The sequence below is a fragment of the Prionailurus bengalensis genome, chromosome D4 (assembly GCF_016509475.1).
Source record: "Prionailurus bengalensis isolate Pbe53 chromosome D4, Fcat_Pben_1.1_paternal_pri, whole genome shotgun sequence".
Classification (NCBI taxonomy): Eukaryota; Metazoa; Chordata; class Mammalia; order Carnivora; family Felidae; genus Prionailurus; species Prionailurus bengalensis.
The window spans coordinates 12836131-13986510 of record NC_057359.1 but is presented as its reverse complement, the minus strand read 5'-3'; the positions used below and the strand labels follow the sequence as shown (position 1 = coordinate 13986510).

The window sequence follows — 1150380 nt, the reverse complement described above, 5'->3', positions numbered from 1 at the left end:
TAATCGTCTCAAATTGTTGAATCAGTCATCTAAACTGACAAATACATTTCCGGCAATGGGGAGCTAGCATTCGGTTCTAATTTCTTTGGAGAAAATATATCCTATTTAAAGGTGATTTCAAAGCTCATAAGCATTTTCCATCAGGTGAGGCAGCTGGCTGAGCTCCAGCGATGCAACCGTCCACAAATCAGCCAGCTGATGAGAAACCCAGGGCCTTCTCATATGTCGGCCGACTTGGGTTTTAAGTCTTCACTCTAAGGTGCCTGCCTTTCCACCTGAGCCAGCATGCCACATATTCTTACAAGCTGGAGGAGAGCTAGCTGGGAGATGAAAGGCAGATGCAAGGTCTTTACAATGTGACTCCAAAGCAGCCTAAGCTGATGTTCAGATGCCGGATGGGGAGGGGGGCGGTTATGACTTCTCTGTTCTCCAGCTTCATCAGAGGAGAACACATCCTCCTGCCATTAAACAGATCACTTTGCTTTGAGAAGGGCGGGGCAATGAGGTGGTAGAGGCTTGAATGCTTCAGATAACTAGGTGTTTATTCCCTAGGAGATGAGGTAATGTTTGGATAAGTCCAGTTGAAAGGCATTTTAATAAGCAGGAATGCACTTAGTGAACTCAAGTGTTCCCCCCACCCCCAACCCCCCACTGTCTTGGCCTTCATGGGTAAATACATAGATCCCTTTGTGGCCATATTTGCTGATTTTGTGATGCTGAGTTGGACCTTACCCTCCAGAATTCTTGAAGACTATGAATGAAAGTAATTGGTTAACAGATTTGCATCATTACTGTTGTCTTAACTTGGTAATAACCAACCCAGTGTTGCTACAAATGTGAGCAGACATTCTGGGTTGGGGCAAATTTTCAGCCAAAGGTCAGGGAGGAGAAAAATCGAGGAAAGGTATCCCCAGCTCCTTGCTCACAAATAACAAATTGGAGCCATTTGGAGCATAGAGGTTTTGTTTTTGTTTTTGTTTTTAACGTTTATTTATTTTTGAGACAGAGAGAGACAGAGCATGAACACGGGAGGGGCAGAGAGAGAGAGGGAGACACAGAATCGGAAGCAGGCTCCAGGCTCTGAGCCATCAGCCCAGAGCCCGACGCGGGGCTCGAACTCACGGACCACGAGATCGTGACCTGAGTTGAAGTCGGACGCTTAACCGACTGAGCCACCCAGGCGCCCCATCTGTTTTTGTCTTTTTACCCATATTTGTCCTCAGTATGAGAGAAAAGCTAAAAAAGATGCTAATCGGGTCCTGGTGTCGTGGGGAAGGGCACACACACTTTATTTTTATGTGGCAAAATTAGACAATGACTAACTGAACTATCAAGATTTTAAAGGAGGAACTGTATCCCACAGGGCATCCAAAAATATCAGCCATAGGAAGCTGTGAAATGTTCTACCTGAAAATACAGCAGAGAGTCAGAAAACAACCTCATCGGTTAACTTTTTCAATTTTCCTAAGATGGACAGTGTGTTGAGTCTGCATGAAGAGTGATCAGTTTAAGGTTCATCTTCAGAAGGGGCGCCTGGGTAGCTCAGCTGGTGAAGTGTCCAACTCTTGATTTTGGCTCAGGTCATGATCTCACGGGTTTGTGAGTTCGAGCCCTGTGTTGGACTCTGTGTCGAAAGCATGGAGCCTGCTTGGGATTCTCTCTCTCCCTCTCTTCCTGCCCCTCCCCTGCTCATGCACACGCCTGCTCTCTCTCTCAAAATAAGTAAACATTTGGCATAAACAAATAAAGTTCATCCTCAGAAAAGCTTAGACTTTACAATCACAGGTGGATTCCTCAGGGGTTGGCAAAGGACGTGTAGGCCAAATTTGCCCTGACTGGTTTTGTACCAATTCTGAGCTAAGCATGGCTTTTACCTCTTTAACCCACTGGACAAAGTCGAAAGAAGAGTATTATTTTGTGATGTGAAAATCAGGTGAAATTTCAATTTCAGTGTTCATAAATGTAGTCTTCTTAGAAGACAGCCACACTCACTTGCTTACGTGATGATTGGTTTACATATTCGGTGGCACATCTAAGTAGCTGTCACGGAGACTGTGTTGAGAAGCTGAAAATATTTACTGTGTTCCTTTAATGAAAAAGTTTGCCGACCCTTGATCTGGCGAAGGGCATACTGGTGTTCATTATCCTGTTCTTGGAACGTTCACAAGGCTTGAGAATTTTTTAAATAGAACGTTAAGGAAAAAACTGGCATCAGAATCACCCGAGGTGCTTGATGAAAGTGAAGAATCTCAAACCCCAACTCAGACTGGAGATTTGGCATCTCTGGGGGTTGGAGTTGGGAACATATTTTATAACAAGCTCCCCAGGTATTTCTTACAAAGAAAAGTCTGAGAACTTTTCTGAGAACCTCATAACATGTAGTGAACTCCTGCTAATTCTCTCCCTCCATTCCTTCAGTACAGAACACATCTGAACAAATCTGAATGTTGTGTTTTTTAACCCTGATCTACATTGTCTTCCCCAGAACTTTTTGTGACTAATGCAAGGCAGATCTGACGCACACAGCACAGTAGACAACTGTTGCTGGGGCAAAGGCTTGGAGCCCATGATAAAATCCTCTCTCTCCATTGTCTGAAATTCTCACTGTTACGATTATTCCTTTGGCTAAAGTCATTCCTACAATTATTCCTATGGTTATCCCAGCCATCTTTTGGGGTTTTTTGCAAGTTCTTTTTGTTAATTTGAGGAGTTTAAATGAAAAATGTACATTTAGCCACAATGTACAGGTTGCACAAACAAAAGCATGGTTTCTTTGCTTTTTTTATTTATTTATTTTTTCAATATATGAAATTTATTGTCAAATTCGTTTCCATACAACACCCAGTGTTTTCTTTGCTTTTAGATTGGAACTGCATCCACCCTAGTTATTTCATATTTGTAGAAGCACTGTCAAGTGCAGATTTTTTTTTTTTTTTTTTTTTTTTTTAAGATAGGGTCAAATGGGTGGCTCAGTCAGTTAAGTATCCAACTCTTGGTTTTGACTCAGGTCATGATCTGGTGGTTGTGGGATCAAGCCTCCCATCAGACTCAGTGTGATGTGTGGAACGTGGAGCCTGGTTGAGATTCTCTCTCTCTCTCTCTCTCTCTCTCTCTCTCTCTCTCTCTCTCTTTTTCTCTCTCTCAAAATAAACTTTAAAAAAAATAAATAAAAGAGGCACCTGGGTGGCTCAGTTGGTTGAATGTCTGAATGTCTGACTCTTGATTTTGGTTCAGGTCATGATCACAGTTTCTTGAGTTAGAGCCCCGAGTTGGACTCTGCATTGGCAGCTCGGAGCCTGCTTGGGATTCTCTCTCCCTCTCTGTCTGCCCCTCCCCCACTTTCATGTGCTTGTGTGCTCTCTCTCTCTCTCTCTCTCTCTCTCTGAAAATAAGCTTTAAATAAATGATAGAATGAATTACTTCATACAAGCAATTTGCTGTGTAAGTGAAAGCCTTTTAATATGTGAACTTTATGGAGGGGGTGAGAGGCAGTCGGATGGACTTGGGGGATTATGAAATTGGTCTTTGCTGAGAAACTAGATGGGACACTCTGTAGAAGAATGTGGCAGGGTTTCCTTCTTCCACCTCCTCTCGCCAACCCATATGGGTCTTAAACACCCAGTTCCTAAGAGTGGGAGGCATAGATCAGATAGGTCTCTGATGTGGGAGAAGGTAGGATCTACACATATCTCAGGGCAAGAAGCATCGTTAGTTCCCAATATGGGAGGGAAGAAGAGAGTTCTGACAGGGGAGAGAAAGACCATCCAAAACCTGTTGCCTTCTTCGAAAATGTGCATGTGAACACTCTTCTAAGGAGAACGGCCCTTTGTGAATAGTTAGTGGATATGAGACAGTGAAGTGCCTCATATACTTCACTGCTGTAGATACTGTGGATGTTCTGGTGACCACACTAGGTTTGATGCCAGTTAGGGGTCTTTACTAGCAGTGTGACTTCAAGTGGGTTCCTAGTCCTGGTCCTCAGCTTTCTCATCTATAAAATGGGACTACCAATACTTGGGTAAAATTACAAAGGGGATTAAATAAAAGTAGCCATGGTTCCCAAACATGGTTAATCATCAACAGTAATAATAAACACCTGGGTGGATTCTTTACCAAAAAAAAAAAATTGGATTTCCAGACACCTGTGCATTCTTTCTGTTTTAAGTAATCTCTACACCATATATGGCGCTTGAACTCACAATCCTGAGATCAAGAGTCACTGCACCACCTACTGGGCCAGCCAGGTGCCCCCCAGACACCTGTGAATTCTCATTTTGTGGTTTTTCCAAGGTTAAGGATTAAGGAATCTGTATATATTAAACTTATCCATATACATTAAACCTCAGTGGCTCAGTCAGTTAAGCTTCTGACTCAGTTTCAGCTCAGGTCAACAATCTCACGCTTCATGGGTTTAAGCCCCATATCACGCTCCACACTGACCGTGCAGAGCCTGCTTGGGATTTTCTCTCCCTCCCTCTCTGCCCCTCCCCCATGCATTCTCTCTCCCTCTCTCTTTCTCTCAAAATAAATAAACTTAAAAAAAGACTTAAAAAAAAAAAAACCCTTTGGAGATAATGCCAGATTTGGGAAGCTCTGAGAGGCCCTATGAAAGCCCCTGGCCTAGTTCTAACCCACTTCCTGTACTCAGTTGTTTGTGTCTAGAAAACCGGACCTCGGGCCAGGCAGTTCAGCGACTTGGTTTGGGCGTTCTTGTGAAGTTTGCATTTCTGCCCTTGGTTGCGCCAGCTCGGTAAGACAGCAAACCAGCTGTGTACGGGCTAGAGCTACAAAATGTGGAAAGACAACCGTGAGATGAGAACATGTGGCTGCACCCTGTCCCACAGCTGTGTTTGCAGCTTTCTGCTCTCCGTCCGCGTGAGGGAAAACTGCAGCTCAGCTAATACTTTGTCTCTTCCAGTCCCTTTTGCCATAAACTCACATGGAATAGAAACAGCTCATTTCTAATTTTCGCTCCATGCTTCAACCGCCCACATTTTCACTTTTGCTTCTTAGCAAGCAGGAAAAGTGCTAACACAGTGAAATGTTCAGAGCTTAGGTTTATATGACAAGCTGAAGCTGAGCGAAGGGCTTGGAAAATGAATGCCTTTGGCCCCAAACCTTCCCATGTCTCTGCACCCCATTCCTTGTTACACCTCCTTCTCAACACCCTGGGCCCGCTGCTGCGGCACCGTGAGACTGGGCAAGACCACATTCCCAGACCTCTTTGTACCCATTCCTGCTCACATATCCCGTGTCCGGCCCTCAGGATCCTTACTCCTTGCTAAACTAATTCAAAATCAGATTAGTCCTCATGTCTAAAACTAATTCCTTCTTAGGCAATGATGCCATTTTAAAATCAGCCTGCAATTGCTTATAATGTTAAAAGTAATGTGTTGCTGCAAGTTTTGTTTATCTGATTTGGTTGGTTTTTAAAGCGATTTTGCCCTCCTGCATCCTTCACCTATAAATGGGGCTGGTGCCATCAAAGCCTAGAGAAAGTTACAAATCTGGAAAATCCACAAACCAGGTAATCAGTCACTGGGTAATGGGGTCAAAACCATCTATGGGATACCAGTATTTGTATTTGAATAGAATCCCTTCTGATCGTCTTTAGGAAGGTTATGGATACTACTGTGATTTTCCTTCTGCTTAAACAATGTTCTCAGAACACAGAGACTGGATGAGTAACCCTACCTGGCTCTGAAACATAATCCATTTGGATTCCAGGCCCAGGGGGCTTGGCCACAAGAAAGCATATTTATCACGACATGTTCCTGGAAGCTGTGCTCTGTGAACACTGGAAAATCCCCTTTGTTTATACTGTCTTGCATTTCTGTAAATCGCATTATTTCAATAGCTGTAAGGAAGAGATTGGGTAATTACAGCTTTCCTTTGTTGCAGCCTTATATTGAAAACATGTGCCTGCAAGGTTAAGTGAGGATCCAAGTGGATAGATGATGTATAAAAAAAATTAGAGATCACAAGGATTAGGGTTTCCTGTACACTTTTATCCAGAGGAAGAGGGTCAATTACAAATGCAAAATTATTATTTTGGGGGGTGAAGGCAGGGTGATTTTATTATATTGGTGATCTATATTTTCTGGCTCTTGTTTCCAATTCCTTGAAATGGGATAATTTGTTTATTTCAGCTATAAATTCTTAATGTGATGTTATCTAAAATAATTGGATTCAGAAGCTACCGGTAAGTATAATTATTGGATATTTTGGATAGTTGGCTTTGAAACTGTCAACTTAATACCTATATTGTTGCTACATACTTGAAATAACGAGAGGATCTTTTAATAGTATTTCATTCTTTATTTGCTCACAGAAGACAAATGATTAAAATGAAGCATAAAGGTAACCAATGAAAGGCGTAAAGAATAGCAAATAGAAATATAGAATGAGATAGAGAAGAATGACTATCCTCTTTTTTAAAAAAGACTTTCCATTAACTATTTCTATACTTAAATTAGCAGGTCAGAACCAGTGGAATCTAGCCAGTGAATTTCTGAGTTTGCTATTTAAGTTAAAAAAAATTTTTTTTAATGTTTTATTTATTTTTGAGAGAGAGAGAGATAGTGTGAGTGGGAGAGGTGCAGAGAGAGAGACGGAGATACAATCCTAAGCAGGCTCCAGGTTCTGAGCTGTCAGCACAGAGCCTGACGTGGGGTTTGAACTCATAAACTACAAGATCATGACCTGAGCGGAAGTCAGTAGCTTAGCCGACTGAGCCACCCAGGCGCCCCTGACTTTGCTATTTTAAACAAATTCTGCCCTCTTTGTTACTGTGTGTGTGTGTGTGTGTGTGTGTGTGTGTATCTCATATGCCTGAGAATTTATAAGTTATTCTGATATCATCACTAAAATTGTGAATTTAAAGTCTTTATCACTCTGACCTTGACCTTGAATTTAGTTTTCAATGCTATCTTACTTGCATTTAATTAAAAGTCTTCAATATGATGGGGCATCTGGGTGGCTCAGTCAGTTAAGTGTCCAGTTAAGGTTTCCTCTCAGGTTGTGATCAAATAGCTTTGTGGCTTTGTGGGTTGGAGCCATGCGTTGGACCCTGCACTGACAGTGCGGAGCCTGCTTGGGATTCTCTGTCTCCCTCTCTCTCTGCCCCTCCCCCACCTGTGCTGTCTCTGTCTCTCTCAAAATAAATAAATAAACTTAAAAGTCTTCAATATGACAACCTTGAATTTAATTTAGTCTTTAACATTATAAACTTTATCATATTGTTCACAGATACATCATTTTGGTGTATAAAAAAGCATGTATTAGGTTGTTTACTAGCAAAACATTCTTCACAATCTTTCATATAATCTAATTTGTAAATACTGCTTCTGCTTTGTTTATCCTTAATACACTTGACTGTCTAACTTTGTGGTAAGTGACATGAATTTTATATTATGATTAAGCACGTTTCTCTGAAACATGGATTTTTTTTTGTAATTATATAATTGAGGATTTGGAAAGAGATCCTCCACATGTCAAAAACTCACATTTTAACAACAAAATTTGGTTCCTCCCCTGTTATAGAAGCTTATCTTGGTGAGGACTACAAAGAATATTTTACTGGTGTGTACAGTGTTAAATACTGAGGACTCTTGTTAAAGATGGTAAAGTAGACTTTACTCAAGGGGTTATTACAATGGAGTTTTGTACTAGGAGAGGATGGAGCTCAATTCTTGGAATACAACAAGGACAAAGCGACATTTATAGACAAGGAGCAGGGTAGGCATTAGTGGATGGGATATTACTAAGAGGAAACATCACTAGTAGGGGGATTCTAGCTTTATGGGATTTTTGCCTGGGTGATAAGATACCAAGGGTGGGAATGAAGAATTTGATCAGATATCAAGAGTGGGGGGTTTTCCCTAAACTGACACAGCAGGATTCTTGCTGAAACTGGACTAAATAGGCCAGAAGGTCCCCAAAACGCAAGGTCAGGGGCCTAGTCAGAAGAAGGACCCAGAGGAGCCTGACTCATTTTGGTCAAGGAGAGCGTCTTTATCAGTGGTAGGTAGAGTCTTGCTTTGTGGCTCAAGTTAAGTCTGTTAATTACCATGGGGAAGTTAGCTATTTACATGTACCCATCTGCTTGGTATGAGTTTCCAAGTTTAGAGAGAAAAACAGTTTAGCCTTTCTGATTAAACTTCTATGAGATTGCCTAGAAATGGGCTGTACTGGTGAATGTTAGGGTTTCAGGTACCACATGGAAAAACAACGGTTATGAAGGAGAGACATCATAGTCCATGTTGTGGGATATTATCTTCTGGGTTCTGCATTCTTGATTGTTTTCCAAAGCCCAGAATTATCCTTTTTAAAGTGACGTTTATGGGCTATTTCCATCAGAACCATGGGATTTACTGTTAACACTGCAGATTAATGAGCTCCGTTCTAGATGGATTGAGTTGGAATCTTTTGTTGAAACCCAAAAATCTGTATTTAAATAAGCAGCCTAAACAGTGGAATGAATCATAGCACCCAGAAGTAGACTGGTAACAAAAATGGCATTACAATCAGTGGGTAAGGGATAAACTAGTCAATAAATAAAGTGAGAATAAATGGTTTTCCATGGAAAAATATATGGCTGGATTCCTACCAAACGCCATGAAGAACACATTCCATATGAATTAAATACTTGTGTGAAAAGTAGAACTATAAAGCTTTTCGAGAAAATACAGGAGAATATAATGTTGACATTGGAAGAGAGATATAGATGTTAAACACACAAGCAACCCAAATCGTAAAAAAAAAGAAAAAGAAAAAGATTTACTAGATTACAATGTAATCATTTTGGATGACAAAAGGTACCATAAGCAAAGCCAAGAGACACACCATCAACTTGGATAAGATATTTGTAATGAGCATAACCAAAAAAGAATTAGTATCAAAAACATATAAAGAACTTCTCTAAATCATTAATGAAAAAAAAAGCCAACCAAAGGAAAAATGGACAAATGTCAATCACATCCAGCACAGAACAGGAAACCTGAGAGGCAAATATATATATGTAAAAAATGTATAACTATATTTGTATTTAGGGATAGTGCAATTAAAAAGTGATATACCAGGGGCACCTGGGTGGCTCAGTCGGTTAAGAGTCCGACTTCGGCTCAGGTCATGATCTTGGGTCTGTGAGTTCGAGCCCCACGTCAGGCTCTGTGCAGACAGCTCAGAGCCTGGAGCCTATTTCAGATTCTGTGTCTCCCTCTCTCTCTGCCCCTCCCCTGCTCATGCTCTGTCTCTCTCTCTCTCTGTCTCAGAAATAAATAAACGTTAAAAAATTAAAAAAAAAAAGTGAGATACCATTCAAAGGGTTCATGATATGCAGAGGAAATGAAACTACGGATATACTGTTGTCTGGAAAGTGAGTGCAAACACTTTGGAGGTCAAAATGGTAGTATCTAATAGCTTTGTATCTAAGCTACCCTAATTATATATGTTCCTATGAATTTTTTCGTGTGTGCAAGAAAACATGTGGAGATATTCATGGCTGTGTTTATATGAGTAAAAAATTGGAAAGAGCATGGATATTCATTATCGAGGGATTACATGAATACATTACAGTATAGTCATAGATTGGACACTATATTGCAGGTAAAATGAATAATGTTTATTTATCAACATAAATACATCTAGAAAAGGTAATGCTGGTAGATTTGGGGGGGGAAGACTAAGAATCAAATTGACATGACACAGATTAATAGGAGAAAATCAAATTTAATCATGTATATACAGGGAATCCGTACAGACACGGAAATTCCAAAGACAATGAGGGAACATGATGCTTACATCAGCTAAGGAGAGGGGTAGGAAGGGGTCTGAGGATACAAAGGGAGAAAGACTGTTAACAAGAAGGTGAGAGGACATATTTGGAAAACAAAGGTTTCTCTGTTATGTAGATATGTTTCTTAGGTAAAGAGGAATCTCTGTTAATAGCTTTCTTCCTGGTGTAAGCAGGCAGTTTACGGGGAGATAAACAGCTTTTCTGGGTTCTACTGGGTTTTGACTTCTTTTAACTCAAAATAATGTTCCTTGCCAAAGTGGCCCGTCTTGGGGTGGACTGCCCTTGGCCCCTACATAGACAAGGTACAAGTAAACACATAAGTAATGTAACATTTGTGGTTGCAAACATATTGTTGAAGCTGCATGATCCAATTTCCTTCTACTCTTGTTAACCTTGGAGATTCATTATTTTATATTTAGATATCAGAATGTTGAGGCTAAAAACTCTCTGAAAAATTATCTCATCCAATTTTTGAGAAGATCTTTTTAAATGAACTTTTAATTTTAGAATAGTTTTAGATAGAAAAATTGTGAAGATAGTACAGCACAGAGGGTTCTCATATATCCCCACACCTAGTTTTCTGTATCATTAATATCTTCCATTAGGTGGTGCATATGCTACAATTAATGAACTAATATTGATATGTTAAGTGAGGTTTATGTTTTATTCTATGGTAGTTTTTAACTAATGTCCTTTATCTGTTCTAGAATCCCATCTAGGATACTATGTAAATGTATTTGTCATGTCTCCTTAGGCTCCTCTTAATTGTAGCAGTTTCTCAGACTCCCCCCCCCCCCTTTTTTTTTAGTTTATTTATATTTTATTTTGAGGGAGAGAGAGAGAGAGAGGGCATGCAGGTGGGGGAGGGGCAGGGGCAGAGAGAGAGAGAGAGAGAGAGAGAGGGAGGGAGGGAGGGAGAGAGAATCTCAAGCAGGCTCTGCGCTGTCAGCACAGAGCCCGATGTGGGGCTTGAACTCATGAACCACAAGATCATGACCTGAGTCAAAACCAAGAGTTGGACCCTTAACTGACTGATCCTCCCAGGCACTCCTCTTTTTTTTTTTTTTAAGTTTTATTATTTCTTCAAGGAATCTCTACACCCAAAGTGGGTCTTGAGTAAAGAGTTGGGTAAAGAGTTGCATGCTTTTCCAGCTGAGTCAACCAGATGCCCCCCAGAGGGGTGTGTCTTTTTGGGCTCCTGGATTCCTTGATTCTTGAAGATAGATGGAAGGTAAGAGAAACCCTCTGAAGTTCTGGGTCACATTTCTTGGTCCCTGATACCCAGTTGTGGGGGGGGTGCTGTAAACAACCATGGGGACTATCCTTCAGGATGAAGAATGAAGTGTGAAGCTTCAGAGTGAAGCTATGGGTTATAAGAAGCAATAATGAATAATGAAAGCAGTGAAAAATAGAGCATGGTTTTAAAAAGTACTTTCCATAAAATAACAAACATAACAATATTTATGTTTGTGTTTGGAAACAATCTGCCCAAAGAGAAGGCAAGGGATTGTTCTCAAAGCTGTCTTGCCCTGGTGAGCCCAGGGGCAGCTTATATACACTCATGGAAGGAGGTAGACACATGAGTGGAGAGTGAGGGATTTCTTGAAACTTTTAAGGTGGGGAGGAACTTGAAATAACCTAGAGGGATGCATTCTTCTGGACAATGAGACACCATTCAGGACCTGGTTCTATCTGGTACATCAGATAATTTCAAGACAAATGATACCATCCAGTCCCCATTAGGTTTATAAAAGCAGTGGGTAAACAGGGAATGGGGGTGAAAAGGCAAAGCTAATGACTGTGTGTGAAGTTTAGAGGTGCATAAAACATACTTAAGAATGTGGAGCTAAGTTAATAATGCAATAACACAACTATAGTTCTGCTTACGCTTTCAAAACAGGTCCGGGAAGCAAGTGTCCAGCCTCATCATGAGGCAGAGGAAGTCACTGTGTGCCAAGGTCCTTGCCTTTTTCAGTAGAGAAAAGAGATACTGATTAACATTGACTTTGTCAGCATATTATAAATGTAAGAACGTATGCTAAAAACAAACACTCTTCCAAAGGCATAACTTCCAAACTGGAAAGTAAAAAGAAAGTTTAAAAAACTGATCTATTTAATGAAAGCAAAAAGAAGAAAAACAATTAAGAATGAATAGCAAAAAATGAAATATAAAGGTGGTAGAAATCAATCCAAATACATCAATAATTATAAGAGGTAGAGGCAGATTAAACTCACTTTTCTCACATTGGATACAAAAATCTGTCAGTTTGGATCAAAAAGTGAAATTTGTCAGAGAGTAGATCTTAAAAGTTCTCATCATAAGAAAGAAAAGGTGTAATTATGTATGGTGACACATTAACTAGGCTTGTGGCCCTCATTTGCAGCATATACAAATATTTGGATCATTATGTTGTACACCTGAAACTAATATAATGTTATATGCCAATTATACTTCAAATAACTAAAGAATGTAATAATTATGAGCTGTTTATAAATACACCTCAAACAAAATGAGATGGAGTGATCAAAATGAAAGGAGAGAAAATTATACATTAGCCAAGAAATTTGATACAACAATATTAATATTGAATAATGTTAATATTAACAGAATTCTAATAGGATATTTAGCAAGAAAATGCATAGAGAAGAAAAAGGTTAACATAATGATAGGAGATGATATTAAGAGACAAAGAGGAGGGGCACCTGGCTGGCTCAGTTGGAAGAGAATGTGACTCTTGTTTTTGGGTGTCATGAGTTCGAGCCCCACATTGAGGGTAGAGTTTACTTAAGAAAAAAAGTGAGAGGGGTGCCTGGGTGGCTCAGTTAAGTGACCAACTCATGATTTAGGCTCAGGCCATGGTCTCACAGTTGTGGCATAGAGCCCCCCGTCAGGCTCTGCTCTGAGTGCAGAGCCTGCTTGGGGTTCTCTCTCCGTGTCCGTCTCCTGCTTGCACTCTCTGTCTCTCTCTCTCTCTTTCTCAAAATAAATAAATAAAATTTAAAAGAGAGAGAGAGACAAAGAATATCTCTCTTCGAGACAGATAGATCAAGGAGGCCAAATTAAGGAGTCACCCTGATGAATCATGAAAGTAGGAAATGGGTTCTCTCTTGTTCTCCTTCCTATTCAGGATCCACGGTTCAGTTTGCTTTACAGCGTAGGCCACATATTTCCCCTATGTTTCTTAAGTACATATTTTCAGTTCTCCAAACTGCCGCACATTCTCTCATCTTTGGGCTTCATACACGCTTTGTTCTCTACCCAGATCTCTCCTTCCCACTCCTGTTTTTGGCTAATGCCTGCTTTGATTTTTTTTTTCCCTCTTAGATCTGCCATATCCTCTGGGAAATTGTCACTGTGCCAAGGGCTCCCATAGCACCTCATACTTCTTCCATAGTGGCGTGTATAATTTTGTATCGTAATTGCCTGTGGTTTTTCTTTCTCCCCCGTGACACAAGCATTCAAGCACTGGGGCTGAGCTCTTTTTTCTTTTGCAAATAGTGCTCGGCACATGATTTGCTTCTTGAGTGCCTAAATCAATGAAGAAATGAGATATGTAGGAATGAAAAGGGATCACAGATGGAGGGCTTAATTTTACCTAAGGAGATGACTTCAAAGAGGAAGTGCCCTTTAAGAAAAATTTTGGAGAATGAATAAGGGCAAAGGTTGTTTCCGGTGAAGGGAACAGCTTGAACAAATGCCCTGAGGCTAGAGAGAGCCTGGCTTGGTTGGGGATTTTGAGTCATCAAATTTAGTGTTGCTAGAGCATCTGTGGTCGCGAAGGAGGGAGAAAGGAGGGTGAAAATCAAGAGTGGGGTCACTGTATAGAGGCTGGACTGCCCTGCTAAGGAGTCTTCACTGCCACCTGCGGATGATACATATCCACTGAAGATATTCAAACAGTACAATGATTGCAGTAGAGCTATTCACTGAATATTTCCAATTTTTCCCACTTTGATTGTACTTCTCTGCCTGCCTTAAAGTTAGGCATGGTCATGTAACTTACTTTGACCAACACCAATGAGTGAACGTGATATGTGCCACATCTGGGCAGAAACCCTAAGAGACACTGTCTGGTTTGTCACTGAGCCTTTTCCTGCCTTAGCTTTTATGGCAGCATGAGCCTTTGTCCTTGGGTAAGAATGCCATCGAGAAGATCCTCAGCTATTTTGTCGTGGATGTGAATAAGACACAAACCATTGTCTTAAGACACGGAGACACAGTGGTGGTTACTGCCACTGTGTAGCCTTGCCTGTTTGGGCTCTTATAGGTTCTTTGTTTTGTTTCAGATGTAACACTTGTTAGACTTGAAGCCAGGAGAAAACATTAGGAGACCATTCTAGTGGGGCATTGGCAAGAGGGATGTTGAAGAGCAGTCAGTGAGCTTGAGGATAAGGACTGCATTGACTTTACTCATTTATGGGTTTCTGGTGGCTGGCTCAGTTCCCAGAATGAATGGGGTAGGGTGGTATTTTTGTTCTCATGCATCCATAAGGACTGTGAAGTGTCCCCCAAAATATCTGTCCAAGTCTTAATCCTCAGTACCTGTGAATGTGACCTTATTTGGAAATTGGGTCTTTGCAGTTGTAAATAAAGTTAAGGATCTTGGGATGAGATTATCCTAGATTTAGGACGGGCTCTAAATAAAATGACAGGTGTCCTTTGTCCTTTTTATTTTAAGTTTATTTATTTTGAGAAAGAGAGAGTGCAAGTGAGCACCAGAAGGGCAGAAAGAGAGGTATAGAGAGAATCCCAAGAAGGCTCTACACTCTAAGCATAAAGCCTGATGTGGGACTCAAACTCACAAACTGCCAGTTCATGACCTGAGCAGAAACCAAGAGGTGGACACTTAAGTGACTGAGCCACCCAGGTGCCCCATGACAAGTGTCCTTCCAAGGGGAAAGGCAGGAAGATTTGGTACAGAGATACAGGGGAAAAGCCATGTGAAGATGGGGACAGGGACTAGAGTCATGTGATCACAAGCCAAGGACTGCCAGCAGCCACTAGAAAATAGGGAAGAGGTAAGAAAGAAATGGGTTCTCCCTCAGAGCCATAAGAAGGTACCAACACTAAATGACACCTTGATTTTGGACTCCTGGCCTCTACAACTGGAGGGCTCAGGTACAGAGAAATAGCAAATGCTTCAATTCTGTTTACAAAGTATACTTTACAAAATTGCCCATAGCTTAGGAGAAAGAAAAAAAGGCTTTCCTGAAATCTATAAAAATGAAACATTAAAGAATCACAATGTTTCAACTTGAATGATAGTGAGGTCCACCCACCCACCAATCACATTATTAATTTGCTTCTTTACATCAGGGAGAAGATCTTCAACTAAGACCTAAATCAAAATACTCCTGTGTTCTAGATTTAGAGCTGTTTGTCTTTGGAACGTTTTTCTTTCCCTCTGGGTACATAGTCTCATTTAGTTTAGGGGAGAACGTCTGAAAAAAACTTTCCCACCAGGCTCTGAATATCAGCTTCCAATTTGGCCAATTTCTGCCAGTAGAGCTACTTAAAAAAAAAAAAAAAAAATCCTTCTGAATATCTAGTTAGTTTTCAGCCGGGACAATCAATACATATTCTTGGCAGTACTGAACAATCCCCTGGGTGCAAGCGGCGTCTCCAGGGAGGTGCCAAAGATATCATCCTCCCAAGATCTCTAGCTACTCCCTAGATAGCCAAAGAAAGATAATAACCCTGAGAGCCGGCAAGAGTTGTTAGGACCTTAGCCACAAATGGAATGCAGCCCACATTTCTGTCCAGCCATATTTTGGGGGCTCCTAAAGTAAAAGAAACCTGGACACAAACCAAGATGAACAAGAAGGCAATAGCTGTCCCTGGGAGAGAAGGAATCTACAATGGGTACCCGAAAGCAAATTTACGAATCACAATTCAAAGATCTAATTTTTACAAATGTTTTTTTGCCTGTTGATCTGAATTTGAAAAGGAAGGGACACCAGGAAATTTTCTATTTCTCTCTCAACCATGCACCACAGACAGAGATCTGGGACAGCTGACTTTGGGACGAATTTTTGCCCTTTGTCTGCTTCTGGCAATTTTCCCATGATCCTGTCTGCAGGCTCTGGGGCAAGTGGGTGTCCCAGAAGGTCCCATCCTCGTCACCAGAAACTGGAGAGGAGGAAAAAAAAATTTTTCCTTCTACCCTTTATGGTGAGTGCTTGGCTGAGACCCCCCCCCCCCTTTTTTTTTCCTTAGGGCACCCCCCCCCCTTTTTTTTCCTTAGGGCACCTCCTAAACGGATACACTTAGGTAGATAAAGACTTCTCTACAGCAGCCACTGTAGTTTAAGATTTTTGGTAAGGTTAACCCACTTAAACAAGCCTCAAGACAAAATTTTATTCACGCTGTGGCCTCGCAAAGGACCCAATCCAGCTTAAGTGAGATTCAGTCCCGGTTCTAAGTCTGACCCAGTCCGACCCCAATCTTGGTCCGTTTTGCAAGTTGCAAGCAGTTAGCCCCAGACCAACCCCGACCACGTTTGGTTTCCAAGTCAGATTCAGTTCCACTGAGACCCGGACCGGTTTCCGAGTGAGACCCAGACCCGGACATTTTTCTGTGTTGGACCCAGACCCGTCTGGTTTCCAAGCGAGACCCAGATGCGGATAGGTTTCTGTTTTGGACCGAGACCCAGACCGGTTTCCATGTTGCACCCAAACCCGGACCGGTTTCCATGTTGGACCCACACCCGGACCGGTTTCCAGGGGAGACCCAGACCCGGACCGGTTTCCAAATCAAACCCTGGCCCGGACTGGTTTCCAGGTTGGACCCAGGCTGACTCCGGCCGGCTTGCAGACTCAGTCCTGGGGGAAAACACCCCAAAAAACCAACACCCCCCCCCCCCCCAAGTAGTCTGAAAGACTAATAAACAATCTGCGAAGCTAGTATGGGAGTGGGGCCGCCGGAGCAAGCCAGAACGCCGCGGGCTGACGCGCTTCAACAGGTAGCTACGCTGGGACACGTGGCGGCGGCGGGGGTTTGGCGAGGGAGGGGTTGGAAGGGTCTCCCTCAGTTTCCTCTTCTGACATGAGCTGGTAAAAGACAAACTGAGGCACATTTAAAATCTTCAGAGTTTACTTGAGCAAAAAGTGATTCAGATCCAGCAGCACCAAACCAGAAGCGGCTAGGAACGCTCTACCCACAGCGGCCGCGGAGAGATTCTTCCAGAGAAAAGGCGGAAGCAAAGTAAGGAAGTTCTTGATTGGCTGCAAGTTAAAAGCTAGTTGGCTGTGATTGGTGTTGCGATTTTGTCATCTCGAGGCAGAGACAGATCTTCCTCCACCTAGGTTGGGGTAACCTCTCAGTAAACTCGTTGTAAGTTGAAAATATCTTCAGTTGAAAATATGGGGCACCTGGGTGACTTAGTGGCTGACTCTTGATTGTGGCTCAGGTCGGGATCCCAGTTTGTGAGTTCCAGTCTCCCGTGGGGCTCGCGCAGACAGTGCAGAGCATGCATGGGGTTCTCTCTCTCCCTCCCTCTCTACCCCTCCCCCCTCCCCGAGATAAATAAATAAGCTGTAAAAGAATGCATTTGGTACACCTAACGAACGCCACAGCTTAGGCTCACCTGCCTTAAATGTGCTCAGGACACACTAGCTTTTAGCTGGGCAAAATCATGTAACAAAGCCGATTTTATAACAAAGTGCTGAACATCTTATATAACTTAAGCACTGAAAATGAAAACCAGAATGGCTGAAAGGGTACAGATAGCTGTAAGCCTGTTGGGGATTTACCCTCATGGTTGTGGGAATGACTGGGGGCGGTCGCTCGCTGCCCCTGCTCAGCTCATGACAGGGTATCATCCTGCATATCGCTAGCCCGAGAAGAGATCCAAATTAAAAATGGGAAGTACAATTTCTACTGAATATGTATCGCCTTTGCACCATCCTAAACTTGAATCGTCTTAAGTTAAGCCGTGAGAAGTCCGGGATAGTCTATATAGGCCTAGATTTTGGATTGCTTACGTCAGCTACCCTAGCATTGGGGCCACATCGATCTAATGGCCTCCTTATTTAATTAATTTAACAGAAGCCAGGGTTCTAAATGCTGGGAAGGTGCTCTTCATTATCTGTTACACATTCCCAAGAACAAACCTCTCCTCAGTCCTCAGTCTATGTATTCTGTTTCCCAACAATCACACCTACCTGTTGTCATTTCATTTCGCTTTGCATTTTTTTTTGTCCCTTGTTGGGTCTATGTTGGTTTGTTCTGCAGAAATAACAAATGCCTGATTTCCCTTCGTTAGACCTCTGGGGTGAGTTAAATATACAGATGTTTATGAGTGGTGACAATCCCATTGGCGGATGTAAGACCAATACTTTTGTTTGGGAATGGGCTGTACTAAATAATGCCAGCCGAAGGGGAATTGCAGGAATTTGCTTTCATGTAGATCATTCATTTAAACACATAAAGAATGGCCCCCACTTCCTCTACCTTCTATAAGTCCTTATGAGGCCCAAATTTTCTTGTGCAGTCTGAGAATTTTTTTTTTTTTTTTGCTTTCATCTGATGTGGCTGAGATGGGGGAGTAGAAGACAGTTGTTCAAAGGGAAGCTTTTTGTTCGTCTGTCAAATCTCTTTCATAGGAAATTTTCCATAGGAATTGTAGGAAGAGAAACAAATGGCTTCGGCAGAGAGCAACATTTGCTCTATTAAACATTCCAGTGGCTCTGTCAGTGGCCAGCAGGGCAGCCAAGCCTAAGGAATTTCAAGGAACGCAGCACTTTTTAAAATTGGAGCCCTATGTCTGGCCACAGTGCTAATTGTTTCACAAGAGCAACTTGGTATATAGTGTTATGGAGACTTCAGTGGTTTCTTTTGTCTGAAACAGGCTAACCCCTAGTGCTTATTCCAAAAGTTTACAGTCAGAAAGGATGCTGGAACAGAGCTTGAGAAAGTAATCATGGGCACCAATATCCCTTTTCATTATCATTCGCTTCCTCTTCCCTGCTTCTGTAGTTGTCCGATGCTAAATGCTTGAATGCTGGGGTTGTCTTTTTCTAGGGAAGGACACGGTGTAACAGGGGGCAGCAGATATCTGAATGCTGTAGTCTAAACAACTGGCACGGGGAACAGATGTGTAAATGGAGGCTAGTGGTGATTTGAACAAAGCCCAAACGTGCCTGGGGTTAGCTTGATTTACCAGAATCAGCAGAACCTGGACAAAAACCAAGCTGTGAAGACTTTGGAAAGATTTGCAGGATAAAGGCTAGCCAGACTTGAGTAAAGCTTTTCCATCAGGATTTCTAAACAAAACATTGAAGAAAAACCACCACCACCACCAACAGAGGGTATCTCTATCTTTCCTTCCTACCCGCCAGGTATTGAGTTCAGTGAGAGGACTAGTGAGTTAGAAGAGATGTAATCAGTCTCTTTGAACAACCCAAGCATCCATCTATTCCACCCTGGAACATAAAACACTGTGGGCTTGGATTCATTTCCATTGCCTAAGGCAAAAGGTAATTAGTTAATTTTTTGTGATGTTTTTATTGTGGTTGAATATCTGAGTAGAGGTTGGAGGCAATGTTGGGTTGACACTGAAAGAATAAGTGACCTAGAAATGCTGTACCAGAAGTGTGTCCACGCACCTTCCATTTCTAGCTGCCTTCCCCAGCACGGCCACCGAAGAAAGTTTCGGTCTTGGTGTCCTTTTCTGTGCAATGGTGGTACTTATAATACCAAATTTAAAACAAGTCAAGTGAAAAACTGCATGTAAATGTAAACTGTGAAGGCCTCACGACTTTGCATGTTTCTGTGCCCCAAATACTATGATCTCCCCCCTCCCCCCCAAAAGATTCATCTGTGTGGAGCCAGAACCCACATAGTAGGCACTCAATTAGTATTTGTTGATTGAAAGAAATGTTTTGTGGCAAAGCCTCGTTGTTATTCTGTGTAGCAGGAGCTGGCAGACTACAGCTCACAGGCCTTTTTTCCTAAATAGTTTTATTGGAACACAGCTACATCCAGTGTTGACTACGACTGCTTTTTTTCTACCACAGCAGAGATTAGTAGTTGTGACAGAGACCTTCTGGCCTATAAAATCCCGAATACTGTCTGACCTTTTATGGAGAAAATTTGCTAACATCTGCTCTACCTGCAGACTTCTCTACCTTCCCATAAACGATGGATCCATGAATATTTCTAGAACCGTATTTCTTGAAGTCTACTCTAGGGAACACTCATTGTATAAGCTGCTCCCTCTGGTTTAGGAATTTCAGAAAATAGAAACGTATAATGTACATTATGAAGTTTGACAGTTAAAAAACCTGTATAATTTTGATTCAGCGCTTTCAAATTTATTTGACATGCTAATAATAATTATTAATATTTTTACCACTTAATGTTTTAAAGAAGGAAGCTCCTCCAGACACAACTTAGGAAATACTGAGAACAGAATTAATTTTGCAGGCTAACTGCGGTAAATTGGAAGTGACTGTGCAGTGCTTTGAGAAGGGTCGTGATGTAGTGCCAACGCGGTGTGGGAGGAATACAGCAGCTAATTACCTCCCTTGGCCATGGTGTGTGTGCCAGTGTTTGCCAGGACTTGTTTCGACCTTACTCAAACTATGTGACAGTGATGGTCTTTATGGCTTCTGTGTCTGTCCCTGTAGCACCTGACACGTGACCTCAAAGATGCATTTCTTTTTTTTTTTAATAAAAAAAAATTTTTTTTAAGTTTATTTATTCATTTTGAGAGAGACAGAGTGAGTAGGGGAGGGGCAGAGAGAGAGAGAGAGAGAGAGAGAGAGAGAATCCCAAGCAGGCTCTGCACAGAGTGGAGCACAACGTGGGGCTTGAACTCACGAAATGTAAGATCATGACCTGAGTGGAAACCAAGAGTTGGACGCTTAACTGACTGAGCCACCCAGGTGCCCCATTAATTTTTTTTAATGTCTATTTATTTTTGAGAGAGAGACAGAGAGAGAGGGAGGGAGGAAGGGAGGGGCAGAGAGAAAGGGAGTCACAGAATCTGAAGTAGGCTCCAGGTTCTGAGCTGTCAGCACAGAGCCTGATTTGAGGCTTGAACTCACGAACCGTGAGATCATGACCTGAGATGAAGTCGGATGCTCAACTGACTGAGTCACCCAGGTGCCCCTCAAAGATGCTTTTCATGTATGGCTTATGATCTAGTTATGAAGAAATTTCACAAAGAGTTACAGGGAGAGTACCTGTCTTATCTTCAAGAGAACTGCTTGGAAGTTGCAATTTAATTAGTTGTACAGATGCAGACTTGATTATTGTACATCATTCTGCTTCTGACATTCCCATTATGCTTATGTTACGCTGTTGTAATTGTTCCACAGTCCTCAATCTTTTTTTTCTTCAATCTTTGTTTTCTTTTGATTTTGAAGTTCCCATTGACATATGCTCAAACGTAGAGATTCTTTCCTCAGCCATGTCCGTTCTACAAATAAGCTCATTGAAGCTATTTTTCATTTCTGTTACAGTGGTCTTGATTGCCAGCATTTCTTTTTTATTATTTTTTAGAATTTCCATCTCTCTGACTACTTATCTATCCTTGCATGTTGTCAGTGGTTTTCCATTAGAGCCCTGGGTGTATTAATCAGTTGTTTTAAGTTCTCGGTCTTGTAGTAACAGACCTAATAATAGTTCTCATTCCTGGCATACCTGAGTCTCGTTCTGATGCTTGTTCTTCAAACTGTGTTTTGCTTTAGGATGCCTTGTGCTTTTTTGTTAAAAGCCAGTCATGATGTACTGGGTGAAAAAAACCTCTAGTAAATAGACCTACGGTAATGTGGTGATAAGGTGTGGGGGTGGGGAAGTGTTCAGTAGTTTTCCAGTTAGGTCTTTTAGTGAGCCTGTGCCCCTGCACTGTCAACTTCACGTGCTTCTGCGTCCCCTACCACTCCCGCTTGGGTGGGGTAGGATGGCCAGAACGGGCTGCAGTTAGGTAGTTCCGTTGCCAGGAATTGGTTAGGCTCTGATAAAATGTCAGCAGGTTAGGCTCTCTTGAGAGCAGGCCTTGTGAAGAACAGAATTCTCTAGAGTATTTCAAGATGGATCCTTTTCCCCTGCTGGAAGCATGAAAGGACCTTTCTCTGATGTTCACTGTCTACTTGCCTGCCCCCAGCCTTCAGTGGTTTGTCGGGTACGTTTGAGGTTTTCCTACCCTGGTGTTGTTTCTAAGGGAGGTTTCTGCTCTGGTAAGTTGTGAATCTCAGTATGCACCTGTCTGTGTCTCCAATACGGGGGGCAGGGTTTTGTCCTGTGACCGCACTTCTCTAATAACCCTAAGAAGAATTGTTGATCTTCAGTTTGTTCTGCTTTTAACTTGTTGTTAGGATGGAATGACGGCTTCCAAGCTCTTTACATGCCAAATTGGAAACCAGAAATCTACATCATTCTGGGTCTCTTCCTGGGTCCTAACAACACAATAAAGCAGATTCCTTGTCAGACCTTGAGAATCAAGGAGGCATTATAAATTTATTTTTTGAAGCTCCATCTTTGCTCCAAACATAGAACACTATAAAAAGAGAAAATTAAAGTAATAGATACATTAATAAAAAAGAATAACATTTCCCCATTCCAGAAACACGACAAAAAGACAAAGCTATAGTTGGGGTTAGTGTTGGACCCTGCTGGGCTATATGTCTGAAAGCAGACAGGAGCTTCCTTTTTTTTTTTTTTTTTAATATTTATTTTTGAGAGAGAGAGAGACAGACACACCGCGTGAGCAGGGGAGGGTCAGAGAGAGAGGGAGACACAGAATCAGAAGCAGGCTCCAGGCTCTAAGCTGTCAGCACAGAGCCTGACGCAGGGCTTGAACTCCTGATCTGTGAGATCATGACCTGAGCTGAAGTCAGACACTTAACCAACTGAATCACCCAGGCGCCCCAGACAGGAGCTTCTTGAAATGAGGGTCTTGCGTGACACACCCCTAGTTAAGAAAGGAAATTGAAAAGCTCCTTAAGGCTCCCACTTCTATGAAACTTTGTGTCCAGGAAGCAAAGACGCGTGCAAGTTCACAACCCCACAATGAGGCAAGCCCCAGGCAGTGTCAGATATTTAATCTCTGCAATACCATCAAGGGCACAGAGGGCTTGAGGTGGTTGTAGGTCCACCACTAGAATTGTGGAGCTACCCTCAACCATTGGCTTATATGGTTTGGTATATAAATGCCTCAATTCTTCTTTCCATAGAGGGCACTAAATAAGATGTGTTTTTTTTTTTTTTTTTAAGATGTGTTTTTTATACACCTTTTCTGAAAGTTTTCTGAGATAAACTCCCAATTGCTCACTGTAGCAGCTAGCTTAATAATGCACCCTTTCTTTTTGGCCATCTTTCCTTTCCAATATCATTTCTCTACTTCCTTCCCAATGTTCCTTGTACCTCCAACCACCCCTCAATAAACTACTTGCACTGCCCCCCCCCCCCAAAAAAAAAGAAGGAAAAGGCTGACTGGCTGGAAGAGAAGAAAAGAAAAAGATTTCATCAAAGAGAACTTGAAGTGGAAATTCTAGAATATATGAAGAAATGTAGCCCGTGACTACCAGCAGTTGGAGACAAGTTCACTTTAGGTACAATTAAAATAATAGAGAAATATGAAAAAAACTTCATTTAAAAATTTTTTAATTTTCTTGAGAATGTGCAATGAGTGGAGGGGAGGGGCAGAGAGAGAGAGGGAGAGAATCCTAAGCAGGCTCCACACTCAGTGCAGAGCCTGACGTGGGGCTCAATGAGCCGAAATCAAGAGTTGGACGCTTAAGCAACTGACCCACCCAGGTGCCCCAGAAGGACTTAAAATACTTGTTTTTAGGATCCTCAGAGTGGTAAATGAAATAAAGACTTCCATAAAAAGAGCAAGGATTAATCAAACAAAAATAAGCAGAAATGAAATTAAAAAGTATATATGAAATACAGCCACTTAGATATCTTGTGTATGAAAAATGAGACTGAACTAAAACACACAGTATGTTGCATCAACTGTAGGTTGACACATCTGAAGAAAAATATTGTGTTCTCGATAATTGTATTAGAAATTCACCAAGAATGCAGCACAGAGAGAAAAGGGGAAAAATACGGAGAAATAGGGAAAAGACGTGGAAGATAGACTGAGAAGCTTATATCCAACAGGAAGTCCAGAAGCAAGGAAGGAGGGTGAAAAACAATATTCAAAGAGAGAGTAACGGAAGACTTCTCAGAGTTAAAATCACAAACCCTCACATTTAAATGAACACAAAGAATAATGAAGAGGTTAAACAGAAGTAGATGTACACGTAGACACAAAACAGGAATATTGTGGAACCCCAGGCATAGAGAGTAAAAGTCTTCAAAGCCTGAAGAGAGACAGAATTCCTGCTAATAAATACCTATTAGATGAACAACAGACTTCTTACCTGCAACTGATGCCAAATTAGAGCAAAGTAATATTTCAAGGTGATGGTAGCAAATAAGTGCAAACTTTGAATTCTAAATCCAAATAAAGTATGACTCAAAAAAAAGGACCATACAGTTTTGAAATGTATTAGGAAAATTTGATGCTTCAGATTCTCAGTGAAAGAGCTATTAACAGGTATGTAAGAATTGGGATGCAAAAACCAGAAAATAACATGCTATTGTTAGTGGCCGATGGTCATTGGCACTATTTGCCACACACACACACACACACACACACTCGAAACTCTATGTAAGAATACCAAGGAAGAGGGAAAGGCAGAAATGGAGGTTGAGGTCTTTCTAGTGGGTAGGAAAAGATGACTTTGGTTGTTTAGCTGATAGGTAGAGATGTTAAGTAATTCTAGGCCAGTGTTTCTCAAACTTTGGCATGCATCAGAATCACTTGGAACACACCAGTGGTGGGCCCCACCCGGTTCCCTAGGTCTTTGGTGGGACCTGAGAATTTCCATTTCTAACGATTACCACATGATGCTGATCCTACTGGTCTGGGGCCCACACTTTGGGAACCGCTCCTCCAGACTTCATCAGAAAAATATTGTAGCTAACTCTGTAAGTCTAAAAGTTAAGAGGGATCATGAAAAGAGTAGAAACTATAGCTTTAAAGCCACAAAGGATAAAAAAAGCATGTACATAAAAATGTTGTAAATACAGCAGAAGGCAAGAAAGGAGAAAACATAATGAGGAAAAGGAGAATAGTAAACACAAATTAAGCTGGTAAAACGAAATCTATAGGCCAAAAGACAGTTTTTGTAACACATAAAACTGAGAAAGAATTTGTATCTAGGATACATTAAGAACCCTTGCAAACCTTGAAAGAAAAAACAAAGTCCTGAGAAAATTTGCAGACGGTATGATCAGGCAATTCACAAAAAAGGAAACCAGCATGGACAGTAAGCACAGAAAAGTGTTTTGTCTCATTAGCAACCAGAGAAATCCAGATTTAAAACATGGTTCATACCTAACAGATCAGTGAAAACTTACAAGTCTGTTATTTCTAAATGTGAGTGAGGATGTGGGGAAATGAAACAGAAGTCACACACACAGGTGGTGAGAGGGTGCACGGGTACAACTCCCTTGTGGACAATTTGATGGTATCTAGTAAGGATATGTCCTCATATCAAATCCAACCAAAGATGCATATTCTCTGGGACACAGCACTTCTGCTCCTGAGGAACCTATTGAAACTCTTGCACGTGTGCACGCACAGGCATGGGCATGAGCATTCTTGTAGCATTGCTTATGATAATGAAAAACTGGAAATAACCGAATTCTTTCACCAGCAGAAAATGGAATACTGCGAAGAATTAAAAAAAGTTAGTACTATGTGGAGATAAATTCTACGTATAGATTCTTTAATGTTCTTTACAACATTATTGACCCCAAATACTTGGAAGCAGCCTCAGCTAAAATTATCATTGAAACTATAAACTACATGTTTCAGTGATAAGAAACTTAAGTGAAGACATTGACATACGGGCTTTTGAGAACCCAAAACACTGGCCTAGCCACTATTCTTTGTTTAGATTAGAAAGATAATGAAGGTTGGAGAATATTTATGTTCCAGTAACCACAAGTTTAAATTAATCTATGCTTCTTTTGTATTTTGTTATCATAAAATTATCTCTAAGTCTGTTTACTAAACAAAGAACTTTGTATAATTTGCAGAAGTTTGTTTAATAGTTATTGTCCAAAGACTGTTCACTTGTGAACTTGAAACAATGTCTGTTTATTTTACACTTGTCAAAGAATTTGTAATAGATAATTGTATTTTTCATTTAAACTGTTATTGTGTCCTTGTTTCAATTAATACAACCAGTATGTTAAAAAAAGTTCATTAAAATGAAGAAAGCGTAATTAAAACCTTGCTCTCTGCAAAAGGATATTTTTTCAGGTAAAATTAGTGTTTCTAACATTCACTTAAAACTATAATAGTAAATCTCATTTTCCAGTTATATATATTAATATGGTAAATCTCAAAAGTAAAGAGTGAAAAAAGCAGATTATTGAATAACTACATTGAGGTGACACTTATTTAAACAACTTAAACATTCAAAACAATACTGTATATATTCTGTATTATATATATATAATATATATGTAATATATGTATATATATGTATGTATATATGTATACACACATATATATGTATATATGTGTATATATACATATATATACACATGTATACATACATATATATGTATATATGTGTATATATATACACATATGTATATATGTATATATATGTATATATATATATATATATATGAAAAAATATATATATTTTACTGGAAACTGTAGGGCCAAGTAAGTATCACTATTGTTTGGGGAGCCTGGGTGGCTCAGTTGGATAGGTATCAGACTTTGGCTCAGGTCGTGATCTCATGGTTCGTGGGTTCGAGCCTCGCGTCGGGCTCTGTGTTGGCAGCTCAGAGCCTGGATCCTGCTTCCAATTCTGTGTATCCCTCTCTATCTCTCTGTCCCTCTCCTGCCCATACTGTGTCTCTGTCTCTCTCAAAAATAAATAAACATTAAAAAAATCACTGTTGCTTATAGATAATACACCTTGGTGATAAATTATGAAAACGTGGAGGGTAGTGAAAGAATCTGGTGATTTCCTGAGAGAGAGGAAGCGAGAGGTGCTAAGAGGTTTCAGTGATACCTGCCATGTGTCTTTTTTTTTTTCTAGGTTTATTGAGATTTAATTGACATATAGCCTTGTGTAAGTTTAAGGAGTACGACTGTTGATTTGATATACTTCTATATCGCAGCATGATTACCACCATAGCATTAGCTAACACGTTCATCTGGTCATATAATCATAATTTTGTGTGTTTGTGGTAAGAACATTTCAGTTCTACTCTTCAGCAACTTTCAAGTATATAATAACAGCATTATTAGCTATAATCACCATGCTATGTATTAGATCCCAGAATCTGTTCATCTTTGTAATTGAAAGTTTGTGCCCTTTGACCAATATCTCCCCATTTTCCCTAGCCCCTGGTAACTACCACTGTCATGTTTATTTCTTAAGGCAAATGATGAAAATATGGCAGAAATAACTTTTGTTGAATGTAGGTGGTGAGAACGTAGGTATTTGGATACTTGGATTTTAAAAGGATAAGCCACCGTGTATTCTTACTTAGGTTACAGAACATGAATAAAAATAGGTAAGAAAATGTGTTCTTTCCCTCATCCACATAATTCTTATAAATCGGTAACACACAGCAGGGTCCCTTGCCATCATCCTGCCCCAAATCATGTTTCTTATTCCTACAGATGCTATGCAAACACGTGAACTCCCCCAGCAGGAGCCCTGCAGAGGCAGTCGTAAGCCAGCAGCGTCTTTCACATTGCTCCGGTAATGTTCCCGTGCGTTTCTTGTTAGAGACTTCTCTTGTTTGTCCACAGCTACACACACCTTCACCCATCTCCTAGCGCTTCCTAACAGTGCCCCACACTCAGCAGTGACACCATCCGGCATTTTCTGGAAGTTAGAGGTCAGAGGCGTTCCTTCCTGAGCTGCTCCTCGTCTTCCTGACCCATGGATCTGAATCCAAAGCCTTTTTTCCCTCCCTTCTCCTCAAGTTTCTATGAGAACCATGGTCTTCCTTCTACATCTATTTGCCAACCCGGGTTCTGGATCTCTCTCGTTTTACTTCTCAGAATATCGCTTTGTCGTTGGAGCCTCTGACTCCCATCATTCTTTCTTAGGTGTTTTTATTTCCCTCTGGTCTATAATTATGCTAAACTATCTTCCGACTTAAAAAAAAAAATCCCCCTTCATTTTTTTTAATCATCTTCCCATTTCTACTATGCCTATTTATTTCTCCTTTAATAATGTTAATTTTTGAAAACATTGTTGCTAAATGAAGAGCCATTAGGGTGAATATCCTTTCCTGATCAGCTATTATGTGCTGCAACATAACCCTTCGCTGTCAGATTCCTTGAAGGAGAAAGCTGCTTGTGCTTTCTCCACTGTCTCCATCCACTTCTGTGGTTGTTTGGTTTCTGCCTCTCTTAGTTCACTAAGTTCTCTTACCAGGAACGTTGTCGATTCAGTTTGTTTATAAGTATAGTGTTTTGACTTGGCTTCTTGGAAGTAGTTCAAAAAAGTTGATTATTTCCTCTTATTCAATGCCTTTTCTCCTTTAATTTCAACTCAGTCAAATGAATATTTACTAATGGGACAGATATGATGTGCCCGAAGCCATCCTAGATGCCAGAGATATGGAGATGAGTCAGACATGGCCCTTGCCCTTGAGAGCTTTAGAGGTTGGAGATTGGGGGTGTGGAGGAGACAGGTAAATACTGCTTACAGAATGTCACGGATACCGGGCTATCACTCTGCTTATGAGAAAAAGCAAAAGCAGTTAGTAGCGGGAGGCAGGCAGAGACCAAGAGAAGGCTTTTCTGGGGAATATGGTACCCGAACTGAGTCTTGAAACTTGAGTATTAATATGGTTTCCAACTCTTCTTATATTCTTTATATCTCTTTGGCTTTCTCTTTCCGTGTCTCTTCTTTTTTGATGTTTATGTTCCCCAGCCTTTCCTCCTTGACCCTCTATTCTCTACTCATTATTCTCATCTGTGACCTTCGTTACCACTTATCTCCTCCCTAGATCTATCTCTTAAACTCCAAGCTAGTTTTATTTCACCATCCCCCCCACCCCAGCTTTGTTGCGATATCATTGATATATAGCATTGTGTAAATTTATTTAAAAATTTTTTTTATTGTTTATTTATTTTTGAGAGAGAGAGAGAGAGAGACAGAGCACGAGTAGGGGAGGGGCAGAGAGAGGGGGAACCACAGAATCCAAAGCAGGCTCCAGGCTCTGAGCTGTCAGCACAGAGAGCCTGACGTGGGGCTTGAACTTATGAGCTGTGAAATCACGACCTGAGCTGAAGTTGGATGCTTAACTGACTGAGGTAGCCCAGCACCATGTAAATTTAAGATACAGTGTCGTGATTTATACACATATGTATTGCAACCTGTTTACTGCACCACTGTCTCTATCTGGTCTGGATGTTTTATGAGCAGTTCAATCTAAGATACCTAAAATGGATACATATTTAACCCCTTAAATCCACCTTCCTCCTGTGCCTCCTGTCAGTGAATGCCACTGTAATCTATTGGTCTGGATGCCTAGGCCAGGCACTTAAGAATCAGCTTTGATCCTTTTGTCTCCCTTCCCTACCAAGACTTTGGTGAACAGGAATTATTGATTTTGTCACTTCATATCTTATAGCCCCTCTGCTTCTCTGCACTCCACTGCTATTGCTTTGGCTTAGACCCTCCTCATTTTCTGCCTGTTCTTTTCACCTGCTCAGGGGTCTCTCCATCTTCAAGCTTTCTCCCTTTAAGTCTTTTCCATATTGCTACCACAGCGACCTCTCAAAGCACAGACATGATCTCTTCATCCCCCTGATTAAGGTCCTTTGATTACTCCCCACTGATCTCAGGATGCAGTATAAGCTGGTTGAATGGAGCCTCACCTCTGGGACCTCCTTTCCCTGTTCCCGATTTCTAACAAATCAGACTGCATGTGGTTCTCTAAGCACACCAGTCTCGCTCATGTTTTTGTAATTATGAATCAGCTCTTCCCTCTTCCTCAGACTTCCTTGTCCCCTGAGTGACTGACTATACCTCAGTCACTCAGTTGTCACTTCCAAACTACAAAAATACTGCCCTGTCTCTTCCTTTCCCAGTTTAGCTCACTCTCACCCACCGGGTCTGTAGCATCACAAGAATTTTTGTATCGAGCATTTATCACACCATACATTTATTACCAGTTGGCCTGTATCTCCTACTTACTGTCTAGGGTCCTTGAAGCTGGGGACTATGCTTTTGTTCTCTGGGGCTTTGGTTCCTACAGTGGTGCCTGGCACGTCGGCATGAGACATGGCCTCCACAGATGTATGTGAGTGAATAAATGGATCCAGCCCCCCACCCCTAAAGCTTTCCCCTTGGCCAGCAACCTGGCACTGGTTTCTTCTCCATCTGCATTATAAAAATAAAGAAAAAAAGTGAAGCAATAGAAGTAAGATAAAAAGAGTTTTCAAAAAATGTTGAACAAATGAATCTTGAATAAGGTTTTTATTTTTACAACAGTCCAAACTGACATCTACAGCAAAACCACACAAAACAATTCCTGTCAGGGAAAATGGCATGAAGGATCCTAAAAGATTTTTTGGGTAAATTAAAAAATAGTAACACAGTGAAACAAGTCCCGAACAGTAAGTTTGGGGTTTATTTAAAGGCACATGTTTTGAGAAAGTTATAGGTAAAGCTTCTCAAAGACTGGAAAGATATCCTTAATAATAAGCAGATGTACTTAACAATAATATTTGTGTTAACATTTATGAGCCTATCCTTTAAAAAAATTTTTTTTAGTGGTTATTTATTTTTTGAGGGAGAGAGAGTGTGAGTAGGGGAGGGGCAGAGACAGAAGGAGATGCAGAATTGGAAACAGGCTCCAGGCTCTGAGCCGTCAGCACAGAGCCTGACCTGGGGCTTGAACTCACCAACCATGACATCATGACCTGAGCTGAGTCAGACGCTCAACCATCTGAGGCACCCAAGTGCCCCCCCCCCCCCACTTAAAAAAGTTTTTTTTAATGTTTATTTTTTGAGAGACAGAGTAGGGGAGTATGAGCCTATCCTTTGTGTGAGCCACTATATTGAATGTGTTACATACACATTCATACACAAATCACAATTTGTGTTTACATAGCACTATGAAGTGTGTATCATTATTATGCCCAAGTTACTGATGAGAAAACTGAGGCCTTTGTATAGGCCTGGTCAGCTGGGTCCAAGCTTAGTGCTTTCTGCCTTGCCATAAGGTTTTTCCTCAGGGGGCAGAGCTCACTATTCAGGGAATGTACAGGTGGGGCTTTGTCTAACATGGGGCCACATCAGCCAAGGTATAATTCCACCCTGTCCTTCTGATTGCTTTTTGCTGATTTCCTTATTTAGGGGTCTTTGAGGAGAGGGATTTACAGGGTTGCTATAATAATGGGCCAGAGGCTACGGAGGGACGTAAACATTCTTACTTAATCCTGCCTACTACAGAAAGCTTCCTTCTGAGGTCTCTAGGCCTGAGTGCTGAGAATGAGCTGCTTCTTCCTAATGAGAAGATGGCAGGGCCAAGAGCCAGAACACCTGGTCAGAAGTCCCCGTAAAATCAGGACTAGAGCAGGAGGCTGAGTTGTCCCTCCTGGACATTCAGGTGGCTTACACTGGACACGTATATGTGGGAGACATAGGACTCAAGAGAAGGCAATGTACCTTCACAACTGAGTTATATAGAGACCATGTGCACAAACCTGTCTTCAGTTATTTTGAGGCTCTTCAGAAATCTCTGGTTCAGAGTTCAGCTCACAATAGACCCTCCGTTGTATGTATTCTTGCTGAATTAGGAAGATTTTTAGACCAGTCATGATCTGATTTAACCTTCACACATTTCCTTCCGCTAGATGCCATTGATCCTCTTATAAAAATGAAAATCTAGAGACTAAGAGGGAAAAGAGCTTGCTCAAAGCCATTCTGAAAATGAGGACTGAATCTTGGGTCCCAGGGCAGCAGCTATTGTGAAAGTCTTGCCTTCTGCTGTCTTGTCTTGGCTCACAGAGCCCACTGGTAAATATTCAGGACTTTTCAAGCTGGTTCTTAGATTGTTAGTAGCTTGAAATCACATGGAGTGAGCATACCACAGAAATTTGCAAACCCTACAAATCCGAGCTCCCCTCTATATGCTGCGAACCAGTTGACAGAACTGTTTTAGCTTGTCTCACCTGTGACTGCTCCCATGACTCTCCCAAGTAACAACTGTTGCTGTTAAATTTTACGTCACTCCATTTAACATCAGCTCCACATAAAGCTTCAGTGCACCTAAGCAAAGGGCCTGCCTGTAGTGTCCTCTTTTGTGGGACTGGATTCCTAGGAGTAATTGATCCGTGGAGTAACAGGTAAAATATATGAGACAATTCTAAAGAGCTACTTTTTCACCTGCATTTTATTTCTCTTGAAATACGTTGAAACTTTCTTGTCTGTCTGTGTTTGCAGGGTTGTTGGTTTGTTTATTTATTTTTTCCCCTCCACTAGAATAGAGCTCTCTGAGGGCAGATACTTCATTTCTGGTGTGTCTGTTAGATAGTAGTGTGAAAGAGGATCATAAAAATCCCTGTTCCTCAAACAACAAATCCAGTACAAACCGGCAGTGAGTTCACCAGCAGCAATCACATAGGGAAAATGGTTACAATCTCACTCTTTAACTGTGAGAAGCTGGTAGACAGAGAATCAGGAGATTCTACAGTGGCTGTGCTTAACACAGCTTCTTGCCCACTCCCACCTTCCAGAAGAAGCAAAGGAAGTGAGTAGGCAGCAGAGAAAAAGTCCAGGCACCCTTGTCCCATGGGAATAGGTTTTTTTGGGGGGGATAGCACTCACAATGAGGTGATGTGAATTCTTAGGATATTAAGAAAATCTCTGAAAGAAGAACTTGTGTCTTCAAGTTAAGGTTACGCAGAGCCCCAGCAGAGCTCTCCACTTTCCCCTGGCACCACAGACCATAGAAAAAAGAATCAGTCCAAAACAATATGCACTCTTTGACCTATATATAGCTCAGAGGAGAAAACAATGCAGTCTCAAATGAGCTGCAGACTGTGTCCGTGAACACTGACATGCATCCTCTCTGAGCAAAGAGAAGTTTGGTTAGAGCTGTCTGCCTTAAGCTTGTGTCAAAACAAAACAAAACAAAACAAAACAAAACAAAACAAAACAAAACAAAACAACACAAAACAAAACCTGGTGTTAGATAGGTTGAGAAGAAGGAAGGAAGGAGAAAGGAAGAGAGTGTAGAAGAAAGGAATGGGAAGAAGGAAAGGAAAGAAGGACCAAGGGAGAAAGAAGGAAGGAAGGCAGGAAGGAAGGCAGACTAGAAGGAACAAAGGAATGAAAGGGGAAAAGGAAAGAAGGAAGGGAAGAGAAGAGAAGGAGAGGTAGAGGGAAGGAGCTGGAACATACTGAGTAAAACCCAGATGAATAGTATGGTCCATAATTCCATGGGTGCTTTGGGTCATAAAAGAATTATGAACAGGAATTCCTTATTAAGAACAGGAATATGAAAAAGAATTCAAGGACAGAATGGTAAAAAAACAATAGCATGAAATGCAAAAGGAGATTTCAGAGCTAAGGGAACAAATTAAGGACCAAAACAACGTCATTACAAAACTTATGCATAAATTAGAGACAATAAAGAACAGAGTACACAATAGCTGAAAATCAAATTATTTCCATAGAGAAAAAGCTGAAGATTTCAGAGTGCACACAGAAGGAAAATGCAAGAGTTGAAAGCAATTGGAACAAAGAGTGTCCCCACCACTGGTTCACTCTCATGTCCACATCCTACCAATTGTGCTTCATTGAGATTGTCAGTCCATTGATCCTACCGTGTTTTGTAATTCATCAAGCTTTCTCACTTCACTCCCTCTGTATTCAGCTTGGATTTATTTAAAAATGCACTCCTTGAAAGTAGGAATAATATTTTTCTTGTTGTTTTATTTTATCTTTTTGGCACATTCGCCCTGGAATGATAGCCTTTCTGGTGTAGCTGGTACCTGGTTTAGAGCAAGAGATACCCCATATTGATATCATATGGGCTGTCACTGCAATCAACCCTTAAGAAACTAGGATGTAAGTTCACTCCTTTGCCTCCCTTTCTTCCTTTATTATATTCACTTGGCAAATCAAGCAAAAAATAAAACAAAACTCTAACCCAAAACCCTTCCATGATTAAACCCAGCCATCTGCTACTTTGAACACTTGAATGGGGTTAGAGTAACTAATCCAAATGGATTGACTAGTCCCACTGTAATCTTCTGCCCATAATTTTGAGAAGAACGATTGATACTTCCTGGCTTTCTTTGTGTGTTCTTCTTGCTTTCTGACTCTTTAAAATGATCTTTATACACTTTCCTCACTCTCATACAACCTTTAGTATTACTCTTTTCCTATGCTATCTTACCTGATGGCTTCCCTTTACCTGACTGATGAAAGCAAACAGATGGTAACTTGACTTCGTCCTCCATATGTATGCGATTCTCATCTTTCTTAATGTCTTGGCAGAATAACCTTTCCTTCCTTCATGAGACACTTTCTTTTCTTGGCTTCTAGGACAACACCTACTTCTCCTTTCTCTCTAGCTACTCCTTGGTTTTCTTTACTGGATTCTCCTCTTTCTGACCTCCAGATGTGAGTGTATCCAAAGGCTTAGTCCTGGTCCCACTTCTCTATCTACACGATGCCACATTCCATCCTCACATATGCTGTTTATTTGGGGGATAGAGAACTGGAAACAAGTATTTCTTAAAGCTCAGATGATTTGGGGGCACCTGGGTGGCTCAGTTGGTTAAGTGTCTGACTTTAGCTCAGGTCACGATCTCATGGTTTGTGAGTTCGAATCCGGCATCCGGAGTTCAGAGCCTGGAGCCTGCTTCCGATTCTGTGTCTCCCTCTCTCTCTGCCCCTCTCTCCTCTCATTCTGTGTCTCTGTCTCTTTCAAAAATAAATAAACATTAAAAGAAATTTTAACAAGTAAAAGCTCAGATGACTTTGTTGCACACTGAGGACTGAAGACCACTGTCTACCCAAGGTGATTATCCTTCTGGTGTTAATTTTATCCCTATGTTGATCACTTCTAAATTTCTCTTTCCACTAAACCCTAGGCTAAACATAGATACCTCTTGCCTATTAGATTTGTAATACCTATCTCAAATGTGACTCTCCTGGACCCCTTTTTTTAACATCTCAGTAAGTGGCACTAATTTAAACCCAGTTGCTCAAGTAGAATGACAACCAACCAACCAACCAACCAACCAACCAACCAGGCCATTAGAATTTGTGCTTGGTTCCGTTTTTCTTACTCCTCCCCCAGTCATTCCATCCACTCTAGGCAGTTCATCCATTCTACTTGTGATGTACATCCCAAATATGTCACTCTTTGTTTCTTCACTGTTATTACTCTAGTCCACATCATCATTTCTTGCCTATATTATAGTATTGTCTCCCAATTGGACTTTATGCTTCTACTTTTTCAGCCTACTTCTTCTTTCTTTAAAAAAAAATTTTTTTTTGAGAGAGAGAGAGAGAGGGAGACACAGAATCCGAAGCAGGTTCCAGGCTCTGAGCTGTCAGCACAGAGCCAAACACGGAGCTCAAACCCACGGACCATGAGATCATGACTTGAGCTGAAGTCAGACACTTAACAGACTGGGCCACTCAGGCACCCCTAGCCTACATCTTCTTTCAATTCATTCTCTACACAGCAAATTGGTCTTCTAAAAATGTATATCAGTTCACATCCTTCTTCCCCCTCCTGCTTACGCTTTCTTAAAGTTTTACATTGCATTTTGAATTTCATTGTCTGAAATTCCCTGTGTCAAATAACTTGACTATCCCTCTGACCACACATTCTCCTCTCCTACTCTCCCACTAAGTCCTAGCTATATTGACCTTTTTGGTACTCAAACAAGCCATGCTTATTTTTTACCTTAGGCATTTTCTGTTCCTTTCATGTAGAATTTTCTGCTCTAAGGCCTTTTATTGATGGAGTATTTTAGATTATTCAGGACTCAGTTTGCACATCACATCTAAGGAGAAGTATTTCTTTGCTAAAACGGGCTTTCCCCCACTTATTCACCATGTGTCCTTATGTACATAGCACTTATCACACATAATTTGAGAAGTATCTTGTTTTGTTTTTCCTTGTTTCTTTTCTTTCTCCTCCTTTAGAATGTAAGTTCTGTGAGTGCAGGGATCTTACCCATTTTTCACTCTCATCTCCCCTGTGCCCAGATGCCCCAAACATATGTATTGAATATACTTAGGAATGGAAAACCTATAGTAAAAATTATCAGTGTTCAGGATTGGATACATGTAAATAGAAAGCTAGGACTTAATACTTGCAGGATTATAATAACAAAGCAGAGCTTAAGTATTAAAAATCTTGACAGTTAAAATAATAATATAACTTATGAAACTAAAAACGTGAAAGGAATTACAAAAAGCAGATTTCCTTCTTGTTCAAAGTAAGGAGTTGAAATTAAGGGTCTTAATTTCATTTTCTAAACTTTTCTTCTGTTAAATTCAAGAACAATGAAATTATACTTTAAGAATATTGCATATAGAATACAATTTCATTTTACATTTAACATTTCCTTCCCTACCTATCCATCTTCTTTTTGGATGGATGATTATTTTGGGGTTGTGAGAGTTATAGTAATTTTTTTCTTGCTATCTTTTTAAATTTTTTCCCTATTACTTAAATTAAAAAAAAAAATGAAGTCATTCTGAGAAATAGTGAATGAGACATGAAAAAGCACAGACCATATGTGTGGAGAACACATTCTCACCAGCTACCTGTGAAGGAGAGCATTAAAGTAGGGATCAGACTAGAGAGGTTTTCTCTAAGATTTTGCTAGCTTGCTTTTTGTTTTAGAAGGGAGGTACTAGAATAAAACTGAATGCAGATGAAATGGACTCAGAAGCAAGGATGTGTGCATGTGGCATATTTAGGGAAGAGAAGTGATCTATGGAGTGGGGGTCCCTTCCAGAGGAGAGGAGAGTGAATGAGTTCCACAGCGTCTGTTCTGACCTAGCCTTTGTTAGGAGGTGGGTGATTTATCTTCTGTAAAAAGGGGAAAAGGGGAAGATGAGGGTGGGCAGATGCAAGAGGTTATATAGAATCAGTGGTGGAGGGGCGCCTGGGTGGCTTGGTTGGTTGGGCGTCCGACTTCGGCTCAGGTCATGATCTCACGGCCTGTGAGTTCGAGCCCCGTGTCGGGCTCTGTGCTGACCACTCAGAGCCTGCAGCCTGTTTCAGATTCTGTGTCTCCCTCTCTCTCTGCCCCTCCCCTGTTCATGCTCTGTCTCTCTCTGTCTCAAAAATAAATAGATGTTAAAAAAAAATAAAAAAAAAAAGAATCAGTGGTGGAAAGTTGAGGGGTTTGATAGCTAATTCCTTGTATTACCTTTGTGAAGTTGGAGATAAGTCAGTCATTACTTAAAAATGGGTGGTGGAAAGTGCGAGGAAATCGGAAAAGGTATAAAATGGTGGAAAAGCCACTACTAGAGAAAAATAGCAAGACTAATGGGCACTTCTGGGGGTTCGGTTGAGTTTGCTGATTTTAAATGTAAAGTGATAGCAATGTATTCAACTGCGATTTTTCTCCAGATTTACTCAGCTATTAGGGTGCAGGTATGGAGAAGGTGGGTGGTTGAGTTCAGTCATGGTAGGTGCTTTGAGAAAAGGTCCTAGGGATGTTCAGGCGTTTGCAGGAGGAGGATTGTAATGGAATCCAGGGTGATGAAGACAGGAGTGAGGAGGCTCGGATAAAGAGAAATCGGTTTGGCCTATGGCGTGAAAGATGGTGATGAGTTTGAAGGGATTTTGGTCCTGGGGTATTTGAGCTGTATGTCTTCCTTTCATATACAGCAAAAGCAGGCTAGCCGGAGCATTTGTATTAAGGTCCGAGCTGCTCTGATGTATAACTTGATGGTTTGGCACAAGCTACTTACTTGAGACTCAGTTTCTTTATTTACGAATAAATGGATTGAGACCCATGTATCTCAAGCATAAGGGTGCAAAACTCGAGTATCTTGTTAAAATGCAGATTCTCATTTAGTAAGTCTTAGGTGGGGTCTGAAGTTTCACATTTGTAATAGACAACCATGTAATTCGATGCTGCTGGTCCAGGGATCACACTGAGTAGCAAGGGACAGAGAAAGTCCATAGGCTTCAAATTTTTGGTTATAAAATCTTTGACCTTGGGATGTATTTCCCCTTCCTTCATGTCTTCCTTTTCTAAGTTTTGCCAATTCATCTTGAAACCAAATCTTTGGACACTTCTATAGTTTTCCTTTAACGGAGCAGGAAGTCAGTTGAGAAAGATGCAAACCCTGCAGAATAGCCCACGCCCAGCAACGGAAACGGAGAGGCTTCTGATGACGTCTTACAGCCTGTGCCTGCCTGGGCAGGGGGGAGGTGATAGCGCCTTTTCCCAGGCCTGCTGTGTCAAACAGGAATGTACTATCATGCAGGAAACGGCTCCAATACAAACCGGGACGCCAGAGATCAGGCTTGAATGAGAGACTGATCACAGCAAATGGCACATTACAGACAGACACTTAGATCAATTTCCTTCCTTTGTTGTGTCAAAAGGTTTCACTGTGTCAGGCTTCCTTTCCTTAAAAAACATATGTTTGCAATCTAATATACAATATAAAGCCAACCACAAGTCCTCCTTTACTCTCCCAACTTCTAGATTTCATTTTGTCTTAAAGCAAAAGACTACTGGAAGGTCAGCTAGTACCGACGTAGGGAAACCAACTTAAAACTGGTCCCATATTGTATATTTCCATATGTAACCTTCCCATTGCAAAAGGTCCCATTTACAGGGATGTGTTTTTCTGGACTGAACATGTGTTTTTTGTTTTTTTGGTTTTTTTTTTGGTTTTGTTTTTTGTTTTCAGGCAATCAGTTCACATTTCAGTTACTAGAAAAATAATGAAGTGCTTTAACAGATTGAATATGATGTATTTGACACAAAGGGAAAATTTGTTATTAGGAGAAATAGATGAGAGAAAGGAACATAAAATTTTGTAACAGCTATAACTGTTTGAGGACAGTTTCCTTTTAATGAGATGGGTGTTAGTGATCTAGGAAATGCTGAATAGGAGTAATTGAGGGAAGAGTCAGACTCAGTGTTTCCTTTCCTTTTGGGGTCTGTTTCAGTGGAGGAGGAAATCATTCTGAGAAGTACTTTCTGGCTTAAGTTGTGCATGAAACTGCCCATAGATCAAGTTTAGAAAGGATTGAGAAAGACACATTCAGGATCTAAATGTCAGCTTCTAGCCTTTTGTCCTTTGGGGCCACCACTGAGACTGAGGTGACAGTCTTCTTGCTTTCTGGAGGTGGCTTGACCCCATATCTGAGGATGGCAAAACACAAAAAAGCAAGAACCATCTTATCTAAGGGCTGCCTGTTAGGTTTTCTTTAAATATCCTAACTCCATTCAAGAAATGTCTTGGAATATGTTTTACATTGTGCTGAAAGCCAAGCCACTTTTATCTCCAGGAAATGGTAGTTGGGTCTCACAAATGAAAGTGAGGGTGTTTATTGATAGCAGCCATTTGCAATGGGGCAGGCCATCCACCGAACTAGGAAAAGAACAGTCACCAGCGCCCATTTCCACAGGAAAAGAACGTTGTATGCAATAAACACAAATGAACTCCCTGCTTCACCCCTCACACCCTACCCCCTCTTACCACGCCTTCATACATACTGTTGAATCCACAGGCCACGGGATAGGGAGATGACAGCACTGAATAATTAAGCTGAAATAACACAAGAGGCCACGTTAATTGTAAAGCCAGAGCTCATCCATACATTGAAATGAGAAAAAAGGAACTCTAATAACCTTGCTTGAATTGCATTAAGTTACTATTTTGCAAAGCCAAAAAATTCCAACAGTCTTCACAATAGGCATTGTGGGGAGTTTTTTTTCAAGGAGGGTGGGTGGGGGTATATGTGAGTGGATTATAAAAGACTGCAAATTACTTTGAATAAAGAATTTTTTTTTTTTAAATGAAAAGGGTTTCTAGTACATGTAGCAAATTAAATTCCAGATGTTCATGGCTACAAAATCTCTACCAGATGTGGAAACCTCATGGTGGCTGGGGATGTTTATTGCAAGTAAGTCATTCAGCACCTGTTTAAAGAGACCTCCCCCTTACCTTTTCATGTGTGCTAGCACGTTCATTATCAGGAGCGACGAAATATTTAGCCTCACTCCATAATTAAAGAGGCAAGAAAAATTTCTAACACTATTAATTATTTTACTCTAAAGGCCAGTTAAGTAAATGACTACAGTGTTTCTCCTGGGATGTTTTTGAAAATTCATTAATCACACTCTTCCAAAATATGGGATCCATTTTGGGAAGTTATTTCAGAGTGGAATAAGGATTTCAGATCACATGATCCAACCCAAGACTAAGGGATTGGATCCAATCCAAGACCCTGGCTTTTAGCAGCCCCAAGTTGTTGCTTTAAGGTAACTCATTTGCTGAAGAGTCCTTGTTGTAGAGCTCGCCTGTTTACAAGCGACGGTTGTTGTCTCTGCCTTTGCATAATGGCAAACAAATGCTGAGTGCTCAGCACACTGTCAGTCCTCAGCGCTGCTGGAGGAGGGTCCTTAAGCAAGCCACTCCTCCTTACGGTGTCACACTGCAATCTGAATGTCAGTTTGTGTTCTACAGCCCGGGATGCATGTTAAAAATAAGCTGGTTAAGATTATAGCCTTTCTTACTTTGGAGTGAGTGTTTCAGTCTTTATTAAATCACTCATAATTTAAGCCACATATAACTATGGTCATTGTCTTTGGGATTTGTTGCTTGGTATGGAGGTTGGGCAAAAGGAAAGAAATGAGGTAGCATTTTTTTCAACCACACACCACCATACTTTCCATCACACACACGTCCTCTCTTCCTGTCTGCGGCCCCTTTAGATGGCAAAATAAATGACCTTTTTATGAACTTATTTTGCCTCCCGTGGCTTGCCCTTATGTATTTAACTGGAATTAATGTTTTCTGTTTTTCAACAGACTTATTCTTTAGGTTCACAACAAAACTGAGAATAAAGCACGAGTGTTCATCATCCCCCTCCCACCCCTTGTGGCCTCCTCCGCTGTCAACATCCCCCACCCGAGTGGTACACTTGCTACAATCCATAAACCTTCATTGACACGTGATTATCACCCGAAGTCCACAATTCACGTTACAGTTCACCCTTGGTGTTGTACATTCTAGGGGTTTGGACAGATGTATGAATGCCATGTGTCGACCATGACAGTATCATGCAGAGTAATTTCTGCCCTATTCATTTCTCCCTTCTAGCCCCTGGGAACCTCTGATCTTTTTCTGTCTCCATGGTTTTACCTTTTTCAGAACATCACACAGTTGGAATCGTTATGGTATGTACATTCCCACGTTAGCTTCTTTCACGTAGTCATATGAAGTTAAGTTTCCTCCACATCTTTCGTGGCTGAATTTCTTTTCATTCACGTAAAATGTTGGGATGGGAGAATGAAAATACATGGTAGCTTGCCAGGAGTTTAGGCTCCAGTGTTGAAGTCATTCTATGAAAAGGCCCCAGGCTAACACACCTTGGATTTCGATAGCCCGCCAATCAACCTGGAAAGTTTTTATGTGCTAGTTAGTTTAAGCCTGTTTTGCCATGTGATGTTCACATGCGTTTGATGTTGCTTAGTCCTCCTTTATTGCCTCCCAACCCAAATAAACGTAAGAATCCAGCGAGACTCAAGATGTATTACTGATAGGGAAAGAGGATATTTATTCATTACTACAAATAAAAGAGCATAGAGAGTGTTTTTATATAGGTAAAACTAGAATAGTTTGTCTTCTGATTCCAGCTTCCTGTTTCAGCAGAGGGCACTCCGACCTTACCTAGAGCCCAGTGTTTTTCATTTGACCAGTTTTGGAAAGTAGCTAGCTTATCAAATCTGTCCTTCAGTTTAACAGTCAGCAAAATGAGAGTACTGGCAAAGTAGAAACCAGAGGCATCAAACTAGGGCCCAGCCCTATCCTGTGTGATTCTGAGGTCTTTCGTTCATCTCTACCCTAAAGCCTCTACTGATCTCTAGTGTAATCCATGCATTTACATGTAGCCTTTCTGACTAGCCTGTGAACTCCTTGGGGCTGGGATCCATACATTTCATTCTTAGGATATGACATAATGCCTGGCACAGACCACACGCTCAATAAATACTTATTGAATAAAAAAAAAAAAGTAGAGTCTGAGGGGACTGTGATGATAGGAAGAAGGGCATACATTTGATGTTTCTATAGCAGTCACCATTTTGCCAAAGGATTCAGTAGTGTTCCTGGTTAAGGTCATACCCCTGTTTCATATTGCTATATGTCAAGAGGCAAAAAAATGTCATTGGCCTTGGATCCAGAGTGGAAGAACCCACTGTGTAACCCTCTTCAGCATGGCATTATGTTTGATGCCCATAACGGCCTGGTAACAACAAGTCATGTAGGTGAATAAATGCTAGTTTTTTTTCAGCAAAGTTTGGACTGACAGAAGCCCAAGAGAAATCCAGCTTGCAAATTTGCATGTACCCTTCCCTGGTCCTAAAATGTCCCCCGCTCCTCATTTCTGAATCTCAACATCTTCCCAAACCTTCAGTCACCAGCTCAAATGCCACTTCTCATAAAGTTCGGTTTCAGGCCACCAGGAACCTTTCTGCCTGATCTCCTGTAGAAGTCAAAACTTTGGACGACCCTCATAGCACTTAACCAGGTTCTCTCTTGCCTTATAATTTTCCATATGTATGTCTTATCTTCTAGAGTATTACCTCGTGTAGTAAGGGACTTGACATTTTTGTGAGTGCCAACTGAATGTGTTGATTCGTTTAATCCTTACAACATTTCAGTGGCAAATCCTCAGCCTGCTGACGAACTGGAGCTCAGATAAGTGAATTATCTTGACTGTTATCACGAGCTAGCAAATGATGGAGCCAGACTTTAAGACCAGCTTGATGCTGGGGGCGCCTGGGTGACTCAGTCAGTTAAGCGTCTGACTCTTAATTTTGGCTCAGGTCATGATCTCATGGTTCGTGAGTTCGAGCCCTGGGTTGGGCTCTGTGCTGACAGTGAGTGCAGCCTGCTTGGGATTCTCTGTCTCCCTCTCTCTGGCCCTCCCCTGTTTGCTCTCTATATCTCTATCTCAAAAATACATAAACATTAGAAAAAAAATTAAAAAAAAGAAAGACCAGCTTGATGCAGAGTCCATATTCTTTGTTTCACATTAAGCTACTTAAGAACAGGACCCATTATGTCCCTGAGAGAGTTGAGCCTTAGCAGGTCGATGTTTAAATTTAAAAAATTGATATATGATCCACGTGAAGTAAAACCCCAAAATTGTAAATGTATAGCTTTGTGAAGTTTTTTTACATAATGTGCAGAAAAAGTTAACTGCGAAGACTGCTATCCTTAGAAATGCCTGCTTGCAATGTTGCTCGGAACTTGAATTTTAGGAGGGTGTGTGTTTCTTGATAAGAATGGCTCATTGTGGGGATGCCTGGCTAGCTCCGTTGGTAGAGCATGCGACCCTTGATCTCAGGGTTGTGGGTTTGAACCCTACGGTGGTTGTAGAGATTACTAAAAAAATAAAGTAAACTTAAATGTGTGTTTATGGGAATAATATGGTTTACGCTAAAGACTTTCTTTTCTTCTGGGAGTTTGAAATTTGGTACATGCGAGGCAGAAGCCATGTACGTGAGTAGCTCTTAATAAAAATCCTGGCACTGAGTCCTTAATGGGTTTCCCTGGGAGACAGCACTTCACACATATCACATTTGTTGCTGTAGGAGTTAACAACATCCTGTGTGACTTCACTGGGACTCTTAGAATCTTGCTTCTGATTTACTCTGAACTTTGCCCCATGTGGTTTCTCTCTTGGCTGATTTTACTTTACATCTTTTTTTCCTTTTTGTAATAAATTATAGCCATTATTGTGACTCTATGTTGAGTCCTTGGAGCCCTACGACAAACCATTGAACTTGGGAGTGGTCTTGTAGTCTCCTGACTCACTTATGTACACACCTGTGTAACCATCCAACAGATAAAGATATAGACCATTTCCATCATTCCAGAAAGTTCCTTTGTGCTTCTTTCCAGTAAAAACCCTTACTTCCTAAAACAGGTAACAATTATTCTGACTTCTGTTGCCAGAGATTGGTTTTGCCTGTTCTTGAGTTTGAAATCAGTGGGATTATATACTGATATATATAATTATATACTCTTTCATGCCTGACTTCTTTCACTCAATGATGTTTGAAATTATTAAAAAATATCCAATACAATATCCAGCCTCTTACAAAATCTTACAGCAGTTCATATATACAGCACAATTTATTCTTTTTTCTGTGGATGAACATTTGTGCAGTTTCCAGATTTTGGCTATTACAAATTATAGCTATGAACCTTCTTTTTTTTTTTTTTTTTTTTTTTTTTTAAAGAGAGAGAAATCATGTGTATGTGTGTGAGTGGGGAGTGGGACAGAGGGAGGAGAGAGAATCTTAAACAGGCTCCACACCCAGGGTGTAGGACAATGCAAGGCTTAATCTCACGCCCCTGAGATCATGATCTGAGCTGAAATCAAGAGTTGGACCCCTAACCGACTGAGCCACCCAGATGCCCTGTGATGAATCTTTTTTTATAAATCTTTGTGATAACATATGTATAAATTTCTCCTGGAAAATATCTGGGAGCCGAATTGTTGGGTCATAGGGCAGATGCATTTTTACATGTATTAGAAGCTGTTGAGCAGTTTTGTAAAGTAGCTGTGCCATTTTACATTCCCATCACCAGTGTACAAGAGTTCCAGTCTCTCTACATCCTTGCTGGTGCATGGTATTATCAGTCTTTTTGATTTTAGCCGTTTTAATGGGGGTAAAGTGATATTTTGCTGTGGCTTAAATTGTCTGATGAATAGTGACATGGAGCATTTTTTCACATTATTATGGCCCATTTGGGTAGTTTCTTTTGTGATGGGATTTATGTTACACTTTGAAATGATAAATTTTTTTTCTTATTTTGTTCTTACCACCTCATTTCTGAAATTTTTTTCATTCTGATTGATGTTGGGATTTTTTTTTTTGTATGCTCCATCATGAGAAAATTTGAAACATGTTAAGTTATAGTTTTCATCTGTTCTGTGGCCATTTTTCTGGAGAGCTTTCATTATATAGAGAGATATTTTCCTGTGCCTAATTTTCTATTTTCGTCTAAAAATCTTGTATAGAATTCAACTGTAATTCTTTTCCGTTGCTCATTTTCACATGAGATTAGTTTTCCTCAACTTTTAGGGGGAAGAGATGGGTCAGGATAGCTTGTCTAGCTTCATTGCTGTAGAGTTCTGTTTTTTGTTGCTTTATTGTTTTTGTTTTAAAATATGGTGTCATACTTCTGGAGATGTCCTGGTTTTCTGCATCCCCACTTTCTTTGGACCTTTTCTTTTCTTCTCCCCTTTCTTTGTCAATTTAGGTTATATCCCCCAGTAGTTTCTCCCAGCAGAAGAGCTTTGTCCTGGAACAGCATTTTGGCAAGTTCACTTCCATAGTTAAGTCCCAGATTAATTCAGCTTCTTAAAATCTTCCTGCCATCTCACTGCACTCACCTGCAAACAACCTTTCCGATTCAGCTGCGGTCTTCAAATTGGCCACCCACACTTTCCAAGTCAATAAATGTTGGCAATTCTGGGGTTATCCTGTTCTCAGATCTGCTAGATACTCCCTTATTTCCCTTGGCTTCTTCCTGTACAGATGAGTCTTGATGATTTGTCTTCACTTACTCCTATTCTGGGGTTCATGTGAATAACTTATTTTACTTAATGTTATAGATACTGTGTGTGGCTCTACATGTCTGCTTTAATGAGGTGATTAGGGATATTTAAAAAGCTACATACCCTCACCACTGTCTTCCCCTATTATAGTTTGAATTTAAGGCTTTTTTTTTTTACCCCCTCAGGTGTTTATATTTTAGGTGTTATCTTAAATTGTGGAACTTCTCCAGTTAAAGAGCTCTCGGGGAACAGATATCAAGTTTTCAACTTCTTGAGATCATACCATGGTAAATCAATGTCTATTGGGCCTTTGCATCAGACTCTTGAGAGAAGGGGCTTGAGAAGAATATATAACTCTATGTTTGGCTTTTCTCTTTTCTGTTTTGAAAACAATTCCCCTACTTCCTCCACTTGTTTTTCTTCCCTTGATTTAAATTCCTGGGAGTACATTTCACTGGTTTCTTATGTAAGGGGTGGCAAAAGAAACTTCTTAAACTCTTTTCCCACTTCCCAAAGCAACTATTTGACGAAGGTATGGATTTCAATCCAAACATACAATGGAACAAATGGGACTGTTTGAATCTTTGCATAATGAAATTTCTCTGTAGGATTCTTGATTTCTTTCCTCTCTCTTTAGGACTTCTCCTATACTGAATTTAGATAATGAGCCTCTGGTTAAGGAAGTTTTTCCTTATTCCTTGGTTAGTGACCAATTTCAGAGTACTGCAGATTGGGGTAACCACATAATCTAACTTTGTCTACATAAGATTCTTCTGGGATTTTTTGATTCTACAAACTGAAGATTCAGAAACAATATTGTAGGGTGGGTCTAGGAATCTGGATATACATCTCACATGATGCTGATACAGTTGGTTGGTCTAGCGAGCATCAGTTCAAAAAACATTAATGTAAGCCAAAATTATTTTTGGAGACCAAATCAAAACTAAGTTTGGTGGCTGTATTATCTAAAATAGGCAGTGAGGTTTCAGAAAATGTTCTGTGTGAACATTCATTCATTCATTGTTTCAGTTAACATCTTAAATGCTGTGTGTCAGGGCCTATGCTTCATTTTGAAATGAAGCATAGAGAAGGATCTAGACTTTATGACTAATATGAGAGAAACATGCAAAGGAATAATTCCAAAATTATATTAAAAGGGTAAAAGTGCTGACCCTTGGTATTCTCATGGGAGGTATCTGTGACTTTCCAGATTTGCCATATAATTCCTCCCCTAAATATGTCTGTAATTAAGAATGAAGAGTGACAATTTTAGTGGTATGTAGAGCCTGGGCTATTACAATTTTCTTTTCATGAAATGACCTCCAATTCTGTTCTCATTTTTTTTTTTAAAATATAATTTATCATCAAGTTCGCTAACATACATAGTATACAGTGTGCTTTTGGTTTTGGGGTCGAGTCCCATGATTGATTGCTTACATACAACACCCAGTGCTCTATCCCAAGACGTGCCCTCCTCAATGCCCATCATCCATTTTCCTCTCTCCCCCATTGCCCCCATCAACCCTCAGTTTGTTCTCTGTATTTAAGAATCTCTTATGGTTTACCTCTCTCCCTCTCTGTTTGTATCTATTTTCTTCCCTTCCCTTCCCCCATGTCTTCTGTTAAGTTTCTCAAGTTCCATATATGAGTGAAAACACATGATATCTGTTTTTCCCTGACTGACTTATTTCACTTAGCATAATACACTCAAGTTCCATCTATGGCATTGCAAATGGCAGGATTTCATTCTTTATCATTGCCAAGTAGTATTCCATTGTATATATAAACCACACCTTCTTTATCCACTCATCAGTTGATGGACATTTAAGCTCTTTCCATAATTTGGCTACTGTCGAAAGAGCTGCTATAAACATTGGGGTACATGTGCCCCTATGCATCAGCACTCCTGTATCCCTTGGATAAATTCCTAGTAGTGCTATTGCTTGGTTGCTTTCATTTTGCTCAATAAAATGATGGCTCCATGTCACGAACCCCTTGTCTGTCAAAAGCATCACATCTACAATTGCCAAAGGTTATTTGAGTTGAAATTATTGTGGGACAGTTCTTCTTAAATTCAAGCAAGCTTGTTAAACCCCAGATTCCCAGGCCCTACTCTCAGGTATAATGATTCAGTACATCAGAAGTGGGACCCGTGAACGCTCAGTTTCAATAATCTCCCAAGTGATGCTACTGTTCCTGGCCTAAGGACTTCATTTTGAACAGCACAGTTTTAGGAAAGCTGGTGGTAGCACTCAGGAACTAGTAATTCAAGTCCCAGATTGGGGAGGGACAGAACATGATGAGCAGGAGGCTCTTCACCAAGGACCTGGGTGTTGGAGGTTCAGTAGAGGTTTGTAATGTGGGAGAGGGTAGATCATAGGTAAAGAGAAGATTTCCAGGATAATGGCAAAGTAGGTGCAAAGACACAGGCACAAAACAGCACAAAGTGTTCAGGGACTTGTCTTTAGAGAGATCTTCCCACAGTCTCAAAGCCCACAGTGACTCTGGAGATGATGGGAAAAACTAAGCTCCTACTTGAGCAGCAGAGGAAATGAAAGCAATGGAAAAGCTAAGCTCCTACTTGAGCAGTAGAGGAAATGAAGACAATGGTATGTGAGCTTCAAGGAAGCAAATTGTGCCAAGAGATAGCAGGATGCACCAGTGTATGATGTCCCTTTGAGATATTTCTGAGGAAAGGGTGGGTAGGTTGCTCCAGGGATGAATTGAGTAGAGTTCTGTCCATGTGGCGGGGCTTCCTGTGTTTAGAGCTTCCATCCAAATTTCTGATTCTGTGATATCAAACATGCATTTAAAATTTAGGGCACAAAGAGGCAAAATACACGTTTTTCTATTTGATTAGGCTTGAAACATGCAAACAAGTAGAAAGCCAACTTCTGCCGGGTTGGGGGGGGGGGGGGACTGTCCAAAGATCTCTTAACTATACTTCTAAACATATGCATTTGTGGTTTCAAGTTAAAGTTAGCCTGTGACTTCTTGACTGTATTCGTGGGCAGAGAATCCGCAATAATCCTGTTTCTTATTAGAATGAGCTGCCAGACGACGTATTACTGGGCAGTGAAGACTACTGCCCCTGGTCCACAGATGTAATAATTGGGCATCCTCATTAGTGGTATCTGGAGCTTACAGGAAAGAAAACACCACATGGGAAAGTACATCTTTAATTGTGGCCCCAAAGACTTTCACGTGGCTGGGTCTTCGTTTCTTTACTCAGGAGAACTGGCCAGACTTTTGCAAGAGGAAATAATAAGGCCAGCCAGGCCAAACAGTTTCTGCATGTGTTTTTAAAGAGAAAAATCATATCCACTTTTACCGCAGATTTTTCTGATGAAAGGTGAATTCTCTCCCCCCCAAATTCTTCCCCCCACAGCTGCTGTATAATTCTGGAGCCTGAAGTACTTCCGCTCTAATAAAAATTTTCATCTTATCTCTCAGCAGCAACTAATAGCAGACCCTAGGCATATGTGAATAGCCCAACACACTCTCTCTTTTTTCAGTTTTAACCATCCAGACCATAGGCAGAGTAGCACTGCAGGCTTAGCTGCGGAACAAAAGCCGGGGGCTCTTTATTTGCTACTGATTGGCTTGGTAAATGGATTTGTCACAGAAATCCTCTCTGAAAGGAAGTGACCCAAGTCTTTTGGCTTTTATGTATTTACATTATGCTGCTAAGATTTGGGTTTGACTCTAGAGTTTAAAGAGAGAGCCCATATGGCTCAGTCATTCACTCATTTATTCATTTATGAACATGTATTGAACATCTGCTATGTGCTAACTGCTGTGCCAGGCACAGGGATACTAAGAACAGTGAGACTTGGCTTTAGAACTTTCTAGTGGGAGAATTAGATAAGTAAGCAACTTTTTCTGTTATCTTGAGGTACAAGGGGGTATTTATGTCTACCCGGGGAAGCTCTACAGACAAGGAAAAATGTAATCTGACTCCTTGAAGAAGGAAGAGTTTGTCCTTCAGGTAAAGGGTTGATTGGGGTCTGGAAAGCCGAGGAAGACATACGGGACAGCAGCAATAGCAAATGCAAAGACTTAGGAACTCTGCAGTTCCTGTAGAAAACTAGAGAATTTGGGTTGGGTTTGCCTTGAGACAGGTGGTGCTATGAGTTGAACATGGCGACCCAGGAGGGGCCACACATTGAGACACCAAATACACACAGTGATACACTTACTGCATGAGGAAAACCCCTGGGATTTTTTGAGGGTCTGGATCTGTGTGTGTGTTGTCTCTACCCCACACACATAATATGTATGATGGGATAGCAGTCATGCTTACTTCACAGGGCTGTTGTGATCCTACAGTGAGGTAACATGTGTCAAGGTGTTAGCCTGATTACTGGCGATTTTTTGTTTTCCATAAATTGCAGTAATCACAGTGACAGCAGGGACAGTGGCTATTCTCGTTGGTTATGCTGATTATAATAGTTCTGTAGTGTTTTCCATCTGGGCCTGTGAACGACTGTGGGGCATCTGAGAAAGAACCCTGGCGAGTCTGTCATCATCCCACTGGAGCTGGAATGGTAAGATACAGAGTGGAGGAAGCGAGAGATTTCTGGGTTCCCAGAGCTGAGAATAAACAAAACCTTTATCAGGAAAGTGCGGATGAAGATGCAAATTTGATAACAAATAGGTCTCCAAATCTCCATCCTAAACTAGACTCTCCTGAACTTGACACTGCTCCAATGGTGCTCTCTAGTGGCCCACAGGAAAAGAACATTTCCTATCAATGGGAGTAGGACTGAATATAGCAGCAACCCCGTCCCCCCAACCACCCTATCCAAGGTTTTGCTTTCTGCCATTTTCAGTTACCTGCGGTCATCCGTGTCCGGAAGTGGACCATCCTCCTTCTGAAAAAATGCTACATCACATGCCTGTGTCATTCTGCGCTCCATCTCATCAGGTTGGCATTTTATCGTCTCACATCATCACGAGATGGGTGAGTGCAGTACATGAAGGTATTTTGAGAGAAACCACATTCACGTTAACTTTTATTACAGTATATTATTATAATTGTTCCAATTTATTATTAGTTATTGTTGTTAATCCCTTACCATGCCTAATTTGTAAATTACACTTTGTCACAGGTATGTGTGTATAGGAAAAAACACAGTACGTATAGGGTTTGGTACTCTCCATGGTTTCAGGAAACCAGTGAGGGTCTTGGAAACATATCTTCTGTAGATGGGGGTGGGGGTGTTACTATAAATTATATGCAGGCAATGGATTACTATGCAGCCATTTAAAAAGAACTAATTAAAGCAATCCCTGTCAGCTTGGAGGGATTTCCATGAGGGTTTAAAGGGAGAAAAGCAGGATGCAGAAAAGCATAGATGATGTGACTCCCTCTTGTAAAACAATGACCAAAAAACACGTCTCTGTAATATATAGATGTGTATATATAAGTACATATATGTGTATGTGTGTGTGTATATATATATGTATATATGTATGTATATGTATATGTATATACATATACATACATATATACGTATATATATATGTATATAGGCTTAAATAGAATTATGTGAGCAGAAGTAATACATGAAAGGATATAGACTAGGTTGGAAAACTGGATTCCCTTAGGGTGGGAGTAAGGGGTGTAGAAGGAAGATATGAGATTGCAAAAGTCAAACAAACAAAGTTCCACATTTATACACTTATGTAAAATTATGTTTAAATATATATATATTCATAAATAAAAGTTCATTTGCAAGTAAAATGATCCAGAAGATGGAATTTATGAAAAAAAGTCCCAGAAAAATGCAATTGTATGGATGATAATTTACTCATCTATTTATAATTTTTTTAGTAACTTTTTTCTTTTTTGCAAAAGCCTAGAATGGCTACTGTTTTAAATTATGATGTTGTGGAAGTTCAATGTGTATGGGAGGATCTGTTGAGCTATTTCTAAACCCCTCCCAGTACAAATTTGTTTTCTGAAATCTTCAGCTTTGGTTTCTTACCACAAATGTGTGAAAGAAATCTCAAGTCTGACCCTGATACTGTGTTTTCTTCCATCTAGCAGCCTTTATGTGTGATAAAACTATGTTTGTGATTGTCTGCTTGCCTTGTAATGACTTATTCTTCACTTTCACGTGAACGGCAATAATTTTATTTGAAGATGCCGATTGATATATATAATAGCAATACAGGGTAGTGGAAACATACCAGACTTGGATCTCAGATCTGTCACTCACGATATATGTGAACCTTGGCAAGCTAATATATTTCTGCTCTTCAGCTTCTTTATTTGCAAAGCGTGCATAGAAATAGGACATAATCCATAGGTTTGTTCTGAAGATTGAATGAGATCATTAGGGTAAAGTGTTTAGCAATCCTCCTGGTACATGGTATTCATATATTCATTCATTTATTTGTTCATTCATTCAGGAAGTACTTACTGAGTGCCTTTATGTGCCAGGCTCTGTGCTGGGCACTGGGGATAGGAAGCAACAGATCTATGTAGCCTACAGATTAGCAGAGGAGACAGAGGAGTCTAATGGCCACACGGTGAGTGGTTGAAAACTGTGATACAGGCTAGGAAGAAATGACACAGGGCACAATGAGAGCACTTGAGCTGGTTGGAGAGTCAGGGAAGGCTTTTCTGAGTAAGCAATGTTTAGACTGAGAAATTAAGGAGGAATTAATAGTCATTAGTTGAAATTGGGCATGCAGAACAGTCTAAGCAAAGAGAAGCGCTTGTACAATGCCTATGGCAGTGGGGAGAATGATCCATTCTAAGAATGGCATTTCTTTTTTTTTTTTTTAATTTTTTAATGTTTATTTATTTTTGAGACAGAGACAGAGCATGAACAGGGGAGGGGCAGAGAGAGAGGGAGACACGGAATCTGAAGCAGGCTCCAGGCTCCGAGCTCTCAGCCCAGAGCCCAACACGGGGCTCGAACCCATGAACCGCGAGATCATGACCTGAGCCGAAGTCGGACGCTTAACCGACTGAGCCACCCAGGCGCCCCAAGAATGGCATTTCAATAAATGTCTTATCAGTTACTTAACCAACCCCGCTCCTAGTTTCTCATGATACCTATTTTACGGGGGCTGCGGAGATGAAATAACACCCATTTTGCAGTGTTGTGTGGATTAAATAAAATGTATTTAAAGAATATTGCTTAATATATAGTAGACGTACAGTAAATGCTGTCCCCTCCAACATCTAGGCTTTGGCACTGAGATGTTGAGTGTAAATTAACTGTTATTAGCTATAAATGTAAATTAATGATTTCACACACACGTGTGCAGCCCCCCTCCCCCCAGCCACTGTGTGGATATCTTCTGCTACCCCTAGAGACCTGGTTTTATTTGTGAAATGTGAAGTTTTAACCCAATGAAATTTGTGCCTTCCGTTTTTGAGCCTTACTTTAAACATCTTTATGTTATTAGTTTCCCTTGCCAAAGTCCCAGATATTGGCTGGTATAGGGAAAAGAAAAGTGGTATGACCAGTACCCAAATTCTCCAGATTTCAGGCAATAATCCTTTCTATGTTGAGTATTAATGAAGCACTCATTTCAATTCACTATGATTTAAATGTGTACCAACTATGTGTTAGGCATTATATTAGTTTCTGGGTAATAAAACATGATTACAACAGAATCCTTATTCAGAAGAGGAGGGATTCATATAATAAAAACTAGTATTTTTTGTGTATTCTAGGTTTTTTTTTTTTTGGAGGGTAATAAACCAACCTTAGATGCTAATAGTTGGACACATGCAGCCTGAAGAAATCTCCAATCCTGCCAAAAACTGTTCCAGTGCATTCTCCCTCCAGTGCTGCTTTCTGCTCTACCTCAGTGGTTTCAGGGATCACACAGAAAAAATTTCCATGATTTTAGCCCTAAGAGAACCAAACACTCCTGTTACTTGTCGAAATATCTAATCTCCTTGAGTGTTGCTATATTTCCCTTTATTCACTTCTACTCTCAAGTTTTGCCATTGAGAAGTCTGGATAAAGGTATCAGTTGACATATACATAGTAAGTCATGTTGTCTACATGATTATAGTTAAACATTCTAAGGAGGACACTTTGGATGGGTATTATATATAAATGTATTAATACTTGGTTTATTCTGAAAAGATCACACATATACTTCCTTCCAGATATCTTGTCATAAATCCAAGTCCATAACCATTTAGACAAAACCAATAATAGCCTTTACCTTCTGTGAAGTATTGTATGTCTGAGTCTTCAGTCATTTCTCCTCTATACATTTTCCTCCTGCCCATCTTTAAGGGCCCCCTAACAGAGGCTATAATTATGCAGTAGTCCATTTATAGCTGATGCCAGGATGCTGAACAGGACCATTTGTAAGTCCAGATAATATTTTTTTCTCACTTTAATCAACCTCTAAAAGGCAACTTCCCAGAGTGCCTGGATGGCTCAGTTGGTTAAGTGTCCAACTCTTGGTTTTGGCTCAGGTCATGCTCTCATAGTTTGTGAGTTCGAGCCCCTCACTGGGCTCTGTGCTGTCAGTGTGGAGAGGGATTCTCTCTCTCTGTCTCTCTCTCTCTGCCCCTCCCTATGCTCTCTCTTTCTCTCTCAAAATAAATAAAAAAAAAAAGGCAACTTCACATCATCAGTTCATATATATGGCAGCGCAATAGGAGTAGGTATATTAGGAATATGTATATAAAAATACATGCTCATGCAACTTATTTGTACGTTCAGAGCCTACCTGAGCCTGATATTAAATATAAAATTTCAGGGCACCTGAGTGGCTCAGCTGGTTAAGCGTCTGACTTTGGCACAGGTCATGATCTCACAGTTTGTGAGTTTGAGCCCCGCATCAGGCTCTCTGGCTGTCAGTGCAGAGCCTGCTTCAGATCCTTTGTCCCCCTATCTCTCCGATCCTCCCCACTTGTGTTCTGTCTGTCTGTCTCTCTCAAATAAACATTAAAAAAAAGTATAAATGTAAGATTTCATTGATTATGAGCTGCTGCTGGGCACACTCAAAAGTTTATGGCTTTGGTGGATCAACAACCCCAATTTATCGCATGTATTTCAGATTTCATGGTTACTTTGTGTCCCATTGTCCAGCTTCTCCAGGCCTAGGGCCAAGTCAAACTATTTTTTAGAAGGAAACAGTGATTTTCTAGAGTTTGTGATTATTTTCCAAATTCCAGATTGCTTACACTGTGATTATCCTTTTTAGACTTGCCCCTATTGCCACATAACATCCTGATTCGTGACAGATATTTTAAACACCTTTGAGTTTGTTGGTTCCTAAGGGCCAGTTGGCAGAACTGTTCGCCCTGCAACTAGTTGGCTGAGAGCCTTCTCTTGCTATGCCCCCATATTTAGAGCTGGCAACTTACAAATTACCCGGTGAGGGAGTAGGAACAACCTTCTGAAATGAAGTATGTGTTACTGCCAGTTGTCCCAAAGCATTATTCCCTCCAGAAACTTTACTCAGGTGGCAGACATCTGAGTATTTGTGAAATTTATCTTCAGTGTTCTAACATGCATGTGGCTCATATGGCTTCCAGTGTACCAGCACCTCTCTGTCTACAAGTTTCTGTCATCATCATGCCATTCAGGTAGTGGGCCAGCATAATGTCCTAGGGAATGGTGACACAAAGTCCCTGCAGAATAAATTATGCCACAGAACCAGAGGTTACACACAGCCCTGTGGCAAAAGAATGTAGGCAATCTGCTGACCGCACTAGGTGAAAACAAACTGCTTCTGGGGATTCATAGTGGAACAGAAACAAAACATTTTTCAGATAAATAGTTGCAGATCACATGCCAAATGCTGGGTTGACTTGCTCCAGTAAATTGTCTCAAATGGAAACAGCAGCAGCAATTGGAATTAACATCTGATTAAGTTTATGATAAGGCACCTGTTATTCACCAAGAACAGCTGGGTTCTACAGAAGTCAAACAGGCAAGTTGAACAGAGATATGACAGTATTACCATCTTGCTCACGGATTCTCTTATGTATATAGTATTTTATAAGCTATTATTTTGGAAGTTATCCTAGCTCAGACTGCTATAATGAAATACCATAGCTAGATGGCTTAAACAATGGATAATTTTTTCTAACAGTTCTGGAGGCTGGGAACGCTAAGATCAAAATGTTGACAGATTTGGTTCTTGGGGAAGTCCCTCTTCCTGGTTTGCAGGTAGTTGGTGGCCAACTTGCTGTGTGCTCATATGACCTCTTTGTTGTTCATGTTCACGGGAGGAGTGAGATGAAGCCATCTTGTGTCTTTTCCTCTTCTATATGATGAGGGTACCATCCTTGTGGGCCCTGCCTCCAAATACATCATATTGGAGCTTTTGGGTATCAGCATATGAATTTTGGGGGACACAAACATTCAGTTCATAACAGAAGTCTTTTTTTTTAAATTTTTTTTTTTTTTTTTTTTTTTTCAACGTTTATTTATTTTTTGGGACAGAGAGAGACAGAGCATGAACGGGGGAGGGGCAGAGAGAGAGGGAGACACAGAATCGGAAACAGGCTCCAGGCTCTGAGCCATCAGCCCAGAGCCCGACGCGGGGCTCGAACTCACGGACCGCGAGATCGTGACCTGGCTGAAGTCGGACGCCTAACCGACTGCGCCACCCAGGCGCCCCCAGAAGTCTTTACTTAATGGTCATGAAAGCAATGGGGAATGTTTTATGTTAATTTCCCAGTATATTCTTTTGAATCATAAATTTGGTTGCATGGAAATGACCACAGAGTGGATTTAAAGATCCTCTGAGCCCACTGTGATATTCAGTACAAAAGTAGTTTATCATCTGATTCACATAGGCTCCCACTGTGGCAGGTTTGAGGGCAGTGGTGTTCAGGGCTGCCAGAGATTAGAATAGCTTCATTGAATCTCCAAGTGTTATAAATATTTCCCTTTCCCTTGATAAATGGCCATAGTGAAGGTGCCTTTGAGAGAACTCCTTTTTTTTAAATTTACTGACAAATTGGTTTGCATACAACATCCAGGACTCATCCCAACAAGTGCCCTCCTCAATGCCCATCACCCACTTCTCTCTCCCCCTCCCCCCCCCCCCCCATAAACCCTCAGGAGAGAACTTCTTTAAGAGTACCAACTTCCTCTTGATTCAAGGGGATGCTGATACTGGGGCTGCACACTGACTCAAGAGTGAAATTGGTTTGCAGACCATAACTGTCCATTGCCAGATCTAGAATTTTCTGTTACACTGATCATGAAAATGAATGTGCTGCCAATTGTCGTCTAAGGGACCTCAAGGTTTATAAGCCACCGTAGAAATTTTTGCAGGTCAAATCATTCTTATTACCACTTAAGTCTTGCTATCATTATGGTAACTGCTCTCACTTTGCTTCTTATAGTTAAATGATTTTATTTGGCCTCTGTTGTTCCAGGATCTCATCATTTCCATTGAAATTAGGAAATTTATCTCAGCAGCAATGTCTCCCATCTTCATTTCTGGCCTATAGAAGGCAGACACCAGGATACTTCGAAAAATACTGGTACTTTTAAGTGGGTTACACCCAATATATCCATTTTAATATTCCTATATCCTCAGTCTTTAGATTTCTTCATCTACATTTAACCAAGTAGCTTCTGGGGTCTCCATTACTGTTAGCAGAGGGCCCATTAGGTTGAGATTTATTAATTAGTCGGGCAGTCAGAGTTGCTGCCAACTACTCAAACCAGCATAGGGAACCCAGAATCTATTAAGTACAATCATAAAAAAAGATCAGCCTGATCTTTTTCCCCCCTGAATTCTGTTTATTACTCTCTGAATCCATCCCCACACATCTTCAGGATCATGTTGGTATAAATTTACACAACGTTGACCTTTTTTTAAGCTGTGTAAGGCCTCAGCTTCTGAATGGGCCTCCTGAAACATGCTGGGATCTGACTTTTATATAGGTTCAGAGGTAATGAGGAGAGGACAGGGAAGGAATAAAGAGATTTGACAACTCCTGTTGACGAAAAATAGTGAAGTATTCAAGTGGGACAGCAAAAGTCTTATCAGACATGGTGGCAAAGGCTACTTTTGCTGGTAAGGGAGGTTCAGTGGAGCTTGAAAGAATGAGTAACTTGAAGTCTTCCAAATTCCTCAAATTTCCCATTCCTATTTTTTAAAATTATTTTTTATCAAAAAAAAAATTTTTTTTAACACTTATTCATTCTTGAGAGACAGAGAGACAGAACATGAGGGGCAGAGAGAGAGGGAGACACAGAATCTGAAACAGGCTCCAGGTTCTGAGCTGTCAGCACAGAGCCCGATGTGGGGCTTGAACCATGAACTGTGAGATCATGACCTGAGCCAAAGTCAGATGCTTAACCAACTGAACCACCCAGGTGCCCCTCTTTTTATTTTTTAATGTTGGTTCATTTGTTTATTTATTTATTTTGAAAGAGAAAGAGAGTGGAGGAGGGGCTGAAAGAGGAAGAGAGAATCCTAAGCAAGCTTCACACTGGCATAGAGACCAACTCGGAGCCCTATCCCACAAACTGTGGGATCATGACCTGAGCAGGCATCAAGAGTCAGATGCTCAACTGACTGAGTCACCCAGGTGCCCTCCTTATTCCTATTCTTGAGGTTCCACTCTTTCCAAATTAGTACTCTAATTCTCATATAAGACTCTTGGATGGGGGAGCCTGGGGTGCTCAGTCGGTTAAGCGTCCAACTTTGGCTCAGGTCATGATCTCATGGTTTGTGAGTTCAAGTCCCGTGTTGGGCTCTGTGCTGACAGCTTGGAGCCTGGAACCTGCTTCGGATTCTGTGTCTCCCTCTCTGTCTGCCCCTGCCCTGCTTACACTCTGTCTCTGTCTCTCAGAAAGTGAATAAATGTAAAAAAAAAAAAAAAAGACTCTTGGATGAGTCTGGAATTGAACTTATATTGTATTTTAACAACCCATATAGGATCAGACCTTGCAAGTTTTGTTTGGCTATATCTGCCCAGCAGCAGCAAAAGATAATGTTCACGTTGGGGAAGTGATGGTTCTCTGATTGTGACCTTGGCCAAGAATGTAAAATCCCAAGCTTGTTATTTCCTTTATTAAAGCTCTCCAGCACAATTTGAAAAAGCTAGCTTACATCCCACATAACCATTGCATGCCCCATGTTGGTTGGACTAGCCTTTCTTAGCAGTAACTTGGTCTTCCAAAGCCCTCTAGAAGCCCCTTCCTTCAAGGTGACCATAGTGACAATTTGACACTGAGTTTTCATGGAAATCCATTAGAGAGTTAGTGTCCCAACCGCCAATGCTAACCAGTACTGACTGATTTTACACATAACCAGAATAGATAACTATTAGGGACTAAATGTTTGTGTTCCTCCCTCCCCCCATTCATATGTTGAAGCCTAAACCCCAGTGTGGATGGTATTTGGAAGTGGGATCTTTGGTACATAATTAGGTTTAGGTGAGGTCATGAAGGTGGAGTCCCCATGATGGGATGAATGTTTTTATAAGAAGAGGAAGAGAGACCAGAGCTCTTTCTCTTTTTCTGCCTTGTGAAAACACTGTGAAAAGGAAGCCATCTGCAAGCCAGGAAGAGGGCCAAGGAACCAAATCAGCTGGAACCTTGAGCTTGGACTTTATGGCTTCTAAACTATGAGAAAGTAAATTTCTGTTGTTTAAACACCAAGTGTTTGGTGTTTTGTTATGGCATCCTGAGCAGACTTACATAATAGCTAACATTAAGTTCTCATTTCTTTTTTCTTTTTTTTTTTAATATTTCTTTTCTTTTTATTTATTTTTATTTTAAAGAGAGAGAGCGAGAGCAGAGGAGAAGGACAGAGGGGGATAGACAGAATCTTAAGCAGTCTCCACACTAGTGTGGAGTCCAACATGGGGCTCTGTCCCACGATCCTGGGATCATGACCTGAGCCTAAATCAAGAGTCAGATGCTCAACTGACTGAGCCACCTGGGTGCCCCAAGTTCCCATTTCTTAAATGGTCCATTTATGGCAAACTTTTCTGGTACAAATTTCCATATGGGCCAGTATTATTAGTTGCAGATAACAAAATCAACTCTAGGTAGTTTAAACAGAAAGTGATTAATTTTAGAGCATTAGATAGCATACGATATTTCCAAGAGGGCCAGGGAGCTAAGTTTGGATACTGTATAATCAGGAGCAACATGGTGTAGAGAAACTCTAAACCACTTTGGAATTGTTTTAATGAAATTTTTTCTGTTGCTGTTGCTTGTCACTTGACATCTGTGATGTTTGTGGCATGAGAGTGGAACCTTGGCCATGGTTGCCCTGGGAGATCCGAATGCTTCTTCTTGTGAGAAAAACTGATCTCTGCACCTCCCATTGTTTGGTTTGCATTACAAGTCTCTAAAAGGTATTTTTTCAAGAGAATCTGGGTCACGTAGACATCAGCTTTCTAGTACATGAAGGCGTATACTAAAAAGAGCCTGAAGTGGGTGTTGAGTGCCTCAGTCTGTAGTATCTGCTGCCACTTCCATGGAGTCTAATGAGAAATACTTGTGAAGACATAAACAAGGAAGACTCTTGGTCTGGTCTTTTGTTATCCAGTTTGAATATTCAAAAAGACCTCTATTTTGGGAATGTAATTCACAGTTATTAGCTGAATCTCTGTTGGGAAACAACCCATTATTCTAATTCCAGTTTAGGGGAGGCAAAAAAGTACCATCCTTTAATTTTAATGAGTTGCCCATTAGCACTACGATATTGGACCTGGATGCCTCATTTCCTGACTAGAAGGATAAGCCATCTTTTGTAAGGATGCTTTCGGGAAAACTGGCCACAGGGGAGGAAAACTAGGTTGAAATTTCAGCTCTTTTTTTTCTTTTTTTTAAGCATTACTCACCATTCAGAGTCCAGCCTGTGTGCATTTCTCAGTTCTCTAAGATCTAGCTGGATGGTTCAGGGCTTTGTTGTTGCCTTCACAGCAAGGAGAAAGTCATAGCACAGGTTGGTAGCCTGTAGCCCACTGTCTTCCTCTGTGGTCCTCCTGGATTTTGTTCTTCCAACGGCATGTCAGTTCCTTTTTAACCATCCTAACAATGAAGTGTGTTTAGCAATGAATGCTGTTTTCTCATAATCTTTCATCTTCTGTGAAAAAGCAATTTGTCATCTCAAATAATAAACTGCAGGGACTCTTGTCCCTCCCACAGGCCATTTTCTCACATCCTTCTTACGTCTGAGTGTTGAGAAAAGATGTACAATATTTCTACAAAAATATGATTAAAATGTATCTCTCAGAGCTTCGGTGTCTCTAATAGGAGCAATATGGCCTTTGGATAAGGGCAAGAGCTAAGGGGAAACTGAATGTTTCGATGCCTGAAGGATTGTTTGCTCTTTCTTTCTTTCTTTCTTTCTTTCTTTCTTTCTTTCTTTCTTTCTTTCTTTCTTCTTTCTTTCTTTCTTTCTTTCTTTCTTTCTTTCTTTCTTTCTCTCTCTCTCTCTCTCTTTCTCTCTTTCTCTTTCTTCTTTCTCTCTCTTTCTTTCTTTTTTTTGGTAGAAAAAAAACATTAAAAAATATCCACTTATGAACCTTGTTCAGGCAATGAAGAGAAATTATAGACCATATTTTAATGAGAAATGTATTCTGCCTAGGAAAGAAATGTTTGGACAAAAAGCTACAAACAGGGTGCAAATGGCCAGGCTATTGCTTTGTTAAGAAATAGTAATATATTCTTTTCTGGAAGGAAAATAAATATTCTTTAAAAAGGAGTTTTAGAACAGAGGTTTTTTGAGGTATGTCAGATTCTAACTACTCTACTTACTATCTATCAATTTGGGCTAGTTGTTATCTTTCTGAAATGTTCAAGTTTCCACATCAATATAATGGATATAAATATTAATAGCTGTCTATAATTATGAGTTGTTGTGAAGATTAAATATAATAATGTATGGTAGTGGCTGGCTGGCTCAGTTGGTAGAGGATGTGACTCTTAATCTCCAGGTTGTGAGTTTGAGCCCCACGTTGGGGGTAGAGTTTACTTAATAAAAATTTTTTTTAATGTAATAATGCATAAAATATTTTAGTCCCTGGATATATATAGCCAGGAGCTATTATTATTACTGGTGGTTTTATAAACATCTTGAACAATGTTTATGATGCATAAACATAACAATGCATAGGAACTTTAAACTGGAAAGTTTCAAGACCGTGTGTGTGTGTGTGTGTGTGTGAGTGTGTGTGTGTATGCATGTATGTATATGTACACACACAGATACATACACCAACTTTTTTTAGGTGTATATGATCGATCTTTTAGTTTTCTTTGTAAATAAAAATAACAGATATTGAGTCTTTGTATGGTGGATAAAACTTGTCTACACAATATTTTTTCTTCCATTTTCCTAAGAAAGTGGTAATGTGCCCTGCTGAAAAACAAAAAACAAAAAAACTAGCATTCTTACAGCTAGAAGTGGTTATGTGACACAGTTTTGACCAAGGAAAAGAAAGCAGAAGTTTATGGGTGATTTCTGGAAAAGTCTTCCTTTCCTAATGTTGCTATACCCTCTTTCTTCTTCTTGTCACTTCTGGTGCTACTTTTTTTTTTTCATGTTTTATTTATTCTTGAGAGAGAGAGAGAGAGAGAGAGAGAGAGCATGAGCAGGGGAGGGGCAGAGAGAGAGAGAGAGGGAGACACAGTATCTGGAACAGGCTCCAGGCTCTGAGCTGTTGGCACAGAGGCCAATGCGGGGCCTGAGCCCATGAACCACGAGATCATGACCTGAGCCGAAGTTGGACGCTTAAGCTACTGAGCCACCCAGGCACCACCCAGTGTTGCTTTTTGAGTGGAAGGTTGAGATGAGAATAGAGGTAGAGTTCCCATCTTGAGGCAACAAGGAGACCGTAGGATAAGGACCACTCATGGAGGCTGGCAGAGCAGAGAGAAAGAAAGAAGTAACTCAGGACAACTGATGATGCTGTGAGATTTTTTGAGATTTTTTTGAGATTTTTTAGATTTTTTGAGGAAACAATAAGTTTTTATTTGGTGATCCCTGAAGTAGATCTTCTGTTATATGCAGCTGGAATTAATCCCCAACCAGTGTTTCTTTCTGTTTGCTGGAATCATGCTAATTTGCTTTTCATGAATTATCTGAGTTAACCCTAACACTCGTGCTATCCATGAAGTACAAATGTTACCCTCATTTAAAAGATTAGGAAAGCTCAGCGTTATTAAGTGACTTGTCTGTGGTCACCGAGCCAAATACATGGAACAGCCAAGATTTAAACCAAGGCAGTCAGACTTCAGAAGCATTGCTTATCTCGTTATACTTTCGTTTCATTCTACAGTGGATGTCCGGCTGCTTTTAAGAACTATGTAAAATAAAAGAAACAAATATCAATAAAATATTAATATAAAAAACCCCAAAGTGTCACTGTACAGGAAATAATACATTTCAATAGAAGGCAAAAACCAAGGGACAGTGACAAGGGGGACTAGAACACAGGTATACAGACCATATAGTCACCCGAGGGAAGATCCACAGGATTAATGTCTGAACTTTCTGGTAACTAAGGAAAGGTAGGGTATATTTTTGTGTGAGAAGAAAAAACAAACCCATTCTTAATGGGAAACAAAGCTTTTCCATAGTATGTTCTAAAAGCGATTGCCAGGGTGCCTGGGTGGCTCGGTCGGTTAGGCGTCTGACTCTTGATTTTGTCTCAGGCCATGATCTCACAGTACGTGAGATCAAGCCCCGTGTCAGGCTGTGTGCTGAGTGTGGAGCCTTCTTGGGATTCTCTGTCTTCCTTTCTCTCTCCCCTACCCTCCCCAAATAAACAAATAAAAAAAAAAGCAATTGCTAACATAGGATTTCATATGGGACATAAATGTGATTAAGGACCCTACCCTCAGAGATTCTGATTCAATGTGTCCGTAGTGGGCCAGAGAATTTGCATTTATTCCGTCCTTCTAGGTACTACTGATTCTGCTTGTCTGTGGACTGCATTTTGAGTGACGTAGATACAGGACACAGGTCACAAACTTATATGCCCAGAGGTAGTGGCCATCTAAGATAAACGATTTAAGTGGGCCTCAGGGAAGACAGTGGGGAGGGGTTGCTGCTGTAGCAAATTAGGAAGTGAATGCTTCATTTTAAAGGGGTAGTAGCTGCTTCCCAGCATCAGCCAATTGCTGTCTTGTAAAAATTTAGGCAAATATTACTAGATTTTCAAATATTTCAAGAGAAACACAATTGTTTCAAGATATACCAAATGTTATCAAGAGAAAGTTATGTGAAATTTTTATTTCTAAAAACACTGTTCAGGGCAAATACATCCATCTCTTGACAAAGGGGCTGTAGGAGGTGAACATATCTTATTGCTTTTGTTGTAATTGCTCTATTTTTTTTTTGTGAGTTTTGTAAACTATTTTTCTGCGTGTTACTAATATAGCCATTCATGACTAAGGAATTCCTCCTGAGTTAATGTGTGTTTATGGTTTTATTTATGTCAGTGACTTAAGACCACTTTTTGTTCCCAATGGAAATTTCTTATTTAAGAGGTAGGTAGGTGGCTAGACTGCAAAAACTCACTCTAATATCTTGAAACTGGGGTGTTTACTTCTATTTCCTTGGAGATCAAGGATTAATGGGAAATAATTATAGGGGTCCAAGATCTTGCAAATGAAATTATTCTAGTTTTTGGTCCAGATTCCCTGCAAATATGAGCTAGATGATATCACATAATCTTTTCTTCAAGGTCAATTTTTTTCTTTCAATAGATGGACAGAAGAGAAATCTCTGTTCAAAATTTCTAGAGTGCTTTCTCTTTGTTGGCTGGTGATATGCTAATACACTGTGATAGCACCCTTATTATTTCTTTGATAATTTCTTCCTTTTTGTTTTTTGTTTTCTTTTTCTAGAACTGCTAATATTCAGATATTGACCTCTTAAACTGATCCTCTAAATGTTTGCTTTGTAGCTTTTATGTGGATACTCATTATAAGATTAAGGAAGTTCCCTTCTGTTCCTGTTTTGTTAACAGCTTTTTAAGTCATATATGGAATTTTAATTTTATCTATTGAGATTTTCATGATTTTCATCTTGTTGATATGAAGACTTTCTTAGGCTGATTTTATTTATTTATTTTAATGTTTCTTTTTTTTTGGTTTCTATTTTTTTTGTTTTTTTTTAAATTTTATTTTTTATTATTTTAAATTTACATCCAAATTAGTTAGCATATAGTGCAACAATGATTTCAGGAGTAGATTCCTTAGTGCCCCTTACCCATATAGCCCATCCCCCCTCCCACAACCCCCCCCCCCCCCCGCCCTGTAACCCTCAGTTTTTTCTTCATATTTATGAGTCTCTTCTGTTTTGTCCACCTCCCTGTTTTTATATTATTTTTGTTTCCTTTCCCTTGTGTTCATCTGTTTTGTCTCTTAAAGGCCTGATATGAGTGAAGTCATATGATTTTTGTCTTTCTCTGACTAATTTCACTTAGCATAATACCCTCCAGTTCCATCCACGTAGTTGCAAATGGCAAGATTTCATTCTTTTTGATTGCCGTGTACTACTCTATTGTATATATATATCATATCTTCTTTATCCATTCATCCATCGATGGACATTTGGGCTCTTTCCATACTTTGGCTATTGTTGATAGTGCTGCTATAAACATAGGGGTACATGTGTCCCTTTGAAACAGCACACCTGTATCCCGTGGAGAAATGCCTAGTAGTGCAGTTGCTGGGTAGTAGGTTAGTTCTATTTTTAGTTTTTTGAGGAACCTCCATACTATTTTCCAGAGTGGCTGCACCAGCTTGCATTCCCATTTAATGTTTATTTCTTATTGAGAGACAGAGACAGCACACGAGCAGGGGAGGGGCAGAGAGAGAGGGAAACACAGAATCTGAAGCAGGCTTCAGGCTCCGAGCTGTCAGCACAGAGCCCGACACGGGGCTTGAACTCACAAGCTGTGTGATCATGACCTGAACCGAAGTCGGATGCTCAACCGACTGAGCCACCCAGGAGCCCCAAGGCTGATTTTAGAATATTAAATCATCTCCACATTCCTGAATAAACCAATTATTTGATTAGGGTGTATCATAATTTTTACATATTGCTAATTTGATTTTCTAAAATTTCTCTTTATAAGGAACTTCAGCCTATAATTTTCTTTCTTATAATGTGTTGTCAGATTTTGGGAGTAATTTATACTGGTTTCATCAAATAAGTTAGAAATGTTTTTCATATTTATTTTCTGGAAATAAGGAATATTAATTGATGTTATTATTTCCTCCTTAAATATTTGGATGATCACTGTTGAGGCCAGGTGAATGTACAGACTTCTTTGTGGAAAGGTTCTTAATTAAACATTAAATTTCTTTAATACATATAATACTATTCAGATTTTAAATGTTTTCTTATGTTAGTTTTGGTAAGTTGTATTTTCCCAGAACTTATCCATTTCACCTAAATTTTCAAATTAGCCTAAGATAATTTATATTATCATCTCTTGTTTTTTTTTTTTTTTTTTTAATGTCTGTTAAATCTGTGATGGCCCCTTTTTTTTTCTGGTAAGGGTAATTTGTAACTTTCTGTTTTGTCTTGATAGGAATTAGTAGAAATTTATTAATTATTAATCTTAAAAACAAAACAACTTCTGGTTTTGTTAATTTTTTTCTACTGAGTAATTTGTTTCTACTTCATTAATTATTTTTTATATCTTTGTCATTTCCTTGTTTCTTCACTCTTTGTGTATCATTTGCTTATTTTTCTAAGTTTTGGAGATGTAGTTTTAGGTCACTGATTTTCAGTCTTTCGTAATAGAGGCATGTAAGGCACTATGGTTCTCCATATGCACTGCTTTAGCAGTAAATCATGTTTTAGTATGCTATATGTTTTTGCTATTATTCAGTTAAAATACTTTCCATTGTGATTTCCTCTTTGGCCTACAGATTATTTAAAATATATTGCTTAATTTCCAAACATTTAGAGTTTTCTTGTTATCTTTTGATATTGATTTAATAATTAACCATGGTTCAAGATTGTTCTCTGTATGACTTTAGTCATTTCAAAATTTGTTGAAAGTTGCCTTATGGCCCAGCATACAGTCAAGTTTTTGTATGTTTCCATGTACCCTCTAAAATTTTTTTTTTCAACGTTTATTTATTTTTGGGACAGAGAGAGACAGAGCTTGAACGGGGGAGGGGCAGAGAGAGAGGGAGACACAGAATCGGAAACAGGCTCCAGGCTCTGAGCCATCAGCCCAGAGCCCGACGCGGGGCTCGAACTCCCGGACCGCGAGATCGTGACCTGGCTGAAGTCGGATGCTCAACCGACTGCACCACCCAGGCGCCCCTCCATGTACCCTTTTAAAGAATAAATATTCTGCAGTTGTTAGCTGAATGTTGTGTAAATGTTAATTAGGTCAAGTTGGTTAATAGTCTTGTTACAATCTTCTAGAATCTTATTGACTGTCTGTCTTCTTGTTGTATTAATTACTGAGGAGTGTTGAAATCTCCAACTATAATTGTGGATTTGTCTATTGCTCCTATTAATTCCATCAACTTTTTTTTGTTTAATACAAATTAAAAAGTTTTATATTTCTAAAAAAAATCGTTTTTAAAAGTGTATTTATTTTTGAGAGAGAGAAAGAGAGAGAGTGTGTGAGGGACAGAGACAGGCCAGAAGCCAAGCCAAGCACTTGCCATTAGACATGCCTGCAATACCTGTAGATTTGGGTGAATTCCTCTTCACAAAGTCCCCCAAATATCCTTAGGCTCCTGCACCTGCCAGAAAGTGACATTCTTTAGTTACCTGGTATGGCTGCTGGGAACTCTGTAAGCAGGGTATCAGGTCAGCAGTTCCAAGGGGCTTTATTGACTTCACGTCAACATTAGTTCCTTAGAGTTGTATGGTCATACCTGAGACTATGCGCGTCTCTCTCAAATATGGCATTCTAGTCAAACCCTTGGTAAAATAACCAATGTTTCCAATGGTGTCCTGTTACAAGGAGAAGATTTTTATTGAAAATATGCAAATAACTGTAATTGCCATGAAAGAAAGAGTACTCACTGAGAGTTTTTGAATTTCTGAAGGTTTCAGGTAGAGAGAAAGTTAAACACTTTAATTTGTTCACAAATGAATACTTATTCTATTTCTCTAAGTCATAGATATCTTAAAAAAATTTTTTTTTAACTTTATTTTTGAGAGAAAGAACAAGTAGCAGAGGGGCAAACAGAGAGAGGGAGAGAGAGAATCCTAGGCAGGCTCCTCACTGCCAGTGCAGAGCTTGGTGTGGGCCTTGAACTCAAAAATGATGGGGTCATGACCTGAGCTGAAGTCAGATGCTTAACAGATTGAGCAACCCAGGTGCCCCTCTATAAGTCATAGATATATTGAGAGAAAATTTCCTTAATCTAAAGAGCAAACATTAGAGAACCAGCAATATTTCCAACAAAAGTCACAAAAACTATGATCTTTTCCCTTAATTTAGTTAGTCCCATGCTCCTAATTCTTGTTCAGTTGGAATGCAGCTTTTTAGTTCTGGAAATTCTTACCCATTTTAGTTTTATTATCTTAAAGATGTCTAATACTTGTATTTGTCAAAACCTTTTTTATGAATCTATTTAGCAGAAAGCAGATTTTTCATAGTACAATCTTTTAATAAAGCACCAAGAATTTTTACCATTAGACGCAAATGTCCTTAGTTTCTTTGCAATAAGAAGCCAAAACCCACAAACCTACATTTAGTAATCAATGCTTCAGCACTCCATTCTATTTGGAAAAGACCTAGATATCTAACAAATTCAGTCCAATTTATCATGCATGTAAGCTTTAAAGTTTCAGGTTACCAAAGACTTTGAAAGGTATCTTAACAATTACCCATGAAAAATTTGAGACAGAATTAACTATCATTTTAAGTCATCTTTCTGCTAACAAATTGCAACAGAAACCACGAGCTTATTTGACCTTCAGTAAACCTAGATAGAATGAAAATTTTATATTTAATGCTGATAACTCTAAACACGTCTACTTTAGTTAAACCAGCACATTTTTTTTTAATTTTATTTTTTAAAATTTAAATACAAGTTAGTTAACATATAGTGTAATAATGATTGGAATAGAATTTAGTGATTCATCACTTACATATTTCCAACCAGTGCTCATCCCAACAAGGATCCTCCTTAATGCCCCTCACCCATTTAGCCCTTCCCCCCACCCAACACCCCTTCAGCAACCCGCAGTTCTCTTTATTTAGAGTCTCTTATGGTTTGTCTCCCTCTCTGTTTTTTATATTATTTTTGCTTCCCTTCCCTTATGTTCATCTGTTTCATATCTTAAATTCCATATATGAGTGAAATCATGTATTTGTCTTTCTCTGACTGACTTATTTCACTTAGCATAAAATATTCTAGTTCCATCCATATTGTTGCAAATGGAAAGATTTCATTCTTTTTGATATCTGTGTAATAGTCCATTCCACAGCTTCTTTGTCCATTCATCAGTTGATGGACAGTTGGGCTCTTTCTATTCTTTGGCTGTTGTTAATAGTGCTGCTATAAACATTGAGGTGCATGCACCCCTTCAAAATAGTACTCCTCTATCCTTTGGATAAGTATCTAGTAGTGCAGTTGCTGGGTTGTAGGGTAGTTTTATTTTTAATGTTTTGAGGAATGTCCATACTGTTTTTCCAGAGTGACTGCACCAGTTTGCATTCCCACCAGCAGTGCAAAAGTGTTCCCCTTTCTCTACATCGTCACCAACATCTGTTGTTGTCTGAGTTGTTAATTTTAGCCATTCTGACAGGTATGAAGTGGTATATCACTGTGATTTTGGTTTGTATTTCCCCGATGATGAATGATGTTCAGCATTTTTTCACGTGTCTGTTAGCCATTTGGATGTCTTCTTTGGAGAAGTGTCTATTCGTGTCTTTTGCCCATTCCTTCACTGGATTATTTGTTTTTGAGTTTGATAAGTTCTTTATAGATTTTTGGATACTAATATTTATCTGATATGTCATTTGCAAATGTCTCCTCCTATTCCATAGGTTGCCTTTTAGTTTTGTTGATTGTTTCCTTTGCTGTGCAGAAACTTTTTATCTCGATGAGGTCCCTTGTTTACTTTTGAGGTCCATTTTGTTTCCCATGCCTCTAGAGACATGTCAAGTAAGAAGTTGCTGCAGCTAAGGTCAAAGAGGTTGTTGCCTGTTTTCTCTTCTAGGATTTTGGTGGCTTCCTGTCTTATATTTAGGTCTTTCATCCATTTTAAGTTTATTTTTGTGTATGGCATAAGAAAGTGGTCTGGGTTCATTCTTCTGCATGTCGCTGTCCAGTTTTACGAACACCATTTGCTGAAGAGACTTTTTTCCATTGGATATTCTTTCCTGCTTTGTCAAAGATTAGTTGGCCATATGTTTATGGGTCCATTTCTGTAAACCAATACATTTAAATTTGCTTAAATACCAAATATGTTTCACCTGTGTCCACTTAAAAGTCAATTTGTTCCCCATTGTCAGTTTTTACCTGGGACACTGGTGGGGGAATCTGATGTGGGTGGTGTTAAGTCCGGGGGGTGTTCTATTGCTCCTTAACAGTGACAGGAGGAGCCAATGGTGCTGGAAGCCAGTTATGCAAGCCACACCTAAGGTGGTGCAGAAACAGAGGATACAGAAGAGTTAAGGTGCAGAAGAGGCAAGAAGGCAGAATAAGAGACTTCCTATATATAAACCTCATCAGGTTGCATGGATGAACAGAGTCATATATATATTTTTTCCCACCAAAGTGGAAATATGCAGTCCATGTCAGGCCAGAGAAGACAGGCATTTTCCTGAAACGAAGGGAATCTTGGCAGCTACTTGGGAATATTACTTAAAGTCCCTCTCCTGACATAGACTTACCAAAGACTGTTAGTTCCAATTATAGCCATTAGCCTGGGAAATGAATGAGGAGAAACCCCCACATCTGTTAGAAGGAGGAACAGTGAGAGTATCAGGTTCCCCTTCATTAAGGATGATCTGTGTTTCCTCCAGCAAGCTGGGTTTATTTGGAGTAGGCCTGTTTAGAGCCTTAGGTCTTGGTCCTGATTTAGAGCCATGAAGGCCTGGACCTAGGGTACTTCTGTCCATTTGTCCTATTTCCTGCAGAAGAGATCAAACTTATAGATCCTATTGAGGCCATGCAATGTTACAGGAGATCAGTCCTTTCCTAAATTTTGCAATCCAGATTGTTTCCAGTGGGTTAAAAGGCATCCCAAGGGAGAGTCCTTGGTGACTGAAGAAAGGTAATCCATTACCAAGAAAATCTCCCCCATGACTTCTCCCCCACCCTCTGACTCCCAGGTGGCATCCCAACGTGCAGGATATGTCAGAGGTTCCTGAGTCAAAGCGACCCGAGGTGTCCCTGGAACAAAATTGCTATGATCACCACTTGCTGTAAAGGCCCTGTAGGAGGGAGGCCAGCCCTCCGCCTGATTCTGCATTGCATTCTAGACTACAATGGGTGCTTGTGTATGCCTTGCTGCAAAGGCCATGCCATAGCGGTCACGCTGAGAAGGCCATGTTGCACCTTGGCTTGCCTTGCTGAGAAGGCCAGGAAGAACCTGCTGTTTTTAACCCATGGAAAACACTGGAGAAGTTTAACAAAGTGAAATTAGCCAGTTCTATAGTAGAGGACAACGATGGAAACCAGTAAAGCTAGAAATCTATCATGATCTAAGCAAACATTCCAATACGTATAGTCCTTATAGCTGACTTCCTAGGAAATGGTCCTTGTTGGGTTTTAATTCACTTGGGTACTGGTTTTGACCTTTTATGAGTGGAAGTCTCTTGACCAGAAGTGGCTACACCAGGGATATGGAGGGGATCACTTTAGACCAATGAGAAGGAAACTTCACATGGGAGTCTTAAGATTGTCAGCCATGCTAGTCACTTAGGTGGCTGTCCCATGCCCACCCAAGACAGACAGCTTTGTATAAGGACAGAAACAAAGAGAGGGCATCAAGTTTCTTCGTCTTTTTACCATTTTGGCCAGGGTACTAACTTCCAGCCAAAAGGTGGGATTTCTCCTCCCTGTAGAGTAGCCATGGGCTAGCGGATTATAGCCTGAACAACCAACGTGAAAGTGTTCCAATAAGACCATACTCTCTGAAAAGACCCTAAGCGGAGAGATCAGAGGAAGTACTCACCAAGTTTGCACTGAGGCTCAGAGTTCGCATGCAAAGACTAGAAGCCCATGTAAGGGTGCCAAAATGATGGGGTTTTGGAGTGGTGGGAGTCTGGAGCTGATGGCCAAGAAAGAATTCTTGAGATGTCTTTGGTGCAAAAAGATGATTTTATTAAAGCACGGAGACAGGAACTGTTGGCAGGAAGAGCTGCCACCATCATTTAACTTTTATTCCTTTTAAATCTTTATACTTAAAGTGTGTTTGTTAAGCATCATGTGATTAGGGCTTAGATTATATCCACCCTGACAACTTTGACATTTAATTGTGGTATATAGTCCATTTACATTTAATACAATTACTGATATACTTTGGTTTACGTCTACAATCTTATTAGTTTTTTATTTGTCCCACCTATTTTACATTTCCTTTTCTCTCCTTTCTTGCATTTTTCTTGATTTATTAAATATTTCTCATTATTCCATTTCCACTCTACTTGCTTATTACTAATACATTCCCCTACTCTTCTTTTAATAGTTACTTAGAAATGACAACACGGGGGCCCCTGGGTGGCGCAGTCGGTTGAGTGTCCGACTTCAGCCAGGTCACGATCTCGCGGTCCGTGAGTTCGAGCCCCACGTCGGGGTCTGGGCTGATGGCTCGGAGCCTGGAGCCTGTTTCCGATTCTGTGTCTCCCTCTCTCTCTGCCCCTCCCCCGTTCATGCTCTGTCTCTCTCTGTCCCAAAAATGAATAAACGTTGAGAAAAAAAAAAAAAGAAATGACAACATGTGTTATTATTTGTTTAGAGACTAATATAAATTATTACTTTTAATGCATCCAGGACAATGCAAGAAACTAGAAGAGTTTATATCTCTTAACTTCACCTAGTGATGTGTCAGTGCTGGTTCATATCAGCTCCTGAAGGTTGATTGATAAATTTTCAGAAATTTTGCAAACTAATCGGTATGGTAATTTGAAATTGGCCATTGTAGGGAGTATTTATATCAGAGAAACTAAAACAGTCAAAGTAGGATTTTTTTTTAAGTAGGATTTACACCTAGCATAAAGCCCAGTGCAGGACTTGAAATTACAACCCTGAGATTAAGAGTCAGATGCTTAACTGACTGAGCCACCAGGTGCCCCAATTTTGATTTCTTTTGAGAACTTGTTAAATATCTATTAGCACATTACTATCTCCATCCCCAATTATGTTACTGTTCCCATATATTTTAATGTTTATTTATTTTTGAAGGAGAGAAAAACAGAGTGTGAGCAGGGGAGGGGCAGAGAGAGAGGGAGACACAGAATCTGAAGCAGGCTTCAGACTCTGAGTCATCAGCACAGAGCCAAACGCAGGGCTCAAACTCACAAACCATGAGATCATGACCTGATCCAAAGTTGGATGCTTAACCGACTGAGCCCCCAGGTGCCCCCGTTTCCATATATTTTAATCATATATTTAATATTACCTATATTATTTTGCACAGTTAGTATTTGTAAATAAATGGAATGATTAGAATCAGATCCCTGACAAAACTTCCTATGTATTTTAAAATCAGCATGTTTTGCATAGCACAAAGAATTGAAGTACAATGAATAATTAACTAGTTGAACTAACATGAGTTGTGCGCCAAAGCTTTGCCTGATTTTGACTCCTTTCCATGTCAGCAATTTGGGGAATATCAGCTATCTTCTTAGGCATTCATTCAGTCCAGTGTTTATTGCATGAAAGACACAATTAATAAACACATGATCTATAACTTATTAGGTAATACTATTTTTGATATTACTACTGATATAATAACATTAAGAAGAGAATCCCTTTTACTGTATGCTTGAAACACAATGCGTGTTCAATAAATATTTGTGGAATTGATAAGTGAGTAATAAGCCATAAACAAGCACCTACCCTTACCAGCATAATCTTCTCTAAAACTGGGAATATTCTTGTTTTATCTCAAAAAATCTCTTCAGAGTTCAGAGTCCAGCCCCCTCTTAAAAAGCCTTTCTTGACTTTCCCAAGCTCATGTTAGGTATCCATTTGTACCCCCACACCATCCCAGACTTTTTCTATTATGACACATACCACAATGAATTGTAATCGCTTGTTTAATTATCAGTCATTCCACCATTCTGTGTGCTCTGTAAAGGGATCATGGTTTTCTTGTCCTATAATAGATGCTAAATACTTTTATCTTGAAGGTATCAATTACAGATTCTCAGAGGCAGGTGCTAAATCTCATTTGCATGTTTTTATGTTTCAATGTAGGATACATTGCTACATGGTTTTCAATTAATACTTCTTATTGAAATTGCCTTCCCATTTGAACATGTGCTCAGAAAAAAGAAACTGCTTTCAATATGAACTTGGACAAAGCATAGAAAACTAAGCTTGGCTTAAACCGCCATGCAATGATATTTGAAGTATTTTCAGTTGTAGCTTTCCAGCTTTTGTTACTCTTCAACAACATAGGTGACTGAGCCCTTTTGGCATTTCCAAGAAAAAAACAAGGGAAAATGTGGTTACAGAACCTCTAATGTGGTTCATTAGAGGATTTCCAAACATGTAAGTGGTACTGGATGGTGATTTTTAGCCAAACTTAGGCAGAAGTGAATCAAAAATTCAGAAGTTTTGACTTCCAGCTTCATTGGTTGCTCAGCAGGCAGAAGGCCTTGGAAGCTGTTTGTTGTGCCCCTATAGTACCTTGGTCATGTCATACCCAAGAAGGCAGGATCCAAGTTTTTTAATGCAGTTATCATTTTTCCACAAGCCTTGGCTCCATTGAACAATTGCTTTAACTGCAATAACAATTTTCCTTTTGTCTTGCCATTGTCAAAAGCATATTGTGAAAGTTTGGAAGCCAGGATTATGTATTTGGCCCTATGCAAAGTTTATAGAACTCCCCGGATATAGCCTTAGGCTCAGACCCATTTGGCAACTCCAGTTGGTTGGAAGGGTCAGTCACATTTGTAAAGGTTTTAGTTCTTAGAAAATCAAAATCATAGTCTGGGAATAATGAGAGGCAAAAGAAAAAAACAAACAAACAAACGAAAAAAACACCCAAAAAACAAAAGCCAAAAAACCAAAAAACCAAAAAAACCAAAACCAAAAAACAACAACAAAACAAAAAACAAAAAACAAAAAAACTACAAAACCCTGTCTAACTTGTCTGGGATGAGTCTAGTCATGTCATCTGTCTTAAATTTAAATTTGTGGGGGAATGAAAAGACATTAAGCACTATTTTTAATGATTACAGGTCATGCTTTCCATAGCTTGACTGCATTTGGCAACATGTTATTGTGTTATATGGCACATAGACAGTTTTGAAACCTAAACCATAAGATTTTCCTCTCTTTTCTTTTTATTTGCTAATCATAGCTGCTTTGTCTAGAACTTCTCTCTTGCTGTGTTGTTAGAGAATGCTAAGCAGAATCTCCTTAGGGAAGATTACTCTTTGGATTGGTCACTGAATACATTCTTTCTACTTAATAGAGCACTTTTAATGACTAATTAAAACCAATAGATGGTTTTTTGTCTAATTTGGAGGACTGATTTCAGTTTCTGGTGGCCAGGGCTTTGAAGCAAGTTGGGGCCTGTGTTTACTATGAGGGAGAAAGGTTTGCTGCCAGATCAGATTGGAAGAGTGCCCACTCTAACTCACATGCCACATCATTTATCTAGCTCTGACTTCTGTCATCTCTACTGGACAGGTGATAGATATTCTTCCCATCTCACACACACAATTGTGTGAGTTTATTTTTGTGTGTATGGTATGGGCATACAATGGGGACCATATATTGTTTTCATTTTCCAACAGTGTGTGATGTCTATTAAGTACAGAAGAAAACTGCGTGGCAATTTGGGCTTACTTAAAGGAAGCAGGGTGACAGACCCTCTGTTTTCGGCATTCTTTTCAAACTATGCACCAGATAGGCTCCTGCCTTCTCATCTCTGAGCCATCAGCCCCAAGAGAGAATGCTTGCACAAGCCTGCATCCTTCATTTCCCTTATTCTTCCTTTAACTACTTCAGAAGGCACAGCCTCGGGGTAGATTCCTACTGTTGGAAGGAGTGCCTTCTGTGCGCTATGGCAGGACCTGTCTGAGGCTATCTGACAGGAATCTTGATATGGTAGTCATAGATGATTTGGAACTATGGATGACTGAGAGTGAAAACACATTGGTTTAATTGCTACTCCTTGAAAATAAAGCCCTGTTACATACATTTAAAAAATGGAGCCATAGTAGTCATACTTTTAGCTTACTTAAAAATATATATCATGGACAGCTTTCTGTGCCCTCAAGTACTTGACCTTTTGTTGATATAGAAAATAAACGATTTCATTAATACAGCTTTTTTCTAATAGAGCTCATACTAGTTGCTATGACTTATTTCAGGCCAAAAAGTTGCTACCCCTATACTCTGGCATATTCTTTTTTAAGACTCTAAAGACATTCTTAGTCTCTTAAGGCGTTTCAGAACATTCTAAGTAAACTTAATGCTCATATGAGCTATTAATAGTCAATTGCTAGTAAGTTTAAGGTCCCATAGAGAAAGTTTAATGTATTTCAGAAAAATTCCCTAACTTTCAAGATATACTGATAAACGGAGTTTAGATACTCAAATCCGGCTAAATCTAGGCCTAGGTTCTCTGGACAATTGTTACATGGCACCACCATCGTTAATATGACATCAGGAACAGCGTCTTGCCTCAAAATATTTTGCCAGTGTTTGAATGCCCTGAGATCCTACTTAGAGTAGTCTCATTGTATTACCTTACATTTTTTGTCTCGTGGTTATGAAATGCCATAATGCCATTGCTGTTGGCCTCATTTATACTATGGTATGAATGAGTTTCTGAAGTCTTGTGGATTTTTTTTCTGAGTTCACTTCTTGAAAAAATGTGAGAGAGAAAGAGGATAAGCATATTGGGCACCTGATATAGAACAGTGGCCTGCCAGGGCTGCTGAGTGGCTCAGTTGGTTAAGCGTTCAGCTTCAGCTCAGGTCATGATCTCATAGCTTGTGAGTTCGAGCCCCGTGTCAGGCTTTGTGCTGACAGCTCAGAGCCTGGAGCCTGCTTCAGATTCTGTGTCTCCTTCTCTCTCTGCCCCTCCCCCACTTGTGTCTGTGTGTGTGCACATGCATGCACTCTCTCAAAAATAAATAAACATTAAAAAAATACTAAAAAGAAAAAGAAAAGTGGCCTGACAAGTGTGATGGGGTGGGTGGGTAGGAGTGGAGGTTTTATGAACTTGGGGTCTGGGATAACTGCAAGGCCATTTGCCCAGTCCTACTTTTTGTCCAATCACTGCTTCTGATGGGGTCATAGTTAAGGGTGTGGATTTCAGGCCTTACTGGCAAGACAGGGCAATTCTCAAAAAATCCCTGGGCAGATCTGATAAGGACCTTGACGAAAAATACTGATTTCACGAAGTTGCAAAGAGGAGTAATTCTCTTTGACATTCAAAAGATGGCAAGCAGTCCCTTTTATGCAATATGCTGTTGTAGGCCTAGGAACCATAGGCAAAAAGATGCTACGCAGGTACTAACTTACTGACAATTGAGTGCCCTCTAGGGGATGGTCAGTGGAGAAGATGGTCCAGGTTCCTGAATTTTGGCCTCCTTTCCATTTTTCCAGTCCATGGGGCACTGTCCCTGGGGATAAAAAGAGCCTCTAGGCTCATAATCATTCATAATGGAGCAATGAGAGTTTCAGCTCAGTTTATGTCCAGCAGTTGTGAGAATTAAGGTAAATGGCAGTACTTTGCCATTTCTGCGGTGCCACATAGATGTTAGTCATAATTACTGTGATGACTGCTCCCTGTAAGGCTGTCTGAGATCTTATTTGGAAGACAGCATCATTCCATTTTCATAATAACCCTGAGAATAGTATTTTAATTTTATAAAATGAAAACATTTTTATTGTTTTGTCTGATTGTGGAAATAATACCTATGTAGAATATCCCTCCCAAATTAAGTATAACCAAGAAAAGAGAATACATGTCACTAAAGAGCCCTTTAAGAAGATTCAAGCAATCAGTATACTTACCAGACACGGACTGGAGCAGCCTGCACACTTGCAAATGTGGGGTTTTGCCCATCTTTTTAATCGTAGCCAATCTGTTTTGTTTGTATTTCTTTTTTTTTTTAATGTTTATTTATTTTTGAGAGAGAGACAGAGTCTGAGTGGGGGAGGAGCAGAGAGAGAGGGAGGCACAGAATCCAAAGCAGGTTCCAGGCTCTGAGCTTTCAGCACAGAGCCTGAAGCGGGGCTCGAACTCACAAACCGCGAGATCATGACCTGAGCCAAAGTCGGACGCTTACTGACTGAGCCACCCAGGCACCCCTGTTTGTGTTTCTTTGATTGCTAGTGAGACTAAGTATCTGTCCATGGAGATATCGGCCCCATCTTTTTGAATTGCCCATTCAGATTCTTCACTGATTTTTTTCCTGTTTCATACCGATTTATAAGAACGTGATGCGCTACACATATTCACCCTTTTCCTGGTGTATATGTTGCACATATTTTTCCTGAAATGTCTTTTATTCATGACTGAAACATTTTTGTTACTAAAAAAACTTTGTTTCATGTAAACATATTAATATTTTAATTTATGGTTTCTTGCTTTTTACCATGCATGGAAAGACTTTCCTCCTTATTTTGTTACTTTTTAAAATGATTTTTTCTTAAAGTTTATTTATTTATTTATTTTGAGAGAGAGAGTGGGAGAGAGAGACATGGGAGGGGCAGAGAGGGAGGGAGAGAGGGTGAATCCCAAGCAGGCAAGACTTTCCTCATTTAAAGATGTAAAATTATTCATCTGTACTTTCTTTGCAAATAACATTTATTGGGTGCCTGCATGTATCAGGAGTTGTCTTTGTCTCATTGCATGTATAATTTCATTAAATTTTCACCAAAATCTTGTGAGGTAGGTATTGCCATAATCTCTACTTTGCAAATAAAAAATTTCAGGTCAGAAAACATAATTTACTCAAGACCACACCGCTGAGAAGTGTAGATTCATGACTGGAGGTCAGATCTCTTACTCCATAGAATATACACATTTCAAGTATTTCATATTCCAGAGATGTCCCTGCCTGCAGATATTTATTTGAATAAATTCATAAGTTAAAAGGAAGCTATTGCAAATACTTTCCTCCAGAAAAAATGCCCAATTCTGACAAGAATTACTTTAATAGCTTTATGCAAGCCAGATAATAAAAAAGTAGGGATGATGGCTGAGAATGCCAAGAGCTACTTTATACGGTAAGATTTATTCATTTCTATAACTTGGTGAATGGAATATTTTGATTATTCAAATATTTCAGGTAAAATAAAATGCAAGACAGCGGTGCCCGGATGGCTAAGTTGATTAAGCTTCCGACTCTTGGTTCTGGCTCATGTCATGATCTCATGGTTGTGGGATCAGCCCTGAGTTGGTCTTTGCGCAGGTATGGAGCCTGCTTAAGATTCTCTCCCTGCCCCCTCTCCCTCTATCTCTCCCCCACTTGCTCTCGCTTTCCCTTTCTCTCTCTCTCCCTGAAAAAAAAAATGCAGGACAGGATCCTCATGAGCCAGCAGATAAACATTCTGAGGTCCTTTCTGGGCAGAAATCGTATTCTTCTCTAATAATCAGGAATCCGTGAATGAATGCTCTGACTCCTTTTACAACAGACACTGACTAGGGGCACATTTTGTTTCTACCCTGTCTACACATTTCATGTGTTAATTTATTTTTATAATCAAGCCTTGGTTGCATACCTGCTCTCTTTCAATTTAAGTGCTGTTTGATACCAAACCTAATTGTTTTCCTTGAATTCTTTGTCATGCTACACATTTGTGATCCATGTCTAGCAAAATCAAACCAGTGAACTCTGAGATGTTCTGTAAATGCATTATCTAGGCTCTTGCTAAGATGAGAACTGGTTGGCAGATTTTTAAAAACTATGAAGTATGATAAGACACTGGTGTTGATATGGGTCTTTCATGTTGATACTTTAAGCTTTGGGTACTTTCAGAGAACTTGTAGAGGGAATGAGATGTTTTAAAATTACATGGAAAAAGAGTTATTAACATTCTTTTGAATATTTCATATCACAGAGAAAATAGTGCTTTTTCTTGACTGATAATTCAGGAGTTGAGGATGATTTCCAAAATTTTAAAGCCAAGAAAAAAAAATGACAAGGAATAATAAGGCAATGGGAGATAGTTTTACTATAACATTAGAAAGTGTTGTGGAAGAATTTTAATTTGCTTAAGAAATGTGTGTGTAAGATACACTATCCAAGGAGGTTTTGTTCTTGATTTTGTATGGGCCTGGGGATATGGTTAAAAACATAAAATAATTTTTGTATACTTGAATTAATGGCCTCAAACATAATTCATAAGGTATGAAGAGGAAAGTTTGCAGGCTAATTATCCATCAAGTAAGGGAATACAGCAAAGGCAACAGAAAGTGAATCTAATCTTTGTTGTCTTCAAGGAATGTTTCTTGGAAATCAAAGTCTAGATAAATTCCTTTGAATAATCAAAAAAAATTTTTTTCCTTGTTTCTCTTTAAAAACATGAAAGGGAGAATGAGAGAGACTTACTAGGTAGTAAGTTAATTTCTTTTGGAGGTGATCCATACTTGGTGGAGAGAGAGTTGGAAGACGATGATGTGAATAGCCACATAGGTAAGGGTTCAGTTTACTAAGATAAGCTGGAAAAAGGAAGGCTCAGGGGGAGCAGACTTATGTAGGTCTGGAGTTCGTGATGGGTCTGGACTGGAGATACAAATCTGGGAGTCATTTATTGATTTAGTCAACCAATATCTATGGACTATCTACTATGTGCCAGGCACGTTTTGGGGAGCAGTAGTGTCTGTTCACTGTAGCTTTAGTCCATAGGTAATTGGACTAATTGGGGGAGTGTCAGGGAATATGCTTTCTCTCTTCTCACATCCCTCATTCACTCCCTGCTAAGGGCAAGAGAAAAGGTTTGTCAGTAGCTCAGAACTTGAAGTTAATGGGCCACATTTTAGCGCAGGCAGAGCCATTGTATTGATGGTGTTATCAATGGCATGCTGTCTTCTTTCTTTCGCTTTCTGGATCCATGCTGCTAGCAGGTTAGATGGTCAAGGACTTTCCCCCTGAAGTACAGCTATTCCATTTTGTTGCTGTCTCTTCCCTCATGGGTCAGACTGGCCTGGCAGGTGGGGACTGCAAAGCCATGTCAGCTCAGGGCATATCTTTGGAGTTGAGCGTGCTCTGTCTGTAGCTGCCTCTCTGTTCCACTGTATTGGGGCTGGTGAGGCAGGCCTGATTCTTGTCCCTGTGGGTAGATTCGTGATAGATTTGGGATCATCTGTGCAGTGCTGGTCTTTATTTCTCACTTATTCCCAGCATAGCTGAATCTCGGGGCTCAGGGCTGGGAAGTAGTGGGTCCTTTGAGCCTGAGCTGTGTTTCCCATTCTAGCTTTTGCTACAGCTCTGCTCTGCTAATGCCATTAATACACAGCATGTTTTATTTGGCTGGTGATGTTTGTGTGCTGTGTTGGCCAGGCCTTGGAGGAAAGGAGGAAAGAGTAACAGGTCAATTCACTTCAATTCAACTCAACTCTAAGGGCATTGAAATAACCCGTAGGGTACCTGAAGTCTTCATGGTACATAGATAAGCCAGGAGCAGTATGGAAAATGAGAAAAAAAGAAGAAAAGGTGACAAAATCCTAGGAAAAAACCTATAACATTTAAAGGGGTAGATATTACATTATAGAACCACAGTGAGATGAACTAGTGTAGACTGTCAGATGGAAGCATGTGAATAGTGACCTGTGGAGACAGACATCAGGGGAGGTTTTCTATTTGTCTTGTTTGTACTTTTTGTACCTTTCCCCCCCATTATAACAATGATCAGTAGCTACTTTTATGGTTATAAAAAAAAAAAACTTGGAAAAAGTCATATGAAGGAGATTAGCAGCATGATTTAGGCAGAGGAAAAACCCTTCAGAATAGAGATTTGACAGGTTAGCTGATTCTAAAATACTGGCATGTCTCTATGGTCTCAAGGAAAGAGGAACCTTCCTTCTACCTCGGGCTGCCATGAACAAACCCATTTTTCGACTGCAGGTACATTAGTAGTGTACTTCTTTTGCAGATCGCACGTATGAAGCAAATACGGATTCTGAGAAAATTCATTTTTGTGAGCAACTATCCGGGGACAGTAAAATCTGAGGCCAGAAAGCACCCACCATGGCTGGGGAAAGCAAATACCAAGGGAGAGAAGTAAACTGATCTAAGAGTAAAGGAATTTAATTGTCCATTCAACAAACGCTCATCAAGTGCCTGTTACGCGTCAGGTTCTGCGAGAAGTGGTAGGAATACAGTGGTCAAAAGTATCGATGGGATCTGGGATTTCTGCTGTCACTGACCTTCTATACTGGTGAGGATTCACCCGTCAGGGGGCTGCTCCGCAGAGTGAAAATGCCATGGTGGACCATGGCTGCAGGAGCACCTGAAAAGACCTAAAAGCGACTGTGGTGAGAGGTGAAGCAGGCGACGGTAGTGCTGGTGATGGTGATGGTCGAGAAGAGCATGGCGCTCTGCTGTGCACCTAACCCTTCCCTAGCTGTGTACAAGGAGATTTCTCCTTACACAAGGACTGACATTTTCCCTGACAACTGTGTGTACAAATTGGTGATGCTTCCCCATGGACGCGCTGGCGTTTGGAGGACTGAGAAAGAGATGACTGTTCTAATCACCAAAATACCTAAATATTATGAGGACTTAGCCCAGCATCTGAATATGCTTTTTAGTTCTGCTCCAGAAACCTCTTTCAGTTCAGAAGCTGTCTGGTTTCCACACCTAAAGCCAGCTGAAAAGCTAATTTATGAACAGAGGATGTCAAACGCCAAGATAGACAGGCCGTTCCATAGCAGCTGTAGCAGATTACAGCCTGTTAAGTTTGTAAAGACACGTGTCACCGTGCCACTCTGCTTCGAGGAAGCCATATGCTTTATTCTCGAACGTTTTGGGTCTGAGTTCCCCCAAGGTTTCCGCTCCGTGGTGGCGCATCTCACTGATGTGCAGGGAGCCAAGAACATCAGAGCGACGTCTCCCAGGCTTAAGGAAAGGAAGAAATGCACGGGCAGGGGATGGAAACAAAGACCAGGATTAACATGTGTAGGCCTATGATTTTACTGTCATTGCCGGATACCTCTGAGCCTAGGATCAACCTAAAATGTTAATCCAATTTCTGCTAAGCTTTTCATTAGTTAAGTGTGGGGATTGGTGCATGTAAAATGACCAGGCTGGCTCTACAAGTGGCTTGCCTCTGCCTTTTGGGTTTAGAGATGCGGGAGGTTTTGGGGACAGCATGATGGTAGACCCCAACCGCTCTGGGCCAGGTGGCGTGGGCAAGAGGAATGTTCTGAGAAGATTATGGAATGGTAAGGTCGTGAGGACTTAATGAGAGAATTGTCATGAAGCATTTATCACATATAATAAACACTCAATAAATGTTCTTCTTTTTTCCTTTCTAAAATAGCTTCTCTTCTTACCCTGGGCCTCAGATCCTACCAACTTTTCTGTCAACTTGTTTGGAAACATAAAACAGGCTTGGTGGCAATAGAACTATGGTGGCAGGGCCACTTATTTCTGCTTTGGCTTTCAGAGGAAGGGCGTAGTTAAAGGCATCCTTGACCTTGAACAGAAGTGCCTCCCAGATTGGTTCAGAGCCCACATTACATCTGGGTGCCCAGTCATGACCTGAGGACAGAGATGATCACAATGGTGGGTGCAAAACAGTAAGGCTCTCAGTCATAACAGTGTTCTCTCCCTTCCCTCTGTGCTCTCTCCCCTTTCTCCCTTTATTCCTCCTTCCTTCTGTCCTTTACCACCAGAAAAAGGAAGCAAAACAGAAACAGTTTAGAAGGAGTGGAAACATACTGGAATTAGAAATCTTAGTTCAGCCATTTACTAAAGCTAAGTACCACATGTAGTTCCAAACTTCCTAGAAGCAAAGCAATTACCCCAGCATCCAGAAGCTGACAATAGGCTATCTTGGCAACTTGGAAATAATGCACTTGTGAATAATCCTAACTCTGGATTTCCCAGTAGACTGCATTGTTTGTGCAGCTGGAGGCAAGAAGAGATAAGAAGAGTGTTTCAATTCGCATACTCTTCATTGCTCTGTTCCTTCTTTGCATTGATAACTATTTGTAATTATATAAAATTGCCTCTTTATTGGTTTCTCTGATTAAACTGTAATCTTCTTGAGGGGCAGGACTGTGCCCGCATTGTTTACTATTGGATATACTCATTGCCTAGCACAGTGACTTTTACACAGTACAGTTTTGGTGAACACATGAATGAATGAATGAACGATTTTGAAAAGATGCGGTTTTTCTAATAACGTACACTGATGAGTAAATGAAATCAAAAGGAGCCCAAGAATGGTACCAAGGATGAGATTAAAACTTGAGACCCATGACCAATGGCAGCTTAGTAGTCTATAGTTTCACATATCCATCTCGTTCCAATGGACTCAAAGTATTGAAAAGTTACTAATTAAGAGAGCATTGCCAAATTATCTCTCTACTGCATGTATAACTTATAGAACCAAGTATCATATTTGTGTTGTCTTTCAGCCAGAAGATTTCATAGACAAACTCCATAGAATTTCTTCCTCTTAGGTAAGAAGACAGGAGTGATCCTATAAATGCAAAAGGAAACAAAGGAATGACTTGTCCAAATCCAAATGGTGAGTCAGTCACAGATCCCAAAAATGACTAATGAGCTTTGGGAACCTCCCTGAGTCACTGAATTCTTCTAAGCCTCATCTGGCAGGTGGGTGTAATAATAGATGCCCTATTACTTGTCTCATAGGATTTTTGAGAGAATTAAATCGACTAGATGTGAAAGCCTTCAAGAGACACATTATATAAATGTAAGATAAGAAAGTGTCGTGTTTTGTTTTGCCTGCCAGCATGCAGTTCTCTATTACTTGGGGAAGCCTAAACTACTGAACCAATGAACCTAAAAGTAGTGGCTCAAACAAAAGAGAGGTTTCTTTCCTTTTCACACAACAGTCTGGTCTGCCTTTGGTGGTGATGGTGATGGTGGTCCAATGGTGGTGGTGGACTCTTTCCATGTAGTCACTCAAGAACTTAGGCTGACGGTGGCTCTGCCATTCTCAACAGTGACTCGTGGTCACTCTGGGCCATGCCATTGTCACTCATGGGAGTAACAGTGAGTTTAAGGGCTCAGGCCTGGAAGTGGTACTGATTGACTTGTACTCGTTGGAGAGGACTTTGTCACATGGCCGCACGTACAGGTGAAAGAAGGTGGTAAACGCAGTGCAGTTGGGACAGCCTTCTTCCTTCTTCTATAGTGGAAGGTGAGAGCGGATTTGGGTGGGGAGCCAGCACTCTGTGCCCTGGATGGGGTCAAGTTCTCCCTTTATAGGAACTCACGTTCTTCACAGTGGTCAAAGACTCATCTTATGATTATTGATTCATTTTGCCCCACCAAATGAGGATAAGGGGTCATGTCTCTTGTTTATCATGATCTCCAGCACTTGATACTATGCCAGACTCATAATAGATCTTCAATAAATATTTGTTCCATGAGAAAGAATAGATGAATGTATCAAAGACATTGTACTAAAGAACCTCAAATGAGCCTGTCTGGATGTGTCTGGTGAGGTGTTAGAGCCTTGCTCTTATCAGGCATCTCTTTGCAACTTTCAATACACTTTGGGAAAGGAGGTGTGGTAGGCCAGATTCTAAGATGACCCCCAGTGATCCTCACCTTGTATAATCTTCTCTCCTTGAGAGTGGGTGAAACCCTTAAGTATGATAATGATTAAGTTATATTATTTGGCACAGATGACTTTTAAAAAGTGAAATAAGGGGAGCCTGGATGGCTCAGTCGGTTAAGCGTCCCACTTCAGCTCAGGTCATGATCTCATGGTCCGTGAGTTTGGCTCTCTGTCAGGCTCTGTGCTGACAGCTCAGAGCCTGGAGCCTGTTTTGGATTCTGTGTCTCCCTCTCTTTCTGCCCATCCCCTGCACTCTCTCTGTCTCTGTCTCTCTCTCTCAAAAATAAGTAAACGTTAAAGAAAATTTAAAAAAATAAAAGTGAAATTATCCTGGATGGACCTGCCTTCCTCAGGTGAGCCCTTGACAGGGACCGGACTCTCCTTGATGAAGTTGGAAGTGTGAGAGGTATTTGATGCAAGGGAGACTCTCTCTGGTGGCTCTGAAGATGGAGGAGACCACACGGAGCTGAGAGCAGCCCTTACCTGACAGCCAGCAAGAAAATGAAGACCTCAGCACTACCACCACAGAGAACTGAATTCACTTGACAACCTCAGTGAGCTTACTATTGGATCTCCCCCCAGAGCCTTCAGATGGGAACTCGGGCTGATGGATACATTGGTTTCTACCACAGGAGACCCTGAGCAAAGATCTCAACTGAGATGCACTCAGGCTTCGGGTCTAGAGAAACCCTGAGGTAATGAATAGGTGTTGTATTAAACCACCAACCTCATGTTAATCTGTTAGGCAGTACTGGGAAGCTAATACAGGTTTGTGTTTGTTTACTGGGATGGGGTGGGGCTGTGGGCAGAAGGAAGTTGGGGGCTAGAGAATGATGTCTATTCTCCTGCGGGCTTCATAGGTCTGGTGCCTGAAACTTAAGTAGGGTAACGCACCGTTCTAGTTTGCCCGGACCGAGGGTTCTCAAGTATGTGGGATTTTTAAAACTAACACCAGGACAGTCCTGAGAAAAGAGCGGTCGATGTCCCTGTACATCACAGGAGTTGCTTTGTGAAGGAGAGGCGCAGTGAAACATGGTGGTTAGTCGTCCTCTGCTCAGCAGACAGCGGGAAGGCAGCGCTCACTTTGGCCCACGGTGGCTTGCTGTTCTGGGAGCACTGACACCAGTACGATCCTGGTGGAGCCCGCAGTCGAGGCTGTGGTAAGGTCCAGCCCTCAAGAGCCCGTGAGGGCAGATTTAAGTGAGGAATTCCTGGGGGGAATGACGCGAACGTTAAATGTAATCACAGGGACATCTCCGGGACCTTCTAGAATCAACCGTATGTGTCTCTGGAATAGTCCTGCAGCTTCTGCACGATGACGATGTGGCACGTGCCAGGGAGTTGTGCCTGTCTGCTGTCCGTGTGGCATCGCGATAACCACAGGCTCATGAAGCTAAGGTGTACCCACATTCGCCGTGCCGGACACTGGGTGAAGGTGTTCTACTGCTAGGTCACAAAATCTTACACAGTGGCTATTACAAGCCCCATTTTGATCATGAGCCATCTGAAGCCTCGTGACTTTACATAATTTGCTTAGGACTGCCACCTGGGGCTATTTTACGTGCGTGTTAAATCTCTAGAGGATCCTAAAAACAGCTTTAAGAATCAGTACATATAGCGTCTGCAGAACTCTTGAAGGACTACTGGGGAGAGCACAGTGGTTAATTTATCTTCTTTATTTGCCTCTGCTTAGTTTAGGAGCTAGAAGCTCTGTGGGAAGAGGTAAGGGGTACATTGAGTCTGAATGGCTTCTACAGAGGTTCCTGTGGCCAAAACACATGCATTTATCAAGGACAATGTAACTCTAGTACCTAACCAATGCCATTATCTTGAAGGCATTTGCAAATGGATTAATTGAATTACATAAAGAAACAAGCATTCACACATATCCTGCTACCAGGCAACTTCATAGAAAAAGGAATATCTGATAAAAAGGCAGAAAAACATCATGCTTCCTCTGCATTTGCTCCTTATTTGCAGTGCCAGGGCTAATACAGCCAGAAAATGAGCATCCTTCCCTGTAGCTCTTGTTTGTGAAGAAAATAGATTAAATTTCTCGTTTGCCAACCAAGGGCTGCTGTGTACATTTGGGCAGGCTGTTTACTGCACAAGAGTGCCTGGCACAACAGGCGTCTTTTTCTGATTTGCAAAGAATGAGTGCTCATTGGGCTAGACACAGTCTCCCTAACCCCACGTGGTGCCATGCCTGTCTCTCTATATTTAGGCAGAGCCTAACTGGGCTTTGAAGAGATCCAGTGCATGCTGGCAGGTGCAGACCTTTTCAAATAGTACTGTGTTGTCTTTTGGGTAGGACGGGCGTAGGACAGATGGGGAGAACCTATTTAGCCCCGTGTGTTGGGGTTACAGTTTTCATGTCCTGTTTCTGGTTAGTACATCAGAGAACATAATATGGGGATAACAGGAAGATCTCCCTGTGCCACAGAGAGCTGGACCTACCCCTGAATTTGTGAAGAGGTCTGAATCTTTGCCTAGATGTGCAAATTATAACTGTGTTCAGTTTTTCTATAACACAAATGGTCTCTGTTGTAAGTGCCTAATGATAGAACACCTCATATCAGTCATTGATTGCTAATTTCAGTTATTGCAGGTTAAAAAAAATTTTTTAATGTTTATTTTTGAGAGAGAGAGAGAGAGAGCGAGCGCGGGAGCAGAGGAGGGGCAGAGAGACAGAGGGAGACACAGAATCTGAAGCAGGCTCCAGGCTCTGAACTGACAGCACAGAGCCCGACGCGGGGCTCGAGCCCACAAACCATAAGATCATGACCTGAGCTGAAGTCGGAGGCCCAACTCACTGAGCCACCCAGGCTCCCCTATTTCAGGTTTTAATTCTGACAATTCAGGTCTTCCAACCTCCTCCTTCCCCTCGTCCCCCATAAAATGAGAGTTTATTTTCTCTCCTCTTTTCTCAGTTCTAGGGGCTTAAAGCTCATGATGCTACTGTAGGAAGGGGGACTGTCCCCTGTGATTGACGGCTGTCTCTTTGCTAGGGAGGAGATTTAAGTCATCCCATTTAGAGTTTGGTCTTTTACATCTGTGCCCACCGCCCTTCAGTCCTGTCTTGGCGTCAGGGTCCTCAGGGTGCACTTGTTCCTGTTTGCAAGGAGCTGCTCATTCTGCAAGCTTTCCAGCCACTTCGGCATCCTTTTGGGAAGACGGGGAAGTTTTTGCTGTTCTCTCACACCACAGACTTGTGCAAGAGTTTGAGGCACAGCCTTGGGCCCCTCCTGGAAGTAAGTTCAGGTTCTTTTTGCTCTTCAAGCCCCACTGCGGTCTGGAGTTTATGCTCTCTCCCTTGAGATCTGTCCCAGGAGAGGAGGCGCTTGTTGGGAACACCTTGCAGGGTCTTACTTTCACTTTGTTCTTTTAATCAAATTTAGCCCCCGAGACCTGGCTTTTTAAGTCATTGGTTATTAATAAGATAAACTTTTCCTCTTGGTACTTAAAACCAAGTTTTTGAGACTTGGGCACATCTTTCTTAACTTATTACCTGTGCTGAGAATTTCAATATTTATTTATTGGGAGAGTGCAAGTGGGGGAGGGGCAGAGAGAGGGAGACAGAGGATCTGAAGTAGGCTCTCTGCTGACAGGCTGACAGCAGTGAGCCTGATTTGGGGCTCAAACTCAGAAACTGTGAGATCGTGACCCGAGCCAAAGTCGGATGCTTAACCAACTGACGCTTCTAGATGTCGTCTGTGCTGGGAATTTCAGAACTCCATATGGAGAGAGCTGACACGTGACTTTTCTCTGTTGTTCCTCTGTGGTCTTTCTTCCCCAAGACAAAAGGCATAAGACTGGAAGCCTGAATGCATCTGAAAAGAGAGTAGAAAGCCCAGAGCAGTTAATACTAAAATATTGCTCCCTCATGCTTGCTAGCATCTAGGAGTAGATAGAGAGTGGGACACAGCTTGCGTACATAACCCCTAGGAGAGAAGGTTATGGACACAGCTTGTTCACTGACAATACCAAGGCCAGGCTGATCATCCCTGGACTGAGGGTGAGTACAGACAATCAACCTACAAAAGGTCTAGGAAGAAGCTTTGCAGAGCAAGACAGGCAATCGCTGCTGTTAGAGGAAGGGCAGAGCTTTGTTTGAAAAGTCACCTACTGGTGGGTCCCTGGCTGGCTCTGTCAGTAGAGGATGTGACTCTTCATCTCAGGGTTATAGGTTCAAGCCTCATGTTGGGTGAGAGATTACTTTAAAAAAAGTATAGGGCGCCTGGGTGGCTCAGTCGGTTGAGCGTCCGTCCGCCTTCAGCTCAGGTTGTGATCTCCACAGCTCACGGGTTCGAGCCCCGCGTTGGGCTCTGCGCTGACAGCTCAGAGCCTGGAGCCCGCTTTGGATTCTGTATCTCCCTCTCTCTCTGCCCCTCTCTTACTTGCACTCTGTCTCTCTCCCTCTCAAGAATAAATAAACATTAAAAAAAATTCTTTTTAAAGTATAAAAAAAAAAGAGGAGAATCACCTATGGTGGCATCATTGTCCTCAAAAGAGTGCATTGCAAATATATTAAAAGAGGAGAAGACCTTGTAGTGTTTGTTCCCTAGTCCCTATACTTGGAAGGAGGAGAAAATGCAAATGACCTTGGCTTTATTCTGTTCACTTAGGTGTCCATTTCATCCGGTTGGGTGCCACAGTTGAATGTCAGTTGAACTAACAGTCAGATCTTCTCAGGCTTCAAGATCTCCTCTGCTTCTAGATACTGATATGATTTTTAATCTCTTTCATTAATCGTGTGGAGAATGCAAATATCTTCTAGACTTGGTGGTATATCAGCCTTAGATTTTGAAAAAGGATTACGTTTTCATCTTTTTCTATTTCTGATGATATTTTGTTGAAAAATTTGGAGAGGCCACATTAGGACCACTGTCTCAAACTGGATGTCTCATTGTGAGTCATTTTTAATAACATTTAATAATAGTACAAATAAATATTTTTATTTGGTAATTATTAAAAGCACTTAAAATATTGAAAAACAAGTTTGTTGCTTTTATATACAAGTCATTAACATTGGAGTCAAAGGTAACCTAAATAGGTAACCTTTTTTCAAAATAGTTAAAAATGATAAAATATGAATACTCTGAGCCTATATAGGCTGTGCATTGCACAGCTCAGGTGAATGATGCCCCTGGAGTTTATGAATTCAAAAGGTCAGAGTAAAATCAACCACAGAATCTACTCTTTAATAGATCCACAAAAATATTTAAAAGTGGAAATTATTATAACATACTGAGATCTAAAACCATATCTGATAAAAAAAAGACATAAAAGAGGTTGGCAGATAATTTTCCTTTTACATAACTGATGATGGACAGTGGCTGCCTGAAGAACTGTGTTAGGAAGGATTCTGAAGCTACATCTATACTTGGAATGGGGTTGGGATCAATTGCTCATGGTTGTCATAGGCACTGACAAAAGAGTGGTAATACCTGTGTCAAGCTTTCGCTATCCTTGGTATAAGAGAAAAACATGAGTAAAGAAAAAGAAACCAGGATAAACAATGTGTAAAACTAAATGGATTAGTTTCGAAAAGTCAAAGATGTCCTTCCCCAATTTAATATGTGTTTGCAAAGCCCTGTACTGTGAGCTATTGAGACAGAGAGTTGTTCAGTGAAGCTGAGCTCGCTTCAGATCCACGGACGTCCATGCTTCAAGCTTGAAAGCCAAAAGCTTTTTCTTTAATTTAGGCAGAGTAATATTGATAGTCCTTACAAAGTGATCTTAATGAGCATTTTGTAATGTATCAAACTTAGGTGACTTCACAATGATAAAAAGGAAATTTCCTTTGTTGTGTTCATTTAAACAGTATTTTTCTGATGTATTTGTTCCATGACTGTATTGGTTTCCTTGTGCTTCCCTGTCAAAATACCTCAAGGTGGATGGCTTACACAACAGAAACTTATTTCCCGCAAAGTTCTGGAGGCTAAAAGTCCAGGAGAAAAGGGCTGGCAAGGGTGGTTTCTGGGGAAGCCTCTCTCTAAGGGTAGATGACTGTTTCCTGGCTGTATCCCTACATGGCCTTTCCTCTGTACACACACACACACACACACACACACACACACACCCCTCTGGTGTCTCTTCCTCTTCTTGTAAGGACACCAGTTTTATCTGATTTAGGCCCCACCCTTAAACTTATTTAGCTCTATTTTATTTATTTAAATATATAATATAATATAAGTTATTTATTTTTATTTTTTAAACTTTTATTTAAATCCAAGCTAGTTAACGTACAGTACAGTGATAGTTTCAGGAGTAGAATTTAGTGATGCATCACTTACATATAACACCCAGTGCTCATCCCAACAAGTGCCCTCCTTAGGGCCCATTGGCCATCGAGCCCAGCCCCCCACCCACCTCCCCTCCATCAGCCCTCAGTTCTCTATATTTAAGAGTCTCTTCTGGCTTGCCTCCCTATCTTAAATACAGTCATATTGCAGGCTAAGGCTTCAACCTCTGAATTTTGGAGGAACTCTGTTCAGTCCATATCAACGATGCTCTGCCTTCAGTTGCATACAGCCCCCTAGAGGGGCAGGCGTGCTCAACTTGCTGCAATGCATGGAGAATGAAGTCAGCACTGGGATAAAGACACAGGAAGTGCTGAGGGAGTTAAGAGGTTACCATTAGCAACGGGCACAGCCTTCTTCAAGTTAACCTTTTCTTGATCTCCTTTGCTACTTGTTTCTCCCTAAACTTCAATCACATCTGCTTCCAGTTTTTTCAAACTGTGTTCTGCAGAGCCCTGGTGTTCCATGGCTGTGATTTAGTGATTCCTTAAATGTGTGATGCAGATTTCATTTAAAGATAGAATAACATGCACACAAGCTTCACGAAATAAGTCGTGTGTTATGTGCCAAATTTTAACAAATTACGGATCACTTACACAACAACTTAGGGCACCAGAATATTTCAATTTCCTGTAGGCTTTGGAATAAAACCTCTGCCATTTCATCCTAATTGAAGAATATCTCAAGAACATAGGACAAACTAAAAGAAACCATTTGTGCAAAAAAACAAAAAAGATTATACAAATAAATCAAATATTGGGGTTAATATATAGTCTACTTCTCATTTAAATCCTGATTTCTGCTTTTTCTCTCATTAAAAAAAATTACTGACTTAACAAAATCATCATATATGTAAACTTAAAAATTAAATCTATGCTAATGAATTCATGTTAATAAATATTGCCTTTATACTTACTTTGAATAAGATTTCATTTGAAGGTAGTGTTGCTGCTAAAGAAAGTTTGGAAACCATTGTTTTGTTTACATGTCTTCTATGCTGCAAATTCTATTGAACAGCTAGAAACTCAGGCACGTGGAAGTCTAGGTGGACAGACATACATGTCATTTATGTGCCCTTGAGTCATTGGTTTTGTAGCTTGACAGTGACCAGTCATTCATTATAAATCATTAGAATTTTAATTTAAAAAATTAGTGTAGGGAACTGAGTTGTGGGGGGCATTAATATGAGTATTTGGTATTAAGAGGAGAGCAGCTCAGTAGGAAACTTCCTAATGGAAATGTCACTGATAGTAATTACTCCTTTCCAGTCAAGCAGCTCTTTGATTTTCCTCCAGCATTAGGGGACCAGGCAGTCTGACAGATACAGTGGAACAAGAAGGGTGATTTTTAGAAAGCTAAAGAATCTGGAAAGCTGGCTAGGGAACTTGGAGACAGCAGTGTAGTTTGATATTTGCATCATCTGAGCAGTGCATTGGGTCATGCTTTTTAATCGCTAGGCAGAAACTAAATGGGGCAAAGGGGATACTGAGAAGTGGAACAAGGAGCAAGAATTTCCAGACCTGTAGATTCATGCTGATGGGCAGTGGATGGGGTGGGTAGGAGAACCAGCCAAGTTCAGGGGAACACTCAGAGGTCGCTGCTCTTGCACTTCTCCCCTGAGGTCTGTCTGGTGAGATCTAGACAGGGCCCAAGGATGGTGTGCCAGTGACCCCAGGAGGAGTTTTAGGATGATGTGTTTTTTCTTAAACTTTTTAAAATTTATCTATTTTGAGAGAGAGAGAGAGAGAGAGAGTGAGAGTGTGTGGGAGGGGCAGAGAGAGAGGGGGAAAGAGAAAATCCCCAGCTGGCTAGGTACTGTCAGCGCAGAGCCCAACGCAGGGCTTGAACTCATGACCTGAGCTGAAATCAGGAGTCAGATGCTTAACTGACTGAGCCACCCAGGTGCCCCTAGGATGATGTTTAACCTCATTCTTCTTGTGGGCAGCATGTGAGATGTTTATTATCACTCAAACCTTATGAAATATTATGTTAACTAAACTGAATGTACGAAAAGCTCTAACTATAGTTCTGAACCAAAGTAGCTTTTTCAAAGCCTTTTTTTAAAAAAAAAATTTTAATCTTGGGATCCTTAAACCTAGTACCAGCAACATGCTACTTCCAAAGAAAATGCTTTCAAGTTGAAGGGTGAAATTTCTGATTACTCACTCTCTTGCCAAGGGATAAATATGTGTGTCTTCCATTCTTCAGTTTTCGGTGTTATTATCCCCTGTGTTTCTGTCATTTCCTCCCTCATAGAAACAGCTTTGTGATCTCAAAATGAAGAGATTGAATGAGAATGCTGGTCGTGGTTTTTTTTTCTTCTTATCCAATGATTAAAACTTTCTTTATAAAGAGCACTGAGGGAAACATGTCAGAGGGCTTAAATTATCTATATTTGCATGAGATGAGTTAATAATAAGATTGAATTCTTCTATTTGCCTCTGGAACAAGACTCATTTCTCTGAGAATACATAACACACAGAGAAATGCACATTTCTATGTGATAGCGTGCATATGCAAATATGCTTAAGAATGTCCATGGGCGAAATTAGACATATGCTTTTAATATATAAATTTTTATTTCTCAACAAAGGAAATGCTACAGTTACCTCTCTGTAAAGCTCTCCCAACTGTCTGAATTGATTGGCTGATATAATGTTCAGGGTATTTTTTGGTTGATTTCCTAGCAATCAGAGAGAACATGACAATTCACAGTATTTGATTTTTGTGGGTTGGTAATGGTTCAAACGCATGGGAGTAATTCAAAAATTTGCTTTTGCGGGTTCAATAATTCCATCTCCATTTCGAAATGAAATGATACATTTTTTTTTAAAGCAAGTAAATAATGCATGGTGTGATGGGATGAGGAGAGTATTGCTCAAATTCACATCAAAAAGCATCCTCTGTCATACTGCTCAGTTCTCAGAGCTGTTCCATTAGTGCCCCTTTAACATGTAATATTTTCCAATTAAATGTGTTGGTAAGAATTATTCATTTTAATAATTAAAGAGCTTCCCCAGCTCCCTGAAGAGCGTTACCATGGAGGCCCAGCTCCACTGCTGGGAATAATCACAGCATGCTAATGTAAGGAGAGGGTGACAGTTGAATGCTACTGTTGCCATCGGGTGAAACTAACTTGGGGCTCATTTCAATGGCTGGGCCCTGGGACACCCGTGAAGTGACCTTTTGCTGTAGCAGGCTGCGATGTGGTTTGGTTTTGTGGCTAGAATGCAGTGCAGAATTTATCAGGTATTAGGTATTGAGATCATGCTCTGAGACATTCTAGGATGATACGAGATGGCTTTCTGACTGTCTTTAATATTACTTCACTATTACACAGTGATCTCCCCCACTTGGGTTTTGTGATGCCTTAGGGCTGCCATGAAATTCTGCAAGCAAAATTTTCTCTCATTCTAATTAAAAAGAAACACATGGCCTTGGGGTTTTAAGGAGAGGTTGATATAAAAGCAAAGTTTGAGAAAGGGTCATAACTAAATGCAACAGAAATCCTCAGTCTGTTGGCTGTAGCTATGTTGAATCTGGGTCTCTGGGCTGGTAGTGAGACGCTGACTTCTTGGATATAAAATGCTGGCAAATGTCATCCCAGCTGACAGTATTAGGAGACTGATAATTCCCAAATACTTGAGTTCCTATTATAAGAAAGTTATATAGTAAAGCAAAACCCCCCATCCCATTACTGAAAAAGTTAATAAGAATCATGGTAACCACCACCACTAATCATAACCTAATTAAAAAAGTCTTGCTTACAGAGTGTTGACCACAGAATGCTATTCCAAGTGCATTACATAGATGGACTCATTTAACTATCATCTACAAAGATCAGGTCCCAGATTCTGATAATTTGCTAGAGATCCCGGGGGTGATAACTGTTCTACAAATATTACTACTCCCCTTTTGATGCTTTGTGACTAGTACTATGCACCTTTCAAACCACTCTTACATCTATTCATTTGATTCTTGTAATAGACCATTGAGGTAAATTAAGAGCCATTTTTACGTTAATTGTACAGAGAAATTATGGGATGTTCCAAAAATTTAACAGCTCATTTTGGATTCCCAGAATTTTCAAATTGGAAGTATTCTACAGTGTTTTACTGGTGAGAAAACTGACTTACAGAGATTTGTGGTCCGCTCAGGCTTTATGTCTTGTCACTGTCATTCTTATGAGTTTCCTGTGACATCAGTATTTTTGCTTTGATGATCAGAACTGGAGCGATCGTTCCTTGCCTTTCCTTGATAAGAGGCAGCCCTGCTGAGTTGTTCAGGAGCACTCGAGGAACAAGAACAGAGACGAGGTGGCCTCTATAAAGGGTTCTCATTGTTTCCCAACCTGGTTAACCTGAAAAATGAAAAAAATGAAAAATTACCAAAAGGCATCAGAGGGCAGAGTGGGGAGAGAAGATTACCTGTCTGCTTTCTGACCCCCTCCCTGGAATAGGAGGGAATGCGTGCTTTCTGGTTTCTCAGGCAGTGGGAGGACTGGAGTGCCATCCCCCACAGGAGCCCAAGCTTCAGTCAGCCCTTCTTGGGGTTGGCGTGCTCAGAGTGTTTTGTCTACATTTGGGAGGAGTCAGGGTGTAGATGTGAAGTGTGAAGGGGTGGCCAGAAATCTGGGCTATTGGAGCCAGCTGTCTATGTTCCTCCCAGGGTGGATCCGATTCTCCCATCTGTCAGTGGGCCTCACCACCATCTTCTCTGTAATCCAGGGCCTATCTTGACAGATGGTTCTTAATGTGATATTATAGCTGTTTTTGCTTTGGGGGGAGCTCTCTCAGCCCTCAACTTACAGTTAACATTTTAGCTACATCTTTCTCTGTTATCTTTGGGCATTATATAGACAAGACCTAGTATATGCACTGGGTGGTATAAATAACTTGCTAATTCTAAGTTCAATACAACAATACACGCACATGATGCCTGTAGCTCCTCTGAACTGAAGTTAGAGTCATCACCCTCTGTTATGAGAAGAAAGGGAGAGAGAGTCCTCGCGTGGTTTGTCCCCTAAGTACTTCTGGGTCCCTGTTGTCCTGTTTTGCATGTCCCCACATTACTATGATTTACTACTCATCTGGCTGACTTAATCAGGGCACGTTCGGTTGCAAGGAATAAAAGTCTTTTTTAAGAAAACGAGGGATTCATTTCAAGGATACAACAGGGAATTTCAAGGTAATTTATAGACAGGAAATGAAATATGGCTTGTTTTTATGGGCCTGGGACTTGGCAAAAGTCAGAGGGCAAACCGTCTCTCTCTTTCTCTCTTTTACTTTTACTTTCCAGAACCTCATTGTATCTGTTGTCTGCTTTTCTTGGTGATCTGTGGACTGTCTTCTGCTGCTGGTGTGGCCTGTCATGGCTGTCTCCAAATGGCAGCTTCACATCTCAAATTTCTCCTATCTTGTGATCACAAGCTGCCAGCCAACTGATCTGGACTGTGTGTATCAGTTGTAAGCAACAGAAACCACCGTAGCATTTAAGCAGAAAAGGAATTTATTGGAGAATATTGTGAGGTTCACAGAATTGTTTAGAAGGGCTGGAAAATGGGCAGGAAAGAGAAGACTCCACAGCCAGAACCACAACCGCAGAATATACCACAGAACTGGTCCTGTGGGGACTCCACGGCTGCCGAACACTAGAACTGACTAATCCTTGGACCACTGATGCTGGAGGAACTCGGATCCTGCTAGCACAGCTTTCATGGCAGCTCACCCTGTTCCTTCTGGAATAAGATTCAGTAGTGTCCCCACATCTGAGTATCACTAGCTTCCAATTCAAAGCCCACGGCAGGTATTTCTGACTGGTCAAGCCTAGGTCATGTGCCCGTTCTTTGTCTGCAAAGGAGGCTCGGAAAGCAAGTATCAGGTACTTCTAGGCTTTGTAGTGGAAAGAGGGCTGTTCCTCCCACCATGTCTCATAAAGTGGGACATTAAATTTCTTTTTTTTCTTCTCTTTTTAAAAATATTAATTAATTAATTTATAGCAAGCAAGCAGGGGAGGAGCAGAGAGGGAGGGAGGGAGGGAGAGAGAGAGAGAGAGAGACAGAGAGACAGAGAGACAGAGAGACAGAGAGAGACAGAGAGAGAGAGAAACCCAAGCAGGCTCCAGCTGTCAGTGTAGAGCCTGACGTGGGGCCAGAACTCACAAACCATGGGATCGTGACCTGAGCTGAAACCAAGAGTTGGACTGTTAATTGATTGAGCTACCCAGGCACCCCAAAGTGGGAAATTTCTCAAACCTAAGGAGGAGATTTAGATTCTAGGCAGTCCCCCAAGAAACAAAGCTAAATGGCCACTACACTCAGTGTCCCTGTTCCTCTCATCTGAATGAATGTGAATCGTCTATTTTGAGTCAGGTATCCATCCCTAGACCAGTGGCCTGTGACCAGTGAACACTGATGCTTTTGTACAGAGGGCTGCACTTTCCCAAACTGTGGTTGACTGTTTTCTTCTCCAAGAAGCAGGAGTGTGTGTGAAACCACGGCTGGGAAATCATGGATATTTCGATTTCTTTCTTTTTTTTTTTTAATTGAAAGTATTTTTAATGTTCATTTACTTAGAGATGGAGAGCAAGCAGGGGAGGGGCAGAGACAGAAGGAGACAGAGAATCCCAAGCAGGCTCCACGCTGTCAGTGCAGAGCCCAATGTGGGGCCTGATCCCACAAACCATGATATCGTGACCTGAGACGAAATCAAGAGTCAGATGCTTAACTGACTGAGCTACCCAGGCACCCATATCTCTATTTCTAATAATGGTTCTTGATTAATATCCTGAGGTGACTTGTAAAATTACTTGCTAATTTTCTGTTAGTTGCATCAATATGTGTATATGCTTTTAGTATCCCTAGAATAGAAATGGTTACTTTAGGGGGCACCTTGGTGGCTCAGCTGGGTGAGCAGCTGACTTTAGCTCAGGTCATGATCTCATGGTTCATGAGTTTGGGCCCCGCATCAGGCTCTCTGCTGTCAATGCAGAGCCCACTTCAGATCCTCTGTCCCCCTCCCCGTGTCTGCCCCTCCTCCTCTCAAAAATCAATAAACATTAAAAAAAAAAAGAAATGGTTACTTTGGGGCATTTGGTAGCCTCATGGACTTAGATCTTCCTGTAGAAGATTCAGTTTCTTTTCCTGCTTAGGTAATGGAGAAATTCAAGACTACTTCTTGGCTAGAAATTTGAAATTGTAGCTTCTAATATTCACCATATTGTGTCTAATGAAACAACTCTTTGGGGCTTTGATGAAGGTCTGGCAAGTATTATGTTTGAGAACACCTACCTGTGTAGGTGTGTTAGCCTACTCTCAGAATAGGTTAAATGTGAAAATGGAAAAATGCTTTGGAAAGATAAAATACCACTAAATAATTATTTATTAGAATTACTTTGTTTACTCAAAAAATACATATTGAGTGACTTTTGTATGCTAGGCACTGTGCCAAACTTTATTAAAGTTAATTTTCTTATTCTTTTTTAAAAAATGTTTATTTATTTATTTTTGAGAGAGAGAGGGAGAGCGAGCGAGCATAAGCAGGGGAGGGACAGAGAGAAAGAGGGAGACACAGAATCTGAAGCAGGCTCTAGGCTCTGAGCTGTCAGCGAGAGCCTGATGCAGGGCTCGAATTCACAAACCATTAGACCATGACCTGAGCTGATGTTGGAAGCTTAGCTGACTGAGCCACCCAGGTGCCCCCTAAAGTTAATTTTTCTTAAATGGGCAGAGGACCTGAGTAGATATTTTTCCAAAGGAAACATAAAGATGGCCAACAGACACATGAAAGATGCTTAACATCACTAATTATCAAGGAAATGCAAATCAAAACCACAATGAGTATAACCTTATACCTGTCCGAATAGCTTAAATAAAAAAGACAAGAAATAACACATGTTGGTGAGTATGTGGACAAAAAGGAACCCTTTTGCACTGCTGGTGGTAATGTAAACTGGTATGGCCACTGTAGAAAACAGTATGGAGGTTCCTCAAAAAATTAAAATAGAACTACCATATGATCCAAGAATGCCACTACTGGGTATTTACCCAAAGAAAACAAAAATACCGATTTGAAAAGATAGATGCACTCATATGTTCATGGCAGCATTATTTACAATAGCCAAGATATGGTAGCAACCTAAGTGTCCATCAATAGATGAACAGATAAGGAAGATATAGGTATATGCACACATAAACCCAAACACACACAGAAGCGTGCGTGCGTGCGCGTGCACGCGCACACACACACACACACACACACACACATCACGCAGGAGTAATATGCAGCCACAAAAAGGTTGGGATCATGCCATTTACAACAACATGGATGGATCTAGAGGGTATTATGCTAAGTGAAGTAAGTCAGAGTGAAAAAGACAAATACCATATGATTTCACTCATATGGAATCTAAAAAACAGATGAATAAGTAGACCGAAAGCAGAATCAGACCTATACATACAGAGAACAATTGATCGTTGCCAGGGGGGTGGGGATGGGGGATGGGCAAAATGGATGAAGGGGAATGGGAGATACAGGCTTCTGGTTATGGAATGAATAAACCATGGGAACAAAAGGCACAGCATAGGGAATATAGTCAATAATGTCATTAATAGCGTCATATGGAGACAGATGGTAGTTATCCTTGTGGTGAGGATATTATAGTGTATAGAGAAGTTGAATAACTATGTTGTACACATGAAACTAATGTAACATTGTTACATAAAAATTAAATAAAATTTAAAAAATTAAAGTTTTTCTTTTAAGGATCAATGCTCATGGTAAATTGAAATAAAAGAACTCTTTTCAACTGTAGCCAAATAAATAACCAGTAAGAGCATATATAGCTGTGCATAGTAAAAGCCATATATAGCTTTTTTGTTTCTATATTTTAATAATTTGGATATCTGGGAGTCAGGTGTGGGGAGACTGGATACCTAACTCAATATTACAGTCCCGTCTCGAGAGAGTTGAAAAAAATCTTTTTTCATTTAATAAAGAATTCTGAAACACTTTCTGGAGTTTTTGTTTGGGGGCCTGAATTTTAAGAAGTACAAGTGGGAATTTCTCTTGAATGAGGTAAGTGGTGCCAGGAGCAACAATTATCATTAATGTTTACTGTTATTTGAGCTTTACAGGAAGAAAAAAGAAAACGCATGGAAAATACCAAAGTTGGTAAGTTATAAAAGGAGTGTATGAGAAGCAAAACACAAGCAAGAATGAATACATGAAAACTCCGTTATATTGAGGGGCAAGAGTCGTAGAAAGGTTTCCTTCATTATACGTAGGCAGATTTAAAAAGTATGAGGGGCGCCGGATGGCTCGGTTGGTTAAGCGTCCTACTTCGGCTCAGGTCGTGATCTCTCAGTTTGTGGGTTCGAGCCCCGTGTCAGGCTCCACGCTGACTGGAGCCTGCTTGGGGTTCTCTTTCTCTCGCCCTCTCTGCCCCTCCCCGACTCATGCTTTCTCACTCTCTCAAAATAAATAAATAAACCTTACAAAAATTTTAAGGGGTGCCTGGGTGGCTCAGTCGGTTAAGTGACCAACTTCGGCTCAGGTCACGATCTCGCAGTCCGTGAGTTCGAGCCCCGCGTCGGGCTCTGGGCTGACGGCTCGGAGCCTGGAGCCTGCCTCCGATTCTGTGTCTCTCTCTCTCTCTGTCCCTCCCCCGTTCATGCTCTGTCTCTCTCTGTCTCAAAAATAAATAAAAACGTTAAAAAAAAATTAAAAAAATTTTAAAAAGTATGAGGCTGTTGTATGGAGTTGGTAAAAATATTTGGACTTTGGAAGGAAAATGTGGAACATGGGCAAATATTAAAATAATATTAGTGATTTACTCCATCGTCACTTATTTTACTAATCCACTTTACAATCCCCATCCACATCTAATCCGTTTCGAAGGTCTTTTGTGTCCCAGAAAGATGCTGTAGTTGTGTTTCCAAAGTAATGACACGATTATGTCATAACCCAGAGTGGTGGGGCCATTTTGTTTGGCAACATAGTTGTATGTGAGATGTAGCAAAGTAAACTGTGCTCTTTGATAGCATTTTCAAAAAGGAGAAACACGATGACATGTGAAATAGTAATTTGTATACACAGTAGGATTAAGACCAGTCACTATAAAATAATCTCCTTAGGCTTCAGGGGGACTGGGTTTTCTTTCAAGGGGCAAAAACACATAGAGCAGCAGGCATGACTGTAACATGGACCCACATGTTGTCAAATAGTCCAGTGGAATAAGACCGTCCTGTAGCCAGTCCTGTTCAACAACAACGTGGGTGGATAAAACCCTCTTGATACTGAAGATGAAAAATCAAGTCAACTTACCATCCAACTGAATTCTCTAACATAAGAGTAGGCCAACTTTCTATAAAGGGCCAGATTGAGAATATTTTTGGCTTCGGGTACTGTGGTCTCTGTCACAACTACTCACCTCTGCCAGTAGAGCACAAAAGCATCCATAGACAATGTGCAAGTGAATATGTATAGCTGTGTGCCTGTAAAATTTTATTTATGGGCACTGTAGTTTGAATTTCATATAACATCATGTGTCATGAAACATTATTCTTCTTTTGATTTTTTTTTTTTCAGCCATTAAAAAAATGTAAAGACCATTCCCAGGTTTGTGGGCCATACAGAAACAGGCAGCGGGTCAAATTTGGCCCATGGGCTATAATTTACCAGCCCCGCTTTAAAAAATGTACTAGCATTTTCCTTTTCTCAGAGCTTCTAAACTAATTAGGATTAAATGCATTTTCAGGAGGCACAGCACATTCCCTATTGTGCCACAACTGTATTTTAAAATATTGTGGTCTGACCTCTCATGTCCCCCTTCCCCATCTCCAGCTGTTGATATCTTCAGTTTATAATGTCTAGAGTGTGAAATGTAGCTATACTGGTCAGGGTTTATAGATTTGCTGTTTCACTACTCTCTTCCACATTATTTTATTCATCTTTTCTTTCCCCAATTTTGTAACATGATTCCTAATCCCCTGCCCTTCACTCTTCTCTCCAAATCTAATTTGTATGTGACATATATAATCTTCTTTAGCAAAGATACTTGCTGTGACTCAAACAATCCCTCCATTCGCTCTTGGTTTCTTACTCTTGAAATGAGAGAACACACATTTTAGTCTGGATGAATAAGAGAAAAAAAATGGAGTTGAACACCAGCCAAAATACAGGCTTTGCATAAGATGCCCAACTAATTTCCCTCAGCTTTGTCCGCTCTATTAATTTTCTGCCAGTTGCTTATGTTCTCACAAATCTTATACATCCTCTGGATGCAGAAGCAATACTGGCGAAAGCTCCTATTTGAGCCAGATAAGCAGGGAGAACTCAGCCAGTCTTACTATTATAATAAGAAAGCATTTCCTAATTCAATTTAACCGATCATAAGGGTGTGAGCATGTGTTTTTCCATAGACAGTATTGTGTAGAATCGGGGATGCTAAAAGCCCATACAGTTGAGTATACACCCTCAGGGAACTTGCAGTTAGAGGATCTACTTAATATATTTAAATAAAAATATACAACAGTAAATATGCCACCCAAGCTGACCAAGAGAGTAGCAGCGTTGGAAAACAAAAATGCTTTTTATGGCTTCTTTACCTTCCTTCTTCCACCGCTGCACCTTTAAAGAAGTTTTAGTCCCTCTCATGTTCTTCTTAGCCTCTTGGGTGGCTGAAGGGTTTCTCAGACATGCTGTCTTTTGTAATTCCAGCTTTATATCGTCATGGCTTGATGCTACACCTGGCTGAGCACATGCTAGATCCTAGCCCAGAAGATTTCTGCTAAGCTGAACTCCCCACCTGGGCAGTGCCCCTCACCTGAGGGTGCCTGGCTGTCTTTCCTCTGTTGTTTCTAGCTGAGAACCCTGAAGGTCATGTCACTTGTCTGGAGGAAATGTCTTCTGTCCATTTTTGTTACTTTCTGCTGCAAGGCACTGCTATCTCCACTCAGTTTCTTATCAGCTAGAGAACAGAGCTCTAACATTTTAATTTCATGTTTATTGCAGTCCTGTGCTCCACCTCAGGACTCAGGAACCGATCCTTGAAGACTATGCTGTGAATAATTTGAGGGTCATACACCAAAATATAATCATCTCTTCCCTAAGAACCCAGTCATCTTGAACCAAACATATACACCTCGATTCTCTCTTCTCTCAGCATGAATTTCTTCCCCTAAACTTGCTTGGCCACTCATTCATTTAGATCCCAGGCCAGGCAAATGCCATAAGCCCCACTGACATGCTCAATGGCCACACAGCTTGGATTTCCATTCTGGGGGCTCCACAAACAAACATAATTAACAGGCGGAGTAAGTCACACAAATGAAGTAGATAAGTAGATAAAGATTATGTTTGAGCTAGAGTTGTCAGAGGAAGAGTCTGTTGGGTGCGAAAATTTGAGCTAGATACTGAAAGGACAAAAATTGAGAAGAAATGTGTGAAAGGCATTCCTTATATATTGTTAGTACTTTTTGGGGGCATACATCGGAGTGTGTACTCTGCCCTGTACCATGTTTCAATTGTATCTGCACAAGATGTGAGCGAATTTGTGTGCAAGAGAGGCTTAATGGAAGACATGAGATTTCAGAAATTTCTGATCACTTCCCTGAAGGTTTAAGAGGCTCTGACCAATATTAATTCATAAGATTTGTTAGGATAAAGTTTTTTGGAATATCACCAAGATGAAACCCAGGGTGAAGTGTGTTGTTTCTTTTTGCATTTGCTTTTACGGCTTTTCCTTTGAATAGAGTTTTTTAATCTCTAGGAGGTTGATTTTTGAAAAGCAAGATTTGTTTCTGTGGTAAACCACCAAAAATGACCAAAAAAAAAAAATAAATAAAATAAAAAAAAAAAGAAAAAACACAACTAGTTGAATTCTCATGATTCTCATAGTTTTGTTTGTGTTGAGCCAAAAGACAGTGAAGGGAGAATGATTACATGTGGCATAGGAGAATTACTAAGATTGAAAACCAAAAATTAATTGTGAGGTTGTAATAGGTCTTAGCACATGATTCAAATTCTTTCTCTTTATGAATTTTTGTTGTTTAATGGTAGAGGGTACTCATAACACACAGTTTCTAGGGCTGATGGACCCAGATATCGTAGACTGGTGTCTTGTATGATCTTCTATAATTCTTTTTCCCTCAACACTAGCATTTTCACCACAAACAAGGTTAAGGCCAAAGAATATTGTTATCAAATCCTTCAAAAGTTTGACCATGGATGTATTTAAGGGGAAATTTGAAATGAAACCTGGTACAAAGGGCTAGTATCCAAAATCTATAAAGAACTCACCAAACTCCACACCCGAAAAACAAATAATCCAGTGAAGAAATGGGCAGAAGACATGAATAGACACTTCTCTAAAGAAGATATCGAGGTGGCCAACAGGCACATGAAAAGATGCTAAACATCAGTCCTCATCAGGGAAATACAAGTCAAAACCACACTGAGATATCACCTCATGCCAGTGAGAGTGGCTAAAATGAACAAATCAGAAGACTGTAGATGCTGGAGAGGATGTGGAGAAATGGGAACCCTCTTGCACTGTTGGTGGGGATGCAAACTGGTGCAGCCACTCTGGAAAACAGTGTGGAGGTTCCTCAAAAAATTAAAAATAGATCTACCCTATGACCCAGCAATAGCACTGCTAGGAATTTATCCAAGGGATACAGGAGTGCTGATGCATAGGGGCACTTGTACCCCCACGTTTATAGCAGCACTTGCAACAATAGCCAAATGATGGAAAGAGCCTAAATGTCCATCAACTGATGAATGGATAAAGAAGATGTGGTTTATATATACAATGGAATACTACTTGGCAATGAGAAAGAATGAAATATGGCCTTTTGTAGCAACATGGATGGAACTGGAGAGTGTTATGCTAAGTGAAATAAGTCATACAGAGAAAGACAGATACCATATGTTTTCACTCTTATGTGGATCCTGAGAAACTTAACAGAAGATCATGGGGGAGGGGAAGGGAAAAAAATAAGGGAGGGAGCCAACCCATAAGAGACTCTTAAAAACTGAGAATAAACTGAGGGTTGATGGTGGGTGAGAGGGAGGGGAAAGTGGGTGATGGGCATTGAGGAAGGCACCTGTTGGGATGAGCACTGGGTGTTGTATGGAAATCAGTTTGACAATAAATGTTGTATTAAAAAAAAATGAAAAAAGAAATGAAACCTGACAGTAGGTCTGTGGATTTCTTTTGTTCATGTCACTCAAGAGAAGCAGTGGAAAATGATCAAAAGACTCCAAGGTTTAGAGTCACAGTGCTGGTTTTTGAAGCCCAGGTTGGCCACTTGGTGACTGTAGACCCGAGTCAAATTACTGTCTCCGAGGCTAAGTTTTTTTCTAGGAGAAATAGGGATAATTACAGAAATTATGATATTTTGGTAAGATAACATCTCTTGAGGGCAAGGGACTTTGTTTTTTTCTTTCTTGTAAACACTAAAAGCCTAGAATGATGTTCAGCACATAGTAGGTGCTTATTTGATATTTGTTAAAATATGAATTAATGAACATTAAGGTGAAAGTGACCTGCACATAGAAGGTGTCTATATTAGTCAAGGTTTGAGAGAGAGAGAGAGAGAGAGAGAGAGAGAGAGAGAGAGAGAGATTCATTTTAAGGAATTGGCTCACATGATTATGTAGGTCAGCAAATCCAAAATTTGCATTGTAGGTGAACAGGCTGGAGACCCAGGAAATAGCCAGTATCACAGTTTAAATCTGAAGGCTGTAAGCTGGCAGAATTCCCTTTTGCTCAGGGGAAGTCAGTCTTTTACTCCATTTGGCCTTCAACTGATTGGATGAGGCCCACCCACACTTTGGAAGGCAAACTTCTTTACTCAGAGTCTATTGATTTAAATGTTAAATCTCATTCAAAAACATCCTTGCAGAAACATTTAGAATAATATTTGACCAAATATATGGGCACTGTGGCTCATCCAAGTTGACACATAAAATTACCCATTTTAGTGTCTAAAAATGTGGATTCACACATTCATCTTATCCCTACTAGACAGTGGATTATTATAGAATCATCAATTACCAGAGCATAAACCCAGAGTAAATTTATTATCAGTAACCATTTTTTTGTAGAAGCAGATAGAGAAACATAAGTAGAGCATTTCTTTATTGATGTACTAATATCTTATTTCTTACAGATTTTTTTTTCCCTCAGCAATGAAAATACACAGTTGGGCTATATTTGAGGGGCTTTGCCTGCTCTTTTGCCATAAATAAGTTTCGTTCTTCTATCTTCTCTGGAGGCACCTTCATCTCCTTAATACTTTTATTTTTTTAATGTTTATTTATTTTTGAGAGAGAGAGTGAGACAGAGCGTGAGTAGGGGCGGGGCAGAGAGAGAGGGAGACAGAATCAGAAGCAGGCTCCAGGCCCTGAGCTGTCAGCACAGAACCCAACGCGGGACCTGAACCACAAACCGTGAGATCATGACCTGGGCCGAAGTCAGATACTCAACCGACTGAGCCACCCAGGTGCTCTGTATACTTTCTTTTTTTTTTTTTGGGGCGCCTAGGTGGCTCAGTTGGCTAAGCATCCAACTTCAGCCCAAGTCATGATCTCATGGCTCGTGCGTTCGAGCCCTGCGTCAGGCCCTGTGCTGACCGCTCGGAGCCTGGAGCCTGCTTTGGATTCTGTGTCTCCCTCTCTCTCTGCCCCTCCCCTGCTGGCACTCTGTCTTTGTCTCTCTCTCTCAAAAATACATGAAAAAAAATTAAAAAAAATACTTTCTATTTTTAATAGGGTGCTAATCATGGAAGACGTGGTCATTGGTACTACCAGGCTTAGAAATACAAGCTCATTTCTTGTGTTGCCGTTTATGTTCCCTTTAGTTTCTTCTGGCTGCAAGAAGCGGAGGTCTACTTCTACTTATTCATGTGAAAGTGTATAATAAGGATTCAGGAATATGTCACAAGAATCTAAGGGTGCGTGTCTTCAGCCAATTTGCAGGGGACCTGGAAAATGTTAAAGAATACAAGTTGCTCTCTCAATTTCTCAAGCATTACCTGGCACCTTAGTTTCCTAGGGAAGCTGTAATAAAGTACTGCAAATATAATGGCTTTTAAAAAAACCCAGGATTTTATCTTCTTAAATCCTGGAGACTAGAAGTCTGAAGTCGAAGTGTTGGCAGAGCCCTGCTGCCTCTTCCTCTGAAGGATTTAGGAGAGAATCTTTTTTTTTTTTTTTTCTTTGCTGCTTCTGGCTTCTGGTGGCAAACTTCGGTGTTCCTTGTTTTATGGCAGCATAGCCCTGCCTCTGCTTTCATATGGCCTTTTTCCCTGTGTTTCTCTGTGTGTCCAACTTTACCTCGTTTCATAAGAATACGAGGCATTGGTTTAGGACTCATCCTAATCCACTATGATTTCATCTTAACTTGATTACTCATGTAAAGACCCTATTTCCAAATAAAGTCACATCTAGAGGGACTAGAGGTTAGAATTTGAACATATCATGTGGGGATATACCATTTAACCCAAAACATTTGATATCTCATCCTTGGTCAGGGTGAGACTTATATACATTTGATGACTGAGCAGCCCTTAAAACTGTATTAATCAGCAAGATATCTTCTAGAAACAGACAAGAGTATTCTAAAATTTATATGGAAAGACAAAGGAACTAGAATAGTAAAGGTTTTTTTGAAAGATAAGAACAGAGTGGGGGTAATCATTCTATTTTACATCAAAACCTATTATAAAATTATAGCAATCAAGATTGCATGGCATGGGCACAGGGATAGAGTCATAGAGCGATGGAAAGAAACAGAGAACCTAGAAATATACACAATTAAATATTCCCAACAGATCTTTGACAAGCACGCAGAACCAATTCAATGAGAAATGATAGTCTTTTCAATAAATGGTGTTAGAACAAGTGCATATCCATAGGCGTGAGCACACACACACACACACACACACACACACACACACAAAAGAAAAAAAAAGAAGGAAATAAAGAAACTCGATCTAAGCCTTACATGTTATACTAAAATTAACTCAAAATGTATCATAGATTTAATTTTTAAAAAAAATTTTAAAATATTTGTTTTTGAGAGAGACAGAGTGCCGGGGGGAGGGGCAGAGACAGAGAGAGACACACAGAATCCGAAGCAGGCTCCAGGCTCCGAGCTGTCAACATGGAGCCTGACACGAGGCTCGAACCCACCAACCGTGATATCAAGACCTGAGCCAAAGTCAGACGCTCAACCGACTGAGCCACCCAGGTGCCCTGATTTAATTTTTTTTAACGTTTATTCATTTTTTGATAGAGACAGAGCGTGAATGGGGGAGGGGCAGAGAGAGAGGGAGACACAGAATCCAAAGCAAGCTCCATGCTCTGAACTGACAGCACAGAGCCTGATGCGGGGCTTGAACTCATGGACCGCAAGATCATGACCTTGGCTGAAGTTGGACGCTTAACCGACTGAGCCACCCAGGTCCTGCTCATAGATTTAAATATACAGCATTCAACCCACAGCACTTGGTATCTTATAACTCTTCTCACAGTATTCCCATTCTGTTGTCTTTGTTTCTTTTTTTTTTAAGTTTATTTATTTACCTTGAGAGAGAGGGAGAGAGAGAGAGAGAGAGAGAGAGAATCCCAAGCAGATTCTGTGCTGTCAGCTTGGAGCCTGGCATGGGGCTCGATCCCACAACCATGAGACCATGACCTGAGCTGAAATCAAAAGTTGGATGCTTAACCGACTGAGCTACCCAGGCACCCCCCCATTTTCTTTTTTAAAATTTTTATTGATTGATTGATTGAGAGAGAGAGAGAGAGAGGGAGAGAGAGAATCCCAAATAGATTCTGTGCTGTCAGCTTGGAGCCTGGCATGGGGCTTGATCCCACAACCATGAGACCATGACCTGAGCTGAAATCAAAAGTTGGATGCTTAGCCAACTGAGCTACCCAGGCACCCCCCATTTTCTTTTTTAAAATTTTATTTATTTATTTATTTATTTATTTATTTATTCATTCATTCATTCATTCATTCATTCATTGTGTGAAAGAGACACACACACACATACACACAGCAGGCATTTGTGGAGTGGCTGAGGGAGAGGGAGAGGGAGAGAGAATGAATCCCAAGCAGGCTCTGTGCTGTCAGCGCAGAGCCCAATGCAGGGCTCGATTTCATAACCCTGAGATCATGACCTCAACCGAAATCAAGAATTGATTCCTTCACTGCCTGAGCCATCCACGCACACCAAGTCTAACAACTTTTGATCAAGCCCTAGAATCCAAGTATTTTCTCCCATGTTTTCTTCCAAAGGTTTATAGTTTTGTATTTTACTTTTAACTATTTGAAAATCATACATCTGGTAAAAGAGGCATATCCAGACTTTGTAATTAACTCTCAAAATTCAGCAGTAATAGAAAACAAGCAAATCAGTTAGAAGATGGGCAAGAGACATGAAGAATCATTTTACCAAAGAGGGTAAGCAAATGACAAATTAAGCACATGAAGTAAAAATTAAGACATAATGAAATACTCCACACCTATTATAAGAGCTGAAATAAAAATACAACACCAAATTCTGGCAAGGATGCTAACGACCTGGGTCTCTGTTAGGTTGCTGATGGTGAAATAGTATAGCCACTCTGGAGATGGTTTGGGATTGTCTTTCTTTCTTTTTTAAATTTTTAATGTTTATTTATTTTTGAGAGAAAAAGAGCAGAAGCAGGGGAAGGGGCAGAGTGAGAGGGAGACACAGAATCTGAAGCAGGCTCTAAGCACCGAGCTGGCAGCTCAGAGCCCAACATGGGGCTTGAACCCACAAACCATGAGATCATGACCTGAGCCAAAGTCAGACACTTCACCGACTGAGGCACCTAGGGGCCGTGGGATTTTCTTAAATTGGTGAAATCTACCCTTACCATGCAATCTAATAATCACATATATGCATATTTATCCCATATTTATCTCATATTTTGTCCACAGAAAAAAATTGTATGCAATGGTTTATAGCAGGTTTATTTGAAATAGTCCCAAACTAGAAACAAACAAAATGTCCTGCAATAGGTGAATGGATAAACAAACTGAATAAAAGACCGACTTCCTGAAACTCCTATTCATGTTGGTATTTTGACCTCTTTCATTGAGTCACAAATGTTCTTCTTGATGTCATCTAGAATGGTGAATCCTGTCTGGAAGGTTTTCTATTTAATTTGGCCAGATCCATCAGACGAATCATGGTCTATGGCAGCTATAGACTTACAAGATAGATTTCTTAAATAAAAAGGCTAAAAAGTCAAAATGACTCCTTGATCCATGGTCTACAGAGTGGGTGCTGTATTAGCAGGCATGAAAACAGCATTAATTTCATCGTCCAACTGCATCAGAACTGTTGGCTGATCCAGGTACATTGTCAGTGAGCAGTAATATTTTGAAAGGAATCTTTTTTCTGAGCAGTAGTTCTCACCAGTGGGCTTGAAATATTCAGTAAACCATGTTGTAAACAGATGTGCTGTCATCCAGGCTTTGTTGTTTCATTTACAGAGCACAGGAAGAGTAAATTTAGTACAATTCTTAAGGGGCCTAGAATTTTCAGAATGGTAAATGAGCATTGGCTTCAGCTTAAAGTCACCAGCTTCTTTAGCATCTAGCAAGAGAGTTTGCCTTCCTTTGAAGCTTTCCAGCCAGACATTCACTTCTCCTTTCTAGCTGTGAAGGTCCTAGATGGCATCTTCTTCCAATAGAAGGCTCTTTTATCCACACTGAAAAGCTGTTGCTTAGTGTAGCCCCCTTCGTTAATATCTCAGCTCCATCTTCCGGAGAGCTCGCTGCAGCTTCTACATCAGCACTTGCTGCCTCACCTTGCACTTGTATGTCGTGGAGGTGCCTTCCTTCCTTAAACCTCATGAACCAACGCCTGCCAGCTTCAGACTTCTCTTCTGCAGCTTTCCCACCTGTCCCAGCCTTCATAGAGCTGAAGAAAGCTAGGGTCTTCCTCTGGATTAGGCTTTGGCTTAAGGGAATGTTTGATCTATCCAGACCACTAACACTCCGTATCAGTGATAAGGTTGCTTTGGCTTTCTTACCATTCATGTGTTCACTGAAGTAGCACTTTTAATTTTCTTCCAGAACTTTTTTTTTTTTTTTTTGCATTAACAACTTGGCTAACTGGCCCAAGAGGTCAGGCTTTCTGTGTATTCTGGTTTTTGATATGCCTTCCTCATTAAACTTAATCCTTTCCAGCTTTTGCTTTTTTATTTATTTATTTATCTATTTATCTATTTATTTATTTATTTATTTATAAATGTTTATTTGTTTTTGAGAGAGAGAGAGAGAGCATGAGCAGGAGGAGGCAGGGAGAGAGAGGACAGAGAATCCGAAGTAAGCTCTGTGCTGACAGCAGAGTCTGATGCGGGGCCCAAACCCACAAACCGTGAGATCATGATCTGTGCCGAAGTCAGACGCTTAACCGACTGAGCCGCCCAGGCGCCCCTCTAACTTTTGTTTTAAAGTGAGAGACATGTGGCTGAGAGGCCATTGGGCGTTACTAACTGGCCTAATTTCCATATTGTTGGGTCTCAGGGAATATGAGGGCATGAAGAGAGGGAGAAAGATGGGGAAATGACTGGTAAGTGGAGCAGTCAGAACACACACATTTATCAGTTATGTTTGCTGCCTCAGATGAATGTGGTTAGTAGTGCCCCCAGACAATCACAATAGTGACATCAAAAGTCACTGATGACAGATTATCACAACAAATAGAATAATAATGAAAAGGCTGGAAATACTGTGAGAATTACCAAAATTTGACTCAGACACGAAGTGAGCAAATGCTGTTGGAAAAATGGTGCCCATAGACTTGCTTGACGCAGGATTGCCACACACTTTGAATGCGTAAAAAATGCAGTATCTGTGAAGTGCAATAAAGCAAAGTGCAATAAAATGAGGGATGCACGTATTTGTTTTTGGGGGGGAGGTGGGACGAGTTTTGATGTCTTTATGGTCCTCTAGCCAATTTTTTGTTTCCATAGCATGAGAGATACAGATGTCTTATTTTATTTATAAATCTAGTTTATGGTCATAATGGGGAGGACATGCTTTTTCAGTTCAATATTTCCCCCTTTTCAGAAGCATCACATCAGAAGTGATGTTTGATCATGCAAAATACAACCCATTTAAAAATGGCAGAAATTTATGACTTTAATTTTATTTTTTCTCTTATCGCCTGTGGGTGACCTGTGTCGTGCAAACTAACTCACACTATTTGTATAGACGGTGCGACGTGGTTATTATCGACATAAAACTAATGGTGAGTTGGATGCGTGTCATTAAGTTCCTTATTTCAAAGAGCATGTTAAAATTATGCATTTTGTAACTTGTAAACTTTAAGTTGAACTCTTAATTATCAATGTTAATGGAGATGATCAAATGTGTGATAATATGCAATTATTGGGCAATAATCACATATGCTGCTGCATATTTTTTTAAATTTCTATTGGAAAATAGTTTTATTTATCACTACACAGTTTTTAGCTACCAGGGTTAAACACTGTATATGTATTTTTTAATTGAATCTTGACATTTCTTTGAGGGGATTATTGTTATCATTTTACCAACATGGAAACTGTGCCTGAGAGAAGTTAAGTAACTTACTCAAAGATGGACATAAAAATCTTTGTGTAATGCAGGGGCACCTGGCTGGCTCAGTCAGGAGAGCATGTGACTCTTGATGTCTGAGTCCTGAGTTCAAGCCCAGTGTAAGGTGTGGAGCCTACTAAAACTAAAAAAAAAAAAAAAAAAAAAAAAAAGAAAACAAAACAAAACCCCAAAACCAACAAGACAAAACCTTGGTGTGATGCACATTAGAAACCCAATTGGTCTGACAGCAAAGACCTTGTTTGTATAGTATGTGGGCATGTGATGTGAAACTTCACAGTATTATTTTCAACTGGGGGTAATATGAATTTTAGAGGTGAGATTTTTCATTTCCTTATCTACATTTTATGCTGAACTTTTAGCCTTGCTTCTGAAACTGATAAAAAGAGTCCACTTACAGCAATTCTAGTCTCTTCTACCTTATAGGCCTTTAACTTCCCTGGGGCTGAGTGGTAATTGCTTTTACATACCTCATCTTATTGTTTTGCTTTGCTTGAGACAACAGAATTTATAGGCACGATTGTTTTACAGTCATTTAAATACAGGTAATCTTCTCTTTGCCTTTCAAGTATTAGAAACATTTGGGTTTTTCTTAAAATTAGTGTCTTAAAAGTTCACAACGTTTAACCTTGTTGTATTAAATGGAATGGTGCTCCCAATTTAATGTCTTCTATTTCATTCATTGTATGCAGAATACATGTTGATGGCATGAAAGTATGCAAGCAAAGATAATTTTTGCCACTAGTAAGAAGCTTTGAGATAAACACAGACATTAAATATTACCCTTGAGTTTCATTAATTTATTCCCAACATACAGTTCTCCTTTAAAGCTCTATATTTAGAAAACATGTGTTAAGTGTGAGTGATACTTCAGATATGCGAGGTTACTTATTTGCTAAAATTGATTTATGTGTTTGTTTGAGAGCCTTTGGGAAGAGTAACCAAAGTGTTTCCCCAATATCCCTGGGAGCCAGTCTCCCAGGATGGGATGGACACATGGCCAAATAGATCTGAGTATGTTAATGTTTACCTTTTTTTGAGAGAGCCAGTTAGTGCACACACACGAGTGGGGGAGGAGCAGAGAGAGAGAGAGAGAGAGAGAGAGAGAGAGAGAGAGAAAGACTTTTCAGCAGGCTCCACAGTCAGCACAGAGGCCAGTGTGGGGCTCTATCTCACAACCATGAGATCCTGACCTGAGCTGAAATCAAGAGTTGGACATTTAACCAACTGAGCCGCCCAGGCGCCCTGCTAATGTTTACCTTTTGAGAATGAAGGTAGTCAAAATTATTTCAGTCTCTTTGATGCTTACAAAAGAGGTGGAAAAGATCTCACAAACAGACATTATAAACTAGTAGTCTTCACCCTTGCCGAGGTGCTGCTGCTAGGGGAGGGCTTTTCAGCGTGTCAGGGGTGATTCTGAGTCCCGAGGGGCCAAAGGCACACAAATAGCACCAGAAGCTATTCTCAGTGAAAAGTGAACAAGAATAAAGGTATGGGAAGAGCTCATTTTTCTGAAGTTTGAGTCATGTTCCTCTTTTACCAGAAGCTATTTTGTCCTTACTTCATTCTCAGGGGGCTCAGCATTTGAACATATTAGAGCATCACTTTTGCATTCTATGTGGTTCGGTGAGCAGACATTCTTTTATGTAAAGCAGGAGCTAGTAGAAGATTCTTTGCTACAGGGGCTTTCTCACACGTATCCTGCATCTGAAGATACACTCAAGCTCCTGGATCTGTTAACTGTCCCAAAAAACCACCACAGCCACCATCAATTCATCAGTCCTTCAGTTCTATCTGCCCTCCTCCAAAACACAGTTTCAACCAACTATCATATAGTCCTATAGAATCAAGAATTAAGTGTGGTGGCTTCTAATAATGAAATGAAAATGGCTAATTATAGAAGAATTAGGTTCTAATGCAAAAATTATGTCTCAGTGCATTGAATGTTGCTGTAACTTTTGGGGCAGGGTATAACTTTTTTCAGGCTGCCTTTCCTGGGAAATGAGGTTTCAAAACAAGTTACTTATAAAAAAGAAGTTATTTAAAAACCAGCACTATATGCTAACTAATTTGGATGTAAATTTTAAAAAATAAAAAATAAAATTAAGAAACAAAACCAGCAGAAGTTTAAGTACTCTGTAATAGAAAGGAGAAATTGAGGACACCTTCTAAATGTGGATTCTGGCTTGTAATTAGAATTCCCCAGGAACTGTGAAGCAGTTGTGGACATCCGAGAAAATGAACAGGAGTGGTTATGGGCAGATGAATGGTCCACAGAAATATTTGAGAAAGCCACACATTGCTCGGTGCGGTCCCCGAGTCCCCAAGAAAACTCCCAGACGTGAGGATTTTGAAGAGGAGATAAAGGTCCCTCAATACATTTTTTAGATAAATAATAAAAAGAAGACAGAATCTTTTTCCTTTTTTTTTTATTGCAAATCAGTGCAAAGCCTGCTAAATGGAAACTACTGGTCTAGAAAATAAAGGAATTAGAGTTGGCAGCGAGATGTAATTTTTCCATGAAGCTCTTTCGAATCCCAGATCAACACAGTGGAATGTCAGCTATTGTTTATGACTGTACATAGCTGTGACAGCCTATAAATAATGAATGCTTGCTTCATCTTCTATCCAAGAGCCTGGGATGCTGGGATGACCTTAAAAACGTTGCTTCTTTCTCACTGGCAGTTATTTGAGGGGTCTTCTGAACAACCAAGGTGGAAGCCAACATTCTTCCCACTGAAACACCATGTTCGTGCCATTGGCTACAAGAAAACAAGCTAGGATGGTGTGTTCTGATTCATTTGGAGGTTTCATTAAAATTCTCAGATGAGAACAAGAGAAAATAAGTAGCGATACTGTTTACCAGCTATATTATCCCTACACTTCAGAGTATGTAATTGTGTGGAAGTATCAGCCAGGCTCTAAATAGAAAGTACTTTGAGTTTAAAAACAGAGGAGATTTAGTGCCAGGTTGAGAAGGTGGTCTGACTGTGGGTGGTTTGAGCGCCGTTTCTGAAGAGGAGGGGGCATCTGCTCGGAGGCCATATTCTGACCCCTAGCTCCTACTGCCGCGAGGACAGTCTGTCTTGCCTGCCTGTGGGCATCTTGTTTGGTACCTGCCAGGTTACTGGGCATCAGCTGGCACCTTTGATGATGTCTAGATCCTGCCACACCTGTGATTTGAGGGTCTTACTTACATTTTGCATCTCTCTCATCTCAAACTTGAGTCTTTTCTGGTTCACATCTTGGCCTTTAGAAAGCCCGAGATGGGGTGCCTGGGTGGCTCAGTCATGATCTCACAGCTTATGGGTTCGAGCTCCACATTGGGCTCTGTGCTGACAGCTCAGAGCCTGGAGCCTGATTCAGATTCTGTGCCTCTGTCTTTCTCTGCCCTTCTCTCTCTCTCTCTCTCAAAAATAAATAAACATTACCAAAAAAAAAAAAAAAAAAGAAAGCCTGAGAAACTTCAGCTGCCTTCTCTGTATCACCTAAGAGTATATAGGTCCCTTCGGTTCCCATGGGTCCACCCATAAGTTCTGTTTTGATCACCTAAGCACCATGTCCCTGCACTGCCAGGCTCCCTTGAGGCAGCTTACACTCTTTCCAGGATATTCCCTGGAAAGGCAGGCCCAGCTGACTTTCCCTGTTATTCTGCCAAGCCTCCTGGGGGTGGGAGGGGTCCTATTATTTTACTTTCTGCAACCAAGGCCCAGAGAAATAGGGTATTAGAAACTGTATCAATGACCCATGTAGCATGTTAAACTTGGTCTTGCACCCTCCAAATCCTTCCCTTCCTTCTCTACGTTATGACTTAATTTTATAAACCCTCTGAGGTCAGTCCTCTAAACTTGGTCTTTTTTCCAATTCAAAATATAACCCTCTTTCACCTTAGTGCCTAGCTCTGACTTATCTAATAATACACTTTGGCTTTTAGAAGATTATTTTTCCTCTGGGTATAAACATATTTTATCTGAAACTCAACACCAGACAATTATTTCTTTGTTATAGGAGGTATCTGCACTCCTTGTATCCAGGGAACTTAGCAGCATGCTCGTGGCTCAGCTTTACTTATCAGTGGAAAGGATACGACAAGTTCAAAGAAGAGAGGTGGGTGAGGAAATTTAATATCAAAAATATTCTCCTACTACATTTGTAGTTATAACTTATATTGAATTTGTGCCATATTTATATAAATCTTTATAGCTTATGAAATGCTCTCATGTATGTCATCTTGAAGCCTACAGACAGAATAAAGGCTAGAAACCCAAATCTTGGACCTGGAATTTGATCGTGGTTCAGCCACTCAAGAGCAATGTGTTGTTGGATGAGCTAACTTAATTTTCTTCATCTGTAAAATAAATATAAAGGGCATAGTAACAGTATCATACTCGTAAGGCTACCAGCATTAAATCAGCCTTCATCTGTGAAAAGAGCTTCTCATGAAGACTGGTGCCCATTATTTATATATGGCATGACTTCTACTTGAAGAAACTGAAGAGTATAAATAAGGACCACACTCTTGTTCTTAACGTCGGTATTAATGTCTTTGGCCTTTCCTTCTGTCAGGTTTGTTCATCGTCCAACCTTAGTTGTGGATTTCCATCTCTTTATCTAGAGCTGGGTAAAGAAAGTGGAGGTCGTCCATTGCCAAAATATTTGGCATTTTACGTGTGCCACTATTGATACGGTCATTTCACATGCCCCTGTGCTACTGCTAGGCTAGACAGGGCTTGGAGACTTTGTCAACTCATGCTGGGAACTTGTGAGCCCCAGCCCAGCTTGGCTACATGGAAGCAGGGGGCGTGGAGCCTTTCCAGTTCTCGCTAAGCCTGCAGCCATGCACATGTCTCTGCGTCTTCTCTTTTTCACCCAGTGACACTCCTTTCTTCTGTCCTCTTCTGGGGCAACTAACATAATCTCAAGAAGTTCACACTTTAGGGACTTATAGGCTAGAAAGGGGGATTGATGTTGGAATATTTCTGCTTCTGGGGGCACCTCCTGTGTATAAGTGAAGGTCTGTTGCAGGAAAAACAAAGCATACATTAATATCTCAGTAAGTTATCCTGCTATGAACTGAACACTATAGTTATTACAGTTATTCCACGATGTGATGGAACGATAAAAAATTTGGAATTATACTTTCATCACTTAGCCTAAATCCAGTGAAGGGGTTTTAGGAATAAACATTTTGATAATATTGAAAACGAGGAAAGGGCACCTGGGTGGTGTAATCGGTTGAGTGTCCAACTTTGGCTCAGGTCATGATCTCCCGGTTTGTGAGTTCGAGCCCTGTGTCAGGCTCTGTGCTGACAGCTCAGAGCCTGGAACCTGCTTTGGATTCTGTGTCTACCTCTCTCTCTGGCCCTCCTCTGCTCACATTCTCTCTCAAAAATAAATAAACATTACAACAAATTAAAAAAAAAAGAAAATGAGGAAAGACATTAATTTACCTTACCTTAATTGTAAGGTATCTGTCAGGCTTGTAGAAATAAGAAAAAGGAATCAGTCTAATACTGAATATTTAAATGACTTTGGGAATTGTCTTACTAATTGGAGTGAATTTGGAAATCTATAACTGGGTATCTATGATGATTAAAGATGGAAATGTAAATATACATACAAACAAATTTGCAAGAAATCCTAAATTATATATAGAAGTGGGAGAGAAATTCATAGCCAAGACTGAAAACTCAGATCTATAAAAGAAACATATAGCTATATGTATTAAAAATTAAAAATAATTAAGTACAGATTCAGAGGGGTATGTGCACCCCAATCAATGTTTATACCAGCATTATCAACAGTAGCCAAACTATGGAGAGATTCCAAATGTCCATTGACTGATGAATGCATAAAGAAGATGTGGTATACACACACACACACACACACACACACACACACACACACACACACGTGCAAGTGCGATGGAATATTACCCGGCCATCAAAAAGAACACTCTTGCCATTTGCAATGACATGGATGGAGCTCAAATGTAGTATGCTATGTGAGATAAGTCATTCAGAGAAAGACAAATACCATAGACAAATACTGTCTATGTGGAATTTAAGAAACAAAACAGATGAGCACATGGGAAGGGGGGGAAAGATAGAAACAAACCATGAGAGATGCTCAATGACAGAGAATAAACTGAGGGTTGATGGAGAGGGGTGGGTGGGAGATGGGCTAGATGGGTGATGGGTACTGGGCAGGACACTTGTGATGAGCGCTGGGCATTGTATGTAAGTGATTAATCATTGAATTCTATTCCTGAAACCAATATTATACTGTGTTAACTAAAATTTAAATTAAAAAAGTAATAAAAAATAAAAAAATAATTATGATATCTGATACCATAATCAAAGTCAAAAAGAAATGTTGGATCTGGAAAAAGTATTGGTAACACAAAAGGCAAAAGGTTTATACACATAATTATACACAGAACACTTGAAAGAGGCCAGGAGTAAAATGAAAAAGTATGTGTTCAGTAAATGCAGAAAAGTTGACCTGATATATCTGTTCACCAGCATCAGACTCACAAAATTGAACAAAGAAACATGGAAATGTAAAGTCCTGTCTTGGGGGACACTCACATAAAAGAGTATACATCGACAATAGGATTTGTGACATCCTTCTGGCAAGAAGCATGACAGTGCCTACTAAAAATAAAATATAAAATGTAGTTAACTATTGACCTAGCAATTCCACTGATACAAATGCTTTCCGTAGAAATAAAAAGTCAACTCCAAAGGGAAATATATACAAGAATATATATCACCATGTGGTTCGTAATAGTTAAATAAACTATTGCAAACTCACAGGAAAGCTATGCATCATTACATCTAGAGCTATATCAGTGATTTTGGAGGGTTTCCATGAATTATTGTTGACAAAACAAAGAAATGCATGTAATAGAATCTAATTCTTATAAAACAATAACAACTCTCTCATTTCAGCGATGGGTATAGGTGCACATATGTGATTAGAGAAAGACACTGTTGATTTTAACATCAGCTACCTGGAGGGGTGGTGATGGGGTGGGGGGAAGGGGAAGATAATGGAGGGAAGGCAAGGAAAAAATATCTAGATTAAAAAGCAGATGTACAGCTCTCCACAAAAAAACCAGACACACATACACACACACACACACACACACACACACACACACACACACATAGAAATTAAAGGGAAAAAAGGATATATTTAGTTCTGTATATACTGAATTATATGAAGGGCCTATAATAGTCTGTCAAGTTTCAATTTACAGAATAATATATGTAGTTTACTATCTTTGTTAAAATAAGTAAATAATCACATATATGCATATACCTGTTTCTATATGTGTGTGTGTATTCACACACACATTGTGCAAGGGAAAAGGACACACCAGACTTAATATTCACACTTTAGGAGGCGGGAACAAGGCAAGCGAAGGATGAAATCTTTACGGTTTCGTTATGTATCGTTTGACTTTTTTTTTTTTTTAATTTTTTTTCAACGTTTATTTATTTTTGGGACAGAGAGAGACAGAGCATGAACGGGGGAGGGGCAGAGAGAGAGGGAGACACAGAATCAGAAACAGGCTCCAGGCTCTGAGCCATCAGCCCAGAGCCTGACGCGGGGCTTGAACTCACAGACTGCGAGATCGTGACCTGGCTGAAGTCGGACGCTTAACCGACTGTGCCACCCAGGCGCCCCGTGTGTCGTTTGACTTCTTACATGCAGCTTGAATGAATTTTAACTGTTCTTTTTTTTAAAATGTTTATTTTTCTTTTTAAAGTTTATTTATTTTGAGAGAGAGAGTGGGAGAGAGAGTGTGAGCAGGATAGAGGCAGAGAGAGAGAGAGGCAGAGAGAGAGGGAGGAGAGAGGATCTCCAGCATGCTCCACACTGTCAGTGAGGAGACTGATGTGGGGCTCAGAATCACAAACCTGTGAGCTCATGACCTGAGCCCAAATCAAGAGTCTGATGCTGAACCGACTGAGCCACCCAGGCACCCTGAATTTTAAATTTTCAATAGTAATGCCTAACTTCTGTATGGCCTCTAGAGTCTATAAATCTGTAGACTCAGTCAAGTAATGCACCAACCTTATCTTACCTAAGCCCAACTCTGATCTTATCCCAGAGTAAAATGTATTTAACTTATGCCAAGCGATTGCTATGATGCCATTTCCCCCATTTACCTTCTCAGCTATTTCTCACCAGTAGCCTGAGAAGGTATTATTATCCTCATATTTATATATATGGAAGAAGGAGTCGGGGGGCTCAGTGACTTGACAGATGTCACAGGGATAAATAGGACCTACATCCAGATCTCAAATTCTATTTTTTTTCTTTGAATTATATAACAAATGCTGCTAAGGAAGTGCTTTCCTAGTTCCTTCCAAAAATCCAACACTTGCCCAAGTCCTAGCTATGGATGAATATAAAGCTCTTCATTCCACATCGTGAAATTCTCTCCCCCCCCCCCCCCCCCCCCCCCCGCCCCGGGCTTGTCAAGATATCATTTATTTATTTATTTTTTCTAACTTCTGATGCCTTCTTTTCTTCCTCCTGCTTGGCTAAATTCTGTTTGTGGAATCATTTGGATACCTTCCAAATGTAAGGCATCAAAAGAAGGCCCAGCTCTATTAGCTGCCTTCTGTTTCAAGTAAAATAGCCAGGTTCTTAAGAAAGTACATGATCAAGGTTTTCACAGTCTGAGTGCTAAAGAAATAAGATGAACAACACTAATAAAAAGGCCTCATAGCCTCAGGCTACTACCATGAAAGAAACAGGAAAAATAACCAAAGTAGAAGGTTGGTATGGACTGAATGTGTCCTCCCCAAATTCATAAATTGAAACCCTAACCCCAGTGTGATGGTATTTGGAAGTGGGGCCTTTGGGAGGTAATTAGAGCTAGATTAGGTCATGAGAAGGGCCCTCATGATGGGATAAATGTCCTTATACAAAGAGGAAGTGCCATGAGTGCTCTCTTCCTCCACCACAAGAGAATAGCTGGAAGCCTGTGTCCAAAAGATGGGAAAAGTGCCCTCACCAGGTACTAACCTGCCAGCACTTTGATCTTGGACTTCCCGGTCTCCAGAACTGCGGTAAATAAATGTTTGTTATTTGGGGTGCCTGGGTGGCCCAGTCGATTAAGCATTTGACTTTAGCTCAGGTCACGATCTTATGGTTTGTGGGTTCAAGTGCTGCACAGAACCCACTTTGGATCCTCTGTCTCCCTCTTTCTGCCCCTCCCCTGCTTGTGTGCTCTCCCTCTCAAAAATAAATAAACATTAAAAAAATAATAAATGGTTGTTGTTTAAGCCAGCCAGTCTGTGGCATTTTGTTAGAGTAGCATGAATAGACTGAGACACAGGTGTAATGAGTGAACAGAAATTACTGATTCGACTAGTCTTTTCACATTTGCTAATAGGCATTGTAGGACTGTTGTGTGTACATGTCTGTGCTTTTATTTCTTAAATCATAAATCATCTTTGTGGTGGGCAGGATTCTAAGATGACCCCCAAAGAGTCATGGCCTGTGTATAATCCCATTGCCTTGAATGGAGGCCAAACGTGGGACTTGCTTTTAGCCAATAGCTGTAGGTATAGCAAAGGTGAATGGACAGTTGAGTCCTGTGATTGCATTTTTTAAATATCAGGCTGTCTTAGCAGCCTGGAGATTCTCCTGCTGACCTATAGGAATGAGTAAGCTGCCATGTTGTAAGAGAGCCACATGACAAGGTACTGTGGGTGGCCTCTGGGAGCTGACAATATTCCAACCTGACAGCCATCCGAGAAACCCAGGGACCTCAGTTCTTCAACCCGAAAGGGCTAAATTCCACCAACAGCTGCTCGAGCTTGGAAGAAGACCCTAAACTCCAGTAAGGAGTGCGGGCCGAGTGCCACCCTGACTGCAGCTTTGTAGGATACAGCTACACAGTGTCTGGACTTCGGACTCATGGAAACTGTGGGATAAGAAATGTATTTCGGTTTCAGCCACTAAGTTTGTGGTAATCTGTTACGCACCAATAGAAAGTGAATGCAACATGTAACAAGTACAAACCGTGGTGTCATGGAAGACGCAGGTCTGGAGCATGGGAGACTTGGCTTCATTCCTCAAATTCCAGAGAACTTGCTATGGGGCGTCAAGCAAGTCACAACCTTTGGAAGCTTTAGGGACCTGCTCTGTGAAATGAGGGCCTCTTCAAGATCTCTTTAAGGTCTTTTTTTTAAATTAATTTTTAATGTTTATTTTTTTAAGGTTTACTTATTTATTTTGAGAGAGCAAGCGAGCATGAGCAGAGGAAGGGCAGAGAAAGAGGGAGACAGAAGATCCCAAGCAGCCTCTGCACTGACGGCAGAGAGCCCAGTGTGGGGCTTGAACTCACAAACTGTCAGATCATGACTTGAGCATCCAAAGTCAGACGCTTAACCGACTGAGCCCACCCCGGTGCCCCAATTTTATCAATCTTTTTTTTTTATATGAAATTTATTGACAAATTGGTTTCCATACAACACCCAGTGCTCATCCCTAAAGGTGCCCTCCTCAATACCCATCACCCACCCTCCCCTCCCTCCCACCCCCCATCAACCCTCAGTTTGTTCTCAGTTTTTAACAGTCTCTTATGCTTTGGCTCTCTCCCATTCTAACCTCTTTTTTTTTTTTCTTCCCCTCCCCCATGGGTTCCTGTTAAGTTTCTCAGGATCCACATAAGAGTGAAACCATATGGTATCTGTCTTTCTCTGTATGGCTTATTTCACTTAGCATAACACTCTCCAGTTCCATCCATGTTGCTACAAAAGGCCATATTTCATTTTTTCTCATTGCTACGTAAAATTCCATTGTGTATATAAACCACAATTTCTTTATCCATTCATCAGTTGATGGACATTTAGGCTCTTTCCATAATTTGGCTATTGTTGAGAGTGCTGCTATGAACATTGGGGTACAAGTGGCCCTATGCATCAGTACTCCTGTATCCCTTGGATAAATTCCTAGCAGTGCTATTGCTGGGTCATAGGGTAGGTCTATTTTCAATTTTCTGAGGAACCTCCACTCTGCTTTCCAGAGCGACTGCACCAATTTGCATTCCCACCAACAGTGCAAGAGGGTTCCCGTTTCTCCACATCCTCTCCAGCATCTATAGTCTCCTGATTTGTTCATTTTGGCCACTCTGACTGGCGTGAGGTGATACCTGAGTGTGGTTTTGATTTGTATTTCCCTGATAAGGAGCGACGCTGAACATCTTTTCATGTGCCTGTTGGCCATCCGGATGTCTTCTTTAGAGAAGTGTCTATTCATGTTTTCTGCCCATTTCTTCACTGGGTTATTTGTTTTTCGGGTGTGGAGTTTGGTGAGCTCTTTATAGATTTTGGATACTAGCCCTTTGTCCGATATGTCATTTGCGAATATCTTTTCCCATTCCGTTGGTTGCCTTTGAGTTTTGTTGGTTGTTTCCTTTGCTGTGCAGAAGCTTTTTATCTTCATAAGGTCCCAGTAATTCACTTTTGCTTTTAATTCCCTTGCCTTTGGGGATGTGTCGAGTAAGAGATTGCTATGGCTGAGGTCAGAGAGGTCTTTTCCTGCTTTCTCCTCTAAGGTTTTGATGGTTTCCTGTCTCACATTTAGGTCCTTTATCCATTTTGAGTTTATTTTTGTGAATGGTGTGAGAAAGTGGTCTAGTTTCAACCTTCTGCATGTTGCTGTCCAGTTCTCCCAGCACCATTTGTTAAAGAGGCTGTCTTTTTTCCATTGGATGTTCTTTCCTGCTTTGTCAAAGATGAGTTGGCCATACGTTTGTGGGTCTAGTTCTGGAGTTTCTATTCTATTCCATTGGTCTATGTGTCTGTTTTTGTGCCATTATCAATCTTTTTAAAAAATATATAATTTATTGTCAGGTTAGCTAACATACAGTGTATACGGTGTGCTCTTGGCTGTGAGGGTTGATTCCCATGATTCATTGCTTCCATACAACACCCAGTGCTCATCCCAACAAGTGCCCTCCTCAGTGCCCATCACCCATTTTCCCCTCCCCCCATCAACCCTTAATTTGCTCTCTATATTTAAGAGTCTCTTATGGTTTGCTTCCTTCTCTGTTTGAAACTCTTTTTCCCCTTCCCCTCCCCCATGGTCTTCTGTTACGTTTCTCAAGTTCCACATATGAGTGAAAACATGATATCTGTCTTTCTCTGACTGACTTATTTCACTTAGCATAACACTCTCCAGTTCCATCCACATTGTTGCAAATGGCAGGATTTCATTCCTTCTCATTGCCAAGTAGTATTCCATCCCCAGTCTAGTGTTGACACTAATTGCTACAGGATTTTTAGCCACATCAAATATATCAAATATCCTATCAAATGAATATTATCATCATATATTAAATTTTTCAAAAAAAAATTTAAATTTATTTTTGAGAGAGCATGAGTGGGGGAGGAGCAGAGAGAAGGGGACAGAGGATCAGAAGCAAGCTTTGTACTGAGAGCAGTGAGCCTGATGTGGGGCTTGAACTCCTGAACCGTGCGATCATGACCTGAGCCAAAGTCGGATGCTCAACCGGCTGAGCCACCCGGGCGCCCCATCATTGTATGTTTTAATCTGGCTCACTTATTTATTGTCATTGTCACCCCCTCCCCAAGTCTATTAAAATCAGCATCCTCAGATTTTGACTGAAGAATTCAGGGAGAGGTCTAAGGACCATTTCAGAAAGGTGTCTAAGAAAAATGGTGCGATGGACATTATCACCTTTGAGAAATTTCATTGTAAAATTGAGAGGTAAGATATAGCTAAGGTCAAAAAAAAAGGGAAATGGGAATTTTGTTTTCCAGAACATTTTCAGGAATGTGAAAGATGGCTTAGAGGCGATTCGTGTCTATTTCTGGAGCATCGCACACTGTAGGAAAACAGAGCAAATCCCCAGCCTCCCTCCCCGGAGAGAAGAGAACTCATTCCCCAGGTGAGACTCTTGTGTCAGAAGACAGCACCTGCCCATCACCATCAGGATGCTGGTGGTTCAGCAGGTTCGTCTTAATGGTGTGCACTTGCTCATGCCTAAAAGAGAGAAGTGAACAACGACGGAGCCACTAACTATTTTATTGCACTTTGTCACTATTGTGAAAGCATCATAGTTCATATTTAGTGTAAGTAATGAGCCTTGGAGAGGCAAAGCCCCATGCTGCACAAGGTGAATGGTATATTCCCTCCTGATCCCACAAGGCGCTGCAAACAAAGGAGACTTCTGCTATAAATAGGACCTGGGTCAGGAAATGCTTCATGCAAGTATTAATAATCGATGTGCTACACAGACAGTGGAAGGTGAGGGCTGGGGTAATTACCATCCAGTTAGGGAAACCAATGAAATTCTGGGGAAATGGAGAAATGGCTTCCTTTGCTCTAGGTGGCAGTTGGTGTGACCAGATGAAGGAATTCTTTATTCGTTTAATTTTCCCTCTTGGCATTGACTTAGCTCTGCAGTTGACCCAGGAGTCCTGGAGCTTACTCTAGGAAGTCAGCCCTCTGGAGCAGGGGAGTTAGCCCTCATTTGCACACTCACCACGAGACTGGAAGCAAAGCTGGAGGACGGGGCTGCCAAAGCCAATCACCGCAACCTGTGGCAGGCTCGCCCAGCACCCTAGGAGTGAGGTCCCTCCCCCTCGGTCGTCCTGGAAGGCGCAGGGGCTGCTGCTCTCCGGCACCTGTCGCACCTCTCAGCCTTGGCAGAATGAAAAGAGGAGACAGCTGGAGTCATTGTAGTTCCTGTGTTTGAAGGTAGCCCAAATGAAAAACAAACAAACAAATCTGGTGAGTTTCACGTTTCTTTTAAGTGTACAGAACTGCAGCTGCTAAGTGGTGTAGGAGATCAAAGGAGCCTTTTAAATTCAGGACACCAAAGTGTTCTTCCTGGCTTGATCCTTGTGGAGATTTGTTAGAAAACTTGAGAAGGGAGTTGTAGAAGAGGGTTGGGTCTATCAAAGTTGTCTGAATTGTGAAAAGTCCTTTATAAAGCTCATTACGTGTCTTCACTGCTGATCTCTGTGGAGAATGTGATGGTGTAGTGAGCCCCTAGGTTGTATTTCGGGTGGTGAGTCATGTGCATAGTTGAAAAGCATTTATTTAGTAGAGTGATAAGGTAATCTGATTGATTGCTATTGTCAGTTTCTTAGAGACCAAGATTATATTCTGAAGCATCCAGTAATTTCAGTGCTTTCCATGAAACAAAGTTTAATCTTAGCCCCCAAGTATGGAGTCGTGTCTTAAAACATAAAGATATTATGTAGGTAAAATAACTGTCATATGACGTTCAATGTATGTTGCATGATTTTAAATAGCTCAGACTCCAAAATTATTGGGGCAAACAAAAATGAGTATTTATTGTTTTCTGTCAGTATCTTAGCAGTTCTTCATTTTCTTAACAGTAAGAGAATGTAAAATTACGTCGTCATTGTGGATTACCATAAAAAATGAATGATAGTATTTAGATATTCAAGTTTTCTGCACATAAAAAATCTCTTATTTTTTAAAGTTATTTCAATTTTATTTTGACCAGAATTCGTTAAATGACTAGTTTGTGAATGGTTTTAAATGACTTTAAAGTCATTTTTCTTTAATTTGACATGCTTTTAATGACTTCTTGATCATGTCACCCTTCTATGGAGCAGCACAAAATTTAAAAATATGCTATATGGATAGAACCAACATTGCAAATGTGTCTTACAATACATTTTAGTTATTGTTGTTGATAGTGTTTGTATGCGGGATAAGATCTATCTTTGGTTATTCTGAGATTTTTTTTTTCTATTTGTTATCTAAACTAGTTCATTTTGGCTAAGTTTTTCCCCCCTGTGGCTAAAATAATATATCTAAAAATTAATTTTCATATGGAATTGTTTTAATCCACAAATGTATTTGAGAACTCTTTAATTACTAGTTATTTGGGTTAAGTTTCAATCTTACTTTGATAGTTTTAAGGGGCTTGCTGCAGAGGGGGAAAGAGAAAGTGAATGTGAAGAGTCTTTTAATTAAATAATGTATAAAGGTTAAACATCAAACACTCGTGACTGTTATCATCATAATTCTAAATCTCAGCTGATCCTAGGTATTGATCTCTTCCTCCAATAAATGCTAACCTCCTGCGTGTATTTTTTCTTCCGTTGAACTGATTTTCATTTTCTTAGCCTCTGGGGATGTAGCTGCATAAAAGGTAGGTTTGAGGTAGGTTTTCATTTGGGATACATACCAGAATTTGGAATTGGAATTGGAAATACCAGAGGAATTCCCAGCAGGTCCTGGTTAGGGTACATTCTCAAGGTGGTGTTGTCAAAGCACTGAGCGGTAGTGTTGGTTGGTTCTCTGATGAAAGGCAAGTATGCGTCTAACTGCGAGAGAAACTCTGGTTTTTAAGTGAGGTGTGTAGAATTTCTGGAAATGAAACTTTAAAAACAGTTTATTGTAGTCATTCAACAAAAAGCCGTTTTGTTTATTTCCTGACCAAATTTGAGGAATGATTCACAGCCATTTAAATTGGTGATTGGAATCTGGTTTGCCTGGTTGGAAGGGAGCTGTGTTTTTCTTCTACCTTCTCCGTGAAATGCCCCCATTTTTCTTATTTTGGTGCCTAATGGTATAGGTTTAGGTGTTCATTTCTTAATTTACATTCAAAAATAAAGCCATTCAGTTTCTAAAATAGAGTTTAGCATATGTAAATTAATTTTATTAGAAATTTCACAAGGTCCATGGGAGTTGAAAAATTCATCAAGGTAATTGCTTCTTAAGTTCGTAGTAAAATACATGTCACTTTTGAGAAAAAAATATTTTAAACATGGTATATGTTCATTGTAGATAGATCAGAAATATAGAGAAGTACAAAAATAGTTTTTAAGGGGCACCTGGGTGGCTCAGTTGGTGGAGCATCTGACTTCGGCTCAGGTCATGATCTTGTGGTTCATGAGTTTGAGCCCCACACACGGCTCACTGCTGTCAGCCTGTTAGCACAGAGCCTGATTCAGATCCTGTGTCCCCCTCTGTCTGCCCCTTCACCACTTATGCTCTCCCAAAAATAAATATTTAAAAAAGTTTTTTTTAATACTCAGCCTCAGTAGGCAGAAAGAACTAACTATTAAATGTGGTGTATTTATCAGTATAAAGATGCATATTTTTAAAAAAGTGGAATCATACTGTATACCAACTGCACCTGCCCTTTTCCATAAATATTAATTATTTTCTAGCACTTGGCTGTTTTTAAGTAGCTACATTTTTTTTTTTTTTTGCACGCAGTTCAGTTTCTGTTATTAAACTTGCATAATTGTCTTTTCTTCTTTTGAGTTTTTGGTCTTTGGGTACATCATGTATGAATGTGGAACATAAGAATTAAAATCCTAATGATAGAGCATTTACTAGGTACTTATTACCTAATCCTGAATAGCCTCATAGTTAAAACTTGTGATGACAAACTCATTGTTGTTAAACATAGATCATTAGGTAGCTACATAATATTCTATTAAGTGGATAAATCATAATTCTTTAATATATCCCTTTCTTATATTTAAGATTTAATTTTAGAATAAGAGGATATAACAAGATTTGCTTGGTACAATGCATTTTATATATTGAAAACACAGGTTCTTCCTTATTCCCCAAATATGGATGTTTTCACTTCTTCACAATGGAATACTTCATTATGGCATGGATAAAGGACATTCTTTATTTCTGTACCTTCATTTTAATTTGAGCATTGCAAACACCAATTATTATAGCTAATATTGGCTAAGTGGGTTCTATAAAGATTCATTTAAAAAAGACTCAATAGGTCATTAATATATCAAGGGAACACCTTGTAAAGAGTCTCCCTTGCAAATCATTTAGAACACCTCTCTCTGATGGGTACTGTTGCACTTGTATATTTGTAAGCAAATAGAATATTGGCCTTATTAAAATTCTCAAGGTACCTGTGGTACTGCTATCTCTAATATAATAATAGTAGTGTCAGCTGAGGTCTGTGGTTTTAGGTGGGCTACAAAATCAGTAGGGGGGTGATGGATTTGGAAAAACTAATTCTCAGTTACTAGCTTAAAATAGCATTTGGCTAGCAATTCCTACTTAATAGTTCCCTGCTTTATACTAAAATTCTTAGGAAGACATTCTGGAAGATGAATTCATAATCCCTCCAAAGACCAGGACTCATAGTCAACCTGTTGCCATTATCTGGGAGAAATTTCACTGGACTAAAAAATATCAGTGACTCAAGGTTCAAGGTAACCCAGAAATGGGAAGGAATCCAATTATGCCTTTTCTTGTGTTGGCCTTCTAATTTGTGACCTCACGGTCTATACCAAACAGGGAACTGAGTTTCTGTCTCTTTATTGGGTGCTGCTTTTGTGGAAGGCAAGCCAAAGTACTCTGTCTCTGTTTCTCCTAGATATTAGCACTTCTCTTTCTAAAACTGTCAGAGATGGCAGTAAAACAGTAAAACAGCTGTGGAGAGAGGATGGCGGATGAACAGTGTTGATGACACTGTGCACCCCTGGGTAAATCTCTGCAGGTGGCGGGGAGCGCAGGAGAAGCCTGCGAGCAGTGCACGTGGAGTTGAGGGTTGTCATGTACTCCATCCCTTCAGCCAGGGCTACCTGAGCTGGGCTGTGCAGTTTGCACTCGGCGCCAGGTGAACCGGGCAGATGGAGACTGTCTCAAAAAGGAACAGTGCCTTTTTGAAGTGTGCATGTGTGTGTGTGTGCATGTGTGTGTGTGTGTACATGCACTTCACACAAAGTCCTTGCGTGTCCTAGTGGTCGCCTTGTCTTTAGAGCATCAGAAACCCAGACTGTGTAGGTAGGAAAAATATTCACCAAGGCCAGTAGAAGCACAGTGTAAATACTTCTGGACCCTGGAAACTGGGAGGTGAGCTGTGCAAATCCGTCTACTTCCTGGCAGCGAAATCTGAGAAGGGGATGTGACCAGTGCCCAACTGGACCACAACTGAGGCCAAGGGAAATTCTCAGTTCCTCTGTCTGTGTTAGAAAACACCTGACTGAACTTTTTTGTACTGAGATTGAGTGCCGCATTGTTCAATAACAGATGACGTTAAAAAATACTAGAGGGAAAATAATCTGGCCATCCCCTATGTGGTGAGATTGTGGGGTTATGGATGATTATTATCTTATTTAAGAGTAAATAATATTTTAATAATCAGAAAAATGAAGGTCATTCTTAAATAGGAAGAAAAAATCTGCTGAAGGTTTTATATTCGTTTGTACTCTTAACAATATAATTGAGATCTTTCTTGCCTCTTTTTAAATTTACTTTTTTCTTCATTAGTGAAGGCACCTAATAGATATCAATAGTTCTGTTTTCCTTTTGAACTGAAGTCTCCAGTGATGGTCACCTTTTGGTTTACCACACACAGGTTGGTTAGGTATGGCGGTAAGAGGAGAAAGATTGCTTAGTCACCCAGATTTTCTCTCTTCCTGAGTAGTGATACCACAAGCCACACCTGAAATAACTCTTTTCATCTCAAAAATTCCCCTCCTTGCTCTGGTTAGAGAATGTCAGTGTACTGGGCAACCAAGGTTATGTGATCTGGCGGGCCAGATCCGATTAATGTTTTTAATTGTGATTTCAAGATGTAACACACCCAGGGAGATTTGTTCCAGATGGATGCAGTACAAAATGAAAAATAAAATAAAACCCCCTCCAAGCACAATATTGTTCTGAATACTTCTTTGAGGCATCAGCAGGTTTTAAATCATTGGAAGATGGGCCGAAGGCATTCTCGACATCATTGTGCCTTTCCTAGTTATTTGAAATAAGTTTTGGTTTTAAAGGCTTTTCTCTGTAGTTGTATCCTCTACCTGTCATTGGTGATCTGACCTATTAAGAAGAAGTAACAGAGAAAGGTAGACAATTCATAATGTGGATGATTATGTTTCTTAAGAGCATTTTATGTGACATACCCAATATTTTAGTGCATAAAAAGTTCTGCATGTGTTTGTGTGTGTCAGTGCATACTTTAAAAGGTCAAAGATGCTACAAAAACTTTGTTTGGAAAATAATAAATGTTAAAAGTATATGGGCAAACCATTACATAAAAGCTAATGAAACAAATACATTTGACTGTTTTCTGTATATATACACAAGTTACTGGGATATTTAAAAATATCAAATAAAAGAGTTTAATTATGTAGTAATTTCTGATAGTTATTAGATTCCTTATTTGTTACATATCCTATAAAGTAGAAATAAATAATTGAAATGGCTCTTAGAGTCTGCAAGCACAAACAAATTTGGGGGGAAGATATTTTCAAGAGTAAATTAATTTGGATTTAGGTCAGTGAAGATTTCACACACACACACACACACACACACACATTGCTTGTACAAATTGATGAGTTTCATTTTGGTGCTCTTGGTTTCATAACTAGTTCTTATAACTCATAACTAAGAAAATAGTTTTGCCTATTAAGATTTGCTTCGTATCTAATGCAGTTTTAGTTTGTGGTTGTTGAGGGCACTCACGATTTATCACCAGGGTATTTCAGTTGTGAAAACACAATAAAAAACCTAGTGTGGTTACTTCTCTTTGATTTTGTAATCATTTGCCCTTTCTCTTTGGATTTAGGTAGCCTTAGAAAAATAAAAACTTCCTTAAACTCTCTCTTACCATACAGAGGGAAAACGAATGCATCATAATCAGGGGCATTAGGTGTTTGAGGAATAAACCTCTGTTTAGGAAATCTGTTCCATGTTAAATCATCATCCAGAATGCAGAAAATTAATTGGGTTGAGTATGAATTAGGAGGTGTGGATTTTGTTCTATGTGATCAGATCATGGGGAAAAATTACACACACATACAAGATGAAAAGAAAGTTACTAAAGAATATGTTTAAAATATGCACACCTCAGACAATTTAAAACAGGCCTCTTCATGGCTACCTTAAACTCCACTTTTAGGTAAATCCATGAAGCAGTTTGCTATTAAATTCTTCCTACTGGAGATTCCATAATCTCTAAAACAAAAGGAATAATATAAACCCATTTCAAATGTTTAGGCCATGATCACTACTATTGAGGCTTTGTTCCCAGTTTAGATTTTTTTTTTCTTAATGTTTATTTATTTTTGAGAGAGAGAGAGAAAGAGAGAGAGTGAACATGAGTGGGGGATGGGCAGAGAGAGAGAATCTTAAACTGGCTCTGCACTCTCAACTCAGAGCCAGATGCAGGGCTCGATCCCATGAACTGTGAGATCATGACCTGAGTGGAAATCAAGAGTTGGTCACCCAACCGACTGGGCCACCCAGGCGCCCCCCAGTTTAGATTTCTTCTTTCTTTTTAATTTTTTTAATGTTTATTTATTTTTGAGAGAGAGAGACAGAGTGTGAGTGGGGGAGGGGCAGAGAGAGAGAGAGGGAGACACAGAATCCAATGCAGGCTCCAGGCTCTAGCTGTCAGCATAGAGCCCCCATGCTGGGCTGGAACTCACGAACTGTGAGATCATGACCTGAGCTAAAGTTGGATGCCTAACCAGCTGACCCACCCAGGTGCCCCTAGATTTCTATATGAAGTTAAAATCACATTATTGTGGCAAACAGCACAAGCATCTTTGGTTAAATAAACTGTAACTATTTGAGGTTAGTGGGAATAGTTGCCTTCAGTTTTTAAAGCTAATCACATTAGGAGAATGATTTGTTGACAGCGTCTTGACTAAGTGTTGAGAGTTAGGAATCTTTGTGACCTGGGCATTGCCCTAGAGTTGTTTCAGTCACCAGATTTACTCCTTACAGGCACAAGTGTGGGACTTGCTCTTTCTTTACCTCAAAGTTCCTGAGCTTCTCTTTGAAAGCAACATTTTCAGCTATGTAGCTATTCACAGAACAGATATTTGAAAGTGAGGATGATTCAGGAAGCTAATACAATAGGAACTGTTGTAAGTTGTTCTTTCGATATGAATACAGTTGCTAAAATAACAGTGCTGTTTGGTTTTAGTACAAGAAAACAAAACATACGCCAAAGTTATCTTTTTCTTTTAAATAAGTCTCTGAAGTACTGGAGAAAACTTCCTGACTTGCATGGTTGAAAGGATTCGACTCGTGTAGACCTCAGGTTATGAATATATGTGAGTTGGAAATTTGGGGGGGAAACAGCCCAGTTATTTACCCATTCCCTGTGCTCGTTGGTTGACTCAATTTTTCTTGGGTCTCTTTGGGCACAGTAGATGTGTGCTAAAATTCACTAGCAAAACATGTCTCTGTATAATAGTCTCCCTTCTCTACAGTTTTGCCCTCCCTAGTTTCAATGACCAGGGGTCAAGTGCAGTCCAGAAGCAGATGATCCTCCTTCTGACTTACTGTCAGAAGGTCAACAGTAGCCTAACCTATGTCACAATGCCTACACCATTCATTTCACTTCATCATATCACTTAGGCATTTTAGGATCTCACATCATCACAAGAAGGGTAAGTGTGATGCATAAGATATTTTGAGAGAGAGAGGCCATAGTCACATAACTTTTATTATAGTATGTTCCTATATTTGTTCTATTTTATTATTATTATTATTATTGTTATTATTAGTTATTATTGTTAATCTCTTATTGTGCCTAATTTATATATTAAACTTTAGCATACGTATGTATGTATAGGAAAAAGCATAGTATATATAAGGCTCAGTACTGCCCACGAGCCCACCGTGGGTCTTGGAATATTTCCCGTGTGGAGGGAAAACTGTAAACATCGAAAGACCTTGCCAGTTCTAAATTGACAATTTGGCAAATATGGAAATCAGTATTGTTGCAGAGAGGCAAAAATTTCAAAGGCAAAAGGTTTTCTGGGCACCATATGATTTGGTTGCACTGGAAGAGAAAGTCCCTTTGAGGTGACTGATTTTCAGCAAAAACTATTGAACAGGAGTTGCCTAAGCTGCCCAACTATGGCTACCGTTTTCTTCAAGCCGATCTTTTGTTGCCCACCTTTTGTCAGTCATGCCTTTACCTTTTACAGAGTTTATACCAAATAGAAAAGTTAAAATTGAATGTGGGGTTGGAACATACTGATGGGGCTTTAGGGTGATGGGGGGTTTAGAGCTGATGGCCAAGAAAGAATTCTTGAAGATGTCTTTGGTGCAAAAAAGGTGATTTTTATTAAAGCACGGCATAAGACCTGTGGGCAGAAAGAGCTGTACTGGTGTTGTGCCGGGGAACTGGTTTTGTACCTTCAGGTTGGGAGGGGATTAGGGATAGAGTAAGTCTCTCAGGAATTTTGGAAGCAGGGTTTCCAGGACCTTGAGGGGCTAGGTGTTGTTCAGAAAATGCCATTTATTACTGTTTAGTAAAACCTGAGTCATGAGACCCTTCAGATAGGAGTATGATTGCCAGCATATATCTTGGGGGAGTTGAGATAAAAGAAGTTTCCAAAGGAATTTTTATAGGTTAAAGTAGACTTACAAGGTCCTAGGATTTAGGATAATGTTAAGCCAAGATTCTCTTTTGCCCCTAGCAAAGTGTCAATCATTGAGGCAGCTGAGCTCCTAGAGGGAGGTTACGCTGCCTGTTCAGGGACTTGTCAATGGGCTGTAGGCAGTAAGGGAATTTAATTTTTCTTTTTTTAAAAAATTTTTAATGTTTATTTTTTGAGAGAGAGAGAGAAAGAGAGAGAGTGAGCGAGCTTGAGTGGGGGAGGGGCAGAGAGAGGGGGAGACACAGAATCTGAAGCAGGCTCCAGACTCCGAGCTGTCAGCACAGAGCCTGACGTGGGGCTCAAACCCACAAACCACATTATCTTGTGAGATCATGCCCCGAGCTGAAGTTGGATGCTTAACCAACTGAGCCACCCAGGTGCCCCAGGAATTTAATTTTTCATTTGCCTTAGTTTCCCACATCACCATGGCAAACACTTAAACCCCTTTCCTTTGTTCTTGGGTAACCAGGAGTGTGAGAGGAATATCATACATATTCCACCTGGTGGTGGGCAGGTGGTGGTGGGGGGGTGGGTTGAGAAACTCTTAGCCTGTACTTTGCCCTTGGCTTGCCCCATGCTCCCTCATCACATACTTTTTTTTTTTTTTTTTTAAGATGGCTATTTTGGTTTGTGACTTATGTAGATTTCCTCCTGGCTCAAATCTCATTTTGCAGCTTGTCTCTATAGGTGTTTATCAAAGTGGGAGCAAAATGAAAATTGCCAGAGGTGGGGCCCTGCGATCTGCCTTTTCAACAGGCATGTCTAGGTCAAGTCTAGGAGTTACTGCTTTAGTGTTTCAGGACCCACCACTCTGCTCTGAAGTACACCTCCATCCCACTCCCCAACCCCACACGATAGATTTTTGTTTTTTGTTTTTTTTTTTCTTGGCATTTTAACAGAGGGTTTCATGGGGAAGAAATTAGCCTGGATGGCTAAGACTGGATTGTCTAGAAGTTTACTTTGTCCAGCACACCACAGGTTAATGCAGAGCTGACATGTAGCATGACTGGTCTAATAATCCTATATCATGAACATGGATAAAACAGTTATAGAGGGAAATTTTCGGGATATTTCCTGAGTAATAAAAATAAGAGGTCAGTTCTTCAGCATTATTGTCACTCATTGTCATTACTGCCATCATTAACAATGGCCGTTTAAAACACCATGCTTTTAAAGTCGAGCTAAAAGGTCTAAATGGTTTCTAGGTGGTGAGGAAGATCTTGACCTGGAGCTTGATGGTTTATAGCAAAGAAATATTCATATGTAAATGAGCCAGTGCTAAGATTTAATAACATAAAAGTCAGTCATTTGTACCTACGTTGATGTTTTTCAGGGGCTCTTCACAAGCCAAAGGAATGATTAAATATATAGATAGCCCAAAGTAAACATAACACACAGCGTCTTGATATGATACTAAAAAAAGTAGAGTGAGATAAAAAACAGCTAAGAGGAGAGGCATAAGCTATTAAAATGTGCTAATTTCAGACTTTTAAAATATATAAATTTATGAATAAAAGGAACTACATGGGCTAAGCCAGATGTATACAGAGAATTGAGTAATTTGTGAGGCAAACATTATTTAGTAGTATTCCAGGAGAGCAGATAAAGCAAACTGTTGTGATCTTGGGGTTCCTAACATCAAGTAGCTCCCGACTACCAGTAGACCCACAATTACAATGTGATATAATAAATTCCATTTTAGACATACAAATACTAGAAGAGAAGGTAGACCGCATTCTAAACTTTGCTTGGGGAGGTTCTGGAAGTTCAGATGATCTTAGAGCTTATGGACACTATATGCTCAAGAAATGTTTGCCTGCCATCATTATTCTTAATCTTCATGACAACTGACCTGGGAATCAGGTATTTTTCAGATTATTTTTTCATATGGGTTTAGTTTAACCTTAGTCTGTGGCTTGGGATATTGTAATTTTGCTCGCTTTCTTCCCGTCTGTACATACTACAGAAGGAACAGTGAGACCCATTTGGGGTTTGATAAAATGCCTCTAATAATGCTGTTCAACATGCATGTAAGTGTTAGAAATTCAGGGCCTTTAAGCAAATAGCTCTGGAAATGGTGTTGAGTTGCAGCTTTTGCATCTGGGAAAGGATATCTCAGAAGTAGATGTATTATACTTAAAGTTTAATTTGAGTTTAAGAAATAAGTTGAATAGACAGTGACTGTGGCTGCTAACAATACTGTGTGTCTTTCTATTCAGGAAAGCTGGTGGTATCTAGAGGCCAGATGGTTGGGTTCTCTTTAATTATTTTCCTCACAGCCATTTCTAATGAAATAGCTAAGAAAGAAATGAAGAAAACAGAATTCACGAACAGAATTCACGAACACGGGAAAGTTAAGTAAGGTGGTGCATTTTAAGTACGTAACCTGCATGAGGTGCTTAGACTTTTAAAGGCTAATTGAAAGAGAAACTTGGCCAAGAAGGAGAAGCCGCTTGAGGCCAGCTGGGTGTTAAACCACACTGAAAATTGAAGATGACTCTCCTGGAGGACCATTTCCCTACAAGCTAAGAAAAGTTTGGAATACTTTTATTTATTTATTTATTTAAAATTTTAAAATATTTATTTATATTTGAGGGAAAGAGAGACAGAGCATGAGCAGTAGAGGGGCAAAGAGAGAGGGAGACACAGAACTCGAAGCAGGCTCCAGGCTCTGAGCTGTCAGCACAGAGCCCGACGTGGGGCTCGAACTCACAGACCGTGAGATCATGACCTGAGCCGAAGTCGGATGCTTAACTGACTGAGTCCCCAGGCTCCCCTAGAATACCGACTTTTAAAATGATGCTCATTTAATGGAAACTTTTGTTTTAATTTGCCAAATTTAAATTTTAACAAGTAGAAAAATCTATCTTTTAAAAAATTATTTATTTTTAATAACTGTTTTCAATTATAATTAACATACAATCTTACATTAATTTCAGGTGTACAATGTGGTGATTTAACAATTCTATAAATTACTCAGTGATCATCACAATAAGTGTGCTTTTTAATCCCCTTCACCTATTTCACCCACCTTCCCTCTGGTAACCTTCTGTTTGTTCTCCGTATTTAAGAATCTGTTTTTTTGGTTTGTCTTCTTCTTTCTTTGTTCATTTGTTTTGTTTCTTAAATTCCTCATATGAGTGAAATCATATGGTGTGGTGTCTCTCCCGATTGGATAGGGGCCCCCAAATGTGGTGCCATGATCGAGTGGAAGCCAGTGGCACAGGTGGTGAAAAGAATTCACCTGAGGCAGAATAAAGGAGATAGAAGTTTACTGAATATACTGCGAGGGAGCAGTGGGCAGAACAGCAGGACAGCAGAGGAGAGGCTGTCTGTAATGAGGCAATGGGTGGAGGCTGTTTTTAAAGGGGGAAGGTGAGGAGGTATGGTGAGGTATGGAATTTTCCCTTTCTTGGTAACTGTGCCTGGTTGTAAGTAGCCCATTGGTCAGTTAGGGCCTATGGATATTTCGAGGTGGGGATCCTGATGGGCTTGTCTGTATTCAACCAGGTGCTTGTTGTGGGCCCTTTCTACATTCTGTCACTCAAGCCTGTTTGTCTAAAAGCAGCCTTACGTATGGTATTTGTCTTTCTCTGATTCTGTTTCACTTAGCATTATATACCCTTTAGATCCATCCATGTTGTTGCAAATGGCAAGATCTTATTCTTTTTTATGGCTGAGTAATATTCTACTGCACGCGCACGCACACACACACACACACACACACACACCCCTCTTCTTTATCCATTCATCAATGGATGGACCCTTGGGTTGCTTCCATAATTTGGCTATTGTAAATAATGCTACAGTAAACATAGGAGTGCATATATCTTTTCAAATTAGTGTTTTCATTTTCTCTGGGTAAATGCCCGTTAGTGGGATTACTGGAATTGTAATTATATTTTTAATTTTTTGAGGAATGTGTATACTATTTCCTACAGTGGCTGCATCAGTTTGCATTCCCACCAACAGTGTGCAAGTTTCCTTTTTCTCCACCTCCTTACGAGCACTTGTTCTTAATTTTTTTTTTGAAGGGGGGGCAGCAAGTGGGGGAAAAGGCCAGGGGGGAAGGAGAGAGAGATAGAGAGAGAGAGACAGAGACAGAGAGAGAGACAGAGAGAGAGACTGAAAGGGAGGGAGAAAATCTTAAGCAGGCTCCACACCCATTGGGGAGCCCAATGTAGGACTGGATTCCACAACCATCAGATCATGACTTGAACCGAAATCAACAGTTAGATGCTTAACTGACTGAGCCACCCAGGCATTCCTAAATCTATCTTTTTATGAGGAAGATCTGACTAGAGTCATCCATATTTGTGGTAGGCTACGTACCATGTGATTTGAAATGTATGATGTAAGCAGCCTTGCCACCTATTGGTGGTATATTAAAATTGCAGGTTTAACTTCAAGCTGAGTTAGGGTCTTCTAAAAAATAGTAAATACTAAACAGCACAATAGAGAAGTGGATGGAAAATATCAGAAGGATGGAAATAGAGAAGATGGAAAATATCATCTGACTTTTTCTTTAAAATTTTTAAAAAAATGTTTTATTTATTTTTGAGAGAGAGAGAGGGAGACAGAACACAAGTGGGAGGGACAGAGAGAGAGGGAGACACAGAAACCAAAGCAGGCTCAGGGCTCTGTGCTGGACGCAGGGCTCGATCCCATGAACCATGAGATCATGACCTGAGCTGAAGTCTGGTGCTTAACCGACTGAGCCACCCAGGTGCCCCACATCTGACTTTTTTCTTAAAAGATACTATATGAAACATATGGTTAAAAAGATCCTAGAAATTTCTGGAAAGCAGAAGCTAGAGAATAGTTTTTCTATTGGCAAAATTTCCTTCAATGATGGGATCTTTCTTATTAAATGTAGAGCACTGAACACTAAGAAAAAATGAAATATCTTTCTTGAAAGGTAAGCGAGTAGAACACAGTCAAAGCATTGCATATGACATTTATCAAGCTTCAGAGGAAAAAAAGAGATTGTCAATTCCTTGTCTGTCACTCATTGGGACAATACTTTCTATATTTATTAAGTCAATGATATGCAGCCCACAGAACCACAAAAGCAGGCTGATGTTCTCGAGACAAAAAATGAGTCTAATATTGTAGCAAGAAATAAGTAAACCTGTGGTTCCTCTTTATATTTCTTTGCTTGGCCTTTGTGGCTGTTACTACTTTAGTGCCCTTTTCCCATCTACATTATTTTTAGCAATAAGAGTGAAATTTCTAATCAGCCAGACATACCATCAGAATCTGTAGTTAAGTTGTTGCTTTGGTATTATGCTTATAGAAACTGAGTTTCCCATAATTCAGAATAGTAAAAGCAAAAGCAAATATATAGCCTCTTAAATGTGTTTCTTTGCATAAATCTTCAAGTATTTTAGCCACCAATCCATATGAAAGCACATAATTCTGTTCTCTTTTTCATTCACCTCATTATTTAAGAGCTTCCATATGGAAAAGCCAAGCACGCTTGATGAATTGAGTGGTGCCACTCAAGTGATTTATAGAAAAATTTCTTTAGGGAGGTGAACAAGCAAGTGTCACTGTGGACTTTTGACATATTATTAGTGATTTCTTGAGAGTGAATAAGGTATACTAGTCTAGTTGTGTGTCCTTCTTTGTGTTTTGTATACAGACCATTCCTACCCCCATTTCCACAATGTGGCCTCCTCCTGGAAAAAGCACACCTTGCAAGGTGCCTCCTAGATATGCTGCAAAGATGACCACCCAACTTGTTCAGTTGGTGGAGAACCTGAACACTGGGGAGTTCTTTGTAGCACAGCTTAATGATGATAAAACAGACTTAGAATTATTAAATATACATTTAGAACTCAATCACACATTATCTCAAACTAGATTTTCTTATAAACAAGGGGTAGTAGCAATCACAGGTTGAAGAAAACTCTCAAGAGAGCCATAGTTCTGAGACCATAGTGTGAACCATGGTTTGAAAAATGTTATGCTAAGGTCAGTGTGCCTCAACCCTGGATGTATATTAGAATCACCTAAGCAGTTAAAAAGATTTTTTTAAGTGTTTATTTATTTTTGACACACACAGAGAGAGACAGAACATGAGAGGGGGAGGGGCAGAGAGAGAGGGAGACACAGAATCCGAAGCAGGCTCCAGGCTCTGAGCTATCAGCACAGAGCCTGACGTGGGTCTCGAACTCACAAACTGCAAGATCATGACCTGAGCCGAAGTCAGACGCTCAACCGACTGAGCCACCCAGGCGCCCCTCACCTAAGCAATTAAAAAAAATCACCTTAATATCAGGACCCACTCGAGATGGGTTTATTGAGAATTCTTAGGTGTCTTGCTCAGCCACTTATAGCTTTAAAAAATTTCCCAGGTGATTCCAAATGCATAGCCGATGCTGGGGGCAAGGCCATGGATAGATATTTGGGGGGATTCACCTTGGACCTTGTCTGTGATAGGCAGGTCAGCTGTTACTCCTGCAATGTGCGCTCACTGACTGTAGTGATAACTCCAGCCAATCAGCTGCTGCAACCTACCAAAGGTATATACATTCAGCTTCTGAATCACATAAGCCAATCCTGCCAAGGTATGTCTTTTCTTCCCTTACCTGGTTAAAATTCAGTCATCCGTAGGGTAGGTAGTATTGCCTAATAGAGCGTATGCAGAGAAGTCAGGCAGACCTGGTTAAAATTCTAACTCAACCATTTATGTATGGATATTTGCTGAGCTTTTGTTTCTTCAGCTACACACTGCAGATTAAGACTGAGCCAGTCACCATATGTACACAGTACCTGCTGCCCCCTGTTGTTATTGTTCCTACCTTAGAGCTACACCTCCCTTCTACATGACCTAAATGAACATTAGTTATTAGGGTTGTATTGCATATGTATTTGCTGTGTGACCTTGTGGTCTGGGGCTATAGGTAGATTTCACATATTTTTGTCAGGGATTCTGCCTTCCACTTCTTGGTCACTCACAGTCTTTTCATTGCCACCAACCCCAGTCTTAAAACAAAACACCTGGTGTGCCCGGGTACCTCAGTTGGTTAATCGTCTGACTCTTGGTTTCGGTTCAGGTCATGATCTTGCGGTTTTGTGAGTTTGGGCCCCACGTCGGGCTTTGCACTGGCAGTGTGAAGCCTGCTTGGAATTCTCTCTCTCTCCCTCTTTCTCTGCTCCTCCCCCATTTGTGCTGTCTCTGTCTCTCTCAGAATAAATAAATAAAAAATAATGTTTAAAAAATATCCCAGCTTTATATAGCTCTCTGTATGATAGTTGTGTTCTAAATGTTGATGACACACTGTCCTTTCTGGATTTCAAAATGCCATAGTCTTCCTAATGCAGACATTGAAAACAATTGCATAGAATCAAGATTTCAGTAGTTCAAGTAATAAACTATGTAGAGTTACATTATAGGCATTTTGAAATACGATGTTTTGAAATATTTGTTCAATCCTGAGTAGAATCACCATTTTTAACTACTACGGGGGCATAATGGTATTTTCATGTAAAATACATTTTTTTCATTAATAATCAGAGGCTGTATAATTATATAAATGCATGCACAAAATCAGGGAGTCTGCCAAGAATTATCAGCAGACCATTTTCATTTATGATTTCTTTATAATGTAAAGTCATTTACTGTGGCCTTTTTTTCTTTGAGCTCAAATATAGCTTTGATTCTGTCTAGGGACTGTGCCTTGTGGTCCTGTAAGCTTTCTCACTGTGACGCTAAGACCAAATGGGAAGAGATGCTATAATATTGCAACATAGTCTTGCAAATAGGTGTGAAGAGTCAATCTTCTAAAGTTTCATTAGTTTGTGTCTTCTGGTGGCTGCACCTGTATAGTTATTGCCAACAATTTTATAATGTAACTAATATTCCTTTTTTTGGAATTTATTTTTATTTATTTTATGCTTCGAATCTGTTTTCCTGATGATTTATTTGAGCTCCAGCCTATGAAACTGGGACAGGCAAGAAGGCTGTGGTGGGTATACAAGGGTCACGGAAGACTGTTCTGGATCTGAAGTTGCTTTTCTGTCATCACCAACCATCTCGTCTAGGGGGCCATTTTGCTCTGTGGCAAAAATGAAGAAACTCCAGACCAAGGTATGCTAACTTTGGTTTGGATTTTCCAGCATTTCTTTCCTGTCTATCTCCATTTTGGCAGAGGTACTTGGGGATGCCGAACGTTCTCTCCACACACGGGAGACTCAAGCTCCTGAACTCTGTGCCAGGGAGGAGCCCTGGTCTCTAGGGAGGGGGATCCTCGTGGGTTTTGGTGGTGAACTCTGCCTAGGAGCAGTTGAAAAACAAGTACCTAGGGAATGCTACTTGGCCTTTATAGGTAGCATTATTGAATGGGGGGTATTTGGGTCTGGAATGACCGTGACATCCTGGGATTCTGGCAAAATCTGACTTTGGGGATGATTTCATCTCAGGGATTCGGCAAGATCTGACTTTGGGGATGATTTCATCACAGGGAAGACAACGGAGTGCTTTCCAAGTGATTCTAAATAAATAATTGGCCTTGGCATTTGCTTAGGTTGTTTATAATTTTAGGCCCCACGTAGAAAAATTTCAGAGCAAAAGTTCTGCTCAGGTAAAATAGCATTCAAAGGCAGCTGTCTTCACATTGGGGTTCACCCACACTGGGGCTGCACGAAGACCTCCCAGACTCTTAACATTTGTAAGTACTTTTCACTAATGTTGATGTACCTGAGATTCAGTGCCTGTGCCCGCCCCGCCATACCCCCCCCCCCCTTGCTCTTTTTGGGTTACCATAGAAGTTGTCAATCAAACTGGAACACTTTTGAGAGTGAATGGGGAGCACTATCAATAATCATACCAAGGCTGGGGCACTTGGGTGGCTCTGGCGGTTGAGTATCTGACTCTTGGTTTTCGCTCAGGTCATGATCTTGAGGTTCATGAGTTCAATCCCCACATGGGGCTTACTACTGTCATTGCAGAGCCTTCTTCAGATCCTCTGTCCCCCCTCTCTCTCTCCCTCCCCCACTCACTCTCTCTCTCAAAAATAAACATTTAAAAAATGTATAAACAAAAGTATACCAAGGCAACAAGTGTGCCCTGGGATTATTTTGGACAAAACTGCATTGTGTTGTCCCCTTACACTTCTCCCATTTTACAAGAGGAATACAAACCTCTTCCTCCTCTTGATTCTTATGGACACGAATGACCCTAAATTTGTAAACTTCTGGATGCCAAATCAACAGACAAGTGAGAACATACGACTCCACAGGGAATGACTGATAATAGCAAGTCAAGGGAAGTTTCGATAAGAAATAGTGAAGGGGTGGCTCTATCATTTAAGCAATAAACTCATGGTGAGTCCCTGTGACGTCTCTTCCTCCCTCTCTATCTTATAATCAGAATTCACAAGTGCGATGGTTGTCACAGGCACATGTAGGGACACACTCACTTAAAATGAAAATGGGGGCACCTGGGTGGCTCAGTTGGTTGAGTGTCCGACTCTTGATTTTGGCTCAGGTCATGATCTCATGGTTCATGGGTTCGAGCCCCACATCAGGCTCTGCACTGATGGTGTAGAGCCTGCTTGGGATTCTCTCTCTCTTTCTCTGCCCTTCTCCTGCTCATGCTTTCTCTTTTTCTCTCAAAATAAATAAATAAATAAATAAAAACTGAAAAAAGAAAAAAGAAAATCTGGCTTTTTAGAATGGAACCTAAATCTAATTTTTTTTCAACGTTTATTTATTTTTGGGACAGAGAGAGACAGAGCATGAATGGGGGAAGGGCAGAGAGAGAGGGAGACACAGAATCAGAAACAGGCTCCAGGCTCTGAGCCATCAGCCCAGAGCCCGACGTGGGGCTCGAACTCACGGACCGCGAGATCGTGACCTGGCTGAAGTCGGAAGCTTAACCGACTGCGCCACCCAGGCGCCCCTGGAGCCTAAATCTAATTTGGCTGGTGGTTTTGACAACAAGGATCACCATTACCTATTTGGTTATGTGACAGATATTTTCCCTAAATCAAATGACCTAAATCTTTTGCTCTAAGGTTTTGAAAAAAACACATTAAGCCCATATGCATTTTACCATGTGCCATGAGTGACACTTCTAGCAATGATTAAACATTTTTAATCTAATAACAATTTTTAGGGGGTGACTTAAAAATACAAGCGGTAACATAGTTTTTCATAATCCTATTAGTAAAAATCTTTGAAGATGATTTGAAGCATTTGCATTAAAGCATTCATGATGTTTACTGTCCTTGTCTCCTGCCTCAAGGTCACAGGTCAGCCACAGCAGGTGCCACATATTTTCAAATGCCTCCTTCCCCCACCCATGTGAAACCGCTGTGGCCCAGTAACTCCTCAGTAGATGAATCCCATGCTAGAGACAGTACCTCAAAGGAGGACTGCACCATCTCGTCCAGTTGGTCTGGACACTTCATTTGTGACTAGGTCTGTCAGGGTCCAAGTATACTTCTCTCTGGGAAACTTGCTAAGGCCAGTTTATTCCAAAACATATATACTTTTCCCTTCTTTTTCCTATTTGGCAACCATAAGGTAAATTTCTGTGCAGAGAATACCAGAATTGTACCTCGGCCATGGCTATCAGTCTAATTAGATCCTTATTTATTAGATTGGCAAATTTCTCCTTAGACCTAGCAGATAGCTGTTTTGTGTCTTATTTTGTTCTTCAGTGAATTAAAAAAAATTTTTAAAATATTTGTGAGTGAGAGAGAGAAAGAGAGAGAGTGTGTGAGTGAGAGGGGGAAGGGCAGTGAGAGAGGGAGACGTAGAATCTGAAACAGGTTCCAGGCTCTGAGCTGTCAGCACAGAGCCCAATGTGTGGTTCAAACTTGTGAACTGTGAGATCATGACCTGAGCTGAAGTCAGACGCTTAACTGAGCCACACAGGTGCCCCTGTTCTTCAGTAAATCTTAATGCAATGACAGAGATGATGAACCCAAAAGGAAGGTGATTGAAAAGTTTCTTGAGGAAATTGGACTTCAGTCTTGTTGGTCAATGCACAGAGGAATAAAATCAGGTTTATGTAGGTAAATATGATGAATGGGAAAGATGCCCATACTCTGCTTTGTAATGCTCTAACTCAAACTTGTTAAAACTCAACTGGAAAAAAAAAGTTTTTGGAGCACAAAGGTAGGGAAACAAAAAAGAGCAGATTGAGGGAAAGAGTCTGCTGCTTTGAAACAGGAGAGTATGGATGGCAGGTGGCTTGTTCACCCATACGAAGGGACTATTGTCAACATTATTGATTACAAAAATATGGATGGAGCAAACTTGCTGATGGGCAACTAGGAATTCCTATCCTAGTTCTTAGTTTACATCTGGATGGTTCTGAAAATGTCACTTATCTCTGGACAGGTTAGCAGTACTGATATATCTTTGGTACTTGACAGGAAGATCTACAAGAAGTGGCTTATATTTTTGTGGATTCTTAGGTAGAAAATGGTGCCCTCTCATGTATTATTCCATTTGACTTTGGCAAGAGTAGTTCATTGCATGCTGGACATGGCGTTCATGTTGAAGCAGTAGCACTCGGATCATTCTTGCCAAGTGGAAGGTTTATAAAAAGCATCTTCCAGGGTTGCACTTTGATTCTGGTATAAACTTATATCAGTAAATTAACCTGTGAAACAGTTAGTTGACTCATGCCTAATTAAAGAATGTCTCTATATCCATGATGAAAACAATTAAATGAGTAATTTACAAAATTATTTTTTAACATATGACAGAGCTAATTATACCGACACTGCTACTGTAGGTAACCCAAAACTAACTGCATTATAATTATAATGTACTCTCTCGACTGGCACAGATTTAACCCACGGCTTCAAACTCCAAAGATGATTTTCTTTCTTCTGATCCCAAACTAGTAATTTTTCATAAGACTGTATAAAACCTTCTAAAATAATATATCATTAGAAAACAAGGGACAATAAATTCATGTTAGCAAATGCAAATTGCCACAGTTTTGCATGCTACCAAGGTGAAGGATTAGGTGTAAATAGTGTAATTTGATCGAAATAGATGAGCCCACAAGTGAAAAAGATGGGTTGGCACATTAGATATTATTAATATTTTGTGTAGGTCTTCTTTTGTTGATTTTTACCCTTTTTTTTTTGCTAGCAATTTAACACTTAAGAGTTATGATGAGATTTTATTTCTCATGGAAGTCCTTACTTAATAACCTGAAATGTTAGTCCAATACATGACAGAGGAGAAATTACGTAAAATTGTTATAACCTCGAGTCTTGTACCAGTTTTTCTTCCTCTTTCTTCTGTCACTGAACAGGCTGAGACACTTATTTCATGGTTGGACTATTGTAATAGCCTATTGTAATGGCTTATTGTAATAGCAGCCTCTCTTCCCTTGTGTATCCCCCATTCACTTCATTCTGCTGATTTAGATTAATCTTTGAGTTCTTACTTCATTATTTACATCCCTTCGGAAGCTCAATGGCTCATTCCAGCAATAGTTGATGTGTAAAGTACTTGGCCTGCCTGCCAGTCAAAAGCAGCCACCCTTTACTCAGTATTGACCAGACATTAGGGGCTATGTAGGTACAGTATCTTACTTAATCCTAACAATAACCCTGTTAAGTGGATACCATGGTTTCCCTTTTATCCAGAAGGAAAGAGAAGCTCAGAGAATTTGAGTAATATTCTCAAGGTGATACAGCTCGTAAGTGGCAGAGCTGGAATTTGAAGCTGATCTGAGTTTAACTGCCAGGCTAGACTTCCTCCAAAGAGACTCCATCATCTGATTCTAATTTACCTGTTTGCCTTAATGGCAATTACTTCCCCACATCTGATGTCGTTCATGTATTCTAAAATATTTAGTAAGCATCTATTGTGTGCCACAGACTGGTAGGAAATGGTTGGTCCCAACCCTCCCATTGGTCTTGTGGTGATGTGATATCTGTCCTCAGGCCATATGATCATGTCACTGTTCTCTCATCACATAATACACTTTCCCTCCCCAGGGGCATTTCTAATGCCTTCTTGTCAGATTTGCTCATTCTTTGAGGACTCTCTCAGGTCTTTCCCCCCATGATGTCTTCCATTTGTTCAAGTCTAGGGAACTATCTCCCTTTGTGAAGTTACAGTTCATACTCATTCTCCACATTCACAAACTAGCTCTGCCAACAAGTAGCTGTGTGATCTAATTGTTATAAATAAAAGTTACTTAATTTCTCTGAACCTTAGTTTCTTCATTTGTGAAATGGAAATAATCATAGTATCTATCCCATGGCAATATCGGTAGGATTAAATAAATTGTATGTAAAGCACTCAGAATAGCACCTGGCATATATTAGGTACTGAGTTAGCTAACAATATTATTATATTATTAGTCTATGGTTCATTTGTAAAGAATCATGTGACATTTCTGGTATATAGGTATCTAGTATTACATGCCTCTTAGATTATTATTTTAAAACTCTTATAGATTTTTTTTTATTTCTGTGATACCTACCAGAGGTTTTTTTTTCCCCTACACTAATTTTGTTCTAATTGTTTTCTATACATAAGAAAATTTACTGTTAGAAGAAACTTACTTTAGGATTATTCTTATTTCTAACAAGGTCCTATTTTAGAAGTCTAATGGGCTATCCATTGTGCAACAGAGTCTCTAACAGGGTCATTTCAAGGAGTAAAAAGACTTGTGTTGCAATGGGTTCTACATATTGTTTTACTATTGTGATTTAGCCTCATTCTATTTATGTTCATCTATTTTACTCAGCAATATAAATGAATGCAACTTTTTGTGATTACATATTTACTTGTATATAATAAATTTATCTTAAAAAAGGGAGACCAGGTTGTAAAATGTTAGTAAAATCTTTTGCACCTGAGTCTGTTAGTTGTTACTAAACTCTGGATCCTGAATCTGTGATTATTATTTAGAACTCTTACTTACCTTAACTCATCTAGTTCGGACAGCAACTACAAAAATAATCTAATCAGAAAAATTACCCCTTTGGGGTGAAACAAATACTTGAAAAATGTTGAAAGGTGTAGAGGAAAATGTGTGCATAAAAATATTGGAGGAACATTTTATTTAAGGAGAATCATCAGTTTCTTGTCTTTTCCTAATGAAATCTAGGTGCCTGGGATTAACTCTGACCATGGAGCTCTTCATGATCTAAAAAAACATAAATTGGTGCAGAGAGTAGGGGCTTCCTTTCTTTTTTTCTTTTTCTTTTTCTTTTTTCTTTTTTGGAGAGAGAGTATGTGCAAGTTGGGAAGGGCAGAGGGAGAGAGAGAGAGAGGGAGAGGGAGAGAGAGGGAGAGAGGGAGAGAATCTCAAGCAGGCTACATGCTCAGCACAGAGGCTGACTCGAGCCGAAATCAAGAGTCAAATGCTCAACCAGCTGAGCCACCCAGGTGTCTCTCCTTTCTAAAACTCTTTATTTTTCCCTGCACAAGAGAGTTCTGAACACAGATATATTGTTGATGAAAGGCTACCTTAGCTCAAGGAAGAAAAGTGGGCATCAGGATTAGTGGGCGGAGCAGAGGGAGCTAATATGAGAGCCACTCTGGGCCAGATAGTTTGCTAGATGTTTTGTATGTTATCTTATTAGAGAATATTTGATAGATTTTTTTTCTGGTAGCAGGTAACAAGAACCCAAAACAGCTTAGTTAAAGGGAAAATAAAATGTGTCATCACTGTATCAGCAAGAAATCCAAGAGTAAGGCACAACTAGATGCAGGGATGTCATTGACACCAGTGAGAACTGCTGTCCCTCAGCTCTGCTTTCCTCTGTGTTGGTTTAATGTTCAAGAGGACTTTTTCCAGGAAGAGGCAAAGATGGCTGGCTACTGGTTGATCTAGTCTAGGCTTCCATTATTCTTTCTGCTAGGAATTTCTGCAAAAGCCAGTGGGGGGGTGGGGGTGGGGGGGAACTCTGGTCAGCCTTACCTGGCTTTTGTGCCCGTCCTTGAACAACCACTTTGCTTAAGGGATGAGGTAATCTGGCCAGTCTGGGTCACATGTTCACCCTTGTCCTGGTAGAAGCAGGGCCCTGTGAGGGAGAGGAAGAGCAGCTTCCAAAGTGGGAAAATTGTAACGAATATCCACTAAAATGAGAATAAAAACACTAACCATATTCTGGGCTAATAGGAATGGGTATGGAAGACGTTGATACAGTAAACCATGATAAAAGCTTTAATGGCCTTCTTGACTGTTTGTCCTTAAATTCACCAGGTCTAGGAGGTTGAGTAATGTCAGTACACATTTCTAACTGGTCTCACTTCAGGCTCTGGAGGGTAGACCTACTCTTAATCTTAAAAAGGTGAAGGTAGGGGCGCCTGGGTGGCGCAGTCGGTTAAGCGTCCGACTTCAGCCAGGTCACGATCTCGCGGTCCGTGAGTTCGAGCCCCGCGTCAGGCTCTGGGCTGATGGCTCAGAGCCTGGAGCCTGTTTCCGATTCTGTGTCTCCCTCTCTCTCTGCCCCTCCCCCGTTCATGCTCTGTCTCTCTCTGTCCCAAAAATAAATAAACGTTGAAGAAAAAAAAAAAGGTGAAGGTACATCAGGGGCCCAGGGTATGTAATTTACCAGCACAGCCTCCAGTCAGTCTAGTCCTTGCTGTCACTCCGAACTTGCAGCCCAGTTCTCCATCCACTGGGTTTTTGCTATGACTTTTATTATTGAGTTTACTATGACTAACTCCTTATCCTGTTCCCCAAGGGGAACACCACCCTGGCTACTTGTAACTTTATGATCAACTTCTTTTCTCTCCCATTCTCCAATTACTGAGAATTCCAGTTTCTGCTCTGTCATTCTTTGACTGAAGCCCTGCTCATTACCCCAGCTCTTCCAAGAACTAGAATTTCTTTCTACAAATTCCTTACCACAGAATTTGGTCCAACACGGGTTTCCTGGTCCTTCTCTGTGGTGCAGCCCATCTCACTGTAAGAACATCTTCCATTATCTTGTCCTCTGGATTCAACTATCTACTTATTCATGTATACTTTTATTCACTAAATAGCTATACTTTTTTTCCTCAGTAAATATTACTTCAGGTCTGTTAGATACTTACTTCTGGGTTAGGGCTGGAGAAAAGGGGTACCTGGGTGGCTCAGTCAGTTAAGCATCTGATTCTTGACTTCAGCTCAGGTCATGATCTCACGCTTTGTGAAATTGAGCCCGCATCAGGCTCTGCGCCCTGCTTGGGATTCTCTCTCTCCCTCTCTCTCTGTGTCCTTCCCCGACTCACACTCTCTCTCTGTCTCTCGAAAATAAACAAGTAAACTTAAAAAAAGAAAAGAAAAGATGAATGGTTCCTATCTTCTTTGAGTTCAGAGAGAAAAAAGCACCCAGTGATCTCCAAATTATTAGAGAGCTCCAGAGGTGCATATACAAAGACCAGGCCTGGGGAAAAAGGTCAGGAAGGCTTCCTGTGAATGTGGTTCTTGAATGAGTAGTGGTTAGCTGGGAGAAGATACCAGCTGCCCAAGTAAGGGGAACAGAGTCTGCGAAGTGTCAGTCATGAGAGAATGGAAACAGCTCACTGTTCTGTGTGTGATGTGTATTGGGAGAGCATTAGCAGATAAGGAAAATAGGTAGAGAGTGACAAGATCATGAGGGACTTCTAAATCATATAAACGTGTTTGGCCTTTTTCCTAAAAAAGCTATCTCCTGCTTTTCCCTATTGAACAGACCACTTTACAATGATCTCATTGGAGGATTTTGGTGAGTAGCAATTAAATTCTGTCTTCCCTTCTGTGTGACAAATATGTGGACAACAATTCACCCCAGCATTTGGATTTCTGATTGCTTGGCTGTCCTTAAAAAACCTATCCTGGGTCACTTTTCTTGAGGTCCTGACTGCTGAGGCCTGCTCTCTTCCACCATAAAGCTCTGATAATTAGCATTGGGCTGATCTTAGACATGGTGGAGTAGACATCTTACTTAAAAGGAAGAGTAATCTCCTTTTAAGTGGGGTGGAAGGGTGCCCACCTCACACACACAAAAAAAACTTTTTCAATCCTGGAGCCTAAGATTATGATCAAAATTATTTCTTAAGGATCTTCTAGGATGAGGGTGTATGTCTGTCTTCTTTTCTTTTCTTTTTTTCCTTTCCTTTTCTTTTCTTTTGAGAAAGAGAGAGGGTGCAAGTTAGTGAAAGGCAGAGAGAGAAAGAGAGAGAATCCCATGAGGGACAGAGAGAGAGAAGCTAGGCTCAGGGCTTGAGCTCACCCAGTGTGGGACTCAAACTCATGAACTGTGAGATCATGACCTGAGTTGAAGTCAGATGCTTAATGACTGAGCTACCCAGGTGCCCCTGGATGCCTTATTTTCAAAGCAACAGGAGAGAAAACATTCTAGTTTACTGATACATTAGAAGGGCTTTAATAAAGACTTCATGTAAGGTTTTATGATGTTTAAGAGAATGAGATCAGAAAAGAAGAACATGGGAGGCTTCTCAGGTCCAGTAGACTTCACTACTACTAACCTTTAGAAGGGGATCTCGAGCCTATAAGAATTCTGATGGTCTTCAGGTATCCAGTAAAATGAGTAAGGGGTTCTGCAGTAATTTTAGCCTTATTCACATTTTTATTAGAGCCAATGTAATTTAGAAGGAGAGAAATACTGGTTTTAAGTAAAGTATGGGGAGGGAAGGAACGTTTAGCCATAGAAACTGAAAGAAGAGGTAGATACGTATTCAGAAGTTAAAAGTAGTTCTTGGCCAAAAGAAAATTTTATAGCTCCTGAGAAGGGTGGGCGAGAATAACCTCTAGACCATACTAGAAATGAGCCAACGACATTTAAGGTTTACAACAGGAAGCAATTCCACCTTTTCACTTGTCTTCATAACTGCCTTATTGCAAGGAGGAGGGAAGGGAGCTGGGATGGGGAGGGTTGGGAAGTCATCCTCTCCTCTGAAAGCATGACACGATGCTGTGGTCATCTGGTGTTCTTCTAAATTCATGGCAATGATTTGGCCTGACCCCTCTTTGTTTTATTAGAGAGGCCCCATTTACAAAAGGCAAAATCATCTTAACTATAAATATAAATACTTCTATATAAAGAGAAGTGAAATTTTATGTATTTGTGTTTTCATGGGCACCAGACTGGATCTCATGCTCTAAGACTTCGTCTCCTCCCACCTTTACACACCTGTAAGGTCAACACGGCTCTCTTCCGCCATGTCAATACACTGCCTGGACTGTGCTGGTTTTCTTTCAGGACACTATTAGTAGAAGAGAAGCTGTGTGTATGTGTGTATGTATTATTTTATTTAAAAAACTTATTTGAATGTTTTTATTTATTTTTGAGACAGAGAGAGACAGAGCATGAACAGGGGAGGGTCAGAGAGAGGGAGACACAGAATCTGAAATAGGCTCCAGGCCCTGAGCTGTCAGCACAGAGCCCGACATGGGGCTCGAACTCACGGACCATGAGATCATGACCCGAGCTGAAGTTGGACGCTTAATAGACTGAGCCACCCAGGCGCCCCTGTATGTATTATTTTAAATGTTTATTTATTTATTTTGAGAGAGAGAGAGAGAAAGAACAAGCAGGGGAGGGGAAGAGAGAGAGGAGGAGAGGGAGAATCCCAGGCAGACTCTGCACTGTCAGCGCAGATCCCAAATCAGGGCCTGAACTCACGAATTGTGAGATCATGACCAGAGCTGAAACCAAGAGTCGGACGCTTAATTGACTGAGCCACGCAGGCGCCCCCTTATTTGTTGTTTTTTAAATTTTATTTTATTGTACCTTATTTTTACTGAAGTATAGTTGGCACACGTTACATTAGTTTCCGGTGTGCAACATAGTGATTGGTCAAGTCTGTAGGTTACGCCGTGCTCACCACAGTTGTAGGAGTTGCAGCTACCATCTGTCTCCCTACAATGCTATTATGATACCATTGACTCGATTCCCTGTGCTTTTCCTTTCATTCCTGTGACTTATTCTTTCCATAGCTGGAAGCCTGTGTCTCCCACTCCCTTTCACCCCTTTTGCCCATCTCCTTACTTCCCTCCCTTCTGGCAATCGTCAAGTTGTTTCCCTGTACCTTTCTTTGTTTGTTTGTTCCTTTGTTTTGTTTTTTAGATTCCATGTATAAGTGAAATCATATGGTATTTGTCTTTCTGACTGACTTATTTCATTTAGCAAAATACCATCTAGGTCCATCCATGTTGCCACACACATATTTCATTACACACACACACACACACGTACACACACACACCACATCTTTTTTTTAAATCTATGCATCTATTCATGGACACTTAGGTTGGAGAACCATTATTTAAAACAGATATACAGAAAGTATGAATCTTGTACTTCCTTCTTTGTTAAATTGTTGCAGTTGCTTTCTACGTAGGGTGAATTGAATTCTGCAGAGTTGAACCTACTTCATATATTCTCCCCCATCAAGTGCCTATAGGGCTTGAGCTCTCCTTTCAGAGTTAAGTTTTTGGATAAAGAACTGGTCTTATGAAAATATGTTAAAAGAAGGCTAAGAGCTGTAGCCTTTAAGAGGAATGACATAAGAGTCCTGTAAGGATGAGAAATGCATGGCATGTAGGCCACTTGTCCCCCACTCCTGACCTGTGGCAGACATTGCTGATCAAGCATAGCACTCTTTGCCACTAAATCTCAATAGGGCCTTGGGATCCTTGCTCATCCATGCCCCAGCAGGCGTTACCAATCAGTTAGGACTGGTACCTGGAATGAAATCAATTTGTTCTCAGTGCCTGGATTGAATAGTTTATAAAATTAGTGTAGCAGAGACCCATTATTGAACAGTGGGCCATTCGGGCACTTATCTTTTGGCAAATGGAAGGAGTTGAGGAAAGAGGATGTCTCTCTGATGGTAGATGTGTGGAGCGTTAAAGAAAAATTGGACACAACAAGAATGGTGTTGAGACTTCACAGTTTGTCGCTAAACTACTTCCGCTCCGGTGCCTCATATTTCTCTATGCTCTAATAACAATAGGAGAGCTGAGAGGTTGTACAAAAACTTTTAATTAAAAATATCCACTCCATTAGTTTCTGCTATTCCATAGCACTTTTGTGCTCTAGGGAAGGTCTCTGCTGGGTGGAACACTGGCGTAAGAAATACCACACTGAAACTCTGTTATGATCATAATGTCTAAAATTACTTATTGACTAGGAAAATTTTTCTTTTCTGATCTTCTCTGACCACTGTTATTCATAATCATTTCTGATATATTTTCCAGGGGATCACTTCCTGTCTTCACCCTCTTGATCAGAGCTTCCAAGTAGATAAGCTCATTTCATCCAAAAAAAGTTCTGTTAAGTAGAATTTGTTTCCAGGTCCTTTCTTGGGTAAGGTGGGGCATACAAAGGTAAAGTTTGTCTCACTACCTTTAACAGGCCTGCTCCCTCATCTGTGTACACATATATTTCTAGGTGAACACTTTAGGGAGCTTAACTGTGCACAACTGTATTAAGGAGAAATTAATCAATGTTCCCTGAGTGTCAAATAGTGATTCCAAAAGGAAGGTCCTGGAATCCAACCCAAACACATTAATGATTTGGGACTGTGGTTTTGGACAGTTTCTGGATTGCTTTTTGTTTTGTTTTGCCATAGTTGGACATTTTTTTAAAACTCTGTACAGTGAAGCTCATCTATATAATTCTGCGTTATTTTTTTCCTGTGCTATTGTTCATGCCTATGGCTCTGCCAGAAAGAACATGGGCTTCAAATTAATTTTTCCTACACATGCTATTTTGTATATGTTCTCTCTTTATTTTTGATTGTTGTGAAGTCACCAATTTTGTTTTCCCTTGGGTATCCAATATTCTTGGACAATTCTCTGTGGCCGCAGAGACACTCAGAGGGAACAGATGTTGTGTAAACCATATCCCCCGCATATTTTCCTGCTTATATTTCCCTCTTGAAAGGAAAAAAAAAAACAACTAGAGGATAGCTCTCTGTGTATGGAACCTTTTTCTGACTTTAAAAAAAAAGTGCCCAGAGACTATTTATTAAGTGTATCCTACCTCTATTGTGGGAGAAAATGCTCCTTTTTGAATGGAATGACCAGGAAACTGCTCTAGTTGGTCAGAGAGGTTGATAAAGGACATTTTGTAAAGATTCCCGTCACTCTGGATAGCAGATATAAGCCACTAGTTTGCTTATTTTTTTTAAATCCCCTTGCATAGAGACCTTTTAAAACACATATTAAGTTCCAGCAAAGGTCATCAAGTCTGGGACCATATGTCAAAAATTTCAGCATTGACTTACCTCTCTCTACTTGGTTGAGAAACAAACACAATTTCAGTATCTGTAAACTTTAAGATCTGGATATTATATCCCTGGGCCTGCTCCAATTTGCCAAGTCAAACCAGAAATCCACGTCACAGCTTTCATCCTTTTTCTCTGTGTAAATTTTGTGCCCCCTCCCCTGCAAATGTTTGAAATAAGCTGAATAAACAGAACACAGTCAGTAACCTGGGGAGTGTTCTAATCAGAAATATTTTCACTCATGGGGTAAGGCTTTATGTAACCCACCAGGAGCTGTGATTTGAACCACCCATTGCAAGCAATAAAGCACTGAAATAAGGACGTATTTTTTAAATCAGATCTCTAGATCTATATTTATTTATTTTTTCCTCAGCTGCTCATGTAAAACTTCATTGTGAATTGTGCAGATGCATATAACTCTGCCTGTCTATTGGGCAATGTATTCAAATGTCAACTTCTATTCCCTGTTAATCTTTTCCATTATGTTTTTTTTCTTCTGTCTTCCAAGTGTCAGAATATAAAAACATAAGTTCTCTGAAGAGACAAATGCAAAATAAAATCTACCCTTGTGCATTGCACATTCAATACCGGGTAGCTGATTTCCAACGCACACTAGAGACCAGTGTCTTCTAAATGAAATAATTTGGTCCTACAGCGTCAATACAGTGAGACATGTGAAAAAGATTCTCATTATTTAACTTTCTAAAATAGATTTTGGTATAAACTGTATTCCCTCCCAAAACTGCATAATGCACATGTGTAACGTGTGTATACAGTTTCGACTAACAGTAGATTGAACAGCTGTGTATTTACCAACCAGCTTAAGAACTTATCAGTTCTTTCTACAGCCTTTGTGTGTCTCTTTCTATTACCCTTCCCATCTGTCTATTCACAGATAACTTCTTTTCTGAAAGTTGTTACCATCTCTTGCTTTTCTTTAAAGCTTTCCTTTGTGTGTTTCCATAAGTAATTTTAGAGCACACAGGATTTTAACATTATGCTTGTAATATCCATCCCTGTTAGTGTGGGTAGCTGTAGTTCGTGTATTTTCACTACCACACAGTATTCCATTGTAAGAAAAAAAAAAAACCCTTCACTATTCAGCCCTTTTCCTTTCAAGGGACATTTTGAGTTGATCTTGAGGTTTTTTTTTTTTTTTTTTTTTTTTACTGCAAGTAACATTGCTAGAGAGATTCCTGGTCCATGTTGCCCTGGTAGTTATAGGTAAGAATTTCTCTAAGATGTGTATCTAGGAGTGAAATTACTGAGTCATAGAGTATGGATGTCTTCAACTTTACTTGGCATTGCTATCCTGCATTTGGTTTTTATTCAGTCTTTTAAACAAGTATGTATTAAAGAAATCAATTTCTTTTGTTTCAGCTTCAACATGATTTGATTGCAATTTCAACACGATGTTAATCTCTCTCTTCTTTTTCCATATGCTGAAACAATGGTTCCTGGCTTATGGCTGTAAGCCATAAATCTGCATGAAGCTGTTGTTGGTAGCTTTGCTGTGTTTTTCTTTCCTGCCCACTCTGATTGTGTGCAATTAGTCTAGACAAGGCTCCTTCTGTTCCTTAGTATAACACCATGGTTCCTTTGTTCATTCACCTACCTCAAAGGTGTTTCCAATTAGGAAGGGGATGAATAATTTTTCTCCTCATTTGTAACTGTATTGGTCATAGATTGTTTCATCTGACCATCAATCTTCTGGGAATGATATTTCCTTTTTTTTTTTTTTAAAGAATTTTTAACTTTATTTTTTATTGTAAAATACACTTAGTATAAAATTTACCCCTTAACTGTTTTTAAGAGTTAAGTTCAGTAGTTTAAATACATTCATGCTATTACACAACCAATCTCTGGAACTCTTTCCATATTATAGAGCTGAAACTTTGTGCCCATTAAACAACTCCCCATTGCCCCTGGAAACCACCATTCTACTTTCTGTCTTAATGAATTTGACTACTCTAGATACCCCATGTAAGTGGAATCATACAGTATTTGTCTTTTGTGAGTGACTTATTTCACATAACATAATGTCCTCTAGGTCTGTCTATGTTGTAGCGTATGATGTCGTATACTACATACAATGTAGTATATAGCATCAGAACCTTTATAAGGTTGGATAATATTCCATTGTGTGCATATACCACATTCTGTTTATTTATCCATCAGTGGGCATTTAGGTTGCTTCTGCCTTTTGTCGGTAATGCTGATATGAACATAGCATGTACACACATAGGTGTACAAATATTACTTCAAGACCCTGCTTTCAATTCTTTTGGGTATCTACCCAGAAGCTGGCATACTTCCTCTTCTTTAAAAGTACTGCTCTTACTCCTGTTCTGACTATGAAAGGGTCCTTGCAGCACTTATTTTCCTGTCCTTCCCACAGTCATGTGAGCTAATGCATTTCTCTCTTCCCTTAATCAATTTGAATAGGACTCTATTTTCTGAAGCAAGTGTCCAGACTAACATAGTGTCATTGTTATATCTGCTTTATGCACTAGTTCAGTTCTTCCTTATATTGGCCAAGAGTTAATATCGATTCCTAGAATTCTATTGTAATAATAAGCAGAAGTATAATGATATGAGACAGAGTAAATGGTGCCCTACATTCCTTACTAAAATTGGCAGTAGGGGAGAATGAGAGAATGAAACTGATAAGGATTAAAACTAAGGAGGTAAAGAGAGGATAATGAGCAATCAGAAAAAAAAGATTTGTGCTCATCTCAAATGTTTGATGAGGAGGCTGTAAACCTAGGAAGTATGACTAATAGATAGATGATGGGATCACGGAATGCAGAACAACAAAATCTGTGCTGGTGGTAAAAATTTCTGGGAGGGCATATTTATCTCAAATCATAAGAGTGGATATGGACTCTACCTCCAAATGGTCTTGCTTTCCTAATGTTTGGAAGCTGAGAATAAAAGAAAAGTTTCCACTCTAGCTAGTCTGGAAAGTAGGCATTTATATATAGCTTTAACTACTTGCTGGTTATAAGAAACAGAAATCTACTCCAATGGAATTAAATTTAAAGAAAAAGAAGAGGAAAAAGAAAAAAAGGAAATTTACTCGTCTCCTAGTAAATACCCCAGTGGCTAAGAATTCAAGGATAAGACATAAAATTTGGCCTCATGGAAGACTAGGGACTCAAATGGGAATGCCCAGGGAGTGAAAGCATTTATTTTCTTGAGCTCTTTCTTTCTCTTAGGGACGTCTCTTCTCTTTTTGTCTATGTTTCTACTTTATCCTACTCTGTTTCTTTTTATAGTCTGGCCTTCTGTAGTTGCTCCTCATATTTCATGCCTTGAACATGGCCACCTCAGCCCTGACTTTACACGTCCTGACACATCCAACACTCAAATTTTAGAGAATGAGAATCGATTGGCCTAGGTTGGGTCTCATGTCCCCTGCCCCTCCAACTAGCAGTACTCAGAGAAGCTTGCTATCAATTCAGTCAGCTGTTGACCTGAGAGGAAGAGGTGGGCACATACTTTAACAGTGAACTGGGAAAAAGAGAGGACATGATTGACTTGTATATGTGCTAATCTGGACCAAGTTGGGCACTATATAAAATGCTCCAGACCTAGTTGATACAGCATGTAGACTGAGCCATCAAATTCCTCGGAATTCTGTTCTCCACTTTTCTCTGATGCCAGTTTTAGTTGTAGTCTTTATGCTTGCAAAGCCTCCACCATGTATTTGTTTGCTACCCAGAAGATACATATATTTATCTTCCATGTTAGTGGTAAGGGCATGTGGTCTGGAACCAGAAGACCATGGAAGAGAATTAGCTACTGTGTAGTTGAATGATACTTTTAAAAAGTTATAAAAATTGAATGAGATATTGGGATTAAAACTGATTTGTAACCTACAAAACAGTTCCAAAGAAATAGTAATTAGAACTGTGTTTCTCAACCCCAATGTAGTAGATATTCTGGAATGTTATTATAATTTATGAGAGGTAAGTGATTTGTTGCCAATAATTTATTATTAATCATAAAAATCTAATGTTTAGGAGGCCTTTTTAAAAATGAAGAGTATATTGAAAGTTATGTTTGTAATAATCTCACTCTCATTCATTTGCATTCCAATATTTTCCTTAGTGGGAACAGAATGAGTGGGGTTTGGGATAGCATGGTGAGAATTGCCTATAACTTTGACCTCACCTCTGGGAATGTGTGCAAACATGTACTTCATCTACCATGTGTATTGTGGTAGAATAAGGTTGAGCAATTGGGAAATCATTAGACCGTAAGCTGCATGAAGTGGGATCCATGTTGTCTCGTTTACTACTGTATGCCCAGCAACTAGCATAGTTCCTGCCATATAGGTTCTCAGTAAATATTTAAATAACTAGACAATGACTTCCTAACAGACTACAAAAGTTTTGCTCATGCTGTAGATACTAGAATTTCATTATTGTACCAAATGGAGAGGAATATTTCTTCTCTTCACCTCCATTTAGGGGAAAAAAATATGATGCTCAGAGTATTTGTGGTTGATTTAAGGTATTAATCACAGTTGCTAAGTTGTTCCTTTAAGTTCTAGAGGGAGTCATGAACAGAGGGCATTTATTTACTACAGAACATCTAATTATGTGGCACTTCCCGATGGGTACATCCTAAGCCGTGAGGGATTTGTTGATGTATTAATGAAAATAATTGAAAAAAATACAGAATCTTAGTGTAGAAAGTGGTTCTGGGAAACAGAAGTTTAAAAGGATGCTCCCTTGTTTTGAAGGAAAATGAAACTAAGTAAAATCTTTATCCTGGTAAAGACTCTGGATGGGGGAGAGATTTGAATTTCTCTAAGAATGAGTTATAGAAGATGGTGATCAACCAAGGGGTTGGGAAATGAGATAAAGAGCTAAAATGGTCTACTTTGGTTTTGAAATATTATTTTATTTGTTGTAAGCTGGTAACGAATTGTAAAGTGATTTCCTATGGTCTTGGCAGAGTGGGTGTTGGGGAAGAGAACAATTGCTCCTTTGTGGGGGCCTGTTTGGTGCTTGCCTCCTGCAGTTAGATTTTCTATTTAAGAGAGCCATCTGCTTCATTAAACTTTCCAAGATCAGGCACTATCTACAGGGAGTTCCACAATGTCTTAAAACCGAGAACTGCAGCAAAGTTTTAAGTTGCTGCCAGAAAACCAGATGTTAACCAGATTGTCAAATTCTTTTTTCCTTCCAGAACCAAAGATCTCAGGCGAGGCTGAATAAATGCAAATGTTGGACCATCCTTATGGTTAGAATTTGGAGCCAACATTGATCTCCTTTGCTTTCTATTCATGAAGCCCCTCTAAAGTCAGTCAAAGGGAACTCTGTTTATGGTTTTTAAAAAAAGGAGTGTTGGGGGGAGGGATTCTGGCCTTCCATATTCCCTAATACACATTCCTTATTGAAAAATTACACAATGCTAAATGCTGGGGAATTCAATAGATATTCCCAGTGCTGTTTCCTTAATCCAACATGCATTTCTCCACATTTTGGACGGGTGTTCATTTCTGATTATGCCCTGCAGACTGCCTACCGATCTCAAAAACACTGAGTGGAGAAAAAATATGCAATGGAAACTGAAAATGAAAACTGCTCCTTTCTATGTCCCCTAAGAGCAGACATTAGAATATCTGAATTATTTGAATTGGCGCTCTCAGTAGACATTTGCAGGCACAAAAATAGGTATATCCTTTTTAGAAACAGGTGTTGAAGGAGGCCGAGTGGTCAAATGCTCTGGAGGTAGGAAGACCTCCATTTTGTCCTGACAAGTGCTAATAATTTATTTCCCGGGATTAGGGGGATCAGAGGTTCTCCCTGTACCCATGCAGCAGGCAACATTTATGTGTTTTTAGGGATCCAAATTCTTATATTGCCTCTTCTTAGTCTCTTTCCAAATTAAATTAAATCAAAACACTAAGCAGCTGAACAACAACAAAACAAAACAATGATCCTTCCTTGCCTCTAATTGGGTCTTATATATTAAAAATAGAGAGAATAAGTTTCAGGTGAAATCATTCTATTAACTATTCCTCCCATTTTATAAGACTAAAACAAAGAAAAAAAACCATGGTTTTGTCTACAGTTAAAAAAAAATCTTGCATGGCTTTTTAATTTAATTTTATTTTAACTGAAGTTGGCCGTAATGTTTGAGCTTAATATGAATGCCTAGCTACTAGTGCATAGGAAAAAGTGCATTTTAACAGCATGAGGAGAAGCAAAATAGACTGAATTCTTGGTGTTATAGATGTAAATGTGCTCTACAAGTATACTCAAATGGACCAATTCTGCTCTTTGACCCACAGAGAGATCCTAATGTCAGTGCAAACAAGAAGGCATGATTTCTCCTCAGAGATAAAGTCATGATTTTTGCTGTCATAATTTGCTATCATATATTGAAAATGTCCTTACCTTTGCTCGTCTTTCTTGAGGACCGTGAGACAGCGTTGTATAAAACAGACTCTTCAATTGCTATGGAAAGAATGACCTATATTTCCTATTCCTTTACCTTGATAGCTAGATTTTATTTTATTTTTTTACATCGACTTATTTCCTAATTTTGGAAGACGCAAACTGTTTTGTCAAGACCACCTCTCAGGATGCTGTAGGTCTCTCTGTAGCTGTTTTTGTGATCAGTTATTATATTTCACATCTTTCTTTGAGCTGATATTATCCACTCAAATCAGTGTAGCCTTCTGAAGCATTAGTTAGCAGCTGCTACAGGAGAAATGTCCTGTCCCTTGTAATAACAGTAGCTTAAAGTTGCTGGCATCTAATTGTTCCCTCACCACTGGCAAGCGGAAAGCTCATTGTCAAGACTGCACTGTTTTCCAACAGTATTTCCTTCTCTCCAAGTAGCAGTGTATCATCTTGTTACTCCCTAGAAACCCTACAGTTTCTGCTACTCTTAAGACCAAGCAGCCACTATAGGCAGAACAGCTTTCTTATCAAATGAGCCATGGATTTTCAAACTGCCAGTTCAACAAGAATTAACATGAAGTTTCACTTGAAAAATGAGAATATCATTCAAAGAATATTTTTTAAACCAAATAGCAATCCCATCTCTAAAAAAAAAAAAACAAACCATCAATCATCATAATCCCTTTCTAAGAACTCTCTTTATTCCTAGGATCAGCAAGTAATATGTCCCAGATTTTCTTTACAAATCTGAGGAGTCTGCCTTCTAGTTTTGCAAATATGAGAGAGACTTCTTGGCTGTTTGCCTGGGTTCTGCAGCCCCTACACTACCAAACTGAGTTTGAATCAATTTTAGATCAATGCTGATATGAGGAGGGTAACAGCCCTGCAGAGATGTTGGCAATACCCACAACTAAATATAGCCTTGGACCATTCTGAGGCTAGAACTAAAGTGTGAGCTCTTTTTTTTTGCCAGGGAACATGCCTCTTGCTTTTTTCTGTCTTCCCAATTCTTCCTGTCACAGAGCTGAACATGTAGTAGGTGCTTGATAAATACTCTGAAAAATTATGACTTATTCCCCCCCCCCCCCCCAGTTCAAAAAGCATACTCATTAAACAACTTTAACAAAATGTAGGAAGAAGAAAAAATTAGTCAAGGCTTCACAAGCCACATATCAGCACAGTTGGTTTAGTAAATGAGTAGTTTGAAGTGGTTTGAAGGAAGGCCTCTTTTGACAATGCGGGTGCCCAGCTGTCAGGTCATCAGCCCCGCCCGCTCTTTCTCACTCCTGTAAACCTAAAAATAGTTCTTAAATACCCTTCTGTCTGAAAAATTCCCATTCTGCCACACCCACAGCCAGAGCTGGCTGAATGAGACATCACATTCCTTCTAGTATGCTCCTGTGGTTGGGTTTAAGGGAACTCCAAAATCTGTGTACAGAAAATGGTGTCAGAGCCCTTTTATCCATCCATCCGGCTACCTGTCCATTCACTTAGTTCAATAAATATGTGATTAGTGCTCCCTACGAACAAAGTCATTATATTATATTCTGAGAACACAATGGTGAACAAAATAAATCAGATTTGGGGCACCTGGGTGGGTCAATCAGATAAGCATCCGACTTCAGCTCAGGTCATGATCTCACAGTTTATGGGTTTGAGCCCTGTGTGAGGTTCTGTGCCAGCAGCTCAGAGCCTTGAGCCTGTTTCAGACTCTCTGCCCCCTCTCTCTCTCTGCCCCTCCCCCAGCCATGCTCGCTCTCTCTCTTTCAAAAATAAATAAGTGTTAAAAAGTTATAAAAAAGTAAATAAGCCAGATGTCTCTTATCCTAGAGCATAAAATATAGTGGGAGAGAAAGGAAATAAACCAGTAAGCAAGGAAGTGAGTAAATAGAATTCTTAGAAAATCAAAACCAAGAGGGGGGCGCCTGGGTGGCGCAGTCGGTTAAGCGTCCGACTTCAGCCAGGTCACGATCTCGCGGTCCGTGAGTTCGAGCCCCGCGTCGGGCTCTGGGCTGATGGCTCGGAGCCTGGAGCCTGTTTCCGATTCTGTGTCTCCCTCTCTCTCTGCCCCTCCCCCGTTCATGCTCTGTCTCTCTCTGTCGCAAAAATAAATAAACATTGAAAAAAAAAAAATCAAAACCAAGAGGAACAGGAAAGTAGACCAGATGTAGTTGTTTTTGATTTTTTTTATTTGGCTAAGTGCTTGTCTCACTTAGTTTTTTGGTTTTTTGCTTTTGTTTTTGTTTGTTTTTTTAAGTATCAATGCAGCTATTCAATGGGCATGCCAAAAAGCCATACACGGTACAAAGGTTTAAGTCAAAATTCTTGCAGTAGAAGATCTAGCAAGGTATGCAGACCAAAAACCAAAAAAGAAACAAAGAAGACAAGCTGTATTAGGTTGTTAGACTGCAAGTAACAGAGGATTAGATGTACTATGGCGCCTCTTGTGTTTTGCAGACAAAGAATGATAACTTATTGTGGGTGCCGAGTGTACTCTATTTCTGGACAGTTAGAATTTTGGAGAGTTCTGGGTCCCGTTCCTCTCTGCACTGCTGCATTCACTGAGCTACCCAGAAGTAGTGACTTCTTCAAATCTTATTGCAAGAGGAGATTGTTGATGTGGAGATGTTGATTGAAAAATACTTGTATCATGGGAGAGAGGGGTGGGTTGGTTGAGAGGGATACTGCATTAATTGTCATTTTATTTCCCTGCTAAGGTCACAATGTACGTTGATCTATAGTTGCAGAGGTACTCACATTGATGTGAGTTGGATACTCATTTCTCACTCCTCTGTCTATACCTTTCCATACCTCTTTTTTAAAGTACTTTCTTCATGATTTCCATTTTTAACTTTTAATTTTTCCAACTTTATTGAGATATAGTTGGCATATAACATTGCATAAGTTTAAAGGTTTACAATGAGATGATTTGATCTACGTATGTATTGTGAAATGATTACCACAATAAGGTAACAAATCCATTGCTTACATAGTCACTATTTTATGTTAATTGTGGGCGACTAAAAACATTTAAAATTTGCTATCTTAACAGATCTCAAGTGCACAATACAGTATTATTAACTAGAGTCACCACGTTGAATGTTATAGCCTCAGAACTTTTTTCTTCTTCAAAGTTGGAAGTTTGACCCTTTGACTAGCCTTCACTGATTTTTCCCTACCCCACAGCTCCTGGCAACCACCAATCTATTCTCTGTTTCTATCAGTTCAGTTTTTTTGATTCTGCATATAAATGAGTTCATACAGTATTCATCTTTCTTTGTCTGGCTTATTTCAGTTAGCATAATACCTTCAAAGTCCACCCATGTTGTTGCAAATGACAGGATTTCCTTATTTTTATGGCTGAATATCATTCCATTGTAGATGTAAACACTGCATTTTCTTTACAACTCATCTGTCAATGGACACATAGTTGTTTTTACATCTTGACCATTGTAAATAATGTTGCAATAAACATGGGGTGCAGAGATCTCTTCAAGATGGTGATTTCATTTCCTTTGGATATGTATAGTATGCAAAATGGGATTGTGGATCATATAGTAGTTCTATTTTTTAACTTTTTAAAGGATCTCCATACTGTTTTCCACATGGCTGTACCAATTTACATTCCCACCAACCGCACACAATGGTTCCCTTTTTTGCCATCTACTTGCCAGCACTAATTACCTCTTGTGCGTTTGATAATAGCTATTCTAACAGCTATTCTGTTTATTTGCATTTCCCTGGTAATTAGTGATGTTGAGCATCTTTTCATGTTTTCAGGTACCTTCTGGACATTTGTATATTTTCTTTGGAAAAATATCTATTCAGGTCTTTTGCCCATTTTAAAATCAGATTATTTCTTTATTTTCACAATTGGGTGTATGAATTTCTAATTTTAATTTTTCTTCCCCCCATTTTATTGAGATATAATTGACATACATTATGTAAGTTTAATCTGTATAGCATAATGACTTGACTTACATATAGTGTGAAATGATTATCACAGTAGGTTTAGTTAATATCCATCATCTCATATAGATACAAAAAAAGAAAAAGGTTTTTTTTCTTTGTGATGAGAACTCTTAGGATTTACTCCCTTAACAACTTTCAAATATACCATATAGCAATGTTAACTATAGTCATCATATTGTATATTACATCCCTAGTACTTATCTCGATAACTGAAGTTTATAATTTTTGACCACCTTCAATCTCCCTCCCACCCCACCCGTGGTAACCACAAGTCTAATGTCTTTTCTATGAGGTTTTTGTTTTGTTTTTTGATTCTACATGTAAGTGAGATCATACAGCATTTGTCTTTCTTTGTCTGACTTATTTCACTTAGCATAATGCCCTCAAGGTCTGTCCATATTGTCACAAATGGCAGAATTTCCTTCTCTTTTTTATGGCTGAATAATATTCTTCTGTGTGTGTGTGTGTGTGTGTGTGTGTGTGTGTGTGTTTTCATATTACAGCTTCCTTATCCATTTATCTGTTGATGTATACTTAGTTTTTTTTCTATGTATTGGCTATTTATAGATAATGTGACTATGAGCATAGGGGTGCAGCTATCTCTTTGACATAAGATGTTCATTTCCTTTGGATATATTCCCAGACGTGTAATTGCTGAATCATATGATAGTTCTAGGTTTAATTTTCTGAGGAAACTCCATATAGTTTTTCACAGTGGCTGTACCAATTTATGATTTCACCCACAGTGTACAGCAATTCCCTTTTCTGTGAGTTTCTTATATGTCTTGTATATTAACTTGTCATCAGGCATATGACTTGCAAATAGGTTTTCCCATTCTTTAGGCTGCCTTTTCATTTTGTTGAATGGCAGAAGCTTTTTAGTTTGATGTAGTTCAACTTGTTTATTTTTTATTTTGTTGCTTGTGCATTTGGCATTATATCCAAAATATTATTACCAAGACCAATGTCGAGGAGGTATGTTTTTTTTTTTCTTTTTAGGAGTTTTGTGGTTTCTGGTATTACATTTAAGTCTTAATTTTGAGTTAATTTTTGTGAATGGTGTAAAGTCCATTCATTGTGAATGGTGTAGGGGTCCAGTTTCATTCTTTTGCATGTGAATATCCAGATTTACCATCATCATTAATTGAAAATACTAACTTTCCTTGGACCCCTAGTCAAATATTATTTGACTGTGTACGTGTGGGTTTATTTCTGGGCTCTCAGATCTGTTGATCTGTTCTGTTGATCTGCGTATTTGTTTTTATGAAAGTACCATATTGTTTAGATTACTATAGCTTTGTAATATAGTTTGAAATCAGGGTGATGCTTCTGGCTTTGTTCTTCTTGCTCAGGATTGCCTTGACTATTCAGGGTCTTTTGTGGTTCCATATAAATTTTAGGACTGTTATTTTTATTTCTGTGAAAAATGCACTAGAATTTTTATAGGAATTGTATTGACTTGAAGAATGGTTTTGGCTAGTATGAACATTTTAACATTATTAATTATTTCAAACCATGAACATGGAATATCTTTCCATTTATTTGTGTCTTCAGTTTCTTTCATCAATGTCATAGTTTTCAGGATACACATCTTTCACCTCTTTGGTTAAATTTATTCTTCTTACTATTACTTTTTATTCTATTGTGAATAGGATTGTTTTCTTTATTTCTCTTTCAGATAGCTTTTTGTGTGTAGAAATTTACTGATATTTGTGTGTTGATTTTGTGTCCTGCAGTTTTACTGAATTCATTAATTAATTCTAACAATTGTTTTGGGTGGAGTCTTTAGGGTTTTCTGTATATAAAATCATATCATCTTCAAAGAGAGACCATTTTAATTCTTCCTTCTGATTTGGATGCCCTTTATTTCCTTTTCTTGCCTGATTGTTCTGATCGTACTTTGCTGAATAGGAGTGGTAAGAGTGGCACCCTTGTCATTCTTGATCTTAAAGGAAAATTTTATGGCCTTTAACTATTGAGTATGATGTACTGTGAGCTTGTCATATGTGGTCTTTATTATATTGAGGTATGTTCTTTCTAGAACCAATTTGTTTAGAGTTTTTATTATGAAAGCATTTTGAATTTTGTCAAATGCTTTTTTTCCATCGATTGAGATGATAATAGGACTTTTATCTTTCATTCTGTTAATGTGATATATTGCATCTATTGATTTGTGTATGTTAAACCAACTTGCATCCCAGGGATGAATCCCTCTTGATCCTGGTATGTGATTCTTTAACTATATTGTTGAGTTTGGTTTGGTAGTATTTTACGGAGAATTTTTGCATGGGTATTCATCATGGATATTGGCTTATAGTTTTGTTTTCTTGTAGTGACCTTATCTGCCTTTGGTATCAGGGGTTATGCTAACATTACAAAATGAGTTTGTGAGTGTTCCCTTCTCTTTAGTATTTTGAAAGTGTTTGAAAAGGATTGGTATTCTTTAAATGTTTGGTAGAATTCACCAGTGAAATCATCTGGTCCTGGGCTTTTCTCTGTTGGGAGGTTTTTGATACTGATTTTCTGTTTTTTCATGATTCAGTCATGGTAGTTTATATGTTTCTAGGAATTTATCCACTTCTTCTAGATTCCCTAGTTTATTTTACATAATTGTTCATAGCAGTCTCTTATGATCTTTTATATTTGTGTGTTATCAGTTATAATTTCTCTTCTTTCATTTACAATTTTGTTGATTTAGGTCCTTTCTCTGTTTTCCTTTGTTAGCCTAGCTAAAGACTTTTCAATTTGTTTCCTTTTCAAAGAATCAGCTCTTAGTTTTGTTAATCTTTTCTATTATTTTCCTATTCTCTGTTCAGTATATTTCTGCTCTAATCTTTATAGTTTTCTTCCTTTTGCTAATGTTGGGCTTAGTTTGTTCCTTTTTTAGTCCCTTGCAGTGTACTGGTAAGTTATTTATTTGAATTCTTTGTTTCATGTATGTGTGTATACCTATAAACTTCCCTATTAGAATTGTTTTTTGCTGCATCTCATAAATTTCAGTATGCTGTGTTCCCATTTTTGTTTTCGTCTCAAGATATTTTTTTCAAAATATGCTTTTATCTCCCTTTTAATTTCTTCTTTAATCATTGGTTATTCAGGACTGTGCTGTTTAATTTCCATGTCTTTGTGACTTTTTTGTTTTCCTCTTCCTTTTTTTTAATGTTTATTTATTTTTGAGAGAGAGAGACAGAATGTGAGCAGGTGAGGGGCAGAGAGAGAGGGAGATTCAGAATCAGAAGGAGGCTCCAGGCTCCAAGCTGTCAGCACAGAGCCGGACACGGGACTCGAACCCATGAACTGTGAGATCATGACCTGAGCGAAGTTGGACGCTTAACCAACTGAGCCACCCAGGTGCCCCTAAGCTTTCCTCTTCTTATTGATTGCTAGTTTCATACCATTGTTGTCAGAACAGACACTTGATGTAATTTATATCTTTTTGAATTTGTTGAAACTTGTTTTGTGGCTTACCATTTCATTTATCTTAGAAAATATTCCATGTGCACTTGAGAAGAGTGTATATTCTGCTGTTGGAGGGAATGTTCTGTATGTATTTGTTAGGTACATTTGGTATAGTGTTGTTCAGATCTACCTTTTCCTTAATGATTCTCTGAATGATGTCTCCTTTTTTGAGAGTGATGTATTAAAGTCCTTAAATATTATCATTGTATTGCTGTTTATTTTTCCTTTTAGTAGTTAGTATTTGCTTTACATATTTAGGTACTCTGATGTTGAGTGCATACCTATTTAACAATTGTTACATTTTCTTGAGGAATTGTTTACTTTATCTATATTATGACCTCTTTTGTCTCTTGTGGCTATTTTCAGCTTGAAGTCTATTTTTTTTCTGACAAAATTATAGCTATCTCTTTTTCTTTTGGTTATAATTTTTTTGGAATATAACTTTTCATCCCTTCACTCTCAGCCTATGTGTGTCCTTAAAGCTAGAGTGAGTCTCTTTTTGGCAGCAAATCATTGGATTTTTTTTTTTTAAATCTATCCAGCCATTCTCTTTTGATGAGAAAATTAAATTGATTTACATTTAAAGTACTTATTGATAAATAAGGACTTGCTATTCATTGTTTTCTGACTGTTTTGTAGATCTTTTATTTCTTCTTTCTTCTCTTGCTGTCTTCCTTTGTGATTTGATAACTTTTTGTCTTTATCATTATCTTTTGTGTATATCACTGCAGGTTTTTCCTCTCTGGTTACTATGAGTCTTGCATAAAATATGCCACAATTATAGCATACTGTCTTAAGCTGATAATAACTTAACTTTGAGGGCATATAGAAGCTTTATTTTGTTACTCTCCTGCCTCACATTTTAGATTATTGATGGTATAGTTTTCCTTTTGTTTATATTGTGTATCTAATAAAGAATTAATGTAGGTACAGTTACTTTAACATATATGTTTTAAACCTTTAAACTAGAATTGTAAATGATTTACTCAGCACCACTATAACATTGCAGAATGTGACTTTCATTTTATATTTACCTTTACTGGTTAGTTTTGCACATTCATATGCTTTTATGATGTTAATTACCATCTTTTCATTTCAGCTTGAAGATCACCTTTCAGCATTTATTTTAAGGCTATGGCAGTGAACTTTCTCAGGTCTTACTTGTTTGAGAAGGTCTTTCTCCATATCTGAAGGACAGCCTTTCCAGGTATAGCATTCTTGGTTGAATATTCTTGGTCTCCTCTTCCAGACTTTGTAGGTTCACTGTATAAGGGAAAGACCTTCATTAGTCAGCTTAGCTTGGCATACTGGATGGGTCGGTCCATAGTGTTCATGGGCAGGCGGGGCTTTATCGGGATCTCCAGTTGGGCAAGATCAATGCCCATGCTTGGAAGTTGGTGGGGTTGCTGCTGGCTAGGCTTCACAGTTGGATGGTTCTCTTGGCTGGGTTCCATGCTCAAGTAGGGCTACTGGTGGGCTTCTTAGTCAGATGGAGCTGCTGGCTGTGTTCTGTGGTTAGATGGGGCTACTAGTTGGGCTCTTTAGTCACGTCTGGTCCAGCAGGGTTGCAGGCTGTGTTCCCTGGCAGGGTGGTACTATTGATTGGATTCTGCAATCAAGATTGTTCTGCTTGAGTGGGGCTTCAGGCTCACCCAGATGATACTGCTCGCTAGACTCTGTGTTCAGTCAGGGCCACAGCTAGGTTTCTCAGTTGGGGAGGGCCTCAGGTTGTGCTCTGTGACCTCGTAGGCCCACAGGCTGTGCCCTGAAGTTGGGTGGGGCTTCAGGCTGGGCTTCATGATTGGGTAGAGTGTGGACTGTGCTCTATTTTGGGGCAAGGTTGCTGGCCAAGTTCTTTAGTCAGAAGGGGCCTCTAACCGAACCCTGCAGTTCGAGGTGCTAGAGACTGTGCTCTGTAGTCAGGTTAGGACAATGTCTGGGCTCCCTGTTTGAAGGGATGCTGCAAGCTATGCTCTGTAACTAGAAGGTTCACTGGCTGGCCTCCCTACCTGGGTGAGGCCACAGGCTGTATTTGACAATTAGGCAGGCCCTAAGCTGGGCTCTGCTGCTACGTGGGGTTGTAGTCTGGGTTACATGGCTGTGTGGTACTGTAGGCTGGGCTCCTCCCTAGCTCGGGGCCACTGTCCAGACTACCTGATTGTGTGGAGCCAGAAGCAATGCTCAACATTAGGGCAGGGCTATTGGTTTGGCTCCCTGCCTGAGTGGGCCATAGGATGTACTCGGTGCCTGCCTAGTGTCTGTGGCCAGGCTTCTCTGAGGAGCAGTACTGGAGGCTATGCTCTGCGGTTGAATAGGACTGCAGATTTCTACCCCATCATGGGTGGGGCCAAAGGGTGAACTCCACGGCTGGTACAGCTCACTGGCTGCGAACCCAAGTCAGGCGGAACTGGTATCTGACTCGGCCTGATGGGGTTACCGGCTCAGCTCTGCAAATAGCAAGCAGAGTGCTGGCTGGGATCTCTGTTTTGGCACCCGTGCAAACTGCCATGATCTGAGCACTAGTTGCTGTAAACCCTGCCCTGCTTCTCTGTATCTGATTGTCAGTGGTCAAGCTCCACAGATTGTCCCAGTGAACCCTGCGAGGTGGGTCCTGAGTGGCCCTCCTGGGAAGCCCACTACAGTGGAGCCGGATTGTCCACCCTCAGTTCTCTTTCCTCACTGGAGAAACTATACACTGGGGCGGGGGAGGGGGGAGGGTCTCAGTGTGGTGCTGTGCTTGTCTGGGGGAGGGGCAATGCACTCCAAGTTAAGCTGACCTTCTTACTTTCCTAAGGCAGTCTGTCTCCATCTTTGTGGTTCAGGTGGTTGCTTCCGACTCACCCCCAGCTTCTGGGATTTTCACGGTGGTGCTGTCTATGAGTAGTTCCCAGTCGTCTTCTGAGGGGGGCTGAAGTCAGGAATAACCTATGGCATCATCTTGACATCACTCATCTCATGATTTTCTAATTTCCAAAGTTTGTCTTTGGACCTTATCCATGTACATGTAGGGAAGAATAGAGCTAATGCTTGCATTTCAAGGTAATTAGTATCTTAAAAACATTTTTTTTAATGCTTATTTATTTTTGAGAGAGAGAGACAAAGTGAGAGCAGGGGAGGGACAGAGAGAGAGAGGGAGACACAGAATCTGAAGCAGTCTCTAGGCTCTAAGCTATCAGCACAGAGTCCAACGCGGGGCTTGAACTCATGAACCACAAGATCATGAGTTGAGCCAAAGTCAGACACTTTGCTGACTGATTATTACCAGGTGCTCCCAAGCACCAATTACCAGGTGCTCCCAAGGTAATTAGTATCTTAGCATAATGTAAACTAACACAGAATTATTTACCCATTTCCGTGGGCTTTAGATCATGACCTGAAAGAATCTGAAAGCAGAGTAGCTTAACTTTGCTTAAATTGTGTGTGTGATAAAGGGCATTTCTAACAAGGGGTGGCAGTTTTGAAATGACTTGAATCAAAAGTCATCGAGGCTGTTTGATCTGAATCTCAATATGCCTGCTTGTTAACAGTGTGAGCATAGGCATGTTAAACTCCAGACCTCAGTGTGCTCATCCATAAGAGGGGGAAAATTCCTGCCTCACAGTTTTGTCAAACACAGTAAGTAAAATATAATATATAGAGTTTTATGCCTAAAGCCTGGCATTTAATAGACATTCAGTGAATGTAAGCACTTTCATTCATTATGGATGTTTGTAAGAACCTGTGCATTTTTCAGTATCCAGAAGCGAAGAATTTGAAAGACTCACTTTCAGCTCATATACCACAAAGGTTCTTTGAAAAAAAAAAAAAAGATGTTCTATAAGTCTTTAAAAATTAATCATTTATACTTTAAAACCATTCAGATACATAAATCATACAGATCAGTGGAAATGCAATAATAGTGTGATGATAGTAATAAACATAAGAAAAAGAAAAATAATAGCTAAAATTGGAAGCTTATTTTGTGCCCAGAGAGCACTGTCTCATTTAAGTTTTGCAAAACATTTGGGCTTTTATTATTTGCATTTTATGGATGAGGATAATGAGGCATAGAGATTAAATTAATTGCTCAAGGTCATGTAATTTGTAAGTAGAAGATCAGGACTGAAAACTTCTGATAAGGGAAGGAGGTAGCATGAACCCAGACAAGGGGCCTCGTGGCTTTCCTGGGATTGGCTGTTATATTCTGGCCTGGAACTTCAAGGAGCTCAAGTACTCTGATTCTGAATCCAGGCTTCCCGGCCATAGCCAAGGCATTTTTCTCATGGCAGGAGATACAACACATTGTATTTGACAGTCTATTGTCTTGATTTATAATTTTAAAATATTTCATTTTTGAGTTACAAGAGCTGCTTTAAACCACCCCCTCTGTTTTTTAAATTATAATTTTAATGTCTGGGTTCTTTGGAGATCTGTCTCCAATGATTATTTTTTTCCTTTGAATGTGGGCCACAGTTTTCAGATTTTTCATAAACTTAGCGATTATGGGTTGTATCCAGCACCTTGTGATTGTATACGGTAGAGATTCTACATTCATTACAATGTTTTTGTTTTTTGTTTTTCCATATTGTTCCAGTAGGCAGTTAAGTGGACTGAACTAAGACTTTGAGTTCAAATTCCCTGTGTAGATAGAAGCTAAAATATCAGGTCAGTTTTATTAGCCTTAGCTGAGCTGCTTGGAGTCTGGCCCGCTTATGAGTATTTTACAGGTCGGCCAAGATTTGGGCAGAATTTTTATACCTAATTTGGGACAATCTCTTCTGATTCTCTTCTTCCTGGATCTTCTCTCTTCACTTTCCTGTTGCTGTGGTTACCCTGAACTCTGTCCTCTTTACGGAGCTAGTAACACTGCAGGTTTCTATCAGTTTGATGGTGGAAAGGAACTGCCTTTAGATTAAAGGCTTTAAAAATCAGGAAATGCAGTGCTGTTTCTGTCTTCCAAGTGTGTACCCCCTTCTGCTGCTACAAAATTTCCCTTTTTTAGCCACATGTAAACATAATTAATGAGTTCTTTACTAGTATTTCTTTGTTTGTTTGTTTCTTTCTTTCTTTCAGAGAGAGGGTGCAAGTGAGTGAGGGGAGAGAGAGAGAGAGAGAGAGAGAGAGAGAGAGAGAGAAGTGGGGCTCACCTGAAGCAGGACTCATGCTCACCCAAGGTCAAACTTGAACTCATGACCTGAGCTGAAGTCAGATGCTTAACTGACTGAACCACCCAGCGGCCCTTTACCAGTGTATTTCTGTTGTTGATTTTTGAGTGTATCTTTTCTATTCCTTGGGCATGAATATTACTCATTTTCAGACGAGCAAATAGAATTTCATTTTATTTAAAATTTTTAATCTAGAGGAAAAATAATATACAATTGGGACGCCTGGGTGGCTCAGTCGGTTAAGCGTCCGACTACGGCTCAGAGTTCTAGCCCTGCATTGGGCTCTGTGCTGACAGCTCAGAGCCTAGATCCTGCTTTCAGATTCTGTGTCTCCCTCTCTCTCTGCCCCTCCCCTGCTTGTGCTCTGTCTCTCTCAAAAATAAATAAAAATTGAAAATAAATAAATAAATAAATAAATAAAATATATAATCAAGTCTTGGCTTCTTAGGTTGATATATTTTTTCCTTTATGCGTATCTACAAAATGATTGTTTGATCTCCTACAAATTTATCTATCTTTGGACATTCTAAGTGTGTATCATACTGATAGTTAATGGATCAAAGTCATAGTCAATGTGTGTATTATTTAAAGAAGACATTGGATTTTCATGAAAATAATTATCTGTTTGTTGAAGGCAAAACTGCATTGCCCATTTCCTCACTTTGTCCCACAACAGTGTTTACATATTGGTACTGATGTTAAGTGACTGACAGACCCTACATGCCCTGCTACTTAAGTCCATTGAAAAATATAATAGTAATACTAATTCCAGGTTATAGCACTTCCATGATCAAGTTTACCAGTTGTTTTTTAAGCCAGAGCAAGTTCTTTTGAGCAGTCTAAGTAGTTGAGACAAAATATTCTAAAGACCGGGAACAGAGGTTCAATATCCAAGGATCTTGCTAATAAAACATAATCCAAAGAAAAAAAAATTCTAAAAAAGATTATTTTTCATTCACATGTGCTACTTTTAAATCTCTTAAGAAGGGCACACATTTGAATAGAAGGTGTCTGAACACTTGTAAAAACTCTGGCTATTTTTAATTTCAAAGAGAGGTTTCAAATGCATATGATCCTTTATACCAAAATATACCAATATGAATAATTAATAAAAGGAATTCAACTCTGAAGGCATTACTGCTGGTTTCTAATCAGCCCACAAGTCAAGGCAGATGACTTCTCTGCACTGGAGTCAGAGGTGATAAATATTCCAGAGAATGTGCCTAAATAGAGGGGTTTTAACATCACATAGTGTCTAAGTCAGTTTGCTCTCCTTTCTATAACCAAGGTGATGGTTCAGAACAACAAAAAAAAAAAGGTATTTGTAAAAATTAGCTACTTTTGTTGCCAATATTTGTCTCCTTTTTTTTGCCCCAAGATATATTTTATTCATTAATGCAGATTCTGTGTATAGCGATTCCTCTGCAGTAGCCATGGCTAGAAAATAAGATGCTCTGACAATAAATATGTTGATTAGTGGAGCATGTTATGTTTGGCCCTTCTTTGATGATTCATAAAATAATTCAGTATCTCATTGTACTTTGGGGCCATTACAATTACAAACATTCTTTTACTTATATATTGATTCATATATTAATTTCTCAAATACTCATTTGTTCAGTGTTTTCAGTGTGTAAAATACCATGGTGTGCATATGAATAGAAATGCTGTTAAATAGTGTTATTTAATTAAATGATGTCAAATTAATCATTATACTTTGAATCAGCCTTTGTGTTTCCCAGATTATACTGTTGCCATGTCACAAAGTATATATATAGTCCTGATGAAACCAAGGAATAAGTGAATTATTAATGGTCAGAAATCTGATAGAAGTTAAAACATAAATGGAACTACCTAAATTTGGAAGCGTAAGTCACAGTTCCTCGTGCTTTTTAATCATGCTATTTTGACAAGATGGAAAACCAAAGTAAGATAAACAATGAGCACTATCTTCTGGAGAAATTTGCTGCTGTTCTGTAAGATTTGGCATGACCAATCTTGATGCCTTTATCCCTGATGGAAGGGTGTTTATCTCAAATTATGCTCCTATTGGGAAAAACCCTTCACTCCACCCATTCGTTTTCTTTCTCATTCCATTTTTTTTTTACCCTTTAATCTGTGAGTCAGACACCTAGCATGAAAATACAGAAGGCTCAAACTGAGTAATTGAAGAGCATTTGATAAAAGGAAAAGGGGTGGCTAGGGTTTAGGGAAACCTGTGTCTTTACCTTCCCTAGGACAGAAGGGACAATGGGAGAGAGGATTTACCTGTTAGCTAGACAAAGTAGCTGCATAAAGAGGGCCTCCTGCCAGAAGCTGTGACCTCCAAGAGAGGGACACATCCAACCTGTGACAGCCTGGCAGGAAGAGACCCAGGGCAAGAGGTTCCCTGGCCTCACTCCCTTCCTACCTTTTCTGGTACTTCCAGATAGATAAATTCAACCATCGGTCAGAGACAAAAGAGCTTCCAAGGGCTTAGGGTAAGTGGAAAAGTGTGGAAAATAATCAGCTTACACTGCATTGTATGTTGTCAACTCAGTATCCCCACTACTTTCCCTTTTTAAAAAAATATAATGTTTATTTATTTATGTATTTTGAGAGAAAGAGAGAGAGCACACGTGTCAACAAGGAAGGGGCAGAGAGAAAGGGAGACACAGGATCCCAAGCAGGTTCCATGCTGTCATTGTAGAGCCCGATGTGGGGCTTGATCCATGAACCGTGAGATCATGACCTGAGCCGAAACCAAGAGTTGGGCGCTTCACTGAGGGAGTCACCCAGGCAATCCCTTCCTACCACTTTCTGGATGTGAGGAGCTATGTTTTCCAGAATCCCCTCACCATTTGGTTCATCTTTAGGGTCTGCCAAGGAAAACCATTTGTGGGAGATTAGAAGAGGAAGAAGGCCAGCAGGTATTATCTTAGGCAGTGGTAGACAGATGTGTGCTTGAACAGTGGTTCCGAGCAGCTTCTAGGCAAGTCCTTGAGTACCATCCACTTCATGTTGAAGGCTGAGCTATTTGGTTGGAGCACCTCAGAAGTTTGGGAGATTCATAGCCACTTTCCAGCAAAAGGATTGTGCTTGAGCTCATGGGTGACAGTTTTCTCTCTCTTTTTTTTTTATTCCTTGTTCTCTTAATACTTCCCATGACCTTGTATGTCTCTACCTACAAATTTGAGAAATGTAAAGTGACTGCAATTTTCCTGACTAAATCCTGGTTCATACACAGTACAATCCCTGTCTCCTGCCACGCCTGAAATTCCCACTCTATTTGAAGAGGGAATATTAGGATAGTCAGGTTGGCACTGATGCTAGGCCATGACCCTGAGTCTTAGGAATTGTGAGATAATAGGAGGCCTCAGGGGGATGCAAGGGGGAAGAAAGGGAAGAATATCTCCAAGAAGGGAGACGAGTCATGCAATGCTATGCGCGTTTCCCTCAGGTAGCCCCGAAGAAGAATTCATTTGTAACCATGGAGTTGGGTGGTCCTATAGGAATACCTAATAGATATGTGTCCGATTTGGTTTTGTAAACAATAGTCTGCTCTTTCAAGCATACTGTTATGATAATTGTCAGGACTATTAACTTCTACAGAAAATGATACGTACCCCTTTTGCATACAACTTAACTCGTGGAGATGCCATCTGGGTACAGTTTCAATTGCAGCCTAAACCAGTGGTTTTTAACTTTGACTACATATTAGAATTAACTGAGGAACTTAAAAATATCCCAGTTCCCAGGAGTCACCTCAGATCAGTTAAATCATAATCTCCAGTTATCAGTGATTTTTTTCTTTTTTTTTTTTAAACTCCACAGGTGATTAGAATGGAAACCACATTGAGAAGTGGTTCTAGAGCCTTACTACCCAAACACTCACTAATAGTAGCATGGGCATCCATCCATCCATCCATCCATCCATCCATCTATTCATCCATCCATCCATTCATCTATCCATCCATACCCCTACCTTGATAGCATCATGGGAAGCCCCACCCCAGGCCTACTGAATCAGAATATGCATTTTAACAAGGTGACTTGTGTGTACTTTTATTTTTATTTTTTTTTCCAACGTTTATTTATTTTTGGGACAGAGAGAGACAGAGCATGAACGGGGGAGGGGCAGAGAGAGAGGGAGACACAGAATCGGAAACAGGCTCCAGGCTCTGAGCCATCAGCCCAGAGCCCGACGCGGGGCTCAAACTCACGGACCGCGAGATCGTGACCTGGCTGAAGTCGGACGCTTAACCGACTGCGCCACCCAGGTGCCCCTTGTCTGTACTTTTAAAGACTGAGATGCACTAAGTCCTGGCCACTCTAAGCAAGTGAAATCGACCCTTTTCCATCATACCTTCTTGTTAGCACTTCCCCTTTTTTTTTTTTTTTAATGTTTTTATTTATTTTTGAGACAGAGAGAGACAGAGTGTGAGCAGGGGAGGAGCAGAGAGAGAGAGGGAGACAGAATCTGAAGCAGGCTCCAGGCTCTGAGCTGTCAGCACACAGCCCGATGCAGGGCTTGAACTCACAGACTGTGAGATCGTAACCTGAGCCGAGGTCGGATGCCCAACCGACTGAGCCACCCAGGCGCCCCAGCACTTGCCTTTTTAAAAAAACAGATTCTTGGAATATAATTGATATATAGTAAGATTTACATATTTAGAGTGTACAATTCGGTGAACTTTGACATGCATACAACTGTGGAATCCTCACCACAGTTGAGACAATGAACATAACCATCATCACCAAAAGTTTCCTCCCATCCTTTGTTATACCTTCTTCCCACTCCTCCCCTCAGTCCTTCCTTCACCTCCACTCCCATGCAACCAGTGATCCACTTCCTGTAACTATAGGTTGGTGCATTTTCTCAAACTTTTTATTCACAGTCATGTAGTATGCACTTTCTTGGCCTGGCTTCTTTCCCCCAGCATAACTGTTTTGAGATTCATCTCTGTTGTTGTATGTATCAGTAGTCATTGTTCTTTTTTCATTGCTGAGTAGTGTTCTATTGCATGAAGGAACACAATTTGTTTATTTATTCTTCTGCTGATGGACACTTGGGTTGTTTCCAGTTTTTGGCTTTCACGAATAAAGCTGCCAGAACTTTCACGTACAAGTCCTTGTGTAGACAAATATTTTCATTTTTCTTGAGTAAATACCTAAGGGGGAATGGTTAGGTTGTACAGTAGATGTATATTTCACTTTTTGTAAAAATACTTTCCTGAACAATTCTCTAAGGTAGGTATGATTGTTGATCTCATTTTGCAGTGGAAGGGAAAAATCCCCAGAGGGATTAAGTGTTTATATTGCCTATTGTGAAATTATTTGCCCGCTCGTTAGAGTGAAACCTCAGTGATGACAAAATTTATATGTTCTTGGTTATTTACATTATAGACATTATTATAGTTTGGGGCTTACCGCTGGCATCTCAGCCAGATATGACTCCAACCCTTTGGTCCAGGAGGGTCCTTATGTATTCAGGAAGCTCCTTTCCCTGTGACCATTACATATATTGTGAATTAGCAGATGATGCTGGTTGAAGCCAAATCCCTCTATGACCTCGAATCAGGTCAAAGCCCATATCCATATACTTCTTCTTGAGCTAACAATGTTCTATATTTGTAGTATATTTGTGAAGGCTGTAGACATTCCCTAACTCTTGCCTTTGTCTAGCATGTAACTCATACCTTAGCACAAAGACTTTATTCAACCTATAATACTAATAATTACCTTCTGAACAGTTTTACCCAACCTTACATGCCTGCCTCACTTAAATTATTTGCTTAGTCTTGAATTTCATAGTCCATGAAAGAACTCTGCTTCATTGTATTATGAATCCCATTAATTTAGTCAGTTTGTTATATTTTCTTAGGTACATAAAACAGAATATATATGAAATACATATACATTGTATAACAAACATTCACAAAACCTCTGCAAACCTAGCAGCTAGAATCTTACCATTCTGGTTGCATCTGAGTTTCTTTGTCTCCTACTTAACCCCACTAGAGGTAAATGGTATTTAGAAATTTGTATTTATTATTATCTTGTTCTTAAAGTTCTAAAGAACTTAAAGTTCTTAAAGTGTTCTTAAAATTCTTGGGGCGCCTGGGTGGCCCAGTCAGTTAAGCATCTGACTTCGGCTCAGGTCATGATCTCACAGTTGGTGAGTTCAAGCCCCGCATCAGGTTCTGTACTGACAGCTCAGAGCCTGGAGCCTGCTTTGGATTCTGTGTCTCCTTCTCTCTCTGCCCCTCCCCAACTTGTGCTCTGTCTCTCTATGTCTCTCAAAAAATAAATAAATGGAAAAAAATTAAAAAAAAAGTGTTCTTAAAGTTCTTAAAGAACTTAAAGTTCTTAAAGTGTGTATTCTTCCCTACACATTGTATTATTTAGCTTAACTGTTTTTGAGCTTTAAAAATGGCATCATATCATAATCATCTGAAAATTGCTTTTTCTCATTCAAGAATATTTTTCTAAGGTTTGACCACATTGCTGTGTATAGCTTAGGTTCATTTATTTTTCACTGCTCTAGAATGTTCCTTATGTGATTGTCAGTGCTGCTATGAATATTCTTATACAGGTTTTCTGTTGCACTGTACAAGAGATTCTCTTAGAGATGAGCTTTGCAGTCTGATTGATGGGTAGCAGGATATGTGAATGCTCAGCTTTACAAGATTGTTGCCAGTATTTTTTCCAAAGGGACGTAACCTGTTCACATTCCCACCAGCAGCATTCAAGAGTTGACTTTACTGAATCTTTAGCAGCAGCTGACGTTGCCAGTCTGGTGGCTAGAAAATGGAATCTCACTGTGAATTTCCTTTATATTGCTCTGGTTACAAATAAATCTAGACAACATTTTGTCTTTTTTAATCACTGTGTTCCCTTTTTTGAGAAGCTTCAGGTCAAATCCTGCACATATTTAAAATTTTGGATTGTCTTTTTCTTATTGATTTCTTGGAGTTCTTTGTCTTGATATTAGTCCCTTGTTTTATATATATATACATATATATATATACATATATATATATGTATATGTATACACACACACACACACACACACATACACTACAAATACTTTTTCCCACTGTGGCTTGTGTCCCCCCCCCCCCACACACACACTTATTGATAGTGTTTGAAATAGAAGTTCTTATTTTTAGTGTAGTTGAATTTTTCAACTTTTTCTTTTATGGATTGTGTTTTCTTGCTTTGTGTTTAAGAGGTTTTTTTCTACTTACAGTGATGAAGCTGTCATGTATTTTACTTTTATCTTGTCCTTAATACACTGGCAGTTGGTTTTTTGTGAATGGTGTGAGGTAGGCAGGCAATTTCAGGGTTTTTTTTTGCCTTATGGATAACCAGTTGTCTAAGCACCATATCATGTGTCAAATTTCCATAAACACATAGGTCTATTTCTGGAATTTCTATATTCTTTATTTTGTCCTTTTTTTCTATTATTCTTTCTTGCCTTTAAAAATTATTTGAGGTTTTGGGGCACTTAACTCAGTCAGTTAAGTGTCTGACTTCAGCTCTGGTTATGATCTCATGGTTTGTGAGTTTGAGCACTGAGTCGAGCGCTGTGCAGACAGCTCAGAGCCTAGAGTCTGCTTCAGATTCTGTGTCTTCCTCTCTCTCTTTCTCTCTGCCTTTCCCTGCTGGCTCTCTGTCTCTCTCTCAAAAATAAACATTAAAAAAATTAAAAAAAATTATTTGAGGTTTTAATTTGCTCACTAGCTTTGCCTATTTAATTTTTTCTCTTATTGGCTTAAAATTTATATATTTTGTTTCTATTCTTTTTGTGATTACTTATAAAATTTTAATGTGCATTTAACTTTACTGTAATCAGGATGATATTATCCAGTATTTTTAATTCTGTTCTTTAAAAAAAATGAACAATCTTGTTAGTTGGAAGCAACTGTTTTATGCCAGACATGTTTGTTGAAATATAACTACATACTTTCTAATTTCTTTGCTTAGCATTCTTTCTTTCATCTCACACTTTCCTGCTGGGGATGATATGCTTCCTTCCTGAAGTTTCTTTGGAATACCTGTCATCTGTAAACTTATTTTTTTTTCTGTTCATCTAACTATTTAGGAATAGATTTTGGGTTACAGAATTCTGGCTCAGCTATTACTTTATGTTAGCACACTGAAAATATTGGTTTTATTGACTTCCGGCTTCCGTCCTGGCAGGTCTCCTGTTAGGCAAATTATCATACTTTATAAAAGCTTTCTGTATCAGTCAGCCACTTCTGCGTAACAAACCTAAAACCTAAAAGCTTTCATTTATTCCCACGTGTTTGAGTTGGCTGGATGTCCCATGGTGTAGGTTGAATTTAGATGGGTAATTGCTTCCAGCTGTAGGTCTGACTGAGCTTGGCTTTTCACTGTATACTGGGCTCATGTCTGCTCCATTTGTCTTCCTTCTTGGGCCCAAATATTAGTTATTATTACAATCATTCTTTGTGAGACCAAGTCGCACACTGAATTTTCTAGAATGAAACTGCCAAATACATGGGTTGATTCAATAGAGTGGTGGAATAGAAACTGCACAAGTAGGGGTAGAGAAGGACAGAAGAACACACACACACACACACACACACACACACACACACACACACACACACATTTATGCAAATAGGATACCATTACGAGCCACTGTAGTTATTTCTTAACACCTAGTCTATGAACAGGCTGACATGTTCACTTAAGGAACTTGGCTAAATTAGGGGTGCTGATTGCATGTAACACATCAAATTATATCCAGAACACTGCATTCCACTGTGCTGCTTGAGAAAAACCTGAGAAGAACCTGAAAAGCTTATAAAAGATACTCATAAATTGTAATCTGTCAGTTTGTTTAAGGTTTGACTTTTTAACAGACGGATGATCTAGGAGTAGGAAAATAAGTTTAGTATAGTAGATTACAGTGAATATTCTGGCAGAATGTGCAAGGCAGAGATCGAAATGACTTTGAATAGGATCATCAAAGTTGGTGATAAGAGAATGGGAGTAAATTAATGATTGGCAGGTAAGAGCATTATATGATTTTTAAATGATAATGGTATCCTTGCCCGGAGATATTTCCATTAGCTACAAATACTCTAAATGGTATTAGACACATTCAGCCTTTGGGATAACATTTCATTCTCTCGTGTTTGTGTCTCTCTTTGGCAGCAAGTAAACAGTTTTCTCACTCATTTTACTGAAATGCCAGATGAAAATGAAAACATAATTTGTATAAATATTCAGATCTTGGTAGGATGTCCCGGTCTATTAATTCTCATTTCAGAAATTCATTGTCCTTACAAAACAGTTGAGGTAAAACCACTTGGTTTGCATATAATAGTACCAAACCACCACCACCAGTGGAACTAATTTGATGTGGCATCATGCAAATGAAACATGGGCCTGGTTCCCTAGGGTGAATTGCTTTTGGAGATGGGCAGAACATTGGCAGATGATTCATACCTGCCAACCTTGGGAAGGCTGATACTCTGGCCAGGGACATTGCTATCTCTTGAATTTTTTGTAAACAGATACTCTTCACTGACAGGTTAAAAAAATGAGTCATTTCAATTTCATGAATTGGTAAAACATTTAAATAACCCTTGCCTTCTTATTAATCTCCTAACTCTAATTGGAACACAGCATTTGTAGAAGCTGAGGTTCCCATTAAACTCCTATTAAGGAGGCCCTTGATATTTGGCAGGTAAAGCAATGTAAGTCATGACCAGTCCTCCAAGTTCAGATCCCTACAACTACTGTTGCTTTAACTTTTGTCTATGACATGCTACATGTAGAGAGAAGAGAAAGAGAAAGAGGTCTTTCCCTTGTATCATTGTTTCTCTTACTTGAATGATAATAAGTGTAAAACTTTAGATTCCTTAAACAGTAAAAAAATATTTTATTTATTTTAATTTTAATTTTAATTTTTTTAAATATGAAATTTATTGTCCAATTGGTTTCCATACAACACCCAGTGCTCATCCCAACAGGTGCCCTCCTCAATACCCATCACCCACCCTCCCCTCCCTCCCACCCCCCATCGACCCTCAGTTTGTTCTCAGTTTTTAAGAGTCTCTTATGTTTTGGCTCCCTCCCTCTCTATCCTTTTTTTTTCTTCCCCTCCCCCATGGTCTTCTGTTAAGTTTCTCAGGAGCCACATAAGAGTGAAAACATATGGTATGTGTCTTTCTTTGTATGACTTATTTCACTTAGCATAACACTCTCCAGTTCCATCCACGTTGCTACAAAAGGCAACCCCTTTTTCGTTGCCACGTAGTATTCCATTGTGTCTGACATCAGCTCAGGTCATGATCTCACGGTTCATGAGTTTGAGCCCCGTGTCGGGCTCTGTGCTGACAGCTGAGAGCCTGGAGCCTGCTTTGGAGTCTGTGTCTCCCTCTCTCTCTGCTCCTCCCCCACTCACACTCTGTCTCTCAAAAATAAATAAACATTAAAAAAAATTTAAAACTTTAGATTCCTGGTTGTCACCCTACAGCTTCTGATTCAGTGTATCTGGGATTAGCCTGAAAATCAGTATTTTAAGTAAATTCCACAGGGATTCTTTTGAAAGTGGTTATAAGCTCGTGTTTTGGACCTGTGTGATAAGGAGAACTATCTCGTGGAGATAAGGGATGATGTATCTTAACATCTTGGTGTCTACCTATATCTCCCATCACCTCTTCTTTATCACACAAAAGACTTAAAATTTTTTTTTAACGTTTGTTTATTTTTAAGAGAGAGACAGAGTGTGAGGTGTGGGGGTGGGGGCAGAGAGAGAGAGAGGGAGACATGGAATCTGAAGCAGGCTCCAGGCTCTGAGCTGTCAGCACAGAGCCTGATGCAGGGCTCGAACCCATGAACTGGGAGATCATGAGCTGAGCCAAAGTTGGATGCTTACCGACTGAGCCACCTAGGTGCCCCTATTACACAAAAGACTTGAAGCAGAAGTGGCTAAAGACAAATGTAGATTTAAAAATAACGTTAAGAAGCAATGAGACAAGGAAGATTTAAAAACAAAATTGCAGTAATAAACTAAGATTGAGAGAAAATAGTACATACAGATCCAGGTGATAAAAATCTCGATTATTTGCTATAATTAAACTAACGACTTGGTTTAAATTCTCCAGGCAACCAAAACAATAGGAAGGTAAAGTCTGTTCTACAGTGAGTTTGTTGTTGTTGTTGTTGTTGTTGTTGCTGTTACCAAAATGAGGAGGAAATGCCTGCGCTTTACCAGAACTTTCCTTGGCATTTCCTTGGCACAGAAAAGCTGGTATGAGCGATGTCCTCTGTGGCTTTCTTCATTAGCAGGAAAGGATGTTCCAGTTCTCCACTTCACTGCTAATTCCTTATTCATGGAAGTTGAGGGATGCATGAGTGTAATCTGGACCCAGAAGGCATTCATGTGCTCCACAAGGCCCAGATCTTCTGTTTACTTCCTTTGGAAACTAGAGGTCAGGATTTTCTTTAGATAAGATAATGTCCTCTAAGCCTCATGCTTGTTTTCATTCCTCCCATCATTGGTGGCAGTCGCTAGCACCAGTACTCTCCTGCTGTGGAATTGTGGAGGCCTGGCCCTCCAACCAGATTATGGTTGTTCCCCGGACTCCATCCCCAAAAGGATGCAGTTTGGAGACTTTGCAATTGAAAAGATGACGTGAGCCAGAATCCTAACATCTTGGCCCTCAATCTCAGATTCCATTCAGCTTTTAGGTCTGGAAGGGAAGAATAAACCTGACATGGGCTCCTGACTGTCTCTTGCTCCTAAATTTAGCAGGATGAGAGGAAGTCTTGAATGTTGCTTTAGATCTTGTCTGGGAAGCCAGCTTGCAGTTTGGAATCATTTCTAATCTTATGTGGAGGTGAAATGAGTAGTCATGTAGATGTATCATTTGTGAGGTAAGAACAAAACCCTGTACTAAAAATATCTTCCCAAGTCATATGTAATTCAGGCTTGAAGTTTCACCATTACCAATTCATTTCTTTGTGTGGAACTTTCAACTCTGTATGGTTCTACCCTAAAATATACAGAATGATTCTACGTGAGCACATTCATCAGCTTACTTGTCTTTGCACCAGAAGGATTAATTGAGAACCCTGATATCCTAGGGGTAAGAGTTACTTTCAGAGAGAACATGGGTGTAGAAGGGTGGCAGTAATTAATGATGTTTACGTATCTCATAATTTTCTCTAGGGCTATTCTTGTCCCCTCCTCCCACTTAGGTGAAATGAAATGAAATTGTCTTTATTTTCTCTGTGATGTATGATGTGATCTGCTCATATTAGTATTAGAGAAGAAATCTAGAAACAAAGGAAACCCTTTAATACTAGGAATGTTTGCTTTTTGTAAAAGCCACACATGTAGTGCTGATATATTTAACAAGGGCCAGAGATCAAAATTAACAGCTAAATCATGAGAATGAGCGTGCAGGCTTCACAGCAGATCCCAAGGAGAACCTTGAATGATTCCCCACCCCCATCCCCAGACCACCCTTACATTACTTGGGCATAGCAAGGCCTGATTCCCCTGGGATAAGCCATAGATGTGAAGTCGATTTTATCCAGAACACCAGGGAAGGGTATTGTCAGAGGGCCTCCTAGTCACTGGCTCCTATTTACCATGGCAAAGTTTGTGTTAACATTCCTGGTAGTCCCAATACTTAATATTCTGGCAAAGTCTGGACAAAATGGAAATATTATTCCATTTGAAAATGGAAATTCACCACGGCCCCTTTGTTTCATAAAGTACATGCCAATAGAACAGGAAGGTGTAATTATCATCGCACATGGAAATAGGCCCGGCTTTCTTAACATTAATCTATGGGAATGGTCCTAACGTAAGTGGAACTGTCCAATGAAGTGACTGGTCTGGAGAACATTTCAATTACACATCAGAAAGAAAATTACATTAGCTTTTCATGGAGGGGAAATGGGAAGAATGTGTTTTCTTTTACTTGTTTTGTTTTAATATACAGCACTGGTATATTTTTAGAAACCAGTTTGAAAGTATCTAGATCTTTGTTTTACACAAACATTTTTAAACCCTCTTTGTAGGCTAAAGTCCAGTTTTTCTTAATGAATTACAAAATGTATTTATTATTTTATCAATTCCATTATTATTTCAACCTTCATCAAGTTTTCTTTTTAGTATCAACAGACGTTGTAGAACTTAGAATATATACCCATAGACAACCATATCCATAGACAAAATGTTGTAAGTCAAAGTTAGATTCTTCAGTCCCCTCCTCAGACATGGCAGAACCCACAATGTAGTCTAAACCAAATCAATTCTAACCACTCTGCCACATGTTCTTAGGCCTGTGTGTTATCCAGAGCCTGGTACTCTGCATCCTGACTGCCTACAAATTCCTGGGGCTGAAGATTCATTACTCCATGCCCCCTAATCCTTACTCAGGTAGTGTTCCTACAGAGAATGGGGTCATAGCAATGAGAGGTAAACTCAGGGGTAAGAAAGAAGGATTGAGACTCTCTCAACAGTTCTGAGGTGGGATTTGGGAAGGGTTCTGTTGCCACTGGAATTGGATAGTTGTTGGTAACTCATAGCCCTCAGGACTTTAAGGTGGGGATTACCTGGCTCTCATTTTTGAGCATTTTCTTTGAGCGGGGGAAAAATTATGAAATCTTTCATATCGCCCCTGAAGCCAACCAACCAAGTTGGTTTTAGGTATTTTCTTCTAGTGGCTCATAAATGCAGAGAAAAGAATTGGTTCAAAGTGATTGTAGAATATAGTCTTTGCTTAGAAGTTTGACTCACAGCCAGTAGCAAAAGATAAAAGGGAATGCAATTATTAATAGGCCAGAAGTAGATAGTCATCAAGGAGTCACTCTCCTTCCAGGTCCACCTGTATGGGTTCCTCTTTTCTGAGAAATGCAGTGGATTATGTGAAGTGCCAGCAACAGGGACACAGATATGGAATTGTGAAAATATTATTATGCCAGGCAAATAAATAGCCTTTGTCAAGTACACATTATTAATGCTGAAGCTGTCTTTCTTGTAACATAGAAAACATAAGATCTCAGTTTCTTGAAAAGACAAACCCATTCATGGAGGAAATCAGGAAATAAATGCACAAAAACTACAGGACATTATATCTGGGAGTATTCTTTTTTTTTTCTTTTAATTTTTAAAAATGTTTATTTATTTATTTATTTATTTTTATTTTTTAACGTTTATTTATTTTTTTGGGACAGAGAGAGACAGAGCAGGAACGGGGGAGGGGCAGAGAGAGAGGGAGACATAGAATCAGAAACAGGCTCCAGGCTCCGAGCCATCAGCCCAGAGCCTGACGCGGGGCTCGAACTCACGGACGGCGAGATCGTGACCTGGCTGAAGTCAGACGCTTAACCGACTGCGCCACCCAGGCGCCCCTAAAATGTTTATTTTTGAAGGAGAGAGAGAGAGACAGAGTGTGAGTGGGGGAGGGGCAGAGAGAGAGGGAGACACAGAATCCAAAGCAGGCTCCGGGGTCCGAGCCGTCATCACAGAGCCCCACGCGGGGCTCGAACTCGCAAACCGTGAGATCATGACCCTAGCCAAAGTCAGACGCTTAACTGACTGAGCCACCCAGGTGCCCCCAGCTGGGAGGATTCTTAAAGAGTATCTGTCCAACTGCTTACTCTAGACATTGTCAGAGTCAGGGCTAGAGGGCTGGACTAGAATCCAGGATTCCTGATTCCTAATCAAATCATTTCCCCCTCCTTTCTCTACATCGCTTGCCCAGAGCATTTGTTCTCAAATAGAGGCAGTGTTGTTTCCCAGGTGTTCCCTTTGGCAAATCTTGAGATATTTTTGGTTGTCACAATTGGGTTCTTGGTGAGGAGGTGGCGTTACTGGTAATCAGCGTTCAGAAGCTAGGGGTGCTCTTAAACATCGTACAATGCACAAGACAGTCTCCACAACAGAGAAAGGTCTACCCCACGTGCCAACAGTGTTGAGGTTGAGAGAGCCTGTTCTACACCTATAACATCAAATCTCAGTGTCCTGCATTAAGCAGAGTATAGGAAAAATCTAGATTTAAAGACAAGCCAACGCTTTATAAAGGACTTCCCAAAGTATTTTATTAACTGATAACGTATTGTAATGTGAAAATCTTAAGTACATCTTAATCAACAGCAAAAAGACAAATGGCAAAGTGACCCGTGCTACAGGAAAACCTGAGACTCGTGCACGCACAAGTGAGAAAGGAACGTACGAATACTGTTATTTCTATACTTTCTATAGAATATAAAGCAATTTCTCGGGCTGTTTCTCACTATTAGAGTCTGGCAACAACCAACTGAATATAGAAGGGGAAGCATTCCTATAAACCATGAAAACCAAAGCTCAAAGAGCTCAGGAGAATCACTCCAGTCATGCAGCACTGGAGCTGACACCCACACCCAGGATTTTTGTCTTCCACGACAGTGTTCTCTCTACTTTTGGGTGTTGTCTCTGTAATATATAGATGTATATATATCTTTTTTCAGATAAATTAAACATGTATTTATTTTTATTCATTTTTTTTTTTTAAATTCAAGTTAGTTAACATGCAGTGTAGTATTGGTTTCAGGAGTAGAACCCAGTGATTCATTGCTTACGTATAACACCCAGGGCTCATTATATGTATATATTTTAAGAAACCATAGTCTACCACATGCGAGAGTTCACACATCTTTTTTTTTTAATTCTTTTGTTTAATGTTCATTTTTGAGAGAGGGGAGGGGGAGAGAGAGAGAGAGAGAGAAAAAACGTGAGTGGGGGAGGGGCAGAGAGAAGGAGACACAGAATCCAAAGCAGGCTCCAGGCTCCGAGCTGTCTGCACAGAGTCCGATGGGGGGCTCGAACCCACAAACCACGAGATCATGATCTGAGCCAAAGTCGGAAGCCTAACTGACTGAGCCACCCAGGCACCCAAAAAGTTCACACATCTTAGTGTGTTTTCAAAGAATGTGCACGGAAACCTTGTCTTCCATTACTTTTCACTGGGAACTGAAAATGAAAATAGTAGTAATATTTTATGAAACTTCTCTGCCTGAAATGGGATTAATTTCATTAAAGAAAAAATTTTAAGTCACAACTTGTCTAAAGCCTCTCTTTGTGGGGTCATTAGGCCTGTGTTAAGATTAGGTGAAGAAAATCATGCCCCAAATACCACGGAGGGTGCCAGATAACTGTCACAGCTGATGCTCTTGGCTAATTTCTCAGATTATTTTACACGGTCTCTTTGCTCCTTGACTTCAACAGTGTTATGGACTTGAGGCAGAGGTGATAGGACTTCATTATAATCTCTTGGGTTAAAAGGCCACCATCATCAAGAATAGCAGCTCTGTAACTTTGGAACTAAAATGTTTAATTTCTCTCCCAGTCTGCATTTTTTTTTTAAAGTTTATTTATTTTGAGAGAGTGAGAGTGACAGATTGAGTGGGGGAGGAGCAGAGAGAGAGAGAGAGAGAGAGAGAGAGAGAGAGAATCCCAAGCAGGCTCTGCTCTGTCAGCACAGAGCCCAACATGGTGCTTGAACCCATGAACGGTGAGATCATGACCTGAGCTGAAATCAAGAGTCCGCCACTTAACCAGCTGAGCCACGCAGGTGCCCCTCTCAGTCTGGGTTTCTGTCCTTTTCTTTTCTGAAAAATTTAAAAAGAAACAGTATCCCCACATGAGTATTTCAGTGACATGACCCTTGACATATTGGTTGGTCTAGATTTTGCTGTATTGTTTTAAATTCACAAGATAATTGTGTCTTCTGTTTTAAGGAATTGGTAAATTAAAATTTCTTAATTTTGATCCTTTTAATACAAGCATATTTATAACAGGCAAATGTTATAGAGTGCATGTTGTACCACTTCATACACTAAATAAAAACAAAATCAGGAGATTTTTATGGGAATCCATTTTAAACTGTTTGATTTGGCTCTCTGAAGCCAGATTCTGAGTGTGCTTCCTGTAGGCTGTTTCTCATGGGCTTCCAAGGTAAGACGATTCATTCTTAAGCTTTTTTTCTCTTTTTCATCTTTTAATACATCCTGTGACAGAGTGAAGGCATCTTTATTCTCTACTTTTACCCCCTCCCAACTCTGTTTCCATCTTGTACCCAGCACTAAAGGTCAAGGACATCTCTTCTTTGAAAGTAACATTCTTCTAAATGTTCTAGGGCAGAAGACATTCACACCTGGCTGGTCCTTGGCATCTCATGGCTCAGAGGCCGGAGATGGTTTGCTCTGGGTTTAGCTCTCATAGAATATTCTGAGCTGTCTATATCATTTTATGCTTGTGTCTACTCTTAGAAAGCTGGCCATGGAAAGGCACTGCAGCAGGGGCAGGGGCTTAGGAGAAAGCAAGGGTTCTGAGCTGTCATCCTGGCAGGTAAAACAGAGCAGGGCAGAACTGTTAGAAGTGCAAGAAAATACTCAACTGTATCAAGATATCGTCCTGGGAGCCCTCTGTCCATAGCAACAGATTTGGCTGTCAGTATTCCACTTGCTTATCATTTCATTCATATATTCTTAATTTATCCATTTAGCTGTTCATTTAATCAAACATTTATCATTGATTGTGGATGATTCCCAGCCCCACATTCTCAGGAAATCAGCTGTTCAGTGTTCTCAGGAAAGAATCCCCTTGTACATGAATTCGCCCATGACATGAATTCTCCCACAACAGAAGGGTAGGGCTATGTTATTACTTTTAGCACTTGTGGAAAATACCTGAGTTGGGACGTCTTACAGTTGCATAGTCCCCTGTACACACACACACACACACACACACACACACACACACACACAGAATCCATAGGGACTGATGGAAGCATGACTTCCTCACCATGCAAAGACATAGGTGTGTATATGGAGGAGAGTTATGAATGAAGTACTAAGGCTGATTTTACAGTCAAGTATGAAACTTATTCTCATTACTTTAGAGTTCTGACTGCACAGAAATATGCTGCAGGAAGGCTCAGAATCTGAGGCAGAGTAAAAAATGTTGGACAAATAGATATGTCTAAAAGTTCCAGAGATGGATGAAGTCAATGCATATTTGAGGACCAAGGGTAATATATTGTAGGATTAATACTTTTACAAGCTGTCTCCAAAATGATATTTTTGTCTCTGCATGTTATGGGTAAAAATAGAGAAATAAACAGAAAGGAGTAAAAAAGCTTGTGTCCATACTCTCTCAGTTCTCTATCCTATTGAAGAAATAAATACCAATCTTTCCTTCAGCGAAAGTGATTTGCTTATCATCATAACATGGATCAGAAAGCATTAATACCTGAGAGAAGTAGCTAAATAAATAAATAAATGGAGAAGAACTTGAGAAAGAGATTTATTTTTGTGATTTTTGCAGGCTCTGATATTAGATCTGGGCAGATATAGGGTGGTGTGGTGTTTGTAGCTTCAGATCCTTCCAACAGAGCCATATTTGTATTTATTAAGAGTGTGGAATGTGGGGTGGGACAATAAAACCCCAAATTCATCACAGCAAGGCTCAACAGGGGGAGAATACATGTGTAAGAAGCATCAGGAGAAGTCCATTTAGCAACAGGAAGCTAATTGCTTCATTTTTATGCCACAGCAAAATCAAAACCAGGTGGCTGGCAGGCGGCCCACACGTGAAGACGATTCTTAGAGTTCCTCAGTCATGGGCCATGGATGCTGTCAGATGAAGTTGGAAGGCTGAAACAGCCATCTGGTGGCCAGTCATATTGTTGAACTCAACGGCCTTGGCTCCATCACAGAGCTTTCTAGGTGGATCACCTCCTGGTGGTCTGCATGTCTTTTATCAAGAATCAGTAGAGCCACTAATGCTAGCCAGACAGAGAAGGTACACACACCTCATTGACTCACATAAGCGTGCTACTCCATTCTTTGTAAAAGTAGGACTCATCAAGCAGTGTTTCTTAGGCTTCAGCACGCATCAGGATCACCTGGAGAGCTTGTTGAAACAGTCCTGGGTCTTGATCCCAGTGTTTCTGATCTGGGTTAGGTCTGAGGAGGGGTCTGAGAATCTGCATTTCTAGCAAGTTCCCAGGTGATGCTACTGATCTAGTCCACTACCATGCAGGGAGCCATTGATCATGTTAGCTATAAATAAAACAAGAATAGAACTACCTTATAATATTTTTTTCCCTTCACATTTGACTCCAAATTTCTGAGTCTTTATTTCTGACATTATAAGGCAGGTTTGCATGTATTAACCTTACCCATATAGATTCCTCTTGGTCGTTGCTTCTAGGTGATACACCTCTCCCCACCCTCTCACCCTGAAAAGTGCAAACAAATTAATGTTCTTATTTAGAATGACTCATTACTTGTTCAGAAAACAAACTCCCATCCAGTGTGGGCTGACCTGACCTGCAGACCGGTTATCACATCTGCTGTGCTTTCACACTAACAAGCATTTAATAAGAAGTAAGGTTTCTTTTTCTTTGCTTCTCTTTCTGGGGAACTGTCTTGACCTACACTCGGTGTTCTGTTGTAATAAATATTTTTCAGGGATTGCAGAGATAGAAGGGCAGAGAGCAGAGGTGGGCTGCAGAGAGATGCATGGGTTAAAAGAGGTGCTTTACGATGTATCTGGAGATGGATGCCATCTCATCTTTAGTAAAAATGATAAAGACGCGCTCTTCATGTACAATTTTAGTCTAATCGACTGAAATAGAAGTCAGGTGTATCAAAAGAAAGAAAAACTTGTTTGAAACATAAATCTTGAAAGAGAGGAACATGTAATTAATCAGCATAGGCAAAAAAAGAGACATGCTGTTTTAATAGATGCAGTGTCTTTTTCAGTTTGGTGATTAAATGAAAATCTTGCCAGTGGCCACACAATTTCCTTCCCCCCTTCCATTTTCTTTTCTTTCCTCTCTTCTTTCTTCTCTTCTTTTCCCTTCCATTTTCTTCTCTTTACTTCCTATCATTTGCTAGATTTTTATTTGGTTTTAATGTGTGCAAACAATATTCAAGATTATAGAGGGAGAAGATTCTGTCCTCAAGGAAATGCAGGTTGACAATTTCACAATGTTTAAATTCACATGTGCTCAAACTATAATAATTTCACCCAGATTCTTAATATACACTTGTTTTATGACAGATACCTTTGAGGGGTGACACAGTTGCCTTCTACTCTCCATCATGTTTTGCTTGCCCTGGAAATTCCCTCATCTCATACTGGCCACAGAATAAGCTTCTTTCCACATTTGAGTGATTCAGTCCCTTACTGCAGAGGTTCTCAAGGCGTGGTTCTCAGTGATAATGCCATTATCACTGGCATCTTACTAAAAATGCAAATACTCAAGCCCTACTCAGACCTGCTAAGTCAGAAACTCTGAGGTTGGGTCCAGCAATGTTTTCAACAAGCCTTCCAGGTGATCTTGATGCACAGGTAAGTTTAGTAAGTTTAGAATCACAGTAGGGAACAGCAGTGTCATTCTCAACAAAAAAGTGATACTAAAAGCTGGTAAGTGATAGCACGATGATTCTAGGAGATTGGCAAATAGAGCAGAGGCTTCCAGACCTGAGCCAAAGGCACTGGGGATAGGATCCAACCTTTTAGGAAAGGAGGCTGGAGCAAAAGATAGACAGGAGGACAGGCTCTGCTCTGTCCTTCCTTTCCCCATCCCAGCCAAACCAACTGGCACTGGGGCAGGATTCTCATACCTTGTGGGATTGGGAATGCTAATCAACAGAATCCCATCATACAGTGGGTCAAGGTAAGCAGAAGGTAAGCGAGGCCTGCAACACTGTAAGCATGCAGGTAATCAGGGTTCACTTCCTGGAGGAGCCAAACTTATCCCCAATCAGGTACAAGTAAGGCTCTAGAATTAGGTTGGGACTGGTGCTGAAGATAAGAAGTCTTCATTCTTCCCAATTGAACAGAGCTTGGCAAGGTAGGAACTGAGATGCTGGTTATATTAACATGAACTCTTCGGCAATGTGCAATCAACCTCAGTTCAAAATAGTTCTGATATTCCACTTTTTTTTTTTCAACGTTTATTTATTTTTGGGACAGAGAGAGACAGAGCATGAACGGGGGAGGGGCAGAGAGAGAGGGAGACACAGAATCGGAAACAGGCTCCAGGCTCTGAGCCATCAGCCCAGAGCCCGACGCGGGGCTCGAACTCACAGATCGCGAGATCGTGACCTGGCTGAAGTCGGATGCCTAACCGACTGCGCCACCCAGGCGCCCCATATTCCATTTTTTAAACAAAAATGTTCATTTATTTTTGAGAGACAGAGAGAAACTGAACAGGGCAGGGGCAGAGAGAGAGAGAGAGAGAGAGAGAGAGAGAAAATCCCAAGCAAATTTGGTGCTGCCAGTGTAGAGCCTAATGTGGGGCTCGAACCCACAACCCCCCTAGATCATGACCTGAGTCGAAATCAAGAGCTGGATGCTTAACTGACTAAGCCACCTGGGCGCTCCATGATCTTCTACTTTGTGGGCCTGTTGCTCTATGCTCCTGGCTGACAGATTCATAGGTATCATGGAAAAATGCTTTTTCACCTTGTGTTAGTCTTTTCTTTTTAAGGCCAGCAACAGGCTGTGGCCATGCTATTTGTGCCTGGTGGCAGCTTCATGAAGCCCCTGTGATTTCCTGCTTATCTACAGACTGTCTGAGTGCCCTGGGCTGGGAATAGAAATGTGTGTTTGTGTGTGTGACCACGCTTGGCTATGGTGATGCTTTCCACAGTGTTCCATGGAGAAGCCTCAGGGCAGGAAATCATAGGATGAGACAATGGTCAGACCTCTGAAGAATCAGTTAGCTTTGCCTCCTGTGAAGAGAAGAGAAGAGAGAGAAAAAAAAAACCCCTTGATTCTCTTCCTTCTTGCTTCTTCCCTGTCTTAGTGGAGGAAGTTAGGGTTAGGGAGCCAGTCGGGTAGTTGTTTTTTTCCTGCCCTCCATCATTTGAGTGCTCACAGTATGGTACTCAACAGATTGGAAATGTTATCCCTGATCTATAAGATATGGGTTGAAATTCAACCTCACAACTATGATGACAAACAAAATCAAGCTGAACTGATTGATGAGTGCCACATTGTTATTAAATAGAAATTAAACCTTCAGAATGTGAAGGAGTTCAACAAATATTTATTAAGTTCCTGTTAAGGTGGTTCTTGGATAACAAATGGAAGAATCATCTGAAAGGCTATTTAAAATGGTCCCAGGACCCCACCCCCAGAGTTTCTATTGGATTAGGAACGAGGCCCAGAAATCTGTATTTTTAACTGTTGTCCCCAGTCATGCTAGTGCTCTGTAAAGCACACACTGAGGAGCACTGTTTGAGGAAAAGGAGGAGTATTTTGTGAGCAGTAACTATATTCTGGTCCTGGACTACAAGCTTCCTTCCAGCAGGAACTTTGAGGTATTCATTTACCACCAAATCATTCAGCATCATGGCCTTAAATACCTTTTATCTGCCCCAAACTCCAAATCTGTATCTTCAACCCATACAACAACTCCTGACTCCAGATTGATATACCCACTCAGCACCCTCACACAGATGTCTAGTAGACATCTCAGAGTTAACGTGTTGAAACTGAACTTCTAATTTTCCCCAAACCTACATCTACATCTCAGATGATGGCAAACACATCCCTCCAGCTGTTCAAATGAGAAGTCTTAACTGCCATCTTTGACTCCTTCCTTTCACTTATACCCCTCATCTAGTCTCTTAGAAATCCCGTTACTTCTGTCTTTAACTTATATCCAGTCTCTGGCTACCACCTATTCCATCACCCTGATTCCACACCCTCTGTCTAATCTCTCTTGAGTTACAGTCAGTTGTCTCTTAAGTGATGTCCATGCTTCCATGCCTGTCCCCTACTGTCTATTTTCAATACTGTGGCCAGAGAGATCCTGTTCAACTTAAATCAGCCAATTTGACTTCTTAGTTTCATACTTTCTGTATTGTAACAGGAATTAAAGCCAAAGTACGTACAAAAGACTGCAAAACCCTATAAGAAGTGTCTTCTTGTTGACTCTCTGACCTCATGTCTGGCTACTCTACTTCTTGCTAATTTCGTCACATGTATGTGATCTGTGTTTTCCTGATGTACACGTGGAATGTTTGCATGAAGGCCCTCACATCGGCTATTCGCTTTGCCTATTTTCCCATGTACCCACATAGCTCATTCCCCTACTTTCTTCATGTTTGAGTCTTTAGTCAAATTTGTCTTTATTACCTTCTCAGTAAGGTCTCTCTTGGCTGCCCTATTTAATATTGTAATGACCCCACCTCCCATCTATCCTTAGGATTCCTAACTTCTCCTCTCCTCCCCTGTGCTTTTTTTCCCATAGCATTTATCACCATCTAACATACTATGAAATTTATTGATTTATTGTGTTTATTGTCTCTTTTCTCCCACTAGAATGTAAATGTGAGGATCTTTGTCCATTTGGGTCACTGATGCATCCCAAGCACCTAGGACAGTACCTGCCACAGAACAGATATTCCATTAATATTTACTGAATAAATTAATGATTGATAATGTTCTCAATTCTCAATATTTATTGAATGAGAAAACATTTAAAAATATTACTTCATTTAACTCATAGCAGCCCTTTTATTCCCATTTCGCAAGTGGGAAAACCAAGGTTGGCAGATACTAAGTCACATGATCAAGAACAAACATCCAAATTTGTCTGATTCTGACATGCCTCTAGTTTCTATTCTCTCATTACCTGTGCAATGTCCCAGGTACACTAGCTATTTAAAGGATACAAAATGAAAGAGGTATGGTTCCCTTCCCAAGGGCCTCACCTGTTAGAGAAGGCAGACATACAGAAAAAAGTAACCATCCTACAAGGAACTTACAGGTTAGTACTATAGCAAAAACAGACAATTAACTGCACTGCAAGGCAGAATGTGGCATATATTATTGGAAATGGATGAAGTGTCATAGAGAGAGTAAGCCATTGCCTGCAGTGATAAGAGATTGAATATTTAGGAGAATGAAATAATAACCACTGGACATGTGAATAGTCCTTAGTTAATTACTGAATAATGGGTAGTATTTAATAGGTAGAGATGGTAAGAAGTAGTATTTCAGCACGAACAAAGGAAATAAGCAGGAAAGTGAAGATTAGGTGTAGGGAACATGATATTTTCTAGAAACAATATTTTCTGGAAACATGAGGTGACATAAGGTAAGAGCCTGGGTAAATGTATTGAATCTTTCTTGTGAATCTATTGAAAGCTTTTGTTAAATGGGAAAGCTGTTCTTTGGGAAAGCCATTCTGGCAAATGTGTATTCATTTCCCCCCCCCCCACACTTTATGTTAATTTAATTTTAAATCCCTGGGTAGGAACACAGCTCCAAAGGTGCTATTGTGACTGATTTATTTATTATTCACATTTATGGAACTCCCTTACACTCCATTTCAAAAGGGACTATACAGGATAGGCCTTTATTTATGAACAAACCAATGTACCCTTTAACATTGAGAGTTCCCCAAAACAGAGATCATACCTCAGTGATAAAATCTTAACTGGCTATAAGATCAACCAAGCAATGTAAATGTGTGGAGAGGACAAAGTTAGCATTATAAACAGAGAAACACATTGAGTATTAGCAGTTGAACTGTGACTATCCACTTAAAGCGGGTAATAGCTGTTAAGTATAATTGACTGTTTCCATGAAATACTGTAAATATAGTTTTCCTGTGCCTTCTAATTTTTCTTTTCTTTTTTTTAAAGTTTTTTTTAACATTTATTCATTTAAAAAATTTTTATTTAATTTATGTTTTTAATTTACATCTCAGCTAGTTAGCATATAGTGCAACAATGATTTCAGGAGGAGATTCCTTAATGCCCCTTACCCATTTAGCCCATCCTGCCTCCTACAACCCTTCCAGTAACCCTTTGTTCCCCATATTTAAGAGTCTTTTATGTTTTTGTCCCCCTCCCTATTTTTTTTTATTATTTTTGCTTCCCTTCCCTTATGTTCATCTGTTTTGTATCTTGAAGTCCTCATATGAGTGAAGTCACAGGATATTTGTCTTTCTCTGACTAATTTTGCTTAGCATAATACCCTTTGGTTCCATCCATGTAGTTGTGAATGGCAAGATTTCATTCTTTTTGATTGCCGAGTAATACTCCATTGTATACCACATCTTCTTTATCCATTCACCCATCAATGGACATTTGGGCTCTTTCCATACTTTGGCTATTGTTGATAGTGCTGCTATAAACATTGGGGTGCATTTGTCCCTTAAAAACAGCATACCTGTATCCCTTGGATAAATACCTAGTAGTGTAGTTGCTAGGTCATAGGGTAGTTCTTTGTTTAATTTTTTGAGGAACCTCCATACTGTTTTCCAGAGTGGCTGCACCAGTTTGCATTCCCACCAGCAGTGCAAAAGAGATCCTCTTTCTCTGCATCCTCACCAATATCTGTTGTTGCCTGAGTTGTCAATTTTAGCCATTCTGGCTGGTGTGAAGTGGTATCTCATTGTGGTTTTGATTTGTGTTTCCCTTATGATGAATGATGTTGAGCATTTTTTCATGTGTCGGTTGTCCATCTAAATGTCTTCTTTGGAGAAGTGTCTATTCATGTCTTTTGCCTATTTCTTCACCGGATTATTTGCTTTTTGAGTGTTGCGTTTGATAAATTCTTTACAGATTTTGGATACTAACCCTTTATCTGATATGTCATTTGCAAATTTTTCTCCCATTTCGTCGGTTGCCTTTTAGTTTTGCTGATTGTTTCCTTCACTGTGCAGAAACTTTGTATTTTGATGAGGTCCCAGTAGTTCATTTTTGCTTTGGTTTCCCTTGCCTCTGGAGACGTGTTGAATACGAAGTTGCTGTGGCCAAAGTCAAAGAGGTTTTTGCCTGCTTTCTCCCCAAGGATTTTGATGGCTTCCTGTCTTACATTTAGGTCTTTCATCCATTTTGAGTTTATTTTTGTGTATGGTGTAAGAAAGTGGTCCAGGTTCATTCTTCTGCATGTAGCTGTGCAGTTTTCCTGGCACCACTTGCTGAAGAGACTGTCTTTATTCCATTGAATATTCTTTCCTGCTTTGTCAAAGATTAGTTGGCCATATGTTTGTGGGTCCATTTCTGGATCCTCTATTCTGTTTGATTGATCTGAGTGTCTGTTCTTGTGCCAGTACCATACTATCTTGATGATTACAGCTTTGTAATACTGCTTGAAGTCTGGGCATATATTCATTTATGTAACATTTATCAAGTGCCTGCTCGGTGTTTGATGAACGGGTTAACATGGAAAGAGATATAGAGGATTCTCAGTTCTTTACAGCTTGTAATCTGGTAGAAATGATGACTAATTAAGAAAATACAATCCAGTGAAATAAATATACCGTGAAAGGAGACATAGAACCCATGGTAAGGGAGAAGAACCTAGTCAGGGAAAATATCAGAGGTTAACTAATGCAGGTTACATTAATCGGCATTACCAGGGCAAATAAGAATGTGAAATGTGTTGTGGGCCAAGAAATGACATGTAGAGAGAACCAGAAGTGACCAATACCTTTCACTGAGCTTTTCCAGACCCTGAAGAAAGCACAGAGTAGCTGGGGTATAGAATGACAAAAGAGGGAGGAGAAAGAAGTGATGTTGGAAGGGTGGGCAGATGTCAGGTCATGAAGCACTTTAAAGGTATGTTAACCTTTATCATAAAGGGAAAGGGATGTCATTATGGGTTTTAAGTGGGGAGTTTTTGTTTGTTTGTTTTGGATGGGGTTAAGCAGGGACATTTTATGAGCAGGTGTATATCTTAGAGACTCTACTTCTGCTTCAGTGAGCAAAGTGGGTTGGACGGGAATAAAAATGAAAGTGGAGATCTGTTCAGAGGCTGCCTAGGTAACCCAGTCAGGTGGGGATGCTTTAAAGTGTATGGAAGAGACTGTCAGGATTTGGGAATTGATAGGATGTATGAGATGGCGAAAAGGCACATGTCAGAGGTGACTTGCAGGCTTCTAAATTGTGCAAATGGGTCATGGTAGAGTCGGTTACTGAAACACGACTTGATAGAACACTGCATGTGTGTGGGGACTTACTGCAAAAGCATGGGTGGGTGTGTGTAGAAATAATTAGCTATTATAATAGGCCAGATAAGACACTGAACAATGGTAACAATAGAATGGAACTCAGGCAACTAATCTTTCATCAAGTTTTGGTTATTTTAAGGTTATTGGTAAGAATCCAGGTATCTTTGGAAAGTGATGATGGGACAATTTTTTTTATAATCCATTTGTAGTTTTCTAGATCATTATTTGAAAGCCTGTCGTCATACTGAGTTTTCAGTCAGTGCCTCATTCATTTAGTCAATGTTTATACAGAAAAAAGATTTTAAATCATTTTATAGGATCAAAATTTGTTATCAAAAAAATCTTGGGGTGCCTGGGTGAGTCAGTTAAGCATCGGACTTTTGGTTTTGGTTCAGGTCATGATCTCACGGTTTTGTAAGTTTGAGCCCCTCATCGGTCTCTACGCTGGCCGTGTGGAGCCTGCTTGGGTTTCTCTCTCTTTCTGTCTCTCTCTCTGCCCTTCCCCCACTCACACTCTGTCTTTCTCAAAAAAAAAAAACAAATAAAATAAAATCCTTAAAACTATCCGCCCTTATCACTTTATCATTCATATCTCTGATATAAGAAAGAGTGCACTCTTTAAAATGTTAATTTATTAGGTACGGTGCAAAAGGCACTGCTATCTACATGTGAGAATTCTTTTTTAAGAAACAACAATTCAGGAATTGTTAAAGTGAAAAATTGTTAAAGTGAAAAACCACACACAGCTCATATACATGAATGATGGATACAACTTCAACTAGCTTGATTCTTCAGGGAGTGATTTTCTTCAAACACTTAGATGAATTCACATGTAATATTCATCCAGGTGGCTCACTGCATTTGCAGAAAAAGCCCACTCATGGAACTGCAAACATTATTCTTTGAACATGGTAAACTTAAACATCACTTTTGAAAGCACCAGTATAAAAATTGAGGCTTCAAATTTCTATTCAGGGCAGTAATCAATAAAGCGGCAAGCCTCACTGAGTTAAGAATGATGGGCGGCCAGTGCCCAGAGGCTACCTTTGCACATTCTGATGGAGATAGGTATAGCAAGAAAAGATCCAGCTTATGGGGAAATCAGTCTCATCAACTAAATGGACTTGGTAGGATCCTTCTCCCTTTTACCATTTGCAGTGAGCAGATGGGATATGTTTTTTCATATAATTCTCAGGAATGTGGTCTGCTTTTATTATATACCTCCCTCTTTTCAGAAAAATATATGGGGGTGCCTGGGTGGTCAGTTAAGCATTTGACTTGGGCCCAAGTCATGATCTCATGGTTTGTGAGTTCGAGTCCCGCATCGGGATCTGTGTTGACAGTTCAGAGCCTGGAGCCTCCTTTGGATTCTGTGTCTCCCTCTCTGTCTGCCCCACCCCCACTCATGCTTTCTGTCTGTCTCTCCTCTCTCTCTCTCTCTCTATCTCAAAAATAAGTAAACATTAAAAAAAACACAGAAAAATATAGGAAGAATTCCAACCCTCTAGCCAGCCACTGTGCTGAGTGTTGGGGACACAAGACAGAGGTTCTGGCTTTAAGAAGCTTATAGCCTGGCAGCAGGTGCATTCTCTTCATGCCATTGCTAGTAATTGAGCAAATAGCATATCGATCTGCTTATAGAAGGGAGTCAACAAATAAATGAAATAATAAGCAATAAATGATTTAGAATCCATACTGCCTGACTTTACTTCCCTGATTCCCTCTAGAGACCCTGGCACTTAGGAGGTCAGTTTTTAGTCCAAAAGGATTACTTTGGTTAAGAAAATTTTCATGGATAGTTATTGCAGAATCCTTAAATTTGCCAAAATAGATCGTTCTCCATAACCATTGCTGTTATTTCACTGAACCTCTAATACCAAAATTATTCCTTGACAAATTATTAGCTAAAAAGTTACACATTTCTGACCATAAAAATTCCAGAAATTGGATATGCATAGCTGCATGGAAGACAGTTTCCACATTTAGCCACAGATGGAGGAGGATGATTAGCAAGGATATGGTGGATTGAGAAGCCTTCAGTTTATCTTATCACCTTCTCCTTCTCCCCAGCTGTGCCTTCTTCTTTGGGTGTCTAATATCATTTGCTTTTCAAAATTTGCCCTCAGGAAAGCATCTATAACTGTGAAGAAAATCTTGGGAAATACATTATTCTCTAGGTGGCTCTGAAATTTTAAGGCTTAATTCTCATTGTAGAAAAAAATACTTTGTCATCTCATAAAGATACTACGTCTTTTAGGGTTCAGGTGGCAGTCATGAGAGTAAAGACAGGAGATCATTCTCAACATTCCTGTAATCAGATCACGTAAGCACTGTCTTTGGTGTTCCCTAGTGTGGGCTGCTCTGAATAAACTCCCATAATTAACTTAGCCATTTATTCCTGCAACAACTGAATGGTTATTAGTAAGACTTACAAAGTTGTTGCGGCTTGTGAGACAAGGTGAAGGTATGAAGTGACAGAAATTATGATTCAGAGGTAAAAAGTATATAGTAAGGAAAAGGGACATAATGAGGTCCATAGATAGGAGAGATGAGTGGGGTAGACTCAGAGAAACGTAGACACTAGCTGGTCTCTAATGCCTGGAAAGGACTGAGATTCAGGCTATACTTGACCCTCATGCCTTTAGCAAAGCATTTTGGAAAATATTTTAAAACTCTAAGTGGAGTAGAAGTGAGAAGTTAGGAATCGAGGAGATGTCAAGGCCGTATACTTTCCTTCTCTTATGATGCCTTCCTCCCTCCTAACTCCAAATCCACCTCTTATCCTCATGGCTACATCTCTTCATGACATCCTTTCAATTTCGGCCTGTCTGCAAACTACTTAATTTGCTTCCTATTTCCAGAAGAGATCCTGCGAGAGTAAGATGGACCCCATTCATATGTTCACAGTGGTTGGCTGTACTGATGTGAAGTACCTACATTCTGGTCTAATCTGTCATCCATCAGTAGCTGCTTGAAGCTGGGGCCATGGGTAAGGCTGTTCCCTTTAGAGAAGATGTGGGACTCTTTAGGCATGAAGAGTAAAAATTCTAGAACCACAATCACTTGTTAGAAATCAAAAAGAGCTGACTTCTGTGAGTATTTGCCACAGGCTACATACTGCTATATACATTTTAAATTTATTTAACCTTAACAATTCTTTGAAGCAGATGGCATCATTTTGCTCACTTTACGAGGAAACGAAGGCATAGATTTATTCAGTCACTTGGCCAAGTTGATTCAGACAGCAAAGGGCAGAGCTGAGATTTGAACTCAGGCAGTCTGGCTCCCCAACCTGGGTTGTACTGTCTAGGTTTAAATTTTATTTTCATATTTACTCTTAGGTGTATGCTTCTAGGCCAGCGGTATAAATTCTTCAAACTCCAGTGTTGCCATCCATCCAGTGAAGATAATATCTGTCTACATCCCACCTGAGATTGTTGTCAGGATTAACTAAGAAAGTATTTGAAAATTCTTTTTGAACTGTAGAGCAAGGTATTAAAATTTAAAACAACAATATTATCCCTAACAATAAGAGTAATAAATCTGCAGCAGAGAAGTTTTGTTGAGTAGAAAACTTTGTGATAGCTCCTTTAAAAATTCATGTCCTTTGCCCTCAAATTTCCATTATAAAATAGCTATAGTAATTTTTTACACTTTAACATGACAAGCTTTGGGGGATTTTTTTTTTCTTGAAGCAGATCTGATTACTGCTGTATCATCCAAGACATGATAATATTATTGGAAAAGGGCAAATGTCCAGGATCTGCATCTATTTTTCTCTTCTTTCTCCTCCCACCCATGATTATTTGTAGGGTAGATAAATTTGTAACATGTCTTAAAAGCTTCAGATAAAAGGTGTTATAGGCATTTTAATAACAGTATGCTCAGTTACATTGTTTTTTCCTTGCGATTTTCTACAACATATTGCACAATAGAACTTCTTTTGACTTACTACTTATCTCTTAGTATCTATCTGTTTTATTTTATCATGCTCAGATCTGCATAGCATCCATCTAAATAAAGCTCTAAAAAAGAAATCATTTCTTAATTTTTTTCTCATCTAGGAGCCTTTCTTTTAACACAGTTCTGCAGAGCAAGTAGGAACACCAATGTGTTTAAAGGGAATAATTAGGAGTGGAGACAGTTTTTTTTTTCCTTCTAGGTTTTTCTGTTGAAAGAGCAAGCACATTAAATGCCAAAATAGCAATAGCCCCAAGAACATATTAGCTTGCTATGGGATACTTAAAGCTCCATGGTAACAATTATTTGCAGAATTCACAAGATATACTTTTGGAATTAAAAGATGCTTATCTCATTTTAGGAAAAATAACATGCCTAGCTGAAGGAGAATAGGGGAAGATTTAAACCAGACTATTTTTTGTTTTTTTGAGAACTGACTTTATCCATAATTAATCCTTTCCTGTGGATTTATTTATGTTCTTTCACATTCCCTTCTTATATTTCTCATCTTCTTTATACTGAAAAAGGGTAGGCTTGTGCTAGCAGTCTTCTGGGGATAGTGTATGGTTATGAGGTTGGGAAGATATTACATTTCACCTCATAAAGTTGATTATGTCCTCAGAGTATGCATAAAAATGAATTTTCCTTTATTTGTTTGCTCTTGGAGAAAGATCCTCAGATAAACTACTTGTCTTCGTTTTAGCTAAGTTGATGACCATATCCTCCTCCTGTCTTTTATAATGTTCTTCGTGCATCTTTACCTCTGGGGCAACAGCCTATCTTCATAAACACAGAGACAAAAACTGGGGAGAGTCACCTATAGACATGGTGTACGAGATCACAGAGTCAGCTACTACTGAGTGGTCCTAAAGAAATTATTACAGGCTTAAATGAAAGGGATGCTTTGGAGTAGGGAGAGTTTAGAAAATATGAAATGAATATTATCATCAGTCTCTCCTGGCAATAGAAGCAGTGAAAGCAATAGATGCAGAAAAAAGTGACAAAATCACTACCCTTTTGTGATTAAAACACTGAACAAACTAGGAATAGATGGGAGCTTCCTTTAAATGATAAAAAGAATCTACAAAAAAAAAAAACCCAAAAAACAACCCACAACTAGGATCATATTTAATGGTGAATGACTGGATTCCTTTCTCTTAATTCCCTCAAAATCAGGAAAAATTTAAGGATGTTAGCTTCCACCACTACTATTCATCATTCTACTAGAGGTTCTAACCCAGGCAGTTAGGCAAGAAATGAAACAAAAGTCACCCAGATTGGAAAGGAACAGTACAACTATCTTTGTTTGCAGATGGCATGATCTTAAGTATAGAACATTCTAAGGAATCCAATTAAATAATTATTTGAATTGGTAAATACATTCAGCATGGTTGCAGGCTACAAGATCAGTTGCATTTCTGTACACTAGCAATAAATAATCAAATAACCAAATTAAGAAAATTCCTTTTAAAATAGCACAAAAAGAGTTAAATACTTAAAAGTAAATTTAGCCAAGGACATTCAAAACTTGTACACTAAAAAGTATAAGACATTGTTGAATGAAATTAAAGAAGTACAAGTAAATGGAAAGAAATCTCACAATCTTGGATTGGTAGTCTTATTAGAATATTATTATTAGGATTATAATTTTCTTTAAATTTGATTTACAGACTTGATGCAATATATATCAAAATCCCAATGGGCTAAGTTTTCAGATATGGAAAAGCTGATCCTAAAATTTATATGGAATTACAAGAGACCCTAAATAGCCAAAACAATCTTGAAGAACAAAGTTGGAGGACTCCTCTTTCTCGATTTGAGAACTCGTTACAAAGTGACAGTAGTTAAGACAGTTGATACTGGCATGAGACTAGACAGAACAATGGAGTAGAATTGAGAGTCCAGAAGTAAACTCTCAGAGTTTCGATTAGTTGATTTTTCAAAACAGTTAACAAGAAAATTCAATATGAGAGGGAATACTCTTTGGAACAAATGGTGGCAGGACAACTATATATCCACATGCAAAATAATAAAGTTCGGACCCCTTTCTTACACTGGACACAAAACCTAACCCAAAATGTCATCATCAACTAAATGTAAGAGCTACAAAACTCTCAGATGAAAACATAAAGGTAAACTTCATGACCTTGGATTAGGCAATAGTTTTTAAGATTTGGCACCAAAAGTACAAACAAACAAACAAACAACAACAACAACAACAAAACCCAGATAAATTGGGCTTCATCATAATTAAAACTTTTGTGCTTTAAAGGTACCATCAAAAAATTGAAAAGACAACCCATACAGTGGAAGAAAATATTTAGCAATCATATATCTGATAAGAGACGTGCCTCAAAAACAGATAATTATTCATATAAATCAATTATAAAAATACATAAATCAACAAAAATGGGCAAAGGATTATAATAAACATTTCTGCAAAGAAGATATGTAAACAGACAATAACCACTTATAAAAATGGTCAACATCGTTAGTCATCAAGGAAATGCAGTTCGAGATGATGATGAGATATCACTTTGCTCCCACAAGGATGCTATGATAAAGAAGATAATATGTGTTGGCACAGATATGGAGAATTCGAGCTCTTCACGTATGGCTGGCAGAAATGTAAATTGGTACAGGTGCTTTGGAAAACCGTCCTTCATTTCTTTAAAATGTTTGACATAGGGTTACTATATGACCTAGAAATTCCACTGCAAGTGTATACCCAAGAGAATAAAAACATACGTGCATACAAAAACCTGAAGGAATGTTCCTAGCAACCTTACTCATACTAGGTGAAAAATGGTAACAAACCAAAGAGCCATCAGCTGATGAATGGATAAATAATTTGTAGTATATCCATACAACAGAACACTATCTTGCAACAAGAAGCAATGAAGTGTTGGTATATGCTACAATAGAGATGAACCTTGAAGGCATTATGCCAAGTGAAAGAAGCCAGGCACGGAAGAACATATATTGCATGATTCTATTTATGTGAAATGTGCAGAAAAGACAGATCTGTAGAAACAAAAAGTAGATTAATGGTTGCCTGGGCTGGGGGGCAGGGAAGCAGTATGCACAGTGATTACTAATGGGTATGGGGTTTCTTTTGGATATGATGAAATCCTTCTAAAGTTAGATTGTGGTAATAGTTACACAAGTCTGTGAGAACATTAAAAATCATTGATTTAGCACTTTAAATGGGTGAATTTTAGGGTAATGTGAATCCCATCACAATTAAGCTGTTTTTTTTAATTGAACAAACCAAAAACAGGATAAACCTAAAGAAATCCATGTCAAAGCACATCATAATTAAACCTTCCAAAACTAATGGCAATGAAAGGAATATTGAAACCTGTGGGAGAAGACAACAATGTCAAAATGACAACTCAAATGACATTAGATTGTCTTCAGAAACTATGGAGGCCAGAAGGACTGGCACATATTTTTCAAGTGTTAAGAGAAAAGAATGATCACCCCCACACAAAATTTGTTGTCAGGAATAAAGAAGACATAAAAGACATTATGAGACAAAGGAAAACAAAAAGAATTTTCACCAGCTGACTTACCATAAAATAATACCTTTTAAAAGAAGTTTTTGGTAAAGAAAGAGTATCTTAGAATATCAGGAAGGAGGGGTGAAGAATGGAAAGAGCCAAAATACGGTTAAATAAAGTGGACTTTCCTCCTTTTCTTCTTGACTTTTCTGAGTTATGGTCTCAGCAAAAAGTCAAACATTGCTGATGTGGATCTCAAAGTATGCAGAGGAAATATTTAAGACAATTGTATTATAAATAGAGGAGTGTAAAGGGACTTAAAAGGAGGTAAGTTTTCACTTTGGTAAAGTGTTCATGCCAGGAAAGTTTTGGGATAGTTAGGCATCCTGATTCCTCTGGTGGTTACGAGATGCTACATATGTAGTAAAATGGCATAGCATGATACACATTCATTTTATCAGAGGAAATTTCTGATTCCAATATTGTATTTTAGTTATACAAGGTATAACCATGGGAGGAAACTGGGTGAACGGTACATGGGACCACTCTATCTTATATTTGAAACCCTGTAAATCTATAATTCTTTAAAAATAAAGTTTAAAACAGTAATGATGCCTCGATGACTGGAGAAACACCTAGGGTGTGTGTGTGTGTGTGTGTGTGTGTGTGTGTGTGTGTAATGCAGGGAGACAGAAGGGTAAAAGGGGAGAGCAGAGGGAGGGAGGGAAAGATTGAAGTATACTGAATAAGAAAATGCTTGGATGGAAGAGGGGCAGATATAAAAGACAAATTTTCACCAGTTTCTCAGCTGGCTTATCATAGTTCTCGTATTTCCCATCTAGCATGTTCTCTTCCAAGAACCAATTTCTTATTTTTATCTCAGTATCTTCCAAGAATTCATACCCATTATCTTCTGAAGTCATCACTGTGGTGTGGTAAATCCAAGCAATTACTTGGATTCTGTTCTATCTCAAGGGCTGCCTCTTCATCCATCCTCCCCCAAAGTTAGGATTCATGCTTTGGTCTTGTGACTTTGTTTCCCATTTACGTGTGTCTTTTTTTAAAGTTAGTTTATTTTATTTTTTTATTTTGAGAGAGAGAGAGCAGGGGGAGGGGCAGAGAGAGAGAGGGAGATAAAGACTCTCAAGTAGGCTCTGCACCAGCAGCTCAAAGCCCGATGGAGGGCTTGAACCCACAAACTGCGAGATCATGACCTGAGCCCAAACCAAGAGTTGGACGCTTCACCGACTGAGCCACCCAGGCACCCCTATTTGAGTGTGTCTTCGGTGTTCACTAGCATCCTTAATGATTTTATCTAATGATTTTATCTAAAAAAGCATGTGTTGGGGCCCGTGGGTAGATTAATCAGTAAAGCATCCAAATCTTGATCTCAGCTCAGGACTTGATTTCAAGGTCATGAGTTCAAGTCCTGCATTGGGCTCCATGCTAGGCATGCAGCCTACTTTAAAAAAAAGAATAGAAAGAAAAGAAAGAATGAACATGTCGTTGCTAAGTATAACCTGTGTGCAAAGGAAAGTGAATTTGGAGATTAGAAGATTAAATAGAATATTTGAGAAAATAAAGGAATGAAAGATGTCATATCACATTTTAAAACTTTATTTGTAGCAGTTTTAAACCATTATAAGACATTAACCCAGAAATATAAAATAAAATAACCTTACCAAACAGAGAGACTAATTATAGTTAAATCAGACAGAAGGTGGGATCTCTTGCTGACAAAAAGGAAAAACAAAGCAATGCTTAAGATAGTAGGAAGAGTTGCAATAAAAAAACAAACCCGCTTATAAATAAACAGCCCTTCCCTCACAAAAATGCTGATAAAAAGTTCAAGTTAATTTTTATTCCCATTGAGGAAGACAGGGTATATGAGAAACATAACCTGTAAATTGTATTATATTCAATAAATATCCACCTGGTACAATGAATGACAGATGCTTCCTAGAGTTCTGCACCTTTGAGCAAAGTGGCAGATTGATACATCTGAGGGGGAGCAAGTAGGCGTGAAGATGAAAAATTAGTAAGTGTCATGGGTTTGCATGGCATTCCTTTAAATAAGTAGCTAAAACTGGGATGTAGATGGGAATTGAACATCATAACCAGATTGGGTGGCTTATCTATCAAGACCTCCATGAATATATCCAAGATGTACCTAATGCCTGTTCCCAAGCTCAGAAATATAACTTTTGAAAAAAGCTGCAAGTTTTTTTTTTTTAATTTAATGCTTATTTACTTTTGAGAGACAGAGAGAGAGAGAGAGAGAGAGAGAGAGAGAGAGCGCGTGAGCGAGCATGAGTTGGGGAGGGGCAGAGAGAGAGACAGACACAGAATCCCAAGCAGGCTCCATGCTGTCAGCACAGAGCTGGGTGCGGGTCTCAAACTTGTGAACCAGGAGATCATGCCCTGAGCTGAAGTTGGACGACGCTTAACCAACCAAGCCACCCAGGTGCCCCAAGAGTCCCAAGTTTTTATGTTTTCTTTTGTCAAGGACAACCCACGAGTGTTTACAGCTAGATCTTGGAACTTAACTGAACCAGCACATAAACAGTATTGTTTTCACTGCACTTTTATTTAGCAAAATATAATGACCATTTCAGGATTATCAGGTACAGAAGGTAGTACAATTTAGGGGCCCTGGCATTTGCTAGAGCAATAAAGAGCTAGAGTTCATTATCCTGTACACTCGCCCTTCCCCTCGCTTCAATATCAGGGTGCTGAAAAAAAATCCAGCTAAAACCAATTACAAAAATGTGAGAAGTAAAAAAAACCCAAACACCCCCCCACAAAACTCATGATGTGTATCCTACCACGCTGGGTTACTTGTGGTGGAGGCAACGAAATTGTGAGTGGAAGGTATAACAAGAGCCCTCAGTTATTTTAAAAAATAATCATTGGTGGGTAGAGATGCCACCTCCCCACCAAATGCCTCCATGACTCATGCCCCATTCCACCAGCCCTGGGGAATGGCGATGGGGGTGGCCGGGTGATAGACCTTCTGTAGTATTCACTTGTTTGCTGAGAAGTTTGGTGGGGACTGTTTCCCAAAGCACTAAAATGCTTGAGGACATCATTGTGGATTAGGCCAATACCAAACTTCGGATAAAGTAGCGGAACCTTATGCAAATAAATATATCATCGTCATTATCATTCACAATCCCCAGCACCACCACCACCATCATTTTGAAGATCAGAAATCAAGAACTGGGTGATTTTTCTCTGCGAAAGACTGAATACATTGTCAGATCTTGCCACTGAGCAGTTTAAATATGACTGTTTATATCTTTTAATACTGTATGCCTCCCCACCCTCACTCACATGGCTATTGGAAGGATCTTAAATTGATTCTGTAAGTAAAAAGGGAAACAATATGTAAGTTAAAACCATTGTTTTAAATTGTGTATTTGTTGTATTTTCTCCATTTTGCTCTAAAGATAATTATCACTATCAGTGATGGCTATTTTTAGTTCAATGAGTATCTCAAGTTTCGAGGGACAAAAAATTACCCATGATGTTTCCATTCTTCACGTAAAAAGATTATTTTTCTTAAAATAAAACTCAAGAGTGAGCACTATATCTTTTTTTTTTTTAATGTTTATTATTCTTGAGAGAGAGAGAGGGAGACACAGAATCCAAAGCAGGCTCCGGGCTCTGAGCTGTCAGTGCTGAGCCAGACACGGGGCTTGAACCCACAGACCTCAAGAACATGACCTGAGCCAAAGTGGGCCGCCCAACGACTGAGCCACCCAGGAGCCCCTAGACTGAGTACTGTATCTTGATACATTAAGAATAAAAAATTGAAGTTTTTACTTTTATTTTATTTTAAAATTTTTTTAACGTGTATTTTTGAGAGAGAGAGAGAGACAGAGTGCAAGTGGGGGAGGGGCAGAGAGAGACAGAGGGAGACACAGAATCCGAAGCAGGCTCCAGGCTCTAAGTTCAGCACAGAGCCCAATGCAGGGCTCGAACTCACGAACTGTGAGATCATGACCTGAGCCGAAGTTGGACCCTTAACCGACTGAGCCACCCAGGAGCCCCTAAAGCTACTTTTAATCAGAAAACCCTCCTTTATCTTTCTAAAAGAAATAATAAGCTCAATGTTTATTTTCAAGTGTAGCAGCATATTGAATATATATATATGTGTGAATATATATATGTGTGTATATGTTGAAGCTGCCATCAATAAATTCTTTCACTGGTTTTGAGGATAATTATGTTAAAAGATACAAGACTTCACAACTTATAGGCTAAATAGTTTAGATAGAAGGTGACAAGAAGTTTTAAAACAGTTTTTATTTTGAAATAACTATAGATTCTCAGGAGCTTGCAAAGGAATGTACAAAGAAGTCTCTAGTACCCTTTTCCCAGCCTACCAGTATTAACGCCTTACACAATTATAATACAGTATCAAAACCAAGAAATTGACATTGGTACAACCCATAGAGCTTCTGCAAATGTAACAAGTTACACATGAACTCGTGCACACACGTGTGTGTGTGTGTGTGTGTGTGTGTGTGTGTGTGTGTAGCTCCATGCAAGTTTATCACATGGCCTTGCTTAACCACTCAAGGTTGTCAGTTAGTCTATGACCACAAGACACTGGTGATAAGGACTTTCATCATGGATTTTATGTGGTTTGACACGATGCAAATATTTATAGGGAAACAAAGATATACATAAAAACTGATATAAATGGTAGAAGGAAGACATTAATTCCCCAGTTTCTCTCTTGAAAATTTGTGTATGGTAAACTGTCATATTAAAACGATCCTGGGAGAAAATGTGTGTGCATGTGTTTGTGTGTATGGCTATAGATAGAGAGTAGTAGAGAGTCCCTGTGGCCCTACTGGCCAGTCAGTACAGGACAGTAGAAGCAGAAAAAGTCAGAATAAAAGCAAATTATACATGAATGCCGATTTATAAAAAGATAAAATGAGGTTATTTGCAGGAGGGAGGAGGATCCTGAGGCTTTGCCTGTTCCCTCCTTCCCTAACCTCCTTTGCACTTACGAAGAATTTTAAACATTAAAGAATTTTCGAATCACTACTTCAGTACATACTCTTATAAGATTCTCTTTCAGCAGTATCTCACAGCAGTGCTCTTTATACCCTAATGTCTCAGAAGTTTAGTGAAAGGCTCTTATTGGGGCAAAATAATTTTTTCCTATGAAACTGATCTGTGTTTTCCTCCTGTTTCTGTTTCGAGAAGGAGCCTGTCTTCGGATACTGCTTTTCATTGGGGGAATTTGGTAGGGCCTCTGGCAGGAGCCACTGGAAGTGAACGGCTGCTTCCTTTTGTTGTAAGAGCCAGAGCTCAAGGAAGAGAAAGTGCTGGGTCCTCCAAAGGGAGAGGACAGTTGCAAATGCTCTAGAGGGCAGCAGGAGGAGAACAAGAGTGGAAGGATCAGAAGTTAGGAGCATGGGGTTCTGGAGCAGAGACCTGAACATCGAATTGTGGCAGAGCCCCAGGAAGGTGGTGAACCTATAAGAAAGGAATTCATGAGGAAATAAGAGGAACTGAGTCCAAATCTCAGGCCTCTGAGCCTTAACAGAAAGTAAGGGCTCAGCAGGGAAGCAACAATGCAGAGAACTTGAAGCCACCTGCTATCTCTTTGATTTTAGTGTAATCCAAGTCCTAATAGATTTCCTGGAGAGGTGGCTGTTAATTAAAGAAAAGCAGAGCAAATTGCTTTCTTATATACTTGAGTATATGGATTGAGATCCATACTGGCCTTCAAGTGTTTACTTCTGCCCTTCCCCCCACCCCACCCCCTCAGGTTATGTAAGGCAGAAATCTAGAATTCCTCAAAAGCCTCAGTACCTAGAAGAGTTCCTTGCACACAGCAGGGACTCCATACGTCTTTGCTGAAAACCAGGAGGACCACATTGAGGGAAACAACAATTATTTGGAATCACCACTTCTTTTGAGGGTTACATTTTCATGATGGAGTCAATTTTTTCATCAAACTCTTGCTTTAGAAGGAGATTTCCGGGGCACCTGGGTGGCTCAGTCAGTTAAGCTTCTGACTTCAGGTCAGATCATGATCTCTTGGGTTTGTGGGTTCCAGCCGTGCATCAGGCTCTGGGCTGACAGCTCAGAGTCTGGAGCTTGCCTCGGATTCTGTGTCTCCCTCTCTCTCTGCCCCTCCCCACTGGTGCTCTGTTCATCTCTCTCTCAAAAATAAGTAAACATGAAAAAAAAATTTTTTTAAAGGAGAAGGTTTCTGAATCCCCAAAAGCCTCTAGACAGGTAAGACTTGGATTTCCATGAAAGTAAGGCATAGGTTCAGCTGAACTCTGGTTTCATAGTGAAACAATTCTTAGATCTTTCCGAAGATGTGTCAGCTTGGTCCCACCAGGAGAGTTTCTATTATATACTATTTCCAAGTCCAAGTGGGGTTAATATTCCAGTGGGTGATGGGGATATAGTGATGACCAATGTATATTTCCTAATATCCATGACGTATATACTTCTTGAATACTTGTACTTCTGACTACCAGTTTGAAACAATGTGAAGCCAGCAATCATTAAATAGAGAGGGAATGTGAGGTAATGGCTTAAAATGAAGTCTCTGGAGTCAGACTGCTTGGGGTTTGAATTCTAGCTCTTCTAGGTTCTTGATTGATGACCAAAGACAAGTTATTTGACATCTCATGCCTCAGTTTCCTGTTCTACAATATGAGGTATTAATTGTATCCTCATGATAGGGTTGTTGTGAGGCTTTAATGATCTAATAGAGGTAATACTTGGAACAGTGTCTGGCATATAATAATAACTGGTCTAATATCATTTGCTTTATTCAACATTACTTATATATTACAGTCATTAAAAGGTTGAGAGTAGTATCTAATTGACAGTATGTCTTAAATACCAGTTATTATTTGTTACATGTTTCACTGACAGGAAGTATTTCCTCTGCCTAGAAATATGTTTAAAAACAGAGTTTTCACTTGGACAAGGTTAGCTTTATTGGAGGAAGCCACAGAAAGGTTATTTTCTTGTATTGTCCTTTGGTTTACATGAAGCTTCTCCTGTGTTCAGTGTAGCGTAAACCCATCCTTTATAGGCTAAGATATTAAAATAAAATCATGGATAAACAAAATAAGCTCAGTTCAGACATCTCTGCTGAACAAAATAAGGAAGTGCATTGGAATACTAAAATTTAACAGAACTTTGTATAAAGCTTAGCCAAGATAACCTTTCCCCAAAGAGTGAGGTTTTACTATAGAAAATAAAAAATAGATGAGTTGGTAACCCTAGGAGATTGGAGCATTTGTATTTTTCTTAAATCTTTTTAATGTTTATTTCTGAGAGAGAGTGAGAGACAGAGAGTGAGTGGGGGAGGGACAGAGAGAGAGGGAGACACAGAATTCAAAGCAGGCTCCAAGCTCTGAGCTCTCAGCACAGAGCTCCATGTGGGGCTCAATGTGGGGCTCAAACTCATGAACTGCGAGATGATGACCTGAGCCAAAGTCTGACTATGCTTCATCAACTGAGCCACCCAGGCGCCCCTGGAACATTTGTATTTTAGTGGTGCCAGTGTGATTCCATTCCCCTGTTCCCTAAAGCAAGTAGAGTTTGGGTCCTTCCAGTGAGGAATTAGAATATTCATTTTCCTATATTCACATATGAATTAGAGGGCATCCCTCAGGGTCTCTGTGCTGTGACCTGTAAGCTGGAGAAGGAGCCTAACAAAAGTGACAGAGGGACTGATTTTCCTACGTTGCGTCTTTAAGTTTTCTCTGTACAATGTTTCTCTGTATGTTTCTTGGGCTTAAGCCATTCTCTGCCAATGATTTATTTCCCTCAAAGTTAAACAGGAGTTTTAAATCCTTTCTTTTGATAGAAGCTCAAAATACAGGTTATTTAAACTCCTACCTAAATCCACCAACTTAAGCCCGTACATGTTACTGTTTTTCTCCCTTGCTACACTGTTGAAATTATGTGGCAAACATTGTCACGATTTTCTTATGTCTTCTAAATTTTGTTAGAGCTCTTTGATGTTTTGGATTTCTGTGGTTACTTTTCTAAAAAGGTCTAACTGTCTTTCCATTTACTGTTAATGGTGTGGCATGTGTGCGTGCATGTGTGTGTGCGTGTGTGTGTGTGTGTGTGTGTGTGTGTGTGTGTGTGTGTGTGTTTGGTGTAGCTCCAATTTGGTATTTTTTTTTCCACTTTAGTTTTGTAGCTACAGTGTTGTGATACAAGCAGTATTGCAAAGCCCCTTTATAGAAGCTGGGTATGGGAAGCAGTTTGTGACTATCAAGTTATTGTGGTTTCTACTATATTGTGACTTACTAACTTAGAGAAAGGTGCTTTAGTTCTTACGTATTCTGAGTCTTTTAATTTTTTCAGGCCACACATGCAGAAAAGCAAATACATTTCTTGCTAAAATAAAGGAAATCTATTCAGGTGGGAAAGATTTGGCTTGTTTATGGAACAGAAGAGAATAATGCCAATAAAAGTACTGAGTTAGTTCCAAACATTAATTTTATATATATAAATATATAAAACAAAATAGTGCCCCTATAGTATATAATTATTATAACGTTGGGAAATAATAGGTATCATTTTTTTTAAGTTTATTTTTTTTTTGAGAGAGAGAGCAAGCAGGTGAGGGGCAGAGAGAGAGAGAGAGAGAGAGAGATCATCCCAAGCAGGCCTCACAACATCAGCACAGAGCCTGATGTGGGGCTCAAACTATGAACCGTGAGATCATGACCTGAGCCCAAACCAAGAGTCAGACACTTAACCGGCTGAGCCACTCAGGTGCCCCTGGAAATAATAGGTATCATTTCGTCACCTTTTATATGCTAGACAAGGTATTCTGTGTCTTATAATTGTGACAGTGCTCCTGCTAGATAGGTGTTCTTGTGACCATATTATACCATCTGTACACCAAGGCACCGTGGGTCAGATAAATGAAGCCATTTGCCTCAAATCATGTGGTAAATAAAGGCTGTAGTTTGAACCCAGATCTGTCTGATCCTCAAATCTTGCACTTTAGACTTAATTTTGTTTTTCTGGCATAAAGCATTTTTTTTTTCTTTTCAAAGACAAGACCTGATACAAAAGGTAAAAATCTTGGCCTCTCTTAAGTCCAAGATTTAGCTCCAAGTAAAAGCATGCTCTTGAAAAAAAAAATGTGGTAGTCAAGGGAAAGATCGCCTAAGAAATTTTTGTCATTTCTGAAAGGTAAGCTTGTAAAGGAAAACTTGAGCCATTGCAATGCCAGATCTCTTAGTGCTGTTCTTGTGGTGGGAGGATTTTCCCCAGAAACTTGCTGAATTTAAGAGAGGATTATAAATACACAATTGTCAACAGGCATTGTCATAATATTTTTTTACAAGTGCAAAAACTTATTATCTCCTTTATCTTCTCCCCTCCATTATCTTTTGCAACTAGGAGAAAAAGTGTTATAATTGCAGGCATTTTGTTTAGGAGAGAGGAAGTAATGAGTACCATATGGCATGTCTGCTGTGAGAATAAGTGATACACTATTTTATCATCCAGAGGACAGCATTGGGTACCAAACCAGGATCGATGCCTGAGACCATGGAGCCAGGAATACTCAGGGAAGGGCCTGCCAGGATCCTTGAATTCATCAACATGCATGACCGTCAAGTTACCACCTTTTCCAAAGACAGGGCAAAATCTGGAGCATCCCCAACTGTGAGAGTCTAGACAGCAAGGGCTTAAAGGAAGCAGAATATAAAGGTCTTAGGACTTCTTAAGCTGGTCCAGAGGAGGGTCCAAGGTGATAGATCTATTCTAGTGAAATCCTAGAATAAACCTGAAAAGTCAAGAATTCCTGCAGCTTCTTTGGCTCTGGTTTCCCCATGAGCTGCTCTAATCTGTTTGTAAATCACATTGTTTGTCTTGAAACATAATAAGCCTTTAAGAGAGGAGAGGTGGGTTGAGAGTGGGTGGGGTGTTATGTCTGAGACACCATCCTTAATCAAACTTTCAAATAGTATGTGTCATGTATTGCCCACTTTTGTGGCTGAAACATACACACACACACACACGCACACACACACACCTCCATATAATTCTTTCAAACAGAAAAGAATCTCTCCTTTGTTGAGATCACTGTTTCTGTTTCCAAAATTCTATGTAAATGTTCAGCTGAAAACTCTGATAGCCAGGAGACATTATAGGGTAAAGAGAATTAAGATACATCTGGAAGAAAAAATGATTAGCTTTTCAAAAGGAGAATTTTTTTTAAGGGAGAGAGCACTTATGCAAGAGAGAGAGAGAGAGAGAGAGAGAGAGAGAGAGAGAGAGAGAATGAGAATCTTAAGCAGGCTCTGTGTTCAGTGCAGAGCCTGATGTGGGGCTTGATCCCAGGATTCTGGGATCAGGAGCTGAGCCAAAATCAAGAGTCAGACACTCAACTGACTGAGCCATCCAGGTGCCCCCCACAGTAGATTTTATAAGAAAGCCGAAAACTCTAGGTTTGAGTCTAATTACAAATATTACAAATGGAAAAGGAAATCTCTCTCTCTCTCTCTCTCTCTCTCTCTCTCTCTCTCTCTCTCCCTCTCTCTCTCTCTCACACACACACACACACACACACACGCGCACACACACATGCACACCCACCCATACAAACACTGTAATTAAGTAAAATGTAAAGAATAGACTGGGTGGCTTAAATACTTTTCTTTTTCTTTCCAAGGTAATAAACATTGTGCCCGAGTTATCTGCTCATTAGGTTGCTGGAAAATGCACCACCACAATTGATATAAAGTCCTGTGTAAACAGTGAAAGTCTCAAAAGTGCCTCCACACTTAGAAATAATCATTTACTTTGTCAAATTAATAAGAAATTGATGGAGGGCAGATGCTCCTGAGAAAGAGTAAGTAAATATTTGATAGCTGGTTTGACAAATAGAATTAACACTCTGTGTACCTATCTTTTAAAAAAAGATAAGCAGAAGCATAAAATATGAGTTCAGGATATTTCGAATTTTGAGTTATTTCAAAATTGGGTAGTGAGACCCAATGTTGTTTAATTTTTTTTTTTAATGTTTGTTTATTTTTGAGACAGAGAGAGACAGAACATGAACGGGGGAGGGTCAGAGAGAGGGAGACACAGAATCTGAAACAGGCTCCAGGCTCTGAGCTGTCAGCACAGAGCCTGACGCGGGGCTTGAACTCACTGACCGTGAGATCATGACCTGAGCCGAAGTCAGCCGCTTAACCGACTGAGCCACCCAGGCACCCCCCAATGTTGTTTAAATAACAAGGAAGAGTGAAAACAGGAGCCCAAAGTAAGAGTCAGTTTCTGTGAGTCTTTCTTACATCAAACATGCACTGAGCCAAACATTTCGATGCCTAATTAAGTAAGTTCAGGCCAATTATGAATGCTTCTGACATTTAGGAAGAATTTAGAATGCATTAAGGGTAAACCTTAAACCTAGGCCCTACTGCCTTGAATGAAAAGGAATAGCAAAATGTGGTGGACTTTCTTATGATTTCAGAGGATGTTGATATGGAGATGACTCTTTAGGAAATGGAGAAGAATTTATTACCTGTTTTGGTTCACTTGGTTTAATGTAAAATATTAGGTAGAAAAGTCCCCGACTGTTATGGACCTTATAATTTCTGTCTGAGCGACACCTGTAGGCTTCTGTGGTGAGAAGCTTTCCAGTTGGCCAAGCTGGATGAATTCCACACAACCAACTGGGTATGAGAATGAGGTCACAGGGGCAGTAGACCACCAGCGCCACCCCCATCTCACACTCTTTTGTGCAAGTGACCTCATAGTGTGTGGGCACATTCATTCCTTCATCATTTCCTGGAGATGATCTCCCAAACGGATCTTTTAGACACCATTCTTTAGCCTGGGGTCTTGGACCTCCTGAAGTTGTGTGCAAATAAATGTATGGGGCATATGTATATGTAGAGTCAAATTTCTCTTCTAGGGAGATGACCTATAGTTTCTTAGAAGTTTTTGAACTATTAACTAATCTCCCTCCTCAACCACCACCAGCTTAAAAGCTCTTTCTTGAAATTTTTATATGGTGTTTTTTGAAGTCAATCACAATTATTGAGATGGTATTTTATGGCGATTGTGTTGTCCAATAAGGTGGCCACTTGCCCTATGTGATTATCGAACACTTGAAACGTAGCTAATCTAAACTGAGTTATGCTGTAAATGTAAATACACACTGGATTTCAAAGACTTAGTACAAAAAATAATGTAAAATAGCTCATTATTTTATATTGAATACATGTTATAATAATAACAAAAATATAACAGTAACAATAAGTTCATAACCACCAGAAGGCACCTATCTTTAGAAGGAGGGTGGGCAGCTAAGAAGGTGCCAGGCATCGAGTAAAATGCTTTGCTCATATTAATTCACTAGATTCTCACAAGTCCCCTGCAAGAAAAATAATATTGACTAAGAGAATTCCCGAGAAACTGGAGAATCTCATAACCATTCCGCCAAACTTTAATTCCTGAACCAACAATGACAATCCATTATTTTAATAGCAAAAGTTATGTTTTTTAAAAATTTAAACTAAATAAGTAGTATAATGATTAAAATGGTTGAATGTACTGAAAGTAAAGCGTAATGGTGTGTCCCTGAGCTCAAGAGTATGTTACATAGAATTGTAATCAGGACTCTGTCAATTACTACCTGTGTGTCCTGGGAAAGTAGCTTAGACTGTCTAAACCACAGTTTTAAATCTTCAATGTAGATGAAAGGATGAATTGAGAGAAGTATGTGTTCAGTAGTGCTTTGCACTGGACCTGATTCTATAGAAAATACTCAATAAATATTAGCTATTATTGCTATTGAGGCTGTGATTGTGAAGAGGTCAGGCAGAGAAGAGGTTAATCTCAATGCTGCAACTTAAAAGTTGAATAAATTGGGGTCATGTTATTATCCTGTATAAGTCTCTGTTTTTCTCATCTGAAAACATGAGAATATTTACTACTTTATAGAGTTGCTGAGATTAGCGATTTTGTTCAAGGCACTTAGCACAGAGCATGGCACAAAGGAAGCAGCCCCATGTCAGGCAGTTATGATAATTATGTCCTCCCTCAGCATATAATGCCATAATGACAATGTGCGTGGGCTCTGGAGGCAGACTCCTAGGGTTGAAGTCTAGTGTCTGCTGCTGTCTCGCTTTATAATCTTAAACAATTTATTTAACCTCTTTTGTCTCAATTTCTTCATCTGCAAAATGGAGTTCTTGTGAGAATTAAGTGAATTAATCCATGGAGACAGAGGATGCCTGGCACAAAGTAAATGCTTAATAAATGTCAACCATTTTAATACTACTGTTACTAGTTATTAGTTTTTCATGTTCTTTTCCTACTTTCCTACTTTTAGTGTCTTTTTCTTTTGTATTATTTTGAACATATTCCTTGGACTTCCAGGGACACGTATGAATACTATCTGAATAAATTGGTGACATTTAGAACTAATGTGACTGCCACAATCTTGATCAGTGTGTTTAAACCATAAAAATTTTGTACAGAATGTGGTTATGACAGATACATAGAAGGTTTTTTGTTACCCATTATCTTCAAGTTAAGTTTCATCATAGACACAGTCAAGGAGTTAAGATTCTGAGAACACTTTTTGTTTTATTTTTTTTTTAACATTTTTTTCATTTTTGACAGAGAGACAGAACATGAGTGGGGCAGGGGCAGAGAGAGAGGGAGACACAGAATCCGAAGCAGGCTCCAGGCTCCAAGCTGTCAGCACAGAGCCTGACACGGGGCTCGAACTCATGGGTCCCAAGATCGTGACCTGAGCTGAAGTCGGATGCTCAACTGACTGAGCCATCCAGATGCCCCTGAGAACACTTTTTAAAACATCACAGATATTTGTAACATTGGAAGCCCAGGTAGCCACCGCATATCACTGTTACAGAGCTGGTTAGATAGAAACTTTCAACCAAGTTGCAAAGTTGTTCACACAGGTGAATAATGTGTAGCATCCAACAGGATCTTTATCAATGAGTGTGATATAAGTCATGGCTAGGACCACTTAATGTGTTTTCCATGGCTCCGTGTTAGGTCTGGTTGAAAAATACTGGTAGGAAGTAAGAAGTAAAGCTGATTAACCAATCAACAAATACTTGGGCATAGTGTCGGTAGGAACCTTAATTTCCACCTTTAGATAAAATAAACATTTATCTGCAAAGCTTTCAAGAAAAGAAGAGTTTAGAAGGAGTATGGCTTTCTCATTTGCCTTTCTCATTTTGGTTAAGTTTTTATTTCAACCAGCTTGGCATTGCTCTACATCTTGTGTTTTCAACACCCTAAAGACTTTTGTTTCCATGACAGCAGTCTGGTCATACAACTTTGCTAAACGTTTTTATGATCATAGCATACATCATATATTTCAGCCAGTCAGATCAGCTTTCTTTTCAACTAAGCGATTGGCATAACTCTACATAATCTGGCACAAGGGATTTCCTTTAAATCCCATTTAATATAAATCACCTTTTAATCTGAAGAGTCATAGTAGGCATTGGGATCTCTGCTGAATATTTCAAGACCCCATTCGCCAGGCAAAGATAATTTTAGTCGAATACATCACGTTAATGACAATAGCTTGTCTCATTTTTAGCACGCTGTTGGCTTTGCTTCTTTTGTAGAAGTCAAAGGAGGCATGTGAAGCACTTGAGGATTTTAGTTAGTTCATGGAGTCTCTGCCTTCAGACTCTTTTTAAGCTTCGGTAATGATTTTGCCTGAGTTAGAGGAAATGGATTTTGAAAATACATCAAAGATGAAAAGGTAACTAAGCTGCTACTTCTTGTTTAACTAATTGCTTTCACTTCATTCACCTTTGTCCTTTAGAAAGGAAAAATGCACAAATTTGTTTTGTTTTGAGTGGCAAAAAGTGCTTAATAGGACTCTAATATGCTCAGATTCAAAATCACAATTTTTTCCAGTATGAATAGAAATTGTGACTCTCTGAAATATGGGAGTTTTGCATGGTCACTTCCATGTTCCCTTTTCACTTTGTTTTGTAATGGACCAGATGTTACTGTTTGTACTTCTGCACAAAAGGATAAAATTGCACAAAATTGTTCGAATGGACAGTTTAAAATTTAGTTTCATAAGGCCATTTAATGCATTTACATTTAGGAAACTAAGCATGTCCAAGTGCTAGATCTAACTGTTTAGGACACTGGTGAATATTTTTCTTGACCTGCATGGTACTTTGAGAAATTCATACTTTCTTAAAAATAAAAAAAAAATTAAAAAAAAAAAAAGAGAAGTAACAACTTCCCTTAATGAGTCGCCCTGCCTCTAAAACTGTGTGTTCCTTTTTGAGATGACATTGATGTTTTCCTGCCATTTATACTGGACAAACAAATAATTGGACTTTAGCACAAATGATTGCCTTCTGTTCTAGTAGCTTAACTCAAGAGCAGGAAGGAAACAATAGTTTACTTTTAGAATCCCCCAGGAACTGGATTCTGTCTCTTTCCTTGATACAACTGTGTTACATATCCTTCTCTACTAATACCCCAGGGTTCTTGTGACACACCTAAAAATCCTGATCTCAGAAAAGCAGATGATGTGATAAAATTTAACCAGTGACTGATTGTGGAAGGAGTTGCATTTTATTTATTTTTATTTACTTACTTTTTATTTAATGTTTTTAAAAATTTGCATCCAAGTTAGCATATAGTGCAACAACGATTTCAGAGGTCGATTCCTTAATGCTTCTTACCCATTTAGCCCATCCCCCCTCCCACAACCCCTCCAGCAACGCTCTCTTTGTTCTCCATATTTAAGAGTCTTTTATGTTTTGTCCCATTCCCTGTTTTTATATTATTTTTGCCTCCGTTCCTTTATGTTCATCTCTTTTGTATCATTGCTCATATGAGTGAAGTCATATGATATTGGTCTTTCTCTGACTGACTAATTTCACTTAGCATAGTACTCTCCAGTTCCATCCATATAGTTGCAGATGGCAAGATTTCATTCTTTTTGATTGCCGAGTAATAAGGAGTTGCATTTTAATTTTTTTTTTTCAACGTTTATTTATTTTTGGGACAGAGAGAGACAGAGCATGAACGGGGGAGGGGCAGAGAGAGAGGGAGACACAGAATCGGAAACAGGCTCCAGGCTCCGAGCCATCAGCCCAGAGCCTGACGCGGGGCTCGAACTCACGGACCGCGAGATCGTGACCTGGCTGAAGTTGGACGCTTAACCGACTGCGCCACCCAGGCGCCCCAGGAGTTGCATTTTAAAAGACGCAAAAGTAATGAAATTATGGAGGTAGAAGTTCGGGTGTCTGTGATGCTAGAAAAGGACTTTGAGGAAAAATTTAGTCCTTCAAGTTGGGTATCAACTGATTTCTTTAGCTGTTAAGACCAGTTCCCCCTGGGGATAGCTGGATCTTCTACCAATTGAGAAGTCATTTAAGCTAAACATCTTATTTGAACTTAAAATAGACTATATTTATTTGCTATTCTTTGATATAAGGGTAAAGTCTTTTCTTTGAAGTGTTACTAGTAATCAAACCTCTGATTTACCTTAATTATACCCATCATGTGTGATCTAATTACCAGTTTTATTTCTTTAAAATAGAGACAGATCTGAATGATAATTGCAGAGCCACCTGGGGGAAGCCAACTTCTATATTTTCTACTTTATTCTTTTTTAAAAAACAGGTGTCTTGTCCACACCATATTATTGTTGTTATATCACCTATGGTTTTACATGTGTTAGTGGTTCATTCACTCTTACTGCTGAATAGTATGCCATTGTTTTAATTTCTTTTCCTTAAATTTACCAGAATTTATGTATCCATTTTGCCATCGATGGGCATTTATGTAGTTTCTAGTTTAGGACTTTCACAAATAGTACAGCTATGAATATTCTTGCATATTGATCATATGCAAGCATTTCTGTTGGGTATATACCTTGGAGTAGAATTGCAGGATCATAGTATGCATATTATTAACTTTAGTGGATATTGCCAAGTAGTTTTCCAAAACGGTCATACCATACCTGTGGTGTGGGAGAGTTCCAGTTGCTCCACATTGTTGGCAATGCTTGGTATTTTTTGTCTGCTTACATTTTCTATCTATAGAATTTTAGTCATTCTGTTGGGAGTATTTATGAATATTTTTATCCATATATTTTATACCTTATTTTATAATAGGTAGGAATTTAGTTCACTTATATCTCCTTTTTCTCCCTCTTTATGTTCTCTCTTCCTTCTCTTCCTAATTGTAATGGTTATGTTACTTTTTTTTTTTAATTTTTTTTTCAACGTTTATTTATTTTTGGGACAGAGAGAGACAGAGCATGAACGGGGGAGGGGCAGAGAGAGAGGGAGACACAGAATCAGAAACAGGCTCCAGGCTCTGAGCCATCAGCCCAGAGCCTGACGCGGGGCTCGAACTCACGGACCGCAATATCGTGACCTGGCTGAAGTCGGACGCTTAACCGACTGCGCCACCCAGGCACTCCATGTTACTTTTAATTCTATTATTATTTACCTCTATAATTCTTATGCCATTTACTTTAGTCATTACCTCTTAATCTTGAAATAAAATTTCAGAAAAATATCTGCATATAGATTTAGAAGGAGGGAAAATTGTTGTATACATACATATTCATGCAAATGCATCAATGAAAAATAAAGAGGGTTTTTGCTACACATTCTTATGAGTCATAATAACATTTAAAGTGTAGGAATCCTGGATAATGGGAGAATTGTGTTTGTTCTGTGGTCTACAGGAAAATTAATAGGAGGGAAAGCAGGGAGGGAGGGAGAAAGGAAGAGAAGAGGGGAGGAGGGAGGGAGAGAGGGAGGGAGAGCGAGAAAGGAAATAGTGCAGATATGTAACTGGGTTCTCTGACCTGCTTTGACCTCTGCAGAGAGGACTTGATGGGGTGTGTAACCAGGAAGGCTTGTCAGCAGATATTTCAGGGAAGATATGTGATTGTTTTTCATTAAGAAGGAGGATAATTTTTCAGGAAGCTATCACCCAGAGAATTTCATCCACATAGATGACCGATTTGCATAAACCAGTATAACCCTACTGCTCCTTTTCTTGATTAATAGTCATGGGCTTTGGGAGAGTTTTTGCTCGAGTTACAGGAATAATTGTTTCAACTCTCACGCTTGTTTGGCTTTGTGTGAGATTCAGCCCTCATGTCTACTGAAGGGAATCTAATCATGAGTAAACGCAAATTCTACATCCTGTCTCCTGCTTCATAGGTATTGACCAAGTCTACTTCTCTGAATACCTAGTTACAGTGGCTATGCTTTTAGTGAGCTCACAAAGCAGTAGGCCCCAAATTCATTTAACAGTCACATTGAAAAATTTCTCTTAGTATGCAAGAGTGCCAATTCAGACTCTGCTTCCCCATGCGCGTACAGACTTGACAGAAGGAATTGGACACCATTTAAGATGTCATTTAAGAGAAGAGACATTCTAGGGGAATAGTACACATGATCTTCAAATACCTGATGACTATCATTTGGAAGGGTACATGTGTTAAATTAGTGTGACTCCAGAGTTTAATTGGTGTGACCCCAGAGTTTAAAATAAAGGTGGAAGGCATGGATGCCAGCTCAGTTCATAAGGATGGGCTTCCTAATGTTTAAAGTTGTTTAATGCTTATGAGAAAGAACATATATAATACCGAAGTCTGAATGTTTAGGCAAAGAATGAATGACAGCTTGTTGGTTTGCTAAAGTTAGACTTACAAGCATCTAACTCACTATTTATCTCTTTGATTCAGTATAATGTATTAGACCAAAGCCAAGATACCATCTATTATTGAAAGCATCCTGATTTGACAATATTTAAGATGTGAATAATTGAGAGTGTTAAAATTGATGAAATATAGTTCATATTCTCTTATTCTATGAGCAGAGTTTTTGAAACAAATAAGGCTTTGTAGTATTTATCACTTTCCCTATGTTTTCCCTCCCTTCTTGCACTTCACTTGAATCTATTTAGTCCCTGGGTACGCCTTTGGGTTTACGTGTTCTGGAAATAACCAAAGGGAAAGATATTTCCTGTTAACTCTTTTGCAGTAAAGTTCATGACCATGTGACTTAGTGTGAATGGGGTCTGGAGAGGGTTTCTTCTGATTGTACACTCAACCGAACACATGGCAGGCTGGGAGGATCATTGAAAGTTCATAGAATGTGTAGGGCTAATGGAAGACTGTTGGGATTTAATATTTTCTTGAGATTTCTTTTGGAATACTAATAAAGCTCACTTTTCAGAACATTTCACAACATGATATTTGATTGATTCATACATAAAGATGTATATATTTGAATTTTTATTTTATGTCAAATATCTATTCTATAACAATATAAATAATTTTTGCCTTAATCTTGTTCTTTAAAAATTTTTTTTTATGTTTGTTTTTGAGAGAGAGAGAGAGAGAGAGAGAGAGAGAGAGAGAATGAGTGGGGGAGGGGCAGAGAGACAGGGAGACACAGAATCCAAAGCAGGCTCCAGGCTCTGAGCTGTCAGCACAGAGCCTGACGCAGGGCTTGAACCCATGAACTGTGAGATCATGACCTGAGTCGAAGTCAGACACTTAACGGACTGAGCCACCCAGGCGCCCCCACTTAATCTTGTTTTAATATGCACATTCTTTAATGCGTAGAAACCATGGAGAGAACAAAAGGTTTATATCATATTTCCCAGTTACCTTTCTGATGTATTTACATTCACCTTTGTAACTGCAGTGACTCTTCTAGTAAAGTTAAGTGGCTCTGGAAATGGCTGCTAGCCCAATTTCAGAATTTCAGTGCTGCTGATTTTGAAACGTGTTCTCAGCTTGGATATTGCCATTCTCTGCTAACTTCTAAGAAGAATGATAGATTTTCAAATCTAGTTTTCCAGTTCCCAGCTATCAGAGAATTTGGAAAAAGACAAATGAACATCAGAAGAGGAAAAAGTCAATATTTTGCTTGCCTGTAATCACCTCTAATTTAGCCTCTTGTATAGTTCCCAGATGTTTTTGTTGTTGTCGTCAAGTGCAAAAATGAAATGCTGAGGTCATGTTCAAACAATGCTTTAAAACACTGCTCTGGAAAAGGGCAATATAAAACTCATTTTTAGACCAAAAAGGTAAAAAAATTACATATACAATCACTACTCATTAAATTTTTCTAAATGTGTCTATAAAACTCACCAGGGGCTCTGAATACTCACGGATGTCCTGGTACCATCATTCATGACAGATATTTGATGGCAGTGTTATTTTCCCCTTAATGGGCTGATGTGGGTGAACCAGGGTCTTGTGGCTCTGTGAAGTGAGTGTTGGATTATGTGCCTCGATACATCTGTGAAAGCCCCTCTTAGCTCCTTTGCAGGGCTTTTATCATTATACCTAAAGAATGAACCTTCAAGGCATCCAGGTTAGCACACAGGCTTTTCATCTCCTAGGGAGTTTTCACTTATATCCCCCTTTGTTGACAACTGAAGGAAAAGGCACACATTTACTTTAAGTCATAATGTGCTGACTTTTTGCCACTCCCTAATTGGTATTTAGCTCTCATACCTGGCTAATTTGTAAACTATGCATGATCAGTTTGATTTATTTTTGCGATGGGAGAAATCTGGACTGAATTATTATATTTCCATGAAATATCACTAATAATTTCAAATCCATGAACTTAGATAGGGAGCGAGGAAATGCAAAATGGAGCCTGTGGTTTTCTCATTAAATGGCATCGTGTGTGGTAAACACTGGTTCGAGCTTCATTTTGTTTAATATGGGTGTGTGATTTCTGGACACAGAGGATTGCTTAAAAAGGTAGGAAGTGTGCTCTGTGAGTCCCTTTGCTTAAAATGACAGGATTAATATTAATGTAGCCGTATACACAGGTATGCAGCTGTGGGATTTTAGAGCTCAATATTCCATTCGTGAAAACATGTCCATTCTGAAACCTCTGCTTCATCAGACTGGCCACTGACAACTCAGATTACGATGTTCATAACTGGCACCACAACACAGATTTTCCTATAGCACTTCTCACCCTCTCCCCTTCCCTCTTAATCCCTTGTCACCTTTTCCTCCTGAAAGGGCCTGGCCTTATTCAGGTTGGAGAGAGAAAGCTCCATTTCAGAAAGAAATGAAAACACACCTGTTGCCACTGCAACAGATAAACAACCAGACAGCTCTTTTCAACCAGGAGGGATTTTAGGCCTTTTTCCCTTTAATAAGGAGCAGGATCATTGTTTTAGCCTTTGTAAATTTGTGACACCGTCAGTGGCTCTCTCTCATCTGATCAAGGAAATTCCTGAACACAGGATAGCTCAGTCTGGTGAAATAACTGACACAAAACTGATGAGAGACTTCTGGATTTTCTTCTAATGAGCAGAAGACCGAGAGGTGAACCGAGGATGGGGTGGCGGTGTCAGAGAATATTCAACACACAGAAGCTCACATATCATCCTCATGGCGTTAACTGCTGTATCACCCTTGCCTTGAGAGTGAGAGGGTAAACTGAATACCCTGCTCCTACCCGGGAGAGAAAAATCCATTGGTTTAAGAAGTATCAACCCTCTCTTCCCTTCCAAACACTATCCTTGGCCCTGTCCTCATAGTACGTATAAGTTGTTGAAGATGCTTAATTGTGGTTAGAATCAGCTGGGGAGATTTTAACTATCCTGAGTCCCAGGCCACAGCCAGGCCAATTAAATTAGACCCTGAAGAATATCAGCTTAAAAAAAAAAAAAGTAATTCCAATGTGCAGCCAAGTTTGAGAAACAGTGGGCTAATCCCAGCAAGTGTGAGAAGGAATTAGTGTGGAGTCTGACAAGGAGATGAAGCTCCCCCAAGGATACTTAGGAGACAGCTGGTGCTGCAAAGAGGGGAAAGGGAAGAAAGAGAAAAGGAAGAAGACAAAGTTGCATGCTTCTTGTCTTTCTCCAAGTCTGCTGGAATCTCCTGGTATGGGTAATTTAGGCTTGCACCTGCAGCTTGGGATGGGGTGTGATTGGTTCCCGGTCCTGGGGGACTGGGCGGGGTGGGGTGACTGGAGGTAGCTACCTAGCGGCGCATCAATAGCCCCAGGCGTGGGCCGTGTGTCCCCGAGAAAAGGCGGCGCCTGCGGGTGGAGAGCAATTTGGGAGCGCAAAAGGAAGCTGCCTCGGGCGCAGGTGGCGCTCGCAACCCCAGGCGACAGTTCAGCCAATCGCGGGCGCAAGCGCAGCCCGGTGGCGGCGGCGGTAACCGAGCGCAGGGTTCTGGAAGGAGCCGGCGGAGGCAAAGGCGGCGCCAACACAGTGCTGCGCGCAGGCTGGAGAGAGACCCGGCGGCGGGAGGAGGAAGCGAGAGCTCTGCGCCGGGGTGTTGCCCGGCGGAGCGAAGCGAACTTAGCATGGGGAAGAAGTGGAGGGATGCGGCGGAGATGGAGCGGGGCTGCTCGGACCGCGATGACAGCGCGGAGAGCCGCAGGCGCAGCCGGAGCGCCAGTCGAGGCAGGTTTGCTGAGTCGTGGAAAAGGTTAAGTTCCAAGCAGGGATCCACCAAGCGCTCGGGACTCCCGTCGCAGCAGACGCCGGTGAGTGGCCCCGGGAGAGCCCCTAGGTCTCCTCCAACCTCCGCGTGTGACTCGAGCCCTTTCCATGGTGCTGAACTTGCCTCCTTAGGAGCTCGAGTCTAGGAACTTGTGGAGCCGCTACTAATGAAAGTGTTGGGGGCTGTGAGGAGGGGCAAGAAGCAACTAATACCCTTTCTTCAGCCAGGGGAAGGTCTCCTGACGTCTGTAGTGTCTTTGCAAAAATGGGGAAAATGTTCGAGAGGCGAGGGGCTCACTGTCAGATCATTAGAGTTTTGCAATTAACAGAGCGTGCGAGATATTTGCCGACTGTGTTGTTGTGACTCCTGTAGTCCCCAGGGTCTGTCTGTGCAGCATGTTCGAAGATACTCGGCACCCGCTGAATGAGGGCGGAATAGGAAGGGCATGCCATTTTTTACTCTCTTAACACTTGCTCTTTTTCATCCCACACCCCCACCATGTTAATGGGTGCGTTTAATTGTTTGCAGAATGTTATTTGCATGCGGAGAATAGCAGGAATATCCCAGGTGCTTATAATCCTACTGTTAACATATACAGCGTTCAGAAAACAGTTTTCCCGTGCGTCAGCTCCTCTTCAGTGTCTAATTAGTGCAATAAAAGCACTCGAGTGAAATTAATATAGGCATCGTATGTGTGTAGAGAAGTACAGTTGATAAAAACTTTAGCTGCCTATGCATTTTTAGTATTTAAATACTATGTTTTTCTTTAGTCTAGAGGGAGAGAACTCTGTTCCAGAAGAGAGTGCAGAGCCCTCCTGTTGCTCCTATGGAACAAGGGTACACCACTTCAACTTAAGAAAAATCATTAAGAACATCAGCGTGTGTGTGTGTGTGTGTGTGTGTGTGTGTGTGTGTACCTATGTTTTATATCCAGAGGAGTTGACAGCAGATATTGTACTGTGTAGAAGAGAAACTGAATTCATTAAAAAAAAAAAAAGAGGAGTACGTAAACATTGAATCTCATAGCATGAAAAATGTTACCTTCTTCTGTTTTTGAAAGATCATCACTAAAGGATAAAAATTAATCTCTAAAAACCAAGATGTTTAAAACATGACTTCAACAGAATGAAATATAAACACGTAAAATTATTGGTATGTTTATTTTGTTTGCTTCTTCACAAAAACTAAGAGAAAATGTCATTACATTTGAAGTATTTTTCTGATATTTAGTGTGGTGCATAAGTTTTTTTTTAAATATAAGATGAATAGAGTACACTGAAAATACAATTAATTTTGTTTCAGGCATTGAAGTGTTATTTTTAAATAAAAGTAGAATTTAAATTTAAATTTTAAGATTTTAATATTTTAAAAAGGAGAATATTATTCTGAAGGTAGGTTTTTCTGAAATAAATTATGTAGAAAATGTAAAACTGATGACTTCTGGTTTCCATCCATTATGTGGAGAATTTCATCCCCCTTTAATAGAAAGTATTATTCAAAATAACTTTTTATACTGCTTCTTTGATTCTGTTCAACAGGTGTGTATAGAGGCTATATCAGGAACATATAAAATCTTCACATAACTATAGGCTAGCTTAAATAACTTACAGGTCTGTAACTTAGAATAAAAATATGAGAGAGAGAGAGAGAGAGAGAGAGAGAGAGAGGACATAATAGGATACCATGACAACAGAAGACATCTGGAAAAGTAACTGTGTCCTCCTGTTTACCAAGGGCAATGATGGTGCTATATTTCTCTGTAGTCCTTGTTAATTGAAACATCAGTAATTCAGTTAAAAACCAGTTATGGCAAAAGCCTGTGCATACTCTCACCCTGTGTGGCAAGTTGATGTTGATTTTGTTCTAAAAACCTAATAAGTGCTTCTGGACATGATTTGAACTATCAGAATTTTTTTAAAAAAAAGATGATGAGGTTTTGTAAATTTTAGAGTTGGGATGGTGGTTTTTAATCAATATTTGATTCCATTCATTGTTAATAAAGACTTTCTACTTCATTTGTAAGTGATACATCCAACTTATGCAAACAAGAGGGAGGAAATAAGAATGCTTAAAGCAGCCATGCTTATAAAAGTTTTTAATATTCAAGGTAAGATTTTTTTTCTCCCTCTTAAGGTGAGCTAGTGGTATTTTCAACTTTCATTGTATGTCATGTAAAAAAAATAGCTTAAACTATAGGGGTTAAAGGAAGTGATTAAAGCAGTTAATGTGATTAATGCTTTTTATTTATTCTTGTGAATAAATACAGTATACTGTGATGTAACTTTGGATCTTATTCATTTTGTGTTATACTCAGAAATATTGTGGCATTCATCCTGATAAAAATCATAAGTTTTTTTCCCCCTTTCTTTGAAGACAAAATAGATAAATGTGGAAAAATGTAGTCAATAATAGAACACGGGAACATTCTTAGCTCCTTCTTTCTTCTTCTTTTGAGAATGTAAAATGATTATGTAGTTGTTTTATTAATGTGGCCTTTGTTCCTCTCTTTTCTGCTTTAGTTAGAGTCTTAAAATCACTTCCAGTTAAGTTATTCCCAGGGAACAGTGACAATCCATGACTCTGTTCCCAGTGGGAATGATTACATTATATCTCATTTTCACTAACAACAAAGCATGCATACATCATAGATAATGGGGGAGATTTTCTTCAGCAAGGAGAGGGCTGCTGTATTCTTGATGATCCCGAAATACTTTTATTCTTGATCTGAGTCATGAGGTTTTGTGTGTGAAGTGTAGGGGAGGTGTGTTTGAATCAACCTTGGTAATTAGATTTCCTATCTACTTATCACTAAGTATGTTGGGGTTTTCTTAGAGATTGGACTGGCCCCATGATTTTGATACCAATATTAGAAATAAAAAAGTCACCTTTCTGGCAATCTCTTCAGTACTCAGAAAACGGTCTCCTGATGTTCTTTATGGACTAGGTCAGGCCCACAGTAGGACAGTGGGTGCCGTCCTTGCCACAGCTTTCTGGAGCCTGCTTCTATTCCAGCACAGGCAGAAGCATCACTACTCTGTGCAAGAGTGAGAGGAAGTGGCAGCTGTTCTGGGTCCTCATAGTGGTATTTAAAGGCCATGTTTCCAAGTTCTGGCCCACAATAGTGGATGTGTCTAACAAATCAATCCTTGCTGATTTGGAAAGATGTTTTGTTCATTTTTCTAATTCAAGGAACACTCTTCTTTCCCTTTATTTTTAAGCTTTTGGTTGATAATGCACAGTTAGAATCCAGTAATCTACAATCAATATCAAATTATACCCCAAATTGTAAAATTCTGATGGAATAAAGTAGAATTTAATCATATTCATTCCTTGGAATTTGTTCCTCTCTGAGAGTGAGTCATAGATTATTTTTTTAAATATAAAAACAATGGGTTTTTTTTGGTAAACATAAAATAATTTTATATCAGTTTTATAGCTCTAGCAATATAAAAGTTATATATTTGCATTTTACATATCAACTTGTTTCTGGATATTAATATTTTATATAATGCCACTGTTAAATTGGTCAGTAGGCATACAAGTAACTTAAAACTTCCTTGCCTCTATCCTATACTTTCTGGATTTCATATTTCTCCTTGAAGTATTGGTCTTATTATTCATATTACTTGTTTTAATTCTATGCATACAAAAATAGATGGAAACCTATTGAAAGGTGATTCAGCAAGTGCCGTGTGGTGTTAGAAATATCGCATGTTCAACTCAGCATGTAATAGTTTTAATTTTGAAAGGTGATTTTCTCCTCTTGTCCCGCAACTATTTCAAGGCTTGTTTTCAAATAGATGCAGATTTAATTTAATCTCTCAGTAAGCTTGGAGGAAGGAAAAAAAAAAAAAGAAAAGAAACAGTTTTGAGGGAGTAAAATGATAGAATTGTAATTAGAGTTGTTTTTCAACCTTAGATGGCATGCTTTCTTCTACTAATGCTATAATTACCCTTATCAGCAGGTGCCAACCACAGAACATCACGCCTTGTGCAGACAAGTGGGCAACCAAGAGAGTAGAGAAACAGCAGCTCCACCAAGTAGACAAATCCACTGCAGTTGGTGGCCAAATTCAGTCTTCCCCCAGCTGTTTGAGATGCTATGTGTGCAGGAGGATTCCATGAACAAATCTGGTTCCCTTTCTGAGACTGACTTGTCCCTTTTGGGCATAGTAGATGATTTCTGGTTATTTCTGACCAAAGCTGCGTTCTTCAAGATCTTATAGTCAATAAGGAAAAGCGGAGTTGAAGGCAGGGCGAAAGTCAGGAAAACCCCTCTCCCAACCAGCTGCCCATTGGAGGATTGTGTAGGTGGTGGATCTTGTGGTGGCTGTGCTAGAAAGAGCAGCAAGTTGGTGAAAAGAATCCTCATTTCTTTTTTTGGTGTTGTAATATGCTATTGCAGTGTCATTAAACCCTTAATGGTTCATTCTTGTTACACAGAGGGCTCTGCTGGTGCAAGCGGACGAATCCCCTGCAGGGCTAGTCCATTACTGAGTAAACCATTTCTTGACAGGTTGATTTTTGTCTACTGCTTTTTACTCACTGTGTTAAAAAAATGAAAGAAAAAGGACAATGTATCACTCAACAGTACAGATGTATTTTCTTGTTATTGTGAATTTTTGATGGGGAAAAAAGTCATTTTCTGATAATGGTTTATTTTGTTTAAGTATTTCTGAAATGTTATCTCTTTTCTAGTGATTAATACAGCAACTAACAAGCTTTTTCTCATTGATCATAGTGAATAGTGAAATTAACTTAATTTCACCTTTAACTTGAGGATCACAGGTATAGTAGGTGGCAAGTGAGTAATTCAAATATTTTAGGTTTTGAGGAGAAAAATATCCTTGTATGGTGATGCTTCTCAATGTGTTTTCAGTTATCCCAAAATATATGAGAATGTCCTCCTGCCATTATTTATTGGGATCTTGAAAAACAATTGAATCATTAAAAATCATTTATAAATAGTAGCAAACCATTATATTCATTTGTCTTGACCAGCTGTGATGGTCTTTGCATTGGCTTTATTTTTTTGTTTCTTTTTTTTTTAATGTTTATTAATTGAGAGAAGCAGAGAGCACAGGTAGAGGAGGGGCAGGAGAGGGGGACAGAGGACCTGAAGCATTCTCCATGCTGACAGCAGAGAGCCTGATGTGGGGTTGAAACAACGAATGGTGAGATCATGACCTGAGCCAAAGTCGGAAGGTTAACCGACTGAGTCACCCAAGAGCCCCTATTTCTTTGTTTCTTTCATTTGCAAAGCCCAGGGATGACTGGTAGAACAAAAATGAAAGGATTATAGAGAACAGCATTTAGAGAAACTTTTATCCGTCTAACAATCATTGAGCACCTAGGAAGTATTAGGCACTGTGGTGGGTACTGAACAACTTTCCTAATAGAACTGATGGTTTCATACAAGATAGGGATCTGGAAAGCAACCAGAGATATACAAAGTCTAGCTTTATGGTCAGAATATGATGGAGTAAAGATTAAAGTAGTGAATGCCTGTTGAGGAATGGTGATGCAAAATTTAAATCAGAAGCTTCCTGCATTTGATGCCTGATACTTAGAAGACGAGGAAGAAAAAGAGTTGTGTGGAGTTGGTAGTTTGGAAAAAGGGCAATAATATCTTTCTCAGTCATTTTAACTGACTCATGAGGGTGGATGCCTGAATGCAGTGAATAGAAGCCAAGGCCGATGAGACAAAGAAATAATAACAACAAAGACAAATAACACTGTAGAGTACTTTGTACGTGCCAGGCACTCTCTAAACACATCATGTAATTTATTATCTGTTGCCTGACTTCAGGGAGAATGTAAGCCCCACAAAGGTAGGGCTTTTTGTTTTTTTCACTGATTTATCCAGTTGCCTTGAACAGTACCTGGTGTCTAGCAAGCCCTCAAATATTTGTTCAATGAATTTATTGACCAATTAGTAAATGCATTAATAAACAGTATTTTCTAATTAATATGAGGTAGACTTTAAGTTCTTGACTAGGAGAGCAAAGAGAAATAGAGGCAGAAGAATTTTTCTTTCCTTTTTCTATTGATTGATTGATTGATTCATTTGCAAGATGAGACAGATTTCAACGTGTTTATTTTCTGAAGAAGAACCTATAAAAGGAGGAGGAGGAGAGAATAGCACTGAAACTGGTCCATAGCGTTGGAAGAGATAGGATTTCTTTTAATGGGAGAGTTGAAGACCTACTTTTTGCTTGTTTTCAGTCCTGGGTCTGCCCTCTCTTTGTCTTATGAACTTGCTTGGTTGAAATTGGACCTGGTTGTTAATTATTTTGCAGGTTTTACTTAGTACACATTCAGTCTATAGTGTTGGTAAATTAATTCACAAGTTACACAAAAAGTATGTATTTTTATGAAAACTTTTATTGGTAATTCAGAGATTGCTGAAATGTAACTTTGTGTCTCACTTTGGCCTCTCTAAATACCACAAGGATTGTAATAAAATTCTCAGACAGTTTTCAGAAAGGTGGGAATCACTACTTTAGTTCTCCTGAATATAGTGTTCAGAGCTGACACATCAAACTGCCAATCCATGCATTCAATGTCATGAAATTGCACATTCATGAAAAATTCCTCTCTAGAATACCAGAACTTCAACCACAAAACTGTCACACAAAAGGGAACACATCCATGGTAATAACCAGCTAGGTTTTTGTCCTCCCTGAGGTTGATTTTCCTAGGACTTCCTTGGGAAAGAACTTTACAACAGTGAGGTTAGGAGGGAGGGCTCTACAGGATAAGTGTTTCTATGAGGCTCAGTTTGAAGTAGGTCATCTCTACTTTGGGAGTTGTATGGAAAATCCAATTGATTTTGCGAACAATCTGGTGGCTTTGGAATCAAGCAGGTCTAGATTGGAATCTTGGCTCTGTTAGTTATTAGCTGTGTGGCCTTAGATGAATTATATTTTTATGTCTTTTCTTCTGAATTCTATCAGGAGAATTCCTTCTTCTTTTTCCACTGAATGTAAGATTCACTCAAGTCCTCTTCTTCTTTTTGTATGAAGTATTTATTTTCATTTAAAATTTAAATTGTCTGAAAATAGAAAAAATGAAAAATAATAGAAAATATTAGGAAAAGAATCTACATATCCATAACACATATTAAGGTTAACAATTTGGCATATTTTCTTCATATCTTTTTAAAAGAAGTAAAAGGTTATAGGCCAAGTTAAAATATCCTCCTACCATTTTCTTGATACCTTTCCCAAAGATCAGAAATATTCTGAACTTGAGGTTCATTCTTCTCATATGGTTTTTTAAAATTACCTCCAGTATATATTTATGTATTCATGAAAATGTATAAATAGTATAGTTATGTGTTTGAAAAATTTTACATGAATTGTAAGTCATATTCTTTTACAACATTCAACATTGTAGTTTTGGAGATATATGGTTATATATAAATGTTGAATATTATTTTACTTTTTTTTCTTAACTTTTATTTATTATTGAGAGACAGAGAGAGACAAAGCGTAAGCATGGGAGGGGCAGGGAGAGGAGGAGACAGACACAGAATCCAAAGCAGGCTCCAGGCTCTAAGCTGTCAGCACAGAGCCTGACATGGGGCTCGAACCCCCAAACCGTGAGATCATGACCTGAGCTGAAGTCGGACGCTCAACTGACTAAGCCACCCAGGCTCCCCAAGTATTATTTTAGTATATGTTTGTACAAGTAATTTGTTCATTTTCCTACTATCAAAAATTTAGGTGTGGTATTTTTTGTATGTGTGTGATTACAGACAATATTCAGTTAATATCTTTGTCCTTGTCTCTGCTTCTTGCAAATATTTTTGACAAGATATAAACGCAGGAACTGACCTCACATTTTGGAAGACATAAGAACCAGGGGTGCCTCTGGAGTTGTTTTGCACCAGAGAAAGGTCAAGCTTGTCCAGATCCTAACCTCTGAACAGAGTCAAAATTTGCAAGGGGCTGAAGGGTAGTGGTGCTGGCCTTCCCCTTTAAGATTATATTGGCATTCAAATCAGACAGACTTGATTTTAAGTCCAAGTCAGGTCATTAACTGATTTAGCAACTTACTGTGGGTCACAGTGCCTTCCATAAAATGAGAATGGTAATACCTGTCTCTGGGATGAATTGTAAAAGCTAAATGTATTGTGTAGCTAGTACATTGTCTGGCAAGAGATACTTGCTAAATGGAAACAGTACCTAACCATTGGTATTAAGTATAGGTGTTATAACAAATTCAAAAAGCAAAAGTTGCCTTTGTTTGATGGGGAAGAGTTGTTTGTCATCTTCAACTCTTCTAGGATTAGAATGTTGTTAGTATAGCCAAGATGTAATATAAGGCTTATGATTGTTTGTATTGGGCTTATGGTTTTGAAAGTACTTTAGAAAATAAAATCTGCCTGATTTCTCCAAGATGATTGTTTTCCATAGTTGTCCTGGTCTTTGAAATGTCTGTTACTCTACATTTTTACTGAAGGTGAATTTATTGACATTTTAGAGATTAAAATACGAAATTACTATCGTATTGAAATTTAAGACACTCTTTGCTTTTATTATTTTTATCATTGGGTTCTATATTATTGGGTTTTATGGTTACAGAATTATTCTCTTCATGAACCTCAAGACCTTTGGGAAAGAATGTTTTTTTAATGCTTTTACTAAGGAGATTTCAACCATATACAACAGGAGAGAGAATAGTATAATAACTCCATGTATCAATAATCCAGCTGCAACAATTATAAAATCATGACAATTTTGCTTCATCTGTAACTCTATTTTCTATTTCTTCCCTCCCCACTAGATTATTGCAGGCAAATCCCAGATGTCATATTACTTCTTCTAAAAAATATATGAAAGATAAGGATTCCTTATTAAAAGAAAATTATAACACTACTATAAAATTCAAACAAATTAATAATTTCCTAATACCTACATATATTAAGATCACATTTCCTTAATAATTTCTTAATTCTGTTTTTTATCCAGAGTTTGTTTGAATCAGAATACAATTATAATTGACACATTACAGTCTCATCTGTAAGTCTCTCCTTCTGATCTTTTTCTTTTCTTGTTGAAGATTATTTGTCAAATAAATTTATTTGTCCTATAGAATTTCTCACATTCTGTCTTTTGCTAAATACATCCCAATTGTGTCATCTTACATGTTATTCTGTCCCTTGTATTTCCTATGAATTGACAGTTTAACCAGGAGCCTAGATCAGTTTTGTTTTCCACAAGGATACCTCAAAAGTATTCTATTTGCCTCTTGTTAATCTACCATTAATGATCATTGCCTAAAGTAGGGGTATGCAATGCAAAGGGCCAAGTAGTAAATATTTTAGGTTTTAGGCACCATAAGTTCTCTTTAAACTACCAAACTCTGCTGTTACAGTGCAAAAGCAGTCATAAGCATTAAATAAGTAAATGGGTATGGCTGTGTTCCAATAAAACTTTATTCATAAAACACAGAAATCTGAATTGCCTATAATTGTTTATGTCATGAATGTCATTCTTTTGGTTTTCTTAACCAGTTGTTGAAAATGAAAAAATAGTTCTTAGCTCACAGACAAAGAAAAAGAGGCAGTGTGCTGGATTAGGCCCTTGACTAGAGTTAACTGAACCCTGGCTAAGATCCATTGCTTCATTAGGGGATTGCAAATGGTGGTATTACAATTCTGTCTTTCCTTTATCATTTAATAGCTGAAATATTTCTGGAAGTAGGAACACCCATCATCAACTATTCACTTGTTCTGAGTTATAGTTCATACAGTAAAGTCAAGATAAGTGCTTGAGAGAGATAGTTTTTTAAAACTTGAACAAATAATAATAGGAATTATATAGTGGCATTGACCTGTAGGTTTACTTTCAGGCCTTAGATTTTAATTGGGTCATTGTGTTCACTTAACTATCAGAAAATATATGATCTGTTTATTGTAGAGGCCAATTAAACTGTCATTAAGAAATTGAATGTGTAAAATATATTGTCAAACTATTGCTGTATTAAAGTTTTTGCTTTAGGACTAAAAGCAAAAAATCCTGGGCATTGTGTTAGTTTCCTACTACTGCCATAGAAATTATCACAAACTTAGTGGCTCACAGCAATATGAATTTATTACCATACAGTTCTATAGTTTAGAAGTCTGATGCGGGTTTCACTAGACTAAAATAAAAAGTGTTGGCAAGGCTGTGTTCACTACTGTAGTCTCTAAGGGAGAATCCATTCATTTGCCTCTTCTAGCTACTGGAAGATACTCCAATTCCTTGTCTCTTTCTTTAAAGTGAGTACAGTTGCATCTCATTGATCCTACTTCTATCATTACATTGCTTTCTCTGACCCTCTCTTCTGTGTCCCTCTTCCACTTTTAATGACTCATGGTTACATTGGATCTACCTGGATAATTGAGAAAAATCTCTTCACTTTAAGGTTAGGTAATTGACAAATTTAATTCCATCTACAACATTAATTCCTTTTTGCCAAGTAAAGTAACATATTCATGAGTTCTGGGGGTTAGGATGTGGACCTCGTTGGGACGCCAATATTTTGTGTATCACAGGCATTGAGATATTACTATTTGGTTTGTTAAATCTGTACTGGACAAAATTGCAAAATGGTGGTGAAAGACCCTCTCTAAGGTGCCTTTAAATTCATGGTAAATGCTGATCCCTTTGGAATGAGGTTCTGTGGGCAACAAAAGAACAAAATAGATGAAGATTCACTGTACTCTTTTTTTTCCCTTCCTTTCCAGCTTTATGAGCTATAAATAACAAAAATTATATATATCTAAGGTGTACAACATGATGTTTTGATATAGTATGTATTGTGAAATGATTATCACAAGCTAATTAACATGTCTATCACCTTCCATAGTTACCACTTTTTTTGTGTGTTGTGAGAACAGTTGAGGTCTACTCTATTATTATTATTTTTTATTTTTATTGGAGAGAGAGAGAGAGAGAGAGAGAGAGAGAGAGAGAGAGAGAGAGAATCTGAATCAGGCTCTGCATTCAGTGCAGAGTCCAATGTAGGGCTCAATCCCTCCCACAACTCTGGGATCATGATCTGAGCCAAAGTCAAGAGTTGGATGCCCAACTGGCTGAGCCACCCAGGGGCCCCAAGAGATCTACTCTTTTAAGCAAATTTTAAATATGTCATACGGTATTGTTAGCTACAGTCATGATGCTGAACATTCCATCTCCAGATTCATCCTGCAAACCAAACCTTACAATCTTTTGTTTTCTGAGTATTGAGTTCATAGTGATGACTGTAGATGTGGAAATTATCTTTCCCACCAGTGGATATTCAGTAGATGTGGGAATGTGAATGATGTGTTTTGACATACATTTGAATAAGCACCCACTCTGTATAAAACCTCCAATGCTACAGGAGAAAGAAATGTGAGTAAAACTTCTGGAAGTCTTATGATGGTGGGAGGGATGAAATTATAATTTGGTGCCTAACATGGTAGAAGCATATTAAATATATAGTTGGCAATTATAAGTAAATGATATAACAATTATTCATATTATAAGCATATTAAAATTGCCTTAATTTTATTATTATCCTGCTAAAAAGCTTGGTAAAACCAATCAGAGTGAGAAAATCAATTGATTGGACCCATAAACACATGATGGGATTTTCAGTCTCTGATTCACTGTATTGAAGCTTTCCAGGTAAAATAATTTGGGAAATATATATGTCTTCCCAATATATAATTTGGGAAGATATATATATCTTCCCAAAGAGAGAATCCATGCTGACAGTGTGGAGCCTGATGTAGACTCTATTCGATAACCTTGGGATCATTACCTGAGCTGAAATCAAGAGTTGAATGCTTAACTCAGTGAGCCACCCAAGTGCCCCAGTGTATTCTTATTTAATATTTTCTATATAGATGTGCCAAACAGCAATTTTTACTAATTTGTAAATGTTTTATTGAGTTTTTTCATCTTAATGAATGAAAGTAACCTTAACTTAAAAGTTTGAATTACAACTACAATTTTTAAATAGGGCTCTTACTGTTTTTTTTTTTTAGTATTATTTGAAGACATCTGGTTTTTCATGTAAGTGCTTGTCTCCTTTACTTAATAGACAATCATTATAACTATAGATAATTATTATAAATTACTGTGTATAGAAAAAAAGGAGGATGAATAATTAGCACCAACTGGGGACATAGCAATAGGGAATGTCTTCAAATGCTAAGGTTAAATAAGATGAGAAGTTGATTTTTTCTTTTTAAGATCATGCCTTTTTTTTAAATTAAAATGTATTGGATGGAACTTAACATTGTATATGTTTCAGGTGTACAATGTGTTATTTTGGTACATTTATATATTATAACATCCCTATAAAACAAGACAAATTCTGATGTGAAAAACAAAATTACTGGAAAATACAACTGAAGAAGCAGTTATATGAAGAGGAATAGTATATATCTTGAAAACAATAGTGTGGTAATAATTTTCTAGCACACTGGACAGTGATTGCCTGAGCAATATCAAATTAGGCAATGAACAATTAAACTATAAAACTTCAGGGAAGCACTAAGCAGGTTGTTTTCTCAGGAACATTTGTCACAGAGGACAGAAGACATTCTCTGGTGCAACTGGGAAATATCCAAGGTGCACTGAGAGCCTCTAAATTGGGAGAGCAGAGAATTAGGGAGTGAGAAGCATTCAGGACTGGAGCTGCTATCTCCCTGTCAAAAGAGAGGGAGAGAAAGAGAGAGAGAAAAATCATCCTGACTATAGCATTTATGGCTGGTATTCTTGGGTTAAGTATCGATAGCAGTCATTTGTACATCTGGGGAATGTTTTGAGCTTGAGATTCTAGCACATGTTCAGAGATAGGGAAAAGTAAACATATATTTGTAGATATACAACTGATGGAGACTCTATGCACATGGTTGGATATTGAAAGCTCAGAAATTCTGTGACTGATTACTAGTGTCTGCAAAAAAAGTACCAGGGAAGCATGGAACATGCTTTTCTTCAGAGAAAGCTGAAGACTAGGTCCATAGCAAGGCATAAGGGCCAAGGTGAAGAGAAGATCTGGATCTTGACTCAAGATAGAGACATTTCCCTTTACCATTTGTGACTCAGGGCTTTACCATGGTTATAGCTATGTGGTGTTATTTTTGCTATTATATTGTTATTAGCTATTACAACGTGTATAGGTAATCAAGTATAAGGTAATTGGGGTGTAAACTCTATTCATTTAATGTTTTTGTTGTTGTCTTTATAAAGTCTGTCAAAACAGAAGCCCTTTCAGGAATCATTGAGGGATAGTAGCAGAATGGAGCCTGACAGATTCGCTCAGAGTAGGTGTTCATTTCAGAGTACTGTTTCTATTCATTTTGACCTTATATCACAAAGTTGTCTCCATGTAAAGACACATTTTGAACACAACAATGAACTTTAAAATTGCTTTCCACTGTATGTTAAACTAGCTGGAATTTAAGAATTTGGAAGGAAAAAAAATTTCTTTCCTTTTTTCTGAGTTATTGGTAGTCATGATGAGGGAAAGAAACATGAATTTTTGAGCATTTAAAATTATTAGTTACCCCAGCACTAAGTGAAATTAGTTTTATTTATTATTTTTTAAAATTAATTAATTCATTTTTTAAATTTACATCTAAGTTAGTTAGCATATACTACAGCAATGATTTCAGTAGTAGATTGCTTAATGCCCCTTACCCATTTAGCCCATCCTTCCCTCCTGTAACCCCTCCAACAACTCTTTGTTTGTTCTCTATATTTAAGAGTCTCATGTTTTGTCCCTCTCCCTGTTTTTATATTATTTTTGCTTCCCTTCCCTTATGTGCATCTGTTTTGTATCTTAAATTCCTCATATGAGTGAAGTCATATAATATTTGTCTTTCTCTGACTGACTAATTTTGCTTAGCATAATACCCTCTAGTTCCATCCACGTAGTTGCAGATGGAAAGATTTCATCTGCCATATACACATATGTATATATGTGTATATACATATATGTGTGTATATATATATCACATATAAAGAAGATGTGGTATGTATACATATATATGTATACATCTTCTTTTTTTTTATTTTTTTTTCAACGTTTATTTATTTTTGGGACAGAGAGAGACAGAGCATGAACGGGGGAGGGGCAGAGAGAGAGGGAGACACAGAATCGGAAACAGGCTCCAGGCTCTGAGCCATCAGCCCAGAGCCTGACGCGGGGCTCGAACTCACGGACCGCGAGATCTTGACCTGGCTGAAGTCGGACACTTAACCGACTGTGCCACCCAGGTGCCCCAACATCTTCTTTATCCATTCATCTGTCGATGGACATTTGGGCTCTTTCCATACTTTGGTTATTGTCGATATAGTCCTGCTATAAACATTGGGATGCATGTGCCCCTTCGAAACAGCATACCTGTATCCCTTAGATAAATTTCTAGTAGTGCAACTGCTGGGTTGTAGGGCAGTTCTATTTTTGATTGTTTGAGGAAACTCCATACTGTTTTCCAGACCGTTCCCACCAGCAGTGCAAAAGAGATCCTCTTTATCCACATCCTCGCCAACATCTGTTGATGCCTAAGATGTTAATGTTAGCCATTCTGACAGGTGTGAGGTGGTATCTCATTGTGGTTTTGATTTGTATTTCCCTGATAATGAGTGATGTGGAGCATTTTTTCATGTGTCGGTTAGCCATCTGGATGTCTTCTTTGGAGAAGTGTCTATTCATGTCTTTTACCCATTTCTTCTCTGGATTATTTGTTTTTGGGGTGTTGAGTTTGATAAGTTCTTTATAGATTTTGGATACTAACCCTTTATCTGATATGTCATTTGCGAATATCTTCTCCCATTCCATGGGTTGCCTTTTAGTTTTGTTGATTGTTTCCTTCGCTCTGCAGAAGATTTTTATTTTGATGAGGTCCCAGTAGTTCGTTTTTGCTTTGGTTTCCTTTGCCTCTGGAGACTGTTGAGTAAGAAGTTGCTGTCACCAAGGTCAAAGAGGTTTCTGCTTTCTTTCTCCACGAGGATTTTGATGGCTTCCTGCCTTGCATTTAGATCTTTCATCCATTTTGAGTTTATTTTTGTGTCTGGTGTAAGAAAGTGGTCCAAGTTCATTTTTCTGCATGCTGCTGTCCAGTTTTCCCAGAACCGTTTGCTGAAGAGACTGTCTTTATTCCATTGGATATTCTTTCCTGCTTTGTCAGAGATTAGTTGGCATAGATTAGATAGGTTTGTGGGTCCATTTCTGTGTTCTCTATTCTGTTCCATTCATTTGAGTGTCTGTTTTTGTGCCAGTACCATATTGTCTTGATGATTATAGCTTTGTAATACAGCTTGAAGTCCAGGATTGTGATGCTTCCTGCTTTGATTTTCTTTTTTCAAGATTGCTTTGGCTCTTTGGGGTCTTTTCTGGTTCCATACAAATTTTAGGATTGTTTGTTCTAGCTCTGTGAAGAATGCTGGTGTATTTTTGATAGGGATTTGCAAAATTAGTTTCCTTTAAAAGATAAAATAATAATGACTCAAATTGCCAGAGCCTAGGACAAAGTGGGAATGATTTGGGCTATAGCTACAAAAAGAGCTCATTGTTTAAAATGTGCACCAAGGTAGTGGATGTAACTATGGAATGCACTGGTAACAGTAACTAAAACTTAATTCCTGTTGTGAAGATCACATATTCCAAATAAATAGACTATGGAAAATGAATGCAGCAGAAGAAACCAGCAGTAAATAATGGCTAAGTCCTACTTTTATCTCATTACCTGTTAAGTACAATTGAAGGAGGGAAACAATTGTGTGTGTGTGTGTGTGTGTGTGTGAGAGAGAGAGAGAGAGAGAGAGAGAGAGAGAGAGAGAGAGAGAGAGAGAGAGAGGGAGAGAGAGAGAGAGAGAGAGAGAGAGAGAGAGAGAGACACCATACTGTGCCTTGTATGATTGGTGCCTTTGGGTCCACTGATGGAGACAGACAAGTAGGCTGGTGTGATACCATCACGGTCCTGTATTGATCTCAGCAGTGAGGTAATTCACAGGATATTGTATTACTGCATAGTTTGTGAATCATACACATTGTAGAATCTTTGGAAGGCTGGGTATTATTTCTTCCTCCCAGGGAAAATGTATGATTATCAAACATAACCTTAGATGTGATTAGAGTATAATCTAGTCCTTTCATTTAGGATCTCCTTTAGGCTAAGAATTGCATTGTGCTTGTCTGGGTGGTCCCAAATCTTGCTCAGTGCCTGGCATGTTATGGAACTTTAATACTTGTGTGTGGAGTCAGTGAAATAGCATAGTAAAAGTGCTCTAGGTTTAGCTGTTTCATACCCTTGATAGAAAGAAGATGAAAAGGAGAGGACAGCAAGCGTTAATTTGGTATTTTTAAATACCAGGCACTTACAATGATCTCTTACGCAATCTTCTTGACATCTTTCTTTCTTTTTTTATTTTAATGTTTATTTATTTAGAAAGGGAGTAGGGGCTGAGGGGCAAAGAGAGAGAGAGAGGGAGAGAGAGAATCCCAAGCGGGCTCCACACTCAGCATGGAGCCTATCTTGGGGCTCAATCTCACGACCCTGAGATCATGACCTGAGGTGAAATCAACAGTTGGATGCTTAACTGACTGAACCATCCAGGTGCCCCTTGACACCTTTCTGAGGGAAGTTTTATTCAGATGCCTGAAACACAGAAAAAGAAACTGAATTTCAGAGAAGCCGAGTTCGTTTTAACCAGGGTAGCTAGGAAGCGGTAGAGAAAGAATTCAGATGCAACCACTCTTTAATTTTTTTTCAATACTCTGCTGACGTGTGAGTTAGAGGTAAGATCACTAAAGGAGCATAAACAAATTTATGGACATCCTTGCCCTCACAGAGGTGATTTGTTCTTGAGGGTGGCTTAATGGTCACTATGGATAGTGAGACTAAGAGCAGTAAGAAATAGTGAAAACAATTAAACAGTATTGTTAGCAGCTCTGCAAACAAGCTTAATAAACTTCCAGGAATAAACTATTGAGTGGAAAAAAAAAACCACAGGGATTTGTTTTTCATGCTACTTCTGTCACTGTTGTTGGGTGAGAATAGGGCAATATGTTTGTACTGACATAATCGTAAAACCATTTCCTTTATTGTTTTTAATGTGTTGAATTTTTTACTTATATCGTCAAGTTTTAAACTCTGGTTATTTAGTTATGTGATGCCCATCCAAACTAGATAGATCTACGAAACTTCAAATTCAGTTGAAACATGAGCATAGAATCCTTGTGAAATGGCTCTTATTGTGTGTGCGGGTGTGTGTGCATGTGCAATTTATCGTTAGAAATGTGACAAGACATAGATAAGAGCTTCTGTTGAGGGTTTAACTTGAGAGAGCGATTACCTAGGTTTTTCTTGGGGTCAGAATAAGGTGGGGCCGACATGCTGTGTCTTCAGTATCTTCAGTTATATCAAGTGGGAACCGGTGTCCTTAACAATGACTGCTCCAAGATGTACTCAGTTGTAAAAGAAAGATGGATTCCTCTTCCATATTTCCTACTTCCTAAGGCAGGAAGTGCATTAAGCGCAGGGAGAGAGATGTTCAGTAACAATGGGTAAAAGAAAATAAGTTGATGAGTGACTAGAAAAATCATTTAATTAAAACATCCCTTTTGACAAGCACTCCTGGTGAATCTTACTCTGTGTACACGGAGGAAGTATATGCCCATATTTTCACAGCCAAGTATATTGAAAATCTAATGAGGATGTGCTGACGTTTTGCTGCAAAGCTAAATGATGGCCATAACATTGAACAGGTTTCATTGATTCTTCTCAGGTGTCAGGGACACTAAGTAAGGGGATGGTTGTGGGGAATCATAAGAGAAGAAAAACGTGCCGACCCCCTCCATTTGTCATCATGAGGAGAGACAAAATGAACACTTGCTGTATGCTCAACATTTTGTGAGACTGTTTTTATATTTATAAAGGTTTTATATTTTATACATGTTATTCTCATTCAATCCTCACCACAACCTGAGTTGGTAAGGATTATTTTCCATTTTACCAAATTCCAGCCCTCCTGGAGTTTAAATGCGAGGGAGGGCTGACAGAAGACACACAAGCAAACAAATAAACATATAATAAAATGTCTGGTGATTATAAGTCCTGTGAGGAAAAACAAAGCAAGATGGGAGGGTCCACAATGAGAGGGGGCACTATTTTAGCTACAGGGAAAGCCTTTCTGATTGGTGCTATTAGATGCCAGAAAGGAGTAGGGGAAAAGCCATGGAGATAATTGGAGAAGAATGTTCCAGGCAGAGAGAACAAGTACGCTGAAGTAGAGAAGTATTTGAGGCATAAGAAGACCAAAGACACTGGAGCAGAGTAAGCCAGGAGGAGAGGGGAAGAAGATAAACATTTGAACCTGGGTCTACCCGACCCCAAACCTATGTCTACAATGTTCCATTTACACCATGAAATAGGGGACATGTAATGCCTGGAGAATGACACAGGAAGTTACAATTTTAGGCCTTACAGGAGATACTGTTAAGCATTGTAGAAAATCAAGAGTGGGACAGCAAGATGTTTTGGTGGGGGCAGGATGACATGGGCTCTTGGGCTTAGGCTCTTGGATAAAGGTCAGTGTGGATTTGCAGCTTAAACTGCAAAGAACAGTGATGTGGGAAGGTTAATGGTTATACATATTAAACTTTCTATGCCAGAAACTGCACCATGAAGCTTACATATATTGAATCCTTTCTTCCTTATATAGTAACCTCACTGCAACCATTTTACAGATGAGGAAATGAAGGCACGGAGATCTTAAGTGATTGGCTCAATGCCCTAGAGTTTGGGTTTGAAATCAGGCTGTTTGGCACTATATTCTGTGCTGTTAAAAAATGAAGGAAATAAAATGAAAGTGGGGCAATTCTTTTCTTTTGTTCTTTTTTTTCTCTTCACCAATCACTTTCCTGAAATACGGAGCAAAGGTTGACAGATGAGTTATTAGGAAAGAAAAATTTACTCTTATCCCTCTGAAGAATGTAAAAGAAAGTGTGGGAGGAATGACTTGCAAAGATAGTGAAGATGCACAGTTAGTCAAAGTACTTTCTCACGTCTTCATCCTTTCCCTCCAGTCAGGGTGAAACCATGATTAACCAGGGAAGTACAGTGCCATGCCCATGGTAGGTGCTGACAAAAGAGTTTATGAATTTTGCTTCAGAACATTCTTTATATTAAATGAAGTCAAGAAGCTAATTATTAAAACCTGGGGCAACTTGATGGTTATAATGTATTCGATAGGGGCTCAAGGCTTAAAAGAAGCCACAAGAGAGTGTTTTTTTGTTTTGTGTATATTTTGTGTTTTTCATGAAGCAAGACTTTTAGGCTTAATTTGGTTGCAGTTTGGCTGCTGAAATATGCCAGAAGCATCAGAACAAGTCGTTTCAGATCAAATTTGTCATGGTCTGTGGTGATGTATCAGTGAGATAAACAAACAGACCCACCACCGATCCATGAATTCTGAGAGTAAAACCGTTCATCAAAATGTGTAACTGATTTGAAACAGCCACTGCATTACAGAAAGTTTCCCAAAGCTGCTGGCTGTCTGAACGCCTGGGTAGAGGTGAAAAAGACAGACGACTGGACTGGCCATGCTAAGCCTGTGGACGTTCTATGCCTGTGGCAAGGCTGAGGAAACTAAAGTTTGAAAAGACCTTCACTCACACTTGAAATGACTCTCTTAATAACATTCACCTGGGATGGTGGGCCTCCGCATTAGCATAATATTGGAATCATCTGGAGGGCCTGCTAAACCATGGGCCCCGTCTGCACGTGGGCCCCGTCTTCCCATGAGCCCTGTCTTCCCGTGGGCCCCACCTTCCAGCGTTTCTAAATAAATAGACCTGAGGCAGGGTTTGAGAAGGTGTATTTCAAGCGTGTTTTTGGGGGTTGCTGTTGCTCTAGGTATTCTCCTTGGAGGACCCCTGGCTTTTAAGGATTATCAGAGTAAGACGCGGGAGGCTACAGGACAGGCAAGTGACATCACTTTTGTTAATGGCATATGGAAAACTCCGAGGTACGGGATAGATTGAAAACTGCTTCAGAAAAATAATAGAGCGTGTAAGGCAGCGTTATTGCTCTAAGGTATTGCTTGTTCAGTTTGGTTGTTGGTGGTTTTAGTGAATTTGTGAATAATGGGCTACCCCAAAAGCCTTTGATTGGGTTCTAGGCTAAGAATTTTGAAAATAGTCTAGTTTCATGGGATTAGAAAGAATAAAGGTGGGAAGGTAATATTTTATTCAAGAATGAGCTCAGACTTACCGCCGTATTAAAAGGAGATAAGCAGACAGGTCTGAAGATGGTAGAAAAAAAATAGCTATCTCTGGGACTAGGTCTAGAAATTTCTTTTCCTCAACACTATTAAATGCCTTACAGCTGTGAATACAGTGGTAAATCACTCTGTTTACTGAAATCCAAAATTCTGCTGTGTAAGAAAATGCCAGGAATAAATCGGAAATACTAGGAATAAATTGAGGAAGTTCTTCACAACCAAACCTGTTGTAGAATCCAGCCCGGGTGCGTAATTTGTGGGGCCCGGCAAAATGCCAAGCCCCTGTTCAGAAACCTTAAGATTTCAAGATGGTAATTCTAGGGTATTAAAAAAGCATGGGGCCCTGTGTGGCTAAATGAATCTCACACCCGTGAAGCCAGCTCGGGGTTAATCAAAGGGCTTCCAAAGGTCTGGAGTTGGAGTCAGATTTGAATTCCAACGCTGGTACTCTGTATCACCCTGAGCAAGCGACTTTTGCTCCTCTGCTTGCTTGTTTTCTTTTCTTTTGTTTGTTTTTGAGATTTATTTTTGCGAACGAGCAGGTAGGGGAGGGGCAGAGAAAGACAGAAGATCTGATGCAGAGCTCAAACTCCTGAACCGTGAGATCATGACCTGAGCTGAAGTCAGATGCTCAACTAATGAGCCACCCAGGTGCCCCTGCTCCTGTTTCTTGTTATGTGCAGTTTGCTAACTAATTCTTACTTTGAAAATATCCTAGGGGAAGATAAATTAGGTAATCTGCGAAAGACCCCAGGGCCAAGGAAGACAACAATCTGCGAAAGATTGCAATTAAAAAAAAAAAAAAATCCTGAAAGCGTTGGCAGGGCTGGAGAGCTGACTGCTCTCACTGGTATAGGTGGGCCGTTTCTCCCAGTCTTAAAAGCTAAGTCATTAAACAAGTGTCTGTTGACTGTTTATAAAGTGCTATGCAGCATCCCCGGTGCTGGGTTCATCCCCGTCCTCGTGCAGGTCACCGTCTAGTGGGAAATGCAGCCTAAAAGCAGTAGATGGAAACTGAAGTGTGAAATGTGAAATGCAGGGGAAAAAGTAACTGGCACAAGGGGAATGATGTGGGAGGAAGGTCAGGAAAAGTATCCCGGAAAAGGCAACATTTAAGTTGCTATGAATTTTAGGTGGAGGACAGTCACGTTTGGGGAATGGCATTCTAGGTGGGGAGAACAGTCTCTTAAACAGGAGTGTGCTGTGTTCGAGAGACTACAATACGAGTAGGCTGCAGCCGGGGAATGGGGTATAGAGTGCTAGAAGGTAAAGTTGGGGGTGGGGGTGGGACATAGGGCCAGATATGTAACCTCCTGTGGGTCAAAGAGAAGTCTGGGTTTTATTCTAAGCATGGTGGGCAAAACATTGAAGAGTTCTGAGCAGGGAAATGATGTGAGTAGATAGATCTTCCTAAATTCTCTGCTGGGATGGTTTGTCGAGTAGAGTTAAGAAGGACAAAGGGAGGAAGTGAGCGGCAGTTGTGGGAAAACATGGGAAGAAATGCTCATGGCCTGAACCAGGTTGGTGGCAGTGGTGATGGGAAGAAATCGACTTTCTAATGTATTCCGGTGGAAGGAACAGTTGGGGCTGCAGCTTGGACACATGTGAGTGTAATGAGAGTCTGACAAATGGAGAATGGTTTCTGTCTTGGGCAATTGGGTGGATGGTTATCTTCACAGATATCTTGAAGACGGGCAGACAAACAGGCTTTTGGAGGAAAGTCAGAAGTCCAGTTTTTACCTTGTGGATTTTGAGATCGTATCCGCTTGATTCTATGTGACTGGAGTCCAGAGGCGAGGCCGGACTTAAAGATCATTTACATGTTACCAGTTGGTAGATGGTGTTAAAACTCTGGGAACGAATGATGTTAATTAAGATGGCAGTGTGTGTGGGGAGAGAAGGGGGTTTAAGAAAAAGCCCTGTGGGGGCGCCTGGGTGGCTCAGTCGGTTAAGTGTCCAACTTTGGGTCAGGCCATGATCTTGTGGTTCACGGGTTCTAGCCCCGTGTCGGGCTCTATGCTGATATCTGGGAGCCTGAAGCCTGCTTCGGATTCTGTGTCTCCCTTTCTCTCTGCCCCTCCCCCACTTGTACTGTCTCTCTCTCAAAAATAAAATATTAAAATAACTCTGGATTTATTTAGCAGAAGGGTCATTGAAGGAAACCAAGGAAGACCTAGAGACCTACATAGGTAATCGTGTCACAGAGGCCTAGAGAGGAGGGTCCTTCAGGAAGAAAGTCACCAAGAGGATTGAATGTCAAGAAAAATGAGGACACTTAATATCCTATTGTATTTAGCAATTTCGATTCCTACTGTATTTGCTAAGCTGTTTCATTGTAGTAACAGGAACCAAAGCCAGACTGGGGTAGGCTGAGGAATGAGGTGAGGTAATGGAAATAGCGTGTGCACTCGGTATTTGGAGAAGTTTAATGCAGAAAAGCAGAGAAATGGGATGGGTGCCTGGAGGGGATATGTAGTGACAGTATTTTTTGGATGGTACTGCAGTATGTTAGTGTTGTGATAGAAATGATCTCACATAGGAGGGGATGACAGAAGAGAAGGGACACCTGTGAGAAAGTTGTAGAGCAGGCTGGAGGGATGTACCCAGCTATGCAAAAAGATGGACTCTAAGAATAAGAGCACCAGGGGAACTGTCATGATCAGTGATACTGGAAATAACGACGTCCCGCCTTCTTGAACCGGTCTTGTATATTTGATGCCTTTGGCTTACCAGAGGAAGAGCACTGGTCTAATTTACCTGACCTCTAGTAGTGCTTTGACATGAGTGCCATCTAAATGAATTTCCTGTAGTGTTGTAGAGGAGAGAAAATGAATTTGAACCCAGATCTTAAAAGAGTTGGTAGATGGTTTGCCCTAAGATACAAGATGGCCATGTCTTGGACAGTATAAACACGCAAATGTAAGTCATAACTTAGGGTTGCTGAATCGGAGAATAAAATCCTGGAGAGGTCTCATTGCCCAGAATGCTGTGTATGGAACCACCTGCTCATGAGCTTGTAAAGTTGAGGGCAGTGTAGAAGGCCTCCTTAAGAATGCAAATGACTTTAGCTGTGATTGGAAGCCCACGGGCAGACCTGGAAAGTTGGGAGACTATCAAGCTGTGCTCTCTGCAGTGGGGAGTAACCCAGGTCTGGAAAGTAGGCCAGTCTGGCTTCATTCAACCCCTTTTGTCACCTTGTCCCAGAAGAGGTGGAAACATTCCTGGATTTGGAGGAAAAGCAGATGAAGGAAGGAGGTTAGTTACGGGAAGTCTGGGTTGATACTTGAATAACTAGCCTTGTTAAGAAAATCGTACTTCTGAGTTCTGAAAATGAGGGTTGGGGCTAAGACTTAGGAAGAAACTGTCAGATCTAGTAGAGGAACATTATTAAGTAGATTAGGTGAAACTGTCACCCCTTTGTTAATATTCTGGATCATCCTTCTAGATTTCTTGAGTGTGAAATTTCATGAGCCCAAAAAGGTAGAGTGTACATAGTCTTCTGTGTCTAGAATATCAAACTGTTTGCTGTCCACACAATTTCAGTAATGAGCATAAATATTGAGAGAAAACAAACTTAACCTGCTTTCATGGTGCCAGGCCTTACTTCTCTACAAAACAGGCTTCTAGAATGTGGACCATAAATTACCTAGAAAACAAAGGTATTGTTTCTTAGAGAATGCCAGGTTTCTTCATTGTGTCGATGGAGAGTTGGCTTCTCCTGGATTCTGGTCACATTCCCAAATAGTCTCCAAAGGATAAATCTTAAGCAAAACAGGCAAATTTGGATTTTGTTCTTAAAGCGTAGTGCCAAAAAAAAAAATTAAGGATTTTTTTTCTGGCCCTTTTGACTGAATCTTTCCTGTTTATGTCTAATGTCCTTAGTGTTATCTGTCAAAGTGAAAATCTGCTACAAACATGAGACGGGATTTAATGCTAATGAAAGCAAGTGGCTCACAGCAGGGAAATGGAGGTTTACTCTGGGGTTTTTGCTTTGGTGAGCAAACGGTGGCAGACTGAAAAATGCCAGGAACTGAATGAGACTGAGTAATCAGCTGAATAGGGGATCGTCATGGAATACACTTGGTCAGTTTCCTGGGCCGAGAATAAGACAGCAGGTTTTACATGGTCGATACTACATCTTGATGTGGTAATATGCATGGGGGAGTACTTCAGAGGTCCCCTGTCCTGCGGGGGATGTGCTGATAAAGTCAAAGGCTTAAAAATTCTTAAATCTCCAGTGAACACAAAGGTATCTGAGTTACTATAATAAACAATATCTGGAAGGTTTATAAAGATACTGGAAAATATATATCAGTGTGTTAATTATCAGCTGAATAATTTCCAAAAGCTAACTGTTTCTAAGAAACGAAGCATAGCAATGTGACAGGGGTTCAGCCAAATGTCTCATTTAGAGTCCCTTTTTTAATTTGATGGTGGAAATGTTTTTAGCTCCTTTTGAAATCTTTGGAGGTATACTATTAGGAAAAAACTAACAGATCGTGTTTGTGCTGTGTAAGGGAGCAGAGATTTTTGAACTATATTTGGTGAAACCACAGGTTTTCAGAAAGTGTCTATTTGGATTCCTTGGGAAACTGGGATTGTGGTCAAGGAGTCCATGGCTTTGCTACTAGGTCAGTAGTGAAAAGAGCTTGAGGAGTCTCCAAGGCAGAAGGGTCCTGAGTCAAGAGGGTAGAAAACCATTGCCCGAAAGATAACATGAAGGGGGCATTGCTTGCCGCATCTACTTAATTGTATCAATGACCTGTCACCTTGTCCTTCTGCATCTAAGATTGGATTGTTCATGTTTCCCTTTCAGTATGATGTTTGAATAGTCCTAGTTCTTTCATAAGTTGGTGGTCCTACTATCCTAGCACTGTGATAACTGGTCCATTGTTGCCTCTAGAGTATGTGCTTTACACATACACTAGCTCTGGACCTCATCTTGCAAGAATGGAGGGGTTTTATAGAAGATGAACTTGGTCACAAGTAAGATGCTTTTGGGGGGGAGTAAATGGTCCATAGAGCAAGTCTCTGCAGCATTTTGTCCTCCGTGTTTTTCTTTGGATTTTTTTTTTAAATCTCTTCCTGTCCCCGCCTTACCAGGCTTTGCACCCACACCACCCACCCCACGATGTCTCTGATCCCTATTGTTCTCTCCTCCTTATGATGAGTAATGGGAAAGAACAGCTAATGTTTATGAATATTTTTAACAAGGAAACAATGAGAATTTTTATTTAAAACAAGGTGCAGTAGAACACTTTAAATGTTTAGTATATAACCAACCAATTGGTCTATGATTGGTTGACTACTAATGACCTTCATGATTTGATAGAATGGATTTAGATTTCATCAAATGAACCACTGAAGCTTGAGAGTGTCAGAATTATACCCAATATATGCATCTGAACTAAGATAGGAGTGTAGTTGTCTTTGTGACTTATGGAACAGAAATAATTAGTTGAACTTCTATTATGGGAAGGAGATAAGCCAAATTCTATTTGTTGGAACATTTTAGTAGTGTATTTCAATTTTTTGTAAAATCGACATGTTGCCATTTTACCGTTTTTTTAAGCTTATTTTTGAGAGTGAGAGCACATGCACAAGCGGGGGGAGGGGCAGAGAGTGGGACACAGGACGTGAAGGACCTGCTGTTAGTAGAGAGCCCAGTGCAGGACTTGAACTCAAGAACTGGGAGATCATGACCTGAGCTGAAGTTGGATGTTTAACTGACTGAGCCACCCAGGTGCCCCACCATTTTACTGTTTTTAAGTATACAGTTGAATGGCCTTAAGGACATTCATGTTACATTAGACTTCTTAAGGACACCTATTTTGTGACCTGTATTCCTGTTTACAGATCTCTTGTGAATGTTTTCATTCCTCTATCAATATTACTTAATCATAAAAATCTAAGTGCATTAAGATTTATAGTCACAAGAAATGAACTGGCTTGATTCCTGACTTAGTTCCTTCACCTTGTCAAATTCTCTCAGAACTATATTCCTCAGACCAAGAGAAGCAAACCAATTTGAAGACAAAAAACACCATGGGAAAATAGGGTGTTTTCTGTACATCTTAATAAATTTCTCAATCTTGAAACCTCTGAACAGTCATTTGATCTCTGGGCCCTTGGGGCGGGGGAAATGGTCTTTAATGGAAGTCTCTTCGGAATAAACCAAGATCCACATATTCCTACCATAATGATTCAATCCCATCAGTAAGGCTTTTTGTTTATTAGTCCTGCAAGTTATTCTGGAAGAAAAATTGCCCGAGGAAGTGGAGGGTGTATTAAGATGAGCAAAACCCATAAAGGCTCCAATGTTACACATTTTATGAGTGCTTTTTAGTTGTATTTTCCTCAGCTTTGCATCCACTGTGTTTTCACAGCTTTCCCCTTTAATATTCTTGCGATGAAATGTTAATATTTTCTAGGTGCCTTTATGACTTTGAAAACACTTAGGCACATATATTGCATTGTTAGAGCCTCTTAGGAATCCTTTGAATAGGGAGGAGTGTCCATTCTGAGTGGAGTTTTCTAGGTTGAGCGATTTAACTTCTAAGGTCACTAGTGGAGAGTAGTTGGTCCCTGACCCCTGTGGACTTTTTTCCTTTCCTGACAACACATGAATACCCTAGATACAGGCATCTAGGATGGTAGTGAGGGGCCCACGGACCCCTGGTCTTGGGTGAGTGTGACCCCTAAAGCATGCGCAGTTAGAGGCGCTCTTTTTAGAGGGTGAATGGACCTCCTGGGGGCATGTTGCTCACCCTTAATAGAGGTGTGTCTTAATGAGACTCGATCTGCTGGGAATTGAGCTTTCAGACTTGTCCGTCTAGAATTGCCTTGTTTCCTGCAAACCTCCTGGAGATTCTAGAAGTCGCTGATGCACTCCCTTCCCTTTTGAGTGTTGGGGAATCTGTTTTTGTCACTGCCCCCAAACCACTGATGCAGAAATTGGTGCTAGTGCCCAGATATTCCAGGATTCCTTCTATTCCATCACGCTGCTAACAAATTCTGGTTCTCTTCAAGCATGCTGTTAAAGCTGAATTGAAGGCAATAATGGCTCACTTTTTTTTTTTTAAGGTTTGTAATTGGGGCACCTGAGTGACTCAGTTGGTAGAGTATCTGACTCTTGGTTTCAGCTCAGGTCATGATCTCGTGATTCGTGGGTTCAAGCCCTGCATCAGGCTCTGCATCAACAGTGTGGAGCTTGCTTGGAATTTCACCTCCCCCCCCCCCGCCTCCCCCCCACCAACAAATAAACTTAAAAAAAAAGAATGTGTAGTTACTCCGATATTTACTCTATCCCCTTTTGCCTATTGATAGGCCCTTGTCACCAAAGAAGGATTTTTAGTCTTTTTAAAAATAACCAAGTTTTAAACCTTAGGCCTGTACTGAAAGAACCATTTCTCTTTATTGTGCTCTGTAAAACACCTATCATTTGAGAGAAATAATGCTCTACTTCAAAATTGAGGTAAGTGGGTGCTGGTTACAGATGGTTGTAAAACTGTTTGATGTCTGGCGTTCACAGTAATTCTGTTTCCTCCCCTATAAAGTCCTTTTAGAAATAGAGTGGTTCCAGTTCAGAAGTCTACATAGGATAGTGAGAGAGTCCAGTATGCTCTGTTCCTTAATATGGCCATTTTGTTGGCACTTGACTTTTTCATACTTTGCTCAGCTGTTTCCAGTACTTGGTTCTTGTAGGTGCTTTATCCCCTAACTTCGATGAGGACACTGAGGTCCTAGGAGTATCTGATTATACTTTGGAATACCAACGGTCACTCAGTTGCCATTTGAGTGTTTAGGGGACAGGCACTGTGTAAGACTGTGGGTGTATATCTTTCAACAAAATCTACAGTCCCTGCTCTGCAAAAGATTTGAACAGGGGGACCTTACAAAGGAAGATCTTTAAAAGGCCAATAAGAGCATGAAAAGATGCTTAGTATTAAGGAAAAATAAAACCACAGTGAGTTACAAATGGATGCCAGATAGAGTGGCTAAAATTAACAATACGAGTTAAAAAATTAACAATGTTGTTAGGGAGGCACCACTTAGGTTGTGAAAACAGAAGTACAAATGCTTCTGAACGTGTTAGAAAACAGTTTCTCATAAAATTAAACCTACTTAAAGTATATCTCTGGTATACCCCGTGAAAATACATCGCCACACTGTGCCATGAATATTCATAGGGAATATTAATAGTAAGAGCCCCCAAATGTCTATTAATAGACTAAAATTTGTTGATCCACTCACCTATCCATACAATGGAATACTCAGCAAGAGAAAAGGAATGAAACCTACAGCTGTGGTGAAATCGTGAAAACGTTGAATGAAAAAATCTGACACCAGAATATGCATTGTATGATTCTGTGTATATGAAATGACAGGTAAAACGGGTCTAGAGTGACAAATTGGGGATTCCCTAGGGGCTGAGGATGAAGGTTACATGATCTGGGAAGGGGCAACAATGAAACTTGTGGGCGTGAAAAATGTGTATCTGAGGGTGGTGGTTTTACAGGTGTATACTTTCCTTGAAACACTTAAAATAGGTGGATTTTATTGTATTGTACCTCAATATCATTGTCAAAACCACAGGTGGATACCATCCTTAAAAGACCTTTCTTATAAGGCATACCTGAAGTACTTACAATGGAAATATCATAAGGCATAGTTAGGTTTTTAAAGAGTGTAGTGTTTTGAGAATCTTAAATAAAAATTACCATCTACTTAAAATGATACAGGATTGGGAAATTGTCCAAGGAAATGAAGCATATATTTTACTTCTAATATTCTAATTAGTGAACGAGAGACAAGGCCTTATATCTTAAATTTTTTTAACATTTGAGAGTGCAAGAGTGAGACACCGTGGGAATGGGAAAGGGATAGAGAGAGGGAGACACAGAATCTGAAGCAGGCTCCAAGCTCTGACCTGTCAGCACAGAGCCCGATGCAGGTCTCGAACCCATGAAGTACGAGCTCATGATCCGAGCTGCAGTTGGACATTTAACTGATGGAGCCACCCAGTTGCCCCAAGGCCGTATATCTTCAAAGTAGCTTATGCTATTGGGGAAAAATGTTAAAATAGCAATCAGTCGATCAATAAACAAAATCCTCTTAGCTGGTGAGAAATTTTCAACTACACTAAATTGATGTATTAAGTATAAAAATGACTTTTATTTCCAGGTGCTACTATTCCTATTCAAGTATAATTAACATAGTGTTATCTTAGTTTCTGGTATATGGTGATTTAACAGTTCTGTACTCTGTGCTCATCACGATGAGTGTATTCCTAATCCCCTACACCTATTTTACCCATCCCCCTCCCTCCCCTCTGGTAACCACCGGTTGTCCTCCGTACCTAAGGTTGTCCTTTTCCTTCGTTTTGTTAAGCTCCACACAGGAGTGAAATCCTACGGTGTTTCTCTTTCTTGGACTTGCTTCACGTGGCATTATATTCTCTAGATCCTTCCATGTTGTAAATGGTGATTAAATGATAACTTTTAAATCTTTAATTCCATATTTGATTATATTTTTAAAAAATTTTTAAGGAAAACTGTGACTTGTCTTCTGATACCTGCTTTAAATTATATCGATTTACATTGATTTTTAAATTACGTTGACCTTAATCTTTTAAAAAAATTTTTTTAACGTTTATTTATTTTTGGAACAGGGAGAGACAGAGCATGAACGGGGAGGGGCAGAGAGAGAGGGAGGCACAGAATCAGAAGCAGGCTCCAGGCTCTGAGCTCTCAGCCCAGAGCCCGACGCGGGGCTCGAACTCATGGACCGCCAGATTGTGACCTGAGCCGAAGTCGGAGGCTTAACCGACTGAGCCACCCAGGCGCCCCACGTTGACCTTAATCTTGAACAATTCTTTGTTTAGGTAAAATGTATAGGTGCTTTTTTTTTTTTTTTCTTTGAAACAAAAGCATATAAACTTATTTATTGGGAAGGGCAGTTCTCAGCCTTACTGTCAACTAATGGAAAGTAATACCTTAACAAAAGTCCTTGGGATATTCTAACAGGATTATTAAAAAACGTGTTCTCTCAAGGCCTCAGGCAATAGAAATTCAATCCTTTCCTACTTTCCATTTTTCTTTAATGCAACTTTAGAATAGGTTTAAAGACAATCTTCACAATTCTCCACATTTTCACCCTTCTAATACATGTTAATTTCTAATGTTGATGAAGATCCTTGTACTGTAAGTTTAGACAAGCTATTCTAGATGAGGACCTGTTTGTAATTTTTACAGATAGTTCTAAAACTTACTTGGGGGTCTACCTCCTTAAAGGCATATTTCAGTATCACCTTTAATACTGCTTCTACTTATAATTTGTGAAAATGTTTTTGTTTATTTAGTGTGTGAGAGAGAGGGAGACAGAGAGAGAGAGAGAGAGAGAGAGAGAGAGAAGAACACAAGCTGGGGAGAGGGGCAGAGAGTGAGCATTCCAAGCAGGCTTTATGCCCAGCACAGAGACCAACAAGGGGGCTTGGTCCCAGAACCCTGAGATCATGACCAGACCCCAAATCAAGAGTTGGATGCTCAAGAGACTAAGCCACCCAGGTGCCCCTCTTAAGTTGTTTTTAACATACCTAGATAAACAGAGGAATACATTCCCCTGTATATGAGGAATAGACAGTTATGCTGTATTGAAACAATCATGGCTATACTACTTGTGGCCTAACAGCCATACACTTGAAAGTTGAAGGCAGCAGAAATTCTCTCATAGTTCTGGAGGTTGTCAGAAACCTGAAATTAGTAGAACTGGCTGAAATCACGGTGTCACAGGACCACACTCCCTGCAGAGGCTTGAGGGGAGCATCTGTTCTGGTCTCTTAGAGCTCCTGATGGATACAGGCATTCCTTGGCTCCTTGCCAAACCAATCTCTACTTCAATGCACTGGTTTCCTTTCTGTGTCTGATTTGCCTCAGCCTCTCTTTTGTGGACGCTGACTGTATTTAGGACCCATCCAGATAATCCAGGATAACCTGCCCATCTCAAGATCTTTAACTTGGTCACCTCTACAAAGACCTTTTTTAACAAAGATAATTACACATTCCAGGAACTAATTAGGACCTCCTATCTTTGGGTGCCATTATGCAGGCTACTACAAGATCTAAAACAAAAAAAAAAAAACAAAAAAACTCCCCAAAACTAAGCTTGGTCTTTTAATTACATTGCTCTTTTTCCTGTCACTTCAGAGCACATATGGTCTTTCCTACACATTTTATAATTTAAATATTTATTTACTCAGACTATTTTGTTGTATAGGATCCTGTCTGTTGTCCTTTGTGATCTGAAAAAGAATCTTGAGTTGTCTCTGCTTCATTTTTTAGTGTTTTGTCTCTTAGGTCCTCTCATTCTTCACTGTCAGCTGTGTACATATTCCATGTATAATGCACTTGAGAATTTCCATGACAATACTAACGTAAAAATGGTCAGTCCTGTTGTGAACCAGTGTATCTTCTGCATATTATGTTTTTGATCTAGAAAATGTGATTGCCATATACAGATGACCTGGCAGAGTAAGCCTTCTGAAAGTATCAGTTCAAGAAAATAATGGCATCTTAATTTTTTCAAGCTAGTCCAGTATATCCTCGGTTTTCATTTTGAAAGGAAGTTAAAGCTAATCAGTGGATAAGCTGTTCAGAGAGTGGTGATACCAAGTCTGTTTCACAACAGCCTGTTTTGATGATGAACTGATTCTTGTAATAAGACATTGATGTAGGAGAAAAAAATCCACCATATTAAGGTTTAATTTCCATGGTATCACTTAGTTGCTGGCATCTGACCTCAAATGGCATCATCATTTTTTTTTTAATTGTACTGTCTTTTAGCTGTCTAGACCACAGAACATGCAGCTTGTTTGAGAGATGGGAGCTACTCTATACAATATGAAGAAATAAGTGTTGAAATATAGTGGGACAAATGAAGCCTAACCTTTTAATTGTGCTATATAAAATTGACTTTTTGGTTTAGCCTTGTGAATGTTACAAAGCAGAGGATTATTCTTAGAGGTTAATTCCAGTTAACCTAGAGTTAAATTAGTTTCAAGGTATAACACAGTAATTCATCAGTTCTATACATCACCCTGTGCTCATCACAACAAGTGCACTTCTAATTTCCATCATGCAGAAGGTTATTCTTAGAAGCCATTTTTAGAGAAGTGTTCCCAGATGGATGTGAAGCACAAAAGAATGTGAAAAGTGAGCAGACAATATATGAGCTGTTGAGGAGGTAAACCTCCTAGTAAGCACTATTTATACATTGAATGAATGCAAAGAGATTATAACACTGATAAACTTGTCAAGGGTTTATTTTGGGGTTCTGACCACATGCATACAAATCACATTGTGACTACCTATTTTATGACCTTAGGAAATTTATAGTATCTGTAGTCTCTAGTATTTTATCTATAAAGATTCTATTATCTCAATTTAGGGTAAAATTAAATAAATTGTACAAAACATAGAGTACTGGCACTAAACATTCAGTATTGTGGGTTGGCTTTCAGCTTCTGAACTACACGTAAAACAATATATGGATAATATACCCAGTTTGATTTGAATTTAAGTCACCACACTCCTCCTCTAAATTAGTAAATAACCCATACTTAATGCATAGGCCAAACAGGTTGTTTTTCTTTCTTGAATGGGGATCTGAATTTCTTTAACCGCCCCCCCCCCACACTAGCCCTTGAATCCCTTGTATCAAACACATTGTTCTAAACTTGCATACCTATAGTCTGAGTTTTGACTCCAGATCATTTTGTTGTGATTGAGTTCACTCCCTGCTCTCTCCAGCAATACTATCCTTTCCATTTCCTCAGAGAACCCCATATTCCCATATAAAGTCCTTTAGTCCATTGGAGACCACTTGTTCTGGTTCATAAAAGCAGTGACAGAGATGACCTGATTGTAACAAAGCTGTCAAAACAACATCTATGGGATTTCACCTTCCTCAACATCTCTGAAAAAAACTGTAGCCACATAGACTGCCACCCCCCACCTTTACCCCATGGACAGAATTTTTTTTTCTATTAAAAAAAAAAAAAACCTTTGTGTTGTACTTGGGATAAACTGCTATAAATGGCTTCTTTACGTAGGAATGCTAGCCTTGGCTAAATACAGATTGACAAAGTTTAAGTTAACTTTCAGATGGCTTCTACTCTTGGAGATTTCCCCTTAGCAATATTTCTGTCATTCCCTGAGGAGAGTCTTGGCCAACTTTTTGCCTCTGTTTCTCTTTCCTATTGACCATATCTCTAAGACTATGGTTTGCTTTTTTACATTGCCCTACGTTCATTTTCTCACTCAACAAGTATTAAGCATTCCCTGTATCCAAGGCATTGTCTAGGCACTAGGAATGCTACAGTAAACAAAATAGTTGGCTTTTTTCATAAAGGGAGCTGTTTACCAACTTCAGTCTTCAAAAACATCATTCAGTGATGGAAGGCTTTATGTCTTTCCTGTTCTTACTCTATTACTTTTAGTGTTCTAGTACTTAGATGTGAAGCAATGAAGAATAGGTACCTACGTGTCTTCTTAGCCTTTGGCATCCTTTAAAATATATCTTGAATATGTATTAGTTGTCATCTACCAACTATTAATTATTCTTTGGAGTAGCTGTGGTACAGGGAATAGTTATCTTTTTCTTTTTTTAACAATACTGTTAAAAAGAACCATTAGGAAGAGAAGAAATTTATAAAATGGCATTTTTGTTACAAAGCAATTACAATTAAAGTTCAGTAGGTAAACAAAGGTTCTAATGGAACTTGAATTTATGGTGGTTAGAATGGTTTGTTTACTCTTGTGTCCCTCTGTTCTTACTGGAAAAGGCCCATATCCATTCTTACAACATTGACAAAAAGAAAAAGCCTATGTAAATGGTTGAAGTTAATAGATATTTTTCCACATGTAAAAGAAAACCTACTTATCTATTGAGATACCTTTGGGAGTTGGAAAGGCACAGGCAGCTAGTTTGTGTCTACCTAATTTAAACCCAGTGTGTAATGATCATTTCTATGTTCTAAATTTCTGCAACTTAGCACAAGAGAAAACATTGTATTTCTTTTGTATATATCATTGGGCACAGAACAGGGCTGTATATACACTCAATAAGGAAGTGCTAAATTCTGCTAGACTCAGGATGTCTTATATGATGTTCGAACCTGTGAAGACCATCAGACAAGGAGTAATTACGACTTGATTTACTAGTCCATGAATATTGATTGGAAATTAGTATCAAGCAAGAAATCTGCAAGGTGTTGAAGATGTGAAAACAAAGGAGACTGCCCAATTTAGAGAACCACAGTTGAGGTGTGACACCTCCATGTTAATTATAATACGAAGTAGGAATACCAAAATGTAGACACATACAAAGTGCTGAGGAACTAGAGGGGTCCGTGGACCAATTCTGCCTGAGTGAGTTAGAAGATAGCATTAAAATACAGACTACAGTCTAGATCTAGAGATTTTCTAGGTGTCCAACAAGACCAGGGTTGATGAGCCTAATTGAAGGGGGTGGGGAATGGGAAATAACATGTAGGCCAGGTAGGGATGGTGCTTGTGGGTTGTGAAGTTCAGACTGAATTCTTCATGGAACTGGAAGTTGTAAGAGGACCAACTCCCTCCTCTTAAGATTCTATCAGCTACTTTTGAGAATGGGCTGGAGGAAAGAGAAAGATTTCAGGTAGCAAGAGCAGTCACAGGCCAGAGATGATCAGGGTCTACCTAACAGAGACAAGGGGGAGGAGAGATTTAAGATTTTCTTAGGTAGGTTTGAAAGAAAGTGGAGTAACTGAATTGTAGGAAAGGGAGAGACAAATAAGAAAAAGGAAGCTGGGATAATTTGAAATCCTGAAAGATTCCCATGTTGTGCTATGTTAAGTGCAAATCTGAATAAGGTTGATGGTTGCTAAATTCACTTCCTAATGAAAATCTATTAATGCAACAATTATGAAACACCTATTTATTGCCCTTAAGTTGGATACTGGTTTCATTTTTAACAATTTTTAACAATTCAGTGATAATAGCTTTACTGAACTGCTTTGTGTTAGATCTAAGTTCTTAACACCTTGCCTGTTTTTTAATCCTCCTCCCTTACCTTGGGATGTGTATGTTATAGCCCTCGTTTTGTAGATTATACCAAGGCTCTGAGTAACTAGTGTCCTGTGTACCTTGATGAGCTTGTAAGAGGTTTCATTAGTAGGACAAAAATTACATACCTAATTCTAAAACTCTGCTCTTTTCACTAGCTCACTCATTCTCCATATGTCAGAATTTCATAAACGTGTGTCTTCAGGATTTTGAAAAATATTACTGACTGGTCATTAGGAAGCATTGACCTGTTGAAATATTCTAAATTCGGTTAAGTCTTGTTCCTGTGGATCCATCATTCCTTAAGAAAATGTTCATGTTCTTTATATTGTGGTGGCCTGTGGGGTTCCATAGGTCTTAGCTGCACACTTTTTTAAAAAGTATAGTTGCTATACAATGTTACATTAGTTTCAGGTGTACAACAGTGATTTGACCAGTTTCTACATAATGCTGTGCTCACAAGTGTAGCTACCATCTGTCACCATACAATGCTATTATAATATCATTGGCTATGTTCCTTATGCTGTGCCTTTTATTCCCATGACTTATTCCATAACTGGAAGTCTGTATCTCCCACTCCCCTTCACCCATTTTGCCCAATCTCCCACCCCCTCCCATCTGGCAACCACCAGTGCTCTATATTTATAGGTCTGATCCTGCTTTTCACTTTTTTTTTTTCAAAGATTCCACTTGAGAATGGAATCATGGTATTCATCTCAGCCTGACTTCTTTCACTTAGCATAATACCCTCTATGTCCTGCCATGTTGTTGCAAATGGCAAGGTCTCATTTTTATGGCTGAATAATACTCCATTTTGTATGTGCAACTGTCTCGACTTTATTGGTGGACATTTAGGTTGCTTATGTATCTTGGCTATCGTAAATGCCATAAATACAGGGGTGCATATTTTTCCAAGTCTGTTTTCATTTTTAAAAAAAAATTTTTTTTCAACGTTTATTTATTTTTGGGACAGAGACAGACAGAGCATGAACGGGAGAGGGGCAGAGAGAGAGGGAGACACAGAATCAGAAACAGGCTCCAGGCTCTGAGCCATCAGCCCAGAGCCTGACGCGGGGCTCGAACTCCCAGACAGCGAGATCGTGACCTGGCTGAAGTCGGACACTTAACCGACTGCGCTATCCAGGCGCCCCTGTTTTCATTTTCTTGGAGTAAATACCCAATAGTGGAATTATTGGATCATAGGGTATTTCTATTTTAGTGTGGAAGAACCTCCATGTTTTCCACAGTGGCTGCACCTATTTACATAGCTACCAATATTGTAGTAGGGACTCCTTTTCCTCCACATCCTTGCCAATACTTCTTTCTTTTGGAGTTTAGCTATTCTAACGGGTGTAAATTTGCATTTTTCTGATTGAGGTTGACCGTCTTTTCATGTGATGGCATGTCCTTGGAAAAATGTCTATTCAGATCCCCTGCCCGTTTTCAATTGGATTGGTTCTTTTGTGGTGGTGAGTTGTAGAATATCTTTAAGAGTTTTGGATATTAACCCCTTAACAGATGTTATTGTCAAATCTTTTCCTATTCAGTAGGTTGTCTTGTAGATGTTTCCTTCGCTGTGCAAAAGCTTTTATTTTGATGTAGTCCCAATAGCTTATTTTTTGCTTTTGTTTCCTTTGACTTAGGAGACCTAGGTATAAAAACATTTGTGACCTATGTTAGAAATTATTCCCTGTGCTGTCTTATAAGGTTTTTATGGTTTTAGGTCTCACATTAAGGTCTCCAATCAATTTTAAGAGTTTTTTTTTTTTTTTCTTGTTACACGGTTAATAGGTTGTCCAGTTTCATTCTTTTGCAAGTAGCTGTCTGGTTTTCCCTGCCACTGCTTATTATAGACTGTCTCGCCCCGCCCCGCCCCCCCAATCCCCATCCATTGTATATTCTTGCCTCTTTTTTAATAGGTTAATTGACCATATAAATATGGGTTTATTTCTGGGGTCGCTATTCTGTTGATCTGTGTTTATTTTTGTGCCAGGACCATATCACTACTGTGGTGTTGGTTACTTCAGCTTTATTCTGTTAAGATTGCTTTGACTATAAAGGGTTTTTTTTTTTTTTTTTTGTGCTTCCACACAAATCTTCTTTATATTCAGGTTTTGTGGAAAATGCTTTTGGTATTTTGATATTGATTACACTGAATCTGTAGATTGCTTTGTTTAGTATACATCTAATAATCTTCCAGTCCCTGAGCGTGGAATATGTTTACACTTGTGTCCTCACTTTCTTCAGTGTTTTGGTTTCAGTACAGGTCTTTAACCTCTTTTAAGTTGATGTCTAGGTATTTTATGCAATCATAAATGGTGGTTTTTTTTTTAAATTTTTTTCATAACTATATAGTATATGGAAATACTACCAATTTCTGTATTTTGTATCCTGCGACTTTACTGAATTCATCACTAGTAGCTTTTTGGTGGAATCTTTAGGATTTTCTTGATATGGTATCCTGTCACCTGCAAATAGTGACCGTGTAAACTTGTTTACCAGTGTGGATGTCTCTTTGTCCTAGCTTTTTTGACAGCCTCTCCCAAAGACTGCAGTGAAAACTACTCTGTATTTGCCTTACAAGTGGAGTAGAGCCTAAGGGTCACACTACTTGGGTTTGGACCCCTCCTGTCCCTCACTAGTTATGTGATCTCAGTAGGTGTCTCTGCATCTGTTTGCTCACTTAACAAACGGTTAGTCTTATTTCATATGACTGTTAAAAGATAAAGGAGATACTAAATGTAAAAGTTCACAGTACCTGGTACATAGCAAACATTTAAAACATGGCAGCCATTATTGACCTCTATTTTTCAATCAGCTAAGCATGGAATGCTTTGTAACCTGGTGCATGGTTACCCTCTAGCCATATTCCTCTCCACTCCCCATACACACTCGATGCTCTAGCCACTGTAAGCCATACGGTTTCCAGAAATATTTTTTTTACTTTGCCAACTTTGCACAAGCTTCCCTACCTGGAGTGGCCAAACCCTATGTCCAAATCTTCCTTCCCCTCTTTGTCTAGGAGTAGGCAGAGTTATTTTGCAAAGGGCCCGACAGTAAACATCTTAGGCTTGGAGGTCCATGTGCTATTCCTAGCACTCTTGCCATTGTACCACAATAGCAGTCATAGACAGTAATTAAAGGAATACTTGTGGGTGTGTTCCAACAAACTTTTTTTTTTTTTAAATGTACTGGATTTGACCTGTAGGCATACAGTTTGCCAACCCCTTTACTAGAAAATTCTCAAAGTTTCCAAGTCTGAGGTGGGTGCCCTTCTATATGAGCCTCTACCTACTCACTTACCTATAACTAAGCACTCTTTATACTTGGGAAATTCTTGCTCGCTCTTAGGAGCCTGAGAACTTGGAGAATAGGGATTGCATGTTCAACTTTCTATGCCCTTTCCAAGGGTTTAGAAGTCTCCTCAATTTTGAGTAACTGGATGGATTCATTAACAGGATGCTATATACTAGCTTTGGGATTCAATTGCTCTTTAAAAAAATTAGTTCTAAACTGGTAAGATGAGTGGATGGCTCAAATCAAGGCCAAACCAACATGGATCATAATTGGGAAAGGCATCTCTGCTTCAGATAATGCAAAGTAGGCATAAACCACTCCTTTAGAAGATCAGTATTTTCCCTACAAAAGAGTAGATGTCGTTGAAATGAAATAAACTTTTCCTTTTATTAAAAATGAGATGATTCAGTTAAGTGAATTAATTTTTTTTTAATGTTTTTATTTTTGAGACCGCATGAGTAGGGGAGGGGGGGGGGAGAGAGAGAGAGGGAGGGAGAGAGGCAGGCAGACACAGAATCTGAAGCAGGTTCCAGGCTCCGAGCTGTCAGCACAGAGCCTGACACCAGGCTCGAACCCACAGATCGTGAGATCATGACCTGAGCCAAAGCTGGATGCCCAACCGACTAAGCCACCCAGGTGCTCCCAGTTAAGTGAATTTTAAATGTAAATTTTAAATTCAGTGATACAGGGAAACTTGATTTGGGAAGGGGATGTTGATTGTGTACTTGAAAAATAACTGTCAAATGTATTTCTTCCATCTATTTGAATTTTACAGACCTTTGCTATATCCGCACAAGACCTTAGAGCATCTTCAGTATAGCTGAGTACAGAGGATAGGGATTCTCAAAAGTCCCAAACAGCAATTAACCTGGAAGGGATGACAAAGCAGGTGATAGAAAATGATCAAATTTAAGACCTTGGTTTTTTTTTTTTTTTTTTTTCAGTTTCAGGATATTGTGTGTACTTCTTACTACTAAAACAGCAAGGTTTTATAGCCTCTTCTTACATATTCATTAAATTGTTTTGTCACCTAAAAATGAATCCGATCTAAAATAGCTTTGGATTTAATTTATTTTGGCATATGTAAGCAGCCAAGTGCCACACTATGTTGACTTGCACATTGATTCTAATTTGTGATAAGTAATTGATGACCTTTTGTTAGAATGTTTACTTCTCTCTCCATTTCAAATGTGTTGGCTGAAAGTTGGCAGAAACCATTCTGATGTGTAGATCAGCCATCACTTCACTACATACCCACGGATGATTTATGGTTTACTTTTTTAGAATGGTCTTTCCCCTCTAGTAACTCATGACAATGAGTGGATAATAACTTTTGGAATTTGAATTTTTGCCTCTGCCTAAAAGCTTTCCAGCTAGATAAGTCATTTATTTGAAACCATTCCTCAGTTTTATTCGGTTGTCTGTGGTCAGATTGGAGTCTAAGCTCTATTTTGACAGAGTTCACAGAATTGGAGTCTCGTTGCCTTTGAAATGGCAAGCAGGCACTTTGCTTGCTCTCTGCTCTTATTGCCACCAGTGGAGTTTCGCTCTTCAGCACTGCCGCCTCCTAGCTCATGGTCCATTCTCTATTGTTCAGCTACCCTAGGTGTTCATTCTGCTTTCAGAATATCATTCCAGAAGATGGAGTGAACCCTTGCTGTGTACATCAAGAGCAAACTCTTCAACCTGGCTTTTTAGACTTCTAACGTTGAGTTCTATGCTGTCTATACAACCCTCCATTTCTGCCTGCCCTCCCCACCCCCACTTTTACCTCCCTTAAAACACTATTTGCATATCTTGGCTACTGTGAGTTCTGCAGTGAATAGGCGTATGCAGGAGGTCTCTTAAACTTGGCACGTAACAAGGGTGGGAAAGGGAGAAGTTTAGGGTACAGTTATGCAAGAGGAATGGGTTCTGGAAATCTAATGTCACCAGGAATGTGGTGATAATAGTTGAGTAGCTAATATTGTGTTGTACGCTTAATTTGCTAAAAGGTAGATCTTCAATCTTAACACACACACAACGGTACCTATATAGAAGTGATCAGTTATTTAGCTTGATAGCATTTTCACAATGCATATATCAAAACCTCAAGTTGTATACCTTAAATATGTACAATTCTTGTATGTCCAAGATCTCAAAGTTAAAACATTTCCCAGCAGATGGATGAATTTACTGTTCCTTGAGCCTGCAAAAACCAGGTTCCCCATCTGCATGCCCTTTAATCAGTAGTCTGCTCCTAGTTATTCCAGGTGACATCTGAGACCCTCCAAATACCCCAGCCTATCCTGACCTGATCCTGTTTTCTTCCTTCAATCCCATGTCCACTTAGTTCAGTTAAATGGAACAAAGTTTCTTGAAAACAGAAGTTGCTGGCTACGTTATGGGGTCTCTCTTTATTTTTAACATTGGTTCTTAATGTGTTTTTTATTTTTTAAGTTGATTTGTTTTGAGAGTGAGAGCAAGAGAAAATAGCCCAAGCAGGCTCTCCACTGTCAGTGCAGGGCCAGATGTGGGGCTCAAACTCCTGAACCATGAGATCATGACCTGAGCTGAAATCCAGAGTCAAACGCTTAAACTGACTGAGCCACCCAGGCACCCCTCAATCTTCTTAATTATGTTGTTTCTATCTGCTGATTCTTGTCTGCAAGATCTATCCATTATGCTGAGGTGTGTTAAAAATCTCCACTACAGTGGAAAATTTATACGTTTTTCTTGAATAGAATTTAGTGATTCATCACTTATGTGCATGTTTGGTTTTACTAATAAAAATTAGATCTCCTTTCTCTGGATGTATTTTTATAAAGTTTCTTTCCATGTCACTAAAACATCTGGAAAACCAAGGACAGGAGTAAAACCAATTTCTAATTATCTAAAGATAATTATTCTCATTTTAGAGTCCTTAATCTTTTTCAACATATATTTAACACATAACTATAATCACTGTGACCAGGTGAAATCTAGTTTTATATCTAGTTATTTCCACTTAGACCGTAAGCTTCATGAAAGTTACACTCTCTGCTCCTAGTGTCATGAAAATTCTGTGTATGTGGGACATTGACAAGCCCAATTCATGGTGATTATTGCCATGTTAAACAGTCCTCAAAGTCATGACTAGTGACTTCTTTACATTCTGTCTTTGAATTGTATTGTTATTTTTGAGAGAGAGCATGAATGGGGGAGGAACAGAGAGGGAGATGTGGAATCCAAAGCAGTCATCAGGCTCTGAGCTGTCAGCACAGAGCCTGATGCAGGACTTGAACCCACAAACTGAGATCATGACCTGAGCCCAAGTTGGACTGTTAACTGACTAAGCCACCCAGGCACCCTATGAATTTTAGTGTTATCTTAAACACCCCCTACTATGTTACTTTAAATAACCCCCTATTTCTGTGCATTTAGGTTGTTATGCCATTTTCCCCTATGAAATTGCTACTACGAAGCTGCTTGAACACACACATTTCTGTATATATTTTTTAAATATAAATATTGATCTAGGAGAAGCCTATCATAGAGCTAAAAATCTATATAAGGGCAAAATGTGGGCATTGTTAATGTCCTTAATACTAACTTTGAGAGATTTCTTGAATGGATAAAAGAAGACTCAGATTGGCATTATTGATGCAATTAAATATTTCCTAACATTTGTGGAATGATTGCCTCTTCACTCTTTCTTATTCTAATGTTTGTTTTTGAGAGAAAGAGGGAGACACATAATCTGAAGACAGGCTCCAGGCTCCAATCTGTCAGCACAGAGTCCAAAGTGGGGCTCGAATCCATGAACCGTGAAATCATGACCTGAGCTGAAGCCGGAAGCCCAACCGACTGAGGCACCCAGGTGCCCCCACTCTCCTTTTTTAAAAAGGACATTTCTTGGGGCGCCTGGGTGGCTCAGTCGGTTAAGCGTCCGACTTTGGATCAGGTCATGATCTCTGGGTCTGTGAGTTCGAGCCAGCATCGGGCTCTGTGCTGACCGCTCAGAGCCTGGAGCCTGTTTCAGATTCTGTGTCTCCTCCTCTCTCTGCCCCTCCCCTGCTCATGCTCTGTCTCTGTCTCAATAATAAATGTTTAAAAAACATTTCTTTACATTTATCTCTTTACACTTCTACAGTGACTTACAGATGTGGAGTGCATACGACACCGCATGTATCCATCATAACTTTGTGTCAAAAATCGGGCCCTGGAGGAGTCTTGTTTTATGAGACTAAAGTTAAGTTGTTTGTTTGGTGTAATGGGCCACTAGAGATGCAGTTGAACCTGACTTTTTACTATTCCCCCAAAGCTTTTCCCCTCCATTCTACCTTGCCTAAAGGAAACCCTTTTCAAAAGCGAGATCTCTGAACTTGTAAAACAGAAACAAAAACTACATGAGAACCAACTATAATTAAACTGATTTACTGTGAAACTTATGAAGCAAACGGGTCCATCAACTCCTCAGTGTCCATGGCAGCATTTGAGGCCTGAAGAGCACTTAATATATGATCGTAGAGGAAGTGTATGGACAGTCCGTTTTAGAGAAACCAGATAAAGTTGCTGGAAAGGTGGGTGTTCTGGTTGAAAATCCCAGCGATTAGGCTGGGAATTTGGCTTGGTGTATAAAAAAAAAAAAAATCCTTTCTAGTTATCAGGCAAGATTCAGGTCTACATTTGAAGGTCATTTAAAGAATCTCCAGTGTGGGTTCAATGAGATTTGATGGACTCCATAATTCTAGAATAAAATAGATCTTTCTATTAATGATGTAAAAATTCTGAATGTGTATTGCAATACTAGACTCCTGCATTTAGTCATTACATTTCAAGTGGCATAATTTTCTTGCAAAGTTTCATTTCAAGCCTCTGATTTAGGTGGTCAGATACTTAATGCCAGAGTGTAAACTCGTTGGCGTTCCTTCTGCTTTGGAAAGAACGTATCCAAAAGAGAACCTTGATGGGGTGGAGGAACCCCAGCCTTTCCTGTGAAGGCTGTGTTTTTTAGGTTGACTCCAATGAACCTTTGACTTCACTGTGATGCTGATTATTTGATTTGATTATCTGCAAGATAATCTGACTTCAGAAAGACCTTCTACAGAGTGAAAAGGAAAAAGCAAAGATGGAGAAATGTTCTTGTCCTTAAAGGTATTAAGCTAGAGAGTAGAATAGTACTAGAAAATTCATGTTTTATAAGCAAAACCTATTCCTGGCCAATATGCTTCAGATAAAGACTATATACTTGCTACAATGGAGTATAATAGTAGCTTCATAGTAACTTGAGTAATGATCCTTATCTAAAAGGAAATACATATTGCTGTTGTAGGGGCATGGTTTTATCCCAATTACCAATGGTGCTATTTATTGGGAAATAACTTACTGGGCTATGTTAATGTCTTACTGAATTCTGTTGGAAACATTGTTTTTTGATAGACTCTATTTTTCCTGCCTAACAAACATAGTTAAGTGTAAATCTAAACAATAAAATAAACCTTGCGTATCTTTTTATTGAACTGTATCTATTTTTTTCTGAGGGATTTTGTACCAAAGATGGACTAATTTTCCTACATGAGGCTCTTAAAAATCTTTTTCTCATAAGCGGATACTCCTATGGTTCAGATTTCCCAAGTGTAAGAGTAGAAGAGGAGTAGTCCCATGTATAATTGTGGCCCTCTGATTATTTATATATATGTAGTCTTGAATATAACAGTTAAATTGGTTTCAGGTGTACAATATGGGGATTCAACATCTCTATACATTGTTACACTCTCCACAACTGTAGCCACCATCTGTCACAATGCAAATATTGACTTTATTCCCCATGTTGTCCCTTTAATTTCCATGACCTATTCATTCCATAGCTGAAGCCTGTATCTTCCACTCTTTACCCATTTTGCTCATTCCCCCTCCTCCCTTCCCTTGTCAAACATCATTTCTATATTTATAGGTCTGATCTTGCTTTTCCTGATTATGTTTCTTAGATTCTACATGAGTGAAATCCTAGGTTATTTGTATTTCTGACTTCATTTCACTTAATAGCCTCCAGGTCCATACCTGTTGGTGGCAAATGGCAAGATCTCACTCTTTCATTTCTTAATTTACACCCAAATTAGCATACAGTGCAACAATGATTGCAGGAGTAGATTCCTTAATGCCCCTTACCCATTTAGCCTATCCCCCCTCCCACAACCCCTCCAGTAACCCTCTGTTCTCCATACTTAAGAGTCTCTTATGTTTTGTCCCCCTCCTTGTTTTTATATTTTTGCTTCCCTTCCCTTATGTGCATCTGTTTTGTATCTTAAAGAGCTCATGAGTGAAGTCATACAATATTTGTGTTTCTCTAACTTTGCTTAGCATAATATCCTCTAGTTCCATCCGTGGAGTTGCAGATGGCAAGATTTCATTCTTTTTGATTGCCGAGTAATACTCCATTTTGTGTGTCTATGTGTATCACATACCACATCTTTATCCATTCATCTGTTGACGGATATTTGGGCTCTTACCTCTCATTCTTTTCTATGGCTGCAATACTACACTGTGTGCACATGTGCGTGCCACATCTTTATTCACCTATTGATGGACACTTGGGTGTACATCTATTGATGGACACTTCATATGTTGGGTATTGTAAATGCTTGCAGTAAATGTAGGAGTCCATAGGTCTTCTCAAATTAGTGTGTTTTTTTTATTTGGATACATACTCAGTAGGAGAAATACTGGATCATAAGGCATCTGTTTTCTTTGAGGAACATCCATATTTTCCACAGTGATTGTGCCAGTTTCCATCCCTACCAGCAGTGCATCAGGGTTCGTTTTTCTCCATGTCCTCGTCAACACTTGTAGTTTCTTTTTTTTTTTTTTTTTTTTTTTTTTTTTAGCCATTCTAACAGGTGTACTCTCATTGTGGCTTTGATTTACATTTCCCTGGCTAGTGATGTTGAACATACTTTCATAGGTCTGTTAGCCACCTGAATGGCTTCAGAGAAATGCTCATTGAGGTTCCCTGAGTGGCCCTCTGACCTTTAAATGCTCTACTCCATAGCAATAAACCTACTGCTTCTTAAACTTTTTTAATGTTTGTTTTATTTTTGAAAGAGTGTGTGTGATCAGGGGAAGGGCAGAGAGGGAGACAGAATCTGAGCTATCAGCACGAGCCCAATGTGGGGCTTGAGCCCACAAACTGTGAGATCAGGACCTGAGCCGAAGGCAGATGCTTAACTGACTGAGCCACCCAGGTGTCCCATAAACAGACTGCTTTAAGTGAAAATGAAATCACCGTTTCTGTAAATGGTGATTAGGGTATAAGGCCAAACTGTGTCACTCTCTGGACTTCCAAAAGTTAAATAAAAATGTTAAAAATGTGCTTTGATAATCATGTATATGTAATATACAACCATGTGCACATCAAGAATATTTAAAATAGTTTGTGAGCATGAATATAGAGAATGTATATCTGCTAAGTCTGTGATAGTTTCTAAATACCCAGAACATAGAGCATAAAATAACTTACAAAAGCATTGGTCACTCACAAGCTTGAATCCTTCTGTGGTCTTAGTAGTTTCCCATTCGTTAGGTAATGAAGACCAAATTTCCCAAACTCTTCTTCAAAGTAGCCATCTTGGGGCACCTGGTGGCTCAGTCAGTCTCAAAAATAAATTAAAAACAAAACTGAAGTAGTCCTTATTCTGTTCTTTTTTTGCCTCCATTTTTAGCTTTTTCTAGATGGTTTTCCTGAGCACTTCCTTCACTTTTTTTGTCCCTACTTCTACCCTTATTCATTCTCAAAATTCCCACCCAGCAGAAATTGTTCTGTTCTCAGATGGCAAATTTGTAAACACTTAAATTAATTCTGTAATTCCATCTTTCCCAATAAACCTTCCCTTTACTGGTTAAAGAAGGGCATCTCCCCCATACTTCCTTCCAAACTGTAATTTTTTGATTATCTTTTGCTTTTTTTAGTGTTACTGAGATAAAATGAATGGGGGGAGGGGCCGAGTGGGGGCCAAAGACCATCCCAAGCAGGCTTTGTGCTGCCAGTGCAGGCCCAGACACAGGGCTCTATCCCACGGACCATGAGATCATGCCCTGAGTGGAAATCAAGAGTCAGATGCTGAACTGAGTCACCCAGGCGCCCACATTTTATGTTAGGTTTTAACTGGTATGGAGTTAGCCCAGCATGTGAACCTAATGAGTGCTTTTGATGATGATAAAGAGTGAACGAGAGTTTTAAGACCTTAGTGAAGATGTCTAATCACCTGGGTGGTGCAGTCGGTTAAGCGTCCGACTTCAGCCAGGTCACGATCTCGCGGTCCGTGAGTTCGAGCCCCGCGTCGGGCTCTGGGCTGATGGCTCAGAGCCTGGAGCCTGTTTCCAATTCTGTGTCTCCCTCTCTCTCTGCCCCTCGCCCGTTCATGCTCTGTCTCTCTCTGTCCCCAAAATAAATAAATGTTGAAAAAAAAAATTAAAAAAAAAATGAAGTTACCTTTCATTAATCTGCTAGCAGTTAGAAAAATCAGAAAGGGAAATCTCCTTTGATCCTCTGGTACCAGTACTGCTTGAGCACAGTGCTGCTGCTATGGTCAGTTTCACTAAGTTAAGGTTAGCTATTCAGCTCAGCATGTACTTGGTTTTGTTGTTGTTTTTTGTTAAACGATTCTCCCTTCGAGGTCAAAAGCTTTTACAATATCTGACCTTTTTGTATACAATCTATTCTGATTTGTTCAGAGACTGCTTAGCGTTTTCCTAAGTGATCATACTTAGAATTTTCCTAGATGACTATGCCCTTGAGAGTTAACAGGTCTGAGTATGGCAAAGCATTTGTAAATGAAGCTCTTAAATCCTCCTATAAGAAACCATATAACTTAAGACCAAAGGAGTACAGGAGATAGAAATACAGAGGAGGGAAGCAATGAAGCTCTTGGGGGGCGGTTTCCTAGAATAGATAAATTTGGACTTGCGGCCTGGAGAAGAAAGGGTGGGAGGTACACAGCCCAAAGGCTCTATCTTTCTTGATGGGGAGGTGATTGCATTTTGGTAGTATGGCTCTTTATTATGAGGGACAGCTTTAGTTGTTGTAGGATGTTTAGCATCCCTGGCTCTTATATTGTAAATGACAGTTGTAGCCCTCTGGCTACAGTGGTAGTCAAAATACCCCCCCCCCCCACACACATGTCCAAAACACTAGCTTGGGTGCCCTACTACCTTAAGTTGGGAACCATTGCTGGAACATGCCATCATCCTCTGGGCAGTCTTGGTTTTGGCATTCCCAGCTTAGGATGGCAAGTAGCAGGAGGTTGAGGCTTATTGCCACCTAATTTCAGAAGGTGTAGACTCCTTTTAAAGGACAGGTTGCATTTTTCTCTTCAAATTATTTCTAAACTGGAGTTTTAGTTAACTAGGAGGAACTTTATCATAGGTTAGAGAGGAAAAAAATCCATACTGTGAGACAAGCAGATCCTATATAACCAAAAAGCCCAACAAAACAATTTTTTCAAATTTTTTCAAATCCAGAAAAATCTGGGAATAGGTCATTTTTGACTGTTATACCCACATACATAAAATGTCTTTATATTTAATCTTAGGAGCCAGTGGTCTCCATGTATCTTTATAAACTATAGATAAACAGGCAAATGAAACAGCATACTAAATACATGCTGTAACAATTTCGAGAATGGCAAATATCTTGAAAAACTGAGAATGTGTATCCTTGATGAGGGACCTTTTTTCCAAAACACATTTTCTGTGATTGAAATCATACAATATATATGGCTTAGTTTCCTGCCCTTTTTCCTTTAATATGTGTAAGATACTTCATTAATTTTGACTGTTTATAAGGATATCTTTGCAGCAATAAGAAGACAGGACTATGAATGGTCGAGTCAACTGTATATGTTTTCTATTGGTTCCAGGAGATTTCTCACGTTAAATAAATCCTAGAAAGTAGGCATCGCTGATTGCACCCTTTCGCAGTGGTTCCTAATTTCTTGCATCTCAAAACTCTGAAGGTCAAAGGAAACCCATGGATCTCCCTTCAGAAAAAGGCATATGTGCACATAAAGAAAACTTTTAGATCACCAGAGGACTATTCATGGATCTCCTGAAAGAATATAGACCTTAAAATATGAACTTCCATTTTTGTTTTTCAGCATTAACAGTCCCCAATGTGGGAAAAGTTGGAAAAAGAGTTGTATTGTTGAGATGTCTGCCACTCGTTGGTCTCTGTGGCACTAAATAGGAGTGTGCTGTGTGTTGTACTATTGACTGCTTTGTATTCGGTGGCCATCTAGAGTGTGCATTCCAGTCTATAGTACCAGAACTTAATTATTGATGGGACTAGCTATGCAGAGCTGGAAGGGGTATGTTGTATTCTTAAATTGAGCTGTACTGCCACTCTGTGCTAACAGGCACCACTAAGTGGCACTTGGCAACACTTCCTTTGCAGTTCTTGCTTTACTATCTTTATTTTATTCTTCTTCAACCTAAGCCAGGTTCTGGGACAGGAGAATCAAAGTAGATATTTTTCTCAGTATTTGCAGTAACTTGCTCTATATTAGTCCATTCAATATCTGTAGAAACACCCAGAAAGATGTGTTCTCTCTCAAACTTAATTCTATGCTTAATTCTATGTTTATTGCCATAGACACCTGAACAGATCTAAAGTCAACGCTCTTCTCTCATGTTCTTGGCCTGAATCAGTCTCTCCTTTTCTGACTAATCCCGTTACTCCATTCCCCTCATACTGAACTGCCTGTTGTCTTTGACTTCATCTCACTGACCATTTAGAACTGTGCTGTCCTACTTGCCAGAAAACCAGTAACACCTTCCTTCTCGGTGTTACTGCCCGAATGCAGGCCAATACTTCATAACCTAGATTGCTGGTCATCTTTATGTTCCCACCAAAGAGCTTTCCAAAATACTGCTTTGATCATATTACACATGTTCTGTAAAACATTTAATGGTTTCCCCACTTCCTAGACAGTAAATTGCTTTCAATGGAATAATTCTCCAACTTCCAGATCTTAAGTGCCATTGTCTGTGTCATCCAGGGTACAAATGTGATTTATAGTTTCTCAAACTCCATTAGGTAGGAAAACCAAGATGTGCATGACTAACTACAATGCCAGATAGAAGGTGCTGTCTTGAGAGACAGAAGGTTCTAGTGAACTTGAAAGTGGTGATGGCCCCTTATGACAGAGATGTGAGGCAGGCTTGTTAAAGCTCCATCTCAAAAATGAATAAGACCTACACAAGGGTAGAAATGTGGTTTTGAAAAAGGGGAGAAAGGCTTTGAAAACAAAATAGGAATAAACACAGATAGCAAGCTCAGGCATATCTAGGGAAATTCAAGTTGTCCACTGAAACTTGTTTGTCTTCTGTTCAGGGCCTTGCTGACCTTGGCCGACCTTCATTCTGGGCTTAGTGCTTTCCTTTTTCTTATATGCACCCTTGTCCTAACAAACTGGACTCTTTCTTATCTGGCAAATGCCTTGATTGTCCTTCTCTTCGCCTCTGCCCTTTATGTCCTTCTAATAGGCTCATTTAATTTCCTCTATAACCAGAGTTCACAGACCATCAGTCTCAAAAACTTCACTTCTGAAGATGTGTTTTGTTTTGTAAGTCCAGTGTTTGTTTTTAAATTAAATTTGAATGCCCAAATGTGAGGCACACATGCTTTATCTAGTTTACCACAGTGCCCCTGACTTCTGATGTCCTACTTCTTAAATGGCTTTTCTTTTTAGTACCACCCAGGCCCTTGTCAGCATTTGACCTTGCCATCCCTATGAGCTCCATCAGCTTCTACTGAAGTTCTAAGGTTTCCCAAGTCATTCTAGCCCATGAGAATGTCTTCTGTTTTTAAATCACATTCTTTCTCTGAGCTTGTTATTTTATGCTCTTCAGTCAAATTGCATACTGCTTGAAACAAATGGATTTAAAGAATAAATTTCCCTAATGTGTAACTGTTCGTACCTTGTCTGTTGGGCAAGCTGAAGGAGTTGAAAGTGTCTTAGAATTTTTCCATGCCCACAAAAATGCCATGTGAAACAAGTATCAGGTTGAACCTCATGACGTTACTTTGTTCTAAATGGTTGGATGCTAACAATTTCCAATGGTCAAGCATAACAATCAAACTTGATTTTTTTTTAACTTAAATTTATGAAACTTCCTAAAATGGATTTTTATTATAAGTAAAAGCTTATTTTATCTTAAAAGTTTTTGATGTTTATTTTTTGACAGAGTGAGACAGAGCATGAGCGGGGGAGGGGCAAAGAGAGAGGGAGACACAGAATCCAAAGCAGGTTCCAGGTTCTGAGCTGTGAGCACACAGCCTGACGCGGAGCTTGATCTAACGAACCTCGAGATCATGACCTGAGCTGAAGTCAGATGCTTAACCGACTGAGCCACCCAGGTGGCTCAAATAAAAGTTTATTTTAAATTCTCCAGGTGGAGGGGTACCTGGGTGGCTCAGTCGGTTGAGCAACCGACTTCTGCTCAGGTCATGATCTCACAGCTCTTGAGTTCGAGCCCCACGTTGGGGTCTGTGCTGACAGCTTGCAGCCTGGAGCCTGCTTCAGATTCTGTGTCTACCTCTCTCCCTGCCTCTAACCCATTTGCATTCTGTCTCTGTCTCAAAATTAAATAAACATTAAAAAAAACTTCTCCAGGTGGAAAAATTCCAATAACAGTAAGTTTGACCATTATACTAAAAAAAAAAAAAAAAAGAATTTTAAAAAGAAACTTTAATCTGAATATACGGATAATCATTGTTAACCTATACTTACATAGGGAAATCTTTTGAGAAACATTTCATGACTTATTTTATGTATCTTACTAATACTTTTTTCCAAAAAATGAGATAATTGCAGATAAATATATTGGCTGAATATTGTGGAATCGGTTATCAGAACTTGATTTCTGGTTCTGGCCAAGTTTATTTTTTTGAAGCCTTCCTTTTATTTAAAATAGAGTTAATGGTAATCTCCTTTGCAGAGGTTTGGGAGGATCAAATAAGCTAATAAATAGTAAGAGGCCAAAGATACTTAATATGGTACGTAATATGTAATAGATACTCATGTTAGTGTCCTTGCCTTTATTCAGGCAAGGATGGTTTTAGGGAGAATGTTGGTGACAAATGAGGGTAACTTATCCTCAAGGCTATGGGGAATGTTGGCTTTTTTCATATTCTATTGACTTGGGTTGCCCAATATCTCTGGTCTTCTGTTGAACATCTTTACCTCTGGTCTACTGTTTGTTCCTTTGCTCTAGCCAACATCACCTTGTCTTTCAGTCTTTGCAGCCTTTCACATATTCCCAGAGGCACATCTTCCTGTGCCCTGGGCTTCTTTCGTCTTGGTAGCACTTAACACAATTGCATTGAAAAAGCAATCATGTACTTAATGTTTAATCTCTTCCTTCACTACATTTAAAATTCCAGTTCTCCTACTGTGTCAGTTTCATTCACTGTTGTCACTACAGAGCCAAGCATGGTACCTGGCCCATAGCAGTGTAGTGCTTAATATTTGCAGAATCAACGACTGACAAATCTGATTGCTCTAGGCCTAGAGTGACACATGACAATCAGGATGGGGGAAAAGTCTGTTAGGTGGCCTCCTTAATAGAACTTTGCAGCTATAGGATGTGTCTAAAGGATAGAGACTACTTGCTCTTACTTACGGAGCTGGTAGAAAGGAGAATCCTGTCTTCAGCCAAACCAAGGATGTGGGCTCTGCATTTTGAATCACCAGAACTTAAAGGTTTGCAAGTAACCAAAGCTGAAATTTGGAGAACTCCTAGAAATAAACATGCTGTTCACATTCTAAGAGCCCAGATCAATTAACTTGGATGAGGAAGTTAAATTTCCAGTGGTAATGTGCTTAATGAAGTTGATATAGTACACTCCTTTCTTCTTGCTCTTCTCCCCCTCCTCTTTCTTTCACTTAAATGGGCTCCTAATAATTTGATCTGTGTCATTCTAAGTGCCACTGAGATTTATCTACCTCTTAGATGGAGAATGTAGATGAATATATGCATGTGTGTATATTGGTCTTATCTCACCCATACTGTTAGGTTAAATTTTCTAGGTTGGTTATCTGAATTTTACATGGAGATGAGATTATCTTGTATCACATTATATTTTTTTTTTTTTTTTCTCTAAGAAGCTGTTTTGCTGTAATTCTTCTAGCAGGCTCTGCAATTATTTTCAGTAGCCAAACCTATTCCCATTAGTTCAAGTCCCCAGAATTCTCATTTTGATTTATCTGGAAAAATGGACCTTGGGCTCTGGACTGCAAATGTGCATTTCTTCAAACTGTTAGAGTAATCTCTCCTGGGGTGTGAAGCCACATCAGGAAAATTGAAGACAAAAATTCTTTTGTTCTTGAGTTTCAAATGAATTTTCTTTGAAGCTAACGTTTCCCTTGCCTCATATGTGTACAGCCATTATAGAATTGAGAGCTGGTAAAATGTGCATAGGCCCTAATGTACTGTGTCAACGATTCTCTAGGCGGAAATAGGTAGACCTGACAGGACCACGGATTAATTGCTGCTTCAGCATCAGATGAGTTACAAGTTCCTTAAAGAATTTTTCACACTGTCATCAGCTCTCCTGGATGCATTCCACTCTATGAGGCCAAGGTAATACAATAGATGCTTTACATGCACTCCAAGACCTTATCTCTGAAACTCTGTGGGGAAGGACTTGTGGCAAATTTCTCTCCTCCCTTTTTCAATTTTTGACTCTCTCAGACAGAAGTAATTAGCTAGATTTTTGTGCTTCTCTTGAAAAAGATGATGCCCTTTAACTTGATTTTATATGCCATTGTATTTTTGTGATATTGTAGAAAGGAAGAAGAGACAACACAGACAAAGGCAGGGTTTTCCCCTCTTGGTTTTTCTCCTGTAACTGGTGGCACTTTGTGTGTGTGTGTGTGTGTGTGTGTGTGTGTGTGTGTGTGTGTGTGTGTGTTAAATATGGCCATGTAAGATTATTTCGGGTGCTGCCTGAATCTTCTGGACACTGGTATAGAAATCTGACTAATGAGCCTTTGATTACTGTGGTGTCTTTGAAGCTGGGGAAAGAATCCTTCAACTTATCAGAACAAGAGCTATCTAAAGAATATTACTGGCCAGTAGAAAAGTTATTGAAGAATAGACAAGTACATATTTTAATAAGGAAATGTATTCACAATATATGATGGAATAGAAAAGTGTGACACATCATAGTATGTAAAATTTTATCCAAAAGAGTTCTATGTATATGCAAATGTGTGTGCCTGTGTCTGTGCATATTTTTCTGGATAAGCATTTTAGTGCTAAAATGAAATTAAAAATTTTATTTATTTTTGGTGGGGGGAGAAGGTGAATGGGGGAGGGTTAAAGATAGAGGGGGACAGAGGATCCCAAGCAGGCTCTGAGCTGACCACAGAAAGCCCGATGCGGGGCTCGAACTCATGAACCACAAGATGATGACCTGAACCGAACTTGGATATGCCTGACTGACTGAGTCACCCAGGTGTCCCTACAATAGTTTGATAGTAAAAGTAATGGTAAATTTTGAGTGCTTTTTACATGTCAGGCATTGCTCATGCCTTATCTCAATTATTGAACTTCTCCTGTAATATATTTTAATAAGTAATATTAAAACAAGAAAAAGTTGGAGCACCTTGGTGGCTCAGTCGGTTAAGTGTCCGACTTTGGCTTGGGTCATGATCTCACAGTTGGTGGATTTGAGCCCTGCATTGGGCTCTGTGCTGACAGCTCAGAGCCTGGAGCCTCCTGCAGATTCTGTGTCTCCCTCTCTCTCTCTGCCCCTCCCCAACTCCTATTCTGTCTCCCTCTCTCTCAAAAAATAAACATTTAAAAAAAAACAAGATTCAAAAGAAAGTTTCTTTTCCCATCTTGACAACTAAACATAAGGTGTATATCAAATACTTGATTTGAATAATTATGGCGTTATAATATTCCTTGTACAGATTCAGAGTCTTTATTTTCTTCAACCTAAGCCTCTTACAGACTCTATACATGGATGTGAAATGTCATCGTTTTTGGTTTTAGGGCAAAGAAAAAAGATGCAGTGTTTGAGGATCCTGTCCCTTCCAGTCATCTGTGGATGTGCCCACGCTAGACTGTGCTGAACGATAACCCGTAGATTATCTGCTATCAAAACAGATCAGGTTCTTGTATGCAATTTTGGGACGATTAGGATTTAGAAATCAGAAACCATCATGTTTGGCAACTGGTAGCTTTTGTATCTGGTGGTCTCAGTTATGGTATTTCCTGATGCTGTTGAGGAATCTGCTTAATTGGCTGACTATCCAGAATCTGGGAAGGCATTCCTCTTTACAGATGGAAACAGAATTTTAAAATACTGAGTCCAGTTTTCTCCTTGCAAACTCCTAAATCGTCTATTGATACTCCCTTTCTCTCTCAAGATAATTTGACTCCACTTTGTGGCCCACAACTCTGGGGTTCCTGGGTGAAACTTGAAACTGATAATCTTGCACAGAGGACAAGGAGAGAGACTAAAAGAAGCAGACACTGCAGATGGGTAGGGGGTGGTAGCCTCACCAGGCAGCGGAGCTCAGGTATAAGACCTATAGTGTGCCTACTGCAAGATGAATGGATGTTAGCACCTGCCTGCCAGAATCTTAGGAGTTTATATAAAGCCCTTCAATGGGTTTAGTCCTATGTTCAGCCCAAATGGTCTCAACAACCTCTTACTGTCTCAAGGCTGGGTCCTTGGGAAAACTGCTGGCATGGGTCTAGTAGGTAGAATAAACATTTCAGGGACATGAGAGAGGGTAAGGAGCCTCCCCAGTGCCTGGGGCCAGGTCACAGGCCAACTGGCTGTTACATCCCATTGATGACCAGCTGCAACACAACTCTTCTTGATACGTTAGAGAGCTTGAATGTGTGCAGGGGTTATCAGTTGAGTAAATATACTTGTATGTAGCTTTTCCCCAGAGATGACATTTTCTAATATTCTGATAATGATCAGCTGTAGCTCAGTGCCAATGGAGAACTTTTTTTTTTACTAGAAAGGTAAATGTTTATACTTGGCTTATAATGTCTCAATCAACTCGTATGGTAAAACTAAGAAAGACTGATCTTAGGGAACATTGTTAGTTTTTTCAGAAATGTTATCGTCCAGGCTTCAGAATACTCCTTAAAATTACTGCTATAGGGGTTCTGGGTGACCCAGTTGGTTAAGCATTTGACTTCATCTCAGGCCAGATCTCCTGGTTCGTGGGTTTGGCCCTGCATTGGGGCTCTGTGCTGACCGTGTAGAACCTGCTTGGCATTCTCTTTCCCTCTTTCTCTGCCCCCACCCCCACACCCATAATTCATAGCAATAACTTTTAAAAATAAGTTTAATATTGAGTACCTATCCACGGTTTAAATTACAAGTCAATTGAGTGATCTAATATAATGAACAATATTATATAGTATTTATTTTTTTAGAAATCACCATTAATAACAGCATGAAAATTAATGAAATTTATATGTATATTCCCCTAATGTTGAGTACCTGCTGTATCTGTACCATGATCTTGCACAACTAATACCAAGCTAACATTTCAAGATGTATTTCCATTAATTCTGTTCTCTCAATCCCCCTGAATATATCCTCTTGTATTTTCTATTCGAGGGAGTAGGGTAGCACAGTTTTCCCTTTCTCTGAGAAATCCTTCTTGGTTCCATTCTTTCTCTTGTAACTGCCACATCCAACCAATCACTATTTCTTACTGACTTCCTGCCTACGTGTTGTAAGAATCCCTGGAAAATAAGTCTGTGAATATCAACATAGTGACTGATCTTTTTATGGTAGGTATGGACTAGTCACTTAATTTGAAGGAGTGTTGTAGTGTGGTTGTAATGCAATTGGGGATGGCAGGGATCGTGGCAAACCATCTGAATAGTAGCCACGTGGAAGTACAGGCTTCATGTTTTCAGATATTCCAGTGTTTTGACAGAAGCTTGGAATTGGAGTCTGTGTTCACTACTGATTTTTAAATGTTAGTCTGTAATTCAAATAAAGAATATGCCAGGCCACTTGAGTTGTGTAAATCTAGTTTACCCTGTGGGTTGCCAGTTTTAGATCTGTGTATATAAATCATGTTGGGTACCATGTGTCATATACAGTTAACTTTTCTCTGAAGTTATTAAATAGCTTATTTTTCAGAAATTGGCTTTCTAGATTGATGCTCTGAAAATACTGAAGAGACCAATATGTAATTGTGCCTTCATTGAGGTATCTTAAGAGATTGATCATCTGATTTCTTATCTTTTGCCAGGAGTGATGGACTTCAAACTCTATTACATTAAGTAGCCTCTTCTCTATTTGAGAGCTTTTTATTAGGAGTTAATGCATTTTATGACATTAAAAATCTCTTGAGAGTTTTGAGCTCCTGAATAGTTTTAAGGCTCACCTGGGATTCTATTAAAATGATTGCTAATACTGTGTTCATGGCATAACATTTGACTGAAATTGTTAAATTTAGACACTAAGGTGTTTTTTTTTTTCCTTGCATGGCTAGAAAGACCTAAGACTGCTAAAGGTTAGGAAAATCCTAGCTGAAATTTCAGTGGTATCTATGGGAATATCGAGGAATAGAAAGGCTAGTGACTGGCAGTTTCCATGACGACAACGGAATTTTCGGGGCTAGAGAGATGTGTAGGTTACACCATCAAATGTGCCAGAGATTGGTCTCCATGACGACAGCAATGTGAATGGGGAAATATATGCTCATGAGATTTTGTTTTAAAAGCCTATTGGGCTAATTTAGGAGAGAATGCTTGCCAAATCAATATTTTTTAAAAGAAATACAGTCAAAATAAGGGATTCCATTTCTTGCTGTATTTTTGAGAAAGTAACATTTTTGAGTATTTGTGTTAAGAGGGGTTATTGACTTACAAATAACTCCTTTGGCTGCATTTCTGAAAAGCACCCAAAGAATGCAGATTTTTCAAATATACTTCTAAATTTCAACATTCATTTCTGAGAGCAGTGCCTCCAAATGTGAAAATAACGAGTTATTTAAACTTTCTGATGTTTCTGAACATAAATCAACCACCAGGATGCATCATGTATTAAAGCTTTATTCCTGTTGCATCAAAAGACAAGATTTATTACCACAGTGATAGAAGAATGCTCAAAACTAAGTTCCTCTCATGCTTCAATTAGTAACCACTTTGGATGAATTTTCCTTATTGCTGTGTTCTGAAATCTCTAATGTGTAGAGTAGGGAGATGGGCCATGCCTTTTAGTGTGTTGTGTGCATAATTTAAGGACCAACATACAAAGGGTTAGTAAAGGATCAATTCAGCCATAGAAATAAATGCTGGCCTTATGCCTAAGGTTTAAAACACTTTGTGAACACATGGGCAGATGCTTATGTAATTTTTTGAGATGTGCTTTGTAAGATTGACTTGTGTTAGTGAAGAAATGTGAAATTATAAAACTGGAAACTGGGTTTTGGAAAAGCAAAGAAGGGATAGTAACCTCAGGGCTGGTACTGGCTGGGAGCAGTTAGACACATGGGACAAGAGGAAGAAGGTAATCCCAGAACCTGGGGAGAGTGGCTCTGGGGAGAGTCACCTGCCAGGAGCCGCTGCCTTTTGTAGAGGGACACAGCTGGCCAACTTGGGGCAGTGTAACAGTGCAGGGGTTTGGGGAGTAAATACTCCAACTAACCTCTCCACCCCTCCCAAGTTCCTGCTGGTGTTCGCTATTGACTGAACCAACAGAAGTGAGAAGACAAAGACTCAAGTAGACCAAGTCCCTAAAGGTCCATTCTAGAGGGCACAGACCGGTGAATCCCGTAAGCCAAACACAAGCTATCTAGCTCCACAAATAATGACACATTTTTCAAAGTGCCAAGAATGAAAAATGTTTTGATCTAAAAATATCCCATGCATACACCTGTACATAAATACATCCATGTGTTAGTTTAGGTAAATAGTGGTGTAAATATTGATGTAAGCTGTTGGGGAAATCTTGTTACACTCCATAAAAACAAATTGAATATTGTATAATATTGACATACTTTTTATCAGTAATGAACTGAACTCATTTATCCGGTATCCATATACAGTATACAATATTGTTTGGGGTTTGTACAAAGTAAGCTAACTAATACAGTCGTCTCTACTAAACTTAGGTATCCCAGACCTGAAAAGGATTATCAGATACTATCTTAATACATAGCTTTCAGACAAGACATTATAAACTATAGTTATCTTAGTGGTTCAGTAGAATTCATATACTCCTGAGTAAAGGTGAAAAAAGGAAGTATGAAATTTGGCCTTTAACGAGCTAGGCATTTAATTGAGAAGAATATATATTTGAGAGACTGGAGGCCATCAAAAGCAACATGTGATGAACTGTAAAAAGTAGGACTTTACAGATGGAAGAATTCTACAGGTGTTTGGAAGTTTGTTTTTAAAAATTACTACCAGGAAGAATCAGAATATCCCTCATTTTAAAAAGTTTATCTTGTATTTTCGCTGGGTCCACCCAAGGGAAGCATTTTGTATTCTCTCACATAGCCTTGCATGTGGACTTCTTGTTCTCGTTGCTGAATTCAGTTGTAAGTACCACTGTACGCAGAGTCAACAAACATGAATTTAAATCTTGGTTTTATCATCTTCTAGTATGATTTTGATGAACATACTAGTTGCTGTTCATCTGTGAAATGTGAACTTAAAATGATGAGTGAAAAGGGTTTTTACCTGCAGCTGGCACACTGTAAATCAATCCTATGAATGAAGTGGTCCTATCCTATTTATCAGTTAAATAGTCGTTGGGGGTTTTATGGAGAGTTAGAAAAGTAACCATTTAGAAGGTTTAATTAAAACTCTCACTGACTTTTCCTAAGGCGCCTGGGTGACTCAGTCTGTAAAGCTTCTGACTCTTGGATTTTGGCTCAGGTCCAGAGTTCAAGGTTAGTTGAGTCTGAGCCCTGTGTCCCGCATTGTGTTGACAGGCACAGGTAACAGCTTGGGATTGTCCCTCCCTCTCTCTCTGCCCCTCCCCTGCTTGCACTTACACGTGATCTCAAATATTTCAGAAATGAAAAAAAATTCTCATTGACTTTTTTCTAGTCCATGACTGCTTTTCTAGGTAAAACAAGTCATTTGGCTCCACGAGGTATATACAGACCTTGTTTCTCATCATCTTGTAAGAGGATTCCATACTCCAGGTCTATGGAAGATCTGAATTGGTTTCCTTAAATTCACAAATTAATGTGGCAGTTATAACACATGAATAATAAAGTAGACATTTGTTAATGTTCAAACTCGGTCCTTGTGCCTACTGGCATGAAAACATAGGACTCTATTACATTATAGGACACCACCACTTCTAACACCAACAAGGATAGCAGTTGAGTGCTTCCTGATGTCAGACACAGCACTAAGGCTTCACAAAATACATGATTTTACTTAACTGAATGGGAACCTGTAAATCACAGGCATGAGCCTCATTTTATGGTTCAATAAACTGAAGTCCTGAGAAATTGAATCGCTTGTACAAAGCCATGCAGCTAATAAATGGCAGAAATAGTATTCAAAATGAATTCAAACACTAAAGCCATGTTCTTAACCAATCCCACAATTTCAAATCCATGTATTGTGTTAAATGGCATGCATTTATTCACTCAGCCTTGCCTGAACTACAGGAGATTGTGATTGTTTACATCTGTCTTGTGTGAGTTTGTCAGCACTGTTGAGGTCAGGTGTAAGCGGAAAGGACATGCTCAAAGTCGGTAGAATTGCCCCACGTTTACTGATCTCAGGCCCTTCTCCAGGTGTTCAGCACAAATAAGAAGGAACCCAGACTGATTGCTTTGTCTGAAAACTAAGCCATTCCTGACACTAGAGAAAAAGTGTAGCATAATGAGTTGTAGGGGCTCTGAAATGTATACCTGCCTTCATGTCATGATTGGCTTGATTTTTAAGTAATCTTAATTTCTCTGAGCCTCTCTCCTTACCTGTCAGCTGTGGTTAATAGGGGCTACTGCAGTATGTTGTTAGCATTTGTGTACTGCGAAATATAAACACGCAATACTTGGTCGCTGGTAACAATACTTCAGTGCCATCTGTTTTTCTATCCAGACACACATCTTTTTTCAGCTTTGAACTTGACAGTTGCCTAGAATCTCATTTAATCACTACTTGCGAGTATACACAGGGCATTACCCAGTCATTGAAATGGCCAGGTTCTGGCCTCACCATGCTTAGGGGACTCTTAGTTCCCACTACTCTGGTCTCCAGGGATGGGCTCACCTGCTCCCTGCTACCTTTGGTTTTGATTATATGCACCGTAGGTTTGGGATCACCTTCTTCCCCCATCTGAATGTTACTAGCTCTTTAAGAACTTACTCAATCTTGTTTTTAAAGTCTTTGCTATTTTTTAGTAGTTATTGATGTCTGAGTGTTCTATCCTCCACCACATAATACAGTGTTCTTTTATGCTGTCTGAGGTTGTCTGAAAACATTCTATATGCATGAGACTTAAGGGAAGTGGTTATGCCCTCTATTCAGGTATTAAAATAGACACTGGTTTTGGTTTCTGAGCTCTCTGCTGATGAAATTTCTTTCTCTGGGAAATGTGTTAGAGAAGTTGATCGATGGTCTAGCCCTGTGGACTTCAGTTGGTTACTGTTGGTCCAGAATCAAGCTGACCTGCCTCCCTCAAGTAGTGAAATCACTGACAAAGATGAAACCAAGTTTAAACTTTGCTTAATCACAGCATTATTAAGAGTTGGGCTTCCTCCTCTTCTACTTGGTAATGTTACAAAATCACAAGCCTACAAAATTTCTCCTAACCTCAGGCAAAATCTACAGTGATTAGACTATTCCATGCATTTGTTACCTCATGTGCCATGTACCTATGTTGGGATTATCTCTTGGGACTGGGATGGCCCATGACTTGCTGTATCAAGCTCAAAGAGCATCAGTGACATTTTGCCAGCCTTCTAGAAGGAAGAAGGCAAAACCAAGACCACTGTACGTTGAGGAAAAACTAGGGTTCCTTCTAATGCAGGGAATGTTGGGCATTGATACTGTAAGTCAAGACTTACTGAATTTACACCTATTAGTCAATGGACTATGTTGAAGGATTGTGAAAGTGTTGAAAATTTCAGCTTTCACAAACCTGAGCAATCTCTGAGGAACTTTGTTCTGCAGAAATTGATATTAAGTATTGTCCCAAATAATGTCGTTCGGTATTTTATATCTGCATAAGACTTACTTGAACAATGCAGATGGATTGTCATGCATCCTAAAGATGTGACTCAGCATATATATCTTACGTTACTTTGTCTAAAGTTGAAAAACGATTTAAGTGTTACACAAACAGGGTCTTACTTCCAGTCAAGGTTGTTACATATTTCTGTTCTGTTCTTTACTATTGGTAGAATTTTAAGTTATATCTAAATTGAACCATTATGTTTGAGGTATATTACTCAACAATACATAGTGTTGTAATATCTAACGTAAAGGCTGAAAAAGCCTAAATCTTAGCCAAGGGAATTTTTTAAAATAAACCTCATTTGTTAAGCTTAAATAATTGAAGATATTCATTCACTTAAGGGCATTGTTACAGTTATATTCTAGTGTTTTGATACTTTGAATAGTGACAACATGGGAGCATCCCCCAAAGTCTCCACAGGGCAGCAAGAGGAAGCATCCTAGTGTGAAAATACAAAGGAGAATTAAGTTTGGAGTCTTACATCCTTAGAACTTGGTATGGTAGCTATGACTTAGGTATTCAGTGTTTGTTGACTGAATAGCACTTCCATTTTGTCAGAACTTGAACTATGGTCCAGGTAGAACCCCTGTGCCTTGAAAGGGCTCTAACTATGTCATTATCAAATGAGGAGTACAACAGGTAGTGGTGCTATGAACAATTTTGCTCAGTTTTCTGGAGTGATCCTATCGAGGTACAGAGTCATCGTATCAACAGTGTGCCTGTGTTCTAGGTCTACTTCCTTGCCAACGCTTGGAATTTTTGTTGTTTTCTACTTGAGCTATTCTAATGTATGTAAATGGTATCTTATTGTGTTAATATGCATCACATTGCTGGTGATTAGTGAAACTAGGTCGTTTGGGGATGTTTATTGACTATTTGCATATTCTCTTCTTGGAAGTTGTGTTGCAAACCTTTTTCCTATAGGATGGCCTGTCGTTTTACTCATTGAGTTATTTACACATTCTAGATATTATTTAGCACATGGATGGCAAATACCTTCTGTGGCTCTAACTTTATTTTTTTGGATGTCAGGCAAAAATCCAAATGTCTGTCTAGAATAGAATGGATAAATGTGGTATAGAGTCAAATAGTTCTTACTAAAGAAGAGTGAGAAAAATGGATTAGAATTCCATGGACAACATAAATCAATTTTACAAACCCAATGTTCAGTGAAAGAAGCCAGGTACAAAATAGTGCAAAATGAGTCTAGTTACGTAATACTCATAAACAGGCAAAAGTAATGTGAAGCTAGTAATGACCTATTTTTACATCTAGGTGCTGTTCACATGGATTTTGATTACACTGGTGTGTTTACTTGTAAAAAGACCTGGAGTTGTACACCTAGGATTTGTGTTTTTTTAATTATATTTTTTCTGTAGATTTTTCTATACAGTCTACTTAAATAAAAACCTCAGTATAGACTAACGACCCTTAGAAGAATAATCTGTCAAACACCAAATATCTTATAGGGATGCAATTTAATAGGAATGATTTATTACAAATCTCCCTTATGGTGAGTTTGTTCTGATCAAGGTCCACATCAAAATTGTGGCTATTGAATGTAAGCAATTGAATGGAGCCAAAAAATATTTCATATTAAGCTTAAATTTTTTAAATTTTTATTTCTTAATGTTTACTTTTGAAAGAGCACAAGTGGGAGAGGGGCAGAGACAAAGAATCCAAAGCAAGCTCCAGGCTCTGAGCTGTCAGCACAGAGCCTGATGTAGGGCTCAAACCCACAACCCACAAAGTAAGAGATCCTGATCTGAGCTGAAGTCAGACACTTAAGTAACTGAGCTACCTACATATCCCAAACTTGACTTGATTTAAAGAAACATAGATTAGAACCTCTATAGGATGGGGTTTGGGGGTGATGATGGGGGTTTGAGCTGACAGCCAAGAAAGAATTCTTGAAGACCTCTTTGGGTAGAAAGGTGATTTTATTAAAGCACAGGACAGGGCCCATGGGCAGAAAGAGCTGCACTGGGGTTGTGACAGGTAATAAACACTCTGGTTGGGGAGGGGGTTATGGATAGGGTAAGTCTCTAAGGAATTTTGGAAACAAGGTTTCCAGGACTTGAGGGGCTAGCTGCTGTTAGGAAAACACCATTTATTACTGTTGAGTAAAACCTCAGGAGACGCTTCAAGTGTACATGAGGGGGCCATAAGCTTGGAGTATAATTGCCAGCATATATCTTGGGAGACTTGAGGTAAAGGAAGTTTCCAAAGGAATTTTTCCATATGCTGAAGTAGATTTCCAGGACCCTGGTGGGGGGTGGGGGAGGGGTGGTCAGAATAATGTTAAGCCAAGATTCGCTTTTGCCCTTAGCAAAGTGTCCTCATGGAGGCAGCTGAGCTCCTAGAGGGAGGTCACTCGACCTGTTTCAAGGACTTGTCAATGGGCTGTAGGCAGTAAGGGAATTTTTCATTTGCCTTAGTTTCCCATATCACCATGGCAAGCACTTAAACTGCCTTACATCTGGATGAAGGTGGTATTTGGGCTCCAGGAAATGGTGTCTATAGGTTGCTGGAGTTTAGCTATGGATAAGATTACCTTTTTCTTGCCGTTTACTAAGTTATCCATCCTGTCCTGCATGACTGCGATCTGTATCCATCAACCATTTGCTTTCTTTGCCCTGTTCTTGGTTACCCAGGAGTGTCTGAGGAATGTCGCACCTATCCTACCTGGGAGGGGGTGGGGGAGGTATGCTAGCTGGTGTTTTGCCCCCAGCTTGCCTTACCCTGTCATCACGTAGGATCCCTTCATCTTCGAAAATGACTCAAATGTTCTTCTTTGGATGATGGTTATTTAATACCCCATCTCTGAGGTTAAAAGTTAATTTCTTAGGTTTTTTAATACTCGTACACCTCCTATTTATTGTAATATTCTATTAGCAAAATATCTTTGATTAATAGGAAATGTTTGAATGGCTATCTAAATGTTTTATCCATCCGGCAGTAAAGCATGGTGAAAAATTAAGATGACTGAACATCTCCAAAAAGTGGTTTAAACTCTCTGCTACCATTTATCAGTTGTTGGCATTGCACAAATTTCTTTAATTTTTGAACCATCTTTCAGTTGTTGACCAAGAAACACTCTCATGGCATATAGCAGGCATGTGATAATTGGTAGCTATGCAGCTTTTGGAGCCTTGGAGATTATGACATCAAAGAATTTTAGCTAGTGATGGAGATAAACATCTTTGTGAATAACTTAGAAAGTAGAAAATATTTAAATTTCACCTAAATACTTATCAAAAATCTAGATAACTTTTAATCCATGCTTCACTGTATCTTTGGAATAGTAACACAATGTTCAAGTTTTGTTAGTATGTTAAATTAGAATTGAATGTAAATCATATCACTTATTTGACTAGACAGTAGATGCATTTAATTTGGAGAAAAGGAGTTATTGTAGTGGATAAAACCTCCAGCAATTAGTAGGCTCTTACTGCATGACAGGCACTGTTTTATTACACATTTCACTATTTAATCCTAACAACTTAGATAAAATAGAACACTACATTCCTATTACACTGAGAGGGAAAGAGAGAGGTTGAGACCTCATTTTACATGTTACAAATATAGAACTCTTAGAAAATTACTTGTTATATAGCCTCTTACTGATAATTACAACATGCAATGTTGGAGATTTTAAATCTCCTATTTAAGGGGTTTCATGTCAATCATTTGCAGGGGAAAATGGTTTTTCAAAGTCAGAAGTTGGCTTTAAAATTCTTAGAGCTCTATTACACTTTTTTCTAATCCCCCTTAATCATAAATGGAAATAATGAAATATAAAAGCTAACTTTTTCCAGATTTTTTCTGTGTTCATTCAGCAGAATTTGGAGTATCACCCCTACCTTCTCACCACCAAGTATTAGGAATTATGAGGGAAAAGATTGTATTTTTGTTAAGTATCTAAGTATGTAACCTTATTTTTGAAAGAAATGGGTTTATTGCAGCATTATATACATGGAAAAATATACATATAAATGCAGAAATGAAATATAAACATGCCCACGTAACCATAACCTCAGTCAGGAAATTGACAATCACCAACAAGACAGAAATTCCGCCCCCACCAGCTTTTGTCCCAGTCACCAGACCCCTAGATAGAATGTTAGCAAACTGTCCATCTTAGTTCAACTTCTCTAAGTGGATTGTTTTTTTTGAAATTTATCCTTTATCTGTGTTGTCAAGTGTGTTGGCATAAAGTTAATAATATAATTTTTAAATAGAGGAATATCTTTTTGATCGGTATTAGGAATTTATTAGTCTCAAAAAAATTTCATAATACCTTTTACATTTCTTTCCTGTTTCATTTATGTCCATATTGTCACTATTTCTCGGGGTGGGAGAAGGGGGGTTAATTTTGTGTGTGTGTGTGTGTGTGTGTGTGTGTGTGTGTGTGTGTGTGTGTGTGTTTTCCTTAGGTTCTTAAGAGGGATAGTTTACTGATCTTAGCTATTACTGATTTTAGTTTTTGCAATCTATGTATTTACGACTCTATCCCCTCTAGGCATGTTTAGTTTTTTCCTTATGTGTTTTAGTATGTCATATTTTTATTTCCGGTTTACCAGTTTTAAATTTCCACTGAAATTTCCTTCTTGACCTAAGTGTCTTGAGAATTCCCTGTTTATCATATAATTGCATGTGTTTTTAGGTGAAATTGGGTGGATTCGGAGTTCCATTATTGCAAATTGTCGGACTTGTTTAGTGTTTCTCTAGTTGTAACATATCATAGAAAATCCTCTTTTCATAAATGAGAGCCAAAAAATTTTGTTACCTAAACTTATGTGTGATAGCAAACATTTCTGAACAACAGTAAATCACTAAAACCATTACATGCAGATATACTAAGGCTACAGGTAACTACATAACAAAAGTACTACAAATAATACATGTTAAACCCTACCTATTTTGAATTTTTGAAAACCTATATATTCCTGCAAATGGCAAGATGGCATGCTGGAAGATTAAGCTCATTTTAGTCTAATAATGATAGTGGTATATATTTGGAGCTCTAATTAAGGTCCTAATCAAATACACTTGGTGGAAGAACAGAGAAACTTTCTTCAATGCTTCGAGCTTTAGAGAAACATAAAATTAGTAGATAGGTAGTATTAAAATTGGTGGTTAAGTTTTACTAAGTGAAAACTGCAGCGAGGCGGGGTGGGGTCAGTGGGGGTGGGGAACAAAAGCATTGAAAGCTAAATGCTTTAGAATGCTACCGACACTGTTGAGTTAAGATCTTTCTACATACCAAAGGATGGGTTAACAATTTAAGAGGCAGTGGAAATTAACATGCCATTTTATCATTTGGATAGTAATAAAAATGCTTTAGAGTAATTAAAGGTAACCAAAAATTTTGACTCAAAATCTGATACCACACATTTTGACAGAAAGCTTACAGTGCCTACAGTGAAGATGAACTGCATTGTTAGGAAAACCAGAGGATGCCTTCAACAGGGTCAAGTGGGGAGACTTTGAAAATTGATCTGTGGATATTCTTGAAACAGATGCATGTTGTGCATTTCTAGTTTCTAATGAGGAATTGGTGAATCTTAAAGCAATACTCTAGGTGTAGGAGATAATAAAGTGAGTTTTTTTCATTAGTTGGAGTAAATAAAATGCCTTGTAAAAATCGGATGTTGATTTGTATTAGAAATGCAAACCATCTGTCTTTAGAAGGTAAAATTAGGCCTTTTTCTCTTAGCTTGAAGATAAAAGCACAACTTTGTTGTGAGTTATTAAAGGGACTCCATGATTTGTGTATGCAAGCCGTACTCTGAACCCATTTGGGTTGTTGGTTGGGGTGGCGGTAGGGAACAATTCTTGAAAAATTTGTTTCCATTGGAATAGAAGGCTTCAGTGAGAGCTAAATAAAATGGCTTGGACTAGCATGTGTGAAGCAGGAGGTGACTTGAAGACTTTGTCCAAAGCATGTCTTTGGGATGACCGGTGATTATGACTTGATTTTGTTGTATTATGGTTCCTCATGATGAAATGGCTTCAGTTAGTTGAACTACTAATTCTTAAACCTTGTTTAGCTGAAAATTTTCTCTTTACAATTAAGGAGTTGGTTTAAAAAAATGGACTGCCTTATTTTACTTCTGCAAATGACATTGGGTCCTTTGGTCAACAACCTAAGCCTACAAATGATGGAATTTTAGAAACTTTAGAAGAGGATCTGTTGATAAATATGGTTATATAGATGGCTTTCTGGCTACCACTAGGTCATTTAAGTGATTACTGCTAAGAGGAATTAACTACATAGCCAAGTAACTAGCAAGGTTAACATATTAACTAGTAAATTGAGCTGTTGACATAACTTTCCTTCCAAAAAGGTGAAGAGGAATAGAAAAAAAGTGAGTCCATTAAATCAAGAATGTGGTTTAAAGTACACAGGGCCATATGTATATTTCATGGTACCTCTTAATGAGTATATACTTGCTGACTATGGTGCCGACTAGGTCTGCCATATGCAATGTAAATACACTACCTGCCATAGTAGGTTATAACACTAAATGATTTGATGAATGCTCTTATGCAGGAAACTTGAGGACACACAGAAGTATTTAGGGCATACTGAGACTTGTAAGAAACGCTGTGATCTGTGTCTATAAACTTGATTGGCACAAGTCCTGTCATAAATTACAGCGAGCCAATCGTTGTATTTCAGAATTAGAGTAGCTATGGGTGTCCAGTCCTAAAAACTTACCTGCCACCTTGGCTTTTCTTGCCGTCACCCTCAGACTCTGTTCATGGCCTTTGAGGGGGCTCTGCTTAGAACCTCTTTTTTATTGCAGCTCTGTTCCTTCACTCAACAAACCTGTTGGAGAGCATGCCACTATGCTAGCCTTTTTTTGCTGTCTGTGGGGCAAACATGTCTGAATAAGATGGTGTCCCTGCTCTCTGTCCATTGGTGGAAATTATTCCCTACAGGCCTTGGGATAAAAGTTTCTTTGCTGTCACTAGGATTCACATGGAACTTCAGCCTGGAGTTTGGCCAGTGCCTGAATATTTTTCACTGACTCAGTTTGTCAAAGTGTCAGGGTAGGATTAGCTCCCTTCAGCTAACGGACCAACTCTGCAGCTGTCAAAGTAGTAATCAGAGGTCCAAATCTGCTTCTACAACAGCATCCCCAGTCAGAGGGAATAGTGCTGTTGGGAATCTCCTCACATTTTACTGAAGAAATTTATTTTAAGGTCACGGTGGCTCATCTAAAATCTTGGTCCTCTCTTGAAGGGTTGCAGGTCTGTTTCTAGACCTTGATCCTTCATCATTCAGTGAACCTAATAACATAGATGGATACTTAGGAAGACACTAAAACAGCACGTTGAAAGACCAGCTGTTGTAGACCTCAGAGGGAGAAAACACCTCTATTAGGAGTTAAAAGTATGGCAAAAAAGTTACCTCCACCCACCCTAAGAGGAATTGAACTAGGACTTGAGCAGACACTAGTTGCCTGCAGTTGCCAAGATGGGACCACTTCCTCCGTGGGTAATCAGCCAGTAATTTGGCAACATGGGGAAATTGCTAATTCCTCATGCCTTGTTCTTTTGTTGAGAGTTGTTTTGTCTCCCCTCTTATTGGATGGTGTTGGCAACCCTGGACTCAGGTTAGAGCTCTTTGGCTGAAAAAAGAAGCTGGGAGAAAGTGGGGACCCTGAATTGGAGCTCCGGTCTCTTTTTCCTCCTGTTATTTTCTGGGACGTGACTTGGTTTCCTAATCATGAGAATTAAAAAAAAAAAAAAAAAAAAAAAACCAAAAAACAAAAAAAACCAAAAAAAAAAAAACAAAAAAAACTTCACTGAATGTTAACTTTAATATGGAAACTGTAGACAGCTGGGTGAAGTTCAGCATTTCCTGATCTATGAAGAGGAATAATAATAAAATCTCCCTCAGGGAGTTCTTATGATTTAATGGCTTTATTGCCAGCATCTGGGACAGAGGCATACTCTCCAGGGCAGGTCAGCTGTTACAATGCAAGATGTTCTAAAATGCTTTCCTGTGCATGGTTTCTTGGGGTTGTTTATATACATCCTTTTCAAATTGTGCTCTTAGCCTGGGGTAAAACTCTAATATCACCAGATCTTTCAAGCTATTGTTTTAAGGAAGAAAATTTGATTGTGAGATTACATTGAACACTTTTCTTAGAATCATTTTGTTCATCATCTTGTTAGAACAAGAGAGTCCTAAAAGTCTAAAAGAAATTCCTTATTAATTCTATTCATCATATACAAGTTAATCCCCTCTGTCTGCCTGGAACTTTCAAACTGTCAATTAAACGGGCTCCTTTGCCTTAGTCTTGAACTGGTTTCTGTTGGTGGAATCTCATCTATAAGAAACCCATTTGAATTTGTAATGAACTGTAAATTTCTGAAAGTGCAGATTCACCCTTGCCAAATTATTTCTATGAGAGTAATCTGCATTGAAATTACTGAATGCATTTTTGATCTCTCATAATAAAAACCTACTTGAAATCCCTAAGTTGCAAGAAGACTCTGAAAACCCACTTCCCTGTGGAATAAGCTTTTGGAGGAATGTTCTCTTGGGGAGATCTTGTAAGACAGGACTGGATGTGTGTCCTTAAAATACAAAGACCATCATAGTGGCTTTATAAGATCATGCCCTGAGACTGGTCATCTAGGCAGGCTTAAGTATGGAGGAGACCCATACTTTGTTCTCTCCTACCCACACCACCTCAACCTATTTTGAGACCCCAGGCTGCCTGCAGGGCTGCTGAGAGTCTAATATGGCCCTTCACTTCTTAGGTCAATGTGTGTCCTAAGCCCCCACACACCTCCCTTCTTCCCCTCCCTGGAGCTGTCACAAGCTGTTATTCCTTTAGGATCTAACTCCATTTCTCCTGTTATCCAAGGAAACCATGGGAAGAGAAAGCTGTCCATGGTAAGGTGTTTATGGGTACTCTGATACAAGTAATAACATTTCAGTTTTCTGATAACTTGGGCTTCAATGGTAGAAAAGACAGGAACTCCGAGCTTGTCAATTTTTGTAGGTGTGCTTACTAGGTATGAAGCATTTACTGTACTAGGTCTTTTGAGCATCATAAAACTTAATCTCTGGAAAAATTCTTGGCAGACTGAACTCATTTTATTCATGATTCAGCTCAAGTGTAATCTCTGAAAGGCCCTCCTGTCTAACATGGCTCCCATCCCTGTCCATCTTTGTCCCCTTTATCACATTTTGTTCAACATCATTTATCACATGGACATTATACTCCATATTTATCCCTATATTTGCTTCTATTTTGACACATCAGCTAAAGTGGTGACCTCATGAGGGCATGTCCTTTGTTTGCCAATATATCCTCGATATTTGGAACAGGAGGTGTTACATGGGGAGGTTGAGAATTATCCTCCCCAACTTCCACAGTTGAGGAAACTGGGCTTAGAAAAAACAAGTAACGAGCTCTAAATCTCAAAGTGGTGGAAATGGATCAGAATCCAGGCTCTTTAGGCTCCAAATCCTTCATATTTTGTTACATCATGCTGCAACTTTTCCCCATCCCCAATATAACAAGGAAGGATCCTAATGAAACACATGGCAGATGACAAGAGCTCTTAAAGAGACTGTTCTTGGCTGAGTCACACCCTTCAGAATCCCTAAAATCCTAATCTGGATTGTCCTGTATTTGATCTATGCAGCTAACCCAGTTAATGTTGATATTTGGGGAATTGTTAAAATCTAAAATAATTTAAGTGAAAAGGAACATCATTACAGGATGAAAGAAACAATATGAAGATCGGTTCAATGTGTCACATGGTTATTGGAAAACAGTTCTTAAAAATGGAAAATTCATAAGCGCTTTGCATTGGGTCTGAAGTTTGCTTATTAACAAAACCCCAGTAGGCAACATGGTATTTTGTGAATTACTATATATAAAAAAAAAAAAAATCATTGTGAACCTGTGGGATATATGTGGGTAGATTCCAATCACTCCTTTCTTCCAGGGACCCTGGGTCACAAAATAGAGGAGGAGAAAGAGGTCTTGGCCTTTTGTCTACATTGTCTGTGGTCTATGATGAGCTTAAGGAGAAAAGTCTGTTGCTTTTAAATCCTGGATTAGCTTATTTCCTTCTGTAGTTTTTTCCTTTTTTTTTTTTTTTTTTTTTTGGTTTTGTTTTTGGATGTTTTTGTGTTGTTTTTTTTATGACCTGGTGTCATTGATACCAGGCTTTTCTTTTTGCCTGCAGGTGAGAAGATGCTAATGAGAAACAAGATCGTATTTTATTTCCTTTCTGAAAAATAGATCGTGTTCCCCCAGGCAGATGCTTATGAACATTCATGTGATTGAGTTAAAAGGGATGTCTTTTTGTATGAGTAAATCTTTAGTGATTCACAGTTCATGATTTTCGTAATTGTAGTCCTCGCTGTCCTCACTTTGTGCCCTGGGTCAGTAACTTGAGTCCCCCAGGATGATAAAAGACATCTTATTTAATGAGATCCACTACTCTGAAGCTGCGGGTGTAAATATTTTTATTGTCTCTTCCGTGGGATCCATACCACTTCCTCTCTCCTAGGATTTGTGAAGATTTAAAAATCACTTCCTTGTCCCAGTTTAACTCTGAACCTCACATTAAACTTCAAGAGGATTTATAATCCTTTATAGTCATTTGGAATAAGCAGTTGGGTTCTGCGATAAGCAAACAAATTAGCCAACCTTCCCCTAATCGCCATCCCTCTCTCTCCCTGACGCTGCTGAAGGCAGATGTGTTAAGGTAATCTGTTCACCACACAGACACAAGTTTTGCACCAACCAATTAGTGGTTGAAAATGTCCTGAGGAATAACCCATTTAATTAGGCATAGACAAACGATGGCTGCTTGTGTCTCGTATTATGTTTGAATGCTGAAGTTCCCTTAAATACGTGATTCAAGAATTAGTCTTCAACACTGTTTTGGAATTGATACATCCTAATAAGGAAGACTAGAAATAGTACGACTGCCCTAGGAGGGACAATGTTCTCTTCGTATGTGGGGGTCTCACAATTTTTTAGGGTCTTACTCTCAAGAGAAGTGTCCTCATATTGAGACAGCCCTAAGTCTTTCCTCGATCTTAGTAGTTATTTTCTGGTTGATATCAACAAACAGCTTTCCAAATCCAAATGAACTCAGATACCACAAGTTTAGCAAATTGTCTCCGTGTATTTCATAAATGCTTTGGTGCATCCGTTATGTGCCAGGCCTGGAGACACCGTGAGATCTAAGACCTAGTCAGGATCTACCCTGACAGAACTTGGAACAGTGGGGTGGCAGGTTTCAGTTAGCACTTGGGTCTAGCGTGATATATTTCGGTAGCGCCCGGGAGCTGTGGGGACATGTGTCAGGGGCCTCCTGTCCAGGAAGCAAGGAAGAATTCCCAGAGGGAGTGTGATGTAAGTGGAGATATGAGAATGAGTTAGTTCATTAGAGATTTCACAAAGCATACTTGTATGTTGTGCTTACATGCTTCTAGTTCTGACAAACCTATTTTATGTGGATGAATAGGGCCGGAAGAATCGTTTCAAACAAAAGAACTAATGAATTGGAAAAAAAAGGTCTCTAACTATATCCTATGTGGCACCTAGTGACATGTAAATTAAGGACCTCCAGTGGCACAGTCGGTTAGCCTGCGGTACTTGGACAAAAATCAAATGACACAGGAATGATGTGGCTCGTCTTCAAATCCCACCTCTATTTACTCACTGTGTGACCCTGGACATACAAACTATGCCAACCTTTAGTTTTGTCACGTCTACTTAGGACTTCTAATGTTTGTTTTTTGAGAGAGGCAGTGTGAGTGGGGAAGGGAGACAGAATATGCCAAGCAGGTTCCACACGGTCAGCACAGAGCCCGATATGGGCCTCAAACCCACAGACTGAGATCACACCTGAACCAAAATCAAGAGTCAGATGTTCAGTGGACTGAGCCACCTACCAGCCTCTGCTTAGGATTTGTTGAAATGGGTTAGCGAGTATCAGCATACCATAGTTCCTGTCTGAATGATACTATGTCATTACTGTTTCAGGATGCTTGGACAGGATTTAAAAGCCATTTATCATGGCAAACGTTTGCAGTAGGGTGAGCAAGTAACTTACTCAAACGACTTGTGCCCCCTTACTCATGACCTGGGATAAGTGCCTTTTCAGGATAAAATAGGTCATTCAAGAAAAGATGGTGAGGACCGTTGGAATTGGCTTGCAGTTGGTAGTGGGTCCAGATGAAGTAAGTTTTACAAAGTGAACTTTGTATGTTCTACATGGGCTCAAGAACCTATGTCCGCTTTGGAGTACTCCACTACTATGTGGTTTTCTGGAGTTGGGAGTTTGAGGTTTTATTCCTTTTAACTGAAAAATAAATTTTATGGGACTAAGTATTTCTTGAACAATCTCTCAACTCAGATTTGGTGGAATGTGTTTCCACTCGACATTTAAGCAGCATGTATGGGCATTTGCCTGGGAAGTAGTCCTTGCAGAGGTTGGGGGCTTAGATTTCAGAGTTCCCCTGACTGTATTCTAGTTGTGGCTCTGCTAAATATTGGCTTGGACAAGTTAATATCACTATGCCTCTAGGAGAACTAATTATTTGGCATAATGACAGTAATAGTCACCTGGCAGTGATCTCGGGGTTCATTAAGATAATTCAAAGTACATACTACATGCTTAGAGCAAGAAGAGCTTGATGGTAAACTTGTATTTATTAGTAATCATTACAGTCTCCCAATTTGGTTTAGAACATAAAAGCACAATTTCAGGTCTTTGGGTAAGTATACTACTTGTTTGTATAAGCAGGGCTTAACACAAAATTACTAACTGCACGGTCATACCAAGAAATGGCAAAATGGGGTTACTAACCTGGGAGTAATAGCCAGTATCCTCTCATTTAGCTGAGTGTTGCTCTTAATATACTCCTAACTCTCCAACAGTAACTGGAGCTCCAGAAGAGCCCATAAGCAGAAATTGTGCCGTGTGAACATTTGGTTGGAATGGTCCCTCTGGAGGAGTGAAGGTCGTGAAACAAATAAAATGAATGGTTCTCATTTGTCAACCTGAGCATTCATGAGGCATCTGAAGACAATTTTGCTTATTTAGGTCATTTGCTTATTTCCAATGAAAGGATCGCTATTGGTTCTTATGCAGTCCCAATGAAATACCACTATGCTTGCCCCAAACCCGGCCTGCTAAGCATTACTGCTAAGATGGTTATTTTACCTCTACAAGTTTGGGAATAAATCTCTTGGAATCGTGAACGAGAGCCATAATGTGTGTTCCCAACTGACCCATCTTTTTAGTAGGCATAGGTACTGTTTAATTTGAAACTTCAGGTAGAATTCATTCTGTTAGAAAAGGTATTTAATTAGAAGTTGTAAGAATTCTTACTATGTTTGGAAGGCTTACCTGTAGTCCTGAAGACGGGTGATGATAAGCAGAAAGGATCATTCTGAATGTTGGACGTTTGAAAACTTGAACTTAACTATTAAAGTTTGTAGAGTGGATGAGCATGTGGCTACCCTTGCTGAAGTTTGTTACTCTTCACTAGTAAAGGAATGCCCTGTTCAGGGCCACCACAGGGAAAAACTGTCAAGAAGGGGGTTTCCTTTTGACAATGGTCACAACTTCAGTTACCACAACTCTCCTTGTGGTTCTGAAGAAAGCCCTGAGGCCAGCCTCTTGAACTTGGTATTTGCGGGACCTTGCTCTCCCCAAGGTCAATATCCTCTGCTGTGACCGTTAATGTCTCCAGGTGTATCTCTTCCCCCCCCAAACCCCCCAGAATTAGTTTTGTAGTTACTTCTCCCCAAGTAAGGAAACCTTAAGAAACCTCTGCAGTGAAAGATGGTCAAGTCCATGAATCATGAGGGATAGAAGAACCCTGCTTGAAGTTTATCTAGTCACTTGTATATACTTGTGGTGTGGCTTTATCTGCAGGCATGATTAATATAACAGAACACTGGCCAGGAGACAGTATCCTGACCTGCCATTCCAGGGTGGCATTAACTAAGGAACGATGGTCTTAAATCATCCTGAAACTGAGCCTTGGGTCTCTTACCTGCAAAACAAGGAGACTTCAAATGTTCTGTGATTCTATAATTTCTTTCATCTTTTTTGCACACTTGATTTTATTGGACTACAGGTAAAAAAAAAAACAACACACCAAAGTTTTATTTTTCAAATACCTTTGAAACTCACCATGGAAAAAGGACTAGTCCTCCAACTGTAATAAATCCAGTGTAATGCCAGCTTTTGGTGAAAATTGTAGTGGAGACTGAGAAAATCTAGAAAATTTTCTTAGAGAATAGTCAGGCACTAAAACAACGGAAGCCATTGTTTATGTGCCAGAAAAACTTCGATTGCTGTGGTAGTGTGATGGGGGGATACTGCTAATAAATACACAATCTGGTTAAAACCATGATGTGATATACAAGCACAGGTGCAAGAGAAGAAACCTTGCTCTCTCTGTTCCAGCCAGCTTGCCATACTGAATCCCTCAGATGTAAAACTCTTGTGCCTATGACTGTAACAGTCTTGGTTATGGGCAGCCACAAAGACCGCGGGTAAACCAGACCCTGTCATCAATACTTGTGCCTCAGGGAGGTGGCAATTTTGGAGAAATTTTTCCAGTCCCTTTTGCTTCATCTGTCTCTACCATGTTTTTCAGTTTCCTGAGGATCTTTGAGAGTGACATTTATTATGCTAAAGTCTCTAGAAACAACATAGGGACATTTACTGTCCTGACCTAGCTATTCTTAGGAATGCAAAACCTGTTTCAAAGTTGGATGTTAGTTAAGATTAGTTAATGTCTAAATATGAAGTTTGGAATTTCTATTATGCACAAAAGGGAAACAACAAAATGTTACATATCTGTAATCTAGATCCCATAAATTCAGCATTTTGGCAATCTTGATTTTTCTGGAGCATTTTTCTGTAAACTGCACAGTTAACAAAAAGGATGATACTGTGCTATGCTCTGGCTATTAAATCTAATTAGAAAATCTATAATGTTTTATTTCTAAACTTTTTGAGACTGAGCATGGGCAGGGGAGGGGCAGAGACAGAGGGGGAGACAGAATGCGAAGCAGGCTCCAGGCTCTGAGCTGTCAGCACAGAGCCTGACATGGGGCTCAAACTCACGGACTGTGACATGACCTGAGCTGAAGTTGGATGCTGAACCGACTGAGCCATCCAGGTGCCCCTAGAAAATCTTGTAAATGACAAAAACTCAGTGTACAGGAGACTACAAATAAAGGCTTAGCTGATCCCAAAGAGATAATGTAATGCTATACAATCATAGACAGTCTCCAGGAATTAGTGTAGGATATTCTCTTACTTACGAATCATCTGCTAGAATGTGAGCTTGTGACAGCACCTTGTGAGGGCACAAGCAGGGAAGGGGCAGAGAGAGGGAGACACAGAATCTGAAGCAGGCTCCAGGCTCTCAGCTGTCAGCATAGAGTCCGATGTGGGGCTGGAACTCAGGAACTGTGAGATCATGACCTGAACCAAAGTCAGACAGACGTTAAACCAACTGAACCACCCAGGTGCCTCATGATAGCATCTTAATAAGTAAGTTCACTTCATGTTTGGTGTGTGGTTTTCTATTTAGAGATTAGAAAAATGCAAAAACTTAGAATTTTGGAAATTAAGTTTGTTACCTTTTTAACACCCAACTGTATCTAATCCAATAATTTCTGGTAAACTAGCTGACGTAATTTCACTGGGATCACTTTAAAAGAAGTTCCTTTTGAGATACTTAAAATTTTCGTTGTTCAGTTACCTTCTTTGTACTCAGAAACGTTAATAGCAAAACTATGATACTTACCATACTATACTAGTATGATACTACCATACTATACTAGTTCATCGATGACCAAGATGGTAGAGGCTTGTCCGCAGTAAAAGAACTATATATGGTTGAGTGATTCTTGATTGAGGCCAGGACACTTATCATGATCTCCTAATGTTTTCTAAAATCCAGTAGAAACTTTGAGATCACAGCCTTAGGTCACACAGCTGGGAAGTAAAGAATAGGACAAACATAATGTAAGAGTGAAAATTATGAAAACTGTTCTAGCTACGTGCCAGCCATTTTTTCCAACTGCATTGTTCATTCTTTGATGTCGAATTTGAAGTTCCAAATCCTATTCTGGGTGCCAGAATGTAGCAATAAGCAAAGGGCCAAATTCCTGCTCTAATGCATTTTACCTTGTAGTGTGATATATACAGGTCATCACCCTGGAGTCTGTTAAGCAACTGCAGGGGTAGCCACTCTTAATCCTATTTTGTTGTTGGGGACATTGAGTTACGGGGTTGAGGTATCTTTTTTTTTTTTTTTAACTTTTATATATTTAGAGAATGCATGAGTAGGGGAGGGGAGTGACTGAATCCCAAGCAGGCTCCATACAGCGCAGAGCCTGATGAGGGACTCCATCTCATGAACTGGGAGGTCATGACCTGAGCCAAAATCAAGAGTCAGACACTTAAGTGAGCTACCCAAGTGCCCCTGGGGGTTGAGGTATCTTAAATCCAACGTCACACGGTTTGGGATGTGAACACGTGGTGTTGTTGCAGAAATGGTACCACGAACATCATGCTATACTGGTTTTATGTTGAACTCCAAAGCCTTGATCTGTAACAGCTCTGCTACTCTGCACCTCTAGTGGTCCATTACTTTGTCAGTAAAAATGATGTGGATACCATGGATGGCAAAACATATGATCTATGCATATGACTCAGCCTCTTTGCAGGGAACTTCTGTCGGAGGCAAAGTGGCAGTTTTATTTCCACCCTCATTAGGCATGGGGGATGTTAGTGCAGATCCTCAGTTGTGACTGTGATTTTTCTGGTGGCTCATTTTAAAATTTGAGCAGCTTTGCTCCTCAGGATCCATCGTTCTGGTAAGTAGCCTTGCTGATCTGCCCTAAGACAGCCTATATAAAATTGGGTTTAGAAGGAAAGAAGATGGGCCTAGAAATAAATCACAACCATATTTTATAAGCATTTTAATTATTTCTAAAAAAAAAATAGCTTCATTTCCCCATTATGGGGAGAAGCAAATAGTAATAAAACAAACCCAGTATATTACTCAAACTGATCAAGAGTAGATTCAAGGGGCTCCTGGGTGGCTCAGTCGGTTGAGTGTCCGACTTTGGCTCGGGTCATGATCTCACAGTTCCTGAGTTGCAACCCCACGTCAGGCTGTGTGCCAGCTCAGAGCCTGGAGCCTGCTTCAGATTCTGTGTCTCCTGCTCTGTCTGCCCCTCTCCCATTAGTGCGTCATCTCTCAAAAATAAACATTAAAAAAAGAGTAAATTTTAAAATAAGTTAGGTCCTATGTTGTCACTTGTATGTGGAACTTGAGAAATGTAGCAGAAGACCATGGGGGAAAGGGAAGGGGAAAAATAGTTTCAAACAGAGAGGGAGGCAAACCATAAGATACTCTTAAATACAGAGAACAAAATGAAGGTTGATGAGGGTGGGGAAAATGGGTGATGGGCATTGAGGCGGGCACTTGTTGGGATGAGCACTGGGTGTTAGACGTAAGTGATGAATCATGGGAATCTACCCACAAAACCAAGAGCACACTGTACATGCTGTATGTTGGCCAATTTGACAAATTAAAAACAAAATAGGTCCTAGTCAGTAAGAGAAATCAATTAAAACAGTCAGAAGTTGATAACATGGGAATTTAAATAGTTGCTTTCAGCAACAGAAGTATTCTCTTAAAGTGTTCCATAGAAATAAGCCATTTGATAAGCTATTTTTGATGAAAAGTTAAAGTCATTCATAATCTAAAGTCAGTGTTGTTTCTCTTAAAGGCTTTGTACAGAGTATTTCCTTCCTTAGTGTGAACTGTTAAGTAGGAGTGTTAGGGATATTGAGTCTTGAAGATCAAAAATTGGGAAAGTTTCTATGAAAGAATCCATCTATAAGAATAGGTATGAAGAATTTTGAAATGGATTAAGACCAGTAAGACACTGTAGGCATTTCTGTTAAAACAGAAATCAAGGGTAACGCCTAACTAAATTTACCAACATTCATAAATCACCTTGGCATTCTTGCTTGGGGATCTAACGCTACTCACATGCCCCTTCTATTAGCCTGAGTCCTGAAAATAATGGGGTTTTCTGTCTGATGTGAAGATAAAGGAACATCTTAAAATCTGGAAATACATGCACCAGAGGATAGTTGAGCAAACGGTGTGGGGAGGGGGGAATCCCCCCCCCATAAAAATACTGGCATGATAACTGAGAGGTTAACCATAATATTTGCCATTAGCAATTAAGCTAAAACTTAGTAGGTTTCAAATTCTATTTTAGAATAATAGGCATTTATTTGGACACATCTCCATTTTCTGTCAAGGTTTCAGACATTCATTAAAGGTGTCATTTTGTTCATGGATGCAGTCATAAATACATGTGAATTGGACTCTTAACCAAATTGTGTAATTTCTAACAGCTACTGCTTCCTATTGAAGCCCTAGCCTCTTGGACATATTGATTGCTCTACCCTCATTCTCTGGGTGGAACAGGATAGTTTCTATAATCCCACTTACCCTGACTTCACTTCTTAACTTTCATATGAATGAATGACATTTAGCCTTGGTTTCAAGGCTCCTCAATGAGGCACCGTATCATCAAAACAAGTATGACCAAATTCTTGAATAAATGGTCAATAGCATTATTTGAAATTGAAAGACACACATGAAAATATCTAGAAAAATTTGAAAGGCCTTGGCGTGTGTTTGCTGCTGGCAAAAAGTTTAGGAAGTTTAGGCTATACTTGTTGATCCCTTTCGCAAAGCATCTTGCTATTACGAGTCCTCATGATCACAAATTCATGCGGTTCCCGTTAAGCTTAATCTACAGATTGTTAAAGAATTCTGCTTTATGGGTCTGTCTGAAGACATTTTTTTGATCCTGAGGTTATACATCTATTCTACATTTTCTTCTAGAGGTTTTTCTAAAATTTTTTCCCTTGTACATTTATGTCTTGAGTCGATTTGGACTTGACTTTTGAATATGCTATGTGGTAGGAAATCTAATTTTATGTTCTTCCATATAGCTAATTTCCCCAGCACTATTGACTAACTCACTTCCAAATTGACATATACTAAGTTTTCATGTAAATATTTTTGTTTCTGTATTTTTTAAATTAGATTTCCCCATTCTGTTTATGGTTCCAGAACTCTACTGTTATAAACTCTATGGATTTATTATAGGACTTAACATATGATAGGGGGAGTCTTCCCTTTTTGTTCTTTGAAAAATTATTTCTGTATTAAACTTCCATGGGGGGGAAATTCATCTGCCATTTTTTAATAATTGTGTTGACTTCACTTTCACTTCCCCTTATATCCTGCTTGTTCTTGATTTTTTTTTTTCTGGTGACCCCTTATTTTCTATTCATGTTATCTTTCTATTTAGGATTTGAAATTTGAAATGTCTTGTAAGTAGAGGGATGGTCCATATGCCCTGAAGCACTTAGGCTCTAGGTCCATTTAGTCTGAAGAAGAGAACGGAAAGCTTGAGCAAATGGATATGCTCACACTGATTTTTGGGAAATTACCATTAATTTTTTTAATGTTTATTTTTGAAGGAGTGAGTGTGAGTGGGGGAGGGGCAGAGAGAGGGAGACACAGAATCTGAAGCAGGTTACTGGCTCTGAGCTGTCAGCACAGAGCCCAACATGGGGCTCGAACTCACGAACCGTGAGATGGTGACCTGAGCCAAAGTTGGATGTTTAACCCACTGAGCCACCCAGACACCCCTTGGAAATTACCTTTTAACTCACAATCACTGGGGTAGAATTCTTTAGCTGGGTTTACAGTATTGGTGACAGACTATGTTCATTAGGCATAGATCTTGGTTGGCCCTGACAAATAATCCACATCTTCCGAAAGCTTGTCTATGACTTTTAATGATTTTGAAAGTGATGTACAATTAACAGATTAACATAAGGATTGAGCCCATAACCTTGGTCTCCTTAAACCCTACCAGTGAGTGAATTGTTGACAGATAAAGCCAAGAAGGAAAAAAACAAACATGGGGAATGATCACGCTTGATAACATAGTAAGTTGATGTGCTGGTATTTACTGAACTTCCAGGCTACTTGGCCAAAAGTGAGATTTGAACCTGAGCTTAGCAAGTTTGATAGAAGATAAAATTCTGAAGAACTATTTTATTCTTTAAAAGCCAATAAATACTTACTTCCACTATGTTGACATGTTTCAGCACTTTGTCCTACTCTCCAAGGCCCTGTTTTGTTAAGATCGGGAACAGAAATGTAGAAGATGTGACCTAGTCCATTTTCACAAACAGAAATTTGTTTGCAACATGCAGTATCCTCTGTCCTATGCTCTCCAAGTGCTCTTGGAATCCATCTCCTTTGTCACAGGTTCATGGCCAAAGCTTTAGAACTGAATAGCTATTTGACTGTGGGTCTCTCTGTATAACTAAAGAATGCACTTCTTTTGAGGACAGCAGTTAGGCTTGCTTTGAGCTCCCTCCCAGTGAATTGAGGGCATGATTTGTATGTCAGAGAAGGACAGTTAATTTTGGTGTGGAACATCACAGACAACAGTGTGCCCAATTCCATCAAGAAATCTGACACATGCATGCTGTGGTTAGAGACTGGACCAGAAAATGTTGGTGGATGTAAGCTCACCCCACAGTGGGGATTAGTAGTTCTATCTTTGTGTGTGACAGAAACGCCCTGAATTTCATACAATGAAACTTGTAAGCTTATTCTTGTTCTTGGAACTTCGGGGCTTGGGAATAGTCATCAAGTTATACATGTCACTACTTGAGCTAATGGCACTTAATGAATGCAAACATGCTTTTTAGGAGACCTTAGCACTTCAGGTGGAAGATCAGGGACCTAAAATTCTAATTCCCCATGTGCCATTTGCTTCTTAAAAAGAAAACTACAGGGGCACCTGGGTGGCGCAGTCGGTTAAGCGTCCGACTTCAGCCAGGTCACGATCTCACGGCCCGTGAGTTCGAGCCCCGCGTCAGGCTCTGGGCTGATGACTCAGAGCCTGGAGCCTGTTTCCAATTCTGTGTCTCCCTCTCTCTCTGCCCCTCCCCCATTCATGCTCTGTCTCTCTCTGTCCCAAAAATAAATGTTGAAAAAAAAATTTAAAAAAAATAAATAAATAAAAAAAAAGAAAACTACAGAGAAAATAGTAGTACTGCAGCAAGAAGGGAATTTGCAATGTTAGAGGAACAAACAAATCCGTTGCAACTATGAAATGTGTTCATTTTTAAAAAGATCACGGGGGCGCCTGGGTGGCACAGTCGGTTAAGCGTCCGACTTCAGCCAGGTCACGATCTCGCGGTCCGGGAGTTCGAGCCCCGCGTCAGGCTCTGGGCTGATGGCTCAGAGCCTGGAGCCTGTTTCCGATTCTGTGTCTCCCTCTCTCTCTGCCCCTCCCCCGTTCATGCTCTGTCTCTCTCTGTCCCAAAAATAAACGTTGGAAAAAAAAAATTAAAAAAAAAATCACTTCTCCATAACAAACCTAATGTTCTGGTAACTCTCTAAATGCAGTAGTTTGCTGGAGGGTAGTCTCTCTGTTCACACACATCCTGCTTTCTATTTTTCACTCTGTTCATGTGTGCCATCATGCTATCGAGAGCCGCCCCTAGGAGAATTTTCTTCTCCCCACTTGGTCCAGTTGTGTCGTACTTCCTGCTCTTCTGCTAGCCTCCCCACTCAGGCTGGGATACGGAACAGGGTGAGAAGGATTCAGAACTAAATATACATAATACAGAGAAAAGAGAAGGCTCTGGGTTATGTAACTATGTCAAAAAGTTCATTGCTCATAATAGCCATTGCTAGGATTGATTGAGAACTGTGTGTTAGACATCGACTCAGTGGATACCATGGACTATCTTTTATTTCTTGGAGCATCCCGATGAAATCATCTCCACGTTATAGTTACGAAAACTGAGGCCTAGCTAAGCGAAGGGACATGCACTTAGAAGAGGAAGCAGCTGAGATTTGATTTCAAGTACTTTGTCCTAGTCCACTTGCCTGTTGTGCCTTCCTGGAGACGTTAGCCTGAAGTTCTTTGGCCACAGATGTCCCACAAAAAAGTCAAATACACGTGATATTCTGGGCCACAGTGTAGCTATTTCCATTGGCTGATGGATAACACTTACTTGGCATAATTGCACGTGTGGCAGAGACCCACCTGCTGGTTATTGCCTGAAATTTTATGATTAGGCTTCAGTGCATTTTTATTCCTGGAGGAGATCCCTAATCAGCCACTACCTAGCAGATTGTGTTCTTCCTGGAGTCTCTTTTTCTAAGTGGCATGATTTAGATTACTTGGACATGAATAGAAGTTTATTTATCGATTAAAAATCTTACCTAATTTCCAGTGTATTCTTTACTTTCAAAGGATAGACGTTACAGTCCCTGGAAAAACCAGGATGGTTTTTATGCTGTGGTAAGAATACCCTGATAATCAGTAGTTTGCAGTAACAAGGATTTTATTGCAACTCATGGAATGTGTCTGTGTCTATTGTAGGTTATTAGAGACACATATCAGAGAAAGAAGTGGAGGGTCTTACATCATGAGTTGTTTTAGTCTGCAATACATGTACTTTCCCTTCTAGCATACTGGGGAGAAATAGTGACATAACTTGAAATAGCCACGAGAGGACTGTTAACTTGTTACGACAGCCCTAGGAAGCTAACACAAACTGGGTGGCTTAAAACAACAAATTGATTTGCACACATCTGAGCCAGAAATCCAAAATCCAGGTGTTAGGAAGGAATGATTCCTTTTAAAGGCTGTGTAAGACCCTGTTTCATCCTCTGCTGGCTTCTGGTGGTCCCCAACCATCCTTGGATCGTCTTGGTTTGCAGAAACATCACTACATCTCTGTCTTTGTGGGGGGGTCGCCCCTGTATGGTCCATGTCTGTCAAAATTTACCTCCTATAAGGAATTCAGTAATTGGATTAGTGCCCAAATTGGTAGGACTTCATTTTAACTTAAATCTGCAAAGATCGTTTTTCCAAATAAAGTCCCATTCACAGCCCCTGGGGATTAGCACTTGGACATATCTTTTGGGGGCATAAATCCAACTCTCAACAGGGACCATGAGGTACAATTGGACCATAACGTTGGAAAGGAAGAGATAGGGAAAAAATGGCGGAGGGCACTGATGATTACATTCCTTTTTGAAATTAGCAACAGACTTTTCTTCTCAGAAGTTGTAAGAAGTTTGAGAAGTTTAGTCTGACCTGCTAACCATGTTTGAATAACAGCCACTATGTGGGAAAGTAGCTTAAGGATATTTATAGTGTCAGTAGGTTGAGACCTCTGCATATCTTACCTCTCTCACCTCATGGAAGGAAGTGAATCAGCTTTTTGTCAGCATAGGGATGGAAATACAAACCCAACCTTTTAACTAACTGGAGTACTTTGCATAGAATGAGTATTGTCTTGGTGGTGATGGGGAAAGAAGATGACTTAAAAGTAAGACCTCTTGGTGCTAGGACTGTCTTGGGTTGAGGATTTACTATAAAGAACATAATTTGGTGACAGCGTGTGTGTGTGTGTGTGTGTGTGTGTGTGTGTGTGTGTAAACTGACGGAAAAATGCAGGATTGAAAGGTTGACAAACTGTATCTTTTGTTGATTACTATTATTGGATGTCATTTAAAATAAAACTGCCTTGTGTTCAAATTCTGTAGGTTAAAGATGTGTTTTATCTGAATAGATAAGCTGTGTGAAATGCACAAAAAGCTTGTTTAAAACACACACGAATCAGATCCATGGGGTATGGATAAAGAGTCTAGTATAAAGGATGATCCTGGATCTGTAAATCAAAGTGGTAGCAACATCCCAAGAAGACTGTGTTCCTAGGTAGGTAAGTAGGTAGGTAGTTGGGATGTGGAGAGTACTTGGGATTCCCAAGTGGTGAACTGATCATTGGGTTGGGGGCATTTGAAAACCCTTCTCTAAGGACCATCTCTTATTGCAAGATGAATCTGCTTATAGCTGGACCCTTCTTTGTGGCCTTTGCCAACTCCACTGTGTGTTCCTCCATGGCCTATCTCCTACCATTTGGGGGCTGGAGGGTAAGGGTTGGTGGTTGATGAGACCCTTGGTGCATCAGAATCTCCAGTATCTGTAAACACTGACAAAGTATTTGAGGAATAAAGAGGGTGGAGAATGTGGAAATGAGTGAGAAGGGCTGAAATGGTGGCATATGACAAATGGTGTAGGTCTGAAGGAAATCAGTTAATCCAAATGGGAGGCCATAAATGGAGGAGCATAATGGAAGATCTGGGTTCCGGGACAAGCTTTGTCATCAACCACTTGTGGCTCAGGCAGATCACTCCTCTTCTTTAAAATCAAAACAGACCTTTTCTGAGCTCTTGTCTAGCTAGACACTATGGTTAAGGATATCTGCAACTGTCTGTTCATCGATATATATGGTCAATGGATTATGGGAAATAGCAGTCATCCACACTGGCAGAGAAAGGCTTTATTTCATGAAACTGCCATGTGTTTATAAAAGAGGGTTATTTCAGGTTTGATACCAGAACTGCATATTGGGAACATAACAAAAGTACACTAAATACTGAGTATAACCATAAATCCTTATGGACATTGTTCTGTTCTCTGTGCACATGATTTTCATACAATACTAGAGCAAAAATGGAACCACAGAAGGTTAAAATAATTGCCCAAAGTAACTCAAGAAATAGAAGGTGGCCTGATTGTTGAGCCTTGGCTTCTAACTCATGTATCTAATGCCACCATGGATAAATGAGGTGGGGAGGAAAGCCAGGGCTCTCTAATGTCCGGAGCTCTCACTTAAAATTATACATTCACTTGCTTACTCCACATTTACTTTGCATTTACTGAATGCTGCTGTTCCAGACATTAAGGATCTAATTGTGATGAGAAGTCCAGTCCCTGCCTTGAGTGTTTTCAGTGTAGTAGAGGAACAAAGGGAGTTAAGCTGCACTTAAAGGGCCAGATAATTAAGAGCATGTGTGTAGGGAGGGCAAACAAGAACTAACATTCAAATTGTAACTTGAAGGATGAACACCAGGTGAGAGAAGGGAGTAGATGAAGAAGACTGTTTCTAGCAGAAAACTTACGTGCGAAGAATCCAGAGCTAGCTTTTAAGCTTTGGACCGGTGCAGACGTGGTGGCTTAGGCATCACTTGAGATTGTTACTTGGTAGGTGTGGGTTGGGGGCTGGGCATTTATATTGGGCAGAGTGCTTTGACTACCAGGCTGGTTTGTGGACCCTAAATTTCAGGTTGTTTTGACTCTGGCAGTCCCATGTGCGGGCAGGATGGCTTTAAGGCCCCAGCTGGAGGGTCTGAACCATTTTGGAAGAGGGCAGGAAGAAATCCTGGTTACAGGGGAAAGATGACTACTTCCGACGGAGCTTCCTTGGGTGGTGTCTCAGATAGAGGCTGCACCTTCTCAGGAACAGTCTGGGAGAGGCTGGGGGGAGCTGGGGTTGGGCAGGGTTGTGTAAGTTGGAGGAGATGCTGCAGTGATGTGACAGGTGTAATGCCTGAAGTTCCGAAACCTCCCACAAAAGTCCACCAGAGTCGTAAGTCAAAGCCAAGCGGCAAGGGTCATTTATTGCAGGTTCGAACCTGGTCCTCTGCGCACTCGTCGCCGGTGATGCAAGAGGCCACGATCAGGGTTGGTACAGCGTTTTTATAGACAGAGACAAATAGCACAGGGGAGGTTTCAAATTATGAGGGGCCTGATTAGTTGATTTTAAAGTAAGGACATTTGTTGTTCTCTGATTGGGCGTTCTTTGTCTGTCCTTTGGCGGGAAGGCTTTGTCCGTTACTTGTGGCGGGAGGAAAAAGGGGGAAGGGGGTAGGGTAGGTGAGGAATGTGCTAAGCAAGCAGGTTTACAGAAGCGAGAAATGCCGGTTAGTTTATGTACAATCACTCATTCCATCACATATCAGACTACATTTAGGAAGGTTTACAACCCATTCTACTACACAGCGGGTTACATTCAGGAAAGGCCTCACAATGCTCGTAGCAAACAGCAAGCAAAACAGACTTCTCAGCAATTGTATTTCTTATCAAAGATCCATAATCAGAAAAGAGAACTTTAGCTTTAAACTAAGGCAGGGCTGTCATTTGGATTTAAAGCTGTTCTTTTCAACAGGATCGGTTTCCTTCTTGTTACACTGTATTTTGGAGACAATCTCAGACTTGTGGGAGGAATTATGTTCGCTTAGGTGCCGTCTTTGTAAGCCATGTGGCACGTGTTAGTATTACAATGGCATTTGTAGATACTTGATATCAACTTCTTAGGCCAAATGCTGTGATAGCATATCCCTTTTTTTATCAATTACCAAAGAAGAATGTAAACAGGATCATTTTTTCATGGTTTCAGTGATATGTATGCATGATTTTCTAGGAAAAAGAGTTCATTGTTTCGTGAAAACATCAAGTTACAAGGTATTTGAGTTACTTTCAGAGTACTTGAAGGAGAAAAAGTTTTTAAAAAAATTGTTAAATACTCCTTGTATTGAGGACCTTTTCTAATACATAAAAGGTAAAAAAAAAAAAAAAAAGTGTGTGTATTACTAACTTAAAAATTGTTCCCATCTGCTTCCTTCTCTCTCCTCTTTAATCACCTCCCACATTTTATTGAACTTGTTCAATTTCAGTTGCTGTTCAATTTTAATGTTAAATGTCCAACTATAGGTTTAAGGGTTATACTCTTAAATAGACGATAACATTGAGGGCACTTAGAAAAATTAGGCATATCCTAAAAGTACATAGTAATTCAGACACTTTAAAACATTATTGAATCCTAGTTTCCTGTACATAGGTTTCTAGAACATTTTTGCCAATGTTTTATTTTGAAGATCACTGTTGATACAAATACTGCTATTTCATTCATTTTCATTGCTTTATAGTATTTCACCATAGAAAAAGACTATGATTTATTGATTCATTCTCCTGTTGAGGGACATTTAAATTTGAAACAACCTAAATGTCAAGTTCTTTGACTAATCATAAATTATTCAGTCTTTGCCACTTACAGCTGCCTCATTCCATTTTCAATGATCCTGTAAGTTATATGGCTATTATTTCCAGAAGATTCAAGAAAGAGACAAGATTTTATTAAAAAAAATTTTAGTTTGAGTGTTTCTTTTTGAGAGAGCACAAGCCAGGAGAGGGGAAGAGAGATGGAGAAACATCTGAAGCAGGCTCCAGGCTCTGAGCTGTCAGCACAGAGCCTTATGTGGGGCTCAAAACCATGAATCATGAGCTCATGACCTAAGCTGAAGTCTGTCACTTAACCGACTGAGCCACCCAGGCACCCTGAGACAACATTTTAACAACAATTACAGCTTGAACACCATGTACCTAAGCTTCTAATTGGAACTAATGATGACTTTCTAGGTGGAGAGTAGTTGTTACACATAATAAAGCTGAAGTTCTAGTTGTCTTCCATAACCTAATACTTGCTGGCTCCAGTGAGGTTATTAAAGGGGCCAAATGAATTGGTAGCTATCTGTAGGAAAATAGTTCCGTATCAACGTCTTCAGGATGGCTTAGCAGGTTCACCTTTAAAACAATGACTTACTGTAAGAAAAGGTTACCCAATCAGATCCTGTCACACTTTTGGCCTTTTCATTGTTGAAATCTGAATTAAAAAAAAAAAGTTCTAGTTTTTAGCCATTCCTAATTTCCAGGGAGTCCTAGAGGTCTCTGTTTCATGAGCCTGGAGGTAGATGTCAATATGGCCTAATCAGCCAAGACTATGATTCCTCTCTGCAAAATACCTCCCATATCAGTTATCATTGATGCTTCAAACATTTTCACCAGAAGATAGATCTTTTCTGCTGTATGAATGAAGATAATGCTTATTAAATTTGAGTGACAGAAAGCTGAGAAACTGACTCAGAAGCTAGATGACCGAGTTGGTAATTGAATGAATATGTTGGGAGGAGAAATCCAAATGCTGCCCCCCCCCCCACCGCGGACCCCCCCAAAAAAAATTGAAGTCCGAATGAACAGACAAATTAAAAGAATCAGTGGAAAACCATTAGACTGGTTCAAACATATTTGGCAGAATTCCATGTGGAACAACATGTTGAGATTTTGGAGCACAATCATATTTTGAAGTGAGTCAACAGTTCAATTATGCAGTGGAAGGGAAAACCTAAGCTGCTGACTGCACTAATAGAAGTAGAATTGCACAGCCAAGGGAGGGATAATCGGCCTGTTCTAGTCAGACCACAGCTGCAGGCTTGTTTACAGTTCGAGGACCTGCATTTTCATTGGCACATTGATAAACTAGAAGTCTGGAACCTGACCAGGGTAATGAAAGGTTTGGAAATCGTGCCCTTGAAGAATTTTTGTGGATAAGTTTCTTCATAATTACCCATAGTTCTAGTGTTGATTGGCCAGAAGTTGGCACAGAATACATGAGACAGATTGCAGCACTGTAAATTGTTAGTTTTCTCTTCAAATAATGTATAAACGATTTGTGATTCTACCTTCTCCTGACGACCTCACATAGGACGAACCACAAATAAGAAGATGGGAAAAAGGAATCGAATTAATAAAGTCTCTAACCTGTTATGTAATTATCAGGGTATGGAGGAAAATCACAAGTGAAGGAGAGAGATGCTTTGAAGAGAAAAGCAAAAACCCCTGAAGTCTTAATAAACATTAACTTTTCAGCTTCCAAGTAGGTTTTGAGGTCCATCTACAGGACTGCAATGCAAATACTATTTGGAGGCATGATGGGCTCCAGGTTTCCACGCTATCCCTACTCACCATGGTGAAGGGAGGAGTAGAAGAGTGCACAGCCTATTCAAGCAAGGGATGAATGTATCCTTCCTCTGCGGCAATCAGGAACTGTCAAGGAGGGGGTAAAGATTCCACAGCCTGGGTGAGTTGCCTTAGAGGCTCCCTTGGAAACAGGTTTTAGAAAGAAAACTGGTCAAAAGAAAAGACTTAAATAAATCATTGTTAATTCTAATTATGCTTAAATGTACATATGAGGGGGCATTCATTAACTAGAAAAGGATTTGGGGGGCATACTTAAAATGTCAGTATTCTAGTGAAGTAGGTCTTGGGGTTTTATAAACCTAACATCAGTCTCCATTTAAGGAAACCTTTTATGGAACTTGCTGAAGTCTCCTTAGTGGAATTTGTCTTGACTGGTTTTCTGGAATGTGAATTGCTAATTCCTTCTTAAACTTCAGGGATGACTCTGGAGATGGACATTTCTGTTCTGCTTTATGGTGTAGGTTTCATCTTCTCAATAACCTCTACTCAGTTGAGCCTTCAAAAGAATACTGGGTCCCGATATTGAACACATGTAGTTTTAGAATTTTCCTCAGTCAGAAATACTAGTATAAACTTTATTTTTATTCTAGGGTACTAGAGAAATAATCTGAGTCATAATACCGATAGAAGATGCGTTTCTGTACTCATATTTCTTTATTCTGAAGACTTATTGGAACAGACAATCTTCAAGAGAATGAAGACCTTTTTTTGGTCTTCACATGATTTTTCTCAAATGTATAATATACCTAAAGGTTGGGAAGGTGGGGTTTAAAAAAGATGGAATGTTTTGGGGGCACCTGGGTGGCTCAGTCGGTTAAGCATCTGACTCTTGATTTCAGCTCAGGTCATGAGCTATCAGTTCCTAAGATCAAGGCCCACGTTGGTCTCCACACCCTGCTGGGATTTCTTGGTCTCTGTCTGTCTCTGCTGTCACTCTGTCTCAAAATAATTAAACTTAAAATCCATTTCAAACATTGGCTAACCTAACTGATATTCAGGAGCTTATGACAGGAAATGTCACAAAAGAGAAAGACAAATCTATCATTTGTTCTCCTTACTGAGGCTTTCAAAGGTTAAAAGCCTTAAAAAAAACAAAAAACACACAAAAAAACTTTTGCCTTAATGTTATCAGGGACTCAAAAGTTACACACACTGCAGTGAGCCATCCATGGTGGTAATACTTCAAATAAAGGTTAGTGATGGTGCAGTGATGACCCAGAAAAAGTTGTGTGGCTTATTTACAAATCATTGTGACATTGAATCAAGTCTGTGTTCATTAAGCAAATTTGTTCTGCTACTTGTGATGGAATATCTTAGAGCAGCAAAGTTCTTCACTGCTTTTTTTCTGGGTACTTGTTGCTCTGCTAAGCACTTTGACAAAATAACTCACTTGATCCTCAAAATAATCCAGAAAAAAATCACCTTTGTTATTTTGCACGTAGAGAAACTCCCCAAAATCCTTCAGTTAACATAATCATTTTGATAGCTGACCGGTTTTGACTTGATTGCAACTTCATTTTGGCAAACCTTCCAAAACTACATTTTTTCCTCCTTCCCCCATGTTTTATATTCTTGATGGCATGTTTCACATTTTCATTTTATGGATCCTTAATTATTGTAGTGTTAATTTTACTGTTTTTGTCCTTTAGTATTCATGCTTGCTTTAGAAGTGATTGATCCATATTTACCTTCTCCAATGAGATTTTTACTTTCGTATTTTGTTGTTGTTGCTGTTAATTAGTGCCAATTCTTTTGAGTTTAGAGAATTTCCCCTTGACGTTTCTTGTAGGGCCAGTTTTGGGCCCTTTAGTTTTGCCTATCTGGAAAACTCTCAATCTCTCCAGTTCTGGATGGTAACCTTGCCAGGTTGAATGTTTTTTGTTTTTTTGTTTTTTTTTTTGTTTGTTTTTTTTTTCCTTCAAGCACTTAATGGGGTGCCACACTCCTGAGGCTTACAAAGTTGCTGATGAAAAATCTGATAACTTTATGGACTTTGTTTTGTAGAAGCCTTACCTTGCTGCTTGTAATTCTCTGTATCTTCTAACTTTTGTCATCTTAATTTTGATGTGCATTGGTGTGGATCTCTGGGATCCATCTCATTTGGAATTCTGTGTTTCCTTGACCTGGATGTCTGTTTCCTTCCCCAGATGAAGGAAGTTTGCAATCACTTTTTCTTAAAGTTTACTGGCTCTGTCTTCTCTTTCTGGGACTGTGATAATGTGAATGTTAGTCTGCTTGATGTTTTAGAAGTCCCTTATGTTAATTGAAAAAAATTTGTTGCTTTGGGTGAGTTCAGTGGTTTTGTTCACTTGTTGATCAGATCTTGTGTTTCATCTAAAGTTGAACTCTCTAGTGTATCTTCTAGTACAGTTAATCTTCAGCTCTAACTTCTGTTGGGACCTTCTGTATTTTTTTAATCTCCTTGAGGATCTGTGTTCATCTAAGTTTGAGCATCTTTATGACCGTTGCTTTGGTTTTGCGCATGTGTGTGTGCACGTGTGTGTCTACGTATTTTGAGTATAGTTGACACAGTGTTAGTTTCAGGTGTACAACTTCAAGATTTGACAAGTTTATACATTTGAACAAGTTCACAAGTGTAGGTACCATCTGTCATATCACTATTACAATATTATTGACTGTATTCCTTATCCCCTTCTTATTCTTACAAATTACTCATTCCATAACTAGAGGCCTGTATCTCCCTCTCACTTCCACTCATTTTGCCCAACGACCCACCTCCTTCCCCTCTGGCAACCATCAGTTCTGTGTATTTATACTTCTAATTCTGCCTTTTGTTTCATCTCTTTTTTTTAACTGCTTTTGAGTAGAGTCACATGGTGTCTTTCTCAGTCTGTCCTATTTCCCTTAGCATAATACCCGCTAGGTCCATCCATGTTCTCACAAATGGCACAATCTCCTCCTTTTTTATGGCTGTATAATATCCCATTATATGTATACAATTTTCCATATCTATTTCTCAATTGATGGATGCTTGGGTTTCTTCCCTATCTTGGCTATTGTAAATTATGCTGCAATAAACATAGGGGTGCATATATTGCTTCGAGTTAGTGTTTGCATTTTCCCTGGCTATTCAATAGTGGAATTATTGGCTGATATGGTAATTTTATTTTTAACTTTTGGGGGAAACTTCATACTGTTTTCCACAGTGGCTGTGCCAATTGACATTCCCACAAACAGTGCATGATGGTTCCTTTTTCTCCCCCACACCGTCTCCAACTTTTAGATCTGTCTTGATTGTAGCTCTTCTAACTGTTGTGAACTAATAGCTCATTGTGGTTCTGATCTGCATTTCCCTGATGAGTGATGTTCAGCATCACTTTGTGTCTATTGGCCATTTGTAGATCTTCTTGGGGAAAACGTCTTTTCAGATCCTCTACCCATTTTTAATAAGATTATGTGTTTTGGGGGGATGTTATGTAAGTTATTGATGTATTTTGGCTATTAACCCTCTTCTAGATGGATCATTTGCAAATGTCTTCTCCCATCCAGGTTGTCCTTTTGTTGATAGTTTCCTTTGTGTTGCTAAAACTTGATTTGGATGTAGTCACAGTAGTTTATTTTTGCTGGTGTTTCCCTTGTCTTAGGAGACCTATCTAGAAAATTGTTGCTGTGGTCGATGTCAGAGAAATTACTGGCTGTGTTCTCTTTCAGGATTTTTATGACTTCATGTTTCTTATTTAGGTATAATTCATTTTGAGTTGATTTTTTTTTTTGTGGTGTTAGAGAGTAGTCTTCTTTGAGTTTACATGCAGCTTTCCAGTTTTCCCACTACCGTTTGTTAGAGAGACCATCTTTTTCCTGTTGCATATTCTTGACTCCTTTGTTGTAGGTTAATTGGCCATACAAATGTGAGTTCATTTCTGGGCTGTGTATTATGTTCCTTTGATCTATGTGTCTGTTTTTGTGCCAGTACCATACTGTTTTGATTAGTGCACCTTTGAATGTATCTTGACATGTGGAATTTTGATACTTGCAGCTTTATTCTGGTTTCTCAGGATTACTTTGGCTATTGAGGGTCTTCTGTGGTTCCATATAAATGTTAGTACTTGTTCTAGTTTTGTGAAAGATGCTGTTGGTATTTTGATAGGGACTGTACTGAATCTGTAAATGACTTGGGGTAACAGGGACATTTGAACAATGTTGTTGTCCCAATCCATGAGTGCAGAATGTTTGCATTTGTGTCATCTTCATTTTTTTCCATTGGTATTTAATAGTCTTCATAGTTCAGGTCTTTCACCTCCTTGGTCAAGTTTATTTCTAGGTATTTTTGATGCAATTGTAAATGCTATTAGTTAAAATTTCTCTTTTAAACTTGGTTAATATGTAGAAATGCTACTGATTTCTGGGTATTTTGTCTCTTGACACTTAAATTCATTCTAGCTTTTTGGTAGAGTCTTTAGGGTTTTCTATGTATAGTATTAGGTCTTGTGCAAATAGGGACAGTTTAACCACTTTACCAATATGGATGCCTCATATTTCTTTTTCTTCTGATTGCTGTGACTATACTTCCAGTACTATGTTGAGTAAAAATGTCAAGAGTACACATCCTTGTCTTGTTAGTGGCCTTAGAGGGAAAGCTCTGTTTTTCATTGAGGATGATGTTAGCTGTGGAATTTTCATATATGGACTTCATTGTGTTGAGGTAAGTTTCCTCTGTCCCCATTGAGGTTTTTTTTTTTTGTTTTTTTGTTTTTTTTTTGTTTTTTGTTTTTGTTTTTTTTTTTAGCCATGTATTGATGTTGAATCTTGCCAAATGCTTTTTCTGCATATGTTGAGATGGCCATATGATTTTTATCCTTTTTTGTTGAAGTGGTGTAGTAGGTCACTAATTTGCAAATACTGAACCACTTTTGTATCCTAGGAGTAAATTCGACCTGATCATGGTGAATGACTTAATATTTTCTTTTTTTTATGTATGTATTTTTGAGAGAGAGAATGAGCAGGGGAGGGTCAGAGAGAGGGAGAGGAGAGAATTGCAAGCAGGCTCCATGCTGTCAGTGCAGAGCCTGATGCCAGGCTTGACCTGGCATGAGATCATGACCTGAGCCATAACCAAGAGTTGGACACTTAATCTACTGAGGCATCCAAGTACCCTGGTGAATGATATTTTTACTGTATTGCCAGATTTGATTTCCTAATATTTTGAGGATTTTTGCATCTATGTGGGATAGGGATATTGGTCTATAGTTTTTTTTTGTAGTGCCTGTCTGGTTTTGGTATCAGGATGATGCTGGTATCAGTGTATTGGGAAGTTTTCCTTCCTATTATATTTTGGAATAGTTTGAGGAGAATAGATAATAAGTCTTTTTTAAATGTCAGGTAGAATTCATTGGTGAATCCTGGACTTTTATTTTGGAGGTTTTTGATAACCAGTGAAATTTTGTTACTTGTAACTAGTCTGTTCAGATTTTCTATTTCTTCCTGGTTCAGTTTTCGAAGATAAGTATGTTTCTAGGAATGTATTCAGTTCTCCTAAGTTGTCCAGTTTGTTTGCATATAACTTTTTATAGCATTTGCTTAGAATCCTTTGTATTTCTGTCATGTCAGTTATTTTCCCTCTCATTTCTCATATTGTTGGGATCCTTTCAAAGAATCAGTTCTTGGTTTCGTTGTTTTTGTCTCCACATCATTTATTTCTGCTTTAATCTTGATTTCCTTTCTTCTGCTCACCTTGGTTTTTTTTTTTTTTTCCCTAGTTCCTTTAGGTGTTAAGATAGTTTTTTGTTGTTGTTAAGGTAGGCCTGTATTGGTATATATTTCCCTCTTAGAACTGATTGCTCTGTGTCCCAGAGATTTTGGACTGTTACTTTCATTTTCATTTCTCTCCATGTATTTTTCATTGCTTAGGTTTCATTGAGCCACTGCTTATCATGTTTAGTCTCTAGGTGTTGGTGTTTTTTCCAGGTTTTTTTCTTGTGATTTCTAGTTTTCTAATGTTGTGGTCAGAAAAGATACATGATATGATTTCAATCTTAAATCTATTGAGACTTATCTTATGGCCTAATATGTGGTATCTTCTAAAAAATGTTCCATGTGCACTTGAAGAATGTATATTCTCTTTAGGGATGGAATGTTCTGACTAGGTGTTATGTACATCTGTCCAATTGTGTCCTTCAAAGATGGTTTCTGGTAAGTGGAATGTTCAAGTCTCCTATTGTATTACCATCAATTTCTCTGTCTAATATTTGCCTTAGTATTGAGGTGCTCCGATGTTGGGTGTGTAGATATTTACAATTGTTATATCCTCTGGTTGGAGTGATCCTTTTATTATGTAATGTCCTTCGTTGTCTCATTAGTCTGTTTTAAGTCTAGTTTGTCTGATAGTATTGCTACTCCAGCTTCCCCCCACCCCCCACTTCCATTTGCATGACTAATGCTTTTCCATCCCTTCACTTTTTTAATTTTTTAAAATTTCCATCCAAGTTAGTTAGCATATACTGCAACAGTGATTTCAGGAGTAGATTCCTTAATGACCCTTAACCATTTAGCCCATCCCCCCTCCCACAATGCCTCCAGTAACCCTGTTTGTTCTCCATATTTAAGAGTTTCTTATGTTCCTTTTTATTTTTATTTTTATTTTTTATTTTATTATTTTTTTCAACGTTTATTTATTTTTGGGACAGAGAGAGACAGAGCATGAACGGGGGAGGGGCAGAGAGGGAGGGAGACACAGAATCGGAAACAGGCTCCAGGCTCTGAGCCATCAGCCCAGAGCCTGACGGTGGGGCTCGAACTCACGGACCGTGAGATCGTGACCTGGCTGAAGTCGGACGCTTAACCGACTGCGCCACCCAGGCGCCCCAAGAGTTTCTTATGTTCTGTTCCCCTCCCTGTTTTTATATTTTTGCTTCCCTTATGTGCATCTGTTCTGTGTCTTAAAGTCATCATATGAGTGAAGTCACAGGATATTTGTCTTTCTCTGACTAATTTTGCTTAGCATAATACTCTCCAGTTCTATCCATGTAGTTGCAAACCACAAGATTTCATTCTGTTTGCTGAATAATACTCCATTGTATAGATATACCACATCTTCTTTATGCATTCATCCATCGATGGCCATTTGGGCTCTTTTCATACTTTGGCTGTTGTTGATAGTGTTGCTATAAACATTGGGGTGCATGTGCCCCTTTGAAACAGTATCCCTGTATCCCTTGGATAAATAGCTAGTAGTGCAATTGCTGGGTGCTAGGGTAGTTCTATTTTTAACTATTTGAGGAAGCTCTATACTGTTTGCCAGAGGGGCTGCACCAGTTTTCATTCCCACCAGCAGTGCAAAAGAGATCCTCTTTATCCACATCCTTGCCAACATCTGTTGATGCCTAAGATGTTAATGTTAGCCATTCTGATAGGTGTGAGGTGGTTTCTCATTGTGGTTTTGATTGGTATTTCCCTGATGACTAATGTTGAGCATTTTTTTCATGTGTTAGTTGGCCATCTGGATGTCTTCTTTGGAGAAGTATCTATTCATGTCTTTTGCCCATTTTTTCACTGGATTATCTGTTTTTTGGGTGTTGAGTTTGATAAGTTCTCCATAGATTTTGGATACTAACCCTTTATCTGATGTGGTATTGGCAGATATCTTCTCCCATTCCATCGGTTGCCTTTTAGTTTTGCTGACTGTTTACTTAGCTGTGCAGAAGCTTTTTATTTTGATGAGGTCCCAATAGTTCATTTTTTGCTTTTGTTTCCCTTGCCTCTGGAGACATGTTGAGTAAGAAGTTACCGCGGCCAAAATCTAAGAGGTTTTTGCCTGCTTTCTCCTTGAGGATTTTGATGGCTTCCTGGCTTACATTTAGGTCTTTTATCCTTTTCGAGTTTATTTTTGTGTATGGTGTAAGAAAGTGGTCCAGGTTCATTTTTCTGCATGTTGCTGTCCAGTTTCTCCAGCACCACTTGATGAAGAGACTGTCTTTATTCCCTTGAATATTCTTTCCTGCTTTGTCAAAACTTAGCTGGCCATACGTTGGTCGGTCCATTTCTGGGTTCTCTATTCTGTTCCATCGATCTGAGTGTCTGTTTTTGTGCCACCTTCACTTTCAGTTTGTATGCATCTTTAGGTCTGAGGTGAGTCTCTTGTAGGCAGCATATAGATGTATATTGTTTATTTTTTTAAGCTAATGTATTTATTTTGAGAGAGACAGAGACAGCACAAGTAGTGGGGTAGGGGACAGAGGAGAATTCCAAGCAAGCTCTGTGCTGTTAGTGCAGAGCTCGATGTGGGGCTTAAACTAAAAACAAAAACAAACCGTGAGATCATGACCTGGCTGAAACCAAGGGTTTGATGCTTAACCGACTGAGCCACCCAGGTGCCCCAATATATATATATATTTTTTAAATCCATGATGCCACTCTGTGCCTTTTGATTGGAACATTTAGGCCATTTATACTTAATTATTGATGGGTATGTACTTGCTGACTTCTTAAAAATTTTGTTTTTTTGTAGTTCCTCATTTATTTTTGCTTTGTGATCAATATGGTGTTTTGTTTGTCTTTCTCTTTATTTTTTTTGTGTCTATCATAGGTTTTGGATTTGTGGTTACTCTGAGGTTCATATATAACATCCTAAGTAAATAACAATCCATTAATTAAAATTAATTTGGTTATTTAAGTTCAAACATTCTAAACAGAAAAAAAATCTCTTTTCCCTCTCTCTTACTCTTCTTTCTTCTCTACATTTTATGTATATATTGTCATTTTGCATCTTCTTATTCATAAAAAAGTCCTTTTAACATTTTTTTTTATAAGGCTGGTTTACTAGTAATAACTCCTTTATCTTTTGTTTGGAAAATTCTTTATCTTTGAAATTTGAAGGAGACCTAATCTTACTGGGTACAGTATTCTTGATTGTGGGTTTTTCACATTGTAGGAGAGAGCATTCCCACAGCTTCTAGGCCATTTAAAACCCTTGCTGCTTTTTCTGTGCCCTGTCGTAACTAGGGATGGTATGGGCTTGGGGACCCTGAGCTTGCTGAGTTGACCTGACTCACCTGTTTAGTGTGTCTGGACCCTATGCCAGACTAGGTTTTTAAGATGGGGTGTGAATGTACACTGGTGTTTACACTCCCTCTGACCTGGAGGGCTTTCCTGTATCACTTGTTGGAGTTCTAGTGTTGACTCTTATTATATACTCGTTGCTCTCTTAAACTGTGGCTTTTTTGTTTTTTCTTCTGTTCAAGGACAGAGGAATCTGTTTTCAGTCCTTTAGGACTACCCCCCCCCCCTCCCACTACCATTTGCAGTGTTGGGAGCAGGGGTTCCTGTCTTACCATATTTCCATCTCTCTAGTTCTTGCTCTTTGGTTTAGTGATCTCTCAGTTCTTCAGGAGGAACTGTTCGATTAATAGATACAATTTGGTGTGCTCTGAGGAAGGGACTTGAGAGTCTTCCTAAGACCCTACCTTAAACTAGAACCACCTGACCATTACTCTGAACTCTTAATGAAGCAGATGACTTACCTTCATTAATGTTTGCTTCTGGTGTCTTGTTCTTTAATTTGGAATTGATTCCACTGTCTTTGTTTGGCCTCTTTTAATTCTACGTGTTAGGCAAATGAGCTACCTCTCCCAATCTTGAAGGGGTGGCCTTGTGTACAAAATCTTATGTGAAGACCAGAAGCATAGTCCCCTCTGACCACTAGATCTAGGTGCTCAAGGGGTGTTCTTTGTGTGCCCTTCTGCAATATGGTCCAGACTCTTTTCAAATAGGCACTTTCTTGCTGAGTCCTGGTGCTGGTGGCGGGGAGGTGAGTCTGTGCATAAGTCCTTTGAGAAGGTGTTTTCCTTTCCCTTCAGATCAATGGTTTTCAGGACATAATCTCCATTGGTTTTCAAAATTCAGCATTTGTAGGGTTTTTCTCTATCATGCGGGATCTGAGGATTGGGGTGCCTGATGTGGAATATAAATGCTCACTCTTGAGGGAAAAATTGAGTATTTGGGGGGAGCGATCCCTCCCAATTGTGAATGATTACATCTGGGGGTTTTTGGAGTTTTGTGGTGACCTGTCAGAATGTTATTCTTCTTGTCCTCTGTTGTGGAGGCTCTGTTCATACAGTTTTCTGGTCTTTGCCAAGTGAAGTTATTCTATATGTAGTTGTATATTTGTTGAATCCATGGGAGATAGATTCTTTCTTCCATGTGAATGTCCTAGCTCCCAATAAATACCTATGCATTTATGGTTAAATATAATACACATAAAATCCAGAATTGCTGTCCCATGCTGTTGCAAAAAAAAAAAAATACTAAAAACTCAAGATTTAATTGAATCCTCTCCCTACACCTAATTGAAAGTATATAGTTAAAATTTTGCACATTTCTTTGCATTCAGTTCAGGGTTTTTCCTTCTCTTTTATTTAATTTTATATTCTGCATTTGTAGAACATTAATACGCTTCTAGAAGTTAAAATAATACAATGCCTTTTTATTGCACTAACCTCCACTCTAAGCCTCTATAGGAAATAAATTCATTCTTTCCTTTTGCAAAAGTAGATAAATCTTCCCTTTTTCTTCTACAAAAAGTAAAACACCATGGATAGTGTCTTTAAAAAAAAATTGTAGACTTAAGAATGTGCATTTAGGACTTGATGTGTTTTCATAGCTTGATAGCTCATTTATTATCACTGAATGTTGTGTTGTATTGCATGCATTTTAAAAATCTATTTACCTATTAAGACATGTTGGTTGTTTGCAATTTGTAGTAATTGAGTAAAGTTGCTATGAATATTGTATAGGTTTTTATATGGATGCAGTTTTCAATCTGTCAGTTAAAAAACCTAGATTGGAATTGCTGGATTGGATAGTAAGCCTGTCTTTAGCTTTGTAAGAAAGGCTGTACGAACTGCTTTTGCATTTCTACCAGCAATGAATGAGATACTTCTAAATCCTTGCCAACAATGGACAAGTCAATGTTTTTCACTTTTTTTCCCCCCACTAAACAACATGGCTTGGAAACCACTCCCTCTCAATTCATGGAGCATATTTTTGTAGCTACATAGCATTTCATTTGGTACAGGTATCATAATTTCTTCAACTGGTCTTCTATATTTGGCCCCTTGAATAGTTTGCAGTGCTTCTACAGTGATAAATGCTTCAGTGAATAATCGTGGGCAGTTGTGTTTTCATCTTTTTGGAGGTGTATCTTCAGGATACTTTGAGACTGTTTGAAAATCAGTTGAAAATCCTGTTTCTGCTTAAAATTTAGTCCACTAATTTTGGTGTCCATCAGTGTGGATTTATTATAGTGTCCCAGTGGTCATTTTTTACCCTTATCCCTTCTATATATTTTGGAAATCTATTTATAAGAAAGAATAGTCCCTTCTCCCCCAAATTTATTCAGTTATTTATATAATCAATATGGATTTATGATGTTTGTGCAAATATTTTAATGCCTTTAAATGTTCTTATTTAATAGCAATGTTATTTAAATGTTTATTTTAAATTGTCACATTTTAATTCGAACTTTGTTCTTTGGGAGCTTTGTTACATAGGTTTCTGTGCCCTTTCACGTAAACCCATTATGAGGTTTGTGTTTGTCACCACAAGATGGTCCTGGTTGCTCTTTGTCTGCACGCCGCCCCCCTTCCTTTTTGGGATCCTCACTTGTACAAGGAGCCTTATTTCCTTTCATTGGAACATGTAGTTAAACCCTAAATTTGGTTGCTAGGTATGCCTCATGCTACTGAGATGTAACTGCTTTCAGTCCTTTTCCATGGATAGAGCTAAAAGATACATGTATGTATACTAACCCATGAATTCACACACACATTTAGATCACAAAACCTGAGTCTGTGTGAAACGGATACCTCTGACTACTGTCCTATATCTTGGATTTATTCTAGCTTTTGGCTTTTCCGTCTTTGTCATTTCTTCCTGTGACAATGATAAACGTTCTCATTATGATGTATTTACATATTCTTTTTAGCCTTACCATATGTACAGTTTTAGAAATGCTAAACCATATTCCTAAGGGAAACACATTTATCAACTTCCGTGCAGATTTGTTTTTGTCTTTAATGCTACAGTATTCAGTCAAAACACTGTTTTCAGAGTTACTTAGGTCCGTTTTATTTCCCAGTTTCTTCAATGTGGTTCTGTGATTTTATTTGAATACACTTACCATTGTTCCCTACAACATGTTACGATTTACATGTAGAAAAATTTCTCTGTGGTGCAAATATAGGGCTGTGTATTCATGTCGCCATTTTATTTAGAAGGGTTCATTACTCCCCACTCCTCAATTCCTCTTGCTACCCCTTTATAGTCAGTCCTTCTCACTAACAGTCAACCTCTGTCAACCACTGATGTGCTGTCTAGCCCTGTGAGCTTTTGCTTTTCCCCCCAAGGATCCTATAAATGGAATCCTACGACAAATACTTTGGATCTAGCTTCTTCCTTTTAAAAAAAATTTGATTGATTGATCTGTTAGTATGTGAAACAATAGCTGATTACTTTATAATGCTGAGTAGTGTACCATTAAGTGGATATACTGCAGCATATCTATTTACTGGCTGAAGGACACCTGCATTGTTCCTAGGTTTTAGTGATTTTGAATGCAGCTATAAATTTCACCTGCAGATTTTTGTGTGACTATAAATCGGCATTTTTTTGTGTGTAAAACCAAGGTGTGATATTGCTGCATCATAAGGTAGGTGTCTAACTTCATAAGAAACAAAATGTTGTCCAAAGTGGCTCTATCATTTTGTGTTGCCATACCAGAATTCTAGTTGTTGCACATCTTAGCCTGTACTTGTTACTGCACCTTTTTTTTTTTTTCAATTGTGATGGAGATGTGGTATCTGCTCTGTACTCATTCTCAAAAATTGCCTTGTTTGCTTTGTTAAAAATGGAGAGCTCTTTTGTGTATTCTGTATATATGATTTGTTAAACTTTTCTTCTAGGCTTGGGAAGGCTTTTTGCTGTCTTCATATGGGGGGGTGTGTATACATATATTTTGGCCATGTAATCATTTGTATGCTGTCAAGCTTTAAAATCTAAAATTTTATTGAACACGGATTTTTAAGTCTTGTTGGAGAGGCTTTCTCTATTCTCAGGTTACAGAAGACCTCAAAATTTTTCTTGAAGTATTGACAGTTATGTTAAAAAACATAGCACACTCCTGCATTTGGAATTTTAGTTTGTGGTATGAGGAATAGATCCAGTGGATCTCACTGCTGTCTTGGTTCCAAATGGCTGTACCATTGTCCCAACACTCCTTAAGAGTGTGTGTTGCCTGAGTGATGTGAGACACCACTTTTATAATATGTTAAATTTCCATAAGTTGGTAGGTCTATTTCAGGGCTTTCTATTCCATCGGTTCATTGGTCTATTCATGAACCAGTAGCGACACAGCTTTAATTTGGGAAGCTTGGTAATATGTTTAAAAAATCAGGCAGAGCTAGGATCTCACTTTTTTTTCTGAGCTCTTGTTGACCGTGTGTGGAGTTAGCCATGTATATTTTTCCATTTGGATTGTATCAACCTGTCTGGGTCCAAGAAAAGATTCTTACTGTGATCACAATAAGTTAGTAAGTTTGAAAGAACAAATATCTTGAAGATACTAAAACTTTAAAAGCAATAAAAAGGAATATCCATTTACAAAAGACTCCATATACATGTTTTGAGGGTGTTTTATAAGTTACTTCATAAAGGCTTTGAAGTTAATTGCCTCGGTTCGTTTAAGTATTTATCACTTGTTGCTGTTTTGAATTGAGTTTTCTTCCATTTTACCTTCTAACTTGTTAATGAAGAATAATGATTTTGCAAGATAACTGTATGTCTGCTACCTTGTCGAATTCTTAGTTTTATCATTGATTCTCTGGGTGTGTCTTGATATACTATCATGTTACCTGAAAATAGAGATTGTTCTACTGGGAAGTAGTGGGCATCAGTCTTCACCTTGTTTTTGACCTTACTAGGAATGTGTGTACTCCATAGCAATTTAAAGGCTGACTGACACTGAGGCGTGTAGGGATATTTTCTCAAGGAATTACCCATATGTTCCTCTTCATAAAGGGTTTTATTAAAGGTAGGTGTTGAATTTTGCCAATGACTTTTTCACAATCGAATATTTTATTGCAGGTATTTTTCTTTTGCTCTTATGATTTCCATTGGTTACTTCTATAGTTTTCCTATCTTTCCAGAAATTCCTCTTTATTCTTAAATTTATCTTTTCTTGTAGGCTAACATTGCTCATGAGTTCTTCTTGGTTTTATTTAATTCTTGCGTGCTAAATCTGAAATTTTCCTCGGCAGTGGATCTTTCTGTTTATTTTTCTTCTATGATCATGAATCATTTTCATGCTTCTCTGTGAATACACTGGAATTCTGTAGGACACACTGAGGGTACTTAGGATTCTATCATGTCCCTCTTAAGAGTGTTGAGTGTTATTCAGCAGACACTTAAATTACTGGCAGATTACCTTGATTTTCCGGGGGCTTGGTTGGAAGTTTTGTTGGAGTGGTTCTGTATCAGGTTTGCCATTAAGCTAAGGAATATCCTAGTCATGGACTGTTGGAATGTGAGATTTTATATATATATGCATATATATATGTATATATATATGCATATATATGTATATATGTATATATATGTATATATATGTATATATATGTGTATATATGTGTATATATGTGTATATATGTGTATATATGTGTATATGTGTATATGTGTATATGTGTATATGTGTATATATGTGTATATATGTGTATATATGTGTATATATGTGTATATGTGTGTATATGTGTGTATATGTGTGTATATGTGTGTATATGTGTGTATATGTGTGTATATGTGTGTATATGTGTGTATATATATATATATATATTTTTTTTTTTTTTTTAACTGAAACCGAGAGCTTCAGTGGAATGACTAAGGTATTGGCCATGCTCCTGACTTACTGTGGGGGCAAGGAAGGAAGCAGCCGAAGGAAGCTGTTTTCTCCTGGGCTGTGTGGAGTCTTACCTTTAACATATGCGATTAAGAGTGATCCAAACATTTTGAGAGAATTTTATGCAGATTTTGGGACTCCCTACTTGGTGGCTCCCTTCTTTGAGGGAGTGTTATCCTTGATTTACAGTTTTTCTGGTACACTTAGACTCAAACATCTGATCCCAGTCCATTAAGATTACCATTTTCTTTTTTTCTAACCCTTGCTCTGGAACGGATGACTGGTGCTCTGAGAAATGGCTGTATACATGTGGATTTCATTCAGTGTCCTTTCAATGTTTTAAGGGATGGATTATTTCTAGTTCTACTTTGCTCACTCTGGAACCAAAAGTACATACCTCCAAACACATCAGACAAAAACGAAACTTTTGTCTAGAATTTTTTATTCGGCAAGATGGAATATGGTCTGATATTTATGTGGATACAATATAGTCAGATACAGACATTATTACCTGGATTATAACTACAGACCTGTGCCATTACCTGGATTCAGAAGTCTGGAACCAAGACTAATCCCGGTAGAGTTAGCTCCAAAGTATATGCCTTTTGCATTTTACCATGCTACCCTACCTACCTGATGTGTACCTCCTAGGTACAAAAAATGATTATTATTTGCTGGTTATTTTTTAAAGGCAGATCCTGATAAGATACCTGGTAGTATTCTGAGAGTATGGTACTAATAGTTTTTTTGATGAATTCATTGGCAGTTAACAGGTACAATGACCTGGAATATTTTCTCTTGGACCCCATGTGATTTCTGTGACTTGAGTCCCATTTATGCTGTTGATGTATGGAATCTAAGGTCAGAGAGCACCAGATCTTTGTAAGTCTAGCAGTGTTAAAGGTAGTATTGAAGCCCAAAACTTGTTTCTAAATGATAAATTCTAGTAGATTCTGGTTGATAGTAAAACTTACTCATATATTTTCATGTTAATAAGATAAAGTTGAAGAATCAAATAATGCTAAATCTGTAAGAGAAAAACTCATAAAAAAGATGATTTGCTTATTCTTTTAAATAACCCAGTTTATTGGTCCTAGGGGCATAACATCCCACTGAGGATTTCTTTCTCCTATTTTAAATGGAAAAGTGCTAAACTTAATTTTGCTGATTGTCTTCAGAACTGTTTCATATTAGCCATGAGGAGTTATTTTCATATGCAGCTTTATCAAGTTATTGTTTGGTGTGAGTCACACTGGGAAGAGTATAAGGGTATGTTCTATTTTAAGTACTCAGTATATGAGAACTTACTAGTTAAGGTCAAGAATGGCTGCTCATTTTATGAAGTATTTTCTTAATGGTTTTGTATAAGTCTTCTGATAAACTGAATATAAAACATAATCGAAAAGTGTATGATTTGCCAAACTTCTCCCTAGGGTTTTTGGGGAGTTTAGGTTGACTGCAGTCTTTAATAACAAATCTAAGCTAAATAGAAAATCTTGCCAAGGAGGAGAGTCCTTGCTAAGGTCCTCAGTGAGCCAAGATCCTGTCTCCTGTCTGCAAAATGATTCATACTTCCAGGTCATTAAAACTGATTACAGCTGCTTTTTATCTGCAACTCTGTTACCCATCCATCTTCTTCCTAATACTTCCTGGTTTACTTCATCCCGTTGTGGCAGTTACAGATTCAGTGGTAATTGCATTTTGTAATGTGGGGCAAAATTCCATCTCCTTGTCAATGATACTTTATTCAATGATACATACATATACATACACACACATATATATATATATATTTTTATATATATATATATATATATATTTTTCAAATGGGTGAATAGTTGGAGAGATAAAAGATGAAGAGAAGAAAATAGCATAGCAATTAGAGTTCTATTTGGTGAGGGCTTGACCCAGTGTCCTTCTTGAGGAGAGCTCAAGTAAGCAATATTTAAGGTAATTACATTACTCTTTCATGTTATTTCTTTAATCAGATTTGGTAACTGAATGAAAATGGCTACGGTGGAGTAGTGTAGGGGGAGGATATATGGGGAGAAAGGATGGTGAAATAAGGAAAACCAAGAGAAACAATTTGAAATAAAGGATTGTAGTTTAGGAATGTGGACAGGGATAGAAATATTTTGGATTCATTCTCATAGAAGTGATAGATGAAATGTTAAGTAAGACAAGCTTAGCTATCATCTGTAAGAGCAGATGAGGTTATGGTAATTTGGTGCAAATTTATAGAAACATTTTTGTCTGACACTATTTTAGTATGACTTATTTCCCTGAGTAATTTCTGTGTTACAAATTTGTCTCTTTTTCCTAGCAGTTAGCAACTCCCGTATATTAACCACAGTATAGATTTTCAAGTTTAAAGAGGAAAAAAGATCTCTTGGGTTTACTTGACTGCTTGCTTCTCCCCATTCGGTAGAAACACAGGAGCAAAATGTGAAGCACACTTAATATTAAAGTTTTGATGGATTCAAGGTCTCTTTTTGCTGAATTGTTGAGTTTTGATGGTTTCTTCTAATTACTGATTGTCCTACCTATTTGCAACAGAAAGCTCTTATCTTTCAGTATAGTGGCTATGTTGTTATGTTCAATTTGATAAATTTTTTACTATAGTTTACTTTAGAGGACTTCTTTTTCATTCTACATGTTTATCAATATTCACTTTTGATCATGATCTCTGGCATTTTTGCTCTTAGAAATATCCAGTTTCTTATTGATACACTAATTCCTTAAATCCTTGAGATATGGCTACATATTTATCTATTAAGTGAATTGTTTTTCAACTTTAAAGAGTTGAGAGATTTAACACATGTATCTGGATTTCCAGCTACTTTAGAAACATGAGAAAATTGGATACTCTTCATTAGCTATCTACTCTTTAATAAGCTAATATTTGTGATCTTAATCTCTATGGGTCAGGAATCCAAGAGTAGCCTAACTGGGCTCTCTGGCTCAAGGTTTCTCTACAAAGCTGCACTTGAAGTTTCCTCTGGGATTACCGCCATTTTAGCGATTGACTGGGAGAGAATAATCCAAATTCACTGTCAAGATTGTTGGAAGTATTCACTTCCTTAGGGGATGTTGGTTAAAAGCCTCCCTTGGTTCCTTTTCATATGGGCTGCTCCATAGGCAGTTTATCACATGGTACTTTGTTTTATCAGAATGAAAATGAGAGCCAGTAAGAGTAAAAGCAAGACCCAAGTCAAAATCCTTTGTAACCTAACTCTGCATTTTGGCTGTATTGTTTTTGGTTTTCCCATTACAAATAAGTCACGGGGTCTGGTCCATACTCCAGGGGAGGGGATTATCCAAGGATGTGAGTGCCTTTGGGATCCATTGTAGAAGTCCTCTATAGCTCACTTTTATGTTTGTGTAAGTTGTGACTAGCTCTCTAGGAGTAGGTCACGAACTCTCTGGTCCATAGTGGACCTTGTCCCGTCCCCTTACCTTGTTGACGTTTCCTGCTAAAATTGTAGATGCAGTTGAGTTTGTGATCCCTGCTTAATGTCATTACTGCTATCTCTTTTGTAGAAATATTTGTTCCATCCTTGTGGATTCTTCCCTTCCTCTGCTCTATGGAGACATGATCATCACAAGGAGGCAGAGGAGTAGAATTGAAAAGGACTAGATTTAACATAGACTAGTTGGTTAACTATCCCCCTTAGTTTTTCAGAAGTCTTTCAGGAGTGCTCCAAATTTTGGTTCAACTTTATTGACATAGTTTAATGACTTAAAATGGAGAAAACTTGCTAGAATGTGTTCTATAAAAGTTGTCACACTTAGAAACCAGAAAAGTTTAATTTGTGACTTTTCTAGGTAGAACTTCAACTGAGTTTTTGAATTTCTTCTAAATGTGTTAATAATGGGAAGCTTGTGACACTGCACTGGTCTTCTTTTTTTTAATGTTGATTCATTTTTTGAGAGACAGAGTGAGATGAGGGAGGGACAGAGAGAGAGAAGACACAGAATCTGAAGCAGCCTCTAGGCTCTGAACTGACAGCACAGAGCCCGACGTGGGGATCAAACTCAAAAACCATGAGATCATGACCTGAGCTGAAGTTGGATGCTTAACCGACTGAGCCACCCAGGTGCCCCTGCACTGGTCTTTTAAAAACAGTTCTTGAAAATGCACATGAATGCTTGGTGGCATAAAGAAAATTCATGAAATTGTCCAATGAAAATGAAATATACCTGGTGCCTGGGTGGCTCAGTGGGTTAGGCATCTGACTCTTGATTTCAGCTCAGGTCATGATCTTGTTGTTTTGAGAGTTTTGAGCCCACCACCAGGCTCTGTGCACAGAGTGTGGAGCCTGGTTGGGATACTCCTTCTCTCTTTTTCTGTCTGTCTTCCTCTACCCTGCTTGTGCATGCTCTTTGTCTCAAAATAGTAAATAAAGTTTCCAGAAAAAGAAATACATGAATACATTTGATAATGAAGCAGAAATAACACTATAATTTTCTGTCCTGTGTGTGATTTCACATTTTTTGACTCATCAGAATGGAATTTATTCTCAGCTGACTGACTTTATGATGAATGAACTTAGGTTGATAAAACACTCCAGTTTAACTTGGAGCATTGTGTAAGAATACACTTGAACAAAGGGTTTCAGTACTAAAAAAAAAGCAATAACAAGGAAAACCAGTGATGTAGACTAATCTTCCTTTGGCTAGGTAAAGGGACTTGAAGAGATTGCCAGAATAAAACCTTGCTTTTGATAATAGCTATAATTTGATAATAGCTATAAAATTTAAGATACAAATTTAGAAGTGCAATATTCTGAAGTATATTTTAAGTTTTATTTGAAACCAAGTTAACATACAGTGTAATGGTGATTTCACGAGTAGAACTTAGTGATTCAACACTACAATATACCATCCAGTGCTCATCACAACAAGTGCCCTCCTTATTGCCCATTTAACTCCTCACCTCACCTTCCCTCCAGCAACCCTCAATTTGTTCTGTGTTTGAGTCTTGTACGGTTTGCCCCCCTCTTTTTATCTGTTTTTTCCTTCCCTTTCCCTATGTTCTGTTTTGTTTCTTAAATTCCACATGTAAGTGAAATCATATCTTTATCTTTCTGACTTTGCTTAGCATAATATATTCTAGTTACATCCATGTTCCAAATTGCAAGACTTTATTCTTTTTTTTTATTTTAATGTTTATTTTTGAAGGAGAGAGAGACAGAGCATGAGAGGGGAGGGGCAGAGAGAGGGAGACACAGAATCTGAAGCAGGCTCCAGGCTTCGAGCTGTCAGCACACAGCCCGATGTGGGGCTTGAACTCACAAGCTGTGAGACCATAACCTGAGCCGAAGTTGGACGCTTAACCAACTGACCCACCCAGGCGCCCCGACTTTATTCTTTTTGATCACTGAGTAATACTCCATTGTGTGTGTGTACGTGTGCGTGTTGATCCATTTGGTAGTAGATGGACATGTGGACTCTTTACATAATTTGACTGTAGTTGATAGTGCTGCTATAAGCATTGGGGTGTGTGTGCCCCCTTCAAATTAGCACTTTTGTAACCTTTGTAGAAATACCTAGTGGTGGAATTGTTGGGCCTTAGGGTGGTTCTACTTTTAATTTTTTGAGGAACTACCATACTGTTTTTCAGAGTGGCTGCCCCGGTTTGCATTCCCACTAGCAGTGCAAAAGGGTTCCCCTTTCTCTGCATCCTCACCAACATCTGTTGTTGCCTGAGTTGTTAATTTTAGCTATTCTGACAGGTGTGAGGGAATATCTCATTGTGGTATTGATTTGTATTTCCCTGATGATGAGAGATGTTGAACATCTTTGCATCTGTCTGTCTGCCATCTGGATGTCTTGTTTGGAAAAGTGTCCATGTCTTTTGCCCATTTCTTCACTGGAGTTTTTTGGGCATTGAGTTTGATAAGTTCTTGATAGATTTTTGGATACTAACCCTATATTTGATAAGTCTTTTGCAAATATGTTCTCCCATTCTTTCTATTGCCTTTTAGTTTTGTTGATAGTTTCTTTTGCCGTGCAGAAGCTTATTATTTTGATGAGGTCCCAATAGTTGATTTTTGCTTTTGTTTCCCTTGCCTCTGGAAACATGTCTAGTAAGAAGTTGCTATGGCCAAGGTCAAAGAGGTCATTGCCTGTTTTCTCCTCTAGGATTTTGATGATGTCCTGTCTTAAGTTGAGGTCTTGAATCCATTTTGGGTTTATTTTTGTGTATGGTGTAAGAAAGTGGTCTGTGTCTGGTGCCAGTACCATACTGTCTTGATGATTACAGCTTCATAATACAGCTTGAAGTCTGGGGTTGTGATGCCTCCAGATTTGGTTTTCTTTTTCAGGATTGCTTTGGCTATTCAGGGTCATTTCAGGCTCCATACAAATCTTAGGATTGTTTGTTCTGGCTCTGGGAAGAATACTGGTGTTATTTTGATAGGGATTGCATCGAATGTGTAGATTGCTTTGGGTAGTTTGACATTTTAACAATATTTGTTCTTCCAATCCATCAGCATGGAATGTCTTTCCATTTCTTTTGTCTTAAATTTCTTTCATAAGCTTTCTATAGTTTTCAGCCTAAGGATCCTTTGCCTCTGGCTAGGTTTATACCTAGGTATTTTGTGGTTTTGGTGCAATTGTAAATGGGATTGATTCCTTGATTTCTCTTAAGTATCTTTTTTAATTCTCCCAGATTTGAATATGCATAGTATAGCTCTCATGGTGAGAGATGGTCAGTTATCCAGATAGGTTATTTGACAGCTATATTCAATTAACCAGTATTTTCTATTCCCTGACCATATCCTGTCAGTTTCTTAAAAATGCTAAACAATAACCCATGGAAATACTTAGTATATTTACCATGATTTTGACTATTTTAAAATATAAATATCAGAAATATAAAGTATGCCTAGGATCTACTTGGGGTTCCTCTTGTGAGATTGTTTCCCTCCACGCTTGCTGTATACAGTTTAGTAGAGAATTGTAGCAGCTCTGTGCAGTAACACTATTAGCATTTCAGATATTAGTCATATTTGTTAAAAGTATACATTATTATCTAAATGTGAAGGGCATTAGGCAAAATCTGAACATTAATAAAAGGTATATTTTGGTATCTCAGACAAACGTTTTAAGAGCTTAAAATATAACCATGAGTTTCTGTGTGTAATAAAATTTTGTAAGTTCATCTGAATGTTTAACCTAATCTAGAAACGATTTGATTGGGTTATAATTCTCATTTAGGATTATTTTCAAAATCTTCCAAACAATTTTTTTTGTTAACTCACATGAAACTATACACACTACCTCAGAATTCTAATCTCAATTTTATAGGCAGATCCCTGGAGTTTAAGCAAATTGTCCAAGATCTCATAGCCATTTAAATATAGACAAAGCCTTTATCCTAATTCTTGGGCAAGTCCTTTAAGAAAAATGGTGACTTAATCCAGGACAGGGTTGTTACTCTGTCTGATCCTGCCACACCTGATGCTGTAAGGGCCCTATGCAGAAAGACTCTGGTTCCTCATTGATGTTTTATAGGCTTTGATTCCAACATGTTTGTGTCTTTGTCCTGTCACCTGGTACCCTAGTGTCTATCCTGCTGCCTTCTGAGATTCCAACCATCTCTTTTAGGACAGATACTTAGGCCTCAAAGACCATGTACTGTATCCTTCCAGTGAGTGTCCTTTGCCAAGATTACAACCTGGATGTTGTCCTCCATAGTGTGCAATGCCCAACATAACAGTGTCACCAACCTTTAGCCTCTTTGGATGGATCAATTATTGGGATAGTTTTCCTTCTTCTTACACTTCCCCTCCACATTCTTGTCTCCACTACCACCTTTAGCACCTACCTTTAGCATTAGTTTTTGAGATCCCAGTCACCTTTGTTACTTCTCTGTGATGCAGAAATCAGAAATGTCCTCCATGCTATACTACACCAAACTGAGGATTTTTTTCCCCTCAGTGTTAGCAAAAATATGCAATAATAAATGGTGACCTTTCAGGGATATTGTGATCATGAGTATAATATCCAGTTGGCATTCAATAAATAATACTGTTATCCTCTTAGTACAACTGATTAATAGGAGATACTAAATCTTGGCAATGCCATTTATGTATGAATTAAGACCATGATTATAAAGGGTTTTTTCTTCCTCATTAAAGTAGTCCCACACCAAACTGAAAACCTTTTGTTAGCCTGAGTTACTGTATGTTCTTAAAAGTAATTAAACTACATAATATAAAAAAATCTGCAATTTTGTTTTCCGCAAATTTAGACTGCAATTATGGATCTAATTAGCCAACGTTAGTGAGATGTTCCTGTGTGCCATCTCACAAACCTGGGTGTGGCTTGCATGAAGGGTGCACCAGGCCTGTGCATGAGGAATCTGTAAGTGCTGTGCTGGGAACAGGCCACAGCTTCTACTGGGCTGTGGCTTCTGTAGGGTTGGCGCTCTCCTATTGTCTTTCTAAATTTGGGTCCTTTTTTGCACACTCCTTTTTTTTTTTTTCCCCTTGTCTGCCAACTTAGAACCCACAACACCATCCAATTAAAACTCCATGTGATGCTTCCAAGAAACTTACTATATTTTTTGGTACAAAAGTTGTAGTACTTGTGTTTGAGTTATTGGATGCTCAGCACACACCAGGTGCTCGGGAATGTTCCTTTGATAGAATTCAGGAATCATAAAAAACATGTTTTTGACTTGGCAGAAGACCATTCACTGCCTCCCCCCTGCGCCCTACTCCCCAAATTCCTGAGTCATGCACGTAACTTTTCCCCAGGAAAAAATGCAGGAAGAATATAGAGAATTGAGGTAATAAACGGTTTGGTAGAAGATACCTAAGAAGCATATTGATTTGTCTTTATGATTGCATATCATTTTGATTATCTGTGGAAACGGTTTTCAACGCCTCTTTTAAATTCTTGTCCCCTTTTACCATTTCTCAGTTTCATTTCAATCTCCAGTTTATAAAACCTGTAGAGATTCTATAGTGGAAGCTGCATCTTTTTGGCTTCTTGGAGCCCTTGGGTGTATCCTCGAGGCTCAGCTCAGTTATATGGCTTTGGGATACTCCATACACAGCTCTTCCTCATCAATTGAAATGTTGAAGAATTATCAGATAATTAAAACTATATTCTGTCTACCGTATGCTCAGAATCACATGAGCAAATGTAATTGTACAAAATATAGTTGCTAGAATTCAGGGTTGTTCATAGGTGAGTGTGGAAGGTGTTAACCTCTGGGGCTTGGCGATAGGGATGCATTTCTTTGCATGACAGTGAAGGTAGCAGTTAAGATACAAATGAGATGTGTTGCTGTAATGTAATACTGGAGACCTAGTAAAAAGAAATCAACTGAATAATCCTTTGTATTTTGAAAGCAGCTTCATATACACGACCATAGATAGGAATTTATTACGACAAGCTATAGTGTTATAATGAGTGTTACTGTATGCTTTGAAAAGATGAGGAACTCTACCAAAAGATCTCAAATGACTTGTCCTACCAGGCTAGGGATAGATGCTGGTGTGCAAATCAGTATTCCAGACTACTTTCCACTAAGGCTTTCTTCAGAATTGGGAGACAAAACAAAACAAAAAGGACACTTTGGTAGAATGCCGGGATGTTTTTATGAAGAGCAGATTTCAACCTATAACAATGATCCATACTTGCCAAAGAAGTATTAGATGAGAGTTGAAAACTAATTGCTTGAACATGGGGACTTGACCCATAACTATTTTTCTGTTTTTAGAAATCTTTCGAATTTCTCTGGAACTGAATCCTTAATTAGTTGATCCCATTCTTTTCCAATAGCAATTGTGAAAGGATTGAAGCCTGCTTACATGAGACCTGGTGGCAGTCACCTAGAGAGAGGGGAGTGACAGGCGGTGTTAAGTCTTGGGGTTAATTACTTCCCGGGTATTAGCAAATTAGCTGAGAACACTTCCTCTTAGGCTCAGAATTTCAGACACCCCACCTCGGTCACATGTTTAGCTTTGGGCCATTTTACCCCATGGTTTGGGCCAGGAGAAGCTGGGAGAGAAATGGGATGAAATAGGGAGTGTCTTAGTAGGACACCCTAGTCAGACTTGGCACAGATTGAACTCCTAGGGATGAAGCAAAGATGAAAGAAACCAGAGAACACAGACAGGGGACTGGGGACTGTTTGGCTGCTCACTGGAGTATTTTTGTTTTCCCCTCATAAAAACAGATCTTTTCTTTGGCTGATGCCCTCTTGTACCCATTCTTCTTTTGAGAGCCAGAGGCTCATCATTTCCCAAATGCATTGAGCCCAGCGGTGCTGTGGTGCAGCTTTAGGGCAAGGCTTCAGAGCAGGAGAAATGGTTACTTGAAGGGCTGATTTCATGTTGTGCTACTTACTGTGAAATATCACACATAGCTAACACTCAGGAGCCAATTCCCCTTATATCCCTTTTGGAAGTAGGAAAGGTATAATGATTAATACATTACAACATTTTTAAAACACGGACAGAACCTCCCAGAAAAGTGCTAGTAGGCACAGATTGTTTGAGAAGCAAACTTAACTTCTGAAGGGAATTCAGAGGTGGTGGGGAGAGATGAAAGAAGGGTTGAATGACCTAAGATGAGTGTGTTTTATTCCAGATGCACAGAATTAAAAACCAGACTGTAGTAAATGACTCAAAACAGTGGCTCATTCATTGTATCGTATCATTTTGGGTTTGAAAGCCAGCCAGTAGGGGATTTGTTCATGCTGTTCCATATGGTTGTATTGTTAATCTCATGTTTTGTATTTATCTTCTCAATTTTGTCTCAAATGCAGCCAGTGTGACTCTTATTGGAGATAGAATACTTGCCTATCCCTCTAAAGCCCCGGTCTCTGCTGCAGGGTGCATTAGCTGGGGAGACAAAGAGCGTATGGTGTGGCTGATGAGCCTACAGCAGGATGCTAGGTTCTTACGCCTCCCCAGAAGTCCCATTATTGGATGGCTGTCTGTTGTGCTCTGTGGTTCACTTCCATTCAGTGATCTTCTGGCCCTTATAACATATGAACAAAATCCTAACTTGATACCAAATCTTATTAGCATCTCTCTAGTAAAGAGAAGGCATTCAGCCTCAATACCAGAAGAAAGCAGATGCCATAGTCCAAGGAGGGCAGAAAAGCAGCATAATTCCAAACAGCGGGTCCTACCAGCCAGTCCAAGGGTAAACTTGGATCTATAACTGAGGAACGTTTTCTGTAAGAGAAGAGGCCATGCAAATCACAGGAATAGTTCATGGACTCTTATGTAGGGACAGAATTCTGATGTTGTCATGCCAGGTGAATTCACAACCCGTGTGTTTTGGTCTTGGAGTGAGGACTCAGAGAACCAGGGCTTGGGAGTCACAGCAGGGACATTGGTCCTGTTTTGTCTTCTGGTTCAGAGAAGGTCATGAGAAGGGACCCTCCTTCATTCCCGGGCCTCAGAGTTACTGAGAATAGGAAGGTACTTCTGGGCCTGAGGAAGCTACAGCTTTCTCCAGTCTCTCCTGTTGATCTTTCCTATTCAAAAGCCTCTTGATTCAAACAGCAATCATTTACTTGCAGTTCATGCCTTAAAAGTTTAAGTTCATTTTTTGAGTTCTTGACTCATTCAACCAATACAGCATGCTCCTGCTGAACCAGGGAAGTGTAGGATGCTATAGATACAAAGATGAGTGAAATATGTATTCTCTGCCATCCAAGAGATAGAAGTAAAGAATCCTAATGCAAGGAATCCCTGATCAGCATTGCTAAACTGCCAGTCCCTTGGAAAAGCCTTAGTTTCTATAGCTGTAAAAGGGAAATGTGGCATGAAATGGATTCCTAGCTGGTCAGGTTTGAAGTTTCATGATTGCTACTGACATGTTATAAATAAACATTATGGTTGTTAAGCATCTATTTTATTAAGACAACATTATTTGATTCAGTCAAGACATGTTGCTCTTGTCCACCAACTTTAAGGGAAGTATTCTCAGGGCTTGAATTTTAAGACTTTAAAACCTGAGAGAATTAAGGACAGTATGGCCAGCATCTTTTGAGAACAAAGAAGGGAAGTTGGTGTTGAGATTATTGCTCTGATAGTTGCCTTCTGCCTAAGCAATTCCTTCACTCATTAACAAACATTTACTTTGTGAAAAGAAGTTGTTGAAAATGTCTTTTTGGTCACCTATAGGCAAAACTGGATTTGGACTTACATGATGATCCCTTCAGTTCTTAGTTTTAGAACTTAAAATAGGAGACTTGACAGTCTCAATTTCCTCACCTACAAAATGGGGGAACACTTTAATTACAAGGCAGTTGAGAGGATGTATGTGAATCATCCACATACATACAAACATGTATGTGAAAAAAGGTCACAGAAGCACCACATGCCTTCAAAGATGATGTGTGGAGACTGAAGACCTGTGAGCACATTTTCTTACACACTGGCTTCAAATGTAGAAGTTGGCTTCTGTTGACACTGATCTTGTTTCACACTCCTGTAAGAGGATATTTTAGTATTGTGGGCTAGAGAAGTGTTTGCCTTTTTTTAGTTACAGAAAACACTGATAATTTTGTATCACGCCCTCAAGAGACTTAGGGTTTCTAATCCCTTTATGTATTTCTTTTTAATTCCCAATTTTCCTAATGATTTCCATATATAACAACTCTATTACATTTGCAAAGTAACAAAAAATCTATACAGAGAGTAGAAAGTCCTACTAGGGAACACATTGATGCACAGGTAAAGTGTCAAGCAAATGAATTGCTTAAGGAAAAAAATTTACAATTGTATGCATGACAAAGAACATTGAGAATAAAGAGCATCTTGATTCAAGTCAGGTCTCTACCACTGTTTTTTAGTCAAGGCATTTTTGGTTGTGACAGAGCCCACTCAGACTAGCCTAAGCAAAGGGATTTATTCTAAGTCTTCAGTAGTCAACTGAATTGTCATACAAGACCAGGAAGTGTAATCAGGCCTCGTGGGGATAAGAACTGGAAGACCAGCTATGAGATCCTCTTTTCTAGGCTGCATGGTTCCCTGTGTATTATATTCTGTCTAATCTTAGTGTATCAACTTAGTTTTAGGTCTCTAACGTGTTTCTTTGGTTTGCTCACAATGGATATGGTTTAGATAAATCATTTCTTGGTCCATCAGACCACAGTGTGGATTTCCACTTCTAATGTTTGCATCCAACTGACACTAGTCTGTGTATGTTCATTTACATTCTCAAGACCATCTTCTGGGTTGTTGGTTAAAGCTCAAATGTATATGTCTAATCCATTTAGCAGTTTTGGGTGGAGAAGGGTGCAGACAATGAACTGCATTTAGTAAAGCCTTTCCTAGTTTGGTAAGCTTGGGTAGAATTTGTGTAAGTTTTGTCATCTGCAAAAATGGAGATAGTAATAGTGCTTTCAAAGTATAATCTGAGAATCAAATAGAATAATGTATGATATTGTTACGTAAAGTGTCAATCAAGAGTCGGTAGCAAGAAAGGAGTGCTATTGGGGTTAGTGGTTCCTGGGTAAGTTAAGTGTGGGGCAGCTGGTATACCTGAGACTTAAGCTCTTCTACTTGAAATACAGCTCATTTTCAGGACTTATGACCTCATTGTGTTGTAAGACCCAGAGGCTAATGAAATGGTGTCTCTGAAGAACAAACAGAGACCACACTGTGTCTAAATGTCCAGGATGTGAAGACAGGACAAATTAGCTTGAAGTGAACAGGAGAAAAAAGAGCTGCTTGTGTTCCTAAATGCTTAAAAAAATAATAATAATAATAATAATTAATACACCAGCCAAATCTTAACATTTAGAATGTATCACCTCTCTCATTACAAAGGGCAAAAAAGATTTAGAAATAATGCAAAAAAAAAGGTGAATGAAAGTGGCTTTTGTTGACAAACATCTTAATAGCTGAACTATCTCACATGTAACTTGAAATAACCACTTCTTTATATCAAGTCAGTGTATTTAATTTATAGTTTACCTGAGACCAGAGTTTTACTTTTGAAATGATGGCATTTGGGGAGAACTGCTTACCTGTGCAACTCCCATTGCAAATACATCAGAACTTAGAGATCAACTGAGATTAGCCAAACAAAAAAAAATTAGCTGGTGGATATGGTACTTTTACATGAAATCCTGGGCTACATGTCTGTCTAATGTAGTTTATCTCTTTAATACTCCCTACTGACTCTGTAAGATTTAAGTTGGAAAAAGCTGACTCATCTTTGCTCCCCAAAAGTTCATGAGATAGGACTTGATGTTTTCCTGGTAACCACCTCAATCACACAGAACATGATGGCATAGTCTAACTCTGCTATAACCTGGGACATTATGACTGGCTAAGCTACCATTTCTGGGATATTATATCAGTTTGAATAGCTAGTTACATAGGAAAGTGCTTAATGGATTTTTATTGAAGAGAATCTATTGCAGTCCTACAAGAAACAGTTCAATGTAGATAATTCAGTTCAATGTAACAATATTTTATCCCAACTATGTTACTATCCTCTGGGTGAGCCACTGGGTGGTTGGTTCACATGTGAATTACCAATGCAAAATTTCCATGTCAACATTCATTTAACAAGTCAGAATGGTGTCTCATGACCTCTAAGATGGCTTATGAAATGAATGACTTCTTGACTATAATAATCTATGATACTGAAGGAGTTAAGGTCACTGCTAAACATATAATGGAGTCTCAAACTTGGTCAGATATACTGGCACGCCATTAATCCTTAGAATCACAAAATAATTCAAGTTGTCTATTCAACCAAAATTTATTTCATAAAAACTTTAAGTCAGTTTCTGCCCCAACCCATTGGCTACTTTGCCTACAACTTATAAAATGTAATTCTTCTGCTTCTGTTACTTTCTATAAAGCTTTTATGCACCTATCAATCTCTCTTCTGACACTTGTCATTTTTTTCTTAAGTGATACCTTCTGGTTACATGCTTTAAAATTTTTCTCCTATTAGGCACATCTCCTCAACTAGATAATGAACACCTTGAGAATAAAAAAGGACCAATTTTTCTAAGTCTGTGTGTGCTAAAAGTTGCTTACCAAATAAATGTGAATGTGCATAAATTAGCTGTTCAACATTTTCTGAAAACTTTGCTCTTTATAGAGGAGAGTCCCTGCTCAGATCCCTCACCAGCTCTTAGGCACATTTAATCTCCCATTTCTGGGAGATCGTATTTACCAGGAAGTTCTTTTGATGGTAACTATTGTCATTTAGTCTATGAAACATGTATGTAATGTACCTGACCTCTTGTTTAGAAAATGCCCAAAATATTAACCATTTGTTTTTATTCTAAAAATGGGGAGGTCTCCTATGAATGTCTCATAAGATGGAAGTGACATTTATATTATGTTGCTGGTTTTTCTATTTGTAGGATTTCAACTATGTAGTTAAATGAGAGTGGTATAATATTTTGCTTTAGAATGATCAGTTTGTACTTCTAAGCGAGGCAACGACTGAATATAGACTCCAGTTTCAAAGAAGTTGGTAATCTAGGCAAGAGATAAGATATGTCAGGGTCTAGTTCAGTGGCTTTGGGGTTGGGGCAAGGTGGATAGATGAAAGAGACAGTAGGTAGAATAAAAGATGTTGGTGATTGTATTTCAGATGCTGAGGGCAAGAGGGGATGGTTTGTGTTTGGAAAGATCCCTCTGGCTGCATTGCAGAGAATACGAGGATGCTGGGAAGGTATGGGTTGACTTGCTAAGGAGTTATGTAGTTGTCTGTGATGGCAACTTGGATGAGGACAAAATCAGTAGAAATGGATAGAAAGGGACCAATTTGAGAGGAAGGTTTTGTTTAGAGAGTAAAGACCATAAGAAATTATGATGCCTTAAAATGGGAGGGGCATAAAGGGGAGGGAAATGTCAAGGATGGCTCCTATGCATAAGTGGCTGGATGAATCACTCACCAAGACATGGAATTATGGAAGAGAATCTTGATGGGGAAAAAGAAGATCAAAAGTTTATTTTTGGCATGTTGATTTTGAGATGGCTTTGGAACCCTCAGTAGGATTTTTCAAGTAGGTGATTATGTACCTCTAGAGCTAGGAGGGAAGGTCTGGGCTGGAGGTGTGAGTCATCATGTCGAAGTGGCAATTAAAGGCATATGGGAGTGGATGAGGTTGTCAGAGCAGGAAGGGGGGATGAAGAGGGCTGACTGCTGAGCCGAGAGAATTTTCAGCATTTACACAGTGGATTGAGGAAGTTAAACCTGCAAAGGAGACAGGAGGAATAACCAGGGTTGGATTTTAGTGGCAGGGGTGATGGAAAGACCAGTGATTACATGTATATAAGATAATGATAGAAGATAATTACTTTTCTCACATTGCTGAGCAACACTGGTGTTCTCTGATTTCTACGTGAATCTGTGTTGCTCTGGTCTGGTAGTGGAGACCCTTTTGATAAGCAGAAAATTGTTTCATGAGCATTTGCTCACTGAGGGCTTGGACCATTGGAAATATTAATATTGCAAACATGCTTGCAATATCAAAATTGGAGGAAACATAATTCTAGGATTAGCTTTGCTATATCCTGCTATTTTTAGTAGATCTTTCACACTTGAGGGAAGATAGTATCTTGTAAGATGGCTGTGGTGCAGAGGATCCCCACCTTCCTCCTCACCCGAGTCCTTACCCTCCTGAAGCTTTTTTGGAAGCAAATGCTCCTTGATCATGTTTTAATTACAGTAGTGCAATCCTTAAAATAAGTACAAAACCCAAAGTCTTCTCATGTATTGGATTTTATAATTGCTCTCTTTCAGATGTCTCAGGGATGAACAATGGTGGCACAAGGGAATTTGAACCCTTACCTGCTCAAAATTTCCTTTCCCTTTCATGCATTTAAGTCCCCAGCTGAACGGACTCCTAAGGGCCATTTGCTTATTGCCAAAGTTAATGGGATATCTGAGGCTGAGATTAACATTTTAAGTAGTAATGTTAATGTACTAATAGGTTGTCAAGTACATGTAGTACTTGTCTATAGAGAGGATTATGAATCCCACTCTAATTGACCCACTGAGTTTACTACATGGGCAATAACAAAAAAAAAAAAAACTTGAATACTACTCAGATGAAAGGTGGAAAGCAGTTCAGTGGTTGCTGGGGGCACCTAGGGAGGATTACCAAAGGGCAGGGGGGAAACTTTAGGAGATAATGTTCATTATTTTGATTATGGTGATGGTTTCAAATGTCAAAACTAGTGAAATTATATAGTTTAAATATATAAAGCTTATTTTGCTTCAATAATACGTCAACATACTAAAAATCGAAAACAGACTGGAGTCATTGGTATGGTGGTAGTGCCGTATGATAGCTGGTAGCTACACTTGCAGTGAGCATGGCATAACTTAGGGAAAAGTGAATTGCTATGTTGTACAGCTGAAACGAATGTAACCTTGTGTGTCAACTACAATTAAAGAGTCAAGAAAAATCCGTTTTAATGTTCCTTCTAACTCTAACTTTCTATGATTCTTACTTTAGAGGTGAGGGAATTAAAGGTAAAGGACAGTGTAGCTGAGAAAAGTTCTCTTGGTGCCTAGCATTAGAGCTAGTCATGATGACTGGTAACTAGTTCTCAATGACTGCCATTCTAACAGATGATCTTCTCCTTCTTAGAACGTTAGTGAGGAAGATGCTCTGAAATACTAATGTGTTGAAAGAGAGGTGTATATGTTGTGAACTGTTACTAAAAAACAAACGTGACCGTGCAGATGTTCTTGAAATAAACGTAATAGAACTTGATCAAGGAAGGGCTGTGTCAGTCTTGTCCAAATTTATAATAAGTGAGAATATTAGAATTTTTTTTAACGCTTATTTTTGAGAGGAGCAAGGGCACAAGCAGGAGAGGGGAGGAGAGAGAGTTGGAGACACGGAATCCAAAGCAGGCTCTACACTACCAGTGCACAGCCCGATGTGGAGCTCGAACCCATGAACTGTGTGATCGTGACCTGAGCTGAAGTCAAGAGCCAGACGCTTAACCTACTGAGTCACCCAGGTGCCCCAGAATTTTAGATTTTAAAGGAGATGTCATTGTAGTTAGGAAGAATGATATATTAATGGAACATGATTATATTTGGAGTTAAGTCCCAATTACATAATGTCTTATTTTTTAAAGCCTCTCATCTGACTACTTTTTCATAGCTTGGAATTCAATAATGAGCAAACACATTGCTGAATTATCACAAAATCTATATAATAGACATCACTGATGATATTTTGGTTCTTCCCAATCTTTTTTAAATGTTGGAGGCCAACATTCTGCCTGTAGTTTTTCCAGAATGTATTTAAATGATATCTTTGTGTGTTTCAAGAATTTGGTCACAGATGGGCCCAGACTTAATATAAGCAATGTTATGTTTGGTAACTTTGGAATACTAAAAAATAACATGATTTCATTAGGGACAAGAATGAATGAGAAATGCATTTCAGAAAGGTAAATATAATTGAAATGACAGGGTTATTTATATTTTGAATAATTTATCTTCTTGGTCCTATAGAAAACACAAAGATTTTTATTAGTCATCACCTGTTACTTCACAAGACATTATCTTTCTGACCAAAATAGTTATTTCTCTTTGGCTAGAAAGAACTACTGTCTCTTTCATGCATTTGTTTCTGAGCCTTTACTCAGGATTTTCACATGTGTTTTGCAGTTAAAACATATGACAGGTCAGAATTACATTCTGATCATGAGAGTACATCCTTAACATCTGGCAGAGGTGGGGGAGAGCAAAATAAAAGTACATAAACCAAAAAGCACTGGGAATAGGTCTCCTGTGTAACCTCAAAATCTTAAATACCTCAAGTTAAGGATTCAGTATGTGCAGGTTGTCCTAATAGGAAGCAAGGAAACAACAACAACAAAAAACCTTAAAAAGATGATTGTAATCCTATGGATGACCCGACTCCTCTGAAAAGCCTGGCAGTCACTTGACCCACAGGATTTTCTCCTTTGAAAATGTGACTAATTCTTGTGGGTTGTATCAGCTTTCTATAGCTGTCATAAATTGCCACAACTTTAGTGGCCCAAAATAGTAAAAATGTTATTTTAGGCTTCTGTAGGTCAGAAGTCTGATGTGGGCCTCATGAGGGGTGAAACTAGTGTCAACAAGGTGGTGGTCCCTTTTGGAGCCTCTGCTGTGGGGGGAATCTCTTTCCTTCTGTTTTTCAGTTTCTAAAGGTCTACTCTGCTTCCCTTGGCCCATGCCTGCCTGCCTTCCTCTGTCTTCAAAGACAGGAAGGCTGTATCTCTCTGTTACCTCTCTCTGGTTCTTAACTCAGCCCAGCCAGAAAGCTTCTTTCAAGGACTCATGTGATCAGGTTAGACTTCCCTGAATCCTGGATAATCCTTCCTCAAGGTACTCAACCTTAATCACATCTGCAGGATCCCCTCTGTCATGTAAGGTAACCCAGTCACAGCTTCCAAGGATTAGGCCCGAGACCTCTTTGGGAGGCCATTATTCTTCCTACCATATGGTTGAAATACAAGGACAGGAACTAAAAGGCACAAGGAGAGTGAATTAATGGGCATGTTTTGGAGAGTGTCTGTTGGTTGTGTGGTTTTCAACAGAAGAATCCAAAAGTGAAAAAAGATCGAGAGCTAAGTGTAACTATCAGGGGAACACTTGTAAGTTACCACACTTGACACCTAATGATCCTCTTTGTTCATTGAATATTTCAAAAAACTATTCATAGGCTCATTTGGTCATCTCTCAACCTAGGTGGCAGAGGAGACTCCACTTAGGTACTCAAAGTTCTATGGCAAACACTGATGTGCATTGAACTATTGAGGTAAACTAGAACTAGGCTAATACTGTTTTTATACTTGGAGTTTGTTGCTTAGGTTGTATTGAGGATCCATAGGAGAATGAGAAGGTCTATAGACCAAACAAAACGAGAGACCAAATACCTTCTCAGAAGATGTTTTTTACTGAAACAGATAAAACTATTACATGAATGTCAATAGAAGGGCAGAGTTTTTCTTGTAAATTAGCAAAATACATTCCAATTTTCACGAAACTAAATTAATAAGGAAAGGCAGATTGCATTTTAAAACATTGCTGGATAATAGCCTGTTTTAGTTAATTAAATGCCTTTAATTTCTTACAGAATCTTCTTAAACTATATTTTTCTTAAATTGATTTTAATAAATGAGCTGGATAGGTTCATGTGATGATTCCAACAGCTGCAGGCCTAACTGGATTTGATGATCTTAAAATTGTAGTTGGGAATTTAGGGAAGAAGCTGTAAAATCAATGGCAGGTGAGGAAAGCAGAGGTTTGGACAGAGTGGGAAGGTAATTTTGCATGTTTTAGGAAATTTCCTCAGCTTCACATGCATAGAATTTGAAAAAGGCCCTTCTTGGGGCGCCTGGGTGGCTCAGACGGTTAAGTGGCTGACTTGGGCTCAGGTCATGATCTTGTGGTCCGTGAGTTCGAGCCCCGTGTCGGGCTCTGTGCTGACAGCTCAGAGTCTGGAGCCTGTTTCAGATTGTGTGTCTGCCTCTCTCTGACCCTCCCCTGTTCATGCTCTGTCTCTCCCTGTCTCAAAAATAAATAAAATGTTAAAAAAAAAAATGAAAAAGGCCCTTCTCCCAACACCAGCTTTGATCAAAGCAGTAATTGGCTTTGAGTAAGATAGGCCGAACAGTGGTATTGCATAACTCATAAGTCACAAATGAACACCATATTTCTGTGTATATTTCTGATTTCACTTCCTGCAGTGGGTTGGACAATCTAGAAAGAATCCAGGGTCCCATTGATCTCCCTCTTCCCGGAGTCAAGAGGAGCAATGGGACAAATGGAGAAGTAGAGGTGGTCTGGAGGCAGGGAAGGAAACCAATGCTTCTTGAACACCTGCTGTATGTCAGGGATACTGCTGCATGCTTCACGCACATTGCCACAGCTTTTGGAGTTATTATCCAGGAGAGAAACATCAAGACTTAGAGCAGCTAAGGAACTGTGCAAGGTCCAACACCTCAGCAGTATAGCCTGACAGCATTCACAAACACTTGGCTCAAAGCTCTTTTCTTCCGCACACCTCCATGCCATTTCCTGAACCTTGAGACCTATTTGTCTTATCTCCACAAGTAGAGAGCACTTTGTGCCTGAAGGGAAAAACAGGTTGAATCCCTCAAAACCTCTGACTCTGACAAATGGACAGGATTCCCTAAGGCATCCCGGGGGGCCCCCAAATCTGAGAAGTCTTCAAACGACGGAGGCTTTCGTGTTCTTCCAGTTGTATGATCCGTTCACTGTAACCTAAGGCCTCACTTTCTAGCCATTGGAACACATGGATTATGATATGTGCTGTGCTGTCTGTGCGGTGATGGGCCTGGTGTGCTTCAGCTCTGATCTTCCCCCCCCTGGTAACAACCCATATGAGATCTCCCCCTTCCTTCTCATCAGGGCTTATTAGGGTAGGATATAGGGGCAAATAATTCTTTGTAATTTTAAAAGAACTTAAGTAGTGTGGAGTGTAGCTGAAACCAGAGAATAAAAGAAAATGACACCTAGATACTGAAGGGGAAGGGAGCAGAAAGACGAATGAATAGTAAAGGAGGCATGAAAATGTGGGAAAATGTTGGCTATGTTTACTAAAAAGGATCCAGATATGGGTGACATTTTTATGTGATAAAGGATAACATAATGGTGTTCATGGCCTGTCTTTCACAGGTATATTAGAATTATCTTTGAGACCAATATGGTACTGAGAGAAGCACCTGTATGGGGTACTTAAAATGGAATCAGGCTTTACTATGAGAAGGTGTTCATTGCAACATCAGATTGCCTGGCAACAGGGAACTGGTTAAATAAAAAACAAGACGGGAAGTCAGGGATATGATATTGTTTTTTAATTATGAAAACCCATAAAAATTCTAAGCAAAACTTCTAAAATGTTAACAGTGGCTGCCTGGGGAGGTCTGGTTTATCACTGATCTTTTCTTTAATGTCCATTATATTCTTTATATTCTTCCAGTATTTACAGCAGAAAAACAAAGTTGTATGATGAAAAAGAAAAGCAAAAGATTTTGAATATTTTTAAGTAGTGAGGAAACAAAAGATCCTTCTGGCCAGATGGGACTTAGCATTGTTGAAAGTTTAATGGGTCCAGTGATCCTTCTGTTTAGAGGAAAGCCAGTAGAAATGAGCTAGTGACTGTATCTAGATATCAGGTTATCTTAGCAACAGGAAAAAAAATAATTAGAGTTAAATAACTCAGATTTCCCACATGTGGTAAATCAAGAGTAGGCATATCAAGATCCTGTAGGGCACGTGTTTCAGACATCATAGTATATTTACTTGGGGAAACAATCCTATTTTAATTATATACCCTTAAAGAGCAGCGTGAATAGTATCTTAATGAAAGTGCTATGTTCTACTTTTTCTAACATCCTGTGATAGATTACCTATCTAAAGAATCCTCTTATTTAGAAATTAAGAACCAGCTATCAAATATCAGTTCATCCTTTTAAAGCTATTAAAGTACTAGATTTGGGTAGTCATATCAGTAAGCAATAACTTAGATTATATAAATTGATAGACTTTCTTTTTAAGAGAAGTTTTAGGTGATGGCAAAGTTGAATAGAAATTGTCGAAGTCGCCATATTCCTATAAACCTTCTACTCCTACACGTGTGTGACCCCTTGCCATCAACATGCACGCACAACCCACATTTGTTAAAATCAATGACCCTACATGGACACATCAGTTACTCTAGATAGGGAAAAAATCTGTTAAGACTGTTAGGGGAATTCCAATCCCTGCCTGAGGACTCCCCATCCAGGTTTTTCTTCCCACATCACTTGCTGTGCAGGCCAAATTATTACTAATGTGGGATGTGGAAGTAACAGACTATAAATTATCCCCTCTGCTTAGGCTTGGGTCTCAGACCTCTAGAGAATGATCTCTGAGCCCACCGGTGTAAAATAAACCACCTGCCTTCCAAGATCTCCGAGTGCTGCTTGGTTCTTCTGCCGGGTTATCCAGACCAGGTTCTGTAACACTCTAAGTCCATAATTTAAATTTCAGTTCACTCTTGGTGTCGTTACACTCTTTAGGTTTGGACCGATTTATAAAGATACATATCCACCATTTGAGTATTGTCCAAGATAGTTTCACTGCCTCCAAAATTCTTTGTGTTCCACCTGGTCATTTTTCTCTAACTCCCGGCAACCACTGATTATTTGTCATACTGTCTCCACAGTTTTGCCTTCTTCAGGATCCCCTGTAGTGGGAATCGTACAGTATGCAGTCTTCTCAGATGGGCTTCTTTCACTTAGTAATATGCACTTATGTGTCCTCCAGATCTTCTCGTGATATGATAGCTTTATTTTCTGCTGCAGAATCCATTGTATGGATGTACCACAGTTTACCTATTGACTTACTGAAAGTCATCTTGGGCTTCCAACTGTTAGCAATTAGGAATAAAGCAATTATAAAAGTATGCAAGTTTTTGTGTAGGCATGTTTTAAACTGCCTTGGGTAGTACCAAGGAGCACAATTGCTGGGTTATATAAGAGTTACCTGATTTTATAGGAAACTACCAAACTGTCTTCCAAAGTAGCTCTACAGTTCTCCATTTCTACCAAGAGTGAATGAGAATTCTTGTTGCCCCACACCCTCGCCAACATGTCCTGTTGTCCAGGTCTGGGATTTGGACCATTCTATTGTTGGGTGTCTCATTGTTTTAATTTGCAATTGCCTGTTGACATATAATGTGGAACATCTTTTCATACATGTGTCATTGATACACCTCCTTTGATGAGATACTGTTCAGATCTTCAGCTCATTTTTCATTTTTTTTTTTTACTCTAAAAATATTAAGGGTTCTTAGTATATTTTGGATGATAGCCCTTTAATCAGATTGGTCTTCTGCAAATACTTTATCCCAGTCTGTGGTTTGTCTTTTCCTTCCCTTGGCAGTGTATTTAACATAACAGAAGTTTTTAATTTTAATGAAGCCTAGCTAATCAATTATTTCTTTAGTGGATCATGTCTTTGGTGTTGTATCAAAAGGTCATCACTACAGTCAAGGCCTTCTAGATTCTATTCTATATTACTTACTATCCTACTTCGGCATTTTACCTCAAGGTCTGTGATTCATGTTAATTTTCATGTAAGGTATAAGGTCTTTGTTTTTATTGCAGTTTGAGCACCATTTTTAAAAAGACCATCTTTTCTCCATTGTATTGCCTTTCCTCTTGTCCAATATCAACTATTTATGCAAGTCTACCTCTGGGTTCTCTATTGAGTTCCATTGATCTATCCAACTATTCTTTTGCCAACACCACACTGTCTGGAAGAGATAATGCTTTTGCAACTAAAAAGGGGTGGAGGTCTTGCTACCTCCTATTAAAAGTATGATCCATTCTCTGCAACCCAAATGTGTTTGTGTAGACCCTGTTTCTCTACTGGTGAAATTATGTCTGACATCTGAGCGCTTACATAGTCTTGAAAAACAAGATGAATGTACAGAAAAATATATCGGTAATTTGGCTTCACTATATTTGTATACAAGTTTTAAGCTATTTCTCCAAGGACATGAAATAAATTAGTATGGTACTAGATTATCTTTGTGTGTATGTGTGTTTGTGTGTGTCCATTTATTCACCACAATTATACAATGATCTAATAATTTTTAGTAGGGAGTACTTGTAAGGATAAAACTCAGTTGAGCAGATTGCCAAGTTAAATCAATATCAAATTTAAAACTGTTCTCTCTTGATGGGCTCTGATAAAGATAAAAACATTAAGCTATTTCAGGCTGAGTCTTGGTGTCCAGATTATGGTAGGGTATTATTTAGCATATTTTTCTATACTTGAATCCTCAGAGCATGTCTACTCAGCTGGTGGTGATACAGCCGAAAAGATTGATTCATATTAGCCAAAGTTACAAGAGATTGATAAATAAGTCTTAATGCCCACTCACTACACTGGAAGCTACATTTAGTACAATAACGGGATCAGTTAACTGAAAAAGACAATCCCTGGGGGTGAGTAGATTTACTCTAGTGGCCAAATTATACTTAAGAAACTTGTTTGGAGGTTATGAAATTAGAGTAATGGGAATTGAATATTAACATATTTCTTTGCAGCTAGGAGAGCCTAATAATTTACCTTTGTCCCCTTATCCTCTGAGATTTTTCTACTACAATAATCAGAGACATTGCCTACATGAATTGTTTTTACCCTACCATTCCTTTCTCTAGATTGTTTAAAGTTATTGTAACATACTGTCATTAAATCATCCTTTATGAAATGTTACTAAGATGATAGGGTATTTCATATTTGTTTTACCATGGGTTCATTTTGATGACTTGTAGTATTTAGAGAAAGATCTCGACTTGAAAATAACCTAGGTTATGATGAATTCCAGTTGTTACATATTCTTACCTCACTTAATTTCAGAACTTGCCATATGTACAGTGGTGTCCTATGGGCTTGTTGTTTTTTCCCCTGTAAAATATTGAATGATAGGCTTCCTAAGACCAGAATTTTAATTTTACATTTTATTTTGATTGTTTACAAATATCAGCAGTTAAGCATTTTTGCTATCGACTTCCATAAATGTTACACTCTTTTATGAAAGGTAAGTTCTTTCTGGATGGTTCTGCACTGTAAATTTCTTTCATAATTCAGTTCATGGGATAAAGGACAGCATAAATGCTTTATTCAATTAAAAAATCCCACAAATGACTTTTTAAAAATAGAAACAGTTGATCTTGGAATAATGCAGGCGTTAGATTGCTGGCCCACTGCACAGTCAAAAATCTAGAACTTCTGACTGCTCCAAAACTTCTAACAGCCAACTGTTTATTGGAAGCCCTACTGATAAAATAATAGCACACATTTTGTATGTTACCTGTATTAAATACTATATCCTTACAATAAATCTAAAGAAAATGTTGAGAAAACCCTAAAGAGAGAGAACACTTCTAGTGTACTGTAATTAAAAAAAAAAAAAGCCACGTATAAGTGGACCATGCAGTGCAAATCCATGTTGTTCAAGGGTTGACTATATAGAGCATACATAGGGGATTTTTTTTGCTGTCATTTTTGTCAATTATGCCATGATATTTTGATAAAAATGCACATTCCCATTGTGAATTAACATGTCAACATACAGTTTGTAGGAAGTAGGTCCTTCTAAGAAAATGGAATCACTGGATTCAATATTCAAGTTGTTTTTTCCTGGGGCATGTTACTCAACTATACATTATTTCAGAATTACCCTAAAATTGTAAGATCAAGAAAATAACTGAAGATCCCCCATTGTAAATACATAGTTGTCCTGGATTGGCCAAACATACTTTATTTTTGAGTGATAAGTGATTTATAGTGATGGATGAGATCATTTGCTTTTGTCTACTAAGTAATTGAAACAAATTCACTTGAGTGCCCAGGTGGCTCAGTTGGTTGAGCTTCTGACTCTTGATTTGAGCTCAGGTCTTGATCTCATTGTTTGTGGGATGGAGCCCTGCATCCGGCTCTGCTCTGACAGCATGGAACCTGCTTGGGATTCTCTTTCCCTCTCTCTCTTCCCCTCCCCTGTGCATGGGGCTCGTTCTCTCTCTCTCAAAATAAACATTAAAAAAAAAAAACTATTCACCTTTATCTGTATTGAGACATGTCCATTGTACTTGCATTAAATATGCAACTATTGCATTTGTATTTCTCTAGAAAAAAAATGTTTACTGTATTAGTTTGAGCCTATTTGTATAAAGAGCATCCATGAAATACAGGGAAATTTTACCATGCGTATAACATAAGAGAATATTTATGAAACTCCCTTCGAAAAGCCTAGGTATCGTAAATAGGATGGCTGTAAGGAAATGGGCAATAGACAAGATTATTTATTCCTTGTTAAAACGGATGCACATCAAACAACCTGGAGAAGCCACACTCTTCAATGGACAATGAAAGATTAAAAAGTTTTGGATAGTGATGTTTAGATCACTCACACCAAATCCTGTTTCATCAGGGGGCTCCTAGCATGCCTTAAAATAAGTAGCAGCAGCCTTCAATATTGAGCAGACAAGGACAAGTTCCTACTCAATGGCAAGTTCTGATAGCTGATCAAAGTCCCAGTTGATCTTCTCTGCTTAAAGTAGGAGTAAAATATAATTCCAATGCTAGAATTCAGTGCATTAAAATTGGCTTCATAACACAGTATTACTAAAGATTTGGGGGTCATTTTAAACCTGAAGCAACATTGGTCTTTATTTCTTGTTAGGAAAGGTTACCTCAGTTTTGTGCTTCTGTGGTTTCATGATGTTTGAGCTTTAATTACAGAGCACAGCAGTACTGTTTATGTCAAAGCCCCCATTACTTTGTTTGCTGAAGTGTAAAATAATTTTCATTCTGAGCCAGACCAAGTCCTACCCAATTTCCAACTGGCCCTGGAGAAGATAAATGAAGGCCTTTAAGGGTGTTAAATACTACTTTTAGGATGGGGATTTTAATGAAGTGATAACTAATCGTTAAATAGTTATGACAACTACATTCTGCCTGAATTGCTAGGAAGACCAGATAAACGTAGTAATCACAAATTGATGTTTAAATTAGATGTGCAAACAACCTTACTAATCTTCCTGTTAGCTCTCCTGGAGTCGTGCTGAGGAAACCTTGACTAACCCTCTATACTTGCGCACTGACAAGGTGTGAAAACAAGTAATTATTTAAAAGAAATATTTCTTAATTTTCACATAGATTGTGGGAAGGGATGTTAGAATATATTTGAAACTTAAGCCTTAAGCATTTAATTATTGAAATGAGTAAAAATCAAATATTTTCAAGGGGGTAATCACATAAAGCATTTAAAACTCTAACCCTAAAACATAGCTATTGCCATTTCTGGAGACATAAAAATCTATAATAGAAATGTTAAATAATAGAAATAAAAGAATAAGCCTGCTCAAAATTCAGATTTATCCTAGAATTTTAGTATTAGTAAGTTCACTAATGCAAGAAACCAAAATTGCAAACCAGGGGAAGGAAGCAATAGGGTTATATCAATAGATGGGGAAAAAAGTGTTTAATCAACATTAATACAAATTGACAAAACCACTCAAAATACAAGGTTACTTTTTTTTTTGACCTAGTTGATACTCTAAAGTAATATGTATTTTTTCCCAGCTAACAACATCTCTATTATATAAAATGGGAAGCATGTTTGTCATTTTAGCATGCTACTATTAACATTTTGGGTGGTTGGACAAATGGAATATAATAATCCTAAAATATCAGTATTAGAATAATCAGGAAATTAACAATATATAATTTAATAAAAGATTTCAGTAAAATAGGTGAATAAAAAAGGAAAAAAATGCCTTAGTATAAGCACTCATTTGGAAATGATAAAATCGGCTCATAACAATAGCAGATGTGTATGAAATCACACACAAATCTGCAAAGAGGATGTGCATTTCTTAGGAAACTTAGATAATAAAAAGCAAAGGTGAAGAAACAGACCTACTTGTAGTGGAAAAAAAAAGTTTATATTTAAGACTATGCATCCAAAACTGATCTTTAGTACGACACTTCTATTAAAGATGAGACAGGAGGGGCGCCTGGGTGGCGCAGTCGGTTAAGCGTCCGACTTCAGCCAGGTCACGATCTCGCCGTCCGTGAGTTCGAGCCCCGCGTCAGGCTCTGGGCTGATGGCTCGGAGCCTGGAGCCTGTTTCCGATTCTGCGTCTCCCTCTCTCTCTGCCCCTCCCCCGTTCATGGTCTGTCTCTCTCTGTCCCAAAAAATAAATAAACGTTGAAAAAAAATTAAAAAAAAAAAAAGATGAGACAGGAGTTCTTGGATAATTGGAAACTTCTGATTAAATCTAATTACATACACATTCCTTTCTCCAGTGCTGCCCCCCCCCCAACCTCCCTCCCAAAGGAAAGATGGACCATATAAATAGTTGAGAATAAATGGTTGGCATTTTGGGGGGGAAATTTAGTTGGATACGCTTTTTAAACAGTAAATTTATTATGATAATTTCCAAAGAATTAGAATAGGTAAATAAGTAAAATTGATACCTTTTACATGGAAGGATCTAAATTTAAAACTGCTAAGTGAAATCTAAAAGAAAAATCATATAGGGGCACCTGGGTGGCTCAGTTGGTTAAGTGTCCAACTTTGGCTCAGGTCATGATCTCCTGGTTCATGAGTTCAAGCCCTGCATCAGGTTCTCTGTTGTCAGCACAGAACCCGCTTCAGATGCTCTGTTCCCCTCTCTGTGCTCCTCCCCTGCTCGTGTGCAATATTTAGTTTGTAAATCTGTATTTACAAACCCAGATGTGTAGATCTATTAGAATAGTGAATTTACATATAATTCCTGAATTTGATTTTAATAGAATAAACTGAAGTAAAAAGGAAAACTATATTGACTATGTCTATTGTATGAAACAGGAAGTTTAAAAAACAAAACATCCATAGGGATGTTTCTCATTCAATTCTGGCAGGAGTTTTCTGGAGGGTGCCAATCAAAATCATTTGCTGGGGTGCCTGGGTGGCTCAGTTGCTCAAGAGTCCAATTCTTGATTTCAGCTTGGGTCATGATCTCAAGAATGATGTGTTCGAGACTTGCATTGGGCTCTGTGCTGACAGTGTGGAGCCTGCTTGGGATTCTTTCTCCCTCTCTTCCCCTTCTCCACTCATGCTGTCTCTTTCTCTCTCAAAATAAACTGAAAAAAAAAAGTCATTTTCTGCCTGGCTAGTAAGAATTTCTGTAAGAGTAGAGATGGTCCAGCATGTTAGAGAAAAGCGAACAAACCTACAGGGATTTCCTGTTCAGTCCAGAATTTAGACTGCAGGATTATGATTTGATCTCAGTAGCCAAAATGTTTCTTTCCCACTTTTAAACCATGCCTCACCAAAGAATCTTATGGCAAAAGATACCAAAGAGCAAGGCAAGGCTATTTCCCATCTGCATGTTTGCTTCAGAGACTGTGCACTTAAAAGAGCTAGATTTATGTATGACAGTCCAACATTCATTGTGTCAACCTTCAAACACTACAGGCAGATTAAACCATCAACTTAAATGCAGACTGGGGAAATTGAGTGTATGTGAGTTGCTGTTCCTACATGTTCTCCTTGTAGTTAGAGAAAATTGCAAAAAAAAAAAAAAAAAACCATGATCACAAGATTTTCCAAAAGAAATTGGATACATATAATGAAGCCTACTTATAAACAGAGCTGTGAGGAGCAGTTCCTGTGACGTAGAGGGAGAAAGGAGGGCAATACTAGCTCTTGAAAACTCATGTCCTCTTGTATTCGGTAAAATGATTCTCAAACCTGGCTGTACATTAGCTGTGTCTTACTTAGAGTGCTTAAAAATTATTGCCATCCAGGCCATGGCAGAGAACAATTAAAATACAGTCTCTGGGGGTGGATTCCAGGCAGGAATATTGTTAAAATCTCCCCCAGAGATTAACTACATGTAGCCAATGTTGAGAACCAGTGCCTTAATGAAATATCAGTAGTTGAACGTTTATTTCACAGAATGGGGTTTGTAAATAGAAATACCTGTGGGGTCCTGATAAGTAGTCAGATGAATGATGCTGGCCAAGTTTCTTCATAATAGTGTCTTCAGTGACATTATTTCCAAGCAAACACTATGCTTACATATTCCATATGTTAGGAATCATTTGTACTGTACCAAAAATTTTTTTCTCAAACACATGGCCATTTGGGGCTAGGTTTTGTTTGCCTAATTTTGATAGAGGCTTGGCACAAGAAGTATTTTCTATTTGATGTATGAAAATGGAGCACTACCGTGATAATAAAGGATAATAATAAAGGATAATTAACATTGGTAGTTTACACTAATAGCTACACTTCAATCTTGGCATACAGTTACCCTGTGGGAACACAGACCCAGTCATTTTCATGTTTTTGGATGTTTCTGATAAAGACAGATTTAGACTGGCATGTGAGGTCCTTCAATATTGAAACACTGATTTCACCAATTAGATTTTTAAGAGAGTCTGTATATATCAACATTACAAACCAAAGAACACATCCGTGGGCTTTTTGTGCTCAGGGATGAAATTTGGCTGGCCAAGTGGCAGTTCATATTCTTTAAGGTCAATTTATTGAGGCCCCATGATCAATTGAACCTTACTACATGATGTGAGAAAGAATCTGTCATTGGCTGTAAAAAAAAAAAAAATGTGGGGATTGAGTTACAAAAAAGGTTTGGTCTCAAAAATAAAGTCAAAGTGCTATAGTTAAGGCACAGGATCAGAGTTAGATTATTGGCCACAGAGATTAGATACTGAATGACCTTATAGGGTAACAATAAATCATCTCTTACCAGGGGCTGGTCATGTTCCATAGACTCTGGCAGGGCTTGTCAGGTTAGAGGGAAGATGGGCACTGTAGGACCAAATGAGCCAACATCAAATGAGTCCAAGTCCTTGGAACAGATGTTCATATTGACCCATATATGGCTTCTTGATGTGGAAACCATGTGTGCCTCCTGTTAGTTGCATGATCTAAACACCTTTCTTAATCTTCCACGTGTACCTTTGCACCAGGTTGGTTTTTAGGAAGAATTTGAGAAAAATATTCTCCTTTGGCTGGTTAGACGAAATATAGAATGCTGTATCTAGAGAGCAGTGGTTTTCAAACTTCAGGCCTCAGACTCACCTAGAGAATTGGTTACAACACAGCTTGCTGGGCCCACCCCCCCAGAGGTTCTGATGAGTAGGTGTGAAATGGGATGTACAGAATTTGCATTTCTGACAAGTTCTCAGGTGATGCTCTGGTGCTCGGGGTCACATTTCAGATCCTCAGGTCTTGGATCTGTAATTCACATTTTCCCATGGATCTGTTTTGTGCCTTTTGTCTCTGAGTTAGTGGGATGTGGTACTCTGTATTTGTGAGAGTGCTTCTTAGCGTAAAACAAAATATAAATGCTGAATAAAAGCTACGAGGTATTTCATGGGACTACCACTAATCTTTGGGTTCTATTAACCAACAATTTTAGGGGCCCCTTGAGATCCTTTTTGTGAAAGCTTTCCATGGCCATCAGTGGAGACTGTTTCTGCCCTTACGCAATTTCCTGGCATGTTGGTGGGGTGAGGGCTGTTGAACCCAGAGCCCATACCTCATAGTCCAAACACCTATATGTGCTTGGATTGTCTGGTTTGAAAGTTTGGTTTCTCTTTTCTTTGTCTTCATATATGTGAAGTTATTCTCAAAGACAGTTGAATCATCCTGGAAGCAGTTTCTGATTTCCTTGTTATTGTGATGATAGTTACTTGACTGGCCATTTGTCGGGCATGGACCCAATAACTGAACTCTCTGGTAGTCAGAATTACTCAGATGGAAAGTATTAGTATATTCAATTCAGCCAGATAATTTTTTCTGTATTGTTTTCCTGGAGGGATACTACATTGTATTAATAGCATTTGCAACAAATCTTTTTTTTTCTTTTTTTTTTTAGTTTTTATTTGAGACCGAGACAGAGCATGAGCAGGGGAGGGGCAGAGAGAGAGGGGGAGACACAGGATCCAAAGCAGGCTCCAGGCTCTGAGCTGTCAGCACAGAACCCGACACGGGCCCGAACTTACTAACTGTGAGATCATGACCTGAGCTGAAGTCGGATGCTTAACTGACTGAGCCACCCAGATGCCCCGTTTGGACCAAGTCTCAACAGGCCACCAGCCCTTAACTATGGGTGAGACCTTAGAAAATCGTTGGTATCTTCAAGGAGCCAGAAGGCCTAGGTCCCACCCCAGACTAATTAAATCTTATATTCTGGGTGAGTCCTGGTACTGTTGTATTTTGAAATCTTCGTGAATCAGTGGTTCTCAAATTTCGGCCTGTATCGGAATCACTGGGAAAGCTTGTTGGAGATTGCCACATCCCCCTCCTAGAGTTTGATTGGCAGGTTGTGTTGGGAGCCGCAAGCATAGGCATTTCTAATAAGTTCTCAGGTGATACTGATGCTGCTAGTTGTAGGACCAAGCTTCAAAGATCAGGATTCTTGATGATGACAGTGTACAACTTCAGGCAACATTAATGCCATGGGCACTCCTTGCCTTTTTCTCTGAGTGTGGTTTTTGCTCCTTCCTTAACCCTGGCTTGCTTGGCACTCAGAACCCTAAATCCATTGTGAACCTTTCTTTATAGACGAAAGTCTTTAGGGAAGTTGTACTATTAGTTATACTGGAGCCCATTAAATTCACATGGCAACTTAATTTTGTGCAAACAAAACGGTATTATTTGTATCAAAATTTGTCACTCCGGCCACTTCTGTCAGTCAGCTTCAAAGAGCTCTGTTTACTGATAATTTTGACTGCGTTTTCCTGTAATTCTATTTACCAGACCCTTACGTTGTAGAAAAAGAGCAACCACTGCATCAGACCTAAAATAAATTAGATCTGTGTGGGCAGTTTTCTGCGTTATACTCCCCTGGCATGATGAATTCAGTCATCATTTTGTGTGGCTTGCCATTCCCGGAAAGGTTATTTTTACCAAAGTGGCTAAAGATCATTCTCCAGCTCAATGAATCTTAGGAGTTTCCAAAATGTGAATCTTAGTTTTCCTCTGCTCCTTCAACATTATTTATATGTTTTAATTACAATTAAAACTTTTAAAGCATGTACATACATTGGTTTTCTCACCATACCACATGTCCGTATCTCCCTATCTCCCTTGCTACTGGAAAGAGAAGGGTGACAAGGCCTTCCCAGACAAATTTGTGTTATTATTACCTCAGTAGGTTTGGGCGAATTGCTTGCTCTCTCCTACCTTCAGTTTTACCTATAAAAGGTTAGAATAATTCCTGTCTCACAAGAATATTCGAAGGGTCAAATGAAATAAGGCCTAGTACCCAGTACAGCACCCGCTGTAAAGCACTCTTTTAAGTAGGGGCTGTTTTTTTGTGGGGATGATGGTGTCTCAGAAGTTCTTAGAATCCTAAATATGTGGGGAAAAGATGCCAAGACCAATACTAGAGATTCACCCAAGCCACAGAATGGAACTAAATGTTACTGTGTAAATGTAACCGTTGTAACTCTATTTTGTCTATGGGCTCTCTACAGGTCTACATTACTTCTGTACTTCTTGACCTAGTGCCTCAAGAGAGAACATTGCAGGCCAGATCCCTATTCTAAAAAAACAAACAAAAACAAATAAAAAAATGGGTGCCTGGGTGGCTCAGTCGGTTGAGTGTCCGACTTCGGCTCAGGTCATGATCTCACAGTCTGTGAGTTTGAGCCCTGCGTTGGGCTCTGTGCTGACAGCTCAGAGCCTGGAGCCTGCTTCGAATTCTGTGTCTCCCTCTCTCTCTGCCCCCCCCCCCCCCCCCCGCTCATGCTCTGTCTCTGTCAAAAATAAATACTAAAAAATTTTTTGAAACAAAAAACCACTTTTTTTTTCTTTTTTGCACATAGAACTGCTGGCCTAATTTTTAGTAGTGTATTTCCTATTTATATGGAGGCATGATGTGTCTTTTAGGCACTATTTTCAGTGTGGGGTCTTGGGAATAATTCATTTAAGCTTAATTATAAATGGAACTTGATTTAATTAAAGGATTACCTTCATAATGAAAGCTAGGTTGGATTTCTTTGAAGTCTTGTAAATCTTCATTCTAATTATCATGTGGCTGATGCCTTGTGAGACCATGCTTCTTTACAGCTTAAATCAGTCCTTGGAGTGCTGACTTCTCATCGTGTTGTACAAAAACGGGCTTTTGGAACTCGACCCTCCATTGAATGAGGTGGGCACACACAGCAGGTTCCTGCTGTTCTTTCATAGCCAGCACTCATTTTGGAGGAACTAAAAGTCCAGGTGAAAAACAAAACCAAAACCACACCTGGAGAACTCTGATTACTCTTTCATCTTGGTGTGTTCCTGTAACAAGGCTACACTACAGCTGTAAAACTAAAATTACCACTGAATTCCATAGCTGTGTGGACAACTTAGAGTAAATGCAATTTGTTGCATCCGTTTTGTGTGCGGTTGCTTTAACTTACGAATTTTCTGCCTTGGTTCTCTAGATGAGTGTGTCTGAGTGTTGACAGGAGTGTTGGTATGTTTTTATATAGGTCTGAGAGGAGAAGTGTTTTGGTTTATAATTTACAGAAAACTTTGAATAATCAATGCAGTGTAATAATTTTCCTAAAGCATTTCTGTTAAAACACCATTTAAAATAGCCTACGGGGCACTGGGGTGGCTCAGTTGGTTAAGCATCCGACTTGGGCTCAAGTCATGATCTTGTGGTTGGTGGGTTCAAGCCCTGTGTTGGGCTCTGCTCTGTGCTGACAGCTCAGAGCCTATAGCCTGCCTCGAATTCTGTGTCTCTAACCCCCCCAACCTCTCCCCTGTCACGCTTGTGGTCTGTCTTTCTCGCAAAAATATTAAAAAAAGGCAGAAAATAAAATTGCCTAAACACCTCTGTATTCTGTCTTGTCTTTGAGGTCTTGGTAATAGGATTTAATTTGCTATACCTTTTTATATTTTAATAAGCTACTAAAACGAGCTCTTAGGTTGAATTTTGTCTAACTCGAGGTAAAGATGAGGTTCTCCTATAGGACATGCGTCTCTTCATCTCCTCGGAGACCTAACTCTTCTTCTCACTGATGAGCTAAAAACAGTCAAGTGCCATGAAATGTATGGAATTAGGGCTACTGGCATGAGGATGGTCCTCCCCGCCACTGATTTCTTGCCACCTCTCCTCTGTCTTGAGATGCTTAAGTATTTTGCTTCTCTGCTGTGTTCAAATCTGGCATGTAGTCAGTTAGAATTTGTACTATTTAGGATGCAGATACACAGAAATTGGACTTTGCGTTAATTGGACTCAATTTGGTTATCCTCAGATTGGACTCAAACTGGTTCCCATTTCTGTTGACAGAGGAAAAATAAGCTTTATCTTTTTCAAAATAATTCATTTTCTTCATACAACTGAGAGTCTTCGTATAAAGCAACAAGTCCGGTATTGGTTTCTACCAGCCTCCTTCCCTTTCCTTCTCTCTTGGGAAAGGGGATGAGGAGGTGGGGTGGGACCGGGTGGGCAGGGTATACTTTGGGCTCCCTCTGGCCCAGGTGGGTGATGACACTAGATTTACTCAGCGTCTGCTAGTGTCTCTGGAGTGTGTGATAGCCTCAGGCCTCAAAGTTCAGGAACTATGTATAGATCTTCTAATGTGCCATGGCCACCAGATTGTCTCTTCTCAGAGGAGAGGGCACAGATGCCTCAACTTTGAGGTTTCCCTTTAGTCAATCTGGAGTTACTCAGTGGCATAAGCAGCATCTTAATGCTAGCCCTCTGCCTGTATAATCTCTTCAATCTGCAGTACTACTTGTTAAGGGGTTTTCTAAAACCTTTTATGATATTTGGCAAACATAAACTATTGGAGACTATACCAAAATAAAAAGCTTTTGGACAGTAGAGGAAATGACCAACAAAACAAAATATTGAAAGGGAGATATTTGCAAATGTTCAGTAAGGGGCTAATATCCAAAATATATAAAGAACTACAACTACAATTGAACACTAAAACTACAGTAATCTGATTAAAAATGAGTGCTGGCCCACAGATATGATTAGTGATGTTGAGCATCTTATCAGGGAAATACAAATCAAAACCACAATGAGCTATCCCCTCACGCCTGTCTGAATGGCTAGTGTCCAAAAGAGAAGAAATAATAAATGTTAGAATGTGGAGAAGAGGGGAGCCTCACGTGCTGTTGGTGGTCAAACCATTGTGAAAAATAGTATGTAAGATCCTCAGAAAATTATAAAAGAGAAATACTGTGTGATCCAGTGATTTTACTGGGTATTGACCCAAAGAATATGAAACACTAGTTTGTAAAGATCTATGCGCCCCTATATTTATTGAAGCATTATTTGCAATAGCCAAGATATGAAAGCAACCTAGTGACCCTTACCAGATTAAATGATAAAAAGGATGTGATACACAGCTATAGAAGTGGAATTTCACAGCTCACCATAAAGAGCAGCACAAGACGAAAAATACATGGGATTTATTGAAAGAAAGTGCATGTGTTTTTAACCAAAAGCCTTCAAGTAACCTTTAATGTCAGAATTGAGTATTATGCAAAATAGAATTACGGTGATGGGGGAAAAATGTGTATGTATACACACACACACACACACACACACACACACACACACACACACACACTAAGGGATGTTACTCGGCTATAAGAAAACAATGAGATCTTGACATTTGCCACAACATGGATGGACCTAGAGAATATTATTGTAAGTGAAATAAAGACAAATACCATAAGATTTAATTACATGGAATATAAAACAACAAATGAAAAACAAGAAACAATGATGAATGCAAACAACACTCTGGTTATAGTTTGGGGGAGGGGATTGAGGGAACGTGTAAAATAAGGGAAGGTGATTAAGAAGTAGAGACACCAATAAAAGCAAAAATGATATATTGGGACCTCATCAAGATAAAAAGCTTCCGCACTGAAAAGGAAACAACAAAACTAAAGGGCAACAGATGGAATGGGAGAATACTTAGCATCCAAAATCTGTAAAGAATTTACCAAATGCAACACCTGAGAAACAAATGATCCATTGAAGAAATGGGCAGAAGACATGAATAGACACCTTTCCAAAGAGGACATCCAGATGGCCAACAGACACATGAAAAGATGCTCAATGTCACTCATCATCAGGGAACTATAAATCAAAACCACATTGAGATACCACCTCACACTGGTCAGAATGGCTAACACTAACAACTCGGGAAACAACAGATGTTGGCGAGGATGTGAAGAAATGGGAACACTTTTGCACTGCTGGTGGGAATGCAAATTGGTGCTGCCTCTCTGGAAAACAGTGTGGAAGTTCCTCAAAAAATTAAGAGAATTACCCTACAACTCAGCAATAGCACTACTAGGAATTTATCCAAAGAATACAGGAGTGCTGATGTATAGGGGCACGTGTACCCCCCAAGTGCTTTCAACAATAGCTAAATTATGGGCAGAGCCCAAATGTCCATCAACTGGTGATGGATAAAGATGTGGTTTATATATACAATGGAATACTACTTGGCAATGAGAAATATTGAAATCTTGACATTTGCAACAATGTGGATGGAACTGGAGGGTATTAGGCTAAGTGAAGTAAGTCAGAAAGAGACAGCTCTAAGTTTTCACTCCTATGTGGAATTTGAGGAACTTAACAGAAGACCATGGGGGAAGGCAAGGGTAAAAATGGTTTCAAACAGGGAGGGAGGCAAACCATAAGAGACTCTTAAATATAGAAAACAAACTGACGGTTGATGAGGGCAGGGAGTGGGGGAGAGGAAAAAATGGGTGATGGGCATTGAAGAGGGTACTTGTTTGGACGAGCACTCAGTGTTGTATGTAAGTGAATTATGGGAATCTACTCCTGAAGCCAAGAACACACTATATACACTGTGTGTTAGCTAACTTGACAATAAATTTTATATATATACACACACTTTTTAAATTAAACTTATTATTTTTATTTTTTAACTATAATTTATTGTCAAATTGGCTTCCATATGTCCTCATGTTTAAAATCAGTCTGTTGTAGGCAAAATATAGAAAAGTCCTCTTTTTTTTTTTTTTTTTTTTTTTTTTTTTAAATCCATTCTGATACCCTGTGTCTTTTGATTGGGGGCAGTTAGTCCATTTACATTCAGTGATTACTGAAAGATCCGGATTTGGTGTCATTGTGTTATATGCAGGTTTGTGTTTGTAGTAATGTCTCTGGTTCTTTGTAGTCTTCACTGCTTTCCACTCACAGATTCCCCCATAGGATCTCCTGCATGGCTGGTTTAGTGGTTATGATCTCCTTCAGTTTTTGTCTGGAAAAGACTTGATCTCTCCTTCTTTGTTGAATGACAGCCTTGCTGGATAAAGGATTCTTGGATGTGTATTTTTCCTGTTTGGCACATGGAATATTTCCTGCCACTCCTTTCTAGCCTGCCAAGTTTCAGTGGACAGGTCTGCTACTACCCTTATATGTCTACCCTTGTAGGTTTATCCCTACCTGCTTTCAGAATTCTCTTTATCTTTTTATTTGGCCAGTTTTACTATAATAGGTTGTGGTGTTGACCTGTCTTGGTTGATTTTGAAAGGCGTTCTCTGTGCCTCTTGGACTTGGGTGCCTGTTTCCTTCCCCAGGTTAGGGAAGTTCTCAGCTGTAATTTGTTCAAATAAACTTTCTGCCCCTTTCTCTCTCTTGTTCTGGAACTCCTGTGATAGGGATATTGTTTCATTTCATGGAACTGCTTAGCTCTCTTATTCTCTCCTCAGGATCTAGTAATTTTCTTTCCCTCTTTTTTTCAGCTTCATCATTTTCCATAATTTGATCTTCAATCACACCTATTCTCTCCGCTTCTTCCATCTTCGCTGTCACTGTGTCTATTTTATTTGGCATCTCGTTTATAGCATTTCTTAATTCATTGTAACTAGTTCTTATGTCTTTAATTTCTGCCACAATAGATTCTCTCCTGGCTTCTATGCCTTTTCTTCAAGCCCCACTATTAGTCTTAGACTGTTATTCTAAATTCTTGTTCAGATAAATTGTTTATGTCTGTTTTGAGCAATTCTCTGGCTGTGATTTCTTCCTGAATTTTCTTTTGGGGGAGAAGCTTGTGTTTTGTCATTTTGACTGTTTCTGTCTTTTGCATGTTTTAATAGCTTGTTATGTATCCTGTACCTATGAGTACTACTATATTAAAAACAGGTCATACCCTGTCAAGAGCCCGACACTCCAGAAAGTGTTCTGTGCAGTAGTGATCCATGGAATATTTTTAGGGGTTTTGGACTGTCTTATTAATTAAATAGCCCTATTTATTCAACAGTCTGTTGGCCCTTCAGTTTGATCATAAAACAGCAGATGAGAGTGTATAAAATAGTAATATTTGTTAGGATTTAGTATGTCTTGGATCACATAAGTTGATCTGCAATGACTTTTGTTCTGTGTGATTTAAATAGCTACAGTTTTTTTTTAACTGTAGAATTTTAAAACTACAGTTACATAGGAAACAATTTAAAAACCTGTGTAGGAGTTGATTAGTGACACTAAATTGTACATCTTTTTTGTTTTGTTTTATAGAGACATTTGGAGTTTGCACTGTTATTCCCAAAGCTATGGCAATTATCTCTAATGGTTCAGAATAAAGAGGGGGCATAAACACAAAAACACACAAAAAAAACACATAATGAAACCTTATTTCAATAAGGTTCATTCAATGCAGAATTGGTAGGGGGAATAATTGATCAGATATTCTAATTATTGAGAAAAACCCTTGAGGGAAAATCCATGTTTCCACAGAAGCATAAAGTGAATTAATATTTAAGAAGCACCTGTAGGCCAGGCCCTACACAAATGACTCATATGTATATGATGTTTTATTTGGTCCCTATTAGGTAGGAAATGCTTCCAGTAACGAAGCACCTGGCATGCAGCCAACCTGGAATTTAAAACTTTGGTCTCTCCCCTATACCCTTTGCCAAACAAATTGTCCTGTTAATAATCTTTATTAACATCAGATGAGCAGCAGGTGATTTGCCATAACATATAAACCTTTTTTTCATTACATACTGACTCAGTGTATGACTTAAAAATTTTGGTATAAATGATTTTGAGAAAAATTGAACACAATAGTTGGGCACAAATTCAATTACTCTTGGGAATTAGGAATAATGGTGACCTATTGTTAGAGAGTATCAGTTTCTCCTCCTGAGATTTATTTTAGCAATAGATTTCTCATGTTTTGTCTTCGCTACAACATGAAAAGTCTGTCCAGTAATTCAGGTCCTCCAAACATTACATGGGTGCTTGTGACCAGATGCTGCACCACTTGCTCAGAAAATAAAGATGAATAATGCCTGAATTCTTACATGCGATCAGATGTCAAGAATAAATTACAACATTTAGGGCACATGTTGCCATGAGATCGTTCCCTGAGGACAGATATGCTGTTGTCCTATATCGTTGTATTTTAAAATGTTGTATAGGTAATAAAAATGTTCTATATGTACTCATTACGCATGGTAAAATGGAGCCTCAGTTGAGTTTTTTGGAGTCTACCTATTAGTTATTGAATACGTATTGATCACATTAAGTTGATTTCAGGATGCTGTTTAAGGCTTGACTGAGGGTCCAATCTGGTCCTGAGAACATAACTCAATAGCAGGTGTTCTCCTAAGGTCTGAAATCCCACATATCTGTTGGGGACATCATTGGCTTTAGGTTCTTTATATTTTTCCATTTCTTAAGAAAAAAATGGTCTTTGAATATATCCTCTAGGAATTAATTGAAGAATTTGGAATACTGTCAAGGCTTTTCATAATAACTTTCGTGTTGTACTCAGTTTTTAAGAGTCTCTTATGCTTTGGCTCTCTCCCACTCTAACCTTTTTTTTTTTTTTTTTCCTTCTCCTCCCCCATGGGTTCCTGTTAAGTTTCTCAGGATCCACATAAGAGTGAACACATATGGTATCTGTCTTTCTCTGTATGGCTTATTTCACTTAGCATAACACTCTCCAGTTCCTGGGAGGGAGGGGAGGGTAGGTGATGGGTATTGAAGAGGGCACCTGTTGGGATGAGCACTGGGTGTTGTATGGAAACAAATTTGACAATAAATTTCACATATTCAAAAAAAAAACTTTTAGGTTGTAAAGACAGACTTGGAGTTAAGGGGTCTAAATTGGGAAGTGTGAGAAAATTCCTGATTTAGAATTATGTTTAAAATTTTACATTGATATCCTTTTTCAGGACAAACATATAAGCATGTAAACAAAAGCCTTGCTGTATTCATCATTCAGGTAGTTGTTTTTATTTAACTGTACTTAGCTAAAAAGGTTGCTTATTGTAATTTCTGATGAAATGTGTAAGTCTTACTTAGACCTTCACTCTACATTTGGACAAAAGAGAATCATGAGGAATGCAATAATGAGACTTTGTGTAAGCTTAGAAATGCATATACTTGACAACTGAATGGAGAAAGAATCAAATACTCTGCTAGCTCATTAATAGGCATCCCAATTGTGGGCTCCCATGAGAGTGCCATTAAAACCAGCTCCCAGCTTCATGCATTTTGAAAGTGTTTTGACCACTCATGAGAATATATGTAAATTTTCATAAGGTTAATGTGTAAGCTACTGTTCCTTTGGTAGCCTTATGATGAATAATACTTCACCGAAACAAAGTTTCTTTTATCTTTAAGAGCCATCAAATGAAGGGCAGTGTCAGTGGTCTCCTGCTTCTCTATAGCCTCAAGCACAGAGAGGGACAGTTTTCAATTAGAAACTCCACTTTATCTTCACATATGGGGAAATAGCACATGGAGACTGATGGGACAGCTGCCTAGCTAATTTTGTTAGATTTCCTAGAAAGACCTCTAATACCAAGTCTCTCCCATATAAACAAGACTTTCTTGTGAATTTTCATCTCATTTTCTGTCACATTGGTCTAATATATTCATTTAAACTTAGATGGTCTTTGCCCCCATGCCTGGAGTTCTTTTAGCAGTCATATTTTTCACAAAATGTCTTACCAGTTTCCATGTTTATAAATATGTGCAAGACCCTTTAAGGGAAGATATGCCATCTAAGTCACCCAGTAGAAAATAATCTGTGTTTTCCAGCTGTAACAACTTCCTACACGGAAAGTGTTGGTTTTCCTATGAACTGTGAGGCACATTTTGCACTGAAACTAGAAATTAGACAATAATATTATTGGCAAGTGGGGATCGTTTCTCCAGTACATTAACCTTTCTTTTTTCCTTTATTACTTTTGCATCCTTGTTTTGCTCTCCCGTCTTCCCCCATCCCCACTTTAAAATTTTTCTTTCCTGCCCTTTTTCTTCTCTTCCTCTTTTTAAAATTTTTTGTTTTTAAAACTTTTATTTTGATGAGTTGTAAAGGTATATGACAAACTTCCAGATGCCATTCATCTAGCTTCTCTATGTTGTATTTAACTATGGTATACTTCTCAAAACTCTTGTACTTTTCATTTGCCTGTAAACTTTCAAGTGTCACTAATTCGTCACTAATTCGTATACCTTGAGCAAGCCCCTTCACCTTAACAATTGTCAAATGCTTTCTTAAAATGGGTTGACAAGAGGCTGGTGACCAGTTACTTCAACACCTGTTAGGCACCACCATGTAATAGGAAAGGTTTATATCAATGAAACTAATGCATGTTGCACATGGATACAGTTAAATAGCCTCAGCCCACATCCATTTATATTCTGATAGTGGATTTCGAATGACTGTTATTCCTAACATTTTCCCTTAATGTAGTAATCTCATTCAAGAGTCTGTTTCCAGAGCTCTTAGTTTTTACAGTAGTTTGATAACACTCAGAATTTTCTTGAAAGGCTCAAGCCATTTCTGAGTCCAAAAAGTTCCCTTTTTCTCTGGTCTAGGCACCTCCATCCTTTCTCCATTCAGCTCCATTTTTCTAGAATGTACATATGGATCATGTCCTTCTCCTTTTTCAAAACTTGCTAGGGAAGATTCCTCAATGACCAGAGCTGTGGTTCCCAAACTGTGCTAAGGTGCCTTAGGCACTGCCATGAACTCACATGGGTACCATGAGATGTTTTAAATGCGGTGATACAAAGCAATACCTCTGTTGAACATGCTCAATACCAGCTTTGATGTGCTTTAGTTTCAGGATTTGATGGGCTACATTCCTTTTGATGATGCCCTATTTTACAAAGCTGGGTTTTCACTGGTGGCTATGATTAAAAGCAAGTATCTCATGAAAAAAACATGTAAAACAAGAAAGGTGGCAGTGTCCAATCTGACTTTAAAGTCTGAATATCTACAGTACCCAACCAAGCATATCCCATTTGTAAACAGTGTGGCTGCTTAAGGATGAAAGAAAAATGTTAGTAACCATTTGAAAAATATACCTAAATTAGAAGTAAAACTAAGTTTTTAGGACCTAAATGTTTGTTGTTTTCTAATTCTAAAGAGAACTGCTATTTATTTCTTTTGACCTAGAGTCTCAGTAGCGGGGGAAAAAACAATTGCTGAAATTGTATGTGTCAAAGCTTGCAGATCTCGGGTCTATAATAGAAAATTTAAACTCCATGGCAAGTTTGGCATGCAATGTCCTTCATAATCCATTTTCTCATCTTAAAATGAGGGAATCATACCATTCATGTAAGATTTCTAAGGTTTCAATGTCCTCATCTATAATATTGTGATAATGTTAGTACCTAATAGACATTAAGAGTTGCTGAAATGAAATTAGCATATACTGGCACTTAACCTAGTGTTGTCTGGAACATGGTGAGTATTGAGTCAGGTTTTGGTGATAAATATGTAATTTTTGCTTGTAAAATCTGAACCAAAACATATCCCACTTAGAACCTAATAACCCAAGAGTCTTTTTTTTTTTTTAAACTTTGGGGAGAATGCAAGTGGGAGAAGGGTAGAGAGAGGGGAAGAGAGGATCTGAAAGGGGACTCTGTGCTGACAGGCTGACCACAGCAAGCCCAATGTGGGGCTTGAACTCAGACTGCAAGATCATGATCTGAGCTGAAGTCAGATGATCAACTGACTGAGCCACCCAGGTGCCCCGAGAAGGCCAAGAGTCTCCAGTCCTAGCATTGACTCACTTAAGGTATATCAGCTGGTTAGTGGCAAAGTGCAAACTCAGATACCCTCTTAGGTCTTAACAGCCTTTCCTCGGCAAGCAAATCAGTGATTATCATCATTCAGAAGGTGTATATTAGAAAGTACTAGTCTTGAGTAGAAAAGTTTCCTGGGTTCAAGGAAGACATTAAGAATTCAAATCAAGTATTGTTTTTATCTCTTTCCTTTGGACAAATATTTATCTGGTATTAGAGTTGTGGAAGTGGGAGGAATACAATACTGAGTTGTGTGTCTTTCTTAGGAAAGTAGGACAATGTGGGCTATAATTGAATTGGTTCTTATTCCCATGTTGCCTTTCTGATTCTGTGTCATCTTTTTCCTTAAAAGGGAGGGTTCTATAAAAATACTTAAATTTATTCTGCAGGTAAAAACACATTTGCCTAGTGACGCAAGTTCTCTGAAGGAGGCCTGTTTTGAGCTGGAGAGAAGTGGAGAGAGACTGTAGATGTGACATGAGAAGGTCTTGCCTGTGTTGCTACCTGCAGTTTAGTCTTGGGCCCTGGCCAAGTGGTGATAGGGCATCTGTTTAGGCTGTGAATTCCTAATATTTTGAGAAACATAGAGCTTAAAATAAGGAGTTATGTACATGTCTTGGAATTAGTCAAGGACCATATTAAGTATATATTGCTGCTGAACAAACTTGGATCCGTGAACCTGATCTCCTCCTCATCTATGCAACTACAACACAATACTTGATTGGATTATCTCTAATTTCCTTTCTTGCTCCATGATAATTTGGGGGATCAAAATTTACCATCAGCAGGGCCATAAACTCCTACCCCTGGGGCTTATCTTCATGCATGAGTTTTCTGATCTGTTAGACTGATGGCAGCTGGGTCTGTGGATGATCTTCCTGATGTCATGCAGAACAAGCAACAAACTTCAGGGATTTCTAGATCCAATAAGTTCAGCATGTAATACATCCTATATTCCTCTTACAAATACATAATAGACATTATATTAAAGACTGAAGGTATCCTTCAGTAAAAGTAGATTTGACTCAGTTTCCTAAAGGAACTTGTTTTGGTGACCCAGTTTATGCTCATAACATTGACTTACTACTCAAGAGTCTCCGTAAATTTCAACTATAAACATTTTGAAGTTATCTTTCCAAAAAAAAATAAGAGACCAGAGGAGTTAGTAGTCCTTGTTCTGAGTCCACTGAGCTATATACCATTCATCCATATAATTATATGTAGGGAGTCAGTTGCATTCTGGATGTGCTAAGTAAACCAAGAGATTGAGCATTCAGATGGTCAAGAGTAAAGCTAATAAACTGTGTTTTATTTATTTATTTTTTTATCAATTAAATGATCATGATACTACCTACGTCTTGAGGTTCAGATCAGGACCAGGGCCTGGTACATAACAAATTCTCAATGTTACTATTGCTATGATGAGGAGGATGATTACTGAAAGAAACTAGAGGTTTCTCTTCTGGAGATTGGGGGAAGGAATGGGAAGATTCCCATCCTGTGTTCGTACATTGTTGAATTTCGTCTGCTTAAACCTTCTCATCTCCATAGTGTTGTACATCTCTGTCAATGCCATTACCCTTTAGCCAACGGTTCAGGCCCCAAACTTAGGAGCTCAGTTCTCTTCATTAAAACCAGTTCTAGTTACTGCTCTCATCCTTCTGGAAGCCATCACTGTCTCTTCCCTGAAATCCAGCAATAACCATCTAGTGGTATGTAGTCCCCCATAGTCCTTTTATCAGTACCAGCTAAATTGCTAATTTAAAATGTATGTCTGATTATTGTCTAAGACCCCAGGGCAGTGGAATAAAATCCAAACACATAACCATGATCTTCAACATCCCTGCCTGCCTCCCTAATCTCATCCCCTTCATTCCCAGTGCTTTTGTCATCCTAGCCAAGCACACAAAGCTTGTTCTCTCCCTGGCCTTTTCTATTCGGTGTTTCTTCTCCCTGCAATATTCCTTCCCCAGATCTTTCTAAGCCTGATTTGTGCTTTTTATTCTGAGTTACATGTGACCTCAGAAAACAGTCCTCCCTCATCCTAGGTAAAAGTAACCCCCAGCATGTGTCTGAAGGTTATGTTTGTGTTGATTTTTTTTTTTTTTATTACATACTCCTACTAGAATTGAAAGTTGCATGGGGTAGGGACAATGCAGGTCTTATTCACTGGTATAGAAAAATTATTTGTTTCAGTATATGTTAATAACCGAATGCAGTTTTCCTTAGCAGTCTCATAGGGCCCATTTCACAGGCTTAGTTTGAAGGTTAAAAGAGAAGCTGTGCGTAAAGCACTCAAGTCCAGTGCTTAGTACATGGAAGCTGCTGAGTATCTGTCCTAAGTATTTCTGAGTTGTTGTATGCCATTTCCACATATTCACGTTAAGACTTCACACATTCGGGAAAAAGGACTCAAGAAACTGTTCTAAAATCTAGAGTGTATAAAGAAGCAGAAGCAGGCTTCTGCAGGCTGGATCTCAGGGTCTTTGGTCTAGGATTTTTCTCCCCATCACACTCAAGTTCTTTGCTGGATTATAACCAGCATTTAAGTTTTAGGAGACATTAGATACATTTTTATACTTCATATGAATAAATGATAATCCTTTAAAAAGAAGGCAACCACAACATATTTTGAACCCAAGATAATTAATACATTATCCTGTAATTATTTGAAATCTTATTTTTTTAATAACCGATCATCTATTTTTTTTCACTTCTTTTAAGATTGACCATTCGGTGTGAGTTCTCATTTTATAGTATTCTACTCAGTCAACTTCAACTCCGTAATATAATTTTAAACTTGGAGCTCCCAAACTTCAAAAGTAGTGACCATCATATCTCACTTTTCACATCTAACCCCTATTCTAACCTTGTGAGTTTCATGTGACTTGCAGAAAGAATTAGGAAGACTCCCATTTAGGTACCTATATTACTGATAGAATTATGCATATTGAAAAGTATTAGGAAATATAGTGTATGTACAAAAGTGTGTGTAAAATGAGTATATGTATAATTTATTTATTTTTTTTAATAATTTTTTTTTTTAATTTTTCAACGTTTATTTATTTTTGGGACAGAGAGAGACAGAGCATGAACGGGGGAGGGGCAGAGAGAGGGAGACAAAGAATCGGAAACAGGCTCCAGGCTCTGAGCCATCAGCCCAGAGCCCGACGCTGGGCTCCAACTCACGGACCGCGAGATCGTGACCTGGCTGAAGTCGGACGCTTAACCGACGGCGCCACCCAGGCACCCCGAGTATATGTATAACTTAAAGACCAATAAAAGGAACATCTCTACCTCCCCTCGCCAGGTTATACAAATAGAATGTGCTCAGTACCACTGATATTCCTTGTATGCTCTGCTCCAGGTAGAGGCGATTGCATTGAATTTAGTAATAGTCCTTGGCTTTGCTTCATACCCCTAAGCAACACAAGTTTACTTTTGCCTATTTTTGTTCATTTCATACAAATGGAATTATATTGTATATACTCAGTGACTTGTGTTTTCACTTTGTGCTCTGTGTTTGAGAGTGATCTACATTGATGAATGTAACTCTGATTCAGTCACACTCACTTCAGTACAGAATTCCACTATGTGAATGAGTCACCATTTACTTTATCTTGTTCATGGATATTTGATTGTTGAGAGGTTTTTTTTTGTTTTTTGTTTTTTGTTTTTTGTTTTTGCTATCATGAATAGTGTTGCTGGGGACAATTGCTTATGCTTGCTAGTCTAGTATACATGTGCAAGCGTTTAAGGTTTGTACCCAGAATCGGTATCACTCTGTCCCAGGATATACTTAAGATATTTTTTTCTTTAATGTTTATTCACTTTTTGAGAGAGACAGAGTGTGAGCAGGGCAGAGGCAGAGAGAGGGAGACACAGAATCCAAAGCACGCGCCAGGCTCCAAGCTGTCAGCACAGAGTCCGACATGGGGCTTAAACTCAGGAACCATGAGATCATGACCCGAGTTGAAGTTGGACACTTAACCAACTGAGCCACCCAGGCGCCCCTGTCCCGGGATATTCTTAAATTGAACTCTATTATGCAATACCAACTAGTTTTCCAAAGTGATTATATCAATTTCCATTTCCCCCTTGTGGTACATGAATAATCATGGGCTTTATATCTTGGTGAACGTTGTCAAGAAGATTGTCAGGTTTTTCAAGTTTGTCAGTCTGGCAGGTGTGAAATGATATCTCCATTAGATTTTGATTTGCATTCCCTTGTTTTCTAAAGAGACTGAGAATCTTTCATACATGGCCTTGGTACCTGCTTTTTCTGGGAAATGTTCATGTTTTCTCTTGGATTATTTGTCTTACTGATAGATAGAAGTTCCTTTCACATACTCGATATACTATTTTGTTTTCTCCCAGTTTTTAGATGATCATTTCATGGTTCGTCTTGATGAACAGAATTTTTACATTTAGTAGACTTGATCAGTATTTTGTAAAAAATTGGTACCTGAAACATTCTCCATTTTGATGACATAAAGACATTTTCCTACATTTTTCAAAAACCCTTAGTGTTTAACTTTTCACATTAAAGTCCTTGAATAGATTTCTGTGTATCCCAAGGAAAGAATCAATTTTGTAATGCTTTGCACATGCATTTGTAATTATTCTAGCATAATTTATTGAAAAATGTATTTATTCCCCATATATGTGCATTACCAGGTCTGTCATATAAGCCAGTCTTCATATATACATGAGTCTGCTGCTTACCTTTGTCCTGTTGCACTGACATATTTGTCCCTGAGACAGTATGATAGTTTTTAAACTGCTTTAGCTTTCTAATAAATCGTAACCAATAGGGCAAGTATTTTCCTATTTTTCTTAACCCATTACTCCTACACAAAAATATTCAGAACTAATGTCTCAAGTCGTATAAAACATCTTATTGGAATTTTTATTGGAATTTCATTGAAAGTATAGTTCGATTTGGGAGAGGGGACTGATACCTTTACAATATGAGGTATTTTTTATCCATAAACATAGTATATCCTTCCATTTATTAAGATAACTTTTAGTCTCTTGAAATAAAAATTTGTAGTCTCTACATACAGGAGTTGCCCATCTTTGTATTAGAATTGTCCTTAGGAATCTTTTTTAAAAAATGGTTTGTGAATAATATATTTTAAAAATGAATTTTTAAATTCTATTGAAAAGCAATTAACTTTTATTAACTATATTTGGGAATGCTTAACTCTTCTGTATATACAATGTCATCCATAAATAATGAAAAACTTATTTCTTTTATGAACCATTTGTTAAGTTCTTTTTTAAAATTTTAAATGTTTTTATTTTTAAAAATTTTTTTCAATGTTTTTTATTTATTTTTGGGACAGAGAGAGACAGAGCATGAACGGGGGATGGGCAGAGAGAGAGGGAGACACAGAATCGGAAACAGGCTCCAGGCTCTGAGCCATCAGCCCAGAGCCCGACGCGGGGCTCGAACTCCCGGACCGCGAGATCGTGACCTGGCTGAAGTCGGACGCTTAACCGACTGCGCCACCCTGGAGCCCCTAAATGTTTTTATTTTTAAAAATTTAAATCCAAGTTAACATAGTGTAATGATTTCAGGAATAGAATTGAGTGATTCATCACTTACGTTTTCATTTACAAACCATTTGTATATTAACTTATTTCTTGACTTGGTGCACTGATTCCAACATCAAAGGTAATGGCGACTAGAAGCAATTGTGGGCATTTTTTGGTGTAAATTCAAAAGAAATGATACCATTATTTCACCATTGAATAAGATGTTTGGTCTGCTTTTGTGGGTATACTTTTCAAGATAAAGGTTTTGGTTGTCTAAGTTTTAAAAAAAAATATTATAAAGTTTAGCTGAATTTGAGTACTTTTACCTAATGAATTGAGATGTAGGTTGACTTCCTTTCAACTATTGATAGGATGAGTGACTTGTCTGATTTCCAGTATTTAATGAACTTTACATTCTTGCAATAAAACCAGTGTGGTCATAATGTGTATTTAGCTTTTTTAGTGCTTTGCTGTGTTTAGCATGCTAACATGTCTGTCCATCTATCTACTTTCTACTTATTTTATATTGGCCAACTTTTTCCTTTTTCTACTTATCTGGTTTTAGTGTCAAGGTTAGATTCAATTATTTGGAGATTGTTTTCTACCTTTCTATTTAACAATAATAGTACAGGGCACCTGAGTAGCTTAGTTAAGCATCTGACTCTTGATTTCTGCTCAGGTCATGATCTCTCGGTTTGTGAGTTCAAGCCCTGCATCTGTGCTGTTAGCACAGAGCCTGCTTGAAATTCTTTCTCCCCCTCCCTCTCTGCCCCTCCTCTGCTTGTGTGTGATCTCTCTCTCTCTCAAAATAAGTAAACATTAAAAGAATAGTAGTAGTATATTGACGTTATTGATTTCCTCAGGATTTGTAGAACTTATAAAATGGTCTGGGTATGATGTTTTCTGGGAAGATTTTTTAAAAACTGACTTTTTGAAATGATAGAATTCAAATTTCCTCTCGAGTCTGGACGAATCATTCACACACGCTAGGACATTGCCCTTTCTACTTTGTTTTCCTATTATAGCTGGCTATTTGTAATGTCCTTTTAAATTGTTACTTTTGTGCCTATTACTTAGTCTTTTATTTAAAAAAAATCAGTCCTTTTTATTTTTGAGATTAATTTTTTTTTTAGCGATCAAAAAAAAAGGATTTTGACTTCACTTATCCTATCCTATCTTTGTTTTCTATTTTCTGTTACATTGTTTCCTATTGCCAGCTTAAAACAAATGCTTCTCCCTTTTTTCATCTTTTTTGATTCTTTAGCCTAATTTAGCCATGTCACTCTATACTGTTGCTTCTAAGTGCCACTTACAGGTTATGCTATATTGGATTTTTGTCATCATCTTTAAGTTTTAAGTATTTGTTTTTAATTCTTAGTATGCTTTATTTTATACACATGCTATTTAAAAGTGTGTTTCTTGAATTTTTATTTTCTATCTTGCTCCTCCTCATTCTACCAACTCTGGTCTTTGACTTCTTACCTTTTTTATTGTTTCTGACTTGTTTATAGTGACAGAACATGATTTATATAGTAATGATTGTCTGAAATATGGTGAGATTTGCTTTATGTCCTAGATTGTGGTCAGTTTTCCTAACTGCTCCTTGTGAACTGGAGAAAAATACATAGGCTGCAATTGATTGCAGGATTCTATTTGTCCATCAGCTCATGCTTCTAATTATGTGGTTGAAATCTTTCCTATTTTCAATAGTTTCATTTTTACTTCTTTATAATATCAATTATTGAAGCCTATCAAAACCTCTTAGGAGTAATTTTTCTTGTATTGATTTTGTTTTGGTGTATTGTTGGTGTTATTGGGAGCATAGAGATTTGGAGCAGATAATAAATGCTTGGTAAATTAAGCAATTTATCAATAGTGACATACTTATACCACTGCTAAGATTTTTGCCTTAGGAGTCTACTTTGATTAGTAGTAATATATATTACTTTAGGTTGATTCAGGTACTATTTGATAGATTTTACTGTTTCTTTTTTTTGTGTGCTTGTAAATAACACATATAGATTTTTATCCTTTTGAATAAATCTGATCATCTTTGTTAATTGGAGAGTTTAGTGATTTACATTGAGTATTTCTAATATATTTGTCTTCATTTCTTTTTTTTTTAATGTTTATTTTTGAAAGAGAGTGGGGTGGTGAATACAGAATCTGAAGCAGGCCCTACGCTTCGAGTTGTTACCACAGAGCCTAATGTGGGGCTCAAACTCAAGAACCGTGAGATTATGACCTGAGCCAAAGTCACATGCTTAACCAACTGAGCCACCCAGGTGCCTCTGTCTTTATTTCTAAAATATTTGTTTTCCATATTTCTTATTTGCTTGCCTTCCCCCCCCCCAGCCCCCCCAGGGTTTTTTTCTCCTTCCACTTTCCATGAGTTTAGAATTTAAGTGTATTTTTGAGAGTGTGAGCAAGGTGGGGAGGGGATGCAGAGAGAGAGAAGGAGACACAGAATCCAAAGCAGGCTCCAGGCTGTGATCTGTCAGCACAGAACCAGGCACAGGGCTTGAACTTGTGCATTACAAGATCATGACCTGAGCTGAAGTCGGATGCTCAGTGGACTGAACTGCCCAGGCACCCCAAGGTCCAATATATTTTAAAAAGTACATTTAACATAAAAGCCTAACATTCATCCATATTTACCATCCTCCCAAATAATGTAAGGATTTTAGAATGGCTTTACTTGTATTAATCTTTTTCTGCTGTGTATAATAGTCCTGTATTGTAGCTATATTTTGATTCTTTTAAGTCCATAAATAAGACCCGTATTATTTTGATTTTTATACTGATTTACTCCCATATTTGCAAATTTCCTTTGTTCATTTCTTAAATCTTACATAAACTTTTTGTGCAATCATTTTCTTTAATGTAAACTACATCCTTTAGAAGGGTCTTAAGAGTGTTTGGATTCTAAATTCTGTGCCTATTAATCTGAAAATATATTCTCCACTTGCTCCACTGGACATAAAATTCTTGGTTGCCTTTTTCTCTCAGTATTTTGAAAGTGTTTGTTCAACTACTGGTTCCTACTCTTGTAAGTAAAAGTCATCACTCCTTTTATTGGTAAGTCTTTATTGCCATTTTAAATATATTTTCTTTGTTTTTGGTGCTCTGAAATGTCACTATGATGTATTTAAGTATGGACTTCACTTAATTTATTCATGGGATATCTTGAACTGTTTAATAGTTTTATCTATTTTGAGGGAAAGAGAGAGCACGAGTTGGGGGGAGGGTGGTGGCAGAGAGAGGGGGAGAGAGAATCCTAGCTGGCTCTGCACGGTCAGCACAGAGCCCAATGTGAAGCTGAAACTCATGAACTGTGAGATCATGACCTAAGCTGAAATCAAGAGTTGGATGCTTAACCGACTGAGCCACCCACATGCCCTAATGTCTTGAACTTTTTAAATGTGTATATATCAGTGTACTAGAAATATGAAGTCATTATCATTTCAAATATTGCCTGGGCTCCATTTTGTCTTTCCTCCCTCTTGTGGACTTTGACTAGATCTGTGTTGTATTTTCTCATGTTTGTTCTCTGTAAGCCTCTCTTTGGTATTTTTGCCTCTGAGTGCTACATTAGAGTAATTTCTTCAGATCTAGAGTTTAAGTTCACAGACTTTTCCTCAATTGTGCCTATTCTGTTAAGCTCATTAGGGTTGTGATTTTTATTAGAGGTTTTCTCTCTAGAAGCTTATTGCTTTTTTTTTTTTTTTTTTTTTGAAACTTTGTGGTCCATTTTTGGTCTCTTTTCCTTTTATTTGCTTTCAGGGCCATCTTTTATTTATTCGTTTAAAGCACTTACAGATAGGAAAGATTTGTGGCTTTCGCAGGGCTGTTCCTACAATTTGCATTTTTTGCTGACTGTAGGTTACTACACTAGCCTACTCAGGTATTGTTTGCTTACCTGTTTAGTGAAGTTTTTTCCTTAGGAGCTTATGTTCCTTGGAGCTTTACCTGTGGAAATTCTTGCAGGCTTTGTTTTAAAGTGTTCCTCCAGAGAGGATTTGGGTTTGCTTTATATGTGGTGCTAAAGACACTACCCATCCATTAACTCCTTAAATGTGCACACTAGGGAGTATTGAGCCACCGAGGCTGTACAAATTAGGCTCTCCCAAAACACAACTGGACCTGGGGTTAGAAAGTCTCAAGGAAAATTGTTCTCGTCCTCCCGGTCTAGAGTCGAGATGGAGAGGGCATCATGCCCACTGTCAGCCTCTACTGGAGACTGCTCTGGCTTCATATATGCATGTCTTCTCTCTGACTTCCCATCTACTTGGGCTTTCAGCTTTTTTCTCCAATATTCTCATGAAACCTTTAAGAAACCAGACTCTGGGTAACTGTGGATTGGCCCACACTCCCAGAGTAAACGTGGACTTAAGTACTGTTTTACCTCTTGGGATTCATTCTTTGTTGTCATTTCTGTCCTCCAAGATATTTTCTTGAAAATTAAAATTATTTTTTTAACCCATCATTTTTAGTTCTTCTGTATTACAGAGAGTGAGGGAGGGAGAGAGAGGGAGTGCAAGGGAGAGGGAGTGTGTGTGTGTGTGTGTGTGTGTGTGTGTGTGTGTGTGTGTAAAACTAGTCTCACCATACTTTTGGAAGCCATGGGTATATACTTTTCACTAGAGAATTTTATGTTTACATGAACCTTATTTTTGTCTATGTATAAATATACATACGTGTGCATGTATATATGTACCTGCATAGATACATGCAAATATACATGAAACAATTTAATGCTGTGGACAAATAGTATCAGTAAATTGTAATTTTGCTAATTATCAACCAATTTTAGCTCTGCATACAGAAAATAGCACATACTATAAATGGCATTTGATGGATTTAGAATTTGTTCCTGTGCTAACATGTCTTCTATCTTTAAGATAGCTCTTTTCTTTTTAAGTTTGTTTATTTTGAAAGAGTGCTTGAGCATGTGTGAGCAGGAGACAGGCAGCCAGAGTAAGGGAGAAAATCTCGAGCAAGCTCCAGTGTCTGTACAGAGCCCGACGTGGGGCTCAATCTCAAGACTGTGAGATTGTGGTGAGCTGAAATCTGGAGTCAGATGCTTAACTAACTGAGCCACCAGGTGCCTAGGTATCTCTTTGTTTAATGGCATAATTTAAAAAAAAATGGCAGAGATTTAGAGCAAGGAATAATAGAGGGAAGAAAGAATGCTTCACGTGAAGGAAGCAGCACATGTTAGAAAATTTCCATCCAGCGAACACAGAATAAAACCCTTTAAGAAACACTTAGGATTGGACTCAGTCACAGAGAAGAGACAGTTAAGCAACATGGGCATTCTGTCTTCCAGGAAGTTTGACTGTAGGACCGTCACTGTTTGTCTTCAGCAGTACTTGAAAATGTCTGGGAAAACTGGCTGAAGATGTCTCAGAAATGTGACCTTGCCTGTACTACCTGCTTCTAGAGTTCCATTCCCAGCTCTTGCAATGTCACTTAGATGACACTGGGTGTGTTGCTTAACTACCTTTGTCTCATTTCCTGAATGAGTTCAATGACCAGAATAAATGCATCTGTCTCCTATAGCTGCTATAAGAAATAAGAGTTTCTTCAGTTGACAGCATAGTAAGTGGCTAGAGTAAAGGATTAATAGGCTGAGTCTTTTTTTTTTTTTTGAGTAAATGACAACATGTTCTAGGATTCTGTAATTTTAGCCTTTTTGTGCATCAGAGTCCAGAAGTAGAATTTTGAAAACCTTTCTCTCTACACTTGCCCGCCCCAAATTGAGAACGTACACATGTCAAATTCCTACTTTTCTGAAGTTGGTGAGTATCCATAAAACATGTAGTACCAAAGAACAAAGGAATTTTTGTACCCAGATTAATGTTTTCTCCCTACCCTGCATAAGGTGGAACTTATGTGCCAATCCTATAGTGAAAACCTATTTTCTCTACAGCCACTGTAGCACTTTGGTGTATGTTCCAAGATTCTCAAGACTCGGGAAGGAAAGGCAAGTCCTTGTTTCTTCCCTGGATACCTATAATTCTTCCTCGGACCATTTATACACTGTATCCAGGCTGGTTTTCCTTCCACTCTGTATTTCTCTGAGATATAAATCCCCAGAATAGGCTACTCTTTTCTTAATTATGTAACATAAAGTTATCAAGAATAATTTTATCCCTCATTCGTTCATTTAGCAAGTATTCATGGAGTACCAAAGGTGGTGGCGGGGGGAGGGGGAGGGAATACTTAAAAGTTTCAGGCTCCAGGGTTATGCATATCAGTGAGCAAGGTACAAGGACCTAGACTGGTGGAATTCATATTGGCTTAAGAGACACCGGAGAATGAACAAGTAAGTGAAGGATTGTAAAAGGTGGTAAGTGGTACGCAGTTGGGAGGGGTATGGGACTGGAATGGCCACTTGGGCTAATGTGTTCAGGGAAGGCCTTGATAAGACGTGGTATTGGAGCTTTAAACAATGAGGAGAAGCCAGGCACATTGAGGATGTGAGAGAAACAACACAGGCAGGGGAAAAAGGTTGGCATTTTGAAAACCAGGAAGAAGGCCAATATAGCTAGAACACAACACACAGGGTGTAAAGCAGTATTAGATGAAATCTGAGAGGCAGACCAGGGCTGGATCATTTGACATGTGATTTTTATTACCAGTATTCCAGGTGGAATTGAATAGAATTTACCATGTTGACTTCTATTTCATTTTGTCTTCTGCCCTATGACTGTTTTGTTGGCTTAAGCTGTTGATGCCAGTAAATGTCTTTTCCTGGCCCAGCCTTCCACAGGTATTGGAACTCCGTTGGGCTCAAGTGACCAAGAAAGCTAGTTTGATTAGTGAGGAATTAAAGAATTAATGTATTAAGGGGCTGGATTCTCTGGGAAGAGATTGTCCCCTTCCATGGAAGATAGATTTTGCAAAGCAAGCTTTGCACATGAAGGGCAGATCACAGCAAGATTCTGGCTGCTTGCAATAAACAGATTGGAAATCTGAATAAATGACATGCCCTCCCTTGGCTCAGCTTAATTTGAATTACTGTCGTCTAATCTGAGTTTCCTGAACTGTTAATCGTGATTTATCAACAAGTTGATTGGGAAGGTATAAATCTCCTATTATTTTTTTTAAAGGTTATTTATTTTGAGAGAGTGTGAGGAGAGGAGGGGTAGAGAGAGGGGAGAGAGAGAGAGAACCTTCAGCAGGCTCCATACTGTTAGCACAGAACTGGACTTTTGGGACTCGATCCTATGAACTGTGAGGTCATGACCTGAGCTGAAACCAAGAGTCTGGAGCTTACCCAACTGAGCCACTCAGGCACCCCTAAATCTCCTATTTCTGATGACAGTCTAATTACAGAATTTCAGGTGTTACCATACTTATCTTTTGTTGAGAGGCTTATGTGAGGGAATTTTTGTTGTTGCTGTTTGAGAGAGAGTGCAGGAGGGAAAGGCAGAGAGAGGGAGAGAGACAATCCCAAGCAGGCTAAGCACTGTTAGTGTGGAGCCTAATGTGGGGCTCGAACTCAGGAACCAGGAAATCATGATCTGAGCCGAAATCAAGAGTCGGACACTTAACGGACTGAGCCACCCAGGTGCCCCGTGAAAGGGAATTCTTAGGATCTTAGAGGACACTATTAAACTTTCTCCTCACCTTCTCATACGAAACTGTGGTTTCTAGCTCTCCTGAAACGTGACTTCTCATCTGGGCAGAAGTAAGTATTAGAAGAAATAAGGATTTGGAGGAAAGTGACAACCAAGTGTGAATTGTTTTGTGCTGTCTCACTGCAGATCTTTGGCTTTGTAAAATGGACATATTCCTGTTTTGAAATTAGGGGGCCTGATAGGTTAATTTGCACCTGCAGGGTAATGGTCAAAGGAAGTCTATGTGGCAACCTTCTGGGAGGCTTGAATTTGAAATCTGGTACAAACCCCAGCTGGGAAGTTACGCGACAGAAACCACAGGGGCAAGCTAAATGCGTGGAGAGACCAGTGGTGTTGGCCCTTGCTCTCAGCAAAGAGAGCCTTGTATGATGGCTGGGCACTTGAGTGGCTTGGACCAAACAGCTTAGGCATTATTTGATTTTGACTGAGCAGCCCTGGGATGAAATGGCCTTTCATTCAACTTTGTTAAACATGAGGGCATGCTGGGCCTTGCTTTCCTCTAAGTTTGCCAAGTAAAGGGCTGGCAGCTGCGGAGCAGAACAAGACATTTCTGCCCTATCAGTCTCTTGATGGAAGCTCTTCTAGCTAATAGGCAGCTTTTCAATTCTGAGAGTGCCAGTGTTTGCTCAGCGTTGGCCTTGCTGGTCTGGCTACACAAAAAGGAATCGAAAAAGAGGCGCAGAGGTTCTCTTTACATTATGTAGCTAGGGCCCTCTGGTGGTCGATGGTAAGTATGCAGGTAATTTGAACAGCAGGTCTGGAAAAAGTGAATTATTTGAATCTTAAGATAAATGATGCATAGCCAGGCAGGATTGGGTGTGGGTTCAGTGGGGCTGAAAGCTGCCAGAGTTGAGAAGTCCCCTTTTATAAAAAAAGAATGCAAAATGTTTTAAGTCTTATCAAACATGCAAATGTATAAACACAGCTAGGTTTCCTCTCTTCTCCTTTATGGAGAACTCCGGATTTACTGATTTTGTGTCCGCTCATTTTAAATAAAATCGAAAATAAGAATGATGTGTTTTTAAACCATGTGGGAATTAAAGCTTTTAGTTGATTAGAATTTTGTCCAACATAACTCATATACATTTTAAGTGCAATGCAAAATGCAGACTTAATTAATGATTCTTTCATAGTAATCTAGCTTTTATAGCATTTCTCAGAATGAATATTCTTTTTTTTTCCAGGCTTAGTTCATAACTGTGTGCACCAAAGAATGTATAGCACATTAGTCTTTGACCTACAGAATCTTGATGGAGTATGGTAATGTGCAAAGTTAGCGAAGGTTACTGAATAACTTAGGTTAATGAGGACAAAGTTATTCAGTAACCTTTACTAACTTTGTCCCTTTTAACCTAAAGAGTGGTTGGTCAGTGGGTTCAATTTTCCTTGCTTATCAGTAACTGTAGAAAAACAGGAGTCTTATAATTAGAAATTTGGGAATTTTGCGACTCGGCTTAAGATCTGCCAACTGGGAGACAGAACCTTCCGAGTAGAAGAGGAGATTGATTTGATCTTGAAGTGCAGAAGCATTAACTCAAAGATACTCTCTGCTCAAAACCTAGGGCATTAAAAAGTCAATATTTGAAACAAAACAAAACTCAGCTGTCTTAAATTAAAGGAGGTTGGTGGTTTTATGGTCACTACCAAGCTTTTTCTTAAAAGTTGAGAGTTTTAGAGGCGCCAGGGTGGCCAGTCAGTTAACCATCTGACTTGAGCTCAGGTCATGATCTTGCTCCTGGGTTTGAGCCCCATGTCAGACTCTGTGCTGGCAGCTCAGAGCCCACAGCCTGTTTGCGATTCTGTGTTTCCCTCACTCTCTGTCCCTCCCCTGCTTGTGCTCTGTCTCTCTCTCTCTCTCAAAAATAAACATTAAAAAAAAAAAGAGTTCTAAGTTAAATTAAACTTAAGTCACAGAATTTTCTGTACTAAAAACATCCTGAATAAAGATGTATAGATGAGTTTCCTCTTTCAGATAGTTGACCTTCTGGGTAGGGTTTTTAATGTAAAATGTGTTTATCCTTAGAAATGTGCTGTCTTACCATTCAAAAAATCATATGCTAACAGAATCGGCTTTATAGAGGAAAAAACCGGAAAGGCAACTTGTAAGGCCATCTTGTTTGGTCGTCTTTCTCATTAGATAATGGAGGTATGTTCTTCATGTATCCATCTAAGGATGGCTGATTTTAAAGAAAACTTTACCTTGACCTTATTGATCTCCATCAACGTTGAGGCAAGCTACATTGGAGTAGCAAGTTACGTTGGTTAACAGTAACCAGACTGTTAGGCTGAATCACTAGCTATCTTGTATAGAAAAACAAGTTAATTTTATTTTTGCAAAGATAATTTGTTTCAATTTAAAAACTAGAGTACTATAAATAATTAAAAAAAAAAAAAAGAAGGGATGCGCCTGGGGGGCTCAGTATGTTAAGCCTCCAACTTCGGCTTAGGTCATGATCTTGCATTCTGTGAGTTTGAGCCCTGCGTCGGGCTCTGTGCTGACAGCTCGGGGCCTGGAGCCTGCCTTGGATTCTGTGTCTCCTTCTCTCTGTGTCTCTCCCCACTCCCTCTCTCTCAAAAAAAACAAAAAAAAAAAAACAAAAAAAACACAAAAAAACATAAACACTACAAAATTGTTAAAAACTAGGGTACTAATAGCTTTTTTGTTTGGTTTAACGGTTTATTTTCCTTTATCTTTACAATTAACCCATTGAGGCTGGTACTACAAATGAGAAAACTAAGGGCCACAAAGTTCAGGTAAACTTTGCCACTGTCATTTCGGGTTCTTTAGGTGGCAAGTGGCAGACCAGGGCTCCTGCCCAGGCTGTCTCACTCTCTGAAATATTGCCCATCTGAAGGCCTGGATGGGGCAGGGGACAGATGAATGTGTTAAACAAAAAGAAATAGAGATAGGACCGTAAAACGTAAACCTCAGAAGATGGTAGACTCACACAGATGTTGGGGGATTAGAAGGTAATTCTAAGTGGTGGTATTTAAAAGTGTGAGAGTAAAGGGAAAAAAAAAAAAGAGTGCCTGGGTGGCTTAGTAGGTTAAGTGACTTTGGCTCAGGTCATGATCTCAAAGTTCATGAGTTCCAGCCCCACATTGGGCTCTGAGCTGACAGCTCAGAGCCTGGAGCCTGCTTCAGATCGTGTCTTCTTCTATCTGCCCCTCCCTCACCGCCCCTCCCCCCTCAAAATTAAACATTCAAAAGAAGTTGAAAGTGTGGGAGTAGATAGAATTTTTAAGAAAAGCATTCTAGTCAGAATGTGGAAGTTTGGGGAACTCCAGAAAAGAAGGATGCCTGTAAGGGAGATGGAGATAGGACAGTGAGGTGAGTGAGCTCCCATGTGGCAGTGCCCCAGGTGGAGAGGGGTGGGTAGACCTTCTTGCAACCTGAGGGTAGCCAGCAGCGCTGAAAGTGCACACATGGACACCCAGCCTCCTTAGCTGTGGACGCTTCGTGTCGACCTAAGCGTATCTGGCCACATCTGCCAGTTAGTGTGATGGTGTTCCCCAAAGTAAGGAAACGGGTTCCTAGGTGGGGTTGTAATATTCCTTCAGTAAGAATACCAATCCGATGATGTTGGCTTCTCCTGCTGCTGAGCCTCAAACAAGAAACAACGTGCTGTTAGTTTGGATTTTGAAATCCTATACAGATGGTGCTAACAGATGTTCCCAAACAACAGACCTCTAAAAATCACAACTCTAATTGAAGCTTCAAACATAGATGCACAGGAACTGTGCACGTCGTGCTTTGGCATACCTCTTGGTTTCAAACTAGGACCACACTCTGAAACATTCAGGGTAAGTGAACCTCTGTGTAATGACCGTTGTCACTTCTAGATGGACCTTACTTAGTGTTGCGGATGTTTGTGTACACCAGAAGGTGACTTTTGGGGCGCCTGGGTGGCTCAGTTGGTAGAGTGTCAGACTCGTGGTTTCAGCTCAAGTCATGATGCCAGGATCATGGGATCAAGCCCTGTGTCTGGCTCCATGCTAAACATAGAGTTTGCTTTAAGATTCTCTCTCTCTCTCTTTCTCTCTCTCTCTCTTTCTCTCTCTCTCTCTCTTTCTCTCTCTCTCTCTTTCTCTCTCTCTCTCTCTCTCTCTCTCTCTCTCTCTCTCTTTCTCTCTCTCTCTCTCTCTCTCTCTCTTTCTCTCTCTCTCTCTTTCTCTCTCTCTCTCTTTCTCTCTCTCTCTCTCTCTCTCTCTCTCTCTCTCTCTCTCTCTCTCTCTCTCTCTCTCTCTCTTTCTCTCTTTCTCTCTCTTTCTCTTTCTCTTTCTCTCTCTCTCTCACTCTCTCTCTCCCTCTGCCCTTTACTCAATCACACATGCTCTCTCTCTCCAAAATACTCTTTCCTGTCCTTTCCAAACCTTTAACAAAGAATAATAAGATAGCTCAGGGATGAAACAAATTCTAAAACAATAGGAAAGGCATACTTGGCCATTTTAGGGTTGTACAAAGAAACGGAGATAACCTTAACAGTGAAAATTATAAAAGGCTTTTTTCTAAACCCCAACAGCAGAATCCATTCAGTCATTAAATACTGAGTTCATGTTACATACCAGATACCATACCTCTGCAGACAGCAATGGGCAGAGTACTTCCCTGGATAGCTTTGTTACAGAAAACAAAATGAGTAAACTAAATTAGGTGTAGATGAGTGTTTGGAGGTAAGATGGTGGAAGCTTCCCTGACCTTGTCAGTGCCTCAGGGTGCTTGTGTATTCTTGGTAATAGTCACTCGAGTTGTGTCACTGTCCCTGTAAAGTTGACCTCTCTGCCATCGCTTGCTGCCTTCTTGGCCTGCTCCACGATGTGGGTTAATCTTGCCAAATTGCAGTCAGTCAGGATGGGTCTTTATCACATGGGTAGACCCCTCAACTTGACTTTTGGGGTCCTGCTTTTGTCTGTGGCGGTGCTCCTTTTCTCCAGCATATTTGTTGGTTACTTCAACAAATATCTATTGAGGATGTATTCCAGGTCAGGCACTGACCCCCAAATGGTCCGTCCTTGTCTATGCAGAGTCCCACCACCTAGACTCTCTTCTCCAGAGAGGGTTCTCTGAGCACCCTAGGGGACCAGTGCTTCCGAGTGTTCGGATGCTCTTCCTCCTGGGATGCAGTACAGTCCCTATTCCATCCCCTGTGTCCTGCCGGGCTGCCTTGGTGGCTTGATAGTGTCCCGAGATCCTTGCCATAAACCACACATGCTAGGGAAAAAAACGATACCATTTACATTTTCTTCCCCATCTGAATAAAACTTTTCTTTGGAAGCTACATTTAATTTTCTCTTTTAAAAATACTTTATTTTTCAAAAGTACCAGATGGACAAATACTTACCTACACCCTCTGTTGTCTTGGCAGATTTCTGTAAGCCAACATACCTTTGAGCTCTGTTGTGTAACTATTCGTATTTGGGGTTTTTTTTCATAGTATATTTTTCACCCAGTGGATATCACTCCAGCTGTTGATACTTTCGCAGGAAGGGGTTGCCCTCCTCTGCCTGTGTGAACATTTTGGGCTTAGTAGCTGGGCCAAAGGAAATATTTGTAGTAAACGACAATCTCGTAAAGAAACGAAGTTACTTCCTTTTATTTCCACTACAGAGTATTCTTTAGCAATTTCACCAGAAGAAAAAAAAAACAAGCATAGAAGGCTATTGGGTGTTTTGTTCGTTTTGTTTGCTTTTTGTTTTGTTTTGTCTTTTGTGCCTAAGCAACGTAAGTTTGGTGAAGAGAAAACTTAAGAAATAAATGTAGTCTTTGTCCATTTGATGACCAAAAAGTGTCTTCTCATTGCTTTAACTCTCATTTCCTTGTTTACCATTGAGATGGGCTATTTCTGATTCTGCTTGTTGGCCCCTGGCGTTTCCCTGTACATGGCTGCTTTTTGTCTCTTACCTACTTTTCTTTTGAGGCTTGACTTTTCTTATTGATGGATAAGATTTCTATATACTTGCATATGGATATATTAATAAGTAACCATTTTCCCTCTTTCACATGTTTTCAGGTTCTTATTTCTGGTCAAATATGTCTGTTCCTTTATATCAGGTTGACCCATACGCTATTGCGGCTTGTGTCCATCAAAGTTGGAAAAAAAAAATCAGCAATTACATATGGTTCAACCTAAATGGTTTTTTGATTGCTTTTGAGGTCACTTTTAAAGAGTTTGTACTGACCCCCAGATTATATAAAGTTTCACAGGCACTTGTGTGCGCGCGCGTGTGTGTGAATAAGCACTGTATTTCTCATTCTAGTATTGAAGCACCTCCATCATTTTCTGGTGTTAAATGATTTGGTACCAATTGATTTTGTTCTGATTATAATACTCTGGTTTTCATGCTCTTCCCTAACTCCTTCTAGAGTTAGCTTCAGGCATCACCTTTCGTGGGAAAGCCTTGGTTTGGTGCTAGTGGTTTCTGCTTTGATGGGACCCTTGGGATACTTCTCCTGTGAAATATACCATGTCTCCTGGGATTAATTTTTCCACTTGCGAGCTGTAACCACATTTTGTTTACTTCCGGGTCCTGGGATCTAGGACACAGGTTGCCTCATGATCAACTCCCAGTTTGGGTTCCTTTTATCTGAATTGAACTAATGGAGCAGGAGTTTACCATGGATCAAGGAACAGTGGCTGTTATAGCTTAGTGCTATGTGATGGACATGTGAACAGCTGCCCCAGCTGAGCACCGATGGGAATAGTAGAAACACCAGAACAGAATGTGCTTAATTGCATTGCGTCCCTAGCCGACTCTCTCATTAGATCTTTCACCCTTCTCATTCATTTTCCTTCTTCTGTTATTGAAATAACCTCCTGCCAGGGCACCTGGGTGGGTCAGTCAGTTGAGCGTCCAACTTGGGCTCAGGTCATGATCTCACAGTCTGAGTTCGAGCCCGGCGTCCAGCTCTGTGCTGACAGCTCAGAGCCTGGAGCCTGCTTCAGTTTCTGTGTCTCCCTCTCTCTCTGACCCTCCCCCGTTCATGCTCTGCCTCTCTGTCTCAAAAATAAATAAACATTGAAAAAAAAAAAAAAAACCTCCTGCCTTTCATGTCTAGTTTCTGACCTTGCCTCTGCATCCTTTTGATGAAACTCCTCAGTGGAGTTCAGTGTTTATTTCATGTGTATGCGTATTACAGTGTGATGAAGTGTTTTACTGTGTGAATATTTTACTCTTCACTTTACCTAAATATAGGCTAGATGCTTGTTGAAAAAACCATGTCATTAAAAGAGTCATCTCATGATATTCAGCCTGTAACATATGCATTTTCTCTAGGGGGGGGGGGAAGCTCTGCATTTTGCCTGCTTATAGGAACATAGCCTAGACCATTATACCTTATTCTAGACCTTAGCATTCCCTGCCTCTGCTATTCTTTATGATCCACATCTTTTGCAAATCAGTGTTAAAAATTATTAAATCCAGTCACGCTTCTTTAGGTAATCGTAATGATTTTTTCCAAAACTTTACAATCAAGCATGTTGTGTTTTACACAAAATGGTTCATTATAAACTGCTTTTTAAAAAAAACCAAAATAAAATAATAAAAACAGATTTTTATTGAGGACTATAGGCTGCATATGAAAAAGCACCGGGAAACATGTGTAGTTTAAAAACAATACAGGAGGTGCCTAGGTGACTCAGTTGGTTAAGTGTCTAACTTGGAGCTCATAATCTGTCAGTTTGTGCATTCGAGCCCCACATTGGGCTGTGTGCTGAGAGCTCAGGGCCTGGAGCCTGCTTCCAGTTCTGTGTATCCCCCTCTCTGTGTTCCTCCCCCACTCGCTCTCTCTGTCTCTGTCTCAAAAATAAGCGTTAAAAAAATACATATCTGTGTATACTTCACCCAAAACAAGAAATACATTTACTGTTTCCATTTTACTGTCCACCCCTCCCCCCCGCCACACACACAGGCCTTCAGATGGTGGGTGGGGAGGGGGGCATTATCCTTGCTTTTCATAACTTTTTTTAAAAAAACATTTGTAGGAATTTCTAAATACTATGTACTTTAGATTTGTCTGTTTTTGTAATTTCTGTAATTGCAATAAAACCCCAGTGTGTGAATTCTTAGGCAATTTGATTTTTATTCAGTGTTGTATTTTTGAGACTTACTCAGTTTGAATACAACCTTAAGTTCAGTCTTAGCAGTGGTATTATTGTATTCTGTGGAATGGGTATATCACGACTTCTTTTTCGTTTTCACTCTTCAGGTATACATAGGGGTTTTCCAGTTTTATTACTCTTACAAGCAGCATACGGGAAATACTCCTATACCTATTTCCTGGTACTCATGTGTAAGAATGTTTCCACTATAAATACATAGTAATGAAATTTCTAAGGCACTTGTTTGGATTTCCTACATGATTTTCCAATAGTCTTATCCATTTCCATACCTCTTTTCAGTGGATGAGAAACCTCGTTGCTTTATGTTCATGGCAATACTTAGACTACTACTATGACTACTTGTACAGTTGTGCTGACCTTGTGGATGTGATTGTATCTCATTAGGGTTTTAATTTATACTTCCTTGATTACTAAGTTAATATTTTTTTAGTATGTTTTGGGTTATGTGTTTTTTTCCTATTGTATGAAATTAGTGTCATTTCTTTTTCGTATTTTTCAGTAGCATTGTCTGACTTTGATTCAGAATTCTTTATATATACTGCATAGTAATCCTTTGTTAGTGTTGTCTTATCTAAATTCCTGGCTTATATTTTTATTCCATGATGGCTTTTGAGGACAGAAGTTCACATTTTTTATGTAGTTGCATTTACCAGTTACACTCCTCATAAGTTGCCTATTTTGTGCCTTAAGAAATTACTACCCTCCCAAGATAAAATTGCTGAAATTCCTTCTAAAATGTTGTCTTCCACATTAAAGTGCTTAATTCATCACGGATTGATTTATACTTAGGACTGAAAGTTTTTTTCCATGTCATAGTCACTTGCCCCAGTACAACTTATTTTACAACATTCATCTCTTCACCACCACACCGATCTTCATTATAACATCAGTCATCTGCTGTGACTGTGCAGGCCTCATGCTATTTCTGAGTGCTCTATTTTATTTAGTTGTTCAATCCCTAGTCCAATACCTGGCTATCTGAGAACACAACTTTATAATAGTGTAGTACCTGTTGGTCAGGTCCTGTGATAATAGCCCTCTTCCTCATTAGATTATTAGCAATTCTGGGAACTTTGAAATCCCCTATATATTTTAGAATCAGTTTGTCAAGTATCATGTATAAAACACACCTGCACAGAGGGAATTTTGATTGAAATTTATAAGATGAGTTTGTGATCAAATAACGTTTTTGCAATACTGAGTATTCCAATCCATTACTATGTTTCTGTTTAAGTTAGGTAACAATTACTAAATTATTTAAATTGTCTTTCAATAAATTATAATTGCACCAGAGTTTACATAAGATTTTTATACTACTATAAAAGGTGTCTTTTTTTTAAGTTTTCATTTTCTAAATTTTGTTGCAAGTAGAAAGTGCAAATGTTTTATGCATGGATTTTATATCTAGTCTTGCTAATTGTGTAAAGAGTCATAATAACGTGTGGATTATTTTTTATAGTCTACAAACATAATCCTATCATGATGAATAATTTCCTCCCCCAATCCTCAAACCTTTATTTTTTTCCTTGCCTTACCGTATTGGCTAGAAAGTCCGAAACAATGATGAGGAGAAGCAGGGATAACTGGCACCTTTGTCTTTCTTTGTAAACTCAAAGGAGGTACTGTCAGTATTTCAACATTGAGGATCAGATGGGCTGCCCCTGTCTGCATTAGGTCTTAACGTGTAAGTCCCTAAGGATTGACTCAAATCCCTGAAGACAAAGGAAAGGATGCCAACTTAATATTGTTTCTGCTGCAAAGCATATTACAAAGTTAAAGTAAAAAATTTCTATCAGAGACAAATAATTCTTATATACCTAAGTTTGTGGACAAAGGTACATGCTCACTATGTAGTGAAAAGATTCAATAAAACGATATTTATTCCAGTGCAGAAAACATTTCCTGTGAGCATTTTCTGGCTCTTTACATGGATAATTTTGGTAAAAAGTTTCTGTATTGGAAAGCCAGGTGTGACTGACTAGCAATCTTAACATTTCCTGGAGCACCATACAGTGGCAGGTGCTCTTAGGGCACCTTAAATGTCCCAATAAGTAAAGGAAAGACCAATTGCTCTTTGACCAGTACCTTACAGGGTGGTACACGTAAGTGATGGGGATGCAGGATGGTAGTACTATCCTGTTGTCTTACTCTAAAGTCTTAAAAAAAAAATCAGTTGCATCCCAAATCAAAATAGAACTCTCAGTGCTGGTCCTTGCACAAAGAAAACTTTCTGTAAAGTAGACATTTGTCTTTTGAAATCCAGTTGGAGATTTCTGAGGTCAAATTCAAAGTTCCTTTGACGAGGAACCTTCTTTCTGGCATGGCCCTTTCACAGTCAAAGTGGGGTTGAGCCCCTGGATCAGCCTGGGGTGCAGGTGAATCAGTGGACAGGAGGGATGATGAGCTCACAGCTCTAGAGGAGGAGGGAAGGCATGTTATACGGAAACTGTTGGTAGCAGATGAAGAAATGCATGGTTTCTCTCTATGGACATGAGTTATTCTTAAATACTTGCTCAGAGGCAAGAAGCAGGATAGTCTATATTGTCAGGAACTGGAGTTGACAGACAGGATTATCTTAGGGAGAAGAGTCCCGGCAAACACTGTGTAGGATGTATATGGGATACTGTGAAGGTCGTAACACGAAGCTCATGGTGGGTTAGAGGGCATATTTCTTCATGCCCAGCAGACCTGTGTCTAAGGCATAGTAAGCCAGGCCTTGGACTAAGAACAAACTCAAGAAGATGCTGAAAACTGAAATAATTTTTAGAGTTGCGTGATCTCCCCTAAGTTTCAAATCAGTCATGGGCACAGCATGCTTCATTGGCACTTTAGGGAATAGACTAAGAACAAACAATGTAAGGCTCCCAGAATTACACAAAGGCCTTCCTTTGATGTTATGACCTTACTGACATCTTTAATGACCACCCGAAGAGGGGAATTAGAGGGCATGATGATAACTTAGTGAGTTTTCACTTACTGATCTCTACTGGCCTGATAGTGCAAACTCTCTGTCTTTGAGGCAAGAGATGAAAGGAAAAAGGAAAACAAGATTGGTGATGAGGGGGCAGGTAGCAGGACCATCTTTTTCTTTCATCAAACATTGTGGTGTTGCTTGTCAATAACACATGTAGTAATTTTGGCTTGGCTCTAATAATCACTGTTGAAGAGCCATGTAGATGGAACTAGATGTACTTCTGGTGGCGAAGGGTTGGAGGGGGGAGATCATAGAATAAGCCAAAAATTGATGAACTCTTAACTTCAGAATTCTGGTCATATAAAATTGTTAAAGAATTAAACACGTTTCAATACAATTTCTCTACTATCATGCACATTTTTAGATTTTGGCTCCTGCTTTACCTTAATGGAACCCTACATCTGAACGATAATGAATAAATAGAATATCACATGACAGGATAAAATATACAAAAATGTACAAAGAATTTATTAGTTTCTATTAAGGAGTCACAGCATTCACCAGGAATATATTTTGCACAGGCATGCGAGCCTGGTCTAGTGGATACATCTGTGTTTAACCTTTTCATTCTAGGTTACAAACCTGACTCTGCCTCATCTTTGGAACTCTCAAGTTGGTTAAGTACTTAAGAGATGAGTAAATACATTGATGAGTGAAAAAATGAGTTAATATTTAAGAGAATTACATAACTTGAATTTCTCTCAGAAAAGTGATTAGTACGTACTGGCTTATTTGGGCTGTGTGCAGTCTATTTACAAATAGACTTAACACTAAAACCCTTTACAGGACTGTACCATTTTTTTTTTTACTTTGCAAAAATTTTTACTGAGATTCTAGCTATAGGAAATTGTAATCGCCTTTTAAAAGTGTCCGTTTCTTTCTGTGCCACTTGCCTTTTCTTGATCTCTTAATGATGGAAAATGAAAAAAATGAGAAAAAACCCAAACACTGAAATACAAATCAAAACCCCAATGAGATACCACCTCACACCTGTCAGAATGGCTAACGTTAACACCTCAGGCAACAACAGATGTTGGCAAGAATGTGGAGAAAGAGGATCTTTCCAGTGCTGGTGGGAATGCAAGCTGGTGCAGCCACTCTGGAAAACAGTATCGAGGTTCCTCAATATACCTAAAGGATACAAAAATACAGTTCCCAAGCAGCATACACAACCTGATGTTTATCGCAGTGATATTGACCATAGCCAAAGTATGGAAAGAGCCCAAATGTCCATCGACAGATGAATGGCTAAAGAAGATGTGATACACACACACACACACCCACCCACACACACACACACACACCCCACACACACACCCCCACACCCCCCCCCACACCCCACACACACACTCTGGAGTATGACTCAGCAATCAAAAAGAATCTTGCCATTTGCAACAACGTGGATGGAACTAGAGATGCTAAGCAAAATTAGAGAACAAATACCATATGACTTCACTCATGTGGAATTGAAGATACAAAACAAATGACAAAAAGGGAAGGGAAGCAAAAACAAAAACAAAAAACAAAACAAAAAAACAGGGAGGGGGACAAAACCTAAGAGGCTCTTAAATACAACAAAATGAGGGTGGCTGGAGGGGTTGTGGATGGGAGCATGAGCTAAATGGGTAAGGGGTGTTAAGGAAGACACTTGTTGGGATGAGCACTGGGTGTTAGACATAGGGGATGAATTGCTGGAATCCACTCCTGAAATCATTGCACTAGATGCTAACTAACTTGGATGTAAATTAAAAAATTAAAAATTAAAACAATTAAAACCAACACTTCCTTTGCACCCAGGCACTGTGTGAAGGACTCACTCTCATTTCAGTTTGCTACTTGTAGGATTTGTCTCCAAGATTTCTTTGAAGCACAGCTCTCCCTCTCGAGTTTGGAATTAAGAGGGATTTCCTCTGTTACCCCAAGTTAGGTTTTAGGCTTTCCATCTGGCAAACAAGTCTGGAATAAGTGGTACAGATCTGCTCTCCTCAAGAGGAAGGAGAGGAGCCACTAGATTCCCCCCCTCCAGGGAGGGAGAATAATAGTTCTTGATCCTTTTTATCCTCCACCACAGTCCCACGCATGCCTTTCCTTGATGTCTTTTGATTGGAAAGTCATTCCTATAGAAACATGTGGCGAGGATACTAGGACACGAAGATGTGAGGAGGTACAATGTTGCTCCCTCCTTGAGAGCTGGAATTAAACACTTTGTGCAGCTGTGCCTTTGTACAAATGGCAGGACCTCAGCCAGAGGGGCTGAAAGGGCTTTGTGAAATGAAGCCAAGAACAGATCTAGTTTTCCCCATTGAATTTTTAGAAGAAACCGCATGAAAATACATGCAGGGTGTGTAGATATGTATGTTGGCTGCATATAGACCTTTTATCCATATTTTCAGTCATAGAATTATGTATAGGCTATACCTACCATCTGCTTGTGAAGTCTTAAACCATGTACCTCTGTAGAAGTTTTAAAAAAAAGTATGTTCAACTTAGCAGAAGCAGTGGTTGGAATACAGCAATATTTTTTTCCTTGGCTCTTAAAACTGCTTAAGACAATTCAGATGTGTATCTTTTTAGGTAGTCTGAAGAATTACATATATTATCCTTACTTGTCCATCTCATTATGATACTTCTTTTTTTCCCCCCCTAGTGATCATTACTTCTACCTTACTCAGATCTTAGTTTTCCCAGTTCTTGCTAAAAACAAAACAAAAACTTCTCTACATTTTGTTCATGTCTGCTATATTTTCTTATTCTCTACCCTAGAATATTGGATATTCCTTTAAAAATAGTGGTTATTACTCAGGAAAAAAAACACCTTTTTTTTTTCCTGCAGTTGAGGACATGAGATTTTGCCCAAGGGATAGCTGAGATCCCTGGTTCATCATCTTGGTTGGGTACAAATACTTCCTTACTCTTGTACGAATCTGAGGCCGGTGACCACAACCCAGGATGAGAGAGGGATGCAATTAGCCAATCTCCTATATGCCATGGAGAACAAGTGAAATCAAATTTCCAGAGTATCAAGTTATTTTTTCCACCAGGTATTTATTAAGCATCAACTCTCCATGACCCATTCTGGGACTAATCTTTGATGCATTGGGTGGGCAAAGGTTCTGCTTTAGAGAAGCTTAGTTCCAGTGGAGTAAAAAAGCGATAAAAAACAACCACCAAAGAACAAGATGAGATAAGGTATGCCTCAGTACGAGAACAAAGACAAAATGGAGTAATTACATAACATGTGACAGGCCTAGGGTTTTCTTAGGTTGGGTGTCAGGGGAGACCAGTATGAGAATGTGTAAGAGTTTATGCTTGGTAACAAATTACCCCAAACCTAACTGCTTAAAAAATTTTTACTCTATTAGGTTATTTTTGTCAGACAGGAATTCAGTAATGACATAGTTGGGTAGTTTTATCTCAGAGTCTCATAGGAGATTGCAGTCATCTGAAAGCTTGACCAGGGCTGGAGAATCTGCTGCCGTGACTGTTGAAAGGACATTTCAGTTTGCTTCCAAGTGGATCTTTACATAATGATTGTACAAGTCTCCTCATGACGTGTTGACTGGTGTCCCCAAACCCAATGATCCAAGACAGTAACGTGAGAGCAGCATTAGGTTTTCTTCACCTTCAAAGTCATGTTGTATCCCTTTCATTCTATTCTATTGGTCACACATATTAATGCTGCTGCAGCATGGGAGGATATGAATTCTAGAAAGTGAAGATCTTGAGTGGGCTTCTTGGATGCTGGCTACCACAGGAAGGGATAGTTGAACTGAGGCCAGAATAACGTGTAGCCACCTATTTGGTGAATACTTAGAGGTGTAGGGCACTTTAACTGAAGGGAACAGCAGATCCTAGGACACTGAGGCAGGGAAACCCTTAAGTTTTCAAACAATAGACTTAAGACTAGCCTGAACAAGGAGAATTGTATGGGATGAGTCCAAAAAGCAAGGGCAGATGACACAGGATCTTATGGGGGCGTTGGACTGTATTTTGAGTGTGGGGAGAATGCTGAATCTTTTAAACAAAGGAGTAACAAAAACTGCATGACTACATGGGGAACAAAAGTATAATTCTAACAACTGAATTGGAATTGAAAACTTAAAATGATAAAGAGAATGAATTAGACTTAGGAAGCTTGACTTTTACCCTTGATGGTCATATTGTGCAAACTCCTATAAAGACGAGATGTACAAATATTTATTCTCCTCTGTTGAGTAATTGAACAAGAGTGATCCAGGGATTTAAACATAGTGTCAACTTCTCTATAGCAGCTTTGACCTCCTGTTTTGTCAGCATAAAAGAGTCTGTACTTTGGATCCTGACCATATATAGGAACCAAAATCCACAGGGAATTTCAGGCAATAATACACCTAGGAGGTATTTTATAAATGTTTCAAGGACTCTGTTCCTTCTCTGCTCAAGCAGTTGACGTTCTCCTTGTTACTTGCCATAGAGTGTCATTCACTCCAATATTTCCAGTTCCTTTTCATGCTGTTAAAAGGCAGATTTTAACTCCTTTTTAGAGAATTCACTTCAGACATGAAAGAGCTTTTCTTTTGACCCATGTTTCAACCCTCCAGCTCACTGGCCGGTGCTGAGTCTTGTCCTTTGTAAGGTGGTTCCAACCTCAAGAGAAAATGCAGCCTTTTACTTAAAATGAGATTATTATGCTCTGTTGGTCTGTGTAGGTGCTCAGATTCTGGCCATGGTTTGCTGACTTGGAGGAGGAATGTATTCAGTCTTATTCTTAAATACCTGCCATACTTGTATCCTGCCCCTTGAAATATTTCAACGATAAGAAATGTAGCACATAGAATTGTTCATAGTCTCTGGCCTACTCATGTATACAAAATTAACCTTTTCTCCAGGTCTAAGGGTTTTGATGTGGCATTTTCTCTTAAGTTTCTTTGTTTTGACACAAGAACAGGAATACCGGTGCTTTCTAGGATCTTGCATATAACCTGCTGACTCTTCAAAGATGTATCTACTAAGCCTTGTATGTCTTTATAAATCAAAGTATTTTTAATAGGGGTGTACCTTCATTATACAATTCAAAAACATATTGGTTGACACTCTACCTGTGCCCTCACCCTGCACATTATGGTGGTATCCACTGGAAAGTATGACATGTACTTTCCTATCTTCATTCCTTTACACATAGGGTTTGCTCTGCCTGATGAAATGTCCTTCAATCATATATATATTTTAATATTTTTTAAGATCATGCAGATCTTCCTTCCTCTGAGAAGCCTTCTCTGTTCCCCATAGACCAGTATAATTGCTATTCCCACCACAAACCTACACTAGGACATGGAGGTCCCCATTGAGAACATTTAGTTGTAAGTACCATAACTGTATAATGACACAACCTGGTTCATAGTCTCCGATGTATCAGAGACCTGATGAATGTTAACCAATCAGCTCAAATCCATTTTAAATAATCAATGTAAAGTACTGAAGTGTTTCCCAGCGAATTTACCTCCTTGTCATGTAGTCACCAGAACTTGTAACAACACCTTCAAGTTGATTGATTTCAAGGGATTTTGACTACACTGAGATAGAAAATAATCTGCCCTGTCCATACACCTGGGAAGCTATGGATACAACAGTCAAGAATAGCTGAGGCTTGATTTACTTATGTGATAAGTGTTCTCATCATTTATCACCCACTGGGAATATCCACTAAAATGACACAAGTCTGTCTTCTGTCATGTCCATTTAGATAGTGTGGCAGTAAATAAGTGCCTACTTGGATCTCTGGGCATTCTAAAAAGCAAATATGATAATACGACTGAGAGAGTGAGCCTTGGCATGGAAAGTGAGATATGGGCTGTGGAGTTTGAGGTCCTTGGAGCAGGGAAGGCAGAGATGATCAATAGGCAGAGTAAAGAGCCTCCTCAGGACTTCAAAATCTCTCTTTGAACTACAGGAGTAACTGGAAGGACTGATGTGCAGAGTCCTTGGGAAAATTGTCATCCATTTATTTGTCCTTGCATTCCTTTTATTTGTTCCCCAACCATCTATTGGTACTGGGCACTCCCTGTGGGCAGCCACTGTGCTGGGTGTTGGAGTACAGTGATGAATGAAACAGAAACAGATCTTTCCTTCCTGGTGCTTCCAATCTAGAAAGGAAGACAAATATGATTACATGAATAATTTGTTTGCTGTATTTTTGATAAGTGCCATAAAGTAGTATTCTAGGATATAAGAGCTTAGCATGGTGGGTGAGAATGCGGGGGTTCTTAGGAAGCTTTTCTGAGGAAGTGATATTTAAATTGAGTGTGAAGAAACTTCGGTAGTCAAGCAAAGATGATGGGACCTGGGAAGGAGGCCAGGAGGCTGGATGGGTGGGATGGATGATGAAGGGGGTCAAGTACTCCAGGTTGGTAAAATAGGTCCTGGGGCACTCCATGATTTTGTCATTAATGACTAACAGGGTTAGCGTTCTTCATCTCTTTCTGTTTGTCCCTTTCTCTCTCTCTCCCTCTTATTCTTTTAAACTTGAATCACGTGGAATTAAAATTAACTTTTCTTCATTTAGCAGGACTTCTTTTTTGGGGGAGGAGAAAGAATATGGCATTCAAAGGATTAATATTTTGTTTTCTAATGAAAACCTAGAACACATTAAAATTTTACTTAGGCTTCTGTGCTCATTTTGCCACTTAAGGTGAAGTTAGAAAGGGGGAGAAAGAGAAAAGGAATTAGAGGATTCCCAGAAGGGAATTAATGGAAAGGGACCAAGACACAAAAAGAGAAAAAGAAGAAAATGTAAATAGTGTAATGGACTGTATGTACCTACTATTAAAAGGAAATGGTTATGTCCCTTTTTTTTTATTAAAGCAATTGATTTGGAAATAATTTTAGACTTGCAGAAAATTTGACACAATAGATAAGAGAGCTCCTGTGTACTCAGATTTCACCATTATTGACATCTTAGAGCCATAGCACAATGATGAAAACTAAGAGATTAACAGTGATACAATATTAATTTAATTATGGACTTTATTAGTATTTCACCAGTTTTTCCACTGATGTCCTAATTTTTTTTAACAGCATTTCTTTTAATGCAGGTTATTTCTACCAAGATGTAGTTTTTCTGTTTTATATTCTCATTTAGCATATAATGCAATGATTTTTCCTTGCTGGGACATAAAGTTTCAGACTGCTATATTTCATCATTCCCTGATGATATAAAAATTACCAGGTTAGTCCATATTCATAACCCTTAGCTTTATTTTGACACTTCTTTTGGACATCCTTAAGTAAATTATTCTCCAGGTTTTGATGCCCAGAATCCTATGAAGCTAAGTGCTGGTAAAATGAAGACATCCCATCCAGCTTCAGTTCACTAGGACTCTGCATTGGAATCCACAGGGGTGAACTAGAATGTGAAAAAAGCCAGGAACTAGCAGCAACGTCCTAGCTTTCTGATGTGGACTGCAGTGGAGCTTTCAGGCTTGAGAGGTCCTGATGGGTGTCAGCTACTCATGGCATTGGAACTGGAGATCAATACCAATCCCTTACTCTAGCCAGAGGGGGAACCACAGCAATTCAGTTAACATTCAGTGGAAAGACAGGCTCTGTATCCTCAAAGGGAAATCAGGGTATGACATCAGTTGATAATAACCATGACAGTTGGGGATTTCAGTTGAGTGCATTAGTTGAATTTAGGATGTGAGAGAGAACAGTCATGGGTTAAATGAGGTGACTGTATGAGGGAAGAACTATACAGCAGGAAATAGTCAAATAGCCCAGCCAACGGTTGGACATTGGTGTATTCACATTTAACTTTCTAAAGACGTTAATGTTAATATCAAGAGAGATTGTCTGTCATTCTTGAGACTTGTAATAGACTTAGGAAGAGTCTTAGGCTACTCAGTGTCTCAGGAGTGAAAGCAATGAAAAGAGACTTGAGCATCAGTTGAAAACCGATGTTTGAAAACAAATGATGGGGGTAGAGAAACATTGGGAAATTTAGTGAAACTGGACTCAAGGAAGTCTTGAACTTTGCCTCATTTGATGTGTATACTCAGCTGACACAATCAAGGAATAGCTCTTTGGCATGCATATTCGTTTACATATCCTAAAATGTCACCTTGTCAAAGATTTTGAAAAATCAGTCTTATTAATTTACAGTTCCATCTTTGGTCCAAATGAATCTCCTCTAAAGGGTGTGAGAGAAAACAAACTTAATAAACTACATGAGCAATTTAAATTACTGTCAAAAAAGATAACCCAGGTGGTCTCTGTGACTACTCTAGGACATCTCATTATGCTCAAAGAAAATTTAGGGCACCTGCATGGCTCAGTCAGTTGAACATCCAACTGTTTCAGCTCAGGTCATGGTCCCAGGGTCGTGGAATTAAGGCCAACATCAGGCTCCACGCTGAGTGTCGAGCCTATTTAGGGTCCTCTCTCTACACCTCTCCATGGCTTGTGGGTGTGCTCTCTCTCTCTCTCGCTCTCTCTCAAATTAAACAAAATTTAAACCCACAAAGTAATAACTTGATTATTTAAAAAATGTGTAACATGGGGCGTCTGGGTGGCTTGGTTGGGTGTCCAACTTCGGCTCAGGTCATAATCTCGCGGTCTGTGACTTCCAGCCATACGTTAGGCTCTGTGCTGACAGCTCGGAGCCTGGAGCCTGCTTCAGATTAGGTCTCAGGCTCTTTCTGCCCCTCCCCCACTTTCACTGTATCTCTCTCTCTCAAAAATAAAACCCTACACAATTTTTTTAAAAAGTGTAATATATTTATAAAAGTGTATATATTAACTTTTATGTATTTTGTGTTACAAAAGCTCCAATTCATCTTTTCCCTTAATCCATTTTACAATATTAAAGATCCCACACTTGGATTTAAGAGATCGGAGTGGGTGTTTTGTACTCATAAAAATACTTGTCTCTGCCACCATCCAAATTAAGTGTATTTCTTTGTTAAGACACCTTGTGGTAAGATGTAAACATTTTTTTTCTCTAGCATTAATGAAAAAATGATAAACCCACAGGCAAACAACATGCTTCTAAGGCTTTTTAAAAATAATGTGGCATTAAGTACATACTCAAAATATCCTTATTCTGGAAATACTCTTGGGGACATAGAGGATGGAAGATGGAATAGTTTTAAAATGTGAGGAAAAAGGCAGAAATGAAGCTTACAGAAAGCCAGAGAGGTATTAGAGGTTCCTGTGCAGATCTGAGAGTTATGCTTTGCTGGGCTCTTACTCAGGTTCTGTTGACAGGAAATCTTGAGTAAGTCAACCCAACTTTGCTAGACTTGATTTCCTCATCTGTAAGATGGGTAGCAGTGGTTCCCACCTTAGAGAGGTTTTGTCAGGATCAAAAGTGAATGGGTGTAAAGCTCACAGACCCTGCAGGTGGTGAAGGCTCATCTGTTATTTTCTTCTGATGCTACTCCTTTGCTGATGTGGGGACTCTCCTTTGGGTCATTTAATGTGATTACTGAAACAACATCCACTTTTGTTTCCTGGGTATATGAGACCGTAGAGAAGATAAGGTAGCTACATTCCATTATTGTCAACTCTCTCCAGCTTCTAGAGGGAGAATACCATTCCACAGTGGACTTTTCTTCCTCAGCTCATGACCCTTTTGTCACTTTGCCTTCCTTTCCCCTGCACTTCAGAATCTTAATTAGGTTAACCGTGATGGCATTAATTGAGGGCTTAGACCAAGGGGTAGGGATGAGTTCAAATCAGAATAGGGGAGAAGGTTGTCTATTTGAGACCTTGGGTGGTTATTTCCTCAGCGGATTCTGTGGCCCTTCTGTATATTCATAGACACCTTACTGCTGGACTCACTGGGATTATCCCAAAATCAACAGATAGCCTTGCTTGTGTCCTGTATGGAGAACAATCTAAGGGTTATAGAGAGAAGGTAAATAAGCCAAGGTAAATTAGCACAAGGAATGTGTCGTTGTACACATATCCTGTGTTAACTGACCATTCCATGGAGATCTGTGATGAACTCCATGAACTATGGGTGGAAGAACTGAAAAATGAAGATACTGTTAGAGTCGCAGAAGACTTCATTGACTTTCCTTTCTCATGGTCTTGGAAGTAAACTTGAAGCAAAAGAGTCGTTTTCCTGCCCTGTGAGTCACCTGCTTGCTATAAAAAACAAAACAAAACAAAACAAAAAAAAAACAAAAAAAAAACCTTAAAAAAAAAAAACTTAATTCTGTAGAATAACCGAAGAGAATGGAAAAAAAACCCATGTAGTTTGGGTTTGGTCGCTAGAACATTTAAAAAATACTTAGTTGTGAGCAAACTAAATGGATATCAATGAGAGGAGATTAAGTTACAATGTCAACTAAGTGAAAGAAGATGGAGCCATTACAAATGATAGCTGTGAAAAAACTTAAATGTTAAGTAAAATCAGTACCATAAGTTTTATAAGAGAAAAAATGAATCAGTTACTGTAAATGGTGGGATTATTGTGATTTTATTTTTTTTCCATTTTTCCTTAAAGCCATTGACATAAATGTACTGTTAAAATTGAGGAAGTCAGGTATTCAACTATAATGATTATCATTAAGAAACTAAGGTTATGAATCCATCATAATTACCTCCAATAGTATGTAGTCTATAAGTTTTTTTTGTGTGTGTGTGTTTTAAATGTTATTTCTTTTTTTTTTTAATTTACATCCAAATTAGTTAGCATATGGTGAAACAATGATTTCAGGAGTAGACTCTTTAATACCCCTTACCCATTTAGCCCATCCCCCCTCCCACACCTCCTCCAGTAACCCTCAGTTTGTTCTCCATATTTATTAGTCTCTTCTGTTTTGTCCCTCTCCCTGTTTTTATTTTATTTTTGTTTCCCTTATGTTCATCTGTTATGTCTCTTAAAGTCCTCATATGAGTGAAATCATTTGATTTTTGTCTTTCTCTGACTAATTTCACTTGGCATAATACCCTCCAGTTCCATCCATGTAGTTGCAAATGGTAAGATTTCATTGTTTTTGATTGCCGAGTAATACTCCATTGTGTATACACACACACACATACCACATTTTCTTTATCCATTCATCCATCGAGGGACATTTGGGCTCTTTGCATACTTTGGCTATTGTTGATAGTGCTGCTATAAACATGGGGGTGCACGTGTCCCTTCGAAACAGCACACCTGGATCCCTTGGATAAATGCCTAGTAGTGTAATTGCTGGATTGTAGGGTAGTTCTATTTTTAGGTTTTTGAGGAACCTCCATACTGTTTTTGAGTGTCTGCACCAGCTTGCATTCCCACCAGCAGTGCAAAAGAGATCATCTTTCTCTGCATCCTCGCCAACATCTGTTGTTGCCTGAGTTGTTAACGTTAGCCATTCTGACAGGTATGATGTGGTATCTCCCATATCTCACAGGTGTGAGGTGTGGTTTTGATTTGTATTTCCCTGATGATGAGTGATGTTGAGCATTTTTTCATGTGTCAGATGGCCATCTGGATGTCTTCCTTGGAGCAGCGTCTATTCATGTCTTTTGCCCATTTCCTCACTGGATTATTTGTTTTTTGGGTGTTGAGTTTGATAAGTTCTTTATAGATTTTGGATAGTAACACTTTATCTGATATGTCATTTGTAAATATCTTCTCTCATTCTGTCGGTTGCCTTTTAGTTTTGCTAATTGTTTCTTTCACTGTGCAGAGGCTTTTTATTTTGATGCGGTCCCAGAAGTTCATTTTTGGTTTGGTTTCCCTTCCCTCCGGAGACCTGTTGAATAAGAAGTTGCTGCAGCCAAGATCAAAGAGGTTTTTGCCTGCTTTCTGCTCGAGGATTTTGATGGCTTCCTGTCTTATTTACGTTGAGGTCTTTGATCCATTTTGAGTTTATTTTTTTGTATGGTGTAAGAAAAGTGGTCCAGGTTCATTCTTGTGTATGTCGCTGTCCAGTGTTCCCAGCACCACTTGCTGAAGAGATTGTGTTCCATTGGATATTCTTTCCTGCTTTGTCAAAGACTAGTTGCCCATACATTTGTGGGTCCATTTCTGGGTTCTCTATTCTGTTCGATTGATCTGAGTGTCTGTTCTTGTGCCAGTACCATACTGCCTTGATGATTACAGCTTTGTAGTATAGCTTGAAGTCTGGGATTGTGATGCCTCCTGCTTTGGTTTTCTTTTTCAAGATTGCTTTGGTTATTTGGAGTATTTTCTGGTTCCATACAAATTTTAGGATTATTTATTCTAGCTCTGTGAAGAATGCTGGTGTTACTTTGATAGGGATTGCATTGAATATATAGATTGCTTTAGGTAGTATGGACATTTTAACAATATTTGTTCTTCTTATCCAGGAGCATGGGATCTTTCTCCATTTCTTTGTGTCTTTTTCAATTTCTTTCATAAGCTTTTTATAGTTTTCAGTGTACAGATTTTTCACCTCTTTTGTTAGATATATTCCTAGGTATTTTATGGTTTTTGGTGGAACTGTAAATGGGGTCGATTCCTTGATTTCTCTTTCTGTGGCTTCATTATTGGTGTATAGGAATGCAACCGATTTCTGTGCATTGATTTTATATCCTTCAACTTTGCTTGAATTCATGGATCAGTTCCAGCAGTTTTTTTGTGGAATCTTTTGGGTTTTCCATATAGAGTATCATGTTATCTGTGAAGAGTGAAAGTTTGACCTCCTCCTGACCGATTTGGATGCCTTTTATTTCTTTGTGTTGTCTGATTGCAGAGGCTAAGACTTCCAATACTATGTTGAATAACAGTGGTGAGAGTGGACATCCCTGTCTTGTTCCTGACCTTAGGGGGAAAGCTGTCAATTTTTCCCCATTGAGGATGATATTAGCGTTGGGTCTTTCATACATGGCTTTTATGATCTTGAGGTATGATCCATCTGTCTCTGTTTTCTTGGTGGTTTTTATCAAGAAAGAATGCTGTATTTTGTCAAATGCTTTCTCTGTATCTATTGAGAGGATCATGTGTTTCTTGTCCTTTCTTTTATTGATGTGATAAATCACAACAATTGTTTTGTAAATATTGAACCAGCCCTACATCCCAGGTATAAATCCCACTTGGTTATGGTGAATAATTTTTTTAACGTATTGTTGGGTCCAGTTGGCTAATATCTTGTTGAGGATTTTTGCATCCATGTTCATCAGGGAAATTGGTCTATAGTTCTCCTTTTTAGTGTGGTCTCTGTCTGGTTTTGGAATCAAGGTAATGCTGGCTTCATAGAGTTTGGAAGTTTTCCTTCCATTTCTGTTTTTTTGGAACAGCTTCAAGAGAATAGGTGTTAACTCTTCCTTAAATGTTTGGTAGAATTCCCCTGGAAAGCCATCTGGCCCTGGACTCTTGTTTTTTGGCAGACTTTTGATTACTAATTCGGTTTCCTTACTGGTTATGGGTTTGTTCAATTTTCTGTTTCTTCCTGTTTGTTTTGGTAGTGTATATGTTTTTAGGAATTTGTCCATCTCTCCCAGATTACCCATTTTATTGGCATATAATTGTTCATAATAGTCTCTTATTTTTATTTCTGTTGTGTTGGTTGTGATCTCTTTCATTCTTGATTTTATTTATTTGGGTCCTTTCCTTTTTGACCAAACTGGCTAGTGGTTTATCAATTTTGTTAATTCTTTCAAAGAACCAGCTTCTGGTTTCATTGATCTGTTCTACTGTTTTTTTTTTGGTCACATTAGCATTAATTTTTGCTCTAATCTTTATTAGATCTTGGCTTCTGCTGGTTATGGGTTTTATTTGCTCTTATTTTTCCAGTCCCTTAAGGTGTAAGGTTAGGTTGTGTATCTGAGAGCTTTCTTCCTTCTTTAGGAAGGCCTGGATTGCTATATACTTTCCTCTTAGGACCGCCTTTGCTGCATCCGAGAGGTTTTGGGTTGTGGTATTACCATTTTCATTGACTTCCATATACTTTTTAATTTCCTCTTTAACTGCTTGGTTAGCCCATTCATTCTTTAGTAGGATGTTCTTCAGTCTCCAAGTATGTGTTACTTTTCCAATTTTTTTCTTGTGGTTGATTCTGAGTTTCATAGCGTTGTGGTCTGAAAATATGCATGGTATGATCTCGACCTTTTTGTACTTAGGGCTGATTTGTGTCCCAGTATATGGTCTATTCTGGAGAACGTTCCATGTGCACTGGAGAAGAATATATATTCTGCTTTAGGATGAAATGTTCTGAATATATCTGTTAAGTCCCATCTGGTCCAGTGTGTCATTCAAAGCCATTGTTTCCTTGTTGATTTTTTGATTAGATGATCTGTCCATTGCTGTGAGTGGGGTGTTGAAGTCTCCTACTATTGTGGTACTATCAATGAGTTTCTTTATGTTTGTGATTGATTTATATATTTGGGTGCTCACACATTTGGCGCATAAATGTTTACAATTGTTAGGTCTTCTTGGTGGATAGACCCTTTGATTATGATATGATGCCCTTCTGCATCTCTTGATACAGTCTTTACTCTGGCTTTCTTTTGTTGACCATGAGCATGATAGATGGTTCTCCATCCCCTTATTTTCAATCTGAAGGTGTCTTTAGGTCTAAAGCAGGTCTCTTGTAAACAGCATATAGATGGATCTTGTTTTCTTATGCATTCTGTTACCTTATGTCTTTTGATTGGAGCATTGAGTCCATTGACATTTAGAGTGAGTACTGAAAGATAGGAATTTATTGCCATTATGATGCTTGTAGAGTTGGAGTTTCTGGTTGTGTTCTCTGGTCCTTTCTAATCTGTTGCTTTTGGTATTTATTTTTATATGTATTTTTTCATCTTTTCTCCCCTCAGAAAGTCCCCCTTAAAATTTCTTGCAGGGCTGGTTTAGTGGTCACAAACTTCTGTAATTTCTGTTTGTCTGGGAAACTTTTTAATCTCTACTTTGATTTTGAATGACAGCCTTGCTGGACAAAGGATTTTTGGCTGCATATTTATTTCTGATTCAGCACACTGAATATATCCCACCACTCCTTTCTAGCCTGCCAAGTTTCTGTGCAGAGATCTGCTGCAAACCTGATCTGTCTTCCCTTGTAGGTTAGGGACTTTTTCCCTTGCTGCTTTCATGATTCTCTCCTTGTCTGAGTATTTTGTGAATTTGACTATGATATGCCTTGTTGATGGTTGGTTTTTGTTGAAACTAATGGGAGTCCTCTGTGCTTCCTGGATTTTGATGTCTGTGTCTTTCCCCAGGTTAGGAAAATTTTCCACTATGATTTGCTCACATAACCCTTCTACCCCTATTTCTCTCTCTTCCTTTCCTGGGACCCCTATGATTCCGATGCTGTTCCTTTTTAATGAGTCACTGATGTCTCTAATTCTTAAATTGTGCTCTTTTGCCTTAATCTCCCTCTTTTTTTTTGTTTCATTATTCTCTATAAGTTTGTCTTCTATATCACTGATTCTCTGTCCTGCCTAGTCCATCCTTGCCACTGCTGCATCCATCCATGATTGCAGCTCAGTTACAGCATTTTTAATTCTGGCTACTTTTTACTTCTTTTATCTCTGCAGAAAGGGATTCTAATCTATTTTCGACTCCAGCTAGTATTCTTATTATCGTGATTCTAAAATCTGGTTCAGACATCTTGCTTGTATCTGTGTTGGTTAAATCCCTGGCTGTCATTTCTTAGTGCTCTTTCTTTAGGGGTGAATTCCTTCATTTTGTCATTTTTTTTTCAACGTTTACTTATTTTTGGGACAGAGAGAGACAGAGCATGAACGGGGGGAGGGGCAGAGAGAGAGGGAGACACAGAATCGGAAACAGGCTCCAGGCTCTGAGCCATCAGCCCAGAGCCTGACGCGGGGCTCGAACTCCCGGACCGCGAGATCATGACCTGGCTGAAGTCGGACGCTTAACCAACTGCGCCACCCAGGCGCCCCACATTTTGTCATTTTGAAGGGAGAAAAGGAAATAATGAGGTAGAAAAATTATAATTAAAAAAATATTAAAATTAAAAAATGAGAAAATGAATTAATGAGGTAGAAAAATTGAAATAAAAAATTAAAATAATAAAATTAAAAATTATACACACACAAATTGAATAGATGATGCTAGATCATAGGTGTGTTTTGGTCTGGGTGTTGAAAGTGGTTTGACAGTAAGAGGATAAAAAAGGCAGGGGGAGAAAAAAATCGTTTGAGAATTTGAAAAAATGAATACACTGAAGTAGACTAAAATGAGATGATGGGGGTATTTTAGAATTTGAAAAAATATACACAAAAGTAAAGAATGTAGTAGAAATAATTAAAAATGTTTTTAGTAAAAATTAAATATATGAATTTTTTTCTGTATTTAAGAAAAAAGAAAAAAGAGAAAGAAAAAAACGGTTTGAAAATTTGAAAAAGTGAATACACTGTAGTAGACTAAAAATGATGGAAGTAAAATAGAATTTGAAAAAAGTTATACAAAAGCAAAAAATATAGTAACAAAAATTAAAAATATTTTTAATAGAAATTGAAAGTAAAAGGTTTTTCTTCAAGAAAAATAAATGAAAAAGAAAAAGAAATTGTTTGAAATTTGAAAAGGTGAATACACTGAAGTAGACTAAAATAAAATGATGGAAGTAAAGTAAAATTTGAAAAATTTCACACAAAAGTAAAAAATATAGTAAAAATTAACAAATATTTTTAATAAAAATAAAAAAAGGAATTTTTTCTTTATTCAAGAAAAAGAATTGTAAAAGAGAAAAAGAAAAAAGAAAATTGAATAGATGAACTCGCTAACAGATTGAGGTAGGACTGCAATTGTTTCATTTTCCCCTTGAAGTCAGTCTATGTAGCTCTTTACAGTCCATAAACTAATCCAGCGGTGAGTCTTGTGTTCAAGAGTGAAGTTGGCCCAGTTGAGTGGGGCTCAGTGTAACAGCTCTGCACTCCTCTAGATGGTGCTGCTACCCTACTGGGGCGGATTGTTGCAGGGCTTGAGGGTGTATATGCGCATGCGCAGGATCGGTGAAAATGGCGCCACCCAGCTACCCAATCTCTTCTCCCAGATCAGCAATTGCACACCCGTCCTCTGTCTTCAGGTCTTATCTGCTCCCTGTTTTTCACTCTCCGTGACCAGGCCCTAGGCAGTACCTCTCTCCTGAGTTTTGTCTCAGATGTGGCTGTTTTCCCTGGCCCCTTACTTCCAAAGGACTGTGGCTTTGACCCATTCTGCTCCTCTGTGGGAGGGTCTCACCAAGTAATGGCCAAATGAGCAACGGCCAAATATCGGCTGCACCCAGGAATGCCTGCTGGACCCTGCTGCTGCTGGAGCCCCGAGACTGTGGCCAGGTGCCAGCCTGCTCCAGAAAAAGTTTGCGAGACAGTGTAGCAGCAGCATTTCAGGGATTATGGAAAAATCACAACAGACATCTGGCACCAGGATTCACCCTTAATGACCTTGCCCCCACACCAGTGAATGTGGCTGCCTTCTGGGGTCTGCTGGGACCAGCTGGCTTCAACAGTCTCTACCAAATGTCCTTCCAGCAGTGGAACCGCTTTCCCCCCCTGTGGCCCGAGAACGTCCCGGACCCCACTCTGTTCCTGGGGATTCACCTTTCCTACCAGAGCACCTCCAGGTATCGAGCTGCGGAGTTGCAGCCTTTGCGCTCCCCTTGTTGACAGTCTTAATGGAATTTAAACCCTCTCCTTTCTCTTTTCTCCCTTTTTAGTTTAGTCCCTGTGGCTGTTTCTAATTTTCCACTTTGTCTCCAGCTGCTTTTGGAGAGGGGTGCTTTTCCTGTATGCCCCTCCCAGCCCCCCCTCCCCCAGTCTCTGTCTTCTCTCTACCTGCAAAAGTGGTTCCCTACCTTTCATGGCTTCTCGCTCCCCAAATTCACTTCTCTGTGCCGCGTACCTGCTGAATTCTGTGGTTCAGGTTGTGCAGATTGTTGTGTTAATCCTCCAATCAGTTTTCTAGGTGTGTAGGATGGTTTAGTGTTGGTCTGGCTGTATTTCATGGAGGTGAGACACATAAAAAACTTCCATGCTGTTCTGCCATCTTGGCTTCTCCCCCCTGGAAGTTTTAAGAGGACAAGTTTCAGGGTACTGGAACCAGGTAAAAGTTCTCCATCCCTTTGGAGCTCAGATTGCTTGTATGTAAAATACTCTGTTTATGTTAAAAAGATTAAATATGATGAATGTTGTAAAGTAATTACCTGGTGTTCAGCAATCACACAGGAAGATCTTTATTTAATGTGTTGGTATATTTTGAAGGAATGACCTCTGAACAATAAAAACATTGCCTCGGGGGATGGAAATTAAAAAGAAAATCTTACAAGGTGAATACCAGCTTATCTAAGTCATTTATTTTAGAATAGGAAAGTAAGAGCTAAGAGGAAACTTACTCTCAATATACAAAATCCAGGTGATGGAAAGATCGTGCTGCTTATAATAAACACAAGCCATGGGGACATCAGGGGCATAAGCTTTGAAAGGTCACTTCTGGGTGAGTGCAAATAAGGTATGGCCTGAGGGTCAAGAGCTCAGACTCTGGAGCCAACCTATCTCTATCTGATTACCAGCTTTGGTGCATAAACTTGGGCACCCTACTTAAATTCAATTTCCCCACCTATAAAGTGGGGTTAATAACAGCACCCACTTCACATTTAATGATACATTAATGGTTGCCACGTAATATACCTAAAAAATGTGACTGTAAAAACTTATGCCGTATAAGGTTTTTGTTTCTGTAACTTGTGTCATTCATCCACTTTTGACTGAAAGAACAATATCACTTAACAGTGTTAATAAAATCATTTTTGGAAATGTAGGTCCTGATGCTTTTAGGAGATGAAAACTTCAGATGTATGTTCTTGAGGTATAAATATTTAGGAACTGAGTGCAAGCAAATTCTCCTACAGAGCAATTAACACACAGTGACCAGATAACCCTTCCCCCAATTTTATGTGGTTTATTACAGAAGTCACTTTATTCTCAGGAAGTGGTCAAACTTCTGAATGAAAAATAAAATCATTTATTCAGCTACCAGGATATCAGCTATAATGGTGGAGTCTGAGCTATCAAAAGACATTATCAAAAGAGCCACCAGCCCTCTGCTGGTCTCAGCTTAAAAAAATCAGTATGCCTGTAAGTGCAGATGTGATAAAAAGAGACATGTATGTGTGATGACAGGTTTTGTGAAAGTATTTCCCTTAAGAGTGTTATAAATGCACAAGTTTTCATGGTGCAAATTCAATTTATAGGTTTATATAAATACGTAAAGAAAATAGTTTAAGTAGCCTGACAGGCCCATACCTTTCCTATTATATTGAAAACTATTTTATATGTAATATTTTAGTCCTCACAGTTTTTATTGAACAGCCATTGAGCCCATGGCATGTAGATTTTCATTGCACCAGGATTGAAATCATTATTTTGCACCCAACCTGCTCTTCCTCCTATATCCCTCTTCTGTCCCATGATGCCCCATCTACTAAATTGCCCTGTTTGACAACATGGGGTCCATTTTCTCCTCCTCCTCTCTTACATGGTGCGCATCCCATCCCCCTGTCCAGTCAGTTACTGTATTCTCTCAAATGTCTCCTCTAAATACACTTTATCTAAGAGCTCATCTCTTTTGTTGTCTGATTAACTGAAGGCCTTGTCACTTTGATCTGTACTATTCTAATACTTTTCTACCTATATCTTCTTCTAATCCATCTACTAGAATGTTTAAGAAAATGACCTTAAACAGCTCTGCGAAAATGCAAATCTAAGTACATTAGCAGGCATTTTCCATATTGCTCTGCAAACACTCATTCTGCAGAAAGTTAAAAATAACACGTTAGGGAAATTCTGGGTTATATCATGTTAAACAGGATCCTTCGTTGTAAGATTTTTCAGAGCTTTTAGATTTACACATATTTTGTAATTACAAACTTTTTAAATATTTATTTATGTGAGAGACGAAGTATGAGCTGGGGAGGGGCACAGAGGAGGGGACACAGAATCCTAAACAGGTTCCAGGCTCCAAGCTGTCAGCACAGAGCCTGACATGAGGCTCGAACCCATGAACTGTGAGTTTGTGACCTGAGCCGAGAACCATGAGATCAGGATGTGAGCTGAAGTCCCACGCTTAACCAAGTGAGCCACCCAGGCGCCCCAGGAATTTACACATTATGGTTTTCTAAAAGGCTGTTGTAATACAAAATCTCTCCTAAAATTTACTGAAGAAAAAAAAATTTTTGAAAGCCCACCAGAAGAGGACCTGCTGATTCATGGGATGCACTTTATGAAATACTATTTTGTTTGCCTCTTTAAACCTTCAAAATTCACAATGACCTAGAAGCTGCAGCACAAATTCTTTAGCATGCTTTATGAGAGCTGCTATGGTCAGCCCTCTGTTATCACCTGGGCTGTACACACCACATGTGTCTTGCACACACACTTCTGTTTTGGTCTTGTCAAACTCTACCTATCTGGATCCAACATCCGATATATTGTCAGGTCTTGGCTATACTGCTCTCATGGCCTGAAATGTTTTCCCCTGCCTTCCTTTCCTGATTGTCTTCATCCTTCGATTCATCTCTGTAAAACTTGCTCTGATCCACCCAAGCAATGGGTTTCTTTCTCCAGTATCCGCCCGGTACTGATGTCTCCTAGAGTTCTTATCCCACTTGATTAAAAATAAAATACTTGTATATAGCTTCCCCCACCCCACCATTCTGTGCCCGACTAGGAATTCCTTAACAGTCAGTGTTCTTAAATATTGTGTCCTGGCATGCACAGAGTGGTGCTCGGTAAGAAAAGGATTAGTGCTTGTGTTGGACGGGAATGGGTATCTTGTTGGAAGAGAGAGATCCAGTGCAGTTAAGTTAGGACTGTAACAAAGTCACAGAGGCAAGATTATAGTTAGTAATTAACACACTGTAACTTCACACATGAAATAATTACCAGCAGGACTGGCATCTGAATTTCCAACTTCATTGTCTAGTAGAAAGAGATGACCTCATAACAAATGATGAGAATTTGTAACTTTGAAGATTACTTAGTACCTTTGTTCTTTTTTGCATTCGTGGTTACCATATCTCTGAATAAAAGAGAAAGGGAACAAAATGGCCTTCAGAGGGGCTGAAATCAGTGTTGAATATGTCACATCTCAGATCTTGGAAGGAGATCAAAGGAGAAACAAGTGGTTTTTTTTTTTTTTTAATCTTTTGATTTAACCGCTTCCTCTTGGTTGGCTGTAGATCACTCATTTTTGAAAACACGATAATTGTGGCAACAGCTGTCTGTAAGAGGCAAACAGCCCAGTTAGCTTTATCCCAAAAGAAAGGATATTCGGAGAATGAATTTACTCAGGGTAATAACAGGATAGTTGATACAATCAAGAGGCATATAGAACCTGTATTATTACACTTAAGAAAATGGCACTGGAACAGGATGAAAGACTCTCCCAAGGTCACAAGAACCAAAAGGGCTCATTTAGTAGGTAGCAAAGACATGTTTTTAGCCATGTTTAAAGATCATCAGGCAAAATAATATTGTCATGCTTTTCTCTTCAAATTCTGCTTAGCATATGTCTTTTAACTTATTTTTATATATTTCGTGTTAGTAGGTTGTTTTAGCAGAGACACATGAGGATGGAGAGGATATCCAGGATGAGTTAGGGTAGTGGTTGTAAACTCAGAGTGGGTGAATGCTTGGCCAGCCAACAGGTGTGATGGTGGATTCCTTTAAAGCCTTCTTTGATTTTCATTTTCTTGTTTCCTAGTTCAGGAGACCCCAAATTGACTAACCAGTCAGGATTTTCTTTAAAGTGAGAGTTTTAAAAAGTAGTTAAAAAAACAAGAGAACACTTGACCATTTATGGAAGCCAGAGGTTTTAGCTTTGCAGTGGTGAGAAGGCAGACATCAACAGACATGGTCACAATAGTTCTGGTTATGTTTGCTTAAGGTAGGCCCAGCAGTGGATTGAATGTAGATGTAAGGACTTCTTTATTTTCATTTTTTAATATATGTATATATTTTTTGGTGAACTTGGGTAGACTGGCTAAAGGAAGGACAGTTCCACAGCTACAGAAATCAGCATAGTCTAACACTGGGAGTGGCTTTGCTGGAATGAGGGTGATTGATGAAAGATGTAGGGGCTGTCTTCTGATATTTGGGAAATTTCTGCCAACGTTACTTAAATAAGAGACAAGGAAGAAGAGCTGCTCATTTACTCCTTGTCCTTCCCTTCTCTGCCCTTGAAAGGCTGCATAAGATTTGATCTTACTGTTGTCAGAAATGCAAAAACAGTAAAAAAATAAAACTGGATCAGTAAAGTAGTATTTACTAAGAGATTACTGTGCACATTAGAAGAGTTGATGAACTGGGAGCTTTCAAATCCAAAACTGATAGAAAAGCGCTGAGGCATAATGTTATACGATGGCTTTTAAAATAAAAATGAGGAAATTGTTTAACCTTGAATAATGATTGGTTATTACAACGGGGGTTGCCAGGAAGAAGATCGGTTAAAAGTGATTATCTTAAACCATTTTAGGAAGATAACTTAAATTTTATGATTGTCAGAGGCATTTGTAAGAAATCACCCAAATTGTACTTGTGATCATGAAATCAGCTGGATTGAGTTTTGGTTTCGTGTGGTAAATGGGTTTGTGTATGCAGTGAATTTTCAAGTTTCGTCTCCATATTGTATTTTACCTCAGCACCATGTACACATAAAGCTTTCACAAACCATCTAAAGATCTACAAGGCCAGTATGCTAAAATGTTGCATTCAAACTCTTACAAAAATTGTTTTGGTAGATCATAAGATTTTGGAAAGAATCAGAAGTTTCTAGTAGGATAAATTGGGGCTGCTGTACAATTTTAATAAGTGTAAAGAGTAATTGAACTTAAAAAAAAAACAAACTTTTTCAATGTTTATTTTTGAGAGAGCGTGCGCGAGTGCCTGTGTGAGTGTGGGAGGGGCAAAGAGAGAAAGACATAAAATCTGAAGTAAGTTCCAGGCTCTGAGCCCAATGCGGGGCTCAAACCCATAGATCATGAGATAATGACCTGAGCTGAAGTCGGACGCTTGACCGACTGAGCCACCCAGTAATCGAACTCTTAATCTAAAGGTGAATACCTCAACCTCGGCACTACTGATGTCTTGGATCCTGTGATGTGTTGTAGACGGCTGCCCTGGGCATTGCTTGGGTCGCACAACATTACTGGCCTCTATCAACTAAATGACAGTAGCAAAATCCCCCCTGTGAGCTGTGACAACTAGAAATTTCTCCAGATACTGGCATATGTCCCCTGGAGGCCTAAATTGCCCCTGATCGCGCATTATCTAATACGCAATGTGTAGTTCCTCACTGTGAAGTAAAAACTTGCCTTTGAGTGAGAAAAACTTTCAACGAGTGCTGACAGTCCTTTTTCTTTCTTCATCATACATGTGTTGAGCATCTTACAATGAATCAGATGCTGGGGATACAAAGACAGTCAAGAAACTGCCCACAGAGACATACATTTTAACCAGGAAGACAGATGTAGGAAATAAGCCATTACTGTACAGAGTTGGAATGTAGTTCTCTAGAGGTAAGTCCCTGGTGCCATGGGAGCCCCAAGGATGCAGAATTAAATTTGGAGTGAAAAACTCGAGTGAGTTACGTAATGAAAGGGATTTATGCACCATTTCAGACTTGTTTCTCCTGTGTTAAATCAACTTCCTGGAAGATAAGGCCCCTCCTGGCTCCCTAGATGCAGGAAAGTCATTACTTTTAGTTACTAAAAATTCCCAATAAAAGCTACACAATTTTATGCTGCAAGAAGTTGGTCCTGCTGAGGGACTTTCTCATGATTATGTGTATATGAGGGAGACCCTGAGACAGAGGTGGTTAGTGTCACAAAGTTTCATCGTTTTCAGAAACAGGCAAAAAGCAAAGTCAGTGTCAAGTAAGCAGGTATGCTAGCTTAAATAATAAAAAATGAACAGAATCTAGAATATGACTTAAGTGCCCAAGAAAAAACATCCCAGTATGCTTTATTCCTCTTGTCCGAAGAGCCGTTTTGTGAAGAATCATGTATTCTGCCTCAACTGGCTATAATTAGAAAACTTCAGATAAATGAGCTTGGATCTAAATTCTCGTTTGGGGAGGTGAAGATTCTAACTTGACAATTCCATAGTACAAGGGATTAGTATTATACTTGAATATTTATTTAAATATGTATAATGAAGTTACCAAATACAAAGGGTATTATTCTGAGATTGCAGAAAAAAAAAAGACACGGCTAATTTTAAAGCATTTTTAGTCATGGAGGGAAGATGAATGCAAAATTCCCGGGTTAATTCATGGGCACGTAAGATTAGTGCTGTGAAAGAGTTCAGATGGGAAAGTGGAGTATGAAGCGGAATCAGCATCACCTCCTGTTCCTGAGCCCCAGCGTATATATCAGGAAGTAAAAAAGTGTTTTGCAAGTCAAAACTACTTGCAAGTCAAAAATTGGGATCCGCTGCAGAAGGCAGATGGCAAAAAACCGTGACGTGGTTTCAATAGATTGTTAATAAATTTATTTTACCTTTTAGAAAAAAAGTGAAAGGAAACTTTCTCTTAAAGTGTTAGAATTCCCTCCCTTCCAACCATCCATTCATCTGCCTAATGGCAGCTGTACTCATGTTTTGGAAACAAGTCAAACTGTTACCTTGTGATTAAATCCCTTCAGTGGCTTTTCACTGCTCATAAACGAAGTCAGACTCCTTCCCATGACTTACTAGGTGCTGCAGTGAGCTGCTCCCTCCTATCTCCAACCTCAAGTCGTAGCACTGTCCACCTTGTTCAGCGTGCTTTAGCGATTTTGCCCCCATCGGGACCTCTGCATATGCACCTACAGTGCTCTTCCCTTAGCTCTTCTCTCCTGTTTTTACCTCTACTGGCTGCTTTTCATTTCAGAATAGCTTAAGTGTCACTTCCCTGGGAAAAGTCCTTATTACAAACTCTCTTCACTTCCTCCTCTATGCCACAGAGCATTCCTTTAGAGTAGGAACCCCTTTTTTGTTGATGTTTTTTCCTAATATATCCCTGAACACAGCCTAAGAAATGTGTATGTTTAATATGTATATTTTAAATGAATCAACAAGTGTTTATCACCTACACTAGGTTATAATCTTCTTGAGGGTAGGCTTAGGTCTGTTTTGCTCACCATTATAGATCAGTTTGACAAAGACAAATGTTTTTTGAAGATGGAACTGAATCAAGTGATCTCTAAAGTATGTTTAAGGTGAAAAGCAAAAAAGCAGAATGAGAGCAATAACAAAAAACACTATGATCCTACAATTAGGCTGCCAGTGGGTATGGAAAGGAAAAATAAAAATCTGTTGAGCTAATTAAAAAAAACAAAAACAAAAAACCTATAGCTTTGGGGCTCCTGGATGGCTCGGTCGATTGAGCATCTGACTTTGGCTCAGGTCATGGTCTCACGGTTTGTGAGTTCGAGCCCTGCGTCGGGTTCTGTGCTGACAGCTCAGAGCCTGGAGCCTGCTTCGGAGTTTGTCCCTCCCCTGTGCATATTCATTCATTCATTCATTCATTCATTCATTCATTCTCTCTCTCTCTCTCTCTCTCTCTCTCTCTCTCAAAAATAAGCATTAAAAACAAAACCCTATAGCTTCAAATAGTTGCAAATATCTACTCAATCTGAGTTTATCATGGAAAAGTTCCCTAGAAATCGTTAAGCCAGGTGTAATAATTTTGAATATAGTTCGCCTCTCTCTTAGAATTGACATTGATATTCCATCAATCATTAATACTTCTTAAGAATATTTTAGCACCCTAAAAGGCATAATAAAGGTTGTCAATGGGATTTCCTATGGTCACGGTAATGGAGAATCCTCAACCTTTAAATTATGGACCACATGAAAGACCAATATTCATGTTGTATAGTGTTATCAGTCTAAAATGATTTCCAACATTGGCCACCAGATGGCAATGTCTAGGAAAACCGTTCCCTACTTGAATAATTCTTTCTTCAGCCACTTGATGGCATCTCTCCATTGTTTTCACAAACTCGACCTACTCCTCTTGATTCCTGTTGTTTCTGTCCACATTGCTTTACTCCTGCAGCTCTCCCCTATCACGTGCACTCCCACCTGCAGTATCAGGCATGTGTAAGGGTTCCTAAGTAGAAGGTCTTAAGAGGTTTCTTGAAAGAATATTCCTTGTGAAAATTTATCGTTCTAATCCTTAGAACTGTACTTTAGAGAAGATTTTCTTCTAAAGGAAGTGGAAAGCTCCATAGGATTTTTTTAGTTACCAGAAAATTAAATGCACAAAATGTGTGTGTATGTGAGTGTGTGCTGTTTTTGTCGAAGGACTTGATTACTGCATGGTGACCTCATGTGGTTGAACTATCTTATCGTGATTCCATTAGAAGCTTTAAGCTGTACTCTTTATATTAAAAATACAGAATACTTATATCTCCTTTGCCTATTAAAAACTCCCATGACTTTTTTTTTTTTTAGTATTTAGGGTAAAATGTACTGTAGACTTTGGTTTTACAGTATTTACAGGCCAATGAACCTTTCCAAACGTATATATATTTTTTCTTACAGACTGGTAATTTTTTCTCTGAGTTTGGATATTTCCTCAACTTATTTGGCCATATAAGGGAAATTTTGCTTGGCATTTTATAAAGCAGAGCTTTAGAGGATCATACCTTCAGAGGAACACTTGCTCCAGATGAATTTGGCTATTAATAGTTTGCAAATGAAAAGAAGCAATTTTTGCAAATGCTATTTTTAAGTCAGAGTATATTCTACACAAAACATTGTTTTCATTGCCTACTGTTTAAAAAGCAAATCATAGGCATCTTAAAACTCATTAGATTATCTGATTTGAAATAAACTTATTTTCATATTCTTCCTTCATGAAGATTTTTATCTGTGTATCCTCAAAAGGCTTTTCTTTGTACTTTGTGCTATAAAACTCTCTTCCACAAGATACAGAATTTAGATTTATGATCCTGAGGGCTCTTCCAAAATGTAGTGTTCAGGGAATTTGACAACCACAGGGATCTGTGTAAGTGTGTGTATAGCAGTAATTGACGTACTTTATAACATACCGGTGCTCTGTTAAAAGTGCCTTGGCTGAATGGGAGAGTCAGACAATGAGAGAAATAGGTAATTAGAAGACAATAGGGACTTGATCTCTCCCATGCCCCTTTTAAATCAGTTACGATGGAATTTTCTCCAAGTAACAAAAAATAAAAACTAAAGTGAAATACAAGACAAATGTTTTATCTCCTATAAAAAGGACTGAGGGATGAGGTTTTCCAGGGTTGGTTAATAGAGAGCCTGACAGATCTCCTTTCTGTCTTTCCCTGATACCATTCGCAGGCCATTGGCTCTGTCTTGGGCTCCGTCTCCCATGGTCACTAGATGATTGTGTATTTGCACAAGTCACATTGAAACACCAGGATGTCCAGATGGAAAACAACAACATGTTTAAGACCACAGGCCCTGTAGCCAACTCCCTCAGGTCACATTGGCCAGAATTAGTTATATATTACTTTCTAAATCCATGGCAAAGCAATTTGATTTCCATGCTTGCTCAGACTACTGAGTTTACCCCTGAGTCACATAGTAGAGGGGGGAATTTTCCAATAGAAAGCATCAAAGAAAGGTTGACAGGGCTTTGGGTGAACAACCAATAATTTCTGATGCCCTGACTTTCTGTCCGTTGTTGGAAGAGAACTTGAACAAATTCAGTAATTAGGTAAGAGTGAGAGTTTACTTAAAATGTCAGTATTTTAATGTTTTTGGATCATGGACTGATAGTCCATCAGCCTTTGAGATTGGGCTGCCAGGTGGGTACAGCTGGTTTCCTGGTTTCCTCAAATATGTCACTGTTACACCTACTTTGAAACCTTCACTCTAGCCGGTACTAAAGCATTTATTATAAAAGAGTGATTGGGGGTTCTGAGCCTCCTTGTTTAAAAAAAAAAACCTAATTCATAATTGGCTGCATGTCCTACTTCCATCAGAAATGGTAATCCTAGGCCATTGTTAATGAATAGGCGGGAGAAAGGAATCTCTTGTTCCACCAGCACCTCTCCCTGGCCATTGTTCCTCACTCTGAACTGATTACCTACCTCCTATGGCTGAAGAAATGACAGCTCATATGGATCCCATCAAATGGTACTCTGTCATCTCTGAGGCTCTTCTTCCCTCTCATTGTTGAGTGTGGAATATTTCCATCTTCCAGTGCTATTCCCTCTGCCAGTATTTATTTTTTTCCTCCTGACTCGTTGAGCCTTGTCATCCCAGTCTTTGTCTAAGTCACCGAGGTAGAACATTTTGGACTTGACTTTGACCCTTCCCTTGACCTTCACATGCAACCAGTTGCCCATTTCTATTGATTCTCCCTCTCAGGTATCACTCCCATCCCTTTCTGCTACCACTGTTGTCTCTTGCTGACATGGTTTTAGATTCTTGGAGCTCAGTAGATAAGTTCCTTGAATATAGTTGTGCAATAGTCTGGCATTTGAAATAGACTTTTTATTTTGCTATGTATTTTTTAGCTTTATTAAGTATTCTGAGAGGTAACCTTTTGGTAATCTATATTTGCTTTGCAGTACATGAGAATTACAGGGTGTGCATAAAACCTGAAGAGGCTAAAATGGTAGCAACTAACTACCAAGTACCCAGAGAGCACTAATTAAAGTGTCTTACAACTAAATCTTCCTGATATTAGGGTAGATAAATTAGAACTGTGTGAGTTTACAGAGGCCAATTTTGAGATGGCAAAATAAATCCTATTATTATTCACACTCTGAAAGTAGGTTGATAAAATTGTAGGCGAATGTCAGTTAGTTGTGTGAAACTAGTTATTTGTATAAATGGCTATTAAATAGAGCCAATTCAATTCTGGGAGCTTTTCATTAAAAGCATTGTTGACTTTCTTTTCTTTCTTTGAGTTACAATCTCAATCCATTATATACTATGGTCAGGATTGAAGGGCTTGGCAAAACATCTCATTTTCCAGAAGTATGTACTGAAAGGTGTGAAGGGGAAGGACCTGAAGTAATTGCATTTAGTTTGTATACATTGCACAGTTGACTATTCTGCTTTTGTTTTCATTGACTTCTTCAATGCACAAATCCAAAATGTGATCAGTCTTGTTGGCAAACTTAAGAAGGCAGTTTTTCTAATTCTTTTCCAAAATATACTTACAAAATAAAAAATGTACAAACCCTAGAGAAGAACATAAAACATTCTTGTTAAAACCCTTAGAGTATTAGAATTGTTACTGAATTCCTGGTCTAACAGTGGATCAAGTAAAGGGTACATTATGCAAGAAAATAAGGATCCAAATTACCCAGCAATCCGTTTTCCCAACCTTGATCCAAGTCCGTCCCATTACATAATTTAAAAGTTTCAAAACAATGTTTAGAACCCTTGACCATATTCCAGTCTCTTCTGTTTTAACTTCTGACCTTAGGCTTCTGTTTCAGAGAAAATTCGAGACATTCCTCTTTTCCAATGTAAACTCCAAACCCCGTGTATTTAATAATACCTCTTCCTGTCCCCTGAATCTCTGGCCATTAGTCTTTTGATTGTCCAGGCCCTTTGAAATTATCATCAGTGCCTTGCAGGGGGCCATCATCAAATGATTAACTGTTTGTGTTCATTCATCTTCTCCATAATTCTGTCCATTTCTTTGCATTTCCATCACTATTGCCCTGTTTGTGTGTGTGTGTGTGTGTGTGTGTGTGTGTGTGTATTAAAGTATGTTCCTTCTATGCCTACTTTTTTTTTGAGGGTTTTTATCAAGAAAGAATGCTGTATTTTGTCAAATGCTTTTTCTGAGTCTGTTGAAAAGATCGTATGGATCTTATCCTTTATTTTATGAATGTGTACCATGTTTATTGATTTCTAAATATTGAACCAGCCCTGCAGCATAGGAATGAATCCCACTTGGTTATGGTGAATACTTTTTTTGATGGACTGTTGAATTCGATTCCCTAGTATCCTGAGAATTTTGCATCCAGGTTCATCAGGGATATTTGCCTTTTTAAAGTTCACCTCACTTGCACATCCTTAACAATACTAACTTATGCTCCTTATGAATTCCTTCAGTTGTGTTGCTAAAATAATTGAGTTATGGGTTTTCTTGCCTTGAAAATATTTGTTCAGTGCCTTCTGTGATCTGGAGATAAAACTCAGGGGCGCCTGGGTGACGCATTTGGTTAAGTGTCTATCAATCTCTGCTCAAGTCACAATCTCACGGTTTGTGAGATTGAGCCCAGCATCCGGCTCTGCACTGACAGCACAGAGCTTGCTTGGGATTCTTTGTACATCTCTCTCTGCCCCTCCCCTACTTGGGTGCACTCTCCCTTGTGTGTGTTCTCGCTCTGTCTCTCAGAATAAATAAACATGAAAAAAATTTGAAAAAGTTCAGATGCCTTCACGCTTCGTTCAGAATCTTCCTCAGTCTGAAATGAACTATTTTTCCAAACTCCTCTCATGGCGTGTTCTTCTATCTACCCGCTTGGACTTGCCAGCGGAACAGCGGTCACTGTGATCGTCATGCCTCTGCTCGTGTTGTTTTGTCAGTTCAGAATGTCCTCCCCACCAACCCATTAAAGTCTTACTTATTTTTCAGGATCCACTTTGAACGAAATCTAGGTCTTCATAAAGCCCTTCTCCTGATTCTTTGCTCAGAATTAACCTCACATTTTCTGTGTTTGATACATGAATTCCTTATAGGGCTGTCAAATCACTTATCCTGCTTTTTACTGTATCCACTGGCTCATCTGCACTTTCCCCATTGGATGACACACCTTTTCAAGATGGTGACCATATCCTATTGATCTTTGCAGCCACTTATACTTCATTTCTCGAAGCACTTAGTAGAGGGTTTGACACAGAGTAGGAACTCAGCAATGTTTGCTGGAACAAAATGATCTTTTCCTCAAAAAGTCTGGTTTATGTTTTCATGTGATTTTTATAATTTTAGGGTATTTACAAGGAAAAGTAGAGCACAGTGCTCAACTTTCTAGTGGTCAGACACTAGTTTGCCTCAAGTGGATTTTTGATGTGTCTAAACACTGATCCTCTTACCTTTCAAGGCAGCATGACAGGGCTTGTGGTGGCTTGAATGATGTACCTCAGTATGCATTACAAATAATTTATATGTTTACTGTGATGTGAACAAGGTCGTGAGAATGGTTAAAAGCATGGGTACTAGAATCAGAATGGCTCAAACATAACAGTCTTTCTTCACAAGATGAAGAGTTTATGCTACTGAGGGGGATGTCCTTACCTGGAGCCTTGATCTCCCCATTTAGAATATGCTCTGGATTCCTAAGACCTTGTGCCCAGATGACCTTGTACCTACTTTTAGGACCTTTCCTGGCCTCTTAGCTCAGCCTGGTTTCCCATGGCCACTCCACAGGAACAAAGTGTTGTCCAGGAAGAGCTGTTTGAGGGGTGTGGACTGAGCTTATACATGTGAGCTGGGATCTCCAGACTGTGCACGTGATGTCCCTTGCAGCGTGGGACAGTCAGAATGAGAGAAGGGAAGTAGGTTGGAAGGTTGGGCAGCAAGGATCTTTTTCTATGCCTCTGTGTCCCTGTGTGGAATCTGGGGAATTTAAGCCTGATTTTTACCTGTTTTTATGAAAGTATATTGCCAAGATGAGAGAGCATATTTTATGTAACAGTTTATTAGTGTGTGTATATCTTTTGAGAATTTAGACTCTGAATGTTTGCATCTCCATTTGTCTTCTTCCCTAAACCTCGCATCTGTTACAGGCTATAAAATGAAGGACATTAACACTCCCTTATAGGCTGATAATATAGTTCAATTAGGATCATGAAATCACAGCACATTAGTTTTTAGCAAATGAGCAGTAAATGCAAGTTCCCATTAGTAGTAATATTTATACCTCCATTCATTTGTTCAAAATATTTTTGCCAAGCATGGACAATGGACCCAGCACAATTTTATGTGAAAACAGACATGATTCCTGCCCTCATGAACTTTACATTTGTCAGAGAGACAGACAGTTGAGACTTAAACAGAATAGTCCCAAGTTATGCCAAAGGCAATAAGAAAGGTAAAGTGATAACCTACAGAGTGAGTGGTGGGGCAGCTCTGTGCAGTTAGAAAACATTTTCTCGGGAGGTGATAACAAGACCAGAGGAGAGGACAATAGCTGGAAGGAACCTCCATGTGGAGGCTGGAGCTTGAGAATTCCTGGTAATGGGAATAGCAGGTGTAAAGGCTCTGAGGCATGAACAAGGAGGTGGTCCCTTCCACTGCACCCCAGCTACCCAGATATCATTTGAAATCAGTAAACAGGGGGAAGAGGATGTGTAACAGGATAAGCAGCTTGCATTTTACTTTGAGCTAATGGGCAGTCATTGGAGGGATTTCAGCAGAGGGGTGATAGGATCTAATTAGCACTTTTAAAAGCTCAATCAGGTTGCAACATGGAGAGTGGATGATGAAGGGGGGAATGAAGGCAATAATGCATGTTAAAAGGGCAAGAGCAGAGTTACAGAAATCACTGAGAAGGCTATTGCAGAAGGCCTAGGCAAGGGGTGGTTGTAGTAGTGATAGCAGTGGTCTTAGTAATAGGAATTGTACTAATGATGGTCGTAAAAGTGATGAAATTGTCAGTGTCAGTAGTAGCCCTGGTGATAATAGTGATTCGTTGGGTTCTGTACTGAATCCAGTAGAAATTGACCTTTAGATAGCCAACTGAAGTTGAATCCTGGTGTCAAGACCTAAATTCCTTCACTGGCATGTTAAAAAAAAAAGTCAAGATTAAAGAAAGAGATCATTTCCCCATTCAAGTAAGGACCTACACATTTCAGAGCAGTGCTCTGTTATAGAGGGTGTTTGGCTGCAGAGAACCAGACATTTCCACAGTTACCTGGTAATAGAATCAGCTTCTCAGAGCTGAAAGTCCTCCTGTGGATCCTGTCCTTTACAGAAGACACTGCATCTGAGGACTTAGTGACATGAGCTGAAGGTGCCTTGGTTTCTTCGTGGCTTCAAGTCTGTATTGTAGCCATGCACTGGGCACAGCCGACTACCTCGTGCTGCTGAAGGAGAATGAAGTTTATGCCTAAAATAATGCTTTTCACATTTGTATGATACAAAAAAAGTTACTTAAAGCTGTCGAGAGGCAGTGATTTCCCAAGTTGACACGTATGCAGATAAGAGAGATGTTTTTTGTTTTCAGGCTTCCTTCCCAAAGCAATAAGGTCATTCCCCTCATCCGTGGATTCGTTTTCCATGATTGTAGATGCTTACTCACTGTCAAAAGTAGTCTTGAAACAGATGATCGTCCTTTCTACATAGACTAATGTCAGAAGGTCAGTAGTAGCCTAACACTGTGTCACAATGGCTGTGTCATTCGCACTTCATCTTGTCACGTGGGCACTGTATCATCTCATGTTACATAAGGGTTAATAAAATACTTGGCGACAGTATTTATATAACATTACAGTAGGTTGTTACATTTGTTCAATTTTGTTCATCTCTCACTGTGCCTAATTTATCAATAACTTTCTCATAATTATGTATGTATAGGAAAAATTACATATAGGGTTTGGTACTGTCCTTCACTTTCGGACATCTATTAGGGGTCTCAGAATGTATCCTCTGTGGATAAGAGGGGACTACTGTAATACATTTTAGTCATTATGATTTTGTGTGTCCACGGAGAAATAACATTGCTGCTGGATGTCTGATTCAATGAATATTTGGAATAAAATCACGTGAGAGAATTTTACCCAAGAATGCTTAATTTAAAAAAAAAAAAAAAAGGATTTCAAGGGAAAGTGGACATGTGCATGAACAGGGAGGGGCAGAGAGTGAAAATTTGAATCTCAGCGCAGAGCCTACACAGGGCTCAATCCCACAAACTGTGAGAGGATGACCCAAGCTGAAAGCAAGAGTGAGATTCAACCGAGCCACCCAGGTGCCCCTACCCAAGAATACTGTAAATCAACACTAAACAACAAAAACCAACGTCAAGCACAAAGTCCCAAGTCTGTCTCTTCAACCTTTAATTCTAAAGTGAGTGTGAATATATCACATTTATTTCTGTGATTTCTGTTTTGCAAGATGAGTTTAGATTTCATAACCTGTCCAATCCTCAAGCTTATGGAGCATTATTAGGTTGCATAACAGAGTTCCAATATAATCTATAAAAAATGATTAATTGAATCCAGATTTCGGTCCAGAATTATTAAAATGCTAAACCAGTTGAATGTTTGCCTAGATAGAGTTAAGAAGGGCACCAGAACTGTAGCGAAAGGATCTACAAATAACATGAACAGGAAAAGCTCTAACAGATTTGTCGTCTTACCCCTGGAGAAGATGTTTACTTTAAAGGTGTTAAAATACGTGATTACCTGAGGTTCAAGGTCTACTCAAAGGACTTTACATGCAGGTGAAGTAATGTATTCTGCTGTTAACTTGATACCCTACAAAGGGAGTGGTAATTTTGAGGTATTTTCCTCTATTTGCATTTCTCTTGGAAGCCAAGTAACTCAGAGCTTTTTAAATGCTTTTTGTCTTTGGAAAGAAAAATAGTTTAAAAAGGTCATAATGTTCATAAAAGTTCTAATGACCAACTCGTAATATACAGCAAAATCTACATTACAGGGAATTTTCAACATAAAAAAAATTAGGTATTCTTCTAGAAGCCAAAAAAGTTCAATTAAAATTTTATTCCTGGCATGACCTAGATACCACTCTATGAATTCTTTTAGCAGACTAATGCTGCAATGGGTAGTCTACAGACTTCTATTGTGCTTTTTCCCAAAAATGTTGGTGTTTTTCTTTGCCATTCCGGTTTCTTTCCTCCTAATTGATTTTAAATACTAAAATTATTTTTGTAAAGGTCTCAAACACAGAAGTAGTTTTTTTCCAATTTCTATCTTTGCTCCAAATAAGAAAAGATATATTTGGTCTTGTTTAATGCTGGACATTTAAAGTAAACATTTAAAAAGCTATATTGACACTTTCAAAAGTTTATCTGTATTAGAATCACTGTAGACTTGGATAAAAGATGTTAAGCTAATGAGTAAAGCCAGATGGTGGTGGTAATGTATCCCATTGGCCAACAGTCATGGCTAGATTTACAGCGTGGTTCTTCTCACTCATTCAAGTCAACCCTTGTTTATTGTTCACTCTGGTAAATGGTGTGCCAGGGATAAAAAGATGAACATGACGTGAGACTGTCCTCCAGGAAGGAGTAACCTGGCCAATCTCTCCTGATTATTTTTGTGAAAATTATAACTAATTTAAAATTGCCCTTAAAATAATGACTCCGTGCCAGAGAAAATTACTTTCAAACTTACAAAATAAAATTTTGGTAAAGAACCTGAAGCAGGTGCAAAAAGTAGTTACATGCAAGGTTCATCCAGTTCTAGCGGGAGAGAAACTTTACATTTATGTAATGAATTTCAAAATGCACTAAATTATTCCTCTAAGCTATATTTAGATGCTACACAGTTCTCTTTGGTTAATCCATGACAAAAGAATGAAACCTTTCAAGCGAATAAACTCTTATATAGCAAATGTGAATAAATTCAACAGGCTGCTCAAAGTAATTCCATTTTCTAAATAAAATGAAATCCATCTTCGAACAAAGATCTAAATAGGCAAAGCAGCTTTTGAAAACTCCACTTCATGAGACTATGAGACTTTGTTGTGGTGATACAATAGTTTCAATGCATAACTTTTATTTTTGGTATGTTTAAGGACTTGGAGTCGATAAATGACATGAGAATATTTTTTCCTCATGTCTATTTAACTAGAAAGACTAAAAGTCCATCAAATTATTCATTCTAAAAAATGCATGGTATATTACCATTCTAAAGAATGAATGAGTATATTTCCTCTTGAATTATATTCTGAGTTTGTATCATAGGAAATAGGCAAATATTTCCTATAATTAATGTAATAATCCCTATTTGGATTTATGACTTTTGAAATCCAAAGCTGATTTTTTTTTACTACTTTCTAGTGATGTTTACTTTCTTTACAATATTCACTTGATGATTTTTGAATGACAGATTCATGGCTCAATGATGTTACATGTTTTCCTAAATCACATTGAAATATAATACATGTAACTTAATATTTTTGTGATTCAGAAGTGGGCTAAAGATACTTGAATTGCAAGAGAAATGCATTTTGAAATGTGTATCTGTGAGAAACTTCAAAATATAACAATAATTGGATTAAACCTGTTTTATTCTGGTATAGGAAATGCTATCTACAAAAATGTATTAATGTTGGTAAATTTTACTGCATACAATGTTAAATTCCACATTGGATTTGTATCATTAGGCTTTTAAAATTTTTTCTTCAAGGGAAAGAGGCAAGAAAGTCCATCCCAAGAAGAGAGAGATGTTTGAACCAACACAATAGATAAGCACTTTAGGAATATTCTAGTCTGATCTTTCATACCACGTTGTATTTTGGTGACCACAGGCTAGTGTTGGTAGATGGCCATACCAAAAAGAATATTGATGCTTATATTTTTTTAATTTTAGAAGTGCATGTGAGGGGGAGGGGCAAAGGGAGAGAAAGAGAGAGAACCTTAAACAAGCTCTACATTCAGTGCAGAGCCCATTGTGGGCCTTGATCCCACGACTCTGGGTTCATGACCTGCACAGAAACCAAGAGTCAGATGCTCAACTGAGCCACCCAGATGCCCTGAGAATATTGATACTTCTTAGAATGAAGGTTGGCAGTTATTATATAAGTGTTCTTCAAAAGTAACATTAATAGTCTTGAGCTAGGGTAGGGAGAAAGAAAGCCCAAATATCCTTCCACATTGAAGAGGTGATGATAGTTTGTGTGATATGATTTGAAGAGCACTGAGAAGATCTCTATTTTTGTTTTCTTGACAACTTGCACATAGGCTTATGGCTTGAAGTTCTTCTGATTAGAGATACATTGAGTTTATAAGTAAATGGCCTCTGAAGAATAACGATGTGTAGACCCAGTCTTAGTTTCATAATACCTTCAATTTCATCACAAATACACGCATACTGGAGCAGTGGGGACTTGAGGAGAACTGAGAGATGGGGGGTTGGAGATGGCTAGAATTAACTGGGGGCTCCACACAATAAAGGACATTAGAGACTACATGCATTTTGAATGTCTTTCCCATGGTGGAGTTGGCTATTTACATCACTGTGTAATATCTGGATAGTTAATTTCACTTGAGGTAGGGAATGTTCCATGGAGCAGAAAGCCAGCCTTACTCCCTGAAATAGCAGGCATCATCTTTTGCAGACATTGTTCATGATCCATGTGTGGGAGAATAAACGTAGATTTACTGAGGAGAAAAAGGATATCCCAATAATTTAATGCTACTCTCGCTTTTTTTTCTCCATTAAAATGCATTATGGAAATGCAGAGAAGAGGTTACCTAGAAAAACAAAGTTGAATATCTGTTAATCCTTCATTGCAATGAGCCATTAGAAATTTGATAGGTTAAAAAATTTGATAGGTACTTGACAGGTATTCCAAGGGGGAATATGAAGGTGAAAAATCTGCCAATCACTTTTTGAGAGGCTTCCAATCTTTTGCTCAGGAGATTCATGTTGATGGTGAAAATAGTGTCAAAATTACAAAAAAAAAATTTTTATCAGGAATTAAATGCCTAAAGATTTGAAAATGGAAATTATTTTTCAGACCACCTATTAAATAGAAGTATAAAATGTCGGCTTTCTACTGCAATTCATATTCTCTCCCCCAAGCAGCTTGTAAGAAAATGAAGTTTTTGAAATGATGTGCCTAGGTAAAGAAAGACTACTTAAAATCTCTAGAGGGAAATGTTTCTAAAAAATAGGACATAGAAAAATGTCCTATTGAATGTGTTCTAGAACTATGCTCATACTATCATCACCACCTCATTCAGATGAAAACAAAGAACATTTGATTCAAGAGTATACTAACAAAACCACATAGCCTGATTCTACCCATTTCTTGCACTGCATGATCAAACTCTGAACATTTAGCCACTTTGATATATTTATTTTATTTTATTTTTTTGCTCCAACATTTGAAAATATGTCATACACGATACTTTGGGTAGGGAGAAATGCACTGCCGTATTGTGAACAATTTTTGAGAATCCTAGTTAGATAACTGCTATAGAAGACATATATCTTCTTGGCTTTGTCCTGAGGGGACTTACTGTTTGTGACTAGAATGTCTCGTGTGTGGAGAGATGAAATGAGAAAAGTCATCATAGCTAATTGAATGCTACCCACCTTTATTTTAAGGTATTAGCAGAGTGGTGCGTTATTTCTTTCAGTCTGAACGGTAAACAGAATTGGGTATTATCTGACCCTTTATGACTCAAAATGTGATAACTTAATTCATCCCTAGATGCTTCTCAGGAGATTTGGGAACAATAGGGAGAAATGAATAGTAAAGTAACAACTTGTTGATTCTTAACCAAAACAGAATGATTTACTTATAAACCACTGCTATTCCTACATTTGTGCAGATACCTTGAATTTCCATTTACAAATAAGGGAGAAGTAGAAGGGAGAGTATGAGGAGAAGCAAATCAAAAGAAACAATACACAGGGAACCATCACTCCTTGATTTATAGGTGAGGAAACTAATGTATAGAAAATTTAAATGCCTTACCACACTCCACACATAGTGGTGACTCTAACACTAGAAATTAGGTCCTCTAAATCCCAGCCAAGGGAGACACAATATATAACAAATTTGAGAATGGAGACAGGTAATTTATGTGTCTCCGGAAATTTTTTGTAGGTTTTGCCTGTTAACTTACCCTATTGAACGTGTAGATGATACAAAATTGCTAAGCTATTTAAACTTTTGTCACACCATGATATGTCATAATTATTTTATAGGCCCACAGTTTGGCTTTCAGGTAAGAAATTAATGTGCAGTAAAAAAGGGACTCATGAAGCATTTTGCAAGCTTATCTTTGGTGTAAGTAATGTCTTGTTAAAGAATTATTTTCTACCTTTATGGTTGAGTTTTGGTTAATATATAAACAGTATGTGTCAATAGAGAGCTCTTTGCAAATATAGAAACTTGAGGTTTTGAATATTAAGTATTTCTGGGAAACGTATCCACATTGGCAGCCATTTGTGTGTTTGATTGTTGAGCATTGTGTAATATCTAAGTCCCATGTCTAAGAAAAACACTTATTTAGAATTTCCAATATGATTAAAGCAATTTGCTGAAATGAAAGCAAAAAAATCTTATTGATCAGAAACCATGGAAAATGTAGATCATACAAGATAGCACCTTCATTCATCTTTTTCTGGTTTATCTACCAGTTTGCCCAAACTAACCTAATTGTTATTCATTTCTTCAACAAATAAACATACTGTTTGCCTCTGGGGGTACATACTGAACAAGATAAATAAAGCCCCTGTTATCATAGATCTCATAGTCTACTGTGAGAGATAATAAAGAAGTAGCAATAAATTCAAATAGTGATCTGTTCTATGATATTAAAAAAAGTGAAAGTTTAGAGGCTCCTGGGGAGGACAGAGGAAGACTAAATAGAGTGGTCAGGGAAGGTCTTTTTGAAAAGGAGCCATTTTAGCAGAGTCCTGAATAAGTAAGTAAACAAGTCATGTAACAATACAGCAGAACGTTCCAAAGAGAATAGCATGGGCAAAAGTCCTGCATGGCAATAAGCCTGTCCTATTACGGGAGCAAGAAAGAGGGAGTGGAGTGAACAGGCAAAATGGGAAGGAATTAGGTTGAGAGGTAGTCAGGGGCCAGGGGAGTTGGGGAAAACTCAGTTCGTAGGGGATTTGCAGTGTCCATCTTCTCCGAAATTTGTCTTGAATGCTTAGAACTTAGAGATAGATAGGAAATAGTTACCTGCTCACTATTTAAGAAATGCCTGAATAGGCGCTTTGAATACTTGATTTTACAAGTCCAAGGCACAGGATATCTGCTGTGAAGAATGTGCATAACAGGGTGTTAAGGACTGAATTGTGTGCCGCCAGACTGTATGTGTTGAAGCCTAACCTAAGTACCTCAGAATGTGACCGTACTTGTGGAACTTTGTTATGGCTGTCATAGCTAACTAATGGATCAGAGATCATCAGAATTTTATAGTTGTGGTAAAACATGTTGTAGCCAACATGTCTGCTGTAATTATATGCTACTACCTTCGATTGCTCATTTTTTGGTTTAAGTAGTGTAAGCAAAATCGTGATGGGGCCCCCAATGGTCCCTGCCTCCTGCTATTCTTAGCCTTGTGTGTTTCCCTCACACAAAATAGAACTGATTCATGTAACCCATAGAAAATAATGGTGACTTCCAAGGCTAGGTCATAAATGATACTGTGGCTTCCATCTTGCTTTCTCTTGAATCATGGACTCTGGAAGAAGCCAGCTACCATGTTAGAAGGACACACAAACTGCCCTATAAAGAGGTTCGCGTGGCAAAGAACTGAGGCCTTCTGACAACACGAGGGCACATTAATAAGGAGCCTTAGAAGTGCACTGCAGCTCCGGCTGACATCAGGATGGCAAGGCTCTGAGAGATCTTGAGCCAGAAACACCCACCCAAGCTGCTCCCCATATTCCTGAACCATAGAGGCAGTTGAATAATAACTGTATATTGTTGTTGGGAACTGCTAAGTCTGGGGTAATTGGTTACATAGCAATAGGTATGTAATGCAATAAATAGAAACTCAGCAAGATAGCTACATTCCTTCTTGTGAATCTGAAAGTAGGTCAGTGGAATCTTACTCAGTCTGAATTAAAGGAAAAGACTTTTGAGCTTTCACTGCAAAGAGAAAACCCAAGCCTAGAGTGACATATTAAAGGCCTAACTGAATTTTTGGCTAGGGTCTTTGGACGTTTGGCTTCTTAAAAATTCTGGAAGAGTTGCTAATAAAAATAACTATAATTTATTTAACTATGATCTTAAACACATGTTGACATATGTTTAATTCAGTCGGGAAGATGACAAGCCTTTCTGTAGTTTCCTAGAATGTGCATCAGTTTCGACAATTACCAGGTCTGTTCCCATGGAGTGATAAAACATTTGTTTGCTTTTATGGCATAGATGATACCTTTGCAAAGTAGAATGAGATCCGCTCACTTTAACATGCCTTTTGATTTTGCTTATTCTACTTAGGCCAAAAGATGAGCAATTGAAGGCAGTGGCATATAATTACAGCAGACATGTTGGCTACAATAGGAGTATTTGGTACTAAAGCTCTACCTTAACTACCAAGCTCTACCAAATTGTAATTTAAAGACAAATGAGATGTCTATTGGCGCTAAGTGATTGCAGCTTTTACAAAAAGAAAGCATAGAATATTTCATAAAGTTAGTCTGGATTTGTTATTCTTTCAAAAGGACATTATCTCTATTACTAGATTCATTAATCCAATGGTCTTAGGCTGTTTTCAGCAGGAATAATGGATGTTTGACAGTAAAGCAGGATAGTAAAATGAAGACCCTGCTTGGACTTTACCTGGCTTACATGTGGCACTTGGCAGGCCCCTTGTGGATGGAGGCTGAGGATCGACAGCAGATCCCAGCCCTCTCACCAGAGGAAGGTGATCTACACCTCCCCCCACCAACAGTGCGATAGCGGGGACTAGAGGGTTATCAGAACACAAGACAACACAAGGTAGGGAGAAGAAACACAAACTTGAGCATGGGACAGGAAGGGAGATAGGCACAAGTTAAAAGAACAAGTACCTTGACACTAAATTTCTAAATGGATTACGAGAGGGGGGGCCTTAGTGGCTCAGTTAAGTGTCCAACTTCAGCTCAGGTCGTGATCTCACGGTTTGTGAGTTCCAGCCTCATATCAGCCTCTGTGCTGACAGCACAGAGCCTGCTTCAGATTCTGCCTTGCTCTCTCTCTGCCCCTCCCCTGCTTGCATTCTCTCTTTCTCTCAAAAATAAACATTAAAAAGAGTAAATGCATGAGGATATGCAGGAGGGAGAGTATAGGGTAAGGGAAATAAATGGACAGCATTTTCGTACCAAATACATAGGAGGCAGGTTGGGCACTGGAGTTAACACCAGCTCTGGTTCAACTTCTGGTCCCAATAGTGTGATCCTGAAAGGTTCTGATGGTATGACAAGGGGCCTTTCATAGGCCAGACTAATGTGTAAAAGATGCAGACAGTGCTGGTTCCAGTTGACTTCCAGATGAGAAGCTCTGATTCCCCATGTTTGCTGTATTCTTTTCCTTCTTAGACTCTGCCCTGTTTGGTAATGGGATCTTTTTAGCCTTCTGCTCTCTAAGGCTAGCTTTATTTTTAATTTGTACAAGATAATAGTTTATAGCTAGCAGCCATTTATGTTTCCAAAGGAACATACTGCCTTTGGGATACTTTGAATTTAACTAGTGGAAAGGACTAATAAATGTGACCTTGATGAACACTGGGTATTGTACGTGAGTGATAAATCACTGAATTCTGCTCTGGAAATGAATATTAAATGGTATGTTACTAAAATTGAAATTAAAAAAATCTGATTTTTAAAAATAACTTATCAAAAGTAAACGTGTGCATGTAATGTGTGTGTGAGTTTCCAATTGCTATTGCCACAAATGACCACTGGCTTAAAAACCTGAAAAAGCACATACTGATTCTTTTACAGTTCTGGAGGCCAAAAAAATCCTAAAATGGGTTGACAGGGTAGCATTCCTTCTGGAGGTTCAAGAGAAGAATCTTTTTCCTTTTTCTAGCTTCTAGCAGCTGCCTGCATTTCTTGGATCATGGTTCTACTCTCATTCTTTAAACCCAGCCGTGTAGCACCTTCCTCTCACTCCCTTTGCCTCTCCTCTTCTCTCTCACTCTCTGTTTCTGTCTGTTGGTCTGTTTCTCTCTCCCCCTCCCTGTATCAGCCCATCTCTTTCTGACCTTTTTGCTTTTAAAAGTACTGCTGTGATTACATTGGCTCCACCTGGAATCAGGCTAGTCAACCCTTCTCCAGGTCCTTAAAGTGATCACATTGGCAAAGTTGCTTTTTGCCATTTAGGGTACCTTATTTACAGGTTCTGGGAGCAGCACATTAGCATGTTTTGTGGGCCATTATTCAGCCTATGACCTCCTAATGACTGAAGGCAGTCAGACAGAAGGAATTCTCTTACCCAGTTCTTTTTGTTTTATTCAGACCTATTGATTTTTTTTTTTACTTACAAAGCCAAATAGTGCAAATTTATTTCAATCAATAATAAAATGGGTAGGCAGTGGTAATACAGTATCATACAGTAGGTTAGTTAACAGCAGTAAAGTGAAGAAACAATGCACACAACAACATGCATGAGCCACAAACATAGTGGGTGAAAAAGGCAATAAGAAAAGGAAACAGTGCAGGATTTCATATATATAAAGTTGAAACTAATCTGTGAACATAAATTCAAATTCCGGGTTTTTGGTGATTTTGACTTGGAACTTTTTTGTGGTAGTGTAATGGATATGTTGATTGAATTTTTTTCAGTTTTTTTATTATAAAATACACATAAAATCTGTCCTCTTTCTCATTTTTAAGGGAACAGTTCAGTGTATGTTCATAATATTGTGTAAACATCACCAACATCCACCTCCATAATTCTTTCCTCTTGTAAAACTGAAACTCTACACCCATTAAAATTTTTTTAATGTTTATTTTTGTTTTTTTTCTTTTTTTTTTTTTTAAATTTCAGGTTTTTAATTTACATCCAAAATTAGTTAGCATATAGTGCAACAATGATTTCAGGAGTAGATTCCTTATTGCCCCTTACCCATTTAGCCTATACCCCCTTCCACAACCCCTCTAGTAGCCCTCTGTTTATTCTCCATATTTAAGAGTCTCTTATGTTTTGTCGCCCTCCCTGTTATTATATCATTTTTGCTTTGCTTCCCTTAGTTTCATCTGTTCTGTGTCTTAAAGTCCTCATATGAGTGAAGTCCTATGTATGATATGTCTTTCTCTAATTTTGCTTAGCATAATAACCTCTAGTTCCATCCACATAGTTGAAAATGGCAAGATTTCATTCTGTTTGATTGCCGAGTAATATTCCATTGTACATATATACTACATCTTCTTTTTTTTAAAAATTTTTTTTAACATTTATTTATTTTTGAGACAGAGCATGAACAGGGGAGGGCAGAGAGAGGGACACACAGAATCTGAAACAGGCTCCAGGCTCTGAGCTGTCAGCACAGAGCCCGACGCGGGGCTCGAACTCACGGACCATGAGATCATGACCTGAGCCGAAGTCGGACGCTTAACCGACCAAGCCACCCAGGCGCCCCAATACCACATCTTCTTGATGCATTCATCCATTGATGGACATTTGGGCTCTTTCGTACTTTGGCTATTGTCGATAGTGCTGCTGTAACATTGGGGTGCATGTGCCCCTTCAAAACAGCATACCTGTATCCCTTGGATAAACACCTACTAGTGCAATTGCTGGGTCGTAGGGTAGTTCTATTTTTACTTTTTTGAGGAATCTCCACACTTTTCCAGAGTGGCTGCATCAGCTTGCAGTCCCACCAACAGTGCAAGAGGGTTCCCGTTTCTCCCCATCCTCTCCAGCATCTATAGTCTCCTGATTCGTTCATTTTAGCCACTCTGACTGGTGTGAGGTGATATCTCAGTGAGGTTTTCATTTCTCTTTCCCTGATGAGGAGTGACGTTGAGCATTTTTTCATGTGTCAGATGGCCATCTGGATGTCTTCTTTGGAGAAGTGTCTATTTGTGTCTTTTGTCCATTTCTTCACTGGATTGTTTGTTTTTTGGGTGTTAAATTTGATAAGTTCTTGATAGATTTTGGATACTAACCCTTTATCTGATATGTCATTTGCACATATCTTTTCCCATTCCGTCGGTTGCCTTTTAGTTTTGCTGATTGTGTCCTTTGCTGTGCACAAGTTTTTTTTATTTTGATGATGTCCCAGTAGTTCATTTTTGCTTTTGTTTCCCTTGCCTCCAGAGATGTGTTGAGTAAGAAGTTGCTGTGGCCGAGGTCAAAGAGGTTTTTGCCTGCTTTCTCTTCAGGGATTTTGATGGCTTCCTGTCTTACATTTAGGTCTTTCATCCATTTTGAGTTTATTTTTGTGTATGGTGTAAGAAAGTGGCCCAGGTTCATTCTTCTGCATGTCGCTGTCCAGTTTTCCCAGCACCACTTGTTGAAGAGATTGTCTTTATTCCATTGGATATTCTTTCCTGCTTTATGAAAGATTAGTTGGCCATACGTTTGTGAGTGCATTTCTGGGTTCTCTATTCTGTTCCATTCATCTCAGTGTCTGTTTTTGTGCCATATTGATTTTTTTGAAGTTTATTCAAAGAGCATGCGTGCGTGTGCACATGAGCAAGCATGAGTGGGGGGAGGGGCAGATGGAGAATCCCAAGCAGGCTCCAGACTGTCAGTGCTGAGCCCCATGTGGAACTCAACCTCAAGAACCAGGAGATAGTGACTTGAGCAGAAATCTAGAGTCTGATGCTAAACCAACTGAGCCACCAAGGTGCCTCCAGACCTATTAATTTAAATGTTGATTTCCTCTAGAAACACCCTCACAAACCCACTTACAGCAATGTGTGACCAAATGCCTGGGCACCCAGTGCACCAGTTGACACATAACTGTCAAATATTGAATAGAATTTATATTCTATCGCAATATAGCTAAAATCATTCCCACAATATAGGAATATAGTTCTTTATTGTCTTGATCTAAACACATCCACGCTGGAGGTGTCAACCAGTTTGCCATATTCTGTAAAAGAACTTTATTCCCTGTGCCACTGTTGGGGAAATTTAGTTAGATGGGACTAGTTAAATTGTGGCTCAAAAACCTAGTAAAACTGGGAAGCAGTAGACATGTTTTCTCTGTTTGGCATAAATCCTTTCCTATGACGTAAGCAATTTGTAGTTTATCTTTGCAATGTGAAAGAATGACACGCCAGAAACCAGAACAGCAACGTGTGTGCTAGAGGTGCAAGGCTGGGAAAATGGAAGAACTGCGTTTGCTATCCTGAAGTCGTAGAAGCTCAATAGTGGCTTTAGGTTGTCTTCCGTTTCTGTGTTGTTTGGAGTCTCGCTGCCTTGAAAGTTATGCACTTCAGGACTCAAACTTGCCCAGAGTAAGATCATGAGCAGTGAGGACCAAGTCTATGTTGGGAACTCAGAGTTTGGGACAGAAATTGGCCAAGTTGGACTCTGTATTAGCTTGCTTTGTTAAAATTGCCTGTATTAATTATTGGGAAGGGTATGTATGGGTGACTTGAGATCTCACTGCCCCTACCCTCTCTCTCCCATAAAGCATACTAACAAATGAATTAAGAATCACTTCTTCTATCAATAGAATAAATATTGGTGTTTGTCAATGGAACTTTATTTCTTCAAGTTTCAGATTCTGATCCTGATCGTACTAAACACCAAGCATCCTGGTGAGATTCACATTGTTCTCAGTCACTGAAAACTGGTTTATTATTACATTTTTAGTCCTTGCTGCAGACAACAGTTCTTAATTGAGCAACAGTCTATTGCTTAGTTGGACCTTTACTATATTTGAAACACAAGCAAAGGGCCAAGCAGCACGGTAGATGCCACGATCACATATAAACATGAATATAACATGGTTTTGCCTTCGAAGAGCTAATACTTTAAGAGTATATAACAAATGTAAGAATGATTTCAAATCTAAGTGGTAGGGAAAGTGACATTTAATTTTATTAAACTCGCTCATAGTAGCTCGAGCTACCTCTATCCTTCTCCCTCATGAATGCTCTAACTTGCCTGCTTTTTATCTGACCTGATTTATATTCTGATTTATCTTACATAGGCTCCAGAGTTACCTGTTGCCTGACAGGGTTCCCAGAGGGAATCTGTGTGTATGTGTGTGTCAGTGACTCGGCCACGGCCTGATCACTGACCCTGCCGTACATAGACCTTTAGACCAGTCTTGTGATACGTCCCCAGCAGCCACTGAACACTGGAGATGTGGCTAGTCCAAACTTAAGTGTGCTGTAAGTACAAAACACACAAGGGATTTCCAAGATGTAGTATGGGGCAAAAAGAAAAATCTCTGAACAATTTTTAATGTTTATAAATATGTTGGATTAAAGATAATCTTTGTTTTTAAAATAGCTACCAGAAAACATAAAATTATGTAATTTATGTAATACATAGAATACATAAGATTTAAAAATTAAAAGCGCATTAAACTTGTGTTGCACAGTCCTGCTTGAGGGCAGAGGTCAGCAACTTTTCCAGTAAGTGGCCAGATAGTCCATGGTTTTGAGTTCTGGTCATAGGCAATATGTAATGAATGAGTGTGGCTGTATTCATGAGATGTACAGGACAGGAGCAGGGCCAGATTTGACCTAAGAGCCAGAGTTCATGGACAGCTGATTTAGACTTTAAGCAATAGGTAACTATTTCCTTCAAGGTGGTTTTTGGACTTCTGCCTCTCGCTCTACTTGAGTCATTGTCATTAACAAAGGCACACATTTCTCTGTGATCCCAACAATGCTCTTGTTTGGCCATTCTCACATTGTACAACTGTCTCGGAATAAAGGCCCATCTGTGAGGCCCCCACGACAGACTCCGGACGGCAACTAACTTGCATACAAGACAGAATATGATAAATGTGAAAGCAAAGTGCTTTAACACAGAAGGTTGTGCTATGGGCCTGAGGTGGTGCCAATAACTTTGTTGTTTCCTTGAGAACACTTTCTGAGTGGAATGTGGTCCTAGATCTATATGTGAGCAACCCGTGTCAGACACATTTCCTCATTGACTCTTCAGAATCTGTGAGGTATTACTGACTGCATTTCATAAGAAGACAATGACTTAGAAAGGCTAAGTAATATGCCCAAAGGAACATAGTTTATAGAGGCAGAGCTGGCGTTGGGAGTTGGGGCCTGAGACGAAACCTCATATTCTTTTTCTCTTAGTTGTACTGCTTCCCATGAAAGTCTTGTGAAATCTCAGAATAAGGCACAAAGTAAGAAAATTTGACCTGTCCTTTGAGTTAGCTAATAAATAAAAGGCTCTTGGGAGAATGTGGTCTGGGATCAACTTTTCTTGCTTCTCTATTTAGGTCAGTTGATAAACTGAGCACAAGAATCAGACTTTGAAAAGTTACAAAGCACTACGTGTTAAAACTAAGCTCCGTGGTCAAAGAGGGGAAGTAATATCTACTAACTATTCTTCTAGTATCCCCAGGATAGGATATCCCCTAGTGTAGACATCGCCTCAGCATAGGGTGGCTCGTGTCAATTTGTGGGATTAGTAATTCCTCTTAAAACCATGGTTGACTCTTGGAAGTCCAGTTATTTTAAAAGCAATGCTGAAGAGGCTTTTAAACAGGGAACTTCATGTGTACTTTTTATTACAGTCAACCAGGCATAACTGTATGCAATAAGTAACGTATTCTAAAACAATAGAGATTCCATGTCAATTTCTTTCTAACCATTGAAATCTCTTGGCTTGATGGTTTTAAACCATTTATGGAGGGGGAGGGGTGAAAGGCAATACAGTCCATTCTGAGATTATGATAAAAATCAATCATAGAAAAATGTAGTTTTGAGTACACGCACCCAGTTGTGTACCCAGTATCGAGAAGTTTAAGGATCTTTGAAAGCTACCCATAGACAATATTCTTAGACTCCTGATGAATATTCATTGATCTACATTTTCTGTTGATGATTTGATCCAATCTCTGTGAGGAAATAAGATCTGCCTCAGTTCACTCAAGATTCCCTGGTTCCCAACTACTATACTAACATTGTTCATATTATATTAATGTTTAAGACACAGTGTCTGTGATTCGAGAAAAACTATATGGTATACTGTAGCTCGTGCTTATGTACTTGTGTTACGTGTAGCAGAAAGTTAAGGGTATGAAGATGCAGTTTTTAGTTATCCTGAGATAGTAGCAAATAAAAACCATTTTCTTTTTTTGAATTCAGGACACTTGTATTGGTTTCTTGGGTGGCAGATAGTCTTTCCTGTCAATGATCTAAATATTGTAAGAATGACTGGGGTGACTGAGCCTACCTCTTAAAAACTTAAACGTGTAGATTGAAATAGCACAGAATTATCATCAACCTCCCCCTCCCCAAAAGCTAGCTATAAAGACTATCAGGAATATGAGTACCACTTGAGAATTAGAGAATACACTGATGTGGGATTTGTGTGTGTGTCAACGTGGCGATGTTGTATGGGTGCTCAAAATTGTTCAGAAGTTGCTTAAATAAAAGCATTTGAGACCCATGGGGGGAGAAAAAAACCCAAAAAACCATGACCTCACTCACCAACCTCTTCTGAAATCTTGATTAGTCTAAATAAAGCCACTGCAAAGAAATAAAAATGCAGCCATTTCTGATGGGAAATTTTGAGCACAATCATAATTGGGCCATGAAACCACCAGTCAGTAGGTTTCTCATCCTGTGTTAGACTTGGTTAAACGGTCCTTCACTATGTAAAAGTCTCCTTGCCTTGGCAGTCTCTCAGTCTTCTGTGCTCCTGTAGCATTTGAACTGATGAAATAGCATTCCTTGGAATATGGGCCTGCCTGTCCCAGCTGGCTGTAACATTGTCCTCATCCATCTTTGCGTCCCTGACTCTGAGCACAGTGACTTGGGTATAGTAGGTGCTCGAGAAATGTGTGTTGAACGAATAAGTAAATGGATAAATGTCTAAAAGAAGGATCAAAAGAGTTGAGTCCTGTCAGATTGCCAGATGAAGGACTGAAATGTCTGTGATGGAAAATTAAAATTGACTCTTGGTGATGATCCTTGGAAAATAGTACAGATGAAGACCTTTAACAGTATAATTTAGTGATTATTAATGAATAGAAATCCTGGCACTACTACTCACTAGCAGTGTGACCTTGGGAAAGTTATTTAACCATTCTGGGCTTAATTTAGTCATCTGAAAAATGTGATAAAACTGTATTGACCTTACACATTGTGTTGTTTTGATTAAATGAGTCTGTATTTGCAGAGTGCCTGACGTGTAAGAAGTGTTATATGAGGGGCGCCTGGCTGGTTCTGTCAGTGGAGGGTACAACTATTGGTCTGAGGGTTGTGAATTCAAGCCCCGTGTTGAGTATAGGCATGAGTTTAACTATGGAGTCTATATTTGGGGTGAAGAGGAATGAACAGACAAACCACATACTCTGCACTACTTTCCCAAATTCCATGGGCAGGACACGCTGGGATCATGTGGATGGGAAAAGTTAGGGCAAGAACTAGACTGACATTAAAATACAAGTAACCACACACCCTTCTTCTATTTTGCCTTTAATCCTATTTTGCTATTAACATATAACAAAAATCAGTTAAGCAAAGCCATCTTCTTACTGGAAACATGTATTTATAAGTAATTTCAACAGTCTGTGATTCCAGTGAATTAATTTGTAGTTTGGCAAGGACATATTTGGACAGAAGTAGTGTTCCCTTTTCCAGGCCCTGGTCCCTCCAGGGTCATAAGTTGGGTGACAGAAGAGGCTCCTGAATTCTTCCAGATGCCCAGGCTGCTGTCAAGTACAGTCCAGCAGGAGACCCTAGAGGGGACACTGGGGCCAGGATGCACTATTGCATAAAGCTTTATGTCCCTGATGCCAAGTTTGCTGGTTTGCTTCCCAAGTAGACTGGATTTCTCCAAAGCAGAATGATCCGGCCAAAGAAACATTGGATTTAATCAGAGGAGCTGGCTATATCTCAATCAAGACTTCAAAATCTTCCATCAAGTCTTTAGATGTCAAAAGTTTTCCATTTGTCTTACCCTGGTATTTTATTAAATTATATTAATTAATTCTTACTGTGTACCCTGTAAGAATGATAGTGTACTAAATACCATGGACCATCAATCCTGGCTTCAGTGAGAAGTGATGAAGGCAACTGGGCAGAAGACTGCTGTACCTAACCTTCTGCTTGATCCTAGAGGACAAACACAAAACGTCCCATGCTTCCATCTCTGCACCCTGCTCATGTATGCCTCAGTGCCTGCAAAAGTGTAGTGAGATGGCTGTTGCATGGCTTGTCTTGGCTAAGTATGTGGCCCCATACCTTGCTACACAGTCCAGACAAAGTTCTAAGACAGGGCCACTGAATATGCATGAACAAAGTTCCGTTCACAAATTACTCCTAGGGTATTTTCATTAGATACTGTGAAGTAAATTTTCTTGGGGGTCAGTGTTGAAGTACTTGCACTTTTCCCAAGGGCATTAACCTCAAAAATCGAGAATCACTTCAGTGCTACAAATAAGAATTGAGCACCTACTTTGTGCCAAGTGCTATTTTAGAGATTCATTTCTTTTTAGAAGAAATTTACAGGGAATAGAGTCTAAACCTAAATCTGTCAGGTACTGTACTGAGTTCAGTGAAAACATGTCCTTTAGTTAGCTTTTCACTTTTTACTCAGCCTTACAGAATAAAAAACAAATCAGCTACCTTGCCTTCCCTGTGCGTATGTATAAAAGTCATTACGGGCTTATGTACTAAAATAGAAACCCAAAAGGCCCAAAGTCAAATTCTGCTGAAGTATAGAGCTGTGTTTTATGATTGTGAAATATAATAACTGCATTAGACCTTTTAGGCAATTACAATGTGAGGGTAACTTACAATCTGATTGTGTTATGATTCACCAAGAACTAGGCAAACATAAGAGACAAATAAGCATAAATATATCTGAATCTATTTTAATCTGTTAGATAGGTATCTGTGAGATCAATTTATTTTACGATGTGTGCCAATGACTAGAAACATTACAATTTAATTGTAGTAATTCTCATTTAATAAAGTTACATCTGTTAATAAAAAACCAAGAATTTGTATAGGCCCCCTTTGTTGAAAGCAAAACTTTATCACCACTTTTATATTTCAGTTATAATGAAGGTACAGTTTCCTTCTTAAGCTGCCAAATGGTCAGCTTTCATGGTAGACACATACTGGGTCCATGTTTTTTTTTGGTTTTTTAAGTCTCTGTGGACTCCAGCCTATAAGCTTCTGTTCCATCTTGAGCTCTAACATGTTCCTCCATCCTTCCTCCTCCTCCGAGCCCCCTGGAGGTAAACATTACCGTCTGGTCTAAGTAACTTTCTGAGGGTCTCCCTGCTACTTACTGATATTAACTCCCTCTGTTTTGCACTGAAATGTCTGTTCATCCTCACATTAAAAATAAAAAAAAAAAACTAAAAGAGGAAGGCCATGGAAAACCCTTTAAAAAATTATATAAGCAAGTTTATACAACTTAAACCACCAGCAAAGAAAAATGTGCAATTGCTTCTCAAAGTGGGGCTCTGTACTCTTGCGATTTCATTCAATTTTAATTTATACTTAAGTAAATCTGCCTCTTAAATTTGCCAATTTATTAATAGTGGCCTTACTTTGGACTCCCAAGGACGTCAACAAAACTTAGGGCATCCACTGGTAGTGGTCCAATAATGCATTTAGTTAAGACAAACTCAAAGCAATGTATTTTGTTTTTTAAAAATCTGAGTGCTTCTGGAAGGAATCTCTTAAGCTCAAAAATAAAAGGAGTTAGGATCTATGGGATTAGATCATTCTCTAATGTTAAGCTTGTGATCTTGAGCAAAAGTGAATTGGAAAGCAGAGCTCCACTCCCCAGTCTAAATTAACTTAGCTTTCACATATGAGACTATAGAACGTGCCTGCTGCAGTCGTAACAGATGCCATGAAACAATAATCTTTGTTTTTGCCATTGGCTTATTTGCATGCTTTACAAATGAGTGCTTGTTCAATCTCTCTTCTATATGCAAGCCATTTCCGTGTCTTAATAAAAGAAGATTTTTTTTTTTAAAGTTGCTTTCTAGTGAAGATGCAAGTAGTAGTGTTCAGGGATATTGATACTTAAAAAATAGTTAACGAACCACAGCTTTTAGTCAGGCATTTGTGTTAAGTGTGAATAAGACCTTTTTCCTATCCTCACAGAGCTTACAGTTTTAAAGGATTTTTTTTTTTTAGCAAGGATGGACAGATACAGAGTAAGTCTGCTACAAAGCTAAAAAATGATAGAATTATGGCAGCTGTGAAGAGGCTTCAGGGTAGAGAATGAATGAACAATTCATGTGAAAGTACTCAGGAAAGGAATCAGGAGGAAAGACTGTTTTGACCTAGAAACTCATCTTTTAAGACGAACAAGGTGGGAAAGGGTATCTCAGGCTGAGGAACCCATAGAAGCAGGCATATAGAAAATGCAAGAAGATGAAATGTTCAGGGATAGTCATTAAGCCCATATAGCCAGGATGCAGAGCGTATGATACCTGGGAATAATACCTGTAAAGGAGGTTTGCTACAGCACCAGATTCAATAGTTTGGTCTGCCAGTAATAGGGAGCCATCAAAAGTTTAAAAGAAAAAGGACATGATACGACAAAAATTTGAGAATGATGAATGGAGCCATCATATAGAAAAGCTAGGATATTTTGATAGCTATGGTTAGGGGGTTTAGAGCAGTTAACCAGCAGTTGTTACCCCTTTTTTTCCTGTATGAACATTTACATACAAGTCTTTGTGGCGATAAATGTTTTCAGTATTCTTAGGTACCCAAGAGTAGAGTTGCTACATTCTATGATACATGTATATTTAACTTTTTAAGAAACTTCCAGACTATTGTCCTAATTTTTTTGAAATGCCTGTAAATTCTGATAAATCTGATACATTATGATTCATTTTCCATTCTTACAACTGATAGTCCTTTCAAACAAAATTTCATTCTCAGTTTTGTTTGTTCATTCTGGAGATGGTGGAATCCTGCCTAAGACCTTCTTAGTAAAAGTTGAATGAGTTGGAGGCATTTTCTCCAACAAAGACTATTACATAATTACTTGTTTTTGTATCTTTTAAGAAATGATGAGTTTTTCATCGCTTCTCGGCCTTTTGGCTAAGATCAAGTGAAGAAATGATGAGTTTTGAGATAGTAGTTAAGGGAATGAATATCATATCCCAAGTAAGTTTACTTTTCATTTTTTTTAAACTTGGAGGGGGGCGCCTGGGTGGCGCAGTCGGTTGAGCGTCCGACTTCAGCCAGGTCACGATCTCGCGGTCCGGGAGTTCGAGCCCCGTGTCAGGCTCTGGGCTGATGGCTCAGAGCCTGGAGCCTGTTTCTGATTCTGTGTCTCCCTCTCTCTCTGCCCCTCCCCCGTTCATGCTCTGTCTCTCTCTGTCCCAAAAATAAATAAACGTTGGAAAAAAAAAATAAAAAAAATAAACTTGGAGGCAGAAAATGAAGGATTTTTAGAAAAGATCAAAAAGATAACACAAGAAGCTTTAGACTTAAGTTTTCAAAGTAAATACAAGTCTGAGCCAAGCTCTGCCATGACAAACATATTCCCATGTGTGTGTGGCAGGGGGGATGGGGTATCAGAAAAAATAGATATTCTTGACTTGGACAAAGTCCATGGATGGTATCATTTCTTAACTCAAGACATACTTGTACATTGAATGGAAAACTGGTCAGAATTTTAAAACAGGTTTTTGTAATACCTGTTGAAACCCCCCCCCCCTTTATATCTTATGGGAGTTCCATGTGTCATGAAATATTCTTTTCTTTTCAACCATTTTAGAGTGTAAAAACTATTACCTCATGGGCTACACATGGGACTGTGGGTTGGTTTGGCCTGTGGGTGGTGGTTTGCCACCACTACCATGGATAGCTCCCTCTATCAGCAGGTGGTCTTTGCCCCTCTTGAATTTTGCAAAGTTCACTGATGTTCTTTGTACACCAACAATATTTGGCAGATGTTAGGAAACAAATAACATGGACTCCACTACTTGATACTATTCTGCTTGGAAATATTTTGGGAAGTTTATTTTTGCTTTTATCCCATAGATTTTATCCCATAGATTTTATATTCATGTTAGAGAGGTCAGTTATGTTCTCCAAGGAAACTCTTCTCTCTCACTCTCTACTTGAAAGCCCCTTTTCCTTGGTTAGATGTCTTAACTCCTAAAATTACTCTTAGAACTGCTTTTTCATCTGACAGTTAAAAATTACAAAAAATTTTTTGCTTAGGGAAACGCAAACATTCACTTCCTAAGGTTTATGGAGAAATTAGAAGCTTCTTAAAAAAACAACAACAAGCAGTTAGTTTTAGCAGTCATCATTCAGAATACACTGAATCTTAGCCAAAAGGCCAAGAAGCCATATGATGCAGAATAGAAAAGGTGCATCAATTTGCTAATTACTTTTTCCCACTGTAATATCATCCAGAATTCAGTTTCTGTCAATGGTGTATGAAAAGAGGATCGAAGTTTCATGATTTATGTTCTGTACAGATGATCTTGAATGTCTATTTCTACTTAAATTATTCACAAGTAAATAGTTTCATGGACCACTACTAAAACTCTTGGGATTTTTTTTTCACAACTAGAAATACTTGAGGTTTATTAGGGTTCCAAGATGCATAATAAAACTCTACCATAATTCTGGGGGTGCCTGGGTGGCTCTGTCGGTTAGGCTTCTGACTTCAGCTCTGGTCATGATATCACAGCTTGTGAGTTTGAGCCCCGTGTCAGGCTCTGTGCTGACAGCTCAGAGCCTGGAGACTGCTTCAGATTCTTTCTGTGTCTCCCTTTCACTGTGCCCTTCCCCTACTCATGCTCTGTCTCTGTCTCTTAAAAATGAATAAATGCCGGGGCGCCTGGGTGGCTCAGTTGGTTTAGCGTCCGACTTCGGCTCAGGTCATGATCTCACGGTCCGTGAGTTCGAGCCCCACGTCGGGCACTGTGCTGACAGCTCAGAGCCTGGAGCCTGTTTCAGATTCTGTGTCTCCCTCTCTCTCTGCCCCTCCCCTGTTCATGCTCTGTCTCTGTCTCAAAAATAAATAAATAAACATTAAAAAATTTTTTTTAAAAATGAATAAATGTCAAAAAACCCCACTCTACCATAATTCTTAAATCACAGAAGGTTATTATTTATGTTTATATTTCCCTGGCCATTTTGGTTTTTACCTTGGAAAGTGAGACAATGAAAAGTAGAATTATAGTGTCCAATAGCAGATATATCACAAATAGTTAGATACTTGGACCATGAGGTCTATTCTTATGATAGTAGATAACTGATTAGATAATTTAAAACCATTTCATGTTAACTTTTTATGGTAAGCCTTGGTAACTTGAATAAAAAAAATAGGATTCTTTTATTTCAATTGACTTCAAAGACTGAAGTTCTTGATTCTTCCTTGAAACCTGACCTCACAGTCAATGTTAATGAATGTGAACCAAATTAGACCTTCATAGACGAATTAGAACCACTTACTCCTAATACTCCACCCACCAAATGTTTATGTATCTTCGAGTGCAGAAATATTTTCTACTAATTTTTATTCTAGTTTCATTGGTAAAGGATAAAAGTCAAAGCCTAGCATTTCCTTCAGTGTTTCAAAAGCTTTTTAATACCTAAATTACTCATTTTTTGGTGAGTGCTTTGTTCAAAATGAAGCTTTACAAGTTGTATCCCTTCCGCTCCCTTTACCCTAGTAGTATCGTTTTGCACTAATATTCAGTGGTCAGGTCTAGCTAAGGTGAATGTCAATTACTAGTTAGATAAAGATACTAAGTAAAAATAATGGCATTAACATGGAACATTCTCCAAGATAGTTCACATACTGGGTCACAAAACAGACCTTAATAAGTATAAAAGAATTGAGATCATACCATGCACACTTTCAGACCACAGTGCTATGAAACTTGAAATCAACCACAGGAGAAAGTCTGGAAAACCTCCAAAAGCATGGAGGTTAAAGAACACCCTACTAAAGAATGACTGGGTCAACCAGGCAATTAGAGAAGAAATTAAGAAATATATGGAAACAAACGAAAATGAAGATACAACAAACGTTTTGGGATGCAGTGAAGGCAGTCCTGAGAGGAAAATACATTGCAATCCAGGCCTATCTCAAGAAACAAGAAAAATCCCAAATACAAAATCTAACAGCACACCTAAAGGAAATAGAAGCAGAACAGCAAAGACACCCTAAACCCATCAGAAGAAGAGAAATAATAAAGATCAGAGCAGAAATAAACAATATAGAATCTAATAAAACTGTAGAGCAGATCAATGAAACCAAGAGTTGGTTTTTTGAAAAAAAAAAAAAAAAAAAAACAAAATTGATAAACCTGTAGCCAGGCGTCTGAAAAAGAAAAGGGAGATGACCCAAAAGATAAAATCATGAATGAAAAAGGAATTATTACAACCAATCCCTCAGAAATACAAGCAATTATCATGGAATACTATGAAAAATTATATGCCAACAAACTGGACAACCTGAAAGAAATGGACAAATTCCTAAGCACCCACCCACTTCTAAAACTCAAACGGGAAGAAATAGGAAACTTGAACAGACCCATAACCAGCGAAGAAATTGAATCAGTTATCAAAAATCTCACAACAAATAAGAGTCCAGGACCAGATGGCTTCCCTGGGGAATTCTTTCAGACATTTAAAACAGAGATAATATCTGTCCTTCTCAAGCTGTCCCCAAAAAATAGAAAGGGAAGGAAAACTTCCAGACTCATTCTCTGAAGCCAGAATTACTTTGATTCCTAAACGAGACAGAGGCCCAGCAAAAAGAACTACAGGACAATATCCCTGATGAATATGGATGCAGAAATTCTCAACAAGGTACTAGCAAATAAAATTCAACAGCATATAAAAAGAATTATTCACCGTGATCAAGTGGGATTCATTCCTGGGCTTCAGGGCTGGTTCAATATTTGCAAATCAATCAATATGATACATCACATTAATAAAAGAAACCATAACCGTATGATCCTGTCAATCAATGACAGAAAAAGCATTTGACAAAACTCATCATCCTTTCTTAATAAAAAAGCTCGAGAAAGTCGGGATAGAAGGAACATACTTAAACATCATAAAAAGCCATTTATGAAAAGCCCACAGCTAATAGTGTCCTCAAAGGAGAAAAAACAGAGCTTTCCCCCCTGAGATCAGAAACACAGCAGGGATGTCCATTCTCACTGTTGTTTAACATAGTGTTGGAAGTTCTAGCATCAGCAATCAGACAACAAAAGGAAATCAAGGCATCAAAATCGGCAAAGATGAAGTCAAGCTTTCACTTTTTGCAGATGACATGGTATTATACATGGAAAACCCAATAGACTCCACCAGAAGTCTGCTAGAACTGATACGTGAATTCAGCAAAGTCGCAGGATGCAAAAGTGTAATGTACAGAAATCAGTTGCATTCTTATACACTAATACTGAAGCAACAGAAAGACAAACTGATCCCATTCACAACTGCACAAGAATCATACAATACCTAGGAATAAACCTGACCAAAGATGTAAAAGATCTGTATGCTGAAAATTATAGAAAGCTTATGAAGGAAACTGAAGAAGATACAAAGAAATGGAAAAACATTCCGTGCTCATGGATTGGAAGAATAAATATTGTTAACATGTCAATACTACGCAAAACTATCTACACATTCAATGCAATCCCAATCAAAATTGCACCAGCATTTTTCTCGAAGCTAGAACAAGCAATCCTAAAATTTGTATGGAACCACAAAAGACCCCGAATAGCCAAAGTAATGTTGAAGAAGAGAACCAAAGTGGGAGGCATCACAATCCGAGACTCTAGCCTCTACTACAAAGCTGTAATCCTCACAACAGCATGGTATTGGCACAAAAACAGACACATAGACCAATGGAATAGAATAAAGACTCCAGAATTGGACCCACAGAAGTATGACCAACTCATCTTTGACAAAGCAGGAAAGAACATCCAATGGAAAAAAGACAGTCTCTTTAACAACTGGTGCTGGGAGAACTGGACAGCAACATGCAGAAGGTTGAAACTAGACCACTTTCTCACACCATTCACAAAAATAAAATGGATGAAGGACCTGAATGTGAGACAGGAAACCATCAAAACCGTAGAGGAGAAAGCAGGAAAAAAACCTCTCTGACCTCAGCCACAGCAATTTCTTACTCGACACATCTCCAAAGGCAAGGGAATTAAAAGCAAAAAGGAACTATTGGGACCTCATGAAGATGAAAACCTTCTGCACTGCAAAGGAAACAATCAACAAAATTAACAGGCAATCGATGGAATGGGAAAAGATATTTGCAAATGACATACGACAAAGGGCTCGTGTCCAAAATCTATAAAGAACTCACCAAACTCCAAAGAATAATCCAGTGAAGAAATGGGCAGAAGACATGAATAGACACTTCTCTAAAGAAGACATCCAGATGGCCAACAGGCACATGAAAAGATGTTCAACGTCGCTCATCAGGGAAATACAAATCAAAACAACACTCAGATATCACCTCATGCCAGTCAGAGTGGTTAAAATGAACAAATCAGGAGACTATAGATGCTGGAGAGGATGTGGAGAAACGGGAACCCTCTTGCACTGTTGGTGGGAATGCAAACTGGTGCTGCCGCTCTGGAAAACAGTGTGGAGGTTCCTATTAAAAAAAAAAAAAGATCTACCCTATGACCCAGAAATTGCATTAGTAGGTATTTACCCAAGGGGTACAGGAGTGCTGATGCACAGGGGCACTTGCACCCCAATGTTAATAGCAACACTTTCAACAATAGCCAAATTATGGAAAGAGCCTGAATGTCCATCAACTGATGAATGGATAAAAAAAATTGTGGTTTATATACACAATGGAATACTACGTGGCAAAGAGAAAGAATGAAATATGGCCTTTTATAGCAACGTGGATGGAACTGGAGAGTGTTAAGCTAAGTGAAATAAATTAGGCAGACAAAGACAGATACCATATGTTTTCACTCTTACGTGGATCCTGAGAAACTTAACAGAAGACCATGGGGGAGGGGAAGGAAAAAAAAGAGGGAGCCAAACCATAAGAGACGCTTAAAAACTGAGAATAAACTGAGGGTTGATGGGGGGTGGGAGGGAGGGGAAAGTGGTTGATGGTCATTGAGGAGGGCACCTGTTGGGATGAGCACTGGGTGTTGTATGGAAACCAATTTGACAATAAATTTCATACTAAAAAAATAAAAAAAATGCATTAAAATCCGATCGTGTTTTGTCCTGTTGTTTTAGCAAAACACGTGCACTAAGGTAATTTTCTTTTTAGGGTCTTTTCCTCTTGCTTTGTGGGGTAGAGATGGAAGAAACATTTGAAATAATTCTGGCCCTTGCCTATTTTGTCAACTGCCCTTGTTCCCCCTCACCCCTGTAATATAAGTTGCCTCACTCCATTAATCAAGTGTGGACTTAGAAAACGTAGGCTTTGATAGAAAACAACTCCCATAAAGTAATGGGGGAGCATAATTTTGGAGCAACTAAGGACACAAAAGAAAAGTTTATTTAAGCTGTATTGGGGAACTGATGAAAATAAGCTTGACATATATCAGCTCTTTGTCTTTTATATTGATTTTTCAAAAGGGCAATAAAGATCTGTTGAGAGGCCTTAAGAAAGACCAAGTGGTTTTATATGGCATGTTTTAAAATATTTTAAAGTTCATTCTCATTTTGAAAAATAACTGAGTTTCTGTGATTATACTATCTATTACTATAGAGAGAGTTTATAGCACCACACTATAAAGTATCAAATTTCCCCCTGGTGAAGAAGTAACCAAATAATGGGCAGTATCTATTACAATATGTATGTTGGATATCTCACATTTATCTCCTGTGACAAAAATAGCTTTAGCAATGTGACCAATTTGACTTAATTGGACATGCCATTGAAGAATCTACGTATTTTTTCATTTAGAAAGGTGAAATATGTAAAAGACGTATTATTTTTTCCAGAAAATAGGTCGGTAATGGCTAGTAGAATGTTAGGTATTTTCATAGTATTGTATTCCATTTCTTGAAGAAAAGGGAATACTAGTAGAAACTGGCTGTTTCGTGAAATTTGAAGGAGAAACATTGTTCTTACGCAGTGTCCAAGTGTGTACCACAGAAAGAAAAAAATCAACGCTTTTAGACGAGTAGCTATTTCTCAGTCACCTTGTTCAGCTTCTGTACCCACTTGCATTGCTGAAAAGAACATCCCATGAAGGCTGGGTGGGGTAGTTTGGATTCGTGAATTAACAATTCCTTGGGGTAAGTTAGAGAACCCATGTAGCACAGTATACATCATTTTTGTTCTACAAAGCATTTTTGCAAACCTCTGTATTTTCTTTCTTTGATACACTTTGTCTTTATACCAGTGATCTAGTGTCCCTCATTTTCAAACTCCGTTTTCCTTTCAGATTCCTCAAGAACGTTCTTAGAATGGAAGCCAGTTTCATTTGCTCGTCTTCTTCCCCTAGGGGTGACTCTCTCACACATTTTAACTGAAATCCTAGCGTACAAACAGGGATTGCTGTCATTTTGCATAGAAACTACCAGCAGACAGTTCAGTTTGTTCATTCTGAGGACAGTCTTAGGCAAGAGAAATTTATTCATAGGAGTGACTCACTTTTACTACTACACAAAAAAGTAAATTTGGGAAGGATGAGTAATTCTGGGGCTAATATCTTTCTGACTACACAATATAATAGTTTAAAATGTATCTGTGTATTTTTCTCAGGAAGGTGCATAATGAGAAAATACAGCTTTTATTTTCTCTGTGTTCTTGAACAACACCAAATGTGTTCAGGTAGCATTGCATGTAATTTTACTTTAGAAAGTGTTTGTCCAGCAAATTGGGAATGGGCACCGTTCGATCTCCTTTACCCCTTATGTCCAGCCCCACTCTTGAACCACTCTCCACCCTGCTAGAAAAAAGAAACACACCTAGGATTCAACATTCTTGAAGTGCAAACAAAGGTACAAAGGTAAGAGAAGGAGAAGGAACACTCTATCTTCTTCTCTTACCTTTGCATCTTTGAAATGGGATTGCTAAAATTTTAGTGCTAATGTGTGGCCCTGAATTGGCATTTAAGATGGTGCTGATACTTACATAAAGCTACTTAAGCTGCACCAGACACTGTCCAAAGTACCAGAGGTATGTTAACTCCCAGAACCCTCACAACAACCCAAAGAGGTAGTTAAAAACTATAATTGCTGTTCCATAAATGAAGAAACTGAGACCCAGGGAGGTCAAGCAACATGCCCGGGGGCACATAGTCTAGTCAGTACTAGAGCTGGGATTTCAACCCAGACAATCAGTCTCCTGGGTAATTCTGCCTAATATCATTAATGCTTGGTTTTACTCAGCTCTTACTGAGCTTCCAAGACCTAATTCGAACTATATAAACAAACGAACAAATAAAAGTTAAAAAAATACTGGAATTTATGTCTTGCATTTTGATACAAAATTAAGCGGAGTGGATTTGGCTACGAGTTATTGAGAAACGTTAGGGAAGGAAGGTAACCATTGTACTGAATATGCATGAGGGGCTAACACATAATGGTCTTGTGATGGGGATATTTTCCACATGGGCAGATAAAGGAGAAGGAAGCCAAGAAAGGTTAGTAAACGTGTCCAGGATGACATTGTAAGTGGTGAACCCAGCATCGGAAATGGTGCCGTCCTGCTCTAAAGCTTCTGTGTTTCTCTGGAATGAGACCTGCCCTCAGAGTGTGTGTCAGTCAGTGTCAACCAGAGAAGCAGCACTGTTTAGACATGTATGTTTTCCAAACTAAACATTTCTGTAGACTAACCTGCAGGCTACCCATTTGCCACCTGGCTTTCCATAACTGATAATGATCTCATGAAGTCAGTGCATTGGGCACACTATGGGATTAGTTGCCAACGTGGGAGTATCTCTTGTACGAAAAAATGCATTATTCAGCATTTAATATACTTGCTTGGAGAACTTGTTTTAATACCTTACCATGTATCAGACACAATTTTAAGCTATTTACATAAATTTACTTGCTGAATCCTCATAACACATCCATGAAGTTAGCTGTGTCATTAGGCTCGTCTTACTAACGAGGGTACAAATGGGTCAAGGGCCTTACAGGGCATGTAGGTAGCATTTGAATGTAAGCAGTCTGACTGCATAGTTTGAGCTCTTAAAAAGGATTCTTACAAAAGTGTTATAACCAAGAATACTGGCTCACATACTGATGCACAATCCTGGGTTGTCCACCTGAGTACCTAGTACCTGAAGCCCATTAGTCTTCCACACGAGGCTTATATATAAGCCATTCTACACCTGTAAAGATACTCAGAGCAAGCACAAAGCAAAAGTTGGAAAGCATTAAAAATAACAACTTGAGTGGGTGGCTCAGTTGGTTAAGCGTCCGACTTCAGCTTAGGTCACGATCTCAGTCTGTGGGTTTGAGCCCCGCATCGGGCTCTGTGCTGACAGCTCGGAGCCTGGACCCTGTTTCGGATTCTGTGTCTCCCTCTCTTTCTGCCCCTTCCCCGCTCATGCTCTGTCTCTCTCTGTCTCAAAAATAAATGAAAACATTAAAAAAATTACAAAAACAACTTGAGATGTCTATGAAGTCTGTGCCAGAGAACTCTGTAACAAGATTGCATTAGAACATTGGTTAGCGGAGGTGGCTGGGATGGCTCAGCCAGGTAAGCATCTGACTTGGGCTCAGGTCGTGATCTCACAGTTTGTGGATTTGAGCTCCAAGTCAGCTCTGTGCTGACAGCTCAGAGCCTGGAACCTGCTTCAGATTCTGTCTCCCTATCTCTCTCTGCCCCACCCCTACTTGCTCTCTTTCTTTCCTTCCCTCCCTCCCTCCCTCCCTCCCTCTCTCTCTCTCTCTCTCTGTCTCTGTCTCTGTCTCTCTCAAAAATAAATAAAAGTAAAAAAAAAATAGAACATTACTTAGCAGAATCCTCTTCCATGGTGCACAGAAAGACCCAGCTTATAGTCTGTTCTGCTTTATGCAAAGAGCACTGTGCAGTTGTACCTGTGCATAAAGAATTGTTCAATTTCCTATGCATATATTAGTTTTCTTTGGAAAGATATAGAAGTCCTAGAAATACTACTAAATACAATTTAAGGTAAAAAAGAAAAACCCTTAATCTGATAGTGGTTTAACACTATTTAATAGCCACTGTTTAATTCAATTGCCAGGTGTCAATTAGGAAACCAAACATTGGAAGATTGTGGGTGGAGTTACAGGTGGGGTGAGAGTATCATAATATATCAGTATACAGGGAAGAAGGAGAGAATGTGGCAAAATACATGACATTTATTATAAAACAGACTATCAAAATCCATAACCCTACGGTAGAAATGCAAATACTGAATATGCACAGGAATCAGGACCACAAGGTGATGAAAATTTTTACATATGTCATTAGGGATGGGAGTATGGGTGATTTCTTTTTCTTTCTTGGCTTTCTCTTATTTCACAACTGCCTGAAATTATTTAAAACCAAAAAAGTAGTTAAGGTCAAGAAGTTGCAACATCAAATAAATACGCCATGATTAGAACAAATAAGAACAAAACACTATTTTATGGTAGTTAAAAAAAAATAAGTGTATCTTTTACAATATTCTTAAGAGTGATGGCCCGTGTGTATTCTATACTGCTTCTTTTTAGTTAATGAAATGAAATAAGGTTGTATCAGTGTTTCAATGTGTAATACACGCACCATCAATCCTTAATGCACTACCTACTTAGAAATTAGTTCAGAGTGGTTATTCTTGGTGTTGGTTCACGGTGTTCTATATATTCTGGTAATAATTGATCCCTTCTTGAAGTCAAGCTAAGGTATCAGAACCAATTGCAATCAAAATATTTTTTTTATTTTATTTTAGAGAGGGAGAGAGTGTACAAGAGGGAGAGGAGCAGAGGGAAAAAGAACCTTAAGTAGGCTCCACATTCAGCACGGAGCCCAATGTGGGACTTTATCCCATGACCCTGAAATCATGACCTAAGCGGAAATCGAGTCAGATGTTCAACTGACTGAGCCACCCAGGTGCCCCAAGGTATTTTTTTTTCCCTAAATAACTTCATACTTTAACCGGTAGAGTGTACTTCTAATATTATATTGGGACAGTTGTATACGGATGAAAATATTTTTCATCCTGATAATGGTAAAGAAGCTGATAAAGCTGATGATAAAGAAACAGATAATGATAAAGAAGCTTAGTGGCAGATTTTTCATAATTCACACTGCCTTTCTGCATTTTAGGTTTGTTACTTGAATTAACCAGTGGATAGCAACACTCTCCACTGACATAGGAGACACAAGATAATAAAACGTCTGGAAAGTAAAAGAAAGAAAAATTGTGTTGAGTTTTGGAGTTAACTCTCTTTAAGGTAATGGTGAGAGATTGTGTAGCAGATTTCATAGGCTATCTAAATTTCCATTTTGGAGATTAGTATGAAGTTGAGGATTGGAGCTAGAAAAGGAATACCTAATACAATGGTGTAATTTGAAATCTGGGGAAGGGAAATAGATGTTTTAGGATGCACCCATACAGGAAGAAGAGGGTGAGAAATGGGGGCAGGAGGGGGTGGTAGCAATGAATACGTCAAAGAAACTAAGCTTGAGGAGAGAGTCTGGCTAAATGGGGTCACAAAGTAATGTGAGTCAATGGGATGGGCAACAGCATCAGGTATAAAGTGGAGCCCCCAAAAGAGCCCTGGTGACTTTTTCCAGATATTTTCAGTAGAGCCAAGGAGGTGGAAGATTTTGAAATGGAATGAGAAGAAGAGCAGAGAGGGAAAGAAAGTGATGGCCACATGGGGAAGGAGAAGGAACATGGTGCTCCGTTGTTAGGGTGAAAATGGAGATGAAGGGGGGGACTTTGGGGAATGTGGTAAATACATGATAAAATCCAAAATCTCCTTTGACCTTGGGAGAGGTCTGTCAAGTGCCATAAGTGGTTTTTCAATCATCATTAAGTTTACCAACTTAAAGTCCGCTTAAAGCTACACACATACACGCCTGTTGTAAATTTATTTAAAGGAATTTCCATTCATTTATTAGCATCCTTAAACTTGGACCTGAAACTGCCAAATATCAGGTAGCAAAACTTGATGCCTGATTCCACCCCCCCCCCCCCCCGAAGCCTAGATTTGGAAGAAGAGAACATTAAAAGTCCTATAAAAAGGAAAGAATCACAGTGAGACCGTTTGGGCTTCTTGTTCAATAATAAGCACTTTCACTTTATTTACATAAAGATTTTAGACCCTGCCTTCCTTAAGCTTAGAAATAAAGGTTGCCATATATGAGATCTACTTGTATTCTTTTTTCATTCTACTCCTGAAAAGGCAGGGCCAAAAAGTAATGAGTCTATCAGAATGTTAGATTGATTTCTATGTGAGGGGGTGAAACAGCCATAGGCACCTTCTCATCAGCTCTCCAGGTAATAGGATAGGAAAGGTAATGAGCCCACAGATACTCTATTACCCCGAGGCGGTGGGGGGGGGGGTGTCCCAGGGTCTGAGTTTACATGTTACTTTTCTGATCCTTGATGATGTCGTGCCGTCAGAAAATTGTTGTTCAGTTTAAAGAAATAAAATAACAATTTGTCCACAACAGAAGAGACCAACTTTATATTTGAAAGAGATCAGCTCCTGATTGTCAAAACAACAGTGTTCCCAAAGAATTTGTAATCTTGTTGTGTTACAGGCAAATACAGTGCAGTCCACAGAAAATGTTTATATCCGCCATGCCAGGGTGGGGGTGGCAGGAAGACATTCAGCTAGGTGATATATCCAGTTTAAGGATGAATGACTCCATATGAATAAAAAAAGAAAAACAAGGGCAACAAACACACAAATATCGAAAGCATGTAGAGGATTAGTTGTGACTTTCTAGTATAGATAACGAATTAAAGACCAAAGTGAACTGGCAAGGCCAGTGGTGGAGAGCATTATGGAAGAATATGAACTTGAAAAAGGGATTGAAGCAAGAGTGGGTGGGCTTTGTCAGTATAGCCAAAAAGCAAGAGAATAGGCAGAACCCATAGGATCCTGTTTCACTTATTCAACTAAATTTTATTGAGGGACTATAATAACTATAATAATATTGCCGGCTATCTAATAACCTGGCACCATGCTGGCCACCAAGGATACAGGTAAGGGTTGAAGTCAGAAATCACAGACCCGTTTAGAATACCTTTTGGTTTAAGAGGTCTGGGAATGAGTATGCACATTCTAGCTACATTATTTTCCAGCTGCATGGCCTACATTATCATTTTAGGTTTAAATTGCCTGATCTCTAATCCAAGACAGGGCTGTTGTCAGGAGTAAATGAATAAATATCTCCCTATTAAACACACATTTCCTGGCATATATACAGTAAGAGGTTAATAAATGGGAGTTGTTTCTCCCTGACTGGAGCTTACATTTAGTGGAATAGGAGATTTCATCAGGGTGTTTGGTTGAGAGACAGTGTATGGATGCTTTTCAGTGGTAGTCTGGGAAGTTGGGAATATTCTGTAGGTCATACAATGGCCTTACAGGTCTCGGCCCACAGTAGTATCATGACCACAGTGGTTATGTGACAGGGGACTAGAACAGAGGAGCAGGACAGCCAGTTGGGTAACTCTGACAGCTTGACGTCCTAGAATAATTGGTATTGTGGTTCTCTGTACTTACTTTGTATTTCATAAGGAAATGAATGTCACAAATTTGTGGAGTTTAGGACATCTCCAGCGGTTTATCCTTCTCTTAATCCTACCCTTCATTATCCTACCCATCTCTCCTTATAGAGGGGCCTCAGAAGCCTGGAAGCATATGTTTTCATATGCTTTATAACCCAAATTGTCAAATGTGACAAGACTGTGGTCTTTTTAACCTCTGATTGCATGAAGTCTCTGTGGCAAAAACTTGAGCATGATACTTGGATATGAATGGGAATGCTTTAAGTGGAGAGGATATAAAAAAGGGTAGACATTCACTCAGCAGTTACTAATTGAATGCTTAGTCCTCGGCATTTTTGCAGGTTCTTTAGGGGCAGGATGGACTGAGCTGGTATGTTGAGCATGTTAGACACTTGTGGATCCCAACTCGGGAATTTCAGTACCATTGCTACCCTGTCTGCGGATGTGCTACTCCTCAAGCCTTGTAGACTAAGCTGTTGACACAAAGACAATGCAATGGTTTATGCTTTCAAATCCTTATGTCTCTGATAGCCATTGGGGAAATCCATTTGTAACTTAAAATGCATAAAAATGACACCAAAATCAATGGAGAGGATGGAAAGCCAAACCTCTGCTGGTTTTGCAAATTCTCTTTGAGTTACCATGGGCTGTGGGTGAATTTTTATATGAATAGTGCAAGTGAATGGAGACACTGTATGTGTCTGTTATTTGTAAAGTGTTGGACGTAAAAGACTTGAAAACTATATCATAGGTATATGTTCTCAAGAGGCATAAAATCTCAGAAGGGGGGAGAAATATATTAATTAGGATGTATGTGGCAAGAGCTAACCTGAGACATAGGTAGAGTGTTGAGGGAGGAGAGTGGGATGAAGAACGGCGAAGGGATGGAAGAGACATTTGAGTTGGGCCATGAAGGACAGGTAGGAATTTGCTACATGAGGGTTGGAAAAGACAGTATTTTGAGGCAGCAGGGGAAGCTTGGTCACAAATACAGAAACCTGAAAAAGTGAGTACCGTCAGGGAGCCATGGAAAGCCAGTTAGAGCAGAGCTTGCAAGTGAGTGCGGTGGAACTCGAACAAGAAAGCTAAGGAAGTTCCAGTGCAAATAATCTTATCTGCCAATAAATGATCCACAGCAGGTTGAGGGTTTGTGCCTGGTCATTAGCATCCTATGTAACACATAGGTAATTTAAAGTCACATACCCTGAGGTGGACCCAAATTACATTGCCATTCCTATGTCTATTGACTTACGTGGCAGGACCAACCAGTTTTCATATGAACTAATCGACATTAATTCTCCACTAAGAAAGAGAGCTTTTTCTCTCCTTGAGGGGGAGGATGATAATAAGACCTGACATAACAATAAACTTGTATTATTTCTCAAGGCTTTTTCCTTTCATGATACTTAGCTTATGCTAGAGATGGCAATTTTCATGGGGAAAAGAGAGGGAGGTAAATTTTACTATGTAGCACCTATAGTGACTGTGTTAGTCTTAGAGGTTTTCTACAGATGTACCATATATGCTGTTCAAAGAAGAGGCCACCACTCCATATCGGATGTGACAAGCTGAAGATGTTGCTTATTCAGTGAAGGGAAGCTGTACTTCTAAAGTAGAGTGAACCAAGTCAACAGAGGAGCTTATAAAGCATTTCAGGAGGGTGGAGTTGAGAGGAATTTTACAAGCCGGAGTGTTAGGGACTGACTGACCTCTATCCCAGAAATCAGGACACCAGAAAAGCTACTGCTGATGGAGTGACTTTGAGAAGCATCCTTATTAAAGTGGCACTGGCACAGATGGATTTAAAACCAATTCTGGGATTACATGTTTAAGGCTTGGGGATGAGAACAATCCATGTCTTCATTTCTTGAATATGTGAAATGGGTCCCTTTTTTTTTTCTTAATGGATAAATGCACAAAACCCCCCCAGTAACCTAAAAATAGCAATTTTACACATTTACTATTTGCCAAGCACTGTGCCTATTACTTGAAATACATTATGCAATGTAATGCTTTTATGTCAATTTTAAGAAAAGAATTTGTTACCAGCTACATGTGACAGAAGAAAAAAAGCAAAGCAGTAATGTCAGTAACTTGCCTATTAGCACAAAGCTAGTGAGCAAATGATTGGATTTATATATAGGTGAGGAAATGAGGTGGGTCCTGGTGGAAGATCCTGGGGTGCCCTGGGGGGAAGGTAGTGCTCTGAGGTTGGCCTAGAGCAGGTCTGTGAGTGTTTGAGAGACCTGTCCTGTTTCCCTAGCTCCTGTGCCACTCTAAGTCCTGTCTCCCAGGGCTTGTCCAACTACAGTTCAGTGTTTGTGCTATGCAACATCATAATCATAAATGTCACATCACAAGGCACATCCATCACAAGGATCATCTACTAGATGAAACAAGAATGGAAAAATCTATCATTGCTGACACTGTGATTACAGTGATAGAAACCTCCCTGGAGACCTGGTCAGCTTATGTATGTCGACTCTATAAAAGGGCACTGCTGCCATGTCGATAGGAGGTTTATAATGAAAGGTTTCCCTTTTCCTAATCACATTGGAGAAGATTGAGAGGTTGATGATACTGGGGTTTGGCGAGAATGTGGGGGAGCATGCCCCCTCACAGAGTGCTGCCAGGAATGTATACTGGTCTGACCTTTGACATTTCCCACTAAAAGTGAAAATGGGCATAATACTTATTCAGCACTTCTTCCTCAAGAAACTTATCATATGGCTATACTTGGGTTTGTGCCCAAAGGGGGGTAGGTACGAGGATGTTTATTACAGTGTATAATAGGAAAAAAGTGGGAAACAGCCTAAATGTTCATGAAGAGCAGCGTTGAACAGTGAATTATGATATAGATACACAATAGAGTACAGGTTAACTTAAAATGAGCACATCACATAGTGAGACATGAAAAGAGTAAATTGATTCAGAGAGGAGTATTGCAGAATCATGAAAAAAGTATGTTCTTTTTGTGATGTAAAACGTATATGTCTATGTATAGTCAGATTCTTTGACAATGTGGAAATGATAAAATTAGGAATTGTCAGCTCTGGGTAGTGGGAAAGCAGGAAGGGGAACTTTTGAATTTATTTTGTTTAAAATTCTTTATTCTTATTTTGAGGGTTTTTTTTTATGTTTTTATTTATTTTTTGAGAGAGTATGAACAGGGGAGGAGCAGAGACAGGGAGAGGGAGACACAGAATCAGAAGCAGGATCCAGGCTCTGAGCTGTCAGCACAGAGCCCGATGTGGGGCTTGAACTCATGAACTGTGAGATCATGCCCTGAGTTGAATTTGGATGCTTAACCAACTGAGCCATCCAGGCACCCCAAGTTTTTTTAATTTTATAAATATATTTTTTTAATGAAAACAAATTGTAGGTTAAAAAATCACTTGATATTGTTACAGGTTTCTCTAAGATGATAATGATGCTTTTTAAAAAATTTTTAAGCTGGTTTATTTTGAGAAAGACAGAAAGCGTGATAAGGGCAGGAGCAGAGAGAATCCCAAGCAGGCTCCACACCATCAGCACAGAGCCTGATGTGGGGATCCACCTTCCGAAACTGTGAGATCATGATGTGACCTGAAACCGAGAGTCCAACACTTAACCGACTGAGCCACCTGGGTGCCCCTCTGAGATGATGATTCTTTGTTTTCCAATTTCATCATTGCCAGTCTCCCTTCCCTAGTTTCCTATCAATTTCTTGATGGAGTGAGTGGTGCAGTGTGCATGTCTGGTTAGGATGACCAAGAGCACATTCTTCTCTGTCCCTTGTCCTCTGCTTAGAGTGCTGAACATCCGGGAGCATGCAGTGGGAATCGAGGTGAGCAAGGTGATGTTGGCCTTGTAAGCAGGAATTTCCAGGAGGAAACTGTAAACTCTGTGTTGAAAGACAATTCAGTTGGAGCAAACCCTGTAGAAACAAAGATTGTGGTGTCATCATACAGCCTCTTGAATGTAAATTGACTAATTAAAAATGAGGGAATAATTTAACCTGAAGTGAACCACAGTTTAACTTTCTCATCTATGAAGAAATTCGCCAAGCACAATAGTACTGTTTTAAAGATAGCCACAACCTTGTTTAATCTGCTCTTTAGAGCTCCTGTTAAAGACTTAGTGAGCTAATTATTGGTATGCAAATAGGCTAGTAATTATAAATCAGGCTTATCTTTTAATTAAAACTGGCCCAGTATGATGTGTGTTCACCTGATAAAGTATTATGTGCTATTATAGATGGTTTCTAAGAAGAGTTCTTAACGGGTAGGGAAAAGTACGTTGATGAGATATCTTTAAACCCCTGTGGTATTCTCAGTTTTGCTCCTAGATCCAGTTGAAGGATAATGAGATGGTTAGATTCTTGCTAGCTCACCTTCATGTACAAAGCATCCATCGGACGGCAATACATGGGGGCAAATCCTAAAGGTTTTATGGACATTCAAATCTATTCTTTACGTTACTAGCAAATACTTCTATTATATTCCTAATTAGGAATATTATCAATTTTGGGGAAATTCTAACAGATTTTGCCCCTAATCTTGGTGTGGGCTGAGTGCAGATTGCCATGATTCATTGGTAAATTTTTTTCAGACAGAGTCCATTGCTGGACATAAATCAGTTGCCTTTCCAGAGGATAATTTGCAAATGAAATGGCTTGGAGATAGAAAGTTACAGTAGACATAGAACTTGCCCTTAAAAAGTATGTAATCTAAGAGCTGACAGGATATGCATTTAAGGAGAAATAGAGGCTGGGAGGCTTTAATAACCTGGAAACTAAAATGTTGGAGAAGAACGATTTTTCCCACAAATGTGTGACTGTGATGCTTTTCATGTGGACATGTTCCAGTCTCTGCAAAAGGCTCTTGATACTCAGGGTGGTCACCGAGCCCAAGGAAAAAGTCCCTTCTCTCTGAGCCTCAGTGTCTTGACCTATAAAAATACTTAGCCTGGTGTACCTAATGGCAAGGTTATGCAATGAGACTACACATGAAACATGTAGCACAGAGGTTGGCACAGAACGATGCTGAAATAAATGTGAGTTCTCATGCAGTGCCTCTCTGAGTTGTGCAGGGCAGAAGATTGCTCCATGAGAGTCTTTGTTCAAAGTCTGCTCTCATTAGCGTCCGAGTAAGAAAAGCCTGGTCTACATCAGTGACTAGGTTTCTATCTCACCTGACCCGGAGGAGCCGGAGGCAAAGATGGTTTATCTACTTCTGAAACAAACTGTTGGTTTTTATATTATTGTTTCTGTTTTGTTTCGGGGGGGTTTGGCTACTCTATGTGAACATACGGATATCTGGAATTTCTGCAGGTTGAAATCTTTGCTTTCCATCTAGGGACAGTATGACACTTTTCAGGGGTGAATAGTAGGAGCAAAGGATAGAAATGAGCAGCCGGGGCCATGCTCAGTTTTGTGTACCCAGGGTTGCTCTGAACTGATTGCTTTCATAATGTCTTCTCTCCTTTCATGTACCAGTTAGATACGGGGTTTTATTACTGTAGTTAGTCGATTCCCCCTAGCAACTTTTCTGCCCCAAAGCATTCCCTATAGTTCATCCAAGAGCACAATCTTTGAAAAGTCACTTGGTTTCTCTGAACATGTACTTTGCTCATCAGTGCATGTACTTGCATATCTACATGTTAGGACCAACAAACCTTAGTCCAGTCATCCTGTGTCTTGATATTTGCTCTTTTATTCTGTGTGTGCTGACAGCCTATTTGTTAATTTCCCCATGATGTTTATAAGAATGAAACAAACCTCTTCATTAATGAGAGATAGGACTTACATGCAAATTCTTCCAGAGTAAGCAACACATGGAGTTAAGTTTGGATGAGCGTGCAAAAGTTGTTAGGTCCTTGCCTGAGAGCAGGGTCAGAGACAGAAGTGAGCATTAGGAGAAAGAATGAGTCAACCACAAGATGGAAGAAGAGGCAAAGGCTGAGACGGCTTGATGAGAATTTTTGCCTTCTTCATAATTTTGCCCAAGGCTAGTTGTAGGTTAATACTTCACAGCAAGAATATTGTCTGCCTGCTCGGTGCAAACACAAAACCTGCCCAAATAGCATCACTGCAGGAAACAGTTATGGATTGGATTGAAGGCTAGCAGACGTCAGGAGAGGCCCAGACCACATTCATTTTTCAGGACCTCAGTAATTTTAAAAGGAGAAGAAGGAAACGCTAAGCCAGGTCACCATAACCTCGTCTAAGTGACTGTGTTCAACAAGTTAATTGCTCTTGCACTGAGCCAGAAAGTTGTCAGTGTAGATTTGAGACCTCTACTAAGAATGGCCATGTGTCCAAGTGGTCCTCTTAAAGCCCCCATCCCTGGTCTTGGCATAGATTGATACCTTTAGTTAGGCTTTTATTCCCACATTCCCACGTCCCCATGTTTGAGATCAATTATCCTTACGTAATAGCAAAAGCTCATTGCAGGTGTGTTCTCGACTTCTGTAACATACACGCACTGTTGACCTCTGGAAGACAATCCCCCAAAGCTGCTTCTGGAGCATTACATCAAAGAGCTGGCTACCTGTCTAGCTTAAAATGTGTCCTGATATTGGCTGAACTAATGGTATGAGTCGACATATCCAGGCGAGGGTATGAGAGAAGATGTGGTAAAACTGCAGTCCTGTTGCTCACTATTGGTCAGTGGGGCCCCAGATGGAATTGCTGTTGAATTATCTATACTGTGTTCAGTGGTGGGCATATGAAGAAGGGCTTAAAGCCGTCAACTGTGTTTCCTTCTATTTCTTAGCCTGTATTCCCCGTAGTGGAAACGTACTCACACTTTTATGTTAAATGCCCCCTTAGGTTAAACTGTGATGGGAATACTTGTTAAAGAACAGAGGACATGGAGAAAATTATACCACTTAGATCATTCATGTTATTACTGTGTTCAGGAAGCAGTGTTATCACCTACAGTGATATGATAGAAGCTCCAGAGGGGAAGGTTTTCCTAGCGGTGTGTATTTGGATGTGAAAGTGTTCTAAATAAATCTATCTAAATTGTAGAATTAGCATGAATTTAATAAGCAAGGCTTAGAGAAGAATAGCTTTGTATATAATAAAAATATTCTGCAACACAGCTACGGTTGGCTGGGGCTGTTTTTAGAGGCATTTGCAGGAGAAGGAGCTGATAATTGTAATAAGATGGGAAATTGAAGAGGAGAAAAGATACTTTGAAAGAGACTGGATGGGTAGGGGCAGAAATGCCTCAAGGATCACTACACTGAGGAGGACTTCCAGGAGCAAGATGTGATTCGAGTGCATGGTTTGTCTTCTCTGTTCTTCTGCTGTATTTATTTAAAAATTGTTATGCTTACATATTTCTTTTGAGAGCAAGAGCCTAAGGTGGGGGGAGAGAGCATAAGCTGTACCATCAGCACAGACCCTGATGCAAGGCTTGAGCTCACAAACTACGAGATCATGACCTGAACCCAGATCAGGAGTCTGATGCTTAATTGACTGAGCCACCTAGGCGGCCCTATTATTCTACTTGACCTATCCTTAGTGTGGCGGAGAATGAACAGGAGGTGCTGAGAGCCAGAACTATGGTCAGTGCAGTGGCCTTAACCTTGCCAGGTCCATTGACCATGCTGATCTAACTGGGCATGCACTACTAAGTCCTGGATCACAAACATCTATTTGATTTTGGGTCTCCCCCAAATCATGAAGGATGGATAATCAAGTACATGCATCTAGATACAAAACCCCTACTTACTGCCTTGCCAGGTATAGTCTATCTCTATACAGCCAGATTGCTGTCATTTTCACCCCACTTGTGGAATCCGTTAATCATTCCATTCCTTGGGGGACCTGGGTGGCTCAGTCAATTTAGTGTCTGACTCTTGATTTCAGCTCAGGTCATGATTTCACAGTTAGTGAGTTCAAGCCCTGCATCGCCGCTGACGGTGCAGAGCCTGCTTGGGATTTTCTGTCCGTCTGTCCCTTCCACATGCTCTCTCTCTCTGTCTCTCAAAATAAATAAGTAAACTTAAAAAAAAAAACATTCTATTCCTTGATGTGCTTTTAAATTTTGCAGTAGTGAGTGCTTTTAGTAATAAAAGTAGGGTATTGTACTTTTTTGTGTTGTATTATGTTTAAATCCATCAACTGGGGTGCCTGGGTGCCTCAGTCAGTTAAGTGTCTGGCTTCAGCTCAGGTCATGATCTCGTGGTCCATGGGTTTGAACCCTGCATCAGACTCTGTGTTGACAGCTCAGAGCCTGGAGCCTGCTTTGGAGTCTGTGTCTCCTCTCTCTGCAACTTCTCCATGTGTGCTCTCTCTCTCAAAAATAAATATTTAAAAAATTTAAAAAAATAAATCTATCAACTAAGATTTAAAGTGCAGAAAAAAATTCCTCTTAGAACAAATGGGCTCATGTATGTTTTTGATACATAGATGTGAAGTCAGGACTGTTTTCTTCATGGAGGTCTACTTGTCCTATTAAAAATTAAAAAAGGAAATGATCAGAATTTACTTGGTTGTATGAAATTACTTAATGACTCAGAGGAATCCAGAGTCCTTTCATGGCGTTGGAACCCTGGATGGCTGCTCTTTCAATTGGACAGGAAGTATACATCTCTAGGGATGCCTGGTAGATAAGCAATATTTCTCTTACACATATAAACACCAATAATTGTTCCCTTTCCTAATAATCTCTTCTATGACTTCAACTTAAGAAATATCTCTGCAAATACTAGTTTTAGGAGACAAAAACATTCAACCCACACCTCAAGTGCCTATTATATGCTTGTGTGGGTCTGGTAAAATATGGTTCATATATTTAAAAAAAAAAGCTAAGGGACACTTGGGTGGCTCAGATAGTAGTTCACGTGACTCTGGATCTTGGGGTTGTAGGTTCAAGCCCCCCACTGGGTGTTGAGATTACTGAAAAAAAAATAAGAGCTGGGCATGTCATGCAAAAGATACTTCGGAGCCTGTATCAGGTAGAGGCCATTGTTTCCATCTTTGTCTGTGGAGCTTTGTCAACTATGCAGATTCCCAGGCCCCATTGATTCTGGTTCTGTATTGTGTCGCTCTGGAAGTTGTATCTTTACAGACATAACAGGTGATTATGATGCAGGTAGTACAGGAAACGTGGAGGGAATGATCTTAAACCTGTGCTTTATGCCACGGTAGATAATTTTTTTTTTCAACGTTTTTTATTTATTTTTGGGACAGAGAGAGACAGAGCATGAACAGGGGAGGGGCAGAGAGAGAGGGAGACACAGAATCGTTAACAGGCTTCAGGCTCTGAGCCATCAGCCCAGAGCCTGACGCGGGGCTCGAACTCACGGGCCGCGAGATCGTGACCTGGCTGAAGTCGGACGCTTAACCGACTGCGCCACCCAGGCGCCCCAACGGTAGATAATTTTAAAAGTATTCAGGGCCAGACATTTGCACAAAAGCCGTGTCTAGGGTTATTTGCCAGCTAGTTGAGTTACAGCAATCAAACATGAGTGAATGGTGTGGCAGATACAAGGAGACAGAAGGGGAAAATGATCTAATGCTAAAGAACAATGGTAACGTTAGCATCCTTTGTGTGAGTTTTAAAGTGGAAAAACTGATCTGTCGAAATGGAATAATTACAGTGTTTACCTCATATGATTAAACAGGAGTTTATAGTAAAAATACTTCATAGTATTTCACGTAGCATCTGATAATAAGATGTTTAATAAATGTCATGTATTCTTCTTAACACTTGGTTCTTATTTAAGCTATGCATTTCCTGTTAGTTGCTTTATTTTTAGTACGGTTAACCTGAAGGCTTGGTTTATCTTCCTGTCCTTTGAAGAACTAGGTTTTCTCCAAATCAAGAGAAAATAGCAGTTTCTGACTCCATTATTGACTTTAAAAATAAAAAAGGTATTTTGATTAAAACAGAAGTTAGAGTTAAAAAAAAAAGGCTTACACACTTTTCCTAGTAGGGTTCAAAGCTGTAGAAGGTGGTGGTAATACTAGATAAGTCTCCACACAATTTGAAAGAGAACCTTAGAGAGGCTGGATGGTGAATGACAAAGGATTGTTCCTTTGTTCTCTTGAAGATCACATACCTTTCTTTCTCTGTAAAGAAGGGATATTAAAGGCAGAGTTAAATTAATTTTAATAGAAACAAATGTAACTTCTGAAGCATCCGGGTCCTCGAGTAAGGTCAGCCTTGTCAACCCTCTGTGACTAAATTACCATGATTAAAATAAACACAGTAGAGCCTTCACGAACCCTTTGCTTTTATTCTAGCAACTTAATTCTCACAAGACTGAAAGGCCAAACCTTTAAAATGGTACTTTTATTCTATAATTAGAAGATTGAGTGTGCCAGAATTTGGGGAGGGAAGGAGGTGTGGGGCCTCTTTACGACCAGTATTAGTCTTTTATTTACTCTTAACCTCGTAGTGTTGGGATTTAGATGTTTGCCTGGGGTCACATTGTTCAAATCTTGCTTTGTACATGAGGGAAATGCCTTATGATGCATGCTTTCCATTTCAGTAAAAATGTTCAGAATTCTGTAGGCTTCAGAGAAAGCCTGTGGCCTAGGACATCTTCCACCCATCCCCACAGCAAATTCACTAGTTTCCTTGGGAACGTTATATATAGCCACACAGCCTCTTTCTCTTCTGTCCAATAGGGCGTATTTTCGGAAATTAATTTGACCTCACAATGTCGTTATGGATTCCCATGTGAGGTACTGCAACTCACATTTCTTACTAAGTACAGAACTTACAAGGTACAGATTTCTTTCTAGAAATGGGGCGAGGCCACGACCCACACCTGAGGGAATTAAGTAGAGGTTAAATTCCTTTTCACATGAACTGAATTTCACATACATTACAAATGATGTCCCTCTCTAAGAAAGATGGATGGTAAGGCTCTCCCCTTGATTGTGTACGATAAAAATCGATTATATTTTTTCTGAGAGATTATTTCCAACATGGTAGTTCCAACAAAGCAATTTCCTGCAGTGATGAACACCAGCGTCCCAGACGCGTGAATGCCATATGGTGGACCCTGCTGCTGTTGTCAGGTGAACCACTAAAATTTACTTTCTATTTTGGGATGCAGATTTGATTAGGAAGTCTGATGATGAGTTTAAAATTTGGTTGACACAAGATGTTGATGAGAAAATATTCCCTAATGGAAAATTCCCCAAACAGGACTATAGGTTGCTTATGTTTAATTGGTGCGACAAGTAAAGTGCTCCTGGATCATGACGGATCACAGCTATCCTCAGCTAAGTCCTTATCCTGCCCTTCGGAAAAAGCAGAGTCTGGTTTTCACACTGCCTTGTCTGGCTTTAGGAACCATGTTATTTCACAGTTTCAGTATTTGCTAAATAGATGGCATTTTCTTTAAAATTCACTCAGAATTGGGGCGTCTGACTTCAGCTCAGGTCACAATCTCGCGATCCGTGAGTTCGAGCCCCGCGTCGGGCTCTGGGCTGATGGCTCAGAGCCTGGAGCCTGCTTCCGATTCTGTGTCTCTCTCTCTGCCCCTCCCCCGTTCATGCTCTGTCTCTCTCTGTCCCAAAAATAAATAAATAAATAAAAAATTTTTAAAAAATCCGCTCAGAATCACCTAAACTCATTAAATTCACCAAAAATAGTGAATTCCCGGTTTTGTTCATGGACTATGATTTTGGACTTGGTTTTGAGTAAAATCAAGAAGCAACAGGAGGTAGTGGAAGCTTTACAATTTTGCTGGACAAATGGGATGTCTGACTGGTGACTGTTACCTCTCCTGAGGATCACAGAAGGTGATGCTTCTGGCCTTTTCTCCCCCACCCCCCTTTCTAAAATTTGAGTGTAGTTGACCCCCAGTGTTACGTTAGTTTCAGGGGTACAACATAGTGATTGCACAGTATACGTTATGCTATGCTCACCATAAGCATAGCTACCATCTGTCACCATACAACTTTATTACAGTACCATTGACTGTATTCCCTTTGCTATGCCTTCTATTCCCATGACTTATTCCATAACTGGAAGCCTGTGTCTCTCTCTTTCACCCATTTTGCTGCCCCTTTGAACAACCGGCACACCCTATCAACTCTTCCATGTGCAGTCTGACTAGACCAGCCCAGTCTCTGTCACGTTGGAGCCAAGCTAACTTTTCCTTCCATGCAATGTTGTGCTGGGCTAAAAGAAGTAAGGAAAATCGAAGTCGGGCATCTTATAGAAACTCCCGTTTATCTAGTTCATCATTCTAACGCTGGAAATTTCTATCTGATAAAAGTTTAAACTATCCTCTTAAAAATGTTTTTGAGCAAAAGTTAATTTTGAGAATCTAGGTTCTATGGCAGCCAGAGTGTCACTGAGGGAATAAAATAGATTAATTACCTTGACTTCGTAGAAGTAAATCCTCTGAAGTAAAACAAGCATCCCTTGTCTGTCAGGGTTTCAGAGTGAAGGAAGCAAATATTTTTAGCAGATTGGAGCAGCCAGGAGAAAGGGCTGATGATTCTGATATAGTGATGGATGCTAGGACATTTGAAAGTTTTATTTTCTTGGAAAATATTCTTAGAAATGGAATGAATATTATAAAATTGCTATTCTCTCTTCATAGTGGTATTGTCTCTTAATTTGACTGTTCTTTGGTAATAATTCCTTTATATCCTATATTCTAAAGACTAGTACCATAAAGATAATATCCTAAAGGAAATACAACCTTAGATGTTTCCACAATGTAGAATGAATTGTGTTTTAAAAATAAATCTATGGCATACATTTGCAAACGATTATTGAATCTTGAAAGCCTTAGATGTGGACACACCTGAAATCTTGACAGGGGGCCTTATTGAGTAATAATAAATGATGATGAGTTTGAACAAAAAACTAAATTGCCCATGTTCTTAGAGTGAAATTGTATTTTGTTTTCACTCCCCCTTTCATTATATTTATGTTTCCAGCTTTCTGGAGATCTAATTGACCTGTAACATTGTGGAATTTCAAGGTCTACAGCATGTCGATTTGATACACATGTATGTTGCAAAATGATCACTGTTGTCACATAAGCTACCGCCTCTATCCCATCCTGTGGTTACCGTTTCTTTTCCCTTCCTTTGATTTGCAATTGCCTTGATGTGTAACCTCCATCCAGATAAGTTACTGTGTATTGAACTACTATGAGAAACATTATGTTTATGCTACCTAAAACAAAGTGTGTTGAATTTATGTAGCCGCTTCTATTATATGCTCCTTTTTCTTGTATTTTCCATTGCAAATATTTATAACACAGGCATAAGAACTCCTGCTTGAAGTAGTCTTAGTCTTTTCAAATGCAGTGATACCTGGTAAGTCTCACTTCCCGCATTGCCACGTTTGCCATTGTGTAAGTTTGTTGTGTTCTTTGTACAGTGTGGCTGTGCGATAAAAATCTTACTGAGAAGCAAATAAATTCCAAAAACTACCAAGATGAATAATGCTTACGCTTCTTCTAAGTTGAAGATCCTATCTTGGTTGAATATAAAACATCTGTTGGCAGAGGCAGGTTCATTAGAAGCATTTTTGTTTTAAACTACCCTTTCGATTATTTGAAAATACAGTCTTTCTGTAGCCTAAGGAAAGTAAGGCAAACAAAATGAAAACCTCATAAAAGTCAATGTAGGGTAACCTTTTATGACACTTCTATGTGATTAAAAACCAAGCCTCAGTGTGCTAGTCCCAAAGTCAGAGGAAGCAAGGCTAAAAATCTAAACACTCAGTGAACATTGGGGTCTGGGTTGAATAACTTCTGGGATATTTAAACGATGAGTTGCATCTTCTTGTAATTGAGTATTTGTGGGAAAAGTTAGGTTTTCCTAATGCATGAATGACAAGAATCGTGTGTGTGTGTGTGTGTAAATTTGAGTGAAAATTTGGGCATTCAGTGTGTTCGAGAAGTATTTTTCTTTGCATGCCGTAAAATCACTGATTGCTTTTCATATCTTCTCCTGGCTTAGATTTTTAAGGCCAATTCTACTCACGTACTTTACCATTTGATGGTTTTGATTTCTATGTCAAAAGCCAATCAGATTCCTCCCTCACCTGACTTGTATGGCTTCTCAGATGCGCTTCACCAGCAATGCAGCCCTGAATACATCTAGTGCTGTCTTGTTTCAGAGATCTCTGTCCGGTCCTCTCAGTCTCTGACACTGCCCTCTGGGCCTGCGACCACAGAGATCAGTCGTCACTCCAGCCTGTCTGTGGCATCTTCATCACTGACTGCCTTCCAGCTCATCACACGCCTGCCTTTCTTTAGCCTCCAGTCTTCATTATATTAGAGATTTATTTTTCCACCCACAGTTCCCTTGTCCTGTGATCTGCCTCATAGTTTCCCCATATGCACTGCTAACACTTAAACTGTCTCAGCTAGTGTTCTCAGTTCTTCTCCTCAGCTGCTAGGCTCAGCTGCTAGGCTCCATGGGGGAGAAGCATAGAATCACACACGCCGAGGCCATCCACATTCACACCAATTTAGTTTGGTGATGAATGTCGCCCCACAGGCCATTGACTTCTCTCTTGTGCAAGCCTAAACTAACTCTCCCAGAGGCTGCTTGGTACCTCTCTTCTCTGACTCTCACTCCTGCTTTCCCTCACTTGCACGTTTATGGCAAAGATTGTTTCACTCTGGCAGGAGATGCTCTGCCTCTTTGGTCACGTTCACCTCCATCTGTCGCTTCCTTCCTGTCAGCGCTCTTCTCCCCAACCCTCAGGTCTCCGGAACTCGCCTGCCTGCCGTTCTCCTGTGACTGCTCCCGGCCTTTCAGGGCCCTCCTTGGCTCCCAATAGCCCCAGCTCCTCCTCTGCCAGTTTTACAAGGACTAGCTCTCAGTGTCTGACAATAAAACAGCTTGTGCTTGGCCTCGCCTGTCCCTTAGTCTTCTCATACTTGTCCTCTGTCCCTCCTAGAATGTGTGGTCCTCACCCAATGGCTCGGTTACCTTCAGCAGTAACATCTTTTTATGCCCCTGGACTCTGGCTGCTAACCTTGCTGAACCCCGATTCTGTCCAATAGTCCTGCACTCTCTTCTCTTACCTGATGGCTGCTTGTCTACTCTTCAGATTCTAAAGAGTGTTTTTAAAAAGTTTATCCTTGATAGTTTTCCCCCCTAGTTTTTTGGCACTCCCCAATTTTTTTGTTTGTTTCCCCCCCCTCCCCTTTCTGAGAGAGAGGGAGAGAGATCATCTTATGCAGGCTCCACGATCAGCACAGAGCTGACCCATGACCCTGGGATCATGACTTGAGCCAAAATCAAGAGTCAGTCGCTAAACCAACTGAGGCACCCAGGTGCCCTGGCAAGTACATTTTCATTTCAGCTATATTTTCACGATGCCCCCAAATGTACATCAACACAAATCTCTCTCCAAAATTACAGTACCATTTTCAAAGACCTTACTTGATGTTTCAATTTAAGTTTCCTACAATGTTTTGCATTTTTGCTTGTCTGTGATTTAATTAGTTACACTTGCCGAAGACCTTTCTCCTTTGGCATTCCTTCCTCAGATGCTTTTTAATTTCCAAATTTATTTTAATTTTTGAGGAAGAAATACAACCTGGTAGAAACATACTCTTTTGGTCTGGTGCTAAAGTAATCACATGCAAAGTCAGTTAACACTTTCCCAGATTTTGAAATATTTTCCTTCATAGAAGGTATGTTGTATTGCAGATGATTACTGAGATCTGGTTTATCTTGGAGTGCAGTGAGTGTGGTATGACTTTATTTTTAGCAATTTCTAATGCAAACCAATGCCCAGATCTGGTCAATTATTTGCTAATCAAACTTGTTGTCTTTTTACAAGTAAAAGCTCACAAGTAAGAATAGTAATTTCAAGAAATAAATTGGTCTTCCTAGGCAGTACATGTAAAAACAAATTAAAAGTTGACTCAAGCTATCCTGCAGCCATTTCAATATCATTCTTACCTTAGACTAAGGTAGAAAAAAAAACGTTTGGGTGATTTGTGATGTGCTGGCCTCCGAAGGATCTTTACTGGCACGTAGTGATCTGTCTCCCACAGCCCCCCCCCCGCCCCCACCCATGGAATTTCCCACAAAGAAACCACCTCCATCAGTACACAGCTCAGCTCCGCTCAGTCTTCTTCCAAATGCAGGGGCTGTCCATCCCAACTACATTTTTAGAAAAGAGCGCTTGTGCAAAGTACAACTTGTTTCTTTCTTCACCACCAAATAGAAGACTTAGGAGGTAAATGTACTCCCTTTTCGTATGTGTTCTGTGGGGGAGGAAAAAAGTTTTCCTCCAGCCTCTTAGGCTCCCTGGCTGCTTTCTGAAAACTAAACTGGGCAGACTGTCAACAAGAGAAAAGCTTACAAATGGATTTAATAGAAGTTGTACTTGATACAGAACCTTCACAAGAAAGTGAAGTCCTGAAGAAATAGTTGAACCTAAGTGTTCTTAAATTTTTTTCTTTTAGTGTTTATTTTTGAGATAGAAACAGCATGAGCAGGGGAGGGGCAGAGAGAGAGGGAGACACAGAATCCCAAGCAGGCTCCAGGCTCCTAGCTGTCAGCACAGAGCCCGATGTGGGGCTCGAACTCACAAGCCATGAGATCATGACCTGAGTCAAAGTCGAAGGCTTAACTGAGCCACCCAGGCACCCCTAAACCTAAGTATTTGTTAATGCTAGGTTTGATGAAGAGTGTGTAGCCACATAGAAGTATTTTAGGTCAGGGGCGCCTGGATGGTTCAGTTGGTTGGTCAAGCGTCCGACTCTTGGTATTGACTCAGGTCAAGATCTCATAGTTTGTGAGTTTGAGTCCCTCGTCGGGCTCTGTGCTAACAGCACGGAGCCTGTTTGGGGTTCTCTCTCTCTCTCCCCCTCCCCCACTCTTAAACATTTAAAATAAAAAGAAGTATCATAGGTCAAAGAATGTGAGGTAAGTATGATACCTCACATGAGGATTTTGTGTCCTGTTCCAGGGGAGACGTTGTATCAGTGACCTGCCTGCTTCTGCTCTTTTCTCGGACCCCTTCAGCTAAAAGTACCCCATATGCTAAGGTGCATATCTTAGGATAGCGTGTCCTGAACTCCATCGATTCAAAGTACACCTCGTTTATTACTTGTTTCTCTAGTTGTCCATATTATTCTGTAATTAGGAAAGGTTATTTTCTTTAAAGTTTTTTAACATGTATTTATGAGAGATCATGAGTCGGGGAGGGACAGAGAGAATGAGGGAGACACAGAATCTGAAGCAGGATCTGGGGTCTGAGCTGTCAGCACAGAGCTCGATATGGGGCTCAAACTCAAGAACCATGAGATCATGACCTGAACCAAAGTCGACACTTAGCCAACTGAGCCACCCAGGTGCCCCAGGAAAAGTTACTTTTATAATGCTTTACTGAGGAATACGGGTGTTTGGTACAGGAGGATTTTTTTTTTCAATTGAACAGTGCGTGCAGAAGTTCGGAGAGTCTGGGGCAATGTTAAATGCATGAGAAAGAGGTAGAAATATTGAAGGCATAGAAGAAAGACCAAGATAAACGATGAATACACTGCCTCCGTGTATTCCCAGAACATGGGAAGTTCCAGTAGGAGGCTGGGTGATGGACCTGGAGGAAAAGGAAAGAAACATGTCAAGTTAGGGATTCATAAAGTGTGCTTGGAGAAGGGTGTGCTCTCCTTCTCCAGTTGTACTATAAAACGTTGAGGAAAGTCTGTGCTGCTCACTAATCCTTTTCAGCTTGAGTAGATTTCTTTCTGGGAAACTTAAAGAATCCTACCTACTGACAGCACTCGTAAAGGATGCCTGGTCTCTGTTGCACATGATGGTGTTACCATTCACTTCTCCTCAAATGGCCTGTGGAGCTGTGTTTTTTTATTCATACTCAGCAGCAGCATATATTCATGGTGCATATTGGTGTTCAAGGCACTGTGGAAAATGCAGTTCTGAGAGGTCGCACGTAAAGGCTAGCTAAGAAGAGAGAACAAAAAGTCAAGTAGAACATCATGGACAAGTGGGTGGTTCAGTCTGAAGATTTTCCAAGGAGGGGCAGATATTGTGGTTTGGGATGGGGTGAATGCCCTACTAGCTGTCATGGTGTTTTTACTCATGCCCATTTACTTGTTACAAAATGCCTTTGCCCTTAAGATATCTCTATGTACCAGGTATGGTGTACTTGCCACCATTTGTAATTTTGAGTTTCTTAGGCTGCACCCTGTATCAGTCCATTTCTGTGAAGTGAGAAGCAGTCTATTTAGATAATCTGTTTAGAAAATTCCTTCATGTACATCACGTTCAGTAAATCTGAGTTACAACGAGGAAACTTGGATTGTTTTTCTCTGAGGCCTCCTAATTAAATATATGACTCACTATTTGGTGGCAAGGGTCCTTTAAGCATGCCAATGATGAAATTATTAAAAGCATTTATTCTATTTCTTTTTTTCCTTTTCTAAGTTCCTGTACAGGAATAAGATCTTGCCTATTCCCTCTTCCCTTTCTCTTTCCCAGCCAATTTCTGTATGGCTAAATTCTACTTTTTAACTCTATCCAGGAGCTTTTATGAGTCCAGGAGTGATTTCCTCCAAAAGCCTTTTGTGGCCCCAAACTAGTCTCAGATGCTGAAACTGCCACATCGCGGAGTTCCAGAGAATACCGCTTCCACTGTATGTGAATGGCACCTCCTGGATTTGTGCAGTTCACAGCCTGAGCAGCAGTATATATCACCCTTGGGTACTTGTCCCAGATAGCCCAATGTTTTCCTCCACTTCAGTACTGTTTGTATTTTTGTCTCTATCCCCTAACACATTGTATTTTTAGAGACAGAAACTATGACTTAATTCCCGGCCCATAGTAAGTACAGAGTAAAGGCTCATTTTATTAATGAAAAAGAAATGAAGCTGAATAGAACTTCTTTGCAAGATTAATACCCCAAGATGAAAGAGCTCGGCTTAACTCAGAGTGTTGCAGCATATCCTAACTCACAGGCTTAGCAGTCCACATTTTCTCCCCAATTTCGACTCTTGCTCCAAAATATTGGAGTTTCCATTTCTTCAGCCTTAGACACTTCTGACCCGCTCAGCTTCTACCCCTTTATCTTTGCATTTTCTGTCTCCTGTAACCTTGTGCATTGGCCATTATCACCTTATCCCCCAACTCATTAATTTAATGGAAAGAATATTAGGAAACATTTTCAAAAGCTGACCACCTTGAGTTTTCCCTCCGAGGCCTGTTCCCTCTTATTTCTGCTGTGTACCTCCCCCCATTCTCTTCCATAGCTGCCACCCAAAATTAGAAAATCAGCAATAAAGGTTGAGTTTGGATTCTTGCATCACCATGTGATATATCTCTCTTCCCTGCCTTTTATCCCAATGGGAGAAAATATCATAGCTTTAACAACATCAGTGAAGGAATCAAATGTTTGTTTAATTGCAACTGAACATGTGAATAGGGGACTTGCTTCTGAATAGTTTCTTTTCCCCCTTTCTATCCATAGTTTTCAATTGGTGCCCTGATCCACCCTTGATCTGTATGCATGGCCACGTTCTGCACATCATTTGTCTGTTGCATATCAGTAACGTTCACCTACATACTCTTCCTGTCCAAGGCTGCATCTCCCAATCTCCTCTTACACTGAATAAATTGTGGGGGTCCTGTTTCCTGCCATTGGTGAACATGAAGAGCAAGCCTTGAAACTGGAGGCTTGAAGGTCACATAAGACTCACAGATCTGTTTTATTTGGACAGCACACTACTTGGAAAAGTTATTCTTTAGTCAATACATGAAGACTGGAAACTTCCATGTAAAAATTAAGCATTCTAGGTTTTCTTTAAAAAAATCAGACTGGGGCATGTGGGTGGTTCAGTCGGTTGAGTGCCCAAATTTGGCTGAGGTCATGATCTCGCAGTTTGTGAATTCAAGCCCCACATTAGGCTCTGTGCTGACACCTTGGAGCCAGGAGCCTGCTTCAGATTCTTTGTCTCCCTCTCTCTCTGCCCCTCCACTGCTCGCATTCTGTCTCTCTCTCTCTCTCTCTCTCTTTCTCTCTCAAAAAAAAATAATTATTTTAAAAAAAAATAAAAAAATCAGATGGCCCATTCTACAATGTAGAAATCAGGAAGGACTTAGTAGCAGTTCTTCACACGTACACGTATTCATTTCCCATAGACCACAGTCCTCACTATCCCCTATTGTGTCCCAGATGTGGAAAAGCCCAGTGAATGCTACCATTCATCTCCACTCTTTCATTGTATTCTCTTGTGGTGGGTAAATAGTTCCTTTGTCAATTATAGGAAAATGAGAGATGTCTGGGGAGTGCAGCTAATTTCAAGCAAAAACTAGAAACTGGCTTCTTTCTTTGTGTCATCGAAGCATGTTCTTATACATCAGATGCAAACAAAAAGTGTGCCTGGAGCTTGAACCAGACATCATCTCTCATTTAAGACCGTTTCTTGTAGACGTGGAAGTATGTGATCATTGAAAAATAGGAAGAGTGATCTTATTGTTGAAATAATCCCAACATCCCAGGAAGTAACTCCTTGCCAGTGGCACAGGATAATCCATGTGGGAAAGAAGGTCAAGGTGTGAAAAGTATTGGAGATACTGGAGTTACACATAATGGTGAAGTGAGGCTCTCACTAACCCCCCCTGCAACTCCAGTTGTTCATGCACTAGTCACTGCACCCTTACCCCCTCCACCCAACTGGAATGGGAGGCTGCATTGAGAGGATGGATAGCATAAGATCCGTCCTGATTTCCTTCCTGATACTAAGATGTACAAATGAGTGAAAAATAGACCACAAGGAGAGACAGCAGATAAGTAGCCTCTTCAGAGTCAGTGTAGGCCATATGCCATTTGGAAACAGAAGCGTCTGGTGGCTTCAAAGCCAGACAAATAATATCGCTAAAGAGAGTACAGTGATGGGTGGTATGTCTTAATTTGGTTTCCTTGCTTATTAAAGTAACGTTTTTGGCAATCCATTTTTGTAATCTCTGTAAGATGATAATAACGGTTTTTCCTCTAAAAGAAGTATGTCATAGTGCACTTATTTTCAGCTTCAGCAAAAACAATTCCTTTGTCTATTTGTCATGGTGTTATCTAGCTGCTGGTAAGATAACTGTGTACCTAATAAAAACTATTGTTTTATTTCCTTTATTCTCCCACATCCTGCCCTCCACTTACCCTTTCTAATTTCTCAATTTTTTTCTTCTGCATAATGCAACTAGAACACTGCTAGATTTTTTTTTTTTTAAATTACGTTGTCATGATTCCCTCCATAATAGGTTTATTGGGAAAGTCAGGTAAATCTCATAGCTCATTAGGGAAAACATTAAAAAAAAAAAACCCAAAAACTCGAGTTGTACAAGAGGTGACATTACTGGGGAGTTTTTAACTGGAACTTGAGCCATGAGTCTATGGTTCTTAGGATTCTGGAAACTGCTAGTTACATGCAATATGAGATTGTTGAATTTAAGAATGCATTGTTATCATGTGGAAAAGCAATCTCTACGAAGAATCAAAAATATGTCATGAGAGAAAGACTTGTGGGTTTGATTTTTGGGGTTTGTTTTTTTGTTTTTGAAGAGGGAGTGCGGTACAGGAGATGTTTGGTTGTTTGGTTATATGGACAACGTGGGTATTACTGTGGAAAGTTCACCCTTGTGTTTTTAAAGTCTGCTAGTACAAAATTGGAGGATACTAGAGGAAAATGACAGTGAATTTTAAATAAAAGGTATATCCTCATATTTCCTAGTGGTCTTAAAGAAAGCCATAGGATGGAAATAATGTAAATAGATGGGGAAATTATCTATCTAAAGTAGGTCCAGCTAAAATGAAGATGTCTTTTTCAAAATTCCACTGCTTTTATTCCAGCCACAGACTACCAGCCCAAATGGTGTTTTAATCTTAAATTATAATATATCACATATTTAACTTGATTCAAATTTTTGAAATTTTAGCTATAACAAATTATCCTTCCTTCCTTGACTGTTTTTGTTTGTGGACCAGTTGGTCTCTATATGTTGGAGACCAACTTCACTGATTCTTGGTAAGTATAAGAATGGAATAGTAAATGGCGTTTCTGAATCCCTTCTACCATTTACCGCATTTTTCTAACAAAATAAGAAATTGAAATGGTATCGACAGTACCTGGGATATTTCCAGGTAATTTTCTATAATGCCTTTAATCAATTTCCAGTGAATGGTTCCAGGTCATTTGTATGAGACTTCAGTCTGTGAAGCCCATTATTTTGCTTTGTCACTCCCTTACATAGTCAATTTCCAAATGTTTTATGCTTGATGATATGGCTAAGTTTACTTTTAGATCATCAAAGATGTATTTAAGTTTCACTTTTTAGCCACTACATCCATGGCCCATCAGTCCTTTTAATTTTTGTCTTCAAGACCCTTTCAAAAGAAGATGCCGGCATAAAAGCATATTTTTATTTCTTTAGTCACAGCTTTCAACCTATTGTTTTCTGGTCCATTTTAACCAGATGCAGTAACTCTAACTCTCTGGTCACTTGGAGTTACTATAATTAGTCTAACCGTGTTGCAACTCCAAGGTCATGTCTGATTCAAAGTTCTCTTCCCTTTCTCCAGATAGGGGCTATGATCTTGGCCACTTGGACTTTGGTGAGAAGTGGGGGGGGGGGGGGGGGGGTGTGTGGCTTCTAGATCCTCATTCCCTTTTCCCTTTCAAGGTCTACTCTTTTGGAAAGGAAGGGAGAGGAATAGTAGAAGCAGAGCTTACCGGAACTAGGCTGTTTGGTTTGTTGTTTTTGTTTTTGTTTCTCTCTAGCTCTGTATATGCTCTATGAGGGGAATGGTCTCTGTGTAGATGTTTTGCATTTGTATGGGAAGGTCATGGGAGGGTGGGTAGTGAGGGCTTTGTTGATCCCCCTGTTGGTGAGTATAGTTGCTCACAACTACTGCGGAGGAGGATATCTAGAATCCTTTGAGTCCATCTGGAAGACTAGGTTTCCAGTTCCTTCTTGAAGATGGTACTTCCACACTTCTTGCTGCTCTTTCTCTGCCCCCCCCCCCACCTTGTTCCTTCTTGTGGGGCTACAGAAATCATAGGAATTCTCTTCTGTGCCCCCATGACGGCGTCTGGGACTTTAGAAGGGGGCTGCCGCACCATTCTTCTTCACAAGTATTATGAGCTTAATCCTTTTAAGACCTGCTGACATACTTTGAAGGCCTTTCTGCCTTCTGATAGCTCCAGCCCAGAAATAGGTACCAGGTTCTGTCCTATGTTTACCCCACATTCCGGGAGACAGGTGTCAACCTCCCCTAAGGACTTTCTCACTGTGCTCAATTCCAGCTCAGCATCAACCTGCCAGTTTCCCTCACAAACTGCTTGTTCACTGAGTCTCCTCCTCCCCTGAAAGGCTCGGCTCTGGAAACAAATGGTTCTTGCCTGTTAGGTTTGGGACAGGCATGGGTAGGGTACCCTCTCACCACAAAGAACGCAAACCCATGGAATTTAAGGCTGCCCTTGGAGCTCTTTCTTCTTTGGTCTGGGGAATAGAGCGCAGAGAGAAAGGTTGGTGAGTGAGGAATCCTCCTAACTTGTTAGTACAGTTTTCTACACTTTCTGCATTTGCCACAGAGTCCCACTCTACGTGCTGTGAGAATGTCCGTGTGTATCTATGTACGTGCATGATAGTTTCTCTCTCTCCCATGAATTTCAAGCCACTTTGAGGCAGAAATCAAGTCTGGCAGCTTTTTTCCCATCCCTACTAACTACCACTGTAACAATAAAAATAAGAAAGATAATAGCAAACACTTGAATGGTGCTTACTGTAAGTCAGTCCCTGTCCTAAAAGCATTGTGTGTATTTTAATGCATTTAATCATCATAAACCCCATGAGGTCACTATTGTTGCACTGTTGGCTTCTGAAACTAGATAAAATATTAAGTAACTTGCCTGAGGTAACACAGTTGAGAAGTGGTAAAGCTGGGGCTGGAACCCAGGCAGTCTCATTCTGAGGCTCATCTATACTGATTGTTCTTGTCATAAACATATGGTATCACTGTGAACAGGTGTTGTTGGTAAAGCTAATTAGACCCAGGGATAATTTGCTCAGTCTGATTTGGTATGTGAGAGAATACATTAAATTTTAATTTTAGTGGATTATTTTGTTTACAAGAAAAATCAGATTATTATTACCTATGCATGCAACTTCGTAAATTGTTGAACTCAGTGAATAGGAAACTTTCTGGAATTAACTATAAGCAGAAGGGTTACTCATGAAAGAATTGAGACTATTAAAGCAATTCCTTCCAAAGAGTCAAAGCAGTTATTTAGTAAGTATCTCTGGATGTATTAGATGTTTAAAAACAAAACCAAAAAGTTCAACACATATGGTTATCTGGTCTCAGATGCTATCTGGCACTCCTGGTTTTATTGAGAGGGAGACAGAATTGAGAACAGTACATTTCATCGTTCCTGCTTTACATCATCTTAAAATCACTGGTGATCTCCTCCTAGCTTGAAACAGTTGCTTGTCTGACCTTGTCTCCTTTACTCCCCTTTTCATTTACCCTCGGTCTCCACCTCTGGCTCTCCTCTGCACCCACCCATGTCCCCTCCAATCCGTCCACGGCACCAGCTGTGACGTATACTGCCTCTTCCTTCTTCCAGCTGGGGATTTGTTGGCTCTATCTCGTCCTCTGCCAGCTCCCTTCAGTTCTAACAATGGATATCTGGGACCAATTGGACTCTCTTGACAGTGCTGTTAAGGAAGGAAAAAAAACTGGTCAATTAAAACACAGCATAAATTTTTTCCTGAGCTCTTAACCCTATCCCGTTTAATATGAACTTCTGCAAACCATTTCAAATTGTTACAAGCAACAAGTAAATTCAGTGAATGGGCTGTTGGGCAAATGGCTAGCTTTAAATAAAGTAGCCCTTCAGCCAGCTGATGAAATTGGGAATTACCTTTTTGGATGTTGGCCCTGAGGCTGTCCGGTTCTTGCCTTCCTGCTTGTTGAGTTCATCCTTTGATCCCATGAGTTCTCCCAGCATGCTTTGCACTTCAGCGGGTTCTGGTCGGCATCTGTGACTTGAAGGAAAGAGTCCTGACTGGTACTTCTGAACCTTAGTTCAGCTAAGTCCTTGAGAGTTTCTTCTGGCAGTGGCAGAAAAGCAGAAAACTCAAGTAGAAAACAGCACTCCTGCTTTCAGGCTTATGTGTGGCCTGTGTACCCATGTTGCTCATAATAGAAGCCTGATATTATAGATACACACCAGTAGAGTTAGGGTTCAGGTCAGTGACTTGGTAACTTAGCTTAGTGATAGATTTTTGATTCTCTGATGAACAATGTTGACAGTTCTCTACTACTTAAAATCTCCTTGGTTTCCAGAATCTTGCTTTCCAAGATGTATGGTCTCTCTAGATGTTATCTCTGCCACCTTGATAAATCTCTCTTCAGACACTTAATCCCTTTAATAGTGTCTTTCTCTGGGATTGAGCCTTTGACCCTCTGCTTTCTTACATTTGTAAATGTACTTATCCAGGTCCCTGACTTCAATGGATGCATCTATACTGATAATCCCCAAATTTAAATCTCTTCCTTTGGCCTCTCTACTGGTCTCCAGACACATGTACAGCTGTCTAATTGTTACCTCAGTTTGCTCATTTCACACACAATTCAAACTCGCCATCACCCTTCTCCAAGTTTTCCTCTCTGACATTGCCTGTCTGGTAAATGGTACCATTTTTACCCACCACACTGAGGCTTCTCGGTTAACCTTGTTCTATCCATTCAGCCACCAAATCTTATTCCCATTCCTAAGTCAATCTCAACCAATGTGTCTCACCCTTGCCCCTGCTCTGGTACAGATCTGCATCTCTTGTCGCTCATATCCTTCTCAATCTGTCTTTAAAGACGCTGCTCTGGTCATGTCGCTGCTCTGGGTAAAGTTTCTCATTAGATGACCATTTCCTTTTCAACAAGGAGTCATCTAATTAGCGTGAACATAAGGCCATTGTAACCTGGCCCCTGTTGAGCTTTTTAACATTTATTCTTTGACTTTACTGCCTGTATACGTTTTTTTCAGAAGTAGCAAAAATGACATTTCCTAAATGTGCCGGGTGTATTAATTCTTTGTGTCTGTTTGTAGGACCTATGTGAAGTATCACCTTCCCAAGGAAACTTTCTCTGATACCCCCCACTCCCGCAACCTAACATATATACTCCTCCTTTGGCTACAGGAAGGCTATATGCACATCTCTACCTTAGTGCTTGTCAAACCCTTCTGGAATAGGTTTTTTTTTTCCCCTGACTTTTACACTAAAGACCAAATTCTATTTACTTTATCTCCCCAAAACCTAGCCCAGTAAGTATTAAATGAATGATTAATATATAAATGAATGAAACATAATAAATGAGAAAATTAAGATACAGGCAAAACATTTGAGTTAAAACATTCAAATGATTCCTCTGAACAATTCCATTTATGTACTTGGATTCCTATTTTCAGACTCTTTTGCATATTTGGAGAGAAGTTGCATTCTTGCTAATTAAGTATTTCAGTTAATACTGTGGAAAGCTATTTGTGTTATATAAAGTATGCCTATTTTACTAAATAAGAATGTAATAAAATACATAAGAATGGTAGTAGAAATGATTCAGTATACAGTGTTCTTCTGTCCTTTGTCCATTGTCATAACTGTCCGTTGTAATTGTATGCTAGATAAGAGAACAGTAGGTTACTAGAAAGTCAGAAGTATTATATTTTATTATGAACTAATCTTACTCTAATCCCCAAAGCAGCTATTTCCTTTTAATAAGGTGGTTTTGAAAGCTCTTCTGGCATTTGCATATAAACGGTAATATGAATATAGCAAGCCTTTAGGTATTTCACTCATCTCTGTGTGATGTTTTAAATTACTAAACGTCTCTTTTTGAAATAATTTTCCTGGAGAAGTGGCGGGGTGGTTCAGTCGTTAAGCGTCCGACTTTGGATTTGTGCTCAGGTGGTGATCTGGTGGTTCATGAGTTTAAGCCCCACATCTGAGTCTCTGCTGACAGTTCAGAGCCTGGAACCTCCTTCTCTCTCTGCCCCTCCCCCGTTCACGCACGCACGCTTTCTCTCTTTCTCTCTCTCTCTCAAAAATAAACATTTAAAAAAATGAAAAAGTTTTCGTGGAATGCTATATCTTCCTTAAAGTCTAAACCTTCCCTCCAACCCCGCAAAAACAAAACAAAACAAACAAAAAACCCTACTTTTTCCCTAGAGTTTGATTCACCAGAGGCTCCCTTTTTCACCTCTTCCTTACTATGGTACTAGATACTAAGATTCTCGGTGGCTGTGTATGGAGTCTGCATTATTGAAGCTGTTCCTTTTTAGTTTGACCACTGTAGAGGATTTCCAACCTTCCAAAGTCCCTAATGTATTCTCTGCAAAGCCAAGGTTAAATTCAAGAATGTAACACAATAGAAAACAGAAATTAGACTGTTTCTTCCTCTCCTTGGGATTGTGGACTGCTTGACCACAAAGAGTCCTCTTTTAAAAAGAATTCACGTACTCATATACTCACAGATGTTAAAAACAGGTTCAGGGGGTCCTGTATCTCTAAAAGCATTTCATTGACGCTTTAGGGTCCATGGGGCTCAGGTAGGTTAGCTATGGATTCAGGTTTGGTTATTTCTGTAGTAAAGGATGTTGTGTTGTGTTGTGTTGTGTTGTGTTGGGCAGGGTAGAAGTTGAGGCCAAAGCAGAGATAACCAGGAGGTGGAGAAGGGGTTGGATTTAGTGAAAGAAGTTGGAACTTCCTCCTAAGGAAACATTAAAACTAAATTGAAGCATATTTACAAAACTAAGACCAGTAAGTCAGAAAGTAAACTTGATAGGGAAGAGTGAAACATAATTTTACCTAAGTTTCAAGAGGAATATTGGCTTTCCAGAGTCACCTTATTGCTCAATAAATTGTCATCAAGTAGGAAACCTCATATTTCATCCGATCATCAGACGAAACTGATTTGCACTGAGTTGGGAGTAGTTAAGTACCATCATCTGCAAAGCATAATGCTTGCTTATGTCTAATAATTTGTCTAGTAATAATACACAACCACAAAGTTATGGCCAGTTCAATTTCATATGTAGAACCGAATTGTGTTAGTTTTTGTTAGTTGAATATAGCAAGGCCTTTTCTTTGGTTGGGAAAGCATGTTTCTATATTAGAGTAGACTGTTAATACCTATGTCACAACTTTAAGATTGCATGTAATCTAGCTCAAGGTCTGATACTATCATGAGATTGGAATAAGAAAAGTTTATTACCATTCTTGAATGGCAAGTTGTATTAACCTCATTTAACCCAGTCAAGTGTTCTGTAGCACCAAATGCAGAAATTTTTTGACAATCTGTCCTCATGGTTTTTGCATAATTTAATTATTTCACTTTCAACAATCTGTCTATGTGCTCTTCAGCTTGGATTGTCCTTTGCTAAACTACTTGATTCCTCTGATTCACAAAAGAATGATAAAAGCATATTTAAACCCAATTCCTTTTATTACTGACCATCTGCACTCAAATGTGAAGTGTCATTAAATGTTAGGCTATCACAAGTCTATAGTTTTTGCTTCCTATAGTACTTAATAACGATGGAGCAAAGCATCTTTAGACCAATAGACTGGCTGATTACTGAACTTGATCAGAGTTGTGACTTTCTGAAAAAAATACACATTGATGACAAAGGAGAATGACTTTGCTTTGACTGGCAGTTTTTAATTGATATCATTGTATCTAACAAGATTACTTAGTGCCATTGGCTTAATTTCATTCTCATACTGTGAAAGAGGCAACAGTTGGATGAATGATGCATCTTCAGGTGATTGTAGGACAGACACTTGTAGAGATTAACATCTTTTGAAATTGATAGCTATAGCCTTTAAAACTTTCTGAAATAAAAAGTCGTGGTTTTAAAGATGTTTAGATAGCATTATAGACACATTCATTGTAATTTGCATCTGATATATAGTTATGATACTTTGCAATTTGTTTAGGCAAAAATATTCTTTGCCATCAGAACAGTAACATTTGTTAGCTCAGCAAACCAAAATGTTCCCTTGACATTGTGTAGGTGTTATGTTTTTTGTTGATAATGTACTGCTTTTCATCTTCTATTAATGTTTGGAAAATAAACCTAGAGTCTAAGAAAGTTATTAAGTATTCAGCATGGATCATTGCAGTCAGGGAAGCCCCTGCTCATGCATGTGTGTGGGAAGGAAGCAGACATGGAACATTTAAATATTTAATCAAGTATGCTTTATGGAAATTAGACTGGACTTGGACATGGTTAGGCACGATCTCATGGAAAGCTATCTATATCAATGGTTAGGATTTAAGTACTTTCAAGTAATTCCGTCTTGGAGAATGGTTGTCATGAAGATGCCCATTATTACATCAAGCTCTCATCATTTTTCTTTTGAAAGCAATTTGGAATGCATTCACAACTGACCTTGAGCATTTTTTCATGAAAATCTGCAAATCTTCAAGAGGGTAAAATTTTCCCTATCCCATATTAAAAATAAATGTACAAGTCTCTTAAGGATCCTGAAGAATGCTTATAGCAAGTTTTCCTAAGTATGGTGATGAGTAATTTAGAAATAAAACTACATTTTTGTCTTACTCATGATTTGAAAGGCATTTAAGAGAATAATTACACAGTATTATATGGGTAGCAACCTAATCACAATTAGTTCTTTTTTAAAGCATTTAAATGTGAATCCTGAAAACCAGGAATTATATTTGGGTTTTTTTTTTTAGTACATAAAAAGACTAGGTTGTTCACTTAATTATAATAATCATAGTTGTTACTTATTTACTATGTACTTGGTGCAGTGATAAGTGCTGTATATACATCAGCTAATGAAGAATGATGTAGACGCTGGTGGTATACTCCTAATTTGTACAGAGAAACAAAGACTTAAAGAATTCAATGACTTGCCCAAGTCTCAATAACTGATGAGAATATTCAAACCAGGAATGATCTGACTCCAGAACCCACATTCTCAACCAGCACACACACTAGGGTCTTTCTTAAACTCCCAATGTACCTGAACTAACAAAAGTCTACCTAGGGTTGACTTTAGAGTGAGGGACCCCAAAACACAGTCTGGTTGCTAGAATAAGGCAATTTTCAGATTGATTTAGAATGATGGCTTTCACTTCTCATTGCATATTAGAATCATCGAGGGATTTTTAAAATATACTGAGGTTCTGATCCAATTGATCTTGGGTGGGGCCTGGGCACTGATATTTTTTACTTGCTCTGTAATTGTTGTTAATGTGTAGCCATTTAGAGACGCATTTATTTAGAGCAACCTATGTCTTTCAGGATGCCAGAATTCGGTGGAAATACTTCAGGTTTGTTTCAAGTTTGATTTTTAATACATTTGAACTATTAGATAGGTAAAATAATATAAAATATACATTGATAAATGTATTAGGTATAAAGGTTTAATCTCAGACTGAATCAAGCTCACTCTAACCTCAGGGTCTTTGCAATTGGCTTACAATACTTAGAAGCTTTTCCTGGATGGTTTCCTCTCTTGATTAAGGTTTCTACTCTAATGTTCCTTCAGAGAGAGATGGCCTATGAATATCCTCCAAAATAACTCTGTCCAAATTGTTTATCACATTAAAATTTTTTTCTTTAAATGCTTGTAATTGTCTGAAATAATATTTTTACTTGTTTAGTGTTGGTATCCTTGAAAAAAATGTGAGCAGAGATCTTGTCTGTTTTATCTTAGCATGTGTATATCCCTAGCAGTGAGGAGTGGAGTTGGGAATGTAATAAGCACTCAATAAATGCCTCTTGAATGAATGAATGGACAGCAAACATTTAGGACAGATTTTTGGTCAGTGCATCTGTTTATAAACTAAACTTGCTGTCCTCACTTTGAACACACATTCTATGTATCATTTTCTACATAATTGGAAAGAGAATACAGCTGCTGCACAAATAGAGGTATTCTGTGTTCAGTTTAAAATGAAGGTTATTTGATAAAGCCTTTGCATGGTGACTCATTTGAGGATAATACTGTATCTGGAAAATATTAGTTAGGTTTTCAGTAAAATAACTCCTGTAGTGTGTAACAAGGATAAGTTTTTAGACTATCTGGCAACATAAAAAAAATAATAGAAGATAATGCTTTTTGGATGGGTGTGTATCATTAGTAACAGTAGACAGAATTGTGTAGCTTATACCAGCTTGAAGGGAACTTGGGTTTTGAATTCTAGACCATATCATTATTTCCTTTGATGGCAGTGCTTTCCAACCTTGCCACAATATTCTTTGGACAAAGTAAAACTGGTTGGGAAAAATTCCTTTTCTAGGGATAAGAAGCCAAACAATATGGAGTAATGAAAATCTCTCCTAGAAGGGGGATTAGCTTTTGTCTGCTTATCCATAATGGCAGTTTCTAGAAAATGCCCAAGCCAAGTAAAGATTCCTAGAATAATATAAAGGAAAGCTCACCTCTTGAGTAAAATTGGCTTGGTGCTTATTGTGTGTAGGGGGAAGCATTCTTCAATTAGATTATTTTAAAAGACGGTGCGGACAGTTGAGTTTCATTCCATGCAAATGTATTTTGACCTGTGATTAACTGAAGTTTGTTGGCTTGCAAAATGACCGTGGACTCAAGGCATCTTTAAGTATGAGGAAGCCTTACATATCCTTTAGCTCAATCACTTCATTTTATTTTATTTTATTTTATTTTATTTTATTTTCTAAATTTAAATCCAAGTTACTTAACATACAGTATAATAATGATTTCAGGAATAGAATCCACTGATTCATCGCTTACATATAATACCTAATGCTCATCCCAACAAGTGCCCTCTTTAATGTCCATTGCCTGTTTAGCCCATCCATCCACCCAACACCCTGCCAGAAACCCTCAATTTGTTCTCTGTACTTAAGAGCCTCTTAAATCTGTCTGCCTCTGTTTTTATATTATTTTTGCTTCCCTTAGGTTGATCTGTTTTGTATATTCAACTCCACATATGAGTGAAAGCATATTGTATTTGTCTTTCTCAGTCTAATTTCTGTTAGCATATTACACTCTAGTTCCATCCACATTGTTGTAAATGGCAAGATTTCATTCTTTATGATTGCCCAGTAATACTCGATTGTATGTATACACAACATCTTCTTTATCCACTCATCCATCAATGGATATTTGGGCTCTTTCCATACTGAGGCTATTGTCGATAGTGCTGATATAAACATTGGGGTGCATGTGCCCCTTCGAATCAGCACTCCTGTACCTTTGTATAAATACCTAATTCAATTACTTCATTTTAGACCAAAGAAACTGGGGTCCAGGAAGAATCTCAAACTCTGGCTTCCCTTGGTGATTGCAGTGTAGCATGTCCTCTGCCTTCTGAGCTAATGCACTGGATGGCTCACTCTGTGTCTTTTGGTGTTTATTCTAGGAGAATCGTTTTTGCATCGTACTTATAAATCCTGAAAATGATAAGTGTATATGTATATTATGAATGTGAAATATCCCTGGATAAGAAATCTAAAGCATATGCAGGTATTTGAAGTGACAATTTGAAACTTGTTTTTCTGCAAGTATACTTAAAATAGAATTACATTTCTTTGGAGAACTCCAGGATGATAAACTCTAAAGTTGTGTGCTGTTCAAGGTTTGAGCTTCGCCTCTGCCTCTCCATATAGGGTCTCTCTCACAGTTCAAATAGATTTACTCCTGATGTTTTAAAATCAGCCTTCTGTATAAACATGGCTATATACACCTCAAATTACAATACATTAAAGGAATTTGTAAGGAAACGCCCTAAATTAGATTGTGTGGCAAGCAAATGAGGTTGGTAAAGTACAAGACAAAAGGAAAGTGCTCTCTGCACTTGATGGATCACATTGGGAAGTCTAGAATTGCTCCTTAGGGGAGGTGTTGTAGTGAAAAAGTACGGAGTTCAAAATCTGGTCACCCAGGGTGCAAGTCTGTCATCCAGTGCTTCTAGTCAGAGCCCTATGGTAAGTGGCAGGACATCCCTGGTCCTCATTGGGCTCAGCTGCGACATTACTTTGAGTTACATGTATTCTAGAGTCAGCAGGGGTGTGTCCCAAGGCACCAAAGTTAAAGGAGTACAAACACTTAAAAAAATTAAAATCTTTAATGACACCATATAAAATGGTGTAACATTTACATATTGATAGCATATGTGCTGAGCTTGGCACCTAGTTAGCAAGAAAGAGTAATTAAAATAGGAAGCTGCTATGTGACAAGTGTGGTTACTCATACCTACAAGCATCCAGACACATTACCACGATGATCTAATGAATGATACAGCTTTCCCTGGGCTCAGTGTTGCCAGTGACTGCTCTGAGGATGCCAGCCTCAGGGTGTTACGGAGATTCCAGGAGACAGCACCGAAATGCTGCTAGGACCGTATAAATGATAGGCGTTGGTCATTATGACAATTTGGGGCTGCTTCTCCATTCTCCGGATTTAACATCATACTGACTACTTGATTGGCCTGCTATCTCTCCTACCAGACTTTCTGCTGGATAGGCCATGGTTATTACTCCTGTCTACCAAGCTCCATGCCTGATATGGAATAGGTCCTTTCTAAACTGTTGAAATGAAAGTATGTCATCGTCCAATAGTTACCTAATTGAAGATCTTGTTATCATTTTGAAAGTTTGAATCTCTGTCCTAATAGGATAATGAGCTAATAAAGGAGAATTGAGTACTGATTCTACTGGCCAAAGGCTTGAACCTTCTTGGGCAGTAATGGGCCAGGCAGAACCAGTGGTGATCAATCACTCCAGTATTAGGACAGACTGTGTATACATAATCTTTTGCTGGCTTTGCATTCTGTATTTCAGTTCATTTGAAAAATTCTGGGTTGAAATTCATAAAAAACAAACTCTCCCTTATTTATATTATTCTTATTGGACATTAATGATCCAGTTTAATGGAAAATAAAACTTATTTTTTGGTTAAAGCTGTATTTTTTCCATTTAGAGATTTCCTTGAGGTTTAAATCTGTCAATAATGATGATTTACTCAAATACAATGATAAGTGTAAAGAAATTTCTCTGGTCGTTAAGTCCTTAGAAGCAAAGTGCAAAGCCATCAACATGCAGCACCTTTCTTGAGAATACACAACATAGATCCTCTAAAGTGCCTTCGTTTCTAGTGGTGGCCTTGACTTGAAAAATAAATCGTCAAGATAGTAATGCAGTAAATTTCAGAATCATTTCTCTTAGAGTTTATAACAGCAAGTTGAAGGTGATAAAATTCTTATCAACAAGGAGTTTACAGTTGTATATGTGATTAAGGACATGCACTTCTGGTTATTTATAACATGCATCAAGATTTTAAAAACGCTCATGATCATAAAATCAGCTATGACATATAAATTTATTGAAAAACAAGCCATAGTTCTAACACCTCTTCTGACGGGAAAGACCAATCTATCAGAGTGCGGTTTTTGTAATGTACATTTTTCACTTGTTGATGGCAGATATTGAAGTAAAAAACAGAGCCTTCACACGAGAGCTTGGCAAAGGTTTTTGCAGTAATGGAAACACGAAAGACTCCCTGTTAGCTACCTGTGTGTGTGTGTGTGTGTGTGTGTGTGTGTGTGTGTTTTTAACTTGGAGCTCCTTTTTAAGGGCTACCAAATATCCTTTTATTTTGATTTATGTAATGTAGTTAATCATTGTCCTATGGATAGAAATTTATGTTGTTCAGAACCTTTTGCCATTATAAATGATGCAAAGCATATCTGTGTGCATGCCATTGAGCTAATGGGTGAGTACTACGCAGAATAAATTCTTGGGTAAAACTGCTGGGGCCTAAGGTGTGGACATTTTTAAAATTTTTGACAAAAATGGCTAAATTGCCCTTGTTGGAAGATTTCTATATGTCCACTCCCACTGGAGTGTAGAAGATAATTCTTCACGTATGTATATCACACTTAGAGATCTTCACCAATCTGATAGAAGAAAAATGCTTTCTGTACACCTTTAATTTACACAGTTTTTTAGTAAATATAAGAGCATTGAAGGTTATATCTATTTCATTTTCTAGGAACTCTGCCTGTCTTCTTTGTCCACTTTATCGTAGGTAGTTGGTCGTCTTCTGATTTGTTGAAAATCTTTCCATATTGGAAAAAGATGCCTCTTTGATAGGATTTTGCAAATATTATTCTCCTGATTTACCATTTATATTAAGGCATTTTACTGATGGGCTTGATATGAAAAAAAATTTTTTTTACCTATTAATCTTTTCTCATTGCAAATATACAAATGCTTGTGCATGCACACACACTCTCTTAAATGTTTCTAGTGGTTTTATCCAGAGTTTTTGATACGAGCTAGATATCTACCCTTAATTTTTTCCTGGATGGCTTCTTCAATAGTCTCAATGCCATTCATTCTGCTGGTTCAACATGCCTCATATGCCATAACCTAAGGTCCCATGTGTGTTTGGATTTTTGTCTAAACTCCATTCATTGATCTATATTTTTGTGCAAGAGAACCACAATATTTGAATAGCAATAGACTTAAAATAAGACTAGTTTTCACTGTGTCCTTATCTTTATTAGAATTATTTTCTAAAATTTCCCTTTTGTGCACATTTATTTTTCCATACAAATTAAATAAACAACTTGGTGTAGATCTAAACAAATATGTTTCAGTTGTATTTAAGGTGTATTACCTTAATACACGTGCTATTGATGAGTGGTTGTATTGGGAGACTATTTCATGGGATTTTGGCATGCATATTACACTGGCTCCATCTTAAATAGTTCAGAGGATTTTGTTTTCTTTTTCTCTGCTTTGGAACTGTTTAAATAGTATTGAGGGTATTAGCACTTTGAAATTTAGTACAGTACTGGAGCTATTTAATTTTTACAGTTTTTTTTTCACCTGGGAATTACCTAAGATTGTTGTTTTCTTCGAAGATATAAGGCAGTGGTTGGGGGGATAGGGTGAGGAGGAGAAATCACTCTCCTAGTGTTTCCTCAATTTCATTTTCACCAATTGTGATAATTATAGATTCTCTCAATCTAGGTCAGGGTTTTTTATAAAAGGCTTTATTTTTTGGAGCAGTTTTACATTTGCAACAAAATGGAGAGGAGGGTGTAGAGATTCCCCATATAATTCTCTGCCCTCACACATGATAGCCTCTCACTCATTATTGACATCACTCACCAGAATGGTACCTTCTTCTTCTTCTTCTCCTTCTCCTTTATTATTATTATTATTATTATTATTATTATTATTATTTTATTATTTTAGACCAGAGAGGAACCTACATTGGCACATTATAATCACCCAAAGTTCATAGTTCACTTAGGGTTCACTCTTGGTATTGTACATTTATTGGGTTTGGACAACTGTATTAATACATATGTCCATCATTATAACATCAGAATATTTTCACTGCCCTGAATATCCTCTGTCCTCTGCCTCTTAGTGTCTCTCCTGCTCTAGCTCACTTTTTGCAAATTATATTTTTCTGGTTAACTATAGATTTCATGCAGAGTTTCACGTTTATTTTCAAATGGCTGAGAAAGATAGCAGTCTATTTCTTTTATCTCAAGTTCTTGAGATTATTTCCTTTCACCTTGCATATGTATGTGCCTCCCATTTTTTCTTGGTTGTGTTTGTTGCTTGCTTATTCTATTTTTTTAAGAAAGGGATCTCTTGTATTTTAAAATTCTTCAACAGCTCTGCATTCTAACTTTCTGCTTTTCATTTCTCTTTACCATTTCTTTTTGCATTGCTTCATTTCATTTTGTTGCTGTTTCTCAAATTTCTTGTGTAAGATTGGGTATTTATCATTCATTAATTTTATTTTTTATGATTACACAAAAAGTTAAGACTGTACATTTTCTCCTAAATCTGAGTTTAGTTATTTCTTAACATTTTTAACAGAACTTTTATTGTATGTATTTTCTAAGCATTCTCAAATTTTATATTTATTTCCTCTTTAACTTGTGTATCTGTACTGTTAAATTTTGCAGAGATTTACTGAATTTTTCTACGTGGCCTACCTACAAGTTAATTTTTTGTGGCTATTGCATCATTACTTCACAAGGAGTTATTGTCTTGTTTATAGTTGATAGAAATATGTATCAATTACCTTGTTAATCTTGTTCTTTAGGTCTAAGGTGAGCCATGGTTATTTCCAGTCCATTTGCTCTTTTGTGAGCTGGAGAAAAAAAAATCCTCTATGTTGGGTATCATTCTATATATATCACCTGTGTTTCCTATACTTTTTGCTTTATCAGTTGTAATTTTACACTATTTTATTCACAGATGTCACAACTGTTAAATCTTCAGTAGGTTAAACTCTGAATCATCATGGAATCATGGAATGTCTTGTTTTTGTTGAATGTTTTTGGCCCTGAATTGACCTGTCTCGTGTTAATTAATAACCCTTAAATTCCTTTTATTTGCATTTCCTGGAAAACCTTTGGTCCCCCTTCCCTAATCACCTTGTTTTAAGTGAATCTCTTACATGCTTATGGGCTACATGTAGTTACTTTGCTTTCAAGTGACTACATTCTTTCAATGGATAAAGATATTCCTTTTATAATTATAAGACACATTTGGCCTAATTCTGTCAACATTTTTTGTGCTCTGTGTGCTCGTATTTATTTAGACAAAATATATTGGCTCTATTCTGTATGTGGTGTTTAAGTCGGTAGATTTCTACTTCCTTTGCCTTGCCTTCCCTCCTGTCTTTGCCTTCACAATTTTGGGTGATTATATTTTTATTAATATCTTTGAATATACTTCTATTTCTGTTATTAGCTATATATGATATCTTTTGAATCCCCAGTTCTAAAAAGAGAGACTATCAGTATATAATCCACTACCATTTCCTTCTTATTTAAGTTTTGGTAGTTTTATTACTTCTCCGTTTTATGGTTCTATTACCATAATGACCACAGGTTTGATTTTTTTTTCTTTATACTAAAATTGGATGACTTCAAAAGCTACTGCCACTTGCTGCTGTTCATTTTTCTCTTCTTCAGCTCAAATTTATCCTCAGACTTAAATTTGAAACTCCTTAAGAAAGCATTCTTGGGACAATGTCCTCTGAGTTGTTGTATATCAAAAAATACTGTGGCCTTCATGCTTAAACAGTTGCTTAGCTGGGTATAAAATTCTTGGTTCATGCTTTTCCTAAGACCTTTTCAGACATCACTCTACCATGTGTTAGTTGTATAATCTGCTCTGGAGAATTCTGTGAACAGTAGACAGAAGGACAAGAGAGGAGATTTTTAAAAATCATAAAAATCTAAATAAAGCCCCCCAAAATAAAGCCTTTCAAAACAACATCCAGTACACTTCAGTTGTACATGAAAGTATAGTTGCAGTGTTACCACATAATAATGATACCTGTTATAATGTGTCAGGGTGTTAAGAAAAATGTAAGTTGCTCTTAACATTAATTATAATAATGCAGGTAAATGTATAATTTGTTTTGGAAACATTCTTCTAGTAGTTAAAGAGATGATCTAATATTTTCAACATTATCTGGTAATTTTAGCTGGTTAAAAAATTTTGTTCTGTGAAGTTTATCTCCTAAGGACCCAAGAAAAATGTGGTACTTAGGCCTACAACAGGTTTTCTAAAGTGGGAGAACAAATATGTCATAATCACTTGAGAGGATTTTTCAACTGTAGACAGTTCTGTTCTTCAAAGTCCTATCCCCATTTGAGAATCAATAGTTAGGTCCCAAATGAAACCTGGTAGTGAGAGGAAGGAGGGGACATTGTTGACCAGGTTTTTCCAAGTCCGGCTTCTTGATGAGGTGAGTCTTGGCCTGGAGAGATTTTTATAAAGGTACAGAGGAAAGAGAGAATATTCTGGATCCCTAGAAAATGAAATGTTGGTCAGAAAGTACCATGTAAGGAGTGCCCCTTGTAAGGCCTCTGCTTACAGTGTTGTTGCTGCTTCTGCAGGTCTGATATGAGTTGTGAACCTACCTTTGTCCAGAGGCAGCATTTTGTGTCTTTGAGAATTTGAATCAGCAAAGGTTGGCAGCAAGTAAACTTATTTGTTTCAATCTGTTACGTGATTAGCATGATTAGCTCACTTGAAATAGGCTGAATTCCAAAATGTTATCTTAACCTGATTTCCATTCAGAGTAGAGATGGGTTTAAAAAAATCCCTGAGTTACACAATCCACGTCTCTTGAGGATTTCTGTCAAGTGTGGGCCTAGGACTTTAGAGAAGCTCTGAGAAAGAGTTCTCTTATGAGGAAGAGCAATTGCATTTGGTTTCCATTAACCTTTTCCCAGCCAGTACAAACTTTATTGCCCTGGGTGTGGGGGGTGGTATTGGGGGGAGTGTTTCCTGATAGGTGTGTGTATTTCATTTTACAGTTAAAGAGAAATAGTTATCTGTACTCTGGCAAGTTACAGTTGAGATACTTCGTGTATGAAATTTCTGTTCTAAAGGTTCCAAGTTGTGTTTGTAATGCGCAGCAATTTGAAAACAGGGTCAAATTTACTCATGCCTTTGAATACACTCTGAAACCTCACAGTAATGTCTATGCTTTTCTCTTTTCTAGAGAAAGCTAGAAGTATGTTACATATTTTTATTCTTTATTCAACAAACACTTGTTGAATATCATGAATTGGGGAACCCAAGCTATATAACAGCACCCATACATTGTGAGAATCCATGGGAGGAGTGGTCTACAGACTAAATCCATGGGAACTTTGGGAAGTACACAGAAGCCACATAGGAGCTCTGGTGTATTTGGCATTTCCTTGCCTTAGGGCTTCTTGGGCATCCAACTTCCTTTTCCCAAATTCTGTGGCCTCCTTGTGCACATCATTAATAGGTCAGGCCCCACATCATGGCTTTCTGTTTACCTCTTTACCCTCTCACCAGTTCTGACCTAATACAAGAGAAAGTTTTCTTTCTAGATGCAGTTGGTGACATGTTTATAAACCTGGTGTTTGTAGATGGATTAGTAGTCAGATTTACCTCTGAGCCTTACTAACTATGTGACATTAGGCTTTTAATCAGATCTATAAAACAAGAATGACGTGAACAGTCCTTATGAAGAGTAGACGAGGTGTTGTGGGTAAAGGACTTAAAAATGTGCCTGGCACATAGTAATCGTCAATAATTGTGTGTATATGGCATATAGCCCTCTCAGAATTACTGTTTACAATAAATTTGTCAACTCTTGAAAGGCAGGAAGCAAGTTCATTCTATTTTTCTGTTGAAGGATTGGGGGCAGTGCTTAGGATGAGACCATAATATAACAAATGTTTGTTCAATGAGGGAGTATTAATAAATTATGCAAGGCTACCAGCTGCTGAGATCTTCAGGAGAAAGCGTGTTCTTTCAAGGTCCCAAGGATATGGGTGTTGTCTCATTTCCTACAACCATCATGGCCATGTAGGGCACATATAGGTCAAGGGCTAAGCTTGAGAGACCTGGAGTTGGGTGTTTATTGTATCATTGTGTAGAATTAGAGGAGAAAAAAATTCAAGTATGTATTAATAGGAAAATGGATAGACAAATGATGATACATGGACCTCAGTGCAGCTATTTCCTAGCATTTAAAACGGATAGGTCACTGTACACTGCCAGTTGACAAAGCACTAGAGCATTCTGATAAGCAAGTAGAGGCAGATGCAAAAAACATAAAACCATAAATGATTCAATTATTTAGAACCATATGCAAAATAACTGTGTCTATTTCCTTGGTCCACACGTACACTCACAGATCTATTATTTTTATACCTACACCTTCAGAAGAGACCATCTCCCATTCCTTCGTATGTCTGTTCATTTACTCCCTCCCCATCTTCTCTTTGTAAACTGAGCAAAAAGTAGTTCTGAGGAGATGAACTAAATTGATAAAAATGGATACTTTGGGGGATTGGATTGGAAAGGGGAAACTTAATTTATCTGCGGCATCATAATACTTTGCCAAGAGAATCCTTAAAGGAATTTCTTGCTTGAAACCTCTGTTTAATATTACATAAGAAGCCCACAGAGCTGTTTCCTTGTTGAAAATGCCGTATCCTGTCTCTGTGGGTTGCAGGTGACAGAAAGTCTATTCAACCTAGCATGAGCAAAAAAGGAACATTGGCTCGCAGCTGGCAAGTCCAAGTCAGCGATACTGATTTTGAATAGGCCAGATCCAGGGGCTCAAGAGATGTTGTCAAGTTTATGTCTCTGGGTTCTGCTTGTCTCTGCTTCATTCTCAGATGGAATTTCTCTTACGGTAAATACATATAAGGGAATATTATCTAAGCATAAAAAAAAGAAGGAAATCCTGCAATATGTGACCACATGGGTAAACCTTGAAGACATCATGCTAAGTGAGGTAAATCAATGCAGAAAGAAAAATACTGTATAATTCTATCTATATGAGGTACCTAAAATTGTCAAACTCCTAGAATCAGAGAGTAGAAATGGTGGTTGCCAGGGGCTGGAGGATGGGAGAAATAGGGAGAAGGTGGCCAAAGGGTATAAACTTTCACAGCTATGAGATAAATATTGGATGACCTTGATTGTGGTAGTAATGTATCATGGATAACGGTTATCATGACTGTTAGCATATGTCCAAACTCATCAAATTGTACACATTAAATACATGCAGTTCTTTGTATGTCGGCTATACCTAAATGAGCTTTTGTTTTAATAGAAAAAGGAGATGAATAAGTTCTGGGGATCTAGTGTACAACGTGTTGACCATATTTAATGTTTTCTTGTTCACTTGGAAGTTGCGAAGAAAGTAGATCTTTTTTTTTTCAGTATAGTTGACAAGAAAGTGAATCTTAATGTTTTCACCACACATGTAGATACAAAAACTATTCTGTGAGGTGAAAGATGTGATAACTAACCTCACACAATGTTATATGTCAATTATATCTTGGTAAAACTGCAAAGAAATTAAGGAACATCTAAATACACATGAAGAAGATAAAAGATGGTTTGGTCATCCTTTCTTCCAGTCCCCCAAATACACAAAGATAAGAAGGGTTTGTTGATTTTGTCTGCAAGTGGAGAATTGATCTAAATAGCAGAACTATGCTTAAAAGAGTACATATCCACCTAACTTAGAATTGAGTACATCAGATTGGCCTCCATATGTCTTCATAAAGAACCATGTTTTTAGGCAGACTTTTTCTTGTTCAGAATTTTTTGCTAGACTTGATGCACTAAGAATATAATCTAGCATTGGGGGAGGAATTAAAATGTTTAATTTTATAGTTTGGGATCCCCTTAATTCTCATCTCTTATTCTAATTTATGAGATTTTCCTTTTTTAAAAGATAATTTTAGATACTATTGGAAAACTTTAATCTGAAATTTAAATTCCATATTTTAAGACCTGTTTCTTTGAGTGCTTTTTTTCTGTAGATCACTTATGATAAGAATACTAACAGCAGTATACTTTTCTTTGTCATTGCACAAAAGAGAAAATCAGGATTGTATATGAGAAAATAGACTTGGGAATGCCTGTTTTGTCCATTCTTTATATTACCTATATTTTCTTTCCTAGAAATTCACATTTTTCCTGCAGGGCGCCTCCAGAATTCATAACTGTTGACTGGGGCTTTCAACATGCTCTGAGTAAACACAGTCTAATGGCATGGTATTTGCTGCTTTCTCACTGACCAAATATTCCAGAATCCATTCTTAAAGTCCCATTTCTAAAGGAACTGACACTTCTTACTGGAAAAAGAAGAGTAGCAGAAGCTCTTGCCTGGATGCCCACATTCACTCTTCTATTGCGATTTTCCTCTGGCATGTATTAGCTCCCGCTAAGTTACTCTATCAGACTTCCAAATGGGGTTCCATCTGGTATGGAAGGTAGCATGTACATTTTCTTTTATTTTCATAGCCTTTTGACTTCACAATAGTCAGAAGGGTATGTGACCCTTGCCTCTTGCTCTTCACAGTAATTAGGATAATAAATAGCCTTTTTAATTTCTATAAGAATAATAAAACGTGTCATAATCTGTGATTCGCTGTGAAGTTTTTGTTGGACTCTTTGCTAGTGGAAATTTATAGAAACAAATGATTTTATCTTATTACAACATTTTAAACAATTTACATATTTCTGGTGACATAGCTATTAGAAACTCAAAGATAAAAACCCGAGTTGTCATGGATACGTACATGCAGAAGCTTACTTCATCAATTTATTACAAAACTATTTTTAGTATGTAATGTACTTTAACCAAAAATACCGATGTTGTAATTGAGGTTCATTTTTTTTTTCTCTAAGTTTGGTTTATTAAGCGTATTGTTCCTTACTTGTTTTCATTATTTTTTCTCTAAAGACATTTCAGTGCCAAAGGGCATAGTTTAAACTGTGTGTCAAAAGGACTGATCAGCAGTCTGTGTTGACTTCCGATACTTTTCCTTTCTCTTGCTGATGTGTCACGTAGAGTTTATATATACCCCTTAGAATAATGCTTATTATAATGCATTAGACCAATGCACTAGGGGGTTCATAGCAATCTAATTGACCCAGAGGGGAAAAAAGCGAAACTTTAGCTCCCCCTAAGAGAAGTCCCCAAATCTCACTGTGCTCTCCCTGTTTCAAGGGTACTATAACAATTACTAAGAAGGGGCTAGAGGCAAAAAATGAACTGAATTGACTGAAACCCAAGAAGGAAGGAGAAAGAGAATGAATTTATGGATGGAGTAGGTGGAACCAAATACAGGTCATAGTGCCCATGAGCAGAGAGTTGGATGAAAGGATTTGGGAAAGGTTGTTTTGCTCTGTTCTGTGTTTGTTTTTGTTTTTGTTTTTGTTTAATAGGCCAAGATTGGCTCAGACTGAAATTAAGTAATCAGATGAGTCTTTTTAAAGTAATTTGCTTGTATAAAATATACTGCTGCTATGTATGCAGAAAAAAGCCTGGGTAATAATAAGTTGAAAAAGCATGAACCTTAAGACATTTAGAACTCTCTTAATCATTTTTTGTACTTTTTTCTTTCCCATAGGGGTGGCCATAAAGTAAGGGATATTTTTGTTGAAACATGGAGCAAACATGCATTTGAGAACTGACCAAAATGAAAAGAAATGAAGTTACTTAGAATATATCATTCTTTTTTTTTTTTAATGCAGCTCTATTAACTAATGTAGTAGCTAATGGGACAAAGTTCTAACAGTGGAAAAATACACAACTGCTTTGAAGACTGTGTACTATTTATATAAAGTAACAGAATCTGACAGTGCATGAAAAATGCATCTTCACATAGGCAGAAGGGGCAACTTCTATATAAATTGTTAGACAAGCTTCTTTGTAGAAGTTAGCAGTGAAAAATAAATCTGGGTATGTTACCTGTGTTAAAGTAAACTGCTCAAAATACCTTGGTTGGTGGTTTTTGATAATCTGAATTTATACATTAGATCTGATCTCAGGTCACATTATATTATGTAGTTACAGATTATAATTATGTATTTAATAATTATAGATGTTTATGTATATATATTCATATGTATGTTTATACATATATGTAAACTTCTTGGCCCACTAAGCCTTTGGTGTTCTAAATTTGATAGCAACATTAAAATGTCAGCATAAGCTACTCAAATATTTAGATGTTGAAGTAGTTTAAGAATCGCAGACAGGGAGGGGTGCCTGGGTGGCTCAGTTAAGTATCCGACTTTGGCTTAGGTCATGATCTCCTGGTTCATGAGTTCGAGCCCCACATCAGGCTCTGTGCTGACAGCTCAAAGCCTTGAGTCTGCTTCAGGTTCTGTGTGTATGTGTCTGTCTGTCTGTCTGTCTGTCTTCCCCTCCCCTGCTCATGCTGTGTCTCTCTCTCAAAAATAAAAAATAAATAATTGCAGACAGGGATGCCTATTGGGCACAAACAGCTGTAGTAACTTCTGTATGCTGTTTCCTTGGAGAAACAAAGTAGGAGATGGCTTGGTGAAGGGTAAATTTCTACTGAAGAACCATAGGCTTATACAGCAGCATCAGTCAAATACATGGAGGTGGACTGTGAGGTAGAAATAGAACTTGGAGTTTAATGGAAGGATAGATATACGATGTGACCATTCCTGTAATGAAAGGGTGTGGTATGGGGTGCCCGGGTGGCTCACATGGTTGGGCATCCAAGTCTTGATTTCAGCTCAGGTCATGATCCCAGGGTCGTAGGGTTGAGTTCTGTGTTGGGCTCTGCACTGAGCATGGAGCCTGCTTGGGGTTCATTCATATTCTCTCTCCCTTTCTCCCTCTACCTCTCTACCCGACTTGCACTTGCTCTCTTTAAAATAAAACATGTGGCCCAACACAGGTCGGGAGTCAGGGAGACTATTCACAAGTGATGTGACATTTGAGCAAGTCCAGAGGATGGGCTTGTTGGTAGATATTGGGAGAGGGGCAGTGCCCCTCCTATATCATTTTGGTGCACCTGAGTGCACCCTGGCCCAACTTAAAATTCTTCCCATCTGTATCTCTTTGCTTGAGAACATCCTCTAGCAGCTGGAGCCCTGTGTGGCAGGATGCAAGTGCTGTGGATGGCACCTTCCCTTTCCAGTAGCCCTCACCTAATGACTGACAGGAGTTGGTGTACAAATCCCGTGGTTCCTTCAGCCTTCAAATGGGATAACTCTGGGGAGCAAGTTCTACACTGTATCCCAAAGCATCTGGTGATGGAAGCTCTGGGTGCCCATTGTGGTAGTTCAGTAACATCCTCATTGTCCTTGCCTCATCAGCCTTAATTCCTGCATTCCTTTTGTGCTTCCTGGGGTAACTACCAAACAAACCGCTTGCACTCAAATTCTTGTTGCGGGATTTGTTTGGGGAAGGAACCCCACCTCAGATGTATCAGAACAATTGGCCACCACTTTCAAAGGCATTTTGGAGATAGGCCCTGTCAGGAAATTACCTAGCTCAAGTCCCTGTCTTGAGAAATAGGAAACAGGAGGTCCAGAGAGACTGCTAGCTACTCCAGGGTCACAAACAGAAGAGGGCCTATTCTATCTTCTGGACTCGAAAGTTAGTGTTCTTGAGTGTTATCAACATATCAAAAATTTTAGTACAACAGAAGTAAAGATTAAGCTACGAACACTTCAGTTGAGACAAACCCTTTGTTCTCAGTGCTGAAGACATTGCAATATTGTATAGTGGTGTTTTTGATGACATCCTTCATAGACGAGGAGCTTGGTAATATTATAGGCCAAGTGAATAGAATTTCAGAAACAATCAAAACACAGCAAGTTTAGTACAAGGCATTACAAGTGCTAGTGTGGAAGGAGCTTCATTTCATGGGAAATCAAAAGGCCATTGCCAAAGTAATTGGGATTTTGCAAGACAGCAACTATCCAAATTACAAACATGAGTGGAAGTGGTATGTTAAAAATGTTGTCACCCTATGAAATGTAATAAATTTATTGTAACTGGTAGTAACACCATTCATTCCATTGTTCGTAGGCCTCGGAGATATACTTCAAACATTGTCATGTTTTGCTACAGATCCAGACAATCAGATGTGCATGTAACCTCATTAACTCAGAATATTCTAGGTGTGTATTTGAAAAGCCCCTGTAACTTAATACATAATGCATGGAGAAAAGCATAACTTGTAACTAAAAGATGAATTAAGGAAGATTTACTTTGAAATTGCCAGTAAAAAAAGTAGAATCAAAAGTCAAAGGACAGTGTTCTAGCCATCCTCAAGATCAAAAACTAAATGTTCACCACTTAGAATCATTTTGAATATTAACTCCATCTTCTATATGAATTTCAGTACTTTTTTGTATTTATATTAAGTGCTGAAAATGTAAGTTGTACAAGAATATCAGAAGCTCAATCAAGTAGATGCTACTTAGATCTCTGAAGCTAAGTGCATTGATAATTTTAATTGTAATACTTTAATATCGTAAGAACATGCCAACAGTCGAGCCATCTGCATTTTTTGCGGAAATTGTATTTTCGCACGTAAAGTTAAACACATCACGTTCAATGTACTTGATTTTGGTTCTTGCAAACATAAAGAGGTAAAACTGGGATGTGCATAATCTTCATATTTTAACATGCATGAAAACATGACAAGTGAATTGGACCTCAAGGGTTTATCTACCTACTTCTGAGGATAGAGACGAATTAAATTTGAATGTGATATAGTCCACCTCAAGCGCCCACCTTCTGAACTGCTCAGATAACCCCAGAGTCTGTTGCTTTATTACTCTGCTAAAATTATGGCTTGTTTGTTTATACTGTGCTTTTCACTGTGATGTATTTATGCAACATGTTAATGTATAGTATTTTCCTCTGTAAGTACATGAATGATGCTCTAGTCCTGTTTATCTTTACCTTTGATACTTCTATCTCAAGTCCTGGCACATAGAAACTCAGCAAAGTTTAGATGGATGGATGGATGGATGGAATGTTAATTTAGAGCAACTGTTGAGGAAAGTTATAGGCCTATTGGTTTTAAAGATACCATGACCTTAAAATAGTTCCAGACATTATTCTAGGATGGGACAAAGGACCAAACCTGGGGAGATGGCAGGATGTATCAAGGGAAGTGGGGGAAGAGAAGGGGTTAAAGTGGAACAAATTAGAATAGAGAAGCAAAGTAAAGTAAACTCTACCTTCAAATACCACACTGTTTCCTTCATAAACAAAAGGCCATGTAGAGAAGATACTTACAACACTAGAGAGTAAGGGCTTCGGTTGCAATTATGTCTGTCACTTCCTGGCTTTGTGGCTTGGAGGAAGCTAAGTTTTTCTGTCCTTCCTCCTCTTCATCCGTGATTTGCTCCACAGGGCTGTTGATACTATAGCATAAAGCTGCCAGTAACTGAAAACCTAGTAAATAATAAAGGCATCTAATTACCTTGTGTAACTAGCAATTTTGGAGGTAACAGATTGTAGGTTGGCTCACCAGCTCAGGGTATGAGGCCGCTGGGCTACCACATCTGTCTGTCACTCATGGTGTAAAGATGATTGCTGCAGCACCAGGCATCTCCTCCTCAAATGACAGCATCACAATGGTGGGGAACAAGTGGAGGGGACAGTGAGTGGCTTGACAAGGTAGCTACCAGACAACTTGGTACCTTTTTCATTTTTCGGAAAGAGAAGTCTTTCCCCCAATCCCCACATTATTTCTTTCCCCTTTTTAACCAGAATTGATGGTAAGGGAGGCTTAGAAAACAAGCACCTGATTCTTAGCCTTTCTAGCAGAAGGGCAAGTAAGAAAGAGGTGGTGAATGGCAGCTGGGGCACCAGCCCAGAGTATATGTCACTGTTGTCACAAAGATTTACTGCTTCACACCACACCTCACACAGACTTGAGATTATTATCAAATATTTAATATTTGATAAGTATTGCTGTTGTTACTGTGATTACCTTGAACTGCACTCAGGACAAATATTCCAATAGAAGTTAAGGTTTTCTGTAGTAAAATAGGTGACTTCTGACTGCTTACATTTTTTAAAAAATAAATTATTTACAAACTACAAGCTATTATTACCCTTTAAGTATTATCTCCATTTTCGCCTTTTCTTTCTCATACCCTTACTCTTTTTGTGCAGATTCCCAGCCAAGAGAAGTAGTTTATACCTATTTTCAGGACTGAAATGTAAACAGTGGAGTGGAGGTTTATTCTAATTATTTTTAACATATCCTCAGGAATTAAAGTTGAATTTTATCCCAGAGCTTCGCAACTTATAAAATTTTCATGGTAGAAAACCTCTTGAGATCATACCTTGCCACATGGCCATTTCTATGTGGCCTATTCAGCTAACGGGAAAATTGTAATATGCTGGTGCCATCAATTTAATCTTGGAGGCCATCACTCACTTCAGTTACAACATGACTTGTGGTGAGAGCAGACAGCATTTGGGGAAGATAAAATAGCATGTATTCAGGGAATCAAGTAAGAATACCAAAGAGGCAAACAAAATGCAAATCTGCGAAGGAGATAAGGATGTAAGTAATAAAATCTGCAGGAGACCCCTTTGAACGTACTAATGACAAGACTTTATGTTATACAAGTTATATGCCAGTATAACGTATAACTACATTATACAAGTGCTGTATGCCAAGTTAGGAGCCTTGAGGAGGAGTATTTTTCTGGTTTGTAAATGGGAAAACAAGTAAACACATTTTAAAATCAATTTTTATATTGGAGCAGGCAGAAGTGTACATGACTTTGAAATGTATACCATTAATATACTGAAGGGATCAGAAAGCCAACTAGAGAAAAGAGACTCTCCCCCAGAGAAATCACATGGCTTCCACCTAATAGTTGAAAGATTAGGAAAATGGAACTGTAACTCAGGCGTAATTTTGTTTACATATTATAATGTGCTTTATTTTTTAAAATAGCTTTACTGAGATAACAACTTACCATAAAAACCACCCATTTGTAGTCTGCAATTCAGTGGTTGGTTCTATGATTTTTAATTAAACTGAGAAAACATTAAAAAAATGCATACTGGACTGCCTGGGTGGTTTATTTGGTTGAACCCCCAACTCTTGGTTTTGGCTCAGGTCACGATCTCATGGTTGGTGGGTTTGAGCCCCATGTCGGGCTCTGTGCAAATGGTGTGGAGCCTGCTTGAGATTTTCTCTTTCCGTCTCTCTCTCTGCCCCTCCCCTGCTCACTCTTTCTCTCTAATAAACTTTAAAAAAGGATGTGTAGAAAATGCTTTCTAGTTAGAAACTCGTATAAACACTGAAAAACCAATTGGAGGGCAATTTTTTCATTTAAAACCTGGAAATAGAAAAGCACCAGATTTTGTCCTCAGATGCTGCGGGGCAAATATAAACAAAAAGAGGGCCAGCTGGATAGAGAAGCTAAGGAGACCTTTGATGAGGAACCAGGTATGTGAGTTTGAGGATGGAGGTTTCTATGCCCAGTTCCCTTTCTATTTTTTCTTGATTTCTAATACAGTAATCTCCCCTACCCCTTTATCCATGGTTTTGCTTTCTGGTGCTTTCAGTTACTGTGGTTTGTGGTCAGCTGTTGTCTGGAAGTAGATGATCTTCCTTCCACCATAGTGTCAGGAGGTCAATGGTAACCTACATTAGGCACCTCGCTTCATCTCCTCACATAGGTATTTTGTCTTTGTACATCGCCACAAGAAGGATGTGCACAGTACGTAGGATAGTTTGAGAGGGACCACATTCACAGTGTGTTTATTACAGTATATTGTTAGAAGAATTCTATTTTGTTATTACTGTTAATATCTTCCTGTGACTATAAATTTATCATAGTTATGTATGCATAGGAACCAACATAATCTATGTAGGGTTTAGTACTATCTGTGGTTTCAGACATCCCCAGGGAGGAGAGGGAGGATTTTGGAATGAATCGCCCGCAAACAAGGGAGGACTACTCTACTTCCTCTTTGCAAAGTTCCGGTGTCTATTTCTACTTGCAAAAGATTCTTAAACGTGTATTTAAACTCCTTAAATAGTAGAAAAATGTTGCTTTTGTAAAAATAATGCATGAAATGTATCCTCTAAGCCTGAAGCTTCCTTTTGGACATTTTGCAGAGCCCTTGAATCTTTTGCATATGAGACCTTTGGTGACCTATCAAAACAAAGAGCTGGTGAGGATTATAACCCAAAGTCATGTGCTATTTCATGTGGAAAATTAAAGAGAAATAAGAGAAGAACCATCTATTTTCAAAAAAAAAAAATTAAAACAATTGGAATTGCTCAGCCATTTTACCTAAATTTGTTGACATAGTTGCCAAATATATTCTCTACAATCCCACTAATGAATCTTCAAAACTCAGTTATCACTCTCCATGTTAGTAACACTTGGACAAGCTTATCTTAAGTATTTACTAAAGCATTTAAAGTAATCTGTTCACTTGATATTTATCAGACTATTAGATTTTTATTTGATGTTCTTGGTACAGGGGAGAAGCTGTCTCAAACGTAATAGATTTTTGCCTTAAGCTGAAGCCATGAAAATGGTGACACTTAATCTTTATTTTTTTGAAGTAATACCCTTTTCCTCTTGTCTCTTTTGTGTGAATTTCAATACTTTTATATTAGTTTCAAGGATTAGTCACAACATAAAAAATAATTTGTTGCATTCTTAAGCACCCGCTTGGAGCATTATTTTGGTCTCAACTCTCTAAGAAAATTTTACCTTTGATTCCAGAGGTTAAAGAAAAATTTGGTCAACCACTAAAAACATGAATTACTACTATTTGTTTTCCTTTCTCTAGTTGTGATTGTCTACACAGATTCTAGAGTCATTTTCTGAAATGGAATCCTGACCACATTTACTCCCACACTTCAGAGCCTCTCAACTTTCTGAACCCACCCCGACCCCATCCACTGCAGTGATACAGTTCAAGCATCTTAATTCAAACCATCATGGTCCACCCCCAGCCTATTCTTTAGCCATACAAAACTACTTCCTGTCTTCAAAAGGTTACCATGGGCCCTCTTCCTTCCTCACCTTTCCCAGGGCTGTTCTGACTATCCAGCTTGCCTTTGGTTAAATTTACAAAAATCTGGTGCTCCCAGTAATAGCTTAGAAATTGCATGTCTTCCTGTGCTCCAGACTGAGACCACCCCCAGATACTCCCTCTCCTGTGCTCCTTTTAGCATTTTCTGCATATGCTGATCTAGACCTGGATTAAAGAGCAAAGTTAGGAGCACCTACCTAGCTTCTGTCATATAGTGGACATTTGAGTGTTATTAGACATACCATAATACTCCTGGAAATGTCCTAAGGAGGAGGCTAATACATTTATTAGAACTTCTCTCAAGGAGATTAAGGTATACAACTGGGAAGAACTGATTGAGAAGTAAGTAGGGTTGAAGAGGAAAAGTCCTCAGGAAATAGGTTGCAATCAAAATATGGTCCTAAATCAAAGCTATCTTCTCAGATGAGTGTGGGTACCTGTGACACATTTAGCTTTTTAATGTTAGTGTTTTTTTTTTTTTTTAAGAGAGAGAGAGAGCGAGCGAGCATGAGTAGACAAGGGGCAGGGAGAGAGAGAATCCCAATCAGGCTCCACACTGTCCACACATAGCCCAATGTGGGGCTCGATTTCATGAACCGTGAGATCATGACCTGAGCTGAAATCAGGAGTGGGATGCTTAACCGATGGAGCCACCCAGGTGCCCCTGTGACAGTTTTATGTTACTAGATGGAGTACCCATATTTGGTGACAGAATTGAATGACTTAGGGCAGTAGAGGAAAGGCTGGTCCTAGCAATCTTTAATCATTTCCCACATGACACTCAGCCACTCCTCCAAAGGAGAATTTAAAGGATTAACACTTCGAGCCAGTAGCTACAGTATTTGTGGTTTTAGCTGGTCTTGAAGTCTCTGTCCTATCTTGTTTATCCGGTGGCACTTACTATGCTATGTGAACTTCTTGTTTTTTCAAGTAATGTGATGTGTTCCATAATTGTGTGGATTATATTTGAACCTCTTTCATCCTTAGAAACTGGCATAGTGTTAGACAAATAGCAGACATTCAGAAGGAATTGGTTAGATGAATCAATCTCAATCTGTCCAGTTAGTGCAGTCAGTGTTAATTAAATCACTTTTAAATATTGTCTCCAAAAATGTGCAAAAACCTTAAATTTATGATCAAGTGGGATAAAATTCTAGGCCTAGAGAAATATGTTTACGTACTTCCTCAGCAAACAAATAATATTTGTATTCTATATTAATAGCCTTTGACACATGACTATTTCAGTCTGAGAAAAATCAAGTCGATCTGAAATTTGCTGATAGATTTTTTTTTGACTGAAGATTGCCATACGTTGAGGTGTATCTGGCCCAGATGTTTCACAGCATAAACCCCTACAGAATGCAAAAGTCTCTGTGTCTCTGCTTCCACGTGGCTCTAGAGATGAGTTTATCCTTGAAGGCTGCCCTGTTTATAGGGGCAGTAAATACTAGGCAATATTCACTTCTTATTCCAAATAGATAATGGTGGAAATGGTTTATTTGTAATACACTGAAAATGGATGGAAACAATCTAGGAAGGCATTAGTCTCAATATGTAAAATGTTAGCTCTCGAAAGACCTCACCAGAGTGTCACCATTGCTCTTACTTTATACCATCATCCTGAGGTCCAGAGGAGTGAGGTGCCCTGATAAAGTTGACACTGCTGCTGACTGGTACACATGGAGGAAAATCCAGCTCCCTTGGCCTCCATACTACCTACTCCCATTCTGTATAATGCTGTCTCCATGGCTTCTGCCTCTCACCCTTCTCTCTGCCCTACCCCCTCAAAGAGAACTGGAGGTAACAGATGGCAGGATTTGTGTAAAGAGGGGATTAGTTAGGGAGGTGAAGAGTGTCTGAGAATTTGCTGTCCAATGTATGGACAAGATGCAAACATAAGATACCTTCTGAGTCCAAAAATAAGTTTTGGCTCCAGATGGATGCTTGAAGAGTCGCTCAAGTCATTCAAGGATGCTGAAGATGATCATAGTAATTCCAGAATGTTGGCATCTAGGTAAGTATGCTCTTGTAAGGTGTATTTATGACGAGTTCCTTTTGTTGACTGTTCTTGATCTGTTTGCCTCTTGCTTGTCTTTACTATTGTGAGGGCTTAGTGAGTTTTCAGATTGGATTTTCCCGCAACTGGTTTGGTGCCTAGTTGACAGCTCTAAGAAACAGAAGTTCTCTGTTTTCTGGCTACCAGTCCAGAGAGCTCAGTTCAAGGTATTGGCTCCGATCTTCAAAGTCTGTAGTGGCTTACATTCGTTTATTCAATGGTTGGCCAGTAAGATGCCATTCAATTCACTCACTACTTCTTCCTGTACGTCTTGTGGCAGAGATCACTGCCACACTGAATGTTGCAGGATTGCCTCTATCAGACACTGAGATGACAGAATTCCAAGGCAGCTGGATTCTTTCCTCTACAGAGATAATGTTTGTAAGAAGGAAAAAGCCCTTAATAATATTTGAAAATATGAAGGAACAGGCATCCTTTAGAACAGATTGTCAATTATATCATGGATCCCTGTATTCACAGTTGCTGTTGAAGGAATTTTATCACACCATTTGGATGGGACTATAATAAAAAGAGTAATAGAGTATTGCAGTTTGGTTAAGTATCAGCAAGGAGATTGTAGTCAAAATATTTAAAATATAATGAAAGGGAGAGCTTTTGAGATAGGCTAGGCACACTTGTGCACAGACTTTGATAGTAGGCGAAATAATGAGGTCAGGAAGGAAGGAGAACAGAGCCAAGATGGAGCTGAGAGTTCTGATGGAACAGCTGTAAGAATATATATAAACAGGTGTTGATCTGAACGTGGGTTGGCAATGGTCTTTCCTTAGCATAACATTGATAGAACTACCAAAGAAATGACAGCTAGCCTTGAATGTGTATATGTTGAAAAATTGCTTAAAACTAACAGAACAAAATTCAGAGACAAATAGAGAATTGCAAACATGCTAGTGACTCCTACGACAATACCCTTAGTACAAGAGAGCTGCTATGAATTCATAAGAAAAATAAAACACTAACGTAAGAAGAAGCAATTTACTAGAAGAATTACAAATGGCCACAGGAAAAATGGAGCTTTATAAGTTACCAAATAAATGCATGATATTTCTTTTTCTGTGATCAACTTAGCCAAAAGTTAATTTAAATTAATGATATGACTAGTTTTGTCAATGATTTAGTAATAGGGACATTTTTTACATATTGCTGAGGGGCATGTAAAATGGGTAGCAGTTTGGAAGTACCTATCAAGAGACTGAAAAAATTCATGACTTATGAGCCAATTATGCTTCCTCCTAAATGGTATTTTAAGGAAATAATCAGACGTGTACAAAAATGTATAATACAGTATATTCTTAATAGCATTATTTATAACAATAAAAATGGAAGCAGGCTGATTATCTTGCGGTGAATAACCCATAGAATTCTATACAATCAGGTAATACTGTATCTTCTAAGCCTATTGAATAACACGGAGATGAGTTCGTGATACAATAATCTTATTAAGCTATAGGTAAAGCATGATTCCTGAAATACTTGACAAATTTTCAAAAATCACATCCATAGTTACTTATGGGTAATGGAATTTTAGGTAATTCTTATTTCCTTATATTTTGGGAATTTTTCAAACTTTTCTATATTGAACAATTGTTCTTTTGCAATCAGAAAAAAAAAACAGTTAATAGATTTTCCCAAGGTTTCTTACCTACAGAAAATTCACACATTTTGACTGTATCACTTGATGAATTGCAGCAGTTACATACAGTTGAGTTACTGCCACTGCATTCCGGATAGAAAATATTTCCATCACCCTAAAAAGTTACTCATGTCCCTCTGTAGTCAGCTCCATCCTCCAAATATCCCTGGCAACCACTGCTCTGCTTTTTGTCGCTATTGTTTTGTTTTCTCTAGAAGACTCAAAATCTGTTAGGATTTTGAGATGCATTCATGATGCTGTATATGCTGTATTTTGTCCTAAAGAACATATTTTTTTTTCTTTTTTTTTTTTAATTAAAATTTTTTTTTCAACGTTTATTTATTTTTGAGACAGAGAGAGACAGAGCATGAACGGGGGAGGGGCAGAGAGAGAGGGAGACACAGAATCGTTAACAGGCTCCAGGCTCTGAGCCATCAGCCCAGAGCCCAACGCGGGGCTCGAACTCCCGGACAGCGAGATCGTGACCTGGCTGAAGTCGGACGCTTAACCGACTGCGCCACCCAGGCGCCCCCTAAAGAACATATTTTGAATATTCAGTGCATGGTTCATTCCAAAAATTAATCCTGGAGTGGAGAGGCAGGCCATGGGCGTAATGAAAAGAATGAGATACTGAGCCTGGAGACCTTAGCCAAGTCATTACATTTTCCCATTCTTAATTTGCTCATCTGTAAAATGAGGTTAATACCACCTTCCTTAGCCATGCTTCAGCATCATTGTGAGTAACAAACCATAATAGGCCTCTTAAACTGCTTTGTGAGGCATGAGCATCAGTTCCTGGTTTTATTGTCATTATGATTTAATTAAGATAGGAGATGTGTAGTTCGGTCTTCTTATCCTCTTGAAAAGGACATGTGTCTTTATGCAAAATAGTTTGCCTTCATGAAGACCTTTTCTGAAATTAGGTTAAGCCCTTCATGAATTGCCATCATGGGAGATGTTTGAGAATGGACCAGAGGTTTGAGAATGTTTTACCACAAGGGTAACTGATAGAATTCTCTAGCATGAGTTATTTTCAATTTTTTTTTTCAAAGTTTATTTATTTTGGGGACAGAGAGAGACAGAGCATGAACGGGGAAGGGGCAGAGAGAGAGGGAGACACAGAATCGGAAACAGGCTCCAGGCTCTGAGCCATCAGCCCAGAGCCCGACGCGGGGCTCGAACTCCCGGACCGCGAGATCGTGACCTGGCTGAAGTTGGACGCTTAACCGACTGCGCCACTCAGGCGCCCCTAGCATGAGTTATTTTCAAATCCAAGTTCTGGTATCCACACTCTCCTTCTTTTGCATTCTTTTCCAAATCCCTCTGTGTTTAGAGCATCATCTCTACTAGCAGGAAAGAGTCTGAGAACATCCTCCTTTTGTTATTCTTGTGTTATCAGATAAGCAATTCTTAGACTTTTCAAGGCAATGGAGTTAAGATTTGGGGGAGCAAAAAGGCACTGAGAAAACAGTAAGTGTTCCCACCTGTTTGCAGATAAGCACTAGACACTATAACTTTAAATGACATGAAAGAAAGGATACAGCAAGCCTGTCTGGGTCACCAAATTTTGGTTGGGTGTCTGTCAAGTTCTAGATGTTCTATAGGACCTGAGATACAGTTGCTAACTACCCTAATGGAGATGCAAACAAAACAAAACAAAAATAAATAAATAAAAGCAACAACAAAAAACGTCAATTAAATAGTTACAAATTCTGAGAAGTAAAAAAAAAGATTTAAACAAGAGCTGTAATGGAGTTGTCCCAACTCTGTAGGGAGAATTGGATGGTTTTGTTCATGGGAGTGACTTAATGGGTTTTAATCCTGGGTGATTTCATAAAACAGAACTGATCCTTCTCTCATCTGATCTGTAGCCAGCGGTTTACTTGCAAAGAGTTTAATTAACATGCAAGGAAAAAGTGCACACAGGAAAGCTTTATCTACCTTTTATTTCCTGAAACAATAGTTTCTCAAGATTTTCCCATTGGGATAATGCCTGGTAGTACAGGACATTGTAGTCTTCCCTCTAGTCATCTATTGGCTTTCTTGTCGGGGAGGGCTCCCCACCTGGGATCCCCATGCAGTGAACGAGATACCCTATGCCAGTGCATGTATCCATTAGGCTCCTGTGGATAGTTTGGGCTGGATTTACAATAGCGGTCAGAATCTGATTCATTAGCCAATTGAGAAACTGTTTTAAATCACATTTTTCGGCACCTTCATTTTCTAACTTAACTGCTTCAGGTCATTAGTAGAGTTTTGATAATATTTTCCCCCAGATGTTCTGCATATTTCATAGAAAGGTCAGGTAACCCAGAAGAATCCTCATCGTTTTCCTTATACAGTTACACAGAATCCTTTGGTCTTTACTTACTGTGATAATTATCAGGTTTTCTGGCCAAGTGTATCTTTTGTGTGATTGCAACCTCTTATTGCCCTGATAAATAGTTGAGAATATGGTTTTTCAGTTGTGAAGAATGATGATGGGGTTATAAGATAGCTAACCAAAGTATCTGAAACTCAGTGGCCTTAAAAATAGATTTTATTTTTTATTTATTATAAAACACACAGTATATCAAGAATTTATATTTGAATTAAAACCATGGCTCTGAAACTCAGGGTGTAAACTTGGGAAAATATTTAACCTTTGTGTGCCTCAGTTTCCTCATCTGGAAAATACAGCAGGTGGGTATACAAGTAGAATAGTAGGAATTCAATGTATTTGAATATAAAGAATTTGACTCACATTTGCAAGAATCGTGGGAATCCTTGAGAAACATTCATTTTTCCACTTAATAAATACTGTGTCCCCGGCACTTGAATCATATATTGGCCTACTAAATGAGTGAGGATAAATCTTTGTCTCAGTGAGCTTGCTGCCCAGGGCAGGCTTCCCCAGCCCAGATGGAACTGGAGTGTAGGGAAATGTGGAAACCCAGAGCCACTGAGAGACCCTCAATCCTTCTGTGCTCTGCAGGATTTTGATGTTAAGGTTAGATGCACTGAGTGGCTTCTCCTCTTTTCTGATTGTATTAGTGGTCAAATACTACTTTGCTTTAGAAAACCACAGGAAACCTTGTGTGAGTGTTTTTTTTTTTTTAATTGGCAGCAGCATATTGTAGTGGGGATGGGAATAGATTGTAGAATCAGATAAACAGAGTATAGAATCATAGACCTGGATTTAAGTCCATTTACCAGCCATGTGACCGGCAAATTTCTTAATCTCTTTGAGTCTATGATGTCCTGAGACTACTACCTCACCTATTACCCATACTATGAATATGAGGAGAGTAATGCTGCAAAAGTTGTTTGCAAACAAAATAGGTTTGTAGTAACATCTAACAGAACTATGCCTTTAGAAGACCTAGCACATTTTAGCACATAGTACATGCTCAAAGTTACTAATCATCATTGTAACATTATTACAATTAGCCATTGTTAATTAGCCACTATGTTTTTTTAAGATGAAGATTTATAAAGGTTATTGGAATTGTCCAGTGATAGAATGTGGATTCAAACCCAGTTCTTCCGGTTTCAAAATCCATATTGTTTGCATTGATTTTGTGTCTCCTCAATGAGAGAGAAAAAGAAAACAAAAGCCAGACCAAGTCCTCTGAAAAGCTAAAGTCATTTAATTCTTGCCACTACTCTTAGTCAAGGTAAAAAGGAAAGGCTTATGGTTGTTAAAAAAGATATCAGAGTAAACATTAGCAGTTATACGTTTTATGGAAGGCTGATAAAAATAGACGGCACGTATGGTTTCCGTTAGCTTTCTTCATTCAAATCCTCGGCTGTGCAGAGCTACCACTCAGGATCGTCCCAATCACAGCATGTCTCTGTTTCCCAGGTGAGCAGACCTTATGGTTCAACCAGTGCTTGCAATTTGTGTCAGAAGCTCAGATGCAGAAAGGGGTGTGGTGTTGCTGCGGCAGGTTTTGGCTCTCATGGGTGGGCATCATAAGGTGTTCGGGAAGGTATATGTGAGGCTTGAGCTTGAACTTGTGTTTTACTTAAGCATCCATGGACTCCAAGATCTGACTTAGGCTGCACTGTCGGCAATGAAATGTTCAGCTTCCCTCCAATTCACACGATTTAGTCAAACACTAATTGGAGATTCACAGCTTAAAATCCCCTCCCCAAAATGTATTCATTGATGAGTTCTTCACCAAGTTGGTCAGATTTTTGGCTTCATAATGGAAAATTATATAAAATATCTATATTCTGCGTGTGTTTGTATGTGCACACGTGTGTTAGAGAAAGAGGGAGAGAGGTCTAGGCTCAGAGTAGAGAACATCTACAGTAATGAATAGCCTTGCAGATATTAGAAGAAGGCATATATTAAGTGGTTTAGAAATGCATATCTTAAATTCTTATATTTTTAACAAGCCTCCATGGACTCATTAAAATTTCAGCATCCCCTGAAATCCCACAAAATTATCCCCTTTATAAATGGAAGTTTTAGGTTTTCAGAGCTTGAATGACAATGTGTATTAGCTTTTGGCCTTTGAATATTTGGCGTGTGTGTGTGTGTGTGTGTGTGTGTGTGTGTGTGTGTGTGTGTCTGCATCTGCATGTAGGGTTTCTATTTTTGGTGAGACAGAAGCTGCATATATACCTTAGGGTTTTCGGAAGCGAAACATACTCTATTAATGGAATCTGTGATCCCCTCAGCTGCAGAAAGGAAAGCCGTAAGCAAAGCGCCCTGTCTGGGTCTCCTCACATGTGTTGTTTGCTGCTTATCTTCTAACTGGAGGAAGCAAAGGAGGACGTGAAGTTGTGTTTTGCTTTGCTTTTCCAGAGCAGTAGCTTTGGGGAAGGCCATACATAGAACTTGATATTGATAATTTCAATTGCTAATATTTTTTGACCTTTTACCATGGGCCAGTTTCTCTTTTAAGGGCTCCATACATTTTAGCCATTTAACTTCCCAGTATTTCTCTGGCATAGGTAGTATAATTATCTGGAATTTGTGGATGAAGAAGGTAATGCGCAGTGAGGTTAAGAAATTGCTCAGAGCTACACGAAAGGGGTAAAACGGTGTTGACATCCAGGCCATGTATGGCTTGTGCTCCTAAGCACTATGCCAGTGGTGTCGGCGAAAGAAATAACAACTCTCATCATAACCATTATTCCATTTAAATGTGTGTTTGCCATATAAGCATTGTGCTAGTTTTTTATCATCACAAAAACCCCAAAGTGGAAACTATTGTAGATGCCATTTTACAGCATGAAAACTAAGACTGACAGGTTAAGTAACTGGCCCAGGCCTATGCAGCCAAGTAAGAGGGGTTTGAAATGAGTCTGACCTCAAAACGAGCAGATGAAGATACAGAAGAGGAAGCACAGATGGTCCAGTCTCTGCCCATTTCTTGATACAAGCCTGGGCTTCTCATTAGCCAGGCCTGACCACTGCCTCCCTGATGAGTCAGGGTCAAAAAGGTAAAACACACACCACATTTCCGGTTTCAGGTGCCAAGGAAGCCACTTTGCTGCGGAGTTTCTGTTGGGCATGCTCACTCTAGGGGTCAAGGAAAGAGCGTCTGTGTGAGCATCAGCTGTTACTGAAAGAACCTTTATGAGAAATGATTCAAGGAATTGAAGAGGATTAGACGCTATTATACTTAAAGTTCCTTTATGACATAATAGAGACTGTACCCCTAAGAGTATTTCTCAATAATTGCAATCCATCGTGTGAAGATAGAATAAAAGTCTAAGATTTGTCTACTGAGGAGAAGAGATTTAAGGGGAGCCTTTTGTCGTACACTGGGACAGCCATTCTCTGGAAGAGACGCTTGCTTTAGAAATTAGAGGGAGGGACTTTCTGCCACTAGAGCTGTCCAACTATGGAATGTGTGGCCTCAAAACCTTGCCCGCTCCCTGTCGCTGTAAGTTTTTGTGCAAAGGGTGGACAGCAGTCAGGGAAGTGAGGAAAGATCTCAGTAATGGGGCGGGGAATGGAGAAAACAGGTATTCTAATTCTGCGATAGTGTCATTTCACACGGAGTAAGTGCTATCGAAGCTATAAATGTGAGTCCTTTATTTTAATAGATTTTAATGTATTTTAGAATCTATTACCTATAAAAGATACCAAAAGGAAAAACAATGTGAGTTTTTTCGACAGAAGGTATTTCACCTATTAGAAGAATATCTATTTGGAAGTAAGTTAAGGACTGTTTACTCTCAATTAAACGTATAAAGAGATTTACTGTTTTGGAAAACACTGTAGAAGCATCTAAAAGTTTCTAACAATGTTATAACTGTATTTGTGGTTGAAGGGAAGAAATGGGAAAAAGCATGGGTTTTTGTTTAAATAAGAATGTTAAATTGTCAGGGTTCACAGCATAAATGATTTTCTGATAAAATTGTTGAATTATCAAATGCAACAGAGCTAATACCCGAGGCCAACCATAAAGCAAGTAGGAAGTTGATAGTGAGGTTACAAAATATTGTGGTACATGAAGTTACTTACAAAGACTTTACCATTGGGGATGTTCGTGCTGTTTCCCTTGAATGCTTACATATCATCTTTCTGCACTTAAGTACGTTACGCTTACTGTTAGAGCCTGAAAATATCTGTTCAATTACTTTCCAGATACCTATTGAACTTTAACATTAAAATATACTGTGAAAAATTACCTTGGAGCCTTTTTTGAGTGTTTGGTGTAGGAAACACATTTTAGCAGGAGGCTTTGGAATGCTGAACTACCCAGACACTGTGTCCTTGCCTTTCTGTTTTCTTAGGTTTTCATGGGTCAGCCCCTTTTTATATCTAAAGGATGTAAAGTAAAACAGTGTACAAAGTGGTACATTGAGGGTGCCATGATATTTTTTTTAAATGTTTATTTTTGAGAGAGACAGAGCATGAGTGGGGGAGGGGCAGAGGGAGAGGGAGGCACAGAATCTAAAGTAGGTTCCAGACTCTGAGCTGTCAGCACAGATCCTGATGTGGGGCTCAAACTCACGAACTGTGAGATCATGACCTGAGCTGAAGTTGGATGCTCAACTGACTGAGTCATCCAGGCACCCCAGGTTTTGTTTTTTTAAAGAGAAGGAACATGGTCTCCCAAAGGAAGAAATACAGAATGTCTATATTGTGGCTCATTGTCAGCCATGAGACAGCTCAAATCTTATCATGATTCTTTTTTTCCCCTTACCATGATTCTTAAATTTAGCATCATTTATATGGGAAATGCAAAGCATGAAAGAGAAATAGTTTGTTCAAAGGCAGACTTCAGAGTGCAGAGATTCGATGGGTTGGGTTTGCTATTTGTTAGGACACTGACAGCTAATATGTCCTTGTCAGATTTTTAAAAATTTTTTAAAAAATACTTATTTTTGAGAGAGAGAGAGCATGAGTGGGGGAGGGAAAGAGAGGGAGACACAGAATTCAAGCAGGCTTCAGGCTTTGAGCTGTCAGCTCAGAGCCCGACGCGGGGCTTAAACCTACAAAGTATGAGATCATGACCTGAACCGAAGTCAGACGTTTAACTGCTTAACCAACTGAGCCACCCAGGCACCCGACTTTGTCAGGTTTTTAAGTCTGCTAGAATTTTTTCTGCAGATGTGTAAACATCCACGTTCATCAAATTTGTAAACAAGCCTTTTGGATTGATGAGAGGCTAATGTTGAGGGCTTGGCTCGCTCGTGTGATCTCAGCTCTTTCCTCATTAGACTTCTCTCTGAAACCCAGGAAGGCAGCATTCCATGCAAAAATTGCATTTCTTGAAGGGGGTGGGTTCCTGAGAACCATGCTTGAAATGTTGTGATAGCAAACAATTCTGGCACAAACTACTCCAGTGATGGAATAAGAACCCCCCACCTCAGGCGCTGCCAGCCTTCTTTGATCTATACCTCTCTTGCAGCATCGTCTCCAGAGCAGTCCTCCAGAGATTCTGTGCTGCTCTCTAATTGCCATTAGAGAGGGAGGGCTGAGAATCCTCCTGCTTCCTGTTCTGCAGGGTTCCTAACTATTCTCTTTGACTAACGTCATTCACTAAGAATTAAAGGGACTAGGATCAAAGGTTGTGAGTTTTCAGAATGACACTGTCATTTTTGTGGGGTCCTGAACAGTGAGGGGCAGACGAGAGGGGACTGCATGTTGCAGTATTTTCTTGGGGTCAGACTTCTCACAACTGCAAGGGAACCACTGCTTAGCATTTAATAGCTCAGAGATCCTGGAGCCTCAAAGCTCCACTCAGGGCAACCTCTTATAATCTGCTGAATACCACGCTGCAGTATAGCATGAGGAAGCCCATACTTACCTTAAAGGCTCCCACCTTCCTCTTTACCCCGGTTAGGAAACACATGGTAACTGATAGGAAACATTGAGATTCACTCTGTCTTGCTCAACCTCATTACCTGGTCCTAGAATTGCATACACTCATGCATGCTGAATGGAAATTACCAGTGGGTTCCTCCTTCAACTTCAACACAAGCTGCCTGGAAGATGGATCCTGGTGGAAGGGACTTAGTCTGTACCAGGCACTGTTCTGAGGACACATGAGTAGCTCATGTGGGCCTCACAATAACCTCAGGTGTGTTTCCATTTTTATCTCTGTTTATAGATGAAGACTGCAAAGCACAGATTAGGTGAGTAAATTGCCCAAGGCCAGGGTCAGGATTAGAGTTTGAACCATGTAGCCTGATTCTACAATTTCTTTTGGTCACTACTGCATCAACATCACACCAAGGAAATTACCTGAAAGAAATGCTGAGCATTTCTTCTTTAAGCGCTTTTAGCTCAGCTCTTACATAGTTAAGTCACCGGAAAACAGAGGCACTAGGTCCCCTTAATTATAAAAGAAAAAGAAGAAAGAAGAGAGAGCTTGTCTTTGGAGTCCAATAGACTGGTTTTGATCCAAATCCTACTTTTCCTAGTTACGTGATTTTGGCCTGTTAGTAGTTTCTTAAGTCCACAGTTGCTTAATCTTTAAAGTGGGGATATGACCACTGCATCTACTTCATAGGGCTGTTGATGACACGAACTTTAGAAATGCATCTGGAATGCTGACCACAATGCTTGACATGTGCGTGTTAGCTGTTGTTATTTTAAAGTGATCTTTAATGCTTTGTGGAAATAGAATGGTGACAGAAAATGAACCAACTGCACGGGGGACCTATTACAGTGATAATCAGACATTGAATTTTCTACAAGGCAAGTCAGTGGTCTGGGTTCCACCACTAGATGAGATTTTTCTGCAAGTGTCCTTGGTGCTCTAACACAGGACTATTGCGAGGGAAATAGTGTTACAATGCAACGTGTCAGGTATTTATTCGAAGAAATAAAGGGTGGGTTCAGATCCCAAATTCTGAATTACAGCAGGGTCCCAGTGTAGCATGTCTGCCCTCCCCCGTCTTAATGCCGCTTCAGAATGCATAAATCGTGGAGCTAGGATTTACTAATCTCCTCGAGTTAATTAGATGTGGAAAATCAGTGTAGTCATGGGGAGGGACTTAAAGAGGGAAAATAACGTAAGATGGCAATCGTATAAGGATGTGGTGAATCTCTGGGCCGCCATGCCATCGGTCAACTGCACCCACTGTGATCTGATGCCTAGAGGATGTGTGGCAAGTTCACACTTGGTTGTGACATGAACTTCCTCTTCCCAACCACCAGAATTTCATCACTTTCTACCAAAGTGAAATTATCCAATTTCTGCTTTCCAATTGAAAGTTCTCCTTTATTCTCTTTGGCCACAGGAGCCTGAACCATGCTAACTCAGCCTTCCTGCCTCTCTCTCTCTCTCTCTCTCTCTCTCTCTCTCTCTCTTTCTCTCTCAAAGCCATCCTTAGAAAATGATGGGGGGTCAGTATCCCCACTTGAGGAAACTTGATCTTTTATAGAGAGCATCCTGTGTGGCACCTTGAGGGTTAAACTTTTGTTGCAGAGACAGAGTATCAGTGGCTTTCCAGGAAGATATAAGCCCCGATTTAGAAACTGCCATTTCTAAAAGGTAAGCCAAACATAAATTAGTTTGCACTGCTTTCTATGAAAGGGATAACTTGCCGCTCCCACTGTCTCTGTGTTAGTTTGCTTCTTTCTGTGCGGGCAGCCTGTCTGTCATCTACATAATGTATATATCAGGGCGAGGACCTTCACTCACAGCTAATAAAAACCTCAGCGCATGACAGAGGTGTCTTTTACTATGGATCCGTCTTACAATAGGTCTCAATTTACCGTGTCACGTAAATCAAAAGGGAAGTGTTTATCTTCTCATTCGAAGGCATCCCTTCTCCCTCTGTGCCCTAGCCCCTCCCCTCGTGCCAGTTTCCAGCCCCTCAAAGATGCTTTGTGCAAGAAAGTGCAAGTTCCCTCGTTCTGGATTTATTGATTTTCCCTCTTGCTCTCCTCCTGGCTCCCCCCCAAAGCAAGCTAGCGGAGCAAATGGCCCGGGTTCTCCCCCAACGCCTGACTTGCGTTTACTGGGAGGAGAGCCGGAGAGGGAGCGTGCGTTCGGAGCACACTGCTCTGACTGCGACCACAGACTGTTTTGTGCAGGCTGTCCTTCTCCTTCAAAACGGTGCATCCCCTCCCCGGAGCAGCAGGCAGTGTGCCTCCATTCAGCCACATTTGGTATGCATGAGCACGGCTGCAGGGAGAGGGGAGGTGGCTTTCTTAAGAAGGTTCGGTGGCTCAGGAAACGCCACTTGAGTAGTCTCCCAAGTTCCAGGAAGCCTCTGCCCTAATGGAATTTGCAGGTGTGGAGATGACCATGGGATGCCAAGGCCGTGGGGGACCGTCTATTTTCTAGGCATTGCTCAGGTTTGCAATTTTTGGTTTTCCCGGTGGAATTTGGAAGGGGTCATGAATCAAACTGATGCTCCTCGTCCCCTAAACTGGACCATCCGGAAGCTTTGCCACGCAGCCTTCCTCCCATCTGTCAGACTTCTTAAGGTACTGTAACTTGCTGCTTTGAATGGCTCTAATTGTGCTTTGCAGGTCTAAATACCCAACTTCGCACTTGGGCTGGGACACACCTTTCGGGGAGCACAAATGCTTACGGTGCTGGCTCAGTTGTCCAAGGCTGGCTCAGAGAGGCTGTCAGCGGGCTGTAGACCCCCACGGTGTTAGGGAGGAGAGATGGTCTGAGCCACATTTGGGAATGAGATTATGGTGGCAGAGAATGGGCTCCCTGAGTGCTCCCCTCCGTCCCTCAGCCCCCCGCCCTAAACATTCCTAAAATAGAATTAATTAACTTCTTTGGGAGGGTGGGAATAGTAATGGGAGTGAAATCTCCTACTCCAGGCATTTGGCTCCTGGTTTTTTTCCCCCCCTCCCTGGGGAAGCCCTTCGACCCACTTTCCCTTTAAATGGAACCTGAGAGAACAAAGGATTCTCCTCACTATTTTAAAAGCCTTGTGTCCTTAGGTGGTCGCTCAGGTAAAGACAGAGAATGAATCTCATCAGATTGTGACTTCTTTGGTGTCCTTGTTTTTAGAAAGGCATGATAATTTTAGTCTCCTAAGTGAAGCCAGTAGTGGGAAAGTGTGGTTGAATATGTATTGAACGTATGCCTCCAGCTCCCGCTCTGAGTTACACAAAAGAATGGTACTACACCTGAGCTTAGAATTGTTACTCTGTGTCTGCAGCACTTCCTTTCTAGAAGCAAATGCATTGAAGGTACTGAAAAAGTCCTCACAACTCCGTAATAATTGCACCATCATCGACCTTATTATAGGGAAGAAAATACAAATAAAATTTACAAGGTGGACAAAGCGTGTATTTTTTTCTCCAGAAGAGAGAATGTGCTAACATTTATTTGGGGGGGGGGGGCAGGGGAGGAGTCCATATCTCTGAATGTCCCACATCCATGTGAAGTTAAAAAGGCAAAGCAAAGTTCTTCATTCTCTTTTCCATATTAACATGATACTGGGATTTAATGACCACTGGATATTGAGCCTAAGTGTCTACAATGGAGGATTAAAGAATTAGTCCTGGATTAATTATATTGCAATATTTTATTTTTATTTATTGATTTTATTTTTTCTTGCTGAGGCTGCGTTTTGGTTGGGTCAAGTTTGATGTGGACAATTAGTTCTGTCCAGTTAAGTGGTTCCTCACCACAGAGCATTGGCCACTGTTTCCTTATCCTGTTCAACAAAAACCGGTATTAACTTTCACAAAGGCTGGCCCCAGGTCCTGTTCAAACCCCCAGCATATTGTTGTCATGGCGATGGTTTGCTTCCCTAAAAGAGTATTTAGGAGGAAAAACCAATTTGGGAATAAGGAGTGGGAGAGAAGTGTCCTTGGACATAAGTGCTTTTGCTGTATTGGAACAACATGTGTGATAGGGCATGAGAAAGAATGAGGCCAGGGAGCTAACAAATGAATGTAAATTTTCCTCCAGAATCACAATTGAATCAAGAGTCCAGGGCAAAGAATATCTTGACAAATCCAACTAGGACTGAGAAAATTGACTCCGGCAATTCCACGGGCAGCAAGAGACATTTTTCACTTAAAGGCATTCTTTGGCCCGACCCCAAAATCATGCTTTTTAACTTACATAATGACCTTCTTAACAGGTGTACTTATACGACTCTCAATATATTATTCATTAATGCTCTGTTTTTTTTTCTTTTATGGGAAATGCTATTCATCACTTCCTAGTCACAAAACCAGCAGAGACGTATCTATTAGAAGTAGAGTACTGATTTTGAGAACAGCTGTCCTGTTTCTTAACAGAAAATGCTGTTGATGCTTTGTACCACCAGGCATTGTCAGCCCTGTGTGCCAATACTGTGGTCCGTATACGGTTCAATCCCACTGTGCTTTATTAACATGGTGCTTTATAACAATTCATCTGGGGCACCTGGGTGGCTCAGCCGGTTAAGCGTCTGACTTTGACTCAAGCCATGATCTCACGGTCTGTGGGTTCGAGCCCTGCATTGGGCTCTGTGCTGATGGCTCGGAGCCTGAAGCTTGCTTCAGATTCTGTGTCTCCCTCTCTCTCCGCCCCTCCCCACTCATGCTCTGTCTCTCTCTGTCCCAGAAATAAATATACATTTAAAAAAACAAGAAAACAATTCATCTAATTAAGCAAACTGATGGGTAGCTTTCCAAATTTCTCAATATGCTAAAAATGATGTGTTGTCCTAGAGAAGTTCCTTTCCAAATGACATCTGTAATTTTGAAAGGTATTGATCTATCCTAGGAAACTTCAGATAGTGAGCATATTTCAAACTCGTTAAAAAAAGTGATAACCAAATTCTTTCAGCGATACTTGAAATGAGAGCTGCTTCTGTATGTGGGTTTGATAGCCTCAACGTGCTGGATAGGAATGCCATGGAATTTTTTCCCCGTTTGGATTGCTGCTGTCTTGTCTGCTTTGCTAGTCCCTACGTCTTCTTGCCTTGCTTTTAATATTTCAAATAAATTGGAAGTTCCTGAGCAAACATTTACATCTTTTGATCACTGTTCTTCCTGCTTTAGTCCATAAATTAAATATTTACAAACAGTGCCCCCTTTCCCAGTCTCTTACTCCACCTCCCCCACCCTACCACCACCATGTTAATTTAATGGATGGATTCTCTGGGTGTCCAGGAGCCCATTGAAATCATAAGCTAACAAACCCAATTCCTCTATTAAACAGGTAATTTTTAGTCCCCTTCCAGGCATTTTTCTGATGTAATATGTTTATTCCAGTGCTCTGACTTGTCAGTAACACAGTAGAGGTCGTGATGGCAAGGTTAGGTTTAACTAGACTCTGATCACTCACCATTTCTCACAGACTTGGCTCATGCCAATTTCCCCCATGTCCTCTCCTTGAAAATGTGTTTCTTTGGTACCTTATTTCAGCATCACACCAATAATTAGAAATGGCTTTATAATCCTATTTTCTGTATTTCCCATTTCCTAATAGAAACAGGATACTAAAGAATTAGAAGGGGGAGGCTGGCATTTGAAGCATGAATTAAACTCAGTGAATGAATGTTGGAATATACTTATTATTCCTCTGAAAACATCTCATTTGTTGCTTTGTCCATCTCAGCAAATTTTGAACATGCCAACCAACTCCTATTTTGAATGTGGGATTGCATTTGGAAATAACATTTGAAAGTGAATTTTTGGACAGGCATATCATGATGATAGCCAAAAGACAGAGGCTGTTTTCAAACGGATGCATTTCAAATGGGACCCTGTTGAAACTATTTCTCTTCAGTTGTCATTTGCTACGTTCTTATGTGTTTCAAGATTTCATCTTATTAATGACAAAAAGTCATGTTTATTTCAGTAACAGAATGTTCTTAGCATATTTCATAGTCATTATTAGGTCTCTCTCTGCCATTGTTTTATTTGGGAGATTTTATTTTGGTAACTTATGTTGAATTTGAGAATTTTTAGGGTGGAGAGCTTTGTTTATTGAAATCTCAGTGGACTTACTAAAAAGAAAGCTTCTGAAAGATGGGTTGCACTAGGGGAAAGGGAAACTCTGTAGTTCTAATAGATTGTGGTGCAAACATTTAAGTCAGTCTGTCCATGAAGCCCAAATGGTCAGTATCATGTTAGGATCTTCAAAGTTTTATCCTGAGAAGGAATCTGATTTTGCGTGTTGAGCAATGTCAAAGTAGGTTAAAGAAATTATATTCTGGAGTTGGACCTAAACACTGAAGCCTAACTCTGTTGTGTTCCTAACCACCTGTATGATCATGGGTGTGTTACTTAACTTTTCTATAACTTGGTGTCCTCCTCTTTAAAGTGAAGAGTTGAAGTCTTGACTTGGACCCAGTGCTATGATTCCCTGTGGTAAAGGTTACTATGCCCTGTGGGGATGAAAGAACATAGGCTAAAAATGGTTTAGGTGGATTGGATGTTCAAATAGCAGAGGACTAGAATATTCAGCAGTGTTGGAAATCACAGAGGGCCTTAGCTGCTAAATTTTGACATTTGACGATTATCCTGAAAACCATGAGTATCATCAAATGGATTTTAGCAGGGAGGTGACTGCCGCATTCAGGCATGGGATAGATAGATGACTCTGGCTGTACTATCTAGAATGGGGAGGAGATGGTAGGATTGGAAGCTCAGAGATGAAATTGGAAGTCCAGAGAATTGATGAGGATGTGAGTTAAGGCAACAGGAGTGGAGGTAAAATGCACAGGGCTTTGTGAAGTTGATGAATTGTGGTGAAGGGAAGAATTTAGGATAACTTCTGAGTTTCGGTCTTTGTGGCTAGTCTGGCGCTGGTCCCCATTTCTGAGAATAGAGGTCTTGATAATGAAGGACAGAACTTCTCGCTTTGTGGTTCATCTTTGTTGAGTTAGAGACGGTATGTCAGTTATTCTGGCGGGACTGAGAAAAAAAATAGTGCTAATGATACAATTCCATTTTTGGGCACCTGGGTGGCTCAGCCAGTTAAGCGTCCAGGTCTTGATTTTGTGTCAGGTCATGATCTCATAGTTTGTGAGTTCAAGGCCTGCATCAGGCTGTGCCCTGATAGTGCCAAGCTTGCTTGGGATTCTCTCTCTCTCTCTCTCTGCACTCATGCAAACACATGTACTCTCTGGGTCTCTCAAAATAAAAAAAAATAAAAATAAAAAAGAATATAATTCCATGTCATTGAGTATGAGCCCCATTGAATGCCTGATAATAGAACTCTTTGAAGTAAATAATATACAATCAGGAATATCCCTCCTAATTTTTTTTTTGGACTGTAGGTGTAGTAAGCTCTCAGTTTTTTGGAATCCAGTCAAAAAGCTCAGTTTTCTCTCATTTTTTCTCCTCTTAGTCCTCTTTTATATTATACAAAGGATTAATGAACGCAAAGTGGGTAACACAAGGGAAATCCTTGAGAGTAGTGATCGAGGTAGGCTACAAGATGAGGATAAAACCTGCTTAATTACTAATGTTTTCTACTTCTATAATTTCTTGTATTGGTAACCAGTGTCCATTCTATTGAGTGTGTCTTCTACAGTTGAGGCCAGACATTCCAGAAACTGATTTGCCTTTGATGGTCTCAAGCTTGTAGGAAACAATCAGGTTGAGATTTATTTCAATGTGTGTTTTCAATTTAAGACTTCCAAGGTTTCCTTTTCACATCTGAAATCCTGGATCTTGACAGGACACATAGAGGAATATCAATAAATCCAAGTTTTTGCTTGGTCAGGACAAGACACTCCTGAACCACATGTTAGTAGTAGCAGTTAAGTGTCCCCAGCAGGAGAGGAAGCACACACCTGTTAGACGTGTCAGGGAACGTCTCATGGGCCAATTCCACTAAGTACCTAAAAGATGAGACACTTGAAGAATAAACTGCTTTTAGGTCAACACAGTGTATTGTCAGGAAAAAAATTTTAAGGGCTACTAATAAAGAAACTTTTGTCTTTAAATCTCAGCATGCCAACCTCAGATTCCCTTTAAGAAAGTGAGAGAAAGAAAAGAAAGAAAAGAAAACATGTGCTCGGCACTAAAACCCGGGAGAGGAAAAAATCTGTCTGGTGTGTTTGAAATGGTGGCTTGATCCAGGCTGCTGAGTGGTCACCATGTGACTTGCCTTTTTGTGAAATGTTCCTCGGGCAGCCTGACGGAAATTCCTGAGGCAACAAGAAACCCTCCTGTCTCTCCGGAGAGCTCTGTCTTTTGGTGGCCTCTGTTATGGAGAAAAGACTGAAAAGTGTCGCTGGGGAAAGAGGGAGGATGTGGCTGGGAGTCTAAGTCTAAGTCCAGGGCCACCTGCTTCTCAGATGACTTACGGAGTCCCAGGAATTCAGGGCAAGGTCTATCTCCAGGAGAAAGGGTTCTGCCTTCCTTTTGGAGGACTTCCTCAGGGAAAGAGAACACTACCTCCCCAGCAGAGGATTTTCACCCCCCCGCCCCGCCCCCCCCTCTGTCTGTTGGTATAACTCAATTGGCTCCAAGCTCATCTACAGAAAACTAATCATATCCTTGCTGTCCTTCTCTTATCTTCCATGAAAAGCAGTTTTAAAAGCTCTGGCTGATGAAAATAAAAAATAACTAGCCAGTAAATGCTTATTGAAGAATTAAAAAAAAAATGAACAAACAATAAAGACACATGCAATTCTGAGAATGCTGAGGAATCACTTGGGCAGCTGGTGAGCAAAGCAAATATCCAAATATCCAAGCCCATCCCCTAAGGATGCTGATTCAGTAGGTAGGTGGTGGGCCCGGGAATTGGCATGTTAACAAGCTCCTTGGTGATTCCCACGGGAATAGCTCTTAGAAGAACCACACATGGGGGAAAGCTGACACAGATTCAGCAAAGCTGGAGAGAAACTGGATTAAGTGGCATCTGGGCAGAACAGATTTTCTGATAGCAAACAGAGCAAAAGGTTTTAAGCAAACCCTTCACAGGTTTTCAAAATTTAATCATGAACGATCATTTACAGATACAGAAATAAATTGAGTTCAGCTGCCCTGTTTTGATTTGTAGACGACCAGTCTGGAAGAATGGTTGTCCCTATTCCTATTTTTTTGTTTATGGATTTCTCTGTTATTTTCATGAATTTTTTTCCACTCATGTGACCTACAACTTCAGAAGTTTCTATTCTATTCAATTTACATGGGTATCTGTGAACCAGAGCTCCCAAAGACCGTGTTTATGGTCAGAATTTTGCAATATCTTCTAGGCACCCCCTTTATCCTTCATCTATGCCTCTTAGAATTGCGATAGTCACTCAAGCACACGCTCCTTTGATACCAATGGAACGTGATAGTACGAAGTGAGCAGTGGCCTGTTTACTTGGGGGCCAAATCCAAAGCACTCATAACTCATGCCCATAGTGGTAGAATTGGTCCCCTCTACGCCTGCCCTCTCTACCCTAAGGCCTTGACAAATGAAGGAAGAGATTCCGGATAGGGATGGGGAGGGAGGGAAGAGAACATTCAGGGCTTTTGTTTGGAAGAACACATTCAAAGCTAAAAGTAATTTAAACTAGGCATTTTTTAAAATGATGCCCAGTATTGATCAAATAAGGAAAACAGTGCTGAACAAAATTTTGTAGGCTCTCGAGTATTTGAAAAAGATACAGTACCGGAATGGCTGTGGTGGGGGGCTGGCACAACACAAACTTGAGGAGAAGGGTGTTCAATTTTCATGCTTATCGCACATAATTTACTTTAAAAGCATTTGGGTATTCTTCAACCAGTGGCTCTCCTTCTCTACTTACATTTGCAGAGGCACGTGCGTAGGAACTGCCCTTTAGGGATGGCATGGATAAGTTTTACTTCTTCTCCCCCAAATAAGTAAAGCTTTTCAACAATGGATGGATAGATCGGTAGGTGGGGAAGGAAGGAAGGATTGATTCTCTTATTTGTAAGTCTATTCACAGCAACTTTTAATATACTAAATTGGCTTGGAGGGAGATTTATCCACCAAATGAGCTTTTGAGGTGTTTTTTCAAAGTGTGGTCCAGGGCTGCCTGTTACAAAATCGGTTTCTTGGGATTCTACCCAAACTTACTAAGATCAGGCCCACGATGACAGAATCTGCATTTTAGCAAGCAACACAGGGTGATTGTTCTACCCTGTAATATTTCGAGACTGTCTCTTCTGAAGTGAGCCACTTAAGCAGAGAGACCTTGGTTCATCAAAATGAGGCCTCTGGCATGACCCCTCCTCAGTATCAAATTTTTATTAAACTGAGCATACACTCTCTCTCTACGAATTTATATAGGCCGGTAAAGTTTCCATATCATAAAAGTCCGCATGCTCACAGAGCATCGAATGAGTCTCCTAATTGTTTCTTAAGGGATCACACAGGAGAGCTGGTTTAGGTGCCAGAAACGTATCATCCATAAGTGGTATCCTGTGTTAAAAGCAGACATGGCACATTGTTTACGTAAGGAAATGATGCCCGTATGTGGTTAGGAGGAAGAAAAACTGCAGCAGAGAAAGCACGAAGTCTAACTTCTGCCCGGATCATTCGGCCATTGCTGAATTAATAAAGTTCCTTCACATCTGCTGCTTCTCCATACTTTGTTCCAATTACTAGTATCGCACATTCACCAAGTTGTCTGAACTGGAAAACCTGGGCTTACGCCTTTTGCTTTGTTGGCTCTCATCCCTTACATAATCAGCCAATTAGTTCTGCCAGGTTTCCTCATAAATATGTCTCTGATCCACTCCTTCTGTCTATTCATACTTTCCAAGATCAGTCTCCTTTTTTCTCAGATCCAAAATACTACAGTTGTCTACTTCAAATTGATCCTTCCCACGGCCACCAAAATGGTCCACTTAAAATGCAAGTAAGACAAGGCTGTAGTGTTTCACGTTCTTCAGTTTTCCTTTCTATTGTATAATAAAATCTAACCTCCTAGGTATGGTATATAACACCTTCAGTGATCGGTCCTTTGCCTACTTCTCTACGGTTATATTTTGTTTTTCCCTTCCTCAAATCTTGAAATTCCTCATAGCTGGACTTTGTTGCACAAGGTATTTCCGACTGCCTGGAAAATGTGAATCACACCTCCTGCCCAACTCCTGCCCATAGTTTAATACTGGACTCAGGTGAGTTGGATGAATATAGGGATAATTTCCCTGAATCCCCAAAGCCAGATTAGGCTCTCCTTTTATACACGTCCATAAAAATCAGTGGGTATTTTTATCTTTGCATTTAGCGTGTGGTAACATTAGCTCCTTTACCTCATGGGAACCCTGTTTGTAGACAGTTTGGTTCATGTAGCCTTTGGCAAAGAGTTGAGAGTATTTTGGGTGCTAGATATATTACCCTTTAATAGGTAAATGCTGGGATAGATAACTGTGCTCTAGATGTAGTGCTCTGAAATGGTTACTCAAAAGAACCAAATGCTATTACAGAGTCTTGGTATTTTTGTCTCATTAAAGAAAACTTTGAGCTTGAGTTGATAGACTTCCTGTTCGCCAAATTGGATGATTAGTTAAGGAACTGAACCAATAATTAATACTCAGTAAAAGTGATGCAGAATAAAATTACGTACTCAAGGAAGAGACTGTGAGTAGGTAGCACTAGATGCGTGCTTTGAAAGTATTTGCTGAAAGAGAAAGTGCAAGATCGTAATTACCTCATCTATTGATTATGTTGGGGAAAGGGCAGTCCTTAAGTTAGTGATCTAAGAGACTTTAACATAGTGCCTGTAATAGTGTCGTTGGGCAGGTTACACTGTGAATTAGACAAAGTACTATGAGAAGAAAAACTACATAGTTGCTGGGCCATTCTCGCTTTCTTCTTTAAATGTGCCTGTTGCAAGTGTCTAGAGCTATGTAGATATGATCCTATTGTATTTGGGTATTTCCCTTTATCTTTAATTTTTTAAAGTTTACTATTTTGAGACGTAGAGCGCAGGGGAGGGGCAGAGAGAAAGAGAGAGGGACGCAGAGTGAAACCCAAGCAAGCTCTACACTGTCAGCACAGAGCCCCACACAGGCCCAAACCCATGAACTGTGAGATCGTGACCTGAGTTGAAATCAAGAGTCGGATGCTTAACCACTGAGCCACCCAGGTGCCCCAGCATGTCCCTTCAAAGGTACATGTGACTTAGCATTTTTCTGTTATCATTGAGTTATTTTACTGTATCAGCCATCGTGGATAGAAGTCAAATAGAGGGGCGCCTGGGTGGCTCAGTCGGTTAAGCGTCCGACTTCAGCCAGGTCACGATCTCGCGGTCCGTGAGTTCGAGCCCCGCGTCCGGCTCTGGGCTGATGGCTCAGAGCCTGGAGCCTGTTTTCCATTCTGTGTCTCCCTCTCTCTCTGCCCCTCCCCCATTCATGCTCTGTCTCTCTCTGTCCCAAAAATAAATAAATGTTGAGAAGTCAAATAGAAGTCCTTAGTTTATCAGGTTCCTATTGAGAAAAAAATAGATCAGAGTCCAAATAAATTTCTTAGGGAAGATAACTGAATCATGAGAAAAATTATCCTAGAACTTGTAGGTTAAGATCAATAATCAAAGTGAGTGGAAAGAAAGTAAATAATTCTGGTGGGGGGCATAATCTCCATGCTTATCCATTTCTTTGCTAGAAGAAAGAAATGAATAAAAATAGTTTAAAGAATGAACTGTTAAACAGGCATCCATAAAAATACTTGCTGTATCGTGCTAGTTGAGGACCAAATGATGGCTTGACATTTAAGCTCTGGAGATTTAATTTGCTGAATGCTTTGGGCTAGCCCAATGATTTCCCTTTAAAATAGGATTTCCCAACTTCTGCACTACTGACGTTTTGGCCTGGATAAATCATTTTTGTGAAGGCTGGGTGTCCCATGTATTCTAGGACATTTAACATCACCTTTGGATTTAGCCACTGGATTCCAGGAGTACCCTCCTCCCATTCCCATTTTGACAACCAAACGTGTCTCCATACGCTGTCAAATATCCTTTGGGGAACGAAATCACCCCTAGTTGAGAACCACCGCTTTGAACGTTACCTCCCGAAGATGGGTATTTTAAGAGGTACGTAGGTAATTGATTTCACCGGGAACCCAGTAGAGACTTTCTGGTGATGTGAAGGGGATGCTTCGACTTCAGACGCACTTTCTTTTTTATTGTACGAAAGACTGAAATTCAGCTTACATTTGGGAAATTAACTGGTCTAGTTCTATTCACTAAACATAGACTAAGGAATTATTTTCTCATCTTATTGTCAATCATCTCTTGGAAGAAAATTCAATGTGTCCAATTTGTCTGAAAGTGTTTGAATGTTCTGTATATTATCGCTTTGTGGAATAAAAGCAGAGCGTATTTTCATTTGATTGATATGTCAAGTGAAATATTTAATTTTCATCATCATTTTGTTCTCCAATAACTTCTACTTAGAACTATTTAAGAATAATACAATATAAAATCCATTTCAATGAACACATAAAATATCTTCAAGATGAATTTTTTGTATGAAGTTAGCTGATGTGAGCATAGATTTTAAGATAAATTGAATAATTAGCACAAGGAAGCTATATGATTTAAAGATGAGTAGTGTAACATAGAGATGTTGAATTACTATGTGGTACATTTGAAACTGGTGTAATATGCTGTGTCAACTCTACTCAAAAAATTAATAGCATAAAAACTTATAATTAAAGCTAATTTTCAATCATTAAATTCAACATGATCAAAAATGGACAGAAAAACTAGGTTTTGGCCTTAATTCTGCATTAAATGATAGGCTAGCTGAGCTACCTAGAGTAAGTAGTTTTATCTTGCAATGATTTAGTTTCCTCATCTATAAAATAAGATTGGGTTAGCTCACACGTGTCAAACTTTTTCTATAAAAGGCCACATTGTAAACGGCTTTGTTGGCCACATAGTCTCTGTCGCAACTACTCAACTTTGCCGTTGTAGCTTGGGAAAGTAGCCATACACAATACCTAACGAATAAATGTAGCTGTGTTCCAATACAACTTACTAGGGACATTGTGTAATAATGGTCTGGATGTTCATATATTGAAAATTCATATGTTGAAACCCTAATCCCCAAAGGTGATATTAGGTGAGGACTTTGGGAAATACTTACGTCTTGAAGGTAGAACCTTATGAAAGGGATTAGTGCCTTGGAAAAGAGTCTCCGTAGTGCCTTTGATCATGTGATGACACAAGAAGTCTGTGACCTATAAGAGGGCCTTCACCCAACCGTGCTGGCACCCTGATCTTGAATTTTTGCCTCTGGAACTATGAGCAACGCATTTCTGCTTACAAGTCACCTGGTCTGTGGTATTTTGTTACAGCAGCCTGAATAGACGAAGACAGGCTGAAATTGGGATTTTGCATAATTATCACAGGTCATAAAATATTATTTTCATTGTTTTCAACAACTGTTTGAAATGTTTTTATTTTTTTTTAATGTTTACTTTTGAGAAGGAGAGTGAGAGAGCATGAGCAAGGGAGGGGCAGAGAGATAGGGAGAGACAGAATCTGAAGCAGGCTCCAGGCTCTGAGCTGTCAGCACACAGACTGACATGGGGCTCAAACCCATGAACCATGAGATTGTGACCTGAGCCAAAGTTGGACGGTTAACTGACTGAGCCACCCAGGTGCCCCTGAAATGTTTTTAAATGTAAACTATGCCCAGCTCACCAGCTGTATACAGAGGGCGGGTGGTACTTGGCTTGTAGGCTGCAGTTGGCCAACCATGAGATGATTGTTAAGGTCCCTTGCAGCTCTAACATTCTTGGATGAGGTAGCAATGCTAGAAAGTCACTTTATGTCCCTATTGATCTGAAAACTACTTTAATACCTGAAAGAGCTGAGAGTAAATCTTGTATTAATTATAATAATGGAATCTTACTGGAGAGCAATGTGTGGTGGGCTTGCTGTCACACAATGTAGCTCACATTTAGCAAATGTTTATAGGGGGTGTTTGTTTTCTGTCTCTCTGAGAGAAAGGAATGCTCCAGTTCTACAAAAGGTGTTGTTTTTCACAAACTCCGCTGAAATGCACAGAGACAGAAAGTGAAGTGGTGCTAAAATGTAACATTTGTAAAGTGCTTTGCAATTTGCAGAGTACTTTGCTTCACATCAAATGAACTGAACTTGATAGCGATCGTCTGAAGCAAGTGTAGTAAACCGTTACTCTCCTTTTCAGCTGGGGGGGGGGGAGGGGAAGATCCTGGTTAGGTTAAGCCACATATTAGTGGGCTTTTCTGATTCCAAATTCAGAATTGCCTCCTTTGCACTCCCGTGCATCTTACATCTGCCTGCTCCCCCCCTTTTGTTTTCATCTGAGGCCCAACTAGACAATAGAGTTCAGGTTCTACAAGCAAATACATCATTTAAGTACTTGACAAGAAAAAGAATTACATAGCACAGTGTCAGAATGATCATTGACAAGATACAAAACTTCTCTGAACCTTAGTTTTCTTCATTATAAATTAAAAATACTCTTTCTAGGGGCGCCTGGGTGGCGCAGTCGGTTAAGCGTCCGACTTCAGCCAGGTCACGATCTCGCAGTCCGTGAGTTCGAGCCCCGTGTCAGGCTCTGGGCTGATGGCTCAGAGCCTGGAGCCTGTTTCCGATTCTGTGTCTCCCTCTCTCTCTGCCCCTCCCCCGTTCATGCTCTGTCTCTCTCTGTCGCAAAAATAAATAAACGTTGAAAAAAAAATTTTTAATAAAAAAATAAATAAATAAATAAATAAAAATACTCTTTCTATTGTTTAGAAATTAACATGTTTGGTTTGGGCATACGTTACAGTTGGTGTTTAGTAAATACGAGACCTTTCCAATCTAATAAAACAGAGACAGTGCACTGCAGATGAACAGAATTCAACACGTCTTTTGTAATAACTTGGACTTAGGGAATACATATTATGTATGGGCAAGTAATTACACTTTGTAGTTATTGCACATTGTATTAGGGTTCTCCAGAGAAATAGAGCCAACAGGATGTGTATGTGTGTTCATATCTATATATGAGGCAGAGGGAGGAACATTGACCAGATTTTACACAAGTGGCTCATGTGACTCTGGAGTCTTGGCAAATCCAAGCTCTGATGGTGGAGGCTGGCAAACTGAAGACCGAGGAGAGACTTGGAGTTTGAGTCCAAAGGCTGTCTGCTTTAAAACCAGAAATAAGTACAAGTTACAAAGTCCAAAGGCAGTCTTCTGGAGCATTCCTTTTTGCTTGGGAGGTCAGTCTTTGTTGTATTCAGGCCTTCAGCTGGTTAGATGAAGCCTACTTGCATTATGGAGGTCAATATGCTTTTCCCTAAGATCCCTGATTTAAGTTAAATAGGATCCAAAATACTTTCACAAAAATATCCAGAATGGTGTTTAATCATGTATTGAGACCCTGTGGCCCAGACAAGTTGACATAAAATTAATGATCATAGAGGTCATTTTTACAGTTATATTAAAATTGCTTTATTTGATGTAGTTTGCTTGCAAGTAATTGATAATCCATTTAAATTAACTTAAATAAAAATTTTTCTCTAAGGCTACTCTCTAGGATATCCAGCACCTGGAATGGAAATACAGCCAGATACCTTGGGGACTCAGGCTTCTCTCTTATGGGACCCTAGAGTCTCCTTTTGGCTACTTTTGGCCCGTCTACTCTGTACTTGTGTTTTTCTTTGTCAACCAGCCTTCTTTATTACTCCATATTTTGCTAAGACTTGCCACAGTGTCCAGTACTATACGATCTTATAATTGTTTTCTTTACATCTCACCCATACGTTTCTCTCACTTTCCTAAGGAATCTCATTGACTCAGCTTTGGTCACATATCCACACTGGCCTACATGGATATGGTAGGGAAATTGAATCACAAGATAAAAATATGGCCGCCTAGACCTATTCTTCTTGTAGGTGATGTGGGCGGGAACAGATTTTCTTTAGCAAGGATGTAGGCCCGATGCTTCATGAATTCAATTAGCGTGGATCCCCTAGATACATAATAGCTTAATGATTCTGGAAGCCACCCAGGCCTGAAAGGTATTGCAGTTAATCTAAAACTAAGATTTCACTCTGCAAATGAGGATAACCAATTAGTCTTTACCTTTTGCTATTTTATCATAGGAGGAGATGGACTCTAACTACAGAACCCAATTTTAGGGTACTGTAAACACAGTATTTCTGAGGAAGAGGCCTAGTGAACCTGGAGAAATAGTAAGCTCTCCTCTATTGGAGGAACACATTGAAATCCAGAAGAAATAACTTTGAGAGTCCCAATGCAACATGGCATAATGGACTCCCATGTCCCCCTGAATGCCTCCTTGAGTTCTCCAATGTTATTAGTTTCACGACTGCTGAAAGCTTGTATGGATCTTCGAATGGGGTTTGTCCTCTCTTCCAGCTGAATGAAATTGAACCCTCCCCAAATCTATAGCCCTGAGAAAAAGAAACCAGAATAACATGTTGTTTAGAAGTAGCAATGTGAGGGGTGTCTTGGTGGCTCAGTTGATTGAGCGTCTGACTTCACCTCAGGTCATGATCTCACATTTGGTGAGTTCAAGCCCCGTGTCTGGCTCTGTGCTGACAGCTCAGAGCCTGGAGCCTGCTTCGGATTCTGTGTCTCCCTCTCTCTCTGCCCCTCCCTTATTTGCGCTCTGCTCTGTCTCTCTCAAAAATGAATAAACATAAAAAAATTAAAAAAAAAAGTAGCAATGTGATAGTAAATGGAATATGAGAGCAGTGTTAGGATTTCTTTAAATTAACCATGTTTAAAGGAATTGGGTAGAAGAGAGATTAACGTTTTAATCAGAATATTCCTGTTTGTGTCAACATTCTTTTGAGGGGGGAAAGTTCATACACATTTAATGCTGTCAAAATGAGTGTTTTGTTTTTAGGTGTACAGCAATTCACAAAACAAGAATATAAAAATTAGGTTTTCTCTCCCATTTATTCCTTCTTAACACATTTTTTTCTGCAATCCTCTATTGCTCTGTGTGAGAAACTATACAAATGGATTAGGAATTCAAGAATGAAAAATACTAGGCCCCAATCAAAACGAGGTAATAATGGAGTGAGGGAGACAGACAAGCAAATTGGAAATGACATTATGGCTTGATAGATGTTTCCATTTTGGTGAATCAGAGACACCAAATACAGTCTGAGAGTTACTGGAACGGAGCATTGAAGGAGACCCTTGCAGGAAGTTGGGGTAGAAAGAATGTTCCACGTGAGTAGTGTGGCACGTACAAAGGCAAGGAGGCATCCTAGAGAGCATGGTGCATGGAGGGACCTCCCATGAGCGAAGCTGAAACACGAAGTGTGACAGGAATGCCAGGGCAAGAAGTGGGCCTGATTTGGGGCGGTGGGGGTGGGGCATAATGATATTGATCCGTGCACAGCTCGTACTCACTCAACAGCCTGCCCAGTTGAGGCTGCTCAAGTTCCAGTGCAGTGCTGCCACTTCCTCACCCTCTGCCTCAAAGGACTCTGTAGGTCACGCCCCGGCCCCCCAGCTGTGCAAATGCAGAGGTGAGCCCAGATTCTTCAGTCCTTAAATGTAGGAATGGTTCAGTGGCCGCAGGATGCTTTATTAAGAGAGTTAGACTGTAGGAGGGACCTTTGCTTTCCTTTTCCTCTTTTTTGTTGTTTTTTTTTTTTGTGTGTTTGTTTTGGTGCCCTGGCAGACCCATTTTTCATATGCAAACGACTTTGCAGACTGCCCCATCATGGACAAATGTTTTGTTCTGTTTCAGCGACCTGGGACTCGAATTCACAATTGGCTCTTCTGACGGAGCCAGCCAGGTGTCTCCTGTTTAACACATCTTAAAAATGTCTTCATCTAGAGTGCTATGATGTCCTTATGAAAATTATAGTAAAGAGAAGCTATGACACAGAACATCTTTCCTTTGTTCTGGACAGCTACAAAATGGTAGGCACTGGAAACAATGAGCTTACTATGCAGTTGTTAATACTGCCATATCACCGAGGAGAAGGTGTGACTATGTATTCACCTGTGTCAAGCAACAAGTGAACTTTAGACGTCAAGACTGTTTATCTTCTTTAAGAGAGGGTGAGTGAGAATCCCAAGTAGGCTCTGTGGTGTCAGTGCAGAGCCCTGCGCTGGGCTCTGTCTCACGAACCATAAGATCATGATCTGAGCTGAAATGAAGAGTCTGATGCTTAACCACCTGAGCCACCCAGGAGCCCTTAAGATTGTTTAAATTTAAACGGACTTCTCCAGGATGGTCTTATTTTGCCATCCTGTAAAAGTTTCTAGCAGGTGAACGCCTCAAACAGTAAAACATTATCAAGAACCCTTAAATTGAGGTAAACTTACATATAGTAAAACTAACAAGTTTTAACTATAACCTCAATTTTTTAAAAAAGGTAACCACTTATTTGACCACCATCCATATCAAGACATGTCAATTTATATCACCCTAAGAAGTTCCCAGGTGCCCTTCCCAGTTAATACCATAGCAACCACCACTTGAGGTAACCACCACTCAAGGTACCCACTTGGGCTTTTATCATTCTATATTAGTTTGGCCTAAATTAGAACTTTTGAGGAAGTGGACTCACACGAAGTGTATTCTTGGGTCTGGATTCTTCTATTCAACAAAATCTTTGTGAGATTCATCCATTTTGTTTCATCTATTGTTTTGTGGATTATCAGTGTGAATACACCATCACTGGTTTGTCCTCTTACCTGTTAATGGACGTTTGAGTTGTTTCCCATACTGAGCTCCTACAAATATAGGTGCTGTGAACATTCTTGTGAACATAGGCACTCATGTGTCGTGTCTATGTGTCAGGAATGGAACTGCTAGGTTACAGGGTAGGCATATGCTGGCTTTTAGTAGAAGCTATCAGTTTTCCAGAATAGTCCTATTTTATACTCCTTTTAATGTAATGTATGAGAATATCAACTGCATATTCTCACCAAAATTAGCATTGCATTTTTCTTTTTTATAAGTTTTAGCCTTTCTGGTGGGTGTATAGTTGTATCTTACTGTATTACAATTTTCATTTTCCTGATGAGTAATGTGATACTAAATTTCACATGCAACAATATTTTTGAAGCAAAACAATATCCAAAAGAAACGGGTAAAGTTGAAGAAAGGGGAAGAAAATGAATTTCTGTCAAGCTTTCATGGCTAGAAACGAAGATATGTAATTTATATGTTGTCATTTAATCTTTAATAATGATATATTATTTCCAGTTTTCAGATGAATTTGTGATTAAGAGACATTACATAAAACAGGGAGAGAAATAGTATCTTGCAATGGAGTTGGGAGAATGAAATGACTTAGATATATTTATACACGCTGTTTTTTTACATAAAGTACTGACTATAGTACCTGGCACATAAGTACTCAGTGTGTTTTCACTGTTTGGAAATACGATACTATAAATTTTAAATAAAAACAAATTAGCCTTATGGCTTGGGAAGATCAGGGTGTTGTGATAGGCTATGGATTTAATCCAGCTGAAGTTAACATGAGGAAATTTTATAAAACTGGCTGTACCACTAGGGGTGTGTCCCTATTAATGGTAATGGTCATCCTTGAAGAGTCACTGAATGGGTCTGCTTGTTCTCAGCTGTAGTTACTCCATGGAGCTGGGTTTGGACGGAGAGTGTCCACATTTCAAAAAGATGACATAGTCTGTTAATTGAGTGATGAATTCACTGCCCCTGCCAAACTTCCTCAGATGCATCCTATGCATAAGTTGTCCTACTGAGTGCCCGAGATGCACACTTGTACAGTGAGTATGGTTAGCCTTCAGAGAGCTGGAGAGAAGAAAAGGCTGTCTTTCTGGGTATATTCTATCTCCCCAACTGGTCACATGTAGTTTCTTATTCAATTACACTTAGACCACCTAGGGTGCTTTTCAAGACTTGCCGGCTTCCAGGTCTCTGTAGTTATCAAGACCTTTATGTTTGGGACATGGGCTTGTGTTCTTTTGTTTGTGCTTGTTTTTCTGATGCCCCTTGTAAGTAAATTTCAAAGATCACAGTGACACAAATGACTGTGCCAATATTTCATAATTTTTTTTTCCTGTCTCTGGCTTCTGAAATTTCAGACCTTATTTGGCAGGCTTCTCAAATACATAGTCCTGTTTTGATCTCAGCGGGTAGACAGACAAGTTTTTGTAGGATACTCAGGTAATAAGAGAGAAGACACTTCTCACTTTGTTCTAAGGTTCTTATTTCACTTTTTCTTCTTACTGTTTATAATAAAACTTAATAAAATTTATAATCAGGATTCATTGGGAAAAAGTACACGTTTGAGAAAACTTGAAACAGTGAAATTCAGCATGTGACTTATTAGGGATGAGTATTTTAAAATGACCAAAGCTGTCATCTTTTTTTATATTCCTCTTATTTTAAAGAAGATTTGAACTAAAACATGACTTCTCCAATTAAAAAAATTTTTTTACTATACCCCTAGAATCTTAAGCACAAATATTGGTAAGGGGGAAATATGTACTAGTTTATCAGAAACAGGCAAAGTATATGTTCGGGACTTAGCACTAGAAATCAATTTAATTTGATGAATATTTTTGAGCATTTCTGTCTTCTGAGCTTTACACTAACCATTAGCAATACCGAGGTGAAAATGATATAACTTAAGCATTCTAGGATCTGACCAACTAATGAGAAAAATTGACGTAAGCCATTAATCATAATGCTTTCTAATAAAATGTACCATAAAAATACTCCAGCTATAAAAGAACAGTGTACAAAATAACTAATTTTACCTGAGGAAATAAACACCATAAAATGAGTTATATTTGGGTTGTATGAATCTTAAAAGATGATTAGAGAAGGAGGGAAAGAACATTCCAGATGGAAAAATGAGTGTGTGCAAAGCATCATGGTGTTAATGGGCATGGCATGTTGGGTGATTTGAAGTTTATCAGTGTCACTGAGTAAAGTAGGCTTGAGGGGAAAGTAGGCCGTGGCTAGGACAGGAAGCGAGAGGGGCCTCGTGCAATGCTCAGTAATTTGGATTTTGAAGTCTTTTGGACATGAAAGCTTGTTCTTAGAGGAGAATGTATTTGACAAATGATTACAGAAATCTGTGTGGCAGAATCTGAGCAAGGCACTACAAACACGATGAATAAAAATTCGTTCCCCTCTCTCAGAAATCTTAAGTGGAGATAGACCAACATAGAAGCAATGACAGTTGATTCAAGGATGGGTGGCTCTTGTTACTTACTGGGGAGGGAGACGGGAGAATAAGGGAGGGCACTTTGTTTTGCTTTACCTGTAAAGGAACACATTTCACTCATGACTAAGATAAAAATGTTTTCAACCCAAAACTTAGTGTGTGTGTGTGTAATGTCATTTCTGATCGTGCTTTGGTGTGGAAGAGATGATTGAAATGTATTTGAAAAGAAAAATTCATGCTAGAACTCTGTTTTCACAGATTTGGTGTTCAAAGCACACACATATCCCTCTAAACAGGAAAACTGGAACAGTCTTGATCTAATTGCTTCTTGCCAACAGCCCAGAAAGCTGTAGGATTTTGTGGGCCCTTACCAATTTTGTTATCAATAATACAAAAGATGGATGCTTAAATGTAGCTTCCTCACAAGGGAAATACTGTCACAAGAGCTATGACCTAAATTGTCTTTGAACATCACACTCTAAAGTGAAGAGAACGCATCTGCCCTTTGAATATTAAACTAGTCACTAAACTGGGTCAGAAGGCCTACAAAGAGTGCTTTTACAGAGCTCTCCTCTCCCTCTCCAAGGAAGTGATGTCCTGGGTGTTCATTACCTTGAAGAAATTCATTGTATTTCCTGTGCAAATTGCTTCTGGTAGAAGATGTGTTTTTGCAGTATTCATCTTGGCCAACATAGCCCTATGCCAATTTTTAGATTTCCTTAACTAAGTTTGAATGAGATCCCTGGAAATGACTCATTCCACCTTACCTGCATCCCCACTTTTGTCTTCTCTGTCTTCAGTTGCACCAACACCTACAAATCAGCTCTCCCTTCAGTCATTAGAAACAGTCAGCAATTGGTTGAGACTACTTCTGCAGATGTTCTTGCATTAGGTGCCTTGGAAGGGGGAAGTCGGTGAGGTCTAAGGAAAGACCTCTGGTCTGAATGATTTGGAGGATCAAGGGTGACTGAATGAGGTGTTATGGTAGCGTGCTCAAGGAACAAAACACCAAGCATCTCAAGAGCAGAGATCATAACACATACACTGATGTCACAGATGCTCATATGTTTCCTGCCTGGGTAAGTAAATGAGTAAGAAAAAGTAGAGGCAGTGGGTATACTCTAAGCAGTGCAGGAGGGGAAATATATTAGGTGGGCTTCAGGTGGTTACATGGCCCAGGAAAAGGTACATATAGCTTTTATACACATAAGGGAAAGCAAACAGTGAAAAGATTTAAACTTGATGCATCATTAAAGAAGAAAAGATGAGTCAAAGCCAGAGAGTTCTCCTTAGGAGACGTCTGAAAGTGGGCACATAAGTACTTGCTGAATAAGCAAATGTGTGAAGAATGACACTTTATCTTCTAAGACAGAGGGAAGATTGGCTAAAAGTACAATGGTTTTGAGGGAGGAGAGTAAGTTGGAGACTTTTACTGCTCTAGCCCTCCAAGGCAATTGTAGTAAAGATTTAGGAAATGGTTGCTATGTGCCAGATAGCATATTGTGTACTTTACGTATGTTGTCTCACGGGATCCTTACCGTACACCTACAAGCTGAGTGGGGGTAAGCAGTCTGGTCATTTAAAGTTAAGGGAACAAGGCTCAGAGAACAGCCATAGCTGAGCTAGGATTTGAACTTTGGAGAATGTGCCTCCAAAGTGTGTCCCTGATAGGAAGGGAACAAGGCTGGAAGCTCGAACATCCTTCACTTCGAATTTTCTAATGGTTTATTATTGTCTCATGTTAATGTGTTCATTGCTGTGTGGATTTACTAAAGGTAAAGACCTTGACATGGTGTCTCTGAATCTTCCTCTGTGGCTAACAAAATGCCTGGCTCATTGTCAGTCAAATATTCAACTGATTTTTTAAACAAGGGAATTAAAGTTGGGGATATCAAAATGAAGAACTGAAAGTCAGAAATTAATTAAACATGAAAGAGAAATATAGCAGTGCCTCGAAGGATGGCCAGTTAAGATCTGAGGTCCTACTATGTCAGGTAAGACCTCTAAAATAAAGGCATATTTAACTTCTTCCAGTGTTAAAAATAATGGGAGGGACTACAGCGTACTGTCCAGCACATAATATGGTCAACATACATCAACAAAGGTACAGAATACCTAGGTGTTATGTCTGTCCAAATCTCATGTCAAGTCACTGGAAACTGTGGGCAAATTAATTTCTGTAATCCTCAGTTTCCTCATCTGTAAAGGAAATAATGATACCTCCCTGGGTCGTTACAAAAATCGAAAAAGAAAGCATACTTAGAGTACTTACTTAAGGCCTTATATACAGTAAATGCTCAGTAAATATTAGCTGCTATTTGATGTTGAGTGGATGAACGGGAGCTTGGAGTCATAATATCAATGTAGCCTGGATCTAGGTGGAGACCACGTTGCCTCCTCTTTCCTGGCATGTGTATAGCTGGCACGGGCAGCTTGCCACTGGCTTTTGGGGAAAGACTGCATCTGAAGGTATAGTCACACACAAGCTTGGATGCTTACAAAGGCCCTACACTGGCAAGGAGGGTGGTGGACTGTAGCATTGCATCCACACTGTGCATTTCAGGAGACAGGGATTATAAATTGATGGTGGTCGGGACACAGGCTGCTCTTTGGCTCCAGAGTGCTTGCGATATTGGAAGCACCAGCTAATGTTGCTTGGGAATAGGCATCACGGTGTGAAGCCAGGGAAGTGGGAAACAAGCACTTCCCCTGCCCCTGAGCAGCCCAGTTTGGCTCCTGCGACAGCATCATGCCCACAGCTCTGGGAGAGAAGGAAGTGTAGGGATGTCTAGGGGTCCTGGGTATCACTTCCTGAGTGACAGTAGTGTCACTTGTGAGATGCCATCATAGGTTTCACTGGCCCACTGAAATCTCCAGGCAACTCCAGGATATTTTTGGAAAAGACCCGAGAAGAATTAGCAATCCTTGGGTTGAGGTTAGAGGTAGAGAACTATGCTACAGTTCTATTCATGCGTTTACAACTTCCAGACCAGTGTGATCAAGGAAACAAAGAATTACATGGGATTCTAGCGCTGAGAAGATTGGGATGGCTCATCTGGTCCAACTGTATTCCTTAACCTGTGCTCCAGAAAGTCTGCCTGGTGTTCCTAAGATCACCTGCAACAAGACTCCATCTAACAAAGTTTGGGGGATAGGGGAGAATCTGCCACTGCCTATGCTCATTAGCAACTAGCATCATGACAAGTGTGACTGGGCTGAATAGTGTGTGAAAGTAGTTGCATTAAACCGGGAAACACTGGTATAAACAGCTATGCAGCCCACCTTGGTTGGTTTCCCTACACATATCTGCTCCTTGGTCTCTAAGGGTCGCTGGTTAACTGATGATGTGAAAACCCACTTCCTTAACTCCTACGCGCGAAAGCAATTCATGGTACGTGCCACTAGGTTCACATTGAGAAGCATTGGTTTCTGGCCTTTATTTTAAGGTGTGGCTTCATTACCTTCGGTCGGGGATTGTCAAGTGAGGACATCTGACACGATCCATGGCCCTAATACAGGGGCTGATGGGAGATAAGCATCTTACACATGTTCCCGTGTTAACCGAGCCTTCGTTACACAGCAAAACTCCTGGCGTGAGCGTGCATCTGAGAGCCATGCTGGTATTCGCCGAATTTTTGCATCATCTTTCCTTCCTCTTTATAGCAGGATACCCAGGAGAGTCCCGGATGGTTTTGGAAGCTTTCCTATCGGCGTCTTTCCCTTACCGGACTGATTTAATCACCCATTCCTTCCTTTGCCTACTTCTCTAACTGCATACCATCTGTGCTATTTGGCAGCTGCTAGTTATAGCCAAGGTTCCCCTCGGCCCCAACATCTATGAGAAATTTTTTCATCTGTTGGCAATGCCTTTCAAAATCATAACTGCTTATTTTGTCACCCTCGATATTGGGATAATCCTTTCCCTTCCACATGGCACTGTTGGGCACTTGGACTTCGGTTTATAGCTATTTTTAGGCCCTAAAATGCAGAGGCATGTAAGCTTGAATAACGGGAAATCTGTTTTTCGTAATTGGTTTCAGGAGAAATTCAGCAATAAGAAATAAGGAGAATGCAGGGTTGAAAGTGGCAGAAAGTGCTCCATGAGGAGTTTTAAGCTCACAAGAGTTTAGAAGAACCCAGAAACTAAAAACACATATATTTACATATAAATGTCTTTGGTGTGCATAATATTAAGTGTAAATAAATACCATAGAGATGTGGAAGTTAAACATATCCTAACTTACACCACGTATATGTGTATGTATGTGGGTGTGTGCATGTACACAAAATGTTGGCCAGTTATATATATATATATATATATATATATATATATATATATATATATATAAATGCATATGTATCTGAAAGTGTTAATATTACTACATGACTACAGGACAAAATTACAATTTTCATTTTTTATGTATTTTGGGTTTTTCTATTTTTTTTTCAATGAGCATGGAGGCTTTTTATAAAAAGGAACAAACATTATAAAGCAAATCTATGCTTGAGTCCTTTTGACAACAAACTATAAAAGCTGCCAGAGTCAGGAAAGACACAGAAATTGGTAATGTTACCTGGGCTCTGGCCAAATAGGTCACAGGAATGGGTTTCTCCCTGCGACCTCCTTCTCTGGAGCACTAGCTACTTGGAGCCGACATTATATATGTGACCAAGGAAGTGAGTACTATAGTATCGTCAAACAGATTACTTTGGGAATTGTTGTGGAGACAAAGTCTGATTATGTTTGAATTCTAAATCTGTATTTTCTTTCAAGTAGTCCCAGATAGTGTCTTCCATTTGTTCACAAAAATTGCAGAAACCTAAATTCAGACCACCAGCTGATCTGAAAGTTAACATCTAATTACAAAGGATTATTTATTTACGGACCGTGATGGCAGCACTCCAGGTGAATAAAACCTGCCAGTACCCTGTTAGCTGCTTGGACTTTCTTCACCATTTTATTACATTGGGTGTGTGTGCCCACGGAACATGGGGGTTGCAACAGTCTGGGGTCGGGGGGTGTCCTGTAGATTTCCTACCTGCGGGGTCCCGTTCTCACCCTCAACCTCTGGAAGCATTCCACATCACCGAGCGGCAATGCCATATGAAGTATGAGCTTTGCTCTTTTCTCAGGTTTCCTGACCTAGGTTATCCTAATGATTTTCAATTAGAAATTCAACCACAGACCTGATTCTCTTTTTCCTTCAGATCCTAGCAGAGTAGTTAAAGAGAAATGCAACTAGATATGAAAATCAGTTGCTGTTAAAAGCTAACACCCTTTATATTGTTTGGATTCTGGATAGAAGCATAACACTTACAATAATATTTTGAATTTGCATTTTTTTCTGACCACTGATCTGTTTGTAGATGGGAGCTACTGACCTTCTATTGAGAAACAGTAACTTCACTTAAAATCAAATTTGGTCCTCCAGAGGCAAGAAAACTAACATTGGAAAGTTAGCCTGCTGGAATTAATACCTTTGTTTAACTCTTAACTAGATGATGCCATGGTAGTTCCCAGAAAAGAAAACCACAGGCCTGCTTTGATTTTTATGACTGATCTGATAATAAGAGAGAACAATCGTAATTCCTTGAGAAGTTATTCTGATGAAGGTCTCAAGTGTCCACTCCATATCTCTGGTAGGTATGAGGTGAGCAGTGAACATAACCTCATAACTATTAGTAGAAAATAAACTTCAATAGAAAATTCTCAAGTTCTCCTGGATTGGCAGAGTTAGTTTTGTCTTCTGTTTTAGGTTGTGGTTAGGGGCTCATAAGAAACCATCAAAGAGTGTAAATAAAGAGCTCTCCCTTCGTGCCCCATGGCATCCTCCCCCCAAATTCATGTTCTTTCATGAGGGAGGAAAAAGAGGGGAATCTGGAAAATGGTTCTAGCTTCTCTAAGTGATGGTGGGGTATGTTTGACCCTTTCTCTATTCATTTAATAAGCAGATCTTTTGTTAGTGAAAACAGGAGAGTTTTTGTTCACATAAATTTTAACAGCCAAATGTAATCAGAAACTCAGTCCAAGAAGCACAAAAGGGAAATAGTAACATGTTCTTTGAGCCCTACTCCAGATAAAAGCCAAGGCATTTCCCAGGGCTTAGGTTACCGTCCATATTGTCGATAGTCATCTGTGGGGATGATATGGTCCCTCTTATGAATACAGAATAGTTGTTTTGGATGGTGTGTGCTAAGAGGAACTTGAGACCTTCCTAGAGCTGTGTGTACTTTGGAAACTGGAGAGCTTTGTGGCCATGCAGTTCCTGGCCCTATACTGTGTCCAGAGAGACGAGTGTCCCTTTGCTAAGTTGAATGTCTATATTCAGAGGATGGATTTTTTTATTCTTCAGTGATAGAAGTGACTAAACCAGAGGCCAATTTTATTTTTAGAGTGTGCCTTTATATTATCTAATGTACCACAGAAAAATTACTGTGTGATAGGCACCGTGCTTACTACCTTTCATATGTTCATCTCTTTGATCTTCCAAACAGCCCTGGGACTGACATGTGATCACCCTTTGTACATACAACTTAGAGCATTATGTGTTAGACTGCTGGTGGACGGTGGTAAATGGCAGCCAACATTTGCTCCTGCTCAGTGTCCTTAAATACTAATTGATTCCCTCCTCCTGTGTCCATCTCACTATGCTCTTCTGTCTTTACCATGGAATAAGAGGGACTCTCTAAAACAAAGCACAGCACGTAGAAATGGAAGAGAAACAGAGAAGCAGTCAGGCTAATACAGTGAGCATATGCAGGCTGGAAAGAAAAGATTGAATCCTTCAGTCCTAAATGTCTGTCAGAGTTTCGAACAAGAAAAAAGACCTTGTCTTTTCATTCTTGGATTGTTGGCACCTGGCACAGTGCTTGGCAAATGGAGGCCACCAAATATTTAAAAAAAATATTTGTTGTATCATCCATAAATGTATCACAGTGCTTAATATGAAAGATACATTGTAATAAAAACCAAAGAGCAGAGGACATTGATTTTTGTCAATACAAATAAATGCCACCATATTGATGTTAAAGATGCAGAAATTTAGAATCAGGGCAGAAAGAAATATTTATTTTGTCTTTGTTATTCTTAAGTCAGTATTATAGTCTATACAGTATTACAGTTAGAGAATATGACCCTGAAATTGCAAAGGGAGTGCGTTTTATAACTTCTAAAATATTAAGAAGGGAAGGCAGAAAAGTCTACAGTTGGTAAGGGAAGAAGTTAGTCTTCTTGCCATTAGGGAAACATATTTGTGAGAAATCACATTTAAATTTGAATAAATCCACGTCTCCTCATGTTTATCATGAAGGTAGATAATGAGTGTTGTATTTTCTATGGTTTAGAAACTTTGTTCAGGCCACTCCACTGCACAACTCCAGGGGGCATCGTTCCCCTTGTAGTGAGTCTCTGTGAATAGAAGTCTGGGATTTAGGACTGTTGCAGTTGCATAAACGTTAGTAGCCCTACCTTTCCTACTCTTTCAGTTCGACTATTTAGGCCAAAGCAATGATTCCTATTTTCAAAAAGAAAAATGTATCCGGGGAATGTTTGTCCATATTACGATGATGATTCATTTTATATTAGCATTTATTAAGCACCTATGTCAAATGGTGTGCTAGAGACTTGCCGATGAGTAAGACATTCTCTAAAAGAGATTTACCATCTGTCAGAATGAAAAATACTAAACTGATATGACAGTATCTACAAACATTGATCTAGTGGCACAGATAGATACATAGAGCCTTAGATATATAGAGATATAAATAATGCGTGGTTGTGCTCAGATAGCTAGAAACCAAGGTTATTATGATAATTTAAATTTGGGACATGCGCACACAATTCTTCACCTGTCGTATTCACTCTGAGCAATCACTGCAGCTAAAACTCTTTATTTCCACGGGCTTTCTAATACCAGAAGATGCTTGGAAACTGGTCTTTTGTAGGGTTTTATATCCTTGGTTTTCTTTTTTTTTTAATTTTTTAAAATTTACATCCAAATTAGTTAGCATATAGTGCAACAGTGATTTCAGGAGTAGATTCCTTAGTGCCCCTTACCCATTTAGCCCATCCCTCCTTCCACAACCCCTGCCATAACCCTCAGTTTGTTCTCCATATTTATAAGTCTCTTTTGTTTTGTCCCCCCTGTTTTTATATTATTTTTGTTTCCCTTCCTTACGTTCATCTTTTTTTGTCTCTTAAAGTCCTCATATGACTGAAGTCATATGGTTTTTGTCTTTCTCTGACTAATTTCACTTAGCATAATACCCTCCAGTTCCATCTACGTAGTTGCAAATGGCAAGATTTCACTCTTTTTGATTGCCGAGTAATACTCCATTGTGTGTGTATATATATACATATATACATATATACATATATACATATATACATACGTACATACATACACACCACATCTTCTTTATCCATTCACCCATCGATGGACATTTGGGCTCTTTCCATACTTTGGCTAGAGTCGATAGTGCTGCTATAAACATGGGGGTGCATGTGTCCCTTCGAAACAGCACACATGTATCCTGTGGGTAAATGCCTAGTAGTGCAATTGCTGGGACGTAGGGTAGTTCTATTTTTACTTTTTTTGAGGAACCTCCATACTGTTTTCCAGAGTGGCTGTACCAGCTTGCATTCCCACCAACAATGCAAAAGGGATCCTCTTTCTCCGCATCCTCGCCAACATCTGTTGTTGCCTGAGTTGTTCATGTTAGCCATTCTGACAGGTGTGAGGTGGTATCTCCTTTTGGTTTGGATTTGTATTTCCCTGATGTTGAGTGACGCTGAGCATTTTCTCATGTGTCGGTTGGCCATCTGGATGTCTTCTTTATCCTTGATCTTCTTTACTAATACCTGTGACTAGTGATTTCATTCATACCAGGTACTCCTCTTGGTGAGCAGAAAACAACAAAAATCCCATCTCAACTCATCTGAAGCACCTTATCGGGTCCTATAACTGCAGGCTCCAACTCTTGTTTGGCTTCAAGTAGACAACGTTGCTAGTATTTGGTTTCTCCTATTCCATCTTTTTATTATATTATTTCTGGGTTGTTTCCCTTCCACAAAAACATTCTGCTGCAAGACAACGACTTGCAGCACGTCTGGACGTAGATCATTGTGTTTCACAGGCTCTACTCACATCCCATGGCAAATTCAAACCAACTGTCATTGTAAAGGGAGTGTCCTGCTCTGAGCAGCCTGGGCCTTACCCTACACGTTCGAACCCTGAACTGGAGTAAGTTTGCCAGCTGAAGAATGCAGGCCAAAACTGAGCCCAAAAGGGCTATACCTCAGAAGTTAAAGTTTCAATTACCAGAAGTGGGGTGAGATGAATTCTTGGAGCGGGCACAACAGATGTTAATTACAGAAACCATAAAGAGAAATTTGACCTTCTTTACCCCTTACCACAGTCAACTCGATGTTTGTAATAAAAGCCATCTCCGTGCCAAAGAAGGAGATGTTCTGTCTGCCAGGCAATGGCAAGCAAAGCTTTTTCAAGTTTTGATGGTTCAAGGTGTTCTTTACTGAGCTGGGATCAAAAGATAGGGTCAGTAGCCATTAAGCAAAAATTAATTGAGAGTGTAGAAAATGACAGTAAATTTTTATGACTTCTTACGAGAAAAAAAAAAGGATGGGGTGGGGGATGTTTGAAAATTTCCTGATACAGACATGAATCAAGAATCTGAAAGTTTTATTAGAGCTTTCAAAATCATTACATATGATTGTGCTACTAATACTAATTTATTAGGTACTTTCTGCATGTCAGGATTATATTGACTACTTTAAAAAAATTTAAGAATGTTTATTTTTGAGAGAGAGCTGGAGAGGGGCACACAGAGGGAGGCACAGAATCTAAAGCAGGCTCCAAGCTCTGAGCTGTCAGCACAGAGCCCGATGCAGGGCTCGAACTCACAGACATGAGAGCATGACCTGAGCTGAAGTCAGACGCTCAACCGACTGAGCCACCCAGACGCCCCTCTATTGACTACTTTTAATGCTCACATAATCCTCACTGTAACCCCCTGAGATACATATTTGTTATGCTCATTTTGCAATGACAACATTGAGGATTGGCAAAGTTAAATCCCTTTTCTAAGTTTACGGAACAAGTGAGTAGTGCAGCTTGCCTTAACCTTTGGTACAGCTCGAGAGACAGTGACCTCACCTGTGCTCTCAGCTTCCTCCATAACCGAAGCAACCTGCAGCAGGAGAAGCCATCCTCCCACTGCCTTTGTACTGGTCAGGGCATGTGGAAGGGCAGGACAACAGCCTAGGAAGTATGTCATGGGGGACACCTTGGGAAACATGAGGGGGTAGTGTGGAGAATGGCCAGGATGGTGGTGCGTCTGAAAATTGGCTGATGGGAAGGCTTATATCAAGAGAAAGGGACATGATGACCCCTCCTATGTCTCAGGCTGTTGTAACAAATTACCAGAGCCTGGGTGGCTCACACACCAAACATTTATTTCTCACAGTCCTGGAGGCTTGAAGTCTGAGGTCAGGGCACCAGCAGGTTTCTGGCAAGGGCCCTCTTCCTGGTTCCCATGTGGGAAGTCTGTTTCTGACTGTGTGCTCACATTGCGGAAAGAGGGGAAGCAAGCTGTGCGTGTGTCTTCATATAAGGGCCCTAATCCCTTCGTGACCCCATTATCCCTCAAAGGCCCCATCTCCAAATACCATCACATTGGAATTAGGATTTTGACATAGGAATTTGGGGGGGGGGCACAGACACTCAGTCTATAGCATCCTACTTGGGACAAACAGCTTGTAGAATTATACTTTGCCTGCATAGAATGGTTGCTAGATGTTTCAGGGAGACCATTGGCAGCTAAACAAAGACTTTAGCAATTATCCTTTGACGTACGCTATTCTTTCTGTCTAGAATGCTTCTGTGTCCTTTACGTATCTAAAAACAACCTGTCCTTGAAAGCTCAAAATGCCATTTATTTTCTGAGGCCTTGCTCAGTTTCCTTCACTGCTGCCATCAGTTATCTTCTTCCAGTAACTGAGAGTCCCAAGACTTTGCTGTTCCTAAAATACTCACCACTCTTGCCTGCGCTCTCCTTTACTAATGTAGACATCTTATCTGTAACTTCAGCCTATAAGTTCTTTGAGGACAAGTGTTTTGCTAGCTTCATCCATGACCTTTCCAGGGTCTTCCATTAGCCTTGCACACAACAGATGCTGAGGGCATCTACTGAAAATGGGCTGGCTCTTGGGACACTGGGCTCCTGTCCCTGATCACCTTCAACAGAAAAATGAGGACCATGATTATGGTGGTAAATTACTGCATTAAGCAGAAGGTACATTATATGACTTCCATGACCCCATTTTACTGTATGATATTTATGTCATACATAATTTTATGCCTATTTTGTATTTTTTTCATATTATTGTTCATATATCACTTTATGCATCTGAGCAAAAAAAAAAAATCCTAAATGAATTTCTGGCCATGGAGTATGTAGATGTCTCTACTTAGAAATAGCTTCAGGTGATATAAAGGAATATGCATATGATACAGACCAAGTATGTTACTCTCTCTAATCTATTGCTAAGCAGATGATCTATACAAGGTATATGGAGATAGAAATGCTATGTAAAGAAAAAGAGTATTGTATGTATATATGTATTCTTTCACGTATGCTCTTATACAACATGTTTAGAGTTATAAAACACTTCTCCAAAACTAATTTTGTAGTTATGTAGGAACTATGCATACATATGAGCTAATGTTCATATACATAACTCAATATAAGTAACCATACACACACACACACATATGTACATTATATATGTGTGTGCATGCACACATTTACAAGCATGGCTTGATAATTGAAGTTGTCTTTTACCCTAGTACGTGGTTGAGATAGTGCCTGGATCATTTTTCAGAGAAAATGTACTAGAGAAAGAGGAGAATAGTGTATCAGAAGCTGTCTCCTTCCCCCTCAAGTCTCCATTACACTTTCTTCCCACTCTTTTTCCACCTCTGTACTGATAGATCTTATCATTTGGTCTAAATGCACAAGTGCAAGTAACAAGTTTGGATAGAGTGATTTCCAAAATCAAAAGAGCATGAAGCATCTTTCAAAGAGAAGAAAACTGGGTGATGTGGTTACAGAATTTTAGGAATGTAAATGAAATCAAAATCCATGTACTAATTATGTTACCTTAAACTGGTTAAGAATGAGGAAACCTTGTTATGGCTTTGAAATCCTGCTTATATCCAGAAATGTCGGTTGGCTTTTTAGTTAGCACAGACGATTTTGGGCTTTCTAAAATTAATAAGTAGTAGTTGGCTTGAATCTAGAACCAGAGAGAGACATTGTTGATATATTTGGAAACACTGGGTAACTAAGTAACTATAGTGTGTTTGTATAACAAACTATTGTTAGATTATATATATAGATTATCTTGGCTTCCAAATATATTTTATGTCAATCTTTAAAGTATGATTTAGTACATCTTAGGATACATCAAACCCATTCAGAATTCCATGTATCTCTCTTCCCACTTAATGTAGAATACAGTTCCTCTCTTGCTGTCTGGAAAAGTCCCGCTCAACCTCCAAAATCTGTTTGAACAGCTTTCATCCTGAAATCCATTTTCTCTTTTTAGGTGTAACTAAGGGTTCTGTCCTGTATGTAATTTGGGTTCCTAAATGCTTCCCTCTACCAGTGCTGGTCTTTTCTTCCAGGACTGGCTATGGAGTCCCCATAACCTGACAGGTGTAACTGTATTTCATTGTTGACAAGACGTCACTGACAGTTTTTTGTTATCTTTACATTTCTAGCACCTAGTCCATTATGAAGCACAATGGAGACACAGAGTAAACACTTAATTTAAAAAATGAGTAACAGTATAAGAGTTAAAGCAGATGGACTGCTGTAGATGCAATTTCTTCATGTCAACATATGAACCCAAAGAACACCATGTTCACATTTCTTGAGCTCTTAAAATATTTGCGCTTCTAGCACTTATTTGCTTCATATGCATGCAGATTGTAATTTTCAAAATACAATTACACCATGTACTCACCCTAAAGTCATTTATTAGTTATAAGTGTTTTCCTAGTCTTTATACCCAGTAGAATTGGCTTGAACATTCACCAGCCCATGTTTAAAATCTCTCTTACTGATTAAAAAAAAATGGAAGGAAATGAACTTGTACTCACTTGCTTGCTCTCCCCAAAAGCTTATTAATCCATATACACTTACTTTACTAAAGAGTGTACTCAGTCATGCTGTGAGGTGCAAATTTATTGAGGCCCCACCATGTGCAATTCATTGCTTGATCCTGTGGGAGTACAGAGACAAGTAAAATAGACTCTTCCCTTCAGGAGGCCAAAGGGCGATCATAGAGCAGATACAATTGCAAAAAAAAAAATGTTTTTATAAAAGGACCACGGACATACGTGCTGTTATTGTTGTGAACAAAGGGAGTGGTAGAACAAGGAAGGAAAAAATTAATTCCTATGGATGGGATCTAAAAAGCCTTCTTAGAGGAAAGGGCATTTGAATCAAGCTTTGAAGCATATGGTGTCAGCACTGTGCAGCATAAGCAGTATAGAGAAGGGAACTTTCAAGAGGAAGACGTGGCTTGGTCATGAGGCTGAAAACAGCAAGGTTAAAAGCTATTTTTTTTTTTTGGCCTGGATGGGATGTAGGAGAGGAGATTGGGTATGAGATAAGGCTACGAAATCAGATTTAGATTCAAAGTTCTTGGTGAGAGGTAGGATCTTGGTTTAATTTCCCAGGCAGATCATGAAAGTTTTGAGGTGAGGACAAGAAGCAAAAAGCCATGGTGTTCAAAAGTTTTTTTTAAAGAATCAGACATTAGAGTTAATGGCCAGTGAATTTATAAGTAGGCAATTTGGTATCAGAAGGAAATGAAATGCCCAGGTATAACTCTCCTTCAATAAGGGCTGGGGCTAGGGAGAAGAATGTACAATGCATTCAGGTGTAAATGTAAAGGCAGCAATCATTCTGAGGGTCCTGCAAATGCACGAAATGGTGTCTCATTCACCTTAACCTAGTTCAGGCCCTGCCTGGAATTCCGTTAGTATCACTGTAATAGATATTTGTAACATTTCCTCTCTCTTTTCCCGAGTACTCTCAAAATGGTCAACGGAATTCTTTGCTTGGGCCACCGTTTTCAGTTTCTCTAAGGGGAGCATAGGAACATAGTAGGACAGTGAGAGAGTGGAGTCAACCAAGCCAATTAGAAAAAGAAGACCTTACTCTCCCCGATGTTGAAGCTCTCTCTTATCCTGACAGGATATGCATAGTAACTCTCAAGTCGTTGTCACTTTGACTGAAGTTAGGTTTGTGGTCTTCGGTAGAGAAAGGACACTGCTAGTTGATTGTGATGAGCACCTAACTCAGAATGAATTTGTGTCAGTGATCCGTTATGATGATCCAGACTTACCACTCATATCTAAGGTTGCTGAGAAGAGGACAAAAGAAAATAGAATCTCTTCTTTTTAGAAGCAAGAAATAGATGTCACAGAACATTTGCTCATTGATTGCCAGGATCCCTTCATGTTAATACTAATTCACGACTGCGTGCTTATATGAAGCCTTGTACAATCACAGATTCTTAGAGCAGTCTTTATTTTATAAATATACTATGTTGTCCATTGTTAAAATTTGCATATGCCACGCCTATCCAGTCAAGATTATCTACTCAACCACAGTCAGCCAGCCTATTTGTCACCCATGAGAAATAAAGGAGATATTCAGGAAGTACCTAGCACAACACGGGTACATTGTAGGTCCTCAGTCAAGTTCTGGTTTGCTTTCTTCTTTCAAAAATCTTTTTCTTCTGTAGAATTCCTCTCTTCCACATAGACTCTGTGCTTTGAGTTTTATATATAAAATATAAAAACATATGTTGTATATGCTAGTTGATGTATATACCCTCCACTGGTAGTATATACAATATTGATCTGTTGGGTGTGTGTGTGTAAATAAATGCACACACACACACACACACATCCTTCAGTGTACAGGTCTGGTCATTTCAAAAACAGCAAACAATGTGCAAAGTAATAGCCATTACAAATAAGGGCTACATTTATTCCCTTATACTTTCCCATCAATCAAAAACTGTAGTGTACGGTCAGAGAACTGTGGTGTTTACAATTTCAGAGTATGTAACTCTCAAGATTAGCTTGCCAACTAAAATGCAGAGGCAAGGTGGAGGACAGAAAAGAACATGAGCTTTGATTCAGTATGGCTTAGGTTTCAATTGCCCATCTCCCAGCCCTGTGACCTTGATAAGGTTGCTTGCTTTTCTGAACATTTGTTTCAGACATTAAATTGTTTCTCTATGATGCTGTAAGTATTAGATGAGATGATGCACATAAATCATCCAGCGTAGTTTCTGATCCATGGTACTCAATAAATGGTAACTATTATTATCAGACTGACGTTGATGACAATTTTATGAAATTATTTCCAGCTCACAGTCACTCAGCCACTCCAGTCCCTGTATATTCCAAGGGATTTGCTTGGAATTCAGACTCATATGTCCTTTAAGTGTTCATTAGATTCCGTGAAATGCATTACCTGTCATATTGTATCCTCTAAATGAAGGCTATTCCTCAGAACACACACATAGAGAAAATTTTCCCTATTCAGGAAATTGCTGTATGAAATTTCCTATAAAGACCTTTCCAGGTTGTCTTCCTCAATGTTATTTACCCTATTCCTGCCTTCATAATTCCTTCTTGCTATCCCACAGTCTCTTAAAATAGAAGTAAAATTTAGCACCTTGTGTTTTTATGACTTTTCTTGTCTCTACCACAACAGATACTATTCCTGGTAAAACCACTATCGGTGGTTACATTATTAACCTTTTGGCTTTTTTTTTTCTTGACATGGGTCATTTTACTTTCAGTAACAGACTGCTCCCTCTCTCTTGATTTGACAGGGGATCAGGCCTGTAAAATCACATAATCCACTAATGATAGAATCATATACCATTAGAGCTGGAAGGCATTTTACAGAGTATTTCCAGCTCACTTTGTCTTTATACACAGGATAAAAGGGAAGTTATGAGAAGTGAAGGCACCTTGTGAACTATCATTCAGTAGTGTCTCACTTATGTCTTGAAAGCAGACATAAATGTTGTTCATTTACCTTGAATAAATATGAGAACACAACTCTCTCTAACTTATGGCCCTCCTCTCTTTCTCCATACGTTAGTAGGTATTACATGAGAAGACACTAGAGAACAGTAAACTTACACAGACTTGTTAAGATGACATTCCATCAATGTCAGGAAAATTGGCAACATTTGAATGGTTTCCTACCTTTTATTTTCAACATCAGCTACTTGGCCCTCTTTTAGAAGTGAGTGCTCATAATTAAATCCAAAGCAACCAAATGATTATCAGTATTTACCAAGGGAATTGCCCTTAGCATAATTGATATACTTCCATGATCCTTGAAATGAGGGCTGGGGTTAGTTGAGAATATGTAATTATTATATTTAAGTTTATTCACCTATTTTGAGAGAGACAGGGAGAGAGCAGGCATGAGCAGGGGAAGGACAGAGAGAGAGGGTGAATCCCAAGCAGGCTCCGTGCTGTCAGTGCAGAGACCGACGTGGGGCTCAATCCCACAAACTGTGAAATCATGACCTGAGCCGAAACCAAGAGTTGAATGCTTAACCAACTGAGCCACCCAGGCACTCCATAGAGTATAGAGTATACTACATTGAACACAGAGTTAACTGAGTTGGTATTTTAGGAACCCTATTGTATGTAAACATTGATAGCCAGATAGATGCACTTTTTTTTTTTTTTTTGCATTCTTTCCACCAAGACTTATTTTAAAACATCAGTTGATGTTATATCTGTGCAGGGACATAAGGCTCCTCAAGTAGAAAACTAAAAGATTGATGGATAGGCAGATGTGGCTTTTATCTTATTCAGAGTCCTCCTAAATTGTAAATCAGTGTGGCAGTGTAGCTAAGGAAGGAGCCAGAATATAAGACAGATGTTTGCACACTTTCATTAGAACTGCTTAATACCAAATCAGGACTCTGTGAGATTGGAAAAACCAACAGTAATCATTTAAGAAATACCTTACAAAGCATGTAGCTAAACTAAGTCTCTTATTTCTAAGTGGTCCCGTGTGTGTGTGTACATGTGCATGTGTGTGTGTTTTCAAATAACAACATGAAGCATTTTCATCTAGATGGGCTACCAAAGATTTTTCTTAATGAAAGCTTTTATATTAAGCCCACAGTTGCTTTCTTAGAAATACCATACAAATTCTCAATAAACAACCTTTGTTTTACACCTTAAAAATCTTTCCCTGATTACCCTGAATCCCTCAAAAACTTCCCTTCTTTGAACCATTATATTTAACATTGTTTAAGCACTTTTGTCTGCTGGGCACTATTCTAAGCATTTAATCCTTTCAATAGTCACTAAGGAAAGCTGCTCTTATTAGACTCCTAAAAGGTAAGAACACTAAAATACAAAAGACAGCTTGTCCAAGGGCACACAGCTAGTGCGAGATGAAACAGGAATGTAACCTTGGCATAGTCTTCCTGTATGGCCCACCTTCCTATTCCTTCCATAGATAGCCTTACCTGTTCATGATTAATGACCATTCTCAGTCACACAGGAATGTATTCTAGAGTCACCATTCTCTGTGACTGTCTTTCCAGGTAGTTTGTTCATACATTATAGGCATTGTTCCCCTTTACACCCTTGAAGACACGGTACATTTTCGTTTGATAGAAAAGAAGTTCAGCTTCACATTGAGAAAGCGTGCGTTAGAGGCCATGTCCTGGATCTGCTGAGGTCAGAGCTGGAAGGACTGGTCCCGCCTCCAACAAACTTGGCATTTCCATCCTCTTTCCTCACTTTGTTCTCTTTGGCCTTTGCTTTTCCGGTACATGATTGACTCTGCAGTGTGTATGTGGGAAGGGGTTTAGGATTAGCCCCTCCTGTGGAAGGAGGACCTTTAGGGACTTTCATGACAGCTACATAATTTGCTAGGCCTAGTAGAGAAGAAAAATGTGGGTCCCTTATTCAAAATACAGGCAAAATAATTATTCCTTTCTTCTGTGGTCTCTTGGTCTCTCTTTCACCCTGTCATGGTGATTTTTATTTGCTATTTAATGTGATGCTCCCTCAGGCATGGGGATACTTCCTGGGTGAATGTACCTAGGAACCATGCAGCACAGAAGGAAAGGGACACTTCCTAGGTGGGGTTGCAAGTTGGGGATGACCAAGAATCTATCCCAAGGAACAATGGGAGATGGGATTGCAGTTTACCTTAGACTCCAAAGCCCCCAAGAATCCCCCATTGTCCCATCAGACCTGAATACAGAATACAAGTTCAAAATAAAATCAGGAAGAATTTCAAGAGAGCAATTGCAGAGTTTTAAATCCCAAGGGCAGGTGCCCTTTCTGAGTAGGGAGCCTGTGCAACTACAGTGGTTGCAGGTTCATGAAGCTGGCTCTTAATAAGTATTTATTTGGTTTGATTTAGAGTTAACAAAGAGTGTGGCTGATGTCCCTCTGAGCTATTTCTTTCTTCTGCCACTGTTGGGGTGATAGCAGTCTTGCCACAGGTGTGGTGGTGGCTGTCTCATTCCACTGACTAGCTTGCAAATCCTAGAGGGCAGAATCTCTACTGTGTCCTTAGAAACTCTCCCAAGGGAAGCAGAGGACCACTGGGAGCAAAGTGGGCAGGGTGGAGAGTCCATTTCAGGGTGGATCAGCCTTCCTAATCCAATCGGAAGGCCACGTGCAGCGCTCTGTGATGGCAGAATCTTCACATCCAGTGGACCCATTGGGAAAATAAGCTGGAGAGGGAGCCGCTGGGTGCAATTTGCATAACCACACACCACATTCCATCGGCAAGACTCACTTACATTTTTAATAAAGTATGGTTTACTTCCCAGGTCATCTCCAAGTGGTAGAGTTCTGAATGTGCATACCGAAAGGAACTTTCAAAAGTATTTCTTCCCCCTCAGGTACTTTACAAGAGAAAAAGGAAGGCCGGGAGAAGTGGCTTACCTAAGGTCATACTCCCCCTGCGGTACAGTTTTCATCTCACCTGGCCTTTATTCCAGACAGCACATCCCTCCCTGGAACTTGGCACACGTTCCTTGGGACAGAAGCCAACCCGAGCGAACAGTACAGAGCACTACCCTCAATCCTTCCTTTTACTCCAAACCCCAACTTGTCAGGGTCCACAGATGATAGGGATGTACTTTTGCCTTTCCCAATGAGCACAATGTTTTTTTAGTGTGTGCTTATTCAGGTGGTTTACCCAAGTGCCAGCCACCAACTCTGATGGGCACACACATTTCCGCTCGTTTGAGATGTTTGGATTGTGCAAACAGAACCCTAGCCAAGCCAGCACAGAGGCTTCTCCTCTCTGCTTCCCCAGGAATACAAGTAGGTGCGAGGGTACTTGGTTTATGTGGAAAAACTGGTTCTCCTTCTACTCAATTGGCAGTGAGCTCCTTGAGGATTGTGAAATTGCATCCAACTCTAGGAAAGTGAGCCTGGACCCTTGGCAGTGGCTTGCCAGGACAGAAAGGGTGGTAGTTCAGCCACCTGTCTGCCTTATACAAGCTTTAGGTGCTTACTCTGAATTTCTCCCTAGATTCATTCTCTAAATTGAGATACTTATGAAAAATATTTCAGTTGAAATTCTAGGTTTCTAGACTGAATTTTACAAAAAGCTCCCATTAGACCTCACCAGTAGAAATCCTTTTGTATATTTAAAGAAGCAAGATGGAGCACCTGGGTGGCTCAGTTGGGCGTCCAGCTCTTGACTTCAGCTCAGGTCATGATCCCAGAATTCTGGGATTGAGCCCCATGTTGGCTTCTGTACTCAGCAAGGAGCATGATTAAGATTCTCTGTCATTCTCCCTCTGCCCTTCTCCCCTGCTTGTGTGCTCTCTCTCTCAAAATTTAATTAAATAAAAAATTTAAAAAATAAGTGAGATGATTAGGGGAAGATAGTTTTGATGATTCTGTTAACATTGCAAACTCTTAATTAACAAAATGTTATGCCTACATATACACATGTAAGCCTAAATACTTTAAAACTCATTTAAAATTTTTTTTTTCAACATTTATTTATTTTTGGGACAGAGAGAGACAGAGCATGAACAGGGGAGGGGCAGAGAGAGAGGGAGACACAGAATCGGAAACAGGCTCCAGGCTCTGAGCCATCAGCCCAGAGCCTGACGCAGGGCTCGAACTCCCGGACCGCGAGATCGTGACCTGGCTGAAGTCGGACACTTAACCGACTGCGCCACCCAGGCGCCCCTAAAACTCATTTTAATTAAGGTGGTTTCTTTTTTTTAAAAATTATCGATGAAGTAATACAGACTCTGGTAAAACTTTAAAAAAAATTTTTTTTTCAACGTTTATTTATTTTTGGGACAGAGAGAGACAGAGCATGAACAGGGGAGGGGCAGAGAGAGAGGGAGACACAGAATCGGAAACAGGCTCCAGGCTCCGAGCCATCAGCCCAGAGCCCGACGCGGGGCTCGAACTCACGGACCGCGAGATCGTGACCTGGCTGAAGTCGGACGCTTAACCGACTGCGCCACCCAGGCGCCCCTCTGGTAAAACTTTTAAAGAGTACAAGACAACATTTAATGAAAAATATGATGACGTCTCATCACCAGTAATTAATTCCAAATTCTCCCTCCCAACATGTAGTTGCTGTTCTTTCAGTATCTTTCTAGAAATTTTCTATGTACAAACAAAAGTGTGTGTTGATACACATGGGAAGGAACTTTACGTAGTATCCTGCATCTTTTTTTTTTCACCTAAAATTGTATCTAAGAGGCCGTTACATATCAGCACAAAAAGATCTGTCTCATTTTTTAGCATCTACATATATTTCCATTTCAAAGATGTTTCTTAATTTATGTAAGAAGTCATCTAAAGAGGATAATTTCTGGATTTTTGCAATTACAACAGTATCAAAAGGAATCTCATTAGTATGTTTTTGCCCACATGTTCACATAAATGTATAAGATGATTTTCTGGAGATGGAGTTACTGGCTCAAAACATACATGCGTTTAAAACTTTTGACAAGGATTTCCAAACTATACTCCAAGCAGCTTGTGTGACTGGCTAGCATTGAAAAAACTGATGGAATAGGAAAAAAAAATATGTATGATACCAAAACAGATGACTACGAATTGAATTAAAATGTTCCAGTATACTCAAAGCGTAAAGGAAATGGTAATTTAAGTGAAATATAAAAACAATGGGCACGTTAGTTGGTCAAACTGTGCTGAGCAGTGCTAGGTGGATGAGAAAGAGCCAGAGGGCATATGGTGAGGAAGGTGTACATAGGGAAGTATGACTTCAAGCTTGTCTGAGCTTTCAGAGGTCCCTAGTCCACTAGGGTAGGCAGTTGTGGGTGAAAACACAGTTGTTACAGGAATGCAGGTGAGAAATTTTTTTAAGAATTTATTTTTCAGTAATCTCTACACCCAATGTGGGGCATGAACCCACAACCCTAAGGACAAGAATCACATGCTGTACCGACTGAGCCAGCCAGACACCCCGAGAGATTTTCAAATAAGTATGGCCCTAGTGGGGAGGGCACTCAAATTCACAGGATGCTTTTGCATCTCAAATACATTTCTGCTTCAGCTTATAGGATTTATCAACGATTGAGGACAAACCGATACACAGGGTACTCCCGGTTTAACCATGGGTGATATTGCAAAAGTTGGTTTTTAAGTCCATTAAAGCTCAGAGTACCTTTCCTCAGAGAAACCTTACCATGAATGGTTTCAATCCCTAAACTGTCATATACCAGTATATCTGACCCACAATGCAGCAGAAAAATTGTACGTCTGTGATTAAAGAAGGCAACAACATTGAGGTAAAAACAAGTAACTCTATAAAAGATAAGAACAATCAATTTAAAACATGTGGCTTACCGGGGTGCCTGAGTGGCTCAGTCAGTTAAGCATCCGACTTCGGCTCAGTTCACAATCCTACAAGTCGTGGGTTTGAGCCCCACATTGGGTTCTGTGCTGATGGCTCAGAGCTTGGAGCTTGTTTCAGATTCTGTGTCTCCCTCTCTCTATGACCCTCTCCCACTTGCGCTCTCCCTCTGTCTCAAAAATAAATAAACATTAAAAAAAAAAAACACATAGCTTACCATGACTTGAAGACCACCAAGTGTAGTAAAGAGAAAAAAAAATTCTGTTGGGGTTCTGAAGGGGGCTAGCTGTTTCTGTGTAAAATTTAAGGGACTTTTGGAGTTAACCAATCTATCCTGATTTCTACTTTTTTGTCCTTTGACTGTCTTTCTTTTGTGATCCATGGAAACGGATCATGAGGTTTTCATGAGGTGAAAGGAGTTGGAATGAAGTAGAAAGGAGAATGAACTCACACAGGGTGTGTATATCCACATGTGAGAGAGGTGTCCTGAGGTGGAAGGAAGGCCCGTATGAGGAAGAGTCAAGAGAGAAAGCAGAGAATCAGACAGTTGTGCAAAATGCCCAGTGATCCTGATGTTTGTCCCAAATGCTTGGGTTGGCCTTAGGAAGGAGGGTGGGCTTTAGTAGTGCTTGGTTTATACCAGTGGTTCTCAAACCAGTGATAGGTGCTTCGACATCACCTGGAAATTTTGGAAATGCGAATTCCTGGCACCAAAAATGGAGATTTGATCCAGGAGGTTGAGGTGGAGCCCAGGAAATAGTATTTTCCTGGCCAGGTGTGTAAGGTGTTCAGGTGATGGTGACACACAGAACTGAGAACCACCACAGAGTTGGTCTTCATAGCCTTGGGTGAGAGGGAGAGAAGAGCATGTACACAGTGTTGATGGTGTAAGAAACCTTTGTTTAGGCTGAGTGTTCATGCTGTATGGAATGCTTGTTCGTATCTTGGGAAAGTGCATTCTCCCCTTTTCAGAAAAGTACTGGGTGTGGATCCTCTGTTCCTGGAGAGAGGATAGTACACAAGGTAGATCCCTGCTGTCTGAGTTTCTATTCTGGCTTTTGCTCCATTCAGTGATCCTGATAACTGACTTTCAGTTGCATAGCACCTAATGCCTGGGATGTGAATGCCATCCTCAGATGTGAATCACTGGTTTCAGATGGGTTTCAGACACGGACCTATTTTTAAGGCTTTCCAGGCAGAAGTATTGGGACCCTTGTCTGGATTGACAGGAGTTTGAAGAAGCAATAGTAATCTCTCTCCAGTTCTTCTTTCCCAACTCCACTCCCTTTCCCTCCTTGATTTCTGGTGTAAGGCAAGATGCTGGTATCATCAAACATATTTGCGATGGAGAGCCTGAGTAGGTTGTTCATTGTACTAAACAGTGAAGGATGCTAAAAGCAGCACAGCAGAGACATTCAGTGACTCTGAAAGGCTCTTCCTCGTGTGTGGAGCAGCCCTCCCTTTCCCAGATGATGGTTGCTGCAGAGAACCCTCCACCCTGTCCAGGCATCTGAGAGCAGATAAAAGCTTTTCTCTTCTTCCCAAGGATGCCTGCTTGATCCAGTGGCAAATTACCCATTGTTTTTATTATGAGATTCTGTGATGTGCTAGTGAATGCTTAATAACCAGCTCTGGGGTGGGGGGTGGGGTGGGGAACCGAGTCCCTTCTTGATAGCCTTTGCTAATTTTTATAGGGTAAGTAAGTATTCTCCCATGGCTGAGTTCAAGCCGACGGTGGTTGAACAGCTGACTCACAAGTTTGCTGAAACCTGGAGAGGCAGTTGTCCTGAGTCAGTGTGGACCAACTCCAGCACACCACTACATGGATATTTCTGTTACCTCCCACCTTCCAATCATTGGTAAAAGTTTGGTGGTGTCTGTGCATAAATACATAGTCGGCATTTCATTGTATATAGGTGGTAACGCTGGCAGGCCAGGCCCTAGGATCCAGAGGGTATCCTGCAGGACCAGCCAAGAGTGTCCCTGGCTGCCCAAGGAGAATTGAAATCAGGCGTGAGTCAACAGAAGGTGAAAGCAGAGTTTACTGAAGGTTTAGCGGGACTGCAGGTACAGGTAGAATGTCCTGAGACTGCTAGGAAAGGAGGGAGTCTTTGTTCCGAATTGGGAGATCTTTATTGAGGATGCTGGTCTGGTGCACATTTCTCTCAGACATCAAGGAATGGGTTAGAACAAAGATGACGGCCCAGGTGCTATTCCCTGGAGCTGAGGGGCCTTGGTGTGGAGCTGTCTGGCACAGGTGGTCTGGCATACTCCTATGATAGCATAGTCTGGTCGTTCTCAGCTGTGCCTGCCTTAGATGTTCTCTCCCCTAAAGAAATCATTAACTCCTTGTCCCTTACAAGAAGGACAGACACTATTTGCATTCTGAGGCATGTGGAAAGTGGGGTGCAGTCCTAGCAAGAACAGGAGCAGGAAAAGGAGCAAAAAGCAGATTTTTATACAATTCTTTAGTCTCCCTATCTCAGTACCTCAACTAAACAATAAAATAAAAATCAAAATGGAGGATTGAGGCTACAGGTTTCATTCCTTTTACCATGGCTGGTGACTGTCATCTCTGTCCTGCTTAGTTTTCATTTATGGAGACAACTTACCTTGTTGCTAGTCAGTATGTACTCTTAGGAGTCTCCATTACTGACATAAACATCCCAATTAAAAAGAGCATATATTTCTCTTCTGAGAGATCCTGTTATAAAACTTAAGCCAAAAGAATTATAGCTTTTCGTAAAGAAGTCACTTATTAGTCTCTCTCTTAGATATTGTCAAAGATAAAACAGGTGTTTATGTAATATTTAAATCTATCAAGTGGTTTAAGAGAGGAAGTGGTGGTTTTCCAAGCATTTCTTCTCCACACCTCTATGGGAATAAGCTTGCCCAGGGAAAGCAAAGATGACCATTTCATGCAAATATCCACAAATGAACTGACCACTTAAGAAATTAGCCTCCATTCAAACAGCCCTCCCACTTGTTATCTTGTCCATTTAAACACTGAGCAAAATGTCATGAAAACTGATGATAAAGTGAAATTGAAAACCCTTGAAAATGTGGAATTTCACTAATAGCAGTGCTGGAAAATGGCTTGAATCTTGTGCAGAGCCACGAGACAAATGATAATCTGATTGTGTTAGCTGAATCAAGAATTGAAGAAATCTGAGGATGAATACAGGATAGGCTCTTCAGAAGTTGAATTATTTACATATCAAAATACTAAGAGAAACTTTTGCAAAGATGGGGATATTTTTTGGTCAAAACGGCTCTCCTAATAATGGGACTACAATGTATCATGCAAATTTGTTAGGAAATTTAGCTGCATTCCTACCCACCAAAAATGAAAAGAAAAATAGTAGAGTCATAAACTGTTAGAAGTAGTAGGCTAATTCTAAAAATCAGCACATTGATAGAATTCAATTTTTTGACATAAAATTCTATTTTTCCTGGATAAAGTCCCATTCAAACTTTTTACCCTCACTGTTTATAATGAAATGTTTTTTCTTACATTAAATAGGGTCATTTTCAGTTAGCTTTTCCCCGGCAATGGTTAGCCTTAAATAACTGCAATAATGTACATCTGAAATCTATCCAGAACTTGCCAAGTTTCTGTTTTTTTAATAATGACAACAGTAATAACTACTGAGAATCTGTGTACTATTCTACTATGACTGTTCTAAGACACACAACATATTTTAGAACAAGTGCCATTTCTCTTAATGTTTCTTAGAACAAGTGTCTTAGAACATAGTGTGTCTTAGAACAAGTATTATCTCTTCTAATTCTTGTAACAACCCGGTAAGGGAGAAGTGTTTGTTGATACCATTTTGGATATGAAGTCATGGAAGCAGGAGGTTGGTAAGTATCTTGCTGAGGAGGGGGAAGCAGGATTTAGATACCGGTAGTCTGATGTTGGAGCCTGATGCCAGTGTTTACCAGTGAGGTAACAGGGCTGAGAAACACCATAACTCTCAACTACTCAAAATCCAATGGTGAGGTGACCACAAGCCATATTCTTTACTACTTGAAAACAGAAAAAATGTTATATGAACAGGAGTAAATGAATATCCAGGAAGTTTTCTTCTTATAAATGGCTTACTCATGTACCAATTAGAGTAAAAGCTTCAAGAAACAGCTGTCCAGATTGCTTAGCTCATGCAGAGAAAAATATTGTGCAATATTTAGACAATGATTTAAGAGCTAAGTGTATACACCTTACCTGTTCTGGTAGCTACTAAAATAAGATTAATTGCAGGCTATTGAATTAGATTGTTAACAGTAATGATGGTGCTTCTGGCCTCTGTTCAATGGGGAAAATAGCATTTTTGTAGATCTTAAAGTTACTTATGTAAAAGCCCTGATTTAATAGAATCAAAAGATATATTCTTGGGGCACTTGAATGGCTCAGTCGGTTAAGCATCCAGCTTCAGTTCAGGTCATGATCTCGCTGTCCGTGGGTTCGAGTCCTGCATCAGGCTCTGTGCTGACAGCTCAGATCCTGGAGCCTGCTTTAGATTCTGTGTCTCCCTCTCTCTCTGTCTCTTCCCTGCTCACACCCTGTCTCTTTCTGTCTCAAAAAAATGAATAAATGTTAAAAAAATTTTTTTTAAAGATATATTCTTTACAGAGAAGGAAAATGGGTCCAGCAAAGATGGTTTAAATTAGAACAATTTTATATGATAGATGCATATTCTTTTCCTTTGGTTAGTGATTTTGCAGCTTTTTAATAGCTACTTAGGGAAATAAAATCAAGATAATCATAAAAGCCTTTGTACCACTAGGAAATTCAGCAGTACTTTTTCAGCATTATCTCAAATATTTTTTCTGGGTTTTAAAAAATGGAATGATAGTGAATTCATGCATGTCCTAGAGCTCCTGCCATATATAAGCTGCTAGCTTGGAAAGCAAAACTGTATGCTTTAATATTATGTGACACAAGAAATAAGATTTTTTCTAAACAAATTGGTTTATTGTTCATTGGTCATCTGTGGAGTGGAATGGGAAAGGACATTACAACTTGCTATCAAGAAAACATAAATGGGCGTTAGTTGAAGCTCCATCTCTGGCCAGCACAATTGAAGCAATTAGGTAGCGTCAGCGACTGAGGGCTCACTGAGGATCCCTCTGTCCGTCCTCAAGCTCAGCAAAACTAAATGAAGGGCTAGAAATACAGTGTGGTAGAGTATGTTTTTCCTTCGAAACTGTAGTCTTCCCTTTGCTGTATAGTAGTGAAAACCATATCCCAGATCCTATTTTCCTTTTTGCTTCAACCTCCACAAAGTTCAGAGGGAGGGTTTTGGCTCACATTCAGGATCTTGCATTAAGCTCACACTTTGGGCTGTTCATTCTCAACTCCTTGCCACCCCTTCTTCCTCATCTTGTTTCTGTACCTAATAGTTGTAGTTCTGTACCTGGATAGTTGTGGTTGTTGCAACTTCTCGTGAGACCTTAAAGACATAGTATAACTACACTGGCTCCGGAGTAAGACTGCCTGGGTCTTGGTCTTGACTGTGCCACTGAGGAGCTTTGTGATTCCAGGCAACAAGTGAATCCATTTATCACCTATTTTCCTCATCTGCAGAATGGGGTAATAATGGTTACCTACTTCTGAGGATTAATGTGAAGATTAAGTGAGTTAATTCACGTTAAGTGCTTTAGAAGGGAGTCTGGTATGTGGTAGGTTCTCAGTGAGTATTAACTATTGAAGAGCTGGATGGACAAACAAGGTCTAGGGGGAGGAGAAATGAGCAAATACCTGATAAAATGGTGGATTTAACTACCTTCATTTAAAGAAAAATAACTGATGATCTGAGAGCAAAACATGATCTTGATACTCAGCTACTATAAGCAAATGGACAAATCTTGAATGATGCAAGAGTTGTCGTAAATGAAGGCATTCCATAAACTGCCAGAAACTACATTGGTAATGTTTGGGTTTCCCCATATGAAGAAATCAGATAGGCATGTATTCCATGATAGTAGTTTCACTTAGATTTTCTCTGAAGTTATGTCTTAGAGTTCTGAACCTAGTAATCCTAGGAGTACTACCTGATTAAGAGATGAGCATTAACTGATCAGGAGATCCAGTACTTAGAAACATTCAAATTCTAGTTCATACTCTTGTCCCCTTACCTCCTTTTTCTCTTTCCTGGTACTAAGATGTCTGTGACACCCCTCAGAGGAGTGGAAGAGAGATAAATACACCTGATGTTTATCGATTTCCTCTGTAGAAATGAGGTCCTTTGCTGGAAGCTCTAAGCCACATCCTTTGCCACAAGCAGGTGTCTGTATCTCCACTTAGATTATAGGTTCAGAGGCATTAAATGAACATCTTATATTTAATAAGTGGCAGAGTTGGATTCAAACCCTGCTCAAGGTGCTGCTAAAGCCCACACTCTTATACACAAGCCCTAGTTTGCATCTGTCCTCACTGTACCACAGAATCTACCAATAAAGCTATAGCTCTAATGCTTTAATTTGGTCTTGCTTAATTAGGAATCTATAAGCAATGGATGTAGTCTGGGTTACAATTTTTAGGACATTTTTGAAGAGAGGTTTTCCTGGGTAGTTTTATATCGTACATGTCATTTTCATGATTGTGTTCCCGTGGCTACAACCTTCTAATGATCTCTCCTCTTTTACTGATTTGTTGTTGGTTACCAATAGCTAAGCCAATTTTCAGAAACACTCTCTTGTGTCAAGCCATCTTTATCAGTTAAGATATAAGGTATATTTCTTTTTCAGGGCATAGGTGAAGACAAGCAAACACCTTTGGTATCCTCAAAACATGGCTTTGAATGTTGGCTCTTCCCAAGGAAGGGAGAAAGAGGTGGTCCAAGGCGAGAAGAGGGCCCAGAAATGACACGTGTTATGGCTGTTCTGATCTTTGCAGTATAAACTAATGTATATAGCAAAACTCGCCACAAAACGAGTGAACCTTCTAACCAGGCAGTTGCAGGGTTATAGGCTGTCTTGCTGAAAGGAAAACATACTGGGGCACCATCAGTGGTCTCTGACTCCTTCCAAAGTAAAGAACCCTCATGAGTCCCACTGCCTCTCATATTAATGCTGACCGAGATTCCACTACCCTCTGTGAGGTCCTACTTGCCATTTAATTTTTTCCTGACACTTAGCATCAGAGAGTTACCATATCAATTTTCGAGCTGAAAAGAAATCTTTTAAAGCAACAGTTACAGTCTTGGCACATATAAAAGTCTGTATTTTACAGCCAATCAGCTGAGTTAGAAAAATCTCCAGCTCTTCTTTAGGATCGGGAAAATGAGATTTCTGTTCATTCTAAGTATAGAGACAAAGACTTATATTTGTGCTACAAAAAAAGCAATAACTACACTGCAAAGATAATTCTGGATTTGCATATCTCTTCTTATCCTCTCTCGTTTTGCAAACGTCATCATTTTTAAAGTGAATATGTTGTTGTTGGCTGTGACTATTCGACAACTCAGAGTTCTGCAAATGTTGTTCTTCTAAAATGTCTTGCTCTGGTTTTGTGTTGTTTTGATTTTTTTTTTTAAGAAAATACATCTGATAAGAAATCTGTCCCAAGAGAATCTAGGGAACAAGCCTTACAGAAATTGTAGTGGGTTTGTTCCATAAGCTGGTGCAGAGGTAAAAGCAAAATGAAGACCTGTTTCTGCTTTTCTAACAGTCCTCTTTGTTTCAGTCGGTAGTGGAGAGGTTTGTAGCTGAACCTCTTGTAGCACCATGCATCATTCATGACCTGATGGAGTAGACAAAGTGCATAACAATCAATGTAGAAATCCTGCTGCACAAAGAAGTTCACCAGTAGGTTACAGACTTCCCCTATTTTGTTTTCTGCTGATCCAGGACATTTTCCCCTCCCAGTGAAGGAACAAATAACCAATACATTTTAATAATAGCTCCTCATCCACATATCCCCCCCCCCCCCGATTTAAAAAAAAACTAAGTTTAATTTATTTTGAGAGAGACAGAGACAGCGAGAGTGGGGGAGGGGCAAAAAGAGAGGGAGACAGAGAATCCCAAGCAGGTTTCGTACTGTCAGTGCAGAGCCTGACGTGGGGTTTGAACTCCTGGAACCGTGAGATCCTGACCTGAGCTGGAACCAAGTCAGATGCTTAACTGACTGAGCCGCCCAGGTGTACTCCCCCCTTAATTTGCAAGTTGATTCGGGTGATGAGAGTTTTGGCAACTGTTAGAGTGAAATATGATAATGTCATGATCAGTACCCATTAAGATCTAGTTGAAGCAGAAGAATGATAACTTGGCATGCTAAATGCTAGACTGGTGGCTTTAAATCCACTATTTGGGGCTCCTGGGTAGCGAGGTTGGTGGAGCATCTGACTCTTGATTTGGGCTCAGGTCATGATCACACAGTCGTGAGATCAAGCCCTGCATCGGGCTCTGCGCTGACCGCAAGGAGCTGCTTATGATTCCCTCTCTCCCTTTCTCTCTCTTTCTGGTCCTCCCCCTGCTCGCGAGCATGCATGCGTGCTCTCTCTCAAACATTTTTTAAAAATCTCCTTTTCCTTGATTAGAATAAATTTATGTTAAGGGAAGAGACAAAAGGGCATACTGTAAAAAAAAAAGTAATTTTGGGTCCTCCTGTTCCTATCTACCTGTCTGTTCCCACCTTATGACCCCCTTTGGTAACCATTTTTATTACTTCTTTATGCACTTACATATAATTGCAAATACATATTTTCCTGCCTTCCTTATGTGAGAGAGTATGTAAGTTCTATATATCCTGCTCTGTGCTTTGCTTTTTCTCACAAAAGCTATCTTAGCATTTGATAAGAGTACACAAACTGCTTCCTTTTTCTTTTATAGAGCTGCATTCTTTTCTACTGTGTTGAACCAGTCTAAGGGGAATTAAGTAGTCAAATCCTCAGCTACCCTTAAGGTAGGCACTGTTATCCTGAAGTTGCAGAGGAAACCAGAGCTCTGGCAGCTCCTGTATGCTTCCATAGCAATCTCTGTCTTTCAGGGTCTGATGAATGGATTCATATTATAAATACCCTGTGAAAGCAGTAGCAACAATTCTTAAATACTGGGCGTTCCTTTTTTTTTTTTTTTTAAGAGCACACATGTGCAAGCATGAGCAAGGGAGGACAGAGGGGAAGGGAGAGAGAGAGAGTCCTAAGCAGGCTCCGTACCCAGCACAGAGATCTAGGCTGAGCCAAAATCCAGAGACAGACAGACAGTTAACCAACTGAGCCATCCAGGCACCCCAGTACTAGGTATTCTTAAGAAATCTCCTTCCTCTGTATGCTCACAAGTAAGTTTGTCTTTACCAGAGATTCTCGATACGAGAATCAGCTGATGCCTTTGAGAATACAGATTCCCAGGCTCTGCTCTCATAAATTCTTATCAACACGTCTGGGGTGAGTCGCTGGAACTCAGCTCTGATAGGGAGCCCCAGTCCATCGTGGCTATTCATGTAGAATGTCACTCAGATGTCCTGCTTAGCAATCCTCATTTTAAACCTACACCCAGATGATTTGAGGGCAGTGACCCCTGGGCCACCATGTGGCACATAACTATAGTCTCTAGAGGCCCACATTATTTGTGTCGGGCACTGTGCTTGATAGTTGGCCTTCCCTGATGTCACTGCTGCCTGGTTCCGTGTAGTGCTTTGGGCCAGGCCTTGTTCTCCAGCGCACCTTGCACCCTGGCTGTGCACAGTCCATTGTAGATGCCAGTGGGTGCAGCAAAGCATAAGGCTGAATATCTCTTGTGCCTTTGGGATTGAGAAAGACCAGGGTTTTCTGTAGCACATTAGCATATAAATACGGTGTTGGATTCCTAGATCCTGAACACCAGGAATTGAAAGTGTGTGAGAGGGATTTAATTAGGAAACTCTTACAATCTCCAATAAGGCAGAAAACAGAAAAATCTTTAGTGTGGAAGAGTTGCTTCCTGAACTTACCTTTCACCTTTTTCCTTGTGTCTGTGATAATCAGGTCAGAAATCAAAAGAATGGGACCATTTTTATGAAACTGACTACCACAGGATGTCAGAGCTTCAGGAACCATTAGAGATCATATAACATAAGGATTTTTAGGCTGAGGCCCCCAAAAGAGACCCTTGAACTTCCAGGGGTCAGTGGACGCTCTGAAATCACAGAGTGCTGTGCCAAAGGGGGTTCGAATCTCCTCAAAATGATTCAGTTCCACTAGCATAGCCTAGCGCTTTCATTTTTTCTAGTAATGACAGGTGATCCAAAGGATTGCGGTGACCCATCAAGGGCATATCATTGTTTGCAGCAGGGATGAGACTGGACTATGGAAATCTTAATATGTGGTGATCGATGTCTCTAAGAGTTTGAAAATAATGTGCAAAGGTGGCTCAGTAAGAGTCTTTGGCAGTGAATGGATGTGCCATTGCCAGGTCCTGGTGTCCTCATGATAGATGGTGTTAGTTGACCACTTACTTGCTGCTAATGACTGTTCTAAGTGTTTTATGTACTAACTCAGCTGATTCTCGTAATCATTCCATAAAGTAAGTGGTATTATTATTTTTTACTGTTGTCGTCATCTCCGTTTTATTTATGAGGAAAATGAAGTAGAAACAAATTAATTCACTTGCTGGTATTCAGAGTCAAGCAACTTGGCCCCACAAGCCCATGCTCTTCATTATTTCTGTTCCATTATTACCATATGCCATTTCTTTTTATGAGACGATGATGAATGTCAACTGGGCAAGTGACAACCAAAGCTTTTACCTATCCACGTTTTTATGAAACATAAGACAGGATATAATCTTGGCTCTGTTCCCACTAACTTCTGCACTTGAACAGAAGCCCTAAAATGAGATGTTTTCAATGATGAAAGACTGGTTGTGGTTGTGTACTAAAAGGTCAACAGTGATTATCTCTTGATCCTCCAATATGTACAATTTTATTTTTGCTTGGCACTTACCCTTTATTCCACATTTTCCACTAAGTACTTCTGCTACTTTGATAGTCAAAATGAAAATCAATATTACTTTAAAAATACTATACACAGTGTAAGAAACCTAAAGATTCATTGCCTCCTTTTTGTCTCAAACCATTGAAAGGCTTCCTTGACTTCTACAGACATTTACTGTCAGGTCTCGGGTCTCAGGGGGTATATTGTTGTCTGTCTGCAGAGTGTTTTGTACTGTGGGAATTTCAAGGGCTGACAGAACTGCTTTAATGCTTTCATGGGTTAAATAGGGCACCATGGCACCAATCCCTAAAATCACCTGAAGGAGACAGACCTTCTCTAAACTTTATTGGTGGAACACTAAAAATGGGCAGGTTGCAGGAGTTCACTTCTTAGTACAGTGTGGTAAACAAAGACTGGATACTATGGTGAGGTTAGATGAAAAGGGGGAACAGGGGCCAGGAGGGATTGGCAGGGGGGATACCTTTCAGATGAACCACATAAGGAAGACTGGTCTGAAGAATAAATTATGTTCAGCCATGATTTCCCCACCTTCCAGAAAAAAAGTAATTTCATACGCAACAGCTTTCAGTGCTAGTCAGCAATGATTCATCAGTGTGTGTCTGCAATGCCAAAATTCAAGAGCTGTTAATTAAACAACAGCCAGAAATGTGACCCTGCTCTGCATATCAGGCCGTCGGGGGGCCCTCTCTGTCCCTCGCTATCACAAAACAGTATTAGCACAACTTAAAGACTGCACCCCATCTGCCAAGGCCCCACTTACAAAACTGTTTTAGAATCTATTATTTACGGCTGGGAAGGCCTGCATTGCGGAGTCTTTTACAATTTCGAGTCTCAGGTTAATGGACAATTTCTTAGAAAGTCTGCATAGAATTCATTTCTCAGGATTGTATCTCTTGGTATGAAACTCAGACCATACGTTCGCTTCTCAGGAAGCCTAACGTTTCTCAAGCATCAAGACATACCATAGGTAAGTTTTCCAATGTTCTAATAAGAAAGGTTACAAAGTCAAGTCATGTTTAGACATTATTGTCATCAGGTTATAAAGTATTTCGCTTCACTGAATTTTTTTTTCCAGAAGACTGAGTCTTACAACTCGAAGGTGTCAAACTTCCTCCTACTGACTTTAAACACATGGGTAGGAACAATTCTCAAATATGTGATATGTTTCCGTCCCTTTTGAAACAAAGTACTGCACCTTGGGGTGGCTGAGCGGGGGTCACCATTGTACACAAAACTGACTCTTCGTAGGATTGATGTGTAGGCAGTAGTTTTCCTGCACGTACGTTCCAACCTCCCACCCAGGGTCAGTTTGTGTGTCTGCACTTGACTTTGTGATCTCTTCCCTTACTATACCACTTCTAGGTACCACTTCTTACTCTAGCCAGTGTGCCAGTCACTGACATGGTATATGAATTTTGGCTACTTTGCTTAATCTCCTGGGTTCCAGGATTACTTTAGGTGTTTGAGATGATACACTGAATGCTTTTTAGGTAAGTGATTTTTTTCCTGTGAGCATCAATAGATATTTTTAATGTTTTTATGGGAATTTACTTAATGATAGGCCCTCAAAGTATTTAGAACATGTTAGTGGCCCCATTGTTGAGAAACAGGATGAAAAACTGATTCACAGACTTCTGTGATTATGACTTGACCATATTACTCAGCCAGTTAGAAGCAGCACAGATGGTTTCTAAAATTTCCCAGAGTGCAGAGCTCTTCATTCATTCATTCATTCATTCATTCATTCATTCCCTCATCAAAGTGGTATTTAAGAAGGATTAATTTTGTACTTGTATGCAGAATGATTTCAAGGCTACAGAGGCTTAAGAGGGAATGGGGCTTCAAAGAGATATAATGCTATAAGAACTTTAAACCAGTTAGAGGCATTTTCAATAATTTAGCATGAAAAATCACCTTTACTTGACAATCCTCCTTGAACATGTTTTTCCCCTCCATTAGCTTTGAGAATCTTCGGTGACAATTACCTTTTCCAGTAAAATTCTATTTCATAGTATGGTTCATCATTACGGGGATTTGGACAAATGACATCGACAAAATATGATGATACCCATTGCTTACAAACCCTATCACCTAAATACAGTAAAGTATTTACAATAAAGTATGTTACAAAGAAGCAATTTGTACTGGGCATTTGCCTCTAATTCTCTTTGTTTAAAACTCGATTTTCCAGAATTTTTCCTCAAATTATCTTCTCTAATATCCCTGCATATGAATTCTAGTTTTTGAACAATTATAATATGTCATGCCCTACTGCCAGGCACTTGAGACACAGTCCCAGACTATAAAAGTTTATGGGCTAGAAAAGGATAACAGTAAATCAATAATTATACTAACAATTGTTGCAATTACGGTAAAGATTATGAATTAGAAGTGCAGCACATTATAGGAGAATAGTATTAAAACCATCTGTTTAAAACTGCCTTTATAGGTGCTCCATTTCATATGCTTATAGGCCAGTCCCTCGTTTGGCCCATAGCTGTGTCTTTTTTCCTTTTTTCATGTTTTCAACCTAAGTCAAACTCTTCTCATTTCCGTAGACATGCTGGGAGTGCTTTCCCAATCCAGCTCTTTTTCACATCTCCATTTTAGTGACTCATGACCACGTCTACACCTGTCTTTAATTTTGTCTTTTTTTTTAATGCCACACCTCCCTATTAAGCATCCACAGATGTCGCCTTGAAAGCCAAAGTCGTCTGCTCCACAGACACCTTAGGTAGTCTCCTATCATTAGCACATGGAAAGCCAACCTTCCTAGACTGCATTCTAGGCTGCTCTCAGCCTGGCTCCAGCCTACCTGTCCAGCCTTATGTTGCATTATTTCTTTAAGCAAACTGTCCCCTCAGCCACCTTAGTGTACTCATTGTCTCCAGAATGTACATTTATGTACATAATCAATGCCATCACAAATGTTCTGCTACTCAAGCATTGAATCCCACCAACTCTCATATTTCAGTGTTGATTCTTCCTGGAAAGACTTTTATACCCACAGAGAGTTCTTTCCTTTCTCAGTTCATACTGTTAGTCTGCATTTTGTACTTAACAACACAATCTTTTCTACTTTATTGCAACTTGTGTGTATACACCTACGGCTGACATTTCTAGATAGCCAGGACTGTCACCTTCAGCACATGGCACATGCCTTTCATGAAGTAGGTGCCATGTAAATATTCATTGATTTCAGGAAAGAATTCTGATTGTACTCAGCAAAGGGGAAGAATTTTATTGATCAACATCAATGAGAATGTCCATAGGAACCAGGCTCCCCAGAGATGTGAGGTTTAAGAGCTTTATGACTCTTCCAAGTGGCAGTTTGTGGGAGGAGGGTAAGTGCTGTGATAGGAATTTAAACTTCTTTGATAATGTGGCCGGAATGGCTGGATTCCAGAGATGGAAGAAGCAGTAGTGTTGTTTGTTGACTTTCGAAAGCAAGATTTGTCTTTCATGCGAGTTCTTGTCTCATCAATATTTTATTGCTGTTTTTTTTTTTCTGGGAATGTAAGAGTAAGTATATTGAACTTTCATTTACTCAAACAAAAGTATTGGGTAAGCAAAATCAACAGCCTTAAACATTGTTCCACTGGCTGTGGTGAAGTTGGCATATATTTTATAAAAAATTGCTTTGGTATGGTTTTCTGGTGTGTTTGTATTGCTAAGATCTTGCAATTAGCAGAATATAAAGTGCTAAGAAATGACTAATTTTCCTTGGTCTTGAATAATGAGTTGAAAGCATTAAAGAAAAAAAGAAGCTCTAAAGACATTAATGGTGGCTAGCTAAATATAAAGGTAAAAAACAGAAAAACCCTTAAGACCATCTTATTAGACTCATTGGTACATCCTGCATTTTAATAAAGGGCAGATAGATTAAAGCTATACAGTATTACAAAATTGGCTTTCTGAACTCCCAAGAGTAAGATGGCACGTTCCTGGCAAATGGAGGGCAGTGGCCCTGGGGATTGCAGGTGGTTGTTTAACATTAATTACGAATCTTCCCTGAAATTTGGTGTATGTCTTTAAAAATTCATTACCCAGATGGGGAGCCTGGGTGGCTCAGTCGGTTGAACATCCGACTTCAGCTCAGGTCGTGGTCTCATGGTTGGTGAGTTCGAGCCCTGGATCGGGCTCTGTGCTGACAAACAGCTCAGAGCCTGGAGCCAGCTTCCGATTCTGTATCTCTGTCTTTCTCTCTCCCCCTCCCCTGCTCATGCTCTGATTCTCTCTCAAAAATAAATAAATGTTAAAAAAAATTCATTACCCAGCTGTGCATCACTGCAGACATTTCTAGACCTTCGAGTAGTGAAGCTGCTGCAGAAGTTGGAGTTCCCCTGAAGAAAGGAGACCATTTTAATCTACCTTGAAAACCTCTTATGTAGCCAGAGGGGAACTTTTAATTCCATGGCCACTGTGGGAAGTCAGCAAGGTCACAGCTTATGTCAAGGGCTCCCAAGACCAACCCTCCCCCATGCTGGTGATTCACTAGGAATATTCATACAGTTGTACTCATGGCTAAGATTTGTTACAAAGAGAGGGCATAAAGCAAAATCAGCCATAGGACAAGATACATGGGATAAAGTTCACAAGACACCAAGTACAAGCTCCCAAGAGCCCTTCCAGTAGAGTCACACAGGATGTGCTGATCCCTCTGTGAGAGATGTGACACTATGTATGAACTGGTGTCTACCAGGAAGGCTCATTAGGCCCTCAGTGCTCAGGGTTTTTTACCGGAGGTTGGTCACATAAGCATCCTCTGCCTAGCACATACCAAATTCCAGACACCCAGAAAGAAAGCAGGTGTTCAGCATAAGCTCAAACAGTTGAGGCACAGCGAGCCGCTCTTATTGGTGGTGGGAATGGTGAGAACCTTTTTAGTACCCAAGTTTCTCGATACCAGCCCAGGGCCAACCTTGCAAAAAGAGAGCTTTCTAGGGATGGCAGTCTCCCATCTGCTATGTAGACTTTTTCTACACACCACCCAAGCCTCACGTGCAGCTGCATTTGAGGGCTATGATTGGGATGCCCCAAGCCACCAAGTTATCTCTATCCCTGTTCATTGAAAATGATGACATACTCTCCATAGCTAGTGCATGAAATGGTCTCTGTCACCTCTGCAGCCACTGCCTTCTTGTTAGTAAAAAGTCAGCCACGCTGATCTTTTTTTTTTTTTTTAGGTCTTCTAGTGCTCTTAGTGGTTTTGTGTTTCAGGGCCGTGCTGTGCGCTGCCTCTGGCCGAGCGTGTGTATATTTCAGCGCCCACCTTGACCCTCCCTTACCGAGGGGCTTCCCTGACCCTCCAGATAAGAAGCGGACTCACTTGCTACTCATTCTCAGACTACACGTTTCTTCTCCTTCTCGGCACTCTTGACACTTGGAACTAAATACTCAATGCATTTTAATTGAATGTTTGCCTTTCCTGCTAGATGTAAGTTTCTCGATGGGATTGAGGCTGTGTGTGTCCTGTTTGTAGCTGTACTTCTAGATGACTAGTACCTGTGGCCAACCAGTACTTGTTGAATGAAAGGATACATTTCTTTTGCTTTCAGTGCTTTGGCAAATAAGGCGTGGCTATAGTGCAGATAAATTCACCCCACCACATTGGCCTGAAGGTGTATAAACGTATCATCAGCATGCAGCTGCTAAGGGTTGAAAAGGCCGTGACCTGTGGCTCATGCTTGTGATTTTGTATCCTCCTGTCCCAGGGAAACAGTGTTTCATCATAGGGGAGCCTTAAGGTTCAGGTGGGTTTCGGTTTGAAACCTGAAGCTGCTCTACTTAGTGGAGGACTTTGGACCATTTCCTGGATTTCCAAGAGCCTTCTATTTCCTGTCGTTAAAATGAGGAAGCACTAAGCCCACCTTAGGGGTTGGAAGGATGATGGGGTGAAATCAAATGTTTAAAGTGCTGAGCACCGTGCCTGAAGCTTAGGAAGCACTTGGTAAACGGTAGCCTGCCCAACTGAATCGGAGCTTTGAGGGCACACTCTTTCCTCTCACCTAATCAAGGAGTCCTTTTTCCAGTTCTCCTCCACGTATCAAAGTTCTGTTGGAAATCCCCACCCTTGGGAGCTGATGGAGCTCAAAAGGTTAGAGGACTCTTGTTTCTGCTGATCCCAAATCTGCCTGCTGTAATCTCTAACCTCAGTGCCAAGTTCTCTTTTCTGGGGCAACACAGGACAAGTCTGAACTCTCTTCCACTTTTCAGCCTTTTAAATGAATGAAGACAGCTGTCTGATCACACACGGACCTCCTTCTTCCAGACTAAGTAACTGTAGTGCTGACAGCTGCTCTTCACATACCGTAGTTTCTAGGCCCTTCTGGTTTCCAGACCCCTTGCGGTCTTGGCTGTCTTTCTCCACATATGCTCCAAATGGGTGGCGGATCAGTCAGGGTCCTCCAGAGAAGCAGATCCAATAGGATATAAGGTGTGTTTTGTTGTGTGTTTTTTTTTTTTGTTAATTTTAAGGAATTGGCTCGTGGTATTATATGGGCTTCCACATCTAGATTCTGTAGAGCAGATTCCTGGCAGGCTGGAAACTCAGGGAGGAGTTGATGGTGTCTTCTTGAGACAGAGTTTCTTCTTCCTTTTGGTCTTAAGGCCTTCATTTGATTGGATAACACTGCCTCCCGCATTATATATGGTGCACTGCTGAAGGTCAACTGATGGTAGTGTTAAACACATCTACAAAATACCTTCACAGCAACACTGGAATTACTGTTTGATGAAATAACTGGGTGCTGTTGTCTAGCCAAGCTGCCACAAAGTTAACTTTCATACTTAAACTGTGATGGCAGAACCAAGCATAAGACATTTGCTCTGACTAGGGTCCAACACACAGAGAATGTTAATGCCCTGGATCTGGAAACTGCTTTTGTGTTAATTTGGTCTAAGATTTTATTAACCGGTTAAAAATATACCGCACTCACTTGTTGGCACTTTTATATACTACTCTTATAAGCAAGGGGCTTGGACCTTGCTGGAGAAGTTCCTGGTCCCGGTAGGGGGAGGAAGAGTTGCCTGACAACACAGGAGAACCCCAGATCAGAAGGAAGGGCTCTGACAAGGAGCCTGGAGGGAGGGAAAGGGAGACCATTTCCTTTGACATGTTCCTACTTGGTTTTCAGTAGCCTTCAACACGCCCAAACCCCAATGCTAGTCTGGCCCTCCTGTTCACATATCCCTTACTGCCTCCAAAAACTACTAGCATAGTCTAGTTAATAATGACTTCTAGGGGCACCCCGGTGGCTCAGTCAGAAGTGTGTGATTTAGGCTCAGGTCATAGATCTCACTGTTTGTGGGTTCAAGCCCCATGTTGGGCTCTGTGCTAATGGCTCAGAGCCTGGAACCTGCTTCAGATTCTGTGTTTGCCTCTCTCTCTGCCCCTCCACTGCTCGTGCACCCTCTCTCTCTCTCGCGCTCTCTCTCTCTCTCAAAATAAAAATTAAAAACATTTAGAAAAAAGAATGACTTGTAGTGTTATTTTTCTCACAAGTTACTTATAACTTACTAAATGGACTCGTGAAATTTCAAAAATATGTCCTAGCAATGTATTTATTACAGCCAAACTTCAGATTCCAAAGACAGGCAGAGAGAGAGAGAGATAGAGAGAGAGATTGACTTTTGGAAACAGGCACAGGGTTAATCATATGGACCCTTTGCATCTTATTTCCTGTTCCTGCAGTCTTTTCACTCTGACAAGAGGCTGACCTCTCTGAGAACTGCACACACTCGATTAGCCTGTAAGGCCAGTCATTCTACAACTAGGCAGCTATGCTATATCTATCCCTGGCTTACTTTCTTAATTCCCAAATTGGGGGACTGTGCAGCTGACAAATCAACAGGAAAAAATGAGAGTGGAGCAGATTACTTCCAAGATACTGTAAGTCTGCAATGCCCATCAGGCAAAGCTCCTGATTTTCAAGATACTGCCAGGTAGCTCTACAACTTGCTTAAAACATGTGGCTAGTAGTTTCTGGGAAAACATCGAGCCTTGCACTGGACTCTGCCCTAGGCTCCTTCTGTTCATAAGTGGTGTCAGTTTGTAGTGTAGTGTTATATAACAGTATGCTATCTATACCACGGGTGACACAAGATATTTTAGGTGCTACATGGATGGTCATATTTTATTCTAGACTTCCTGTGCTTATCTGTTTCAGTACATATTCTTGTAAAATGTAATGTTGTATTCATTGCAATGAATATTTAAAGAGTATAGCTGTTGCATTAAGCTATATAAAAATATAGTTATCGCATATTGCTTAAGACAACATTAATGTAAAATTCTGAAGAAAATGTTAAATGATAGCGCGGACAGGAGGTAGATAGGATAAATGTTACGGCACTGACGTGGGAATGGCTACAGTTAGAAAACACATGTCCAGGAAAAAAAAAGTTGGGTTTTATGGTCAGGACTTTGTTCACATTTCAGCTCCTTTATGGCCTCTTTAAAGGTCTTAACATTTCTCATCCATAAAACAGAATTGATCATACTTAACCTTTAGGACAGGTTTGAGAATTAAAACTAATAGTGTGAAGTGCTGGCCACATCATACCCACTCCATGGAGAAAAATGATTACTTTTAGTATTTTAGGTCTTTTAGGGAAAATGGTACACCTATCAAAATGACGAGAACACAGGCAGAGATCTAGCGGCAAGACGTAGAGGTGGAAAGTCTTTAAATCTACGATGCTGTGACAATAGAAGCAGTTTAGCAGACCCTGTTTAGAGCGCTTGATTCTCTGACAAGCTTCGTGTACAAAAGCAGAAGGGGAAGACAACCATCAGGCTGAGGCGAGACTCCACTCTGTGCAAGAGTAGACTCAATGGAATGGAAAGCGTCATGAGACATTTTCAGTGAAAGGTGCAGAGAGGAAGGGAGGAAGTGGCATGGACTTCTTATTCAAGTGCAGAAGCCCCGAGAGGGGCATGGAAATACAGTTCTGGGTAAAGGGTCTCACGAGCTCATTGCATGGGCGTCTGGAGGTTTAAAATGACAGTAATGCTGCACACCGGATCTTTTGCGCCCTTCCTCTGCTTCGTTGAAACCTAAAAAAGCACGCTCTGGGGCCCCAAGGCATTTCTTCTCACCATTTTGTCCATCTGTGTCAACATGCTGACATGATTCTCCTCCCAAGGGAGACCAGATTCTGGAGGGTGGATGCCTCCAAACATGGTATGTTAGTTTCCTGGGGCTGCCATGACAAGTACCGCAGATTGGCTCAAATGACAGAAATTTATTTTCTGCTCTTCTGGAGGAGAGAAGACTGAGGTCAACATGTTGGCAGAGTTGTTTCCTTCTGAGGTTTCTTTCCTTTCTTGTAGATGGCCGTCTTTTCCCGGTGTCTTCACACGGTCTTCCTTCTGTGCCTGTCTCCGTCCGAACTTCTTCGGGCAGTAGCCATATTAAATCAGGACTTTCCTTCATGACCTCGTTTTACCTTAATTATCTCTACAAGACCCTATCTCCAAGTAGAGTCATATTCTGTGGTAGTAAGTGTTAGGACTTCAACATGTCAGTTTTGGGAGATACGACCCTGTTCTTGCACATGCTCATTAAGCTTCTGGACAGGAGGAATTCACAGTGTGTCCCCCTGACCAGACTACAAACTTCATCTCAGTGAAGAGTGCGCAATTATCTCTGTCTTTGTAGTGCATCCTAAGGATTAGAGTCAATCATTCTGTTTGGAAGTTTTGAGACCAATAAAATTAGATTTCCTTTGAACATATGAAAAGATTACAAGAGGCAGCACATTGTGATTGGTCTTAATTTCCATTCACAGCTAATGAGTGCTTTAAGCACTAGAACATAACATACTCTTCCTCAGTTGTAGTCCCAGTTTTCTAGTCCTAAAGCAATTTCACCCCCAACATAGGTTCTTTTAATAATCCTTTGAACTTGATATGAATGATGGCTCTACCACTAGCCACTTGAGTGGCCCTGGACAAGTTTGCTCATCTAGGTCTCAGTCCATTCCTCTCTAAAATGGGGGTAATTTCCTGATAGGGAATCTAAGGAAGTAAAGGAGATAGTGACACTAAAGTGCTTTGTACAATGTCTGGTATACCGGTAGGCACTCAAATGATAAAGCTGATAAGGGTAAAAGAGACTCTTAAATACAGAGAACAAACTCAGGGTTGATGGGGGGTGGGTGGGAAAAAGGGAAAAATGGGTGATGGGTATTGAGGAGGGCACTTGTTGGGATGAGCACTGGGTGTTGTATGTAAGCAATGAACCACAGGAATCTACCCCCAAAACCAAGAGCACATTTTACACACTGTATGTGAGCCCGTTTGACAATAAATTATACTTTAAAAACTATAAGGGTTATTTCTATATACGGTATATGGGAAAGGGAGTGAATTCTTAGATGTTGGGTTGGGCAGAGGTCAAGAAAGAGGTATACGCTCCTTCAACTTTTGTCCTCTGTCAGGAGCAGAAACTATTCTGGAATAATTCTAAGTCATACATTCCAATCAACACTCATTTATAAACTCAAAAGGACATTGAACTATAGCAGCCCCACTATATGTGATTCCATCTTTGAGGAACTGATGTGAAGATCTGAACTCTTATGGCTTCTATCTATATCGTCACTTTCTTTAAGAGAGCAAGCAGTGAGGCTGGAGGTTCCATAATCTTGTATCAGACAAACAGCTCGAAGCAGTAAGTGCTACTGTCAGGACATGCCTGCATTTGAATTCTGATCCAGCTGGAGCTGCCCTTTTGGAAAAACGTTTCATTTGGGTATAAGAAAGGATGCGTATTGAACGTTACCCAGCCACTCACAAGTCCTGGATATATAAGCATGCTGAAAAATAGGAAACTGAATACTTGTCTTTCCTTTCATGATTCCCTTGTTCATTCTGAACATCCTTTTCTAGGTGCCATATTCAAAATCTTGAAGACACCTCTAATTTTCTCTCTTTTATTCTCTGTCACCAACAGTGTCTAATTATCCTTAGACCACCTCTTTGTTATTTTATATGTCTTTTGTACTGACTTTACCGTAAGGGCCCACTGACTCTTGCCAAGATTATTATTTTTATAACTACTCTCCTTTACTTTATTCTGTCCTCTCCATTCCATCCACTTGCCTGATTAAGTTTCTTAAAATATAATTCTGATCAACCCATCACCTGAAATAGTGAATTTTCGTCAGCTGACTGCCACCCAAATGGTTTAAGCACAACTGAGTCCCTGGGTTCAGCATAAGTAAACAACCCCTTACCTCCTCACTTATGTTTTAAATGAATTGGAATCTCCAAATGTATTCTGAAGACACTGCTTAAACTACAAATGTAGCTAGTGTTTACTGAGTGCTTCCTAGCTGCCAAGCATTGTGTGTCATGCTATATATGCATCATCTTTTTAAAAAAAATTTTTTTAATGTTTATTTATTTTTGAGACAGAGCATGAATGGGGGAGGGTCAGAGAGAAGGAGAAACAGAATCTGAAATAGGCTCTAGGCTCTGAGCTGTCAGCAAAGAGCCCGACATGGGGCTCAAACTGACAAACTGTGAGATCATGACCTGAGCCAAAGTCGGCCGCTTAACTGAGCCACCCAGGTGCCCCTATGCATCATCTTTTTAAATCATCTTAATAACTCTATGAGAAATCATTAGAAGATACTGGTACTATTCTCATTTTATAGTATGGAAGTGGGGGCTGAGGAGGTTTAGGGACTTTTCCAAAATCACACAACTAGCAGTGATTGGAGCTGGACTTACTTGACTCCAAAGTCATCCTCTTGTCCCAATACCTGCTTCTAAAAATCTACTGGTGAGACTACTGAGCATCTCCACCAGAAAGATTGTGAGGTACTTTATTACCGGGACTGTGGAGGTATGATGATACCAACTGAATATGTTTTTTTTTAATTTTTTAATATTTATTTATTTTTGAGAGACAGAGAAAGAGGACAAGCAGGGGAGGGGCAGAGAGAGAAGGAGACACAGAATCTGAAGCAGATTCCAGGCTCTGAGCTATAATAACAGAGCCTGACATGGGGCTCAAACCAACAATCCGTGAGATCTTGACCTGAGCCAAAGTCAAACATTTAACCGACTGAGCCACTTAGGTGTCCCCCAACTGAATGTTTCTTTTTTTTTTATTTTTTTTAATGTTTGTTTATTTTTGAGAGAGAGAGAGAGAGTGCAAGCACGAGCAGGGGAGGAGCAGAGAGAGAGGGAGACACAGAATCTGAAACAGGCTCCAGGCTCTAGGCTCTGAGCTGTCAGCACAGAGGTCGATGTGGGGCTCGAACTGACAAACCACGAGATCATGACCTGAGCCGAAGCTGGACACTCGGCCAACTGAGCCACCCAGGTTCCCCTTGAATATATTTATTACTCATGAGATCTAGCATGGTGTTAGCTCCACAGTAGGCACTCAATAAATGTTTGATGAATGAATGGGTAGAATGGATGGTTTCAGATAAAGCATAAAAGGAAAGTAAAAAGCAAAGTGGTAGCTGGTGCTATTATGTCGAATTACACAAACAAAACTGAGCTGAATTAAATTCCATTTTATCTCACAACTACCTCAGTCAGCCTCAAGGGCAGAATCAACTACTTGTGTGAACTTGATGAGTTTGTACCTATGAAAGAACATTGCTGGTGTGTGGCCTCCTATAAGAGGAAATCGAGTTGCATAGTGGGCTTCCTGAATAACCAAAGATGCAGAGTCCCGAATGTGGGAAACATCTCAAGGCAGTCAACAACTCAGGCTGCCGCCCTCCTGAGACCATTATGTTCGCTTAGCATCTGTACAACTTACTGCGTTGTCTTGGTCAAGCCGCTTCACCTTTTTTGATCAACTTCCTCATCTCTAACCTAAAGAGGTTGGTAGAGATAGTAACAGCTAACAGGTGTTCACATGTCAGACACCATGTTAAAGACATACATATGTTGGGGATCCTGGGTGGCTCAGTCAGTTAAGCATCAAACTCTTGATTTTGGCTCAGGTCATGATCTCATGGTGTGTGAGATTGAGCCCCACATCAGGCTCTACACTGAAAGGATGGAGCCTGCTTGGGATTCTCTCTCTCCCTCTCTCTTTGCCCCTCCCCTACTTGTGCTTTCTCTCTCTTGCTCTCTCAAAACACTTAAAAAAAAAAAAAAAAAAGGCATACATATGTTGACTGTCAATTGTATAGCCAGTATGGGCCAGGGCTAGGATTTAAGCCCATTAACTGAATTTAAATGTTTAATGCCACCATTTTAGGGCCTCTTCCAGCTCTAAAATTCAACGATTCTTCCCCAAGTTCTCTCTGACTCTGAAGCCCTTAAGCTGGCTGGAAGCTCTTACACTCCAGAGCCTGAAGATCCTTCACCCTGTTGTGTGAGGTTTGGCCAGTATTCTGTATTAATGATTTTTGTCCTTCTAGCCCATGGTGGGACCTGCTGGACAGATCTCAGTCATTATGTAGCTTGGTTTGGCTCACGTCTGCTGAGGGCATCCTGACTGGAGAGTGTAAGGAGGCAGAACAGTCATTAGAAACTTCCGTTGCAAGCCCATGCCACTGAGAAGCAATTCGATACTTAAATAGAAATTTTAAAATATTTTGAAATTGTCAGAAGACCTTGCTAACCTCCAACAGAGCTGAAAAATAACACACATTTGTCAAATTTGGGCTGTAGAATTATAGGTGGCATCTCTCTCTTTTATAATTTTGTGTTTCATATACAGTGAGCAAGTTGACACTCCTCTGGCACTATAACCTCGAGAGAAGACCGTAAATTCTCAAGGCCGCAAACTCTGTGTGTGTATTTAACAATAAATCTTTTCACTTCTGGGACACTTTTGTTTCAAAATTTCTGTGAGATGGGAGTGACATAAGCACTTCCATGATGGAAAATGAGGTGGGCAGCTCTGTATACGTGAGGATAATCAGGCAGAATGAGTTAGCTTGGAAGACGTAGCATTGCATAGACATCTGCAGAGGTCAATGTGGCTCAGGCTTTGAGCACATGCTTCTTCAGCAGGGAGTTGAAATAAATGATCCTGAAGTCCCTTCCAGGTTGTTAACTGCAAGATTCTAACCATGGACTGCTAGGCTGACAACTTCTTCCTTCCCTCTCTCTCTGATTTTTTTTTCTATAGCATGCTTCTAAGAAAGCGGTATATTAGTTAGCAGATTATAAAATTTTATATGCATCATTGGTGCCAAGAGAGTTACTGAAGTCCACTTTGGGTAGGTGGGGATGTTTTGTTGTTTTACTTTTTTGTAACAGTATTAATTTTTTTTTTTTGCCATGACAATAGAGCTTCTGATGGTCATGTCAATCAAAAAGAGAAATAATTGCAGTGCCTGGGTGGCTCAGTCGGTTGAGCATCCAACTTCAGCTCAGGTCATGATCTTGCAGTTTGTGGTTTCGAGCCCCATGTCAGACTCTGTGCTGACAGCTCAGAGCCTGGAGCCTGCTTCAGATTCTGTGTCTCCTGTCTCTCTCTGCTCCTCCTCCAATCACTCTTTGTCTCTCTCTCAAAAATAAATCATTTCACATGGACTTATGGAAAGTTCATTTTGTCTGGTGAAAGTGAGTTGTATTTTGCTTGTCCACTGAAGAAAGAAAATGATGGTACATTGGCCATTGGCAGAAAATTCCTAGACACTTGGAATTGTATGGTTGTCTAGATAGTTACATTGTTTTTGGCTCAGCTAGTGAATAGAAGTGAAATACATCTCTTAGTATGACTGTCATGGTTAAGAATTACTCTAAAGTATTTGCAATAAGCATTAGTTATTTTCTGATTTCAATAGAGCAGACGTCATGAAATATGGAGCACTCATGTCCCCACTCTCTCTTGCACACCCCACTCTCTTCATCCCCACCTACCCAAAGTGGACACATTAGACATAACTAATTGAACATGGCACTTTTTCCTATTGGAGTGGGTCAAGACCTCAGAATCCTGATCAACACAGCAGAAGTTCAAGAAGCTACTCATGAGAATTAGTACCCCAAACCTAGTTGCTATTCCAAGATCCATCCCTATGGGCATTCAAGAAATAGATATGGGTTCTAAGTACAATATATTGAATTTTGCTTGATTTGGATTAATGAGCTCATACCTCTTTACTGTAGCTTAATTTTAGCTTCATCTTAATCATCTAGTTTGTGGAGACTAAGGTATGGATCCTTTATCTGCCATTTACTAGCTGTATGACTTTGGCCAAGTTTTTTTTGTTTGGTTTTATTTTTGCAAACTCCTTTCTCTGCTATGACATGGGAATAATAAGTAAAAGGAACCATATTCATGTGGTTCCTTAACATGAAGCTACATGCTCCCTAAATTTTCACTCTTCCCATGATACAGAACCAACTGCCAGTGAAAACGTTGTGTTGCCTTAACGCTTTCTCCTTCATTTTACCTGGCTTTCTTCTTCTTCTGACCTGGTTATTCCAATGTCAGGCATACATCTGATTAAGAGATGTAGTACAGAAGCAGGTAGGATATGCTAGACTTAAACACTAATGGGGATGAAATTAAATGATAATTAATTTTTTCCTCCTATTCCCCAGATAATGATAACTGAAATGAACATCAAAACTGTGTTCTGCGATAATCCATGGTGACAGAAAAAAGGAACAGCCAAATAACATTGGCTTCAATACTCAGAGCACATTTGCAATGCAGAATAAAATAAGCAGTCCGCCATTTTCCTTTCTCTCCTCTTTTGTATAGTACTGTCTGAGGGGGAGAGTTCCCTGTGTGGATGAGGCAGTGTGCTGTGGGGAGGGACACTGCACTTTGGACCAGAATACTTATGCTCCTGTGTCAACTCCATGACTGACTGCCTGTGTATCTTCAGGTACATGGTTTACCTCAACAAGCCTCTCTGCTTTCTAATCTTCAAAATGGAAGAGAATGGTAACATTGACCTCATAGCAATGTTGAAGCAAGATCATGCGTATGATTTAGTATGTTTAGTAAACTGCAATACACTTAAACATTTTAAAAGACATGCTGACTGAATGCAAACCATTTGCTTAGTCCACCAATCTAGTAGATTTTTTTATAGTGTAATACTTTGTCCAAGGAAAATTTAATTAAGCAAGTTAATAATTAAAACAGATTTAAAAAAAAAAAAGGAGAAGCTGCCCAAGTTGAAGAGGAGAAGACCCCAAGTCCAGCCCAGTCCTTGTCCACCATACTGAAACTCCCTAGGGACCAGCAGAGACAGTTTTCAAGGCACTGACTGGATCTATCATTTTATAGATAAGCATACTAAAGCTAATGTATGTGTGAGAGACTTATTTCTCATGAAATGAGGTCTATTTCTTCATTGGTGATGGCTGTTCAGTCAACACGCCAGAACTCTCCCCATCCCATTTTATCAGGTGCCCTTACTGAATTATAAATTTACCTGAAGCCCCGCACCCCCTCTTCTGTGAAGTGATATCCAGAGACATTGGAAGAGAGACTAACTTTGAGTTGATATTAATTCAGTGTGGTGGTCAACCTGTGTTCTGTTGGTATGGGCCCATTTGCAAATGTAGATGAATAGAAGAAAAATTCTGAGTAAACAGTGTACATCAGAGTTGCAGATACACTTAGGTATCACATGTAAACCACAGTGTGTTTTAAGAAAGTGACACTTTTGGTCAACAAGTAGTAGGTGAAGGTAGGATACTTACTGTGGTAAAATACACATGATGTCAAGTAAGACGTAATTTTTCTTAGTTAATTATACAATAACTATATTTTAATAATCCAACAGATGTATTTTGTTTTCTATGTGTCCTTTATTCTCCATTACTGTGGTCTTTTCCTTTTTCCTTTCTGACATGGCAGGGACTACAGGACTCATCAGAGAAACACTTCCTTTTCTGAAAGCAACATTGTACCTTATTGCTGCCCTTCTTAAAAGTACAAATTATACTTTTTTCTATTTATTTTAAAAATCCTCTGTTACCAAGGTGTGCCTGTGACCTATAGGAGTCTCAAAAAAATAATCGACAAATCTCATTTATATGCATAAATTTTAGTTGAGAGCTTCTTATGTCCCAAGCCCCATGCTCTACACCAGCAAAACAATGATAGAAAAGTCGCAATCCCCTTATAACAAGTTCCTGTATGTGTTGTTTCCTATTGCGTGTGTGACATTTGTGGGAGGGGTACTTTCTATAATACAATTAATAAGGCTTTTGTGTTACAACCCCGGTTGTTATTCTACTTTGCATTATTCCATTTAAATCTCACAATTACCTTCAAGGTTTTTTGTATGGCTGCTTTTTGTGTTGTTTTGTTTTGTTTTGTTTTTATTGTAATAAGAGCACTTAACATGAGATCCACCATTAACAAAATTTTAAGCATACAATACCTTGTAATGTTGATTATAGGCACAATGTTGAATAGAAGATCTTGCTGGAGAAAGGTTATTATTAACTCCAAGGTCACAAATGAGGGAACTGAGTCTCAGAGAGTGAGGTAACTTGTCCAGACTCTTATAACTAGAAAGTGAAGGAAATGGGATTTCAATCTATACCACTGGAACTCTAGAACTTCTATTCTTTTCTATTACACGTCAGTGCCCTCTCTGCCTTCAAAGAGTAGTCCAGCAGAGCCAATGCTAAATACCCATAATGATCGCGTAAGGTGTCGGTCTTTTCAAGAACCTTCTTGTTTGGCCATTTCCTCCCTTCCTCTCCCAAACCCCAGCAACACATAGGCCCTTACTTACTGGCATGGGCTCCTTGTAGCCACCTTTACCCCTTCCTCTCACAAACCAAACAAGAGTTAGTTAATTTGGTTTCTGGTTTAATTATAAAATGATGTTTTAGGAACTAAAACTTACATTTCAGGTATTGATAACACCAGAGCATTATTAGACAGTGTTTTTCATGCCCTGAAAGATGAGTTCTTCTTAACTCTATGGCCATGACTTTGCGCATTTTGACTGACATGGCTGTCATCAGGTGCAAGACAGGTCCTGTGTGTCTGCAGGAGGATCGAGCCACTAAGGCAGGTCAAAACAGCCTTGGGGTTGGAGGAGTCAGGGTGTGCCTTGGGATAAAAACAGATGACTGAGATGGAGTCATTTATAAAGCCGGTGATACACGAGCAAGACTGGTGCCAGAGATGTTAGTGCAGCTGAGATACAGTAGAGAAAGTGAGGATTCTGTCTGCTCTGGAGGAAGCCTCATTTGTCCTATTTCCCTGGAAGTGAAAGATTGTGGCGAAGCTTTTTCATAAGATCGCATTTTAAGAATGTGAGTTTGGAGAGAATGAATAATTTCCATCTGCTTTCATCTCATAATGGCTAATGCAGGCAAGAATGGAGCCATAGCTCAGGCTCCTGATGAAAAATCATATGTCCTTTTTTACATTAGCGATGAGTGATTTCCAGTCCCTTCAGTTATTTAATACCCCGCGGAAATCCATCTTGACATTCCTCTCCCATCAGCATCAAAGTGAGAGTTCTGCTCTCTGAGGCAGTCTCAAAAATTGGACAGTCACCTGCAGTTTCCATGCGTGAGTTTGATTGTCTGCAACTGTTTACACCCTTTTCAGTGCAAGGCTCAGATTCTAACCACATGTAAAACACAGTATTCAGATCACAGAATCAAATGAGGTGACTAAGACCAGGCTGTCCCCCTTGGCTGGAGTGATAAAGTGCCCAGAGAGGAAACAAACAAATGGGTATTCTCCTGATTTATATGATAGATGAGAATCGCAGAATTGTTGCTGAAATCCTGTGCTGCCCAGCATGCCTGCTGGAGAAAAGTTGGGGGCTTTGTGAATGGCTGTGAATGAACACTCCCAAAGAAATAAGGATTTGAGGCCAGTTGGCCTGCCCCTAAGTGAAGGCCAACCTCTTGAGCAGTTTAGTTTAGCTACTTAGTTCTTTGGCTTAAAGTGACATAGGTAGTTCAATAACTAAATGCTCTAATAAGTTAAAAGATAATTTCAGCTATCCTTTCATTAAAAAAAATATATTAAGCATGTATTCTGAGTAGAATATCAATTTAAGATGTGTGTGGGATGGGGTGATGAAAATACTCCTCACCTTTAAAAAAAAAAGTGCCAATAACATCTTAGATTAAATATCTATTAGAGTCGAATAATGATATGACCAGAATAGAAATTATGGAATCATTTATTTGTTCCACAAATACTTTACATGTCAGTCACTCTATAAAACATCAGTGAAACATTTGTGAATGAGAGTCACATTCTCTGCCCTTAACATAATTTTGTTCTAGAAGGATGCAACCAATAGGCTTGTAATTTGAAGGCAGTGATTTTCTCTGGTGATTGCATAGGTATAAACTTGCAGTTGTGTAGTTCTGACTATGAGGCAGATATAACCATTGCGAGCCTTTACTGATGATGAAGGAATGAGTTCTTGATGTGATGAACCATCAGACCAGTCTTGTCTTCTCCAGAGATTTTTCAAGTGAAGTAATCAAATGAGCAATGTTTATTTTATCTACATGATAAACAAAGTTGCAGCAGTTTGAGACAGCTTCCTCTCTACCAAAACATTTCAATCCCTGCACAATATCGATTCCTCAGTTGAATTCTTTTAAACACTAGAATGGGGTGCCTGGGTGGCTTAGTTGGTTGAGCGTCCGACTTTGGCTCAGGTCATGATCTTACAGTTCGTGGGTTCGAGCCCCACGTTGGGCTCTGTGCTCAAAGCATAGAGCCTGGAGCCTGCTTCGAATTCTGTGTCTCCCTCTCTGCTCCTCCCCTGCTCATGCTCTGTCTCTCTCTCTCTCCTTCAAAAGATAACTAAAACATTAAAAAAAATTTTTTTTTAAACATTATTTGTGCCATGTCTAGACTCTTAATGATGGATCTTGATTCTGGGGCATTCAAGTAAGATATTTCCTAAGTATTTCAGGAGAAAAAATTATTAACATTTTCTTACCTGATGATCAGTTACACTAGAACTGTTGAATATGTAGAAGGAAACCAACAAAAACTGGGATAATGTAAAGATAAAGGCCCATGGATGATTGAAGAGTATAACATATTTATACATTTACATAATCCTTATATAGTAATTCCTACTAATCCAATTATCTTGATTCCAAGTTTCCAGGGACATAGCCATACGCGAACAAACTCCTTTCTTGGATTACTTTAAGACCCTCTTCCTCTATTGGAAAAACATTTTATTGAGTTGATTTTACACACATTCACACAACTCTTTTATGTTCCCTAAAGGAATAGTCCTGAGGAGTTTATCCTCAAAAACATTGCAAATGCAGTTTGTGTTTTGCCTTCAAGATACTGTCAAGGGCAATTCTTAGGGATTACAAGGGTAAGATTATTTTGGCATATGTGTGGAACTCATGCGGTATTTGATGCTTATTTAAATTATTATTTTGAACATTTCTTAAGTAAATGTCATGGCAAAAAAAAATGGATCACAACTATGAAATATCAGAGTCCAGATGGAATATTCATTCCCTTCTGATCAGTTTCTTATTCTGTGCCTGCAGGCAAATATCTGTTTAATATATATATCACTTTAGCAGCACTTTCAAGTTGTGGTAAATCCGTTTTAAATTATAAGGGCCTGAGAATTGTGTGTGTGTTCAGTTAATTTTCTCTTTTCTACCTTTCTGGGATTGTTAAGAAGATCCCTCCAGAAAAAAAAGTGTCTCATAAACTGAGAATAGAAAAGAAGGGGGGGCGGGCTGGTTGGTAAGGGTGGATAGAGCTGGAAATAGGCAACAAATAACTGATAGTCGGGGAAATCCTCTTGGGAGAGGGGACTGTGAAACAGATAATATTTGGATGCTTGAAACAAAAGTATCCCCTTTCTTGCTATTGGATGGAGTAGCTAATTTATTTTTTCCATTTTAAGGTCCTGAGTATTAAAATTGCCTTTATTTTTATATTTAAAAGCTCACAGAGAGTCAACCGTGCGGTGTTCCCCAGCATGGGTTCTTCAGCAATGCTATTCCTAGAGGATGCCCTGTGATAAAACAGTGTTGTGCTCATGTAAGTGGAGGGAACACCACAGGTTGAAAACCATTCCAGAACTGGGATAATATAATACACAATATACACAATATAATAATACACAATAGTAAGTTGAAGGACATAAGTTGTACAGGAAAGAACCCTGTTGATTTTTGTTTGTCAGGTTTCCCCCAATTATTTGAGTACCAAACTCCCAATTTTACGGGCTGTTAGCTATTCATTTTCCTCAGAATTAGCATTACAAGTGACACTAAACTCTGTGGGAAGTACCCCTATCAAGTATTCTTCTCTAAACCTCTCTTAACCCGCACTTAGAACTTATCACAATTGGAAACAAACCCACATTACTTTCTTATATCTTTCCTCCAGGAAAATTCTAGCCTTTGTTTCTCTGAGTCACAGAATTTCTTGCCTGCTTACTTAAGGTCTCCTCTGTCCTTTTCCTCCTCCTCCTCATTGACTGCCCCTCTTGAGACCCACCAGTCCTCCCACAAGCAGACTTAAGAGAGAATGTATTTATTCAATACGCAAATTTCACTAAGCATCTTTCACATGACAAATGGTTCTCTAGTTACTCAGGCGAGAAAGAAAACCTTGAAGACCAGCTCGGGATCTGTCTTCAAGGATTTTACAGTCTAGCCAGGCAGAGAGAGTGTTGTATGCATTATTATTATAACCTGCAGATGTGTCACCTGCCATAGAAGAGGTATGAAGGAGGGGAAATAGGGGGAAGATGATGTTCAGGTAAGGGACACCGAAGAAGGACACATGGAAGAGAATGGAGATGATATTACATGTTGGGTAAAATCATTAAAAGATAGTTACAGAAACTTAAAAAGAGTAAGCATAAAGACTCTTCAATGGAGAGTCTCCCAGGTTAGCTGGAATATAACAAGGAGCAATGGGAACTAAGGCTGGGAAGAAAGTTCGGAGTCCTATAGTAACACCATGTGTCAAGGTAATGAATGAGGATTTTCGGTGGAAGATAGTAGCAGGGATCACAGAATGATTGAATGACTTTATAACTATGCAATCAAAGAATTAAGAAAATTAACTTAGTGGCAATTACTAGGAAAAAACCTCAAGTGAAAGAAGACGAGAAGCTTGGTCTTTCGGGAAGGTGGTGGAAATGCCAATGTGCAGAAAGAATGTAAACAGGCTCAACAAGACTTGCTGGATAATCAGTCGTGGAATGAAACAAAAGCCAAGGATGAGTCCGAGTCTTTGAGTTTTCTTGTCTGAGAGTTGAGAGAGAACTAGTTGAGAGAAGAGCAGCTGCTTTGGGGATGGTGAGGATAGGGTTTTTGGGTTTCAGTGTATTCTTTTTAAGAGGCCATGGAACCTAGGGATGGCCTTTCCCCGTGACTCATTTGAAACACAAACTTGAAGACTAATACAGAGGCTTGGGTAAAAAACACAATTCTAAAACTGCTGTAACTAAAAGAAATACTTGAGATCATAGAGATAGATGGCTCAGATCTTCACGAGAGAATGTAGAAAGTGAAAGGAAGGGAGATTTAACTGAGGAGAAGGCCAAATAATGAGGAGGAAAGAGTCAATGAAAGAGATGAAGGAATGGTGTGAGGTGAAGACAGATGGTGCCACAAAACCACGGGAAACAAAGGAGAATGTCTCAATATGAGATGTGAAATGTGTACAGAGTGTGATGCTTACAGAGGTAAAGAATGATCAGATCTGAAGAAAGAATACTAGGTCTGGTGAATCAGAGGTCATTGGTGAACTCTGAGAGAGTGGCTTACGAGATGGCAGCGGTTCTAACTGTAATATGCTTTGGAATCCGTTGGAGGGCTCATTAAAATAGAGATTGCGGGTCAGTTCTCCTCCCTAACCACCTGCCGCTAAAGATACTGATTTGGTAGATCTGCAGTGGGACCAGAAAATTGCCACTAACAGATTTCCAGCTAATGCTGACGTTGCGAGTCCCGGGACCATACTTTGAGAAACACTGTAATAGTGTGGTGGAAAATTTTAACAGGTGCAAGAGAATAAGGGAGTAAATGATAATCCAGATGTCTATGCAGCAGATGGAGGCAAGATCAAAATACGTGCTTATGAAAAGAAGATGGGAAAAGGCTGCAGTTCTGGGGACTCATCTAACCTCCCATAGCATCCAGCAGTGTAGCTTACAGGCATTAGGTACTCAGGGACTATCTCTACTTGGAAGACAGCCAGATAGCCATTTCTTTATCCTTGCTCTGGTAGCTAAGACTTCTTACAGGTAGCTTTAAATGTAGTACCCACCTCTTCTGAACACATTGTTCTGAATGCTTCCATCTCTTCTCCCCAGAAACTGCCCCCAAATTCCATCTTATATCCGAAATACATCAACTGTGTGACAGTCACCCCTCTAAGTATCAAAGTCGAGCCATAACAAGGTTTGAGGTTCTCTGCCAAGAGTTTAGCTATTAAAGGATCAGGGGAATATGTTAGACATCACTGTAGTCTTACAAATGCAGCAATGCATGCATTCTTACATTGATGTGCTCAAGCTCAAGATCTGTTTTGCAAAGATACCAAAATTTGTTTCTCAGAAAACTGTAAGAACTTGGCAGACAGTGTGTGCTCTCCACCAAATGCAGTCATGCTCATGTGTAATCCTAGGCAATACAAATTAATGCAACTCTTGCAGTTTAAAAAAAGTCATTTCAAAGTCTGTGTAGTGGTTTTCTTTATGACACTCTGATTTTATTACCTATAATTTAACATACCACAGTGCTTCCTGATGTACTGCTTATGGACTTTTCATTTTTCCCAACTGCCAGGTATGTAATGCTTATTTGAATTAAATTTTTCCTCTCTTTTTAAAACACTTTAAGGACTCTGCTGTTTGCAAAATTGACTCTTACCTGAGTAAGAAAATGAAGAGTTACGCAAATGTAATCAAAGGCTGTCAGAAGGCTGGAGTTGCTATTAATGATTATAAGTCAGCTTCAGGACATTAAAAGGTCACTTAGTTTACATGTACATATTAGTTTCAATACAGGAAATTGGAGGAATGAAAATTCAAGGAGAACTACTAAGGAACACTGTAAGAAGAAAAAAGACCATATAGGAGCCCGAGTGAGTCTCTACCAGTAATCATGGGATATTTATTGAATACCTACTATGTGCTTAACATGTGAAGGACACTGAAGTATAAGGCACATCCTATTCTTTTTTTTTTTTTTTTTTTTTTTTAAATTTTTTTTTTTTTCTCAACGTTTATTTATTTTTGGGACAGAGAGAGACAGAGCATGAACGGGGGAGGGGCAGAGAGAGAGGGAGACACAGAATTGGAAACAGGCTCCAGGCTCTGAGCCATCAGCCCAGAGCCTGACGCGGGGCTCGAACTCACGGACCGCGAGATCGTGACCTGGCTGAAGTCGGACGCTTAACCGACTGCGCCACCCAGGTGCCCCAAGGCACATCCTATTCTTGAAGAAAACATTATGTCTTTGAGTAATAAGACAACATTATAAAAAAGCAGCAAAAATTTTTTGAAAGTGGGTGTTCAATGGCATGGTACACATTATTAGGGAATGTTGCACAGTGCATATATGTTGAAGAATAGCAACATAGATTAGTACAGTAAAAGCTAACTTAATTTCATTCAATGCATCCTGTCCTAAATGTATTTGACCATCATACTCTCCCTTTTTCTTCTTCTTTTTTTTTTTCTTCAAATAACAACCTCAGTATCCTAAGGTGCCTACTTTAGGAAATAAGTAGTGAAAGGATAAAGCTAGACAACTAAAAATTGTCTTAACTTTGACCCTGCTTCCTAAGCTTTAAAACTGGAATAACAATGGCTATCCCACAGAAAGCATAGGGATTATAGTCTCTATGTGGGTGCACACACGCATGCACACACATGCACACAGAATTACAGATCTGTCTTTATCCATAAATACTTCAGTATATTTCCCCCAAATGAGGATGTTCTCTTTCATAACAGCAGCACAATGATCTACTTCAGGAAATTAGAATAAACACAGTATTACCTAATCTACACATCTTACTCAAATTTTGCCCAATTGTTCCTTCTACCTGGGAAATTGCCTCATCCTTCCCTTGTCTTTCATGACCTTGGCAGTTTTGAAGAGTACAGGACAGTTTTTTTGGTGCCTCTCTCAATATATGAGTTTGTCTGCTATCTCCTCATGATGACATTCAGGTTATGTATTTTTGCTACAGAAGGATCATTGTGTTCTTCCCAGTGCATTGTATCTAGAGGCACCTGGTATCTCTTTCTCATTGCTGGTGATAATTTTCATGGCTAGGTTAAAGTGGTACCTGTTAGGTTTCTCCTCCTCTCTTCTGCTTCACTTTGCAACTATGTAAATACCTTGTTATTAGACAAATTTACAGGAGCTTTAGTACCCACTGATGATTCTTTCTGAATCATTTATTACCATGATGGCTTTCAAATGGTGACTTTTAAAATTCCACATTGAAATTAGTTTTTAAAAACTGTATCCAGAGAGATGCTACTCTTTGTGAATGACTCCAGTTTACAAAATGCCACCCTGAAATCGAAATGTTTTATAGACAGCATGGGAAAACTACTCTAACACCAAGCTGTGACTATTAATTTCATGGGCTAACCTTGGTGAGAAGGTATGGGAAGCAATACCAGGCTGATGAACAGCTATGCATTTCAAAGCTTCTGTTATGGAGAAAGCTTTGTTTGCTAACGTTCATCTTTAAAACATACTGAGAAATAGCATGTGGTTTGGTATAAATGATTTTTATGAAGAACTCCAGCTCTGGCTGCCAGGATGTGCTTCTGTTTAAAGACATGAAGAATGTTTTTCTGCTTTTACTCAAGCAATAAACTTGTTTGTATATCACTGGAAGCAGAGGGAGAAGTCTTAAGAGCATTTTTGAAACAACCACAGACTTTCTCTTTCCTATACAGTGGCTCCTGCTCTCTTTTCCCCTTACTTGAAACTGAAGACAAAAAATTAGTTCTTATAACCCCTATGAGATGGATCAGACAAAAGAAAAATATTTGGCCACTTTTTTGTTATTACTGTTAAAATCAAGTTTGTCAAGTATTAGCATTTCAAACATTGCTTTTTGAAATATGACCTTCATATACTCTGAACAAAAAAGCATCTATTTATCACATATTATGTTCCAGGTAATGGATATACTAATAACATGTTCTAGATATTGTCGTTTAATCCAAAAATACACTGTGAGGTATTATCTCCATTTACAGAAGACAAAACTGAGGCAGAGTTAAGTGATCTATATTTCATTTCCCGTGTTGAGTCTTACTCATCAATGCTAAGAGCTGGGACCTGTTTTTTGTTTATTTGTGTTAGAACAGTCTTGAGCAGAGTTGACCATGCCTGTGGCCCAAGAGGCTCATTCATGTTTTCTACTTTTATTGCTATATCTGGTATTTCCAGTCCCAATATCTTCTCATGAAATAGAACATTCTATCATCCCTGGCAATATTCTAGTTAACGAATATAGATTTCCATTTCTGCACATCCATTGGTATCATTAAAGAGTATCTGATAGTATGACTTAAAACATTTACTTTTAAAATATTATATACCTTTTGACCCACTTATTGAATATTTTGAGTGTTTTTTGAGTCTTTAATATGCCTGGCACCATGAGGGCTCTTTTCATGTGTAACATGATGGTTTCATACCATCTGGATGATAGTTACAAATTTTAACTCTGCAAGTGAGAAAGCTGAAGGTTAGCCACAGAAAGATTTGCTCAAGACCAAAGTACCAGGAAGTTCAGAGTCAGGATTAGATGCTATGATTTCTCTGACTTCAGAGTCCATAATCTATATACTACACTGACCATACCGGCTTGCACAAGCATGCAGGAATGTGCGGGTAAGAAAATGAACAACATACATGTTTATGGTGACAGTGTCTAACATGAATACGAGACACATTTCCCTCTATTGCTTTTTTTTTAGTTTACTTCAAAATATTTATTCCTGATATATTATTGCAAGGTTTAAAGACAATACAGGAATGAAAAAATGTTAGAGGAAATTTAGGGCTGAGGATTGGGGCTATAACCTTGAGGACAGAGTCAAAAAACAATATTCTTTTGCCATTGCCTAGTGGGCCAGTTCTGAGGTCCCCTTAATGGCCTTTTTTTAGCAGCTTTCTGCCATGGGCCCTTAGCAGAAATGATTGCCTCTGCCTGGAATGTTATATTCCCCCATTCCATGACAGGCTTTCTTCAGGTCTCACTGTAAGTAGGGCTTCTTCACAGGGACCCATCTGAATTCCAAGTCTCTAACTCTGTACCTGGCACATAATAGATACACAGAAAATACTTTTTAAATAGATGGATTGTTGGGTGGATCAAAAAGAAGAAAGAGGAAGGAGAGAAATGGAAGGAAGGAGGGAATATCAGAGACCAAAAGGGAGGAAAGGAGAGAGGGAGAAAGGAAGGGGAGAGGTGAAGGCAAAATTTTTGAGCGAGGTTTACAATAAACATATTGTAGTACAAAAAATTACCAGACTAGGTTGTTTGGGTGGCTCAATCAGTTAAGTGTCCGACTCTTGATTTCAGCTCAGGTCATGATCTCACTGGTTGTGAATTCGAGCGCCAACGTCTGACTCTGGGCTGGCAGTGCAGAGCCTGCTTGTAATTCATTCATTCATTCTCTCTTTCTCTTTCTCTCTCTCCTCCCTCCTCCTTCCTCCTCTGCTCGCTGTCTCTCTTTCAAAAATAAATAAACTTTAAAAAAAATTACTGGACTTAAAGCCAGTAGAAATTAGTTCAGGAGCCCCTTTATTTACTTGTTTTATAACATTGAATAAATTTCCCCCCTCTCTGAATGTCTAATTTTTTATCAGTAAAATTACAATTTGAACTTGAAGATAAGAAGCATCTCAGATTTCGTCGAACACTGTCCTCCATAACTACAATTTTAGCAGGTGAAATGTACTCAATTCCCAATATACGCTAAGATGCGCTTCTGTTCCAAGTCCCCAAAGAATAAAATGACCCGTGGCCTTTGTGGACCAAATCACAATGCAAATCTGTTTGAAAACAGATTCAAATCTGTCACTCCAGCTCTTATTTTTCTAAGCTAAGACTGTTGAAAATTCAGTGGGGTCATTAAAATCAATTCTTAGACCTCTATTCCCTTGTAATTAGTAATTACTACTATATTTTGACAGAAGACCAAAACAAACAAACAAACAAACATGTAAGAGCCTTAGCTGCAAGAATGACAGGCTGCACCATTTATTTGAATACATAAATGCCATTTTCTAGAAGGACTGATGTTGTTACTAGGTGCTTCTTGATTAGGATTCTCCTGTGGCATCCATGCTTGGTGAAACAGTGAGTGGGAGGGAGGGAAAAAGAGCAGATTGGCTTGTATTATATAACTAGCGGGCTCTTGTACATTACTGATTAGATCCGATGTGATAAGTTTTTCCTGAGAGGCTTCTGCATGTGCCAGCCACATCCACATCATACCAAAGTTCAGCAGGCTGTTAGCTGGGAAATAAAGTGAACCACACAGCACACAGCTATAATGGGAATATTTGAATAAGCAAGAAGTATAGTCTTAATAACTCCATAATGGGAGAGTTGTGCTCAGTAGATGTGCACATATGCATGTGCACACTTATGCATAAGTTTGTCCCATTTGAAGCTGAACACATATTATGTGTTTACATACAAAAGTTCACAAACACACAAAGTCCCACTGAGTTTTAGGAGACACTTGGATTCCACCCAGCAGAATTAAAAAATCCAGTCAAAACATCAGATTTGTGTTATATATTCAAACTTTAAACATGGTATGTCCCAGGATACCAGACTTTGAGGTTTAGGCGGTAGCTACTAATTGGTTAAGTTAGGCTAGTCTTGTATACCTAAGTATCAAAGTGTTGAAACTCTTCTACCATAAATTGGAAATAGTTATCATAGGAATTGATCAAGGCTGGATGGTCAAGGTACAATTAACTCTAAAACCCTTAAGAGAAAAGGAAATGTAGTTACACATAATATGGTACCTTTTCAAATGGGAAGCTTTTTAAAGTTTTGTGTTATTGCTGATTCTTCTTCTGTTGCTACTTACTGGTCACGAGCTATTTGAGTGTAGCAACTATGCGTCCTATTCCCTGATGTCTCCATCATAGCTTCTTGTCTTCACAGATGCTTAATAAATGCTTGTAATCATATTGTAGTGGGTCATTCATCTTAAATTTTGCATAATTTAAAAATGGCCACTTTGTGTTTGTCTTTGAAATATCTTTGATTCATATGTAAGTATCTACTGGTCTTGAACTCCCATTGAACCACCTAGTGACGTCCCCTTGGTACAGAGGGTTGAGCTTTCCATCATGGTAGGCAGCTACTATGCTTCAGACTAATGCACCCTTAGCCTTCTTTCAAAACTTCTCTTAATCTGGGCAAGGGGCCAAAAGCTTCTACAGTTTCAAAGAGCTCTCCTCAGGCAAAGTAAATTGAGGTAGTTCCCTCATGGATTCACCTATTCCTTCAAAAATATTGTGCCAACACATGTGTAATGAAGTCCTTTCATTGTTAACTTTTCAGTTTCATGCCCAGAAAGTAGAACTAAATAATTAAATGTACAGGGGTCTGTGGAAAAACCAGAAGGCAGCGCAGATAATGTATCCACAAGTAAGTGAAATGTGGTTGCACTGAGTTTATATGGTCTTACTAAAAACTATGTCAAGGTGCCTGAGACATAAGTGCTTTTTCAAGAAAATGGAAGAGGCATAATTTACAGAGATGTGACCTGGAGGTCCATGCTTCATGCATCCTAATTAAGTAAAGCAGCGACTGAAATTGCTTTCTGTCATCTGGATAAGAAGTAATTATAGTTACACTTCAGGTTGCTGGTTTGGTTAAGGAATAAGGTATTTAGCTGTCTCCTCCAATCAATTAATAATAATAATTAATTAGTGTCCGTATTTGTGACGATGGAATGTGACAAAGGGGGGATCTCTTAACTACTTAGAAGGTAGGGACTAAAAATCGAGTCTAAAATCTTCCTTTTCCAGATCGCAAAGTTCAGGCTGGTGATAATTTTTGTGTTATCTCTTACTAAGACTGAAAAAAAGAAAAATCCCCAAATTGCTAAAAAGCTCGTATTTGCATCACTAAGTTGAGTTTTAACATGAGATAGAATAAATTTAATTAGATTTCTTTATAAAACATCCCCTTATCTCTGTATAATAGATATTACAATACAATTTGTGATCTGATTCCCAGTAGATGCTGAGTTGTTCAAGCGTTGAAGCTGTGAGGTTTTTCTTGAAGAGGTCCTAACTCAAATGGATCTCTGTAAAATTTGATGAGAGAGTAAATTTTTATATTATATTTTTATGCGATATAGGAAATTGGCAAATTTGTGTCTCTTAGTGCCTCTTGAAGTATACTGTCTCTTCACAGCCCGTAGTTTCTGGCTTTTGTTGTGGTTTTTAGATGGCAACGTTTGCAAACAAAGCCTTTCACCTTTATCTTCCTGGTCAATCTATATGAATTGCTGGGTACTTGATGGGTGCAGTTGGCTGACTGATTGTTAGCCAAATTTCTACTAATCAAGAAAAACAAGCTTAAAAGGAAAAGCTTTAGAATAACTCTATTTAACTACTGCAAAAGGTTTGTCCTACTAAGGGAAAGATTTGGGCTGGAATTATCAACAGGTTATGATTAGTTCACTGTTAACTTCCCTTTATAAAAAATGAAGAAGCAAAAGGAAATAGTGTTGAGGTTTATAGCTACTAAAACCTGTATCTGATCATTTTTTCAATAAGTGGGTGAGCTAGAGCAATCTTTAAAGTTAATTAATTTTCAAGAAATTAAATTTCCAGAATGTGTGCGTGCACACACATACACACACTGAGTGGTGTACTGATAGATATTTAACAACACAACAGCTCTCTGAAAGTGGAAATATACCGATGCCCTGATTTGTAGCATTGTCAATTTCCATGGTATAAAGACTCCACAGTGGCCCAATTTCAAACTCTCAAGGTTAACATCACTGAGTACAGAGTTGGGAAGAGAGGCACAGTCAGCTCTTACTCTGAAGCAAACCCACTCAAACCACTGCACACCCTCCCCTCATATGCTGTTGAACCTCTTCTATCTCTGAGATCCAATCCCATGAATCATACATAGGTGACCCAAAGCCCAGGATAAAATCATCTAAATAGGTTGAATGATATATTTACCTTTTGTTTCCCTATGTTTCGGTCAATGGAGTAGTACAGTGAGGCCTGCCTCCTCCTTGTGAATAAGCTCATTTTAGTGAACTAGATGGAGTTGGTAAATGAACTCTATAAGCATGAAGCCCTCACCAAATCTCTTATTTTGCCAATGACTCAGACTTACCAACTGACTGCTGATTGGATCGCTACTATTCCAAGCAGAGTTGGGGCATGGCCACCATGAGAAAGAGAAAGGTCAACTCTAGAGTACTGCTCTGAAGGTACCGAATCATCTGTGTCCCATGGGCCTTGCTCTCAGTACAACCTGCTTCTTAGAGCAGCTCAGTCTGGCTATTTGTCTTTACAACAATCTAGGACCCCTTTTCTTTATCCCTTATCCTTCAGAAACTGGAAGCCCCAACCTGCTTGAGAAGGGGAGATGACTCATCAATGGAATATTAGATGGGTGCCTAAAGCATCAGGTATAGATAGATCTGTTTGTTTAACTCGGCTTGTAATCAATAATTGGCACTGAGTGAAGCAGGCAGGGGGTTTTAATCAAGGTAAATGAGACTGTGATGAATAGATATCTAGACAGAGTCCAGGAAGTAATAGAGTCTAATTCAAAAAGAAAGGTTGCAGTGGTGCCTGGTGTCTCAGTTGGTTAAGCAACTGACTCCTGATTTGGGCTCAGGTTCTGATTTCACAGTTCGGGTGAGATCAAGCCCTATGTCAGGCTTTGCGCTGACAGCATGGTGGAGCCTTCTTGGGATTCTCTCTCCCCCTCACTTTGCCCCTTCCCCACTTGTGCACACACACACTGTCTCTCTCTCAAAATTAATAAATATTTTTTAAAACTAAAACAGAAACATTACCTTTAATCCAAATTTGTAAAATGCTTCTGAGAGGAATAAAAATTACTTGCTTACATATTCTGGAAATACAGTTCATGGATATATACTGAGAACCTTGTGGTGTAAATAGCCATGTACCTTATAATACAACATATCAAAGGGCATGGTTTTAACACTCAAGGAATTGCCCTCCTGTAATCAACAAATATTTTGCCAAGCTTACACAATTAAGTCCTTCATAGAGTCCATTAAAAACTTAGAGGTAGATTCATCCTTGATGGAATTTTATAATACAAAATTGATGCCTAAGTGATTTAGCTTGCTTTTTCTCAGAAGAAAATAAAATACTTCCTTACTTCAAAATCGCTGGGAAAATACTTAAGCTAATAGTAGAAACTATTCTGGAAAAAACTGTTGTAAAACAGGTTTAAAGCACATGAGTATGTATACACAGACACACTGATGTAGTAGGAAAAAATATATGCCTACGTTTTCAGACTTGAGGTTAATTGGACACAGGAGATTGCTTTTTCAACCTGTGAGTCCAGATCTTTTCATCATGCCACTTTTATATCATGCCTTGTTAATACAATATTCTTTGCATTTATGTACCCAGAATAAATATCTTATCTCCCTCTCACTTTTTAAACTCTTCCTCTTCTTTCTTTTGTCCCCTTATATACAATCTTTTTAGACTGTATTTCAGTAATATGTTAAAGTTAATGGTGGATTTGTAACCTCATGTCTATTTTTTAAACCCTGTTAATAGTAAATACATCAAAGATGGGTCCCAATATCTTCCATCTAGTCAGTGAGTAGCAAGTGTCAAATTCCAGTGGTTTTCAAATTATGGTTCATGAAACATATTTTATGAAAGAACCTGGCTAAACACGTTTAAGGTGGGATTAACACAACGTGTACAGCCTTGACCCTCAATTTCAGGTTCTTACATGTGAAAAGAAAGTGTGTAAATCTCCAGCAATCTCAAACACTGGAAATGCCAAGTCCCTCGTTTAAAAACTTAGCATGATTAGTTTTTAATCTTATTAAAAATATCAGCCACAAAAATAACAACAGTGAGTATGCTTTTTTAAATACCTACTTTGTGCCACATATGTGACTTTATTGAGTACCACCATTGTGTTGAATAGTACTCTAGATACTTCATACATGTTGCATCGATTTTTTGTTTGTTTGTTTGTTTTTTTAGCAACCTGGCATGGGAGTTACCACCATCCTTTTTTTTTTTTTTTTAATAAATGAACAATTTGAAGCTTAGAAAAATTTAGAAATGAGGTAGAACCAATAAATTCAAATCAAGCTGACAGAATTCTCTCTTACTGCTATGGCCATCTGGTTTTAAGCTTTGAAAGGGCAAAGACTATGTTGGTCATGCATACCTTCCTATTAACAATTTGCTTGGCATTCAGTGTATAGCGTGAGTTGAAAGAATAAATGAGCATTTCTCCAAGTTCTTGTTAGCTGTCTTTTTTTTCATCTGTAAAGTGAGAATTATAATGTTGATTTTTTTAAAACTCCCAGACATTTAATGAGACCATATGACTTGATGTGGCTGTAGGATTTTAGTTCCACAGCATGTAGCAGTGGGGGAGGAGTGGGAGCCCCAGATACATCTAGGAAAGACTACCAATATGCTGAAAAAGATCCAAAAGTCCTATGAGTTTAACAACTCAGCATTTAACTTAAATAATTTCATTAGTGACCAGTAAATATTCTGTGCTTATGTAATTTCTTTCCAAATGTTTCATGTCAATGTCAGCATTATAAATGAAAGAATTAAAACCTTTGGGAGAAATGGCTTGATGTTCATTCAGTCTTTGTAACCCAGGTAAAACTACCAAGTAGCAGTGACTATTTCCTGTGGGTTAAATTCATGAATTTGCTGTTATAGCTTAATACATTTATTCTTCACATCCAACGTAGTGTTGTCATGCTGAGTTCCAAAATGAATGATCTTGTCTATACTAAAATCATGTTCGGTGTTCTTAAAATGCCATTTAGCCTGATTAGCCAAGAAAAACCTGCATGTTATTTTAGCAACCTTTAAGCCATGGTAAAATTTAAGATTTTGTTGTAAGGAAAAAAAGAACTATTACCAAATAAGGTATCTCTGTCCAAAAACAAATTGATGGCAAATTATTTTTAAATAACTTTAACAACTTCCTATAAAAGATACATATGTTCATTGAACACAGTCTAGAAAATATAGTCAAAAATAAGGTATGTATCTTAAGCCTAAGATAACCACAATGAACAATGATTAACATTTGTTTCTGTGTACTAAGAGACTTTACACTTTATAGATAGGTGAGTCAGTAGAAAAGGAATGAGAATCAGACATTCTTATCTTTATAGAAAGCTTCAAAATGTTATTTCATGTATGGGGACCCCTGGAGTGGCTCCTGGTAGGTAAGAGAGCAGTGTATATCCTGGTACATGACTCAAATCCTAAGGGACGGCCCACTAAAGCAATGCCATACCCCTAATTCTACTTGATTTTCCTTCCTAATATTCTTTTTTTGAATTCAGTTGTCTATTATTTATGATCAATATCTGTACTGTGGGCATTTCAACTCTTAGCTTTGTAAGGCTCTGCAGTGACTTAATGAGGTTTCTTGCCAAAGGTTCCTCATAATACATCATTATATACCTTGATTCATGGACTTTCTAACGCCTGAAGTACTGTTCTCAGGAATAAATGTATTGAAAAATCTATTGATTTTCTTTAATTTCCATAAGCTTAATTAGTGTAATTTTGTGGCACTTTTTTCTTTTATCATATCTTTGTTTAGTAGTTGAATTTGGAATGGGTGAATCTTGAACTTTTTATTGATATACATCTTAATTTTGCTTGATTTTATATTTTGGTCATCTTTAAATATGTAGCTTTCATTCAATACTGAATTTTGTATATCTTTGGCATTTGAAATTTAAATACATAGAACATATTAAACAATCTTTCTTATTAATTTTAAGGTGCATTTTATTAGTATTTTATTTTTTTACATTATGAGAATGCCTTGGTCTCTCTCTCTATATAGTTCAGTTCTTTACCTGGAATCTGTAGACTCCCAAAGCATTCAAGAATTGAATTCATAAGGTCTTTGAACTTGGATAGGAAATTTATCAGTTTCTTCAATTATAAATGTAGACCACAAACCACATTAGTGTTAGCAAAATCTATGAATAAAATTCAGATATTTTCATACCACTTCACAGTTATTATAGCTATCTTAACATAGCATTACATTTACCACAAGTTTGAAATTATAGTAGTTAATAGGTCTGATGTTGATATTTGTCTTAATAATGACTTGCATATTTTATTCTATTAGCAATTCTTATTTAATATTTTAACAGCAGTATTTAGTATTTTAGTATTTCAAAAGGATAGGTTTTCTTGGTAAATACAGTTTATGTATAAAAAATATTTGGCAAATAAGACTTGAGTTCACCTATTTATTTTAGTCCCCCAGAGATTAGGATAATATACCAACACATAACAATGATCTCATAGATCAAAACATTAAGAACTTTGTAAGAATAAGCCTAGATGACCTTTAAAATCTGATTAAATATGTTTTTATTTAAGATGCATATTTTTTTAATAAATATTTAAAATAGTACAGATTTTACCCTTTTTTATGTCATTTATGGGGGGATAGAGACCATATTTCCCACTCAGAAATAACATCTGTGATTTAATGGGTACTATTCTAGCATTTTCTTAGGCACATGCTTTACTTTTTAAAATGGGATGATACCATGCTTAGAGTTTTATAACCTGCTTTTTTTGTTAACAATAAAGCAGAAAGATCTTGCTTTATTATTAATTTCTTTATACATTATCTTAGTGGCTATGTGCTACAAAGGAATTGTATAGATGTACCATATAGACACAATCTTTCTTGAGACTTAGACTACAAAAATAACTTCTGGTGAGTTTTCACACTTAAAAAGATGACTGTAGAACTTGGGTAGGAAATTGGATAGAAATATTTGGATAGAAAACTAACTTCAAAACAAACAAAAGTAAATAGGAGTACTCTACAAATGATCTAAAAGAGGAAATTTTCAATCTTTCTATTTAGAGATGATGCTAATCTCATCTAGGGAATGAGTTACCATGATAATAAGGATCATTTCAAAAAGACCTAGTGAGCAATGGCAGAATTGCTTCCATGAGGAAAGGGAACAAATGTGTAGAAAACCATTCAAGGAAGAGGATTATTGGATCTGGAGACAACTGTTGACTGTCCCGCAAGTTTAGTGTTCTGTAGGCAGACATGCCTCCCTTTTCCCACTCATCCACATCTCTGCAAAGCCAGTAAACTTTAGGAAGAGTACCAGAAAGAAAAATAGAAAATCTGGTTTGAATTATGTGTGTAGTCATTATATACTCTTGTCCGATACATGTTTCTGATTTCTATACTTCCATACAAAAAAAAGAGAATATAGAGGAAGGTCAGTAGGTGTGAAGTAAAAGGATCAGGGGATCGATCTATGCTTGACTTGAAAAGGTAAGGACTGAGCAAACGCAAGGCCTATACATTCTGAAGAGTAGAAATAAGTTGGAGATGACTCTTTGAGCCAAATTCTGGAACACCGAACTCTTAAAGGGGGAGCTGATTTAAGAAGTTACATTTAAAAAGTGGTAGAATCACCATACCCAGCAAGTGATAAACATGTGGAACAGTTCATCTCCAAAGATTATATTTGTCAATATTTACAATAAAGGGGACCTAAAACAGATAAGTGTGTGAATGGTAGGTTTTGAAGGGGATTTCATTAAAGGAAAGTAGAAATGATAAACCCACACACCTGAACTTCTGAAGTTACTGACAGGGCAACCATTGCCTATGACAAAGCATCTTTTAGTGATGTGAATAGGAGCCATACAATGGACTGGCTTCTGATGTTCCCACTGTGATTTTTTTGGTGTTTCCATGGCTGCATGTTATGTATGACAAGCCCACAGTGATGACTGCCAAGTCAGTGCTTGTCCTTATTAAAGAAGAAATGTGCCTGTACCACCAATATAGTATTCTCCCTAGGAGTGATTGTATTATGGTTCATTAGAAAATAACTAGTTTCCTATAGCTTATGCCCATAAATTTAAATTAACTGTATTTATTCTTTCTACCATGAATCATGTATTCTTGCCAGTAAAGCTCATGCTCTCATAGAGTGGAATTCTCATGGCTGTCATTCTGTAGGCTCCAGGGCTGCTTCAACACCTACTACTGCACCACTGCAACACGCAGAGCAAGTCTATCTGTAGGGGATTTAGAACCAACACCTTCCATCTAGATCATTACTATCTGTCAATCTTCATCAGTTAAGAGGGTTGCAAAATAAGGGGAAAATGTGTCAGCAGGACTAGGAAATGATGATTATAGCTTTTCTTTCGGGAATGAGTGTTGCGTTTATGCTCTGGCAAAGAATAAATAGATTGCTTGGTTCTGAGAGAGCAAAGAAAACTGCAGAATTACCTCTAATTTGTGCTGGACTAAAGCAGAGATAAGTTGGATATCAGAACCAGGAAAAGGGAGACAGGTTCCAGTGAGATGTATCGATGAAACAGTTTCTCTCTCCAAGTAGTACTGTGTGTATCTGGATGGGTGAGCAGGCTGCCTACACAGGACTGTGCTTCTTTGACCTGCTTTCAAATAAATGGCTTTAGAAATCAGGGAGGGAGAGGTATCAATTACCCCAGACACTGTGGATGAACTCAGATAGTGGAAGCTTCAAAACACAATAAATGATCAGAAAAAATAGAAAAATGATAGCTTATCTTCTCGTGCATGACAAATGCTCTGCTGTCAGGTAATCCTACAACTAGCTAAGACTGACTGAATGCCAGGCAATTTTCTAAGATTTTTATATACGTTACATTCTCTAGCCCTCATGATAACCTTATGGGCTCCATATATTATGAGGAAACTGAGGCATACAGATGTTTCAAAAACATGCCCAGAGTCCTTACTGCTAATAATTGATGGAGTTGATGTCAGACTTCAGGAAGTAAGTGTTAGAGCTCACACTCAAACAATTATACTCTGCTGCATATTTTGGGTGGTAATGTATTCTGTGCAATAAGGAACCATGATATACGTTCCCTGGATTTTCACCCCTGGTTAAGAAGATTCTTGTCTCTTACTTGTTTAAAACCTCAGGTTCAGTCCTAGCTGGAACTTCTACCTCTCTGATACTATTGTATCCAATTTATTTGTTCTTTTCCAGAACCTATAATGGCTCAGTTCTTCATATTCTGCCTCTCTGTCCTAGTGTGTGTGCATGTGGTATGTATGTCTATCTTTCTATGTACATATGAACATATACATGTGTATGCATATTGTTTCTGTGAGGTTATTGAGAAGGTTTTTTTGTATTTATTGAATTAAAACTTATTTTAAACTTGGGGACATAATGGCTGGCTCAGTTTGTAGAGCGTGTGACTCCTGATCTCAAGGTTGTGAGTTCAAGTTCCATGTTGGTTGGCTGTGGACCCATCCATATATAGAGAGAGAGCCTTTTTATTTTGAGGTAAATATAAACTTGAATACACTTTTGAGAAAAAGGAAGAGGTCCTGTGTATCCTTTAACCAGTTTCCCGCAGCAGTAACATCTGATGAAACCACAGAATAATGTCACAACTATCATGTTGACATTAGGCAATTCACTAATCTCATTCAGATTTCCTGATTTCCTAAGTTTTACTTGTACTCATTTGCATGCGTGTATGCGTATTTAGTTTCATACAGTTTTAACACATGAGTATGTTCGTGTCACAGTCAAGATACAGAACGGTTCCACCACAAGGATCCTTTGTATTGCCTTTTTTGTGGCCACACCATCTCCCTCCCACACCTTTCTTTCCCTGTCCTTAACCCCTGTCAATAACTAATTTGTTTCCCATGTCTAAAATGTTGTCTTTCTAAATGTTAAATATAAATGAAGTCATCCAGTATGTAACTTTGGGGGACTGGCTTTCTTTGACTCAGCATAATCCCCTGGAGACCCTTCCAAGTTGTTGCATGTATCAATGATATATTTCTTTTTGGGGCACCTGGGTGGCTCAGTTAAGTGTCCAACTTCAGTTCAGGTCATCATCTCACGGTTCATGGGTTGGAGCCCCATATGGGTCTCTCTGCTGGCAGCATGGAGCCTGCTTCAGATCCTCCCTCCGTCTCCCTCTCTCTGCCTATCCCCTGCTTGTGCACGCTCATGCTCTCTCTCTAAAACAAATAAACATTAAAAATAAATTTAAAAAAATAAAAAAAAATTTGTTTCTTTTTATGATTGGATAATTTTCCACAGTTTGACAATTCACTTATTGAAGGACATCTGGGTTGTGTCACTTTGGGGCTGTTGTGAGTAAACTTGCTATACACATGCATGCACAGATTTTTGTGTGAACATAAGATTTCATTTCTCTAAGATAAATGCCCAAGAGTGCAATTGTTAGGTTATATGGTAGTTGATGTTTAGTTCTGTAAGAAACTCCTAAAATTATTCCCAGAGTGGCTACAATTTTATGTTCCCACCAGCAATATATGAGCAATTGAGGTTTCTCTCCATCTTTGCCAGCATTTAGTGCTGTCACAATTTTGTATTTTAGCCTTTCTGACAGGCATATCATGATAGCTTATTAGGATTTTCATCTGCATTTTCTTGATGTCTGATGATGTCGAACATCTTTTCATGCACTTACGTGCCATCTTTATTTTTGTTCTGTAAAATGTCTTTTGCCACTTTTCGAATTGGAGCATTGTTGTTTTTTTCTTTTTTACCATTGAGTTTGGAGATTTCTTTCCATAGTCTAGGTAATTGTCTTTTGCTGGATATGTGGTTTACAAATAATTTCTCCAATTTTGTAATTTGTCTTTTTAACCTATTAACAGGTTCTTTTGCAGAACGTTTTTTAAAAATTTTTGATAAGGTTAGAGGCACCTGGGTGGTTCAGTCGGTTAAGTGTCCGACTTTGGCTCAGGCCATGATCTCACGGTTTGTGGGTTCAGGCCCCGCGTCGGGCTCTGTGCTGACAGCTCAGAGCCTGGAGCCTGCTTCGGATTCTGTGTCTCCCTCTCTCTCTGCCCCTCTCCTGCTCACACTCTGTCCCTCTCACTCTCAAAAATGAATAAATGTTAAAAAAATTTTTTTTTAAATAAAATCTTGATAAGGTGTTCAAATGATTTTTTTTTCTTTTATGGATCATACTTTTGGTATCAGGACTAAGAATTCTTTGCCTGTCCTTAAACTTTAAAGATTTTTCGCAGTTTACTTTTCTAAAACTTTTGTAGTTTATGGTTTACATTTAAGCCTATGATCTATTCTGAGCTCGTTTTTGCATAAGGTTTAGCTCAAAGTTCATCTATTTTTTCATTTTGCCCGTGGATTCCAATTGTTCTAGTATTACCTCTTGAGAAAACTATTCTTCCTGATGAATTGCTTTTGTACCCTTTCCAAAAGTCAGTTGGACATCTTTGTATGGACTGTTTCTGGGTTCTCTATTTAGTTTCACTAATCTATGTGCACAGTCCTCTACAAACACCACACTGTCTCGATTAATGTAGCTATCTAGTAAGAGTTGATTTGGGCTGGAGTGATTCCTTCCACTTTTTTCTTTTTCAAGTTTGCTTTAACTGCTTTATATTTAACTTGTACTGTTATTTTGTAATGAAAAACTACAGCCCCTGCTCCACTCACATCCTGTTCCAACCTCCTGAAGGCAAGAACTATAGACTACTTGCTTTTAGGTTTCTTTTGGCTATTGACTATCTCTAAATAATATTCTTATATTGCTATCTCTTGGTTTATCAACTTCTGATATTATGCATTTTTCTGCAGTGATATATAGGATCTTGGCTCACTGAAATCAATCCCCACTCCCTCTTTCCCTTTCCTTCCCCTGTGGTTAAATCACTGTTTTTAATTCACTAGTCACCTGTGCACCTTCAAACGATATACTTGAACCTTCATCTCTTGATTCCTTGCTTTGTGCAATGATACTACTGCTCCCCCATCTATTTCACTTCAAATTCATTGTCTTTTCAACATTTGCGATAATTTTACTATTTTTCTGCAGTTGCATTTGAAAAGTTGAAAATCATTCAACATTTTCAGCTTTTTAAAACTGAATATTTAATTACAAATTTCTAATGTGCCAAATAACAACCCAACCGATGGGCCATTCCAAAGCAAAGGTTCCTAATACCAAGTTGAAATAGACCATCCCCACCAATTGCTCAAAATTATGTCAAATTCAGGTTACTTCATACTTGAATGATGCATTTGTTGCCGCCTTAAGTTGCATACTGTGAATAATTTTGGAATAAATTTGTTTAAATTTTTTAATGGTTATTTTTGAGAGAGAGACGGACAGCACACAAGCAGGGGAGGGGCAGAGAGAGAGGGAGACACAGAAACCCAAGCAGGCTCCAGACTCCAAGCTGTCAGCACAGAGCCCGACGCGGGGCTCGAACTCACAAACCTTGAGATCATGACCTGAGCCAAAGTTGGATACTAAACTGACTGAGCCACCCAGGTGCCCCTGGCATAAATTTTTATTGAAGTATATGCATAAATTAAAAGCACAGATTATAATTGTATAGCCCAATATGTTTTCACAATAAATAGGACATTATCAGCACCCCTCAAAACCTTGTATGTACCACCCCAGTCATGGGTCCTTCACCAAAGATAATCATTATCCTGACCTCAAACAACTATGTACTTCTTTTACCTGATTTTGAATTTTACATAAATTGAGGACTACAATATTAATTTTTTGGTCTAGCTTCTTTTACTTAATACTAGATTTGTGAGAGCTACCATGCAATTGTATGCAGCAGCAATTCTTTGATTTTTGTCGTAAAGTGTTTTCTTTTTCATTAAAATACCAAAATGTCTTTATTCCATCTCTTAGAGACATTTGGGGTTTTTTTGGCTATTGTGAATATGTCGCTGTAAACATACACCTGTCTTTGGGTAAATACATATAAACTTTCTGTTGGGCATATGTTAGGAGTACAATTACTGTCTTGTAGAAGATGAGTATTTTCAGTTTAATAGATACTGATAAAGAGTATTCCTAAATTTAACTATTTTATAGTGTCACCAACATGGGCAAGAATTCTGCTTGATCAATTTCTCCACCAAGACTTGGTCTTGACAGTTATTTTACTTTTACCCAGATTGACGAGTAGATGTTTGTATCTCATTGTGGTTTTAATTTATATTTTCCTAATGACTAATGAGGATGAATAGTTTTTCATATGTTTTTTGGCTTGTTCTTTATTCTAAATGTGAATTCGTTGTTGTTACTATGTATTACAAATAAATTGTCCTATCCTGTGACTTCCTTTTCATTTTTTTTTATCGTTTTTATTTATTTTTGAGACAGGGAGAGACAGAGCATGAACAGGGGAGGGTCAGAGAGAGGGAGACACAGAATCTGAAACAGGCTCCAGGCTCTGAGCTGTCAGCACAGAGCCCGACGCGGGGCTCAAACTCACACACCGCGAGATCATGACCTGAGCCGAAGTCGGCCACTTAACCATCTGAGCCACCCAGGCGCCCCCCTTTTCATTTTTTAAAAACTGTCTGGATTAGCACAACTCTTAACATTGTGCAATTTATCATGTTTTTCTGTTTTGATTAGTGTTCTTTTTACCCCATTTAAAACATATTTGCCTATCTCAAGATTATAGAAATATTGCTTAATAGTTTCATTTAGAAGCTTTATTGTTTTACCTTTCATATTTAGATCAACAATTCATATGAAATTGATTATTGTGTATTGTGTGAGGTAGGAGTCTTATTTTTTCCCATATGAGTATGCAAATAATTTGGTTCCATTTTTTGAAAAGGCTGTCCCTTTCCCAACATTCTGCAGTGAAACCTTAGTAATAAATCAAGTGTCCACATATGTGTGGGTCTGTTTCTGCACCTCCTGTAGTGTTGCATTGTTCTATTTGTCTGTCTTTGCCCCAGTACACACTCTAGCTCTGTACTAATTCTTGAAATGTGGTTAAATCGTCCAGGTTATGATTGTTTTGGCTCTTCTTGACTCTTTGAACATCCAAATAATTCTGCAATCAAATTACCATTTCATTTTAATCATTTGCTCAATTTGTAAACATAAAGCATCTTTACAATATTAATATTCCAATATGGCTCTGGTATAAATACCCCTCCCCAATTATTTAATTGTTTAAAGACCTTTAAATAGTTTTTGTAGTTTTCTGGGCACTTTCACTTCTTTCGTTAAAATTATTACTAAGTATGAAGATTTTTTACTTAAATAGGAACTTCTAAAGCTTTCATTTTGTAACTGTCAGGGTTGTATAGAAATTTTTTTTGTATATTGACTTTTTTTGTATATTGACATTTTAGTCAATGACTGTAATAATTTCACTTTTAGTTCTAAAAACATATGTAGATTCTTTTGTGTTTGCTATAATTTTTTTTTTGCATTTTTAGTCATAAAAGACACTTTTGTTACTTTCCAATATTTATTCTTTTTATTTTCTTGCCTTCTTACATTGTCCAGGACCTTCAGTAAAATATTGATCAGAAGGGGTCATAACAGGCATTTCCTTCTTGTGCCACGACTCTAGAAGGAAGCTCCCAGTGTTGATCATTAAGAATAATGTTTCCTGTAGGTTTCTTTGTAGGTGTGCTTTATCATATTAAAGTATCTTATTCCTAGTTCTTTATATGCATTTTTAGGAAAATCGTATGAATTTTATGACTCACCTTTTTTAATGTAGTGGAATAATCAAATTTTGAATATTAAGTCCTAACATAAATATGACTTGGTTGTAATGTAGCATCCTTTTTATATATGGCTTAGATTGACTTAATTTTTGTTTAGCATGTTGTAATCTAAGATTTTGAAAGCCATTGGCTTGTAGTTTGTCTTTCTCATAAGGTTCTTGTCAGTATTCAATGTTAAGGTTTGGTTGGCATCATAATTGGAAGATATACTCCCTGTTTCTGTCCTCCAAAAGTACTTGGGTAAGATTGGTATCAAGTTTTCCTTAAATATTTGCAAGAATTTTCATGTAGAACAGGAGTTTGCTTTGTCAGACAGTTTTAAATTATGGCTTTCATTTCTTAAAAAGATGTAGGATTTTCCTATTTTACTGCTTTTCTTGTGTAGTCTTTGGTGTTTTATTTTTCTAAAAACTTGCCCTTTGCATCTGAACTTTCAAGTTTATTGACATAAAAAAAATCACAGTATACTCTTTTTATGTTTTCAGTGTTCATTGGTTGTAGGATAATGACCACTTTTACATTTACAATATTGGTTTTAGGGGCATGTGCATGTACTTTCCTCTCTCACACCTTAATTTATTACTTTCTGAAAAACCACCTTTTGGCCTTTTAATTCTATTTTATATTTGTTTCTTATTTCATTAATCTCTATTCTAATCTTTATTATTTCCTTTATATTTGATTTAATTTGTTATTTTTTCAGCTTCTTGAGCTAGAAGTTTGGATCATTGATTTTCAGGCTTTTTTCTTTTCTAAAATATTCAACCAAGGCTATACATTTTCTCTGTAAGCTTTAAATGTGTCCTTCAGATTATAATATATTATGCTCTCATTATAACTGATCCTAAAATATGTTATAATTTCATTCTGATTTTATATTTGATTCAGAACTTCTTTAGAAATGTATTGTTCAGCTTTCAAACATTGAAGATTATCCACTTATCTGTTTATTGTGGAAGTCCATTGTAATTCCATTTGATCAGAAAAAAATATGCATGACTTCATTACCCCCCTTTATGTTTGATTTTTTTAACTTAAAGTGCATCAACTGATGCACAATGTTACATTAGTTTCAGAAGTACAACATACTGATTGGACAAGTTTATATTACTTTATGTTTATCATAAGTGTCGTGGCTACCATCTGTCACCACACAATAGTATTACAATACTACTGACTGTGTTCCCTATGTGATATCTTTTATCCCTGTGACTTATTTATTCCATAACTGGAAGCCTGTATCTCCCCCCCACCCCGCCTTATTATCCATTTTGTCTATCTCCCACCCCTCCACTGGCAACCGTCAGTTTGCTGTCTGTATTTATGGGTCTATTTCTTCTTTTTGTTTATTCATTTGTTTTTTAGATTCTGCGTATAAGTGAAATCCTGTGGTATTTGTCTTTCTCTAACTTATGTCACTGACTTATGTCACTTAGTGTAATACCAAGTCCATCCATACTGTTGCAAGTAGCAAGATCTCATTCTTTTGCTCAGTAATAATCTATTGTGTGTGTGTGTGTGTGTGTGTGTGTGTTTGTACCACATCTCTATTCATTCATCTGTTGATGGACACTCGGGTTGCTTTTGTATCTTGGCTATTGTAAATGATATTTTGGTAAACATAGGGGTGCATGTGTCCCTTTGAATTAGTGTTTTTGTTTTCTTTGGGTAAATACCTAGTAGTAGAATTACTGACTCATATGGTATTTCTTCTTTAAAATTCTTGAGGAAACTCCATACTCTTTCCACAGTGGCTGCACCAATTTCATTCCCATCACCAGTGCATAAGAGTTTGTTTTTCTCCATATCATCATGACTGCTTACCATTTCTTGGCTTTTTGGTGCCAGCCATTCTGACAGGTGTGAGGTGACGGCTCATTGTTGTTTTGATTTGCATTTGCCTGATGATAAGTGACGTTGAGCATCTTTTCATGTGTCCATTGGCCATCTGTATGTATTCTTTGGAAAAGAAGGTCTTCCATTCATATTTTAATCATATTCTTTTGTGTTGAGTTGTGTAAGTTATTTATATATTTTGGATAGTAACTCCTTATCAGATATGTCATTTGCACATATACTTTCCAGTATGCTGCCTTTTTGTTTTGTTGATGGTTTCTTCACTGTGCAAAAGCTTTTTATTTGATTTCATTTTTTTTTAGTTTTCTCAAACATTCTTTGTTTGCGTTTATAAAGAATATATGTTCAACAGTTGTTGGATATAGTGTTCTATATATGTCCATTAGGTCAAGCCTGTTAGTTGTTGTTTATATCTTTGATGAGGTTTTCCCCATTTATTCTACCAAAAGAAAAGTGTGTTGTAATTTTTAACAGTTGTTATGGAATTTCTTTTATTGAGTCTATTAGTTTTTCTTTATAAATTAAGGTTGTGTAATTAAATGTATGTCATTAATTTTATGTTCACATTCAAAAATAACCTTTAATAGAAAGGTTATTATTAAATAGCCTTCTTAGTTCTAATATTATTTCTTGCCTTAGAGCCTATCCTGATATTAGCACATCTTTCTTTGCTTCATGTTTATACAGTATATATTTTCCACCTTTCTATTTGAGACCTTTTGTATTCTTATATTTATGATGTGTTTGTTATAATCAGCATATAGCTGTTTCTTGCTTCCTTGGGGGAATCTTTGGGTTGGTTGCTGTTTGCTTGTTTGTTGTATATGATCCAGCATGCCCTTTAAGTTAGCCCTTACATTTTTGTTAGCTTTTTTTTTTTTTTTTTTTTTTTGAGAGGGAGTGCATAAGTTGGGGCACGGGATAGAGGGAGAAGGAGATTGAGAATGTTAAGCAGGCTTCAAGCCCAGTACAGAGCCCAAAGCTGGGCTTGAACTCCCAATGATGAAGTCAAAATCAACAGTCAAACGTTTAACTGAGCTACTCAGGTGCCCCCGATTTTTGTCTGTTTATATTTTATGTACTGATTTATATATTATGGTTTAAATATGCTATCATACTTTTTGCTTTCTCTTTGTCCCATATTTTTTATGTTCCTTTCCTCTCCTTTCATACTTAGAAAGTTAACCAATTTGTTTAAGGAGATCAGAAAACCTAGCAGAGCAGAGTTCTGTCATGGATGCATTATTCAGGTATCCTTGGACACAGTTTGGAAAGTTTCTTTGATTTATTTACATAAGAAGTAAACTAGCTGGGTTTTCTATATGCAGTAAATGTGAAAATTGTTTGTAAGAACATATAACACAATAACTGTCACATAGTGGCCCAGTATCTGCTGTTGATTGAATCTGAATCTTGTGCTTATTACACAATATTGGAATAAAACAATAATATTGAAATATAACAACATAAGCACAATAGGCATGCTCTATGATGAGGTTTCCTTTCATACCCATTAGGATGGCTATTATTTAAAAACAAAACAGATAATAACCAAGTGTTAGTGAGAATGTAGAGAAATTGATACCCTTTCCACTGATGGTGGGAATATGAAATGATATAGCTGCTATGGAAAACAGAACTATAGTGTTTCAAAACATTAAGAATAACTTGCTGTATGATTCACCTATTCCACTCTGGGTATATATTCAAAATAATTGAAAACTTAGAGATATTTGTCCAGCCATGTTAATAGTAGCATTATTTATAATAGCAAAATGTGAAGCAACTCAAGTATCCATGGACAGATGAACAGGTAAACACAATGTGGTAAATACATACAACGGAATGTTATTCAGTCTTTAAAATGAATGAAATTCTGACACATGCTACAACATGGATGAACCTTGAGGATACTGTACTAAGTGAAATAAGCCAGCACAAAAGCTCAAATACTATATGATTTTATTTATATAAGGTACTTAGAGTTGTCAAATTCATAGAGGAAAAGGGTAGAATAGTGATTACCAGGGACTGGGGGTGGAGAGAGGGGTATAGGGACTTAGTATTTAATGAGTACAAAGTTTTAGTTTGGAAAGATGAAGAAAGTTCCAGAGATAGATATTGGTGAAGGCTGTAGAACAGTGTGAACGTACTTAATGCCATTGAACTGTATACTTCAAAATGGTTAGAAAGGTAATTTTATGGTGTGTATATTTTACCACAGTTAGAAAAAAGAGTTGCTAGTGGGGCACCTGGGTGGCCCAGTCAATTAAGCATCCAACTCTTGATTTCAGCTCAGGTCATGATCTAATGGTTTGTGAGTTCGAGCCCCAATTTGGGCTCTATTCTGGGTGTGGCTGGAGCCTCTCTCTCTCTCTCTCTCTCTCTCCCCCTCCCCCTCCCCTGTTCATGTACACACACTCTCTCTCTCTCTCTCTCTCTTAAAAAATAAATTTTAATAAAATGAAGGGTTGCTGGTAAGATCTGCAGTATATGCATGGTTGGTAATGTCTTCAAAATTTCCTTACCTCCTTTGATTTATTGTTGTTAGGCCAAAGGAAACTATCTAGGGAACTACCCAAATCCTCCTCAGTGTGACAGATGAATATTTCATCCAAAACAAACAACAACAAAAAATCTTTAGTGAATTAAACAACACAACTCTGGTTCATTGGCTTTCTTTTTTGCTTAGCCTGTTTTCACAAGGAAGGCTTTGGTTTTATCGACTGAGAACACAGAACAAATGTGAGAGGCCCAAATGACAAAATTCAAAGTATAGTGATAACGGGGACACTGTTTAATAATGGCAATGGGTAAACACCGCGAAATCCAGAAAATTAGAAATTGTTCAAGATATTTTTCATCATTCTATGCAAATAAGTTTGAAATCTCACTGAAATGGATAATTTCCTAAAATAATGCAATTTGCTAAAATTGGCCTTGAGAGATTAAAAAAACATAAATTTCCATAGAATAGAAATAGTTATCAAAGTTTTACTCCACAAAAAATTGCTCCTTTAGATATTATCACAAGCAAATTCTGCTAAACCTTCAAAGGCTTGATCACCCCAAATGTGCCTACACTGTTTCTCAGCACAGAAATACAAACAAAAACCAAACAAACAAAAAAACAAAGGCTCCCAAAATATTCTTATGAAACAAGTGTAGACATTAATTTCTAAATATTAAGACAGTACAAAAAGGAAGCAACAGCTTGGTCTCACATATGAATATAAATGTCGGTGTCATAAATAAAACCTAATAGCACATTAAAAATTTTTTTACAAGTTTTAATCTGGAAATTTAAAGATGGTTCAATAGTAGGAAATCCACTAATAAAATTTACCATAGTGATAGATCTAAGGAGAAAATCATATAATTACCTCCATGAAAAAAGCATTTATTAAAAATTACCACCCATTCCTGAGTTATAAGAGATATCAACAAAATAGGAATTAATGGATCCTTCCTTAATGACTCTTATTTTTCTCTTCTCTCTGTCCGCCTTCTCTCATATGTAGACCGATGTATGTATTCATGTGTATGTATGTGTGTGTGTATATATATATACATATATATGTATATATACATATATATGTATGTATATATTACATGTATATTACATGTATATATGTATATATTACATTACATGTATATACGTGTATGTGTGTATGTAAAACTCAGCATCAGTAAGGAAACATAAGGTATTCACATTAGGATCAGGAACAAGAGGAAGATGACCAATACCCTGTGTCAACATGGCACTGGATATATTAGCCAAAGAAATCAAGCAAGAGTAAATGCAGAGTTAAAAGAATTGGGAAAGAGGTAAAAATTATCTGTATTTATGATATCTAAAAAGTCTTAGAGTCTCAGTAATGAGGCCAACATAAATCATAAAATAATCTAGTAACATACCAGAATATAAAACAAATATAAATATTATTAGCTCTCATGCATACAAACAAAAGCTGTTAGAAGGAATAATGGAAGAGAAAACTGCATTTCAAGAAATGTGCCAAAATGATGAGGAAAATTTCAAAGCACTCATAAAACACACAGAAGTAGAGGCAAACAGGTTAATATTGAAAAGCAATACTTCCTAATAAACACAATACGTTTTGTTCTTCCTGATAATAGACAAGTTAATGCTAAGTTCTTATGGAAAAATTAACACATATAATAGTTAAGAAAATGCTGAAAAAGACCAGCAGTAATGGAACGACCATCCCTACCATATACTAAGGCAAAGTCTAAAACTTCAGTATTTAAAACAGTGTGGGAGTAGGTGTATGAATAGCTATGCAAACCAAATAACAGAATATCAAGAATCAAACTCACACATATGGAAATGTAGTATATGTAAAAGGGGCATCTCTAATCACTGAGGGTAAAGATAGTCTTTTTAATAAACACTGTTGGGAAAACATGAGATCTGTTTGGAAAACAAAAACTTGAATCCTACCTCACACCATATAGTAGAATAAACTTCAAATGGGTCAGAGGTCAAGTGTGTAAAAAATGAAACAATACAACTACTAGAAGAAAATCTAGGAGAATTCTTGTGTAATCCCTATATTGATAAGCCTTTTTGTAATGACTCAAAAATCAAGATGCAATTAGATAAAGAAGTTTGTAAATTATTGTATAAAAGTAAAAATAAATCTCTTACATAAAAAAACACAAAATTTGAAATCAATTAAATTTGGAGAAGATACCTGCAAATATAACAAAGATAAAAGCCTAATCTTCCTAATGTACAAAGAACTTCTTAAAATGATAGGAAAAGAAATACCAAAAACCTGATGATAAATGGGAAAAAGACACAGGTGACAGAAAATATATTGTAAATAGTCTTTAAAATAAAACAATACCCAACTTTATCCAAAGAATAATGTAAATCAAACTATAGTGAGATCTAGTTCTCATCTATGAGATTGATAAAAATTCAAAAGATTGACAACACACTCTATTGAGTATATAGAAAAAAAGATACTGCATTGCTGGTGGTGATGCAAGATAGTGCCACACCTGTGGAGGGAAGTTTATTAGTGTCTACAAAACATAAGTATTCATTTACCCTTTGACCTGGCAATTTAATTTCTAGTAATTTACCCTGGAATTACACCTTAATAAAAAACAAAACAAAACAACACCCCCCAAAAAAAACCCAAAAACAAACCCACCTATACACAAATTTGTTTGTTCAATACCACTTTCTTGTGGTATTGAAATACTGGAACACAAATGTCCATCCATAGGTGAATGTTTGAGTAACCTTTGCACAGCAAAGTTCTATAAACATAACGATGCACAGAATGAGAAAAATGTCCTTGAACTGTGACAGAGTGATTTCCAGGGTATATCATCAAGTGGAAAACAACAATAACAACAACAACAAAGCAAGATATAAAGGATTCATGATGTTTACACTGAATCTAGTCTTGAAGCTACATCACACAAAACAAAACTGTGGAAAATCGCACGAGATACCTGACCTCAGGACCCTTAAAAAATGTCAGTGTAGAGTTGCCTGGGTGGCTCGGTTAAACATCCGACTATGGCTCAGATCATGATCTTGCTGTCCTTTAGTTCAAGCCCCATATCAGCTCTGTGCTGACAGCTCAGAGCCTGGAGCCTGCTTCAGATTCTGTGTCTCGCTCTCTCTCTGCCCCTCCCCAGTTTGTGCTTGCACTCTCTCTCTCTCTCTTCACAAAAATAAATAAATAAACTTTAAAAAAGACTGTTATTAAAAAAAAAAAGTCAGTGTAATGAATGACAGAAAAAGAGAAATATACAGGGCAGTGGACCTGTTCTAGATTAAAAGATACCAGAAATTCAGTAAGTAATTTTTTAGTGATTCCTGGGTCCAATAGCAACACTTATTAAAGACATTTTTTGAAAACTCAAGTACGGACTGTATACAAGTCATACTTTTCAGTGTTATGTTATTGGTATTGTGGTTGTATAGGAGAATGTTCTTGTTTATGCTGAACAAGGTATGTGCTGAAGTATTTAGGGATGAGTTGTCATGATATCTGCAATGTGCATTTAAAGAGTTCTAAAGGATGTATGTAGATAGATCTAGATAAAGGCATATGAGTGCTCATTGTACTATTTCAACTCAAAAGCAGATTCAAAATTATTCAAATAAAAATGTGAGGGATAAAGGGAATGTCCAGAATAAAAGATTTAAATTAAAGCTATGCCTTTTATTTATTTTGTAACTCATTAAGGTTGCAATTTTTGTTCATCCCTCACCCCGCCTCCACCAACCTTGGCTCAGTTCTGCCATCTGTATCGCCCTCGAAACCACAAGGGGTACCCAAGACCTGATACCTGATCTGTGGCCCCTGTGCCATCCCAAAGGTATTTCCTTTGTTCCTGATGGTTATGCAAAACCATCCTGGGCAGCCCCCATGTCTTTCACGTATCCCACTGCCAACTGAGCAGCAAAAGCAAAACAGAAGTGATTAGGTTTCCAGTTGCTATCACCGCACAAGAGATGTCATGTGTCTCATACTCCCTCTTGGGTTAGAAATCAAAATAGCTGCCTGGACACATGTGGATCAAGAGTGCCTTCCCCCTTCAATTAGAATGATTTTTTTTTCCCTTTGGATTCGACATCAAAAAGACTAATCTTTCAGGGTTAGGGACTTGATGTTTTTATAAGAGAAAAAAGACTGTTTTATTTATTTTTTTTTTTACAATGCCTCTGTTGTGCCTGCCTTTTTTTTTCCTCCTTTTCCTTAATGGACATTGTATGGTACCAAGACATATAGAAGTAACTCAACATGCTTGTTGAGAATTAATTTGGATCAGTAGGTATATTGTAACATCTGTGTGTAGATGTATAAGATAACAGAAGTCTTAAGTTTGGTGAGATATAGTGAAGCTTAAAATGACCTTAATAGAAAGAACAAAAATAGAAAAACCTGGGGGTGAATGATGCCTTTTTCTCAATCTCTGTATTTCTTATCCTAGGATTTGTAAACTGAAACAGATGGCATAGTGACTCTTTCATTGGTTATAGACAGAACCCCTACATTAGGCTTACTCTGGGGGGCACTCAGACATTCTCAGACCACACCACCAATCACAACCTGGACTCCTGGTTCCTAGGACTCGAGTGACTTGGAACAGACTTTTGCGTTCCAAAGCTCTAATCAGATTTTACTGAACAACCCAACCACTGGCCACTGCTTAAATATATTCTACCCAATTTTTGATCAGAATGGAAAGCCATTAGGTAGAATTGAGGACATTTAGTAGACCTAGCTATCATTTTGTATCCTGCATGTAATTTGTTTAGATGCTTCTAATAAGATGTTTAGTTATCTAGCTGGCATTATGTTTGTAGAGACAAAACTTAGAGGACCAAAATCACTTTCTTCTACAGGAGTAACAGGACTGACAGGTTGGAAGATGAGAGTAACTGTAATTTATTCTGAATCTGTGAAGATTTTCATTGTATGCACACTAGGGGAAAAAATGGGAAAAACAGCCCAGTTGACTTTTCAGGATGTGTCACCCCTATAGACTAAATAACAGATGCACATTTTATTGTCAACTTCTTCATAACTACATGAGGAGTCTTGGTTAATGCATTAAAGGGCAAGATTCTTTTCCTTTATGAAGGCAGATGATTGTGCCACTTAATCAGCAAACTGTGTTTAACTCTAAAGTTAATAAAACTAGGTAAGTTTTACTAATAACTGGCAGAGAAAAGTCAAATAAATTATAAAGCCAAATCTGAATTTCTCAGGATCACAGTTAGATTTAGAAAAATGTCCTTCAGTTGTATGTATACGCTTAAAATTTATTTTCCACTTAACAGTACACCTCAGGGGACTTTTTTTTTATATATACCAAGAAAGCCTGCTCAAGTGCTGAAAACCAATTCAGCACTTTATTTTATTTCCAGAATTTAGCAGTATTTTGGAAATGGCTAAAGAAAAAAATAATAACTAAGTTGAGATGGGATTCAACATTTCAACCCCAGTGTTCAGCCAAACAGAATTTAAGGCTCTGAATTGTAAACTCATTCCATTTGACTTGATTTTAGGGTCACATTGAGCCAAAACTAACTTATGTGTCTTGAATTCACTGCTTTGAACTGAACAGTAAACTGTTTACTTGCTCCCAATGGGAATACATTATGCTGAAAGATCGCTTCCTGTTTGTCCTAAAGGGGTTTCCCTTCCCTGAAAGAAGTCATAATTTAGGTCAGCTGTCTCTGCAGGGGCCATCCCTGACAGCTCTCTCAGGATAAGTGAGATCAGAAAAACACCACGCTGTCGCAATATATGAAACTAAAGGCTGGGCATGGCCCCTCCCTTTGCATAGGGCTTTAAGTTGAAAAACGCCCTGAATGCTGAAGACAGAGAAAAAGCACACATTTCCCCCCAAGTGACTCGCTGAATATCCCTGTGGCTTGTTTCAGATGCTCCTGAAACCAATAGGAATGTTACCCCATGTGGATATTTTAGACAATCTGTAGGAGGAGTGCCCAGAAAGCATTGTACCTTTTTCTAGTGTGACATTGGGACGTGCTGGAGAATAAAAATAATCCCGGATCAACAGGAATTAAATGCTGTTTGTCCGTTCTGCAATTAGGAACAAAAACTTAAAATGCCACCTTGCCAAAAATAACGGGCAATTAAAATATGCTGAATTCATGATACTACATGTGGTAGCCAAGCGTTCTCAAGAAGCATCTTTATGGAGGAATAATTATCCTGGAGTTTTCAGTTGCTCACTTCCCCTCGTGTTACCTACTGAACTCTTTACCTTCTGCCTTTGAAAAGGAAGTCATGGTTTCTGTATTTTCTTTCTTCTGGATTCATCCAAAGTAGTATCATCAGTTCTGCTTATTATTTCTGGTCACTGTCAGATCAAGGAACTACTGTGCCCTGTTCTGGTAAATTTTAAGTGTGATGCTGAATCCTGGCATGAGCTACTGCCTGAATGAGTCCCCACAAGAGCGTGTGGACGTCCAAAGATGACCCCCATTCACACAGCTGGGAAAATCAATTCAATTGAAAGCACATATACAATCTTTTTCAGGTGTGATGGGTAGCATATTACTAGGTCAGCGCCTTCATAATTCTTTCTGGCGAGGCCCTGTGGGAGATGGGCAGATATTGGGTCTCATCTTTGCCAAGTGCTTTCATTCCACAGACTCCCTTCCCTGAAAGGCAACTGGAATTGAAAAATGGAAAACCACCTGAGGTGACATTGGAAGGGACCAACGAGCTTACTGGAGATAGTGACTGTCAATAAGGCAGAAATAGGGGACTTTGCTAGAACCATGCTTTGCAAATTTGTCTACCCTCCACCATAGTGTCTTAAAAATGGCAAGTATGCAACAAAAAAATTGTGAAAAGTATGAAAATGGTAAATGCACTGTGTAGCATTACAGGGGAAGAGGGGAGGAGAAGGTAGAAAGTAAAATTTTAAGAGGAAGCACAAAACCATTATTTTAAAAACAGATGCAAATGAAGTTCTGGGGCTTCTAAACCACACTAGTGAAACTGTTTCACAGGGTTGTCCTCTGAGTTCTAAGAGTAAATAACGCATTCCTCTCATAGCAATAATGGCAACAGAGGGGAGAGAGAAGGAGTTAGAGAAGGAAAGAGTGAAAGAATATTATACTAGAAAACTAAAAAATTGTGATAGTTGTATACAAATAAAATTCAGTAACAGAGGTTACATCAGGATAAGACTTAAAACTAAGAAATACAATTGAAACATAATATATGGAATATATAAATAGAGAAAAAATTTAAAATGGAATTTTTCAGCAACAGCCATAACTCAAGAACAATAGGAACAGGCTTGAAGGCATATGGACAAGGTATTTCTTGTTACTGTGTGGGCTGCGTGCAGTGGGATGTGGGATATTCTGTTGCGAGGCTTGAGAGATCCTGCTGGGTGCTATTTAGTGGTTATTAAAGAAGGGTCGAGATTTTGTAAATTACTATCACTTTAGAGAAAGTCGACACACAAGCAGGTCAGGAAGGACACCATAAGCTCATCCAAGAAATGCAAGACAAAAGTGAGCCTTCTGGTAGAAACCTATAGAAGATTTTTATTAACAGTGATACCCAGGAATCTTGAACATGAAAGCCTTTCAAATTAACTACAGAGTGCTGTACTACAGAGTTATGAAGTCTGGAACTAGACAACAGTGATAGAATCATTTTTGTTTAATATTTAATTTGAGAAAGAGGAAGTGCAGGGGAAGGGGAGAGAGAGAGAGGGAGAGAGAGGATCCCCAGCTGACTCTGCACTGTCAGTGCTGACCTTAGTGTGGGGCTTGAACCCACGAACTGTGAGATCATGACTTGAGCAGAAATCAGGAGTCAGACGCTTAACTGACTGAGCCACCCAGTTACCCCATGATGAGATCTTCTCAAGGGTAAAGTGAAAAGATTTGGGAACTCCTCTACCCTCATTTACTAGATTGCCAAAATACTGGAAATGATAGTTCAGGAAAGAATGTGGGAAAATCAGATTTTGAAAAGGTCAAAGAAAACCAAAGGCAAGGATTGCCTTTGAGATGGATGGATATAAAAAAGTGACAGAGACAGGGACCAGAAGAAAAGAAGAAATACGTTACTGAAGCTATAAAACAGTTTTGAGATCTGTTGTTGGAAATTCTGTGGTCCATCTAGCCCTTATTAGATGAAAACATCAAACCATACTCAATAGAGCATTAAAAAGAATTAGGGCAGAAGAAGCACAAATACTACCCAGAGGAGGAAACACAAAACACAACAGGACTCATAAACCCCTAGTAAAGGGATATTCATGACCGATTAGAAGTTTGCTCTCATTTGTGAAAAAGAATGGCAAGGCCTACCAAAAACCCCTGAGACACCCAAAAATATTTTCCATATCTACCTGGTCATATGTGCCAAACTGCATCAGAATAAATTTAATTAGCAGTTTTAGCTACTTTGAAATCCTAGGTGATCAGTGTTAAAACTGAAGGAAATTTAATCAGATAGGTACCAAAACCCAATCAAAGACGGCTTATAGCCACTGCTAATGTTAAACCGGAGAGCATTCATTATGTTAGAAATGATGCAGTGAGCTGAACTAAAAGTGAGAAATTAGTGTGATTTAATACTGTGACCCAGCCAGTGACTCAGTGTCTGCACTGGGTGTAGTCCGAGGGCCATGGCCATGGGATATAAATGTATGGTGGAACCCTGTGTTTACCATCCTGGGTTGCTCAGTCTTTCGTAAGCCAGCATAACAAATTTTCTTGGGTATCTTGTTCCCTTGGCTTGACTCAGAATTTGTGATAGACATCGGTGGCCCGAGTTCTTTTGGTATCATTATAGAACAGGAAACGAGAACCTTTTTTTTTTTTTTTTTTAAATCAGATTCCCCATGAACTCCAACTATTTTGGGCCCATGTATTTTACCACCTAAGACTTCACCCTATAGATAGACTTTGCAAGGTGAGTTCATGTCTGTAGATCAAAGTCCTTAACTACTTAAAATGATAGGCAGAATTTTGTTTCTATGGATATGTGATCAGTGTTTTTCGAGGAGAGAATATCATTGGTCATTTATCTGAAATGATTAAGAAAGACATTTTGTTAATCCAACAGTATAGTTCCTTCACTGTATGTGTCAACAGATTCTTTGATTACAAAAGTGAATGAGATAGCCATTGCCCTTAAGCCATTCTCAGTGCACCGAGGTAAACAAAACCCAGCCAGTTTTAAAAAAAAGCATTCTCAGTTGCAGTAAAGAGACCCATCGAGCTAATGGATCCAGGGAATTACAGAGGAAGGAGCAACAAGATTAAAGTTTCTTCCTGAAGTTGTCTGAAATAGTGGCAAATAGAAACGAAAGTTTAGACACCAAGACAAGACAGTAAGTAAATAAGTCCAGAAATCTAAGCATGTGTGTGAATTGGTATTGTATGGGAGCTGACAGCAGCTAGGTTTTGCAGCGATTTATTTTGAGCAATTAATTTGAAAGATCCTGGAATGCTGAGTTGAATTGTCACCTTGCCCACACATCTGGAAAGATGCTAGGAACCTCTGACATAGTTAATGAAAACAAATGGCTCTTGTTGGGGCATTATGAATGGCTAGGCAAGCAACATCTCTCTCTCTTTAGCAAATTTTGCCATAATGTAATGACAGAAAAATGTCAAAAAGCCCTACCAGATGTCTTTCCTAATTGATACAAAGACTTGATGTGCAGGAATGGTAAATGCCAACGTGAAAGGGAGATAAAAAGAAAAATAGATCCAGTGTGTTGGATTTAGAGATTAAGTTTTTGAGAACTAAAAAAAAAGTAATCATCTAACATGTACACATTAGAAAAGGTAAGAGTTAAAATTAAGTGATCCATCTCTACTTCTCTCTGCCTTGATCTAGAGAAAATTTGCTTGAACTGATTTAAATGCATTTTTGAATTAATCCACAACCCTGATGAGGATAGTTCAAAGTGAGTTAATTAGAATCTCTAACCTTAGAAAATGCTGACTGGTGAAAAACTGGCCAGCATCCATGTGTTACACTGTAAAGACTTATAGACAACTTTTCAGCCAAGTGTAAGGCAGGAAAATGCTAATGAGATTACACACACAGAGACACACAGAAGAGGGGGCAGGTATGGAAGAAACATGTGTGCTTCAAGTTCTGCTGAGGGTCCCCTACATGTGCTTTGGCAGCGGTGGTTCATTAGGAGTGTCTGTGTGGATCCAGGATATCACATGTGAAAGAACTAAGTGAAATGGAGAACACACTTGTAGAGAACAGGGAAGAGAGGCGGGGAGATGACCATACCAGGGACATGTTTCCAGCTGATCAGCAGGGGTAAATAAATAGTCTGTCATACCTTTGTTTCTTATATCCGGTGTGGCTGGAGGTTTATTAAATAGAATGCACAGTGAAAGCAGAGTCAGCAGGAACGTAGCTAATCCAAGTGTTTAACTGCAGGCTGGGAAAAGAGCAGTCTCTCTGCTTTGCTGGCAAGCCCTGGGTGCTGAGTAAGCTGGTGATGTTCCCCTGAGAAAGTAAGGTGGGCTGGGAGGGGGAAAGGGCTGAGGGGAAAGAACCGGCCTGGACTTCTATTTGAGAGGGACATATAAAGTTGAATACTTGCCTGGCTTAGAACAAAGGGCAAAATCAGCTTCAGGAAAGAACACTTTCCAATTAAAAAAAAATGAGTTAAATTAAAAATTCTTTTTAGGGAGCATTAGAGAAATAAACAAGAGAAAGAAAGCATAAAGCCAAAATCAAGTAGTTTTCTAGCATGGTCCTGGAGCCGTAGGAAGATCACAAGCTTTTGGGTTTCATACACCTGGGTACATTTCTTAGGTCTATTGAGTGCTAACCAGGATTACTACCCGTGGTTGAAGTATTTGTATCCATAGCTAACTCATTTATTAGGTGGTAGGCATTGGGATCTTATGCATTATTTTACTCAGTTCTCTCTGCAGCTTTGTTTTATTGAGGAAGTTGGGGAGACATTAAATATCTTGCCTAAGGTTATGCAGCCAGAAAAGAATAGAGTCAGGATTTTAACTCAGGTCTCTATGACTATTTATTTGTATCCCAGTTACATTCTCTGTGAAATAAAGATGCTGTTCCTAATCTTCCAAAGCTTGTGAGTGAACATAGTGGCAGCTAGTAACAGTTGGTTGCCTCTCTCCCTGGCTGTACCCATTTGTTCAGCAAAAGTCAGACTACATCTCTGTGTTTTACACTTTGGGTCACTGATGGTTGGGCCCTTGGAACTGGCCCGTTTTGCCCCGAGGAGAGAGTGACCCTAATCTGAAGGGAATAACCACCACATGCCCGTGCCGGTCATGCTCAACCCTCCTGGAGTGCTTTCTCTTTTCCACCTGTGTCTATCCCGAAGGCAATCTCATCTAGCCCCTCAGCTTCAAAAACCATCTCTAAGGGTTGTTAAATCCCAAATCCACATTCCCAGTCCTCACATGTCCACTTGGATGTCTCACAGGTATTACACTGGGGCTATTCAAAGCTGAACTCTTGATTTTTCACCCCCAATCCGCTCCTTCTCCAATCATATCCCAGTAAGTGGTATGACCCATCCACTTGCTGAAGCTCTAAATCTGAGAATTGTTCTTGATTCTCCTCTCTTTCTCAGTCCAGAAAATTTTGTTGACTTTCCCTGTAGAGTATATACTGATTCTATTCGCTCCTCGCTACCTCCAAAACCATGACCCTAAGAGAAAATTGCTACCACCTCACACCTGGACTACTGTAATGATCATTCTGAATGGACTTCCATTCTGTAATCCATTCTTCATAGAGCCATCACCATGAGCTTTATGAAATATAGGTAATATCATGCCCTCCCCTTATTTAAACCCCTCCAATGACTTCTGATCGCACCCAGAGAACAAATCTGAACTCCTCATTCTGGTTTACAGACCCTTGCAAAGTGTCTTCAGCCATCCTCTGACTTCACGTCCTACTTCAGGTACATTCTCCTTTGTTTCCTTCAAACAATCTAAGCACATATCTCCTCCAGGTTTGTAATTGTTTGTTCCCTCTGCCTAGAATTTCCTTTGTCCATTTCTTCCCATAATAGGATCTTTCTTGATATTCAACTATAAGCTGAAATGTCACCTCCTCAAAGAAACTTTTTTTGTGACACCTCAGTGACTCTGCATTGGCCTACTTAATTCTTTGCATGTGGCACTTCTCAATATCTGGGGGATTTCTTGTTTATCTGGTTGTTAGTCATCTATTCACACTTTTGTTCACTTATTTCTACCACACACAGCAACAGTATGGTGCCTGCTGTCAACATATGGCTCTTTCCACATGCAGCTAGTGGTTACCATATTGGACGATTGGATGATGCAAATATGTGTTTCCATCATTCACAGAGATTTCTGCTGAATCCCCCAGACAGTGCCTGGCAGGTCATAGACTCTTGGAAATATTTGCTGAGGAAGTGAATGAGCAGATGAACAAATGATGTGTATAAAAAGGAATCTAACTTTTTTAGGAGGAGACACCCCTTGGAGATACCACAAAGAGTTAGGCTGTTGACTCGTGGCTCTTTTTACTATAGGAGAAGTTTCCTTAGGAGAGTTCTGAAGATATAAATTAATCCACCCAGAGGGGCTGGGAGAATTCAGCACTAACGTTTGGAACTTAATAGCTCTATGTCACAAAGAAGCTATCAGCAAGACAATTAGCTAGTCTCACTTCTGCCTCCACTGAGAGTCCTAGGCTGACCATAGAACCACTGTTAGGGCCAAGTCAAGATTGACTTTTTCATGCAGCGTTTGTGGGCAGCAGTCAAGGTCATGCACAATGTGCTGGGCACCATTGTAGAACAGATGGTTCCAGAGTTCCCACACTCACAACCCCTTAATGAGACCTATATGTTCACAACCATGATGCCCTGTGTTAGGTGCTATAATGCAGGTAGCATGTGCAGGAGTGCAGCAAAGGACCAAGTGACCACAGTGAGTCTGGAAGGGATGAAGAGTCCTTATGTCACACAGAGTATCTCAAGGAGGTGACCTTGAGCTGGGTCTTGCAGGATGAGTAGGAGTTCACTAGTAGTCAGAGACATTTTTATCAGAGTGAACTGTATCCAGAGACAAAAGAGAGTTGTGATGGTTCATTGCATGGGGAAGCCTGAAACAATTTGGAACAGATGAAATGCAGAGCACAAGCATCAGCACACCGGTGGCAAGGCAGTGGAAGGAGACAGAGATCGTGAAAGGCCATATGTGAACCACGAAGGATTTGAACACTATTAGGAAGATGACTTGGTACCAATAAGGAAGTTTAAGGGTACAACTTAGGAAAACTTTATCTTAGAAAGATCCGGGAGCACCTGGGTGGCTCACTTGGTTGAGTGTCTGACTCTTGATTTTGGCTCAGGTCATGACCTCACAATTTGTGGGATCAAGCCCTGTGTTGGGCTTCGTACTGACAGCATAGAACCTGCTCGGGATCCTCTGTCTCCCTCTTTCTCTGCCCCTCTCCCACTTGCTGGTGTGTGTGCACTTGTGCTGTTTCTCCCTCCCTCCCTCCCTCCCTCCCACTTTCTCTCTCAAAAATGAATAAACATTAAAAACAAAGATCCAGGACAGAGGTTCTTAATTTTGTGTGTGCGTGTACCAGGGACTCCCATTTAGCAGTCTAGGAAAACCAAGAGATCCTGTCTGAGGATTTAAAACACAAACAAACAAAATAGAATTTCAAAGGAGACCAATACATTAAGATACAGTGATCCAAATACAGAAAAACCAAGTTTGTGATACAGCAACATATATGCTTCTTTATTGAATGCATTAAATAACAAGATCTAGCAACAAGTCTAGTAACTATGATAGCTGTGAGTGGTAGTGAGTATACACAATATTTGGGGATATTTACTGCAGCTGTAATGAGATAGGAAACTGTCTCTGATTTTGTTTGGTGCCCAAGTCACTGCTACTACAAATAATACTAAGGTTTGTTGTCTTCACTCTTCTTCTTCTTCTTTTTTTTTTTTATAAGTTTATTTATTTATTGAGAGAGCGAGTGAGCAGGAGAGGGGCAGAGAGACAGAGTCAGAGAATCCCAAGTAGGCTCCTCAGTGTCAGCGTAGAGCCCAATGGGGCTCATCCCACTAACTGTGAGATCATGATCTGACCTAAAATCAAGAGTCAGAGGCTTAACTGACTGAACCAGCCAGGCACCCCTGTTGTCTCCAATCCTGACAGAAAGAAATGTTAAATTTCAGTTAGATGTTACTGAAAATGCAGATTTTTTTTTATCCAAGTTGATGAACCACTGATTTCTATCCAGATTAAGAGCCCCTGCTTGAGATGATACAGGAGATGAACGTGAGGTAGGAAGGACTAAGAGTGGGTGCTGTGTGGCTGGACACAGAGAACGCAGTTAGAACATCTGCAGGGCTCCTATGAAAGATGAGGAAGCATGAGCTGAGCACGTGACTTTAAAACCAATGTGGCACATACTTCCAAATTAGAACATTTATTTTTTTTCTGAATTAGGACATTTAAAGGGCATTTATTTATATAAGAAATGATTCATCACAGGTCTCCTACAAATAGTCACCCCCTTACCTTATTTAAGGTATAATTTAATTTACAGAACTTGGAGGTAGACAAGCTACAGACACAGTGCTGCTGGAGAGACACTGGAGAGTTGGGCTAGTTCTGTTTTCTGAGCTCATGTGGAACATGGTGGGAAGAAAACTGAGTAGTTCCAAAATCTGTTCTTCCCAGAAAAGAAATGCTTTTTGTGCATCTCATGGCTTTGTTTTGTTTTTAAATACGTACATACACATGAGAAACACACACACACACACACACACACACACACAGTCGAACATCCTGACATCATTGGCAGTAACAAATGGCTCAGAACTGAAAGGAGTGTATTGTGCCTTCCTTCGTTGCAACACACACATTTCAAGCACAGAGTGTTTTGGACCCAAGAACATCTTATAAAGGAGCAGGGATCCAGGGAGTCACCTTTCAAGACCTATTTATCTCATAACTTGAACTGAAAGCTTCTATCTTGTTATAAACTCTTAAATTGTCCTGTCTGTTTTATGGTGCCTTATTGAATTTTCTAGGCTCTAGGCAGAAGGCTTAAAGTAGGCTTTCTTATTCTTCATTTTTATTGCCAGTTGCAGTGGTGAAGGAGAGGGAGGGGTTTGGACTCAATCCCTGCTGTTTTAGGTGTTTCCCTGTCTCAAGCCTATGCATTCTGCCTCTCCATGCAGAGAAAACCTGCTTTGATGTGAAGGTCCTGTGTCTTCTGCTGAATGCTGAATTTTGCATGCAGGAGATTTGTTGTCTGAGAAGAATAATACCTCTCATCTCAGAAATAGGTGTTAAGTACACACCTGGAGAGCCAGAATTTCTGGATTCCCTACTCCTCCACTTATTAGCCATGTGATTTGGGGGAAGTTATCTAAATACTCTGTAGTTTCCTCATTGTACAAGAAGCATGATTAGAACCTTTGGCACCTTTCTCAGAGAAATGTTATCACAGTTGAGTTAATACACCTAAAGTGCCCACAACAGGATCTGGGATATAATTGCCCAATAAATGGTAGGTGCTGTTATCTATGTGTGAAATGCACATATGCCTCCTACACCAGTGGAAATTCCTACATATAGTTGCTGTAGGTTGTAAAAAGGGGAAAGAGATCATGATGCTTCTGTGAGATCAGACTTCAGGGAGACTAGAGGCTATTTATTTTTATTTGAAACACATTAGAAGATGCAGCTACTTGTCTGAGTTCCTCGTTCAAACAATTCAAACCAATTGGGATTTAGTTTGAACAACATATAAAGCTTACTGTTATTATTGAAGACTCCAGACTTTTCAAAGAAAGGCTTGATCTTGGTCCAGGTCAGAAGGGCAGAAAGTGTCAGCTCCTCCCCCCCCCCCCCCCAAACCATATGGAAGGACTAAGAAAAGAAAAAGTCAACAACAGTAATAAGGGAGAAAACTCTTCACAGTTGTATACCTTTGGGGATTGCTGTTCGTCCGAGTTAAAAGTTCGGTTGCTGTTGTTTCTAGACTCTTAGCTGTGTTAGTTGTTTCTAGATTCTTAGCTAAGCCTGTGAGCAGGATGGAAGGTTATTTCACTGTAGGGCATTTACAACAAACTAAAGGAGACGGAGTGAAAGAGATGTGCATTTATGTAGTCCTCGGTGATATGTCAAAATAGTAGATAGGTTGTTTTTCCTTCCGTTTGTCCCTCGGAAGATAAGAGCTGTCACTTCATATTTATATTATAGACACAAGCACAGGTGTGTGGCCGAAAAGGCAAGAGGAAGAAATTGTTTTCACATGTTACATTTTAAAAATGTAATCATACAGCACAATTACAGTATATATATGTTCTTCTATTGCCCTGTGACAAACTATCACAAAGCTGGAGACTCAGGACATCACTCATTTCTCATCTCACAGTTGTGGAGTTCAGAATTCTGTCACGGCATGACTGAGTTCTCCGCTCAGGATATGGCAAAGTTGAAATCAAGATGTCAGCCAGCTGCATCCTTGTCTGGACACTCAACTAGGGAAAGATCTCCTCTAAGCTCCTTCAGTTGCGGCACATTCATTTCCTTGTAGTTGAGGGACTGAGGTCCCTCTGTGGGCTGTCAGTTTGGGGACTGATATGAGCAACTAAAGGCTAGTCCCAGGTCCTCGCCATGTGGCCCTGTGGCATTTCATAACATGGATGTTGGCTTTCTTCCAGGCCTGCCTGAGTGTTTCTGTCTGACGTCTCTGCTTTTGAAGGGCTCTTGTGAGCTGCATACGTTCTTTATATATTTTGGATAATAACCCCTTATCACATATATCATTGGCAAATAGCTTCTCCCATTCAGTAGGTTGTCTTGTTTTGTTGATGGTTTCCTTTGTTGTGTAGAAGCTTTTGATTTTCCTGCAATCCCTGTAGCTTATTTTTGCTTTTGTTTCCCTTGCCTCAGGAGACATAGCTAGAAAAATGTTGCTATGGCCAAAGTCAGAGAAATTACTACCTGTATTCTCTTCTAGGGTTTTTATGGTTTCAGGGCTCACACTCAGGTCCTTAATCCATTTGGGCTTGTTTTTGTGTATGGTGTAAGCAAGTGGCCCAGTTGCATTCTTTTGCATGTAGCTGTCCAGTGTTCCCAGCACCATTTATTGAAGAGACTGCTTATCATTATATATCCTTGCCTACTTTGTCATAGATTAGTTGACCGTGTAATCATGGGTTTATTTCTGGAGTCTCAATTCTATTTCTCTGCCAGTACCCTACTGAAAGGACCTGAATAGACATTTTTCCAAAGAAGATGTACAGATGGCCAAGAGACACATAACAAGATGTTTAATACCACTAGTCGTCAGGAAAATAGAAATCAAAACCACTGTTAGATATCACCTCACACTTATTAGAATGGCTAGAATCAAAAAGACAAGAGATAACAAGGGTTGGTGAAGATGGGGAGAAAAAGGAACCCTCGTGCCCTGTTGATGGGAATGTAGATTCTCATGACCACTTTTAGAGAGTGGAGATCCCTCAAAAAATAGAAAATAAAAAATAGAATAGTATATGATCCAGTAACTCTACTATTGGGTATTTACTCAGGGAAAACAAAAACAATCAAAAAGACACATGCACCTGTTTATTGCAGCATTATTTCCATTATTTCAGTCAAGACATGGATGCAACTTAAGTGTCCATCAGTAGACAAATAATGAAGATGTGATACACACACACACACACACACACAATGTGATATCATGCAGTCATTAAAACAGGTGAGATTGTGCTAAGTTGGACTGAGAAAGACAAGTACTATATGACTCCACTCATACAAGAAATGTAAAAAAATGAATGAAAAAGAGAACTATAAATACAGAGAACAAACTAATGGTCACCAGTGGGAAGGTAATAGGGATGGGTAAAATGAGTAAAGGGGAGAGGGAAATACAGGCCTCCAGTTATGGAATGAGTAGGTCATGGGAATAAAAAGCGGAGCATTAAGGGACACCCAGGTGGCTCAGTTAAGCATCTGACTTCAGTTCAGGTCATGATCTCACAGTTCATGGGTTTGAGCCCTAGGTTGGGCTCTGTGCTGACAGCTCAGAGCATAGAGCCTGCTTCAGATTCTGTGTCTCCCCCTCTCTCTCTCTCTGTCCCTCCCCTGCTCGCACTCTGTGTCTTTCTCTCAAAAATAAACATTAAATTTTTTTTTAATTTTTTTTTCAACGTTTATTTATTTTTGGGACAGAGAGAGACAGAGCATGAATGGGGGAGGGGCAGAGAGAGAGGGAGACACAGAATCGGAAACAGGCTCCAGGCTCTGAGCCATCAGCCCAGAGCCTGACGCGGGGCTCGAGCTCACAGACCGCGAGATCGTGACCTGGCTGAAGTCGGACGCTTAACCGACTGTGCCACCCAGGCGCCCCTTAAATTTTTTTTTAAAAAGAACATTAAGAATACAGTCAATGATATTGTAATAGTGATGTAATGGGACACATGGTAGCTACTCTTGGAGTGAACATAGGATAATGGATGAACTTATGAAATCACTAACTCGTACATCTCAAATTAACATTGTGTGGCAACTATGCTTAGAAGAAGAAGAAGAAGAAGAAGAAGAAGAAGAAGAAGAAGAAGAAGACGATGACGACGAAGAAGAAAGAAGAAGAAAGAAGAAAGAACAAGAAAGTAAACTCAAAAACAGGAAGGTCCAGGAAATGTCACCAGGTGTCATCTCCTAGGGGAAGAAGCTGGAATGCATTAAAACTTTCAAAATAAGTTACTTAACCCAAAATAAATGTTTACACCTTAATTACTTGGTAGAAGGCATGTAAATCACCAGGTAGAAGCCAAAACATGATTATATAACAGAATATAAGTTCTGGTCAACTTATACTATGAAAGTCAAGAACTAAACTTAGGATATTTTCCAGTCATAAAAAGCCTACAACTTGTAGCAGAATAAAGCCACCTTTCTCTCAAAAACAAAACAAACAAAAAACAAAAAAAAACATAACAAACTAAAATAAAAAAGCAAAGGGCTTATGTGATTAGGTCAGGCCCCCAGAATAATCTTATTTTAACATCAACAGATTTGGGACTTTACATAAGCAAAATTCCTCCACAGCAGTACCTGATTTGTGTTTAATTCAGTAATCAGCAGTCAGAAATTTGGGGGGACCATCTTATGGTTCTATCAGAATATACATATGCAAAATACAGCATGGTACATACTTATCCAGCATCTACAGGGTATGGAAGAGAACTAGTGTCCTTGAGTTTCTAGTCTAGGCCAGGTGCTGTTGGAAACTTCATGTTGATTACCATTTTCTCCCCTCCTAACGGCCCTGCCAATTAGTAGTTATGATGATGGAGGCCGAGAGACTTTAAGTAAAACATCTTTGGTCACTCAGAAAATGACAAGGCAAGATTTCAAACTTTTGAGTGTCTGGATTCAAATTCTGCACACTTGACTCCATACTGGTGGTTGTCGAACATTAGAATGTATCTGATCAATGGAACTTGTTAAACATGGTAATTTCTAGGCCCTCCTCCAAGACATTCTGATTCTCTAAGTCTAGACTCGAAAGAATCTCATGGCTAATATAAACTTGCCTACATTAAGAACAGATATTTTAAAATCAAAAAAATCTCAAAGGACATTATTACAGAATAAAGGACAGTCATTTATGTCTTTATTTTTCTAACTTCTCTATGGAATGATAACAAATTTGTCAGCGAATGCTCTTATCCCAGGTCTGGCATTTGGGAGCCAACACTCATAGTTGGAGTATTTTTATTTTTTACTTATTTATATGACATGCAGGACATTACTTATTCATGAAAGAAAAATTTAGTATAATTTAAAATACATGAATATTTTAATATAGTGTTAAAATTTTTTTAGCACTTCAAAGGCTTTTCACAATCCAATGGATACTCTTTGTTCTGTTGGTGCACAGAGATCACTTAAATGAAAGTTCCAGCTGATAGATTACTAGATTAATAACAACTCATACTGTGTATGTATGATTATATCCTCAGAATAATAATAATAGCAGTAAGAACCTCTTTGATCTTTTCATCACTTCTACTTTTAAAGAGTTTTCATTGTTGTCAAATGGTAATTTATGTGTGTGTTTTTACCCACACATAACCATATACGTGTGAGTTCATATTCTGACTTGTTAGTGACAGTTAATGTACCGTATGTACTTCTCTTTGGCTTTCAAGTTTCAACAAACACCAGAATTAGCCATTAGGACATAATCTCTATGGAAATAAAGTAATTTCACACCAGAAATTACATTTATGAAATATTGGAGAATTTAGAGACCTTAGAAATAAAAGGACACAAGAAATGGAAGAATGAGCAGAATTTTCCAAATGTGGAGTATATTTCACTCCTGTCTACATCAAATAGAGTACATCAAAGTCACATCTTACTCAGAGCCTGTGCTCAAAATTCAGCAAGAAAAGCAAAAATTACATGAAGTGAAAATTATCTTTGAAAACTAGATAAAGGGCTAGAACAGATGATACTACAGTTAAGCACAAGTTCAGGTATTTGACTTAAGTTTAGGGGATATTTTGTATTTAAATAATACATACCAGTTCTTGTTTGTTGCTGTTCTTACACTATCCTTGTTGTTGTGTTGATTTTGTGAGTCCATATGATTTCATTTAACTTAATGAATGTATAATACAGTCCCACTTTTTAAAAAAGCTCTTTGAGCTGTATTTCTATCCCTAACTGGGGAGGGGGGGAGGATTACAGAGATGGTAACGTTTGAGCTGAATACAACTAAATTTGAAAAAGTATGAAAAAAGGCATACGAAGGAAGAAGAAATGAGCTGAAGATTTAAAAATAAAAAGCAAGTGTCCACATGTGTTCCTACCATTATTTTAAATAACATCTCTCAGAAACTGCTCTCATGGAAGCCAAAATAGTATTTTCAGCTCTGTTGATAAGGAAACTAGGAATTTTTGCTAGGCTTGCATCAACAAAGATTGCAAACCCTTGCGTTTTACTATTTTTTGTAATTAAAAATGCTTTTCACCTTCACTGATTTCTCTCATTCCAGCCTCCCCCCACTCCTTCATCCCTTACTTCTGGCAACGACCGATCTGTTCTCTGTACCCGTGAATTTGATTTTGTTCTGTGTTTTAGATTCCATATACAAGTTGGATCATACAGTATTTGTCTTTCTCTGACTTATTTCACTTAGCAGAATGCCCTCTAAGTTCATCCATGTTGTCACAAATGGTAGGATTTCCTTCTTTTTATGGTTGAATAATACTCGTGTGTGTGTGTGTGTGTATGCATGTATATATGTATAATATCTTTTTTATCCATTTATCCTGAATAATACTCTGTTGTATACATATAAACTACATCTGTTTTTACCCACTCACCTCTGAGACAAATGAGACCTATGATCTATTCTGTACTCTTTAATCAAATTTAAATTTAAATTAATTAAAAGTAAATAGAAAATCTAGTTTCTCAGTCACACTGGTTATAGTTTAAATGCCCAAGAGCCACATGTAGCTGGAGACTACCATATTGGAAAGATACAACAGGGATACAGAAAATTTCCATCCAGAAAGCTCTGTTCGAAGATACTGATCCACCATTGGCTAAATGATTCTCCTTGGCGGGTAAATGGGACATGTGCTCTTCTGAGGTATTAGTCTTTTTTTCTAGAACCAGCTATCTGAAGAGAGACCACTAGATTAAACATCTATTTTTGCATACCTGCCTGTATATTCTGTTTGATTTGGGGAAATCATAAATGCTAAACAGACAGAACAGTATATTGGAAGAAAAATATTGCTGTTTCCAAAGCTGGCTAACTGACTTACAGATTTAACTTCCAGAAGCCAGTCACCCTAGGATTCTAGGTTTCTGAAATGGGACAATAGTGTTGACCTCAAGTGAACATTATCTGATTTGACTTAGATAATTCAAGAGGAAGAAATCTCAAAGCAAAGGATTCTGAATCATAAAAAACTTGGTCTTGAGATGAATGTATAATCAAGTCTACATGTTTGTTAGAGTATAAACAATAAAAATGTAATAATTTCAAGTAAGAGTGTATATTATTAAAATCCAATGGCAACTAAAGAATTTTGTAGAACGTTGACTCAATTCTAGGAGGGATGTTTGATCACTGACATTATTTAGAATTGTTGGTGTGTGATAAAAAGCTGACTGAATTTTTGTTTTGGCTGCTTTATTGTTGGTTTAAATTTCTCCCTCCGTCCTTTCTGTGGTATGCCTGGGTATTCAGTATACCTGTTTGGTGGCTGATTCTCTCTCTAAACTCTTGGTTCTTTGAATTCCTTCTTTTTTAAAAAAAAAGATTTAATGTATTCTGCTGGTAGAATTTCTACAAATAGAATATGTTTCTCTTCCCTTGATAGATGATAATTTCTTGAGTCTGTGGATCATATCTGGATCATTTTTTTTGTCCCCCAATAGCAGAGCAAAGTCAGTTCTCAGAAAACACTTGACTTTTGAGCTCAGATGACTAACAAGAAATAGAAATATCTAGTTTCTAAATAGAAAGCCAAATTTTATGTTTTTAAAGTCATAAGTCATAAGTCATAAGAAGCCAAATTTTATGTTTTTAAAGTCATGTTTTAGTTATAAGTGATAGAACGAATTTCTGACTGACAATTAATATAGATATTCCATTGCCTATATAAAATGAAGCTTGGAAATGTGCATCCCCAGGACTGATTCAGAGGCTTACTGCTGTAAGAACACTGAGTTGCCCTCTCTTGAATTCTCTTGGCCTCTTCTTCATGGTCCCAAAATGGCTGCAGCAGTTTCATGTGGCATGTCCTCACATCAAGCACACCAAACAGGAATAGAAGGAAGGAAAGGGCCTTTCCATCTCTCTTTAAGAAAAAATTCTTTCCCAGACACCCTGCAGCAGAAGTCTCTTTAAATTAGCCCTGGGTGTCTGGGTTACCCTTGACATTTGCCATCTAGGCAATGTCTGGTATTGGCCCCACTAACGCTCCCCCTCCTTAACTCCTATAGATAATAATGCCATAATTAGACCTTCTTTGTGATCTCATTTCCCTGTACTTTTTCTTTTTTCCCCATGTTTCCTGTGGCGCTCCCTGCCATCTGCTGGGTATTATTAACATCCGCATCTTAAAGTGTATTCAGAAGCTCCACATGACCACGTAATTGGCGGGGTGAATGAGACCATGGATAATATTAGTTTCCTATTGTCGCTGTGACAGGTGCACACACATTAAGTGGAGTAAAACAAGGCAGTGTATCATCTTACAGTTCTGGGAGTTGGAAGTTTAAAAGGAGCCATTAGTGGCTAAAATCAAGGTGTCAGCAGTGCTGCTTCTTCCTAGAGGCTCCAGGGAATCAGCTTCTTGCCTTTTCCAGGAGGCAGGAAATGCCAGCCCCCTCTAAAAGCTGAGATAGGCAATGAGCAAATTCCCTGTTCACGAGGGATCTTGCATCTCTAAGCAGCATTCTTTCTTTTACAAATGAGGAGAAAGGACTTACCTGCATTCATTGTTTTGGAATCCAGGTCCAATACCAGGTGTCTGAGTCAAGCTTATAAGGAGGAGCAGGCAAGAAAACTGACCCATCAAATGCAGCGGTATATTGATACTGTTATGCCTGCCAAAACAGATTATGTGTGATACGCACAGGAGCTTTAGTTTGTGTTTAAGGGGGAGTTAATCCTGGGAAGTAGAAAATTGGAAAAACAGAAAAGGAAGCTTCTGTTTTCATGCCACATCGTGTCTCCTTTCTGCCGACTCTAAACATCATTCTCATTTATTTTTTTAGATGTTTATTTATTTATTTTGAGAGAGAGAGAGGGCACAGGGGAGGGGTTGAGAAGGAGGGAGAGAGGGAATCCCAAGCAGCCTCCATGCTCAGCACAGAGCCTGATGCAGGGGCTCGAACTCACAAACTGAGATCATGACCTGAGCCGACATCATGAGTCTGACACTCGGCTGACTGAGCCACCCAGGTGCCCCTCACTTATTTTTAAGATGTCAGGTTAATATAAAAAAAAAAAAGCGTCAGTGTGGATACCAGTGCTGATGACAGATAAAGTATGATGTCATAAGAGAATAGGTTTTTTTTTAAATTTTTTAAATGTTTGTTTCTTTTTGAGAGAGACAGAGACAGAGCACAAGTTGGGGAAGGGCAGAGAGAGAGGGAGACACAGAATCTGAAGCAGGCTCCAGGCTCTGAGCTGTCAGCACAGAGCCTGACACGGGGCTCGAACCCATGAACCACAAGATGATGACCTGAGCCAAAGTCGGCCACTTAACTGACTGAGCCACCCAGGTGCCCCGAGAATGGTTTTTAAAAGGCGACTTTCTGAAGTTTCTTTCTAGTTCCAAAAGAGAATTTCCAAATCAAGGACATTTTGAGCACAATGTAAGGTGGTTTTGAGAGATCCAATTACAACATAACCCATTTTATTAGGCACCTGAGGGCCTCAGAGCATTACTGTACCTTGAAGGAGCAGTTATAGGAATCCTGTGAGGGGGACTCATGAGTTCAGAACTAAAGCACTGGGTAGAACCATGGATGGAGCTACTCTGGGAAAATTTCTGAGTGGCCTGGAAATAGGCTTTAAAAATAAAGGAATGGTGTAATAATATAGAGGAGAGGAGGAATTCTCATAATAGCACCTACTATAGGTACTCTGGTGGCCTGCTACACAAATAATGGCAAATCCTTGCAATGTGCATTGTCCTCATTGAATAGAGAAAACTGCTGAGGCTCAGAGAGAACTCCCCAGGGTCACGTAGCTAAGCAGCAGCAGGGTTCCAGGTGAAGGTCTAACTCTAAAGCCCATATTCCCTATGCTGCTCTGTGATGCATGCTCCAGGGGCTAAAATATTTCTCTTTCTTTTTTTTTTTTTTAACTTTAGGGAGCACAAGCTGGGGAGGGGACAGAGAGGGAGAGAGATTGAGAATCTTAAGCAGGTTCCATGCTCAGTGCAGAGCCCGATGCTGGGCTCGATCTCACGACCCTAGGATTAGGACCTGAACCACAATCAAGTCAAATGTTCAACCAATGAACCACTCAGGTGCCCTTAAAATGTTTATTTCTTGAGTAGTCAAGAAATCTTTGAGAAAATAATGTGCTAAATATCCAGCCCCATTCCTTTTGAATGTTCAGTGAGGAAGAAGGAATAATCTGCCATGTTTATATGGAAGAATAGATAAGAAATCTCTATCTTGTTGAGATCATGCTAATAGTGTATAATAAATAAAAAGAAAGAAACTTTCTTTGAAAGTACTTGATTTGGACAGGGGATTTTGGAAAGGCTTCCCTAAAGATATATTTTACCTGAAAGTTGAGTAGGAACAAATTCAGCAAAATAAAGATAATTGGGATGCATTGTAGATAGTAGGGACAGCACATGCAAAAGCCCTGTGGTGGGAAGGAGCAACGTTCATTTCAGGAACTGAAATAAGTATAATTGGAATACAGAGATCAAGGGAAAATCTAATAGACAATGTGGCTGAAGAGCTAAGCAGAGGACAGGCTGTGGAGGACTACTGTAGGCCCTGCTAAAGCTTTTATCTTGATCCCAAGAATAAAGACATTAAGAGTTTTTAGCTGGGTAGGCATAGAACGACAGGTTCACTGTGTGATCAGATAAGCAATGAGGATTGCAGACGAGATGTTACAGAACTGATAGCAGCAAGGATGGAGGAAAAAAAGATGTCAGTGATACTAAGAAAGTGATGACGTTGATGAGAAGAATCCGGTGATAGGGTTGGAAAATAGGGAAGTGGATAACTATATTAGCTGATACTTATTAAACGTTCACCGTGTGAGATGTGCTGGTAAAGAACTTTTTCATGAATTATCTTGTTTGAAACAATAACTAGTATACTAACACATCAGTATGCTTTGGCTTCAAGTCACAGAAAAGATAACCTCACATGTTATGTAGCAGAATAAAAGTCAGCAAGTAGGCTGATTTTAATGAACTAATTCATCGGCTCTAACATCATGGGGGACGCAGGGTCATTCTGTGTGCACTCTGTCATCTTCAGTGCGTACTGTGACCATTCTTGGCGTAGCTCCTATCCTGGTTGCAGGCTGGCTACAGCGGCCCCCCGTCATTACTGCACACACAGCTAAGTCCAGAAGGAAAAACTTGCCCTCTCTGTGCCCAAGTATTACCTTCCTTCCTCTTGAGTAAGCCTCTGTTTTCGTTTGGGGGTTATCCTTACATTGTTTCTTTATGAAAATAGAAGCAGATATGTAAATGCATCCCCCCCCTTATAAAGGGAGCATAAAGTACACCTTGTTCTACCCATTTATTTTTATCATTTAATAATATACCCTGAAGATCACTCCTACAAAAGGTCATCCTCACTTCTTTTTACAGCAGCATAGCGCTCCATTTGTGGCTATACGTTAATTTATGCAATGAATCCTGTATTGATAGATGCTTGGATATATCCAGCCTTTTGGTGTTATGAAGAGTGTTATATCGTGTAAGCTGTTCGTATGTCATTTCATATTTTTTCCAATGTATCTTCAAAATAGATTCCCAGAAGAACTGCTTTGTTAAAGGGTAAATGCATTGTAGTTTCATCAGGGATAACCCAAATTTCCTCACTGGTGATACGCTATTTCGCTCTGCCTTCCCACAAGCAACATGCAAATGTTTCCTTGGTGATAGCCTGGCCAGTGATGGTAATTGTCAGACTTTGGGTTTTTGACAACCTGAGGGGTGATAAGTGGAATCACGTTATATTTAATTTCGCATTTACCTTATTATAGAAGCATGATGGAATGACTTTTCATATGATGACAGCCATTGATTTGGTGAGCTGTCTGGTCATATCATTGCTCATTTTTCAATTGATTTGTTAGTCGAAGGCCTTTATACACTACAGGTTACTGCTCTTTATGATTTAATTTACAAATACTTTTCCATTTTTGTCACTTGGCACTTCATTTTACCACTGATGCTTTTTGTCCAGTAAAGGTTTTTATTTTTATATACCCAAACTTATCAATTTTTTCTCATAATTAATTAATGAAAGCACTGTGTGAGTTCATTTTTTATTATCGGATCTCTGCTCTCCTGTGGAATTAGTCTTGTGTTTCCCTATGTTACTCTGTTGTCTCAACTTGGTAACTTCATCATTTCCCCTCTCAAATCACTGATTGGAGTTGTTGTTTATCCTATTCTAAATTTTCACATGTACTGGATCTATTTCTGGATTTTTGTTTCTGTTCTATATGTTTGTCTCTCTCTTCATATATCAATACATACTATTTTAATTGTAGAAGTTTATGTGATGTTTTAATGTTAGCTGTCCCCGCCCCTTCCCCAACACTGATTTTTTTAAGTTCTCCTGGAAATTTGTGCTTGCTAATGTTTCCACATAAGCTTTGTAGCTGAGTTATCTGCCCCCAGAAAAAGACTGAATGGTATTTTCATTGGAATTGTGTCATGTATGTGAACTAACTTCGGAGCATTGGCCTCTCTCTGATATTGAGTCTTTCTTTCAAAGAATGTTGGATATCTTCCTACTTGCTCAACTGTACTTTTTTTTTTAAAACTTATAATTTCTAGAACAATTTCAGGTTCGCAGCAGAATTGAGAAGAAGGTACAGAGATTTCCCATATCCCTGCTGCCCATACTCGTGCATAGCCTCCCCCAGTGTCAACATCTTCTACCAGAGAGATGCACTCACTGCAGTTGATGAACTTACATGGACACATCATGATTACACAAAGTCTGTATTATCATACAGAATAGTTTTACTGCCCTAAAGTCCTCTGTGCTCCACCTATTCAAGAGCACCCGCAGTTCCTGACACCGGCTGATATTTTTATTGTCTCTGTAGTTTTGCCTTTTCCAAAATGCCATATGGTTAGAATGATACAATATGTAGTCTTTTCAGATTAGCTTCAATATGTATTTAAGATTCTCTATGTCTTTCATGGCTTGATAGCTCATTTCTTTCTAGCCCCGAATAACATTCCATTATGTGAATATACCACAGTTTATTCACCTACTACGGGACAGTTTAGTTGCATCCAAATTTTGATGGTGGTGAATAAAGTTGCTATAAACATTTGTGTGCAGGTTTGTGTACGGACATAAGTTTTCACCTCCTTTGGGTAGGTACCAAGGAGCATGAATGCTGTATGGCATGGTAAGAGTGTGTTAATTTTGTAGAATCCTGCCAAATTGTCTTGCAGAATACTTTGCATTCTGACCAGGAATGAATGAGAGTGAGTGTTGTCTCACATCCTTACCAGCATTTGCTGTTTTCCTTTTTCTCTTATTATTTAAATTTTTTTTTTATTTTTTATTTTTGGGACAGAGAGAGACAGAACATGAACAGGCGAGGGGCAGAGAGAGAGGGAGACACAGAATCGGAAACAGGCTCCAGGCTCTGAGCCATCAGCCCAGAGCCCGACGCGGGGCTCGAACTCCCGGACCGCGAGATCATGACCTGGCTGAAGTCGGACGCTTAACCGACTGCGCCACCCAGGCGCCCCTGCTGTTTTCCTTTTTCTGATTTTTGACCATTCTTAGAGATGTGTTGCGGTATTTCATTATTGACTTGATTTGCATTTCCTTGATGACCTATGTGGAGTATCTTTTCATATGCTTATGCGCAATCTCTGTATTATTTTCGGTGAGGCGTCTATTAAGGTCTTTGACCTATTTTTTAATTGTGCTATTTTCTTCTTGAGTTTTAAGAATTCTTTGTATATTTTGGATGATACTTTTTTATTTTTTTTTAATTCTAGTACAGTTTACATACAGTGTTCTATTAGTTCAGACTTATAATAGAGTGATGCATCAATTCTATACATTACTCAGTGCTCATCATGATAAACATATTCTTAACCCCTTCCACTTATTTCACCCACGCCTCCCCACCTGCCTTCTGGTAACCATCTCTATACTTAAGAATCCATTTTTTGGTTTGTCTATTTTTTCCTTTGTTCATCTGTTTTGTTTCTTAAGTTCTTCATATGAGTGAAACCATATGGTATTGGTCTTTCTCTGACTTCCTTCACTTGGCATTATATCCTCCAGATCCATTAATGTTGTTCCAGATGGAAAGACTTCATTCTTTTTTTGTGGCTGAGTGATATTCTACTGTGTACATATATCACATCTTCTTTATCCAGTCATCTATTGACGGACACTTGGGTTGGTAGAGAAATGGTACAGATTTCTGTATATTGATTTTTATCCTGCGACTGGACTGAATTCTTCTATCAGTTTTAAGTAGGTTTTTTGGTGGACTCGTTAGGGTTTTCTCTATATAGTATCATGTCATCTGCAGATAGTGAAAGTTTTACTTCTTCCTTATCAATTTGGATGCCTTTTATTTCTTCTTGTCTGATGGCTGCAGCTAGGACTTCTCGTACTATGTTGAATAAAAGTGGTGAGGGTGGGTATCCTTGTCTTTTTCCTTGTCCTAAGGGGAAAGCTTTCAGTTTTTCCCCATTGAATATGATGTTAACTGTGGGTTTTTCATGTATGGCCATTGTTATGTTGAGGTATGTTCCCTCTAAACCTACTTTGTTGAGAGCTTTTTTTTAATGAACTATTGTTGTACTTTGTCAAATACCTTTTCTATATGTATTGAAATAACCATATTATTTTTAATCCTTTCTCTTAACCATGTGACATATCACAGTGATTTGCGAATATTGAACTACTCTTGTATCCCAAGAATAAATCCCGCTTGATTGTGGTGAAATATTGTTTTTAATGTATTGTTGGATTTGGTTTGCTATTATTTTGTTGAGGATTTTTGCATCTATGTTCATCAGAGATATTGGCCTGTAGTTCTCTTTTTTGTAGAGTCATTATCTGGTTTTGGTACCAAGGTAACGCTGGCCTCATAGAAGCAATTTGGAAAGTTTCCTTCCTCTTTTGTTTTTTGGTATAGTTTGAGAAGAATAGGTATCAACTCTTCTTTAAATGGTTGGTCAAGGGGCACCTGGGTGGCTTAGTGGGTTAAGCAGTCTGACTCTTGGTTTCAGCTCAGGTCATGATCTCACAATTTTTGGAAGTTCGAGTCCCATGTCAGGCTCTGTGATAACATTGCAGAGCCTGCTTGGGATTCTATGTCTCCCTCTCTCTCTGCCCCTCCCCCACTCACACCGTCTCAGTCTCTTTCAAAATAAATAAATAAAACTCTAAAAAAAAATGTTTGGTGGAATTCACCCATGAAGCTGTCTGGTCCTGGACTTTTGTTTTTTGGGAGATTTTGATTATTGATGTAATTTCTTTGCTGGTAATGAGTCTGTTCAAATTTTCTGTTTTTTCCCCATTCAGCTTTGGGAGCTATATGTTTCTGGGAATTTATCCATTTCTTCTAGGTTGTCCGGTTTGTTGGCATATAATTTGTTACAATACTCTGTATTTCTGCGGTGTTGTTATTTCTCTTCTTTAATTTATGATTTTGAGTCCTACTTTTCTTAACGAATCTGGCTAAAAATTTATCAATTTTATTGATCTTTTCAAAGAACCAGCTCCTAGTTTCATTGGTCTATTCTATTGTTATTATTTTTTAAATTTCTGCTCTAATCTTTATTTTCTCCTTCCTTCTACTGGATTTGTTCTTTTTCTAGCTCCTGTAGGTGTGAGGCTAGGTGGTTTGAGATTTTTCTTCTTAGGTAGGCAAGCAGTACATTGCTTGCTTCTTGAGGTAGGTATAGCAATGTATTGCCATAAATTTCTATCTTAGAATAGCTTTTGCTGCATCCTGAAGGTTTTGTACCACTGTGTTTTCATTTTCATTTGTGTCCATGCATTTTTAAATTTCCTCTTTGATTTGATTTCTTCTTGGATTTCTTGGTTGACCCATTCATTGTTTGGTAGCATGTTATTTAACCCCCACTTATTTGTGTTGTTTCCAGATTTTATCTTGTGGTCTATTTCTAATTTCATAGCTTTGTAGTCAGAAAAGATACATTGTATGTCTTCACTCCTTTAGAATTTGTTGAAACTGCTTTTGTCACCTAACAAGTGATCTATTCTGGAGAATGTTCCATGTGTACTTGAAAAGAACGTGTATTCTGCTGTTTTAGGATGGAATGTTCTGAATGTCTGTTAGATCCGTCTGGTCCAATGCATCACTCAAAGCCACTGTTTCCTTGTTGATTTTCTGTTTGGATGATCTCTCCAGTTGAGTCAATCCAGGCGTTTGCCCACGATGCAATAGCACTGAAATGCAGGGTACTTTTCCTGTGTTGTCCCCTGAGAAGCTTTCACTGGTGGGCAGGGCTACAGTTGGACTCTGGGGCAGGAATCACTTTGGAGTGGTGCTTGTCCCTGTCAGGGCTGTTTGCACATGGCCAGGCTCGTGGCACCACTTTAGATGGGCTCCAGCCAAAGGTGTATTGGATGGACCAGGTCTGCAGGAGATTGAGGGAGTGGAGCACATGGTGCTAACAAGGTCTTTGCTGGTCCCCTGTGGGAAGGGACCTGCAGCCCCCTGGGAAAATCCCCACCAGACCAGGCAAGTTGGAGGAGTGGATCCACAGAAGCTCACGGGGGCGGGGTGCACTGTTATTAGGAAGATAGGTGGCAAGCGTTGTGCTGCACTGATTCCTGCACCTGTCTGCGTGTCTAGGCTGGGGAACTGGGGAGGGAAATGGTGGACATCAGCTCCCTTGTTCCTGGAGAAATCTCACAAAGATCTCTGCCCCTCCAGCACGTGCTCTGAGATTGGTGAATACATCTTCCTATACACCCCAGGCATTTTTCACACTGGACTTCTATGCTGTATCTCAGCAGCCTCTTTGTTGTGCTGTCTCTTCAAGGGTGAGGACTTAGTTTCCTTTTGCCCTCCAACTGTCCCAGAACCCAGTCCACTGGTTGTAAAGTTCCAGGTATTAAGCCCCACTGATTGTAAGAACTCAGAGGTAGGCCCCTCTGGTTTTCAAAGCCAAATGTTATAGGGATTCATTTTCTCTGTGTGGGTTCCCTGGCCCTGGGGTGCCTGGTGTGAAGCTCTGTCCTTGCCCTCAGCACCCACAGCATCCTGCCTCACTGACAGTTCCGAAGATCCATTTAGCTCACGACCATGTTTCCGCCTTTGCTATTCTTCTTCGATGTGTCCTCTTCTCTACAGTCAGCTGTGGGGAGTCTGTTCTGCCAGTCTCAGAGTCATTCTCTGGGTTACTTACACTGATGTGAGTGTTACCTGGTTGTATCCATGCGATGAGGTGAGCTTAGGGTCCTCCTACTCTGCCTTCTTCCCCGGAGGTCTTGGATAACAGATCTTTATCAGATGTGTTTCCTGCAAATATTTTCTCCCATTCAATAACTTGTCTTCTCATTCTCTTGACATTGTCTTTCATTTAATTGAGTCTACTTTATCAACTATTTCTTTCACAGATTGTGCTTTTGGTGTTGTATGTACAAAGCCATCACCAAACCCAAGATCATCTAAGTTTTCTCATATGTTCTCTTCTAGGCTTTTTATGGTTTTGCAGTTTCCATTTAGATCTTTGAGCCACTTTCATTTTTGTGATTCATGTACGGTCTGTGCCTAGATTTCTTATTATTGGGTATTCAGTTGTTCTAGCCCCATTTGTTGAAGACATTATCTTTGCCCCATTATATCTTTGCTCTTTTGTCCAAGATCACTTGACTATGTTTATGTTAGTCTATTCTGGGTTCTCTATTCTGTTTATTGAACTATTTATCTGTTCTTTCACCAGTACCACACTATCTTGATTACTTTCTCTTTATAGTTAGTCTTGGAGTCCAGTAGTGTCAGTCTGTCTGCTTTGTCCTTCTCCCTCAACATTGTGTTGGCTATTCTGGGTTTTTCCTCTCCATTTAAACTTTAATATCAGTTTGTCAATATCCACAAAAACTTGTGTGGATTTTTTATTGGGATTACACTGAAGGTATAAATCAAGTTGAGAAAAACTGACCACTTGACAATACTAACTCTTGATCTTCATGAGTATCTCTCTATTTATTTAGTTTGTCTTTTTTCCCTTAAATATTTTTATTTGAGCATAGTTGACCCACAATGTTATATTAGTTCCAGGTGTACAACATAGTGATTTGAAGAGTCTGTAGGTGATGCTATGCTCATCCCAAGTGTAGCTACCATATTTCACCACACAGCTCTATTACAATATCATTGACTATATTTTCTATGCAGTGCTTTTTATTCCTGTGACTTCTTTATTCTATAATTAGAAACTTGTATCTTTCAGTCCCCTTCTCTCACTAATTATGAAAGAAAATGCACTCTTATGTTTCTTGAAGCATTATTTACAATTATCAAGATATAAGAACAACCTAAGTGTCTATAAACAAATGGATAAAGAAGATGCAGTGTGGATACACACACATATCCATACAATAGGATATTATGCAACCATAAAAAGGTCAAATCTTATTAAACGCAACATCATGGATGGAACTGGAATATATTATGCTAAGTAAAATAAGTCAGCCCAAGAAAGACAATTACTACATGATTTCACTTTTTGTGGAACCTAAAATACCAAATAAATGACTAAACAAACAAACAGCAGATATCAGACCTGTTAATACAGAGAACAAACTGATGGTTGCCAGAGGGAGGAGGCATGGGGAAATGGGCAAAATGGGCATTTAGTTTGTCGTTAATTTCTTTCATTAGAGTTTTATAGCGTTCTTTTTGTTGTTGTTGTTAACAAGAAAAATTTATTTAGTCTTTATATATATTTTATATAAAATAAAATATAACAATATATTTTATTTAGTCTTTATATATTTTATATATATTTTATATAAAATAAAATATATTTTATTTTTGTCTTTAAAAACTTAGATTTCTATTTTTAATTTTTTTAATTTTATTTTTTAAATTTACATCCAAGTTAGTTAGCATATAGTGCAACAATGATTTCAGGAGTAGATTCCTTAGTGCCCCTTGCCCATTTAGCCCACCCCCTCCAGTAACGCTCTGTTTGTTCTCCATATTTGTGAGTCTTTTCTGTTTTGTCCCCCTCCCTGTTTTTATTTTTTTTGTTTCCCTTCCCTTATGTTCATCTGTTCTGTGTCTTAAAGTCCTCATATGAGTGAAGTCATATGATATTTGTCTTTCTCTGACTAATTTTGCTTAGCATAATACCTTTCAGTTCCATCCACACAGTTGCAAATGGCAAGATTTCATTCTTTTTGATTGCCGAGTAATACTCCATTGTATATATATACTACATCTTCTTTATCCATTCATCCCTCGATGGGCATTTGGGCTCTTCCCATACTTCAGCTATTGTTGATAGTGCTGCTTTAAACATTGGGGTGCATGTGCCCCTTTGAAACAGCACGCCTGTATCCCTTGGAAAAATACCTAGTAGTGCAATTGTTGGGTCGTAGTTCTATATTTAATTTTTTGAGAAACCTCCATACTGTTTTCCAGAGTGGCTGCACCAGCTTGCATTCCCACCAGCAGTGCAAAAGAGATCCTCTTTCTCCTTATCCTCGCCAACATATGTTGTTGCCTGAGTTGTTAATGTTAGCCATTCTGAGAGGGTTAAGGTGGTATCTCATTGTGCCTTTGATTTGTATTCCCCTGATGATGGGTGATGTTGAGCATTTTTTCATGTGTCAGTTGGCCATCTGGATGTCTTCTTTGGAGAAGTGTCTATTCATGTCTTTTGCCCATTTCCTCACTGGATTATTTGTTTTTTGGGTTTTGCATTTGGTAAGTTCTTTATAGATTTTGGATACTAACCCTGTATCTGATACATCATTTGCAAGTATCTTCTCCCATTCCTTCAGTTGCCTTTTAGTTTTTCTGATTGTTTCCTTTGTTGTGCAGAAAGAAGCTTTTTATTTTGATGAGGTCCCAGTAGTGCATTTTTGCTTTTGTTTCCCTTGTCTCTGGAGATATGTTGAGTAAGAAGTTGCTGTGGCCAAGATCAGAGGTTTTTGCCTGCTTTCTCCTCAAGGATTTTGATGGCTCCCTGTCTTACATTTAGGTCTTTCATCCATTTTGAGTTTATTTTTGTGTATGGTGTAAGAAAGCGGTCCAGGTTCATTCTTCTGCATGTCACTGTCCAGTTTTTTTTTTAATTTTTAAAAAATGTTTATTGGGGCGCCTGGGTGGCGCAGTCGGTTAGGCGCCCGACTTCAGCCAGGTCACGATCTCGCGGTCCGTGAGTTCGAGCCCCACGTCAGGCTCTGGGCTGATGGTTCGGAGCCTGGAGCCTGTTTCCGATTCTGTGTCTCCCTCTCTCTCTGCCCTTCCCCCATTCATGCTCTGTCTCTCTCTGTCCCAAAAATAAATAAACGTTGAAAAAAAATTAAAAAAAAATGTTTATTTACTATTGAAACACAGAGAAACAGAGCATGAGCATGGGAGGGGCAGAGAGAGGGAGAGACACAGAATCCGAAGCAGGTTCCAGGCTCTGAGCTGTCAGGACAGAGCCCGATGCAGGGCTCAAACTCACAAACCACGAGATCATGACCTGAGCTGAAGTCGGACGCTGAGCAACTACGCCACCCAGGCGCCCTGTGTCACTGTTCAGTTTTCCCAGCACCACTTGCTGAAGAGACTGTCTTTATTCCATTGGATATTCTTTCCTGTTTTGTCAAAGATTAGCTGGCCATACGTTTGTGGGTCCATTTCTGGGTTCTCTATTCTGTTCCAGTGATCTGAGTGTCTGTTTTTGTGCCATATAGCTTTCTTGATGTAGATACTGTACATATTTTCTTTGATTTATACCTAGGCATTTCCTTTTTTGGGTGCTAAAATAAAAGACCTTTTAAATTTTTAATTTCACTCTTTCATTGCTGGTATATTGGGCATTAATTCACTTTTGTATATTAATCTTGTATCCTGTAACCTTGCTATAATCACATGATTATGTTATCTACAAAGGCAGTTTTATTCCTGCTCCCCCTCCCCAATTTATATATCTCTTATTTCCTTTTTTTTTTTTTTTTTGCCTTAGTTAAGTATAATGTTGGAAAGGAGTGGTGAGAAGGGAAATTTTGCCTTTTTCTTGCTGTTAGTGGAAAGGGTTTTAATTTCTCACCAGTAAGTATGATGTTAGCTGTAGATTTTTCACAAATATTTGTTAAGATGACTAAGTTCACTTCTATTACTTTTTTGTTAAAAGCAAGAAAAATATTTCTAGAAACCTCTCAGCATATTTATTACTCTATCTTATTAGCCAGAATTATATCACATACTCATTACCAAAACAATCACTGCCAAGGGAATGGAATTACCAAGATAGGCTCAGACTAGTCAAGATTTACCGTGGTGCTGAAATGAGACCAAACTTGCAGTGACCACATGATCAGTTTATATGTGGACATAATAGTTAATCAAAGAAGACACAGTAAGGGGAGGAGGGTAAAACAGAATGGGAATGATTGTTGAATTATCTGCTATCAGACTTGCCTCCTCTCCTAGGAAGATTTAAAATATTAACTAGTTATTTATCCTGCTTGGGTCACTGGTGAGAAGGTATTCCCCTGAATCAGTTCTGGAATTGATTACTCAGTAAAGTTCAGGAACATTAAGTATATAAGACAAGTTGTTCAACCCCATTTGTACCAGATCACTGTGTCAAAGAAGTAAACAGACGACTACAATTTAAACTATGTTTTCAGAAGAAGGGGAAAATGAGAAGTGACACACACAGTGAAAAATAGCATATAACGTATCTTGTTTCACAGGAACATTGAGGACTCTCCACTTTGATAGAGGTCAATCAGTCAGTCTGGTCTTCCTGGTTCTACCCTAAGATCTTTCTTATCTGTTGTCTTTTAGAATGGCATTTGTACATGTACTGGAAGAATGTCGTTTTGAGCCACGTAGTTTTAGTCCTCTATTTATTGTAGTTTTGAATTGTAGAGCTCCTTCAAACACCATAGAGTTTGTTACAGATTATTTTCAGCAAGATAAATTTAGCAGTCTGGTACTTCAGAAACAAAACTCACTAGTCTTCCATTCCCCCTTACCCCAAGTCTTGCTCCATATTGTAAAATAAAAGCCAACAATCTCCTCATGCATAATCCTTGAGAATATCTGTCTTCTAGTCACTGGCCTATGTCCTCTGCTACTCCCAGTAGCTGTTGTTTTAATGGCTCCAGTTATAATATGAAATAGTATCTTGAGTAGTATAAGAAAACACCCCTTTTAAGCTTGTCTTAGTCATCATTCTTTTCTTCTTTGTCAAACAGAGAATAATTAAAAGGAGATGTTTGGAAGATGCAGCTAGGGTGTGTAGGGGGCATTATTTTCTCAACAGTGTATTTCCTGCCTCTCTCTGTGGATTTACACTAATTCAAGGTGAGAATTAAGTTATTCCAGCACTACAAGGCTTCAAATTATAGAAGTCTTAGTTGATTTAAATTGCAACCTATTGGCAGAAAGAGCTTCTCTCACAACCTTCACTCTTAAAAGACTCTACTGAATTCTGCAAGCCTGTAGCTAACACCTAAGAATAGGCTGAATTTTCCTTATATTAATATCAGCTTTGTGAATAAAATTGTCTTCATTCCAAAGTAATAAGACAATAACCAATCCAAACATTTTGACACTGAAAGCTTATTAACTTCGAACCTAAGAATAGTAGACTTCTCAACAGCCCCCATCTCTTTTCTTCCTTCAGTCAAATTCTCATTTTAGGCTCTGTTACTTGTAATGTGCCATTCCTGGTTATCCTTGGACCAAGCACATAGCTGCTAGATAATGCTGTTAACACTTTTAGAAACACGTGGGTCGTAGCTGTTGGGTGGGCAGTAACTGTGTCAGACTCAGATAAGTCTCTCATTCTCCTAATTTTTAGGGTAAATAAAATTAAAGTAACTTATCCAGTGTACACAGCTAATGTGTGGTGGACCTAGGAAGTAAACAGTGTCATTCTAGAACTCATTTCATATCATCATGCTGTTTTGCCTCCTTATCTTCTGGTTTACACAGATGGACTGATGGAGTTGAGAGACTGTATATACAAATGGGCAATGGGAAGACTATATATACAGTAGAATTCTGACCCATAATCTGCAGCAACCAGCCCAAGAGGCTAACATATTTATATAGCTACCTGTCCAGGAAATCAAACTACTATCTCTTGGAAACTGTTTAGGAAACCAAACAATAATCCCTGTAGCAATTGGTCCCAAAGAGTCCAAGCTTGATTAATAACTGACATCCTGCCAAGTTTTTGCCCCCATTTCCAGTTTAGCACGAACTGGAGAAGGCTAACCAATCACATGGGATACCCATGTCTAGTTAACTCGCCTACATTTCCCCATGCCAACAGCCTCTAATCAGGACATAACTGAAGCCTTTTTTTTTTTTACTTCTGCACTATGAAACATTCCCACTTGTCAGCCTGCTTTTGAGCCTCTGCCAAATACCAGTGATAGTGGCTGACTCCTGTACCCTGAATAAAAACAGTTGACCCTTGAACAGTGCTGACTTGAACTGCACAGATAAACTTATATGTGAATTTTTTTCAATAAATAAACTACAATCCTGTAAATGCATTTTCTCTTTCTTAAGATCTTCTTAACATTTTCTTTCTTCTAGCATAGTTTATTATGAAAATAAAGTATATAGTGTATATACAAAATATGTGTTAGCCAACCATTTATGTTATTGGTAAGGGCTTCCGGTCAATGGTGGGCTATTAGTAGTCAAGTTTTGGGAGAGCCAAAAGTTATATACAGATTTTCAACTGCTTGGTAGTTTGGTGCCCCTAAATCCTGCATTGTTCAAGAGTCAACTATAGTCTTTACTTGCTCTTATTTGGGTGATCTTTTTTTTTTTTTTTAATTTCCACAGATATGTCTTTCAATGAGAGGGAAAATTATGTATTGACAGAAAGTAGATCTTGGATAGGGTGTGGTTGATGTCTTTGAAGACTTGAAGCCCACGTGTCAAGTCAGTTCTTAGATATACTGGTCTAAAGGGTCTAAACTGTGGAAGGTGGGTAAAGTTGCTTTGCAAAAATGTACAAAGTGAGAAGATATGAAATATTAGAACTGATCCTGGCAGAAATCCTATATCTAGTGGCTGGAAAAAGCACTATTAGCCTGGAAAAGACTGTGAAGAGATCGTGGGGCTAAGAGAGAAACTAGGGTAAGTGGGACCAGAGGCATGAAGGGAAGAGAGGTTTTAGAAGGAAGTGATTGACACCATGTAATGCTGAGAGCTGAGTGATTCAGCAATGTGGACATGTGATGGCCAGGATTCCAGACTCATGGAGGTGGAGTAGGAAGAGAGAGAAGGGAGGACTGAAAGTTGAGAAAGTTTAGAGAACATAAAAATATACTGGGAGCTGGAGTAGAATGTAAGGATCAGAAGTGGTTACTTGAAGGTATCTTAAGTTTGCACATATTTAAACATTTTTAATGTTTATTTTTGAGAGAGAGAGAGTGCAAGAGGAGAATGGCAGAGAGAGAGGGAGACACAGAATCTGTAGCAGACTCCAGGCTCTGAGCTGTCAGCACAGAGCCCATTGAGGGGCTCAAACTCACGAGCCATGAGATTATGACCTGAGCTGAAGTCAGACGCTTAGCCGACTGAGCCACCCAGACACCCCAAGTTTGTACATATTTGAATGTTGACAGGAAGGATCCACTTGAAAGATGTTTGTTGATTAAATGATAGAGGAAAATGAATAACCATGCCATGGTCCTGAGGAGACTGGAGGAGAGAGAGCAGCAGCTTAAATGATAGAAAGAACAACTCATTTAATAAGAGAGAAAATGAGGATTGTTGTCTAGGTCAGTGGATTTGTCGTTTTCACAAGGGTTCCTTTGGAAAGCTTTGATCTTCTGAATAATATGAAGTGAAATGGGAAATGTTTCAAATAATCACTGTAGAAAGTAGGATATGCAGTTTACCTGGCAAATGACACAAAGACTTCCAGGCATAGTTGAACACTCATTTGAGTTTTAAATCTTGAACATATTGTTACATCAGTAAATTGACCTAAGAATGTGAGGTTGTACAGCATAACTGACTTGGAGAAGTGAAGTCAATAGAGAGATGCCAGGCTGGGCTGAGAGAAAAGAGAACATTCATGAAGGATGAGGTGACATTAGTTTCAAGAGTGGATATGATGCAGAACTGAAGTTTGGTGAGAAGTAGATGGTGAAATAGCCCCAGTCCTCCAAGGTTTCAGAAAGGAGGAGAAACTTTGCAAGTTTTGATTGAGTCACACCAGTGTATCAAGGCACCTTAGCATATGTCCTCTTTGGATCATTTTATAAATCTCCTAAGAACACTCTTAGTGCTTTATTGAATGGAGTCCAATTTGGGGATAATACAAAGATAATTATTTTCTTTTTTTAAGGTTTGTTTATTTTTGAGAGAGAAAGACAGCACAAGTAGGGAAGGGGCAGAGAGAGAGGGAGACACAGAATCCAAAGTAGGCTCCAGGCTCTGAGCTGTCAGCCCAGAGCCCGATGCAGGCTTGAACTCACAAACTGTGAGATCATAACCTGAGCTGAAGTTGGATACTCAACCGACTGAGCCACCCATGTGCCCCAAAGATAATATTTCTAGCTTAGGATGCTTCCCTGCTTTTCTATTACTTTTTTGAAATTTCTATTACATGTGTCTTACACCCATGAGCTTCAAACTGGAATGGGAGAAAAGATGTCATTCTTGCATAATAATAATTATTAGTATTGAGTGTTTACAACAAGCCACAGACACTGTGCCCAGTGTTTGCCTACAGTATCTCATTTCACCCTCACAACCACCATATAATTTAGATACCATTATTATCTCCATATGACGGTCAGGGAAGCTAAGGTTTATGGAGCCTCGGTGACTTGCTGGAAGTCCCTCTGCTAGGAAGTGATGGTGCCAGGACCAGAAGCCAGGCAGGACCTTCTCAGGCAAAATTGTGATGTCAGCAGCAGTGAGCTCCCAGAACTTCCCAGTTGTCCTGCCACATGTCTCCCTTTCAGCTTTGCCTTCTCAGACCTTGCCAGACACCCCCACCTCCCCAACATGACACATCTTCTATCTTCTTTCCAAGCAAAGCGACAAAAACAACCTTGCTGATGGGCTAATCGTGTACTCCCAGACGTCATATTCATAATTTATTAGGAAACTTTCTGAAGACCGTGGCCTAAATCAAAGAGAGAGCTCTAATGGTGCTTTTACTCTCCCATTTTCAAGCCATTCTGTGCTGTAAAGCTGCAGAGGAGGGAGCAGTACTCTTTTGATACCCTAGGGCCCTAAAATCAAGACTTTGGAAGCTCTGCACCAAATCACACTGTCATCTTTCTCAGCAGAAGTGAGCAGGTCTGTGGTGGGAAAGGAGAGACCTAACAGAGTCTCAGCTCACCAAAGCTCGTGTGAATTTGGAAGCAACTGCTTTGACGTGACCCTTGAACTTCCCAATCACCCAAGAAAAGAGTCATTCTTGTGCACGTGTGTGCATTGAAATTCCTTTAGGTTTCGTGTGTGTATGTGTTTAAAATAATTTCAGCTTTATAGAATTATGATTGGCAAATAAAATTATAAGCTATTTAAACTGTACATCATGGTGATTTGATAGAGGTATATATTGTGAAAGTGTCCCCCCAACATCTAGTTCATTAACACATCCATCACCTCAGGTATTCATCTATTTGTGTGTGTGTGAGATTTCTTAAATGAATCTCTTGTGTGCTTCCTAGGTTCTAAAACTTAAGCAATGACGGGAAAGGGGGATATAGTCCAGGCAGAGACTGCAGAAAGCACCCAAAGGTGGGGTTCCCACATTTCAAACAGTTTGGCTTGATTTTTAGTCACCTGTGCCCGCTTTTTTTGAGAGAAGGTCAAGATAAGGCAGTTGAGGAGGATATGTGTTGGCAGGGGTCAGGATACTACACAAATTAATTGGGGGTGGGAAGCAAAGGAGATGGAGGTAGATGAGTGAGTAAAGAGGGATGAGTAAATCAGGCAGCTCGGATAGAGATGGGAACAATGTAAGAAAACCAGGCAGATGCCTTAGAACCCCAGGGAGCAGCCTACAGAAGCGTGTAGAGGGAGTAAAAGAAAAATGAACACCTACACACAGCCCACAATGATGAGCTTCCTACGGTAGGAACACAAAGGCAGACCACTTTAAAGCCACTTTAAAAAAGCAAAGGGAAAATAGGAAAACTCTCGCAAACTACCCCTCCGTGTATCTTTCTTTCTTCTAAGTAGGATCTCTCTCATGCTCCCGCTCCCGCTGGTCTTATTATCCTCTCTGTTATCACTTAAATCTATCTTTCTGCCCTCCAGATATCACCAGAAATCCCCATTTGTCTAGAAAGCCTTTCCTGGCTAAATGAAAAGAGCTCACACTGACCTCTCCTTGCAGCAGACTGTCAGAATGCTCCCAGAGCACACGGCAGGCCTGCTTCAAGAAGGTTCTCCTCACTGTAAATATTTAATCATCAGTGATCTCAGCACTGCATTAGCTCCTGCCTTAGTGTGCCCTATGTATGCTGTGGACTGAATTGTGCCCCCGCCACTTTGTATGTTGAAGCCCGAACCCCCCAGTGTGACTGTATTTGGAGATAAGGTCTCCAGGATGCAATGAAGGTTAAATGAGATCATGAAGGTTAAATTAGGGTGGGGCCCTAATTCGAAAGTACTGTGGCCTTATGGGAAGAAGAAAGAGAGAGCTCCCACCCACGCTCCAAACCCCCAACCCTCAGTCTCTGCCACCACATGAAGACCTGCAAGAAAGTGGCTATCTGCAAGTCAGGAAAAGAGCCCTCACTAGAATTGGAACCCTGCTTGAACCTTGATCTTGGACTAGCGGTCCTTCAGAACTGGGAGAAAATAAACTCTTGTTGACCGCACCCAGGGTATTGTATCTGGCTATGGCAGCCTGAGCAGTCTATGGGCGTGTGTGTGTGGGTACAGGGTGTCGGCAGTTGTGAAGAGTGTTGGTTGAATTTAGGTCATCCGTGATAAAATTAAAACTCCCACAAGGCAAAAACTGTCAACTTAGCTGCATTTACCGTAAGCACAGTGTTTATATAAAGCAACTACCTAGTAAATACCAGTAGACTCTGCGGTTTCTTTTAATGTGGGGGTGACACGTGTCTTTTGCCCATTTTCATTTATGCATCCAGTTGGCCTCCCCACCATACTGTCCCCATCTGCCTTTCCTAAACGTCTATTGACCTGAAACCAGTTACAGCAAAACTGCATGTTCTGGATGATACAAGACAAACTTGGAGTGGAGTTAGCTAACAATCTGGAATGTTGAGAGGCTCTGCCAGTTAGGTGCACATCTCTCTCACTCTAGAGAATTGCCATTACACTAAAGCTGTAGCCAGCTGTATGTATCTTTAGGGGCAGCCTTCAACTCAGATAAATGGCTTCAAGTAAAGATTCCCGCAGTTATCAAGAAGTAGCTATTCGTGCTGAGCATCAAGTAATGTACAGAATTGTCAAATCAGTGTCATGCACCTGAAACTAATATAACGCATGTCAACTAAGCTTCAATCATAATTTTTTTTAAAGAAGAAAAAAAATAGGTAGATGACAGCCTAGCTGAAAAGTGCTTTTCCCACTACCTTAATCATTGTGTTGTGAAACTGTCTAGAAGCCTGGAAGTAATTAGATGCTATTAAAAGGGGGTGGAAAGGCAAAGCTTTATTCTCATCCCTGGGCCAGGACACCCACACCGTAATTTATATCAAGGAATCCTTCCATCTCATTCGGAAAGAGGGTGGCCCCTGTGGGGCTTCTCCTCAGGTGGAGATAACGTGCCCCTGCAGACTTACCCTCTTTAGTCATCAGAGCCTCCAACTCAACAATATGGACCTCAGGAAAGAACATTAGTAAGATTGGCAAAAAGCATGCGTTTGCCTCATATAAGACTTGAGAGCCGGCTGGGAGAATAAAATGGCAGTGGCCATTCAGCTGGAAGATTAATTCTGGTTCTATTCCCATTGTTGGGGACAGGGGTGCATATTGAGATCTTCATTTTTCTGACAGTCTTTGTTTTTCTGCATTATACATCAGCACCCCAGAAGCTTTTGTTTATGCTTGACTTCGTATTGCATGTATCAGTGAGCAAGGCTGATTCCTAGCTCTTGCAGGGTGCTGGCCAGTTACGGGGAGGAGCCCATGTTCAACACGCCCCCCTCCTCCATCCCTACTCCCTATCCCCCATGAAAACCAACAGGGGTCCTGAGGCTAGCAAGAACACAGGTCTTTCTCCCAACAGCACTGCAACCTTGGTGGGATTAAGATCTTTGGGGCCCTTAAACCATCATAAGTCAAAGTCAAAAATGTAAAAAGACCTAGAAGCAACCTGAGTGGCTCCATTGTTTAAGCGTTCCACTCTTGATTTCTGCTCAGGTCGTGATCTCACAATTTGTGAGTTTGAGCCCCACGAGGTGCCCTGCACTGACAACACAGAGCCTGCTTGGGATTCTCTCTCTCCCCTCTCTCTTTGCCCCACCCTGCTCATGCTCTTTTCTCTCAAAATGAATAAATAAACTTAGGGGCACCTGGGTGGCTCAGTTAAGTGTCTGACTTCGACTCAGGTCATAATCTCACAGTCTGTGCTGACAACTCAGAGCCTGGAGCTTGGATTCTGTGCCCTCTCCCCCACGCCCTGCCTCCTCTGCCCCTCCCCTGCTTATGCTCTGTCTCACTCTCAAAAATAAATAAACGTTTAAAAAAAATTTTTAATAAACTTAAAAAAAATTGTAAAATAAAAAAAATGTAAACAGGCCTACCCAGAACAATCATATAACTTATTCAGACCTGGACACTGACCAGAGTGAAAGGAGGGGCTGTTGACACACAAACGCTGGGGCAGTAGGTGTGAATCAGGAATGTTCTGAGCAAGGGGATGTGTGATTACCCTAATCCAAAACCATAAGAGGTGTAAGAAAGTTCTGTTTCCATGATGACTAATTTGATTTGGAAATTTTGGAATTTGGAAGTTCTTACCAAAAATATTTTGTAGCCTACAAATATAGTTGTGTGTGTGGTTTTTTTTAATGTTTATTTATTTTTTAGAGAGACAGAGTGTGAGCAGAGGGAGGGACAGAGAGAGAGGGAGACACAGAATCTGAAGCCGGCTCCAGGCTCTGAGCTGTCAACACAGAACCCAACACAGGGCTTAAACTCCCAAACTGTGAGATCATGACCTGAGCCGAAGTCGGACGCTTAACCAACCGAGTCACCCCTGAGCCTCTGTTTTGTTTTTGAATTGACACTTGGGCTACTTATTGTTGTTAATGGTTCTCAAGTGTAGTCTCTGGACCAGTATCATGAGAGTCATGTGGACAACTATGAAAAATACAAATTCTCAGGCTTACTCCAGACCCACTGGGGTGGGGTCCAGCAGCTTGTGTTTTAATAAGCCCTTCAGGTGATTCTGATACACAGGTTTGAGAACCATTGTGCTGGTCATTTCAGTCCCTGGGGCAGCTTGTTAAGGAGGATTCACCAGGAATTTGCTTGGAGTGGTTTCCTATCCAGTGGAAAAGAGAAATGATCAGATAACGATAACCCTGCTGCAGCCAATCTCACCTGTACCTAGTCCTCTATTGAAGTCATCATCTGTTGACTAGTTGTCTGATTCTGAAGAAGGCAGTGTCTGCACAGCCCACAGGTCGGGTTTTATAAATGGCTTTAGTTCCTTGGGACTGGTCCTCAATTTAAAGCATGCAAATATATTGTTTGACTTTCAGACCATTGTGTTTCCAACACACCTTCAGAAATTTGTTATGTGTCATAGAGGAATGTCTGGACTTCCTGGCTGTGTGACACTGGGTAAGCAATTTCTCCATCTTCCCTGCATCGATCAGAGTGGCTTAGGCAATGCTGTGCCATCAAACAACCCCCAAGACTCAGTGGCAAGACAAAAAGGCTTGTTTCTTGCTCTTATGTCTGTGGTAGTTTGATAGAGTGGAGAAGGTGGGAGGGTCCTGCTCATTGGAATAAGTCAAGGATCAAAGTCCCCATTCACAGACATTGCTGATTTCCATACAGAAGACAAGAGAGTTCCAGAGTGTCTCATGTCAGCAATTAAATGCTCTAACCTGGAAGTGACGTATTTAACTTGTCACAATTCCTGGGCAAGGACCAGTTAGTTGCATGGCACAACCAACCCATGGCGGGGTGGGGGGGGGGATCAGATATGAAACAAGACATGAGAAATTAGTTATATAGTAGGTAAGAAAGTGGTAAGTGTGGGGAGGGAGAGGAAAACAGAGCAAGTAAAGAGGATGGATGTACTGTGTAAATGAGAAAGGTTATAATTTTAGGATGGTTACAGTAGATCTCAGGGGGAAGTAAACTTTTGAGCAAAGACCTAAAAGAAATGGAGAAGTCAGCCATGAATATATGGGGGGAAGAACATTCTAGGTAAAGGAACAGAGGCAACAGCTAACTCAGGTGCAAATGCCATTAGATTGGAGTGTACCCAGTATGTTCAGGGCCAGCAAAGAGGTTGCTGGTATGGACACTGAGAGGGGCAGGGAGTTGAGTGTAGGAGGTGAGGCCAGGGAAAGAAAGGAACCAGATCTCAGTCTCTAAGGACTTTGGCTTTTACTCTGACCACAGTGAGGATGACCTAATTACAGGCATTTGGGAACAGGAGCTACATGATCTCACTTGCATTTTAAACTGATTGTTCCGGCTGCCTCATTGAAAATAGACTATAGGATGGCAAAGGTGGAAGGAGGGAGACTTTATAGGAAGCTCCAGTCCTACCCTAGACACAAGATGGAAGTTTGAGCCAGGGAGGTAGCAGAGAGGTAGGGAGCAGAGATCAGGTTCCAGATGCATGTGGAAGGTAGAGGCAAGGGAGGTTTCCTGACAGATTGGATGTAAGGTGTCAGAGAAAGAGAAGGGTCAAGGACCCACTTCAAGGATTTGGCCCACAAGTTGGAAGAATGAAGTGGCCATCACCCAAGATAGGGAAGGCTGAGAGGGGAGCAGGATTGTGAGAGGAAGGTCAATAACTCACATTTAGTGTGAGATGGAGAGACAGCCTCTTTTGAAAGGCGGCCAAAACCAAAGTGTTGACCATCTTTAAACATCAAGGAAGAGAAGGAGAGAATCCCACACTTGAGTACAGGCTAGCTTACCTGATTTCACCAATCCAGATACAAAAGAGACAAGGGACAGTTCTTTAGATGAAAAACTATGATTTTACTAGTTATTACATGTTTCATAGAGATGCCTCAGAATACAATAGGCTGACCGAAGTTGAAAATTAGAAAACTAGCAATTTGCCATGTTCACCTTTGTATTCATTGTGAGTAAAAAATCCATGGCACATAGAAAAATGCAAGTATTTGATAAATGAATGAATGAAATCCCTTTCCTCCCATATCCCCCCAAGTATGAGCAATGGAATGTCACAGAGAGGTGTAATGGGAGAGAAGGAGAAGCACTCGAAAGCCATGGGCTGAAAAGACGAATCACATGGCCCAACGGGGACTTTGTATATTGACCTATCCCTGCTATCAAAAGCAGTACACAGCCTTACCTTAGAAGTAGCCGTATTAGTTGGAAGTTCTTTTCTGTTCCAGAAAAGCGTTCCCTTAAGATAACACATCTCAGGATACCTGTCAGGACAGTAAGACTCAGTCTTCTGATTTTCTTTCTTCTCTGCAGGGGTAAAAAAAAAAGTCCCATTTTAGTTTGTTTCTCTCTGGCATTTGTGGAAAAGGTATCAGTGTGGCATTTCCGAGCAATTGTGTTCATTTCTCTAGAATATGGGTGGTGTCCAACCTCCGTGTTTTATGTTGAAGGCCCTGGCAGGGGACCCAATGTGCCTGTAACCATGAGACTAACTTCCTCACATAAAACAGAGGCATCTGCTACCAAAACAAATGCGTTTCCATTTCATGCCATTTATATTTTATGAAGTTGTTTAAATTACGCTGATGGCAAATTAACACTAAGCTAAATGCCTTACCCCATGGCAGGAATGACAACATTCCCTCTCGGAGACAGGGTTTCAGGGATTTATGTTGCAAACAAAGGCACAGAAATAATGTGAATGCTGATGTTCCTGAAGCACGACCAGTGTCTCTGTGGTAGATATACTCAATAAAGAGGATTGTTTCTGGGAAAAGAGTAAGAACCCAAGTTTTGGAAAGGGAGGAACTCATGAAGGGATTTTCTGAGCAATGTTAACTGCTGGGAAAAGAGTATAATGCATTATGTTGAAAGATAGAGGAGTGGGTCTGGGGATGGTTTTTCTTATGCTCAGCAGACTGAATTGCATTTGCCTTCATCACTAGACATAAATACCTAAGCAGGCCGCAGCCCTGAGAAGCTTCGAGGACATTTTTTATTTCATGTGCATACATTCGTCAAAACTTCACTATAGACAGCAGTGGTGGACACACCCGATTTCTCCCCAACACATGGGTAAACGTGTTGCAGATTCTTAGTTTTCATGTGTGTGTCTGTCCTTCCTTCCTTCCTTCCTTCCTTCCTTCCTTCCTTCCTTCCTTCCTTCCTATGCCTTTCTTTTCTTCACCTTCTTTAAAAAACATCTCTGTGACTCAAGGAGAATCACATTATGGTGATTCACAATTGAGAAAATTGAGCAATTCAAAGAGGTCCTTCAGAGAGAGGCCTGCTGTTCAGCAGTAGCTCCCTGAGGTCCTTCATTCTCAGGTGAGGAATCTTTCTTGCTAGTAACTAATTTACAAAGCACTCATTAGATCCTGGTGTACTGGTGCATTATCTCATTTAATCCTCACTGTGACCCAGTGAGGTAGAGACTCTTACCTGTACATTTGTACAGAGGAGAAAAGTCAGACATGGAGAGGTGAAGTTGACTTTCCCAAGGCAAACTGCTAAGAATGAGCACACTTGCATGAGTTGCTTTCCCTAGAAATTAAATGCATTCACAAATGAATGAGACCTCCTGGTACTTGGACTAACCCAGCTAAAGGAAGCAGAGTAAGCAGTGGCCTTGTCAGCATGCTAAGAAGACTAAGTAAAAGAGGCTCCTGCTAATATAACCCGCCCCCCACCACCACCACCACCAACAAGCTTTCATTGATGTGATCACTCAGTCCTTTGAGTTGAGAAGTGGATTATACACAGTAAGGTGTGTAAGGGAGGCTCGACTGTCAATGTAGCACACTCCAATTCTGGGGTTGTTTCCTATCTATGTCACTTAAAATCTTATTTAGGCCCTGGTTGTTGTATCTTTACATTGGGAATAATTATTATTATTGAAAGCATAAAGGCCAAGGTGCTTTAAAAACCCGGTGCATTATGCCAATATCATATATGAATGGTGAGTTATTTAGAGTATGTTTATATCTTATGCAGGGAGTAGATTCCATATCAGGATGTGAGAAGGCAGAAATCATGTGTAACCTCACTCCATGCTTCCAATCTTTTAGGGGTCAGAGTTTTCATAGAAAACAATAATAATGATAGGTCACACTGGACATCCAACTGAGTGATGTTTACTAGATAAAACCTTACAAATATAAGCTGAATACCATCCAGTATCTCTTTGCCCCTTGAGATATAGGGGAAAAATTTTGTACTGATTCAAGTTCAAAGATCTCTTCAGGAACCTAAAAAATTCCTGGAGCACTGATGCTCTTTTTATTTTTTATTTTTTCTTGTAATAGTTTTATTTATTTTTCATTTTTTAAGTATACTTTATTGTCAAGTTAGCTAACATGCAGCATTTACAGCGTGCTCTTTGGGAGTAGATTCCCATGATTCATCACTTATATACAACACCCAGTGCTCATCCCAACAAGTGCCCTTCTCAAAGCCCATCATCTACTGACACTGTTTTTAAATAACAGCTCTGTTGAGAGAGGATTCATATACCATAAAGCTCACCTTTTAAAATTGTACAATATAGTGGATTTCAGTATATTCACAGAGTTGTGCATCCACTCACTAATTCCAGAATATTTTCATTATCCCCAAAAGAAACCCATTACCAGTGAGAAGTCAGTCTCCATTTACCCTTACCTCAGCCCTTGGCAAACCCTAATCTATGTTCTGTCTCTATAGATTTGCCTATTCTGAATATTTCATACACATGGAATCATAGATGCAGCCTTATGTGTCTGGCTTCTTGCACTTTACCAAAACATTGCCAAGATTCATTTATGTTACAGCCTGTGTCAAAATCTCTTTCCTTCTCATGGCTGAATAATATTCCATTGTATGGTACTCCACATCAATTGATGGGCATTTGGATTGTTTCCATTCTTTATAATGAGTAATGCTGATACCAACATGTACATGCAAGTTTTTGCATGAACATACGTTTTCAGTTCTCTTGGGCATATACCTAGGAAAGGAGTTGCCGAGACCTACAGTGATTCTGTTGAACACTTTGAGAACCTGCCTCCAAAGCGGCTATGCTAATTTACATTCCTACCAATAACGTAGGAGGATTTTAGTTTCTTCACATACTTGCCATCAATTGTTATTGTCTCCTTTCTTGGTTATAACCTCCTAGCGGGTGTGAAATGGTATCTTATTGTACTTTTGATTTGTATTTCCCTAGAGACTAATAATGTTGAGTGTCTTTTCATGTACTTTATTTGCCATTTGTCTGTCTTCCTTGGAGAAATGTCTGTTCAAATCCTGTTAACATTTTTAATTGGGTTTCCATTTTATTATTGAGATGCAAGAGTTCTTTATATATTATGGATACAAATTCTTAATCAGATGTATGATTTGAAAACTTATCTCTCATTCTGTGGGTGTCTTTATACTGTCTTAATGGTGTTCTTTGGTGCAAAACATTTTTAATTTTGATGAAGTCCAATTTAGTTTTTACTTTTGTTGCCTGTGTGAAAGTTACATTTTCTTCTAAGAGTTTTTATAGTGTTAGCTCTTATGTTTAGGTCTTAGTCCATTTTGAGTTAATTTTTTCTATATACAGAGATTCTACTAATGCTTTGATACCTTTGTCTTTGGGCTCCTACTTCAGTCCATAATGTCCCTGTTCTCACACCAACACACAGGAAAACCAGGCCCTTCCTTGATTTCTATGCACACATACAGACACACACACATACCCAAACTCCTCTTCCATAAAACACCCCTGGGATAAACTTCACAGAAATTTTAGTAGTCACATGATATATCAGATGAACAACCTAATATCACATTTTAGACATCTCTAAGCTTCAATGTTATTTTAGCTGACAGCTGTTTCACTGTTAATTATCCCCAGTACAATCCACTTACTAAATGGTTCTTTTCTTCAATTCAGTCCTCTCTCTCACCTGCTCTTCTCTCCAGGCCTCTCAAGAACCAAAACACAAACTGCTCTCATTTTTTCATGTAGCACAGCTTAACATCCTAATTTACTTACTTGAACTCCTCGCAAGAATATATTTTCCCCCCACATGACAGTTTCCTCCACAACAGGAGTTTTGGGACCATTTTTCATACCATTATTCCATGCACATTTGGGTGGGGTAATAGACAGAGTCTGGTCCTAGGGGTAGAGAGCCTCAGTACCTAAAAAGCCAAAAATAAGAATCACCAAATGAATAAAAGAAAGGCACAAAAAGGGGAGACCAAAAACACATTTGATGATGACCTTCAACTATTTGAGCATGCTGCCAAAGATAGAAGTAGCAGAAGGGGAAGGGGTCAGCTTGAGGTGGTGGGAGTTGTGGAGAGATTAATCAGTGGAGAGGGGAAAGAAACATACTCTTCAGTACACAAAGTTCTGATGTTTTGATTATACAGAACCACACTCCTTTGGAGCTAGGTACATTTTGTTATTCAGGGTTTTTGAGATTTTAGAAAAGTGTTACAGTAGAGATGCCATGTGTTACAGAATACCTTGGGTCGGGTCTGAGCATGCCATAATCAAACACAACAGCAAGTGTATATACCATGAAGTGGGATGAAAACTCTAAATAACTTTATATCTGCTTAGGTCTGGTTGTTTTGCCAAATGAGTTACAGAAAAAAAATGTCTATTTTCAGTTTTGGTTTTTCTTTTCTTAGTTCTAAGCGCCATATTGTGGAAAACGCAAGATCTCTCTGTAGGCAATAAGCCATTCTTCACATGTTGTCTTTTGCCGAGACCACTCAGCAATGCTGGTGATGATGAGGATGTAGATGAGGACGTTCCCCAAGTGCTAAGCTTCTTTCTAGACGGTGTATTATATGCCAGTCATTTGCCACGCAGGCCAGCTTGGCTGCTGAGAAGCAGTCCCTTTAGCCTCACCCCCCACCCCCATTTTCTTTTTAGATCCAGCCTTTTGTAATTTACTGCAGGGAACATAGTCAGAATTTAAGATGATGAGCAAATGCTGTTCAGGACAATAATGTGAATTCAAATGGGAGAAAGAAATCACTACAGAGAGAGAAGAGCAGGGAAGGAAAGAGGGGACCAGACCAGGTTTACAAGATTATGGAGCTTTCCTGCAGAACACGGCTGACAGGCCATCCCAACTCTCTTTGGAATGCCTTGAATGATAACAAGCAAGCACATGGATCTAGAAGGAGTGACCCAGGGCCGTCATAGACTTGATTTGCCTTTTTCTTAAAGGGATCCTGATGCAGCTTTGATATAGTAAAGAATGTTCACTATTTGCATTCAGGATGCTCGTTTTTACCCAACCTCTTCTTCAATATGACTTTAACGTGCATGATTCAATTTCATTAGTGACTATTACCATTTTGCCAGGGTCATTGTGATAGGAACATTTGATACAGATCAGCTCACATGTTGATAATAGCTCTGCCATACAGGTACAAACATCCTTCTATAGTCTGTGAAGAAATGGAGGTTTGGACAGGTGAGCTAACGGACACACATTGTACAGTAAATGATCCGTTTTACTGGCATTAGACACAGCTCTGTTTGATGCTGAAGCTCATGCTGTTTCCATTGCTCAGCATACCTCTTGATTCACCAATTTTGTCATTGTCCACATGGATATTGATTTTACTGTATAGCGTAGACAGCCACAAACCTGGCTTCAAATCTAAGCTTTACCATCACTAGTCATATGACCTTGGAATGGTAATGATAGTAGTGTTATTTCTTCACTATGTATCAAGCACTATTCTAAGAAATAGAGCATAGAGGGGCGCCTGGGTGGCGCAGTCGGTTAAGCGTCCGACTTCAGCCAGGTCACGATCTCGCGGTCCGGGAGTTCGAGCCCCGCGTCAGGCTCTGGGCTGATGGCTCAGAGCCTGGAGCCTGTTTCCGATTCTGTGTCTCCCTCTCTCTCTGCCCCTCCTCCGTTCATGCTCTGTCTCTCTCTGTCCCAAAAATAAATAAACGTTGAAAAAAAAATTAAAAAAAAAAAAAAAGAAATAGAGCATAGAAACTACAAGACACTTGAAACATCCCAAGAGAAGTTTTATGATAAAATAAATTTGAAAATCCTAAATATATTCCCCATTATAGATTCTCAGTGCACATTTGCATCATAATGATGCTGAGAAGTATTTGAGGCTGAAAAAGAATGGTTGAACCTTGGGAGTTTCCCAAATATTTTGACCACAGAACCTCTTTATCCAGAATTTTATCTGTTAACACCTGCAGGTTCCATGGAACAGACTTTGAGAAATGCTAAGACACATGCAAGTCCTTTGCATGCTTGTATAAAGCACATGATCGCCCATAGTATTTTGTGCAATTATAGTGTACATTTATAAGGAAAACAGAGTTTCTTTGGACCAGATGTGTCTGACACTATCTTCTCATTCTACCCATGGGTTTATACTTAGATGTATATTTTTTTAAATAAAAAGCTTTTTTTGAGTTAGGTCTTACTATCCAATTCAGCCCCTCTAATCCTAGTCAAGGTTTCTCTCTTTTACAAAACCTTCCCAACACTCCCTCCTCACTTGCCCACAGGGATCCCTCTGTTCTCTGACCTGTCTCAGCACTGACTGTCCCCAAGGAACTGGTGCTTCACATCCGTCTCTAAGAAACTAGAATTATGCAGAATTAAAATGTCCCACATTTGATGGAGTTGAATAGGATTAGAGCAAAATTTTGTGAGAAAACCACAGTTTTAAAAGAAAAGGCAGCATTTCCTCACTAGAGTTCCAGAAAAATTGCACAAGGGGAAGCTGCTTTATTTCTTTATTTTTTTTCTCTTCTTTCTTTGTTTTGTTATGTTTTGTTTTGTTGTGTTTTTTTTTTTGTGTTACGATTCAGTCCTGAGTTCACAATTACAAAAATTTCTTTTATCCAACATAGATATTAAGATTGAGTCTTCTAAATTTGGACATGGATTTACATTTCATTTCTCATGTATCTTTTTGTAAAAATACAGCTTTTTTGTAAAAATTCTCTGCCATGGATAACTCCTTGATTATTTTTTACTTTGAACTCTTTCCAACTATATTGCAATCCCTGAGTCTCTATTCAAAATCACTTTTAAAAAAGTGATGAAATGCAACATTCCTAATTGAAATTTATCACATTATTTATTAGCGGGGGCCCCTTTCAAAATTGAAGTTGTAAAATCAAAGTCCGATGTTTACTCAATTTAAAATGTCATAAATATGCTCAGTGCTGCTCTTGCAAATGATACGCTCTTTGGCCTTCTGACTAATGCACTGATGGGGATGTTAGCTGCAGTAAAGGAAAATGCCCATTAGCCACTTCCACTGTGAAGTTCAAAAAATAAAGAATAACTTGAGGGTATGACACTAGCTATCCTTGAAGAAGCTGGGTGTTAGGTTGGGGGCAGGTTATGAGTAAGTTAAAGAATTACACACTAGTAAGATCAGCAACAATGAGGTATACATACAAAGAGTTTGTGTCAGATGCTATTTTACCACACTGAAAACAACCTCAATGTGGTGCTCCTTATACACAGAGAATTAAAATTAGGCAGAGAAATAAAGATTAATACAAATTTCTATTGCCTCATATAATAAAAGAGTCAGAAAAGACTTGAATGTGAAAATCTTGTGATTTACTAAAACACAACTACACACTGAGCAAAGGACGATTTATTTAAGCCCCTGTGCTTGAGTGCCATATCATTATTTAAATCCAAGTTGTGATTTATGAAAACGAGCAAAGGATAGGAATCATAGCTATGTCTCAAATCCAAACTGGCAGTTACTTACAGTCATTCACGTTAGTTCAGGATATAACTGGATATCAGTCTATGAGCTCCTCATCCAGATTATTCCTACCCATGTACAGGGCCTTGAATGTAGTAACTTCTCAGTAAATACTTGCTGTCCAGACTAGTCACGTAGGTAGATAGACCATAACGAAGACCCACAAGGAAGCAGGCAGCCCTCAGCAAGACTGTTGCCTTGACTTTAGAAATGTGCTTCCGCCCTTTACGAAAATGCCTCATAATCTTTAAATTCTTGTCATTCTGTTTCTTCTCCATTGATTCCTTCATTAATTTAAACATCATTCATTCAAAACCTCTTCTTTGAGTTTATTTTCTGTTTCTGGTACCAGGTACGCACTCCACCCTCTTAGGGTTCACGATCTAGTAGGAGAGATAGAAAAAAAAACAGTGAAAAAGATATATAAAACCATAATGGGATAAATAATAAGACTAAAACTGATGACAAATACCCAGGAGGGATGTACTACTTGTGCATGACAGCTCTAAGTGAACAGAAACATGACCCTTTGAGAAATCCCTGCATCAAACTGATTTGTATTCACTGATATGCCAACAAAGCACTACAGAATTTATTTATTTATTTATTATTTATCAAGTTGTTTCCTATCCTTGCCAACAATTGATGTTGCCTAACTATCTTTTAGCTGTTTTTGTGAGGGTACACGGACATCTCACTGTGAATTTAATTACTCTGATGACCAATGATTGTGGAACATAATCTTTTTCTTTTTAAGTTTATTTATTTATTTTGAGACAGAGAGAGACAGAGAGAGCACATGAGCACATACACGAGTAGGGAAGGGGCAGAGAGAAAGAGAGAGAATCCCAAGCAGGCTCCACACTGTCAGCACGGAGCCCAATGCAGTACTCAAACTCACAAAACATGAGATTGTGACCTGAGCTGATATCAAGAGTCAGATGCCAAAATGACTGAGCCACCAAGGTGTCCCTATTGAACATATTCTTATGTGCTTACTGAACCATCCATTATTGCTTATAAAATATCTGTTGGATACTTTGCCCATTAGAAATATTAGACTGTTGGGGCACCTGGGTGGCTCAGTCGGTTAGGCATCTGGCTTCAGCTCAGGTCATGAACTCATGGTTTGTGAGTTCGAGTCCCACGTCAGGCTCTGTGCTGCCAGCTCAGATCCTGGAGCCTGTTTCGGATTCTGTGTCTCCCTCTCTCTCTGACCCTCCCCCATTCTCTCTCTCTCTCTCTCTCAAAAATAAACATTAAAATTTTTTTTTAAAAGAAATATTAGACCGTTCATCTTTTGATTAATGTGTGGGACTTTTAAAAATATATTCTGGGTTTAAGTCCTTTGTCAGATATACATGTGGCGAAAATGTTTTCCCTTTTCATTTTCTTATTACTGTCTTTCAAGGAGCAGAATTTAATTTTAATTAAGTCAAATTGATCACATTTCTCATTTTAAGATGAGTGCTATGTTGAACCAATCTAAGAATTCTCTGCCTACCCCATCGAATATTTTCTTTTTGTTTTTTATAGCTTTTAGGTTTAATAAAACTCTGATCCATCCTGAATTAATGTTTGTGTATGCCGTAAGAAGGGATTTGAAGTGTCTTTTTTTTTCTACGCAAATATCCACTTGTTTGGCTTGAGAAGATATTCTTTCCTCTTTGAATGGTTTATATGACTTTGTCAAAAATTACTTAACTGTGTGTATCTGGACTGTCTATTCAGCTTTAATTATCTGTTTACTTTATTTTACTGACTCGGGTCCTTGGACTCTCCAAGCAAAAGAAATTTACTAGAGGCCAAATCAGAAGTTCTGAACTAGAGGCTTTTACTGCGGCTGATGCATCAGTTGTAAAGATTAGAAACCTCTCTAACCCAAAGAAAACATTACCAGAGACAGCCCACTTTTCAAGGAAAAATATATACAAAGATGATAGGATCTTGATTTGCCTTCCTTAGTCAAAAAAACAACAAAAGAATCTTGCTTTAAAACATTTCTTTCTGACCCGAGAGAGAGGTTTCTGACTGAAGAGTAGCCTACTATTGATGGAGAAGACTCATTTTTTATTCATCCTCTGAAGGCAGCAGAGCTTGGGGAAGACTATAGATTTTGGTGTCTAATCTGAGAAATGACAATCTGAATCCATACTCTTCCCCAGGTCTTCCATGTGAACTTGAACAACTTATTTAACTCTTCAGAGCCTCATTTTCATAAGCATTTTGGTTGAAATATAGTACACTTAAAAATGCATGAAATATTTATATATAGCTCAGTGAATTATCAGCCAAAGAATTCTGTGTAACCACCACCTAAACCAAGATGTGGACCATTGTTGCCAGCCCGTTGGAATCCCCCAGTGGGGGTTGGAGGCCTCTCCAGTGGCTCCTCCTTTCTCCTCTCCAGAGTAACCACTTTCTTGACTTAGTTCTAACACTAAAACTATGTGTTGTACTCTTGGTAAACTTTATTTACACATGAAATCAAATTATATGCATTGTCAAGTATCTGGCTTCTTTCACTGAGGCACATTCCTGTGTCTGTAAAATGAGGGGAAATGATGCATACTTTATACTGTGATCATAATTACGTTGGAGCCATGCAACATGGAAGGTGCTGGGCTTCCCTCCAGTTTCTGGAAATGCTAAGTGTTTTCTGCTCCCTAGTTCTGTGTTCACAAGCAGTGCATACATAAATTGAAGTGCTAGTGACAAAGATGTGGTCTTTGGATGTGAAAACACTGCATAGACCTGACCTTGCCTTGAGGTCTACTGCTCAAACACGGTCCTTAATCCTGGCAGTTAACTCTTCTCTATGCCATTTCCTCCTGTGCAATAGCCATTCCTCCTCCATTCATCTCCAAACACACTCAGTTGGTTTGTGTCCCGGAAGATTATAGAAGTGACCCAAGCAGGTTTCCAGGTAGAACAATAATCACAAGTCCTCTTGCCTGAAGACCCACCCACTACATATGGGCCACTCTACTGATTGCCTCCCGTGCCTTATCTCATTTAATCCTCACCACAGCCAAATGAGGAAGTATTCATATTATTCCCATTGCAGAGATGAGAAACTGAGGCCAGAAAGGTCTTGAAAGTTTACCCAACCACTAAGAGATGGAGTTAGGATTTCAACGGAGGCCATTTGTCTCCAGAATGGGACTCACTGCTGATATGCAGGTACAAACAGATAGTGTCATTTTTTTAATACAATCTTTTAGGAAATGCTATTGCTTGTAGATTTCAGCTTATCATTGGAGAAGTTCCTGGTTGAAAAAAATAATTGGAAAGTCTGTTATACTCTCCTCTCTGTCTTTATGAAGAAATGTCTTCTGCATATGGCACTGAATGGAGTTCAGAAGACACGGGCCATATGAATGCCTCCTTAAAAGCCCTAAAATTTAAAGCCTAACTCTGTTTTTATTGTGTTACACCTGCACTGGAACATGTCAGGTTATTTGGGAAAGAGTTTGGGGGGATTTTAGTACCTTGTCATTTTTACTACCATTTTCTTCTTTTTATCTATATAATACTCTTACCTCTTTCTTTATTTTTCCTTACTGACCAGTGATCACAACCCTATAGACTCATTCTATGATGCCACTTCAGAAATCTAGAGAGCCACTGCCAGGTTTAATTCTATGAAGTTGCTGCTAAGAAGGACCATTTACACATTTTATGATAATTTGTTTAATATGTCCCAGTTTAAATATCTATTTAGTGCTTTCTTTGTGCATGATCCCACACTAGGAACTGTGGGTAAAACAAGAAAATGATATGACATCAGCCCCATCATCAGAGTACTTAAATAAAATTCAGTTGGGGAGGAGGACAAACATAGAGTCACAGCAAGTTAAGCATTAGTTCAAAGTAGTAGCAGAAGTGTTATGATACTACCTATGAGAAAGAGGACATCAGAGGTGGTTTCAGAACAATACTAGGGATATCCAGAGAAAGTGGGGACCCCTTGGTCACAGAAAAGGTGGAATGGAAGGTGTTCCTGGAGGATGAATAGAATCTGCAGTCAGACCGTAAAACATTCTGGCTGATGAAATGTGGCTTTGACCAAGGATTCAGGAAGATATGGAGGGAGGAGGTACAACGTGAATGCTCTTGTTGCCTATCGCTACTGTAACAAATGACCACAGACTTAGTGGCTTCAGAGAACACAAATATATTACCTAACAGTTGTGTATGTCAGAAGTGCACAGTGAGTCTTATGGCTGAAATCACGTTGTCGGCAGATCTGTGTTCCTTTGGTAGGCTCTGAGGAAAAGTCTGTTTCCTTGGCCTTCCCAGCTTCTAGAGGCCACCTGAGTGTGTTGGCTCATGGCCCCTTCCTCCATCTTCAGGGCACATTACTCTACTCTCTGCCTCTGTCATCACATCTCTGACTCGAACCCTTCTGCCTTCCTCTTATAAGGTCCCGGTGGTTACATTGTGCCCATTGGAAAAATCCAAGATTATCTCCTCATGTCTAAATTAACTCAGTCACATCTGCAAAGTACTTTTCGTCACGTAAGATATATTCTCAGGTTCAGGGAACAGGATCTAGACATCGGGGGGGGGGGGTTGGCGGAGAGGCAGGCAGCGGACATCATTCTGTTAATTATAGTCAGCACCATATTGAGGAGGTCTATAAGTGACGTGCTTTGAACTTCATCCTACACACCACAAAATCATCAAATGCTTCAGCCTGGGGAAGCATTTGCAAAGTGGGCATGGGCAAAGTGCAGACTAAAAGGTAGAACAATGTGAAGAAAAGTGTAGAGGCAGGGAGACCAATGCAGAGACTGTTGAATCTGTCATTGGACAGCATAAGTGTGTTATGTTGTGCTTGCTTGTCTGTGGGTGTGTCATGTGTGAACAAGACACCTCCCCCACATGCCCACCCACATTTGCACTTGGAAACACAGTCTTTAAGTGGTATTTGCTTAGCCATGGAAATCAGCTGCCGGGGAAGGCCTGTGACCCTTCCTGCCTCCCAATATGCTAGAATAGGAATAATACATCCGTACTTTCGTTTCTAAGGAATCATTGTCATGCTTAAAAATATGGGCTATTCAGAGCTGGGAACTACCTCTCCAGACAGCCTCCCAGGAAGTTCCCAAAGGGGTTTCCAGTCTTAAAGGGATAGTCTGTGATGGGCAATTATCTGAGCAGCAGTGATCTCTGGAGAGACTTTTTTTTTATCTATGGCAGGAACTAGCCCATGGTGGCAAGCCAGAGAATTGGTTTGATTAAGAAGAGGCCTGAGTGGTGTTCACAGCAGAGTTGAGATGCTTTGCACTAACTCTCTGTTGCTTTCCCTTTCCATATTGTCCAGAGCTTGGAATAAGTTGTCACATACAGGGAGTTTTGACTCGGAAATTTCCTTGTTGAAACTTGCTGTAGCTATGGTTCCACGTGGTATAAAATTGGGAAAACAAACACAAAAACAACAACAAAAAGGAATCGAATGAATTAGCAGACTTGTGATAGACCAAGAGATTTTTAGGGGAATTCTCATTAACATACAAGCAAGGGCTAGAATTGCCTCTGTGGCAAAACAAATTCAGATAGTTCAGGAGTTAGCAAGCCCAGATGGTTTATTAACTCATTTGGGGGCCCTATTATCAGTATAGTGGCTTATCTCGGGTAATGCAATTAAGATGGGATCAGATAGCTGTACCTTAAGACTTGATAACATAGAATTTTCAGAACAAAAGTATGTGCGCTCAGCAATGGAAGAGGAAATTATAATGTTGGTGTTCAGACTTTAAGGAATTACAACACGATCTGAAAGGGATGGACGTTAATAACGAGCCCATTCTCTTCTTCCCAAGGCAGAATGGTGCAGCAGAGTTATTTTGGTGGCGTTTAACTATTATGACATTCAGTAGCAAAGAAAGATCCTCAGAAATAAGCCCAGAAGTCTCTGAGTGAAAACATAAATACTCAGCTGTGTTTTTAAAGACTCGGTATTTTCTTTCTTAATTGTGTTTACCTTTTAAGCAACAACAAACAGAAGCTAAAAACTTGGCAGAGAGTTGCTTTTTAAGGAGAATGTCTTCCTTTGCTGCCAAATGAACACGCCTCTCTTTTTCACTTGGTTCTTTTTCCTTAAAAAAGAAAAAACAGTGATCTTTCTTATTTTCTTCATTCAAGAACATTTTTACCCTTTAGCCATCAGGAATACTCAAGACCGTAGAATGTGGGGTGTCCCAGAGAGGACAAGTCAAGGGCTCTGTTTATTGTTATGATCATCATTACTGTTATATTGCATTAAATCATAACAAGCATTTATCAAAATTCAAGGCATGGGGCAGTAAAGATACACTAGACTGGGCAAAACATCTGTGTAAACAACTAATGACTACACAGTACAATATGGCATCTGTGCTTAAAAATTACTGAGAGTTTTATTACTGTCAAGGGAGATGACCTCTAGTGAATTTATGCACGTGTTTGCTACCTTTAAAGAGTTGCTTCCCTCTTAGAGCAAAACCAAATAAACGGCAAAGCAGTAGCAGCCTACCCTTTTTCACCCTGTCGCCCATGCTTGGAGTGGAGGACAGAAGGGAACCATTGCCGTGGAGTCACTACTGTCAGGTAGTAGCCGCAAGGGGCAGGTGACCTCAAGTCAGGGTCTCTGGCCACCCGGTGGCCTTTTCCTTAGTACTCCATCTGGAAATAGCAAGGCTTCACATATAGTTATATATCTCATGCATGATGATCCTGATGTTCTGGTTGTTAAACCCTCTTCCCTGCCTGCCCAGAAAATATCTCCAGAGAAATGTGTTCTGAAGACAAAGCTCTCTCTCCCTCTCTCTCTCTCTCTCTCTCTCTCTCTCTCCCTCTCTCTCTCTCTCTCTTTTTTTTACATGATATCCCTTTACAGAGACTAAAGTTTGACAAGAGCACTGAAGAACCAGAGGGGACTTTTACATGATCGTAAAGGAAAGTCTGTTTCCTAAATATGAGAAGTCCTGCCTCTTCTTACTGATGATATCTATATAGACACCACAATCCAGATTATTGGGGAAGGTAGAGCAGGACAGGGGCTGGATTTATACTCCTTGGCAGAGTTCTGGAATTATCATGACATTAATGGACACTGAAAGGAATGAATAGTTATGGCCAACTATGAGCCAGGCACTATGCTAAATAAATAAAGTACCTATTCCACTTGAAACACTCTTCAAAACAAAATATGAGGGGGCGCCTGGGTGGTTCAGTCGGCTAAGCCTCTGACTCTTGGTTTCTGCTCAGGTCATGATCTCAGAGTTTCATGAGTTCAAGCCCCATGTTGGGCTCCAAGCTGACAGCGTGGAGGTTGCTTGGGGTTCTCTCTCTCTCTGCCCATTCTCCACTTGTGCTGTCTCTGTCTCTCTCAAATATAAATAATTAAACTTGAAAAAATATATGAGGTTCATAGTTGTGAAATTTTACAAGAAATCACCCAAATACATTATTGTTCTACAACCAGTGAGTAGCAAAGCTGGAGTTTGAATTTGGTCCTTTTGACCCCAGAGCACTTGCCACCTCAATAGTAATACCACTTGGGCTAGTGGGTAACACACAGTCAGTGCTTCCTAAGTGCTTAGTGGGTCTAAACTTAATAGGTCACGTGTTCTGTTCTTAAGTTGACTTTGGCATTGCAATTGTATGCAAGTCTACTTATAAAAAGAATTTGCTTTGCAAATAAAACTTCAAAAGTTACAAATTTTTCTTTATTTAGATTCAAGTTAGTTAACATGCAATGTAGTCTTGGCTTCAGGAGTAGAACCCAGTGATTCATCTCTTACATGTGATACCCACTATTCATCTCAAAGGTGCCTATCACCCATTTAACCCACCCTCCCACCAGTCCTCACCTCCAGCAACCCTCAGTTTTTTCTCTGTATTTAAGAGCCTCTTATGGTTTGCTCCCCTCTCTGTTTTTAACTAATTTTTCCTTCCCTTCCCCTGTGTTCATTGGTTGTGTTTCTCAAATTCCACATATGAGTGAAATCATATGATATCTTTTTCTCACTGACTTATTTCACTTAGCATAGTACACTCTAGTTCCATCCACATTGTTGCAAATGGTAAGATTTCATTATTCTCCATTGCCAAGTAGTATTACATTGTATATATATTCCACATCTTCTTTATCCATTCATCAGTCGATGGACTTTTGGGCTCTCTCCATACTTTGCCTTTTGTTGATAGTGCTGCTATAAACATTGGGGAGCATGTGCTCCTTCGAATCAGCATTTTTGTATAATTTGTATAAATTCCTAGTAGTACACTTGCTGGGTTGTAGGGTAGTTCTAGTTTTAATTTGGGAAGGGGGAGAAAACTCCACACTGTTTTCCAGAATGGCTGTACCAGTTTGCATTCCCACCAACAGTGCAAAAATGTTCTTTCTCCACATCCTCGTCAACATCTGTTTTTTCCTGAGTTGTTAATTTTAGCTATTCTGACAGGTCTGAGGTGGTATCTAATTGTGGTTTTGATTTATATTTCCCTGATGATGAATGATGTTGAGCCTCTTTTCCTATGTCTGTTTGCCATCTGGATGTTTTCTTTGGAAAGGTGTCTATTCATGTCTTCCCATTTCTTCACGGGATTATTTGGGTTTTGGGGTGTTGAGTTTGGTAAGTTCTTTATCAATTTGGATACTAACCTTGAATCCAATATGTCATTTACAAATATCTTCTCCCTTTAATGTAAGAAACAAAGCCATTAAAACCTTCATTCATTTAGGCATCACATGCGTATGAGTACATGCACATCCATCCATGTCTTTGATCAACAATAAGTTCGTACAGATTTTCAACATCTTATCTTTGCTTTCAGGGCTGGCTGCAACTATTCTATTTGCCTTGCTGACATATTACAGCTTGTGTATTTTTCCTTATGTTTTCTATTTAAAATAGATGGAAATGTTGAATTTATTAATAGAAACCAATGCTTTTTCTGGGGTTAAAAAATGTACATTTCTCTTAGGAAAGTCTTAGCTACATTTATTCACATGATTTAAAAAAATCCCAAGAGCTATCCAAATTCTTCATTTGTCCATATATTCAGTATAGCCAGTGGTCTATTACTCTCAACATTGCCTAATTCCTTTATCTTCATTCTGAAAAGCTTATCTTTGAGTAAGCAAGAAGTTATGTCCCTCCATTCCCAGTCTGTTATCCTTTAAGTGACACTGTCAGATAGTCCAGTTAGAATCTTGGGAGTTTGTCCAATATGAAAACTCATTCAGTAGATATTAGACCGCTGACTGATTGGTGCTGGCCACTGCAAGGTTGTCAGAGATAATGATATATTGTCACTCCTATTATCATTACACTTTGCCAATGTACCACATATATTAGATGCCAAATAGTAATCATAGAGTTGCCCTCCAGTGGTCTTGCAGTTACCCACTGAGCTTGTTATATTAATTTGAAAAATGATTTCAAAGCATTGACAAAGACTTGGGATCTATCCACACAAGAGTCCATGGAGCTTGAACTATAGGAAATTTTCCCAGATCAGGAAAGTTCCATGCAGAAAGCTGCCATCTTAACTTGATGAAATAATAGAATTCTATCAGCCGCCCTGGAATAGTAGTGGTCAAAAATCTTGAATTCTAATCCTAGCACATTCCCTGATTTTCTGTGTGACCTTGAATGAATCACTTAACCTATCTGGGTCTCAATTTTCCACCTATAAAATAGGAAAACATAATGCCATTCCAGTCAAGTGATGGCATTACTATGAAGGTCAAGTGAGATAACGTGTATTAATTGTGTATGAAAAAGGGTTAAGAACTTGAGAGATGTTAATTTCTACTTCTATAATTGTTATGCGTCCATGTGGGTTAGTGGAGAATATCTATAGACAGGAACATGAAGTATCAATAAAAGGAATGGCATGAGACAAAGGAACTAAATAAGGCCAAAGAATAGTCCTCAGTCTTCCTGTAATATCTTCTGTAACATACAAACAGCCTCTAAAAAGACTACCCCTTAGCTGTTTAAGAAAAAAAAAGTTAACTGAAGGCAGAGGAGTATTACCTAGTAAAAAGAGGAATGTGATTGTCATTTGTTTTCAGTCCAGGTAAGTATTTAGAGCAAAAAAGAATGTAAATCAAGGAATTAAATACTAAGGAAACTGTTGGATGGGCCAGAAGCAAAGGTTGGCTGGGGTGGGGGATGCAGCTGGTTTTAGAACTCAGGAAGTCCCAGAAACCCAGAAGCTCATGCTAATGATCTTCGTCACCTTCAACTCCCAGGTAACTCAAAGCCCCAGCAAAATCCCCTACAAAGCCCCCAGCAAAATCTTCTCTAGGGGTATTGTGGTGTTTTCCTGCCTGGGGCTGGAGGCTGAAGATTGCTCCTCTTCTCTCCAGATTTCCTGCAAGTGACTCCCATGGGCAAAGCTCCTGTGGGCCTGTTGCTGGCAAGGGATCCCGGGAAGTGGAGGGTCCCAGGCTTCTCCCCAGGGGATAAGGAGTGCTGTGCAGTCAACAATAGACAAGCTGACACACTACTTCCCTTTAAAACCATTTCTTTAATAAGACTTGGTTGGAAAGAACAAAGTTACAAGCCAAGGATTTCAAGTGCTAACTCGGGTCTTTTGAGAGTGAGAAACTGGGCTTGCTTCCTGTACTCTCCAGTGTTATGCTATTTCCACAATTCTAGGATCCCAGTGCTTGTGATGCACTATTGATTTAATAAGTGCTTTAAAAAACAGCAACATGAACGGTACACATCAAATGTGAGACTTGTCCTCAAACCACTGTTGTTATGGGTGTAAAGATGAGTCTTGGAGATAAAGAAGTGTGACTTCACTGCAATGTGGAGGGTTCTAGTGGAAATAAGAAACCCCTCAATCCCTCTCACATACCTCTACACACTTACATCTGATCTCGTAAACAGAGTTGGATCAGGATCAAGGCATTGCACTCCTCTCCGGAAGAAGCCTGGCAGACATGCTGAAGGATAGTGTATTGGTCCTTGAGCTGTAGGAGTAATGGACAGAATGTTTCACTGTCCCCAGCAGACGAGGAAAGAAGAGAGACTGCCATGCTTTCTCTCAGTGTACGTGGATTTTCACAGTGCACTACAGAGCAGTAGCTAGTTACCTCTTTTTCTTTGGTTTCCTTCCGTTTCCTTCTGATGTTTGCCTCCATCAGAGTGGAGATGGTCCACTTCCTTCCTGAAGAAACCTAGTTTTCTCTCTTGTCTTTGGAGGATGCTGTTTCTTTAGGGATATTCCTGATGATTCCAGCCTCAGAAGGCCTCCCGAAGTTTTCCTAGACTAAACCTGCAGTAGGAATTGCAGAAAATGTTCCTTTGATCATCTTTGGGTTCCTGGTCTGGCTCTGAATAGCAGCCTTTGCAGTGGCTGGTGGGCCAAGATTGAGGTTTGCATCAGTGGCCCCCTCAGTTTGCTGTGGTCCTTGGTCTTTTCAGTCTACCTTGTTTAAGCCATAGGGGTTGAACCTATGGCTCCTCCTAGTTCCTTGGAGGGTTCTGCATTGGAGCTTAGAGATCATGTGTACAAAAATTTCCTGTGAGACCCGGAGAACATTGGCTAGTTTATGACCCAGATGCTTGAGTTCTCGGCCACATTGTGTAGTAATCTCACTTCATTCAACGGCATTGAATAATGCCATTTTTATTGCCTACAAACTAATTTCTAAGAATTTTAGCATATAATCCTTGTTGAACAATTGACATATGTTGCCTGTTATATAGAAGATCGAACATGGCTGCATCTTGGTATCCAAGTCCCTGTGGAAAACAATGCAGTCCAGCACTGGAAGAAATAATGCTTAACTCACACAGAGCAGTATTAGCTTCAGTAACAGACATGGGTCCCGCATGGCCAGTGAGTCCTGCCTGGCAGCCATTGTACGGCCATTGTCCTGCCTACACCCCAGTTTTGTCACTGAATGAAGGACCCCTCTCCCCTCCCTGCAGATGAAAGATCTAGCAATGGGCTTGAACAGGCATCACATGACATGCATACTAATGCTAAATAGAGGAGTAAATATTGAATCTGAAACAAAGAACGATATTCTTAAACATATGGTAAGTCCAGCATAGGCTGTGAAGGCTTTTTTTTTTTTTGAAAAAAAAAAAATTTTCTGTACAAGGCCCATTCTTACGCAGCTGCAACTACGCCATTTTTTTTTCAGTACTTGGCATAGTTGTGGAAAAAATGGCTTGAATGGTTTTCCATCTCTTTGATGATTCTAATCAACTTTGTCACCTGCCTGCTTAGAAATTCCTTCAGTGGCTCTCCCTTATGTTTCTGGATAACATCCAAAATCTTTGACATGGCTTTCCTAGGCCCTTCAGCAACTAGCTCCTGTTTCTCTATACAGACAGTCAGCTCCCAGTGATCAGCCACAGACTTGCTTCACTGCAGCCTCAATAAGCTGCTGGCATCTCGCCCAGCCCTCATGTTCGCTTGCTAACTCCTCCGTCTAGGTTCTGGTCTTTCCCCATCCTCCCTCACCTTATTCAGTCTTCCAGATGAATTTCTACTTGACCTTCAGGAGACTACACTTTTTTTTTAATTTTTAAACTTTATTTATCTCTGAGAGAGAGCAGGGGAGAGACACAGAATCCAAAGCAGTGTACAGGCTCTGAGCTGTCAGTGGGGCTCGACCCATAAACCATGTGAGATCATGACCTGAGCCGATGTCGGACACTTATTCAATGGAGCCACCCAGGCACCCCTGGGAGACTACACTTTAAACTCTTCCCCAAATTGGCCATGTGTTATTCTGGAGCCTATCAGGAAGCTTGGTACCTGAGACGTGCTCAAAACAATTAGTGTGCCCGAAATGAGCTATATAATTTTACATGTTCTATATTATCTCTATCCCAGAGTCAAGTCTTCTGTTTATGCAGTGTAAGCAATTATTAGAAACTGCTTATTTAATTTTTGTGACCTCTCACTAGCAAATCTTTTTGGTCATTACTAAAGTGCCTATTAAGAGCTGTGCTATGAATTTCACACTTGAAAACACGTCCTAACACACCATTTTAAGAATTCAACATAATTACAGTTGTGGGCACAAGATCATCCCCTGATTTTGAGTTCAGGCTGTAAGATGAGTAATGAAATAAATTTTGCTGCTAAAGAGAAATGTGTTTTCATTAGTGCAACAAGTACATCAAATATGAGAGTCTCAGGGAAAAGGCAGTGAGCAAATCTTTTAAGGAAGAAACTTGAGCTCTTGGATGATTAGGAGAACGGACTTTTCAGGATACTATATTTGTTTTCCACAGGATCCACGACTTCTTAGTTCATGGATCCCAAGAGTCTTCTGACCTTGAACATTTTGGTCTGCCTTAGAGCAGCCACAGTCAGCCTTGATGTCCAAGGTGAAGTTTTGTTCAACTGATCACAAATTCTAGAAAGCTGAAATGCAGTGACAAAGTTGCAGTGTTCTTAAATGTTTATTAATGAGTTTGTTTGTTTAATAGAATTTCATCCTCATTTCTAAAGCCCTTGTCATGTTGAATGGTAACAGGAAACAAGAAAGAACAAGAAGGCCTTCCAGAAGACATTCCTTTTGCTCTAAAAATCTCTATTTCTCATTACTCCAGAGACTCATGAACAGACTGTAACAGAAGTGTTATCAGTGAGCTTCAATGGCCCATGTTATGTAAGCAACAACACTTACTAGTTCTGTCCCATTTCTTGAATCCTAAAAGTATCATAATGGCACAACATGATTTATAGAGTGTGTTTTATGAGGACGAGCCAGCAATGTAATGGGATAAAATTGAATAGAATGTTTGACATTTAAGGCAAACTCCTTTAATCCATAATTTAATTACTTACAGGATAATAGAATATTGTTACTGTCCTCTTTTCATTTTTTTTAAAAAAATGGTCACTTGGTGTGCATATTTAGTTTCTTATATTGAACTGAAAAATTTTTCAAAAGTTTAACATAATTACTTGTTAACCATCTACTAAAGCTGAAGCCTGAGATGCAAAATCTAACAATCGTTTCCCCAAGCTAAGTTGATTGAATCAGAATATTTTTCTATAAGAGATCAGCAAACTTGAAGGCTGAGTAATTGAAAAACAAATAAAACAGCAAGGTAGATGTGTTATAAGAAAAGACTACAGGGGCGCCTGCGTGGCTCATTTGGTTGAGCATCCGACTTCGGCTCAGGTCATGGTCTTGCAGTTCAGGAGTTGGAGCCCCACATCGGGCTCTGTGCTGACAGCTCAGAGCCTGGAGCCTGCTTCGGATTCTTTGTCTCCCTCTCTGTCTGCCTCTCCCCCACTCATGGTCTGTCTCTCTCTGTCTAGAAAATAAAGTTTAAAAAACAATTAAGAAAAGACTACAATGCAGGCTGGAGAGGATGGGTAAAATTTAACAGGCCTTTTCAGATGCTTAATTTCACTGAATTCATAGGTCATCATGTCGGCTTTCTCCTCTGCTCTTCATTTTGCTTAATTCCATTGGCCCCAGAACCTGTCTGTCCATTAACTGTGGAGCGACCTCCATTCTCAGTGCCTCAACTCAAAGAATCCTGTTTCTTGAAAGAGATGCATTTTCCAAAGGATTCTCGTGCAATCCATGTAGTACTGGGAGGTCACAGGTTTATTTATTCTCAACCACCTTATTTTTCCTTCTGTGATACTATCAGGTGCACACACTTCATATACCATCCAAATCCATGAAAATACTGTGGAGGAGGTTTGCCTATCTGGGTTTGAGGGCAACTCAAAACTGTATTGTAGCCACTTGAAAAATAACACCGTGAGTTTGTGACGGGTCTTTATTAACAGCAAATAGAGATTTCTGAAAAGATGTTTTGAGGTCACAAATCACGTTCTGCTGTGAGTTTAAATGCATCTGTCCTGAGGCACTGCTTAGAAAGAAAGTCCTGTTGCTACTTAAATACTTTCTAAATTGTTTAAATAAGGCAGCTTTAGCGGGTTTTGCTAGAAACTGCACCACAGTATAGACAGCACCATCTCAATCTAAGAGAAGATCATGACCACACTGAGAGCTCTTCAAATCACTGTTTTCAAGTCTAAGTAAACAAGGTATGAACATCTCATCAGTCATGCCAAAGTGAACTGCGTTCGTGTTCTTCCAAAGTACACTGCCAAACTACACTCGGCCAGCTTCCAGCTTGCACACGGACTCCATCAGTGGGAATCTGTTTGCTCTGTGGTTCAGGCACAGGAAAGAGAAGCAGGCTACCTTGGCCACTCTCATGTTTCAGATGAAGGAGACAATTTTTGCCACTAGAAATGAAAGAATGTTGGGGCTCCTGGGTGGCTCAGTCAGTTAAGCGGCCAACTTCAGCTCAGGTCATGATCTCGCAGTCCGTGAGTTCGAGCCCCGCGTCAGGTTCTGTGCTGACAGCTCAGAAGCCTGGAGCCTGTTTCAGATTCTGTGTCTCCCTCTCTCTGACCCTCCCCCATTCATGCTCTGTCTCTCTCTCTCTCAAAAATAAATAAACGTTAAAAAAATTAAAAAAAAAAAAGAAATGAAAGAATGTTGAGTTTCCCCCCAAAATTGGCATCATTAAAAAAAATAAATAACTCCTATGAACACACATCTGATCACCATTATATTTCCTTCCTATTCTCCAGCAGCCCCCCCATTCACTGTCTTTAGGATTGAGTTCAAATTCCCTACCAGGACAGAGAATTCCTTCCAGAATTTCATCTTCTCCAAGCTCTTCAGGCTCACTTCCTCCCTCCCTGAGGCTGCAGCTTATCTAATGCCTCGTGGCTCTGCACACACCATGCTGTCTGCACACAGCTGCACCTGCCTAGAACACTGTGCCCCACCCTACCTAAACCATTCCATTTGTCCCTTCCGATTTCCCCAGGCTCACCTGATGAGTCACATCCTCCATGAGAACCTGCAGACCCATGGGACCAGTTGGGGCACCCAAAGGACTTTGTATACCTATTATTTCTGTGTATCTCAGCTGGATTGCAAGCTGTTTATAGGGGGAAATGTCATGTTAGTTATGTTAGTTATCACTGTATCCCCAGTGCTTGACATAGTGCTTAGCACATTGGAAAGTGCTTTAAAAAAAAAAAAGTTTATTATGAGAGACACCGGGGGAGGGGCAAAGAGAGGGAGAGAGAGAGAATCCCAAGCAGGTTCTGCACTGTGAGCACAGAACCTGATTCGGGGCTGTAACTCACCAACCACGAGATCATGATCTGAGCCACAAGTCAGACACTTAACTGATTGAGCTATCCAGGCACCCTGGAAAGTGGTTTTTAATGGCAGACGAAAGAGAGAGGGGAGCTATAGCCATCAAAAGAGGTGACATTTTGCAACTGCCACTGCATTCATAGATTTCTGTACCAACGTGCTTTGAAATCCCTTCATTGGAAGATTTTTGATATGGAAATAGAAAAATGTGTTTTTGTAAAAGGGAACTTGCTTTATTAATCTGGTTATGGTCATATAGGCTAATTGTAGAAATGCAACACATACAATACAGAAAAAAAAGAAGATTACAGTCACCATCCAGATAGAACCACCATGAATATTCTCTATTATGTTGTATTCTTTTTATGTAAGAATATAAAAAAAAATATGTGAGACATACTATTTGTATAGTTGGGTAACCTACATCTTGGACTTTGTGATGGCCAGCTTTCTAAGTAAGTAAACGATAACAACAGGCAATATTCAAAGACACTTTTTAGATTACTTATATTAACTCATGTAAATTTCAGAACAGCCCTATCTTAGATTATTGTGTTCATTTTACAGATAAGATTATGAAAGCATGGAGAGGTTGTATGACTCGCCCAAGGTCATACAGCTCCTAAGTGGCTGAACCTCAGTTTGGACCTAAGCAGTTTGGTTTCAGGATCTATGTTCAAGAGCCATCAGACAACACTATCATCTATCTCCAGTCTTACTTTTAATAATGAATAATTTTTAATTGTAAGCATAAACATTAATTCATTGAATAATTCCCATATTGTTAGAGACAAAGCCTCATTTTTCAGTTTTCCAGTATGACAAACAATGCCATGATGAATAGCTTTCTACAGCTATCCTGTGCAAGTGTCCAGTGATTGCATTATGATACATCCCCATTTACAACTCGTTCTTCTCTTGCCTTTAGAGTCTATGTTCCTGGTACATGTGCCTTTTGTCAGTTCTATGAATTGAGAAATTCCAGATCTGATTGGATCCCCATTTTTGTTAGTCCTTATCATTGCATGTAATTTATTTCCCGATAGCACTGAAATTCCAATAAAATACACATCTAACAGTCCACCTAGTTACTGCTCCCTCCCTCACCCTCAGGGGACTATGTATGAGCTCCAGGAAGCCATAGAGCATGTCTAGTTCATAGGACACAATTTGTCCAGGGCTTATGTCCATGCTTAGCCTGTAGTGGGTATTTAAGTACTAATTGAATAAACAAGTAAGTTTAAGTAAAATTGCTGAGCCAAGGAAATATCCTGAAAATTTAAGCTGAGGGCACTCTCTCCCTAAAAACATGATGTAGAAAAAAAAAAATCCAGAATCGACAAAACAGCAGAAATGTTTGTAGTAAAGATACAATATGATCAAGCCTTTGAAGCAAAAATGTAGCATCTTCCTGTATTAATTACCAGGAAAATCCGTGTCCAAAGTGTCTGTGGGTCCAATGTCATGTTATGAGTTCACCAAGGGCAGGGACTACTTTTTGGGCCGGCCACCTACCATGCATGAATGGTGGCCGGAATACCAAATGCTGGGAACGGCGGAAATCCTGTTTGCTGATTCTAAATTCCTAATGAGGATGCTGTTTGTTTAATAGTCTCTCTTCTGCCCAAGCCATGTTTTTGAAGACAGTCTTTGCAATTGTTAATAGATTCATTCATCTTTAACCTACAGTCTAGACTGCTGGTCAGTCTCAGTCCTTCATAGATGTACCCAAACCAAAGAGCATCCACACTTCAACAACTTATTACAGCCATCAAAGAGCTCTTTGTTTTTTAAGCCTTAGTGTTTCATTAGAGAGAAAGACAAGGAAAGATCAGAATAGGGCTGAACGCATACAGTTGCAACCTTTAAAGAATATTTTGTTTTTAGCTCTGTTCAGATTGGCACAGGTGATTAAAAATGTACGTCCTTACCCAACTTTCCCATGCAAAAAAAAAAAAATGATCTTGAACAACTTATGTTTGAGAAGAATTCTTGAAGAAGTTTCTTTCAAATCCAGAAGAAAGTCTGTGATTTGAACATAAGTCAGGAAAATATATTCATTTGCTGGAACCCTTTTATAAGAATGAAGAACAATTTAGTGTTGTCATACAAAAAGTTTTTTAAAAATTGGCTTTTGAGGATGAGAATGAAAATATAGGACCCATACCCTGGACGATACTAATACTGTATAAAATCAGGTGATGTTAAGGAATTGGGTGTTAGTCCTGTGCACTGTGGTAAATACAAATAAAAGCAAAAACAGGGTGTTTTACAAGCGATATATCTTATGCTAGTAATTTTCTCTACTTAGTGTCCCTGCAAAGAAAGCTTTGCAAGAAGTGAAGGAAATTTAGGGATACCTGTCTGTGTTAACAATGAAAGTAACACTTGAAACCCCGAACTGTAATCCTGCATTGCCCTGCAGAATACTCACAGACTTCCTGTACTGTCATTATTCTCAACATCCACCCAGCCTTTTTCCCCACTCACACACCTGGCTCCGTTTCAGATATAAATGTTGTGAAAGCACCTTGCAGTCACTAAAAATGGTGTCATGGAGCCTCCAAAAGTAGGTCAGCTTCTTGTCTACTGCTTACCCTCCCCTGAGCTCTGAGCTGGCCTGCAGAGCCCAGATAATTTTTTAATCCTGCTTTGAATGGCAACAAAAGGGAGAGCAAAAATGTCTTTTATGGAAGACCCCCTTTCTTCCCTCCATTAACAGAAGATAATTTTCTAAATTACCGAAGGAAAAAAAAGTGAACACAAAACAAAAATAGTGAATACCTTTGGTTTCTAAATCAGGGCCTAAAATGCTCTGAAAACCTTTGGAGGGAGGTTGTTGTTTTTTTTTTTTAAAGTGCGGATACAGAGAGAACACAGGCTTTTGACCTAGAAAAACGCAAGTTTAAATCTTGGCATTGCTTCGCACAAGAAAAGATCCAAATGTCCAATAACCAGGTGTTCAATTGCATTAGTCATCAAGGAAATAGAAAGTGAAATAACAGTGAGATACCAGTCTGCACCCTCCAGAATAGCTATAATGGAAACAACAAATAAGTGGACTCTTTACACTATCGCACAACTACTTTGTTTTACACCACATTCTAAAGCTGACTGTGTTCATACCTTGTGAGCCAGAAATTTCACTCGTAAGTACATAAAAAATAAAATTTGTAGGCATGCTCATCAAAGGGTCTTGGGAGAATGTTTATGGCACTACTGTTGATAATAGCTTCAATCTAGGAACTACTCAAATGTCCATCTATGGTAAATTGGATGTATAAATAGTGATAAATTTACAATATCATACAGAAGGAAGAATAAAGAATTTTTATCTACACACAGCAGTATGAATGAATCTCGTAAATATAATGTTTAGTGGAAGAGGTCAGACAAAAAGGTTACACATTGTGTGATTCCATTTATCTAAGTTACAAAAACAGGAAAGTCTATTCTGTGTGTTAGAAGTCAGACTGGGGATTACCCTGGGGGAGGGAAGGCAATAGGACAAGAAGGAATCATGAGGGCAGCTTCTGGGTACAGGTAATATTCCATTTCACAGTAAGGATGCTGGTTGCCTGTGTGTTCAGGGTGTGAAATACACCAGATATGTATAAATTTTAATAGCTTTATAATAGTTCTTATTCTCTGTGATCATTAGCTCTATGTTCTTATGTATGATTAGACACTACCAACTCTGGGCCAGTATTCTGAGTGCTTTGTCAATAGGAATGCAATTAATCATCATAACAACCCTAGATGGTAGTTATAATTATTATCATCCCTGCCTTACAGAGGAGGAAACTGATGCATGGACATGTAAGTAACTTGTCCAAGGTCCCATGGCCAGTATGTGTTAGAGCTGGGTTTCTAACTCAGCCTGTTTCTCTGCAGATTCGGGGTCCTTACCACTACTATATTGTCACTGCTTCTCAAGAAACTGGACATCTGTGAGCTATGATTTCCCATTTTTTAAAATTGCGATGACAGTACACCAAGGGCTGTGTTGTATTAAGAATTAAATGATATAAGGCAGTCATCAGGGCATCTGGCTGACTCAGTCGGTAGAACATGGCAGTCATCTAGCCTACAAGGGACTTAACTGATATTGGCTAAAAGCATAACTGTTGTACCTTTCTGATCAGAGATGACCCTAGATCTTCTCAATTCAGGGTCAACAAAGTTTGTTGCTCACATACTTCTTTCTCCCTTTTCTGGCCCTCTTGGGACTGCGCTGTCCCATTTTTATCCCCCTCTCTATCCTCCTAGCCAGTTTTTCCTACACATTATAGCTTTCCTGCCTGAATAAGACAGTCTCCCTCAATTTTGAATTTATTTGAAAATTTTTCAATATTTTCGAGTTGCTAATGGTGGCTAAATGACAAGAACTTACCTAATTAATATTAGCCCATGAAGGTAAGCAATTCATGTTTTGACAATAGTCAGCCAAAAGCCAGATGAGGGAATCTAATATTGGAATTTATGAGCCAGGAACTATTGGGGGAAATATTTTGGGATAGATAGTGACTTGTAGTAATAAGAATAACATTTCTTGGCATTTCACACTATCCACATTAGTTTACGTAGACATGATTTCACTGAATCTTCACAGCGATCTAGTAGGGTAGGTAGTAGTATTTTGCTCATAGTAAGATGAGAAAGCTGATGCTTAATGGATTTAAATTCATTTATTTGACAAATATATAATAGGGCAACTGCCCTATACCAAACATCGGTCTAGGTTCCCTGGAGCTTACAGTCTTGAGAGAGAAGAGTGGCTATTCACAAATAACACACAAGTCTGTAAAGATCATTTCAGTGGTAGTAATGCTGTGGGGAAAAGGTAATGAAACAGAATCATAGGTTAGAAAAAAAGTGGCAGAGCTGGGCAGGGGCTCTATTTCATCCTGAGAAATTCAAGGCAGAATCTTCTATGCCTTCTCACTTCCTTGTAAATAGTATTTCTCCACTCTGGCTGCACATAAGGATCACCAGGGAGCTTTTTAAAAATACCTATGCCCATGCTCTACTCCCAAAGAGACTTTATGATTAGATATGACACATTTAAGAGCAAAAAACAATTGAATGTGGCCCCTAAAATGACAGCACTTGCTTCTGTTGATGCCTTAAGTTTAACGTAAAACATGGACAGACACACATACATTGATCTCTGATCACTCACCTAGCTTTATTGAGGCTTGTGTGGTGTGTGTGTGTGTGTGTGCACGCGCACGCACTTCCCTGTGAGCATTTAATTTGTTTCTACACAACAGAAGAAAATACAACCTACAAAACATAAATGAGCAGAAATGTTTCCTTGCAAACCACAAATGATCACTGTTAAAATTTTTAAAATCAGGGATTATTGCTGTCCTTCTAGCCATTTTAATCAAGTCATCTTTAGGGAATCTTAAGGGAGATCTTAAATCTTAAATTGTGCTATATATTGCCCTAAGTGTTCTTAAATCAAGTTTCTTGATGTCTAAACTCTCTGCATGGAGGTATTTTCATTGGTGTCAAATGATATTTATCACCCACACTCAACCCCTTAAGGTATGAGGGGTGTTGGTAGAGAAGGAAAGGAGAAGTGTTTATAGGGAGAATCTAAAATCAGTCTTTACTTGTGACCTTTATTGAAGAATAAAGAGATCAGAAAAAAGAGGAGGGGGGAGAGAAAAGAAAGGAATGAGAAAATAAGAGAAAGCTGGGGATGTGGAAATGAAAGAGAAGGATGTGGGCTCTGTGGTCTAAAGCAGTTGAACCCACTCAGAAGTTAGAGAACAAAATAAAGAAACACCAGAGAATCACATGCCTTGTTCCAAGGCTGTTGCTCACTTGGGCTTGTGGCTTCCTTTTTTTTGCTTATTGGAGGAGGGATTATTCAAGCAGGGTGGCCATTAATGATGCTGTGGCTTGTTTTCTCTGTTTCCATTCATCCACCTCCAGCCTTCCAACTACTTCCTTCTTTGTACTGCCAGCTAAAGCAGAGGCCAGATCCAGCTTGTTTCTGCTGCTTGTGTAACCCTATGGAGTTCTCTTTTTATGAAAAATTACTGTAAAATCATCATCACCATAATAACTAATACCCAATACAATTAGTATTCAATATCAGATATTTTGGAGACCTTGAAGTCTATACAAAAGCATTTAGCCAAATGACAATTTTTTTTTAATTTAATGAAGCAAAAGAATGGCTTAACTCAGAAGCATAGTTCAATAACTCTGACCCACGTTTGCCATCAGTTATGATTTGGATCATAGGAAGATTTGGATCACCTAGTTAATAAAAATAACTTGTAACCCAGCAGAACAAAATCTGTTATCAGTCTTTTTGGGAAAGTCAACTCAGATTATTTGAGTAGATGTAAGAACCTGATGGGTTTTACAGGAATTGTGGATTGTATAATCAAAACATTTTGTATCATAAATTTTACTGAGTATCATGGGTAAAGGCAGTGACAGCCGTGTATTCAATTGCTACATTCAAGAAATATGTAATCTATTGAAAAAGTCTTGAAAGAGTTTTCATGGAGTAAGTTTTATGTCTAGAGGGTTCTAAATGACTTTACAAATACAGGAAGAGATTCTGCTTTGGCCAACCTCCATCCTCCTGTGAGCCACCCTGTCTCATTAAATCCATGACCCCTCAGTGTGGGAATCATTATCCCTGTCTAACAAATGGACACACTTTGGGTCACACAAGTTGAGTGACTTAGGCAAACTCCCACAGTTAGTAGGCAGGAGAACCCACATAGGAATTCAGGTCTTAGATTGCAGAGACAACCCTCTTTCTATTTTACTACAAAATCCTAGTTAGGAAACATTTATAGATGTCCAGGTGCTTGTTAAAGTAGCTCGTCTTTAATTTCCAAAATCAGTGAGTTTCAGAATCACCTGGGGGACTTGATGAAAATACAAATGATCTGGCCCTATCATCTTTTAAAGAGCTTGGCTTTTGTGTTCTTTATTAGCTTGCCACCAAAGTTTGAGAGCCACTGGTCAAAACCACCCATATTAGAGATGATCTACAGAGGTTAGTAGTTTCCCCAAAGGTACAGCTACAACTGGTAGAGCCAAGGGTCAACCCAATCTGACCCCAAACTCTTTGTTTCTGAACTCGGAATGACTAGAGATGGAAAGTATGGAAAGCATATGCTACATAGAATCAATATTCATTATGAAAGAAGATAGAAAAAATGATAACGATCAAGAAAAAGTCTTGCCCAGAGATATCTCCAAGCAGTGTTTTGACCTCCAAGAGCCAGAGTTGATTTATAAATAACATCTCCATGTGCCAATGTGGTTATTAACGTTGGGATGCTTCTCTTCTTTCTGAATCTTGCCATCCTTTTCCTTTGAGTCTCCTCTTAGACTTCCATGCATTTTTGGCCTAAATGTGTTTGTCAATCTCTGCTTCGTTTGAGACTCCCTACTACACCTGAATGGTTAGTTCAACTGTGTGTGTGCACGTGCGTGTGTTGTGTATGTAAATAAGTAACTGTTTGAGATTCTCAAGGTTCTAAAAAGGATCCAGGAAATGGTGCTAAGGTAGACTTTTCAGAAGGAAGGTTGTATCTTCCTTTTCAAAGATCTGTTTCTGGAGAATATATCAGTTAACAGGAGGCCAATTGCTCCTGCTAGTGCTGTCTTGCCTGAGCTTCCTGATGCATTTGCCTCACAGATAAAAATCAAATGGTGTCCAAAAGGAAGTTGAAAAGAGTATACAGGAAGACTTTATAGGAAAAAAACCTACAGGTTTAGAGCAAAATATTTTACCAGATTTCCAAGGGCCTCTACGGATTCTTTCTGGAACTGATAGAGACAGCTTAATTTTTTAACTGATGATTTGGGGGTTGAAACTACTTGGAGGAATCAAGATAAATGGTAATCATTTCTGTTTTTCCAGAGTCCAGTGAGTTCTAAGAACATGCCTGACATTCAGGGGAGCAGTCTGGCCCAGATGTCCATTTGGTACAATCCAACCCCTCTGGGTCTTTCGCAGTGTGAATTGGAAACTGATAGTTTGCCACCTTCAGTAAAATGCCTCTTGGCTTTCTGCTTCAGTCTGTGCATCAACAGAATCTACAGGATATGGGAGCACTGCTCAGCCCAGGGCCGATGGCACACTGATACCCCCTCAGATTTCACTTTAGGCTGCAGAATGATTTTCATATTCTGTTCTTGCATTCTTTAAGTTCAAACCATGAGAAATCATGAGGTGTTCATCATTTCAAAGAGGAATCTTAAATGCTTCAGCTGTAATGCTATCTCAACAGAGAGTCCGTTTTGTCCTTCACTAAGAGACCACAATGCTGGCCATCTTTCATTTATTCAAATACGAATTAGCTCCTTCTCTCCTCTGGTCCATGCATGGCACTCCCTCCCAGCATCTAACATGCCCCTTCTCTCCACTTGCCATCCCTGCCCCCAAACTTGCCTCTTCAGAGAAACCTTTTCTAACAATGTTATAGAAATAGGTTTGTGCTTGGTGTTCTATTTGTTTCATGACGGTTTCCTTCACGCCATTTATAGTGTATGCTTTTAAATGTTTATATATATATTTTGTTTACATCCTTTGTTATGTATTTCTTTTAGTTTCCCAATGTACTGTGAGTCCCCTAATGGCAAGGAACATTCCATCACCTAGCATCACACTTAGCACATTGTAGATGCTCAAGGAATTTTTAATGGATTGACCAGCTAAACCAAGAGATTGAGACTGAGCCAGTTTCTTGTCTCCATTTTCTCCTGATTATCCTCCAGTCATGTCTTTACACTCCAATGGAGCCCTAACAAGGTTTCAAATAGACAGTATCACTCGATGATGAAAAACTTTGCCACTTCAGATTGGAGAACTTAAGCAAAATGTTTCACCTTTCTGTGGGTAAGTTTCTTCATCTGTAAACTGGTGATCATATCTGCATCTAATTCAAAAGGTTATAGTGAGTCTTCAGTAAGTTATCAGACGTTACTTGCCTTTTTTTTGTTTTTAACAGTGGCTGGCACATATGTTCTGGCTAGTATCCCCCAGGAAATAGTTGCATACGCTTTATACAGGGGTTCCAGCACCTTCAGGAATCCTAAATTCACGGCAGGAGGTTAAAGCCAACCAACTGAGTGCCCGTGTTGTGTGTCTTAAATAATGATTCCTCACTTTAGCTTCTTGAGCTAGAAAGTAGGGTACTGTAATTATAATGGAGAATATGCTTCATCTAGCTGAATTCCAAAGGACTTTAAGCACTCTGTTTCCACACACCCTTCATGCTTCAGGGAGCAGCATCTTAAGTCATTAGCAGGATTAATTAATTTTACCTTAATAGATGGGTACATGGAGGAGTTCTCTCACCCCAGGGCCAGAGAAAGAGTGAACAAGATGCTTGGGAAAGGTTGGGGCAACTCTGTTTCCTAATTCAGCACTCAATCAAAAGACAGAGCTGTCTCTCCTTCAGATTTCCTCTTCTGTCTCTCAGTATAAACTTTAATTAGATTTATCTTAGGAAATTTCTCTCTCCAATTGTTCACTGGCAAAATCAACCCTGTGGGTATGTCCAATCTCTATAACCCAATTAGGAGTTTGTTGATTTATCTCAAGAAACTGTTCCTTGAAGCATATTAGGTAAATCTCCCCGCTGCTATTCAGATCCTGTACTGCTCTGGGCAGTTGAGCTGGCTAATATTTGCTCTGCTGCTGAAATCAGAGTGGGAAGTCATTAATCTTACTGAATAATTAACACATGAGAGAAAGGGAGGAGTTAACTATCGACATCTAAGAGAAGTTTCAGGGACCGTTGGGTAATTAGCAGCAATAGTAGGTGGAACCTCCTGCTCACTTTGGAAAGTTCTGTCATCGATACAGAAAATAGCTTTGGGGAGAATTTTGGAAAAGAACAACAGCCTTAAGCAAACAAAGAGTCATTGGTGACCATAAAGGGAGAAGGCTTGGGGCTCAGTGAACCGTGAAGGGATTAGGACCTGAGGAAGCAGACAGGATATGGCTACTGCATGTTGGAGTTTGTTGTTCAGAATCTATATAGGTTTCTGTAGTGTTAGAAGCAACCTCAGGGAACAGCTCAAAGCTCGTGACAAAAGACTGTAGTTCACTCTGCCCCCATTCTGCATACCCAGCACCTCCTTGCACTTAAAGTCCCACAGTCCCATGTCCTGGGACCCATCCCAGCAGATCTCAAAGTCCTAAAAGTGGCTATGCGACTTCTGCTTACTTACCGGACAGCATAGACTGAAGCAATGTAATAAGAGGAGAGGGTACTCATCGGAAATTAGAAAACAATTCCTCAGAAACCAACTGAGAGGTCAAAATTCAGAACTGTATTAAATCATAACAAGAGTTCTTTACAATCAACCGCCTCCCAAAACATTTGCTAGCTTTTAGTCTGAGAATCTAATCAGGTTCTCAGCCGATTTTTGCAGGGCCTAGGAGAGGCACAAGGAATCACAAATACAATTTCTAGAGCTCTCCTGCCCCAGGAACTTGGAAAGATTTCACAATCCATCCAGTAAACCTTCAAATCTCTGTTTACTGATGGGCACATTTTCAGTCAGGTACATTTTGAAGCTGCTTTCCTGGTGAGATTTCCTCACAAAAGAGTCAATGAGTATGCCTCTTACAAATACGTTTAATTTATTTTAACTCAAAAATTGGCAGTCAATTAAAATACTGTGTGTGTGTGTGTGTGTGTGTGTGTGTGTGTGTGTGTGTTTTGTTTTTGTCTACAGGGAGATTTGTATGGTTTCAGTAACTTTGGACTCTTCTGCCTGCAATGTGTTGCAGAGTTATTTCAGCAAGAATGAAATATTCTAAAACATTACCATGTTTACTGTTTCCACTGTAGCATCGTACAATCCAGATATTCAAAGGATTGATTTTTTAAATTTTTTTTTTCAACGTTTATTTATTTTTGGGACAGAGAGAGACAGAGCATGAACGGGGGAGGGGCAGAGAGAGAGGGAGACACAGAATCGGAAACAGGCTCCAGGCTCCGAGCCATCAGCCCAGAACCCGACGCGGGGCTCGAACTCACGGACCGCAAGATCGTGACCTGGCTGAAGTTGGACACTTAACCGACTGCGCCACCCAGGCGCCCCTCAAAGGATTGATTTTAGAATCATAAATACATCTTCTCATGAGGGTACAGGGAGGGAGATAATAGATTTTCCCAGAGATGCTAGTTTGTGGCCAAACTGAGAAGGGAAACCAGAGAAGAGAACCTAAATCTAAGTCTAAGCTCAGTGCCTGTTTCTGTGCCAGTCTGTCTACTTTTCACTAAACACTTTTGAAAATTTATTTCATTTTGAAATGGGCATTTATGAAGTTGTCTCATCAACTCTTGCTACCTGGGGAAGATGCATCAAAGTATATAGGAGCGTCTGGATAGCTCAAGTCCTTTGAGTGTCTAACTCTTGGTTTTGGCTCAGGTCATGATCTCATGGTTTGTGGGTTTGAGGCCTGTGCTGACAATGTGGAGCCTGCTTGGAATTCTCTCTCTCCCTCTCTCTCCCTCTCTCTCCCTGTCCCTCCCCTACTTGTATGCCCCCCCCCCAAAATAAACTTTAAAAATTATATATATAACATAATTCCTTTAAAACTATATTCAGTTCATGGCACATTTCCTCATTGAGTTAGTATTGAACAAAAGTGTAAGATAATTAATGCCTTGGGCTGATTTGCTTCAGAAGGTATATGAGTTAGCAGAGATCAAAAACTGGTGATAAGCCAGTTATCTTTTGTAGGATCTGGGATGTCGAGAGCCGGCAAGATCTTGACAAATGTGAGTTATAGCAGAGAAATGATATTCGAATTTCCTCTTTGGTGTGGAAGCTTGGAGTCAGCTGAACTGAGTCAGAAAGAGCTTGGTCTTAGTTGACTTCAGCTACAGGGACTGCTCTTCTCCTGAACAGAGAGAGTTCATCCCATTTTTCATAATGAAAATCTGTTTACGGAGTCAGAAGAACTGTAACAGTTGGAGGCTTGTGTGAAACAAGCCCCCAGAGCACCTGAGGGTAAAGGTTGTAGCTGTGTGTTTATCTGAACCATTACCAAAAACACTCATTAGCCTGGTAGTGATCAAACCATGATCGGTGCTGATTTCCTCACCTCTTCTAGCCCACAGTGGTGTCAGAAGAAATCAGTTGCTTTCCAGCTGAGCCTTTTCCATTTCTACCAGTTCTACTAGGTTTCCTTATCTGATTCTAAAGAGTTAATGAAATATTCTGTCGGGGACTATAAAGTACAGAACCCTACCCTTAGTTGAAGCTTCACGGAGGAATGACACGCTCCCCTCTCTTTAAGGCTGCCAGGTCTTCACAGAAAATTTAATGAATGGACTTCAGTTTTTATAAAGTTTTATTTTGGTTCAGAAATCCCTGCAGATTGAATCAAAGGAAAGCAATACTGTTGTTCACCTCTCACAACTGGTACATGTAATCATTTATTTATGTGTTAATTTGCTACCCTTTTTGAAGTGACAATGCATTTATGCCATACAATTAACTTTCAAAACTTCACAAACTGTAAATTATAAAGTTACTTCCATGGATCAATTGCCCCAAGAAAGCTCTCTCTGCCATGTTTTGAAGCCAAAGTCATTCCCGTTGCTAAGCAATGCCAGGTGTCTTTGGCAAGCCCATAAAGTGTTTGCAAGAAGGAACATGTATGAATGTGCCAGTATTTGCAGACCATTTTTTTTCTGGACCACTCATACTCCTTTTCATAAGCCTTGCAGCTTTGAAGCACATTAGAGCAAATTTGAAAATGGGGAACTGATTGGAGTGAACAGCATACAAGAAGATATGGTGCAGAGCATTTATTATGCTAGGGGAAGAAAAAAACCTATTTCCTCTTTTTAACGTCATAAATATTAACAAGATTATCTTTAAGTCTTATCTAGAAAATATATCTGGGTGCCTACCTATTCTTGGAATCAGTCCTGGTGCCCGGTGACCCAAATATATAGGGCAAAGATCCCTGAGGAAAGGGGCAAAACAGATGCAAAAAGACAATAGGTAATATAATGCATTTTCAATGTGTACAGGTCAAAGGTTAGGTAGATTTGCGGGTCACCTGTAAAGTGTAAATAACTTCCTGTTTGGATAGTATTATTATTTTTTTCGTTTAGAGAAAGAATATGTGCATAAGTGGGGGAGAGGTAGAAAGAAGGAGAGATGGAATCCCAAGCAGGTTCTGTGCTATCAGCACAGAGCCCATTGTGGGGCTCAAGCTTACAAACTGTGAGATCATGACCTGAGCCAAGATCAAGAGTCAGACACTTAACCAACTGAGCCACCCAGGCACCCCTCAATAGTATTTTTTTTATTGTTTTAATGTTAATTTTTGAGAGAGAGAGAGACAGAGTGTGAGCAGGGGAAGGGCAGAGAGACACATACACACAGAATCTGAACCGGGATCCAGGCTCTGAGCTGTCAGCACAGAGCCCGATACGAGGCTTGAACTCACCGTGACATCATGTCCTGAACCAAAGTCAGCTGCTTAACCAACTGAGTCACCCAAGTGCCCCAGTATTAACCAACTGAGTCACACCAAGCACCCCAGATACACATGTTAGATAATTGTGTGAGTCAGCCTTGTTATTTAAAATATCCCCAGCTTTCATTCTTTACTTCACCTAACACTTCTTGAATGCCCTGATACTCTAGTATCATAGTAAGCACCAATGTGATACCACGAATGAATTGAGTTTTTGAACCCGGAGGTGCTCACAGCCTGGTCAGGAAGGCAAACCCACTAACAGCCTAATTCCATACAACCCAGTAAGTATTACAATAGAGATGTGCTCAGAAGTCTCAGAGTGCTATAAGCCTAGAGGAAAGAGGAAAACCAACTACTCGCAGAATCTGGGAAGTCTTCACAGAAGAGAGTATTTCAACTGGGTGAGTGAGAGTTAATGAGATAGCCATGGGTGTGGAGAGGTAGAAGAAGGGATGGGATGGAGAAAAAGGTTTAGTTGCAAAGGAGGAGAGAAGTGATAGATGATGAGGCTGTGAGGTAGTCTGGGGTCCACCTAGGAAGGGTTTTGTAGCAATTTGCGCTTTATTCTCTGAGAACTTGATATCAGACCTTCTAGAATGCGTGTCTCACCTACAGAATTTGTGTCAGCCCAGGAACCCCCTAGCTGGGTTTTCTGATCATTCCAAGGCACAATTCATAAACCCCCCAGTTAAATTGCCCAGAGCTGTACCTCAGCTCCTCCTCTCGGAAGACACTCATGGGTGAAAGAAACAAAAACATATTCTGAGGGAGAGGAAAATTTCATTGTAGTAGGCATTTTACGTACTTCTCAGCAAGTTTCCGGTTGTAGAGATTATTCATTACTCATTTGTAAGATGGAGAAGTTGAGGAAACAGATACTTACACTATCATAATAACTTTTCAAGTTCCACTTCATGTATTCCAGGTGGTATGCATATATTACATATATTTTATATATTGCTTGACTTAATCTTCACAACACTATGAGATCATATTTTGTTCCCTTTCAGTGATGAGGAAGCAGAGGCTGGGAAAGCCTAAATAATCTGCTTGTGGCAAAACTGGGATTCAAAGCCAAGTGTAGCTGATTCCCAAACCAATTTTTTTTATCCATGGTTGTCACTTATGTTCATGAAGCAAACCCAAAACATTCTTAGTTTGTACCAGGCCTAATCGCAGAATCATCAAATACCATGTTTTTCTTGCCAAATCCTCCCATTATCCTTCTGTGTTGCACACTTGTCCTTTGTGTTCTTTGTGTCCTTCTTTGTTATTCCTGAGTCTACCCAGGACTCAGCACCCCCTGATGCTGTCCTGTGCATTCAAAGGACTTGGGTGCATTTATAAAAAGACATAGATGTGGCCTGGGTGACTCAATTGGTTAAAATCCAACTCTTGATTTCGGCTCAGGTCATGATTTCATGGTTCAGGGGACCAAGCCCTGCATTGGGCTTTACACTAACAGTGTGGAGCCTGCTTGGGATTCTCTCTCTCCCTTTCTTTGCCTCTTCCCTGCTCTTTCTTGCTCTCTCTTGCTCTTTCTCTCTCTCTCTCAAAAATAAACCAAAACATAAAAAGACATTGACAAATACATGTTTTGGACAACCCAGAGAAAATCCTTCAGCATCCAGCAGGTTGGTAAAGTAACAGAAACCAGGGAACACAGTTATATGACTTCCTTCAGGGAGTTAGTTAATTGACAGAATTGATGCTGAGGAGGATGTTCAATTATATACTCATTAACCTGTAAACACAGAAACATACAGGATAGGAAAACTGCAAGATTTATCATAAAACTTTGATTTTAAAGTTTGGCACAAATCCAGAAAGCTTTGGTGAAAATACTAAAAGACTTGTCATTTGAAGAAATTTCTTTCTCTAGAGAGTTCATTTTTCTCTTTCTTTTTTGATCGTCCACTCTGGAATGAATATATGGAGTGAAATAGTGATCAGTCCTCTGTTTCACTTCTTTAAGTGAATTTATTTCAAACTTCATTTTATTATTACCATTTGGAAGCCAAGAGGTAAAAATATTTGGATCTAGGTCTATTTTCTGGGTTCTGTCTGTAATCCATTTCAGCCACCAAAAAGTCACATTTATGAAGACATTCTTATTTTTAATTATGGACATGTTTTCTTCATGCATTTTCTTAATGCCTTTGAATACACCGTCTTTAAAATTGATACCTTTTGCCTTTTTGTCTCTTGAATGCATTTGGAAATAGGAGTTTTTAAAAATTATTCATATTTGTTTCCAAATACAAATTACACATTTCAAATTATTCTTAAAACTTGTAACTTACACATGCATATAAACACATTTGCTATAAGGATAGCGATTGTAATGCCAAATGCCCTATGGAATGTAAGTTTCTTCTACCCAAAGTCACATTGCTTATCATTATTCTTATATAACTCATAAAAGGTAGGAAACAATTCTATTACATTCAAAAAGTAAAAGCTCACTTTTTGGAAAAAAGTCAAAGGTATGCATTCCTTTATCCAATCCAGAGTTTGGAGGATATGGTAACTGGAGCCCCAGAGTTCAAGGTTACCTACCTTTGATTATTGCATTCAGTGCAGGTGAGTACATGTACCATACTTCTCAGCCATTTTCCTCTACCGCACTTCCTGTCTCTCGAGGCCCAAATCTCAGTTAAACACACGTGGTGTTGTCCTGTTTTCAATGAATATTTAAAATGAACTACTCTTCCCTTTGCCAAAGTGTTTATGGAAACTGCTTTTGATATTTAAGTTAGTTGAGTTTAAATCATATTTCATTACAAGAAAACAGCCATGCAGTCCTATTTCTAGGACATCCTCCCTCCTCGGTAATCCTGCATTTTATTCTGTAGCAACTCCTAATGCAACATTAATGAGAATATGTGATGCTCGGTTTTATCCTTCACTTGCTGTTTATTGTGGGCTCAAATAATATTGTGGCTTAAATGTTAAGATTTGAATAAATAAAATAGGTCAATGACTTACAAGTTATACTTTTTAAATAATCAAAACCCAGTTGTAAGCAAAAGATAATAAAAGATGATAAAAGGAAGTCCAAAAATTCATCCAGAGAAATAGTTTTCATGGCACTTCTGAATCCTCATGTAGGACCTTATGGAATCCTCATGAAGTAACAACGTGAACAATTCCTTGAACTGTAATTTTGAAAAAGATGATCATTAGCCCTTATTTACCGTTTGATCCCTGTATAAAGCATTGTGCCAGGAACTTGAAAATGTAACTATATTTCTCTCTGTTAATTTGGTTTTTCCCACCCCACCCCCACCGTCCATTGTGTGCTTTCACATTGTATTTCTCCCACCACCCCCAAATGGATGGATATCCACAGTAAAACCATTGGAAGCCCAAGATATTGCCTCCTACCTCCACCGTTTACAATATGTACTTTCTCTTCTTAGAGTTTCTGAGCCTCAGTTGCTGCAGGTAAAATGGGAATAAAAATATCTACCTCATAAAAATTGTTGTGAGGAACAAATCACATTTTGTACATCCAGTGGTTGCGACTTAAGATTTCAGTTTATTTCTCTTGTAGCCGAGGGACTGAAGAGCTGAAGTTTTGAGGCTAATTCTAATTCTACACAGGGAAGAGAGGCTAGAGTGAGGGGCTGGGAAAGAGGATAGCAAAAAGTGTCCTAAAAAACAAAGCACAAAAAAAAATCTAGGTGTATTCAAGCACTTAGTGAAGCTCCTGGTTAGGAGAAGACCCTGTGCCAGGAACTGTAGGAGAAGCAATTTTTTTGGAAGTATTGTTGACACACAGTGTTACATTAGTTTCAGGTTTACAGCATGGTGATTCACAGCTCTGTATGTTCTGCTCTGCTCACCACAAGTGTGGCTACCATCTGTCCCATACAACGCTACTACAGTACTGTGGACTGTATTCCCTATGCTGTACCTTTCATCCTTGTGACTTCTTCTCTCTGTAACTGGAAACCTGGATCTCCCACACTCCCCTTCATCCATTTTGCCCATCCTATCTACCTCCCTTCCCTTTGGCAACTATCAGTTCTATGTTTTTATGGGTCTGTTTCTGTATTTGTTTATTCACTTATTTTGTTGGGGTTTTTTTGTTTTGTTTTTTTTAGATTCCACATATAAGTGAAATCATATGGCACTTGTCTTTCTCTGTTTGGCTCATTTCACTTAGTGTAATACCCTCTAGGTCCGTCCATGTTGTCACAGATGGCAAGATCCCATTCTCTTTGATGGATGAGTAATATTTCATTGTATATATGTGCCATATCTTCTTTACCAATTCATCTATCAAAGGACACTTGGGTTGTTTTCACATCCTGGCTATTGTAAATAATGCTTCAATAAACACAGGGGTGTTTTCAAATTCATATTTTCATTTTCTTTGGGAAAATACCCAGTAGTGGAATTGCTAGATCACATGGTATTTCTATTTTAATTCTTAAAGGAACCTCCATATTCTTTTCAGAGTGGTTGCACCAATTTACATTCCTGCCAACAGTGCACAAAGGTTCCCTTTTGGGGGAAGCAATTTCTCTCTGCCTATGTTAAAGATAGATTTTCTAGTAATCAAGATCAGCCATAAAGAGACCCATCTAGAACCCAGTAAATATGTGATTTTGGATAGAACTGTCCTCAAAGACCCCTCCCCCCAGAATATGTGATTTTGTAAAACACAATTTATCATATGGCTTGGACTCCAAAGACATGAAAAAGTATGAGGAAGAATTACATTTAAGAGATGAGGCAAAAAAAAAAAAAAAGCAGGAAATGTTTGAAGACTATTGGAATTTATCAACTACTAACTAAATAAAACAAGGGACTTTTTTCCACTGTTTGTGAGTGAATATGGCTAGCACGTCTCTGAGGATGTAGAATCCCTTCTCCCCTGAGAAGTCTCACCTGGAATGTAGAGGAAGCCACAGTTGGCTGGCCAACTAAGAATCAGTAACTCATATCACACATGGTGCTGTGCAAGAACAGGAACCTGGGGCTTTTTTAGGGACAACTTGGTTGTGAGCTACAGAAATCTATTCCAACTAGAGGCTGTGGTAGGTGGTTAATTGTCAGGGCAACCTCTCAGAAAGCCAAGGGCAAAGAGCAAAGCTTGTATCACACCCTGCCTCATCTTCTCTCCACACACCTGCTTTGTCCTCCCACATCTTTCCAAGATTGTGTTTCTCAGAACCTCCTGGTTTCAATCCCTCCATAGCATCAATGGCTCGGGTTTGTCATGTTTCCTTTGGAGCCAATTGAAAATGTTTAGCTAGCACATGCAATGAAGCATACACAGAAGCAACCCCATGTTGATAGTCAATATCACAGAGTGTCTGTGCTCTGTATTGTCTCATGTATATTTTGTGTGTGTCTTTTAGCCTCTCGAGAAAGACCCCATAATTGGCTGTACTTAATCTGAGGATGGGTTCCCTTGAGATCATGTTTCTACATTGTTCTGTCTATATGGCCAGAGGGTCAAGATCATGTGAATTAAGTCCAGTGGTCCCTATGATCACTCTTTTAGCATGAATTGAAGAGAGAAGGCAATTTTTTAAAAGGAGTGAGGGGACATGATCCATTCAGACAAGTCCAGATGGCTTTCACAGGGCATTAGCTTGCAATCCTGCAAGTAGTGTTATCTGTAGTTCATGGATGAAGAAACTGAGGCTCCAAGACCTTAAAGCTCCCCAGTGTCATACTGAGTAAGTTACAGAAATCACACTTGATCCCACATCTATCTCTCTGACCACAAATCCCATGTTCTTCCCATCTTGCCTTACTAGCTAAGTATTCAAATGGCCTGAAAAGATGGAGGCAAGTAGCTTGAAGAAGTGAAAACTCACAAAGAACCAAAGTGGCTTCTCCACTTCCAAGTAGTATAATCATTATCTTGGAAATAAGAGATTTCTAAGAAAAGTTATTAATAAAAAATAAACACTGCCTATAAATGCTATTAGAAACTAGTAATTAGTGAGAGGTGAGGAAGCTGCTCCAGAGCTGAAAATAGGTAGAAGGCAGCTTAAATCAGGGGACAGTGGATGATACCCAAAAGCAAAAGAGACCGGTTGATTGTGCTGGCTTCATAGTTTTGCCCTAAATCATACCCGCTGACAGGACCTATAAGCTACTGTGACTTTGCCATATCTTCCTTTGTACAAAATGGGAACCTCAGATTCTGTGTCCCACCCTTAGAGAAACACTGGGAAAAACAATATGGGAGAAAAGTATTCAGAAAATCCTTGCAAATGGCGAAGATCATGAAACCAGCCTTTGGAAGCTGGCAACCGAAAAAAGTATATAATAAAACATATCCCACCCCACCCCCTGCTGCCCTCTATCTCTCTCTTTCTCTGTCTCTCTGTCTCAGAAAACCTTAAGGTACTTCTCCAATTCACAAAATTGGAAGATTTGGATGCCTTTAAGTCTTTGCTCATTGCATCGAAACTCCTTTACCCTTTCTGATGCTGTGAATTTCCTGAAATTTTGTCCATTGATCTATATAGCTGTCTGACAGGTGCTTTGTGGACGGCATTTACACATTCATTCAGGGAACATTTAGTAGTGTCTTATCTGCAACTCATTGAATTTTCACCTCCTATAGGCATAATATAATAATATGAAAATAAATTTAAATTTCTATAAAAATGTAAGGAGAAGCTCTCTCTCTTTCTAGCTTCTGTATAAGAGAACTTTGGCCTCCTCACCTTCCCATGAAAAGAGAACTTGAGTACAATAAATTCAGATACCCAGTGATAGTAAACAGAAAAACATTTCAATATGTTTGTAATAACCTATAGTATAAAACCATGATCAGTAAGACTGAGCCCTTCAACTGCAACAGTCATGGAGAATTCTAGAATAAGTTGTGTATTATTTGAAATGGAATTTCCTTATATGTGGTACATTTTCAAGCCAACATTCAACCTTCAAGCTGGAAATTTTCTGATTAAATCCAATGCCTGCCATGGTGAGAGCTGTCCACACAGGCCTCCTCTGACTGGAAGATTTAATTGACATGTTCTGCATTGTGGATATCTGCGATCTCAAACCTGCAAGCTTGCAGATACCTTTGAAAATGTAGTCTTCAATATACTTTCCCTAACCACACCCACGACTGAGATTGTCTACCAGTTACAGCGTGGCAGGAGAAACACAGTCAAGTCTATCAGATATGCAGAAGACTGAGTAAATTACAGCAAATTTGAAATAATGGTTCACAGAGAAGTGGTTCTGTTTGTTAACTTACATTATTAAAGCCCCAGACTGGGATGTAAGTTGAATTAAGAAAGTGCTGTTATATCTCTTTGAAGCAGATCTACTTGAAGAAAAAGTTGTAGCTTATTTTCTGGGATGTTTTAAGATCTAAAAAAAAGTAATTTTACCTTTGCTGTCTTTCTTCCCCCTTTTCAAATGCCTAACACTTCTTTTTGGGAGAAGCTACTTTTCATTTTTTGGTGAGTGTGTCCATAGAATCACAGGTAATCTTGTAATTTTGCAAAACAATGGGATTCATAAGTATCTCTGAATTATATAGCCACAAACTTTACAAGTAAATACATATAGCTTCACAAATACAGTAGTTTGGGCTAGACCTGAAATATTGTACATATGCTACACTGTTTCATTTTAGTCTTGGGGATACCTCTCTCTTGAAGATCACCCAAACTCAGATTTTAATTTACTTCAGTTTCTTGTGAAATTACTAATTTGGGAAGGAAACCATTGTAGGTTATCTTCTTGTCAAAACCATTGATTATCAATCTCTTCATCAGCAACCTATGGATCATCTTTGGTCTTCCTGAAACATGGATGAGTTTTCTATGTGGATTAGTAATAGTTGTTTGAGATCATGCAGATTGTTGATTTTAAAGGTGGTTGGAGGTGTTATTTTTTTTTCCAAGCACACCTTTTTATTTCCTAGTTACAAGCAGATCATAAGATGCCTCACTGAAACGGAGCCCTCACCTAAGCTGATATTCAGACTGGCTTCATTTCTACATTGTAGACGATTTCTGAACCCCAGAAAGACTCTGTTCTGCTCCAAGCCCTAATTGTGTTTAAGGGAACTTCTAACATGTATTGACAGTGAGAACTTGATCTCCACTGGGCTAGCTGAAAGAGATATTGTGCTTCTTCATCCAACATTAAATTATTTGGAAAATGTTGATGCCCCCAACCCCCCACCGTCTAATCCATAGTCCACCAACACTTGTTCTGTGATATCTACCATAGAAACAGTATAGAATCTGTATAATGACTCCTAATCTTTCTGTAACTACTCTGTATGAGACCCACCGTGATTCCTACAGCCTCCCCAAAACATTTACCTTTGTGTCCCTAGGGAAAAGGTTTGGTTTAATAGGTCATTGCAGTAGAGTGGTGATTCATCATTTATTTGCCCTTAGGACTCTCAAAAACATAGTGTTTCCATCAATACTGAGCAAAGATTGGTTTTGTATTTGAAGTATGCTTCTAATTTTCAGGTTCACATTTGGGCTTGTGAGCAATTTCAGTAATACCCTTTCAATAATATACAAAGTGGACTTCACTGAACACCCTTAAGCAAGCCTGCTCAAATCAATCAAAAGTTGCTGTGTAGCAAATTTAAATGTTGGAAAAACAGCACCATCTACTGGAAAGGGGCAGGTAGGGAAACACTTGTTAGCCAAGTATTGGAGAGTCTGAAGGCCAAAATCCTTGACTAGCTTGAATCTGTGCATGTCTGCATTCAAGTAATTTGCATTACAAAATGGCAATTTTGTTATTTCAGTGATAATGAGGCTTCGTGATTGAATAGAAAGAGCACAGAATGAAAGTAGGCTTCTTGCCCTGATTTCACCTTCATCTTATTTTCTCTCTCTTTCTCTCTCTAATCTGTATAACCTTAAGGATATCACTTCTTTAAAATAAGAGAGCCTTGGGAGAGAGTTAGAGATGCAGAGTAAAGTAGGGGTTAGGAATCCAGGCTCTGAAGTCAGAATGGCTGGGTTCAAATCCCAAATCAAAACCCACAAACCAGGAGATGATGATCTGATCAGAAGTCAGATGCTCAACCACCTGAGCCACCCAGGTGCCCCCCAGGACTTGTATTTAATGGCTGTGTGGTCTTTGGCTGGCTCTAATCTTCTTTCCCATCCTCATCTATAAAATTGCTAGAGGGGTGGTAATCAAAACAAAGACACTGAATGAATGAATGAATGAATGAATGAATGAATGAATGAATTCCTTATGTGGGTCTTGGGGCATGAGTACATAATAGTACCTAAACTTCCTACCTTACATTAGTCAGCTGAGACAATGGTTGCTAGAGTGCTTAATACCCTGTAAGTCACATTACAGCTAGAAGATATGTCTTAGTGTTAGCATTTAGTCAAATTTTAACTGAACAAGACTGTTAGAAGCAGCACAGGCCTGATGAGGACTCCAATACACTGCCAGAGAGACTGTTAATTGAAAAAAGTAATTTGGCAGTAAGAGGAAAAGCTTTAAAAACATTCATTTAGTTTGAGTAAGTAATTGTACTTCTAGGAATCCATCCAAAGAAAGTCACTGGAGACATGGAAATAGTTTTATGGTCAAGAATGTTCATACCAACATAGTTTACAATGTTGAAATACTGGAAAGACAATGAATGTCCATCAGTAAGAAATAAATCACATAGAATACTGTGCAGCATTAAATGTCATGTTTTGAAGAATCATGCTATAAGGAAAGTGGATGACCAGTGTGATTATTATTTTGGAAGGAAAAAAGGAATCAAGGAAGGAGAAAAGATCTTAATGGCCACACAACAAAATGTCAGCAGTGGTTATCTCTGTTAACGCTGTCAGTACTGTTGACACTCTGAGCCGTATAATTCTTTGTTGTGTACATGGGGGGGGGGGTGCTGTCCTGTTGAAAGAAGGATGTTCACCATCCCTAGCCCCTAGCTGTGACAACCAAAAATGTCTCCAGATGTTGTTAAATGTTCTCTGAGATGGGGGTGGGGTCACCCTTAATTGAGAACCACTGGTTTAAAGGAAAGAAGTAATAATAAAGTTATTTCTGTGCATGTACATTACTAAGCCCAGCTTGATCAATAAACTGGTTATAGGTATCAAATGGAGAATGTTAAGAGTGGCTCACTAGCTCTCCAGGGTCTTGCCTGAAGAAAGTTCTTGGGAAGTGCATTTGACATCTGGCAAGGACTCCTAGGAGATACATTCCTATGCACACACTGAAGAAAAGATTTTCTAACGTATGACCCTCAGACCTTAGTCATCTTTCCCTTTGTATCAACTATATTACCTTACAGACATCTCTTGGCAGAAAAGACTGAATTCTCATCACCGACAGGTGGTGATGACTTAAAGTTTTTTCTTCTTAGTACTTTCTATGGGTTCCATATTATCCTACAATTAATGTGAATCAGTGTTATCAGGAGAAAAAAAACCCAACTAAATATGTTTTAAGAACTACCCCCACCCTCGTAGCAGCCTAGGAAGGAAGTGTTGTAACCCTGGCTACTATTGTCCTCATGTAATCCCGATGTGTTTCATCTTCTCTTTGTACTTCGTCCATCATCTTCACATAGGACATACCTTCATGGTTGCAATTGTAAATATGAATGTGTATTGAAAAGGGTGAAATGCTATGGTAATGAAAATTTAGTTGCCTTAGGTAGCATTTCCTTTCAGGTTCTCTAGGCTTTGTTTTCATCAACTAGTTTACCAGCTTGTCAAAGAAATTAACAAACCAAGCAATTTGTAGGCTCCGGTGAATTGTCCCCGAAGAGGCACCATAGTTTCTGATGGCTCCAGTAGTTTCTGATGGCTCCGCTTAGAAAGGCAGAGTCAGGAAGGCCAACACCTATTGGTGGGCATGATTTCTGAGGAACCAATCAATCTTATCTTATATTCTGATAAGCCAGTCAGCATCCGATGAGCCTCTAGCTGGTGAGCTTCTGTGGAACGTGTTTACAGAGTCACTTCTCTTCCCTCAGGGTCCAAACATTATATTCTTTACAACAACGTATTGGTTACGTTCAAAATCTTCTTTTGAAAAAATAACCTCTTTGGGAATCCAACCTCAATACTTGGAGAGAGAACGAGCCTGAGACCCCTTAGCTGCACAACAATAACTGAAATCAAATAAAATGAGCCGGCAGTTTCCTTTAACAATTTTTTGAAATGAAATTTCCTTACCCATGGAGCATCAGTGTGTGAGGGTTTCGCCACAAGCTAAGTTAAAAGAGTTGTGATAAGTTCTGAAAGCAATGATTTGGTAGAAAAAAAATGGTAATCAAAGGAAAGTATTATTTATCTTTTTTTTTAAAATTTTTTTTTCAACGTTTTTATTTATTTTGGGGACAGAGAGAGACAGAGCATGAACGTGGGAGGGGCAGAGAGAGAGGGAGACACAGAATCGGAAACAGGCTCCAGGCTCTGAGCCATCAGCCCAGAGCCTGACGCGGGGCTCGAACTCCCGGACTGCGAGATCGTGACCTGGCTGAAGTCGGACGCTTAACCGACTGCGCCACCCAGGCGCCCCAGTATTATTTATCTTAAAATAACAGCAGGGACAGTATCTACATAACACATGCAGAGATACCAAAATGTAAAGATTGATTTTGTGCTATTTAAACTCCTTTTCAAAATAGCTTTATCGATGTATAATTCACATAACTTTAAATTAATTCATTTGAAGAGTGTCATGGAATAATTTTGAGGCAAGTTACAGAACTGTGTATTTTTAGCACACCGGTTGAACTTCTTTTTGAGGCCTGACATTTGATTGTCCAAGTCTAACCTAATAGCATGATGCATGGGGACGTGTGTGTGTGTGTGTGTGTGTGTGTGTGTGTGTGTGTGTGTTTGGAGACAGGCTTCGGAGAGGCGATGTTTATTCAGAATTTAATTCTTTTGCTAAGAATTGACTATAGAGGAATGTAGTGAATGCAGAGGGAAAGATACTTAAGGTTCTTCAGAGTCCTAGTTTAGAAAAATCTTTTTTTCAATCTGCACATAGATAGGTATGGAATAATGTATTCTTTGGTATATCAATTTCTGCTTAACATTATGTCGGTGAGAATCACCCATATTGGTGCTTGCAGTAGGAGTTTATTCTTTCTTGCTGCCACATAGTATTTCATTATGTGAGTATGCCACACATTTGCCTATTCTACAACGAATAGAAATTTGGGTTATTTCCACTTTGAGGCTATTATAAATAATGATAGCATACACATTGATCTGTATATCTTTTTGTTAACCCATTATGCACCTCTGTTGCTATCTTCCTAGGAGTGGGATGGCTGGTCACAGGGTATGCATATATGGAACATGAGTACAAAATCTGAAGTGTTTATATCAATTTACAGTCCAAATTAAAGCAATTTATGCACTGCCTGCGTCATCACCAACATTTCATATTGTTGGTCTTTTTACTTTTAGCCATCGTGGTCAGAATGTACCAGTATTTCATTGTGGTTTCAGTTTTCATTTTCCTGATGACAAAGGAGGTTGAATACATTTTAATATGTTTATTGGCCATTTGGATTACTTCAAAGGACCTCATCAAGTACTTTGCCAACTTCTCATTAGATTGTGTGTTGGATTCAAGTTATGTGCCCTCCCCCAACAGTCCTCCTAATTCCCATCCTTGAATCCTTAGCTACTTACCCAATGGACTGTGCAAGCAGCCCATGCTGTTGCCTCCTTTCCTACACCACAGGCTGTTTAGGGCTCCCCCATTGTGAGGGCTGGTCATTAACATGGTCTCCCTCATGCCCATCATGCTGGAGCTGCAGTACTTCTGGCTCCCAAGCCCAACCTATCAGACTATGTAGGGTCTCCTTCTCCTACCACTTCCCTAGAGGCTACCTGGAAAGGCCAGGTGACTTAACCCAGAAATGTAAAAAAGTTAATTAATGCTTTATTGTGGAGTACTTTGACCATAAGAAACAGGAGCTAGAAGAAAACCAGCATACAAATTCTTCTCCTTCCCTCCTTCCCATATACTCTTCTGGTCTAGGTATCTGTGTCCTGTTTATATGTCCTGTCTGGAGACTGAGCCGTCAGATACGTTTTCTTATAAAGCTATGTATGGGTAGCTAGGTATTTGCTCTCCCTTCTCTGCCTCTCCTCCCTGTTTTCCTCACTCTTGCTGCCCTAGAATTTTTACCTTCCAATAAAGGCCTATCTCATTAGCTCTCCCTCAGTGTTGGTTTGTTAGGGAACCTGGGCTATTGATTTGAATCTGTTGATACAAATTCTTATTTGGTTGTATGTATTGCAAATATCTTCTATCATGTGACTTGCCTTCTAATTCTTACAACGGACTATCTCTTGGGCATATTTATTAGCTACACAGATGACGAATGGTTATTCATTGTGCTTATAATTTCCAGGTATTTTACAAAGTGTTGTTGAATCTATTTATGGCAGTAAATCTGTTGGTCTCTTTGTACAGTGGTATGTTACTCCTCAGAGTAGTTAAATACATTTTATTGGGAGAAAAATGGCATCATTACAACTAAATAGAGGCCATTCCCCTCAGCTAGTTTTAAAGACAGTGAAAATTCTAGTATAGGCATTTGGTGTCTCTTGCAAGATGTTAACATTTGCTTCTGGTCTCTACATAAAGGGAAAAGGGACTTTAATTAGTTTTGAAAATGTTGATTTAAGAGTTAAACAGCTTTCTCTACTGCAATATTTGTGCTCTTTAAAATGTTCATGTGTATTGGGTATCTCTAGAAAGAGATTACAGTGTGCTACAATCTCAGACATACTTAACTTCAGATGTCTTTTAAGCATCATCTTGCAGGAATGATGCTATGAAAAGCATAGATTCGGAAAGACTACTCCAGAATGTGACCTACATTACATTTGTATACTTAGAAATTCTAGTGGAGGAAAATGGATAATTAATGAATGGCAGGAGCCATATCTATCTATTATTGATGCTCTTGAGATGGCTTTTCAGGATTATTGGCATCTCCCCCGCATGTCTTGAAACCTGCCAGAACAGTTGAGTTTTTGCTTACCTACTTCATTAAACCACACTGAGTGAAGCAGATGTTATGAGATTCAGGGATCACTAGAAGGAAAGCTTCCCCAGCCATAAGGAAATTCTTTGGAATATAAACAAAATTTTAGAAAAGCTCCCTTCAGATTTTGTTAATATCATAAGAAGCTGGTATTCAGTGAAAAGACTCCCCTTAAACTCCTCTCTTAAAATGTTTTTAAGTTAGCAAAATTTTATTTGAACACCTTTGAAAAGAAAGCATTCTAAGTGATTCCCCTGTCTTCTCAAACTCAGTACACCAAATCCAATTTAGCCCCTTCCTTGAAAGTGGCATCGTTGTGCGACATTTTGTGCTGAAAGTCGGTGCTGTTCCAGGTCCATTAATATATGTTGGCCATTAACCTCATCCCTAGATGATCCCAGGTTGCTCTGATTTCTGACGTTGTTTCTTATCTCCCTTTGACAACCTTTCATCTTACCCCCTTTCTTCACACCCCTTCCAGCACTGCTTTTAATCTGTTGGGCTCTCGGGAACCACATTCATGCACCGGCCAGTACAGGTGGTGAATTAGAGAAGTGGGCCCAAAATGAACATCTAAGTTGTACTTCTCTGATTAGAAAGAAGTAACTTCTGGGGCACCTGGGTGGCTCAGTCGGTTAAGCGTCTGACTTTGGCTCAGGTCACGATCTCATGGTTTGTCAGATCTCAGCTGACAGCTCAGAGCCTGGAGCCTGCTTCAGATTCTGAGTCTCCCTCTCTCTCTGCCCCACCCCCTTCTCTCTCTCTTTCTCTTTCTTTCTCTCAAAAATAAATAAACATAAAAAAATTTTAGAAAGGGGCGCCTGGGTGGCGCAGTCGGTTAAGCGTCCGACTTCAGCCAGGTCACGATCTCACGGTCCGGGAGTTCGAGCCCCGCGTCAGGCTCTGGGCTGATGGCTCAGAGCCTGGAGCCTGTTTCCGATTCTGTGTCTCCCTCTCTCTCTGCCCCTCCCCCGTTCATGCTCTGTCTCTCTCTGTCCCAAAAAAATAAATAAAAAACGTTGAAAAAAAAATTAAAAAAAAATTTTAGAAAGAAGTAACTTCTCAGAAACTTTCTTAATTCTTACAAGGCAAGTATTCAACAACAAATAATTACTATGGCTTGGAGCTGTGTTTTGGATAGTCAGGTTTGCCAGAAAAGTGAGTAATCTTCAATTGTATTAATTAATCTTTGTGTTCATTGATTTCAAAAATAGGCAAAAAAGAAAATATATGACAACTTCAAAATCTACATAATTCTGTATCACAGAACATTTTCTCCTTTCCATTCTTGAGTACACAAAATGATGCTTAATTAAACAACCTTTAAATAAACTCATTTATTACATGCCTCTTCTATCTGAGAACCCTGCTATTTGCAAGGAATACGACCAAAACTGTGGCAAATTAGATCCTTGCACTTAATGTCTAGTAGACCTAGCTAATAAAGTTAAATAACATTCTACAGTAAAATTTAACTTAAATCACTCTTTACTGTTTTATATTCAGCATTTTGCTTTTTCACTTTTTAGTGATAAACTCTACAAAATTTCTTTCAGTTCCCTTGTCAAGAAAAAAATACTTTGATTCCTAATTGTGATTCCTTTCTTCCTACCCAAGTCCTTAAAAAAAATCCCAAGAACACTTTAAACAGAGTATTTTAAGAGAAATTATCTTTTGAGTGAGGGGTGGATGGAAGTCCCCATTCACACTTTAAGAGATCCAGAATGTTAACGTAGGGATGCCAACGTGGCATTTCCATACAATGAAGCTAATCCCCACAACCAAACATGTCAGTCATTTCTGTGTGTATTAATGCCCAACTCTCATTTAAATAGCCAGGAAAACTCAGATCTTTAAGTGCAAAGCCCTGCTGATGAGTCAACTTTGTTCAGGCCTCCGGCACATTGTTTGTGCTTCATGACCTAGAAAAAAGACCCATTATATCTGAAAATGTTAACGTTTCCGCACAGGAAAGGACAGTAAGGTACAAACCAACACAGAGTCGTCTTGCCTTTGTATTAAATTTAGTTTCTGAATTCTTTCCTGGGAAAGAGCTCTGACTGTAATTTTCCCCCCGGCCATCTACATGGATAACATCTTCACATCCCCCATCCACTTTGCCTTCTCTTTCACATTTACAGCAGAACACATCATATTGTTCTTACTATTTGTATTAGTGTACAAATTGTATTGTTGTATTCATTGTATTATTGAATTGTAAGTGTTTGGGGCAACCTTTACACCAAACCGTAAACTGGAGGGGAACAGGGTTATATGGCTCTCTTTATGGCACAGCTGTGAGCTCTTTCAAAGGATTCTTTGACTTATTCTAATGAGATTCAAGCCAACAACTTTGTTTACCCTGAAGCATTATTATGCGCAAGTCAGAGGTCATTCATTCCGTCATTAAGGATGTATTAGGCAGGAGGCACTGTGACATTCTTCAGGGAATCCCATCACCTAGAGTGGTGCCTGGAGCTGAGTATGTCCATGAAAATTGAATCAAGTGAATGGCCTGTGTTTAGCTCATTGTAGCTTTTCTGGGAGAAGAAAAAAGCAATTGACATGATTCTTATTCAAATTATAGGTGAAAGATCGGGAGGAAAACCAAAGTGACCCTGACTCACCTCAAAAGGATGGAAAGAATTTGTGCCTCTTGTACAACATCTGAAATCTGTGTCCCTCTCTTTATCTTCCTCCAGACTAAAATGCTTGGCCTTCAGAGTAACAAAATAAATCTTAATTGGTTCCCATTCAGTCATCAACACTTACTAAATATGTACCATGAGTGTCAAACACAAAAGAGATTAGGCATCTCAGATCTTGAGTGTGATGAGGTCAGGCACAACCATGGCTTTACTGAGTATAGGAGTGAAGAGATGAAGGGACTTGCCTGGACCAGAGCTGCAGCCTTGACCTACCTTGCAAGATTATGCTCATTTGCACCTCAGACTGTCCTGACGCTCCCTTTGCTATGTATCATTTGCTTGCAGGTGTGGTGACTTTGGATCCTTAACAGCTAGTCATGCAGGGGAGAAGCAGGCTTCCTAAAGGAGAATTACTTAACCTAATGACAGCTGTATGATATTCACCATTGACCCTGTTCTATGTGGCCATACCCCCAACCACCAAAGAACGTCAGTGCGTAAAGTTGGCTTTGTGTGGCTACAGGCCAATGTCATCCTGATTGTAGTACAATATGTGACATTTAATAGATGCATAATGATGATGGACATTATCAGCTGGTTGAAAATGTATGCTACACTTTTACGAATGTGCTATCATGCACTCTCCTATCAGAAGTCATCCTCAGGGGACATTAATTATTAATAATTTGGAAATTTAATAACTTGGAAACAGACAAAACTCGCCTTCTCTCTATTCTTTTGTGCTATCATGGAACATCAAAACTTTAATGCTTCAGATGCTTTAAATTGTCAGTCTAGTGATCATTCCTACCAACATATATTTCTCCTCCCATTGCAAACAACTATTTTTTTTCTATTTTGAATGCTTAAATTTTGCAATTACTTAATGAATTTATTTCTGGATATAAAATAAAATTCCTGATTATATTTCTTTCCACAATATATTTCAAATCCCATAAAACGCTTTACCACTATAGACATGTTGCTAACCAAAGTCCCATTTTACCTACCTTGTTAAGAAAAAAAAATTGAACCTTACATCTTGATAATTTATTCACACAAAATAAGCCATCAGATTAGAAAAGCAACTCCAGAATGTCTTTTCTTTCATGTTACTTGGCAATATTTGGAGCTATCTTGTGGAGATTTTCTCTCCAAGAACTGACTCTATTCTTTGGAAATGCTTATGGGATCATTAATGTATTGTCTCTACTGAGCTCAGTGATGAAGGGTGTTTCCCTCCGTTTTAATTTGTGTGGATCACAGCCACGCCCATAACAATCCTGTAGGTTATTATCCTATGTACTTCTCACTACTTCCTGGTTACATTTTGGGTCTTTTTTTTTTTTTTTTCCTTTTTTTCATACCCTTTTCATTTTCGGCTCTCCTGTTCATTCTGGAACAAGGCAGTATATAAATAGCTGAAACAAAGCACGGTGTTAAAGACAAACCAGTCAGGAATTTCTCTTGAAAACAAATGGGGGAGGGGAGGAAATAGAACTTCACACCCCCCCTGCAAATATCGTAGAACACAGTTTTGGAAGCTCTGTCTACACCTAAAAAACATGAGTGTTCATAGTGTCTCTGGCCCAGAAGGAAAGTATTGTCCTCATGAAAGTATTGTGACTCTGTGCCTCTGAAACCAGAAACAGATTCTTTTTCTAGGCTGACATTTGTCACCTCATTTTCACTCCTATGAGTCTGAACCACCAGCATGATTTGGGGCAGAATCAGAAGTCCTGCCTTAGCATCCAGTTGTGATTTACTCTGGCTAAGAGAATAATGAGAAGAGTGTAAGTGTAAAGGTTGGTCCAGGTGAACCATCCACTGAGAATGAGAAAAGACTAGAAGTTCTTGTTAAAATATTTATAGATACTTCCCAGTTTTGTGCTGTAAGTTATAGACTATGCCTTTTGAGGTAAAGTACTTAATTACTTGATTCTCTCTTAATTTTCATAATATATTTCTATAATGCTTTGGTCTATTTATTTTTCTTGTGTTATTCCTTACTTGTGTCCTTAAATTCCAAATTTTGTTCCAGTTTTTTTCTTTTCTTTCTTTTTACTTTCTTAAGCTCTGCAAGGTGGTAGTAAACTATGACCCACACCTGTACCTCATTTACTTGATTTCCTAGAGATATATTTCTGGACCGCTAATCCGTTTGAGTGTATCTCTATCATGAAAGTTATAATTCCTATATTGGAACTTGATTTTTCTATTTTGATGAATTTATTTTTAAGAGCTCTTCTGAAATGTCCCTTTTATTCAAGCAAGAAAAGGATAATGAGAGTTTATATAGTGCCCGTTTTTACATTCTTTATAGATACTTTAAAGCGATTATAATGACACAGTAGTATCATTAAGGGCAGTGTCTTCAAGTATATATTTATCCAGTGATTGGTTGACCCATTCATTCATTCATTTTTTATTCTTCAAACATTAAGCAATTTCTCTATGCAAGCACAATGCTAAGAACTGTTTCTATAATAATAAAGCAAAGAGGGTTCCTAACCTGGAGGAGTTCACAGTCCAGTTGAGATGAACACACAATTAAGCAGATGCCATAAAGTGTATTCATTACTATGGTCTAGGCATCTGTGGGGTGCACTGGGGCACAAAAGAATGGGTAGTCAGTTCTCCCTCAGATAGAGGTATAGAAAAGCTTTATAGATGACCTAATGATTTAGTTGAGTTTTCAACACAGCAGATCCCTAAGGGGTTGGGGAAGGGATGGTGATTTGGGTGGAGGGTAGAGTACCAAAAAAAATAAAAGTCCAAAGGACATAAACCTGTATCAGCAGCGTAGAGTCTCAGATGTAGTTTTGTGGCTCAAGTGTGAGGTCTTGAAGGGGAGACAAAGTAAGAAACGAGTAAGGAAAGAGACATGAAAGGGCTCAAAATGCTGTGATAAGAAGTTTGGACACAAACCTTTACCCCATGACTATCTGTTTGAAGAAGATGGTCGGATTTGCCCCAGAGACCATGTTTTAACATATGGAATCTAACCATAGAATTATCTGCAGGAACAGCAAATTATCTTTTAAAACTACAGCAAAGTGTGGTGAGAGGTTTACAATGAGGGATGGTAGTTTGGGTTATCTTATAAAATGAAGTCTCTCTTTCCCTCTTTCGATTTTGTTCTGCTCTATTGCTTTTCCATCCTGGTTCGACAGGTCGTCTCTCAGCCTTTTCAAGAGACTTCCATGCCGTCCTCCTTTCTCTCTGCAACATCACATTTCAGGTTCTCTGACTACTTCATGCAGGCACTTGCCTTGGCTTCAGTTCCTTTCACTGGCTGTTCACTACAGAGGGGTATTTCTGTTGTCCAAGCTCCATATTGCTAACCAATTCACCAGTTAGGCACACATTTCCCCGAGCCATTTAGATCACCTTTATTGCCAGGAAGCGTTTTACTCCACGAGACTTCTTCAGTCCAAATTGTATCCCAAGCTTGTGCTCTCCTCCATCTGCTTTCAGATCAGTAGAAGTAGAGAAAAACTCAGACAACCATTCAAAAATATTTGCCTTCTAAAAAAAATATTTTTTTAGTGTTTATTTTATTTTTGAGAGTGAGAGACAGAGCATGAGCAGGGGAGGGGCAGAAGGAGGGAGACACAGAATCCAAAGCAGACTCCAGGCTCTGAGCTGTCAGCATAGAGCCTGATGCGGGGCTCAAACTCACAAACCGTGAGATCCTGACCTGAGCTGAAGTCGGACACTTAACTGACTAAGCCACCCAGGTGTCCCAAAAACATTTACTCTTAGGCTTACTGCGAGTTGCTGAGTGACAATTTAGGATCCTGCCATGCCAAAATAAAGAGTGTTCTAACAGGTCTCTCAGCACGTAGTACCTGTCACAGATCTCATTTAAGCAGGGATATCTCCAGAACTAGCAAAGCTCCAGAAATTGAAGTTAATGCTTTATCTTGAACTGTTAATTATCTGTGATTTAATGACAACTGTTCAGACAGCTTGAGCCTTGGTATAATTTACCAGTCTGACCCTCCATGACCTTCACAAGAGATGCTATTAATGGCCAGTGAGCTGGTGCACAGCAGTACAGAGAATTGTCTTCTACGTCATCAGCATAATTCAGAAGCCATTGTTTGTTGAATTTTACAAACCATTAATACTCTGCTTCTTCCCTTCACTAAATGTAATCAGCACCTTATCCTAAATGGAGACATCTACCTACAGATTTTACAATTTTTCTAGGAGATTGCCTCTGGGAAAACAGTTTCCTCTTCAAAATTCAGCCTAGACTTTTTCAAACTTTTTGGAGCAACCGTCCAATGTAATTAAAGATCTCTACAAGGAATTGTTGGAAAATCAGGATCTAGTGTCACACTGATATTTACTGTCCCTTGTGTACCTGGGTTTTCTCACCTGTCTAAAAGATTAGTCAGGATGTCTCCTTAGCTCTAAAATGTTCTGTGGCGCTAGGCAGTTCTTTACACTGCTTTGTCATGTAAAAAACCATTGCAAACTAGAGACATTGGTTTTAATAAGACATAAATGTCTTGGTTTAGGCATTAGTCCCTATAAGTCTCGTTATTTGTCAGAGGTGATCTTTTTGGTTTTTGGGTTTTGTTGTTCTTTTTTTTTTTTTGAGAGAGAGAGAGAGAGAGAGAGTGTGTGTGTGTGTGTGTGTGTGTGTGTGTGTGTGCGTGCGCGTGCGTGCATGAGTGGGGGAGGGGCAGAGAGAGAGGGAGAGAGAGAGAATCCCAAGCAGGCTCCACTCTGACAGCACAGAGCCCGATGCAGGGATTAAACTCATGAACCATGAGATCATGACCCAAGCCAAAATCAAGAGACATACTGACTCTTAACTGACTGAGCCACCCGGGTGCCCCCAAAGGTGATATTTTAATTAAAATCTGCCTTATCTACTCCAAGAGTGATCTACAGTGAACTTTTAGGCTTCTGTTAATAAATGTTAAAGTATCTTACTGCACAGTGAACATAAGTTGTGATTAGGCAGCTGCATTTTTGTGTGTCTTTTGTTATTGAAAATACTCATTGTCTCTAAACGTTCACAGATTGATTAGTTTTTTTGTATAATAATTCTTGCACATTCACTTTTGAATTCTTTTGTCTTTTAGCATCTGGTTCTTGATTTTCTGTGACTGTATCTCATAACAGAAATCAGAGATATGGCAGTTATCTGCTTAATGTAATCAATATGTGTAGCTGAACTAGAAAATTCATCCAGACTTCAATATATTTTGAAGGGTTTTAGCCTTTCAGTGATCAATTTAGCTAAATAAATTTGTAAGATTAAATCACCACTTTCCACTAGAGCCAGACTGTGAAGCCTAGGGTTGTTTAATACTGGTGCTGTCTCTAGTCACATTTGCTCTCTCTTCCAGATGTGTTCCTTAAGAGATTACCCCTTTGGTTTTGGGGGTGTTTTGAGGGTTAGTTGTTGGTCTCTTTTTATAAATTATAAATATCATGTAATTTTCTGAGGTCCTTCTATACCTGTACAATATATTCTCTATGCAGTTTTCCTCACAATGGCTTGTGGCACAGTAAATTCCTGGAAAATGGTGTTTTAAAATATACTACAAAGTAGAAACTTATCTCAAGGAATTCTCTTCACTCATAAGTACTAGGAATTTTCTGTAATCTTTTTGCCTTGTCATAAATACTGGGATTTATCACAGGTCACTTTTAATTGATCATTTTGTTGTATTAGATAATCCTAATTAAAACTATCAGATGGGAAGGAAAAGAAAAACTAGGATTCCATCTGGATATCAATGACATAGTTCCATTTCAAACAGCTTGGGAATTTAACATGCTTCTCTAGATTTTTAGTGGCGGGTAAGCTATTTTGTGGATAGATATGCCTCGTTGGAATGGGATAGGTGGTCCTGACCCGTTGTAGAAAATCAAATCATCTGAAAAGTTAATAAGCATTAAACATAAGAACAAAATTCAGAGTGGTGTACCCTTGAGAATTCTATACAGGACATAAAATGCATCAGCTGATCCCATCAGAGCACAGATCCACATGTGTTTGAAGTGGCCTATGGAATTGTCCTGCTACTCGTAATGTTCATATAGCACTTGACCCTTTGCAAAGTGCTTTCATGGGCAACATCTCTGATGTTCAGTACACGTGATAAATAGAGACTCTTGTCATCTTCTCCGGGTTTTCAGTATAGGCTCTGAAAAGTTAAGTATCTTCCAGGCCTTCTAGGCTTCTGGGCCCCAGTACCCAGGAAAGCTCACGCTCAAACTGGTTGTTGTCTGACCTGCAAACTTGTGCTCTTGTTCCTGTAGCAGATTCACAGACCTACCAGCAGTGGCTAAGTACTTGGGTGGGTCCTGTGAGAACGAGTGTAGCACTAGGATGTAAGCTGCTTAGAGATATAGACCCTGAAGAAAGTCTGTTGTAAGTAGCATTGTCATGATACTACCACCATTTATGTAGCAAACTGTCAAGTGTTATATAAGTGTTAGTAATACTATGACAATTTTGTATGGCAGCCCAGAGATCTGGACCCAGGAGACACTCTGTGCCTTATTTTCCATTCTTTACAGAATTCTCCAATGCATATAACCTTGTATTTTATTCTTCAATCCTCTTGACCAGTATTGTACAAATACAGTATTTGTATTTGTATTTGTATTTGTATTTGTATTTGTATTTGTATTTGTATTTGTATTGAAACAGTGCCAAGTACCTGATAGGTACTCAAGGAACATTTGTTGATGGAAAGTGATAAAAGTATCCCTGACCTTTATGCCAAAGGCATAGACCTTGAGTTATGAGATACAAACACTGAATATAACAAACCAGAGTGATGCAGTCCCAGAAAGGCCATGTGACGTCCCATGGTCCCTCTTGCCCAGGTATCATTTCACCCCCATAGCCCAGGGCAAACCTCCGCTGAGTCCTGAGTTTGACTCCGCTCCTAGATGTCAGAGCCATTGGACATCCCCACTGAAAATGCTCCTTTTTGTTGGTTTAAGTAAAAATTCCCAAAGTGTTTTCACAGACATTGCATTTGAGCTTCAGAATAACTCTCAAAGGAAAAATCCAAGGTCCCTGCACCTTCCCAGGCTCCTTGGTTTCTAAAGTTCTTTGCCATCCTGGTGCTGTAATTCTGAACACCATACTCTTTCCTCATTTGTGAATTAGGGACAAGCATATATGTGTAATGAAAGTACTTCCCAACTTTTAAGCAAAACAAGTTTTTCCTCCAGTAGTTGTCTTCATATCTTACTTTTTATTTTGGTCTTAGATCATATTCCTGATGGTTTATGATAAAAGCACCAAGAACCTCCACACATGTGCATGTGTGTGTGCTTGTGTGTGTGTGTGTGTGTGTGTGAATTTTATGACTCTATATCATAATTAGATGACTGTGTACATGCAAAGATAGATATATATCTGCTGCATTTGTACAAAATACTATATTAAGAACACTTATAGCTCAACAAGAAGCACATTAAAAAAAGCTTATATTGATATTGAAATTTGCTGTGATAGCTTTAGACACCTTTTCATTCTGTCTGCTGTACATTCCCTCCTCTAACTGTTCGAAACAAGATTTTCAAGTTCCTGGACATCCATGACCCAATTTGCCTTCCAGGATAGTACGATTTCCTATATGTAGAATGATGCCTTAAGCATATTATAACTTCTGCTGTTTTCCAGTAAAAAAACAAATTGTGCTTACCTCGTCATATTTTTCAACGTCTTTAAAAATAACTGAGAGGCTTAAAATGCTTTGCATAAGACTTCTTTCGTGTCCTAGGCCTTGTTTGGAAGAAAAGAGAAAGAGTCCTTTGATATAAATCTTTTTTCATGTAATCCTATTCTAATATTAATCTTATTTACTCTGTGTCAGCCTTTAATTACCATTAGCCCTTTAATCTGACCACGTGTGGGATTTGGGGAGGGGGGGGGGTATTTGCTACCAAAATAACATGACTCTAGGTACATAAATTTCAGTTTTCCTTTTCCAAAAAGTAAGAGTACAGAGCCCTAACCATTCCAAATCTAAGAGGTGTACTTTCAATCCCAAAGTTACCAAGATACAACTGAAAAGTTGATGGTCACCATGAAGCATCTTGATATTTGTTATGTTATTATTTGTCTTCGTAGTCATATCATTGTAACTTGTATTTACTTTAATGTTTATTTTTGAGAGAGAGAAAGAGTCTGAGCAGGGGAGGGGCAGAGAATGAGGGGAGACACAGAATCTGAAGCAGATTCCAGCCTCTGACCTGTCAACACAGAGCCTGATGCGAGGCTCAAACTCACAGACCATGAGATCATGACCTGAGCTGAAGTCGGACGCTCAACCAACTGAGCCACCCAGGCGCCCCTATTGTAACTTGTATTTTTATGGCACTTTATCATTTGTGAAAGAGCTTACACAGTACCCATTCATATTATGTGTTCATTTGAACCTTGCAAAAGCCCTATGAATCAAACAGGGCTTCCTTTTTATGGATGAGAAAACTTGGACTTGGAGTGTTCCACTTATTGCCCAAGGTTCCTTGTGGTGACGCCAGCTCTGATTCCAGCCCTTGTCAGGTCTTTGTGTCTTCACCAAACAAATCACATCATGGTTATGCAGTCCTTCCCATCTGGAGGATGTATGAGGAGTAGTTTCATTAGCTAATGTGTTATCGTTGTCCCAGATAGTATCTGCACCTAGATATGATGATAGCAGCCCAGTGCGGGAGACTGTTCCTTGGGGAAATAGATCATCAATGTTGTCTCTTTTTCACAGTAGGCTGTATATAGATGGTGCTTTGTGCCTGTTTAAAATGCCATCTCAGCGGCCCCATGAGTGGCTCAGTAGGTTGAGTGTCCGACTCTGCTCAGGTCATGATCTCATGGTTGGTGAGTTCAAGACTCACATTGGGCTTTGTGCTGATAGCAAGGAGCCTGCTTCAAATTTTCTGTCTCCCCCTCTCTCTGTCCCTCCTCCCACTAGTGCTCACTTGCTCTCTCCCTCTCTTAAAATTAAATAAACATTAAAAAAAATTTTAATGCCATCTCATGTTGAAGTGTGTTTCCAACCTCATAAGTAGTTACAGCAGATGGTTTATTTTCTCACTTTTATTTATAGGCATATTTGGTCATGTAATTAAGCAATGTTTCTAGACACAGGAAGGTAAGTAACAGAACAAGGACCCTATAGTATTTTTTAAAAGCGTTCAAGTTATTTCCTACTCCACCTGTGGCATGCATATGATTGAAATAATAATTACCAATATTAACCACTTGCATGCTCATATTGGTTAAGAATTAGAATAGCCTCCTCTTTAATTGAAAATCCTTAAACTGCATGCAAACATAGATACCTTTAGAACTGTTTTTAACCATCCTTGAACATGATAGTTTTTCATAAATGCTTGAAGATTTGCTCCTCTTTTTTTTTTATTCTTTTTTCTTGAGGACAAACATGCAGGCATAAAGCTTGACTCTAGAGAGAACAATGTATTAGAGATTTTTTTTTTAATCCTAAAAGCATAAAAAAAAATGGAAGTAACCAAAATTGGGCCAAACCACAGTATTTCTTTCAAGATAACTATTCAAAAAATAAAAAGTGGCCTGACCTCTGTAAATCAGCTAAAACTATTCCCCAGAAAATAATCAAATTCCAGAAACTGGCTTTGATTTAATCTCAGAACTCAACATCTAATCCCGTTAATAAAGAAGAAAGTATTAATCTAGGAGAATTATCCTATTTCTAGATATTCCTAACAGTTTATAGATGCCTAGTTTAATGTAACTATAATAGGGGCTTCTTTGAAAGATATTGCACTTTTGGTAATGTATACTACCCTGTTGACTAAAAAAGTAAATCCTTAGAGCATCAGGGTGGCTCAGTCTGTTCAGCGCTCTGCTCTTGATTTCAGCTTAGGTCATGATTTCATGGCCTGTGGGGTCAAGCCCTGCGTTAGGCTTTGCGCTGCCAGCACAGAGCCTACTTGGGATTCTCTCTCCCTCTTTTTTTGCCTCTCCCTTGCTCCTGTGCTCTCTCTCAAAATAAATAAATAAACTTTAAAAAAAAAAAGAGTAAATCCTCTACCCCCATGAAAAATTAATTTCTAAATATAGTTTTTCAAAACATTTTTTAAGTGATCTCTGTCTTTCATGTTAGAGGCTTTCCTCAAGTCCTAGAAACATTTGGCTATTATTATATCTTAAAATGAGGCACCAAAATGCAAATTGGGAATTCTTTGTGCTGAGATGGCACTTACTTCCTGGTGACTTGTTTAGTGGGTACCCAATATTTTGTTGGGAGAGCCCCCAAAGTCAAGACCATTAGGTCCCTATTTGGTGCTCTTTAGTATTTCCAAAGAAAAGACCTCCAAAGATGTGTACAGGGTGGGGTAGGAGTGTGAAGGGGTTGTGGGGAAGATATTCAGCCACATTGCTCATGTTCTAGCAGCTGAGAGAAGTAAGAAACCTGGGGGCTCTCAATGGCCCTTTTGTAGACTTTGATTTGATCGTTTTGTTTCCAGTCTGGTGCCTCATGCCTTCCTTCAGCCGTGCCTTAGGACCCAATCCACTGAGAGTCAACCTTTCAAAGGAATAAACCTCTGGCTTTCTGCCTGGATGGAAGAGGGTCATTTTCCTGGCTATGTGGAGTGGAGGGGGAAATTTGGCTACTTGTCTTAAAGACTTTAAACCAATTATTTCATATGGGTTTGACTCTACAACTCCTCAGCCTTCAAAGATACCTAGTGCCTCAATTCCTAAGGCTGCCTGAGATTCAGCTGAGTGAAACAACATGGTTCTTGTTGGCTTATGCTCTGCTTTCCAGTCACTTAGAACAGTCCCCAGTCAGCTCTACCAGTTACCACTCATCCACTTAAAGCTTCCAAAATGTTGTTGGCATCCATCATGAATTGCCACCTCCTTCTCCCTGGTGGGATATGCCTTTGTTTTGTTTTTATTGTTCCTTTACCGTCATTTTAGGAGCATATTTGAGAGAAACCAGAAGAAAAGCATATATTCAGTCTTCCATGTTTTATCAGAAGTGCTCTGAATGAGCACTCTAAAATGTACATTATTACCTTATTCCAATTGTACATCATCACCTTCCATTGCAAATTGTACATCATCACCTCTTAGAGGTCAGCCTGAAGGGAACCATGTCTCCTCCCTATTCTCTATGCCCAAGAGTCAAGTCAGTGTCTCTGCTGAGCCAAAGTAGCTGAATGGAAATGGTTAGTGAATTATCACTGGCCCAGGAGGAGGATCTTGTATAGCCATCCCTCCCAATTATCACAGAAATTTTTTAAATGGCATGGATTATACATTAACAATGGAGATAAGACAATTGACAAAGTTGAAAGCAAAATATGTATTGATCAATGGCAAAATAAATTCAAAAACAAAATCCCCTAACAGATAAAAGATAAACTTTTGAGAAAAATCTTGGAGTATATATACTATGGGATCACTTCCAATTTTATAATTAAAATAAAATTCTGGATAATTAAAATCCAGGAAATTTTACATCCAAGATGGGACAAGCCACACACACACACACACACACACACACACACACCAAAAACAAATACAAAAAACAAAAGCAAAAAATACTCTTAATTCCTATTAACCCAATAAACCTTAAAAAGTGAATACACTGTCATAAAAATTCAAATTTTCAGGCAACTACTGTATGTTAGGTGGTTATAACAGTTGAGAGGAAAGACTGAAGCTAAATCCCTTTAGTCATATAAAGCCTCATCATTATAGTGACTTAGGGATAGCCAAATCTAGTTAACACGCCTTCTTGGTTCTATGGAGCATACTACAATCTGTGCCAAATGCAATTAAAGAATGGTTCAAATGGCAATCTGTAGAGCTTTGAAGATATCCGTGGGAAATGGGCTGTCTGGCTGTTCATTACTGTTGTAATAGATTAGAAGTGACATTGGTTTAAAAAAAAAAAAAGCAATTCATCATTCTGGTCCAATTGACCAATTAGGGCTTTCACACTTGTCATACTGCACTTGCACAATTGTTGACATTATTTTTCATCGTATGATGGTTATGGGAAAGAAACATGGTGCTTGATAGACTCTTGTAGTATCTCTGCCTCCAACCAAATTAAAGTCTGCATGCACACATGAGTCTAAATATGTGTATTTAGATACATAGGTAAAATGGAACAAACCCAGTGTGTGGTGATAAGAAATAAATGAGTTGATACTTAAAAAGCAGATGTCTAAACACAGATAACCAGATAGCAAGAAAATACGAGATTTGTATGAGCTGCCTCACTTCTCTGTGACATAAATCATATGAGAATCGTAACTACTGGAAAAAGGAACTTATGGTTTGCTAACAGAAGTTTTTTCTTGTCATTTCAGATACAATCCCTTCTGTAATATTTCATAAAAAGAAGGCATTAATATTGACATAAATACTATAGCATTAAATTATACTGATTGGGTTTGCATCAAATGTCCATTGCAAATGCTCTTTAAAAATGCAACAGGAAGCATTTTTTATACTTCTTTTTCTTATATTGTTTCCCACTATTTTATTTGCACTTTAGATGAGGAACAATTGTAGTCAGGAGTCATTTTGTCATTGAACAATTAACTCTTCAGAGATCTTTCCAGATTTTAAATCATCCTCGCCTTTCCTTCTGTAACTTCAACACTGAGTTAAGAAGAAAACTATGCATGTGACACAATTTGCACTTGATAAGACCTGGACCAAGCTAAACTAAGTCACCTGAATTCATGTTCTCAGCCCTCTCTCTGTCTAAGCAGGAGCCCAATCACCTAGATGGAGGTGATGTGTTTAAAGAAATCCAAATGACAGAAGTTAGGCGGTCTATATTGGTAAACTCTAGGCAATTATAGATCTCCAAGAGGAAGGAAGGTCCTCTTAATGTTTTGGTTTTATTTCCTCCAGGTTATCGGTTAAAATGTTTACACCTTATGAATGAAAGCAGAAGTTCTCCAAGGGCCTCTACCACCACAGCTATTTCTTCCTCAGTGGTCCCCACTTCCTCCTTAAGCCCTTGTCTCCATCTCTCTCTGAATTTCAGGTAGTTAAGGTGGTAGAAATAAGCCCTTGAGACCTGAGGCTGAGACTGGATGGTTAGGGTCAACTGGATGCGTTTGTTATGCAACATCAAGTAAGGGCACTAGGCAATGGGAGGGAAATGCAGACAAGTTAATTGTTGTCGATTACTGTAATTGTGAAGCCAATAATAGAGGAATTCCTAAAACCTAGAACTCCTTGGGAGTTCTCTTTGTAACAATTCCACCAAAGGTGCTAACACAGCTCCTACCCGAGTCAGTGCTTTTCAAAGATGATGTGAGGTATAATTTAGATCTATTAAAGGAAAGGAGAAACACTAAAGTGAAAATAGCTCTTGGGCTGATTTGGGAGTGGGGTGGTTTTACTTAGTATAGGCTGCTTATTAGTAGTTTGGTCACTTGTTCTTACTGGTGTTAACTCTGGTTAAGGACTGAATGCAACTTAAATGTTCCGAAATGTTGATGGCTCTAAGTATAACGCTATAGGTCGATAGCACACACGTTTAATTTTATTTCCATTACTCTTGGTGAGTCAGTGACAATATATGGATTTAAAAAAATACTTATTCTCTGGTAACCTTTAAATGTCAAATTTTAATTTATTTGCACAGATGTTATGAAGGACCAACTTGTGCTTCACCTATGCTATGTGTTAGTGACCTGGGAAGAAATAAGATCAGGTCTTTGCAATCTAAGGGAAAGAGATGGGCAAAATTTGGGTTTCAGGACAAGTTTGAAGAAGTTCTAGGTAGCAGCAGAAGTAAACATGTGGTGTACAAGGAAGGAGTTGAGATAATTAGGAAAATCCAGAAAAACTTGAGAGAAAATGAATACTGAGTTAAGTTTGAAGGAGTCAGTTTTTCCTGGGCAAGCAAGCAGAAAAGAAAAGATACTGAAGGTCTGAGAAAAAAAGGAAAAGCAAACGTACAGAGGTGTGAATGGGCTAATGTGGTGAAGAGGGAGGGTCATCAAAGAGTTTAACAGTAGACAAGGCCGGAAATGTGGTTTGCAGATAAATCATGTAGGTGTTTGAACTCCATGATAAAACATTTGTACAACAGAAGACACCAACCCATTCTTCCCTAAGGTTTAAGAACTGTGGTTTGCAACCAAGGTCAACTTTGCCCTAAAGGGACATTTTGCAATGACTGGAGACAGTTGTGGTGGTTATAATTGGAGCTGACGATGCTACTGGTTTCTAGTGGGTAGAGGCCATGAATGTTGCTAAATGCCCAACAAGGACAGGACAGCCCCCCTCAACAAAGAATTATTCAGCCCCAAATGCCAATAGTACTGGGGTTGAGAAACTTGGGTTTAAGAAGATATTTCTATGGCACTCATTGGCGAGGTGGAAGAGGGGCTGAGGGCAGAGAGGCATTGAGAAAATTATAGTCACAGGGTTGGGGTGTGATGACAAGACTGAACTAAAGCAACAGCCATGTGTTTGGCACATTTTAAGTAATCATAAGCAGCCAACTTTGAGAAACTCCAATCCCAACCAGTGACCAAGAGGAAACATTAGCAGTCGTATCTCAGAGAGTAGTTGACAGAATTGTCTGTGGTTTAAAATTTGAAATGCTGGAGACCCACCCTCACTGACAGATGCAGAACCTGTGAGTGAGGGACCATCATGCACATTTTCCACAACTCCTGGGGTAATCTTCAGTTGGAGTTCGACCTCAAATCCTTGATTCCTAAACTTGTTTTCTAATCTGTCAGAATGCTTACAATGATCTCCAGGATTGTCCTGATTTTTTTGATCACTTATATTAGAATAATATTTGGCCCCCATCTCTGTGAAGTAGGGACATAAATACATTTAAGATGTTCGGAAAAACAAAGGCATAGCCGTGTCTTCTGTATAAAGGAACAATTTGGGGCATTTATATAAAATGCCACATCTCTCCAGAAGTAAGGCACACCTTTGCTTCATTTTGCATGCACACTTTGTCCCGTGCTGGGGCCATTACTAGTCCTGCCTCTCACATGCCTGGTCAGCACATTCTCAGATGAATGGTTAATTCAGTTCTGCATGCTTTCACCAGGTCACTGCATCCCAGGGAGAAATTAGACATTTGTCTTGTTGGCTTCTGGGGTATCCTATACTTTTCTACCAAGAACACATGCCAACATGTTATCAGAGTTCTCTCTGGGTGGGAGTCAGGGCTAGAAATAATGTGTATTTTCTTTTGCTTGTATAACTATTTCCCAAAAGGCCCTCATTGATTCAGCACAACTTTTGTACTACAAAAAGAATATACAAAACGAGTTGTCAAAAAGCATTTGATGAGTTTGCATTTGGACCCTGTCCCTGCAAGAGATCATTGTAAACCATACCCTAATACAGATCGACACCCTAGGAAGCCCTTCATTATCAACAGTGGCAAAAGATGGAGACCAAAAAGGGATGAATTTGACAATAAAGATGTGTCCATCCCTATATTTCCTGAGATCCCTAAAATATGTTTTTCAATACAGCCCAGGAAACAACTTGACCAATCGTCGAAAGTCAAGTTCCTTTAGATGAGTCCCATTAAGTGAAATGTTGGGACATCCAAGACCCATGGATGTCAGAGCTGACACTGTAATTCCAAATGCAAAATAACAACTAGGATTCCGCCCCTGGTATAAACAGAATGTATCAGCCTCTCTGTACTTATCCTACAAATTAGCCCCTTTCCAGAGATGGAAATAATAATCTTAGAAGCTAGCCAACTCTGCCTTCTACATGGAGGGGGGAGTGTGATCTGATTGGAGTGCACTTAGTGTGGTTGGTATCTAGGTCAGAAGAGTTGGCTACAATAGTTGGCTTTAATACTGGCTTTGCTAGTGGTGTGACCTTGGACGAGTCATATCCCCACTCCAGATGTCAGTTTCTTCCACTGTGCGGCTCACATAGATGAAATGAGATGCTGCACTTGAGAGCTGGATCTGGGACCTATGAAGAAATAAGGTTTTTGGTGCCTTTTGGCTCATATGATTTCCCTGTTACCTTTCCTAGCTATACTAATAAGAATCACTTGAGTCACTTTGGGAGAGAGGAAATTACTGTGAGCCTAGAAATTGAATGGAATTGGAATGGGAAAAAAATCAGGACTATTCTTTCCATCTCTCTGAGTTGTTTTTTTTTGTTGTTGTTGTTGTTTTGTTTTTAGGTTTTTAAATTTATTTTTGAGAAAGAGAACTTACATAGGAGGGGCAGAGAGAGAGAGAGAGAGAGAGAGGCTCCCAAGCAGGCTCTACACTATTAGCACAGAGTCCAATGCAGGGCTCAAATTCATAAACCTTGAGATCATGACCTTAGTCAAAATCAAAAGTCAGATGCTTAACCGTCTGAGCCACCCAGGTGCCCCTCTTTCTGTCTTTCATAGAATACCTGATTTCTTTCTCATACACAACATTTCTTCTTCTGACTGCACAAGTCCTATACAGAACTCTGATGATGCATGTGTTCCCCTCCAATCTCTACTGATGCATAGGGGAGGTTGCCTTTTTGGAACTTTGTCTACCTCAAGACTTCTTTGCAATTAGTTCCCCATGGTTCCTGGCTCATTTTTTCTAACTTCAAATTTCCAAGAAAAGGAATATGATTGATCAGCTTCTCTTTGGGGGCTCATCTATAAGTCAATGGTAGTGGCCCACCTATCAATTTTTTGCTGTGGAGTCAGGCACCACCACTGGTCCACTGGACTGTTTTAGCTGTGACCACTGGGGCTGGGTGAGGGGGTGGTGTTGTAATAAAAATCGCCACAGGTGGACAGAGACGCACTGACTGAGAGCTCCAAGAAGTACCCTGGTCTGATTACTTGAGTACTTGACTATAACTCCTGGTTTTAGCACTCCTACATATGTATCCTTTTGAAGTTTGTCACTATTCTATTCTGTGGTATAGGAAACATACATGTCTAGGGATATCATCTTGGGAAATAGGTCCATGGTTTAAAAGCTACCCAGTGTAGGAAAAAGTCACTACTCACATGAAGGAGCAATATCAGGTTTCATTCTCTTTTGCTCTTTGTACTGTTATAAAGTCACTGGGCACAGTTTCCATGACCTACAGGCAAGCATCCTTGCTAAGTCACATGGTAGAATCTTTAAGGGAGAACTTTGTAATAATTCAATATAGACCTCTTATGACCAACAGTATCAAGTGGGAGACCGAGAAGTGGGATTGAGTTCACAATCAATTTTAAGGAAACTGCTATCTCCCAGAATACTCAAAATTGCTTGCCAAGTTTGACATTAGGGTGTCATTCTGAAAAAAATAAACTACCTGACAAGCCAGGGGAGAATAAACCATCAATTCCTGAAGACTCAGTCTCCATACCTGTGGTCTTGCTGATGTTCTAATATCCAAGGATAGAAGAGAGGGAGGGAGGGAGGGAGGGAGGGAGGGAGGGAGGGAGGGAGGGAGAGAGAAATAAAGAGAAAAAAGAAAAAGAAAAAGAAACAAGATTGACTTTGGAAACTCATTTCCAGCCATTTCAAACAGCTTTGGCATTTCCTGTTAAGAAACATTATTTATGTCCAGTCTTCCACTGTCGCATTTTTCACTGCCTGGTTTGTGACCCTGTTAGAAATATGGTAGACCTAGCAATCCAGGGGAATGAGGACTCTCTCTCTCTCTCTTTATGCATGCCACCAAATCAACTAAAGTCAGGACTGGGTCATGTTAAGACACTAAGTTAATTTGTCTAGCCAACCGACTTGAGCTAAATGCTCCGTGTGGCCAAGAATCTATCAGATAATAAATCATTTCCCTTATTGATACAATCTCTTTCCTATGTTGACTCAGTCTTTTGGCTACAACAGCAACTTTATATTCCCACTAAGACTAACTTCTCAGAATGTGAAGCCTTGGTGATAATGCTATTCACGAGCATACTTTATGATTATTTAAGATAATTCATTAATTTGATAGGCAAACAGACTGAGTTTCTCAAGAGGCCAGATGCTGTACTAGGTGCTGAGGAATCAGTTGAGAGAGATGGTCTCTGCCCTCCAGGTACTTAAAATCTGGACGAGGGAATGGATGAAAAATTGTAGGGAATGGCGAAGTTGTGACTAAGGTAGAAGGCAGCCTGGTCTGAAGTGAATATTTGTGTTCATGGCTCCCGTTTCATGTGACCACATCTTTAATTGGTCTAGAAATGAAGTAATTTGCAGGTGATAGATCTGGGTGTCGCCTGCAAGAAACGCACAGAACACGAAAGGCCATACTCCAGCGGAAACTGCAGAAATGCAGAAATGGTCAAAAGCACCATTGTGATGTCGCCTTTTATTAGCCCAACTGAGGAGATGTAATTATTCTGCTAAGTCTTTGTTTGCTATTTGAGAGCAACAAATTAAACCCCACTAATCTACCTTGCTGGATGGTACTTATCAAACCTAAGAGGCTTCAATTATCAACAGCTTAATAAACTTACTAATCTGCATTAAATGAAATCCTTTGCAAAATCACATTGAAACAATGCTTAAGTCATAATCAGCCTGCCTGGTGTCTACAGCCTGCTGTGGCAGAGCCCCAGAATGCACTGTGTAATCAAATTCCATGTTAACTTAAACTCAGAAAACTCCTAATAGTTGGTCACATGTATGTGTGTGTGTGCTTTTTTTTTAAGTCACATTAATTTATACAGAGTCTTTTTAATCCAAAGAAAATTGACACTTAGGTATAAGTCAAACAAGAATGTAATATAAAACTGCTTAAATTCTGCCACTGGTTGTACGAAAAACACTTCAAAGAATGTTTTATTTTGCAAAGGACGAGCCAGCGCGGTAGCTAACAAGTCCTCATATGATACAAAGAATTCAGGGTTGTCATCACATTATCAATCCAGACCACAGTCCCTTGGGAGGTAACAAGAGATAGGCAGTATGCTTTAGGTTTGCAAAAGGAGAAACTGAGGCAGTGGAATGATTTGCGACTGATCATAATCAGAAACACAAGCAGGCTATCGCTTTGCCTCTCTTTTTTTTCCTAAGCATTCTAGGAAAGAAGACTATAAGCAAATCACTAACTGAGTGCTTTAGCATTCACATGGATGTTCTCCAAATGATTTGTTTTGATGCTTGGCACAGGGACTCAAGGTGATAGTAACAGTGTCTTGAGGAATGCATCGGTTAGGTCTTAAATGTTAAATCATGAGCAGAGCCGTACAGATGCAGGTAGATGTGTGCATCGAACACAAAGGGAGCCATAGAATTAAACTGAACAAAGCCCTTCAAGATTTTGTCCTCAATCATTTGGACTAATTAATCATATAAATCCGTCCAGGGCATACAGACCTCCACACATATGCAAATACCAGCTAACATCCAGCTATTTGGGATTCTCTTGGAACCATTTCATTTTTTTAATACAGAAAATGCAGAACTTTCTGTTTGGATACAACAGAGGCTGGCAAGGACCATCACTTAAAGGCTATCTAAGAAACAAAAGTTCTGATCTTCTCTGTTATTTTGAATTACACGACTATAATTATTTTTCATATCATCTACATCAGCCTGTATTTTCTATGACTTGAAAATTTTTGAGCAGAAAAGTGGTATAACTTCTAAATTCAGTGGGAAAACATAATTGACGGGCAATTATACTACTTAACAAATGGTTGGATTTAAATAATGACATCTAACACTAAGAAAAGACTTCTTGTACCTTCAAAATAACATATCGCAATCAAAAGACTTTCTAAGATTTTTTTCCTTAGACTCCAAAAATATGATTTCCAGACATTCAAGAATGATAGTATGGACCCCTTGTTCTTCAAATATGTTAGTAAGCTTTAATGCCAACAAAAGGAAGGGTGGAGACTTAATACATTTTTATATATTTCTCTCTTTTCACTGCTTTTCAGTATGTTTTCTGTAATGCAGAATTGGTGAAAGCAGAGCTTGGAGTGTGTCTACCAGATCCCAGCAACAACATAAAAAATATGTGTGTGTGTGTGTGTGTGCGCGCGCGCGCGCACGCGCGTGCGCGCATGCCCCTGCATGGTGTGTGTGAACATGTGATCCAGTAAATCACTCAGCCAATTCAGTGGCAATACTTTAAGAACGATGGGTTCATTTTGCCCAGTATTTTAAGACTTGACAGTTCCACTGGTGCAGAACATGTCAGGAAAACAGAAGAGTAAAGTGTCCATTGATGAACATCTTAAAGAATGCTCCATCCACAGTTGAGTGATCTATTTTCTTGATAACTATATAGTATTATCCACTATTTTCACAAATATTTCTTAAGAGTCTATTAGGGACCAGGCACTGGGGTAAGGGAAGAGAGTAAAAAGGTAAGTAGATATGGCCACTGCCCTAAGTGAGCATGTGAGGATATAAAATAACTGCACCATCAATAAGGACAGAAAGTGGTAACAGGCAGGGAAAGAAAAGTACGTACTTGCAGCTCAGGAGGGAACATTTTTCCATTGTGGAGATGGAAAGAGGAGAATAAAGGAAAATTAAAGCTAAATCTTAAGAAGTAGGAAGCATGGGAATAGGTAATTAAATTGAAGCCACCTCCCTGAAATCATAGAAATGGTGAAGGACAAATTTAATTAATTCGAAACACAACAAAAATCATTTAAGTGTCTACTCTGCACCAGCTGTCTGCCAGACTCAGCTCAGATACCTCTCTTGGCCAAAACTGGGTGGTGCCTTACAGTCTGCAAGCTGGTGCCAGCCTCCAATCTGCTTGTGAAAAATGAGAGAACGGCAAAAATTGAGAATGAACAACTAGAAATTTTTACAGCAATTCGCCACTACCACAAAGTCCACAGACATCATCATTTTAGGGCATTTTATAAAAAAGTTTTCAATGGATTGAACACTTACTTTAAATGATCCTTCCCCACAAATCATTTGAAAAACATTGCTCTGGAACACAGCATGAACTGAAAAGTAGGGTCTTCGTAAAGTTTTGTACTTCCTCTGCAGCTTAAAAAAACATTTGCACATGATTTAGTGTTCGACAGGTGTTCTTGAATGCTGATGTAAATTAATTAAGAAATAAGCAAATGCAGGTCTGATGGCCCATTTTCAAATTCTCCCTGTAGTGGTCAGAGTCAGGCGCTAGGTAGCATCAACTTTAATGAAGTGTAATTACCTCCGCAACAAAGCTTTTCTTTACATTTTGTTCTTTTTAATTTTATTCTTTTAGTGTTTATTTATTTTTGAGAGAGAGAGTGTGTGTGAGCTGGGAAGGGGCAGAGAGAGAGAGAGAGAGGAACGAAGCGGGCTCTGCACTGCCAACAGAGAGTCCAATGCTGGGCTTGAACACATGACTGCAAGGTCATGACCTGAGCTGAAGTTGGACGTTCAACCAACTGAGCCACCCTGGTGCCCCTATGTTTTATTCTTAATGGTTGTTGAAAGATTTCTGCCTGAGAACTGTAAGCACAGAGAGCTGTTTTCTCTACCTGGTTCTCCCTTATGAAATGTTGGATTTGTACATTTGTGGAATGCATACGCTCTCTCATAATAATTCACCTTCAAATAACTAATTCTGGGATCCCAAGTGGGACAAAATGCATACGTGTGCATTTATATGTGTCCCTTACTTTATTACTGTTCTTCATTTACTGGGACCTCAGGGAGGGTCAGTAGTTAACAGTCATGTCCACATCAGTATGACCTGTGGTACTCAAAACAAAAAGGAAAAGGAAAAAGAAATACTTGTTTGAATAAAAGAAAGTGTGTATGTGAGAGTGTGTGTGTGTATATTTATGACTTTCCTTTGCAGTTACATCATGAGCTAGCAAAAAAAAGGTGTGGCTCCCAAGTTTTACTAAATATTGGGGAAAGGACCGAACATCTCTTGCAAACTTAGGGTTTGGAGTTTAAGTTGGTAGGTGAATCAGGATACTTCATCTCTGCTCCATGATTTCCCAGTCGTTAATGACCTGACTTTACTTACTGAACACTTATTACACTTAGCCCTCATGTGCCAATAGGAATCTTAGATCACATTATTTATTTAAATAAATCTGTAAAGAATTGCTGCTTATGAAAATTTACATTTGAAACATTGAAACATTAAATCGTCCACAACCCCCTTCACCCAGGTGGTGAATATTATCTGTTCATGTTTCCTCAAAAAGTAGTATTCAAATTAAAGACTAATGACATTTTTACTCTTCTGTCTTTTTATTTGGAGCAGTCATGGATCTGAAAGGAGGTTGGTGTGGCTGGAGGGAGTGAGCGGGGATGAGGGAACTATGCAAGACTGAGGACCAGTTGAGGATCTAGATTTTCTTCTAGAAGTAGTGACAAGTGACAAGCTGGATGATTTGGGGGCCAGGGACTGTCACGAGCCAGTTCATTATTTTAAACAGCCATCACTAAAACTGTTCCACATGATACTGCAATGATGGAGTCATGATACTATGCATTTTGCAAAAACCCAGAGAACTGTGCAACACAAAGTGTGACCCCTGATATAAACTGTGGGTTTTGTTAAGGCAAATGTATCCATATCAGCTCATAAATTGGAACAGATGTAGCACACCGGTGCAAGATGTTAAATAAGATGGAAACCATGGGGGTGGGGAAAAAAATGAGACTTCTCTGTACTTCTGTTCAATTTTTCCTCAAACCTAAAACTGCTCCAAGAAAATCTCTTTAAGAGGGAAAAAGAGATTCATGCTAGATGGACAGCGAGGGGGACAAATTAGGAAGCCCGTACAGTGTATTTTTTTAAATACCTTTATGGGGCACCTGGGTGGCTTAGTCCGTTGAGCATCCGACTCCGGCTCAGGGCATGATCTCGCGGTTCGTGAGTTCGAGCCCCGCGCAGGGCTCTGTGCCGACAGCTCAGAGCCTGGAGCCTGCTTCAGAATCTGTGTCCCCCTCTCTCTCCGCCCCACCTCTGCTTGTGCTCTGTCTCTTTGTCGTTCAAAAATGAATAAACAAAAAAAATTTTTTTAATTAAAAATAAAATATATTAGCATAGCCTCTTTCAAAAGAATATTGCTATCAGACATTCATTTTGGTAACAAATATTCAAAGATTGGAATTCTCTACATTAGAGTGAGGTGAGGTGCTATGAAAATAGAGAAAAAAGTCATGCTGCCATCCAATGAAACACAATTGGAGATTAAATCTGTATTTCTGTACTACCTACTGTCATTTTTTAAATTTTTTTTTCAACGTTTATTTATTTTTTTTGGGACAGAGAGAGACAGAGCATGAACGGGGGAGGGGCAGAGAGAGAGGGAGGCACAGAATCGGAAACAGGCTCCAGGCTCTGAGCCATCAGCCCAGAGCCCGACGCGGGGCTCGAACTCACGGACCGCGAGATCGTGACCTGGCTGAAGTCGGACGCTTAACCGACTGCGCCACCCAGGCGCCCCCCTACTGTCATTTTTTATACCTACTTTTGAATTTGTGTTCATTTCTAATCAAATGAAATTTAAATCAAATTTAAATTAATCACATTTAAATTAATATATTTAGAAAAAGCTAGTATATGTACTTATATCTTCCAGGTCCTAAAATCTTCCATCGAGATTTTATATTATACAAAGATAAGAATAAGTGAAAAAGATACGAGCTTTGGTAGTGAGTATGTAAGAGAAGACAAGGACAGTATTTTGAAGCTAGGCCTAATAAACTTGAACCATATTAAAACTCTCACATAAGCAGAGGCTGAATTTATGTGGATGGTTTTATTTTCTAGCTAACAATCTAGTAATTAGAGAAAGATGGTTATCAGACAGAAATACACCTATGCTGCATTGACTTAACACCTAATAATTTTTCATCTCCAGAGAGTAATAGGAAGTTTCACATTGACATTGGTGGATCTGTTTGCCTATAACTTAACTTCTGATGATGAAAATGAGATTGATTTGATCTCAGTCTCTCCAGTTAAATAATACTTGATTGTTAGGTTTTAGAAAAAAGTACAAATCACAGGCAGTCTGCATATTCTGATCTGAATGATCACCAAGATTTGATTTATCATTTGGTGGTGGATGAGGGAAGCGAACTGGTCTTGAAAACTCTCCCAATGGCAGAACTAGAAATGTCAAATATTAATTAATTGTAATAATGTCTTTATAATACTTGGAATCTTACTGAAACAGAATTAGAGCTTCTCATGTATGCCAGATTGCTAAACTGGGGGCATTCTTAAGAATGGTTGGCATCTAGTGAGAATTCTTTAAGGGATTATTTATTAATTCAAATCTCCTTATGTACTTTGTCTCAGTAGGCACAAAACCGTGTGCTCTCTGCTACATTTTTGTTATCAAAAGAATAATGGTTCCACGAATTTGCAAAAATTAAAATTAAAAAAAAAACAACCCTCATTTTCAAAACGCCTCTACATGTACTCTGTAGACACTAATGAGGGACTCACAGCAAAGTTGTCAGGTTCTGACTCGCTGAGTCCCCAGCTCTGAGAACTGAGGTTGACCCAAGAGATCACCAAGATTGAGTCATTTCCCCAAGATCACACACATAGTCACCAACAAGCCATGGCTGAGATGCGTATTTCGGGACTCCTGATCAGTCATGCTTCCACCAGGCTCTGCCTCACGACAGCTTTGAATGGATAAAGACAATCAGAATTTTAGAAATAAAATCCCACAGCCAGATTTCGGTCTTTCCCTCGTGAGGATAAAGAGTTTGACCTGAGAACGGAAATCACTCATTGATTAAGATAAATCAGTATCTCAGATAAATCAAAATACTTTAAAGTAGTTAGAATAAGAAAACTAAAAATAACTTCAAAATGTATATATAAAAATATGTATAAATATATGTAAATATAGGATTACAAATATATTTTAATAATTATAAAATATATTTTAAAAATATATGCAAAATTAAAAGCAAATGTAATATTAAAATATGAATACAACATAAAACAGTAATATGGAATATAGAATATATTATGTATTATAGAGGTAAATATAGAAATATGAATATATATTTGTATATTTTAATGTTTATTTTGAGAGAGAGAAAGGGTGAGCAGGGGAGAGGGGCAGAGAGAGAGAAAGAGAATCTTAAGCAGGTTCCCCACACCGGTGCAGAGCCTGATGCAGTACAGAGCCTGATGCAGGAATCGATCCCATGACCCTGGGATCAAGACCTGAGCAGAAATCAAGAGTCAGACACTCAACTCACTGAGCCACACAGATACCTCTATTTGTTTATATCTTAAACTTTATGTATCTATGTGTGTGTATACACACACACGCACACACGCACACAGAGGGTGGGACAGAGAAAGGGGACTGGCTTCCTTAGTAGTGAATTCTGATGTGGGAGTTCTACTACAAATACAATTACAGCTACCCATCCATCCTTACCCTCTTCTCAAAGTCTTTGGTCCTTCCAGGACAAGAGAGGTAAACAAAATAGAAATTAGCCTCTGAATCTATGATGTTATTTGTCACGTAAATTCCACATTTCTACATAACACAAAATGTTTCCATTTCACAACTCAGCCTATTTCTTTGGCTCCTGACAAAGTCAGAGCAGCTCAGGAATGAGTAGTAAGGTAAACAGAATTAAGGGCATAAAGGAGGACTTCACCTCGCTCCAGCTCCTCATTGACTTGATAGAAAACAAAGTTGTATTTCCCATGGGAGCAGCCTCCATGAATACAGACCCCCCTACGCCCCGCCCCGCCACGATTTGTGCACCCACACTATTACACAGACACTTCTTTCCAACGAATGACTCATCATTTTAAACATCCTGGCTCTTGTGGAGTGTGTCATTCTCCTAGTTTTGTTGATCGTGAGTTTTTCTTTCATTTTCTCCTCTGAAGTTTCTCCTATCATTATCTCTTAAAAGACGTACAGCAGTTTTACGGGGTCAGCACTACTGTAGCTCTGTTTTTCTGTCGATGGAGGAAGTCAAATCCCTGAGAGTATGTATGTGGCTGTTAAGTATTTATGTTACCATCTATGGACACAGCTATTACTTTCAAACAAGTGGCTAATCCTTGACTAAAAATGGGATGCTTTTGAAATAGAGATCTACATCCTCATTCAGATTTTCAAGTCTGTTAGGCTTGATGAAGTATGTATACTTTTGTTAAGATCAGGATGATGACAACATCCTTGTTGCACTACAGGGAAGAAAAAGATCATTCAGCACCCCTAAAATCACCCACAAAATTTTAAAGAGTTGCAGGGTTCACTGTACCCCAATAGGAGCACAAGACTTTGGGTTTCTCAGGCTAACACAGTAGCTGATGTATAACTTTGGCACGATGCGTAACCTCTGTAAGCCCCAGATTTTTATTTGGGTAATGGAATTTTATAATACCTGCCTTATGGAGTTCCTGGGAATATTTCATGAAATGCTATTTATGAAAGCATTCTGTGAACTGTAAAATTCTTTATAAGTATGATGTATTATCGCCAAGCAGTGATTAGCTGCTTTATGATGAGGAAACAATTTTCCAAAGAAACATGGAAACATATTTTTAAGTGGTTTATGAAAATGCCTGTGAGATTAACATTCCTATATATATTCATATTAACGTCTACATAGAAATTTTGAATGTGTTTAAGTATAATTTACACAGCATGACCTATTGATAAAAAATGAGTTTCATTTATAATTGTAAAACATAACTTATTGAATCTTTTCCCAATCTGGTAATAAAAATATAATTTAACTTTATGTTAAGGTGTCTATGATTTAAGTTGTAGAGGCTATAATATGAATTTTAGTATAAATAATTTCAGGGCACGAAGAATTCTCCCCCAAAGATGATTTATTAAAAAATGAGAAATTGGGGCCCAGTTGGTTAAGCATCTGACTTCGGCTCAGGTCATGATCTCATAGTTTGTGAGTTTGAGCCCTGCATTGGGCTCTGTACTAACAGCTCGGAGCCTGGAACCTGCTTCAGATTCTGTGTCTCCGTCTCTTTCTGACCCTCCCCTGCTCGCACTCTGTCTTTGTCTCTCTCTGAAAAATAAATAAACATTACAAAAATTTTTTAAATAGGAATTGATATTCCCATAGAAACCAGGTTCGAAAACAGAAGGAGGAAGGGACGTGTGGTAGGTGAGGCAGTACCATAACAGACCTGGAGTACTGAGTATTTACAGGGGAAATTGACAATGAATGATTATCAATTTTGACAGGAAAATCAATAATTATAATACCGTATGACTTTTCCCCTAATGGAAGTATGGGTGAGGTACAGAAGTGGAATAGTAGTTGTGGTGATTCATTGTGTCTGGCACTGGGCAGCCGAGCCTGTTAGAATACACAGTACTTTGTACAGAGTCTGGAAGAACGAAGAGGCATTGACTAAGTATAGAACCCAGAACTTAGCATTTCCAGGCAAATGGGACAGCATATTCAAAGGTTGAGAAGTGTGGAATAACATGGTACATTAGGGGAACAACCAATAATTTAGTTTGCTGGGGCACAATGTGTTCAAAGATTTGGAGGAAAAGGGAGAGATTTTAATAAAGTTACCTCCGAAGCCATTTCCTAAAGGTTTTAATTACCGAACTGACATGATCATGCAGGGGATGGGGAGCCACAGAAGGGTACTGACTGAGGGGTGTTCTAATCGATTATTTTAGGAAGAACATACTGGTGGCAGCATGCTCTGGAGGAAGCTGGCTTTGTGATGTTTCTCTAGCGTTATTTTTACTTTATAGGTCAACTGCAACTCTAAATGTTAGAGACCACAGTGTGTTTATTGTCAAGCATTAGAATGAAAACAAGGAACATTTAAGAAGGATTGTTCCTGTGTTTCCCAAACTCCAGTCACTTTTGTGATACATCATGACTTTTCTCTATCTACAAATGATTTTTATTCTAATTTATTAAACATTTTTAACAGACTCATTTTTTTCCCAACTCCAAAAGGGAAAATGCATGTCCCCAGGGAATAGCATTTGTTAAGGTACAGGTTTAGCCACTGCATATATATTATATATTAACATAAACCCAGCTATTAAAAATGCCCATCAAAGGGGTGCCTGGGTGGCTCAGTCGGTTAAGTGTCCAACTTCAGCACAGGTCATGATGTTGCGGTTTGTCAGTTCGAGCCCTGTGTTGGGCTCTGTGCTGACAGCTCAGAGCCTGGAGCCTGCTTTGGATTCTGTGTCCTCCTCTCTCCCTGCCCCTCCCCTGTTCGTACTCTGTCTCTGCTGGTAACTCTGCTGTTACAATGGCGGAGATAAATGGTGCCACAAAGAGCCTAAATTATTAACCATCTGACCCCTTACAGAAAATGTTTGCTGACTCCCACTCTACATCATGTTCTTTTTGTTGATGTTGTCAAATGTGGACCTCACAGGAAAAAGTAAATGCTTTGGACATCTTTATGACAGTGAAATAGGCATTTTTTTCATGTCAAAATCTAGTTGCTGCTTGTAGAAAATCTGATTTCCATTTTTAAAATTGATTTAGGTACCAGTGGAAAGTTTTTAGTATATTCTATTTGAGCATGATTTTTTTCTTTAATGATGAATTAGGAGGATGATGTATTCTGCCACTACGTAAAGAACAACCATAGTTAGCATTACCCTTGTGGTTTCCTCTTGTTAGTATTCAGATTATATTCTCTGTAAACTACATCTGAAACAGGCTAGAAATGTACCCTGTCAGGAGTTGCATTGTTGGGTGATGCATAAGAGATTCTAAAAAGACCCATATGGACAGTATGGCCGAGAGCTACAAGTCTCTGTGGAACTAATTACCTTCTCAAATCAAAGGGTCCTGGAGATCATCTGCAGCCTCTTGTGAAAGCATCTCTGTGCTGACTTTACCTGGGGCTTCCCTTTCTCTTAAACAAAAATGCTCATGGTTCTAAAGATAATGTTTTTGTCTTTGGTATAAAGTTTGTGGAAGATGCCACATGTTCTGGTCCCTATCAAACATTTCCCCCTATAAAGGAAAAGAAGCAAAAAGAAAAAATATATATATAAGTAAGATGAGAGAGAATAGAGTTAAGAACAATACAAGGGCAGTGTGAATGGGAGGGAATTCAAGATTTAAAGTAAATCAGATGAAGGTTTGAAGTAGCATCTGATGATGAAGGGGGTTGAAGAAAGCTGAAATCTTAAAATATTTCTTACATTGGAGGGATCATCTATAACAAATTCATTCAGTCACACAGATAGTCTACAGCCTACCAGCTTCTTGTCTCTGAGGTGCTTGCCTGCCCACCAACCCTCCTCCTCTTCTCTCTCTCCCATTTCTTGTCTTTTTCCTTTTCTTCTCTGATCCCTTTTTCCTTTTCTTCTCTGATCCCTTCCTTCCCCCACCTCCTTTAAACTCGAGAAGTCTCATCCAGCACCATACAGAAATTTTCTTTCCAACTATTCCCCACTGAGCCCTCTGTGTTTTCTTTCTTTCATTTTTAATGCTTACTTATTTTTGAGAGAGAGAATCAGAGCATGAGTGGGGGAGGGGCAGAGAGAGAGGGAGACATAGAATCGGAAGCAGGCTCCAGGCTCTGTGCTGTCAGCACAGAGCCTGATGCAGGGCTCAAACTCATGAACCATGAGATCATGACTTGAGCCAAAGTTGGATGTTTAACCAACTGAGCCACCCAGGTGCCACTCTCTATATTTTTAAGTAATCTCTACACCCATCCTGGGGCTCAAACTCAAAATCCCCAAGATCAAGAGTCATCCACTCTACCGAGTAAGCCAGCCAAGTGCCCTCTCTTTTGACTGAATTCTTCCTAAGTCACTTCCTGAACTACTCTTCTTAGTGAATTCCTGTCATCTTAAGCTTAATAGTTGAAATTTAAGAAATCTGGAGATCTGTCCACAAAGAATTTAGTTTTATGGCTACAAATGTATGGTTAGAGGGGAAAATTTAGGAAAATCTAGAAAAAGAAAAGGAAGAAAATAAAAATTAGTTACAGTTTGGGGTGCCTGGGTGGCTCAGTTGGTTAAGAGTCTGACTTGGGCTCAGGTCATGATCTCCCAGCTTGTGAGTCTGAGCCCTGCATCGGGCTCTGTGCTGACAGCTCAGAACCTGGAGCCTCTTCTGATTCTGTCTCCCTGTCTCTCTGCTCCTCCCCTGTTCACACTCTGTCTCTCCCTCTCTCTCAAAAATAAATAAACATTAAAAAAATAAAAAATTAGTTTCCCCTTTAAGTGTATTTCCTACCTATCATGTCTGTCTGTATTTAAAATTTATAATTATTCTTCACTTCCTCTTTTATGCCTGCTTGCCTCACACAAGAATGTGAAAATATGTATTTCTCTATGTAATTAGTTTTCTGAAACTTGATTATGATCGTCATCCAACAGCACGAGCCATAGTTCAGTTAGCCTCCCCTCGCTGAACTTTTTCCAATTTTTCTGTGTTATAAATAAAGACGCAGTGAACATCTCTGTGGCTCACATCTCTGGTGATTCCCTGAGAATAAAATGCATGGCAGTGTTACTGCTGCATGAAAGGAGGGCATGCACATTATCAAGGCTGTCACTATTCTGTAGCCAGCTCCTGAAGACAAGTGAAGGGACTTCTCCATCACACATGTAATGCTGAAGCTCAGTCTGATGTTTCACTTGAACGTCTTGCTGATTTTACTGCATCCTCAGTTGAGTGTCATTAGGTAGCTTATTGACTCTTGTGTCTGGGGTGGACTTGGTATGTGAGACACCGGAGTATGAAGGAGATCAATCCTGGAAACAGCAGAGAGGCCAGGAGAAGGCTAAGTATTCCATCCAAGTTTGGAATAAGTCATCCAGTTCATGCTGTGACTGCCAGTGAATGTTCTCTTAACACATACTAGGTATTTTTAGGGAAATAAAAGATCAGAGTGGCATTGCCCTCACAGATTTACAGTCCCTATTGTTGACCATAAATACCAACTCTCTGCTCTGACCTCTTTTTTTTTTTTTAATGTTTATTTATTTTTGAGAGAGAGAGCGCGTGCACGTGCAAAAGAGAGCACACCAGAGCCCGGGAGGGGCAGAGAGAGGGAGAGGATCCCAAGCAGACTCTGCATGGTCAGGGCAGAGCCTGACTCGGGACTCAAAACCAGGTGCCCCTCTGCTCTGGCTTCTCTCTGGAAGGGAGGAGATAAATCCTTTGGAGATGAAATGCTTATATATTTACTTTTTTAAAAAGTATTTTTGCTTTGTTGAAATCAGAGCTCTTTACTCTCCCAATTTGTTCACTTATCTAGTTAAGAACTACTGTTATGTAAAAAATTCACTCTTGGATGATGTTTGAAAGGGACCTTTTTGTGTGAGCCAGAAGCTCCCAGTCGGGCCACCCCAGGCAGACACCATCCTGCCTAACGTCTGCGTCCATGATCTGGAATGGTCCCGGCTCATCTCTTTTTCATAGGGAAACAGGAGAGTGTAGGTTTCCAGTCACACATTTGCAATTGTCAGGGAGGGGCCAAGGATGAGAGGTGTGATCAGACAAGTCTTATCATTTTATTGACATTTTAGAAGTTGTAGAAAGACGCTGACAAAGTCCAACTTTATTCTACTTGTGCTCCCTTTCAGGGACCAGACCGGTCCTTTGAAACATTCAGAGTTTTTAGCAGTTCCTCTTTAAAGAAATGCTATCATTCCATTCTTTGGGGAGGCATGAACAATGCCCCTTGTGTGTTCGAACCACTCAGAGCATTAATACACTGTTTCTTTAGAAGGATTTGCTTTCCCAAGTTGAACTTTTCAGAACTCAGAACACCTTATCACACTTGCAGAAAGCTTCTCTCTGAAAATGGAAAAAGCCAAGGGGGGAGAGCCTGTCAGGACTTGTGCCAGTTAAATCCGATCTCTCCGGGGATTTGTTTTTCTTCTGGCGTCAGATTAGATGTTCAAATCAAGCAGTATTTGAGGGCTGCAAGGGAATGTCCATGGGATTCTTAGTGAGGCTAATCCCAAAGCGGCACATTCCAAGGGGCTAATCTGCCCAAGTTCATTGCTTACTTGAAACGTCTCTTGGGGGAAGAGCTGGGCAAGTGGCTTTTTTTCCAGTGGGCGGTCATAAGAGCATTATTAACGGGATGACCAGCCCCAGACGCAGCAAAATGAAAGCAACAGGCACCGCTCGTGAGATTGTCCCTGCCGCCACCCAAGAGTCAGTGCTCAGGTAAAATGATTTCAGCTCGTTTTCTTCTTGTTCAGCCTCCCAGGAGTGGATGGGGGTGGGGGGGCCTGCAGGAAGACCAAAGGAATGCCCAGGGAGATGCTGAAGGAAAGCAAAAGTCAAAAATGAACCTAGGCATGCAGTACCTTTGGGTCTTTGGGGTTTTGTTCTGATCAGGACAGAGTGTACATTTGAAACAGGAGAGTCTCCAAAGAAGGAATATAGTGACATTTCACTTGTAATTTGTTCCTCTGAAGTTAGTGAATTTTTTTCTCTTCTAATCTTGTGGTTACTGGTCTGGGTTGTTGTCGTTCTGTTAAGTTATCCAGCTCTAGGGTGGATTGCGGTAGCACTTTCCAAGACATTCTGGAGACAGATTGAGTAAGATTTAGTACATACTCGATGTATGTGCTTGTAAACCAGTCCTGCCTGGAGAAGTTCTTGATTCTGGAGCTGGTGGGGAGTCGGAAGTAAGAAGCATCAGAGTAATTTGGGGAATTAATGTTTGTAGCAGAGCCTTTGTGAGAAAGAATTGAAACGTGCCTAAGTGAAATAACTTAATCTTTTTTTTTCTTTTGAAGGCAATATTTACAGCTTTTGTTTGCTTGTTTCTATCATTTTTATTCTTTACTGACTGTACGCTTTACTTTCAAAGTTAGTACTTTACTCTTTGAGGGTAATCATTATACTTTGTTCAAAATGTGAATGTCCTCGTTTTTGCTTTCAGTACTATTTCCTTTAATTATTAGCCTTTGAAACCACTTCCCTGTTACACATCACACATGACTGATAATGCAGAAAGACAAGAAAGAAAATAGCCCTTCACAAGCTCAGTCATGGCGATGTGACCATTCTACCTTTAGAAAAGAACGTACAAAGTGGCTTTCTAAGGTCTGGTAGAAGCCATCTTTTCTAAGCGTACATGAGACTTCCGAAGGATTTAAAAATAAAAGATTTTAGGGCGTAGTGTCCATTGAAGTTTTGCATTAGAAGAGAATTAAAGGGTCAATGAGAAACATGGCATGTCAAAACTATTTCATGCTTTCTAACAACAAGGATAGCCATTCTGAGCTAACTAACTTGGATTCCGAGGGCAAGTATGAAACTCACACAGAGTAGTTCAAAGCCTTGGGACAAAAGAAAAGGGAATTAGTTTAGGGAACAAGTTAAACCATGATTATACTTCAAATTTGCCCTCTCCAAGAAAATAACTTTAAAAATCTAAGATCTACCCACACTGAAAACCTGAATAAAAAGCACAATAGAGCAAAGCCCACAGTAGAGCGTAGTCAGTTATGCATATACTTTGTAGAATTCCTAATTCATGTGTTTTACATGCATTCTTTCTATTATGTATTATAGATTTCTTCTTAAAAAAGAATCCAATTCAATTATGAATGTTGGAGATATTTTTTTATATTACATTTCCTCCCCTGCCCCTGCAATTTTCCATGCCTTTACAAGGGGAATTGTTAATCTGCTTGTAATAAACTGGAAACTGATGTTCATTCCTTTTGCTAACAGTGAGGTAGGTTTTTCACCTTTGAAAAGGCAACGAGGGTGCTAAACTGCAACAAGTCACATTATTTTTAGAAACTAAGTAGAGTCCGCAACGCTATGTAGTATTTCTGAGTAGAACTTGCAGGACCATCCAAGTTGAAACTGGGATCCATGAGTGAGAGAAATAATCAAGGTGCCCTTGAAAAGTCTAATTCATCCGCCATGGTCCCCCCTCTTCTCATGTTGTGAATCCTGTTGTAATTACATTTCTTTGTTAGAGGATCATTTGTTATAATGATCCTCCTTCTTTTACTTCTTGCTCCTATTACGCGGTCTTCCTAATCTCCCACCCCAGTCCTTTATCCTAAGGGGAGAGGTGGAACAGATAGCGGAGGGTTTATTACTCTACGTGTGAGGATAGAAAGAGGGAAAGATCCAAGTATGAGCTGGTTCTAAGCTATGCCTCTAGGAGTCCAGCACTGTCCAAATACCAAGGCGCTCCCAGGCATGCCCAGATGGCACTGCCCAGATCAAGGGTATTTAGTATCAGTAATGTGTGATTTGGAGAGGCAGTTTAGCAGACTGGGTAAGAAGAGTATGAACTCTGGAGTCAGACTCTCCAAATTTAAACTTGGTGCATCTCTCTGCCTCAGTTTCTTCAATGGTAAAATGGATATAATAGTAGCACGTCCTTCATGGCATTCTTATGAGGATCTATGGAGATGATACATGTATATGGCACAATTCCAGGCACATGATGAGCCCTTCATAATATTAAGTATCGAGTGCCTACTGAGTTCCAGGTGTTCTCCCTGAATCAGGTGCTTCAGTAAATACAACAATGCTCTGAAGTAGCTATAATTATCTTTATGTTACAGAAAAGACTCAGGGAAGTTCAATAACTATTCTGTATACCTTGTTAGTGGTCAGCTAGGCTGATCATCCTCCAGGCAGAGAGAGATCAAACGAGGTCAGTTCTGTTAGAGCAGGGTTCATAGTGCTCTTGTCTGAACATGTGTCAGAATTTTTAGTACCAGAACCAACCCAGCGGTCCCTTTTCTTGAAATGAAACATGGTACCCAAATAATAATGCTAACAACTCAGTGTGTCAGCTATAATTATTGTGCCCATTTAATAGATCAGAAAAACTGAGGACCCCCAAAATTATGTGACTGTGTCCATGCTGTAGAGTCCCACTCATGCCACTTTTTCTAACAGCAGAACTCACACTGTATTCATGATACTGCTGTGTCTCGGGGAGTATTGATTAGCACTCCCCCAAATTTGCAGATGCTTCTCCAAAAGATCCTTCTGAATTCTAGCCAAAGTGATCCACAAAGAAGAAAGGAATTACACTCTCCCTTTTCTGCTCCCTGAGGAGTAGGGAAAGTTGGTTTCAAATGTCCAGTGAGGAATATTTTTACCGTCTGTCTGCCAAGAGATGTTATCAATGAAAGTATTCAGTGTCTAGGAAAAATCACAGCCTATGAATAGTTTAACTTACAGGCTTTTCACAAAGATCAAGCCTGGTTATCTACGCCATTCAGCTCATTTCTGTTGCAAAGATGCAGCCACTGGCTTTTCCTATATATTTGAGAAGAAAAATTTCCATGAACAGACACTGGGGCCTTTCTCATGCCTAGCTGACAAACAGAACTGCAAATGTTACCTTCCTGGTGTGAGGAGGTGTGAGGAGGTGCACCTTCCAGGTGCAGAGGGCCACCTGGACCCAGGGATCTCTGAGACAGGACGGGTGCTCCTCTTCATGTAGACGGTGCATAAACACTGACAAATGTGACCGTGTGACCACTTGTGACCATGACTGAAACAGGATGCAGCTCCTTTGTACCCCACAGGCATCCCCCATGTTGCCACTTTTACAACGTGCTTTGTCATATGAGGTAATCATGGCCTTCACTGCTGCGTGCTTACATAGACTCCCATCACAAGAGAGGAGGGAGATGCAAGACTAAGGATTGAGAGCAAATGAGAACTTCGCACAGTTTATACAGATGTCTAGGTCCTTGGCAGAGTCAATATCAATTAGGGCCACACATGGTGGTTTGTAACAGTCAACACTGGTCACTGAGGCCAAGCAAATCACTAAGTTGCACTTTGGGCCTGTATATTTCAAGGGTATTAATTTAGCCCTAATACTGTGTTAGAGAAAAGATGATGTCATGTAGAAGTAACCTTACAGGATGCTCCAACAACTTCCCTCTTAAATGCTTGGAGAAGGAATCCTCTGAGTAGTTTATAGGATCTCACGGGAGAGTCCTCTACTCTTTCCAATGCTGGTAAAAGCTGCACGATGGACACTATGCTTGGGAACAAAGATAGCACAGTTTGCTGGAACTTCCTTTATCCTTCTGGGAACCAATCTCAGTGGCTGGACTTCTGGGCAGACAGTCCCAACAATGCCCATTCTAAGAAGCTGTATTTCCTGTACTTAAAGACATGGGGAAATGAAAAGAAAAAGTGCTATCTTCCTTCCTTCCTTCCAAAGGCATTACCTGTGAAATTTCTGACTGTGATAAAGACATTTATCTTCCTACGTTTCCATTTCCTTTTTCCCCTTCTGTATTTAAGCGCTGCTAATTTGGATTTTAGGAAAAACATCATGATGGATTAGGGCTCTTGAGTTATATAATTCTCTTACCATTTCTCTTTCTTTGTATAAAAAAAATTGAATGGAAGTGTTAGCCACAAGAACTTCATACTTATTCACATATATTTCTTCCCATCACTGAATATTTGTTAGGTACAGGAATATAAGCATACTGCTCTGTGTTTTTCATGATCTCCGTAACTAGCATTGTTTTTCTGTTCTTCAAAAAAACTTGAAGAATCTGTATAAGTTTCCATCACTAACCATTTTTTTTTATAATGGTACTTTTCTTTGACTCAATATTATAATGTTAACCTAGTCAACAGGTTCTGGCAGTCATTGGTTTTTGTTATATGCAGTGTTTATGTTTGAAGTAACTATCATTTCAATTCAGTTTATGAGATACTGAATCATGATGTAATTATGAAATTTTTGCTTCCTACTCAAAAATACTTGTGGGTTAAATTCACCTCTTCTTTTTTTTTTTTTCAGGCTCAGAAATCCTGGATAGAAAGAGCATTTTATAAAAGAGAATGTGTTCACATCATACCAAGCACCAAAGACCCCCATAGGTAATCTTGCTGTCTCTATAATAAAGTGAGAACACAGAGTAGCAATTATGGGAACAAAACTATAATAGTAATCACTATGCATTACAAGGGAACCAATGTCAAATTAAAGATCATTTTTTTTAATCGTTGCTGGACATCTATGAAGCAATCTTATATGTATACACCATATAATGTGTTGCACCTGCAGTTAATTCTCTAAGAGCCTGTACAAAATAACAGATACCCCATTGGGAAGGAATTAATCGCTGTCTATAAGTGGGCTATATATATTTTTAGTATGGTTATTCGTTTTCCCTTTTAAGCATTTCATTAAAATGCTTAGTTTGTACCAATATTCCCTGCCATAATGAAAAGGTATTTTTAAATAAAAGACTCCTAGAAGGTTACTAATTAGACTGCAGACCTTCAGATTTCTGTCCAAGTACGTTTTTAATATCCTACTAATCTTACCTTTAGCTATCCTACTTACCTTCCTGGTTTTGCCTTAAAGATTAACAGCATATTAGGTAGGAAGCATTTGGGATGAAATAACATATGACTGTCTGGAAATGCCTTTGTGAAAAGGCCGTATAATCAAGTAATTTAAAATATAGACTATAAAGTCCTATAGACTAGCTGTGTAACCTTGAGCAAATTACCTAACCTTCAAAACTGCACTATTTTACTCCTAAAAGGAATGTCATATTATTAGTATTTAATAAATGATAACCATATATCAGTGTTGTCATTAATAGTTATAATCGTGGTACTAGTGAAGCATGAAGCGTATGTATCAGTATTATAATGGTGGTGGAAAAGTATGAAAGACATTTTCATGATGTAAGTAGTGAATTTTGTTTTCAAAGATCTTGCAAATAATATTTCCATTATTTCAGGAACGCTTAAGCTGTAGGTTTTTATTCTTAGTATTGGATATTTGACAGTGAATGTCAATTGGGGAAAGACAAGTTAGGTTGTGACTCACATATGAGTGAGAGTCCTTATTTAAATGTGCATATTAAAATTCTCCCCTCAAAGCTGTGCAGTGGCCTTTGTGCAAGATTTGATAGATGGGAGGAGTGAGAAGTAGAAAAATCTATAGGACTTTTGTTTGCAGGCTCCAATCCTAAACAGTATGGCAGGTGTGGAAGGGGTGGGTGGCAAAGGCCAGGAGGCATGTTACAGCTTATACAGCTGAAGGAAAACGAAAATGGGCAGAAAAGAAAAGATCTCTGTTGGGTAAATACTGGGTTCACTATTTGCCTGGTATAGCCGTATTGTGGGATTCTGCCTAAGAATGGATTGGCTCACTATGGTTTGTAGATTTCTCCAGTAATGGCTGATCCAGGGGGTTCGCTTTGACCTCTTATGTTGCAGGTGTTGCTGCGGGCGTCTGATTGGCCAGCATGTGGGCCTCACTCCCAGCGTCTCCGTTCTTCAGAATGAGAAAAATCAAAGTCGCCTCTCCCGAAATGACATCCAGTCGGAGAAGTGGTCCATCAGCAAGCACACTCAACTTAGCCCCACGGATGCTTTTGGGACCATTGAGTTCCAAGGAGGTGGCCATTCCAACAAAGCCATGGTAATCAGAAAACCCTTCAGTTGCTTCCCAAGTTCTATCTCATGTCCTGTAAAAGTGTGGCGAAGAGCAGGAGGTTTAGTCTTTGGGCTTAATCCCCTCTGCCAGGTCTTGGCTGGGCAGTCAGCTCTCATGACCTTGCCCCTGTGCATTTCTTCTCTCTTCTGTAGAATGGGGGAAAGAAAACCTTCCTCCTAGGATTTTTTAAATAATTAATACTATATCAGACCGTGACTATTGCTATTATTAATAGTAACAAGAAGCTTTCTATAGTGATCCACTATTTATTACTTACTTTCTGGGTCTCATCCATTAAAGCATGTTTTTCTATCTCCTTCGATTTAAAAAAAAAACTTACCTTTAAGTCTCTGTTTTGTCCTATTAGTAACTAGCATTTCTCTCAATTCAAGGTAGAAATGATCATCCCAGACTATTTCCTTCCCTGTTCTAACAGAGATCTTGCCACCTAAAGTGAGTGCTTTTGCTCTAAGCAGCTGTGTTCAATAATGTTCCCAGTAGAGGAACTCCATATGAAAAGCATTTTGTTTGGAAAAGAGGCTTTAGGAAATAATACAAATTTTACTTCTAAGAGTTGTTGCTTCTAAATTTCAGCTTTCATCATGAACCTCTCCCTACTTGGCTGACAGATTTTGCCAGGAGAAAAATATACCATATGTTTTTAGAAATTCTAGAAATGCTCTATTTCATAAAGCTTGTTTCTAACAGAGAGTTGGTTGAGGGTGGGACAGTTGGAGGTAGCTGCTCTCAGGCACACCCCAAGGTTTTCCAAGTTTGGAGAGGAGATTTTGCTTCGAGAAGCATACTGCAAAATTCAAGGGAAGTCACTCCACACTAGTTATAGTCTAAAAATGGGCAGGAGAGCCACCCCTCTGACCTCTCTCTTCTCGCCTTCTTCCTCCCCCTTGCATCTTTCCCCACTCTTGTAGGATTTTCTTCACCAAGAATGGCTGACTGCACTATTCTCACAGTATTTCCTTAAGAAAATCAATTCTGAACTGTACGTTAGAGTGAAAACAATTTTGAGCAATGTATTGGGAAGAAGAGGGTGCTGGGTACAGCCTGGGGGAAAAGTGGGAGGGGGTGGTGGTTAGTCTTGGCCTATACAGAACCAAGGGCAGTGGAGATCTGGCAACTTCCTCATCCACCCAAGGGATGTTTTCAGCTACACAAAGTCATGAAGGGTCCCCAACTCAGCATAATTCCCATTCACAGTATGGAATGGAACCATACACACCATGCATTAATTAAAAGTCATGCCAGTTCACACTATAAGAAAAATGCTCAAAAAAAAAAAAAAGAAGAATCATAGTAAGTAGTAGTAGCAGTAGTTAGTAGAAGAAGAGCGAAGGGATGGAAATGGATCCATGGAGGGCCCAAGTTCTTCACTGGAAATACAATACGATAATGTTGAGAATGAAGTGACTAGCCTCCCCCTCCCGCCCCCACAAAAAAAGCCAAGTGCTGTAGATGAGGAGGTGGCTTAGCAGACAATACCATCATAGAGTGGCACACCCAGTGATGTCATAGAGTGCTTGAATGGTGACCCGAGGCTTTGTGCCCCATGTCGCACAGCTGATAAATGTGGGGTTTTTTTTAAGTTTACTTATTTATTTTGAGGGGGGGAGAATAAATGAATATGTAGGGGAGGGGCAGAGAAACAGGGAGAGAGAGAGAATCCCAAGCAGGCTCTCCACTGTCAGCACAGAGCCTGACCTGGGGTTCAGACTCATGAACCATGAGATCATGACCTGAGCCAAAGTCAGATGGTTAACTGACTGAGCCACCAAGGTGCCCCCACAGGATGGATGTTTATTATGATATTTAATGGCAGAGGAAAAACCTGAAGAGGCACATCTTTCACTATGCTCTTCAAGTGTGAACACATAGGACATCGAACTTTGCGAGCCCTCCCCAAGCCCCACATAGCTCTGTGAAACCCAGAACTATCTGTTGGCAATCAGGTTAGGCACGGTCTACTACATGAGTTTGTAGAGCCCAGTGTAAAATGAAAATGTAGGCCTCCAGCAGGGGCAGGGAAAGCAATCCCCCTTCCCACAGCCAACAACCCCAACACACAGTGGACAGGCAACAGTCCAAGGAACTGCTATCTCTGTAGTGGGGCAGGCTCAATATCTGGTGTGGGTGAGATATGCCACAGAATCACCTGTGAAACACACCAGGGTCCTGCCAGCCTAAGGCAGGGACAGCTATGTCCTTGCTCTGTCCTGAAATGCTGCAGGGAAAACACCCAACCCACCCCTCACCTTGCCTGTGCTCACGTCCCAGGCAGGGATGGAGGGTGATGATGGAACAAAACCCCATTGCTTCCCCAGGCGACATTGTGGAGGGAAGGCTAGACTGGCCAGGACATCAGAGGTGGGAGCAGATGGTCAAGATCCCCTGCCCCAGGGAGGCAGCAGGAGGCAGGATGTGGGACCATGGACCACATGTGAGCCAAGGCTCTGAGCCCTCTGCACGGGCTCCACTGCCCCATCAGACTTTACCTACAAAACACAAATTCCAGGCTAAAATTGTTAAGAATCCAAGAAAGCAAGTGCAGAGCACTAAACCCTAAGCACTGCCTTTCTGAGTGGTGTGACAATGCTGGTCACACACCCTTGAAGCTAACACTGAGACTGGGTCTCACCTATACTAGATGCTGTCATGGCAGTCACTGTGAGGACAAACCTTTCTTTAAGAGTCTAATCAGCCAAATGAGGGCCAGTTTTCTTCCCTTTTTTTTTTAACAGCCAAATATTTAACAAGTGGGAGTCCCCACTATTCAGACACAATGAGCATTTTGTCCACTTGGAATACTTGCCCTTAGATTATTCTGAGTCTCCTGTCTAAACAAAGGGGTGGAGCTGACAGCCGGTCAGATGTCTTGTTTTATCAGGCAGGATGGTTGTTTTGTGCCAACCTGTGCCTTCCTTACTTCTCCCCTCCCCCCACCCCGCAACAAACTGGCACACAAAGGGAAAAGTCAGCAACTACTGTCTGTTAAAGAATATCAGTCTTCAGATGGGGAGGGGATGGTTAAATATTCACCACGATTGAAATGAAACAGGTCAACTAACTTCACGTCTTTGATCCCTGTTCTTGACCAAAATATTTGAAAGTTGAGATGGTTTTTAACTCTAAAAACTCTATAGAGGGCAGATTAACTTTGACCCTTACTACTGGGAAAAAAAAAGATAGACCATTAATTTTTTTCCTTCAAGACAGCCCAAGATGAGGTGCTTGGGTCTTCAAAATGCCATCGTGGTCTGGACACAGTGTGAGGCAGAATCTGCCAGCGTTTGGTAGAAGTTTCAGTTGGAGAGATGAGAATCTTTATTAACATGTGCTGGGCCACGTGGGAGCCATATCTGCTCAGGAACATTATGCACGTGTGTTATCACATAGGCAGTATAGCAGCATGTCAAGGAGCTTTGGTCACCAAAGATGCTTGAGGGGATTGATGCAGTGGTTCTCTGCTTGGAGGCTCACGGTAGCCTGTGGGCCACTACCAATGTCCATGGCCACGGATCACGCCCAGAGAGTCTCCCTCATTGGTCAGGGATAGAACTTGGGCATCTTAAGTATTTGAAAAGCTAGCCAAGTTATTCTATTCAAAAAGGCTTAAAAATTGCTAAATAATCTTACTCTCTCTACCTGTATTATAGATGAGGCAACTCAAGCCCAGAGAAATTAAATTGTTTTCTGAGAGCTCCTCCTTTATTCAACGACAAAGATAATTCTCAAACCTGGGCTGCTCAGGATTCCCCATGAGTTCTATTTCTTCTCTGTCGTGTATGCTTGGTGTAGTCTATAGGAGATGTTTCGAAGGGAAGCTAATTACTATTATTTTTCTAGCTCTTTTATAAGGGTCTTGAGAACTTTGTAGTAGAATTATAAAATTACTCTTATTTGATGAGGTTAATTAAACTCAAAAGCTGTGAGCAGGAGGAAATCTTTGTAACATTACATCCTAGGTTAGTAGAACCATTTTCTGAGCCTTTCCTAGCACTTTGTGGTATTCTGTCCTCAATTCCCAGGCTCGTCGAGCCTGGGAAAGTACAATAGCAATGAATCCAGCATCTCTCTCCTTTTGCAGAGAAATAGTGATCCAGGAAGGAGGCACTCATAGCTGATAGCGAGTGAAGGATCCTTCCTCCCTTTCTTCTCGGCACCAAGCCACGTCCTACCAAATTGCATGCCCCAAATGTCATCCCTGGCAGTTCGTTCAAATACCTCATAAGAGTGAAAACGTGAGGACCAAGGAAGAAGATAGTGAGATACTAAAGCTCTGGGTGAGACATTGTCTTCCTAGCGTGAGCACCAGGTAGCTTTTTAAAACTAACTTAGGGAGCAGTAGGAAGATGGCCCCAAAACAGACACTGGGTCCTCTCTCAGAGACTCTTCTTTATCTGGGGCTACAGCTGTAAGTTATTTAGAAAAGATGACAGTGCTGGACTTGATTATACGGAATCGTATTTGCTACTAATCATCTCTTCCAATTAACGCTGAGCCGTCTTGTGGAGCAGGTAAGTATCACCTAATTAAGGACTTGTATTTAAACCTCTCAAGTCATTCACATAATTATCTTCAGGTTTTCCCTTGCTAGTTACTCTGCTTATTAGATCGGGTTGAGCCCCTTGTTATAGTTTTTATATAATTTAGATAATTATTCCTATGCCTCATTGTCACACTTAAAGCTCTCACTGTTGAGTGTGAAAGCCTTATTCTCTGAGCACTGCCAGTGGGAGGGAGGGTGAGAGGGAGGTAGGAGGTTCCAGGTTGCTGGGGACACCCCAGGGAGTGAAGAGTCTGTCAAGAGCGAGGCATCTACCATCTTATACTCTTTAAACACTTCAGGATTGAATTTGATTTTTTTAAAAATGTCTTTCTTTGCATTATGCAAATTTAATCTGGGAATCGTCACTGATTGACACATACCAAATATGAAATTAAATGAATTCTATTTTACAGAATAAAAGAGCCGATCACTAGACTATGGCTAGCTAAACAGCTTTACATAAGCGTTCATATCATAAGATATCATAAGATATTTGAGGGGGTTGGTAATTGTTCCCTTGATTTCCACTTTCCGCCTTTTAATCTTTAGGCCGCTGCATTAGCAGTACCTTGGGAAGTCCTTTCTGAAACTGAGACTAAAACTAGAAATTATCACTCAAACTACTGGTCCCAACACAGACCTGTAGGAAAAGAAGGAAAGAACCAACTTTCCTCTGAGAAACCCATCTTGCCTCTAGAAAATTCCCATCTCCTTGCCTCTACCAAATTTTATGCTATATAATTCTGGCAGGAAATGCAGAGACCACCGCCTTGAGATCTACTTCTATCTCAGTGAAGTTTTATATTACTAAACCTTTAGCTTTGGCTTATCAGCCAGCACCATTGACCTGGAAACACCCGGTATCTAACATCGAGAAAACACAAAAACAATACAGAATAAATTACAATAGCACTTTTCATTCCCAAAGTTTTGTGGGTCATCAAACCAGGAATGCAGTAACCAGTGACACGACACATTTGTTTTCCAAGTATTTTCTTTCTAGGGAATTGTACATGCATTGAACCACCACCACCAGTATTAAACTCTCACTGCAAAACTAACCATGCCAGAGACTTAGAGAGCCAGTATCAGCAAAATTATCTTAGCAGTCTGATATGACATGGTCTCCTTGGCCACAGCTTTAATTAAAAGTACTCATTTAAGAATGTGGCTACAAGAATTAAAAAAATAAAATGATGCTTATCACATTTCTCAACATAAAGAAAACTAGGCCAGATTTCCCCCTACAGCCTGGGAAGAAAAGCTTTAAAAGTAAGCGTTCAAATAGAGTTAGCAGTGGTAATTCCATTACTCTGAACAAGTGCGACTCACAAATAACCACTCGATAATTTCCCAGAAGTAAAGATGGCTTTGCAGTATTAGGATTTGTCATTTATCGTTTCCAGGAGTGTAGTCAGGTTTATCATTCTGCAGCTTTTCCATTTTCATTTAGACAACTGGGCAAAGTTACGTGAGTAAAAATTTAGGGCTGAAGAGGTCACTCGTTCATTGTCAGAGCCAAATTGTTCCACCCACTCTCAAGTCCAGAATACCACAAGGAGAATTATTACATCCTAAGTAAACAGCCCCAGCCTTCTCTGAGTAGTAACAACTTTTTCTCTCCCCACCCCACCCCCCATGCACACATACAACACACACCCAGCCTCTGCCCACCCTGGGTGTTATAAAGGGAGAACGATGCTGTCCAGTCTGTGACACGTCTACAAGCCCCACATGAGTGGGGAGTGAGGCCATGGTAAAGTTGAGTCCTGTTCTGATGAACGAATTGTAACATTGCTAGTGAAGAAGCAGAAAGAGTGGCATTAGCAAAAGCTGCCGTGAAGTCGCCTGCTTTTACCAAAGAGACCTTTAGAATCAAGAACAAAAACTCAGGCTTCAGTTACCAAAACCCTGTGCCCTTCCAACAAAAACAAAAGAAATCCGTAGTTTTCAATGATCGTCTCTCACAATTTAATTTACCAGTTGGTGGTTTGCTCTTCAAAATATGTGTTCTTTATGGAAATCATGCTGGATGCATTGGCCTCCAAAGCACCTGAGAACAGATCAAATGGTACAATTTCAACTAAATCAAGCCTCTATTTACTGAAGAGCATTCTTGAGGTGCTGGCCTGGATGTCATCTGCTCATCACCCATCAGCCAGGCAGGGGCACTAATGATAGAAGGGAAAAGAAGACGATTATTCTAGGCATGGGCAACTGGTTTGAGCTCAGCTTATCTCTAGAAATTATAAAGTGAGGAACTAAGGGCTCATGAGAGAAGGATGGGCCAGGCAGCCTAGAGCAGAGGTGGTAGTTTTGCTCTCAGCAGGTGCTTTTATATAGACAGATAGGGGCGCCTGGGTGGCTCAGTCGGTTAAGCGTCCGACTTTGGCTCAGGTCAGGACCTCATGGTCCGTCATTCGAGCCCTGCGTCGGGCTCTGTGCTGACAGCTCAGAGCCTGGAGCCTGCTTCAGATTCTGTGTCTCCCTCTCTCTCTGACCCTCCCCCATTCATGCTCTGTCTCTCTCTGTCTCAAATAAACATTAAAAAAAATTTTTTTTAAAGAAATGCACAGATATAGATAAACAGCTGCACCAGTCACTCCCCAGATAACTCCGAGTTGAGAAACAAAAGGCTACTTTAACATATCCACTAAAGAGTTAAAGGACAGATATTTGGATCCCATCGTATGCACAAGTAATTTAAAAGGTGAGTGTAACCTGTATTCAATTTACATGTATTGGTTTTTCTCCCACACCAGGTGAGTTTCCACAATTTAATCCTCCTAGCGTCCTGTGAGGTGGTCAGGAGCGCCAGCATTTCACAAGAGAAGGTGCTCAGATTGGCCAAATGTCTTAGAGCACCAGTGCCTGATGCTACAGTGTGGCACTGCCCGTGATGGGAAAATCTATAAATGGAAGCACATATCACTCACCACATCAGAGTAATGCCCAGGTGACCAGATTTAGTATACCCATCAGGAAGATTTCTTGTTATTTGTAAGGTGATCCCTTAGCAATTAATGAGCTCACATGTGGACAGTCAAAACTGCTTATCTTGACGACCAAGAGAGCTCCTCGTTTCAAATCACATTGACCGTTTATTCATTACTCTGGGAACAACCATTTATGACCTTGAAGCTGCTGATTCGGCACATGAGTTAGCTGTTCTATTACAAGCACCTGGAGAGTTCACTGACTAACTTGCTTTTTATGGGTGTAAGAGTAGAATTTAAAAATTGACATCTTCAGATAATTGTACAGTGTCATTGTATCCCTTCATTTTAATTAGCCTCTTATCCCCAAACCACTTACTGAGTTACTAAACAATAACAATGACAAAAAGCAATTAATTGATTCATTTAAATTCTTCCTTTTTAAAAAAAGAAAAAGACTCTTGCCTTTTATTATCCAAGGGTCAGGTAGTTGGAGGTAATTTGGGTAGTCTGAAAATGGTTGCACTTTCCTATTTATTGTCACCTGAATAATTCCTCCAGTATTTCCTCCGTTCTTCTCTATGATTTTTTATGTAAAATACTGAGTGTTCTTTCTTCCCTTTGGCCCAATGACAAAGCCAAGACACCACTTAGAATCTTTGGTCTGGGGAGGAGTTGTAATCCTTGCTTCTTACATGGTCCCTCAGGAGCTAGTGAGAAATAAAAAACATCAAACCCCACCTCGAACCTACTGAATCCCAACCTGCATTTCCGACAAGGTCCCCAGGCGAGTTGTGCACGTTAATGTTTCAGAAGCACAGCTCACCTGAGAGTTTTGCACCGCAGCAGTAGCTTAAATAATGGATTACGTGAGTGGTTGATTATTAGACAGCTAGCTCTCAGGTCTCAGTCCCTCATCTTCTAGGGGTCTACTGTCTTGCCCTGTAAAGCAGAAAAATTGAACTAGATGATTTCTAGTTGCCATGGTGGCCAAGATATTGCTAAGTTCCCTTTGATTTCTAAGACTGACTACTTCGTAGCCAGTGTGAAAGATCAAAAATCACAGTCAAGTCAAACACAGTGCCTGCCCTCAAAGATCTTGCAACATGGGCAGAGAAAACGGACACGTGCAAGAAACAACCAGAAAAAAAAATCCAGTTGGGTTAGGTTGATAGTTATACTGCATCAACATGAGCTTGCATTCTTAGGAAAAGTAAGTAAAAGCCTTTGAAAGATGGGAATGATTTCTGTAGATGACAAAGAGAGGAACTGGGTTTTCTAGGATTTAGGGAACAGCATTAGCCAAATGCAGAGAGAAGTGGGGAACACCTCTAGGTGGGGTCAAGCTAAATTGTGGGGGATCATGACAGGCAGAATTAGAGTTTATATATAATGTAACAATTTGAACTGAAAAATAGTGTGATCAAAAAGGAATTGGAGAAAGATCTCTGTCGGTGTCTTGTTGAGGACGTGGGGTTAGAGAAGCCGTTTGGAGGTTGTTGGCATAATCCAAACTGACATCCTAGTAAGGAGAATGTATTCCTACAGTAGCAACTGAAGGAATAGAGGGAAAGCCCTGGCTGAAAACATTCATTTCAGAAGCGGATCATTAGAACTTTGAGACTCCTTATAGGTAAAGCAAAAGGAGACGGAAGGTGGAAAGGGCACTTTTACTTTGAGGTCAAGAGCAAGGACTCTGGCGTCAGCAGACCTGGGCTATGGACCCTATCATTACCACTTACTATTGGTTGAACCTGATGGATCCTTTCTGTTCCCCATCAGTGAAATGTGGATGATACCAACCTCGTCATTACTGGGAGGAGTCTGTGAAATAATGTATGTTGCAGCAGTGTAGTAAATACACAAGGGTCTTGGTTTTGGGTTTAGGGTGTTTGTTTGTTTGTTTGTTTGTTTGTTTGTTTGTTTTCTCAGAGTTAAGAAATGGAGAGCAGAGAGAAATATGTGAAGAGGGCCTACCAGCAATGTGACCTTACACAGACAAGACACCTAGTACCTCTGTTTCCCCATCTGTAAGACAGAGCAGGGGACAAGGTGATTCAAGGTCGTTCATTCCCTACTAGAGCATTTACCAGAGTAATAAGAGCTCTGTTATCATGAGCAAGCTTTCCTTAACTGGGAAAAATATTAGGCTAATTCAAAAGGAATTTTAATACATTCAGTAGATTTTTTGGTCACTTTTATGAGGTTCTTTTTTTATTCTCTTTTTTTTAAGGTGTAAGAGGGTGAATAAGAGAACAGTAATTTTAAAAAGCAATTTTTTATCATCTCCCACACTAACCATTTTTGGTTTGTCTAGTTGGGAAGCCTTGTGAGTCCCAGTCCTAATTTATTTCACTAAACACCCCTTTCTGGAATTAGTCAAAATGACATAAATTCAATTCAGCAGAGCTGCCAAATTTTAACTACTCAAGTGGCATAGATTCAGTGCATGGGGACAGAAAGCACTTTATTCTTTGATCTTATAGCATTTGTTATCTAGATATTTTTCATAGAGTCACTCAGTGAGCTAATAAATGTAATAATAGAGAAACAATAACATAGCCTTTGTTTAAGAAACACTGTGTTTGCATCTACCACTCCAATAACCACCCTTCAGCCCCAAAGCTCCTCGTGTGGCACCAAAATGCATGCCTGTTGTTACTGAAAATTTCTGTTGGTAGATCTCAGAAAGGTCTTATCCTCTGCAGGAAAGCTTGTGTGTAAACTACGCCAATTCACACATTGTAAACTCTAGTTACAATTCTCTTGGTATAATGTATTTAGCTAAAATTGCCAACCTTTACTCTTTCTGTTCTGGAATTGGTTTTTGCTACGTAGATTAAATCAATATAAAACCAGCTCATTAGATCCCAACACCTCTTTGGATTTCTGGTATTGGTACGTAGGAAACTTTAGCTCCTTGGTATTTCTGGATGATGCAGTTTATTTTGTCAAGCTGCTTTCATGTTTTCAGCTACTTTGCCTCTTGTTTCAGTCAAATATATTTAAAATAGGCTTTAACAAAAGAATTGACATAATTTGAACTTTTTTTTTTTTTTTGCAACAGCGGGGGCTCTTAGATCCAAAAATTTTGCAATAAATTGTCATCTCCTGTATAACTTTCTTTACTTATACATCTAAAAGCATATGTTTGTGTTGCGTGCACGTCTGCTCTTTTCGTGGTTCTACTACTTCAAGGTGAATACTTAACAATTTCCGAAGTTAGTCAGTACCTTTCTTTTCTCTCCCACAGGACATACAGAGTTTAGAATGCTTTAATGCTGATTGCTCCCAACTCACGTATATGCTGTAATATCCACTGCGTTAGCTCTTTCCCTTCCCACCACACATTAGATATTATCATCATTTTATATTATACAGGCAATGCTTTTTTAGATTTACAGTGTATTTGCTAATTTTTTTGTTTGCCATTCTTTCTTGTATCCCAGATCGTCCATGTGGGATCATGTAATTTCTCCCTGCTGTATATATCTTAAAACTTCCTTCAGTGAAGTCTGCCGGAGATAAATGCTCAGTTTGGGTAGTCTGAAAATGTCTATAATTTGCTCTCATCTTTGAAAGATATTTTCGCTGAATATAGAATTTTACACTGACAGATAATTTCTCTTGGCACCTTGAAGGCACTGGCTTGCGGCACCCATTTTTGCTGTTGAGGAGTAGACCTTCTGCCTTAAAATGACTGTTTCCTTGTAGGTGGTTTGTCTTATTTTCTAGTGGCTTTTGAATTTTTCCTCCCTTCTTTTGGTGTTCCCTGTGAGGTGTCGCTGAGTGGGGCTTGTTTTTATTTATTCTGCTTGGGATTCACTGACGTTCCCCGATCTGAGAATGTGTATCTTTCCACATTTCTGAAAATTTCCCAGCCAGTATCTGTTCAAGTGTTGGTTCTTCCCTGTCTCTTTTATTTCCATCTAGAATTCAGATGCTCTGCTCCAAGGTTTTCAATGTTGCTTCTGTTTTCAATTCCTTTGTCTCTTAAGGCTGCATCTGGCTTATTTCTCTGGATCTATCATTAGTGTGTCTAATCTGTAGCCTAACTTTTCCATTGTATTTTTCATTTAAATTATTGCATTTTTATTTTTAGAAGTTGTTTTTGATTCTTTTTCAAATGTGTTGGTCTTTCCTTATAGTCTGTTGTTCCTCATTGATGCCTTCAATAATCTCATTCAGGTTTTTAATATATTAAAGATAGCTATTTTATATTGTCTGAATATTTCAATATCTTTGAGGATCTTACTCTGCTATCTGTTATTTCTTTTGGTTCTCACTCATACTGCTTTATTTCTTTGTGCAATACATTTCATTTATTTATTTATTTTTTACTATGACATGCTTATTTTCCAATGGGAACTATCTGAGCGCCGGATTGAGGATGCATTCCTCCACAAACGATCCGCATTTGCTTCTTCCTGTTATCTGGAACCACTGCCCAGCCAGAACCATTTCAAATTAAATAGTCTGGTGTTTTTCAAACCACACTGATAGTGTCATTGTGGATCAAAGTCTGTGTGAAGGGGGGCCCCTTGTTTATTTTTTTTTTATGTTTATTTTATTTTTGAGAGACAGAGAGAGAGAGAGAGAGAGAGAGAATGAGAGGGGGAGGGACAGAGAGAGAAGGAGACACAGAATCCCAAGCAGGCTCCAGGTTCTGAGCTGTCAGCACAGAGCCTGATGTGAGGCTCAAACCCATGAACTGTGAGATCATGACCTGAGCTGAAGTCCAAGACTTAACCAACTGAGTCACCCAGGGGTCCTGAGAGCCCCCCTTGTTTACAAATAATCAGAGGGGAATTTTTTCGCCATCCACTCAGAAACAAGGTAGAAGCAGGCAGGCTTCCTTGCCGTCTTCTTCTGTACATCAGACTTTCTTACTTTTTTCCTCCTTACACTTGAGAGTGGAGCCCTTTGAAACAGTGTCCCAGCTTACCTGGGGTCCCGCATTAGACTCATCCATCCTGCGTGATGCCAGGAAAGCAGGTGCCGTTTTGCAGAGTTGAGGAGAAACCCTCAAGTCCAAAGCCTGCTTTGGTCCTTCCTTGTCTCCTGAGGTCCCAACTTCTACTCTGTTTTAGGAATCTGGATGTTTGCTCTTTAAATGCCCGCTCAGCAATGCATTTCAAAAGGCTTTCAAATGTATTTGCCCGGTATTTCAGTTGTTTCCAGCTAAAGATGGAAGTCCTTATATAATTAAACTGAGATCTAAATGAGCATGTATATGATTATATAGATGTTTATCATTGTGTGTATTTATAGCATTTCCTTTATATATACTTAGTATCGCTTATTTCCAGTTGCATCTGCTAACACCTTGAAATCTGATACACACTTTCATTTTTTAAGATTATTCTACAAGAACGATGGGCACGTCTTTTGTCACTTGTCTTCTTTAAAAGATAAAGAAATGTTTGGTATTCAGTTTTTGTAAATTAAATAAAGATCGTCAGCTATTGCCTTATTTTAAAATTCTTATTACATGATGTAGAACTGCAGAATCTCTCAAAACCTCTCAAAGTGACAGGGTCGCAGAAACATCTATATCTACGTCCTGTTGGTATAACTGGGCAAAGCTGGGCTCACGGTGCATTTTAGAAAATCGAACAATTTTAAAGTCTGTAAAAGTCACAATTTCAAGAACACCTTTAGAAGTGGCAAATGCCTTCACCTAACGAAGACTCTCATGGTAAAGAAAATGATTTGCCTCTTTTCAAAAATCAGCTGTTTTAGGAGATGTTTTCTTCTCGTGCTACACCTATCCTTGCAATCGGGAAGGATAAGCCCCGGCAGCCAGCCCTGCCCTCTCTCCCTAATCGGTGGCCACTCTTGTTCTAGTACGTGCGAGTATCCTTCGATACGAAACCTGATCTCCTCCTACACCTGATGACCAAGGAATGGCAGCTGGAGCTTCCCAAGCTTCTCATCTCTGTGCACGGGGGCCTGCAGAACTTTGAACTCCAGCCAAAACTCAAGCAAGTCTTTGGAAAAGGTCTCATCAAAGCGGCCATGACAACCGGCGCATGGATTTTCACTGGAGGGGTTAACACAGGTAACTGGAAGTCAGACCGAGGCAACCTAAGGCCATGAGAATGTTGTACCTAAGATCATTTTCTCCTAGGGCTAACGATGTTGACATTCCCACTGCTATCTCTCTTCCCCGTGCGTCCACGTTCACTGGTTCTCCCTCCTCTCACAGATTCTTCTGCCCTCCCTTAACCCACACATAACCATACAGTTAGTTTTCAACCAAGAAGAATTACTTACACCTGGGAAGCAGGTTGGGCTATTTAATACTTGACTATCCAGAATTTGTAAACACGACTAATGGAATTTCACAGGATATTTTCAGTACCTCAAGTTGCCAATTAAGTATCCAGTAATTTTTCAAAGAATAACTTTTGCTTTAAATTTGGAAGCTGTGTCTGATCTTTAAGTAATTTTAAGTCTGGTGCACATAGCTCTAAATTTTGCAAAATGCCCATTTTATCAGGGACATAAATTGTGACGGCAACATCTGGAGTATTGTGTGTTTATTATTTAAAATAGTTTATTAAGGGTCACCTGGGTGGCTCAGTCAGTTAAGCGTCGGTCTTTGGCTCAGGTCATGATCTCACGATTCATGGGTTCGAGCCCTGCAACGGGCTCTGTGTTGACAGCTCAAAGCCTGGAGCCTGCTTGGGAGTCTGTGTCTCCCTCTCTCTCTCTGCCCCTCCCTCACTCACACTCTGTCTCTCAAAAATAAATAAACATTAAACAAAAATTTTTAAATAGTTTATTAAATCAACTCCAACAGAAGACACATCACACTCTGAATTCCAAGCAATTTTTTCTACCTGCCAAATGAGTTTCTCTATATTGTGATACAGGTAGGCTGTCAAATCAATTCTCCCAAACCTTTAAGCGCTTACATGCAGCACATTATTAATGTGGAGCCGATAATGGAATGGATGCCTGTAAATTGCTCAGACATATTTCCCCAGCCTGACACACTTCCCCAGAAGTGCCCATTGGAAGTACACAAGTTATAGTGTAGCATGTTCACTCAGACTTGTTTCCAGGCTCTGTGCAGTGTGGAGTTGTGGAACAGTCTGAACATAACCCTGGACCAGCGAATTCATCTCAATACTGTTTACTCATTTGTTCGCAGCTTGGGTGATATGTGACCAACACCTGCACTCAGAATTCTCGTCAATACCTAGAACTTGTGAAGGCTCAGCCTGCAACCCTGTAGGCACATTTCAGCAGTGAACTCTGCACATGGCCCCGCTCCTCATTGTTACGTGAAATCCTGACTCAGTCTGTAAACTGACATGATCTTAGAATGCTCTGTGTCAGCTCTTTGCTGTTTGTTTTGTAGTAATCAAGTATCCACAAAGCAATTAGCTTTTGGTGGCTGTTCAGGCCTTAGGCTCCTGCTTTCATTCAGCTTAGCTGGCATCGTTCACTTGTGATTATTCAGTGTTTTGCTTTCCTGGCATAATCTGCACCTCATATACACACCCACTCAAAGGTTTCTAAAGGTTCCAAAGAAACTCTTAACAATCGTCTGTTTCTGGGAACTCAGAACACTGTTTATTACTTTTCTTCCTTTATGAAATGCACCCCATATCAAAAGAAGTTACAGCATGAATTCTGTAATAAACCAAAGAATTCATCTCTGCCTCACTCCAGGCTAGTGTTCAATCCAATACCCAAAGTGAAGTTCTAATGATGGCATCTCAGATTACCTAAGCGGCAATAGAATTGTGGCTGATGGAGGGCATAGGAAGTTAAACTTCTTGTCCAGGATGGGCCCTGAAAAGAGTTTTGCATGTAAACAGGGAAACACAATGAATATTGATATCCACAGCTTGACCCTTACATTTGTTTTTCTTCACCTGTACTCTATTTTAGAAGATCCCTAGATAAGCTACGAAGTGAAATTGTATTCTTATCAACACGCCAGCATATCCCAACATGGATTAGTGTTATTTACATGGTTTTAGTTGATTTTTTTTTAAAGGAGGGTATTTCTGTTTGATCTTCTAAATATTTCAGAATGGAATGATTCACATAAATATGTCCTCTCTCATGATTAAATTTCCTGGTGCATTTTGACAGTTTCATACAGTATTAGAACCCTTACTCTGTGCTAGCACATGAGGCATACAAAGATGAAGTAAGACACTAACCCCCCCCCCCCCCAACCTTCCCTGCAAGGAGTTTTGCCCTTAGAGGAGACAGCCTCATGTGGGATTGTGAATCACGGAAGAATATGTTAGGTAACATACTGCACTGTTTGAGATATGCAAACTGCAATCCTGTTCAAAGGGAGGAAAAAATCAAATCCAATTGAACTTTCATATAGGAGATGGCACGAGGTGTGGATTTTTCCTTGAGGAATAGGTGGAATTTTGATAAGTGGAAATAACTTTTCTCAGAAAAGATATTTTATGTCGTCAATTAAAAAATGATTATTTGAGAGGGAGGTTAACAGATTAGAAGTTGCATCTTTTTTAAATGCAATTTATCTTTATTAACAGATAGGAGAGAGGTTCCGTACCATCTTGTAAACTGATTTTTTTCAGTTTAACTACGGTGAGGAAGGCCACAGTGATGTGGAAGGTCATTTATGACAGGAGAGGAAAACACTTTCATTGTTGAAGCTAAAAAGCTGTATTTATATATTTTCAATATAAATTTTCCACGTAATATGCCAAGGTTTTCTTTGTAAGTAGGGTCTCCACCTTATATGTCGATAAATAGGAAGATGAAATAAAGGTTAACAAAATCTGAGCCAAGTAACTACTCTATTTGAATGACCCTAACTCATACACAAACTCTGGTATAGAGTTAATATAATATTAAGCATGGTGCTTTTTTATAGGATATACTCATGGCACTGGTTCTTAGTCATACTAACATCATTATGCTTATAGAACAAGAGAAAGATTCCCTAAGTTTAAAGAATTGTATTCAATTTTTTCTTTCTTTCTTTCTTTTTCTTTTATTTTTTTAATGTTTGTTTATTTTTGAGAGAGAGACAGAGTGCAAGCAGGGGAGGGGCAGAGAGAGACGGAGACACAGAATCTGAAGGAGGCTCCAGGTTCTGAGCTGTCAGCACAGAGCCCAGTGCAGGGCTCGAACCCATAAGCCATGACATCGTGAGCCTAAGTCAGATGCTTAACCAACTGAGCCACCCAGGGACCCCTCTTTTTTTTTTTGACATTGGATGCTTTCTAATTTTTTTCTTAGGAAAAAAGAATTTAAAGGAGAATAAGAAATGCATTGCTAGAGTTCATACAAGTCCTGCAAATGTATCTGACATTAGAGCCATAAATTTATGTTCTCTTCTGAACACATGTAGAAATGTGTCAAAACTTTATATTCATTGTGTATAACCTTGTGAACCACCCTTATCACAGTTTCCTTTAGAACAATGGCGAGTAATTGCTTTAAAAAAAAAAGAGTAATACTTCTCTTTTTCCTCTTAGGTGTTATTCGCCATGTTGGGGATGCCCTGAAGGACCATGCATCTAAGTCTCGAGGGAAGATATGTACCATAGGCATCGCCCCCTGGGGAATTGTGGAAAACCAAGAAGACCTCATTGGAAGAGATGTAAGTCCTAGAAGCTGCCCCTGTCTGTGACTTTTCTTAAAGGTGATATCAAAAGAGCAAAATAAAATGAGAATTCAAAATATGCATATTATAGTACTCTCTTAGCCCCCACCTCCCACAATGAAATTCATGTTAGGAATAGTTTACTGCAAGACCATGTATTTTCCAAAATCTGTCTTTGTAAACTCCAATGTCAATTCTTATGATCAAAATAGGTCTGAAGTAAGATTTACTAACTATCCTCTTGGTTTGAATCAAGCAGTGGTCTTTCCTCACCCATCAAATCTTGCTAGTTCTCTTGACACAGTCCAGTTAAGATGAATTAACACCAGGTAACATAGAGCAGCATGAGTTCATTGACTGCAATATTAAATGGGGACCCTCTCGCCCCAAGTCTCCAGCTTCTTTATTATTTGAGTGCCCTTCCACTAGCTCAGGAAAGCCACAGAGGAAGATGCTTTCCATTCAAGCTGTGGCTTCCCTGCTTGTGCAGGGAGTGTGCACGGCGTCATTCTAGATCTTCCTTTTGGAAACTACTCATAAACCCTTGACCATACTCTGCAAGGTGCCAACCTCTCTTTCCTTTTCTCAGGTCCAGAGCCACACATTGACTGATCAGTCAAAGGGTTTTGCCAGAGAGAATTTATCTTACTTTTTCTGAGTCATCATCTTACTTCCATTTCTTCTAGGGTCTTGTTTTTGTTTTGTTTACCACAAACAGATTATCCACAAACTCCCTGAGAGGGTTTTCTCTCCTACTAACCACCAGACTTTCTCTTATATAACTCTTCTCAAAATTCCACTGATAGGAATTGTGCTTAAACTCTAATTGCCATACTTTATTCACTGCTTTTTCCACTGATAATTTTTACAATAAACTATTGGTCATTGCACCTCTACATCAGATCAATATAGTCTTCCCTTCCTAATCAAGGCCTGCCATGAAGTGTAACACATGTGCTAAATAGTTTTTTTCCAAGTATCTGAGCCAAAAAAAATCAAAGAAGTTGAGAATTGATGGGTCTTAAATTGCTTCTTCTATTGTGCAGCCATACACTGAAACCATCTTATTTAACATTTTTTTTAACATTTTAATTTATTTTTGAGAGATAGAGACAGAACATGATCGGGGGAGGGGCAGAGAGAGAGGGAGACACAGAATCTGAAGCAGGCTCCAGGCTCTGAGCTGTCAGCACAGAACCCGATGCAGGGCTTGAACCCACAAACCAGGAGATCATGACCTGAGCTGAAGTCGGACGCTTAACTAACTGAGCCACCCAGGCACTCCTGAAAGCATCTTATTTAATGTAACACAACATGTGTAATTTTTTTCTTCCAAATTTTTATTTAAATTCAAGTTAGTTAACATAGTGTAATATTGGTGTCAGGAGTAGAATTTAGTGATTCATCACTTACATGTAACACCCAGTGCTCATCACAACAAATGCCCTTCTTAATGCCCATCTCCCATTTAGCCCATTCCCCCACCCACCTCCCCTCCAGCAACCCTCAGTTTGTTCTCTATAGTTAAGAGTCTCTTCAGGTTTGCTTCCCTCTCTGTTTTTTTCTTATTTAATTTTTCCTTCCCTTCCTCTATTTTTATCTGTTTTGTTTCTTAAATTCCACATAAGAGTGAAATCAAACGTACGCAATTTTTAATGCAATGCAAAATACTTTGAAAAAAAAATCAAACGTCATGAAATACAGTAGACAAACACTCTTTACATCCTTCAGAACCTTTACGTGATAAGAGGTGTCCATATCAATGCTACCAAATTACATGTAGAAACACTAATTTACTAAAAACAGAGGGTAAGAAATGAGGTCCTAGTTTTATCAGAGTATTATCCTCTTAACTAAAACTTACTGGCTGTTTTACAACACACATGCCTTGAGTATCTCAAGCAGCAATTTCCAAAGTGTTATGTAGGCAGAACTGACCAGAAAAACAAGCATTAGTAATTTTTTTCAGAGTATCTGCAACTAGTCTTTGATGAAATATACTTGAGTTAATCCTTGCCTCAGATTCCAAGCTGGCTTTGAAGTTGCTTATGAACTAGAGCAAATATATTTCTTAGAGAATTCGAATACGCTGAAGCACCCCTGGTACCAAAAGTACTTAATAGTGCATTTTGTTAACAAGTGAATTAATTATTTAAAATGTGATGATTCAGAAGTCATTTTTAAATGTCCATTGCTTCAGGATGTCTTAGTGTAAACCTGAGTTACTCTTATTCAATTTTTGAGGAGGGGGGGAAACCATTTTGGAACTTTCTTACTCAGATGAGCTATGAATAAACAGCTGCTTATTTCTTTATTCAAGATAGAGTAACCAAATAATTACCTCAGTTGCCTAAAGATTTGCCCACTGCCTTTTTGTGTCATTTTGTGTGTCGTGTAAATTCTATATGAGTGCAGAAAGATAGTACTTGCTTTGCATTTACTTGCATGGTTGGAGAAATGACCCCTGATTCATCTTCCTCCAATTCGTGTTCTTTTCCTCTGATTTCACCTCTTCTTGTGCTCCTCCTTTTCACTTACTTTCTTTCTCCCCATGTTTCTTCCCAGTGTTACGCCAATAGGAACTTACACATGCCTAAGCCAGTGAGGCTGAGTTGCACTGTCTGACTTCCCAGTGAAAAAATAGCCTTGACCCCAGAGGACAGTAGGAGTCACTCATGTTCAGTAAAATGTGCACATTCATTCTCCCTGCTCACAGGGGCCTGATAGAGGCACACCGTGGCTCACACAGATCCAGGTGAACCCTGCAGAGACCATCAAGAAAAGGACTGACATTGACAGATCATAAAGAACACAGGAAAAACAGTGAATTTTAGTTTCTTACTATCTTTGACCAAAGTCTATTGAATTTCAATCATTCTGTATATTCCCACCCTCCCCCTCAAAATTGGGGAGTTGGAATATGCATAGGCTTTCTCAGGGTCTTGAACAGTAATCGAATTTGTTTTTCACATTATAAATTACTTGGACCATAAATGCTGCTCTTGGTGTACCTGATTTATGACACAGTTTGTGGGAAATTTGTATATGTGTTTACTCTTCTAATGTTATGATTAAAAAGGAATATGGTGCCAGGTTGTCCTAAAAAGAAGTATTTGAATAAAGTATTAGTTAGTGGTCACTTGTGAAATGTCCCCCCAAAATCATTGAAGTAGAAGTCTTGTCCGATAAGCTTCTTAAGTAGTTATAAGAATTTCCATAGCTTAGCTTAATTTACTGCCTTCTGTCCTTTTCCTTTCATCTTATATAGCCAAACCTACATATAATAAACATCAAGAAAATAAACCTTTTAGCATCAGACACCAGGTATCAGAGGGAAAAATACTAACACATTATTAAAAATCTTTACCACTTCAGAATTCTATCAAAATGCATTCATTTAAAAAAAATGATTTGTATTTTTGGCCTAGTCTGTGTGTAGATTTCAGAATAAGGTTGAGGTGGCACAAAATAATTTTCAAGGGAAATCTAGGAAACTTATATGAAATAAAAATAGGATAAAAGAAAGGCTCTACTTCATATGCCGAAAATTTTATTACAGTAGGTTTATTTCCAGACAGAGAGAAAATATAGATCTTTTTATTTCTGTGGGGCTGGCCCTCAGATGAGCACTTTGAGAAGCTGAACACTCAAGTAGTTCTATGGATATTCTAGTGATCCAAGTTGTAGACAAGGCACTTACTATTCATCTTGGCATTGATTACCCCTTTGGAATGGCACTATAAAGGCAAAGACTAGCCCTTAACATAAAGAAGAAAGATTAACTTGCCCTTGGGTCTGCTTCTAGATATTCTTAAGCCCCTACCTCACTTCACGTCTGATCTCTTGGCTAGATTTTAGGTTCGACTTTGAAGATACAGGGCATTAGCTTCGGATTCTCACAGCTCAACTTAGAGCCTCACATGTGGGAGGTGCTCAGACCATGAAGATGGATTGGGCATGATGAAATTCAGGCTACAAGGAAAATTGACATTACAGAAAAAAATATAATGATAAATCTTACCTAGTTCACAGCTTTACCACAGTTTCATCTCCATACAGGCCCCCAAGCTTGATTATACTTTAGTAACTATAATGTACTAGGGCATTTTTTAACCAAGCATCTAAATATAAAACTATTTTCTTATGTAGCAACTTAAGGTCGAGGTGAATGGTAAAGCTTCTATGTGTTGGATATGGGAGCAAAGAAGAATGGAATGAGAACAAGTCTTTCTGTAACCCTTTTGAGAGGTGCATGGTCCACCCAACTGAGGAATGAACTACCCTTGATTCTTCAAGTTTAAATATCTTCTATTTAACCAAACCTCCAATTAATAGATCAAAACAATAGAATTTGATGAGCAATAAGGCTACAAATATTGTAGACAGTAATAATTTTTTACCCTGCCTTTAAATGTGAAAGTGAATATTGTTCAGCTATTAAGTTTCACTACTCTGTCATTTCTCCATATGATTCCTACTGCCCCATTCTCTTATTACAACCCATAATCTACTCTTGAGTCAAACTAAGCTCAAGGCTCACCTCCACCAAGATGTCTTCCATGACTAACTTCACCCATAATGTCATATCCATGATTATAATCCTCCTACAGACCTCCTCTTCCCCAATTTTGGTAAAAGTTCCTCAAAATTAGAGATTGAATTTTTGTTTGTTTGTTTCTTATCGGCCACTAATATGATATTTGGTGTGAAGGTGAGGCATTGACGTGTGACTTAAACTCTGTAAGAGTTGATTTCATCATCTTAAAGTGGACTCCAAAAATACTTGCTCTATATTTATACAATCTGTATGAGCATAATCATAATAGTAGTACTTAGAACTTATTGAGCTCCTGTTTGAACTCTCTGTGATTGCATAGCTTAGGCTTATGAGGTATGTATCATTACGTAAGAAAACTAAGTAAGAGTTACTGTCTCCAAAGCCCATACTCTTTTTTTTTTAAATACATACTCATTTATTTTTTAGAGAGCACAAGCAGGGGAGGGGCAGAGAGAAGGGTACAGAGGATCTGGGGTAGGCTCTGTGCTGACAACAGCAATGCCCAATGTGGGGCTCAAACTCATGAACTGTGAGATCATGACCTGAGCTGAAGTTGGATGCTCAACCGACTGAGCCACCCAGGTGCATTAACTAATAGTATGCCAAGTAATCTATAAGAAAATATTTAATGATGTTTTTATTATTAGTTGAGATACTGGCAACTATCTTATGCCTGTAAATTGGACTCAAAAATAAACTACAAGAATGACCAGAACTATTTTCTTTGTCCCTAGAGAATTTCTATCTGAACAGATAATGAAAATATCCCCAGTATAAAGTCAGAAAAGAATTTCCATTGAATTATGATTTTTCCATGACTCATTTTAGCCTTGTATTTCCTTACTTTAGAAAACAGTCTGACCAGAATTGTTTCAGGTAATTGAACAGTTTGTGAATCATTTGTAATTTGTCTTTTCTCAAATCTAGATTAACAAAATACATGCCAAATGAAAAATCTAACCATGGTTGTAAGAAAAAGCACTTTTCATTTTAACTTGCGGATAAAATTGTATTTGGGAAGATTTCCAACACATCATCTTATGTGGTTATTAGATTATGATGACTTTCAATGATATCTTCTATTTCCCCCTGAAGTATGTATTTATTCTCAGGATTTTATAACCTTTAACAGTTCTTATATTTAATTGGAAAGTGTTGTTTTGATGCCATCTCTATATTTCAGGCCCCCAAAACTGAGGTTTAATAGTGATTTGTCACCTATTTCTCAGGCAAACCAAACAGGATTTCAAATTGTGAGCTAGGAAAACCTTCCAGTAGTGGTTCTCACATGGAATTTGTTGGACTTCCAGGACTAGGTTATATAATATGTATTCAGAGGATTCGAGAAGAGAAGTTCAGAGACAAGGAGACTCACCCAAGTGTGTTGCAGTTATACAGGAGCTAACGCTAGCTAACCATGGACCATGTTCGGATTCTAGGCTACATTCATTGACATAGGAACTGCTGTTTCAGTGATGACAATGTTGAGCTTGGATTTGGATGTGCTGATTTCAAAGTTGCTTTGAGATATCTATGTGAAAATGTCCAGCAGGACAGTAACCTCCAGTATGAGGTGGAGTCGCAGAAGCAAGATCTGGCTATACCCTCAGACTCAAGTGGCACCTGCGTATAGATGAAAATTAAAGCCATTGTGGTGAATGGGATCACCAAGGGAGTGTATGTAGAGTAAAGGAAAGGAGGGCCTACACCTGGATCCTGGTGGTGTCCAATATTTAATGGTTAGGCAGAGGGAAACCAAAAGAAGGGCTGAGAGGTAGAAGCAAAACCAGAGGCTGTTATGAAAGCCAAGGGAAAAGTGTGCTCCAGGAGGATAGAGTGAAGGGCAATGTCAGGTACAGTTGAGAGGCTGAGGAGGATGAGGACTTGGAAATGTTCATACAGTTCATCAAAACAAATGTCACTGGCATCACCAGTCAAAACTGTTTCCGAAGAACGATGAAGGGGCTGGTCTCAAGTCACTGGGTCGAAGAGGGGGAAGGGGAAGAAGTAGAGACAGCCAATGGAAACTAACCTTTTCAAAGTTTAGCTCTGATGAGAAATGATATGAGTAGCTGAAGGGAGCCGTTATTTGTGAGATTTTTTTTCTTCAAGAAGGGAGAGACTTGAGTCTGTTTATGTGTTGATGGTAGGGGAGAAAATAAAGGTAGTGGGAATATAATTGAGGAAATATGTCCTTGATCGGCCCCAAGATGATGGAGTCCAGAGCTAAAGGGAAGAGGAGCCATCTGCATCCTTGTAACTGAAGAAGAAGGAAAAGAGTATGTAAGCAAAGGGTTGGTGGCAGGGTATTAAAGTGTCAGCCTGGACGTTTAGCATTTATCCATGAAATAATAATAATAATAATAATAATAATAATAATAACAACAACAACAACAATTGTCATAAAAGCACCACTTTTGTTGAGCTTAAAAATGTCAGCACCCATAACAGATGACCATTTAATGCTTATAATGGCATTCAGAAGTTGTTGCTTTTAGCATCACTCTCATCCTTCCGTATCACTGATGATAAAACTAAACACAAAACGATTAAGTAACTTGCCCGATCTTACATGACTAATAAGTCACATAGCTGGTATTTCAGCCTTGGCCATCCAGCTCCCAAGACCACATCCTTTCCTACGATGCAGTCTGACTTCTCCATGATCATAGCAATCATTTATTTGAATGCATATATGTGTTTTAGATCTCATTTAATCTTTACAGTACCCCCACTGAGGTGGTTATATTCATCATTAATCTCCATTTCTATATGGAGACTCTGAGATGCAGAGGGTAACAACCTGTGTAGGGTCACCCAACTTGCTGTTGTGTAGGTGAGGGAGTCAGACCATCTTCCCAGTGAGAAAAGATGGTGTGAGGAGTCAGACAGGTGTACTGAGACAGTGGAGGATGGCAGCCCCTCCACAGCCCCAAAGCTGACTGGAGCCCTGGAAAGATGCAGGGGGGCTCTAGAGGTCATGAAATTACAATGCACCAGTGATTCCAGAATAGAGAGGAGAGAACATGTTTTGAAGTCTCAACATAACATTAATATACTATTGTGTTGTCTACTGCTGTGTAACAAATTACCCCAAAACTTAATAGCTTAAAACAACATTTCTTGTCTCATGGTTTCTGTGGATCAGGAATGTATCAACAGCTTATCTGTGTGGTTCTGGTGTGGGCATCCCTTAAGGTCACAGTCAAGATATCAGTTGGGGCTGCATCATATGAAGGATCGAATGGGAATATGGTACCTTCTTCCAAGATGATTCACTCACATGGCTGTTGGTAGGAGTTCCTCACCATGTGGACCTCTCTAGAAGGCAGCTTTATTATGGCAGCTGGCTTCCCCCAGAGTAAATGATCCAGGAGAGCTGAAAGGAACCCTTTTATGACCTAGTTTCACAAGTCATACACCATCACTTCTGTTTTATTCTATTTCTTAGAAGTGAATCACTGAATCCACCACAGACCAAAAGGGAAGATTTTCAGAGAATTTTTTAACATATATTAAAATCACCCCACTGACATGTGGTGACTTCTCAAGCAAGTAACCCCTTTTAGAACTCAAGGTCATTTTCCCACTGCTAGTAGGCTCTTCATGTGGATCGTCCATGGCTCCCCTCAGGACAGGGCAAAGGGAAGTGAGCCCATTAGAACAGAAAGCCTGTAATGAGGACACTGTAACCCTCTGCAAGCCCATGAGTTGAGGGACATGTTTTCAAAATGCTGTGGAACGATGTAATTGCTCATCCTGTGGATTTTGGTAGGAAATATGCAGCTGAGGTATCTGGGCCCTCTTCGGGATAGATCCCTGGGTTTGCTGGTTTCTTGTTTGGATTGCTGGGCTGGAGGCAGCATCTGGGTTTCATATGACCCTGCTTTATCCCTAGACTTACCGCCGGGCTGGCTGAATAGGAAATAACGAGCCCAGTGTCCCTGTGAGCGCAGACCTCGCTATGATTTGAGGACACACAGTGCTTTCCTTTATTTGTTTTTCATCTCATCCTCCCAGCCCCCCTGTTCCTTTATCTCCGACACAGAGGCTGCTGCCCATGTCTCAACAGTATCCCCTCATCCCTCCCAGAGACTCAGGCCTGATCCTAAGAGAACCTTGTCCCACCCCTTTGTTTCTCTTTCTCCAAAGCACAGACCCCATCTCACTGCCTGCTAGTGCTTCTCCTGACCCCTACATGCTATGCAGTTCTAGGTGACCCATCTGGAAATCATCTCATCAGCTGTCAGAAGGATTTTAGCGCTCAGCTGAGCCACTGGCAGAAATGTCCAGCAGCAAAACCAATCAGAATATCCTTTATGAACTTAAAATCAGGCTGGGCCTTCCATCTTCCCTCTAAATGCCTCCTGGCCTGCACAGGAGCATAAGTTCTACATGTTGCATAGAGTCAGAGGAAAGGTGTTAGTGGGGCACATTTGGGCCAAGAGACTTTACCTCTCTGAACATCTACAGTTTTGCCTATAAAATAAGCATGGAATGGATTAATCTATGAGAAGGTGTCTATCACAGTACCTGACATATAATAAACGGTCAGTGAACGCTACTTTTCTTCCTGCCTAATGTGAAATCATAGTGCTGTTAGGAGGGAAAGGCTGATTCAATGTGCCACATGTCCCTTAGCCTGCTACTTGCCAGGGGCATGTTGATACATACCTCACCAGATTGTAAGTTCAGGGATTGCCCAAGGCCTGTGATTGATGACTCAAAAATCCAGGTTAGCTCAAGTCAGTTCTGTTCAGGAAAGGAGCTGCAGATGAGCACCCTGCTCTTGCATTGTGGAAAGGGCCACCAAAGAAAAGAGACCCCAGGACATGAGTGGACCACCTTTGTGTCAGTTTTCTGTACTCACTTGGAAGAAGCAAATGTACTTTTCAACACAGGCTGTCCAGACTCAATCCTACAGGTAGAAAGCCCTCAGAAATTATAGTCAAACCCTCTATTTTATGACAAACTACCAACCAAAACGTTTCTTTCAATACGTATAATTTGAACACTTAGTGAGAGACATTACCTAGATGCAGGATTATATGTTTCCTCAAGCCAGCCCAATAGTCATCACATACATTTCCTCAAGACATTCTTAATGAGTGAATAAACAAAGGAATGAGTGAGTTGAAAGACTTGTTGCCCAAGGTCACACATTAGTAACTGGAAGGAACTAGAACCTCCATCTCCTAACTTCCCACTGAGTACTCCTGAGTGAGACCAGAACACATGTGAAAATAGCTAGGAAAACTCAAGCAGGTATCTTAGATCAGCTCCAAAATGATCTACTTAAGCCCATCCAGGGATAAGAAATGCAGCATGTTGACACCCACCCATAAAGAATGTTGAGATTTTCCATGGCGCCTCTGGAGCGTTCCTCTCCTGGCATTGATAGTGACAAGCGCATGACATAAAGGGCCTTCACCTTCCTTAACTTCTTACAAACCTTCCACTTCATGGCTTCTCTTTCAGAGTCAAGGTACACAGAGGCCTTGGAACCAGAATTTTACCAATCAGCCAATACACAGTGGTATACAATGTATTAAAGAGTGAAGAAGTCTCTCATCTACCCTTGAGGGACAAGAAAGAGGGGCAAAATGTTATCACTTAGAGGTATCCTAGCCCATGATACCCAAAGAGTGCACAGTATCTAAAATCCATTTCTAAGCAAATTTCCCTTCTGGGTATACATAGTCCTGTATTTACCAATCATGCAAGACCCCTTTATATGTAGGCCTTTCTGATGTCATTCAGCCTTTCTCCTCCCAGGTTCCTCATCTGAAATATAAACACAGAAAATTGTTTGATTGACTCTTTTCTTAATTCTCTCAAAGATGGTACATAACCTGGACCATCCTATATTCTTAGGAGAGGTGGTCCATTATGTATAGGCATTAGGGCTTGATTCTCTGAGAAAAAACTGGCTGAAAAATAAGCTAGAGCCTACAAGTCTGTCTACAAGTCCTGAACATGTCACACTTGTTCTTGTTATGCACTCTCATGCACACGCACGTGCACACACACACACACGCACACACACACTTTCCAAAAAAATCCTTTTCTATGAGGCTTTAACAATAAAAATGGATGCGTTACCTCCAAAATGTTGTCAGAGGGAAGAATTCATCTGTGGCACAAAGATGTTATTATTTTCCTATTTGAGAAACATAACAGGAAGATCAGCAAATCTTTTGTAGATATGCAAATTGTAACTCAAATAAGAATAGACTGCTGGTATTTTGTTATGAAGAATATTAAGTGGATTTTGTAGGCAAGTTAGGCCAAGACACATTCCTCTTCTGAAGTATTTGGGAAGTCGTTTCCACCTTTGCAGTTAACCCACAAACAATTCCAGAGCATCACCCTCTGAAGTGGCCTGAGAAGAGGTGACAAAGTAGAAAACACTTTGTGTGTTTTGCCAACTGACTGCTAATTTTTTCCTTTACTTCTATTGATTGATTTAAATCCCTTGCGTAAAACAAGAGACGGTGTGATTTGTCTGTCATTTTGTTCGCTAGTATAGTTGGTAAAATAAAGCCGAGCTTGAGAAAGAATTCACATTTATGTATTGCCTGCCAGGAACCAGGCAAGGTGCCAGGTACTTTGCACCTCAAATCTCATCTAACCCCCACGAGGTAAGTGGTTTTTATCATTTCCCTTTCACAGATTAAAAACGTGTGCCTCAGATTCACACAGCCATTTGGCAGAACGAAGGGGACTCAAACGGATTTCCATGGCTCATATGTTCCAAGTTTTCCAGGGTTCAGCAGATCTTCCTCCAGTGATGACAGGAAAATAAATTAGGGCATTTAGTTATTTTTCAGATGTATATCCCCTGTTACACAGCAAACAAAATCTCTACCGATATATGTGCACCTCTAACTTACCTTCATACAGATCAAATGAAATGGAGAGCAGTTAGACAAAGAAGTTAAAATTGATGAGTGATGCTGGAAATTTGACCCTCTAGCCATGACTGGTTCAAATGGACAGTATTTCCAAAGAGCTGGTACACCATGTTTCACCAGGAAAGAAGGTCAAAACTCAGAAGACTGAAGCATCACTGTCCTTAGAATCCTGTAGTGAAGGAAACATACATAGAGAGTATAGTTAGATGATTTATTGGTGTTCTCTTCTCAGATTGTGGTTATGTCAGTTGACCCAGAATTATTTTCACTACTTTATTCATTCAAAAATTTGCTGTTCACTGATGGTCCTTAATTAGTTCCCAGGAATTAGAAAATGTATTCTCATGTCTCACCTAGAACAAGTGTCTGGGATTCACTATCATGCATAGTTTAACCTCTAGAAAATCCGCTGTCCCCTGCCTCTCAAGGAAATTCTTTGGGTCTTCCTCCTTCTTGGCATGGTGCCTTGGAAAAGAGAGAACAGTAACTACAGCGTTTTCTTTTGTCCAAAGGTTCAATGCAGAGGCACTTTAAGAATAGGAGAAAGTCCATCTGCTAAGCCTCTTTCAACAAAGCATTAATATTTATTAACTTGCACTCTGCTGTAGAATGAATGTTTTATGATCAAAAATGAGTAACAACAAAATGGGAATTTCAACCACAAGCGACCCACTCTTCCAGTGATGAAGAACTCAGGATGGAGTTAGCACACCACTCTCTCTGTATTTGGGGGACTTTCATTCGCTCATGTAGACAAAGGAGTAATTGAATGCTGTTCGGTTACAGGAAAAAAAAGTCCCATCCATTACTGGAAACAATAATCAAAAAGTTATGAGTTTCCTTTATCATTAAGAGTCAACTAAAATGAAGCTATGAATTTATGTTATATTAATGCTACATTAACAAATAAGACATATATTAAAAGGAATGAAGGATATTTCAAAAGCTTAAAATTACACATTTTAAATTTAGATTAGATCAATTCCCAAACAATTCAGAAAAGAGGGTTCTTTCTTTTTTCTAATTTTGAACAAAAGCATGCCTGTCTCAAGTTTTCCTGTTCATTCATTCACTATTTATTGAGTAGATTCTGTTTGCCAGGCAGATAGAAATGGATTTTGAAATCAGCATCAAGATCTAAAAAATGACTTTTATGAGATCTTTACTATTAAAGACTGCCCTTGCTAAATCACTTTGTAATTTCTTTAACAAACTACTCAATCTTACTACAGCTTTTCATGGTGAGTTATTACACACTAAACATTAACAAGAGCATCTCAACTCCATAATTAATGTACACAGCGCACAAAGGCAGGAAATAAACACCCTGTAGCATTTATTTCTAGTCTGTCAATTATGATGATTTAGTACAGGGATAACTATACTAGGTCTGTGCAATAGTGCGCTCATCCAATGTTCCATTTTATGGTTGTGAACGAAGTCTCTACCTAAATATCTTAGGAGATTTCCAAAACATCATCTTGTTTCCATTGTGTCTAAGCAGTGGGGGGAAGGGGAGTAAACATAGTAAGCATAGATTTTGGAATCAGACCTGGGTGTAAATTCTGGGTTTGTGTGTAATACACTCTTGAAGAACCTATTTTACCTCCATTGCTGTTTCTCCATCTACAAGGTCAGCAGAACAGCGTTGCACAGGATTGTTGCAAGGAATATAGATGGTGTATGTAAAGCAACGAGATCTGGCAACTAAAACTCACAATAGGTTTTGCTCTTCTTTTTATATCAAAAATATGAAAGACCACCCTAAGAATGACTGTTTTAGGTAATATAATTCGCCACAAAATTAAAATAATGCAACCACAAAAAAAGACAGAGATGAACACTTTGATGCATATCCATCTCATGAGACAGGTATTTGATAGTCAACGTTTCCACTTAGATAAGGTGTCTAATAAGAACAGTGTTGATTTTTGACTGAACAGACCTTCAGATTACTGAATGGGCTTGACAGAAAGAGAACCCCGCCCTGCCTCCCATACTCCAGAACCATGGTTGCTCTGCTGTGCCTATTAAGAGTATGGATGTCATGTGGGGCCCCTGGATGGCTCAGTTGGTTAAGTGTCCAACTCCTGATTTTGGCTCAGGTCATGATCTCATGATTTGTGACTTCAAGTCCCCAGTCAGGCTCTGTGCTGATAACACAGAGCCTGCTTGGGATTCTCTCTCTTCCTCTCTCTCTGTCCCTTCCCTTCTCACTCTCTTCCTCTCTCTCTCTCTCTCTCCCCAAAAAAATAAATAAATAAATAAACATTAAAAAAATATATGGACATTGTGTAAAAGAGAAAGAAAAAAACCAAAATTACTAAATGTTAAAATTATTTGTGGTTCATCAGCAGACAAAAGATCGACGTCAACATGAAACCATCATTCACATGGCAGTTTTTGAGCCCAATGAGAGCACAAACTCTGTGTTCTGTATAAATCCAGCATATAAATACATACATTATTCTTTATAATCTTGCTTGGACTGGGGAACACTGACTGTAACACTTGCTTCTACTCACCGTGCTAATATTTTCACCGTACCAAAGAACTGATTTTTCCTTCTCTCTCTGTCTCCTCTCTGTCTGGTTCTCCTTTTCATATTTTGCCCTTTTGTTCTCTGACTTCCGCCTCTTCCTTTTGAAACCCTGCAGGTTGTGCGGCCATATCAGACCATGTCCAACCCCATGAGCAAGCTCACTGTGCTCAACAGCATGCATTCTCACTTCATTCTGGCTGACAATGGTACCACTGGCAAATACGGAGCCGAGGTGAAGCTAAGAAGACAACTGGAAAAGCATATTTCTCTGCAGAAGATAAACACAAGTAAGTAGGCTACCCTTCCTACTGTCGCGCCTCCTACGAAGCATGCTGAAAGTGAGCAACTCAAAGTACACCTTGTGGCAATGTTATAAACACTTGAGCAAGTTTCAAACGCAGATCATTATGTGTCTGCTGGGCCAGTGGTTAGAACCTGAGGAAGTCGTCTGGAGGAGAGGACTAGACGCATAAGACGTGTGGTCACAGGATGAGTGGACGTTTGTCAAGCGTGAACAACTCAACCCGCTCTGGGGTGTATGCATGCTGATATACTTCCCTTTCCAGACTTGTCCTACATTCTTTACATGGTACTTTAAGGAAAAAGGGCACCCTAGAGAAGTTGTTTCTATTTATTAAGCTATTTTTGGTGGCTAAAGTATTTTATATATACACACACGCACCACACAGGTATATATACATACACACAGGTTTTGATCTCCACTATACCTGTAGAAAGGCATTTCAAGGCAACTGATGTTCTGTAAACAAAAGTATCTTGTGTAACCATCTTCATGAACTTTCATTTGGTATCTTAATTTGATGTATGCATTTATTCCTCTTTAAAAGTATATGTAGTTATATATATGTGCATACATATGTGAACCACATAATACATATCTGGTGGTTGCACTAAAACTACCTCTTAAGTATTCACATGTTATTGTGCCCACAGTTAGCTATGGAAAGGTACCATCGTGGAGACAGCAGTGCTCCCCACGTTGTGAAGCGGCTTCCATTTAAAAGTAACAGAGGTATGAAAATAATCTACCATCCCTCCTCACAAAATAAAGTTCAGTTTGTTTCCACAAAGTAACGCTGGAGGAGGATTCCGGGCAGGCTCAAGCTTCAGGGTAATCGTAGGTCCCACGAGGGAGACTTGGATCTAATTGCTTCAACTTTCAAAGCCTGCAGTTCCAAATAGCAAAAGAGTCTCTTTGGCTGGATAAGTTTCCGAAAGCTCAGTGTGAAGTGTTTCAGCTTGTCCAAACGGCTGTTCTCCTCTCCGTTCTTTTCTCTGCATCTGTCCAGGATGGCTTTTCTTTGCCAGACCCACCTTCCTCCCAGAACTGGGATGTTCACCCTCTCTCTTTCTTATACTTCTCTTTTCTGGTTCCACCTTTTAGGTGTTACTCCTGTTGAAGCAGCCAGGTTTCACACTTTGATCTTTTTCACAGAGGAGTCTGGAATCGTACATCTTGGGGTAGGCCTGAAGTCCATACTGTATTAGGAAACTGTCTTCTATCTAAGAATCCCCAACTGTCTTTGGAAAGAGGAAGCAGCATTATCCCAAGATCAATATCTTTTGGAAAAAGAAAAGGATAGAAAAGACTTGAATCAATCTAGAAACCCGTGGAGACCAAATGTAATAAAGCACTATAACCAATGGGTAGTAGGTTTTGTGATACTAAAACTGGATTGTATTAGGATAGTTGATAGGAAGGGCAAATGTTGTCTTATCAGGGGTATCTGTTTAGATGTTGATAGGCTAAAGCATTAGTTTTTATACACCATCAGGTTACGAATGAGCCCCTAGATGGGAGTGGCCCGAAAGATGCAGGATGGGAGCATGACAGACAAAGAGCAAATTCAGAGTCAGGTTCAGTGCTCAGCAATGAGGCAAAATCTGTTCAGACAGACAAAGCACGTCATTGTGCCAGGACCTGGTGGCAGCCAGGCCGGTTAGTCAGTAGTTAGGAGAGCTAGGTATGCGGCTATATAAAGTACATACTCAACTAAGGGGATGCCAGGGGAAGTTAAAACCCAGCCAAGGCTCTGTTTGCCAAGCTCTGCACCTTACACGCTGCCCAAGGAAAGGAGACCTTTTTTTCTAATTAGTCATCCTAGAGGGAACACCTTTTTGTAATTTATGTGCCTAGAAGGGCACCTTTCTCGAAAGCTCACAGAGGTGCTGTATGTGTGGATGACCCTGCCGGGGAGGCCCAGAGGGACTCCTGTACCGTGACCTGGCCTCAATGAGGAGCAGGGCCCAGCAACATGGAGTCAAACAGCAGGCCAAGGCTGGTCATGATGTCAGGGATGCTGGAGGAGTCAGGACCCTCTGCATGTGCCTCGTGCCATTTATAGAGAGCGTGGACCCTTGGTGGATTACCAACGCAGGAAGCAGCACACAGAAACATTGACAAGTAGGGGCCCATTCAAAGGAGGGGAGAAGCATGTACCCAGGTACCAAGCTGAGGACAAGGTCAGAGAAGCAGGCTAGAGACTCCTGAACGGCTTCAAGTCCACACACAGGATTACGTCTTCAGTAGGGGATGAGACCCCAAAGTGGGTTAAGTGACAGTAAACTGGAACAAGGTGGGGGGACAGGGGGAGCCAGATGGTTATTGGAATTATCATAATTTATAAACAGAATTTTCCTCCCTTCTTTGGGAACTGTATTTGAGGATTCGTAGAAACCCACAGGCTTTCATTCAGTGAAAATAAATAAATGGGAAGAGGAAGTTAAAGACACCCAGGGGAGATCTCTGAGGTCACAGGAAATAAAAAGGCTCTAGGTCAGCAATTTGCCCATGAGCTGTAGTGAAATGTACCACGAGTTAGCTTTACAGCAGCTCTGTCCCTAAACTTCGTCGTGAGAGTGATCAGCTTATCTCAGCTGCCTGAGACTGTCTTAGATTTACCACTGAAAGCCCCATGTCCCTGGGTCCCCCAAGTGCCAGGCAAACCATGATTGCAGGTCACCCACCAAGTGAGCGACTCATGAATCTTTTTCTCTTTTTACTGCATTTACACCACAAAGCACAGAAGGAGCAGAAAAGTGTTTAGAGCTTAAGGAGTGACCCAGTGCTCCCTGAAGGAGAGAAGGAGCTTGAGGCCTTGATTCAGTTAGCAGCCAAGTGCCCCCTGAGAACACAGAAGCCTCCAGAACAGGACTAACAAGGGGGAAAGTTGACCGGGTTATAACAGGAAAGAGTGGAAGTAAGAATACAAAGCTTTAATGCAGTCCATGCCTGGTCAACACTTGAGAACAGCAACTCGACTTTCTAATGTGAACACTGTTGTTTTTTTTTCTTTATATACTAATTAGCAGTAATGTAGTTCTTCCTATTAAAAATAAAACTTTGTGGCGCCTGGATGGCTCAGTCGGTTAAGCATCCGACTTCAGCTCAGGTTATGATCTCACAGTTCATAGGTTCAAGCCCCGCATAGAGCTCTGGTGGTAGCCTGGAGCCTACTTCAGATTCTGTCTCACTCTCTCTCTGCCCCTCCCCCACTCATGCTCTGTCTCTGTCTCTCTCTCAGAAATAAAATAAACATTAAAAACATATTTTTAAATAAAACTTTGTAAGCCCATTTTAAAAACCTCATTTACTTTTTTATTTTTTTATTCAAAAGTTAAATCTAAAACACCATTTTGGGCCCCAGCTTGGTCTCATGAAAATTAGACCCCAGACCACAATAATATGGCTTGTCACCCATTACACCTCGGATAACACCAGGGATGTCTGAACGCACTCAGAGTTTTTCTTATCAAAATGCCAATCTTCCTCATCACTTAGGACTGACTGCAAACCACAACAGCCTTTCAGCAAGTCTGTTTCTTATTTAAAATGACGTCATCTTCTGAAGGTAATTTTCTTAAATATTAAGTGAATCCTGCTCAGGAGACCTTTAAACCCTTTCTCAGCAAGATGCCAATTATTAATGATAGTGTATTACAAACACCAGCATCTTAGATTTTTCTCTGCACTCTGGCACCTGTTACCTTTTCTCTCCCCTGCCCTCCCCTGCTGTGAGCAGTCCTTTCTGAAGTACTGTTGCTCGTAACTGAAGGACTTTGTTTTTAGAAGAGAATCCTTTTGGACCTGAGTGGTTACCTGCTTCGGAACACTCTTCCATCTGCAATTTCATAAACTTCACATTTACCATGCAAAGCCTCCAAGCCTAACAAACCTAACAATCCCAAGCCTGCCTTTTAGGATACAGGTATTTCTTGGACCCCTGTTATACACCAGTCCTGGCTAAGGTCGAGGAAAGCAGCTGTTGACAGTTCACTGAGCTTAAGTCAAGAGGGGCAAACAGAGTAATAAGTAAATGAGTAAACAAATAAATATATGATGTCTGGTAGTAAAAAGAACAATTAAAGAGAGAGCAGAGGAAGGTATAGGACTGTGGACCTTTAAGCACGTGTTTGCACACATGCACACGTGCGCATTGGGAGGATGATGGAGATTAGGTGGTCAGGAAGGGCCTCTATGATGAGGTGACTTATAAGCAGAGACCTGAATGAAGTCAGGGTGCCCACTGTGGGGAGAACATTCTGGGGAGAGCTAAAGTGGGACAAATGCCCAGTGGTTTGAATGTGGTTTGAAATAGAATGGCAGCGACAGAAGTGGTACAAAGTGGTTGGATTCAAATATATGTATACATATTTTCTCAACTGATCTTTTTTTTAATGTGAAATATACATAATGTAAAACTTACCGTTTGGACCATTCTTAAGCATACAGTTCAATGGCATTAAGTGCGTATACAATGGTGTGTAACCATCACCACTATCCATCCCCAGAACATTTTCATCCTTGCAAACTGAAATTCTGTACCCATCAAACACTAACTCCCTTTTACCCACTCCCTCCCGCTCCTAGTCACTACTCTTCCACTTTATATCTTTATGAATTTGCCTGTTTTAGGTGCCTCATATAAATCCTACAATATTAGTCCTAAGACATACTGTGAAGGCAGAATTGAAGAGGACTTGCTAATGAAATGAGCATTCAGGGCAAGGAGTAGACACATGTATTCTTAAAACAAGGCAACTAGTGAGAGCCCCGAAGGAGTAAGCTTTTGCAGAAAACCAAGGGACTTAAGGACCCATCTCTAGGGAATTGAGACAGAGTCCCTATGAGAGAAGGAGGCAATGAGATTCAATGCACAAATAAAGAGCTCGGCCTTAGGACAAGGACAGTTTCATCCATCCCTTCCAAGCAGGAGGGAAGGCAAAGTATTATGGGCTCAGAGGTGGGTGGGACAGAACATTCTCTGCTGGGATGATCAGGTACTTTCTCTGCAGATAGTTGCTTTATAAAGAAACGCATAGAGGAGATGATCAGCAAGGAGTGTGGAAGGGGAGGAGATAGAGGAGATTAAGGAGAGGAAAGAACTGTGTTAATGTAGAGACAGGGAGAGTGACTAGACCAGGGAAATGTGGCTTTACCCCACAGTACCATGGTCCCACTCAGCATTTGTGGTGGTGAATTTCAAGAGGCATGAATCACCAGGGCTGTGTGTTTTCTTTGCAACCATGTTCAGCTCAAGTAGTGGAACAGACATAAAATTGGGTTAGGCACCTGTTGGGATTTTGCCTGGCAAATAAGAGGGAGAGAGAGAGCAAGGGAGTGAGGCCATCTGTACTCTGTAATCCTGTATACCTGTATCCCAGAAGTGTTATCAGTGTCTGTGGATGAAAGCCACGCTGTGGCTGAGATCCACAAGAACATAAAATCATTCATCTAAAGATTAGACTGAGGTTCAAGGAAGTGACTAAGAGAATTATCAAAGGTGACCCACACCTTTGGTTAACATTTCCAAATACATATACTAAGTTTGAACTATTTCAATAAACAAAGGTACATAATCAACACTTAACTCATATTTATTTTATTGCTGTCCACATAGTCACGTACATGGAGGCAACTTGGCACATTGCTGGGAACATAGTAGCTGTGCAGGAAATATGTATTCGCTAAAAGTCAACCAAGGGCCTGCTCCAGAAAGTAGCATATAAGCAGCCTAATGGGACTTTACAGTCCTGAGCATATTTTTTGCACACATTTTTATTGTTACAAATATTCACATACAAAAAAAAATGGAGAATATTATGATAACCTCCGTAACTATCACCTAGCCTCTACATTTATCAACCCTGGCCAATCTTGGAATCTCTTTCTATATACCCGCCTACATCCTTCTCTGGATAACTTTGGAGGAAGTCCAAACAGCATATCATGTCACCCATAAATGTTCAATATGAAAGCACTTCTCTTAGGCTTTGTTTCTCTATCTGTGAACTCTGGTTAAATGAGTTAACATAGTAATCAACATATGAAAGGATTTGGGCATGTGGCAGTTCAGAAACACTGTTCCATTTTTACCTTGCTGGTGGTACAGCGGTCCCGCAGAGGGAAACCATGTCCCATGCTTAGAGAGCCTGGCTGCGATGGATTCCAACCTGAGACTAGATGTTCTCATTTGAAGCCTGTCAGAATCAAGGGTATTGTTGATCACAATGTTTTTACCACACATCAAGCCTGACTCTGCTTGTTAAGAAGAAGCCATTGTATCTCTGTAGTTGCTGAAAAGATCCAGAAAGAAAAATGAGGTTCCAGATTATGTTCTGGAACATATCATCAAGCCTGTATTCAACATTATTTGTTAAAGAGTAATTGATTTTAAAATCTTGACCGTTGCAGCAATAGCCAGAAAATTTTTTTTCTATATTGTTGAGAATATATTCTGCACCCTACTTGTTCCTCCTGCCTGAATAAACAGAGCAGGATGGAGAAAATGTAATCTTTCTTTAGACATCGAGCTATTCCAGTGTCTTGGAACAATCATGGTGAATGTCAGTTAGGATTGTTGAATACTGTATTTGGTGGAGGTGTTAGAACTTGCGCTAAATGTGAATTGGCCCAGAATATATCTTACACTTTAAATTTTCTTCTTGTAAGTTACCATTTTATTCAAAAAGGGGATTGAAAGAAGAGGACAGAAATCTAGTTATCTTTGGGCTCTATTTGATGAAAATGCTACTCTTTTGCTGTTTGAATTTTATTTTAAGTTTGCCTAAATGCAAAGTTTTGTTCAGACTGCATATCTACTTACATTGTGAACATCAATTTAGGTTGTAGGAAATTTCATTATGAGGCTAGAAATTTCTGCCTTTGTCATCTCCATACTCTAAAGTGAAATCTATGTCAGACTAAATCCAGCCTAAGGGATTATGTCCCCATGGGAGTCATTATAGACACATTTATTTTTTGCGATACTAATTAATGGGAGTGTCTGGGTTGGTTTAGATTTTCATAACCAGTACTTTTGCTACTGTCAGCATTTGCTTGAAAGAGAATTTGTCCACATTTTCTTTGCCCCAGAGTAATGACTGACATTTGAGTGTAGCCTCATCTGATGAAGATACCAAGAGTACTTCCTCTAAAGCAGCAGATTAAATTGGGCTTGGTATTTCTAAGTACACAAGTAGCAGAAATGATGGCAGAATTCATAAAACATAATCACATTTGGTATTTGAGGATATTGCTGTTTAGAATTCTCTAAGAAAGATGTATGTTTTTTTTATGCAGTCCCTAAGCCAACACACCTATCCATATACGATTGGAGGCTTACTCACCCAAACTAACAAAAACAATAATAATAGTGTCTCCCAATGGTACAAGGATGTCACCCCTAATAAATTATGCTTTATTGTGGAAGCAAATATATCCCCTTTCCACTGAGTTATACGATACATGAGCCACATAAACATACTAATGCACAGATTGAGTCAATACTGGTGAAGTCCGATTGGTTCCAAGAGATTTTATTTTAAATAGCTCATCTCCATGACATGACACACACTAATTTAAAGCATTTTGTTTCTGTGAAATTTCCATAATCAGAAAAAAGTACTCATGACTGCATCGTTTATAGCCTACTTCCTTTACCACCATTTTTGGTGATAATTCTTAGACATGACTATAGCAGTTGGCTACTAGGGTGACACTGGTCCCCTAGGAGTCATTTAAAAATATCAGGGGACTTTGGGGTTAACAAAATTTCTGGCCCTCCTGAATGGCATGAGAAAGGAGGCAGGAATGTTCATATTCTACCTTGTACAGAGCAGTTTCACATGAAGATCTGCCTGGCAGGTCTTCAATCCCTTGACTTATGAAATGTCAATTTCATAATTGTCAATCAGTTGACTTATGAAACACTAACCCAAATGTGTTTCCTTGAGTTTTCTTTTTTTTAATTTTTCCAATCTTTCCAATAGCCTACACCTGATTTGTCAAGGCCCCACCCTGCCCAGGTATTCTGTTCTAGTCTAACAAGTAGAGAAGAAGCCACAATAGTGAGACAGCAGTGAGATTTAAAATCTTGACAACCTGCGAAGACTTTGGTTTCCCAAAGCAACAGAATAGGCTGGATGTCAGCCCTAGCACACGCTTCACATCCTAACATCATGTGCCATTGGGAAGTTCTTCCTTATATCTGACTTCATTTGCTCTGAATCTGTTCTCTCCTGGGTGAGGACCAAAGTCATTATCTAAGTTTGAGCTCTCGGCATATTTGAAAATGGATTTGAGTTGACCTTTCTGCCACAATGGTTACAAGGAAGCTGTTTTTCATTTGAAGAGACATACCGACTTAACAGGCAGAACTGACTCATGAAGTAAATCGTATCAGTATTTTTAATTCAGCAGCACCCGCTCTGAGCACCACAGCTTTATATGTTTCAGGCATGGTGACTCCAGAAACTTGCTTAATGCTGGGAGCTCTCCTGTCAGGGTCCCTGATACTCAGAGAAACCCTACAGTCCACAGTTATTAGCTGATGTGGGGACAGAGGCAGAAATGTTGATTTACCCATGGGCCCCTGGAGAGCCTCCTCACCAGATGCATTACCCAGAGAATATTTTAATAAACCAAGGTGCTAGGAGAATAAAGAGTTTGAAATTAAATAAAAAGAGAAATCTCATTTTTAATTTATAAATTACTGCAAATTTGGGGGGAAGCAAGGGAGCGGGGCAGTAATATAAATCTTGAGTGAATGAATAGATTGGTGATATAGAATCCCATGAAGCAGAGCTTTTAAAGAATTCACCTTCCATTTCTAGTATTTATTTCCCATTCCCTGGACTGTAGTAGACCCCTTATATGTATTATTTTTCTATGTTAAATTATGAAGCCATCTTACCCTGGAAATTTAACATAGATTATCTAAAGAGTACCTTTGACATCCCTAAAATTGATTACCAGCCTCTCTGACACTAAAACTAACAATGTTATGCATAATAAGTGCTCAGTGAAGACTTGCTGGTTTCACATGAAAGATGTTTAAGTGATTTGATCCCATCCTATTATTATAAGAAATGTGTGAATTTACAGCTTCAAAAAAAAATCCAAAAATATTTTAGCAATGGCAGCATGACTGAAATAAGCACATAGTATTTCAGGGGGTTGTATTAAAGGATTGAGGTCATTTATATATAAATAAATGGTATATCCTAAATACTACACATATTATTTTATTCTTATTATGATTAAGTCAGTCTCATTTCTTTGTATTTATGCCAAATAGAGAAAGGCTAAGCCTGAAGTGGTCAACAATAGCACAGAGAGAAAGACAGGCATATGGCCTATGAGTGACATGAGAAGGTTTTTTTGAGAGTTTTCTATTTTGGAGTAGGTTAGCTATGTACACAGTAAGAAGTTAGAGTTGGCAGGAGACCATCGGGTCCCTTGCTCATAGCTGGCATTGCAAACCTAGCATGACACTTTTCCTATTGAGTCTTGATTCAGCTCGGAACTATTTTGAATTCACTAGGGCACAGGTTCTGCTGCTGTAACAATGGCCCAAAACAATGGGTGCCTAAATGAGGCCGGAGTTTATTCCTTCTATATACGATACTCTGAGCAGGAGTCCAGATTTAATGTAGTGGCCTCACAGTGTTAAGGACTCAGATCCCTTATTTCTTTTGCTCTTTCTATCCCTGTGTTCATGGCCCGTGGGAGTTTGCCATCACATCTACATTCTAGCCAGAAAAAAAACAGGAAAAAGGAGTAAGGGAAACTCATACCCTTTCCCTTTAAAGTCACATTGAGGAATTCATACACACCATCTTGGATTACATACCGTGTACCAATATTTGGTCACATGCTTACACCTAGAGAAAAGGGATTTAGTCTTTATCTTGTACAATTACATAGCTAGCTCAAATCCCATCACTATGAGGGAAAGGAAGAATAGATATCAGGGTACAAATAACAGTTTTTGTCATATCTTTTCAGCTTAGCATTCCAGATTGTTGTTAAGAAATGGCCAGAGCAGTCACATGAGATAGAACATATCTGCCATTCATAAAAAAGATTGCCTCTAGGTTCCAATATGTTCACTGGAAAGGCTTGTCCATAAATAGCTCCTGTAGCATATGCTTTGTACCATGTTCTTTCACTCTTTACCTGTGAGTTTTTTAGTGATAGGTGGTTGAAGGGTCTTGCACTGGCTCTGGAAATTGTAATTTCCACTTGAAATTGGATTGAGATGAGATGTTTCAAATTATAGAGATTATTTTAGACCATTCTCATTTAGTTACCTTAAGTTAACTAACTCAAGCAGATCCCCTAAGCCTCAAAGTAATTGCCTATGCTGTGCTATTCATATTGCATGTGTATGCCATAATGGATCCTTGATGGAGCCACATATTTTGTTGTACATCATTTGGTAACATTTTAAATCCCAAAATATTAAAAATAAATTAAAAAGATTCTGTGTTTCTATGACGCTGCACTCTTGATATGAATGTTTCAAAGATAAACCCTGGAAAATAATTCTCATGTGACCTACACATGACTATATTCTTGGCAATAAGCAGGAAGATGGGGATTGGGCAGCCTCTCAACTCCATACATTATAACAGGACTTCAGTCCTGTTGGGAGAAAAGGGTGAGGGAGCTAGCTATCTTTGGGAATAAGAGTATCTCCTAACTCTGTTGAGGAAATATTTGAGGAGACCTGATGAGCAGATGAGTTTCTTATGGATTTAAAGCCCTCTTATGCCAATTATACAATATGACATTCCTACATTTTAATAACCCCTAAGTGACAACCAATAACTTGTCAAAACATAACTGAAGAGCTCTTAAAATGTTTTGAATGGCAGTAAATATAAAATTGAGAGTATTTGCTGACACTGACAGTTATAAAAAGATTAATTTGTGGAGCTTCTCTTAATAAATGGTGAATTGGGTCACTTTAGAGACTGGGATACATGTGTCCTTCTTCATCTAACCCTAGTTGGTTTCTTTTTTCTTTTTTTTTTTTTAGCTTGTGTTTTTCAGTAAAACCACAAAGGTAGATGTATAGACAGTTGGAATTTATCTTCTGTCTTGCTAAAGGAATAAAGCTAGGAAGATCTAATGCCTTACAAATTTAATGAAACCACAGGCAAGTGCTTTGAAAACAAACCTCACCTTTCCTCTCTGGATACTCCATACATGGCACAGTTATTTTCCCCTGTTTCTGTCTTGCCTAGTATCTTTTCCCTTCTTCTTATAAACCAAACTCAGAGTTATTATGACTTTTCCATTCACATAAGCTATGTCACTGTAGAAAACAAATTCAATGTTTAGAAACCCCATTAGAGGGGCGCCTGGGTGGCGCAGTCGGTTGAGCATCAGCCAGGTCACGATCTCGCGGTCCGTGGGTTCGAGCCCTGCGTCGGGCTCTGGGCTGATGGCTCAGAGCCTGGAGCCTGTTTCCGATTCTGTGTCTCCCTCTCTCTCTCTGCCCCTCCCCTGTTCATGCTCTGGCTCTCTCTGTCCCAAAAATAAATAAACGTTGGAAAAAAATATTTAAAAAAAAAAAAAAAAGAAAGAAACCCCATTAGAAAATACTAGTTCAAAAAACAAATGGTAAAGCAAAGCTAATAGTTGTGACAATAACAAAGGGCTAATTTCTATAATAAGCAAAGGGCATCCACAAATCCAAAAGAAAAATTCTATAAGAAAAAGGGCAAAATATATGAACAGGAAGATCACATGAAGAAAGTACAAATACTCAGCCTCACTAGAAAGTAAAGAAATGAAAATGAAGACAATGAAATGTTTTTAACCTATCAGCAAAAAAAAAAAAAGTTTACAAATATCTACTGTCAGTAAGTGTATATAGAAATACTCACTAGTGTGTGTACAAATATGGGCAACCTTATTTGAAAGACAATTTGCCCCTATTAAATGTTGAATGTGCATACCCTTTGGCCATGTATTTTTACTTCTAAGAATTTATTCTATTGATATTTATTGCAGTATTGTTTACGGTAATAAAATGGAAATAACTCAAAGATTCAGGAATAATTGACAAATTATGTTGTAAACATATAGTGAAATACTCTGAAGTTACTATGAATAATGGACTAGCTCTGTTTGGGCTCATATGCAAAGATATCCAAAGGTATATTTTTTTTCTTAAGTTAAAAAGTCCGTTGTAAAACAGTACAAGTGTGTGGTTTTGATTACATTTATGTTTATAAAAATTTGAAAGAATATATGTATATGCTTATAAAATACCTGAACAGACACAGGTGAATAAGTATTAGTTGTAACTTCTAGGCAGTGAAACCTGAGGTGAGGGAGGTAGGATAAGAACTGATATGTTCCACTTATACCTTTGAACACTTGTCAATGTTGTTTTTTTACAATGAGCAAATATAGCTTTTGTAGTGGAAAGGAGGGAGGAAAGGAAGAAGGAAGGAAAAGAAGGGGAAGGGAAGAAAGGAAATGAAAGAATGGAAAGGGCCAGGCATAGGCACAGGGGAAGGGAAGGGAAGAAGGAAAGGGAAAGGAAGAAAGCAGAGAGAGTGAGAGAGGGAAGGAGAGAGGGAAAGAGGGAGAGAAGGAGAGAAGGAGGGAGAGAAGGAGGGGCTGGGGGAAGGATGGGGGAGAGAAGGAGGGAGGAAGAAAACATTTGTCAGTAGTCAGCCTATCCATGTAATGTACGAGTTCAGAACCTTCCTCCCTCAAGTATATATATATCATTACTGACCTCTGGGTAAGCAGCCAGCATAGCCGCGTTTTCTCTTGCCCACTCAATCTGTTGGCTATCCTCGGCTTCATCTAAGACAAGAGGAAAGAGTCAAGTCAGGAAACCTAAGGGAAGAGGCTGGTTAAGAACATGTTATGGAGAATCATACTGTCCAATCATACATAAAGAATGTGTATAATAATTATGAAACCAATGTAGCAGATTTGATGCTTACATTTGATAGTAGCTGAAATCAGAAACAAAATTATCTTCCCTACTTGGAGTTAGTGAATGACAAAAGAGACAAAATTTATCCCCAATTCTTAGCCATAACCAAACACCCTAGTATAATGGGACTCTCGAAAATGTCATACTTTTATATTTCTACCGTATGTACAATTCAGTAGAGCTGGAATAATTCATTTTCCCTTCCTTATGGTCCTGGCCACCCACAAAATCCAGCTCCGCTCTCCTGGGGTCCTTGGGAGCTGGAAGGTGGATGGAGCTGGGTCACACAATAGCTCATTCAACAGCTGTTTCATGTTGGATGTTGTCTGTCATGCTCACTGTGGAAAAGTGGCTCCCTCTATATTCTTTGTTCCACTATACCTTTAAGATGCTTCATAGGGAGCCAAAACACAGGCTTAAAGCTCTTCAGCTTTTCAAAATGTAGCAAAATGAGAACTCAAAATATCTGTCATTTAAAATAAGCAGTGATTGTTCTGCTGTATATTTCCCCTTGACAGTATTTCTATCGCTCTACCAGTATTGGCTTGTGCACCTACAACGTACCAAGCACTGTAGGGGTTGCAAGATAAATAAGGCATAGTTGCACACTTGAAGAACTTAGAGTTTGACAAATAAGTTAACAATAACTAGTGTTTAATTGAGTGCTAAACACTTTACAAGAAATCATGATTTACTCCTTACGACAACCCTGTGAAGTGAGTACCATTTATTATTCCCAGTGACCAAAAAAACAAACCAAAACAAAACAAAAAAACCTGAAGTAGGAAGAGGTCAACAATAGCCCCAACATCTGGCTGGTAATAAGAGGCAAACCCAAGAAGTCAGCCTGTGTCAGCCCCCACTACTGTGCTCTTCCTGCTCGGGATACAAAGAGCTGCATTATCATAAGCAGCAAGTGTTAAGTGCCCTTTAAAGACATAAAATACAACAGGAATTCAGACAAAGAGTATTTCTACGTAGAACATTCAAGGGGGGTATGTGGCAGAGATATTTTAAGTAAGATTTTGATGGGTGGAATGTGGGCAATGGATTATAAGCCATGTAGGTGAAAGCTTTCAACCTCCAGAAACTTAGTGCACATCCTGTGGTCTAATTGAATTTGTTTTACTTTCATTAAATTGTTTATCCTCTCTCTACATTGCATTATTTCAGCTGCAAACATAAACAAGGTCTACATGTGAACTGGGGTTAGTTTTTTAGGAAATACAAACATCAAAATCATGAGGAAAAGATATATATATTTCATTGTTTCCTTTTTCTAGACATTCCTTGAGAGGGGGGAAGTAAAGGTACACTATAGAATAATATATGATAACTGAGACATTATTACATATAGAGAGATATACAGATGGGGCAGGTGTAGAGCTACACATGCTCATGAGATTTTGTATAACCATATATATATATATATATATAAATTATTATTATATTATAAATATATTATACATTATTATAAATACACATTATTATAAATATATATGTATTTATATATATAACATATAACATATAATATATAATATATAACATATAATATATTATATATTATATATATAATATATATATACTTTACAAGAAATCGTGTGTGTGTGTGTGTGTGTGTGTATCTCACCAGGTTCACTGCCTTCATTTTCCAGATGGGAAAGCCCACTTAGAAAAGGTCAGGTGTCCTACCTCTTTTCATACCATGCATTTGCTGGCACAGATCTTAGCTGAGCTGAGAATGCCACATGCTTAGTCTGCTGCTCAGCACAGTCACTGAGTTAGTTTGGGAAGTACTTTTCATGTATTTAACATAACGCCAGGGGAACTCAAATAAGGAAAAGTTCTCCATGCACCTCAGCCAGGAATGAAAGCAGGGTTCTTGGGGTATCAGCCTCATTTGATGCAAAATCCGTGGCCCTTTATTTCCCCATTTCCCCCCTTGAGACCACTTTTTACACCATGCCCGATAGGGTGATCAAGGAAATAATGAGACAATTGGGGTCACTGTCACCAAACGCCACATGTTTAGACATTTCCATTTCCAGCCATGCAACAAATCTTCAACAAATCTGGTTAATCTTCACTAAAATGTTGTTTTAACTTTTGTTCGTTAGGGTTTGGTAACTGGAAGCAAAAAAGAACTACACTGAAAATACCAGCGTGCTCTTCACTCTGCAGGCAACACATAGCCAGGCCAGTTTTGTAGTTGGTCCCATAAACAAACGCTCATGCTAAATTTGCCAGGAGGTCTTGTGTTTTTCTCTGTCTGGGGCTTTGCTCATAGTATTTAGCAAGCAGTCTAATTGTCATACACAGCAGCAGAGCGGCCTGGGGAGGCGTGTGCTCCCCAGCTGAATTTATTTCTCAGGAACATGCTAATTGGTAAGTTTCTGGGAAGTACACAGTAGTTACTCTTGGCTTGTTATTTTACAAACTATTAAGAATCCAGAAACCAACTCTTACATTTTGTGCTTCAAGGGATATTTCTTTGTCTTACCCCCAGTGAGTACGTTCTTATGACAAGGCACCTCTGCCAGGTTGTGGGCACTGAGGAATCACCAAGCAATGTTCTGTAACAGTGGATTAAGACCTTACTGTGTCTCTCACAAATTGGCTACCCTCTGCCCAACGACTGCCCCCGGTTGAAGCTCCTCTAGGAGTCTGGCTTGATCTTAGGAAGCTGGGGCCTCCATAAATGTTTCCAGGGAAAGAAAAAAAAGAGCAGAAACAGAACTGTTGGTGGGATTCTCCTCTGGGGCCTAGATTTGAAATGAGGTACTGGATCATCTCACCCCAGCCTAGCTTGTTTAGTAAATTAACAACTCCAGAGTCTTGATATTACATTTAAATTCACCTCCCAGTTTGGGATACTATAGACAAATTGGTAAGGAAACCTATTATAATGAAGTGGCTTTGATAACTTTTTCTTTGGATACATAGGTAGGTAGATATATACATGTATGTATACACAGAAGGAAAGAAAGGAAGGGAAGGAAGGGAAGGAAGGGAAGGAAGGAAGGAAGGAAGGAAGGAAGAAAAAAGGGATATATATATATATATATATATATATATATATATAAAATACCTATATATACATATGGTTATGTCTGTGTATCTAATTAGTCATTTTCTTGGCAATGAGAGAAAGAAGAAGGAAATGTGGGGATCTTTTCAGTAAATAATATTGTGCATATTGAATGATATGTTGTCATTGGTTTCAATTATTCTTTAAAAAGAAAAGAAATTAAGTACATTAGCCAATGGAGGGGAAAAAATACTCCTTGTCAAAAGTAGCTAATCACCTGAGAAGAGGACACATATCTCCAAAAACAAGAAAAAATTAATGTTTTTAAAAGGAAAGAGGGGGCAATCCAGTTCTTGTGCAGTCTTGGAAAACAGCATCGAAAGATTCATAATTATTATTATCATCATGGTACCAACAGCTAACATTTCTAGAGGATTTACAAGGGCTAAGCACTCAACACGGATTGCCTCGCTTAACCCTTTGCGCCCCACAACATTCACCTAGGCTGACGCAGAATAATGAGGGATGCTTGCTCCATCCAGCAAAGGGGATGGCTGATTTTAAGAACCCAAACAAGTAGAAGAATGAGAAAACCAGGTATAGCTGCTACAGAGGGCTGTTTGATGCTTTGCAAAAGTCTCAGTGTGCAACTTGGATTGCCATCACATGTATAAATTTATAAAGTGCGTGAGTCCGTCTGCTTTAATAAAATGTATATTCAACCATTGGGTTGTAGAAATTTCAAAGATTTTATTTTTTGACAGGATGCCTGCCGTTTTTCTCTCTTGACTCCCGCTTGTTTTATTCATTTTGGGGTAGTTGCCAATTAGACCCAATTGGTAAGTATAATTAATGGACAACATGAATCTCCTCTTAAACCCCAACCAAGAAAATTAACCATAAAACCATTCATTTCCTTTCAAAATTCCTAACGCTCTCTCTCCCTATGACTGCTGTTTATCTCTTTCTAAGACTTCCAACCACATCCGAGATGATGATGATGATTATTCCCTATTATTTATCATCTTAAAATCCCCCATAAAACAGAGGATAAAGATGAGCGTTTCTGGAGGCGCTGGTGTGTTCCAGGCACTAGGCTAGGCATTTTCATATATACTGCTCTTAATATATGAGCAGAGATCCTTCAATGCAGAGATCCTTCAAGGTAGGGATTATTATCTTCCTTTTTTACAGTTGATGAAACCGCATTTCAGAGTTACTAAGCCCTTGTTGTAAATCCAGTTAGTGGCACAAACCAGGCTGATGTGATTCCCAAATCCTTGCTCTTTTCACCCCACAGAAGGAAGCATTATTTCACTCAAAAAGGCACTCCCCTAACATCTTGTTACCTTGGAGGGTTTAGAGGTCTTTATTTCATTCAACAACTGTTTGAACACAAGTTCCACATCATACACGGGTTGAACATCAGTTCAGCTGGAATTCTTCAACAGGAGAACTTTGGGCAGAGGATGGTGGTTAGTGGCAAGATGGTGGAGGAATTCACAGGAGCAACGTGAGGAGGAAGTAGGGCAGGGTGATGGCATGGAGGGTGGGGGTGAAGATAAGCAGAGGAGATCCTGATCGTGTACCCATGGCTACAGTCTTTCTTCATGTGACTCGTGGACTTCCCTTTGTCATCCTATGCCTGAGAATATATGAAGGAGGCTGGGAAGGCAAAGGGACGTTCAATTGTCATCACTGGCATCTTTTTTGATCATTGCACCATGTTCAAATGCATTGGGGTAACCATGACATGAAAATTTCCATCACTGAGCCCATAACTGTTCCATGAGACCAATAGCAGTCAATAAGTTAAGGGTCATAGCAGAACTTCATCCAGGGAGACATGGAAGTAAGAAATAATGAATTTATATTCTCATAGACTGAAAGCCCTGAGTTCAAACCACATGACCTGAAAAGGATGTTAAACTTCCCCTAGGTGGGTTACATGTATATCAGGGACATTTCACTGCCTTCTGTGGATGCTCTAACCTGTTCAGCCCAATCATTTGGACTTTCTACTACCTGTAGACTCAACAGAGCAAGTAAAAGACCATCCAAAATATGTATATCAAATTCATGATCAGTTAACTTTGGACTCTGATGACCTGCCATTTTTCAGACGCCCTCAACTGAACGTGTTGTTCAAACTTTTCTCTACTTTTTAAAGAATTTTCCCTCTATAAATCTATAAAAGAATAGATTGTGTGAAAAAGATAATACAGTCTAAACATCTGCCCTCTCTTATCTTTTGCAATGGCCTGATACAAGTTGGCTGTCCCTGAAATGTTTGTCATGCTTGGTACTAAAATGTCACTTTGTCCATCAAGACAATAATGGACTCAAAGGAATAATGTTGGGGGAGTAGATCTCATGTTAGTGAAACCTGTGTCTTCGCAGTCTGCCTACCTTGTTTATCTGACTCATTTTCCAATCCAGGCTAAGCAAAAAGCTTTCTCTTTTAGCAAAGAGCTCCTTTCTGCATTAGAATGACTTTGTTCAGGGACTGGGGCAGTTCCTGAATGAGTCCAACAGGGGAGCTATCCACCATTCTGACAAGATCTCTTAGGTTCTTTTACATGCAGGAAAGAATGCTGAGATCTCTTTTCAGATTAGAAAGATGTGGATAGCAAATATTTGGCATTTTGGTCTCAACAGTCAGCAAAATCTGCTGTTATTGGTCAGCCCCATAATAGGTTCCTCTCATGATAGCATAGACCCTCTTGATGTGACCCAACCTCTTCCTTATTCCACTGCTAACCAAAAGTCTTTCTATATGTTTTCATCTGTTGTTTCTCTGGTTTCCCCTTCTTTCATAATTCATGGAGACCTTATGTTCCACCCCTTTTAAGCTACTTGCAATTTCCCCGTAAACGACATGATGACATTCCTCATTGGAGGTGTTTTTCTCCTGTATTGACATTTGCTGAAATTCCAACCTCTTCCAATTCTACTTAAGGACAAAAACCTACACTCCAAGCCTCAGCTTGAAAATCTTCTCTTCTATGAAATCTTACAACACACACACACACACGCACGCATGCACGTGCACACACACACACATATTCTTGTAGGCTCAATTATTTGCCGTATAATCCGTGTTCCCACAGCACTCTGTGTAAGCCTCTGTCACAGAACTGCCTCTTTTGGTAAAGCGGTGATCTCTATCTGCTTGCACCATGCTCCATCACCCGTAGATTGTGAGCTCCTTGTGAGCAGAGTCTGAGCCTTAGTCATTTTTGTCATCCGGCAAACCTAGCACAGTGCCTGGTATATGCAGGTAGGGGCTCAATAAATTTTTATTGTAAACATCAATAAATGTTTTTCTGGCCTTATTTTTAGCTCTGGTTTCCAGCCCGACATAAAAATGTAATAGACGAGCTTAGATGTTAAAAGCTTCAAAGGAAAGACACGTAGTAAAACAACACATAGACAGACTCTGGGCAGATAAATGCACAGGAACATGTACAGGCAAAGACCATCATGAATACTTCTGTCATGGGCATGAAAGTATTTATTCTGGAAATTTGAATCATGATTCTTGTTGAATCATGATTCTTATTAAATCGTTTCCATCTTAGGAACTTAGAGAGTCGAAGGATGTGTATTTTTTGGAGTGGCCAAAGCCATCACGGCTCCATTATTTCCATATACACAGAAAAAGAAGTAAGTATTGATCTTCCCCCACTTATTTAAAGTGATAATTGCCTATGGCTGCTTTTCAGTCTAGATTAGGATCAACCATTCAGTAAAAATGCATAGCTACCTTTAGGAAGTTAGGCTAACATAAAATAAATGGCAGAACTTGTGCTGACTGGCTGACTGAGTACTTTTCTGCCATAATCAACAATTTTACTGTGGGATATATTTAGAGAGGATAAGGTATCTCACTCTCTAGGGTTCTAAAAGAAAGTGGGCTGCGATTTTAATTTGCTTGAGGTGATTAAGGCCAGGGAATTTGTCACGAGACCCTTCAAATCCCCTTTCCCAGAATTTAAAATAATTTGCCTTCAAATAGTGTTTGAATCATTTCACACCAGTGACACTGATGGCTGTAAAAGTGAAATGTATTTCATATAGGCTTGAAGAGTGACCAGAAATAGTGCTCCCAAGATGTCAGCAATAAAATTGTCATAGATTCTAACAGAATAAAAATCTTTTAACCTTGAACCCTTGGCTCAAGATATTAACCTCTGAGGAAAAAAAAACAAAAAAAAACAAAAACAGGAGACTAGAGACGTTATTCCGTAATACCGGCCAAATAGGCGAACTTTTTTTTTTCTTTTTTGGCATCCAGAGCTGAAACAAGCAAGCAGCTCTTCCCCTTACTGAACAGGCTGTTCCTGTTCTTTGAGCAGGGTCAGATTTCAAAAGCTGCCTTGAGTTCCACAGGCTGTAGCCCTGTAGGCAAATGCTGAAGTCCTAGATCTCAGGCAGAGGAATCAACAGTTCTTGCTGGCTAATGAGCCTGGGCGTCTTCGAGACCACACGGGGTTCTGTGGGCAATTCCTGCTGGAATGAGGGAGGATGAAAAAACAGGTGTGCCTTTGCTAACACGGGGGACTGAGGATTGAAGAGTCAGCTCTTCTGGTCATCAAACAAACCTGAGCTGAACCTTTCCTCATTAGCCACATTTCTTCCACCCAGAGGGAGAACACAGGAAGTGAGTTCTGACTCGGGTGCACATCAGAATTTATTAGGAAATCGTTGGGGGGTGGAGAGGGGGGATTCTGAAAGAAGTAACAACTAACATGGCCAGCCCGCACCATCAGGAGACTGGGGACAAGTAGAAAGTTCTCTTCTCCCTTGTATTTCCGTTCTTAGATTCTGTTTGCAGGTCGTGCATGGAGCAGGATTTGTTTGGTCCTGTCAACTTACTTGTTTCCATTATTCAGGTAATAAGAACTGTTACAGTGAGTATGAATTATGGTTCATAAACTTAGGTAGGTAGGAAATGTTGCATAATAAAAATTTTCCTTAAATAAATCCAATTCTAAGCTCCCTTTCCATCTAGTTTTGGTGAATTCAATCTCAGTTTTTATTGTGTCTCTCTTTCCCTCCCACTCCTCCTGATGTCCTCCCTCTGACCCCTCCCCTTCTCCCCTTCCTTTCCCATCTTCTCCCCCTCTCAGCTGCCCCCTCCCTCCCTCTCCCTCTCCCTCTCCCTCTCTCTCTCTCTCCCTCTCTCTCTCTCTCTCTCCCTCTCTCTCTCTCTCTCTCCCTCTCTCTCTCTCTCTCTCTCTCTCTCTCTCAGGTATAGTGTACCTGGGAAATTGGGAAGAGGCCTCTTATTTTCCCTCAGCCAAGGTAACCATTGGTACTGGAACTGCGTGGTCCCCCACCCCACCGCCCCCACCCCCAGGCCAGGCAGAAGGTTCTGGTGCTCCAGTGCTGAGCGCAGCACCAGGGTGCACTTCATAGCAGTCCCCTTCAGGCCAGGTGTCTGTGCTCATCCCACCCTCCTGGAGCTTGCATTTGGGTTGAAGGAAACCAAAAATAAGTAAAATATGTAGTGTATTGGGTAGGAATAAGTGTCAGGGAGAGAAGGAAGGCAGAGAGGCCAAAAAGGGGGGTGTAAGGAGGAGGTTGCATTTTTAAATAGAGTGGTGGAGAAGGCCTCACTGGAAAGGGGACACTTGAGTGAAGACTTTAGGAAGTGAGGGAGCAGAGTATGTGACATATTGGGGACAACCATTGCTGGCAGAAGGAATAGCAGTGAAAAGGCACTGAGGCAGGAATGTGGACTACATGATCGGAGAACATCAGGAGGAGCCTGTGTGGCCATGTGGAAGGAAAGGGAGGAGAGGAGTAGGAGAGGAGTCCAGGGAAGGAATGAGGGCCAGATCCAATGAGGAGGGTAAGAACTTTGACTTCTACACTTGCCCTGTGTGCAATAGTAGCTTGCAGAGTTTTGAGCAAAGGAAGAAGTGTTCTTGTATGTTTCAACAGCATCACCCCACCTTCTGAGTTGAGTAGCCTACATAGGGAGCAGGTGTGAAAGCAGAAACAGCAGTGAAGAGACCATGGCAAGAATCCAGACAAAAGCTGGCAGTGCTTAGACTAGGTGTATAATTCAGGCTATAATTTGAAGGCAGAGCAAGCAAGATTTACCATTACATTTGATACAAGGTGTGAGAGGGACAGATGAATCCAAGGTGACTCCCAGTTTGGGGGACTGACCAGCTAGAAGAATGCACTGCCATGTATTCAGATGGGGAAGACTGGGGAGGAGGGTGGAAGGTAGAGACAATATCAGGAGCTTACCTTTGGGTGCGTCTTATCTGAGCTATCCCATGGCACTGCGGCCATGTCGAGAGGAGCAAGGTTAGGCAAGACTGAAGCTCAGTGCAGATAGTGGTCTGGAGATATAAATAGGGAAGTCGCCCATGTCTGGCCAGTGTACAAAACCGTGTGAGTGGGTGAGATCATCCAGGGTGTGAGTGAGGAGAGGAGACAAGGAAACAGCAGAGGACCAAGAACTGAATCAGTCCTTCTACCAGAGGTCAGGGAGGTGAGAAGGCACCAGCAGTGATGAAGAAGGAGGAGCTAGTGAAGTAAGGAGAGGGAGCTTCTGGAATCCAAATGAAGAGCATATTTCCAAGAGGAAGCCATGGCTAACCGTGTAAATGCTTTTGATGAGTCAAGTAAGATGAAACCTGCGAACTGACCATCGGGATATTGCGAGTCCTTTCTCCCTGTCTCATCCCATCCCATCTCTACCCATCAGAGACACTTGCCTTGTCTTCTTTCTCTTTAAGACATTAATGAGCTTAGGTTTTTAACAAAAGCCATCCAGAGAGCTCATCTTCAGGCCAGCAATGCCAACTTTCCCTGAGAAAAGACAGCCCAGTGGGCCCTTTTGGAAATAAGGAGAAGGAAAAATAAATGGAAAACAAAATATGAATTAGTAACTCAGTAAATGATCCTGTTAGACAGAAAATACATTATTTGCTTTTAAGCCACATACCAAGTAGAGGGTATATTCAATATAGGTAAATAATTTTCAGCAGTACAGTGAATCCCCTACTGAAATAGGATGAAGTGGGAAGCTATTCATTTTTAAAGAGATGGTTCTAGGGGATGAACTAGGGGAACTGGTTCTAGGGGAAGAAGAGCACATAACTTCCAGTAAGGGCAATGCTACATCAGTCACATACAACTGAACTGGATGTCACCGCTTGGCTTACACAGCTTTCCAGCTTGGTTAGCTTCTCATTGATCATAGATGTACTCAAGCTTGGCAGACTAACAGATGTTGCTTCATAGGAATCATTTTTATCACAGTAGTTAGACCCAAAGGTTGGCAAACTACAGCCCATGGGCCAAATCCAGCCTGCCATCTGTCTTTGTAAATAAAGCTTTATTGGAACACGGCCATGTCCATGCTCATTCTTTTATGTACCATCTATGGCTGCCTTCAACCAACAGTGACAGAGTTGAGGACTTACAGCAGAGGTTGTCTGTCCTGCAAAACTGAAAATACTATCTGGCCTTTTGCAGAAAAAGTTTGCAGTCTCCTGATTTAGATTTAGATTTGTTCCAGGGAACAAAACATAGATGTTTCAGTCCTACTCCATGGGCTCTCATCTTAATTTACTGCAAGGGACACATCTTAGATTCCACTTCTTTTCATAGTTGGAAGTCTCCTCTACTTATAGCTTAATGCTGGGGCAGCGGTTCTGGTCCATTGGGCCACTGGCAATAGCATCACCTGGGAACTTGTTAGAAATGCACATTCTCAAGTCCCATTTTAGACCTACTTGTCAGAAGCTCCGGGAAGGTGTGCAGCGGGGTGTTCTCGAACTGCTCCCCAGGAAATTCTGATACATGCTAAACTCAAGAGCTGTGTGCTACAGCAGACTCTGATCAGAAAAGCTGAGACCTTGATATGGTTATTTCTGCACACCCCTTCCAGTGATAGTTTTCAATGCACAAACTAGGTCTTTGCACATTAGAATTAGGGTTTTGAGAACAGTCCTTAGATTGCCACTTTCTTATATATAACATTAGGAGAGCCCATCTTCTAGAATGATGGTATTAGCACTTATCATTGCGGTCAAATGGTTCTTGGTGGCAGAGTAGGAATAAGCCAAGTGTCTGTTTTCACATGAACATGACAGAGTAGGATAATGACTGAGTGATTAAGGACCCAAAGTACCATTGGATGCCCTTGGGCCATGACTGTCTGCTGATTCCTCATTGTGGCCCTCCAGTATGTTTAAGTGATAGAATGTAACGAGGCATTTACTTATAAGAGAGAAAAGTAGAAGGGATTTATTTTCAGCACCATCAAGGATATGCTAGAATGAGAAAAACTTTAAATCAATATTCTCCCCCTACAGGATTTATGCAGGTGCTGCTGTGTTATAGTTGCTGTTTTCCTTTGCTTAATGATCTAATCCCTCCCTGGAGCTTCATCCTTTTGAGTACCTAAGGGAAGGAATATCTCTGATAATGAATAGCTGTGGTTTAGATGGATCTGGAAACCTGCTCCCAGGGAATCAGAGAGGGGTAGCATTGAGTCTTGGCCTTAGTAAGCCAGGAAGAGAGGCAAAAAGGGGACAGTGAACAAACTCAGGCCCCTTTCTAAATATCTGACGTTGGCATCCATTTTTAAAATTTTTCAGAAATGAATTTGGAACTCTGAGGCATGAGAAAGATAGAGCGACCATTGTACTAGTTTGTCCAGGACTAGATCTGGTTTACACTAGTCATCCCAGAATAACTATTAACGATTGACGACCCTTTCATTTGCAAAAGTGTCCTGGTATTTGTATGATAAAACAAATGGTCACCTTAGTGAGAGGACCCAGTAAGAGTGCAAATAGTGTAGACCCAGTTTCGATACTCAGTTTACTCTCTGTGCCTCAGTTTATTTAAGTGTAAACTGAGATTTAAAATCTTTCTATCATAGGATTGTTGAGCATGTTGCGTAAGCATGTGCAACCCGCCTGGCTGCTGCCCAACACCTGGCAGGTGCTCAGCAACTGCTTGTTCCCTGAAGAGAAAAAAAAAAAAACTGCCTTCAGCCAGTTGGCGGAGTGGACTTCACTATGAGAGATCATTCACTGCAACCCAGAAATTCATAAGCAGTCTTGTTTTGGCACCATTTGTAACTAGGTTTTTTAACATATTGGAATTGTCATTTCCTTGTGAGGAGCTATAAAAACATAAAGAAGGGGTGCCTGGGTGGCTCAATCCATGAAGCGTCTGACCTCTGCTCAGGTCATATTCTCAATGGTTCATGAGTTTGAATCCCACGTTGGACTCTTGTGCTGACAGCTCAGAGCCTGGAGCCTGCTTCAGATTCTGTGACCCCTCTCTCCCTGCCCCTCCCCTGCTCATGCTCTTGCTCTCTCTCTCTCTCTCAAAAATAAACATTAAAAAGTTTTTTAAAAAACATTTAAAAAATGTCTGCTAGAGAAGGCCATCTTTGCACTTGAAAAATGATCTCACATCACAAATTTGAACCAGAGGCTCAAGTTTGTTGGATGTTCTGATGCTAAGTGAATACAAGCAAGAGAAATAACAGTATTATAATTCATGGTGTTAGAGCTTGAGAAAGTCTAATACATTATACTTCACCCTTGATGGAACAAGATTGAAACTGACTGAGAGTTGGACACCAGAGTCAGGCAGATGGAGATCAAAACATAATTTTTATTAATGGTGAAGTTATTGGAAATAATGACTTAGTGTGAGGGCCAAATGGGTTTGCCTTTTTCAGCCTCCAGACAGCCAACCAGAAAAAAATCTGTGTCTACAAAAGACACCTTTACTAATAGCATTGACTGACATTGGTCCATGGAGGACAAGGAAGAAAGAACTCAGCTCTCTTCAGTGGGAGACTAGTAGTGGATTTGTTCTATCTCACCAAGAAACATAGACATTAGTCACCCCCAATCAAGTTGCTCAGTTTTACATGTGGAGAGGAGTAAGGGAAGGACAAGGGGCTAGATATGTTCCACTAATGGAGCTCCATCCACACGGAACTTGAAACCAGAGGAAAGAAGGTTCCTCATGTTGTCATCCATATTTCCCACTGAGTATTTAGTCATGATAAAGATTTGAACAGACTGGGCTTGACACATTGTCTTTTAGAAAAGATGCCCAGACAGTCAAATAAAAATTTACCACTTCTCCCCACTCCTGGTCAGAAATTGGACTAAATACTATTACTAGATGTCAAACAATTAGTATCCTTCCTTTGTCTCATATAGGATAATGGCAGTCAGTTAGTTTAATAACCTTGGTGGTGAATGAAGGTCACTTCTAGCCAACAGCACCGTAGCTGCTGCTGAATCATATCAATCACCTCAGAGAGAACAGAATTATGTTTCCATTTCAGTCACGTAGTTCCCTGTTCATTTCATGTGGAGGAAGTAATAGCTTTCATGGATATCGTTCCAGCAAAGGGAAGAATGTAAACCTTTGTTTACGTCTTTCCCCTCCCAGTGGCCAGGACACGTTGTCACTCCAGCTGGGTCCAATTCTGAGAAACAATGAGACTTCAATTTAAAAGGACAAGACAGCTGAACCGAAATTGGCTATTTGAGTCGCTAAGAATCTGGACTCTTCCAGACCTAATCCAAATGGACAAGTGAAATGTGAGCACCGGCCCAGGTGACTCAGCAGCTCCTTCTCTAGGTCTCTGACCACTGCTGAGGCCGGGTAGTTAAGGCGTGTGAAAGGACACGATGGGGCCACTTAAATGGCTGTCGTGTCAACTGTCAGAAATACACATCGATAGCATTGAGATATGGTACTCGGTCCCTGTATAACCACCAATTTATTCCTGTCCCTTCAACTGTGCTAGTCCCAAGGCACTGTACCTGAGGCTCTGTACATTTTAATTTTGTTTTATTTCACAATTATCGAAACCACCTTCTACATGTGAGGCACTTTTGACACCAGGATGTTGCCTAAAGGCGGGGGGGGGGGGGGGGGGGAGGGGGGCAGGGGTCTGTTCAAGAAGTTTAAATTTAGTGGATGAAACTTTCATTAAAGCAAGGCAGAATAAAATAACTGCCAAAACATAGATAAAAGAAAAAAAAATCAGCAACAGGCTACAAAGGAATGAATGATTAATACTACCTAAGGGAGTTAAGAAATACCTCAGCAATTAGTAACATTTAAAGTAGACTCTGAAGATTGCATTGGGGTCTCTGAGAGGCCACAATAAAGAGTACCTGCCTTTCTCATCGAAATTCTGAACAATCTCAGAAATAAAAAAAAGTACTTGATGAAACTCACAATACCAGTTTTTGTTGGACAAGTTAGCAGGTATGGCTTTAAGACCAAGGTATGGCCAAGTGGGTTTAATGGCTCCCCCAGATCTGGCAGAATCCCATAGTGAGCCTTTACCCCACCCCTCATGCCTCACCAACATACCTTTAGGGGCAGAGCCCCCGGAGAAGCTGGGAGACCTCACTCTTCCTCATAAAACTGGGAGTGGGGAGAGATACTCCCCTCTGAAAATTTGGATGGCTAGGAGGAAGTTAAAGCAGAATCCTAGCTGGCAGATCATGAAGATAGTCTGATGAGACCAGAATTAAGGTGAACAGAAGATCTGGAGGGAGATGAGGCTACAGATGAAGGTTGGGCTAGAACACGGGGAGCCTCGCCTATCACGTGAAAAGTGTGGACTTTTGTCTGTAAGCAAGGAGAACCCACTAAAGATGGCTACAGAGAAGACTGTATTTATGATGATAACTAGCCGGTGGTGATTGCTGTGGAGGCAGGGAAATAAGGCAGGAAGCACTTTGGGAATGAGCCAATGAATGAACATAAAACCCTAGGCATCTGGGAAAATTCCCGATTTCATGAAAATTTAAATCAGATCTCAGTGCCCTGGATCTCAGGCCAGTTGATTGAGGGGAAGTGGCTCACGTCAGAAAATATCTAAAAATTTCTGTGGAAATAATTACATTGTCATTTAACCTATAAGAAATCAGGATTGGGGCACCTAGGTGGTTCAGTCGGATTAGTGGCTGATTCTTGATTTTGGCTAAGGTCACGATCTCACAGTTGTGACATGGAGCCCTGCTTCGGGCTCCTTGCTGGGTATGGAGCCTGCTTAATATTCTCTCTTTCTCCCTCTCCTTCTGCCTGCTTCTCTCTCTCTCTCTCTCTCTCTCTCTCAAAAACAAAAATAAGAAAATAAAGAAAAAAGAAATCAGGGTATACTTGATAGTAATTCAGTATCCTGCCTTTTATACCCCAAGTTTTAGTGAGCAACTACTATGTGTAGTAGCAACGACTATGTGCATGCCATGTAGGGAATACAAAGATAAACCCACCTAATAGAGAAAAGAGGTGTCCAAACATATAATTAATGAGAGAAAACTTCAAGAGATAGGAAAGGCACTATGAGAAAGTTTTAATGCCTTTTATGCCAAAGTAATTGATAGACAAATTTTAAAAATCTCTTCATTGGCATGGGCTTTAAAAAAAAGAAAATGCTATGAGGCAACACAAGTGAGAATTATTAATTCTGCCTGGTGGGTAAAAGGGGGGAAGGGGCTCAGGAAGGCTTGTCTTTGAACCTGGAAACTGCAGGATGAGTGTAAGTTCCTCACAGAGAGTAAGTCAAAAAGAACATTCCTTGAAGAGAGAAAAGAACTTTTCACATTTGGGGGAGGAAGACATAATTGTTATAAGGGGAGGATGGGCATAGTATTATAAAGTCAAAGGAGTTAGAACCACTCTGATTACCTTACATCTGAGAAGGCAAAGGATGCCTTTTGATGTGGGTTTGAACAGAGTAGAAACTAAGAAGACTTTGGCTTTGTTTGGGCGAGTTTTCTTGTAGACTTAGATCAATTACATTAAAACATTCAGCCTGCAAACAATAGCCTCAAAGAAAACGCTGGCTCTTTCCTTTTATGAAAGTAATACTTGCACCACAGCCCATGGGATCGGTTGTTCCTTTTCTATTGAAATGATTCACATAGAATGTTACTTGGATGTCCCGGTAATATATGAACATTAATAGCAGGATATTTCAATCAGAACTGGCTTGCCGTAAGGGAATAACTGTTTCCCATTGACTAAGTCAAAAGCCAAGTTAGTTTATTAGCATATAATATACTTGGAGTCAGTTTATGGATTTTGTTATTTGGCATTTACATCTTTGTCCAAACCACAAAACTCAAATGGCTTAACAAGCTGATTGAAGCACCCAGAAGAGGCCACGGTAAAAGGCATTTGGGGAGTGATACAAAAAGTCACCTAACCGCCCCCCCGCCACCCCCCCCCGCCAGAAAGAATCACCTACCCCAAAACAAATAGTTTTAGCTTTTTGGATACAGGATAAAAAAAAAAAAATTTGTCTTCCTCAGCATATTATTATTGGTCTGCATGAGAGGACATTCAAACTTTGGAAAAACATGTTTCAAATTATTTGTCAACTCCTCCTTTTGGTTTAAGTATATGAAGTGCATTTATTTTTCTGTTATCCTCATGAATATTTATACACATTTAAATGGGAAATCTTTTATAAGCTTAATAAATATAAATAAGAATCTTTTAAATTTTTTTAATGTTTATTTATTTTTGAGAGAGAGAGAGAGAGAGACAGAGATGCAGAATCTGAATCAGGCTCCAGGCTCCAAGCTGTCAGCACAGAGCCCCATACGGGGCTTGAACCCGTGAGCTGTGAGACCATGACCTGAGCAGAAGTCAGACACTCAACTGACTGAGCCCCCCAGGTGCCCGTAAATAAGAATCTTTATATTTGTGTTTGTTTAACCATGTAGTTCTTAAATGCCAGACTCTGTTCTGTGTGTTTTATAAATAATTATAATATTCATATATTATTTTATAACATGTAATATTATATAAGTTTATATAAAATATATTTATATGAATATAATTATAAATTATAGTTTATATGACTTAGATAATTTATATATAAATTACAAATAAATAACATATATAATATACATTTAAATATATATTTAAATAAATGATCTCTCTGTCTTTCTCTCTTACACACACACACCCTTCCTTCCCTCTCACTCAGGCCACATGATCCCTTCTCTGTGGTATCCTCTGCCCCCTTTCTTCCTTTCTCATGGTCTTCTTCCCTTGTTTAATCACCCACCCATTGTCCTACCAGAGCCTCAGCTAATAGAGAAGCTTCACTCTCCACCAACCCACTTTCCAGAAAATCACTTCAGGCCTTGGGTTTCCACTCCAATTCCAGAAAGGCAAATGTGACCCGTTGCAGGTCTGGAACCCACCTCTAGTCCAACCAGCTTTAAAAGAAGCCAAACAAGGCAGACCTGTGGACAGGTCAACTCTTCGGAAGGGGAGTGTGGACAGGGAGGGCATGACCAGTGTTTCCAGTACGCGTGCCACAGTGACGCCTTTGCATGACTTACAGGATCCACATTTCATCCACTCATCCACTCTCTCCGTCTGTCCTTGGTCCTCTGGTTACCAGACAGAAAATCGAAGCAAGGCAATCTCTAAAATGAAAGCCAGGTGGGGCGCCTGGGTGGCGCAGTCGGTTAAGCGTCCGACTTCAGCCAGGTCACGATCTCGCGGTCTGTGAGTTCGAGCCCCACGTCAGGCTCTGGGCTGATGGCTCGGAGCCTGGAGCCTGTTTCCGATTCTGTGTCTCCCTCTCTCTCTGCCCCTCCCCCGTTCATGCTCTGTCTCTCTCTGTCCCAAAAATAAATAAACGTTGAAAAAAAAATTAAAAAAAAATAATAAATAAAATAAAATGAAAGCCAGGTGGTAGGAGCTAGTACAGGATTCCTGTGAAAATATGCATTGATAATACGCAAAATAGATGAGTTCAACAGTATTGAAAACAAGCTGGACAAAAAGGGGTTTGCAGTATTCATCAATAGCTTTTGCATTCACTGTCCCCAGGAGAAGAAATGGTACACCATAGGTTTTTAATCTTTTATCACCAGGAAAGGCATTGCCGTTAATTCAAACTCTGTATCTTCAGGGTTTTAACAACTGCCTATCTCCAGACAAATTTGCTGAGATTTTAGATGGCAAGATAAAATATACATGTGTGTTTATTCTGGTATACTGGTGTGTTTATTAGCTGTAAATATGGAAGGACTGCATGGAGGGGGTCCATTAAGCTAAATATCAGTAAGGGAGTTGCCATAAGGATCACTGATAACAGGAGAGGATGTTTAAGAAATTCACATTGTGTTCCCCCTGCCTAGTCCTAAAGTGAATTGGAAATTTGTACATTGGGAAGTCTCAGCCTTAAGGAAAGTCCCCAGCCATCTTTCAAGGAATTTCCTTCCCACTTGACAACCATAAGTATCCAGAAGTGAAGCGTCTTGTTGCATGTGGCTTTATTTCTACTGCCTAATAGTTTGTGTGGTACTTGATATTCCCAGATGCTTTCCTAAGCATTAGGTGCAGAATTATAGTGATGAAAAGGTATAGTAATAATAATGACACACAGGATTGATTTGCAATGGGTTTGGCATTCACCAATTGGTTACCTCACTAGGATTCGCTAAAAGATAATTGGGTTCATTACCCATTTCCAAGTAAGGCCAGACTCACTCCAGTTATAGTTCTGTTGTCTGGAATAGATAGCATATTCTACCTCTAAAACATGAAGGCAATATCCAAAACATCTTCCTCCATAGAAGAACTGCAAAGATATTCTACTTAAAATGAAACGTACTCTTTTCTTGTCAGCCCCTAGATATTTTCTTGGTCTTGCTCTGTTCCTTGGTAGCTTAAAGATTTCCAATCATTTTTCCTTTTATAAAATACAGCATATAAAAATATTCTCTTTCTGGATAATAATATCCTATCATTGTACCTGAATATTCATGTGTTATGAGTCTTCCTAATTAAACTTAACAAACAAGAATAGTTTTAAGTGTTGTCACTTGAACACAAGTGATTACCAGATTTACATACTTTTCACAAATCTATCTCCAATTTCTCAGGCCATAGAAAAGATGCACTAAATCGACAACATGAAGAATCTCAATCTGAAAGTATCTGTTGAAAGTTGTGGTATTATGCAGTATTATGCAAACTTCAGCCATTATTTCTCAAGTAGGTAGCAAATTAGTGTCCATTAAAATGAGGAAAATAGCTTACTGCTTCTCTTCCCATCACTATATTAATTGCTAATGTCCCCGAAGTCTGTGCAAGGTTCTGTTTGGAAAAGTGCAAGACCTTAGGAAGTTGCTGAGTTTTTATGACCTCATTATGTAGTCCAAATACAGGAGATAATGGCCAATGTTCTGTTGGTAGAGTCAGCCACTGAACCAAAGACCAGGCTGTTCAAGTGGGAAGTTGGATGAAGGGGGCACATTCAATGTTTTATAATTTTAAGCAAATTTTAATTATGCAAATTAAAAATTGTGAAACATAAAATATACTGGTAAAGTCTTACTATATGCATAGTTTCCAAGCATGTGAATTCTCCACACAAACTTCTAAATCATCAAGAATCACATACTCCCACAGCTGACAAGGCCAGTGAATTAGTTATGTTCATGTTATTGCTACGCAACGTTAGGGGTTGAGAGAAATGCCCACCCACCATTAACAGTCTCAGTCTTGAATGCATTAAAACCTTTGGGAAGTCATTTCTCACATAAAGTTTGAGCCCTCCTTTCACAGATCACATGATCTGTGGCCTAGGTCATTACAACCTACCTAAGATCAACCTTCTATACTCCATCTCCATATAAATATGAACCATTGTCCAATAGCAAATTATTCCTTAGGACCATAGGGATTTTAGATCATATACGGTGATGTGACATGAAACCAAAGTGTTAATTTACTTTGATCAGAATTCTCACATTATCCAGGCATTTCACGTACAACAGACTGAATGTTTTTACAAGTGCCTGAACTGATCACAGATTATTATCGCATGTCAGCAGAGAGGGAGAGAAGAGAGGGAGAAAGAAAAAGGATGCTTTTGGAGTTTGAAGACATTCTTCTATTCCTGCCACCTTCCTTCCTCCCAACGCCCAACCCAGTCTTTGGTTAAGCCAATTTTGACACTTTCTGCCTTATTGGGAACCCAAGCTAAGGTACATAGCAGTCAGAACAAAATGTGACACAAGTCCAAGAGAATATCTTCTGCAAAGAACAATTAATTGGGGTGGGGTCTGTAATTTGAAAGCCGTAGGTCAGCCTGGAACATTGTAGAATGTAGCTGTTAAATCCATTATCCAAGCCCACATTTTTGAAGGCTAGGCCTCCAGTTCCAACACTGCAAAAGCTAAAGAGTGTGGCAAAGCCTCTTCCTGCTTAAGCATCTCCACATTGGTCTAAAATTAAATTCTAATGGAAATCTCTGAGAACTGCTGAAAGTCTTTGGTTATGGTGAAACATGTAAAATTATTGCAATCGACTAACGAATTAACCTATTTTTCCCCAAAAGCACAGGAAAAATATTCACACACACACAAGTCTCTGAGGGCTCTCAATAAAATGAAAAGCTTCCTGAATAATAGAGGTTATATTTTTTAAAACTATAGATCTAAACAGCTATTTTGTGTGTCTGTGTGTGTGAATGGCTAGTAGGTTTGCTGAGCAAGGTATAGATTTGTGATTATCTTCAAAGGAATTTATACTAATTTTGTAATGGGCATAAAGAAAATAGAAATGTGCCATGTAAATTCAGCTGAACATGCAGTGGATTCCATAAAGAAAAATGTTTTCTTTATGTCATTAATAGAAAATGGTATTCATGGTATTTTAAAAAGCCTTTTCTTTACTAATGGAGTCATATACTACAAATTCTAATTTTTACATTTATGACTTTCTCTTAAGTATTTTTAATATCCTGTGTCCAAAATGTTCAAAGATCCTTATCTCCAAAAAAATAGGCTAAGAACCACTTCGTTAGTTCATTACTGATTATTTGATACCATTTTCTTTTCTTTGAAACAAAGGCAATGTGTGTGTGTGTGTGTGTGTGTGTGTGTGTGTGTGCGCGCATGCACACGTGTGTGTGTGTGTGTGTCCTGACAGAAAGACAATGTTACCATATACTGGCAGGCTAAATTTACACAAAGCATGGTATTTTTAGGTATAGCCTGATTCTCTACCTTTCATAACTAAGATATTCAGAAGTGCTTTTGTATTAGGCTATAAGGGCTTTTATTGTCTATAGAATAAATCTCCATGTATTATCACTGTAGGAAATAGGTGAGAATGTGGAGGCCAGATATATTCAGTATTTATGCAAAGGGAAATGATACTTTGATACTTTATCCAATTTTTAGCACTGGATTATAATATAATAATAATAGTAATAAAAATTTATATATTTGTTTTCATATTTGAATTGGTAACAGCTTCATTCTGAAATTAGGAAATTTAATCATCTAAAATGTTTCTGTCTTTCTAGGGGTTACAACACTTTGGTACATTGAGAAATATGTTGTTATGAGATCATTTGACTGTTTATTGCTCTCAATGTATCCTATGTAAATTGATCCTTTGCACCTACATATCCTCTCAAAGGGAAGAGAGGTTTCCAGCCATCTCGCCTATTGTCTGGTAGATTCTAGATAACTGAAACATTCTAGAAGGCCCATTCTAGGACTTCTTTCTCCATGAGAACTTTAAGTGGATCACAGCTGGTCTGTGAGTTGAAGTAAAAATCCCACTGACAGAACCAGTGCTCAAGATCAGAACTTGGCAAAGGCTTCTCTTGGAAGATCCTAGAATGAGTCTAAACATATCATTAGGTATAAAAAACAGCAGGTATGGCATATAATTGTTCCTTGACATGAAGCAATGTGGTAGCATGTGCTAAACCAAGGCAAAGGGAAAAATTAAATAGCATAGTACTTTGGCAAATACCTCATAAAATAATTTTAAACATTGGAAAAGAGACTCTTTTTTAAGGCATTAAAATAAAAACCCGGGGCGCCTGGGTGGCTCAGCCAGTTAAGCATCTGACTCTTGATTCCGGCTCAGCTCATCATCTCACCATTTGTGAGTCTGAGCCCCACATTGGGCTTTACACTGACAGCACTGAGCCTCCTTGGGATTCTCTTTCTCCTTCCCTCTCTGCCCCTCCCCTCCACGCTCTGAAAATAAAGAAATAAACTTTAAAAAACATACAAACCCATATGGGGGTGGATATTTCTTATGTCAGCAAGTTCTCCTCCAAAAGAAGTGTGCTGTATTAACATTTCAAGTTAGCCCTTAATCTTCAAAGTGCCTTTCAGTAGGAAGTTACTTAATCCTCCTCATCAGCAGTGAGGAAGATGTCTCCTCTACAGACACGTAAATAGTTTTAAAGTTTTTAAGTGCCCTTTTGTCTCAATCGTTAAGGGCCTTTTGGTCAAAAGCATAATCTTTTGCTTCCCTCTCCTTGGATTTGAAGGAGTAATTCTCAAAAGTTCTCCATCCACAGAAGAATCAGATGGGACCATGGGTTATCCCTCCCTCCTCATACCCTCTGGAGCACAAAAAGAAATTCGGGGACAACAATTGTCATTTTCTTACAGTTTTTAAATGTTGATATAAAAATGGCACCCATCTTTGTGTAACTGACATTTTGGACATTTCCTTTAAGATGAAAATCAAACCATGAAAAACACTGACTTAGAAAAGAGAAGGCCCCAGGACACTGATACACTTTAGAAGTATAATAGGTCACACAAGTCAAATACAGTCTCTTATTAATGGAGCAAGGAACCAAACCTCAAACTATTATTTCTCACAGGGCAGCAGTTTCTTGATAAAAGAAAAAAAAAAACATAGCAGGCAGGAGAAGGGGGGAAATGGAGATGATTGAAGGCTTTTTTTAGTTCATATTTACAGAAGTGGCACAGAATCTTGATTATTTCTTTTTTAAGATAACTGCTCTGTACAAAACCATCTCATTTTTATGGTACTGCTCAATTCCTTAACTATTCTGGGAAGGTAAAGTGAGAAAATATAGTGTGATACCAAAATGAGCAAAAGAAGTTATTCAATGAACAATGATGGCACTTGAGAGAACTCTTGAAAATGAACTTCAAATCTTTTTCATCATGTCTCTCATGGACATTCATTTTTAATACTTCTCTTTAAAATGTCAAGTTGAACCATATGTGAGTGCTGATGTTAGGGCACTTTTTACATCTTATAGCTCACCGATAATAGCTTAAATACTTTAGAAAAAGTCTGTGACACGTCCCCGCACACCCCCCCCCTGAATTCAACTGAATTCAACAAATGTTTCCAGGCGACCCATCATGAGCCTGGCACCTTGCTCGGTGGCTAAGGACAAAGCAGTAGCAGATGGCAGATGATATGTCTCCTGGGTACTTTATTGTGACTGTTACTCTATTAAGAATCAATAATCAAGCTTATCATTTATGGTCAGACATAGATAGACCCCTAATGTAGCTAGTAGTTAACTCAACAAGTGAAAATGTGCCTCCAGCTGATTTTGATTTGTTGAGTCTTCAATAAAGAGAACCATTCAGGCATTTTCTCAGTGCCTCTGATGACTTCAGGGATCTGGCCTGTTTTAAATTTTTTTTTTTTCAACGTTTATTTATTTTTGGGACAGAGAGAGACAGAGCATGAACGGGGTAGGGGCAGAGAGAGAGGGAGACACAGAATCAGAAACAGGCTCCAGGCTCTGAGCCATCAGCCCAGAGCCTGACGCGGGGCTCGAACTCCCAGACCGCGAGATCGTGACCTGGCTGAAGTCGGACGCTTAACCGACTGCGCCACCCAGGCGCCCCTGGCCTGTTTTAAATTCCCATTTTTCAGGTAGGAAACTGAACAACTGGGTACATATGAGACTTGCTTAAGGTCACGTTTCACTTCCAATCTTCTGGTTGCTGGCTCAGTGTTTCATCTACTAACCGATTCCTTTCTCTCCCTCCTCGCCCTATGCACCCCCTCCTATGAACGTATGGCAATCGGTGCCTTCACTGACCCCAACATCCCAGGAGCTCTGGGGAGAGGGCAAAGCCAAATAGACCCCCTGGTGGGAAGCTTCTGCTACAGGAGTCTGTAAAATTTTGCTACGTATTTTATCCCTTCATCTGTTATCTCCCCCAGGCTCAGTAATTTTAGTTTGTGCTTTTTGTTTCTCTTTTTGTTTCTTTGGTTTGCTGGCTTTGTGTTCTTTTCTCTTTTTTTCCTTTTCTTTTCCTTTTTTAATGCAGGAATCGGTCAAGGCGTTCCGGTGGTGGCACTCATTGTGGAAGGAGGACCCAATGTGATCTCCATTGTCTTGGAGTACCTTCGAGACACCCCTCCCGTGCCAGTTGTTGTCTGCGATGGGAGTGGACGGGCATCTGACATCCTGGCCTTTGGGCATAAATATTCAGAAGAAGGCGGGTAGGTAATGAGTATGAAGCCTATGTTCCAAACTTGGAAAGATGGTATTAGTCGATTAAGATGTTTGGTTTGGAAAGGTGGTGGGGAAGAGCAGGGGAACGTATTCTAAATGTCCTGGGAACTGAGACATTCCATGAAATCTACACTGGACTAGCCCAATAAAGAGGACAAAGGGAAAGGAAGGGTCATAGGACTCGGTAGCCTTTCTCTTCTATTGATTTCTTCTCTCTTTTGCCCCTCTCACTAAGGAGAAACAGGAACTGGGTTTTCACACACACGGCACAGCTAACCTGGACCATATAGGTCGGGTTAGTACCTTGGGAAAAGCTGGGATGTGCAGCCTCCAGGCTCAGCCTCCGAACACCAGCTTCACCAGACTGCTGTGTGTTCACAAAGGCGACACCTTAATGAAAACTTTCGGTGGCCTGTGCTGTCAGATCCCTGTAGATTGGCTCAGAAAGCAGAGTCTGTAAACACTCTGTTCCTCATTAAGCCCCTCCTGGACTCCCCGCCACCGCGAACTTTCCTTGGTCTGTCTACCCCCTAATGCTACTCTCAACAGTCCACAAACCCCACCCCTCACCACAAGGAAGACTTCCCTCCACAGCCTTCCCTGTCAATCTGAGGTCCCACCCAGGGAATGGTGACATCCAAGCAGTCTTGGGTATTATTAGATTAAAGTGACTCGCCCCAAGGTATAAAGGGGTTTAAGGAGGAAAACTCAGGGGGGCATCACTGAATTTTTATTTCATTCAAATTTTTAAAGTTTTTATTTATTTAAGTAATCTCTATACCCAACGTGGGGCTCAAACCCATGACCCCGAGATTAAGGATCACATACCCCTCTGACAGACCCAGCCAGGCGCCCCTAAATCATTGAATTTTTAAATAAGGAACTTGCTAACCGAAACAGTTCTCCTAACACATGAAACTGGTGGGCGAAAGGAGCCCCAAAGGAGATGGGGTCTTTTGTTCATCCCTTTTACAAACATACATCGAGTGTTTACTGGGTGCCACACACAGAGATGGGAAAAAAGAATAACAACTCTTCCTGCATCAAAGAGCTCATAGTAAGTCTAGTAAGTAGATAAGCATGTAATGATTAGTAGTAAGTGGCGAGCTTGGCTGCTCAGGCTCAGGACACTCCCTTCTCCACCTGTCTGCCATGTAGCCTTCCTTACAACAGGCTCCTCCTGGCAGCCCAGTAGTGTGTTTTCTCTCCCATTCCTTTCCTTGTCTTTGCCCGAGGCCCAGCAGTGCTCCAGATGAGCGTTAACCCAGCCCCCTTCCCTGATAAGTGTGTGAGCCTAAATATGGGAAAGAAAGGAGACACACATAGGAGAGTTACAGGCTTCCCACTAATGTTGCAAACACTGACAGTGATTTGGGGGTGCCTTAAAGCTTCTGATGTGAAAAAGAAAAAGAAAACAATATTCATGAGCATGAAGTTGGAGTTTGCTTCCTGGCAAATTTAAATTCTGTCTTCTCCTTTCGTTGTAAATATTGGTCCATTTTATAGCTAAGAAACTAAAAAGAACATTTGCCTGAACACCTCCAGGTCTGTTACCAACCAGAATTCAGGATCCTCAACTGTGCTTTGCTTTTATTAAAAATGTAGCCATCGTTCTCATCGATTTAAATATAGCAACGTGTTTCTTTTTCAGAGAGAACTAAAGACTTTATACAGTTTTTAGCTTCACTAACTTTTTTTCTTCCTAATTCTTGCAATTATTTTATTGTATTTCCACAAAGTAAATGCCAGTTTGCATTCAGAAGGCACATTTCCCTTTCAGAAAATTCATGGAAGAGTGAGCTGTTCATCCTAACATTTCAGGTTTTTAAAGTCTGTACACAATGAAGGTCTGGACCCAGGGCCTACTTTTTGCCATTGTCATGGGTTGTATAGTGTGAAAACGTTACAATTTTTGATAAGTTGCTCTTCCTGATTCTGTTTTATATGTAGGGGAAATGTTACACATTTTAGAGCTGGGGGAGTGGAACTCTGTATTTTTTAACCTAGGGGACAGATACACAGAGCAATTACGTGGTTTCCTAAGGTCGCATAGCCCACGATCCCAGGTCAGGATTCTTTCTGCTCTTTTAAAAAGTACACTGAAATGGATTTTTGTGGCCTGTGCCTTGGTTGTTTCTTATATATTACCTCAACGGCACTGTCTCTTAAGTAACTTAAGTTCCCTTCAGCTTCCCCTTTACATTAGAATTTCTTAATTTTTTGTATTATTGCATGTATCCCCAAAGATAAAATCAATGCATTCCTACATGTAAACCTACTTGTTGGTCCAAGCCGACCAACCCTACAACACGGGGATTCTTTTCTTCCCCCTGACCTAGATCCAAATTAGGAGGCAGAAATACCATGCCTTTTTAACTTTAATTGGAAATTTTAGTTTTAAAACCAAAGTTGAGTTTTAGTTCTGATTATTTTATGACCAAAATATGCAAAAGCATAATCTATATGGGATCTATGCAAACATGTAAACCATGGTTGATTATCAAAGAGTATGAAGTCATGCACATAACCCGCGTGGAGATAAAGAATTAAGATATGATTTCATACCTTGGGAATTATTAAGATTAAAACTTAAAAAATTTTAAGAACCGTTTAGAAACACTTATTAAGAAAATAGAAGCTTCAAGAGAAGCTTTGTATTTGCCAATCCAAATATATAGATCTATATTTATTTATTTTATATGGTGTTATAATAAATGTGTGCTCTTGCTCCAGGAAAGCAATTATAAATTTATCATGATCAAATGAATTCAGATGTTTGTCTGTGTCATCTGAATAACTGCCAGAATCATGTTTATTTAGCTTGATAAAAAGTAGTCTGGCCACACATACGCAACCAATTTAAAAAGAACATTTCCAAGGGCTCCTGAGTGGCTCAGTCGGTTAAGCATCCAACTTTAGCTCAGTCATCATCTCATGGTTCATGAGTTCAAGCCCCACGTCAGGCTCTGTGCTGACAGCTGGGAGCCTGGAGCCCGCTTTGGACTCTGTGTCTCCCTCTCTCTCTGCCCCACTCCCACTTGCACTCTGTTTCTCTCTGTCTCTCAAAAAAGAATAAATGTTAGAAAAAATTTAAAAAAACATTTCCAAAAAACATTATTTTGCAGTAGTGTGTTTGCTTTATGCTAAAAAGAAAAAGAAAAAGGAGAGATAGAATCCCAAGCAGGCTCTGCACCATCAATGTAGATGTGGGGCTCAAACTCACAAACTGTGAGATCATGACCTGAGCCCAGACAAAGAGTCAGACACTTAACTGACTGTGCCATCCAGGTGCCCCTTTGGTGATTTAAATATGATGTAAGCATTTTTAAACTCATTTATAGGTTGTTAAATCACACAGGTCCAAGGACTGTAAATGTGTATATTTAGCTATAAAGCTTTTCACTTTATAATCTTAAAGGAGTGAATGAAATTTACACACCTTGTATTTTAACTTTTATGAACTTGGTATTTTGCCCTTAAATTCCCTATTGTTAACCAACTTCTAAGAATATGAATTTGAAAGGTCATCACTTAGGAAGCAAATTGGAATTGGCAAAACTAACTTGTGTCGATGAGATTACTTGAGGTAAAGGAAGACAGAGCGTATCCATCCCAAAGTAAATGGGTTTGGATACACTAGGAGGGCAACTGCAATTGAATTCATTTGCCTTCTTCTCCCTCTCTGCCCTGCAGCAGGTGCTACCAGAAAGAAATGGCCAAACTCTCTTTTTCCCTTAATGTCGAACTAGATCATCCTATTTCTCATCTGTCATAGTTTTAAAATGAGTCACAACTCACTTTCCTGGACTAATTTCATTCCATAAAAATATTATCAAATTTTTCTTTTCTGAATCACAACTGACTAAACACTGCCAACAAACAGATTGATGCTACCCAAGTGGCATTAGATTCACTTACCTAAGTTTTCAAATAGGAAGATTCCACATTTTGCTGTGTTGAGGAAGCAAGCTGACCAACTTTGCTTACAGTCAGAACACCTTTCAGGTAGTAGCTGCCTGCAGTTAAAGTCAGAGATTAGTTTGCTTGGAAAGTAACTAAGTCTCAGGTTGCAGAGAAATATGGTGTAGCTCCTCATTTATCAGCCATTGAGAAAATGCCACACAGATGAAAGATGTCAGCGTGAAAAAGGCATCCCGAACGAATGTGTACTCTAAGGTGATGCTCCTCATTTATCTGGATTTTATTACTAAGTCTTACATTTATTTTGGTGTCTTCTTCCCACAAATAATTATGTGGACTTACCATTTTCAGAGAGCCAGGGACAAGAAGTAGAGCTTGTGGTAACAGAAAGCCTTAAAGCTCTTACATAGACTGTTGATAACTCTGGGGACGGCACCAAGGGGCAGACGCCAATAGACTGTTCACATTCGTATTTGTCTGGAATTTGTATTAGATATCATGGAGAAACACTGAGCCACTAATGGCTTGTTCTTGAGGAAGAGAATAGATAATATATTTCAAGGAAAAAAAATCTGATTTTCCTGTTTAAAGGGGACTTAATAAAGATCCCTTTATTTTCTGATTAGCTGAGGTAAAGGCATAAATGGAACACAAAGTAGAGATGAGAAAGGAAAAATCCATTGCATGGCTTCAAATTATATCACTGTGTCCTAGCATGGATGTAACGAAAGTTTGCTTCTCTCCAAATATACATCAAAGTGACCAAAGTCAGGAGGAAGTCACCAGAAAACTAGCCATTTTAGAAATCCAGGTGCAGTCTATATTCCCTAGGGCATATCACTCCATGCAGTGGTTACTAATGTTTTCTTCTGCTTGAGAGATTTCCATCTAAGGCTGAAGGATGTCACAGCCCTATCATTTTTCTCTATAAGATCTGCTGAAAGGAAGTAATTGATCTCAGTAGTCTGTATCCCAATATGATTTAGACATAATTGGAATGTCAAGTGAGAAAGAAGGAAACAAATATCAAGCATGCTGACTTCCAGTGTCTATTTTAGTTTCCATTAATTTCATCTTACCTTGTCTCTTTTCTAGAATTTTCTATAAGAAAGCATGTCAAAACTTGATTCTGTTTTGTAACTTTCTCAGAAGGGACGGGAAGAAAGTTGGAAACATCTTGTATAGACAAAGCATACCAGGAGCTTTATTTAAAAAGGGGTGTTGTTTTTGTAAACCATTTTCTAAGTTAACCTTTATTGAGTGCCTACTCTATGCCCTCAACGTAACTGTTAGAGAATGAGCAAGACATGGTGCTGGCGGAGATTTTATAATGGAGGTTAAAACACAGCCATGAATACAGATAACTAGAAGGTCACATGTGCTGTGATAAACGTACAAGAGGCCAGAGGACAAAGTACTTGAGTGTGGCATTTCCCCCAAGAATCTCTTCAGGGGTGCCTGACTGGCTTAGCTGGTAGAGCATGCGACTTTTGATCTCAAGGTCATGAGTTCCAGCCCCACGTTGAGTGTTAATTACTCACATAATGGCATAATAGTCTCTATTGCTCCTGTTCCCCTTTTCCATCAAAAACTGGATCCAAACTGAGGATCAGCCTGGAAGACAAGAAAAGCTAATATTTGACCCTCTTTTGTGTAGCTCAACACAGAAAAAAAAAATCAGTTTCAAGAGTATTGAAAGAAAGCCAATAAAAGAGATAGTGTGTTTGTATGTGTACATACATACTATTATGTTGAATTTATATATACCCAAATATATATTTAAATACATTTGCATGTTATTTATATATAATATATATTTATATATTGAATTTATATATTTCAGTTTAATGAAATCAAGTTAATTGACAAATTAATTTAATCCAACAAAATCAATTAAATTATATATAATTTATAAATATACTAATGCCTATAATTATTGAATTGCAATTTTTATATTGCAATTTTCCCCTCTGTGGAATATATTAAAGATATTGATATATAGATACCTGTGCCATCGTATCTAAGTTCCTCAAGGCTGGAGTAGCTTCATTTATTTAGGAAAGTTCAAAAGAAAATACTCCGTCTTCCAGTTTGCTGTTTGGTCCCTCCATGTTGTGTCAGCATGGAAAGAATAAAGCATTGACTAAAAAACAATTACGTAGAGTTCATGGAGGAAAGTACTAGTGAGGGGAAAAGTTCTATTGATCTCTATCAGTCAATCAGTTCTCTAAATTGATTAAATTTGCTTTAGAATTGCTCAGCTCCAGGCTGGGAAAGTGTGGCCTTGAACATCAACAGCAAACATTAGAAAGAACACAGAGCTGCATAAGCCATCATGGTAAAGAAATCCTTTTCGGAGAACCACTGCCCATGACTTTTAGACAGCCCATCAATATCAAGTGAAGATTGCACAGGATGGATCAACCATGCTTCTCTGAGATTTGCTCAGCTCACTTCTTGGCCACTTGTTACACAGAATACATTCAAAATAGGCAGGTGGTTATCACACTTTAGCATGCCTGAGAATCACCCAGAAAGCGTTAGGAGACACAGGTTCCCCTAAGTATCCTGATTCGGTGTACCTGGGCTAAGGTACAGGAAACTCTATGTGAAAACAAACTTGAGGTGATTCCAACCAGAATGATCCATAGACCACGCTTTCGGAAACTCCTTTTAAATGTATACAAATTAGCCTTCTGATGTTTTCAGAAAGAGCCTCCTCACTTCCTGTGCTTGGCGTGCATTCTCCTCACACCAGTCATGGCACTGTTGCTGCAAGCACTTTGCACCCTCTGCCAAATTTTGTCCCTGGAACCCAGTTGGCTTGAGAAGTTGATTTAGCATGAATCACCTCATTTATTTCTTTATCACAGCTGTTCTTGGTTTCAAACATCTGTTAGACTTGAAAATTCCTCCCTTGAAGAGAAAGCTATACCATAAAAATACTCATTTTGACAGGACTGGTAAATTTTTCTGTTCACATTTTTATTTACATGGATTTCTTAAGGGCGTTCAGTTCATTTTATTTCTTTCAAAAATGATTGTCCAACTAGTTCAAAATATATGACCCATTTCCAAAGAGGAAAAAAAAAAGAGGATGAGAAACTTGAAAATATTTAAAACTGAATGATGGGTCTCTGCTGTTGGAGACACCATTGACAGTCATCAAGGACATTACGTTCAGCATTAGAAGGTCTTAGCTCATTTTCCTTTGACTTTACAATTGCGATAGGCAACCATTTAAGAGTCCCAATTTCCCACTTGCCTGCAGCATTGATTTTCGCTTTTTTAAAGTCTGTAAGTCCTTTCTCATATGAAATCTCAGATAGAAGCGCAATATATAAAACACAGGATACATGTTCACTCTGTTGAAACTGGGGTGGAAGGCCTAGACCAGTGGTTCTCAAGTTTTTATCTTGCATCAGAATCAAAGGGCTTATCAAAAATCAAATAGCTGGGCCCCATCTTAGATTTTCTAATTCAGTAAGTCTGATTGGCCAGGTGATTTGCATTTCTAAGAAATACCCAGGAGATGCTGATGCTGTGGGTCCAGGGACCATAATTTGAGAACCACTGGTCTATAGGCCTCCTTTCTGTGCCTGGCTCTCACCCACTAATGCAGCTCTGAGGCATCTTTGGGGCACCTCCTCAGAATTCTTGGGGCTTCTTTGTGGAAACCAGTTGACCATTAATCCACAAGACAAGTCCAAATTCCTTGGCTTGGACTGAAGACCCTTTGCATTCTGGCCCCAGCTCTCTCTACAGTCACGTCAATGAACCTTCCATTCACCAGACAACAGAACTGAATTGTACTTCCCATTGCTGCCATACACCTCTCTGCCTTAGTGTGAGATGTACATGTACATTTCTTTACCCACTTCTACGACACATCCTCTTTCTCTTATGAAAAGAAGCAGTGAGGACTTTAAAATCCACAATGACATTTAAAATGTATTTGAGGGAGCCTTAGATAATAAAATGTCCTGGTATTTAATTCCTCTACCTTAGAGGAGATGAATTCTGAATCATCCTGGCTGATATTAGAACCTGCAGCTGCTAGAAATAGAGTGGATTAACATCTCACCCTGTGGTATCATTAATAATAGATAATGTTTGCAGCGTCCTTAATGGATTTCCATTAGATTCCCCATGCAATTCTCCTTGTTGATTATGGACTACAGGATTCATAAAAACTAGATACAACAGTGACCACCTGCTATAAAAGCTTCTTCCACCAGAGACACACTAAAGATGCATTAAAGTAGTATTCCAAGGTTAACTCAAGTCTGCACTACTGCACTAGGAGAGGCTCCACTCAGCTTCAATACACTTTTTCTTTAATTGTCCTAATTGCTGGACAGCTGTCCTCTAGTTGATATACATATTTATGGTATTATCTGGAGTTATTCCATGCAAATCAAGTGTCCATAAGCAGTGATCCCTAACGTAAGTGGTAAAAAATCAGTTTTTTTAAATTCATGAAAGCCACAGTTCATTCAGCGTCTTGGAGACAGACCTAAAATTTACAGTTCTTTAACCCTATGATATCCCTGGTATTCACCATTTGATAGTATATTTGAGATTTTCTTATCTCTAGTGCAGGGATGACAAATGGTTTTCATCTTGAGTGTCAACAACAATCTACTGGTACCGGCGTCCTAGAATAATGTGTTGAGAATTATTCTGAGGCCACACTGGTGCTCAGGGGAGAGATTATTGTGATAGATTAACAATGATGCAAAGAAGGAAAGGTACACTCAACATGCCATGGATGTCTACTTTTGTTCTAGAGTGGAGACAACATCTTATAGATAGCCCCATATATCACCATCAGGCAATCATCAAATAGCACATTAGATTATGAAGCCAAGCGAAAAATAAGAAATTTATCTGCCTAAAAGATACCTGGGAAATAGTCCATCTTTAATCAACCCTGTGAAGTGCATCAGTCTAAACTGTCTGACAATATGAGGCTTTCCCTACAGGCATAATACATAGGATATCAAAAACAAGAGGCTCTTTGTTGTGGGATACTGTTTGAAGCTGGATTGAGGGACAAGTTAATTCAGCAGTTGTCTATGGATAATTAATAAGAAACACTAATTTATTATTATTTTTTATTTTGAGAGAGAGAGAGAGAGAGAGAGAGAGAGAATGCACAAGCAGGGGAAGAGCTAAGAGAGAGGGAGAGAGAGAGAATCCCAAGCAGGCTCTGTGCTGTCAAAGCCTGATTCAGGACTTGAACTCACCAAACTTGAGATTGTGATCTGAGCCAAAATCAAGAGTCAGATGCTTAACTGACTGAGCCACTCAGAGGCCCCAAGAAAGACTAATTTTAAAACAGTGAGGAATTAATCCATCACTAATCCATCTAAAAAAAAAAAACAAGAAAGAAAATTATACTTGTTCCAGCATCTCACAGAGTAGGATATGGGGGTAGAAGGAATCTTTGACAAACTGCCTTGAGCGAGAATTGAGATTTACCCCACCCTTTTCCCCATACCTCTGACCCCCTTCCCAAAAGCATACTTGCAAAAGTGAAGTTACTATTTTTTAAAGCTTCTGCATGCAAGAACCTGGTCTAAACACTGTCTTTCATTAAACTCTATGGTGTAGGTAGGATAATTATCCCCATTATATAAATGAGGAAATTGAGGACGGAAGGATTACAGAGTTTCCTCAACATCTCACCGGTAGGGAGTGGTCCGCCCAGGCAAATGGGGGCCGGAACCTACACTCCTAGCAGCTACACCATATCACCTCTAGGAAGGTGAGACCAGTAACGGCAGGAAGTTTGCTTGCCCCAGAGCTGTTATTATTTTTTTAAGTTTATTTATATATCTTGAGAGAGTGCATGCATGGGAGGGGCAGAGAGAAAGAGAGAAAAAGTATCCCAAGCAGGCTCCACACTAAGAGTGTGGAGCCTGATGCCGGACTCAAACTCATGAACCATGAAATCATGACCTGAGCCAAAATCAGGAGCAGGACACTTAACTGCCTGAGTCATCCAGGTGCTCCAGGGCTGAGTTATTCTGAACAACAGCTTCCATCTCCCCCCTCCCCCACTTTGTGTCACATGCTGGTTAACTTCTCCTTTGAATAAATGTTGGACCAACCTTTAAAGCATATCCGTGAAAGAGATGCCAGGGTCTTTGCCTGCCCAAGAACCTCATACATCTAATTCCAGCTCTGATTCTCTCTTTTGTAGAGGGTCTAAACCAGTAAAAGTCTGATTATTCCTCTTTCCTGGCCACGTGCAATTATCGTTGATGGGATTTCACTTGGAATGAACACAGAAGATGTGTCTTTCCCTTTAATTTTGGAAGCAGAGAAGCTGCCTGACCATGTGTCAGTCCCTGTATTCTTTGGCAACACTTAACAATTTCTACTCTTAGCCATAGTCATAAACAATAGCAAAAGAAAGGAGAGAAATTACAGATGCATAGCCAATACTGTTGAGGATTTTTCACCTGAGCGTCCTGCTAGTTTCTGCCCAGGGTAAAGTGCTTGGCAGTCCTGTCTGCCTCAACAGCAGTTCTGTCAAATAGAACTTTCTGTGATGATGGAATTGTTCTCTGTGCTGTCCAATAGAAATATCTGTGATGATGGAAATATTCTGTGCGTAATCAGATAGCCACTGAGCACTTGAACTGTGACTAGTGTGACTAAGGATTTGAATTTTAAATTTATCTAGCTGTAATTCATTCTAATTCAAATTGCCAACAGCTACCACATTGGATAACATAGCTCTAGTATTTCCACCAAACTGGGAACCCTTGAATGTCTGATAGATTTTCAATATTGACATTTTCTCTTTGTTTTTTTTTAATTAAAATTAAAAAAAATTTTGAAGTTTAATTATTTTTGAAAAAGAGAGACAGCATGAGTGGGGGGAGGGCAGAGAGAGGAGACACAGAATCTGAAGCAGGCTCCAGGCTCTGAGCTGTCAGCACAGAGCCCAATGAGGGGCTCGAACTCACAGACTGTGAGATCATGACCTGAGCTGAAGTTGGATGCTCAACCAACTGAGCCACCCAGGTACCCCTTCCTTTTGTTTTGAAATTACATTCTTCATCCAACCAACATTATGTATTCCATAATTCAACAAGTATTTTTTGAACACCTACTCTGTTCCAGGCACTGTTTTAGGCCCTGGCAAAAACACATCTGTCTACAGAATAAACAAAAATTTTTGTGATTACAGAACTTACATTTTAGCAGGGTTAGATAGATAGTAAGTAATGAACATAATAAATAAACACATTTTATAATGTTTTAGAAAGTGATATGCTATGGGGAAAGGGAAGGGTAAGGGAATCAAGGTAAGGGGGTGGTGGAAAATCTGTCTTCAGCACCTTCATGAAGATTGAGAGAAGAGAACACATAAGTAATATTGTGTACAGTTCATGCATCCAAGGAGTTAGGCCAGCTAGGATTTTCTTAGATTAATCTGACTTTATGAAATGCCACACATAAAATGCCTAGCACAAATCTTATCTTAGAATAGATACTGTGTGCCTCTCTTACAACCCTCAACCCCACTGTACCACCCCCCTTCTGTTTCCTTTTGTATGTGTATCTGTGCCTTCTGTTTTACCATATATAGCTCAAGATTCTAGAGTGGATTTTTAAAAAGTAAAATAAAAAAATAAATAAATAAAAGTAAAGAACAAAAGTAAGAAATGCTCCCTCTGTGGGTGGCAGTAAATGAAATTTTTTTAACAGACTGCATCCTCCAGTGTGCGTCCTTCCCAATTGTAGGCAGCTTCTCTAGGATCATTCTAACTGCCTCACGTGACTAGATAGAACCCTCAGGAAAAGCCCAGGTGAACCACTTGTCTAGGGTACTTATGAAAATAAGATTAGGGGTACTATTTTCACTGGTGTTAGCTGGTAGAAGCCATTTGGATCTGGAGTTAATCCTCAGGAAAAAGTTGGACAAAGTCATTCCCTACCCACTTATTGGTCCCTTCCCAATGTCCCTTTTGTATCTTCCCCCAACTTTCTATCCAACTAGTACTTCCTAAAAACCATCAGCATCAATCAGCTACAGTTAGATGTGAGTTTCACATAAAACATCACTTAACCTAAGAGTTACTCTTAGGCCTTCTAATTGTTGAACAAAATATTTGTTTGCCTTTTAACTAAATAAAAGGAACTTTGGGCTTCTGAGAAGCTGGGGAGTAACTCTGGGGAGGTAGTGGATCCTTGAAACCACATTATTCAGGCTCAGTCTTCTTACACATAAGATATAGAACATCCTGGGGCGCCTGGGTGGCGCAGTTGGTTAAGCGTCCGACTTCAACCAGGTCACAATCTCGAGGTCTGTGAGTTCGAGCCCCGCATCAGGCTCTGGGCTGATGGCTCAGAGCCTGGAGCCTGTTTCTGATTCTGTGTCTCCCTCTCTCTCTGCCCCTCCCCCGTTCATGCTCTGTCTCTCTCTGTCCCAAGAAAAATAAAAAAAATAAAAAAATAAAAAAGATATAGAACATCCTGTATCAGGGATAAAAACAGAGGAAATCCCCACTTGTATCCAGTCATCAAACAACAATTCACTAACTTTGCATAACCACACTGAGCTGAGCCTACATGTTTATGCTAGTATAGTTCATTATCAGAGATTCTTCCTGATTCTCTTCTCCTCTAAGTTTGGCTCTGATGTTTCTTTAACAAGTTAGTTTCCCTCTGCAGGCTCCAGACTCTTCATCTATAAAACTGCGGCTCCTAAACTGTATCATCGCTTTATCCCAAAGCTCAAATCCCTCAGCTGGATTTTCAGATTAGCAATATACAGAAACCGAAATATCAAAAGTTGAGATGTTATCTTACTGGTGATGAGAAAGTATTGTGGGGTTTTAAGAAGGATGTGCTGGAATCATGTCTGCTTTGTAGAACAACCATTCAACCAACTGTGTGGAGTGCATTAGAAGAGGACAGAGAAGAAACCAGTTAGTGGTCTGTTAGTACCAACTGAGTAAGATAGGAGGAGGGCCAAAACGAAGGTAGATGGAGAAATAAGGTAAACTGAAACAATACTCTAGGAAGTCAGACTTCTCTCTAGCTTTTGGCAGGTGCTGCTGTTGTTTTTCCTCTCCAAACCACGAAGTGCGATGAGGGCACCAAGAAAATACCCCCCTGTTTTTGGTGTGACTTAACCTGGGCATTAAGGTTGACCCAAGTATGCACACATTTTACTGAAGATGTGCCTTGCATACTGCATTTAACAGGGGCAAAGTATGATGACATATGTCCATGGAAAAAAGGCTCCAGCCATGTGCCCAAGGCCCCAAAGAAATAGCTAGTACATAGTACACACTACATAAACAAAAATAGGCAGCTGAGTCAAAAGAGGAAATATTTGCAAGCTCCATGCTGTGAGTCAGTAGTAAACATTTTGAAAATACTTCTGAGTGGTTAGACTGTCACTTTTAAGGAAAATGCTTGTTCGCATAATCAGCTATTAAAAGAAGAAAATGCAAAGTAAGACCACTGAAGATGTTTATCATTAAGATGTGGGGGAGATTGATGCTTTTTAATGTCTCATCTGAACAGAATCACTTGATGGATTTGCTTGTCTCCAAGATGATCACCATTCCTTCTCTGTATATTCATGCTTTCCTTCCACCAAGAGATGGAGTCCATTTCTTCCCTCCTCTTAAATCTGGGTTGCTCTTAGTGACTTGCTTGATTAATTGAATGTAAGGAAATGACATTCTGGGACTTTTGAGGTTAAATCAGAAGAAGTTTTAAAGTTTTTGCCTGGGTCTCTTCAAACACTCTCTTGGAATCCTTCATTTGAGAGAAGCCAGCTGCTGTGTAAGAAGTCCATCCACCGTGCAACCACCAGAGAGAGCAATGCCAGCCAGTCCTCAGTTCTTTCAGCCATCCTAGACTCGGTACCAGACAAAGGAGTGAAGAAGTCATCATGGACATTGCATCTGCAGCAGATGCCTTGTGGAAAAAGAATGGAGCCCCAGACATGATCGGTTGAGCCATTATAGCCATTCTATCCTCTCCCGAGAGGACCGAGATATCATGGAATAGACATGAGTCCCTCGCCACTCTGCCTAAATTCCCAACCCATAAAATTATCAACACAATAAAAAATGGTCTTTTACATCACTAAATTGGGGGGGGGGGGTGGTACGTATTAATAGATTACCAGAATATATGGCATACAACCCAAGAGTTCCTGGAGGTTAGGACTAAATATATTCATCTGTCTACTTCTAGCATAGTGCCTGACATGCAGTAGGCACCAGTATTGTTTGTTGAATGAATAAATAAATAGATGTATAGATGTTTGCATGGAATATTTGCAAGACCCCGCAATAGTAAAGCCTCCTAAATCTGCTATGTGTCTTCATTTCCCACATGTAAGAAAGTACTGGTGATCTCTGACTTCCCTGAAGTGGGAAAGTTCTTTCTCCAGCTTGGATTGGGAGTGGCCTCATACTGTTGGGCTCACCCAAGGATGCAGAACACTGTTGGTCTCAGGAGGGAGCTCTGTATTGCACACAAAGGGCCCAGCACAGGCCATGCTACTTAACAATAATGAATGTCAGTGACCAAGGAGCCATGTGGGACTGTGTGTTAATAATAGCAAATGCTTACATAGGCCTTGCTATGTATCACGCCCTCTACAAAGATGAACTGTTACTAATTTACTATTCACAAGTCTATGAGATAAGCACTCATAATATTCATTTTACATGTATGAAAAAAATGACACAGAAAGACTGAATAGCTTGCACACGATCATATGGGTAGCAAGTGACAGCTTCACTCCAGACACCCTGACCCTGGCAACTATGGTGCTTATTTGTTTACAATGTTGTCCTTCCTCTCTGGGAAGAATCGTGCTACTGCTTGTGACCCCCGAGTCGTGGCATTTGGGTGGAAGGGGTGATGTCTACTAACAAAGAAGAAAAAGAAAAAGGAGGAAGAGGAAGAGAAGGGGGGAGGGGGATAGGAGAGAAGGAGAAGAAAAGAAAAATGCCAGTCTCTGTAAACTTAGGCAAAAAATGTAAACTTTTGTGTCCTAAGGTTACATTTAATGATTTGCTTTGGCTTTAGCAAATGACAAAATTTCATTTTTCTTTAGAGCATTAGAGATTGTCTGGAAAATGATGCCTTTTAAGTACCAAATTGTGGTATTATTAATGATCTTTTTTTTTATTTATATAGGTAAAATTTTCTCATATTGTGTCTGAATAAATTAACCGAGGGTGTCTTTGGAGGGCAGGAAAAGGGCTTCACTCCTCCAAAGCCATTAACCTAAGTCTAGCTCTTTGTGTCCCACTGAATTCTAAATGCATTTTCTAATTTTTCAATCTAGGAATGAGACTCTGATATTGCAGGTAATTAAAGTCATTCTGAGAAAAGTGTGAACACGTGGGTTGTATTGCTAGCATCTGAACAGAATGCTAATAGCAAAGTATGGGAAGTTCCTTTGGTTACTTCCAGCCCTGGATGAACGTTGACCTATTTCAGATACTTCTGTGACTCATCCAAAAAGCTCCAGATCACAAGTTCAGCATTTAAATGGAGACACAAATGCCATAGTATGGAGATTTTCCTCACTTCAATGACTACCCTTCTAAATCAAGAAACATTCTAATTTGAGGTATACCAAAAATAGCATTGGGACATATGGAAACACAAATTAACAGCTTCTATAAATAGGCACCACTTTGTCAAAGACCCAATTCTAAAACTAAAATTTTATATAATACTATGACTATGTTTTGATGTCAAGAAATTTTCAACCACTATTCAGGTTCCATAAAAAGAAATCTAAAAATGGGCTTATTTCTATTTTTTGCTATTTTTTGCTATTTTTTTAAATATCACAATCAAGATTTTTAAATCATTCCAGTGTTGTGCAGAAGAAAAAAAACATGGGAAGAGTTAGGAAAGCAATAATTTCAAGAAAGCAGGCTTCCCAGTATCCTACAGAATATGGCCACAAAGTAAGAAAGGGTCCTCAGAGAAGACAGAGGCAGCCTTTGTGCCAAATACAAAACATCTCATTCAGCAAAGCAAATACTTGTGAAAAATTAGAAGCAAATAGAATCTTCAGCATCCTAAATGCACTTTGCCATTGTCCTCTGTTTTCTCCCTATCTTCTCCAAACTCTTCTGGTTTCCCTCAGATGCTCTATCAGAAAAAAGAAAAGCAAATTTCCTACAACAAATATATTTAAATGTCTACTTCCAGTGCAGATGATTAGGAAACCGGAAAACATATTTATAGGTTGCAAACTGTAAAAGCAGCACCATGAAAGAAGGCTGAATTCAGCAGACTTGACTCAAGCTATGTGACTTGGTACAAATCATTTAGCCTCTCTGGACCACAGCCTCCTCTTCTGCAAAATGGAATTACCACCTGCTTCTCTCTCAGATTCTTATGAAAATCAAGTGATATTATCTCTGTAGCCCATCATGTGTCATAAACCACGATATGCTCTGAACACATCAAATGTTATACAGGATCTTGTTTTGAAAAGTTATTAAACTCTTTCTGCAAAAAGCTTAGGACCTGATACATATTATTTCTTTGTCAAAAGGGGGTGGTTTGCAAATGTTTGTGAGCTTTTAAAGTCAAAGAAGCATCAAAAATGTGATTTTCCTCTTGATGGAAAAAGAACTAAAGCCAAAATAACAGTTATTTAATGTTTAATGAGTAAAACTTAATGTTTTGGAATGACCAAATCATCTTTGTCCCACCTAAAACCACTCACTCTGTTCCATCAGTGACAGGCATCCCACACTTTGGAAAACCAACCTGGAGAATCTTTATAGTTCTAGTAGTAGAATTCTGAGCTCTTGTTGCTATAGGATTTAACCAAAGCCACAACTTGATTCAATTGCAAAATTGAGCTAAAAAAAAAAAAGATAAGATGCTTAGCATCTTTCAGCTCTCCTCACCACTAAAACCCACAATTAGCTAAGTTGCACAGCATTTCTCAGTGTTTACAAAATGATATATTAGATACAGATGACAGATCCCTCAAACAGTTAATGACCTCAGGGAACTGGGAATTCACTACAGGTGGTTAGCAGTGGAAAACAAATTTTGAGTTGTTATCAAAATTAAACACCTGCAAATGAATGATTAGATCTATCAAGTGGCTAATCAGGAGAGTCTCTTCCTCTGTTGTTAATCGTGTACAACATTTATGTACACTTGATACTGCAGAACCCTCTAGACCCATCCGCATGGGTTGCCTGTCAAGCAGATACATACCCAGTTATGATTGCTCCTTGACTCTTCAAGGAAATCGGCAACACAAATGTGATCGTGTCACTCTCCAATGGCTTCTCATTGCCTGTGGATACAATCCAAAATCTCTAGCACTATCCCAAAAGTTCCCCATGATCTCATTCTCACCCCTTTTGCAGCACCATTTTGTTTCACTCTTTCTTTTGCTCTCCAAGTTCTAGCCATACTCACCTTTATTTTCTCAAAACTGGGCTTGTTAATGCTGTTTCCTGTCCAGGCTGTTCATACTGCCAAGAATGCTCTTACCCAGCTCCACCACATCCCTGATCATCCTAATGTTAATTTATTTTTCACGTCTTAGCTTAAACAGCACTGCCTCAGAGGGGTCTTCCTTGTACCCCCTAGGTTCGATTACATTCAGCTGTCACAACTTCTTTACTTCTTTACCACTGCCAATCACACTTGAATTGCTGATTCGTGTCTTTCTATTCTACCTGTGTGTAAGCTCATTGAAGGCTAGAAGTGTATATATCTCGTCTATCCCTGTAGCCCTGGCATATACCACAATATCTGGCACTATATAGACATCACTAGGCAATTGTTGAATGAATGAGTGAATCAATTAATGAATGGTTTCAGATTGGTGTACACCTAAGGCCACAGAGTCCTCCAGAATGATCTAGTAATCTTGAGAGGACCTGGTATTATTTTTCATCTTCTTGTGGACAATTCTCTTTTTTTAAAAAATGTTCATGGGGGGGCAGAAGGGGTAACCCAATCTTCCATTGAGCTAAGTGACGTTCCAGGATCCTTGGTATAATCCTGTCATGAGGCATGCACCCTCCTCAATGTAGGGCACCATAATGTCCAACCTAGTGGGCTTAGGTGATCCTCACACAATCCTGGGGCACAAAAGGCCACTGATATGAAATATCCTCAAGCCTCCCATCTTGGTTTCTTTTAAGCAACAAAATTTGTTATGCTTTCACGTAAGAGAAAATTTTACAATTTGCTTCCCGAGTAGCCACAGTGATGAAGAGAGTCCAAGGTATAGTACACTTGGTGTAATAAGAGACAGCATGGTGTGATGGAAAAAGTAATGGACAAGGAATCAGAAGAACTAGATTCTGGTTCTGGCTTTGCCACTTATTTGCTGAGTGACCCTAAGCGTCTGGCTCTTTCTGACTTAAATATCCTTCCCTTTTAAATTGTATTGACTTGGGACACCTGGGTGGCTCAGTCAGTTGAGTGTCCAACTCCTGATTTCAGCTCAGGTCATGATCTCACAGTCATGGGATCAAGCCCCACATGGAGCCCCATGTTGAGCTCCACTCCATGCTGGGTGTGGAGCCTGCTTGAAGTTCTCTCTCCCTCCCTCCCTGCCCCCCCCCCCTGCTTGCACATGTGAGTTCTCTCTCAAAAAAAAAAATTGTACAGACCTTTAGCCTACAGGGTTTCCATAAGCACCAAATGAGATCATTATATTTACTATCGTATATAGGATTTTCTGGTACTTCAATTATGGGGAAAATTATAAAGCTGTAGAATTCTAGGCAAAGTATGATAATTTTGTCATTGTTCCTTGAAAGCAGTATTATCTTCCTGATTTTGGACAGATTCTATTAACAGTAGAGTGATTTTTTTTATTCCCTGCCATCTGATGGCTGGTAAAGATAGCCCAGTTCTCACCAGGCTAGTATGAGCGGAGATAAAGTTACAACAGGTTCATCTTCAAGAGGTAACAAAGCAGTGATTGGGTATGATGTACCTCGCTTGCTCTCACTCATTCTTCGATAGCCTGAAAAGTATCTCTTAATAAAGTGTCCATATAAAACCTCCTGTAGATCATGCTCTTCTTGGATATAACAGAGCCAATGCTCGACATAAATGATGATCTGAATCATAGGCCAGATAAGCTACCTACATGAAATGATTTTAGAGAAATCATGAGTCCTATTTCTGCTCATTGGTGCTCAAATTACTTAGATGTAAGCTTTTTCCCTCACAATTAGAGATGAAGTTTAAATCTTCATATAAGTCACACAGTAAATTTTTACTAAGATGCTAATGAGTAAGGCTTTTTTTGATAATGGCACTTGAGGAAGAGGGTATTAGACACATGCCCTATAAAAGAAAGAAAAAGACAGACAAAAATAGAACCAAATTAATCTTCTTGCTTTACTATTTTAGGTTCTGAGACATTCAAATAGATTTATTTTTAAGTGCACTGCTTTTTTTTTAATTATCACAGTCGAAATAACTATTGCAAGAAAAATAGAGGAACAAATAACTCATCTCTAAAGTCAGTCTTCACAATGCTTTCTTGTGTTTTAGAATATTTCTCAGAAACATGTACTGAACAGGAGCCGGGTTGACCTGTTGTTGACATTGTTTTTAATTACAGACTTATCAATGAATCTCTGAGGGACCAGCTGCTAGTGACCATCCAGAAGACTTTCACCTACACTCGAACCCAAGCTCAGCATCTGTTCATCATCCTCATGGAGTGCATGAAGAAGAAGGAATTGGTATGTAAACAGTGTTCCCCCATGAGTGGCAGAGCCCTCTCCATATTCCCTTCGTCTGTTTAACCATTTTCTTGAATCACACACCAACTGTTTTTTATTTCCAGCCAAGCTCACAATGTTCCTCAGGCTTCATTGGCTCCTGTAGCCTCCTTCCCTCAGTAGCTAAGACACTATTTTTTCTGCCCAGATTTAATGAAGTGTGTGCAGCAGGGTTTCAACATCCTACTGAAGCTCATCCGAATGCTTCTGATTGCCTCAACCAAATGAGTTGAAGAGAGAAAATAGGTTTCCTTCTGGAAAATGCTTCTCTTTGGGGTTTCACTTTGCTTGTGAGTAGGGAACCACTGATGTGCTTATTGTCAAATATCTTAGTGACACAGGATCCAGGCTAATAGGCTAACTTATACAGGTAGAAAAGGGAGGGATGTACCCATGGAATGTTGGAAACTTCCGTAGCTTCTGAAGTGTCCTCCAATAGCTACTGAAACCTTTCTTACATCTGGTAAAAGTGTCTTGCAAATGTGGTATAATCACAGAGACCTTCTGTTAGAGTGAACAGAAATAACATGAGCTAACATTTAACGAGCACTTGCTATGTGCCAGGCAGCATGCTAAATCTTTACATGTTTCAATGCCTGTGATCTTTACGACTGTCCCAATAAGAGAAGTATGATTATTATCCTTACCTTACAAATGAGGAAATGCAAACTCACCTGATTAATAAATGAGGAACCAGGACTCAACACCAGTGGTATTTCATCTCTGTGGGAAATGCTTGTATCAGAAGCTGTCTCATTGAAGCCAGGGTAGTGGATCGCCCACTCTGAGAAGATTCCCTACAAGCCTCAGCAAGCAGAGACTGTCCTGAGAGGTCATTTAAACCCACCTGCTTACAGGGGAGGTCAAGGAGCATCTTAAACCTGAACAGAAGCCTCACTCACAATTTGAACCACCTCATGGCCATGTGGGCATCCTGGGCTGATTATCTCTGGGGACACCATGGTGGCACTTCTTCTCCAGAGGGACATCAGGGCCAGACCCTGAAGGGTTCAACCATCTGGAGGCAGATAGGGTGGGGAGGGGCTGGAGTGAGCCACTTTCAGCCAGCTCCCCAACTAGACCACAAGCTCCTTGAGGCATGAGCTGGAGCAATCTTGCTCACGATGGTATCCCTATGCCTAGGACAGTGGCTGGCACACACACAGGCTCACAGAGACTGCCAGGAGGGAGGGAGGTGAGGGAAGGAGGCAGTTTCTGAGTATGAGAAACCAAACATTTAGAAGAACAGTACTTGATTCAAGTAAGCAAGACACATTGCTGGAAAGCATCCACATGACCTTTGTGAGAACTTTCAGTGCCTTACAGGTTTGGGGTGAAAGTTTCCACCTCTAATCCTTGAGTATGCATAGACCCAGGTAGTCTGGCCATCTTGTATAGAGAAGCCAATACACAGATGGGGTTCATAGCCATGATGACTGATCCCCTAGGAGAGCCTCTGTCAACTGACTACTGGCAATCTCCCATCTTGGACGTGGCTGCTCAAGGAGGTTCAGTTCAAACACTTCCTCTAGCCTCAAGGAGGTGCATGTACCACTGAGCTCCTGCCTGAGTCATGGAAGATGGTTTTCCTGCTGACTGTGGCTATCAGTTTTCCAATGCCAGCTGTGAAATCTTACCAGAACTAGCTATTTCAGCAGTCCTATAAATTTCCTAGAGATGCAGTTAGGATTAAAATTCAAGGAACCACTTGGAAGTCATAAAACCAAATGGGGGTGAATATGCTTCTCTGGATATTTCATAGGACTGTTCACCAGGATTCTGCCCAATAATCACTATGTCGCTTCATCATGACTCCTGCTGAAAAGGTCGACCGTATTTTAGTGACAGATATTTCCTGCAAAATGTGTGAGGTGTCCCTCGCTGTAGGCGAAGGCAATGCAATCTTAACGAGAAATAAATTGCCCTTATCTGCACATCTGGGCAGAAATCAGGATTTTAAAAATCATAAATGTAATTAAAAGAATTTTCATTTTGGAGAGGCTGTTTATGTGCATAGACAGTACTAGATGCTTTATAAAGGATGTGGACCTGAGGTAGGCATTTCTTTTCCTCCTTTGGAGGGGAGCAGGGGAGGGAAGTGAGGTGGGAGAGGAGAGGAGGGGTGCACACAGCCGGGAAGAGCCACACTGGGGCTGTCCTGATGCAGAGCCCGAGAGGCTTCTGCTCTGCACTCTGCCTTGCTTCACACACACAGCACAGACGTTCACATGGAGCTCCTGTTCACTCTTGAATCCTTCAAGTTTCCTTTATTCCCTTAGCAAATGAAGTGGGATGTAATATTCTGAAGTCAATCTAACCCTGGCCAAGTTCAGCAAAGGGATTTGGCCCCAGAGCTGATCTGACATCTTTCTCATCCCGGCATCCTAAAAGCTTCTATAATAAACAAGTGTTCTAGGCATGCGTAGTCAGCTTGTGCAGCTTGGGTCTCTGGGCGGTGTGGCCTCATGGAAAACATTTCTTGATGGGCCTCTTGTGTTGGTACTTTCTATTCATTTCATATTGTTCTTGGAGAGATTTATTTCTCTTCTTGGGCCCAAACAACATCTCAAAAAACTGTCACCTTTTGAGAAGCTCTGTCCCCCCACAGCCCTACCTTTGAGCCAAGCTCCCTCGCATTTGCTTCCCACACTCAGCATTCAGCAGTATAAGCCCCACGGTATGTGTGGCCCTAACCAAGTCGCAGTGGAGGAGGGCACCCACTCCGGGACCTGTTCACCACCTTCTGTTTTCACACCGACAGCTCCTTCCATCTGCTGTCCTCCTCTCTCAGCTGCTGGACCTCACAGGGGCCAAGGCTGTCCATTTCAGCACCACCTCCCCCCAGTCACATGTGGGAGACACATCTGCATTCAAAACTGACACTGCTCCAAAACCTGAGACTTTAACATCCGCTCCCCACTCCAAACACAACCACCCTCCCTCCTGCACTCACCACTGTTATTTCATTCCTATGGAACTTGAATACCCAGCTTCTCTGTAATTTGCTAATCTGAGGCCAAACTCCTGAGATGATCTACATGAAAGCATAAGTGTAGGGACATGAGGTTTTCTCTGCCCGGTGCCTAGTTGAGAGTCCAGACTATTTCTACCCTTCCCTTCCCTTCCCTGGGTCCTCTCACTTAGCCACCCCTCTGCCCTCTGCCTGTGGGCCTGGTCCTTCTTGGTACCATTCCCAAAGCAAATCATTCAGTTCTTACCAACCTTCTTTTATTTATCTTCAGTTGAAAGCCTCTTCTGTCCCTTACAATCGCTGTAAACCTTTATCGTTGTCATCTCCTGACTGCCTCATGAGAACCTTTGCATTGCATTTCACAGTCTTTATGGTATGGCTGCATGAGCATCCTGCTTCCTTTCCAGCAGCAGTTTTCACGTACAGTAGTGATTCTGGAGTCTAGAAGCCAACACTGCAACCGGGCTATTAAGTATGCTTATCCAGTCCATCAATTCTGGATGTGCAGGAAGGAAAATAAACTGATGTGTCTGTAAACCTCATCAGCCAAGAAGCTTCCAGGGATGCCACAGAGAAGAGGTGGCTTGGGGAGAACTTGAAGGGACCTGGGATCTGCTTGTATTTGAAAGATGATGGACACGTAACTTGAGAAGTTAAACTTAAGGAATAGGTCACCGTTTCGTCCTAACAGCTGAAGCTGCGGCATCTCGATATCATCACATTCTCACTTGGGGAGGTACAGAGAAAGCCAAGGACCTAAGAGCTTGTGCTAATGGAACCAATGGAAGCAATGATATTGGGTCATTGGGTTTGCTTGTCCCTCTTCTTACTCCCCGCTCTATCAACAGATGTTTATCAAAAATCAATTCTTGGTTCTTTCCCCTTTCATTCACTGTTCTGACTTCAGTTATCATTTTGAGAAAATTCCCAAATGCACAAATATCCGGTCCTTGTCTTCCTCCAGTCTCCTGCATTTTCAGACTCCATGCTCCCACCCGTGCCCTCATTCTTTCTTGCCTGGACTATGCCTATTCCCTGGGGAAGGCTGGTCTTCCCTAATCCAGTACCCTCCATGAATCCATTCTATGCACTGAGGTGTTGGCAAACTTTCAGGGTTTCTGTGCTGCATAAAGTCTCCGTCACGTATTTTCTTTGTTTATTTGCTTATTTATTTTTAAACAACACTTTCAAATCTAAAAAGCCATTCTCCACGTACTGGCCACCGGAAAACAGGTTATGGGTCATATTTGACCCGTAAGCTGTGGTTTGCTGGCCCCTACAGCATAGTGATGCCAGATACTTCTTTTGAAGCACAGAATCAATAACACCACTCCTCTGAATGCAAAGTGTAATATTCTGCTGAAATTTCTAGTCTTAAATTCTATTTCTTTTTTATGGACCCCTCATGCTAACTAAACCAGTCTGCTTGCAATTATTATTTTATTGCCTGCTTCCCTGCATTTGTTCAACTTAGACCTCTCTCATTAGCCATAACCAATTGCCAAATACATACTTGCACACGAATGCATAGGTGCACAGCACACACACATACACACACACACAAACACCTAGAATACACGTCACTCCATTATTGCAACTCTCTTGTAGTACTTATCATTTATACCTTAAGTTATTTATATATATCTCTGACTTATGTGAGACCTTAGGAACAGAATCTGTATCTAATTCATTATTCTGGTTTTCCTGCATTCACTTATCCCTTATCCTTTAGTAGTAGAGCATATATGTAGCAGACACTCAATAAATCTTTGCTTAATGGATGAGTAAATGAATGAATTCAGATGAATATGCATTAGTGGGGAGAGATACGTATTTAGTATCCGTAAAGTGCCTTAAAATCTCCACTTATGCGCTGTCACATCTCCTTAGGGAGTCATAGATTTGGTTTATGAACTTAAGTTTGATTCAGGGCCACCTGCTTAAGTTATGGGTGGTATTCTAATGTGGTGGTTATGAGGAGCAAGCTCTAGAAGCAGACAAACTTGGATTCTAATTCTGGCTTCATCATTCAAGTGTTTTAACTCCATTAAGCCCCAGGACTGTCCACTTTAAAAGGGAGTGATAATAATACCCATCTATTCTAGGATTTGCCACTTCTTCCTTATTCATACAGATTATACTGTGATTCTTTAAAACACACACACACACACACACACACACACACACACACACAAGATAAATCTCACAATACCAAAAGGTCAAGACTGATTCAAGGGTTTTATATGCCAAGTCCAAGTCCAAGTCTAAGCAGCATGCACATGTCACTCACATAGCTTACTATTCTTGCTTGACGTCCCGAGCTCCAGAGCTGATGAATCTCTCCGAGATGCTCGGGAAGGTAGCAGAGGGGTGTTGTCTGTGCCTGACCAATGAGTCTCTGGAGCCCCAAGTCTGCTACCTTCCAACACAGGGAGATGCGTTTCTTAATGAGCACTTATTTAAAGTGTATGCCGATATCCCATTACAACTTCTGCCACATTTAGGAAACTGAGGGACAACTCCACCTTTTCACAGATTCATAAAAACCAAGCAAACATGACTTCTAAACAAAGAGGTTTCTTCTCTTTTTGGGGACAGGCCTCTTATATGCAGGAAAGGATCACAAAGTCCAAGATGTTCCTTGCTTAGAAAAATAGAAGCTTAGGGCACCTGGGTGGCTCATTTGGTTAAGCATTGAACTCAGATCATGATCTCACTGCTCATGAGTTCAAGCCCGGCATCGGGCTCTGTGCTGTTGGATCCTCTGTCTCCCTCTCTCTCTCTGCCCCTACACTGCTCACTCTTTCTCAAAAATAAGTAAACATCTAAAAAGAAAGAAAGAAAGAAAGAAAGAAAGAAAGAAAGAAAGAAAGAAAGAAAGAAAGAAAGAAAGAAAGAAAAAAAATAGATGCATGTCAGACTGTTAAGACTGTTAATACCATGGGCAGGTTGGTGAGTATTACTTGGCAGGTTAAGAGGTATTCCTGAAGACCCCCGTGACCCTATGGCCCTAAGTTACCGAGACAATTAAGCATTTTAGCACATATAAAGAATGCTGGCACAGTGTGTGGCTCCCAAGTAGGACTCGATAACTGTCGCTATAATTACATTTATTCTACGAGTAATGATAGGTACTAATTTGAAATAAGCTAATAAATCCTAATAAGACAGAACTAATTCTTAGTGCTGGCTAAAGTTGTCAGTGAGGCACAGTTTGACCTCAAGGACCTGTCACCCTGCCTTCACAACCCAGATTCCCTCCTTTTGCTCATCTTGATGGATGGAGAGTACAGACGAGAAAACATACGTAACCTCCCAGGGTCTTCCCTGTTGAACGCCAATGACCAAACAAGCACAGTAGACTCCTATGGTCACAAGGAAAGAAAAACTCTTAGAGCTGAAAAGGGGCTTTTTAGGCCAAATGGCTGAAGGTCATAGAGTCATGTATCAAGTGCAGAAAACAGTTCTCTCCAACACAGTGTTTACGGAGAAATGGAAATGCTCTTTGAGATAGATGCTGAATTGTACCTAACTCCTTTTAAGTGCGTTCAAATGTAATCTTAACATAACTGAAGTCTAAATATTTTAAATGAGATGGTGGGAAGAGGATGCAGAAGAAATATCGCTCCCCTAAAGTTGCTCTCCGTACTGTGTTCTCAACACACAGGAGGTTGCAGGTTGATTTTTGAAGGTTCGGAAACTCTTTTAGGTGATTAGAATATCACTATTGGGGAATAAAGATGATGCAGGTTTTGGAATCAGCTTGCTTGGCTTCAAATCCCAGATTTTCCATTCAATACACGGCACTTTAATCTCTAGATGCCTTTGTTTTTTCCAGAAAACTGGGATAATAATTGCATTTATATTTTGAGATTAATTATAAGAATCAAGTAAGTTAATATATACAGATAACATAATAAGCACTCAATAGATACTTTTATTGTAACAATGATGATGACAATGGTGATGATGTCTATAGGGCACTTCATATTTAACAAAGATCATCTTCATGTCACCCTGTTTGATACTACAATGAACCTTGCTAGGGTCACGATTACTATTTCCATTTTATGGAGGGAAACCAAGACTCAGAGACTCACATGACAGCCCCACAGTCATGTAGCTAGTTAGGGGCAACAAGACTTGAACCAGGAGCCTCTTTCTGCAAGGCCCAAGCAGTTTCCACCATAGTTCAGCTGATTCCATATTCCAAATATCAGGTATGACCAAGTTAAAAATGACTTTGAAGTCGGAACCCATTTTCTCTCTCATTTCTGGAATAATCTGAACAAATATTTATTAGACTTCATGATTCCCGGAACAAAAAGAATACATTGTTGGTTGGTGTTCCTGGAAGGTTCTCTGCCCTTATGTAGCAGTCATCATATGCTTACAAGGAAACTGTAAGCACATCCAGGCCATTCAGTACTTCTGCATCAAGGGCAAACTGAAGTTATTCTTTTCCAGGGTAGTATTGTAGTCAGACTAACTAGAAGCCCCTCAATTAGAGATCAACTCACACTATGTTCTTCTCACCAAATATTCATTGAAATGAAAAAGAAATTTGAAGGAAATGTCATTAACCCAACTCCTTGCCAAGACAGCTAATAACAATGCTAATACCTTTCATCTTACATAATGTATAATAACACCTTATAGTAGACAAAGTTCTGTTGCATTCCTTGTATCATTTGAGCTGCCCACAACAATGGGGCAAGAATTATGTCTATGTTTCAGTTAACAAGAAAAATTAAACAAATCAGAGAAGACTACAGGAGTGTACAGAAATATCCCACTTGATTTTCATCCTCACTGTCAAGGTCTCAGACACTCATAAACAACAGAAATGCCACTGACCTTTCCCAGCCATATTTATCAAAAATTGTCAGTGGATTAGAGGCTATAGAAAAGCACAGAAAATACTCTCTTTATGAAGAAAAATGAATTAAAATAATATAAATAAAATGTAAATACACAAGAAATAAACATATTCTTGTACTCCCTCTAAGGGCTGACGTAATTACTAAATAATTTCCCTGACAATTGGTTTGGGTTTCAATTCTAAGGTGGTCTTTCTAGAGACATGGTTTCAGAGACTCCACATCTTGCCTCCACTCTGCCTCTTAGGCCAGGGTCTCACCATGTTTGCCTTGATCAATGGTCTCTGCTTGGCCTCACCACCACCAGTCTGTCCACTCCCCACTGACACTCAACTGCCAAATGACACCTTTTGAGGAGACACTTTTATAACATAACCTCCCACCCAATCAGAAATCCCTACTGCCCTAGACAGTGTTTCCCAAAGCGAGGAATGCCGATTGCATATGAGGCTTTTTCAGGAAGAAGGCAAATTAATATTTTTATTTTAAGAGGCATGTTCTAATTTGCATGGATATTATAACTAATAACAAGAAAACACAAAACCATGAATATTAAGCCTAAATAAACACAAATTTTAAGGGAGGATCCTTTTGAAAAAGATCTGATTGTAGTGTTGTCATATAGATATGGCAAAACGATGAAGATTCTATAACAAAGACTGTTCGGTTGGAAGACACTGGCCTTCAGAGTTAAATTTCAGTTCCTTAATGTGGCATTCAAGGCCCCTTCTGGTCCAGATCTAGTCTACCTCTCCTGCCACAACTACTACTACTACCACTGTATCCCTTATAATCTAGTCTAACCAAATCTAATTTTCCTTCAGGAAAAAGACCGTGTCTTATACACCTTTCTGTATTTTGTGCAAACTCTTGAATGCTGTCTTCAAATGCACTAGATCCTAGAAGCACTGGGATGGATTCTCTTACCCCTACCTTATAGCCTATTCCCAGATAGGAATATTTCTATCCAAAGAGGAATACGTGGATGAGTGCTTTCCTCAAATTCGGTAGAGTAAAACTTCTCAGCCTAGTGTCCAAGAGCAACTAGAAGTCTTCAGTAAGTTCTGCGAACCCTCTGAAAACATATGCAAGAATTTGTATGTATAAGCATATTATGGAAAGAATGCATTCGTTCTTAGATTCCCCAGGTATGAATAACTCTGAAGAGTTAAGAACCACTGTAGTAGAGGCCTTTCTATGGCAACAACTAAGTTTGGAACACAGGAGCCATAAACACTGCCTTACATTCCTTCTAGTCCCTCAGAGATGTCCCATCTGGATAAACGTTTAATCTCTGAACAATTTTTAAATGTGTGTACCTCCACATTTCTCATTAACAGTTTTAGTACATGTAATCTCTTCCATGATCAACAGTCAATCATGCATTTCAGGACCATTAGCTTGTAAATGGGCTATGACCCAAAGATCTATTTACAACCCAGAACCCACTGTCTCATAAAGCAATGTAAATAATTCAGCAAGGGGCACTTCGGTGGCTCAGTCGGTTAAGCATCTGATTTCAGCTCAGGTCATGATCTCACAGTTCACGAGTTTGAGCCCCACATCAGTCTCTGTGCTGACAGCTCAGAGCCTGGAGCCTGCTTTGGATTCTGTGTCTCCCTTCTTCTCTGCCCCTCTCACCCCTCCCCCTACCACCACTTGTGCTCTGTCTCTCTCTCTCTCTTTCTCAAAACTAAATACAAACATTTAAAAAATAATAATAATTCAGCAAAATTCTGGTTTGCTGTGAAGAGACTAAAAACAAGAAACCAAGAAGTATAGGTGGAAAGAAGAAAAAGATTGGCATCCCCTTCTCTGGGACTGACTCCAGACAAAACTATTTATGTATTAGAATTTGAGAACCTGTTTCCTCTTTCTCTGCAGCATTGCTCCCAGAGCACCCCCCCCCCAACCCTTTTTGGACACCCTAATAGAATTTCCCCCACCTCATTCCTCCAGTGTTACCCATCTCCTAACTCACACCATGCCATATCCTCACTGAAGAGGAGTTTACCTGAGAATCTGGAGGCCAGTATAATTGAATTCATATTTATAGATGCAGGACTGAGAGTCCTTTGACCTGTAACTGACTTGAGCCTCTGATGGATACATATAGAACAAAAGGAATTATTGATCAGGGGTCTCTAGGGCAGTATAATGAGTGAAGGGGAAAATCTGGTGGGGGTGGGGTGGAGTTGGAAGGTCTTGAGCTGTCACAGAGATTGTCCAGTCTTATTTGAAAATCTCATGTCAACTCTCATTTTCAAATCATTTCCAAACTCTGCTTCCTCCAGCATCTCCTTCATGGCTAATGTGAGGAGAAAAAGCGTAACAGATGCTGGCTTACCCTCTCTCTGTTTTAAATATATCTTAGTTCTCTAACCCTTCCTGGTAACATTTCATTTGACCAAAAGCTATAGAATTAAAGTTTGAAAATCACGGCTCCAAAGGACACAGGCATTTCCCGTCATATTCCTTCCACCACTTGGATCCTACAGAATGTTTTCAAACCTGTATGTTTTGTTGTGATTTTGATCCATAGTGTTTGCAGGAGGAAGAGGGAAGTTTACAGGAGGGGCAAGGGGAAATTAAATGGAAAGGAACTGGAGAGGCCACTGACATGCGTGGATTATTTGTAAACCAGGTGTCTAAAAGCCAGATACTTTCTGCTTTCTCTTCCATGCTAATCAATGTGTACACAATACCTCCTGTCATTTGAACTCATTCACCCACATTTCCATCTATATTAGTATTTATGCTTCTTCTTATTAGGTGTGATGTCCAGTAAATGAATACATTCATCAAATCCCAAGGTTTCAGACCAGGCCATTAGCCTAATGCTGATCATGTGTCCCCCAATCTACCATTCTCCTAATTCATTATGTGCCTTCACCAAACCCAAACCTTGACTGGAGAAAATTATTCAGGAGGACAAAAATAGACTGCATAAGATGATCACTGTCACCATCGTCTCCATCATTCATCTTCGATTTTTATCTGCTTTACTTGGCTATTTCCTCCCTCAAAGAGAATTTAAATGTCATGCCTGCCAATCTCTTCCTTTATTTTACATATGATTTGCCTTTTTTCTCCTTCTCATCTGGTCTTTTCCTCTCCTGTATTTTCTTTATTCTCCTGCCCAGTTCCATGATTTGTGACCAGCTACGGCCAGTGCTCAGGCTCACTCTGGAGCTGGTCTATCTTCTTCATTTCCATAATGATGTGACTAACACTCCACTCACCCCCATTCTTATGGAACTTAGCATTGGCCTCTGGTGACCACATGATTGAATTTTTCTCCTTCTCCTCCTCCTCCTTCTTTTTAATTCATACACACATAGACACATAGAGGTTCAAGGTGTTGAGAAACCATACTGCTGTGGCTTCAACACTGGTTATACATTACAATCACCTGGAGCTTTAAAAACAACTGACGCCTGGATCCCAGCCCTGGAGTCTCTAGTGTCCTTGGTCTGGGATGTGGCCTGAGTGTGAAGGATGTTAAAAGCTCTCCAGGTGCGACTTTCTCATGTAAGAAAATTCTTGATTCTGCACCATTACCACCTATACAGTCTAGTTCCTTCTGTGCCTTTGAGCCTAGAGAAGGTCTGGTATGATTTGTCACAAGGAGGTGAACTTAATTTTTCTGGAAAACAAATTGAAATTTCACTTATATGAAACTCCTCATTTTCCAAAGATGCCACCAAAGGAAATGTCACTATATATTGAGAACAGGACTGGTGGGGGCTGGAGCAGAGAAAAAGCATAATTAAATGAAATTGGCCACAACCAACTTGATTTTAAATACAGATCTTCCGGGGCACCTGGGTGGCAGTCGGTTAAGCGTCCAACTTCAGCCAGGTGACGATCTCGCGGTCCGTGAGTTCGAGCCCCGCGTCAGGCTCTGGGCTGATGGTTCGGAGCCTGGATCCTGTTTCCAATTCTGTGTCTCCCTCTCTGCCCCTCCCCCGTTCATGCTCTGTCTCTCTCTGTCCCAAAAATAAATAAAAACGTGGAAAAGAAAAAAAAAATTTAAATACAGATCTTCCTCAACTTACAGTGGGGTTATGTCCCAATAAACCCATCATAAAATGAAAACAGTGTTAAGTTGAAAATACATTTCATACAGCTAAATATTCATAGCTTAGTGGAGCCCTATCTTCTGTGTGCTCAGAATGCATTAGCCTATAGTTGGACCAAGTTATCCAACACAAACCTATTTATTTTATAGTAAATGCATATCACATGTAATTTCTGGAATACTGTACTGATAGTGAAAAACAATGGCTGTATGGCTACAGAATGATTGTCAGTGCATCGGTTGTTGACCCTTGTGAATATGGGGCTGATGGGCAGCTGTGGCTGTCACTGCCCCGGCATCATGTGAGACTGTCCTAACACATATCACTAGCCAGGAATGATCCAGTTTCAAAATTTAAAGTCTGAATGCAAATCACTTTCACACCAGAGTAAAGCTGAAAAATTGCAGTTGGAGCCATCATCAGTTGGGGACCATCTGTATTATGACCACATTTTTCTCCAAGCATTTGGCCATGACTTCCAACAAGTGACGAGAATGACCGCGGGGGCTTTACTACCACCCCAAGGACTCTGCACCTGCCCACGATGAGCCATTCAATGATCAGAGGCAGACAGGAGGAAAAAGGTGTGGTGGACTGTGAGGAGAAGAGAAGAAAAGGAAGAAAGTAGAAGAAGAAGGGTAAATTAATCCCTAGCTTGCCAGTTGCTTTGTAATTTTATCTTCCCCACAACACTAAAAGACCGAGAATATCGGCCCTATTTTTACTGACTTGAGATCACTCATCTAGTAAATGGTGTGATCCGGCCTCCTCCTACCCTCCCGCCTACTACCATCGTCCATTCAAAGACAACGGCCCTGCTTCTCTGAGAAAACATCAAACAGCAGAGGACACTAGTGCCGCTGGGGGGCCCTGCGATGGGAGGCCGAGGAGGTGGCTTCCGCAGCAGTATCCAGGGTCAGGGTCATAGCAGGAGTTAGAGCTGCCAAGACCACAGAGCTTGCAGAGGCAAGGCTGAGGACAAGGAGTGGGTCTCATCACCAAGCTGGGCCACCTGGTTTAGGACATGAAGGTCATATCCTGGAGATCTATCTCTTCTCCCTGCCTATCAAGGAATCTGAGATCACTGACTTTCCTGGGAGCATCCCTCAAGGATAAGGTTTTGAAGACTATGCTGGCACAAAAGCAAACCCATGCTGACCAGCGCACCAGGTTCTAGGCATTTGTTGCCATCAAAGAGGACAATGGACACATCGGTCTGGGTGTTAAGTGCTCCAGAGAGGTAGCCACTGCCGTCCGTGAGGCCATGGTCCCTGCCAAGCTTTCCAGTGACCTGTGTGGCGAGGTGACTCGGGGAACAAGATCATCAGGCCCCACACTGTCCCATGCAGGGTGAGCAGCCGCTGTCGCTCTGTGCTGGTCAGTCTCATCCTCAGCCCCAGGGGCACTGGCACTGTCTCAGTCCCTGAGCCCAAGAAGATACAGACGATGACAGTACTGACGACTGCTACACGTCAGCCAGGGACTGCCCTGCCCCCCAGGCAACTTCACCAAGGCCACTTTTGATTCCCAAGACCTACACCTGTCTCTTCCCCACCTCTGGAAAGATACTGTGTTCATCAAGTCTCCCTATCAGGAATTCACTGGCCATCTTGTAAAGCCCACACCAGAGTCTCCGTGCAGAAGACCCAGGCTCCACTTGTGTTCACGATGTAGTTTTCTACAAGAAAAACAAAGTGAATTAAAGCCTACAAAAACATGAACAAACAAAAACCAAAGACAACTGCCCTAGATCTCATGTGAGTGCAACAAAGTTCCCTTGCCATGTCCCGCCACCTCTTTCCAGGTGGGAAGAGGAGTTTCTACCCAGAGGCAAGGAAGCTTGCAGCTCTCAGCCTCAGGGGGAGGCGGGCTGACTTGGAGCTGAAGAAATAAAGTGTCCGTTTTCCTGGCAGCGTGTTAACCTCCACAGGCACCTGGGTCTGGGGAAAAGCATAAATCCCACCAGCAGTTTCCAGCACATGCTGCAGGAATGCCAAGAGCAGAGTGGGAGTCCTTTCATCAGGCTTCCCCATGGAGAGGGCCGGGAGACTTCCACCAGGGAGCCAATGGCGGCACAGTCTGGTTCTCGTGGAGAACTAAACATTCACAAATCTGCACCATTCTGTCCTCTAACAACACCAACAAACGATCAAAGGCCAACGATTCGAATACAGGCAGACTACTTCCATTTCAACAAAGTGGCATCACCTTGTTTCCCAAACGGTAGAGGACAGGCTGGTAACCAGAGGGAGAGATCTCGTTACAAGATGGCATTTTCGGGGGGCAGGGGGAAATGGTAGACTCTCAAGAGAAGATTTCCCTGGGAATGACTGCCAGTGCTTACACCTGTAGGTCTCTCCTTGCTCTGGCCATAGTCTCTCATCTCAGCCACTGTGGGCTTCTTCGGTCTTGGACATTTGCTCGTCCCCTTCCTTCTGCCTGAAACTCTTTCCCTCCACTCTTGACATGGCTGGCTCCTTGTCATTCTTCATTCTTAGCATCAACATCTCCTCCCCCAGGAAGCCTTCCCCCTTTCACTCCACCGTTTGTTTTGTGATGGCACCTGCCACACGTTGTACTTCTCGCATTTATCTGTGTTCGCATGTGTATTTGTCTGTCTGCACTTTTAGCCTCTATGAAGACATATGTCTTGTCCAGCATGTCACACATCTCGAGATACAAAGTAAATCCTCCATTTAAATATCTGCTGAATAAATTGATCAATGAAGCCCAGGTCTAGTGTATCTGATGCTATATTTTCTTCCCCTACCCTTTAAAAAATGTTTTTATGTTTATTTTTGAGAGAGAGAGAGACAGAGTGTAAGTGGGGGAGAGGCAGAGATAGAGGGAGACACAGAATCCCAAGCAGCCTCCAGGTTGTGACTGTCAGCACAGAGCCCAAAGAGAGGCTCAAACTCACAAACTGTGAGATCACGACCTGAGGTGAAGTTAGGGGCTTAACTGACTGAGACAGCCAGGCACCACCCCACCCTGCCCTTTTTTTTAATACTATTTAGGGAAGACTCTATTTCAGGCCCTTTGCTAGGCACTTTGCACATATTTTTTCACTTAAAACTCAAAACAACACTATGTGATAGGTGTTATGTCTCCAGTTTCACAGATTAAGAAGCTAAGGCTTGAGAAATTAGGTTTCTTGCCTAAGCCAACATCATAACTGCAACAGCCAGGATTCAAGCACAGATGTGTCTAATTCCAAAGCTTTTGCTTTTCTCACCCAGTGACACTTTCTCTGTGGAAAAAAAGACAGAGTATTGGGGAGGATGAGTCATCTTTCCAAAGACTCGAACAACAATGCTTCTCGTTTATCTTTCTTCCTTGCCTTATATTTGTTCACTCCTTCTCCCCGTGTCCCCATTTCACATCCCCAAAAACATGCACGTTCACTGGCAGGAAATATAGAAGTGATCCCCATCTGAGACAGTGCTTTCTGGAAACAGTGAAATCAGGAAGTCGCTTTGAAGCACAAGCTCCTTTTCCATGACTCTCATGGAAATCTGTTAATACCCGTATTTCTAGTGCTTCACTGCACCGTCCTCTCCCGGCATGTTCAGAGAAATGTCCCTTCAGTGGCTGAGTGCTCTGGAAAAGGGCACAGTGTCCGGATAACACGCCTGCCAGCATCCCAAAACTCAGGGCTCACAAGAGCCAACTTGTAAGTTCCATTATGGACAAAAATGAGGGCAGGACGATGAAGCAGAGAACCCCATCCTGACACCAATAGAGCCTGAGATTGCCAGGCTTTGTCACTGGCCCGCGTGTGGCTTTAAATGCCGATGTTCCAGCTCTGCCTAAGACAAAATGTTTCTCGACAACCCGATTTCTACTCAGACCTCAACCATCTGCCATCCATGAGCCGCAATCTCTGTCTTTCTCTTTCATTGGTCCTCGGAAGTTCTCCCTCCCCACTGCAGCTGTTTCATCTCCTTGTGTGGGTTGATTTTGTCACTCTGCCAGCCTAGCGGTACTTGGTAGCTTTCTCAGCCCCAATAAGATAAGCCAGAGGGCTCAGAGAGGGGAATTTTCCAAACCTCCTTATAACATGCCGGCAAACTCCCAGATGCCCTGTGGGCACGGGTGCACGAAGGGGCGGGAAGCAGAGCAGATGCCAGGCAAGGCACACATTGTACACAAATAAACACGGGCATATACAGAAAGCTCACTGCGGGAAAAGCCAAGCAGGAAATGCATCCTCTTTAAAGCCAAACCATCACATGTGCCAAAAAATTATGAGCAGAAGTTAAGAATGTATTCAGGAAATGCTAGTGGCATCCACGGGATGGGCTTCAGGTTGGCACATTCATTTATATTCCATTTAAGGTTCTGTTCTAAGTCACACACGGCAAGCCAAAGTCTGTTACCTGCAGTAGCCTTCTGTTCACACCAGTTTTGCAGGTTTTTGTTCATTTCTTGAGTGCCTGCCACATGACCAGCAGTATTTAAGGGGCTGGGGTTACAGCTGTACTAATCTTCATACAGTCTACATTCCAGTGGGGAAGAGATAGTAAAGAAATAATAAATATATGGAATGAAGGAGGGAATGATCTTGTGCTAATATATCAACTACTACCAGGATGAAAGGCATGCACCAGATTTAGCAAGATGGATTTTTTTCGGTGACCTTGTGAAGTTCAGTTTCGTTGGTGTTGTGGGAGAAAGTCCTGAATGCAGTGCCTTCAAGAGAGAATGAGATTTGCAAGGAGCAGAAACAAGGAAGAATAAAAAAATGTTTTGGGGAAATTCTTCAATAACAAAAGGAAAGAAAAAATGGGGAAGCTAGGGAGAACAGAGATCAAGGGATACCACAATAACTCGTGACCATAATAAAATTCCATGACCTTAAATATTTACCTTATTCAGTACTGGAAGATGCAGGACAGAGATTTTAGTAATTATCTTCATTCTCTTCTAAGCCTAAGAGAAATGGCATTAAAGTATTTCTGGGGCACCTGGGTAGGTGAGTTGGTTAAGCATCTGACTCTTGATTTCTGGTCAGGTCGTGTCCTTGCATTTTCATGGGTTCAAGCCCTGCATCAGGAGCTTCACCCTGACCACCTGGAGCCTGCTTAGGATTCTCCCTCTCTCCCTATCTCTCTGCCCCTCCCCCACTCATGATCTCTCTGTCTCTGTCTCTGTCTCTCTGTCTCTCTCTCTCTCAAAATATTATTACCATCTCTCCTCTTTAAAGCTTAGAGAGGTTAAGTGATTTGCCCAAGGGACATTGGGCAGGGGGAGGGAGGGGAGGTTAAGTAGCAGCCTCAAGATTTGAATCCAGACTTGTTTGAAAAACATCTTGAGTGCTTTCCACTTTTCTCTACTAATGTAAGAAGGACTGACTGGCTTTTAGCTCTCCAGACTAAAGATCTTACCTTCAAATGACCTGATTAAATGGAATACACAATCTAAATGACCTCTGGGTCCCAGTAGGCACTGCTTTTCTTGGATTCCATGATTCATTTACTTGTAAGAGTCTTCTTCCATATTTTAGGTTAATTTCACATCTCTCAGTGAACAATCCTCTTGAACTTGACTATGAACGTAGCTTTGATCCAGTTCATTTTTTCCATGTGAAAGTAATACACATTGATTAAAAATATGTTTATTATGGATTTAGAGACTACCACAAACTAAAAGGAGGGAAAATACTCACCTATAGCCCCACAAGCACCAATGACTTTTGTTGAATTTACTTCTAAGGTGTTTATTTTTTTTCTATGTGTAAATTTTTTTTTAATTTTTTTTTCAACATTTATTTATTTTTGGGACAGAGAGAGACAGAGCATGAACGGGGGAGGGGCAGAGAGAGAGGGAGACACAGAATCGGAAACAGGCTCCAGGCTCTGAGCCATCAGCCCAGAGCCCGACGCGGGGCTCGAACTCACGGACCGCGAGATCGTGACCTGGCTGAAGTCAGACGCTTAACCGACTGCGCCACCCAGGCGCCCCTCTATGTGTAAATTTTGAGATTTGTTTTAAGTACCATCATAACCACGTATATATTTGTACAATGAGATTTTTCACTTAGCATTAAAACACTTGCATTGTTTCATATAACTCATAAACATATATTTTTAAAGTAAAATCATTCATTATTTCACAGTAGGAGTCCCCCACTACAAACATTAGGTTGAGTTTTAAACTCTGGAAAAGACATGGATTGTGTACCTAACCCCACCTCCCCATACCTTTAGACAGGAGTAGGGGCCTGGTTGTAAGGATACCAGAGTCAGTGCCGCCAACAGTTTCTTTCCCAATTTCCACCATGATTCTCAAACCCGCTTTCTGTAAGGGGTCTCCCTGGGCAAGAATAAAGTTTGTGGTCATCCTAGTATCAATATTATGAATTATCAATGTTATGACCCTATTGAAAACACTTTGGATTTAGTAGCATGCCAAGCCCATATCTGCCTCAGCAAAGCCTTCCTAACCATTAAAATTGCACATTAACGCACTTTCTGAGCACCTACTGAAAACGGCACAATGTTCCAGCATTTGAACAAAGGACGATTGTCAAATATGATGATGCAGAAATGGCCCTTACTACTGGGTCCTTTTAGCTCATCAAGTTTATGTAATTAATTTCAATTAATTTTAATTCACGTAATGTCCAAACATTTTCTTGGGCAATTTGCCAAGTGGGAGAGTGTCACAGATTGTCAGACATGGTGGACTTGACCTTAGTCAAACCCTATGAGACAACTTTGTCTCCTGAATATGCAGTCCATGTGAAGGAGCCACAGATAAGAAGAAATTACATGACAGAAAGAAATATGAAGACTCAGCCTAGACTTGACACCTGTGATGAATGCAGCCTTTCACAGATAGATTCCTGCCGTCTTGCCTTGATTGAATTTGCATTCTCCACAAACATGGCTCTGATGCTGGCCCTGGTGAAAGTCCCACTGTAAGTCTCCTATTTCCTGAGCTTAATACAACTAGCAAGGTTACCTCCATACTAGCAGTTGACTAAGGAAACAATGACCTATTATTGAGTAGTCACCATATGGCATTTTCTTTACAAGCAATGAAGGCTAGGTCAGGGACAGTGGTAGAAACCAGCTAGAACCACCAAAGAGAATCCCTCCTTATTGTTCGTCTCACATATGCTCTGTGTCTCTTTTTGTCTTTCTTTTCCTCTTAAATTGTTTTGTGAGCAGTTTTGTAAAACACCACTGAAATTGCACTATTGATGAATCATTGTGTTTTTTTTCTGTTCTGGACAAAAAAGTCCATATCTTTTTAACTGCTTTGTCTCTCACCAGTATTTTTTTAAAATACTTTTTCTATGCATTTGGGAGCAAGAAATATAGCACTTAAAGTTTGGTGGAGCCCAAATACTGGGAAATGTAAGGAAAAAAATATCTTTTTTAGGAGAGGACATACTCACTAGCTCGAAGCCTAATTTTAAGCCATTTACAGCCCCCATGGCTAGCGTTTAATTTGCAGAGGAGGATACTTGAGAAAGAGAGCAACTACTTGGGGAATGAATGATTTACAGTAGCGGTTGCCCAAACAACTGGCCCTCAGCCTGTCCAAACATTCTCCCGAATTTATAACCTAAAATTGCCGTGTTAGAATGAGCCTCCAGGGAGCTAAAACAACCAATTGACAAGCTGTTCTCCTCCCTGAAAAGGCTGAGCCAGGTCTCATTCCTTCTTGGATCTCAAAGCATATAAGTTAGGCCAAGTATTTATTCCCCCAGGGGAAATTACCTGCGTCTGGTCATTTCATCATTCTGTCACTATAAAATAAATAAATAAATACATAAGCACAGGAAAATGATTTACGTGGAGACAGAGCAGTTATTCTTATGCTTCTGTTTGCTATCATGGGTTCTTAACACCTCAGGGTGAATTTTCCTTTGTGTTAAATGTTAACTGGATCCACTCAGCCAGGATATGGGTCACTCCATAGAAAGTTAAGGATAAGGGCACCTGGGCAGCTCAGTCGGTTGAGCATCCAATTTCAGCTCAGGTCGTGATCTCGTGGTCCATGAGTTCGAGCCCCACATCGGGCTCTGTGCTGACAGCTGAGAGCCTGGAGCCTGCTTTGGATTCTGTGTCTCCCTGTCTTTCTGCCCCTCCCCCACTCATGCTGTTCGTGCGCTCTCTCGCGCGCTCTCTCTCTCTCTCTCTCTCTCAAAAGTAAATAAACATTGAAAAATAATAAAAAATTAATTATAAAAAAAGAAAATTAAAGGACATGGCAACAAGAGGAAGAACCTTCAGGGATCATCAAGGTGAAATCTACCCATTCAGCATACTGATGAGGAAATTAGGATTTGAAATAATAACAGTAATAGCAACAGCACTTACTGGACACAAGGTGGCTTGGTTTTTTTGAGCCCATCTATCAAGCTAGGTAAGCTTCTCCAAGAATATGTCATGGTCTTTTCTGAATGTATTACACATATTAATTCACTTCTCACAACAACCTGTGAAGGCAATCTTGTTAGTGTCATCATCTGTAAAATAGATACGCTCAAGGCCACAGAGCCAGTTAAGTGGCCCAATATATTATATGCTTATATATTATTATATTACCTATAACATGTTATTTTATGATAAAATATAATATTATGATAAAATTGTCATAGGATAAATATTATATATTGAAACTTATAAAAATCCATTTTTCTAAAAGGTTCTGTGCATCAAATATTTGATTCAAGAATGTTGCAATCAGTCCTTCATGTGTTGGTGAGAACCATCAGGAAAAAATAATATGCCATAGCCCATATAATAGATGTCCTCCGATTTCACTAGATATTGAATTGAAACACTGACCTTGCAGAAGGTATGAAGAAAATATCTACTGAACCAAAATCTGAATTTCACCCTTAGAGTCAAAATAGTGTGGATCATATAGGTCCCAAAATCAGATTTTCAAAACTAAAATCTAGACTAGATGGCCTTGGATATGAGCTACCCCCTGGGCAGAATATTTGAAATTGGAACGATTCTGGAAAATTCCATGGGTGTAGTTAATGTATGTGTTTCATGTGTGTGTGTAATGTATGTATTTGATGTGTGTCCGTGTAAAATGTGGAATGCCAGTTTTTCACTTCTTTGGTTTGCCATCTAGTCAAATATATCTGTAAAAGTTAAAAACCTGATATTTTAAAAATTTTAAGAAAAATGCAATAAAAATTTGAGTCAGGGTCAAAGCAGGAACATCCACTATTCTTTCACAAGTCACCAGAAGTCAGTTACCAGTGATAAAGATCAAATCTTCCCTGTGGATTCCACCCCAGTTCCAGAAATACCTCCTTTCTTGCATATCAGAAAGTAGGGGACCCATCGCTATTAAAATGTACATTTAGAATGCTTGTTTCAAAAAGCTGCTAAAATATCCTATTCCTTTAAGGAACTTTTGAGTTCTTTCCCAGACTTTATCACATTGGCCTGGGTGATTCTGTCATTGCGGAATGTGCTCAGTGAAGCAGTGCTTGAAAGCAATCGAAACCTTGAGTTGATGGGACCTCTACCAGCAGCCAGTCTATTTGAAATTACAAGCTGGACCCTGAAATGAAACTTGTCATGCCCAGGAAAGCTGTTGACTGCCTGTCACATCTGGGAATTCTTAGAGAAATTGAAATAGCCTGACAGATGGATTCAAAAATCCAAGCAACCTGGATAATGTTCACAGGCCTTGTCCTTTCTTCGCAGCATCAGGGATGCTGGTGCCTATATGTTGTCTTTCTTGTTCGTTCCTGGTGGCATGGTGGTCATGCTTCAGGTAGCCTTTTTTAAAAGTTGATAAGTCATACTTGATAAGATAGTATCTTGAGTAAGAAAAGGATTTGTCCTTCACATGATATATCTTCTTTTGGGGAAAAAAATTATTTTCCCCATTGCCTAACTTATTGTAGGGACTGCCTCACTTCTATCAGGTCTTAGGCTCGTGGAATTATGGTATCCATGAACTTGGCCTTCTCTGCCCTTTCAGATTGACAGTATAATTATGAAGAGATGCTAATGGTGTCATGGTCTCAAACAGACTCTCCTGCCTAATAAAAAACTAAACAACAAACAAATATAAAACCTGGTTTCCCTTCAAGGAATTAGAATTGTCCATTGTCCATAGTATAAGCCCACTAATTGTCTTCTTGTTCAGAATTCCAGGGACTCGCTGAGTAGCCCCTGATTTTATAATTTTTCGCCATGGCTAAATTTAGCTTTGCTTAGCTGCTAATATGTTCCATTGTTTTCTTGTTCTGTACCACTGTGGCCAGAAAAAATGCCTCTCAGGTATATTTTTCTCATCTTGTGAAAACTATAGTTATTCTTTTAAGTAATAAAATCGCAGAGTTATAAAACTTGGAACTGAGCTTTACCTACCTCTAGTTCCTATTCCATAGCAACAAATATCTATCTAGCATCACAGTATCACTAACCTTTAGTAAAGTGTTGATTAAGTGGTGCCTACCCAATGATCCAACATGTGAGGTAAAGAGCAAGTAATCCTAAAGGCAGGCATAGGACATAAACATAAACAGATACAGATAATAAATATATTCCTAGGTATATATAGGTGTGCGTGAATATATCATATATAATATCTGTGTGTGTATAGCTAATACACACCTATTAACTAGTAGCCTTTAAGTATATCACCATGCAGGTGACTGTGCACTGGTACTTCCAAGGTTCCTAGTTAATATTTTAACTAAAGGCTCCTAGTAAATATGTGTATAGACATGCAAATTAATTGCTGAGAATTAATAAATAATTATATTATTGATATATTTTGGTAGAATTTAATACTATATAATATATTCAATGTGTTAAATATTAATATATTAAATGTGTGCCTATATTAACTAGGAGCCTTTAAATATATATAGGTTGTTGCACAGTGCCTTCATATTTTTGGAAGGAAGGAGAGAAGGAATGAAGAGAGAAAGAGAGAGGAAGTCTGAAAATATAACCAAAAGAAATGCAGGGTTTAAGAGGGACACTGCATTTGAGTGTTTCTTGAATGTTCCCAGGCATCCATGCGTACGTACTTTCAAACTAAGTGACGTTTGCCACAATGGGCTGATAAGGAAGAGGTGAAAAAGCAGAGAAGCGTCCCTCACCAACGTCCAGAAGTGGAGAGCAAAGCAGCAGACTCCAAGACAGGTGCTGAGCGGAAAATAATTACATTCTACTTTGCACTACAGTCACCTCAATTAAGTGCAGAAGCTTTATCATTGCTAGCTAAAAATATCCCCTTTTCATGCCATTCTCCCGTGCCTATTTTTGGGAATTTGACTTTCTTTAGTGGCTTGCTTTATTCCAGGCTGGGTCTCCTGCTGGGCACCTAGGGAATTCTCTATTCAAAAAGCAGAGTCCAAAGGAGCTGCGGATCAGTGATAAAATCTGTTTGGATCATCTGACCGATCAGCAGGCGCTCTTGCCAAAGCAGCGGAGAGGAAGCTCAGGGCTGGGTGGTAACCATGCCTTTCTTTGTAACCAGGTTCTTCTTACCCTCTCCTCTGAGTTGATGGTTTTCCAGGAAATACGAGGAGATAAATTCTGACCTTTAGAGAACACAAGGGAAATGGGCCTACCATCATGATTCTTTCTTTCTGTTGGGCTTTTTTTTCCTTCCAGCACACATTGTAGAGGCCCCCACTGCACACAACAAGGAGAAATGAGACTCCTGTGATAGAGCGGCTGGTCAGGAGGCCTGAGAGCCCCTGGGCCTCCAGTGTGACCCACAGGAGTCTGCCTGCCCCACCCCTTCTTCCAGCAGACCTTTATCTGGTTGGAAGCAGTGGCCAGGACATCACCTATGAAACATTCCCTTTGCCCTCACTGTGGCTGCCATTCATTCTTCTTCTGTCCTTCCATAGGATCTGGGAATTTCTAATGGGCCATCTGGCAGAATGAGTGGGGAGGCCTTTAGCCAGGTCATCTCAGAGAGCACAGCTGGGAACGCCAGCTCTGTGACTTTGAATTAGTTACTTTACTTTTTCAAGCCTCAGCCATCTTTACTGGAAAACAGGTATTGACGGTAAGGGTCATAGGGCACAGATTCCATGAGAGTCATACATGCACAATGGTTAGACGCACACCTGCATGCCACAGCTGCTATTATTATTAGAGAGAGCTCACATCTATTCCCACCTTGGTCAGGACATGCTTATTTCACCTAGCTGCTGCTCTCCTTAAGGGTCTAGAAATGTTCCATTCTTTCCTCTCCAAGCAGGGATTAGCAGAAAGAGCTGAAATAAAATTAATTAGAAAATTTTCCTGCTAAAAAGACATGACAATACCTAATTTATCTAAAGATCTCTTATTCAGAAACCTCAACACTCTAAACCAGGAAATAAGAAGTGAAAAAAAAAAGACTTATCTGAATGTCAGCATTGATATCAGACAATCTGTGCACTAAATCCCACACGGTCATAGGCACTAAATGCCATAGAAATCACGACTCTTCGGGGCGCCTGGGTGGCGCAGTCAGTTAAGCGTCCGACTTCAGCCAGGTCACGATCTCGCGGTCCGTGAGTTCGAGCCCCGCGTCGGGCTCTGGGCTGACGGCTCCGAGCCTGGAGCCTGTTTCCGATTCTGTGTCTCCCTCTCTCTCTGCCCCTCCCCCGTTCATGCTCTGTCTCTCTCTGTCCCAAAAATAAACAAACGTTGAAAAAAAAAGAAAAAGAAATCACGACTCTTCTGCTCGAGTTTGGCCTGGTTTTCTTGCCCTTTGCAGTCAGAAAGCAGGGAGGCATAATGAATGAGCATTGTCAGAAAAGTTAGACTGAGTTTTGGGAATCTATTAATAGCAGGTATAAGATCTCTAAACGTGAGCAGGCTAGGCCCTTTAGCTAGGGCCAAATAGGCCTACCTTGCTGGTCAGTGAGAGCATCAGTAAATCATGCTAGAAAAAAGAACGAATTTTCATTTTATTTCATGTTGTCTAAGAAGACTATTGGGTCTATTCTGTTTTAGAAAAGTTTCTATCCAAGAGAATTAATGTGTTTTCACTTGGCAATAAGGGATAACCCATACTTAATGAGAAAATTCACTTCTTTAGAACATTTCTATTCTTTATATCTCTTGATAGGATAGACATCATTGTATGACTGTACAATCAGTGTCATAGGGGTATGTGAAAAAAATGCTGGCATTTGATTGATGTGGTAAACACAAAGTCGAACATTTTTCTGAGGGTTTTTTGTGGGAAAGGCAGTGCTGGTTGAAATGTACATTCTGCCATCCAAGAGAAACACACTCACTACAGAGTTGCCTTGTGGGACGATGGTTAGCGAGTTAACATCTCCCAGTCACATGACTCGTAAAACCACTGTATGTGTGTATGTGGGTGCATGCACACGTATCTTCCTACTGCCATGATAGGCAAGCCGATACGTGTAAAACCTCCCTCCGGGTTTGCAGCGCGAAAGAGAGCAATTTGATGAGAGATTCTGCTTTCTTAGTCTTGGGGTTCTCCACATACACACACATTGCTCTGGGGCAATTATACCCTTCAAAGCTATTGGCGGCCTCTAAGGTTTGCCAAATTCTTCCCCTTCCCCACTCCCCCAAACCTCCCCCAGGGCTGTGAGATAGCTCTAGTGAGAGGCACTTTAACAGAGTTCGTGCTGTCAGCACCAAGGCTGAAAAACTAAGAGCCATCTTTGATTCCTGCCTGACTCTTGGCCCCTGAGTGTCAACCCACCATGTGATTCTCCTTGACGCCCCGATAAGTGCTTCCTCTCCATCACACAGCCACCTGCTAATCCAGGCCCTTGTTATCCATCTCAAGCCTGCTGCAACAGCTCTGAATCGGAGCCCCAACTCTAATCCCCACCCCGAGATTAATTTGTATCTGATAGCGTTTGACTTCAGCTTAGAGAGGCTGTGGGCACAGCCCGTAGAGCTGCACAAACCTGACATCCAGTCCTGACTGTCATGTTCCAGCTAGGCGCTCTTGGGTAATTAATTCAATCTCTGAGCCTCATAGGGCTGGCCTGAGGATTAACGAGGTAACATGTTTAAAGTGCTTGGCACCAGGCCAGTGTATACTGAATTCTGTCCAAATTCCTTAAGCCAGATCATTCACAGCTTGGCCTCAACCTTCCTTCCTAGGCTTGCTTCATGAGTCACCTTCCCTTTACCTAGTGCCCTAGCCAAATTGGATATTTGCATATAATATTTTAATGTTTACTTTTCTCTTACTTTCTCTTACCATTTTCTTCCTCCTGCTCCTCCCCACCACCAAACCTCCCTATTGAAATTCGAACTACCCCACCATGTTCAGATCAAATCCTGGCTTATTCCTTTGAGTCTTCTTGGGTCATCCCAGCCAGAGATGACCTTTGTCTCCTTAGCCCCTACCTTCTTAGCCTAGTTAGAATTTTCTCATGGCTTTCATTACAGCTTCCTGGTTTTGATCATGTTTGAATCGCTATTTCTCCCCAAATGTTTTCATATTTGACATATGGGTGTATGATCTGGAACATATGACGGGGAACGGTAAAGCAACTTAAGGGAGTCAGGGAGGAAAGAATTGCTTCACCTGAGACAAAACTATCCCTCCTAAACAGTCATACTCCAAAAAGTCAACAGTCTCAAAATCTTGGCCTACATTTCTTTTTTTTTTTTTTTTTTTTTTTTTTTTTTGCAAGCCAGTTGAGTTTCTGATGGTGTTTTCTTATAATGCTGGTGGCTCAGTAGGGGGTGGTCAGGCCCTCCCTTGGCCTGCAATTTTTCATGCCTAGAGTTTTGACCCTGGGATAGTTAGCAGCTATGGCTTGTGCCATGAACAATGAGGATAATAAACTCAGCCATTCAATGGGATGATACAGGGCTGTGTGTCCATATTGGCCCAAGGAGAAGAAAAGGATTATTACTCTAGCTAGGGTTTAGAGAGAAACGATGGAGCTGATAAACTGAATTGTACTTTCCTTGAATCAATCCCACCTGAGGTTGAAAACATAGAAGACCCTTCAAAATGAGGTTCATTGTAAGGCAGAATAATATGACAGTAGATAGGAGTATAACACTCCCTTTTACCATTTAACAAATGTCACGTTCTGCCACTGTTGGGTCAGAAAATGCAGTTTCAGACAAAGACTTCCATTCTCCCACCAGCTTTATTTTTAATTTGCCAAAAGCTGGTTTGAGGGGAAAACCTGCCGGAGGTGCTTTATGTTTCCCTTTGTATTTTCATTCTTGTTGTGTGACAAAGGGAGCTCTTGCTTCTTACTCGTCTTGAGGGGCCCTAGAAAACTGCAGCAAAAGCACAAACTGAAATCAAAAACTTCAAAAAGGAAGAGAAGAAAAAAAAAAGCTGCATCTCCAGGCTGGGTATTGTGTACACAAACAAGGGATTGTCTTTGCCCCTGGGACAGTCTGCCAGGAAAGAGGACAGGAGAGGAGCCCTGCCAGGCACACAAGCTTCAAAGCAGGGAGGGTCTGGGGGAAGGTCTGATTCTCAGTAAATGGTCTTTGTGATTTCCTCTCTCTCTCTGTCTGTCTGTCTGTCTGTCTCTCTCTCTCTCTCAATGTATATTTATTTCTTTTGAGAGAGAGACAGGGAGAGTATACATGCATGGGGGAGGGGCAGAGAGAGAGGGAAAGAGGAAATCCCAAGCAGGCTCCGCACTCAGTGCAGGGCCCGTCTTGGGGCTCAGTCTCATGAACCATGAGATCATGACCTGAGCCAAGATCAAGAGTCAGATGCTTAACTGGCTAGGCCACCCAGGCGCCCGTGATTTTCTCTCTGAATTGCCATTGTTTGAGACATTAATCATCACACTAAAATATAATTTTCCATCTCCACTTACAAATGCTTTCAAATACATTCACTCAAACACATTAAATCCAGGATTGTCTTGGGTCAGACACATGCTCAAGGACATCCCAGCATTGGTCCAACATGTCCTTCCAACATGGGTCTGTGTCCTCATCCACAAAACAACCTGGAAGGCTTTCTTCCTTTACCCTCTCTCAGGCTAGGAATTTATTTTAATATTGGTTTTTATGACCACAGGGAGTGTTCTTGACCAAATGGCAGCACCTAGTTTGCTTATGATTAGCATGCAAGGGTACACCTGAAGTGAGTTTTAATCCCTTAGGGTCTGAGCACCCTCAAAATATAGCACTGAGCTCACCCTGTCTTTGATGGTGAGACTGGGGATGGTCAGGTGGAAACCTGACTGGTCTCTGGATAAGAAACATTGCAGAGCTACACAGACACCCAAACCCAGACACTGAGCATCTAAGACCCCAGGCCTGCCTTCCCTGAATCTAATTAGGACAGTTCAGTCTCAGATATGTTAAAGAAAACATTATTCTGACACTTGTAAAATACAGTAAGGAAGGCTTTATTCACGGAACTATGCATTGGGTGTTTGTAGTGAGAGAGAGATTGGGCTCAACTCTGAATAGAAAGAAAGAAAAGTGGGAGGGGAAGAAAAGTCAAAGAGTAGAGGGAAGGGGTCAGCAGATGGAAAATGATTAAGAGGGTACGAGGATTCTTGCAAAGTAGACCTAACAAGATTCTTGCTAAAGGCAGGCCAGGGTGACCAGATATCCCTGGGAGAGAGGGGTGTGGAGAATGAGGAATTCAGTCAAATATAGAGGGTCACCAGATATTGAGGGGTGGAGGATTCTTGCTAAAACAGGACAATGCCACTTGGAAGCCTAAAGCCTGGAGCCTAGTAAAGAAGAGGGTCCAGAGAATCCAGCCTAAATTTGGGTCAAGGAGAGAGCCTTTGTCATACACAGTCCCCCATCTGAAAACCACAGGCCAGATTTGAACTTGGAACGAAGGATTCATTCCACATTCATCAGGCGCCCACGACATGCCAAGCACACTACTGGGTGACAGGAAGGTAGAGATGAAGAAGTGTCTTTGCCTTCTGAGAAATCAGAGACTGTCGAAGGAGGGAGACAAGCAAACAGGAGACTGTGCCCTCAAACCAGACTGTCCCTGTGTGAACGCACCTCAGCTTTCCCTGACTGCATGGCCTTCCAGACGGTATCCAATTTCCCTGGCCTCCTGCTCTTGAGCTGTGAAATGGGAAGAATCACAGAAACTAGATGATAGATTTTTCTGGGGTTGGCCGAAATCTGTTTGTGAACTGCTTGCACAGTGGCTGGCACATTGTAAATACACAACAGACAACGTTAGGAATATTGCTGTCACAGATGGTGGCATGGTTTTGTAGTGTGGTGGCAGTGCTGTGATAGAGGTAAAACTCCAGAGGACAGACACCCAACCCCAGTGAAGGTTGCTTTGAATCAACAGGGGCACCCCAGAGGTGATGCTTCAACTGTGCCTGAGAGGAGATGGGGAGACAGTCAGGCAAAGCTAAAGGGGAAAGACACATCATCAGAGAGAACAGACAGGACAAAGTCACAGCAGCGAGAGAGGGAGTTGGCCCAGGGAACATGCCGAGGTTAGCAAATAGGAAGGGAATGAACAATTATTAAGCCCATAGGAGATACTAAAAACTGTGCCATATTTTAAAAGATGATCCCACAGAAAGCTTTGCAATAATCCTCAGACAATGAGCTATACCTATTTGACACAGAAAGGAACTGAGGCTCAGAGAGCTGTAATAACATAAGTAGTAGCCTAAGGTTACATACCTATTAGCTGCCATGATTCACTTCTGAGCTCGCAGGATTCTAAAGCCCAGGTTTTGGACACAATCCGTCCTCTCTGAGCCAGAGCATGCATTGTGCCAGTGTCAGGAGGGTTGTGGGAGATAACTCAGGGGCTAGACCAGGAAAATCCCAGTGTTCACACTAAGGGGTCTGAGTGTCACCCTGGGAGTTAACAGCCCTTCCTGAACAGAGGAAGGGTTATCACTAATTCCAGAGGTGTAAGATTGGGGTGTATCTGTGTCACCAATATGGTATTCATGGCATGGAACAGGGATCATAGTGCCATGGCTCAACAACATAAAAGGGAGATGTTTTAGAAGGGATAATTTGTTTCTATGAGTTTGGCTTTTTTAGATCCCCAAAGTGAGTGAGATCATGCAATATATGTCTTTCTCTGTCTGACTCACCTCACTGAGCATAATACCCTCAAGGCCCACCCATGTCACACATGGCAGGGTTTTCTTCATTCTCAAGGCTGAATAATATTCCATTGTGTGTGTTGGCCATTCATCTGTTGACAGGCACTTTGGTTGTTCCATATCTTAGCTATTGTGAATTGTGCTGCAGTAAACATGGGAGTGAAGATATCTTTTTGACCTCTTGTTTTCATTTCCTTGGATGTGTACCCAGAAGTGGGATTGCTGGATTAGCTAATGCTATGTTGGTAATCATATTGCAATATATAAATGTATCAAATCAACCACTGTGCACCTTACATGTATAAACCATTATATATTAATTACATCTTAATAAAAAAAAATGGAATTTCCCCTAAGCTAATGAACAGATGAAAATGTAACAGCAAACAGAAACAAGGTTTTCATATGATACCATCCACAAGAATCAAGGTCCCTTCTTAGGGATGCTGTTGAGGAAATTAATGTATCAGGTAGGAAGCCAAACCGATTAGATGCCCCCCCCCCAGTGCAGATTTTTGGCCATTTTGAGCATGAAGAGAGAAATTCTGTGATCTCTAAGGCTAAAAGGAGCCCCAATGATCATCTAGTCAAAGTTGAGGGTTTTTTTTTTTGTAGATGATAAAACCAAGATTCAGAGAAGTGAGGTGATTTGGCCAAGATCCTTTTGACAATGTGATATCTGCCATATGATACTAACCTCATCCTGTCAGCCGTACAGAGAAATCCCAGGAATCTGAAAGCATGCACACAGGCTGAAGTGGGTATTCTCCAAATCATTTCCCCCAACCCTCCCCAGCAAAATGTTTCACAGGCTCTGAAGTGAGTGCTACTTAAACAACTCTCTCTGACTGCTCCACCAGGCAAGGTATAGAAATCCAGCCTGGAGAATCAGATCCCCAGTCCTCAGTGAGCTTACATGCCCTGCCTTCAAGATGTTTGTCTCTGGTATTTTTTCGTATGGTTGGACAGGAAGGGAAGTAGAAGCAAGATGTATCTTTTCTGAATGGGAGAAGGGAATCCAAAATGTTAGTCTCCTTACCCTCAAAGCCCTCTCTCACTGGCTCAGCCGTACAGTTGCCCTGCCCAAGACGTTCAGAGGGCTGGACCAAGGCATCTGTCTACCAACCTTGGAATCTGACAACAAGATCATTGCCAGGGGAACTAGACTGGCTTGAGAAGGGAAGCGCGAGAACCCCACCATCTGTAACACCTTATGATGCTTTCTTGGCAGTCTCTCTCCTGGAGAGATCACAGAAGTATGTGATGTCTTGATAAACATAATAGGGAAGTCAGAAAAAGATATAATTCTATCTTGTAATGATGAAAAAAACAAAACCACCAAAATAACCCCTAAAAATCATTACAGCCCCGATAAGAAGCCCATATGGTGTTGGCCTATGAGAACCATCTGTGGTCCTCTATATTCTCCTTAGAGAGATGTCTAATTATTTTTTAAAAATATATACAAGAATGCACATGAATCCAGGAATGTCCTTCCTGAGATAGAAAATAATACTTAGGGTCAAATTGAATTTTCGCACATTCGTCTGGCTGACAAGATGGTAGATGACAAATATTCTTGATTCTGCTAGCCAAGGCCATGAGGTATCCAAAGAAGCTTCTAGAAATCTTATTGTTGGACCTGTAGGATCTGTCATGTTGGCAGGCAGTGAGGTACATCACATAGTTATATAACAAATGAAAGAGGTAACATCAATTGTCAGGAAAAGAACTGAAACCAGGAGGCAGTAGATGACAGGTTGTCATATAGTTCCAGCCCCCTAAAGAACCCTGCTGAAATTTCTCCAAAGAATTAATAAATGAGGGGTTTAGCCTGTTCCCATTTTTTGCTCTCATCACAAAATCAGCTGGGCTGCTTTTTCTGTCCTCCCGATGTGTCACCTTAGGATCTCAAAGTGTTCTTCAGACTGTGAAGGATATGTCAATCATGATGCAGGGAGCCTCGGTTGAGTTCCTGACCCATATTTAACACTTTCCTTACCGTGACATGACTTAACATGCTAAAAAGCAAAAAACAAAAAACAAAACAAAACAAAAGTCTCCTAAGCTCAGGTTCACCAAATGATTTCATTTGCCCTCTCCAGGTATTTAAGTCAGCACTGCCCTGGGACCTATGCAGCATGCAAAGGGCTAAAAAGAAAAATCAGACAGTGAAAGTAGGAGAAAGTGAGGAGGTTGGCCTGTTTTTCAAGACCCCTTTTGCCAAAAACAAGAGCCTAAACTCGTCCTTGTTGGTGGTGGTGGTGGAAACAGAGCTGATCCTGCTCAATGCTCCCGTGTCTCCAGCAGTGAGAGCTGCCCTCCGACCATTCTGTGTGCCTGTTTTCCACTGCCATTTTGGTACAACCAGCTTAAAGAGAGCTGCCTCCCCCTTTCTAGCACTTTGACTAACCAGGTTGGAGGCCATTATGCAAATATAGTTCAAGGACAGCACAAGCTTTTTTGTTTTGTTTTGTTTTGTTTTGTTTTTAAACTTTAACTAAATTATTATGTACTAAAATATGCATTTCTAGCTATGAGACAATTTGTGACAAGAGGCCCCAACTTTGGGGAATCTCTCCTAAGGACAGAATGCCAAATACAGAACAGGATTTAAATGCAAAGATATTCATCACATCGTTATTTATATCAGATGTTTAGACATAATATGAATGTCCAACAATGGAGGTATTGAGTGAGCTATTCACATCTCTTGTACACAGTATTCTGTAGATATTGAGCGTTATGCTTTTGAAGAGCTCCCAATAATACAGGAAAATGCTTATAATAGTTATAATGCTAATGGAAAAGAAAATGAGAACACAAAAATTGTACTTCACAAATATGCCCACCCCCCCCCCACACACACATATACACTATGCCTATGAACATTTTTTTAAAAAGAAAGAAGAGAAAAAAAGAGAGAGAGTCTCAAAGGAAATATGCCAAGATATTATTAGTAGTTGTCTTTGGCTAGGATTTGGGACTTTGAAATTATTTCTCATTTGACTGTTTCTAAACTTTTTATGATTTTTTTCATATCAGTCATGCACTGCTTTTATAATAAGAAAAAAATATTTCTTATGTTGGAACCAGAAGGCTTCTGACCTCTGATTTGCATTTCTTGAAGGGAGAAACAAACCCTAGTGTTCTTAATTACACTGGGAAAAAGAGAAAGGAGAGTCAAAGATTAGAGTCGAAAAAGCAAAACCTCCTCGATTTTCTGGCACCCTGGTAATTGCCCAGTTGTGCATGAAGGTCCCTTGAGAAAGCATGAGGTTATGGTACTGTCGGTGTGCTTTAAACTACTGAAAGCAACCTGAACTGAATTGTGTCCCAAGACTTGAGAAGACTCCTTTAAAATAAATCAGCAGGGGTGCCTGGGTGGCTCAGTCAGTTAAGCATCCAACTTCAGCTCAGGTCATGATCTTGCAGTTCGAGCCCTGCACTGGGCTCTGTGCTGTCAGCTCAGAGTCTGGAGCCTGCTTTGGACTCTGTGCCCCTCTCTTTCTCTCTCAAAAATAAATAAACATTAAAAATATGAAATGAAATGAAATGAAATGAAATGAAATGAAATGAAATGAAATGAATAAAATAAACCAGCAAATTGGATCAGTCGATCCACTGGCAAATCCAATGTATAATAAAATATCCTTTCAAAGTCAAATAATTGTGTATTTTATCCAATGTGACAACTCATACATCTGAGTCTTTTAAAAGTAAGACCCACTAGACTTATATTAATTTCATCTGATTTCTATCTCCAGAGCATCATTTCTTATTCACACGCTTCAATATGAGACTATGAGTCTTGCTCAAGAAGATTACATAGAAAGTCAATATATAGTTTATAAGAAACTCCATAACAAATAATTATACTTATTTGATATTAATTTTCTCACAAAAAAATTTGAATATCACTTTCTGCTGATCTTTGGTTTGCTCATTTCCAGGTGTCTTTGAATTTCCTATGATTTCCTCCCCTCCTCCATATAAATCAGCATGTCCATTTCTAAACCAGTACCTTTAGCAAAATGTTACTCTTAAGAATTTTGTCAACCAAAGAGACTTTATTTTCTCAGATGCTGGAAATAAAATAGGAGTATGTTTTAGGTGCATAGGATTCTATTCATCAAATTGCATTTTTCTCTTCCCAGTGCTGGGTGACCTTGGGTTGTGCCAAAGTGAAAACTGAACCCAGTATCTGCTTAAAGTCCTTTGATGACCAGGCACCATCCCTGTTTAGATCCTGATTAGGGGTCTTGTTATCGTTCTGCATCTTGATGAACATGGATTTTTGCATTTCCTATTAATCACTCAGTTGTTTCAAATTATTTCGAATATCAACAACTCATCAGGGAAATATGCTGCTTAGCTGGTGATTTTGTAAAGTCGTTGTGTTGTGTTGATTGAATGACTTCTGGGTCTAATCCTCCCATCTCTCCCTGCCCTTGTTCTCAGGAAACACATCCACAGATCCTATAAAGAAATTGAATGAGTAAATAGGAAATTTCGGAGATGTTTCTTTAAGGAAAGTTTCAGATGTAGTGTGTTAATGTCCTCAAACTATTGGTTAACATTATTATAGGTGGACTTTTCTAAATACTTACAAAATCGTAAGAATTTTCCTGATTATCCATTGGGTTGCTGTGGTGTTTCTCTAAAATTCTCTGACGTGTTACAAACTTCTTGTCAAACTCAGGTATCGTCTCTCACATATCTAACAAGCATGAAATGATTGTGGAATGGTCTTTTCTGTCTTTGATAGATGGAGCCAAAGTGCCCTTGCAACTTACAGATGTATTTCAGTTTAATATCATGGTTATTTTCATTTTCAAAAGCTTGCCTCAATCTCCGTGTCGCTTTTCACAGACCCATTGCTTGCTTGGACATAAATATAAATCACAAATTAGGCTAATTAACAGACACTTTGAAAAGGACTCTTTAATTTTTCCAGTATGTTTTTCTGTACCCTCAGCTTGTTCAACTACAGGACCTACTGGGTTTTAGAAGTGGAAAGTCCGTGATTAATTCAGCCACATAAACCGTATTTTATTATTTAAGTGGTGAATATACTTGTTTGTTGCCCAGGAGATGAATCAAACTGTGTTCAAACATAAAATTACTTCTCCCAAATCATTTTTGTACCTCCGGGGTTTTGTCATTTTTCTATAATATATTCCCGCTTTGAGTCTTTTTCTGTACTACAGTTTAATCTACATGGCTCCAAAATGTGAGGCACTTGGGTGGAGCATCCTTCTGGGTTAGTCGATGCTACCTATATCTCAAAAATGTCACGTTCATACTAAGTCTCAGACAGTTTCTAAAACTCTGGCAGCCCAGTTTCTATCACCTAATGCTTGACTAAGTGCTTAGTAATAATACAGTGTCCAGTAGATTCTTGTTTAAAATTGATGATTAACTCTTGAAACACGCTCCTGGTTTAGAGCCTAATGTTTCTGCTCTGTGTGGAACGTGCTGCTTTTTCATTTTTGGTTTCTCCAAACCAGTTTCCTTATTTCCTTAACACAGCAATTTGGTAATAATTCATCCACTCATCGAACAATACTGAGCAAGGACTAGCTAGCTAGCGATCCCCACGGCCAATGGACTTCTGTTTCTTACAAAGAGACGTGTACCCATAAGGGGAAGGAGGGGCTGAAGCAGTGTGCTGGGCAGCCGCACAGAGTATGCGAGAGACACAAGGAGAAGTGAGGACTCTGTCCCGGTTATACAGGAAGGCTTCCTCAGTGCCACACGTCAAGTGAAAGGCTTGTGGTTGATTCTGCAAGCAGAGGGAACCCCCAAAAAAGGGAACTGAGGGGTGCCTGGCTGGCTCAGTCAGTTAAGCACCCTGCTTCTGCTCAGGTCATGATCTCACAGCTGGTGGGTTCAAGCCCCGTAGTGGAGTTTCCATTCTCAGCGCAGAGCCTGCTTCACATCCCCTGTCCCCATCTCTTTCTGCCTCTCTCTCTCAAAAATAAACATTTTCTTTTAAAGGAACTAAATAGGGGCACCCGGGTGGCTCAGTCAGTTAAGCATCTGACTTCAGCTCAGGTCGTGATGTCACTGCTTGTGGGTTTGAGCCCCACGTCAGGCTCTGTGCTGACAGCTCAGAGCCTGGAGCCTGCTTCAGATCCTATGTCCCGCTCTCTCTCTCTGCCCCTCTCCACTCATGCTCTTTCTCTCTCAAAAATAAATAAACATTTAAAAAAATTTTAAGGGAATTGAATAAACAAAGGCTACAAGTTCAGAAACAACTTCAGGGGCCCTTAAAGGAGCAAGTTGTGGGGTATCTGGGTGGCTCAGCTGATGAAGCATCTGACGTCGGCTCAGGTCATGATCTCACGGTTCCTGAGTTCAAGCCCCACATCGAGCTTAATGCTGTCGGTGCAAAGCCATCTTCAGATCCTCTGTCTCCTTCTCTCTCTGTCCCTCCCCTGCTGTTGCACACATTCTCCCTCTCTGTCTCTCTGTCTCTCTCTCTGTCTCTTTCTCTCTCTCTCTCTCTCTCTCTCTCTCTCTCAAATATGTAAACATTTTTTAAAAATAAAGGAGGGACACCTGGGTGGCTCAGTTGGTTAAGCGTTTGACTTCAGCTCAGATCATAATCTCACAGTTTGTGAGTTCAAGCCCCACGGGCTCTGTGCTGACAGCTTGGAGCCTGGAGCCTGCTTCAGATTCTGTGTCTCCCTCTCTCTCTCTACCCCTCCCCAGCTTGCACTCTGTCTCTCTCTCAAAAATAAATACAAACATTAAAAAAATTTTTAATATAAAAATAAAAAAAAAATAAAGGAGCAAGTTGCTCAGCATGACTGGGGCATGAGGTGTGGGGTCGTGGCTGTGGTGGGAGGGTGGGTAACAGCAAGAGTGTAGCAGTGACCATGTATCACCAAGAGATAAAACTAAAGAAGTAGCCAGGAGTGTGAGATTGGCATTCCTTGAATGCCTTGCTAAGAGTTATTAGTAATGGAAGCCTCTAAAAAATTTTGGTAAGGGGGGTGATATAATCAGGAAGATCGCTTGGGTAGCTGCATGGGGAATAGAATGGAAGGACCAGAATCAGGAAGACCAGTAAAGAAACTTCTGAATAGTTATGAGGCTGCTGGCTGAACAATGGCTGTGACACTGAGGACAGAGAGGGAAGGAGGCAGTGAGAAGCACCCGGACATACCATATATGTACTCGCTTTTCTCTGTCTCTCCTGTCTAGAATGCACTAGAAATAGGCTCTGTGAAGGCAGGAATTGTCTGTCAGCTTTGTTCACTGCTCTACCCCAGCACCTCAAAGGTGCCTAGCACGGAGATGCTCAATGAATCTGTGCATGACTCCCCTGTATGCAGGGGGTCAGAGGGAACAGATATGACACCCCATTTCCTGACTTTGAACGGGGGTACAAATGACAGAACATAAGCAGAGGAGCTGGTTTGCAGACAAGTTCAAGGAGTGGAGAATACGGGAATCATGTCATTTTGAAAGACAGCTTCCCTTCAATCTGAGAATCAGAATTGCATCCAGGCTAAGGCAATTTGTCCACAAGTGAGCTGAAGATAGAAAATGTGAAACTGAATTTGGGGGAAGTTGTGGGGTTTTTAACAAAATGTGTGATTTTTTTTCTTTCAAATCTTGAAGAACACTTTAATCTTCCTATATTTCATAGTGTTTTGACAAAATAACCAACCATGTCAAACAAATCCAAGAATTACTTTTAGGGTACATGTTGAAAATACCAATTTTATTACAGAGGAAAATCAGGCTTTATTTACTGAATCACCAATAAAATAGCTAAGTAACTTCTACCTGATATACATTTTTCTATTAAATGTACATTGATGAGATTTTATAGAAGGAGCATGTATGTGTCTATCTCCCTCCTGCCCCTCAAATGACAAAAGAGGCTAAAATAATAAATATATACAGTTTTGAAACAAATCCCTATCAGTACTTAGCACGGAAGGAGATGAAAAAGGTTACTATGCTAGAAGGCAAGAAATTTTGAGTAACTTCTAGAATATTAAAAGCAGGTATAGAAAGTAGAGCTTGGAAATCATTTCAGGAGAAAAATATATACTGTGAAGTTGAAGATCATTTCAGTTACCATTAAGGACCAAAACAAATAAAGGCAGGAAATAGGAGAGGCCCTGGGAGCAGAATCAGAACAATGAATTCAGGACATTCTCTCAGAGTAAATGGCCCCACAAATTCCCTATTGTATTCTACAGACAGACTCAGCCACGCACATACAAGGTTATTCCCTGCAATGGTGTTTATAATCACCAAAGATCAAGCACCACCCCAAAGTTCATTAATAGAAAACTAAATCATAAATCATAATACATGCATATAAGGAAACATTAGGCAGCCAACAAATAATGAAGCTGAGTAGAATGGTCTCCAGGATAGGTAGTCACATGAAAAAAGTGATGCGTAATAATGTATAAAGCTCACGACCACCTGTGTAAAAGATGTGTCTAATTCTCTTTGCTTATGTGGAGAACATCTCCCAAACCAGGAAAAGTGGTTGCCTTTGTTGAGAGGTGCTGCAAAATGGGGGACAGAAATGATACCTTTCATTTTCACCATATATTTCTTTATGCTATGGATTTTTTTTTTGCCATGTACATATATTATCTAGGCAAATATGATACTTTTTCAAAGGAAAAGAAAGGTGGAAGGGAAATGATAAAGTCTAGAAAATAGAAAACAAAGTAATATGGAAGAAATAAGATAAAAGAAACCAGTAATCATATTAGACATAACTGGATTCTTTTCTCCCTTGGATTCCTAATGATATTCTGATTCAGTTAAAAAAAAAAAATCTAGCCTTGCTGTTTACAAGGTACAGACCTTAAATAAAATGACCACACAAAAGTGACCAAAAAAACAAAAACAAAAACACAGATGGAATAATCTATCAGACACATTCTAATCCCCCATGAGAGTATATATGGCAAATAAAATGTTAATATAAAACAAAATATGCAAAGCAACAACATTAAATAGGAAATAGAGATATTTTGTGTTGATAAAAACTGCAATATGCCAAGAACAGACTGTTATGAACCTTTTGTACGTTTTTTAAAACCTTCAAAACATATAAAGCAAAGATTCTGTACTTTCAAGGAATAATTGTGAAGTATGTAGTCAGAAGATTTTAACATGCCTCTCAGAAATAAGAAATAAGTCAAATAGAATATTTGAATAAAAATTAAATGTAATCTGTATCTATAGCAACCTCTGTACCTAAAATTCTGTACCCAGAAGATAGAGAAGACACACTTTTTTTTTCAAGCAAAATAGCATGTTTGCAAAATGTTACAGATACACACATACACTCTTTTAACACTAACAACAATTTTAAGGCAAAATGGCATATATTTAAAAATGAATGAGGGGCGCCTGGGTGGCGCAGTCGGTTAAGCGTCCGACTTCAGCCAGGTCACGATCTCGCGGTCCGGGAGTTCGAGCCCCGCATCAGGCTCTGGGCTGATGGCTCAGAGCCTGGAGCCTGTTTCCAATTCTGTGTCTCCCTCTCTCTCTGCCCCTCCCCCGTTCATGCTCTGTCTCTCTCTGTCCCAAAAATAAATAAACGTTGAAAAAAAATTAAAAAAAAAAAAAGAATGAAAATGACATAATGCATAGAAAAGTATGTGAGATGCATAATCTTAAACACATTTATTAAAAAAAGAAAGAAAGAAAAAAAACAAAGTGACCGTGATGTCAACTCAAAATTCTAGGCAAAGAATGGCCAAGGAAGCAAAACTGAAGAAATGAATGGATAATGATAAAAGCAGAAAATAATCACTTCAAATTGTAAATAATAATATTGATCAATAAATTGATCAGGATAATAATTGGTCAAATAATAATTGATCAAGAAAATCTGATTCTTTGAAAAATAAAGAAGACTAAAAAAAATCCATATAATTCTAGATATAAAGGAGATTTTTAAATAATAAGAAATTTTTTAATCTTTTTTTTTTGAGAAAGAGCCTGAGAGAACAAGAGATAGTGTAAGTGGGGGAGGGGCAGCGGGCAAGGGCAAGAGAGACTCTAACGCAGGCTCCACACCCGGCGCTGAGCCCAACTCTTGATCGCACAACCACGAGACCATGACCTGAGCCAAAATCAGGAATCAGACGCTTAACCAACTGAGCCACCCAGGCGTCCCATATAATAAGAAAATTCTGCATGCAACTGTATACCCATGAACTTGAGAGTCTTGATGAAATGTTTAATTACATAGGAAAATATATGAAACAGAGTCAGGGAAAGGCAGAAAATCTAAATTGATCAATAATTGTTGGAAAATGTATAAAGGTGATCAGCGATATATGCCTAAAAACACTTCAGTGCTAGGGGCGCCTGGGTGGCGCAGTCGGTTGAGCCTCCGACTTCAGCCAGGTCACGATCTCGCGGTCCGGGAGTTCGAGCCCCGCGTCGGGCTCTGGGCTGATGGCTCAGAGCCTGGAGCCTGTTTCCGATTCTGTGTCTCCCTCTCTCTCTGCCCCTCCCCCGTTCATGCTCTGCCTCTCCCTGTCCCAAAAATAAATAAACGTTGAAAAAAAAATTAAAAAAAAAAAAACACTTCAGTGCTAGATAGTTTATAAACATCTTACTAAGCCTGACAGAAGCAGGAGTATTCCTTTGTTATGGAAACCATTCTGGGGCATAAGTAAATAAAAAAAAAAAAAGTTTTCCAAGTCATACTGAACAGTTAGTACAACTCTAATACCAAAATGAGGCAGGATGGGTTACATGTACCAACCTCATTTCCAAACACAGTTGTAAAGATCCTAAATAAAATCTTAGTGTTGTTAAAGAATCATACATCAATACCAAGGAATTTTATATTAACTTATCATACTCCAAAAGTGCTATCTTGATTCATATTCCCACAAAGAATATTTAAGGATACTTGATTCTCTTCATCTCTGTCAACACTTGGGGTTGGTCAAATGTCTCTGACTTTTTTGTTGGACGTTTTCTCCCCCTGGTGTTGTATATATACATTGTGTAATATTTTAAATTTTGTTTTAATTTCAAATAAAAAGAGTTTTAGAGTATTTCAGGTCAGCTAAAGGCAAAATTATGAAACAAACTTCATCTTTGGATCCTCCAGCCTCTCCTTAGTGCTTCCTTTTCCTCTTGAATGAGGGCATGGACAGGTGGACAGCCACTCCTCCCACATCAGTTTTCTAGAAAACCTGCAAAGCCCTGGCATACAATTGACAAACAACAGCACATGTATCTGTGTCTCCGGTGCCCCTTTCCCAAATTCTTTAGAAACCCTACACTATGTACCTTCCTTTTCCTCTCCTCAAATCTGTTCCTAGAAAGTCCTGTTAATGTTCTATTTCGGAGTAAATTTATCTATCTGCTGCCCCAGAAAAAAAATTACATCTGAAGTGTGATCTCTAATTAGGCAATAAAATGTAGGCATCTGCAGAGCAAGTAGGTCCCATGTTTAAGGAATTCTGTTTGGTGCCTAATTTTGAAATTTTTCTAAAACAATGAACTCCAATATGATCCTGGTTGTCTCAACTTGTTACCAGCTAAGTACACAATAATACCTTTCAGACCACAGCAGGACTGGCGGAAAGAGTTAAAGGGCTGGTGAGATTCCACTTCTGCCCCCTGAATCCTAATCCTGTGGATCTCAAGTTTTCTTTCCAATTCAGGCACCTGTTCCTGAGTTCCTCTTGCCCCGAGGGCTGCTCAGTTCTTTTTTTATTTTTTTTAAATATTAAATTTATTGTCAAATTGGTTTCCATACAACACCCAGTGCTCATCCCAACAGGTGCCCTCCTCAATACCCATCACCCACCCTCCCCTCCCTCCCACCCCCCATCAACCCTCAGTTTGTTCTCAGTTTTTAAGAGTCTCTTATGTTTTGGCTCCTTCCCTCTCTAACCTCTTTTTTTTTCCTTCCCCTCCCCCCTGGTCTTCTGTTAAGTTTCTCAGCATCCACATAAGAGTGAAAACATATGGAATCTTTCTCCGTATGACTTATTTCACTTAGCATAACACTCTCCAGTTCCATCCAAGTTGCTACAAAAGGCCATATTTCATTCTTTCTCATTAGAGGGCTGCTGAGTTCTAATCACAACTATCCTTCTAACTCATTTTGTGACCTGAAGCAAGTTACTTTGTCTCTGGGTACTGGACTAGATTTCTAAGGCAACTGATAGTTTAACAGTGGATGAGTCTCTGTGTCTGTTCTCTCCCTCATAGTGGCAAAACTTAGAATTATATATTAGTGGGGTGTGTGGGTGGCTCAGTTGTTTTTGAGCATCTAACTCTTGACTTTGGCTCAGGTCATGATCTCACGGTTCGTGAGTTCAAGCCCCACATCCGGCTCTGCACTGACAGCATGGATTCTCTCTCTCTCCCTCTCTCTCTGACACTCCCCTGCTCATTCTCTCCCTCTGTCTCTCTCTCTCTCTCAAAATAAACATTTTTTTAAAAAATTAATTATATATTAGCAAATCCTACGAAGTTTACTTCCATGCAGTTGGAAACAAGTAAGCACTATTATTTTCCCATTTTACAGATAGAGAAACTTGAAGCCTAAAGTAGCTGAAAAAATAGTAATTCAGTATACATATACAAATAACCTTTTGGCTTCCTTACCTAGCCTCCCTCTGACTTGGAAAAAAGATCCCTGTTACTGTTCAGCATTATTGTGGAACTTTGTATTAATCCAACAGGTGTTAATCCTTCATTGCTCTCTCTTTACTCTCCTTCCTGTTTTCCATCCCTGGAGAATACTTTTGTCCCCTGGATTACTGCAAGGAAAGATGTTATTGTACTGTGCTTTCTCCTTCTCACAACCTGGAAATAATTGCTAAGTTATTCTCAAGGTGGTTCAAGGTTATCAAGAGGGCTGAAGGATCTAGAGCCATCGCAGTATTGAAACCATTCAAAACTAGTGCTGAGGAGTAAGTGTACTGATGGCTACATTGCATACGTGCATGTACACACACATGCGCGCGCGCACGCACATACACACACACACACACACACACACACACACACACATAGTAGGACCATTTACCAAAGGGCATACCAAACTAGCTACTTTTAAACACTTAATTTCTCAACTCATAGTTTATATCATAGTTTACACATTTTTGTAAATCCAGCCAGTTTTAATTTTAAAACTGAAATGATAGAAAAGGACATTTCCTTTGTCTCTGGTTTCTCTTCATTGTAAACATCATTATGTAAGGTGGTCTCTGTTAGGAGGCTACTGAGACATCTTCCTCTTAATGAACTGCAGAACCCTTGAGTTGAATTCTTGCTATGTCTGCTTTCCCCGTGGTTAAAAATCTACCTTGTAGATATTAAGATAGTCTATGTTCAGATATGGTCTCACTGAATTTCTGTTGGGCAAAAACATGCATTGCTAATGGTCACCTTGTCTCAAATTGCAGATTACGGTGTTTCGGATGGGATCAGAAGGACACCAGGACATTGATTTAGCTATCCTGACAGCTTTGCTCAAAGGTAAAAGAGTTTCTGTGTCCAGAGAGTACAAAAATAATTTAAATGGATTAACCCAGCAACTTTGTCTCCTAATAGTGGATATAAACCCAAATGATACCATGACACATCCAATTATTGACAACATAAGGACTTCTCCTGGAAGACATTGTTCCTGCTATGAAATTCTTCTATGATGGAGCTGTCAAAGTGTGACTCAATTTCATAAAGTTTAAAGCAATTACCATTCAATCGTGTCCACTGAATCATAAAAATACATAAAGTAAAAGGCCAATATAGTATGTAAGACACTACATGACTGAGATTATTTAATAATTATTATCCCATCTACTTGCAAAAACCGTGTAATATGGCAGAGATGCTAGACAGATACAGAGATGTCATAATGCATTAAGATGGAAAATCAAAATCATTGAGGGAGACGAAGAAATAAACAAAAAATAAAACAAACTTGTAATGGGACGTTAAATTTAACTGTAAGTTTCCTTGAAGTCAAGGCAAAAATAGAAAAGCCCTGGATTCTACGATTTTCCCTTTAGAAGGTGGACGCTTGTCCTCTTCTCTCGCCCCATGTTACCAAGCGGCCTCACTATGTGTGCTCATATTTGGAGCCACATCCAAGAGAAGAGTGGTTTCCTCCAGGCTCCACAGATCAAAGTCTGCCCTTAATGTCCCTAGTTAGGAATATTACACTTGGCCAATAATGTTCAGCATTAAAATAAACAAGAGGAAGTTGCTCAGCCCTGAAATGAAAACTAGAACCATAAGATGAAACAAAACCACAAACCTCATTGAATGTGGTTCCGAATTTGAGATGTCTCCCTCGTTCTCCCCAAGCCCCATACTTTGCCTGCTGCCCCATTTATCACAAGGTTGGTGACTGCCTGTTTGTGAGCCTTCCTGGATCATAAGCCTGTGAGGACAGATAATGTGTCTTATCCATTAGTGCTTCCTCAGCACCTCACATAATCCCTCACACATGGCAGCATTCAGTCAATTCTTGTTGAATAAATTAGGGAATGGATTACTGAATGAATGATTACTCAGTGATTACTCACTTAGCGATTGCTCAATGAATGATTACTCAGTGATTACAATTAACATTCCACAATTGAAATTCAGAATAGGAACCCACTGTATTCTAATTTCCAGTCTACCTACCCTTTTCCACTATTAATATTCTCTTGAATACCCATAATGTGACAGCCGTTATGCCTAGTGCTAAGTTTTTTATAAATGCTGTAAACATTATCGCAACAACTGTATTATGTAGCAGCTATATTTAATCCACATTCTATAGACAGGTAAGTGGAGCTACAAGATGTAAGAAACTTTCTCAGGGTTACCATGCTAATTAATAAGGCTGAACTTAGACCTAAGTCTGTCTAACTCTTCACTGCACCACCTATGACTCCATTGACACTAGAAGCCATGGATCCCCTCCATGTATTCCCCAAAGGTGTATTTGCACATTCATTCAAAATCCCAATCGCATTTCGGAAGTTCACCATCCTGTCAAGTGGGTCATGTGTCCCAGGTTGAGAACCTTTGCTCTAAAGTACTTCATTCCAATGAACTAATAAATGCATGTTCAGGAGAAGAAGAATTCAGGGACCATGCATGGGCTGAATCACAGAGCATACTCTGGCCTCCATTCTCCATTTGTCAGAGATAAAATTAAAAGTTGGAGGTAAGAAATTCTCTGATATTTGCTATTCTTACAGAAAAATAATTAAAAGTAATAAAGCCAGTAACTAACATGTACTGAAGACTTGCTAAGTGCCAAACACCATGTTAAACACATTCTATGCATAAATCCATTTAATCTTTACAAGTTTGATGGCCAGACTATTACCAGGCCCATCTTGAAATAAGGAAATCAAGACACAGAACAATTCAGTAACATACTCAAGATAAGTAGTACAGACAGGCTGACCCCACAGCCCTCACTTACGTTTACCACCAAAACATCTCTATTGCATTGATAATAAGAAGTGGAATGCCACATTTACCACCTTGAAACAGAACTCAGCAAATGGAGAAGTGGGCCAGTCATTGGTTAAAAACATATTAGCCATCATAGTATCTTCTACTGAAAATATTTTCTTCCATGTTCACCAATCTGTCACTTCAATTTGTGTTTCACTTTTAGATCAGTCTTAGAATTTATTTGTTATCATATAGAATAGTTGTTTTCTGATTGTGCATGACAGACCATATGGAATACATTTTATATTATAACCAAGTACCTACATATGTTTTTAGAACTCAGGTTAAAGTACATGAAATAATATTTACATTGACTGTGTGCAATGAAATTGGATATTTTCTATTCCATTCTGTTCTATTCTCTTTAATGCTGATTATATCCCACTAACTTGATTTCATGACCCACTAATGGGTCATAACCTGCAGTTTAAAAAACACTGCCATAGTAGATTAAAGGAAATTATGATTGCTCTAAGAAATTAACATTTCTAATCACCATAATGAACATTATATATGCAACAGTTGATGCTAATGGGAATTTATGCCATTAAAAGATTGTGATGTGTCAACTCTATTTTGCAAAGGCTTTTAAATGCTTTCTGATTTTGACCCAGTTGATCTGTGAAGGATGTCAAGCATAATACTTTCTGCTGACTTTCTTGGAGGCCAAGAGCATATTTATATCAGTTATGATTTCCTTAGTTTGTTAAATTATTCTTCTTATGTATTTTTTTAAATTATGCCTGGGCATGAAACCTGGTTTAACACTTAATTTTTATAATTGTACTTCTCTTTCAATTATCCCATGCATGAGGAATTTTTTTATAGTCAAGTTATTATTCCCTCCATCATCTGAGAAAACCAGAAAGTAGATAGGAGAAGGAGGAGAAAGCCATGAAACTAAACACTAGTCCATAAGCCCAGAGTCTGGAGGTGGGGAGGGGGAAGGACGGATAGGAACCAGGTGGCCCTAGGGAAAGTCTACCTTTGCTGATCCCTTGTTTCTGAACCCACTGGGTTTTATTTCTTCAGTATCAGTATATATTAAAGGATACTTTTATAGGACACAGAATAATGACAAATCTATTCAAAACTGATGAAAGAAGGAGACAAAAAGAATGTTGTTCCAGAGATGCCTTTGACATCCAAAGTTGTTTCAAATGCTGGCCTGGGGTGGCTTTTGAGAATAAGTGATGTCGCATTTGTCTTTCACAGCAAGATAACCACTCTCCAAGAGTGGTGATCTGAGGCTAGAAACTATACACCCTACACCCTTCTCCTCCTCTTCAGCTCTCTCCTCACCCCATTACATCTACCCAGGGGAAGCCAAGGAAAATGCAGCGAAAATGCAGGACACTGACTATTCAGATAAACAACAAATAAATGTTTAGCATAAGAAATGTCCCAAATATTGTCTGGGACATACATATCCTAAAAAAGCTGTTTATTATTTATCTGAAATTCAACCTTAACTGGGAGTCCTGTATTTTTATTTGCTAAAATCAGGCTTCTCTACTCAGACAGAGGAGATCTGATGCCATTAATATCTCTGGACTTCAGACACCTTGAGTGGTTCTATGGGAAAAGGACTCAAAAATTTAGGCAAGTAACCTAGTCCCTCTCCATTTGCCTCCCTCTCAGCCTGGCCCTGCCTAAATCACAGCAACCAGAGACTCACTGGAAACGACCCCAAACTTCTCTTAGTAAACTATCCAGTGTTGACCAGCCTCCTGTCAGTCACCCTATCCTGGCTGACTTGTTCATGCCTCTTGCTCTGGTCCCTCTGCTCCAGGCTCAATAAAGCCAGAAAACATCTGCTCACAGCAGGGTCCCTTGACCCTCTCTGTGGATAAAATTACTTCCAATTTTTAACAATCTTTTCTTGTACACCTCAGAAGTCAAATCACATGGGTGTGTACCCTTCCATTTCTGTGCATGCACTGAAGTATAGTATGTGGTCATCACTGTCCTCCATCAGCGAGAAATTCATTGCCTTTGGGTTTAATCTTCATTGCTAAAGAATCTCTTGCATGGCATGGGAAAAGACCTTTATTGCTTACTTCTTTTTTTCGGGAAAGCATTTTCTAAAAGCTAAAAGAGGGTGCAAAACGCTGTGTTCCTCCTCAAAACTGTCAAGGTCATCCAAAACAAGAGTAGCTTGAGAAATTGTAACAGCCTGGAGACGCCTAAGGACACATGAGGATTAAATGTAATGTGGTTTCCTGGATAGGATCCCCAAGCAGAAAAAAGAAGACTGAGAAAAATCTGAATAAAGTATGGGTTTTCATTTTAAAAAGTTTTAAGGGAAAAATGGGAGAGCTATGCTATCATATATTTTGGATCTGAGCAGAAGACATAGTGTCGCCAAGAAAACCATCCTTGTTTCATGTCAGAATGACAAAAAAGGAGACAGCATCTTATGGAGTTAGCTGCAAAAGTCAAGTGCATATGGAATAAAAATACTGTACTATGTGCAGGCAGTATTTAAAGTGTCTGTACAAATCAGGTAGGCATGGATGGTAGCTGGTCACTATAAGAAACGATTAGAAATACCGCTGAGGAATCTAAGCAGATTATTTGAACCCAGGACTAATAGGAAACAATTTGTATAAAATGCAATTTTCCTGTGGACTTTCACAGTCATTTCAGAGAAAATTATCCCGTTCCTCCCACTTAATTTTATGTCTCGTTTCCTCGGACAAAATTAATGCTATCGATAAGTAATAAACTAATGAATTATGTACAGATATAAGTGGAGGATGACAACTTCTTTCTAACAGAATACATTTGTAGTTTTCTTGAAACTATGAGGAAAGAAGTTTGAAATAAAAATTGAAATGTCAAAAGAAGAGCCAGGCTGTTCTAACTTTCGTACATTCTCAAGAAAGCTATTGATTAGGTCACATAGAACAATGAAAATTGCTATGTTCTGAACCATTTTCCTTTAAAAGTATATCTTTACAAGCAACTAAACTTGAAAAAAAATGTATACAAAAGGATAAAGTGTATATATGTTTTAGTGTTTTGAAGCTACGCTGCATGCCCCTCCAACTTTATTAACTAGAAAATGTAGTTATTATCACAAACTAGTACTGACATCAGTAGATAATTAGTCTTGCTAAATAACTCATCTTGGTTTTTAAATGGCTTAATTAATCCCTAGTAAAATAAAAATTGTGGCATCATCCTGATGTAGTGTACGTCCAATAATCCTATGCACCAGGTCTCATAAGCAATTAGCATCCAGGAGTGTTTATTGAGAAGCTACTTGCTTGATCTCAGATGATTCATAAATAGACTTAATGAAATTAATTATGGCCTTGCTTTGAAGATAAAAAATTATTTCTGATTATATGTTCAATCTTTCCCATCCCTCTTTCCTATGTGTAGGCAGTTTAATAGAACACATGCATGATTGTTTTCCTTTTTTGAATTGTTTTTCTTTTAATAGTATTTTTTTAACTCGGAATTGTTTACATAGACTTACTCAAGCCAAAAAAAGAGAGACATTCATGTTGATACATTCATCACATATGTGAGATGCAGATACCATAGTTACTAAATATTATACAAATGGAAGTAAATGAAATTTATCCAAAAGAGATCAACAAGGTCAAAATGTGTGGCATTATCACTTCATTTTAACCTTAAGGGGCACCTGAGTGGCTCAGTCAAATGAGCGTCCAACTCTTGATTTCAGCTTAGGTCATGATCCCAGGGTTATGAGATTGATCCCCACATGGGACTCTGCGCTCTGCTTAAGATTCTCTCTCTCTCTCTCTCTCTCTCTCTCTCTCTCTCTCTCTCTCAAATTCAAAAAAATAAGGGCATGGGGGCTAAACTGTGGGAGAATAGTGAAATGTTTCAGTTAGAGACCAAATTCACTAGCTTATTTTTACAATGAAGACTCTTTACAAAAATATTAAATCCTTCTCTGCTTGAGGCCATCTTTAGTCTTCCTTCTGTCCTTTGATTTGTAAATCAGGCTTCCTCTGTGCACTTGTTGCCAGATGGCTCGTTTTAGCCCTTTAGTCAAATCTTTAATGTAGAAGTCACAGAGCTGATTGACCATGAGCTGTTAGAGTCCTGGCATGGGCCCCAAAACCTATATAGATCAAGATATCTGCTTCCTTAAAACTCTCAGAGCTCTTACCAGGGCACTTAGCTACCAGATGACCTTGGCTGCACACCCAATATCTTAGTGATAAAACTAGAATGCCCACAACTTCTCTTAATGTAATGGCAAGAATCAGTGTAATCGGACACTTGTTTTATGTTTAAAGATTAGATCACCAGTGGAATTTGATTTCAACCAGGAATTTTTTTGCTTACAGGTGACAGAAACACAATTCAAATTAGCTCAAGCAAAAATAAGTAACATAGATTTGTGGATTCACATGACCAGGAAGTTGAAGGGTAAACCGAGTTCAGGCCAGGCAGGATCCAGGGTTCCAATGACATCATCGGGGACTGTCCTCTCTCTCTCAACATTAGTCTGTACACCTGTCACACACAACAGCCATCAGCGGTGCTAGGCTCAGACCCAAAACCAGCTGAGTAAATCCATTAAATTCCTGGCAATTACAGCAGAAGGGGACCAGGGAGAACTTGCATATGCTTGCCTTAAAATCAGCACCCACCCCTGAATTCATCACCACAGCAAAGGAGATGGGAGAATCCCTGTGATCCATGACATGAGAGAAGGGATCAGCTCTACCAAGTCACACAGTTGTGGATCCCCCACCCCAACACACACACACACACAAACGATTCTGTAGCCAGGAAGTAGAGAAGGAAAGAATGCTGGTAAGACCAGAAGCAACTTGAAAAATACACACACACACACACATACTCTGAAGTACTGAGGGTCAAAGAGCGTCAGACTTGTCTCAAATGCAAATGCCTCAATATCTATATACCAGGAATAAATTCTTCATTCCATAGACAAAAACAGAAACTAAGTCAAATGAATACTAATTAAGGCCCAGACATTCACCCAAATCACACTCATAAAGTTTACTTCAGGTGGACCTAAATACGTAACTTCTTAATATTTTCTACTACAGAATGATTATGCATTATTATTATAGTCAATATTACCTTTTTAAATTTTAATGGTCTGTACTTGAGTATTTCTGCCAAAAATATTAAAGGAAATCACATTCTTACCCCCTTTTTTCCCCCAAGACCGAAAACTGCTCTTTAGGAAAAAAATGGTTCTGTGAAGGCCAGTGGCCCCAGGCTTTCCCCTCTGGGCTCCCTCCGTGCCATCCTGCACTGTTGCCCCAGCCCCTCAGGGTAGCACTTGTCACAGTGGGACTGCCCAGCAAGTTCCTGATAATAGTGACAATGACGCCCATAAGAGCATCACTACTCCCTGTTGATCATACTGCTTACCCTCCCTGAGACTCAGTTTCCTTATCTATAAAACCCAGATAATTATAATACCTCTCCCACAGCTGTTGTAACCATGTTAATCGATAATGCAAGTCAAGCATTTAACCCAGTACCTGGAAAAATCTGTTTCATGATGGTCAGACATGATGGTCTGACTGATGAGGACAATGTCAAACGAGAAATAAGGACGAAAACCACCTCTGTTTTACTCCCCACCACATCCACACATACACAGCACCTAGGATGACATCAATGATTCAAACATTATTTGTTAACCTCATGAATGAATGATCAATAGACATTAAGATCAGATTGGATATATATTTAGATTTTAGTGCTTTACTGGCTGTTGTATTAACTAGGTTACTTAACCTCTGTATATATGCCTCAGTTCCCTTCTCTGTGTGAAAAAAAAAAAATCATAGCTCTCACATGGAGGCACGTAAGGAACACATGAGACAGTGACATTGGAAGCTCCTGGGCAGACACTCTGCCTTCTTTATGGTAACTACCTTACATCTACTATGTTTATACCTTTTCCCTTTTCAATAGGCTTTAAAAAGTCCTAGGGAACTGGGGTGCCTGGGTGGCTCAGTCAGTTAAGTATCTGGCTCTTGACTTCCACTCAGGTCATGATCTCACAGTTCGTGAGTTCAAGCCATGCATTGGGCTCTGTGCTGACAGTGCAGAGCCTGCTTGGGATTCTCTCTCTCTCCCTCTCTCCATGCCTGGCCCCTGCTCTCTCTCTCTCTCTCTCTCTCTGTCTCTGTGTCTGTCTGTCTCTCTCAAAATAAATCAATAAACTTAAAAAAAATTTCCTAGGGAATTGGCATATCCCCTATGTCCAAAATCCAACAGAATCATAAAATGTTAAATTTGAAAGGAGGACCCATAAATCTGAAAACAATAGCAAATGATAAATAAATTTCAAGCATACATGTAATGATCCAAAACAGGTACACACACACACACACACACACACACACACACACACACACACACAAGGACTTTAATCTTGAAAATTATTGAGAATATGCTAAACTGCCTTACAATGAAATTAATTTGCTGGAAAATTTATTTTCTTACAAATCTAAGCAGATCTTAAAGCAATAACAGAGAGCAAGGTAGATAGCAATTTTAGACACTTGTTTGTCTCAGTAGGAGAATGCAATAAAAGACCTTAAATCTTTTCATCCCGTTATTTGTATGTTTTACAATTCACAAAGCATCTTCACATAATTTCATCATCTAGTCTTGGCAACAACTCTGTGGAATGGTTAGCAGATGATTTATCTCCAAACGGAGACTTTCTTGGGCATGGAAGTGAGAAATACTGATAATTATGCCAGAAAAACGAGAATAAACCAAGAATATCCAGGTAAACTGGGGAAGTGGATCATCCTGATTATAAACCCACCTCCCACAGGAAGTTTCTGGAGGATAAGGATTATGTCTTCTTTGACTTTGTATCCAAACACCCAGAAAAATGCTTAACATACAGTAGATGTTTTATACATATATATTTATATATATATATGAATATATATATAAGAATACATATGATGATATATAGTCATCATTGCAATAATTCCAGAAAATGTCCCAGAACTCCAGAACACACATTTCTAGATTATAAGGACCCACTGAGTGCCCAGTACAATGGGCAAAAATAAACCCATATCAAGTTATATTATAAAAACTGCAGAACATGGGAAGCCAAATATATTATATGTATATATATAATATATTATATGTTATATATTATATGTTTTACTGTGTTATAAATATCATGTTTATAAATTATATTTAATATAATCATAAACTCATAAGTTATATAAATATAAATTATATGGTATTTATATATACATAATTTATATACATATATAAATACTATATAATGTACTAAATACATAAATACTATATAATATACTAAATACATAAATAATATATATGTGTATAAATTCTCCTATGAGCTTCCAAAGAAAAAAAAACAGCTCAAATGCAAAGGAGCCAGAATGCTTTAGACTTCCAAACAACAGCATAGAAAGCTATTGTGCAATGCCTTAACAATTCTGAAGAACATTTATGTGCAATCTAGAATTCTATGCCTAATCTACCAGCCACTTGTGAAGGTAGAATAGACGTTGTCACACGTGAGTCACCAAAACATTTACTACCCATGAACCGTTTCTTCAGAAATTACTGGAGGATATGCACCACTGAAATGAAAGAGGAAACCAAAAACAAACAACAACAGAAACAGAAAACACAGAACCTGGAACGCAGGAGCTGTAACCCAGGAGAAACGTGTTGGCAATCCCTGGCTGAAGAGGAAGGGACACAGTTCTGCACTGGCCACAAGAGACAAAAGAGAAGCTGCCATCCCTTCCGAAGACTCAAGCCTGGAATCCGCATAGTGTCTTTTCTGCTGCATTCCATTGGCAGAAGCGAGTCACAAGACCAGCCCAGGTTTAGTGTGAACACTGGGTGATATATAGTTCCTTAGAAACTGTCAGCTGAAGTGGTAGCTGGTGATGATGTCAGCACGCAGCCAACCTCCTGACCCCCGCCAGGAGCATCTCACTCCCCTCTGGACAGCTCCGGAATGTCCTGCAACTCTTCACAGAAACAGCCGCTACTGTGAAAACTGGGCGAATCAGTTCCTCACTGATAGAGCGAGGAAATGACTAAGACTTGTTCGCATCCTAGGGAACCCAGAGAAGGACAGCCATTACTTTCCCCCTTAGAAGGTTAATGCTCTATACTGTTTTGGTTGGAAATTCTGTTCCAGTCCTTTGTTGGAGCATGATTTGGGAGGAGGAGGGAACTGGGGTAAGAAGTTCTCTGGTTCCTGAGCCAAAGCATAAGAGACTCTTAAAAACTGAGAACAAACTGAGGTTTGATGGGGGGTGGGCGGGAGGGGAGAGGGGTGATGGGCATTGAGGAGGGCACCTGTTGGGATGAGCACTGGGTGTTGTATGGAAACCAATTTGACAATAAATTTCATACTTGAAAGAAAAAAAAAAAAAAAAAGAAAGAAACTGTCTTCAGGGGTGCCTGGGTGGCTCAGTCGGTGAAGCATCTGACTCCTGATTTTGGCTTCGGCCATGATCTCTTGGCTCATGAGATGGGGCCCCAGGTCGGGCTCTGCACTGACAGTGCAGAGCCTGCTTGGGATTCTCTCTCTCTCTTTCTCTCTGCCCCTCCCCTTCACTCTCTCTCTCAAAGTAAACAAACATTAAAAAAAATTGACCTCCCCTTGACATGTTTAGGAAAAAAAAAAAAAAAAAGAAAGAAGCTATCTTCAAAGACTATCTGCCATGGAGAACCAAAATAATCAGCCATGAGAACTTAAGTGGTTGCCTCTGGGTAAAAAGGCAGGGACTGATGAGATTTGTGATTTTATAACAAATCTTGTAGGAATAGATGACTCTTAACGCTGTGCATGTTTAACCTTAGTAAAAATGAGGTACAAAACGGATTACCTGGTTCTCAGTGAAAGGGACAGAACAAGTAAAAGACAAAGGAAGGGCAAACAGAAGTTAGGAAATCATCACTGCAATAATTCCAGAAAATGTGCCAGAACTCCAGGGCAGGCATTTCTGTAGAACGCTGCTAAAAATCACACTATGGAAGATGCAGATATTTTATTTACTCATCCGTGCAAATGAATTCATTTTTGTCATATCGCGAGCAAGCAGTATAACCCAGTAGAATTTTTTCTTTTATTCCCTCTGTCTTAAGTCGATAACGTTTCTCAGTCTTGCATATTGTGTGTCATACGGGAACACTTTTACAAAATTTTTTTAACGTGTTAATGGGAGACCTTGTGACCTACTGGCTTCTTTTATTGCAGAAAGGGCACAATAAAGAGGACTCGTCCATTGAGCTAGGTTGGCAAAAAGAAGGAAATGGCACAGTGCTTCACAATGTTATTAATCAGAAGCCATATAATTTCATTTGTCCTCTTCGACTGCATATGTTATTAGGACACAAAGAAATAGTAGCAAAATTTACTGTAGGTACTCCCGGCAATTATCATCACATAGACAACCTGACTTTGCAAGGTTTTTATATAGTGTTGGTCCATAAAAGTTGCGCCCCCTAGCTCTGAAATGAAACCAACAGTTTTTTGAGGAACCTCCATACTGTGTTTTCCCACAGTGGCTGTACCAGTTTGCACTCCCACCAAAAGTTTAAAAACTGCATAAAAATCTTATTAATCCTGAAAATCAAAGCCTTCAGAATAAACAGGATATAAAAATCTCCAGACCTGGTTCATTTTGCCCACACACATGTACATCATTGTATCCAACTGATAACATCTTTAAAGTGTATTCACAAACTGTATCTTTTGAATTGCATATTTTTGATGCACCTATACATTTTTTTTAATAATAAAGCCAGATAAGTAAATAAATAAATCTTCAACCCCAAAGGGCTTGACAAACAAAAAATAAAGATACAAAAATTTTAAAGAAGCTGACAAGTGAATTTTGGGTACCATTTGACCAATTTTGACCCTAATGATAGAGCATCAGAGAATATTCTGACTTCCTTCATTCACACCCTGTGGGTTGTTTTATGATATGAACACAAAAGCCTGTTTGCCAACTTCTTTTTGTGAGTATCATGAGTTCAGTAAAATTTTCTAAGTTCCTATGAATTCAAAAAGAAAAAATCGGCTCTAAAATCAGACTGCCTGGGTTTGAAGCTTGCCTCTGGCACTTCCTGGCTACCTCACCTTTGACAAGTTTCTGTGCCTCATTTTCCTTGTCTGTAAAATTGGGATAGTGGCACATAGTTTGTTGTGATACTTTAACACATTAACACCTAGAAGCAGTGCCTGGCATGAGCTAAGCATGAAAGAAATATTAGTTTTATTGTCTTATTTACTAAAGATAAACTGAGAAAGAAAACCCCTATCTTCCTGCAAAGGGCTCTTTAACTCAGCTGTCTGTTTTGTCTCTTACAAGCCAAATGTGGGTTTCTTCCAGCTAAAGTTAATCCAATTTTTCCTGATTCCTTTTAACGTTCTCCTGGGAGTCTACCTAAAGTTATTTTTACCCCAAGGAGATAGTTATCATTGAGGGCAAGAAAATAGAGCAAAGAATAAGCTATACACAGACCTCATCTACTTCTTTATGTGCATGTTTCAAGCCTTTAATTTGGTTTTTTCTCCAGGTAGCAGCCACATTCCTAAGAGAGGCCCACGGGGGTAGGTAGGCAGTTCTGCTCTGGGAGACCATTGAAGGTGTCTCCTAGCAACCCAGTCACATGACAGGGTCTTTCAGCTAGTCTCCTTTCGATTTTGTGGTTCTCACATTGGTAGAGAATGTGATGTCTTTAAATGAACGGATGGTTATGTTTTCACGGACTGAGACCCTATCGCATTTTGGTGCAACATTTACAAATAGATTGATGGAAATGAATAGAACCCGAAGATGCATATTTAAACCAGACAAGATTCCGCAGATAAAACACAGAAAGGTCCAAAGACCCCAACAAGAAGAAATGTTTCTCAACTAATATAGAGATGAGTGGTACCATCCTACACATCACAACATCATGGTGCCACTAAGGACATTACAAGGGCTGCAAATCCTGGCTCCTCAGTCCATCAAACCCCAGTCCATCAAACAGGACCACACTTGAGCTATCAAGGTCAGATGACACACCTGACATTTTTGTTTAACAACTCTCCCAAAGGGAGTCCACATCTCCATTTCCAACCCACTGAAGTATTTAGTGACCCTCAGGGTACTTAAAACAAAAACAAAGACAAAAACAAAACTTTCCTCAAACACTGAATCTCAGGTCCCTAAATAAACATTCTCTGCAATAAGTGCCTTCGGTGCCATGACATATTCGGGATGTTTTACTTCAGTGGGCCCTAACTCTGCTCTGAAAGCCCCTTATTCTTCAGTCGTCAGCCTGTGGCACATCCGCCATGTTTCTCCATTCTCTTCAGCTCCTCACTCCTTCTGACTCTCTGCAGAGGGCATCCCCTCTTACTTCACTTAAAATATTTGGTTTCATCCCGGCTCCCTTTTTCCCACTCATGAATGTCAGTATCTCCACTCAGCCTCACTGCATTCCCTCCTCACCCCAATGACCTCTCTTCTTTGCTGACCAACTACTCCCTGGCCTCCATGCTCAAGATCTCATCCATCATGTGCTTGCTCTTGTCTCCCTCTCCAGTGGCTCTTTCCCTTCTCCCATCAGCACATTCAGGCTCTCTGTCACCTGAGACGACCCTGGCCCTCTCCACCAAGATCCTCAAGGAAGCATCCTAGTTTTCTCCTCTTGACCATCCAGCTCTGAAAGCTGGCCTGCCTTTCCACCAACAGTCTTTACCCTCCACTTATTCTGTTTTCTGAGCTCATGGCTCACTCTGCAGACTTTTTTCTCACACAGCTTTCAGTACCCATGAAGACCCCAAATACTCTTCTAAACCCCAACAATTATCTTCTGGAACATTCAGCAACTTTGCACAGTGTTGACTTTGCCTATTTCTTATGCAACTCTTTTTTACCCTGAGGGAAGGCCTCCATTTAAAGCCTGTTCTACAATTCCCTCCATCTCTCTAAGCCTCTGTTTTCTGATCTTCCAAGTGGGGATTAATATATTTGCTATACAGGGTTTTTGTGAGTATTAAATGAGATGATAAATGTAAAACACCTAGTATGTGATTGGCTTTCAATATATGGTGGTAATTATATTGATTTTTACCTTTCCTTGGTGTCAGAGACACCAAGTGGGTGCTCTACATTTCTGAGCACTCCTTTGTCACCTTCTCAGACCCTCTTACTTCTCACTCTGCCTTCTGCCAAAATTATAAAGTACCATGGCTTTAATTTTTTTAATGTTTATTTACTTTTGAGGGAGAGAGAGACAGCATGCAAGTGGTGGGGGGGGGGGCAGAGAGAGAGGGAGACACAGAATCTGAAGCAGGCTCCAGGCTCTGAGCTGTCAGCACAGGGTTCAACACAGGGCTCACACTCATGGACTGTGAATTCATGACCTGAGCTGAAGTCGGACACTTACCCAATTGAGCCACCCGGGCGCCATGGCTTTAATATCATGTCTGCATGAATGACCTCCAGATTTTTCTCCAGCTCCAGCTTCTCTCCCTGCCCCTTTTTCTATTTGCCTACCAGACAGCTCCCTTGGGTGTCACTATGCACCCCAAATCCAATGCAATTGTCTTTAAATATACACATATTCTTTAAAAAATTGTCTTTTCCCAAACAGTTTATTTCTTCCTGACTTCCCCATTTTATGTTCACACAGCCCCCATCCTTGGAGCTATCCAGGCTCAAAGCCCCCATCACATTTTTTTCTCCCTTTATTCAAGCAAATTCTTACTAACTCTGGGCATTTTTGCCACCACAATATCTTGTAGGCCTATTCCTTCTTTTCCTTCCTTGTTCATCATCATTAGGCCTTCAGGACCTTTGACCTGATTTATTTCAATGGCTTCTTATGGTTTTTGCCTGCTTCTTACTGAGCATATATATCCCTGCTTGTTCTCTATACGTCAATCACAGGAACGCTACTATTGTAAAGATCTGACCAAAACAATCTTCTACCTACAGAATCCTTCAGGATATCCAGTGCGAACTTGACAACACAAATTCATCAGTCTCTTCTTCTAGAAAGCTTCAAAAACCAATAATGAAAAGGGAAGAAAAAAAGCAAGCTAACTCTATTTTTGGTAAAACTGGGAAATATTCCAAAATATTTGTAAATGCAAGAGCTCTGTGGGAGGAAAGAGTAAAAGCTGGGGAGAGAGAAACTAGCAGTGGCAATCTTCAGGAAGTATCAGAATGTAATTCCTCGAAGTGAGAAATGCTCTAAGGTGCAAAGTTCTCTCCTTTCTCTGTAGCAGCATGTGCAAGAACTAGAGTGAGTTCAATGGTGACTCTTGAGCCTGACTTAGCCCATAGAAACAGGGGTGGCGGGCTACACATGGAATCATGCAGATAAGTAATGTTTGCAGCAGGGAGCTTGTCTTTGTGGTAGCTGAGAAGAAAGCCTTCCAGTTGTGAAGAATAAGTAGCCTGGAATGCTACTCTGGGCCCATTATAACCCAACTCACTAGATGATAAATAATAAAAAAGCAGTTAGCATATAGATACATTCTATAAAAAATAACAAAAGGGCGAAATGTATGCACAGAAGAATATCTGTAAAAATGTTTCCATAGAACAGATGAACCTTATGAATAAATATTTTACCATGAACTTTAAAAAAATTAAATCGCAACAAAGCACTTTATCTATGAAGAAATACTTCGAAGTTGGAATACCAAAATTCAGGTAAGAGTAGTTGAGGCAACAGGAGGAGATATAACGTGAGTAGCATTCAGGAATGAAGTAGAAGGGAGGACATGAAATTATCACAGAATTGCAGAAGAATTGAGAAAGGCTGCAAGATCAAATATACATTGTGAAAAAGAAAACAGTACAGGACACAACATATAGAAATGAAGGAAGGGAATGGAAATGAAAATCAATGGAAATAAAGAGTTAATTCAGATTAAAGAGAAATTATAGGAGACAGAAAATGGAGATCCAACATAAGCATAACTGCTATCTCCAAAGAAGAAAATCAAAGTAATGGATCAAAGAAAATATTTTAAAATACAATTTCAGAATTTTTTCCTTAAACAAATTCTGAAACTTTGATCTAGATATTGAAAGGGCCACCTTGAACCAGGAAAGACTGATTCAGAATCCCCAACAACTAGACACAGCCTACTAAAGTTACTGAGCCTCAAAGAAAATAAAGATGACTTTGGGCCATCAGGCAAAATGATCAAGTCTTTCATGAGATTAAAAAAATCAGGTTGGCTACAAACCTTTTTATATTAACATTCAATGCCAGCAGACAACAGAGCAACAGATTTTGATATCAAGTCAGTGTCATTCAACTATCAAGACTATTGAGAGAAAAAACAAACAGTTTAAAACATTCTAGAACTCTAGATTGTCCCCATGACTTTCTCTTGGGAAAACTCCTAGAGAAGATGCAGCCTACCAACTAAGAGATCCTTGGGTACACTCTGGCAAAATCATTAATTGTAAGCATTGATACTAGAATCTAACAGAACTAAGATAAAAACAAAAACGGCACTTTGAGTAACAGAAAAGAATGTGTCACCTGCCTTCCACAGTAGAAATAATGCAACAACAAAAAGAAATTAAGAGGAAGAAGGATGGAGATAAAGGTAGTAGACATTTCGACTCATTATAATATCTTGATCTTTGCCTACTAAAATAAGGAATATAACTTAAGACTGACAATTCAAATATTAGTAATAGAAATGTAAGCATATTGAACAGAACCAGTTAAAACACTAAAAATATGGTATGTTCTAAAATGGAATGGTGGAAGAGAGAAAAGGGAGAAAGGGTGCGTGAACAAGATTAATCATTGTTCACAGTAGAAAACTAATGAGTGTTGTGTAAAGAAATAGAATTAGGAGTCCCACACCAGACCTACAGAAACAGAATCAGCATTTAAAACTTTTTTTTTAATCTGTATTTACTTTTGAGAGAGAGAGACAGAGTGCGAGCGGGGGAGGAACAGAGAGAGGGAGACACAGAATCCGAAGCAGGCTCCAGGCTCCGAGCTTTCAGCACAGAGCCTGATGCGAGGCTCAAACTCATGAACCATGAGATCATGACCGGAGCTGAAGTCGGCCACTTAACCATCTGAGCCACCCAGGCGCCCCAACAGAAGCAGCATTTAAACAAGAAACCCAGATGAATCATATGCACGTTAAAGTTTGAGAACCCTGCTGTGCACACAGCCAAGGTGTAAAATACTCTTGCTTTCTCATCTCTATTGTACCTTCCTATCTTGATGGTCTACCTACAAGAATATTTTTAATCACCAATAGTGTTAGTTTTCTTTTATACCCATAACAAATTGCCACAAACTTAGTGGCTTAAAACGATAAAAATTTATTCTCTTATGATTCTGGAGGCTGGAAATCTGAAATTAAGGGATCAGCAGGGTTATGTTCCTTCTGAAAGCTTCAGGAGAGAATCATTTCCTTGTCTTTTTCAGCTTCTGGAGGTTGCCTGCATTTCTTGACTTGAGCTCATTGTTGCCTGTATCAGTCCAACCCGTTGCTTTCATCTTCACACGTCTTACCACTACTTTGAGTTCCTTGCCTCCCTTTTATAAGGACACTTGTGATTATATTGCATTGGGCCCACCAGATAAGCCAGTATAACCTCCTCAACTCAAAATTCTTAATTGCATCTGTAAAGTCTCTGCCCTATAAAGTAACATTACTGGTTCCCAGGATCACGTGCACATCACGTGCACATCTTTGAGGGGCGGGGGCATCATTAGTCCTAACACACACTCCATTTGTTCAAATTTCCACCATCCTTCCATACTATAATCAAATTCTACTTCCTCCTTCAAGTACTCAACTGCTGAGGCAGTGCTCTGGGCTTATATGTACAGCTTCTACAACATTTACCACTTTGTTCATTGATATAGTGATTTATACACTTGTCATAACTCTCTTTTTATCCCAACTCACCTCCATTCTGGTTCAATTGCAATTTCCTTAAAGGAAGAGATTGCAGATATGCTTCTATTCCCATATTCTTTAAAGGTGCACACACTAACATTGTCAAAGACTTCTTTTTTTAATGTGTATTTATTTTGAGAGAGAGAGGGAGGGCTGGGGAAGAGGCAGAGGGAGAGGGAGAAAGAGAATCCCAAGCAGGCTCTTCACTGTCAGCATGGAGATCAATGCCAGGCTCAAACAGACCAAGCATGAGATCATGAGCTGAGCAGAAATCAGCAGTCAGATGTTCAACCTACTGAGCCACCCAGGCACCCCATCATCAAAGACTTTTTAACTGCCAAATCTAATGCACATTTTGAGGTTCATTCATTCATTCATTCAACAAATGGTTATTGAACACCTGTTATGTGCCAAGCACTGCTCTGGACTCTAAGAATACCGCAGTGAATAAGGTAGACTAACTTCCTGGCCTCTTGAGGTTTACGCTCTGGGGACAGAAATAAATAATAAACTAATAGACATATAGCTGGTGCCTTGTAATAAAAAGTTATAGAGAAGGAAAGTCAGTCTTTTTTACTTACCCTCTTTGCAGATTTTGACCTAATGATCACCTCCTCTTTCTTAAAAACCTCTCTTCCTATAGTGTAGGGCACCATGATCTCCAAGTTCTCTTCCTATATCTCTGTTGAATGTGTGTGTGAGTGTGTGATTTCTTTCTAAAGATTTGCTTTACTTTCATAGCCTTTAAATGTTGGTATTATTCCATGACCAATCCTCTTCTCTCTTCCTATCACCTTCATGCAATGTTTTCCAAATCTCTGTCTCCAGACCTAATCCCTCCCCTGCCCCACATCTCAATATCCAATGGCCTCTGGTCATTCCCACCTGGATGGCTATACCACAGGCATTTCAAGCTCATTATATTCAAGATTGCAATTTTGCTGCCCCTCAAATCGTGTTTTTATCTTACATTGCCAATCTCAGTTGGCCATCATGGACCCAGGCCCCCAAGGAGACCACTTTTGACTTCTCTTGCTCCCCACTTTAAATCTCTCATCCACAGCTATCCATTGTGCTTTATAAATATCCCTCCATCCAAACTGCTCCTTCAGATCATTATCCCTTTCCTAGAATATTGCAATACTTTCCTTATTACTCTTTCTCCCTCCAGTCCAATGTCCCTTCCAATCCACCCTTCACACTGGTGCCAAAGGAATTTCTCTAATATGTATATCTGACACATTATTTCTGAAACAAGTGTTTCCAGTGGTTTCTCCGTGTCTCCAGGATAAAGGGAGACTCCTCCAACATCATTTATAAGTCCTTCCATTCTGGCTTCAGCTCTCTCTGCTAACTCACATATACCTCAAGCTTTGAATCTTCCTCAGTGTCTTCCCATGAATTGCCTAAATTTGCAGGGGTATTGAACTCTCCCAATCCTTTCCTAGGCTGTTTCTTTTCATACAATGCCTTTCTTCATCTCATCCATCTCGTGAATTAATCCCTTGCTTAAGACCATTATGTATGCACTTAAATATGCTTCAGCCTCCTGCAGAAAGAGGAAATAATAAAACTGTATTTTTTATGTCTTATACCTACTTGTATTCATTCCCACATCAGGACCTTTATACTCGATGTTGCCTTGACCTGGAGTGCTCTCCCCACCCCAACCACCACAAGTCCTTCACATGGTGGCATTTTCTAATTATTTCGGTCCAGTTCAAATGTTATTCTCAGGGAGGTCTCCTGTCCATTCAACCCTCTACCACCACCCTGGTCATTCTCAGTACCACCATTAAACCAGTGCTTTCAAGGGCCTTCTTCATGCCTTCCTAGGATCTGGCATGAGCCAGGGTGGCAGTGTCATGTGGGTGGCATAACCCTTAGCTCAAACCAGGATCTTCATGGACCCCAGACCCATTTCAATATTTCAAGGCACCTTCCAACCCTCTAGTTCCCACACAGGGTCAACCAGATTTCCCACAGGACACCCAGACTTGTACCTACAAAGATATCCAATGGCTTCATATCCAGCTCTGGTTTCGGAAGGACAGCCTGGCCAGCTGCTTGCATCATGTGAGACTGGGTAGCCAGAACGGTGCTGCCACATTGATTTGGAGTGACTCAAATTGTTCCTATAGACACAGGTCCCACTCCTGGGAATGGCACTGCTCCTTCATGGCATTTACACAATCAGAAAGTATACTGTTTCTTAGTTTGTTCATTTATTTTCTGAGTGCTGCTCTTCTACTAGTAGAAGTAAGTAGTAAGCTCTGTGCAAAGAGTGATCTCAGCTACCTTCTTCACCATGGGATGTTCAGTGTTAAAACAGTTCCTGGCACAGAAGGTATTCAATATCTGTTGAGCACGAGATGATGTATTTAATTACAGACCTAACCCCTCCTCTAGAATGCAAGCTCTCAAGACAAAGGACTCTATATTACTCATCTTGGTCCTCATACTGTATCATACCTGCCATAGGAGAAGGCATGAAATCTGTAGTTTTTAATGTGTAAATCAATTAATAAACAGATGAATAAGTGAATGAAAATATATTATCTAGACTCAAGGTTCTTAACCTTGCCTTCATGATTTTAATGTCAAAGGAAGGTTAAAGACCTCTTATTCTTAAAAGCTTTTGGGGAGCTTTTAAAAACTGCAGTGCCCAGGACCAATGAAACCAGAATCTCTGGGATGGCTCCCAAGTATCAGTCTATTTTAAGCTTTTCAGGCAATTCCAAAATATAGACGCAGTTCAGCATAGGGTGACCACCCATCCAGGTTTGTGCAGGACTGAGGGTTCTCTCAGGAGGTGGAAATTTCAGTGCTAACACCGTGACTCTCCTAGGCAACTGGGCTGGTTGGTCACCCTGGCTGAGAACCTCTGATCCAAACTGTCACCCAGGATCATTCTTGATGTACTTTCAATTTTTGAGAAGTCAAGACTCATTGGCTTCCTGCTTTCACTTGACACTTAGGTAATTACATACAGGTAACTCACATTGACTTTAATGTAATGTCAGTGACTTTGCTTCCTCCTATGTGTTCCTGTTCAGACTGTGCTGCGACCATTGACTGGGTGACATACAAATCTGTGGCATACAGATGGCAAAGGGAATGATTAAACCATTACAGCAGGTCACCCACAACCAGCAGAGCAGCTAAGGAAGCAAAGGAAAGTATAGAGTGCTACCTTTCCAAATCCAGCCCCAGTGAGCCTTCACTTTTTTTCCTTAAAAGTGATGATAGTACATTTTGACACGTTCCTATTTATCACTTATTTACACCAGTTACCCTAGTATTAGTTTGCAGTTTTTGATGTTACCCCCTGAGGTGATAAATAATTTTAATAGAAAAAATCCCTGTATGAACTGAATTAATATTCATCATTCCAAACGCTAATTAATTTACTACAAGTATACTGAATCCATCAATGCGTGGGCACCAGAATCAAAAATGCCCTTTGACCTCTGAAGAGAATGTGGCACACAGCTCTCTGGGGCCTTTGTTACCCAAAGGGAGGTCTCAGATCATCAGCACCAGCACCACCTGGGAGCTTTTTAGAAATGCAGAAACTCAGGCTCCACCCCAGATCTGCTAAATCTTAATCTCTAGAAGTGGGGCCCAAGAATCTGTTTTAAAAAGCTCTCCAGCTTATTCTTTTGCATGCTCAAATTAGAGAAGCGCCCCTCTAGAGAACATTTTGCTCCCCTAATTCTTAACTTCAACATCTCAGAGCCAAGAGGAAAGAGGCAAAGGGAGGCAGCAGAAGAGACATGTAGCACAGTGGTTCCCAAGCCCTGGAGCACATTGAAAACACCTGGAGATCTTTAAAACTATCAGAGCCTGGCCCCACCCCAAACAATGTGATGTAATTGTTTTGGGGTGCACTCTGGGCGTACAGATGTTTTAGAAGCTTCCCAGGTGATTCTACTGTGCAATAGACTTTGGGAATCACCGATACAGTCTGATCACCAGCAGCCCTATCTACAGCACTCCAGTGCTGAAGAATCCAGGAAAATGGGCAGGACTAGCATTTGCTGTCCCTCCTTCCCTCACAAACATCAGAATCTGCAGACATGGAATGAAGGAAAAACTCACTAGGGCTGAATCTCACCTCTGGCATGATAAATGCTTCTTCTGTTTACCTTCTGTTAGTAGCTACATGGTTTTTTACCTCTCTGGACCTCAGTATCTTCGTCTATCAAATGGAGATAATAAGACCCATTTCTCAGGATTTGGGGGGACATTGTATATGATAATACATGGAAGTGCCTAATATTTTGCCTAGCACATATTAGATGTCCAAAAAATCTGAGCCATATTAAGAGTGCTGTCTCTGTACTGTGCTCCCCTGCTGGTGGGACCTCTAGCAACATGGAGTCAGGCAAATATTTAGGGACATCTCCTGTTCAGGGTACTAAGGATGTCAATTGCAAAAACCCTGTTTACATGTGCACGTTCACTATATGGTTTCATTTTAGTCTCACATTCCAGTCAGTAAACAGGATAATTCTTATGGTCCCCATTTCACAAGATGATAAAACAGTGGCACAGAGAGGTCCACTGTCACATAACTGCAAAATAGCAGACGTTGGTCCCCTGATGGTAGCCCAGCATTATCTCCGCCTACCATTCTCGGCTTCACACCCAGCTGCTTGGCAGGTTACGTGTATTGACAGGATGCGTCGATCTAGACCAGCTCTATTCTAATAGAACATTCTGTGATGATGGAATTGTTCTGAATCAACACTCTCCAGTTCATAGGCCACCAGCCACATACAGCTACGGAGCATTTGACATGTGGCTGGTGTGACTGAAGCATTAAAGTTTATTTAATTTTAAATAATTTAGATTTAAACAGCCACAGGTGGACAGCACAGATTTAGCCACCCAGTCTGGAGAATGAAAGGAGAACTTAAAAATCTATTCCAGTGGCTTCTACCCACAAATCTAAGGAAACCTAAGTCATTTCTTTTTATTCTCTTAAAAGATCTTCTTAACTCTTTTTCAGTAGAGTGGCAAAGCTGGCTCACTAAGATACGAGGACACTGTTACCATGTGACTTACAATTTGAATGATGCATTGCACCAAAGATTGGCCAGTAGAAACAAAATGTGTCGCAGGGCAACGCTTCTCAAACTTTAATGTGTGCATGAATCATCTGAGATCTTGTTAAAATATAGATTCTGATATAGGGTAGGGCCTGAGGGTCTGTATGTATGTATATATATACATATATATACATATATATATATATATAGTTTATTTATTTACTTATTTACTTATTTATTTATTATTTATTTTATTTATTTACTTATATAAATATATATAGTTTATTTTTATATATATAAAATATATATTTTATTTATTTATATATTTTATTTATTTACTTATATAAATATATATAGTTTATTTATTTACTTATTTACTTATTTATTTATTATTTATTTTATTTATTTACTTATTTATTTATTTTGAGAGGGAGCTAGCACATGCATCAGCAGGGGAGGGGGCAGAGAGAGAAGGAGAGAGAGAGAATCCCAAGCAGGTTCCGCACTGGCAGGGCGAAGCCCGGTACAGGGCTCAAACCCATGAACTTTGAGATCATGACCTGAGCCGAAACCAAGCGTCAGATGCCCAACCCACTGAGCCACCCAGGCACCCCAGAGGGTCTGCATTTCTAAAAAGTTCCCTGGGTGATGCTGCTTCTGCTGCTGCTTGGCTCCGTGGGCCATACTTTGAACAGCAACACTTGAGCAGTAGTCTTCAATGAGCTGATTTTGTCTCCTTCCTCCTGGATGCATTTGGTGGCATCTGGAGACACTTTGGATTGTTGTGACTCGGGTGGAGGTTGGGGGTGTCACTGGCATCCACTGGATTGAATTCAGGGATGCTGCTAAATAGTCTACAATGTACAAAATGGCCCCCCACAGTAAACAATTATCCTGCCCCAAATACCAACAGTACCGAGTCAGGGAACCCCTGCTGTACAGCTGAGTCTACTCCCCAAGAAGAGGGGGACTGACCAGAGAGTAATAGAGTAGGTCTTCTCGGCATAATAACTGATCATTGTTTTCTCTCTCCCACTCTTTTCCCCTACTTGTCTACACACAGGAGCCAATGCCTCGGCCCCGGACCAGCTGAGCTTAGCTCTAGCCTGGAACAGAGTGGACATCGCTCGCAGCCAGATCTTTATTTATGGGCAGCAGTGGCCGGTAGAGTATATGTCATCACCCCCCTGGAAAGCCCACTTGCGTGGGCAAGTGTATTTGCTTAAGAAGTCTCTGAGAGCGGCTTGAGAAACTGCTGCCTCTTCTCTAGGATGGAAATGTTCCCTTGCAGCCATCCTCAGCCTCAGCCCCTTTCTCATATTTAGGAAAACACTGCCACCTGGTTGAAGACGCCACAAAGCACAACTGCAAACATTCCAGACATTCCCATCTCTGAGTGGCCTTTGATGGCAATTTTCAGCTGCAACCGATGCCATTTCTTTTACACGTCTAAAAAAAAAAAACCCCGTATAAGACAAAAAATGGTATCAATTAAAATTAAGGAAGGAGTGGAATTAGCAGTTTGTTTCTGGTTGTCTTGGAGGTCGCCGCTTCTGAGTCGTGGCCACCCCAGGCTAGCACATGGCTGAGTCGCACCTCGGGATGCAGAATTAGCAGGTGCCATCTGGTCCTGGTGGCTGAGCACAGGCCCTCCCCATCCCCAACAACCACACAGAGGCAACCAAAGCTTTATATAACTGTTCTTGGTGTGTTTCCCTCAATTGACACTACCAAAAATAAAAACTTGGAAAATTGGCTATTGGGCGGCTTATGCATGTGTCCCCAAGAGGCGGCCAGCAGTCTGAAATTTGATCTCTGTGCCCGGAATAACTGAAGGGCAATGCCCTCATGGGCAGGTCTTATTTAACCCTTCCTTTCTCCCAGAGAGCTTCTGCCTCCGGTTGAGCCCCTGTCTTTATTTATAGTGCTGCTAATGGATTGCTAGTGTGGAAAGACTGGTCAAGGAGTCTGGACACTGGGAAATTTTTGTGAAAGGAATTAAATAAAACCCTAGTAAACAGACCAAAGAACCTACATAATTGAGGGTCTCTGCACTGAAATGGGTGAGACAGAGTCAAGGTAGTCTAACAATGAAAAGACAGAAGAGCCTACTTTTTTTAATGTTTATTTTTGAGAGAGAGAGAGAGAAAAAGAGAGAGAGAGAGGCAGAATGTGAGCAGGGGAGGGGCAGAGAGAGAGGGAGACACAGAATCCGAAGCAGGCTCCAGGCTCTGAGCTGTCAGCACACAGCCCAACGCAGGGCTCGAACTCACAGACCGTGAGATCATGACCCTGAGGCGAAGTTGGACGCTTAACCGACAGAGCCACCCAGGTGCCCTGAGCCTACTTTTTGATCTCTTTGCTAGGGTCCCTTTTTTCAAGGTGGCCAAGGATCTAATTCAGAGCCTCAGAAAGAAGGAAATGAGGGCAGCAAAGTAGCCAGTTTGGCATTTCACTAGTGTTGCAGAAGTTTGGTCAGAGAATTGGGAAAGGAAAACCTTGTACACCCTTGTACCTTCTTGGGATCCAGAAGAAAAAAGAGAGTCAAGGAGGAAATAGCTTTTGGAAGTAGAAACCTTGAATTTTATTTGCAAAGACAGACCCCAAAACACAAGAGAGATTGTGGCTGTCCCAAAAGTGGAGGTGGGAACAGTCTTGCCAGCATGTTCTTGGATGTGCTGAAGGTTTACCAGATATCAAAGGCATCCATTTCTAAACTGTTCAGGTGAACAGCACCAAGCAACTGCATCCCTGGACCCTGGGGCAGACTAACTCAGTGACTTGATTTGCAGGTGGGTTCTTTGGAGCAAGCCATGTTGGATGCCCTAGTTCTGGACAGAGTGGATTTTGTGAAATTACTCATAGAGAATGGAGTAAGCATGCACCGTTTTCTCACCATCTCCAGACTAGAGGAATTGTACAATACGGTAGGACCAAGCTAAGGCGCTTTTTATTTTCTCTGTGTTTTTTGTTTTACCTTCTCCTGCCCCCCCACATGCCTGTGAGTCTCTCCCCTCCCCTCCAAATGCATGGATCATTTTCCACAAATACTCCCTTAGACCTGTAGACGACAACGCCAAGTCACCAAGATCCCACTTGTTTTAACTGCTCAGTTGTCAGTGGAAAGCTAACATTCTCAGATTCTTACACAAAACCACAAGACTCTGGGAATTAGAACACAGTTTATACTATAAGCCCAGAGGGCGTTTGAGGCAAGCAGAGGGGAATTGATTTAACTCAACGCATCAAAAGGAGACCAATTAACTATCCTGCATCATCTTGTTATTCTCAGAGCTACCATCATTCATCCCCTTGCCACCAAAATGGAATAAAATGTAAAATACTCCTTATTTGGAGTTGCCCCAAAATATTTTTTGTATCATGTAATAATTTGCCAATTCGTTTACTAGGGATACCAAGGAGTAACCATAAAGAAAAACTACTATTTATGAAGTTTTTTATACTATTCAATGAATTAAGTACATTGGCTCTGAGCTGAGACTCATTAAAACCCAATGAAGTTTAAAGAGTAGATATTGGAACCTTCAAGAAGAGAACAAGGTATCTGGAGAGTACAAATGAGGAAGGTTAAGAAAAACTTTCTTCCCAAAGGCTCTGGACCTACTCAATAGTTTTTGCTACTTGTTCTTTTAATTTCACATTCTACCAGGACAAACTCCTTTGGCTCTCCAGTAGACTTCTAATGTGGTATCCTTACATAAACTCCATTGCTCCATTTCCCAAATACTCTTTCAATCCATCTGTGATTAACATGTTGGGGAGGTAATTCCTATGACAAATCAGAAGCAGTATTAAATATATAAGCATTCTTAATCAAGGTCAATAAATTTTTACTTGGAATTTTTTTTAAAAAGAGTAGACATTGTTTTCCTCCATTTTGCAGATAAGAAAACTGAGGCCAAGAAGGGAATTGGTTTATCCAAGACCACAAAACTCCTAAGTTAAAAAGAAAGCCAGTACTGAACCAACACTTTTGTCTCAGAGGTTATTCTTCTCCTCATTGGTCATAATGCTCCTCTGTTCCACCACCCACAGCACTAATAAGATGGAACTTATTGACCTATTCTCCAGCTAGTGGTGGGTGTTAGATGCTGCCACACTGGCTCTATCTCACTCCTGATGCTGGAACTAGAAAACAGGTTAGCAGAGTGGCTCCAGGTTTCTGTGTCCTCTGCAGAGTTTTCTTAGTTCTGCATAGTAAAAATTCCAGTAAGAATAACAGACTGAATTAAAAGAAAGAGTAGGAGGCCCCAGCTTCCATCCCCATAATAAAGATCAATAATTAGCTATAGGAGAAGTGGATAAATTCCTAGAAATGTACAACCAACCAAGTCTGAATCATGAAGAAATAGAAAAATTTGAACAGACCAATCAATAACAAGTAAGGAGATTGAGTTAGTAATCAGAAACCTCCCAACAAAGAAAAGCCCAGGAGCAGGTGGGCTTCACAGGGGAATTTGGTGAATTCTACAAAACATTTAAAGAATTAACCCCAATTCTTTTCCAACTTTTCAAAAACATTAAAGAGGAGGCAGTACTTACAAACTTATTTTAGGAGGCCAGCACTAATTACCCTCACACCAAAGCCAGATAAGGACACTACAAGAAAAGAAAACTATAGGCCAATATCCTTAATGAATATACATGGAAAAATTCTCAACAAAATACTAATAATCCAAATTCAACAGCACATTAAAAAGTTCATACACCATGATCAAATGGGATTCCATTCCTAAATGCAAGGATGGTTCAATAAATGCAGATCAATAAAGGCATACCACATTAATAGAATGAAAGATAAAAATCAAATCATCTCAATAGGTGTAGAAAAAGCATTTGCAATGTTCAACATCCTTTCATGGTAAAATCTCTCAATAAACTGGATATAGAAGGAACACACTTCAATATAACAAAGGCCACTTGTGATAAATTCACAACTAATATCATACTCAATGGTAAAAAGGTTGAAGGTTTTCTCTCAGAGATCAGGAATAAGTTAATAGTGCCCACTCTCTCCACTCTTATTAAACATGGTATTGGAAGTCCTAGCCAAAGCAGTCAGACAAAGGAAGGAAGGAAGGAAGGAAGGAAGGAAGGAAGGAAGGAAGGAAGGAAGGATGTGAGGGAGGGAGGGAAGAAAGGGAGAAGAAAGAACAGAGGGAGGGGGAAAAAGGAATCCAATTTGGAAAGGAAGAAGTAAAACTGTCTTTGCTGATAACGTGATCTTATATATAAAAATTCCTAAAGACTTCACATACACACACACACACACACACACACACACACAACTATTAGAAATAATAATTTTTTTTCAACGTTTATTTATTTTTGGGACAGAGAGAGACAGAGCATGAACGGGGGAGGGGCAGAGAGAGAGGGAGACACAGAATCGGAAACAGGCTCCAGGCTCTGAGCCATCAGCCCAGAGCCTGACGCGGGGCTCGAACTCACAGACCGCGAGATCGTGACCTGGCTGAAGTCGGACGCTTAACCGACTGCGCCACCCAGGCGCCCCAGAAATAATAAATGAATCCAATAGAGTTTCATGACACAAAATCAATATACAAAAATCAGTTGCATGTCTATACACTAACACAGAACTCTATGAAAATAGAATAAAACAATCCCATTTACTTCACAATATCATCAAAAACTGTAAAATACTTCAGGATAAATTTAACCAAGAAGTAAAAGATCTATAAAGTAAAAATTGTAAGACACTGATTAAAGAAATTGAAGACGACACAAGTAAATGGAAAGATATCCCATAGCCATGGATTAGAAGTGTTAATGTTAAAATGTCCATACCACCCAAAGCCTTTTATAAGTTCAGTGCAATCCCTTTCAAAATTCCAGTGGCATTTTTTCATAGAAATAGAAGAAACTGTCTTAAAATTCACATGGAACTACAAAGGACCCTGAATATCCAAAGCAATCTTGAGAGAGAAGAACAAAGTAGAGGCATCACATTTCCTGATTTCAAACTATTTCACGAAGCTATAGGAATCAAGACAGTAGAGTATTGTCATTAAAACAGACACATAGACCAATAGAACAGAGTTACAAGCCCAGCAATAGATACATGCACATGTGGTCAATTAATATTTGAAAAGGGAGCCAGATATTTAAACACAGTGTAGAGGATCCTCAAAATATTTGGGGCTGAGGGGTGGGGAAAATGGGAGATGTTAGCTAAAGGGTATTAACTTTCAGTTATAGGACAAATAAATTCCAGGGGTCATATGTATAGCATGGTGACTATAGTTAACAACACTCTATTGTATAATTGAAAGTTGCTATGAGATTAGGCTTTAATGTTCTTATCATAACAACAACAAAACGGTTGACAACCTCCTTTACAAAGACTGAACCTAGAAATCAAATGCTCTTTCTTGAGGAACCACAATCCCAAATTCTGCCAGTGTGTGTGTTTGGAAGAGCCAGGTACAACTGAGCAACTAGAACAAGGCTCATCATGAAGAAAGACCCCCTCCTCCTCCAGATCCCTTCCTTCCAGATCCTTCTTGCCTTGCCAATGAGAGCCCCTGACTAGCAAAACCATCTGATTCTTCTTTATTGTTTTCAGAGACATGGGCCCTCAAATACATTGTACCACTTGGTCAGGGATGTCAAAAAGGTAAGAACCCTCTCGACTGCAGGTCGGAGGCCCTGTCTTGACTGCTTCCTGTGATTAGAAAGCGCCTGTGTTTTGCATGCACTGCCAGAGCGCTCCTGTCCCTGCGAGACGCCTCATTTCAGGACACTGTTGTGTGTGTTGCCTTTTAACTATGACATCTTTGCTTACAATGCAGCTGTGGTTTTACCTCCAGTCTCCGTGGTTTTAGATGCTTTCTTTGGACATAATGTTTTTAGATAGCGGAACGCTAGGCTTTGCCCCATGCTGTGTGGATTTATGCCATTGCCTGTTTTCTTCCCTGCGCCCCTCACTGTTCGGGGAGCTGGTTTCCATGTTGTGTGACCAACCGTAGGAGGTATCTGCACATACCAGCTCCTGATGCGATGCATCACTGTCACTCCTAACACTATTTGGAGCTCAGGAAACATAGCTGAAAAAGTCTCAGAGAATCAGAAACTAAAATGCATACGTGCATTCCGTTCTTCTAACGCTTTATTTTTTCCAGCATATTTTTTCACGTGGACCATCTAACTTGAGGGGAGGTTTAAAAAAAGAAAAGAAAAAGGCAGTAGGTTTGGATGAAGCAGACTGATTCCCATATTACAGAGATAGAGGCTGAAATGTAAGGAGGTGAGAACTGTAGTACGTGGTTAGGAAAGAGGTAGAATTCGAACTCAGGTCCTTCGATGAACAAGAATATACCAAACCTTTAGTGATGACCAGAAGCATGGCACTAATCTATGCTTCCTATATGCTTCAGCTCACTTCATCTTCGTGACAATTCAATGAAGTGAATTATTATTTTATTATTATATAGTATGATTCCCATTTGTAGGTAAGAAGAGTGAGGTACAGGGAAAGCTGTGTTTGATCTTAGCCAAGTGCGTGTTCTTTTGCCCCGTACAAGCTCTCCCAGAGATAACTTTAATTCTGAATCCTTGACAGCCATTCCTAGTTGAAACTAATGTTTCAACTCCAAAGGATGGACTAGATGGGGGCGCTTTTCCCACCCCCAACACACACACACACACACACACACACACACACGCACGCACATGCACAGCCACCCACTAGTTTGTAGCAATTCTTCACCAAAGCCCAAAGGACATAGTCAGAGAAAGCTACAAAGTAAGGTAAAAAATATATGGAGTCACTGTCTAGAACTTCCCTTAGGAAAAGTAGCCACTTTTTAATTTTTCCCTTGAAAGGCCAAGTAAAGGTCCTGGGGCTGCTTGGAATGTACCTATTAGCCAGCTGGACCTTTGCTAGTAATGAGTAAAGGGGACAAAAAACAAAACAAAACAAAAACCAAAAACCCCTTCTGTTGGCTCTTGGAAGCTTTCCTCTCATCTCCACATGACTTTACTGAAGGATACTTCATCTGTTGTGAGTGAAGCCTGTTGTTCTTTCAAAGCAAGAGAACAGTCGCTGTGCAATCTGTACATCCAACGCAACCACCATTCTACCAAGATCACATCTTTCCTTGATCTGACGCATTGCGAGCCGTAATCACACCCGCCCTCAACAGAGCCATTTCTCTTACCCTCAAGTCTTCCAATTTTGTGTAATTTATCCTGCCTTAAAACTGCCTGGCAACTAAAGAGGGGGAAGTGTCTCAAAAGATTCAATGTACACATTTAACACATATTCTTTGCCAAGATATATGTTGCTCACATTCAATAAAATGTCCTGAGGGTTTTTTAATAATAAATAAGACATCGTCCCCCTCACCTTGAGCTAATCTGTGTCACTGCAGGAATTGTGAGTCTTTCTAGGGCAACAGCTATGCCTTTGTCCCTCAATCCCAGCCATCGGCCAATTTAAGCCTTCAAATAAAGTCACTGATTCACCTCCAACTCCTAGTTTTTCGATATCTTGACTGATTTCCAAAGGGATTTTTGCAGTTAGATTATACTGAGTATAAATGATCAAAACACCTCCTACTAGGTTCTCTTCTTTGTAGGACTCTGCTTTACGATATCATTTTCTCCCTTCTGAAATCTCATTAGCTGCCTACATTTGCCCCTGTCACTTGCATTAGAAGGCATGTATATTTAAGGGAAGGGTTTTTTAAAACATCTCAGCTAAAGATGGACTCCAAAAGTAATAGAAACTAACAAGAAAGACCATGATGGTTAGGGTTTGGGAGGAAGAAGTATTAGGAGCAGCTTTATTTTTCTTTTAAATGTGATCCAAATTTTGGAGCAAAAATACATAAAGATTCATTTAGGTACTGATTTATTAAGTGGAAAAAAATGATTACAAATGGTCCAGGATAGTTCTGAACTGGCTTATAGGAACAATTCATCCTTTTATGTGGGAAAGGAGACAGGCTTTAAAATGCTAAGAAAACCTTGGGCAGTGGAAGCAATTTTCAAAATTAAAGAACTTGATAGTTAGCATGCGCTTTGTGCTTTAAGATTACAAGACTTTATATTACATGTTAATTGATATGATCTGTGACAAAAAGAAAAAAAAAGTGAACCAGTAAGTGCTAAGCCCTGATAAAAAATGCTATTCTGAACCGTAAACACAGTGTTTGATGCTATGTCTATGAGATAAAATGCAAAGAGCTCTTACGGACCCAGGGAGTGCGTTTAAGAATAATCAGCTGGTCCTACGTTTATCAGTATGGTCTCTCCAAGTCGAATTCTCCTTTGACATCAACAGAACTGAATTCGGAGAAATGCTCCCAAGCTAATTTCAAAAATCTCACATTATTTATACCAGGGGAGCATTGAGGTCAATGGTTTGTTATTCAGCAACAATCAGAAATTTGAAATGATAAAGGCCAACCCAGTCCCCTGTTTTCCTGCATAAATCCATGGGACTCACCAATGCTACATTACAGCAGAGTGGCCTGAGTCTGTCTGCTTTTCCGTGAAATCTAACTTGCCATTTTTAGAAGCTAACTGTCTGCTCAATTTGTGCCTCTGTATGTTTTCAAGTACTAGTTTTTCCTTCTTAACTTACATGTCCTAAGACTTCAGATTACCTGGATTCTCATTCCCCACCAAGGGGCGGGGGGGGGGGGGGGTGATATCTGAGTATTATATAGAAGTAGTTGTGAAATTATGATAGCTTAAAATTCATTCACATGGGAATTAAGACAGGGCTTTGCAGAATGGAGAGGTGGGAGAAAAGTATTTCAGACCCTCGTTAGGTAAAGAAAGGATATTTTCATAATCCCATCAGCCAAATTCATGCAGATTTCCAAAAGCATTTTTATTTTTTTAAAGGCTGCCTGCTCTAGGGGCACCTGGCTGGCTCAGTTGGAAGAGCATGCAACTCTTGATCTCAGGGTTGTGAGTTCAAGCCCCACACTCAGTATAGAGACTACTTAAATAAATAAGACTTAAAAAAATAAAATAAAGGGTTGCTCGGTCTATAACCATGCCAACTATTGTGGGACTGTCCTCTTTGTCCATGAACTTTTGCCAGAGTACTCTTTTCTCCCCTCTTCCTTGGTAAACCTGACAACCAGCAACCATTTTATACCCGACATACATTAGAAGGAAACAAGCCCGTTTTGAAGGCTTGTTATAAGTTTCCACGAAATCTGAACAGCTGAAATCTGATGGTGAACGTCATGAGCTGACTTCTGAAAAAGATTTTATTTACAAGAGCCGATCTAATACATGCATTTAAACTATTCTTTTAATTAAAAGTCACCTTTAGGAGGGCATGGATGAAAATTTCAGAGTAGCAGCTCATGGCTTGAGAAAAAGAGACAACGTTTTCAGGTTGTCACATGGTACCTACCAATGGAGCCAAACTTCTCTGTTTCACTCTGTGGATCAAAGTATTTGAGTCACACAGCTTGCCGCGTGCTGGTAAGGCATGAAATGGGACATAAGTGTGTAGGCATTACCAATTGCCAAAGTAAATACCAAAAAAGGGAGGAGAGACTAATAGAAACAACAGACCAAAGGGGCATTATTCCAGTATCATTCTTGAATTCCTATTTGAAAAGCATCCAACCATAGGAAGACTCCTCCAGAAGGTTTTTGGACATTACCTGTGGTATATGAGGTGCCGTTCACGTTCTCTGCTTTTTCCAGAGGAGGTGGATGTGATGAGCACAACACCAGGCCTGTCTCTGGGCTCCCAGTTCCACTAACCAGATTTCAGGGGCGATTAGTGGAAACCCCATCAAGGGTGTGAGTTCTGGACAAGAATCTTTGCGCGGTGACCTAGCAGCATAGAAAAAAAAGAGCAGCCTGCCAGGCAGTGGTCAGACAATCAGACCTCTAGAAATAGACGGGACCTTAGAAGTAACTCTGTCCCAAGTGCCTGTTTTCAGAGTGTAAACTGAGGAACAGAGGAAGGAAGTGATCTCCTCACGTTCACAGAGAGGCACAGCTAGGGCCACCGTGCTAGCCCAGCTCTATTTCCACTGCCGGGTCATACACTGGGTGTTCTCTGTATCTGTGACATCTGAGGTCACAGGTGGCCACGGCCATCGGCACAGCACCTCAGACATGCCCCAATGTTACCAGCCCCCTCAAAGTTCACCCACAACAGATATGTCGCAAGAGGCCGAAATTGCACCCGATTCTACAAATTATATGAAACCTATTTCTTCTTCCCCAAAAGGTTTCCATTCTTCCTAGTAGAAATTGTGAAACTAATTTCCCTTAATTTCTCTGCTTTCCAGGCCTCGGTGCTGGTGGGGGAGGGGGCGATGAGGACAGACGCAATCAGTCTTGCAGGCTTTCAGACACATTACTTGGTAAAGTAAGCTCTCCCTCCTCCAGATATCACTTTAACAAGGGCATCTGACTCTCTTATTTCTAAATCCTCCAATCTGCTGTTTTCATTTGCATCGCCTTATTACCCACATAAAACAGAACAGGCACCTAAATGCTGGTGGAACCCTCACCGGCTTCGGTTAGGTGAACATCGCCCCCTTGTGGGCAAACAGAAATGCAGGCCAATTCCTTTAAGACGCTGGCTCAAAGCTAAGCAGAACCCAGAACGCTCACTAAATCCTTCCTCCTACTTCAGCCCAGATCACATTTAAATCACTTGAAAATAATAAAGCTTTATATGAGAAGTGCCTACAAAAAAAAAGACTCCAGAACTTTCTCTTGTTGTATATTAAACCTAGTAGCCCTTTGTGAATAAAATCATTTGCCAAAAATATTTTACTGGCCCATCTCAAATTTTTATTGAATTTTACCACGATCCCTTTCCTGATAACCCCCCACTCTTCTAGACAATTCAAAAGCATAATTATTGCCACTCACTTCAGGCAATATTGGTGTCTCGTTCTTAGAATTCAAACTGATGTTCACACATAGGTTTCTCAAAAGAAAATATACATAGGTGTTAGGTTTGCTGTTACTCATGATTCAAATGTAGAGAATTCTTACAGGATTAAAAATAAGGCACAAATTCATCGACTTGCTATGACTGCTTTTCAGTAGCATCACACAAAATCTTTTAGGGAATTTTCTGAACCCTGGGACTCAAGCATTATATAGAGACCATAGGAGCCATAGAGTTGCACCCATTTCACAGCGAAGCCTTGAGGGAAACCAGTTGATTTACGAAGGACAGACAGAAAGAAGCCCAGGGCAGTTGATTCACAGCCAGGGTTCTCCACCCTGCCTGCCTCACTGTGCCCAGGAAAATAACACAAATGCGGGGCCTCTTCTGTGGGTCATCCTTGTAGACGCAGATGAGATGAGGCAGACCCGGAAGGGTCCAGACTTCGGGGTTCTTTGACTCTTGAAATAACAGGCCTGTCTGTCGGGTACAGCTGACGATCCAGAAACCCACAGCCTTGTTAAGCAGTCCCAAAACAATGGAGAAAAGTGGTTGCGTGAGTAATATTTGTAAACTCAGTTTCATGTTTATGGAAAGGGCAGTGCATGAAAAGTTACTATCTAAAGACTTCCTCAAAGTTCCCTTTTCTCTGTTTTTGCCATGCTTTGCATAAAGAAGTCAGACACTTCGTCTTGTCTGACCACCTGAGGATAGCTTAACTTGCCAACACAGGCAGATTCATGAGAGAGTCCTCAGAGGAGATTCCGAAATTCTGAGAATGGTTGGGGAGGACAATAAGACCATCTTCAGGAAGGGACATTTTGGTTGGGATTCTGATGAGCCAAGGTCAAGGATGTAACACAAAGTGCTTCCACCGCAAGTGTGATGGCTTTGCTCAGCTGCCTCAAATTGGGTCCCCAAGCCTGCTTTGTGCCCCAAGCCAAGGGAGAGGTGGAGCTTGATGGGCAGGGCTAGGAAGGGTCGGGGGTGGTAAGGGAGTCTAAAGAGCAGCACCAGGATCTCCTGTGCTTAGGCTCCTGTGCTTAGGCTGCTGCTTCATTTGCTCTCCGTTCATTCCTTCTCGTTCCTACTCCACTGAGAACACCAATGGAGCGATAGGCGTTATTTCAAGTCAGTTTCCACGGTGATACGGGGCTATCCCAAACAGGATGACTCACAGACTGTGGCCAGTTAGTTCCAATACTGACAAGAACACAGTACTGAAAAACCTGAAACTGAGACTTGATCCCAACCACATCCATTAATTTCACTGTTTTACTCATTCACATTCTTACCAGCAAAGATTCTGAATGCCTACCACACACCAGCCACTATAAAAGGCACTGGGGATACAAAGATCAATAAAGCAATTAAGGCTATGGGTTTGATAGGGAGGATACAGTGGGCCACCTCTAACCCTGAACCCCTTACAAATGTATGCTGTTGACCATAGCAAAGCTGAGGAAGCATAACTGAAAACCTACCCTCAGTTAGCAAAACAATTTAAGCTGATTTCCTTATGATGACTATACACTGTAAATTTTCCGATTTTGTCATGTGAGCCCACCCGAACCTTTGTTACTAGAACAGCGATTCCACAAACTTTGGTGTATATCAGAATCACCTGGAGAGCTAATAAATCGTGTAGAGGCCCATACATTGAAGCAGGACAGGGGCCAGGCCTTTGTACTGTCACCAAGTTTCCCAGGTGGTTCTGATGCCACCGAAATTGAATAACCACCATCAAATCTCACACAGCATCTGGAGTGAGTCCTCCATTAAGGACAAAAGTAGACAAAGCCCTCGTGCTTCTCCTATATATATCCAAGGGCATAGTGCAAGTGCTCCCTACACAGTGTGGTACCCTTGCCATTCATGGTATAGGGCATACTTTTGCATCAAGGAAATAAACCAGACAGTGAATTAATCACACCCTTTGAAACTCACTGTGCGCTCAGAACTTCCCACAAATGGAATTAATCCTTCCTTGACCTAGCAGAGCCAGTATCTTTCCTTACACCCTATAGAGCACCTTTTAGGTGTAGAAGCCAGTAATGAGTAGACAACGGTAAAACCTCTTGTGTTTTCGCACCTATATATGCAAGCAGCTGAAACTTACCCCATAAGAAGCACTCTTTGAAAGAAAATATCCAAAATCTGCTTAATTCTGAGAAAATAAATATTCCCTTGATAGAATCTCTTCTGATGCCACTGTGTTTCTCTTAATAACCACCAGGGGTGCTCCTAAATGACTTCATCCTGACATCCATCTGCTCTCCTCCTGTGAAAAAGGTGCCAAATTTGTTTCATTGTTAATAGAGGTCTTCCCAAGGGAGATCTGAACTCTGAGCAGAGTCCACCTGATGCAGGCCCTGGTAATAACAACCATCTTCTGGAAGGAGTCTTCATTTAGTGAGCATGAAGAGGTCAGCAAGAGAGAGGTAACAAGCCTGGGCCAGAGGCAGAGCAGCGCAGGGGGCCCGGAGAACATCTGGGGGAAAGGAGTTGCCAGCGACTAGGACTCGTAGCATTTGCCATGTCAAGCCTTGTGTTTCTTTCTGCTACACTGGTGTTTTTTTCTCCCCAGCTGAAGACTTGAATAAATATTTTGATTTTCTGTTATTGCCGACGATTACTGCATCTTCTTATTTAACTTATGTCTTCTTTCCAAGCGAGAATATCCAGGTTTCGGTTGGATCTATTTTAAGGTGAATTAATTAACCAGCATAATAATACATTCATATGTTTCTTTTTTAATTATTTTTTTTACTCTAAAATAGTTACAGAACACATGGCATAGAATCCCTAGTAAACCACGCTGTCTTTTGGATGTGTTTGTGTGTGTGTTTTCCTTCTTCCCTGATAGGGGAACCTGCCCCCAGACTATAGAATCAGCCTGATTGACATCGGCCTGGTGATCGAGTACCTGATGGGCGGGGCTTATCGCTGCAACTACACGCGCAAGCGCTTCCGGACGCTCTACCACAATCTCTTTGGCCCCAAGAGGGTGAGTTTTGCAGCAAGTTTCCTCTTCTGGACTCCTGGGAGGACTAGGGCACGACACATGTGGGGTGTGGCTTCGTTATCTCCAAAGAGCATCTCAGATAAGAAGGCAACTGGTCTACCCACCTCTTCCTCCCTCCCAAATCCTTCAAAAGGAAGAAAGAAAAAAGGCAATGTATTGGTTGATACACTCCTTTCTCTTCCCCAGAAGGTCCAATTAAAATAAGAAACTGGCAACTGGGAGTGAGCCTTAATGATCAAGGAATAATAATGAAAGTCAAATTAATCCTATCTATCTCAGTGGTTTGAAGGTTTTTGGTCTTGGGGTCTATTTATACCTTTAAAAATTATTGAGGACCCCTGGACCCCAAAAAGCTCTTATGTATGGGAGTTCTATCTATGGGTATTATCATGTTAGAAAGTAAAGACTTAAAAATATTTATTCATTAATAGTTAATATTAATTCATTTTAAGTTAACCATAAGAAGCCCATTAGATGTTAGCATAAATAATGTATTTATGAAAAATAACGATTTTGGGGGCGCCTGGGTGGTGCAGTCGGTTAAGCGTCCGACTTCAGCCAGGTCACGATCTCGCGGTCCGTGAGTTCGAGCCCCGCGTCAGGCTCTGGGCTGATGGCTCAGAACCTGGAGCCTGTTTCCCATTCTGTGTCTCCCTCTCTCTCTGCCCCTCCCCCATTCATGCTCTGTCTCTCTCTGTCCCAAAAATAAATAAACGTTGAAAAAAAAATTAAAAAAAAAAAAAGAAAAAGAAAAAGAACGATTTTTGTGATAAGAGTAGCATTGTACCCTTTTTGCATATTTCTGTAATATCTGGCTTAATAGAAGACAGCTACATTCTCATATCTACCTTTGCATTCAGTCTGTTGCCAGATGTTTTGGTTGAAATATACAAAGAAAAGCTGACTTCATACAGACATGTAACAAATATGACAAGTATATACATATATGTAGAGAGAGAGAGAGAAGGAGCATTTTAATAATCTTTACAGATAATTATAGATATTCTTTTTTGAAGTTACATACATCAAAACAAGTGGCAGGTTTTTTTTTTTTTAATGTTTATTTACTTTTGAGAGACAGAAAGAGATAGAGCTCAAGCAGGGGAGGGCGGAGATAGAGGAAGACACAGAATCTGAAGCAGGATCCAGCTGTCAGCACAGACGCTGGGCTTGAACTTATGAACCATGAGATCATGACCTGACCCAAAGCCAGACGCTTAACCGACTGAGCCACCTAGGCACCCCACAAGTGGCAGTTTCTTAAAGATTAGTTGCAACACGAAATCTGAAATAGCTTCAGTGAACTTTTTATACTCTGTTACTTTAAAATTCATTGGTTGATCTTACACTTTGCGTGGATCTTGTAACATCAAGGGTTGTAAAATATCGGTTTGCTGAGTTATACAGATCTCACTGTTGACACATTTCATTAAACAATTTCAAAAACTCACATTCATTAATATCCCTTCCAATCTTGTCAGAAAAGTCTTTAACTTCTGAAAAACTGTCAAGGTCATGGGGGAAAGGATATACAAGTTTTCAAAAATTCTCCTTTTTTTCTAATTGCTGCTTGGAAAATTTTGAATTTTGCCATTGGCAACAAATACCATCAGTTACTTTCCTTGAAACAATAGCCCCACTTCGGCCATTTCCAAAAATATCTGCCAAATGTCCAAGACTAAATAAACATAGTTTGTCTGGCAGTCATTCCTTCCAGCAGACAGTGCATGAAACAATGTGGCCACAAGCCAAGGAACTGCGTGTTTGTCCTCAGGACAACCCATCATAGCTCAGTATGTAAGGAAAGCGCTTAACCCATACTTGCCATTTCGTCCCTCAAAACCCTGAAAAGACATTTCTTTAGCATCGAAGATAGAGATTTAATAAAGTTAATATTTTTTTAGGCCTCATCAAGGGCTTCTTAAGTAAAAACTGATTTTTGTTTGTTTTTAAACTTCAAGTGCCTAACAGTGGAACCTAATGACCACTAGTAAAGTTTGGTGCCACTGCCTTCATTCCTGCCACCCCCCCACCCTGCAGTTTTATTCACCATTCTTTTATACCATCATTGCAAATGTTAACACAGTGTCAAAGACAAGGAACATCTTAGTATTATTAGGAAAACACCTTTGACTTCACAGAGACCCAGATATCACAGGGTTCCTGGACCGCATTTGGAGAGCTGTTACACTAGCTGGTGGTTGGCATGATTTTTTTATTTTTAACGAGGCTTATCTTCTGATTTTGAAAGTATTTTGTGGTGCTACGAGGCCACTTTGAAAACGCCAGGAAGTATAAATAAGAAAAAAAAAATCACACAAATTTCAAACTGCTGGGCACTTCAGAAGCTAAAAGGAAAGAAACGGAGAAAGGCAAGGTCCAAGCTATTCCTACTTGAGTGGTCAAATCAAATTTGGAGGAATGGTAAGGGCTGCAACCTTACTATTTTAGTCAACTTTAAAGAGAGCACTCAACCATTCTGTAACATTTAACACAGAATGGGAATCCCTGACCCCTGAGATGTAATTTTGTGCCTCCCCTCATTAGATATAAATCAAGGGCTGTAATCTGCTGAGTTGTCTTCTCTCTCCGTCTTGGCCTGTGGCTATTTCGCACATTCCCAGCGTGACCATTTATGCTACAGTATGTGCTGGCACTTTCCACACCCCTGAGCACCTTTTGCTACCATCGGCACATGCCCTTGTGGTCCCATGACCCTTTGCTCTACTGGACAGCTGCATAGGCGACATGAAGTATCTGAACATATATTCTGAGTAATATTCCAAGTCTCCAGGTAACAGAGGTATTTCAGAGGTTTGAGAAACATCTCATGGTTTGAGTGAACATTTCATGGCTTACCCAAGTGCCTGAGATCATGGCGATGTCAGCTAAATAAGATGGTTCTAGGAAGATGGAAGAAATTTTGGTCCATGAAAGAGATTATAAATCTGCAGGCTCTACCCTGGGGCAATCTCATTGTGCCCCTCTAGATATCTAATTTTCTATGATTCACTAAAATCACTAAATCCCTAATTCTAGAATTTCTATAAATAGGTTCCTCTTGTAGCATTTTATTTAGTGAAATGAATAAATGCTATGTGGTACCATAGAGATGTTCTATTACCTGGTTAAGATATAATAGGATTCTTTTCTTACCTCTATAAAGAAAGATCTAACTTTATGTATAACATTTTTTTAAACAGCCCAAAGCCTTGAAACTACTGGGAATGGAGGTGAGTATTTGCCCAAATTATTAATGTCAATTATTTGTATATATGTATATATATTCATTATTCATTAATATATTCATAAATATTCATTCATATATTCTTTATATATATTCATTCATATATATTCATTCATATACTATATATATATATACATATATATAAATAATTGACATATATATATTCATTCAATTGGTAAGGCTTAGTACATGATTCTAAAATAAGGAAGTGGACTTTTTCCCAGTGTTGAGAGGGCAAGTCACAGTAGCCTTGAAAATTCCACCCTGAGGTTACATTAGCAAGAAAATAAATCGTATTTGAAATACTAACTCGATAACCAAGGAAGCATATAAATTCCAGTAAGTGAAATCTATTCATGGGTGTTTACAAATGGCAACTGATCCAAAGGCCAGAAATACTTCACAAATGCACCTGAGAGGTATGTAGAAACTCGAGATAGATTATCTGTTTCCCAGCTTTTGTTCATGTGGGTATTGTGGCTTAGGCACCTGCAAGTATAGGATGTCTTTGTCCTTTCAGAGAAAAGGGTAGTGCTGTCCATCATGAGGCACAAATAACCTTACACGTAGGGGGAAAAAAAAGCGGACAAAAGTAAAGGAAGGAAGGAAGGGAAATTGAAAAATACCCACTGAAAAATACTTACTAAAAGTTGAAGTACAACACTGACATGTTCCCATAGGGCTGATCTTGTTTTAAAGTTAGGAGTGAGTGCTTCTGGGATAGGTGCTGGGAAAGGCTAGTTCATTCTGTATCAATCCCAGAGCAGGTTCCGTAGTACATATACAGTAAACAACCATATGATATATTTAGTTGACTCATTTCTCACTCCACCTCTGTTTTTTTCCCTAAAATGACAGGATGATGTTCCCTTGAGGCGAGGAAGAAAGACAACCAAGAAGCGAGAAGAAGAGGTTGACATTGACTTGGACGACCCTGAGATCAACCACTTCCCTTTCCCTTTCCATGAGCTGATGGTGTGGGCCGTCCTGATGAAGAGGCAGAAGATGGCCCTGTTCTTCTGGCAGCACGGCGAGGAGGCCATGGCCAAGGCCCTGGTGGCCTGCAAGCTCTGCAAAGCCATGGCTCACGAGGCGTCTGAGAATGACATGGTTGATGACATCTCCCAGGAACTGAACCACAACTCCAGGTGGGCCAGCCCAGCAAATGGGGTGGTCAAGAGGGGGCAAGAAGAGGAGGCAGGCCCCAAATACTGGAGGGTCTGAGCTACCCAAACCATTTGGCAGAGGTAGGGTCACCTCAGTGGTACACACAGAGGTTGGACACCAATAGTTAACATTTATGGCAAACAGTGCTAGATACGCAAGTCCTCACAGATATGTAGATTTTATTTCAGCCTCTCAACTGCCTCAAGAGGTACGTCCTCTTATTATGCATATTTTATATTTAAAATTTTTTTCAGTATTTATATATTTCTTTTGAGAGAGAGAGACAGAGACAGAGACAGAGCACGAGCAGGCAAGAGGCAGAGAGGGGGGTGGAGACACAGAATCTGAAGCAGGCTCCAGGCTCTGAGATGTCAGCACTGAGCCTGAAGTGGGGCTCGAACTCCTGACCTGAGCTGAAGTCAGACTCTTAACCGACTAAGTCACCCAGGTACCCCTATTATGCATATTTTAAAGCTGAAGAAAGTGAGACTCAGAGAATTTAATTAACTTGTCCAGGATCCCAAGCTTGTGGTTGATAAGGCTCAGCTATGAACTGAGGTCTCTCACGTGTAAGAAGACCTACCACACTCTACTTGTTGATTTGTTTTGGTCTGCCTCCCCCATCCGTCGCCTTGAATTGGGGGCCTTGGGTACCAGGAGCATGTCCTGTTCGGCTTATACCCCCCAGTTCTAAACACAGTACCTAGCACATGGTGGACGCTTCATGGGTGTTGGCTAGATGAACACGTGAACAGACTATACCCTATGAGCAACAATGGGGCCACACAGTAACCCCCTTTTGTGGCCTGGCCAGTGGGCCCCCACTTTCATCATCCAAGTCTCCAAGATGGCCAAAGGACAACCCCTCACATTCTGTCTTTCAGGGACTTCGGCCAGCTGGCGGTGGAGCTCCTCGACCAGTCCTATAAGCAGGACGAACAGCTGGCCATGAAACTGCTGACGTATGAGCTCAAGAACTGGAGCAACGCCACCTGCCTGCAGCTTGCTGTGGCTGCCAAGCACCGCGACTTCATCGCACACACGTGCAGCCAGATGCTGCTCACCGACATGTGGATGGGCCGGCTGCGCATGCGCAAGAACTCGGGCCTCAAGGTCAGCGCGCCCAGAAGGCCCTGTTGGCTGTGAGGACCGGAGGGTTGGTTTGGAGCTTTCCGAGCTGGTGGAACTAGGCATTTTCTTATCTCAGGAGGGTGGTTTTAAGCCCCAACCGTGACTCAGAATCTTCTATATAGTTTTGTTTTGTTTTGTTTTGTTTCATACAGAGACTACAGCCTACCCCAAGTTCTGCTAAGTCAGAACCTCTGGAGATGGCATGCCTAAACATTAGTATTTTGCAAAAGATCCAAAGGGGATGGTCACACACAGGTACCATAAGAGGTACCATTTGCTCTGGCATAAGCCATGCTGCACCAGGAACCGCGTACCGGGCAAACTTGCGTGGCCGTGCAAACCTCAATGCCTTGGCCCTCCTTTGTACCTTGTCATAGACACCTTGGCTCCCCCCAGCTATGCTTGAGAAATGTTTTCACCTGAAATAAAAATGAGATGGGTTTATGTGTAAAGATGTTGCTAGATCATCTTGGTCTGTTCTTAACTGATGAAAAACACGTTGCAGACCAGTTATGTAGAGTCTGAGTCCATTTTAGGTTTCTCTTAGCCTGTACATGCACAGTTATATCTGTATAAGTTTTCATTTTTTTTAAGAAACCAGGGAGGATACAGAGCCAAGTGTTTGTAATGGTTACCTTGGGGGCTGAAGGTACAAGACATAGGATGATGTGTGGCTTTGCTTCTTCATGTTTTCCTCAGTGTTTTACAAGGAAGACATTTAATTGGAAGAAGCAAAAGAAAGAGAAAATGGGAGAGAAAAGACTGAAAGGAGTTTTCAAATGCTTTCTCTGTTTAGAGTTTGTGGCTGTCACAACTGAAGCCAGGCTCATATTTACCTGGGAAATTCCTGGTCTAGGCAACTCTGAGGTCAGCCCAAGGCAAAAAGGCCAGAGCAATCGGCTAAGGCCACCCTGATGGAACCAGCACCCCTCCCCCATCCTCCCTGCAGGTTCTTGGCCCCAGAGTCTCAGAAGAGCTCCATGAAGTGGGTCATGGGCACCCTATAGCTGCACTACCAGTGACCGCCAAGCCTGGCTCTCAGATCCGAGGACAGGGTGTCATGTCCCCTCGAGACTGCCAGCATGCCACCCGAGCCTTCTCAGGCCTGCCAGTCACCCTGAGTTCAGGGTCACCACCCTCCGTTTTCCCTTAGTGGCTCCAGAGTCCTTGTGGGCATTCAAGCACAGGCCACCCCTACCTCATTACTTGCGGGTCATTTTCACTCACTGTTCAGGATCTCTCTGAGCCCTCACTTTGGTGCAGTTTCTTCAAGGAGGTTCATATTCAGAAGACTTAGAGAGCAGAACCAGTTTAGTGATTGGGCGAAGAGGCGGGAGAAGATCTGGGGAAAACAAATCACGTGTGGGTTTATCATTCAAATGGAGAATGAGGGGCACTGGGTGGCTCAATGGGTTAAGCGTCCAACTTTGGCTCAGGTCATGATCTCACAGTTTGTGAGTTCGAACCCACGTGGGGCTCTGTGCTGCCGGCTTAGAGCCTGGAGCCTGCTTCCAATTCTGTGTCTCCCTCGCTCCCTGCCCCTCCCCCACTCGCGCTCGCGTGCGCGCGCACTCGCAATCTCTCTCAAAAATAAATAAACGTTAAAAAATTGAAAAACAAATGGAGAATGAGATTGCCCTCTCGTGAGAAGGGTCCATGTATTTATTACCAGCACATGGAGGCTGAAGCATATTGTTTATACATGATAGAAACACAGTGCTGGGATTCCTGGAGTGTTTGTGTAGGGGATTCTCATGGTGAATACAAAGCCCACGTGTGTGTGTGTGTGTGTGTGTGTGTGTGTGTGTGTGTGTGTGTGTGTTTCTGTTGTGCAGTAGCAAGTGCCAGGGGAATACTCCGAAATGAAAACATGCTTTCCCACTTGGATTTTCTCAAGGTCAACTTAGGACACGGAGATACCCAGATGACTCCACTTGATGTGTTAGCAAACAAATGCCAGTGGACATGCATTTGAATTGATTTCACAAAGCCAAGCGCTAATGGCTAAATGGAAGTCTGAATTCTTTCCCACTTTTTCCTTGAGCAGGGCCCCTCATTCTCCTCAGCTTCCCCCATGCAAAGTGGGTGTTAATTGGGTGGATTTGGGTAAGATGCTCCTTTTCTCCAAAAACTACTATGTGCTGTTATGTGCATAACAGTTCCTGGATGGGCACGAGTGACCCCCTGCGTGTTAACATGTGCAGGTGCCTCACTCAGGGCACACACGTGTGCCCACGCGCACGTGTGCACTCACACACACACCCCACCACCCTAGGCCCTCTGATTCTAAGAAAAAAAAAACCACCCTCATCTTAATCCTTTAAATGTGATTATTATTATTATCATTATTATTACTTTAGGTAATTCTGGGAATTCTACTTCCTCCTTCAATTCTCAGCTTGGAGTTCAAGAACAAAGACGACATGCCGTATATGTCTCAGGCCCAGGAAATCCACCTCCAAGAAAAGGAACCAGAAGAGCCAGAGAAGCCCACAAAGGAAAAAGATGAGGAGGATATGGAACTGACAGTAAGGAAAACTATCCCGTCCTTGTCCGCGGGCGGCAAGCCTACTCCACCTTTCCTGTTGATACAGCTTAAGACTCAGTGACTCCCAAGGTCACCCTCCAACCAGGTGCTTTCATTTAAGTGTGAGACCAGAGTATTACAAAAGTGTCTTCTCTAGGCACACATAACATAACAATAGGGACTATTTCTGTGCAAAATCCTTCAGCCAGGGTCACAGGACAACCCAGTGAAATCCAAAAGCCAGGCACCCCCAGTTGTCCAAACAAGCCACGCTTTATAAAGGAGCAGGTGCTGGGGCAGTCTTAGCATACGAAGAAGGCAAAGGAATGTATGTGGGGGCAGCCAGCCGAGCCACACTGGGCTGGAGCCCTTCTGGTGATCAGATGCTACGCCTTTATCTGTCTTCAGGGTCAGGCTCACACATGCAGGACTAATTGAATTTTGAGGTTTGTATGGAAGGCTTTTATTAGCTCTTCTGGTATAATTATAGAACATGGATGCTTTATTCTGCAGCGAGAAGGGGCAGCTGGGCATGGGACAGCTTCCTGCAACCCCCGCCTGAGCAGTGTGACCGCTACTGGATCGTGTCCAAAGTCTAAAAATGTCACATGCTCTTAAAGAGACAAACAGGGCTTCGGAGCTTTGGAGACATCGCGCGACAGCTCCATAGGACTTCCTTGATATCCCCCACCCTCCCCACCACCCTGAGCAATGACTGTGATGACTCAAAAAACCTGTAAGGAGAGAAAACCAGAATTGGTTTTGCTCAGGTGACAAAAGGCCCTTTCCATTAGTATACTAGTGGGAGCACCCTGTGAATTGTTTTTCCTCCAGATCAACAGTATTTCCTTCCAAAAGGAAACCATCCCAGCCCCGAGTACAGCAGGGTATAGGCATCTGGCCACTCTTTTGACTGACCAATTATTCACAGTTTTTGACTCACAGAGTTAAAAGCCAGTGTTGGTTTTCCATTTCAGGATTCTTATAAAAACCAGTGAAGGCGCCTGCTTGCCTCTGTGACAGGATCAGATGACTGTCTTCCCTAAAGATCTTACTATAATTTTCGCTTCTGAATCCTTCAAGGATAGAGAATGATATTTTAACCATTAACAGAAACAGTAGTACTAATAATACCAAATCTTTATTAGAGGGGTAAAGAGTGTTCATTCTGGAGCCAGAATCCTGCCCCAACACCTACTCACTGTGAGACCTTGGACACGGTTTCTCAACCTCTAACATGGGAATGGTAACATTGTCTCGCTCACAGGCAGTTTTGCAGTTTAAAAAGTGTACACGTCACTTCTATAGACTGGCGCCTGGCATATTGTGAACCTTGATAAATGTTTGCGAATATTGTTAGGATGACACTAAATGTTTGACGTGCACATACTCATGGAATCCTCACAAAAATCCCATGAGGTAGGTACTGTTATTATCCATTTTACAGGTGAGGAAGCTGAGACTCAGAGAAGTTAAATTGCCCAAGGTTACCTAGCTAATTAATTGCAAGGCCAGGATTAGAACCCAGACATAGAGGGGCGCCTGGGTGGCGCAGTCGGTTAAGCGTCCGACTTCAGCTCAGGTCACGATCTTGTGGTCCGTGAGTTCGAGCCCCGCGTCAGGCTCTGGGCTGATGGCTCAGAGCCTGGAGCCTGCTTCTGATTCTGTGTCTCCTTCTCTCTCTGCCCCTCCCCCTTTCATGCTCTGTCTCTCTCTGTCTCAAAAATAAATAAACGTTAAAAAAAAAATTAAAAAAAAAAAAGGACCCAGACATAGAGATCCCATTGGCCATGCTTTTAGCCTATAGCCTCAGGGATGCAGAGAATTTCTTCTTAGTCTCAAATGTAGGCATTCACTTGGTTTGGTCTACCTCATAGCAGAAAGAATCCAAAAATAATGCACGGGCCTCCTACGTCAAGTATGACTTGGCCTTGAAGCCTCAAGGAAGGACCCTATGAAGGCAGCCACAAGCTGAATCACAGTTCTCTCTGGGTGGGTCTCAAGGAAGAAAACAAAGAAGACAGCTCCCTTCTGCTCTGTGTGGAGCTGTGAGAACCCGATCCTTCAAGAAATCACACTAAAGGATGCATCTCTCAACTGAGAGCAAAGTCTGCTTCCCAGAGAATAGACCCTGTTATTGTTTACTGAGAACCTGAGGGAAAGACCTCACACTAGCTCTACTGCCTGGGCTTCTTCCCCACAAGCAGAAACAGCTAGAAGGAAAGGAAGAAGGGATTTTGTGGACTGGTAAAGTTAGGGCTGGATAGCAGATATCTTTAAGCTGGAGCCTCTTTTGACCCTAATGACAAATTCTGTCCCTGCTGGAGCACTGGTGTTCCTTACCCTGGGGAAGATTGGAGAATGCAGCATGCTGACACCTCCACTCCTTTCATAGGAAAGATATTTGAAGTTCAGTGCTAAACCAATATATCCTTTCTTGGATGGGAGCATTTTCTCCTGGCCCCTCCAAAATTATACACAAAACATGAGCTTCAATTTCATTATCAGTAGCCTTTAGTGGCCTAGTTGACTTCAATGGATCTTTCCCAGACTTGACATCTGTGTCCAGCCAGCAAAAATTCTCAAATCCATATTATGTAGTGTTGCCTGTATTTGACCCTATTACATTCTGCTTAAGGAATGTAGTCAAAGGAAATGTTTGACTACTGGGAAGAGAAATCAAGAAAATCAGTCAGTTAAGCTGCTTAGGCTGGAATTAATGAAATTTCGAAAATGCTTTACTTAAACCCACAAAAGAAAAGCTTTTAAAAAATGCATTCACTTGGGAACGTATCTGAATAATGAAAGCAAGATAGGCCGTGTTGTTTTTGGTTTTTTTCACCTGCATTGCCAGATACGTGTTTTTGCACTCTGCCTAATAAAGCTCCAACATGTCCAGAGACCCAGGGCATTGTCTCAACTCTGTTGGGGAAGCCACTCTTTCTAGAGTTTACCCCAAGATGTCACTGTCCAAGATGCCTACAACTCCCCAAGCTGCCTTTACTAACATCGCATTATGTCCCCAAATTGTATTGTATTATTGAGCAAATAAAGAAGCAGAACAGAAGCAGGGTAATTATGTTACATAAATTATAAATTATAGAAGGATGTAGCTCAGAGTTTCTTGAGGTCAGTGGTCAATATTGATAGAAGTCAAACGTGCCATATCCATCATGGAGATTGACCCAGCTCACTGATCAAAATAAAGGCTTGGATAGACCCATCGAATGGGATCTTACCTATTCATTAAGTCAAGGTAATTTCCTAGCCATAGAGGCTTTAAAGGAATGGAAGTTGCCTTGTTACCTTCTCCAGAAATCCTATTGGTTACAGGTTCATCATTTGCGATTGTTACATATTTAAGAAGGTGGATAGTTGAGGCAATGACAAAAGTAGTTGGAACTATTTGTATATCTCGAGTAAGGTGGTTTGAAACCAGAATTATCTGCTCTCAAATTCAAGATAAACAAATGGTTTCTATAATTAGATCTCTCAACTCTAAACCTGTATCCCACTCCCTTTTCCTATCCTAAATCCTTGTCAGTCACTGAGTAGTTAGAAGGATTTGCCCTGTTCTTACACTTAACAAAAATCTCATTTCCTAAACATGGTAGAACTAGCCTTGTCTTAGAATAATACCAAAACAATTAAAGTCAAGAAATTATGCTATAATAGAGCCCTAATAACACTTTTCTTTTTCCTGGCGAGAAATTCCCAACCAGATTATTTTCGTCAAGACTATCCAAGAAAAGTCTCAGTTCATTGTAACTAAACACTAGCTAGTATACACAGAGCACTTATTAAGTGCCAAATGCTTATTTATTTGTAGACCAATCCTATAGCAGGTGCCATTATTACCTCCAATTTAAAGGTAAAGAAACTAAGATTCAGAGCGGTTAAAAGATTTACCCCGGGTGCCATGGATTCTGAGCATCCAAGAGAGGATTCGGTCCTCCTTCTGAATGACTCAAAGTCTGGAACTCTTCACCAGTAGGATCTTCAGCCATATTTGACTCATCCTGCCACTTGCTACCCAGACAGGCATGCATCTGCCTTTTCTCAAAGTCTGCCTTTTTTGTGATGTTTTATGGTCATTTTTGCCACTGCTGTTGACATGGGTGAGAAGGAAATAATTCGATTCGTAAGGAAACTTCCAACAGCTTGGAGATGAGGCCTCTCCAGGTCAGGCCTGACTTCTAGTCCCACCCAGCAGAATCTCCCATGCAGAGGAAGGCATTGTGCTTAGAAGTCGCCATGAAACTAATCCCAGCAGTAATTTGGGTTTTATGAAGTTTGAGATCAGGGAACCAAGCTTTATGCCTAAGGGTTGAGGAGAGGTTTCTAACCTAACTAAGCTCCAGGCACTTCAGATAACCTCTCTAATACTCGTAACCTTTGGGTAAGTTAGATATTACTGGTCCAGTGTGTTTGTTTATTTGTTTGTTTTTACTTAAGAGTCATTAGCATGAGTAGATAGAATTCAAACCCAGATCTGCCTGTCTCACTACTATGGGGAGGGGGTGGAAAGAAAAGAGATTCCTGGCCTTCCGAGGCTATGCTCTTTCTCCTCTCAGAACTCTGGTATCTTCCATTATGGAATCTTCCAGAGCTCTCATGGCAGAAGAGAAGATAATGGTAACAGAAATCCCTAAGACCTTCCATCCCAGGCACATACCTTTGATTCTATATATGATGCAAATGCACACCTAGGGAAGGCACAACCTGTGAATCTCTGGGGACCTTGGATAAAACCCTTAGGTTCTGTGAGCATGCATTCCTGATGTGTAAAATGAGCACATTGAATCGCGTGCTCTCCAGAGCCCTGCCATGATGGTGTCGATTCTCTTCCACTGTAGGCGATGTTGGGGCGAAACAATGGGGAGTCTTCCAGAAAGAAGGATGAAGAGGAAGTTCAGAGCAGACACCGGTTAATCCCCCTGGGCAGAAAAATCTATGAATTCTACAATGCACCCATTGTGAAGTTCTGGTTCTACACTGTAAGCATCTTCCTTTTTCTTCTTCCTAATGGGTGACCACAAAGAGCCAATGTCAATTTCACATGCACCCTTGTGGTTTCCTCTGTGAGTCATAATGTAAGGATCACACAGGCAGGGATGAAAGCTTTTCCCAAGAGTTCTGTAAGACGTGTGGAGTTTGTGAGGCGGCTTCTACAGCTTCTGCATTTCTCCTCCTTGCAGAAAATAAAGGAAATGGTAAAAGTGAGAACTAACAGAAATAGAGGTGGGACGAGTATGAGTCTAGCAAAAAAATAGATGTCATTTTATAAAACACTTGTGTGTTCTGGATGGATGAGCGCTGGATCGGAGTTGCCCATTTTAGATGCCAATCCTGGGGGTAGGGAACATTTGAAGGGTAAGAGCTGAGCAGAGTTTTCAAAGTAACGCCACTAAAGGTGGGTAGCCTAAGTGCGTAACTACTCCCAATCTGCTAGTGTCATCAAACAGCCTTTCTTGTTCAGACATGATGAAACAACATGCCAACCAAAGCAGCAAAAACTACTCGAAGTAACTACAGTCACAGTGGAGATTGTTCCATGCGCACCCTGCAAATATTTTGTCTCCACAGGATGAAATCTTGTCCCTGAAATAGCCTCTTGATATGATAGAAATGGCTAGACTCTTGGTTTCCTACTTCTGTTTTTCATGAAGGTGAGCTTCCCCCAGGTCATCTCTGGTTCTCTCCAGTCACAGTGGCACTGTGCCAGATGAGGGACAGGTGTCTGTATTTTTGGCCTTTCTCACAACCAGCTACCCACCAGGCACCTGAGTCAGCAGAGGAAAATCCTAGTCTGAGGCCAAGATGACTCAAATGACCAGATGAGGTGTTTCTGTGCATGCGTGTGGTCCCGTATGCCAACACTTAACGCTGCCTTTCAGTGAGGCTTTCTGAGCCTCAGCACTGTTCACATGGGGCGCAGAAAAATTCTTTGCTTAGGAGGACTGTCCTGTGTACTGTACCATGTCCAGCAGCACCCCTGGCCTCAGTTCACTAGATGCCAGGAGCACTTTCCAGCCCCCATGTATGACAACCACAATGTCTCTGGACATCGCCAAATGTCCCTTTATGGACTTACTTTGCTACCAGCTGAAAACTACTGTTGTAAACTATGGTCTTAAAAGAAGATATAATTGAAGTATAAATATTAGATTTTTTTAGTGAAGTAAAAATTCAGGTTTGTGAATACTAAAAATAGAAAATAATTCTCCCCCGAAAAAATTAAGACATGCAAAAATAATTTCCATTTATATATTTTATGCAGATATTAAATTTACCTTGCAGGAAACAACTTAGTGGGTGACAAGCATGGACTTTGGGGTAAGACAGGCTGAGCAGAGATCCTGTCTGGGCCCCTTAGTATTACTGTGTGACCTCAAACAAGTTACTTTAGCGCTCTGTGCCAAGATTCCTTAAGATGGGGATAATAATAGTACCTACTTTGTAGGGTTTAGTAAAGATTAAATGTGTTAAAATATGTAAAGCACTTAGAACAGTGCTTGGAACGTGTAAGCACAATATAAATGTAACTGTTTTTATTCCTAGGCTAGTCACATTGCATGGCAATAGTCCGTGTTTTTATTCATCCATCCACCCAATAGTGATGATATCATTTTTTGAACACCTACTGTGAGGCACTGTTATAAATTCTTTACATATATTTTCCCTAATTTAATAGTTTTATCAAGGTAGTAATTTTACCCAAAAAAAAAAAAAAAGATAATTTTACTACATTTTACACCCACTTCTGTCCTTCCTTTTATACCAGGATGCCTCAATTACCCCAGCCTAGAACAGGGCTTGGCAAACTATATTCCCACAGGCCAAATCAAGTCCCAGATCCAGGCCTATTATTGTGGACTGTGAGCTAAGAATGGTTTTTACATTTTTAAAATTGAAATAAAATCAAAGGAATACTTCATCATATGTGAAAATTATATGAAACCCACACTTCAGTGTCCATAAATCAAGTTTTATTGGAACACAACCAAACTCACTCGTCTACCAATAATCTGAATGCTTTTGTACTAACAACTGTTGAGTCAATTACTTGCTATAGAAAGACTGTCAGGCTCTGAAAGCCTTAAAAATGAACTCTGTGGTCCTTTACAGAAGAAATTTGCTAACTCCTTATCTAGAGCATAAAAGAACTAATAGAAATAATAGTATAAAGAATTGCCTATAACCTTTACAAATACAAGACTCATTTGTCCTATCTTTCTAAGACATCTCTCTCTCTCTCTCTCTCTCTCTCTCTCTCTCTCCTTGATCATTGTTCAGCATTAACATTATTTCCTTGATTCCCTTAGTCCCCATTTATTCAGCTGTGACAATTTGTTGGCCAAGATGCTTTTAAGTCACAAACGCCTTGGACAGTGTTTTTCAGTCTTGACTACACATTGGGATCGCCTGGAGTGCTTAAAAAAACAACAACACCTGGGTTCTGTTTAATCCACCTATTTATCTATTAAAAAAAAAAATTTAAAGGTACCTGGGTTCTCTATTCTCAGAGATTCTGGCATCATTGGTCTGGGCACAACCAAAGCTTCAGGCTATTTCAAAGGACTCCGGTGGTTGTAATGAGTAGCCAGGGTTAAGAACCACTGCCCCAGACAGAAGGCCCAGTATTTTTTTCCAAAACTTCTTTGATGATAAAGAATTTTGTTAGAAATGCACATTGTGGCCCTATCACAGACCCATGAAATCTAATCTCCAAGGAGTCGCTGAAGAGGCTATATGTTTAACAAGCTCCCCAAGTGAGTCTTATAGTCCAGGAAGCTTGGGACACACTGCTCTCCTTGTATCAGATGCCTCCGAGAAGTGAAGCCTGTGTGTCCGGCTCCCTTCTGCGAGGCTGACGGTAGACTCAGCAAACCCATTGGACTGGACACCCCAGTCATGTTGTTAGTGCTTACATAATGACTTCCAGAAATCCATAGCTGTGTGTTTACAAAGCCTAGGCCTCGAGGAAGTGCATGGAGATGAGGAATGCCAGATTTTTAAGTCCCCTCCCCAGAGATGCTTAACAGTAAAATTCGCTTTAGATCAAACCTCCCATTTGCTTTCGGATGTGTTCCTTCCTATAAGAGTATTTCCCACTCTGGTTTCCAAAAATATCTCCTTCTGTGTACACTCCTAAGTTTCTGAAAGAGGGAACACACCTCATTTCCACATAAGTTCACTTCCATATCTTAGCAAGTTTCCAGAAGGCCAGGTTGGGTCCTCTTCTGTTCCAAGAAGAAAGGAGGCAGGGATCCAGCTGGCTCCTAGATCTGGTCTGTGATGAGAGTCATTTCAAGTGCCCAGCTGGAAAGGATGCCGTTGCAAGTTATAAAAGAGGAACCAAGTCAGAGGGCAAGGGATATGCTCTGGGCTTCTCCAGCATGGACAGACTCCTGCCTCTGTTTGAACACCACTGTGCCCCCTCCCCTCTCCAGGGGCAGGAGGAGAAAGCTCACCAGGGATCCACACAACGTGAAGAAAGCTCTGGTGCTTTCATTGCATAGTTTGGGAGTTGAGCATCTTGGTTAATGGAAAATGTATAAAAAGAATATATGAGCAAATAAAATGCAAATCCTTAGAGGATGCCTACTGACTTAAATAAGCATCATGAGGTTATGTTTCTGTTCAAAGTTTTGACATTCTACACACAACTTGTTAAAGCTTACAGAATATGTGTGTGTAGACACACACAATTTTAAAGCATGTCATGTTAAGGTAATCTGTAGCTAGACCCCATGAATGTTGGTGAGTTCTAAGATAGGTTGCTTCTCAGACAGCAGACAGTCCTCTGTTGTGCCATTTAAACATGCTTAAAGTCATATTTTTGGAAGTCTATATTTTGAGAGTTGTCCCAAAATGTTATATTATAGCTTGAACATGGAAAGAAAAGCATTATAGAGTAACTGGATTTAAAGAAGAGGCTGAGGGGCATTTGAGTGGCTCAAGGGGCTGAGGGTCCAACTCGTGACAGCGGCTCAGGTCATGATCCCAAGGTTGTGAGATCAAGCCCTGCGTCGAGCTCCGTGCTGGGCCTGGAGCCTGCTTAAGATTCTCTCTCTTTCTCTCCCTCTGTCCTTCCCCCACTCGCTGGCTCTCTCAAAAAAAAAAATAATAATAATAACAAATAACAGGCTGATCATGGAAGAAGCATAAGCAGTAAGGAGGGCAATTTAAAAAAGGAGAGGTATGGCTAGTTAACCAGATCAAAAGGAAACAAGTACTGAGGTAAGAGGAGATGAGGAACGGAAGTTGCTTGAAAAAAGAAGCAAATAATTATTTTAGCCACCATTCATTTGGCCTCGACAACTGTTAGGAACTAGATACAGGGGCGCCTGGGTGGCTCAGTCGGTTAAGCGTCTGACTCCGGCTCAAGTGGTGAACTCACAGTTCATGAGTTCGAGCCCTGCATCGGGCTGTCTCCTGTCAGCGCAGAGCCCACTTCAGATCCTCTGTCTCCCTCTCTCTCTGCCCCTCCCCCACCTCTCTCTCAAAAATAAATAAACATTTTTTAAAAAGGGAGATAGATATATATTCTCCAACCGCCCCCCACCTCACCCCCCCCCCAATCCTTCCAAAAGCTCTGTAAGGTCAGTAGCCCTCGTCTCCATTTCACAGGATGGAGGCCCAGGCAGGTGCATTGATGTACACGAAATGATACAGCTTGGAAATACTCGAGCTAGGATTTAAATCCAAGTTTCCCTGACTGCATCTACATTCCTTCAGCCAAACCAATACACTAAACCTGTATTCGGAGGACAGAGGCAGGTTGGAAGAGATGCTTAAATACTAAAATGCAGAGGTTCTGGAAGAATTGTGTGGGTGTCACTGGGCCTGCGTGTGACAAGAGAAGATAGTTCTTTGGAATGTGTCACAATGAATTGGGTGAAATAATAAAAACCAGGGCAGTTAGAGAGACTCATTTCCCCTAGAAGCAATAAATATGATCCAACAAACAAAAGGAAGCAACCAGAAAGAAGGATTTCAGGCCATAAGGAGGCTGAGAATATGTTTTAGAGTTTCACTATTGAAGTCTGCTGTGTCTTGTGAAATACAGTACTCGTGGGGACCGAGAGTGGATGCCCGTGTATAACGGTAAACAGGAACCATATGAACCAAATTGCATTTTAAACAGTATCCCACGTAATTTCAAGTAGAGCAGATGCCTCAGGTGAGGTTTCCACACTGTGCTAACAGCCCCAGAGGGAAGGAGTGGGGGCCGAGGTGTGGATTAAAGTGACAGTCCGTGAGGGGCACCTGGGTGGCTCCGTCAATTAAGTGTCTCACTTCGGCTCAGGTCATGATCTCCAGGCTTGTGAGTCTGAGCCCCACGTCGGGCTCTGTGTGGACAGCTCAGAGCCTGGAACCTCCTTTGGATTCTGTGTCTCCCTCTCTCTGCTCCTTCCCCACTCACACCTTGTCTCTCTCAAAAAAAAAAAAAAAAAAAAAAAAAGTTAAAATTTTGTTAAGTGACAATCCCTGAAGGGGTGAGTAGACAAGAGCGCATCCCTCAGGTGTCAGGTGGAGAAGGAAGAGCCTCTCCACAGCTGCGCTCCTGACCTCACTGAACTCTGACATATGTTCACCATACAAGAGACCAGAAATTATATGGTTGTGTCTGTAAATGCGTCATCATAGGGGCTTTAAAAATACCTTTGACTCCTATTCAGAATCTATGTATCCATTTTATTAAAAAAGGAAAGGAAGGAAGAAAGACAGCGAGCGGCCCCATTAGCAGAGAAAGGAACGTTTCTCGAGCTCTGTGGGGCCACCAGTTCCCCTTTCTGTCTCGCAGTCAGGCTGTACCTTTCCCCACCTGCTAAGGTGCCTGCAGGGCTCCAGAGTCGCACTGTATCTCCAAGGCCTCCACCCTTTTGCCCACACTGTGTCCTATTCTTTGCTCTGTGGGCTCTGAAGAGTGCAGACAGGAATAAACCCGCTCTCACTTCCTGCTCACAGCCCCCGGGGCCCCGAAAGCCAGCAAGCGCCTTACTCAGCTTGAAGCGTTGCCTAGAGAAGGTTGAGCTCGTTCGCCATTTCCCCGAGGGGGAGTTTTTCTCCAGAGGTTCCGCGGGCCCTGACACAAGAACCCCACCAGCCCTCCTACACTCCAGGCACTCATCTAGACATAACCGAGTCCTCCAGTGACAGTCACTAAACCTGAGCCCCCAGGGGTTTTCAGCGGACACCCAGCACCTCAGCCAGTGCTATCGGGATTCAGCCTCTGGGGCCAGAGCCCCATGAGGCTTAGGCCCCCCTCCAAGCCACAGTTGGCTACAGGGACCCATTCCTTTCTATAAACTGCTTTATCTTCTGTTGTTTTCTTTCAATGAAGCAGAAACCAGGGAGGAATATCCCAACTTGGATAGGGTGGGGAGGTGTTGCAATAGGAAATGGATAAAATCCTCCCAGGGCACTGCTAAGCCAAGCACATTAAGGTAGGAGGAGAAAAAAAGAAGACATTAACTCAGAAAACAATTCAAGTGGGACTTCAAGATAAAATTCAGTCTATTTTTATGTTGGTTTGACCAGTTTACAAGTATAGTATGTGCCTTCCTTTCCTTCCTACAGACATTTCACCTACCTGGCATTCATTAGGCACAAATCCACCGTGTGCCCTAGTTCAAGAACCTGAGGCTCCGGGCGCCTGGGTGGCTCAGTCGGTTGAGTGTCTGACACTTGATTTCAGCTCAGGTTGTGATTTCACAGTCCTCGGATCCAGCCCCCCCTCTTTGGGATTCTCTCTCTCCTTCTGTCTCTGCCCATCCCCTACTCATTTTCTCTCTCTCTCCCAAAATAAACAAATAAACTTAAAAAGAAAAAAAAAAGAACCTGAGGCTTATGCATGAACAAGAGTAGCACCGAGAGAAGAGGTCCCCTTTTTAGCCAGAAAGACACAAGAAACAGTAATAGCCAAACAAAAAGGATGCATCATGGCACAGAAGTAAAGGCAAAGTACTGGACCCAGGGACACATGTAAGGGACAAAAGGAAGATAGCACATCACATTATTTCAAATATTATAGTCATTTTCTTAAATTCTTTGAATAGTTTAAAGCCTTGAAGTTCATTCTGTTGTGAATTCTGAGTCCTGCTTGCTGACCTTGCTCTGTTCTGCCATGCGGCGGCCTTGCCCAAGGGCCGGGCTCCCGGGTCTCCGTAGCCAGAACACTGTATTGTGTTTCCTTACAGCTGGCGTACATCGGATACTTGATGCTCTTCAACTATATCGTGTTAGTGAAGATGGAGCGCTGGCCTTCCACGCAGGAATGGATCGTCATTTCGTACATATTCACCCTGGGGATAGAGAAGATGAGAGAGGTAACTGCTTTCATAAAGGAGAACATAGGAGAAAAACAGTGGTTGGTTACCTTTGTGAGTGGAAGGGAGGGGCGATGCTAGGGATCCAAATTAAGCCAGAAACCGTTTTCTCTATGCTGCACAGAAATAATGGACTCGGCCTCGAGGGCCGGTGGCAAACCTGGGGAGGCGTCATAGTGTGTGTTTTATAGGGTCATCACTTCACGCCTGCTCGGGGTTTGCTCTAGCTTTTGCCAACAGATCTCTTTCCCAAGAAGAGTTGTCTTCGACACTGTTTACACGTCTCTTTCCTCGACCCTATAAACAAGAGTTTTCAAATTTTCCCATTTTTCCACTTTTAACTCCCATTGCAACCCCTTACTCTGGGTCTCTTTGGCACTATCATCCAATACCTATGATTCTCCAAATGCATTTCAGCAGCTGTAGAAGGAACTACGCTTCCATTCATTAATTTATCCTCCACTTTATTCCTTCTCAACATTTATTATGCACCTGCTGAGCACCAGCCTCTCCACCAACCCTAGGAATCACTGAGGTGGGCTGAATATATTTCTTGTCCTTCGGGTTGGGGGTGTGGCCCCCTCTCTACTCCCCACATCCCCACCTTGTTAAAGGAGCCATCATAACCCCACCCCACCCCCACCCCCACCCCCATATGACTTGCTTGAAGTTCAAAGCCAGAGTCAGAGAGGCCTTCCCAGTCTGAGCTGCTAAAATGAATGTGGTCAAGCGAACGTCCACCAGAGGGCTCTGCAACTCTGCTCAACGCGCTCCACCAACCCATTCCCTACGCTGTAGGGAAGGCACGCTTGTGTGATGATTCTTCTGCATTTCCCCCTGGAACTACAGTCATCAGGGCAGGTCTTTTCTGGAAGAATTACTCTCTGTCAAGTCCACTGCACCTTCAAGAGCTCTCGAACAATCCTACTCCCAAAGCTACAGTGAGTGAGAAAATATATCGGGATCCATACAAAAATGGATTCCTACCAATCCACAAATTCACCCTTGCCTTCATTACCAACAGGTAATGAAGAATACCCTTAGTCTCTTAGGTTTTAGTTCTCTTTCAGAGAAAAGGATGCAGTATCTATTAGATGCCGTCATACTGGGATCATTTAAAAAAATCTCTTAAAATACATTCAGAGCCCTTCTTTGGGGTTTTTAAACTGCTTCGGGGACACTTAAATTCTAATCAGCATGTCCCCATGCTGAGAGTTTGGAGGTGTGCACTAGTCCCTTTTTATAAAAAGCTGGATATTCTTTTTAATGGATGCCCTGCCTGGCCTTGTTCTAACTAGTTGTGTACTGTTCGGCCTCCCCATTCACAATGCCTTCTACTTCCTGAGCACGGCTGTGGATTTCCCATTGGTAAACTGAAAAAGCTGTAATAAATTTGCAGTGCTCTTTGTGTAGCGCTCTGACAACGGAGGCCTGCTACCGCTAAGGGCTCTGGTGCTGCTGTTCAGTGCTAGCTCCTCTCCCGTGATTTAACGCCCAGATGCATATTACTTCCCCATGATAAGCAGAAAAGGGAAAGACTCGCGCAGGGAGACTGGAATCCCTCCAGGGACGAGGCTGGAAGAAGACAGGGAGCAGCCTGTACTCCGTGGACTGTTCTGGAAGAGGCTGCCAAGCAGGCGGGCTGCCAGGAACCTCCCGGCCTGGATATCCATTTCTCCTGAGGCGGCATGTAACAGTGGCCCGGGCTCTGCAGGGTCGGGTCAGCAGGGGGTCATCCCAGGAGTCCTGGCTCCGGAGGAGGCCGCGCGGGGAGGCCCCCACCGCCTTCGTGGGCGATCTTTTCCTTGTCAGCCTGGCGCGGCCGCACCCCACACCCCCGCCCCAGGTCCCGGACCCGCTGAGGAAGCTCAACCGCCCAGGGGCTGCGGACCCCACAGGTCCCGCCTTCGCGTCGGCGCAGGGCGCAGGCACGCAAGATCCCGGACACGTGGAAATCTCCGTAGGCTTCCTGGCCTTCAGGGATATACGAGCGGGGCTTTGTGGTTTCACAGACGGCCCTCCCATTCCCAGCACCACATACTTCCGCGCGCAGTCACCAAAACAAGCCGCGGGGATCCCTCAAGCGACCGGAACTGTTTACACCGTGCGTGGGCGGACGTTCTCCCGCCCGGACCCTCCTCCCGGCAACCCCGCGAGGGCCAGACCTGGCCGCGGCGCGAGGGCACGCCCACTCCTGCGGTCGCGCCCACTCTGCGGCCACGCCCCCTCAGAGCAGGGGTCGCGGCTGGCCCAGAGCCCGTGGGAGAAGCTTTAGGGCCGGGGTACCGGCGTTCCTGCTTCACCCTAGCCTCTCAGCCTTGACCTCCCCCCCCTTTTTTTTCTTATGTTGGGATTTCACAGAAATATTTCCACAGTGTAGAAACTGATGCTATCGATCTCTGTTGACCAGTTGTAGGAAAGTGTGGACGCAGGGGTAGAAAGACTCCAAGGCATTTCCCCTCCGCCCCCCTGCCCACACGCAGGGAGTTTTCCCTAGCTAAGATGCAGCGGTGTGAGAAACCGACAGGACGACGACAGCTGCAGGAATCCCTGACGGGGAGGACAGTGCTTCTCTCAACCTGTGGACCCCAGCTTGCCCTGAGAACTTGTTATGAATGTAAACTCTCCAGCCTCACACACCAGGCATTACTGAAGCAGAAACTCCAGGCGTAGGGCGCGGCCATCGTGTTTTCACCAGCCCCTAGGTGATTCTGATGCCCGCTCAAGAAACCCTGGCCTGGGGTTTAGGGGTGAGTGTAGCCCTACTGAGGAGGAAGAATGAGGCTACCAGCTGGCTCTGGCATCTCGCACAGCATTCCAAGCCCTCGTCCTGACTTACTAAGACCTCCCTTCCTTAAGTATTTCAGGTCACGGCAAACCATTAAAGGGGACAAGAGGATGCAAATAAACAGCTGCAGATTAGACCCTGTCCCCTGTCTTTGCTTTCCTCTCTTTTGAGAGGAGATTCCGAGTTGGGTGATGGCTCAAAGAGATTGAAGTCTCCGGGTAAACCCAAAGGCCCAGCTACGCAGCCTCTATAGGCCAGCCTCCCTGGCTCCTCACATCCGGGGACAAGCTGTGGTGTCGGACCAGTGGGACCCACTCTCCAACTATGCGTTTCGTAGAGCCTCTGTGTGGCAGCAAAAAGGCCCCTCTAGATTTGAGGGAAGTCAGAGCCCTACCCAGTACCTAATGACATGTAGCAGTCAGTCAACAAACATTTAATTGAGAATCTGTTATATAACAGGCCCTGGGGCCCAAAGGGTCTGCCTCAGACTTTACAGTCTAGTGGAGATGATAGGTGGATAGACCAACACAGACAACATGTTTACCTGCATACAGAACTTAACTTCATAGAGTGACAAACTCTTCAAAACCGAAGATAGGGTAATACATTAGCAAGTGACAGGGATGTGGAGGCCCCTGCAGGTAGGATAGTCAAAGAAGATCTTCCTAAGAAAGGGAAATTAGAGCAGAGACCTTGAGGATGAGGAGGAGCAAAACATGTAAAATTCTGGGAGAAGAAAATGCCCAACAGAAGGACCAAGTGCAAATGTCCGGAGCATATAATGAGCCGCTATGTCCGTAGGTGTGGAATGGGGGGAATGTGGTGGGCTGTGAAATGAAGCCACCGGAAGGAGTTTGGGTCTTTCTCTGTGTGTATTGGAAGCCATCGGGAGATTGAAATATTCATTTATCACAATTTGCTTTCGTTTTTGTTGTTGTTCACACATCTCTCAAATCACTCTCTTTTTTAGATTGTGGTATAATTTACCTGGAAGAAAATAAACAACTCATAGGAAAATAATAAACTCATTCTTATTTATAAGAAAATAAATAAACTCATTCTGTTTACCCATACAACTGTGTGTAATCACCACCCAGATCACGGCTTCAGTTTTTAAAGATCATTCTGTGTGCTAGTTAGAGAATGGGTTGAGGGAGAGTAGACACCGATGGTGGCAGGAATACCAGTCAGAAGGCTGTTGCAATCATCTAGGTGATGTGGTAGGACTGAGAGTACAATGGCAACAGTGGGTGGTGGTGAGCAGTGGTTGAATCAGATTGTATTTAGAAATAGAGGTGATATTGATGCAGATTATATGGATGTGATGAGAAGAATGAAGGAGTCCTCCCTGGTGGTCTGAGAAACTCAATATGGTGGCACTCTTTACTGAGATGGAGTGGAATTTCAGAGATTTGCAGTGTATCAGGAATCTGCCATTTTATAGCAAAACCCTAATGGGTATCTTAGGATTGTAAGGCAACCCAAAGGATCAAACTTCTTGCTTCTGTTTGCCTCTGGAATGCTTGTATCTTCCTGGTCTGAGCTTAGCTCGGTGGTATATTCATAGCATGCAAATATTCAAGTAAACACAGGTAAACAAAACAAGCTACTGATGTCAACTAACAGACCAAGCGTTTTCCAACTGGACCTAAAATATGGACTGAAACCAGACCTAACCCCACCCTCTTTTCCTGTCTTTTAGATCCTGATGTCAGAGCCAGGGAAGTTGTTACAGAAAGTAAAGGTGTGGCTGCAGGAGTACTGGAATGTCACAGACCTAATAGCCATCCTTTTGTTCTCTGTGGGAATGATCCTTCGTCTCCAAGACCAGCCCTTCAGGAGTGATGGGAGGGTCATCTATTGTGTGAACATCATTTATTGGTACATCCGTCTACTAGACATCTTCGGCGTGAACAAGTATTTGGGCCCATACGTAATGATGATTGGAAAAATGGTAAGCAGGGTTCTCTGATTCTGTGTTATAAATATGCAGAGGAGAAGTGGCAGTAATAGGAAGAGGAAAATCATTCATTTGGGCCTGCTGTGATGGTCTGAGATGGCCCTGGGGGTGTTTTGATTTTTAATTCCTTTTGAGCGTTTGGGAGTTTGACTACATCTGTATACATCACTGGAAAATTAACGATCACTCACCCATTTACTTACTGAAAAACATACACAGATCATCTCTTTTGGGCTAAGCACCGGAGTAGGAGTTGGGTATTTAAAGGTGCTCATTCCGTGAGATTGAAGATGAGAGAGAAGTAATTACCATACAGTGTGCGAATGCTGTTAGAGAGATGTGTATAAAGGAACATAGAAAAGACAATGTAGGTCAGGGACGGCTTCGTGTGGAGGTTACATTTTAGCTGGATCTTGGAGGAAGAGTGGGTCTCCACTCCAAATCTTTAAAAGATTTTTAAATTTTAACATTTCTTCTTCTTTTTTTTTTCCTAATAAAGTCCTTGAAAAATTCCTTTCCCTACACAAAGGGAAGGAAATACAGTCTATTTTAGTTGAGTTAGGTTGAATTTTATTTGGATATTACGTTCTATCCATATATCATGTATTTTGTTACACTACTGGAAAATGGAGAGTTAAAAACTGGGTTCCAGAATGATGCCCCTACCTATTCTTTAAAAAAGAATCCCAGAAGGCGCCTGGGTGGCTCATTCAGTTAAGCGTCTGACTTTGGCTCAGGTCATGATATGGTTCATGCGTTCAAGCCCCGCATCAGGCTCAGTGCTGACAGCTCGGAGCCTGGAGCCTGCTTCGGATTCTGTGTCTCCCTCTCTCTCTGCCCCTCCCCCACTTGTGCTCTCTCTTTCTCAAAAATGAATAAACATTTTTTAAAAAAAACTTAAAAATTTTTTTAAAACTCCCAAGTGGCAAACTAATATGCTTTTCCACAAATGGCTGTGGACTTGTTCCTTGACCACCCTGGTTTCCGGACTCTCTCCGTAAAGACTCAGCCCTAGGAGGACAGCAGTAGTGTGAACCTAAGGAGTGCACAAATATATCAGCTCCTGCTCCAGACTCACTAGAAGAATTAGAGCCCTCTGCTCAGAACCTAGGTGCTTCTTATCAATTACCCCACTTTTCAAAGTGTGACCCTTACTTCACCTTCACAGGGCATATGTGGAAAAGCCAAATACTTCCATCCTACCATGGTAAACGCCTCTTCCTGAAAAACTCTGTTCTAATAACCTCCAGTCTACTTCCACTTGTGGGCTGTCAAAAACTAACAATTGGTCAATAGCTGTCCTTTATCATCCTCCCTCAAATTTCACTATATACATCATCACAGCTGACCTTTCAGTCAGCAGATCTGTGTTTATCATTATTATTAGTGTGTGGGTGCATGTGTCACTCTACTGAAACGAATCTTAAATAACCAAGACTCTTCCTACAAAAGCGCTGAGAAACACATGTAAAGGGAAGGAGAATTTGAACAAAAGGTAGGAGTTATGAGACCTTGAGAAATGTATTTAACCTCCTTAAGACCCAGTTTACTCATTTAAAGTAATTATAATAAATGCAAGGTTATATCTTGCAGGGCTTTTGTGATGATTAGAAATAACACATGCCAAGTAGCTGATAGGGTCTGGCTCATAGCAGGTAGTTGATAAAATTGCATCTGTTATGTTTATGTGTGCCTTCTGTTTATGAAAGTACAATAAAAAGTGGGGAGGGGGTGAGATATTGGTGAGCACGGTTATTCCACTCTATTCCTAACCCTTTTATACAAAAGCTTGAGACCTATAACACCAGTATTGCTTAGGGGAGATATCACCAAGCCCATTCTAGAGAGGAAGAACTTGAATTCAACAAGCTTGAATTATTTACCCAAAACTGAATCCCAGTTCAATTGGGATTTTTGACTGGGGGGGGGGGGGGGATGTGTATCTTACTCTATTGCACAACCTGTTCTATAATCTTCTCTGTTCTTTTAGTAATGAATTTGAGATTGTGGTAAAGATTCTTATGTCTAAAAGCAGAGAATCTCAATTTAGAGCCAGTGGGAGAGATTTAAGAGAAAGGATCAGTGGACCCTCCACCTAATTTGTGTATAAAAATATGTGGGTGTATGAATTTTCTGGACAGAGAAGACAAGCTTCCATGAGATTCTCAAATGTATACTCAAATGGACCCAATGAAAGTGAAGAGTTACAACAGCTGCAAAATTAGGCCAAGTTTTCTCAACCTTGAAACCATTGGTATTTCAGACTAGATAATTCTTTGTTGTGGGGGCATGCTGTGCATCACACAATATTTAGCAGCATCACTGGCTTCTACCCACTAATGCCAGTAGTGTAGGCATGCACATGTGCGTGCGCACACACACGCACACACACATATGCTTATGACAACAAAAACATCTCCAGACATTGCCACATGTCCCCTGGGGACACAATTGCCCTCTGTTGAGAAGCACCACAGCAGACGGTTACGTAATCTGATTGCTTGTTTCTCTAATTGATCGTTGCCTTGTTGTTTTGTTTCATTAAGTAAGATCTGAAGTCTCAAACAAACCAAATGTATCACTTTAAAAGGTTGGATGGCATTTAAATAGTTGAAATAACTAAAGTCACACTAAACCAGCAAGCTTATTTTAAAATCTACATCTGTTATTTTAATAATGGCATAATTATCCCCAATTTTGACTAGAATGAAACCTTACTATGGAGCGAGTGAGCGAGATGGACTGCATTTTCTCTGCCTTCCAACTTATGAATGATTCCACTTATAAGTCAGAAATAAGTTGAAAATGGGTATATTTGGTGACTTTGTTCTCTTTCATGGGGCTTTTAAGATAATTAGTTAAATAATTGAGTCTCTGATCCAGAAGGTAGGTAAAATATGCCTATAGAATTTATCAGTGAGTTAGATGGACTGCCAGGTGGGAAGCTTAATAAAATATGCCCGCATGTGATTATTCTGAAAGCCCCTCAACATTACAGAGTCCCTCTTCAGTACTAAACAACCAAGGAACTCACTATACCCTGTGGTCTAGGGACAGACATCTGATAAGATACCTGGACACAATACATAGATCAAGTATGATTCAGGCACCTGGGTGGCTCAGTGGGTTGAAAGTCCAACTCTTGATTTTTGGCTCAGGTCATGATCCCAGGGTCATGGAATCAAGCCTGCATCAGGCTGTGTGCTGAGTGTGGAGCCTGCTTAGGATTCATTCTCTCTCTCTCTCTCTCTCTCTCTCTCTCTCTCGACCAAAAAAATTAAAAAAGTAAGATCCCAACTGATCTTTAAATCCAGGATCTCTTACTGGAATCCTGACCCCTTTTCTTTATATTCCACTTCTCAATGCAATTCTCTAAGCCTAGTACTAAACTCACTTGTATAATGCAGAATAAAAACAAGAATTATAATAATTATTATTTACTCTGTGCCAAATACCATGTCAGACATACCATCACTACAACCCCATGAAATGGGTTTTAGTATCTTTGTTTAGCAATGGAATAACCAGAAACCAGGCAAAAAACAAAGGCAGGATACCAGCTCTTACCCAATCAGACTTCACAACCTGACCTTCCAATTCTAATAGCAATGCATTAACATTTACTGAGACCTACCCACATTGTTTCACATATTGTCTCATTTAAGCCTTATGAAATTAATATGCATGGTGATTTTCATTATCCCCATTTTGAAAAAAAAAGGAAAAGAAAACCAAGATTGAGCAACTTGCACATGTCCACCTAAGCTATTTTTACTAGCAGAGGCAAGATGAAAACTCAGGTGGTCAAACACCTGAAAACGTGTATAACCACCACCATATGTACTCACCTGTATAGAACACAACCTACAGATATTTACAAGAGTGAGACAGAATCAGGTCTCTTAATATTGAACTGACTGGACACTTTAACTGTAAAAACAGAGGTACCCAGCTCTGGTTTTTACTAATAATGTTCTACTTCTGCATTCTGCTCTATCAGATTTCAGTATTTGTGTGGAAGACTTTTGTGAAACAGATGAAGTTGAGTGGGAAGAATGTTTCTTGTCTTAGATTGTTTTGGCCCTTCAGGTAGGTAGCACAGTCAATTTGAATGAAAACAGTCCTGAGAAATTGAATTAGAACAGTTGCTGTGCGTACTGGCTGAGTTTTCTTGGGTCAGACTAGCTCCTAAATCTCATGAGTACCCACCTTCCTCTCCCCACCCATTAGTGGAGCCATTAGTGTTTTTTCATTGATGGAACGTTTGGTAAATAAATGATGAAATAATTTTACAAAATAGAGGATGGGAAACAGGCCTATGTTTCCTATAAAACTGTTTTGACACAGCTGGCTTGTTCAGTTGTAAGAGAGTCCTGAGGCCACTAAGCTGTGAAAGGAATAACTAATTAAGTAGCATGTATCTTTAAAAACAGTGAACAAATATGAATGAACATCAACTTTTGAGAAATTCTTATTTAGTTTCAAAGTCAGATGATACTTGAAATATGGATTCAGAAGTTGCCTTGACAGTTGATTAATTGACCAAAAATATTTTGAGCCCTCAGTGTCCTAAGGCAAAGCAGAAGGCTATTGTGTTTTAATTCTAATAACAGGCACCATGGAATATTGTTTTAAAATAAAATTTTAAAGCTAATTTAAAGCCTTCATTGTCAATGATAAAATTTTCATTATTCTTTCTTTGTGGGTGGGTATCCCTTCAGGAAGTTTGATATCCCAGAGAAGGTTGTCTTTTGTGTTAGATGGTTTGGTGCGAGGGATAGAAACCAATTTCCAACTAGCTTAAGCCCAGGAGGGATATACTGACTTATGGCAGGGCATGATGAAACTGGCCTTAAGGGTTACTGCAGTCAGGCTCTCAACCACTTTCAGAACATGCTGTCTCTCTCTGTCTGGAATATCTGCTTCATTCACTCTTGATCAGTTTTACTGGTGGGGGACTCAGCCTCAGACACTCTGAATTTATATCATTACAGAGAAAGAAAGGGAGCATCTCTATCCCAGCTTCAGTTGAAAAAATCCAAAGAGAGGATATTGGTTGGCCCATCTTGTGTCACATGCCTACCTCCTATCACTGTTGCCAGAGGGTGAGGTACCATCATTAACCTAGCCTGGAAAAGACACCATATTTGTGGCCAAAATGGGTGGGAACTGCTTCTAAAAGAAGGAGGCAATGGGTTCTGGCCAGACAAAATAATAGTTATTACATCCTCATCTATTTTTGGTGATAAAAGGAAAGTAATTTGGCATATGAGAAACAGATCCTTGATAATATGTATCACGAAAACAAGCAAAAAAGAAAGGAACAAAGAGGAACGAGAGATAACATTGTGCTTGAATGCAGTCAAGAGAATTTTATAAACATGTCAAGATGAAAGTCCAACATTTCAACAGCAGACACAGAAATGGGCCATTAGGCAACCTGATTCTATTGCCGACAAAAACACCCTCTATAACTGATAGGATATGCTGCAAGAGAATTAAGTACAGAAAGAGTGGTTCTCTGAGAGACTGGTTTGTGGTAGAATATCAGGCAGTGAGGTGGGGCCACAAGAATAAGAAGGTGGATGGTGGATATGTGGGCTGTCCTAGTTTTGCTTGCAAGTAATTACTTTCTTGAGCATTCCAACTCTCAAACTTAGGGAATTTACAACATTGCAGTAGTTCTTGAAATAGTTTGATCATCCCAAGTTCAATTTTGCTAAGAAGAAAGTGACCCAGGGAGGACACTGGCTCCCAGGAACAGAGCTGGATTCATAAAGAGACCCGAGCTTCATGTGACTCCCATGCCTAGTCTTAACTAGGTAGCACAGACAACAGTGGAAAGTGAGGGGCTTCCTTTCTATGCGTGCCTTTTTTTTAAATGCTTTTGAGTTACTGATAAAATTCTGTGGATGTTGTTTCAATAGACCAAGTGTTCTCTTTCTTACTTGGACACAGCTGTCTACCTATATATCCCTTGTCAGAAGTGTTGAAAATGAACCTCCTTCAAAGGTTTCCATCAATGTTGATATCATAGGAACACTCAATCATGTGGATTTTCTTTTTTTTCTCCCTCTGCTTCCACACCCTTCCAGATGATAGACATGATGTACTTTGTCATCATTATGCTGGTGGTACTGATGAGTTTTGGGGTCGCCAGGCAAGCCATTCTCTTTCCCAATGAAGAACCATCATGGAAATTGGCCAAGAACATCTTCTACATGCCCTATTGGATGATTTATGGGGAAGTGTTTGCGGACCAGATAGACCGTAAGCAAGTTTATGATTCTCATACACCAAAGTCAGGTATTGAACTTCAATTGGGTCATGTCTTTTCTGAGTTCATTTGTTTGTTCTCAATAAATGGCTCAAGATAGAGGACCAATTCCTAGCTTGCTATCTTGGAGGTAAAAAACAATTATAGAAGGTGAATATAAAATTTTAACAAAGTAGTCCTTGGGTGTTTTTTCTGGTATGTCATCACTGTGACACAGATTGACATCAGGTGTACCAAATTTAATGAAGAACCATTATAAAAATGGTTCCCCCTAAATTATTTGGGGATTGAAAATCCTAGGGCCATGTGTTGAACATTTCAATATTATTAATATATTATGTCATTACTTCCCACCCCTACCCCAGCCCCCAGCCTGTAAAAACTAAATTCCTTGGATTTGACTTCAGAACAAATAAACAAGTCTCTATTTTTCCATCAGAATTCAAGAGGGCAAACATCTGCATGGTGTTTTCCTTGCAATGGAAACTATTCTCTAGCTCCTTTTCCCACTGTCTTAAATTATGTGCTATTGAGACTCAAAAGAAGCTAGTATTCATTGCCTGGAAGTATGGAAAATGCCTTAGGTTGTAAACTGAGTTGCTTGCTGTAAATGCCAGGGGTAAAAAAATAGTATCTATATCATGAAATGATTCAGTGTGAGGAGCAAGTGCCTGCAGGCTTTGTTGTTTCATGCCCTAATAGAGGCTGATTCTCTATAATAAACACCCTCTTATATAGAGTTTGGAGATAGTTGTATCCTATGAATATGTTCCAGCATTTTATTTGGACCCAATGTCAGGGCACACCAGGCATTGGGACATTATTTGGGGAGAAGGCATCAGGAAAGAAGTATCTTTCAGTATGGAGGAACTGGATCCCTGGAGCACCTACTTCCCATTTTCCCTAAGGAGTTTGGCTCTAGAAATAACATCCCTCCAACACTGTCGAATTAACATTTTTGAAACATTTTTTGCTGACAAGCCAGCCATCTGAGTCCTGGACTGTGGACGTGGATTAGGGTTACATAACCAGGTAGTATAGTTTATTAAGAGCAGGAGCAGAGACTAGTCAGCATCCCCCTCCCACCCCCGCCAATCCCAGGTAGGGCTGAGACCAAGTAAATAAGGAGCAAGCAGCAAAGAGTCTGAGCCCTCTGGGCCCGTGTAGAGCATGTGTACATTGGCAACAGGATACATTAATATGTCATTTTCCCTCCTGTGATGGATTTTGAACAAATACCTTTCTTAAAATGAGTTATCTGAGGCCAGAAAGCTTTTGGGAACACCTCATTGGAACAAATATTCATTTCCGGAGACTTAGCCGAGCTTACTGAGGAAGAATTTTTAACTCCATCTCCTAGTTGGCAATGTGCAGCCTTCACCACGACAGCTTTCCAGGGTCTGGGGAAAACCCTTTCGGGATCCTCCTTTCTGCTGGTCCCTAAAGGCAAAACGACTAAAAGCCCATCAACGATCATTTTCCTCAGAGATTAAATGTATTATTTCCCCCTCCCCAAAATTGCTTTCCACATATATTATTTTGCCTTCCTTAGTTTTCCTTTCTTCCCCAAAATGAGATTAAGCCCCCCTGGGTGTTTTGACAATGCAACATTTTGGGATGGGAGAAGGAAGGAAGTGTGGGTATTTTTATAAATGGGATTCTGTCTGTCCCTCTACAAGTGGCCATTTATTGATGTTGTACTATGAGCCCAACCTAGTGCAACAGACACCACCATCTGGCTGAATAAGAGGATTTATTATTGTTATTCTGAAAGAAGGGCTGATTGTAGTTTAGAACTGGAACACCCCCCCCCCACCCCAGAGATGGAAGAGAGGTGTTTTGTGTGAGTGAATTATGAAAATAGATGTCCCTCGTTGTTCATTAGATCTGTGGTGCTCTATATGTGTGAGAATCAATTTCTACCCCAAATCTCAATATCTAAGTTACCCAGCCTTGGATGGATGCAAACTTCATGACACCCTTCCCTGACTTACCTTCTTTTTTGACATTCCAAAATTGGCTGCAATGGTAGCCAACTGTTCTAAGCTAAATCAGCCAGTTTGCTGTTTAGAGTGCTAAAGAATATTTGTCCTTTCTCAAATGGTCCCCAAATTGGTCATTCCATGTGGCCAAGGTCACAGAACATCCCTATTTTTAAAATAATTTGATTTTCATGTTATGGTACTGGACAAGCCCAAGGGGCATTGGGTGACTGCCCCACCTGGTCATTCAGAATTGCCCAGGAGACCTAAGAACCAAGCCATTTGAGAAAGGTACAAATCATTTACGCTGCCCTACGGTGTCTTGCCTCTTTTCTGTGCGGTGTCCAGGCTAGTTTGTGAAGCATGTGTTCAGGCTGATTGGATCTCATATCCACCTGGACCCATGGCCCTGCCCAGGGTCTGCCAGTCCCATCCTGCGAATGTGCCCCTGTGTGGGCCTCTCCCGCGCTGCTCATTCACACACACACACCTTCTCAGAGCGACTCATTTCTAATGTGATGCACGTGTTCCATAGCTAACTCTGTTTTTAACTGCAAAACTGCTGAACCCATTTCATGTTTGGGGAAATGATCTTTCTTGGCATAATTGTATATGGATGTATAATGGGTCCCAAGGGGTGGGTTATTACTGTCTTTCTTATACCTCAGAAGGGAGGACAGCTTTAATGCCCTCACTTCCGGGAGGCAATGTTACTGAACTACAGATTTTTTACATGCATTCCTTTTATTTTTCTTATAGTTTATCCTAAGCCCAGAAACTTTCAATAAGGTGAAAACAGCTGAGATGAGACTTCTAAGGTTACTTTCCAAATGTGCTCAAAGACTAAAAGCAAAAGAAATAAGAAAGAATGGAGTCACTGTAAAATCACAAAATAATTTAGGTGGTTTTCGCCTCTAAACTAGGTTAGATTAACACAAATGACAGTCTGTCATTAATCTCGATTATCTGTAGAGGCTAAAATATTTGCTTTGTGTCAGGAGCAGATGCGAATGCAAGACCGTGATTGGCAGCAGCAGATAATGAAACAAACTGGGGAAGGGACAGTGATGGTCTGCTCTCTCTGGACGTTGTGCCCTGCACCCTGATGAACTGATAAGAATTGAACTCACTGTTGTTGGCTTGGTTTAGTTTGGGCTTGTGATTATTTTTCAAACGACCCCAGATCATCTTAGATGTTGACGTTATATGTAGTACTAGCTCTGTAAGACCCAATGTATGGGCTACCATTCAGTGACTCAGGCCCCAGCTTGCTAAAAGTATTGCTACCAAATGATGACATCCTTATAAGTGTCTCATTAAGGTGACCCATGTTGCATGGCATCTGAGAGCTGGTCAGGATCCCCCTGGAGCCTGACAGGGGGGAAAAGCCACTTAGAGAAAAGAAGCAATAGCACATTCATGCCAAGGCCAGGGCAAAGCTAAAATTAGGTGGACTCTCACCAGTTGCGATAATCTGGTTCCACGGTGTGAAGTACCTAGAAATATACCTTTGTTGGCAGAGAAGATGGGGTGTCTCTAGCTTCCTTGAGCCTCTGGATGAATGAAATTTCCCTTTATTTACAAGGCATCCTTGTGTTGCCTGCCACACACACAGATTTCCCAGACTGTACCAGGGCAGGGGGAAAATGAATCATGCTCTTGAATGCATTAAATCAGGGTCTAAATTTAGCCCTTCTTTCTGCTGCTCTGAGTATTTTTATAAGTTTGGGTAGTAACGTGAAAGCAAAATGTCCAAAACTTACTTTTTACCGTAACAACTTAATATTATTTGGCTGTTCCTCTTGGCCTAAATTAACTATCCAATCTACTTAATGCATGGGGTCATTTTTTCTAAAACACTTCTTTGTATTACTTTTCTGTCTCAAATGATGTGTTCCTCACTTCCAGTGTGGAAAAATGCCTGCTTGTGGCAAATCTTAGAACAGCATGAACAGAGAACATGGCTATTGTTATGCATTTCGATCCTTGGACTCCAGTTTTGGAAACTCAGGGCTCTGCATCTGTTTGGTATTCAGGACTGACCTTCTCTAATGGATTCAGAGCACACTAATGCCTAACAGCTATAGCGTGGGGAGTGCTGCCTGACCAAAGAAAGTATTTCGGAAAAGAAAAACTTGAGCCAGTGCCAACTTTTGGGAAAGGGGGAATTGTTTTGCTGGGTTTTGTTTTCGCAGATTGCTAAGGAAGCAAGCCAATCGGAGGCACCACCCCCCTTTCTCTGCCCCTGAAAGTCAGCTTACATTCTAGAGAATATCCACCCGACTTGTTTGCTAATGCAAACTGAGACTTAGTGAGTTTACAAACAGCAGACAGGCCTTTGTGATGATTCAGTACGCTATAGCGATCAACATTTGCTCCTCTATCATAATATTCATTTAGCCTTTGCCCACAGGTTGGGCCCCATTTTTAATCCATTCAATGGATATTTATTTTCGATCCTACTATGAGCTGGACACCAAGGTAAAGAGATGTACATGGCAGAGATATTGTCTTTAAGGAATTTGCAGGCCAAGAAAGGCAAACTGACATTGACACTATGTATGTGGAGATGGAGTCCCAAAAGAAAAGTGGTCGGTTCTTCCTAGGGTGAGCGTGGGGACCACAACAGATGAAGCCTTGCAAAGAATGGGAAGGTTGAACTGAGACCTGAAATGTGAGCAGATATTTGCTGGGCAGATGGGAGCAGGGGGCTGTGAAGGAGAAGAATGGCACTCGAAACTGAGACTCAGCGTGGACAGTTCCAGGCACAGCAGGTAGTTTAATATGGCTGACCGTAGGGTGAAAGGCAGGAGGCAAGAAGCAGAACAGATGGGTCTAAAGAGAGAGACAGTAGTATAGATCTTGGAGGACTTATACTCCATGTTCAGGGTGGTACCATGATCTGACATGTTTTAGTCAGAGCTCTCAAGCAAAAATATAAAGATGGGAGGTGAGAGCACACTAGCTAATAACAGTAGCAGTTGGAATGGAGAAGATAGGCAGCATGAGACTTTAAAAAGGTAAAATCAGAAGAACTTGGGCAGAAGTCAGGTGGGGCAGAGGATGGTGGTGGGGAAGTGGAAGAGGATTTAAGACGGAGAAGCTAACAGGTCATGCTAGGGTTTCTGGCTTAGTCTCAAGAATGACATCATTTAGTGAGATAGAGAACCTAGCAGTAAGAACTATGAAGGAAGGGGGATTTGTTCAGTTGGAGTTGGATTGAGTTCGAGGTTCCCCTAGGAATTCCAGGAAAACCATGAAGAAGGCTATTTTGTGTCTAGGTCTCTGGAGCTAAGTAGAAAGAGGTGGCCTGGTGGTACAGATCTGGAGATCAAGAATATAATTCCAGTTAAAGCCAAGGAAGTGGGTGAGCTTGCCAGGGAGCACAGGTAGAGAGAGAAAGCCAGAGTAGAGCAGTGGAATGGAGGACAGTATCCAGTGCAAGAGAGGACAACAATTAGGTGAATATTTAGAAAAAGTCCATACAGTTAGACCTTTAGGAAGTCACTGATAATTTTGGCCAGAGGATTTTTATTTCAAGAGTGCATGCAAAAACAAATTACAGTGATTTAAGAGCAAATGACTAGTAAGGCAAAGCATTTACTAGGGAAGAGAGAGGGAGAAGTGTTGTGTCTGTGTGGAGGTGGCAAGGGGAGGAGGAAGATCAATGAAGTGGGGCTTTGAGAAGAAGAGTAATGTTTTGTAATCACCACTTAGGAAAGCCACTAAGTACACATCAAAGGATTGCTTAGGGCCACCTATTTGCATAGTTAGGTTGTCTGTTTTCTCAGTCAAGACTCAGCAGCCCAGATCAAGAAAAACAAATAGTTGGGTTAATCCAAGATTGAAGCTTTGCTATGCCAGTACGGCAGAAAGAAAGGAGACTACGTGTTTTGAAGATGGTTGCAAGGGTCCTTAAAGTTACACATTATGAGGTCTAAGATGCAAGGAGAATAAAATAAAGGTATAATGTTGGTAAGTACCTAGGAGGAAAAAGAATGGACAAAAGACTAGAGAACTAAGTGCTTTGAGAACTAAAGATCCTGAGACATGTGGTGATAAGATGTTGTGGCCAGAGAATGGTACACTGGTATTCAGAGTCCAGAGCTAGGACAATTTAGGATAATGATAAGGTCCAGAATAAGTTCTAGGATATTTTGGAATTGAGGCCAAGCATCTTGAAGCTAGGTTCTTCTGTGTTTGTCAATGCAGATACTGAAGTGTCCATAGTGACAGAAGAGGGAGTGGACAGGAAGACTTTAATCAGAATGACCTGAAACTCAAAAGGAGAAGGGCTTTTTGAGCAAGAGTGAAAAGCAGTGGTTTGGAAGAGGCAAAGTATCAGTGACAATGCAGACATTACTTATGGGGACCACAATGGCGGATGTACAAGAATGTGGAATTTTCATTCGAGAAGGTTCCAGGGCGTCTTTCTGAAAAATGAGATTTAGTGAAAACAAGAAAATGAAGATGGGGGTGGGCTTATAAAAATATGAGAAAGCAGAGGAGTATGTGTTCAATGACAAAGGTGTTCCAGAAGGCTCTGGGGAAAGGGAGAAAAGGGAGAGATAGTGGGAAAATTCAGTGATCAGAGAGCCCAACATCATGTGAGGACAATAGCATAGGTGAGGATAGTTGACCAGAGGAATGTGCACTGCAGGAATAGAGGATGATACGTAAGAGAGGTAGGGTGGGAATAACTATTCCAGAGTTTTGAGGCAGCTGAAGACAGGAGCTGTAATGGTAGAAGGGGCCAAATTGGGCTAAGGATAGCGAGGTCTCATAGGCAGTTTAGAGCAACCTTTGCCCAGGTTTCTAAGATTGTGTTGAGGACAGATTGTTCTGATCCCCTAAATGGATGGAAGTGGAGACTTTCTGTGGTGGCACAGAACAACCAGATTCTAACCAGATTCTGCCCCAGATGGTGTGGAGAATTCTCCATCTTGGGGGAGCCTCTCCTTTTGAAATGAGCAATGGCCTGTGATACTAGGGTCATTACCTTTCACAAGAATGGGCTTTTATTATCACCTTGGGTTATTCCATTGTCCTTTAACTGTAGACGTGCTAACACCTTGCCTACAATTAAATTTAGTCCTTGGCCCATCCTGGCCATTTTCAACTTCTGCTGTAATTCTGCCTTTAACAGAGTGCTTTTGGTACATCATAGGTTTGCATGACTCTTCAAAGCCCATGGTTTTTCTCCTTTACCACAAATACTCCAAGCAAGTCCTACATAACCCAGTGGAAAATAAAGCATCAGCAGATAGGATACATTTAAAATTTTTGAAACTTTCTCCAAAAAGGTCTAAACCACTTTTTAAAAAGTTAACTTGGTACAGAAAAGTTAGCTTCCCATCTAACTGTTGGGACTATTTTGTCACCTATGGGGAGCTAACTTCTCACTGGGGACAAAAGATATAAAAATTGCATACCCTTTGAATAGAAGCGAATCAGTAGGGTTTTTCCTAAAAACTGTGATGGAATTTGTTCTCTTCAGCATGTGCAAAATAAAAATGGGATTCTGTAAGATTTAGAGAAAAAACTAAAGTCTATGGCAATGCTGAATACTAAGCCAATAATGAAGGACTTCAGAAAGAGTTCATGTTTGCACCAGCAGAAAAGTAGCAGGAAGTTTTACTAAGAGCCAGTTTCAGATGAAATTAGTCATTAAAACACAATAATAGGGGCACCTGGGTGGCTCAGTCGGGTAGGTGTCCGACTTCGGCTCAGGTCATAATCTTTCGGTCTGTGGGTTTGAGCCCCATGTCGGGCTCTGTGCTGACAGCTTAGAGCCTGGAGCCTGCTTTGGATTCTGTGTCTCCCTCTCTGTCTCTGCCCCTCCCCCGTTCATGCTCTCTCTCTCTCTCTCTCTCTCTCTCTCTCTCTCTCTCTCTCTCAAAAATAAATAAACATTGAAAAAACAGTAACAGTCTGCCTTCTAATGAGATGTAATTGACTACAGGTAAGGAAAGGTAATCACTATAGGTTGAATACTAGAGACACCTGCATGGTATGTCACTCAACCCAAAATGATGTTGAACATCATCTAGAATAGCATTAAAAATGAAACAAAAGGGGCTGTCTGTACCTGACCTGAAGCTGTAGTATATCCGTTCCTGGGATACTGAGGATAGTGCTGGTCACTGTCTCTCAAGAAAAACACAAATGTGCTGAGCCAGAGAAGAGCAGCCAGACTCAAGGAAGGAGTGAATGAGAAGCTCTAATTTGAGGATGGATCAGGAAGATGAGGGCTGTTCGCTCTGAAAGATGAAAGCGATCATGTCTGAAGTCTGTCAACTCCCAAAATGAATCTCTCTGTGGATAAAGTGAGTATGACATGGGTCCCCAAATCCCAGTGTACTTGAGCCAAGGATCCATTGAAGTATGAAAGTTGCAGACTTAAGTCAAATAAAAGAAATACCATTCTACAGAGTGGGTAGAGAGCTTTGGGGATTTATTTTCCCCTGGAGATGTTATAGGAGAAATAATACAGTCTCAAAGCAAATTTCAGACATTTTATCTTTTTAATCATAACAAGGGAGACCCTGAACAAAAAGTGGCTTTTTTTTTTGTTTCCTCCCCCAAAATAATTTTCCTTCGAAGGAAAAGGGAAAAGGATGAGGAAAAAGAGGAAGAAGATTATGCTATACCTGGGAGGGCCCATATCATAGAAATGATACGTAGAATCCAAAATGGCACGTAATCCCAAACCACATGGAAGCATTGGTGGAGAAGACATCCAGTCTGGCCTATAGCAAATAGCGTTAGTCCTCTCTCCAGATCCTCTCGCATCCCCCTTTACCAAAGTTCTGTATGCACCATCCAGTTTCTGTGCCCTTTGATGCCAAGGGCTCTTTGCTGTAAACTTAACCTGGGAGCTGCTGGTGTGGCTTCACTACCCAGAGAGCCTAAAGTGCCTGAGAGTTTTTGTACCTCCAGGGCTTCCATACTCTGATGCTTCCTGCTGAGAAGGAAAGGGTAAGAGGATACGAAGGTCTAGCTCCCTTGACTCTTGGCTTACTTGGAAGAGCCACCACCTTTAGGACCGCAAAGTCGCTTCTTGAATGTGAAATGTAATTCAGACTCCAAAGATCCCCGTAGGATCAGGCTAAGGGTCAGACTTCATCTGAAATTGCACCTCGGTTCTTCTTTCATTGTTTCGTTTTGTTTTTTGCCATTTGTTTTTTGCTTACTCTGCTTCCTCCACTTTCTTCTATCTCATTCTTCTGCAGAGCACTGCCTTTAACAAATCACTTTCGTGCGAATCCTTTGCATAGGGTCACTCCTGGAAGAACTCCACCTAGGAAAGGCACTCAGGCTCCAAGTCTCCTCAGATCCAGCCTGACACAATGTGTATTGGAGGCTCAGGACCCTTCCTTGCAGTACAGAGTAGGAGGCTGGGGTGCCCAGATTATATATACAGCAGACAAATGACAGACTCGTTACAAATGACAGAGACAAATTTGCACCCTGTACTTCTTTAACCCCTGAAGTTGTTTCTGTAACGCAAGGCGTTATGTTCCCAGGAGTCTGTGAAAGAAGTCATTCTTGAAGCAGGAAGGTTTATTCCAGCCTTAGAATCGTTTCTTCCGCCATAGATCTCAAATCCCTGCTCTGCACCTGCTCTTCTGCCAGGCAGGCCCTGTGAGGAAACAGGAGATGTATGGACACTGTCCTTGTTTTTCAGGAGTTTGTAATCTCAGCCAAGGGGTCGGCAAACTTTTTCTCTTAAAGGTCAGGTTGTATTGAAAGCCATACGGTATACTCGTAACTCCGCAACGCAACAATAAATAAACTAATGGGTGTGGCTGTGTTCCAACGAAACTTTATTTACTGAAACAGGAGACAAACCAGACTTGGCCTGTGGACAGTAGGTTTGCTAAGTCCTCGTCTAAACCATCCCGTCATGCCATTGCCTTGGCTTCCTTCCGCCTTACTTCAGTTGATGAACGTGTGAAACCAGAGCTCCAGGATGGAGTCAATTTCCTATGTGACATTCTGTCCAAATGCAGAAGATGACACTGCTTTGTGTGCTTGTTTCTTCCAGGAGAAATGTTACTCTACCAATCCAAGTCCAGCAGACCAAAGGAGATTAGGTCTGTGCATGTGGAGTTGGTGTATATGGAAACCACACTGCTTGAGGAGTGGATATGGCTCCCAGACCACAAATGCGGATGCTGCCAGAAAATCCGCTTAATTTTTTTATTATAATTCCACTGATTTCTGTTTTGAACATGCATCCCCATAACCTGGAGGAAAATCATGACCCAAGGTTCACCTTCCCTGAGGTGGGTTAAGGTTGGAGTAAGGGCAGGATATAGAGGAATTACCACACAGCTGCTGAAACATCCATCATCCCGGTCAGTTGGACCCTTCAGGTCTAGTGGATTTATGACATCTCCCACTGTCCAAAATCCCTAGACACTATATCCCTCTGAGATCACACTACCCCCAATGGAACTGCCAGGAAAACCATGTAGCATGAGCCCATATAACACATGCAAGTTGGCATTCACTCTCAGACACCCTCACATGTGTGCACAGGCACACATTTCTTCTCTCTCTCCTCCAGTCCTGCTTCTGCTGAGACATTTTTATCTATTTCCTCAAATCTTCCTTTCTCTTGCCCCTTCTACAAATGCTCAAAGGTCCTGAGCTCGTGCATTTGGACCACAAAAGCAGCCAGAGACTCAAAGCCTATTTCTGGATTCTACCCTACAGCCCCTCCTTCCCTGATACAGAGCCAATACCTGCTTGAAAGACAAGAGGGAAAAATGAGTATTTCAAAATGCTATTCCACCACACTGATTTAGCTGTCTTGTAAGTAAAAACAGGATGCTCAAATTAATAAATTCACTGGCTCCAGGCATGCTGGATGTAAGCTCCGTGTTTCAAAGGGAAGATTGTATGTAAAGGAGTCATGATCTGGTGTCATAATAAATCATCTCACAAGATTGCTACAGGGATCTCTTCAAGTCTTGGAGTGGTAGTAGGTCTGGCAAATTCCTCCAGAATATCCTAGTTCAGTTTCTGTGATGATGGGACTGGTCTAGATTTGTGCTGCCCAATGGCAAGCTGCTAGTCTCATGTGGTTGGTGAACCCTTGAAACGTGGCTGGTGTGAATGAGAGTGGATTTTAAATTTTATTTAATTTTAATAAATTTAAATAGCTGCACATTGCTAGTGGCTACCATATTGGACAGCTCAGTTCTAGAATATAAAAACCCTTTAAAATGCCAGCCCGACGAGAAAAGGGACTGCCTCTGCCTGCTCCCTGCTCTGGCCTCAGCATCTCAGACTGTGTCTGTCACATGGTAGATGCTTAGAAAATAGTTAGTATGTGAATGAAACCCTTTGAAGCAAGTAACAGAAAGAGAATCAGGTTGTTACGTGTTTTACACAATTTTTTTTTAATTCGAGTTAAGTTAAATACAGTGACTATGGATTCATGCATCACACACACAGAAAGAAGAGTGAAATCAGGGGATCCTAGAATTGATAGCCTGCTGAAACTTAGCTGAATTTTCAATCGAGAAAAGAACTACAGCCAGGTTCAAGAACTATTTATTGAACAAATCATCATTGTAGTCTGTGTACAGAGAGTATTGTTGGACAGCTACAAGGAAGAGAGGAAAGAAAAGAAGGGAAGGAGAGAGGGAGGGATAAGGAAAAGAGGAGGAACCGAAGAAAGAGGGAAGGGAGGGAGGGAGGAAGAAAGACAGGCAGGTGCTGCCTTGTTGAGGACAACTAGGGAAGGAAGAGGGAGCTTTGGGGCCCGACAGCGGGACTGGATAAGACCTGTGCACATGGCCCTGCGAGCTCAGAGCTGGGCTGCACTGAAGGTGGTTACCATGCATCCTGTAACTACAGGCTTTTCCAGAGGCACGGTGTTCTGACTGAACGCAGTGAGGCAGATGGCTGATTTCCACTCAGAGAAGAGCAGAGCACCCCCCTTCTGATAACACGGCAAGATTTCAGCTGCTTGTATTAACAGCAACCAAAAAATAAAGGCTGATCTCCACACAGGTTAACTGTTAGCAAATAGGCTCACATGCTAATTGTTTTTTTTTTTTTTCTCAAATGTGACAGAGTCCAGATACACCTGCAGCCTCAATATTGGGGGAGGGGGGAGCAAAGGGCTCAAGATCTCGAACAAGATACTGTCCAGTGGAGCGAAGAGCTTCCTGTAGCTAGATTGCAGACCACGTCTGCCAAGTGGTGTTTGACTGAATTGCTTGGCTTCCGGCCAAGTTGGTGGTATCTGAAGTATCAGGCCTGAGGTTCAAGCTGAGGACATGCTTCGCAGGAGACCCCAATAACTTCAGGTCAGATACAGAATTTTGAGTCCTCGGCTTACTGACACACTCAATTCAAGCTGATGACATCCACTGATGAGTTAAGAATAGAGGGAGCGATTTCTTGACCTGGGCTGTGGTTACACGGATTTTCATTTTATACCAGACATATATGTTTTATGGACTCTTCTGTATATATGCCTCAGAATGTAATATAAAAGGGAAAAAAGCAGACAGCCTGCTATCACATTTTCCATATTCTGGTTGGAATCAGTTCATTCATACAGTGACTTTTCCTGAGCACTTCTGTGTGCCTGGCACTGGGCTACGAACTGGGAGCTAGAAAGAGACACGCTTCATTGCCTCGGCTTTGAAAAAAGTTTAAGGGAGAAGATTGACAAGTAAACAGATCATTGCAAATCACCGTGACACATATTTCCATAGAATGGGTATATAAAGCCTGAAGAAAAGAACACACTTATTTGGGGGTGAGGAAGGGGAGATGTGCCAAAGCAAAACAAGAGAGGACAAAGTACAGTCAGAAAAATTTTCCTGGGGGTAACAGGTAAGCTGGGTCACGAAAGATGTTAAGAGTTTTCCAGACAGATGATGGGAAAGCATTTAGACAGAAGGACTGTCAGGTACACAGCTAGAGAGGGGTGACAAGGTGTGCCAGGTAGAGACATATGGAGATAGCAGAGAGATTCCCTCCCTGGACCAGCCGTTGTGGTTAGTACCCCCTACAAGGTGCTCCCAAGCCTTCTTGACCTACCCTGAGCCAACACGAGGCATTAGATGTATATCCCCCACTGGACAGTATGCATTTTTGGAGAGTAGGTGCCAGGGTCGGTGTCCATCTTTTTTTTTTACCACATTTGAGTGAATGCATGGAGAGGAGGTTGCAAAGGGCTTTGTAGGCCAAGCTACAGAATTTGGATCTCTCTCTCTCTTTCTTTTTTTTCTTTTATGGGAAATTCACAGCTCACCTTGTATGGAGCCCCTTTCTAAGTTAAGTCTGGTTTGTGGACTTCATGGGTTGTGATTGCCGAGTGGGGAGACTGTGAGTAGAAAATATATAACCAGGGGGCTCATTTCAGGAAAACTAAAAAAACCAGAGAAGAGCCGTTTGTTCCCAAATGTCTTCTGAAGGAGGAGTAGCAAGCTTCAAAGAATCTAAACATCCCCTGAATAGGTTAAACCTACTGACTCTTCTCCCCTTAGGGTGAGGTATTTGAATCTTTAATCTTAACCCCCAAAAGAGCTGAAATCAGCATTCGGGGAAGGAGAGTTAAAATGGGGGCAGGTAATGAAGCAGATGGCTCAGGCTGGGCGAGGCCGACTTTGAGCAGCCAGAGGACAGCACGAGGCGACTGTGTGCCCGGAGGGCAGAGAGTGAGACAGGGCGTGGGGGAGGTTCACAAGGAGAGAGGTGGCAAAAACAGCTTTGCCTACAGTGCAGTTTTGCCAAAGGCCCCAGCCGATGCCCGGCTGCCTCCAAAACCATCTTCCATGCTGCCTGCAGTAAATTGCTGATGCCTGAATTTAAATATCGGGATTGCTTGAAGTTCTAAAAGCCTCAGGCTCCCCCAGTTCAGTCTGCAGGCACTGGGCTTCCCAGCTCCAGCTTGTCTGGTTCAGCCAGGCTTCTCCACATCTATGCCACCCCCCGGTTCACTGCTAGAAGACTAGCAGAGGTGCAGAAGAGAGGGAGGAAGGGGGGCGGGAATTAAGTGCGTTCAGGTACCACCCTCTCTCACCTTTTCCTGCAGTTCATCCTTTACCTGTCTGCAAATCCATCAAAAATCCATGTTTTCAGGGAACTCAAAGCTCTAAAAGCCCAGGACAACCAAGAGAAGCTGGAACACTCCAAGTTTTCCTGTGCCCACGAAATCTCCCTCAGTGAGATTCTCCACTGGTTCTCCACCAGAGGCAATTCTGCCCCACCCCCTGTCCCCAGGAGACATTTGACGATGCCTAGTAGTTTGGGTTGTCACAACTTGGAGGACGTCTACTGGCATTTACTGATAGAGGCCAGGTATGCTACTACCCATTTTAGGAAGCACAGGACAGCCCCCCCAAAGAATTAGCCAACCCAGAGACACCTGGGTGGCTCAGTCGGTTAAGCATCCAACTCTTCATTTCAGCTCTAGTCATGATCTCAGGGTTCATGAGATCGAGCCCCGCATTGGGCTCTGCGCGGACAGTGTGGGGCCTGCTTGGGATTCACTCTCTCCCTCTCCATGTCTCTCTGTCCCTCCTCTGCTTGTGTGCTTTCTCTCTCTCTCTCTCTCTCTCTCTCTCTCTCTCTCTCTCACAAAATAAAAAACTTAAAAAAAAAAAAAAGAATTAGCCAACCCAAAATGTCAATAGTGCTGAGGTTGAGTAACCCTTATCTATCAGAATCCAAAATTCAACTTGTCGCCTCTCAGAGAGAAAAGGCACAAGATAGTTGCTTTTAACATCTGCAAGGTCCTGAAAAACAAATCTGAGAAGATCCCAAGTCCTCACAACCTGAAGCCAGGAACAAAGTGCACTGCCCCTGCCCCCCACCGCCACCCCTTAACGGGTTTCACATCTCTCTCGTCTCTGTTCACTCTCTTCAGACCAAAGACCAAGTTGGACATCACACAATCATGGTGTCACAATGGCCAGCATGACAAACGAGTAGGTCCCATCTCCTGCTCTTGAGCACCAGTTTTGGATAGAGTAAATCTAGCTGTCATTACAGTGAAAGATGAGGGACCCCAGAGGCCTGACTGATCATTCAGAATTCAGCAAAAGTGTAGCTGATCTAGGTGAAGTCTAGCAAACTTCAATACTTCCCTTGCCAAGTTTATAGCTGAGAAAAGTCAGCAGCATTTTTTTTTTAACTAGGAAAGCACCATCGTGCACTGACAAAAAGTAGTTTGAGCAACCTCCGAAGTCCTGTGAAATTGTCCTGTTCAATCGTTCCAGCTCACCATCTGGGACGAAGTGGGAAGGAGAACTAAATTCCCCACAATCAGACTGCATAGTTACAGTCACTGACCAACTTAACACCTCCAGGCCACATTCAAAACCATTTTTAAGCATTTGCTGGAGCCCTTGACTCTCTCCTGAGTAGATCACGGGGTCCAGCTTTACAAAATCACAGTCCTTGAAGCAAAGGAATGAAGTCTGCTGCGTGCCCTTTTTAATATTCTGAACAAGGACTTCAGAAGTAAAATGCCACTGTGAACTGAGTGGTTAGAGTATGGTTCCAGGAAAGCCAGTTGCTGACAAGTACTTCAAAGTCCCTTATGCCACCTGAGGAACATAGTGTTCAACTACGGAACTATATGTGGTGTGCACGGTTCTATTATACAGCAAGTAATTGAATATACAGGGGAGGGACACCTCTATCAAATAGGTCACGCACTAAAAGACTAGATTCTTTTCAGTGGATTTAAGACTGTACACCCTCTCAGGAGTCTACATAAGATAACCAAGTTTTGAAAATGTCACTGCTTTTTGAAAAATGTATGGCAGTTGTACTTAAGCAGATTGTACCAAATATAAGGAGACCGGAGTTCTTTATTAGCTGTCAAGTGTGTTATAAAGGCTGTCAAGAGTTTCATGGGTTTCTTCTGGCATTTCTAAGAGAAGGGAAGTTAGTTAACATTTGTTGAGATCCTAGTACAGTGGTTGGCACGGGGCCAGGCACATGATATACTACAGCGCGTTCAGTCCCCGTTTACTGTTGATGTGCCGAAAGAACAGAGATGAGGTAACTTGCTTGTGGCACACAGCCAGGGCAGCAGAGGTGGAACTGGAACCCAAGCCTATCTAACTCCTAAGCCCATGTTCCAATTTCTCCATGATAACAAAAGGTTGCATCCATCTGATTCCGCAGTTGTCCTTTTCCCCCTGCCCCTCACTGTGGGGACCGGACCACAGTCATGCATTTACTTACGTAGCTACTTCTGAAGTGCCCTGCTTGGCACTGGAGGGAAAGTAGTACACAAGAGAGTCCTCACCTTTTCTTTTGCGAGAGTTACATCCTACTGGGGACAGGAGGGAGATAGACCATTAGTAACCAAATAAGATACTTTGGGGTCATAATAAGTCTCATAAAGAAAGTAGATCAAAGTAATAGACTTGGGGGTCATTGGGGTGAGGAGTTAGGAGTGCAGTTTTGCATAGGATGGTCAGGGAACGGCCTTGAAGAGAGAATATTGAGTTGAAATGTAAATGATGAAAACAGGTGTGGCAAAAACTGGGGACAGAACGTTCCAGTCAGAGGGAACAACAAGGACAAAAGCCATGTGTTTGGAATGATCTAGGTGTGTTCAGCCAGGATCAGAAAGAATGCCAGTGGGATCAGACTTTAAGATCTTCCAGCAGCTGGAGTTGGAATGACATGTCATGGTGGAGTGCCTGGGATCCATGGGTGACTTAGTTCCAAGTTAGGGACTGAATTTAAAATCAGGATCAGCAACTCTGCAGGAGTTCAGGAAACCACCATATGCTGAAAATCAGGAGGACAGGGAATCTTCCTGAAAACAGTGCCTTCCAGAATCAGGAAGGAAGCTGCCTCCAGTGTTGGAGCCATCCTGAGGCCTCACTGAAGGTTTCCTATCTCCCTGGGACAGTGATGCCTTTGCTACTCTTAGAAGCATCATCACGGATGAATTAGACACTCAATGGAAAATACATCGTACCTCCCGAGAGGAGATTTACCTATCTCTGTGAGGATGTCAGAATAGCCTTCATCATCAAAACTGTGAACATCTTAGTGATGTAAACAAGAAGGATGCCGCATTTGTAAATGAGACATGGCTCACAGACGGCTCAGAATATTACAAATTGGGAAGAGCCATCTAAAAGGTGTTAGCCTCCCAGATACCAGTGGCAGAGACTGGATATGACATTCTCTGGGGAGAAGGGGGGGAAACCTTACAGAAGAGTCTGCTTTGAGGAATGATCGTTAGTCCCATAGCGGTTCACATTTACGGAGTGCCTGGTGTGGGTGGAGAACTCAGTTAAGAATCGTTTGAGTTAGCGTGACAGGGACAGCCCAGGACAGAGCCAGGAGCCAGACACTCTGAATCCCAGTTCTGTCGCTGCTAATAACTCTATGACCTTGAGCAAGTCAGCAAACCTCTCTGTTCATCAGCATTCTTAACAAATTAAGGACAGTAAGGAGGTCTGCCTTGGAACACTGTTAAGAAAAAGAGCAGTCTTTCCCAAATGAATACAACAAGCCCCAGAAATACAGGAGTTCATGCATATTAGTGTGTGTTTTGAAGCTAAAATCTGCGTCAATGTCAGGGTGTGATGTGTTCAAAGAAAAACATTAATAAATAATAGCACTGGTGATGTGCAGATGTGCCAAATTAAGGAAAGGGATAGATACCCAGAGGACTGAAGTTTGGGAAAGAAAGAAAACAAAATTTGCACTTTAAAAGGCACAATATCGGGGTGCCGTGCAGTTGGTTATGTGTCCGACTCTTGATATCAGCTCTCACAGTTCATGAGTTCGAGCCCCACCTCGGGCTCTGTGCTGATGGCACAGAGCCTACTTGGGATTCTGTCTCTCCTTCTCTCTGCCCGTCCCCTGCTTGTGCGGTCTCTCTCTCTCAAAATAAATAAAGAAAAAAATTTTTAAAGGCACCATACCAAGGGCTACTTGGAGATAAGATGATATTGGTAATACCAGGGGAAGGATGAAGTGGAGGGTACTTGTAGGGTTGAATCTTCTAAAGCCAAAGCTTGCAGAGATGTTACTTAAGCCTCCAGTTCCTTCCAGCAGGGAAGCTGACTCCAGATAGATGCAGGAGCTCGGCATTGTCTAAACAGAGAGGTACCTTCCAGCCTCCTCTATTCTATGTTCTTTTGAAAACCAGCCTATTCAAACAAGCCAAAACCAATGGTCTCAAATAGCATGGCTCTCTATCTTCACAGCAAACTAGAACCAAGGTTCTGTTGCTCCTGCCCGTCGTGAAAAAGCATGATTTTGTTTGCCCCATTGCGCCTGCCTTTGAGCCAACCTGAAAACCATTCTAGACAGCTAACCCAGCTATTCATCCATTCATGTGCTCAGCAGAGATTTAGAACCTACTCTGCTCCAGGCCCTGGGCTGTGTACTGGGAGCACAATAATGAGTAAAGCCAGTGAAGTTCCTGCCTCCTGAGGAGCCTAGTGGAGGCAGCAGATATCAAACACAGAATCACGCAATTACTGAATCATAAGCTCTGATAAGTGTATGTTCAAGAAATACAGGATGCTGTTAGAACATCTGAACAAGGAGACTCAGGAAAAGGCTTTCTGAATAAATGACTTTTAAGCTATGCTATGCAAAATAAGTAAGATTTTGCCAGGCAACAAGTAGGAAAAAAGCCAGGGAGGGGGGAATAGCATGTGTCAAGGCCCTGTGGCAGGAAGGAGGTAACACTTAACCAGTAACTGAGAGAAGCCCAGCATGGTAGAAGCATAATGTGCAAGGGGGCAAAAACGTATGAAATAAAGCTGAAGGGGCAAATGAGGGTGACGTTGTACAGGGCCTTTTAGGCCAATGTAAAGATATGAATATTCTCCTACATTCAATGGAAAATCTGTGAAGGGTTTGGTGCAGGAATTGAGTTGTGGTGATGGTGGTGGTGTGTGTAGGCATGTGTGTAGGTGATGTGAATTGTATGATTTGATCAATCAGCATCAATACCACGGTTACCAATGGGTCCTGTTGAGAGCTCAGCAAGCACCAGATCATGCACGTTAGGAGCTAGCAGACCTGACTTCCAGGCGAAGTTTTACCTTCCTGTGCTGGCTACATGGACCCGAGCCCAGCTCCTAGGTGTGAATGGAGGCACGTGGACTTAAACTAGACCACTAGTGGTCCCTACTGGGGCAGTATGGCCCCCATGGTTTGGAAATTTCATCTTGAAATGCAAAGAGTGTTTCTTTTTGCCCTCTCTGTTTTGGGGGTACCACTGGCAGTAAGTAAGTGGAGCCCAAGGAGGGTACATGTCCTACAATGCACAGGACATTTCTACAATGAAGTGTTTTTCTCTGCCCCATTCCCACACACTTCCATGTAAGTGAAAAACCCGGTTCCAATTATCTGAGCCTAACTCCATTTTACCTTTAAAAGCACAATATTTTTGCATGTTTTTAGTAAGTAGTGAATTTCTTCCAGGAATGAAACACCATGAAAATTGAGGGCAATGGTATATTGTTGGAACTTTCCCACAGGTGGTTCACCATTGAGAAAACCAGCTCACCAAGGACAGTGCCACTCATTGTACTTGAGTCCTTGATCAGCCTGTACATTTGTGGCTATGTCATTCGTGAAGTCTTCATATAGATGTAAGCATCTGACCCTGGCACTATAGCTTGCAGAATAGTTAGACTGGAGCATTTACATTTGGGAACATTTATAATATTATTACATGTTACTGTCCTTTTATTTCCCCTTTATATTAAAATTAGGACATTCTTTTCTGTGATTGTGAGTACTGATAAATTTTACCACCCATACATTTTTTCTCAGAATAGTAAACAAGCATTTGAAGATATTTATTATTTAAAAAAAAAAGGCATTGCATCTGATAAGGTTGGGAACAACTGAGCAAGCCCGTTCAGTGCTCCAAAATGTTGTGATTTTGACAATGTACCTACTTCCCATGTTTGGATGGTCTCTCGGTAACTTTAACATGCAGAGAATTCTGTGTAAAAATTGTAGACCAGAGGTGTCAAGGCTGACATCCCCGGTGAGAAGCCATGTTGGTATCATATGCCCCTGAGATGATATGATGAGAAGACACTTGACCTTTCTGGTGTTCTTCCCCAAAAGTCCACAACCCCAGTCTAATCATTCTGGGGGGGGGGGTGGAGGGGAGAATCAGATATCAAATGATATCAGAATCAGTGTCAAATCAAGTGACACTCTACAAGATGCCAGACTGGTATTCCTCAAAACCTTTAAGGTCATGAAAAGCAAGGAAGACTGAGAACTGTCACAAACCACAGGAGACTAAGGGGACATAATGACTAAATGCACTGTAGCATCCTGGATGGGATCCTGCAGGAAAGAAAGGACATAACTGGAAAACAGGTGAAGTGCTGAATCAAATCTGAAGTTTAGTTCATAGTAATGGATCAATGCAGATTTCTCTGTTTGGGCAATTGTAAAATGGTTGTGTACAATTTTAACATTAGAGGAGACTGGGTAAGGGCATCCAGTAATTCTCTGTACTAGCTTTGCAACTTTTATGTAAGTCTAAAAGTATTCAAGTTTTTTATAAACTTGTTTAAAAAAAAACATAGGAAGACATTAGGGGTCCCACATTTAGTTATAACTTAAGGAATTTTTCTAAAGATATAAAATAATCATCACATGAAAGGACACAAAACAAATGTCACAATGTCTCTGGACCCTCACACTCCAGGGTCAATATATGAAAAAGACAAAGATGCCATGGGAACCACGGGAAGCTAATGTAAAACATCGTGTCCTCGGTGAATATACAAATGCCAGGAGACATGGTAGAAATGGAGAGAATGCAGTGGGCGGGTCAATCAGGTGAACTGAGACCAAGCTTTGAAGAAGAGGGGCATTGCTGACAAGACTGAAAAGCTGATTGACAGAAGCAAAAAGAGAGATTAATAAGCAGGCTGTTCTTGGGGACAGTTTGTGTCAAGCAGTAATGAGATGTGAGGGTAACAAAAATAATAATAGCAAGTACTTAAATAGAATCTATATGTCAAGCATTGTCCCACATGTTCGCAGATGCTCCCTCATTTGCTTCCTGTAACAATCCTATGAGGTAGGATTATGGCCCCTGTTTTTAAATTAATTTTTTAATGTTTTTATTTATTTTTGAGACAAAGATACAGAGCATGAGCAGGGAGGTGCAGAGAGAGACACACAGAATCCAAAGCAGGCTCCAGGCTCTGAGCTGTCAGCACAGAGCCTGACACGGGGCTCGAACTCACGGACTGCAAGATCATGACCTGAGCTGAAGTCAGATGCTCAACCAACTGAGCCACCCAGGTGCCCCTATGGCCCCTGTTTTTAATGGACAAGTAGACTGAGGCACGGAGAACTAATGTCCTAATGTATATATTAGATTAAGTGCTATGACGTCTCCACTTTTGTAGAAAGGTCATACGGTTTGACCTAATAAGTAACTGGCCTCAGATGCACAGCTATTTGGAAGGTGGACCCGGACTTTGAAACCTGGTAGCTGGCTCAGCAGCCTGGGCTGGGGGCCTCTGAGCTAGAGGGCCTCTTACACAAATGACTGGCATATATTGAGTACTCACTACATATCAGGAACTATCTAAAGCTTTACGTGTCTCGACAACTCATTTCCCTCTGCAGCAACACTCTTGAGGTGGTATGAATATCACCCAATTTACAGTTGAGCCAACTGAGGCCCAGAGAGCTTCACTGGCCTGCCAGAGGTTGCACAGCTAACAAACGGCAGAGCCGGGATTTGAACCCAAGCTGCTGGCTCCAGAGCATTGGTCCAGTGCTCTCTGCCTCTCCCGTGTTTACGGGTGTGGTATAGCAGAATTGACTGAGACAAGCTTTCACAGCAGTTTTATAGTCTGGAGAGAAGAGTCTTTCCCTGTCAAACCTCAAAGCAGATGCCCAGGGCTTTACATTTGATGGGACATGCAGGAGGGGGACATTGTATCTTCTGGCCAGCTCAGAGTGAATGACACTGTTGTTCTGGGGGAAGAGAAAATTGACCTCAGAGTCTCTTCAAAAAATAAGCATGGAAATAAAAGAGAATAAAAGGGAGCAAAAGAAGAGAAAGAATGTTGAGAGATTGGAAGAAGCATTCCAATGATGGAGGTATTTGGAATCCAGTACTGTAGTTGCAATTGGCTGGCTTCTGTCAACATCTAAATGACATGCGGAACATCCCATGGAATTTGGTGCTCAGATTTACCGCATCCAACAGTGTTGTGGTCATGTCAGAATGCCCCTATACTTAATCTACTTAATGTGTACCAGGATTCTCTTAGTCAGAAAAGAAAAAATAGTCAAAGGTTGTTTGTCTGGTGAGTTAACTTTTTACAATTCCATTTCATAATATGACCTAAACCTTTACTAATGTTAATGTCCAATGAACCCAAATTAGCAAAAAAAAAAAAAAATCTATACTACAGCATTTTAAGAAATGCAATGCCATTATCGTTACATTTATACAACATCTTAAGCTAGCTGTGGATTGGCTGGCAAGAAAATTCTATACAAGTAAAGAGTTTCAGAATCTAAAATAACTCCAATCTTGGGGCGCCTGGGTGGCTCAGTCGGTTAAGTGTCTGATTTCAGCTCAAGTCATGATCTCGCAGTCCGTGAGTTCCAACCCCACGTCAGGCTCTGTGTTGACAGCTCAGCCTGGAGCCTGCTTCAGATTCTGTGTCTCCCTCTCTCTCTGTCCCTCCCCCACTCATGCTCTGTCTCTCTCTCTCTCTCTCTCTCTCTCAAAAATCAATAAACATTAAAAAAAAATTTAAATATCTCCAATCTTGAGCACTAAGTAATTCAGGCCACCAATTCCACACAACAATGGAAACCTCTTTATCTCTTTAAATCTCAAAATAGAGCAACTTAAGTACCATTGTTCATGGATCAACATTTTGGGTCAGTTCCATGGAAATATAGCTTAGACTTGGGACAGACATAAACAAGGTATAGGTATCCCCAAAATTAATTCACTCATATGAAAATTTAATTAGTTAAATGGAAAGGGCACCATAATGAGTATATTGTTGGCCCCATTCTGCCCACTTGGCCCTGTATATGGCTCATAACAATGGCAGTTCTTTCTGATTCTGAAACACATGAGCATGACTGTGAACATCTCACTCGGTCTCAGATGCTGACACACTTCCACCAGTTGGTACCGCCAAATCCCTTTGCCTGCTATTCCTCAACTCAACACCATATTGTAATCTGGGACCATTTGCAGCAGGGCATATCCATGGCAACCGTGGATATAACCAGTTCTTTTACTCACCTAGTAACGTGAAACAATAGGCTAATTGTTCATGACACACAGCAAAACAAGATTTGGCTTTTTCCCTAGATTATGCATTATGTTAGGCCCATCCTCAACCTTTTCTCAACAGAGATCCCAAACCTAACACTATGTTGCTAAATGAAGCCATCAGTCCCAGTGGGTGCAAACAGCGATGTCTGAGCAAACTGCTTATTCTTGGGCCCATCGACACACTCGGAGGAAATGGGAGATCTCTGTTTCCATGGCTTAAAAAACAGCCTCTTAAATTGAAGAGGACTTAAACTGAGTCTTCGAGCCTGTGTGATGAAGTATGTTGTCCAACGCCCCATGAATGGTCCTTCCTGACCTGGAATTAATTGTTCATGCCCCTTCCAAAGAATATCGGTTTGTTCATTTCCATAAGCAACACTGGGTAATCAATAAAATGAAAACAGGGCTTTGTCATTTCTTTCTCCATATTTGTGGTGATAAATACACATCTTCCATTTACACTGAGTGTATTATCCACACAGATGCGGAGCTTAAAGTAAGCATGTTGGCCAAAAATTACTTATGGTCAAACTTACTCTCCAGAGTCTTTATACACAGTATTACCTGTGGACATCACCATCTGGAAGCCACTGACCTAAACAAAAGAATGAAACACAAGCGAAGTCTATATGCAGATGTCTGGACATTCAACTTTAACATAGCTGTCAACTCCCTCATCATGAGAAAGGGGACAATGTGGTAGCTAAGATGATGGAATAATATCTTGGGTTTGAATTCAGGCTCTGAGGCCTCTTACTAGCCATGTGTCATTGAGACAGTTACTGCCTATTTGTGCCTCAGTTTACTTATCCATAAAACTGACATAATAGTACCTGTTATGGGCTAAAGTATTTCCCCCAAAATCATGTGTTGAATTCCTAACCCCCACTGTGACTGTGATGAGGGCTTTGGAACGTGATTAGATTTAGAGGAGATGAGAAGGACTCTCAAGATGGGATTAGTGCCCATATAATAAGAGACAGTGGAAGGCTTGCTTCCTCTCTCTCTACTGTAAGAGGACACAGGGAGAAGACAGCCATTTGCAAGCCAGAGAGAGGGCTTTCACTGGGGAACCAATCCACTGATACCTAGGTCTTAGACTTCCCACCCTCCAGAATTGGGAGAAATTAATGTCTATTGCTTTTTGTTGGGACACTTTGAACTCACTAAGACACTACCTCATATTTTTTTTGTCTTATTTTCATGAGCTGAAATGTATAAAACATGCAGAATAGTCCCTGCAATTTTATTGTCAAATGAAATCTTTTTTTTTTATTTTTTAAAATTTTTAATTTAAAATTAAATTAAATACCTTTGAGAGAGAGAGAGAGAGAGCACAAGCAGGGGATGGGGAGACAAAGAGTGAGACACAGAATCCGTAGCAGGCTCCAGGCTCTGAGCTGTCAGCACAGAGCCCGATGCGGGGCTTGAACCCATGAACCATGAGATCATGACTTGAGCCGAAGTCGGACGCTCAACCAACCAAGCCACCCAGGTGCCCCAATTGTCAAATGAAATCTTAAAAGTAAATGAATAGATAAGAAATCCTCAAGTGTTTCTTGCAGAACTTTCACTATTTTGTCTTAGCCATCAGCCTCTCTATACCCTTACTACCTTTTTAAAAAACACATATTTTTAAACGTACATTTAAAAGAAGTATTAACTCATATATATGAAATATATGAGCTAATATATGTGAGAGCATCTGGCATAAAATCTGACACACCCGTCTCCAAGAGGGATGTAACTACAATTTTCTCGCGATATAATTCTAAATCCTTGCCGTACTTGAGTTTCAAATTTGTTTCATCAGACCCATATCAACCCTGTTCTTTGAAAGGTCATAGATAAACAGCCTTATGCATGTCCACATTGGCGTGTCCTCTCGTGGCCTCAAGGAACAAAGATCACTGTCATCGCTCACCCCACCGGACATTGGTTTTATGTCACCTTAAGTAGAATTGCATCTTATACTGGGATTTGATCACAGGTCAGACGTTAAATGCACACAGGAGGCTGCTCCTCTATATCCATATATAGCTAACTTAGCAATTAAGCAATCCACTTGACCCCACAACTTTCTTTTAGCTCACCTCTCTCTTCTGTCTTCTCGGGTGTGGCTGTGCTCACACACACATGTAGATGTGTCATCACTGAGCATGCAGCACAGAGCCTGTGTATTAATCATCCTCTTTTGACTAAACGGCTGTACAAGATACAGGGACAGAGAGACAGAACATTCAGTTACAAATTCTCCAAGCTTGTAGCCCACAAGCTGGTCCACCAGAGCCCGGAGAACAGCCTTTGTTTCACAATCAGGCAAGGGAGAGAGTGGGGAGAGCCCGACGTGTTCCTTTTCTATGTAGGACTCAGAAACTAGCCAGTTTTATACTGTTTGTAGTTTAGTGTTCAGATGTCCCTGAAGGTCTATTCAGACCAGCATGGCCCAAGGAAATGCCACCACACAGCATTACTGAGAGTGGAACTTCATGAAACATAAGCTTGTTAAAAAAAATTATGGCTGTGTGTTTTTAAAATATATGTGTGTGTGTGTGTGTGTATGTACGTATATATATGTGTGTGTGTGTGTGTGTGTGTGTGTGTGTATATATAAAATATGTGTGTGTGTGTGTGTATATATATATATATATATGTTGCAGTGATGCAAACATCACTAGTTTGCATTTTGTGCAATGACCAAGTGAAGTCATCTTATTTTCCAGCACTCTGACCAACATAGTCAACTCGGTTGTTTGGGAAAACAGCAGCATCTTGGTTGAGGGGTAGGGGGAAGGGAGCATCCAAGTCTAAGAGGAAAATGCAGATGTGATATAAACCATCTATTTTGGGGCACCTGGGTGGCTCATTTAATCATCCAACTCTTGGTTTTGGCTCAGGTTATGATCTCACAGTTCGTGAGTTCACAAACTCTGCCCTGATGTGCGGAACCTGCTTGGGATTCCCCCCACATCTCTCAAAATAAAAAAAAATAAATAAACCATCTATTTCACCTAAGGGAAAAAAAAAGAAAAAAAAGAAAGAACCTTCCTATCTTCACAAAGAAAGGAAATGTGAATTTAAATCTACCACTGCTCAGTAAAACTGTCTACACATCTTTCAGACTGCCAGCTACAGCTTTTGGTTGGGTGTCCTGAGCCAGGAAAGGTTAAGATACTTAAGGAACAGAGGTGATTTTCCCATATCTGAGCTTCCTGTCCTTTGGCACAGTGGGTCCAGCAGTTTGCACGAGGAAGCAGCCATGGAACAGTGTAGTGGTAATGGGAAAACGTAGGATTGTGTTCTGAAGCCATCAGTGAGAACCCTGTTCCCTCCCCCCAGCCTCACACTGTGAGCATTGCTTCTGTCTAAAAAAGGTGGTTTTGCTCAAATCAGATTAGAATCAGCTTTCCCTAAGCAGACTGCTGTTCGGCCCATAAAGGCAGGACAACTCTTCACGTGGGTGGGATTGAGAGAAAACTTGTGAGCCCAGGCACCTGCTTTCATGATCACCCATTTCTTTCAGACGGGTGGGTGCAAAGGGGAGTCTGAGAGTCTCTGCTGCAGAATGTGGGGGACCAAAATTCAGCTGGCTTCAGTCCTCCCACCTGGGGACAGGGGTTTGGTCCCTATTTCATTTCAGGACATTGGGGATCAATTAAGAAAAAAAAAACAAATCACGAAGAGAGGCGTTACTTAGTAGAACAAGAAACCGTCAAGCAGGAGCTAAAAATGGGTGAAGGGGAATTACTGTTTCTTTAGTAGAGCCAGTAAGGATTATGGTAAATAGTTGCACTCATCATTATCTGATTAGATCCTTGGAAGTCCCGGCCAAGGCCCTGTGTGTTGCGCCCTACCCCCCCTTAATGTTCTTTCCTCTTCTCCAGATACTGTGCCCTGCACTGCTTCAGACACAAGAATTTGCCTGTGGCTCACAGAATGCAGCAGCACGCGTCTACCCCAGGGCCTTTGCCCTGGCAGTGCCTGCTGCCTGGAGCACCCTGTCCTCAGAGAGCCTCCTGACCCACACCCTCACCTGCTCCCCCCTACCTTCTCAGTGTGGCTCCCAGCCACCCACATGCCCCCCTGATCCTTCTTGCCCTGCCTTACTTTCTCTTTTCCTCCATACCACTTATCACCTATTAGCATAGCACCTGTTTTACTCATTTATTATGCCATGGTTTATTTTCTGCCCGCCCACCACCACCACTGCTCTCCCAGAACAGTCTGCGGAAGGGCAGGGATCTCTGGTGAGTCGTCACTGGTGTATCCCAAGCACTTAGAACACTGCCTGGCACATAGTAGGGGCTCTATAAATGCTTGAATGATGGGAGAAGCTGGACATGTATCTTCATCATCATCATCAATATTATTTCTGTTATTCTGATGTCAGGCTTAGACACGAGGAAACTGAGGCTCAGATACGTTAATTGACCTAGTCAGTAGTACCCAGATGGCAAAATATCAGATCTAGGACTCACACTGCACCCACCCTTGGTTAGTGCCTTGTGTTCGGTGACTTCAAAGAACGAGTCTATAAGATGGATCCGTTATGGGTAGATCCCCTAGCGGGAAATGTACGGTAACGTGATGTTTTAAAATATGGAAACCATGATCAAGAGCAAACTGGTTTTGCCATCCTGCCCTGTTCTGTGCCCCCCACCTTGCCTCTCCATTTGATCCACTTCTGAGTGTCTTATTTTTAACACGCCTATGAGGCGTGTGTCAGTGTCGGCCTGGGAGAGAAAAAAGTTGTTAATCCACTCCATGGAGATGTGCTCCCACCCCACCACGTATTAGAATCATAGTGATGCTTACATTCAGCCTACAGTTGGACTCACTTACTGCCATGCAGTAAGTGATGGGAACCAGTGAGCTCGCCCACAGGAGTTTAGGTTTGAGCAGAAGGTGGACGGACTACGATCCAGATTCTTTGCTGTTTGAGGAGCATCCGTTGAAGTGTGAAAAGCTCAGGTTTTAACAGTAAACAGAGACAAGTGGGAAGCCTGGCCCTAAAGTGATAGGAGAGGGGGCAGGGAGATCAGAGCCTGGGCACTAAGCATCTGGGGGCCCTGAGAGGGAAGCGTGCCAGCCGGCAGGGCCAGCAGGAGCTGTGAGTATAAATGGATTTCTTGCATTGTCGCTTACCGGAGAATTCATAAATAATGTCAGCAGGAACTTGTGTTTGCTTAGAAATGCATTACTAAATATTAGGGGCCACATTGATTGTTTGCCTTGATGTCATATAACTCTGGGGGCACAATCCAATGGGAATCGGCAGGAACCATGGATCATTTTTGTGGAGCTGGTAGCACTTAGTGTCCATGATGTATGTCCACACAGAGATAGGCACAGTCCAGCTCACTGGACTAATCCTTCTCAGCACAGAAATCCCCGATGTGAGGCTGCTGGTTCTTCTTATAAAACACTCCCTCTTGAAGAAGTCCCTGGATCTTCCCCCTTCAGATACCATACAGAACAGATGTGTGGGTTTCTGAAAAATCACACAATCTGTTTTTAAACAAAAACAAGAAGCGTATTCTTTAACATGTGGCATGATAGCTAAGGTGGTGTGGACCCAATGGGGAGACCTTGCACTGTTAAGGCAGTGAGAATGGAGTCAAGCTCCCTGCACCTGTAATGGAAGGAACACCTGTTCCGGCCTGTGTACTCCTGGAGGGTGTATTGTTGCAACATGAGAAGCTGTGACAAGAACCTCACAGCCACGGGGCATGTGGGTGGCTCAGTTAGGCATCCAACTCTTGATTTCGGCTCCGGTCTTGATCTCACGGTTCGTGAGATCGAGCCCCGCATTGGGCTCCACGTTGTCAACATGGAGCCTGTTTGCAATTCTCTCTCTCCCTGTCTCTCTGCCCCTCCCCCACTCACAGGTGTTCTCTCTCCTCTCTCTCTCTCTCTCTAGAAGTAAATAAACATTTTTTTTAAAAGCCTCACAGTCAAGCATTACAGTGGAGGTGGACAGTGGCACAAAGATTTGGGCGAATAAATCATTTATTTGACTTTTTTCTGGAATTTTTTTACTGTTGTTGGTTTGAAGAGGAAAAAAGCTCATCTAATCATAGTTTGTGTAGGCAAATGTCAAAAGGAATGAGGTGATCCCTCAGTAAAATTTTAAGTTAAATTATTTTTATTTCTGTCCTTCCAACCTTTCCCTGAACTCCCTCCCCAACTGCCATGAATTCCCGGCACTCTGGATCATGGCCTCCCCTGATGAAACTACTAGCCTGAGATGCTGATTCTCTCTAAGGTGCTAACGACTATCCTCAACTAGAGAAAAATGTTTAACTTCGAGAAAACAAAACCCACTCAAGCCAGATTAAATCAAGAAAGACTGGCTGTAAGTGTGTAAGAGGAAACCTCAGAGACATTCAAAGACAGGAAACAAAGCATGACGTGAGCTGACTGAAAATAAAACTGGAAGTGGTTGGGGAAGCCAGAGTCCAAAGACACGGCCACTCTCGTCTGCTTTTCTCACCACGTCCCTCCAGTGTCAATCCATTTATCTCCGTTTCTCCCCTTTCCTTCCTCCCGTCATTCTCTTTTCCCTCTCTCAGATGGCCTGCTTCACATACCTAACATGGTCTGACTCCATGTGACAGTTGAGTTAAGTTCCTGGCATCATCTCCCTAAAGTTGCTGTCCCTCAGTGTAAGTTCTAAAGACAGAGTCTGATTTGTCATTGTCCATTCAATGAATTTGCTCCTCCTTGGGTAATGATGGGAATGGCCCTGAACTGGGGATTGGGAGGGGGAGGGTGAAGAACCTGGGGCTTTGTCCACCTGAATGAAAGACTTAGTCTGCCTCTCCTAGCTGTGAGTAGCACAGAGGAAGCTGAGCATGTATATATGTACTGACATTATCTATTGGCCATCGATATGGACATTACCTATTGATAATGCTGTAGGACCAGCCACCCCAAAAGGCAGTGGCTTGAAGCTATAAGCATGTACTGAGCTCAGGTGGATGTGGGTTGGCTGGAAGGTTCTTCTGGTCTTAGCTGGGCTCGGTCGCATGCCAGGGAATCAGCTGGCTTTCAGCTGATCCAGAAGAGCCTAAGCTCCAACAACAGAAGTGACTGGAATCAGAGGCCCGTGTGTTTCCTCCTCCAGCAGGCTAGCTCAGGCATGTTCCTCATGGTTCTGACTGGGGCAGAAGAGCAGAAACAGAAACACTCGAGGTTCTGTTTTTCTTTTTTCTAGGTTCTGTATGGAACACATTTGCTGACATCCCATTGGCCAGAGAAACTCACATGGCCAAACTCAGAATCAAGGAGCAAAAGACTTAGTTTAGTAAGAGAAACTGTCACATCATAAGGAGCTTGGATATGGGGGGAGGAGAGAAATTGGAGCTAAATTGGAGTCAATCCAGTGTGTCACAGCAACAAACTCAGTGACATGTGCAACAGGCTGTGCCTTTGCCCAGCAAGAGGTGCGCAGAATTTTTCTGATATTAGTTCCTGATTCCAAACAATGAACCACCAAGGTTGGGGTTTTGAAGCCTCTCAAATATTAGCAACAAAATGACAATGTTGTCTCCAGATAAAGCTACATGTATAGAATTGCAAAGTCACAGAACCAAGGTAACAGAGGGAATTGAATTTTTCTCCCTTTTCCCCCATAATTCCTGCCCCTCCCCCACCCACATCTCACACACAACATGCCTAGGCTTGTGACATCCTGCTTTCTAGTTCCCTGGATTAAAAAATGAGGCATATTCAGTTTAATAGTGCTTTTTAGGTAGCTCAAGGTTGAACTTGTGTGCAAATAGCAAGTAGACCAGAAGCCCTAAGGAGTTGAAGGCTTTGTCATCTGTATCCCTCCTCCCCCATGGTGACTGGTTTCCATGTATGGCAGTGGGGGCTAATTATTTGATTGCTTGTGTGCCAGGAGTGAAAAGAATAAGGTTTCTACAAGTGACCTCCAGGGTCACTATCCAGGGATAGATGATCTGGTCTAGAAGTTATTCTGGTCTTTTCTTCCCTGTCACAGAACCATAACGTAGTAGAAGATCAGGACTAGATGGGCTTGGAGATCATCCAGCCCAGCATTTTCCAACTGTTAGTCACATAAACCACTCATTGTTTTGTAAAAATGTGCTCTACTCTTTACTGGTTTTAGTAAAAGTGGCTTATTTTTAAAACCTAAATTATTTTTAAAAATTTATCACAGCCATAAATTGAAAAATCAGTATGATTTGACATAAATAAAAGATAACCATAAAATAAACACAATGACAACCACATTGTTAGGAAATTCTCTCCAGATGTTTGAGCCTCAGGCCTGCCCAGTTTTCACTAATGAGGGAGTTAAGCAAACGTGAAGGAAGTGTTAAAGAAATATGATCCTCAAAGTGACGTATTCTCCCTGATGGAGTCAGGAAGATCGGAAGGGATTTGAAAAGGTCACCAGTTTCTCACTGTCCAGTGTTATTTAGTGCCCAGTTCCTGTATTCTAAAATCATCTCGGACTTCCTGCGTTGGGGTGTGGGCACCACGCTGTAGGGAATATCAGTGGTCCTGGTCCCTCCTTTCACAGATGGAGGAGCTGAGGCCTCTCCCTTCTCCCCGGTGGGGCCTTGGTGCCTGGTCACTACTGCTTTGCCTCTTACCTACCAGCTGGGTTAGGGGGAAGGAAAAGAAATGAACCACAAAAGAAGTAAAGGGCAGAGCTGGAGGATGGTATTTGGATGCCACAATGCTGGAGCTTCCCTGGTTTTCAATGACCTCTGCTCTTGCGGTCCTCCGCTTCTGGAAGACATAGATGGTAGCCTACTGAAAGGCATGGAAAGTGCCTCACACTTCCATGAAGAAAACCTCTGCCTGCCTCCACCACCATCAAAGACTTTTAGATCAGGAAGCTTCTAGAAAGATGTAGCCATACGAAGGGAAGGGAGGCATCTCCAGTTGTCCTTCTGAAACAAAACAAAAAAAAACCCCGTTGTGTCAGAAAAGGCCAAGAGCACAGCCATCTAAATCTAGTTCATTCTTGGAGTAAGCCACAGGGGCTGTGCTAATGGAATTCTAAATCCTCCGGCAAACTATATGGATTTTCAAAAGAAGGTGGAGAAATCCTCTTTGTCCTGTTATCTTTTCAAAATGGATTTTTAGTTGAAAATCCTTGCTTTAAAAAAAATAGGATAAATGTAGTCATATACTCAGCTAAGCTCTTTATTCCATTGCCTATGATCTGGAATAAGCTTTTGAGACGCTTCTTCAGACAGGAGGGGAAGGGACAATCTTCAAGAAATATTCTTCTTCAACATATTTTTAAGGAAGATGCTGATTATATCAAGCACTGCCTAGTGTTTCATTTTAAATTTCTCTTACTCTTTGGGGAAAAGGTGTTATGTGCCTTTAAAAAGATGTTTCTCTTCCCCATATATTATAGGAGGAAATCAAAAGGGCATGCATCTTAATCTCTGTGACATGGGTGCCTACACCTGATACCCATAGTATGGATCAAATCTCTTTCTCCACATTCTGAATTTTAGTGTTCTGTACATTTGTTACCTCATCTGAACAGCTCAAGCCATTATTCACGTTGATGGAAACAAGAAAAATTCAGATGCCTATCAGCTTGCCCCTACATTTGCTCATAAATGAAACATTCCCCTCAACCTTGTGTTGGCTCTTTCTTCAGAGGCACAGAGGAAACTTTGTAGTAAGAAGGCTTTCATGGACCTCCTGACTGTTCTGTCTTTGAGATCCTGATGGAGGTACTAAAGCTTTCTGAACCTCAGTTCTGTAAAATAGGGATAAGAATATCTACTGTGTCAAGATATTGTCAATATTAAAATAAGGCAATATAAGTAAAGCTCATAGCACAGGGCCTTTTTATTTTTTTTTTAATTTTGAGAGAGAGAGAGAGCCAGTAAGCAGGGGAGGAACAGAGAGAGAATCCCAAGCAGGCACTGAGCACCAGCAAAGAGCCCTATGCAGGACTCGATCTCACAAACTGTGAGATCGTGACCTGAGCCCATATCAAGAGTCGGACGCTTAACCAACTGAGCCACCCAGGTGCCCCAGGGCCTTATATTTAAGCATGTCATAGGTGGTCGCTCTTATCATTATGCATTACTACATTGGAAAGGCCACATGAGATCCATCAGAGTACATACAGGCTCTGGGGTCAGAGAGAAGGCAGGACTCACTTCTGCTTCATCCGTAACTGCGTCTCCTGTAGCAGGTCCACTGGCATGTAACAAGAAGTCACTATTTTTTGGATGAATGTTTGAAGGGCTCTGGTATTACGGCTTGTTAGCTATTTGATCTTGGGTAAGGTATGTCACCCCTTGGCACATGTTTTCCCAACCATGAAGGCAAGAGAATACATTTCTTACGGCGCTGCGGGGAAGCTTAAATGCAGTGGCCGATGTGAAGCGCCCAGCACCGAGGCTGACACACGCTGTGCTCTTCCCCACGCGTGTATCCCCAGTCTCTACCGCCCTTCACTTTGGAGGATCCCAGATGAAGAACTAGGGTCAGCATTTCCTGAGGAAGATGGCAAGAAAGACTTTATTCGAGGGAGTGATGGGCTACTACGATGCAGTTTTGTGATAGGAAAGAGATTGTGCCCAACTCTGAATGCAGCAAGGGAGACTAGAAATCTATAGCTGGGAGCAGGGTGTGGGTCAGAAGATGGAAAATCACGAACAGGAAATAAGGCTAAGGGGGTTCTGGCCATACCAGGCTGCTAGGTGGTCAAGACATCAGCTGGGGGATGGTGGAGGATGAGAAAACTCATCAGAGAGTGATGGTTATGAGATATTGAGGGGTGGGAATTCTGGCTGCAACTGACTCAACGGGATTCTTGCTGAAAGTGGCAATGAAGAGACAATCCTGGAAGGTACAGAGGTCGGGGGCTAGCTGACGAAGAGCCCAGACCAGCCTGAGTGGAGTTTGGCCAGGCAGAGTCCCTGTCAATACTACCCCAGTCCTCGCTGGAAAGGGGGCAGAAAGTGAGCTGGGGTGGGCTCCAGAAGGCCAAGTGAACATTGAAAACCAAACAGGATTCACCCAGGTGGAGCTTGGGACAGAGAGGGAGGTTTCAGAGGGGCCTTCTGAAAGCAAAAGAAGCATGGCTGACAGGAAGGGAGAGCATGACATTTCTAGGAACTGCAAGAGACTCATGCCAGTTTGTGCTGTGAGGGAAGGGCGGGAAGTGGCAAGAGATGACCCTGGGCCAGCCACTCTCAGAATTTGGACTTCGTCGTGGAGCCAGTGGGCGCCTCCATCACTGGGTTCTCCTCCCAAGGGAGTAAATGAACAGGACCTTCTGCAGGGCTCTCTTGGGTGGTTAGTGCCACAACTACCAATAATAATAACGATGCCGGCTGTTTGAACACACCTGACTCCCACACACGATCACCTTGCAGGCATATCTGAATGAAGCACTTTGGCCATCTTTTCCAGCCCTAAAAACAGGGTCTTGGTGTCTAGACATTATTAAAACCCTCTTAGGCTAAGAGCATGCATTTTGGACTTGATGGCATGTCAAAAATCATATAATCTTTCCAGCCTAATTCTAGCTCATTGGACCCACTTGAGGGGCACTGGAGAATTTCCTGGGAAACTTTATAAGAAATATCAACACCTGGACCCCCCCCCTCGGAGATTCAGATTCAAGTGTCTGGGGTGGAGCAGGGCACTGGCGTATTTTAAAGCTCCTCTGTGCAGCCAGGGTTGAGAACCACTATGGAGCACACAGTGTAGCAACGGTAGCTCTTGAGAAGGGAAAGGACTCCCCTTGCCAGATACTCCAGCTGAGATTCTGGGTCAACTTTGCAAACCTTCCTGGCAGATCTTCAGAAGCTGCCTGTGGCAACGGAGACTACTGCACACACTGCCCCTCTTTACAAATAGACTGTGTTTTTTTTTTTAATGTTTATTTATTTATTTCAAGACAGAGAAAGAGTGCATGTGCACAGGAGGGACAGAGAAGAGAGAGAGAGAGAGAGAGAGAGAGAGAGAGAATCCCAAGCAGGCTCCCTCTTGTCAGCTCAGAGCCGGAATCAGGGCTTGATCTCATGAACCGTGAGATCATGACCTGAGTTGAAATCAACAGTCTGATGCTTAACTGACTAAGCCACCCAGGCGCCCCCAGATAGACCCTGTTCTAAAGCCAACATATGGCAGCTAAAGAGGGAGGGGGACCTCCCCTAACCCCTTGGCACCTAAGGGCATGGTCTCACTCCCAGGCCATGTTGTCTGTGCAGCACTAAGGAGCTCTGTCAGGAATTTGCTTTTCCCCTGAATTTACCTGGAAACCCCAAGCAGGCTTCATTAGCACGTTACTCACGCTCATCCAATCCCACACGTCACCTTCCCCATCACCCCCAACTCCAGAACTTTTTTTTCCATTTGCCTATTTATTCAGTGCAGTTGGGTTCTGTGCCCTGGGCCCTGAAAAGCACATTTTTGGAAAGGAAATGCTCCTGGAAGAAAGCAGGGAGCTAAGAGCTCCAGAGTCCTGGCCCATCACCTGTCGTCAGCACCCCCACCCCCACCCTGGGTGAAATACCATCCGTCAGGAGCACTGAGCGACCAGCCCAGGAAATACTTCCCACGTCTCTGCCCTGTTTTATTCCTACCACACTGAGACTGCAGATTCTTAGCTCAGAGCCCCAGAGTTGTTGCCTGCAGCGATTAACTGCCACCCGTGTGTTAATTCCCAATCAATAACCCCTCTGCTGCTGCTGTTACAGCTGTAGGCGGCAGCCTGCACAGCACATTTTGGAAGTAACTTGATGGGGCAGTGAGACTCTGCACCCCCCGGCCAGTCCCCAGAAAAGCCCTGCCCAGGCTTCCTCACGACAGCAAGTGCCCTTTACTAAGTGTCCGTCGGGGGCAAGGGCCAGAGTGGGCGAGCAGGGGTGCGTCACCTCTTTCAGGTCCCGTGACAACTTGAGAGATGGCAGAAGCAGCTCCCGTCTGGTATCCCTTGAGATATTCACCACGCTTTCATTTCTCTCTTTTGGCTTTTTTAGAGTTCTTTTATTTTTTTTCTGTTTGTTTTGAGATGGCTGTATTTTTCCTCCATCTAAAAAAAAAAAAACAAAAACAAAGAAACTTCTCTCATTCAAATCAATCTTTTTTTTTTTAAATCACATAGCCATGGCTTCTCATTTCTTGCCTGTGCTGCTTTCTTTAGCTCCTTGTGGACAGAATGAGACACGGGAGGATGGCAAAATAATCCAGCTGCCTCCCTGCAAGACAGGAGCCTGGATTGTACCGGCCATCATGGCCTGCTACCTGTTAGTGGCGAACATCCTGCTGGTCAACCTGCTCATCGCCGTCTTTAAGTAAGTGGGTCCTTCCCTAGAGGATGTGGGGTGGAGGGAGAAGCAGGGGGGTTGGGGAGGGGCAGGCGCTGGGGCTTCAGAAAGGAGTGGGATTTCTCTCTTGATTCTCTCCCATCTCTATTTCAGCAATACATTTTTTGAGGTGAAGTCAATATCCAACCAAGTGTGGAAGTTTCAGAGGTATCAGCTCATCATGACCTTCCATGAGAGGCCGGTTCTGCCCCCACCTCTGATCATCTTTAGCCACATGACCATGATATTCCAGCATCTGTGTTGCCGATGGAGAAAACATGAGAGCGACCCAGATGAGAGGGACTATGGCTTGAGTAAGCTTCGGGGGACAGCCCTGGGCAGCCCCAAAGCAGGAACTCCTACTATATCCTACAGACGGTCATGTAGGACCATGTGCCCACCTGGTTCCTTCTGCGTCCAGCAGACTGTGGGCAGCTCTGAACACTTGGGAAGGCGTGGGAGGGTCTGTTTCTATGGGAAACAGTGCTGTGTGAGGACACTAGAGGCTGAAATGGAGCAATCTTAGCCTCCCATCTTTCTTAGTGAACAAAACCAGTCTCTGGCAGGGCTGTTCTAGCACCTCCATAGATTCTAAGCTCCTTACTGGCCAGAGGTCCCACCACAAAATATATGCACCGTAGTGATATGCTCCCAATGCTACATTATGTATAATGTAAGAATCATTACATGGGTTCAGTTGGGTTGTAGTTGACTAAGTCTGATTTTTTTCATTATCATTTCTGGACCTATCTTTTTTTTTTTTTTTCAGGGCTTAAACATTCCCCAGGCCTTAGAGGTTATGGCCATTTGCTCTGCTTTCTATTAGTCAAAGGAATAACAGAAAACCCCTCACCATCCACCTACTACCCAGTGTTTCTAGAAGGAGGTTCTGTTGGCTTTGGGGCAGAATAATTCTTCAGTGTATGGGATTGTCCCACACATGGCAGAAAATTTAACACTTCTGGCCTCCATACATTGAATATAATAGCTCCTGCAGATTTCCTAAATGCCCCCTTAGTACGACCCAGAGTTAATTACTATTGGGAATCCAGCCCCATTCAAGCAAGTTTCTGTGGTTTCTCAAAGTGTGTCAATTAGACTACCTATACTAAATCTACTGAGCCAGAGCCTCTAGGATTGTGACCCAGGAATTACCTCTCAGTGACACTAGTTAGTGCTCTAAAGTTTAAACCAAAGCCACCTCATCAACTGACTCTCTCTAAGTCTGGAGCTTTTAACAATTTCTCTGACAAAATAATGCCCAACTCCTTTCTAGACATTAAAATTACAGAGTTGAAGGGAAGTGAAAATTCCAGAATTCACTATTTCCACCAGAAACACAAATTTAGGCACATAGAAAGCTTAGAGGGAAAAAGTTCAAATTTCCACTGGGCTCTTTCTACAGCTGTATCAGTTATGAATCAGCCTACCTGATATTAACAGAGAACCAGGCTAACAACACAAATCAATAAAGCTTTATTTATCTGACATAACTCAAAGTGAAGAGGTAATAGCCCATCACTCAGCAATAGCTCCCTGAAGTCAAAGACCCCAAGTCTTGTTTTTTAAGTTCAGCAACTCCTTCTTGCCCTGTCTTATCTCATGGTTACAGAATAGCTGCTGTACTTCCAGGCATTACATTCATGTTCAAGGCAGGAAGAGGAGGGAAGGTGAGAAAATGTAGAAAGAAGGAGCTACACCTGAAAAGTTTCTCAGGAAAGCAGAACCTCTTCCCAATCCACCACCCCTCCCTGCAGCAGAGAAATGTATGGGTTTGGCTTTCCAGCCTTGGTTGTGGGCAGATGGAAAGAGGGAATGGGGTTGCCATGGGCTTGTAGTAAGACCAGTGAACATTCGTTGTCTGCCACACTCCTCAGACCAGTAACTGAACTTGTAAGTAACCTCCATTCCCTGCATAGCTCCATTTTCTTTGATTTAGCTACTTTCTGAACCTCACAATGGGTATAATTCTAACCAGCCACTGCAGTAAACCAGATATACCCAGGTGAACTTTAGGGCTCCATCGTGACTCTAACGCACAGAAACAGGACAATGATACGAGTTGCCCGATTGGATTTGGCTTTAGCCTGAGACTTAGCGAAGAACCTAGGCTCCTTTTCTTAACCTTGATGAAACGAAGAGTAGTCATTAGGCCCGCAGATTAGATGTCATTGCTGATCCTTCCTGTTGTCACTTTTTTCCACAGAACTGTTCATAACTGATGATGAGCTCAAGAAAGTACATGATTTCGAAGAGCAGTGCATAGAGGAGTATTTCAGAGAAAAGGATGATCGATTCAACTCGTCCAATGATGAGAGGATACGCGTGACTTCAGAAAGGTCTGTTCCATGGGCACATGCCTCTTGGGGATGCTTTGTGTCATGCTGTGACTTATCCACTGTGTTTGCTTGCCCAGCCCCCAAAACAGACCCCTTTGTGTTTATTTGTATTGTCCAAGAAATCATCAAGCTTATGAGAGGGTGGGACATTGTCAGAAGCAACTACAGAGCAAACTTCCAGACGTCCAGACCCTTCCTGGACTTCCTCAGGAGGCAGTAGCACCCGCCCTCCTGAAGATGAGATTGTTGAGGCTAGGACAGAGCAGGGCTTGTTGGCTCAGACCAGGAATTGGAACGTTCCAGCCCAGATGCAAACCAAGTGAGACCCAGCCCAACTCGAGGGCTTCCAGCAGGTTGATGTTTCATGTAGATCAGTGGGCATCTTTGGGGGAGAAGGAGAACAGTCCTGGCATCTGGCACATATGGGTATTCAGCACCTTCCGAATCAACGGCAATGAGAGATCTGCCAATTAGTTACAATAATGGATGAGGGTTTCTTTTTTTTTTCAGAATTATTTTTGTTTTATTCTTTTTATAGAACAAGATAAAAGCAAAGGAGTGAAAGCAGATTCTTCTACCCAGGGGTGATATACTTTTAGATCTCATTGGCCAGTTTTGTGGACCAGTAAGACTATAAAGAAAAAAAATCCCCAAATACAAAGAGGAGAGTCCGTGAAGTTTAATAAACCTAGCTTCATGCAAATTAATTTATAGTTCCTTCTTTTTCTCATTTTGCTGTGGACTAATAAAAACTTCATTCTGGGCTAGCACGTTCAAAACCCAGAATTTGGGATGGGCACCTGGGTGACTCAGTCGGTGAAGCATCTGACTCTTGATTTTCAGCTCAGGTCATGATCTCATGGTTTGTGAGATGAAGCCCCACATCGAGCTCCACACTGACAGCATGGAGCCTGCTTGGGATTCTCTCTCTCCCCCTCCCCTGCTCATTCTCTCTCTCTCTCTCTCTCTCTCTCTCTCTCTCTCTCTCAGTAAATAAACTTAAAAATACAGCATTTGGGAGCCACTGTTATAAAGAACGTGCAGACTGTTACGAAGTATGGTGTAACTTTAGATTGTAAGCATTGAAATATGAAGATGCAACTATTATAAATAGTGGGAAAGGGCATAATATATTGATGATTTTAGTTGCTATGATTCAAACTTCTAAGATATGAGTCAGTGACCTCAAGTTTTAGAGAAATGACATTCTGTCTGCTTACCCACTTCATACACTCTCTAGTGGCTCTGTGGAAATTACATAAGTGGCATTTTTCTGTTTCTGGCTCTTCATGTCTTTAAAGAATGCAGTCTACCTAAGTAGGTATATATACACATGCCACTGAGTGATTGTATCCATTGGTACTCAGCCAATATTAGCAAAGCTTAAAGCTGTGCGCATATTTTATGCTCATCTGTCATTGCAAAATAGAGCATTTTGTGATGATATGATGTGAAGTGATATGCTGGCAAACAGAGGAAGGACCTGCAAATCTAGAAATCTCTGCCATTCAAAGGACTTGAAAACACTTTATTGATGGACATATAGCCATGTGGTTTCCAGAAAATTGTGCCTTGGGGACACGTTCCCCATTACTCAAACATATTTCCAAAGCGTATGTAGAGGAGATTTTGAAATGCTTTTTGAACTCAAAAAGCCACAGACCTGGGGGCACAGAAAGGTAGGAGGAAGGAGGGTTAAGATACAAGGAAGCTTTTGCCTCTCTGGGGAACTAGAATGAGGGGTACAGACACCAGCACATGTGAACATGTTGGGAACCATGTCACCAATTCCTTTCAATGAAAATAGGAAGGAACTATACAGCACCTTCACCTGAGCCCCTCACCCCACAGCTATAAGCATTTCCAGAAGACTCCTTCCCCAAGACCCTGTTCCTCTCTGAGTGGCTTCAAAGCCCAGCCCTCAAGGACGATGACCGAGGTGAGCGATCCCCAGAAATCCAGGACAGATCATAGGTACCCCCTCCCTGTGTCTTAGGCATTAGCTGGCCTTCTGAAATAAGGGGGGCCTGGAGGACAAGGACAACCTCATGACCAAGCCCAGGTGCCAGAGAAGTGAATCTAAGCCCAGGCCTCATTCTCCTTCTGTTGCTTCTGTCTGTGTTTGTTTGGGGTTTGGTTTTTGGTGGTGGTGGTGGTGGCAGTGGCTGTTTTGCATTTGTAAGTGTACCGGAGAATAAATCTTTAACACTAGAATTGTGCTCAGCACAACAGAAACACTACAAAGTGCATGAGAGAACAGATATCAACCAAGGAAATAGAAGATCCGTATTACCCGTCTCACACATTTCCTGGGACATATCCTTTCTGAGTGGAGTGGCAGGTGAAATCTCCTGTCCTATTTACATTCAATAGATAGATAATAGATAATAAATTATCTATTATCTATAGATAATAGATAAAAATAAAAAGATAATATACACACACTCAGATAGGTACATATGTTTAACTTATATAAATTAACTACATACATTCTGTTAACTATATAGGATATTATATAATTCTCCTGTTATGTTCGACAGCCCCAATACAGAGATTTGAAATCAGAAAAACTCAGAGCTGGTTCTGCTGGGATCAAAGACTTGGGGAAAGGGTTTCTTCATGTTCTGAGCCCCATACCACTCACCCTGCCACTGCCTGTAAACTATAACTTACTTATATAAGTTTTACTTGCATGCATTTTTTTAGAAATACAGAGATCCTTCCACAATTGTCAATTTAAATGCATCATTCTGAAGTCATATTTTCGTACCTAAATGGTATCTAAAGAGAGCAATACAATATTCAGGAGATCATTAACACCTTTACGGGAACCAATTCTGAAAATTAACACCTCATAGGAGCTGATTCCTGAAAAAAAAAAAAACCTGTTTTTCCATATATATGTATTATATATATAATATATACACATGTATATACATGTATATACACGTAATATATATATAATTCTATTCATTTTATCTCATTGTTGGCTTGACAAATGTACTTGCTATGCCTTCAGTATAGCTTGTCAGATGCCGGCCAGCACACATCAGGTAAACCAAGACAGAAAGAACCAAGACTCCAAAAATACCATGTTTCACAATATTGACCCATCTTTCGTTTGGTTAAAAACCAGCCAGGTATCCACATTTCTCCAGTCAGCCCAGCATGTCAACCTCCCTGCTAAAATCACAACATACCCCATCACTAACATTATGCATCTGTGTTACTGTATTGGTCTAGATTATGAAGACAAGATTAATATTGAGCCCATAAAGTCTCCTGTAAATGAGCCCTATCTTTTCAAAGTACTCAAAACATCTGCTTAATTACATACTCCTGAGCTATTCCATAAGTACTGCCTAGAATTTATGTCAAGCTTTCATAATTCCTAGACTTTGGGAACTTTTAATATCAGAAAAACATTTTCCTATCTCCAGTCTCCTGACTTTTCTTGTTAATTTCCCCTTGGTTCTTAAGAGTTACCTACATTTTCTGGTGATCACAGCTGGAGCTTTTTTTTTCTGGTTCCTTTCACTCATTTAAAGCAGGGCTTGCAAACTGGTGACTTGGACACACCTGCACGCAGAGGGTTGTTGGGTAAGGCTTACAGCGATTGTGAAAATCCATGCTGAATGCCCTGGACTGGGCATGCTCTCTGCTGCCACTGAGTCCCAGCTTCTGTCCTCATACAATGCCATACGCATTGAGTTCTCCGACCCCTGACTTCCAGCTTCCAGATCATCCTCCCCAACGCCTTCCTCCCCTCCCTCAAGTTCCACTTGTCAGAAGAAGTTGCATTTGAATTTCTCTCCAGTAACAGTTGAAGCAAACTAGAATATACATGGTCACTGGTGTCATTTATCTAACCTTATCTTTCCCCAACCAAAGGGTTTGCACCCTTTCGTCACTTCGCCTAGTTCCAAAAACAGGAATAGTCATGTGACTATGAATAGTGTATTCCACTTCTGATTTTCATAACAAAGGAAGATAAGAATAACTTAGGATATATGAATAATCAAAAAACCGGGTAAGCCAAAAAAAATGAGCCTCACTCACCTCCCAGCCCTATCTTTTTCCAGTGCTGATCTTTGGTATCTCCATGATTGAGCTGGATTTCAATTTCTCCCCTTTTTTCTTCCCAGGATGATGAGAAGGATAATTGGACCAAAGGGAAGGGGAGGTGACTCTAAAACACTTAAATAAGTCACAAATTAGATGTCAGTCTGTGGATAAGCAAGAGTTCACTTTATCTGATCTGTGTCATCCCCTTGCATTTGAAACCCTGTACAAGTCTGCCCTTTCCCCGACAAGAGGCCCTGTGATTGGTTCGTGTGATAATGGGATTGCTTTTGCCCTCCATCCTATAGCCATCTTGCTGCTAGCTCTCCAGGGAATATTTGAGATTTAAAACAGGCATGGCCTGCCAAGCCTCTTTTTTCCTTTCACTACTTTTCCTTTAGCCACATTTTGAGGTTATCAGGAAAGAACATGAATTTGTAGAAAATAACAGTTCTTAAGAAATTGAGTATTGAGGCTGAAATTTTCTGTGCCATTAGGATCTTCTTTGGAATGTCCTTTCTTTTCTTCATCATACTGGCCGTTAGAGGCTAGTTGTCCTCTTAGCTGGGATTTCCCCCAACCTATCGAGTTAGGAATTTCCTCTGGTGGGATCCTGGCTGTCACTTTCTTGGGCATCCAGAGGCAGGAGTGACCTCACATCTTTCCAGGACCACATCGTGTTGCTAATGTTCTTGCCTCCCAAGTTACTCTGAAGAAGCCATGAGAGGCCCAGTGATGCAAAAGAAGGAAAGAAAAATAGTGTTCTCCTCACACAGCATCTTCCTTCCCCAACTTTTTTCTCTTGCTTCATCACTTCCTGTGTCTGTCTTAAGCGTTCCTCTTGATCCATAAATTCTTACCATTGTTACCTCCTTTTTCTCTCCTGAGTGGTTTGACCAGGGTCAGCAACTAATGACTACAATCATGACCCAAAACTCTTGGCTTGGTCCTCAAACGTATTTATATCTGTGATGCACACCCATTTACAATTGCTTTTCAAAAAAAAAAATTTTGTTTTTTAAGATTAAGGGAAGCACTCTGTTTATGGAACAAACATATAGGAGTTTAACTCTAAGATTTTTTATTCTTTTATAACTCCTACACTCCACCCCTACAGTTATATTCATGACTTAAATGATCATACAGTTACGTGGTTAAACACATCCAGAAATCTGGAAGAAAATGGATGAAACCGTCCATTCTCCCCACCCCACCCCACCAAGTACTACATTCCAAAACACCTCAGAGCCCACAGGAGAGCCTACCAAGGAGAACTTTGGTGAAGAATAGCTCCTTGGCCCTGTTCTAGCTGTCTTCCTCACTACCTCCAACTATTCCATTCCTGGGGCCATGCTTCTTTTTCTTGACTCTCGAGGTTCCCCCAGGCACCTCTCTGCTTACCTTCTTCCCCCTTCCTCCTACCACCTCTCTTCTTCCCATCCCCTTGGGCTCCTTAGTTTCTGTGTCCGGTTTACTGTCCACAGCCAGCTCCTGACTCTTCCATTGCTTCATGGTGCCTTAGCTCTGCCTCTTATCTGATACTTCTCTCTGCAGTGTTGGATCCTCGGGCTGAAGAGAGGTGGGATACAGGGAGGGAGCTCCCCACAGGGCAGGGAGACCCTTCACAGGGCTCAGCCCAGTGATCCCAAGCAGTTAGGCTAAAAGAGCATCTTTATCTCTTTCCATACCCACCTTGTTGTATACACCAGGCTCCAGGGAAACAAAGAGGAGGAGGGAAACGGTCCTGTCTTTTGTTACTCTGCCAACACTAAAACACTCCAGTACTAGAGTATCCAAAATGGAAAGTCCTGTTCTACCAAAAAAGTGCATGTCTCCTGCTCCTGACTTTAATGAGGAAGTATTTTATCCACTCGCTCAAAGCTTATTGCATTGCAAAACAGGAAATCGCAGTACTTGCAAAACCAAACTGCATAGGCTAGATGGTGACCAAGTGAATTGGAAGTCTATAAGACACACAAACTTGTTATTGTAAGTAAGTTTGTTTCTCAAGCTGTGTTTATATCACAAAATGAAGTGATACAGGGTAAAGTGGTAGTTTCCTTCTGAATCAGCTGTGTTAACTGAGAGATTAGCATTGAGTTTGCCAGCTTTGCAATCGCTAGATTTTCGAGTCTTTTAAGGCAGACACCTGGGCATGGTGGCAGACTGTTCCTGGGCTCCGGGAAGTGCTGGGTTGGGTATGGAGCATCAGGAGGATGTCTCTAAAGCAGGGCTCAGGAGGGCAGTCCAGAGCCTTGGGCTGGGTGAAGGCAACCTGAAAGATAAGAGAGCAGAATGGGTGAGGTGAGTTGGAGTGGGGCGAGCTGTTGCTGAAAGAGGCAGAGATGTGACCCAAGGCGGGAGAATCACACACACCCCCACTCTGGCCAGAAGAGGGTTTTTTTGTTTGTTTGTTTGGCTGGTTCGTTGGTTGGTTGGTTTTGCAAGCCTACAGATCCTCAGAAAGGGAAGCCACGTGCCTCTTGTACCTCATGGCACTGAAATGTATTCTTCTCTGATTGAGGTGTCACTACTATTAACATGCCACCCCTGCTACCATCCCCATCCCCCTTCGCCACCATCACAACAGCTGGGGGGACCCAGCTCCAATTGCCACCATTGTCTGTAAAGCACATCTTATACATGCAGACATGTTTCTTTAAGGGTCAGCGGTCGCGTGGTTTACTGTGCACATTGGGAGTTTTGGAAAAGTATCTTTATCTTTATCCTCTCCAGAAAAGTTGTGAGTGGATCTCATTTCGAGTCTCCAAAAGTTTTGCCTTTGGGCATTTACAAGTGAAAGTTGGAGTTCAAACCAAAGCTTGGCTCTGGTTTGCCCTTTTCCCGTCAATCCCAGAAAAATGTGGCACAATTTTATTTTAAATACGTGGCCTCTGTCTTTGTAAAAAAATGTCCAGGCAGCCTATTAAACAAACGAAATCAAGTTCATAACCATGATTGACTCAGTGAAACTTTATTGACACCTGGCAGCCCAGGAATGGAAAAAGGAATATGAGACAGATCATGCCCTTAGGAATTTCCAGTGGGGAAGGTCAAGACATCTAGAAATAACTGTAATATAAGGTATCTATGATCAGCTATCCAGAGAGACACGGAGAGAGAGAGAGAGGAGTTGGGTAATTGACTTACGGATAGATGCTCCAGGTTTACTACAAATTACATAATCTTGGTTAAATTTCTTGATGTTTGCTTTCCCTTTATTAAAGAAAGGATTGGGTTAGATCAACGCCAGGTGCCTCAGTGACAGGACCGTATCAATTCCTATGGAGGCCCTAAATTTTGAAAAGATTATTGTGAACAGCAACAAGAAGAGATTATCATATAAATGCAAAATAAGGGACGCCTGGGTGGTTCAGTCAGTTAAGCGTCCGACTTTGGCTCAGGTCATGATCTCAGTTTGTGGGTTCGAGCCCCATGTCAGGCTCTGTGCTAACAGCTCAGAGCCTGGAGCCTGCTTCAGGTTGGGTCTCCCTCCCTCTCTCTGCCCTTTCCCCGCTTGTGCTCTCTTTCTCTCTCTCTCTCTCAAAAGTAAATAAATGTTAAAAATTGTTTGTAATGCAAAATAAAAATAATCCCAGTCCATGCTATAAGCCTTAGGCATGCTCTGCAATGAGAATAGCTGCATTCTCAAACCGTATTGCACGGTTCTGAACAAAGTCATCAAGACGCACCATTCTCATTTCAGTGCTGACTAAGCCAACGCCGTAAGCCTTGCTTAGGTTATTAAACCCTGCCCCAAGTCACAACTAAGTCATGAGGCGCTTTGGCCCCATTCCACTCCAATAAGAACTGCTCAGCTTTGGTGTTTATTGGGATCGTGCGTTAAATTTTACTGAGGGAAAAGGGGTTTGCTAGATAAATACCACTAGCTTAGATCATCTCTAAAGCCTCTTCCAGCTCAAAAAGATTTAGATTCTCTAGAGAGGAACCTGGCCTTGAGTGACCCTCATTCTGTTTCTTGCCCAGGGTGGAGAACATGTCCATGCGGCTGGAGGAAGTCAACGAGAGAGAGCACTGCATGAAGGCCTCACTCCAGACCGTGGACATCCGGCTGGCGCAGCTCGAGGACCTCATTGGGCGCATGGCCACGGCCCTGGAGCGCCTGACAGGTCTGGAGCGGGCTGAGTCCAACAAAATCCGCTCCCGGACCTCGTCGGACTGTACGGATGCCGCCTACATCGTGCGCCAAAGCAGCTTCAACAGCCAGGAAGGAAATACCTTCAAGCTCCAAGAGAGTATAGACCCTGCAGGTGAGGAGACCATGTCCCCAACTTCTCCAACCCTAATGCCCCGTATGCGAAGCCATTCTTTCTATTCAGTCAATATGAAAGACAAAGGTGGTATAGAAAAGTTGGAAAGTCTTTTTAAAGAAAGGTCCCTGAGCCTCCACCGGGCTACTAGTTCCCACTCTGTAGCAAAAGAACCCAAAGCTCCTGCAGCCCCTGCAAACACCTTGGCCATTGTTCCAGACTCCAGAAGACCGTCCTCGTGTATAGACATCTACGTCTCTGCCATGGATGAACTACACTGTGATATAGACCCTCTGGACAATTCCATGAACATCCTCGGGCTAGGCGAGCCAAGCTTTTCGGCTACGGCACCTTCCACGGCTCCTTCAACCAGTGCCTATGCAACCCTTGCACCCACAGACAGACCTCCGAGCCGGAGCATTGATTTTGAGGACATCACCTCCATGGACACTAGATCTTTTTCTTCAGACTATACCCACCTCCCAGAATGCCAAAACCCCTGGGACACTGACCCTCCAATGTACCAGAGCATCGAGCGTTCCAAAAGTAGCCGCTATATAGCCACCACACCCTTTCTTCTAGAAGAGGCCCCCATGGTGAAATCTCATAGCTTTATGTTTTCTCCTTCGAGGAGCTATTATGCCAACTTCGGGGTACCCATGAAAACAGCAGAATACACAAGTATTACAGACTGTATTGACACAAGATGTGTCAATGCCCCTCAAGTGATTGCTGACAGGGCCACCTTCCCCGGAGGTCTTGGAGGCAAAGTAGAGGATTCATCTTGCTGCCATCCTGAGCGAGAAGCAGAACTGAGCCACCCCAGCTCTGACAGTGAGGAGAACGAGGCCAGAGGCCGGAGAGCCACCATCGCGATACCTTCCCAGGAGGGTGATAACTCAGACAGAACCGTATCCAATAACATCACAGTTCCCAAGATAGAGCGCGCCAACAGCTACTCGGCAGAGGAGCCAAGCGCACCATATGCACACACCAGGAAGAGCTTCTCCATCAGTGACAAACTCGACAGGCAGCGGAACACAGCAAGCCTGCGCAATCCCTTCCAGAGGAGTAAGTCCTCCAAGCCGGAGGGACGAGGGGACAGCCTGTCCATGAGGAGACTGTCCAGAACGTCCGCCTTCCACAGCTTTGAAAGCAAGCACAACTAAACCTTCCTAATACGCATTGCAGGAGGCTCAAGAATCCAGCCCTAAAATCCTCCCCGAACTCTACCTGTTCCCCTTCCTTGACACATCCCTGCTTTATTCTTAGCTGAGCAAAACAAGCAATGCCTCGGGAGGTGTTAACTCAAAGGTGACTTCGGGGCCACCGATCAAGAAAGCCTTTGGTCTGGCCCAGCGCCAAACACAGGGGCTTTAAGTCATGCTCCCACTTGATGGGCAGGGAGGGGACAGAGGGAGGAGCAGGGTTGAGATGAATGTGTGTCAGTAGTCACTTCTGAAAGCCATGAGCTCTGGGAATGAAGGGGCTTCAAGCATTCTCCATGCCAGGAGGCATCTTTCCAATTCTGACCATGATCAAGAGTTTTAGGATACAGGGCTAAGTTGCAAACTATGATAAAATAAAGTAGCCAGCATACAAATGAGATATTCTAAACTTCAATTCTGTTTTCTTTTCACATTGGCTCCATCACTGGTGACTGATGAAGAGCATCCTTTTTATTCAGTATAAGCCGGCAGCAAGCAGTTCTACCTAACGTCCCAACTCCTTCTCATGCCAACACTTCTGTAATTGATCATTATAAAGAAAACACAAGGTAACAGTCATAGTTCGCCTGTCTCTTATATATTCACTTCTGGTGCCACAACTGTTTATCTTTTTTGAAGAAAATAAAGGGAAAAGAAATGCCTTTTTGTATTGCAATCGAAATGAAAGAAGAATTGAGGCTAAACACAAGTGTCAAGTGGTTTATTATATGCAGTGGGCATTCGAGTATAGTCAAGCAAGCTCAGGATGAATGTAATTAAATAACTTTATATTTTTTAATTTATTTTGTACCTCACCCATCATCAAGGAAGCCACTCACTGAATATGTGATAGTGAACTCAAAGGAAAACAAAAATAGTGGGCAGAACTCACCTAAAATTGCCATATGGTATACTGTTGTATTCTCGCCATTAGTGTCATGTGCCATGCTGCTGTGTGGCTGTCATCATTTGCATGACTCTGCCATGTCTTCTGAACATCTCCAAGATGTACCTGGAAATTCTTCACACTACTCATCACATGACCATTTTGTATATGAAGACCTGATCACATGTGGATATTTTCATACCTAGAGTTTTGCCATTTAATCTGAGCTCAGCATAAATTTAATTGGAGATTTTCCAAGGGCTGGTATCTTTTTTATGGAAATGTTCCAAAGTACTTTTTAAGGAAGTTTCAAATCATAAATAACCTTAGAATTGACTGCAAATCTGGTATCAACCCAAAGTCATCAGTTGCAGGCATACCATGAATATTTTTCTTATATACAGAGCTATAAAAATGATACAATAGACTAAAATGGAAAGCAAATAAACCACATAAAGACTTCTATAGTATATGCTGCTTATATACATATATATGCATTTACACAGACATGTTTATATATAGTATATAAACAGGCATATAGAGCTTTCTTAAGAGGCTTGGACCTTTTCTATCACCTTGAGATATAACCAGAATTTTTTAATATCCAAGAGTTCCACTGAAAGAGTTCATTATATTATGTTGGATTTTGACAGGTGTTAAAATTATGACTTTTTAAATCCCTATGACCTTAGTTCCTCCTTGTACCAAACTAGACTGGCCAAAATGACGGGCGACCCGCCCTCTGCTTTTCTGTCCAGAAGCACATGCTGTGATGACATCTTATTTAGTCTGGTTTCTTCTGCACAAAGTGATTACGCCAAGTACAACCCAAATTAGACATGCAATTCTAAGCCGGATAGTATTACGGACTCTTTAATACAGGCTACTACTAGATCAGAATCTGGATTTGAAGGGAGATAAATAAATATTGACCCTCAAATCTTCAGATTCCTACTTGTGTCACTGATTTTTAAAAAGAATAAAATCTTTAAGAAAAATGATCTAATGTTCTTGCCCCCCCCCAACACTATGTGGTTCTCCTGTTTAGTTGTTGTTATGAGCTCCAGATTTTCTCATTATGTGAAATCAAGTAAACACATGGACAGAACCTCTAACCTTCAAATTTTTTTAACCCTCTGAACCAGTCTTTTGGATATGGAAATAGTTATGAGGCCACATACAAAGAATTAAATAATTCCCTTTCACTCTTTGGTATGTGGGTGAATCAAAAACAAGCAACCAGCCTCCCTCGGATGCAATTGCTCTAGAAAGGCTTACATTTTTACTGAGCCCCACACTAGCTGTTTCCCTTTCAGCAAACATGTATTTGGTCTGAGAATAAATCAGTTGCCCTTAAACTACCTTGAGTCATGAATCTCAGTGAGAATCTGGTGAAATCTTTGGGCCCTCCAGAAAAGAATGTACATAGGTGCAAAGTTGCAATATAACCTGCAAGGGCCCACGGACCCCTGGTTCCATCTTGAGTGATAACGAGGAAGAGGAATCGTGGTTGCTCATAATCAATAGTTGTAACAGGCACTTTACATTTGAGACCATTTCTCTGTGATTCTCAGGAAGGCTAAGTCTCAACACCAGAGTTTGAACCAAGATTTCGTTCTTTTCGTCCCTTAGATTCTATTTTGCTAGCGTGATATGCTTGTATCCTAATGTTTGATGATTTTAAGTATGGAGCACACTTTAAAAAGCTGGAAGGCTCTCCGAGAGAGTCTGTAGAGGAATCCAAGAAGGAGGTGAAACCATTAATCTTTGACCACAGAGCAGGACATCACTGTACCTCCAGGGCCCCATTCTGGACCAGACTGAAAGTGAGGGAGAGAAATTATGTGCACAAGTGTTTCCCTTCACCGTGATTTCTGGAGAGAACAGAACAGGACCTGGGAAGCACAGTACTTAATGGTCCTGACCTTGTGACTGCCTGGTTCTTTTGTTGTGCAGGAAAATGAAGTTCTTACATCTTCTGTGAAGTGTGCAAAATATACAAGCCAAATTTCAATCTTTAAACTTCAGCTGTGCAATTCTCATGAGCCATTTCTTTCCTGTGCGCCTACATGTGTGTCCTGTTTCAACCCATTTCTTCCCATTTCTGGGTTCTCTGCACACCGATGTGGCATCGATTCTGTGGCCTTGTACAGTCAGCTTGTGTTCAGATCATTTATCCCATCATGTCCCCGATCAAGGGGACGTTAATTACCTGTCTCTGTGAATTAAGTAGCTTGTGGGCAGCACATCATTGAGGAACATAAATAAAGTCATAGAGAGCTCACAGAATTAATAGCTCTGGCTTCATTTCTGCTTTTGAGGTGCCAATTTTATATACTACTATATGTAATGATTCGTTCTAAATTGCTTGTTCCATTTGAAAAACAATTGTTTTATGAAAATAGCCATGGAAATTCCCTGATTGACCCACATGCTTATAGTTAGAAACTTCCTCCTTGATGGATTTGAACGAGAAGCTGGAAAACTTGGGCACAATTGTCATGGCTACATTATATATTTCTCCAAGCCAGAAGGTGTGTGTTAGCAGGCAGAATGCAGCACTTTACGGAGCTGGATTTCTTTTTAAGTCTAAGCTTCCAGGTCTAGGATATCTATTTAGCACTTTGAACCTTCCCCTTTAAAAAAAGAAAAAAAAAAGAAATATATATATATATATATGAATAATCCAGTGGGAAAACTGTACTTCTAAAAACACAAAGTGTGTTTCTTCTGAATGTTTCTAAGGTACTCTAAAAGATGGTTTCTATAGATAATATTATGGTAGATAACTGGATAGTACATTTATTCTACTTCCTGAGGCTCTACAGTCTAATCTTCCTGAATGTTTGGGCTGTTTAACTTCTGTAATGGTAATCAATATTATCCAGTCATCCATCATGCTGTATCTATAGGCTGTACCATTCAACGTGTCAGGCAATGCTGTATTATAAAACACATGCACATGTATATGTAACCCATGTTTTTAACCCAGCATAGTTGTAGCATGTGGTTGTATTAATGAACGTTACAGGACAGCTTTGCTAATCATTGACAAATCTGTAACATTCAATAAAGAAGCACGTGTTGCCGGGATTAAGTATGTTCCCAATTCCATGTTATTTAGCCTCCTCGTAAAATGAGCACTTTTGTTCCTGAGCTACTTTCTGTTTTTCACAATCCTGTAGGCCACTAGGAAATACGTGTATAAGCTGATGTACACCCTCTAACCAGCCCTGTGAGCCTTGGTAGGTGAATTGTGTTTTGCGAAAGATGAGCTGGCATGTTATGCAAAAGACTATATGACAAATGAACTTAAAATAATATTTTAAACTCCAGTTGAATTAGCTGTTTGTTTACATCTGCTAACCCCATGTGGAAGCAGGGTACAGTATTTTATAAATATGTTCATTTAGTAACACTGATACGTTTGTTTCTAGATGAAGTGATGCTAGTGTGTAGGTGGTTATATATGTTCTAGATATTGCATTATTACTCACTATTCTTTAACAATAGCAATGTAACTGAAATGAAGTAACCCTCCCCCAAATCCAGTCTTAATTTTGTGGCAACAAAATGCATGCACTGCTTTATGCGTTTCTTTTGACTTTTTAAGGGCACTTAACATTTTACTATTGCCTGCTGTAGCACTTAAAAACCAGCTAGGAACTTGCTCACGCTGTTGGGCTGCTTACACTGTTTGGGGATTATGTTCAATTTTTCAAAATTAAAAACAAAAAAGTAACCAAGGGTTTTTTTTAAATCTTTTTTTAAGCTCTGAACAAATAATATGAAAGAAAGTATTAACCACAGGGTGTATAGCTAGGGGACCCAGAGATGGCTAGCCAACAGCGGTCCAGGTGTTGGTGCATCTGTGATATAGCAAAGACCCATTTCTGATTCTTTAGGGCCACTGGGTACAGATTGTTAAACGAGACGTGAGAGTGAGAAGTCCATTGGTGACAATGCAGAAATCCACAGGTCATGGTGAATGAGTGGTCCAGTGATGCTGGTGCCCTCCCTCCTACTTGGTGGCTTTTCTTACCTGTGTATGAGCCTGGGCTGGGGGGAGAGCGAGGGGTGGGTGACTCTGTGTCTGATCAAGAACTAGGTGAGTCTGAAGAGTTTGCCCTTTAAAGAAATCACCATGTCATTATCAGAAGCCATTCCACATCTGGAAAAGAGAGGAGCCAGTTTGCACAGTCTTATAAATGACTGTTCCTCAAACGGGTAGAGAAAACTTTTCTCCCAGCCTGCACTGGCCTAAGCTTTCTCTTCCTTTTACATGTCAAACATTCTCTTTCCCAGATTGGGGTCAGCCAAAGAGGCGTTGGTTCTGATTTAAGGAAAACAAGATTTTTCTTTTCTTTTCTTTTTTAACGCACTTGAGAAGGTCCCTGCGTTACCTTTTCTCTGAGTTCCTTGCACTGATCGCTGCTAATGAAATCAAAACATGACGATTTCTACATGTTGTCTAAGGAAGGATTTCAGTGGCCACATAATCCACATGGCAGTCAGAGTGAGGTGAATTTTCCCTTCCCTAATTCACCTTGTCTGCGGGTCCCCATAAGCCTCCAGGCCCTTGCCTATTTGCACAATGTTTGTGAGCTGGAAAGCGAAAAGGGCACACATGGCCACGAGTCCACGGGCTATCTGCAGAGCATCGAAACCAACCTTGACCCAGGCCTTCCTCAGGAACAGGCAGTCTGCTGAGAGCATTGGGTTACAGAGGGAAGTTCAGCTTCACGCCTGAATATGCATCCTTCGTCACCCCCTTAACTTTCCTTTCTCTTCACCCAGCACAACACACTTTTTTGCCAGACCAACAGACCCTTGCTCCTAGTACCTCAGTACCCCGTGGAGCCTGGCACAATAAGCTGAAACAGTGGCTACTTGGAGAAAGTCCAGCTTTCAGACTTTGTCCCGCCCTAATCTTCCCGTTAACCAAGGCTGCTTCCCATACTCTCCCCCATGCCCCTGACTCAGCTGGCGTTTGAATCAGCCCCTTCCAGTTCTTTGCCCGCCTGAATCCCAAAAAGAGTCCCTCCTGTCTTCACCCCGGCTCCCCCCAGATCATCAGAACCAGCCATCTGCATCTAGACTGCGGGCTGCAACCTCAAATACACGCAGGGGCTGGAGCCAGGACGCAAATGTGCCCGTTGGATGTTGAAAGACAACAGGAAGAAGTGGGGTTTGTAGGGCATGAGAGAACACGTGTCCCGCTACAAAAACATTCACATTCAGACTTGTAAACACTCTGCTAGCCAAACAAATGTGTCTGCCAGCAGCATTCAGTCCCAACAGCACTAGTTTGGGACCTCTGATTTAGGGCCAACCAGGATCATATTCTTGATCCTGACTTAGTGTATACAAGAAATACAGCGAGAACTGAGGCAGGGGTGGAGAGGAACTCACCCTATTCAGGGTTATTCCCGCTCTCCCGAATGACGTATGTGTGTGTATTTGCTTAGCTGCATCTTTCTGGACCCAAACGCAGGATCTTTGTGAGGGAGATTCAGAAGAAGAGTACCGTAGCATTGTATCGAGGCTTATCTGCTTCCTGTCACTACAGCGTCTAACTTGAGTTTATATTGCTGTTTCTGCTGTGCAAAACAGTACATGCAGTATACTGTATTCATAATCATTTCATAATCTAGAACTTAGGCTCTCATTTGTAAACATTCTAACCATAGTTTATAATGGGGGAAATTCTTCAAATATCCTTTTTAAATGAATTCCTATAAATACAACAATTTTGAAATTGGGTTTGTTAAATATATATACATCTTTTCCTTCTTTGTGTATGGATAGACAGCGGTTTGCATATCTATCGACATTATAAATATATATAAATCCTTAGAGGAATTGTTCTTTTTTAAAGGTCTATTATTGGATTCACAATGCACTTTGAGCTTGTTTGTTTAGATACATAATTCGAAGCAGAAGTTGGCAGATACCATGGGAAAAACTTTCTGAAATTTCTGTAACAAATGTTTTGCAATAAAAAAAAAAAACTTAGTAGTTTAAAACATGACTTGGACTTCCTTGTGCATTTATTTGCCGTCACTTGATTTCCACCATCTTCATGCCAAGAACAGTGGGGTACGTGGAGATAATTGCCCAGGACCCATAAGCTACTTGTAAAGCATAAGTTGCAAACTGGTAGTCTGTGGGTCATATCTAGCCAGCAGAGAAGAGGTGTTTTTTAAAAAATGTAAAATGTTCTGGGCACCTGGGTGGCTCAGTCGGTTAAGTGTCCAACTTCAGCTCAGGTCATGATGTCGTGGTCTATGGGTTCAAACCCCGCGCTGGGCTCTTTGCTGACAGCTGGGAGCCTGAAGCCTGCTGTGGATTCTGTGTTTCCCTCATGCACTGCCCCCCCCCACTTGTGCTTGCTTGCTCTCTCTCTCTCAAAAATAAACATTTAAAAAAATAAAAATAAAAATGTGAAACATTTAAAAATTGATAGATTTCACATCTAATTTCATATTTCTGGCTTCCCTTGAAAAATCTGAAGATCTGCTAAAACAAGGCCTGGATTCCCACATGAAAATAGTCACCTGACTTATGGCATCTTGGCTGGCCCTTCATTTTTTTTTAAAGTTTATTTATTTGTTTTGAGAAAGAACGTGTGAGAGCACGTGGGAGGGGCAGAGGGAGAGAGAAAGAGAATCCCAATCCACCTTGTCAGTGTGGAGCCCGAACTCACAAACTGCAAGATCATGACCCGAGCCAAAATCAAGAGTCAGACACTTAACTGATTGAGCCACCCAGGCATTGGCTGCCCCTTTAAAAGGAGCATGTGCTCAGAGCACCTGGGTGGGTCTGTCAGTTAAGCATCCTGTTTTGGCTCAAGTCATGATCTCACAGTTCATGAGTTCAAGTCCTACATCAGTCTTTGCAGTGATAGCATGGAGCCTGCTTGGGATTCTCTCTCCCTCTCTCTCCCCTTCCCCCCACCCCCGTCTCCAAAATAAGTAAACCTTAAAAAATAAGTGAATAAAAGGAGCATGTACTCCTCAACACACCACAGTCCCCAGCACTCTGTTCTGCACCTTACATATGGTCCCCTTCCCTCAGTAACATGGAAAGCTCTTATGCACGCTGGAGTGTTGGACCCTATCTTAAAGAATGTAAAAGAGCAGTGGCAGCCCTAGCATCTCTAAGTAGGAAAGGCTTGAGGGTAGCAATCTGGCTGCATGAGAGACACATGACAGACTTGTCTTCATACTAAAGGTCTGGCAGGCATGCTTTCATGACCCATTGTAAAGCATATTATGATCTATAATTGGGTTAGCTCTGAGAGTGCTGAGGGATGGGAGAAAGGGGATCCATCCCACCCCCATTAAGTAACTCTGGTTGCAGCTTCTGCCGCAAAGAAGAGAAAATGTAGAACATACATACGTGCAATCTTTTATTCAAAAATAATACTCGTTGAGTACCTACTATGTCCCATTTGGTGTGCCCAGGTGAATAAAGTGGGTGAAATCCCTTCCCCTGTGGAGCTTTGAATCTAGCTGTAATGAAATGTAATCATACACAGTCTTGAAATTACCATTCAGTTGCTTAAGGAATAAAGTCTAGAGGTTCAGAGAAGTCACAACGCTCTGTGACTCAAGGCAAGGAAGTCTCTGTGGAAGAGGCTACCTTGGGATGTATCCTGAAGAACAGGGAGGGTTTAATAAGCACGAGGAGGACACTCCAGGTAAGGGGAACACTAATTTGATAAGCCTTCAAATGCTACAGTGCTTCATCTTGGTTAGAACTTCCGGGCAGTTTCATGGCATCTCCAGAATTGACCCCACTTTTGAGAATGGAGCTTTGCTCCAACTAGTATCTTCATCTGTACCTTTCCCGTTGGCTCTGTCTAATGAATTTTTTGAAAATGGAATGGTTGGCATAGGAATTTGTTTATAAATATGCACATTTATGTAACACACACAAGATTCAACCATGTGCCCTCAGATTTCCTGGAAAACCAGGTCAACCATCATTTGCTACCAACATATCAGATTTAGAACAACATAGAGCTTCCTTGAAGAAGATAATTGATGAAGGTTGAAGAAGACTAAATTCCCTAGAGCTAAATTTTAATTGTAATGTTAATTTAAAAGCAGTCTGTCATTACTTACTTGTTTACATTACCCTACTTGATTAAAAGCCAGAACGTGGCTTGTTGTATAAAGCCCTAGAGTACCATATCCTTAGACATGGAAAGTTTGCAGTAATTCTTTCTTTTCTACCCCTCCTGGTCTATGGTTGTTAACCTGGTCTCAGCCTAACATTCGGGACACTACTTTCTTACAGTTTTAGCCATTTCTCAGAAGCCTTGGGCTGTACAGTCATTATCTTATGACATAACACAGTCACCCTAGAAAGGCCTTTACTCAAAATCATGAACTGTTGCCCCAATATTCTTTGTCTCAAGCACTAAACATTCATTTTTATTTAAGACTGGGTGTGTTAGTTTGTAGGGCTGCCTTAACAAAATACCACAAATTAGGTGGCTTAAACAATAGATACTGTCTCATGGTTCTGGAAGCCAGGGTTCAAAGATCAAAATGTTGGCAGGGCTGGTTTCTCCTGAGGGCTGTGAGAATCTATTCAACACCTCTCCATCCTAGCTTCTAGTGATTTTTTGGCAATCTTTGCATTTCTTGGTTTATAGAAGCATCACCCCAATCTTTGCCTCATCTTCACATGACACTCTCCCTGTGTGTTATCATGTATCCAAATTTACTCTTTTTGTAATCACACGAGTATGGCACCCACTTTACTCTCCAGTACAACTTCAGCTGAACTAGTTATATCTGGAATGAGGCTATTCACCAAAAATGGTCACAATCTGTGGTACAAGGGGCTAGGATTTCAAGAAACAATGGTGGAGACAAAATTCAACCCTGATCACTGGGTGAATTTGTGAGTAACAGTGTGGTGGTGATTTATCTTTTTAATATCTTTTAAAGTAGAGAAATCAGAATTGAGGAATCAATTGGGAACAACATATGTATTGAGCAATAGGAGAAAAAAAATAGATCATGCTATACCATGGAGCCATTAACAACAATTAAGTCTTTGTATACTGACATAAAAAGATGCCACTGGTATGTTGTCAAGTCCTTCTTAAAAGGAAATGCAGAGCAACATGTCGGGTCTAATCCCAATTTTTGTAAAAATTAAACCAGGTGTTTAGATACGGTTATACAGGGATCTGTACGTGAAGAGTGAAAAGACTGAAAGAATGCTCCAGAAAGGAGAGAGTTCTGCAGTAGAACATCCCCCCCACTCCAAATATTCAAGTCCTGTTGAAGAGTAACTTAAAGTGGCCCAAGAAAAGTTGGTTCGACGATCAACCGACATCTTTGCCTTCTTTCTGTTCAGACACCTGTTCTAGACGTCATGACAATAACCACAAGGCCTGGAATGGCAACTTGGCTTCTGCGAGGAATAGCAAATTTGAAATAAAAGCAAAGAAAAGTGGTAGCAATGTTTTAACTACTAATGTCACGAAATTGTCATTTTAGGCATAAATACAACCAATATCTTTCGAGGAGCTACTTTGTTCTTCTGGAAGAACTGAAAATTTTATTAAAAAGGCAAGACTGTCATGACTAAAAAGATAATTACATGGTGTAGTTATTTAATTAGAGCTGTTGAAGAAATGGGGATGAGCAGCCCAAATTTAGCTCATCAACACTGAAAGTATTCACATGCAGCAAAATGGCCACCAGGAAAGCGATGTGTGGATGGTTTCCCAAAATTTGTGTAGGAAATTGGACTACATAATCTACTCTGAGACTGCATAGCACAAACTAGAGATGCTTTTAGGTTAAGAGGAAAGAATGGGGGTGCCTGGGTGGCTCAGTCGGTTGAGTGTCCAACTCTTGATTTTGGCTCAGGTCATGATCTCACGGTTCGTGACATCAAGCCCCATGTCGAGCTCAGTGCTGACGATGCAGATCTCACTTGGGATTCTCTCTCTGCCCCTCCTCTTCTCACTGTCTCTCACTCTCTCACTCTCTCTCTCTCCCTCACAAAATAAATAAACATTTTTTAAAAAGAGGAAAGAATGAACATCTGTAGCCTGGCAGGGCCTAAAGGAATAGAGGGGACTAGGGGAGACAGGAGGTGAGAACCAGGCATTTCCAAGGCTGTTGGAAAATAAAGACATAGCCATGAGAACAATGAAGTCCTGCTCAGGGAACAGTCAGGAGCCATCCTGATCAGGGCAGAAGACTCACATTGGAGGTTTGTGGGAAAGTATCACAATCCCTTATGTTCATTTAATCTTCTCAACACATCTATGAAATCAACATTCTTCTTCTTCTGTCCCAGAGGGGAGGGGGGCGGAAATTGTTCATCATCTTATACATGAATGCCAGACTAGAGTTTGGACTTTATTCTGTGATAAGAAGAAAGCGACTGAAGAATTCCAGGCAAAAATGTGAAGCGGCAGGGGAGGAGGAGGTGTGGTTGGCCTGACCACAGGATTCCAGGCAAGAGGTGATAAAACCTCATGGAAAGAGACACTAAAGAAGTTTTACAGCTCAACCTAATTCCACAAATATTTCATGGAGACTCACTTTTTGAGGAATGCTTGACCAAGTGCCAGCATATTCTATTTGAAATGTCACCCTCTTACTTAATTCCCTGGTGAACAACTAGCTGTCCTTTACAGAAGACTGTGTTTTAGTGTATTGCCCAGCTGAGCACCCCTGGAGATGCTTCCTCCGTGGCAGTCATTCTGTACTTGTGAAAGAGCTGTACCCTTCAAACAGCCTTAATTTTGGCTAGATCTTTGGCAAAGGGTGACATCGACTCAAGAGCGCCAACTGGAGCTCTTTCCTTGGGAATATGGAACAAAATGCAGATAGCAATCTCTAGACAGTGAAACCGTAACTTACAGACTCAGGAATTCTTGACAATCATGTTCCTGCATATGGCCGAGTTGCAGAGAAAGTCAGTCTGCCACAAAAAAGAGAGAGAAGGAATATTGATACAGAGACAGGAGCGGACATAGGAAGCAGAAAAATTCCATAACCATAGTCCCAACTTTGGACTCTAAAAGCACATCAGTATCCTTAAAACAGATTCCCCACGTGGTAAGCTAAGTAATGACCTCCCAAAGATGCCCACATCCTAACCCCCAGGGACCTATGCACGTTACCTTACACGGCAAAAGGGGCTTTGCAGGTGCGATAGATTAGGAACGTCAAGACAGGCAGATAATCTTGGATCATCCAGGTGGGCCCAGTGTAATCACAGATATCTTTGTAAGAGAGTGGAGGGGTTAGTGTGACAATGGAAGCAGAGATGGAAGTGGCACATGCTGAAGATAAAGGAAGGGGCCACGAGCCAAGGAGGCCTCTAAAAGCTGGAGAAGACAAGGCAGAGATTCCTCCCCTAGTCTCCAGAAGGAACCACACCTGCTGACATCTTGATGTTAGCCCCTCAAGACTCATTTTTACTTCTGACCGCTAGAACTGTAAGTGAATAGATTTGTGTTGTTTAAAGCCACTGAATTTGTGGTGATTTGTTACAGCAGCAATAGGGAGCTAATACACCTCCCTTACACACACTTTTGCTTAAAATCAAATTGGTGTCTTTTAAGCACAACCGCAATACCTAAGTACCATATCTTAATACTTGGAGGCCACAAACTATAAGACACACTGCCACATTGTATGTATACTTTGACCAAAAGACACGTTCTGATTTGAAAAAAAATGAAAATGGAATGAAATGAAACAAAAAGAAAAAAAATGTGTCACTCAGAATTGAAATAAGGCGATATATCCTTCAAGTCACATCTCAACCAGCTCCACCTCTGTGAAGACTTCTCTAATTTACCGTAATAAACTCTCCTTTATTGACCATGTGTCAAGCCTTACATGGATCCTTACATGGATCCTACTTGATAGTGGGAGGTTTACTTGTTTCTCCAGATAAACCATGAGCACCTTGGCAGAGTCTCTGGTGTGTCTGCACATAAAATGAATAAGGAAATGGATGAATAGACAGTCTCTGACCTCAGCAAGCTTCCAGTCCAACAGAAACCAATATGCCAGTCTACAAATCAGAGTTTTCAAAGCCCCATGAATAAATTACATGAACCAAACATTCTGGAGCACAGAGCGTGCTCTTTATATATGCAATAAAATTTGCAATAACTGGAGGGCAGAGTTGAAGGAAAGTTTGAGAAGGCTTCTCTGAAGAGGTGATAGACATTTCAGCCCAAATATCTCAGCCTTAAAGGATGGGTGGGATTTTTAAAGACAGAAAAGGAGAGGGGGGATGAATTCTAGGCAAAAAGTATAGCATGATCAAGAAAGGATACAATGGAATGAATATACAATAAAGTACCAGAAAACAGGTAAGTAATTCACTGAGGCTACAGCATATACCAGCATGTCATAAAAGGACAGAAGTGAGCCCAGAAAATTTGATCCGGGTGAGAGATTAAGATGATCTGAAAGGGGAAATGATAGAAGCCAAAGTGGAAAAGGGGCAGGACTTGCCAATGGGGTAAAAGGGCCAAGGACGGGGTTAAATGCAACAGGAGGGCATCATGTAGGGCATACATGATAGGATGATGATGGAAACAACTCCATGGAAAGGGGAACATTGAAGATGACTCTGACATTTTGATTCTCCAATGTGGATCCTAGAAATATTCCGGTGGGTGGGGGAGAGCCACTGTATATTCCAATTGTAAGCCAATCAGCATTCATCAAATACCTGAGTAAACACATAAGTTAATGACAAAACAAATTGAACTAATGAATGATGGTTCCTTGCCTAGTGCAAAGTGCAAGTGGGAATAAGGTTGAGGTAGAAGACAGATGGGGCCTTTTACAGAATGCTGGATCTGGGCTGAAAGGTATTTTGGAGACCATGGTCATAGACACTTGACCTACCAAGTTAGTGTTCCCCATTGTGGTATGTCTGAATATGCCCTCAGTGACGTTTCAATTTAGTAGAAACATATACAAAGTCCAACAGATGTCCCTTAAAGGAAATTTAAAACTTGACATGAAAGTCAGTACGGTCGTGGGAAGATGCTACTAACAGAGAGGTCCGCCATAACCCCTGGGTCATTGGATGCTGAGGAGGAGCTAACAGCAAGGAAAGGTGGCAGAAAAGAAATTGGAGGCAGAGCGAAGCTTCCTGCCTGATCATGAACCGCTCCCAGTGGGGGCAGAGGCAGCTTCAGGATGCACTAGACCCTCCACCAGGCACCCAGAAGTTTGGAGCCTTTCAAAAATTACCTAAATGGTATAGAGAACAAACTGGTGGTTGCCAGAGGGGAAGTAGGTTGGGAGATAGAAGAAATAGGGGAAGGGGATCGCTCATCACAATGAACACTGAGTCATGTATAGAATTGCTGAACCATCCTATTGTATACCTAAAACCAATTTAAAACTGTATGCTAATTACCCTTGAATTTAAAATTTAAAAAAAATAATAAAATAAAAGTACCTAGTTGGCTTGATTATAATTACCCTCCAACCCCTTGATCTACCCCTATTGCTCTCAGGGTCCAATTTAAAGAGTCTTTTCTGTCTTTATCTTGCTCACCGGATAAGCACCACAATGCTTCATCAAATAGAGTGCTGTCTCTGTTGCAGAAAGAAAACTGAGCTTTCTCAGGTCTCAGTTCTTCCAAGGAACCCACATGTTTTTATATGGGTTGGAGGGGAAAGTGGGTGGGGCAATAGAATTTGTTGGCATTAATATTTCTCACTAGTATTTTCTTTGTCAGAGCTCAGATGTAATCCATGCAAAAGAATCCAACTGGTCTCCCCCATGACCCTGGCTTCTAGACTGCAGAGCCTGCTCCCAAATTATGTTACCTTCTTGGGGATTTCAACCAGACGTGTCTCTGCTATTTGGGGTTTCTATGCTGACAGCAAAAGCTCCCCAGTGGCTCTATTTCATTCAACCGCTTTTACTGGCCCATTAGCTCAGTCTGCAGTAGCAGGAAACCAGGTCAGTTCTTTAAAGTATACAGACATTCCAAAAATTTCAATAACTGCTTTTTCCCTAATTTGTTCTCTCAGTTTTTCTGTCTGCTATGTGGGCTTTGCGGGTTGGACCAGATCAGTGGCTCTTAAATTTCTTGAGGTATGACCACTTACTGGAGTCTGTTGAAAGATAGGGACCCTTCCTAGGGAAGAAAGCTTAGATCCCGGAGACCATTTAAAGGGGTTCACAGAATCCCCGAAGCCCCTCCACAGTCACGAAGGGAAGAATCTAGATTAAGATTAAGAACCGAATGTCTCTCCAGGTCTAAAGCTCTGAGACTCCATGCAGGCTGGCAAAGCAAAAACCATACACAGTCATTCTGAAACATCGACCGGCGGAAGAAATCAAGCTGACAGCTGGATGAGCCATGATGCGAGCGGCCGGCTCTCACCTGTCCTCCTCCACAGCTGCTGAGCAAAGGCACTGAAGTCGAGACAGTAAGACCCTGAATTAAGTAAACCAACCTATTTCTGATAAAGGCAATGCAAACAGCCTGTACACCTCCAAGTCTCCTCCAAGCCGAAGCTCCTCCAAGGATAAGCTCTTCCTACAAATGAAGGTTAACTAATAGTCTTGTCAATTACCTCAATTTGTCTTCAGAGCAGGCTCCCCGCCTTCCCAACATGAAGGACTATCTGCGGATGAGAACGAAAGTCACCCACATCTAAGCACGGGGATTTCTCATCCTGACTTTAAAGGATTGACATACAACTAGATTTCCTCTCTGTCACACTGGAGAGTCTAAGTGAACAGGCTTTGTCTCCTTTTTTTTTTTTTTTTAACCAGTAAGGGCTGCTGTTCCATAAGCGGGTAGTACAATGGTTGTTCCATCCCTTAGTTTTTCCAGTGACTTCTTAAATCCTCCCGTATGTTAGCGGAAAGTCTAGTACCAACCCTTGAATCCCCCTTTCTCTTTTTGCCCTCCGAATTATGAAAATTTAACAGTTTTTTTTTTATGTTTATTTATTCTTGAGGCGGGGAGAGGGGCAGAGAGAGGGAGACACAGAATGTGAAGCAGGCTCCAGGCTCTGAGCTGTGAGCATAGAACCTGATGTGGAGCTTGAACCCACGAACCTTGAACAACTGAGCCATCCAGGCACCCAAAAATGTTCAAATATACAGAACCATTGAAAGAATAGGATGATAAACACTTCTATTCCCTCTGCCTACCTTCACCAATTATTTTGCTGTTTGCTTTATTGTATATATTTTTCCCCAAACTACATGAAAGTAAGCCTCAACATTCAAAACACTTCACTTACACATACTACAAAATTTATCTCCTAAGAAAAATGATAGTCTCCCATCATTGGTAACCACAATACCATTATCATGCCTAAGAAAATTAGCAATGATCCTAAATGTCATCTAATATCCAGGTCATATTCACATTTCCCCGAATGTTTCCAAATTTACTTCTGTAGCTAATTTTTATTTTCCAAACCACTGCATTCAGTTGACAGATCTCTTTAGCCTTTTAGTCTAGAGCAATCCCCCAGCACACACACTGATTTTTCACGACATTGATTTCAAGGAGTCCAGGCTAATTGCCCTGCAGAATGTGCCACATTCTGAATTTGTGTGATTGTTTCCTCTTGTCCTATTCATGATTTTCTCTCCCCTTTACTTCCTAGAAACTGGAAGTTCAGTCTAAAGGCTTTATCAGATTCAGCCTAAACATATTTGGCAAGAATACTTCACAAGTATCTTACATGCTTTTGCCTCACACCAAGGGGCGCACAATGCCACGTGTTTCCACTAGGAAAGGTAAAGATGCACTTTACCTTTACAACTCGTGAGCAACCTGTGGGGTCCCCCGCAACCTTTCACCTAATGGCTTTAATATCCACTGCTACAGTCCTTGACTGAGTCGGTCGTTGCATTGCACAACGCTCTACCCTCCCTTCTAGAATTACTCAATCCAAACGATCAATCCTACTTTCGCACCAAGTGAGGTGACATTAAGTCTGATCAACCGCCACTGCCATTGCTTCTTGCTGTCACACAGTGTCACTGTTGAGGCCTGGCCCTAACAGTCCTAATGGTTCGGGTCCACCCTGAGACTGTGCCACTCCAGTCCAGATCCCTGAGCAGACTCCTGCATCTGCAGAGGAAGCCAACCTTTGCGCATCAGTGCTAAATGAAGTTATGGGTGCTCCTCTCCGTAGGCCTCCAGTTCTGGGGTCCACACAGAGTCTCACTTCGGCACGTCAGCCCACCCCAGGATGGCTGATTCACAAATGATTCTGTCACCCTCCCCCTCACTGACCCCATGATGGAACTGGCTCTGTTCCTTTCCCAAAGACCCCCACTAGGAAGCAAATTGTTCTTCCACTCTATAAAGAGTGGACCTGATGATGCCTCCTACCTACTCTCTATCCACAAGCACCTGCAATTGATTGTGTACTTACACAATGTACATATATTCGTGTGCTTTTATAGAAGTCAATGTGCTTCCTTCATAAGGTTATTTTTAAAGCTTATAACCATATATGTGAAGCCAGGCCATTGATGAATTAACCTCTCTCAACACCTAGTCATTTGCAGCCAAACTATCAGGCAGAACTGTAAAGCATGTGGTATATAAAGGGATGTTTGGAGGCAACTCTATGGAGCAAATAGCTCCAGTTAAAGTAGGTGTCCTAGGTTTATCAGCACACGCTAAAGACAACATTGTCATCAGAGCTACTATTTATTAGACATCTGTTATTATAAGACGCTTTACGTCTAATCTTCACAACAGCTCTACAAGGTAGATTTTATTATGTCCAACTTACGGATAAGAAGATTGAGGTTCAGTATGGTTAAAAGATATTTCCAAAGTCACACACCTAGGAGATAGGGAGCCCTACTTCAAACCCAGATCTTTCAGACTCCAAGGCCTGTGCTTTTTCCATTCCCTTGCTCCTCAGATTGTGTGCAAACCACGTGCTTGGATTTCTATAACTCTTCATGTTCCTGGATGCTAAAGAGAAGTTCTTCTACTGGAGCTCATTTGATGGCGCTAACCGATGAGTCTTGACAACATCTTCTCAGATGTCTGCCTATCATATTTATTTGTGCAAAGTACTGTCAAACAGTGTTTAATTCTAACCAGCGTTTATCTTTTGCAAATACATTTGCACCAAGGAAATAGGGTTGTTTTTTTTTTTAATCTAAATAAGGTACTTTTTGTGGGAGTTTTAAAGTCAGTAAGTAGAATCAAGGAGGGATGATTGGGAAGCATAAATTTCTGTTTCCTGAGCTTGTTGTTATGCTAAGTTCCACTTGTACATCCCAAAGAAAAAGACCACAACATCCCACTACTTACTATATTAACAACATGTAATCCCTATCTTCCAACTCACCTGTTGGAAAGCAAATGGCTCCAAGAACAAGCCAGAACATGATAAATGGGGAGCAAAATCTTCGCTGGCTGTGGTTCATCCATCATGGCTCCCAGGAAGTAGGACCAGAGGAGGAGACATGAATGAAGATACACATTCCCTGTGGCTACCAGAAAGGAACAGGAAACCAAGATGGCATCTTCTCAGCTTCATGTACACAATTACCAAATTTCTTCCTCTGTTATTCAACATCTAAGTGCTTGAAATTCAGCTCTCCCTGTCTGTCATCAAGAGCCATCCAAAAAAGACCAACCATCCGTGTCGTCTCTCAGTTCTCTGTTTATGCACTTTGAGAAAACAGAAGAAAGCCAATGTTTATCCACTGCTGGCTCTGAGCCAGCCAATTTGATATGTTTTTTCATTGAACAGCTACAACAGCTCTAGAAGGTGAGCTTTATTATTTTTTACAAAGAGATTCTATGTCTTACTCAAGAGATTTTTACAAAGAGATTCTATGTCTTACTCAAGAATACATTTTTTACATTTTTACAAAGAGATTTTTTTTTTACAAAGAGATTCTATGTCTTACTCAAGAATACACAATTTTTTACATTTTTACAAAGAGATTCTATGTCTTACTCAAGAATGCACAAATATGGGGCGCCTACGTGGCTCAACCAGTTGAGCGTCCGACTTCAGCTCAGGTCATGATCTCACTGTGGGTTTGAGCCTCGCGTTGTGCTCTGTGCTGACAGCTCAGAGCCTGGAGCCTGCTTTGGATTCTGTGTCCCACTCTCTCTCTGCCCCTCCCTCGCTCATGCTCTGAGTGTCTCTCAAGAATAAATAAAACATTTTTTAAAAATTAATAAAAAAAAGAATACACAAATACCAGGTGACAGAGTTGAGAAATCCCAGGTCCATGTGGCCAGAAAGTCTAGTAACTCTTGATTCTTCTTCCACGGGTTCTCTCTTCTGTTCTCTGAGGACACATGTCAACAGGATAGGCACCAAACACTGTTTTAGACCTCTAGATTTTGAGCTGAAAGAGAACCTTACTAAGTCATCAATCTTCATAAATTTTTTAATGTTTATTTATTTTTGAGAGAGACAGACAGAGCATGAGCAGGAGAGGGGCAGAAAGAGAGGGAGACACAGAATGTAAAGTAGGCTCCAGGCTCTTAGCCATCAGCACACAACCCGATGCAGGGCTCAAACCCACAGACTTCTAGATCATGACCTGAGCTGAAGTCAGACACTTAACCCACTGAGCCACCAGGCATCCCTAAGTCATCTATTTTCAATGGCCCCTAGCCTCTCTCCTCTGCCATGGTGACTTATGCTTCCCGGGCAAAGCCATTCTGCGCTAGCTGGGGTCCCATTCAAGAAAAACACATCAGAACTCAAATAAGTAGAGCAGCATTATGATAGGAGACAATGCTAAATATGCCTTAATTTTTTATAAAATCAATATTTACAAACTCTGATATTTTGGCTCTTATCTTTCATTACTGCCATATGTTTTATTATCTATCATTTTGTCTCAATACTGGGTTGAAAATCTTGATTTAGTCCAACCAACAGCCAAGGAGAGTAAAGCCCTGTGAAGTGATCTGCCCAGGTCACACCATTTCTAACTGGTTTGGCCAAAACAAGTCTTCTGAACCAGGTCTTTCTTCCTACCACTACACCATAATTGCTGACTACCAGTCCCTGGGCATGGACAGTCTTGTTCCTAGCGCTTCCAGGCTCCCCTCTCCATGCCCTCTTCTCTCCCTGAAGACCCTCCTGCTACCTTCTCAGGTCTAAGTCTGTCCTCCTTGGGTAGAGTCCAACTTTCTCCCCCCCTGACTTCCATGCCCTGTTACCTTTCTTTCTTTTTTTATTTTATTTTATTTATTTATTTTTTATTTTGAGAAAGAGAATGTGAGCAGGGGAGGGGCAGAGAGAGAGTGGGAAAGAGAGAATCCCAAGCAGGCTCCACACTGTCAGCACAGAGCCTGATGCGGGGCTCAACCCCAGGAACTGTGAGATGACGACCTGAGCTGAAATCAAGAGTCAGGTGCTCAACCGACGAAGTCACCCAGGCGCCCCCGCCCCACTGCCTTTCTTAACTAGCTATCTCAGAGAAAAAGCAACTCGGCCCACACTCAGATGAAGATGGCTAGGCACCCCGCTAGAACCCATAGAACAGTGGTTCTCAAATATTTTGATCTTAGAAGGCTATGCACTCCTCAAATTATTGACAATTCCAAAAAGCTCCAAAATAAACAAACAGACAAAATTAGTGAGTAAGACAACATTGTTTTGTGTTTGCAAACCTCTTAAGTGTCGGGCTTATTAGAAGACAGCTGGGTTCTCATATCTGCTTCTGCATTTAATCTGTTGTGATATCACACGTCGTGAAGTGTCTGGAAAACTCCACCATACGTCCAGGAGGGAACGAGAGTTAAAAAGGCAAATACTCTCTTAGTATTACTATGAAAATAGTTCTGACTTCACAGACCGACCTCAGGACCCGCAGGTGTCCTGGGAACATACACTGAAAACTACACGGAGCAATAAACTTGGCGCTTGAGAGGAGCCCCATTCCTGTGACCACTTACTAGCTATGTGACCTTGGGGATGAATTCATGCATAAGAAAGAGCCTGACACAGACAGCAAATGTACTTTAAAAAGCTTTTTTTTTTTAAGCTTCTCCCAAAGATATTTATATGAAAAGAGATCATGCCTAGGGATGGTGTCTGAATACAAGGAACGACCCTCTAATGGTGGACTATCAGGTAAGGAAGCAGAGATAGAGTGAATTTTGGAAAGTGGTGGTGGTTGTGGGTATCGCTTAGGTCACCTGTTCCCGACATCCCCTGGTCCTGGGCTCATGCATGTGCCCACTTTATGGAAAGATTTGAGCTATGGCCACATTGTTCTATTTCGTCCAGCAGAAGCTATTGTATCTGAGTCTCAATCCACACTGACTCATCTGAAACCACCTCTGCCCACCGCCCTGAACAGGAAGTCTTGTGGGAGGCTGCCCCCTGGAGATGAGTCCTTTGATTGAATGACCTTTTGATTTGAACCTGGGCCTTGCTTTCTCCCCATCTGGGGAGCCCTCGCCCTCCCACCCCCACCCCAACCCACAGGCATGCATGGAGTCTGGGACCCATCCCAATCTATTTTCTCACGAGATAATGAGCAGGAATTCTTAATTAGACTTAGTTCTTGGGGAATTGTTGCTGTGGGTGTTATAAATAATAGAGAACGGTCTGCATTCAGAACTGTAAGATTTATTTTTGGCTGCCTGGTGCACTCTGCCATCTTTCACAGCCACGTAGGACCAAGAACGAGCACTAAGGTCATAGTCCTGCCAGTGAGGAACCAGGCTTTCCAGGACTTGCACTTTAATTGAATCACATTGCCCCACCCCCAAATAAAAGGAAGCTCTGAGGAAGGCCGGCATGGCCCTAGCAGGCCTGATTTTCAAGTGCTCTTAGTTTCGATTTCAATATAGTTGGAAACACGTGACTAAAATGTTTGCAGGGAGGGAATTGCGGCAAGGGGAGGAAAACAGATGCCATTATCTGTATTACCCTGCCCTCCGGCAGGCATTACCAATCTGATGATGGAGCAGGCAGGGACCGTCAATGGGGCCTGTCAGGTGGGGACTCTGTGGCAGAGCACATGCTCCACCTATAAGGGGGCAGCACCTCCAGCTGACTGCTGCCTTCCGCACTACACGGTGAGCCCAGCCGTGCCAAAGGTTCTGATTTTTCCAGAGAATCCAGAATCTGGATTTTTTTAAATGTGAAATCTCCCAATATTTAAATGTTTACACATCTTTATTTAAAAAAATTTTTTTTAATTTATTTATTTTGAGAGAGAGCAAGCTGGGGAGGGGCAGAGAGAGAGGGGGACAGAGGATCCGAAGCAGGTTCCCTGCTGACAGCCGAGAGCCTGACTCCGGGCTCAAACTCACGAACGTGACCATGACCTGAGCCAAAGCCGGTCGCTTAACTGACTGAGCCACACAGGCGCCCCTTAAATGTTTCCACATTTTTAAACAATTGAATTTTTTTCCAACAAAAATTCAACAGAACAATTTTTCCAAAACAATTTCAACAAAAATGTCTGTGGGCTGCCAGTTTGGGTCCTGTAAGCCACGGTCTCATTGCTCATAGTGCAAGACTGTTTCTGCCAACCCCGGACACCGTGGGGCCCGCCTCACATTGCCCAGGGCTCAGTTTTTCTTTGTTTTTGTCTTCTCCGATGATGCAAATCTGCACTTCACACCGCCACAAACCACGCAGCCCTATAACTAATATTTCGCAATCTCAGGAGCTGATTTCCTGTGCTTTTTTACAGATCTGACGTGTCTACACAATAATATTCCTCCTTCTGGAAGGGTTCAGGGATCACCAAGTAAGTATAATCTTGGGGTTGTCTCTTACTGCAGTACCGTTGCTTCCTCTACCCTGGTCCCCTAAGGTGGGGACCCAACATGGACAATGCCTTTTTCTCGGGATGCCTTGGCAAGGAGAAGTCCAAGTAGAAATATCAGTCGGTCAGTCAATCAAACCTAAATCCTAGAGGAAAACCGGAAGGCAGGGCAGAGCAATGGGTAGGGAAACAGAGGAAAATAAGTACAGAAACACTTCCATTTACACAGTACAATTCTCTCTTCCTAGGGAGCTCCTTAGAAAGGAGCATTCTGTTCATGTTTTAACTACTGTCTTATTTATGTAGCCATAAACAGCACCCAACGCCGTTTGGTAGATTTTCATTTTACATAAATGATGTTACTATATTCATTCTACGGTTTGTTTTTTACTCGATATTATTATGTTGAAATCAATGCTATATATGGATCGAATTAATTCCTTTTAACAGCTGTGTAGAACACTATCACTTCAACATAAAACGATTTAATTTAGCCATGCTCCTTTCGATGGACATTTTGGGTTTATTTTTTATTCCCACTATTATAACTGATATTGTATGCCTTCAACAGTAAGATTTCCTCTAGAAAAAGAGTTGCTGGGTTGTAGAAGACACTCTTACCTTTTCTAGATTTTGCCAAACTGCCTTTCAAAGTGGTTGCAGCAATTGATATTTCCACTAACAGTGCATGAGAAGTTCTTCTAAAATGGTCTTATTTGAGGGAAGCTGGGTGGCTTAGTTTGTTAAGCGTCAAACTCTTGATTTCAGCTCAGGTCATGATTTTGCATTTCTTGAGTTTGAGCCCCACATCAGGCTCTGTGCTCACAGTGCGGAGCCTGCTTGGGATTCCCTCTCTCTCTCTCTATTTCTCTCTCTCTCTCTGTCCTTCCCCTGCTCTAGCTCTCAAAATAAATAAATAAACTTAAAAAACTATAAAAAAAAAAAAAACAAATAAAATGGTCTTGTGTTGCCCTGGGCTGTCCTGAACACTAAGGTCTGGATAGTCCATGAACACAGTTAAAAATATGACTTTATAGGAACGTAGAAAATCTCCAAATGCTACTTAGAGAACCACCTCATTATCTCGAAAACCAGGCAACAAAAGAAACCAGCATCTCTTCTGCTTTCCAAAGGAACTGTATGTCAAGGCAAGCAAATAGTTGACATGGAAAGTTTCTCTTTGTAGCTGTCTTCCAGCCAATAAAGGATGATGGAATCAGAAGACCACCATTTTTCAACAGCAGTGAATTAACGTATCCGGGCAATGAATAGCAGTGGCTGCAAGCAGTCCTCAGGGAGAGATACCCAGACAGAACATACAATACCAATTTTGAGCTCTTAACAAAAAAGAATCTGACCAAACCCCTACTTCTAAATACCAATTTGCACATGCCACCAAAAAAAAAAGAAAAAGAAAAAGAAAAGAAAGAAAGAGAGAGAGAGAAATACATTAAATGGCAGCAGGCAAAGGTGTAAAACAGAGTCAGCAGTATTGCAGGTTAGCAGGTTGCTCTTGGACCAATACCACTGTCAACGTACTAACGCTCTTAATGAGTCTTAATGATCGTGGAATAATGCGCTCACTTCCGGGGGACCCGAGCCACCAGACTGCTCGGATTATTCCACCTCTCTTGACTTCCACAGTGATAACCTTCAGATAAGCCCCATTCACTGAAGTTCCTGATCGCATCCGTTCCTTCATAAAAAGGCATCCTACGCATTCAGAAGGCAGTACAAGCTCCCTTCCCCCATGCTTGTACACAAGTTCACACCACAGTACCACGGACATGCCCATGGAATTTGGAGAACGCTGTGGTCCTGTGTTGAATGGAGGACAAAGAGAAGATTCCTTCAAGATAAAAGATGCTGTGGAATGGCCATTTTCCCCGTTCCCATAGGTTGGGCAGCAATCAGACCACCAGGAAATATAAATTAGGATTCACAGAGCTTTGTTCTTTATACAAAAATAAAAGCTAGAGAACATCTCCAGAGACTGTTACCATGCAGAGGGCTGTGACTTTTCTACAGGGAGGGGACTTCTGATATGTTGTAAACATAGCATGAAAGAGATGAAATGATTTCTTGACAGAAGACTAAAAAAAGCAGAACAGCTCCCCTGCTTCTCATGGTGTCTCAATCTTTCCATATTTAGCGAGCAAGAGTCAAAAATACCAAAACTCCTGGGAAATTCTCAGTAAAAGAATTTATTTTGGCTCAGCATAATTTGATTCCTTTTGTGGCTTTATCATGCCAGGCTCAGGATCCCTTAGACTTGAGAGAGAGAGAGAGAGAGAGAGATCGCAAGTAGGGTGGTCCATGACTGTCGATCGATGGTCCAAAGATTCCTTGATCGTTGGGCCATTTTTCTAGCACGTGCGTATGAAATTAAGGAAATGCAATCAGAAAGAATAGGAGCATGGCCTTAAATTACACACAACCCTTAGAGGAAGAATGCCAGACGGACATGCCACCATCTTAACTCACCCATGATGACAGAGATCTCACGTCATCTGTGACCAGATAGCAAGGGAAGCAAATTTACTGATAAACAATACCCTGCAAGGAGCGTGACGTTGATTTTAATTCCCCTGAATTTATACTACAAGTCAGACACAAGGCAACAACACTTCAGAGAAAGTAATGATTGTTTTAAACCAAAAGCCCTGAGATCATGGTGTCCATCAAGATAGGGAAGCGGGCTCTGCATGAGCCTTTCTCTAAAACTGAAGGAAAACCCTTTCCCCTCTTCCCTGAAGCAGCTACCTGTACCTACTGTCCTGTGGTGCTGGCCCATGTTAAAATTGGGGACCTAGAGCATGATTTGAAATGACCGTGAGTGCAGGATCCCAAACATCAGCTAAGGAGGGAATAGAGCTGAAGCCACCAAACCTTTTTAAAGGTAGAGTATTTGCTCCAGGTGTTCTGTGTATGCTATTTTTAGCCCTTTAGTAATGGCTGATTTAGAAGTTAGCACCATCCAAGGGTGCCTGGGTGACTCAGTCGGTGAAGCGTCCCACCCCCTGGTTTCAGCTCAGGTCACGATCTCACAAGTCTTGGGTTCAAGCCCGCATCGGGCTCTGTGCTGATAGTGCAGAGCCTGCTTGGGATTTTTCTCTCTCTCCCTCTCTCCCTCTCTCTCTGCCCCTCCCCAATTCATGCTCTGTCTCTATCTTTCTCTCTCGCTCTCTCTCTCAAAATAAATAAACTTAAAAAAAAAAAGTTCACACCATCCAAACTGGAATAACCCTTGGGAATAAAGTTCACTCCCAAATGCCATATCTGCTTGCTGTAGACTGAAGTGTGTCCCCTCACAAAATTCACATGCTAACGCCCTAACCCCTTTTGTGACTGTATTTGGACATAGGGCCTTGAGGAGGTAATTAAGGCTAAATGAGCTCATAAAGATAGGACCCTAATTCAGGAGGACTGTGGCGTTACAAAAGAGGAAAAGAGGCCTCTTGCTTTCTCATTCTCGCGTCCTCACTTTCTCGTGCTCTTGGGGCACACACTGAGGAAAGGCCACGTGAGGACACAGCAAGGTGACCCATCTGCAAGCCAGGAAGAGGGTCCTCACCAGAAACCTCACCAGTCAGCAACTTGAACTTGGACATTTGGCCTCCAGAATGGTGAGAATTAAGTTTCTGTTGTTCAAACCGCCGAGTGTGTGGTATTTTATTATGCACCCGGAGCTGACTCGTGTACTGCTACGTTTAAAATTGCCGTGCATGGGGCGCCTGGGTGGCTCAGTCAGTTAAGCATCCGACTTTGGCTCAGGTCATGGTCTCACGGTCCATGAGTTCAAGCCCCGCATCGGGCTCTGTGCTGACAGCCTGGAGCCTGCTTCAGATTCTGTCTTCAGTCTCCCTCTTTCTCTGCCCCTCCTCGGTTCCTGCTCTGTCTCTGTCTCAAAAATAAATGAACATTAAAAAACTATATAAAATAAAATTGCCATGCAGACGCTACGGACTAAATCCATCATGTGTTCTAACCTCAGGTTTCTAATCTTGTACACAGTCATACAATGTGAGGATTCCTGAGTTTAACAGAATTCTTAAAAATGTCCAGTCTTGGGCTATCTTGGGTTGTGTCACCTGGCGATGCATGTCTGGGGCATTGTGTGGATGACTCTGGCGAAGGTTGAGCTCACTGGGAAGATAGCGTAGATCAGTCAGGGCTCTACTGCCCCTCTTGGACCTTGCAGCTTGTGGGGCAGGGTGGGAGGAGGGGGGCAAGGGAGGGGATGTGTCAGTTACAGCTATGGCTGATGTGCACCCCCCCACCCCCCACTCAGGTTCAACATCCCGTGTGGGGGCTGAAGACCCAGCTCTACCTCTAAATTCTCCCACTAGCTAGTCTGCGTCAGAAACATTAGAAAGCAAAAAAATTAGTCCTCTAAAATTATTTGAGCCTGGGTTTACCGTGCAGCAGTCTAATGAGAATAGTCATTAGTGATACCTGCTCCAGCTCTGAGAGGCCATTCGATGAGCTCAAATGAGATGATGATTATGCAAAGGCTTTGTAAACCCAAACATCAGTTGGATGGCACATCGCCCGGATGAAACCTGCGTATCTTTCACTCTAATGTAACCACTCCTGGCTGCAATCCACACATGGCCATTTCACCGTGATTAGGAAATGAAATCAGATGGAACGGTTTTTGAAGCACTGTGGGGCTTTTTTAAGGGATGAATATGTTGCAGAGTTGCCATTTATTAATTGTATGTGTTTATATATTTCCTCTTATCCACCAAGGGCTGGAGGCTACATACAAACTGTATAAAAGTATATGCAATAAATAATAATAGAACCAAGAGGCAAGAGCACTGTCAGACAAGATAGAAATTTTAAATCTGAGCTTCCTGGCAACCCAGGAAAACATGAAACAATGCAATTACATAATTTTCATTTTCAGAAAGAAACTTTACTTAAAAATTGTAACCAAGGGGAGCCTGGGTGGCTCCGTCGGTTTAAACGTCTGACACTTGATTTTGACTCAGGTCATGGTCTCACAATTTGTGAGACTGAGCCCCGCATCAGGCTCTGCACTGATGGCATGGAGTCTGCTTAGAATTCTCTGATTCTCTCTCTCCCTCTCTCTCTGTCTCTCCCCCGCTTGTGCCCTGGCTCTCTCTCTCTCTCTCAAAATAAATAAATAAACTTTAAAAAAGAATTGCAATTAAAAGAAACTGCATCGTGCTAATGTTTTTCCATTGAGCCTTCCATTTTCCTATGTAAATGTGGATCCAGTGGACAATGTCTCTGGAGAGAACTAAGATGGTCAGTGTCCCCGAGAGCGAGGATAAACTTTGTGGCAGGACATGAATTTCAGAAGCTTAGAGCAGAGCCCATCAGGCAGCATGGAACCCTATTAAGAACACAGAACTGAGAATCTAAAATCCGTTCGAGTCTCAGTCTCCCCATGTGTTGGTCGTGTGGCCATGGGCAAATATTTTAATTCTGAGTCCTGGTAAGAAGGAATAATTAGACTGACCTCGGACGATTGTGAAGAGGAAAACTATCCATTGGGCAGACACTTCATCTGTAAAGCACTAATGATGTGTTTGTTATTAACCCTCATGATTTACAGGTCACGAATGTGTCTAATGTAGCAATGCCCAATGTGTACAGATACATGCTAATCTTACGTGTACCTTCTTGGAGCTCTAATGTGTCCACTGGCCTATTGCAGACCCGGGAAGTCCTACAAACAAAATGTTCTTTTTAGCTCATTTTAATTCAGCATTTTCAGACTTATTTGACTACTTATGACCCCACTTCCCTTTTGCGTGACCCCAATCTACGATGCATCTTTTGGAAACATTAAACCAACCCAGTGTTCTCAGGGTGCCTGGGTGGCTCAGTCGGTTAGGCGTCCGACTTCGGCTCAGGTCAAGATCTCAAAGTTTGTGGGTTCGAGCTCCGCGTCGGGGTCTGTGCTGACAGCTCAGAGCCTGGAGCCTGCTTCGTGTTCTGTGTCTCCCTCTCTCTCTGCCTCTCCCCCACTCTCACTTTGTCTCACTCTGTCTTGCAAAAATAAATAAATGTAATAGAAAAACTAAAAAAAAAAAACAAAAAAACAAAAAAAAACCAACTAACCCAGTTCTCAATGGCGGTGGGGGGTGATTTTGCCCTAAGACCTATGGCAACGTCTGAACATACTATTGATTATCTCGATGACTGGTGGTGGGGCAGGGGTCAAGGTGGTCCTGTCATCTAGGGGTAGAGATGCTGCTAGGCATCTTATAATACACAGGACTTCGAAGACTTACCCGACCCAAATGCCAGTAATGCTGAAGTTAAGAAACTAAGCCCTAACTAATCCTTCTTTGAAATTATTTCTATTTTTAGTAATTATTTATATTCTCACAGGGTTAACAGGCCCAGAGTTAAACTCCCTTCTGTGATTCCACAGTTTCTTCCCTCCAGTTCCGTGTACCTGGCCTAGCTTAAACTGTGTGGTGCTCCAGGACTTAACACACAATCCAGGGGGCTCAGCCCTCACCCTCGACGACTCTGGTGAAATCTCCCATGAGCCATGCGCCTTCCAGGCCTCAGTCATAATCACACAGCTACAATGCATGTCAGCGCTGCCCCTGCCAACTTCCTCTTCTCAGGACCACCCATCCTGAATCTTCTTGCAGACAGTAGGTCCTTCCTGGAGTGCAGTGACCACATCCCCACCCAATACCCCAAATATGGGGGACCCTGGCAGGGAACTGGATGCTTCCAAAGAGAGACGACCAGTACACTTCCCAGGCTAGTCAAGAGCCAGAAAATGTCACCTCCGAATTATCTGGGGAACACCTTTGTGTGTGTAGTACATGCAAATGTCAGCTAAAATGTCCCCACGATGTAACTTTCTCCCCTTTTCTGTGATTCAGTTTAAGTTTCCTTTTCGGCTCCCCTTCTGCTCAATGGCAGAAATTTTATCTGCATAAACTCCGTAAACTATAGATTATCATTTCCTCAGGTCTCCCAAGATGTCAGGGGAAGGGGTCCCCGGGCCAGCACCCACCCCACCCCGCCCCCGTCATCATCTACCATGCTGGTGTCAGAGGGGCCCCCACCCTCACTGCCTTCTGCCATGCTGTTCTGGTTCTTTCTTGTGTCCACTGCCTCTCTGTGCCACATCCTTGCCTCTCTGATGCCTGTGCCTCTGACACCACCGTGGGCTTCAAGAACCCCAGAGGGTTTGTCTGAGGATCTCCATATTCCACACCATGCTGGGCCCCCTCTTGGGCTCGCCCCAGGAGAGAGAGGTACAGGTCCCCTCTTGCCTCAGTTTCCCAAATCTACCTGGACAGCCATCATTCCTCACCCAGACTTGACCCAGAAACTTGGAGGGCACAGGAACCTTTGTCAAAGACTCATTCGTCCCCAGAATTTCTCCTCCCCTGCCCCCAGCCTCCACTCTAGGACCTCTTTTTCCTGTTTGCCTGCTCTCATTTCTTTTTCTACTCATCCTATATTCCCTGTGCCCTGAGCTCCCCTTTGGAGCCATCCTTTTGAAACTCCAAAACTTAAGCTTTTGAATGTCAAATGCTTTTCTTTTTCTTTTCTTTCCCCCCCCCCTCGAATTACCATCTCTGCCAGGAGTTTCAAAAGTCTGTTTAGACTCTTAGTTTTCCCTCTGCATTTTTGCTGAGTCATCCGCTCACTAAGAGAATAAAAGCAGAAGGTCTTTAGTCTGAATTCAGGGAAGGGCTAGGGGGACAGGAGAATGAGGAAAAAATCTTTGGTGAAATCTCAAAATGAACTTACCCCACAACAGTGAGGCCCCTCCCCCCATGCCACTTGTGGGTCCACTTTCGTGGTTTCTTATATCCAGTCCTGACAAGGTTTAAATTTTCATTCAGCAGCAGAACTGTGTGTAGGGTTACAAATAGGTTTCATCTCCTTTGCCAAGTTCAATTGATTGGTAATGGCGGCCCGAATCATGTTCAGAGATGTTCTAAAGCCTCATCTGGGCTTGCTAGGCAAAAGTGGATTAGTTGCATCTGCCTTGGGTGAGGGAGGAAAAATGGGAGAGCAGGAATGCCAAGAACTAGCCATCACTTCTTGTCATCTGCAAACTTGGAGATTCCTCTGGAGCCTTCCTCTTCCAGATCGGATAAGCAAATGTTATCAGAAGGCCTGACGGAAAGCCTAGGATAAGAAGGAACCCCAAGTATAAAGGATGTTTGGCGAAGAGGCAGGATCATCCCAGGACCAACATTCCAAGTGGCATCGCCGGGGCCTGGGACTCAGAGACAGGCAGGTTATAGGACCCCAGCACAGTGATCCTCACTGCTCCCCCAGCTCCCAGGCCTGCCCTCGGGGAGAGTGGTGGACCTTCTGGATCTGTGCCCTCTGGAGTAAGCACACAAAGTCTGATGGCGCAAATGGGTTATTTATTCCGTGGTCAGTGGGAGCCACTGATGGTGTTTGAGGGGAGAATGACAACATAGGAGAGGGCCTTTAACAAGACGAATCCAGCAGCCACAGACGGAGATGTCTTTCCAGAGTTGCTGCGGCAGTCCGTGTGAGAAGCCTGCACGAGTGGGCATGAGTGCAGAAGAGAGACAACAGAAGAGAGACAACAGAAGAGACAACAGACGAGAGCCGAAGGCCACCCTCCCCTGACTGCTCGCCACGCCACAGGCCTCGCAGAAGCCCGACTAGGACAAACTTTCTTGATAACTCTCCGTGCCTATAGCCTCTGCCTTCGCTTTGAAGGAAGCAAGGATTTGCAAAAGTCAGGGTGCCTCAAAACAGAGTACCGCCAGTGGGGCCTGGGCTAGGGAAGGCCTGGCTGGGGACCCTAAAAGGAAGAGAGGAATAGCCAGCGGGTCTAGAGCAGCAGGCACTGGGCATATGCCCACTTCCCGGCGCCCGCAAGGCAGAGGGAACCTTGTGGTATCTGGGTGGCTCGAGGCCATCCTGACAAAGGTCAGGCTGCACTGAGGATGCAGCCTGGCTCCGTCCCTCTGGGCTTTCCTCCAGGTCTCGGAATCATTCCTCCAAGGCACAAGTCAGCTTCCCCCACTGAAATGAGCTAAACCAGAAACACAAAAACAAAGCTGGGCACAGCACAGAGAGGAGGTTTGCCAAGGAGGCACACACTCCAGGCTGGGGCTGCTCTTGACTGTTCAGGCAGGTGACTTGAGGATAATGGACCAATGGTACATCCTGGGGGGAGGGGACGGGAGGGGGAGGAGTGGGGAGAAGCATAAAAACAGTAGGAGCCACCGAGCAGGGCTTCCTCGCTCTGGCAAGATCAGAAAGATCCCGCTTCTTCCCGCCAAGGTTTGGGGGTCCTAAATCAATTCCCCTCCCCTCTCCCCCTCCTCCCCAACATTGACTTGCCCTTTCTCTGTTTCTGCCTCATCGTCCCTCCCCAATTTGCCTTTCTTGCTGCCTCTCTGCTCTCCCTTTTTCTCATCCCTCCACCTAAACCTGGCCACAACGGCATGTACTTCTGGCTCAACCCGCAAGTACCCCAAGCAGAACATGTATGGCCATCGCCTCCCGATGCCCAGTCCCAGCGTGACCTGGGCAGGTGTCCCTGGAAGATGGCAAAGCTATCCAGAGCCACCTTCCTCACACATTCCTAACCTCCCACTAGCCAGCCTGGAAAAGGATTGGGTCCCGTGGCCTTGGCCAACCCCTTTCTGTCTGGCTCTGCTAGTTTTCCTTATTGAAGACACATGGGGTGAGGGGATGGGTGCTGCCTGCAATCAGGTGGTCATTCAACTCACCCCGCCCCCAGCACAGGAGACGTAAAACGCATAGGAGGTCACTAGCCACACAAGGCAGCAGCACACTCGCCTAGCAGGTGCTGAGCTGCTGAGCAGGTGACAGGAGTTCGGAGAGAAGAGACTGGAGTCCCAGGAGGACCACAAGGAGGCGGTGGCAAAGAGCGTCCCATCCAGGAAGAGAGACAGCACATTCCAGGTGGGACTGGCAGAGTAAAGGGCCCCACCCCAAACCAAGCATGGCCATCTCAGGGGGTGGGGGTTGGGGGGGGGCAGTGAGTTGAGCAGGCCAGCCTGAAAGGAACAGAGAGTTTGTGCGGGGTGCAGTGGGCAAAAAAGCTACGTTGGAGCTAGTTTGGAGCGGGTTTTGAACGCAAAGTCAAGAGTTTGGAATTTATCCATTCGTGAGCCAGAGACGTGGCAAGTTGCTGGGTGGGGAAGGAACATTATCAAAACGGTGTCTCAGAAGACGTCAAATAGGACCTTTCTTGTGGCAGGCTGGCAGTGGGGCCCGCGGCTGAAAACAACACCAGCTAAATAACACACATGGTAAAGAATACGGGGGAAAACGGGACCAGATGCCACACTCCCCCAGGGCTTATTAACTGCGGTTCCACTGCAATCAGCCCACTTCAAGCCATGTAAGCATTTCTGCCAGGGAGGCGGTGGGAATCAGGAGAGCTGGCCAGGGAAGACAGTGGCTTTTTCTCTGTGCATCAGGGATGCACCTTCTTCTCCAGCCCACCCCAACCTCGGGGTGGGGGTGGGGGGATTCCCATAGTGATGCACCCACAGAGGCTGAGGAAAGGTGGGCGATCCATTCCCTGCTTAGACAGCAGGGTGCTTTTCCCTCTCTGAGCCAGGAAGAAGGAAATTGGCCTGACAGCAGGTGGAGAGAGAAGGCATCTGTGGAGCACCTGTTTGGCCAGCGTTTTGTACGACAGTGAGTGAGCCTCCCGTGGGCCACAAGGACACCTCAGACAGTAGATGTGCTCAAAGACCTATATCATATGGTTCCATTTATAGGTAATATCCAGAAGAGGCAGTTTGATAGACTAGTGGTTGCCAGGACCTGAAGAGGGGGGTAGAAATGGGGAGTAACTGCTTACTGGGTCTGGGGTTTCTTTTGGGGGTGATAGGAAATGTTCTGGAACTAGGCAGTGGTGACGGTTGCATGACACTGTGAATGTAATAAGTACCACTAAATTGTACACTTTAAAAGGATTAAATTGGTAAATTTCGTGTTAAGTGCATCTGACCACAATAATCTTCTTTAAAAAAAAAAAATGGCATCGGAGCTTCAAACATCTTGTCAGTTATCATCACACCCAGGGACTCCCTGTGAGGAGTAGGACCCAGAAGCAATGTGCCACGGAGTAGGCTTTCAGTGACAGGAGACAGTGGTGGGGAGTGGGGGAGGAGGGGTGGCACAGGGCAGGGGGCAGTGGGAGCATCAGTGATTTTTCAGGCTGGAGTCTGCTCTCCCCGTCCAAAGAGTAAGGCCATGTGGAATCTTGTGAAGAACTCACACACATGTGCCCTGTCCTGTTCCCAAATATTTCAGGCCATTCCCTCTGGGCACATGGAAAGATTGTACTTCCTGGCCCCTTTCCAACTGAGTGGAGCCAGGTGACTAGTTCCAGCCAATGAAATGCATGCAAGGGTAAGTCTTTCCTGGCTACGACATTTCAGTCCTGATGCGAGATCTTCTGTGAGTGCTCGTCCTCCCGGTAGAGTAGCAATGATGGAGACCGGGGCTGTCCCATCAGCCTGAGTCCCTGACTGACCTGGTGAGCAGAGCTTCTGCTGACCTGCAGTGGATATGTAGCCTAAAGAGAAGTAAGGCTTTGCTGATCCGAGTTATTCAAACCCAGAGGTGGTTTGTTACCGCAGCATAACCTTGTCCATCCTGGCGGAATTGGCACTGGTACCCCTGCCCCATCACCAGGCCCTCGGTGTCAGCCAGACACATTCGTGGACAAGAAATACGATACTGTCTCAGTAGCTGGATGGGAAAAGAGACATTTGTCCCTTTCCCTCTTCCCCCAACACACACAAGTTGCCTGATAGAAGGACAAGACGTGAAAGACTAGACCATGCCTTCCTCCTCACATCCCTATCCTTGAGGGGAGAAGAAGAAATGAGAACTCAATCAGGAGATGAAATTTCGAGCCAGGCTGGACTAAGCTGTGATAAACTGGAACGACCAGAACACAGGGCGAGCGCCCTATGGGACAAGAAAGGGAGAGTCTACAGAACTTGACTGAAGGCAGTGATTGGGCTCCCAGGACCCGCCAGTCAGGGTCCCAGCAGGAAGCAGAAGGCACCCTCAAATGGAGGTCATCTAGGACAGTTTAATGGGACAGGACTATGTACAAAGTGGTGGACAGGTTAAGGCTAACAGCCTAGGGAGATGTTATCCTCCCTAAGCCCTAAAGGGAGGACGTATCTGGAACTTAGTGAGGGTCATGTGACAGCAGCTGTGGTTTATGTGAGAGATACACAGCCACTGCCAACCCTCTACACATCTGGGAGGCAGTCCGGGAGATAAATACCCCACCCTCGTCTTCCTCCTGCCCTCTGGTCTCCTGCCAGCCAGCGCTTTCTAACTGGCTGAACCCAACAGGACACTAGCGGTCAAGGGAGCCCTTTGACACATCCGTGACAGATTGTCTCCAGGCTCAAAGCAGGAGGGAGCAGGGTGGGGGGTTAATCGAAAGGGGAAAACGGAGGCTATCAAGAAGTGCCATATCCTGAGTGAAAGTGCTCGCTAAATTCGTTCTAGGTGTTTGGGAGAGATTTTTTTTTTTTTTTTTAATATAGCTGTATGTTGGGACGCCTGGGTGGCTCAGTCGGTTAAGCATCCAACTCTTGATTTTGGCTCGGGTCATGATCTCACTGTTAATGAGTTCAAGTCCCACATCAGGCTCTGGACTGACAGCATGGAGCCTGCTTGGGATTCTCCCCCTCTCCCTCTCTCTCTCCCTGTCTCTCTGCCCCTCCCTTGCTTGTACACATGTGCTTGCTCTCTCTCTCTCTCTCAAAATAGACATATATATATATGTACATATATATATGTATACATATATGTGTGTGTGTGTGTGTGTAGTTGTATGTTACTAATGTAACACAATGTTACATTAGTTTCGGGTGTAAGCCAGTGCTGTCTATCCAGGTGTCATGCTGTGCTCACCACAAGTGTAGCTACGGTCTGTCACCACATAACGGGGTCACAATACCATTGTCTGTACTTCCTAAGCTGTACCTTTCACCCCCATGAGTTATTCGCATCATAACTGGAGGCCCGTATCTAGGGAGATTATTTTTTATCACCGATGTTCCAGATGGGGCAGGATGGAATGGACATAAGAGGACCACTTAAGAAACAACTATGATGGTTCTTGTCAGACAGCGAATGGAAAGGTAGAAGGAAAGGAGGGTGGAATAGCATCCAGGAGACCAAAGAAGAGGATCAAGAAGAAGAATTAACCCAAGTGCAGGTGGCTGAAGAGAAGGGCTGGGAGTTTTCTTGGTGTCCTTGGTGACCATCCAGGGAGATACCCCAGAAGAGTGGCAAGGATGAAGTCTGAATTGGTTAGCATCCCCGCAGGAAATGGATGGACACTCAAAGGGTTGAACTGTAAAGAAGTTATTTTTTTTTAATGTTTGTTTTTCAAGGAAAGAGAGCGAGTGCAAGCAGAGGAGAGGCAGAGAACGTTGCGGGGGGGGGGGGGGGCTAGGGGGCGGGGAGGAGCCCAGGAGGAGCCCAACATGGGGCTCAAACTCATGAACCATGAGATCATGACCGGAGCCAAAGTCAGACTGACTGAGCCACCCAAGCACCCCTGCACTGTAAAGAATTTAATGAAGGGTGGGAATGCAAGCTGGTGCAGCCACTCTGGAAAACAGTTTGGAGGTTCCTCAAAAAACTAAAAATAGAACTACCCTACGACCCAGCAATTGCACTACTAGACATTTACCCACGGGATACAGGTGTGCTGTTTCGAAGGGACACATGCACCCCCATGTTTATAGCAGCACTATCAACAATAGCCAAAGTACGGAAAGGGCCCACATGTCCATCGATGGATGAATGGATAAAGAAAATGTGGTATATACATATACAATGGAGTATTACTCGGCAATCAAAAAGAATGAAATCTTGCCATTTGCAACTACGTGGATGGAACTGGAGGGTATTATGCTAAGCAAAATTAGTCAGAGAAAGACAAAAATCATATGACTTCACTCATAAGAGGACTTTAAGAGACAAAACAGATGAACATAAGGGAAGGGAAACAAAAATAAAATAAAAACAGGGAGGGGGACAAAACAGAAGAGACTTGTAAATATGGAGAACAAACTGAGGGTTACTGGAGGGGTTGTGGGAGGGCAGATGGGCTAATTGGGTAAGGGGCACTAAGGAATCTACTCCTGAAATCATTGTTGCACTATATGCTAACTAATTTGGATGTAAATTTTTAAAAATAAAATTAAAAAAATAAAGATACAGTTTTCAAAAAAAAGAATTTAATGAAGGGACTCTGTAAGGTGTAGGCAGGATGAAAGAAGCCAGAAACGCCTGGAGTTAATAAGGCGCCCGGAGACTCATGATTGCTGGAAGCTGTTTGCATCCCTGTGCCTCAAGGGACAGGAGAGACTGATGCTTCAATAGAGAGGCGGGGCCAGCCAACACCTCATGACACGTCCCTCACACCTTCTAGTCTCCTGCTGTGGTCCCACTGGGTGAACCAACTAGAAACCTGGGGGTAAAGAGCTCAGCAGGGGCAGGAAAGGGCAGAGAATGCATGTATGGGGAGAGGAGAACAAACAGAAAAGCCGCCATCTCGGAGGAAGGAGGAAGCAAAACAGGGAGGCAGTGAGGAAACTGTAGCTAAGGCGGCAGACTTTTCTCTGGGTCCCAGGAGAGGGATGAGGGAAGAACAGCGGTGTCAATCAAGGGAGCATTCTAGACAAAAGAGACCTGGGCATGCTTTACGCTGAGACTCAGTTCACCTACACCACACCACTGGTGTCATGGCGATGGGTTAATCCTGGCTCACAACACGTTGAAAAGTCTCTGCCATTTCAGGTGCCCCAGAAGATACCAAGGATGCAGTGAATGGGGCAACACATTCACAACTCAACAACACTGCGAGTTCCTGTTGGCTCCAACTATCCATCTGTCACACAAGAGAAGGATAATCTTTTAAGAAGAGGAAGACTTTCAGTCACAGTAACACAAAGGCTACTGTATTGCATCCCTGGCTCCCTGGAGGCTGGCTGGATCCGGTTCAAATAATTTCTTTCCGGAGTTGCTGTTGCCAGGAGGATTTAGAACAGCAAACAGTGGTGGTCAATCTAGGTGAAGCTGTGTGTGTCTTTCAACCTTCCTTCCTGGGCATTTCGGGGAAATCAGCATCTGACTTTCCAGCAACAGCCCGCTGTGGGCCACCAATGTGTTGTGTTCGTTTTAAAGGGTTAGCCACCGTCTGCAACATCACTCACCAGCGTCGCTAAAAAGGAAGGCTTCTCTTCCTTGCAGTTGGAACGGTGTGCAATGAGCCTCTGAAAAGGCCGGCAGAATCTGGATCACCAGTGGGCAGTTAACTAAAAGAGACAGCACAGGCTGCTGCATTCAGCCTGAGTGAAAATGCTCAGAAGAGAGGAAAAAGATAAATGAGCTTAGAGGCTTAAATGAACTTTGCCAGGAAAAGGAGGAGTTGGGCTTCCAGAGTTCATCCTGCTCAGTGGTTCATCATCAAAGTCAGGGCCACAAAGTAAAGCCATGCAGGTTGTGCACTGCACAGAACCCTCCACCCCTGCCTGCTCCCCTTCCTGCCAAGGGGGCAACAACAGCTGAAATCCAGTATGCTTTCCACTTGCCAAGCCATGTTCCCTGGGAACTGCACCACCCAGAGGAGGCAGAACGGGTCTATTTTTGATTCTCACAAAAAAGCCGTGTATGCTTATGGCCACCTTGGCCAAATTCATTCTAGCTGCTACTGATGCATTTACTCCTCAGATCTTGCCTGAAATAGCACTGAATTATAATCAGAGCATGAGTGGGAGAAATTCAGAAAAGACGATAATAGTAATGACAAACAACAACAGTCCCTCATTTGGGTTTAGCCTTTAACACTTTAAAAAGTGCTTTGCCACACAGGATCGCATTCAATCTTCAGAACGACACTGGAGTCAAGCCACAGGAAGGTGTTCTTCCCCACTGAACATCTGTGGACTGAGATGAGGCTCAGAGATCCAGGACTGAAATCTCACTCCTTTGATTTCACATTCTCTGCTCTTTGCACAATATAACCCCCCCCAAAAAACCTACACATTTGGAAAAGCTTCTAGTTATTGAGTTGGACAGCCGGCACCAATTTGCCAGTCTCCTGGGTGACAGAACAGTAATTTTCCTCTGAGGATCTGCTGCCATTCTCAGTAGACATTCTTCTTTCTAGGGAGAGACACGCAGCTCAGGCCCCACCCTTCGGGCCATGGCACAGCGATTGGTGCAGGAATGGCCATGTGATCCACCAGAGCCAATGAGAAGCAAGAAAGACCTTTGCCTTGCCTGACACAGGAAGGACACCCACCTGCTTTCCATTGGTCTTGAGCAGGAAAGAAGGTGTGTCTAGAGTTTCTGACTGTCAACTTAGCCCAGGTGGAATATAAAAATAAAGACAAAGTGGGTGATAGGACAGCCAAGAGATGACCAGAGGCAGGGTCCTAGCGATATCACTTGAGCCTATAGATTGAGTCACACACACCGAAGTACTTTTTATTTACTGGAGAACATACATTTCTTTTATTATTTAGGCAGCTTGGATTGCATCATCTATTTCTTACCACTAAAATATCTTGGCTGGTTTAGGTAGTTTCTTCCTCTTCAGTCTCAACAGCCATGTGCAGATATAGGCAACGTCATTCACAGCAGTGGGGACCAGCCAAGGTTCACCTGCTAAAGACAGAGCCACAGAAATTCTCTCAGTTCCATTCTGTGGCTACTCACCAGCTCTACGCAGCAGCCTGGAAAAGCTAAAAGTGTTCCCGTTGCCCAGATACCCACTGGAGCAGCCTAGCCTACTGGGAATTGTGAGGCAATTGCCTGGTATAATGAGAAGTACACTTCACTTAGTAGAGGTTCAGCTGTGCTCTGTGCTTGGACACCTGCATAGGATAGATCCCTAATGGTGAAAAAATGGCTCCCATTGGTAATGGAGGCTACAGGCAGGAAAGGGAGTCTTCTCCCTCCAGCATGGGACATAAGTCCTCTCCTTCAATCTGCCTGGGCCACCTTTGGTCATGTACCCACCACTGGATCAAAGCAGTTACCAGGAGAATGCCATGCATTGATTGGCTTAGACTGACCAGGATCTACCCTAGAGCTGGAAATGGTGTTGCACTGGGCATCCTTGAGTCACTCTGGGAGGGATAGATCCCCAAACTGGAATTCTGTTGAAAAGTAAGAAGCACAGACTAGATGTTTGAGTTAGATCAAGAATGTCATTATAGCCACTACTTGACCTTGTGACCCTGGGCATATGCCTCCAACTCTTTGAGCCTCTGTGTGCTTGTCTGCAAACTGAAGGGAACAGAATTAGGACACTGATTACTCCTCGAATTTTTTGATGTTTGCTTTGTATTTGAAGAATTTCAATGTGTCCCCACACTTGAGAGAGCATTGCAAGCTGTCTTATAAATGAGTATGGAAGGGAACTAAGGTGACTTTCAAAGAAAGTGTGGGATCCATGTGTCTACCTCCCAAATGCGCTTTTTGGCACTGAGTGTTCTCAAAATTGAGAGATTTGATATACAAATCTTAACGTATGGCTTTAAAAGAAAAAAAAAGGATCGGCCCCAGCTGAGTCAATGTCTCACCTTGAGATGAGACTCCTGCCTCACTGCAGGCCTATCACTCCTCGTGGTCCTATGCCCTGTTCATCTCCTCCAGCATTTCCCGGCCTCACCCATCCCCACCCCACCACGGGCAGGTGTGCAAATCCTGGTTTACTAAGCACTGCCCCCCCCACACACACGTGTCCCGATACTACCTAATCTCATTTAGGCTTTGGGACAGTCAGTCCCATGGAGCCCGCAAGGTGGAGACTTACTCCTCCCGACTACAAAAAAAAAAAAAAAAAAGCAAAAGGTTTTTCCAAACTTCTTTAGTACAAAGTCATATTCTGTGGCATATAACAATAAGTTCTAAGCAACAATAACCTTTATAAACAAAGGCTGGGTTTTGCCTTTTCTTTTTTCTTCTGGGCCCGGTCAAATCATACAACTATAGCACTATTATAAATAGCTGGCATGATTTTTCAATCCTGATGCCAGGTGTACCCCCGACCACATAACTCAGACCCTGGGGGCGGGGCAGTGGGTAGCACAGCACACATCAACAGTTGTTAAAATCCTCAGGTTTCTTCTCTTTTTTAAGATTTTATTTTTAAATAATCTCTACAACCAAGGTGGGGTTTGAACTTAGAACCCTGAGATCAAGAGTCACATGCTCTAATGATCGAGCTAGCCAGGCGCCCCTAAAATCCCCAGCTTTCTAACGTGCCCTCAAAGCTGAGAACCACTGCCCAGGAGACACTGCCTTAGCATCTGCCATTGGTCTTAGCAATGGCCACCCGACTTCAGTGAAGGAAGAAAGGTAAGTTATGTACTTCCCAACTCTTGGCTACAGGGAAAAATAAACTTGTTACCAGATCTTTACAGTCTACTGGTTCCTGGGATATTTGGAGAAGGGGAGTGTTGTTGTCTCCCAGAAAGGGTTCTGAGCTTTCTTAATAGGAACTAGCTCCATTGAAAGTCTGGCTCCCAACAGGTTCTAATTAAATCATGCTCTGTAGGATTGCCCATGACCCACCATCTCCCACACAGACCAGAGGCCAGTCTTACTTCTGGATGAACATCTAACAGGAGCTATTTACTGGGCTCCCTGTAAAAGGCTCCCTGTAGAAGGTCACTGTAATTATTTTATTGTGACTTTACAAAGGACTTAACTAAAAGGGGCCAGAGAGGGTACCCGGAATGTTCCAAATATTCAAATATTCCAAATATTCGCCAGGCAGAAGCACAGAAGCAAGAGGGACACCTTCAGCTGGAGAAGCTCCAACTCGGGCCCGAGCCAAGGGTGTGTCCGCATGTGGCCTTGGCCGGAGACTAGACGCAGGCACGGGAAGTCCACTCGGGCAGCCTCAGGACTTTGAAGGTAAGGCAGTGATTTAGTTCAAGGCATAACCTATTCTGTTAAAAGCATTTTCAAATGTTCCGCCGCCTCTGACTTTGGGGAGTGACACTCTTCCAAGAATCCAGAGCGAAACGTTAGAGGAAAGGAAACTACTTCTGATAACGAGCTCAGGAATATTTGGTCATTGCTTGACCCAGGGTTGGAGATGAGCACTGTATTGGGAACCAAGAATTTGTTCTCTTTGCGTTCAGACTTTGTCTCTAACTAACGTCAAGGGTGTAAAGCATTATTAATCACCGAAGGTAATTATTAGGCGGGTACTAGCTTAGGGCTGTGGAACACAACTGAACGGGTTTGACTCTAATTTCTAGTCGGCACTTATTAAATACATGCCAGTTGATTGATAAGAACTTACCAGAGAACGGACAAAGCACACACTCAGTAGTCACCACTCACCCACAGGCATTACTGTGGTGACTACTCTCTTTCTTGCCCTGTTCTCACTACATCACCACCACTTACAGTTTGATAAGCCCACTGTAGACTTATAAGCTCATTCCTCTAACGCTGGCTCAACATGAGGACCCCATCTCATCTTGAGATATGCCTATCTTATCAAATGATAGAGGATCGTGTAGACCATTTGCAGAGACACAGAACCAACTGTATGCACCTGTGGGCCGACGTGAGGCAGCACAGAAGCTTCAGGAACACACTGAGCAGTTAAAGCATAGCAGTGCCGGGCAGGGTGCCACGGGAAGGATTTCATTCAGGGGAAAAGGCAGTGCTCCTCCGTGACCAAAGCCATGAGAAATCAATTGACTCGCTTTAATCGGACCAACCTGAGCTGGATTGGGAACCTAGCTAGGCTACTTAGGGCCGGTGAGCAGTTCCAGGCCGGATGCCAGGGGGCCGTGCCTTGAGCTGTTATCCGCTTACAGGTAACCACGGAGCATGGATCGCAACGGATGCACCACAATGGTGAGGGCTCGTTTAGTTGCACGTTAGAGAATCTAACCGGCCTGAGCAGGAAAGAATGCAATGGCTTTCTGGTACGGTAGAGGCTGGATCCAGGTGCTAAAACGGTGTTCTCCAGAATCCCCCAACTCTGATGTCCCCCGTGTTGGCTTCCCCTTCAGACAGACCCCCTCAAAGTGGTGGCAGTAATAATTGCCAGCGGCTCCGGGCTCGTGTTCCGCCAGCTGAACACCCCTGCTAGTTCTAGCGGGCCACCTGGGACTAATTTCCCACCGGCCTAGCCCATCGCACCCCATCTCTGCGACCAGGGGAGTGCGGTTCTCAGTGGCCAGCCCTCTGTCACATGCCCGCTCCTCTTTTAAGGTGTGGAGTCTGGCCCTGCTCCTGCAACACAGGCTTAGATTTCAGGGGCTGCCCAGAAGAAAATTGGGGTACTTTCCCAGAAGTAAGAAAAAAAAGCAGCAGCTCTGTGCTGCACCGTGCCGGCCCCTGTCTGCGAGTCCTCGCGTTTTGAGAGCTCCTCTTACCTTCCTTGTCCTAGAATTTCCCGTGCCTGAATAATAGGCAATTCGATCAATAACTTTAAAATTAATGAATAAGTGTATCTGGCTGAAGGCATAAACATGAACCATTTAAATATTCTACAGTATTTGGGGGCACCTGGGTGGCTCCGTCGGTTAAGTGCCCGATTTCGGCTTGGGTCATGATCTCACGTCCAGCTCTGGGCTGACAGCTCAGAGCCTGGAGCCTGCTTCCGATTCTGTGTGTGTGTGTGTGTGTGTGTGTGTGTGTGTCTGCCTGCCCCACGCCCACTCATGCTCTCTCAAAAATAAACATTAAACAAATTTTAAAAAATACATAAATATTCTACAGTATTTGGTAATATCCCTCCGTGGATGCTACAAGAGCAGAGATGCAAAGGTAACAGAAGAATCAGGGGAAGGCATTAAAGAAGAGGCAAGGCCCGAACGGAGTCTTAAAGGATGGGTGGGTATAGACAGGGAGAGAGGAAGCAGGGCATTCCAGGCAAGGGCCCAACATGAGCGCAGGCACTGAGATCAGACAAGCCGCGTGCATTCAGGGACAGGGAAAGCCTGCCAGGCTTCATGTGCAGACGTCGTGAGCGAGTGGGCGAGGATTGGGGATGGTCGGGCAGGGCCAGTTACAAGTCTGGAATGGCCGTCTGAGGAGGAGACACTGAGTTGGCACTGAAGGGAGAGAAGGAGGCTTTCAGTTCGGGACAGGTGCGTGGGCCATGTCAGCAAGAAGCACGAGGTAGGAAAGTGATGAGGACAGAGCTGTTTTGGAGAGATAAGCCTGGTGGAGACGTGGAGGTGACTGATCGTCAGGGCAAAGCCAGAGGCAGGGAGGTCAAGGTGATGAGAACCCGGCCTCTCCCCCTCCAGATCGCCTTTTCTAGCCCAGCCTCAAAAGGACCTTCCTCGACCTACCCCACCCTTTCTCTTTCTCTCCTGCTCCTTCTCTTTCCGCCTGCGCTTCCAGAACACATTTCAGATCCTCGATTATATTCAAGAAACTTGTAAATGCACAGAGTCTCCGTAAGAGAAGGAATAAAGACTGCTCTGAGTCAAGACCAAGTCTTGCTGAGGGACACTTGCTAGGGGACTAATGGGGATGAGGCACAGTAAAGCCAAGAAGCTGCAGCTCACCGTCACTGTCCTGCAAGCTGACTGAGCGTGGATCTGAGTGTCACTGTTCGCGGGCAGTACGATCATGGGCAAATTCTCTCTTAGCCTTATGTTTCCCCTCTGTAACATGGAGGTAATAATTACTTTTCCCTCAGAGGCTTATTATGAGAATTGTTAATAATGTACAGAAAGTGCCTGATTCAATGCCTGTCATTATTATTTGCATCTGGAAACAATCCGAGCAACGGCGGGTCAAACCTGCCTAGACTTCCTCCCAAAGCTAAAAATTCCTCCAGGAAAGGGGACGGGGGGCCTTTGGAGATGGAGTGATGCTCTTCTCCGTGGGTCTCCAGCTTGAGCCTCAAGCTCTGATCTCTCCTGAAAGATGTCAACCACTAGAGGGAGAGTAGACTTCCAGAAACCACAGCCCTGAATCCCACTGTCTTTTGTGATGTCAACTCACTGGGACCCAGCAGTCATGGTTTTGTTTTGTTTTGTTTTGTTTTGTTTTGTTTTGTTTTCCTTACAGGAATAGAATAAAATAGAAAATAGCATTAATTGTAGAAGCTACAGGTAGATATTGTTTCATAAAGCCTTTTGTCTTTATGCATATATATCTATGCATATATAACTTGAATTTCTCACTGTGGGTCACCGTCAACCAGCAAAGAGTTTGCGAAATACTGCCTGTGCAAAGAAGAATCCTTATGCAGGAAAAAGCTACCTATTTTCTTTAATTCTCAGACAGGCACCAAACAGATTCTGTATTAAAGAAGATGAGTCCCGGCCCTGGGTGGCTCAGTCAATTAAGCGTCTGACTTCGGCTCAGGTCATGATTATGGCTCATGAGTTGGAGCCCCACATTGGACTCTGTGCTGACAGCTCAGAGTCTGAAACCTGCTTCAGATTCTGTGTCTCCTTCTCTCTCTCTCTGCCCCTCCCCGCTCACGCTCTGTCTCTCTCTCAAGAATAAACATGTAAAGAATTTTAAAAAACAGATGAGTCATTACTCTTTTTTTTTTTTTTGAGTAAACTCTATCCCCAATGTGAGGCTCGAACTCATGAGCCCAAGGTGAAGAGTCATGTGCTCCACTGAGCCAGCCAGGCGCCCCAGTCATTGTTCTCTATTAAAGAAAAATCAGATACAGGAATGGAGGAGTAGATGGTGCCCCATATTGTTAGGAATTTGAATTATTTCTAGAATGCTCTTCCTCTGGTGTTCACTAATATAAGCACCTCTCAAGGTCTAACTCGGCCCCTTTTTCTCACAGGCCTATGAATGACCTGCGTAGCTCTTTCCAGGTGATAACATCCACTCTCAGGGCGTTTATTGGTTCCTCCGTGTGGCTGATTCTGAATAACTTTTCTAGCTCTTACCTCCATATCTGTATTTCCAAATGATGGTTGGAATTCTCTCCATTCTCTTTACCTTAAAATTCAGTCTGTTTGAAACTCAGTGCACAATCTTCCCTTTATAAAGAGAAAAGTTAAAATCTCTTCCTGTGTTCCTTCTCTTGGCCTGTCTTCATCTGTGCAGGCCGCTATAATAAAATATCACAAACTGGGGGTGCCCGGGTGGCACAGTCGGTTAAGCATCCGATTTCGGCTCAGGTCATGATCTCACGGTTTGTGGGTTTGAGCCCCACGTCAGACTTTGCACTGATTGTGCAGAGCCTGCTTCAGATTCAGTGTCTCCCTCTCTCTCTGCCCCTCCCCTGCTCACTCTCTCTCTGTCTCTCAAAAAAATAAGTATTAAAAAAATTTTTTTTAAATAGCACAGACTGGGTAGCTAATAAACCATAGAAATATTTCTCACAGCTCTGGGAGCTGGAAGTCCAAGATCATGGTGCCAGCATGGTCAGATGAGGGACCTCTTCCAGGTCTAAGACTTCTTGCTGTGTCCTTATAGGTGGAAGGGGTTGGGGAGCTCTGTGGAGTCTCTTATTATATAAGGAAATAATTCCATTGTGAAGGCTCCACCCCCTAAAGGCTCCACCCCCTAATGCCATCATTTTTGAGGGTTAGGATTTCTCAGTATATGAATTTGGGAAGGACAAATTCAGACCAGAGCAGCCCTTCTTGCCTCTCGGTAAAACCCAGATGAGAAAACTCAGTTAAGTGTCCTTACCCTCATCTATGATCACGTAACCTACCTCCCCAGTGCCCCATCTGTCCAACGCATTTGTCCCTCCTACTCACACTGTTCAGGATGATTTGTGTAGTCATCTTCTGTCTGTGTCCCCAGTCTCCCACCTTTCCCAGGGACCCCTCTCCTGGCCAGCAGCGACCTTACAGAAGCACCGGTTGAATCATAGCATTGACTCACATCATTCCATTCTTAAAAACATGTAATAACTCCCCCAAGAACATGCAAATGACATTTGTAAGCACGAGGCGTGCCTGGGTGGCTCATTTGGTTAAGCGTCTGATTTCGGCTCAGGTCATGATCTCACAGTTCGTGAGTTTGAGCCCCACATCGGGCTCTGCACCGACAGTGTGCAGCCCGCTTTGGATTCTTTGCCTCCCTCTCTCTCTGCCACTTCCTCATCCTGCTCTCCTCCCTCCCCACTCCTCTCTCAAAAATAAATAAATAAACATTAAAAAATTGTAAGCGTGAGACTTAAAGCCCAAGCACAGAATGACAAGTGGCTTTTTGTCTTTTTTTAATCTTTTTTTTTTTAGTTGAAGTATAGTTGACATGTAATATTATATTAGTTTCAGGTGTACAACACAGTGATTCAACAGTTACATACATTACATACGATATGCTCACCCCAATACGTGTAATTACCACGTTACCATACACAGTTATTACAGTATTATTGACTTTGTTCTCTATGCTGTACTTTTCATCTCTGTGACTTAATTGTCAATACCTGGAAGTCTATCCCCCCAAATCCTCTTTACCTATTCTGCATACTCCTTTGCCCACCTCCCCTCTTGCAACCACCAGTTTGTTCTCTGTATTTTTCAGTGTGTTTCTATTTTGTTGCTGTTTGTTTCTTTTGTTTTTTAGAGGCCACACATAAGTGAGACCATAGGGTATTTGTCGTTCTCTGACTGATTTCAGTTAGCATAATACCCTCACGCTCCATCCATGTTGTCATGAACAGGAAAATCTCACTTTTTTTTTTTTTTTTTTACGGCTGAGCAACATTCCGTTGTATATATAAACCACGTCTTCTTTCTTTATCCATCCATCTACAGATGGACACGTAGGTTGCTGCCATATCATGGCTATTGTAAATAATGCTGTGGTGAGCATAGGAGCGCAGATATCCTTTCGAGTTAGTGTTTGCATTTTCTTTGGGTAAATACCCAGAAGTAGAATTACTGGAGCATATGGCAGTACTATTTTTAGTTTTTTGGGGAACCTCCATACTGTTTTCCACAGTGGCTGCACCAATTTACATTCCCACCAACGGTGCACAAGTGTTCTCTTTTCTCCGCATCCTTACCAACATTTGTTATTTTGTTTGTCTTTTTATTTTTAGTCATTCTTCTGGGGTGAGGTGATACTTCACTGTGATTTTGATTTACATTTCCCGCATGATTGCTGGTGCTGGGCATCTTTTCATGTATCTCCTGGCTATCTGCATGTCTTGTTTGGAAAGATGTCTATTCAGGTCCTCTGCCCATTTTCAATCAGATTATTTGGGGGTTTTTTGGTGTTGAGTTGCATGAGGTTTTTTAAATATATATTTTGGATATTAACCCCTTATTGGATATATCATTTGCAAATATCTTCTCCCATTCACTGGCTGTCTTTTCATTTTGTTGATGGTTTCCTCCACTGTTCAAAAGACTTTTTTTTTTTAACATATTCTTCTTTTTTTTTTTTTAAGTTTATTTATTTGGAGAAAGAGTGCACATGGGAACAGCAGACAGAGAGGGAGAGAGAGAGAATCCCAAGCAGGCTCTGTACTGTCAGCACTGAGCCCAATGCAGGGCTCAAACTCACAAGCCTCAAGATCATGACCTGAGCCAAAATCAAGAGCAAGACGTTTAACTGACTGAGCCACCCAGGCGCCCCTCAAAAGCCTTTTATTTTCATGTACTCCCAGTTATTAATTTTGGCTTTTGTTTCCCTTTCTGAGGAGACATAGTCAGAAAAATATTGCTAAGGCCAATGTCCATTAGCTTACTCTCTGTGTTTTCTTTTAGGAGGTTTATGGTTTCAGGTCTCACCGTTAGGTCTTTAATCCATTTTGAGGATTATATAATCCATTTTGAGGATTATCATTATTATTATTATTTGAGGTTATTTTTGTGTCTGGTGTAAGAAAGTGATCCAATGTCATGCTTTTCCATATACTGTCCAGTTGTCCCAACATCATTTGTTGAAGAGACTGTCTTTTCCCCATTGTGTGTTCTTGCCTCCTTTGTCAGAGATTAATTGACCAGATAAACACGGGTTTGTTTCTGGGCTCTCAGCTCTGTCCCATTGATCTGTGTGTCTTTTTGTGCCCATACCATGCTGTTTTGATTACCATAGCTTTGTAAGTGTGGCTTGAAATCTGGAAGCGTGCTGCCTCCAGCTTTGTTCTTCTTTCTCAAGATTGCATCAGCTATCCAAGCTCTTTTGTGGTTCCATAGAGATTTTAGATGTTTTTTGTTTGTTTGTTTGTTTGTTCTGGTGCAAACCCAACCAGGATTGCACTGAATCTGTAGGTTCCTTTGGGTAGTATGGACATTTTAACAATATTAATTCTTTCAATCCATAAGCATGGTGTATCTTTCCATGTATTTGTGTCATATTTAATGTCTTTCATCAATGCCTTATAGTTTTCAGAGTAGAGATCTTTCACCTCTTTGGTTAAATTTATGTCGAGTATTTTATTCTCTTTGATGCTTGTTTTCTCGTTTCCCTTTCTGCTATTTCATTGCTAGTGCATAGAAACACAACAGGTTTCTGTATATTAATTTTATATCCTATAATTTAATGAATTCATTTATTAGTTCTAATACTTTTTGGTGGAGTCTTTAGGGTTTTCCAAGTATATCTAGAACCATTTGTCGTCTGCAAATAGTGTCAGTTTACTTCTTTCTTACCCATCTGGGTAACTTTTATTTCTCTTTGTTTGTTTCATTGCTGTGGCTAGGACCTCCATACTCTCTGTTAAATAAAAGTAGCGAGAGTGGACATCTAGGTCTTCTTCCTGATCTTAAAAGAAAAGAGTTCAGGTTTTCACCATTGAGTATGATGCCAGATGTGGGTTTGTCATATATGGGCTTTATTATATTGAGGCGTGTTCCTTCTGTACCACTTTGCTGAGAGTTTTTATCATGAATAAAAACTCATGGATGTTGAATTTTTTCAAATGATTTTTCTGCACCTGTTGAGATTATCGTATGATTTTTATCCTTCATTTTGTTAATGTGGTGTATCACATTGATTGGTTTGTGGGTACAAACCATCCTTGTATTCCTAGAATAATCCCATTTGATCATGGTGAATAATCTTTTTAATGTACATTCTATTTTGGCTTGCTAATATTTTGTTGAGGATTTTTGTATGTTTATTCATTAGGGATGTTGGTCTGTGATTTTCTTTTCTTTTTTCTTTTCTTTTTTTTTTTTTTTTAATTTTGGAGTGCCTTGGATATCAGTATCAGGGTAATGCTGGCCCCATGGAATGACTTCAAAAGCATTCTTCTACTTCTATTTTTGGAATAGTTTGAGAAAGATAGATGCTAACTTTTCTTTAAATGTTTGGTAGAGGGGTGCCTGGGTGGCTCACTTGGTTAAGTGTCCAACTCTTGATTTCGGCTCAGGTCATGATCTCACAGTTTATGAGTTCAAGACCCACATAGGGTTCTGCACCAATGGTGTAGAGCCTGCTTGGGATTTTCTCTTGCCTTCTTTCTCTCTTCCCCTCCACTCCCCACCCTCTCTCTCAAAATAAATAACTAAACTTTAAAAACATAATTTACCCGTGAAACCATTTGGTCCTGGATATCTGTTTGTTGGGAGTTTTTTATTTACTGATTCAATTTTGTCTGTTCAGATTTTGTTTCTTCAAAATTCAGTCTTGGAAGATTATATGCTTTTAGAAATTTCTATTTCTTCAAATTGTCCAATTTTTGGGCATATTATTTTCTGTAGTAGTCTCTTATAATCCTTGTATTATATTATGTTATATTATATATTATATATATTATACAGTATATTATATTTGTATTTCTTTGGGTCAGTTGTAACTTCTCCTTCATTCGTGATTTTCTTTATTTGAGCCCTCTCTTTTTTTCTCAATGAATACGTCTGAAGGTTTATCAATTTTATTTATCTTTTCCAGGAACCAGCTCTTAGTTTCGTTTATTTTTATTATTATTTTTTTGCCCTCTATTTGGTTTATTTCCCCTCTCACCTCTACTTTTCCTTCCTTCTAACTTTGGGCTTTGTTTATTCTTTTGTTGTTTTGTTGTTTCTTTAGGTATATTATTAGATTATTTATTTGAGACTTTTCTTGTTTCTTGAGGTAGGCTTCTATCACTATAAACTTCCCTCTTAGAACTGCTTTTGCTGCGTCCCAAAGATTTTGAACGGCAGCGTTTGCATTGTGATTTGTCTCCTGGTATTACTTGTTTCCTCTTTGATTTCTCTGTTGACACACTGGTTGTTTAGTAACTGTGTTGTTGAACACCCACGTGTTTGTCCATTTCCAGTTTTTTTCTTGTAACTGATTTCTAGTTTCATACTGTTGCAGTCAGGAAAGATGCTTGACATGATTTCAGTCTTCTTAAATGTATTGAGACTTGTTCTGTGGCCTGACATGTGATCTATCCTGGAGAACGTTCCAGGATGCACTTGAAAGGAATGTGTATTCTGCTTTGGAGAGGCCATCAGACCCCACTGAGGCTGCCCACCAGATATGGCAAGGTGGGAGCTTCTTTGGAGGGGAGCCTGCCAGGGTGGGTCTGCCGGGGAACACCAGGGCTGGGGAAACAATGCTAGTGAGGTAGATGGAGAGTGTCAGGACTGGCTCGTGCAAATTTTCAGCTATCTATACTGAAGGAGGGCAAGAAAATGGCTCTCCCCAACACTTGTGTTCCTGTAGAAAGCTCTACAGATCTCTGCCCCTCTGGCACACATCCTTAAATTAGTCAACAAACCTGTTTCATGTATAACCCAGGCACTTTTCAAACTGTTGCTTCCGTGCTGCATCCCAGGCTGAGTGATAAAGCCTGCTGGCTCTTTAAGGATAGGGACTCAGTTTCCCATAGCCCTCTGTCTTCCCAGAGTTTAGCCCTACTGATTTTCAAAGCCAGATGTTATGGGTTCTCATCTGGGGTCCAGGACCCCAGAGCTGCGGGTGCCCAGTGTGGGGCTTGGTCCCCTCACTCACTCCTCCATGTTCGTGATCTCACTCCCACTGGTAGGTAGTCATGCTGGGTGTTTGGTTTCCAACTGCATCTTTTCCCTACTGACCTTTTCAATGTGACCTTCTCTTTATATGACTTTAGCTGTAGAAGATGTGTTCTTCTCGTCTTCAGGTGGTTTTTAGAATGAGTTCTAATACGTGTAGTTATTGGCTCAGTGTATCTACAAGAGGTCATAAGCTCAGGATCCTCCTGCTCCACCATCTTCCCCGACTCTGGCAAATGGTTTTATGTCAAGGGTCAATACCACCTGATCAGTGGTGGCTTCTTAGAGAATTGTGTTGAGCAGGATTCTGAGACTTCATACAAACTCAGGAAGAAAGGTTAGCAATGGGCATAAGAGGGGGAAGTAGACATCTTCAATCTAGGCTCAATGCACTTTTTTTGCTTTTTCCTACATCCTCTAGCATCAACTGCTCAGTCAAAAAAAAACTACTCATTGATTCTCAAATACACTATCTAATCCTATTAACCACAAAGACCTTCTATTTTCATGATTCCTATCTTCTGCTGTCTAGACTTCACTTGGCTCAACTTCCACTCATTAGAATCCTCACCTTATTCCTGTAATACTCTACCTTCACATTTTATAACTTATCCCTCCATTGAATATGTATCAACCTCATTTGTATTATAGTAACACATAAGTATTATATGTGTGTCTATGTATGTGTGTATATGTATGCGTGTACTTCTGCCTTTCCCACTGGACGAGAAACTCTTTGAAGGCAATGAACGTATCTTACTTATCTCCCAACCCCTAGATCCCGTCCACTAACTTAGACATCGCAAATATTCAATAGCATTTTAGGGGATATAAGAACTGATTAACTAATTAACTAATATTCTGATGGCATAATAGTCAGAAAGTCACATGGAATATCCAGGGAACTGGAATCCTCTCAGAAATAGACACCCTTGTGGGAATTTCCCAGTTTCCATCAGTGATCCAGAAGACAGCAGCCCCCTGGCTCTGAGGTAGGCGGTGCAGCTGCAAATTCAAGAGAAGAATCTCTTTCTGTGGGGTAGCGGTATGGCACTCAACACTTACAAAAGACCGCACGTGCCCACAAGACAAGCTTGGTGCCCCTTTCACCATCTCAGTTGTAGAAGATACGACTTACCCAATATCATATGTGCGCTCACAAGTAGGAGACTCACACTTCAAATCCATGACTCACATAAAGTTGTGCTCTTTTGCCTCACCAATGAGTTTGGGGTAAATTTTAGTATAGAGAAAGGAATCCCCTGCTATTAAAAATAACAATATTTTGGGAAGTACTGCTGCCTGTCCTACAGAGGTCTCATGCTCAGATCCTCCAAGTGGACCCCCTAAACCATTTATCGGTGTGCCCCACAACTGGAGACTCAGCCCTAAAGACCAGGCAAAGATGGTTTTCAAAGAGAAATTTCAAACCACCTTACCAACCACTGGCAGCTTCTCAAGCTGGTGATTTAATGAAGGCCGTCAACCCAAAGCCTTCGCTATCAATTCTCTCAGGCCATACAACACATTAGGGAGCACTATTTGTGATAACATGATAACTGAACAACTGAAAGAGAAGTCACAGGCATCATGGGGGGGGGGGGGCGGGGGCGGGGAGGGGGGAGAGTCTTTCTTTCCCTTACAGGAAAATGGCTTTTGTTGTCCTTGTCCCTTTAATGCCTTAAAGGGAAGAAAGAAAGGGTAGGGGGGAGATGGTGAGAAGGAGGAAGGGTGCAGAGAGGAAGGGACTAGAGAGAAGGAAGGATAAAAAGGGAGGGATGGAGGAAGGGAAAAAGAAGGAAAAAAGAAAGAAAAACATCAAGGAGAGATAATGACAGACTTGTTAATTTCCAGAGTTGAAGCCCAGAGTCCTGACTTAAGACAAAGGACATCACAGGCATTTTGTTCATCCAAGAGCTGCAATGCTTGGGATTTGTCATTTTGCACAGTGCAAAGCCAACGATGCGAGCCAAAACCAGAGAGAACACAAGGATTTCAACAATTTGGGGGTTATCTTCCCTGCCTTTTCCCCTCTGTGTCTGTGTGATTCCTCAGACAAAGTGGGTTGGAGAAGTTCAAGCTCAGTTCACAGAAGAGAACATTCTGTACTCTGCACAACAGGCTGGGCTGCTCTCTGTAAAACAAAATCAACAGCATGATCTCAGCCGCGGCGGCGGCAGGCACCGCGCCGCCAACCCACGGCCCCGGCGTTTGAATAGAGCGGCTGTCAAAGGCGCCCCGCGGATGGTCCCCGGAGGTGCAGCCGCGCGCACATGCGCACCGCAGGCTCCCCGCGCGCACATTCACACCCGCCCGGAGCCAGAGGCCGCAGAAACGACTTTCTGGCCCATTGTTACTTCTTCTCCCCAGCGGGTCAAGGAAGTCGTTTGGGTCTTTCTTTGGGGAGAGTAATTACCGCTGAAACATTTCCAAGGAAACAAGCCCCTGTGTGTTCGCTTGTGCTCTGGCGTTGACTGGAGCTTTTGCTGCCGGTTTTGATGTTACTGTAATCAAATGACAGCATTAACTCTGAATCTGCCCCCGCTTCTTTACTCAGGCAGGGAGAGGCCGGGAAAGAGGAGAGCTGGCTGCTTGCTGGGCCCCCTCACCCACCCTCTAAGCTTTTCCATTTCCTTCTGGATCCCTGTTTTGTTTTGTTTTTTCTTCTTTTGTCTGGAGGTTAGCGTGCAGTTCGGTGAATATTTATGGAGGGTATATACGGTGTCAGGCACTGTCCGTAGAATAATATTCATGGCAAGATTTTTTTCCAGTGAAGAGAAAACCTGGCCATGAGGCCCATCAGAAGAGGGAAGGTGTCAGGGAGAGGGATAGGACGTTTTCTGGGGAAGGTCTGGAGACTGAGGTACCAGAAGGCCTGAATACAGGTGGGTGTTTTTCAGTACGAAACACAGACGCCTGGAATGAAACTGCTTCCCAGTGTTCTTTCCTGCCGAATCCAAGCCCAGCTGCTGGAGGAAGGAATGACAACGAGAATGCGTAGCTGCCCACAGCAGGGCAGGAAAGTGTGGCCTCTGTGCCCCTTGAGGTCCCCTTCTCCTGTGCTGTTACAGGATGCAGAGACCAGCAGGGCTGAGCGGCAGGGTGGAGAGATGGCACGTAGAAAAACCCGGGCTCCGGTGCTTGCCAGAGGCTTTGAATCCTGGGAAACCTCAGGCAAGATCCCCTGACCTTGTGCCCACGAGTCTCTGCGCCCTCCTCAGCTATTAACTAGAACCAGGACCACCGGCTTTGTAGAACTACTGCCTGCTGTAGAATTTAAGGAAACTATCTATGCCTTTGCATGGCATAGACTAGATAATAGATAGTAATGATTGTGATTCGTAATGCAAGTCCTGTTGAGAGAAAGCTATTAACTGGTGTCAGCTGAGAACTTCCACCAGTGTGCCCTCTCGGATTTTCTTGCTCACACGTTTGCACAGTTATTGACTTAGTAACGTCTGTTGAGCACCAACACCTAGCACCGTGCTCTGTGCGAGGCACTGTACCAGACAATGAGGCAACAAGAGCCTTGGAGATATTTGCCCACCTTTCAATGGAGCACAGTTTACACAGGGCTGTGGCAGAGCCCTGGGGCTCGATGAATGCTTCCTCGTAGCCTCCCTTTTTCATGCTCAAGCGCCTTCCTTGGGTTCCACACCATCTCTCTGGCTGTCCCAAGGCATCCCAGAGAGAAAGAAGCTTCTGGGGAGTAGGGATTGGCCAGGAACAGCCCTGATGCAAGACATTTCTCGGGACTGCCCTTCTAGAATGTAAACAGCCTTTCTCACTTCAGGACTGGAGCTCCTGCCAAGACTTTGAAAAACAAGTTACACAAGCACCTTTGGAGAGGTTGGACATGCTACATCACGGCGGCTGCTATGTGGGGAGGCGGGGGGAGGGGGGGTGTGGTGTAGACAGTGTAGACAGAGGTAGCCCCATGAAACTCAGGGACAATACATAAACCTAAAAACACAAGGCTCGCCAGGCTAGGAGTTCAGGAAAACACAAGCCCTCAGGTACCACACCAAGCCCCAACCTGTGGAAGGAGTCAGCCATTGATAAATTCACAGACATCCCTGCTACCATCACAGATACGATCCCAGAGTTCAGTGGAAGAATCGTCTGCCTTTAGAGCCAGGGTCCAGGCCGAGGTGGGGCTTTCCTGGAGCTGGTCACCGTGACATCCTACATTCTTTCTCCCCCATGAAGATCACCTCCCTGACTAGACCCACCACACGGAGGGCCCTGTTTAAAATTTCGGCAGCAGGCAACCTGTCGCAAAAGTGCTACCCCCCGCTGCCTCCATTGGAGTCCTTTGCCAAAAGCAACTGCCAACTCTAGCCAGTTGCAAATGGAATTTCTCAGAATACCAGAGTGTGCATGGGGCAGTAAAAGCAAAACCCTAGGGATCTGAGGTAGACCAAGCTAAATAAATTCGAGGACTAGGCAATTGACCAAGATCTCAGAGGGAGGAAATGAAGGGAAGTTGTTCCCAGAGAATTAGGCAAGATTTCATACAACCCACACACATTTGATGGGAGAAGAGCCTAAGAGAATGACGTTGGTCGCCCATTCATTATGTGCCAGGCACTTTACATACATTCTCTCATTTAATCCCCACAATAATCCTATACAGCAGCTAGTGATGTTATTTCGGACTCACACAGCTTTAGTAATGAGCCCACCGTCATGCAGCCAAGTACCTGGCAGAGTACTTAAACCCAAGCCTCTCCAGCATAGGAGCCCAGGTTCCTATCATTGCGCTATTCTGCCTCCTCACGTGTAAGGATCTTATTAGAATACTGTTGGAATCATGTTGCACATTTATTTAGGATTTACAGAGGGCAAAGTCTCAAGTAGAAGTCTTGACATCAAGCCCCACCCTCCAGTCTCATGTATTTACCTTCTCTCAGTATGTATACTCAATCAGCAATGGTTATTGAGCTTCCAGGGGACATTGTGCTATGTTCTCTGGGGGATAGAAGAGTCAGTTATGCGTGGGTGCTGCCTTCAAGGAACTTACAGTCTGTCTGGATAGGGTGGGTTGTGCTATAATAATACTTTATGTTATTAATTATTCAAATCACCTCTAAAGCTAATGTTGTGATATAACACAACAAAGGTCTACTTCTCGCTCACACCGTGTTTCCATTATGAATCTGCTGGACCCTTCCTTACTCAAGAACCCAGGCTGATAAACAATCCACCAGATATTTCTAACACTGCCAGTCACTATGTCAGGAGAAAGACAGAGTGATTGATCACTCACCAGCTCTTACGCTTCTTCCTCTGAAAGCTTCCTCCACAAAGGGGCTCATGTCAATTCTGCTTACATTTCATTGGGCAAAGCAAATTAAATACGCTCAGATAACCACATAACTTGAAGTGGTTAGATAAGCACACACCTACCCCAAGCCTGGAACTGGGGGCAGGAGAGGAAACCCTTGAAATTTTAGTAAATAGATCTAATCATGACCACATTCTGGGAAGAAGAATGATCTCAAAACCTCCCACTTCAAAATTCCACAATAATGTAAGTCTGGATGATTAAGTGCCATCAGAGTGGATGCATTCAAGGTTTATATCCTGAGGACTCAAGAGAGTGAATTATACCTGGCCGGGAGACCTCAGTGAAATGTCCTGAGGAAGGCTGGGTATTGAGCCTTTAAGAGTAGGAAGGACTTGAATGGGCCTACAAGACTAGACCAACTGCATTCACCTTGGCCTTCAATATGGTGAAGGTACCCCACCACCAACCACTCTCATCAATGACATAGGCTATTCCAGGCCTTGGAGGCACAACCCAAATGAACACCTGAAGGCAAGGTTATTGTGTATGCACGGTGGCCTTGAGGAGAGAGGGCCCATCCAGCTGAGCGGAGTTCTAGAGTCAGAGAGAAGTGACAGTTGGCCAGAGCATGAGTTGAGAAAGTAGAAGAAAGTTTGAGCAGAAGAAAGTCATGATCACAATGAATCTTGAGGGATTTTAATCTGTGGCTATATTCTTTTATTCTTTCATTCACAAATATTTTAAATACTTTACATGGGAGACACAGAAGTGTATAAGGTTCGATTCCTACCATCAAGTTGTGCCAGGTTTTAGCAGAAAGGGAAGAAATATATATATATTTTTTACCTTTGCCTTTTAAGAGAGATCTCAAAGAGGTAGTCTGTTGAGAGGAACTAAAATTTCAAGGATGCAAAGGATTTTGAGGATTTCTCCTTTATGCAGGAGAAAGGGTTATAAGGGCTAAATTGCTAAATGGAATAGAGGTGACAGTGAGGCATCCAGGGTGGAAGGAGGTCAGAAGACAGTGGAGAATGGAGGAGAGAGAGGAGAGAAGGCCACTGGTAATAAGAGGAAAGGCTTCGGAGGCACCTGATGGCTCAGTGGGTTAAGCATCTGATCCTTGGCTTTGACTTAGGTCATGATCTCACTGTTTGTGAGATTGAGCCCTGTGTCGGGCTCTATGCTGACAGCACAGAGACTACTTGGGATTCTCTCTCTCCCTCTCTCTCTGCTCCTCCCCAATGCACGTACGCTCGCTCTCTCTCTCAAAAATAAGTAAACATTTAAAAAAAAACGAGAAAGGCTTTGGGAATGGTGGCGATTTTTATGAAGTTTGGCCTCATTCTGTTCAATGTCTCTCCTTTTCTCCCTTTTGAACATTTGAGTAAAATACACATTACTCAAAATGCTCTGGGAAGAGACTTGAGAGGTCACAAGGGGGCAACTGGATGGCAATGAAGTATTGATTATGGCCTCAAAGAGTACAGAGTGTGAGCAGGGACTTCCCAAGAGAGCCAGACCTGTTTATGTTAAATAGATATGTGCAGTTGCATTTGTATGGGCCCAAAAATGGCAGTTTTAGGGGCGCCTGGGTGGCGCAGTCGGTTAAGCGTCCGACTTCAGCCAGGTCACGATCTCGCAGTCCATGAGTTCGAGCCCCGCGTCAGGCTCTGGGCTGATGGCTCAGAGCCTGGAGCCTGTTTCCGATTCTGTGTCTCCCTCTCTCTCTGCCCCTCCCCCGTTCATGCTCTGTCTCTCTTTGTCCCAAAAATAAATAAACGTTGAAAAAAAAATTTTTTTTTAAAAATGGCAGTTTTAGGAGAAGGACAATTTGTCGAGAAAAGCTTCATAAAGGAAATTACAAGTTTTCCTAGTACTGGGTATTAAAATATCTGAGAGTGCCCCCAGCCCTCCTGGATTAATGGAAAGCATTGCAGGCGGAGCATGAAGGAAAGCACGTGTAAAGGCACTAGGGTATAGAGCAGCCTGGTTTATTTGAGCTCCTCTGAGCAAACATTGATGGGCAGGATTATGAGGGATAAAGTCAAAAGGAGCAAGTTCAGTAATCTAATCCAGTAATCAGGGTTTGTGGAAATAAGGACATGTGTTTACCTTCAGAATTATTTACTCAGCATTTACTGACTCTCAAACACCTGCCAGCTTTTACAAAAGTAACTTGTTCTGATTTGGCAAAAACCTGGGAAACTCGTGATTTCTTATTTTATTGCCTATTGATAAGAAACCTGACGGGTCCAGTGGTGAACTTGTCCAAGGATATCCTGCCTTATTTATACTCATCACTCATGTACAGCATGCCAATATTTACCTTTCTGCTGAACACCACCTCTCCACGCGCACTGGAGAGAACGTGTCAAGATCCTTCAGGTCCTGTGTCCCGGGAGGTGAAGGATTGCCTGAGACAGCAGCCCACAGCAGCAGAAAGCTGGCAACTATTAAAACACACTTCTTGACTTACAGTCACCTGTCAGGTAGGAAAATCTATCCCCGCTGATCAGAGCAGAAAGTACCCTGAGCGTGGGTATGAGTGTATGTGTGTGCCCAGGTATATTTTAACTATCCACCTGGGACATCTCTAAATCAGCATTCATTTCAATAATCTCATACATTCATATAGCACCTTTCTCCACAAATGCTTCCAAAGCAGTTTGTAAATTTTATATAGCTGGCGAATCAGCATTGCTCGAATAGAAGGGAAATAGAACCTTATCAGCTTCCTAATGAGGACTTGGGACTAAGTGTACTTTGGAAGAGAAGTACAGGGATCCAAGAATGTGTATTTAATTCACACTGTGTGTGTATTTAAATGGCATTATAGTTCATTAAAATAGTATTCAAATTTCCTCCTAATAATCCATTCAAATTTTACCCAGGCTTCGAGGCTCACCTCTGGATTCAACTCTACAGTTGATGCTAAATTTCGGTCCCCCGGAGCAAAGTAATGTCACCTTGCCCTGGATATTGTGCTTCCCTAAATACCCAGAAGAACAGATGTGGGTGAGAGGTCTTGTATCACCCCTGGGGGTTATACATTATGCATTTCTTGCCCACGCAGAGGCTGAGACGTATCTGGAAGGCCAGTGAGCGCCTGTGAGAAAATTGAAGGAACTTCAAATCATTCGTTCAGAAAAAATTTATTGAGCAATTACTATGTTCTAGAAACTTGGCTCGAGTGCTGGGGATACAGGTGAGGGCGCTAAGAGATGGGGCCCCTGACCTCCTGGAGGCAGCAGAGGAGATGGTCATTGGTGAAATAGTCAAACAAAGTGACCATGGAGATTTGTACTATATAGGATGATTCTGAGAACATTAGCAGAGGACTTCCCACGGCTGGGGAGTCCGGAAAGGCTACCTGAGATCGTGAAGTTCAGGTTCTCATCTGAAGGATGAGTAGGAGCTAACTGGAGGTGTGTGTGTGTGAGAGAGAGACAGAGAGACAGAGAGAGAGAGAAGGGGGGGAGAGAGAGAGAGAGAAAGAGACACTCAGTCTCCTTATTTGTAAAACAACTGTAGTAACAGTGCTTTGTCTAAGTTTGGGGTCCCCAGAAACAGACTCAGGTGGACATGATGTACTAGGAAGTGGCCCAGAAAGCACAGCTCCAGAAGCTGAGTGTGGGACGGTGAAGGGAGGGAGGCCCAGCAACACTGAGTCACACAAAATACCGTGAACTGGGGAGACAAAGCAGGTGACATGGGAATCTGGGGCGCTTGTCCCTGCCCTGTTTGGTTACCTGGAAGTCCCAGGCACTTCTGCTCTCCGGGCCGGGATGCAAAGTGGTTTGCGTAGCTCAAGGACTATTGCCCAACGTGGAGCCACCGCCACACCGGCTGCTGGGGACACACAGCTTGTAGTGATAAGTGTGCAGGGATATGGAAAAGGGACGGAATTGATGCGGGCAGAGACTAAAGGCATTTGCTTCGTAGGATATGGTGGGCATAAGGAACGGAGCTAGGTGCATAGTGAGAGCTCAATAAATATTAACTCTCATTATAATTCGTATTTATAGGCTACGCAACTGACATAGCTTAGTCGTGATTCCACTTTACCCGGTAATCTCTGCCTGACTCCAGTCCTGCCACCTGCCACTCCCTGCTGGGTCTCCTGAGGCAAGCACACATAGAAACACAGCAATAGATGTTTATGTTTCCCGGGATTGTCACATTTTGCTGAGCTCATAACGGAACCAAACAAATAGCCCTGCCATCCTCTGTTAATACGTCTTGTCGTTCACCGAGGGCTTCACTCCCCATTCTCCTGGGCTCCTGCCGCTCAGAAATTCGTGTGCCTGGCTGCTTCTCCCACGTGATCTGGACTAACCTGATGCAGTTCCCAGGCCTACCCTTCCTGGGCATGTTGATAGAATTTTGAGACCAGAGGGACTTCCTCGATCTGCTCATCTCACTGAGTGATATGCCGCACGATTGCTTGCTGCTCCAAAAATCGGCATTTTAAATAAAAAAGGAATGAGCTAAGGACATATGAACAAGAGTGACTCTCAAAAGCATTATCCTGGGTGAAATAGCCAGACACAGAAGAACACTATGGTGTGATTCCATTTATTGGAAATTCTGAAACAGGCAACCTGAATCTCTGGTGACAGAAAGTGGGTCAGTGGTTGCCTGGGGCTGGGGCTGGGGTAACTACAAAAAGCCCTAAGGGAGCTTTGGGGGGTTGCAAATGTTCGTGTCTTGGATGGGTAGGTAGCGGCATCTGTATACACAGTTGTCAGAACTCGTAGAATGGTACGCTTGAAGCGAGTGAATTTTATCGCGTGTAAATCATTCCTGAAGAAACACATTTTAAAATTAAGTAAACAGGCATTTTATTGCCCAACCAAGAGATCAAAAGCAGATCCAAGACTACTCGCAGGCCACTCCGTCCCTCTGGCGAGACGCACAGAATCCTTTGTACCGTTCCGCATCTCACACACCCTATTTTTTTTTCTTTTGGCAAGAAGTTGGTCTTTATCATTTGCACGAATGGAGGGGAACAATGGTCTGGATGATCTAAAAGGAGAAAATGTACAAGTCATTTACATCCGGGGGCTCTGGAACAGGGTTTGGTTGCCTGTCTGGTATTTGAAGAGAGAGGTGCCTGCTTGACATCCCTAAAATTCACTACAAATGAAATCATGAAGTTCCCTACAAAGACCTGAATTGTTGGAAGCTTGGGAGCACTTCACTTCCCTCCCCACAACCCCATGCCCGCCCCTGCCTGACCCCACCTCTCCCTTCTCCTTCCAAGCAGGAAATGCAATGCTTCCCCTGTCCCAGACCTCCAGCAGGCGGTCTTGGTCCCTGCCTCTGCCGCTAGGAGATTTGGTGCCTCCGTGCTAACACGCAGCGTAAACAGAGGGAGTTGAGATACTCAAGCTATTGAAAAAAAGACTAAATAGGGAGAACAAACTGAGGGTCAAGGGAGGGATTGTGGCAGGGGGGATGGGCTAAACGGGTAAGGGGCACTAAGGAATCTACTCCTGAAATCATTGTTGCACCATATGCTAACTAATTTGGATGTAAATTTAAAAAAATAGAAAATAAAACAAGTTAATAAAAAAAAGACTTGAAAAAGTGTTCTTGCAAATCAAGCTGAGTCACCTCCTCGCAGATAAATGAGAAAAGGTTCTATGAAAATTAGTTTCTTGGATTTGGGGTGCAGCCTAGCTGGATTTGGCCCCAGGAAGCCTGTGCTGACACACCCACACCCCCAAGCCCTGCCCGTCCGACCCTGGGTCCGCTGTCTCTGCTCTCTGCACCCCGCCTCTCTCCCGCACCCTGGACTTTATCCTTCGCGGCTATCACCACGTGGAGAGGGCAAATGCCTGTTTACCAGTCTGTGTCCTGGGCCTGACTGAAAGCTCTTTGAAAGCGGTGTCCCCTGAGGTCACCACTGTATACCCAGCTGCTTGAACAGTGCCCAGGCTCCTAGTAGGTGCTTACTTAATAAATAGTTGTTGAGTGGTTATGATTCTGAACACACCACAACAGAGTTTATTTAAGGTTTTGCAAAGCAACTGCACAAACAGGAAAACCCTGGCACTTCCAAAGGGGACTCCACCCAAACAAAGCTCCAGCAGGAAATACCAAAAAGTCAGTATCTAGCACAGAAATCACTGTGTGCGTTTCAGGGCAAACTCTGGTGAGCTGATGTCTCAGAGGCAATGGAACAGTCTGGAAAATCCAAGGCTCTCCAAAAGAGTTGTCCTCCAGGGGCGCCTGGTAAGCTCTATCCGTTAAGCCTGCGTCAGTGGTTAAGCGTCCGACTCTTGATTGCAGCTCAGGTCATGATCTCAGAGTTTGTGAGATCGAGCCCCACACTGTGCTCCACGCTGACTGCAGAGCCTGCTTTGGATCCTCTCTCTCCCTCCCCTATTCACACACCCATACTTGCTCACTCTCTCTCGAAATAGATAAATAAGCTTAAAAAAGAAAAATTGTCCTCCAAAGCAGGTGACAGCCTGCAGGTGGGGGTGGAGGGAAGGGAGGGGAAGTGCTTGAATGAGTAGGAACTGAAAAGCAGAAAATACAAGGGAACAAGGCAAATACTTAAGCAACCCAGATTAAGCATCTTGAGTCAGATCTTTCTAGCACAGAGTTGTAGCGAACACAAAAGCTTCTCTAAATGTGTCCCTACCTAACCACAACCCAAGCACAGGGTTTTATAAATAATATGTGCCAGTACATTCAATAAATATTTATCATGCCTTCTGTAGGAGAGGCCAGGTGAGAGAACCAAACATGAATCATAGGGGAGCTCTCCAGATGGAATTCATCTGGTAAATACTTGACAACTTAAACAGAAAGGCTCAGATGTCATTTTCTGGTTTATCCAGTTCCATAGCATTTGACCTGTCCCACCCTTAGGCAGCAGTTTCTCTGGAGCTCACAGGTGAATTCTCTTGCCAAAGCTGGCAAGCCATGGAGAAGGGTCCATGGCTGGTGCACCACTGTGTGTGTCCGCCACATCACCCAATGGGAGTGCCAAGCACGGCTACACCTGTAGCTACCTTTCTTTTAAAGGGTGCAAAAATCGACTACAGTTACCGCTCTCATTCTTTTATTTGATGAGGTAGGCAATGCATTCAGTTGAAATGTCTGGATCTCTATCCTTTGCCAGTTGCATAGTTTACCACTCTCCAGGGGGTGGGGGCTACCCTATCTCCTGTGTCTTCAAACGTTACTACCTTCTCCCTCCCATCATATCTCCCTCTGGCTACCTACACATCATAGGCTGTTTGTTCAGAGCACAGACCTATGAGACTGAGAGACAGACTGAGAGAGCCAGTACAGCACAGCCTCTACCCTACTACCTGCGGTGAAACTCAGGCAGTGAAGCAGGACCACACCATTCCAGGTCACACAGCCAGTGATGTGGTCAGAAGAAGGACCAGGTCCTAAACTTCTTGCCATCCACATACTGTCTTTCCAAGGAATTTAAATCCCCAGTTGGAAGAGAGGCGTGATTCAAAGAGCTAACCTTGGGACTCCTGGGTAGCTCAGTCGTTTCAGCGTCCAACTCTTGGTTTGGGCTCAGGTCATGATCTCACGGTTCAGTTCATGAGATCGAGCCCCACCTGGGGCTCAGGGCTTATAGCACAGATCCTGCTTGCCAGCTTGGGATTCTCTCTTTCCCTCTTTCTCTGCCCTCCCCCACACCCGCATGAGCACACTCTCTATCTCTCTCTCAAAATAAATAAAAAATTTAAAAAAAAGAGCTAACCATGAGTGAGGACAGCAGAAATATGGAAACAGTCCCTTCCTTGTCTTTACTGACTTTGAATGTAAAGGCTACTGGGGAAAATTTGTTCTATTATATGTAGCAAATGTATGTGTATACACACATTTCTATGTGCATATATGTATCCCTCTGTAGCATTAAATCCTAAGGCGAGTGTGCACAGCATTATTGTATATTATTATATATATTATATATAGCATTGTTGCATTTATTTATTTGGCATAGATATGCATATATGTGTATATTTTTTATATATGTATGTATATATTTTATATACATATGTATATATTATATATAGGCATATATGTATTCAGACATGGCCTAGTGCTTTGGCCTTTCAGCCAAACAGCCCCACTCCCCCCTCCCACCCACCCCCCACACACACACCCAAACACTAGACCTCAGCTGTTGGTATTTGAGGGTGTCCCTTCCTCACCCAAGTTTGGAACCGACTGAGAGAAAGTCACAGGAGTCAGACAGAAGGAGATGAAGGTACCAACCTTATTGCTTCTGTAAATTGAATGTGTTTCCCCCAAATTCACATGTTGAAACTCTAATCCCTGGCGTGATGGTATTTGGAGATGAGGCCTTTGGGAGGTGAGGCAGAGCCCTCATGATGGGTGGTTGGTGCCTTTGTAAGAAGAGACACAAGAGAGCTCTCTGCCTTCCACGATGTGAGGACACAGCGAGCAGACGGCCAGCTACAAGCCAGGATGAGGGCCCCCATCAGAAGCCAACCATGCTGGACCCTGATTTTGGGCTTTCCCAGCCTCCAGACCTGTAAGAAGTAAATGTTTGTTGTTTAAGCCATCCAGTTTATGATATTTTTGTTATAGAAGACTTCACTGACTAAGACATCACCCAAAAGGTTGGGTGGGAAGATGTGGCTTAGGGATGTAGCAAAAATGAGCTTTCTAATGCCAGATTCCAGAATTAGGCCAACTTACCCACCCAGTGATGGGCAGCACTGAATGATTACAAGGCCCTCAACAGAGGCAAAGTCTGCCCTATAAAGAGGATGCCTTGGGAGAGCAGAACGGGAGCTCTCTGCTGGCAGGTCAGTCCCGAAAGAGGGAAAAACTGAGCCAGAACTCAATCCCCTCTTTCAAATTCCTCGTTCTATTATGCAACCACTCCCCTCCCGGAGGCACAGAGCTTCACAAATAAGGATCACTGAATGAATGAATGAATGAATGAATGAATGAATTGACTTCTACGTCAGAGTCAGAATGGTCAAACGTGGGTTAAAATTTTTAAAACATGTTCTGAAATTCCAAATAATTAAACTATCAAAAAAATAATAATTATTAAAATATCTAGCCACAGAGAAAATGTAAAGAAAATCAGGGTACATCCTCTTCATTGGAAAAATATGAACCCTAAGGAGCACATGGATGAAGAATTTTTGAAAAGATAGAAAATGTACTATTCAGGTTACACACAAAGTACAGAAATTAGCAAAAATCTTCAGATGTTTTTCTTTTTGCTTCACATCACTCCTCTAGATTCCACGCAGCCTATAATGAAACATGATACTTTTATAGTTCAGAAGTTAACTTTTCTTAAAAATTAGGTCATAAATCTAACCAGAAATTCTGGAAATCAAAGCAAAAGACAGAACTGGTTTGCCAACTTCAATATTTGCTTTGAAATAATGACTAGATAGGAGAATAAAAAATACAATGGATATAATAAATCTCATTAACCCACCTCAAATAAAATTCTGTTCCTAAAGTTGCTTTGTCTATTTATTCAATTCACTTTAACATGATTCATTATATCGTTTAAAAACTGAGACGTGTATTTTATAAATCACAAAGTGGCTCACAGGCCTGATTTTTTCAGTAATGAAGAAAAGTAAATCTTAGAAAGGTTGCTGTGGCAGGCAGCCTCCAAGGTGACCCTCAGCGATCCCCCACACTCGGTATTCACACCCTTGTGTAATTCCCTTCCCTTGAGTGTAGCCTTGATTCAGGGTGACCGGTCACTCTGGTTTGCCCCGGACTGAGGGGATTCCCAAGATGCAAGACTTTCAGCGTTAACGTAGGAAAGTCCCGGGCAAATGAGGATGAATCGCTCCCCCTCGATGGATTTAGTGACTCACTTAAAAAAAAATAGAATACAGCAGAAAGGATGAGTGATTGGTTCCAAGATTATGATATACAAAGACTGCGGCTTCCTTGTCACATGCTCTCTCTCATGCTCTCTCGGTTCACTTGCTCTAGGAGAAGCCGGCCGCCATGTCATGGGGCAGCCTTGCAGACAGGCCCATGGGCGTGAATCTGGAAACAGATCTGAAGTGTGCCGACAGCCATGTGAATGCAATCAGAAGCAGATCCTCCCTTCGGCCTTCAGATGACTACAGCCCCAGACGATGCCTGACTGCAGATTTGACAGAGAGAGAGACTCTGAGCCAGAACCACCTTGCAAAGAAACTGTAAGATAATAAATGTTAATGGTTTGGGGGAAATTTGTTACACAGCACAGATAACTAATACAGGTGTGATGGCATCAGAAATCCAGGCTAAGGTATAAGTTATTTTTGAACCTAGGATGTAGTTTCTTTAAAATGAGCTTTATCACCTAAACCGTAACTATTCTCCCTACATACATTTATATGAGTGCCCAAAAGCATAGCCCACATCACCCCACCCCATCATGGCCATTCAGACCAGGTCCTGACTTTGTGGAAGCAAAAAACCAACACTTCCGGGACACCTGGGTGGCTCAGTCGGTTTAAGTATCCAACTTTGACTTAGGTCCTGATCTCACGATACAGTTCATGAGTTTGAGCCCCACATCCGGCTCTCGGCTGTTAGCACAGAGCTTGCTTCAGACCCTCTGTCCCCATCTCCCTCTGTCCCTCCTCCACTCGTGCACACACACACACTCTCTCTCTCTCTCTCTCTCTCTCTCTCTCTCTCTCTCTCTCAAAAATAAACATTAAAAAAATTCAACCATGTCCCAGTGGGAAGCAGTCCCTTTCTTTTCTGCCTCTTCCCAACCCCAGTGGGGGACAGCACTGATGATTGCTGTGACTACTATATCAATTGAACAGAGTTTTACAGAATCATATAATCAAAGATCCATAACATTAGGAAGAGCCCATTGAGATTTCTTTGATTATAAATTTCACAAAAGTAAGAATTCCATGCTGGGTTGGAGATGGGATCCTTAATACCTTTTCCCTCCCCTCCCAAGAAAAGCTAGCAGAGATCAGAGCCACTGAGGGCTTTCATTTTTAACTTTGCGTCATGGAAAAGTTCATCATAGAAAAGTAGAGAAAATAATATGCAAAACCCATAACTCTTGTAAGCATCTCTTATCTTCGACAATTACCAGTTCAAGGCCAGTTTCTTTTTTTTTCAACTCCTGCCCCCCCTCCCTTGCCATACACTTAACCCCCACCCTGACCCTTTGGGTTATTTTGAAACAATTTTCAGACATTATATCATTTCATCTGTAAATACTTCAGTACATAGCTCCAAAAGATAGGAAGGTGAGAACTCTTTTTAAAAAAACATGATCACAATGACATAAAAAAAATACACTCTTAATGTCACCAAATATCCAATCAGTACCTTACCCCCCCTCCCCCCCACCATCATCTCAGGTTTTTTCAATGTTTATTTATTTTTGAGAGAGAAAGCATGTGTGCGTGAGTGGGGGCAGGGCAGAGAAGAGGGGACAGAGGATTTGAAGCCAGCTCTGGGCTAAGAGCAGAAAGCCTGATGCAGAGCTCCAACTCAGGAACCATGAACCATGAACCATGAGATCATGACCTGACCTTAAGTCCAACAGATAACCAACTGAGCCACCCAGGCATCCCTCAGGTTTTGTTTGTTTGTTTGTTTTATAGTTACTCTGTGTGTTCAAGTCAGTATCCAAACAAGGTCTACACGTAGCTTTTGGTTGATTCAGATCTTAAATTGGTTTTAATTTACTGCTTCCCCTTCTGCCACTGGCCCCCACCTCCCATGCTTTACACTAGCAGTACATTTTGAGACCATCCTGCTGCTTCCTGATTTCCAGTAGGGACTCATCTCTCCTGATAAACAGCAGTGTACTGGAGCCCCTCTTTAGCATGTAACTTTCTGAGGCATGCTTGAACTTGGGTCCATATTAATGTCTCGGAATGTATCAAAGAAAGGCACTCTGATTGCACACTGTACTGGAGGAGATAGAAGTCAATTTCACACTACAGTTGGTATAACAACTTTTTAAAAAAAGTCGCTATTGGGGGATGTTCCACGAAAGTCAATAAATATTTTGCTCCACTGACACTGCCCTTGGTATCTCTTTTAAATAATAAATATGAAACGAGAAAGTGTTTGGATGGCAACACTCATCGGCTGCATCATGGCAACAGTGGCTCTTCTTCCTAAACCTCCTTAAGTTTCTTATTTTCTTTCTATGAAGTGGGATAAAACTAATAGCTTCACAGGGCAGTTCTCCCTAAGGCATTTTCCCCAGTATTTCCCAAGCTGAGGCGCATCTGTGGAGGGCTGGTGTGAAGTGAAAACACAGGGAGTAACTGATATCTGTGAATTTATTTAGGTCATCATGATGTTATTAACCACAGGGTTTTGACAGGATGGCTGTGAAATCTCCTCCCCAAGCTGGCGTCACTTAGGACCCAGGAGGAAGCACATTCTCCAGGCCTGTTTACTCTTCAGACCCTCCCACCTTCCCCACCACCACCCCCCCACCCCCGGGCTTGCACTTCACCTCTGCACTTAACACCTGACCAGACAGAGTTAGGCACTGTAAACTTGGAGGTGTGAACCTCATTACTGCTTTTCCTATGGTGCATGCCTAGGATTTGTCCGGCATTGGAACAGGCAAGAGTTCAAAGCAGATGGCACCTTTTCATGACTTGAGTCAATTAAGGAGGGATTCCAAGCCGGCTTGGACGGCCAGGCTGCCAGAAGGACCCTGGAGCAGCAGCTGGAATAAAACTAATGAAAACAACTACAGAGCAATTTGTGAAAATGTCAAGGCCAGCACAAACATGCTGACCCTTGTAAACCTTGAGGTGAACTTGGAGAGAGGTTGGCCCACCCTGCCTTCCGAATGGCAAAGGAGGGAGGGAGGCTCTTGCCTCCTTGCCAGTTCTCAGGTCTTTCCAGATGTCCCTAGCGCCTTGCCCCATTGCCCACGCCTGTCCTGAAGGGGCTCACCCCAGTGGATCAAACATCTGGGCCATCCGCTCCTTTCTCTAGGTAGACCTTCCTCCCACACAAAACTCCCTCCTGCCGTAAATGGAAGCATATATACGTATATACCGAGGTGCCTGGAGCGTGCAAACCTAACAGCCTGTGGAAGAAACAGCAGCTCTAGAAAGGGGGTTGGATATAGCTCCTCGAGCCCATAAAAGACACCCAGAACCTAAAATAAGTAAATGTTAAGATTCCAGGCACACAACAACTCATCCTATTTTCTTCTCCTCCCTTCCTTTAAATGGTGCCGGCTGTATTCACCACTGTTTACACAAGAGCAAATGCCTCTGTCAAGATAAATGGACTTTCTGTAAGCTCACAGCTGTATAAGCTACAAAAAGTTACAGAGGTGATTAATGGATGAAGGCGGCAACTTAGCTTATATAGACACGGAGAAAGGGGCAGCCCAGATTGCAGTTTTGTTACTACTGTAGGTATCGAACCACGTGATGATTTCAGGACCCCTAAAGTCAATCAGGTGCAGATGAAGAAAGATTAACTGAAACTGGAAATAGGAAAATGAGGAAGATTGGCAAGACTGTTCTAGAAACAGAGAGCAGGAGGCCACCAGCCCAACTGATACAGACTTGGAGCAGGAGGGAGTGGGGACAGGGAGGTGGCATCTCTGGAGCCCTGGACCAAGCCAGGAAACCAAGAAGGGTTCTTTGCACCTTTCTTTCACACACTGCTCACACCCAGACACAACAGGACCCAGTGCCCCACTGTCTTTCTCCCAGCTCACTTCTGAATATGGCCCCTGGCTCCACCTTGCTCTCCACCCATTCGTCCTCCATATTCTTTTCAATATTTTTCAATATTTTTAAACACCAGTGCAACTATTTAACAAGAGACTCCCTTTGCTAAAGCCCTTACGCAAACACACACACACACACACACACACACACACATGCACACGCACACACGCACTAAGCCCAACTCTATAGCTCAGTCCAAAGCTGTACCTCCGCATTCTCCTCTCCCCTGTGTGTCACTATCGCCCCCACACCTCCAACCTGCTCTCCCTTCCCAAGGGCACCATGCTTGTCTTTGCTAATTTTGTCTTCTCTGCCTCGCTGGCCTATCTGCCCCCTTCTCCTGGCAAAGTCCTACTCAGATGTCACCTCACCTGCCTTCCTCTCCTGCTGCCCAAGACCCTGTAAGCCTCTCCCCCATGATGCTGTCACCACTAGAATGACATGATATTTGTTCTTAGGGAGAACTACTTCCCCAGATTATAAACCCCTAAAGAAAGGTACTGTGCCTTGCTTGTCTTTGAATTCCTAAAGCCCTGTACAGTTTCTGACACACGGGAGGTACTCAATAAATGTCCCTCCGTTGAATTTCCTTGACTCTAACAAAAGCCCAATAAAACCTACTACTTGGCTCCTCGGCTTTGGCTCTCTCACCAAAACTGTTCTCCTTTGGTTCCTTTCCAGTCGTGGTGAACACTTGATCATTTCTGGCCTGCAAGACGCTGCTGCTTCCACAGCCTTCCTTGCTGAGCTTCTGCAGTTGGCCAGACTTGAGCCTGAGGAGCCAATGCTGGTGCCAGCTACTATAACCATTACGCGCATCTCCTGCCAACAGCGGCCATGACCCGGGGCAAGGTGAGCATGGTCACTGGAGAACATTCAGTCGTTGCCAGATGATGGAGCCTTCTCTGGTCACCTTCTGAAGCGGCACACAGCAGGTAGAATTACCCTCACCTGCCGCAGAGGTGTCTGCTAGGATACTTACCTCCCTGCAGACCAAATCATATTTTCTTCCATATACCTTTGCAATCTAGATTTCTGTCTCCCTTCTCTAGATCTCACCTTCTTGGAGGTCGCTTTTCCAGCCGAAGAGGGCAAAGAAGCATCTTGGAATGCTTTAGTCGCACCGTCTCAGGGACCGGGCACGGCATTCATACTGTTCAGGGGAGCCTGTGACTGAAAACAGATTCAGTGGGACAAGCGCTGGGTCCATAAGGCATTCTATTAAAAAATTAAGATAATGGAGAGCATTTAGAATCATAGCATGCCCACATCAAAAAGGATAGGAGGTTAGTGTCAAAGTGTCATAGGAGCAACTTAGAGATCAATAAGCCCACACTCCCATTTTACAGACAGGAAAACAGGGCCCAGAGATGGGGAGTGGCTTGTCCAAGGTCACACAGCTGCATAATGCCGAGGCTGGCTCCATTCAGGGATTTTACCAGCTTCCACATTTAAGCTCAAGGATTTAGTGGCAAAAGCAGAGTCCAGGGTTCCCCAACACCTCCTCCCAACTCATCTCCCATCCCCTCTCGGTCCCCTTGCTTTTAAGGGGGTTGGATTCTGATCCCGTGGCCTACGTATTTAAAGTGCACATCTCACCCCTTACCAGACCTAAGGAGCATGTGTCCTGCCCCCATGCCCATGGAGTGGTTCCACTTAAGCCATGGTTTCTAAACCTGCACCAGACTACCTGGAGTGATTCTTTTTTTTTTTAATGTTTATATTTGAGACAGAGAGAGATAATATGAGCAGGGGAGGGGCAGAGAGAGAGGGAGACACAGAATCGGAAGCAGGCTCCAGGCTCTGAGCTGTCAGCACAGAGCCTGATGTGGGGCTCGAACACACGAATCTTGAGATCATGACCTGAGTCTAAGTCGGACGATCAACTGACTGAGCCACCCAGGCACCCCTGGAGTGACTTTTTTAAAACACAGAATCCTGATCCTCATATTGAGGTTTTCCATTTCAGTAGGATGGGCCTTGAGAAACTGTAGTTTTTAAACTCTTTCACTATTTCTTGTAAGGCAAATTTTTAGGACCCCTACGCCAGGTGCCCTTTCTAGGTCCTTTCTAACCTGGAGATTCTCTGCTTATGTATAATATGGAATCCCTCATGTGTGATTCCATCATTCCTAGTTAAAATTAAAAAAAAAAAAAAGATACAATCAGAAGTGTGGGTGTGTTATCTAGACTTCCAGCAAGAAAACAGGCATCCAGAGAGGATATGAAAGTCACTCAAGGTCACCAACAGACTGCCTCCATCAGTAGGAGAGCAGGACTTTTAACTTGCTGACCACGAGGTGATGCTGTCCTATAGAATAAGCAGCAAAAAGGAGACCTGTGACCCTGAATGACTCAGCCATTGCCCTGCAAGGTGAAAGTCGATTAATGTCTGTGCATCATCTCTTCGCCCATGACATGAGAGCGATAATGCTTTGCCTCCATTTCAGGTGACAGAGATGCTTATAAAACACTGAAAGTATAAAAGTGTTAAGAGAAGACAGACTGCCTTTTTAAAATAACTCAGACACGATATTCCCCCTTAAGTGGTTGTGTCGAGTAAAATTTCCATCTAGATCCAGCATGGTAATATGAACTATGAGAGCACTGACATCTTAAACCCCTGTTCATATAACTTGGGCTGAATGGGTGGCCTCACTCAGTGTGGCCACTTCAATTTATAATTTATTGAAATCAGCCTAACACCAAGATACGACTTTCTCATGTCAGTTCATTTCTCTCCGTCTCCAGTCAAAGCCAAAACTCCATTATAGACCTTCCAACATGGCAGGTGCCTCCGTGGGAAAAGTCACAAACCTTTTCAACTATAAACACCAGATACAAGAAGCTGGAAACTGAGAGTTGGCTGAAGACAATTGCTTAGTGATGCAAAGAAGGTTCCTATAATTATTGCAGACCCCCTGCAGAACCACCGCATTAGCTTTCTACACCACCTTTGTCCCAAACCCCTGCTCGCCTATGAGCTAATGGGAAACACAGGCTTGTTTAGTAGAATGCCTTGCAGTAGAACTGAAAGCTTAAGAAAACCTTGGATAAAACTTAACATAGATGTACAGGATTTCAATGGCTACCATCTCCTGAGACTTAAGATCCAATCATGTTGAAGTTGTTTTTGCAATGTAGTATGTTCTTCCACTTATAGCCACGTAATGCTCACACTCGGAGCTCTCTCCAGTTTTTCCATTGGTCTGTGGGATGAAAAGCTCTCACTGATCTTCACACACATTAGTGTGAAGCCACAGACAGAACAAGTATGCAGAAATATAGGGGAAAGAAAGAGAGATCAGGAAAAAATGGAGCACTGGGACAGAGCAGAAGGAACAAAGTGGACACACAGTAAAACAATAAAGTCGTGTATGGAAACCAGAGAAACAAATGCAAAAATAGACAATGGGGATGGGGAAGGGATGGGGAAGAAGATACCTACATTTCAAAGAATGCATATGCCAGGTAGATGGTAAATGCAAGAAACAGTTCTCCATTCCAGATTGTTTTAAGTTGAGGCAGTAGGAGTGGAGGTGAGGGGTGACACTTTTGCTGACTGGGAGGAAGAGTAAAGTCATGACTGCCCTGTGCTAACTGCCCAACACAACCCTGGACTAACAAGGCTGTAGCGCTCTAGGCCCAGGTGAAGTCAGGCCAACCTGACAGACTAGCATCAACATGGCGGCCCAGCTGCACACGAAGTATCTGACATCCTAGTTTCCAAGTCCATAGGGAATACAGGCGATGGCACAACCCAGGCCAGTTTGTAGGAGGAGAGAGAATTCCCACTGGGCAAAACAAGTGAGGGTCTTTCCACCGAGTAGACTAGAAACTTGAAGGAGCCACCCTCAAGTTTGCAACCCAGACGAAATGAAGGCCTTCAGGGCTGGTATGCAGGGGAAGGTCCTCAGGGTGGGAAAATTAGACTGTATGCCTGGCTCCCTGCAGAGCCCAAGTGTCCAGCAGAGATAATTTCGTCATTACACATAGCACATACTGAATGATCACGAAGGGGTAGCTAGAATTCTTCCATATTCTGTTTTCTGCCTCGGCTCCTCCTTGGGTTTCTCATCACTTTCTCCATCATTGTATGCTCCTCAGTGTTCTTAGACCTCTGTCATACAACAAGGGTTCCTTCTGACCTTACCAGAGGGCCTTGCTAGGTGTCCATTCGTTCATTCATTCATCCATCCATCCGTTCTTCATTCATCTTTCTTTTATGCATTAGCAACTTTGGACCATTACACCTCTTGAAAGTTATACCACTTTGTGACTTCTTTCTTTATAAATATAAATATAAATGACAACTCTTGGACTCAAAAACTCACCACAGAGATAATAAACAAGAAGTCATATTTCTTCATCAGGGTTTCAAACAAAGACCATTCACCAACTTTCTTGACACAGCAGTTTATTGTAGGGAATATTATTTGGAACAAATTTAAATCATAAGCCATGTTTGTGTAAACCCAAAACATTTTGTTTTGTATACATATGCCCCATGAGAGGATTGAAAAACAATAGCATCTGTGACTCTGTGACCTGTTGTGTGCCTGAACTATTTCCAAGCACTCCCATGTTTCAATTTATTTTACCCTAGAAATGTTGTTCTGGGCTATGAATTTATTTTTAACCCTGTGTGGATACAGAAGTCATCAAAAGGTTAAAATACTGGGCAAGAAGAAAAATGAGTAAGTACAATAAAGTTTTAATACATTACCTTTTCTGTATATACTGTATTGATTTAACTTTGAAATTGTGCTTATTCTTTTTTTTTTTTAATTAGGTAATCTCTATGCCCAACATGGGGCTTGAACTCACGACCCCGAGATCAAGAGTCACATGCTCTATGGACTGAGGCAGCCAGGTGCCCCAAATTGTGCTTATTCTTTAACTTCATTTGTTGCCATTATTCAATTGATACAGTGTTCTCTCTGTGAAAATTGTTTGGTATCTTGGGATGGCATACAACATGGTTTTTCCCACTAAAATGAATAGAGGTTTGTTTGGGTTTTTTCCATGTAACAGCTTTTCACTTAGTTGCAGAATTTTCAGTACATTTAATTTTTTTTTTAATTTTTTTTTAACGTTTATTTATTTTTGAGACAGACAGAGACAGAGCATGAACGGGGGAGGGGCAGAGAGAGAGAGGGAGACACAGAATCGGAAGCAGGCTCCAGGCTCTGAGCCATCAGCCCAGAGCCCGACGCAGGGCTCGAACTCACGGACCGTGAGATCGTGACCTGAGCTGAAGTTGGAGGCTTTAACCGACTGAGCCACCCAGGCGCCCCATCAGTACATTTTAAAGTCACTCATTGGGAGATGAGTATACTATGTTCAGGGCATTCTAGAAGGCACTGGAAAGCCAAAGATGAATTGAACCCACATCCTGCCACCAGCTCATAATCTAGTAAGAGATACTGATGGGTAAGCAGGCAACTGAGCAGTAAGAGGAATGTTCTAGCAGAAGTGCAGGATATTTAGTGCAACCAGGAGGAGAGGGGGAGCTCTCAGTGGATCTATGATTTCAAGGTGGGAGACAGTTCAGGGCTTTTGCTTAGTCTTCCTTCCTTCAGCAAAACAAAGATTCTTGTGTCTTATCCCCTTAGTACTTTGCAAGTTTTATTAATCTATAATAAAGTAATTCAAGGTAAGGAGCAATCCAACTAACTGTCTGCTAGGCAGCTCCACGGACACCTCAGCTCAGCTCACCCAAAAGCCAATTCTCTGTCCTCGCCTACAGATCTGTCCCACAGTTGTCCGAGCCAGAAACCTAAGAGACCTGCTTAGCCCCTCCTTTGCCCTTCTCCACCCAATCTGATTCCCAAGCCCTGTCAGTTTTTCATCTTAAGCTTTTCAGAATCTGCCTACTTCTCTCCATCCTTTTACCACCATCCTATTCCAAGCTACTTTCTTCCCTTCTTCCCCTGGGCTCTTCTCCTCTTCCTCTAAGCATGACTCCCTCCCGTTCATTCTTCAGAAAGCAGACAGAGTGGTATCCTAAAGTATAAATCTCTGTCTCCTTCCAGGCTAAAAATCTGAAGGGCTTGCCACTGCCCTCAGGATCAAGGCCATATGGATATCCACAGCCCTTTCCGACACGACCTCAGCTCTCCCCCAAGCTGCTCTTCTTTCGGTTTCTTACAGGAGCTTATTCTCGCACCTCTGGACTTGGTACTTGCTATCCCCCCTTCCTGGAACATCCCTCCACCCTTTTCCCCTCCTTGCTTACCTCACTTCCCCTCAGCTTTGTTCTATCTCTCCCTGATGCTCCGACAGGGTGAGGGACCCCTGTTTCATTTGCTTTTGAAGCACCTTTTAATTCTCCTATCAGAGCTTAGATCACAGGGTATTGCAACTGATTAGTTTCCTCCCCTTTTAGACCATAGGACTGGGGAGGCAGGTGTCATGGGTGTCCTACTCATCACTATAACCCTGCTGCCAAGTCCAGTGCTAACATAGGATGGAGGCCCAGTCTATTGAAGAATGAATGAGTGAATGAATGAATGAATGAATGACTTCCTTTATGAGTAACTATAGGAAGTTACCTACGGGCTTTAACTCAGGAAATGGATCCTTAAGAAGGACATTGTAGACAACAGTGGCAGGCAGGTGGGGAGGTATATCTTAAAGTGCCTCATCCGAAAGTGGGCCCTTCTTGGTCCCTAAAGGGCTGGAGCACAAGTCTGGGCTCCCTCTGAGGTCCCTCTGCTTCCTCTCCACATGGCCTCCCTAACTCCTGCAATGACAGAGCCACATTCTGATCCTGGCTGTAATATAACTACCCTCCCCAAATCTGAAAGCCCTTCTCTGAACATCTTCTCCATTCCCTTTGTGTTGCTGGGCTCTTCAGGGCCAATGTGAGGACCGGTGTCTGCTTCCAGGAGCAGATAGATCCAGGAGCCTGACCCACCTAATGCTGAGTAAATTTCCCCTGCACCAATAAGTTCTAGAAAGAACAATAGAAGATTAATTTAATGATGGATAGGCCAGATGTACAAAAGCAAAGCAATAATATATCAATTTTATGACAACCAATACACTCACCGGTCAGATCTGTTTCCCCCTTTAGGAGTGAGGGAGGGACATTACAAATCCGAGCTCAGGGGCAGGCGGGGGTGGGGGGTCTCTAATCAGACTCCCTGAGTTGGGAGAGCAGAACACCAATTTGTTGATTTCTCTGCTCTTGCTTTTGGAACCACTGGACTGTTTAGGGGAACTCTTAAGAACTTCCCTATCAGCACCAAAACTAATTTGTGGTTTCCCAGGCAACTCCCTCATTGGTAAGTAATTCAAACTGTTGTAAACTTTGTGGTAGAGCATTCTGGCAACATAGCGGCCCTGGCATTTTCCTCTTCGCTCTCAGCTCCATTCTCCTCCCTCGAAGCTCGGCTGGGCAGGCCCAACCACATAATTTGCAGGGCCGATGCAAAAATAAAAATGCAAGACCCCTTGCTCGGAAAGTATGAAGAATTTCAAGACAGTGACAGCACGGGGTTTTTCGAGGGATGGGGCTTTGTGCAACCATACAGATCCAGTGTCCCTGATACTGGCCTTGCTTCTCTCAGTTGGAGCTGGATTCTGCAAATGACTTTTCCAGACTTCTTTGGCATCTTAGTTCTGATTAGGTTCAGTCTGGGAGGCATTGGTGGATGGGAGGGGCGACTGGAAGGCAGGAAGGAAGAAAGCATTTGTATACTTCTCTTGCTTCCAGCTACATCTGAAGCAGTGGGGCACCTTTTGGTGTCTCCAGAAGTTGCAACAGCGGGGTGACTATGGTTCCACCATTCTGCAGGGACTCCGGTAGTGACATCAGTGGTCTCAAGCGCAAGCACAGTCATCAGCACTGTCAGCAGTGAATGTGTCCTGGGCTCTGGCAACACCACCACCTTCTCCTCTTTGCTCCACAATCCGAAGGTTGGTAGTGGCTTCCTACAGTTACTAATCTAGGGGTTATCTCAACTTCCCCTTTCTGTTCCTTTAGCCCTTCCAACAATAATAACCATTCCCTAAATTAGGTCCCCTGATTGAAACAATTAGCATGGTTTCTATTCTCCCGATGGGATACCAGTTAACAGAGTAGCCAAATTCTAAAAATTATGTCTACCCATTGACCCAGTTATTCAACTTCTAAGGATTTATACTCAGGGTATAACCAAGGAGTTGGAAAAGATCTAGCCAAAATACTGTTTATTACAGTGTTGTCTGTGGTGGCAGGAAGCCGGAAATAACCTAATTCCGAAATAGCCAACAATGCGCCCATTAACAATAATGAGATAAGAAAGACAAATATTCATGGAGCAGAATGTAATATAAAATCCAAAAAAGGACTCAAATATAAACAGAAATTTCGTGTATGGCTAAAATGGTATCTCAAATCAATACATAGCAAGGACAGTACAAGAAAGATAGTTACAGACCAATATCCCTCATGAACATAATGTAAAATTTCTTAACGAATTATTAGCAAATAGAATCAAGAGATATATAAAAACGATAATAAATCACGACCAAGGGTGGTGGGACTCCAGAAATGCAAGGTTGATTTCACGTTCAAAAATAAATTAATGTAATTCACTACATTAATAGAATAAAGGCCCTAAAGAAGCATATGACCATTCCCGTAGATATAGAAAAAGCATTTGTCAAAATTTAGGATAAAAAGTCTCACCCCACTAGGAATAGAAGGGTACTTTCTAAATGTGATAATGGGCATCTACAACCTACAGCTAATATCAGACTTAATGGTTATGGTTTCCTAGGCAACTCCATGCACTACAGAGTAGTTCAAATTGGCATCAACTTTGTGGAGAGGAACGTGGCAAGGCACAGCCGGCTGATTGTTTACCCATTTGCTGGTGGGTAAGATTAAGAACAAGGCAAAGAGATGCCCACAGCCCCTACTTTAAATATTTTTTAATGTTTATTTATTTTTGAGAGAGAGACAGAGCACGAGCAGGGGAGGGGCGGAAAGAGAGGGAGACACAGAATCTGTCAGAATCAGGCTCCAGGCGCTGAGCTGTCAGCGCAGAGCCCCATGCGGGCTCGAACTCAAAAACCGCGAGATCATGACCTGAGCCGAAGTCAGACACTTAACCAGCTGAGCCACCAGGCACCCCCCATGACCACCCCTACTTTAGACAACATTTTACTAGAACTTTTGCTTAGTACAGTGAGGTAAGAAGAAGAAAGAGAAGGCATAAAGCTCAGAAAAGAAGGAAAAAAAACGGTCATTATTCAGAGATAACATGACTACACATGTAAAAAAAATGAGATCAACACCTGGGGTGGGAATAACTGAATATCACTCGGAGAAAAGTTACATGGGATACACACTTCACAAATTACACCAGGAAAAAATTTTAAATAGATCAATAAAATCATAAAGGGCTCTAGAGAAAGCCGTGAGATAATTAATAATAAGAATATGAAAGGCGTTTCTAATTATGAAAATGACATCTAGAAGTATAGAAAACTGAAAAATACAACGACCACAAAAAAAATTTCTGCATAGCACAAACAATAAGCAAAGTTAAAAAGCAGATGATGGGTTGGGGGAAATATTTGGATCCTTACTCACAGATAAAAGGCTAATGTCCTAATATAGAAAGACTCTATAGGGGAAAAGCTTACAGTCTGAATGAAAAAGGGTAATGGCTATGGATTAAAAATAGAAATAGCAAAAGCTATCAAACATATGAAAAGATATTCAACCTCGCCTATAATGAGAGAGGCTGAAAATTAAAAGCACCCTGAAAGGGACTCCTGGGTGGCTCAGTCAGCTGAGCGTCTGACTCTAAATTTTGGCTCAGGTCATGATCTCACAGTTTCATGGGTTTGAGCCCCTCGTAGGGCTCTGCACTGATGGCATAGAACCTGCCTGAGATTCTCTCTCTCCTTCTCTCTCTGCCCCTCCCCCACTCACACTCTCTCTTTCTCAAAAGAATAATAAAAAAAGCACCCTGAAGTATTATTTTTATCAATCAGATTGATTGATAAAAGATCAGAGACGTTTTTAACCCACTCATTGATGAGAATGTGGGGAAATGGGTACTTCTGTGCACTCACTCATAGGCATGTAGAAATTGGTACACGCGTTGGGGACAGCAATTTGACATCTTTCAGAATTACAAACACAGGTTATCTTTTAATCCGGCATTTCATTTCAAGAACCTCATCCCACAGCCGCATTGCCCCAATGCGAAAGAGGGTTATTTATGGTAATAAGTTTTTGAATTCCAAAAGACTCAAAGTAACCAAAAAACTGAGCAGCAGGGAACTTGTTAAATAAATTAAGGTACATTTATATCAGAATTCTATGGCAGCCCTTAAACATGAAGAACCTATATGTATTGATTTGTAGTGATCCTCCAGATATATTAAGTTAATAAGGTACAGAGCACTGTTAGGATATTAACCATTTGTATACAATGTGAGCAAGATACATGTATTTGCTTGGATATACATAAAATAGGAAGGATTTACCCCCCCCCCAAAAAAAGGTGGGGAATAATACATAGTTGCTTCTGATAGCTAAGGGACAGGGTTGGGAAAGAGATTTTTCACTATATAGCCTTTTATATTTTTTTAATTGAACCACGTGAATGCTTACTTATTTAAAAGATATATTCTCGTTTTCAATACCGTAGAAGAACATAATGAGGAATATGGAAAACATCCACAGAAAATTGCTAGCTGAAAATGAGATTTAAAAAGTACAGCCCAATCTCACTTTTATTTGTTTAAAATGTAGAGATGTGTGGAGGTGCCTGGTGGCTCAGTCGGTGAAGCATCCAACCGGTTCAGTTCATGATCTAATGGTTCATGGGTTTGAGCCCCACATCGGACTCTGTGTGGACAGCTTGAAGCCTGGAGCCTGCTGGGGATTCTATGTCTGTCTGTCTGTCTGTCTCTCTCTCTGCCCCTCCCTCACTCACACTCCATCTATCTCTGTCAAAAATAAATAAAACATTAAAAACATAAATAGACAAAATAAAATGTAGAGATATGTGTACTTGAGTTCACTTATGCCGTCTTAGGCATCCATTTGGGATCCGCCTGAGACGTGGACAGACTTTACTCCCAGAATTTGGGACTTTTCCTCCCGCGCTCTTTTCTCGAGTTTCTTCCCTTACTTTGCAGCCCTTGTGGTCACTCTAAAACGTATCCTGTGGCTCTTCAAGCCAATAATGCTGTCGGCTTTCTATGAATATTTTTAACTATTTTAAATGGTCAAATTAGGACCCTCACGTCAAAATCCATAATAGACAGGAAATGCTCAGGTCATTCCCATCTTCCAAATGCCAACTCTCTGTGTGCTTTGGTTCAGCCTTCAGGGGCCTCAGATGATTGTTGTTTATATTCTGTCCAGAGTCTGTTGCTGCCATCTATAAGGATTGCTGCAGCAAGAGCTTCCTCACGCTTCCCACTGGACGTGGGCCCAAGAAAGATCGCTGGCTCTCTACTTTCTGGGTGCCTGGGAAGAGCGTGCTTCCGGCTCCCCTTACAGCTGGGATGGTGACATGAGATGTAAGTAGAAATTATGACTTGAGTGTTCCAAAGGGTGGTTGTGCCATCAACCCGGGTCCCAAATTAATAGAGACCCCAGCCAATCCTTGTTTAAAATGCATTGAATTTAAAATGCAAGAAACAAATCTATCGCACCATGCTGCCTCTTTTATACAAATATGCCCAGCATCTTCACAAGTGGCCAAAATACCCTGGGGCAAGCCGAATACATGACTATGTCCTTGCCTACCACCCTCACCCTTTCTTCAGCACCAGTCTAGAGTAGGGGAAGGGACCTATGTGTCCCCTCTTACTCCCACACACAAACTCAGGTGGCATCTGGAGATGTCACAAGCCACTGTGCCTCTCCACAGTTTACCTGCCGCCACAGCAGAAAGAAGTCACTCTTGGCCTGACAGCTTATTTACAGGGACACAGTAGTGGAGAGAGGAGGAACACGAGCTCTGGACTCAGGAGTCCTGAGCTCAAATCCTAGCTTTGCCACGGTGGGAGCTTGGCTTTTCCACTTACCCTCTCTGAACCTTAACTTCCTCACCTATAAACCAGGAGTGCCAAGACCACACAGTGCATTTTGGGGTGCCTGACATATAGTTAGCCAGAGTTCAAAACAAATTTTTTTTTTGGCTGCTTATCCTCTGTTTAGTCAACGCTCAGCAAATTTTACTGAAAGCGTATTAACTGCCAGGCACTGTTCTAGACACTAAGAACACTGCAGCCAAAAAATAAAAAAGAAGAAAAATTTAAAACAGAATACATCAGCCAGCAAAACAGTTTGTATTTAGCAGGAGACAGGGAAGAAACAGCAAATGTAATAAATAAGCAAAATGTGTAGCAGATCAGCATATGATAAGTGACATGGAAAAAAAGAAAATGTAGACAAAGGCAATCACAGGAGTAGTAGAAGAGCCAGGGCAGGTCACTTTTTTTTTTTTAATGTTTATTTATTTATTTTGAGAGAGAGTGTGCGGACGCACAAGTCAGGGAGGGTCAGAGAAAGAGAGAAGATCACAAGCAGGCTCACCACTGTCAGCACAGAGACCCCTCATGAGGCTCGAACCCATGAAGCATGAGCTCATGGCTGGAGCCGAAATCAAGAGTCGCTCGCTCAGCTGAGTGAGCCACCCCGGTGCCCAGTGCGGACCAGTTTTAGAGGGGGAGAGCTGAGCAAAGGCTTGGAGCAGGTGAGGGAGTGAGCCATGCAGACCCCTCTTGGAGAAGAGGTTCCAGGTAGAAGAAAGAGCCGTGACAAATAAAGTGGAAGTGTGGCTCGTAAGTTCCCTAATAAGCAAGGTGGGCAGAGTGGCCGCAGCAGAGCGGGGGTGGGGTGCAAACAAGAGAGGAGATCAGAGAGTCACTTTTCAGGCAGATGGAATGGGCCTCGTCCCCATCCCCATTGCCAGCACTTGGACAGTTACTCCTAGGGAGACGGGGGTCTCTGGGGAGTTTTGAGCAGAGCAGTGATGTGACTTGATATGTACAGCAGGAAGAGCACTCTAGCAGTTGTGCTGAGAAAAGGAGGAGGGCAAGGTGGGAGCTAGAAGGCCACTGCAGTTAGCAACACAAGAGAGGAAGGTGGTGGAGGAAGTGATGACAGGGGCCAGATTCTGGATACGTCTGGGAAATATAGCTGACGGGAGTTCCTGATGGATTAGCTGTGGGGTATACATAAAGAGCATAAGTAAGGATAACTCCTCGGTTTTTGGCCTGAGCAAGCAGAAGCACAGGAATGCCCTTCTCTAAGATAGGAGGGCTTTGTTATGGAGCCCTTGAGGGGAGAAATAATCAATAGTCCAATCCTAATATGTTAAGTTTGAAATGCCTGTTAGATAACTCAAGTGGAAACGAAGAGTAGACGGCTGGAGAGTCAAGTGTGGGATTCAAGAGCGAGGTTTGGACAGAAGATAAAAATTTGAAGTCATGGAGGCCTGGGTGGCTCAGTCAGTTAAGCCTCCAACTCTTGATCTCAGCTCAGGCCTTGATCTCAGGGTCATGAGCTTGAGCCCCGTGCAGGGTGTGAAGCCTACTTAGCAAACAAAAATTGAAGTTATTGGCAGACAGAAGTTAAGGATTCCATCATCAAGAGAATGAGCATGGGTGGAGACAAGAGCCAAAGAACAGGGCCGTGGGGCACCCCAATGTTTAGAGAGCCAGGAGAAGAACTGAAAACAGCAAAGGAGATGAAGAGAGAATTAAACTCCTTTCCCCTCCTTAAACAGTTCCTTCTCTTTGCTTCTCAGATGCCATATTTTTCTGTTTTCCTCGTACTTTCCTGGCCCACTCCTTAGACTTCTTTGCTTCCAGCTGCATGAAGGGAAATACCTAATAGATGCAGTAGGATAGGGGTCATTTGAGACCTTGCCAAGAGCGATTTTGGTGGCCCAAGGACAGTGAAAGTTGGATTGGCATGAGATCAAGAGAGAATAAGAAGCGCAGACATACAGGCAACTTTGAGATGTTTGTTGCCAAGAAAAAAATGGCAAAAGGGTAATATTAGAGGGGGAACTGGGGGCTAAGGAGATACATATATTTACATACTTCTACATATAAAGGAAGGAAGGAGTACATCATGTTTCTGTATCAACATGAATTATTTAGGAGAGGGGGACAGCCAATGAGGAGAAGATGAGGAGATAATTTCAGGAGAGACCACTTAAAGAGTCAAGAGGGGAAGGGATCATGGTGCCAAGTAGAAGGGCAGGGACACTACTCTCTTGTGACAGGAAGGAAGGCAGAGTCAGAGGCAGGTAGGGTGGAAGCCATGGCCGTGGGAAGATGAGGCAGTTCTTGTGAAATTGCTTGTATTTTTCATTTTCCCAGTGATTAAGAAGCAAGGTTTTCAGCTCTGGGTGAGGAAGGGGAGAGGTGTGTGTGTTGGGGGGGGGTGTTTGAGGATAGAAGGTGTCATTTCAGAGTGCGGGAGAGGAAGCCGACTAGGGACATGCATAAGGGCAGTGTTGACAGCCCACCTGAGATTTAGGATCAGAGAGCTAGTGACAACAGACAGCACAGTTGTCTTTCTCCAGTGTGTTAAGCCGGACAGACTCAGGGTTTTGCCGGGTGGGTGGCCCCAGGAAGAAGAAAGTGAGGGGTGTGGATGATACAGTGATAGAGGATAGACCATGAGATCCAAGCTGGATAGGAGGGATGTGAGACTCTAAGGGCAATGAAGAACGGTGAAAAAGTAGGTTGAAGGTCAAACTAAGGTGAAAGAATGGCTTAAATGGGGTTATTAGACTAAATAAGGTGGCAAGGAAAGACGTGTTGGTCAGGGAACATGATGCGTGAAATGAAAATAGCAGCGGTGGTGCTGTTATTTAGAGGTGAAAAAGGTCCAGGGTACCCGTAGAACAAAGGTCCAAGGCAGGGTGGAGGGGGCAAATGGTTACAGTGTAGGTACTGGGGTCTCAGGTCCTTACTCCACGAGGCTGCTAAACTCCCCCAAAATGTTAACAGGGGTGGGGTGGAGGGGGACTGCCCTGAGTCAGGTACAGAATAAGCAGCAGATGGTGTCGTCTGATGGGTGGGATAGTCCCAGCAGCTGGGGGTTGAGGCTGTGTTGACAGGGGAGAGCTAGTCTGCCTTGAGTAAGATTCGCCAGCGTGGGTGCACGTGTTCTGTTGTGAATTCCACTCTCTAGTATCTCAATAAGCCTCTTTCCCTCCTTGAGCAGCTGAGAGGCCAGTCAGGGTGAAAGATTTATTCAGGGTCATGGGGTCGGAAGGAAACCACGAAACCTCCAGGGCGTGCATTCCCCCTTCCCTTCTACCAAAATACCAAAGCTGTGTTTTGGATATTTAAAAGAACATTTAAAATGCCCATGTTTGTTTCTGCCTCTGTACAACGTCGGTGCTGCGGAGGACAGGGAGTTGGTAACCATGGCAGTGAAGCAGAGAGCTGTGGTGAAGAGGTGGCTTTTAAACGGGGGTGAACTTCAGGCAGGCGGCACCCACAGCTCACCCTCATGGCCTCCTGGAGCTCTTTGTTCACTCAGCTCACTTAGGAAGACAGGATGAATTCTTCGCTGCTGGGAAACAAGCTTTGAAAGAGAAGGTTTTGTTGGCCTGGACTCCATAAGGAGAGGGTGTGTCCCTGGGAGCGGGTTTTAGGGGCTCTGCCTGAAAACCTTGGTCAGCAGGGAACTTTGGGCGCCCCGTTCTGACCAGGACAGGCTGTGATGGCAGATAAGACAGCCCCGCAGCATCCTGGATGCTGAGTTCTTACACACTGTCAGTTCTCTCACTAGCCATCTCTGGACAGGTGGCCACTCATGGGGGTGGCCCAGAGCCCTAGCCAAAAGGGCAGCCAGGCAGGGCCCCCACAGGATGATATCTGGTGCCAAGAGGGGAGAGGAAAAGGGCGGCAAGGATGGAGGCTGTCACCTCTTCCACATTCCCGGATGGGGAGCCCCAAAAGCCTTTCTTTCCAGGACCAAGTGCCCCAAGTGGACCCAGGTCAAGGCAAGGCAAGGCAGGGCCGGGCAGGGCAAACCCAGGCCACAGCTCGGCGGGTCCAGGGAAGTCTCATGACTGCAGTGTTTTCCTGCAGGTTTCCCAGCTGCTCCGGGGCGGGAGGCAGCGTGGGGCGGTGGGGGCGAGGAGGAGGGAGGGCGAAGAGGAGCAGGGAAGTAAACAGGCGACCAGAGAGAGAGCCAGTTCCCTGCGTTCAGAGAACACCAGCCGCCTCCGGTCCCCGGTGGGTGGTTGTATGTGTGGAAATGAAACCGGGAGGGGAAGGGAGAGAGGGAAGGGTAAGCTGTTATCCACCCACCTCGCCTTTTCCCGCCCCTCCAGCCCACTCCCCTCTGGGGTGAGGGGGTGGGAGGGGGACGTTCACGGAGCGCCCACCCCCAAGTGCGCGTCGCTGGTTCAGCATTCTGTGAATCAGACACTGTCTCAGCAGCTCGTCACCTGCGCTCAGGAGGGGAACAGGGGGCGGCCTTGGGACTTGGGAGAGGGGAGGTTGGGTAAGTGGAAGAGCCACTACTGGCCAGAGCGCCGGGTGACGCCCGGGGCCGGGAAGAAGGGCTACCTCCCCCAGCACCTGCACACATCCCGACCCGGCCCCCGGGACACCGGGCCAGAGGGGGTGGGACGGTGGCTTGGGGGCACAACTTGAGCTGGAATTGGCAGCAGGGGAGGGGACAGGAGTGTACGGCCGCGGGAAGCTAGGGGGTGCAGAGCCGGCGCGGGGCGAGCTGCTGCCCGCCTCCTGCCCGCGCGGGGTTACACGAGGTAACTGCGAGCCGGGAGGAGGAGGGAGGCGGCGGGGGCCGCGGGCCGGGGTGTCTGGCGCTCGTTGGACAAAGAGATGATGAAACGTGAGCGCTATATTTACCAAGGGGGTGGAGACCGGGCGGGGGGGGGGTGGTAAAAAGGACAAACTGTTCCACAACAACCACAGGAAACACAGCCCATCTGACTCACCGGGAGGGCCGCTCCGACCCCCTCGCGGGCTTAGCCCCGAGGCAGGCGCGAGCCTGGGAGGCTGGAGTGCGCGGATGCCCCCTGGCAAATCCACGCGGGGCGCTAAGTCTGGGGGTTTGGGTTGATTTACATAAAAAAGACACCTTAGATCCCAGGGTTGTGTGCGTGCGTGCGTGCGCACGTGTGTGTGTGTGTGTGTGTGTGTGTATGTGTGTGTGTGGCTTTTGTGAGGCAGGAGAGAGCGCGGAATGGCAGGAATGCTTCCTAACCCCGTGGCCCGACCGTCGCGGGAGAGACTGCCTGCAAACTCTGCGAACACGATTCCTGCAAAGTCATCTCCTCCCGCACAGCCGGGCGGGCCGGCCCGCCCCGCCCGCGGACAGCAGCACCCGCCTCCCTGCTCTCCCCTCGCTCCCGCCCCAGCCCTGCTCGCGGCGCGCAGAGTTGGGGTGCGGTGCGGGCTATGTTTAGAAGCTTATGTCATCCCGACACCCTACTCTGCAGTGCTCCCAGGGGAGCCCGCAGGGCAGGTTTTCCTCTTCTTCGCGGGCGTGGGGGATGGGGAAGGTGCCTCTACCCGCCCCACCCCCGCCAACACACACACATACGCACCTACCCAACCCCGAATAGTTAAAAAGAAAAAATGCAACCCCATAAGTTATGAAACAGGGTGGTGGGGGCGGTGCGCGCCAGCGGAGGGCGCAAACCCAAGGGCTTGGGCCTCGAGGGGCCGACAGCCGGCCCCCGCCCCCTCCAGCCTTCGCCACCACCCGCCTGGGTGCGGGGGCTAATTTCAAGGTTAGCTCACGTGGGCGCGGGCGCCCGGAGCTCCTTGCACGAGTTTGGGGCGGGTTCCTCATCCCCCAATCTAGGGCAGTTTGTTCAACTGCAGTAAAGGGAGCTTGATGTTCCAGCAGGGAAGGGATTTCTGAGAACTGGGGCTGTCCTCAGATGAACTCGGCTCCTCCGGCTGCCGCTGCGGCGGCCGCCTGCGGAAGACTTTTTAAAAGGGCGATGCCAGGCCGGGGCGCGCAGCCCGCAAGTGGCTGAGCCGCCCGCCAGTCTGCGGCCGGAGCCGAGAGCCCGCCCCCGAGCGCGGGTGATGCACGGTGCGCCGCGCAGGGCCTCTCGGCGCGCGGGGGGCTGCAAGCTAAACTTATCCTCCTGCATATGTATGAACGTGTGGCCTTTCTGCTCGGCAAAGGAGAGGCCTGGAGTTTTGCGGAAGGCTGCTAAGTGGAGCGAGAGCAAAGTAGGACGTCGTGCAAGTTTTCGCGCGGGCCTGAGCCCCCTCCACCCCCCACCCCCGCCTCCCTCTCCAGCCCCTGGAAGTTAACCCACGTTAGGGCCTCAGGCGTCTGGGCAGACTGGTCTTCACCTAATTGTATTTCAATTTCAGAACACTGCCTTTGCTCGAAGCCAGATCCCTTCAGCCCCGCCTCCCCCTCCCCAAACCTTCAGCCACCTTCCCGATTCCCCAGCTTTCACTAAAATGAACACGGCTTTGCCCCAGATATGTGCCGTGTGCCTAGGTGGAGTCGCTGAAAAGCCTAAGGGCCTGGGTCCTGAAAGATGTCTGGATCCCGCCCAGAGTGAGGTCCGACACGTGATCCCCCTACCCCCAGCGGGCCATCTGTTCTCCTTCCTCCCCGCCTGGAGGCAGGCAGCTCTGCCCAGCACCGTCCACGCCTCCCAGCAGGAAAGAGTGAGAAAAGCCAGAGTTGGCGGAACCCACTACATACCGAGTACAGTTCTTTAACCTAAACCTCCCTGGGCCTTGGACAGAGATGAGACTAGGCAGAATGAATTTTAGATTAAGCCCCAGGTGATTAGCTCCACCCGGTGAGCGGGGGAAACTCTGCCCAGGGCTCAGTTTGGATTAAAAATCTCCTGGGGAGGTGACGGAATGGGCTGTGTTCCCCCTGGAAATACCTCAGTTGGGGCTAGGGTGGAAAATTTGCACAAACCAGCTTGCAGAAAGAAAAGGCGAGACTATGCAATTAAGGAATAAAGAATATAAGGGATTCGGACAAATTTATATTTGTGCCTGCTATCCCATTAAATATTGATTGCCATAAAGACCTGTTTGTAGATGCACAGCAGAAACGCTGTTTAAAGAACCCAAGTCTTGCCCAGCTTTTCTCATTATTTGGGGGGGGGGGAGTCCCTACAGAATTTGGAGTTTGTAAAGGACTATGGAGATGTATGCATCTAATCCCGTGAATTCACAGATGAGGAAAGAGCTCTAAGAGGTTGCCTGGGGTCACACAGCTCATCTCAGGCCCTGGGAGGTGGGTTCTCTGCCCCAAGCTGGCCCTAACACGTGCTCAAATAATCAGTTCTCTGTAGGCACTATCTCTTCTAGAGGTGATAATGATAATTATTTCAGGATGCAAAGAAAATAAAGACTTTGAGCTACAGGCCCATAAACCACTGTTCTCAAGAACTTGAATAATAAATCCAAGCCTTAGACAGAATATAGAGAGGAAAACACATACTTATAAACTAGAAGCACAGTTACAGTCTTTGAATTCCCGTGCTCCTCCCCATTGATTTGTGTGGATTTGAAATGTGTATTTACAAAGACTAAATTGGGGGAAAACGGACCTCTCATATTTATGTGGCATAATATATATTTTACTGGTAAATTATTCATTGTAATTAGGAATGATTCATATTAATTTGGGATAATTTACTTTCCCAGAATTTAATTGGGACAACCACATGCTGGCAAAACCGTGTAAGCTGATTTTAATCATAAAACTATTATAATACACATCCCAATACGGCAAGGAGACCTTGTTGTTAAATTACACACACACACATCCTGATGTTGGAATTATTACCTGTAATATATATTATTTTGTGATATATATGTGTTTGTTTTTAACATATAAGCCTCAGTGAGGTTAGACTGTCTTTTCATTTCTGTATTTCTCCATACCTAGCTCCCTGAAAGAAACATAGGGATCTGGAGAAGGAATGAGTGGGAAAAGAGATAAAGGGGAAAGCATTCTATAATTCTAGAATTTCTGGGTTAAAAAAGCTATTCTAAAGCAAAGCAGCAGATACACTTATAAATATCTGAGAGAAAGTCATGTGTGCGAAATCTCAATTTTCTTTCATTACTTTCTTTTATAACTCTGAAATGACTGAGTTGGAAGAATTCAGGGGTTATGTCCAGTCCAAACAAAATTAAATTAAAGATAATTAATTAAAGAGAAGAAGACCAGAAGTAAGGGAGGGGAAAGTTTGTATTTTTAAAAAAACTATGATGGTTGATTCATTCAAGTTCCTTGATTACAATGTCCAAGGAAAGATGCAGGTTTTCCTTCGTATCTAGAATAATCCCAGTGTTAACTCTAGGGCTATCTAAAGGTTCCCAGTGCAATGTCAGTTCATGCAAATCCAAGACACTGTACAGGCAGTCATCATGGAGACCGTGGAGAGATCCCACTGGTATTTGTGCCGGACCTTAAAGAAGCAAGCAAAGGTGCAATTATTAAACGATCATGTATCCTTGGGGACAGAGTTTGTCCCAGAAAAATTATGAAGTAGGCAAACTCCCCTGTGCTTCAGTGAATTCTTTTCTAAAATTAAGGGAATTGGAATTCAAGAACTCGAAGACGGCTTCACTTTTACACACCATGATGCACCTACTTACTTTACCAAGATGGTGATGATGATAGTCTTGGTTGACCGCCACCCCCTTTCCATACTTCCTTTTCCATATAGTCAACCAATATCTTCCTGTACCGCTTCAAAAGCAAAGTCAAAGTAAACTACACTGGCCTTCAAGCTGGGAGGGTTAATTTGGGACTCTGCCTTTAGAGACCACAAAACTGGTGTTAGTTTTTCCCAACCCTTCACCAAGGCTACCAGACAGTGGGGCCATGGTTGGACTTCAGTGGATCTGCATCGCAGAGAGGCAGGCACCTTTCACACCCAGTGAGGACAATCAATGTGTTTTTAACCAGTTGTGCTGATGGCCAGCCTCCTGAAGAGCCATGAGTCCTAGATTCTTTTCTCAGCTATCAAGATGGAAAACAACTGTCAACCATTCAGAGGGAGAGGCAAACTGAGTTAATGAGACTCCAAGACCCATGCTAATCATTGATGAAGTAATGCCACAGTTTTCAATGGCTAAGGATCTCTGGCTTGTTCCAGTTCTTAAGAATCTGTTTAGCACAGTTAATATTTCACAAAATCGAAGAGCTCAGATGTTGGAAAGCCCAAAGGGCTTGGAATCATTAGATTTATTGTTTCAGTTGAGCTCTGTCACCATCTACCTGATAAGGTAGACAGGTCACTTCTCTGTGTTTCCGTCTCCACATTTGTAAAGTGAGGGAAGAGAGAGAAGCCCCGAAAACCGTTCAGGGGTCTGAGGAAAGAAAATGAGCTAAGAATGATGTTTTTAAAAATTATACAAATGAAGGATTTTTTTGTTTTGTTTTGGTCTCCATTTAATTGAAGGTGGGTTACAGTAGCTTCAAAACAAACCAAAATAGCTCACCTAGAATAAATTGCGCTAGGGAAGGAGAGGAATGGTAGGTATCACAAAAGCAAAGTTGGGGGCGTTTCAGTGTAAGAAGTGAGACGGAAAAAGACTGGTTTAAACGGAACATTTGTCAGCTCAGCATTTTAAAAATGAATTAGTCATCATTAATGCACTGGATAGAAGGATTATTAAAAAATCTGCCCAAAAGTATGCTGCATCCCAAAACTGAAAAAAAAAAAAAGAAAGAAAGAAAGAAAGAAAGAAAGAAAAGAAATGATCCTTTCTCATTTGTGTTTCTTCTTGGGCAACTTGTCCTGACATACTTAGATTTAAAAAAATATATTGATTCACATTGCATTTATTCGTCACCCCTGCCTTCCCATACATATCACACTTTTACAACCAGCAGCACAAAATAACAGGGATGTTGTCCACTTCCACTACTGCTCCCGCGTTCACAAGTGTGGAGCGCTAGCTTTCGGAACGCCCTTCTGATTGGCTGGGCCCATGTCAGTGACATCAACCAACTTACTTTTGATTGGAAGGCTGGTTGCTGGGACTCTAGCGTTTGCAGGAAGTCACTTAACTGTTTGCGAGCTGGAAAACCGAGCCTGAAGTTTTCTTTTGTCACGAGGACGAGCGCCAGTGACTAGGGAAGGTGTGCGCCACGGCCCCGGCCCCGCCAGCTGGACCTCGAGCCGGGAGGCCCGGAGAGGCCACCGGGACCGAGAGGCGCTCCCGAGGAGGAGCGGCGGCCCCCTTCCAGCCTCCCGGCTGTTACCCTTTTAAATGTCAGCGTTCGAGGCTGGAGGGGTAGCACGAGGCAGCGGAACGGAACAGTCGGATTGGCCGCAAGCCTCAGTTCTAGACGCACCTCTCCACCGAAAGGCCGTTCTGACTGGCAGGGGGAGAAAGTAAACAGAGTTGAATCACCCTCCCCGCTGGCCAATTGGAGGGGGTTTGGATTGTGACGTGATGGGATTCTGCGAAATTGTTACTGAGCATGAGAATGCCGGAACGGTGCGGACCGGCCAGAGCAGGGGCTCAGAAGGCGTCCGCGGACTGGGGGAAAAGTGTCTCTTAGACCCCACGCTCGGTCCGGCCCTCGCCGCGCGCGCCCGGGTGGTCGGCTGAATGTCCCGCGGCTTCGGCTCGACGGAGAGGCGGCCGAGGGCGTGTACCTCTCTTGCAGTTTCCTCTCCCAGCGCCTCGGGGGCGTTTTCAAGCGCATAAACTTGCGGCCGCCACGTGTGGCACCTTTCCAAGGGAGCCGGCTCGGAGCGGCCGGCGCGCCCGTCGGGGGGATCGCGCCGGGCGCGGGGCGCGGGCGGCGGCGAGCGAGCGGCGGCAGCGCGGCGGAGCCCGGGGCCGTGGATGCTGCGTGCGGAGGCGCTGCCGGTTACGTAAAGATGAGGGGCTGAGGTCGCCTCGCGCTCCTGCGAGTCGGAAGCGCCCCGCGCCCCCGCCCCCTTGGCCGCCGCGCCGCGCCGCGCTCGTCGTCCGAGGCCAGGGCAGGGCGAGCCGAACCTCCGCAGCCACCGCCAAGTTCGGCCGCGCCGCCGGGGCTGCTGTCGCCCGCACCATGTCCGCGGCCGCCTACATGGACTTCGTGGCTGCCCAGTGTCTGGTTTCCATTTCGAACCGCGCTGCGGTGCCGGAGCATGGGGGCGCTCCGGACGCCGAGCGACTGCGACTACCTGAGCGCGAGGTGACCAAGGAGCACGGTGACCCGGGGGACACCTGGAAGGATTACTGCACGCTGGTCACCATCGCCAAGAGCTTGTTGGACCTGAACAAGTACCGACCCATCCAGACCCCCTCGGTGTGCAGCGACAGTCTGGAGAGTCCGGATGAGGATATGGGATCCGACAGCGACGTGACCACCGAATCTGGGTCGAGTCCTTCTCACAGCCCGGAGGAGAGACAGGATCCTGGCAGCGCGCCCAGCCCGCTCTCCCTCCTCCACCCTGGAGTGGCTGCGAAGGGGAAACACGCCTCCGAAAAGAGGCACAAGTGCCCCTACAGTGGCTGTGGGAAAGTCTATGGAAAATCCTCCCATCTCAAAGCCCATTACAGAGTGCATACAGGTTAGCGGCGTCTCCCTCTCTCTCCCACCCAGCTCTGGGGTTAGTTAACCTTTGGCCGGGCGGCCTTTCTGGGCGTTAAGGACACCACGCTCGGCCTCAAGGGTGCCAACATTTTGGATGAGATGCTGTTTAACTCTTTAAATAATTGAACCGTGTAGAGAGACGGAAAGCTCGCTCTCTCCTTAATTGTCTCCAGCCTCTGGAAGCCATGGAGAGCATTAACCTGGCGGGCAGAGTGAGTGTCGAGGGCCAGCCCCTGTGCGTGGCTTCGCGGGGAGTGTGGTGCCGCCCTTCCCGCCCCGCCCCCCCAGGACTCCCGCACCCCGCGACGGTGGGGCCACCCCCACCCGGGCAGACGCTGGCATTGGGGAGGTCAAGTGGCGTATCTCTTATTTGGTTCTGTGGAGGGATTGCAGCGGAATGGCCAAAACCTGGGGAGAAGGGCACACTTTACATGGAGCCTTTTAGGGATGACTAAGGACTCATTTAGCCGTATGCTTGCTACTTTTCAGGGCTTGCCAAGGTGGTTTTAAATTTGGCCAAGAGTCCCCGGGGAGGTTTAAAATAACACCGCTTCAGGCAGCACCGGAGTTTGATCAAGTGATGGGTCGGTGGGTTAACTTCATGATTAGTTGGCCTTTGTAATGAGGTTTCCGAGCTGATTTTTCGTTTCCACATGATTGGTGGCACCCTTCCCCTGAATAGTTAGGGAGGAGGTGTGGCCCTTGTCTGAGGTCAAGGCTCTGTAAAGAACACGCCTGGAGGCCTCGTGCAAGGGTGTCTCCCAGGGACAGCAGAAGGCAAGGGCTGACCCAAGGAATGTGGCCAGAAAGCCATATGCAGTACGGAACGGGGCTTGGAGGCTTAAGGGGGGAACCTCGGTCAGCCGATTCTGCTGGTTCTGTTTAACACACTCGGAAAAAGTTGGGAAGGGTTGGGCCTTGCTATCTCACCATCTTTAGTAAGGTTCTTTTTACAACTGCTGTTCTGATAAGGAAGCACAGGGCTTCATTCGTTCCGTGGAACTTCTTTTCCTTCTATCCTAGGACACCATATTTAAGAGGCTGTTGGAGTTATTTAGAAAAGTATTGTCATTTTGGGGTGTAATTGTTGGTACTTTTAAGATGAGGCCCTGGGCCTGTGGTTTTAAAATGATCCTTGGTTGGTCTGCTTTGGTTTTGCTTCTTAAAAGAAAGGCCACGTAACTGCATTTCAGATTTTATTTCCTCTGGATGTGTTTCTTGTGGAGGTGGCTGCTGGCAAAGGAGTAAAGCTGAATTTCCTCCATGGTTAATGCAAAATCAGGCTCTGTTTGGGGTTGTCATCCCCAAGTTGCCACAAAACAGCAGTTTCAAGTTTGTATCTGTAAGGTTGTTGAGAGGCAGATGTGTGCCTGAGCTGGGGGATGCGACCTTTAGCGTGACTTCCCCGGGGTCAAGTAGGGGTATATTAACCCGAGGGTGTTACTCACCAACAGCTGTTGGGCGGGCCTGGCCTCGTCAGCCATGTTCCCGGAGTTCAGTTGTTCGCAGGGACACTCACTGCCTGCCACCTTGAGCAAAGGCACTTTCTCCTTCAGGGAGCTGCCCAGGCGGGTTAGCTGGGGAACCTGCAGTGTTTCTGTGTGAGCTACCTGAGTCTTTGCGACTTAGAAAAAAGAATCCCGGAGTTCTGAACCATTCAGCTGAGTGATCTTGTCAGGCATTTATAGAAATGGCTGCTTATGTGTGCGTGCATGCGTGGTGCTCTTTAATTCTCCATAAGGCACGTCGGCTCAGCTGTTCCAGGAGAACCTTTTACACAGTCAGGAGTGGAAAACCAAGTGAAATGTTAATCCCGTTTTAAATGCTACAGTCAGTCCTTTGGAACTAGTGATATGGTGATAGCAGGTGTCTTATTTATGTTTTGGGGGCTCTGTAATACCAGGACACGGTCGAACAAAAACCTCGGCCTCTGTAAATATGGTGGGAAGCATACTCCCACGAAAGAAGGCATGTGGAAAGGATACTCTAACTAAGAGATGTGTAGGTCTTGCGCATTTGGAAGTTTCTGATACGGCTTCGAGTTAGATTGTCTCGGGGAGGGGGGAGAAATGAGGGAAGGACCTTCCTGGTTTGCTTTGGCTGGTATTCAGTCCAGGAGGTGGACAGGAGGTAGCCCTTGGAAAGTCTGCATTCTGTGAAGGTTTTAACAGCTAAAATTCCGGCCACACCCCCTTGCTCAGCGTGGCCCAGTAAGAGTCCTTCCTGCTTGCTGCTTGCTCCCCTCCCAGGGCCACGACTTCCATAGAACCAGGGGCTTGAGAAGTTGAATCATTTAAAGGAAATTGCATTTGACCCAGGGCTGCTACCTCCGTAGGGTCCTAAGAGAGGAACTCGATTTGGAGTTGGGTTCTCACTTGTCCGATTATTTCCCAGGTGTGAGAAACTTCAGCAAGTTACCAAAAAAGAAAGAAAGAGAGAGAGAGAGAGAGAGAGAGAAAGAAATGAAACTTCAGTAGGTTACTGGAATTCAAAATTTTTCAAACTAGAGGCCTGCTGCCGAATTTGCTTTGCAGATCTGTTTGGCTTGGCCAACACAGAGTTAATAAAAAGGGAATCAGTTACTAACATCTAAAAATCAGAAGATTCGGCACAAATCCAGAGTTCTGGCTTCTCTGGAAAAATGGATCAATCTGGCAAAACTAGGCCTGAATTCCTACCCAGCAACAACTGGCTTGAACTGATCATTCTTTGGAGGGCAGTGACCTTTATTTTAATCATTTACATCATCTCTGTTGGCATTCGAGTTTACTACCCCTTCTGTGACCCTCAGTTTCTTAATCCACTGGCTAGGGTATTACTTCTGAACCCAGAGGTTCTTGAACAAAGATTAAATAACATAGACAAAGCAGCTAATAGGATTCCATGTACAGAAAGCCCTCAAGAAATTCTGGATCTTATAGTTTGTGTGTAACAGAGAGGGCATCCTCAAAAATCAGGAACCCAGAATAAACATATTTTTAAGTAGTATGTCAGTCAGTTCACATTTCAGTTCCCATTTTATGATACTCTGCTCAGTTTGCTTTTCTTTCAGTCTTTAGGTCTGATATCCTTCTCACGCAGTGTGCCTCTAAAGTGTAAGCAGTACCTCCATGGTTAATCTGGAAAATGCCACAAATACATTCCTTTTGGTTTCAAGACTTTTGGGTCTAAATACACTTTAGAAGGTATTTATGGTCATGTTTCAGCTTAACAATTAGATCCATTAGAGTTCTTGGCCTGAAAACGTATGGAGCATTTTTTTTTTTAATGCAACCAATTTTAAGTTTGTCCTGGCACACCCCCCACAGACCCACACCCACATCACTGCCCTCCCCTACGTGCCCAGGCACACACACGAACGTCCCCTTACAGCCCTCACACCAACACTCCCACCACCTCTGAGCACACACCCCCAACTGGCTCCACAAATACCCACTGACCCCCCAGACACTCTTGCCACACCCACGTGCCCCCAACCCTTCCATGAACACTAAAAACAAAAAACAAACAAGTTTATCCTAAGTTTCCTGACTTTTCGGTCACCTTGAACAGTTATGGACGGTGGGATATCTTTGGGGGAAGGAAACAACCACATCCAAATTCCAGATCAAAGTCTTTAGAACCAGCTGATGTAGACTCATGCTCGGTTGACATCTCGGTGATAGAAACCTTGGTTCTATTTACTTCACACCAAGCGCAATTTTACTTTCTTTTTGGAAAGACTTAAGTCGACTCTCCCCAAATGGTGACAGTGGGTTGACTTGAGGACACTGTTTATGGGATTCTGAAAACCAGAAGGGCCAAAGTTCCAATCATCACACTTTGGTTCTACAGGAAGAGTTTTTAAAACAGTACTTTTTTTTTTTTTTTAATAGAGCATAACGACATGCATGCAGAACAACGAGACACGAGACTTACAAAACTTTTCCCAAGAGTGGTTGCTTCTCTTTCTCCGTATCCCGTTTGAACGTCTTCCCAGGATACTTGAGAATATCTGGCAGAAGGCATCCGAAGAGCCCCATTGTAGAAGGTCTCCTCCAACACTGGAAATAGATTTTCTGGCCTCTTTAGGAATGTCCCTTCCCTGAGCCAGGGTGTTCCTTCCCTGAGACCAAAGTTTTAAAATTGTGCTTATACAGGTGCCCTGGCCTGTTCTGAGCCCCCTTGGAGTCTTCTCCTATAATTACTGAAAAAGGTTTAGAGTCAACTGTTTGGTTCAGGAGAGTCTAATGCCATCAGAGGTGTGAGAAAGGACCTATTTCCGTGATCCAGGAGACAGACAGGCGTTCAGGGACAGGGCAAGGTCTCGCTTTGGCCACAGGCCCCACAGCCCTAGACTAGGGGCCTTAGCTCAGAAGTGGCCTCTGGGCCGGGCCGGCCCGACTGTTAATTTGAGCCCCTGTCCAGTCTTTGCCACTCGCTCTTCTCTTCATAAATAGAAGGGAGGCCCTGTGTGTGTTGGTCCTTGAGGGGACATTCTCTCGGTCACGTTCTTCTTTCCACAGGGCTCCCCCAGTGATGTGGATTGTTGGTATTTCACAACCTGACATGCTGCATCCAAAATACTTTCACAGCTTCGCCTGAGTGGGAGCTTGCAGGTCATTGTTTTTCTACCCGCCCCCCGCCCCCCACCATTTTCTCTCTCCTAAGGAGCTTTAGACATTTTTCCCCCATAACTGTCCTCCCCTCCCATGACATTTTAGCGCCTCAGGTGTACTACAGAGCTGTCCGCGTACCGTGCCCCTTTAGAAGGCCACAAACCACTGTCATAGCTAAGACTTTTTTCACCTGCCAAAGATCCAATTTTTGCCCCCTTGGGGCGATATCCACCCTGCTCCCCAGTGAGACTGTCTAGACACAATCTCATGTATCCTGTCGGGGAAAAAAGTGACAGTCCACATTCGAGAAGAGGGCAAAAAGCTGCAAATGGCCTCTAGCTGTAGAGGATGATAGATTTCTGAGGATTCCTAGGAGGCAGTAGAGACTTTGCTTCTGGGTTTTGCAGATGGGAGGCTGAAACTTCCTCGATTCCAAGGAAGGATGGCCCGGAAGGCTGCCCACTGCTGAGACCTCACCCTGGGGACTGAGGCCTTTCGGGGGACCCAACAGCTCTTCCTTGCCAGTCCCCGAGCTGGGAAGGACCAGAGGCTGTTCCTCCTCACACCCCGTGTCCTCAGGCACCCCCCTCTAGCTGTCCTAACCAAAGCAAAGTGGGGTTGCCTTAAAAACCTGCTGCTGCTGGCAGGGTTACTGTTTCACGACAGCAAATACACAGGAGTACAATTACAGGGTAAAAACCCCATTCCCCTGTTTTCCTATTTTCCTGTGGGATCTTCCATGAGCAGGGAGGGAGGGGAGGGGACAAGCGGCTGGTCGGGGGAAGACAGCAGAGCAAGCCCAGAGATGTTTGGATGGCCACACCCCATTACCTTCAGATGTAAAGGCCTGAAGGAAGTGAATCCTTGGATTCTGAACCTATGGGTCAGATTTAACATTCTTGTCTCAATTGTCGCCGCGTATCCCAAGAACTACTCATTCTGCCAACGTCTGTGGGAAATTCCCAGATGCAACTTCCCAGGGACAACCATCTATGACACTGGGAAAGTGGCTGACCGTGGTCTCCCTTAAGTCCATGGAGAAGAAAAGTGGGCGGGTGGGTTCCAGTATTCACGTTTCCAAGAGCCCCTGAAGCAAGCTGGTGTGCCCTGCTTAGAGTCGGCTCTCCAGCCCCTCTATTTGGACGTCTGAATGCCTTTTGATCACTAGCGTCCTTGATTTAAAAAACAACAACAACAAAAGCCCACAAAAAACCAGCTTTATCATTTTCGTTAGTCCTGACTTCCAAATTTTCAGGGTTTTTTTTTTCCCCCCTCCCCTTGCCGGTTCTCCAGCTCGGAGGGAAAGCTAGCAACATTCCAGGCCTCTGCTGCTTCCGTCCTCCCCCACATCCGACCCTCCCACCTTATCCTAGTGTTTCTCCAGCAAGCCCAGCGCCCACTGAACAACGTAAATTAGTGCCTAGTAATTGGTACAAAGGCACTTTCTGTTTCCATGCAACACACGCAAAAAGGAGGGGCAACAGGAAGGGGAAATTAAAAAAAAAAAAAAAACCCACAGATGGTTAAAAGAAAAGAAATGGGATCTTCTGCAGTGGTCTCTGAGCAGGCCTTTCTCTGGCTCCGCCCCACTCTTTGCTGGGAAGTTAGTCACAGGCCCAGGCCTAGCTCAGAGCACTTGACGGCAGCAGTTGTCTGTATCAAAAGACTAGAATTTGGAGGTTGGAAGTGACCTTGAGAGGTCATCACATCCATCGTGTGGTCTGTGTAAGAGGGTACGGCCACCCTCTCAGATATGGGGATTGTTCCATGCCAGCATGTTGGGGCCCTTGAGGGGGTTGGAAGCTCAGCCCACGGTTGTTGGGAGGCTGGCCGGCTGCCTTGACAGGCACGTGACTTTGGGCTCACGGCCGGGTCTCCGGGAACCTCGGTTTCCTCAGCAACACAAGAGGGCGCCATGTACTCTGAAGGGTTGTTTAAGACGAGTGCGGAAGGCCGGAGCGTGGCCCACGTGGAGACCTTCCCTCGCTGTGAATTCTTTGCAGTTCTTTGATTTGATTCTTACCCCCCCCCCCCCACGGTCTCCTGAGAATTTCAATCTGCGGTTAACATTTTTTAAATCTTGGTTTAAAGAGCTGCTTCGCATTAGCCAAATTAACCCAGCGAAAGGGCAGAGGTGGAGTCAGCCGGGGGACCTCTGCCCTTTTATTATGGGAGCCGCACAGTGTGAACCAGCTCAAGGCCAAGTGCCAGTGAGATTTCCTACTCCGCCCTTCCCCGGAGCCCTCCTGAAACTTTAATACCTTTTTGGTGCATTAAGGCCAAGAGTAAACATTTGTCTTATCCTGGCCTCAAGCAGTCCCCTCAGCAAATAATAGGACTCACATTATTATTCATAGAGAATGTTTTCCCCTCTAAGGGAGCCAGGTGCATCCATTTTTTAGGCGTGGGATCTTACCAGCCGTTCATTTCCATTTGTGCTCAGAACCCATGTCCACCAGGGTCTACCTACAGGCTTCCCTTTGAGTCTCGGTTCATCGTGAGGTATGTGAGCCTCTGGGATCCTGGAAATGAACATCTGAATCTGAAATCTAAAGATTCTAGAACTGCAAGACCCAGCTAGCTCACTAGCTATCTATGCCTGGGGCCAGTGGGTCTTTGCTTGTTTTTTTTTTTTTTTTAAATATAAAATTGAGAATGATCACAGATTTGAACAGGAGAATGGAATTCATCCCTGATTGAGCCTTTTTAAAAAGTGAGGACATTCTTTACATAGATGAAAATAAAGAGACAGGAGCTTAAGCCATGCAAAATTAATGACAGGGATTTGAAATGCAGGCAGCAGTGTTTTGTTTGAAACAAAGTGTGAACATTTTTCCAAGGCAAGTCTCTGTTGTTTTGGAAGTGAGTGCCTCCCAGAGTCCCAGGGGCAGGCAACGGACAAAAAAAAAAAAAGCTTTATGGACATTTCAGAACTAGAAAGAACTGTATGGATCATCTTGGTTCAAAGAAAGAGAAAAGAAGGTTTCACCCCCTCCCTTCAGGGGGCCAGCTCTGATGGGATGGAGGTAGTCAGAAGAGTAGGTGGGAGACCAGCCCATCCTAGAGAGTTAGCATGCAGGGCAGCTCCAGGAGGGGGCTCTCCTGCAGTAGGGAGAGCAGAGCATGGGCTTCCGGGCCTTTAGACCTGGGCTTGAGTCCCGCCTCTGCCACTCTGGTACAGCGAAAACTCTCTGAGCCTCAGTTTTCCCATCTGTAAAATGGGTTTCACTGATTCTATACTCATGAAATTGCTCTGCAAGTTAAATCACATGAGGTATTTAAAACATTTCAGACACTGTCTCCACACATCAAGAATTATAATTAAAAAATAATTTAGGGGGCACCTGGGTGGCTCAGTCAGTTAAGTGTCTGACCTTTGGTTTCAGCTCTGGCCATAATATTGTGGTTTGTGAGATCTAACCCCGTGGGAGGCTCTGTGCTGACTGCACAGATTCTTTGGGATTCTTTGGCATTCTCTCTGTCTCCCTCTCTCTCTCTGCGCCTCTCAACCCTCCCCGCACATTCTCTCTCTCTCTCTCTCTCTCTCTCCCTCCCCCTCTCTCAAAATAAACTTAATAAAAATAAAATGTATTGAAAAAGTAAAAAAATAAGTTACAGGTATTTCCCAGAAGCCCTGGATGTTCCTAGAATTTTTGTTTACAATTCCAGATCTGTCCAGCAGCAGGTCATTTATTTGAATAATACTTATTTCTCGAGCGACCGCTCCACCCATAGAGCTGGGCTACATGCAGAAAGCAGGCACTGCCAACGTTGTGAATAACAGCAATAGTAGAAAATTATTAATATTAGTAGTCGTCCTATTAGTAATAATACCAGTAATAGCAGTAACATCCAGCATTTATTATATACCAACTTCTAAGCCAAATAGTTTACATGCATTGTCCTGTATAAACTCACAGAAGTTCTATGAGATAGGAAAGTACTCTTACTCTCCTTTTATAGGAGGAATTAGACTTGGAGTTAGTTACCTTAGCCCCAAGGTTACTCTGGAATTTTCCTAGCATGTTTCTAGCTGCTGGAGTCACGCCCGAATTGTTCACTTGGACCCCTGGGGCTTCCTTCCACCGGTGGGAAGCGACCCTGTGTTTTGCATGGCTCTCCTGAACTTGGCTCCAAAGCTACCAGTGGTTAGCTCTCTACTCTTGTGTTCTGACTCGGGCTCATGGATGATTTTTGTGAACGTTGGTTAGAAATATCTGTAGAAATCTTGGACTCTAACCAGACCTATCCTATACTTTCCAGTAGTTATTCAGAGCCTTCTTTCTTCCAATGGAAAAAGAACCTGTTCCTGGGTCTGTCTTAGGACTCTTGGTCACAAACAACAGAATCCAATCTTGGTCTGGCTCGATAAAAAATAAAACTTGACGGGTTCAAATTGCCAACACATCTGGGGTAGCCCTAGTTTCTGGTATCTCTGGATTCGACTACTCAGTGTCTGGCTCCCTCCCTGGCTCAGCCCCGCTGTCCTCTGCTTTGGCTTCATCCGTGTGCAGCCTGTCTCTGGACGGCGGTAAGGTGGCCATCAGCAGACTCCCATCCTGCCAATTCAGCAAGCCCTGTGGAAGGAAAGTTCTCCTTCCCGAATGATTCCAGCAAAAGTCACAGGCTTCAATCTTCACAGTGGAGTCAGAACCTTGTGTCTGTCCCTGAACTCAATCAAGCTTTGGGGTGTGGGGTTACTCCCCACCCCGAAATCACATAGACTTAGAGTGGGGAAGGGGTGGTTTCCAAAAGGAAATTCAAGGTGTGCTATTTAGTACCCAAAAGAGGCAATGCATGCCGGACAGGCAAAACCAACAGATACCCACTCTGTCTGCCCACGTAGAACTATAGACAGGATGGTCCAAAGAGCAGAAGTTTGACAAAATGAGAGACAGATTAGTATGACAACACTTTTTGCCCCTCCTCTTTGAACAGAAAGGACTCTGAACTATCTCTGGAATTCATCCTAAAAGATAGGCCACCAGTGCATGTACTAAATGGTCTTTGCAGGAAATAGGTTATTTCAACATGTTATTTCACGTGCTCAGGCTCATACCTGTAAGTCCTCTTCTCTGGATATTCTAGAAGCCAGTACCCAAAGCCTCTCGTGGAATAAGGTTAACAGCAGCAGTGTGATAAGCAGAGCCATTTGCTTGGTCTGAATTCCAGCCGTCTGTCTGTTTTAATGCCCAGAGAAATGAGTTGTGCTTACGTGAACGTTTGTCACCCTGTGTGTTAATAGATAAAGGCCCCATCTTTACAAAGATGGGCTGTTTATACGACAGTTCCCGTTGGGATTCAGGAGTCTATTCAGCGCATGGTGCCCAACAAAAACACCATAATAAATTGTAAGAGGCAAAAATTAGCTCTTAAAAATAACTTACAAAAAACACATAAAAATGACTTAAATCCCTATGCTGCCATAATTCTACGGTAGTTTTGTACCACTGCTGTTTTAACAAAAATAAGCAGAAAGAGCTGGCTTCCTCTCTTTCGTGTCATAAATCTTACCAGTGGCCAGCCACCAGAGGCTTGTCTGGTGTGCATTATCCCTCTGAAGGCAGGGCGGCGGGGGGGAGGAGGGGGTCCCCAGCATACAGAAACGTGGGCTCTCCCCCTCTAACCTGAGTTATTTCTTCCCGAGGAAGATGTGGGGGGAGCCGGGCAGGGGGACTCCTTGGGGAAATTCGGATGGCTGAGTTCCTCCAAGCTTTGTGGTCACCAAACACCAGGCAATATGAATTTTTTTTTTATTTTGAGAGAGAGAGAGAGAGCATGAGCAGGGGAGGGGCAGAGAGAGAGGGAGAGAAAGAGAATCCCAGGCAGGCTTCATGCTGTCAGCACAGAGCCCAGTGGAGGGCTCGAACCCACAGAACCGTGAGATTATGACCTGAGCCACATTCAAGCGTCAGACTCTTAACTGACTGAGCCACCCAGGGGCCCAGGCAATATGAATTAATGGCTCACTCCATTAAAGCTTGAAAAATGATTTGATAGTGGCCCACATGGCCTGCGGTCATTGCAGCCCTCCTGTAGGGCCGGCAGTGTCCTACAGTGGTTGAGCCCAGGGACAAGAGGCTGACAACAGTGCCACAGCATCACTAGGCCCCCTGAGTCGTGGCGAGTGCCACAGCCTGGCTGGCAGGTAGACCAGACAGTTTTCTAACAAGACGGCAGTCTCATCTCCTGTATTTTTTGTCGCCGACCCGTGGTATTCTCAGAGATCCGGCCCTCTGGATAGCGGCCACTCCAGACCGGAAGCTGTGGATGCCACATGATTTCACCTAAGTGCACAAACGGAAAGGTTATCTTTGTGTCTGCTAAGGATGCCGAAAGTCTCGGGGCCTTCCAAAGCGCCTGTGTGCACTGGGCACGAATTTCCCACTAAAACCTGGGGTGTGCACAGTGTAACTGTCCACAGTCAGAACTGGGTTCTCGAGCCCCCCCTCACCCCCACCCATCTGTGCTGTTGGTTGAGAAATTTCCTCTTGATCCTATTCAGCGTGTCTCCATCACTTCTCTATTGAATGGTGTTCTTCTTTGGGTAAGTGTTTGCAAAATCAGAGTTGTCTCTCCCTCTCCCTTTGCCTTTCTCCTGGGAGTGATCTAGCATTTGGTCGGTAAGAGGCCCACCTCTTTTTTTGGCATCTTGGCATCAGGAAAGGGCTGTCGATGTTGCACACCGTCCGCTGAGCACCATCCTTTGACCTTGGTGGTCTCCCCTGGGGTGTCATGCTCTAGCTTGGGTCTTGGTCCTCATGCCCTGGCATCCTCTGCTGAAGAGGATCGCTGTACAATGGCTGCAGGTGATAGATCCTTGCATTCTGTGACTAAGGACCCCTGTGGCCTTCTCCCAGCCGTGTGGTCGTGGGCCTGATCCCTCAGGTGTCCTGGCCTGTGGGGACCTTCCAGAGGGGCTGGTGCGGTCAGCAGTGGTCGGCCCCCTTGGGACTGCCCACCCCTGTTATTAGCAGAATAGAGAATGCGGGGCACTTCTTAGGGACCTCTACGTCTGTTCTCCAAACTCAGCCCCTCCAGCCTCTCTGTATAGCTCAGGTCTTGGTAGGAAGCACTGGCCAATCAAGAGACTTTAAATTTAAGGACTTCAGGATCTGCTTTCCATTTTTCAGACCCTATTTTGAAACTTAAAGCTCAGCAGCACTTATTTGTTTTAAACCGTAAATGCCTGCCCCCACCCCCACCCCTGCCCCTCAAGCCAATCCAGCTGGAAGGAAGAGCCCGGGAATAAGAGAATGAGAGAATCACATAGTAGAAGGCTGTCTCTGCCTTGAGTTAGCGCCTTTGCTCTTGTGTTGCATCCAATCTTGTCTTGTGCTCCAAACCGAAGGAGGAATTTGAAAACCGGTTCTCAGGGCACCTGAGTGGCTCAGTCAGTTGAGCGTCCGACTTCGGCCCGGGTCATGATCTCGAGGTCTGTGAGTTCGAGCCCCATGTCATGCTCTGTGCTGACAGCTCAGAGCCTGGAGCCTGCTTTGGATTCTGTGTCTCCATCTCTCTCTGCCCCTCCCCTGCTCATGCTCTGTCTCTCTCTCTGTCAAAAATAAAAATAAACATTAAAAAAAAAAAAAAAAAAGAAAGAAAGAAAAAGAAAACCGGTTCTCATCTCTGGGCGAGTAATCTGCCCTGAGTCAGTGTGATCTGAAACACGACAGGTTTGAATTCGATGGTTACAAAAGTCACCCAGAATGCAAAGATTCAAGGATCTGTGTTCTCAGGATAGTTTTGCCATTAAACACTTACATCCTGTTCGATGTTTAGTGGGTTATTTATTAGTTCTCTTTCCCACAAACAACTGGGCAGAAGCAGTGTGATCTGGGATGGCAGGAAGGATGTGGGCATGGGAACCAGCGGATCTGGGCCTGGACCTCGGTGTGTGTGGTTGTGGGGAGGTCACTCCACCTGTGCCAATGCAGAGTTGCTGAGATCGGGACTGTATCACCAAGACGTCGGGACATACTTTTTGCCTAGAGTCCCGAATCTGTTGTCTGCCGTCTCCACATCTGAGGTCCCAGCGCATGAGCTGTCTGACAGATCAGTTGAGGCCGGGGACACACACACAATATTCGGACGGGCTTGCTTCCTGGACGCCAACACGTTGCATTGAAGAAGTGCCGTGTGACAGATGTTACAGACACACTTCCCAGTTCAGAACCTAAAGAATGAGGCAAGCTTCCCTCCACAGAAAAACACAGGGGCTGGGAAGTAAAATCTCCCATTCAGACTCTAAAATGACTCTGTGGTAGCAACAAATAAAATATAAAAAGAAACCAGATCACAAGAGGGATTCAAAGAGGGGCCGAGAGCAAATGGCAGTATGATGGGATGGCATTTGGGCAGGATCATGCTTCTAGGCCTGTCAAGTGCTTTTGTGTTTTCAGAACATCTACATATGCATATGTAGGTAGCAGTATTTTCTGGAGCAAACAAGAGGCTTTTGGTTTCTTGATTTTTGAGGTCATAATTAATTGGAACGATTTATGCAGGGAAGCATAGAATTGTCTACTCCCAAAGATGGCCTACATACCTCCTCTGTCAAGTCCATGGGCACTTCCACCCTTGGTGGTAGCACACAAGAAAAACAATAGAGCAAAGGCTCCCATCTTGTACCCACAAGTCAACTTGACTGTCCCGTGGGGAATGAGGACAGATGATAGTGGACAACCGGATGGGGGTGCCGAAGGCCTGGGATCTGGGCAGGTCTGTGTGGGTATGCGGCCAGCCAGTCTCACCCATGAACCCTGTATTGGACCCCGGGCTTTGTACCTCTGCACACGCTCACTGCCCTGCTTCCCAACAAACTCACCCCTCCGTGGGGCAGCCTTACCATTACTGTCCTATTAACACTGCGTCTGGAGGGGGCTTCTCGTCTGTCCTTGGAGGGCAGTTTTCCCTTCATATATAGAAAAGGGAGGAGAGGAGGGGGTGAAGGAAGAGTGAGAAAAAACACACGAAGTACGTTCTGAAAGTTTCTCACTTTCTAACAATTTGAGAAGGAAACAGAATGATCCTTCTTACTTTGGTCTCGGACACGGGAGTGTTAATTTCTCAATAGAAAATAAGTACCCGGCCCCCACTTCTCCAGGTAGAATATATTCTTGATCAAAGATCCACCCATTTGTGGAAACATTTAAACTCAAATGCATGCTTCCTTTGTTTTCTGTTGCCTTTTTTTCTGACTTTGTCTCATAAATTTGTACTTAACTGTTTACAAAAATAATCAGAAAATACGGGAAAATTACAGAAAGAAAATGTTATTCTTTATCCTCCCCTCCCCCCACCCCGCCCCACCTGTAGATAGCTACTGCTCCTATTTTGTATATAGTCTTCCAGGATTTTTTCTCTCCATAGATGTTCCATATACATATACAGCAGATAATACTCTGTCCTTTTCACTTAGTGGTGTATTGCTAACATTTTCCCGTTTCATTCTGTAACGATCTAGTATCTTTGTAACAAGTACATATTATTCCACCTTATGGATACACTATAATGTATCAAACCCTTTCTTTATTGTCAGACATTTAAGTTGTTACCAAATTTTAGCTTTTATGAACAATGCTGGTATCCCTGTATACTTCTGTGTTCTTTATTATTACCAAAAATAATTCCTAGATGAATACATTGCCAGATAGCACTAGATCAGTTATAAGTCCCACTCATGCAGTAAAAGGTCGGTTTCCTATGCCTCCATCAGCAATAGGTCTGTGAACACACTTCTTTACATTTTCACCAGCCTGATGTATATTTCATCCGAGTCTTAATTGGCATGTTTTGGTTACTTGTGAGATTGAATATATTGCCATATATTTATTTATTGGCCATTAGTAGTTCTTATTTTATTAATTACTTATTTGTATCTTTGCCCAATTTTATTAAATTGGGTTATTAATTTTGATTTCTCAGTGTCCATTTCATATTACGGATTTTAACTTTTTGTCTTATGCTGGAATTTCCTTTACTAGTTCACTGTTCTGGCTCTTAAAATTTTTCACCTATATATATTTTTACTATGCAAAAGTTTAAAATTTTTTATTGTATCTCAAAACTATGCTTCAGATAGGATTTTGCCTTTGGTTTCGTATTTAGACAGCCTTCTCCCCACTTCAGGATTCTAAAAATAGTCGCCTATATTTTCTCTCACCTCTGCGGTTTTATTTTTTACATTTATGTATAGAGCTCGTTTAGAATTTATTGAAGGGAAAGGTATGAGGCAGGGATCCAGATTTAATGTTTTTAACCAGATGTCTATTCCATTTATTGAATTAAACATTCATTTCTTCACTAATTTGAAAGACCCCCATCCCTGTCGAGCCTTGGGTTTATTTTCAGACTTGACTCTGTTCCACTGATTCGTCTTTTCCTGTGCTGGTCTCGTGCTATCTCAATTATTGCAGCTTTAATCATACATTTTAATCACTGGTATTGCAAGTGCTCACTTATTGTTGTCCTATTGCAAAATTTTCTTGGCGAGTTGAGTGTATTTAGTCTTCCAAATTAACTTTAGAATAATTTTGTCAGGTTCACGAAAAAAGAATTTCTATGGTACGTGTTACATTCATAGATGAATCTGCACAGAATTGCCACATTCACGCCATTGAGTCCTACCATCGAAGAACATGAGAAATGTTCCAATATCCATTTTCCTTTATATCAGAGTTTTATGATTTTCTTCATGCAGGTCGGTCCTGAACTTTTAGCGTAGGTTTATCCTGATTGGCTGTGGTTAGCATGTAAGAAAATCATTGTTCTTTTGTATACTTACACCTGTGAATGCATTTTTAATTTATATTAGTTTTTTTGGTTATTGTTCTGAGACTTCCCAGATAGAAAGTTGTATCAGCTGTAAATAATTCTGATTCGACCTTCTCCTTCCAGTGATTTACGTCTTATTTTGTTATCTAATTGTGCTCACTCACTTTTCCTAAACAACATTAAGCAGCTATAATGATGGGGGCAGTGTCCATCCATGCCTTGAGCTTGACTTTAATAGAATGCTACCTTTATTTTACTATTGACCTTGCTAGGAAAAGGTTTCAGATCTATATTTTTTATCCTGTTAAGGAATCATTCTATTTTCCTAAAAGCTTTTTATTAGGGATGGATGTTGAATTTTATCAAACGCCATTTTGCATTTTTCAAGAGATTCTGTGTGTGAGGGTAGGAGCGGATGTATTGGTCCGTTAAAACAGGGATCCATATCAATATGATTTTCTAATATCAAATTATCCTTTTATCTCTGGAATCCTACTTGTTTTTTTCGATCAAAAAACACTACTTTTTCCTGAAGAAGTGGCCCTTATTTTGTATATCCGCGAGAAGCTGTGTTTCTTCATTGGCATTTTTAGAGATCCCTTCTGGTTTTACTAGATGGAGTTACGTTTGTCAGAAGCAATGGGAGGTTCAGAGTTTGTACTTTTAACCTTCCTGCTTTAGCCCATTTTAGGTCCTTCTGTGGCATTGTGGAAGGGAAGGAGAACCAGGTGGGAAAGCAGAGCATTGAGAGCAGGGGTCTCCCGGACCCCAGGCCAGTACCCCAGGGGCAGCCTGTCTGAACTCAGGGGAGCCTGGAGGGGGGTTGAGTATAGCCAGTTAGCAGTCCTCCCACTGTAGTCTTTCTCCCTCTTTATGGAGAACTCCCCACTTGGCTTGTCGACTAATCACCAAGCCGGGTGGAGGCCCTGTCCTTTGTGCTAAGCAGGCAAGCACGTAGCCAGCAGGCTCTACTCCTCTTCGCTTGAACCCATTGGAGGCCCAGGAGCCTTCTGGAGGCCTGACCTGCCTCTGCAAAGGAAGTCTTTTACACACCAGGTGCAGTATTCAGTAGCCGTTCTGATCAAGTTTATTTTATACTCTGAGCGGAGTCTGTCAGCGAGAGGTGCTTAGCGCGTTGCTCAAAGGGGAGGGGAGTGGTGTATAAATAATGAGAACGCAGAGGAACTTGTGCTGTTAACAGCTCTGCTCCAGTAAAGCAAGAGTTTATTGTGTCACTGCCTCTGGCTATGTTTTCCTGTAAAGGCCAGAAATAAAACACTAGTACATGTCTGTTCCTTTTCCCCAACCCCCCTGGAGGATGGTAGCTTGCTCATTAATACTAAAGACAAGTTTAAAGATTCTTTAATTGATAGTTGCTTTGCCATATGATTCGTTCTGTGTGAAGAAGGCTACCTGTTCTTTGTGGGCCTTAGTGCTGAGCTGAAAGAAAGGCCTGATTTGATTTCCTCTTGGCTGCAAGATGACGGGCAGGCCTCTCTTCTCTGCCCACCATCTCTGGTCCCATGCAGCCTTAAATTCTGTTCCTTCTCTACCTACGATTTCTCCATTCCATACTTTCTTAGGTGCAAAACATGTATCATTTTCTGGATGATACCTTATTATGTGTCTATTATTAGCTAACAGGCTGAAATGTATCCCAAAGTAGGTTGTGTGCAAACTCTTCACTGGGTTAAAGAGGTAGATGGTTTCAAAGGGATACAAATTGTAAGTCTCCAAGAAGAATCCAGGCTTCCTGCACACACGCATTGTTTGACTGGCACAATGTTTTATAAAGTGTTGAATGTGAATGCCTTTGAGGGGACAAAGAGCCATCCAGTCGGCCATGGATTCCACTACAATCCATGATCTAATACACCTGGCATTTCACCCATTTTTATTTTTTTTATTTTTTAAAAATGTTTATTTATTCTTGAGAGAGACAGAATATGAGCAGAGGAGGGGCAGAGAGAGAGGGAGATACAGAATCCAAAGCAGGCTCCAGGCTCTGAGCTGTCAGCACAGAGCCCGATGCAGGGCTCAAACTCATGAACCATGAGATCATGCCCTGAGCTGAAGTCAGATGCTTAACTGACTGAGCCACCCAGGCACACCACACCCATTTTTATTATGCGTCTGACTCCTGAAGATGTTTGGATTTGCAAACTCTGGTGCACACCAGCTACAAGTTCAGATTTTCAGACTGAGATCATGTGTCCGCCCAGTGTCTACGAGTGACCAGATAGCAAATATTTTAGACTTCATGGGCCGTACAGTCTCGGTTGCAACCATGTGAGACTGCTGTTATAGTGAAAAAGCAGCCGGAGATAATAATACAGAAACAAATGAGCATGGTTCTGGCCCAATAAACTTTGTATATGGACGCGAAAATTTGAATCCCATCAAAGTTTCTCCTCTCCCAGAATATTATTATTCTTTTGATTTTTCCTCCCAACTATTTGGTAAAAACCAAATAGAAGAATGGTGTTTATCCCATTTTTAGCTCATGGAATTTTACAAAAATAGATGGCAGGTCAGATTTGGCCTGTGGGCTGTAGTTTGCTAAACCCCTGATTTAGATCGCTGACCAAAAATCTCCTAATGTTTTTCCAAGGGATCCAAGAAGAATCAAAATGATCCTGGTGCCTTTACACTAGGAAGTCACTGACAAGTAGATCTTTTTTTAAATGCTTAGAAACTGTAAGGTTGAATTATACAAGTAATATGAGTCTAACAAACGCTACTGTTGGCTCTGATTTGCTCTGGGCTCACTAGGTGGTCCCCTCTTCTCTGCAACAGGGATAAAGATGCTAGGTCAATGGCAGCATCTGGGTTAGAAGGAAGAGAGCAGTCACGTGGTGACAACCATGGAGGGCAGTGAAGACAGGGTAGGCATAAGCTAGACCAAAGGTGAATTCAATGGGAAGGGACTCTGATTACACTTGAAACATACGTGAATTGTGAATTGTAAGCATAAATGCTTGTAAGTTCTGTACTTACAGCCGATTCAGGCTTCATGACAATTTTCCGTTGAGTATCGCTTCCACAAAGCCATCTTCCTAAAACAGGAGGAGTGCCTTCTTTCTTTTCCAATCCAGCCCACAGCAGAGAGGTCTTCTGATCCATTTTTCCCCACAGTGGACACAGATCCTTTCCAATAAATTAACCTCCTCTCCTGACTCACTTGAAAGAAACATGTGCCAGTGAGTAAGCTAACCCACATTACCACTCCTCCGAGAAAATCCCTCCAATGAGTTTTTGTCCTAACAAGCATTGAGAAAACACTGAGCTTTTCCTTTCGGTCGCTTTCCTCACCACCAAGTCATAAAGCAGTGGAGAGAACGGCTCCGGGACGGAGAGATAAGAGAGGGTTGTTCACTTCGGTCTCGGTTGGTTTGCTTTTATAGTTATAAAATTCATTGCTGTGTGAATTCTGACCCTTTGTTGTATATGTTAACAGAACATATTTAAGAGAACATCTCTCCCATAGACCCCTCACGGGATTAAGAGGACTTGGTGGCCGTCTCGTTCTGCAACAGGCAGAAGTTGTCTCCCCCCAGCGATCCGGGAACTTCTGAGCAGGCTTTGGTCATGTGAGCGATCTGGAGGATGAACAGACTCAGCTCTGCACACACACATGCACTCACATACGTAGCATGCGCGTGGGCAGTTACTCAGTGCACGGCAGTATAAACAGCACACGACCACACATGATGTTGTCCTTGTCCTAGGAGGCTCAACCTTGCTGGGCTGTGGCACACTGCATTCCACCTTTTGTTCCAAAGTTCTGAACCGGGTAGGGTGCCGTTGGGTCCAGCAGAAGATGCTAAAGTGTAGTTTTCGATTCCACGTCGTTGAGTGTTTCAGAGGGTTTGGGTTTGAAGCGAGGTTTCTTTTTGTTTTGGGGGGTTGGGGGCCCTTCCTGGAGACTTCGAGCATCCTCATGCCTCATTAACCCCAGCACCCGTGTCCACCTTGGTTTGGCATTCGCTGGTTTGCTCTTGCCTTGTGCTGCTGTGGCTTTTCAGCCCCCGGCTCCGTGGGGATTTACACACAGACCCACATATAACGAATGTACTTACACAGATTCGTTGTGCCCATGCCGGGCTTCCCATAAGAACAAGGAGGTCGTACGGGGTGTGAGGGCCATTGTTCTGCGGAGAGACTAGCAAATAAAACCTTAGCCGTGTGGAAATTGTCACGAAGCTGACAAAGGTTTGGTTTTGTCCTTATTGTCAGTATGTCTACATCTCTGGCACCGGGTAAGAGAAGCTGGCCCGGGGGGAGGGGAAGGATGAATAATATTTGGATGACTCAGATGCACCACTCTGGACAGCTCTCAGCCAGGAAGGTGGGGACGGGAGTGAGAAAACATGTACTCTTCTGGAGAGTTCTGTGGAGGGCAGGAGCCTGTAGCCCTGGGTCTGTGAAGCATCCACTTTGGGCTCTGCTAGAAGGAGGTGAGAAGCAGGCAGGCAGGCGCTCACAAGAGGAGCACACAACACTCTCGTCTTAAACAGCTCATTCCGCCTTTGTGCTTGCGGGCGACCCGGGCAAACGTGGGCACAGGCCCTCTCCTGCCATTCCGGGGCCAGGAGGTGGCCTGTTCACGTCTGGAGGGTGAGGCTTAGCTGCATTTTCAGTGTGACGTGCAGACAATATGCTGAATCTGAGGAAAGTGACCACAAGGGGGGTGGGAGGGGCGCCCCAGAAACACCTGGCAGGTGTTAAAAGCCTGTTTCCCCATCTGTGAAATGGGCCACCTCCGCGGGGAGTCCTGTGAGCATTCAGTGAGTTAACTCAGCAGAGCCCTTCCCTCTTAACAGTTTAGAATGACGTTCATTGTTCTATGGAAGAAACTGGGATTGTTGGGTCTGAACAAGAGATCGGAGAAAGACACCATGGCTGTCTTCGGACACCCAAAGGAGGGAACACACAGCTGTTTTGTGTTAAGGCAATAGGACTTAAAGCGAGGCCTTTTGCATGGAAGCAGATTTCATGTCCCTGAAAGTGTTCCTGGCCGAGGTGCTCAGGAGCAAGCCAGCTTTCCTGTCGGGGGCGGGGAAGGGGCTGTCACCAGGCTTGGGGACATAGACGCTGGGTGGCCAGGGCACTCAGCAGCTGGAGGGGGGTCTCAGCTCCGGGTGGGGGTTGGTTGGACGTGCGGCCTGAGGTCCACAGTGCTTGGCACAGTGCCAAGGGCTGAGGGTTTTGATTCTGGGAGAGAACCTGAGCAACCGAATGAGAATGTCCAAGGCTCTCAGGGATCCCTGGGGCATAAAATAGCAAGTTCACGTGCTCTGAGAAGATGCTTCTCGGAACCGTCTGCTCGGTGCCCCCCGGGGCGGGCGGCTTAATGCCGGTCCCAAGGCAGTCACTGTCTGAGGTCCCGGGGGTCCCCCCTGCGCGTCCCGGGGGTGGGGAGGGGCGGCTGGGAGCGCGCACTCCTGGGATGTGCTGTGTCACCGCGCCCTGTCTTGCCTCCCTTCTCGCAGGTGAGCGGCCCTTCCCCTGCACGTGGCCAGACTGCCTTAAAAAGTTCTCGCGCTCGGACGAGCTGACGCGCCACTACCGGACGCACACGGGCGAGAAGCAGTTCCGCTGTCCCCTGTGCGAGAAGCGCTTCATGAGGAGCGACCACCTCACCAAGCACGCCCGGCGCCACACCGAGTTCCACCCCAGTATGATCAAGCGCTCCAAAAAGGCGCTGGCCAACCCCTTGTGAGGGCCGGGCGCGCCCGCCGGACAGGACTGTCACCTCCCCTCCCCCCAGCACCCCCCCAACCCCGCCACCACCACCACCACCACCACCACCACCACCACCACCACCCCCCTTCCACCCCGGGAGGGGCGCGCCCGCCCGCCGCCCCCTCCCCCCCAGTCACCGCCCCGCGGTCACACCCTCCGCCCCCTGTCCCCCCGCCTGGTTTTCTAAAAAGCACAGCGTAGCCTGAGATCAAAGTCCACACTTGGTCCCCAAGCAGAGGCACTCTGACCGTCTCTGACTGTTGGAGGGAAGGCAAATGCTTTTCTTTCTTTCTCTCTCTCTCTCTCTCCTTTATTTTTTGGGGGGGGTGGGGTGGGGGGCGGAGGGGGGCGGGGGGGGGGGGGGATAAGGCCAGGAGCGGGGTAGACCTTTAAAGATTCAACACTGGTGTACATATGTCGGACTGGGTGAGCTGACCTGCGGCATCACACAGTGATGCTGGGCCCTTCCTGCTTGCTGCCTCTCGGAGTTGTCTTCTTACCCTCTTCGATGTAATGACGAGTGTGCTTCGGTTTCTTTAGCAAAACCACTCTCTTGAATCACGTTATTAACCTTTGAGACAAAGAACAACCAGCCGCCCACCACGCCATAGCACAGCTGTCTTTACGCAAGCAAGAGCGCACCTGTTCCAGCATGATCTGTCATCTAAAGACTCGAAAACAAAACAAAACAAAACAAAGTTACTTATAGTCAATGGGTAAGCAGTCTGAATTTATACTAATCGAGACAAACCTTCAAAAGGTTACACTAAGTACAGAACTTTGAAGCCTTGCTTTGTATGACTCGTACTTTTTGAACATAAGCTGCACTTTTATTTTCTTAATGCAGAGGATGAAGAAGTTCAGTACATGCTTTAGGGATAGAAGCAGACATTCTGTTTGGAACCACGTTATAATCTGCTTTTTTTTTTATTTTTTATTTTTTATTATTATTATTATTTTTTTTTTTTACAGTATACACATTTCCCTATGAAATCATGGCAGAGATGTGAGGGCAGAATATACACAACAGATGCTGAAGGAGAAGGAGGGTAGTATTTTTGTTTTTTTAATTTCAAAAAGAACAAACAGAATTTTAACTCTATTAACTTTTCCAAATTTTCCGATCCTTTTAGTTAACGTCATCTTATTGTTCTAATGCCACGAAGGGAGAGGGTTTTGACTCTGTTGGGTTTTATTTGAATGGGTGCATGACCTTAAGTTGCTCTGGAAACACCTATTTTGTGGAGGAAAGATTTGTTGGTCTCCTTCCCATGTTCCCACAAACTCCCATTAACAGGTGCAAGAGTTGTGTGAAAGGAACAGAAAAGCACATCCCTGTGAGGAGTGAGTCCCGAGGGAAAATACCCTGATGCTTTCCAAGGTGACTTCAAAACTGTCCCTTTTGGAGAACGAAAGGCACACTTCCATACGTACGAAGGAAAACACATCACTGTATCTTTTCCATCAGAAGCCTCACCACTATATATGTCTTGTATCCAGGTGTCTGCAATGGCCTAAACCACTGCATCCGTAATCCGCCATTTACCTGCAAACTTAATTTTGGCCGTCACGTTGGCCAGAAAAATGAACTGTTTTCATAGCTAAGAAGAAACCTCAAGTAGGGGAGTCAGCTGTGATCGTGGGAGAAATGTTTACATTTTCTTTTGTCAGAAATCGTGCTTTTCTGGCAATTTTATCTGATATTTCAAACAGGGAGCTCCGGTGCACTCTCGTGGATACGTGTGCTATGAGATGTGTCACGCAAACGCAGGGTGCCTCCCTGTCCGCGAACTTGTTACTTCACCTGACAGTTTAGAACCAGTGTGGGTTCCTACAGCCGGCGTGGGTCACGGCTGACTCCGACGTCCAATCCAATAGCCATCACTAGCATGGTGTGTTTTACTTTTGTTTGTTTCACCAATGTAGTCGTATTAGTAGTTCTGTAAAGAGAACTGCTTTTAACATTAGGGACTGGGAACGGTCCATTGAGATAAAAAGGAAAGTGTTTTCTCACGGGAAAACATGTCAGGAAAAATAAAGAACACTTTCTACCTCTGTTTCAGATTTTTGAAACGCTTATTTTAAACCAAATTTTAATTTCTGTGTCCAAAATGAGTTTTAAGGACATCTGTTCTCCCATATGAAATAGGTTAGGCTGTCTCTTTCTTAACTGAGCTCATGGAATGTTTCTGCCTGTGACCCTCTACAGGCTGCCTTTTAGTGAGTGAGGAGTTTGGGGTTGCCTAGCAACCCGCTAACTTGGACAAACTCATCTTCCCCCTCGCAGAAAGAAATGAAGGAAAACCAAGCAAAGTCAGTGAAAGACAATCTTTGTAGTTTCAAGAGTAAATCTATATGTGGCTTTCGTCCAGCACTTACTTAGGCGGATATAAATGCAGCAACTTGTTTTAAAAAAAAAAAAAATTGCACAATTTACTTCCCAAAAAAAGTTGTTACTTGCCTTTTCAAGTTGTTGAAGAACACACATTTGATATTCTCTTACATGTTATAGTAACGTAACGTATAAACTCAAGGCTTTTTATTCTTCGTGATAAATCCTGTTTTAACATGCCACAAAACAGGAACCAGCATTCTAATTAGATTTACTATATCAAGATATGGTTCAAATAGGACTACTACAGTTCATTGAACACTCAAACTATGAAGGAATTACTTTTTATATTAAAAAGACCATGGATTTAACGTATAAAAATCCAAATGCAGGATAGTAATTTTTGTTTACTTTTTTAACCAAACTGAATTTTTCGAAAGACTGTTGCAGGTGTTTAAAAAGAAAGAAACGTCGTTTTATCTAATACTGTAAGTAATTGTCATATTTTGGAAAATTTAATAGTTTTAGAGTTATGATAACTCCTCTCCTTGGTTAGAAAAGAAGAAAGCCCTTCACCACTGTGGAATGATGCCCCAGCTTTAAGGTCTAACTCTACATCATGCTTCTTTTGAGACTTACATTTGGTAGTCATATTACAGGAATTGATTAGTTGTCAGTTTGCAGGTAGATTTCGCACAGCGCCCATCACTCTGGATAGATTGAGATGTTCTTTCACAACAGATGAATGATCTGTAACACTGTAAGATACTGATCTTTACAACTGTTTAATCAGTTTTATTTTTGTACAGTATTAGTGACCTAAGTTATTTTGCTGTCCCGTTTTTGTAAATCAAATGAAATTATAAAAGAGGATTCTGACAGTTGGTATTTTGTACATATGTATATATGTTGTCCAAATAAAAGTAATAAATGACAAAGACTGAATTGTCCCGGCCAGTACCTGTTGTAAAAGCGGCGTATCTTGTTCTAATGCAGGTTACCCCTTTAACGTGCACTCACAGGATTTTTATGGTAAGTGCAAAGATGATTTTACTCTATGTCTTTCAACTTGCGTGATGTTTATATAGACCTGGGTATATTTACTATTCACGGACCTCTGAGGAAGTACACAGAACGTAGGCTGCTTGAACTCGCTGTATTATACTGGAGGGAGAATGTTTATGTTTTTAGGTAAATCACTTAAAGAGGCTTATAAAAGCTCACAGCCATGCTGGGGTGGGCTAGGAACTGGTCAGAGAATGTTAGTGACTCAGATTCTGCTCCTGAGAGGTAATATTGATGAGAACACACAAGACGGGGTCTCAAAGGCGGGACAGTAGAAACATTAAGGCAAACGAAGATGAACACCAAAGTGTGTGTGTGTGTGTGTGTGTGTGTGTGAGAGAGAGAGAGAGAGAGAGAGAGAGAGAGTTATTTATAAACATATACTAGCTCACTATAATTTATTAAGCTCTTATTATCTGGTGGTCATAGTGCCAAGTGCTTAGGTGTTTTTTTTTTTTTTTCAT

The 1150380-nt window shown here is 40.5% G+C and overlaps 2 protein-coding genes and 1 long non-coding RNA gene across 13 annotated transcripts; 2 read left to right on the top strand and 1 right to left on the bottom strand.

Annotated features, from left to right (window-relative positions):
* The first annotated feature begins 232856 nt into the window (after positions 1 to 232856).
* On the top strand, positions 232857 to 1038137 carry TRPM3 (transient receptor potential cation channel subfamily M member 3). Of its 11 annotated transcripts, XM_043565219.1 has the most exons (28): positions 232858 to 233139; positions 779733 to 779812; positions 781169 to 781373; positions 794733 to 794946; positions 798371 to 798495; positions 812628 to 812799; positions 829573 to 829647; positions 849949 to 850123; positions 869686 to 869809; positions 913261 to 913333; positions 937389 to 937489; positions 939118 to 939252; positions 942933 to 942983; positions 950927 to 950962; positions 951121 to 951261; positions 954483 to 954512; positions 955385 to 955674; positions 956578 to 956806; positions 959185 to 959352; positions 964208 to 964348; positions 971558 to 971686; positions 976177 to 976428; positions 982530 to 982704; positions 1019178 to 1019328; positions 1019455 to 1019654; positions 1021547 to 1021679; positions 1029729 to 1030012; positions 1031682 to 1038137. In XM_043565219.1, exons 1-28 carry the CDS (start codon positions 232957 to 232959, stop codon positions 1031702 to 1031704), a joined length of 4095 nt encoding a protein of 1364 aa, XP_043421154.1. In that variant the 5' UTR covers positions 232858 to 232956; the 3' UTR covers positions 1031705 to 1038137. The 11 variants fall into 11 exon arrangements, with proteins under 11 accessions (XP_043421145.1, XP_043421147.1, XP_043421154.1 ...); XM_043565210.1 differs by having other exon boundaries at positions 232857 to 233139; positions 1029729 to 1038137; XM_043565211.1 differs by lacking the exon at positions 232858 to 233139 and adding an exon at positions 540113 to 540941 and having other exon boundaries at positions 1029729 to 1038137.
* Positions 499263 to 501410, bottom strand: LOC122474336. Its single transcript, XR_006294894.1, has 2 exons — positions 499841 to 501410; positions 499263 to 499634 (listed from the first exon to the last, which is right to left on the bottom strand). It is a non-coding gene; the product is annotated as an uncharacterized LOC122474336 (long non-coding RNA).
* An 86722-nt stretch (positions 1038138 to 1124859) lies between the features above and the next one.
* On the top strand, positions 1124860 to 1149791 carry KLF9 (Kruppel like factor 9). The gene is made up of 2 exons (XM_043566671.1): positions 1124860 to 1125377; positions 1146267 to 1149791. The coding sequence occupies exons 1-2, from the start codon at positions 1124873 to 1124875 to the stop codon at positions 1146494 to 1146496; spliced, it is 735 nt and encodes a 244-aa protein (XP_043422606.1). The 5' UTR covers positions 1124860 to 1124872; the 3' UTR covers positions 1146497 to 1149791.
* The last annotated feature ends 589 nt before the right edge of the window (positions 1149792 to 1150380 follow it).

Coding starts and splice junctions, on each gene's coding strand:
- TRPM3 (XM_043565210.1), top strand. CDS start 232,957: ATGGGGAAGAAGTGGAGGGATGCGGCGGAGATGGAGCGGGGCTGCTCG. Junction 794,947..798,370: donor CACTGGAGGGGTTAACACAG/GTAACTGGAAGT, acceptor TTTTCCTCTTAG/GTGTTATTCGCCATGTTGGG. Junction 1,019,329..1,019,454: donor CTGCTCATCGCCGTCTTTAA/GTAAGTGGGTCC, acceptor TCTCTATTTCAG/CAATACATTTTTTGAGGTGA.
- KLF9 (XM_043566671.1), top strand. CDS start 1,124,873: ATGTCCGCGGCCGCCTACATGGACTTCGTGGCTGCCCAGTGTCTGGTT. Junction 1,125,378..1,146,266: donor CCATTACAGAGTGCATACAG/GTTAGCGGCGTC, acceptor CCCTTCTCGCAG/GTGAGCGGCCCTTCCCCTGC.